The following is a 1,153,433-nucleotide window of genomic DNA, read 5'->3' as shown; positions in this document are numbered from 1 at the left end:
GGACGTTAGTTTAGTTTTTGCCAAAAAATAACAAGTTTACGCTTGCCACAGTGAGCTTATGCAAGCTGCTAGAAATTCCATGTTTTAAGTTATTAAGATGAGTAAATATAATCATTTGTTCATCCTAGGTCATTTAACACGTTTAACTCTATTATAAAGCCTATTGTAGTCTATAGCAGTTAAATTCGGACTTCTCTAATCTAATACTCCTTGAAAATGTGCAATCTATATTCCAAAGAAATAGTTTAGTAGTCCAAAACGTATCCCGATAGCAATGCTACTCGGTGTCGTGTTATGTTGCCCCTATTTGTATATGTGCATACCATTATGCTCTTCTTCTGGTCTAAGCTAGTACAAAGTAGCCGTGCCAACTTACACTTATCAGAGGGGTACACCAAGTACGTGATCTAGACAACCAGTTATCGGACTTTCATCTTGTTAAAGCCTCGGTGGCTGATTGGTTTAGATCGCTGACTTTGTGTGCTGGCGATTTGGTGCCTCACTCTGACAGTACTAGAAAAAATACTAGAATTTATGCTTTACAAAGGAAGTGTTATTCCAAATAGAACATTTGTAACATGGGATAAAGGAATATATGTTACAGAGTAATATGTGGTTTTCTAGAACAGGTTTTTGAATATTAATGGATCAGTATCTACAAGAATGAAACGCCCAAGTAGAAACTGCCTCAAATTTACCAACTTATAGCCTCGTGTTTATAATCGTCTCATACACCGAGGAACACAGCCTGAAATGAAATAAAGTACTGTTCTGGTTTGAACAGTATGTCAGTTGTACCGCAGCATGTCAGCTTGTCAGGCTTGCCAGTTAGATGATGTGCAACCCTGACTGTTTATTACAGTGTCATCGCTGGCCGCACACTTCAGATTGAAGTGAAAATGTGAAATTGCACACTCGCCCGTTCGATAGAATAACTTGACCTGTAACTTCTTTGTGCGTAGATGGTCATTCTGACAAATCAAATCATCCTCAAAATGATAGTTTAGTCAAAACGCCAGGGAAGAGTCTCGATTATCTGCAGTAAAAGGCAAAATCGTGGTGACAGTTCTATGAAAGAATCACTCCAAACCATTGAAGACACAAGAAACGTCACAAAGAAACTGAGGGGCAAAAGAAACGCAACCAAATAAATACTGGTCGTCAGTTTTCAACATATTTGATATACAGCACGAAAACAGTTGGGAACACATAGCTGGAATACAATTTACCTTTTCCCCGTGAACATGTGCACGTGCTTCACGTGATTTGTGAGAAAAGTGAAGTCAAGGGCATGACGTTAACGTTTCTACACCGACGTCACAGACTGAGATGGGCCAGGACTGTACAGCAGTGACAGCAGAGAAATTGGCGAAGAGTGCTAACCGGCGACGAGAGAAGGTGCCATCCCTCAAGTCTGATCGGCGGGTTCGAATCTACCGACGACGTGGTGAACGGACGGCACATTTTTGCGTCCAAGAAGTTGGGCCTTATGGAGGTGGTAGTGTCATTGTCTGGGGTGGCATCTGCGGGGACCAGAAGAAGATCATCATCGACGGAAATCTCACTGCACGTCGTAACATTGATGAGGTTTTGCGGCCTGTGGTACTGCCTTTCCTTCAACAACACCCATGGACGCTGTTTCAGCAGGACAACGACACCCCTCACACAGCTCGAGTCAATAGCGGCTTTCTGAACGCCAATAACGTGGCCGCATTACATTGGCCAGCCAGATCACCGGACTTGTCGACCATAGAGCACCTCTGGGACCAACTTGGACGCAGGATTTGGAAACGTCAACAGCCGCCGCCATTGACGAGGGATGCCTTGGCAATTGCCCTGCAGGAAGAATGGCGTAGGATCCCTAATCAGGATGTCGGGAGATGTGTACTCAGTTCGACGTCGCGTTAGGGCCTGCATCGTTGCTGGAGGGGGTCACATCCGATACTGAGCCATGTGTGTAGCACGGGACTTTGAAAGAGATCGACGGGTGTGATCGAATACGGGGCAGTGCGCCCAGCATGATAAACGTGTCTGCAGAACTTTAGGTACAAGGTTTTTGATCTTGTCATTTTCAAATACCGTTTTTGAATAATTGTTTTTTTCATAATAAAACATCTGTTACTAAATATTGCGTCTGTTTTGTTTAAGACCAGAAAATTGTTTGGTGGCGTTTTCTTTTGCCCGTTAATCTGAACGATATTCTCTTAACATATTCCAGGCATATTCCAGGGCATGGCCACTATAAAGGTGCTACTGTTGTAATGTCACCAAGTGTTCTTGGAACTTGGTGTTGATACTCTTTTCATATTAAGCACGCATTACTTCTGAAGGTCATGCCGGACATCCTCAGTACAGACATGGTGTGCAAAGACGTAAACAAAATCAGTTTCCATATTTCAAACTGTGTCACAGGACAATAGGTAGACACCAGCTTGGTGAATCTTCGTCGGCTCTCATTAAGTGCATTGGATGGGGTATAGTTCTGAGGAGCTTCGTGAAATACATTCCAGAGTTAGGGCACTTGGCGTGTCATTTGCAGATCTGCTCGGACTGGTTTCCTTTCCATTGAACAAAAGGTCGGTCACATGACCGCGAAACTGAAGTTTATGAGCAAATGAACGACACATTTTGGCGTACATCATGAGGGAAAAACCATGGGAAATCCCAAGCATGAATAAATCATGTAGACCCTTTAACCTTGAACTTAGCGTTTTAGCATACATTTGTATAAATCAATCAGAGTGCTTCATTGTTTGCCCCCCCGCCCCCCACCCCCCTTCAATGATATCTTCGCTACAACTCATCCTAGAGAACAAAACGAAGGAAAGCACATAAAACATATCGTAGTATCTACTCGACCCCTGTCAGGACTTCAGTGACAGACTACTGCAATCTATGAATTTACCTTAGTATCTGTTGGACACATCTCTTCAATCACCTTTCAATGATCGGCCAACTGATCAGTGAAGATAACACTTGTAATAGCCATTGTTAATGAAACAACTCTCTCCCGTCACGTTTATCGTGTCGGCCATTGTGACACTTGACGTAAACGTTTTATGATGCGCTGTCATTCTGGCTGACCTACTGAGGTATTTGCTCCTGTAGAGCATATTGCGCATACATTCTCTCATGTCACCTATCGTTCTGAGGAACTATTTTATTCCACTATACAGCTGATTGTTGTATGGATGTCAGTGTAAACATGAAGGCACACGCACTAATGATTGCATCGCCGATTCCACATTTAATTTAAACTGGTGCTACATCTACAGCAACTGAAGTTGGTTGTACATGAGGCGCTACAATCTCCAAACTAACATATGCACATACAGGTTTTCCGTTGGCGTTCCCACAAAACACAATCCAGAATCCAAAGCATGTATATATGTTCCACCGACGCGTAGAGGAGTCTGGAACGACAAAATAAAGGCATGAATGAGTGATATTCGCTCAACACCATTTTGACCGTAGTTATGTTATTGTTTGAAGAAAAGCTCTAAGTGACCTAATTGAGCCGACTTTGTTAAAAATGACGAGCATGGGTGTGGTGCTGACAATAAGAGATTCGAACTAATAATCATCGTGTCATGCTTTCGCTTTACATAATTGTTTGGGTGACGGGTGAAATAATGTACAGTAAGGTAAGTATCACAGATGGTATATGAATGTTGACCTAAATGGGGCCATGTGTTTTGATTTCTTCTGAAGTATGTCCTCATTGATAATACACATGTGAACTTTCCGTACACTACATTTAAACGAGAGGTTGGCACCCAATTGCCACCGATATTGTGCTCCCCTTCTTGCTAATCTGTTTCTTTAAGCATCGGAATCTCGGATTGGCAAAATCAAAACAAGGCAATTTGGTCGAGAAGTTTAACTTAAGCTTCAGCTAGATCGATGATCTGATATCGTTCAATAATAGTCAAATTGCCAAATCCCTTCCACTGATTTAACCACCCGATCTGGAAATAACAGTTACGAGTGAAACCACATCATCTGTTTCATATTTAGAGATTCAGAGTGTCAACACACTTTCCAAAAGACTGTACGACAAGTGTGATGACTTCACCTTTCAAAAAGTCAACTTTCCCTTTGTGTCAAAGAATATTCCAGCAGCTCTACATTTCCCAACTTTTGCGGTACAATCGAGTATGCTTTTTATTTCATGCGACACTTGCTAAAACGTTGACCAGGGTAAAACATTCAAGTTCTCGGTGAAGCTTTCATAATGTTTTATGGTAGACATGTTGAATATAAAACGTTAATGCAGGAAAATAACCATTCTTGGTTTTCCATCTAGAGAAATTCCATATGGCGTGAAGGGCAAAATAAGTCTGAAAATCATATGACTGGACCAGTGAAAATCAGTGATGACACTAGGTGTTCGCGAATCTGGAGAGCATGTCCTGCAATACCTGAAGCACCCACAATTTGCATAAAAAAGTAGGCATTTGTGACGCCAAACAGCAGTCACAAAACAGCTTATAAACGAACCATACAATCAAGTGACCGATTGACCAGAAAAACACGCAATATTTCCAAATTTGACGTTTCATTGACAAAAATAATGTCGAACGCGATTCCCTATTTTGTACGATATGTTTCCGTGTTTTTCTTCAGATGAACAATTGGCTTGCCTTAGCATGTGTTTGTGATGGGTTCCACCGATGAGGCAGGATACACACACCTTTTGTTGATCACCTGGTACATCATTATTTGCTAGTGATTCATAAACAAATGCTTTTCAGATGTAGTCAGAATCGTACAATGGACCCTGCTCTTAGTTGAGATTTCGAATGATCACGGATATTGTTTTGTTGCTTTTATGTTGATGTCTTCTGAAAATGTCTCCAAAAGAGAAGACTGAAACTTTTTTTTTGTCCAACTCATCGTTAACTTCATTCAAACCTGTGTGCCACGGAAGAGGGTGCAATTTTTTTTTATAATTTTTTTTTATCAAGTTCTCATGATCATTTGGACCTGACATAATGTGCTAAACCCCAACATTTGTGTTTGTCCCCATAAAGTTAAAGTGTTATAACCTGCTTCTGCTGAGGCCATATTAAAAATAGGATTCGAACCTCTTGAACAAAATCCCGTCGTGGGACCGATGGTAGATAAGAATGTGTCTTCAGCACCCAATTGCTGGTCATAAGAGGCGACCGAATTGTGCAACCCATTTGCTGTGGATTGTACCCCTGTGTTGGTGGATGAGGGGAGTCTGGTAGATGAGGGCGGGGAGCTGGGGTGCAGAACCACTTTGTCTCATTATGTCTAAAAATTACTCTGATTCAAAAAGGAAACATTTAGATGCTAGCTCATCTGATGACGAAATTGATCTCCAACTGGATTCCTTGGATCGATTCATTGTGATCGAGGCATCAAATCATCAACCCATGAAACTGAACCTATTTGCCATTTCGCAGGCTATCAATGGCTGTTGTGGTGAGGTTAAAATTGTCATCCGCCTCCATAATGGCTCCATACCAGTGGAGTATGTACGGAGGCAGCAATCTCTTAACTTTTTATCGCTCAGCCAGTATGCAAATGTGGAGGTTGTTGTCTCAGCACACAGAACGCTGAGCTCATGTTGAGACATCGTAAGAGACAGCGCGATGTCTGACATGAGTGAAGATGAGATTGCTGCAGAACTGACAAAACAAGGAGTTACAGCTATCAAATGATTCACGTGAAAACAAGATAACAACATCATCCAGACTTGAATCTGAACCTTTTCACTTTCGAAAATTCTTGATTCAATCAAATCTGACTATTTTAATATCGGAGTGGAGGTTTATGTCCCAAACCCACTACGATGTTACAAATGTCACGGTGCCAAGACCTGCACCCTCGTCAACAGCCTGTGTCCACTGCAGTGGCTCACATGACAGTACTCAGTGCAAAGATGCCATTAAATGTGCAAATTGCGGTGGGGACCACTTGGCCTCTTCCAAACTTTGTCCAGATTTTGTCCTCCAACGCAAAATACTAAAAGTAAAACACTAACAATATCTCTTTTCATGATGCTAAAAATAGTTAAGTCTCAATCACAATATATTCTACAAAATCCTTCTCTGCAGCAGTAACCTCCACTCCTATTGTCAAAGTTGCTACAGCATCTACCACATGCCAGACAAACATCTCTTGGGTTAGTGATCAGCAGAAACTAGTAGATTTCACAACCCAAACATCTCCTGATGATACCACAAAAGCAACATCAGTCTCACAGGAAGCGGAGTTCCTTGAAACTCTGTGTCCTGGGCGGGATTTCATAATCCAGAAATATCAAGATACCTACTACGATGTTGGTGCTCTGATCGAGATTTGTGAATGTGCTCGCCAGGAGATCAATGCAAATCTATTCAACATGATCAGGTTTCATTTTAAGAAATATTTAAATTAAAGTACTCAACTTTCTAGCATATTAGATGACTTCATTGTCAGAAGTGTGTCCAAGGTGTGGACAGCTAACTACTGATTTCAAAATTGGCCGAATAGAGGTGGTTTGTGTGTAACATGTATATTTCTTTCATGTAATTATGCATCCATTTACAAAATTGCAAACGGAGTTGTTGTAACATGAATGTCCATTTTGTCCAAGATGTGCACAGTTAATCACAGCCTTAAAAATTGACCAAGATGGAGATGGTTTGTGCGTAACATGAATCTTTCTTACATATAAATATGTATTCAATGAAAAAACCACCAAATGGAATGGCAGTTGTTTGAATTGATATCCAAGTAAATTGTAAGGCAGTCACTTAATATATGTGTATCTCTGAATATCGGTATTGTCAATAATAACACATTGAATTTCGGCACATTTTAAATTGTTCGAACGAAAAATGATTAAGCTGGCTCTAATGATAAAGTTCTCTGACAATTGTTCCACCATCAAGGGAAAGTGGGCTACATTTCTACTGTAGCCACGTCTGCCAAAGAAATACACATGGTACCTGTTTCGTACATAACAAACATGGTATGGATATGGTCCCAACATACCACCAAAGTCTTCATAATGAGACCCAAACGAGCACCTGCTGCGAATGTTTTCATAATTATGTAGTTTCCATTGTATACGTTCACGGTCAACATTGGTTCCAAACAGGTCGGTAGCAGCTACAACATGAACCCTCGGAACCCTTCTGCAATTCACATCCAAGCCTGATGTCATCTTGTGTCGGAGATATTGAAGAGTCATACTGATTAACGTCGAGTTTATAAAAACCGTCTTTACCGTAAAAAAAAAAGAGAAGAATTTCCGCTCAGGATCAACATTAAAACATTTACCATAGAAAGACCGTAGATGATTTCTGCACCCGCACCAGCTGCTTCAGCATACGTCATGTACTTATTGTTATCCTTGAAGGTATAAAATACTCTCTTTGAGCTGGTCTTTTAACAGCAATCCTGACAATTTGCCCTCTCATTACCAGCTCGTAATGCCTCCCATCTAGATAGCTCGAGAAGATTGCATTTGTAGTCCTGTTTATTTTCTCGAGCCAGTAAAATCTACAATGACTAGAGTCAGGTACGAATTCAATGACATCACTGCCAAAATTGGTCATCCCGCTAAACAATTTCAAATACTCTTGCGTTATAGACAAAGATATATATGATCAATCTTATGATCAATCTCCAACTGTGTAATGTATAGATGTGATAGACTGTGATACTAGATATTTCTGTTATTTTCTGGCAAGGAACACAGTATACTGACTCCGAGCCGACCAGTCCTTGTTTTACCCCTTAAGTGCCGAGCGCCAGACAGGGTAACAACAAGTATGATCTTTGAACGTATTTTAGTATCACGCGGCCGGAGATCGAACCCCGGCAGGGTAACAAGAGTACCATCTTTTAACGTCTTTTGGTATGACGCGACCGGGGATCGAGTCCCGAACCTTCAGCTCTCCGGGCGGACGCTCAACCACCAAACCACAGAGGCGGTCCTTAAATCAAGGAGAACCTGTGTGTAATATGTAAAATATATTTTGTAGAATTTTAATGTGCATAAATCTTTCCCACTTAGTTTCCTAAAGGGATGTGTTTATCAAACATAATCTTAAACCAGTATTTTATTAATATTAATGTGGGAGGAAAGTCCGAAGTGATGCAGGTCTCAGACGTTTACCACTTTGGTGAAACCCACGAGCACGGGTATGGTGCTGACAAACCTAGAAACATAATCGGGGCGAACGGGATTCGAACCCGCAATCATAGGTTTCTGGCGTGCCTAAGGGACGCAACCCTGCTTTAAAACATGAACTTCATAAGATAATTCATTTAGTAGCATCAGAACATGCAGAGTGATTTTTGTTTCTTTCTGTGTGGAAAAATGTGAGATTACATTTAAATACATTAAATAATTATTTGCACTTGTAAGTTAGTATGCTTTATGAGGACACGAACTATAAAAAACGGAGTTACAGGGAACTAAAATTAATCTGGACAATACCGTTCCCATGACAATCATCTGAACTATACTGGTTTGTAATGTTGCTTTGATTTTATGTTGACATTCCAGTTATATCCCGAAAAGAAGTTTTCCAGATTGACGGGGATCAGTCTAACGAGATTTGACAGTAAATGCTAGCTGGGCGATGTGTAAATATAGAACTTATTCTATCGTTAGTATGAAACGTTAATATAAGTGTACAGATCGAATCTGTTTTTGACATGTGTGAGAGTTTTACATAGTATTACTATTATTATGTGATAATCATTTTAATATACAGAATACACTTTAATACGCTTTAATATGCACAAAAGTTAAGCGCCACCCACCATATTTGTGAGCTGTTACTTTTGGCACTTAATGATGACTATTATAACGAGATGTACGATTGTTATAAGCCGTATATGTAAACCTCATGTGATGCAAAAGTTGTCCCAAAGCAAGTTTATCTTGTGTTCCAAAAGAATATGAGCAGAAAGGAATTTTACCGAAGACTAGACATTGAAGGATTAGAAAACATTGAAAAACTTTTTTTGTCATGTGACTGTCATGATATCAGCAGACCATATCAGGTGTCAAATAGACACCCTAGGGAGTGCAGAGTCTATTGCAAGACAGAAACGTCAGTAACGTGTGTATGATACACGGACATTGACCACAGCTTCAACCCTACGCCTCATACAAGTCGTTGAATGCTTCTCTGAGGCAAACGGATCCATTCTTCATGAAGTGCGGCTTCAAGTCCAACGAGATTTTGAACTGGGGGATCACGATGTCTGATTTTCCGGCCAAGAATGTCCCAGAGATGCTCAATCGGATTAAGATCCGGACTACAGGCCGGCCAAGGAAGAGTGGCAATAGCTTCTTGACGCAAATAAGCCCAAACTGCCCGAGATCCGTGTGGTCTAGCATTGTCGTCCATGTAAACAGGTCTTGTCTGAAGAGGATGGTTGTCGAAATGAGGGACTACCACTGGACGAAGAACGGCATCTTGGTATTGTTGGCCATACAGGTTTCCACGAATTGTCACCAGCGGAAGTTTGCAGCCGAAGGAAACACAACCCCATATCATGACAGACCCCCCGCCACATGCTAAGGTCTTCTGGATGTTCCTTGGTGCAAAACGAGTGTTACGTTGCCTCCAAACACGTATTCGACCACCCACAGTTCGTAGCAGCATTCGACACTCGTCAGACCAATGGATCCTTCTCCAGTTGGCCAAGTTCCATCGACTACGGGCACGACACCATATCAGACGATTCCGCATGTGCCTCTCAGTCAGTTGAGGACGTTTTACTGGTCTTCTGGCGTTATAACCAGCCGCTCTGAGTCGACGCCTTACGGTCATCGTCGAGAGTCTCTGATGAGTAATCCACTGCAGTCTTAAATCTGTTGAAGTGGCAAATGGATTTCGTCTGACTATCCTGAAAAGACGTCTATCATCTCTGTTAGAGGTCTTTCTTGGCCTACCAGACCTATGCCTGTCATTGATATCATTGGTTTCACCATGTTCGACAACTAAACGAGTGATAACACTGTGATGACGACGCATTTGTCTTGCAATGGCCCTGCATGACATGCCAGCATTTTTCATGCCTATCACTTGCCATCTTTCAGCGTTCGTTAACTTTCTCCTCACCATGGCTGATTTTCAACCTCTATTGGAAGGGGAATCTCACACAGGAGCAAAATGCAACCACGTGTCTGAAACTTGAATTTTACTATTTATAGGGTAGGGGAACTGCAACAACACGTAAAGCACGTGTGCAATAATCTTGGACGCGACGTTAAATCCCATTTCATCTAAACTTTTACCTTATGTGATGAGACCAGAACCGAGCAAATAGTAACTCGTAATTTACTGATAGTAAAAGGGCTAACACCTGATTATATTTAAAATAATACGCACCCCGCAGGTATTAAACTGTAATTTAGAAACTGGTGCCAGGTGGGGTCATATTTGATTTTGTGAAGGACAATTGATTAAACATTAAGATTTGAAGCAGTACCACTCCAAGATCTACTCCACAAGATGTTGTTCATATATTGTATTCTGTCCCATAGAACATTCAGAATATCATGTCTGTTCAAACATAATTCGTACAGAAGGTCACTTTAATTAAAGCGACACGAACCATTTTCATAATCATAAGAAATAGCTGCTAAAAGCTGAGGCCATTGTACGATTCTAACTGTATCACAAACATGAATCACTTTTACAGTGTGATGATACTAGGTGCGAACAGACCAAAGGATCCAGTAAGTAAATATCTTGTGTTAAATCCTTGACCAATCCAATCTATTGTGAAATAAAAATGTTTATACGTAAACAATGGCCGGCGACAGTCGCCAAGCTGTAGGTGACCCCCCATTTAACAGCGACATCCACATTTAAAGGTGACCTACCACAATTAACGGTGGCCCCTCATATACCAGTTTATCTTTCACAGTATTCGTGCAAGAGATACAGTCGTCTTTGTTCCATAGTAGTATCTGCTACCAGTATTAAATCGTCTGCAAATAATAAAGAAATTATGTTGTACAGTTCCTCTGATATGAACACACCATTGTCTAGCCTAGAACAAATAAACTGCACTAATTCCTTAATAAAAAAATAAAAAAGTACAGGACTGAGAGTACACCATCTTTATCGCACACCAACCGAGCAGGTAAAATACTCAGATAATGTGTTTCCATTACCCGCAGAAACTGCAGACTTAACATGACTATACATGCCGAGATTTACAGAGAATGCCATAAATATTGTTTGATAGTAAAAACATCAAATTATTTCTATTTATCATATCAAATGCATTCTACGAAAGCGCAGTAAAATTTACCTTTTTTACGGGTGATGTGTTTCTGTACTCATGCCTGTAAAATTAACATGTTGTATCGAGTGGAATGTTTTTACGGAACCAACCTTGGGGAAGGGGGGATCTGAATCTGTAAGTGTTTATACAGGGAAAAATACATCTTATGAAATACACATATAGACATGGGGTACTGTCACCATTTTCCCCCATGAAAAAAGATCCCCTGAAACGTCTGACAATATTAAATTGACGATAACAAGTTCAAATAATTTGCATAGTTCAACCAATTGCCTTTCATAATTGTTAATAACAGTGTCCCTGTTTGTACGTACAGGTAGGAGACATTCAGCAGGGCAGTAAATGTCTTCATCAATCAGTAGATGGTCAACGGAGTCATTATCAATAAAGTCATTCAAATTTCCCGTTCTAGCATTCATGTCACCACACAGTATCAGAACACTGTCCGAATGCTCTTCTTTAACAATAGCTATGCGTTCTTTCTGACCTGGGGGCACGGGTGGCCCAGTCGTCTAAGGCGCCGCGATTCGCTGTGCAGAGTTGCGTCCCTTAGGCACGCCAGAAACCTATAATTGTGGGTTCGAATCCCGGTTCGCCCCGATTATGTTTCTAGGTTTGTCAGCACCATACCCGTGCTCGTGGGTTTTACCGAAGTGGTAAACGTCTGAGACCTGCATCACTTCGGGCTTTCCTCCCACACTAAGCTGACACGCCGCGATATAACTGGAATACTGTTAAAAGCGGCGTTAAACCCAACTCACTCACTCACTCACTCACGCACTCACTCTTCCAGACCTTCCATACCATCGCGGTTCTCGGTTGTTTCTAGTGGAACATAAACAACGAGCAGTATCAGGCGTTTTCTTTCCGGTGACGCAGAATTTGACGCACCCGTTGTTAATTGGCGTTGCAAAGGTAGGTGTGCCCCTAGTCCCTGGGGGTGCGTTTCCGGTGGAGTCGTTCAGGTTGGGGGTAGTAGTAGGTATCAGTGTGGAGGCAGTGGTCAATGTTCCGCCTTTCCTCTGTCTGACAAGATCTGTACTTGATTCGTCATCCAAATACGTCACTTTATCTATGACCAGTGTGCCATCAGACAAGGAAGCCACTTTACCCTCTTTTCTAGCGGATATCATGAAAGTTTTTAAGGAATTTGGATAGTTTCAGCTTTAGATCATCTCTTAATTTAACACGTGCTGATGCAAATACTGAATCTTTGTCATCTCTGGATACGAACTTTGCAATGATTGGGGCAGGAGACTGTCGTGAACGTAGCATATGTGTTTTATCAAAATGTATAGCGTCAACTTGGTGTTCAGTCATATCCAGGTGGTCACGTAGAAATGTACGTACATGTTCAATGCACTGTGGAGACGTTCCTGAGGGTCACTTGGGATACCGAAGAGTAACATATTATTCCGCCACGAATAACTCTCACTCTTTTCTAATGCATCTTCCAAAATCTTCTTCGGTAGTTATGATTCAACTCTGCATTTTCTCATTTCATGCAAACTAACTGCTTATCTAAGTTAAGTGACCGAGCATAAACCTTTTTCGTCACTGCGTTCAAATTCGTTTGTACTCCGATAATATTCATGTTAAGTCCTACTATTTGTTCCCTTAGGTTTTCAATAGCTATATACCCTAAATACGCCGGGCCTACCCAGATATGGTGTAAAACATATTTATTTTTACTAAAATTCGAAAATGGATTGGTGAACAATACCTCTCCATTACACATAATACATGAAATAAAAATATACATTTGATTTAAACATATTTTATTGTGGAAAATCAAATGGATTAGGCACAAGTGACACACTTATGAGGCCTTCTCCTAAAATATGTTACAAGATTAATTAAACATTGAATTCCGTAATATTATTTGAAGATGTAGGAATTAATCACAAGATGAAGATTATTTTACATGCCTGCTGTTAGAATCGATTTCATATGAAGGTCGGTAGATCGTTACTGACGATATCAACCACTTGTTAGCTATGCATAGAATGACCTTGTACGTCCGCCGTACAAGTGCCATGATCCTGAGACCATGGATTCGAATTCAAGATCCGCTCTGATTATGACTATGGTTTGTCAGCACCATAGTTGTTCAACAGATTCGCAGGGATATAACAGAAATTATGTTCACAACAACGTTACATCCCCAATTCGATCACTTATTCATCCAATCACTGGAATCGTCGGATAAATGTATGCAAACCATGACGACCACATCGATTTAACTTGAGTTCTATGATTATAACAGGCTGGTTTGACTTCTGTCATGCTCGGCAAGGAATATTGATATTTGGTTTCCAATCATTCAGGTGATTATACCTGAGGCTTACTTCAGTATTCGCTGTGTAACACTACCTGAAGAACAATATCTCTCGCAGATAAGAATGGCAACAATGGGAGCCTCTGATGTCAACTTTATCTTAATCAGCGTTCTGTGTAAGTTAGTTCATGTTGCTTTAACTGTCTATGTTTGAACTGTATTTGAATTAGGACATTGATGCATGTTTCAAGTTCAATTTGCTCATGAAATGACAAATCAGTTTCAACCTTCTGAAGTATTACTGACAATAATTGATTTGAATGTTGAAGCTTGACCATAACTGTTATTTGAAGTGGAGTTTCGCATTTGGAACTCTTGAACACGCCTGATATGTCACCATAGTTCGAGCGATGCTAGGTGACATATTCATTTGCCATGTGGTCAAGTGGAAGAGTGATGACAGAGGATAGGGTTTAATCAGTACAGAATATGTTTTTAGAGACTATTGAATGTGTCCAATTACGGTCAAATTCAAACAAGAGCTCAGGCATAAAAACAATCCCAACTGCATACTTACAAGTACAAACAGGTACTTCACCCTATCCAACTTTGACTGACTTGTTCTTGAAAGCGGTGACATCATTTGGTGACTTTTCTGGAGATTGTGTAGACATGTGCAGACATGAAGACATGCACTATATTATCATCTGGTAGTAGCAGATATGAATATTATACTCCTTTTAAGATAAGCTGAGAAACCGAGAAATATTTAATAGATTCGACCTTGCGTATATTTGCTACCGATTTTCCACGTGCTCGAGTTAGATGTACAAGGCTTAATATTGATACCGGGAGACACCATGAAATTAAAAAATCTGAAAGATTCTGTACATATTGTAATCTAAACAATATCGAAGATCTGTATCATATCTGTTATATGTCCATCCTTAAAAGATATACGAAAGCAATACATACTAAATAAATATGTAATTCGATCGTCAGTCCAACACTTTATTCGCCTTGTGGTAACCTAAAAACATAAATTATGTTATGATTTATTTCAAATGTGCCCTCAAGACCAGAAATGTACAGAAATGAAACATGTGATTCTACTTGTAAAATTACACTGTACTATGGTGTATGCACTTCATTATTTGGGCCAATTAACTCTTATAGTAGGGTAGTGGACAGACCCTCAATTTGCCGACATACCCCTCCCAATAGTAGAACAATACATACTTAGATTGTCCTTATGTGTTTGTATCTAACAGACTAGAAAATAAAGGTTGTGGTCAAATGTTTTGGTGGCAGACACTGTTTTGGGGTCAAAATGCACTTTTCTGTTGTAAAAATAGAGAAAATCATTCATGTGATAGGTTACACATAGTAGACTTAAATTATTGTTATTATTTTTAATTATAGCCTCTCACAAATTGAGTTATCAGTACAAATAAGCCAAACTTTGGTAAATTTTACGCTAGTTTCATTTTCTAATTATTTGAAAATGAACCGAAATGAATTATTAGTATTATCAACCAAGCCATTTGATCTCTCCAAATGAGCCGACGCGTCTTATGATGAGATACCAGTGTTCGTATTCAACATAACTTTTATTATTTTAAAAAAATTTGGTAATACATGTATGTTATCCCACTCCCTATTTTGTAAAAATGTGCGATTTTGTTATTCCCATTTTGCAATTTCATTATTTTCCTATGTGACGTAAAGCAGTAACTCACTCACTCATTATTTTCCTTAATAATAGATTTATACAACACATATATCACTGTTTGCAAATACCTTTTCTATATGGGATATTATTCAAGGTTTATCTAAAATCAATGATTATTTAAACCACCGAGGAGGTACATTTGAAGGTCAATTTGAAGGTCCAGTTGTAAATTAATACATATATGGTATAAAAAATGCTACAAATGCACATACAATTATCATTACTGGTTCTTGGTATGCTTGGTAAAGGCCTTTAGAATATACGAAGAAACTAACAAAAAATGTGCACAAGATCAAAATAACTGCTCATCCTCAAAATGGACGAGCAGATGATACTGTGGACTCAATCTCAGACACATAAAGGGAAAGATTCATGGATGTCAACCGGTTTATTATGAGCAAAACAGCTAAACGTTTCGGGGTACACTTCTGCTTTGACGTTCGTCCCCCTTACATGCATGGTTAACGCGATAAGATGTTTATACACTTGCTGATGTCTCATGTTCAGAGGTGACTTTGTTGGAAAACATGAGTACTGTTGTGGCTTCTACGTGATGTTTTGCGATGGTGTTAAGAGAATACACGATCCTGGTAAATGTTATTGCTATTCAAATTTGTTTTTTTGTGATTTGACATTAAACGTCATAAGTACGACTTTTAGTGATCATGATTATAGGCTTTTTGCGGAGCATTGTTTTTATTGGACCCTACTTACCTAATGATGGTTGGGTCTCTACGCCGTGACGCTAAGAAAGGTAGCATTTAATTATTGAGAGCATGCTATATCATGAAGATACACTTGAGGGAGAGGGTTCTACTATTTACCGTATCACAGGAAGAGACCTGTAGACGTGAGCGCGGGGTTGTGTATAAGATGGCCGTTGCATAATGGCCGCCAGAAGAGGTAAAGATTGAGCTAAAGCAGTGTTGTTGTTTTAACGGGCTTTTGAATAAATTCCCAGTGCTACTGTCAATATATCTTCTACTTGATACATCATTTTGGCATTTACAATATGTATTTTTTCAACGAACATTAATAGCTTACTAGTCATCTGTTTTAGAGTATTTGTCAATTGTGTTGAGCTTACAAGCAATAATTGTAATTTATGGTGACTTGTAAATATAAAACGTCTCATATAAAACAGAGACCGCCTCCGTGGTCTAGTGGTAGAGCGTCCGCCCGGAGAGCGGAAGGTCCGGGGTTCGATCCCCGGCCGCGTCATACCAAAAGACGTTACAAGATGGTACTTGTGGTTACCCTGTCTAGCGCTCGGCATTAAGGGGTTAAAACAAGGACTGATCGGCTCGAAGTCAGTATACTATGTCTGAGTGGGGTATTCATGTTAAACTGCGGCATGGTATCTCAGTGAGCTAGCACTATAAATCGGCATCAGTCCGGACTAGTACAAGCAGCCACACAAACACACACACGTACATGCACGTCGCTATATAAGTGCAATAATCTTGGACGCGACGTTAAACCCCATTTCACCTCACCTCTATATTTTGCCACCTTTACATCTGACAGCTATACATAACTATTATATTAGGCCTTAATCGTATCCTTATTTAAAACATACTCCCTGTAACACAAGCCCTAGGTTCTTGTATTATATTTAATATATCCGTATTTACATACATACATACATACATACATACATACATACATACATACATACATACATACATACATACAATTTACTCAGGCAATTATTTTTTTTTTCATTCGTTAAAAATCTGTCCATTTATTTAACAGATTGACTAAAAATTATTAAGACGGTAAAAAAATTAACAATAGATTAATTATGCATGGATTAGAAGCTAAACAATATACAAATGTACTTTTAATCCTGACGTTTTTTGTCACTTGGTGGTGATATTAAACATAAAATTGTTTGGAATTCGTTTTCATAATAATACAGATGGACATATTTTTCAGTCAATTTTGTACATATAACTGAATATTTTGGCGTTTAATAAATTTCTTAAGTGAAAACTTTACACATTTTGACTAGAAATATAAACACGATAAAACAAGCAATGTTCAGGTGAAATATTTTTGTTTTTGTTGCAAATCAAAATAGTGTAAACAAAAACCGCACAATTACGAAGCACGTGACTTTAAAAAAAATCGTTACCATTACCGATGCTACCCACAAAGATACCTACATTCCTTATTATTTCCAAAACTGTTTTTCATTTTGTTGATCAATGTTTCGCCCTTATACTATCAATAAAAAGCAAAGAAGGCATATGCATCTATAATTGATACTGTAAGAAATAGTTCTCATGGTACAAAGACTTGGTTGCGTTTAGTAAAGGAATTTCTTAAATTTAAAACTGCAAAACACAACTTTCCCCCAATTATATATGAGGATAGGTTGTATGATAATTCCATGGATATTGCTATCATTCTCAATAACTTCTTTGTGGACCAATCTCACATATGTAATCCTGATATGCACCTTCCACCCGAAGAATTAGATTGTGGAAAATCTATTTGTAAATATAATTTTGATGGAAGATGAAGTTAGGGATATACTACTGTCCGTGGACACCACAAAGGCAACTGGCCCTGATGGTATTGGAAATAAAGTACTTAAAACCACAGCTTACAGTTTATTCAATTTCTCTCTTAAACGAGCAATATTTCCATCACTATAGAAAGAAGCTCTTATCATTCCTATTCATAAGAAGAATAGCGTGAATGAATGTACAAATTACATACCGGTAGCGCTCACAAGTTGTTTAGCAAAGATATTTGAAAAAATGGATATTTAAACGTGTACAACTATTTAAGGAATAATAATGTGCTCGCTAACCTACAATCTGGATTCACGCAGGGAGCCTCCACCTCAAATCAGTTGATATATTTATATGACTTTATTGCAAAGGCTTTAGAGGAAGGTAAGGAGGTTAAAGCTGTATTTTGTGACGTAAGTAAAGCTTTTGATAAAGTTTGGCACAAAGGAATAATTTATAAGCTACATAATTATGGTATTTGTTGAAATTTATTGGGATGTTTGATAGTTACTTAGAAAATCCATATCAAAAGGTAGTTATAAATGGCTATAGCTCAGATCCAAAAGCTGTCTTGGCAGGTGTGCCACAGGGCTAGGTCCTGCGACCATTATTGTTTATTATCTATATCAATGACATTGTTGATCTTGAAGGAATACATAGTAATATAAGACTTTTTGCTGATGACACATCTTTGTATGTGATCATAGAAGATTCTGACATAGCTGCTCGTGATCTAAATAATGACTTGGACAGAATTTCAGAATGGGCTGCTAGACGGCAATCCATTTTCACACTTTTGTTTAAATAAATATGTTTGAACCAACAGTGACAAATGCGCTTACGAATTGCGCAACACAGGTCGCAAATCTATATTTCTGCTATGTCATCCGGGTACACACGGGGAAAAACAATAACAAAGGCAACAACCAGTCCCGGGGAATTGCCCCTTTAACAATCACTGGGGGTTTCACATTAGGGGTTGTGATTTTCACAATTGCCCAAATGATCCTGCTGAGTATGAGTGCTTGGTGATGTCAAAGGTAACATTTTATTATTGGAGGAAATTTGTAGTGATTACTTAATACCATGTATACAGGATATCTTCAGGATTTTAGCCCTTTCTTTCTCTGCGTGTTATTCTGATGGAGAGAAGTCACTCAACCAGTGCATGAATTTTATATGTAAAAGAAGATCAGACTTAGAATAGGTTAGAATCCGTGTTTATCTGTGACAATTTACAATTAGTGACATTTTAGTGAACTTGACAAGTGGTGATGAATTTTGATATTCATATATATTATTATAATCTTCTCAAATTGTACATAAATTTATGTGTTAAATCATAAATATTCAAAGGGACTGTTCCCTACACCCATCGATATCTAAAGGAATAAACATTAGTTTATTGTATGGATTGTATAAAGATCTCACAAAGTGTATGTTTTACATTTTGCTTGCATGAAAGATGGGGTTAAGGGAGAAAGGAAATATTTCTGAAAGTTTTCAAAAACCTGTGGAGGAAATTGGAATGGCTCAACCTGTAGATCAAACCGTGATAGATGTGACAGATCTCACAGGGTAACATTCAACAGGCTCGTGATCTTGTCATCATGTTGACGTTTACTGAACAGTTTAGAAAAAGAGAAGAAATTTGAAGTGAACTACATTGGAAAATGAGAGAAGAAATTGATAGTCAATGGGGTTTTTTTTTATAAAAAAGTTCTCTGTTCAGTAAACAACAGTTGTTATTGTTTGGAATCCCAACCTTCTCTTACTCTGTTATGATATATTATGTCAAAGTGAAAACAAACATAAAAACATTAACGTGCAACAAAACATTTTTCATGGACTTGTTAATTTCCTTATTTTAAATATACATGTGTTCAGAGTAATTAAAACAAATACTTTGTGAACTATAACTTGCTTCCGTGTGTGAATGCGTGTAATACCTGCATATTGATTCCCCCAGTTCTTATAATGCTTTATATGAAAGCAAAATTTGGTGTTTAACTAACCTAATCTCTCATGTCAGTGACTGGTTTCTCAAACCGTATGTCTTGGTGTTACAACTCTCATGTATCTACTTTAATCTTTCCCCCTCGCGATCTAACGTTATAACATGTCAGGGCATAGACATTCTCCTGTACACATCGGATGCATTGTCTTTCGGTTCCATAGCCTGTCATGTCTTCAAAGTGACTTTATTAGTCTACGAATGTTACGTCGACTACATACAAACAGGACCGCTTAGCCTATATAAGGAATGTAGCAGTCAGTGGATCTTCCCGTTAACTGACTTACAGTTGGTAATATCTGTTTTCCTTTAGCAAATAAGAGGATAGTTAGTGACAAAAATAAACGATATACAACGAATATTTTCAAAACTATCACAAAATCATTCGACATTGACACGGCATCAAACCCCGTGGTAGACTGCACACAGTTACCGATTAGATAACTCCTAGCGACAGGGTGGGGTGGTGGTTCAAGCGAAACAGACAACCCTGTTGTGTAGCGCTATTAAGTCCCTTAGTGACCAAGCAAGTAGAGCCATGTTTGCAGTTTTTAAACTCATTCGACAACTAGAAATCCCAGTTGATTGTCAGCTGAAGTTGTTTGATAACTTAATCCTACCAACATTGTTGTATGGCTCTGAAGTTTGGGGCTTTTAAAGTACATTTAAGATATTGTAAATATATCCTTAACGTTAAGCAAACAACTCCAGATTATATGGTCTATGGCGAACTTGGTAGACATCCAATTAGTATGACAGTTAAAAGTAGAATAATATCGCAATGGTGTAAATTAATTACTACAAGGAAACCTCTCCCCCGCACGTTATATTCTATTATGCTGTCGATGACGAATAACAGTGAAAACGTAATATATATGGCAAAGGAAATCCTTCAAGAAACCGGTTTGTATTATATATGGTTATCACAAACTGTACCAAATATATTATGGGTAAAAGAACAAGTTAAGCTCGTTTTACTGGACCAGTTGAAACAATATTGGAGTGTGTCTATTAGAATGTCTTCGAAAGCCCGATACTTATTTACTATTTAAACATGATCTCATTTTAGAACCATATTTATTATCACATTAAACATTGTTCTGTTCTGTTCTGTCTAATAAATGCTTGGCGGCGCCTTTGATCTTGCCTCCAACCATGCATGTGGTAGAAGTAAACGATGATCAGGATGGCCTGGAAATAAATTATAAACAAGATTCTTTCTTGTTGCATATCAAGGCACCAATTCAGCTGTCATGGTGTTTTGTTATGTAGCCCAGTGTTTCCACAATTAACTAGAATGTTTCATATCTACAAAATTAAAACAGTTACTTGTTTGAAAGACCTTACTTAGAGATGGCGGGTGACAAAGTAGACACAATTTATGGATAACCACTTCTTTAATACAGTATAAAAAGCAAACTCACGTATCCTGTTTAATTGGCTTCATGTTCCATTGGCTTCCACCTATGTGTGAGAACCTACAGAACATTTAAAACAGCTATTTATACAGAGCCTTATGTCCTCCTTCCCTGTTATAAAAGGTCGGTTCTATGTTACCCGCCTTCCACAAGTATTTAACCCCACAAATGGCAACTTAAATAACCATATTGAGCCTGTATATATTTTAATTGATTATAATATTATTTCAACACTAGGTAGTATGTGCTACAAAATGGCTGTCCGAAGAAAATCTCACTACCAATAACACCATATATATTTATATTGCTTTTTATGTTTTTACTCAATTTGTTTTACTCTTATAACCCACATCGTGGGTGGCAGAGATACTTTATAGTGTACTTTTATAATAATGTATGTGCCTATAACCTGTATCTCCGATGAGACAAAAATAAACAATTGTCATTGTCATTGTCATTGTCATTGTCATTGTGTTCTCTGTCCATCATGTTGTGACAGTGTTATCCTTCTGTTGTCATTACTTACTCATGTTATCCCACTCATGTATGCAGTTGTAACTGGTTCTCCTCTACTGTTAATCCTCCACCTACTATCTATATTCTGTACAATGTCCCTCATTCAGTCTTGCTTGACAACGGTATAAGTATCTATACAGAAACGTCCCTTTTTACACTACTAAAGAAGCTGTTATTCATAAATTGTGTCTACTTTGTACAAAAATATATGCAAGCTAGATATTTGCCCACACCAAATATTTATTTGCTTAACTGCGTCAGTGTGGTTTATCAACACATGTATAACGCTTATTAACACTTGGTGTGGCAGACTGAAATTGAATATTATGATAGCACATGTGAATAAACTCAGTTCACTGAAATTTAAATAATTAAGGCACTTGCAGTGACCAGTTAACAAGTGAGAAAGTATATAAAGACTGGAAACGCCAAACAACTTCATTGTAAATAGACAAATGCACCTGTAAATGTCGTGATGGCCGTAGCCTTGTATATCAAGATTTTAATTGTAACAAATGTTATATTGAGATAACACTTTAAAGTACAGATTCTCGTACCCTTTTAGGTTGAGTCCCATTACACTACCAAAGTGAGGCACCTAATCGCCAGCACACAAAGTCAGCGATCTAACCCACTCAGCCACCGAGGATTCCACAAGATGAAAGTCCGACAACTGGTAGTCTAGATCACGTACTTTGTGTACCCCACGTTGTGTACCGTGTCACACGCATGGCACACGCGTGTGAAACGAGTGACCCACGCGTGCTCAACGGGTTGCACACGCGCTGCATACCTGTTGCACACGCGTGTTCAACTGGTGCTCAACCCGTGTGCAACCCGTAGAGCACCCGTGTCACATGCGTGTTACACGCGTCCCCAACGAGTGTTAGGGGAATGAACTTCTAGGCAGTAGTGTATATACTTACTCCGTCATCAGGTGAACTAATGCTTTGAAGCAGTGAACATATAAATTTTCCTGTAAGAACAATAAAAGTAATAAGATAACAAAGGTAGAATCTACACAAGGGAAGACAACAGTTAATTGGCGCGGATAGGTGATGTTGTATTCTTCATAATAAAGAAGTTGACATACAAAATTTCTATTCTTTATGTGTATCACTTCTAAATGCCATTCAAAGGCTACATAAAAATATCTTAACCCCATAATCTGAAAAATAAATCACAATATTTATTAATTCACTATTGCTCTCAATACCAAAGGAGTGCACTATCATAATTATATTTGTAATTACATTGATTCCCCATAAGAGAAAGTCACTTAAACCACAAAACACGTACAGTTTGGTATGACTAGACTGTCAAAAGAAGTCAAAAGTAACAACAAATGAATATGAATTAGATGTAACCGAGAAATATCTTTACTCATGGCATAAAATCAATATTGGGCTATGTAGCAATGCTGCGTTGCAAACACATTTCTGCACTTGTACACAGCAGACGTAATTCAGAATTAACATATCGGTTTCTAGTTTCCACAAAAAAGCAGTAACAGCATTATCGTGTCACTGGATTTTCTGTCTGGTCCATTACTTGATTCTCTGGTTTCTAAAGGCAACCCTCGCTTGAAAGGCAACATCTTAACGCTTACTTTTCATACGTTTACATATATCTACTGTCGTAACAATCGTTATATCAAGAGTCGAGAAGAGTCTGAAGAGAATGTCAACCGTTGTGCGATGTCCAATAGAAACACATTTAGACACTAAATACTTGATTATCTAAATAGTTCATCACTTTACAGCAGCAAGGAAGAGTCGAGCAAGGATTGTAGAAATGTAAAAAATGAACGGACATGTTTAAGCTCTTGCTTGGTGTTGATGTTGTCATATTGAAAGCATCGTAGAGCAAGATAAGTACCAAAACTGTTTAAACCGTATAGAGGGTTAAGGGGTTAGAGAAGGGAGTGGTGGGTCGGTGGAGAGTGCCCACCTTTAATATGAAAACAGAGATCACATTAGATGACTAAATATTAGCTGAGATAATGAAATGATCTTATTTGAACTCACATTCTTGTGTCACTTAACGATACACTAACGATACCCAAGCTTCAGAAGCGTAATGTGGAAACTTGACTTTGATAGCCAGTTAACTCTCTTGCCTCGGGAAGATGAGATAATCGAGACTTAGTATTCTCTGTTATTAATTTGTAGGTGAATCGTGAAAGGCAGTTGCTCGCTGGTGATTGTGATCAAGAAGAACATTGCGAAACGTGATATTCTTATGGTGATGTCAAATTCAAAGAAGACAGCTTTCTCAACAATGCTGACACATATTGAAATGTTGAAGAGCTTGTCAGTTTGGATTGAGCCGCCTAGAGTGTGTGAGTGAGTGAGTGAGTGAGTACGGTTTTACGCCGCTTTTGACAATATTCCAGCAATATCACGGCGGGGGACACCAGATATGGGCTTCACACATTGTACCCATGTCGGGAATCGAACCGGGGTCTTCGGCGTGACGAGCGAACGCTTAACCACTAGGCTACCCGACCGCCCGTGAGCCGCCTAGAAGTGTCCCTACACTCTGCAAGAGCATTCGTCCTCCTGTTATACTGTTGTACAACCTGGATGACCTTAGCTATGTCCAGGCTTCCAACACTGACAAGGCAGCTACAATGTTCCACCTATAGAAGATACTTTAAAATAACACATGTTGAGAGCCATGTGTCAGACGACAATATGGCTGCAGATATATCACTCATCTCATCTGCAGTGACAGATCATTTGTCGTTTCAAGAAAGTGTCCTTGTCTCATGCCTGGACTACCACGTACTTAATACTGCATCTGCTCTGGTTGCCAAAACTCGATACATGATGACAATGGCAGTGGTGGAAGAGACTAAATGTATCTTACTGTATTAGAACAAAATGAATGGATATGTTAATGAGTTACTGACAATATTGAAGCAATTGCATATAAGTGCTTCACATTGACTTTTCACAGTAAGTCAATATGATCAGCAATTACAGTACATAACATTATGCGATTATTATCTTATGTATGACAATAGCAAGATTTTTTTACATTTAAATTTCTCATACATTCCGAAGCTTAAGTGAAGACGAAATATTGCCATTGTCCTGTATTGGCGGCCATCCTGGAGGCCATTTTATGCGCCATATTGGATAAATCAAATTTCTCAAACTCATATATGTGAGATACTTAATCGATTCATGTGTTCAAATAAAACAATGTGGTGCACAAGAATGTTATTGTTGTCATAGTATTTTTGTAAATATATTTATATATATATATATTAATAGGATAGGTGATTGGATCACAGTTACTAAATTTTCATACTTTGTATTAAACCTACATTTATTTATAATATTTTTTGTAAGCTCCTAAAGCATTCAGGTAGATTTTGAAATAGTATGGAGGTTGCATTATCTTTAGTTCTGTAATAATTTGAAAATGAAAATTGAGTGATCTTTTCCTGTTTTTTTTACACATTTTGGCCTATAACGTGACTTAGATAATTTTGCTTATTGTTTATTTGTTTTATTATAGGTTTCCTAAGTCAGCATACTGATTTAATTTATAAAACGCGCATTGCAATATGCAAACTGACTTGTTTAGAGCCATTTGTTTGATTTACCTAATTTGGACACACAAATGTCTATTTTACCACCAAAAAACATATCTCCTACCAAAGGAAATCACCACAACCAGCATTTTCATATGCATAAATGACGTCTTGATAATTATTCGATTATTTACAAACCACTACTGTGGACTTTATCTTCAAATTGAACAACATTCTGCCATACTTTGTACAGTACTCGATTCTAACTGTCAATGGATTTCAAATTACAACAACAGCTTCTGATTGAAACGTCTGTACCAACGCGGAAGTTGGTTCATGTGTATTATTGCAAATAACGGTTTTCTCAGTGTTTTCATTGTCAGTTTGCATTTTGAAGTAAAGATGTCGACAATTATAGCTTACAAAATACAGTTGTGGTTCTAACATTATTCAAAGTAAGTGTGACAGTAAACAAAAGAAATGGCTTACGAAAGAGTACATTGTCGGATAAGATTTTCATGTGAGTAGGAAAATACAATTATATAATCTTTTTACATTTATTTCCAGTAGCATACATCGCCGGTGGAATGTGTGGGAGCTGGAGCAGCAGCAGTAGTAGTAGCAGAAGCAGCAGTAGTAGTAGCAGCAGCAGCAGTAGTAGTAGCAGCAGCAGTAGCAGCAGAAGCAGCAGTAGTAGTAGCAGCAGCAGCAGTAGTAGTAGCAGCAGCAGTAGCAGTAGCAGCAGCAGTAGCAGTAGCAGTAGCAGCAGCAGCAGCAGCAGCAGTAGCAGTAGCAGCAGCAGTAGCAGCAGCAGCAGCAGTAGCAGTAGCAGTAGTAGCAGCAGCAGTAGCAGCAGCAGTAGCAGTAGCAGTAGCAGCAGCAGCAGCAGCAGCAGCAGCAGTAGCAGTAGCAGTAGTAGCAGCAGCAGTAGCAGTACGGGTTGCAGTTACGGCGGAGGATGTGGGGCGCCAGGTAAGTGTTCACGGTTTGTTACTGGTTTGTGTTTTACAGGGATCATCACATCAGACGTAGAAATAGAACATTGGCGTTATACTATCTATAAGACTTCACCTCCCCATTGTGTAGGTGTTACGCCAGACGTAGAACTATAACATTGACGTTATACTATCTATGCGACTTCGCCTCCCCGTTGTGTAGGTGTTACGTCAGACGAAGAACTATAACATTGACGTTATACTATCTATAAGACTTCACATCCCCGTTGTATAGGTGTTACGTCAGACGTAGAACTATAACATTGACGTTATACTATCTATAAGACTTCACATCCCCGTTGTATAGGTGTTACATCAGACGAAGAACTATAACATTGACGTTATACTATCTATGCGACTTCGCCTCCCCGTTGTGTAGGTGTTACGTCAGACGAAGAACTATAACATTGACGTTATACTATCTATAAGACTTCACATCCCCGTTGTATAGGTGTTACGTCAGACGTAGAACTATAACATTGACGTTATACTATCTATAAGACTTCACATCCCCGTTGTATAGGTGTTACGTCGGACGTAGAACTATAACATTGACGTTATACTATCTATGCGACTTCACCTCCCCGTCGTGTAGGTGTTACGTCAGACGTAGAACTATAACACTGACGTTATACTATCTATACGACTTCACCTCCCCGTCGTGTAGGTGTTACGTCAGACGTAGAACTATAACACTGACGTTATACTATCTATACGACTTCACCTCCCCGTCGTGTAGGTGTTACGTCAGACGTAGAACTATAACACTGACGTTATACTATCTATACGACTTCACCTCCCCGTCGTGTAGGTGTTACGTCAGACGTAGAACTATAACACTGACGTTATACTATCTATACGACTTCACCTCCCCGTCGTGTAGGTGTTACGTCAGACGTAGAACTATAACACTGACGTTATACTATCTATACGACTTCACCTCCCCGTCGTGTAGGTGTTACGTCAGACGTAGAACTATAACATTGACGTTATACTATCTATAAGACTTCACCTCCCCGTCGTGTAGGTGTTACTTCAGACGTAGAACTATAACATTGATGTTATACTATCTATACGAGTTCACCTCCCCGTCATGTAGGTGTTATCAGACGTAGAACTATAACATTGACGTTATACTATCTATACGACTTCACCTCCCCGTCGTGTAGGTGTTACGTCAGACGTAGAACTATAACATTGACGTTATACTATCTATACGACTTCACCTCCCCGTCGTGTAGGTGTTACGTCAGACGTAGAACTATAACATTGACGTTATACTATCTATACGACTTCACCTCCCCGTCGTGTAGGTGTTACGTCAGACGTAGAAAGCAACTACAGTAATGAGGTTATTCATTCTCCTGTCTCAGTCATATGAACAGGAAGAGTCCAAAACAATGTCACTGATACGTCATAGAAACTTGAATTGGTGAATGAGCAATAATCATGATGACTCCAGGCGTTTACCAAACGGGTGGGCATGTCCTGTGATGGCTGACCCATATGAACAGGAAAGGTCGAGTGTTCTTAAGAGCTGACTTCAATATTTGTTTTGTGTTTTTGGAGGTATTAAACGTAAAAGACCGATGTACTGACTATGTACATCCGCATCTTACCTCCATAAACGCAAAACAAATATTGAAGTCTTTTCTCATAATATAAAAAGGTCAACAATAATAAATTTCACAGACTGGTTATTTAACCATTAACACAACAAATGTACACAACGATACGAAATCGGTAACGTCGTTCAGCGTAATAATGCAAAACATGCTCCGCCCACTCCACTATCAGCCATGGGGAAACAGCAGTCCGCGAGTGGGCCGGGCCTAATACGTCTAGGTTTATGGAAAAATACAGGGAAAATAAATTGCTTGGTTAGCCAATGAAATGCCATGTAATTTGGAATTTATTATTATACAGTTCAGAAGTCTAGGAATAATGTTTACTCAAGTTATTGTGCAGTTCGGCTTAAAGAGTCCAGAAATAAAAGAAATAGTGTTGGCTCAAAACAATATATATACTAGTATATATTGCATGTCATCCTATCCCAATTGCATAGATCCAAACTCTTGATGTGACCACTGGATTGTCTTGTCTGGAATCGATAATTTACAAACCATCGACATACAGCTGGAATGTTGCTGAGTGCGGCGTTAAACAACAAACAGACAAGCATTATAAACTTGGGCTTTTGTGCTGTCTCAAGTAAATTTAGTCCATGGATGAAGAAATTAAAGACACTGGTAATGAAGTGGTCCAATACACCACATTTCGCTATGCACAGTGATCATGCCATAATAGCTGACGTGGGTTCGAATCCCAGTATAATGTTCTTTTCATTGGTTTCATAGACAAATATACATATACCGGTTTCATCCACATTCATCTGACCACTGAAATACTGTTAGAAAAAGCGTATACACAAAATCATTCACTTTCTCACATGTTCTTTTGGCAATGCATGAACATTAGCTTGTGAGTCAGATACCTTTGAAATCCTCTGCAGAAGAGAAAGTGGTCATACATATAAGTAACAAGCAACACATGTATATACAAGCTACAAATGTATATACAAGCTACAAATGTATATGCAAGCTACGAATGCAGAGAGAAGTAATATCAGTGGACATTTCTCGCATCACGTAACTCAATGAACTGTCCGTCAAAAATACAAATCACATGTTTTGACGTTTAGCTGTTATTGAGCCCTGTCCTGTCAACAACACAAACGGCACTGATTTCAAAAACTATGCTTTGAAGAAACGAAACTGGCTCCTCTTAAAAACCGATTGGAAAAACTGTAACATGACTGTATGCCCTGGGGTTGAGTAGCTTGGCGCAATTTGCATGTAAACCAACGATCGGAAATTCCAAATGCAAACTGTGAAATTGGTTCTAGGAAACATGCTTTTGAACATGAATGACCTTGCAATAATCCTTGTTGAAAATATGAAAGCTATACATTGCGCAGTTACTCGTGAAACGCGTCTTCAGTGACATGAAACACAAACTACACATTCTCAGATCAATTAACGAATACGCATGCTAAAATCGATTCTTTCCATGGGTATTTGTGTACCAATGAATATTTTAAAAGTTTTCTTCTTGGAGAAACGTCCACACAAAGACAAAAGTAACTACCATCATGTTCTTCTGTAGCAGGGCGGTCGGGAAGCCTAATGGTTAAAGCGTTCGCTCGTCACGCCGAAGACCCGGTTTCGATTCCGTTTGCCTCAATATATATCCAAGTTTTTAACTGACGGGCAATTTCAAGTCCGCGAGGACTAATCATGAGGCAATATATTGTCTGTCACATTATTTAGCCATAAAATCAATTAATAGTTTGTCAAAAGTTCCAAATGGTTCTTTGATGGATAATTTTGTGGATGATTTTCATAAATTCCTGTCGTGGCAAAAACATGAATATTATTCAAAGACAACTGCAGCTATGTTAAAATATGTTCCATAAATGGTGTTTAGAAAATGGTTGTAAATTTTAAAAATCTATCATAAACTGATTGATATTCTTAGGTATATTTTTTAACATCATTTAATCTTTCTGCCTCACATTAAATATTTAAAGAATAAATGACTGAAGGACCTTGAGATATTAAAATTTGTTCAAAATTGAAAGTGGGGAGGGGATCAGAAAACCTTCGTCCTACTACACAGAGCACTGATCAACTCAAAATTTGATTATGGCTCCATCGTCTATGGTCGAGTCTGTAAAAGTAATTAAAATTATTGAATACAATTTATCAATATTGTCTTGGTCTCCTTCGAACTTCACTGATATATAGGATGTATGTGGAGGCTGATGAGCTATCACTTAAACAACGTTGCATTATATTACCTTTGCAGCATATTTCTAAAGTGAATTCTTCTTAATCCTCTATGTGGAATTGTATAATACAAATCATCTCTGTTCCACCCCTTGGAATATGAATACAATCTGATATTTCAACTGCTAAAATAGATCTTAGAAATATAGCCCCCACTGAGCTTTTGTCTTCTCCACCATGGCAGTTAGTAAAGACACAGGTTGACATAACATTAATTAACCTAAAGAAATCGGAAACAATCCGACTAAGTTATCAACAAGAATATGATCACTTTAGAAGATTTTACAAGATATACAAATCTTTATTTACAGATTGATCCAAGTATGGTGACGTATTTGCTAGCGCCACCATCATTGGATCCAATCTATCGACAAAATATAAGTAGTTTATTAAATACACCAAGACAATAATTAAGCTCCCCCGACAAAATAAGAACAGTGACAACCCGTTTATAAAAAAAATCAAGTTTCATGATACTCATTCATAGAATGGCTGTCGATTTCGAGTATCAGGGACAATACTTTGATATTGATACAAGGAAGGGAAAATAAAGTGGCAATTATCCGATTGTTTTGTCAGCACATGTACATGAAACAATGGCACTCAGGAAGTTGTCAGATTCATGATCACTCAGTTGGCAAATTGTTGTCATACATGACACAGGTATGTCATGCAGAGCCATTGGACGTCAACTTGGCCATAATCATCGTGTCAATAGCAGACTCGTAAGAAGACACAGACAGACACGTGAAGACACGACCAGGGCCACTTGTAAGGGACGACAGAGCTCCAGCACGTCATGTGAGGCCCTTTGAGGCATCCAGTAAAACTCTGAGAGAACAATAACTTCCAAACAGGCATCTGTCCACCAGAACTGTCCGAAACCGGCTCAGAATCACTTGGGTTGAAGTCACGAAGGGTCATCAGACGTCCCTTGTAAACTGTCCATCGTCAGAGACTTCGTTTGGCTCAGAGTATTGGCTCGACGTCATAAGAATGGACGTTATTGGGATCTGAGGACGTACCGACGGATCCATTGGTCTGATAAAAGCATATTCTTTCTGCACGTCACATATGGGCGAATGCGGATTTGGAGACATCGAAACACTGTGTGTACGCCTAGAAACTTTGTACCAACAGTCCCGTATGGTGGAGGCTCCGTCATGGTGTGGGGAGCAATATTTCATGACTGTAAACTGGACATGGTAACAGTACGAGGGAATATCAACAGCGATCGTTACATCCAGGACATCCTCAATCCTGTTTTTGCGCCACATTTTGACAACCATGCACTTGCCGCACGACAATGCTTGATCCGATCGTTTTAGTGTTGTGACAGCATTTCAGCAAGGTCACGCTACTGACACTTTGCCTTAGCCAGCTATCTGTGATACACTAGTTATTTTACTGTCCTTTGTTGACAGGTTTTAGAAAGTCTAAACGTATTTCTTATTTATGTCTAAATTGTTATAGTCAGGACATGGGTGAACTACTGCCATTGTGACGATAAATCTTAACTCACTCACCATATTTAGTTTTATAGCAATTTCCAAGATCTGATAAAATATTTGTCATGACAGTTACTTCCATGATTGAGTAAATATCCGAGTAGTGAGGTCTAACAAGATGCAAGTTCATTGAACCCTTTCAGCCTTAACACAAGTACCATTATACCTACTAACCCACTGTTAACGTAAGCACCCTTCTATCTCACTCTTATCGTAACTACCGTTGTACCAAGCATGTCACTCTAATCGTAAGTTACTTGTACCTTTGTACCCAGTAACTCGCTCTTATCGTAAGTTCATTGTACCTTTGTACCCAGCATACCACTCTTATTGTAAGTTCCTTGCACCTTTGTACCCAGCATGTCACTCTTATCGTAAGTTACTTGTACCTTTGTACCCAGCATATCACTCTTACTGTAAGTTACTTGTACTTTTGTACCCAGTATCCCTAGCTTAATATGTTCCTTGAACATTTGTACCCAGCATGTCACTCTTATTGTAAGTTCCTTGCACATTTGTACCCAGAATGTCACCCTTATCGTAAGTTACTTGTACCTTTGTACCCAGTATCCCACGCGTTATTCCTTGCACATTTGTACCCAGCACGTCACTCTTATCGTAAGTTCCTTGCACCTTTGTACTCAGCATGTCACTCTAATTGTAAGTTACTTGTTCCTTTGTACCCAGTCACACGCTATTATCGTAAGTTCCTTGTACCTTTGTACCCAGCATGTCTCTCTTATTGTAAGTTCCTTGTACATTTGTACCCAGTATCCTACGCTTAAATTCATTGCACCTTTGTACCCGTCATGTCACTCTTATTGTAAGTTACTTGTATCTTTGTACCCAGTAACTCGCTCTTATCGTAAGTTTCTTTACCTTTGTACCCAGTATCTCGCTCTTATCGTAAGTTACTTGTACCTTTGTACCCAGTAACTCGCTCTTATCGTAAGTTACTTGTACCTTTGTACCAAGTACCTCGTTCTTATCGTAAGTTCCTTGTACCTTTGTACCCAAAATCTTGTTCATATCGTAAGTTCCTTGTACCTGTGTACCCAGTATCTCGCTCTTATCGTAAGTTACTTGTACCTTTGTACCCAGTATCCCACGCGTTATTCCTTGCACATTTGTACCCAGCACGTCACTCTTATCGTAAGTTCCTTGCACCTTTGTACTCAGCATGTCACTCTAATTGTAAGTTACTTGTTCCTTTGTACCCAGTCACACGCTATTATCGTAAGTTCCTTGTACCTTTGTACCCAGCATGTCTCTCTTATTGTAAGTTCCTTGTACATTTGTACCCAGTATCCCACGCTTAAGTTCCTTGCACATTTGTACCCAGCATGTCACTCTTATTGTAAGTTACTTGTACCTTTGTACCCAGTATCCTACGCTTAAATTCATTGCACCTTTGTACCCATCATGTCACTCTTATTGTAAGTTACTTGTATCTTTGTACCCAGTAACTCGCTATTATCGTAAGTTTCTTTACCTTTGTACCCAGTATCTCGCTCTTATCGTAAGTTACTTGTACCTTTGTACCCAGTAACTCGCTCTTATCGTAAGTTACTTGTACCTTTGTACCCAGTAACTCGCTATTATCGTAAGTTCCTTGTACCTTTGTCCCCAGTAACTCGCTCTTATTGTAAGTTACTTGTACCTTTGTACCCAGTATCCAACGCTTTTTGTAAATTCCTTGTACCTTTGTACCCAGCATGTAACTCTTATCGTAAATGCCTTGAACCTTTGTACCCAGTATCTCGCTCTTATCGTAAGTTACTTGTACCTTTGTACCCAGTATCTCGCTCTTATCGTAAGTTCCTTGTACCTTTGTATCCAGTACCTCGTTCTTATCGTAAGTTCCTTGTACCTTTGTACCCAGCATGTAACTCTTATCGTTAGTTACTTGTACCTTTGTACCAAGTATCTGCCTCTTATTGTACGTTCCTTGTACCTTTGTACCCAACATTTCCCTCATATTGAAAGTAACTTGTAGCTTTGTGCGCAGCATGTCACTCTAATCGTAAGTTCCTTGTACCTTTGTACCCATCATGTCACTCTTATCGTAAGTTACTTGTACCTTTGTACCCAGTATCTCGTTCTTATCGTAAGTTCCTAGTACCTTTGTATCCAGTACCTCGTTCTTATCGTAAGTTCCTTGTACCTTTGTACCCAGCATGTCTCTCTTATTGTAAGTTCCTTGTACATTTGTACCCAGTATCTTGTTCATATCGTAAGTTCCTTGTACCTTTGTACCCAGTATCTCGCCATTATCGTAAGTTCCTTGTACCTTTGTATCCAGTACCTCGTTCTTATCGTAAGTTCCTTGTACCTTTGTACCCAGCATGTAACTCTTATCGTTAGTTACTTGTACCTTTGTACCAAGTATCTGCCTCTTATTGTACGTTCCTTGTACCTTTGTACCCAACATTTCCCTCATATTGAAAGTTACTTGTAGCTTTGTGCGCAGCATGTCACTCTAATCGTAAGTTCCTTGTACCTTTGTACCCATCATGTCACTCTTATCGTAAGTTACTTGTACCTTTGTACCCATTATCTCGCTATTATCGTAAGTTCATTGTACCTTTGTACCCAGTATCTCGCTCTTATCGTAAGTTCCTAGTACCTTTGTATCCAGTACCTCGTTCTTATCGTAAGTTCCTTGTACCTTTGTACCCAGTATCTTGTTCATATCGTAAGTTCCTTGTACCTGTGTACCCAGTATCTCGCTCTTATCGTAAGTTCCTTGTACCTTTGTATCCAGTACCTCATTCTTATCGTAAGTTCCTTGTACCTTTGTACCCAGCATGTAACTCTTATCGTTAGTTACTTGTACCTTTGTACCAAGTATCTGCCTCTTATTGTACGTTCCTTGTACCTTTGTACCCAACATTTCCCTCATATTGAAAGTTACTTGTAGCTTTGTGCGCAGCATGTCACTCTAATCGTAGCTTCACCTTAATGAAGCATTGGTTATTTGTTTTTCGTCGTCCATTAACACAAGTAGCAGCAATCAAACCACTGCTTGTTCTGTTAAATGTATGTGTGTGTTGAGCATGTTGTCTGCGGAATGTTGTCACGAATAATGTGCACGAATGTTCAGGTGCTACGCCCCGTTCTCCGCTGTAGACACATGCGACAAACTTTCCTTTACGAGCTACGACGTTCAAAGATTTATTATTAAGTCTACACGATAAACGACTTTTCCATTGGACCGCAAAATAGATACATGACCTTAGTATCTATTTGACACATCTTTAATTATCGGCCAATTGATCAATGATGACCAACGCATGTAACTATGCTCGTGGGGTTCACCAAAGTGGTAAACGTGGAGACCTGCATCACCTTTCTCCCACATTAAACTGACACGCCACGATATGAGTGAAATACTGTAGAAAGAGACGTTAACAGCAACCCATTCACTCCTAGAGTGAGGACCAAACATTGTATGAACGTCGTCAATATAATAGCCAGGAGACAGTATGGTAAAGAAAAGAACCAACAGCAGCTGGCGTCAGATCAAATAGTGTGGAGATACAAGAAGACGTTGAACAATAAGATTATTAACCCCTTAACGTGAAATTAACGTCTTCTGTACGTGCTTGGGTAAACGATATAGCTTCAATTGTGTTTGAAATTATGAATAGAAAGTTGAAGATACATTATAAATATTAACATATTCATTATCGCGGCGACTGGAACAGACACAGTATCTGTAATGGCATATTGATAGTCAATACGGCCGTGCCTGATTGCCAGTCGTTAAAGAATTTATTAAAATCGATGACAACTCTTCTATTCCAGTATCTCCCTTAGCTCCGGCGTCTCTGCTCTCATCCCACTACACCAGGGTCATGGACCGGAGGTGGCCTGATCACGTGACTGTCTCCATGGCGACAACTCGATCACAGTTTGACTGCAGCAGCGTGTGCAACTTGAACCTCGGGTGTGCTGGGTTTGCTTCAAAGAGTAACATGGGCAACGTCACCTCCAACAACTGCATGTTGGTGTCACCGAGTACAGGGTCAGAGATCACGTTGGATACAAACTGGCGATTGTTCAGGCGCTTGACGGAGGAGCAGATGAGTGTCTTTAAAAGAGGTGCAAGCACATACGTCACCTGATGACACCTAGATCAACCGGACGAGACGCGATTTCAATCACCTGGTATTCCAGTTTCACTGTGAAAACGTGGAATCTTCTTCAAGTTAGGGTACACAGTCACCATGAACTGCTGTCTTCGCCTGGTATAGCTTGGTCCATCTTATGTCATATATCTATTATAATGCACATGAGATATATTTGTTTCTCTACTGAACCCATGAGAGTTGAACACTGTATGTAGACTATATTGTAGACTAAAAGCTTAAATCAACTGAAACTCACTATGTAAGGGAAGTGTATGATTATGATGGAATAGTCTTAGGTTTATATTCCGTGTATAAAGCTGTTAAGAACGCATACAAATGTTGAAAATGAAATAAAACAACGTCAAATCACGTTAGTTGTGATGAAACAAAAGCAAATTGCACCCCAAATTGTCTCATTTTGTGCATGTCTATATCTCGATCTATATTGACTCGTATAGATCCGGGTTAGACTTGGTCTTTAGTAACCCATGCTTGCTGTAACAGGCGACTATGCTTGTCGTAATGGGCGACTATGCTTGCTGTAACAGGCGACAATGCTTGTCGTAAGAAGCGACTATGCTTGCTGTAACAGGCGACTATGCTTGTCGTAAGGGGCGACTATGCTTGACGTAAGAGGCGACTATGCTTGCTGTAACAGGCGACTATGCTTGTCGTAAGAGGAGACTATGCTTGCTGTAACAGGCGACTATGCTTGTCGTAACAGGCGACTATGCTTGCTGTAACAGGCGACTATGCTTGTCGTAAGGGGCGACTATGTTTGCTGTAACAGGCGACTATGCTTGCTGTAACAGGCGACTATGCTTGTCGTAAGAGGCGACTATGCTTGTCGTAAGAGGCGACTATGCTTGTCGTAAGAGGCGACTATGCTTGTCGTAAGAGGCGACTATGCTTGCTGTAACAGGCGACTATGCTTGTCGTAAGAGGCGACTATGTTTGTCGTAAGAGGCGACTATGCTTGTCGTAAAAGGCGACTATACTTGTCGTAAAAGGCGACTATACTTGTCGTAAGGGGCGACTATGTTTGCTGTAAGAGGCGACTATGTTTGCTGTAACAGGCGACAATGCTTGTCGTAAGAAGCGACTATGCTTGCTGTAACAGGCGACTATGCTTGTCGTAAGGGGCGACTATGCTTGTCGTAAGAGGCGACTATGCTTGCTGTAACAGGCGACTATGCTTGTCGTAAGAGGAGACTATGCTTGCTGTAACAGGCGACTATGCTTGTCGTAACAGGCGACTATGCTTGCTGTAACAGGCGACTATGCTTGTCGTAAGGGGCGACTATGTTTGCTGTAACAGGCGACTATGCTTGCTGTAACAGGCGACTATGCTTGTCGTAAGAGGCGACTATGCTTGTCGTAAGAGGCGACTATGCTTGTCGTAAGAGGCGACTATGCTTGTCGTAAGAGGCGACTATGCTTGCTGTAACAGGCGACTATGCTTGTCGTAAGAGGCGACTATGTTTGTCGTAAGAGGCGACTATGCTTGTCGTAAAAGGCGACTATACTTGTCGTAAAAGGCGACTATACTTGTCGTAAAAGGCGACTATACTTGTCGTAAGGGGCGACTATGTTTGCTGTAAGAGGCGACTATGCTTGCTGTAACAGGCGACTATGCTTGTCGTAAGAGGCGACTATGCTTGTCGTAAGAGGCGACTATGCTTGTCGTAAGAGGCGACTATGCTTGTCGTAAGAGGCGACTATGCTTGCTGTAACAGGCGACTATGCTTGTCGTAAGAGGCGACTATGTTTGTCGTAAGAGGCGACTATGCTTGTCGTAAAAGGCGACTATACTTGTCGTAAAAGGCGACTATACTTGTCGTAAAAGGCGACTATACTTGTCGTAAGGGGCGACTATGCTTGTCGATAGAGGTGACTATGCTTGCTGTAACAGGCGACTATGCTTGTCGTAAGAGGCGACTATGCTTGTCGTAAAAGGCGACTATGCTTGTCGTAAGAGGCGACTATGTTTGTCGTAAGAGGCGACTATGCTTGTCGTAAAAGGCGACTATACTTGTCGTAAAAGGCGACTATGCTTGTCGTAAGGGGCAACTATGCTTGTCGTAAGAGGCGACTATGCTTGCTGTAAGAGGCGACTATGCTTGTCGTAAGGGGCGACTATGCTTGTCGTAAGGGGCAACTATGCTTGTCGTAAGAGGCGACTATGCTTGTCGTAAGAGGCGACTATGCTTGTCGTAAGAGGCGACTATGCTTGTCGTAAGAGGCGACTATGCTTGCTGTAACAGGCGACTATGCTTGTCGTAAGAGGCTACTATGCTTGTCGTAAGAGGCGACTATGCTTGTCGTAAGGAGCGGCTATGCTTGTCGTAAGGGGCAACTATGCTTGTCGTAAGAGGCGACTATGCTAGTCGTAAGAGTCGACTATGCTTGTCGTAAGAAGCGACTATGCTTGTCGTAAGAGGCGACTATGCTTGTCGTAAGAGGCGACTATGCTTGTCGTAAGGGGTGACTAATGGGAAAAGTTTCATTACCACATGTACACACTTTGCTCAGGGCACGAGATTGAGCAGCAGACTGCAGTCCAAATAAACGACTGCTCTCAAGTTGCTGTTTCTCCGCCATGTTCTTCCTCGGAAACGCCATTTCACGCCCCAAGCCGTCGATTCATATCGGTGACAGTATCTTGTGGCACAACCAACTGGGTAAGTAGGCCATTTCATGGTCATTTATTAATTTTATTACCCACGTGGGCTCAAATTTGCAGTGTAATAACGTTTTGATATTTGCACAGTGTGCAATTAGTGATTCTCGAAGCTGATTGGTCAGTTGAACAAAGATCAATTTTCATTGGACAACGGAACTATTTTTTTCTCATTCCATTCATTCACAAATCAATGGCTTTCCCTTCAGATGTTTTACGTGCTACAATCTCACTGATTCGAGATTTTTAAGACAAAACATACGTTCATATGAACAACATGATTTCGCATTATTATTTTTTTAGTTATTTCACACGATTTTCATTTCATTGAGAGTAAAAACCAAAACTACATCCGCGTTTGTAAACAAACATGGCTGGCCATTTGTCACCTGTCAAACTAAATGACCTCGTTAAAGCGGACGGAGATCTGACTGACATGAAGAGTTATTCGAATTATTCATCCTCTGAACACATTTAATGTCTTTGTTGTCTAAACTGCATATGGCCAGATTGAAGTTCCAAGATTCAGATTGTGATGTAGCCAGAAACTGTTTCTAGTGCGCCAAGATCAACACCACCAAGTCCGGGTTTGCGTCTGTGTTAGAGGACTTGCTGTTTGACGAATTTTTCGACCACCCGAATCAAAAACCCGGACTTTTTTCAGACAGGTTTGCCTTTGTGAACGACGATGACACCGATAACTGCCAATGAAAATGAAATCACAATGAAAAAGACGAAACTTGACAAGTTTACATGAACTTGGTGCACAAATGTATACAGGTAAGAACAACACAAAAAATAAGACTACTCACACCTTCAACGATGGCATGAGAATAAAAACAAATTTATTTTGCAACAACATTTAGACTTTCCGAAAGACATCATAAAGATACACCATTTCGTAGAAGTGAAGACACTTTTTATCCAATGTATACATTTTTATAACTGGGACGTCGCTGAGCGGCATGCAGGGTGACTGACGTCCTGGCACCATGAGGGTTAATGACACAGGAAAGGTGCAACTAAACATTATTCTTTGCAAATTTATCATTTCGGCATGCACATCAGACGGTTCAGAATTCGAAATGCCCACTTTGAAGGAGATCAAGGGTAGCATAGAGTGTTGCCTTAGCGACAAGATTACCAACATCTGGTTGCGAAATCGATGTACTCTGTTGAACTTGGAAAGGTTTTGAAATCAAAACAAAAATAATTAAAAATACAAGGAAAAGAAAACTTACCCCAGCGAGCTGATCTTGTGTCCGATATTGAACTAAATGAACTCCGTGAATGCGGACAGCTTGGCACAAAGTCTCCAGGTACAAGGGGCCTGTGCCAGATACCAGATAGTCTATCAACAGGTATTTGACTATTATGAATCACATCAAAATATCAGCAAACTCCCGCCATCTGTGTCCACTCCACAAGCGTGTTTAACAAGTCTTCCTAAAATCCCACATGCACATGTTTCCCATCTTAAATGTGTTGTCCGGATTAAACTGTAACGCCGGTTCTCTTGTCATTCCTGGTTTCGGCTGTCTCATATCTGGGTCAAGTCGGGTCATTCAATACGACACCGTGACAGCAATCTTATTTTTCAAAGTTTACCTTCTTTTCGTAACTTTTCTCTAAAAAACAAGACTTCTGGACATTCTGTCTATGTTGTTGTTATAGGTTTTGGCATTTTTTTCAAATGACACATAAAAAATTTGACAGGTTTTCCGTGTTTCCTCTTCTCAATGTGAAATGCATGTCTCTGCCGATGCACGACGGGGGCTGTCTGTCAGTGACGAGATCTTGTCAAAACAAGCCTTGATTAAAAAACCTGATAGATAGTGTACGCTGTGTAAATCGGACAGAAATATAACTGCAATAATGTGATCTTTACAGTTCTTTAACAGAATTATGTTTTTCACACGTAACAACACGTTAAATGAGTAATGCGATTGGAGTGAATGGACAGTATTTTTTCACACGCGGATTGATACAAAACAGCTGATTTTTGATCGGCGACAGGTTTGTTTTCCTTGAAATGTCATTAATATGGTTATGGGTAATAAATAGAATAACCCACTCGGTACGACTGATTACGTAAAATATGTCACTCGTGATATTAATGTTGTAAATTCCTCGCTAAAGCTCGGAACTTAAAACATCAATTTCACTCGTAATCACTCGTACCTCGTGGGTCATTCTATAAATATTCTTAAGTATTAGAAACTTATCTACGTCACATTATGCTTACCTCCATAGTTCCCTGCACTGAATATCACTCACCGGTTTGTCTGGCCTAGTATCAATTATTTACCGGTTGACAACATATAGCTCTCACTGCCGTTGCCTCACACAAAATGAACATATTGCCTCCGTGCTCTAGTGGTAGCATCCTACCGGAGAGAGGAGAGGTAGGGGGTTCGATTCCCGGTCGCGTCATGCCGTGAGACGTAATAAGATAAAGCAAGGATAGGTCGGTTCGGAGTCAGTATTCTGTGTCTAAGTGGGGTATTCATGTTCAACTGCTGCATGTTATCTCAATGGGCTAGGACTAAAGAATTAGTCTGGGCAAGTTCAAGCAGTCACACACACGTGCATGCACGTCTCTATAAAAGTGCAATAATCTCTGACGCCATGTTAAACCCCATTTCACCTCACCTCACATACACCGGAGATGTTCGGCGGTACAACGTTTAATGATAAAAATGATTCCACGCTAAAAATCCGCCTTGATATAAACTGACGTCCAAAAGAAACTTTACCAGAGTTTGAAATCACTCTTGCTCAAAAACAACAAAACATACATGCATGAAGTAAAGTGTATTGAGAAGATCAATATATCAACATAATCAACACTGAAAATGACAATCATACCGTGACCGAGAATGACGTCAGAGCCCCCCAAAGTTGGGTGTGGTACAAAACTCGAGCTTTCAGAATCATGGACAATAGGCAGAGTACATAAACAATCGCTCACGTTCAATAACAAGTCATTAGTAGCGTGTGTGACCACCAAATGCCTCAATACACGCAAACACTCTTCGACGCACAGAAAAAGTCGGTCGTCTGATAAGGTCACGTGGGATTTGACGCCATTCTTCTTGGAGGGCCAAGATCAGTTCTTGCCGGTTGGCTGGAGAGTGTGGTCGTTGTCGAACACGACGATCCATCAAGTCCCAGAGGTGTTCTTTTGGGGACATGTCGAGTGAGCGTGCAGGCCACGGCAGGACGTTGACATTGTTGGCTGCGAGGAAGTTAGTGACAATTCTGGCTGTTTGGGCTCTAGCGTTGTCATGCTGATAAATGACACCACCTGGCTGCTGTTGGAGAAATGGTAGGACAACTGGACGAAGAATGTTATCCATGTAACGCTGAGCTGTCAAGTTTCCGTCAACGATGACCAGCGGTGTCCTCTCCTGCCCACAGATCCCTCCCCACACCATGACACTCCCTCCACGATATGGTACGACCTCCTGCACGCAAAACGCCGCCGTTCGTTCACCCCTTCGGCGGTAAACACGTTGTCTTCCATCAGCCCTTAACACACAGAATTGACTTTCGTCGGTGAAGACAACCCTCTGCCAGTCACGTCGTTGCCAACGTCGTACAGTCCGGGCCCATCTCAGTCGCAGACGACGATGTTGCCCTGTCAATAGCTGCCCTCTGTATGGTCTAAAAGCCCTGATTCCATGAGCCCTGAGTCTCCTGGCCACTGTCTGTCGACTAACCCTGTGACCTAAGGCATTTCTCGCCGATGACGTCACTGTCAGTAAGCGATTTCGGAGGTGCAAGGTACGCAAGTACCGGTCATCATGGGGCGTGGTCACCCTGGGTCTGCCTGTTCTTGGCCTGTCAGCGGTCCGCCCTGTCTGTCTGTAACGTTGCATCAAGTTTGTAACGGCAACACGGAAGCAACCGAAGGTTCGTGCAATATGGGTGCGGGTGGCTCCAATATGTACCATACCCAAGACTCGTTCAAGTTGTTCGACTGTGAGTCGTGGCATTCCTTTTGTGTTTTTTTATCACTGTGGATGTCTGACTTGCCGTTGCAATCGTTTTATACCCTTACCCGCACGTGCATTTGCAGTTGTCCGTGGTGCACGTGTTTTTCACTTTTTCGATTGTTATCTCGCAAACATGTAACAGACGATTAACATTTTCTGCATACACTATTGTTGTATTTAGGTTATGTGTTTTAGATAGACTTCATCGAAAAAAATTATTATACTTTGTCCGAAATTTATATTTTCAGCTAGTAAAGTTTCGTTTGGACGTCAGTTTATATCTCTTCGTGATAAATGTATTTGAAAACACAGGTATAGATTACTTCATAATTAACATTTCGAAAATCTGATGCAGTTTAAGCCTTAAACGAAGAAATGGTTTATGTACGTGATACTTGTCTCTTCCAAAGTGAGGTATTTAGCCAATCTGTATTGGGCTTCAAGAGTTGGCGCGTCACGCTAATAAGCCAAATCTAACTCACATGAATGGGTACAATTGTAAAGCCAAATCTGGGTGCCCCCGCGGCATATGTCGTGGTTAACACACTCAACACTTACATGGCTGTATTTGTCTCCGATAAGAACAAGACGTTCTACATATGATTAAAAAAGCATCAACACGTACGAGGGGATATCAAAAAGTGTTGAGCCTCACACAGAAAAAGTAAAAGAATTGGATTGTTACTACTTTATTTTTCAACATAGCTCCTCCAAACTCCACACACTTTTTCCAACTAGTTTGCCAGTCACTGATACCCGATCGGTAGAAGTCAACATTCTGGTCCCCTAACCAACCCTCCACAGCAGCAGTTAGCTCATCGTCATCTTCAAATCTCCGGCCCCGGAGGTGTTTTTTCAGTCTGGGAAAGAGGTGGAAGTCACTGGGGGCTAGGTCTGGAGAATAGGGTGGGTGAGGGCGGAGTTCGTAGCCACATTCTTGCACAGCTGTCATTGCAACACGGCTCGTGTGGACTGGTGCGTTGTCATTGTGAAGCAGAATCCCACGAAGGATTTTTTCACAGCGTTTCACCTTGATGGATTGGCGCACCTGCTTCAATAACTTGGCGTAATACTCCCCATTCATTGTGGTACCATGGGGCAGGTAGCCGATGTGAATCACTCCTTTGCTGTCCCAGAAGATGGTCATCATAACCTTCTTGGTGGAACTGGTGGCTTTGAACTTCTTTGTCTTTGGAGAAGTGGCGTGTTTCCATTCCATCGACTCCTGTTTGCTCTCCGGTACATAATGATAAACCCAGGTTTCATCACTGGTTACAATCCTAAAATGAAAATCATCTGGGTTGGCGTTGTACCGAGTTAGCAAGGCTCCACTGATGCTGACCCTTGATAGCTTCATGTCATCTGTAAGCATTCTCGGGACCCATCTGGCACACACTTTGGACATGCGGAGTTTGCCATGAATTATATTATGTTTGGATCCATATGATAGGCCTGTTGTTTCTTCTAGCTCATGGAGAGTAATACGGCGGTTTACCATCACAAGTTTGTGTACAGTGTCAGTGTTTTTAGGGCTGGTACTGGTTGATGGCCGTCCGGACCGGGCATCATCTTCTAAGCTCTCTCTGCCACGCCGAAATGCCTTCACCCAGCGTTTGATAGTTGCAGACGATGGAGAAGACTCTCCATAAACTGCAGTCAATCGCTCTTCCACCTGTTTGGCAGATTGACCCTCTAGGACAAGGAACTTTATCCCCGCTCTGTACTCAGATTTGTCCATTTTGCCAATTCACTAGGGGTAGGTCTCTCCCACGAAGTGTTGTGACAAAATAATTGCAGCCAGCAATATGTTTCTACATAGCATCAGTAGCTAAGACATTCATGTACATCAGGTGTAGCGCATTGTACCATTCGACCAGGAATACTGTGTGAGGCTCAAAACATTTTGATATCCCCTCGTATGTTTAGATGTATGACATTCGTTTACTGTGATGGTGTGTACAAGTAGTATGCACATCACTACATCCAACATATACACTCACCTATTCAAATACACATGTACAAAGCCCTGGTGTAAGCGACGTTTAGTGTTCGCCGCTGATATTATTTTAATAACGCTTTTGTATGATTTTGAGTGTTTTCTCTGTACATCGAAGTGACATCGAGTATTGTGCTGTCAGGAAGACGTGCTGTTCATTGTGCACATACGGTGACAAGGTAACAACACGACTGTGTGTGATACAGGTGATACTAGTTTATTAAACTATCAATGAAGACGCATCGCGATGGGAACAAGTAAGTTATTAGGATCAGTAGGATGGAAAACAAATATTAAATTTATAATTCCTTATTTTCTTTATTTTGCATCCCTGGAGTACCCATGAGATACTAAGACTAATGTTGATTGGGATTTTGATAGGAGAATATGTATATTATGATGACTAATAAACCACATTATATATCTTTCAAGAATGCTCTGTCCGAGGAGGGCACTGTACGTCCTTAAAGCATAGCACTTGTCAATGAAATGCAATTTGGTACGGCATTGCCTAAAAGTCGGCCCGGGCCCAATCTCATTAAAATCAGTTCTCAGTTCTTGCTTCTGCTGAACAAAGATCTGAGGACATCCCATTATGGGTCACGTCAGAACGACCTTGCGCGAACTTTGACCGACCAATGAAATGACCAATCAGAAGGCAGCTTTCTCGTGTTTTACGGCACTAATTTTAAATTGGCGACTACGCTTCGAAACATATCTTGATTCATACATAATTCTCGATTACAAATTTGAAACCTGAACAAAAGAACATTCTGGAATGGCTAATAGATGGTCTAGATTGTATGGATTCAGTCGTTAAACCTGTAACTATCGTTCGGAATACCCCGTGTTAACGTTTTCGAGGTTGGATGATTAGAAATCACATTCCGACTGTCACTTTCATAATCTGGTAAGCGACGCTCTGATTGTTCGGATGAAAGGTCGTTCTGACGTGACCCCTAATGGGATGTCCTCAGAACCCTGTTTACTTGTAGCGAGAACCGAGGTCTGATTTTAATGAGATTGGGCCGGGCCAAGACAGGCCAAAGTGTTATTGGCTAATTACTTCATTATCGGCGACCATACCTACATATTATCGACGCAACATACACACATGACATTATTGAACATTGACCGACCAAAAAAACGTGCACCATTATTAGGTAATTTGGAGTAAATCCCTTTAAAACCAGAAAGTGGAGCTGTGTGTAAGCGTCGCTGATCTAGGTAACATGTAAAAGAGCAATCGTTAAACGAAATAAGATTTGAAACGTATCAAATACTTTTTAGCTATCGTGATATAAATTTCTATCTGTCTGCACATCGTTTATATTTATAGGATAGTACTATATCTAAGTAAATACCACCTTGTAATGTCACTGTTCATCGTATTTAAAGCAGACACGTTGGTTAAAGTATACCTCTTCTCCCTATACTCTCAACAGTCACACAGTGTTCGGTCCGACTTGCCCCGGGCTGTCAAAATCAAGTTAAACCTCACATATGAATCACGAAATGGATTCATTTCTACAGACTAGTATTATATCTACCACTTTATAGTGTCTCAGGCGCGGTACTTAAAGAAACCAAGGTGCTCAAAGTGAAGCCATTTTCCCTCCACATTCTCAACACAGTCTCTATCAGAAGTGTCTGGCTTGTGTTGGGTCCGACTTGGCCCGGGCTGTCAAAAGCCACTTTAAACACACAGATGTATCTTCAAATGTGTTTACAGCTATAGACTAGTGTTATATCTACCTTTGTTCCACTTTATAATGCCACAGTACACCTCATTTAAAGAAAACTGGTCCGTTAAAGTCAAGCACTCTTACTGTATTTTCCTAAGAAAATCTCTGTTAGAAGTGTTCGGTCCGACTTGGCCCGGGCTGTCAAAATCAACTTAAACCTCACAGATGTAACATGACATGGATTCACATCTATCGATTAGTATTATATCTACCTAAATACCACTTTATAGTGTCTCAGATCGCGGTATTTAAAGAAAACAAGGTGCTCAAATGAGAATGTGGAGTGAAAAGGGCTTCACTTTGAGTACCTTGTCAGGATAGTTTTTCAAGTTTGTTTATGTTTCAAGCACTGAGGCAATGTACCTGGAAAGCAAGCATGTCGTCCGGGTCCCGAATGACTCGTCTAATATGGTCACTGTTGTGAAGAATACCACGCACATTCCATGATATTGACAGTAGCGGGTGACCTCGCCCAGGTGAACACTGCCAAGCTGACTGTCGTTCATTTCCCGAGGAACGTCAGTATGTCACGTGATTACGTTGTCAATCGCGCGGAGACACACAGAACTACTTTAGGCTAATTCCTCAATGTCTCAAAATAACATTAAAAATAATTAGGGAAACTGAGAGCGACATCGATTTAGGCTATGAATGATGCAGGCTTTGAAGTCAGACACATCATGTACATGTGAGGTCACCGAAATGAAGCGTCCATTCGAAACTACAACAGAGAATGCTCGGCTTGCCAAAAGAAATCACTAGCTCCACACTATCGTGCCTCAGTAAATCCAACCGCGCCGCCTCCAGCGGTAATCCCCGTCATCAGCAACCGTAGTATGACTCAAACACACACCAAAGGTTCACAGAAGGTTAATATGTATCCATTTTCAGCATGAGCCGGGTCTGGATTTATTTCCAATTCCAACGCTAACTTTACTGGGTGAAACTTGTATTTCAAGCGAATGGCATTGCGGTAGCCACCATTTTCTGCCGTTTGTAAAACCAAGGGATGTCACTCCAAACAGAATGTTTGGGACGGAAGATGTCATGACGTTACTACTCTCCGCGTTGATATAGTTTTCTTTCAATAATTAAAGTTTGATGTTTAATGGATTGTTTTGTTGTGATGTAAGATGGACGTTCAATATGTTTTGCATTTGTGTTTACACAAACCATGTCAACTTGTGGCAGGTGTGACACCAGTCATTACATCAGGTTGACACGTGTCATAACAAGTTCCAGACACAACAATAAGTTAGATGTGATGGCTTCATTCACTTAAGGGTGGTCACAATCATTGATTCTCTCAAACATGAACAACGCGCTGTAATAAAGTTCCTTACCAAGGAGTGATGCAAAACAAAAGAAACCCATGATCGCATGTGTAAAGGGATGGGTAAGGCTGCTCCTGACTATTCCACAGTTTGCCGTTGGTCTCTACAGTATAAAAGGGGTAGGGAGTCCATAGACGATGACCCAAGGTCAGACAGGCCTTCAGATGCCAGCCAGCCGGAACCCATTGCTGCTATAGAAAGAAGAATTATGTCTGACCGACGTGTGAAAGTATCTGAACTTTCTAGGGAATTCCAAATATCAGTTGGAACTGTTGTAACCATTATTCATGAGCATCTTGGTATGCCCAACGTATCTGCAAGATGGGTACCTAGAAACCATAGTGTTCTCAATTTATATTTACATGCACTGTATACCTGCCTTAAATTTGCACAGTCAGAGAGGATATGTCTAACTTGTTCGAAGGGCCTATTTGCGTTGATATTTGACATAACAAACAATGTAACCTTTGGGAAATGAATTGCTACCCATCCAAATCGTCAACGGCAGGCATACAGATCATCAAGGTCTTAAATAAACACTGCTAAAATAGTCTTTAATATCACGTTTTTATTAGAGGCGTGAAAATCAACAACACTTCTACGTCATTACAACGTCACGGATGGTCTTAAATATAGTTATTTTGCAAAATATGTGAGATAAACAAGCTCATACATAGCTAGCTCTAGAGTATATAAGATTAAACGGTGAGTCTCCGGTTCATACTCCTTCCGACTGGCATCTGCAACATTCCCAGGTCCAGAACATCTTCAAGCCAATTGAAGAGTCTGAACGCATCACAGTATCAAGAGAGGCAGAGATGGATGAAATCAGGACCAACAGCACCGATGTCTTGAACGATACTTTCACTGTAACCGTCCTCAGCATGCTTCCATGCGATCTGCACTTCCAAACACTGGCTGATATTGAAACCCAATTCAAGTCTGTGTATCAGTTCAGAATACAGCAGCTCCTTCAGGGTCGAGGCATCTACAGCTTGGGGACTATAGGAATCTCGGTGACCTATAATATGGTAACATTTGAACCATCTACCAAACTGGAGATCCTTTCAGCCGGTGATGCTTTTGTTATCCTCACTGACTCATCATCAGTCAAACTAGCTGCAGATCTCCAACGGGACATACAGGAACTAGACTGTGCCAGGGTCAAACCTGCCATTGTTACAACACTTGGAGCGGATCTAAACGTAAAGCTTGAATGTGAGTCAAGTAAAGACCTGGCGTGCCATCCTGAATGCAGAGATCCATGTTTTCTGAGTGACGCATTTGAAACTCTTTTCCGTGCTATCGAGAGAGACGTAGGCTTTATTGTGCCACCCAAGAAAGCAAGAAGTCACTCAAAGCCATCCCGTTTTGATAAACTGGGGAAAATTATAAAAAAGCGGTTATCTTTGTCTTGAGCTGTATTGCATTTGTGAAGTAGCTCAAAATCGAGAGCTTTTCTTGAAAGACATTCCGAAAATGTTAATATTGACTTTGACCGTTTGAACCCGACAGCTATGTAGAAAGTTGAGAATGTATGTATCTTTCTATTGATCCTTACAATAAAGAATTGTTTTCAAGTTGCTCTTCGGGTCCTTTCTCAGGTTTGTCCCAACACATTGAAGCCGTATGGGTTATATTCGCGCTTTTCAAATGACCTGCCAGTTGTGGGGGACCGAGGTGAGTGAACGCGGTTTAACACCGCTTTGAAGGTTTAAAGGTAATTTCAGTCAAATGATCCAAGCATGATTTCAACTTCTGCATTCTTTCTTTTCAACGTTTCGGTATAGATGCTATTAAGATGAAATCAATGTCAACGCTAGTCTTCAAAAGTTCAAGGGTGTTCAATCGTCTTATAACAAAAATTAATAACAAATTTTCTTAAAAAATTACAATAACTGTATCGTTTTTAAAGCAAACTTAATGGATTAGACACAAACTGTAAGTCAGTAAAATGTCAATCATTTGAGGTGAACAACACTGTTAATGTAATTATTAATATAGAGATCGAAAATGAGTAAGACTATTATCATTTACTTATTGTATAGTTGTCTACCGGAAATTACTAACGTATAATGGCGATTTCAAAGCAAACTGGATGTAGTAGACAGACACTTTGAGTCAGTAAAATGTACATCATTTGAGCTGAAATGAGTAAATTAGTAATTTTCGGTAGACGACTATACACAAAGTAATTAATTAATAGGATATTGAATGTATCTCGTGATAGATCATGTGTCCCTCATCTCGTGACGGGGTTTCTCTCTTCTCAGTCTCACTCGATGAGAGAAACATGATATTTCACTCGACACCTGAAATATTCAAGGGTGTTCAATGGTGTCTTCTAACTACAACTGTTCATATTATAACCAAAAAAAACAGTATTTTCTAACAAATTTTCATTTTCAAACTCTATAATAATGATTGTATTAACAGTCTTGTTCACTTATTTTTTTTAAAAAGCACTTAAAAGAAATCAAAGTTGCTAATTCATAACAACATCTAATAAATAGACTTAATACTACAGTTGTCTTGCAGTATTGTTAAATGGAAATCAGGATATACTATCAGGACAGATCATGGTTGTAACTAACTCGTCAACATATGTTACCAAAACAAGAAAAAAAATACAGACATCTTATGCATCTTTTTATGTTTCATACACGTATTCTCAGGGATAGTCTGCATGATTTGTTGTTTGTTGAGACATGTCTGTTATTTATTGCTATCTTAAGAGCGTGAGTGTCAGAATTGTGTTAGAAACGGATGAATGAATTAACACCTATGATGAGTCTTAGCACTAAATGATGGACACAGAGTAATATGGGAAAATATTTAACTTCAAACTATGGTGACTGGTATGTCTGATTGGATGCCCAGTTGGAAGTTGTTTTATGCTTTTCGTTATTTCATTTTCAGTTGTTAAAAAGGCACTGTTTAATGATGTCCGTGAGCTGCAAATGTAGGAGAACATCTCCGATTTCATTACACAGACGTCCAATGAAACGAAATTGTATTTTTTAGATTTAAATGCTGCAATAGTCAAGGACTTGTCGCGGGAAATATCATAATGACTAATAGATAAAGTGAGTGCATTTTCTATCGATGCGATGTTACCAAAGGCTGCTTCGTTGTTTTCTGGGGCAGAAAACGCCGTGGCAATATACCTTTTTTCACGGCGTTTTGCAGTTACGTTCAATCGTTTAAACTCGTGTTTTGGTTGAAGACTGAGAAAATGTTGATATTCTAATCAAACAATCACCACAAAGCATGTGCTAGTTTAAATTATTAGCAGTAAACAACCGTTTTTGAATGAAGGTGCAACAGGGTAACGTTTAAGCTTGGCTCCGTGTCTACATGTGCACATTGATTCAGGAACCAGACCGGAAGCTAAAAGGTTGGAACGTCTCTTAAATCATTTCAAAAGAAGAATTATCACCCTTGGGGAAAAAAAGGATCACCCATTAAGAGAAGTACTCGGTTACTTTGATAAAATTTTCATCCACTGAAACGATTTTCCATTTTTCAGTATTTGTATTGAGCTTTTGATTAGACAACTTGTTCACTAGTAAGAAGATAACATTCGAAGCATCATATTGAAACAAATTGGTCTTTTGGATAACTGAAGTTTAAAAAATCTATTGAATTGGTCTCCACTATGGCATTTCCACGATGCTTCACTCAATGTCCAGCTCCAAAGAAGTCGCTTTTAATTTCGATAAACTGCAAAAAATGAGAAGAAACACAGGTCAATGTAGGTCGATATTCTCTCACGATTCTATCAGTTGCTAAACCCAAACTGTTGCAAAAATACTTTGTGTATGTCATAAACATCGGAGGCGTGAAAATCGACGACTTTCAAAATGGAAATTACGAATTACGAATGGACAGGTGCGATAAACAACGTAAACCAGATGCCATTGCCACCCATACTTCCTGTCATCGACAGTTCCAATACATTGACATGGTAAGGGAAATGATAATTTCCGTCGTTAGACATCTTTCCGAGGCAAGAGAGTTCACTGACTATAAAAGTCCAGTTTCCACCCTTGCTGAACTAGACTCGTAGTATGGAGTTACATTTTGGCTGGACTAACGAGTCTATGCATAGACCAATCGAAATCGAAATTCAGTTCGTTTTCAACAGATATTTTCCAGATCTTTTCATTTAATTAATCAAGGTGCTCGCGTGATTTGATACACTTCGCGACGTAAGACCCGTTTTATCGCAAAATAGATCTTGGTTATCGATCAGATCGTCTTGACTGTGCGCCCCCATTTTGTTTGAATCAAATGCAAGTGATACGAGAGGTGGTATCTGATTGGTCCACTTGAGAGGCTTAGAAGGGACATATATCACAGCGCTACGATCGACCCCAGGAATTTCAGCCTAGTTCGGCAAGGATGGAAACTGGACTTTTCAAGTCAGTTAACTCTCTTGCCTCGGGAAGATGGTCGTTAGATAGAAACCAGACGCGTTTTCTGTACAAACCCAAGCAGAAATGCAAGACAGTGGCTTAAGACTATCTGTAGAAGGTGACAAGGGTCACATGCGTCGAATAATACTCTTAGTAGAGTACGAAAAACAATGAAGAATAAACATTGATAGTCAGTTATGGAAGACGAAGCTATATCTAAGATTATCTTCATAAATCCATTTCCTTAATTAATCACTTATATCGCTCCCGAATGCCCCCACACCCACACAGATAGGGCGTATGAGTAAAGGTCCAATATGATTATCTTCAATTAAATGCGGTCAAAAGTAACCAAATGCTTGCTGAGAATCTGTATACAGACGCTTGATTCAGTCGTTGATCTGAAACAACCAAAACAAGAACCTGCATTGCATCTATGCCCGATATATAAGGAATAAGATGATGTAACATTTATTTCATGAGTGTATATGATCGACTGTGCTTGTTGTATACATGATTTCATTTCTTGTATATTTGCATTTAATTTGAATAGTGGTTGTATATTTCAGTGACAAGATTAAGTGGCAGTTTTTTTGTGTGAGAGAACTGTGTGAATGCGATATTACCTTCTGTTGTGTTTAGTTTCAGGATGAGGTGGAGGATTTCAATGACGAGAACGAGGATGAGGACAGCTGCAACACTCCCCGCCACAACAACTAGAGTTGGGGTGTGAGTGCTGGATACTGACGTCCCACCCAACGCTGAAACACGGACAAAACAGACAAGTATATGCTTGATTTGGATCTGAGAGCTAGTCACTGACATCCATCACATAAACAAGTAATACAGGTACAGCTGCTCCATGGCACATGAACAGGGTATACACGTACAGATGTTCCAAGGCACATGAACAGGGTATTCAGGTAAAGATGCTCCATGGCACATGAACAGGGTATACAGGTACAGATGCTCCATGGCACATGAACAGGGTATTCAGGTAAAGATGCTCCATGGCACATGAACAGGGTATACAGGTACAGATGCTCCTTGGCATATGAACAGGGTATTCAGGTAAAGATGCTCCATGGCACATGAACAGGGTATGCAGGTACAGATGCTCCATGGCTCAGACTATTAGCTCGACGTCATAAGAATGGACGTCATTGGGATCTGAGGACGTACCGACTAACCCATTGGTCTGATAAAAGCATATTCGTTCTGCACGTCACATATGAGCGAATGCGGATTTAGAGTCACCGAAACACTGTGTGTACGCCTAGAAACTTTGTACCAACAGTCCCGTATGGTGGAGGCTCCGTCATGGTGTGGGGAGCAATATCTCATGACTGTAAACTGGACATGGTAACAGTACGAGGGAATATCAACAGCGATCGTTACATCCAGGACATCCTCAATCCTGTTTTTGTGCCACATTTTGACAACCATGCACTTGCCGCACGACAATGCTTGATCCGATCGTTTTCGTGTTGTGACAGCATTTCAGCAAGGTCACGCTACTGACACTTTGCCTTAGCCCGCTATCTGTGATACACTAGTTATTTTACTGTCCTTTGTTGACAGGTTTTAGAAAGTCTAAACGTATTTCTTATTTATGTCTAAATTGTTATAGTCAGGACATGGGTGAAAAACTGCCATTGTGACGATAAATCTTAACTCACTCACCATATATAGTTTTATAGCAATTTCCAAGATCTGATAAAATATTTGTCATGACAGTTACTTCCATGATTGAGTAAATATCCGAGTAGTGAGGTCTAACAAGATGCAAGTTCATTGAACCCTTTCAGCCTTAACGCAAGTACCATTATACCTACTAACCCACTGTTAACGTAAGCACCCTTCTATCCAGTATCTCACTCTTATCGTAACTACCGATGTACCCAGCATGTCATTATAATCGTAAGTTACTTGTACCTTTGTACCCAGTAACTCGCTCTTATCGTAAGTTCCTTGTACCTTTGTACCCAGCATGTCACTCTTATCGTAAGTCATCCTTATTGTAAGTTACTTTTACCTTTGTACCCGGTATCCAAGGCAAAAGGTCCTTGTACCTTTGTACCCAGCATGTCACTCTTATCGTAAGTTCCTTGTACCTTTGTACCCAGCATGTCACTATTATTGTAAGTTCCTTGAACCTTTGAGCCCAGTATCCCACGCTTTTTTGTAAAGGCCTTGTACCTTTGTACCCAGCATGTCACTCTTATCGTAAGTTCTTTGTACCCAGCATGTCACTCTAATCGTAAGTTACTTGTACCTTTGTACCCAGTGACTCGCTCTTATCGTAAGTTCCTTGTACCTTTGTACCCAGTATCCCACGCAAAAGGTCCTTGTACCTTTGTACCCAACATGTCCCTCTTACCGTAAGTTACTTGTACCTTTGTACCAAGTATCTCGCTATTATCGTTAGTTCATTGTACCTTGGTACCCAGTATCTCACGCTTTTTGTAAATTCCTTGTACCTTTGTACCCAGCATGTAACTCTTATCGTAAGTTACTTGTACCTTTGTACCCAGTATCTCTCTTTTATCGTGAGTTACTTGTACCTTTGTACCCAGTATCCCACGCTTTTTGTACACTCCTTGCACCTTTGTATCCAGCATGTAAGCCTTGTCGTTAGTTCCTTGTGCCTTTGTACCAAGAAGCTCACTCTTATTGTAAGTTGCTTCTACCTTTGTACCCAACATGTCCCTCTCATCGTGAGTTGCTGCAGCTTTGTACGCAGCATGTCACTCTAATCGTAAGTTTCTTGTACCTTTGTACCCATCATGTCACTCTTATCGTAAGTTACTTGTACCTTTGTACCTAGTATATCGCTATTCTCGAAAGTTCATTGTTCCTTTGTACCCAGTATCCCACGCTTTTTTGTAAAGGCCTTGTACCTTTGTACCCAGCATGTCACTCTTATCTTAAGTTCTTTGTACCTTTGTACCCAGTATCTCGCTCTTATCGTAAGTTCTTTGTACCCAGCATGTCACTCCAATCGTTAGTTACTTGAACCTTTGTATCCAGTGACTCGCTCTTATCGTAAGTTCCTTGTACTTTTGAACCCAGCATGTCACTCTAATTGTAAGTTTCTTGTACACTTGTACCCAGAATCTCGCTCAAATCGAAAGATTGTTGTACCTTTGTACCCAGCATGTCACTCTTATCGTAAGTTCCTTGTACCTTTGTACCCAGTATCCCACGCAAAAGGTCCTTGTACCTTTGTACCCAACATGTCCCTCTTACCGTAAGTTACTTGTACCTTTGTACCAAGTATCTCGCCATTATCGTTAGTTCATTGTACCTTTGTACCCAGTATCTCACGCTTTTTGTAAATTCCTTCAACCTTTGTACACAGCATGTAACTCTTATCGTAAGTTACTTGCACCTTTGTACCCAGTATCTCGTTATCATCGTAAGTTCATTGTACCTTTGTACTTAGTATCTCACGCTTTTTGTAAATTCCTTCAACCTTTGTACACAGCATGTAACTCTTATCGTAAGTTCCTTGTACCTTTGTACCCAGTATCTCGCTCTTATCGTAAGTTACTTGTTCCTTGGTACCAAGTATCTCACGCGTTTTGTAACATCCTTGTACCTTTGTACCCAGCATGTAACTCCAATCGTAGGTTCCTTGTACCTTTGTACCCAGTATCTAGCTCTTATCGTAAGTTACTTGTACCTTTGTACCCAGTATCCAACGCTTTTTGTAAATTCCTTGTACCTTTGTACCCAGCATGTAACTCTTATCGTAGGTTCCTTGTACCTTGGTACCCTGTATCTTGCTCTCATCATAAATTTCTTGTACCTTTGTACCCAGCATGTTACTCTTATCGTAAGTTCCATGTATCATAGCGCATTGTACCCAGTATCTTGCTCTCATTGTAAATTTCTTGTACTTTTGTACCCAGTATCTCACTCTTCTCGTAAGTTACTTGTACCTTTGTACCCAGTATCTCGCTACTATCGTAAGTTCCTTGTACCTTTGTACCCAGTATCTCGCTATTTTCGTAAATTCCTTGTACCTTTGTACCCAACACGTAACTCTTACCGTGAGTTCTTTGTACCTTTGTTCCCAGTATCTCGCTCTCATCGTAAGTTACTTGAACCTTTGTACCCAGTATCTCACTTTAATTGCAAGTTACTTGTACCTTTGTACCCTGCATGTAACTCTTATCGTAAGTTACTTATACTTGGTACCCAGTATCTCGCTATTATCGTAAGTTACTTGTACCTTTGTACCCAGTATCTCGCTATTATCGTAAGTTCCTTGTACCTTTGTACCCAGTATCTCGCTATTTTCGTAAATTCCTTGTACCTTTGTACCCAACACGTAACTCTTACCGTGAGTTCTTTGTACCTTTGTTCCCAGTATCTCGCTCTCATCGTAAGTTACTTGAACCTTTGTACCCAGTATCTCACTTTAATTGCAAGTTACTTGTACCTTTGTACCCTGCATGTAACTCTTATCGTAAGTTACTTATACTTGGTACCCAGTATCTCGCTATTATCGTAAGTTCCTTGTACCTTTGTACCCAGCACGTAACTCTTATCATAGGTTCCTTGTTTCTTGGTACCCTGTATCTTGGTCTCATCGTAAATTTCTTGAACCTTTGTACCCAGCATATTACTCTTATCGTAAGTTACTTGTGCCTTTTTTCCCATCATGTTACTCTTATCGTAAGTTCCTTGTACCTTTGTACCCAGTATCTTGATCTCATCGTAAGTTCATTGTACCTTTGAACCCAGTATCTCGCTATTATCGTAAGTAACTTGTACCTTTGTACGCAGTATCTCGCTCTTATCGAAAGTTACTTGTACCTTTGTACCGAGCATCTCGCTATTATCGTAAGTTACTTGTACCTTTGTACCCAGTATCTCGCTATCATCGTAAGTTCATTGTACCTTTGAACCCAGTATCTCGCTATTATCGAAAGTAACTTGTACCTTTGTACCCAGTATCTCGCTATTATCGTAAGTTACTTGTACCTTTGTACCCAGTATCTCACGCTTTTTGAAAAATCCTTGAACCTTTGTACCCAGTATGTAACTCTTATCGTATCGTATCTCCCTCTTATTGTAAGTTCCTTGTACCTTTGTACCCAACATGTCCCTCTTATCGTACGTTACTTGTAGCTTTGTACGCAGCAGGTCACTCTAATCGTTAGTTCATTTACCTTTGTACCCGTCATGTCACTCTTATAGTAGGTAACTTGTACCTTTGTACCCTGTATCTCTCTATTATCGTAAATTCCTTGTACCTTTGTACCCAGCACGTAACTCTTATCGTGAGTTCTTTGTACCTTTGTACCAAGTATCTCGCTCTCATCGTAAGTAACTTGTACCTTTGTACCCAGTATCTCACTCTTATCGTAAGTTACTTATACTTGGTACCCAGTATCTCGCTATTATCGTAAGTTCCTTGTACCTTTGTACCCAGTATCTCGCTTTCATCGTAAATTCCTTGTACCTTTGTACCCAGCACGTAACTCTTATCATAGGTTCCTTGTTTCTTGGTACCCTGTATCTTGGTCTCATCGTAAATTTCTTGAACCTTTGTACACAGCATGTTACTCTTATCGTAAGTTCCTTGTACCTTTGTACCCAGTATCTTGATCTCATCGTAAATTTCTTGTACTTTTGTACCAAGCATCTCACTCTTATCGTAAGTTACTTGTACCTTTGTACCCATTATCTCGCTATTATCGTAAGTTACTTGTACCTTTGTACCCAGTATCTCGCTCTCATCATAAATTCCTTGTACCTTTGTACCCAGCACGTAACTCTTATCATAGGTTCCTTGTTTCTTGGTACCCTGTATCTTGGTCTCATCGTAAATTTCTTGAACCTTTGTACCCAGCATGTTACTCTTATCGTAAGTTACTTGTGCCTTTTTTCCCAGCATGTTACTCTTATCGTAAGTTCCTTGTACCTTTGTACCCAGTATCTTGATCTCATCGTAAATTTCTTGTACTTTTGTACCAAGCATCTCACTCTTATCGTAAGTTACTTGTACCTTTGTACCCAGTATCTCGCTATTATCGTAAGTTCCTTGTACCTTTGTACCCAGTATCTCGCTATTATCGTAAGTTACTTGTACCTTTGTACCCAGTATCCCGCGCTTTTAGTAAATTCCTCGTACCTTTGTACCCAGCTTGTAACTCTTATCGTAAGTTACTTGTACCTTTGTACCAAGTATCTCCCTCTTATTGTAAGTGCCTTGTACCTTTGTACCTAACATGTCCCTCTTATCGTAAGTTACTTGTAGCTTTGTACGCAGCATGTCACTCTAATCGTAAGTTCATTTACCTTTTTACCCATCATGTCACTCTTATCGTAAGTTACTTGTACCTTTGTACCCAGTATCTCGTTATCATTGTAAGTTCATTGTACCTTTGAACCCAGTATCTCGCTATTATCGTAAGTAACTTGTACCTTTGTACGCAGTATCTCGCTCTTATCGAAAGTTACTTGTACCTTTGTACCCAGTATCTCGCTATTATCGTAAGTTACTTGTACCTCTCTATTATCGTAAGTTCATTGTACCTTTGTACCCAGTGTCTCACGCTTTTTGAAAAATCCTTGAACCTTTGTACCCAGTATGTAACTCTTATCGTATCGTATCTCCCTCTTATTGTAAGTTCCTTGTACCTTTGTACCCAACATGTCCCTCTTATCGTACGTTACTTGTAGCTTTGTACGCAGCAGGTCACTCTAATCGTTAGTTCATTTACCTTTGTACCCGTCATGTCACTCTTATAGTAGGTAACTTGTACCTTTGTACGCTGTATCTCTCTATTATCGTGAGTTCTTTGTACCTTTGTACCCAGTATCTCGCTCTCATCATAAGTTACTTGTACCTTTGTACCCAGTATCTCACTCTTATCGTAAGTTACTTGTCCCTTTTTACCCTGCATGTTACTCTTATCGTAAGTTACTTAAACCTTGGTACCCAATATCTCGCTATTATCGTAAGTTCCTTGTACCTTTGTACGCAGTATCTCGCTCTCATCGTAAGTTCCTTGTACCTTTGTACCCAGTTTCTCACTCTTATCGTAAGTTACTTGTACCTTTGTACCCAGCACGTAACTCTTATCGTAGGTTCCTTGTACCTTTGTACCCAGTATCTCGCTCTCATCGTAAGTTCCTTGTACCTTTGTACCCAGTATCTGACTGTTATCGTAAGTTACTTGTACCTTTGTACCCAGCACGTAACTCTTATTGTAGGTTCCTTGTACCTTGGTACCCTGTATCTTGCTCTCATCGTAAATTTCTTGAACCTTTGTACCCAGCATGTTACTCTTATCGTAAGTTCCTTGTACCTTTGTACCCAGTATCTTGCTCTCATCGTAAATTTCTTGTACTTTTGTACCAAGTATCTCACTCTTATCGTAAGTTACTTGTACCTTTGTACCAAGTATCTCGCTATTATCGTAAGTTCTTTGTATCTTTGTACAAAGTATCTCACGCTTTTTGTAAATTCCTTGTACCTTTGTACCCAGCATGTAACTCTTATCGTAAGTTCCTTTTAACTTGTACCCAGTATCTCGCTCTCATCGTAAGTTACTTGTTCCTTTGTACCCTGTATCCCACGCTTTTTGTAAATTCCCTGTACCTTTGACCGCAGCATGTTACTCTTTTCCTAAGTTACTGGTACCTTTGTACCCAGTATCTCGCTCTCATCGTAAGTTCCTTGTACCTTTGTACCCAGCACGTAACTCTTATCGTAGGTTCCTTGTACCTTTGTACCCAGTATCTCGCTCTCATCGTAAGTTCCTTGTACCTTTGTACCCAGTATCTGACTGTTATCGTAAGTTACTTGTACCTTTGTACCCATCACGTAACTCTTATTGTAGGTTCCTTGTACCTTGGTACCCTGTATCTTGCTCTCATCGTAAATTTCTTGTACCTTTGTACCCAGCATGTTACTCTTATCGTAAGTTCCTTGTACCTTTGTACCCAGTATCTTGATCTCATCGTAAATTTCTTGTACTTTTGTACCAAGTATCTCACTCTTATCGTAAGTTACTTGTACCTTTGTACCAAGTATCTCGCTATTATCGTAAGTTCTTTGTATCTTTGTACAAAGTATCTCACGCTTTTTGTAAATTCCTTGTACCTTTGTACCCAGCATGTAACTCTTATCGTAAGTTCCTTTTAACTTGTACCCAGTATCTCGCTCTTATCGTAAGTTACTTGTTCCTTTGTACCCTGTATCCCACGCTTTTTGTAAATTCCCTGTACCTTTGAACGCAGCATGTTACTCTTTTCCTAAGTTACTGGTACCTTTGTACCCAGTATCTCGCTCTTATCGTAAGTTTTGTGTACCTTTGTACCCAGTATCTCGCTATTATCATAAATTCCGTGTACCTTTGTACCCAGTATCTCGCTCTTATCGTAAGTTACTTGCACCTTTGTACCAAGTATCTCGCTATTATCGTTAGTTCATTGTATCTTTGTACCCAGTATCTCGCGCTTTTTGTAAATTCCTTGAACCTTTGTACCCAGCATGTAACTCTTATTGTAAGTTACTTGTACCTTTGTACCCAGTATCTCGCTCTTATCGTAAGTTCCTTGAACCTATGTACCCAGTATCTCACGCTTTTTGTAAGCACTTTTGCTGTATTTTCGTAGGAGTAAGTAAAAAATCTCTGTTAGAAGTGTTCGGTCCGACCTGGCCGGACTGTCAATATTAGCTTAAACCTCACAGATGTAACATGAAATGGATTCATATCTATATATTAGTATTATATCTACCTAAATACCACTTTTTAGTGTCTCAGATCGCGGTATTTAAAGAAAACAAGGTGCCCAAATGAGAATGTGGAGTGAAAAGGGCTTCACTTTGAGTACCTTGTCAAGATGCATATATGAGCCTTAAGTTGATTTTGACAGCCCGGGCCGACTCGGGGCAAACACATGTGACAGCTTTTCTTGAGAAAATACAGTAAAAGTGCTTGACTTTAACGGACCAGTTTAAAGGGGTGTGTTGTAGCATTATAAAGTGATATGTAGGTAGATATAATACAAGGCTAAAGATGTAAACACATTTGATGATACATCTGTGTGTTTGAAGTTGATTTTGACAGCCCGGGCCAAGTCGGACCGAGCACAGACTAATCACTTCTAATAAAGCACGTTGAGAATGTAGAGGGAAACGGGCTTAACTTTGAACACCAGGACATCACACCCGAACACGCTGAGGTCGCTGAGCAACCTTCTCATCAAAGAAAACACACAGTCAAGACACCGACTTTTCTACGAGGACACACGGTATGTAGTCATAATTATCAGTTTATTACATTGTTGAAGATGCATTTTGATTCAAACTCAATTAAATGAGCAAAACTATACGTTTGTGGACATTTGAGATCTGTCTAGATATGCATGTTCGTTTTACAATTCTGTAATCCATCTTTAGTATTACCCGCTGGCCCGGCCCGGTCGGGCCCGACATTTAGACAATCCTATTTGGTACTTCCTCTCGGTCACGTGACAGTTGCTTGTTATTCTCTGTGCCTTCCATACCTTCTGTAACATATGTATGTATGCCAGTCAGAAACCAATGTCCAGGTATATATCTTTTTCTTGTTTGTTTGTCACCACCATAACTAAAGTATATCTTGGCGCCGTGTATTATGTCAGGTTTGGGCCAGACAAACGAGTACGGCGAGATAACACGAAGTGGAAGAGCCTGACAACCCGATGCAATGCCGGCGCCTCTTCCATGACACGCTTGAGACCTATTCTAACCTAACCTAACCTGGTACAGACATAGCGAAATATGGATTACATACAGATTTATAATGATATGTGCACTAGATTATTAAAGTACAAATACAAAAGCTGGTAATATAACGGAAATGCTAATTAATATAGTTGCTCAATTAACAAAGAACGTGCAATACATATTTTCCTTTATTTCAAGGAGTGTTATATGAGCTGATATGAGAATACGCTAAATGTACACTCTTCAAAAATAAAAAGAAACGCACAGGTAGTATGTAGTTCATTGAACCTGACTACACAAAACATCTTGTATATAAATTGGTTATGTGTGATTTGAAAATGTTGGTGACAAAAGGTGTGTCAAAACGCAGCCATTGTCGATTTGCGATGTCTTAAACGGCATTGTTTTCACACTTGTTAAAAAATGTCATGGAGGAAAGCAGTACACAAAATGCACGTGCAAGTTATGGCATTCAAAACTCGTGAAAGTGGCTATAAAAAGGCAAGCATAAGCCAATAAATTGTTATTCAATTGTCAACATTTTTCAAGTGCCGAGACTCAGCGCTGCCGATCGGAACATCGCCATAGGACGCCATAGGACGCCATAGAGGGGAATCGCAGTCTTCTGTTGCACGCCACTTCAACGTCAATCAGAGCACCATTTGCCGCCTTTGGGATACACACAGTTCAATTCCCCTGCAGACCGTCCGAGAACCGGCCGACCAAGAATTACCACCCCTGCACAGAATTGCTACATTCGACTGTTCCACCTACGTCAGCGCAATGCAACAGCTACGGAGACTGTAGAACGCATTCCTGGTTTGAGGAGGATATCGGACCAGACTGTCAGGAACCATCTTCGCGAGGCTGGAATCCGACCCAGAAGACCAGTTATCGCCAGAGGGAGCTGTTTCAACAGGACAACGCTCAACTGCATACAGCTCGTGTCACGGTTGACTACCTGCATAAAGCAAACATCAATGTCTTGCCCTGGCCGTCGAGATCTCCAGATCTCAACCCAAACGAACACCTCAGGGAAGAACTCGATCGACATGTATGTCAACGTCAGAACACGCCGCAGACACTCCCACAACTGGCCAACGCGTTACAAGCAGAATGGCGCAGAATTCCGCAGGATATAATTCGTACAATTATCCAGTCAGTGCCGAGGAGATGCAGAGCCGTGATTGCTGCCCGGGGCGGTCACACGAGATACGAGATTCAGCGCCAACTTGTGGCCTTATGTGACATGACAATACCTTTGTACATCGACAAGATGTGACTATCGAGCTCCATAATTATATATTTGTACCTTTTATATTAAATCAAATATATAGACTTTATTAGGTACGATAAATGTACTAAAAATCTACCTTTGCGTTTCTTTTTTAGGAGTGTGCAAATAGCAAAAGTCAACATTTTGGGGTATGCCTTTGGATGGACCCCCATCCCCGCTGAAGTTACAATACGTCCACGTGGAACACACACACACACACACAAGCCCCCCCCCATTATCATAATCCTGGATCCGCCCCTGAATATGTATCACACGAAAAGAAAAGCTCTTTCCAAACCAAAGGTGCGGTTTATGGCTTCTTGTGTACTGGTTTTGTGAAGAGATGGTAAATCCAGTAGTATCTAGATCAGCGATATCTCGGACATCTGACTATCGCTCAATCACGTGCGTCTCATAACATGGATTGTCCTGCATTTCTGGAAAAAAACCACAACAATACCCACTATGACACACAATCACCTAGGAAAATTTTCATCACAATACCATACTGTTAGAGTGTCAGTCATCTTGTCAGTGTTTCAACCATGTAGTGATTAGGCTGTCCGTATTTTTTCTGTGTTACCCATCTCCCTCCTCCCCCGAAGTTTTATATATGGAACTCCTTAACCTCATCTCCAGTGTCATCAAGATGATCTATACCCTGGACTCCAGTATCTCTGCTACATGTACGTGGTTATAATTAACCCTACCTACAGTAGCATGGGGATTATCAATACCCTGGGCTCCAGTATCTCTGCTACATGTACGTGGTTATAATTAACCCTACCTACAGTAGCATGGGGATTATTAACACCCTGGACTCCAGTATCTCTGCTACATGTACGTGGTTAAATTAACCCTACCTACAGTAGTATGTGGATTATCAATACCCTGGGCTCCAGTATCTCTGCTACATGTACGTGGTTATAATTAACCCTACCTACAGTAACATGGGGATTATCAATACCCTGGGCTCCAGTATCTCTGCTACATGTACGTGGTTATAATTAACCCTACCTACAGTAGCATGGGGATTATTAACACCCTGGACTCCAGTATCTCTGCTACATGTACGTGGTTATAATTAACCCTGCCTACAGTAGCATGGGGATTATCAATACCCTGGACTGCAGTATCTCTGCTACATGTACGTGGTTATAATTAACCCCACCTACAGTAGTATGGGGATTATCAATACCCTGGACTGCAGTATCTCTGCTACATGTACGTGGTTATAATTAACCCTACCTACAGTAGCATGGGGATTATCAATACCCTGGACTCCAGTATCTCTGCTACATGTACGTGGTTATAATTAACCCTACCTACAGTAGCATGGGGATTATCAATACCCTGGACTGCAGTATCTCTGCTACATGTACGTGGTTATAATTAACCCTACCTACAGTAGTATGTGGATTATTAACACCCTGGACTCCAGTATCTCTGCTACATGTACGTGGTTATAATTAACCCTACCTACAGTAGTATCGGGATTATCAATACCCTGGACTGCAGTATCTCTGCTACATGTACGTGGTTATAATTAACCCTACCTACAGTAGCATGGGGATTATCAATACCCGGGGCTCCAGTATCTCTGCTACATGTACGTGGTTAGAATTAACCCTACCTACAGTAGTATGGGGATTATCAATACCCTGGGCTCCAGTATCTCTGCTACATGTACGTGGTTATAATTAACCCTGCCTACAGTAGCATGGGGATTATCAAAACCCTGGACTGCAGTATCTCTGCTACATGTACGTGGTTATAATTAACCCTACCTACAGTAGCATGGGGATTATCAATACCCTGGGCTCCAGTATCTCTGCTACATGTACGTGGTTATAATTAACCCTACCTACAGTAGCATGGGGATTATCAATACCCTGGACTGCAGTATCTCTGCTACATGAACGTGGTTAATTTACCCCCTTCCTACAGTTGTATGGGGATTATCAATACCCTGGGCTCCAGGATCTTTGCTACATGTACGTGGTTAAATTAACCCTACCTACAGTAGCATGGGGATTATCAATACCCTGGACTCCAGTATCTTTGCTACATGTACGTGGTTATAATTAACCCTGCCTACAGTAGTATGGGGATTATCAATACACTGGACTCCTGTATCTCTGCTACATGTACGTGGTTATAATTAACCCTACCTACAGTAGTATGGGGATTATCAATACCCTGGGCTGCAGTATCTCTGCTACATGTACGTGGTTATAATTATCCCTACCTACAGTTGTATGTGGATTATCAATACCCTGGGCCCCAGTATCTCTGCTACATGTACGTGGTTATAATTAACCCTACCTACAGTAGTATGGGGATTATCAATACCCTGGACTCCAGTATCTCTGCTACATGTACGTGGTTATAATTAACCCTACCTACAGTAGCATGGGGATTATCAATACCCTGGTCTCCAGTATCTCTGCTACATGTACGTGGTTATATTACTATTAAATGTCACTAAGAGTGAGTTGGGTTCTTTAATATCCTGTAGTTAATGAGTAAGATACAATTCACTTTGTCAGTGTTTCAACCGTGTGGTGATAAGAACATGTACCACGTGGAAAATATTTTAAAAATGAATATCGAACAACGAAACAATATCAAATTGGGCCCCCTTTGCAAGGATCGTTGAGATCACTGTACCTAAGCTACGTTCGTGGAACGCCCCAGGATTTACACTGTCCCCTCAGTCGATTACGACTTTCAGAAATAGTTGACGGTATTTAAAATCAAACACAATGTACTCTTGCTAAATAAAAATTCAGTCAGACATAGGCATATTTTCAACGATGTGGTGCTACATAGCCAATCAGAGGGATACTATGTTACGTTTATTCAACATATGGTGTATGTGCACATAGAAAGGAAGTAAAACAACTACGACTGAATTGTTTCTCAGACGAACAAGGGAACAAAACAGAGAACGTACCACATATGTTTTAGTCTCCGAGATTGTATGTATATGACTGAAAAATAATAAGAAAACTTCATTTAAAAACTTATAATAAAACCATAACCCAAACACATTGCTGACATGTCCAGTACTGTACCAATACGGATGTTGGCAAACAGGAAACAAACACATCCAGGTTGTAAGTAGTCGTCACTACCCACGCCCGAAAGTAAACTATTTATAACACAACTGTCAATTGAACAGGGATGGTGTTAAGAACAGTGGCGAAGAAAGTTTGGTTGTTCAGAATAAGTATACATATCAACATATACAACACCAATGTTTATCAGAAGGGGTACTTTCGTCCCACTGAAAAGTCTCTAAATTCATATCCATACAACGTTTAGGCATGCGCTTGATGAGTCATTCTTGTCAAATTCGCGAACAGTCCACTGTAACAGGAAATCAACACGGGAAATAGTGTCACGAGGGGTGCAGGCTAAAACGGCACCTCAGCAAAACGGCACCGCATTTGGCGAAAACGGCACCTCTATTTTTAATAACGATAACAACGATTTTTGTGGTAATATATGGGTCATTCTAAAAAAAGTGAGATTTTTAGTCCAAGTTGAATAACAATTAAAATATTTATTTTAGATATGTTTAAACACAAGTGTTTTTCGTAGAACATACCATGGTGTCTGAAAGTTAAGTTCCAGTAATTCTTATTATGTATTTTATATTTAATTAAAACTGCTTAATTGCGGTTAAATTGAGCTGAAGGGTGTGTCCGTAACCCTAAGTTTGCACATCAACATTGTTTAATGTTGCTAAAAATATAAAATATTATGTAAAAAATGTTTATATATTGTACATTACCTTTCTAACTCATGGAATAAAATTATCTTTTAAAGATACACACTTTTATTTATATTGGTTTTTGGTAAGAAACACTTGTACATAAAAAAGTGTCTGTCCGACATGATTTGTGTTGAACTTTGAAAAATATTGTTAGAGAAAATTTAATTGTTAACATGGTAACAGGACAGACATATTTTTCAATAAAAAAGGTATTTTACAAAAGACAATTTTGATGTTTTTGCTTAGTTGAAATTCTGACATTTTTTGAGAATGACCCATATACGGTTTATTTACATGGTATTTGATGTATAGAGTACATCTGAAGCCGTAATGTGAATTTCAGATAGGTTTGGTACTCTCATTTCTTCAGCATCTTCTGACTGGAAACTGACATCAAAGTTACCGATCACCTCTTCAATGACGGTAGCTACGCATATCACACAGCGGAAAGGGAAGTCAGTCCGGCAAATTTCTCATAGAAAGTCTGGTTCCACATACACGATGGGTCCACTGGTCACAGTTATCACATGATACAGCATGTTGATTTTTTTCTGACATTCTTCTCGCATGCAACACATCGAAAGCCATTGTGAATAATTGTGATCTTACAGCACCATGTTAGGCCTCTAAAATCAGTTTCAGTTTAAATTGAGTAAAGATACTTAAAACTTCCAAGCGTATAGTGAATAAAAGTCGGTGAGTAAATTGGAGTAGGGGGCTAATTTCTTATTTGTTTTATTTCACAATTATTTGTGTTTGTAAGAGACGATGTGAGTTTAATTTCTATTATCTTTCGTCAAAGCATGTTATGTTTTCACCATAAGTTGAGTTGCGTATAAGCTAAGTTGGATTATAGTTGGAGCAGAGGCTAATTTATAATGTAAACTTGTTTTAACATCTCACAATTATTGGCCTTTGCAAGTTATAATGTAAGTTTAATATCATTTATTTGACCAAGGTAAAAAAAATAAGGTGCCGTTTTCGCTCGAGTCGAGGTGCCGTTTTCGCTTGAGTCGAGGTGCCGTTTTCGCCATTCGGTGCCGTTTTCGCCCGGTGACGTTTTGCTGAGGTGCCGTTTTCGCTATAACCCGTCACGAGACAGTGACATATTTCTGTACTTACGCGTTTTTGTCTCGAACATCCGTGCCTAAAACAAGAAATGACAACTCCGATCATTGTTAAAAAACAATAGGCTATACATGATAAAGATACAAACAAGGTACTGGATTTTACTAAAATGAATTGTCTCTCGGATAAACAAAGGTAAAAGAGAACCTCAAAACACAGCTTCTGTGATGTAGGATGGTTAACTGATCATACTACTGTATCTGGATCGAAGTATACTGCCACGAGACAGTTTCCTAATGTTTGTTCATTATCTATGCACATAACTGAATTGTAATTCAATCGTATTCTGAGATGTGAAAATTATGTTTCTGGAAGGTGATAAACAGAACAATAACTGGATTGAAATTCACTATACCGCGCTAACGTGCCATTATGTTTCGGGGAATATTATCTTACCCGTTATCTATACAATGTACACGACTCGTGTATCTGCTAACGATCAGGGTGAGTCAGCTGTCCAGTATTTATATACTTAGATAGATGGCTGTGACGAGGACGGTATTTGTACGCACGCTTTCTTTTTGTACTGGCTCTCCTCATCTGTAGACAGGCGGCAGTAGTCACAATCAGCACAAGGACTGCACCACCTGCAGCTGATCCAGTTATAACGTAGATGACATTGGCCTTCATACCTGTAAGCAAGTGTTTGGAAAGCATTGCACAGGAGCTGTTCCGTTACCACTATAGCTACAATATAAATATAATGATGTGACACTTAACAAAAGTAACGGATCATGTGTGCACAACACATTGATAAAGCAAATGAGAAATTTTAACCTCTTGGTACACTACTGCCTAAAAGTTCATTCCCCTAACACGCGTTGAGAACGCGTGTAACAAGAATATGACACTGGTGTGCAACGGGTGTGCAGCGCGTGTGCAACCCGTTGAGCACGCGTGAGTCACTCGTTGCACACGCGTGTGCCATGCGTGTAACACGGGACCGGGTTTCAGTTGAAGTTGGAAAATATATCAAAAGAATTGTGAATTAAATCAAAACAGTGAGATGTGAATCTTGAGTTAACGAGCCGCCATTGACCTGTGTTCACCAGACCATGAACACAAGGTCGGCCCGTCTTAATTAGTGTTCCGTTGTTGGACTTTTATGGCATGAACCATTCCAGAAGGGTCCAGTCTAGCCATTGTGGCTACCCGACAGTAGAACAGCAGTGAGTTTAGAAGCGAGTTTATTGCTAGGGGAATCCCCGAGTTGACACGATTGTCGCGGGTTGGTAAATGCTCGCCATTAGTGAAGTGATTGTTTGTGGATTGCGGACATATTCGTTTTAAGTTTTGCCCACGTTAGTCATTGAGGGTGACTATGAATATAATGTTTTTCGTTCGCCAAATTCATTCTTTAGATAGTACAATTATGATAGAACAGTCATCACTACTTATGTCTTATTATTTCACGTAGGAATATGTCCCATTTTCCAACACCCCACTTTCTGTTTGGTATTTTGTAAGAATTATTAAGAGAATGTTTAGTGTGGGACTTAACATATTTATCACTAATTCTAAGAGGATATTGGAAATGATTATGAACAGCCATGTTGTCTCACTGGTGATAGAATTTTAGATCTTCACAATGACCGGGTGTGACCATGTAGGCAGAATCTCGTTAAGGTTTGTGATTTTTACATTTGCCAAATGACCATGGTGAGGATTGTTGGGGATGTGACAGTTTACTATTAGAGGAAATTGGTTGTGAGTACTTATACCATTTGGATAGGATATCTTTAGGATTTTAATCCTTTCTTTCTCTGTGGGTAATCCTTTCACGTTGATGGAAGGAAGTCACTCAACCAGGTCATGACAATGGTTATGCGCAAGGCTCGGAATCAAGAAAAGATCACTAGAGGTGTTGATGGAGGCTAGACATGTAGTATACAGCATTTCCAGTGTAGGCTGGCACCTCGTCTTTGTTTCACTCGGTATGTAAAACCTTGACCATTCACAGGTGCATTTGTCTATTTACAATGAAGTTGTTTGGTGTTCCCAGTATGTATATACTATCTCACTGATTACTTGTTAACTGGTCACTGCAAGTGCCTTAATTATTTAAGTTTCAGTGAACTGAGTTTATTCACATGTTAGCTTTCAAAGGTTGTGATGGATACTTATAAAATCCTCAGTTGAGTTTACTCACTAACTACTGTGAGCGATTTTTGCATGACTTCTGTGCTTGTATAAACACAGTAACTGCTAAAAGCGGCGTAAAACCATGCTCACTCACAGTAACTGTTAATCCTCTGCATTGTGCTGGCAAATTGGGGATAAACCTGTGACGATCAAACTTAGTTAGAATCCTTGTATATCTGTGACATCTTCCAACTGGGGACATTTTAGTAAACTTGAAAAGTGATGACGAATTTTAATATTCATATTATTATAGTTTTTCAAATTGTAAATAAAACTTTGATAAAATTGTGCTACACTCATTGGAAAAATGTATTGTCTGTGGGTATATGTCACGTCACATCAGCATTTTTTTCGGTTATATTGCGGCGAAATAATTGCCAGCCTCAGAAGTGCATGATCAATTAGAATTTTTATTGTGTATACAAATCAGTTAAGATTGCAACAATAGATGAATAAATAAAATAAATCTGGACCGCAGTTACCGATTAACAACTTAAGACATAGAGACAGGCAGTCGATATATAACGAACGTTATGGTCCTATTAAGAAGATTGACAGTTAGAACGTTGGAGTAAATGACCCTATATTGTAGGGTCAATCGCTTTTGACATGTTTAAACTCTCTTTAAGGCATGTATCATAAATCTGTTATATGTTTCTACTGTTAGAATGTGTCCTGATCACCATAAAAACACACCATTCATTGCGTGCTTGTAACAACCACCTGTGTTAACATAACACGCACATATCATCAAAGAAAAAACGCGTTTATTACTTTATTTCTGAAAGTCGGCGTAACGCGAATGAACCGAATTGGTACCTTGATATTCAACAAGAAATAATGTTGTTTATTTCCAGGCAACCTGATCATCGTTTACTCCTACTTCATGCATGGTTAGAGGCAAGATCAAAGGCGCCGCCCAGCATTTATTAAGCAACAGACAGGGTTGTCTGTTTCGCTTCGAACCACAATCCCCACCCTGTCGGTAGGGTATATCTAATCGGTGAGCACATAACTGTGTCCAGTCTACCGCGGGGTTTGATGCGGTGTCAGTGTCGAATGGTTTTGTGATAGTTGTGAAAATATGCGTTGTATATCTTTGTTACTAACTATCCTCTTATTTGCTAAAAGAAAACGGATATTACCAACAGAAAGTTAGCCAACTGGAAGATCCACTGTCTGCTACATTCCTTATATAGGCTAAACGGTCCTGTTTGTGTGTACTAGACGTAACATCCGAAGACTAATAAAGTCAATTTTAAGACAGTACAGACTATGGAGCCGAAAGGTAATATGTCCAGAACGCATCTGCTATGTATAAGAGGATGTCTATGACCTGAAATGTTATAACGTTAGATCGCGAGGGCGAAACATTAATGTAGATACACGAGAGTTGGGACACTGGCTGTGTAACACCAAGACACGCGGTTTGAAATCAGTCACTGACAAAAGAGATAATGTTAATATAACACACAATTTTGCTTTCATATGAAGCATTATGAGAACTGGGGAGCCAATATGCAAGTATTACACGCATTCACTCACGGAAGAAATTTATAGTTGATATTGTATATTTTACAATCAGTCTGAACACATGTATATCAAAATAGCAAATAAACAAGTCCATGGAAAATGCTTTCTTGCACTTTAATGTTTTTTTGCTTTCACTTAGACATTCATAACAGTAAGAGAAGGTTTGGGATACCTCTTGAAAGTACTAAAATAACAACTGTTGTTTACTGAACAGAGAGTTTTTATGATAAAAACATTGACAATTAATTTCTTCTCTCATTTTCCAATGTAGTTCACTTCAAATTTCTTCTCTTTTGCTAAACTGTTAAGAAAAAATGTTAACACGATCCGAAGGTAATGAGCCTATTGAATGTTACCCTGTGAGATCTGTCAAATCCTTCACGGATTTGACGCTATCTACAGGTTCAGCCATTTCCAATTTCCTCCACTAGTTATTGGAAACGTTCAGGAAAATATTTCCTTTCTCCCTTAATCCCATATTTTATGCATATAAAACATATACTTAGTGAGAGCTTTCTATAATCCATACAATAAACTAATGTTCATTCATTATGATATTGATGGGTGTAGGGAACAGTCCCTTTGAATTTTATGATTTAACACACACACATTTATGTACAGTTTGGCAGATTATAATAATATAAATATAAAAAGTCATCACCACTTCCCAAGTTCACTACAATGTCACCAGTGGGAAGTTGTCGGAGATAAACACGGATTCTAACCAAGTCTGATCTTTTTTTACCATGGAATGCATGAACTGGTTGAGTGACTTCTTTCCATCAGAATTACACACAGAGAAAGTAAGGGGGGTTAAATTTATTACATTACGTTACATTATTGAGTATAGTAAAGATTTATAGGTATATATGTTGACTATTAATTATAAATGATGTATAAAAGTTTGCAATATAGATAAAATTAAGCCCATATATATTAGTAATGTATGACTTTGATAGGTGTAAAGCACAGCAGGATATAGTAATATAAACAGTTAGGCTGTATGAAGGGCCTGCTAAATAAAGGAAAACTGAAGTGAAGCCTAGCTTCAACATTGATATATTTGTATGTTAACATGTTTGATAGCGCTTGTACAAGAAACTTATTCTCCAGGAAAAGTAATTAAGCATTAAGAAACCTGACAGACACTTTTGACGTTCAATCCGTAATCTGTAGGTTTGTTCATTGGGACAGGACGTCGTTCTCTCTGAAGTATTGTTTTCACACAACAGCCGATAATCCCTAAGCTTACTCTGGTCCATTCGCCTTATTCAAAAAGATTGAGAGAAGTTTCAGCTCTAGTGACCAACACCGAAAGTTGGCTTCTTTCCCGGGAATACCTCTGCCTTCTGGCTTCAAACGACCAAAGCATTTATTTTGTAATCTAGGCTTACATACATTTACATTCATACATAATTTACATACATTTAATCATACATACAGCCATACATACCATGCGTACACACAGCCATGTAATCATACGTACATGCTGAATAGGAAGCGTGTGTATTGATCTGTTGTCTTAATCACTGACCCATCAAGAGTGTCAGTCGCCAGGTATAAAATCTTTTTATTGTGATAACTGTCACACCTGATCATGACTTATTTGTCTGAATGAGACGCCTGAAAACAAGGGGTGAACCTTTACACAGTAACTCGGGGAAACAATTTCTGTGCTATAGAATCAAAGTACCGTTGTGCTCATGTGTATGGAGTACATATATCTCACGATGATGTGTCATTCCTTAACCAGTACGATGTATGGCATAAGTATATACACTTAAAAGTAGACACATGTTAACGATAATAATGACAGAGAGATAAATAAACGCAGGTCGGGTAAGTATTATTACCTTGGTTAATTATAAGTTGCCATTTTTTAAAAAGTTTTTCATAAGATGAAAGAAATGATGGTGCAGAAAAACAGACTAGCAATTAACACTATAGCCGTGATGCAAATGTGTTACTTAATACAGTCAACAAAGAACAATATATAGGGCGCCTTTTTACTATTTATTCGTTATATGATATCAATAATTCATATATGGATACTAAAGAATGAATTTATATCACACATTTGATTTTGTTTTATCATGAAATGTTTATCAATATGGCAAATCGGTTTTTAGATATCAATAACTGAATTTATTATCAAATGTACTTTATCATCTAAAAAATCAAATGTGGTATTGTATCTATAGCCTTCGTCTCCGTGAGCTTTATGCCCATTTTTTAATAATTCGTGAAGATAGATACAGTATCGTAACATTTGCATATATAGTCATATTCAGATGATGTCCCTACATAAATACTGAGTCAAATTAAAAACTTCACATTTTTAAAAGTAATCCCATATATGATATACAACGGACAAATGTATCAGAGAAGGTAATGTTTAATCATTAATGTCCAAAGAAGGATTTTAATTAACGGTGGTAACCATAATTTGTTCCAAGCACCTACAGTATTCGGTAATAACATCAACAGTTTAAATCATAAATCCCAAGCACGAGAATCTGATGGCACACAAGTTCAGTAGCGTGTATGGCCACCATGTGCGTTGAAAACTGCCACACAACGCCTCCGCATGGACCTTGTGATGCTTGTGAACACATGATTGGGAAGACGACGCCATTGTTGCTGCAAAATGGTGCCAAGATCTAGCAAATTCTGTGGTTGGTTCTGTAGAGTGCGCAGACTTCTGCCAAGAGCATCCCAGACGTGTTCGATGGGATTGAGGTCGGGAGACCTTAACGGCCAGTCCAAGACGTTGACTCCCGCATTCTGAAGGAAATTCCTTGTCAAAATTGCTGTGTGGGGTCTGGCATTGTCGTGTTGGAAGATCAAACCGGGTCCATGTACATGTGCTGTCATAAAAGGTTGGTTGGTTGGTTAGTTGGTTTGTTGTTTAACGCCGCAATCAACAATATTCCAGCTATATTACGGCGGTCTGTAAATAATCGAGTCTGGACCTGACAACCCAGTGATTAATATCATGAGCATCGATCCACGCACTTGGGATCGATGACATGCATCAACCAATTCAGCGATCCTGACCACCCGATCCCGTTAGTCGCCTTTTACGACAAGCATAGTCACCTTTTACGGCAAGCATGGGTTGCTGAAGACCTATTCTACCCCGGAATATTCACAGGTTTGCCATAAAGTTTTGGTGCCAGTACATGGTCCCGGTAAGCAGCAGCGTTGATGTTGCCACGGATGACAAGAAGCCTGGAACGTGCATTGCCACAGAAAGCACCCCACACCATGACACTTCCGCCTCGAAATCTGTCAACTTCCTGCACACAACACTGGGCGTAACGTTCGTTTAGTCAGCAGCTGTCCTCCTGGCTATGAATGTGGAACACAGGCTTTAGGGTTACATATGAATCTTGTTATCATTGTATTTTAATGCGATTTGAATATTATTATTTACTATCGTACTTACTTCATGTTTTAAATGAGACGTTTTATATTTACATGTCACCACAAATTACAATTATTGCTTGTACGTTCGACACAGTTGACAAATACTCTAAAAGATATAACTAGTAAACCATTAATGTACGTTGAAAATACCAAAATGATGTATCCAGGATCAAGTAGAAGATATATGGACAGCAGCGCCGGGAATTTATTCAACAGGCCCGTGAAAACAACACTGCTTTAGCTCAATGTTGAGCACTCCTGGCGGCCATTATGCAACGGCCATCTTACACACAACCCGCGCTCACGTCTACAGGTCTCTTCCTGTGGTACGGTAATTAGTAGAACCCTCTCCCTCAAGTGTATCCTCCATGATATAACCTACTCTCATTAATTAAATGCTGCCCTTTCCCAGCGTCACGGCTATGGAGCTGAGACAAAGAGACCAAACCATCATAAAATAATTAGGGTCCAATGAAAACAATGCTCCACCAAACCTCATAAACATGATCACTGAAAGTCGTACAACAGACTTTTAATGTCAAATCACAACAAAAAAACATTTGAATAGCAATAACATTTAACAGGATCATGTATTCTCTTAACACCATCGGAAAACATCATGTAGAAGCCACAACAGTACTCCTCATATTTTCCAACAAAATCACATCTAAAAATGAGACATCAGCAAGTACATAAAATAAAATGTGTGTTAACATTTTTCGTCAGGAAATCAAAACGTTATCGCCTTGTTACCACGTCTAGGTTCAGCCTGCATGGTGGGACGCAGAGTGTGATAGACTGAAGTCGGAGAAGTATTTTGAACTGGATAGATTCAGAGACACGGATAGAGATGAAGATTACCAAGTATATAAAACAGCACAGACGAACCTTTAAAGAATTATGCAAACAGAAACAAGATGAATTTCAGCGTTCAATCAGAGATAGATTTAATGAGATAAAAAGTGATAACAACAAACTGTGGAAGGAAATCAAGAAAAGAAAATGTTGCAGGAAAACAAACAGTATCAGTTCTTGGGGATGGTTTTCATATTTCCAGAATCTATTAAATTCTCCCCGTTCGAAGTCATCTATTGAAGATTTAGTAAAATCAGACATATCACAGCATGACAATAATGTATGTGAGGCTTGTGAACGTGGATCGCCTGAAGACGTAAACAGAGAGATATCAAGTGATGAAGTGAAGACAGACATTATCAACATGAAATCAAATAAAGCACCAGGATGTGATGGGATCTCTTCTGAACTATTTCTGAATTCTTTGGATATTATTGTTCCTATATGTGTGCATCTGTTTAACGAGATAATGAAATCAGGTGTTTATCCGGAATCATGGTGCAGAGCAGTTATATGTCCGATGTATAAAGATGGAGATACGAACAGTGTGAATAATTATATATAGAGGCATTTCATTATTACCCGTTTTGGGGAAAATATTCACAAAAATGATCAACGAACGCCTGCAGCTATGGTGTGATGACAATAATATATTATATGAAAACCAGTTTGGTTTTAGAAAAGGACGCTAAACAGTCGACAGTATTTTCACATTGTATGGAATGATACAGAAATACCTATCAAAATCAACCGGTGGAAGATTTTATTGTCAGACAACGATTATATGTGTATTATACTAGTAAATGTATTACATATTGGACAAAATTAATCTCTATGAACACTGATCGTCTACCGAAGCAAACGTATTTAATGATGTACAAATTAGATGAAGCTGGCCGTATATCATGGGCAACATATATAAAAAACATTCTTTTCAAGTATGGATTTGGCTACGCCTGGATAATTCAAGATGTTGGAGATCCGCAAATATTCATTTCACAATTCAAACAACGTATCGTGGACTGTGGTCAACAACGTTGGACTGAAAACCTATCTCAAAAATCAAAACTTAAAACATATTTAACTTTCAAATCGGTATTAACAATAGAAATGTACCTTCAGGAAGTAAACAAGAAGATCTATAAAGAAACCCTAACAAAATTCCGATGCAGCTGCCATAAACTTATGATCGAAACTGGACGTCATACCAATATAGAAGAAAACAAAAGATTTTGCCCACAATGTAAAAAATTGGACTTCAACTACATTGAAAATGAATATCATTTCCTTCTTATTTGTACTTCATATTCAACATTACGTTTACATTTTATTGATACATATTTTCACACTAATCCATCATATGAAAAATTTGTAAATCTTATGTCTTCTAAATGTAAATACACTATTACACAACTTGCTAAATGTATCTACCACGCTTTTAGATTACGCGAGTCACTCACAATTCACTGATATATTATTTATGTATTATATTAATTTCATGTATTTATGCATACACTTTATTGATATCATGTATGTTCTATGGGCCTATGGCCTGAAACTTGGAGGAAATAAACTCTAGAGAACGTCCAGGTTCAGCTAGACATGGATCCTACTTTGGACAAAAGTTTGTTCTCCCTCTAATGAGTGTGTCACGCGTTGCACACGGGTATCACACACGTCGCGGACGGGTTCGAGTGACCAACGGGGTGCACACGGGTTGCGTAACGCGTTTCCCATGCGTGTAAGGGGAATGAACTTCAAGGCAGTAGTGTAGCTATACATAGTGATACATGCACACCCAGGAAGTCAGTTTACAACGCAGTTATATATAGTAATACATGCACACCAAGAATGTCAGTACACAACGTAGCTATAAATAGTGACATATGCACACCTAAGATGTCAGTATACAACGTAGCTATATATAGTGATACATGTAGAGCGAAGATGTTAGTATAGAACGTAGCTATATATAGTGACACAGGTACACCCGGGATGTTAGTATACATCGTAGCTATCTATGGTGACACATGCACACCCAGGTTGTTAGTATACAACGTAGCTATATATAGTGACACAGGTACACCCGGGATGTTAGTATACAGCGTAGCTATCTATGGTGACACATGCACACCCAGGTTGTTAGTATACAACGTAGCTATATATAGTGACACAGGTACACCCGGGATGTTAGTATACAGCGTAGCTATCTATGGTGAAACATGCACACCCAGGTTGTTAGTATACAACGTAGCTATATATAGTGGCACATGTACACCCTGGATGCCAGTATACAACGTAGCTATATATAGTGGCATATGTACACCCAGGATGCCAGTATACAACGTAGCTATATATAGTGACACATGTACACCCAGGATGTCAGTATACAACGTAGCTATATATAGTGGCACATGTACACCCTGGATGCCAGTATACAACGTAGCTATATATAGTGGCACATGTACACCCTGGATGCCAGTATACAACGTAGCTATATATAGTGGCATATGTACACCCAGGATGCCAGTATACAACGTAGCTATATATAGTGACACATGTACACCCAGGATGTCAGTATACAACGTAGCTATATATAGTGGCACATGTACACCCTGGATGTCAGTATACAACGTAGCTATATATAGTGGCACATGTACACCCTGGATGCCAGTATACAACGTAGCTATATATAGTGGCATATGTACACCCAGGATGCCAGTATACAACGTAGCTATATATAGTGACACATGTACACCCAGGATGTCAGTATACAACGTAGCTATATATAGTGGCACATGTACACCCTGGATGCCAGTATACAACGTAGCTATATATAGTGGCACATGTACACAGAGGATGCCAGTATACAACGTAGCTATATATAGTGGCATATGTACACCCAGGATGCCAGTATACAACGTAGCTATATATAGTGACACATGTACACCCAGGATGTCAGTATACAACGTAACTATATATAGTGGCACATGTACACAGAGGATGCCAGTATTCAACGTAGCTATATATAGTGGCACATGTACACCCTGGATGCCAGTATACAACGTAGCTATATACAGTGGCACATGTACACCCTGGATGTCAGTATACAACGTAGCTATATATAGTGGCACATGTACACCCTGGATGCCAGTATACAACGTAGCTATATATAGTGGCATATGTACACCCAGGATGCCAGTATACAACGTAGCTATATATAGTGACACATGAACACCCTGGATGTCAGTATACAACGTAGCTATATATAGTGGCACATGTACACCCTGGATGCCAGTATACAACGTAGCTATATATAGTGGCACATGTACACCCTGGATGCCAGTATACAACGTAGCTATATATAGTGGCACATGTACACCCTGGATGTCAGTATACAACGTAGCTATATATATTGGCACATGTACACCCTGGATGCCAGTATACAACGTAGCTATATATAGTGGCACATGTACACCCTGGATGCCAGTATACAACGTAGCTATATATAGTGGCACATGTACACCCAGGATGCCAGTATACAACGTATACGTAGCTATATATAGTGACACATGTACACCCAGGATGCCAGTATACAACGTAGCTATATATAGTGGCACATGTACACCCAGGATGCCAGTATGCATCGTGGCTTTTTAAAGTGCTACATGTGCACAAACCCGGTTGTCAACACAGAACATTATGTTTCAGACAATGTGTATAATCAGTCAGCGTGTCAATGGACAATGAACAGATTTGTCACTTAATTTGTAAAATGACTAAAATATTTAGACATTTTAGAAATTGCCTAAATGAATAAGATTTAAGACATGGAGTGCAACATGTGTATTGGTACGTATTCACATTGGGTGTTAGTGTAGATCATAGCAGGATGCGCATGCGCCTGAATAGCATGTCGCTGAAAAGAATGCTCCGTCACAATCGCGTTAATTATGAGATGATGTTGTGCAAAAATAATGTAATTTGACCTTGAAGCAACCCGGAATGGGTATATGTGAGTGAATCATGAACATTATTGAGCGTTTTGCTTAAAATCAAGTGTCCAAAATGTAAACAAATGTGAAGGCGAATTTACACAAGTATTGTCACTGCTGACTGACCCAGCGTCCAGGCAATCAACAAACAATGGGCAGCCCGTGCAGGGTCATTGAAGCACTGACCAGTTCTCACAGCAAGGAAGACGGCCTACGATATCCAAACTGTGGAGGATACACGCATTGACATTTTCAAAGCAATACACAGACGGCTTGGACAACATGATGGAATTTATTTTGAAAATGAACTGTTTGAAACATACACTGATGATAATGAAAACGGAACGAAGAGAGGAAGAGTAGACATGAATAGTCGACGTGATTCCCCAAAATGGACGTCCACCAAAACGTGTTCACAGAGAGCATTCCAAGAAGTCGGTGACTGAGAAATGTGCGTCTGGTGTATATTGCCTATATGACTTTTTTACAAACACACTGGAAAAAAAAACAAGCACGCAGCAATTGTAAGCCCGAACCCCGCCCGACCCACATGGAGACAGTTCAATGGACAAACAACGAGGTAAAGATTTTTCTACCCTTATCTATACCACGTTCAATTTTCATTCTTTAAAAATCTGTTGTCCAGAAACTCTAAGCATTGTGGCCGGTTTTACACAGTTGATCGTGTTGTTTCCGCGGAGACATCCTAAGGTGTGAAAAGCGCAGCAATATGTTGTCGAAAAACTACGTGGTGACCAATTTACCTTTGCACAAGTCTGATATTTTTGGCAGTCAAGACATATAACTCAACCGATGTCTAATATAAGTCAATGTTTAGCGTCATGTAAACATTTGTCCCATGAACCAGCGCGTGTTCCTTCATTCAAAAATCATTTCTTTGTTTTGAAGAAACACAACCGTGTAAATACAAATATCACCAAACGTAAGTTATGCTTTTATTAAATATAATTTAATAGACACTGATTTCACACAAAAAAATCCATGTTGTAAAACAACCGTGTGATAAAACCTGCGCCCTTGTCAACACCTACCGTTGGGTATTTATGATCAGTCAGACGGGTGATTGGTAAAAACAATTAGGGTAGGGGTGGGGTACTTGTGTTAGGAGGGTCACCTCACCTATTAGTGACAGCTTGGTGTGTCACTTGTAACAGGACAGGCTTTGGGCACATTTAGACACCTAATATTTTCATGACTTTGCGTTGTGATTTTTTTATCAAGGAGATATTGATGCCGAAAATACTAAAGAATGTGTCTACGGTCCCTCCGTCTGTCCTTTACGACCTCAGTTCGTTGGATGTAGGGAGGTGATTCACGACAAAATATAATCAAGTTTCAACAGTTTATTACAGAAAATAAAAAACACACAACAAAATATAAAACAACAATTACAAATTAGTCAATACTATTCCTAACTAAAATTTACATTATTATGCCAAAAATCCCACTTACTTATACCTTAAGAATAAAACCCAGAAGCAGCCTAAAGCAGACGAACAAACCCCTAACTAAGCCACTTTAATAAATAATCACTACAACATCCTTAACACAGTCTACGAGGAGAAACAAACCACCCTTCCAAACCTCCCAACACAATCGGTCAATGTAGCTACATCACATAGCTTACATTATTTCCTAATTAAATCCACCCGTCCAACCCACCTTTATAACCATAAAACACTAAATCGGCATGCAACCGACAAACGCACGTGCCCGCACGTGGGGCAAGATCTGAAGCGTGCTGTCCCAAAGCGAACTACATATCGGTAAGGAGCTATAAACCACGTAAATGCTACCATATATCCTACATAATCAGAGGACATTTTAATGTTTCTACACCAGAATAAGGGTAGGGAGTTTGGACATTACCGCAACACCAGATGCACTTTACAACATGCGCATGCGCCGCAGTGTAACATGTCTGCAGTTTCTAAATACGATGTCTCTACAAATATTGAATGTTTACTGATAAAAGAAGCTGTCATGTTACGATTTCGCGACAGAAACCCTGTAAATTCATTTACAAGTAATTGCTGCAGTTTGTCAACATTCATTGTTAATGACTAGTATATCACATAGATGTTTCTTTGACGATATTCATCTTTACTCACGTGCTTCCAAAAGCTTTACATTCTCAAGTTCGACTACTTCAAACGTGTAAACCTAATTAAATTGCATTAAACATTATTTTGAAATGAAATGGCATAGTTTACGTATTTACAGTTGCTACTTTCGTGTGTTTACCGATTAGCATACAACGCTTACACAATAACATAGCGAAACAGATGGTCATGAGCGCCTATTGAAAATCTTTATTAACAAAGTATGTACGTAATTAAAGTTTAAATGCCAGAGTAAGGTCTTGCCGTGACCTCGTGAACAGAAAGTAATGAACTATTACTCTGTGAACTCTATGACATAATCTCTGGTGTTCTCACGAGTAGTGTCGGATATGGTCGACACATTTCACTCACTACCACGAACATAACTCGGTGTCTGTTTGTTGCATAACATTGATGAGAGATGAGTTGACTGTCAAGCCAGTATTCCTCTTTTAAACAGCAAGATACTACTTTGTATACACCGGTCTAATGCTCATTTAATTGTAAAATACTCTTTGTTAGCCATTTAGAAGTTGTAGGAACATGGGGACATAAAACGGTTATGGATAGCAACTTTAATGTTTGTAGCGATGTTTCAGGGTTACTCTATCATGCGAATACTGAGTAAGATTATTGAGTAACATTGTTTATCACACATCACACATCATGCATCACATATTACATTTCATACATGCTACCCGTCATCTATCGCATGACACACATGACATGACACATAACGCATTTCACATGTATCCACGAGGAATGACAAATATCAAATATCACATGAAACATATAACATAAGGGCCGATGGAGTAGCCTTGTGGTTAAAGCGTTCGCTCGACACGCTTCAGACCCGGGTTCGATTCCCCACATGGACACAATGTGTGAAGCCCATTTCTGGTGTCCCCCGCCGTGATATTGCTGGAATAATGCTAAAAGATGCGTAAAACTATACTCACTCACTCACTTACTATAACATATTACATAACATTCAATGTATGCCATGACATATTTCGCGTGACACAACACATGATACATCACACAAATCACATTTCACATGATACGACACACGACATATGAGACGTATATATCACCTAGGACATGACACATGACAAAACAGGACACTTCACACATCATATGCCACATGACAAATACCGGACGCCCCATATTACGAAAAACCTTTCGGAGCTCATACCACAGAATACATGACACATATCACAGGTAAAATGATACATATCATAAACATATCGAATATCACATGAAACAAGACACATCACGCATAAAAGGTTAATCACATATCACATAATACATTACAGAACACATATCACAGGATACATGATATATATGGCACATTACTTAATACATGACGCACGATACAGGATACATATAAACGAACTCATGACAAACGTCACATGAAACATATCTCCTGATATAAATCGCAAGACAGAGGACAAATTGCATATAACATCGCATTACACATATCTCACCTCACATAAAATGACAAATGATATATGAAATGAAATATACCACATATGATATGACGCATATGGCACGCATACTTGATATATATGGCACATCACAAATATCAATTGATCACATCACATATAACAACAAAAACATTGCATGCTACAGATCACAGGATACATGACACATATTGCACATGGCACATCACACTTATACAATTACTCACATCACACACAAAATACATGACACATATCACAGGATACATGACAGATATGGCACATGCCACATCACACATATACAATGACTATGATATGACGCATATGGCACGCATACATGACATATATGGCACATCACAAATATCAATTGATCACATCACATATTACAACAAAAACATTGTATGACAGATCACATGATGCATGACATATAAAACACATCACATATATACAGTTACACACGTTACATGACATATATCACGGGATACATGGCGCATATGGCATATCACACATATACAATTACTCCTATCATATATCACAAACAACATTCCATGACACAGATCACTGGGCCCAACGTTAGATTACGCCTGTTTTATTCCTCAATACCTCCCTGGCAGCCAGAAATGTTTGTACCAATCTGGTTAAAATATCAGGTAACAAGTCATACTTTTTGCAAGCTGAATTCACTTTGAACTCTAGCCGTGAAAGAATTGAAATGAAAAGAAATAGTCAAAGTTAAAAACATGTAAAGAATCATATCTTTTTCAGAAAATATGGATATCAAAATCAAACTTTGCACCAACATTGGCCCAACGTAGGACCGCCGATCAAAATAACGTTGGCCAAATGTTGATAGCTAACGTTGGCCCAACGTTAGATTACGCCTGTTTTATTCCTCAATACCTCCCAGGCACCCTGAAATGTTTGTACCAATCTAGTTAACACATCAGGTAACAAGCAAATCATTCTGCAAGCTGAATTCACTTTGAACCCTAACCATGAAAGAGTTGAAATAAAAATAAATACTCGAAGTTAAAAACATGTTAAGAATCACATTTTTCCGAAAATATACACATCATAATCAAACTTTGCACCAACGTTGGCCCAATGTAGGACCGCCGATCAAAATAACGTTGGCCCAATGTTGATAGCCAATGTTGGCCCAACGTTAGATAACGCTTGTTTTATTTCTCAATACCGCCAAGTCAGCCTGAAATGTTTGTACCAATCTAGTTAAGACATCAGGAAACAAGCACTTCATTCTGCAAGCTGAACTCACTTTGAACTCTGACCATGAAAGAGTTGAAATAAAAAGAAATATTCGAAATTAAAAACATGTAAAGTATCATATTTGTTTTCCGAAAATATACATATCAAAATCAAACTTTGCACCAACGTACGACTGCCGATCAAATTAAGGTTGACCCAACGTTGGCCCAACGTTAGATTACGCCTGATTTATCCCTCAATACCGCCCAGTCAGCCTGAAATGGTTGTATCAATCTATTTGAGACATGATGTAACAAGCACTACATTCTGCAAGCTGAATTCACTTTGAACTCTATCCATGAAAGAGTTGAAATAAAAAGAAATATTCGAAGTTAAAAACATGTATATTTTCGGAAAGAAATATGATTCTTTACATATCAAAATCAAACATTGCACGAACGTTGGCCCAACATAGGACCGCTGACCAAAAAAACGTTGGCCCAACGTTGATAGCCAACGTTAGCCCAACGTTAGATTACGCCTGTTTTATTCCTCAATACCGCCCAGTCAGCCTGAAATGTTTGTACCAATCTATTTGAGACATGATGTAACAAGCACTACATTCTGCAAGCAGAATTCACTTTGAACTATACTGAACCAAATCAAAAACTTCACAATCCTAAAAATTTAACATTTTGACCAGTTATCATTGTGGGCCCTTATTGTATATTTAAACAGTAATGGCCACGTATTGTCTTCAGATAACACCCGTTTTTGTGCAGGTGAATCGATCAAAATCATGTGCACAGCACTATAGTGGCAAAAGTGTTTTTTCACGTGCAACTGGTCACGTGGCCATAATACCGCACGTGTTTCAGCCATACTTGTTAGCAGTCATTAACCAAAAAACCCACAAGAAAACAAAAGTCTGTACGGCATTTGTCATGCCACGTCTTTCAAATGTGCAACGTGAACGTGCTATCGGCATGTTTATAATTTACAGACGCGTCTACAGCAAACGGGTACCACCGCTGATAGCCCTCGGCCAGGTCGACCACGTGTGACGTCACATGCAGAGGATCGTCAAATTGTCTTACGTCACCTGCGTAACCGATTTTTGACGGCTACATCAACCAGAAATGAACTGTTTAGGGGTAGACTGAGTGCACAAACTGTTCGAAACCGTCTGAGAACTGCTCACCTTCAAGCACGACGGCCATACTGCGGGCCGATTCTGACTCAATTACACAGACGTCAATTGTGGGCACAGCGACACTTACGATGGACTCAGAGGAATTGGAATCAAGTCGTCTTCAGTGATGAATCCCGATTTAATCTTCGATTTGCTGTTGGTAGGGCGAGGGTGTGGAGGCGCCGTCATGAACGTTACGCCCAGTGTTGTGTACAGGAAGTTGACAGATTTCGAGGCGGAAGTGTCATGGTGTGTGGAGATTTCTGTGGCAATGCACGCCCAAGGCTTCTTGTCATCCGTGGCAACCTCAACGCTGCTGCTTACCGCGACCAGGTACTGGCACCAGAACTGCTGCTTTTTATGGCAGCACATGGACCCGGTTTGATCTTCCAACACGACTATGCCAGACCCCACACAGCAATTTTGACAAGGAATTTCCTTCGGAATGCGGGAGTCAACGTCATGGACTGGCCGTTAAGGTCTCCCGACCTTAATCCCATCGAACACCTCTGGGATGCTCTTGGCAGAAGTCTGCGCACTCTACAGAACCAACCACAGAATTTTCTAGATCTTGGCACAATTTTGCAGTAACAATGGCGTCGTCTTCCCAATCATGTGTTCACAAGCATCACAAGGTCCATGCGGAGGCGTTGTGTGGCAGTTGTCAACGCACATAGTGGCCATACACGCTACTGAACTTGTGTGCCATCAGATTCTCGTGCTTGGGACTTATGATTTAAACTGTTGATGTTATTACCGAATACCGTAGGTGCTTGGAACAAATTATGGTTACCACCGTTAATTAAAATCCTTCTTTGGACATAAATGATTAAAAATTACCTTCTCTGATACATTTGTATATCTTATATGGGATTACTTTTTAAAATGTGAAGTTTTTAATTTGACTCAGTATATATCTGCGAAAGAGTTGAAATAAAAAGAAATATTCGAAGTTAAAAACATGTAAAGAATCATATTTGTTTCCGAAAATATACACATCAAAATCAAACATTGCACGAACGTTGGCCCAACGTAGGACCGCCGATCAAAATAACGTTGGCCCAACGTTGAAAGCCAACGTTGGCCCAACGTTAGATTACGCCTGTTTTATTCCTCAATACCTCCCAGGCACCCTGAAATGTTTGTACCAATCAAGTTAAGACATCAGGTAACAACCACTACATTCTGCAAGTTGAATTCACTTTGAACTCTGACCATAAAAGAGTTGAAATAAAAAGAACTATCCAAGTTACAAAAATGTAAAGAATAATATTTTTTCCAAAAATATACACATCTTAATCAAACTTTGCACCAGCGTTGGCCCAACGTAGGACCGCCGATCAAAATAAGGTTGGCCCAACGTTGAAAGCCAACGTTGGCCAAACGTTAGATTACGCCTGTTGTATTCTTCAATATCGCCCAGTCAGCCTGAAATGTTTGTACCAATCTAGTTAAGACATCAGGTAACAACCACTACATTCTGCAAGTTGAACTCACTTTGAACTCTGACCATAAAAGAGTTGAAATAAAAAGAAATATTCCAAGTTACAAAAATGTAAAGAATAATATTTTTTCCGAAAATATACACATCTTAATCAAACTTTGCACCAACGTTGGCCCAACGTAGGACCGCCGATCAAAACAACGTTGACCCAACGTTGCCCCAACGTTAGATTACGCCTGTTTTATTTCTCAATACCGCCCAGTCAGCCTGATATGTTTGTAGAAATCTATATGAGACATGATGTAACAAGCAGTAAATTCTGCAAGCTGAATTCACTTTGAACTCTATCCATGAAAGAGCATGTCAATGAAATGCGCTGTCTTCTGGCAGGGTACCTCGGCAGACATAGTTTCAAATACGGCCAAGACAAAATTCAAAATGGTTTTAATTACGTGAACAATATTGTGATATAATATTTACTTTCCAAAACAATTTTCAAGACTATGTGCAAATTCTTCACAAGTGTTTCAACACTATTAAAAGATATATGATTTTCCCACGAGTTTGCAAATTAAAAACCACCAGACAATAAGCCCGGCACAAATTGAAACATTTAATTTTCCTTGGCCTTATCCCATACATTCAGCATTAAGAGCAACACTGAGACAGGCAAAATAGTCCATGCATCGGATCTCCTATGATTGTTTGCCTTGGTCCATTAAAAAATATGATGACAGCAACAAAATGACAGTCGAGTTCTGGTTTAGGTGACCATTATTTATTTGTTAAATGACAAGTCAGAACTTGGGTTGAGTGGTTGAGGAGCCTTTTCAGTCCTCAAATAAGGAATCAGACAAACTTATCACAGGGTGGATCTTCAACCTTATCCATGGTCACTGCATTTGCCTTGGTAACTGAATAAAACAATGACACAAATATAATTAAATTCCAAGGTAAGAGACATAATTTTGATCCTTAAAAAGTTGCCTTCCCTCAAACAATAATTTGATGTCTGAAAAAGTTTCAGCATTGCTACCTCCACCCGTCCAAGTCATTAAACTGTTAAAAACTGCAAAAACTGAGAAGGTGGCATGGACAAAAATACCATGATGCTCTTGGATCATACATTGGCAGAAAAGCTTTTAACACTAAAATGAACAAGGGTAACCTCAACTCATTCCTTTTTCAAAGTTCAAAACATGAAACAAATAATATTTGTTCCGAAAATACACATCAAAATCAGCATTTGCACTGCAACTCTCCTATTGGTATAGAAAGTGTGTCTCACATTTGGAAAGAATCCATGTGGCAGTTCTCAAGTAAAAGGTAGTACAAACATAAGATTAAAAACAACATTCTAGGTTCAAAACATGCAAAAAAATCATATTGTTTCTTAAAATACATATACCAAAATCAACATTTGCACTGCACCTCTTCTATTAGTATAGAAAGTGTTTCTCACATTTGGAAAGAATCCATGTGGGAGCTCTCAAGTAAAAGGTAGCACAAACATAGAGTTAAAAAAATCATTCTGTGTTCAAAACATGTGAAAATTTCATATTGATTCATAAAATAGACATATCAAAATCAACCTTTGCACTACATCTCTCTAATTAATATCTCAAGTTAAAGGTCGCACAATGTTGAATTAAAAAAGAATTCTAAGTTCAAAACAAGTAAAACATCATATTGTTTCATAAAATATACATATCAAAATCAATCTTCCACTACACTCACACACAAAAATGTCTTTGGACAAACGGACAGACGGATATCCTTGGTATGGCTTTATCAACCCGCCCTTTTAGATTCGGGATATCATTAAAAAAGAAACATCTATTTTTTAGTATTAAAGATGTTTGTATATATTATTGCAGGGCACATCACACATTAACACTTAATCACATCACATATCGCATAAAAAAAACATTACATGACACAGATCAAAGGGTACATGACACATATGGCACATGGCACATCACAAATATACAATTAATCACATATCCCACAAAAAAATACATGGCACAGATATTAGGCTACATGACACATACGGCACATGGCACATCATAAATGTACAATTAATCACATATCAAGAAAATACATTACATGACACAGATCACTGAATACATGACACATATGGTACATGGCACATCACACATATAAAATCAATCACATCACTAATCACAAACAAAAACATTGCATGACACAGATCACTGGATACATGACACACATGGTACATGGCACATCACACATCACACATCACACATGTAAAGTTAATCACATTGCATATTAAAAACACCCAAACAATTCCATGACACATATCACAGGATACACGAAACATATGTCACATGGCACATCACGGATATACGAATAATCACATCACATATCACCAAATAAAAACATCACATGACACAGATCACAGGATACATGACACATATGGTACATGGCACATCACTCATCACACATATAAAATTAATCACAATGCATATGAAAAATTAAAAAAAAAAAAAACCCTTGACACATATCACAGCATACATGACACATATGTCACATGGCGCATCACGCATATACAAATAATCACATCACATATCACCAAAAGAAAACATTACATGACACAAATCACAGGATACATGACCAGATGGTACATGGCACATGGCACATCACACATCACAAATATGCAATTAATCACATCATATATCACAAAACATATTACACGACGCAGATCACAGGGTACATGACACATCCCAGAAAGAAGTCAGTCGTTGTGCCGTCCGTCAAAACAACGTTGGTCCAACGTTGATAGACAGCGTTGGCCAAACGTTAGATTACGCCTGTTTTATTCCTCAGTACCTCCCAGGCTGCTTGAAATGTTTGTACCAATCTGGATAAATATCAGGTAACAAGCACTACATTCTGCAAGCTGAATTTACTCTGAACTCTATCCATGATAGAGCATGTGAATTAAATGTGCTGTCTTCTGGCAGGATGCCTCGGCATACATAGTTTTAAATACGGCCAAGACAGATTTCAAAAACATTTTTCAAGACTATATGCAAATTGTTCACAAATGTTTCAACACTAATAAAAGATATATGATTTTCCTACGAGTTTGCAAATTAAAAATCATCAGACAATAAGCCCGGCACAAATTGAAACATTTAATTTTCCTTGGCCTTACCCAATACATTCAGCATTGAGAGCAACACTTAGACAAGCAAAATAGTCCATGCATCGGATCTCCTATGATCCGTTGCCTTGATCCATTAAAAAATATGATAACAGCAACAAAATGACAATAGAGTTCTGGTTTAGGTGACCTTTATTATTTGTTAAATGACGAGTCAGAACTTGGGCTGAGTGGTTGAGGAGCCTTTTCAGTCCTCAAATGAAGCATCAGACGAACTTACCACTCTCAAGTAAAAGGTAGCACAAACATAAAATAAAAAAACATTCTAAGTTCAAAACATGCAAAATTTCATATTGTTTCATAAAATACATATATCAAAATCAAGCTTTGTAATGCATGTCTCCAATTAATATAAAAAAGTGTTCCTTAAATTTGAAGAGAACCCATGTAGCAGTTCTTACGTTAAAGGTCGCACAATGTTGAATTAAAAAAACCATTCAAAACTTGTAAAAAAATAATATTGTTTCATAAAATACACACATCAAAATCGACATTTGGACTGCACCTTTTTTTATTAGAATAGAATGTGTTTCTTACATTTGGAAAGAATCCATGTGGCAGCTCTCCAGTAAAAGGTAGCACAAACATGGAATAAAAAAATAATTCTTGTTTTAAAATGTGAAAAGGAAACCTACAGGCGATATATCTCCTTTTTACTATCCCTTTCACCACGAAATCATAATTTCTGTTGATTGAATACCCAGAATAAGTTTGCATTAGTTATGCAAGATATACGTAAATATTAGTTTTATACTTTTTAATTTACAATAATTTTCCTATCAAAACATTACAATCAACTAAGGTTTAATCAATTTCACTGTCCTATCAGAACCAAACAATCAGTTTGAGTTTTGCAAATTGGATTGCCCTTACTCAGTCACAGTCATTCATATTCATCAGTCATACCATAAAATTGATCATATGGTTTTTTTACATGTTCTGCTCATTTACTATTGTTTGCAATATACATGTAAAAAGAAATATAATGATATAGATCGATTGCTATATGTATTCATGGGTACAAAACTATTAAACATTTTGGGTAGAAAATATTTTTATGGTTCATAACAAACATCCCGTGTATCTTGTTTCATCCGTTCTGAGAGGATAACATAGTGGTTAAAGCGTTCGCTCGTCACGCCGAAGACCCGGGGTAGATTCCCGACATGGGTACAACGTGTGAAGCCAATTTCTGGTGTTCTCCACCGTGATATTGCTTGAATATTGAATAAAGCGGCCACCCACCCATCCGTTCTGAGAACGGGAGATTCTCAGAAAAAGTTTGCAAAGACATTCTAAATGGTCCTTCCTGCAATGATAGATCAATAACACCATTTTCCAATTTCGGCTTCAAAACTTAGACTTCGATATGTACGATGCTGTATGTGCTTCCGATTTCAGCAAGGAGTCATACAATTACAAAATAGTTTGATTATTTTACATAATCTGCATTATGCTGCTATTAAATCGTTTTGTTACTATGTAAATAAGTTCAGATTATAAATAAACTTATTAAAGTTTTGATACTTAGAAAGCTGGAGGCAGAAAAGTTTCAAGAGGACAACTCGAGGCATTGATTGCCAAGAATATATTTAGTGGCACTTCTCTGGCACGAAGACACCCTAGAGGCAGAAGAGTTCTATGAGGACATCTCGAGGCATTGATTCTCAAAAATATTTTGAGTGGCACTTCACAGTCACGAAGACAACCTGGAGACTGAAGAATTCTAAGAGGACATTTTGAAGCATTGATTGCCAAGAGTATACCAAGTGACACTTCTCTGCCACGTAGACACCGTACAAGAGACATTTCGAGGCAATGATTGCTAAGAATATATTCTATGACATTTCACTGTCACGAAGACAACCTGGAGACCGAAGAGTTCCATCAGGACTGTAGCGAAGACATCCTGAAGGCAGATTTCTAAGAGAACATTTCGAGGCATTGACTGCTGAGAAGATATTCAGTGACACCTCACTGGGAGGAAGAATGCCCAGAAGAGATCTAAGAGGACACTTCGAAGCAATGATTGCAAAGAATGTATTAAGTGGCACTTCTCTGTCACGAAGACACCCTGGGGGTTGAAGAGATCCAATAGGACTGTCACGAAGACACCCTGAAGGCAAACGATTTCTCAGTTAACATTTCGAGGCATTGACTGCTGAGATGATATTCAGTGACACGTGGTACCTCACTGGCACGAATACACCCCAGAAGAGATCTAAGAGGAAGGACATTTTGAGGCATTGGTTGCTAAAAAGATCTTCAGTGACTCGTCACTGTCACGAAGGCATCCTGGAGGCATACGTTTTCTGATTGGGCATTTCGAGGCATTGATTGCTGAAAAGATATTCATTGACACTTCACTGTCACGAAGACACTTTAGAGGCAGAAAGCTTCCAAGGGGACATGTCGATGCATTGATTCCTAAAAAGCTATTCAATGACACTTCAATGTCACGAAGACACACGAGAGGCAGAAGGTATGAAACTGCACATCTCGAGGCATTGATTGCTAAAATGTATCAAGTGGCACTTTTCTGACACGAATACACCCTGGAAGCATAAGATTTCTAAGAGGACATTTCGAGGCATTGATTGCTAATAATATATTCAATGGCACTTCACTGTCACGAAGACACCCTGGAAGCAGAAACGTTTCAAGAGGACATGTCGAGGCCTTGATTGCTAAGAAGAAAGTCAGTGGTAATTCACTTTCACGAAGAAAGGCAGAAGGGAGAAGTGTGCTAAGAGGACATTTCGAGGCATTGATTGCTGAAAAGATATTCACCCTGGAGGCAGGCAGGACCAAAAAGTCATCTATGAGTTATGATTGCCAAGAAGATTGTCAGTGAAAATTCACTTTCACGACGGCGTCCTGCAGCTCATGAAGCAATTATTTCCTAGAAGATATTCGGTGACAATTCACTGTCAAGAAGACATCCTAGAATTCTTGAACCAATGATTGCCAAGAAGATATTCAGTGGCACTTCACTGTCACGACGACACCATTGAGGCTGAAAGGTGCCTTGATTTCTTCTGGAAACATTGATGTCCAAGAGGCTAGTCTGTAACAAATCACAGAAGAGACACTGACGTGTTGCAAGGACACGTCTGGAGGCAATGTTTGCCAAGAAGCTGTTCAGTGGCAACTGACTGTCACGAAGAAACACTGGAAGCATTAGAGTGCCAACAAGACTTCTGGGGGCGGAAAATGGCCGAGAAAACATCTATTGGAATATGTCTGCCAATAAGACATCATTGAGGCAAAAGGCATCACCAGGAGACTCTCCAGGACCAGGTTTCCCACCTCCCATGATCACTGGTACCAAATAAGACCTCTGGAGACCTCGATCTAAGGGTCGGGTATGCTTCTGAGGCACGTTAGGTTCAGAGACTTAACACTGTACTAACCTGCACTAACTCGCACTAACAACCTGCACGTAGGCGCATCACTTTATAGAAAGACACTTCCAAATTCTTTAGATTTAGGTTCAAAATCGGGGATTGTTTGGTTGTCAGAGGCAGTGTCAGCCTCTTTGTATCCGCCTGAAGCATGCCTGACCACTGGATAACGACGGTCACACACTGGAGGCAAAAGGGGGTCAAGAAGACTTATGAATGCAGTGATGCTGCTAATAAGATAGTCAGTGGAAATTGACTGTCACTATGGAGGCAGAAGAGATCAAAGTGCACATTTCGAGGCATTGATTGCCAAGAATTATTCAGTGGCACTTCTCTGGCACGAAGACACCCTGGAGGGAAAACTGTGACATGACGCATCTTGATGCAATGAAGGCCAAGAAGATATTCAGTGACACATCACAGTCACGAAGACACCTTGGAGACAGAAGACTTCCATGAGGACATCCCGAGGCAATGATTGCCAAGAATATATTGAGTGACACTTCTCTGTCACGAAGACTCCCTGCAGGCAAAAGAGTTCCAAGAGAACATTTCGAGGCATTGATTGCTAAGAATATATTCAATGACACTTCACTGTCACAAAGACACCCTAGAGGCAGAAAAATTCCATTAGGATTGTTACGAAGACATCCTGAAGGCAGACGATTTCTTAGAGGACATGTCGTGGCGTTGATTGCTAAGAAGATATTCAGTGACACTTCACTGTCACGAAGACACCCTGGAAGCAGAAAAGTTTCAAGAGGACGTTTCGAGGCATTGATTACTAAGAATATATTCAATGACACTTCACTGTCACGAAGACATCCTGGAGGCAAAGGATTTCTGAGAAGACATCCCAAGGCATTGATTGCTGCCAAGAATAGGTGGAAGAAAAGGTCAAAGTGCACATTTCGAGGAATTGATTGCAAAGAATGTATTAAGTCGTACTTCTCCTTCACTAAGACACCCTCGAGGCAGAAGATTTCTAAGAGGTCATTTCGAAGCATTGATTGCTGAGAAGATATTCAGTAACACCGCACTGTCACGAAGACATCCTGGAGAGAAACGGTGACATAACGCATCTTGAGGCAAAGAATGCCAATAAGATATTTAGTGACACGTCACTGTCACAAAGACACCTTGGAGGCAGAAAGATCCAAGAGGACATTTCGAGACATGAGACACTGATTGCCAAGAATATGTTCAATGACACTTCACTGTCACGAAGACATCCTGGGGGCAGAAAGCTTCCAATAGGACATTTCGATTAGTATAGAAAGTGTTTCTTACATTTGGAAAGAATCTATGTAGAAGCTCTCAAGTAAAAGGTTACACAAACATAGAATAATTAAAAAACATTAAAAACATGCATGTTCAAAACATGCAAGAATTTCATATTCTTTCATAAAATCAATACATCAAAAGCAACCTTTGCACTGCACCTCTCCTATTTGTAAAGAAAGTGTTTCTCTAATATGAAAAGAATCCATGTAGCAGTTCTCCGGTTAAAGGTAGCACAATTTTGAATTACGAAACACATTCTTAGTTCAAAACATGTGCAAAATCATATCGTTTCATAAAATAAACACATCAAAATCAACCTTTACACTGCATCTCTCCTATTTATATAGTCAATATTCCTCAAATATCGAAAAAATCCGTGTAGTAGTGCTCAAGTTAAACGTAGCACAATTTTGAATTACAAAACACATTCTTAGTTCAAAACATGTGCAAAATCATATCGTTTCATAAAATAAACACATCAAAATCAACCTTTACACTGCATCTCTCCTATTTATATAGTCAATATTCCTCAAATATCGAAAAAATCCGTGTAGTAGTGCTCAAGTTAAACGTAGCACAATTTTGAATTACAAAACACATTCTTAGTTCAAAACATGTACAAAATCATATCGTTTCATAAAATAAACACATCAAAATCAACCTTTACACAGCATCTCTCCTATTTATATTGACAATATTCCTCAAATATGGAAAAAAATCCGTGTAGTAGTTCTCAAGTTAAACGTAGCACAATTTTGAATTACGAAACACATTCTTAGTTCAAAACATGTAAAAAATCCTATTGTTTCATAAAATATACATATTAAAATCAACCTTTGCACTGCACTCAGACAAAAAAAAAATACCTTTAGAAGGACGGACAAACGGATATCCTTGGTATGGCTTTATCAACCCGCCCTTTTAGATTGGGAATATCATTAAATAAGAAACATCTAAATTTTTATTATTAAAGATCATCACACATCACACATTAACACTTAATCACATCACATATCGCACAAAAAACATTACATGACACAGATCAAAGGGTACATGACACATATGGCACATCACAAATATACAATTAATCACATATCACACAAAAATATTTGACACAGATCACAGGATACATGACACATACGGCACATGGCACATCATAAATTACAATGAATCACATATCACGAAAATACGTTACATGACACAGATCACTGGATACATGACACATATGGTACATGGCACATCACACATATAAAATCAATGACATCACCTATCACAAACAAAAACATTACATGATACAGATCACAGGGTACATGACACATATGGTACATGGCACATCACACATATAAAATTAATCACATTGCATATAAAACAATATTAAAAAAATCAATGACACATATCACAGGATACATGACATATATGTCACATGGCAAATCACGCATATACAAATAATCACATCACATATCACATACAAAAACATTACATGACACAAATCACTGGATACATGACACAAATGGTACATAGCACATCACACATCACACATATAAAATTAATCACATTGCATATAAAAAATTTTTTAAAACAATAAAACATTCCATGACACATATCACAGCATACATGACACATATGTCATATACAAATAATCACATCACATATCACATAAAAATACCATAACATGACACGGATCACAGGATACATGACACATATGGTACATGGCACATTGGCCCAGCGTTGATAGACAGCGTTGGTCCAACGTTAGATTACGCCTGTTTTATTCCTCAATACATCCCAGGCAGCTTGAAATTTTTGTGCCAACCTGGTTAAAATATCAGGTAACAAGCAGTTAGTTCTGCGGGCTGAATTCACTCTGAACTCTACCCGAGGAAGAGCATGTTAATGAAATGCGCTGTCTTCTGGCAAGGTACCTCGGCATACATAGTTTCAAATACGGCCAAGACAAAATTCAAAATGTTTTTAGTTACGCGAACAATTTCGTGATACAACATTTACTTTCCAAAACAACTTTCAAGACTATGCGCAAATTGTTCACAAATGTTTCAACACTATTAAAAGATATATGATTTTCCCACGAGTTTGCAAATTAAAAATCATCAGACAAAAAGCCAGGCACGAATTGAAACCCAATACATTCAGCATTGAGAGCAACACTTAGACAGGCAAAATAGTCCATGCATCGGATGTCCTATGATTCATTGCCTTGATCCATTAAAAAATATGACAGCAACAAAATGACAATAGAATTCGGGTTTAGGTGACCTCTATCTATTTGTTAAATGACAAGTCAGAACTTGGGCCAAGTGGTTGAGGAGCCTTTTCAGTCCTCAAATGAGGAATCAGACGAACTTATCACAGGGATGATCTTCAACCTTATCCATGGTCACTGCTTTTGCCTTGGTAACTGAATAAAACAATGACACAAATATTATAAAATTACAAGGTAAGGGACATATTTTGACATAAAAAAGTTGCCTTCCCCCAAATAGTAATTTGTTGTTTGTAAAAAGTCTCAGCAGTGCTATCTCCACCCGTCCAAGTCATTAAATTGTTAAAAACTGCAAAAACTGGGAAGGTGGCATGGACATCAATACCATGATGCTCTTGGATCGTACGTTGGTAGAAAAGCTTTTAACACTAAAATGAACAAGGGAAACCTCGACTCATTCATTTTTCAAAGTTCAAAACATGAAACAAATAATATTTGTTCCGAAAATACGCATATCAAGATCAACATTTGCACGGCTCCTCTCATATTTGTATAGAAAGTGTTTCTCACATTTGGAAAGAATCCATGTGGCAGCTCTCAAGTAAAAGGTAGCACAAACATAGAATAATAAAACATTATATGTTCAAAACATGTAAAAATTTCATATTGTTTCATAAAATAAAGATATCAAAATCAACCTTTGCACTACTTCTCTCCAATTAATGTCTCAAATTAAAGGTAGCTCAATGTTAAATGAAAAAAACAAACATTCAAAATTCAAAACATGTAAAAAATCATATTGTTATAAAAAACATATCAAAATCAACATTTGCACTGGACCTCTCCTATTTGTATAAAAAGTGTTCCTCAAATTTGGAAAGGATCCGTGTAGTAGTTCTTAACTTAAAGGTCGCACAATGTTGAATAAAAAAACAAAAACATCCTAAGTTCAAAACATGTACTAAATCCTATTGTTTCATAAAATACACATATCAAAATCAACCTTTCCACTGCATCTCTCCAATTAATATCTCAAGTTGAAGGTCGCACAATGTTGAATTAAAAAGGAAACATTCTAAGTTCAAAACAAGAAAAAAAATCATATTGTTTCATTAAAATATACATATCAAAATCAACTTTTCCACTGCACTTACACCAAAAAAATGTCTTTGAAAGGACAGACAGATATCCTTGGTATGGCTTTACAAACCCGCCCTTTTAGTTGGGGGTATAATTAAATAAGAAACATCTAAATTTTTATTATCAATGATGTTTGTATATATTTTGCAGGGCACATCACACATTAACACTTAATGACATCACATATCGCACAAAAAACATAACATGACACATATCAAAGGGTACATGACACATATGGCACATGGCACATCACAAATATACAATAAATCACATATCACAAAAATATATATGACACAGATCACAGGATACATGACACATACGGCACATGGCACATCATAAATGTACAATGAATCACATATCACGAAAATACGTTACATGACACAGATCACTGGATACATGACACATATGGTACATGGCACATCACACATATAAAATCAATCACATCACATATCACAAACAAAAACATTACATGATACAGATCACAGGATACATGACACATATGGTACATGGCACATCACACATCACACATATAAAGTTAATCACATTGCATATAAAAAATAATAATTTAAATTCAATAACACATATCACATATATGTCAGATGGCAAATCACAAATATACAATTAATCACATCACATATCACAAAAAATACATGACACATATGGTACATGGCACATAACGCAAATAAAAATAATCACATCACATATCTCAAACAAAAACAGTACATGACACAGATCACAGGATACATGACGAATACGGCACATGGCACATCATAAATGTACAATGAACCACATATCACGAAAATACGTTACATGACACAGATCACTGGATACATGACACATATGGTACATAGTACATCACATATATAAAATCAATCACATCACATATCACAAACAAAAACATTACATGATACAGATCACTGGGTACATTACACATATGGTACATGGCACAACACACATCACACATATAAAATTAATCACTTTGCATATAAATTTTTTTTAAAAATTCAATGACACATATCACAGCATACATGACACATATGTCAGATGGCAAATCACGCATATACAAATAATCACATGACATATCACACACAAAAAAACATAACATGACACAGATCACAGGATACATGACACATATGGTACATGGCACATCACACATTACAAATATGTAATTAATCACATCAGTTATCACAAAAAATATTACATGACACAGATCACAGAGTACATGACACATCCCAGAAAGAAGTCAGACGCTGTGCCGTCTGTCAAAACAACGTTGGCCCAACGTTGATAGACAGCGTTGGCCCAACGTTAGATTACGCCTGTTTTATTCCTGAATACATCCCAGGCAGCTTGAAATGTTTGTTCCAACCTGGTTAAAATATTAGGTAACAAGCAGTAAGTTCTGCAAGCTTAATTCACTCTGAATGAACTCTATCCGAGGAAGAGCATGTTAATGAAGGTTCTGGCAGGGTACCTCGGCATACATAGTTTCAAATACGACCAAGACAAAATTCAAAATGTTTTTAGTTACGTGCAAAATTTTGTGATATAATATTTACTTTCCAAAACAACTTTAAAGACAATGTGCAAATTGTTCACAAATGTTTCAACAATATTTAAAGAAATATGATTTTCCCACAAGTTTGTAAATTAAAAATCATCAGCCTGGTACAAAATGAAACATATAATTTTCCTTGGCCTTACCCAATACATTCAGCATTGAGAGCAACACTGAGACAGGCAAAATAGTCCATGCATCGGATCTCCTATAATTCATTGTCTTGATCCATTAAAAAATATGACAGCAACAAATTTACAATAGAATTCGGGTTTAGGTGACCTCTATCTATTTGTTAAATGACAAGTTAGAAATTGGGCCGAATAGTTGAGGAGCCTTTTCAGTCCTCAAATGAAGCATCAGACGAACTTATCACTCTCAAGTAAAAGGAATCACCCGTGTAGCAGTTCTCACGTTAAAGGTCGCACAATGTTGAATTAAAAAAACCATTCAAAACTTGTAAAAAAATAATAATGTTTCATAAAATACACACATCAAAATCGACATTTGGACTGCACCTTTTATATTAGAATAGAATGTGTTTCTTACATTTGGAAAGAATCCATGTTGTAGCTCTCCAGTAAAAGGTAGCACAAACATGGAATAAAGAAACCATTCTTGTTTTAAAATGTGAAAAGGAAACAGGCGATATATCTCCTTTTTACTATCCCTTCTCACCACGAAATCCGGTTGAAATGTAGTGATTTTGTACCCATAATTTCTGTTGATTGAATACCCAGAATAAGGTTTGGATTAGTTTCAAAATATACGTAAATATTAGTTTGCAATATACATGTAAAAAGAAATATTATTATATAGATCGATTGTTATATATTCATTGGTACAAAATCACGTAGCATTTTAGGTAGAAAATATTTTAATGGTACATCACAAACATCACGTGTATCTTGTTTCATCCGTTCTGAGAGGGGCTGTCGGATAGCATAATGGTTAAAGCGTTCGTTCGTCACGCCGAAGACCCGGGGTAGATTCCCGACATGGGTACAATGTGTCAAGCTAATTTCTGGTGTTCTCCACCGTGATATTTCTTGAATATTGAAAAAAGCGGCGTAAAACCATACTCACTGACCCACCCATCCGTTCGGGAGAACGGGAGATTGTCAGAAAAAGTTTGTAAAGACTTTCTAAATTGTCCTTCTTGCAATGATAGACCAATAACACCATTATTTGGGTACAGTTATGTCACATCAATATGTTATATATCTATCTAGCGAATTGTCGGAAGAGAGCTAAGAGGACATTTTGAGGCATTGGTTGCTAAAAAGATATTCAGTGACTCGTCACTGTCACGAAGGCACCCTTGAGGCATAAGATTTCTAAGAGGACCTTTCGAAGCATTTATTGTTAAGAAGCTATTCAGTGACACTTCACGGTCACGATGACATCCTGGAGGCAGAAGTTTTCTGATTGGACATTTCGAGGCATTGATTGCTAAAAAGATATTCAGTGACTCGTCACTGTCACGAGAGGCAGAAGGTATGAATCTGCACATCTCGAGGCATTGATTGCTAAGAATGTATCAAGTGGCACTTTTCTGACACGAATACACCTTGGAAGCAGAAGAGATCTAATAGGACATTTCGAGGCATTGGTTGCTAAGAATATATTCAATGACACTTCACTGTCACGAAGACACCCTGGAGGCAGAAGAGATGAAAGTGCATATTTCGAGGCATTGATTGCCAAAAATATACCCTGAAGGCTCAGAGACATTGATTGCTGAAAAGATATTCAGTGACACTTAATACCATTAATACTGTCACGAAGACGCCCTGGATACAGAATTCAATGAGGACATCTCCAGGCATTGATTGCTAAGAAAATATTCAGTGGTAATTGATTGCTGAAAAGATATTCAGTGACACTTCACTGTCACGAAGACACCCTGGAAGGAGAAACGTTTCAATGGAACATGTCGAGGCATTGATTGCTGAACAGATATTCAGTGACACTTCACTGTCACGAAGACACCCTGGAAGTAGTAACGTTTCAAGAGGACATGTCGTTGCATTGATTGCTAAGAAGAAATTCAGTGGTAATTCACTTTCACGAAGACAAACTGAAGGCAGAAGTGTGCTAAGAGGACATTTCGAGGCATTGATTGCTGAAAAGATATTCAGTGACACTTCACTGTCACGAAGACACCCCGGAGGCAGGACAGGGCCAATAAGCCATCTATGAGTTATGATTGCCAAAAAGATTTTCAGTGAAAATTCACTTTCACGACGGCGTCCTGCAGCTCATGAAGCCATTGTTTCCTAGAAGATATTCGGTGACAATTCACTGTCAAGAAGACATCCTAGAATTCTTGAACCAATGATTGCCAAGAAGATATTCAGTGGCACTTCACTGTCACGACGACACCATTGAGGCTGAAAGGTGCCTTGATTTCTTCTGGAAACATTGATGTCCAAGAGGATAGTCTTTAACAAATCACAGAAGAGACACAGACGAGTTGCAAGGAGACGTCAGGAGGCAATGTTTGCCAAGAAGCTGTTCAGTGGCAATTGACTGTCACGAAGAAACACTGGAAGCATTAGAGTGCCAACAAGACTTCTGGGGGCGGAAAATGACCAAGAAGACATCATTGAGGCAAAAGGCATCACCAGGAGACTCTCCCGGACCAGGTTTCCCACCTTCCATGGTCACTGGTACCAAATAAGACCTCTGGAGACCTCGATCTAAGGGTCGGGTATGCTTCTGAGGCACGTTAGGTTCAGCGACTTAACACTGTACTAACCTGCACTAACTCGCACTAACAACCTGCACGTAGGCGCATCACTTTATAGAAAGACACTTCCAAATTCTTTAGATTTAGGTTCAAAATCGGGGATTGTTTGGTTGTCAGAGGCAGTGTCAGCCTCTTTGTATCCGCCTGAAGCATGCCTGACCACTGGATAACGACGGTCACACACTGGAGGCAAAAGGGGGTCAAGAAGACTTATGAATGCAGTGATGCGGCTAATAAGATATTCAGTGGAAACTGACTGTCACGAAGGCACTTTGGAGGCAGAAGAGATCAACGTGCACATTTCGAGGCATTGTTTGCTAAGAATTATTAAGTGGCACTTCTCTGGCACGAAGACACCCTGGAGGGAAAACAGTGACATTACGAATCTTGAGGCAATGAATGCCAAGAAGATATTCAGTGACACATCACAGTCACGAAGTCACCCTGGAGGCAGAAGAATTCCATGAGGACATCCCGAGGCAATGATTGCCAAGAATATATTGAGTGGCACTCACTGTCATGAAGACACCCTGGAAGCAGAAACGTTTCAAGAGGGCATTTCGAGGCATTGATTATTAAGAATATATTCAATGACACTTCACTGTCATAAAGATATCCTGGAGGCATTGATTATTGCCAAGAATATATCAAGTGACACTTTGCTGTCACGAAGACGTTCTGGAGGAAGAAAAGATTTCCAAGAATGTATTAAGTCGAACTTCTCCTTCACGAAGACAACCTGGAGGCAGAAGATTTCTAGGAGGTAATTTCGAAGCATTGATTGCTGAGAAGATATTCAGCAACACCGCACTGTCACGAAGACATTGTGGAGAGAAACGGTGACATAACGCATCTTGAGGCAATGAATGCCAATAAGATATTTAGTGACACGTCACTGTCACGAAGACACCCTGGAGGCAAAAAGATCAAAGAGGATATTTCGATTAGTATAGAAAGTGTTTCTTACATTTGGAATGAATCTATGTAGAAGCTCTCAAGTAAAAGTAAAACAAACATAGAATAATTAAAAAAACCATTCAAAACATGCATGTTCAAACCATGCAAGAGTTTCATATTGTTTCATAAAATCAACACATCAAAATCAACCTTTGCACTGCACCTCTCCTATTTGTATAGAAAGTGTTTCTCAAATTTGGAAAGAATCCATGTATCAGTTCTCTGGTTAAAGGTAGCATACTTTTGACTGACATATTTTGACATTAAAAATGTTGCCTTCCCCCAAATAATTATTTGATGTCTGAAAAAGTCTCAGCAGTGCTACCTCTACCCGTCCAAGTCATTAAACTGTTCAAAACTGCTAAAACTGGGAAGGTGACATGGACAGTAATACCATGATGCTCTTGGATCATACATTGGCAGAAAAGATATTAACACTAAACTGAACAAGGGTAACCTCGACTCATTCATTTTTCAAAGTTCAAAACATGTACAAAATCATGTTGTTTCATAAAATACACATATGAAAATCAACCTTTGCTCTGCACCTCTCCTATTTATATAGACAGTATTCCTCAAATATTGAAAGAATCCATGTAGTAGTTCTCCGGTTAAAGGTAGCAGAATGTTGAATTAAAAAACACATTGTCAGTTCAAATCATGTAAAAATTCATATTGTTTCATAAGTTATACATATCAAAATCAACATTTGCAATGCACCACTCCCATTTGTATAGAAAGAGTTCCTCGAAATGGAAATAATCCATACCAGGAGCTCTCAAGTAACAGGTCGCACAAACATAGAATAATTAAAGAAAAACATTCTATGTTCAAAACATTTTCAAGAATTTCATATTGTTTCATAAAATCAACATTTCAAAATCAACTTTTGCAATACATCTCTCCAACTGATATCTCAAGTCAAAGGTCGCACAATGTTGAATTAAAAAAATAATTCTCAGTTAAAAACATGTAAAAAATCATATTGTTTCATAAAATATACATATCAAAATCAACATTTGCAATGCACCACTCCCATTTGTATGGAAAGTGTTCCTCGAATTGGAAAGAATCCATACAGGAGCTCTCAAGTAAAAGGTAGCACAAACATAGAATTTAAAACAACATTCTGTATTCAAAACATGTGAAAATTTCATATCGTTTCATAAAATAAACATATCAAAATCAACCTTTGCACGACATCTCTCCAATTAATATATCAAGTTAAAGGTCGAACAATGTTGAATAGAAAAACACATTCTAAGTTCAAAACATGTAAAAAATCATATTGTTTCATAAAATACACATCAAAATGAACCATTTCATTGCACTCACACACAAAATGTCTTTGGAAGGACGGACAGACGTATATCCTTGGTACGGCTTTATCAACCGCCCTTTTAGATTTGGGATATCATTAAAAAAGGAAACATCTAAATTTTTATTATAAAAGATGTTTGTATATATTATTGCAGGGAACATCATACATTAACACTTAATCACATCACATATGGCATAAAAACAATTACATGACACAGATCAAAGGGTACATGATACATATGGCACATGGCACATCATAAATGTACAATGAATCACATATCACGAAAATACGTTACATGACACATATCACTGGATACATGACACATATGGTACATGGCACATTTAAAATCAATAACATCGCATATCACAAACATAAACATTACATGACACAGATCACTGGATACATAACACACATGGTACATGGCACATCACACATCACAAATATGCAATTAATCACATCAGATATCACAAAAAATATTACACGACACAGATCACAGGGCACATGACACATCACAGAAAGAAGTCAGACGTTATGCCGTCCGTCAAAACAACGTTGGCCCAACGTTGATAGACATCGTTGGTCCAACGTTAGATTACGCCTGTTTTATTACTCAATACCTCCCAGGCAGCTTGAAATGTTTGTACCAATCTGGTTAAAATATCAGGTATCAAGCAGTAAATTCTGCAAGCTGAATTCACTCTGAACTCTATCCATGAAAGAGCATGTCAATTAAATGTGCTGTCTTCTGGCAGGGTACCTCGGTATATATAGTTTCAAATACGGCCAAGACAAAATTCAAAATGGTTATAATTACATGCATAATTTCGTGATATAATATTTACTTTCCAAAACAACTTTCAAGACTATGTGCAAATTGTTCACAAATGTTTCAACACTATTAAAAGATATATTATTTCCCCACGAGTTTGCAAATTAAAAACCATCAGACAATAAGCCCGGCACAAATTGAAACATTTAATTTTCCTTGGCCTTACCCAATACATTCAGCATTGAGAGCAACACTGAGACAGGCAAAATAGTCCATGCATCAGATGTCCTATGATTGATTGCCTTGATCCATTAAAAAATATGACAGCAACAAAATGACAATAGAATTCGGGTTTAGGTGACCTCTATCTATTTGTTAAATGACAAGTCAGAACTTGGGCCAAGTGGTTGAGGAGCCTTTTCAGTCCTCAAATGAGGAATCAGACGAACTTATCACAGGGATGATCTTCAACCTTATCCATGGTCACTGCTTTTGCCTTGGTAACTGAATAAAACAATGACACAAATATTATAAATTTACAAGGTAAGGGACATATTTTGACATACAAAATGTTGCCTTCCCCAAATAATAATTTGATGTCTGAAAAAAATCTCAGCAGTGCTACCTCCACCCGTCCAAGTCATTAAACTGTTCAAAACTGCTAAACCTGGGAAGGTGACATGGACAAAATATGCAAAAAATCATACTGTTTAATAAAATACCTATATGAAAATCAACATTTGCACTGCACCTCTTCTATTGGTATAGAAAGAATTTCTTACATTTGGAAAGAATCCATGTGGGGGATCTCAAGTTCTATGTTCAAAACATTTTCAAGAATTTCATATTGTTTCATAAAGGTCGCACAATGTTGAATTAAAAAACACATTCTCAGTTAAAAACATGTAAGAAATCATATTGTTTCATAAAATCAACATATCAAAATCAATGCACCACTCCCATTTGTATAGAAAGAATCCATGTAGTAGTTCTCAAGTTAAAGGTCTCACAATGTTGAATTAAAAAAACACATGCTGTGTTCAAAACACATATGCCACATATCACTGGATACATGACACATATGGTACATGGCACATTTAAAATCAATCACATCGCATATCACAAACATAAACATGACATGACACAGATCACTGGATACATAACACACATGGTACATGGTACATGGTACATCACACATCACATATAAAATTAATCGCATTGCACACAAAAAACCACCAAAACATTCCATGAGACATATGACAGGATACATGACATGTCACATGGCAAATCACGCATATACAAATAATCATATCACGTATCACAAACGAAAACATTACATGACACAGATCACAGGATACATGACACATATGGTACATGGCACATCACACATCACAAATATGCAATTAATCACATCAGATATCACAAAAAATATTACACGACACAGATCACAGGGCACATGACACATCACAGAAAGAAGTCAGACGTTATGCCGTCCGTCAAAACAACGTTGGCCCAACGTTGATAGACATCGTTGGTCCAACGTTAGATTACGCCTGTTTTATTACTCAATACCTCCCAGGCAGCTTGAAATGTTTGAACCAATCTGGTTAAAATATCAGGTATCAAGCAGTAAATTCTGCAAGCTGAATTCACTCTGAACTCTATCCATGAAAGAGCATGTCAATTAAATGTGCTGTCTTCTGGCAGGGTACCTCGGTATATATAGTTTCAAATACGGCCAAGACAAAATTCAAAATGGTTATAATTACATGCATAATTTCGTGATATAATATTTACTTTCCAAAACAACTTTCAAGACTATGCGCAAATTGTTCACAAATGTTTCAACACTATTAAAAGATATATTATTTCCCCACGAGTTTGCAAATTAAAAACCATCAGACAATAAGCCCGGCACAAATTGAAACATTTAATTTTCCTTGGCCTTACCCAATACATTCAGCATTGAGAGCAACACTGAGACAGGCAAAATAGTCCATGCATCAGATGTCCTATGATTGATTGACTTGATCCATTAAAAAATATGACAGCAACAAAATGACAATAGAATTCGGGTTTAGGTGACCTCTATCTATTTGTTAAATGACAAGTCAGAACTTGGGCCAAGTGGTTGAGGAGCCTTTTCAGTCCTCAAATGAGGAATCAGACGAACTTATCACAGGGATGATCTTCAACCTTATCCATGGTCACTGCTTTTGCCTTGGTAACTGAATAAAACAATGACACAAATATTATAAAATTACAAGGTAAGGGACATATTTTGACATACAAAATGTTGCCTTCCCCCAAATAATAATTTGATGTCTGTAAAAAATCTCAGCATTGCTACCTCCACCCGTCCAAGTCATTAAACTGTTCAAAACTGCTAAAACTGGGAAGGTGACATGGACAAAATATGCAAAAAATCATACTGTTTAATAAAATACCTATATGAAAATCAACATTTGCACTGCACCTCTTCTATTAGTATAGAAAGAATTTCTTACATTTGGAAAGAATCCATGTGGGAGATCTCAAGTTCTATGTTCAAAACATTTTCAAGAATTTCATATTGTTTCATAAAATCAACATATCAAAATCAACTTTTGCAATAAATCTCTCTAACTGATATCTCAAGTCAAAGGTCGCACAATGTTGAATTAAAAAACCCATTCTCAGTTAAAAACATGTAAGAAATCATATTGTTTCATAAAATCAACATATCAAAATCAATGCACCACTCCCATTTGTATAGAAAGAATCCATGTAGTAGTTCTCAAGTTAAAGGTCTCACAATGTTGAATTAAAAAAACACATGCTGTGTTCAAAACATGCAAAGAATTAGATTGTTTCATAAAATAGACATATCAAAATCAACATTTTGACCGCACCTCTTCTATTAGTATAGAAAGTGTTTCTCACACTTGAAAAGAATCCATTTAGCAGCTCTCAAGTAAAAGGTAGCACAAACAGAAAATAAAAAAAACATTCTGTGTTCAAAAGATGAAAAAAATTCATATTGTTTCATAAAATGAACATATCAAAATCAACCTTCGCACTGCATCTCTCCAATGAATATAAAAAAGTGTTCCTTAAATTTGAAGAGAACCCATGTGGCAGTTCTCACTTTAAAGGTCGCACAATGTTGAATTAAAAAAACCACATTCACAACTTGTAAGAAAATAATATTGTTTCATAAAGGTCGCATTTGTTAAATGACAAGTCAGAACTTGGGCCAAGTGGTTGAGGAGCTTTTCAGTCCTCAAATGAGGAATCAGACGAACTTATCACAGGGATGATCTTCAACCTTATCCATGGTCACTGCTTTTGCCTTGGTAACTGAATAAAACAATGACACAAATATTATAAAATTACAAGGTAAGGGACATATTTTGACATACAAAATGTTGCCTTCCCCCAAATAATAATTTGATGTCTGAAAAAAATCTCAGCAGTGCTACCTCCACCCGTCCAAGTCATTAAACTGTTCAAAACTGCTAAAACTGTGAAGGTGACATGGACAAAATATGCAAAAAAATCATACTGTTTAATAAAATACCTATATGAAAATCAACATTTGCACTGCACCTCTTCTATTAGTATAGAAAGAATTTCTTACATTTGGAAAGAATCCATGTGGGAGATCTCAAGTTCTATGTTCAAAACATTTTCAAGAATTCCATATTGTTTCATAAAGGTCGCACAATGTTGAATTAAAAAACACATTCTCAGTTAAAAACATGTAAGAAATCATATTGTTTCATAAAATCAACATATCAAAATCAATGCACCACTCCCATTTGTATAGAAAGAATCCATGTAGTAGTTCTCAAGTTAAAGGTCTCACAATGTTGAATTAAAAAAACACATGCTGTGTTCAAAACACATATGCCACATATCACTGGATACATGACACATATGGTACATGGCACATTTAAAATCAATCACATCGCATATCACAAACATAAACATTACATGACACAGATCACTGGATACATAACACACATGGTACATGGTACATCACACATCACACATCACACATATAAAATTAATCGCATTGCATACAAAAAAACACCAAAACATTCCATGAGACATATGACAGGATACATGACATGTCACATGGCAAATCACGCATATACAAATAATCATATCACGTATCACAAACGAAAACATTACATGACACAGATCACAGGATACATGACACATATGGTACATGGCACATCACACATCACAAATATGCAATTAATCACATCAGATATCACAAAAAACATTACACGACACAGATCACAGGGCACATGACACATCACAGAAAGAAGTCAGACGTTATGCCGTCCGTCAAAACAACGTTGGCCCAACGTTGATAGACATCGTTGGTCCAACGTTAGATTACGCCTGTTTTATTACTCAATACCTCCCAGGCAGCTTGAAATGTTTGTACCAATCTGGTTAAAATATCAGGTATCAAGCAGTAAATTCTGCAAGCTGAATTCACTCTGAACTCTATCCATGAAAGAGCATGTCAATTAAATGTGCTGTCTTCTGGCAGGGTACCTCGGTATATATAGTTTCAAATACGGCCAAGACAAAATTCAAAATGGTTATAATTACATGCATAATTTCGTGATATAATATTTACTTTCCAAAACAACTTTCAAGACTATGCGCAAATTGTTCACAAATGTTTCAACACTATTAAAAGATATATTATTTCCCCACGAGTTTGCAAATTAAAAACCATCAGACAATAAGCCCGGCACAAATTGAAACATTTAATTTTCCTTGGCCTTACCCAATACATTCAGCATTGAGAGCAACACTGAGACAGGCAAAATAGTCCATGCATCAGATGTCCTATGATTGATTGCCTTGATCCATTAAAAAATATGACAGCAACAAAATGACAATAGAATTCGGGTTTAGGTGACCTCTATCTATTTGTTAAATGACAAGTCAGAACTTGGGCCAAGTGGTTGAGCAGCCTTTTCAGTCCTCAAATGAGGAATCAGACGAACTTATCACAGGGATGATCTTCAACCTTATCCATGGTCACTGCTTTTGCCTTGGTAACTGAATAAAACAATGACACAAATATTATAAAATTACAAGGTAAGGGACATATTTTGACATACAAAATGTTGCCTTCCCCCAAATAATAATTTGATGTCTGAAAAAAGTCTCAGCATTGCTACCTCCACCCGTCCAAGTCATTAAACTGTTCAAAACTGCTAAAACTGGGAAGGTGACATGGACAAAATATGCAAAAAATCATACTGTTTAATAAAATACCTATATGAAAATCAACATTTGCACTGCACCTCTTCTATTAGTATAGAAAGAATTTCTTACATTTGGAAAGAATCCATGTGGGAGATCTCAAGTTCTATGTTCAAAACATTTTCAAGAATTCCATATTGTTTCATAAAGGTCGCACAATGTTGAATTAAAAAACACATTCTCAGTTAAAAACATGTAAGAAATCATATTGTTTCATAAAATCAACATATCAAAATCAATGCACCACTCCCATTTGTATAGAAAGAATCCATGTAGTAGTTCTCAAGTTAAAGGTCTCACAATGTTGAATTAAAAAAACACATGCTGTGTTCAAAACATGCAAAGAATTAGATTGTTTCATAAAATAGACATATCAAAATCAACATTTTGACCGCACCTCTTCTATTAGTATAGAAAGTGTTTCTCACACTTGAAAAGAATCCATTTAGCAGCTCTCAAGTAAAAGGTAGCACAAACAGAAAATAAAAAAAACATTCTGTGTTCAAAAGATGAAAAAAATTCATATTGTTTCATAAAATGAACATATCAAAATCAACCTTCGCACTGCATCTCTCCAATGAATATAAAAAAGTGTTCCTTAAATTTGAAGAGAACCCATGTGGCAGTTCTCACTTTAAAGGTCGCACAATGTTGAATTAAAAAAACCACATTCACAACTTGTAAGAAAATAATATTGTTTCATAAAGGTCGCATTTGTTAAATGACAAGTCAGAACTTGGGCCAAGTGGTTGAGGAGCTTTTCAGTCCTCAAATGAGGAATCAGACGAACTTATCACAGGGATGATCTTCAACCTTATCCATGGTCACTGCTTTTGCCTTGGTAACTGAATAAAACAATGACACAAATATTATAAAATTACAAGGTAAGGGACATATTTTGACATACAAAATGTTGCCTTCCCCCAAATAATAATTTGATGTCTGAAAAAAATCTCAGCATTGCTACCTCCACCCGTCCAAGTCATTAAACTGTTCAAAACTGCTAAAACTGGGAAGGTGACATGGACAAAATATGCAAAAAATCATACTGTTTAATAAAATACCTATATGAAAATCAACATTTGCACTGCACCTCTTCTATTAGTATAGAAAGAATTTCTTACATTTGGAAAGAATCCATGTGGGAGATCTCAAGTTCTATGTTCAAAACATTTTCAAGAATTCCATATTGTTTCATAAAGGTCGCACAATGTTGAATTAAAAAACACATTCTCAGTTAAAAACATGTAAGAAATCATATTGTTTCATAAAATCAACATATCAAAATCAATGCACCACTCCCATTTGTATAGAAAGAATCCATGTAGTAGTTCTCAAGTTAAAGGTCTCACAATGTTGAATTAAAAAAACACATGCTGTGTTCAAAACACATATGACACATATCACTGGATACATGACACATATGGTACATGGCACATTTAAAATCAATCACATCGCATATCACAAACATAAACATTACATGACACAGATCACTGGATACATAACACACATGGTACATGGTACATGGTACATCACACATCACACATATAAAATTAATCGCATTGCATACAAAAAAACACCAAAACATTCCATGAGACATATGACAGGATACATGACATGTCACATGGCAAATCACGCATATACAAATAATCATATCACGTATCACAAACGAAAACATTACATGACACAGATCACAGGATACATGACACATATGGTACATGGCACATCACACATCACAAATATGCAATTAATCACATCAGATATCACAAAAAACATTACACGACACAGATCACAGGGCACATGACACATCACAGAAAGAAGTCAGACGTTATGCCGTCCGTCAAAACAACGTTGGCCCAACGTTGATAGACATCGTTGGTCCAACGTTAGATTACGCCTGTTTTATTACTCAATACCTCCCAGGCAGCTTGAAATGTTTGTACCAATCTGGTTAAAATATCAGGTATCAAGCAGTAAATTCTGCAAGCTGAATTCACTCTGAACTCTATCCATGAAAGAGCATGTCAATTAAATGTGCTGTCTTCTGGCAGGGTACCTCGGTATATATAGTTTCAAATACGGCCAAGACAAAATTCAAAATGGTTATAATTACATGCATAATTTCGTGATATAATATTTACTTTCCAAAACAACTTTCAAGACTATGCGCAAATTGTTCACAAATGTTTCAACACTATTAAAAGATATATTATTTCCCCACGAGTTTGCAAATTAAAAACCATCAGACAATAAGCCCGGCACAAATTGAAACATTTAATTTTCCTTGGCCTTACCCAATACATTCAGCATTGAGAGCAACACTGAGACAGGCAAAATAGTCCATGCATCGGATGTCCTATGATTGATTGCCTTGATCCATTAAAAAAATATGACAGCAACAAAATGACAATAGAATTCGGGTTTAGGTGACCTCTATCTATTTGTTAAATGACAAGTCAGAACTTGGGCCAAGTGGTTGAGGAGCCTTTTCAGTCCTCAAATGAGGAATCAGACGAACTTATCACAGGGATGATCTTCAACCTCATCCATGGTCACTGCTTTTGCCTTGGTAACTGAATAAAACAATGACACAAATATTATAAAATTACAAGGTAAGGGACATATTTTGACATACAAAATGTTGCCTTCCCCCAAATAATAATAATTTGATGTCTGAAAAAAATCTCAGCAGTGCTACCTCCACCCGTCCAAGTCATTAAACTGTTCAAAACTGCTAAACCTGGGAAGGTGACACACAAAATATGCAAAAGATCATACTGTTTAATAAAATACCTATATGAAAATCAACATTTGCACTGCACCTCTTCTATTAGTATAGAAAGAATTTCTTACATTTGGAAAGAATCCATGTGGGAGATCTCAAGTTCTATGTTCAAAACATTTTCAAGAATTCCATATTGTTTCATAAAGGTCGCACAATGTTGAATTAAAAAACACATTCTCAGTTAAAAACATGTAAGAAATCATATTGTTTCATAAAATCAACATATCAAAATCAATGCACCACTCCCATTTGTATAGAAAGAATCCATGTAGTAGTTCTCAAGTTAAAGGTCTCACAATGTTGAATTAAAAAAACACATGCTGTGTTCAAAACACATATGACACATATCACTGGATACATGACACATATGGTACATGGCACATTTAAAATCAATCACATCGCATATCACAAACATAAACATTACATGACACAGATCACTGGATACATAACACACATGGTACATGGTACATGGTACATCACACATCACACATATAAAATTAATCGCATTGCATACAAAAAAACACCAAAACATTCCATGAGATATATGACAGGATACATGACATGTCACATGGCAAATCACGCATATACAAATAATCATATCACGTATCACAAACGAAAACATTACATGACACAGATCACAGGATACATGACACATATGGTACATGGCACATCACACATCACAAATATGCAATTAATCACATCAGATATCACAAAAAACATTACACGACACAGATCACAGGGCACATGACACATCACAGAAAGAAGTCAGACGTTATGCCGTCCGTCAAAACAACGTTGGCCCAACGTTGATAGACATCGTTGGTCCAACGTTAGATTACGCCTGTTTTATTACTCAATACCTCCCAGGCAGCTTGAAATGTTTGTACCAATCTGGTTAAAATATCAGGTATCAAGCAGTAAATTCTGCAAGCTGAATTCACTCTGAACTCTATCCATGAAAGAGCATGTCAATTAAATGTGCTGTCTTCTGGCAGGGTACCTCGGTATATATAGTTTCAAATACGGCCAAGACAAAATTCAAAATGGTTATAATTACATGCATAATTTCGTGATATAATATTTACTTTCCAAAACAACTTTCAAGACTATGCGCAAATTGTTCACAAATGTTTCAACACTATTAAAAGATATATTATTTCCCCACGAGTTTGCAAATTAAAAACCATCAGACAATAAGCCCGGCACAAATTGAAACATTTAATTTTCCTTGGCCTTACCCAATACATTCAGCATTGAGAGCAACACTGAGACAGGCAAAATAGTCCATGCATCAGATGTCCTATGATTGATTGCCTTGATCCATTAAAAAATATGACAGCAACAAAATGACAATAGAATTCGGGTTTAGGTGACCTCTATCTATTTGTTAAATGACAAGTCAGAACTTGGGCCAAGTGGTTGAGGAGCCTTTTCAGTCCTCAAATGAGGAATCAGACGAACTTATCACAGGGATGATCTTCAACCTTATCCATGGTCACTGCTTTTGCCTTGGTAACTGAATAAAACAATGACACAAATATTATAAAATTACAAGGTAAGGGACATATTTTGACATACAAAATGTTGCCTTCCCCCAAATAATAATTTGATGTCTGAAAAAAATCTCAGCATTGCTACCTCCACCCGTCCAAGTCATTAAACTGTTCAAAACTGCTAAAACTGGGAAGGTGACATGGACAAAATATGCAAAAAATCATACTGTTTAATAAAATACCTATATGAAAATCAACATTTGCACTGCACCTCTTCTATTAGTATAGAAAGAATTTCTTACATTTGGAAAGAATCCATGTGGGAGATCTCAAGTTCTATGTTCAAAACATTTTCAAGAATTCCATATTGTTTCATAAAGGTCGCACAATGTTGAATTAAAAAACACATTCTCAGTTAAAAACATGTAAGAAATCATATTGTTTCATAAAATCAACATATCAAAATCAATGCACCACTCCCATTTGTATAGAAAGAATCCATGTAGTAGTTCTCAAGTTAAAGGTCTCACAATGTTGAATTAAAAAAACACATGCTGTGTTCAAAACACATATGCCACATATCACTGGATACATGACACATATGGTACATGGCACATTTAAAATCAATCACATCGCATATCACAAACATAAACATTACATGACACAGATCACTGGATACATAACACACATGGTACATGGTACATGGTACATCACACATCACACATATAAAATTAATCGCATTGCATACAAAAAAACACCAAAACATTCCATGAGACATATGACAGGATACATGACATGTCACATGGCAAATCACGCATATACAAATAATCATATCACGTATCACAAACGAAAACATTACATGACACAGATCACAGGATACATGACACATATGGTACATGGCACATCACACATCACAAATATGCAATTAATCACATCAGATATCACAAAAAATATTACACGACACAGATCACAGGGCACATGACACATCACAGAAAGAAGTCAGACGTTATGCCGTCCGTCAAAACAACGTTGGCCCAACGTTGATAGACATCGTTGGTCCAACGTTAGATTACGCCTGTTTTATTACTCAATACCTCCCAGGCAGCTTGAAATGTTTGTACCAATCTGGTTAAAATATCAGGTATCAAGCAGTAAATTCTGCAAGCTGAATTCACTCTGAACTCTATCCATGAAAGAGCATGTCAATTAAATGTGCTGTCTTCTGGCAGGGTACCTCGGTATATATAGTTTCAAATACGGCCAAGACAAAATTCAAAATGGTTATAATTACATGCATAATTTCGTGATATAATATTTACTTTCCAAAACAACTTTCAAGACTATGCGCAAATTGTTCACAAATGTTTCAACACTATTAAAAGATATATTATTTCCCCACGAGTTTGCAAATTAAAAACCATCAGACAATAAGCCCGGCACAAATTGAAACATTTAATTTTCCTTGGCCTTACCCAATACATTCAGCATTGAGAGCAACACTGAGACAGGCAAAATAGTCCATGCATCGGATGTCCTATGATTGATTGCCTTGATCCATTAAAAAATATGACAGCAACAAAATGACAATAGAATTCGGGTTTAGGTGACCTCTATCTATTTGTTAAATGACAAGTCAGAACTTGGGCCAAGTGGTTGAGGAGCCTTTTCAGTCCTCAAATGAGGAATCAGACGAACTTATCACAGGGATGATCTTCAACCTTATCCATGGTCACTGCTTTTGCCTTGGTAACTGAATAAAACAATGACACAAATATTATAAATTTACAAGGTAAGGGACATATTTTGACATACAAAATGTTGCCTTCCCCCAAATAATAATTTGATGTCTGAAAAAAATCTCAGCATTGCTACCTCCACCCGTCCAAGTCATTAAACTGTTCAAAACTGCTAAAACTGGGAAGGTGACATGGACAAAATATGCAAAAAATCATACTGTTTAATAAAATACATATATGAAAATCAACATTTGCACTGCACCTCTTCTATTAGTATAGAAAGAATTTCTTACATTTGGAAAGAATCCATGTGGGAGATCTCAAGTTCTATGTTCAAAACATTTTCAAGAATTCCATATTGTTTCATAAAGGTCGCACAATGTTGAATTAAAAAACACATTCTCAGTTAAAAACATGTAAGAAATCATATTGTTTCATAAAATCAACATATCAAAATCAATGCACCACTCCCATTTGTATAGAAAGAATCCATGTAGTAGTTCTCAAGTTAAAGGTCTCACAATGTTGAATTAAAAAAACACATGCTGTGTTCAAAACACATAGGACACATATCACTGGATACATGACACATATGGTACATGGCACATTTAAAATCAATCACATCGCATATCACAAACATAAACATTACATGACACAGATCACTGGATACATAACACACATGGTACATGGTACATGGTACATCACACATCACACATATAAAATTAATCGCATTGCATACAAAAAAACACCAAAACATTCCATGAGACATATGACAGGATACATGACATGTCACATGGCAAATCACGCATATACAAATAATCATATCACGTATCACAAACGAAAACATTACATGACACAGATCACAGGATACATGACACATCACAGAAAGAAGTCAGACGTTATGCCGTCCGTCAAAACAACGTTGGCCCAACGTTGATAGACATCGTTGGTCCAACGTTAGATTACGCCTGTTTTATTACTCAATACCTCCCAGGCAGCTTGAAATGTTTGTACCAATCTGGTTAAAATATCAGGTATCAAGCAGTAAATTCTGCAAGCTGAATTCACTCTGAACTCTATCCATGAAAGAGCATGTCAATTAAATGTGCTGTCTTCTGGCAGGGTACCTCGGTATATATAGTTTCAAATACGGCCAAGACAAAATTCAAAATGGTTATAATTACATGCATAATTTCGTGATATAATATTTACTTTCCAAAACAACTTTCAAGACTATGCGCAAATTGTTCACAAATGTTTCAACACTATTAAAAGATATATTATTTCCCCACGAGTTTGCAAATTAAAAACCATCAGACAATAAGCCCGGCACAAATTGAAACATTTAATTTTCCTTGGCCTTACCCAATACATTCAGCATTGAGAGCAACACTGAGACAGGCAAAATAGTCCATGCATCAGATGTCCTATGATTGATTGCCTTGATCCATTAAAAAATATGACAGCAACAAAATGACAATAGAATTCGGGTTTAGGTGACCTCTATCTATTTGTTAAATGACAAGTCAGAACTTGGGCCAAGTGGTTGAGGAGCCTTTTCAGTCCTCAAATGAGGAATCAGACGAACTTATCACAGGGATGATCTTCAACCTTATCCATGGTCACTGCTTTTGCCTTGGTAACTGAATAAAACAATGACACAAATATTATAAAATTACAAGGTAAGGGACATATTTTGACATACAAAATGTTGCCTTCCCCCAAATAATAATAATTTGATGTCTGAAAAAAATCTCAGCATTGCTACCTCCACCCGTCCAAGTCATTAAACTGTTCAAAACTGCTAAAACTGGGAAGGTGACATGGACAAAATATGCAAAAAATCATACTGTTTAATAAAATACCTATATGAAAATCAACATTTGCACTGCACCTCTTCTATTAGTATAGAAAGAATTTCTTACATTTGGAAAGAATCCATGTGGGAGATCTCAAGTTCTATGTTCAAAACATTTTCAAGAATTCCATATTGTTTCATAAAGGTCGCACAATGTTGAATTAAAAAACACATTCTCAGTTAAAAACATGTAAGAAATCATATTGTTTCATAAAATCAACATATCAAAATCAATGCACCACTCCCATTTGTATAGAAAGAATCCATGTAGTAGTTTTCAAGTTAAAGGTCTCACAATGTTGAATTAAAAAAACACATGCTGTGTTCAAAACACATATGACACATATCACTGGATACATGACACATATGGTACATGGCACATTTAAAATCAATCACATCGCATATCACAAACATAAACATTACATGACACAGATCACTGGATACATAACACACATGGTACATGGTACATGGTACATCACACATCACACATATAAAATTAATCGCATTGCATACAAAAAAACACCAAAACATTCCATGAGACATATGACAGGATACATGACACATGTCACATGGCAAATCACGCATATACAAATAATCATATCACGTATCACAAACGAAAACATTACATGACACAGATCACAGGATACATGACACATATGGTACATGGCACATCACACATCACAAATATGCAATTAATCACATCAGATATCACAAAAAACATTACACGACACAGATCACAGGGCACATGACACATCACAGAAAGAAGTCAGACGTTATGCCGTCCGTCAAAACAACGTTGGCCCAACGTTGATAGACATCGTTGGTCCAACGTTAGATTACGCCTGTTTTATTACTCAATACCTCCCAGGCAGCTTGAAATGTTTGTACCAATCTGGTTAAAATATCAGGTATCAAGCAGTAAATTCTGCAAGCTGAATTCACTCTGAACTCTATCCATGAAAGAGCATGTCAATTAAATGTGCTGTCTTCTGGCAGGGTACCTCGGTATATATAGTTTCAAATACGGCCAAGACAAAATTCAAAATGGTTATAATTACATGCATAATTTCGTGATATAATATTTACTTTCCAAAACAACTTTCAAGACTATGCGCAAATTGTTCACAAATGTTTCAACACTATTAAAAGATATATTATTTCCCCACGAGTTTGCAAATTAAAAACCATCAGACAATAAGCCCGGCACAAATTGAAACATTTAATTTTCCTTGGCCTTACCCAATACATTCAGCATTGAGAGCAACACTGAGACAGGCAAAATAGTCCATGCATCGGATGTCCTATGATTGATTGCCTTGATCCATTAAAAAATATGACAGCAACAAAATGACAATAGAATTCGGGTTTAGGTGACCTCTATCTATTTGTTAAATGACAAGTCAGAACTTGGGCCAAGTGGTTGAGGAGCCTTTTCAGTCCTCAAATGAGGAATCAGACGAACTTATCACAGGGATGATCTTCAACCTTATCCATGGTCACTGCTTTTGCCTTGGTAACTGAATAAAACAATGACACAAATATTATTAAAATTACAAGGTAAGGGACATATTTTGACATACAAAATGTTGCCTTCCCCCAAATAATAATTTGATGTCTGAAAAAAATCTCAGTATTCCTACCTCCACCCGTCCAAGTCATTAAACTGTTCAAAACTGCTTAAACTGGGAAGGTGACATGGACAAAATATGCAAAAAATCATACTGTTTAATAAAATACATATATGAAAATCAACATTTGCACTGCACCTCTTCTATTAGTATAGAAAGAATTTCTTACATTTGGAAAGAATCCATGTTGGAGATCTCAAGTTCTATGTTCAAAACATTTTCAAGAATTCCATATTGTTTCATAAAGGTCGCACAATATTGAATTAAAAAACACATTCTCAGTTAAAAACATGTAAGAAATCATATTGTTTCATAAAATCAACATATCAAAATCAATGCACCACTCCCATTTGTATAGAAAGAATCCATGTAGTAGTTCTCAAGTTAAAGGTCTCACAAAGTTGAATTAAAAAAACACCTGCTGTGTTCAAAACATGCAAAAATTAGATTGTTTCATAAAATAGACATATCAAAATCAACATTTTGACCGCACCTCTTCTATTAGTATAGAAAGTGTTTCTCACACTTGAAAGGAATCCATTTAGCAGCTCTTAAGTAAAAGGTAGCACAAACAGAAAATAAAAAAAACATTCTGTGTTCAAAAGATGAAAATAATTCATATTGTTTCATAAAATGAACATATCAAAATCAACCTGCGCACTGCATCTCTCCAATGAATATAAAAAAGTGTTCCTTAAATTTGAAGAGAACCCATGTGGCAGTTCTCACTTTAAAGGTCGCACAATGTTGAATTAAAAAAAACACATTCACAACTTGTAAGAAAATATTATTGTTTCATAAAATACACATATCAAAATCAACATTTGGACTGCACCTTTTTTATTAGAACAGAATGTGTTTCTTACATATGGAAAGAATCCATGTTGCAGCTCTCAAGTAAAAGGTAGCACAAACATGGAAAAAAAACGATTCTTTTTTTAAAATGTGAAAAGGAAACCTACAGGCGATATATCTCCTTTTGACTATCCCATCACTCCCATGAAAGCCGGTTGAAATGTAGTGATTTTGTACCCATAGGTTTTGTTGATTGCATACCCAGAATAAGTAAGCATTAGTTTCAAAGAAATACGTAAATATATTGAACCAAATTAACAACTTCACAATCCTAAAACTTTAACTTTTTGACAAGTTATCATTGTGGGCCCTTATTGTGTATTTAAACAGTAATGTTCACGTATTGTCTTCAGATAACACCCATTTTGTGCAGGTGAATCGATCAAAATCATGTGCACTGCATTGTAGTGGCAAAAGTGGTTTTTCACCTGCAACTGGTCACGTGGCCATAATACCACACGTGTTTTCAGCTATACTTGTTAGCAGTCATTAACAAAAAAAAAGAAAAACACAAGAAAACAAAAGTCTTTACGGCCATTTGTCATGCCACGCCTTTCAAATGTGAAACGTGAACGTTCCATCGGCATGTTGCAGACGGGAACGTCCGTAGCTGAAGTCGCAAGGACGATGGGTTGTAGTCGACGGACTGTTTATGATTTACAGACGCGTCTACAGCAAACGGGTACCACCGCTGATCGCCCTCGGCCAGGCCGACCACGTGTGACGTCACATGCAGAGGATCGTCAGATTGTCTTACATCACCTCCGTAACCGATTTTTGACGGCCACATCAACCAGAAATGAACTGTTTAGAGGTAGACTGAGTGCGCAAACTGTTCGAAACCGTCTGAGAACTGTTCACCTTCAAGCACGACGGCCATACTGCGGGCCGATTCTGACTCAATTACACAGACGTCAACGTCAATTGTGGGCATAGCGACACTTACGATGGACTCAGAGGAATTGGAATCAAGTCGTCTTCAGTGATGAATCCCGATTTAATCTTCGATTTGCTGATGGTAGAACGAGGGTGTGGAGGCGCCGTCATGAACGTTACGCCTAGTGTTGTGTACAGGAAGTTGACAGATTTCGAGGCGGAAGTGTCATGGTGTGGGGTGCTTTCTGTGGCAATGTACGTTCCAGGCTTCTTGTCATCCGTGGCAGCCTCAACGCTGCTGCTTACCGCGACCAGGTACTGGCACCAGAACTTCTGCCTGTTTTGCAACACATGCACCCGGTTTGATCTTCCAACACGACAAAGCCAGACCCCATAAAGCAATTTTGACAAGGAATTTCCTTCAGAATGCGGGAGTCAACGTCATGGACTAGCCGCCAAGGTCTCCCGACCTCAATCCCATCGAACACCTCTGGGATGCTCTTGGCAGAAGTCTGCGCACTCTCCAGAACCAACCACAGAATTAGCAAGATCTTGGCACCATTTTGCAGCAACAATGGCGTCGTCTTCCCGATCATGTGTTCACAAGCATCAAAAGGTCCATGCGGAGGCGTTGTGTGGCAAATGTCAACGCACATGGTGGCCATACACGCTACTGAACTTGTGTGCCAGCAGATTCTCGTGCTTGGGATTTATGATTTTAACTGTTGATGTTATTACGGAATACCGTAGGTGCTTGGAACAAATAATGGTTACCACCGTTAATTCAAATCCTTCTTTGGACATTAATGATAAAAAATTACCTTCTCTGATACATTTGTCCGGTATATATCATATATGGGATTACTTTTAAAAATGTGAAGTTTTTAATTTGTCAAAAATCTTGAGTGGCACTTCACAGTCACGAAGACAACCTGGAGACTGAAGAATTCTAAGAGCACATTTTGAAGCATTGATTGCCAAGAGTATACCAAGTGACACTTCTCTGCCACGAAGACGCCCTGGAGGCAGAAGATTTTTTAGAAGATTTTTTAAGAAGATAGTCAGTGATATTTCACTGCCACGAAGACACTCTGGGGGCAGAAGAGATCAAAGTGCGTATTTCGAGTCATTGATTGCCATGAATATACCAAGTGACCCTTCTCTGTCACGAAGACACTGTAGAAGAGATCTAATAGGACATTTCGAGGCAATGATTGCTAAGAATATATTCAATGATACTTGAAAAAGACCCGTGAAGATTCCGGGGTAGAATAGGTCTTCAGCAACCCATGCTTACCGTAAAAGGTGACTCTGCTTGTCGTAAAAGGCGACTAACGGGATCGGGTTGTCAGGCTCGCTGACTTGGTTGATGCATGTCATTGATCCCAATTGCGTGTACCGATGCTCATGATATTAATCACTGGATTGTCTGGTCCAGACTCGATTATTTACAGACAGCCGTCATATAGTCATATGGAATATTGCTGAGTGCGGCGTTAAACAACAAACCAACCAACCACTGTCACAAAGACAGTCCATTAGGACGGTCATGAAGACATCCTGGAGGCAGAAGAGATCTAATAGGACATTTCGAGGCAATGATTGCTAAGAATATTTTCAATGACACTTCACTATCACGAAGACACCCTGGGGGCAGAAGAGATCAAAGTGCATATTTCGAGTCATTGATTGCCAAGAATGTACCAAGTGACACTTCCCTGTCATGAAGAGACAGCAGAAGAGATCTAATAGGACATTTCGAGGCAATGATTGTTAAGAATATATTCAATGACACCTCACTGTCACGAAGACACTTTACAGGCAGTGGAGAACATGTTGAGGCATTGATTGCTAAGAAGATAGTCAGTGACATTTCACTGACACGTAGACGCTCTGGAGGCACAAGAGATCCAAGAAGACATTTCGAGGCATTGATTGCCAAGAATATACCAAGTGACTTCTCTGTCATGAAGACACCAAAGAAGAGATCTTATAAGCCATTTCGAGGCATTGAATGCTAAGAATAAATTCAAGTGGCACTTCTCTGTCACGAAGACTCCTTGGATGCAGAAGAGGTTTAAGAGGACATTTCGAGGCATTGATTGCTAAGAATAAATTCAATGACACTTCACTGTCACGAAGACACCCTGGATGTAGAAACGTTTCAAGAGGACATGTCGATGCATTGATTGCTAAGAAGAAATTCAGTGGTAATTCACTTTCAGTAAGACAAACTGAAGGTAGAAGTGTGCTAAGAGGACATTTCGAGGCATTGATTGCTGAAAAGATATTCAGTGACACTTCACTGTAACGAAGACACCCTGGAGGCAGGACAGGGCCAATAAGTAATCTATGAGTTATGATTGCCAAAAGGATTTTCAGTGAAAATGTACTTTCACGACGACGTCCTGCAGTTCATGAAGCAATTATTTCCTTGAAGATATTCGGTGACAATTCACTGTAAAGAAGACATCCAAGAACTCTTGAACCAATGATTGTCAAGAAGATATTCAGTGGCACTTCACGACGACACCATTGAGGCTGAAAGGTGCCTTGATTTCTTCTGGAAACATTGAGGTCCAAGAGGATAGTCTGTAACAAATCACAGAAGAGACACAGACGAGTTGCAAAGAGACTTCTGGAGGCAAGGTTTGCAAAGAAGCTGTTCAGTGGCAATTGACTGTCACAAAGAAACACAGGAAGCATTAGAGTGCCAACAAGACTTCTGGGGGCAGAAAATGACCAAGAAGACCCCTTTAGGAATATGTCTGCCATAAGACATCCTTTAGGCAAAAGGCATCACCAGGAGACTCTCCAGGACCAGGTTTCCCAACTCCCATGGTCACTGGTACCAAATAAGACCTCTGGAGACCTCGATCTAAGGGTCGGGTATGCTTCTGAGGCACGTTAGGTTCAGAGACTTAACACTCCACTAACCTGCACTAACCCGCACTAACAACCTGCACGTAGGCGCATTACTTTATAGAAAGACACTTCCAAATTCTTTAGATTTAGGTTCAAAATCGGGGATTGTTTGGTTGTCAGAGGGAGTGTCAGCCTCTTTGTATCCGCCTGAAGCATGCCCGACCATTGGATAACGACGGTCACACACTGGAGGCAAAAGGGGGTCAAGAAGACTTATGAATGCAGTGATGCTGCTAATAAGATATTCAGTGGAAATTGACTGTCACGAAGGCACAATAGAGGCAGAAGAGATCACAGTGCACATTTCGAGGCATTGATTGCCAAGAATTATTAAGTGGCACTTCTCTGGCACGAAGACACCCTGGAGGGAAAACAGTGACATGAAGCATCTTGAGGCAATGAATGCCAAGAAGATATTCAGTGACACATCACAGGCACGAAGACACCCTGGAGGCAGACGAATTCCTTGAAGACATCTCGAGGCATTGACTACCAAGATTAAATTTAGTCGCACTTCACTGTCATAAAGACAGCATGGACGCATAAGGTTTCTTAAAGGACATTTCAATTCATTGATTGCTAAAAATACATTCAAAGACACTGTTACAGAGACACCCTTGAGACAGAAGAATTCGATGAGGACATTTCGAGACATTGATTGCTGAGGATACATTCAGTGACACTTCACTGTCACGAAGACACCTGGATGCAGAAGAGTTCTGAAAGGAAATATCGAGGCATTGATTGCCAAGAATGTATTGTTTGACATTTCAATTTTACGAAGACACTCATTAAACAGAAGAATTCCATAAGGACATCTCGAGGCATTAAATGGAAAAAGTGGATTAAGTGGCACTTCACTGTTCACAAAGACAGCTTCGAGGCATAAGGTTTCTCAAAGGACATTTCAATTCATTGCTTGCTAAAAATCGTTTAAAGTCACTTCAATGATACGGAGACACCTTTGAGACAGAAGAATTTCATGAGGATATTTCGAGGCATTGATTGCTAAGAATACGTTCAGTGGCACCTCACTGTCAAGAAGACACCATGGATGCAGAAGAGTTCTCTCGAGGCATTGATTGCCAAGATTATATTGAGTGGCACTTCACTGTCAGGAAGACACCCTTGAGACAGAAGAATTTGAAGAGGATAGTTCGAGGCATTGATTGCCAAGAATATACTGAGTCAAATTAAAAACGTCACATATTTAAAAGTAATCCCATATATGATATATACCGGACAAATGTATCAGAGAAGGTAGTTTTTAATCATTAATGCCCAAAGAAGGATTTTAATTAACGGTGGTAACCATGATTTGTTCTAAGCACCTACGGTATTCCGTAATAACATCAACAGTTTAAATCATAAGTCCCAAGCACGAGAATCTGCTGGCACACAAGTTCAGTAGCGTCTATGGCCACCATGTGCGTTGACAATTGCCACACAACGCCTCCGCATGATGCTTGTGAACACATAATTGGAAAGACGACGCCATTGTTGCTGCAAAATGGTGCCAAGATCTTGCTAATTCTGTGGTTGGTTCTGGAGAGTGCGCAGACTTCTGCCAAGAGCATCCCAGACGTGTTCGATGGGATTGAGGTCGGGAGACCTTGGCGGCTAGTCCATGACGTTGACTCCCGCATTCGGGAGGAAAGTCCTTGTCAAAATTGCTTTATAGGGTCTGGCTTTGTCGTGTTGGAAGATCAAACCGGGTGCATGTGTTGCAAAACAGGCAGAAGTTCTGGTGCCAGTACCTGGTCGCGGTAAGCAGCAGCGTTGAGGCTGCCACGGATGACAAGAAGCCTGGAACGTACATTGCCACAGAAAGCACCCCACACCATGACACTTCCGCCTCGAAATCTGTCAACTTCCTGTACACAACACTAGGCGTAACGTTCATGACGGCGCCTCCACACCCTCGTTCTACCATCAGCAAATCGAAGATTAAATCGGGATTCATCACTGAAGACGATATGATTCCTATTCCTCTGAGTCCATCGTAAGTGTCGCTGTGCCCACAATTGACGTTGACGTCTGTGTAATTGAGTCAGAATCGGCCCGCAGTATGACCGTCGTGCTTGAAGGTGAACAGTTCTCAGACGGTTTCGAACAGTTTGCGCACTCAGTCTACCTCTAAACAGTTCATTTCTGGTTGATGAAGCCGTCAAAAATCGGTTACGGGGGTGATGTAAGACAATCTGACGATCCTCTGCATGTGACGTCACACGTGGTCGGCCTAGCCGAGGGCGATCAGCGGTGGTACCCGTTTGCTGTAGACGCGTCTGTAAATCATAAACAGTCCGTCGACTACAACCCATCGTCCTTGCGACTTCAGCTACGGACGTTCCCGTCTGCAACATGCCGATGGCACGTTCACGTTTCACATTTGAAAGGCGTGGCATGACAAATGGCCGTAAAAACTTTTGTTTTCTTGTGTTTTTCTTTTTTTATTAATGACTGCTAACAAGTATAGCTGAAAACACGTGTGGTATTATGGCCACGTGACCAGTTGCAGGTGAAAAACCACTTTTGTCACTATAGTGCTGTGCACATAATTTTGATCGATTCACCTGCAAAAAAAAGGGTGTTATCTGAAGACAATACGTGGACAATAATTTGGAATGTAATTGCAAAAATTGTATTGAGTGGCACTTCATTGTCATGAAGACACCATTGACACAAAAGAGTTTGAAGAGGACATTTCGAGGCATTGATTGCTGTGAATACATTCGGTGACACTTCACTGTCACGAAGACTCCTTGGATGCCGAAGAGTTTCATGACAACTCGACGCATTGATTACCAAGATTTTGTTGAGCGGCACCTCATTGTCAACGAGACATCCGTCAGACAAGAGTTTGAAGAGGATATTTGGAGGCATTGATTGCAAAGAATACATTTAGTGATACTTCACTGTCACGAAGACACCTTGGATACAGAAGAGTTCCATGACATCTCGAGGCATTGATTGCTAAGAATATATTGAGTGGCACTTCATTGTCACGAAGACACCCTTGAGACATAAAAGTTTGAAGAGGATCTTTCGAGGCATGTATTGCTAAAAATATATTCAGTGACACTTCACTGTCACAAAGACAACCTGGAGGCAAAAGAAATACCTGAGGACATTTCGATTCATTGATTACTATGAATACATTCCTTTACACTTCACTGTCACGAAGACACATTGAATGCAGAAGAATTCTATGACATCTCGAGGCATTGATTGCCAAGATAATATTGAGTGGCACTTCACTGTCACGAAGACACCCTTGAGACAGAAGAGTTTGAAGAGGATATTTCTATTCATTCATTGCTGAGGATACGTTCAGTGGCACTTCACTGTCACGAAGACACATTCGAGATAGAAGAGTTTGAAGAGGATATTTCGATTCATTCATTGCTATGAATACATTCAGTGACACTTCACTGTCACGAAGACACCTTGGATTTAGAAGAATTATATGACATCTCGAGGCATTAATTGTCAAGATTACATCGAATGGCACTTCATTGCCACGAAGATACCCTTGAGACAGAAGAGTTTGAAGGGGATATTTCTATGCATTCATTGCTGAGGATACGTTCAGTGACATTTCACTGTCACGAAGACACCCTGGATGCAGAAGATTTCTATGACATCTCGAGGCATTGATTGCCAAGATAATATTGAGTGGCACTTGATTGTCACGACGACACCCTTGAGACAGAAGAGTTTGAAGAGGATATTTCTATTCATTCATTGCTGAGGATACGTTCAGTGACACTTCACTGTCATAAAGACACCCTGGAGGTAAAAGAATTCCATGAGAACATTTGGAGACATTGATTGCTATGAATACATTCAGTGACACTTCACTGTCACGAAGACAACTTGGATTTAGAAGAAATCTCTGACATCTCGAGGCATTTATGGTGAAGATTATATTGAATGGCATTTCATTGCCACGAAGACACATTTGAGACAGAAGAATTTGAAGAGGATATTTCTATTCAGTCATTGCTGAAGATACGTTCGGGGACACTTCACTGTCAGGAAAACACTCTTGAGGCAGAAGAATTCCATGAGGACGTTTCGAGGCATTGATTGCTGAGAATACATTCCTTGACACTTCATTGTCACGTAGACACCTTGGATGCAGAAGAATTCCTTAACATCTCGAGGCATGAATGGTCAAGATTATATTGAGTGGCACTTCATTGTCACGAAGACACCCTTGAGAGAGAAGAGTTTGAAGAGGATATTTCGATTCATTCATTGCTATGAATACATTCAGTGACACTTCACTGTCACGAAGTCACCTTGGATGTAGAAGAGTTCTATGACATCTCGAGGCATTGATTGCCAACTTTATGTTGAATGGCTCTTCACTGCCACGACGACACCCTTGAGACAGAAGAGTTTGAAGAGGATATTTCTATTCATTCATTGCTGAGGATACGTTCAGTGACACTTCACTGTCATAAAGACACCCTGGAGGCAAAAGAATTCCATGAGAACATTTGGAGACATTGATTGCTATGAATACATTCAGTGACACTTCACTGTCACGAAGACACCTTGGATTTAGAAGAAATCTCTGACATCTCGAGGCATTTATGGTGAAGATTATATTGAATGGCATTTCATTGCCACGAAGACACATTTGAGACAAAAGAGTTTGAAGGGGATATTTCTATTCATTCATTGCTGAAGATACGTTCAGTGACATTTCACTGTCACAAAGACACCCTGGAGGTAGAAGATTTTCCGTAGGGACATTTCGAGGCATTGATTGCTAAGAATACATTCAGTGACGCTTCAGTGTCACGGAAACACCTTGAATGCAGAAGAGTTCCATGACATCTCGAGGCATTGATTGCTAAGAATATATTGAGTGGCACTTCATTGTCACGAAGACACACTTGAGACAGAGGAGTTTGAAGAGGATCTTTCGAGGCATGTATTGCTAAAAATATATTCAGTGACACTTCACTGTCACAAAGACAACCTGGAGGCAGAAGAAATACCTGAGGACATGTCGATTCATTGATTACTATGAATACATTCCTTTACACTTCACTGTCACGAAGACACATTGAATGCAGAAGAATTCTATGACATCTCGAGACATTGATTGCCAAGATAATATTGAGTGGCACTTCAAAGTCACGAAGACACCCTTGAGAGAGAAGGGTTTGAAGAGGATATTTCGATTCATTGATTAATACATTCAGTGACACTTCACTGTCTAGAAGACACCTTGGATGCAGGAGAATTCTATGACATCTCGAAGCATTTATGGTGAAGATTATATTGAGTGGCACTTGATTGTCACGACGACACCCTTGAGACAGAAGAGTTTGAAGAGGATTTTTCTATTCATTCATTGCTGAGGATACGTTCAGTGACACTTCACTGTCACAAAGACACCCTGGAGGCAAAAGAATTCCATGAGAACATTTGGAGACATTGATTGCTATGAATACATTCAGTGACACTTCACTGTCACGAAGACACCTTGGATTTAGAAGAAATCTCTGACATCTCGAGGCATTTATGTCGAAGATTATATTGAATGGCATTTCATTGCCACGAAGACACATTTGAGACAGAAGAGTTTGAAAAGGATATTTCTATTCATTCATTGCTGAAGATACGTTCAGTGACACTTCACTGTCAGGAAAACACCCTTGAGGCAGAAGAATTCCATGACGTTTCGAGGCATTGATTGCTGAGAATACATTCCTTGACACTTCATTGTCACGTAGACACCTTGGATGCAGAAGAATTCTCTAACATCTCGAGGCATGAATGGTCAAGATTATATTGAGTGGCACTTCATTGTCACGAAGACACCCTTGAGAGAGAAGAGTTTGAAGAGGATATTTCGATTCATTCATTGCTATGAATACATTCAGTGACACTTCACTGTCACGAAGTCACCTTGGATGTAGAAGAGTTCTATGACATCTCGAGGCATTGATTGCCAACTTTATATTGAATGGCACTTCACTGCCACGAAGACACCCTTGAGACAGAAGAGTTTGAAGAGGATATTTCCATTTATTCATTGCTGAGGATACGTTCAGTGACACTTCGCTGTCAGGAAAACACCATGGAGGCAGAAGAATTCCATCAAGACATTTTAATTCATTGATTGCAAAGAATACATTCAGTGACACTTCACTGTCACGATGACACCTTGGATGCAGAAGAGTTCCATGATATTTCCAGGCATTGATTGCCACGATTATATTGAGTGGCACTTCACTTTCACGAAGACACCCTTGAGACAGAAGAGTTTGAAGAGGATCTTTCGAGGCATGTATTGCTAAAAATATATTCAGTGACACTTCACTGTCACAAAGAAAACCTGGAGGCAGAAGAAATACCTGAGGACATTTCGATTCATTGATCGCTATAAACACATTCAGTGACACTTCACTGTCACGAAGACACATTGAATGCAGAAGAATTCTATAACATCTCGAGGCATGGATTGCCAAGATAATATTGAGTGGCACTTCACTGTCACGAAGACACCCTTGAGAGAAGAGTTTGAAGAGGATATTTCGATTCATTGATTAAATATATTCAGTGACACTTCACTGTCACGAAGACACCTTGGATGCAGAAGGGTTCTATGACATCTCGAGGCGTTGATTGCCAGATAATATTGAGTGGCACTTCACTGTCACGAAGACACCCTTGAGACAGAAGAGTTCTATTACATTCGATGAGGACATTTCGAGGCATTGATTGTCAAGATTACATTCAGTGACACTTCACTGTCACGAAGACACCTTGGATGCAGAAAAATTCTCTGACATCTCGAGGCATTTATGGTGAAGATTATATTGAGTGGCACTTGATTGTCAAGAGGACACCCTTGAGACAGAAGAGTTTGAAGAGGATATTTCTATTCATTCATTGCTGAGGATACGTTCAGTGACACTTCACTGTCATAAAGACACCCTGGAGGCAAAAGAATTCCATGAGAACATTTGGAGACATTGATTGCTATGAATACATTCAGTGACACTTCACTGTCACGAAGACACCTTGGATTTAGAAGAAATCTCTGACATCTCGAGGCATATATTGCCAAGATTATATTGAGTGGCACTTCATTGTCACGAAAACACCCTTGAGACAGAAGAGTTTGAAGAGGATAGTTCGATTTTTTAATTGCTATGAAAATATTCACTGACACTTCACTGTCACGAAGTCACCTTGGATGCAGAAGAATTCTATGACATCTCGGGCCATTATGTCCAAGATTATATTGAGTGGCACATCATTGTCACGAAGACACCCTTGAGACATGAGATTAAAGTGGATATTACGAGGCATGGATTGCTATTAAAACATTCAGTTACACTTCACTCTCACGAAGACACCTTGGATGCAGAAGAGTTCCTTGACATCTCGACGCATTGATTACAAAGATTATATTGAGTGGCACTTCACTGTCACGAAGACACCCTTGAGAAAGAAGAGTTTGAAGAGGATATTTCTATTTTTTGATCGCTAAGGAAACGTTCCGTGGTACTTCATTTTCAGTAAGACACCCTGGAGGTGTAAGAATTCCATGAGGACATTTCGAGGCATTGATTGCTAAGAATGCATTCAGTGACACTTAAAAATCACAAAGTCGTCATTGAGGGAGAAGAGTTCTAAAAGGAAATCCCGAGGCATTGATTGCCAAGAATACATTCCTTGACATTTTACTGTCACGATGACACCCTTTAGTCACAAGAGTTCCAAGAGGACATCTCGAGACATTGATTGCTGAGAATATTTTAAGTGGCACTTTCCTGTCACGACGACACCATGGAGGCTGAAAGGTGCCTAGATATCTTCTGAAAAACATTGATGGCCAAGAGGATAGTCTGTAACAAATCACAAAAGAGACACAGACGAGTTGCAAGGGGACGTCTGGAGGCAATGGTTGCCAAGAGTCTGTTCAGTGGCAATTGACTGTCACGAAGAAACACAGGAAGCATTAGAGTGCCAACAAGACTTCTGGGGGCAGAAAATAACCAAGAAGACCTCTATAGGAATATGTCTGCCAATAAGACATCCTTGAGGCAAAAGGCATCACCAGGAGACTCTCCGGTACCAGGTTTCCCACCTTCCATGGTCACTAGTTCCCAAATAAGACCTCTGGAGACCTCTATCTAAGGGTCGGGTATGCTTCTGAGGCACGTTAGGTACAGAGACTTAACACTGTACTAACCTGCACTAACCCGCACTAACCCGCATTAACAACCTGGGCTAAGGCACATTGCTTTATAGAAAGACACTTCCAAATTCTTTAGATTTAGGTTCAAAATCGGGGATTGTTTGGTTGTCAGAGGGAGTGTCAGCCTCTTTGTATCCGCCTGAAGCATGCCCGACCACTGGATAACGACGGTCACACACTGGAGGCAAAAGGGGGTCAAGATGACTTATGAATGCAGTGATGCTGCTAATAAGATATTCAGTGGACATTGACTGTCACGAAGGCACAATGGAGGCAGAAGAGATCACAGTGCACATTTCGAGGCATTGATTGCCAAGAATTATTAAGTGGCACTTCTCTGGCACGAAGACACCCTGGAGGGAAAACAGTGATATGACGCATCTTGAGGCAATGAATACCAAGAAGATATTCAGTGACACTTCACTGTCAGGAAGACACCCTTGACAGAGAAGAGTTTGAAGAGGATATTTCGAGGCATGGATTACCAAGATTATATTGAGTGGCACTTCATTGTCACGAAGACACCCTTGCGACAGATAAGTTTCAAGAGGATGTTACGAGGCATTGATTCCTAAGAATATACTCCTTGACATTTCACTGTCACAAAGACACCTTGGATGCAGAAGAGTTCTATGACATCTCCAGGCATTAATTGTGAAGATCATATTGAGTGGCACTTCATTGTCACGAAGACACACTTGAGACAGAAGAGTTTGAAGAGGATATTTCTATATATTGTTGTGGATACGACATTTGACTGTCACCAAGACACCCTGGAGGCAGAAGAATTCCATGAGGACATTTCGATTCTTTCATTGCTAAGAATACATTCAGTGACACTTCACTGTCACGAAGACACCTTGGATGCAGAAGAGTTCTATGACATCTCGAGGCATATATTGCCAAGATTATATTGAGTGGCACTTCATTGTCACGAAGACCCCCTTGAGACAGAAGGCTTTCAAGAGGATATTTCTATTCATCGATTGCTAAGAATACGTTCTGTGCCGTGACACTTTACTGTCAGGAAGACACTCTGGATGCAGAATAATTCTTTAGGACATTTCGAGGCATTGATTGCTATGAATACATTCTTTGACATTTCACTTTCACGAAGACACCTTGGATGCAGAAGAGTTCTATGATATTTCCAGGCAATGATTGCCAAGATTATATTGAGTGGCACTTCATTGTCAGGAAGACACCATTGAGACAGAAGAGTTTGAAGAGGATATTTCGAGGCATGTATTGCTAAGAATATATTCAGTGACACTTAACTGTCAGGAAGACACTCTGGAGACAGAAGAATTCCATGAGGACATTTCGATTCTTTGATTGCTCTGAATACATTCAGTAACGCTTCACTGTCACGAAGATACTTTGGATGCAGAAGAGTTCCATGATATTTCCAGGCATTGATTGCCAAGATTATATTGAGTGGCACTTCACTGTCAGGAAGACACCTTGAATGCAGAAGAGTTCTATGACATCTCGAGGCATTGATTGCCAAAATTACATTCGGTGACACTTCACTGTCACGAAGACACTCTAGAGGCAGAAGAATTCCATGAGGACATTTCGATTCATTGATTGCTAAGAAAACATTCCGGGACACTTCACTGTCACGAAAACACCTTGGATGCAGAAGAGTTCTATGACATCTCGAGGCATTGATTGCCAAGATTATATTGAGTGGCACTTCATTGTCACGAAGACCCCTTGAGACAGAAGGCTTTCAAGAGGATATTTCTATTCATCGATTGCTAAGGATACGTTCCGTCCCGTGACACTTTACTGTCAGGAAGACACTCTGGATGCCGAAGAATTCCAAAAGGACATTTCGAGGCATTGATTGCTATGAATACATTCCTTGACATTTTACTGTCACGAAGACACCCTTGACACAGAAGAATTCCATGAGGACATTTCGAGACGTTGATTGCTAAGAATACATTCAGAGACACTTCACTGTCACGACGACAGCTTGGAAGCAAAAGAGTTCCTTGATATCTCGAGGCATTGATTGCCAAGATTATATTGAGTCGCACTTCATTGTCACGAAGACACATTTGAGACAGAAGAGTGCCAATAACTCCACGAGGGGCAATGATTGCCAAGATTATATTCGTTGACAATTCCGTCACGACGACAACTTGGAGGCAGAAGAGTGGCATTTATCATGAGGAGGCAACGACAGGCAAGGATATATTCAGTGTCAATACAATGTCACGAACACACCCTGGAAGCAGAAGAATTCCATCTCGAGGCATGGATTGCCAAGAATATATTGAGTGGCGCTTTACTGTCACAAAGACACCCCGCATTCAGAAGAGATTCAGAAGAGGACATTTCGAGGCATTGATTGCTGAGGATATATTCTATGATACTTCTTCGTCACGAAGACTCCCTGGAGCCAGAAGAGATCCATGAGGACATCTCGATGCATTGATTACCAATATTTTTAAAATGGCACTTCCTGTCACGAAGACATCTTGGATGCAGAAGAGTTCTAAGAGGCCATTTCCAGGCATTGATTACTAAAAATATTTAAATGACACTTCACTGTCATGAAGACACCCAGGTGGCAGAAGATTTCCATGAGGACAAATCGAGGCATTCATTGCCGAGAATATATTTTGCGTAACTTCACTTTCACGATGACACCGTGGAGACAGAAGAATTCCAATCGGCCGTTTTGAGGCGTTGATTACGAAGAATATTTTCAATGACACTTCGCTGTCATGAAGAGGTATGAAAGTTCCAAGAATGTTAATCTCGAATCATTGATTGCTAAGAAGATATTCAGTGATAATTCACTGTCACGAAATTATTCGAGACCTCTTGAGGAAATGATTGCCAGAAGATATTCAGTGTCACTGTCACGAGGACACCCTGGAGGCAGAACAGTGCCTTTCACTTCAGTGTCTATTTCTGCAGATATTTGTTAGGTCACAGTGACCTATTTTCAATGAAAAGCATGAACCATATTTTCGTTGTGACATAGAATTCCACCATGAGACTTCATATTGGGTTTTATATACTGGTTAACCCTTGAAAATATTGCAGTTGATATTGATAATGTCAAGGTCACGTGTTCTCAATAATAAATCGTTCAATGTAGTTACAATTAATTGAAACGACGAAGACCTACTATAAGGTCTAAATGACTAGGCAATCAAATGCAATTTTCCATAATAATCCCCCAAATGTTTTCACGTCGAAGGTCAGCATTCATGTTTGTTTGTTTGTTTTTGTTAAGTGTATTCTAGATTCTCTGGACATAGCACTGAAAAACATTAAAATGACACAAACCAATTAATTCCTAAGATCGATTGGTTGGCACGTCACTAGTTCAGCAATTATGATTTTACAACCAGTTCTCATCACCAGTTGTGGATGGACGACGTCCTGAGGGTGGCGCTTTGAAGTGATGAGGTTTTGAGTGACCTTCTATGAAGATTAAGGTCACTGGATTGGTCTGTCTTAAGGTACTTCTGCTCTTTCTGTACTGAGGAAATAATGTGTGTGTATAACATGTTTGTAAGAGTTTACACCTATGTTTTCAACTAAAAATAATCAAACATGTGATTCTCTTAAATTGAGGTCAAGGTCATTACACCAAAAGTGATTATAACTTTCTGTTTATGGTAGCTTGTGGAATAACACTTTCTGTTTGGAAGTTGTCTTCTTTCCAAACGGGAAATGATGTCATTTAACTGGAAGTGCCAACAACTTTCTTAATAATGTTGGTGCAGAACTGTTTTTAGGTTGTGATGCATTGAGCTTATGTTATGTTTGGCCTTTACTACAATTAAGTCAGTTTGTCTGTTTTCCCATTACAGAGGTGAAGTTATCAAACCAAGAGTGCTTACATTGACAGCTTGAGGCACAGGACTAATTTCTACGGCATTTGGCAACATGAGGTATCCGTGATGAATCTAAAACATGTATTGATGAGATCATCTGTCACTTGAGTAGATGGACGTTAAAATGGGTTATGATACACGTTTGTTGTGGTAAAGTTTTCGCTATTCAAGAAAAATTATGTAGGGACTAGTTCTGTGTTGCATGTTATTTAATATATTTATTCATATATGTTTTACATGTTTGTCCTTGCATCTGTAGGTAGTTGTAGAATAGCATTACTGTTGTAAATATGTAAGCTTAGTGCCATAAGGTAGAAATGGATCCCATACACCTGGGAATATTGTAACAATTTAAACCTTTAAAATTATGGTCGCGGTTGTTTGATCAACATCCATGGCGAGATGAAGTATGAAATGCATTGCTTCGATGCTGTCAGTGCCATTCAAATTGATTAGCAGGGACAGATAGCATTAATTATGAGAAACAATACGCGCTGATGGCTGAAAATCAATGTTACGACAATACTAATTCTACATGTCACCAATTTGTAAGTGCTTACTTGTAACGTTGTCTTTCTTTTTCATTCAGTATGAATCACTTGATCCACCAAGACTTGAACGAGCTGTGGAGGACAAGTAGTTGGTACTTGACAAAAAGCCACTGTGATGGGCATTACTTGCACCGGGTACCACCTGGAAAACTCGCAGTTGTGCTCCGAATGATTATGCACCGTCCTCTAATCACTCGAACGTGATGCCACACTTACAACTACTGTGGGACTAGGTGGTTTCAATATCATACTTGTGAGGCTGACTTTCATGAACTATAGTGTCACGCCATTTTTCTGTATCAAACCATGTATAATAAAAGTATGAAAAATCCACCATTTGGTTTTCATTGTAGCTAATCGGGCATTTGAAGCCATGAGAGTATGAAATGATTTGTTGAAAATCTTGATATGATTCCCTAGTCTATCAGGCCAAATGATTTACTCTTACTGCAAAATATATTGATTGACTACAGAGCCTAATGTTTCAACACCAACGTGTTGTTTACTACAAAAATGACTGCTGAGCGATATTTTGAAGTACATAATACAAAGTGGTAAATAATAAATGTCTGGCAGAAATTTCTGGAGGTATAAAAAGGATTCTTCCAGAAATTTCTGCAGTACAAAACAAATCAGTCAGAATTTTCTTCAGAAATGCATTTGAGCTCATTTGAGGAACATAAACTTTCCAATGTTCCTCTGTGTTCCTGTAGGCTCGATCCCTTTATGGTCATGTTCGGACTGCTGACCATTCCAAAGTTGTATCGCCTCTCCTTCATGTAAGTTATATCCCAGCGTGTTACATGTAGGTTCATGCGGAGGAAACGTCTGAAGCGGTACAGAACGTAGGAGAACCCAAATTTCAGTAAAATGATAAAATATAAAACCTAGCAAATTCGAAAATTAGGCTACAAAAAATACAGTGCTCTCGCTGTCAGTTGACAATGCATTTGTTTAAAAACAACTCTCGCAATGCAATTTAATTTTGATTTTCTAACAAAAATGATCACACATATCTTCACACCGCGATTAAGTTGTAACCAGGGTGAAATATTCACGTGAAACGTGTGACGCACCGCCTGAGAAGGGATGTATCAGGGTGTTTCTGTTCAAATAATGTTTTCTCATCAACTGACCTGACATAAATGATCAAACGTGCTCCATTCATTCAATATTTGGCAAGAAATGACATATGTTCTCTTCTATGGAAACTCATTGAAACACAAAGAAAGTAGTTCCTGCAGCTTCGTTTTATTGAAAATGTTTCCACTGACGCGTACAGCAAAACTCAGCGTTCTAAATGAGCGAAACCACAACATGGACAGATCAGAATATTTTAGCGAAGTGACTTATGCTTTTAAGGACAAAAGACGCATCAACAGCCACTGTTTTATTCGACTATTTAACGTTACAAAAACATCAGTTGAAAAAAAGAGAAAGTAAGAAATATAAGGAAACAAAAAGTGAAACATAAAAAGTAGCCAGTTCCTGGGACTACATATCACCAATTCTGAGTCACTCGGGTGAATGAGCTCAGCATTATTCCGGACGTAAAATGTTAAAATTGCAGAATAAAGTAGTTTAACTATGTGCTGCTTGTTGGTCAGTTCGGGAAACATGCGTCTACGGGTAATTGATGGGTGGTGACACCAGAAACCCTGGATCTGCCTATGCCTCTGCTTGCTACACAATAATATAAAATATAATTTCCGTCGCTAGCTTGTCAGTTTTTGCTGACTGTGTCGTTAAACAAAATTCAACATAATATACCACACATCACTTCACGTACAAAAGAATAATTGTGGATATCCTATCTTGTGTAAACGGGACAATTATAATAGCTTTTCGTCACAGGGATCACGTTTTACACATGATTCTTATTATTGACCATAAGAGAGAAATGTTCAGAGGAGATAATGCCGGACTGCACGTTCCACTCTTGCCTATGAATACATTACATTACCACTTTCACATGGCTGTCCAAATCGCCAAACATTAAAGCCACAGAACATTTGGGCTAGCTAGGACCCAAAGCCTTCTTCAATCATGACGATGCGGATCAGTTTTGGAGTCACGTAGTGGTCTCAATAGCTACCGAGAACAAGGCCCATTTGTAAACTGACATCATCACTGCTTGAACTTTTATTGAATTATTTACAATTACTAACATGCTCACATTCAGGCCATCATTTCCATGTGAGACGTTGACTTGCCTTTACACGTGTTCGCAATGTGTGGGGCAGAAAAATCGCACCTTTTCGCAAACATCCGATGTCATCACTACTTTTCACAGTTATTCATGAACACTTGATATGGTCGCACTCGTAGAATGTACACGGACGTCACTTTTATTTCCAAGTTCTAATTTTAGCGGTTACACTGTGTGTAACACCCACGCATATTAATTAAATACATCAAGGAATGGTGTTGGCGTTTGCTGTATATTACAAGATACATGTTGAATGGAGCAATGCCTTTGATCCCGTTTGTGACGTGGTATTATAACAGTGATTGGTGATTAATGAACTGTCATAAAAATATCGAGCAATTAAATTTGGAGAATCGACATCTGATGTGGACATGGCAAACGTTGAATTACGAATTGTTGTATAAGAGCACCAATTACTGCATTTTTAAGATATCACATAATCCCCAAATCATTAACGATACATCCAACAATGGGTATATATATCCAATCAACAACATTGGTATTCTTTGTTAAAATAGAAAGCATGTAAGTCTCCTAAAAGCCATGCTTGACCAACTTACTGGTACATTAGCATCAAATAGGATATCAATATGGTCTAATCAATGTATTGATGTACGTGGGGAAACCTGGCCAGCATACATGTGTAATAATATACAAAGCTATATGTCATCAGGTCGGTTCGTGACCAGTGAAGATCCGGGGTAGAATAGATCTTCAGCAGCTCATGCTTGCCGTAAAAGGCGACTATGCTTGTCGTAAGAGGCAACTAACGGGATCGGATGGTCAGGCTCGCTAACATGGTATCCCAATTGCGTGGGTCAATGCTCATGATATCAGTCATATATCATGAAACACTGAACATTGAACCATATATGTAATCCTGACACAGGACACCTCACATTTGAAGTCAGGATTTGTGTGAGTCAGTGTGTTGGGTTTAACGCCGTTTTGAACAGTATCCCAGTTATATCACGGCGTGCCAGCTAGACGTGGGCTGAAAGCCCATAGTAATGCAGGTTTGGACAAACGTTTATCACCTTGGTGAAACCCACAAGCACGGGTGTGGTGCTGGCAAACCTAGAAAGGTAATCGTGGCGAACCGGGATTCGATCTCACAATCATATGTTTTCAATGAATTGCTGAGCCTTAGACGACTGGGCCACCCATGGACTCAAATCAGAACAACTGTTAATGCAACGTTGCGAGGGCACCTTTTTAAAACGACGTCCAAGCTAATACTTGATTATCTGTTATTCTATGCATTGAACCAATGACCTGCATGCACAAAACATGATAATGATGTATGATGAAACTATTCCATTGTCACAATGGATGTAATGTGTGGATAGTGCTTGAATAGGATCCGACCCCTGAAGATCCGGGGTAGAATAGGTCTTCTGCAACCCATGCTTTTCGTAAGAGGCGACTAACGGGATCGGGTGGTCAGGCTCGCCGACTTGGTTGATGCATGTCATCGTATCCCAATTGCGTGGATCGATGCACATGATGTCAATCACTGGATTGTCTGGTCCAGACTCGATTATTTACAAACCGCCTTCATATAGCTGAAATATTGCTGAGTGCGGCGTTAAACAGCAAACAAACAAACTGTTGATAGAATTTTAGATCTTCACAATCACCGGGTGTGACCATATAGACAGAATCTCTTTAGGGTTTGTGATTTTTACATTTGCCCAATGACCATGGTGAGTGTTATTGGGGATACTAAAGGTGACAGTTTACTATTAAAGGAAATTGGTTGTGAGTACGTATACCATTTGGATAGGATATCTTTAGGATTTTAATCCTTTCTTTCGCTGTGGGTAATCCTTTCACGTTGATGGAAGGAAGTCACTCAACCAGGTCATGACAATGGTTATGCGCAAGGCTCGGAATCACGAATAGATCACTAGAGGTGTTGATGCCGGCTGGACATGCAGCATACAGCATTTCCAGTGTAGGCTGGCACCTCGTCTTTGTTTCAATCGGTATTTAAAACCTTGACCATTCACAGGTGCATTTGTCTATTTACAATGAAGTTGTTTGGCGTTCCCAGTATTTATATAATATCTCACTGATTACTTGTTAACTGGTCACTGCAAGTGCCTTAATTATTTAAGTTTCAGTGAACTGAGTTTATTCACATGTTAGCTTTCAAAGGTTGTGATACATACTTGTAAAATCCTCAGTTGAGTTACTAACTAACTACTGTGAGCGTTTTTGGCATGATATCTGTGGGAATTGTATAAACACAGTAACTGCTAAAAGCGGCGTAAAACCATGCTCACTCACAGTAACTGTTAATCCTCTGCATTGTGCTGGCAAATTGGAGATAAACCTGTGACGATCAAACTCAGTTAGAATCCTTGTTTATCTGTGACATCTTCCAACTGGAGACATTTTTGTAAACTTGAAAAGTGATGATGAATTTTAATATTCATATTATTGAAACCGTCCTTTTTAAGGGACCGTTTATGCCTAGAATTGTTACGGGGAATTAACTCCGGGATCTCCACGCCTTCAAAAACAGACAGAGAGGTTCTCATGCGAAATGCAGGAATGACCCTATGCCAAGATACCCCTGCATTTATACCCGAGACCTCCAGTCCACGTTTGAAAGCATGTCACTACCCATCTGTCCAGTTTGGAATTGATAACAATGGTTTCCCACATGGTGGTCAAATTTTGAAAGTTTTGATGTGCTGACTTGCTTAGTTAGTTGTTTATAGGCTGGTCGGCTGTGTTCGAAACTGGTCAATCGGCTCTAGAATTTCAATACATGGAATTGATAACAATGGCTTCTCAAATGTTGGTCAAATTATGCAAGTTTTGATGTGCTGACTTGCTTAGTTAATTGTTTATTGGATGGTCAGCTGTGTCTGAATCTGGTCAGCCGGGTCTAGAACTTCAATAGCGCTAGCTGATTAGCATCTGCCAGCTCGTTTGACTGGTTTCGACAGCTTGCATCTCCAAGCGTTACGTATTATGATAGACGTCCTGTAAACTATGTAGCTTTTACTGGCTTGGGAATTTGAAACTTAAAGTAGTAGAATATATTTGATTTTGATAAAACTTGAAGAAAAACATAATGATTTTCGCACTGTTATATTATTATACTTTTTCAAATTGTCAATAAAACTTTGATAGAATTGTGCTACACTCTCTGGAAAAAATGTATTGTCTGTGGGTAAGTTTATATGTCACGTCACATCAACATTTTTTCAGTTCAATCAGTTTATTCATATATAACTGTAAGGCCACAGGCCCATAGTACAGAATACATGACAATGTGGAAGCGGTTAGGAATGTTACAAGGATTCATTTCTTAATAACATGGCATGACATATAAAGAGAGAGAGATTTTGTATAGCCGTTTTGTTCACATGTGAAATTAGAGAGATAAACTTGTATTTATTTGGATGTACATAGTATTTCTGTTCAATATATTTTTTCCTTAAATTATCATATTTACAACATACACAAGTAGAAAATGAAATTCATCTTCGACAACATTTAAAGAACATTGTTTACATAATCTTAAACATTTGGGTATTTTGTTGTGCCTGCCAGCTTCAACCATTAACCTGTGTGAACTGCATCTAAATTGTGTTAATGATATTCTGCATTTTCTTATATTTACATCAGTTAAATATTTTTCTGCGCATATTTTCATTTGTTGCATTTTTTCAGTCCGTTCGTGACCCCTTGGCTGCTGAAAACATCCGATCCGGGCTCTCCATATATTTATCGGATCACCCATGCTTACTGAGTAGGATTTTGTCACTTATATACCTTCTTTTCAAATCCTTTTCTTCGATGTTTGTGGGAGCTATGATAACAACAACCGCTTCCAACGGGAGGTAACTCAACATTTATTTTTTCAGTTATATTGTGGCGAAATAATTGCCAGCTTTCGGGACTACATGTAACATGGCTGCTTTTATATTTCTTATACAGGTGCTTGACTGCCTCAGTAGTGCATGATCAATTAGAATTTTTATTGTGTAAACAAATCAGTCAAGTTTGCAACAATAGATGAATAAATTAAATAAATCTGGACCGCAGTTACCGATTAACAACTTAAGACATAGAGACAGGCAGTCGATATATAACAAACGATATGGTCCTGTTAAGACGATTGAAAGTTAGAACGTTGGAGTAAATGACCCTATATTGTAGGGTCAATCGCTTTTGACATGTTTAAACTAACTTTAAGGCACACGACAAGTCAAAGCTGGCCGCCCTGATTACGTTCTTATGTTTGATAGAAACTATGCCCGTGGATTTCAGAGAAAGATATGACTTTTTACCTTGATCTCATTACAATAAGCGAAAATGTCTCCAAAGTCCACAGTTTGTTTAATAGTACAAAAATAAGTGTGTTAAAATACAACGTTTTCTTTTATTGAACACAATATTTGAACTGTATTGCTATAAATAATCTAGCCTGCTGCCTATGTAACTTAAACATATTTATGTATGATCTTCTTATGCCACGTCTTATGACCTCTATTGTCCCTGCTGACGCTATCATAATGTTCAATTTCAGTCTGGCACACCAAGCGTGAATAAGCATTATACATGTGTTGATAAAGCACACTGACGCATATACATTTTGGTGGATATGAAACATTCTAGTTAATTGTGGATACACTGGATACATAAGAAAACCACGTGACCGATGAATTGGTACCTTGATATTCAACAAGAAGAATCTTGTTTATTTCAAGGCCATCCTGGTCATCGTTTACTCCTACTTCATGCATGGTTAGAGGCAGGATCAAAGGCGCCGCCCAGCATTTATTAGACAACAGACAGGGTTGTCTGTTACGCTTTGAACCACAATCCCCACCCTGTCGGTAGGTGTTTATCTAATCGGTGAGCACATAACTGTGTCCAGTCTACCGCGGGGTTTGATGCGGTGTCAGTGTCGAATGGTCTGGTGATAGTTGCGCAAATATGCGTTGTATATCGTATATTTTGTTACTAACTATCCTCTTATTTGCTAAAAGAAAACGGATATTACCAACAGTAAGTTAGCCAACTGGAAGATCCACTGCCTGCTACATTCCTTATATAGGCTAAACGGTCTTGTTTGTGTGTACTAGACGTAACATCCGAAGACTAATAAAGTCAATTTTAAGACAGTACAGACTATGGAGCCGAAAGGTTATATGACCAGAACGCATCTGCTGTGTATCAGAGGATGTCTATGACCTGAAATGTTATAACGTTAGATCGCGAGGGCGAAACATTTACGAGCGTTGGAACACTGGCTGTGGTTTAAATCAGTCACTGACATAAGATATGATGTTAATCAAACACGCAATTTTGCTTTCATATGAAGCATTATGAGAACTGGCCAGCCAATATGCAAGTATTACACGCATTCACACACGGAAGAAATGTATAGTTGATATTGTATATTTTTCAATCAATCTGAGCACATGTATATCAAAATAGCAAATAAACAAGTCCATGGAAAATGCTGTGTTGCACGTTAATGGGTTTTTTGCTTTCACTTTGACATTATATATCATAACAAAGTAAGAGAAGGTTTGGGATTCCTCTTCAAAGTACTAAAATAACAACTGTTGTTTACTGACCAGAGAGTTTTTATGATAAAAAACATTGACAATTAATTTCTTCTCTCATTTTTCAATGTAGTTCACTTCAAATATCTTCTCTTTTTCGAAACTGTTAAGAAAAATTGTTAACATGATCACAAGGTAAAGAGCCTGTTGAATGTTACCCTGTGAGATCTGTCAAATCCATCACGGATTTGACGCTATCTACAGGTTCCGCCATTTCCAATTTCCTCCACTAGTTATTGGAAACGTTCAAGAAAATATTTCATTTCTCCCTTAATCCCATCTGTCATGCATGTAAAACATATACTTAGTGAGAGCTTAATATAATACACACAATACACGAATGTTCATTCATTATGATATTGATGAGTGTAGGGAACAGTCCCTTTGAATTTTATGACACACACACATTTATGTATAGTTTGACAGATTATAATAATATGAATATAAAAAAATCATCTCCACTTCTCAAGTTCACTACAATGTCACCAGTGGGAAGTTGTCGGAGATAAACACAGATTCTAACCAAGTCTGATATTTTTTTACCATGGAATGCATGAACTGGTTGAGTGACTTCTTTCAATCAGAATTACACACCGAGAAAGAAAGGGCTAAAAATCCTGAAGATATACTGTATAGATGGTATTAAGTTTTCACCACCAATTTCCTCTGATAATAAAATATTCCATTTGACATCACTAAGCACCAATACTCAGCAGGATCATTTGGGCAATTGTACAAATCACCTCTAATGTGAAACCCCCAGTGATTGTTAAGATAACAAATGCTATCTGTAGTCAGACAACATGACAGTCTACAGTATATTCATTTCCAATATCCTCCAGTAAATAGTGGGTAATGCCAGAATAACACCCTCTGAAAAGATACCACTAGTCCCCCACCAAACCTCCTCTTATTAACTTTTACCATAAACAAACAAAAAGTGGGTTGTGGGGAAATGTCCAGTATTGAATATCAAGAGAACTATTTTTTCATAACGAAATACTAAATACCCTTATGGACCTTCTATTATAAGAAATACATCTTCTTGTAGACCTTTTAATTTCAACGGTTATATGCTACTTACGTTTAAGTGTATCTAATTATACCGTTAAAAAGGTGTAGAAATAGGTTAATGTGTCAAACGTATTCAATATATCTTCACACGCGTCGCTTGTTGCATTAACATTCATATATTATCATCATCATCAAGTTTTAGGTTTTACATCAACATCACAGTCCTGTATTAAATCGACGGGGTAGGTCGGGTTGAAAAATAAAAAAATATTAGGCCATGGGCTACTTAGGTCCATCATGACACACCCCCCCCCCCCCACACCCCACCCCCCACCCCCACACACCCCCACCCCCCACCCCACCAAACACCCCCCCCCCCCCCCACACACACACACCCCACACACACACACCTCCCAACAAAACATACTTTTCCTGAAGCCTTAGAGTGCCCTGAACATGGAATCATATGTTAACATTGAAATTATAGGTATGCACTTCCTGTTTTCATCATATTTGTGGAGGTACCCTAAAGATCGCGATTTTGCATTCCACGTCAGCGTCATTTTTGTACTGCATCAAAAAGGTCAATAAATGTCTTTAAAATTGTCCAATTTCCATGTGTAATCTATCAAAATAAAGCTGAAGTTATTACGGTTACGATTATGTTATTTTCATATAAATATAATGACAAGTATAGTGGCTATTAAACTTTTACTTAGTAGAACACACATGTGGAAATTCACTCCACGCAGATCGCTCAAACTTTCCATAATTTTCAATTATATGGAGAAAAGAAATACAAGGTAATCACAAAAACAAATACAGGCAATAATCTAGTGATATATAACTTTATCTTGAAAAAAAATCATTTGAATAAACATGATAATTTGACACATGAGAATTCAAACTAGCCATGGTACAATCCATAGAATTACCATTTACATTATAGATTACTTTTCACTTAGAATAGCTTTTCATTGCCAATATAGAATATGTGGAATTACATTTGGGTCAAACAAATGAAATTACAAAAAGATTCTTGGCCACATAAGTAGATATCAAATTAGGTATTACAGTGCATGTTTTACATATCATAAGTATAGTTTATATACATATGATTCCATGTTCAGGGCACTTTAAGGCTTCAGGAAAAGCATTGTTTTCACGCAACATCCGATACTCCCTAAGCTTACTCTGCTCCATTCGCCTTCTCCAAAAAAATTCTGCGAGAGAAGTTTCAGCTCTAGTGAGCTCTGCGAGAGTAGGCTTCTTTCCCGGGAATACCTCTGCCTTCTGGCTTCAAACGACCGAAGCGTTTAGGCTTACATACATTTACACACACGCACGCACACACATAAATACACATACATAATTTACATACATTTAATCATACATACAGCCATACATTCCATGCATACACACAGCCATGTAATCATACGTACATACTGAATAGGAAGCGTGTGTATTGATCTGTTGTCTTAACACTGACCCACCAAGAGTGTCAGTCGGCATATATCAAATCTTTATATTGTGATAACTGTCACACTTGACTTATTTGTCAGCGACATGCGGTAACGCTTTGAAGTTTTAATCTGTTTACGTAAAGGAATAGTATGTTTTAACATAGGATTAGTATGTTCTCCATGACCACATCTCAGTAATTAATTATGATTTGGTAATCATGCCAATCATAGTAGCATGTTCAGTCAGTGTCAATCTTAATTAATTAAATGAGCATTATTAAAAAGCGAGAAGTTACTTGCAAAATGGCAAACGCTCAAGTTGACATCAAATTCATACCATCCCATCGTGGAGGTAGGATTATTTGTTTTCATGGATTTATGTTCCGTTGCAATAAGAAGAGAGACACGTGGCAGTCTTGGCTGTGTCTTGAAAAGACATGTCCTGCACGTGTTTCGACTGAAGGTCCTTGGTTACTCCACTGGAGACAACTGGCGACATCTTTCGAACCACTTCGGCAACGACGGTCCAAGAACTAACAACTTGAGCACGACTGATGGATGGTGCCGTATCCAGAATGGAGTATGCCGACCATCACTTCACTTGGAGTAATGTAAAATGATACATTGTTGTGACATTGTTGATGGTGTGTTTTGTGAATAAAACGAGAGTGACAAAACTTTATATCATCTTATTTTGTTATTAAAATAAGAAATATATCTTATTTATGTGTCATATTTCGTGGTGATGTGAAACATGATATGGGTTACTGTGTTGTTTTAAACCCTTAATGTGTTTCCATAAGGATTAGACATGGGAGCTTAAACGCATTGTGCACTAAATCCCACCTAAATTGGTTCGTTAGCAAATCTAACGCGAGAGCGACACACAAGTTGAGTCAAATTGAGCTATTGTCACGGTTCACTCCCAAAACTTCTACATGCCAAAACGTCTACATGCCAAAACATCTACAGAGAGTTGTCATGGCTGATTGAGTTTACCCATTGTTATAATGGTTTAGTCCTCCTTTAATTAAGAAGACTCATTAGCTTCTTTTCGATGTTGTTTTAGAAAGGCAAGGAAGGGTACTTTGTGAAGATTAAATAGTTACAGATGTACCTAATGAAAACAACTTATTTGTAGATAAAGAAGATTATAATAAAAAAGACCCGTCACTTTTAATGAAATTAACTGGTTTAGGAAATCACAATTATACACTGTTTAAGATCAAAAGGTTTCATGTGTATGCAGGAAAAGCAACTTACAAGTTGTCGGGCTGAGAGTAGTTTGAACCTTAAATTGGGTTTACTCAATTTATTGTGGATTAACACTATAGTATATAACTAGAGTCCATCATGATGACAACTAAAACCACACAATCCTTCCGACTCCCAAACAACCAATCAATATTCACGACAGAACTAATGGGCATGGCCTCAGCCCTCCATAATCAAGAATCCAAAAAACACAAAAAATCATAATACTTACCGACTCCCTAAGTGGACTGCAAGCCCTCCAAAACAAAAATACCAAAAACCGACCTAAATTAATAAATCAAATACTTAAAAGCTCCAACGACCTAACTAAGGCAGGCAAACAAATAACCTTCTTGTGGATACCCGCCCACGTAGGAATATACGGTAATGAAAACGCCGATAAAGCAGCTAAACTATCCCTCAAAATCCCAGAAATAAGCTTAACCTTACCCATATCAAAATCAGAAATTAAAAGTGTAAACAAGCAAAAAATCACAAAAAATGGCATAACCTAAATCTAAACTCAAATAGCCAAATCAAAAAAGTGCTCAGCAAACCACTAACCAAACCAAAAATTCTCCATCCATCCAAAAAAATCGACAGAGTAATCACTAAACTCCAAACAGGACACACCAACCTAAATAACCACCTAAAAAAAATTAAAAAACACACTACAGGTAACTGCCCACACTGCAAACAACCAGAAACCCAAGAACACGCACTCATCCACTGCACACACTACCTAACACATCGAACCGCATTACAAACCACCCTCAATCTAAACAAGGCTCTCACTCTAGAAGCAATACTAAACCCACAAAATAAACTAGAAAACTTCAAGGCCTTAGGCGTATTCTTAATAAAAACGGAACTAATAAAACGCATCTAAAAACACAATAACCTACCAAATCAAAATCACATAAACAAACAAACATCCACCATACCCAGCTCCCTTAGTTCCCCTCCCCAATCCCATCGGCATCTATTCCAAATCTCAAAATTCCCAAATTCTATATAAGCAACCCCTAAAACCCCCCTCTTGGGTTGCACAGACCACTTTCGCCCCTTTCGGAAACACATTAAATGGCCTGGCCGGGCCCGTGTGCGAAATACGCATACGTTTTGTCCCCGGCCCTTCACCGAACGGACGCAATTTTGTCGAATCATAACCATCAACGCCTTCTACCCAATATCGGGATATCGAACAATCTAACAACCAAGGGATTCCGAACCTATATTCCTCAAAGGCTCCCTAGCGAACGCTACGCTCGCCCCCGGCCAAGCCGGCCTTCGGGCTAGGACTTCGACTCGGCTCTCAGCCCACAAAACATATCATTTCATCAGCAAGTGCATCTTTTTCACCGATAAGTATCTATACCTTATCCCCTCCTCCTTTTACTGCATGCTTATTTTCAACCTATTATCTGTTTTCCTGTGTTTTTGTTACTACTGTACTACACTACCCCAGACCACATATTGCCATCACCCCCTCCCACAACCCCCATCCCACACCAACTGTATCATGGACTCCTCCCCTTGTCCATCTCCCCATTCCACCTCCCTCTTCACCACACCCATAAACAGCAAACAACACTTTCCAGGTCTCACCCCAACACACAACACAAACCCAATCCCTTTTGATTTTGGCCTCGACCTGGAAGAATTAAACCTTATCCTCCCCCCACCCCCGTCAGGTACATCCCCCTCCCCCCCCAACCCAAACCCTACAAATCACCACCCCCCTCCCCACCAACACATTGAACCCCATATTATAATTCAACAACCCCAAACCCCAAGCCAGGCCTTACAACCCCCATCAGACAATAGACATCCATCACCCAAACAAACAAAACGCCCCTCTCATTCACCCCCTGAAATAGAACAAACCACCAAAAAATCCTGCTCTCAACAAACCCCCCCACAAACAACTACACTATCCAAACACATCCTACTCGCATTCTCTACAACATCCACACCGTTAAACGACACCTTCTCGACCAACAAATTCGCCCTCTGCCTGCACAAAGCAAACATTACCTACAAACACATAAACAAATGCGGCAGGGGATACAAACTTACATTTCCAAACCACGAAACACTCACACACGCCAGCAGACAACCAATCATAGACGGACTTAACATCACATGGCAGGTGCCCAAATGGTTTACACAAATACAAGGGGTCATTTACATAGATTACAGGGATACACAAGAAGACATCCAAGACTACATCAACATGGCAAACAAACTTCACACCCAACCAAAGATCATTCAGTTCAAAAGCATCAACAATCGTACACCCATCCCGGGCAGGACAACAACCCAAACAATATTTCTTACATTTAAATCAACTGAACTCCCTACACACATTACTTTCGGCACACTTACATTCAAAGTCAACCCAGTTAGAACCCCCCCCCCCCCCCCCCCCCCCCTCAATGCTCTATATGCCATTCATTCACACACTCAACATCCACATGTAGACAGCCACCCATGTGCCAAAAATGCGGCTCATACAGACATGAAGCTCCCGAATGCACATGGGCCGCATATTGCATACACTGTAAGACAGAGGGACACACAGCTACCCAAAACACCTGCCCGATCAAACAGTCACACATCCTCAAGCTCAACAAACATATCACTAAAGCCCAATTACCCAAACCAGCTACAATTCCCATATACAACTCCATCCCCGACTTCATAGACCTTGACTCCACAACTGATTCCCTGTCCAGCTCCCTCCCAGAAACCCTCCCCCCCCCCCACCCCGCCCCCAAGGGAGAAAACGAAAACAACTCTTCAGGAATGACAACCCCTCCCAAGCACCACCCCCCCCCTCTACTACCCACCCCCGCCCCCACATCCTCCCTCTCCCTACCCCCCTCCTCTACCCCCCTCCCCCAACCCACCCCCCCCCCCCCCCCTTAGGCCCCAACCCCAAACAGCTCCCAAATTGGCTCTGTTACCCGCCCCCCAACCCCCCCTGCCCCCAGCCCCCCACCAACCCCCCCCCACAATCCCCCTGTTCAGGCCCCCCCCCCAAACACCACATTCAAACAGCCCCCCCCTCCTACCCACCCTCTCCCACACGGTCCCAACCAGACCTGTCCCTCCACAAACCCCTCCACCCAGCTAGATCAGCCATTCCAATCCCATCAAACCAACCCCAACACAAAAACAAGCAAATTAACTACAGGATCAACACAACACGGAAACAACTACTCTCCCACAAACTCCAAACACTCAAACAACCCCCCAAGTTATAGTCACACCCAAAAAACTTCACTCAAATACACACAAAATCATCGAATTCATATCAGCAGCCATTCTCCTTAGAAACCCCACCACCAAGAAACTCCACTCCCTAGCACACCAAGCAAACATATATCAAAAAACCCTACAACAATTCCAGGCAGCCTTAAGGACCCTTAAATGAAACTCTGTTTACATTATTCTAAATTAGCCCCGGAACACCATCCATTTAACTTCCCCCTTATTCTAAAACCAACTAATGGTGTTCATCCAGTGGAACTGCAACGGGATCGCCACCAATGGGCATGAGCTTAAGGCCCTCATCGCCCTTCAAAAAATTTCTCCATTATTAATCGCAGTACAAGAAACTAAATTATCACCCAAAAAGACCTTCAAAATTCCAGGCTATGTTTTCATTCGGAAAGATAGACCCCGACCCATTAACTACCCAGGACCACCACATGGCGGCCTGGGCATCTTTATCAAAAACCATCTTGACTATGAAATAATAGATATTCCTACCCCAAATCTGGAATGCCTGGCTATCAAAACAACTATATACAAAACTAAAATCAGTATTATAAATGTCTATCATAGCAGAACAACACCCCTTTCGGTTGAAGACCTTAATGTCTTATCAAAATTCATCGAACCAAATACCATCTTTCTCGGCGATTTCAATGCTCATCATCCACTGTGGGGCACAAAAAACTATACAGATAAATTCGGCAAACAAATTCAAGAATGGTCAGAATCAAACAACCTTATTTGTTTAAACGATAACCAACCTACTAGGTACCCCACAAGCCACCTCCATTCCCCCTCAGCACTCGACCTTACTTTCACCACCCCTCATCTCCATCCTAAACTATGCTGGGAGGCACATTCGGACACCTGGGGCAGTGACCACACGCCCATCAAAATCTCTCTAACCCTACCCTCCCCCACCCCACCCCTTCCCCAATCTCAAACTGCTACCCCATTAGATAACACCTCCCAGAAACCCAAATTCAATCTCAATAAGGCTGACTGGAAAACATTCCACTCACTCTGCAATCAAATAAACATACAAAATATACACAACATTGACAACGACATCTTCAATACAAACTTCACAAATACAATTCACAATATAGCCCTCCAATGCATCCCAACAGTTAAAACCTCACCGCACCATATCACCGTCCCCTGGTGGAGCTCAGAAATAGATAATTCTAGAAAACTTAGAAAAAAGGCACTTAATAAAGCCAAGCGGGACATAACCAAACTCCCCTTGGCAAAACAGCTCAGAAACTCAACTAAACAACTTATAAGAGCAGCCAAAAGAAAACATTGGCAAACTTTTACCAGTTCCTTGAAAATGGGGAAACAAAATACCAAAATTCTATGGAAAAAACTTAAAGCCATAAAGGGCACTTCAAAAACCTTCTCAGCCCCATCCTTCCCTAACTTAAATTCAGATAGAGAAAAGGCTAACGCCATGGCTGCTCACTTTTCGGCCACTAGCAGCTCCACCAACCACACCCCCATCATGCAAGACACTATTAAAAACCACCCCACTTATTCTCCCAGACCACCCCTAACAAGCATGTCATACAATAAAACAATAAACATACATGAATTACAAACAGCTATCAATAACAAAAACACAGCCCCAGCCACAGGCACAGACAACATTAGCTATACTATCCTTAACCACCTTCCCCCTAAAATTCAAAAACTTCTTCTTCAATTATTCAATCAAATTTGGACTTCAGGCTCCCTCCCCCACGCTTGGAAAACAGCTTTGGTAGTACCGGTTCTCAAACCAGGCAAGCCCCCCAAAGAACCGGATTCCTACCGCCCTATCTCGTTAACCTCCCATATTTGTAAAATAATGGAATCCGTCATAAACAATAGACTAAAATTCCAAATTTCATCCCAAAAACTACTTAATGAGGACCAGAGTGGTTTTATGTCCAATCGACAAACTTTAGACCACGTTTTACATTTAGAACATGACGTTAAAACAGCACTCGCCCAAAAACAATATACTGTGGCCATTTTCATAGACTTTAGTAAAGCATTTGATATGGTTTGGCATCATGGCCTAATCCAAAAACTTAAAGCAAAAGCCATAGACGGTAGAATTCTAAATTTCATACACTCTTTCCTAACAGACAGAAACATCACAGTTAAAACCAACAACACCCTATCTGACCCACATCCTTTAGACAACGGCACCCCACAGGGTAGTATAATCTCTCCAACACTTTTCAACTTTATGATTGACGACATTTTCCCATCCAAAATTAAAAAAACAACTACTGCAAAATTCGCAGATGACATTTCCTTCTGGACGTCGTCAACATCCCTAAAAGAGATTCAAAAAAGAATTCAACCCCTCCTGAACTCTGGGCAACCCAGTGGGGATTCCAAATTAACACTAATAAAACCATCGGCCTACTTTTCAAAAATAGACATATGCCAAATTGTACACCCAAACTCACCCTTAATGATCAAACCATTTCATTCAAAAAGGAAGCCAAATTTCTGGGAATTACCTTTGACCAGCACCTAACATGGGCTCCCCATATTCATAATTTGGTCACATCATGTCAAAAAGACCTAAATTTAATGAGAGCCATCAGCGGCACTGATTGGGGCGCTGACAAACAAACATTACTGAATATATACAAGTCACTAATTCAATCTAAGATTGACTATGCTGCCCCGGTCCTCAACTCCATCACAGAAACACCCAATAACAAACTAAATTCCATTCAATATAAAGCTCTAAAGATAGCCCTGGGTACCAGAACCGGTACAGCCCTAAATACCCTTCAGCTTTTATCAGGAACCACCTCTATTCAACTCCGCCGCAATCAAACCACTCTCAACTACTGGGCTGGGGCCCAACAAAACCCCATCCTAAAACAAATCATCACTAAATACAACACTCTTAGACCTGCAACCTTAAAGAAATTCAAAAACAATCACACACTAGCCCCCTATCTCACACATCTCTACAAACTCTTAAGAACACATCAGTTAGAAAACATTAAACACATAAGCCCCCAAAACATATACATAAATGACAACCCCCACCCCCCCACCCCCACCCCTGAAACAGACCTCTCACTCCACAAAACATTCATCTCACATCCTGACCCTAAAAACCTTGACAAAAAAGAAATATCTAATAACTACATACATCAAAACTGGCCCAACCACACCCATATCTATACCGATGCATCTCAGACTAAAAATGACATAACAGGACTAGGCATACAGATCACACAACCTATACCAATCACCACAAACTTCCACTATACCAACTACACACATACCACCACAGCTGAATTACTGGCTATACAATGTGCATATCACTACATAAAAATATCCAATGACACTAACTTCCTTATAATTTCAGACTCATTAGGCGCACTAACCCAAATTCATAATAAACAATCGAAATCAAGGCAAGACATTATAAACAATATCATAGACATCCACACAAAACTCATACAATCAAACAAAACAATAACTCTCCTATGGGCACCTGCACACACTGGCATAACAGGCAACCAATTAGCAGACACAGCAGCAAAATTAGCCACCATCCAACCATCACCAAGTATTGACTTCACCACCAGTAAAGCCGAGATAAAATCATTAATCAAAAGAAACACATTATCTCAAAATTTCAAAATTAATATTCAAAATTGTAAGTCAATCCTGACAAAATCCCTCTTTAATAAACCAGTCACAAAGTGTCGGAACTTCACAAAGTCCATTTTAGCAGATAAAGTCATTAATAGAATGTTAAGCGGCCAAACTAATTTAAACGAAACACTCCACAAACAAAACAGACACCCACATCCAAACTGCATTCACTGCAATACACCTGAAACACTAGACCATATATTCAACCACTGCACACAATATAAACAACAACAAACACAACTTTACAACTCTCTCCCCCCACAGCTCAAAAACAACATCCAACTCCTTCTAGACCCCTTCAACCATACCACTAAATTTACCCATATAGCTACATTCCTCAAAACTACAAATCTAATAAGCAAACTTTAGGAAAATCCCAACAAATTACAGTATAAACGCTATGTCTAAAACCCACACATTTACAATTTAGGATCGGGATCCAAATCCTCAGCGCGGACCGACTTCTCCGACGTCCGCGCGACAAATTCGCTCATATCCATACTCTAATAAACATGACCGTTCAACCAGCCACCAACCCAAGCTCAGCTCCCACGCGCACGGCCTATACCCCCCCCCCCCCCCCCCCCCTCTCCTGACTCCCTACCCCAGCCAGTAAGCCCAAACTTTTTATGATAGGTTTTTCACCCTCCCCACTGTTATTTTTCATTTATAATACATATTATTATTTAGCATATCAGCTTAACTGATTATATATTATATCAAGTCTCTGCACTAGTTACTTCCCTTAGATTAGGTTTCTCTCAGCTCTACATTACTACTGCTAAACTTCTTTCCCCTTCACACTCCTTTACTATATTTCTTTCTTCTTTAACCCCCCTAAACTTACATTTTTTTTGGCCAGCCGATTACATATGTATTACCCACTATTACTTATTATTGTTTAACCCGTCTGGCCCCGACTGCGAAATAGCCAACGGCTGAAGCGGTCGTAAAATCTACAATACTACTACTAGATGACAACTAAAACCACACAATCCTTCCGACTCCCAAACAACCAATCAATATTCACGGCAGAACTAATGGGCATGGCCTCAGCCCTCCATAATCAAGAATCCAAAAAACACAAAAAATCATAATACTTACCGACTCCCTAAGTGGACTGCAAGCCCTCCAAAACAAAAATACCAAAAACCGACCTAAATTAATAAATCAAATACTTAAAAGCTCCAACGACCTAACTAAGGCAGGCAAACAAATAACCTTCTTGTGGATACCCGCCCACGTAGGAATATACGGTAATGAAAACGCCGATAAAGCAGCTAAACTATCCCTCAAAATCCCAGAAATAAGCTTAACCTTACCCATATCAAAATCAGAAATTAAAAGTGTAAACAAGCAAAAAATCACAAAAAATGGCATAACCTATATCTAAACTCAAATAGCCAAATCAAAAAAGTGCTCAGCAAACCACTAACCAAACCAAAATTTCTCCATCCATCCAAAAAAATCGACAGAGTAATCACTAAACTCCAAACAGGACACACCAACCTAAATAACCACCTAAAAAATTTTAAAAAACACACTACAGGTAACTGCCCACACTGCAAACAACCAGAAACCCCAGAACACGCACTCATCCACTTCACACACTACCTAACACATCGAACCGCATTACAAACCACCCTCAATCTAAACAAGGCTCTTACTCTAGAAGCAATACTAAACCCACAAAATAAACTAGAAAACTTCAAGGCCTTAGGCGTATTCTTAATAAAAACGGAACTAATAAAACGCATCTAAAAACACAATAACCTACCAAATCAAAATCACATAAACAAACAAACATCCACCATACCCAGCTCCCTTAGTTCCCCTCCCCAATCCCATCGGCATCTATTCCAAATCTCAAAATTCCCAAATTCTATATAAGCAACCCCTAAAACCCCCCTCTTGGGTTGCACAGACCACTTTCGCCCCTTTCGGAAACACATTAAATGGCCTGGCCGGGCCCGTGTGCGAAATACGCATCAGTCGGAAAGCGCACGTTAAATCTCCAAGGTAAGTAAGTAAGTGATGACATTTGACAAACCAAATTCTCTCTAAATCCCCCTTCACTCACTAACGAACCCCCTTTAGAAACCACCCAGCAAATAAAATTCAATTTTCAAAAAGCCAAATGGCAACTCTTTACAAAACTATGCAACCAAACCGACCCCCAAAAAATACAAAACAGCAACATAGACACATTCAACACCAACCTTGCCAACACACTATTTGATATCGCAAGCCAATGCACACCCACAACCAAACCCGCCCCTTCCCACAACCCAGTCCCCTGGTGGAACGACGACATCCAAAACTAAGAAAAAGAGCCCTAAATAGAAGTAAACGGGATAAAACAAAAAATCCTGATTTCATTCATCTCAGAAACCATACTAAACAGCTTATTAAAACGGCCAGGAAAAAACACTGGCAGCTCTTCTGCAATACCCCCAAAATTGGCGAAAATAATTCAAGAAAAATCTGGAACAAACTTAAATGACTAAAAGGGACATTTCGAAAATCAGTCCAACCCAACTTCAAAAACTGCCCATCCAATAAAGATAAAGCCAATCATATAGCTATCCACTTTGCCAAGACCAGCAGCACCGCCAATTCCCCCCCCCCCCCCCTCCCCCCCCCCCTACGTATAGCGCCCCCCGACTTAGCCCATCTACCCATCAATAAAACCATTAATGCACTTCATAACAAAAACACAGCCGCAGCCACAGGACTCGATAACATACGTTACATTATACTAAATAAAATCACACCTCAAATACAACAATTATTACTACAACCCTACAGCCAAATATGGTCAACAGGCACAACACCTCAAACCTGGAAACACGCAAAAATCATTTCAGTCCTGAAGCCGGGCAAACCCCCCAACGACCCAGACTTCTTCTGCCCCATATCTCTAACCTCCCATACATGCAAAATCCTTGAATCAATTATCAATAATAGACTTAAGCATCACATCTCTATAAACAGACTAATAAGCCCGGACCAGAGCGGATTCGCAAATAACAGACAAACATTAGACCACATTCTACACCTAGAACAAGACATTAGGACTGCGCAATCAATGAAACAATACACCCTGGCCATCTTTATAGATTTCAGCAAAGCTTTCGACATGGTTTGGCATAACGGCCTCCTTAAAAAACTCGAAAATAATCTTATCAATGGGAGAATACTAAACTTCATTCACTCTTTCCTAACAGACAGACACATCACCGTTAAATCCCATCAAACCCTATCCGACACACACCCCATTGAAAACGGTACTCCACAAGGAAGCATCTTATCGCCAACACTATTCAATTTTATGATAAATGACATCTTCTCAGATTCCAAAAATAAAGAAAAAAACACCACAGCAAAATTCGCAGATGACGTTTCCCTTTGGACCTCCTCGGCCTCCATCAATTTATTAAAAACCAGAATGCAATCTGCTTTAAACAATATAAAAAAATAGGCTTCCAACTGGGGATTCCAAATCAACACCAAAAAGACCATTTGCATGCTCATCAAAAAACAATATATGCAAAATTACACACCCAAACTTCACCTTAATGACAAAGAAATTACATACCAAAAAGAAGCTAAGTTCCTAGGGGTTACATTTGACCGACACCTTACATGGGGCCCCCATATATCAAAATGGGTCAACTCTTGTGAAAAAGATTTAAACTTAATGAGAGCTATTAAAGGTAACAATTGGGGGTCTGACAAACAAACCCTCCTCAACATCTACAAAACACTTATTCAATCCAAAATCGACTACGCCGCTCCGGTCCTAAGCGGCATTTCAACTACTAACTACAACAAAATAAAATTAATTCAATATAAGGCCCTCAAAATAGCCACCGGCACCAGGACTGGTACCTCACACCACGCCATACTCATGACCAACACTCTCTCCATTTAAACACAGAATACAACAGACAATCATCAACTACTGGGCTGGGGCACAACACAATCCAATCTTTAAAATACTCAAACAAAAATATAACAACATTAACAAACAAACGGCATTCAAATTCAATAAATCCCCTGACCAAGCCCCATACATGACCCACCTACACAAGCTAATACACACCCACAATCTAAGCAATATATCACACACACACCCCTCTCTGCAATACATAGCCGACCTCCCATCCCCCCCAGTTGACACAACGCTCCACGAACTTTTCATACAAAGCCCCGGCACCCCAACTGCAAAAAAGGCCGAAGCAACCCTTAGACACCTCCACAATAACTGGCCGACACACACTTACATTTACACCGACGCATCCCAAACCAATGGAAAAACAGGCCTAGGAATACACATAGACCAACAACCCCCCCGTCACCACAAACTTTCACTATAAAAACTTCACTAACAATAACACAGGGGAACTATTAGCCATATCCTTACAGCAATACACGCTATCAAAACAAAAATTTCTAATAATATCAGACTCACTATCAGACTCACTAACATCAACAACATTATTACTTTCATCAACCAACTTAACAACAACAACAAACAAATCAGTCTACTCTGAGCCCCGGGACACACAAATATACCAGGCAATAACACAGCACACATCGCAGCCAATATAGCCACCCAACAGCCCTCATTAGAAATCTATTTCCATACCTCCAAGCGGAGATCAAGAACAAATTTAAAAAGTCTATAAAACTTCAAAACTACAACAATATAATCCAAAACACTAACTCGCAATGGCTCAAAACACTTTTTACGCAATACAATCTCAAATGTCGCAACTATAACAGCTCTAACCATTTGGACAATATTATATCAAGAATCATCAGCGGAAATACCAACCTCAACCACAATCTACACAAACATGGCAGACACCCGGACGGGAAATGTACATATTGTAATCAACCAGAAGACTTATATCATATTTTTAACAGCTGTCCTTTCTATAACACCCTTCACTCCGAACTTTATCACGCTATCCCTCCTAACTATAAACAAAACCTCACACTACTTTTCAACCCTTCCAACCCTATCTACATCTTCAATGCAATAACGCAATTCATCATCAAAGCCGACCATATAGACCGAATTTAGAACCTCCCAAACAAATCTATACAACATAACTATGCCCTAGTAAACAAACACCCCAACTTTCGGATCGGGATCGAAATTTCCAACACGAGTCGCCCTCTCCGACGTCCGTGCCTATAACCCCAGTGGTAACCTCCCAAAACCCCTACATCCCATTTCCCCTACAGCTTAAGACAACAAAGTTCACGGTCCATGGCACTGCTAATCCCTAGTCTGTTACCTATTTCATACAATGGAACAACCCAAGAAACACGAATAGATTGAGATAAATATTTAATTACGATTACGATATTATTCAAAATTCATAATACATTATAATAAAATGTTCATATTTCAAATTTCATAATACATTATAATAAAATGTTCATTTTTCAAAATTCATAATACATTATAACAAAATGTTCATAATTCACTCTTTATCCCAGCCTGAGGAAATGGCCAACCGCATCTAGAAACTGCATTGGGGATTTCACCTCTCTATTCAACTCGTCGTGGTTTGTGACGTGGTTTGGTGGCGTGCGGTGTGGGCTTGTTGTTGGCGCCGGCTGGCTTAACGACTCTATTGAGTTAGTGTATGGTTAACCATGCCCCTGAGGATAGCCAGAAGGTCCGGTTTATGAGCACCCTGAGGAAGAGAGCGAGAGAAGAGTCAACACCGATGCACACCCTCTACAACGACGAACTCTCCAACTTGAACAACGACGAGACAGGAATGATGACACCCTTCCCCACCATGAGAAGCGCGTTGTAGCGTTGTATTTTCAATAATGAAAAAAAACAACCTTTAACTTATATAGTCATACGTGCGATTTGAATATTATTATTTACTATCGTACTTACTTATTGTTTTAAATGAGACGTTTAAATTTAGATGTCACCACAAATTACAATTATTGCTTGTACGTTCACCACAATTGACAAATACTCTAAAATCTATGACTAGTAAACCATTAATGTACGTTGAAAAATATTATAATGTAAATGCCAAAATGATGTATCCAGGATCAAGTAGAAGATATATGGACAGCAGCGCCGGAAATTTATTCAACAGGCCCGTGAAAACAACACTGCTTTAGCTCAATGTTTACCACTCCTGGCGGCCATTATGCGACGGCCATCTTACACACAACCCCGTGCTCACGTCTACAGGTCTCTTCCTGTGGTACGGTAATTAGTATAGCCCTCTCCCTCAAGTGTATCCTCCAGGATATATTCTACTCTCATTAATTAAATGCTGCCCTTTCCCAGCGTCACGGCCATGGAGCTGAGACGAAGAGGCCCAACCATCATAAAGTAATTAGGGTCCAATAAAAACAATGCCCCACCAAACCTCATAAACATGATCACTGAAAGTCGTACTACAGACGCTTAATGTCAAATCACAAAAAAAGCATTTGAATAGCAATAACATGTAACAGGATCATGTATTCTCTTAACGCCATCGCAAGACACCATGTAATCACATCTAAAAATGAAACATCAGCAAGTACATATAATAAAATGTGTATTAACATTTTTCGTCAGGAAATCAAAAAGTCATCTCCTTGTTACCACGTCCAGGTTCAGGTAGACATGCCCATGGGTCCTCCTTTGGTCAAAAGTTTGTTCCCCCTCTAATGAGTGTGACACGCGTTGCACACGGGTATCACACGCGTGGCGTGCGGGTTCCACACGGGTGACCAACGGGGTGCACACGGGTTGCGTAACGCGTTGCCCATGCGTGTAAGGGGAATGAACTTCTAGGCAGTAGTGTACATGTATATTACTTCGCATAGTTTACTCTATATTTAAAATACATGCGGCAACATGTGATATCTTAACACTACTGATGCAAGAAGCAAATACTGCTATGATAACAGTCACTTATGAAATAAAGTACACACATTCTTTTCCTTGTACGATAGGGATAAACGCGTGCAGGGGCGTTGTTAATTCAATATGTTCAACACTTTGAATTGATTTTAATTAATATTTACTTTGAAAAATCAGCGCTAGAAACCTTAGGATTTGTTGCATGGCTTAGAATATTCAGAAAAAAATGCGTGTAAACTCCACATATGATACAAGGGATAGGCAAGAATGTCCAGTTTGTGAGCATGACATGATTAATGACACACATGTGTACCTGATTCCTGAATCGTTGTAGTGTGACCGAGGACTGTTCCCGTCGTCTGCCGATCGGTAGGAAACAGACTACTTATTCCTGTAAGGCAACACGACGACTGCTTATTATTATTATTATTATTATTATTATTATTATTATTATTATTATTATTATTATACGTTCAGGTGGTTGGAACCAAACTGAATGTGATAACAAATTGTGACACACAGCTCTGAACACGAGTTCTATCACGATATGATGAGACGTTGTAGGTCTTAGCATCAATGCAATGCATTAGCGTTCTCCTGATACATTTGAAAAGAGTAACAAAAATAAGGTCAACGGTACTGTAACTAATAAGATATATCAATCAACTATAAAACTACAATCATGAGTAGATCATCATGTTGGATAAATAACAAGCCCATCTACAGTTCCAACATTATGTGTGAAATCTAATTTAGAGCTCACCAGGAACATGATGTGACATCTCTAGTATGAGGCCGTTACTGAAGTCTCGCCCCAGACCACACGTCCACACAGATCCCTCATCCAGTGTAGAGTTGATGGTGAGAATCACGTTGTGTCGGATCACGGTTGCATCCACAAAGATCCGTCCTGACACAGACCGGTCTTCTGTCTTTGTACCATGGTTAGAGCTGCTTGTTTGAAATACGTAAGCACAGTTCCTGTACCACAACACTGTCACTGTATTACTGCTGTGTCTGTTTCTACATGTCAGAGTGACTGTTTGGTCTTCACCAGCTCGCCATGGAGTTGATGTGAGGTCGTACTGTATGTGATCCGCTGCAATAAGAGCAATACTGTAAGTACTATGGGTTAGAAAACATTTCAATACAATATCACCTATACACTAAATACCCAACCGGACGAAATAATAAATGCCACTTTACCGATAGCAATGAACATCTTCAATAAACTGCTAAATTAGACTGAATAATGGCTGGCATCTTAATCATAAGTATATGAAGTTGCTAAGTCGATGACATGATATAATGGCTCTGACATTACAAAGAGCATAATTATCATTTACGAATTTAGTGTAGGGTTATAGGGAGATCCCTGAGTGGGATCCCTGAAATGTTGGACATTTCAGAACACAAGTTCCGCTCTGTTATGGGCTTACACAATACAATTAACTGGATTTCTCCGCCGACTGCCTCCTAGTCGAGAGATATTAATACTTACGTTTACCAGGAGTTGAAAAGTTGAATGTAAGAGTCAGATTATTACTGGTCTGTAGTTCTGTTTCACATCGCCACACTTCACTATACGGTAGATTCAGAATGATGGCCACATTGTGTTGTGTGGCCGACACGCTCATACTGGCAAGTGCTGTACTATTTTGGATTCCTCTAACATAAGACACGTTATTGTAAAATACAACCATACTCGTGGATGTTTCGATCATCTTAACATCATTCCTGAACCAATTCACTGTATCATTTTCCCCCGTCCCTCTACAGGACAGAATGCGCTGACATCCATCAGCAGACTGAGTAATGGTTAATGACAAGCATCCTCCTATTGCAAAGGAACAAATATGTTATCGTAAGTGAATGAACATGTACCCTGTTGGTTCCATTTAGCATTAATATCTAATATATACTGAAATGAAATGTTATTTTATCCCAACTTGATTTCCTAACACAAGGGCGTTTACTTATTATTACAAATTAATAGAAATTATATCTGTATATCTATATATCCATATTATAGTCCACCTCATGATCAGCCGTTGAGCGGCGACAACTATTGTGTGCATCTTCTTTGAGTGGCATTTAGAAGTTGGAATGGTAACTAAGACAAAATTGTTATGGATGAGCAACTTCTTTATTCTTTTTATTCTTTAGCCCAATTGTAATAAAGAAGTTGCTCATCCATAACAATTTTGTCTTAGTTATTGTGTGCATGAAGGAGTCTTTAGATGCACAAAGATCTTGTATTATTCTAAAATACCATGAAATTATATTAGTTGTCAAAAATACAGAAATATTACAATATATCCCAATTCCTCTCCACCCATGTAGTTGATTGAACACATGCCCCATATAGTCATGAAAACTCACCCTGAAGCATAACGACAAGCAGAAAAGTGGCAATGCACAACTGTGTGGCAGTCCGCAGCATCGTGGGGCACTGTGTGTGAACAGACAGACGTATAACACAAGAAGGTGGAGTGATCATATGTCACTATATTGACATAATGCATATCATGTGATTGTATAAATTCGGAAACTGTAAACGAGTACAGTGAAATTGTCCAGGTAAACAAATTCCCAGATTTACGACTACTGGGTTCCTGGAATTGTCTACTTCAAATTATCAGACTTTCCCAATCATGATCGTAATTGAACTCTGAACCAACAAGGTTTTCACTGTACATATAGATGTGGAGCTTAGTGTCAGTTGGTGAGAATGACATCGCCCTTATAACATAGGTGTAACGTCGTGTTCGTACATATAGATGTGGAGCTTAGTGTCAGTTGGTGAGAATGACATCGCCCTTATAACATAGGTGTAACGTCGTGTTCGTACATATAGATGTGGAGCTTAGTGTCAGTTGGTGAGAATGACATCGCCCTTATAACATAGGTGTAACGTCGTGTTCGTACATATAGATGTGGAGCTTAGTGTCAGTTGGTGAGAATGACATCGCCCTTATAACATAGGTGTAACGTCGTGTTCGTACATATAGATGTGGAGCTTAGTGTCAGTTGGTGAGAATGACATCGCCCTTATAACATAGGTGTAACGTCGTGTTCGTACATATAGATGTGGAGCTTAGTGTCAGTTGGTGAGAATGACATCGCCCTTATAACATAGGTGTAACGTCGTGTTCGTACATATAGATGTGGAGCTTAGTGTCAGTTGGTGAGAATGACATCGCCCTTATAACATAGGTGTAACGTCGTGTTCGTACATATAGATGTGGAGCTTAGTGTCAGTTAGTGAGAATGACATCGCCCTTATAACATAGGTGTAACGTCGTGTTCGTACATATAGATGTGGAGCTTAGTGTCAGTTGGTGAGAATGACATCGCCCTTATAACATAGGTGTAACGTCGTGTTCGTACATATAGATGTGGAGCTTAGTGTCAGTTAGTGAGAATGACATCGCCCTTATAACATAGGTGTAACGTCGTGTTCGTACATATAGATGTGGAGCTTAGTGTCAGTTGGTGAGAATGACATCGCCCTTATAACATAGGTGTAACGTCGTGTTCGTACATATAGATGTGGAGCTTAGTGTCAGTTGGTGAGAATGACATCGCCCTTATAACATAGGTGTAACGTCGTGTTCGTACATATAGATGTGGAGCTTAGTGTCAGTTGGTGAGAATGACATCGCCCTTATAACATAGGTGTAACGTCGTGTTCGTAAGGTGATTGCTATCTCCCTTAAACGTTTTGATTACCGCTCAAGGAAACGTTTCTCACGTAAGAGCACGATGAAGGCGGCAAAAAGAAAGAAGTCACAGCAATTGACTTAATACAAAGTGGCACTGAGGAAAACATTGGACGAGGGATATGAAGTGGAAGTGGCTTACCCTGTTTATATTTTCAATATGCTGCCACACAACGAGCTGTTCTCACTCCACGTACTACCTGAGTCTCTGTGAAGCAAATTCACTCTGTATATAGATATACACAGAGTGACGTGTTAAACAGAGGAAGTTAGTTAGTAAGGATGTAAAACAAATGTGGGTTATCTTCTTTGTGAATACCGCCATGTGTTATCTGTATAGTCTTTTTGTTCACACTTCGATGGATTCACTTTATGGAGTAAGTTGGTAACTAAGGATGTAAGTTGATCTGGAATATAGTATGTTATTTTTAACGGTTATGGCAGGTTTCAATGCATTTTTACAATGATACAAAGGAGGAATTGCATCTTCCGCTGACTCATTATTATCTTATTTCGAACTTCCATGTGACACGTCCAATAAACACGTGTACACTTACAACTGTGTGACAACTTATTAATAATAAAAGAGAAGACACGTATTGCTTGTTGAGAATTGATTAATCAAACAGGAACATATGAAATGCATACAGGGCGAAGAAAAGAAAAGGGAAATAAAATTGAATTACGAAACTTACTGCCGCATTTATATTCTTATTTAATTTGAGTAAGGGACCGACCCTGTGGTATTATTATTGTTATTTGTTCAATTTGAAACCTTCTAGTTTATTACTTGCATAACATGCAACGCAATTGAAGTTAAGACCTTTACCCACATAATCTTTCCCTTTTCATGATGATTAATTTGGCTTGACGTCTTCGGGAAAAAAAGAGTTACTGCAAACAAACAAACCTTGTGCTTTACGCCAGGATATTCCGATCATCCGTACATTTATGTTGATGTGATAATGCAACAATCTTACATGGATTTAAAAGGGAGTTGTTCAGTGGATGGCATGATCACGAGGAATTAGATAAACTAGGCGTGTCAAGTCACACCATTCCGCGTTCTCTTGTAAGTGGTATGGGAAAATGTATTTAAGTGCAGGGATGGCCCGGGAGGTCAAGGCACCTTAAGTGAAGTTCATTCCCCCTTATTCTGCTTGAAGGCTGCTAGAATAAGTGTCGAGCTGACACATGAACGATGACACAGAAAGCGTTAGTATGAAGAGTTATTGCCAGTTCTTTATTCTTAAAACAATAATGACGCTACATCAAAGGCGAAATCTCCAAAGTCTCTCTGATTGTGAGAAGTCTGTGTACATGTCCCAGTAATAAATATCAGAATCAGTTGTTCGGACAACCGCAGTCATAGATTATATGTGCGATGAGATACATAACAGCTGCAATTGGATGATATTGTGTAAGACTTATATGTTTTGTTTAAATGTACATCCATCCAGTAGTTAAAACTGACCATTTTTTATTTCAATATTTAGTTCTGCCTTATTTAAGATGATAACTTATGATGAGTATGCTTTTCCATTCCTAACCAATCTGATTACAAAGTCAAATAGGTAAGTCGTAAACATATTCTGTAATGATGACATTCCCAAAGACATAACACAAATGTAAAAGCCACTACAGTTTGAGATTAGTTGTCCGAAGAGTAACGAAGGTGTCCCGCGCTGTAAAACAGCTTGCGGCAATGGGATAAAGTGTGTAACCATTGCTACACAGACTGTCAAGGGAAACAACAACTGTCCTAACGCATCAGAGATGTCATGTATACCCGTTGTCTGTGGTAGTAGAGTTATGAGATCGCTCTTGTTTTAAAAATGTTCAGCAGCGACGGACACCTGGTTTATGGATAACATGGTTTATGGATAACACGGTAACAAATATTTTAACTCAGTTCTAGCCAAATTGTTCCTGTTTTGTGAAAGTCACCTTATTCCTTTACTACGACATATATTGATGCAGGGGAGTCCATCATAAGTCTACAAAATCTCATTGTTGCTACATTACAAGGTGAGATCCTTACACAGTGCAATAGTCGTCCTTATAGAAACCATGTAATGTTATCCTTCCGCAAGAAGCAAAATCGTTGATTACATTTTAAGGAGGAGGTTAAAGGCTTGGGTCTGGTAAAAAAAAGGTATTCCTAACTCCCAAATCCTTTATTGTGAAAGTGTTGACATCTCAAAGAAGCCCAGATAATCTCTGCTAGGATTGTTTGAGTTGCTGATGATGAAATCTAGTCTTGCCACACAAATGATACACTTTGGACAGTTGAGTTGTTTGGTTGCTACTGGTGGAATCTAGACTTACCAAACATGATACACTTTGGATATTTGTCTTGTCATTGCTACTGATGAAATCCAGATATACACTTTTGATATTTGTGCTGTTATAGTTACTGATGAAATCTAGACATGCTAAAACATGATACACTTTGGATATTTATCAATGTTATTTAAATACCCACACTCCTTTAAACGAGAAAGGCAGTCGCCACTCGGTTTTGACTTATGTCTTACGGAGTTTTCGCTAACCGATTATCTTGCACTGGTCGAAATGGAAATTGGAATTAGTGCATTTCAATGTTGTTTTAATTTAATACAATCTCATATTAAGGTGTTTTGGTTGGCGGTTTTACTTAATGTGTCAGAAGAAATGTTTTGCTCCTGTGCATGATGTTTAATATTTGTACAGTAGTCTGTGCATATATTTACGTAGAAGGCTTGTTCGGAAAATAAGGTGTTTGCAGTGACATATACAATACATCTATATACAATACATCTGATGGATTCTTACTTAAAATGTTAACGGCTAGTTTTTGTACTGATAAGTGTTTCTGATGCATACACATCAAGAGTAGAGCGATAGGCCAAATATAATATATTTAGATAATACAATTCATATCCGATATGTTGCTTTTACTTCTGGTCAGTGACATCCGGAAAAAGAATCAGAATCAGATCTAGTTATTTTTAAATATTCGGAAATCAAAACAGTTGATCAAAACATTTATCATAAAATGGGTAGGTTTCTCTGTGGGATAAAGCCAAAGGATACAAACGATTTCTGTTGGGGTCATATGCGGATAGAGATGCAAGTATCAAAGGTCAAGTAGGGACTACTTTCACTGTTTATAAACAAACATGGCCTCGCCCTTGTCATTTGGCGATCGAGTCAGAATTAACCATCGGGAATCTGGAGAAACTACTGGGATAATTGCTATCATTATCAAAAGAACTGTCTAATATACTGAAAATCAGTGTCTAACTGTGACATAGCTAAGGCATTTTACAAGTTTGGGCAACTTTGGAGACATAAATTGCGAAACAATTTTGCAAACGCACTAGTCCTGGCCAAGCGGGATCAGTAGCCATATCTGTGCTTGTAGACATCTGCATTTATCTTGGCACCATGATCACAATTCAACACTTTCATGGAACGCTAATAGTACATGTGTAATCTACAAGAAAAGACGAAAGACGTTTATACGAAACATTTTAAGATCTGAATTTCACGCTTTGCTGGTATGGGACGCCAACGAATCCTCAGCTGCATTTATTGTAAGCAGCAAATACCATTTGCAAAAAAATAACAACAATAAATAAACATAAATGAAATAGTTTATTCTCAGAACTATTATAATTGAATAATTGAACAACTTACCACATGCTTTAAGACGTAAAACATATTAACAGAAACATAAAACAACGGCGCCAGAGAATAATCAGTCTCGGTTATCAATATCGATTAACACTGGGCGTAAATAGCAAAATAGTGGTCAAAATTATATGAATGGACAAATGTAACTGTAACGAAATAATAATAAACCCAATGTTGCGATCTTGTGATCGCACATGTAAGTAAATGCTCCATACCAGATTCGCCATGGATCACATTCAGGGCCAGTCTGACTGCACCAGATATAATTGAAACATATTGCAAATTACTTATGTTCAATGTGACCAAACTCATGTTGTCCTTTGCGAATTTCAGTTTCAAGTGAACATCTGATATATCGCTATCCTCCAATCGTCTCCACACATGGTACCGTTGTCTCCGGTACAAGGACGCGAACACTGTGAGTCTGCGACCTTCGCATGTCCAGGTTGGATGACGGCATCACAAAAACATTCCTCCCCTACCTGAAGAATAAATGAAAATAGCTGCTACATTCTGTCCATAGCGGAAGCAGCACCATCCATAATATTTCCCGAACATTCCCGTAAATATATGCACAGACTACTGTACAAATATTAAACATCAGGCACAGGAGCAAAACATTTCTTTTGTAACAATTTAGCCTTCCTCAAATCAGAAGACAACGGACTAAAGTCGGCACGTATTTATCTATGATGGTTATCTAATGCAGTACAATCAGAATCGGCCCGACTCCATGTATGTAGTTACACAAGAACCTTTTACATCAGCGATTCCGGAAACACATGTTAAATTAACTTTAAAACTGAAAGTTTTGTGACTCTTGTTTTCTTAAAAACACTTATTTGCACTTCATGGTTATCGACATGTGCCCCTTAACGCCAATGACGCCGTTTGACGACCGAAGAAGTAAGCAGATACATAGGTGTGCTTGAAACTGGGTCAATGCAATGTCACATTGCAAAGGTCTTTTGGCGTAAGCCAAAATGTGATCAACCAGACGTGTGGAACAGCTACCCCACCGACATGCAGGTGGTCGACAGCGTTCCACCACACAGCGGGAAGACAGTTTTTTTCAAATGCGTCAACATTTCTACTGAGACAGTGCGTAATCGTCTCTGTGAGGCTGTTCTCCAGTCATGCACCCCACTGACCCCACATCAATGTAGGCACGTTTGGATCTGACTGGGCTCCAGTACTTTTCACAGACGAATCGAGATACTGTCTAAACTTCACAGATAGTCGTGCCCGGCCCCGCTATGGAGAAGGCGTAATCATGATTTGGGGTGGGATTAGTTGAGCTGAAAGAACCGACCTCTATTTTCTACAGCGGAGCACGACAGGAGGGCCAAACAGGCATGATGTACGTGATACCGTATGCTCTCTTTCACCACCTCTTTCACCAGACCTCAACCCTATCGGACACATTTTTAACGAGCTGAAGATCACCCTCTCACGACGTCCTGTCCTTCCGATAAACTACAGGAATTCTTACTGTAGAGTGGAGCATTCTTCCCATAGCAACCATCCGGACACTAATTGGACGCATGAGACGACGCCAGGCTGTGAATGCATCACGTGGACCACATACGCGTAACTGAGAGTTGTTGTTTTGCACAATGAATTTCTTTTCGTGATTTCTTGACGTTTCAGTTTTGGTCAGACACTCTCTTTTAGACGGGTGCTTTGACTGATTATTGGTCACCCATTGTGTGGGTCATGACAACATGTCAGCACACAATATTGTCTTTGTCTTTGTCTATATCAACAGATGCACACAATATTGGCTTTTTCTACTTCAACAGATGCACACAATGCGATGTATTACGTTTTAAAGTGGTGATCTTTAGAAAAATGTGAGTAGTTTATTTAAAAAACAACGTTAATCAGCCCATTTTATGATCAAACTAATATTTCACCCATATCACAGCGTAAGACATCAATACTATTGAGGGCTTTACACCGTATTACACCCCTCTCAAGTTTCGATCCGTCGAGGAGCAAGCACTGAATGACTGACGTGATATTATTTCTACTCAAATTGAAGTCATTTAGTGTTATTAGGAGACAATTGCAGGTAAGATACTCAGTGGAATCAATGTCCAAACTAGAGGTAATCAAATCGTTCACTGTGTACCTGTAGGTGCAGTGAAATAATGAACAAAGGAAGGGTATTTAAATTATGAAACGCAAATTGATTTTTATGGAGAAATATTGCTTCATTAGCAATCACGAAAAATGAAAGATTAAATCAGACAAATGTGAAAGATCTTTTATCAGGTTGTGTTGTATGAAAAGTTTACCACCAGAATAACTAAGAATTCAACCAGGGTCCTCCATATTCACTAATATGTGACATTGTAACTATTGGGTTTAAACTTGGGTTCAGTGGGTCTTTTGCCAATTCATGTTCCTTTGCCTGGCTGTATTCAACACCAATAGTTTTACCTTTAACTACAATGAAACCCAGTTGATCGGGATTATATCTTCTCAGTGACGGATTTGCAAGTATGCAGAGTAATAAGCCATGATGGAGTAATGTTATGTATGTATGTAATAGTCGGATGTTTCATTTTAAAGCATCACACAACAACTACCTCCATTGTAAAGGTATCACACAACAACTTCCACCATTGTAAAGTTATCACAAAACAACTACCTCCATTCTAAAGTTATCACACAACAACTACCTCCATTCTAAAGTTATCACACAACACCTACATGTACCTCCATTCTAAAGTTATTACACAACACCTACATCCATTGTAAAGTTATCACACAACTACTACCTCCATTCTAAAGTTATCACACAACAACTACCTCCATTCTAAAGTTATCACACAACAAGGACATCCATTCTAAAGTTATCACACAACTACCTCCATTGTGAAGTTACCACACAACAACTACCTCCACTGTGTAGTTATCACACAACTACCTCCATTGTAAAGTTATCACATAACACCTGACCTCCGTTCTAAAGTTTTCACACAACACCTACCTCCATCGTAAAGTTATCACACAACACCTACCTCTATTGTAAAGTTATCACACAACACCTACCTCCATTGTAAAGTTATCACACAACTACCTCCGTTGTAAAGTTACCACACAACAACTACCTCCATTGTAAAGTTATCACACAACACCTACCTCTATTGTAAGGTTATCACACAACAACTACCTCCATTGTAAAGTTATCACACAACAACTTACCTAAATTGTAAAGTTACCACACAACAACTACCTCCATTGTAAAGTTATCACACAACACCTACCTCTATTGTAAAGTTATCACACAACAAGTACCTCCATTGTAAAGCTATCACACAACTACCTCCATTGTAAAGTTACCACACAACAACTACCTCCATTGTAAAGTTATCACACAACACCTTAACTAAATTGTAAAGTTATCATACAACACCTACCTCTATAGTAAAGTTATCACACAACAACTACCTCCATTGTAAAGTTATCACACAACTACCTCCATTGTAAAGTTACCACACAACTACCTCCATTGTAAAGATATCACACAACAGCTACCTCCATTCTAAACATACCACACAACACCTACCTCCATTGTAAAGATATCACACAACTACCTCCATTGTAAAGTTACCACACAACTACCTCCATTGTAAGATATCACACAACTACCTCCATTGTAAAGTTATCACACAACTACCTCCATTGTAAAGATATCACACAACTACCCCCATTGTAAAGTTACCACACAACTACCTCCATTGTAAAGATATCACACAACTACCTCCATTATAAAGTTATCACACAACACCTACCTCTATAGTAAAGTTACCACACAACAACTACCTCCATTGTAAAGATATCACACAACAGCTACCTCCATTCTAAACATACCACACAACACCTACCTCCATTGTAAAGATATCACACAACTACCTCCATAGTAAAGTTACCACACAACTACCTCCATTGTAAAGATATCACACAACTACCTCCATTGTAAAATTATCAAACAACACCTTACCTCCATTGTAAAGTTATCACACAACACCTACATCTAAAGTAAAGTTATCACACAACAACTACCTCCATTGTAACGTTATCACACAACTACCTCCATTGTAAACTTACCACACAACAACTACCTCCATTGTAAAGATATCACACAACAGCTACCTCGATTCTAAAGATACCACACAACAACTACCTCCATTATAAAGATATCATACAACACCTACCTCCATTGTAAAGTTATCACTCAACTACCTCCATTGTAAAGATATCACACAACAACTACCTCCATTATAAAGATATCACACAACAGTTACCTCCATTCTAAACATACCACACAACAACTACCTCGCTTGTAAAGATATCACACAACAACTACCTCCATTGTAAAGTTATCACACAACACCTTACCTCCATTGTAAAGTTACGCCACAACAACTACCTCTCTTCTAAAAATACCACACAGCACCTTACTTCCATTGTGAAGTTATCACACAACAACTACCTCCATTGTAGAGATATCACACAACTACCTCCATTGTAACGTTATCACACAACAACTACCTCCATTGTAAAGTTACCACACAACTACTACTTCCATTGTAAAGTTACCACACAACAACTACCTCCATTGTAACGTTATCACACAACTACCTCCATTGTAAAGTTACCACACAACAACTGCCTCCATTGAAAAGTTACCACACAACAACTACGTCCCTTCTAAAGTTACCACACAGCACCTTACCTTCATTGTGAAGTTATCACATAACAAGTACCTCCATTGTAGAGATATCACACAACTACCTCCATTGTAAAGTTACCACACAACAACTACCTCCACTGTGTAGTTATCACACAACTACCTCCATTGTAAAGTTATCACATAACACCTTACCTCCGTTATCACACAACACCTACATGTACCTCCATTGTAAAGTTATCACACAACTACCTCCATTGTAAAGTTACCACTCAGCACCTTACCTCCATTGTAAAGTTACCACACAACTACCTCCATTGTAAAGTTATCACACAGCACCTACCCCCATTGTAAAGTTATCACACAAAAACCTCCATTGTAAAGTCATCACACAGCACCTTACCGCCATTGTAAAGTTGTCACACAGCACCTCCCTCCATTGTAAAGTTGTCAAACAGCACCTTACCGCCATTGTAAATTTGTCACACAGCACCTACCTCCATTGTAAAGTTGTCACACAGCACCTACCTCCATTGTAAAGTTATCACACAGCACCTTACCGCCATTTTAAAGCTGTCACACAGCACCTACCTCCATTGTAAAGTTGTCACACAGCACTTACCTACATTGTAAAGTTACCACACAACTACCTCCAGTGTAAAGTTGTCACACAGCACCTTACCGCCATTGTAAAGTTATCACACAACTACCTCCATTGTAAAGTTGTCACACAGCACCTACCTCCATTGTAATGTTGTCACACAACTACCTCCATTGTAAAGATGTCACACAGCACCTACCTCCATTGTAAAGTTATCACACAACTACCTCCATTGTAAAGATGTCACACAGCACCTACCTCCATTGTAAAGTTGTCACACAGCACCTAGCTCCATTGTAAAGTTGTCACACAGCACCTTACCGCCATTTTAAAGTTATCACACAACTACCTCCATTGTAAAGTTGTCACACAGCACCTACCTCCATTGTAAAGTTGTCACACAGCAACTACCTCCAGTCCAAAGAAGGTCATGTTGTGATTGAGACAGAACATCCAACACAACTCGGGCTTCATTTCAGATGATGTCACAGATACAGCGCTAAGTGCCCGGTCCCAGTCATCGATGTAGCAGCCTCTGTATGTGTACGGATCTGGAGACAAGAAGTGAGTAGGAGTGACTATCAAGGGAGGTTCAAAACAATTTTGCCACAGTTTGATAATGATAAAAATATGGGTGCTTATTTTGCGCTAGCCCCATACACTCGCGTACTACCAAACGACGTTAAACGTTGGTTCTTGCCGGCACCATGCTTGGCACTCGGCATTAAAGGTCATAAAACAAGGACTGCTCCGCTCGGTAGCAGTACAATGAGTCTGAGTTGGGTATTAAACTCTGAAAGCTATCCTTGTTTGCGTGCGTGCGTGTTTGTACAAAATCAAGTCTGGACCAAGCAATCTAGTGAGCAACGATCCACGCTGTAGTTATTATTTATTTGTTTTAGTTTACAAAGACGTGCAAACAACTAAATCACCAAGTCAGACCACCCGATCCAATTACTCGTCATTTACGACCAGCATAGTTTGCTAGGGTCTATAATAAACCGGTTACTCATCGGGGACTAAGTGAAAAACTCAGAAACGCTACGTTTAAAGTCACCTCTTAATGAATACCCAACGAATTTAAAAGCAAGGTCAGTTTTGGATCAAAACGACTGCAAGCTATAACGAGTTGGATTAAATGCGCATTGAACAGGATTTCAGTCATACCAGGGCTTGTCAGAATATTGTGGGAGAAACAAAATGTAATGTTAACTGTGTTGATCTTGAAATGTCTGGATGAATTATTGTAGTACCTGTGTGAGTAGCTGTAGTTGATGCAATAGTTGTAGTAGCTGTAGCAGACATAGTGGTTGCAGTAGCTGTAGTCGGCCCAGCAGTTGTGTTAACATTCGTTGATGCAGCAGTTGTAGTAGCTGCAGTTGTTGTAGTAGCTACATCCGCCATTGTGGTTGTAGTAGCAGCAGTTGTTATAGTAGTTGCAGTTGATGTCGGCGCAGTACTTGTAGTAGCTGTGGTGACTGTGGGCGCCAGGGTAGATGCAGTGTTTACAGATGTTGCGGTGGACGCTTGAGGGGCCGACGTGTCAGTAGACGTTGGTGAAAGCGCACAGATGTAAGTAGTCCCTCCTTCAACAGGGAAGCAAATCTCCTCTCCCCCACAAGGGCTACTGGCGCACATTCCTGTATATACCACCTGTGGGTGAAGGTAAGAGAATTTGTTTCATGATTGGTGAAATGTAGATGGTTCACTTTAAACTTTTATTATGGATACATAATACTACATACCTTTAAAGTACATACGACACAGAATAATACCTGAAGTGATGGAAAACATAATTACATTTATTAGATTAGGAAAGCGAAAAATTATGATAATTTCCAATAACATACGGTTGAAACGGCATATTCACACTGACAGGTACGTACAATATTTTATTGTAAAGATGAAGATAAAGTCAGTGTGTGTTTTATGCAGAAACAAGGCTTTTTATCAGCCACACATTTCAATTGTCATTTGTTTCCTTGGACGTAGGCCCATCCAGTGGACTAAAGACGTTTACCTTAATCTGAGGAAAGACGCTTCTGATGCTTGGCTGTTGTGAATGGAGGTGACATCTCCTTGGTTGAACACCCCAGGTGTAAGAGACACACTTTGTGGTATACTTGCACAGAGTCTCACACACCAGGGACGATGGCACCACGGTGGTAAGGAACGCATTTGACCCCGAGCTACTAACTTGATCAGTGGCCAGAATCCATAAACTATAGAACAAGTGAGGCAAAGTCGTCAAATACCTCATTGTCGCTGTCCTGTCTTAGGCTGTCTGCAGATGAGTGAGACAATGCAGTCTTCGTTGGAAAAAAATGATCAGATTAATATTGTATAGGTTGCCATAGAAAAGATAAAAATATCCCGATCAAGAGTGGAGTAGTATATGTGCTACTGGTTATTGAGCCAGACAGTGTGAGAATAGCTGCACACCTGCCTGATCGCAAAGTATCACTTTCAGTACAGTAATGATATATAGCAGACGAAATAATGATGGTGAGGTTTTGATCAATCGACAAAGTTCTGTCAACAGTGAAGACGTGCAATTAATTCTTAATGTTATAGATTTCTCAGAATCATTTTTCAAACAGTGACAATGACAATCCTTCATAACCTGAAGATTATTTGGACACGTGAAAGGGCGAACAGATTAAACAAATTGTTTGACATACACAACAGAAATGGAAGCCATAAAGGTTGAAGCAGGACAGGGATTAACAATCATTTAAAAGACGGGTGCTTGTTGGGATATAACATCTTGGAGCTCTGTTTATTTTAAAACATGGCAAAATGTATTGTCGATCAGAAGGTAAGAGTGTACATTGATTACTTGAAGAGTTGTCTGGATCAGTTACAATTTTATGAGATACGGTCAGAACACATGTGTCATATTAAATATATACATGGTGAGAAACTCCGGCAAGTTTGTGAAGACAAAATTTATTACGAAGTGACAAAGCTCTCTACCAAACACGACAGGGGAAACGATAAAACGCTTGAAACAACACATTGATAAAAAAAGAGACAATAATTTGGCTGATATTTAAAGATCTTGATTTGTGCATAAAATGAAGTATTTGTAAACGTTTCTTTTTTATAAAACAGTACCTGTGTTCACATTCCAGTTTGTTGTCCATTAATGATCCCAGATTCCTACAGGGATCCACAATCGTGTTGTTGATACTGACAGGTGTTAAGTCGTCTTTGTATGTCTAAAGTCAGTGATGATTTAGTTTGTCTTGCATAAAACACGAGATAATTCTCTTCACGCCACCTTGTTCAGTCCGTTATTCCGTCTCTGTAGTTCGCTCAGGAGATTGCTTATATTCTCTCATTAAGCCAGGCAAAGCTGCATTGTCAGCAATCTTAACAGTGAGTCAGTGATGTTGGTGAGTGAGTTAAAAGCATTTTTCCATCGACAAAATGACTAAAACAAGTTAAACCTTAATACTAAGTAGATTGAAACCATATAAAAACCCGTTGTAATGGACAGTAAAGAGTATCACAGATGTCTATTTAAAGCTAGTATGCAAGCATTAAATATGACTATTGATATCAATGCATTATCATTATCACCAGCAACCAAAGTTAGGCCACCGTACTAAGAGCCATGGGGATTAAGGCCTTGTAAATAAATCTGCCGAAGAGCCGAAGAAGGCGGAAAATAGGGGAGCAGAGAGAACACGTTACACAGTAAAAGTAACATGCAAAGTCACCCGTGAAGATCCGATGTTGAATAGGTCTTCAGCAACTCATGCTTGTTCGTAAAGGCGACTATGCTTATCGTAAGAGGCGACTAACGAGATCGGGTGGTCAGGCACGCTGACTCGATTGATGCTTGTCTTTCATATTCCAATTGCGTAGATCAACGCTCATGTTGTCGATCACTGGATTGTCTCGTTCAGACTCGATTATTTAGAGACCGCCGTCATATAGCGGGACTATTGCTGAATGCGGCGGTAAACAAACAAACAATCAATCGAACAAAACATGCAAAGTAAGTCACACTGCAAGTGTACTGGGCTGCCTCACAACGATTGAAGGTCCTCCAGTGGCCCTATCACACGGAGACAAAGCATGGTATGCAATAGACTGACGCCAGTTAAATTGATCTGTCTGCTTTGTTGTTTCTTGTGGACAGAATGGTGAAGGTTTAAAATACTTGACTAATAACTTCACCCCTCTACAATTTCATTGTACAAGGGTTTTGATTGAAACTAGATCTATGGTTGATTGATTGAGATCTGCCCTTCCCCTTCATTGGGGGCGACACGCTATATGCCCATGTCCTCAAGGGCTACAAACTTATTCAACATTTTAAGCTGGTTATCTGTTCCTTTTGAGGCTCTGCCACTTTAAAACTTTTTGACAGATTCTTTTTCAGGTTTGAGTTTTTTTCAATTTGTTTCACATTGATATATTGTGGATATGAATAACTATCCATTCATGAACAATAATGGCTCGTATTAACAATAGAGTGACGCCACATATGTTTTAAGAAACAACAACGTTCCAATGTGTCACTGGTCGATATATTGGGCCCATAATGAAGTCACTTACTTAAGTTGGATTCAATGAAATACTGCTAATCAAATATGCACCAAGCCCTTTTGTTGGCCCACTAATAAGCAGTATTAAGTCCTGGTAATATTGTTCATGGTATTGGTTTTGTGCATGTAGAGTTCGCAATTTCACTATGATCAATACATTCACTGTAATGAAGTTATTAATGAATTATGACATTTATCGATCGTTAATTCCACCATGACACTGAAGAATGCTTGATTGTTCAAAATCAGGTATCTAAATGCCCTTTCACACAAAATGTATATAAACTATGGTGGCCGAGAGGGGACATCGCTTTCTCGCGGTAAAGCAATATCCCCTCTTGACCACGATAGGGGCCGCATGTGCTATCTGCTTCATTTGGGAGGGAATGTTGAACTTTTCTCACTATTTACTTGAAACATAATTTAACTGTACAGACGTAGGTGAATTTAAAACAATCCACGGAGTTTTGCGTAAAATGAAATTGATTGATTTACGGTCCTACAACACATATGGAGAGACATACTAATTGATGTGGCCACATAGTTAACGTTGATAACAATATGAAGTGCATTACTGTGATTATCTATAACATATGTTAAATCAGCTATCATTGTAAGGTTTTATGTATATATCTTAAGTATAGTTTTGTCAAAATTATGTGTGCGTGTGTGTGTGTTTGTGTTATGTACATGTATGTATATGTAACATATTTATCTGCTACAAGAGTTCAAAAAATATTATAATAAGAGGCAAAATAGCGGTGGTAATTATAGGAATGGATCACTGAATATCAGCAAAAACCGTTTTAATGTACGCCATTATGGGAAATGTCGCATTCTCGCTCTATCGCTTTATCGCTGTATCGCTGTATCGCTTTCTCGCACTATCGCTTTCTCGCTGTATCGCTTTCTCGCACTATCGCTTTCTCGCTCTGTCGCTTTCTCGCTCTATCGCTTTCTCGCACTATCGCTTTCTCGCTGTATTGCTGTATCGCTTTCTCGCACTATCGCTTTCTCGCTGTATCGCTGTATCGCACTATCGCTTTCCCGCTGTATCGCTTTCTCGCACTATCGCTTTCCCGCTGTATCGCTTTCTCGCACTATCGCTTTCTCGCTCTGTCGCTTTCTCGCTCTATCGCTTGCTCTAATGACTAACCATAGTCATATGAAAGAGTCGGGTGTTCTTTAACTTCTTTTGAATAGTATGTACTGTAAATCTAGAAATTAACGTTAGAGTTATTTATAAATGCAGAGTAGACTTATTTAATTAAACTTTGCATTTATATCTCAGAAATGACTGTTGATAAGACATTCACATTCACACTGCACATATTGAATAGCGGAAATACCAACTTGAATATAAAACCAAACAACTTTCTCATTCCACATTAAGGTTTACTGAGAACAATATGTCATTCAAACGCTAGAAATTACATAATGGACATCCGGTAGTATTACCGTTGCTGGGGTGAGGTCTTCCAGTTTGATGACATCTACTCCGCAAACATAATAAACATTGATATAACATAAGTGTTGTTTTTAGGAAAACACTATTGTTTTTTAGGAAGTACACCACTCAGCGCTAATAAGCGGTGTTATTTGCTTTTTGTTTTGATACCTAGGCCTGGGGGCGCGGGATCCAATGAAACTCCTAAATGGAGCCATAAATCAATCAAATACTTTCTTACGCACACATCAGTGGATTGTTATAAAAGCACCTGCGTCTGTACTGTTAAATTATGTTTAAGTAGATAGTGAGAACATTTCAACATTCCCTCCATATGTATAATTTGAAATGTGACTGGAAAAATCTCAGCTCTCTTTTATGATTAAAACCCACCTCAGCCTCCGCCCACTGAGGTCAGGTTTCACAATTCATTAATGTTGTTTTACGTATATACTTTTTATCGTATAGACACACATAACACATGCGACCCCCATAGTGGCCAAGAGGGAATATTGCTATACCGCGAGAAAGCGATAGAGCGATAGAGTAAGAAAGCGAGTAGTATAGGTAATGGGGGTTCTGGCTCACTTCCACTGGAGCAGGATTCATATACCTATACTGCCACTACAGAGGGAATTTTTTATGCCAAAATGATGATGCGATTCAACGATAGTCATGAGATTAAGTTAAATTGACTCCAGCTCACCACCACCTGGAGTCTATGATACATTTTTTTTTATAGGTAATGGGGGTTCTGGCTCACTTCCACTGGAGCCAGATTTATATACCTAAACTTCCTGTATACTGGTTACGAATTTGTCTGGCTAATTCGGGATCCGTTATCATATCGTACTCCAGCGATATATTGTCAATAGAATAGCTAGCACCTTCACCACCGGTTCTGATTACCCTGTCGTAGTCATTAAAAGTGAGTTCGTATTCTAACCTATCGCCTAGGGATGCTTGATAAAAGGGCATGTGGGAATCTAGTAATTCAAAGTCTAGGGGAATATAGAATCTGTTACCTAATGCGTCGGCAACGGCCTTATCTTTTTCGTTGGTATCAACACCATTTTCAGCACCCACGCGCAGTCTCAATGTGTTCTTATTACAAATACCTTGGTACTGTAAGTTTTCCCGCTCTTTATCCGTTCTCCAGAGATCCATGTAACAATAGTGTACATCGCTGTCGTCGATACTCAAAACCTCATTACCGCTAATTTTAATCGCGATTTTCTTAACGATAGCACGACCTATGTTCTGAACGGGCTCCCTGTTAACGTCGGTAGAAGTCAAACTAATCGTAAACGCTAGTCGGACAGTTCCCGGAACTAACACATCGTGTGCGCCGAGATTAGGAAAGCGAACCAGAAGCGTTTGATTCTGATCGATGGTACTAGGGTTATTAGTTATAGTTACAGACTGACGAATTGCTTTGACCCCTAATGGATCTCGAAGTCTACGTTGTGGGTTTAACTTGCGTCCGTATTGCGAAGACATTGTTTATATTGAAATTATGTACCCTATGTTTAATATAAAAATGACTGATTTTGAACATAATGACTTAGATCTAAGAACCTTTGATGACTTTGATAACCCAAACGAAGAGGGTACTGATGAAACCAGGTTTAGTAGTCTTAACGATTAACTTTTACAATCGTCCGTCAATGATTATTACGATGCATTAAAAGATGATACCCCAATAGGTCGTGACTATATCAAATGTTTTCGATAGATAGTAAAGGAATATTGCGACGGCGTGACTCTCCGGATATTGATTTTATGCATTCTCGTACTCGTAAGCCCCTAGCCTTGTCTACGATAGCTGCTAAACACGGCATCAGCACTGTTCGTGATAAATTAGGTTTTGTGGACTACCGACGACTTTCCGCGAAGACTACTAAGGTTCTTAGGACTGTGCGTGATGAACTCGTTAATACAGATGATTTGGAGGCTTCCTCGATGGTGGCCTCGGACGGACTCGGAGAAATCTTAGATACCTATTACGATAATTCCACGTTACAGGTATCGGAGTTTAGTATTAGGGAATTACGAGGTCTTGACAAGGCAATGCGAACAATGCGGGGAGAACTGATAAAAAATATAGCCAAGATATCCGAAATCGACAAGCATATAGCTAAAGAGAAAGCAAAACTCGAACAGGCGGGCGATGAGTTCAGTAGATGCCGCGTAGCAGAAAGATTGCGTAACTTAGAAGACGAAAGATCGGCCCGCCTCGAAGCAGCTTCCAGTAATAGAAAGGCACTTCGTTCGCAAATCAGTCGTATTCGAGAAACTATCGATCAAGTCCTCAACGATGACACTACACTGACCGATAAAATTAAAACATTGTTCAGAGAACAGGGAATAACAATTGCCAGTATTTTAACCGCGTTGGGATTTATTATATCGACTTTGACTCTCTCGTTAACAGGTGGCAGTACAGGTGGTGGTACACCGCCTAACGATGGTATAAAAGAGTGGATAAAAAAGCATTTAAAAGCATTAGGTTCAGCACTGGGAAAACTCGCTGAGAAAGCCGCGGCCGCACTTCCCGGTATAATAGGGAGTGTTGTTTCCTGGCTATTGAATTTATTAGCTAAGACCACCACTTGGCTTAGTCAAAACTTGTGGGGGTTGATCGTAGCAATTGCAGGGCTGTTGTACGTATTCGCTAAGAACTATTTAACCAAATCATGAGTAAACCAACCGAGACTCTACCCACTACAAGCGCTGTTTTTTCATCGATATGTTGTTGATTTTTAGCCTCAATATGCGGTGGCACTTGTGCGTTAGTAGATGGTTGTGCGATAGTAGATAACTGTGGCTTGACTATTCCCTTTTCGCCCGTGATCGTTTGCGTTATTAAATCTACGTTAATATCTGAATTTATACCTGGTTTTTGTTGATCGGTAGCGATAACAATTTTATTATTATAACCTATCACTTGACCGATCTTAAGTTCCATATTACTCGGAGACATGTATAGTCCCGGCGCATAAACGTAGTCCACTTTGGATTGAGCGTACTGTAATGCATCTTGAAAACGCTTTATAGACGATGGTATGTCAACTGGTGAATTAATGGCGTCCTCCACGTTTGAGACAAACTGTTTTTGCGCATCGAACGCCGTCCCAGTACCGATAATGGATGTTCGTGTTTGCGATTGTGCACCGAGAATTGCCCATACATAAGTTCTTATCGATTCATTAACTCTTACAACTCCTGGGTTAGTAACATTATTTTCTGTTTTATCATTAAGAAATTCATTCCATGCGTCTCCAGGTGGTTGCTCAACCTTTTGGATGGTGAAAGCAACACCACCCTTAAAGTTCATACGATCATCTCTCCACTCGTTACTTGAGAGAGCAAAGCTCGGAAGGAGCCGACCCCTTTTCAGTAAATCATCGCTGACTTCAGTGTGCACCAGCGTACGGAATACCTAGACCATGATTTGCTCCTTTAACACGCCAATCTTTACTCGTAGAAACATTAAATTCATTACAAATACGTTCATACGCCCCCCTATTATACGGATTATTTGATGCATTCCACGCTCGATCCTGCGGTAATGGAGCATTAATTTCTATTAGTATACGTCTAATCTGATAATACACGTGAAATAATAAAACAAACTTATTTAGCATAAATCCTGGGGCATTAACAGATACGCCACATCCCGTTGTGGCACACCATACGGCAAAGTTTAACTGATTCTGCCAAAATTGCATCGGATTGTGAAACCAATCGTGCACCATTTTATCGCTAGTTGCCGTGACCCTGTACTTTTCAAAGATATCGGGGAATTTAACGAAAAATTCAGCACCAGAGGCAGTTACTATAATCGATTGATTAGTAATGTATCTCGATTTCATATTTAAGTTATGATATAGTATCATTGTATATTTAATATGTATGTTACACTACCTGGAATAACAAATGGTCAGTCTATTGAACTGCTTCATACTATCGATAACTCGGATGGACAACTCGAAGTAGCTCTATGCGATGTAACGTATTATCCGCGGTGGACCAATATAAATGCTATAAAAAGAAATAATAAGATGATTATACCAGGTGAAAGCAATAGTATTGAAAGAGTCATTATTATACCTGATGGGTATTACAGCGTATGCTCACTCAATGATGAATTTTTTAAGCTAGTCTCACACAAAATGAGTCGAATGGGGCGCTGATTTTAAACGCTGGAGTAACAAGTATACTTATTGGTGAGAACTTAGCAATTACACTTGGATTTGGACAGCCAGTATTATTACCACCCAACAAATCAGTGATTGTATATGCATTACCCGATTTAGTTCCCTATAAAGAGTTGTGTATCCATCTTGATCAGATCAGTACGACGGATAATATTCAACAAGAAAGTCCTTCAACTCTGCTCAGAAGTGTTCCAGTGAAAAATGAAAAATATAATAGCGGTGGAACGGAATCTTTCTCGTCATTACAATATAAAAAATTAAAGCGGGGTATTATTTCAGACCTCAAAATTTCTGTATTAGATGTAAAACACCAACCAGTACATATAGGATACTTAAGTGTAACACTCCATATTATAAATAATGGTTGATTCCATATTTAAGTTATGATATAGTATCATTGTATATTTGATATGTATGTTACACTCCTGGGAATAACAAATGGTCAGTCTATTGAACTGCTTCGTACTATCGATAACTCGGATGGTCAACTCGAAGTCGCCCCATGCGATGTAACGTATTACCCGAGGTGGACCAATATAAATGCTATAAAAAATAATAATAGGATAATTATAATAACTTCATATGGTACTAGCAAATCCATTACTATACCTGATGGGTATTACAGCGTAAGCTCACTCAATGATGAAATTTTAAAGCCTAATGGAGTTAGTCTCACACAAAATGAGGCGACTGGGACAGTGAAATACAACCATGCAAATAATATAATTGTATTGGGCCAACCAGGTAGAGAGGAATTTAGTCGCTTAGATGGCGCACATCCTTATATTAAATTACCTGATTTAGTTCCCTATAAAGAGTTGTTCATCCATCTTGATCAAATAAGCACGACGAATAATATTCAACTAGAAAGTCCTTCAACTCTGCTCAGAAGTGTTCCAGTGAAAAATGAAAAATACAATAGCGGTAGAACGGAATCTTTCTCGTCATTACAATATAAAAAATTGAAGCGTGGTATTATTTCAGACCTCAAAATTTCTATATTAGATGTAAAACACCAACCAGTACATATAGGATACTGAAGTGTAACACTCCATATTAAAATTAATGGTTGATGCATCAGGCCCTGGAACACTAAGACAATGTAATACAATTGCGCTTTCCGATCTCGGAGACAGAAGGATTTGATAAACCCGGTTACAATGGTAAGTTATACGCTTTACACTTACACGATAATGTATACAAGCGGAAAGAAGTCACATTCACGGGTAATCTAGGAGATTTAAGCGATGTCGATGTTAGTAGACTAATTAAACACTTCGTATAATATTACTAGCAACGACGATAATAAATGGGTTATGGTTGAAGCAAACATCGAGTGGCTACTGAATATCGTCATTACCCCACCTTATGTGATGATAGGTAAGGGACATAATTTAACTAAGATAATAAATAGTGGCATCGTACTCGCGGCTTATATCCCATCAAAACGAAAAAGTGTGTTAGTCTCTCCCCTGCCAGAGGACCCAGGTCATATGTTATATAGTCGTCCGGCCTTAAAAAATGTTACTTTAAATTTGGTTACTGAATTCGAAGATATTAAAGTTAACCTGAGTGCAATACCTAATATTTCTACTCTTATTATTGAAGTCTTGTTCGGAGATGCATCGGTAGATGCCTTCGAAATATTACCAGGTCTATCGATTAAATGGCTCAAGAAACACGAGCGTCAACGTTGCAGTATTATTCATATCGGAGCATCGCCCGTTGCAACCCTCGAGGGGGTCCAAATTATTAAAAGTGACAGCATTTCTCTTTCTAAGATATTCTTGCCGTATAATATACATTTGATAAGGTTGATGTATAGTCTCAAAACATTTAAGCAAGACCAATTAAAGACTATTATATGATCGTTATATACACTATGAGTTTATATCCGGCGCTCGGTGAAGCATTTGAAAAGATGGAAACTGTTGATGGATTTCGATTACATCAAATAAGCGACATAAAACATCGAATAGGGAAGGATAGGGAGTTGAGACTTGGATTGTATAAAAAGTATCGCAGAGCCGTGAATGCTCTGGACGGAGTTGACACCGCGCTTGTAGTATCTGGCATGGGACTCGGTGTAGCGGGTATCGGTTTACTATCAACTATAATCGCCGCGCCTATCGTGCTCGGCATGGAAATAACCACTGGAGTCTCGGGACTGGCAGGAATAGCGATAAAATTCATTTCTCGTAGGTTACAAAAGAAAGCATTAAAACACGATAGTATTCGGATACTCGCCGAAGCAAAGTTGAACAGCACTGAGGATCATATTTCGACAGCAATGGCCGATTGTAAGATATCCGAGGATGAGTTTCGTTTAGTGCTGTCGGAACTCACCAAATACAATGAAATGAAGCAGGAGATTCGATCAAAATCTCGTAAGACCAGTGGTATTAGCGAAGACGAGAAAAAAAAGTTCATAGAACAGGGGAGGCAACAAGCGCGTCAATTATTCCGTGCCAAGACCAAAGAACTGGTTGGAGATTAAAAATAGATTGCTTACTATCGTTTGATCACATTTAGACAAATGCTTACATAAATATATATAATAATGGAGAAAGCTATTAAATGGAGAGAATTACCACAAGGTTTTTATTATATCAGTGATTTCAAACCAACCAAATACGGTTATCAATTGTTTCTTATCAGTTTACAAGAAGAGTGTAGTTATATAGTCTGGTCTCCTAGTAAAATGAACGAAGAACTTAATAAAAATGTTGAATATCGCTTTATCGATAAAAATAATAAAGAATATTTTTATTACCATTTAGACTCATCTAAAGCAATGATTGGCCCCAGGTATTGGTGAGCTGGAGCCAATCTCATGACTATCATTAAATCGCATAATCATTTTGGCATAAAAAATGCCACCTGTAGTAGCAGTATAGGTAATAAATCCGGCTCCAGTGGAAGTGAGTCAGAACCCCTATTACCTATAAAAATTTTGTATCATAGACTCCAGGTGGTGGTGAGCTGGAGTCAATTTAACTTAATCTCATGACTATCGTTGAATCGCATCATCATTTTGGCATAAAAAATTCCCTCTGTAGTGGCAGTATAGGTATATGAATCCTGCTCCAGTGGAAGTGAGCCAGAACCCCCATTACCTATACTACTAAGCGAGATGGCGAGAAAGCGAGAAAGCGGTGTCCCCTCTCGGCCACCTTAGAAAACACCGATCAATCGACAACCTACCCATCAATGCATATAACAATGGTTGACGATAACCCATTAGATTTGTATACGTTCGATATCGCAGTATTATGACATGTTTTCGTCTTTCACTGGTACACCACACAAGCACTTGGTCACAGCAGCTTATAAGAACTGTGTCAAAAATATCCCGTCGCCCACGGCCTTATCTTCTGATAAAACCCCTGTTCTTGAGATTCACCCTGGGGGTAAACGTATCCAAAATAAATGAAGAGGTTCAATTGAGGAGTCTAATTCATTTCAGTCAATGTGTCTAAAACCCAATCTCATGTTCAGGCAATATGTATATTGAATGAAAATTACAGTGAATATGAATATTAACTGAGCGAATCAGTCAATACATTTCACCTTACCAGTCAGTACACATATTGCCTGTTTATAAGACAACAAAAACACTGAGAAGGGATTATAAACAGGATATTTTATACCACAAGGAAGAATCCTTCTGACCTAGTCGGATCCAGGAACGTTGGCAGAGGTTTGTGTGCAACAAATATGAATAATATTAAGTGGTATAAATACATTTTTAACTATATTAAATTAAATGGTATTTATAGTCCAGTAAAATGTGACACCACATCGGCTAGCTGATAACGAGTTTTGGTGCCATTCTGCAGTCTTCATCATGCAGGCTGTACCGATTCCGCGCGTTTTTGCAAGGAAGGTATGATATTCCACAGTTCATTAAGATACGTTTTTTGTCTATCCCTGGTTAGGATTAACGGATTGAGTTGACGGATTAAAGGTTTGTGTAAGGGAGGGGAGATCAAATGCCGTGAGTTAGAAATGAGAGAAATCGTATTGGGTCACAGATAGTGCAATACTACTGTTGTTTGTACTCGCAACTATTTTGAAACTCGGAGCTGAAATTGGAATATCTAGGTTTTTGCAATTTGTTTGGGCGTGTCCGAAAAGGGCATATAAGATATCGAGCCAAAGATATAATTATATCAGTACGTTTCTGGTCCTTGAAGGTCAGGAAAATGGTAGAAGTGTTGGTTGAATGAACGATTGCTTCTGGACAACTCCGCAGGGTCACAGAGGAGGGAGAAGAATAGAGGAATATGTGGAAACGTTTAGGCTTGGGTTGGTGGGGCGGGTGAAGGCTGACAAAGTCAGGCGTGGCGTGGTGGAGGAGGGGCTGGTCCTTCTTGATGGTATTCTTGAGGAGGGGTCTGCCGAAGTCTTCCTCTTCAAGGGTCAGCAGTGCACGTGTACTCTGATCATGATCATATCCTACAGTAGGGGTAGTGAGATGGGTTACGGGCGGCAGGATGTCCTGAGCCGCCTTGGCGATCTTTACACAAGTACCAGGCAACCATAGTCTGAGCGAAACTGTGGTTGACTTTCGGAGGTCCCGTCTTCGCCGTGGGGACATGTTAACACACAGCAACCGAACCACGCAGCCTCACCGAAGTCTCATCTTACGACCAGCATGGACTGCTGGGGAGTAATTCTAATCCGGCAACACAGGTTTTGCTGGCCGCCCTGACATAGGTTGAAAAGTTCTGACAGCAATCAAGGTTTACTCCTTACCGTAAATGCCATAAGTGGTGGTGGGTAACTCACTCACTCATTAGTTGGGTGGTGTGAACAAGGTTGTCTCCGCACCACTGGGGTATGAGGTAATGGCTATAGAGTATTTTACGGCCGCTTCAAATATGTAAAACTCACCCAGTTTGTATCACTACTTGATTTTTTTCTATAAATAACTTGTTGATTAAAACGTATTATTTATGAACATCGATCGATTGATATCACAAATTCTGTTTTATATCAAGTACAATTTTATATCAAACAAATTTAATTGGGAAATCACTGACAATTTTATATAATTGATTTTGAGATATCAATAAATGAATGATCAAATCAACACAAATAACTTACTGACGCCATGCATAATAGCAGACATAATATGTAGTCTGGAAACAGAAGGCTAATCTGCATGTTGGTGTGGCTTGTGTCTGGATATCTGAGTATGTTGCTGTTTCTTTTAATGTGAACAACACACAATGCATGTTCAGCTATTGGATTCTCATAACACGTTTGTTTCACAGTACATGACGCTTACGCAATAGCCCAACACGAAGTTCCCAGCTAATTTATTGTTCAAATACACTGACACAATATCCTAACTTTGGAGACGTTATCTGCAAGAGGGCAGCACTCATGATTTGCCCCGGGCTATCGTCCACGTGTGACGTCACGTCATCGGATGTAATACCAAACTGCCACACCAACAGCTCGGACAGAACCGATTGAGGGAGGACAGCTTCCGGCCCCGAAATCCTGCGATACGCACACTTTTGCTTCCACGTCACCGCCAGGCACGCCCATACTGGGTGAAGACAGCATCAGCACGATGACCCACTCAGCAACATCACACATCGACCCTTCGATTCACATTCAGTCAATTTGTACTGCAGGCTTTGACTACTAGGGGCGTGCCTGGCTTCTGAGTTACTCTGCTCTCTCACTATTCAGTTTGGAAATTTATATTTATGATTGAATTGTGTGAGTGATCATTTACATTGATTTTGACTATATTTGTTAAATTCAAGATTTGCCCAGATGCCTGTCATCGATGTGTGGTGGAAAATGTGAAGATAGCAGACTATGTGACAAACCTCCTTCCTGTGTAAACTGCTCTAGCAATCATCCCTCATCTTCCAATGATTGCCCTACGTGGAAGCTACATTCTAAAATTTCACGTATACAGCATTCGCGTAACAAATCTTTTCTGGATGCGAAGAAAATTGTTCGTGCTCAAGAAAAGTCAGGCTCAAGTTATGCTGCTGCTGTGTCTGTTCCAAGGCCATTGGGGAGAGAGGAAGTATTCAAATTGCATTCATTTCTGTCGAAAATAGGGACCCAGAATTACATCTAGCTGGAACTCAAATAAAAGTTGTAAAAGAAGTTAAACTTTTATGAATTATTTTTTATCATCTTACTTTCTTATCACATATTAAATATCTGAAAACTAAATGTCCCAGGGCACTAGATTTACTAAAAGTTGTTTCTAATTCCAAGTCGGGAGGGGACCAGTCAACCCTCCTTCACTTATATAGATCACTTGTCCTTTCTAAACACGATTATGGCTCCATCATCTATACCTGATCCAATACATCATCAAGGTCTAAGGCTTTGTCTGGAATCTTTCAGAACAACTCCAATTGTCAGTCTGTACGTTGAGGCCGACGAGTTATCACTTAACGCCGTATTAAACTATCTTTACAGTATATCACACAGTTACCTTCCAGTGTGTCCAATCCTGTATACAGCTATGTGTTTAATCCCCTTTATGAGGATTTGTACAGTAAAAAGTCATCTCTTATTCCACCTCTTGGAATAAGAATTAAACATTTTATTTCTGCTGCTAACATTGAACTTGAAACGATATCTCCTATCCGGTTTCTGTCTTCTCCTCCTTGGCAATTGGTAAAGCCACAAGTAGACCTGACCTAAGTGATGCAGGTCTCAGACGTTTACCGCTTTGAGAAAACCAACGAACACGAGTATGGTGCTGACAAACCTAGAAACATAATTGTAAATGTAGCCGTATGATGGGGGATACTAGTAGTGAAAGATCGTAACACATCTCGCTACGATACGGCTTGTTCCAGATCAAGACTAAAACTGCCGTTTATACCATCTCCGTCAAATCCTCACAACATAACCAGATATCCTAGCAACATGTCACCAGTCACATAGCATAATTAGAATTTCACCACACTGACAGTGTTTACATTCGTTATCACTGCCAGTATCTAGAGTTATCTCCCCTCGACCGTAAGCACTTGTCACTATCACTCCCTCACCTCCCCCCGCACCTATCAATATTTCATTCATGCAAATACACTGTATAAAGTTTAACTGTAAGTTAAATATAAGCTAGTTGAGGACAAAGTCTATATTTACAACAACTGAATGCAACACGATTTATAACTGCACATCTGTAACTCCTGATTTAAGGAAATCCAGTTAGATTCATAATCTTGTTGCCAAACTGGCGTCTGTCTGCGGGAATATCTAATGCGCTGCTGTCCCCAATGAGCAACTGCAACATTGTTAAACTCATCAATGTTCGTTGGCAACACAATGATGACTAAACATTTAAATGAATTTGAGACCTAATGATTGTATCAATTCCTGGGGTTTGCATCAAGTGTGCCTGGTGTATATCTTTATCGTAAACGCCTGTTGTGAAGTATTTCCCCCTCTCTACTTCGTGGGATCGTATTAGATTTGATTAGATGCATGAACACTATTTATGTGTTAATCGACTCAGCGTCATTAATAGTTCCACATTCCTTGTGGGTCGTGACACTTCTAGTTTCAGTAAGGAAATGTTTCGTTATAAGAATATCCAAGACAGTCACTAAAATAAGAACAAGGAAATTTTTTCGTCAATTTCAATTGTTTGACATTCAGTGAGTATTTATGATATTTACAACTTCACACATCGAGCGCACAATTACACAACTCCAGAATAATTATCCAGTATATATATATGTATATATAAATAAATATATATATATATATATATATATATAGAGAGAGAGAGAGAGAGAGAGAGAGAGAGAGAGAGAGAGAGAGAGAGAGAGAGTTAATTCATATAGGATAATATGCACATATATGCACAGTAAAGTTCTAACTCTCAGGCACAATGTAGTAATAATTAAATAAGTGGAGTAAGATTGAACACAGTTTGAATTGGCTAGCGTTTTCAACCACGTACGGGTCTCGTCAGGCCATAACTGAATGTTATGTTTAGTTATGGCCTGATGAGACTCGTACGTGGTACGAGTTGACATGTAGGATAATTATACATTTGATGGAAATACATCCAGACATCGCAAATATGATTTAACCCGGACAGTAATGTATGTATTTTAAACCGTTGGCAAAAACAAGTATTCACTTGAAAATTGGATCCGACCAAATAATTAAAAAGGGTATCAAAATGTTGTCCATATTTTAAAGAACAGAAATATTTGTATCTGACATTATTAAACATAATATCCTTACCTTATGAATTTAGTTATGTTATTTTCCACTAAAATAGTATTGTCACGTAACTTTTGAAAAGTTATTTTGCAAAATTAGATAACATGTAAACTTGTATCTTGTTTGAACCGTCCCATACTACGTTGCATCACTGCCTGTCCTCTGAATGACATCTCATGTTGTACTTGTATTGTATATGTATATGTGCTTCTAATACCGTGGACCACAGCCTGAAATTAATGAAGTTCAGTTCAGCTAGGCAGAAAACAGTCGCCGGAACACTGGCAACTTGAAATCCAAAAACACAACTACGATACCATGGATACCATCAAATAACCATTTGTTGTGTTTCATTTTCAGCCACCATCAAATATTGGTGTATACTTTCTCTAGCCGGGTAGTTTATATGCATATATTGTTTTCCAAAATGACGTGTACATTTAGTCTAAGTTTGTGAACGGCTGCACTGTTTAGTCAGTAGTCGCCTTGCACTCATTAAACATGCAAATTCAGCATTGATGTGTTTCAAAGCACTCCTACAAGCAAAACTCATTGACATGTTTGTACTGGCAACAGTTAGACCGTCTCAGTCACTGTCTGGCCTGCTGTGGTCTTGCTTGAGATCCTGCTGTGGTTTTATCATCTGCAACAGATCAAATAATTGTCAGTGTACTTAGGCTTTAAAAGCTAAAACACTACGTCCGATCTCAGAGTTGGACATTATGAATCGTACGTTACCAACTTGTATCATCAGACAGCTTGTAAACAGATAATATTTTACAGTTCCCTGCAGTCAAAAGCTGTCAAAATCACCAAAACTATGAACGGGACAAAGCGGAATGTAAATGTATCATTTTAAAAAATGTTTCACTTTTCTGAATTCGTACATATGGCGCAGATGTACATGTTAAACGATGACTATTGTTTTTCAACAGTTGAATATTTCTTTGTTCTGCGCAATTTGATGACCCACTCACTCACTGCCCAACCCACGTCCTCCCAAGCGAAAACTTTAGTTTATAAAAGAATTGATTGTTATGTCTGTTACCGGAAACGAACTCTTCTCGATCATTTAAGTAACATAATCTATTGCATTGTCAAGTATATTTCATCATATATACTGTGAAGTCTTTTACCGGGTCCAGCTGTGAGGCGACTCCTCGCAAACAAGATTATGGTGCTGCCTATGACAAGGGTGAGACAACAGGCAGTTCCACACATGGTTAGGATAAAGGCATGGGTTGCCGGATATTCTGCGACAAAAGAATAAATAATAGAGGGGTGTGTGTTGAAGATGAAATATGATTTTTGATCTGTATAAAACTTATATGTGCAATTTAGTTCCATATTTTTTCACTTAAAAAAGATTGATATACAGTGTCATTTGTAATGCAATAACACATAATGTACACTGTTATGTCATCATGTCGTACGTGCCACAGTAACTCATATATACACTTGTATATGTACACAATATTCCAATGTACCCAGGCGCCCTGTGTGTCAACGCCATAACATAAACATGACAATTGAAAGGAAGAATATTAAAACTAGACTGGCTTTTAAACGCTTCTTTGCACGTTTGGCCATAAATACTTGAATCTCGGGAAAACTTTAACAAACCTTTGTTTTCTGTCATAGCTTCTGTAGTTGTAGTTGTCTTGCTAACGATGGATGTTGTCTGGGGTTGGGTGGTTGTACTCCCGTCTGTGACAAGAACCATAATGTTATAAGGACAAACTGAAGATATAAAAGTATCTTGTAAGTATATTGACAAGAGCGTGAACTGTAGGCATTAAAACTAGACCAAACTTTACCAAACCTGACCACATCTACATAAAGAACCCACCGATTTGACCTTATTAAGTAATTCATGAAATACATTCGGTATTCACCAGCAGTACATTTATTGGGATTTCGGAAATCGTGATATTATATGTTTCAGACATGGATTGTTTTAGTACAATAATACTTGTGTTATATATATAACATTTACTTGGTCTTCCGCGACGAATTACATACCAGTGACTGGCTTGACCACCCTTACTGTCAGATTATTACTAGAATCCTCCCCTAGACCACACCTCCACACAGATCCCTCATCCAGTGTAGAGTTGATGGTGAGGATCACGTTGTGTCGGATCAGGGTTGCATCCACAGAGATCCGTCCTGACACAGACCGGAACTCCTCGTGATCAATGTTCTTGTCAAGCATCTCAAACTGGTAATTCCTATTTGTTTGAAAAATCCGGACCCAGTTCCTGTACCACAATGCAGTTCCTATGGTGTGATCGTGTCTACACGATAAAGTACACGGTTGCCCTTCTATAGCTTGTGTAGATTTAAGGCGGTACTTCAACGAAGATGCTGTGCGAAAAACACAAAAGGCATGTGTACCTATTGTTCTATGCTTGATAACTGTAACAATTGACTCGCGATATAAACTCATAATCAGTTTCCTCTACAGCAAAGATAAATTGGGTTTGACGTTTAAAGCGACGAACATGTGTGTGCGTGTGCGTGCGTGGCTGCGTCACTGCTTGTACTGGTCCTGGACTAATGTCTGTTTTGTAATGCGAACCCACTGAGATACCATGCCGCAGTTTAACTTGGACTCCGCCCAGACACGATATACTGACTCCGAGCCGACCAGTCCTTGTTTTAGCCCCTTAATGCCGAGCGCCTGGCAAGGTAACAAGTACCATCTTTCGACGTCTTTGGGTATGACGCGGCCAGGCGATCGAACCACTTACCTTCCACTCTCTTAGATGCTCTGTACTCGAGAACACGGAGACCGTCTGTTCTATGAAATAGGTCAACTCTCCTCAAAGTAGAAATCCAGGAAATAAGTAAAGAATTTCCACCCATGCAACTTACCTTCAATTGTCCTCATTATGACCAAAGATATGACTGAGAGCTTGTATATATCCATCAGTATCTGTTACTTCATGGGATCTGGGAAATAGAGCCAATAGTAAGTATACAATTTGAAAATGAGTTACATTTTAATATGCATTTATTGAAAAACTTAATGCATTAAAAATTTTAATTCAACCCATCCTAGCGATTCTAAGTCAGAAGACGTTACCAGTACCAGTTGTCGTAGGAGCTTATACTAAACAGAGACATCGTGAGAACCTGATGCTTTCGGAAGAAGAGCCAACGAATCCGGCGTCAACATATTGAGTGATGTCTCCGACTTAAACCATGTTAATGTTGATATCTCATATTTCTTTAATTTTGCATCATCACCAATAGTTCCGTCAGTTTTACTGGAACAAAATGCACATTCAGAATGGCTTGTGAATTCCTGGCTCAGAATCAACTCCAAAAACAATATCATTACCTCATCATAAATGTTAACGAGGGAAATTGGTTATCGTACAATAAAACACCGCTGAGAGTATAAACTACTATGGGCGCAAAACACTGCAGGGAGATATGCGATATCAGCATTATTACAGCCTATTTAAGGTTGTTGATAAAGTTCACAAGCTTGAAAATATTTCCCCGTATTCAGTTAATAACTCCTGAATACAGTCCGATCTCATTTTATGAACAGGTGAGTTACGTTTAACGGAATAAAAGAGAAAATATGCCAAGAGGATAATTGACAGCCAAATTGACATTTTCTCCAAATAGAGACTGTCATATCTCGCCCACGTTTGGGTCCGATCGTTGACCATTGCGTTTATCTGCGTTGTCCAACTACATCTCGATTACAGTAGGACTAGATCAAATTTCAAAACACAGTAGGTCTATCTAAATAAACAACGCCTCGTTCTACCCCGGTCTAACCCAGATGGGATTCCACACAAAAAGTACTTGTATAACCCTAACTTTACTACATTGTAACATTTGACCCCTTTCCAACAGGCATTGACTCTTCATCCTTTCGGCAATGGGAGTCGTGCCAATTTACATTCATCAGATGGGTGCAGTACATGATAAAGACGACCAGGTGTCAGACTTCTATTTCGTAGTAAATCTTAAATAAATATGAGTATACATAACGATACAATGTACATACAGGCTATTGATCACCAGCAACCAACGTTTGGCGCCATATTAACTTTGCTAAGAAAGTGTAAACCCAAATGTAGTATATGGTACATAGATGTGACATACTGCTTCTTATTGTGCTGTTGACGGATTTTGACAAATTATTATTTATGTATAACATTTGCTTGTCACGATATGGCTGACATACTGCCGATGTGACTGTAAATGTTACCTCATTCACTCACTATTCAACATGAAAAGACATCCACATAAATGTTATACATTTGCATCACCAGACATAATCATATTTCAAGGCACCCAAACAATCGTTCGTTTTACCTTAACTTCTCTATTCACATGGATAATAAGTAATGTTTGATATTTGGCCTACCATTATTATTTTATGTAACAATAATCAAACATCGCTTGTCACATCTCATACCGCACAGATAAAACATTATACTTACTGGCGTCGACACTGTTCGTGACTGATTGAACTGGATATTTAGATACACCTGCAGATAAACCTACGAGATTTATGACTTACATGTGACGGATATGGAAACCAAATAGCAAACAATACCTTGTGTCTGCTTTGACAATAGTATCTGCTGTTATTCATGTATTTGTGTTAAAAGCTCTGTACTCATCAAGTTGTGGATTCAGAATTTCATCGATTTAGAACTACATGGGGATACATTTATACTGTGAATTATTTAAGACATGCTTGAAGAATAATTTGTTTGTTGGTATATGAGATAACTGCGCGATAAATCGCAAAGAACAATAAACAGCGAAGCGTGGTTTATTTCACGATAATGACGTCTTTGTTTGCAGATTCGAACATGCCCTCGCCTGTCGATAACCTTTTCAGGGAAGTGTCTAGTGAGTAGTTCACCATAGATGTAGCTGGGCAATGCTGAAACGATTGCATCCCAAAGTGGAAGACAAATGGCAATCGGTACTGGGAGAGAAGGTACAGATAATCGACGTGAGGATTATGATAATATCCGGGAAATACCGGGAAATACCTTAACTGAAACCCCCTGTTCATAAAAAGGTAGTTGTCCGACATTGTTGGAGGGGGGGGGGGGGGGGGGGGGGGGTATTCAGGGAGTCATCATTATTTAAACACAGTACATATGTGTAAGGCTTGTACACTGTATTAACATCCTCAAAGAGGTTGTACATACTGTAAAAATCTCATGTTAGAAATAAACGACTCGTAGTCGTTGTTTATCGTAAAATTAATTACTGCATGGGGAATATACCACACGGGGCTTCGCCTCTCATGGTTTATTCTCCCTGCAGTCTTTCATTGTACGATAAACAACAACCACGAGTCGTTTATTTCTTAAGTAAGGATCGCGATATGGCTGCTATATTGCCGATGCGATGTAAAATTATAACTCACTCACTCACTCTTAAGTAAGGCGTGACATAAGCAGCATCAGCATCGCCGGACATCTGTGTACGACATGTATTGAGGAATTGTACCCATCATGGGATTCACACTTCGGCTCGTGTTCACTACAGTTGTGGAGGTGAAGAAGGTCTATGGTCAAAGACTGGAAGGACAAACAAATAACCACGTAAAAGTTGTAACAGTTGTATTCTGAAACAAAGTTCACAGTACTGATACAAAATGGAAGGATAATAAGCTTTGAATCGAATAGAGACAAAATAGTATGCTATTACAATGGACTATATTGTGAACGTATCATGTCAATGAGGACAATATTGAAAATAAAGAAACTTTAGTAAAAACTCATTCGAAAAATGATGAAAAGTGGAATTAAAAGTAAACGAAAGCCCCGGTTCTTACTGAAAATGTAGTGTGTATATATGTCTATCGAACTTTAGTTATTGTTGCCTATATACCTATATACTACGATGTGATCAATCCAACGGCATAGATGTGTCAATCAGTTGATTGCACACACATTCCACACTGATTCATTAACACGGCGTTATGCAAACAAAGAGTACAAAACCGAGTGTTCTCTTGTCCTTGGAAACAAAAGCGACTTTCTAAATTTGCTGCGCCATGACGTCCTTTTATCTGCCAGAATCAGATGGTGATGTGAATCCCTCATGTTGATCCTTGGTTTGTACGCAACATACTCACAATCCGACATTCCCAAATGGGAAACGACCTGTATCACTTTGACCTTACGTGACTAATTATTGTCACGCGATGTTTATCTCATTTACCCACTCTCACTGAATTTATTTTTTACAACATAGAATTGTGTTGCATTTGAGCAAATGAGGTGAAGTGAAATGGGGGTTAAAGTCGCATTCAAGAGAATGTCACTTATGCAGCGACGTGCATGCACATGTGTGTGTTTCCGGTGAAGATCCGGGTAGAGTATCGGTCTTCGGCAACCCATGCTTGCCGTAAAAGGCGACTAACGGGATCGGGTGGTTAGGCTCGCTGACTTGGTTTGATGCATGGCATCGTTTCCGAATCGCCTAGCCCGCCTAGCCCAAATGCTCATGATGAAAAGCACTGGATTGTATGGTTCAGACTCGATTATTTACAGACCGCCGTCACATTGGTGGAATATTGCTGAGTGCGGAGACGTGTGTGTGGCTACTAGTACTGGAGTACCAGCCCATCGCGATTTCATTTAACATGGATAGACTTTGTTCTTTCCCTTTAGAGCTGAGCACCAGGCAGGGTAACAAGTACCCTCTTTAGGCCTATTCTGAAATGACGCGACAAGGATATCGAACCTCCCACCTTCTGTTGAGAAAATGAAAACAACGTAATACTCGTCACAACTTGACAGACAAGTTTTAAAAAACAATTACACTTGGATAAAGACATGATACAACGAAATCGTATGCTTTAAAAGTGTTATTCTGAACAGTGCTTGAAAGGGACATATATGCATTATTAGATTATCGATCCCTGCTCGTCAACCATCTTCTTAACTGCTGGCACCTTTAAGTTACAGGGCTGAGGACCTGCATCTCCTGGATACTGCCCCCATGTGGGCTTTATCGGCTTACAAGCCACGCTGTATATTGGTTGTGGGTGATCTTGACTGCTCCTGGCTGACTTCTTGACCTGACTGTACTGTGTTTCTGGCTGAAAACTCTCAGTTAAATCATAAGCTTCCAGGTTCAGTGTCTGCATTTGAGATTCTGGTATCAGTGACAATGTCTGTGTCCTCGGAGTCCTGATTGTCATGTCGTCCCGAGAAGGCAAAGCAGCTGTAAAATAAATATGATCAAGTTGCTTAGACAGACTCCTCAATAATCAATAATTAGATAAACAATATAGGAAAACATTAGGAAAATATCGTCAGTTTATTTCAAATGACAGGTCTACAGCCTCAAAGGACAATGATATGAAAGATGCTCTTTTCAACCCATTTCAGGCATAGTGTACCTAATTCAAATCTGGAAATACTGAGCTCTAATCATTTGATACGTGCCATTTATGTGCACATGTTTGATATTGGTTGTTTCTTCTGCCTCGGGGGAGTGGGCCAATTGTATTTAGCGTCAATGGCAGTTATATGCCACTACAACGCTTCATACGTCATAGAGATTGGACCAGACAAGTTACAACTTTGGAGTACGATTATATGCACCCACAGACCATATTTAGGTGCATATGTTGAGGTGTTGAGATCGTTCATTACCTTGACTTTCCGACTTACGTTGTCCTACCACGCAGCTCCAGATCAGTGCAGTGAGAGTGATTATGACCAGCAGTGCTCCCCCTAGAGAAGCCGTGGCAAGAGGAGGTAGGGATGAATCTGAAACAAGCCGCAGTGTCTCTAGATGTACGTTAGGCTACTGCTTGCTTTACAGTATGTCATACTTTGCGTACAGAACTGTTTGCTGAACCAAATATAGCATCAACAAGCTAAACTATGATGCTTTGCTAAGGTGGTCAACGATCTTTGTGACTTTATTTACTGTATAAAACTATCAATACAAATTTATAAACATTCAACAACGATTACCTTCAGCCATGACATCATTATAGTTGCCACTAGTCCCTGGGCTGCCGGTCGATGAACCTTATATGAAGCAAAACACTGTGGTAAAAATATATTGCTAAGAGTTAACGATACAACTAATGTATTGTTTATCCCTTGTTAATACTTCCATGAAAAACACTAAAACACTAAAACATGATACACATCTATCTGTTGTGCACCTGAATGTGTTAATGAAGCCGTTCATTCAACGTACATCCCCAGCAGCGTGAGTATTTTATTCTTGTGAATTATTATTAGTTTCTTTTTGGACTTCGTAGTTAAATAGTCATGTATTTCTCAAAAGTCATATACGTTTACTGTCGAAATATTGCATGGCCCTTAACGCACAGGAAAATATTAAGGATAACAAGTGTGATATTTTGTATTGATCAATTGTGTACTTCAACAGAATCTCATGCATCAAATTACAACTGTGACCAGTGATCTGGGTTTCGGAGTTTTGTTGACGGAACTATAGGTCAGTATAGAGAAACATATATCTATCATAATATTGTTACGTCCGGCACTCTGATTCTTTTTCCGGATTCGAGATATTTCTCAATCAAATATTTGGATGTTTTATATATCTACCCCCACCAGTAATTAAAGCTGACCAAGATGTTGTCAATATCCCTGTCCTGTATTCTCTTTGAATCATCAGTGAAGCTATTGTGTCCGCATATAATTTCAAGTAAGCGCCATTTAATGCAGAATGCATTGTAATGCAATGCAGTAATAAGATCACGATATTCACACATGCACATGACATGGTTGTTGAGTACCCTATTATTAAGATAAAATATAACGTTACAACAGAAGTCTATGGCAAACGATTTGGTTCTTTGTTCAATCAATCTTTCAATCAATCTTTCTTACAGAAATACTAAAAGGCCATAGGCCTATAGTACGTGTCTTTGTGGATAGTGGATGGACATATTGATTTCTACTTATTTAAGTCACTCATCTTGTCATTTCTACAATCCATCGCATGGAATATATACGCAGTCAAAGGCTTCAGAACATTGATACTTGTAGAAGATATCATTCATTAAACTTAAATATATTTGGAAATTAGTACATTGATGGGTGTAGGTATATAATTCGTAAATTCTGATAAAATGGACAAAAGAGAACAAAATGGTACTCATCTATAATGTACATTATGTATATCTACCTTTCATGTTTATAGTTATATTTATTCCCAAATGTAGATAGTTTGTACCCTGCCCTACGAGGGTGTTCTGTACAATAAAAATTCTTGATTCTTGACTTTTGATTCCTCTATTAGCTGTAGATTACACATTTTACATAATCTAATTCCTTTTGGGATTTTGGAATATCTTCCCGTTTCCATATTTAATTCATGTTATGAGCATCTGAATCTAGAAAATGCAATTCTATATTTGTACAAGAGTGGTTTTAAAAAGATATTCTGCAGTTATAAACTGTGTTTTAAATAAACTCAAGTACTGACATTTTGACGTTAAAGCTAACAAACAATTCCACTTTTGTATGTACGTATCTTAGAGCCTTTGTGTACACAATTTAACAAAATGTTCAGGACAATCTAAATTTTGACTTTGCCAAGCATAACCTGAGCCTAAATCATCACTGAGCTTTTTAACCGACGGAACCCAGTTTTGCTTTCCATTTTTGTCATACAATACCATCATTTCATAACACTTTCTTGGGTATCTATCATATGGCAACCTTAATAACCTTAACCAATACTACATTGGGGGTGTTTATCTTCACTCCTAAATACCTTTTGCATGCATATACATGCACCCTTTCATTCAAATCTAGCTGATGTACACCCCAACCTCAGCCCCATATAGTAGAATTGGCTTTATTTTGTGTAAAAAAATTTAAAATAGATTAAAATTTATACTCTCAATAGATCTGAGACGTTTTTGTACCCTATAAAGACTATTCTTTGCTTGCGTTGCAGCCTGTATTGAATGGAAATTCCAAGATAATTTTATAGAAAAATGTACTCCCAAATATTTATAACTTGTAACTTTCTTTGTAAAACCATTTCTCCCTTTTTGATAACATACCGCCGTTTTTTAACACAATAACTTTGTTCTTTTTTTGTGTTAACACTTAAACCAAATTGTTCACAAAATTGCTCCAGCACATTTATCTGACTTTGAAGTCCGGGTACAGTACTCGGAATCATTACGACATCATCGGGAAACAGAAGCAAAAATATTTTAACACTATCTGGGTGTAGCTGTTTTTTGTTTTTCTTCTGCCAGCACGTTAATAAAGAACGTAAAGAGAAAAGGACTTAATATACATCCTTGTCGAACACTATCTGGGTACAGTACTCGGAATCATTACGACATCATCGGGAAACAGAAGCAAAAATATTTTAACACTATCTGGGTGTAGCTGTTTTTTGTTTTTCTTCTGCCAGCACGTTAATAAAGAACGTAAAGAGAAAAGGACTTAATATACATCCTTGTCGAACACTATCTGGGTACAGTACTCGGAATCATTACGACATCATCGGGAAACAGAAGCAAAAATATTTTAACACTATCTGGGTGTAGCTGTTTTTTGTTTTTCTTCTGCCAGCACGTTAATAAAGAAAGTAGAGAGTGAGTGAGTGAGTGAGTATGGTTTTACGCCGCTTTTAGCAATATTCCAGCAATATCACGGCGGGGGACACCAGAAATGGGCTTCACACATTGTACCCATGTCGGGAATCGAACCCGGGTCTTCGGCGTGACGAGCCAACGCTTTAACCACTAGGCTACCCGACCGCCCCAGAAAGTAAAGAGAAAAGGACTTAATATACATCCTTGTCGAACGCCTACATTGCATTCAAAATCTTCTGAGTACTTGCCATTACTTCTTACAGAAGCCTTTACTTGTTCATAGATACTTGATAACAGTTTCAACATCTTGCTGCTTACTCTTTGTAATTTAAGCAAGGCCCAAAGTTTATCACGGTTAACTGAGTCAAATGCTTTAGAAAAACCTTCAAAAAACGCATCCGTTTTTCCCCCATTTACTTGATAAATAACGTTGAATTAAGGAATGTAACACAAAACTGTTGTCTATAGTTGAGTACCCCTCTCTAAAACCAGCTTGTGTCTCATCTATTTTCTTAAATGATTCAGCCCAAAATACTAATCTTCTATTAATGATATCTAAGAATATTTTACTCAGTATGCTTAATAATGTGATGCCTCTGTAGCTATTGGTATCATTTACATTACCTTTGTTTGTGAAAAGGAATGATAATGCCCACTGACCAATCTTTGGGAAATTGGAATGTTCAAAAATAGCATTATACAACACTTCTAAATATGAGACAATTATATCTGATGAATTCTTAAAAAACTCGGGTATTACGTTGTCAATATCAGGAGACTTTTCTTTTTTCAATCTTTGTATATTTGAAGTGATTTCTTCTCTTGAAATAGGAAAATATAATATGTCAGCTACTAAACTAGCCTATTCACTGTTTATTTCGATGTCTTCCTGCAAATCTTCACTGTTATTGTCAAAAGAAAATAAGTCTCTCAAATGTATATTCCAGGTATCTATGTTTATGTCATTTTTATAAACCTGTCTCTTACCATCCGAGTGTTTGAGAGTAGACCAGAACGTTTCTGGATACTTTATGCTACTTTCTAGTTTTTCTCGCTGTCTCGCCTTGTATTGCCTTTTTTACTTCTGCATGTACTATTATACTTATTTCTAACCTGGTTGTAAATTGATAAGGATTCTGCATCTTTATTTTTTCTATGTATATTAAAGCACCTACATCTTTTCTTTGTGAGGAATTCACACTCAATATCAAACCATTTCTTATCTGTAATACTTCGACTAACTTTCCTTCTCATACACATATATGACTAACACAATCCTTCAACCAAACATTGCACACTCTCATTAATATCAGTTAGTGCCACTCCCATTAGTAGTAGTGGTTTATTTCAGTAAATCAGGCCACAGGCCCATTTTACAATATATATATTCAAGCATTCAAACATGTTGCGCCACAAGTGCATGTAGTAATATCAATACTAATCCGTACAAGGGTATCTGAGACCATATACATATGGTGGTAGAATTAGTAGTTTATATAATGGACAACTGCTTGCTCCTCATTTTAAGAGCAAAAAATGTAAACTTGGCAAGATTATTGATTGTGAAAGCATTACTGGTGGTAAATAAAACCTTACATTTATGCTCTGATGGAGATGTATAATAATAACTTGGCAGAAAGTTTCTTCTAAGATCGTCATAAAACGGACAAACTAAACAAACATGGTATTCTGTTTCTACACTTGGAATGATACAAAATGGACAAAGTCTTTCACACTTTGGAATACCTAACTTTCTACCCTGTGATACCATAAGATCACTGCTCGACGTGCGAAACTGTGAGAGAATAATCCTAGAAGAGTGCCACTTCCATTGATCTGTGAAGTAATTCGTGTACACTATCAGAGTAAAAAAGCATCTTGAAATTGCTCGTTCTTATCATAATCCCACACAAACTTGAACAATCACCTGTATTACTAGGTGTGTCACCTAAATGTCTAGGACATGTGACATCTGCTGATTGTAGGCTGACAGTGACAGGTAGATGCGATGATTCAGCTCTTGGTGTAATAGTAAAATCAGTACAGCAATGAAAAGATTGTGGTCAACATATAACATAATCAATGACACTGGTCCCATTATGATCTACGTACGTAAATTCACCAACATCCGAGTCAGAACCACATCTCCCATTCATTTTGTGAATGGTGGATTCAGTTACTGTTATTGTTGCTACAATGATACTCCCCTACGCGCCAGGTCCACATAGATGTCTTATCCAGTGTTTGAATTTGTGGCAATCGCGATTTGTTTCTGACATGGATTGTTTCAGTGAAATAATAATAGTGACATATTAATGACATTTACTGTGTCTCCCGCAACGAATTACATACCAGTGACTGGCTTGACCACCCTTACTGTCAGGTTATTACTACAATCCTCCTCTAGACCACACCTCCACACAGATCCCTCATCCAGTGTAGAGTTGATGGTGAGGATCACGTTGTGTCGGATCGGGGTTGCATCCACAGAGATACGTCCTGACACAGACCGGAACTCCTCGTGATCAGTGTTCCTGTCAAGCATCTCAAGTGGGAAATTCCTATTTGTTTGAAAAATCCGGACCAGGTTCCTGTACCACAGTGCAGTTCCTATGGTGTGATCGTGTCTACACGATAGAGTACATGGCTCCCCTTCTATAGCTGGTGTAGATGTAAGGCGGTACTTCAACGAAGATGCTGTGTGAAATAAATGAAAGATGTGTGTAGCTATTTGTCTGTACAATAACATATTGCTTGAATACTGTAAGTTCTGTCTAGTATGATATAAAGCAACATATCACAACGTATGTTCTGTCCAATAAAACTAACTTGATTTAGTCACGATATGGCTGAAAAATTGCCGATGTGACTATAAATATTCAATCACTCACTCACTGTCCAATAAATAAGTGTAAGTGCAGAAAATATAATCCATTAATCATATATGTATATATTATATGATATGACTGATTTCTACATACTGTAGCAAGTATTACGCTGCAATGTAATGTAACTAAAATGTTCATGTTACCAATACATATGATATTATCTTTTAATGCATGTGCACAGTGAACAGAATTTGACTGATTACAAGTATAGAATTAACACAGGTCTTGCGAAACCTGTGTGACATGAATTTCCAATATACAAGGTGAGATCATAAGGTACATGGAGGCCACCACGCCTTACGAGTTTGTAACCTTTTCACCAGAAATTCTACCAAGTTCATAAAGCGACAATTTTACACATCACGGATCTACCCCGTGGTTGTACATGATGTTATCTCAGAGTAAAATGAGAAATAACACTGTAGAGAAAACAAAACCAGACATTAACACAATGAAAAGCAACTACCTTATGTAACGCACTATACAAACCATGAACTACCAGAAGGCAAAGACAGAGAGCAGAGACCCAACGACGCCTCACCGACGTCCACCCCATCCTCAAGACCTGTTATTACAAAAGAAAATATGCGAAGACTTCGAAAGATTCAAATACGCTCTCTAATAGTTATTACATTTGATAATATAGTGGAAGTGATTTCTTCGGGTGTATAAACATTAAACATTAAAAAACCAAGATACGGGTGCGTGTCAACAAACACACACACACGCACGCACGCACGCACGCAAGCACGTGCTCATACTCATGTTTGTGACATGTTTACAAATAAAATCTGTTGCAACAGATATATCATGGTTTTCTTTTGGACAAGAATGTTGCAATAACATTGATTTGTTTACAGGAGGACAATCTATTTTATTGTTATTTGAAAGAATGAAATTTTTTTTACTCCGTATCCAGCAATATAACAGCTGTGTCAAGAAGGAGGGGTGTGTGTGTAAATAAAGGCAGACCAGTGTTTGACAGCATATGCAACGATTCTACTTGGGGTGAGCCAGTGAGTGAGTTGGGTTTAACGACGCTTTGGACAGTAGTCCAGTGATATCACGGCGCGGGAGGAAAGTATTCCAGTGATATCACGGAAGGAGGAAAAAATTCCAGTGACATCACGGCGTGAAAGGAAAGTATTCCAGTGATATCAAGGCGTGGGAGGAAAGTATTCCAGTGATATCACGGAAGGAGGGAATTAAAGTATTCCAGTGACATCACGGCGTGGAAGGAAAGTATCCAGTAATATCACGGCGTGGGAGGAAAGTTTTCCAACGAGATCACGGCGTGAGAGGAAAGTATTGCAGTGATATCACGGAAGGAGGAAAGTATTGAAGTGATATCACGGAAGGAGGAAAGTATTGAAGTGATATCACGGAGGGGGGAAAGTATTGCAGTGATATCACGGAAGGAGGAAAGTATTGCAGTGATATCACGGAAGGACGAGTCTTTCAGTGATATCACGGCGTGAGAGGAAAATATTGAAGTGATATCACGGAAAGAGGAAAGTATTGAAGTGATATCACGGAAGGAGGAAAGTATTGAAGGGATATCACGGAAGGAGGAAAGTATTCCAGTGATATCAGGGAAGGAGGAAAGTATTCCAGTGATATCAGGGAAGGAGGAAAGTATTCCAGTGATATCAGGGAAGGAGGAAAGTATTGCAGTGATATCAGGGAAGGAGGAAAGTATTGCAGTGATATCACGGAAGGAGGAAAGCCCGAAATGGTGCACACCTTTACCACTTTGGTGAAACCAACGAGCACGGATATGGTGCTTAAAGACCAAGACACATTATCAGGGCGAGCCGGGATTCCATCCCACGATTATAGGTACATGTGTCTGGCATGTCCAAACGACGCAGCTCTGTACAGCGAATTGCGATACCTTAATTAGACGACTGTGCCATTCGTGCCCTGGAAGCAGAAATAGTTTTACTTTCAACAGGCACCAAGGAACGGGTGGTCTGACTCGGTAAATTGATCTGTTTGCTGTCATCGTATCCCACGGCATGAATCCTTGTTCGTTATATCATTCACAGTATTGTCTGGTCCATACTAAATTATATACATATAGCTTCAATATTACTCAGTGCAGCGTTAAACAAAACATTCCTTACCTTGCGTTGTTGGTGCATCGAAGTGGCAAGACCTGCGACAATCATGCAGTCGAGAACGCGATGTTATTGAACTCCACCAATGTAAAGTGTGCAATTTGTATATAATGTCAACAAATATAATTCCGTACATGACCTTATTATAAGTATTATCATTCATGAATACTGCACACGTGTGAAACTTTCCTTGCTGATATGTTTGAGGGAGCGGTATCTACTTCCTCATATACGATGTGCATATTTACGGGGTAATATCGTTTTCAAAATATCAATTTATGTCATACAATAAATATTGCACAGTGAAACCTCATGCCTTGAAATCTCAGTAAGGTAACCATAATTCCTGAAACAAATTGTTATATGTTTACAGGTGAATCAAAAATCAGATTCAGTCGTATCATTTGTATTGTTATGTGTCATACCAGTGGTGTGCCTTTTAATGTTGTTGGTCACGTCGTTGGTGATGTTTTCACCATAACAAATGTATGCACCCCTTATATGAGACCCCTCTGAGATGTTTCAAATGCCAAATATACGTCCATGGTGTGAATATTTGCACAAAATCTATTTCATTTGTTCAGTGCAGTGATTATTTGTTTCTTTATTTCTTTGTTTAACGCCGCCGCAATCAGCAATTTTCCAGCTGTATGACGGCGGTCTGTAAAAATATCAAGTCTGGAAAGACAATTCAGTAAATGCCATCATGAGCATCGATCTACACGACATTGCAGAGAAAATACTCATGTACCGGGGGCCTGTTCAGGAAATCACATATCTTCTGGAAACAACAAGGAACATTTACATAATTAAGTTCACAAGGACATCAGTGTTGCTGCTGCAAAAACACTTGTCCAAACCCAAGAGCCAAATGAAACTTACGCATCCGTCACTAGGACACCCTCTGACCACTGCGCTGAAATTAAGCTCTTCGCTAATATCCACTTTGTCAATAAACTGCCAAAGAGACTTGACATGGGTGAAAACGGATACTCCTCACCAAATCAAATTGCCTAATAAGTTTGGATCACTAGAGGACATGGGTGTGTCCGAAAATATCCATCATAGGGCACATAGTTTGTCCTCAACAAAATTGCAAGCTAGATGCCTGATCAAACATGAAGTAGGGTAGATTTGATCTATAAACTTATCAGGTACTGAACCTTATCTCAAGTTAAGATACATAAATATAAACTGCACTCACGTCTCACAACGACCCACGCCGTGGGTATGCTACAAACAGGAATGGCGCAATACGAAGTTGCCAGATATTTTATTATTCACCGAAACACAATGTCATCTCTTTGGAGACGTTATCTACAGCAGGGCAACACCCTTGACTTGCCACGGGACGGTTGTCACGCAAACAAGACAACCATATTTGGTTGGTGCACCTACGAAATCGATACCAACCTGCCACATTAGCAACTAGGTTAATTCCGGGTTTGAGACCAATTAGTTGCACAACCGGTTGAGGGAGCAGAAACTCCGCCCCAGCCTCCAGCGACTCGCTCAATTTTGCTTTCACGTCCCCCTCAGGCACGACTAGCTTGGTGCAGACAGCATCTGAGGTTCAGAAGAATAAACTGTTCACAGATGAGTCCAGGCCCCGAGGCTATAAACAAATCAACTCAGTTTCATGCTCAAATTCATGCTCATGCACAAGTTCGTACTAAGTTGAGTTTTGAACTCAAGCAGTGGTTATTAAACATCTTGAGATCTTGAAACATCTAATCTGTCTGTCAAGATGGTCCCTCAGATGTTCAATAGGATTCATATCGGGTGAGTGGGCAGGCCAGGGCAAAACGTCAACGTTCTGCTGGTTTAGAAACTTCCGAGTCAGTCTTGCAGTACGGGATCTGGCATTGTCGTGTTGAAACAATGTCCCCTGCTGTTGGTTTTGTAAGAACAGAAGCACAACTGGCTGCAACACTTGGTTCCCTGTATAATCACCAAATCAGTCTTCTGATCTCCACAAATACCGCCCCACACCATGACACCTCCCCCGCCGAATGGATGGACCTCTCGAATACACGCCGGGGCCAAACGTTCCCCTCTGCGTCGATAAACTCGTTCTCTGCCGTCATTTCGAAACAAATTAAACCGACTTTCATCAGTAAACAGCACTCGACGCCAATTTCTCACTTGCCAGCGTCGAACCTGCCTCGCCAATCACAGTCTCAGGCGTCGATGTTGAGCAGTCAGTGCCATTCCTCGGAAAGAACGATACGCTCGGATTCCAGCAGCACGAAGTCGTCGTAGTACTGTACGTTGGCTAATGGGATGTCCCAACGCTGTTGCTGCCGTCGCCATCACGAACCTGTTTCGCAGGTGAATGAGCCGTATCTGACCGTCTTCCAGTGGTGTTGTCACTCTGGGTCGTCCGGTTCTAGGTCTGTCCTGTGTCCTCCCTGTCTGCCTGTACCGTTGAATCAGCCTGACTACTGTCAATGGTGTACAACCAAACCTTCTGGCAATTTGGACCTGTGTTGCCCCAATTTCGGCCATACCGATGGCTCTCTCTCACTGCTCCTGTGACAGTCGTGGCATTTCTTTTTTGTGCTTTCATCACGTGTGGTTATACCCTGCAGACTTGTATAATACAAGTAATAATATAATATTACCTTTGTATGGATTATTATTTAAAATCATGAAAATAAAAACACATTAGCACGATGCTAATACATGTATTACCTGACATAATACATTGTCTTGTCATTCGCTGAACACACTAAGAGAAGGAAATATATTAGAATTTTATTTTAGTCACACTAACACCCATAATGCTAACAGCAATACTATACTCCCAGGGATGAAGCAGTGTACACAAATCATATTTCTGAAATATGACAAGTCAGTCTCATTATATTTACAGACAACAGGAGCAGCCGCAAATGAATAAGAACACAAGCTGAGGCAACATACGAGAATACGATACAGGACACAGAATGCAACTGGAGATTGAATTGTAAGAAAAAAAGTCAAAAGAAATTAGACATTGAAGTTCAAATGTTGCAGATGAAATCAGTATACTGCCAACTGAAAATGAACGCGGAATTTGGAACTTCCTTAGTGGATTCATGTCAAATAATTATCATCAAAATTACTCAAGATATTGTATCACATAGTTACGTAGAAAAGCATCTTTTTTGTAAGATAGATCCAAATTGATGCATTTCCCCAAGATAACTGTTTAATTTCAATAGTATTCATATACGTTGAAGAGATTTTTTAACATAAAAAAGGAATATCATTTGTGCCCATTTCATTTCAAATGTCAAAGGCAAGAACAAAAAAATAGCAGGTATTAGGTTTTGACAATATTATTTTGGTTCCATAATATTATGATATTATTATTACCAGCTGCAATATGAATGACAACAACATTTACTGATGTGCTCGGACATAATCAGCTGAATTAGACAGAGATACAACAGTTAATGATAATTGAAAGAAATACTGTTACACAATATCAACTGTATCCATGTTGTTTTCAGAGATGATAACAATTCTATTATATGTTTGTACATTGAGAAATACTAAGGTAATGAATGGTAGAAGAATATCAGTGTTGCTTTATCGTTATTCATGACATATGCGCTTGCTCCAAGTTTTTGTAAATTGCTTTAAAGTAAGATCATTTTGCAAGATCAAGCATGTGATGCCTCAGCTTAACAGGCAAAAAAGGCATTAATATATTGATATAAGGTATTATTATATTGCACCTACAAATTCTTATGACAGCCTGAAAAATATCTGTCATCAGTTAAGACTGTCGATTTGAGAAGAGCTCAAACATAATTTAGATGTTGTTCGATTGATTTTGAAAGACAAATATAGAATGTCTAGTGATCATGACTTAGTTATCGTTTATGCATTTGTAGAACAGGCTTAGATGATGAATACCAAGCACTATTCGTATGTCCGGCTTCTGCAAATGAAAATGCCCGGGAAAATAGCGTTATCCATTTATTATGAATATCCTACCATGCATAAGTTTTGTATCGTTACTTACAAAAAACGACAGCATTTTATTCCAGCTAGCTCTTTATCTTGTTCAGATTTAGAAATTTAAAAAACAATATAAATTGAAGCGCTCTGTCACAACGTGCAGCGTTAGGAATTTGCCCTAGTCATGTAGTCATTGCCAAACTGCCCAATAGTTAAGGAATCATAAGAACTTGTAGAACATTGCCACTGTTAAGGGTTTTGCTAGATGTATATCATTGTAAGGACTAGTGGACTAAAAATGTGATTTTCTTCTAACTGAATGTACCCTATTTTATCAATCATCTGCACTCTTTGCATGGCCAGACTATACGGAATAAATAGTGTTCTGTTTCAGCACTGCCTGTATCTGAATAAAAAATAGAATGAACAAATTGATTCTGTATTCAAGTCTAACTGTCATGACATATCTGACCTAGTGAGCAACACCACTCACACGAGTGGTCTAAATCAATACCGTTCAAAATCTTCAGGAGCGGTCGGGTAGCCTCGTGGTTAAAGCGTTAGCTCGTCACGCCGAAGACCCGGGTTCGATTCACGACATGGGTACTATGTGTGAAGCCCATTTCTGGTGTCCCCCGCCGTGATATTGCTGGAATATTGCTTAAAAAAGCGGCGTAAAACCATACTCACTCACTCACTCACTCACTCACTCAAAATCTTCATCAACATCTAGATCTTCCAGCGAGTTGTAACGATCGCGAAACACTCTCGGAACACGGGCTTTCCGCTTTCCTTGTCGAGACTGACGCAGGTGAGCTGCCATTGTTGATATCGAACTCAGCGTTGAGCACGGTCCAAAGCGTACTTGAGATCATAGTAGTTCCTGCTCAAGTTGAGCACGGAAACGTACTCAGATAACTTATAACCTCCGTTTATACAATGTTGTTCTTTCACATTCAAAGACGGGAAAACACTCTGTGTCGGTGAAAATATGAATTGTGCTTCGAAAAGTTTGATTTATGTCACACAGTGTGCTGAATGCAAGGTTGAATACATTGGACAGACAGGGGATACCCTAAGGGCGAGGCTGAAGGTCCTCCGACAACAAATAAGGGACCCCCTATTGCCGTTGTATCCCACTCGGTCAACACATTTATCAGTGTGCTGGGAATAAAACACCATATTTTGTGATATTCCCGATTTACAAATGTGACAATGACACAACAGTCTCTCTCTTCTACAGGTATATATGTATCAAATATAGTAAAAATAGGGCTTGTCAAAACTCCTTTATCCACACTTGTCAAAACTCTTTATCCACTGTGAGTTTTGACAAACACGAAAATCTTGACTCTGTATATATATATATTAGATAGATAGACAGATAGACAGACGGACGGACGGACAGACAGACAGACAGATAAATGCTCTTGGTACCACACAATTAATTCATAAATGCAAAATGTTTTATTCAAAATAATCATTCTTTACAAGTCCTGTCATCATAAGGAAGCAAAAAATCGAACGAGCAATCTATCCTCTTTATTTCATATAACCATTTTCAATTATCTATTTTTCAGTTACTGTATTAAAGCGTATGTCAAACCAATTAGACTATTACCTATTATCAGGTAACCCAAAATGATCACCCACACCATCTCCAACAAATACACGTAATGTTGTTGCATAACGTCAGTACGGAAAACAAAACTAATATATTTAACACTACTTGACTTATTCCAGTAACGTCTGTGACATCTTGCTTTTTTGATACAGTTAGTGAACAGAATTTAACGTTGCCTCGGACAGAATTTCCACAACATGTATACCACGGTCTCAGTTTGATGTGGGGGTTGATGACTTTCACCTCTTGTGTGAAGCCCCCAACAGCTCGGGTATGGTGCTGACAAAACAATTATTATCAGACCGATTCCCATGATCAACGTGGCGCGACCTGCACACTCAGCTAACTTATTTTATACAAATCGAAGTTACTTAATAAGGACAGCAAGCTGTAACCAATTTCATAAGCATCGATGACACTTTAATGATTGGCGACCACGCCTGACTGCAACATTAGGATATATCGGGATGGTCCCGGACCCACACAGGACTCTCATAGGTAGCTTCGTCGTCGACAGCGTTGATGTAGATGTCACTGTGCATCTCCATGGCGTCTCTGTATATCGGCTCTATGAGAGACACTGGCCTGATGCTGGCGAGGTCGGAGTAGTCACCGCTGTCATGATGATCGCCATAGGTCGTCAAGTTGTACTCGTTGTTTTCTACTGTGCTGGCTTTTTTATCTGAAAGTGTCATTTATTAGGATTTGTTTCACCGAGAGTTGGCACCGAGAGGTATGCGTGGATTGATTGAGGGGTCGTTGTTCAATGATGAAAGTCTGAGCAACTCGTAAACATACGCACATAACTTACTAGTGACTAAAGGCATGAGCAGGGCCACGCCATGGAATAATGATGACACGCACCATGACTGACCACCCTCTCTTAATATGTCAGGCAGAATTCCCTTCAGTGTCGAAACGTATTGTACACATATTGTGACGTAGAGAACATATTAACATCAGGATGGAAGACGTACAAACCACTTAGTATTAACACTCTCTAAAATGAGTAGGGGATCATGTATGATATATTTTCCATCGGTCTTCAGAAGAAAGATCAGCTTTGGAAAATGACAGCCAGTGAACCAAACCAAACGCCCCAACACACCCGAAACGTTGTTCCTGGACCCTGCAATGCATCCATGCTCATGGGTTAGGGGACATTATTGAGTTTGACACTTCAGTAGAAGGTCGTCAAATCGCTCTGAGCCATTGGTCATGAGTTTCATTATCCCCAGTAACACGTATACTTCTCTTCATCTACTGTAGTATTTGTTATCAGATTGGGAATGCATCGCCTACAACGTGACGAACAATAACGGGATATGGGCATGCTTCAAACTGGTAGAACTCGGCGAGAGGTAGTCAGTGCGTTCGATGTGTCTCAGTCTGTCCTTAACAGACTTTGGAACAGGTTTCTGCAGACACACAGTTTTAATGATAGGCACCGCACATTTCGCCCAAGCTCAACAACACAAGTCAAGGATAGATTAATCAGAAATCGAGCCTAAACAGCCAATCAAATGTCTGTTCGGTTGCGCCATGCCACCAGAAGGCAAGTTAATAACCAAACAACAAGAATTCATCTGCATGCAGCTACTCTGCATGCTCGACCATTACGTCATGTACCACCGTCAACGAATCGACACATTCTCTCCAGACGCCAATGGGCGTAGAAACTCGGGGTGTATCCGATAGTTTCGTATAATGTTTCCAGATTCACTCTGGACCTTCTGGAAAATCGTGGACGTGTCTAGGAGGTGTCGTAACGAGCGCCATGCGAACGTCAACGTCAGGCAACACGACAGAGTTGGGGTTGGGTCTGAAATGATAAGGGGCGGGATCACTGTGACTGTCGGAGCGCCACTGCACTTCCACAGAAGGATCACTGGACCGAACTACCGAGACAACATGCTGGCGACACTGGTTTCCGCGCAATGCTGATCCACGTTTTGTCTTTCAGTACGACAACGTTCGTGCCCACCTTGACTGACTACCTCCAGCAGCAAACTAATTAAGAGTCCTGAGCATTCCCTATAAAGCATGATTTGGAGACGTGTACGCCGACGTTAGAGGCCTCTCGCTTCATCAGCCGAACTGGTCCAGACGCTATAAGAGGAATGGAAAGACACCCCCAAATTGTCATTGGGAGATTGATTCGGACCATGCTTCGTGGTATAAACGAATGTTTGAACAATCGTGTCACCCATTTTTTGTCAAGTCACCTCAAATATTAATTATTTTGACACTTGTGTCGTATTGCTTAGTTATTTACACCCTTACAATACATCTCCAACGTGTTCTATTGATTGTCATGTTACACCTAGCCCTTCCTTTTCTTACCCACATATTACCACAACTCGACACCTCTCTGTATTTCTGTGTTATTCTGTTATTTTGTAATACCCCTTTATTGTTTGGGGAGTATATAGTTTCAATTTGAATGATTTCATTCACCTTTGGTTTTTTGCTTCCTTGTTGCGATCACTCGGTACCAGATCAGAACATTGACAGCAACGGCGATGACGAGTGTCGCTCCAACACCAGCAGCTACTGGGACGAGGACTGGTTCTGAAAATAAACCCACTGTAACAAATTGTCTCAATGGTGTACTTGACTAGAAGCGATGTCATGCAGAAATGAATATTAACTTAAATCAGATGCAACATAGAACTAGGATTTGTGTTAGTGGTTTTTTGAAGCTGTAGTACCATTGAAGGCACGGCCGATTTATAAATAAAGGCGTTGAAACAGATTTCTTTTATATATTCAACAATTTTAAATTTATTCTCCAATATGTACCTAACAAAATATCCGATTGCTATATCATCTTTGTCGGGGAATGTTATGACCTAACACGGTCCAGTTACGTTATCTAACGTGGAAAGTAGTTCAAGTCTTGAACTAGTGTGAATCATGTTAACTAGGTCTTGGTGATGCTGTCACTGATATGAACTAAAATCAGAAAGCGCTACTTACTACAAAAGGTGTCATCGCGAGCGCACTGTACTGGTGTTGTCGCAGTTGGAAGGGCAGTCGGAGTTCTGGTGGTGGATTCACCTGAACAGTGAGTGAGTGAGTGAGTGAGTGAGTGAGAGTGAAGTGGGGACATAGCTACATTAAACAGTATTTATATATTTCTAAAAGGTAAACATTGTTATCGATATAACACATGATCCTTATTTCACAGGGATATACTGAGGTTAACAAGTGTGATACTTGTGTACTAAACGCCCGTGTTGCTGATCGATTCTGTGCCTCAACAGGAAACAAGCATCCAATTGCAACTTTTATCTGTGATCAGCATTTCTTTCCATTTCCTGCAATTTTCATGTTAATTTTGTTTTTCTAGTTAATCACAAGAATTATACTTTCTATTTCCTTTCTTGTCATTACACGCTTTTAAGGTGTGTCGAACTATAGTAGTCACGAAATATGTGAACATTATAAAATGCAAATTTTTTAAAATATGGACAGTTGATTTTATGAGTATTATCATTAAACAAGCAAGGGTATCTCGCTTATGAATGTACGAGTTGAGGTGAGGTGATGTGAGGTGAAATGGGGTTTAAAGTCGCGTTCAAGAATATTGCACTTACGTGCATGCATGTGTGTGTGTGGCTGAATCTACAAGTCCGCATTAATGCCGATGTTATAGTGCTAGCCCACTGAGATACCAGGCCGCAGTTTAACATGAATACCCCACTCAGACACAGAAAACTGACACCGAGCCGACCAGTCCTTGTTTTATCCCCTCAATGCCGAGCGCCAGACCGGGAAATCCATGAATGTAGGTATAGCATCATGCTCTGTCAAGTAGTCTTCTGGTGCCACTACACTAAGGCTGAACCAGCTCTGACGCCCGCCGGGCTTACAGAGAAGAATAAACTAGCCATTATGATTGTATTAAGTATTGTATTGGGTTTAAGATTTGGATATTTTGTATATCGACCCCTACCCAGTAATTAGGTCGTCATTTAATGCAGAACTGTGGAATGCGTGTTTAGCATCTAGAGGAGCAATCAATGTATTGTAATGTTTTGGAGTAATACGATCAAGATGTCCACACATGCACATGACATAGTACATCAAGATGATTACTTAATTAGTCAGTATAGTTTCAGGTTTACGTGGACTTAAGTAAGAGGGTATGAGTAACCCTCTGGCATGTATGTTGAGTCTGCTGCATGTGATACCTTATAAAAAGTGAATGTCGTACCACGTGTGGAATCAGTTACCGTTAATGTCAGGTTGATGATATCATACTCCCCTACACTCCACATAGATCCCGTATTAAGTGTCTGAAATTATTGAAATCGCGATTTGTTGGAGACATTGATTTTGTCAGTGAAATAATACTAGTGACATACACATTTACTTGGTCTCCCGCAACGAATTACATACCAGTGACTGGCTTGACCACCCTTACTGTCAGGTTATCACTAGAATCCTCCCCTAGACCACACCTCCACACAGATCCCTCATCCAGTGTAGAGTTGATGGTGAGGATCACGTTGTGTCGGATCAGAGTTGCATGCACAGAGATACGTCCTGACACAGACCGGAACTCCTCGTGATCAGTGTTCTTTTCAAGCATCTCAAACTGGTAATTCCTATTTGTTTGAAAAATCCGGACCCAGTTCCTGTACCACAATGCAGTTCCTATGGTATGATCTTGTCTACACGACAGAGTAAATGGCTGCCCTTCTATAGCTGGTGTAGATGTAAGGTGGTACTTCAACGAAGATGCTGTGTGAAATAAATGAAAGATGTGTGTAGCTATTTGTCTGTACAATGACATATTACTTGAATACTGTAAGTACTGTCTAGTGTGATATATAAGCAACATATCACAACGTATGTGCTTTCCATTAAATCAGTTTATGTGAAGGAAATTAAATACATAAATCATATATCTATATATTATATGACATGGCTGATCCTACATACTGTAGCATCTGTAGTCTGTAACATAATGTAACTAAAAGTTTCATGTTACCCACACATATTTGGCCGATTGCAAGTGTAGAATTAACACAGCATATATTCATTCAAAACCTCAGTGAGATGAATTCTCAATATACGAGTCAGATCACATGGTATGTGGAAGCGCCTACGCCTTAGAAGTATGCTACTTATTCACCAGTAATTCTACCAAGGCCATGAAGCGACAAGTTCTAAGAGCATGCAACATTAAGATAAAACCATGTATTTCTTGAATCTATTGATAGGCCGTGTTCTGCTGTTAGAGATCGGCGGTCCGCCATTGACCCTTATAACAATTTACACTGACTCAGATTAATTGGCAGCAGCTTAAATATTCAAAAAGCATCTTTTACAAAAAACAATTGTCGACTATGATGCTTTTTGGCTTCCGATGAAGTGAGCTATGAACCGACTTTTATTTTCCGCATCTCGGATCTACCCAGTTCATTATATATCATGTTTTCGCATAGTAAAATCAGAAATATTATTATCTTATTTGCTTCTTGTTATTGGCTAAGTGCACATAGCAAACTTCGGAAATAATGTATGGTGAAGTGTACGTTTTGTTTACTGGGATGTAACGCACTATACAAACCATGAACGACCAGAAGGTGAAGACAGAGAGCAGAGACCCAACGACGCCTCGCCGACGTCCATCCCATCCTCAAGACCTGTCTGTTATTGCAAAAGAAAATATTCGAAAGATACAAATATGCTCTATGCTAGTTATTACATTTGATAATCTGATGCAAGTTCACTGCGTGTCATCGTACCCCACGGCGGGAATTGTTGTTCATCATTTTAATCATTGGATTGTCGGGTCCACACTGGATTATTTACAGACCGTCCTCATGACGCTTCGGTATTGCTGAGTGCAGCGTGAAACAAAAACACCTTACCCTCAGTTATAGCGGCATCGAAGCGGCCAGACAGGCATACTACAACCGTCCAGTTGAGAACGCTGCTAGATTTAACTCCTCCAATGTACAATGCGCAATTATCATGTAATCTCGACACTATTTAAGCTTTGTACTTGACTTTATCGGTAGTTTATAATGCATGAATACTGCACAATGCTAATTGTAAAAGTGAAACTTTCCTCGTTGATATGTTTGAAGCAGCGTGGGATTTCTTCCTCTTATACGATATGGATATTCACATGGTAATATTTTTTCACATTTATGTCACTTTACATTGAATAAACAAAATTTAAGACAAATTTTACTCACTGGTGTAAATCCAATCTGTTGAAGTTTCGCAATGTCAAGGTCAATTTAGTTCTGCACATGACGAGTCCCGTGCTAACCTTGGCGTGTCAACTTAGGAATCCCCTCGGACCACTTACACAAAGATAAATGTAACCACGTCGTGGGGGACGCGCTTTCGTCACCTTGTCTATGGGGTCCCTTACACATGTATCTCAGTAATGGGAGAGAGCACAATGGTAGTAATCATTTGTCACATATTGTATGTGCTATTCTAATATTCCTGAACTTACGTGTCTACCGTTTCTACACAGGTAAATTTATATATGTGTACCCAACCAATTACTGAATCATATACTGTAGGTTTTTTCCTTGGAGTCTGTTCCCTTTAATCGTGGAACTTGAGAAACTTGAAGGTGTGGACAATTTGTTTGGGAGGCTTGGTATGAACGCCAAGGAAGGGTTTTTCAGCCTTGTCCCTTGATAACAGAAGAGTCTGCAGAGAGGTATCTGTGGCTTATCATCAATTCCCAACGTCGATTCCCTGTTGTGGAGATGGTTGAGGAAGGGAGGTTCTTGTGACCTTTGGAAGTACGAGGATGACTTCCAAATCCAAACCCAGTACTTCAGATGTGATGCACCAAGTGCACATAAGCATATACACAACCTGCCATTCAACTTGTACGAATGTGTGTATATGTTACAGGAAACAAGTATAATCAGTGATTAAGTCTAATGACTGAAAATTTCAGTGATTATGTCTAATAACTGATTCACTCGGTGGTTATGTCTAATTACTGAAATCTTCAGTAATTAGACATAATCACTGAAATGAACCAAGGGATTTTATACTTGTTTACTGAAAGCATATTCCTGCCTTGTTTTTATAATGTGTGCTAGTTTTGAAATTAGATTAGCTATCAAAGTAAATACAACCTCCTGTAAGCAGATACCTTACACAAAAATCACAGAAATAAACTTAAACAGTTCAATCTTTTATTTCATAAAATGGTATGACGTGAATGGTATGACATGAATGGTATGACAAAGATGAGAGACTTGAATGACATTTAGAATTACATTGCATCTTGGCCTTAAAACATTTTCCTCATACATCTTGTACAGTGCATCTCTGAAGGTATCGTGAGGCTCCATGAGTCAAAGTGTGAGGTATCTGCTTACTTACTTACTTACTTACTTTTGTGATTTAACGTGCGCTTTCCGACTGATGCGTATTTCGCACACGGGAGGTATCTGGTCAAGGTGAACCATTTATATGTGTTTGCCTGATTGGCTTAGGACAGGATTATGAAGCCTTCTCACAAGTTATTATAAAAAGGCAGGAATATGCTTTCAGTAAACAAGTATAAAATCCCTTGGTTCATTTCAGTGATTATGTCTAATTACTAAAGATTTCAGTAATTAGACATAACCACCGAGTGAATCAGTTATTAGACATAATCACTGAAATTTCCAGTTATTAGACTTAATCACTGATTATACTTGTTTCCTGTAACATATATACGTATGGGTTGTACATTATATGTTTATTTGCTTGATATGCTAGCTAGTAATTCGTATTTCGCAACTGTTTTCTGTGTGGTGTACGAATAATATGTTTCATCAATCTCGTATTGTATGATGCTACACAGTGGTGTTTGCGACAGCTGGTCATGGATGGGTGGACGCTCCCCTGTCACCCACATTGTACTATGTTTGTAGACTGTTTCGATATCATATCATGTGTTGATATACAAGTCTTTATGTTAACAGTCCTTTTGTTTATCACGTGTAAACATGTAATTATGTAAAGTCACCTGTGTTATATAAGCATTATATATATAAGGTCACAGACAGGCATATTTATGTACTTAGGTAATGAAGATGAAATACATGTATGTTTACCGGTGTGACTTGATATGAGCTACAGGCTGTGGTAATTACAATTACAGAGTGTCTTCTACCATTATCTCCAAAGAGACGAAACAAACAGATATCACACTCACACCCGTAGGCTGTGGTTACTTTTGACTATTACACCACGGTGTCATGGCTGCAACACTAGTTTGGGCTGCCGCCTGAAACGGTGTCTAGCCGGGAGAGCCACATTTCAGAAATGGCTATTGCCGGTAGAGCCACATTTTCAGCTGAGTGCATTTCACCTATTCTAGCGGGTAATTAATTAATCCGATTACCGATACCTTTAAATGAGTGTCCAACATTTAAATTACTAAGCGTGGTGTTCTTTAGAGATACCTTTAAATGAGTGTCCCACATTTAAATTACTAAGCGTGGTGTTCTTTAGAGATACCTTTAAATGAGTGTCCCACATTTAAATACCAGCCCTGAAGTCTCTCACCACTATCCTCTACCGCCAGAGACACAAGACCTTGCCCCGCCTTCTATATTCGAAATGTGGCTTTGCCGGCCTGTAACCCCTGAAACAACTCACATCAGAGATCACAGAGCACTAGACCCTCCCCATTAAGAGAGATGATGAAAGACTGAGGAACTCAATCACTCAGTCAAACGTAAGCGTTTCATCACTGTATTGATGAACTGTCATGTCACACAGGGCTCTGTTTTGAGACATGTGTTTGTATTTACTGTTGTAGAACACAAGCCTCCAAAACATACCTACTCTCACGACATTACTTCAGTGCTGCCAGTGCAGAGTGTTGTCGAAGTCGTGTTCTCTTTATGGTATTCTGTGATTGAGGGTGGACTAAAATACGAGCTTTACGAGAAACACACCACATGAAAATGCCATGCCTTGGAATCAGATCTTCAGAAGAAATCTTCCATAGAGGCTACACTACACCCCCCGATATGCTGTGACAGGAAATACAACAAAAGGTGATACGAAGTTTAACATTAGAGAACACACATGCATGCTTGTGTTTGGTACATTTAACAACAGCAGTGATGGAAATAGCAGGCCAGACGTTACCCGAGCAAGGGATCGTGCCAGACGAACGCCCACCTTTGTGGGTGGCAGGCTTTAGAAACAGCGTCCTGTCATGGGTATGTTCATGTCTCTGGTCCCCACCCAGTGTGTGCTCTGACGTCATTCCCTGTAGTCAATGCGGTGACCAGCACATCCGTTGTACATATTGGACACAACCGTTGTCTTAACTAGTGATGCAATTACCAATAGTCACGCGGCTTAATCAGCTTGTTGAATGATTTTAAAATGGACTTTCCCAATGCTAGTATTCACAACACTATTGATGATGGTAAGATTGAATAAAGACTAGATGAAGTCTTGGACAGGCATTTAGAAGTTGGAAGAGCGTGAATATATGTGTATTTTGTGGATAACGCCTATATTCTTTGCAACAACGTTTCAGTGCTACTCATTGCCCCGTCATCAGGTGCATTAGCCCTGAAACGCCCTAAACACAGAAGTTGTCCAAAACGAAAAGTGTCGTGTATTCAGATAATGGATTGACATATGCATACATACAGTCATATGCTTTACGGTCAGTGTTATTTGATATAAGGCTTTTATTCATGCTTACATGAAGATAGATTGTAGCTGAGAATGGTGTCATTGGCTTGTAGAAATTGTTGGGATGTTTTATTTGTCGGTGTCATGGTTCCTGGAGAATGATTTCACTAGGTTGTATATTCGTAGGCATTTTCAGAGGAGGATCTGAGTAACATGGTGAGAAGAAAGATTTTCACAGAACATACACAGTAATTGGTAACTGAAATAATCAAGTCGGGGAAAGGATTCAGCAATGATCCAGAGAGTCGGGGCACCATGACACACAATCCCACAGGACACAATGTAACAACCCGGGGGAAGGGATTCAGCAATGATCCAGAGAGTCGGGGCACCATGACACACAATCCCACATGACACAATGTAACAACCCGGGGGAAGGGATTTAGCAATGATCCAGAGAGTCGGGGCACCATGACACACAATCCCACATGACACAATGTAACAACCCGGGGGAAGGGATTCAGCAATGATCCAGAGAGTCGGGGCACTATGACACACAATCCCACATGACCCAATGTAACAACCCGGGGGAAGGGATTCAGCAATGATCCAGAGAGTCGGGGCACCATGACACACAATCCCACATGACACAATGTAACAACCCGGGGGAAGGGATTTAGCAATGATCCAGAGAGTCGGGGCACCATGACACACAATCCCACATGACACAATGTAACAGCCCGGGGGAAGGGATTCAGCAATGATCCAGAGAGTCGGGGCACTATGACACACAATCCCACATGACCCAATGTAACAACCCGGGGGAAGGGATTCAGCAATGATCCAGAGAGTCGGGGCACCATGACACACAATCCCACATGACACAATGTAACAACCCGGGGGAAGGGATTCAGCAATGATCCAGAGAGTCGGGGCACCATGACACACAATCCCACATGACACAATGTAACAACCCGGGGGAAGGGATTCAGCAATGATCCAGAGAGTCGGGGCACCATGACACACAATCCCACAGGACACAATGTAACAACCCGGGGGAAGGGATTTAGCAATGATCCAGAGAGTCGGGGCACCATGACACACAATCCCACATGACACAATGTAACAACCCGGGGGAAGGGATTTAGCAATGATCCAGAGAGTCGGGGCACTATGACACACAATCCCACATGACCCAATGTAACAACCCGGGGGAAGGGATTCAGCAATGATCCAGAGAGTCGGGGCACCATGACACACAATCCTACATGACACAATGTAACAACCCGGGGGAAGGGATTCAGCAATGATCCAGAGAGTCGGGGCACCATGACACACAATCCCACATGACACAATGTAACAACCCGGGGGAAGGGATTCAGCAATGATCCAGAGAGTCGGGGCACCATGACACACAATCCCACATGACCCAATGTAACAACCCGGGGGAAGGGATTCAGCAATGATCCAGAGAGTCGGGGCACCATGACACACAATCCCACAGGACACAATGTAACAACCCGGGGGAAGGGATTTAGCAATGATCCAGAGAGTCGGGGCACCATGACACACAATCCCACATGACACAATGTAACAACCCGGGGGAAGGGATTCAGCAATGATCCAGAGAGTCGGGGCACTATGACACACAATCCCACATGACCCAATGTAACAACCCGGGGGAAGGGATTCAGCAATGATCCAGAGAGTCGGGGCACCATGACACACAATCCCACATGACACAATGTAACAACCCGGGGGAAGGGATTCAGCAATGATCCAGAGAGTCGGGGCACCATGACACACAATCCCACATGACACAATGTAACAACTCGGGGGAAGGGATTCAGCAATGATCCAGAGAGTCGGGGCACCATGACACACAATCCCACAGGACACAATGTAACAACCCGGGGGAAGGGATTCAGCAATGATCCAGAGAGTCGGGGCACTATGACACACAATCCCACATGACCCAATGTAACAACCCGGGGGAAGGGATTTAGCAATGATCCAGAGAGTCGGGGCACCATGACACACAATCCCACATGACACAATGTAACAACCCGGGGGAAGGGATTCAGCAATGATCCAGAGAGTCGGGGCACCATGACACACAATCCCACATGACACAATGTAACAACCCGGGGGAAGGGATTCAGCAATGATCCAGAGAGTCGGGGCACTATGACACACAATCCCACATGACCCAATGTAACAACCCGGGGGAAGGGATTCAGCAATGATCCAGAGAGTCGGGGCACTATGACACACAATCCCACATGACCCAATGTAACAACCCGGGGGAAGGGATTCAGCAATGATCCAGAGAGTCGGGGCACCATGACACACAATCCCACATGACACAATGTAACAACCCGGGGGAAGGGATTCAGCAATGATCCAGAGAGTCGGGGCACTATGACACACAATCCCACATGACCCAATGTAACAACCCGGGGGAAGGGATTCAGCAATGATCCAGAGAGTCGGGGCACTATGACACACAATCCCACATGACCCAATGTAACAACCCGGGGGAAGGGATTCAGCAATGATCCAGAGAGTCGGGGCACTATGACACACAATCCCACATGACACAATGTAACAACCCGGGGGAAGGGATTCAGCAATGATCCAGAGAGTCGGGGCACCATGACACACAATCCCACATGACCCAATGTAACAACCCGGGGGAAGGGATTCAGCAATGATCCAGAGAGTCGGGGCACCATGACACACAATCCCACATGACACAATGTAACAACCCGGGGGAAGGGATTCAGCAATGATCCAGAGAGTCGGGGCACCATGACACACAATCCCACAGGACACAATGTAACAACCCGGGGGAAGGGATTCAGCAATGATCCAGAGAGTCGGGGCACCATGACACACAATCCCACATGACCCAATGTAACAACCCGGGGGAAGGGATTCAGCAATGATCCAGAGAGTCGGGGCACCATGACACACAATCCCACATGACACAATGTAACAACCCGGGGGAAGGGATTCAGCAATGATCCAGAGAGTCGGGGCACCATGACACACAATCCCACAGGACACAATGTAACAACCCGGGGGAAGGGATTCAGCAATGATCCAGAGAGTCGGGGCACTATGACACACAATCCCACATGACCCAATGTAACAACCCGGGGGAAGGGATTCAGCAATGATCCAGAGAGTCGGGGCACTATGACACACAATCCCACATGACCCAATGTAACAACCCGGGGGAAGGGATTCAGCAATGATCCAGAGAGTCGGGGCACCATGACACACAATCCCACAGGACACAATGTAACAACCCGATCATCCATTCTCGAGTCTTGGGGGCACACTGGGGGCATATTCTGACGTCATATCCCTTTCGTTATTGAACATAGTGTCATCCATTCTTCCTGACGTCACAAAAGCTCTGGACATTACACAATGTATTCATTAATGTAAATGTGCTATTTATAGTAATCATTCTTGGAAAGACCTGTCGTGATGAGGAATCAGAACACAAAGAATTACGAGTAATGTATGCTCTTTATTTCATACAACCAATTTGAATTAACAAAAACATATATTTGGATACTGTAATAAAAGCATATGTTAAATAAACTAATTATTCGACTATGACATACATGTATTACGACGTCGCCTACACCATCTCAAACAATAACCCTTAATGAAGTGGTAAAACGAGTTCTACGGAAAAAAAATAAATACCAAAATCATAGCCTCTTCCAAGTTCCTACTCAAATCCTGAGATATATTTGTTCTCCCGCCTTAAATTAAAACCATCATTCCGCGATAATATTGCGGGAATGATGCTTAGACCTACGTAAATCCCTATCAAATATGAAAATATTTGTCATTCACTTTTAGTGTGACGATAAACAGTATCTGATGGTGTGTGTGTTGTGTCCAGTGACATGCAGGGCCTCGACACCGAGTCTTCAGCCTGATGAGCTGACGCTGCCACACCTTCCTGTAACATGTCGGGATGGTTGCTGGGCACTGCAGTGTCCTCGTAGGTAGCTTCGTCGTCGACAGCGTGGATGTAAAGGTCACTGTGCATCTCCATGGCGTCTCTGTACATTGGTTCAATGAGAGACACCGGTCTGATGCCGACGAGGTCGGTGTAGATGCCGCTGTCATGGTTACATCCGTTAGGCGTCAAATTGTAATCGTTTTCTTCTGTGCTTGGTTCTACATCTGGAAGTACATTGTCAGTGACCTGTGTTTAGACTGACTGAATGAAATGGGCTTCACACATTGTACCCATGTCGGGAATCGAACCCGGGTCTTCGGCGTGACAAGCGAAAGCTTTAACCACTAGGCTACCCGACCGTCCCCTGTGTTTACAGGTGTTTCAGAATTGTACTTCACACAGTGAAATATACGTACCATAAACGGCAGATAGGATTGTGTTTCTAAATAACACTGACTTCATATTTTTCCCTTCGGTATACCTCGGATAGGAATAGGTTCTTAATGACAACGATTTCCTAGGGTCATGATTCATCAACATCAACAGCAACTCATTTATGGCTTTGACTACTAGTGTAACTATCTATATATTGCCCTAGTGAACAGTGGTGGCTTGACATTGATAATTATGAACAAGGAACTCCATTTGAGCGATTGAATATCCTCCTGCACCCCATCACCTTCAGTCACCTGTAAATACCACAGGAATCACCACCGCTGTCGGGACATACTGTACCTGTATTGTGAGGGTGCATTAGCTGAGGACATATGTTATAGAACCTATTAAAGTTAGGATGAACGCCATACAAACCACACAGTGTTGAATGGAGAATTCTAATATACTAATTTAAGTTCCATTTCAATGATTTCATTCACCTTTGGTTTTCTGCCTGTGTGTTCCCATCACTCGGTACCAGATGAGGACATTGACAGCAACGGCGATGACGAGCACAGCTCCAACACCAGCAGCTACTGGGGCGAGGATTGAATCTGAAACACCACCAACAGGAACATGTGTCTTCATGTGGTACTGGACTTGGAGCGATGTCATGCAGAAACTCTTACCCGAATCAGATACCTCATCTCAACACAGAAATATTTAGAAGCTGTAGTGTCATTGAAGACACGGCCGTTTTATAAAATCGCATTTTAAGAATAAAAAAAAAATAATGTCTTTTTTAATTACAATCATATTAAATTTATTATTCCCTATCTACCAAAACGTATGAGGGCTTTACCATACTGTCTGGTATCCCTACCTGAATGTAATGACCCAATGGCCTAGTCACTGTATCTACCTTGGTAAATAGTTCAAGACTTTACTAAGTTATGTTAACATGGTCTTGGCGTTGCTGTGAGCTAAACCAAGAAGTGTTACGTACAACATGGGGTGACATTGCCAGCGCAGTGTACTGGTGTTGTCGCAGTCGGTGGGGGAGTTGGAGTTGTTATGGTAGATTCACCTGAACAGATTGATTACAACACAATATGAAACATGAATTATTATAATTGTACAGTGATAACACCTGGCGTCCAGGCGGACAGTGTAAAGATTATGGGGGAATCTGAATCTGAAATGACGGAGGCTTCAGAATATTGGGGTAGGAATGTTTCAATGTCTACATCGGTCAGTGACACGGCTGTACATGTGTACCAGCGTCTGACTCTGGAGTGAGTTAATATACAGGTTAGATATATCACAGCGTAATGGGCGGGGTCAGCCCTGAGTGGCGCAGATCGTGGACGTACTCTTGCCCCCATCCATCATACACAAACCTATATATTGAACATGTTGTGAGAAACCAGACAAAACTCAATTTTCAAAATGTCCCGTTTCGGAAGTAGAAATAAATAAACACGACATGTCCATATCTAATTGGAAACACAGGAAAGCGACTGGTAGGTAAAAATATATTTTCCTCCACGACTTTCGCAACCTGATGATAACAACTATTGCCTGTGCCCGTTGTATCGATCACGTTGACGATAACAACACTTTCCTTTACAAGGTGATCCACCTTCTGTGTACACAACAATTCACTTTCCACCACCTCGCTATTGGGTAGTTGCTATGGTGGCCTGGAGGGGACATCGCGAGACAGCGATAAAGCGATAACACGAGACGAGAAAGCAATAGCACGAGAAGAGAAAGCGATAGCACGAGACGAGAACGCGATAAACTGATCATGAGAAGGCGAGAGAGCGAAATAGCGATAGAAGCCAGAAAGTATGGTGGCCGAGAGGGAACATTGCATTATCGCCTTCAGTCATGGCGTCGATAAAGCGATGACACAAGACGAGAAAGCGATAGCAACAAAGTAGAAAACGCTAACACGAGACGAGAGAAAGCGATAATATATGGTAATTGTTCATATAATTTATTGATAAAATGATAGTTATCATGCTATCTGGCTATATAGCCTAACAAGTTGAACTACCTTCTGTGTACTATGGTGACCGAGAGGGGACATCGCTTTATCGCCTTAAACTACGGCCGTGATTAAACGACAACATGACAATATCCCCTCTCGGCCACCATGATGGTGGCCTGTGTCATGTTTATATGTTTCTCCACGATGAAAAGTATATACGTAAAACAACATTTACATATAAGTTGTTAGACCACAAATTATAACCATTAAGGGGCGAACTATTTAATATAAGGGTGGGGGTTGAGGGAGTCATTTTGTTGTGTCCTTCAATTTTAGTGACTAATGTGTTTTTACTTCATAAAAGTCGTAAATGTGATAGGGGCTTAATTTGTTGGTGTTCCTCAACTTGTTTTGATTGGTATATGACGTAATACTGCAAATGCCATGATAAGGTTATCTTAAATATTCTTTTTGATATTTGATTTATGATCGACTTGCATTTTGTCTCTTGTCTTATAAAATCTACATGTACCGGGATATATTTACTTGCATGTAGTACGTGTAGTTTGATAAACATTGCTATGAGGGGATGAATGATTATGGTTTTTCTCCGTTTTTAGCAATATCACAGCGCTGAATGGGCTTCACGCATTGTATCCTTGTGGGAATCGAACCTGGGTCTTCTGGGTAACTACTAGGTTTCCCTAACACCCCTACTGCTGGGGACAATGGTGTGATCACACCTGATGTGTGTACTTGGGTAAATATGGAGAGACATCCTAATTAGTGTGGTCACACTGTTAACATTAATAATCATCTGTCATTCTAATAATTTATTTATACTTTAAGTATAGTTATTAAATAGGTTTTTGCTGATATGCAGTTGATCCATTCCTATAATTTTCACAGCTAATTTGTCTTTTATACCCAGAATTTGTCAACATTTTGCAGTGAATACATTTGTTAGATATAAATACAGAATGTTATCTTGTTTGCATACACGCCTGTGTTTAATTTGTTTTATTGTAGTAAATTAGCATGATCCACATGTACATACACTTAAACGTAAAAGTCTTGCTACTTTATTTCGCAAATAATCCGTGGATTAATTGCGAAACTTTATTGACCCTTTTATGGGACTAACTAGATTCATATCGCCCGGGCGTCGACTCAAGCATTGAATGGGATTGCAAGTTATACCCTTCAACGTTTATATGAGGTTTAGGATGCCCCTGTATTGAAATCTCAATATATTTGTTTTGGATGTTAATAACCGGCTTTATTAATAATGTTATGGATCTTCAACCCTTTTTGACAATCTCTGTTATCAAACTTTACTATTTTTTGTAAAAGAAGATCAGTCACAGTGTACAAAGAACATATTTCTAATCTATGAATCAGTTAAATTATTTTTGAGAAACATGATTAAACTATTTTGTTTTTGTTTAATGCCGCAACTGGGATACGATGACATGCATCAGCCAATTCAGCGAGTCTTACCACCCGACCCCGTTAGTCGCCTCTCACGACAACCATAGTCGCCCCTTACCGCAAGAATTGGTTGCTGAATGATTAAATAAAGTACGACGGTTTCCTACATGTCCAACCACTGAAGGGATGATTTGAACCCTGCAGGTTGGAGACATGTGTTGGAGCTCAATCACAAACAGGTGCTCTATTGTTTTCACCAAATAGAATTAACACAGTGTCTTCTTTGGATACTTTAATATAATATATTTAATATAGACCGTAAAGACACATTATTTGTTTCCTACAGGGTAGGGCATGTGTAACTTATTTTAAGTAAAACAGGGGCTTAATTATATATTAGGATCAAATCTCTTCACGCCCCGAAAATCAAATGGTTGCTTTCTTACAAGGCAGTAGTCCAAGTCCTTGGATCCTTACAACATTGCTGAACGCTGGGCCGTTGCTGCACGTCCACACCGACCCGGCATCAAGCGTGGAGTTGATGGTTAGGACGAGGGTGTGGCCAAGGAGGTGTGCTGCCACAGCGATACGTTCAGCAACTGAGAGGTATTCCACGTGGTCACTGTTCTTGTCAAGAACAGATGTTGGATTCTGGTGACTTGTTTGGAACATCTTCACGGAGTTCCTGTACCAGAGTGCTGTTGCTATGGTGTTGCCCCTGCTGTGCCTACAGGTCAGACTGAATGGCCTCTCTCCCACGGCCGGCATCGGGTCTGAGGTGAGGTCGTACAGTATGGACGACGCTGTCAACAGTCAACAGCTTAAATCGAGCGAACTAGTGACTTTTCTGAAAGCTTTTGTTTCTTGGGTTATGTATTACTACATACTGTTTTTAGACGCAGCGCAGGAAATCATGGGGTACTTAAAACTTGGACAACATGATTATTCGTTACTTTTGTAGAATTCTACAATGTTGCAAAGGTGAGTTGACAGCATGTATCAATTCATCAAATGTTTGGGTTTTTTTATAAATATAAAATATTGATAAATATCAAAATATAATATTGTTTACTCAAACCAGCTAGTGCAGTGACTTCCAGATAGATCAAGGTCTTCAATGACTGCTCCGCAAATGTAACTGACATCCTCTGTAAAGAAAGCGACAATGTGGACAAACAACAGTCAAATACGTACATTTGGAGGCATTTCAGTGAAAGAATATGGACCTGACGGGGATCACGCGGGGTCAGTGGACAAAGACACACAGTGAGGGAAGGGGTTTCCAGTCTCAGATCCTGCACGACCCGCCCTACTTCGTGATCTAATTTAACATTAAGCAGTGAAGCCATGACATAAATGATATACTGTTGAAGACGTGTTAATCCCAAACTCACTCACTATGACCATACCTCGATATACTATATTCGATGCGGTTTACTTGTTTTTCGGAAGTATTAAAGATATTCGCGAAAATAGCTTTCTGTTTTATATAGTTTTGGTTAATATTTTATCTATTTAAAAGTTATAGAGGAACACCTATAAACCTTGCATTCTCCGATTAGACAGACATATTTTGATTGCATACATTGCGAAATATACTAACTGAAAATACTTACATTTTCTGTGTATTTAGAACAACGGTGAATTATAGACGTCTAAAACCAATAGTTACACTGTATTAATACTGACAAATGATCGTGTAAAGTATTACATAAGGATGTTATCAAATAATCAAGTATACAATAATAACACATTATATTACAATGCATATATTTCCCTATCACGAGCAGGATAGTACGCTGAAATCAATAACTGAAATTATAGTGCTCAAGATAAAAAGATCGTTTTGGTTGGGGTTTGTTTGCATGTTTGTTTGTTTGTTGTTTGACATCATGAGCATCGACCCACGCAATTTGGATTCGATGACATGCACCAACCAAGTCAGCGAGCCTGACCACCCGATCCCGTTAGTCGCCTCTTACGACAAGCATAGTCGCTTTTTACGGCAAGCACGGGTTTGTGAAGGCCTATTCTACCCCGGATCTGCATGGGTCTTGCATGTGACAGCGTGAACCTATAGAAAGTATGGTTATACGGTGTAAACCCTGCACATGTTTGATCAACTTATGTGCATGTTTAAATGCTCATATATTGAATAGGCGATGTGGCAGGGATTCGGGCAAAGGGGATTTTACTTATATTAGTAGTACAGGATAACAAGTGTAATTGATCATGAGAATAATGAGATATTTTTTCATATCTTAAAAGATTTTATTTAATTTCACGACATGAGTCACAGCATCTTCGACACAAAATGGCCTAACGAGCGCTTCATCCAGGATTAAAACCAACCATAAACAAAGTCATTTAAAATTTAGATCGGATTATAGAATGGGTGGAGTTTTTCTTAATAATCTTTTATCCGATATATTTTCGTGTATGATTGAAACCACTTTCGATTTTTTACTTACAAAAATTGATGAGGGCATAGGAATAGTTACTCATGCACTTAAATATGCTGGCGAATTATGAAGCGGGAAATTAAATCAGATAAAGAAAACAAGCAATGGTTTGACTGGGAATGTGAGTTATTAACAAAAGCTCGAAGTGCTTGTCTGAAGAACTTCAGGAGACATAAAGAAAAAGTGTCACTATCAAGCTCTATTACAACTAGAAATACATACCAATATATTTGTAGACAGAAAAAGCATTTATTTCTTGATAAAGAAAAAGAAATTCCAGAAACAAAGTATTTCATCTTCAGAGGAGTTTTGAACAGCGTTACGAGTGGATCCACTATACAGTCTCCATACATAGCAAGGAGAGATCACGCAACAATTTAAAAACAATTTAAGTCTAATCAAGCATCATACATACATACATACATACATACATACATACATACATACATACATACATACATACATACATACATACATACATACATACATACATACATGTGTGTGTGTGTGTATGTGTGTAATCGATTCTCATAACAACAGACAACAACAATAGAACTTATTCTATTCCAAGCACTCTTTCGACAAACCTTTGTTTCAAGGATTTTGTTTCGCTAAAGGTACCAGTGCCGAAAAGTCGCAATGAAAGAATAAAGAAATTGAAATCCAAGTCCTGCATTCGTGTTGCTATTAATCTTGGAGTATGTTATGTCTGACAAGTATAGTGCATGCTTAGTGCTTTAATAATGGGACATTGATGGCGTAAATACGCAAGTCCCTCTTCTGTGGCACTTATAATGACATCATTACGATATGTTCAGCGTTCACAAAGGGTTCGTTAAGCAACAACTGTCGTAAATCCCACCCCTTTCATATTATTTAATGTGGAGTCTTGGACACGTTAAACAACCGTAAAGATACGACCGTCGACAGACTTAGAGGCTACATGACACCATCCATTAACCCGTTCGCATCTCTCGAGGATGTTACGTTCCTGGCTGCGATGCGGTCATGTGAGTACCCAGTTTGCACAAGTCCCCCCCCATTTATCCTTCTGAACCGTTTATCAGTGGATGTCCCAGAAACGCCAGCAATCACTTGGATGGTGTTGCTCTTTCTTGGTCTTCCGTCTCTTACTCTTTGAAATGTTAAATCCCAATGTTTTAATATCTACAACACTTGTATCGTTTACGTTTAATACCGTAAATGCTCTTAATGTTGTATGTTCCTTGTTACGTCTGTGTTTTAAATGTGTATCTGGCTGGACCCACCTTCTGAACCAACCAGTCACAGATAGCATAATAAGTAACGTCCCAAGCTCTCGGCGTACGATAACACGCAATCAATCAGGTCACTGAGCGTGGCCACCCGATCCCTTGGATGCACTGTGTTATCATTGTATTCCCGTGGACCTATTCTGAGGGGGTTTGGATGAAGGATCTGTCCAATCCGTTCTTTATGATGTAAATCCGTGTCTCCTTTACAATGTGCCGATATAAGGCCTTAAGTCATGACAGTGTATTGTATATTTCATAAGTGTTAGCAAAAACCTTGACCAACTGCCAGATGAGTCTCTTGATTGTCGCTAATGCTTACCTCCAAATAAAGGGTAAGAAACGGTTCATATTATACTTTCAATAAAATATCAATGTTGAAACTATTACACTAATTACATTTTATCGATTCATTCTATCTAGATGACAACAATAGATTTCAAGAAAAGACCAAGATCAGGTGTAACTTTGAAGAGTTCTGTTCTGATCAGAATTCATGTTTCTTTAGACGTTTGGCAGCCTGTATGACTCTTGCTCAACAGTTGTTTGATCAGGGCTACTACATTCAAGGCATTTCTAAAGATGTTATGTTGGACACGAAGAGGACATCTCCAAATGCGTTGCGTCAATGATGTAAGATATGTTTCTGTGTTTTCTTCAGGTGAACAATTGACTTGCCCTTGCAATGTGCCACCAGGGATGCAGGATACGCTCCCCCCTTCACGAACACCTGGTATTATCACTATGTTATAGTGATTCATAAACACTTGCTTATGATATAGTTGGAATCGTACAATGGAAATTTCTTATGATTATGGAAATGTTTTGGTCGATTCTTTTTATTTGAAAGTCGTGGCTCAAAAGATAATGCTTGATTCATCATTTGAGTGACATTCTTTGTTTGTCTTAAGGAGGTGACCGAACTCATATTCAGTTTATTACAAATATTTATCAGTTATCATGGCTGAGTTCCAGGTCAGCTGGACTTCCGGTGCCCTGAGGTATCTGACCCTGGCACATCTGCTTAATACAATATGATTGTAAAGTCTTCAAAAAAGAAACACATAGGAGATAATGAGAATGATGATTTTGTTTATTGATAAATCATTAAATAAAAATGCAATATTTGTGAATGAACGATTTTAGTCACAAGTTCGGTAACTGGTGTACGCAACCGTTTTAAACTTTTGTAGCATCAGGCAGCAGTTTGTATAAGACGAAAATGTGCACGAAAATAACATGGAAATGAAATGAAAAGTAGAATGCACGTGCAAGTCGTGACAATCATGTGCAATGACAATTACTATGAAATGCCAAAAACATTTTGTAATACGATTGTCGATATGTTGGTGGGAAAATGCCGAGACTGAATGCTGCCCATTGCAACAACGCCATAGGACGTCTTGAAGCTGAAGAGTCTCTGTCTGCAGTTGCACATCATTTCACCGTACACCAGAGCACCATATATCGCTGATGGGGTCGGTGTACCCGCCTCAGTTCAACCCAAGATCACCCGAGAAATGGTAGGCCAGGAGTCACATCCCGGCACAAGATCGCTACATCCGGGTCTTTCACCTTCGTCATCGACATGCTTCTGCCACCGAGACTGCAGGACGTGCCTGGTTTGAGGAGGGCTCAGGCCAAACAATCAGGATTCGCCTGCGAGAGGTGGTCCCTTGCCCCTTACTTAATGCAAAGCGACAGGAAGGGTATCAACAAGTGCCATCTTTAACGTCTTTTGGTATGACGCGGCCGGGGATCGACCCCCCGTGTACGTGTCTTGTGACAGGATAATTATTATGGCCATTATGTCTACAAAACATTTGACTATCACCATGCTAAGTGCCATCATTGTGTCAATCAAACTAAATGAAATACTCATTTATAGAATTCAAAGTTAGCCTATGCGTGTCATTGGGTGTAGGAAGGTTTTTATCGCTTTATTTTCACTCCATATTGCCGATCATTGCAGTCATATGTTCCTCACGGGTGTTTCAATGCCAAAGATATTTTGACAAAAAACTTATTAAGATCATTCTATATTAAGCGAGCGGTATATATTGAGTATACTGTTCTGTTACCCCTTGTCAACAGTTTTATCTTTTATAACTTGTTCCTGTCGCTATATTGACTCTGCGGTGTACATTTTCAAATCACTCACGCTTCATTGGCGGGGTCATCGGTGATCCAGTCGTTAAAGGTGCCAGTATTCACTGTGTAGTATTAAGTCCCTTATTCGTAGACCCGTGAAGATTCCAGGGTAGAATAGGTCTTCAGCAACCCATGCTTGTCGTAAAAGGCGACTAACGGGATCGGGTGGACAGGCTCGCTGACTTGGTTGATGCATGTCATCGATCCCAATTGCGTGGATCGATGCTCATGCTGTCAATCACCGGATTGTCTGATTTTTTACAGACCGCCGTCATATAGCTGGAATATTGCTGAGTGCGGCGTTAAACAACAAACCAGCCAACAAACCAACCTCGATCTCATGATCTCATGATTTTTGAAAGGATTTTCTCGTTTTTATATATTTGCCTATACTATTTTGCAGAGAGCAGCTGAGTGGACCCATATGGGCGTGAACTAGCATGGGGTTGGTGTCAGGTTAGAAATGTCACAGGGACTTAAAGCACTTCTGATACTAATTATAATAAAGAGATAACTTTCTGTGTACAATTCGTCTACCTCATGGGGTTCCTATAGTCACACTGTGACGTGTCATTGCTCACACAAGACGTGGATAGAACTCGAATATTGTGCCTGGTTGCAGCGTTAAACAATATTCGCTCGCAGATTCACCAACAGACTTACTTACAAATAGATTTACAATGATATATGCAGGTAAGAAACGTGTGTCTTTATCAACTGAAGGTATGCAAACACTTAAGACATCACTTGCCATATGCTTATTGCATTCAAAGTAAGGGGCAATCCTAAGGTCAGAGATCATAATCAAGTGTGACATGTATTTTACGATTATATACAATATATAAACTATTTGAATAACAATACTACATTGATCAAAGCAAAACGCAACGTGTAGATTATTCATCAATAATGTATATAAATCCTCTGTAGATAGTCAACACAGCATGGAATTATGATAAGGACTTTCACATGCATCGTAACACATCGTAGTTCAATCCATATTTCAATAATTAAGCTTCCTTTGTACTATATCATGCACAATGTAGACAACGTTTTACAGAAGGCTTTTCCTCTCAGTCAGACGTAGCTTTATGAAGGAGTCAACATTACTCAGTCGGGTATGTATTTCATACTAGTGGGTGATGGAAAACAAGATTACAATGTACAATGGTGTAAATATAGGGGGTTTGTTTGCAAGATAAAGAATATATTTTACAATGTATTCCAATAATGTCTTACATCAAGCGATAAACAATCATTGTTAAACTGTAGACTGTGTGCACTCTTTTCAAGTGTGAGAGAGTGAGTTAAAATTTATAGTCACATCGACATAATTTAGGCCATATCTGACGAAATAATGTTATACATTATTAAATGTATATAACAAATTGTTAGCGATGGACACTACAACAACTTGCCGTATGACACAATTTTATTATAACATTACTTTGAGGACATTTTAAAAAAGAAACTATTATTCAAAAACACAAAATAAAAACGACCTAAAGCTCGCTAGCAACCAAAACCAGGTCATCATAGCAGGGAGCATTTGGACCGAGACATGCATGTAAAGTGTCAAACCTATCTGTCCAGTAGTGTCAGAGGAGAGGAGAGATTATTGAGACAATGCACAGCACTGAAGGGTGACAATGGACAACACAGAAGGGTGACAATGGACAACACAGAAGGGTGACAATGGACAACACAGAAGGGTGACAATGGACAACACAGAAGGGTGACAATAGCCAACACTGAAGGGTGACAATGGACAAAACTGAAGGGTGACAATGGACAACACAGAAGGGTGACAATGGACAACACAGAAGGGTGACAATGGACAACACAGAAGGGTGACAATAGACAACACAGAAGGGTGACAATGGACAACACTGAAGGGTGACAATGAACAAAACTGAAGGGTGACAATGGACAACACAGAAGGGTGACAATGGACAACACAGAAGGGTGACAATAGACAACACTGAAGGGTGACAATGGACAACACAGAAGGGTGACAATAGACAACACTGAAGGGTGACAATGGACAACACTGAAGGGTGACAATGGACAACACTGAAGGGTGACAATGGACAACACAGAAGGGTGACAATAGACAACACTGAAGGGTGACAATGGACAACACAGAAGGGTGACAATGGACAAAACTGAAGGGTGACAATGGACAACACAGAAGGGTGACAATGGACAACACAGAAGGGTGACAATAGACAACACTGAAGGGTGACAATGGACAACACAGAAGGGTGACAATAGACAACACTGAAGGGTGACAATGGACAACACTGAAGGGTGACAATGGACAACACTGAAGGGTGACAATGGACAACACTGAAGGGTGACAATGGACAACACAGAAGGGTGACAATGGACAACACAGAAGGGTGACAATGGACAACACAGAAGGGTGACAATGGACAACACTGAAGGGTGACAATGGACAACACAGAAGGGTGACAATGGACAGCACTGAAGGGTGACAATGGACAACACTGAAGGGTGACAATGGACAACACAGAAGGGTGACAATGGACAGCACTGAAGGGTGACAATGGACAACACAGAAGGGTGACAATAGACAACACTGAAGGGTGACAATGGACAGCACTGAAGGGTGACAATGGACAACACTGAAGGGTGACAATGGACAGCACTGAAGGGTGACAATGGACAGCACGTCCCTTGGTTTTACAAACGTCATAAAATGGGGGCTACGGCAACGTCATTTACTTGAAACAGAAGTTAGCGAATAGCTCCCAGAAAAGTTTGAATTGGAAAGAAATCCAGACATGGTTAATGCTGCAAATCGACTATTAGGAACGTTGTGTGAAATTTGGGGATGACGAGGATTACCTCTGGAGGCGCCGCTTCATTTTGGTGCCCTGACATGGGCATGATCTGTCTGGCTTCAAAGCCTGCTTCATTCATAGCCTGAATCAATGTCGGTCTCAGAAAGTGGGCTGTGTACCATTTTGAAGACTGTGAATATTTAGATACATCAGCCATGAAAGATTGAAACTAGTTTTCCCTAATGTTTGCAATTAGGCCATATTTCTGATTCAACGGTAGCCATATGCGTTATTTATTTGAAAAGTAAGTTTTGATTTTGCATTTTGCATCTAAAAGAAATTGTCGTATGAAGATACCGTCCCATTTTAATGTTATTTTTAGACATTGAGGAATTCCCCTTAAGTAGTTCTGTATCTCTCCACTCGATTGATGACGTTATCACGTGACATACTGACGTTCATCGGGAAATGATTTGTTTGTTTGTTTGGTGTTTAACACCGCACTCACACCGCACTCAGTACTATTCCAGCTATATGACGGCGGTCTCTAAATAATTGAGTCTGGACCAGACAATCCATTGATTGACACCATGAGCATCGATCTACGTAAATGGAATACGATGACATGCATGAACCAAGTCAGCGAGCCAAACCACCCGATCTCGTTAGTCGTCTCTTCGACAACGTTAACCATAGTCGCTTTTTACAGCAAGCATGGATTGCTGAAGATCTATCCTACCCCGGATCTTCATGAAGTACTCTTACTCCATTAATATTATGGAAGTAAAATGTCGATTACAAAACTAGCCTTTCTGCCTCCCGTGTAACTTGATCCCGTTAATTTATTTTGAAATACTTATTTGGTTCTAATCACAATCGATATTATGGGGTCGAACGCCACATGTTAATGGACCCACCATATATAATAGCAGCTGAACACAACTTTATAATGATTTCTTGTTGCGAACTGCATCTTGTGTAGAAATGTGTTTCCTTTCAACTACTATACATTTTAAGCTTCCTGTAAGCTACAAAGTATCATGATACATTTTCTGTGCATTACACGTTAGATTTAATGGTATGACTATTGTATTAAGGTATATCTATTTATACAATAACTGGTTTCTGTAGGGGCCTCATGCAGAGATCAGATGTATTGCAAGACCCCGAGGACCGAAATAGCATTACCTACAGCCAATGATATACCTGACTTAACACGTTTTTCTTCGACCTGGTATTTTCCATATCATTCCTGTGATGTCCTCCTTTCAATCTTTTGCTTGTGCGTGTGACATTTGTCACACGTGGGATACGTACACCTTTTCAAGGTATTATCACTACTAGTATTTTATAGTGACTCATCAAAACATGCTTATGATATATTAGGAATCGTACAATGGAGATCTCGTGTAATGACGGAAAGGATTTTATCGCTGTTATTTATTATCTTAATACATTATATATCTGTGTGTGTGTGTGTGCGTGCGTGCGTGCGTGCGTGCGTGCGTGCGTGTGTTGTTCCTGTCGCTATATCACTCTCACTCTGAACTGGTGGGAGTGCCGGTGGCCCTGTCACATAAGTTCCTCAGCAATACGAAGTGGTGCTCGTGTGTTCGAATTTCAATTCAAACTGGTGATGATCATTTTTTTTTTCAGCACCATGTCCTTGCTAATGGGTTTCCACAAAGTCATGCGTATCTAAGACTTTCTCCCACACATCTGATATAACGCTCAAGGCCGTGTTAAACCGAACAAGCTCAGTCACTGATAACAGGCAGCCACAGCACGTATGTACGTTCGTCTGGGGCTGTGATCTCTGTATCAAACAACAGCTCTCAGGAATCTTAGGAATCAGTTGTTAGCATAGCTGGGTCCCATTTCATTGCCGACGTCCGTCACATTGACCTCTTGTCCGTTTTGTTTCTTGTCAGACACCAAGTAACTTCGTATTCTTTCACGATAGCGTACGACGAGGACGGTAATGATAACAAAGATGACAACAGCGAGCAGAGAAAATCCAATAGCAATGCCAAGAGTAATATCTCGTTCAGGATCTTCGGTACTAGGAGGACTCTTTGGTGTTGATGATTCGTGTGATATTTGTGTTGTTCCATCTAAAATGAAGAACATTTACTCATCAAAAACAACAACAGAAAAAGCCAAACAGAGCAGCATTTAAGAAACGAAATGAAACACGAGGCAGGGTTCTCTGTCAGTAGGATGAAGCTGAACAAACATGTTGGTCACTGCAGGATTGTTTCAAGGAGACCAGTTCACAAAGGTCACCGTGTTCGTCAGGTAAACCATCTAGCACTCAATGTAAGCAGCTTTTGTCAAATACTCCCCAGGGAGCCCAGAATGAAAATCGAGTGCACACAGATCAACTGACCGTAGGAATAATGGTATCGTGCTTTGAGCATTCACTTAGGAAATAATTGGCGAATTTGAGATAAATTAAAATATAGGTTCATACTGTCACTCGTCTTTGAGAAATGTATCTAATTTTCTCAAAGAAAGTATTACGGGGACAAATATTATACTTGAGAGCATTTGAATATTAATTTTTTGTTTTCAAAAGTAATAGTATTTGTGTTTTGGAAAGTCTTCCCCATTATATTACCACACGCAAATACAACTTGATTGCTCTGTTGGCAGTGCTGGAATTATCTGTACATGTTGTGGCAATTGGATGGATGTAGACCTGATAACGATCATAATACACAAACTAAGAACGCTGAGGTAAATTGGCTAAACAGTTTGTGACATTTATAAAGCCTAAATTAATATATCAAACAATGTTAACGGTTCATATACCAAGAATAATAAATAACACAGGTTATAGTGTGACACGCTCGGTACACTGGAAGAGATTTAACAACTCAAATGTCACTCAATTTATTTCTTATGGAACTTCTATAGCAGAAGAACTGTGCATACATTTTCTGCAAAGTGAAGATGAGATGTGTATTCGCTCTTCTGTAAGGATTAACATGTTTGAATTATCAAGGGTATTGACGTCCCAAACAACTGATCAACGCCAGAACATGTAATGCTTTTGATGATTCCTTAAGGATAAGAGGCACGGTGTCCCAGTCGTCTAAGGAGCCCAATGTGCTGAAAACGAAACGCGATCTCACCCCTTTTGGATACGACAATATTGATACACAAAGCAATATATATTAGGCACCACGACGGTTAGAACTGGTCTTCAGGAACCCATGCTTGTCGTAAGAGACGACTAACTAGATCGGGTGGTCAGGCTCGGTGACTTAGTTGATGCATGTTATCGTATCCCAATTGCGTAGATCGATATTCATGATGTCTATCACTGGATTGTCTGGTCGAGACTCAATTATCTACATACCGCTGTTACATAGATGCAATATTGATGTTTGCTGCGTTAAAAAACAAACATATAGAGCTTAGTGTTGGATGTACTGAAAAACTAGCTCCAGAAAAAAGATTAGATTAGATTGTCAATTACTTGTTAACACCTACTGGATTCAATCACGTATTGTTAGACAAGGCATTTTGTAAATTTGTTTGTTAATGGTAACACCTTTTGATACCAGAAGTTGGAAGGAACGTGACATTTATCTAGTTGAGATTCGGTGGGTAGTCCCGGGAAATAGCAACTTGGTTTAACAAGAGGAATGTGATTTTTGTATTACCTGTTATCGTATCAACTCCACTACACTGGAGTGTCCTGTTGATGTTAACACATGAAAACATAACACTGACATCCCCGAAACGATCGGCTGTAATATTGAAGAAGCTAGTGAGGACAATGTCGGCGAAGGTGCTCGTTGTCTCGTTCTGTGACAGTACGTCTGTGATGCCGCCAGTAGTTATATAAAACTCGGCTTGATGAGAACAGTGGTAGCTTCTGATGTCCACGGTCAGAGTGATATTTGTGCCAGTTTGCAGTGCGTTGGTGTCTGCATCGCTGCTGATGTTGCACTTTGGTGGACCTGGTTGAGTCAAGAAACATGTTTTTATTCTGCACTAACAGAAACATTTAATATTCCCACTAGAACAAGTAAATAAACAACCATACTATGAATCAGAACCATCAACAAACTTTGGGAATGCATGTTTCAGTTTAAATGATCATATGGAAATATTTTGAATATATAAAGAAGTGTTTGTTTATTATTAAAACCGGTACTTACTTTTCACTAGCCTCTGTACTCCATCACAAGTCAAAGTCCAGTTGGTGTCACAGATAAAGTTCAGTGTTACATCTCCAAAGTGATGGAGCTCAATGTTGAAGGTTAGGTTAAACAGTGAGTTACTGGCGTTCATCAACTGTTGAGTGACACCACCAGAAGTGATACTGAAGCCAGTTTCACGAGAACAGAAGTAATCTGTGCTGTTCACTGTCAGGGTCAGCTGGGCGCCAGGTTCCAGAGAGCCAGTGTCGTCGTCACTGCTGATTGTACACTGTGGAACCTCTGGTGAGAGAATAGCATTTGAGAGTTACTACTAACCCGTTGAAGATACAACTCTTTAATAAATAACATTAAGCTGGTATTACACAGTGTTTAATACCAAAGCGCGTGCTTACGTACTGCCGGAGCGTGTGTCGCCGACAAACACTTAAAACTCTCAACATCGCTGGGCTTATTCAGTGACTATGCGTTCAGAGATGATGGACAACTGAGAGGAGCTTATGCACACAATTACATCATTGGAAATATAGAGAATACTACACTCATTTTCGTTAGGTACCATTTTTGCGAAACGAGTAGACTTTCTATGGAATCTGATCGAGCGAGTGTGTGTGTGTGTGTGTGTGTGTGTGTGTGTGTGTGTGTGTGTGTGTGTGTGTGTGTGTGTGTGTGTGTGAGTGAGTGAGTCCGGACTATTGCCGATGTTATAGTGCTAGCCCACTGAAGTACAATGCAACAGTTTAATATGATCACCCCACTCAGACACAGTATTAAGACACAGTGTACTGACTCCTAGCCGACCAGTCCCTGTTTTAGCCCTTTAATGCCGAGCTCACACACTAATGTATTACTCTAAAGTGTACATATCGTCTACTCTAGTCCCGGACGGAGTATCTACTCCCGAAAGACCCTTCTTTGTCTTCCAATCATCAGAGATGCAACGACACATAGGAAATATTTCACTTGATTTTGTCAAATACAAGAGGTTTCATCTCACCTTACATTAAAACACTAACTTCTAATTGGTTAAGGAGCGGGCGTTAATGTTTCATGTATCCCGTTAATGTACCATGCTGAGAAACCAATCGGAACACACCTTAAGGTAACTTGCTTATCTCGCATAAATATCATTGTATGAAATGAACATATGCTTATATCAATGTATTGGGTAAAGGGAAGTAACTCTTCGTTAGCATCGTCTGCTGGCTGTCAAAGTGGCTGAATTAAAGTGTTTTACTCAGTGAAACCTCGGACATATATTCCGGGTCTGTACGAATGAATGTCGGTGAGATAAATTCGTTGTCAACCGATCCCTCGGGGCATATGGTGGCATGTACCCTGTGTATGAGCCTATGTACCCCTCGCCTTATAGGCTGGGGTGTAGCGCAGGACAAACGAAGGACTCTACAAATATCATAAATGGAAAGAACATTCGGACACTCCTAATTGGAGTTATGCAAGCATTATGATGAGGCTCCAAGCATCAATAAGTAAGCATCACCACAGTACAGTGTTCGAGCTTCTTGCTGTCTCCGTTTCTCATGAGAGATGAGTTGAAATACACGCGTTTTCATAGCCGTATCTAACGGGGGCCGTTTTTAAAATACAATAACGGAATTATCAATTATCTGCACTATTCAAATACCTAGACTGAATGAGTATGGTTTCAAGCCGCTTTTAGCAATATTCTATCAATATCACAAGCAGGAGCCGCCATAAATGGGCTTCACACATTGTACATAGTGAGGAATCGAACTGTAGCAGGTGTATATATTTGTATTTTAGTCTTTTTTGTAAATAAATCTATTTCAAGTTTTGTTTCTGTTGAACTTTATTCAACAGAGGTGTGTGTTTGTTTTTATCCCATCATTCTAAGTCCAGGCCTCAGTGATCAATCACAACCCAAGCTCAACTACATTCTTTGTCCAGCCCTCTGCTGATCAATTACACCCCAAGGATCCTGTGATTGGCCACATTCAAACTTTACCTTCTTGCTCTGACTAACTCCATATTGCCACCTTCACTATGCACTGCACTGGGAGTATTCATAGATCACCACAAAAGGTTAGTTTATAATTTATCTTTATTTCTAAATAGGATTAAATAGTAATCAAAGATTATGCATTATAAATAAGCATCTCAGAAGTAATTATATTTACATTGAATCACATATTTCTATTAATGTTGATGTTTTGAATGAATGTGGTTTAGAGGCTGAACTTTAAACCTAAGCTTTAGTGTATTTTAATATTATCTTGTATACATGCCAAGTTATATCTACATTAATGGAATTGCACCAACTATGCATTTTGTTATTCATTTCATTGTATTTAGTCACTCTAAGTATTTATTCCTGCTCTTTCTTCTGCAGGACATATCATGAATGGTGACATTTCAAGGGTAACACGTTTTACACCCTTGTGCCACACATAGGGTATGTGTAACCATTTTACTTAATATGTACTGTAAGCCATTTCTATCATATCATCTAATAATAACCAGTTGTAAGTAATGTAACAGAAATGATTGTATTGCTTTGATGATGATATGATATATATTATGTTTTAATATGCATATACTATATTATCTGTTTCTTATTACAGGGTGACTATCGTGATTATAATAAACATAAGCCTCACACCCCGTAGCCTTCTTGGTGTCATCTGTTTAAAATAATGGATAAAGCCAAGAAAACCCGGTTACAGAACTCGGGCCTTTTAACCACTAGGCTACCCAATCAAATACCTTGAACTTGAGACCCGTGAAGATCCGGGGTAGCTTAGGTCTTTAGCAACCTATGTTTGCCGTAAAAAGCGACTTTACATGTCGTGAGAGGCAACTAACGGGATCGGGTGGTCAGGCCCGCTGCAAGGATTGATGCATGTCATCGTGTCCAAATTGCGTGGATCGGTGCTCATGATGGCAATTACTGGATTGTCTGGTCCAAACTCGATTATTTACAGACCGCCGTCACATAGCTGGAATATTGCTGAGTGCCGCGTTAAACAACAAACAAACAGAACAAAACAAGCAAACCTTGAACTTGAACCGTGAATCCTTTCTAAGCAGTTTCGTATTGTGTTGTATGACATCATACTGGGTCTCGTCATGACGAGAGAATACAAGAATACAAGAAAACATATAGAACTATTTGAGAATCTATTTGAGAATCTATTTGAGAATCTATTTGAGAATCTATTTGAGAATCTATTTGAGAATCTATTTGAGAATCTATTTGAGAATCTATTTGAGAATCTATTTGAGAATCTGTTGGAATGACGTCTCTGCCTAATACAAATGAAATACTCACTCGCTACCGTCAGCTGACACACGTCGTCGGGGACGGCTCCAACTACATTTGCATCCACGATCTTCCACGTGCCAGCATCTTCCCTGTGTACACTGTCTATAGTCAGTACAGAGTGGGTGTCATTAAGTGTGGCCCTGTATCCGGCCACGGGGCTGCAGCTGGGGTTGCAGGTGACGACATACCGGCCGCCAGTGGGTCGTACCCATATAAAGCCCGTGTAGTTGTTTTTGTCCCCAGTGATACTGAAGGGTGTGTCAAGTAAGGCCACCCCTCCTGGACACGGTGCATCACTGGCAGGAACACCTTGGACACACAGGGAAACAAGTATTCATATTAGTAAGACTCCAGTGTTGAGACCAGGAACGTAACATAAAGGTGCAAGTTTAACTGAGGGTTAGTATTTATTTACTGCCATATGGTAACTGGTATTATTACCATTGAAATACAATGCACGTAAAAGTGTGTACCAACTTTCCTGGTGGCCCACTTCAAACAATAACAATAAAAATGTCAGCAAATGAAACCACTATGATCAGAAAGTGATTAGTTTGCAATTTAAACTTGAAACAAAGTGTTTCATCAAAACAGTTAATACAGTTTAACATTTGACATTTGAGACTCCCGATTATGTTTCCAGGTTTGTCAGCACCATACCCGTGCACGTGGGTTTCACCAAGGCAGTAAACGTCTAAGACCTGCATCACTTTCCTCCCACATTAAGCTGACACGCTGTGCTATGATATAACTAGAATACTGAGCAAAGCGGCCTTAAACCCAACCCACTCACTCACTCACTCAATCACTTTTGGGACCTGTACTTACATAATGACTGACTTGCTCCACTTAGTAGTGTACAAAGAACCCTCTGTCATAAGTGACGTGGGAGTTTCCAGAAGTATAGCAGGAAGCAAGATACGTACATACATTTATCTACAAAAAAATATATGTTCTGCAGACTGGCACTGCATATTTAAGATTAATTACCACCAGCGTATGTAAACATGGACAAAGACGGATAGCTGGAGAACTAGTTCCCTACATGTGGTACACGGTAACTGTGCATACACTGATCAAAGGAGCCAATAAGTGCGACCCTTTTCATTAATGGATAACTTACAAAATATACAATTTTTTATATAATGTTGAAAAACAAAATGTCCAAAACACCGGTACATCACCATCAAAATAATAGGTAAAATCAGTAAACATATTTCTTTATTATTGATAAACGGACCTGGTCTTTAGGGTGTATGAATTAAGAGCAAAGTGGGCAGAAACTCTGCAGGATGACCTGACATGATCTACATCATCACCTGAAGCAGGTTTACTATAGGATATCCACTAAGGTCTCACATTTTATATTTACGGATCCGGCGACCTTAAAAATCGATGTTTTAGAAATAAAACAGAATGTAAAGTTTACCTCTGACGGTAAAGATCGCTTTGACAATAAAACTGTTCACTGAAAAGCCGCTGTCAGATTTTAGAATAAGGACCCAAACCAGGCTAAAAACTCAATCTAAGCTTATCACCTGGAGATCCAAACCAAACTTTAATATGATCACAAAAAGTCCCGCGTTTTATTTTATAATTATAATTTTTTTAGACCAAACGACCAAAGTTTTCACTTTCAAAATATGCAAATCAAAAACAAATATCTGACTTTGACAGACACAATTAGAAACTTACACAACAACATTAGGTAACTGCAAGAATAGATAGTAAAATCGCAATCTAGACTTTCAGGTTAAGTTGAGGAATGAGTGAGTGCGTTCACATATTAGAAAGTCTACTTTCACTTTGGATCATAAAAAAACATAATGTCTGCTTACCATGAATGACAAATGCAGTCACGATAATTACTGCTACTTGACTCTCTGGACACATATTCGTGCAGCTGACCGACTGAAAAGAAACATCAGTACATTGTTATTTGGTGTCCTGTGCATCACCGCACTCAGCAATATTTAATCAGACCAGCTTTGGACCAGAAAAACCAGTGAATGATATTCTGAGCAATTACCCACGCCGTTGAATGACACGCAAGCAAACCAAGTCATCATCCGACTCTCACAACAAGCATGGGCTGCTCGGCACCGTTTCCTATCCGTTCTCACACAGCAACAGCCAGGTAAAACCCAGTATACACAACGAAAAGAGATAATCAGCCCCTGTACGCATGTGTATTTAACAACGACTGGTCGTACGAGCTTTGGCATTGAAAAACTGTAAACATAACTTCGGAAAGACGCATGTGGTAAACTTAAAACAGTTATCCTGTTTTGAGATTTTAATCATGATTCTAACAAAACTCAGAGGCACTGTATTTGGACAAAAACAGTAGCCACAAAAAGTATGGAGGTGAAGCTTCGGGAACACAATTCCACATCATTATTGATGGGGTAAAATGTAATTTTAAGTCCAATGATGACATCGATGACACAAATCATCCATAGCGAGGAAACCAGCCACGTGTCCTGATGACAGCTGCCAGCCTTCGTCTCATCCCTCCAGGCAGTCGTCCGAACTGCAGCCCCTCCCGATGAACAGCTGCCTCCAATTGGACCAGAGTCTGTACTGGTGGGCTTAGTGCCTGTACTCCACGTCCTCAGATGCTCCAAATATGCTCCAGCGGGCTGAGCTCATTACTCGTGGCAAGACGGGGCAGGGTCGACACAGAGTCATTCTGCAGAAAAGCTGTTACTGCTCGAAACGATGTGGCCTATTGTCATCCATGCATAAGGTGTGGTGGTGAGTGGGTGGTTGTCGAAATGCGGGGCAACAACTGGTTGCAGGATGTTACGAATGTATCCGTCACCATTGAGATTGCCTTTGATGGTGACAAGGTGCAGCTTACAACCGTGAGACAGGCAGCCTCAAACCAGTACCGAACCTCTACATACGGGGCGTAGGTCTTATGTTCCTAGCTGTGTAGTCCGTATTTCTATGGCTCCAAACCTTCAGGAACCTCCTCTCATTGGACCAATGGACTCTTCGCCAAGTTCTCAGATTCCAAGCTCTCCGGGCCAAGCACCATTCTAAACGAATTCCCCGATAATGATCAGCAAGTAATGGACGCTTGATTAACCTTCTGGTCCTTAAGTTTACGTCCTAAATTTTCGTATGGCATGCCCATCTCCCTGAGGCCGTGCAAATTTCGGTTGACTGTGGGATTAGCAAGCCATGCGTATCGCCAACTGGACGTCGACATATGTTTTCCAATATTTTCATGTTTGTAATCAAAGTGCTCAACTGACCTGATGCACAACGGGTAAGACCAGTGTTGTTACAATATAGATATGGCTTATCGATCAGGTTGTCTTGACTCGGCGCCGTCATTTTGTTTGAAGTCAATGCAAGTAATTTTAGGCTTAGTTCGGAAAGGGTATAAACTGGACTTTTATAGTCAGATAACTCCCTTGCCTCGGGAAGATGGGTCATGCCTGTCGAATGCGTACCAATAGAACGCCATGTTCGCGTCTCTGATAACCTTCCTCATGCCACGTTGACAGACAATGGTTCCACAATGCAAGACAGTGACGTCCCCATAATTGGGGTGAGCAGATGCTTCACGTGCATGTCTTGCTGCGATGTGACGTCACAGTTGCCATTGTACTGTCCTGTCATTTCGCACACCTTTCTTGATATGTTCATTACAAAATTTGCAGTTGTTGCGAATGGGGACATTTCAGTATTAATTATTTCCTGGGGTGTTTAACCTTCTTTTTTGTGTGCAGTTTTTTAACGTGGACAACTTCTTTATTTTGACGTCATCTGATACAGATACATGTATGTGATCTCTAAGCCAATCTTAACCATTTCCTCACACCTATCCATGTAATCTCCAGACAAACCTATCTATGTACTCTCCAGCAACACCTATCCATCTACTCTCAGCCACACCTATCTATGTACTCTCCAGCAACACCTATCCATCTACTCTCAGCCACACCTATCTATGTTCTCTCAGCCACACCTATCTATGTACTCTCAGCCACACCTATCTATGTACTCTCAGCCACACCTATCTATGTACTCTCAGCCACACCTATCTATGTACTCTCAGCCACACCTATCTATGTACTCTCAGCCACACCTATCTATGTACTCTCAGCCACACCTATCTATGTACTCTTAGCCACACCTATCTATGTACTCTCAGCCACACCTATCCATGTACTCTCAGCCACACCTATCCATCTACTCTCAGCCACACCTATCCATCTACTCTCAGCCACACCTGTCCATGTACTCTCAGACACACCTATCCATTTACTCTCAGACACACGTATCCATGTACTCTCAGCGACACCTATCTATGTACTCTCAGCCACACCTATCTATGTACACTCCAGACACACCTGTCCATCTACTCTCAGACACACCTATCCATGTACACTCAAGACACACCTATCCATGTACTCTCAGCCACACCTATCCATCTACTCTCAGACACACCTATCCATGTACACTCCAGACACACCTATCCATCTACTCTCAGACACACCTATCCATCTACTCTCAGACACACCTATCCATCTACTCTCAGCCACACCTATCCATGTACTCTCAGCCACACCTATCCATCTCCTCTCAGCCACACCTATCTATGTACTCTCAGCCACACCTATCTATTTACACTCCAGACACACCTATCCATCTACTCTCAGACACACCTATCCATCTACTCTCAGACACACCTATCCATGTACTCTCAGCCACACCTATCCATCTACTCTCAGACACACCTATCCATCTACTCTCAGACACACCTATCTATGTACTCTCAAACACACCTATCCATCTACTCTCAGACATACCTATCCTTCTACTCTCAGACACACATATCCATCTACTCTCAGACACACCTATCCATCTACTCTCAGACACACCTATTCATCTACTCTCAGCCACACCTATCCATGTACTCTCAGCCACACCTATCCATCTACTCTCAGCCACACCTATCCATCTACTCTCAGCCACACCTATCCATCTACTCTCAGACACACCTATCCATGTACTCTCCAGCCACACCTATATTTGTACATTCCAGACACACCTATCTATGTACTCTCAGCCACACCTATCTATGTACACTCCAGACACACCTATCCATCTACTCTCAGCCACACCTATCCATGTTCTCTCAGACACACCTATCCATGTACTCTCCAGCCACACCTATCTATGTACACTCCAGACACACCTATCCATCTACTCTCAGACACACCTATCCATGTACACTCCAGACACACCTATCCATGTACTCTCCAGCCACACCTATCTATGTACACTCCAGACACACCTATCCATCTACTCTCAGCCACACCTATCCATCTACTCTCAGACACACTTATCTATGTACTCTCAGCCACACCTATCCATGTACTCTCAGCCACACCTATCCATCTACTCTCAGAAACACCTATCTATGTACACTCCAGACACACCTATCCATCTACTCTCAGACACACCTATCCATCTACTCTCAGCCACACCTATCCATCTACTCTCAGACACACTTATCTATGTACTCTCAGCCACACCTATCCATGTACTCTCAGACACACCTATCCATCTACTCTCAGAAACACCTATCTATGTACACTCCAGACACACCTATCCATCTACTCTCAGACAAACCTATCCATCTACTCTCAGCCACACCTATCCATCTACTCTCAGACACACCTATCTATGTACTCTCAGCCACACCTATCTATTTACACTCCAGACACACCTATCCATCTACTCTCAGACACACTTATCTATTTACACTCCAGACACACCTATCCATCTACTCTCAGACACACCTATCTATGTACACTCCAGACACACCTATCCATGTACTCTCAGACACACCAGTCCATCTACTCTCAGCCACACCTATCCATCTACTCTCAGCCACACCTATCTATGTACTCTCAGCCACACCTATCTTTGTACTCTCAGCCACACCTATCCATGTACTCTCAGCCACACCTATCTATGTACACTCCAGACACACCTATCCATCTACTCTCAGACACACCTATCCATGTACTCTCAGCCACACCTATCTATGTACTCTCAGCCACACCTATCTATGTACACTCCAGACACACCTATCCATCTACTCTCAGACACAACTATCCATGTACTCTCAGCCATACCTATCCATCTACTCTCAGCCACACCTATCTATATACTCTCAGCCACACCTATCTATGTACACTCCAGACACACCTATCCATCTACTCTCAGCAACACCTATCCATCTACTCTCAGCCACACCTATCTATGTACTCTCAGCCACACCTATCTATGTACACTCCAGACACACCTATCCATCTACTCTCAGACACACCTATCCATGTACTCTCAGCCACACCTATCCATCTACTCTTAGCCACACCTATCAATGTACTCTCAGCCACACCTATCTATGTACACTCCAGACACACTTATCCATCTGCTCTCAGACACACCTATCCATCTACTCTCAGCCACACGTATCCATGTACTCTCAGACACACCTATCCATGTACTCTCCAGACACACCTATCTATGTACTCTCAGCCACACCTATCTATGTACACTCCAGACACATCTATCCATCTACTCTTAGCCACACCTATCAATGTACTCTCAGCCACACCGATCTATGTACACTCCAGACACACTTATCCATCTGCTCTCAGACACACCTATTTATCTACTCTCAGACACACCTATCCATGTACTCTCAGCCACACCTATCCATCTACTCTCAGACACACCTATCCATCTACTCTCAGACACACATATCCATGTACTCTCAGACACACCTATCCATCTACTCTCAGACACACCTATCATCTCCTGTCAGACACACCTATCCATCTACTCTCAGACACACCTATCCATCTACTCTCAGACACACCTATCCATCTACTCTCAGACACACCTATCCATGTACTCTCAGCCACACCTATCCATGTACTCTCAGCCACACCTATCCATCTACTCTCTGCCACACCTATCCATGTACTCTCCAGCTACACCTATCTATGTACACTCCAGACAAACCTATCTATGTACTCTCAGCCACACCTATCTATGTACACTCCAGACACACCTATCCATGTACTCTCCAGCCACACCTATCTATGTACACTCCAGACACATCTATCCATGTACTCTCCAGCCACACCTATCTATGTACACTCCAGACACACCTATCTATGTACACTCCAGACACACCTATCCATGTACACTCCAGACACACCTATCCATCTACTCTCAGCCACACGTATTCATGTACTCTCAGACACACCTATCCATGTACTCTCCAGACACACCTATCTATGTACTCTCAGCCACACCTATCTATGTACACTCCAGACACATCTATCCATCTACTCTCAGCCACACCTATCCATGTACTCTCAGACACACCTATCCATGTACTCTCCAGACACACCTATCCATGTACACTCCAGCCACACCTATCCATGTACACTCCAGACACACCTATCTATGTACTCTCAGCCACACCTATCCATGTACACTCCAGCCACACCTATCCATGTACACTTCAGACACACCTATCTATGTACTCTCAGCCACACCTATCCATGTACACTCCAGACACACCTATCCATGTACACTCCAGACACACCTATCCATGTACACTCCAGCCACACCTATCCATGTACTCTCAGACACACCTATCCATCTACTCTCAGAAACACCTATCTATGTACACTCCAGACACACCTATCCATCTACTCTCAGACAAACCTATCCATCTACTCTCAGCCACACCTATCCATCTACTCTCAGACCGACCTATCTATGTACTCTCAGCCACACCTATCTATTTACACTCCAGACACACCTATCCATCTACTCTCAGACACACTTATCTATTTACACTCCAGACACACCTATCCATCTACTCTCAGACACACCTATCTATGTACACTCTAGACACACCTATCCATCTACTCTCAGACACACCAGTCCATCTACTCTCAGCCACACCTATCCATCTACTCTCAGCCACACCTATCTATGTACTCTCAGCCACACCTATCTTTGTACTCTCAGCCACACCTATCCATGTACTCTCAGCCACACCTATCTATGTACACTCCAGACACACCTATCCATCTACTCTCAGACACACCTATCCATGTACTCTCAGCCACACCTATCTATGTACTCTCAGCCACACCTATCTATGTACACTCCAGACACACCTATCCATCTACTCTCAGACACAACTATCCATGTACTCTCAGCCATACCTATCCATCTACTCTCAGCCACACCTATCTATATACTCTCAGCCACACCTATCTATGTACACTCCAGACACACCTATCCATCTACTCTCAGACACACCTATACATCCACTCTCAGCCACACCTATCCATCTACTCTCAGACACACCTATCTATGTACACTCCAGACACACCTATCCATCTACTCTCAGCCACACCTATCTATGTACTCTCAGCCACACCTATCTATGTACACTCCAGACACACCTATCCATCTACTCTCAGCAACACCTATCCATCTACTCTCAGCCACACCTATCTATGTACTCTCAGCCACACCTATCTATGTACACTCCAGACACACCTATCCATCTACTCTCAGACACACCTATCCATGTACTCTCAGCCACACCTATCCATCTACTCTTAGCCACACCTATCAATGTACTCTCAGCCACACCTATCTATGTACACTCCAGACACACTTATCCATCTGCTCTCAGACACACCTATCCATCTACTCTCAGCCACACGTATCCATGTACTCTCAGCCACACCTATCCATGTACTCTCCAGACACACCTATCTATGTACTCTCAGCCACACCTATCTATGTACACTCCAGACACATCTATCCATCTACTCTTAGCCACACCTATCAATGTACTCTCAGCCACACCGATCTATGTACATTCCAGACACACTTATCCATCTGCTCTCAGACACACCTATTTATCTACTCTCAGACACACCTATCCATGTACTCTCAGCCACACCTATCCATCTACTCTCAGACACACCTATCCATCTACTCTCAGACACACATATCCATGTACTCTCAGACACACCTATCCATCTACTCTCAGACACACCTATCATCTCCTGTCAGACACACCTATCCATCTACTCTCAGACACACCTATCCATCTACTCTCAGACACACCTATCCATCTACTCTCAGACACACCTATCCATGTACTCTCAGCCACACCTATCCATGTACTCTCAGCCACACCTATCCATCTACTCTCTGCCACACCTATCCATGTACTCTCCAGCTACACCTATCTATGTACACTCCAGACAAACCTATCTATGTACTCTCAGCCACACCTATCTATGTACACTCCAGACACACCTATCCATGTACTCTCCAGCCACACCTATCTATGTACACTCCAGACACACCTATCCATGTACTCTCCAGCCACACCTATCTATGTACACTCCAGACACACCTATCTATGTACACTCCAGACACACCTATCCATGTACACTCCAGACACACCTATCCATCTACTCTCAGCCACACGTATTCATGTACTCTCAGACACACCTATCCATGTACTCTCCAGACACACCTATCTATGTACTCTCAGCCACACCTATCTATGTACACTCCAGACACATCTATCCATCTACTCTCAGCCACACCTATCCATGTACTCTCAGACACACCTATCCATGTACTCTCCAGACACACCTATCCATGTACACTCCAGCCACACCTATCCATGTACACTCCAGACACACCTATCTATGTACTCTCAGCCACACCTATCCATGTACACTCCAGCCACACCTATCCATGTACACTTCAGACACACCTATCTATGTACTCTCAGCCACACCTATCCATGTACACTCCAGACACACCTATCCATGTACACTCCAGACACACCTATCCATGTACACTCCAGCCACACCTATCCATGTACTCTCAGACACACCTATCCATCTACTCTCAGAAACACCTATCTATGTACACTCCAGACACACCTATCCATCTACTCTCAGACAAACCTATCCATCTACTCTCAGCCACACCTATCCATCTACTCTCAGACACACCTATCTATGTACTCTCAGCCACACCTATCTATTTACACTCCAGACACACCTATCCATCTACTCTCAGACACACTTATCTATTTACACTCCAGACACACCTATCCATCTACTCTCAGACACACCTATCTATGTACACTCTAGACACACCTATCCATCTACTCTCAGACACACCAGTCCATCTACTCTCAGCCACACCTATCCATCTACTCTCAGCCACACCTATCTATGTACTCTCAGCCACACCTATCTTTGTACTCTCAGCCACACCTATCCATGTACTCTCAGCCACACCTATCTATGTACACTCCAGACACACCTATCCATCTACTCTCAGACACACCTATCCATGTACTCTCAGCCACACCTATCTATGTACTCTCAGCCACACCTATCTATGTACACTCCAGACACACCTATCCATCTACTCTCAGACACAACTATCCATGTACTCTCAGCCATACCTATCCATCTACTCTCAGCCACACCTATCTATATACTCTCAGCCACACCTATCTATGTACACTCCAGACACACCTATCCATCTACTCTCAGACACACCTATACATCCACTCTCAGCCACACCTATCCATCTACTCTCAGACACACCTATCTATGTACACTCCAGACACACCTATCCATCTACTCTCAGCCACACCTATCTATGTACTCTCAGCCACACCTATCTATGTACACTCCAGACACACCTATCCATCTACTCTCAGCAACACCTATCCATCTACTCTCAGCCACACCTATCTATGTACTCTCAGCCACACCTATCTATGTACACTCCAGACACACCTATCCATCTACTCTCAGACACACCTATCCATGTACTCTCAGCCACACCTATCCATCTACTCTTAGCCACACCTATCAATGTACTCTCAGCCACACCTATCTATGTACACTCCAGACACACTTATCCATCTGCTCTCAGACACACCTATCCATCTACTCTCAGCCACACGTATCCATGTACTCTCAGCCACACCTATCCATGTACTCTCCAGACACACCTATCTATGTACTCTCAGCCACACCTATCTATGTACACTCCAGACACATCTATCCATCTACTCTTAGCCACACCTATCAATGTACTCTCAGCCACACCGATCTATGTACACTCCAGACACACTTATCCATCTGCTCTCAGACACACCTATTTATCTACTCTCAGACACACCTATCCATGTACTCTCAGCCACACCTATCCATCTACTCTCAGACACACCTATCCATCTACTCTCAGACACACATATCCATGTACTCTCAGACACACCTATCCATCTACTCTCAGACACACCTATCATCTCCTGTCAGACACACCTATCCATCTACTCTCAGACACACCTATCCATCTACTCTCAGACACACCTATCCATCTACTCTCAGACACACCTATCCATGTACTCTCAGCCACACCTATCCATCTACTCTCTGCCACACCTATCCATGTACTCTCCAGCTACACCTATCTATGTACACTCCAGACAAACCTATCTATGTACTCTCAGCCACACCTATCTATGTACACTCCAGACACACCTATCCATGTACTCTCCAGCCACACCTATCTATGTACACTCCAGACACACCTATCCATGTACTCTCCAGCCACACCTATCTATGTACACTCCAGACACACCTATCTATGTACACTCCAGACACACCTATCCATGTACACTCCAGACACACCTATCCATCTACTCTCAGCCACACGTATTCATGTACTCTCAGACACACCTATCCATGTACTCTCCAGACACACCTATCTATGTACTCTCAGCCACACCTATCTATGTACACTCCAGACACATCTATCCATCTACTCTCAGCCACACCTATCCATGTACTCTCAGACACACCTATCCATGTACTCTCCAGACACACCTATCCATGTACACTCCAGCCACACCTATCCATGTACACTCCAGACACACCTATCTATGTACTCTCCAGACACACCTATCCATGTACACTCCAGCCACACCTATCCATGTACACTTCAGACACACCTATCTATGTACTCTCAGCCACACCTATCCATGTACACTCCAGACACACCTATCCATGTACACTCCAGACACACCTATCCATGTACACTCCAGCCACACCTATCCATGTACACTCCAGACACACCTATCCATGTACACTCCAGACACACCTATCCATGTACACTCCAGACACACCTATCCATGTACACTCCAAACACACCTATCCATGTACACTCCAGACACTCCTATCCATGTACTCTCCAGACACACCTATCCATGTACACTCCAGACACACCTATCCATGTACACTCCAGATACACCTATCCATGTACAATCCAGACACACCTATCCATGTACTCTCCAGACACACCTATCCATGTACACTCCAGACACACCTATCCATGTACACTCCAGACACACCTATCCATGTACACTCCAGACACAACTATCCATGTACACTCCAGACACACCTATTCATGTACACTCCAGCCACACCTATCCTGGATCCATGTACACTCCAGCCACACCTATCCATGTACACTCCAGCCACACCTATCCATGTACACTCCAGACACACCTATCCATGTACACTCCAGACACACCTTTCCATGTACACTCCAGACACACCTATCCATGTACACTCCAGACACACCTATCCATCTACTCTCAGGCATACCTATCTGTGTACTCTCAGTCACACCTATCCATGTACACTCCAGCCACACCTATCTATGTACTCTCAGCCACACGTATCCATGTACACTCAGCCACACCTATCCATGTACACTCCAGACACACCTATCCATGTACCCCCTAGCCACGTCCCCGTTAACTTCTAGCTAAACAATTGTATTTCCTCCCCCAACACACTCGCCTGGTCCTCCCTACGCATCACCTGTTCTTCTGCACAGTTGTGTCAATTAGTCAGCATATTTGCACAAATACTCCTCCTATCAATATGACCGACATGTACGAATACAGACAAAATATATTTCTATGAATAGTCTAGAGTTGCATTTCAGAGAGTTGTGAGTCACGGGAGCTGCGCAAGTGGGGCAGATTATACAAGGGACTTGTTGTTTCATCAGAAAACGTGGCGATAGAATCCCCGCTGAGGGAAACTACATGTATTTACTGCAAAGATGATGTGATACCACTCTTTCATCATGCTCACGTACATGCTTGACAATTACTGGGAGAAGTGAAATAGGGTTTAGCGTCGCGATCAAGATTACTGCACTTATATAGTGTACTTTTTATAGCGCTAGCCCCCTGACATACCATGCTGCAGGTTAACATGAATACCTCATACAGACACAGTATACTGACTCCGAGCCGACAAATCCTTGTCTTAGCCCTTAATTCCGAACGCCAGGCAGGGTAACATCAAGTTTGCGGACATGACCACAGAGGCGAACATGACAATTACCAACAAAAAGAAGATAAAGAATATATACTCTTCAAAAAAATAAACTTGACATAGATGTAAAACCACTTTTTGCCAAATATCTAAAATAATTACATTAAATGAGAACCAAATAAGTCAAACAGAAAGATGATGTGTCTATAATTCGCGAAAAACACATGCAAAGCACATAAACGTAGCGTTTGGGGATCAATTTTACAGCTTCATCCAAACGCAACCGCCTGTAAAAAACGTGCAGAACAGGATCCCGCATTTAGGCATGCAGGACCCCCTGCTGAATGGGTATAACAATCCACATCAACAGCTGTTCATACAGTCCTTATAACCGCAGTAGAGGCGGTGACAGAATGCCAAGACTGAATGCAGCTCAACGGAACAACGCCATTGGGAGATTACAAGCTGGAGCAACTCAGCAAGAAGTGGCCAGGCACTTTGACGTATCCAGACAGACAATCTCCGCACTGTGGACCCGATACAACAACACCAACAGAGTTGACGACAGACCAAGGTCAGGAAGACCAAGGGTGACAACCCAAGCACAAGATCGATACATCCGGCTGCGACACCTCCGAGGCCGCAGTACCACAGCCACGTCTACAACCACACAGATCCCTGGGGGACGCAGAATATCAGATCAAACGGTACGCAACAGACTGAGGGAGGCTGGACGTTTTGCACGAAGACCTGTTCGACGTCATGTATTGACCCCACGTCATCTGCCGGACCGTCTGCTTTGGTGCCAACAGAGGTGCAAGGTGGAGAAATGTACTGTTTACTGACGAGTCCCGTTTCCTACTCACACGTGCTGATGGGCGCGCACGTGTCTACAGACGTCCGGGTGAATGTTACGCCCCCAACTGTGTGCAGCAGGTTGTCCCATTTGGCGGCGGAGTGTCATGGTATGGGCCGGAATTCATCACGGTGGTAGGACGCCTCTCGTGCATGTGGCAGGTGCATTGACAGGTGTGCGTTACAGAGACTTGATCCTACAGCCTTACGTTCTTCCTCACGTCAACGTTCATGGCGGACAGTTCCAGCAGGACAACGCTCGACCGCATATTGCACGTGTTTGTCAGGACTTCTTACAGCACAACAACATCCAGACATTACCTTGGCCAGCCCGGTCACCAGATTTGTCCCCGATTGAGCATCTGTAGGACGAGTTGGATCGACGCGTTCGCAGAAGGAATCCACCGCCCAAACCACTTCCGGCGCTTCTTGATGCACTTCAGCATGAATGGCAGCACATCCAACAGCGTGTTATTGACAACTTGATTGCATCTATGGGTCGTCGGTGTCAAGCGGTGATTGATGCACGTGGTGGGCACAACCGATACTGACATTTTCTGTACCCCTGTGACAGTAACTGTATCGTGTACGTGTGTCTGTCTAGGTGACACGATTAATGTTTTGAACATTGTGTACATTGATCTTCAAACAGTGTTTCAATTATGGTTTCTGTGTCCTATTTTGAAACAATCGCATTATATTACATTTTGAAAGTCAGTGTCAAGTTTCTTTTTTTGAAGAGTATATATTAAGATAAGTAATTATGCCATCCCAATTGTTATCTCATGCCAACCTTCCCCCCCCTCAGCATCATACACTTGTTCATTTTCAAACCTCAACAGAAATGGTTATCATCAGATATATGCATTGATAGGTTGGTAGGTAAACGACTAAATGACTGTCTGACTGTCTGCTCTGTTTCATGTCCATCGTTCAATTACACCATGGTAATAAGTTGATTCCTACATATAATGTACATTTGAATGACCAGATATGGCCATAGGGACACAAGACACCTACCTGTGTGTTGATGCGTACAGTTAGGAGAATCCAGTGGGTCGCATCCCCACACCTGCACAGAGTGTGTGTGGCGCTGCAGTCCTGTACAGCACGTTTGTCACCAAGTCCTGCTTAGCAGGTAGGTCGACACACCCTCGTTCCCCTGTAGGTTGTCTGTGCATATTCACAGGTGGGAAAATACAGATCAATGCATAAATCACATAATGCACCTGCTTGCATAACAGGCGTGGCATTCAAGTTTGATCCCGGAGACTCATTCATTCCTTTATCATTGGCGGGGTAGTTATTGATCTCCATTCCCAATAGGAATTCAGCAGGTAAAATGAACCGCAATGATTGTTATTGCCCATGCAAGTCGATTCAACAGTGTTTGGCTTCACGTGAGGCGATCCATGTCGCCGGGACGCACAATGACACAGTAAAGAAGGCGATGCATTTCAACTTCCCCGTCTTTACGGCAGTATACTGGGGACATCCTGGTTTAAACATATATTTATGTCAAAAGAAACCGGGATCAGTAAAAAGCAAAACTAGTTTATGTAAATCTTTCTTCAGGAATCAGGAATCGTATGCCTCGTGTTCCCCGGAAAAGACAAGCAAAGGGAAGAGGGGGTCTATTCAACATACGGAGTCCAACCCATTGACACGTGTCTCAGATGATATTGATTCTCACATACTATTGCATAATAGTGATTCTCACCCTTTGATGGAGAAGGGTTGCTCTACAGCTAGTGTATTCAAAGTCATATTGTTTCCAATAAACAAAGGGCATGGCTACAATGGATATATGCATGTGTGTACACATTAAAGTGACATCAAAATGTGAAGATTTACATTTAAAACGAATTCACGTTGTTACCTATTCTCTCATAGAATTAACCCTATGGCCAGGTTAATCAAACTTCTTGACGTCCAGACTATTAGTGAGTGAGGTTACCTGTAACGTCGCATCGGCAATATTCCAGCGACGAGAACAAGTTAACATAGGGTTTTTAACTTACCAGTATATTTCTAATCACCTCATGGAGAGGAAGGTGGGGATGAGCTTGTGGTGACCTTGTTTGTGTGAAGGTTGAAAATACGATATATAAACAGTTTCCTGTTGTAATACATGCATCTGCAAGGGGCACGAGACCGCATCCGTGATGTAGTCGTAGTGCATCTGCCCGAAAGCGGGAAGTCGGGGTTCGATAAAAAAAAAAAGAGATGGTACTGGTTGTTACCTGCCCGACCCTCGGCACTAAGGGAAATCCACTTTTTCGCAAGTAGTAAATATTATGCCGATCAAAAATGATCTTCGGCAGAAATCACCTGGACCCAGACCACAATTATTTTCCACCTGTGGTATGTGCAGTGACATGACAGCCCACACTAAGTAATATCTCTTGTTGCATGCTGACCAACCTACCACTCACTAGTCACATAATCAGCAATATAAATCAGGCTGGATCCACTGTCTAGATTTTGCAGTAACCACTGTCAACAATCGTTACCGGAAGTATCGAGTCGCAGCACATCGGCCTTGAACTTGGGGTCAAATAATGGAAAGCAGGAGTCATTACCAATACAGCTTGTGAATCAAAAGAACTTCTCAAAAATAAAATTGTTAATCTTTCATGTATGGTATCACAGGTCACTCAGGAACAAATGTCACAGAGTGTAAAGCCTCTAAACAGGGCGCTATATTTTCCTTCATGGTAAAACTATGGGGGTAACCGTGGTCTGAGGCCATCTGTACTTAGTTCTCCATTTACTGGGATGTCTCCTGTTAACCAAACTACTTCAATCACGCAATGCCATGAATTCATTAAAACTCCATCTTCCCTATTTCCAGCGAAGAAATTTTCAGACAAATAAGTTGTAATTCGTGACAGTGCTCCATCGTTTATATTTGTGACACATTACATCACATCTCGTATTTAAAATGTCTTTTTGTCACATTAGTAGTTAAAATTTTAAGTAGTTAAGTATTTTCCGCGTATGTATGGCTTTTATGTTTGTTTGTTGTTTAACGCCGCACTCAGCAATATTTCAGCTATATGTTTGTCTGATATTTGCAAAGATTGGTGTGGAGTTTTGGGCCACACAGTCCGTGCTTTCCGGTTCATACAGTACAATTCCAGCCCATACAGTACTTTGTCATTTGGAGCAAGTTGCTGCGTTGAATGGCTTATCCCCGAGAAAGCTGGGTCTCTACCAAATCAAATAACTCAGTTGCACTCTCTACGGAATGAGTTTGACGATGTATTTAGCAAGTCTGATATGGACATGGGAGTAGAGTGAGTGAGTATTTACATCACTTTTAGCAATGTCCTAGTAATATCACGGCGTACCCATGGCAATTGAACCCGGGTCGTCGGTGTGATAAGCAAACGCATTAACCAGTGGGCGATCCCACAGCCCCTCATCTCTAGTACTCACAGATGGGACTCGTGGCCAATGACCATATGAAGCAGATGTTAGATGCTAAAGTTATCTTTCCATTGTTTCTCCGTTTCTGTTACAATTCAAAATTTTCCTTGAATTGTTGAACATGTCACAAAAATAGATCTGGTGCAATCCTGAAAGAATGTATAAAAAGACCGAACAAGCAGTTTATCTCATGGAGGCAAACTGCTTTGCCAATATTCCAGTCAAATGTTATTCTAACACGTCCCTGAACCTCAGCAGGGGAGTGAGTGAGTTATAGTTTTAAGCCACATCGGCAGCAATTCCACCTTATCGTGAAAAAAGTTACGTTGTTATAGATGGTATGTAAAAATCAAAGCACAGTATATTAACTACTAGAGTAACATTCTTCTTTAAAACAAGAGAACTACTTTATAATATTAAGTATATAGCTATAACGTGACGGCACAATACAATCCGGGTTAGAGATCACCAAAGGTAGATGACAATGCTAGGGACCATGGGGACTTACCTCTGCTATCTGCATGGTGCCCTTGCAGGATTTACACCATCCTTTAGCTCACACCCGTGAAGATCCGGGTTAGAATAGGTCTTCCGCAACGCATGCTTGTCGTAAGAGGCGACAACCGGGATCGGGTGGTCAAGCTCGCTGACTTAGCATATCATATCCCAATTGCGTGGATCGATGCTCATGATGTCAATCACTGGATTGTCTGGTCCAGACTCGATTACTTACAGACCGCCGTCACATAGCTGGAATATTGCTGAGAGCGATGTTCAACAACAAACAAAGCGTTTATCGCGTTGGTAGAAGCCCGCAAGTACAGGTATGGTGCTGACCAACCAAGTTTCATGATCTGGGCGAATTTAGGAATCAAACACAGAATCTACGGATCCTGGCACGAAGAAGTGAATTGACCAATCAGCTGTAGGTATCAGAACGAGTCGGCACTCACGCTTGATAACGGAATCGGAAGCGTTATCAGCTGGGTTTGGAATGTTAGACAGTCTATCTGAATCATTTGTTTTCCAGACAGACGAGCGGGCCGATTGCCTTTGGTTCTCTACGTTTATTGTTTATTTTGGTAACTGTAAAGCTACGAGGGGGGAGGCATGGTAAGTGATAGTTGCCAATAAAGGTTGTTCCAGTATTATCATCCAATGTGATGTTTGTGTAGCCAGTACCGCAACATATAACAAACTTCAGGTATTCTTACCATGGATAACCTTGTAGGGTTATAGGTGAGGCGTCATACAAATAGCTCTCGGTGACGTCGCTCTCAGCAATGTTTCAGCTGTATGACTGCGGTCTGTAAATTCTCCCTGTAAATAGCCCAACTAAACATTTTGTCAGGTCCAGAACTAATTTCTTTAAAATCCTTACGTGAAACACAATCAAAGCTACGGGAATGTCTTTGAAATAGTGCAGAAACGTGTGTGTGAAAATGATGTACATGTAATTTGTGTATATTTTATGTACGTTTCAGTTACTTTTGCCAGCTGGGACACTCAGCCATCACATGAAATGGGCTATATATATCTGTATATGTAGTCGCCCGGTTTGGGGTATACAGTACGTATACCCATGTGTACCTTCTACATGTACCGATACATTCCCTAGTGTATCAGTCTATACACAACCTCAAACACTCTCGACTAATCCTTTATTTTGCTGATAATCTTTCAGCAAATCTGTGTTCGTTGAAGCACTGTGTAATTCGGTATTGTCCGATAAAGAAACACAATGCTGAGGCGTCAGTAACAACGTCGTCTCGAACAGGATATCTTAATCTGGCGCAGAATAAACTCTGATGCGATTGGTCGCCATGCATAGAAGGTGGAGAAATACATCATTTGTTTGTTTCTGTGCTGTTGAACGCCGCACACTGAACAACACTGAAGGATAACAATGGACAACACTAAAGAGTGACCACCTTGACATTCAAAGGTACATTTACACAATACTGACATTTAATATTGCTTGATATGTAGACAAGCTATATAAAACACATGTCAAGTTAAATACAACGCCATTTTGACAAATGTTCACATAAATTCAATGGCGTAATTAGCAAGACATCTTTGACGTATAAGAAACAGCAGCCTGTCGTTACGTCAGATATTTATAAAGTCACATATATTGATTTCAAACATCTGATATAAAATATATGAAAACACATGATTTGTCTGTTGTTTGTAACGCCGAACTAAGTAATATTCCAGCTATATAACGGCGGTCTCTTACTAATTGAGTCTGGACCAGACAATCCAGTGATTGACACCATGAGCATCGATCCACGCAATTTGGATACGATGACAGGCATGAACCAAGTCAGCGAGCCTGACCACCCGATCCTGTTAGTCGGCTCTTACGACAAGCATGGGTTCCTGAAGACCTGTTCTACCCCGGATGATGTCTCTGTTCAACTAGACAGCAGTAATTCCCAAACCTGTACCCTCCAGTAACAGTGGGTGTTGTGAAATCCTGTAGTAGGAATATATGCAATTTTGAGTAGGCTTAACCTTCTTTTATCCTTGTGAAAATCCGGGTGAGAATTTTTTGTGCAACCTATGCTTGCTATCGACCTTAACGGACTGGTCAATTATCACAGGGTCGAGGGGGACCGGCGGGACTTGAACATACTTTGCTGACACACAATATACCACCTATAAGACGTGTGTGTGTGTGTGTGTGTGTGTGTGTGTGTGTGTGTGTGTGTGTGTGTGTGTGTGTGTGTGTGTGTGTGTGTGTGTGTGTGTGTATGAAGGTCAGTTTTAAGCGGGTTCTTCACGGCAATAACATGATAATCCTTTACGACAACTTTTACAGGTTATCATACTTTCTTCAAATGTGATATTTGTGCCCAAGAACGTTTTGGGCAATTAGTATAATGTGCATATCTTTTACCGATGATCAAATTCATATTCGAACGTATGTCAACTGAATGTGTGACCATTCACATTCAAGTCCACAGTCTGTACAGAGCTACCCCCCTTTGACCATAACACAAGTGTAACTACACATTACCAACTCGCGTTGTCTATTACAGGGCAGAATGAGACACATTTGTTTCACTGTGTCATGTAGAAAGGTGTGTGTACAGTCTGTATTATGTGTCTTTGTTCTCTTCATTCCATGGTCGTCTCAAACAAGGGACACTATCAAAATATCCGTCCACAAATGAAGACACGCTGATTTTACGAACGCTTTCCAGCAATCCTATTATATGAGTGTGTTAAAATGTAACGTCACATCGGCAATATTTGAGCAATATCGTCTGTTATTTGATTTGCTCTGATAGTCACACGTTTACTTTAATTAAATGTAATTCTTATCCTTTTCTGTCGATGACGATAAAATATTTTTTCTCTTGTTATGTCAATGATATTTAAGCTAAATCATGTTGGCCTGTAAATAATCGCATCTGTACCAGGAAATCCAGTGATTGACATTGTGAGCAGTGTCCCAGTCCGTCGGGGAAGGGTGACATTCAAGCAGCCACAGCTCAACTTAGCATGCGACTCCCACAACCTAGCATGCGACTTCCACAACCTAGCATGCGACTTCCACAACCTAGAATGAGACTTCCACAGCCTAGCATGCGACTTCCACAACCTAGAATGCGACTTCCACAACCTAGAATGCGACTTCCACAACCTAGCATGCGACTCCCACAACCTAGCATGCGACTTCCACAACTAAGCATGCGACTTCCTCAAAATAGCATGCGACTTCCACAACCTAGCATGCGACTTCCACAACATAGCATGCGACTTCCACAACATAGCATCGGACTTCCACAACTTAGCATGCGACTTCCACAACATAGCATGCGACTTCCACAACCTAGAATGCGACTTCCACAACTAAGCATGCGACTTCCACAACATAGCATGCGACTTCCACAACCTAGCATCCGACTCCCAGAACAAAGCATGCGACTCAATCAACATAGCATGCGACTCCATCAACATAGCAAGCGACTCCCACAACATAACATGCGACTTCCACAACATAGCATGCGACTTCCACAACATAGCATCGGACTTCCACAACTTAGCATGCGACTTCCACAACATAGCATGCGACTTCCACAACCTAGAATGCGACTTCCACAACTAAGCATGCGACTTCCACAACATAGCATGCGACTTCCACAACCTAGCATCCGACTCCCAGAACAAAGCATGCGACTCAATCAACATAGCATGCGACTCCATCAACATAGCAAGCGACTCCCACAACATAACATGCGACTTCCACAACATAGCATGCGACTTCCACAACATAGCATCGGACTTCCACAACTTAGCATGCGACTTCCACAACATAGCATGCGACTTCCACAACCTAGAATGCGACTTCCACAACTAAGCATGCGACTTCCACAACCTAGCATCCGACTCCCAGAACAAAGCATGCGACTCCAAGAACAAAGCATGCGATTCCCACAACATAGCATGCGACTCAATCAACATAGCAAGCGACTCCCACAACATAGCATGCGACTCCATCAACATAGCAAGCGACTCCCCAAACATAACATGCGACTTCCACAACCTAGCATGCGACTTCAACAACATTGGATTGCATGCGACTCCAACAACATAGCATGCGACGCTCACAACATAGCATGCGACGCTCAAAACATAGCATGCGACTCACAACATAGCATGCGACTTCCACAACATAGCATGCGACTTCCACAACATAGCATGCGACAACATAGCATGCGACAACATAACATGCGACGCCCACAACCTAGCATGCGACTCCCACAACAGAGCATGCGACTCCCACAACATAGCATGCATGCGACTCCCACAACATAGCATGCGACTCCCACAACAGAGCATGCGACTCCCACAACAGAGCATGCGACTCCCACAACATAGCATGCGACTCCAACAACATAGCATGCGACTTCATCAACATAGCATGCGATTCCCACAACATAGCATGCGACTCCCACAACATAGCATGCGACTTCATTAACATAGCATGCGATTCCCACAACATAGCATGCAGTCGTGGGACAATAACATATATACAGTCGTAGGACAATAACATATGTACAGTCGTGGGACAATAACATATATACAGTCGTAGGATAATAACATATGTACAGTCGTAGGACAATAACATATGTACAGCCGTAGGACAATAACATATGTACAGTTGTGGGACAATAACATATGTACAGTCGTGGGACAATAACATATATACAGTCGTAGGACAATAACATATGTACAGTCGTAGGACAATAACATATGTACAGCCGTAGGACAATAACATATATACAGTTGTGGGACAATAACATATGTACAGTCGTGGGACAATAACATATGTACAGTTGTGGGACAATAACATATGTACAGTTGTGGGACAATAACATATGTACAGCCGTAGGACAATAACATATGTACAGTTGTGGGACAATAACATATGTACAGTCGTGGGACAATAACATATGTACAGTTATGGGACAATAACATATGTACAGTTGTGGGACAATAACATATGTAAAGTCGTGGGACAATAACATATGTACAGTCGTGGGACAATAACATATGTACAGCCGTAGGACAATAACATATGTACAGTTGTGGGACAATAACATATGTACAGTCGTGGGACAATAACATATATACAGTTGTGGGACAATAACATATATACAGTTGTGGGACAATAACATATGTACAGTCGTGGGACAATAACATATGTACAGCCGTAGGACAATAACATATGTACAGTTGTGGGACAATAGGATATGTACAGTCGTGGGACAATAACATATGTACAGTGTGGGACAATAACATATGTACAGCCGTAGGACAATAACATATGTACAGCCGTAGGACAATAACATATGTACAGTTGTGGGACAATAACATATGTACAGTCGTGGGACAATAACATATGTACAGTCGTGGGACAATAACATATGTACAGTTGTGGGACAATAACATATGTACAGTTGTGGGACAATAACATATGTACAGTTGTGGGACAATAACATATGTACAGTCGTGGGACAATAACATATGTACAGCCGTAGGACAATAACATATGTACAGTTGTGGGACAATAACATATGTACAGTTGTGGGACAATAACATATGTACAGCCGTAGGACAATAACATATGTACAGTTGTGGGACAATAACATATGTACAGTTGTGGGACAATAATATATGTACAGTTGTGGGACAATAACATATGTACAGTCGTGGGACAATAACATATGTACAGTTGTGGGACAATTACATATCTACAGTCGTAGGACAATAATATATATCAGTCGTAGGACAATACAAACTATACATTCGAAGACCAAAACAATATCTACAGTCGTATGACAATAAAATATCTACAGTCGTTGGACAATACAAACTATACAATCGTAGGATAATACAAACTATACATTCGAAGACCAAAACAATATCTACAGTCGTATGACAATAAAATATCTACAGTCGTAGGACAATACAAACAATACAATCGTAGGACAATTAGGTATAACAGCCGTGGGACAATACAGTATCGCAATCGTAGGACAATAAGGTATTACAGCCGTAGGACAATACAGTATCGCAATCGTAGGACAATAAGGTATTACAGCCGTAGGACAATAAGGTATTACAGCCGTAGGACAATAAGGTATTACAGCCGTAGGACAATACAGTATCACAATCGTAGGACAATAACGTATTCCACGTATAATAAAGTATATCAACAGCTGTCCAATGTAACACTGCTGTGGGTTCCGGAAAGACTCGTCAGATAAGTCCCCCAAGATAAGCTGCAAGATTTCCGATTGCCTACAACTCATCAGATATTTGTAAACTTATTTATCTAACTTACTGAATCACCTCCGCGGTTGTTGTTCATTCGATTATTTAGAGGCCGCCGTCATATAACTGTAATATGTTTTCGGGTGTGGCGTTTAACAACAAACAGAAGTGACTCGTTTTGCACTTGTATTCCATGCTTCAAAAGCTTGGCTTTTACACGTTCGCATTTGGATCTATGGTCTGTTCGTACACGGCTAGTTAAACCTTCACAAAGGTACCGTGATGTTGCAACAACAGTCGATGACATTTCCGATCATTACGTTGCTCGACGAGTCGAACTGTTTGAACAACAAGCCCCTACTTACAAACAGCACTTCCACGAGATTGGGCGATTTCCCATCGGAAATTGACATACTTGATTGACAGCTCTCCAGAAGTAGCACGAGATTGCTATGGTAACCTGAGCGGTGACGTAACAACCCGCGGTAGACTCTTAAATTGCCCTGCACTATTTGAAACGTACGTCGTCTGGCTTAATGATCCCCATGCAAGGAGGGGAAACGCGTATTGTAATTCTTTCACAAAAGCTTGCATCTCGAAAAAAAAGACACAAAAAATATTTTTCGGCGAATCAGTCTACCAGTTGTTTTTTTTAATGCGATTCGTTTTATACATCCTTGCTTCAAAGGTACATAGAAAAAAGATTGTTTCACACATCCTTCTTTATTTCGTTTCTTCATCTATGATCCATCGATCAAAGCTTTTAAAAGGAAAACTTCAAACAAAAGGAAAACTGTAAAAACTGTCTGTGGTAATCAGAAGTCATTAAGGCGAACGAGAAAAAGGAAACTATTTTACTCTTATTTCTGAAAATCCAATCCTTATCAACCCGTGGCGATTTCAGGAATCACATCTCCGATACCCCATGCTGTATATAGGCGTGACCGTTTTATAAAGCATGTTAAACCAGCAATCACTCGTATAGAGGTTGTGAAACCAGCGATCACTTGCGCCTCTTACAAAGCATGTTAGACCAGCGATCACTCGTATAAAGGATGTGAGACCAGCGATCACTTGCGCCCCTTATAAAGCATGTTATACCAGCGATCACTCATATAGAGGATGTGAAACCAGCGATCACTTGCGCCTCTTTCAAAGCATGTTAGACCAGCGATCACTCGTATAAAGGGTGTGAGACCAGCGATCACTTGCGCCCCTTATATAGCATGTTAGACCAGCGATCACTCGTATAAAGGATGTTAGACCAGCGATCACTCGTATAAAGCATGTTAGACCAGCGATCACTCGTATAAAGGATGTTAGACCAGCGATCACTCGTATAAAGCATGTTAGACCAGCGATCAATCGTATAGAGGATGTGAGACCAGCGATCAATCGTATAAAGGATGTGAGACCAGCGATCACTCGTATAAAGGATGTGAGACCAGCGATCATTCGTGCCCCTTATAAAGCTTGTTAGACCAGCGATCACTCGTATAAAGGATGTGAGACCAGCGATCACTCGTATAAAGGATGTGAGACCAGCGATCACTTGCGCCCCTTATAAAGCATGTTAGACCAGCGATCACTCGTATAGAGGATGTGAAACCAGCGATCACTTGCGCCTCTTTCAAAGCATGTTAGACCAGCGATCACTCGTATAAAGGGTGTGAGACCAGCGATCACTTGCGCCCCTTATATAGCATGTTAGACCAGCGATCACTCGTATAAAGGATGTTAGACCAGCGATCACTCGTATAAAGCATGTTAGACCAGCGATCACTCGTATAAAGGATGTTAGACCAGCGATCACTCGTATAAAGCATGTTAGACCAGCGATCAATCGTATAAAGGATGTGAGACCAGCGATCACTCGTATAAAGGATGTGAGACCAGCGATCACTCGTGCCCCTTATAAAGCTTGTTAGACCAGCGATCACTCGTATAAAGGATGTGAGACCAGCGATCACTCGTATAAAGGATGTGAGACCAGCGATCACTTGCGCCCCTTATAAAGCATGTTAGACCAGCGATCACTCGCATAAAGGATGTTAGACCAGCGATCACTCAAATAAAGCATGTTAGACCAGCGATCACTCGTATAAAGGATGTGAGACCATCGATCACTCGTGTACCGTATAAAGGATGTGAGACCAGCGATCACTCGTGACCCTTATAAAGCATGTTAGACCAGAGATCACTCGTATAAAGGATGTGAGACCAGCGATCACTCGTGTACCGTATAAAGGATGTGAGATCAGCGATCACTTGCGCCCCTTATAAAACATGTTAGACCAGCGATCACTCGTAAAAAGGATGTGAGACCAGCGATCACTCGTATAAAGGATGTTAGACCAGCGATCACTTGCGCCCCTTATAAAACATGATAGACCAGTGATCACTGGTATTAAGGATGTGAGACCAGCGATCACTCGTATAAGGCATGTTAGACCAGCGATCACTCGTATAGAGGATGTGAGGCCAGCGATCACTCGTGTCCCTTATAAAGCATGTTAGACCAGCGATCACTCGTATAGAGGATGTGAGGCCAGCGATCACTCGTGCCCCTTATAAAGCATGTTAGACCAGAGATCACTCGTATAAAGGATGTGACACCAGCGATCACTCGTGCCCCTTATAAAGCATGTTAGACCAGCGATCACTCGTATAAAGGATGTGAGGCCAGCGATCACTCGTGCCCCTTATAAAGCATGTTAGACCAGCGATCACTCGTATAAAGGATGTGAGGCCAGCGATCACTCGTGCCCCTTATAAAGCATGTTAGACAAGAGATCACTCGTATAAAGGATGTGACACCAGCGATCACTCGTGCCCCTTATAAAGCATGTTAGACCAGCGATCACTCGTATAAAGGATGTGAGACCAGCGATCACTAGTGCCCCTTATGAAGCATGTTAGACCAGAGATCACTCGTGCACCTTTTAAAGCATGTTAGACCAGAGATCACTCGTATAAAGGATGTGAGACCAGCGATCACTAGTGCCCCTTATAAAGCATGTTAGACCAGAGATCACTAGTGCCCCTTATAAAGCATGTTAGACCAGAGATCCCTCGTGCCCCTTATAAAGGATGTTAGACCAGCGATCACTCGTGCACCTTATAAAGGATGTGAGACCAGTGATCACTAGTGCACGGGTGGTCATGGGGGGCACGGGCGGTCCACTCGTCTAAAGCGCCGCGATTCGCTGTGCAGAGTTGCGTCCCTTGGGCACGCCAGAAACCTATGATTGTGGGTTCGAATCCCGGTTCGCCCCGATTATGTTTCTAGGTTTGTCAGCACAATACCCGTGCTCTTGGGTTTCATCGAAGTGGTAAACGTCTGAGACTTCGGTCTTTTCTCCCACATTAAGCTGACACGCCGCGATATAACTGGAATAATGTTAAAAAAGGCGTTAAATCCAACTCACTCACTCACATTCACTGCGATTCGAGCTCTCCACCATAGTTTTCTCGGACGCCTAAGGGACGCAACTCTGCTCTGCGAATTGCAGCCCCTTAAACGACTGGACCACCTGTCGCCTGCGAACACGGCGTGTGCGTCAGCTAACTGGTTATTTGGTATGTAAACTCAACGAATAACATATTTCAACGAAGTCTGACATCTATTCTCTGAAATGAAAATATTTGCAGAAGAAAACGTTAAAATATCTGAATACAATAATTATGCACTAAACTACGTTTTTGGTCCCGTACATTTGCTGTATATATGCTTATAACGAACTACATTTATAACGAACTAGACTTTGATGCCCCTTTGAGCCCAGAGACTCGTTTTTTTTCAGAAAAAGTTAGATTTGCAAACTATCGTAAACTTGTCGTAAAAGGCGACTAACGGGATCGGGTGGTCAGGCTCGCTGACTTGGTTGATGCATGTCATCGATCCCAATTGCGATGCTCATGATGTCAATCACTGGATTGTCTGGTCCATACTCGATTATTTTACAGACCGCTGTCATATAGCTTGAATATTGCTGAGTGCGGCGTTAAACAACAAGCAAACTATTGTACTCGTGCATGGGCTGTATTGGATATATTTGTTTCAGTGACTGACAGGTTTCTACCCTTTTCGACACCGCTTGGACATGTTCATTGGTAGGCTTGAAATGTCTCCGACATGATTTGGGAATTCCGGAAAGAACAAGTCCATTGTATCACATGCGTCTCGTTGGAAGCGACTGTTGAGGAGTTGGTGGTAACATGGGGACCTGGCTGATCTCACGTCACCTTGGGGCGTCCTTCATACCGCCAACTGCTGGTGTCCCTGGCCTAGACTCCATTATTTACAGGCCGCTGTGATATTAGTGGAATACTTTTATTAAGCAAGCATATTTTATCTCACGGAGCATACCTTCGCATGTGCACGTTGCAGAAAGTGGCATTAAATAGAATTCACCCACTCTTTGAAATAATTAGGAACGACCAATGGTCTCTAATGCTGTTCCTGACCTGTGAAGATCCGGGATAGAATAGGTCTTCAGCAACACATGCTTGCCGTAAAAGACGCATGTGCTTGTCGTTGGAGGCGACTCACGGCATTTGGTGGTCAGGATCGCTGACCATGTTGATGCATGTCATTGTATCCCAATTGCAAGGATCGATGCTCATGAGATCAACCACTGCATTGGCTGGTTCAGACTCGATTATTTGCAGACCGCCGTCATATAGCTGAAATATTGCTGAATGCGGCGTTAAACAACGAACAAACAAACCTAAAAACAGACACAGGTTAATGACAACCTATGAAATTTTCAACATAATAATATCTATGAAACAAAGCCAATATTGTTAAGTTGTAGATCTCTTATCACAAAAAGTTTAATCGAGTACGTTTAACCTTTTCAATTGATCAGTCACTCAAAACATTCCTTTTCGCTTTCTTATATCTTCAGAAGATTGCAGACTCCATCGATTGAAGCCCGTTTCAAGCGTTTCACGTGTTGTGTAATTTGCATGCCACGAGCAGCACGTGCCCTTGTGTCCCCTTCCTTCACGTTGAAGCACGAGTTCCTCGAGAAGCAGGCGACGTCCTCACAAAGTTACACATTTGATTGACATGTTTACGGAAGTCTTAGCATCAAAATTAAGAAATGCACGAGATTGCAAAAGCAACGTCGATTTGTTACAAGCACATGCAACCCAATTCTCGTATCCCGTCGCAGATTGTGTGTCATCGTTCCTCCACGACTGGAGTCGTTGCACCAGCTATCAAACTAGTATGTATTGCCCGGGATCAGTTACTTGCAGACTTTCGACGCTTAAATGTAAAAGTGCTTTCTGCGATAACAGTGTTCACTCAATATACTTAATTATCGACTCAATTTGATACTTTTCAATGTACAAACGCACCCTTGAAAATCCGGGTTACAATTGATCTTTAGCAACAACTGCTTATCGTCGAAGGCGACTAACGTGATAAGGTGTCAGGCTCGTTGGCTTGGTTGATTCATGTCATCGTAACCTAATTGCGTGAAACAATGCTCATGATGTCAGTTACTGGACTGTCTGGTCAGATTATTTACAGATCGCCGTCATATAGCATGAATATTGTTGAGTGCGGCGTTAAACAACAAGCAATGTACTTACGAGTCAAACTTACGTCTATCAAAAACGGATATTTGCCTGATCAAAAAAAAACGTTTCATCAGTGCAACAGTCATGATCTCAGCTATATTACAACTGGGTGAATCGGGTCTTTGAATGGAATGGCATTTAGAAGTGATACACATAAGGAAGAGAATATAGGGATGTCAACTTCTTCATTATGAGGAACACAAGGTTTCGGTGTATATGCTTACTCCTTCATCAGGTGAATGAATGCCATGAGGCAGAGAGCATGTTCTGTTCCTCATAATAAAGAAGTTGACATCCATATATTCTCTTCCTTAACTGGGTGAGTGTTGTTTATCGCCACATCCAGGTATATTCCAGCTCCATATTACTCCGAGCACCCGACCTGCACAGGGTAATTGCAAATCCCACGGTCTGACAGCGACAGCAGATATTTGCACAGTAATTACCGTTACCAATCAGAACAAGTATTACATAATTTTCGAAATAAAATCCAACTCTTTCAAGCACTTGCTAGTGTAAAATTGTAAGGTTTTTAATTTAAATGCATTATTTTGTTTCAAACCACGGCCCTGTTATGCTTAAATAATCGTAATTCCCATATTAAACAGACCTACTGGAGGAAATACAGACCGGAATATAAACTATTACTGTGAGGTTTGGCAAATGGCATACTTTTAAATATTAAATCTCTATTTCATTGAGTTACAATAATTTCAAACAATATAATTTCATAATTTGAAGCTTATGCTTAGTCTGTCAAACTTGACACAACCTTACGTCCGCATGTTGAGGCACCATAGAGGAAACACGAAGAGGAACGTCCCAAAAAGAAATGTCTGGAAAGTTGGAAGATTGCTAAAAAATATGTAAAACCTCACTCACTCACTCACTTACGTAGCGATGAATGTAGACTGAGTGGCTACTGTGTGGTTAATGTTTTATTGTAACACCTGACGCAAAAATGGATATTTTCTAATATTTCATAGAACATTTACAAATTTTCTAATACGATAAGACAAAAAATGCTTTGAACATGACAGAAGTTTGATGCATCGCAACTGGCTGCTTGCTATCACTCATCAATTGCACGCCCTGTAATCTCTTCTGCACACTTCTCACACTGCACGTATTGCATTGCCCATGTCACATATTGCAGATGCACAGATGGCAGATGTCTGTGTTATGACGAGGGTGACACATTGGACACGGACATAATGGCCGCCATGTCAATTTCTGTGTCTGGTCAGTCAATCCTATTCGTCTCCTGCCACATGTATTATGTGTTAGTTCAATCACGGAATAAGTGATACCCAAATTAATTAGAAACGGTCTCTCGATTTCACACGACACTAAATATAATACCCAGACCTTGACTGGTGCACCAGTCCTATCTCTTTAAGAAAATTGGTTATCCGTTTAGAGTGTATATTTCTGTTCGACGGAAAAATGAAAACGGTGTCGATGAAATGGTTCCCAACTTTTGTTATTTTAGGATACATCAAAAGAGAAACCGATGTCGTATGTCCAGGTGATGGCAGGAGAACCTGAACGACAAGCATGTTTTCTAGCTACTTGGCTATGGATCCCGACCTCAAATTCCCCTTTTGTACATTCACGATTAATACTGCCAAAAAATGTGAAAATTCACTTTTGGATGACATTTAATAGACCAAGAGAAAGCAATTGTTTGTTCACATATGACACAGGCTACTACAGTTGACACAAGACGAAGATGTAGACAATGCAAGCCAATTATCATATGTTAAGGATATCTCTATCGTTTCAGTGAGTAACGTTTGAGCTCACCCGGGAGTAAAGAACATCTATTGCCCATCACAGCAATGAGGGTACGACTCCGTGGACTGGTGGTTCACTCGGCCTGTAGTGTCAGTGCCAGCTGTGGCGGAATCTGTAACTGTGATTGACGCTGAAGAATGGAGACCTGAACGAAACCATATCTGTCGGTTGTCTCGTGGTACAGTCACAGGTTGTCTCGTGATACAGTCACTGGTTGTCAAGTGATACAGTCGCTGGTTGTCTGGTGATACAGTCACTGGTTGTCAAGTGATACAGTCGCTGGTTGTCTGGTGATACAGTCACTGGTTGTCTGGTGATACAGTCACTGGTTGTCTCGTGGTACAGTCACTGGTTGTCTGGTGATACAGTCACTGGTTGTCTGGTGGTACAGTCGCTGGTTGTCTCGTGGTACAGTCACTGGTTGTCTGGTGATACAGTCACTGGTTGTCTCGTGATACAGTCACTGGTTCTCTCGTGGTACAGTCACTGGTTGTCTGGTGATACAGTCACTTGTTGTCTGGTGATACTGTCACTGGTTGTCTCGCGGTACAGTCACTGGTTGTCTGGTGATACAGTCACTGGTTGTCTGGTGATACAGTCACTGGTTGTCGGGTGATACAGTCACTGGTTGTCTGGTGATACAGACACTGGTTACCTCGTGATACAGTCACTGGTTGTCTGGTGATACAGTCACTGGTTGTCTGGTGATACAGACACTGGTTCCCTCGTGGAACAGTCACTTGTTGTCTGGTGATACAGTCACTGGTTGTCTGGTGATACAGACACTGGTTGTCTGGTGATACAGACACTGGTTACCTCGTGGAACAGTCACTGGTTGTCTGGTGATACAGAGACTGGTTGTCTGGTGATACAGACACTGGTTGTCTCGTGATACAGTCACTGGTTGTCTGGTGATACAGACACTGGTTACCTCGTGGAACAGTCACTGGTTGTCTGGTGATACAGACACTGGTTGTCTGGTGATACAGTCACTGGTTCTCTGGTGATACAGTCACTGGTTGTCTGGTGATCGGTCACTGGTTGTCTGGTGGTACAGTCACTGGTTACCTCGTGATACAGTTACTGGTTGTCTGGTGATACATTTACTGGTTATCTGGTGATCGGTCACTGGTTGTCTGCTGGTACAGTCACTGGTTACCTCGTGATACGGTCACTGGTTGTCTGGTGGTACATTCACTGGTTGTCTTGTGATACAGACACTGGTTGTCTCGTGATACAGTCACTGGTTGTCTCGTGGTACATTCACTGGTTGTCTGCTGGTACAGTCACTGGTTACCTCGTGATACAGTCACTGGTTGTCTTGTGATACAGACACTGGTTGTCTCGTGATACAGTCACTGGTTGTCTCGTGGTACAGTCACAGGTTGTCTGGTGATACAGTTACTGGTTGTCTGGTGATACAGACACTGGTTGTCTGGTGATACAGTCACTGGTTGTCTGGTGATACAGTCACTGGTTGTCTGGTGATCGGTCACTGGTTGTCTGGTGGTACAGTCACTGGTTACCTCGTGATACAGTTACTGGTTGTCTGGTGATACATTTACTGGTTGTCTGGTGATCGGTCACTGGTTGTCTGCTGGTACAGTCACTGGTTACCTCGTGATACAGTCACTGGTTGTCTGGTGGTACATTCACTGGTTGTCTTGTGATACAGACACTGGTTGTCTCGTGATACAGTCACTGGTTGTCTCGTGGTACAGTCACTGGTTGTCTGGTGATACAGTTACTGGTTGTCTGGTGATACAGACACTGGTTGTCTCGTGGTACAGTCACTGGTTGTCTCGTGGTACAGTCACTGGTTGTCTGGTGATACAGTTACTGGTTGTCTCGTGATACAGACACTGGTTGTCTGGTGATACAGTCACAGGTTGTCTCGTGGTACAGTCACTGGTTGTCTGGTGATACAGTCACTGGTTGTCTGGTGATACAGTCACTGGTTGTCTGGTGATACAGACACTGGTTGTCTCGTGATACAGTCCCTGGTTGTCTCGTGATACAGTCGCTGGTTGTATTGTGATACAGTTACTGGTTGTCTGGTGATACAGTCACTGGTTGTCTCGTGATACAGTCGCTGGTTCTCTTGTGATACAGTTACTGGTTGTCTCGTGATACAGTCACTGGTTGTCTCGTGATACAGTTACTGGTTGTCTGGTGATACAGTTACTGGTTGTCTGGTGATACAGTCACTGGTTGTCTGGTGATACAGTCACTGGTTGTCTCGTGATACAGTTACTGGTTGTCTGGTGATACAGTCACTGGTTGTCTGGTGATAAAGTCACTGGTTGTCTGGTGATACGGTCACTGGTTGTCAGGTGATACAGTCACTGGTTGTCTGGTGATACAGTCACTGGTTGTCTGGTGATACAGTCACTGGTTGTCTGGTGATACAGTCACTGGTTGTCTGGTGATACAGTCACTGGTTGTCTGGTGATACAGTTACTGGTTGTCTGGTGGTACAGTCACTGGTTACCTCGTGGTACAGTCACTGGTTGTCTGGTGGTAAAGTCACTGGTTGTCTGGTGATACAGACACTGGTTGTCTCGTGATACAGTCACTGGTTGTCTCGTGGTACAGTCACTGGTTGTCTGGTGATACAGTTACTGGTTGTCTGGTGATACAGACACTGGTTGTCTTGTGATACAGACACTGGTTGTCTCGTTGTACAGTCACTGGTTGTCTCGTGGTACAGTCACTGGTTGTCTGGTGATACAGTTACTGGTTGTCTGGTGATACAGACACTGGTTGTCTGGTGATACAGTCACTTGTTGTCTGGTGATACAGTCACAGGTTGTCTGGTGATACAGTTACTGGTTGTCTCGTGGTACAGTTACTGGTTGTCTGGTGATACAGTTACTGGTTGTCTGGTGATACAGTTACTGGTTGTCTGGTGATACAGTCACTGGTTGTCTGGTGATACAGTCACTGGTTGTCTGGTGATACAGTCACTGGTTGTCTGGTGGTACAGTTACTGGTTGTCTGGTGATACAGTCACTGGTTGTCTGGTGGTACAGTCACTGGTTGTCTCGTGATACAGTCACAGGTTGTCTGGTGATACAGTTACTGGTTGTCTCGTGGTACAGTCGCTGGTTATCTCGTGGTACAGTCACTGGTTGTCTGGTGATACAGTCACTGGTTGTCTCGTGACACAGTCACTGGTTGTCTGGTGATACAGTCACTGGTTGTCTGGTGATACAGTCACAGGTTGTCTGGTGATACAGTCACTGGTTGTCGGGTGATACAGTCACTGGTTGTCTGGTGATACAGACACTGGTTACCCCGTGATACAGTCACTGGTTGTCTCGTGATACAGTCACTGGTTGTCTCGCGGTACAGTCACTGCTTGTCTCGTGGTACGGGTCACTGGTTGTCTGGTGATACAGTTACTGGTTGTCTGGTGATACAGACACTGGTTGTCTGGTAATACAGTCACTGGTTGTCTCGTGGTACAGTCACTGGTTGTCTGGTGATACAGTTGCTGGTTGTCTAGTGATACAGTCACTGGTTGTCTGGTGATACGGACACTGGTTGTCTCGTGATACAGTCACTGGTTGTCTCGTGATACTGTCGCTGGTTGTCTTGTGATACAGTTACTGGTTGTCTCGTGATACAGTAACTGGTTGTCTGGTGATACAGTCACTGGTTGTCTGGTGATACAGTCACTGGTTGTCTGGTGATACAGTCGCTGGTTGTCTGGTGATACAGTCACTGGTTGTCTGGTGGTACAGTCACTGGTTGTCTCGTGATACAGTTACTGGTTGTCTGGTGATACAGTCACTGGTTGTCTGGTGATACAGTCACTGGTTGTCTGGTGATACAGTTACTGGTTGTCTGGTGATACAGTCACTGGTTGTCTGGTAATACAGTCACTGGTTGTCTCGTGATACAGACACTGGTTGTCTGGTGATACAGTCACTGGTTGTCTGGTGATACAGTCACTGGTTGTCTGGTGATACAGTCACTGGTTGTCTGGTGGTACAGTCACTGGTTGTCTGGTGATACAGACACTGGTTGTCTCGTGATACAGTCACTGGTTGTCTCGTGGTACAGTCACTGGTTGTCTGGTGATACAGTTACTGGTTGTCTGGTGATACAGACACTGGTTGTCTTGTGATACAGACACTGGTTGTCTCGTTGTACAGTCACTGGTTGTCTCGTGGTACAGTCACTGGTTGTCTGGTGATACAGACACTAGTTGTCTGGTGATACAGTCACTGGTTGTCTCGTGGTACAGTCACTGGTTGTCTCGTGATACAGTCGCTGGTTGTCTTGTGATACAGTTACTGGTTGTCTGGTGATACAGTCACTGGTTGTCTCGTGATACAGTCACTGGTTGTCTGGTGATACAGTCGCTGGTTGTCTGGTGATACAGTCGCTGGTTGTCTGGTGATACAGTCACTGGTTGTCTGGTGGTACAGTCACTGGTTGTCTCGTGATACAGTCACTGGTTGTCTGGTGATACAGTCACTGGTTGTCTGGTGATACAGTCACTGGTTGTCTCGTGATACAGTCACATGTTGTCTGGTGAACAGTTACTGGTTGTCTCGTGATACAGTTACTGGTTGTCTGGTGATACAGTTACTGGTTGTCTGGTGATACAGTCACTGGTTGTCTGGTGGTACAGTCACTGGTTACCTCGTGATACAGTCACTGGTTGTCTGGTGGTACAGTCACTGGTTGTCTGGTGATACAGACACTGGTTGTCTCGTGATACAGTCACTGGTTGTCTCGTGGTACAGTCACTGGTTGTCTGGTGATACAGTTACTGGTTGTCTGGTGATACAGACACTGGTTGTCTTGTGATACAGACACTGGTTGTCTCGTTGTACAGTCACTGGTTGACTCGTGGTACAGTCACTGGTTGTCTGGTGATACAGACACTGGTTGTCTGGTGATACAGTCACTGGTTGTCTCGTGGTACAGTCACTGGTTGTCTCGTGATACAGTCGCTGGTTGTCTGGTGATACAGTTACTGGTTGTCTGGTGATACAGACACTGGTTGTCTTGTGATACAGACACTGGTTGTCTCGTTGTACAGTCACTGGTTGACTCGTGGTACAGTCACTGGTTGTCTGGTGATACAGACACTGGTTGTCTGGTGATACAGTCACTGGTTGTCTCGTGGTACAGTCACTGGTTGTCTCGTGATACAGTCGCTGGTTGTCTTGTGATACAGTTACTGGTTGTCTGGTGATACAGTCACTGGTTGTCTCGTGATACAGTCACTGGTTGTCTGGTGATACAGTCGCTGGTTGTCTGGTGATACAGTCGCTGGTTGTCTGGTGATACAGTCACTGGTTGTCTGGTGGTACAGTCACTGGTTGTCTCGTGATATAGTTACTGGTTGTCTGGTAATACAGTTACTGGTTGTCTGGTGATACAGTCACTGGTTGTCTGGTGATACAGTTACTGGTTGTCTGGTGATACAGTCACTGGTTGTCTGGTGATACAGTCACTGGTTGTCTCGTGATACAGTTACTGGTTGTCTGGTGATACAGTCACTGGTTGTCTGGTGATACAGTCACTGGTTGTCTGGTGATACAGTCACTGGTTGTCTGGTGATACAGTCACTGGTTGTCAGGTGATACAGTCACTGGTTGTCTCGTGATACAGTCACTGGTTGTCTCGTGATACAGTCACTGGTTGTCTGGTGATACAGTCACTGGTTGTCTGGTGATACAGTCACTGGTTGTCTGGTGATACAGTCACTGGTTGTCTCGTGATACAGTCACAGATTGTCTGGTGAACAGTTACTGGTTGTCTCGTGATACAGTTACTGGTTGTCTGGTGATACAGTTACTGGTTGTCTGGTGATACAGTCACTGGTTTTCTGGTGGTACAGTCACTGGTTACCTCGTGATACAGTCACTGGTTGTCTGGTGGTACAGTCACTGGTTGTCTGGTGATACAGACACTGGTTGTCTCGTGATACAGTCACTGGTTGTCTCGTGGTACAGTCACTGGTTGTCTGGTGATACAGACACTGGTTGCCTTGTGATACAGACACTGGTTGTCTCGTTGTACAGTCACTGGTTGTCTCGTGGTACAGTCACTGGTTGTCTGGTGATACAGACACTGGTTGTCTGGTGATACAGTCACTGGTTGTCTCGTGGTACAGTCACTGGTTGTCTCGTGATACAGTCGCTGGTTGTCTTGTGATACAGTTACTGGTTGTCTGGTGATACAGTCACTGGTTGTCTCGTGATACAGACACTGGTTGTCTGGTGATACAGTCGCAGGTTGTCTGGTGATACAGTCACTGGTTGTCTGGTGATACAGTCACTGGTTGTCTGGTGGTACAGTCACTGGTTGTCTCGTGATATAGTTACTGGTTGTCTGGTAATACAGTTACTGGTTGTCTGGTGATACAGTCACTGGTTGTCTGGTGATACAGTCACTGGTTGTCTGGTGATACAGTCACTGGTTGTCTGGTGATACAGACACTGGTTGTCTGGTGATACAGTCACTGGTTGTCTCGTGATACAGTCACTGGTTGTCTGGTGATACAGTCACTGGTTGTCTGGTGATACAGTCACTGGTTGTCTGGTGATACAGTCACTGGTTGTCTGGTGATACAGTTACTGGTTGTCTCGTGATACAGTCACTGGTTGTCTCGTGATACAGTCACTGGTTGTCTGGTGATACAGTTACTGGTTGTCTGGTGATACAGTTACTGGTTGTCTGGTGATACAGTTACTGGTTGTCTTGTGATACAGTCACTGGTTGTCTGGTGATACAGTCACTGGTTGTCTCGTGATACAGTCACAGGTTGTCTCGTGGTACAGTTACTGGTTGTCTCGTGGTACAGTTACTGGTTGTCTGGTGATACAGTTACTGGTTGTCTGGTGATACAGTTACTGGTTGTCTGGTGATACAGTCACTGGTTACCTCGTGATACAGTCACTGGTTGTCTGGTGGTACAGTCACTGGTTGTCTGGTGATACAGTCACTGGTTGTCTCGTGATACAGACACTGGTTGTCTGGTGATACAGTCGCAGGTTGTCTGGTGATACAGTCGCTGGTTGTCTGGTGATACAGTCACTGGTTGTCTGGTGGTACAGTCACTGGTTGTCTCGTGATATAGTTACTGGTTGTCTGGTAATACAGTTACTGGTTGTCTGGTGATACAGTCACTGGTTGTCTGGTGATACAGTCACTGGTTGTCTGGTGATACAGTCACTGGTTGTCTGGTGATACAGACACTGGTTGTCTGGTGATACAGTCACTGGTTGTCTGGTGATACAGTCACTGGTTGTCTGGTGATACAGTTACTGGTTGTCTCGTGATACAGTCACTGGTTGTCTCGTGATACAGTCACTGGTTGTCTGGTGATACAGTTACTGGTTGTCTGGTGATACAGTTACTGGTTGTCTGGTGATACAGTTACTGGTTGTTTTGTGATACAGTCACTGGTTGTCTGGTGATACAGTCACTGGTTGTCTCGTGATACAGTCACAGGTTGTCTCGTGGTACAGTTACTGGTTGTCTCGTGGTACAGTTACTGGTTGTCTGGTGATACAGTTACTGGTTGTCTGGTGATACAGTTACTGGTTGTCTGGTGATACAGTCACTGGTTACCTCGTGATACAGTCACTGGTTGTCTGGTGGTACAGTCACTGGTTGTCTGGTGATACAGTTACTGGTTGTCTCGTGATACAGTCACTGGTTGTCTCGTGATACAGTCGCTGGTTGTCTGGTGATACAGTCACTGGTTGCCTGGTGATACAGTCACATGTTGTCTGGTGATACAGTCACTGGTTGTCTGGTGATACAGTCACTGGTTCTCTGGTGATACAGTCACTGGTTGCCTGGTGATACAGTCACTGGTTGTCTGGTGATACAGTCACTGGTTGCCTGGTGATACAGTCACTGGTTTTCTGGTGATACAGTCACTGGTTGTCTGGTGATACAGTCACAGGTTGTCTGGTGATACAGTCACTGGTTGTCTCGTGATACAGTCGCTGGTTGTCTCGTGATACAGTCACTGGTTTTCTCGTGATACAGTCACTGGTTGTCTCGTGATACAGTTGCTGGTTGTCTCGTGATACAGTCACAGGTTGTCTGGTGATACAGTCACCGGCTACCTTGTGTTGTGTAATTTATTTACTAGCTTCCATTTGACAGTCACGTGTCTAAAACCATCATGGGGGTCAAAGCGACATATGACGTAGGTTGCAGATGCTTACAACCTTTGGGCAAACTCCGGGACCCGGATGTGGTGCTGACCTGCCAAGGATTAGGCCGGGGAGAATGAGGGATTCGACACCAAGTACTCTAAAGGCATCGTTCTCCACACGAGATGTCATGCTTGCCTGTCCCTCATCTCTGAACGACACGAGAAGGTCCGGGTAAGAATAGGTCTTCAGGAACCCATGCTTGTCGTAAAAGGCGACTAACGGGATCGGGCGGTCAGGCACGCTGACTTGGTTGATGCATGTCATCGCATCCCAATTTCGTGGATCGATGCACATGATATCAATCACTGAATTGTCTGGTCCAGACTCGATTATTTACAGACTGCCGTCATAACTCGAATATCGCTGAGTGCGTAAACAACAAACAAACATCTCAGAACAGCTGTCCCCTGAATGTGAAACTTGATTTACGCCATTCAACACAAAAGAAAAGCACCATGACTCAAACAACCAATAGAGCAGACAAGTCACGTGGATGTCTGCGATTCTGGCCCGCCATTTGTATAATTGTTAGTTGTCAATCCATAAATGAGTTAGGGGTAATGTCTCTGTATTCCCTAAATACGTTTCCCAGTCGAAACGTTTCATTCATATTGAATACATGAACATGTACGTCATTTAACGTTATGAGTAATTGCATCAGCATCAACATCAGCGAAACGTGTGACTAAGGCAGGACAGCGAGGACGTGATCATGAGACACTTCCAACACTATGATGAGTAGGGCAAGCAACGGAAAGAAAACGTGTCGCGATCAATTCTCGGGGCTTGGATCATGGAAATGAAATTAAAATTCCATTTTGTAGGGCTTAAGCTGAAGAAGGGGCTGAATAGCGGCCCAGTGTAGCCGCAAGTTTAGGATATGCAACAGTGAAGACGTCAAACTCAACAAGTGACACACACATTCCGCCAGTCGTGACTCACACACACAATTACTGCGGGATTACAACTCACGTGAGCGGAAATAAACCCCAGTCTCGCGAGACTTGGCCAATACGGAGAAATTAGTACGAGGTAAAGTTGATTTGTTCTGGGAGCGCGTCGTCACAGACATGGAACTAACATGGACGGGTGTTTGTCTTTTTCATGTAGCACTCATGAAAGAAATCTAAACTAGGTTAATTTTGCCTCACGTGCGCTGATTCACGAGGCCGGGATACATCTAATTTCTGCTGCACGTGCTCAGATTTGCAGAGGCTATTCTCCTCACAACATTCTCCATGTGATCGGGTGATAATACGTTGCTTGATTACTCCGATGTGGCTGTTATTCGCGACAGGCGAGGGCAACCACACCCCGGGGAACCCCTTAAGTCCGCTTGTCACTTAACTGTCATTTCAACTCTGAACTTAACAGGCCGGAAGAATCTTCTTAAATTTTAAAAGCTGAATCAAAGACGTTTTTCAGCCGTTTGCAGTTTGGGAACCACTGCGGCTATTATTTCGGCGTTTTCAGATCTTTCTCTATAGACGTATTACGTAAGAATTAAGCTTTTATAATGAATTTGGAACAAGATACATTAAAGGGTTTTACGTTTGTTTGAATTGTCAATCGTAATCAGATTTGCATTGCCCGGAATGGGGGAAATAATGTCGGCAAACGTTGTTGGGCGTGTTGTTTTGGGGAGAGTCATCATTTCCCCCAATAAGGTAGTTCTCATTTTTTGTGATGGTGAAAGTGGATCTAAGTGAACCTGGTGATGAGATGTTCTCTTTGATGTCAAGATTGCTGTGAGTGAGTGAGATAGTGAGTGAGTGAGATAGTGAGTGAGTGAGATAGTGAGTGAGTGAGTGAGTGAGATAGTGAGTGAGTGAGTGAGATAGTGAGATAGTGAGAAAGTGAGTGAGTGAGTGAGTGTTGCAATATTCAGTCTTATCAGACAATCAAGGCTTGGCTTCACTCATTGTTCCCAGTTGTGGAACTGCATCCTGTTACACATTGAATGAAAAAGAAATAACAGTAACACAGGCTGAGGAAGTAGCTGCAGCCAAAGGAAGTGTGCGTGCGTGCCCACTTGTTTTAGCCCCATGGGTACAAGAAGTACCAGCAACATGGGTACAAGAAGTAACAGCAACATGGGTACAAGAAGTAACAGCAACATGGGTACAAGAAGTAACATCAACATGGGTACAAGAGGCTACAGCAACATGGGTACAAGAAGTACCAGCAACATGGGTACAAGAAGTAACAGCAACATGGGTACAAGAAGTAACATCAACATGGGTACAAGAAGTACCAGCAACATGGGTACAAGAAGTAACAGCAACATGGGTACAAGAAGTAACAGCAACATGGGTACAAGAGGCTACAGCAACATGGGTACAAGAAGTAACATCAACATGGGTACAAGAAGTAACAGCAACATGGGTACAAGAAGTAACAGCAACATGGGTACAAGAAGCTACAGCAACATGGGTACAAGAAGTAACATCAACATGGGTACAAGAAGTAACATCAACATGGGTACAAGAAGTAACAGCAACATGGGTACAAGAAGCTACAGCAACATGGGTACAAGAAGTAACATCAACATGGGTACAAGAAGTAACAGCAACATGGGTACAAGAAGTAACAGCAACATGGGTACAAGAGGCTACAGCAACATGGGTACAAGAAGTAACAGCAACATGGGTACAAGAGGCTACAGCAACATGGGTACAAGAAGTAACAGCAACATGGGTACAAGAAGTAAAAGCAACATGGGTACAAGAAGTAACAGCAACATGGGTACAAGAGGCTACAGCAAGATGGGTACAAGAAGTAACAGCAACATGGGTACAAGAAGTAACATCAACATGGGTACAAGAGGCTACAGCAACATGGGTACAAGAAGTAACAGCAACATGGGTACAAGAAGTAACAGCAACATGGGTACAAGAAGTAACAGCAACATGGGTACAAGAGGCTACAGCAACATGGGTACAAGAAGTAACAGCAACATGGGTACAAGAAGTAAAAGCAACATGGGTACAAGAAGTAACAGCAACATGGGTACAAGAGGCTACAGCAACATGGGTACAAGAAGTAACAGCAACATGGGTACAAGAAGTAACAGCAACATGGGTACAAGAAGTAACATCAACATGGGTACAAGAGGCTACAGCAACATGGGTACAAGAAGTAACAGCAACATGGGTACAAGAAGTAAAAGCAACATGGGTACAAGAAGTAACAGCAACATGGGTACAAGAGGCTACAGCAACATGGGTACAAGAAGTAACAGCAACATGGGTACAAGAAGTAAAAGCAACATGGGTACAAGAAGTAACAGCAACATGGGTACAAGAAGTAACAGCAACATGGGTACAAGAAGTAACAGCAACATGGGTACAAGAAGTAACATCAACATGGGTACAAGAGGCTACAGCAACATGGGTACAAGAAGTAACAGCAACATGGGTACAAGAAGTAAAAGCAACATGGGTACAAGAAGTAACATCAACATGGGTACAAGAAGTAACAGCAACATGGGTACAAGAGGCTACAGCAACATGGGTACAAGAAGTAAAAGCAACATGGGTACAAGAAGTAACATCAACATGGGTACAAGAAGTAACATCAACATGGGTACAAGAGGTTACAGCAACATGGGTACAAGAAGTAACAGCAACATGGGTACAAGAAGTAACAGCAACATGGGTACAAGAAGTAACAGCAACATGGGTACAAGAAGTAACAGCAACGTGGGTACAAGAAGTAACAGCAACATGGGTACAAGAAGTAACAGCAACATGGGTACAAGAGGCTACAGCAACATGGGTACAAGAAGTAACATCAACATGGGTACAAGAGGCTACAGCAACATGGGTACAAGAAGTAACAGCAACATGGGTACAAGAAGTAACAGCAACATGGGTACAAGAAGTAACATCAACATGGGTACAAGAAGTAACATCAACATGGGTACAAGAAGTAACAGCAACATGGGTACAAGAAGTAACAGCAACATGGGTACAAGAGGCTACAGCAACATGGGTACAAGAAGTAACATCAACATGGGTACAAGAAGTAACAGCAACATTGGTACAAGAAGTAACAGCAACATGGGTACAAGAAGTAAAAGCAACATGGGTACAAGAAGTAACATCAACATGGGTACAAGAAGTAACATCAACATGCGTACAAGAAGTAACAGCAACATGGGTACAAGAAGTAACAGCAACATGGGTACAAGAAGTAACATCAACATGGGTACAAGAAGTAAAAGCAACATGGGTACAAGAAGTAACATCAACATGGGTACAAGAAGTAACATCAACATGGGTACAAGAAGTAACAGCAACATGGGTACAAGAAGTAACAGCAACATGGGTACAAGAAGTAACATCAACATGGGTACAAGAGGCTACAGCAACATGGGTACAAGAAGTAACAGCAACATGGGTACAAGAAGTAACAGCAACATGGGTACAAGAAGTAACATCAACATGGGTACAAGAAGTAACATCAACATGGGTACAAGAAGTAACAGCAACATGGGTACAAGAAGTAACAGCAACATGGGTACAAGAAGTAACAGCAACATGGGTACAAGAAGTAACAGCAACATGGGTACAAGAAGTAACAGCAACATGGGTACAAGAAGCTGCAGCAACCTTGGTGCAAGAAGTAACAGCAACATGGGTACAAGAGGCTACAGCAACATTGGTACAAGAAGTAACAGCAACATGGGTACAAGAAGTAACAGCAACATGGGTACAAGAAGTACCAGCAACATGGGTACAAGAAGTAACAGCAACATGGGTACAAGAAGTAACAGCAACATGGGTACAAGAGGCTACAGCAACATGGGTACAAGAAGTAACATCAACATGGGTACAAGAAGTAACAGCAACATGGGTACAAGAAGTAACAGCAACATGGGTACAAGAAGCTACAGCAACATGGGTACAAGAAGTAACATCAACATGGGTACAAGAAGTAACATCAACATGGGTACAAGAAGTAACAGCAACATGGGTACAAGAAGCTACAGCAACATGGGTACAAGAAGTAACATCAACATGGGTACAAGAAGTAACAGCAACATGGGTACAAGAAGTAACAGCAACATGGGTACAAGAGGCTACAGCAACATGGGTACAAGAAGTAACAGCAACATGGGTACAAGAGGCTACAGCAACATGGGTACAAGAAGTAACAGCAACATGGGTACAAGAAGTAAAAGCAACATGGGTACAAGAAGTAACAGCAACATGGGTACAAGAGGCTACAGCAAGATGGGTACAAGAAGTAACAGCAACATGGGTACAAGAAGTAACATCAACATGGGTACAAGAGGCTACAGCAACATGGGTACAAGAAGTAACAGCAACATGGGTACAAGAAGTAACAGCAACATGGGTACAAGAAGTAACAGCAACATGGGTACAAGAGGCTACAGCAACATGGGTACAAGAAGTAACAGCAACATGGGTACAAGAAGTAAAAGCAACATGGGTACAAGAAGTAACAGCAACATGGGTACAAGAGGCTACAGCAACATGGGTACAAGAAGTAACAGCAACATGGGTACAAGAAGTAACAGCAACATGGGTACAAGAAGTAACATCAACATGGGTACAAGAGGCTACAGCAACATGGGTACAAGAAGTAACAGCAACATGGGTACAAGAAGTAAAAGCAACATGGGTACAAGAAGTAACAGCAACATGGGTACAAGAGGCTACAGCAACATGGGTACAAGAAGTAACAGCAACATGGGTACAAGAAGTAAAAGCAACATGGGTACAAGAAGTAACAGCAACATGGGTACAAGAAGTAACAGCAACATGGGTACAAGAAGTAACAGCAACATGGGTACAAGAAGTAACATCAACATGGGTACAAGAGGCTACAGCAACATGGGTACAAGAAGTAACAGCAACATGGGTACAAGAAGTAAAAGCAACATGGGTACAAGAAGTAACATCAACATGGGTACAAGAAGTAACAGCAACATGGGTACAAGAGGCTACAGCAACATGGGTACAAGAAGTAAAAGCAACATGGGTACAAGAAGTAACATCAACATGGGTACAAGAAGTAACATCAACATGGGTACAAGAGGTTACAGCAACATGGGTACAAGAAGTAACAGCAACATGGGTACAAGAAGTAACAGCAACATGGGTACAAGAAGTAACAGCAACATGGGTACAAGAAGTAACAGCAACGTGGGTACAAGAAGTAACAGCAACATGGGTACAAGAAGTAACAGCAACATGGGTACAAGAGGCTACAGCAACATGGGTACAAGAAGTAACATCAACATGGGTACAAGAGGCTACAGCAACATGGGTACAAGAAGTAACAGCAACATGGGTACAAGAAGTAACAGCAACATGGGTACAAGAAGTAACATCAACATGGGTACAAGAAGTAACATCAACATGGGTACAAGAAGTAACAGCAACATGGGTACAAGAAGTAACAGCAACATGGGTACAAGAGGCTACAGCAACATGGGTACAAGAAGTAACATCAACATGGGTACAAGAAGTAACAGCAACATTGGTACAAGAAGTAACAGCAACATGGGTACAAGAAGTAAAAGCAACATGGGTACAAGAAGTAACATCAACATGGGTACAAGAAGTAACATCAACATGCGTACAAGAAGTAACAGCAACATGGGTACAAGAAGTAACAGCAACATGGGTACAAGAAGTAACATCAACATGGGTACAAGAAGTAAAAGCAACATGGGTACAAGAAGTAACATCAACATGGGTACAAGAAGTAACATCAACATGGGTACAAGAAGTAACAGCAACATGGGTACAAGAAGTAACAGCAACATGGGTACAAGAAGTAACATCAACATGGGTACAAGAGGCTACAGCAACATGGGTACAAGAAGTAACAGCAACATGGGTACAAGAAGTAACAGCAACATGGGTACAAGAAGTAACATCAACATGGGTACAAGAAGTAACATCAACATGGGTACAAGAAGTAACAGCAACATGGGTACAAGAAGTAACAGCAACATGGGTACAAGAAGTAACAGCAACATGGGTACAAGAAGTAACAGCAACATGGGTACAAGAAGTAACAGCAACATGGGTACAAGAAGCTGCAGCAACCTTGGTGCAAGAAGTAACAGCAACATGGGTACAAGAGGCTACAGCAACATTGGTACAAGAAGTAACAGCAACATGGGTACAAGAAGTAACAGCAACATGGGTACAAGAGGCTACAGCAACATGGGTACAAGAGGCTACAGCAACATGCGTACAAGAAGTAACATCAACATGGGTACAAGAAGTAACATCAACATGGGTACAAGAAGTTACAGCAACATGGGTACAAGAAGTAACATCAACATGGGTACAAGAAGTAACATCAACATTGGTACAAGAAGTAACAGCAACATGGGTACAAGAAGTAACAGCAACATGCGTACAAGAAGTAACAGCAACATGGGTACAAGAAGTACCAGCAACATGGGTACAAGAAGCTACATCAACATGGGTACAAGAAGTAACAGCAACATGGGTACAAGAGGCTACATCAACATGGGTACAAGAAGTAACATCAACATGGGTACAAGAAGTAACAGCAACACGGAAACAAGAAGTAACATCAACATGGGTACAAGAAGTAACAGCAACACGGGTACAAGAAGTAACATCAACCTTGGTACAAGAAGTAACAGCAACATGGGTACAAGAAGTACCAGCAACATGGGTACAAGAAGCTGCAGCAACCTTGGTGCAAGAAGTAACATCAACATGGGTACAAGAGGCTACAGCAACATGGGTACAAGAAGTAACAGCAACATGGGTACAAGAAGTAACAGCAACATGGGTACAAGAAGTAACAGCAACATGGGTACAAGAAGTAACATCAACATGGGTACAAGAAGTAACAGCAACATGGGTTCAAGAAGTAACAGCAACATGGGTACAAGAAGCTACAGCAACATGGGTACAAGAAGTAACATCAACATGGGTACAAGAAGTAACAGCAACATGGGTACAAGAAGCTACAGCAACATGCGTACAAGAAGTAAAAGCAACATGGGAACAAGTAGTAACATCAACATGGGTACAAGAAGTAACAGCAACATGGGTACAAGAAGTAAAAGCAACATGGGTACAAGAAGTAACATCAACATGGGTACAAGAAGTAACAGCAACATGGGTACAAGAAGTAACAGCAACATGGGTACAAGAAGTAACAGCAACATGGGTACAAGAAGTACCAGCAACATGGGTACAAGAAGTAACAGCAACATGGGTACAAGAAGTAACAGCAACATGCGTACAAGAAGTAACAGCAACATGGGTACAAGAAGTAACAGCAACATGGGTACAAGAAGTAACAGCAACATGGGTACAAGAGGCTACAGCAACATGGGTACAAGAAGTAACAGCAACATGCGTACAAGAAGTAACAGCAACATGGGTACAAGAAGTACCAGCAACATGGGTACAAGAAGCTACATCAACATGGGTACAAGAGGCTACATCAACATGGGTACAAGAAGTAACATCAACATGGGTACAAGAAGTAACATCAACATGGGTACAAGAAGTAACAGCAACATGGGTACAAGAAGCTGCAGCAACCTTGGTGCAAGAAGTAACAGCAACATGGGTACAAGAGGCTACAGCAACATGGGTACAAGAAGTAACATCAACATGGGTACAAGAAGTAACAGCAACATGGGTACAAGAAGTAACAGCAACATGGGTACAAGAAGTAACAGCAACATGGGTACAAGAAGTAACAGCAACATGGGTACAAGAGGCTACAGCAACATGGGTACAAGAAGTAACAGCAACATGGGTACAAGAAGTAACAGCAACATGGGTACAAGAGGCTACAGCAACATGGGTACAAGAAGCTACAGCAACATGCGTACAAGAAGTAAAAGCAACATGGGTACAAGAAGTAAAAGCAACATGGGTTCAAGAACTAACAGCAACATGGGTACAAGAAGCTACAGCAACATGGGTACAAGAATTCACATCAACATGTGTACAAGAAGTAACATCAACATGGGTACAAGAAGCTACATCAACATGGGTACAAGAAGTAACAGCAACATGGGTACAAGAAGTAACAGCAACATGCGTACAAGAAGTAAAAGCAACATGGGTACAAGAAGTAAAAGCAACATGGGTACAAGAAGTAACAGCAACATGGGTATAAGAAGTAACAGCAACATGGGTACAAGAAGTAACATCAACATGGGTACAAGAAGTAACATCAACATGGGTTCAAGAAGTAACAGCAACATGGGTACAAGAAGCTACAGCAACATGGATACAAGAAGTCACATCAACATGGGTACAAGAAGTAACAGCAACATGGGTACAAGAAGCTACAGCAACATGCGTACAAGAAGTAATAGCAACATGGGTACAAGAAGTAAAAGCAACATGCGTACAAGAAGTAATAGCAACATGGGTACAAGAAGTAAAAGCAACATGGGTACAAGAAGTAACAGCAACATGGGTACAAGAAGTAACAGCAACGTGGGTACAAGAAGTAAAAGCAACATGGGAACAAGAAGCTACAGCAACGTGGGTACAAGAAGTAAAAGCAACATGGGTACAAGAAGTAACAGCAACATGGGTACAAGAAGTAACAGCAACGTGGGTACAAGAAGTAACAGCAACATGGGAACAAGAAGCTACAGCAACCTTGGTGCAAGAAGTAACAGCAACATGGGTACAAGAAGTAACATCAACATGGGTACAAGAAGTAACAGCAACATGGGTACAAGAAGTAACATCAACATGGGAACAAGAAGCTACAGCAACATGGGTACAAGAAGTAACAGCAACATGGGTACAAGAAGCTACAGCAACATGGGTACAAGAAGTAACAGCAACATGCGTACAAGAAGCAACAGCAAAATGGGTACATGAAGTAACAGCAACATGGGTACAAGAGGCTACAGCAACATGGGTACAAGAAGTAACATCAACATGGGTACAAGAAGTAACAGCAACATGGGTACAAGAGGCTACAGCAACATTGGTACAAGAAGTAACATCAACATGGGTACAAGAAGTAACAGCAACATGGGTACATGACGTAACAGCAACATGGGTACAAGAGGCTACAGCAACATGGGTACAAGAAGTAACAGCAACATGGGTACAAGAAGCAACAGCAACATGGGTACAAGTGTAGCAGTATGCTTGTAAATAGAATAGTGTTAGATTTTAAAGTATCATCATAGTAACCAAACATGAATTAAATAATCAGCTAACCTAAATATTTCAGATTTATTTTACTAAATACTTGTGTTAACTTCAACACTTGCACAAATCTACTAATTCACAGGTAAGCTAGTTCTGTAAATAGCTTGGGTAGTTCAGCCATTTCTTTCTTGGCTATTGTCAATGGGTCGGTCACAGGCTTGGCCTGTGATTAGGTGCTCTTTGTGATCTAGCTTTGTTGCATGTTCTCTGCAATTATGTGGGGACACTGATCACACTTCTACTGGTCAGTCAGCACATATTTTCTCAACACGTTCTCTGCACTGAATCATATAGGGTAAGTTCATTTAATTATTACTTTATTTATCTGGAAGCTTAGGTTATGTATTTTAATCATTGTAGTTGGATATAGTATTTTGGCTAGCATTGTATTATGACATTGTAATGTATTCTTAATTCAACTTAACTGTGTATTTTACTGAGATAATAGCCAAATGTACATTTAATTAAATAGATTTAAACTGGTTAGAAGTGATATATGTATTATGTATATATGTATAGTATTTTTTAGAATTTATAATGCTTGTATTCCATACATGCTAGTGTAACTGTGGCTATGTGATATATTTATATGTAGTATACTTATATGTAGTATACTTATTTGTGTAGGGCTATTTCACTGCACATCTCTATAAGAGAGTTTCCAGCCTGCGTCCCTGAGACGAGATATGCTATTTATGTTTTATTAATTATGTATGATTAACTATATATATATAGAGAGAGAGAGAGAGAGTGTAATTTGTTTTATCTGGAAGGATTTGTTAATATATATATGCCAAAAGTAAGGAATTATAGATTTAAATGTATAATTAGTATTGTTGTTATTTAGTGCCTTTATAATGATACCCATGATATTTATATCAAATTATGTATGTTTTAGGGCAAATCCGGACTACCGTGTAGTTCTCTACGCCAATTGAAAATAAATCCCTTGAACCCAACAAGTACTCTCTTATCTTTGAGAGGACCAGAGTACCGCTGTTACAATGGCATCCCTGGTGGGATCTTGATTTTCAATGGAGCAAGGAGAGTAAGAGGAACATCATGAGCAGCCCCTGCAGTGACAGTGTATGAAGTTGTGCCCCACACTATTATCAAGCGAACATGTGTAAATATGTGTACATGAACTCTCCCTATTTGTGATCAGAGAGACTTGTGTCTGTATACAGGCTATTGACACTGGATATCCTTAATATTTACAGCTGTATTTCATATTTTTGATAATTCTTTGGTGCCATTATTGTTTAACAGACATGGTTTTTTTCACCCATGTTGTTTATGTGAGCATGAGAATGGGTATGTTTTTTTGTGCAGCCATATTGAGCTCTGCTGCGGTGATTGTACATAATTAGTATTATGGGCCCTTAGTTTAGTTTGTATTAGTTAGTTTAGTTTAGTTAGTTTTAGACAGACTACTTTGTTTATACATTTTACTGTAATTAACTGATTCATTACTTGGTTTATTAGTTGACATCTTTTGCAAGAACACAGACCTATTGATTGCACTGTTAGGTAGTGTTATTATCTAAGACTTAGCTAATCTTGGCATATACCATAAAAGAGTATATTGTTAAGGACTGTTCAGTTGTGTTGTCACTGTTTCTCAGCATTTAATTAATATTATACATAGTTAATTAATATTATATATAGTTAATATTATATTAGTATTTAATTAATATTATATAAGGTAAGTTTGCACTACACTTCTTTCAGCACACCTGTCCTATCCTGTTTAATCTTTGTGTGGTCTTGTGAGTCAGTTGTATCAGTACAGTATGGATTAAGTTGTCAGGTAAAGGTTACTAACCCACAACACTTGGTAAACTAAACTAATTTTGTTACCTAACTAAACCTAAACCATTACTATCGTAAACTTGATAGTTGATAAAGCAAAACTAAACTATAAACTCTTAACCCTTAAGTTGTATACAGGATTACCTTTACGTTAATTATGCATTGTGTCTCCATGTAGGTCTTATAAGCTTTACATTTTTTTGTTCGTGTTGATTTAAGGTAAATCTATTACCTTCACTTCGGATTCATTCATAATTGTATCCCTACATTATCATCATGTCCCAATTATCTTCTGATGAGTTGGCTTCTTTTCTTGCGGGATTTGAGAAGCTAGGTGTTACACCAAAAGGTAAGACTGAAGACGAGCTCAGGGATTGGGTAGCAGGTATGGTAGCAATACAGGAGTTGCAGGGCGCTACTGGTAGTCCACAGTTTAAATCTGAGGAGTCAGAGCATCGTGCAATTCCACCAACCCAAAGTTTGCCCAGTTCGTTTAGTTTTAAACAAGCACCTCGTTTTTCTTGTTTTTCTGGTGATCCAACGGCCAAAGGTGAAACTTCATTTGATGTGTGGCACTACGAGGTTGAAAGTTTCGTTTGCAGTAAGACTCATTCTGAGGATGAGATCTTACAGGCGCTCAGGAGAGCCCTTAGGGGTGAAGCTGCCCGTGTCATAATGAGGTTAGGTCACACTGCATCACTCACTTCAGTTCTTAATAAACTGAAAAGGGTATTCAGTCCATCAGTCATGGAGCAAGGTGAAGTCCTTATGGTTTTATGGTGCACGCCAAGGGGAAAAGGAGGATGCTACAGCATGGGGTTGCAGACTTGAGGACATGTTAGACAGGCTTGTCTTACAAGGTTTCATCCAACAGGAAAGATCAAGCTCTGTTCTCAGGACAGTCTTCTGGTCAGGACTCAGGCAGGAACTGAAGGACACAAATTTGACACCATACAGGATTTCGACCAGCTCCGAGTAGCTATTAGGAGAATTGAATATGACCAGGAGCAAAGAAAACTGGAAGTACAGAAGAAACCTGTACCAGCCAAGGTCATGGCTTCACTTCAACCAACCTCTGAAGTATCAACGTTGATGGGAGTCATTGACAAGCTGTCATCCAAGATTGATAATCTGGAGGCAAGGATGAATCAGTTCACTCCTACCGCATCCCAGGCACACCACAAGGGACAATATCATTATCAACATCATCATGGTAATCCTGATAACCCTGCACAACTACCTCATGATTTTGAACTACAGTCTGGAGTCCAGTGCTATAGGTGTGGACAATATGGTCACCTTATGAGAGGCTGTCGTGTCAACATAGATCATATGAGGCGTGGACCTTTAAATGGCAGAGGACCAATGTCAAGGGGCAGACATTAGGTTCTTTCAGACAGAGCTCCACTGAAGTCGTCCATTCCAAGATACCAGCTGGATTGATTGGAACAGCTAATGAGACAAATGTCATCATCAATGGTGTTTCACATAAGGCCCTCCTAGATACAGGATCATCAGTGTCAACTATCCCGGAAAGTTTCCATAAGGAGTGTTTATCATCATTGGAGATTAAGACCTTAGGTGATTTCATTCGTATTGAATGTGCTGATGGTGAGACATTGCCTTATATGGGATATGTGGAAGTTCCAGTTGAAACTACTGGGTTATCTCCAGGTCTCAAAAGTAATTGTTTATTGTTAGTCATCCCAGACAGTGAGTACAACAAGAGTGTACCTGTTTTACTGGGGACTAATTACCTTATTCCAGCTCTTGAGAGCTGTAGGGAGGCCGACATGGGTACAATGTGTGAAGCCCATTTCTGGTGTCCCCCGCCGTGATATTGCTGGAATATTGCTAAAAGCGGCGTAAAACCATACTCACTCACTGTAGGGAGGCAACTGGACCTAACTTTCTTCAAGTCAGCAAATTGCACACACCTTGGTATCTTGCCTTTAGGAGTATCATTTTGCAGGACAAGGAACTTAAAAGGAAAGATGGGACCCTTGGGCTTATGCGTAGCTGTGAGGTGTCAAAAGTAGTTGTACCTCCCAACAGAACTGTAACAGTCAAGTGTTCACTCTACAAGGAACTGCCTTATAGAGAAACTTGTGTTATGCTTCATCCAGCCAAGAAGACATCTATATCACCGGGGATAGAGATAACTCCTGCATTATTCCGCTACCAGTACAAGTGATCACTACAAGTTCCTGTTCAATTGTCAAACCTGACCAACCAGACCATAGTTGTTTCCCCTAGGACAATCATCTGTGAGATACAACCAGTCCAAATTGAGAAAGTTGCACCCATCAACTTGGAACAGATTGCCACTGAAGTACAACAGCACCCACTGGACAAGGTGAACATATCTCATAAAGTTACTGAGGAACAGAAGAAGATGGGTGATTCAGAAATACAGCGATGTTTTTTCAACAGGAGATTTAGATGTTGGCCACTACACTGATGTGAAACATCGGATTGAGTTGACAGACCCTACACCATTCAAGGAAAGACATCGACGCATACCACCATCTTTGTTTCAAGAGGTGAAGGACCATCTCCAACAGTTACTTGCTTGTGGAATCATCAGACGTTCTTATAGCCCATGGGCATCTAATGTAGTCCTTGTACGCAAGGCTGATGGATCTCTGCGTATGTGTATAGATTTTAGATCACTCAACCGTCGCACGGTTAAAGATGCCTACGCTTTACCACGCGCAGAAGAAATCTTTGATAGACTTGCAGGATCCAAGTTTTTGACTGTTATGGACATGAAGTCCGGCTACCATCAGATAGAAATAGAGGAAGGTCACAAAGCAAGAACCGCCTTTACAGTTGGACCTCTTGGGTTTTATGAGTACAATCGCTTGCCTTTTGGACTCGTAAATGCTCCAGCTACATATCAACGCCAGATGGAACATATGTTAGGAGATCTTCATTTGGAAATTTGCATGATATACCTGGATGATCTCATCGTATTTTCTGATACTTTTGAAGAGCATCTCATTCGATTAGAAAGGATTTTCCAACGTCTGAGGAAAAGTGGAATAAAGTTGGCACCCAAGAAGTGTAACTTCTTACAAGAACAAGCAAAGTTTGTCGGCCACATTGTATCAGCAAATGGAGTTCAAACTGACCCTGCAAAGATTGAGAACGTACTGAATTGGCCAACTCCTAAGAGTCCAGAGGAGGTTCGTCAATTCCTTGGGTTTGCCGGATACTACAGAAAATTTGTTAAGAATTTCTCTAATATCGCTTGGCCTCTCTCACAGTTGCTCCCTCCCACAGTGAAGAAGAATAATCGCTTCAAGAAGAAAACAGACTTGAAAGTTAAATGGACTTGGGGTCAGGATCAGGAATCAGCCTTCAAGCAACTGAAAGATGCTTTGTCAAAGCCACCTATTCTTGGATATGCAAATTATGGTCTTCCTTTTGAAGTTCATACAGATGCAAGCTCACTCGGATTAGGTGCCATTCTCTACCATGAACAAGAAGGACAAAAGAGAGTCATCGCCTATGCCAGCAGAGGTCTGAATAAAGCAGAGAAGAACTACCCAGCACACAAGTTGGAGTTCCTAGCATTAAAATGGGCAGTATCAGAGAAATTTTATGACTAATTCTACGGAAATCAGTTCACTGTACTGACAGACAACAACCCTCTCACATACGTTTTGACTACAGCCAAATTGGATGCTACTGGACACAGGTGGATTGCAGCTCTTTCCGCATTCAACTTTGATATTAAGTATCGTCCAGGTAAAGGTAACATAGATGCTGATGCGCTCTCAAGGTTGCCACAAGAAGAAGAGACAGATACTATAGCTACTACATCTGTAAAGGCGATCTGCAATAGTTGTCAGACATCTAACTACATTGAGAGTTTATGCTTTGCAGCTGAAGTTATTGCAGATGACGACGTTGAACACAGCAACAACATAGCTAGCTTCACTCTAAGGGATTGGAGGAAAGCACAAGACAGGGATCCAGTACTCAACAGAGTCATTGACGGACTACATCACCACAAGATACCAGAGGATATTCCTACTGGTCTTCTCAGAGAATTCAGTCATCTCCAATTACAACAGGGAGTGTTGTACAGAATTACTACCATGGATGGAGAAGAAAGGAAGCAACTAATTCTCCCGGCAGAATTCATCAAAAGAACATTAAACGGACTTCATGATGAGATTGGACATCTCGGCCGAGATCGGACTCTATCTCTCTGCAGGGATAGATTTTACTGGCCTGGAATGGCTAAAGATGTGGATCAGTGGATAAAAAACTGTGACAGATGCTTCAGAAGAACACCAGCAGAAGCCAGAGCTCCTCTTCTCTCCATCACTATCAGCCAGCCCCTTGAGTTAGTTTGCGTTGACTTCCTTACACTGGAGATGTCGAAGGGAGGATATCAACATATTCTTGTTCTGACTGACCATTTTACAAGATATGCTCAGGCCTACCCTACTAGGAACATGACTGCGAAGACCACTGCAGAAGTCCTATTTAACAACTTCTTTGTTCACTATGGCTTTCCACAAAGACTACATGCAGATCAAGGCGCCAACTTTGAGAGTAACCTAATCAAGGAACTATGTAAGCTGGCAGGAATAGAAAAAAGCAGGACCACACCTTACCACCCACAAGGAAATGGAATGACAGAAAGATTCAATCGGACACTGATAAGTATGTTAGGTTCTTTGCAACCATCCCAGAAGACCAACTGGAAGTCATATGCAGCACCACTCGTTCATGCTTACAATGCAACACGACATGAATCGACCGGAGAAAGTCCTTTTTTTCTTATGTTTGGTAGACAGCCACGTTTACCTGTTGAGATTGCATTTGGAATAGGCTCTCCACAAGGTAGACAATCTAAGACCACCTACATCAAAGATCTGCGCCAACGGCTTGCTGACTCCTACAAGTTTGCAACAGCTGCTGCACATAGAGCCCGGGAGAGACAGAAGAGTAGGTATGACATCAAGATCAGAGGAGCTATTCTCAACATTGGAGACAGAGTCTTAGTGAAGCAGCTGGCATTTGATGGAAAGCACAAACTGGCAGACAAGTGGGAAGAAAGCATCTATGTTGTGAGGGACCAGCCCAACCCAGAAATCCCAGTGTACTGTGTACAAAAGGAAGATGGAGATGGACGGCTAAGGACACTTCATCGAAACTTGTTGCTGCCAGTGGGTTCACTAGAGATCGACACTGACATGACTAGGACTGTTCCCGTTCCAAAGCCAAGAACGAACTACCTGGGACCAATAGTGAAGGAACAAGAGTCAACCCAATCACTAACAGACAGCGAGTCTGACGATGATCCCATAGTACTGGTTGAGTCACAACCTGTGGACCTCACTGATGTGTCTTCAGTGGTTAGCATTCCGTCAAATGCTGCCCCACAAGCTGAAGCAGATGGACATGAAACCTATGTAGATGTGGAATTAGAAGATTCCACTGCTGCAATGGTTCAAGAGGGGGAAGAAGGAGGTAATTCCACAGCTGGTGATAGTCCTCAACTGGAAGCTGAGGAAGAAGAAGTGGCAAAGCCGGAACAGGAACCAGAGCCAGAACCAGAGCCAGGGCCAGAGCCAGGGCCAGAGCCAGAACAGGAACCAGAACCAGAACCAGAACCAGAACCAGATCCAGAACCTATTAGGGTGCCTAGGAGAGTTCTACCAACTCTACCACCTAGGCGATTTACAAGACAGCGTCAGCCACCAGCCTGGATGGGAAGAGGAGAGTTTTGTATGAGTCAAGCACCAACATTGTTGACAGATTGGAAAACAAGAGCATCATTTCTTAAGACTCTAGCTGAAGGCAGACTTTTGCAGGACCTCCCAGAAGACGCCTACAAGGCTATGCTATTTCTGATAACTGGTTCTGCTGTAACATAGAATATATTTCGGGACGCCATTTTCTGTGGCAGGGGAGAATGTAGCAGTATGCTTGTAAATCGAATATTGTTAGATTTTAAAGTATCATCATAGTAACCAAACATGAATTAAATTAATAAGCTAACCTAAATATTTAACATTTATTTTACTGAATACTTGTGTTAACTTCAACACTTGCACAAATCTACTAATTCACAGGTAAGCTAGTTCTGTATATAGCTTGGGTAGTTCAGCCATTTCTTTCTTGGCTATTGTTAATGGGTCGGTCACAGGCTTGGCCTGTGATTAGGTGCTCTTTGTGATCTAGCTTTGTTGCATGTTCTCTGCAATTATGTGGGGACGCTGATCACACTTCTACTGGTCAGTCAGCACATATTTTCTCAACACGTTCTCTGCACTGAATCATATAGGGTAAGTTCATTTAATTATTACTTTATTTATCTGGAAGCTTAGGTTATGTATTTTAATCATTGTTGTTGGATATAGTATTTTGGCTAGCATTGTATTATGACATTGTAATGTATTCTTAATTCAACTTAACTGTGTATTTTACTGAGATAATAGCCAAATGTACATTTAATTAAATAGATTTAAACTGGTTAGAAGTGATATATGTATTATGTATATATGTATAGTATTTTTTAGAATTTATAATGCTTGTATTCCATACATGCTAGTGTAACTGTGGCTATGTGATATATTTATATGTAGTATACTTATATGTAGTATACTTATTTGTGCAGGGCTATTTCACTGCACATCTCTATAAGAGAGTTTCCAGCCTGCGTCCCTGAGACGAGGTATGCTATTTATGTTTTATTAATTATGTATGATTAACTATATATATAGAGAGAGAGAGAGAGAGAGTGTAATTTGTTTTATCTGGAAGGATTTGTTAATATATATATGCCAAAAGTAAGGAATTATAGATTTAAATGTATAATTAGTATTGTTGTTATTTAGTGCCTTTATAATGATACCCATGATATTTATATCAAATTATGTATGTTTTAGGGCAAATCCGGACTACCGTGTAGTTCTCTACGCCCATTGAAAATAAATCCCTTGAACCCAACAAGTACTCTCTTATCTTTGAGAGGACCAGAGTACCGCTGTTACACAAGAAGTAACATCAACATGGGTACAAGAAGTAACATCAACATGGGTACAAGAAGTAACAGCAACATGCGTACAAGAAGTAACAGCAACATGGGTACAAGAAGTAACAGCAACATGGGTACAAGAAGTAACAGCAACATGGGTACAAGAAGTAACATCAACATGGGTACAAGAAGTAACAGCAACATGGGTACAAGAAGTAACAGCAACATGGGTACAAGAAGTAACAGCAACATGGGTACAAGAAGTAACAGCAACATGGGTACAAGAAGCTACAGCAACATGGGTACAAGAAGTAACATCAACATGGGTACAAGAAGTAACAGCAACATGGGTACAAGAAGTAACAGCAACATGGGTACAAGAAGTAACAGCAACATGGGAACAAGAAGCTACAGCAACCTTGGTGCAAGAAGTAACAGCAACATGGATACATGAAGTAACAGCAACATGGGTACAAGAGGCTACAGCAAGATGGGTACAAGAAGTAACAGCGACATGGGTACAAGAAGTAACTGTAACATAGGTACAAGAGGCTACAGCAACATGGTCAACACTAATGAGGTGTGTACAGTGACAGGGTCCACACTAACGAAGGGGGTACAGTGACAGGGTCCACACTAACGAGGTGTGTACAGTGACAGGGTCAACAATAACGAGGTGTGTACAGCAACATGGTCCACACTAATGAGGTGTGTACAGTGGCAGGGTCCACACTAACGAGGTGTGTACAGTGACAGGGTCAACAATAACGAGGTGTGTACAGTGACAGGGGCCACACTAACGAGGTGTGTACAGTGACAGGGTCCACACTAACGAGGTGTGTACACTGACAGGGTCCACCCTTATGAGGTGTGTACACTGACAGGGTCCACACTAACGAAGTGTGTACACTGACAGGGTCCACACTAACGAGGTGTGTACACTGACAGGGTCCAGAATAACAAGGTGTGTACAGTGACAGGGTCCACACTAACGAAGTGTCTACAGTGACAGGGTCCACACTAACGAGGTGTGTACAGTGACAGGGTCCACACTAACGAGGTGCATACAGTGACAGGGTCCACACTAACGAGGTGCATACAGTGACAGGATCCACACTAACGAGGTGTGAACAGTAAAAACAGGGTTCACACTAACGAGGTGTGTACAGTAAAAACAGGGTTCACACACATGAGACATGCAAGTTAATAAAAGCGACAGAACCCTTTCCGTATTTTTAAGAAATCGATTATACGATTTCGACTTTAAACGGAGCATGTGTTTATGAGTCACTATCAAATAGTAATGACACCATGTGTTTATGAGTCACTATCAAATAGTAATGATACCATGTGTTTATGAATCACTATCAAATAGTAATGATACCATGTGTTTATGAACCACTATCAAATAGTAATGACACCATGTGTTTATGAGTTACTATCAAATAGTTATGATACCATGTGTTTATGAGTTACTATCAAATAGTAATGACACCATGTGTTTATGAGTTACTATCAAATATTAATGATACCATGTGTTAATGAGTTACTATCAAATAGTAATGACACCATGTGTTTATGAATCACTATCAAATAGTTATGATACCATGTGTTTATGAGTCACTATCAGATAGTAATGATACCATGTGTTTATGATTCACTATCAAATAGTAATGACAACATGTGTTTATGAGTCACTATCAAATAGTAATGATACCATGTGTTTATGATTCACTATCAAATAGTAATGATACCATGTGTTTATGAGTCACTATCAGATAATAATGATACCATGTGTTTATGAGTCACTTTCAAATAGTAATGATACCATGTGTTTATGAGTTACTATCAAATAGTAATGATACCATGTGTTTATGAGTCACTTTCAAATAGTAATGATACCATGTGTTTATGAGTCACTTTCAAATAGTAATGATACCATGTGTTTATGAGTCACTTTCAAATAGTAATGATACCATGTGTTTATGAGTTACTATCAAATAGTAATGATACCATGTGTTTATGATTCACTATCAAATAGTAATGATACCATGTGTTTATGAGTCACTATCAGATAGTAATGATACCATGTGTTTATGAGTCACTTTCAAATAGTAATGATACCATGTGTTTATGAGTCACTATCAAATAGTAATGACACCATGTGTTTATGAGTTACTATCAAATAGTAATGATACCATGTGTTTATGAGTTACTATCAAAAAGTAACGACACCATGTGTTTATGAATCACTATCAGATAGTAATGATACCATGTGTTTATGAATCACTATCAAATAGTAATGATACCATGTGTTTATGAGTCACTATCAGATAGTAATGATACCATGTGTTTATGAATCACTAACAGATAGTAATGATACCATGTGTTTATGAATCACTATCAAATAGTAATGACACCATGTGTTTATGAGTTACTATCAAATAGTAATGATACCATGTGTTTATGAGTTACTATCAAAAAGTAACGACACCATGTGTTTATGAATCACTATCAGATAGTAATGATACCATGTGTTTATGAATCACTATCAAATAGTAATGATACCACGTGTTTATGAGTTACTATCAAATAGTAATGATACCATGTGTTTATGAATCACTATCAAATAGTAATGATACCATGTGTTTATGAACCACTATCAGATAGTAATGATACCATGTGTTTATGAGTCACTATCAAATAGTAATGACACGATGCATATGTGTTTATGAGTTACTATCAAATATTAATGATACCATGTGTTTATGAGTTACTATCAAATAGTAATGATACCATGTGTTTATGAATCACTATCAAATAGTAATGATACCATGTGTTTATGAACCACTATCAGATAATAATGATACCATGTGTTTATGAGTCACTATCAAATAGTAATGACACGATGCATATGTGTTTATGAGTTACTATCAAATATTAATGATACCATGTGTTTATGAATCACTATCAAATAGTAATGATACCATGTGTTTATGAGTCACTATCAGATAGTAATGATACCATGTGTTTATGATTCACTATCAAATAGTAATAATACCATGTGTTTATGAGTCACTATTAGATAGTAATGATACCATGTGTTTATGAGTCACTATCAAATAGTAATGATACCATGTGTTTATGAGTTACTATCAAACAGTAAATACACCATGTGTTTATGAATCACTATCAAATAGTAATGACACCATGTGTTTATGAGTCACTATAAAATAGTAATGATACCATGTGTTTATGAGTCACTATAAGATAGTGATGATACCATGTGTTTATGATTCACTATCACATAGTAATGACACCATGTGTTTATGAGTTACTATCAAATAGTAATGATACCATGTGTTTATGAGTCACTATCAGATAGTAATGATACCATGTGTTTATGAGTCACTTTCAAATAGTAATGATACCATGTGTTTATGAGTTACTATCAAACAGTAATGACACCATGTGTTTATGAATCACTATCAAATAGTAATGACACCATGTGTTTATGAGTCACTATCAAATAGTAATGATATCATGTGTTTATTAGTCACTATCAAATAGTAATGATACCATGTGTTTATGAGTCACTATAAGATAGTGATGATACCATGTGTTTATGATTCACTATCAAATAGTAATAATACCATGTGTTTATGAGTCACTATTAGATAGTAATGATTCCATGTGTTTATGAGTCACTATCAAATACTAATGATACCATGTGTTTATGAGTTACTATCAAACAGTAAATACACCATGTGTTTATGAATCCTTATCAAATAGTAATGACACCATGTGTTTATGAGTTACTATCAAATAGTAATGATACCATGTGTTTATGAGTCACTATCAAATAGTAATGATACCATGTGTTTTTGAGCCACTATCAAATAGTAATGATACCATGTGTTTATGAGTCACTATCAAATAGTAATGATACCATGTGTTTATGAATCACTATCAAATAGTAATGACATGATGTGTTTATGAGTCACTATCAAATAGTATTGACACAATGTGTTTATGAGTTACTATCAAATAGTAATGATACCATGTGTTTATGAGTTACTATCAAATAGTCATGATACCATGTGTTTTTGAATCACTATCAAATAGTAATGATACCTGGTAAATAACAAAGAACACATTAATGAGGTCACAAGAGCATCTAATTCAGAAATCACTCGAGATTATTCTACCAGGTGAGTGATTGCAATCAGGATGATATTATTTTGTTTAATCCGTTCTAAACTGGGATTAAAATTTCGACAGTGAGAGACATTTGAATGACTTAATTGTCACGGTGACCTAGACGTGCCTTCAGGGAGCAATATCAACAAAGACACGTCTAATGAAGCAGATTTTGGCTGTCGTGGGTGACAAATTTTAGCTGACGTCGTCACGTGATGTCACTGACTTGTTTTATTTTTAATAAATACACCAGCTAGTTTGTATTTATAATTGTTTTCGATAAGCGCCAAAGTGATTCGACAGTCAGCCATTACCACGCATGCCTGCATTGGACGTGGCACAAGTAACGTGTTTATTTGTGCATAGTGGCAACTATATAACTGATTAAGTGACCAGCCAATGTTGAATCAGGTATCTCATGACAGTGAATTCTGTAGATTTGACGTTGGTTTTAAAACATCGACTTTTTGATGTTTGTTAGTTTTTGCAGTGAGAGGTCGAGAAGTTTTCTGGGATCCAGTCCCATTTAACAACTGACGCGCCTGGTCATTTCAGAATGTTATATAATGTTACATTGAAGTTTATTATTTCGTACTAGTTATGTTTGTGTGTTTGTTTGTCATTTCAGAATGTGATATAATGGCATATTGTAGTTTATTATTTCATACCAGTTTTGTTTGTGTGTTTGTTTTTTGTTTAACGCCGCACTCAGTAATAGTCCATCTCTATGACGACGGCCTGTAAATAATCGAGTCTGGACCAGACAATCCAGAGATTGACATCATGAGCATCGATCCACGAAATTGGGATACGATGACATGCATCAACCACGTCTGCCAGCCCGACCACCCGATCCCGTTAGTCGCCTCTGACAACAATCATGGGTTGCTGCACACATAATGAGATTACAAATAATTGAATGCACGCCAGTAGGCTATTTACAGTTACACCACATTCACACATATATGGTTCTCATCTCTGTCCGATTCTAATGTCGTTCCGTTTAATATTGCTTTTGGAGTGTTGTTTTCGCTTCCATGGTCTTGTGCCCGAAGTGCAATGCCGCTTTTCGGTACAGCAGAAATATTAAATTATTTAAAGAATAGTTCCTGAACAAGCCCAAGCCAGATCGTATAAAGACTTACCAGAATAATGGGGAGGGAGAGGGTGTTTGTTGTTAAACGCCGCACTCAGCAATATATTCCAATTATATGACGGCGGTCTGTAAATAATCGAGTCTGGACCAGACAATCCAGTCATTGACATCATGAGCATCGATCTACACAATTGGGATACGGTTAAATGTTCGCTCAAATGGACAAATGAATAAGACTACGTTCTTATAGTATCTGGTTCTTTCCAGACAAAGGACACAATGACGAGCTTTAGTGTAGCATGTTTTTAAAGCATTGGCTCACGCCGTTCGATTCCCCACATGGGTCCCATTTCTGGCGTCCTCCGTTGTGATATGGCTGGAACATTCCTGTAAGCGGCGGAAAACCATACTCACTCAAACAGATTAAAGATTTCAGCAGGGATACATGATGCAAATCCACATCTTATGAAACGTTTTCAGAATATGTTCCTCCAAATCACAACTTTAGCGCTCGTATACAATCGGATAAAATGTCCACTCGTCACACGAAAATCGAATCGGAACATGCCTGGGTTAACAGAATGATCGGGCGATTTCATAATTCCAGGGAATTAATTCCACCTAGTCTCTTGGACCATATTGCATTTTCATAAATTTGACAGTTGTATTTGGAATTTAATATTTTATGAATATTTGCTTAAGTTAACTCAACTTTGAGGATGTAATCACATTGCCTTGCTCAAGGATGGTTCAAATATCGTCCGAAATCGACAAAAAAGGGGTCTTAAGAGTCTTAAAGATTTCAAATAAAGGGTGATGTCATCGAATTTTTAAAGCAATTTCAAGAAAAATGTAATTACTTTAAATTAGAATCGACGCATTACGTAATGATTCAAAGAGCTGTGGTCAGTCAAATATTAGCCTATCTAGATTCAAGCATTATTTGTGTTGACATCCAGTCGCGACGTAATTAATATGTGAGAGAACATTCAAAGCGTTTTCGACAAGAATGTCTTAATGCCACTGGACGTGAAGTTCCACCCAGATGCTCGTGCATAATGGAAAGGTTGTAACGTCAAGAAATGAAACTTCTCACATTGAAGCCTGGCTTGGTCCACAACTGTCCTCATGATAGACGACATTCTTTACTTCTTTATAGGAAACAGGAAATAGCCGTGGTGAGAGAGTGAGTGAATGAGTGAGTGAGTGTTGTTTTACACCGGGGCGATTTATATCAGCTGACGTACTGATTCAGTGAACATGCAATGTTTAACACAGTCCACCAGGACCACAAAGCGATCTTCTTAAGGCCAGGATAAAGTATGGATGTAAGCTAAGCGATCTTAGCGCTAAGATCGTCATGATAAAGTATGTATGTAAGCTAAGCGATCTTAGCTCTAAGATCGTCATGATAAAGTATGGATGTAAGCTAAGCGATCTTAGCGCTAAGGTCGTCATGATAAAGTATGGATGTAAGCTAAGCGATCTTAGCTCTAAGATCGTCATGATAAAGTATGGATGTAAGCTAAGCGATCTTAGCGCTAAGGTCGTCATGATAAAGTATGGATGTAAGCCAGCGATCTTGGCCTTACGATTGACAGATTCGATGACAAACATCAATTAAGTCAACGAGCTTGACCACCCGATCCCGTTAGTCACCTCTTACGACAAGCATGGGTTGCTGAAGATCTATTCTAACCCGGATCTTCACGAGGCTATAATCTTTATCTCAATGTGTGAGTGAGTGAGTGTATTTTGGCCAATAGTATTTTGTGTTATTATAGTGTATTCAACGATGAAAACCTCCTGTCAATAAAACGTTGATATCCAGTTGGCGATTATCATCGATTATCCAGCGTATTACATCTCCATTCTTTTATCATGAAGACCTGGACCCATTCGCCACAATATCTTCGTTTTGTTCCCGATTTCCTGCGGCACGACGCTAACAATGACCGACAAAACAAATTATTCTCAAGAGAGAAAAATTCTGTGCTAAATGAGATGGAGATTCGACGTAACTTCCGAAACAAAGCTAGGTCGGCGAATGGGTTCAGTGTTTTTTCAATACTAGTTTTGAGATATGATAAGTTTTAGGCTTATCCCAAGTAGAATGGCGTTTGATGTACCTTCTGTGTGGCAATATGACCGTGCTCCCCGAGGCATGAGGCTACAACGAATATATCTAACCGCCATGTTCTTCATTTACCACAGTTTGAAAACAAACGGATGCGAAGCATTTGTTTGTCGCCATATTAAGATCTATTCTCTTCCCTGATCTTCACGGATTTCTTCGCCCCTTGAATTAGAATCACGAAATATCACGACTATTAATTAACGATGACAGCTGCATGGGTGCTGATACATATAAAGTGAAAACAGGCCATTCAGGCGTTAAGGAATATTACTTCCGGTAATTACAAAACCTGCAACGGTACAGGTGTTTCAGTCCTGAATGACGAAAATAAATAGAGAAGTCTCCCATGTCTGCAAGAAAAAACTGGTGTGAATCCCAGAATCGTCCTGACTGTTATTTGGTTTGCCTCGACTAAAAATGTGCAAACTGAATTTACCAATATAAAGTAAAAATAACAACGACCACATTTAGCTAACCATGCAACCCAATTGCAGGTCTTCATTGGTGATTAATGTTGATCAGGTTAGGTGAATTTGGCGAGTGAATGTCACCTTACCCAAACGGCGTAGGGTGTTGCTTATGATTAAACAACAACCAAACAATATCATACAAGGGGCGAACGTGTTTCCAAAAGTAAAAATACTTTTTTATTATTTTCTTCCTCGGCTTATCATATCTTGTCATATCCATATCATATATTCATAGCAGTAAATCAGCCATATTTGGTCGGCAGTTGCGCCTTTGACCAGTCAAGCGTGTAAATGACCCATTCTACTCAATACGGAAAGACAAAAGAAATACAGATATCGACTTATATCTGAGTGAAATTTGTCACCTTTTTCTGTGTGAACACTCCGCTTTTCGCTGCTGCGTGAAAGGTCAAAGCGCAGTTTTCGCACGTGAAGCACGTGAGAGACGACCGCGTGGTTACCGCACGTGAAGCACGTGAAACTCGACAGCGGGGTAATCGCACGTGTAGGACGTAATTACGTGACTGGAGTAAAACATTCCGCAGCCTTGAGTGAGTGAGTGAGTATGATTTTACGCCGCTTTTAGCAATATTCCAGCAATATCACGGCGGGGGACACCAGAAATTGGCTTCACACAATGTACCCATGTCGGGAATCGAACCCGGGTCTTCGGCGTGACGAGCGAACGCTTTAACCACTAGGCTACCCGACCGCCCCCCGCAGCCTTGACATCTTGTCAACTACGTAACGCAAATACGTTTCGAGTCCACAAAATGCTTCAGTAAATCTATATTTGACCTTTATCCAAGGGGACAGAGACATTTTCAGTTTCATTCTACATACTTACAGACTGAGATAACAGGGTTCACCAGTTAGGTCACCAAGCCATCTCTCTCACAAAGTATCTACGACATCGGTGTGGGCTAAATACATATTCCCTGCCTGGACGAAGCAGGTTCCAATGCTTAGGGTTGTTCAGCATTAACATTGTATCGTTCTTGTTGCAATAACTTTTACAAATGTTTAATACCCGTGGAGGTCATATAAGACGTATATGATATTTAAATAGCATCTCGTTAATACTGCTATCACCCAGACTCCATGTCTCAATAAATATCCAGGCCAATAGCCCATGGTTGTCGGACGAAGCAATTTCACAGGACTGGCTGTCGTGAAGGACGGAGGTCGTTCATGCTGTCAACCTATACTCTGCCACGCTAAGACTCGGTTATGGACAATTCGTTGTATTTTCATTGTATATGGCTGACTGCGGAGTTAAACAACATTCACTCCCTCAATAACGACATTGAAAACGTAGAAGCAGGGCTTTTGTGAGTTCCTTCTATATTCCGTTATTGACTGTCAAGTTCAAGTGGAAGTACTTTTTAATGTAAGCAGTTGTGATGACGTTACTATAATTAGATTGTAGTGTCATGTGTAACATTCCGGAATACACAGTACTGTGAGGAATTTCTATATTGTGAGGGAACTGTGTGGAAATTTCCAGTAACTGGTTTGACTGTATGTAAGGGGACAAGAGCGTGCCTCTCGTATCTATCTCACAAATTAAATCAAGACCAGCTTACGCGTGAAGATCACTCATCACCCTGCCAAGGCCTTTTGCTGAAGCTGTCGCCGCTGGGTGAATATACTGTTATCACTTACTTTTGCTATCACCACTGTATTTGTATTTGATACTGACCACTGCCATCACACCATATACTGTCACTGAATATTGTACTACCACTCTATTGTGTACTGTCACTGAATATTGTACTACCACTCTATTGTGTACTGTCACTGAATATTGTACTACCACTCTATTGTGTACTGTCACTGAATATTGTACTACCACTCTATTGTGTACTGTCACTGAATATTGTACTACCACTCTATTGTGTACTGTCACTGAATATTGTACTACCACTCTATTGTGTACTGTCACTGAATATTGTACTACCACTCTATTGTGTACTGTCACTGAATATTGTACTACCACTCTATTGTGTACTGTCACTGAATATTGTACTACCACTCTATTGTGTACTGTCACTGAATATTGTACTACCACTCTATTGTGTACTGTCACTGAATATTGTACTACCACTCTATTGTGTACTGTCACTGAATATTGTACTACCACTCTATTGTGTACTGTCACTGAATATTGTACTACCACTCTATTGTGTACTGTCACTGAATATTGTACTACCACTCTATTGTGTACTGTCACTGAATATTGTACTACCACTCTATTGTGTACTGTCACTGAATATTGTACTACCACTCTATTGTGTACTGTCACTGAATATTGTACAACCACTCTATTGTGTACTGTCACTGAATATTGTACAACCACTCTATTGTGTACTGTCACTGAATATTGTACAACCACTCTATTGTGTACTGTCATTGAATATTGTACAACCACTCTATTGTGTACTGTCACTGAATATTGTACTACCACTCTATTGTGTACTGTCACTGAATATTGTACTACCACTCTATTGTGTACTGTCACTGAATATTGTACTACCACTCTATTGTGTACTGTCACTGAATATTGTACAACCACTCTATTGTGTACTGTCACTGAATATTGTACAACCACTCTATTGTGTACTGTCACTGAATATTGTACAACCACTCTATTGTGTACTGTCACTGAATATTGTACAACCACTCTATTGTGTACTGTCACTGAATATTGTACAACCACTCTATTGTGTACTGTCATTGAATATTGTACAACCACTCTATTGTGTACTGTCACTGAATATTGTACTACCACTCTATTGTGTACTGTCACTGAATATTGTACAACCACTCTATTGTGTACTGTCACTGAATATTGTACAACCACTCTATTGTGTACTGTCATTGAATATTGTACAAACACTCTATTGTGTACTGTCATTGAATATTGTACAACCACTCTATTGTGTACTGTCATTGAATATTGTACTACCAATCTATTGTGTACTGTCATTGAATATTGTACAACCACTCTATTGTGTACTGTCACTGAATATTGTACAACCACTCTATTGTGTACTGTCATTGAATATTGTACAACCACTCTATTGTGTACTGTCATTGAATATTGTACAACCACTCTATTGTGTACTGTCACTGAATATTGTACAACCACTCTATTGTGTACTGTCATTGAATATTGTACAACCACTCTATTGTGTACTGTCATTGAATATTGTACAACCACTCTATTGTGTACTGTCATTGAATATTGTACAACCACTCTATTGTGTACTGTCATTGAATATTGTACAACCACTCTATTGTGTACTGTCATTGAATATTGTACTACCACTCTATTGTGTACTGTCACTGAATATTGTACAACCACTCTATTGTGTACTGTCATTGAATATTGTACAACCACTCTATTGTGTACTGTCATTGAATATTGTACAACCACTCTATTGTGTACTGTCATTGAATATTGTACAACCACTCTATTGTGTACTGTCATTGAATATTGTACAACCACTCTATTGTGTACTGTCATTGAATATTGTACAACCACTCTATTGTGTACTGTCACTGAATATTGTACAACCACTCTATTGTGTACTGTCATTGAATATTGTACAAACACTCTATTGTGTACTGTCATTGAATATTGTACAACCACTCTATTGTGTACTGTCACTGAATATTGTACAACCACTCTATTGTGTACTGTCATTGAATATTGTACAACCACTCTATTGTGTACTGTCCTTGAATATTGTACAACCACTCTATTGTGTACTGTCACTGAATATTGTACAACCACTCTATTGTGTACTGTCATTGAATATTGTACAACCACTCTATTGTGTACTGTCATTGAATATTGTACAACCACTCTATTGTGTACTGTCATTGAATATTGTACAACCACTCTATTGTGTACTGTCACTGAATATTGTACAACCACTCTATTGTGTACTGTCACTGAATATTGTACAACCACTCTATTGTGTACTGTCACTGAATATTGTACAACCACTCTATTGTGTACTGTCATTGAATATTGTACAACCACTCTATTGTGTACTGTCACTGAATATTGTACAACCACTCTATTGTGTACTGTCATTGAATACTGTACAACCACTCTATTGTGTACTGTCATTGAATATTGTACAGCCACTCTATTGTGTACTGTCATTGAATATTGTACAACCACTCTATTGTGTACTGTCATTGAATATTGTACAACCACTCTATTGTGTACTGTCATTGAATATTGTACAACCACTCTATTGTGTACTGTCATTGAATATTGTACAACCACTCTATTGTGTACTGTCATTGAATATTGTACTACCACTCTATTGTGTACTGTCACTGAATATTGTACAACCACTCTATTGTGTACTGTCATTGAATATTGTACAACCACTCTATTGTGTACTGTCATTGAATATTGTACAACCACTCTATTGTGTACTGTCATTGAATATTGTACAACCACTCTATTGTGTACTGTCATTGAATATTGTACAACCACTCTATTGTGTACTGTCACTGAATATTGTACAACCACTCTATTGTGTACTGTCATTGAATATTGTACAAACACTCTATTGTGTACTGTCATTGAATATTGTACAACCACTCTATTGTATACTGTCACTGAATATTGTACAACCACTCTATTGTGTACTGTCATTGAATATTGTACAACCACTCTATTGTGTACTGTCACTGAATATTGTACAACCACTCTATTGTGTACTGTCATTGAATATTGTACAACCACTCTATTATGTTCTGTCATTGAATATTGTACAACCACTCTATTGTGTACTGTCATTGAATATTGTACAACCACTCTATTGTGTACTGTCACTGAATATTGTACAACCACTCTATTGTGTACTGTCACTGAATATTGTACAACCACTCTATTGTGTACTGTCACTGAATATTGTACAACCACTCTATTGTGTACTGTCATTGAATATTGTACAACCACTCTATTGTGTACTGTCCTTGAATATTGTACAACCACTCTATTGTGTACTGTCACTGAATATTGTACAACCACTCTATTGTGTACTGTCATTGAATATTGTACAACCACTCTATTGTGTACTGTCATTGAATATTGTACAACCACTCTATTGTGTACTGTCATTGAATATTGTACAACCACTCTATTGTGTACTGTCACTGAATATTGTACAACCACTCTATTGTGTACTGTCACTGAATATTGTACAACCACTCTATTGTGTACTGTCACTGAATATTGTACAACCACTCTATTGTGTACTGTCATTGAATATTGTACAACCACTCTATTGTGTACTGTCACTGAATATTGTACAACCACTCTATTGTGTACTGTCATTGAATACTGTACAACCACTCTATTGTGTACTGTCATTGAATATTGTACAGCCACTCTATTGTGTACTGTCATTGAATATTGTACAACCACTCTATTGTGTACTGTCATTGAATATTGTACAACCACTCTATTGTGTACTGTCATTGAATATTGTACAACCACTCTATTGTGTACTGTCATTGAATATTGTACAACCACTCTATTGTGTACTGTCATTGAATATTGTACTACCACTCTATTGTGTACTGTCACTGAATATTGTACAACCACTCTATTGTGTACTGTCATTGAATATTGTACAACCACTCTATTGTGTACTGTCATTGAATATTGTACAACCACTCTATTGTGTACTGTCATTGAATATTGTACAACCACTCTATTGTGTACTGTCATTGAATATTGTACAACCACTCTATTGTGTACTGTCACTGAATATTGTACAACCACTCTATTGTGTACTGTCATTGAATATTGTACAACCACTCTATTGTGTACTGTCATTGAATATTGTACAACCACTCTATTGTGTACTGTCATTGAATATTGTACAACCACTCTATTGTGTACTGTCATTGAATATTGTACAACCACTCTATTGTGTACTGTCACTGAATATTGTACAACCACTCTATTGTGTACTGTCATTGAATATTGTACAACCACTCTATTGTGTACTGTCATTGAATATTGTACAACCACTCTATTGTGTACTGTCACTGAATATTGTACAACCACTCTATTGTGTACTGTCATTGAATATTGTACAACCACTCTATTGTGTACTGTCATTGAATATTGTACAACCACTCTATTGTGTACTGTCATTGAATATTGTACAACCACTCTATTGTGTACTGTCATTGAATATTGTACAACCACTCTATTGTGTACTGTCATTGAATATTGTACTACCACTCTATTGTGTACTGTCACTGAATATTGTACAACCACTCTATTGTGTACTGTCATTGAATATTGTACAACCACTCTATTGTGTACTGTCATTGAATATTGTACAACCACTCTATTGTGTACTGTCATTGAATATTGTACAACCACTCTATTGTGTACTGTCATTGAATATTGTACAACCACTCTATTGTGTACTGTCATTGAATATTGTACAACCACTCTATTGTGTACTGTCACTGAATATTGTACAACCACTCTATTGTGTACTGTCATTGAATATTGTACAAACACTCTATTGTGTACTGTCATTGAATATTGTACAACCACTCTATTGTGTACTGTCACTGAATATTGTACAACCACTCTATTGTGTACTGTCATTGAATATTGTACAACCACTCTATTGTGTACTGTCCTTGAATATTGTACAACCACTCTATTGTGTACTGTCACTGAATATTGTACAACCACTCTATTGTGTACTGTCATTGAATATTGTACAACCACTCTATTGTGTACTGTCATTGAATATTGTACAACCACTCTATTGTGTACTGTCATTGAATATTGTACAACCACTCTATTGTGTACTGTCACTGAATATTGTACAACCACTCTATTGTGTACTGTCACTGAATATTGTACAACCACTCTATTGTGTACTGTCACTGAATATTGTACAACCACTCTATTGTGTACTGTCATTGAATATTGTACAACCACTCTATTGTGTACTGTCACTGAATATTGTACAACCACTCTATTGTGTACTGTCATTGAATACTGTACAACCACTCTATTGTGTACTGTCATTGAATATTGTACAGCCACTCTATTGTGTACTGTCATTGAATATTGTACAACCACTCTATTGTGTACTGTCATTGAATATTGTACAACCACTCTATTGTGTACTGTCATTGAATATTGTACAACCACTCTATTGTGTACTGTCATTGAATATTGTACAACCACTCTATTGTGTACTGTCATTGAATATTGTACTACCACTCTATTGTGTACTGTCACTGAATATTGTACAACCACTCTATTGTGTACTGTCATTGAATATTGTACAACCACTCTATTGTGTACTGTCATTGAATATTGTACAACCACTCTATTGTGTACTGTCATTGAATATTGTACAACCACTCTATTGTGTACTGTCATTGAATATTGTACAACCACTCTATTGTGTACTGTCACTGAATATTGTACAACCACTCTATTGTGTACTGTCATTGAATATTGTACAAACACTCTATTGTGTACTGTCATTGAATATTGTACAACCACTCTATTGTATACTGTCACTGAATATTGTACAACCACTCTATTGTGTACTGTCATTGAATATTGTACAACCACTCTATTGTGTACTGTCACTGAATATTGTACAACCACTCTATTGTGTACTGTCATTGAATATTGTACAACCACTCTATTATGTTCTGTCATTGAATATTGTACAACCACTCTATTGTGTACTGTCATTGAATATTGTACAACCACTCTATTGTGTACTGTCACTGAATATTGTACAACCACTCTATTGTGTACTGTCACTGAATATTGTACAACCACTCTATTGTGTACTGTCACTGAATATTGTACAACCACTCTATTGTGTACTGTCATTGAATATTGTACAACCACTCTATTGTGTACTGTCCTTGAATATTGTACAACCACTCTATTGTGTACTGTCACTGAATATTGTACAACCACTCTATTGTGTACTGTCATTGAATATTGTACAACCACTCTATTGTGTACTGTCATTGAATATTGTACAACCACTCTATTGTGTACTGTCATTGAATATTGTACAACCACTCTATTGTGTACTGTCACTGAATATTGTACAACCACTCTATTGTGTACTGTCACTGAATATTGTACAACCACTCTATTGTGTACTGTCACTGAATATTGTACAACCACTCTATTGTGTACTGTCATTGAATATTGTACAACCACTCTATTGTGTACTGTCACTGAATATTGTACAACCACTCTATTGTGTACTGTCATTGAATACTGTACAACCACTCTATTGTGTACTGTCATTGAATATTGTACAGCCACTCTATTGTGTACTGTCATTGAATATTGTACAACCACTCTATTGTGTACTGTCATTGAATATTGTACAACCACTCTATTGTGTACTGTCATTGAATATTGTACAACCACTCTATTGTGTACTGTCATTGAATATTGTACAACCACTCTATTGTGTACTGTCATTGAATATTGTACTACCACTCTATTGTGTACTGTCACTGAATATTGTACAACCACTCTATTGTGTACTGTCATTGAATATTGTACAACCACTCTATTGTGTACTGTCATTGAATATTGTACAACCACTCTATTGTGTACTGTCATTGAATATTGTACAACCACTCTATTGTGTACTGTCATTGAATATTGTACAACCACTCTATTGTGTACTGTCACTGAATATTGTACAACCACTCTATTGTGTACTGTCATTGAATATTGTACAAACACTCTATTGTGTACTGTCATTGAATATTGTACAACCACTCTATTGTATACTGTCACTGAATATTGTACAACCACTCTATTGTGTACTGTCATTGAATATTGTACAACCACTCTATTGTGTACTGTCACTGAATATTGTACAACCACTCTATTGTGTACTGTCATTGAATATTGTACAACCACTCTATTATGTTCTGTCATTGAATATTGTACAACCACTCTATTGTGTACTGTCATTGAATATTGTACAACCACTCTATTGTGTACTGTCACTGAATATTGTACAACCACTCTATTGTGTACTGTCACTGAATATTGTACAACCACTCTATTGTGTACTGTCACTGAATATTGTACAACCACTCTATTGTGTACTGTCATTGAATATTGTACAACCACTCTATTGTGTACTGTCACTGAATATTGTACAACCACTCTATTGTGTACTGTCATTGAATACTGTACAACCACTCTATTGTGTACTGTCATTGAATATTGTACAACCACTTTATTGTGTACTGTCATTGAATATTGTACAACCACTCTATTGTGTACTGTCATTGAATATTGTACAACCACTCTATTGTGTACTGTCATTGAATATTGTACAACCACTCTATTGTGTACTGTCATTGAATATTGTACTACCACTCTATTGTGTACTGTCATTGAATATTGTACTACCACTCTATTGTGTACTGCCATTGAATATTGTACTACCACTCTATTGTGTACTACCACTCTATTGTGTACTACCACTCTATTGTGTACTACCACTCTATTGTGTACAACCACTCTATTGTGTACTACCACTCTATTGTGTACAACCACTCTATTGTGTACTGCCACTCTATTGTGTACTGCCACTCTATTGTGTACAACCACTCTATTGTGTACTGCCACTCTATTGTGTACTACCACTCTATTGTGTACTACCACTCTATTGTGTACTGCCACTCTATTGTGTACTACCACTCTATTGTGTACTGCCACTCTATTGTGTACTACCACTCTATTGTGTACTACCACTGTATTGTGTACAACCACTCTATTGTGTACTGCCACTCTATTGTGTACTGCCACTCTATTGTGTACTGCCACTGTATTGTGTACAACCACTCTATTGTGTACTGCCACTGTATTGTGTACTACCACTGTATTGTGTACTGCCACTCTATTGTGTACTGCCACTCTATTGTGTACTGCCACTCTATTGTGTACTGCCACTGTATTGTGTACAACCACTCTATTGTGTACTGCCACTGTATTGTGTACTACCACTGTATTGTGTACTGCCACTCTATTGTGTACTGCCACTCTATTGTGTACTGCCACTCTATTGTGTACAACCACTCTATTGTGTACTGCCACTCTATTGTGTACTGCCACTGTAATTGTGTACTACCACTCTATTGTGTACTGCCACTCTATTGTGTACAACCACTCTATTGTGTACAACCACTCTATTGTGTACTGCCACTGTATTGTGTACTACCACTGTATTGTGTACTACCACTCTATTGTGTACTGCTACTCTATTGTGTACTACCACTCTATTGTGTACTGCCACTGTATTGTGTACTACCACTCTATTGTGTACTGCCACTGTATTGTGTACTACCACTCTATTGTGTACTGCCACTGTATTGTGTACTACCACTCTATTGTGTACTGCCACTGTATTGTGTACTACCACTCTATTGTGTACTGCCACTGTATTGTGTACTACCACTCTATTGTGTACTGCCACTGTATTGTGTACTACCACTCTATTGTGTACTGCCACTGTATTGTGTACTACCACTCTATTGTGTACTGCCACTGTATTGTGTACTACCACTCTATTGTGTACTGCCATTGTATTGTGTACTACCACTCTATTGTGTACTGCCACTGTATTGTGTACTACCACTCTATTGTGTACTGCCACTGTATTGTGTACTACCACTCTATTGTGTACTGCCACTGTATTGTGTACTACCACTCTATTGTGTACTGCCACTGTATTGTGTACTACCACTCTATTGTGTACTGCCACTCTATTGTGTACTACCACTCTATTGTGTACTGCCACTGTATTGTGTACTACCACTCTATTGTGAACTGCCACTGTATTGTGTACTACCACTCTATTGTGTACTGCCACTCTATTGTGTACTACCACTCTATTGTGTACTGCCACTCTATTGTGTACTACCACTCTATTGTGTACTGCCACTGTATTGTGTACTACCACTCTATTGTGTACTGCCACTGTAATTGCTGTGCAGTAATTTGTATTGATTTGTAAACCTAGTTGGTAATTGTATACCACTTGTTGATTGTTTGTTGGTTTCACACTAAATTCTTTTACGTACAGATTTCTGGGTTACAATATTGTTTCAATTTGGGAATCCACACGTAACAATATTAATTACTTGATGGTCAGTCAAATATGGTATCTTACAGTACACGTTTCCTCGAAACTCAGAGTGATAAATTGACATTGGTCAAAACCTTTACCTTTTTTCCCGAATACTTTGAGCGGCGTCGCTCGTGCATCACGAAATTATTTGAAAGGGGCCTGAAGTAAATCATGTTCGGAAGAGCGAACGAAATCCCCGTGCATTTGCAGCAATGTACATTGACATGGGAAAAAATTAAGCAAATCGCATGATTCGCACGTGCATTATAAATTGCCTCGTCATTAAGGTCGGATGACAGGTGGCGGGTTTCGCAAGCTTGTTGATACAAGCCTGTCTACACGTCTGATAACGATCTCTTCGTGCCGTCATCGGGAAAATGCATGATTTTCATGTGCAGTGGGTTTTCTGTCTTGCGGGGCTGTCCATTTCACAGTGAATATTCACAAAACATGTCATTAATGATAAACCGACTGTCCCGTTTTTCCCTCTTTATTTAGTTAGTTCTGGCATCGTCGTTGTTGTTGTTTTAGTAACGTCTTTTTAAACAGAATTATAGAATAGCAATGCACTCTCGCGTTCATCAAGGTTATCTTTTATTTTGATATTCATGCCAGCTTTTATGATATTTTTTTTGTTTCCATTTACACTTGTACAGTCCTTGCCCGTGAAGATCCGGGGTAGACTAGGTCTTCAGCAACCCATGCTTGCCATAAAAGGTGACTTTGCTTGTGTAAGAGGCGACTAACGGGATCGGGTGGTCAGGCTCGCTGACTTGGTTGATGCATGTCATCGATCCCAATTGCGTGGATCGATGCTCATTTTGTCAATCACTGGATCGTCTGGTCCAGACCCGATTATATACAGACCGCCGTCATATAGCTGCAATATTATTGAGTGCGGCGTTACACAACAAACAAACAAACAAATTGTACATTCCTTTATGATTGACTCTTTGAAAGTAGTCTTAACATGTAGAAATAGAAATAAAATGGAAGGTGTAAACTGTTCTGTCACGTTTTGAAAGTTCTCGATCCTGAACAATTGTATGCAACACAACATGTTGATCAGTGGGAGATATCTTCCTCAAAGACGCCGTCTTCAGCTAATCATGTTGTCTTCAGGTATTGTATTTTTAATCTACTACACACATTTACGTTATTTTCCATGTTTTTGATTCTGTTAATCCAAACTGTCGTTTTGTTTGTTGTGCAACGCCGCACTCAGAAGTAATCCAGCGGTCTGTAAGTAATCGAGTGATTAGCCAGTGATTGACATTAGGAGCTTTGGTCGATGATATTGGGATACGATGACATGCATCTGCCAAGTCAGCGAGCCTGACCACCCGATCCCGTTAGTCGCCTCTTTATTAATACACTTCGGAAAATGCGAAATGTGTAGTCAACTGCAACTGTATTTCAAGAACAAGAAAGCTTCAATGCAACTGCTTGTCTTTAAACCATTTTATTAAATGCTGCAAACAACAAAAGTTTTGATTTCCCAGTATCCATTTCTGACTAAGAACATGTTGATTTCAAACGTCTTCATGTCACATGGCAGATGCTTCCAGAAACGATTTCATCTGTGTCCAAACAGAGGGAATGATATTAACAAGTTACATTAGTTCATACAACATGTGATGTCTTGGGCACATCTAGGGTTTTGATGGGCATGTCAGTGAAGTTGTCAAGCTGCTCAAGATTTACCTGACAATCACTACTGCAACATCTGAACGACCATTCTCATGTCTTAGGAGACTTAAACACGCCTTTGACTGAGTGAGTGAGTGAGTTGGGTTTAATGCCGCTTTTAACAGTATTCCAGTTATATCACGGCGTGTCAGCTTAATGTGGGAGGACTGGTCTTCCCCTTCTTCTTCGGACTTTCTCCTTGTAAAGCCACCCTGACACTTGCACGATCTTTGTTCCCGCAATGGCTCGCACTTAGGCGTGCCAATGATTAAAGTCTTCGGGAACAAGCGTGAGGTGTGTGTGAAGGGTGCGGGGGTGCGTGCCATGTCCTAGAGAGAATTTCAAAATGTTCAAAAATTGGCACGCATCAATTTTCGTGCCATGTGCGTGCCACTTGCGTGAACCATGCGTGAACACTGTACGAACTCGGCGCGAACACTGCCGACGGTGCGTGCCAATGCGTGCCATGGGAATCCACTACACGCTTTGACACGCCATGCCACGCATTGGTCACGAACTGTCCACGTTGTGGGCGCGCCTGTTCGCGCCGCGCTCACGCATTCGAGCGTGTCGCGGAGTGATCGTGCGGTCGTTAGGGTGTTGTCACGAGTTGTTCAAGTAATCATGGAACGCCATGCTCACGCATAGGTCGCGCACGTCACGAACCATTCGCGCAATGAACGAACTGCTCACGAAGTGTTTACGCATTGTTCGCGCGTAGTTCCCGACCAATGAGCGACGACGGCGCTCGCGTCAGTGCGTATGTAAGCGTGTCCTGGTCATTCTGCAACTTGCCAGCAAACGGACAACATGCCTTACAAGGAGAAAGTCTGTAGAAGAAGGGGAAGACCATTGCAAAAAAGACAGGAAGAGGACAGGCCAGAGACAGAGATTGCAGACACGGGAGAGGGATCTTTCTCCTCCTTCCTCCTGCTCAAGTGTGGATTTTGTTCCACAGAAACAACTTGAAGTTTTTACAGAGACTTAAATATAACTGCCAAGTGAAGAAGAGCCCACAGTAAAACAGAAGAAGAGAATCAGAGTGTCCAAGGAAGAAATTCCTGAGTATAAGTTGACAGATGAGGGTACCATGAAATTAGCAGAATATGTAAAAGATTACCCACAGTTGTATGACAAGAGACAGAAGGACTGGCTCAATGGGGCACCACCCTCTGCCCCAACATCAACATACTAGAACTTATACCCAGCATCTGCAACTGCTATGAGTACAATGCTGTGGAAGCCCTTGTAATAATAATAGAGGGAGCCTACTTTGGATGGCTTCTTCATAGGAACGTGCTTGCCGTCCAGGGCCCCAAGACAGTTGTGGTAGTTCCATCTGGAGCTGAACATCTCAGCAACCTCCTTCCACTCTTCTTGAGTTTTGGGGCAGCTGAGCACTTCCTTGAAGACCTCAATGATGGCTTTGCACACCTCTGGTAAGAACTTGCAGATTGTACTTGCTTCAACTCTGAAGCTGTACTGTGGACTTGGATAGGAATTTCCAGTGACTAGGAAGCGGAGGATGGCAGCCAGCTTGAGTCCAACTTCAAGCGGTTCTCTCATGAATGTGGTCTCTTTCTTAAGGTGAGGGGTTAACTTCTCCACTATCTCTTGGAACAGGTCAGGTGTCATACTCAGGTGATTCCTGTAGCCTCTGGGATCTTCCTTATGGAGTTCTGTCAATAGCTGATCATAATGTCTGAACTCATGTCTTCTAGCCAACCATTCCCTAACCAACACTGTCCTTGCTTTCCTTGTTCTAGTTAGGGTTGTCTATTCTTCTTTCTCATGCTCTTCCTCTTGCTCTTGCTGCCTTTTCTCCTGCTCTTCAAGAAGTAATAGTCCTGCAGCTGCCAGATATAGACACCTTCTCTGTTCTGCAATAGCAGTGTCTCTGGTATTCAACATGTTGTATCGTCCACAGCGAGTCGAGGAATGAAGCGTCTCTTCTATTTGGAGTTTATATACATACGCCAATAGCGAGATTTGAAGCGTGCCACCAAGCGGGACAAAGCCTGACCAAAAATTGCCACGACGACTTCACGCATGCGCGGAGTCATCGGGGCAATGCGTGGAGATGCGGGAAAACAGCGGGAACTATGCGTGTCGTATGTGACACTGCGGGACATTGCGGTACGGAAGACGTGAACAATGCGCGAACAATACTTAACCTATACGTAAACAAGTCGTGCCATTGCGTGCCAGTGCGGCCCATTTTTTGCCGTGCATTGCGTAGACATTGCGTAACCTATGCGTGTACAGTGCGCAAACAGGGCGCAAAAGCGGCTTCACGCTCCGCTGCGTACCACCGAAATGGCACGCCTTGCCACGACGCATTGCGCGGCATTACAGGGACAAAAATCGTGCAAGTGTCAGGGTGGCTTTAGGCATGTTGTCCGTTTGCTGGCACGTTGCAGAATGGCCAAGACCCGCTTACATACGCACTGACGCGAGCGCCGTCGTCGCTCATTGGTCGGGAACTACGCGCGAACAATGCGTAAACACTTCGTGAGCAGTTCGTTCATTGCGCGAATGGTTCATGACGTGCGCGACCTATGCGTGAGCTTGGCGTTCCATGATTGCTTGAACAACTCGTGACAACACCCTAACGACCGCACGATCACTCCGCGACATGCTCGAATGCGTGAACGCGGCGCGAACAGGCGCGCCCACAACGTGGACAGTTCGTGACCAATGCGTGGCATGGCGTGTCAGAGCGTGTAGTGGATTCCCATGGCACGCATTGACACGCACCGTCGACAGTGTTCGCACCGAGTTTGTGCAGTGTTCACGCATGGTTCACGCAAGTGGCACGCACATGGCACGAAAATTGATGCGTGCAAATTTTTTTAACATTTCAACATTGTCTCTACGACCCCCGCACCCTTCACACACTCCTCGGGGGCACGGGTGGCCCAGTCGTCTAAGGCGCGCGATTCGCTGTGCAGAGTTGCGTCCCTTGGGCACGGCAGAAACCTATGATTGTGGGTTCGAATCCCGGTTCGCCCCGATTATGTTTCTAGGTTTGTCAGTACCATACCCGTGCCCGTGAGTTTCACCGAAGTGGTAAACGTCTTAGACCTGCATCACTTCGGGCTTTCCTCCCACATTAAGCTGACACGCCGTGATATAACAGGAATACTGTTAAAAGCGGCGTTAAACCCAACTCACACACTCCTCACACTCGTTCCCGAGGACTTTAATCATTGGTACGCCGAAGTGCAAGCCATTGCGGGAACAAAAATCGTGCAAGTGTCAGGTTGGCCTTACGAACATTATGCTGTTCCACATTTCACAAAGAGGATACTGATAACATATGCCTTAATATGGACATTGCCAATACAAACCAGAGACGTGGTACTTTCTTTGGTGGCTTTGTATAGGAACTGTCCTACCTTACAGACACTTTAGTGTAGAAAACATGTGAATTTGGAGGAAAATGTTTTGTTAGATTTCAGCTCCAACACTCCTCAAAAGATGTCAGTAATTGGATTACTCTTAAAAGAAAGATATATTTGTACTAACATGGAAGCCCGTGTCAACCAGTCCTTCATTAAGTGGTCATATGAACTGGATTGAACTCCCTTTACTTGAACACAATATTAAAACATGTTTCTCCCTGCCATATATTTGACTTTACTGCAAAGTTTGTGTTTGATGATATGCTGTCAAAGTTATGAAAAATGACAGGTGCCATTCGCAGCTCACTAGCTGACAACTGGTCACACATATCATGAGACCGTGAAGATCCAGGTTAGCACAGATCTTCAGCAACCATGCTTTTCGTAAGAAACGACGAAACTTGTCATAGGAAGCGGCTAACTTGATCAGGGGTCAACCTCGCTGACTTGGTTGATGTATGTCATCGTATCCCAATTGCGTGGATCGATGCTCATGGTATCACTGGATTGTCTCGTCTATAGAATATTACAGACTGCAACGGGGAAACACAGTCATCAGGTGAGGTGAGGTGAAATGGGGTTTAACGCGTACGTCGGATTCAAGATCATTGAAATTAAACTGCGACGTGTGTGTGTGTGTGTGTGTGTGTGTGTGTGTGTGTGTGTGCGCTTTTACTTGTCCGGACTAATGTAGGTTTTATAGTGCTGGACCATCCATGGATAGCCCACTCACACCCAGTATACCGACTCCGAGCCGACCATCGCTTGTTACATTCCTTAAAAGAAAATCCAAAATAACAAATAATATATTTGTTGTAGTTTTATATTTCACCAAATGAGATCCATTTCATGGGTGTGTAAAAAGTTCAAAAAGAAACACGGTGAAATATTACCTAAACCCTCGGGAATCTGTAAGTGCGCATCGAGATGACAGAGACACTTAAGATAATGACGCCGTTAATTGGCCAATTATCTCCCTTTGGTAACGGCGACCTTCGAATATGAGTGTTATGTCCACGCCTTCCAGATTTAATGGTCGCCGACCCCGCAATTTCTATCTTGATGTAGTTATTGTCAAGTCAAGTGAGTATTTTCGAGACTAATTCAAGCCGTCAAACGACTCTCATGATGTTGCGATTTTGTTACCATTTGATTTTCAAATCAGAAACTGGTCATTTGGTCATCTGTTACCGCGCCGCTTGTAATAACTCACGCTGGGGTGTCAAAAGCTCGTTAACTCAGCACGTGCTTTTCGTTTCCGCTTTCCCGCGCGCCAGATCTACAATCAACAATCCCTCGCAGACGACATGTACAAATAGTGCTTCCCCCGAAACTAGTTTCAAAGCCATCACATCATTATTCAGACAGTGTAAACGGATTCTTTCGCTACTATGCTCTTTCGCAGAAATTTCTTAATTTACGATTGCCCAAATGAACCATTTACCCGCCGCCAAATCGGCACTGGATGGAAATTTAAGTTTGGTTGGGCCGTTTTTCTTTCATTCATGCGAACTCGAGCAGGTACAATCATGAGGCAGGATAAATCTCCTTCGACTAAAAGAGGTGACCAAAAGAGCTTCTCCTCGTTAGACCAGCTCTTGATTTGTAGCAAACCCTCGTTAGTGCGTTTGTCGATCGGAATGACATCACTCATGTCAGGTCCTCTCGAACCCTTACTCACAAAAAGCTGTCTTTAGGACAATAGTTTGTCAAGGCGAGGCGACGTGTGATGGCGCCATCTTGTCGACGACGTGTTCGACAGAGCGTGATTACATCGACCGTTAGATCTACGACCACTATAGTCCAAAGTAGTGTGATCAAACGTTAAGTGGAGCGATTTTCTGAATAAACGGGTCCAATGGTTACTTATCAACGGAATGTACGTTTGTCTTGCTCGCAATGTACCACAGTAGCTACCACAGTCTCATGGAATCTTAGAAAAACACTGATCATTGGTAATATGTGGTTTGTAATATAATGCTATCTGATAGTCACCAATTTGGCCTCACCTTGATCGTTTGTAAAAAGACTATGTAAGTGGAAGTTCCAAGAGACAAAACGCTTGAGACGAGCTTGTCCTGTGGATCAGGTGAGGTGAAATGGAGTTCAAGATTATTCATCATCATCATGATGAATTGTTTATAAAACGCGCTATATTTCATACATCAAATGTATGCTTAAGGCTCGGCATTACGGCTATGTAAATTACACCATTTACAATAGGTACATTATTTCCAGGTGATAGGAGATAAAATTACCACAGATTGCGAACACCTTCCAGTGACAGAATATTCTGTGGGGCAATAATTATAGTATTTAAGACACTAGGAGTAACGATGTGAAGCATTCACTAGCTGTAAACGTCAACGTACATTCGAGAAAGGTGTGTTTTAATCAGTTCCTTGAAATAGTCCAAGGATGCTAATTTAATTTCAATAGTTTAATTTCTAGCGGTGTTCATTCCAGAAAACTACAGCAGTGAAGCAGAAAGATCTCTGGCCAAAAGATTACAGACTCCTTCTGGGGACAGTTAGTAGATGTTTGTCAGCAGACCGTAAGGTAGACTGTGCACCTGTCTACCTAAACTAGTAGACCTAAACAAGTAGACAGGCGGCGGCCGATTTGTCGTATGTTGCGATTGGACGACACTTAACATGGCATTCATTGGTCCTCGGCATCGAAAGAAAACAAATAGCTGGCTACATGAAGTTTGTTTGTAGAGTAAAACTCTCGACAAAGTTAACATCAGCAGAGCAGTCCGTTGTAAATATTTCCGCCTCCGTGATCTTATGGGAGAGCGTCCGCCCGGAGAGCGGAAGGTTGGACGTTCGATCGCCAGCGCCGTCATACCAAAAGATGGTACTTGTTGTTACCCTGTCTGGCCCTCGGCATTAAGGGGCTCAGACAAGTGAAACAAGGACTGGTCGGCTCGGAGTGTCTGTATGTCTGAGCGGGGTATTAGTTTTAAACTGCGGCATGGTATCTCATTGGGCTAGCACTATAAAATCGGCATTAGCTCTGACTAGTACAAGCAGCCACACGCGCACACGCACACACACACACACACACACACACACACACACACATATATATATATATATACACGTCGACATATAAATATTAATCTTGGACGCGACGGTAACCCCCATTTCACCTCACATCAGGGCGTAATTTCATGTATCTTTGAAATCAAAATATCTAATACTTACAGGGAGAATTCAGCGTAATATTAGTGATCACGGATATCTGCAATTGATCAAGACACCAATAACTATTCTGAAACATCGCATGTTACCTAAGAATCGTTAAGTGTATTTTAGGAAAACAGCACGAGCGTCGAGGTGATGGCGTTGGCCTCGGTACTCGAGTTCTGGTGACACTAAGGGCTCCTGTAGTCAGGACATGCAATATGTCGAAGAGTTTTTCTGTCGTGCCGTATGTGTCCCACTGCAGTGATTCCTATAGCGACGTCCCAGCATGTGTGCGTGTGGCTGCCTGTACTATACCATGACACAGTATACTGACTGAGTCGACCAGTCCTTTGTTGTCCCCTCAACGTCGAGTGTCTGGCAGGGTAACAAGAAGTGCCATGTTTGAACATGTTTGGTGTCGCCTTTTTGTGGCTGGGGAATCGAACCACCGATCTTTCCCTCTCCTGGCAAGCGCCCTATCTACTACACCACGGAGATTGTCCTGTAGATGATTTACCTTCTGTATGTCTGCCCTATCTACTACACCACGGAGATTGTCCTGTAGATGATTTACCTTCTGTATGTCTGCCCTATCTACTACACCACGGAGACTGTCCTGTAGATGATTTACCTTCTGTATGTCTGCCCTATCTACTACACCACGGAGATTGTCCTGTAGATGATTTACCTTCTGTATGTCTGCCCTATCTACTACACCACGGAGACTGTCCTGTAGATGATTTACCTTATGTATGTCTGCCCTATCTACTACACCACGGAGATTGTCCTGTGGATGATTTACCTTATGTATGTCTGCCCTATCTACTACACCACGGAGATTGTCCTGTGGATGATTTACCTTATGTATGTCTGCCCTATCCTACTACACCACGGAGATTGTCCTGTAGATGATTTACCTTATGTATGTCTGCCCTATCCACTACACCACGGAGATTGTCCTGTAGATGATTTACCTTATGTATGTCTGCCCTATCCTACTACACCACGGAGATTGTCCTGTAGATGATTTACCTTATGTATGTCTGCCCTATCTACTACACCACGGAGATTGTCCTGTGGATGATTTACCTTATGTATGTCTGCCCTATCCACTACACCACGGAGATTGTCCTGTAGATGATTTACCTTATGTATGTCTGCCCTATCCTACTACACCACGGAGATTGTCCTGTAGATGATTTACCTTATGTATGTCTGCCCTATCCACTACACCACGGAGATTGTCCTGTAGATGATTTACCTTATGTATGTCTGCCCTATCCACTACACCACGGAGACTGTCCTGTAGATGATTTACCTTATGTATGTCTGCCCTATCCTACTACACCACGGAGATTGTCCTGTAGATGATTTACCTTATGTATGTCTGCCCTATCCACTACACCACGGAGACTGTCCTGTAGATGATTTACCTTATGTATGTCTGCCCTATCCACTACACCACGGAGACTGTCCTGTAGATGATTTACCTTATGTATGTCTGCCCTATCTACTACACCACGGAGATTGTCCTGTAGATGATTTACCTTATGTATGTCTGCCCTATCTACTACACCACGGAGACTGTCCTGTAGATGATTTACCTTCTGTATGTCTGCCCTATCCACTACACCACGGGGGCGGTCGGGTAGCCTAGTGGTTAAAGCGTTCGCTCATCACGCCGAAGACCCGGGTTCGATTCCCGACATGGGTACAATGTGTGAAGCCCATTTCTGGTGTCCCCCACCGTGATATTGCTGGAATATTGCTAAAAGCGGCGTAAAGCCATACTCACTCACTCACTCACTCACTACACCACGGAGACTGTCCTGTAGATGATTTACCTTCTGTATGTCTGCCCTATCTACAACACCACGGAGATTGTCCTGTAGATGATTTACCTTCTGTATGTCTGCCCTATCCACTACACCACGGAGACTGTCCTGTAGATGATTTACCTTCTGTATGTCTGCCCTATCCACTACACCACGGAGACTGTCCTGTAGATGATTTACCTTATGTATGTCTGCCCTATCCACTACACCACGGAGATTGTCCTGTAGATAATTTACCTTCTGTATGTCTGCCCTATCTACTACACCTCGGAGATTGTCCTGTGGATGATTTACCTTATGTATGTCTGCCCTATCTACTACACCACGGAGACTGTCCTGTAGATGATTTACCTTATGTATGTCTGCCCTATCCACTACACCACGGAGATTGTCCTGTAGATGATTTACCTTATGTATGTCTGCCCTATCCACTACACCACGGAGACTGTCCTGTTGATGATTTACCTTCTGTATGTCTGCCCTATCCACTACACCACGGATATTGTCCTGTAGATGATTTACCTTATGTATGTCTGCCCTATCCACTACACCACGGAGACTGTCCTGTAGATGATTTACCTTATGTATGTCTGCCCTATCCACTACACCACGGAGACTGTCCTGTTGATGATTTACCTTCTGTATGTCTGCCCTATCCACTACACCACGGATATTGTCCTGTAGATGATTTACCTTATGTATGTCTGCCCTATCCACTACACCACGGAGACTGTCCTGTAGATGATTTACCTTATGTATGTCTGCCCTATCTACTACACCACGGATACTGTCCTGTAGATGATTTAACTTCTGTATGTCTGCCCTATCTACTACACCACGGATATTGTCCTGTGGATGATTTACCTTCTGTATGTCTGCCCTATCCACTACACCACGGATATTGTCCTGTAGATGATTTACCTTCTGTATGTCTGCCCTATCTACTACACCACGGAGATTGTCCTGTAGATGATTTACCTTATGTATGTCTGCCCTATTAACTACACCACGGAGACTGTCCTGTAGATGATTTACCTTCTGTATGTCTGCCCTATCTACAACACCACGGAGATTGTCCTGTAGATGATTTACCTTATGTATGTCTGCCCTATCTACTACACCACGGAGACTGTCCTGTAGATTATTTACCTTCTGTATGTCTGCCCTATCTACTACACCACGGAGACTGTCCTGTAGATGATTTACCTTATGTATGTCTGCCCTATCCACTACACCACGGAGAATGTCCTGTAGATGATTTACCTTATGTATGTCTGCCCTATCCACTACACCACGGAGACTGTCCTGTAGATGATTTACCTTATGTATGTCTGCCCTATCTACTACACCACGGAGACTGTCCTGTAGATGATTTACCTTATGTATGTCTGCCCTATCCTACTACACCACGGAGACTGTCCTGTAGATGATTTACCTTATGTATGTCTGCCCTATCCTACTACACCACGGAGACTGTCCTGTAGATGATTTACCTTATGTATGTCTGCCCTATCTACTACACCACGGAGACTGTCCTGTAGATGATTTACCTTCTGTATGTCTGCCCTATCTACTACACCACGGAGACTGTCCTGTAGATGATTTACCTTATGTATGTCTGCCCTATCCACTACACCACGGAGAATGTCCTGTAGATGATTTACCTTATGTATGTCTGCCCTATCCACTACACCACGGAGACTGTCCTGTAGATGATTTACCTTATGTATGTCTGCCCTATCTACTACACCACGGAGACTGTCCTGTAGATGATTTACCTTCTGTATGTCTGCCCTATCTACTACACCACGGAGATTGTCCTGTAGATGATTTACCTTATGTATGTCTGCCCTATCCACTACACCATGGAGACTGTCCTGTTGATGATTTACCTTCTGTATGTCTGCCCTATCCACTACACCACGGATATTGTCCTGTAGATGATTTACCTTCTGTATGTCTGCCCTATCTACTACACCACGGAGATTGTCCTGTAGATGATTTACCTTATGTATGTCTGCCCTATTAACTACACCACGGAGACTGTCCTGTAGATGATTTACCTTCTGTATGTCTGCCCTATCTACAACACCACGGAGATTGTCCTGTAGATGATTTACCTTCTGTATGTCTGCCCTATCCACTACACCACGGAGACTGTCCTGTAGATGATTTACCTTATGTATGTCTGCCCTATCTACTACACCACGGATACTGTCCTGTAGATGATTTAACTTCTGTATGTCTGCCCTATCTACTACACCACGGATACTGTCCTGTAGATGATTTACCTTCTGTATGTCTGCCCTATCTACTACACCACGGAGACTGTCCTGTAGATGATTTAACTTCTGTATGTCTGCCCTATCTACTACACCACGGATACTGTCCTGTAGATGATTTAACTTCTGTATGTCTGCCCTATCCACTACACCACGGAGACTGTCCTGTAGATGATTTACCTTATGTATGTCTGCCCTATCCACTACACCACGGAGACTGTCCTGTAGATGATTTACCTTATGTATGTCTGCCCTATCCACTACACCACGGAGATTGTCCTGTAGATGATTTACCTTATGTATGTCTGCCCTATCCACTACACCACGGAGACTGTCCTGTAGATGATTTACCTTATGTATGTCTGCCCTATCTACTACACCACGGAGATTGTCCTGTAGATGATTTACCTTCTGTATGTCTGCCCTATCCACTACACCACGGAGATTGTCCTGTAGATGATTTACCTGATCGATTGCTGCTGCTCTGCAGTAAGAGCATTTCTTAACTCATTTTAGTTAATTGGGGGGCCCAGTCGTCTAAGGCGCCGCGATTCGCTGTGCAGAGTTACGTCCCTTAGGCACGCCAGAAGATTGTGGGTACGAATCTCGGTCGCCCAGATTATGTTTCTAGGTTTGTCAGCACCATACCCGTGCTCGTGGGTTTCACCGAAGTAGTAACGTCTGAGACCTGCATCATTTCAGGTTTTCCTCCCACATTAAGCTGACACGCCGTGATATAACTGGAATACTGTTAAAAGCGGCGTTAAACCCATCTCACTCACTCATTTTATTTAATCCCAGTGCAAATAAAAGGGTATTATAGTGTGCCTTTTTTGCGCTAGGCGCACCTGTGAACTACCATGTCCAAAGTTTCGCACACAGTTCTTTGTGGTATCGAGATTTGATATTGTTTCATCTACAGGTACCAAACCAGATATTTTGTTATTTAAAACTGTGAACCTGAATTGTTTAAGAAAAACACCTTGCAACAACGTCATTTTTGTGGCAGGCGATTTTTTTCCAACAGTTGGAAGCATAATTTTCTCTTTCAGGAATCTTTGGGGACAATATATTTTGTTTAAATAAGACCCCCCCCCCCCCCCCCCCCCCCCCCCCCCCCCCCCCCAACCCCCGTGTGGGAAATCAATTTGGAGCACACAAACCTGATGCCGATATATTGAGTTCAATACAACAACCATGGGCTATGTACCATATTGCAAGCTGGTCACAAACCCACTGAACCACTTGATCCAAGGCCGATATATGGAGTTTAATACAACAACCATGGGCTATGTACCATATTGCAAGCTGGTCACAAACCCACTGAACCACTTGATCCAAGGCCGATATATGGAGTTCAATACAACAACCATGGGCTATGTACCATATTGCAAGCTGGTCACAAACCCACTGATCCACTTGATCCAAGGTCGGGTGGAGTAGCCTAGTGGTTAAAGCATTCGCTCATCACACCGAAGACCCGGGTTCGATTCCCCACATAGGTGCAATGTGTGAAGCTCATTTAAGGCCTACCCCGCCGTGATATTGCTGGAATATTGCTGAAAGCGGCTCCACAATCACTCACCAGACTCGCCTCTGGCGTAAAACATACGTTACTATTACCAAATGGGTGATTGGGTTAAAGCTCACGATCACGTTACCCACATGATCAGACAGGCATTGATAATGTGGACGACACATTAACGTGGCAGCCATTCTCAAGCAAATCATAGAAAATAACCCGGCCCAAAAGGCCAAGTATTCTCGATTATTTATACACAGTCAATTTGTGAGACCTACATTACAAGAACCACACTTTCAGGGTGCTGTTGAGACGTCACTAAAGGCGTGTCTCGTATGAAAGAACTAACAAGCTCCTCTCGACCCGACAGATGAGAGTGTCTAGCGCACATCAAATACTGTCGTCCCTTTTGAAGGATATCGTTATGTCCACCAAACGTGACCATTCCTTTTTTTCTTGGCACCCAATTGGTATAAACCGCGAAACAAGCGGCCATTTGCGCGACCGGCCTGTGTAACAAGCCATTTCACAAAGGCTAAGCGTCGGTATAGACGTTAATACTTCCGGTAGCCGCCATATTTTCCAGCAGTGTTAGTCTCGCGACTAATCATATGTCTTGATAGCCGCTTGAAGACGTGAGACGGCGCTAGATATCTGTTTGAGGAGATGTTTTTCATTTTTGAGTTCGTTCCTGCCAAGTGAAACGCGTTCACTTAAGTATTTCTATTTTAGGGAAGGTCAACGATAAGTACGTCTGCGTAGATGGGAATTTAGATTTTTCGATTGCTTCCGTCCAGACTATTGCTTTTTGTAGACTGCACATTGTACACTTATCAGAAGTGTTCGCGGACTTCAAACGAGCGTTTTATTATGTTTGACTTTATGAATTAACCATGAGCATTGAGGTAACCTGGTACAGATCCATTGTGCGGAATAATGCAGTAGAGTACATCAGTTAATTTGACAAGTTCTCTATTTTACTAGAAACCACTCACAGTGCACACGGTACATGTGTAAATAAGCATAAAGGACAAGGCAACGATACCAAGCTGTAGAAACAGCCCGCTGTTATTATATACCTTCCACTCTGTCAAATCTGTAAATATAGAGCTGTTGTTGATCAATTGAACTGTATATTGAGTGCAACTGTTTAAATTGGACAGAAATGTATCACTACCTACTTATTGGCGTAATCGTCACAAGTCTTATAAGGTCCGTGGTCTGTTTACAACCAGTGAGACTAAGGTGTCAAGTCGCCATCTGCAGGGACCCCTTCACAAACTGATCTTAGCGCTATCGCTGTCCAGGTCAGTGTTAAAGTAGGCGCGTCATGATAGTCATCACTGAGATGGCTTTGAGGAACAAGGCCCTAAACATCTATATTATATTTATACTTTGGAAATAACCTTTGCCATCAAGTATTAAAACTGAATTAAAGTATGTTCGCACCATTATCCCTTACATAGCATTAATAGTACGAAATGACCCATGTAGATCCGGGTTAGAATAGGTCTTCAGCAACCCAAGCTTGCCGTAAAAGGCGAATATGCTTGTCGTGAGAGGCGACTAACGGGATCGGGTGGTCAGGCTCGCTGACTTGCTTGATGCACGTCATCGTATCCCAATTGCGTGGATCGATGCTCATGATGTCAATCATTGGATTGTCTGGTCCAGACTTGGTTATTCAAACACCGCCGTCATATAGCTGGAATATTGCTGAATGCGGCTTTAAACTACAAACAAACAAACAAGCAAAACTAGTACGAAAAAATTAAACTATAATATGACATTATATAACATTCTGACCAGGAGCAGGAAATGACCAGGAGCAATCTGATTGGCTGGAAAACGTTGTTAAATGGGATTTGATGTCAGAAAACTTCTTGACCTCTCACTGCATATGAATTTTCTTTCTCAATTCTAAAAAAAACCCGTAATTTTGCTTTGCGTGAAAGGTATCGCAATAATGATATACATTCAATGTCTGTTATGAAGATCAAATAGTCAATAAAACCCACAAATCTCAAAAGACACATCTACCTCCTTAATGATTTCAAGCTACCCGTGAAGATCCGGGTTAGAATAGGTCTTCAGCAACCAATGCTTGCCGTAAAAATGCGACTAACGGGATCGGGTGGTCTGGCTCGCTGACTTGGTTCATGCATGTCATCGCAACCTAATTGTGTAGATGATGCTCATGATGTCAATCACTGGTTGTCTAGTCCAGACTCGATTATTTACATACCGCCGTTATACAGCTCGAATATTGCTGAGTGCGGCGTTAAACAACAAACAGCAAACAAACAAACAAGCTACTTCTGTATTTTTGATATTTATGGTTGACATGTGGTGTTTTTGATAAAACAATATTCCCCCAATACCTAATGCAATATTGGTAAAGGAACACTATGTTGTTCTAAATGTACAAAATCACTGATTCACATCACATGCGATACATGTTAAATAATACTCAAGTAACTGTTGCCGTGGAACAGTTACAAAACATCTTATTAGATCATCCATTTCGTTCTCTGTATTTCAGTATGAGTGTCGCTGGAACAAAACAAAATGGCGTTTGAATCCTATATATTTCATCCATAAGCACCAAGAGGGAGATGCATTCAGACTGTGCCAGTATGGGCTTCTTCCAGATCTAGCTGACAGTCCATCATAGCTTAAATACTCCATGGGTGGAAGTAGTATTAGTGGTGATGGTGGTGGTGGTGGTGGTGGTGGTGGTGGTGGTTGGAGTGTTTTTGTTCTTTTTGGGTACAAGCAAAATAAGCAGCAGACGTACAAGCAACATAAGCAGCAGACGTACAAGCAACATAAGTAGCAGCAGACGTACAAGCAACATAAGCAGCAGACGTACAAGCAACATAAGCAGCAGCAGACGTACAAGCAACATAAGCAGCAAACGTACAAGCAACATAAGCAGCAGACGTACAAGCAACATAAGCAGCAGCAGACGTACAGCAACATAAGCAGCAGCAGACGTACAAGCAACATAAGCAGCAGACGTACAAGCAACATAAGCAGCAGGAAACGTACAAGCAACATAAGCAGCAGCAGACGTACAGCAACATAAGCAGCAGCAGACGTACAAGCAGCATAAGCAGCAGCAGACGTACAAGCAACATAAGCAGCAGGGGACGTACAAGCAACATAAGCAGCAGGGGACGTACAAGCAATATACGCAGCAGCGGGGGACGTACAAGCAACATAAGCAGCAGCAGGGGACGTACAAGCAACATAAGCAGCAGCGGGGGACGTACAAGCAGCATAAGCAGCAGCGGGGGACGTACAAGCAGCATAAGCAGCAGCAGGGGACGTACAAGCAACATAAGCAGCAGCAGACGTACACGCAACATAAGCAGCAGCGGGGGACGTACAAGCAGCATAAGCAGCAGCAGCAGACGTACAAGCAACATAAGCAGCAGCAGCAGACGTACAAGCAACATAAGCAGCAGCAGACGTACAAGCATCATAAGCAGCAGGAGACGTACAAGCAACATAAACAGCAGACGTACAAGCAACATAAACAGCCCGAGACGTACAAGCAACATAAACAGCAGACGTACAAGCAACATAAGCAGCAGCAGACGTACAAGCAACATAAGCAGCAGACGTACAAGCAACATAAGCAGCCCGAGACGTACAAGCAACATAAACAGCAGACGTACAAGCAACATAAGCAGCAGGAGACGTACAAGCAACATAAGCAGCAAACGTACAAGCAACATAAGCAGCAGACGTACAAACAACATAAGCAGCCCGAGACGTACAAGCAACATAAACAGCAGACGTACAAGCAACATAAGCAGCAGCAGACGTACAAGCAGCATAAGCAGCAGCAGACGTACAAGCAACATAAGCAGCAGACGTACAAGCAACATAAGCAGCAGACGTACAAGCAACATAAGCAGCAGCAGACGTACAGCAACATAAGCAGCAGCAGACGTACAAGCAACATAAGCAGCAGCAGACGTACAAGCAGCATAAGCAGCAGCAGACGTACAAGCAACATAAGCAGCAGCAGACGTACAAGCAACATAAGCAGCAGGGGACGTACAAGCAACATAGGCAGCAGCAGGGGACGTACAAGCAACATAAGCAGCAGGGGACGTACAAGCAACATAAGCAGCAGGGGACGTACAAGCAATATAAGCAGCAGCGGGGGACGTACAAGCAACATATGCAGCAGCAGACGTACAAGCAGCATAAGCAGCAGGGGACGTACAAGCAATATAAACAGCAGCAGCAGCAGACGTACAAGCAACATATGCAGCAGCAGACGTACAAGCAACATAAGCAGCAAAAGTAGCACGATGGTGGTGATGGTGGTAGTCGTAGTTATTTATTAGAAGAGGTCTTCAGCATATCATTCTTGTCGTAAAAGGCGACTGTGCTTGTCGTAAGAGGCGACAAACGGGAGCGGGTGGTTATAGGCTTGCTGACTTGGTTGATACTTATCTTCGTATCCCAGTGGCTTAGATCGATGCTTGTGATCACTGGATCGTCACTGGATTGTCACTGGATTGTCTGGTCCAGACTTGATTATTTACAGACCGCCGTGATATGTCTGGAATATTGCCGAGAGCGGCGTTAAGCAACGAACAAGCAAACAAACAAATTTAGCTTTTATTAGCCATATAGCAACATGATTAGTACTAACAATAGCAGCAGGATAAGTACCCGCAATAGTTGCAGCAGTAGCAGCAGGATAAGTTCTTAGTCTAGCGATAGGGGAAGCTGGATTAGAAGCCGCAATAGTTGCAGCAGTAGCAGCAGGATAAGTACTTAGTCTAGCAATAGGGGAAGCTGGATTAGTACCCGCAATAGTTGCAGCTGTAGCAGCAGGATAAGTACTTAGTCTAGCAATAGGGGAAGCTGGATTAGTACCCGCAATAGTTGCAGCAGTAGCAGCAGGATAAGTACTTAGTCTAGCAATAGGGGAAGCTGGATTAGTACCCGCAATAGTTGCAGCTGTAGCAGCAGGATAAGTACTTAGTCTAGCAATAGGGGAAGCTGGATTAGTACCCGCAATAGTTGCAGCTGTAGCAGCAGGATAAGTACTTAGTCTAGCAATAGGGGAAGCTGGATTAGTACCCGCAATAGTTGCAGCAGTAGCAGCAGGATAAGTACTTAGTCTAGCAATAGGGGAAGCTGGATTAGTACCCGCAATAGTTGCAGCTGTAGCAGCAGGATAAGTACTTAGTCTAGCAATAGGGGAAGCTGGATTAGTACCCGCAATAGTTGCAGCTGTAGCAGCAGGATAAGTACTTAGTCTAGCAATAGGGGAAGCTGGATTAGAACCCGCAATAGTTGCAGCAGTAGCAGCAGGATAAGTACTTAGTCTAGCAATAGGGGAAGCTGGATTAGTACCCGCAATAGTTGCAGCTGTAGCAGCAGGATAAGTACTTAGTCTAGCAATAGGGGAAGCTGGATTAGTACCCGCAATAGTTGCAGCAGTAGCAGCAGGATAAGTACTTAGTCTAGCAATAGGGGAAGCTGGATTAGTACCCGCAATAGTTGCAGCAGTAGCAGCAGGATAAGTTCTTAGTCTAGCAATAGGGGAAGCTGGATTAGTACCCGCAATAGTTGCAGCTGGAATACTACTAGAAGCAGCAGAACTAATACTAGCAATTAATACACCAACAACAGCTGTGTTACAAAGGTCGACGAAAATCTGAACATGCAAGACACGTGATAGGTGGAGTGATGTGCAAGATGGGAAATGAAAAAAAATGAAATTAAACCACTTGTTTATAATGATGAAAAACCGGCAGCTCATCGGAGGCTGAAAGATTCTACCTAGGGGAGGTTTTTTTCAAACTCTCGCCATCCCGCCCTGTGTGCACGTGTCCAGTATCAATTCCGACTAAGACATTTTAACAAATGACAGGATTTAGCCGTAACACCGTCGAGACCGAAAGTGGCGTTTCCATGGTTACCATATTTATTGATCTTTAGGCTGTAACCGCCAATTTTGACAATTTCTCACATTTCGAGTACCACTTTGGTCAATGTTATTTCCCGTACGCGCTCAGATCAGCCGGCAGGACAATCTAATCAAAAGTTTATCACGGCAGATTGTGGAAACAGTTTGTTTTCTGAAGTGATTTCTATGATAATGTCTAGGTGGGGTCAATAAAATGCCCATTCCATGGTGCCGTGTACAGTCTGTGACAGTTGAAACAAGGATCCTGGCGGCCGGCTTGTCGGTAAAACTGGTAATTGAGAAATAATGGAAACATTGGTTTAAAGAGGACAATGTTCACGAGCTCTCGACAAGCGTTTCAGGCAATTACCACTTGTTCTAGTACTACTATCACCAGAATACTTTCTAGTACTACTATCACCAGAAATATCTTCTAGTACTACTATCACCAGACATATCTTCTAGTACTACTGTCCCTAGACATACCTTCTGCTGCTGCTGCTACCAACCTCACTACTACTTTAACGACTAAAGGTTTCTAACTATTACTACCACCAGTACTTTCACTACTATCACTACTACTGTTATTACTGTCGTTGTTGTGATTAATATCACACTACAACAACAACTACTCATTATATATAACTACTGCTACCACTACTACTACCAACCTCACCACAACTACTACTACTACCACTCCTACTACGACTACTACCACCAACCTCACCATCACTACCACTACTACTACTACTACTTCCACTATCGCACTTCAACTACCACCACGACCACCACCACCACTACTCCTGCTGCTGCTGCTGCTGCTGCTATTGCTACCGATACTGCTACCAGCACCACTAATAATAATGCTCCTACTACTACTACTGCTACTACTACTACTACTACCATTCTTACTACTACTACCATTCTTACTACTACCACTAGTACAATTGTTACTACTACTACTACCATTCTTACTACTACCACTACTACTATTGTTACTACTGCTACTACCATTGTTGCTACTACTACCATTTTTACTACTACTACTACCATTGGTACTACTATTACTACTACTACTATTGCTACTACTACTACTACTACCATTGTTACTACTACTACAATTGTTACTACTACTACTACCATTGGTACTACTATTACTACTACTACTATTGCTACTACTACTACTACCATTGTTACTACTACTACTACCATTGTTACTACTACTACCATTGTTTCTACTACCACTACTACCATTGATACTAATATCACTACTACTACTGCCATTGTTACTACTACTACTACTACCATTGGTACTACTATTACTACTACTACTACTACTACCATTGTTACTACTACTTCTACTACTACCATTGTTACTACTACTACTACTACTACCATTGTTACTACTACCATTGTTACTACTACTACTACTACTACCATTGTTACTACTACTATTGTTACTACTACTACTACTACTACCATTGTTACTACTACTACCATTGTTACTACTACTACCATTGTTACTACTACTACTACCATTGTTACTACTACTATTGTTACTACTACTACTACTACTACCATTGTTACTACTACTTCTACTACCATTGTTACTATTGTTACTACTACTACTACCACTACTACCAGTGTTACTACTACTACTACCATTGGTACTACTATTACTACTGCCATTGTTACTACTACTACTACTACCATTGGTACTACTATTACTACTACTACTACTACTGCCATTGTTACTACTACTACTACTACCATTGGTACTACTATTACTACTACTACTACTACTACCATTGGTACTACTATTACTACTACTACTACTACTACCATTGTTACTGCTACTACCATTGTTACTACTACTATTGTTACTACTTCTACTACTACTACCATTGTTACTACTTCTACTACTACTACCACTACTACCATTGTTACTACTACTACCATTGTTACTACTACTATTGTGACTACTACTACCATTGTTACTACTACTACCATTGTTACTACTACTACTACCATTGTTACTACTACTATTGTTACTACTACTACTACTACCATTGGTACTACTATTACTACTACTACTACTACTACCATTGTTACTACTACTACTACTACTACCATTGTTACTACTACTACTACTACTACCATTGTTACTACTACTACTACTACTACCATTGTTACTACTACTACCATTGTTACTACTACTACTACCATTGGTACTACTATTACTACTACTACTATTGCTACTACTACTACTACCATTGTTACTACTTCTACTACCATTGTTACTACTACTATTGTTACTACTACTACTACTACCATTGTTACTACTACTACCATTGTTACTACTACTACTACCATTGTTACTACTACTACCATTGTTACTACTACTACTACCATTGTTACTACTACTACCATTGTTACTACTACTACTACCATTGTTACTACTACTACCATTGTTACTACTACTACTACCATTGTTACTACTACTACTACCATTGTTACTACTACTACCATTGTTACTACTACTACTACCATTGTTACTACTACTACCATTGTTACTACTACTATTGTTACTACTACTACCATTGTTACTACTACTATTGTTACTACTTCTACTACTACTACCATTGTTACTACTACTACCATTGTTACTACTACTACTACCATTGTTACTACTACTACCATTGTTACTACTACTACTACCATTGTTACTACTACTACTACCATTGTTACTACTACTACCATTGTTACTACTACTACTACCATTGTTACTACTACTACCATTGTTACTACTACTACTACCATTGTTACTACTACTACTACCATTGTTACTACTACTACCATTGTTACTACTACTATTGTTACTACTTCTACTACTACTACCATTGTTACTACTACCATTGTTACTACTACTACTACCATTGTTACTACTACTATTGTTACTACTTCTACTACTACTACCATTGTTACTACTACCATTGTTACTACTACTACTACCATTGTTACTACTACTATTGTTACTACTTCTACTTCTACTACCATTGTTACTACTACTATTGTGACTACTACTACTACTACTACCATTGTTACTACTACTACCATTGTTACTACTACTACTACCATTGTTACTACTACTATTGTTACTACTACTACTACCACTACTACCATTGTTACTACTACCATTGTTACTACTACTATTGTTACTACTTCTACTACCATTGTTACTATTGTTACTACTACTACTACCACTACTACCAGTGTTACTACTACTACTACCATTGGTACTACTATTACTACTACTACTACTACCATTGTTACTACTACTTCTACTACTATTGTTACTATTACTACTACTACTACTACCATAGTTACTACTACTAATACTACCATTGTTACTACTGCTACTACTACTACTACTTTTACCGTTGTTACTACTACTATTACTGCTAGTATGTGTACCACCACTGTTGCATCTACTCCTGCTTCTGTCGCTACTCCCGGGGCCGCTGCCGCTGCTTTAGCTTCTTCCACTGCGATTATTGCAACTACTACTACCACTGTAATTACAACTAACTTCGCCACTATCAAAACCTCCTCCTCCTACTACTACTACTACTACTACTACTCATACTACTACTACTACTACTACTACTTCTACTACTACTACTACTACAGCTTAAACGTCTAATATGACCTGTCGCTGTTTCTACTTCAACCACGATGGTTGTCTCCGCCACAACCACACGGAGCTGGGTTAGTATTAGACGCGAATCTTGGCCGTGCGAATACAAAAGCTGATAGGTATTGGTAGTCCTTGAATGAGTGATCACGCTAACCTGACTGATGGTATTGCCACCGCCAAACACTGCGACCCTTTCCACATTCCATCAACTAGTGGTTTGTCTGGCCAGACTACATTACTGGTCACGTACCAGTGATACACAAGGAAATATATAAGTAGCAGTGGCTGTGGTAGTCGTTGTAGTTGTAACTGCTGCTGCTACAACGTCAGCACCCATCACTGTACCTTGCAACCTAATACCGGCCTTTGTGATGTTAAGATGAATTTCAACCCTTGACGATCACAGCCGAACGTTGATTATTGATGACGAAATAATGGACATCATTTGAAAGATGATCATAAAGCGATTCATTTCCGCCATGACGTCTTTGAGTACAGGTTGTGCCGACGCGTACCATGCATCATCATATAGACCCACGCTTTGTTTACTGTAGTAACTCACGCATTTATTCTGCTATAAAAACCTCTAATTGCCGCTTATGCGTATGACAGAGCATCAGGCGAAGCATTAATGTTAGGACAAAAACTCTCGAATTAAGAAAAAACACTATGTTCGACTCATTGACTAATATACACATATAAAAGTTATTTTCAAACTTTTTACATATCCATCAACTTTTAACTCCTTTGACAGTTGTGGTATGGGTAATTCAACTGCGATCTCTTTTATGTTGGGGAATATACTGTGAACATTGCGCCTAATGGGGCGACTGGTTGGCTGAAATTTTACGTCGGTACCATGTTTTAGATTCAGCTGTTCCCAAATCTCCCCCAAGGCAGATAATCTGTTAATCCATATCTACTTCATCACAGCGGGTGTAATTCACCTCAACGCGCGCACAACGGCTAATGTGCAGGCCTGTCAAGTTTCGTTCCGCCTCGCTGATCAGTCCAAATTTTGTATCTAACTTGTCAATTTGTGTGTAACTAGACGTTAGGGCGCTACTTATCGAGATTGAGTTTACTCGAGATGTGAGATTCGGTGAACGAGTCCAATTAGATTAGCGCAGAATCAGAAATGCTTGATAATGGAATGGTATAGAGTTTCAAATAGCGGACAGAGAGAAACTGGCATGAATGGTCTCGTAAATGGTTGAAATAGATCGAGCCTGTCTGTCTCCATATTGCCATCATGAAATATTTCTGGATTGTTTCAGTCGAGACTTTGCTGTTAGTGCGGCTAGAGCTATGCAGAAACACTTAACGGGAGCGCATGACATATAAAAGTCATATCGGTGTTTGAATTCTAAAAATGTTTACTTTTCGTAGGGTTTACTGCCGGAACGAAATTTGTATGACATCGCCATCGATTCATGTAAATTCTTCATTTTGACAGCATACAGCTAACGTGAACTGGTCGGTCTGTGCTTCCCGCACACATTACGCTCAGGCGAAACCTCCCAGAATCCCGTGTTGATTTAGGGGCCGGAATAAGGCCCCAGTATCCCTTCCTGTTGTCACTAACCTCAACCCAACAAGTCATCTGGCTCACCACTGGGAACAATAGTCCAAGTTATTAATATGATTTTTTTAAATAACAAATCCGAGATATATGTTTCCTCATGGTGTGTTCCGAATGCATAAGCAAGCCTTATTTTTCACATTTGGGAAGAATGCTTCAAAAGAAGAATTTGCAGTTTGTTTTCTTGTCTCGTAAGATCTGACCGAAATAGGACCTCGTTTGAAAAAGCGATCGTAGCGCTACGACTGTCGTAAGTCAATGCTAGAGTACAAGCGTTACGGCAGTCACAGCGCTAAGATCGCTGTGTGTAACAAGGGACAGGAGTTTGTATTTGTGTGGTCCAGCTCCATGGCAGCGGTCTGTAGATAATCCTGTCTGGGCCTGACAATCCATTGCCTGACATCGTGAGCAATGGAGCGAGCCTGACGGGGGCGCCCACTTTCGTCTATATTTCGTTTTGTCCACAGTGTTATCAAAACTGTTATGCACCAATAACTAGAGGGGTGATAAGCTGGCCCCTTCAGAAACATTGTAGACTTGCCCGTGTAAAATAAGACAAAGAAACGAAGAGAGTATATATTTATTATATATATTTATATATTCATAGTATAGTCAACCAACAATATTTCTTAATACTTATACAAGTTCTATACTGCAGCAGCAGGTGAACAAGCACTATGTAATATTAATTTTTTTCTGAAAAATAACACTTATAACAAGAGTAGAAGTGACATTCTTCTTCAAAAAACACATTCACAATATCAACATAACCTCTCAGTTAGTGGTAGAGAAGGCTTGGAACACCAACCTGTCTCAACAAACAAAGGTCACATTCCACATCTAAACTTGGCTAAAATACCTCGATGGCCTCTATACATAACATTTTTAACATGAAATAAACAGAAGGTGTACACTTATATTTAAGCACATAACTTACTTTCATTTACATTACCCTGATCATTCCAAAGCGAAGTGTGACAATTAACTGCGTCATCCTGAAGTAAAACCTTTTACTATACCCAACACATCGTTTAACACCCCATCTAATTTCCAGTGAGTACAATTATACTGGTTCCAAAGGTTCATTATTTTACTGTCCCAAGAGGTAATAAGACATCCAGAATAATATTGGCAGGCGATCTTGCATCTTCCCGAGGCAAGAGAGTTAACTGACTTTAAAAGTCCAGTTTCCACGCTTGCCGAACTAGGCTGTAATAACTGGACTCGATCGTAGCGCCACCAGTGGCTATTACCAGTTATGTCCCCTCTAAGCCTCTCCTATGGACCAATCAGATTCCATCTCTCGTATCGCTTGCGTTTGCTTCACAAAAAATGGTGGCGCCGAGTCAGGACGATCTGATCGATAATCAAGATCTATATTGTGATAAAACGGGTCTTACATCGCGAAATGCATCAAATCAAGTGAGCAACTTGATTAAAAACATGAAAAGATTTGGAAAATATCTGCTGTCAACGAGTTGGCAGTGCTCGTGTTTTGCAAATCCTGCAATCGACCGAAATCTGTACGACAGTTTACGAACCGGATTTCGATTTCGGTGCACGATTTTGATTGGACTATGCATAGACTCGTTAGTCGAGCCAGAATGTAACTCCATAATACCAGCCTAGTTCGGCAAGGGTGGAAACTGGACTTTTATAATCAGTTAACTCTCTTGCCTCGGGAAGATGGCGATCTTGCGGCATATACTAATTCTGAAAAGATACCTGAAACAGTCTATTTTCGGTGTAACCGACACTGAACACCAGCCCATATGCCCTCTGCTTGCAACAACAGCTGCATGTTTACTTAAACCAAGAAACATTGTGGCAACCTTAGCTTGTTCTGCACGACCTCAACTTCTTTAAACGTATGTAAGCTTCATCCACTGGCATCATTAAGCAAAACTGGTTCAACTGGCAAATTGTCTCACAAGCGTTTTTTCAGGAATCTGTTTACACAAAGGAAAAAAGCTAGTTAATCCTTGGCTATGACCTCCAAAAAGTGGAAATAAATAATCTTGTTGTTGTTATTAGTAAGCCACGTGTTCGGCATGGTCAGTGCTTTAAAGTTAGTATACTAATGCAACTGAAAGACATATGAGAGATTTCTCAGAAGGAGTAGCTAAACTTCACAAAAATTGTTGTTTTAGTCAAAGCGTGCTTCCCCGTATTTACTACTTATCTACTCCTGAGCAGGATATTTATATTATTCGGCTTCTTTTCAAGATATTTTTATGATTATTAAGGTTGTTGTCCAGTAAGGTGGAACTCGGACCTTTCCATTATCAAGTGATGGGTGGGATTAGTGAGTGAGTATGGTTTTACGGCACTTTTAGCAATATTCCAGCAATATCACGGCGGGGGACACCAGAAATGGGCTTCACACATTGTACCCATGTCGGGAATCGAACACGGGTCTTCAGCGTGAAAAGCGAACGCTTTAACTACTAGGCTACCCGACCGCCCCAGGGTAGTGATTTACTGAGTGTAGTTGAATCACCCCACCCTATCACAGTTACTGTAGTAGAACTGGCTGTAGACGAAATGAACTGGAGTGGACAGAAGGCTACTCCAGCCTGACCACCCGACCCCTCTAGTCACCTCTTACAACAAGCGTGTGCTGCTGAAGACCAATTCTACCCCGAATCTTCAAGAGGCATAGCTGGTTATGGAGTGTGATCTGGCTGTTTAACCCACCCAAATCACAGTGTTCATGTTTATCTGTATAAATGATTTACTTAAATAATCATTCAGGCGCTATACAGTACATCGTTTACCAGTATTTGTTCTTCCCATGTCTTTGACTGAACGGAGGGGGTGCTGAACGTTGGTTGGAATATATAATAATATAAAAATGTAATGGCTTTATTATTCTCAGGAATATTAAAAAACAAACAACATTGCTTTCAGTTTTTATTTGTTTTAGTTCAAGTCCATGAATATCAGTTCTGAAAGTCCTGTGTTTACTGAATGAACGACGTCACAGCTGTAGGTTACACGGGATAAAACACCCTACCAGTTCAAACATCTTACATTCATGAAACATCGTACCAGTTCAAACATCTTACTTTCATGAAACATCGTACCAGTTAAAACATCTAACTTTCATGAAACATCGTTCCAGTTCAGACATCTTACTGGTGGGTTAGTTTTGCTCCACAACGTCTGTTGTGCAATGTTTAATTAATATACTACTCAACTATATACACTTGAGATACTATGAGAATCAGTTTTGTGTTTCATGGACTGATAAAAAATATCCTCTTCAAAGGTGGAGAGATGCATACAGTGTCATATATCATTGTGCGGGCATGTGTGATATGGAACTTTGAACTACCCCCTTACCATGTCACACACAGGAATAAAGGCCTGCTTGAGCATCTTCGACTGGAAAAGAGACACATAACTTGTGTGTAAACTTAGCGAAAAACAACACCTGCAGAAATTCTGCACAACAAGAAAAGTAGCAATGACGTGAACATATTTTACCAGGTGGTGATGTCCAACAAGGAATCAAACCCACACAGGTAACTAAGCCTGGTCTGTGTAATAAATACATTCTGTTGCAGAGTGTAACATTGTTATTCCATACGAGGCAACATCAACGGCACAGACTTACTTTCAGGGAGCAACCATTTGATGTATCTGTTTACTTTTCTTTTCTTATTTGTTTTTATTTGGTTTGAGATCCGCATGGGTTTTTTTGTAATGTTTAAAAGTTCAATTATATTTTCCAACATAAAAGGATGATTAATTTTTTGCATTTTAAAATTTAATATTGTCTGAAAGAAAATGGCACATTATTTATTTTACCTACAGTGCGAGGCAAATGTAATATATTTTCATTAAAACAGGGGCATGATAAGTTTTTAGAATTTTGCTCGATGATGGGGTTGATGGCGTGTCAGCATACCCGGGCGTCGTGGATCGTTGCTCATAATGTCAATCACTGGTTTCTCTAGTCTAGAGTCTATTTTATTACAGGTGTACCTCGTATGGTTACAATATAGCGAAGTGCGACGTCAAAATACGAACGAACAACGGGATCTTTTTGTTTCAAAAAGTCAAGTGGATCACTGTGTGTAAACATGACATGACGACACCGCGTGGGTCGATGATGTTCACGTTGTCAACCACTGGCCCCGGCTCGATTACTTACATGGATAAGTTGGACAGAAAAGGATACTGGGGACTAAACATACACTCACGTCTCTCTGAAAAAGCCGCACCTACCCCATGAAAATGAAAAATAAGTGTCCTTCAGTGCAAACTTACTTTGGTTCTGCAGTTTAAAGCTCACGTTCGAAGCACGCGTGTATGCATTAGAGCTGAGCTACGTTGACCTCAGCAATAGGTGTTTGTTTAGACTTCACTTGACAGCAGTCGTCAAAACATCCAGATCATCAGGGTGCATATTTCATCGCGAGCCCGGTCAATTACAGCGTGTTTGGTAGACAAATACCTGCTGTTTTCATTGTTTTAACGGTTATATTCCCTCTTCCGTGGTTGAATGGTCTCTAGACTGAATGGCATTGTAGTGGTGTTTGATAAACACTTGCCTTCTATTCTGGATCGATGTATGCGATTTCGAGATTTGACGATTACAAGAGAGAGATAAGGTTCCCGTGGTTATTGAGAAAAGATGGTCTATAAATGTTTTAATTGGTATATTTATGATTTGCAAAGTCTGAAGAAACTCGGGTGTGTTCTGGTTGAGTTTATGATAAGTTTTCTTGAAGAGAGAGCTCTACGTGTAACAAAATCAATGCATTTTACATTTTCAGCTTTCCAGTAAAAACATAAGATCAGTGAAGGGGAGGGGGGCTGTAATGTTACGTCACAATAAACAATACACCACGTCTGTCACGGCCGCGGGGCAGGAGGGTAGCCTAGTGGTTGAAGCATGCGCTCCTGGCGCTGAAGGCCCGGGTTCGATTCCCCATATTCACACAACATGTGAAGCCCATTTCTGATGTTCCCCGCCATGATATTACTGGAATAGTGCTAAATGCGGCGTAACATAGTATTCAGTCTCTTTAGTCAGTCGGGAAGCAATCGAGTCTTGTCCAAGGCATTCACTGGTTGATTGCTTCAACGTCCCACGCCGTCGGGGTGAGCTAATAATTGATGTTTACCTCATAATGATTAGTAACATCCATCATTAATTTTTTTTTAAATTCGTCTGTCATATATTTTATTTTTTTAACAAAATCATGTAACTTAACTAACTGATAGAGACTCCTTGCGTGGTGGGACCTCTGGGTTAGAGTAGGTCTTCAGCAACCCATGCCTGTCGTTAGGCTCGCTGACTTGGTTGATGCATCTCATCGTATCCCAATTGCGTAGATCGATGTTCGTAATGTCAGTCACTAGATTGTTTGGTCCAGACCCAATTGCTTTGCAGACCACCGTCATATAGCTGGACTATTGCTGAGTGCGATCGAAGTACCCATTTAAGTTGACACCATAAAACGCCGCCTGAACAAATGGAATTGATATAATTTCCCGGTCCGGCCCAAGTAACATGAGTACGTGCAAATCAAACCTTTGGTGACAACGTCCGCACGTGACAAAATGGACCCCAACGAGTAAACATGACTACAACAAATATAACTTGTGCTAAAACATTTAATGAGATGAAAAATTGTTCCACGTGTTGAAAATAACCACGATTCCCAAAGCAAACACACGCGATCCATGCTGTCACTATCCACGCTTAGTCCTATAATGAAGGTCACAAGTATATGGAAATTGATTTTCAGAGCACTCTCTTCTGAGCTAAATTTAAAGAAGACGTCGCATTATACAAACTTAAAGAGTTAACTTTTTTACCTTCCATGTGGCTCAGTGAAAAATGAACCCTTTATCTGTTTATAGATCATTACAAGTTTTTTTTGCTTGAGATAGAGAACCAATATAAGTTTTAAAGAACTGCTTCAAAGTTAAACTTCTTTTCCCGACTCCTAACTATCTGACATAATGTCTGAAATCTGGTCCTAACCGATGGATAAATTCAATTCATCTCCTACCGGTGATCTGCCAGATTCGTAGAGAAGGGCCGTTACCTCTCCGCCATTCATTACCGTCTTCAAAATGGCTGAACAAATTTGTTCTTGAGTGTCTAATTTATTCTCCAGCACTTGTGGTCCAGAAAGCAATGAGGACAGAATAAAAATTTCAATTTAGAAGTCATTCAATGTCGTCCCTTTCAGTCAATGTCCACAATCTCAAAGCGGCTGATGAAAGGGCAACCTACTTGCGCCATTTTGTCGTGACGTCAGTGTTTGTTAGACCCATGCTGCCACTCGAAGCACTTCCTTGTCACATCCGGTGAGCCACGTGTCACGTGATGCACGTGCAACGTGCGCTCGTGTTCCCATCAAGGACATTTCCTGTTCTCACTCAATAAAGAGTGCTTCCTGTCCGCAAATGCGAAAGGACCATGCAAAGTCGTGCTTCGCTGTAAGGAGTAAATAGTTACTGTTTTAATCAATCTTCAACCAAATACAAGCTGAAGTCCAGGGAGGTATTTGTTGAGTCATGCCAGGCACTGTGGAGAGTTTTTTTGTTGCGACGCATGTGATTGACAGCGTTGAATTGTACTCCGAGTTTAAGTAATCCTACATAACGATATATTATTCAGTTAGACAAGAAAGTAATTATCAATTCTTATATTAACTTATTTTTATATGGACTAAGATTATCCATATCTTGAGTCGTAATGGAGTAATTGCGGTGATAAAGCTTATTTTAAAGGACGGGTGCATATTTCGATCACAAGTTAACGTGACATACTCGCATTTAGAGCATTTACCACTTCATCAGTTCGGCCTTTATCCGGAAACTCCACTTTCCAGACGATTGCTGGTGGGGACGCTCACATGTGTGTATAAAATGACATTTCTCCGTAAATCAGGACATTTGATTATCCGGACGACTGAAACGCTACTGTCCGGATAAACAAGCTACGGTTTCATTGGGTATGTCAGGTTGATTGCTTCAAAGTTAGTTTTCATCTTATATTCTCATTATGTGTTATCAATAACGCAAAGTACAACCCAGTTACAAGTTCACCCGAAGGCCCTTGCTCTTCTTGTACCGAGAATATTCACGATCCTTCTTCTTTCCTCCAGCGAGGAGATCAAGCGGTGTGTTCCGAAGTGCAAACATATTTACTGCGGCGTCTCATTTCTTGCGAGTTACTCACACACAAGCTTCAAGGGAAACGCGATATGTATCAATAAACGAATAAATATTAGAGAAAATATGAATTATATGATATCAAGGGAAAATGACAATGTTTGGACTATTAACTTCCAATACAGTTTCTAAAGCTCCATGTTGAAATTGCATGTTTTATACAAACCCAAGTGCAGTAATTGCGGATTCGGAACGAACCCGTAGCACACTGGACCAACCACAATGAATGCTTCCTGATTTTTGCCTGCGGGTGTAATTAAAATCAGGAAGAGGGACACTGGATGCGAAACGTGAATCAACTACACTGTATGATTGCAATTACACTGCATAAATTGATAATCTTGATGATCAGCTGTCTATGAGAAACTCCAAATGAATCTCTAAAATCACGATTCGTTTAACTTAATAGGGTCAACTTTTGACTCTGTGCTTATGCAAGATTTTCGAGTGGGTTTGTTACTCGACTGCTAACTGCTAGAAGAAACTGCCTGGAGCAATGTTCGGTAAAACGAAGAAGGAAATAAGACGGACTTTTTGCTGACGAATCCACGATTCTAGACACGCAATTGATAAAAAACTGTGGTTTTGAGCATTAGAGAATTGGGATGGAAGATTACGGCGGTATGTGAGATTACAAGTAATGCCTATTTACTTAGAAACATTATTGCCGGCCAGATAAAACACCCGAAGCTGTATTTGCCTATTGCTTAAACAGACTTGAGCCAGCGTTTTTATACCCATAATCCTTGCTCGTTGTGTCAAAAACTCTGATTTCGTCTTCGACACATCACAATAATTATAGTAGTAACTTACGAAATCTAGCTTTTGTGGAACGGCATAAAGATATTTGATATTAAATATTTCTTGTACATTTTGTTGGGGCTTCTTCTGTGCAATATCACACACAGTGACTGTTAAATGTATCACTTGAATGTAACCATCTCCGTCCTGTTTTAGAACACGATGTACCATGTAAGTCTACTCTATGTGTTTGTTACATGTGTTTGCGAGTGAGCGAGTGAGATGATTTGTACGTCGCATTTAGCAATATTACATACATCATGGAGGGAGACCCACAAAATGAGCACCGTAGGCTGCATCCAAAGCATTTCGTTCTGGAATGGATCTGAGAGTCATGATCTTATTGCCTAAGAATAGAATTGATTCCCAGTAAGGGGCGATGTAAAGGATCGGACGGTCAGACTCGGCGACTTGGCGTGTCAAAGTACCCCGGAGTGTGAATCGTTGCTCATGATATCAATCACTGGTTTGTCTGGCTCATGTACGTACAACCCGCCGTCATATAGCTGGAATATTGCGCAATAAGACACGCATGCTCGCACGTTCGCACGCACGCACACACATGCAAGCACATCGCTATGTAAGTGAAATAATTTGAACAGGCCGTTCAACATCATTTCACCCCACCTCATCCCACCTCACCTCACCTCACCTTACGACAGTCAGGGAACTGGGCCTGTGTCCTGCCCCGAACGTGGCGCGGGTTGCAGTCGTTCACCGCTAAACAGTACCGTCCATCCTCCATTACTCGGTGTACATGCCCGCTCAGTTCGTACAATCCCCGTCAGTGATACATGTAACTCATACAGCCGACACAACATACAATTTTCCTGCGACTACTAACACTCCAGCAGATGCAATCACATCACCTACAACTACGACTACTGTATTACTATTAATATTTCTAATTAAATTTCATACTTAGTAAATTTCATACTTAAGGCTGATGTTCGTATTCTCGTATTATTTGTGGTACCATCCTCGTGGATCTAGGGAAGCATATCTCCACTAATTACCCTGGATCCTTTCGCCACCACAGTTTCGTTTTGAACACGATTCAAATTACATAATTACAAACAGCCGCCCAACTAAATAATACTCATGAGCGAGAAGAATTCTGTGCTAAGTTCCCGATAAGATATGTTGTGATGGTCACGTCACTTTCTGAAGATATTTATTATAATTGAACGTAGATGTAGCATACTGAATAACCGAGGATGGGTATGATGTTGGAGGGTCAGCGATCAGTGGGACTCAGGACTCGAACCCAGGAACAATGAATCTTATCTACTAAGTGAGTGAGAATTGTTTTACGCAATTGTTAACGATATTCAAGCAATATCACGGCGGGCTTCAAACATTTTAGCCAAGTTGAGAATCGAACCCGGGTCTTTGGCGTGACAAGCGAACGCTTTAACCACTAGGCTAACCCACTGCCCCTAAGCTACTAAACGCCATAGCTGCGATCTGTAATGGTGACGACGTGGGAGAAACCTATGATTGTGGGTTCGAATCCCGGTTCTCCCTGATTATATTTCTAGTTTTTCAGCACCATATCCATGCCCGTGGCTTCACCAAAGTGTCAACGTCTACGACCTGCATCACTTCGGGCTTGTCTGCCACATTAAGACGACACGTCTTGATATAACTAAAATACCGTTACAGTGACGTTTAACCAAATTTACTCACTCACTCATTCACTACCCCACTCACCCGTATGTCGCGTCCTTCACACAACGCTTATCAAGCAGTATAAACGTGCAACATTCTTTGAAACCTTGCATCACAGCATGCTGATGTTTTCACTAGAGACTTCAGTGACGGCAAGAAAACGGGAGCGCCGTGGCCTGCACAGACACCGTTATCCATCGTGTACAACGGGGACTTCCTGAAACAGAGATGGACGTCTTCTGAGCTCAACGATTTTAACTTTTTTAAACTGGGTTTTGCTTCTTCTTTTTTTCGAAAAGAATCTCTTCCTGTGAAAACATAAAAAACACTGATTTACTTTTGTTTGGGGATTTTATCAAAGAAAAGGCACATGTCTTTGGGTTTTTTATGAGTGTCAAGCACATGTGACTGACAGGCAACACGATGACAGGCATCAGCAAGCCTGACCACCCGATCCCGTTAGTCACCTCTTACGACAAACATGGTTTGTTGAAGACCGATTCTAACCCGAATCTTCACGGTTTGTATATTTAATAATAGATATACACTGTATAATGTGTGTATTTGTAACGCGTACACATTGAAAGGGACAAAGCCTGAATCAATGGGAAAAGCGAGGACGTAAATGAAACTAAAAATGCATATGATGAGGTCTTGTATATAAACCATCTCTCTCGTTATCGTATTGCGGAGGAATCGATTGATTCCTGTCATTGAATGATTTGAAGACAGGGTATGGTCTGCAGAACACAGATGGCGGTAATGGTACATGGAGCCTTTCAGTGTATGATTAACACAAGCAACTCAAATAGTAGCATCATGGCAACAGAAATATACTCACTATGACAAAAAACAGTTAGGGATCATGCTCATTTTTGGGTATATTTTTTTGTCGTGAAGACAGAGCACACAATTTCATAAAACTATCCCCAGAAATATTCATGATCCCCAACGTGTTTTGTTCAGTATAGTATCAGTGACGGCAGCAGCGACGATGACAACAGCAACATCAACTGTTGTAGTAATTTATAGTAGATGCAGTAACAGTAGCAATGGCAGTAGTAGCAGCGGTACAAGCAATAATAAGCAACAAGAAGAAGCAACAGCAGCAGCAACAGTAGGTGTGGTGGCAGAGACAGTTTGTTTGTTGTTTAACGACGCACTAATCCTTATTCCACCAATATGACGACAGCTTGTAAATAATCGAGACTATACCAGACAATCCAGTGATTGACATCATGAGCATCGATCTACGCAATTGGGATACCATGACATGCCTCAACCAAGTCAGCGAGCCTGACCACCCGATCCCGTTAGTCGCCTCTTTCGACAAGCAGGCTTCCCGGGTAAAGAGATAAGAGATAGTAGTAGTAGTAGTAGTTGTAGTAGTAGTAGTAGTAGTAGTAGTAGTAGTAGTAGTGGTAGTAGTAGAAGCAGCAATAGTAGACGCAGCAGCAATATTAGATTACAGCAGTGATAGTAGAGGTGATTTTCTAACAGTAGAAGTAGCACCAGCACCAGCAGTAGTAGTAGCGCTTCTCTATCGGATTTCTCATCGTCATCGCCATCAACGTCATAACTGACGCATCATTGTAATGCTTTACGACGTCATCGTCATTATTTCAATTATAATCAATATGTGAATTTATTGTTCAGAAATTAATATTTCAGTTCAAATTCAGTGAAAACCACCATCCTTCATACCAGGGCTGTGAATCAAGAACACAACAATTTTCAAGAGTTGCTTTTTCTGCAATCTTCCCTTATCGTTTCTTTTTATTTATTCCAAAGCCAGATTCTTTCCGCAAGCACCGTTCTAGTTCCTTCAAGTACTGCATCATCGACAATCTTGTCCAATTTGCTGATTGTAATTCGCACCAAGATCAAAACACGCTGATCTAATTACCCCGTATGCACGCGCATCACGTGCACCCCTGTTGTCGGGCGCTGGGGGCGGGCCCTGGGGACTGATTGGCCGACGATCACACATCCACTCACCGTCATTCGATACACAAGCCATGATCTCCACTGTATAATGTGTTCAGATAATGGGAGTTATCTGCCCCTGATTGACTGGTTCTGCCCAGTAAGTGCGGTGGCGTGACTGATGTCGCTGCCAGGTTGTGTCCCGGGGGAAAGAACGGCTGGACTTGAGGAAGACTGTAGCGGTGCATGCCGATGACATTAGCTTGAGGCATGTTTGTCGATGGTTTAATATGGAATAGTTGGATTTAAACCAGCACGGTTCCAGCCACATCATGGATGTGCTGCACGTACTGTTCCCATGCGGGGAATCGAACCTCGGTGTTCAGCGTGAAGGACGACATAACCACTTGGCTACCCCACCGCCCCTTTGAACATGTAGTGTATGACCGGAGATTATTGAGCAGATGTGACTCGCCATATACCGGGTTTTTCAGATCGATTCATTTCTGGGACACTGACTGATTGTCACCCAAAATCTTAGCACGCTGAACAAACACTGAGCAGTATTCCAGCTAGTGTCGTCGCGAGAAGTCTTAAGTCTAAGAGAAACCTTTGTGATAGCACTGGTCTTCAGTTTGTGTGCTGAAGTGATTTCGACAGTTCGGTGTCGGTTGAGGATCATTGCATCAAGTAGTTCGGTGTTGTCTAAATAAAACCAGAAATATGCATACATTGTCACTGTTTAATAATTGAATTATTGCGACAAATGGTATAATGATGTGTGTATAAATGACAACAGTTACATGTGTTTGACATGGGACTGCTACATCACTTACATGTTTTAAGCACACTAAACTGTTTCATATTGTCTTGTATCATACATTTTATTCTACAGAGTAGCATCGATTTACTACACAGTATATGGTAGTTAATATGCAAATGCGCTTTGCAGGTAAAAGTCATCAGTCAGAGTTGACCAGGTGGCTGACAGAGTCGAGGTTGTCCAGATTCGTCAGGTTAAGCCGTCTGCAGGTCCGAGAGCCTGCGATCCATGTCCCTATTTTTCTTCCTCAATGGAGACCGCCTCCGTGGTCTAGTGGTAGAGCGTCTGCCCTGAGACCGCCTCCGTGGTCTAGTGGTAGAGCGTCTGCCCTGAGACCGCCTCCGTGGTCTAGCGGTAGAGCGTCTGCCCTGAGACCGCCTCCGTGGTCTAGCGGTGGAGGTCTGCCCGGAGACCGCCTCTGTGGTCTAGTGGTGGAACATCTGCCCGGAGACCGGAGACCGCCTCCGTCGTCTAGTGGTGGAACGTCTGCCCGGAGACCGCCTCCGTGGTCTAGTAGTGGAGGTCTGCCCGGAGACCGCCTCCGTGGTCTAGTGGTGAAGCGTCTGCCCGGAGACCGCCTCCGTGGTCTAGTGATAGAGCATCTGCCCGGAGAGCGGAAGATCGGTTGTTCGATCCCTGGCCGCGTCATACCACTCGAAATGCCATACCAAAAGACGTTAAAAGATGGTACTTGTTGTTACCCTGCCTAGCGCTCGGCATTAAGGGGCTAAAACAAGGACTGGTCGCCTCGGAGTTAGCATACTGTGTCTGAGTGGGGTATTCATGTTAAACTGCGACATGGTTACTCTAGCACTATAACATTAGTCCGGACACACACACGTACATGCACGTCGCTATATAAGTGCAATAATCTTGAACGCGACGTTAATCCCCATTTCACCTCACCTCTTCCTCAATGGAACAAATGACCAAACACCATCCAGCTTCAACTGCGGACTGCTGTCTCTCGATAACGGACACGTGTTCAAAGATGACGCCTCTCGCCTTACAGTTTAACTACAGTTCGGGTCTTCAGAGGCATCGGAAAAGTTTTGTGTCTGACCTGGTGCATGGTGGTTACATGGGTTGTAACATCGCAAAGTTCTGGAGTACGTTGCCAGGAAGCCATGCAGGCTGTCTGTGTAGTGTCTCATCTCGATAAGCTGGCCGTCGGAGATTCGGTTGATGGAGGTGGTTTCTTCTCCGGACTAGCTTGCTGCATTAGCTTCTCTTTGATCTGGCCACTATGAAGCAGGAACACTGACGACTGGTGATTGTGTGGCTGGAGTCCAATTCATGGTTCTGCTGTGCTGCCTTACAGGTCTCCCCCATTCATCGCCAGCAGGGTGTCTCGGGTTTTGAAACTTGTATCCTCCATGATGCAAGAGACGATATCCATACGAAGTCTCCGTGAAGCTGATCTGGAGTTCCTTACCCTGTTCATGTCTCCGTGAAGCTGATCTGGAGTTCCTTACCCTGTTCTGGTCTTTTACAGCTACACTTACAAAAAAAAGATTTACTCAAAGTTTAATCTTCCCTTGTAACTTCATCTCACTTTGATCTGTTTATTTTTACTTTGATAATCTTATTTAGGGAAAAGAGAAATGCCGACGAAGCCATTAGTTAATTGGGTCCGCTAATTGATTTGTTAATCTCTTCTAATCCTTTAACATTTTCGACAGTTATTTCCTGGGCACTGACGCACGAAACTGGGCTTTTCGACAGTTCGATATTGAATATTACAACATTACATTTTAGCCATCAGATAGTGCAGTCCTAATATATCTAAGAGTTTCGACACTTCGACCATGAACCATCTTCCCGAAGCAAGGGAGTTAACTCAGTTAACTCCTCGGGTAGATGGCCACGAACCTTCCCGCAGTAGGACGGCAATCTGTAAATAATCGATTCTAGATAGGACAAACCAGTGACTGACATCATGAACACCGTCCCGGTACGATGCCACACAATCAAGTCCCCGACTTGGGCAGATCCACTTAGTCGCGAAACCCGTGAAGATCCGGTGTAGAATAGGTCTTCAGGATCCCATGCTTGACGTAAAAGGCGAGTATTCTTGTCGTGAGAGGCGACTAACGGGTTCGGGTGGTTAGGCTTGTTAACTGCATTGATCGATGCGCATGACATCAATCACTGGATTGTCTGGTTCAGACTCGATTATTTACAGACCGCCGTCATATAGCTGGCATATTGCTGAGTGCGGTGTAAAACAACAAACAAACAACCAAACAAACAATCGTGACAGGTGATTCGTGAAGCTATCTGGCCCGGGTTTGATTATTTAAATATCGTAATGATGTGATATTGGTGAGGAGAACGTTAACTGGCATTCACACTGAAAGACAAACCCATTTCCGAACATGGGAGATTTATGTAAGGCAAACGGCTGTACAAAAACTTTTAACCCTCCAACTATTTCTATGTATAGAAATATCACCTTTGGAGGGTGATGAGGCCAACTGTCAAAGACATCAGCCCATGAACAAGTAGTCGATAGAGTGAGTACAAGGCTACTACATTGTGACAACCGGATCCCCCTTTTAGTAACATTTTATGGTAAAATTTGGACACAAGACTTATATTCATTGCACAAAAGATTATTTCAAGATGTTATGTTTGTTAACACCGCACTCCGTTATATGATGGCGGACCTCCGGTATATATAATCCAGTATAGACTAGACAATGACGCTTTTAACGAATTTCGATTATTACGCGATACTACATGTGATATTTCCCTTGGAATTTGTTGGGGTTTTTTTTTTAAAAAGTTTTCGGTTGAGATGAAAGAAATAATTTGGCTGTACTTTAAGATACACTGGATGTATTTCGAGAGGAGAGCAAGGGGTCAGGACCCTCGCTCCACGCGGTTTGGATACACTGACACGCAGTCCTCCACTTTACCGAGTCTGACCACCCAATCCAGATAAGTCACCTCTTACCACCAGCACAGGTGGCTGGGGACCAATCTGTTCTTACCCGGAATCCCCACGGGGTTGACTTGAGTGAATGTAGTTAGACGCCGCAGTGAAACACATTTCCTGACTTGAAGTAAGCCAAAGATGGTGTTTGTATGAGGTTATATAATTTCACTGGTTGTAATGAATGTAAGATTTGGCCACATTTCCGATGAATGCAATTTACAGATTTTACATGCTGTCACGAAGCAATCAACTTTCAACCAATCATAGCATCAGATAACACCCCCTCGGGAAGCATCTTGGATCATAAATGTCTGGCTTGACAAACTGAAATTACCAGGTGATCTTCAAAATAACCAGCTTGCAAAACAGTACCACAACGCTGCGGACATAAACCGGGCTTCTTGATTGTCCCCTCCGACGTCCGCTCCTCTTAACCTATTCCAACATGACCGCCAGTATCATCAAAGGCTCATCTTCAATTTAATACGCTCGGTGCGTTCGGATTGGCCAGAGAATAGGAGCTTGTATTGACCATATGTTATCGCCCGCTTTTAGGTACCGGTCACTGTTAGGCGCACGCTAAGTCCAACATTAAACCTGTGGTAATACCAAAGCTATTGTCGTTTATGACGAAACGCAATCTCGCGAGGAACCAAGGGATAAAACATGCTTGAACAAAATACTTCAAAATACTTTCCTGTCGCTTCGTGAGTTTCGTTGAAGAGACAATATTACCTGGCATGTCGTTAAGCTAGCGCAAAGCTTCAAACCAGGCCTGGTCTTCTACCCCCATTAAATAGCTATAACATCACGTAAGCTGTCCCCTCCCGGGCAGAGTGACCCATCACTATAAGCTAAGTCAAAAAAGGGAGAACACAGCCCTGGGCCTAATAGCAGAAAGATTATGTTGCTACGGTCGTTGTCATGACAACAGATTCTTGGCAGGAAACAATAGCGACATCGCCTAATGACCCGTCGTGCATGTTGTGCGAGCGCCAACCGATGACTTGGCGTTAATAGCACGTGCATAATGGGCTGCACGCGCAACATGAAGGCATTTCCTTACGGTAAAACCTGGGATGTAACAGGGCACTATTTTTAATTGCGCAACAGCCCCGGTGGTGATTTGGCTCGAGCAGGTAAGGTGGAGCGATTTTTTCGTACTTGTTTTGCATATTTAGGATTATGTAATATATCAACAAAATGTTGCCGGTAATCTTAAAATGTATTTAATCGTAGTATTGATTCCTGCTATTGCCGATTTGCCCCAGGCTATCTGGTAGCGGTATTCGTGATTTTGTATGTTGCGCTGATAGCAAACGCTGTGGAGGTGTGTGTCTCGTCTGCTTGCTGTTTTGAGAAAAACTGAGATCAGATTAAACTCCACTTCCCATCGTATTGATTATCTATATTTGGGCGGGGAAATGTATTACTATTAAAGGTAAATGTAACTTAATAACTATCAAAGGTATGTGTAAGTGACGTAAACAGTTGGTCGTTATCTGAAACTATCCAGATTAATTTAGGGCCCTGAGACGTCTATTGTATGTATATTTTCATGATTATCAAATTTCCAAAATGTTGCTAATTTTCGAACGAATAAGGATTTTTACGTAATATTACAAGTAATTTTTACCGCGGTATTTGTTTTGAAACCAGATTAATTAAGAATGAAAAAAATAATTTGACTCTACTTTTGGACAAACTAAATTTTGGTGCACTTCGACATGAAAGCAGGGGTTCTCGTTAATCGTCGATGCCAAAGACAGTTTATGTGATGGCGCGTCCAGCGCATAGCCCACAGGTCACGAATCCGGCGAAGTAAAGCAACGTTGGTCGCGGAGACCAGGTAACCGTGGTCGGCGGCTTGGCTCCCAAGAGTTCGTATGGCTTCTGTCCTGCCACACACTAAAACACACGCGACATCTGATGTCTCCTCAGACAAGTGAATGGGTACCCGGTAGAATGGGATGGTAATGGGACTGTTAACCTTCTATCGCATCGCCTCATAATCAGCTTTGTATACTCCCTAGGGAGCTGAGGATGACATTCGAGAGCACATTTTAAATGTGGAATCAAGCGCATTTTAATATACTCATTCGTAGTAGTAGTAGCATTAATAGTAGTAGTAGTAGTAGTAGTAGTAGTAGTAGTAGTAGTAGTAGTAGTATCCCACATCACGCTGAAAACGCCCTGAAGTACTTTTCATAGCGGCGTTCAACAAAACTCACTCGCTCACTAAGTGATGTAAGCCAGCGGAATCCGTAGTGAAGGAAGTGCAGGTAAGACAGATTTCAGTTAATGACGAATGAACGTAGTGAATTCATGAAAGTAAATTTGCAGAGATCTGGTTTAGTCAGAGTCCGGTTTTAACACCCCCCACTGTAGTGTGTTCAACGCTTTAGGCACCAGGCTACCTCGCCCCCCTACCTCCCCCCCCCCCCCCCCCCCCCCCCCCCCCCAGAACACAATAGTAAGAGTAACTCAAGTGTGAGGAGCGACTCACGATGAAGTGGACACAAGTTCTGTTGGCGGGTCGTCAACTGGATAGGATTGGTCAAAGTCTGATTGCAATTTACAGGTCGCCGTGACGTAATTGTAATATTGCCGATTAAAATATTTTGAGACAGTCAAACAGTCATCAACTATTACACGTGTTTCATTCGAATCTTTCATGACTATGCTATGAAATAATCGGAATCGTACAATGGGCTGATAGTTATGGAAAGGCTATGTTTCTTCAGCACGGAGATTATATTGACATCAACATGTGCATAATTGATTCCCATCAAATTAAAACAGAAAACAGAAAATGTCAAGACCATCAAGTACCCGACAGATGAGAAGTGAAACATACTGTATCAGGACCTTGACGTTTCCGACGCCGGAGACCCTGGGGAACAATGTATATATATATATAGATATAGATATATAGATAGATAGATAGATAGATTGATTGTCTTTATTTCCTCCAGTACTGAAGATACATTATATAAGATACATTGTAGATACATGAATTAGATTAAAACTAAACAAAGTAGTTACATGTCATGGTGAAGGGGGTATGAACAAGTGTTGCCACTTGTTAATGTAATGAGAGACTAGTAACATAGTTTCGCCCCATATCTCAAGCTCAATGTCTTTCATGCAGTCAGGCAGTCCACCTAAGAGGAAAGACATGATAACATCATCATCATTTGACCAAAGGTCAACAAAGGAATTCGCATCTGTGATATCAAAGATATTTTCGAACATTTCATTTCTTTCTTGCATATTTATAGTACATGACATAAAAATGTGTTTGACTATGTCATGGGCTACAGTTCCGCAATGACATTCTCGCGATTCTATCTTGGAGCATCCTATTTTGACCATATTAGACAGAACATAAAACTTTGAAGGAAATCGTAATGAAAGTTGCCAAATCCTGTGTTGACCTTCTGATCTGATACCAGTATATCTTAACAGGTCCTGTCGGTCACACATTTGTTTCAATAGCCTAACAGAGTCTACATTTCTTATCTTTTCATTCACAAGAATAGTCCATTTACATTTACTGGGAACATTACAATTATCTATGTAATCATTCAAGACATGGAAAAGATCGTATTTATGTACAAGGCGCACCATGTTAAAACAGGGAGATTTATAACATCTTTTGTCAAAGTCTGGTTGACATTTGTATTGCCCAAGTCTGCCAATAAACAGTTGTTTGAAATAGAAGTCGCAGCTAGATCGACACAGTTTACCAAATAAGAGCAGAGCTTGTTTATCAATGTATGCCTGAATGGTTATAAGATCTAGACTATCCAATACAACTTTGCTTGGTGTAAGTCTTGGTAGACCCTGTACTTTTTTACTGAAGTAGCGGTGTGGTATTTATGGGGCAGTAATACATCACGATATTTTATCTATGCTCCTTTTAACAAATTTTATTGTTGTTGTTGTTGTTGTTGTTGTTTAGCGCCGCGCTCAGTTTAAACATAATTAAAACGTTAGAGTAGTCCAAATCACCCGCGGTTCTAACTGCTGCTGGTCACGTGACGGAGACATTGCAACCAGTCTGGCCACTGGTCGACTGCCTTTCTGTAATGGAGAAATCACTCGCATCTGATTCCGGAAGTCGAATCAACGAGCCCCGAAGTCTTCAACCAACTTATAGTTGATATCTTAATATATAATGGATATATAATTTTGCATTATGACATATAGTTGCGTCAGTTTTACTTGTTTAAACTGCTAGTTTAGAATGGCCTGTGAATTCCTGGCCCAGTATGGCTGCAACAACAATAGCGTGACGTGGCCATGGTGTTAACTGTCAGTGACCAACAGGAGTTTCCAGCATGGAACAAGCGCGCATGACGCTGCTTTCATCTACGAAATTCCTGCTTTCTGTGATTACTTGGGTAGCACTAAAGGCCTTGTATATCTGCGGTATTAACAAATACATCCAAGGCGGGGTCGACTCTGATGTCAACAGAGTCCTTCATGTTACATACTGCCAAAAGTCTGTCCCCCAAAATAAAAAACACATACTACGTCTATGGTATAATTAGTGACCTCGTGTGTCCAACTGGTGGCCAAGTCGCTTTGCAGAGTTGCGTCCCTTAGCCGTGCCAGCATCCTCTCGCCCCGACGCTGGCACGCCATGACAAAACTGAAACAAATTTAAAAGAGACGTAAAATCCAACTCGACATCCATTTTATTTTCTGCGCGCAACTCCAATATGACTTCTGAATGTAGCAGACCCGTGAAGATCCTGATAAAGTTAAGATTTTCAGCAATCCATGCTTGCCGTAAAAGACGACTGTACTTGTGGTAAGAGGCGACTGACGAGATCTGGTGGTCAGACTCGCTGACTTGGTTGATGCATGTCATCGTATCCCAATTGCGTAGATCGATGCTCATGGTGTCAATCACAGTATTATCTGATCCAGACTTGATTATTTACGGACAGACGTCATATAGTTGCGCCGTCAAACAACAAACAAACAAAGGGAATGCAGCAAAGCTAAGACAACAGTCTATTATCGAACGTTAAGGTACAGACGTGTGAGTGAGTGTGTGTGTTTTTTTAACACTGCACTCAGCAATATTTCAGTTATATGACGGCAACACAGCACTGAGCGTGTAGGGTTGCAGCTCCTGCAAGTCCTTACAAAGAACACTATATTTTGACCATTATTCGGAACTACGATCAGCGGATTCTGACACGACAAAGGGACACAACTCTGCGCTTTGACCCACTGAGCCATTCATTCCTCCCAGTTTGGAATTACAACAATCATGCTGCTAAGATCGGTTTGTTTCGCTTCATATTCCGTCGCTGAGGCTCGCTCAGTTCCAAGCCCTTCAGAATACCGCACCTGTCAACGTTCACGAGCACGCTTCTGTTGTCATGTATTTCACGTGCAAATCATTTTGGTGCCGCCTCCCCTCTGGAGATAATACACCACGCCATACACTCATTGATCTTCAAATCTGCAGTGTTCACTTGTGCAAAGGACACCAAGGCCATGTTCCCGTCACCATCACAAGTTGGTTTTGAAATTGTGTCCAATACCGACTAAGGATGTTGTGGTAGCAAACACTAAAACACATAATTTAAGTTGCTAAACACTTCCTTGACCCCATGCAGTCATTCGGTGTTTTATGTTAAAGACCTTGCATTGATTGAATATCATTTCCGGATTGTCCCGATAGGTTCAGGTTGAGGTGGAGCTTCAAAGTAGCTGTGGGTAATATAAGCTTTAGTCATTTTTCCCCAAAGGAGCTAATGCCATGGAAAGAAAACGGATAAACAAGAACAAGTTATGGTGAAATGGGGTTTAAAGTCGCTTTACAGATTATTTCACTTATATTGCAACGTGCATTCACGTACATGTGTGGCTGCTTGTACAAGTCCGGACTGAGGCCGATTGTGTAGTACTAGCCCACAACGATTCCATGCCGCAGTTAAACATTGAAACCCAACTCAGACACAGTATACCGACTCAGACTTCTTGTTTTAGCCCCATGATGCCGAGCGCCAGGCAGGGTAACATTAAGTACCATCTTTTTAGGTGTTTGGTATGACGTGGCCGGGGATCGACCACCGACCTCCTGCTCTTCAGGCAGACGTTCTATCAAGACGAGTTGAACAGACATATTATGTAAACTTCTTACTTAGATTGTACTTGAAAGTAGCATGCGCATTACGTCTTTTTTAGTGTGTTGAAAGAAAAGGATGTAATATTTCCGTAAAAGCAGGAAACATACTTTCTTCGAATGCTGTCGTTCTGACATACCTAGTCATAACATCCAAAAGAGAGCTGTTCGATTCCCCACATGGGTAAAATGTCTGAAGCCCGTTTCTGCTGTCCTCCACCATGATATTGCTAAAAGCGGCGTAAAACAAGATTTACTCACTCACTATGGCTATCTACAGACAGTACAGAACAACACTGAAGCTCATCCGGGCTCATCCATCTATTGTCACCGTTCATGTGTACAAACAGAAGGTTCATGGCGGTCTCACGAAAATGTTTTCTCTGAATTACGCTCAACGAAAAATACACTATCTTTGATACGTCACAGAGAAAACTACGTGTCATACTTTAAGATCAGGGCGACATCCAAAGTATGATATCTGGCGTTTGATCAAGGCAGTTAGTCACGTATGTGTGTAAGGTTTGTCAACAGGTCACGTACGAAAAATGAAAATGCAAAAGGCCGTAAACGGGCAAGGCCCATTAGAAGTAGGAGTACATCGAATTCATCAAAAAATGTTTGTTAAAAATAACCTGACTAGACCGAGGTGGTTGGGAGGTGGGGGGTGGTAAACAGTTTGGTCATAAATGTTTCCTTGCAAGATCTCCACCGATGACGTTCTTATTGCAATGCAAACCCACATAACAGCGATGACAAACAGGATCACGCGTAAAAGTGAATCAAGCATTCGTAAAATATACAAATGTTGTATTGTCTGGTTGACGATGCAACGTTGATTTTAAGTCCTGTCTCAATTCAATCCGAAGTCAATGTATTGATTGATCTCATTGTTTTGGTGTTGCAACGAGTTGACTGTTAACTGTGATCATTGCTTGGGGTGACGTCAAATGTTAACGGCACTCTGATCATTGTTTGGGAAAGGCATGAAGTCAGACGTTAATAGTTATGTCCTCGCGTCTGGCGATTTCTTCTGACCGTGACGAACCACCAGTTTGTAAAGAGACAAGCGCCGTGAACGGATTCCACTGACATTTTTCGTGTCCTCTGATGCGTTATGTGTCCAGCGACTGGTGCAAAGAAACACAAACCGACTGTCTCTTTCAGCATTTGTACAGCATCACTCAAACTGTGGTGTAGTTACACACTCAATAGGCAATTCATGGCAGATTCTGTACAGGATCTTTTATTCAGAAAAAAACTCTTTCTTATTGTAAGTGAGTGGCACATACTGGAACTAACATAGTTTGGTCAGGCAAACCAGTGCTTGTATGGGATGTGAATGTATGGAACATATTGTCACACGTGAATGTATTGGAACATAATGTCACACGTGAATATATAGAACATATTGCCACACACGAATATATGGAACACATTGTCACACGTGAATATATGGAACATATTGCCACACACGAATGTATGGAACACATTGTCACACGCGAATGTATGGAACACATTGTCACACGTGAATATATGGAACACATTGTCACACGTGAATATATGGAACACATTGTCACAAGCGAATGTATGGAACACCTTGTCACACGTGAATATATGGAACATATTGCCACACACGAATGTATGGAACACATTGTCACACGTGAATGTATGGAACACATTGTCACACGTGAATGTATGATCATATTGTCATACGTGAATTTATGGAACACATTGTCACACGTGAATGTATGGAACACATTGTCACACGCGAATATATGGAACATATTGCCACACACGAATGTATGGAACACATTGTCACACGTGAATGTATGGAACATATTGTCACACGTGAATGTATGGAACATATTGTCACACGTGAATATATGGAACATATTGCCACACACGAATGTATGGAACATATTGTCACACGTGAATGTATGGAACACATTGTCACATGTGAATGTATGATCATATTGTCATACGTGAATTTATGGAACATATTTTCAAGTGAATGTATGGAACACATTGTCACACGCGAATGTATGGAACACATTGTCACACGCGAATGTATGGAACATATTGTCACACGTGAATATATGAGCATATTGTCATACGTGAATATATGGAACACATTGTCACATGTGAATGTATGGAACATATTGTCACACGTGAATGTTTGGAACACATTGTCACACGCGAATGTATGGAACATATTGTCACACGTGAATATATGGAACACATTGTCACATGTGAATGTATGGAACATATTGTCACGTGAATGTTTGGAACACATTGTCACACGTGAATGTATGGAACATATTATCACACGTGAATGTATTGAACATATTGGAAACGTGAATGTATCGAACATATTGTCACTCGTGAATGTATGGAACATATTGTCACACATGAATGTATGAGCATATTGTCACACGTGAATGTATAAGCATATTGTCACACGTGAATGTATGAGCATATTGTCATAAGTGAATGTATGGAACACATTGTCACACGTGAATGTATGGAACACTTTGTCACACGTGAATGTATGGAACACACTGTCTCACGTGAATGTATGGAACATTTTGTCACACGTGAATGTATGGAATATATTATCACACGTGAATGTATGGAACACATTGTCACACATGAATGTATGAACATATTGTCACACGTGAATGTATGGAACACATTGTCACACGTGAATGTATGGAACACTTTGTCACACGTGAATGTATGGAACACACTGTCTCACGTGAATGTATGGAACACATTGTCACACGTGAATGTATGGAATATATTATCACACGTGAATGTATGGAACACATTGTCACACATGAATGTATGAACATATTGTCACACGTGAATGTATGGAACACATTGTCACACGTGAATGTATGGAACATTTTGTCACACGTGAATGTATGAACACATTGTCACACGTGAATGTATGGAACACACTGTCTCACGTGAATGTATGGAACATTTTGTCACACGTGAATGTATGGAACACACTGTCTCACGTGAATGTATGGAACATTTTGTCACACGTGAATGTATGGAACACACTGTCTCACGTGAATGTATGGAACATTTTGTCACACGTGAATGTATGGAACATATTGTCACACGTGAATGTATGGAACACATTGTCACACGTGAATGTATGGAACATATTTTCACTCGTGAATGTATGGAACATATTGTCACACGTGTAATGGCGTTGGTCGATGTTAGTGGCTCAATAATGGCCAGTTTTCTGTCTCTCAGACAACTTATACTGCAAGATTCTGGTTTGGGACGCCCAAGGACGCCAATTGCTCCCGAATCTAATCATCATCGAGGAGACATTCCAAAAATCTTAATTTCAGGAAGTTGGAATATTCGGTGAACTAACCGAGAACAATTAAACAATAGTTTCGCTTTGACGAAGAAACATGTAGCGTTGTATGATTGTATGGACAATTTTATGGGTGAAATTCCATGACGTGGTACATCAGTTCTTACAATTTCATGCTTGCGCCTGCTGACATTCATCAGTGATCACCGGATCGACGAGTTACTGATGCTACTCGCGTTTAATGTGACAAGCTGAAGATGGCGGTTGTAGAATTAAAAGCGTGTTGATCAAATTCTTGTCAGATATCAATCAGGCTGTCATCAAACGAGTTTTCCCCTTCACAAACATTTGCTTTCACTTGCAACTGTGCCATCAGATTTGTTGTTCTACTGGGTCGAGAGTGAAGAATTTGAAAATGATGTATTTTTTCACGCATGGCATAAAGATCCGATATTTCATAAATTGAGAATCCATGTAAGACGTTGTAAAGGCCACGGGGCACTACACTCCCCGCGAGAAACCCTATCTGACTGGGAGCAGGGATGAAGAATGCTCTTATTGAATATGTTGGTATTTTGTTCGCGGTTTGCATCACATCAAGTTTGAATAATAAAAACATTCATCAACAAATGCGATTAGACATAGGAGTGAAAATGTCATCATTTTCAAATCTCCAGGGAGCAAAGGGCACATAACTCTTTCTGGTACAAATTGCGAATTTTGACTCAGTTCAACAGGGCAGAACTGACGGCGTTGGAGAAATTAGAGGTTAGAGAGGGAAATGATGGCTCACACTAACGAAGTTGTTGCTGTCAGGGATTATGTTTATTTATGAATAAAACAACTTAATGTCATCTGTCACACTCAGTGATTGACTGGAGGGTCTCCAGACATGAAGAATCTTAAATCTCTTTTTAGGGAAGGGTCCATGATTTTGGAAAGGTGATATTCAAACGATTAACACTTGATTTTGTCTCTGAGAAGCCTCATTTTAGTTAATAATAATCAATTATTTGAATTATGATACATATACGTGAGACGGGGGCAGTGTCACGCGGTGTTGAAGATTTCTGGCTCTCTGCTAACCGTAGAGGAAAACACATTCGGGTTCAAGTAAACATGTAACTTGGTTTAGTCGCCATGTTGTTTTACGCCATAATGACGTCATACGGAGATGAATAAATTATGGGAACTGCCATTCCCAGGTTTAAGTTACATGTTTTGGAATCAGAATATTGTAAGGAAGAGAATTCATGCCAGGACTAAATTATCACTGACTGGTAATTGGCAATGGACAATGGGCAAACGGGAGGCCGGAGTAATTAGCACTGATAGGTAAAACAAAAGGAATAGTAATGGGCCAATGGACGCCAGCTAGGTGACAGCACCGACAAAGATCAAAGCAATAAGTCCCAAGCAATACTGTATCTTCATATGAACCTTTGTGTACCACCATAAGTCGTGAATAGGCGGTGGGGTAGTCGCGTGGTTAAAATGTTCGCTTGTCACGCCGAAGAACCGGGTTCGATTCCCGGGTAGCTCATTTCTGGCGGCCCCCACGTGACATTACTTGAATATTGTTAAAAGCGGCGTAACATCACTCTCACTCACTCATAAATCATGAACTTATTGAAGAAACAGACACTCGTCCAACATGCTTCACGAACACTGGATACAACTATGAAAATGTTGTTTTTTTAAAACACGACAAGCATGTTATGAATGTGGTTTGGGAATGAATCTTTATCGAAGCAGCATCAATAAAATGTTGACTTCTATGTTATTACCACTGGTGTTACAGAAAAGACTACCCATGAATACCATTTGTACGGCTAACCATGTGATCACTGCTTCATGTCGGACAGACACTGTATAATTGTCCGCACAATATCTGAGGCCACCATCAATACGTAACCGTTTTGTCTCATGTTATTTACATGGCGATCTCCGTACATCCACGTCTTCGTCGCGACATCACAGACAACGATGTTGTTGCAAGAGCAGTACCAGGAATCACACACTTCAATGTATGTGATTACTTGTGTAAAGCGCTGATACGTTCTATTGCCCGTCTAGACTTCGTATCACAACCTTGAATTGAATTCCTCGAAACAAAGAAGAAGCCAATGCGAAGCCTCCACATTTCCATGACAATGCCATCCTTTACAATCACCTCTCAGTGATTCGAATTTCTGATTCCTGGCAGTCTTAATTTGATAGTGGGACTTGTCTCGATTCTCCGACTCGCCGAGATATTACCAATCTTAGCGGCAAGTATATTATCGCTTCAATGTCCTTGATGATGTACCAGTGCTGAACTTTCCTCGGCGAACCTTTGTCTGATACTGCGGACCATCACATTCACGTTGTAGAGACTATTTTCGGGAGTTGGTTTCAAGTATAATCGGCTTCAGTGTAACATGTTTTCCTATATCTTGGAATCAAATTGGTGTGAATTTGCAATCCAAATTATTCTTGAATTGTATTGGGAGGTATTTAGTATTTTCGACAGCTCCGGCTTTGTAACAGTATTATTTGATAAGACAGAGAATTAAATGGAATGGATTTTTTTGTTTAGGAAAAAGTGCTGTATGTTTGTCATGTCTTAGGTGGCGGGGTTTGGTAATAAGTGTTCTTTCAAGAATGCTTATTTCATTTGCTCGGGCTCTGTCAAGAGCCTGAAGGCCGCTAAATGAGGTTACGTTACGCTGGGCAGATTCACGTGGAGCTAAGGTTGCAGGGATTTGCAATGTATGTAATAGTAATACCCCACTTTCCAAGGTGTATCTGTCCATATACCTACAGTGTTGGTAGTAGGGCCCGCTTGGCTTCGCCCCACTTCCACCCAGTTTCGGTCGACACCCACACGTTCAGACCCTGTGAGACTCGCGACTTTCTTTGCAATGCACCAGTACACGCCTTGTAAACTTGTAAACGCGGCTGTCCAGCACATCACGGCTACATGTATTTTACAGCGACCTGTAAATAACCGAGTCAGCACCAGACATACCTGAGGCGAACCCGGAGCCTATGGTCGGTCGTTCGTTTCAATCCGGATTCTACCAGATGGTCCTTAATTCGTCGTAGCTCGTAGATTATCATCAAAATATATTCCAAGTTAGATATAGGTATCTTCTTCCTACGCCAAGAAGTTTACCTAAGTTTGCGGAGCCGAAATGGATCCGTTTGATAATAGCTGGATACCCACGGAGAATATACACCTTTACCGACAATTGTAATTGTAATTTTCTTTTTTTGTGAAATCAAAGAAATAATAGTTAATTGCGGGGTAAAACACCTTTCACTCACTCACTCGGATGAACTGTCCAGCAGTATAAATAAGTGCGTTTATACATTATATATTATGTATCATCCACAATCTTTATATCCAATTATCTGAGTAAATACTTTTGAGTTACGGTAGGCTTGACAGTACTTTTTATTTCATTGTCTCAGACAAATTTAATCAAATTTAAATGACGCGTTGTTCAATCATCTTTCGTATTAAATATTATCACAAAGTCTCTATGTCATCTATTGGTCAATAAACTCGCTGACTCACGTTGTAAAGGTAATTAATTAAGGTGGATGGAGGGTCTCTGAGAGGCAAAAGGAACAAACCCTCTCATCATCCAGTATGATCTCCATCATATGTTTCATTTCCAAATATATTGAGTTAGTGAAGTTATATCCCCAGAGATGAACTGAACTGGCGCTTTGTCAGCACTCAAAGAATACTTATAGATGGTTTGTTTTTAAAAGATATTTTGATTTAAACCTTTTAAAAATTAGAAACAAGTTGGCATGATTTGCTGATGGGTAACTTCGACATCTAATCTTTGAAAATCAATACATTTGCTTTTCTCGGCACAAATTAACAACATTTCAAACATGGTAAGGGTTATGTGGTTGTAAACTCATTTCTTACCCCGGTCCTTTTGCAAACAGTTGCAGGAATGAGTGATCATTAAATGGACATAATCAAATTTAACAAAGTACTTTCAATTTTCAATTGCATAAAAAAAGCCTCGGTACACATATTATTGCCCCTCAGTTGACCTGAAAGATTTTCAAAGTTATAATGTTCCAGTCCAGGTACGTAACAGATAAACAACAGCTGCAGATACATAACAAACAGTAGCTGTAGACACATAGCAGAGAAACAGTAGCTGTAGATACATAGCAGAGAAACACTAGCTGTAGACACATGACAAACAGTAGCTGTAGATACATGGCAGAGAAACACTAGCTGTAGACACATGACAGATAAACACTAGCTGTAGACACATGACAAACAGTAGCTGTAGACACATGGCAGAGAAACACTAGCTGTAGACACATGACAGATAAACAGTAGCTGTAGACACATGACAAACAGTAGCTGTAGACACATGACAGATAAACACTAGCTGTAGACACATGACAGATAAACAGTAGCTGTAGATACATGACAAACAGTAGCTGTAGACACATGACAGATAAACAGCACCTGCAGATACATGACAAACACTAGCTGTAGACACATGACAGATAAACAGCACCTGCAGATACATGACAAACACTAGCTGTAGACACATGACAGATAAACACTAGCTGTAGACACATGGCAGATAATGAGTAGCTGTAGACACATGGCAGAGAAACACTAGCTGTAGCCACATGACAGATAAACAGCACCTGCAGATACATGACAAACAGTAGCTGTAGACACATGACAGATAAACACTAGCTGTAGACACATGGCAGATAAACAGTAGCTGTAGACACATGGCAGAGAAACACTAGCTGTAGACACATGACAGATAAACAGCACCTGCAGATACATGACAAACAGTAGCTGTAGACACATGACAGATAAACACTAGCTGTAGACACATGGCAGATAAACAGTAGCTGTAGACACATGGCAGAGAAACACTAGCTGTAGACACATGACAGATAAACACTAGCTGTAGACACATGACAGATAAACACTAGCTGTAGACACATGACAGATAAACACTAGCTGTAGACACATGACAGATAAACACTAGCTGTAGACACATGACAGATAAACACTAGCTGTAGACACATGACAGATAAACACTAGCTGTAGACACATGACAGATAAACACTAGCTGTAGACACGTGACAGATAAACACTAGCTGTTGACACATGACAGATAAACACTAGCTGTTGACACATGACAGATAAACACTAGCTGTAGACACATGACAGATAAACACTAGCTGACGACACATGACAGATAAACACTAGCTGTAGACACATGACAGATAAACACTAGCTGTAGACACATGACAGATAAACACTAGCTGTAGACACATGACAGATAAACACTAGCTGTAGACACATGACAGATAAACACTAGCTGTAGACACATGACAGATAAACACTAGCTGTAGACACATGACAGATAAACACTTGCTGCAGACACATGACAGATAAACACTAGCTGTAGACACATGACAGATAAACACTAGCTGTAGACACATGACAGATAAACACTAGCTGTAGACACATGACAGATAAACACTAGCTGTAGACACATGACAGATAAACACTAGCTGTAGACACATGACAGATAAACACTAGCTGTAGACACATGACAGATAAACACTTGCTGCAGACACATGACAGATAAACACTAGCTGTAGACACATGACAGATAAACACTAGCTGTAGACACATGACAGATAAACACTAGCTGTAGACACATGACAGATAAACACTAGCTGTAGACACATGACTGATAAACACTAGCTGTAGACACGTGACAGATAAACACTAGCTGTAGACACATGACAGATAAACACTAGCTGTAGACACATGACAGATAAACACTAGCTGTAGACACATGACAGATAAACACTAGCTGTAGACACATGACAGATAAACACTAGCTGTAGACACATGGCAGATAAACACTAGCTGTAGACACATGGCAGATAAACACTAGCTGTAGACACATGGCAGATAAACACTAGCTGTAGACACATGACAGATAAACACTAGCTGTAGACACATGACAGATAAACACTAGCTGCAGACACATGACAGATAAACACTAGCTGTAGACACGTTGAGGATAAACACTAGCTGTAGACACATGACAGATAAACACTAGCTGTAGACACATGACAGATAAACACTAGCTGCAGACACGTTGAGGATAAACACTAGCTGCAGACACATGACAGATAAACACTAGCTGCAGACACATGACAGATAAACACTAGCTGTAGACACATGACAGATAAACACTAGCTGCAGACACGTTGAGGATAAACACTAGCTGTAGACACATGACAGATAAACACTAGCTGTAGACACATGACAGATAAACACTAGCTGTAGACACATGACAGATAAACACTAGCTGCAGACACATGACAGATAAACACTAGCTGTAGACACATGACAGATAAACACTAGCTGTAGACACATGACAGATAAACAGTAGCTGCAGACACATGACAGATAAACACTAGCTGTAGACACATGACAGATAAACACTAGCTGTAGACACATGACAGATAAACAGTAGCTGCAGACACATGACAGATAAACACTAGCTGCAGACACATGACAGATAAACACTAGCTGTAGACACGTTGAGGATAAACACTAGCTGTAGACACATGACAGATAAACACTAGCTGTAGACACATGACAGATAAACACTAGCTGCAGACACGTTGAGGTTAAACACTAGCTGCAGACACATGACAGATAAACACTAGCTGCAGACACATGACAGATAAACACTAGCTGTAGACACATGACAGATAAACACTAGCTGCAGACACGTTGAGGATAAACACTAGCTGTAGACACATGACAGATAAACACTAGCTGTAGACACATGACAGATAAACACTAGCTGTAGACACATGACAGATAAACACTAGCTGCAGACACATGACAGATAAACACTAGCTGTAGACACATGACAGATAAACACTAGCTGTAGACACATGACAGATAAACACTAGCTGTAGACACATGACAGATAAACAGTAGCTGTAGACACATGACAGATAAACACTAGCTGTAGACACATGACAGATAAACACTAGCTGTAGACACATGACAGATAAACAGTAGCTGCAGACACATGACAGATAAACACTAGCTGTAGACACATGACATATAGACACTAGCTGTAGACACATGACAGATAAACACTAGCTGTAGACACATGACAGATAAACACTAGCTGTAGACACATGACAGATAAACACTAGCTGCAGACACATGACAGATAAACACTAGCTGTAGACACATGACAGATAAACACTAGCTGTAGACACATGACAGATAAACAGTAGCTGCAGACACATGACAGATAAACAGTAGCTGCAGACACATGACAGATAAACACTAGCTGTAGACACATGACAGATAAACAGTAGCTGCAGACACATGACAGATAAACACTAGCTGCAGACACATGACAGATAAACACTAGCTGTAGACACGTTGAGGATAAACACTAGCTGTAGACACATGACAGATAAACACTAGCTGTAGACACATGACAGATAAACACTAGCTGCAGACACGTTGAGGATAAACACTAGCTGCAGACACATGACAGATAAACACTAGCTGCAGACACATGACAGATAAACACTAGCTGTAGACACATGACAGATAAACACTAGCTGCAGACACGTTGAGGATAAACACTAGCTGTAGACACATGACAGATAAACACTAGCTGTAGACACATGACAGATAAACACTAGCTGTAGACACATGACAGATAAACACTAGCTGCAGACACATGACAGATAAACACTAGCTGTAGACACATGACAGATAAACACTAGCTGTAGACACATGACAGATAAACAGTAGCTGTAGACACATGACAGATAAACACTAGCTGTAGACACATGACAGATAAACACTAGCTGTAGACACATGACAGATAAACAGTAGCTGCAGACACATGACAGATAAACACTAGCTGTAGACACATGACATATAGACACTAGCTGTAGACACATGACAGATAAACACTAGCTGTAGACACATGACAGATAAACACTAGCTGTAGACACATGACAGATAAACACTAGCTGTAGACACATGACAGATAAACACTAGCTGTAGACACATGACAGATAAACACTAGCTGTAGACACATGACAGATAAACACTAGCTGTAGACACATGACAGATAAACACTAGCTGTAGACACATGACAGATAAACACTAGCTGTAGACACATGACAGATAAACACTAGCTGTAGACACATGACAGATAAACACTAGCTGCAGACACATGACAGATAAACACTAGCTGTAGACACATGACAGATAAACACTAGCTGTAGACACATGACAGATAAACACTAGCTGTAGACACATGACATATAGACACTAGCTGTAGACACATGACAGATAAACACTAGCTGTAGACACATGACAGATAAACACTAGCTGTAGACACATGACAGATAAACACTAGCTGTAGACACATGACAGATAAACACTAGCTGTAGACACATGACAGATAAACACTAGCTGTAGACACATGACAGATAAACACTAGCTGTAGACACATGACAGATAAACACTAGCTGTAGACACATGACAGATAAACACTAGCTGTAGACACATGACAGATAAACACTAGCTGCAGACACATGACAGATAAACACTAGCTGTAGACACATGACAGATAAACACTAGCTGTAGACACATGACATATAGACACTAGCTGTAGACACATGACAGATAAACACTAGCTGTAGACACATGACAGATAAACACTAGCTGTAGACACATGACAGATAAACACTAGCTGTAGACACATGACAGATAAACACTAGCTGTAGACACATGACAGATAAACACTAGCTGTAGACACATGACAGATAAACACTAGCTGTAGACACATGACAGATAAACAGTAGCTGTAGACACATGACAGATAAACAGTAGCTGTAGACACATGACAGATAAACACTAGCTGTAGACACATGACAGATAAACACTAGCTGTAGACACATGACAGATAAACACTAGCTGCAGACACATGACAGATAAACACTAGCTGTAGACACATGACAGATAAACACTAGCTGTAGACACATGACAGATAAACACTAGCTGTAGACACATGACAGATAAACACTAGCTGTAGACACATGACATATAGACACTAGCTGTAGACACATGACAGATAAACACTAGCTGTAGACACATGACAGATAAACACTAGCTGTAGACACATGACAGATAAACACTAGCTGTAGACACATGACAGATAAACACTAGCTGTAGACACATGACAGATAAACACTAGCTGTAGACACATGACAGATAAACACTAGCTGTAGACACATGACAGATAAACACTAGCTGTAGACACATGACAGATAAACACTAGCTGTAGACACATGACAGATAAACAGTAGCTGTAGACACATGACAGATAAACAGTAGCTGTAGACACATGACAGATAAACACTAGCTGTAGACACATGACAGATAAACACTAGATGTAGACACATGACAGATAAACACTAGCTGCAGACACATGACAGATAAACACTAGCTGTAGACACATGACAGATAAACACTAGCTGTAGACACATGACAGATAAACACTAGCTGTAGACACATGACAGATAAACACTAGCTGTAGACACATGACAGATAAACACTAGCTGTAGACACATGACAGATAAACACTAGCTGTAGACACATGACAGATAAACAGTAGCTGTAGACACATGACAGATAAACAGTAGCTGTAGACACATGACAGATAAACACTAGCTGTAGACACATGACAGATAAACACTAGCTGCAGACACGTTGAGGATAAACGAAATGCACACAACACTGAAACTGCCAAAGACATACAACTCTTTAGAAACTTCTACAACTTTCTGTGAAACATTGGGGCTTTTCATAGTCGTGCACAAGACTCATTATCAACAGTGGAGAAATATGGCCCTGCTGTTTCACTGGCCGATAATCGGAGTTATCGGGATAGATTTGTGTTTATATTGGTTGTAATGTCAGAAACAAATCTGTATAATCTATTTACTTCGGGGCAAAATGGGCAATTCCTCTTGGGATATGAATGCTTCCAAACTAATGTACGCCATACAATAACCCCAGAAACCTAAGTAGCCGTGACAATGACGGTCGCTCCGCTCTGTAAGTCACACGTGACAAAACATATTTCATTCCCTTTCTTTGTTTCTGGTCAGTGGTTGAAAGCTTAAACGTTTTCGCACACGTTTACAGTTAACGGTGAGTCATTGTCTGTAAAGTTCTAATATGAATGCCGCGGAAGAAAAACCCCGTCCCAACCATCATCCAATGTTGAAGTTGAATAGTGGGCATTATGGTATGTCTATCAAAACGATAGTTTCCGAGATGTTGTTTGTATGTTGTTTAACGCACTCAGCAACATTCCAGCTATATGACGGCGGTCTGTAAATAATCGAGTCTGGACCAGACAATCCTGTGATTGACACCATGAGCATCGATCTACGCAATTGGCTTCGATGACATGCTTCAACCAAGTCAGCGAGCCTGACCACCCGATCCCGTTAGTCGCCTCTTACGGCAAGCACAGTCGCCTCTTACGGCAAGCACAGTCGCCTCTTACGGCAAGCATGGGTTGTTGAAGACCTTTCCTAACCTGAATCTTCATGGGGCTTCCGAGATGTAGGTCAAGCAGCGCCAGAGTGGGCAGTGGAAGCTAAGTAAACAGTTATCCAATCAGGAGACACGGAGAGTGAGTGAGTAGCCAAGCCTGACCATCCGAGGACCCATTATAACCCGGACTCCCCCGAAACACAATCGGAAGTATTAAACGGGAATATGTTAGCGAAGAAGAAGTAAATTTGCATGAAAGCCTTAGGCTCATTTCCAAAGACTTTCTGGCAGATAAGATATTCTAAATGAGAACAAATAAATAGAAAGGGAATTTCGTTCTCTGTACCGTAATTACAAACTGGACATATTCTCAGAGATCCTTCTGTAGCGAAATATCTCCCTTTATTAATTTACGATTTTAAAAGACCCGCTCTACATCTTAAAAGAATGTTTCGAAGACAGATAAGATTGAGAGATATTCCTCTGGTTCTAATAGACTCTTGAATTCTAAATGAGTAGTAAGAGAACTTGACTTAACGAGTCAGTGCCAGCATATTGATACATATATCCTAGAATAGGTGCAGAAAGGACAATTGGTTGACAACATTTGGAGATATCCGAACAAATCCAAAACCAGAAAATGTAATGAAATGATGTTAGCGCCCATGTGTGTCGACCTCAGGTTACCTGTTTAGGCAATCTGTCTTTGTGCATATGAACTTCTTTAAGCCAATATTGTTTTGTTCTAATTAATTTTCATTAAATCGGAAATCGATTTCTCTATGTACCATAATTGCAGTTTGGGTTTGTCATCCGACATTATGAACCGTTTTACAGGTTGCACATGGATGTATTCCAGTTTGCCCATTGCTGGAACATCACACCTCAGAACCATCTGATAGAACTGGCTGCATTTGTGTATCATATACTTTACAAACAACACCGTAGTCGAAACAATGTCAATTTTACTATTAATTCAAGGAATGGTCTTTTTTCAATCAAAGGGTAAAGTCTGATTAACTATTGCTGAAATTTCCAGAGTAAACCAAAATGTTTGTAGCTGGGTACAACTTCAATTACGTTTTCTTTATAATGCAAGAATCCTTTTCCGAAAGAGGACCTCCCCGTCTATTTGCAACTTGTTTTTCATCCAAATTTACCTTTTATTTCCACAAGAGTTTCAAGAATAGTTTATTTCGTCTATTAGACATTGGAGCTGCCTGATACTAAAATAACGCCATCAGCGAATAACAGTAACAGTGTTTCAAATATATGAGGAAATGACTGAATATGTTTCTACTTACAAATAACTTTTTTGATACTTCAATTTATGTACTATGCGAAGAGGAGAAGGCTTAAAATATAACCTTGGCGTAAACCATTTCGACACTCAAAACTTGTAACTTGTAGTAACTTGTTACATTTCCGTTTCCTCTTACTTAAGATTATAGCACATTTATAAATACTTCTTCAGGTCGTATAATTTTAAAAGAGTATATTAAGTACACATATCACTACACGTTAACTGACTGATTAGAGATTTGCTTAGAACAAAACCATGAAACAAATCACAAACCACACTTCCCCTTACCCAGAAAGCTGTAGACTAGTCACCAGATAATACAATATGGCGTAAAAGCCATACAACAACACTCCCTGTGTTCTATCTGGGATTATTCTGGGACTTTTGTTCGAGACAGAATTTTGTTTTTCAGTCAGTGCTTCAAAACGTACAATTATTACCTCTGAAAACAGAAAAGGAATTCACTCGCCACAACACATTATTTTTCAGAGGATGCACCATGTCCAGTGACGACATAAATGTATTTGGGGCGTGATGGGGTTGGGGGTGGGGGTGGGTGGGGTTAAGACGTCCTTGGATTTGTTTTTAAAAACTAATCCATTGAGTATATCAACACGTCTGTTCGTTACCACATAGTATCACAGCGGTCTTAGAGCTGGAGTAGGAAATCTTCCCTCGGCGATTCTATAGAAATATTTCTACAATTATCATAACGCTAAATTGGGCTTATTTTTAACTCAACAATCCATTGATAAAAAGTATGCAATGACAAGTTTAGGCGCCCCCTGCCAAGACTCAAAATACCCACAATGTCCCTTCAAAGAGATTACTCCATAAGATGCTTTAGTTTGCTCGCTGTTCTGACAAGATCTCGTCTTCCTTGTTAATACGGCGGCCTGTGTCAGCCGCAACGTGCGAAGCGACTCAAAATGGCGAGGTTGCTTTTCGTTCTCGATTGCTATTCAAGATGATTTGGGGAGCAGTCACTGAATACGATGCTCCGATCTCTTTACAATCAGCGTCTAGACCAGCTTGTATGAAATAGTGCTTACAAGACTGACAGACGGCTTGTAGTTACCGATGGAGATACACCACTAACAGACGACAATTCATTCATTTTCTGCTGCTTCCGGGCCCGTGTTTGGTGACGTTGTGAGGGAGATATGTATATCCTATCACCACGAAACTGGCCATCTAAGTTCGGTGAGATTGAATGAAACAATTATGGCAATCCATCATCGTTTTACCATCCATACATTCCCAATTTACCACCAACCATTGTCAAAGCTGGATCAAATTTGTCTCAAGATGGCTACATAAGAATGATACCTTTAATAGGCTTACAAATGCAAATTGTACGACAGAATTAGGACAATTAGACACGACGGAGTGAACGTCTGTCTCTGTGTTGTACACCGACAACTGTTGTATGTTAAAAGCGTTGATAGCAAAAAGGGACCATATCAAAGTTTTTTTGTGAAGCAAACTAAATTCACAACCTTCGTTTATGTCAAAAATCAATTCATTTAAACTGTATTTCGTTCGAAATAATCTAAAGAAGAACCATTTGTAGAATAGTTAAAAAAAACTATATAAATGACAGATGCAATAAATGACGCCAGAAATCTTGATAAGTCCCCTATGTCAGAACGTGATGTTCCGAGCTATCAAAAATCCTCCCCACCTCTCGGTTACTAATCCCATAATTTGAATTTATCTGGTTTGGAGGCATTGTAGGAAAACAGCATTTGTCCATGTTAGACCCACTCAGACCGCAACAACCAGGGCGTCCGGACTCAGTAATCTTGTGTCAGACACATTTGAGGAAAGGCTGAAGTACTCTAAGTATTGATACATCATGACAAAGTAGCTAAGTTCGTGTCCGCCATATTGTGTCAACAGTTCGGCAAACTGACAACGTCAGTGGCGTTATGTGGGTTTGTTGTCTACACGGTGTCTGGAAGCGGCAGACGCTGTGAGGAGCTCTACAACGCCTCTCCTGTTTGCTGAGGAGGAGGGGGAAGGGGGATGAACGGGGGAGGGGATCTCAAAGACAATACGTCTCCCAGGGTCACGGCCTTCTCCTGGTCTGACGCCTCTAGCAGATGACCTTCCGGCTTCCTAGACGTAGATGTTCAATTTCATTGATGAATTTGTCGCTGTGAAGTATTATATTTCCACACGATGCTTCGATTTCTTTACATCTATCCCGCCATCTGTTGGGAACTGGTTCCACATACCTGTTAGGAGGACCGGAATAGGTCGAGTCCTCGACACAAGGCGGTTTGTGTCAGGGAGGGTTGTGTTTTGTGTCAGAGAGGGCAGTAGTTTGTGTCAGTGAGAACGGCTGTTCGTCATGAAGGTGGCAGTTATGTTTTGCAAATAGAGAGACCCTTTTAAGAATGACAATCATTTTGTACTGTACGGTTTTCGAGCTATGCTATTCTGGCATTGAACTTTCTGACATCGATGCTAAAAGAGTCTTGTTAAGGTTTTATTTTCTTGATGCACGAGACTACTTGAGTAGACCAGAACGCGTGGTATATGTTAGACTGGAGTGAGTGGGTGATTTGTGTTTTATGCCGCTTTTAACAGTATTCCTGTTATATCGCGGCTGTCTCCCATTGCCAGTGGATTGTCACATCCCCCCCCCCCCCCCCCCCCCCCCCACCCCCCACACCCCACCCCCGACCCCATCCCTATTTTGTCTGGGGTCTCAAGGTGCAGATACCGAACAAAGCCTCAATGGCCAGTCTGCCAAATTAACGCTGAGTTTGATGTTATTGTCCAGACAATCATTCCAGTCAGTGAACAGGTGAACATGTCCGGTCAGTTATGGGCTAGACTACGTGCTTCTGAAGGCTCAACGACACATGCGTGTCTATAAAATAACGCAGATCGAGTTGTGCAAAAATAATTGCATGTGTTGAATAATGTCGAAAATACTATTACAATTGTAAGTAAAAGGCGATCGCCGTGCAATATTTGGATTCCTTTGTACTATTACACTCTTGTGCTTCAATGTCCAATGAGTGAATGAATGTAGTTGTATGTTGCAGTGAGATATATTCCAGCTACGCCACAATGGCCGTAAATAATCGAATCCGGGCCAGACAAACAATGATTGATATTATGAGCAAAGGTAGACACTGACGGGACACATAACACGCAATCAACCACGTCACCTAGCCATTTAGTAGCCCCGTCCCTCGACACCCATTCTCATCCGGAATCCCGACAGGTTCATATACACTCTTCAAAAAAAGAAACGCACAGGTAGTATGTAGTTCAATGAACCTGACTACACAAAAAAATCCGGTATATAAAATGGATATAAGATATTGGAAAATATGGCCTGATATTCGACAAACGGTGCGTCAAAACGCAGTCATTGTCGATTTGCAATGTCTTAAACGGTATTGTTTTCACACTTGTTCAAAAATGTCATGGAAGAAAACAGTAAAGCAAAATACACGTGCAAGTTATGGCATTCGTAACTCGGATAGTGGCTATAAAAAGGCAAACATAAGCTAATAATTTGTCATTCAATTGGCAACATTTTTCAAGTTTGAAAATGCCGATACTCAGCGCTGCCGATCGGAACATCGCCGTATGACGTATCCAAAGACGTAACCTACACCACGAGATCTGACTTGGTTGTGGTTGACAGCAAATCGCTACATGAATCAAATTTTTCAACCTCACCTTCTTCCAGTCACTGACCGCCAGAGGGAATTGTTTCAACAGGACAACGCTACACCGCACACAGCTCGTGTCACGGTAGACTACCTTCATAATGCCAACATCAACGCCTTGCCCTGGCCGTCGAAATATACAGATCTCGACCCAATCGAACACCTCTGGTTTGAACTTGATCGACGTGTACGTCAACGCCAGAACACGCCGCAGACACCCCACTACAGGCCAAGCGTTACAAGCAGAATGGCGCAGAATTCCGCAGGACAGAATTCGTACACTTCTCCAGTCAGTGCCGAGGAGATGCAGACCCGGGGCGGTCACACGAGCTACTGAGTTCAGCGCAACCTTGTGGCCTTATGTGGCATGACAATGAACAGTTTTCAATGCCTCTGTACAACGACAACATGTGACTATCGAACTCCAAAATGTCATAATTGTATCTATAATATTGAATTAAATATATCGACTTCATAAGGTACAAGTAATTTACTAAAAGTCTACCTGTGCGTTTCCCTTTTTGAAGAGTGTACTGTTCAAAGCAGCGTCAAACCAAACTCGCTCACTCAATCTTTAAAGCGGGTTATATACAAAAGGTATATCATAACCAATACAAAGTTCGTTGTCTGATCCAGCATGAGATGCACGTGCTAGTTATACTAATTCGATTACGACGTGAAATAATAATCCGAATTCAACGATTTCCTGTAAATAATAAAGTGTGGACTAGACAAACCAATGATTGATATCATGATCATGATTTTGTCATTCTGAAAAAAAAATAATGGAAAAAAACATATTCTTGGAGCTCGAAAATCACATATGTCGATGTGTCCTCAAAGTCAAATGTATTTCAATTTTAATTCGTGATTCGAGAATAATTACACCAGCTACGAAAGCCAGAACATTGGTTAACGTGACTTTTAAGGAGGAGAAAACTGTCATTGACTGTTTTTCAGTCATTTTCGGAAGCCTACACATACACCTGGACACAACTATAAGCAAAAATGCGCGAAGATCCGGGTTAGAATTAGTCTTCAGAAAGCCACGCTTGTCATAAGAGGCGACTAACGGGTTTTACTGATCATGTTCGCTGACTTGGTTGATGCATGTCATCGTATCCCAATTACTTTGATCGATGCTTATGGTATCACTAGATTGTCAGCTCCAGACTCCATTGTTCACAGAATGCCGTCATATAGGTGGACAAATGATGTTTGCGGCATAAAACAATAAACAAGCCGGTAAAAACGGCTTTCTTTTCTGGATCCTATTCCCAAAATCTGTCACTGTCTTTATGATTTTTTTGGGCAAATCAGTGAGATGAAAACAACGTACAATGTTTACTAACATAAAACGATGGATATGAGAGGTAGACACGTTCGATATATCCTCAGCTTAGAGGTACCCAGTTGCTCTTTTGAAGCCATCAGTTATCTTGGTCTTGTTTCAGGATCTGCAACTTATTCCTCAGATGGTAATGAAATTAGTAGACGATATGATAGTTCAACCGAGGGAAGCCAAAACATGCTAATTTCCTGGTCCTTCTAACAACCTCATTATGTCATGGCCGCTTAGACATAGTAGACAGAACCGTCTTTCATCTTTACCTTTGATTTCTGGGCGAATTGACTCCGTTATCAGTCTAGCTATTGGATTACATTACCCATTAATTGTAGAGCCAGACTAGTCGGGTTTAGGTCACTCATTTGTCTGTCAGCTCCCTTGTTGTCGTAACGTAAAAAGTACCCCTACTGGGAGGGCACGGGCATTAAAGAAGCCCCAATGAAAAACTGATGTAGAAGTAGGGCCGGAAGAGGGTCGCTAACCATTGCATGCCGGTATTGCAATGGCAGATCAAGAAATCTGAAACGAGGCCGGAGGGTATACTTGAAATATTAAGCCTTGTTAAGTAATCATGTCTGAGTGAGATGCATCTATCGTAACCTGATTATAATTATTAATACTTTGCCTCAAGGTACCTGGCCGTTTTGAGGACCATCCTTAATTGAATCGCTTTGATGAGAAACGATCCGTGCAGTGCGCTTCGAGATCCCTGCAAGTTAAGATGGCGACCAAAGCTACTTCAGTCTAGACACGTGGCTCATCAGATCACGTGATGAGAATAATTGTTTTGCGTCATTTGATTCGACAAGATAAGATTTACATAACCTCGGGGAAATAATCACGATTGTGTTTGACGGCGTAAGGGTGTACTGAAAAGTAGCCGTTTCCCCTTTCAGTGAAAATTGAACTGATACATGTATGTTGTCAAACCCCATTTCTATATCTGCGTCACAAGGGGTTCACATTTTCTTTTCTGTTTGAATCGATGATCTGGACTGGTTCGTAAAACCCAGTGAGGAATCAGAATATAAACTTTATCTGAACAGTATGTAAGTCTTCACGAACTGGCTGGTGTAATTGTACTAAGTCCAGCGACAGTTGGCATGCTCTCTAGCCTTAATTTGACACAAGAATGTAAGAAATGTCTGGTACCAAACGTGTTTTTCATTTTTATTCGCAGTATCATTCCACGATGGGTTATAATTAGAATAGGTCTTCAGCAACCCATGTTTGTCGTAAGAGGCGACTAACGGGATCGGGTGGTCAGGCTCCCTGACTTGGTTGATGCATGTCATCGTATCCCATTTGCGTGGATCGATTTCTCATGATGTCAATCACTGGATTGTCTGGTCAAGACTCGATTATTTACAGACCTCCGTCATATAGCTGGAATATTGCTGAGTGCGGCATTAAACAACAAACAAACAAACATGCCATGAGGATTCTGATATCGAACCGCTGCCGGAAGGACTAGTTATTGCCATCGTATCGTCGATACCATATATTTGCCCCTGGGGCTTACGGGACAGAAGAGGTTCCAGCAAATACTGACATTTGTCGTAAGAGACGAGTTATGATGTCGGATGGTCAGGCTCGGTGACTGGTCGGAGCTGATTGCGTGTCACCGTACCCCGGAGCCTTTGGTCGTTGTTCATGATATTAATCACTGTTTGCAGTAGAGACTGGATCAGTTCGAGCCGACGTAATGCAGATGAAATGTGGCGTGGTGTGAGTGTGGTGTCACAAAAACAATCAAACAAATGTTGTCTTAATTACTTGCTTACAGCCTTTGGTTACAGACATCACCACGAGAATGCCTTGTTTAATCATCACGCTTCACGAGGCCGGCAAACAATAATACCATATGCTCAGTGAGCGTCATAATGTCAGTATGTGCGTTGAAAGATACAAGGAAAGGTATTTGCCTTTGTGACATTGCAGAATCAATGCACTTAGTGTAAAAGGTCGTCATGGTGATATTGTACCTCCTTGGACAGGATCAGGGCAACGTTGTTTGTTTGTTTGTTGTTTAACGCCGCCCTCAGCAATATTCCAGCTGTATGACGGCTGTCTGTAAATAATTGAGTCTGGACCAGGCAATCCAGTGATTGATAGTTGTACAAACAACTCTATGTAACTTTTATCACATCCAATATGGCTCTCCTTTGTCACGTAGTCCAAATTCTTAAAGAATATTTCTCCCCTGAGGCTGCAACCACAAGCGAAGTCACGAAACCAGGCTCAAGAAGTTATATTAATGACGAATACGATTTTTTAACTTTTAAACGAAATGGTTTTGAGACATTGCTCATAAAATATCATTACGAGGGTTTTTTTCACAAAAAAACTTTAAAAAATAACAAACAAGAAACTTCGCATTTTTTATGACTGATAAAATGAGCCCAATAAAAAATAGACATCTCGTTATTGATCTCTCAAAGATCTCCAAGTCGGTAGTCGCATCGGCTCCGAGTGACGCCCATGCCAACTGCCCCCAATCGGCACACGCTTGTGTAATGATGAAGAATGTTTTCCTGACTTCATCATCCGTCTCACGTCAACATACTACCATTAAAACCGAAATCGTGTTTCTGCCACTCACATCGGACGACCTGCCAAACTAAATTGTGGCCAATATTGACTTCCATATTTTCTTTACTATGGATGCGGATTAGGGTCATACGGTATCCCGATCTTTATTATTACGAAGTCTCGAAGCTCGTCCGACAAGGATAGTGTTACGGCAAAGTAGCTTTGATGTTCGGCAAAAGAGGATTACTCGTGTTTAACATATCCATACAAAGGTCGAACGGTTAGAGCAAAGGTGATAAAACCAATTGCTTTTGTCACGAGATATTTTCGGTTTAAAATCATTGGACATCAAACGAACGAAACGGATTGTGACACGGATACAGACTTGGTCTGGGTAAGCTAGTTTGGCGTATCCGAACTAGCTGGTCTCGGCACATAGCTAGGTACTAGACACGGAGGCGACGGAACTGTTTATTCCAGATTGCCTATGTACTTAAGGAAATGGGATATTTGGAATGAAAAAAAAACCGAAATTGTATTCGTGGTGTGTTTATAAACAATGCCTGTTCCGATCTCCAAAGAATTTATAGCCCTTGCAAATTTCAATGCAGCCATGAAGAGGGGAAATACGACACATTAGGGGTTTGTATACTGCAGCCAGTCGCCGACTCAGCTACCAAAGTAGAGGCAATTTATTTCGATAAAGGAAGCAATTTTTTTGCAGGAATTCTTAAAAAACAGTACGACATTGTATGTCGAATATGGGGAAAACTATAAACAACACGCACCCTATGGAGATTCCTGAACACAGCTGATTTTGACATGAGTTTTCGACACCTGACATCGTAAGTGTATTAGTTTTAATCAGTTGAAATGTTGTCCTGAACTAAATCAATTATAAGATTAAACCACGCTGGTATTTCCTTATGAATGTTTCCTTGACTTCCACAGGAGATGTCGTCACGCAATAGTGATCATGAGTGAATGGCGTTTTATTCCAGAATCACCTTCACTCTCCAGCGTGACGAGAAAACACTTCAACCCCTCTTGGCTTCATCACATACGAATACTCAGTAGTTGTCGTTTTGTTTGTTTGTTTTATGTAACGCCGCACTCAGCCACATTCTTGACCAGACAACCCAGTGATTGACATCATGGTCATCGAAGCAAGAGGGATGCATGTCATGCATTAAACACGTCAGCGAACCTGACCACCCGATCCCGTTAGTCGCTTCTTACGACAAACATGGGTTGCTGAAAATCAGCTCTAATCCGTACCTTCAATGGTCAATAGTTGTTGTATACCCCAACTATATAAAATAGGAATATGCTGTACAGGTGATCGGATGTTCAGAATGGCATCAGAATGTTGGAGACTAATTTGGGATTTTTTTTAGGGAGGGGGGAGGGGAGTCGTCGCACTTTTCACTAAGTTGCCACCATTTGGCATGTCAGAAACCTAATATCGTAGGTTCGATTCCCGATTCCCAGATTCGCCCTGATCACGTGTCTGTTTGTCAGCACCATACCCGTGCTCCTGGGTTTCATCTAAGTGGTAAACGTCTGAGACCTGCATCACTTCGGACTTTCCTCCCACATCAAACTGATAAAACTGCAATACTGTTCAAAGTGGCGTTAAACAAAACTCACTCACTCACTCACTGTTAAGACTGGACTATTGCCAGGCGCGGCGTAACCCTCACTAACTCCAGTCAGGATGACTTCCGGATCTTGTCAACCAGTCGTGTTAATATTGTGTCGCGTTTGAATTTCATAACGTACACTGGATATTTATATAAATGCATCGCGTATTTCAATATATCTTCAATCATTTACAATATTTCTGTTAAAATTCTGTTTTTGATTGAGCTGATATATTGCTCAGCTACGACACTTATTCGATCCGTTTCTTCGTTTCAAACAAGGGGTTGTGTTTACTCACAAAACAGTTCCAACACGACACAGCTCAAACAAATCCTGACATAATCAATATATAAGTACAAGTTAATCACAACTGGTCACTATGGCAACACATAATATAACGGAATATCCACACATACATTCCCTATAATTTGGCAAATTAAGAAAAAATAACTTGATTCAACTTTACTTTGTGTTTTCGTGGCCGAACAAAACACCTCCGATTTTGTCTGAGCCTGTGGCGTGGCCACGTGCGGGGCTCTGTCTATCAACATGACAGGTGTTACGTCAATAGACGAGATGTCGATGACACATGTACACGTGTATTTGTGTAGCACGTGCAGCACGCAATCTGATAAGTTACGGGCCTGTCGCGACAATCTGAACACATTCCAAATGATGTCTCGTGTTGTTCTCAACGATTGATAATTGTTCTTTTTTGGCCGGGAGATAAATTTTGCATGTTACGTGTTATTGGCTGAGATATATATGTATAATGGAGGTGACTGAATCACGGTGTTGAACCGCTTTGAGCGAGTAAGTGAATTTTCTTAAGGTCGCAGTCAGCATTACCTGCATATAATCGATTTTTTTTCTTTTCTTTGTGTTCGTTTGTTTGTTGTTGAACGCTGCACTCAGCAATATTCCAGCTTCGAATTCACCGCAAGATGTTTAACATCAAGGGCTGTCTTGACATTTATAGCAACGCATTCTTCGCCGATTCAAATGCATCAAACGTATGTCTATTATTGATGATACACTTTCTCAGTCAGCTGAGGGGTGGTTGGGTAGCTAAGTGGTTAAAGCGTTCGCTCGTCACGCTGAAGACCCGACATGGGTACAATGTGTGAAGCCCATTTCTGGTGTCCCCCGCCGTGACATTGCTAGAATATTGCGAAAAAATCAAACTCACTCACTCACTCACTCAGTTGAGGGGCGGTAGGGTAGCCTTGTGGTTAAAGTGTTAACTCGTGGCGCATAAGGCCTGGGTTTGATTACTTATGTGGGTACAATATGTGAAGTATTTCTGGTGTCGCCCGCCGTGAAATTGCCGGAATATTGCAAAAAGCGGCGTAAAACCATACTCGCTCACTCACAGTCAGATGACCCGAGTTAATATTTTTATTCCATATATATTGGAGCCTTGTTTACCCGGACGGTGAAATCGTCTGGATTAACAACTATCCGGATTAACGAATCAAGGGTGCGAAGCAATAGTTAGTTTTTTTTGGTGTTTTTTATTTTGTTGTTGGAGTAATGTGCCATCGGATATTTATAGCCGTTCTAAACAAGATCAAGCGGAATGCGACGTTTTCTGGACTATGGAGGTGTCAATTCCCAAAATATATTATTCAAGCTTTTATATTAGTCACGCTCTTTGCTACTACTAATCATTCAATTGAATAATTTCAATACACCCAAATATCGCCGTGAAGTATGATACAGGTGTCAGATGGGAGCGGGGGATGCGCACCCTCTTTTATCAGGCACATTACATGTTAACCTCCTGGCGTCATGTGCACCCTCCTTTCCCCATCCCGGACCGCCCCTGCAGACTACGTTCAACCAAGGAATCCCTTTTTGGTAGTTTTGAAGCTGATATAATGTTGTTAAGATACGATACGATGCATCAATGATGTTATATGATGAGATCAGAAGACATCAAATTCCAAGATTGTTTGAAAAAGTATTATGGTTTCTATTAATGGCAGTTAGAGCTAAACTATACGCATGGTTGTCGTAAATTGCGTTATACTTCGTGGTTTTTATTGACTTGGTGAAAACTTTATAAGGCATTAACGATTTGTAATCTCCAAATATATCAAACAGGAAATCGTTGAATTCTGGTGATGTTTCACGTCGTAATCAAGTTAGTATAACTAGTACGTGCATCTCGTGCTGGTTCAGATAACATGTCAATCAACATGATGCCAATAGCAAACGGGAAATTGTTTGTCGTTGCCTTGCGTGCAAAACATTCCGTATTTTTTAAACTTAACTTTTTTCATTTAGATTTTCCGTTTTGCAACAAATTGTTCAATATTTGGAAATGAGAAATTTAACCCAAACAACGCTAACCTCACATGGACATAAAGTTAGACTTTTGTGTCATTCCGCTGATTCCCGTGTGTTCAGTTCAGGATCCCAAGTAACAAGTGCTGGGCCCCGTCCCACAAAACGATCTTAGCGCTAACTCCCATACTTTAACATAGGCTTACGACAATCATAGCACTAAGATCGCTTTGTGGAACAGGCCCCTGGTCGTAAGAGGCGACTACATGGATTGGATGGTCCGGCTGGGTGACTTGGTTGTTTGCCTGTTTTCGTGTACCGACGGAGTATATCGTTGCTCATAAATAAAAAACTGGTTTATCTGGTCTAGAGTCTATTATTTACCGGTCGCCGTGATAAAACTGAATATTTTGAAATTTAAAAAAATATTTTCTTCATAAAGCAACAAACACACAAATATAATTACAGTTATATCCTGGGTTTAGCGTGGGAGTTAAATCGGGCGGTCGTTAGGAAAGCTCAGCAGTACAGACCAGGAATTTGAGCGGATCCTGGTTTCGAACCTAAAATACAGCGAGGTTGTAACACAATAGAGCGAGCTGCATCGTCTGAGATCACGCGGACACCCTTCCCCCTTAATGAATTATTAACAAAAAGTGAAATAACAGTGCAAATCGATTTGATAGGCGTTTACGATGTTTGAAATAAAATACCACTCGTCCTTTTGCAACGCAATTCCAATTCTGTGCTAAATTTATCACAAAGATTCAAACAATAAACCTCTATTAGACATTTTCTATGATCGAAGCGAAATTTCCGTGATTAAGTTCAGTTTTCGGGGAAATAGAACAAATGTAAGCGACATCTAATGTTTTTTATCAAACAAGAATCACAACCGATTTGCCACGCAACTTGTTCCTGCGCGGCAGTTTGCGAGATATCGGACTTCGATTTTCTGTTGTAAATAAAAGCAAGATTTTTAAATGTGGAGCAGTAGCATTTAGATTTTAAAAAAAACAAAACAAACTTTCTATTGAGAAAAAGGTCCTTTTTTCATAACAAGAGTATTGATTTTGGACAACGTTCGAATTATTTCACGAATTTGTTTTGATGGTATTAATAATTTGCGACTTTATGTGAGATGTGAAACATAAACGTGTGATTGGAGTTTCTCGGACATACACAACCGTTCTCCTCATTCCACATTAGTGTTTACCAAGTAACGATCTTATTTCATATACATTTATTGAAAGAATATCAACAGCCCTTACTGAAAGTAAAACAGAACAACGAAATGAGTTTAACTGATTTCCTCAAAGATGGCCTATTGACGTATAAATTTCATTTTTAAAATTGACCTGATGGCTCTGAATGACAAGAATACGTTTACAGTCAAACCTCTCTAAACTGCAGCACTCATTTTCAGCGGCATTATTGAAAAAAGTCATGTCGTTATTAGACCAAAATGGTGATTGTATGGTCACAATGACTGCTCAGTATAATCAGCTCTTTGATTATTGTGCACCAGGTGTTTTTTCATAGACATTCTTTCATGAGCAAGCCCGCGTTACAACGAGTTAATGTAGCCAGCAAACGACGCGCGACTGTACATCCGCATGTAGTGCGCGAACTTTTCGAAGACCTACTTTCACTTGCATTTTGTTGATCTTGGAACAGACTCAAAGTAATGTAATTTGAGGTGGTGGTGGTGAAATGAGATTTAACGTCACGTTCAAGATTATTCCACTTATAAGCGTCGTGCGTGCGTGCGTGCGTGCGTGCGTGCGTGCGTCCGCCCGTTTGTTTGTTTGTTTGTTTGTTTGTTTGTTTGTTTGCGCGAACTAGTCCAGACCAATACCGGTTTTGTTGTGCAAGCCCACTGAGATTAACAATGCTGCAGTTTATGTTATGGATGTAAACTCCGCACGAGGTCTTGACGGAGAATGTAAGCCCATGGGCTTACATTTTTCATCAAGACCGATGAGGGAGTACTATTGCACCGTCTCAATGCAAGAAATTCCATGTAAAATAAGAAGACACCGACATACCTTATAGTGAAACAATACAGTGTATCGCGGTATAAAAGGAATTCGCTCAAAAGCGTGCGAGAGAAAAAAACAAGTGCAGCCTGGACCAGATGGAGTCATGACATGATAATCGGAACAACTTCTCATCACCTGCCCCAGTAGCTCAGTGGGAAAACAAGTCGGTACAAAACTTAACACGTTATGTGAGGTTACAGGGTCGATTCACGTCATGGAATGTCCATGTTTAAAACAAATTTCTGACTTTTAACCAATCTTCAACACAATTGTGTTCACATCAAGAGGCAAGTTTATAAAACGTTAAATTTCACGGAATGCCGACTTATCCGGGCACACTTGAGCTGGAATGCCCGCTTACCTGGGCATTCTGAGGGAATAACTCCTTAACGGGTTTACCCGAGAAATGTATAGCCTATGTTTATAATAGAGTGATATCGTTAGCGGTTTATAACATGAATGCCCAACACAGTGCACAGAATACCGACTCAGAGCCGACCAGTCCTTGTTTCAGCTCTAAATTCAGTGCAGGTGTGCTAGGTTGGGGCAAAGTGATGCCCCCTACCGGCCCTTATCATGTCTCACAAGCGTTCCCTACCGATCACTTTTTCACGTTTTATTGACCAATATTTAAACTGATTCAGGGCGCTGCCTTGCCGTCTATATGCCCCGGTCGAGTCTTATATCATGACACTTAACAGAGGCGCACACATACCCTCAAATCTGGGAGGGATTAAGGAAAGTGTAACCAACGGTCCAAGACGTGAGGAAATCTTATCTAGAAGAAACGATGCTATCTTGAAATCCTTTTCCAGGGCTTAGAAGCCCGTATTGGCGTACAGAGATGACGACCCCAGAGCATGTGATCATCGTACACCTTTTGAAGTGAGAAGCCTATAGTGCAATATGGGACACGTTCCTTTCAAATCCCTTCCCGTGTGCTATATCGGTCCATGTTCCATCTTAATGTTGACCAAAATTAGATTATATGTACAGAAGCCTACGTTATCGCTGTTTCTGTGGGATTCCTAAGTCTCATATAAGCTTGATGTGATAGTTTCGCCTTTTCATGAACTATATTGTTCTCTCATCGTGCAAATCTTTGAAATTGTTTGGATTGTGAGTGGCACCGCTCAAATAAGCGAATGACATGAGAGTTTAATTTGACCTTGTTTGGGGGTTAATATACTGAACCAAATTAAAAACTTCACAATCCTAAAATTTGAACATTTTGACCAGTTATCATTGCGGGCCCTTATTGTGTATTTAAATAGTAATGGCCACGTATTGTCTTCAGATAACACCCGTTTTTGTGCCGGTGAATCGATCAAAATCATGTGCACAGCACTATAGTGGCAAAAGTGGTTTTTCACGTGCAACTGGTCACGTGGCCATAATACAGCACGTGTTTTCAGCCATACTTGTCAGCAGTCATTAACAAAACAAAAAAAACACAAGAAAACAAAAGTCTTTACGGCCATTTGTCATGCCACGCCTTTCAAATGTGCAACGTGAACGTGCCATCGGCATGTTGCAGAAGGGAACGTCCGTAGCTGAAGTCGCAAGGACGATGGGTTGTAGTCGACGGACTGTTTATGATTTACAGACGCGTCTACAGCAAACGGGTACCACCCGTTATCCCGCCCTCGGCCAGGTCGATCACGTGTGACGTCACATGCAGAGGATCGTCAGATTGACTTACGTCACCGATTTTTGACGGCCACATCAACAAGAAATGAGCTGTTTAGGGGTAGACTGACTGCGCAAATACGAAACCGTCTGAGAACTGCTCACCTTCAAGCACGACGGCCATACTGCGGGCCGATTCTGACTCATTTACACAGACGTCAACGTCAATTGTGGGCACAGCGAGGAATTGGAATCAAGTCGTCTTCGGTGATGATTCCCGATTTAATCTTCGATTTGCTGATGGTAGGGCGAGGTTGTGGAGGCACCGTCATGAACGTTACGCCCAGTGTTGTGTACAGGAAGTTGACAGATTTCGAGGCGGAAGTGTCATGGTGTGGGGTGCTTTCTGTGGCAATGAACGTTCCAGGCTTCTTGTCATCCGTGGTAACCTCAACGCTGCTGCTGACCGCGACCAGGTACTGGCACCAGAACTTCTGCCTTTTATGGCAGCACATGGACCCAGTTTGATCTTCCAACACGACAATGCCAGACCCCACACAGCAATTTTGACAAGGAATTTCCTTCAGAATGCGGGAGTCAACGTCATAAACTGGCTGTCAAGGTCTCCCGACCTCAATCCCATCGAACACGTTTGGGATGTTCCTGGCAGAAGTCTGCGGACTTTCCAGAATCAACCAGAGAATTTGCAAGATCTTGGCACCATTTTGCAGCAACAATGGCGTCGTCATCCCAATCATGTGTTCACAAGCACCATAAGGTCCATGCGGAGGCGTTGTGTGGCAGTTGTCACCGCACATGGTGGCCATACACGCTGCTGAACTTGTGTGCCATCAGATTCTCGTGCTTGGGACTTATGATTTAAACTGTTGATATTATTACCTAATACGGTAGGTGCTTGGAACAAATTATGGTTACCACCGTTAATTAAAATCCTTCTTTGGACTTTAATGATTAAAAATTACCTTCTCTGATACATTTGTCCGTTGTATATCATATATGGGATTACTTTTAAAAATGTGAAGTTTTTTTATTTGACTAAGTATAGTTACGTGTTTGTCTGTGTAGAGGGCATCGAGTCATCCCACAGATGACACCCTTACCTTGTCAGTGTAGCAGAACGTGGAGTCATCCCAGGGATAATGTCCTTACCTTGTCAGTGCAGCAGGACGTGGAGTCATCCCACAGATGACATCCTTACCTTGTCAGTGTAGCAGAACGTGGAGTCATCCCACAGATGACATCCTTACCTTGTCAGTGCAGCAGGACGTGGAGTCATCCCACAGATGACATCCTTACCTTGTCAGTGCAGCAGGACGTGGAGTCATCCCACGGATAACGCCCTTACCTTGTCAGTGCAGCAGGACGTGGAGTCATCCCACGGATAACGCCCTTACCTTGTCAGTGCAGCAGGACGTGGAGTCATCCCACAGATGACATCCTTACCTTGTCAGTGCAGCAGGACGTGAAGTCATCCCACGGATGACATCCTTACCTTGTCAGTGCAGCAGGACGTGGAGTCATCCCACAGATGACGTCCTTATCTTGTCAGTGCAGCAGGACGTGGAGTCATCCCACAGATGACATCCTTATCTTGTCAGTGCAGCAGGACGTTGACTCATCCCACAGATGACATCCTTACCTTGTCAGTGCAGCAGGACGTGGAGTCATCCATCCCACAGATGACATCCTTACCTTGTCAGTGCAGCAGGACGTGGAGTCATCCCACAGATGACATCCTTACCTTGTCAGTGCAGCAGGACGTGGAGTCATCCCACGGATAACGCCCTTACCTTGTCAGTGCAGCAGGACGTGGAGTCATCCCACAGATGACATCCTTACCTTGTCAGTGCAGCAGGACGTGAAGTCATCCCACGGATGACATCCTTACCTTGTCAGTGCAGCAGGACGTGTAGTCATCCCACAGATGACATCCTTACTCTGTCAGTGTAGCAGGACGTGGAGTCATCCCACAGATGACATCCTTACCTTGTCAGTGCAGCAGGACGTGGAGTCATCCCACAGATGACATCCTTACCTTGTCAGTGCAGCAGGACGTGGAGTCATCCCACAGATGACATCCTTACCTTGTCAGTGCAGCAGGACGTGGAGTCATCCCACAGATGACATCCTTACCTTGTCAGTGCAGCAGGACGTGGAGTCATCCCACAGATGACATCCTTACCTTGTCAGTGCAGCAGGACGTGGAGTCATCCCACGGATAACGCCCTTACCTTGTCAGTGCAGCAGGACGTGGAGTCATCCCACAGATGACATCCTTACCTTGTCAGTGTAGCAGGACGTGAAGTCATCCCACGGATGACGTCCTTACCTTGTCAGTGCAGCAGGACGTGGAGTCATCCCACAGATGACATCCTTATCTTGTCAGTGCAGCAGGACGTGGAGTCATCCCACAGATGACATCCTTATCTTGTCAGTGCAGCAGGACGTTGACTCATCCCACAGATGACATCCTTACCTTGTCAGTGCAGCAGGGCGTGGAGTCATCCCACAGATGACATCCTTACCTTGTCAGTGTAGCAGGGCGTGGAGACATCCCACAGATGACATCCTTACCTTGTCAGCGTAGCAGGGCATGGAGTCGTCCCACAGATGACATCCTTACCATTTCAGCGCGTAGAGACATCCCACAGATGACATCCTTATCTTGTCAGTGTAGCAGGGCATGGATTCATCCCACAGATGACATCCTTACCTTGTCAGCGTATCAGGACGTTGACTCATCCCACAGATGTCATCCTTACCTTGTCAGTGTAGCAGGGCATGGAGTCATCCCACAGATGACATCCTTACCTTGTCAGTGCAGCAGGACGTTGAGTCATCCCACAGATGACATCCTTACCTTGTCAGTGCAGCAGCACGTGGAGTCATCCCACAGATGACATCCTTACCTTGTCAGCGTAGCAGGACGTGGCGTCATCCCACAGATGACATCCTTACCTTGTCAGTGCAGCAGGACGTGGAGTCATCCCACAGATGACATCCTTACCTTGTCAGCGTAGCAGAACGTGGAGTCATCCCACAGATGACATCCTTACCTTGTCAGTGCAGCAGGACGTGGAGTCATCCCACAGATGACATCCTTACCTTGTCAGTGCAGCAGGACGTGAAGTCATCCCACGGATGACACCCTTACTTTGTCAGTGCAGCAGGACGTGAAGTCATCCCACAGATGACATCCTTACCTTGTCAGTGCAGCAGGACGTGGAGTCATCCCACAGATGACATCCTTACTTTGTCAGTGTAGCAGGACGTGGAGTCATCCCACAGATGACATCCTTACCTTGTCAGTGCAGCAGGACGTGGAGTCATCCCACAGATGACATCCTTACCTTGTCAGTGCAGCAGGACGTGGAGTCATCCCACGGATAACGCCCTTACCTTGTCAGTGCAGCAGGACGTGGAGTCATCCCACAGATGACATCCTTACCTTGTCAGTGCAGCAGGACGTGAAGTCATCCCACGGATGACGTCCTTACCTTGTCAGAGCAGCAGGACGTAGAGTCATCCCACAGATGACATCCTTATCTTGTCAGTGCAGCAGGACGTGGAGTCATCCCACAGATGACATCCTTATCTTGTCAGTGCAGCAGGACGTTGACTCATCCTTACCTTGTCAGTGCAGCAGGACGTGGAGTCATCCCACAGATGACATCCTTATCTTGTCAGCGTAGCAGGACGTGGCGTCATCCCACAGATGACATCCTTACCTTGTCAGTGTAGCAGGAAATGGAGTCATCCCACAGATGACATCCTTAACTTGTCAGCTTGCTTGACGGAGTTAACCTCTTTGATCATGTGGATCACGGGACTCCGCAGAACATACTCAGGTGGTATTTCGAATAATTCTAGCCGTTGTATGCAGAACATATTTCAGTCGCATACAGAACATATGACAACCGGTATGAGAACATATTTCAGTTGCATACAGAACATATGACAACCGGTATGAGAACATATTTCAGTTGCATACAGAACATATGACAACCGGTATGAGAACATATTTCAGTCGATGTATATATTTCAACGGTAAGATAATAATATGTTGCCGTTTGAATCACCCCGAGATATTAGTGCTATAAATCATGTTTGTTTTAGATACATCTCACATCCTTCTTGACATCACACTCTCTCCTTCACTGATACCCGGGATAAAAACATGTTTACAAAGAAAAGATAACAAATGTTTATATACATCAATAAATCAAAATCAGAAACTCCTTAAAATCTCTAACCAAAAAACGTTCCTGCTTTTCAAGAAGCGTTTCACCTTGTGGTGTATTCACGTCAGCGAAGGCAAATCACCCCGTATTCTCCCGGCTGCAAACAATATAAATCAACAAAACTCTATTAAACAAACGCAAGAGCCTCATATCGAAAACCTATAAATCTTTAGGAAAGACAAGAAAGGAAATTGAACCAATATCAACCCATAGACATCAAAGGGAGATGGGTTTTCGTCGAAAATACAGCTCTCAAAAAAGGGGAAGGAATGGATGGTGGTTTAAGTAGCGTATTGTATGGGGTTTTCTAGTTCACTTTAAAAACTTTATTGATAGGAAGATTTACGGCAGCTTGTAGACTTTGCTTGTTAAACAGCCGAGTAGCTTATGTGTATTTACTAACAAGGGATTAACGACTTCTGATGTATCCTGAGGCTCCCTTCTGTTCTGTGAGCCAGGGGGAAAGCTAATTTGTTTGCCATATATCTTTGTAAATATATTAACGGCATCTAAGTAACGTTCACTGTCCTAAGCTTTATACGAACCATTGCCCTTACGTACTAAAGAAGCTAGCTATCTGATCGTCATCGTCTTGTAATTGTCTTATGTGAAGTTTACACGAGATATTATGACTTTTCCACTGGACGAGAGGCCGTGCACATGTCCGCGAAACTGACGTTCATAAGTGTAAAACAACATACAAACACCACATATCGCTGATATCAGATCAGTTTTCCTGCGACTAATAACACTCCATCTGATATGACCACACGGACTACAGCTACCACTACATTATTATTCATAAATTCCCCATAAATCTCATATTCCAACGTCTGCTCCAGTGATGAGTTAGTGAATTTGTGTGAAGGTGTTGTCAGCCAAGCATCACTGTGGGCTGATGTTCTATCACCTCGCAGTGCCAGTGATGCCAGATGCCTCCTTGGTCCCGTGGTAGAGCGTCTGCACGGAGAGCGGAGAGTCCGGGGTTCGACCCCTGGCCGCGTCATACCAAAAGACGTTAAAGTATGGTACTTCTTGTTACCCTGCCTAGCGCTCGGCATTAATGGGCAAGATTCAACATTCTAGTTTTAAGGATTTACGACAAACACAAACTTTGGAGGGTTATTTTCCGTGAGTTGTTGAAATCACGCATCCAACGGCGTCACATATGCCTTGTGATATAGCTGAAGAAATACGCCCGCCTCCGTGATCTGGTGGTAGAGCGTCCGCACGGGAGGCGGAAGATCCGGGGTTCGATCCAAGGCCGCGTCATAGCAAATGAAGATATAGATGGTACTCGTACTGGCTGGTGTTCGGCATTATGGGGCTGAGACAAGGACTGGTCGGCTCAGTGGCAGTATCCTGTGTCTGAGCGGGGTATTCATGCGGCATGGTATTTTAGTGGGCTAGCACTATAAATCGGCATCAGTCCGGACTAGTTGTACAAGCACACACACACACACACACACACACACACACACACACACGAGCATGCACGTCGCTTTATAAGTGCAATAATCTTGGACCCGACGTTTCACCACTCCTCAGCAGTGATACCACCCTGGCTAATAGGCTAATACCACCACTAAATACCCTGGATTCATTCGCCACAATATATGGATTCGTGTCAATATTGAAGATGTATTTGTTCATAGTAATGTGGTTAATTCTCTTCATCTCGTCTCAGAATTATACAATAAAAGATGCGAAGAAAGCTCCTTTTGTATGGAATTATCAGAAAACCGTATAAGGTTCGACCAACGTGGCACATGGCACGGTTATATTAATTGTGTAACAATTCTTGGAGAATTAAAGTAAGCACTTTAATATGCATCACGTGGTAATAGTAGTAGTAGTAGTAGTAGTAGAAGAAGAAGTAGAAGTACCGGTTGTAGTAGTAGTAGTAGTAGTAGTTAGTTTGATGTTTAACGCCGCACTCAGCAATATTCCAGCTATTTGACAGCGGTCTGTAGTTAATCGAGTCTGGGTCAGACAATTCTGTGATTGACATCATGAGCATCGATCCACTCAATTGGGATACCATGGCATGCATCAATGATGTCAGCGAGCCTGACCACCCGATCCCGTTAGTCGCCTTTTACGGCAAGCACGGGTTGCTAGTAGTAGTAGTAGTAGTAGTAGTAGTAGTAGTAGTAGTACTAGGATCTTCACGGGACGGTAGTAGTAGTAGTAGTAGTAGTAGTATATCATACACCTTCGGGGTGACGAACAACGCTTTAACCACTAGCCTACCCCACCGCCCCCGATGAGAGTGGTGGTAGTGACTGTAGTAGCATCGGTCGTATTAGTTGTAGGAATGTCACCAAACCAATATATCCAGTGTTTACCATGACAGTGGCACAGGGCACAGCTCTTTAGATAAGGTTTCTCTATCACATTCAAAGTTATCAAATTTGGATTATTCACCGACATTATTGATGATTACAATATATTCCGTTTAGACTTCTAGCACTTGGTACTTTGATGTGTTCGTGCTGGTAATGATTTTGATATGAATTGTATGCCTTGGTCCACATCACATTTCAAGATCATTTCCATCAATCAATTTAAAACGTAACTTATTACAGTGAACGGAAAGGGGCGAACCGTTTCTACCACTACATTCGAAGTTAACCAAGCTCTCGATACTGTTCATTTACAAAAAAAAATCACATTTCGTTTTCAGCACGGAAATTTGCAAAAAACAGCTGAGTGTTCCTCGCATGACTTCAGACTGTCCACCATGTAAAAGGTCCGCCTTTTAAACATCACTTCCTCCGCTCCAACTGACTGTCACTGCCTCCGTCTACAGTTGCTCTTGGCGCCTAAATATGATCAAAAACTGAAAAACTTCAGGCTTTATTGAACCAATTTCATTTGAAATTATAGATGGAACGGGATTAGATATTTTCTACATTTGGATTACATAAAACCTTTCCCGTAAAACGCTGAAAGACATGATGTTTTAGCTTTGAATTTCTTGAACGAGTTTCTTCTTTTCGCCCAGGGCCCTGATATTGAACACAACCGTCTGAGATCGGGAATCACAATTCGTTTCCTCGCTTTATAAATTTGTACTTCCCGACTTGGGGCAGGCTGTCTTAGGACAGACAAAGATTCTAAACTGTTCAAAAACCTCTCCCATGTCTATGCCCTAAGCTGGGCATGATATTAAATACTTTCGTTTGGGGTGAAAATGATTTTCTCTGCTTTTGTGTTGTAAAGATTGCCTATGGGTACTAAGGGGAAGCCGTTTATGAGAGTAATTCCACTTTTTGTAGCAGGTTAGGTCATTCAATGTTATATCTGTGCGTGTCCATCTTTTAATATCACCAAAATGATTATGATTAAAGTCGCAAGATATTCGAGTGTGAGAGACAATTTCAAAATAAGAGGAAACTAAAGATATTTATTGAATAGCATTGAGATCAGTGGATATACGGCGATCTTTGCATCTCGACATAAGCGAGTTCCTTTTTAACATGAAGTTTGAGGAATAAAACCAACAAATCAAGACAGAAGGAAGTTTAAAGCTTTCGTCCACACATCGAGAGCATGTAAACTAACGCGTTTCACCAAAAGAAAGGAGTGTAGATTCTTTATTCAAAATGTACTATACTTGAAATGCCCTAGCAATGATGAATATGACATTTTTCACCAAAACGTACTGCAACCTGTGAAATGACAGCGCCTATGACACTATTCATATGTCAGACCCGTGAAGAGTAGAATAGGTCTTCAGGAACTCATGATTGCCGTAAAAAGCGACTATGCTTGTTAGAGGCGACTAACGGGATTGGGTGGTCAGGCTCGCTGACTTGGTTGATGCATGAGGAGAACTATCTATACTACTACCATTTTCTACCATCTGGAGTTTCTCCCATACTTGTTCGTACTGCTGTAGAGATTCTCGATACAATATATTGTGCAGAACTATCTTCTCCTGTTGTACATAGCAATTTCCCCCTTCTGTATACACATTCTTTGCGATGTAGATAGCCAAACACGTACAAATCGTCTACAAATGTTGGTAGGCCTTCCAGCAGTTGTAGATTGGTTCTACCAAGATTTCCTGCCAAATAGTCGACATTGGCGATATCTGGTACTAGATTGCTCTGGAATGCATTTTCTAGCAATAGGTGGGGTGCTACAGAATTTGCGGCTCGTAAGCCCATACTTTGGTATGCTGTCTCCATTGGTTTTTGCTCCATTGTGTGTGCTCGAAATTTGTTGCTCTGTATATATTGGGCTACTAAATATCTATATGGAAATTCTTCGCTACTTGTTGCTTCTAGACCTGCCTATTTTGTAGATAGTGGAGGATATGGTTTTTGGACTCTTTGGAGAAAAAAAAGTAGCCGAAAATTTGGTAGCCCTAACCAGAAATGCGCTCTAGTAATGAGCCAGAGTCAATTTAGCTTAATCTCGACGATCATTGAATCACATCATCATTATTCCGTAAGAAATTCCCTCTATAGTTGTAGTATAGATATATAAATCTGGCTCCAGTGGGGTTGTGGTAGAACTGTCATTGTCTATACTACTGCATGTCATCGAATCCAAATTGCGTGGATCGATGCTCATGATATCAATCATCGGATTATCTGGTCCAGACTCGATTATTTACAGGCCGTCGTCATATAGCTGGAATATTGCTGAGTGCGGCGTAAAACAGCAAACAAACACATATTCACGTGTCGATTGCTGCATGTCGGCCTATCCACGAAGTCTCCTCGTGTCACGCATATGGGTGAAATATGTATCCAGCGTGCTCAGAACGGGATGCACGTGATTTCCGTGCCGCAAGTAAGCCTGCGCAACCACCTCCGAATCTGGCTGCGACAGTCAGAAGATTCGCGTGCAACTAAAGGTGCAACCATTTGGTGGGGGGTGGGGATAGGCGCCGGGGGCCGGGGGCCGGATTTGGGTTTGACATCTTATGATAACGAACTGTATTCTTTTGTCGCTTGTCTGCAAGAAAGGGTACTTTTTATAAAGGTAATCAAGGCGACTGTGCTTGTCGTAAGAGGCGACTAACGGGATCGGGTGGTCAGGCTCGCTGACTTGGTTGAGGCATGTCATCGTACGCGTATCTAATTGCGTAGATCGATGCTAATGATGTCAATCACTGGATTGTCAGGTCCATACTCGATTATTTACAGACCGCCGTCATATAGATGGAATATTGCTGAGTGCGGCGTTAAACAATAAACAAACATAATCAATTGATATTTGTACTTGGCCAATTAACTTCAGAAGTAGTACACGGTATTCTTGTGGCTATTCCAAATGTTGAAAGACTACTGGTTACTTAATCTAACATACCACTTGATTAATGTCAAAAATGCACTTTTACAATAAGTTCAAAATGTCAACACGAGAAATGCGACCCTGATTTGACAACTTACTGGTCTGCAATAAATACACATTGAATCCGATGGAAATTGATCAAAATCATATTTCCCTATCTACGCGTCAAATATACATTGAAAAAATCCATCAAAACAGGTTTTGATTTATATCTTTTCAATCGTACTGTTTGTACGTCAACATACTTTGATTAACTCAAAAACCTCACTTAACCCAGACCAATTCATCTGGAGGTTTATGATACATCGGCAAGATGACCTCTAGTTTGATCAACAGTTTTATGGAAAGTAGCATGATAGTATGTTTCCGGAATTCAGACGAAAGGCGCCGCGATGAATCATGGAGCAGAGGCACCCGCCATGCCCTAGGTCACACTAAATGTATTCCCGTTCGAAAAAACATACTTATTTTACGGGACGTAGCGTTAGTGAACGTATAAATGAATATATCCACCAAGAAAAGGAGTTAAATATTCCCGAACGTCGACCCCGTGTTAAAGAAAATTGTCTTAACTTCGTTTATCACTGCAAAGATTCGATTTCAGGCCAAGTCCGGCGAGAGAATGTTCACCAATCAGCGCAACCTAGAACACCCATCCTGTGAAGTTAGTTTATCGTCTTGAACTCTTCATTGATCAAGGTTAAACCTTTGACCTCTTCATCTAGAGAAGTTGGTTATCGCTATCAAATCTTCTGTGATAGAGGTAGTTTTGAGCGTTCGTCATCGTAGAAAACAGTTATATTTTTCAGCGCCCCGGAAATAAGCACCAGCCGAGACGTGACACGTGACCCGAGCTTGCGCAATAATCACGTGATCTTTGCATCCCGCGTGCTAGATCAGTGTCACACCCTGCAACAACACGTCAACATACATCTCTGGAGTCGATTGGTTTTCATAATTTCAAAATGTGATCACAAATGTGCTGTAATTGAACGGTTTGCTAATGGTGGCGAGCTTGAGTCTTATATGGTCGGGTCAGATCGAAATCTGTCGTGTCCATGAAAGTATCTTGCAGTTGAGACATGTTTATTTTGAAAGAAGGTTGGGCCAATAATTGGATGGAGCCGTAGATACGATGATAACAAAACGCAGCGACATTTTTAACATCTTGTTTGACATATTTACGAGATTACCCCTGTCATGAACCCTATCCGGCTATACATCATGGCGGTTTCATTCCCTAGCCCTTACAACCAACCCAACAAAACTTGCACAAGAGATTTAACGAAAGGAACAACCCTTTAGGGTCGAAAAGCTTTTTATCTGTCACTTCTGTAAGGATTTATTGAACTGTTCGCGGAATATGATAATCGATTCACAGACTGCTAAACTGAAGACGGTGTCCAGAAAATTTATTATCTTTCAAATTTGATGTACAGAAAACTGGTATAAACCACTACAACGTAAATCAGATCTCGCGATAGTTTAAGATAGCTGCGTGAACCCACGAGATTTGTTAAACGATTGTACAAATATGCATAAAAGGGTTTTTTTGTGATACAGTGCACAATTACAGAAGTTCTATGTTAAGACTACACATATCAGTGCTGAAATTCATCTTCATCGCGCAGTATTTATTTTCAGTGCTTAGTCATGTTGGTACGAGGCCTGTCATTGGGTTATGTTATGATTTACAACAAGCTTCAGTACAGGAAAATGGAATAGGCGCATTATTTCGTCAGAAATACACACAATATATTTTATTTATCTCCAATAATTGTTTTATAAAGTGGATAGTAAACTAATAAATTCGTTCAACAAAACATTATACATAGACTGACAGATGCAAATGCGTGAGCTTCATATATTTCCTGTCACTGTCGGTCGGTGAGAATAATGCATGTGATAAAAACATATTTTTCTATATCTGCAATTAAAGATGATATTATTTGAAACAAAGAGTATATATTTAGCCTAACAAAGATCTTAAAACAAAATATGTTTTTTTCAACACAACACACAGATTCACTGTATGTTAAAAGGCATTAGCCAATTCAAAACCCCACGTTTTACGAATCTTATATTATGGCAGGGGGCAAGTTTTTTTTGTTTTTGTTTTTTTTGGGGGGGGGGTATTTTTTCCCAAAATAGATAATTCTGGATGTCCTAAAAGCAATGTGTTGTGAAGAAATATGCAATTGTTCTGCTCCTTTTTTCAATAAGTGACTGGAATCATGTGCTGTCTGTAACAGAGTCACACATGTGTTGACGGGGACCCGGGTTAGAATTGGCTCCTGACTTCCTCTGTTGGTCTGTCTACCAGGCGACTCAATGCATCGGGTCATTTACAGGCTGCGAACATACAGCTGAAATATTGCTGAGTGCGGCGTTAAACAACAACAGCAACAACGACGTAAGAGGAGATCCAACCCTCGAACTTACTTTACATTTAGCCGATAAAAGCGAGGTTCTTTCGCGGTTTTGGGCATTATTGCAGACAGAAGGGATGGGAAGTGCGCTATGGGGGTCATGTGGGAACTGAACCTGGTGCCGAGCGAGCACTTTAGCCACTAGGCTATCCCTCCGCCTCAAGCATAATCCCTTGGGTGGTCGCGAGATGATAGATGGAGTGTCTGTATAATAGATCCTGTGGTAGGTGGGATCCAGACAACCTTGCATGTAGCAGTGCACCCATGGGCCGACGTGTATTCGCAGCTGTCCACGGGTGCACGTGCTGGTATGAATGTGTGTGTATCTGTTTCTGCGCATGCATTTGTTATTGTTATCAATAAATGCGACCAAATCGTTTCCATAATCATAGGACATTTCTGCTCAATGCAGACTCGATTATACGATTCCGATTATTTCATAAGCATGCTTATGAATTGCTTTGAAATAGTGATGACAGCATGTGTTCGCGAAAACGTGAACATATCCTGCTCCGCCGTTTGCACCAGTCACAAACACACGCAAGGGCAAGTCATTTGTTCACCTTAAAGTCACAGGAACATATATACACGTTAGCGGGCCAGTCATAATTCATGTTATTAGGCAAGTAGATTTTCAAAGTGTGCATACATGAACGTACATCTGTCAGTCTCGATACAGATATAGCTTTAGCCGTTGAGTATTTATGTCATCATTAACATTGGGTATCGATGCTTTTCTTTTGGGTATTCAATATATTTTACTCCTCTGGGTCCAGTCTATTGGGTGTTTCTAAATCAGTAAGTTGTTCATGAAATGCTGTTATAGGTGACTTCAACTTTGCAACTGTTCACGTCCAGCCCCGAGTGTGTTCCACGTCGCATCAGCTCACATCAGCGATGTACACACGAGCGAGAGACAATGAGCGAGACAGAGTCTTTGTACATTGATCACTGCGGTTGAGTTGGTGCAGGTTATGCAATTTTTGGCAAAAATGCAGCTTATCTGTAGCTCGGATTATATTACATTTTCAACATTTCACTAAGAATTTAACGTTGCTGTCTTTGATACACTTCTGTACATATTCGTTTGAATTAAACACCCGTGAAGATGCGGGTAAATCAATCCATGCTTGTCGCAAGAGGTGACTAACGGGATCGGGTGGTCAGTCTCGCTGACTTGACTTGATGCATGTCATCGTATCCTAATTGAGTGGATCGATCCTCATGCATGATGTCAGTTACTGGATTATTTTCAAACCGCCGTCATATACCTGAAATAGTGCGGCTTTAAACAACAAATAAACATGAATTTAACAAGCACACCAGTACATGGTGTCAATTGGTCATATATTTCGATTTTACTATTACATTTTACAAATGTCCCCGTAGGCAAACTATTTTACTGCTGATATTTTGAGAGGAACTACAACTCACTCCCTTCAGTGAATCGGGCTAAGGTCAGGTAGGCAAAAACCAAATAAATCTTAAAAGCGACTTTTCATTATTTTACTACTGACGTCTTTTCGTTTCTTTCGTTTGTGTTCTAGATGGCTCCACGAATCTGCTATATAAGTTTACTTTTTTAATAAAATGTGTACTGTCAGACATCGACACACTACTTTGGGCTGGCTTCAAGCTTTTGTGAAACCCTACACGCGACCTCCCTACAAGTATGGCGCCCTGTCTATATCGGCGGTTTTATTTATGTATACCTACAGTGCAGTTTGCCCATATATATTCTAAATAAATTGGATATTTTAGAAGTATTTCTAAACTTTATTCAGTATATTACGAAGTAGTTCTACGGGCGTTCTAGCTCAGACGATACAGCATAGTGCTGTGGTGGTGAGGGGACGGACACACGCAGGGAGACGCGCAGGGAGACGCGTGGACCAGTCGTGCAGCAATTCGCTGTGCAGATTTGCGTCGCTTGCGTGTGTTCGCTGCAGATTTGTGTGTTTGTTTGTTTGTTTGTCGTATAACGCCGAACTCTGTAATAGTCCATCTCTATGACGACGGACTGTAAATAATCGAGTCTGGACCAGACAATCCAGTGATTGACATTATGAGCATCGATCCACTCAATTGGGGTACGATGACGTGCATCAACCAAGTCAGCGACCCTGACCACCCGATCCTGTTAGTCGCATGGGTTGCTGAAGGCAAATGCAAACCCTGGTTTTCACAGGGAGGTAACATGTAACTGTCGGAGATGGGGTTATAAGACATTTCGTTGAAGTGTTTGTGTGTTGCTTAACGCCGCACTCGGCAGCATTCAAACTATGTGACGGCGGTCTGTATTATTATCATGAACATCGATCTACGCAATTTGTATACGATGACATCAACCAAAGTCATTGAGCCTGACCACCCGATCCTGTTAGTCGCCTCTTATAACAAACATAGTCGCCTCTTACGGCAAGCATGGGTTGCTGAAGACAAATTCTAACCGGATCTATGTAAGTTGTCAAAAATCTATAAAGCAAAAAACATTTCTATAATCTAGACCGCTGGAAGAGAAATCTAGCAGTGATTCATTACGAACTTAATAAGCAAGAAAAAAACATAACATATTCAACCTAAACCAGAGCTCAAAATCATAAATAAGGGACAGGCGTCCGTGTGTTTTTTACTCATGTTTCGAAGACTTTTCATGTTTCCTTTGATGTTCAATGTGCATATTAAGGATGCCGGCGTCGCCCACTTTCCCGTTTATGTATGGCTTTATGCTATGAATATTTTACACAACTAATTTTGAAGGACAGGATTCACGACCTTTGAGCCCCAATTTATTCCAATCTGAAGGAATTAAGTTTTTATTTCACATTGATCTCGTAATGGTTACTTTATTCCTCCCTTCAAGATAGCCAGGTTTATCAACAGGGATACGTCCCGTGAAAGACGTTAATTCATTCCTGTAATATGCTTTAACCTGATGACATTGCTAAGCTGGTCAAATTCAAATTCAAAGCATGATTGGGCTTGTGTAGCTTTTTCCCCGCGAGAAAGCCTGGCCATAATAGCCTAATTATGTCGTATACCATATCGTTATCAAGCTTTGAAGTGCATTTGGCCTTTTGGAAAGGACCAAGTTCAAAGATGTCGATGAGTGTTAATTCATTTAGGTAAACATATTTACAGTCAAACAAAGTCTTGAAGTATTATGCAGCAATGATTGCATTGATTATTGTGTTCTGCCGTGTTAGAGGTTATATTCACATGCACAGTGTGAATATCAGAGATGAAAAAACATTGTTTGTTAGTCCGGATTAATGACAAAAAAAAGTCTAAGAAGATCTAAGGTAATCAATAGGGGAGAGAAATCATGTAGGAAGGTTAGTGGTGAGAGTCATGGAGATAGTGATAGTAAGTCGCCTCGTACGATAAGCATGCGTTGCTGAAGACTAATTCTAACTCGGCTCTTCAACGGGTATCAATCACAACACAAAATGGAGCAATAATACACCAGCTAATCGAGGATGGTTACAGAGCACAGTGATCAGTTTGTATGTATGCCATTCAACAGTTTCCCATAAAAAAAGCCAGGCCGACCCGGTTGTGTCAACATTAACTACAGGCATACACTATTCTGCTTCTCGGATTTTATCGAAAATTGTCCCCGGAAATTGTTATAAAAAATAATTATGCTTCAGACTGTTGAAAAGAAATGCCTGCCACAAAAATGATATTGTTGCAAAATCCCAGACCCCTATAAATAATCGGACCAGACAATCCAGGGATTGATATTGTGAGCAAGGATCCACGCCTTCGGTGTTCGTCATCAACGTCACTGAGTCTGACCACCGATCCATTAATTAGTCTGACCACCCGATCCATTAATTAGTCTGACCACCCGATCCATTAATTAGTCTGACTAACCCGATCCATTAAATAGTCTGACTAACCCGATCCATTAATAAGTCTGACCACCCGATCCATTAATTAGTCTGACCCCCCGATCCATTAATTAGTCTGACCCCCCGATCCATTAATTAGTCTGACCACCCGATCCATTAATTAGTCTGACCATCCGATCCATTAATTAGTCTGACCACCCGACCACCGATACATTAATAAGTCTGACCACCCGACCACCGATCCATTAATTAGTCTGACCACCCGATACATTAATTAGTCTGACCACCCGATCCATTAATCAGTCTGACCCCCCGATCCATTAATTAGTCTGACCACCCGATCCATTAATTAGTCTGACCACCCGACCACCGATACATTAATCAGTCTCACTAACCCGATCCATTAAATAGTCTGACTAACCCGATCCATTAAATAGTCTGACTAACCCGATCCATTAAATAGTCTGACTAACCCGATCCATTAAATAGTCTGACCACCCGACCACCGATACATTGATCAGTCTCACTAACCCGATCCATTAAATAGTCTGACTAACCCGATCCATTAAATAGTCTGACTAACCCGATCCATTAAATAGTCTGACTAACCCGATCCATTAAATAGTCTGACTAACCCGATACATTAATAAGTCTGACCACCCGATCCATTAATTAGTCTGACCACCCGATACATTAATAAGTCTGACTAACCCGATCCATTAATCAGTCTGACCACCCGACCACCGATACATTAATAAGTCTCACTAACCCGATCCATTAAATAGTCTGACTAACCCGATCCATTAAATAGTCTGACTAACCCGATACATTAATAAGTCTGACCACCCGATCCATTAATAAGTCTGACTAACCCGATCCATTAAATAGTCTGACCACCCGACCACCGATACATTAATAAGTCTGACCACCCGATACATTAATAAGTCTGACTAACCCGATCCATTAATTAGTCTGACCACCCGACCACCGATACATTAATAAGTCTGACCACCCGATCCATTAATTAGTCTGACCCCCCGATCCATTAATTAGTCTGACCACCCGATACATTAATAAGTCTGACTAACCCGATCCATTAATTAGTCTGACCACCCGATCCATTAATTAGTCTGACCACCCGACCACCGATACATTAATCAGTCTGACCACAGAACCACCGATACATTAATAAGTCTCACTAACCCGATCCATTAAATAGTCTGACTAACCCGATCCATTACATAGTCTGACTAACCCGATCCATTAAATAGTCTGACTAACCCGATACATTAATTAGTCTGACCACCCGATCCATTAATAAGTCTGACCACCCGATCCATTAATAAGTCTGACTAACCCGATCCATTAAATAGTCTGACTAACCCGATACATTAATTAGTCTGACCACCCGATCCATTAATAAGTCTGACTAACCCGATCCATTAAATAGTCTGACTAACCCGATACATTAATAAGTCTGACCACCCGATCCATTAAATAGTCTGACTAACCCGATCCATTAAATAGTCTGACTAACCCGATACATTAAATAGTCTGACTAACCCGATCCATTTATTAGTCTGACTAACCCGATCCATTAAATAGTCTGACTAACCCGATCCATTAAATAGTCTGACTAACCCGATACATGAATAAGTCTGACCACCCGATCCATTAATTAGTCTGACTAACCCGATCCATTAAATAGTCTGACTAACCCGATACATTAATTAGTCTGACCACCCGATCCATTAATTAGTCTGACTAACCCGATCCATTAAATAGTCTGACTAACCCGATACATTAATAAGTCTGACCACCCGATCCATTAATTAGTCTGACTAACCCGATCCATTAAATAGTCTGACTAACCCGATACATTAATAAGTCTGACCACCCGATCCATTAATTAGTCTGACTAGCCCGATCCATTAAATAGTCTGACTAACCCGATACATTAATTAGTCTGACCACCCGATCCATTAATTAGTCTGACCCCCCGATCCATTAATCAGTCTGACCCCCCGACCACCGATCCATTAATAAGTCTCACTAACCCGATCCATTAAATAGTCTGACTAACCCGATCCATTAAATAGTCTGACTAACCCGATACATTAAATAGTCTGACTAACCCGATCCATTAATAAGTCTGACTAACCCGATCCATTAAATAGTCTGACTAACCCGATCCATTAATAAGTCTGACTAACCCGATCCATTTATTAGTCTGACCACCCGATCCATTAATAAGTCTGACTAACCCGATCCATTAAATAGTCACCGCTTACCACAAGCATTTGTTTCTGGGCACCAATTCTAATTTTCTGGTATTACCACAGAGGAATTATCTAGGAATAGTTTACTTTTAGTGTATCCGATCACCTCCGAACGCCTCCAAATGTATGAATGTTTAGCATGTCTCAAGAAGGGGGTATGGGTGCGCCCGCTTTGGCCACGTTGTTACATCCTGTTCCCAACATTAAGCGTTGTACAAGTCAGTGTTGTTTCTGGATACGGATATTCCTTGCTTTTGATATTCCTTGCTTGCGTGAGACAAACAGCCAAAATGTCTGGCCGCTGCACTGCACGTGTTGGTCAACATGCATTTACGTCCAGGCAACTGTGCACGTGCATGCATGCTGGTGTAAACGTGTGTGCATCTGTTGATTGAAGCACATGAGTGTGTCAGTAAATAATTATTCATGATCAAATATGTGTGTGCAATGTGGCATCCATTTATCAGAATACACATATATGTGTTTTTCGAACAACAATATGTTAATATGTTTAAGGTCGGTATATGTGCGTTCTCTCGTAAACACAATTTTGACATGTTCCTCATATAGCACGAACTGGTCGAAATCAAAGTTCACCCACATTGATGCAACTCTAACAGAATCGAGAGCAACTACTTAATCAACGCCAGGCGCACGTGTTCGCTTGGAATTTAGTTCCCTTTGCGCAGATGTTCATTCAGTGCCCGTGCAAATCGTGCGTTTCTGGTTTGAACGGACTGGAAATGAGTAGGTGTTGACACTTAGATTTATGACATGTCATTAGCGGCTCATAAAGATGTTCGGAATGCACGTGCAAATCAACGTTATGTCTCCTGGGGCCTTTAACACGTGCACTTCGATCTGTGTCCACTCGGGTTATGAAATACTTGTCCCGGGACAGGTATTCAATCTATATGGGGCCAACCCGAGCATGTTTATCGATTTCTTCAAGACGGGCGGTAGGGCGGCTGTTTGTGGTAAACGCGTTCGCTCGTCACACGGTAGGCCCACGTTCGATTCCTCACGGTGTGAAGTCACCCCCCTCCGAGATATTGCTGGAATATTGCTAAATGTGCTGTAGTAGATTCAACTCACACAGTCTTCCAAGTCGCCGCAGCAGAAGATGTGTTAGCTTTATGAACAAATTTCTCGGGTTTGAATCTCGCTGGGGAAACGAATTCACAAAATTACTAAGTCGCGGATGAAGATATGAATATTTAATTATATATATCACATCATATATCTTGTCACTAGATTGTTCGAAAAGCACGCGTGTGCACTGCTCCATCTGCGACTGAGTGAGTGAGTGAGTTTAGTTCAACGTTTACCCGATTGTGAAACCCACGAGCAAGGTGCTAACAAACCAGGAAACATAATCAGGGCAAACCGGGATTCAAACCCACAGTCATAGGTTTCTGTCACGCCAAAGGGACGCAACTCTGCACGACGAAATTACGAGTTCGACACTCCTGTCCCGACTATATGTATGGGAACTCGAATGATGACCTGTATACAGCTGTTTACTCCCGTTTATAAGTAACAGCCCCGTCCTTCATTACCCTGATGTGTTGGTATATGCAGGGACAATTATTCAAAACATCCACAAAGTAGGTCAACAAATTCAGCTGAGAGTGACAACAATACAGGGTTTTCTGCCCCAATGCACTTCAAGGACACCAGGAAATACATTCAATCAACAACGACCCCAATCCACATACTCCAAAAGTTGTAAACGGTGACATATAAAATACCCATCCGTTTATTTATTCTCGTTTCTCAAACAAATTTCTATAACAAGAAATTTGTTGATTTGATAGTTCTAACGGCTCCGTAATTGACTTTTCTTCATCCTTTGAAAACGAGTTCTTTGATCAGTTGAAACCAGGAAATTTATTGCTGACAAAATATTACTTACTTTGTTTTCAATTTCTGCCTGGTTAATTTCCCTGTGATGGCAGGGCAGCACCAAGTCAGTTCTATTACTCCATTCAAAATGAAGTCTGGCCCGGCGCTCTAAATCCTAGCAGCCGTTTGCAAGCTGCCCTCATCAAATTTTGAACCATGAAATAACCGCCTTTACATAAGTATGGCATCATAAAATTGGAGGACATTAAAAAATGATTAAGAGATGGGAGAAATACCAGCCTTTATTTGAGGCTTGATGAACGAGCGTTATGAACGATGCGACCTAGAAACACTTTGTCCACGCTGTCTTTCAGAAAGCAATAGTTTCACGGTGTGTTAACCTGTGTGAAAACGGTTAGATCTTCAATGGAACGAATGGTCGTGGAAATGCTTGCAGAATTAATCGAAACACGCGGCCATGTTTTTAAGCACATCGATTCCCCTCCACCCTCCACTGTCGGTTAAATGTCAATTTAAATATGGTTAACCAGATCAAAAGACTATTTGGTGCGTTAAATACGAAACGATTGGCCGGCAGATAGTTCTACAGCTTTCAGAGGTGTTTTCTGCCTGGCTTGGGGTATACAATTACATTTAAAGTATGGAACATGGGCGACACAGAGCAGGCTGTGCCAGCGCCTTGCTTTGGTAAAAAATTGATTATACCCTTGTTCTGATTCCAAAGATACGACGGTTAAGCCCCTCGTCCTTACAAAATGGATTCAGGATTGGTTATCGTAAATTAATTGACAGCGTATCAATCAGTTTTTATTTGACAAGCTTATCATGTTTATAGTGCGTCGCTTTGTCCCTGATCAGCTTGTGTTTACTGAAGCCAATATACCATCTATATGTGCTACTTCTCGAGGTTGAGGGTAATGGTAACTGGTGGAGTGTTTGCCCGTGGTTGAATGTATCCAGTTGGTCACACCGGCAACTGACTAAATCACGCATCAACTAGCACTGCACGAGTATCGCGTGCAAATGGTGGAATTATAAAGAACGATAAAGAACTGTTACAACGATCAGATTTATGTGCGACCATGGACAAAACCTGGCGTGGGAGTTGATTGAAAGTTGGAAACTTTGTTGTTTGAATAATTTGAAATGATTGCCCTCGTGAAATAAACAGATCACTGCCGGTTGTTTGATTTGTGGTTTTACTCGAACAAACCTGATCAAACCTTGTTAGTTACATCCGTTTTAGTAGGCAAGTTCTGTAGTCTTGTCAGCGCCGCAGCCGTACCTACATGCTCGAATATGAAGTGTCGTTTGATCATGTGATGAAATTGATTCAGGAACCTTACAAGCTTGAGCAGTAAAACAAATCGGTTGTGCATAAGGTCTTTCTTTTCTAAATGGCGAGTAGTTTGACCTATAATCCTTGGTAATAAAATCAAGGGGATTATTTCAAAGTACTAAGTCCCTCGGAGACGGTGGCTGCAAGAACGGACAAACTAATGTGGGAAAGCAGGGCTTGGTCGTGGCCTGCGATATATTGTGGATGGCCATTGATTTTGGCAGTGATATAAGTCTTGGAGCAGAATGTTGATATAAATTGAAGAAACTTTTGAAAGGTTTGAGACACATGAATCAAAATATGATATAAAGTAATTGTCTACCTAAAAGTTCAAAAAGGTATATTTGATTGATCTATTTTAATGTTGTTGGGTGAAATCTTTCACAAAATTGATATTTTGAGTTGTGTTTGAGACTCCCTGAAGTTGATACGTCTTCCGTCAAGGAACCCCTCTCTTGGGCAGTGGGATTTATCAACACCACTCGGGTATGAATTCACACAAACCCAGACAGTATTTCAAGCACCATGTATGCCAACTTTCTTTGTAGTTAAATGAGCAATTCAAATGATACGCGTTTGAAGAATAATATGAATTAGCTTCCTCACATTTGTTATGTTACAGTTGCCATTACTGACCTAATTTATATATTTTTCGCCATCTCAATGTATGTCCAGAATCTAATTCCTGAAAGCTATCAGTACGGATTCTGGTTCTATTCTGGTTTTGGATACACCCGATAAACTGTTCATGAATAAAAATCAGACAGAACATTCTGTGGTTTGTGTGTTGTCGGTCATCGCCGTCCTCAGCAATTTGCAGTCATGACGGCGGTCTGTACATATCGAGTCTGGGCCATGCAATCCAATGATTGACATGGTGAGCATCGATCTACGCAATTCGGGAGAGTGAGTTAAAATTTAACGTCGCATCAGCATTATCTCAGCCATTTAGTGACCTACGCAATACGGAAACGGTGACATGCATCAACCAAGTCAGCTTGTTGGTCACCTGTCATGACAAGCAAGGGTTACTCGAGACCAATTCTAGCTCGGGTCGTCACGGGCCACATTCTGCGGTAGTGAGTACTACTTGTGGGTAAAGGGGCGGTCGGGTAGCCTAGTGGTTAAAGCGTTCGCTCGTCACGCCGAAGACCCGGGTTCGATTCCCGACATGGGTACAATGTGTGAAGCCCATTTCTGGTGTCCCCCGCCGTGATATTGCTGGAATATTGCTAAAAGCGGCGTAAAACCATATTCACTCACTCACTACTGAGTAATGAGTTTCGGGCTTGAAACATTGTTGGTCATCAGCTTTGACTGTTGACAGTTTCTGTGACGTACTCCGTGACATTTCGATGCAATGTTTGAATCGCTGACTGTCGCCTGTGCACAGTTGTTCAGCAGGGTTCTTGCTTCTCAGGGCGAAACGAGCGTTACGATCATTGTCACTGTTAAATTCGCATTTATCACGTGGGGTACAGCGTCACTCTATTGTTGATACACTCCAATACCGCCTTCGAATTTGCCAAAGACAAAACATAAACTATTATACAGCGCCCTGACATCACAGATTTCTGCTGTGGTTTAGTCAAACGTTGTAACCTTGACCTGTCACTCAGTTGCTGCATAGACGGTGCTGAAAATGTTTTCGATGGTCCTCCTTTAAATTACATCCTCGGTAATAGATGGAATATTATTTCGCTTGGTGTAATTATTTCGCCTGGTGTAATTATTTCGCTTGGTGTAATGTCGTACAATTATTGCAGCCACCAATCATTGCTATGTCAGTACCGTATCAGCATAAACTGGGGTATCGTGGCTTATTGGCTGGTCACACTGACAGAACGCAGCTATTGTTACAAATTGTGACTGTCATCCGTCAAAAATGAAACAAAACCAAGCTTCGAAATGCTCTACTTTTCTGATGCAATATACACGCAAATATTCCTGAAATGAACGTACAACCTAACGCATCTCATGAATAATATTTCCTCATGCGGCGCTACTTGCTCAAGTTGGACGAGGAAATCGACTTGTGATGGACAGCTAATTAAAATTAAGATTACCAAATCCTCCAAAGAACTGCTGCTGTTTTCTACCAGTAGCGTAATTCGGTCATGTTCAAAGGAATTGTTTAAAAACATTTAAGACCGAATTCGGTGTCCAATGTTTTTGCTGCAATAATTCGTTCCATCAACCGCATTTTTGTTGAAAACCTTTTCTCCTCGCATGATATTTATGTAAGGATCGCAACGGTATCTTTTGCAATCTATCTCAAGAGTTGTAACCAAGCCTTTTGGGAATCTCAGGCAAGAAAACGAGACTGGGTTCAGTCTAGTTATGTTCGTGTAGGGCAGACTGGCTTTCCTACTCTATCACGCTGATTACAGGCTAACCAGATATTGCCATCGGAGCCTTGTCCAAACACCCCTGTTCTTGTGTAAATAATGGACACTGGTCACGTCTAACCCGATGAGGTCACACAGGCGGTCAACGATTGCCTGTCCATTAAAATTCCATGTCCGAGGAGTTCAACCATTGTCAGTTCGGATCTGCCGATTGTGATCAATTTGGTTATTGCTTGACTTGAATTGTTCACATTGTGCACCTTCCACCAGCACGACTGTGGGATTAATTATCGGTAATGTCTACACACCCCTACTTCAGCCTTCAACTTTATCCGCTCGAGATCAATACGTGAATACCATAGTGTTACTTCAAGTACATTGTATATGGAATAGTTTAGTGTACCGTGGATTGTCACTCAGTGAGCGGGTACGAGAGTGAAAATATGTTCAAGTTGCTATGAAAAATCCGCCATTTAAAAATTGTAGCCCAGTTTTGATGTCCCCATATTACTGGAATATTGTTTAAAACGGTGTTAAACCATGGGAGATACAAAGCGATATTATACTGCGCTTTAATAATTAAGTTACAGGAGTAACGATCATCTCAGCGCTGAGATCGCTTTCTTCAACGGGGACCTGGATTTTAAGTATTTGATACGCATTTAGAGTTTGGAAGAACATGACATGCATTTTTAGTGTATTACAACTTCTTTTTTGTTTGTTATGAGGTTTCTGCGCTACCTTTTGCAACCAATGTTGTTATTTACATGCTGATCTCGTGGGTCTTCCGGTTAGAATTGGTCCCCCGGCAACAGTTTCTGGTCGTAAGGGGAGACTATAGTGGATTGGGTGGTCGGACTCCGTGATCTGGTTGATGGTTGATGGTTGATGCATGTTATCGTGCTCTGACGGCGTGATTCGTTGCTCACAATATCCATCACTGGATTGTATGGTTCAGACTCGATTATTTACAGACCATCGTCGTATAGCGGGGATATTGGCGAGTGCGGAGTTAAACAACAGACGCTGTGTGCGTCTTGAATGTTTGTTTATCCTGACTTTCCTTTACCCTGGACAAGAGTGACATTGCAGATCATCCATTTAAATTCCATCGTGAGGGGCCTCATCTGTTACAGAAATATCAACTCTGAACCTTGGCATGTCTTGTGTCCACCCGTAAAGCTACCATATCGGAATATCTTGCAAACCTTGCATTTTTATGCCCAATATTTCATAATAAATTAACCGCGCAAAATATCCAATTATCAAGAGTGGAAGGCCATATTTCACATAACAATTCCAAATTATGCCCGGTCCTATTCACTCCACTGCACACCCATCTAGATTCGCTGTTAGGAATCTCGACGCCTCATGTGCTGCACGGACTATTCGATCGCGCACGAATTTCATGTACGAACACATTTTGCATGTGCAGCACGCATTAAGCACCCGGATTACGATCGGGGAGATTTCATTGTGGCGCCCCGTCATCCCGTGTTCCGGGTTTCGGACTCAAAGGCTTATAGGAGGGCTCAATCTCCTCACGTGCAGGTATTAGACCAGATTCAATGAAGCGTGAACACTTTGAGCAATGCCGCACATTTCAATAAGGCGGTCGATACAATCAATTGATGAAGAATTTGGAAATGGCGGCGTTGAGAGAGCGAGTAGTGAAGCGGAAGACGTCTGCCGTTGTCCTGGTTGGAAATGGCGGGAATAAGCGATGGGGATATTAATATGGGTTCTGTTAAGTCAAATCGTACACGGTTCATTTGCTTCGCCGAAGAGATTTTCCTCCCTCCGTTGTGGGTGTAGAAATATATGTGCAGAATATGCCGCTGTTGTAGTATAAGAAACAGATTGTCAACGGACACGTAAATTCGCAGGTAGGTGCTAGCGTCAGACTGTAGGTAATTGCATGTCATGGGATGGAGGGTGGGTCACATCTTGAATGCAGATATACTTCGTCACCAACGAGTTATACAAGCAGGAACAAACGACATTCTAGGATGACATAACATTGACATCAACTTTCATTGAATTCCAATAAGTACATATTTTTAATCTGAAATCCTGCGAGTTTGAAAGATGTTTTAGGTTATTCGGAAGAATAGCATCTTGACAATAGTGCAAATTTTATCTGCTCTCAAGCTATTTCGATCATTCAATGTTTATGAGGTTTCTGGAAATGTGGTTTTCAGATTGAAATAGTTTAAGGGTGATCTCGTTTGCTGCTTACAGGAGTACAAACAGGCCACCCATGGCTTCGTACTGAACTAGATATTCCACGAGGAAAGAACAGCTCGGCGAGCTTAACCCCGATTCTGGTGTTTTGTAACACACTTCATTTCCTTCAACGCTTGAACACAGATTTTTAAATTACCCGTAAAAGTTAAATGGATGTTAAATCAACATTAACTAGTTAAGTCTAACGATGCGTACATATTACCATTTTGTAGGGATGACATTAAGAACGAACTATTGTCTTTAGAATCAACATTTTCAACGATTTTGTAAATTGAAATGACCATTCAAAAGCGTCCATCCGTGATGCCTGCTGCCGATCTACAGACAGAAACGACTTGCCTTTTAGGAAACAAGCAATACGATCATATCTTAACAAGAGGCGAGGTGGGGTGAAAAGGGGTTTAACCAACGTTCAAGATTATTGTACTTAATAATCGACGTGCGTGCGTGCGTGCGTACTAGTTTTATGCTGGTTTTTATAGTGCTAGCCCACTGAGATACCATTCCACAGTTTAACATGGATACCCCACTCAGACACAGTATACTCCGAGCCGACCAGTTCCCCTCATGGGTACAATGTTGATGTTGAAACTTGCCGTTCCGTGATCAGAAATTCCAGAGTTACTTACAAAATCCCCAGTACACAAATCGGCAGAAAATCTGCCCGAGTGAAATCTAAGCATGTACGTGCCATGTTATACAGTTTTGACAAGGACAGATATCTGGATTCCGTTTTGTATATATACTCAAAAACAGAAACGCAAAAGTTGTAAAATCGTAAATGTCTGACATATACTGAACCGCAAAAGAAACGTCACCCCAAGTAACATTGCATGAAAAGTTGTAATTAAAATATCTGGGTAATTTTTGTCAAAGTTTCGAAAATTTAACATTACCTTGTCCGGAAAAATGAAATTTGATGATGAAAAAACAACAACAAAGCAGATGACAATAAAACCGATCGCCCAAACGCATCACGGCAACGGCCATGGTAATCCGATACACGTGAGTTTGAAAATATAAATGCACATGCGTTCCCCTATTTCTTGCCCTATGAAATTCCACCCAGATCGGATAACATTCATTCGTTATTGAATTGCTACCACATGCCAAGATTGACAAAAAAATCAGCGACACCAAGCCCTTGGACGATTGCAAGCGATCCCGCCCGGCAAGTAGCCAGTGCATTTCAAGTCCACGTAAGGACCATATACAGGCTCCAGCAACGGTACCAGACCACCAACACTACAGATGACCAACCAGGTAGTGGAAGATCAAGGGTCACCACCCGACGTCAGGATCGTTAGATTGTGCGACAGCATCTTTGTTACTGCTGCGGAAACTGCTCGACAGACCATGGGGACACACCAGTGACACATTAGTGCGGACACTGTGCGTCGACGATTGACAAGCAGACACCTCCACTGTCAAAGGTCACACCGAGGACCCATTCTGACACCACGTCATCGCCGGGACCGTTTTCAGTGGATAACACAGCACCAGCATTGGCGCCACCAGCAGTGGAGAAGAGTCCTCTCCTCAGACGAGAGCCGTAAGAGAGAGAGAGAGAGTCTGGCGACGCCGTGGGTGACGTTATTCGGATGCTTGTGTTGTTGAGAGAGACTCGAGGGGTGGTCCGAGCATCATGGTGTGGGGTGGAATTGGTCTTGCACAGAGGGTCGTCCCTGTGGTCTTCCAGAACATCGGTCCAGGGACAGACAGTGGTGTCACAGTAGCTCGGCACATTGATCAAGTCTTGAGACCACATGCCATACCTTATTTGGCACGTCGCCGCAACCACGAGTTTCAGCATGATAACACCCGTGCCAACAAGAGACTTCCTCCAGCAGAATGGCATCAGAACCATGCAGTGGCCTGCCCTCAGTCCCGATTTAAATCCCATTGAGCACCTGTGGGACGAGATTCAAAGACGGCTGAATGACGTCCGACCAAGACCGACAACTGCAGCTGAACTGCGTCAGGCGTTCCTCAGAGTGTGGACTCAAGTGCCTATGGCCTTCATCAACCGTCTCATCCATTCCATGTATCGACGTTGCACGGCAGTCATCAATGCACATGGCGGACACACGAGATACTGACTTGTGATGGCATTTTCTCAGTAACTGGTGTTGTGTTTCACTTTAAGAACATTTGACACTTTTCATCTTTTTAATATGTCTCAAAGTATGTTTACAGTGTTTGAACAAATAAGGTTTCTCATATATCTATCCATGGTGACGTTTCTTTTGCTGTATAGGTTCAGTATAGTATTGCCGACATCCTTACATAATTAATACAGATCCCATTAGCCGCTCCTTACGACAAGCATAGTCGCCTTTTACGGCAAGCACGGGCCCACCACAAGAGCACAGGACAGGATATTCATAGGGCAACGTCACCTACGTGAAAGAACCACCACGGCCAGCTCTACAACTACGGCAATACCAGGATTGCAAAGGATATCAACCTAGACAGTGGGGAACCGTATACGCGCTGAAGGTAGTCGCACTAGACGACCAGTTCGGACCTGCATCGTCGGCTGCGACGTCAATGGTGTCAGTGTCACAGAGTATGGCCACAACTGCGATGGAGACAAGTTTTGTTTAGTGACGAGTCACGTTTTATTCTTCGTCGTGCGGGTGGTAGACGTCGTGTTTACAGGCGTCGCGGGGAGCGTGATGCATGAAATTGCATACAGGAAGTGAACAGATTTGGTTGTTGTGGTGTGATGATGTGGGCAGCCATCTCCTACACTGACAGAACAGACTTGATGCAGGTTCTCTGGAATTTAAGTGCACAGCGTTACGCAGATGAGATTCTTCGGCCACACGTCCTTCCCATGATGCAGCAAGCGAACGTGATTTTCCAACAAAACAACGCCCGACCTCACACGGCAAGACTGACTCCATGTCTTGTGATTTAAACCCAATCGAACTTTTATAGGATGCACTGCATCAACGACTGCGAGCACGTCAGCAGCAAACACAGAACCTCCGACAGTTGGCACAAGGCAGAGTGGGTGAACATTCCCCAGGCCACAATTCGGGATCTGATTGCTTCCATGAGACAAGGATGCCAGTCAGTTTTGGACTCTTCACCTTGAAAATCGACTGTTCCATGTGTGCCATATGGAACCTGGGTCAAAGACAATGATGTGTGCCAATTTTGAACAATCGATTACCATTTGTTGATTATTTATATGATATATAAAATATAAATCTATATTCAGTTTTGCGTTTCTTTTTGGGGGGCAAATATATAAACAAGTGATTTCATCAGGTGTATAAGTAAATATAGAAAAAAAAGTCCAGATATTCGTGCTTGTCAAAACTCCTACATTGTAGTCCTAGGCGTCGCAAAACAGTAGTATTTGTGGCGTCACAATTCCTATGATGTAATAGTGACAATAGAGGGAGAAGTAAAACGTAGTCCTACGCGACAGCCAACGTTATGCTTTTGAAGTCATAAAGCATATGTCATAGCTAGTGATAATAGCGTGAGGCATGAATACGTTATGGTGTGTGCACAAATACACATTGAGCTACATGGGGAAGTTTTGAAAATTATACTTTTGAATTAAGTTTAGGTTTCAAAAGCCTAATGAACATCTGGGTTTTTTCCATTCGTAAATGTTTGTCATTATTAAACAATTTATAAAACGGAAAGACAGTAAAATGACCACTCCCGCATCCATCAATGTGTTTGCTAACATTTATACAACGTACTTTTGGATCTCGAATTTGTTGTCTGTGTACAATGATTCGGTCTTTTAGATGCATACCAGTTTCTCCAATATAATGCTCACCACATCCCGCACATGTTAAAACATATATAACATCTTTACTGCGACAGTTCATGTTGTTTTTAACAGTAAATAGTTTATCTTGGCAAAATTGAAATTTGCAGTCTTCAATTATTGTTAGGCAAGTTCCACATCGAGGTGTGTTACACTTTGTTACACTGGCGGTCTTTGTATTTTGTGAGTGTTTGGATGGACAAAGAATTTGTCTACGATTTTTAGGCTGTCTAGTGCTGCGTATAAGTTTACACTTAGATAAACATGTTTTCATAGTTCTGCTTTGCTGTAAAATTGGAAGATTGGCTTTAATAAGGGGCATAATTTTACAGTTTCTAGGATTGTAGGTACACACAGATGGAAGAATGTCCGTGTCTGTATCTGTTTCTTTTGTTTTCATTCATGTTTCATGTTTTCATTGCTTTATTTACAGCGTCTTTAATCACTCCGCATGGATATCCTTGTAGTTGGAGATTTTTCTTAAATTCTTCTAATCTTCAGTTTCTTGTGTACACATCCGAAACAATAGCACACACTCTTCTTGCCACCCAATATGGAATATTAATTTTAGTGTGCCGCGGATAACATGGATTGAATTATATAGGTACTGATGTGTGTCCGTCGCCTTGTAGTAAATATCTGTTCTCAATTGGTCTCCTTGCTTAATAACTTTCACGTCCAAAAATGAAATCTCATTGTGGTCACATTCCATAGTCATTTTTCTTTTCACTTTTCTATTGTCACTATTACATCATAGGCATTATGATGCCACAAATACTACTGTTATGCGTCGCCTGGGAATACAATGTAAATTAAAGTTTTCATTACACCTGAAGAGCCGTTGAACGGCGAAAGATCTTGTGTGGATAAAGGAGTTTTGACAAGCACGACATATATATATTAGGACGTGCGTTTTAAGTGACACATGATATTTTCACGTGTATGCATATGCGATACAAATGGTATCTAGCCAATAAAACGAATATCAGGAGCATTCCATTATTTTGAGGGGGTTGAAAGAGGCATGTCGAAGCGCATCATTACCAGGTGGAGTGTCTGACATGTGCACGAGAAGGCTGCCGACTCAGGTGTTGTGTTTCAAGTGTTTGACACATACTGTTGTTAGTACGTATTTATTTAGGTCAACTGCCGTCCTGTGTTTGTCTGTAAATCAAGAGACACATGGAAGGGACTTGTGACAAATGTAGTGAAAGTAATCAGTTCCAAACACAGTACAGTCTATGAGACGCGAACATTCAGATGAAAACACACACACGTAATTAAAACCCTTTTCATAACATGACATCACCTTGCCCCATGAAATTATTAATTGCACGTGGAAATCAAGCATAGCCAAACCTTACGGAGCCTTCAACGTGTTTGTGAAATTAACTCCTCGTTGCACGAGCAATATTACGTCCCATTTCTGCAAGTAATTCTTCTTTATTTCCTCATGCCAAAGAGCTGTCGTATTTACGAGCCAGGAGGAGGGCGCGATGTTAGCGACTGACCACGTGCGGGTGTGATTTCCATATCATATGGCACGGCCGCAGGTGCTTCAGTTCCTGAACGTCCGTCACAAGAACAACACTACACTATATATTTCGGATGTCGAAATAAGAATATGCCAAAATGGTTTCTTTTAGTGAGGTAGGGGTTAGGGGTTGCTTGAAATCAGGAAATGTCTTCTTTTAATGTTTTGTTGTTCGGGAGCTTCCAAAATAAACAGCCCGTGAAGATCCGGGTTAAAATAGGTCTTCAGCAACCCATGCTTGTCGTAAGAGGCGATTAACTACATCGGGTGGTCAGGCTGGCTGACTTGGTTGATACATGTCATCGTATCCCAATTGCGTGGATCGATGCTCATGATAGCATTCACTGGATTGTCTGATCCAGGCTCGATTATTTTCAGATTGCTGTCATAGCTGGGATATTGCCGAGGGCGGCGTTTAACAACAAACAAACTCAAGACAAAATATGAGCAAAGCATTGATAAGTAAAGTTGTGCAGGAACCAAATGAATATTTTAAGTTTAATGAGTTTGCATTACGACTATTTGTCTTACAATAATTCGATGTCCAGTTCGACCCCAGACAGCGCGAACCTCGACATATTTCATAGAACTTGTTTTGAATTGCTATCAATGATGTTGTCTCTGAAACAATTCTCATAAATGTTGCATGAGTCGTATTACAGTACGTGGAAAGACATTTATGCCTCCAAGGTAAACATTTCTTTGCAGTTAAGAAATCGTTAACGCAACTCGCACTGCTGAATCCACGCCCTCTGACATAGGTTCCTTGTTTGATGTGAGCCGGTTACCCCCGCCATAGAAACACACACAGACCCTACAATCATGTTATAGACTTTGCCGCGGGTTACTGTTTTAATCCTTCCCCAACGACAGTAAACGAACGTGAAATAAATACCGCGGGTGTTTAAAGTAAACAGAAGAAATGTGATAGAAGTTTGTCAAACAAGAAATATTTAGGGAAAAGTCAATTTATACAGTCATTAATTCTAGCAATTGTAAGCCGTGAATTGTAGACAGTTTTCGACAAACTTGCATATGGATTTTGAAATGGAAATAATATGTTTTTAGCGGTAATCAATTTGAGTAAACTTCGGATTATCGAACTTGAATCATTTGCACTTGCAAACCGTACAAGGTTGGTGTGACCTTGCGTCACAAGCCAAGGTCAGAGCAGCTGGCTGTCGCACGAGAGCCGTATGGTGTATTCAACGTAAGATGGCGTAAACGAATTTTAATCAGAGGTGATAGCACGGGTAACGAAAGTTAGTATTTAAGTTTATTATAAATCTTTTGTCACTCTCTATTATTTTCCTGTTTATAAAAATAAATATGTGGGCGTGGCATAATTGTATGCGAAATATAAATCGACCATCTTATCAAGTATTTTCAACAACATAGCTAACAACAAAGCTTGTTACACTGAACGTAGGAATCACTTTTGCTGCAGTTAGCTATAGGCAGATCAGATATGCTTTAATGCTATTATACATTACTGACTATTGTCTTGAAGTTCGGCTCCTTCATGTTTCACTTGGCTTCTGGTATGTTTCATACCGGCTCCCTGTAAACATTGGTTAGGGACCAATGGCTCCTTAAGAAAAAAAACAAACTTTGAGGCTGGAACAATCAACTTCCGCTTTTCCCTGAGTTTTGGTAAACTACAGTAAACTACGGTTATAACGAACACGCTTATAACGAACTGACGGATATAACGAACTACTTTTTGGGTCCCGATAATTAGCTGTTTTATGCTGTATATATGCTTATAACGAACTACGGTTATAACGAACTAAAATTAGTAGTCCCTTTGAGTTTGTTATAACCGTACTTTACTGTATATCCAAGGAGTGTAAAGGAGTGTAAAGCCCCTTTTGCCCTCCCTGGATATGTCAAGTTCTTACAGTTGGAGAAAACTTTGAAATATTGTTATGAAAATTATCAGACATGTTCAAATTGGCTGACACCAGGCCTATTTTCATTGTTCCACTTGCAAGTTTGGGACTTTGGACTAAATCCAATTGCTGAAATGAATGATATGGCTGATTCAAACTTCAAGTCAATATCAAATATGATTGAATCTGTGACCCAAGATGAATAACTTGTCATAGGTTTGTACTGTTCTAACTACTTCGATGAAACTCATCTTGGTCAAAGGCTTGCTGATGTTTAACATCAGAAAAGGGCTTCCCTGAAACCTCCAACCTCATTCTTTTACAACTGATCCTTCCCTATGTATGTGTTGTTGTCATTGTCCCCAGCATACACCTGTTGAAGAGAAGAAAGTCTGGTTCCTCATCATATGAACACATCTGATAACTTTCATAAGAAATCCAGGCTCGCTGACTTGCTTGATGCATGTCATTGATCCCAATTGCGTGGATCGATGCTCATGGAGTCAATCACTGGATTGTCTGGTCCAGACTCAATTATTTACAGACCACCATAATATAGTTGGTTTATTGCTGAGGGCAACGTTAAACAAAAAACAAGCAAACAAATCATAAAGAATTCTCAAAGTGTGGCTCAATTCTTAAGTTGTGCGGGTCCTGTTGGTTCAAACAGGTTCTTAACCTCCCTCATCCTCCCTCATCCTCCTTCATTGTAGATTTCCTTGTTGACAAACAACAGCTGATGCAGTGCACTAACACACGCATCATCCATAATTAGTTTCTCAACAGCAAAATATTCACCCAAACCTGAAACGCATAGGAAGCAAATGACAAGATGCAGAACACCACTAGATCGTCATTGACACAAACCCTGAGATTACTCTTAGTTCCCTTGTATAAATCACATCAATAGAATTATCTTTACTTCCACTATTTTGTCAGAAGAACCAATTTTCTGATGGATAATGTTCCAATTTTTGTTGAAAATGATCATCATCTGTCCAGCAGGTTGTAATAACTGAAGCAAGTACAGATTAATTAGTGCCACTTGACTGATGAGATGGCCCCTGATCGCCATGCCAAGTATATAATCATTGGAAGCATCGTATGAAAATCCCTCCCCCATATTGCCCCCTTTCAATTCAACAGATCAATCACATGAGTGATAGATAACTGTTCAAAACATTAAGATCACTCAGTCGTCAATGTTAGATTGGCTAGTTTTTCTGGGGAATATGAACGGAGAGTTTTAGGACAAATTACCACCATTTTCTCTCTCAAGTCGTAAAAAGGATTTGGACAAATGTTTTTTGGCAGCAAATGGTCATGCAGACTGTCACTTGGTTTGGGCATCAAATAAACATGGCATTTGTGCCGTGATTTGTGTTCGTGAGATTATCATTTGGTAACTGAATTTATTATTGAGATCATAAAATAGTCTTAACGATGTGGTCAGAATCACGCACGGAGGCAGACTTGTGGTTGGCCATGACGCCATATTCTAATTAATTTTTAGAGCATAATGGGGTTGTTTAATTTGATTTGCAGGTTTGGAATATGACAGATTTCAAAGCCACATGTGGAATGAACGAAAATATGGATTTAGTCAGGACAGTTCAAGTTGTGTTTAACTGTTGCTGTTTTCTCATAAATATTTTGACAATGACATTGAGGGATGGACAGGATTGATCACTTCTTTTAACTGCCTTTGACTGTATTAGTGCATGAGTTGTTTAGGATATTTTTTATGTCCATTTTGGGAGCTTGTGTGGTCCATGTGATCTCAGCACATCGTACATAATCTGTCCTTGGTAACTTTAAGATTTTTAGCATCCTTCCTAAAACCACTTGGCCTAATTAAGCTGAAAATTTGAGCTGTGCACCAAGTGGTGTCTTTGAATTACCAGACACAAAGCCCAAATTTGAATGTGTCCACCATGGCAGCCATATTGAAAATATAATTAATTTAATTAATGCAGCCCTTTTATTTGAAAATCATTAATTCAGCTCAAGAAGAGCCTTGATTATTACACATTTTTAATGTATATTTCCCATATTTAATGGCCAGAGCATGAGTTGCTTCATATTGGTTATGTAGGGGTCAGTCGAGAAGAATGTCAAGTAAACTGGTTAGTTGTTTACCTAAACCAAATTAGATCATTTGTGACTGTGACTGTAATGTTTAATAAGCACAAATAAAAGCTTCGACAAAACATGAATATGTTTAAGTGAGTGAGTGAGTGAGTGAGTGAGTGAGTGAGTCTTTGATGTTTACCACTTTGGTGTAAACCCACACGCCGGGGTATGGTGCTGACAGACCTAGAACATAATCTGGGTGATCTGTGATTCGAACCCACAATCATAGGTTTCTGGCACAAACTGAGTCAATCGATGAATGATTGAGTCATCAGACAAACAGTGTTTCTGTAATTGCAGAGTATATGCTGATGAATCCATTTATTATTTTTAAGTTTTCCGCTCACATGCAAATACCTCTTTTAATACGGAAGTGAGCAGACTGAAGCATGCTGTGACAGACAATAAATAATATGTGGTCAGCTATAAATATGAATTTGTTAAGTTTACATTTCTTTTGGAAATATTTAATCTTTTTGCAAACACCTTGTGTCATCAGTTGATTTTCAGTGATGGATTCCTATAATGTTCTCCACTATTTGGCCTTTTGCTGTTCAGGAAGGTAATCGAAACAGATTATTCTCTGGAGTTAACATTATTTATTTTATGTCAGCGAGGCCACACTTTTTTAATTTTATATTTCATGAATTTATTTATTCAAGCTTTTTCAACACAAGGTCTATTGAAGTAAAAATGAATGTCAATCATTTATTTGTTTATATGAAAGTCATTCTGCTGTGGAGTTAAAACTGCAGCTGGCTTCTTGAATCACTGATAGTGATGAAGACACAGGCTTTATAAATAACATTTTGTATCGTATAAGAGGGTCTATATTACAAGCAACACACATAATGAAAACAAATGTTTTTATGTTTAATTTATGTTTTTAACCGGCCATTTTCAGTAGGGCTGGTGGGGCCGTGAAAAGACAAAAGAAAATATCATACCTTGAGCATCACATGCACAAAAACCTTTATGGACAAATTCTAACAAATATTAAGGATTAAATAATTGTTCGGGAAATTATTTCTCATGCTGCTGATTGTTTGAATCTTGTACTCAGAGGGCAGAATGGTGGCCTAGTGGTTATAGTGATCGCTCGTCATTTGAATCCCATTCTGGTGTCCAACAACATGATATTGTGGGACATTGATGAAGTTTGGACAAAAACTCACTCACTCACTCACTCACTCACTCACTCACTCACTCACATACATATGACTAAAAACATTTGTTTACTCAAGTGTGGTAATCCACAATTTCTAGAAGCTTATGGTTAGAATTTGTCTTCAGAAACCCATGCTTGTCATAAGAGGCGACAAACAGGATCAGGTGGTCTGGCTTGCTAACAATTGCGTGGATCGATGCACATGATGTCAATCACTGGATTGTCTGGTCCGAACTCGGTTTGTTAGAGGCCGGTGTCAGATCGCTGGTATATTGCTGAGTGTCTAGAGTCAGTTAATGATTAGATTTTCATCTGCTACTGTACTCAACACCCTGCCACCCTTCATTTACTGCACCATGTACCAACAGACAAAGGCTTGTTCCTTCGATGAAATACACCATGTTTGGAGCCACTACCAATTGTTTAGGCCTCATGTCAATCAACATCTCATGAGCAAGAATCAGTGCTCCAGATAAATGTTTCAACCATATGAGTACAGAACTGGTCATTATCAGGACTGGTGACTACCAGACATATATTTTTACAACAAATAAGTAACCTATTGCCCTTTTCTGGAATGGACAAATACTTGTATGATATCACGCGTCATCATTCAAACACCTTGTGTTGTACATTCAGATTTTGGTGCGAAACTGACGTTGATATAACTGAGACGAGAGAAGTTGATTGTGTTATTATTAACCAATGACAATGCAGGATTGGGAGGAAATCCATTTGCTGCTAACCAAAAATGACGTATGCCTGTATAAGTGGAAGCTCATGCCCAATATGGTAAACAGAAGTAAGGAGAAGAATTTATGGATAAACAACTTTTTTATTACAATTAAGAGTGACGTTTCGGTGTAGGTTCTAACATCTGTTATCAAGCAAGTGATATACATGCAGAGTGTGGTTGGCAAGTATGTTTATACATTACCTCCTACTTGTATATATACTTGTCAACCACACTCTGTATATCATTTGCCTGATAACGGTGTTAGAACCTACACAGAAACGTCACTCTTAATTGTAATAAAGAAGTTGTTCATCCATAAATTCTTATCCTTACTTAGTACTCCAACTTCTAAATGACTATCAAAGAAGTTAATGGTAAACAGAAGTTTAACAATATTTTGAAGAACATCCACCTGAGGTACTGATGGATGCTTTGAACATTTAAATTATATAGGGCATCAAAATAAACATTCCTACCGCTTCATGTTTATACTTGTGGATGAAAGTCGAAAAATAAGTCAAATGATGCATGTCAGATTTACCATAGATGTTGTGCAGTGATAGTGTCAAGTTCCTCTGATGCCTTGTTATCTCTGGCTCCGGCATGAGTTGGTAAAACCATTGGAATCTCCAGGGTATTTACTTGTACCTGCTAACTTCCCTAATGTCTGATGCCCATCAAGATGGGATGTCCAGATGTGCTGGGTGAGAAGAAAGAGCACATTGAACCATCAGCAGCCCTGATGGACCCCGCCATGGAGAATCCCGTATCCTGTGTCATCCCAGTGGGGGATGTTTCCACCAGATTCTGCACTTGTGTCAGTGGGATACATCAGGGACTTCTTGGGAAGGATTAAAATCAACACTAAATCAGTTGTAGAAGGCTTGCTTTGTGGTGTAGGTTTTGAGGTGGGTAAATGATCGCTTTATGGAATATTTAAGATTTAAGATTATTTTTGTGAAAATCACTAAACTCCAAGAGATTTTCAAACGAAATACATTCTATTGGATGTAAAAAGCAAAATAGTAAATATCAAACAGATAACTGAAAATCAGTGATGACACCAGGTGTTTGTGAAAAGGTTCAGCAAGTCCTGCCTTCCCGACAGCACCTGGCACTCAAACAATCTGCATAAAAAAGTATGTGTTTGATAGACTTGACCGAACATCATTAAACTTCATTTCAAACCTCCTGTCTTCCATCACGTTATTTGACTAAACAAATGTTAACAATACAAACATGCGGACAAACAAACTGAACCCATAATGGTAGCACTGTGACAAATCTTTAAAGCCATAATTTTTCCACATTTTCTAAAATATGAACATTGTAACAAAATATTTGATATAATGATTTTGTATCATTAACAAAACACTAAATTCTCAAATCTGATCATACCGACACAGCATTTTGATCCGGGGTAATATTGATGTGTCATTCTTTGAACAAGCAATATGATTAATGAAGCCTTTGTCCGGTTATTACTGATCTCGAAGTCCCACAATGCAACCCATATTTCTACGATAAACACACGAAAAATAAAGTCCTTTGATCTTGGGCCGGGCTGAAAAAAATTGATCCCAATTAGAGAAAGAAATTTTTTCCTCCTTTTTTACGATTGTCGTTAATAAGTTGCATACATGTTGTTTCTGATCAAATATAAATTAGGGAGGCCATTGAAATGTATCATCAAGGGGAGGTAAGCCTGTTACTGCATGTCGAATTGGAATCTATTAAGCGAAAATCTGACTTTTCTTTATCATATGGGACCATCAAACTAAATTTATTAAAACTTTCTTTGAGGTTAATTGGTGTTGTAACGAAAGCGAAGCCATATAGACAATTAAAATCCCATCAGCCTCGCACACGAAGACATGATAAATGGCCGATGGATTATTACCGGCGAAGTGGGGCATGTTCAAGAGATCGGATTAGCTTTGTTATTCCAGTTGGGCATGAGCTAAGCTTTAAAGTTTGTTTATACAACTTCAAAGATATTTTCTTCAGTTCATCTTAGTTAAGATCACTAACTTCCTTTGTGAAAGGCTGAGATCAAACTGTTAACGAAAATACAAAAAGGAGAATTGATTTTTTCCCCCTGCAAACAGACGCAAAGGAGGAAGGCTTTCGTTTCATTTGTTGTAAAATTAAATTCACAACCTTTTTAAAACAACCTCTTTAGAGTTTATTTATACCTTAAGTTTATTAACGTGATATACATAATTAATTTACTGTAATCGGATTGAGAGTGTTTATATGATTAAAATGACACTTGAGAAAAACAAGGGTTTTCCAGGCTATCTGTTAAGTTTGATCATCTCTTTCTTGTCCTAAATCCCACTTTAATACAAAATGAGTATAGATTTTCCAGCGAAGTTCAGTGACCAGAACCACATTGGTGATTGATGGCAAATATCTTTAGCAATTATCTTTAACAAAAATGTGATATACTATCACTTCCTTTAATATTGGCTTGAGGCTATAAAGTGAAAAGTTTTTTTTAAAATAAAAGGACATGTTTAGTCGAAAACAATAACGGAGTGAAGAGCCTATGTTCAGGGGATATACTAGGTTGTTAACACCTCAGATGTTCTGTGTAAGTGAGTAAAAAAACAACATATTTCCAGGAAAACCTTAGAATAAATGTATATATAACTACTACTGCTACTGCAACTTGACTTGTTTCTGAGATGGTACTCACGCTATAAGCCACTGGTTTACCTTGCCGTTTGCAAACTCACTCACTCACTCACTCACTCAATAGTGTTAAAGAATGACCATTGTAAGTGTGTGTTAATGACGTGAAGCTTGACTCTACGAACATCGAAATTCTGGTAAAGAACTAGTATTAGTTCTATGACTATAGTAAGTGTGTTAATGACGTGAAGCTTGGCTCTACGAACATCGAAAATCTGGTAAAAAATGTTAGTGTTAGTTCTATGACTATTGTAAGTGTGTTAATGACATGAAGCTTGGCTCTACGAACATCGAAATTCTGGTAAAAAATGTTAGTGTTAGTTCTATGACTATTGTAAGTGTGTTAATGACGTGAAGCTTGGCTCTACGAACATCAAAATTCTGGTAAAAAATGTTAGTGTTAGTTCTATGACTATAGTAAGTGTGTTAATGACGTGAAGCTTGGCTCTACGAACATTGAAATTCTGGTAAAAATTTTTAGTGTTAGTTCTATGACTATTTTAAGTGTGTTAATGACGTGAAGCTTGGCTCTACGAACATCGAAATTCTGGTAAAAAATGTTAGTGTTAGTTCTATGACTACTGTAAGTGTGTTAATGACGTGAAGCTTGGCTCTACGAACATCGAAATTCTGGTAAAAAATGTTAGTGTTAGTTCTATGACTATTTTAAGTGTGTTAATGACGTGAAGCTTGGCTCTACGAACATCGAAATTCTGGTAAAAAATGTTAGTGTTAGTTCTATGACTACTGTAAGTGTGTTAATGACATGAAGCTTGGCTCTACGAACATCGAAATTCTGGTAAAAAATGTAAGTGTTAGTTCTATGACTATTGTAAGTGTGTTAATGACATGAAGCTTGGCTCTACGAACATTGAAATTCTGGTTAAGAATGTGAGTCTTAGCACTAAGATCATTTTGTAAAACTGAACCCTAGTTCAGATTTAACTAAATATTTACATTGGCATTATAGATTTTTCACAACTAAAAAAACAACCAACAAAATTTCCAGGGCAAATTGACAAATAGTTGAGAGAGAGTTCACACATTTAGATTTACAGAAGCCCTGCGCTCACGTCCAGCTGCAGTGTGGACAAATTCACAAGTTCTATTTGTGAAGCCATTGATTCCATGAAATGTAGATCCCAAAAGGGCACTTCTTGGATGATTGAATTAAATCTAACCCTGGGATGGCAATCACGCCCTGTGTAGATTTCTTCTTTAAGTAGAAGATTGAATTTCTTTACGACCAACTTTTTCCATTCATGGCAGTTGTTTCTGTAGTCTTAGAGCAAGGAAAAGATGGTACCATCCCTATACTTCCAATTTTCTTTTTGATGACATTGAATTTAATTTGAAGAATTTAAAACCACTTTTTAAAGCTATATTTAGATTTCAGGAGGTTTAGGTATAAGATGTGATGGGAATAATTTAACTTTCTTTAAAGAAGCATCGCTATATCGTCTCTTGAAGACGGAAATTTTCATGATTTATTACAGTGGATAGTTTTTATGTTTCATTTAAATTCTATGTTTCCATAGTGGCAACAGGATTGCACTGAATATTATGATCTAGACTCAGCACAGTTTAAGGCTGGAACATCCTTCCCACTGACCTTCCGCTGCTGGGCAAACACTCTATCCACTAGACCACAGAGGGGATTTTCAAATAGATGGGCAGGAGTTACAAGAGCTCAAATGGAAACTTAAAAACCTGCCTTTGGTTGAGAATACAACTGAAAAGTTGTCTGTTATTAAAGATATGTACTAAAACGGTTCACAATTAAATCGCTATTGTGTGGTATTCAAAGTTGTAACAGTGAAAAGCTTAAAAGATGGAAAAGGTTAGGTTAGCAGCAAAACCATAAGTTACTTCACTTCTTCAAGAATTTCTCTCATAAAATACAGCTCACATTCTTTTATGAAACAGTAAATTTACTAAAAGGAAGATGTCATTTATGAAAAACTTTCTTTTTTGCCAGCAATATTTAGTAAGTTAATTAGTTACTCAAGTATATAAACTGACACGTCACTGTGACCAGGCTCTTAGTCCTCCTGTTGTGAAGTTTTAGAAGCACATAACTCGCAACTCTCTTCTTTTTCTTGAAATAGTGTGTTGGAGTTTAAATGGGCCAAGAAATAGTGTACTGGTGTTGAAGTAGGCTGAGAAATAGTGTACTGGTGTTGAAGTGGGCTGAGAAATAGTGTACCGGTGTTGAAGTGGGTGGAGAAATGGTGTACTGGTGTTGAAGTGGGTGGAGATATAGTGTACTGGAGTTGAAGTGGGTGGAGAAATAGTGTACTGGTGTTGAAGTGGGTTGAGAAATAGTGTACTGGTGTTGAAGTGGGTGGAGAAATAGTATACTGGTGTTGAAGTGAGTGGAGATATAGTGTACTGGTGTTGAAGTGGGTGGAGAAATAGTGTACAGGTGTTGAAGTGGGTGGAGAAATAGTGTACTGTTGTTGAAGTGGGTGGAGAAATAGTATACTGGTGTTGAAGTGGGTGGAGAAATAGTGTACTGGTGTTGAAGTGGGTGGAAAAATAGTGTACTGTTGTTGAAGTGGGTGGAGAAATAGTGTACTGGTGTTGAAGTGGGTGGAGAAATAGTGTACTGGTGTTGAAGTGGGTGGAGAAATAGTGTACTGTTGTTGAAGTGGGTGGAAAAATAGTGTACTGGTGTTGAAGTGAGTGGAGAAATAGTGTACTGGTGTTGAATTGGGTGGAGAAATAGTGTACTGGTGTTGAAGTGGGCTGAGAAACAGTGTACTGTTGTTGAAGTGGGTGGAGAAATAGTGTACTGGTGTTGAAGTGGGTGGAGAAACAGTGTACAGACTGTGATTTAACTAATGTCACTGTTCAAAACAGCGCTAAATGCCACTCTCCCAATGACTGGTTGTTAAGATCAGATGGTATCTTCTTACCACCTTGGTGATTTACTTATTACCAGTTCCAAGGAGAATTAAATTCTCCTGACGTGAGTTAAAATTTGGAAAGTAATTTTTTGTTGATCTTAAACAACTTAGTACTAAATGTTTTAAATGTTTTTATTGATAATATGTGAGGAAGATATTTCTTTGTTTTTGTTTGATTAATGTAGTTTTCCTGTGTATAGATGTGTAAATTATGCATCAGTAATGATAAGGGGGAATGCAGTGTTATCTTATATCTCACTGTCAGAAATGTTGCAGTTTGAGTATTATATTACTTGATTTAGTATTTTATTCAGTTTTTACAGGTTCAGTGTGACCAATTATCAGTCCATGAAAAAGTTACATTCATAAATCTATAATTCAAATTCGTTCAAACAGACTTAGAACAACCTTTAATTCAACAGCAACTACTGTGAAAACATCTGTGAAAAATCTAAGTCCCCCCCCCAATGATTTTAAATAAAACAATGAATTGAAAATAAACTCAAGTGTTCATCCATAACACAATTGAATTGTTGAACAGCATTACAAAACTAAGTGTGTTAGCTCCACATATTTGAATTACGAAAGCAACCTGCAAAACTGCTAGCTCCATATCAAGTTAAGCATGTCAGGACATGCTTTAAGAATGAAGTGTTTTTAGTGTGACCTGGTCTTCGCCCCAGAGTAATATACAGTACCAGCATTTGCTCCACTGGTTTCCTTCACGTAATCGATAATTGTTTTTTAAAGTATCTCACGAAGCGTTAAGAATTATGGGATATTAAAGTTGCCATGTTCATTGGCTTATGAACTGTTTATTGCAATCTAATACACTTAAGCCTGCGGATTTAATCTAATGTTTTAGCCGAATAATCTGATAAAAAAATTAAGCGATAACACGTGTGATGCATAAATGCAAGCAGCATAGGGTTGAAGACTGAACGGCTGTATTCTGTACATAGTGGACCTGTTGGTTGTAATCAGTCCGATAGTGCAGCCTGGTCATCTGACATTGATTTAGGTAGTGTTTGGACTAATAACATCCAATTTTTGGCTTCAATAATTTTTGGAGTAGCTTATTGAAAGTGTGTCATCATGTTTAGGGACATATTTGGGAAACAATCACACTCATTTTGCATCGGTCTTTTCTTGAAACCATTCAGTGTTAAAAGGTTGAATAGGTTTAATATGCAATTATGGTTTAAATTTCAAGTCTTCTTATGTTGATGCCTTACAGATTGGGAAAATTTCTACTCAAGTTTTACAGTTGTAATCACTTAAAGCATTTTAGAAGTATTGTTTCATAGTTAAAGTCATCTTGTGAACATTTTGGCTTGGAATCTGATCAAGGAATCAATTCAGAAAGATTGCAATGCAGTAGTTCTGCACTTTGAGGCTGTGATCTTCAGGACGGTGTTGAACTGGGTTGTTGTTTCAAGTACTTGTTGTACAGTATATTTAGTGCAACCATTGCTTTAGAACCTGCACAGTTAAGGCATGATTAGATTAGCACAGGCAACTATTTTTATGATTTTATCCAAGACTCCCCCTGAACAAGACTCTTGGTTTGTGTTTGTGATTATAAACATTACTTGTCAGGTTTCGTAAGCTGTAACACCATTATGCTTGCCTTAACAGGCAACTATGCTTGTCGTAAGAGGCATCTTACTGGATCGGGTGGTCAGACTCGCTGACTTGGTTGATGCATGTCATCATATTCCAATTGCCTAAATCGATGCTCATGATGTCAATCACTGGATTGTCTGGTCCAGACTTGATTATTTACAGAGCGCTGTCATATAGCTGGAATATTGCTGAGTGTGGCGTTAAACAACAAACAAAGTAAACTGACAATACAATTCCCAAGGTTGTCCCAGTAAGGGTTCACTCCCAAGAAGTCAGATGCTGCAATATAGATTGTCTCCTATATACTCGGCTCAAAACTTGTGCTGACCGATCTTTTGCACCCTATTGATGTAACTACATTTTACAATGTCAAGAGGAGCTCTTGAAAAAATAGTTTCCTTTGAGCTGTTTTTACATGAAGAGAATATTCTTGTTTGCCCACCATGGTAATCTCATTGAGGAAGTCAGAACAGTTCCCATTGTTGATTGAGACACTGTTGAGTTGTTGATTGTTAAGCTGATCGTTTTGTGGCATTGTCGATTGTGTCACACTATACAATTATCAACTTTTCAGGAGGTCAATACCTGTTTTTATGGACCAAAGAAAAACAATATTAACCGATATCATATAATGTATAATATAAATATATAATTTTTACATGAATATATTAATATATAATAATGTCAATTGTTTGATGGCAGTGTCGATTGCTTGCAGACAGTGTTGATTGGTTGAAGACAGTGTCTATTGTTTGATGAAAGTGTCGATTCTTTGAAGACAATGTCTGTTGTTGCACTGTTGGAATAGTTGGCTGATAATGAAGATACCAGAACTATTCACTCGTTTTATAAACTTCAGTTATGACATGGGAGCTTGTTTAGTATTCGACATATATCAAGCTTTTGGACCATTACAAGGCGGGGGGCATGGGTGGCCCAGTCGTCTAAGGTGCCGCAATTCGCGGCACACCAAAAACCTATGATTATTGGTTCGAATCCCGGTTCGCCCTGATGATGTTTCTAGGTTTGTCAGCACCATACCCGTACTCGTGGATTTCACCAAAGTGGTAAACGTCTCAGACCTGCATCACTTCAGGCTTTCCTCCCACATTAAGCTGACATGCCGTGATATAACTGGAATTCTGTTAAAAGCAGCGTTAAACATAACTCACTCACTCACTCACCCATTACAAGACCTTAAATTGTCAGTTTTATGTATAAGCATTCATTACACACCATGCATATACTCTTGCATATACTCTTGCATACACTCATGCATACACTCATGCATAAACCACACCCACATTTCAACTGCTTGAGATCAATGATTCTCATGAAATGAAACTTGATGGCACAAAAGTGTCTGAATCAACCAACAGCCTTCAACTTCAAACAACAGACAGATGGAGGCAACGGCAAAAAGTTAAGTTACTGTTTGACAGCAAATATTTGTAATATTTCAAAAAGTTTGTAGTTAATATGCTTATCAACATTAATCTTCTTATCCGAAAGATGGAATGTCTGAATATATGGAATTACTTCGGAGCTATGACTTGTATAGACTCTGAGTGTGTGTGTAGCACACATCGAGACATGCAGATGAAGTGAATGCTATTTTCCAGCCTGCAGATATTAATGTTAGTCATCCAAAGGATCTTCAAGTTTGAAAAGAAAGTCGATTACAATATTTGTCATGTCGGGGAAAAAATGACTTGTGGAACACCCTATCAAAATTAACCCCAATTTGTCGCCAAGTGATCTATTTCTCGTATCCCAAATCCAATAAAAAGAAGGACGAACATGCACAAAATCTAATAAGATCAGTGGAACATTGAGTATCTATCATATATCAAATAAATGACAGAATCCCCGGGGTGAGTTGCCATCGGATCCTTGGGGAAGTGTTGGACCAATATTCTGTGAATTAAGTCTTGTCACGGAACCCGTCGAGATGGACAGTAATTCTCAGGGCACAACTGTAAGTGAGGTAACGTTGTTATAACAACATTTTTACTTGATTTTCAAAGTCCACAGTTTAAGCCATTCGTGTTCAGGGTTTTTCAATTTATTCAATTTCCCCATTACGAATGTCCTAACTGATAACAACGGATTAGCTGATAATGAAACCCCCGATGAAAAACTTCCAACTTGTCAAGAACTAGTGTGGTCAATTCTTTTGATAAACCCCCAGGCTTAGTTCCTGAAAATCAACTTTGGGATGGCAACTTGGCTTTTAAACTCATCACATCCATTTTTTGTCAAAATTTGTAAGTCCCATGTTCAAGTGAAGATGCAATTTATGTTCTCCAGAGAGATTTTTACCAGAAAAACTAGTTGACAGATTTTTGCTTTTTTTAAGAAAGTGTTGTTTATATGCATCTGCAGATTCTCAAGAAGGTTTTCAGCTATCATAATTTCGATTTTTATTTCCAAAGTTTCTAATTTGTGGACAATTTGAGAAGTAGATTTGTATCATGACAACACGTGTGTTAACACTGGAATTCACTACTCGTACATTTTTTTTAATGACATGGCACTGAAAAAACTGCCATTTCTTTATTCATAAGATGTGTCGAGTTGTCATTGTGATATTTCACATTCAAGTTTTTAGTTGCTATTTGGTTTTAATGATAAATATTTTTAAAATGAAAAAATGCCTGTGAAGTAATTTTAATACTTTGAGCAAGTTGTAGAAAATTGCAGTTACGTTTAGATTACCTTGGAAAATATTGTCACCCGTGAATTGTGAAAGTTGAAGAGAGGGCATTATTCATTTTCTATAACACTTACTTCTCATAAAGTTATGAAGCATTATATTATCTCCATTTATATCACTTTGACCAAAAACATTCTGGATGGTCAGATGGATAGGTGGGTGGGTAGGCGGATGTCAGATTGGAGGGTAGGTTGATGGGTGGGTAGGCGGATGTCAGATTGGAGGGTAGGTTGATGGGTGGGTAGGCGGATGTCAGATTGGAGGGTAGGTTGATGGGTGGGTAGGCGTATGTCAGATTGAAGGGTAGGTTGATGGGTGGGTAGGCGGATGTCAGATTGGAGGGTTGGTTGATGGGTAGGTAGGCGGATGTCAGATTGGAGGGTTGGTTGATCGGTGGGTAGTTGGATGTCAGATTGGAGGGTAGGTTGATGGGTGGGTAGGCGGATGTCAGATTGGAGGGTAGGTTGATCGGTGGGTAGGCGGATGTCATATTGGAGGTTGGTTGATGGGTGGGTAGGCGGATGTCATATTGGAGGTTGGTTGATGGGTGGGTAGGCGGATGTCAGATTGGAGGGTAGGTTGATCGGTGGGTAGGTGGATGTCACATTGGAGGGTAGGTTGATGGGTGGGTAGGCGGATGTCAGATTGGAGGGTAGGTTGATGGGTGGGTAGGCGGATGTCAGATTGGAGGTTGGTTGATGGGTGGGTAGGTGGATGTCAGATTGGAGGGTAGGTTGATCGGTGGGTAGGTGGATGTCAGATTGGAGGGTAGGTTGATGGGTGGGTAGGCGGATGTCAGATTGGAGGGTAGGTTGATCGGTGGGTAGGCGGATGTCAGATTGGAGGGTAGGTTGATCGGTGGGTAGGCGGATAGCAGATTGGAGGGTAGATTGATGGGTGGGTAGGCGGATGTCAGATTGGAGGGTAGGTTGATGGGTGGGTAGGCGGATGTCAGATTGGAGGGTAGGTTGACGGGTGGGTAGGTGGATGTCAGATTGGAGGGTAGATTGATGGGTGGGTAGGTGGCTGTGTAGGTGGATGTCAGACGGATGGGTGAGTAGGTGGATGGGCAGATGAGTGGGTAGGTGGATGTCAGTTGGAGGGTAGGTTGATGGGTGGGTAGGTGGATGGGCAGATGGGTGGGTAGGTGGATGTCAGATTGGAGGGTAGGTTGATGGGTGGGAAGGTGGATGGGCAGATGAGTGGGTAGGTGGATGTCAGATTGGAGGGTAGGTTGACGGGTGGGTAGGTGGATGTCAGATTGGAGGGTAGATTGATGGGTGGGAAGGTGGATGGGCAGATGGGTGGGTAGGTGGATGTCAGATTGGAGGGTAGGTTGATGGATGGGTAGGTGGCTGGGCAGATGGGTGGGTAGGTGGATGTCAGATGGGTGGGTAGTTGGATGGGCAGATGGGTGGGTAGGTGGATGTAAGATGGGTGGGTAGGTGGATGGGCAGATGGGTGGGTAGGTGGATGTCAGATGGGTGGGTAGGTGGATGTCAGATGGGTGGGTATGTGGATGTCAGATGGGTGGGTAGGTGGATGTCAGATGGGTGGGTAGGTGGATGGGCAGATGGGTGGGTAGGTGGATGGGCAGATGGGTGGGTTTGTTGATGTCAGATGGGTTGGTAGGTGGATCGGTAGGTGGCTGGGCAGATGGGTGGGTAGGTGGATGTCAGATGGATGGGTAGGTGGATGTCAGATGGGTGGGTAGGTGGATGGGCAGGTGGGTGGGTAGGTAGGTTGGTGGATGGGTAGGTGGATGTCAGATGTATGGTAGGATGGATAGGTAGATGGTTAGGTGGATGGGCAGATGGGTGTGGGGGTAGGTAGATGGGCAGATGGATAGGTAGTTGGGTAGAAGACTTTGTTAAAGCAAGGAATGGATGGCTTGGAGTCAGTAAACTGTGTCTGAGTGGGGTATTCATGTTAAACAATGGCATGGTATATCAGTGTGCTAGCACTTTAAATCTGCATTACTCCGGACTATTACAAGCAACTGTAGACCCCCCTCCCACACACCTGTGCATGCACATTGCTATATAAGTGCAATAATCTTGGATACATCATTAAACCCCATTTCACCTCACCTCCACAATCAGCAGTCATTGTGACCAGCCAATCCACAGGTTGCTGACTTCCTACACAAGCATGATTGAATGGTGACAAAGTCAGCCCAGATTCCCCTCTCCAAGCCCAGGTACCCCCTGGGGTTATTATTATTATTATTATTATTATTATTATTATTATTATTATTATTATTATTAATTTCTATAGCACACTTCCAATTTATAACTGCTCAAGTGTGCTTACACCATCACAGATCTTATCATTACACTTATCTGTCAATGGATCAGTGTGCACTGGAGTTTCATTCTCATCTCCCTGGGGAGTATCCAACCCAAGCAGCCTTTAGGCACTACAAAGTTAACATTCACTGAACCATCTCCTCCCGGGTACCCATTCACTGCTGGTAGAACAGACGCATATTTGGAACAGTCACAGGAGACACCTCATGTGTTACATGTGCTCCGATTAAAAAAGGTCCCCAGCAACCTATGCTGATCGTAAGAGGCGACCACATCGAGGTGGTGAGTGTCAGTGACTTGTTTGATTGAGTGTAATCATACCTCAATGATGTAGATGTTTGCTCACAATATCAATCGCTGGGTTTTTTCTAATGTAGCATTATTATTTACAGACCTCCTTCCTACAGCTAGAATACTGCTGATTACAGCATCAAACAACATTCAACACCAAATCAATTAACATGGAAAAATACCCCGACTCCTCCAACTACCGTCTTCATAGCTAGCTGTGTATCTATCATTATCAATCCAAGTTCCAAAAACCCAGTTGATTAATATCAAAGGATTTCTTACAGAGGTGGGGTTTTAGTTTCCATAAAAATTTCTATTGCATATTAATATGTCGACAATAAAGTTGGCGTTCCTTTTTCAGGTCGCGGCTTTAAAGACAACAATCTCTGATTATGGACTTAATGTTTATGGAAAACAGATAAATCTGATCGCCAGTTGATTCACTTTCATTTTGTTTACTGTAATCACTGCGTCATTTATGGATTGGCTGTTCTCTGAGCTGCCCTCAGACCATTGAGTCAGAATGAGCTCAAACTTGTGTCATCGACTGTATTGCAAGAATTGGGGACATCTTATGTCATCCACTGGGTTACAATATGTTGTAGCAGGATCACCAGAGGTACATCGGGTTTTATGCATCCCGCATTAGGTTTTATACAAGTGGCATAAAACCTAACGAGGGATGCATAAAACCTCATGTACCCCGCGTGATCCTGCTACAACAAATTTATCTTAACGACAAATTCAAAATTGTTAGAAAACAGCTGTTCGCTTCAGCTGAGGATAACTTGTGCTATATTATGTGACTTCCATTGACTCAGAACAAGCATGCGGCTTTTTGCTTCAAAGCAAGAGATAAGGAATTTATTCTGCCTCTCAGAAATCCATGTGCTGCCTGACTTGCTCGTGGCGGGGTATAAGAGATTTATTCCCTCGCTGAAAAATATTTTTTCTTCCAAGGCAGGATACACGGTATTTTATGAAGATCACGTGGACCAATCAGATCTCATCAGTCTGACATGGAGGTGTGATAAGACATATGTGATCAGGTTGTAGAGGAATGGAAAGTTCCAGTTTGACAGAGTGGACACAGTTCTTGAAGTCTCCAAGTGCCAAACATTCTGCAAGAATGGGAATGTTTCCTTAGGACTACTGTCTTAGGGTTTTCTTAGAATATCTTGTTTTTCATAATTGTGCTATGATATTGTCCATGTGGGTACACATGATTTGGTCTTATACTTCATACTGGGGGTATGAGGGCCGCAATTAGATGATAGTTGCCTGATGCTATATTGCTCACTCACTCGCTCACTCACTCACTCACTCACTCACTCACTCAAAATGGCTGAACATCAATCCAAATGCAAAGATAAAATAACAGCAACTAGATTTGCACCTGAATATGAAATATGTCTTTACATTTTTCTTAAATTTTGAATTTAAAAAATCATATCGTTAGAGTACCATTCTTGACAATGTCCTTCTGGAAAACCAATCTGATAAATCAGAACATGTGATGTTTCTTTTTCACATGAGTAGAATAACCAGCATGATACAGTCATCTTTCAGTTATCCACCATCTTTTAATCAGAGTTATATAATGATTCTGCCTTCATGTAGCTATCAATAAAAGCCATTACCGCTGTGTATGTCAAGTAATTAAGGGTGTGGTCATATTGTGCTAATACCCTTATTGATTCTCACAAAGACAGTTGTATGTTCTCTACTATTTTCTGTTTAATTAAGTAATCATCTCATATTTCAACGTGGTTTTACTGGGACTTATCACCACAAAATTAGCATCACATGAAAAAACATGGTTTCATCTTTTAGGCAGGACAATAGATTTCCCCCAAGAAATGCATATGGTTCTGTCTGTTTTTGTGATTATCATGTCAGGAGTTTAGAAATTTTCACAAAATGCAAATATATGTTTTCCTTTTGTGATGAATTATTTGTCATTTTGCATTTTTTTTGCATAATTACATGAGAATCAAATCAGGCGTATGAGTTATGAGTTATTGTTGAAAGCTTTGTTATGTTCTCACATGTACACTGTATTTTTGCCAGTCAGTTGAGGGGATTTGTGTTGAATGTATAGATTTATATGTTTGTCTGATAATGGGAGACAGCTTGTGGCTGCATTAAGCTCAAAGGACTATTATGCAAGAGTTGTCTCCCTTCACCATGCCAGGATCTGCTGGTCATGGGTGAGACTCCCAGATTCTTCCCTGGAATAGACTTAATTTTGGCATGGCGCTTACACACTGTGATGCAGTTGAATACAAAGCAGCATTAAAGCAACCTCACACACTCAACCATTTAAAAATTCACACACCTACACACCCATTCACTCACCCACTCACTCAACCGCTCAACCCTGACTGTAAATATGTTACCCTCATCCCTGACTGTAAATATGTTACTGTAAACCCTGACTGTAAATATGTTACCCTCAACCCTGACTGTAAATATGTTACCCTCAACCCTGACTGTAAATATGTTACCCTCAACCCTGACTGTAAATATGTAACTGTCAACCCTGACTGTAAATGTAAATATGTTACTGTCAACCCTGACTGTAAATATGTTACCCTCAACCCTGACTGTAAGTATGTTACCCTCAACCCTGACTGTAAATATGTTACCCTCAACCCTGACTGTAAATATGTTACTATCAACCCTGACTGTAAATGTAAATATGTTACTGTCAACCCTGACTGTAAATATGTTACCCTCAACCCTGACTGTAAACATGTTACTGTCAACCCTGACTGTAAATATGTTATTGTCAACCCTGACTGTAAATGTAAATATCTAAATGTCAACCCTGACTGTAAATATGTTACCCTCAACCCTGACTGTAAATATGTTACTGTCAACCCTGACTGTAAATATGTTACCCTCAACCCTGCCTGTAAATATGTTACCCTCAACCCTGACTGTAAATATGTTACCCTCAACCCTGCCTGTAAACATGTTACCCTCAACCATGACTGTAAACATGTAACCCTCATCCCTGCCTGTAAATATGTTACTGTCAACCCTGCCTGTAAATATGTTACTGTCAACCCTGACTGTAAACATGTTACCCTCAACCCTGACTGTAAACATGTTACTGTCAACCCTGACTGTAAATATGTTACTGTCAACCCTGACTGTAAATATGTTACCCTCAACCCTGACTGTAAATATGTTACCCTCAACCCTGACTGTAAATATGTTACTGTCAACCCTGACGGTAAATATGTTACCCTCAATCCTGACTGTAAATATGTTACTGTCAACCCTGACTGTAAATATGTTACTGTCAACCCTAACTGTAAATATGTTACTCTAAACCCTGACTGTAAATATGTTACTGTCAACCCTGACTGTAAATATGTTACCCTCAACCCTGACTGTAAACATGTTACTGTCAACCCTGACTGTAAATATGTTACTCTAAACCCTGACTGTAAATATGTTACCCTCAGCCCTGACTGTAAACATGTTACTGTCAACCCTGACTGTAAATATGTTACTGTCAACCCTGACTGTAAATATGTTACCCTCAACCCTGACTGTAAATATGTTACCCTCAACCCTGACTGTAAATATGTTACTGTCAACCCTGACTGTAAATATGTTACCCTCAATCCTGACTGTAAATATGTTACTGTCAACCCTGACTGTAAATATGTTACTGTCAACCCTAACTGTAAATATGTTACTCTAAACCCTGACTGTAAATATGTTACTGTCAACCCTGACTGTAAACATGTTACCCTCAACCCTGCCTGTAAATATGTTACTGTCAACCCTGACTGTAAACATGTTACTCTAAACCCTGACTGTAAATATGTTACCCTCAACCCTGACTGTAAACATGTTACTCTAAACCCTGACTGTAAATATGTTACCCTCAACCCTGACTGTAAACATGTTACCCTCAACCCTGACTGTAAATATGTTACTGTCAACCCTGACTGTAAACATGTTACTCTAAACCCTGACTGTAAATATGTTACCCTCAACCCTGACTGTAAACATGTTACTGTCAACCCTGACTGTAAATATGTTACTCTAAACCCTGACTGTAAATATGTTACCCTCAGCCCTGACTGTAAATATGCTACTGTCAACCCTGACTGTAAATATGTTACTGTCAACCCTAACTGTAAATATGTTACTCTAAACCCTGACTGTAAATATGTTACTGTCAACCCTGACTGTAAACATGTTACTGTCAACCCTGACTGTAAACATGTTACCCTCAAACCTGACTGTAAATATGTTACCCTCAACCCTGACTGTAAACATGTTACTGTCAACCCTGACTGTAAATATGTTACCCTCAACCCTGACTGTAAACATGTTACTGTCAACCCTGACTGTAAATATGTTACTCTAAACCCTGACTGTAAATATGTTACCCTCAGCCCTGACTGTAAACATGTTACTGTCAACCCTGACTGTAAATATGTTACTGTCAACCCTGACTGTAAATATGTTACCCTCAACCCTGACTGTAAATATGTTACCCTCAACCCTGACTGTAAATATGTTACTCTAAACCCTGACTGTAAACATGTTACTGTCAACCCTGACTGTAAATATGTTACCCTCAACCCTGACTGTAAACATGTTACTGTCAACCCTGACTGTAAACATGTTACTCTTAACCCTGACTGTAAATATGTCACTGTCAACCCTGACTGTAAATATGTTACTCTAAACCCTGACTGTAAATATGTTACTGTCAACCCTGACTGTAAACATGTTACTGTCAACCCTGACTGTAAATGTGTTACCCTCAACCCTGACTGTAAACATGTTACTGTCAACCCTGACTGTAAATATGTTACTCTAAACCCTGACTGTAAATATGTTACCCTCAGCCCTGACTGTAAACATGTTACTGTCAACCCTGACTGTAAATATGTTACTGTCAACCCTGACTGTAAATATGTTACCCTCAACCCTGACTGTAAATATGTTACTGTCAACCCTGACTGTAAATATATTACTCTAAACCCTGACTGTAAATATGTTACCCTCAGCCCTGACTGTAAATATGTTACTCTAAACCCTGACTGTTAACATATTACTCTCAACCCTGACTGTAAACATGTTACCCTCAACCCTGACTGTAAACATGTTACTCTAAACCCTGACTGTAAATATGTTACTGTCAACCCTGACTGTAAACATGTTACTCTAAACCCTGACTGTAAATATGTTACTGTCAACCCTGACTTTAAACATGTTACTGTCAACCCTGACTGTAAATATGTTACCCTCAACCCTGACTGTAAACATGTTACTGTCAACCCTGACTGTAAATATGTTACTGTCAACCCTAACTGTAAATATGTTACCCTCAGCCCTGACTGTAAACATGTTACTGTCAACCCTGACTGTAAATATGTTACTGTCAACCCTGACTGTAAATATGTTACCCTCAACCCTGACTGTAAATATGTTACCCTCAATCCTGACTGTAAATATGTTACTGTCAACCCTGACTGTAAATATGTTACTGTCAACCCTGACTGTAAATATGTTACCCTCAGCCCTGACTGTAAACATGTTACTGTCAACCCTGACTGTAAACATGTTACTGTCAACCCTGACTGTAAACATGTTACCCTCAAACCTGACTGTAAATATGTTACCCTCAACCCTGACTGTAAACATGTTACTGTCAACCCTGACTGTAAATATGTTACCCTCAACCCTGACTGTAAACATGTTACTGTCAACCCTGACTGTAAATATGTTACTCTAAACCCTGACTGTAAATATGTTACCCTCAGCCCTGACTGTAAACATGTTACTGTCAACCCTGACTGTAAATATGTTACTGTCAACCCTGACTGTAAATATGTTACCCTCAACCCTGACTGTAAATATGTTACCCTCAACCCTGACTGTAAATATGTTACTCTAAACCCTGACTGTAAACATGTTACTGTCAACCCTGACTGTAAATATGTTACCCTCAACCCTGACTGTAAACATGTTACTGTCAACCCTGACTGTAAACATGTTACTCTTAACCCTGACTGTAAATATGTCACTGTCAACCCTGACTGTAAATATGTTACTCTAAACCCTGACTGTAAATATGTTACTGTCAACCCTGACTGTAAACATGTTACTGTCAACCCTGACTGTAAATGTGTTACCCTCAACCCTGACTGTAAACATGTTACTGTCAACCCTGACTGTAAATATGTTACTCTAAACCCTGACTGTAAATATGTTACCCTCAGCCCTGACTGTAAACATGTTACTGTCAACCCTGACTGTAAATATGTTACCCTCAATCCTGACTGTAAATATGTTACTGTCAACCCTGACTGTAAATATGTTACTGTCAACCCTAACTGTAAATATGTTACTTTAACCCTGACTGTAAATATGTTACTGTCAACCCTGACTTTAAACATGTTACTCTAAACCCTGACTGTAAATATGTTACTGTCAACCCTGACTTTAAACATGTTACTGTCAACCCTGACTGTAAATATGTTACCCTCAACCCTGACTGTAAACATGTTACTGTCAACCCTGACTGTAAATATGTTACTCTAAACCCTGACTGTAAATATGTTACCCTCAGCCCTGACTGTAAACATGTTACTGTCAACCCTGACTGTAAATATGTTACTGTCAAACCTGACTGTAAATATGTTACCCTCAACCCTGACTGTAAATATGTTACCCTCAACCCTGACTGTAAATATGTTACTCTAAACCCTGACTGTAAACATATTATTGTCAACCCTGACTGTAAATATGTTACCCTCATCCCTGACTGTAAACATGTTACTGTCAACCCTGACTGTAAACATGTTACTCTTAACCCTGACTGTAAATATGTCACTGTCAACCCTGACTGTAAATATGTTACTGTCAACCCTGACTGTAAATATGTTACTCTAAACCCTGACTGTAAATATGTTACTGTCAACCCTGACTGTAAACATGTTACTGTCAACTCTGACTGTAAATGTGTTACCCTCAACCCTGACTGTAAACATGTTACTGTCAACCCTGACTGTAAATATGTTACTCTAAACCCTGACTGTAAATATGTTACCCTCAGCCCTGACTGTAAACATGTTACTGTCAACCCTGACTGTAAATATGTTACCCTCAACCCTGACTGTAAATATGTTACCCTCAACCCTGACTGTAAATATGTTACTGTCAACCCTGACTGTAAATATGTTACTCTAAACCCTGACTGTAAATATGTTACTGTCAACCCTGACTGTAAATATGTTACTCTAAACCCTGACTGTAAATATGTTACCCTCAACCCTGACTGTAAACATGTTACTCTAAACCCTGACTGTAAATATGTTACTCTCAAACCTGACTGTAAATATGTTACTGTCAACCCTGACTGTAAATATGTTACTCTAAACCCTGACTGTAAATATGCTACTCTGAACCCTGCCTGTAAATATGTTACTGTCAACCCTGACTGTAAATATGTTACTCTAAACCCTGACTGTAAATATGTTACTCTCAACCCTGCCTGTAAATATGTTACTGTCAACCTGGACTGTAAATATATTGCTCTCAACCCTGACTGTAAACATGTTACTCTAAACCCTGACTGTAAATATATTGCTCTCAACCCTGACTGTAAACATGTTACTCTAAACCCTGACTGTAAATATATTGCTCTCAACCCTGCCTGTAAATATGTTACTATCAACCCTGACTGTAAATATATTGCTCTCAACCCTGCCTGTAAACATGTTACTATCAACCCTGACTGTCCATGTTGGAAATGCATGAGAGAAAGTGTCAGCTGATGGCCAATTTTCTTTCTAATCGCGTCTCTGTGCTGTGATACCATTAGACGGATCCACGTCTATTGCTGATATAAATCTCGTACATTTCTCCAGGGAAATCCACAACTGCAGGTCTGGTAGACATCACTCACAGCAGCAAACAGACTCACTGCGGCTTTCACACGGACGGTATTGTGTATTTGCTTTCTTTTTCCAAAATATGTCTCCCTTTTTAAAGTGGAATTGTTTTAAATGTTATTTATTGTGATGGAGGTCGAGACCACCATGAAGAAAACAAAGACCGCAGTCGTAATGACAGTTGAGCAAAGATTCAACTTCATCAAGTTGATTGTTTGTGCGTGAGGGGCTTGTACATTACATCCCGGCTGCAGCTGACAGTCCACTGGGGCAAGTCCCGGGGTTAGAATCAACACCAGTGCCATTGGTGCTGAGGTCTGTCATTCCGCTTCAGTGGAGAAACTTTAGCAATGGTGATACTGTTAAAAGTGTTTCCCAGAGTATCTTTGTAAGCATGTGTCCGAATAGATCTTGTTACCTGGATTGTGAAGGTGTGTATGTGACCGGTCATTTATTACAGGGGTGGGTGAGTCAGATGTACTGATGTACTGACAATAATGACCCTCCCTGATGCTTGTCATATTTTTGGATGACCCTCACCATGTCCGTGTACACTTTATCCATGACCCTCACGGAAAAGTCAAAATGCAAAAGCGCTTGATATTTTATCATGAAATGTCCATGGTTTCATAACCCTCACGAAATATGTGTGTTAAAAGTTTGTAGTCTTATCATGAGGGAACATGTAGTTATGTGTCCTGCATTAGGTTTTATACCACGAGGCAAAGGCAAGGGACACATAAAACCACATGTACCCTGAGTGAGACTGCTACAATGAATTTATCTTACCAACATGTTTTATTCTGCCCTCGTAAAAGAATAAAAACAGATTCAAAATTGATTGAAAATAGCTTGTAGCCTGCCTTCTTCATGGCGGGGTAAAAGGGACCTATTCTCCTGCTCACAAATATATTTCCCTCCCAGGCAGGATACATATTTTTTTATCAAGATCACTTGAACCAATCAGATCTCATCATTCTGACATGGAAGTATGATAATATTTTATTATGCCCCTCTCACACAAACTGTTACACATATTGGTGAGTCTCCCCTGATTGCCTTTGACCCATCACGTCCTGTGATAAATAACCGGTTCCTAACAGATGATGAAACAATTGCTCCAGACATCATGTTATTTTATTGTCATAAAAAGACACCCTGAAACAAATGTATGTGGAATAAGTAACAGTTTTTAAGTTCAACATACAGACACATATAAGTAAACACAACCAATCTAATAAAAATCAGGTTTTTTTACTCCAATGCAATACCTTCCTGCATTGAGAGTGCCAAGAACACCCGCAACTGTCCAGTAGGTTCACTACACCCTAGAACATCCCCACTGTCCAGTAGGTTCACTACACCCTAGAACATCCCCACTGTCCAGTAGGTTCACTACACCCTAGAACATCCCCACTGTCCAGTAGGTTCACTACACCCTAGAACATCCCCACTGTCCAGTAGGTTCACTACACCCTAGAACATCCCCACTGTCCAGTAGGTTCACTACACCCTAGAACATCCCCACTGTCCAGTAGGTTCACTACACCCTAGAACATCCCCACTGTCCAGTAGGTTCACTAGACCCTAGAACATCCCAACTGTCCAGTAGGTTCACTACACCCTAGAACATCCCCACTGTCCAGTAGGTTCACTACATGCCCCACTGTCCAGTAGGTTCACTACACCCTAGAACATCCCCACTGTCCAGTAGGTTCACTACACCCTAGAACATCCCCACTGTCCAGTAGGTTCACTACATGCCCCACTGTCCAGTAGGTTCACTACACCCTAGAACATCCCCACTGTCCAGTAGGTTCACTACACCCTAGAACATCCCCACTGTCCAGTAGGTTCACTACATGCCCCACTGTCCAGTAGGTTCACTACACCCTAGAACATCCCCACTGTCCAGTAGGTTCACTACATGCCCCACTGTCCAGTAGGTTCACTACATGCCCCACTGTCCAGTAGGTTCACTACACCTCCCACTGTCCAGTAGGTTCACTACATTCCCCACTGTCCAGTAGGTTCACTACACCCCCCACTGTCCAGTAGGTTCACTACACCCCCCACTGTCCAGTAGGTTCACTACACCCTCCACTGTCCAGTAGGTTCACTACATGCCCCCACTGTCCAGTAGGTTCACTACACCCCCCACTGTCCAGTAGGTTCACTACACCCTCCACTGTCCAGTAGGTTCACTACATGCCCCCACTGTCCAGTAGGTTCACTACACCCCCCACTGTCCAGTAGGTTCACTACACCCTCCACTGTCCAGTAGGTTCACTACATGCCCCCACTGTCCAGTAGGTTCACTACATGCCCCACTGTCCAGTAGGTTCACTACATCCCCCACTGTCCAGTAGGTTCACTACACCCCCCACTGTCCAGTAGGTTCACTACATCCCTACTGTCCAGTAGGTTCACTACACCCCCCACTTTCCAGTAGGTTCACTACACACCCCCACTGTCCAGTAGGTTCACTACACCCTCCACTGTCCAGTAGGTTCACTACACCTCCCACTGTCCAGTAGGTTCACTACACACCCCCACTGTCCAGTAGGTTCACTACATCCCCACTGTCCAGTAGGTTCATTACACCCCCCACTGTCCAGTAGGTTCACTACACCCCCCACTATCCAGTAGGTTCACTACACCCCCCACTGTCCAGTAGGTTCACTACACCCCCCACTATCCAGTAGGTTCACTACACCCCCCACTGTCCAGTAGGTTCACTACACCCCCCACTATCCAGTAGGTTCACTACACACCCCCACTGTCCAGTAGGTTCACTACACCCCCCACTATCCAGTAGGTTCACTACACCCCCCACTGTCCAGTAGGTTCACTACACCCCCCACTATCCAGTAGGTTCACTACACCCCCCACTATCCAGTAGGTTCACTACACACCCCCACTGTCCAGTAGGTTCACTACACACCCCCACTGTCCAGTAGGTTCACTACACCCTCCACTGTCCAGTAGGTTCACTACACCTCCCACTGTCCAGTAGGTTCACTACACACCCCCACTGTCCAGTAGGTTCACTACATCCCCACTGTCCAGTAGGTTCATTACACCCCCCACTGTCCAGTAGGTTCACTACACCCCCCACTATCCAGTAGGTTCACTACACCCCCCACTGTCCAGTAGGTTCACTACACCCCCCACTATCCAGTAGGTTCACTACACCCCCCACTGTCCAGTAGGTTCACTACACCCCCCACTATCCAGTAGGTTCACTACACACCCCCACTGTCCAGTAGGTTCACTACACCCCCCACTATCCAGTAGGTTCACTACACCCCCCACTGTCCAGTAGGTTCACTACACCCCCCACTATCCAGTAGGTTCACTACACCCCCCACTATCCAGTAGGTTCACTACACACCCCCACTGTCCAGTAGGTTCACTACACCCCCCACTATCCAGTAGGTTCACTACACCCCCCCACTGTCCAGTAGGTTCACTACACCTCCCACTGTCCAGTAGGTTCACTACATTCCCCACTGTCCAGTAGGTTCACTACACCCCCCACTGTCCAGTAGGTTCACTACACCCCCCACTATCCAGTAGGTTCACTACACCTCCCACTGTCCAGTAGGTTCACTACATCCCTACTGTCCAGTAGGTTCACTACACCCCCCACTATCCAGTAGGTTCACTACACCCCCCACTATCCAGTAGGTTCACTACACCTCCCACTGTCCAGTAGGTTCACTACATGCCCTGTCGCCCTGATGTTTAACTTTACCACATGTATAAAGAAGTGATGGGGTGGTTGAGTGGGTTGGAGAGAGAATTGGCTGATTGAGTGAACAGTTGGTGGTTGAGTTAGTTGGTTGGTGAGTATTTGAGGGGGTTGGTGAGTGAGTGAGTAAATGAATGAGTTAGTGGTTTAGTTGGTTTGTTGGTAAATGTTTCCATGGGTTGGTGTTGGGGTTGTACGGAGGGTTGTACTTAGGTAAGCCACTTGGTGATAGATTTAGTTAGTTAGTGGATGAGCATTCTAGGGAGTGAGTAGATTAAGTGATTGCCATGGACAAAATAATATTTTATTCCCAACTTGTCTGCCAGTCACATAGTTGAATATTCCTCATAAATCCCTGTAGACATGACTTTAGTCAAATCTTTCAGCACTACAAAAGTTGGAAATGCAAGGAAATACATCATGGCATCAGCTGTGTCAGTTCATCAGTGTTCTTGACCTTTAAGAATGATTATGGACAGATATAGTAAGATCAAGAACATAGATGTATGCAGATTATGCGGCTCATTGGAATTCAACAATCTTATAGTAATGTCACACACAGTAAACTAAAGCCATGTTTATTGGTTCATTACACCCCCCACTGTCCAGTAGGTTCACTACATGCCCCACTGTCCAGTAGGTTCACTACACCCTCCACTGTCCAGTAGGTTCACTACACCCCCCACTTTCCAGTAGGTTCACTACATGCCCCACTATCCAGTAGGTTCACTACATGCCCCACTATCCAGTAGGTTCACTACATGCCCCACTATCCAGTAGGTTCACTACATGCCCCACTATCCAGTAGGTTCACTACATGCCCCACTATCCAGTAGGTTCACTACATCCACCACTATCCAGTAGGTTCACTACATGCCCCACTATCCAGTAGGTTCACTACATCCACCACTATCCAGTAGGTTCACTACACATCCCACTATCCAGTAGGTTCACTACATCCACCACTATCCAGTAGGTTCACTACATGCCCCACTATCCAGTAGGTTCACTACACCTCCCACTATCCAGTAGGTTCACTACATCCACCACTATCCAGTAGGTTCACTACACCTCCCACTATCCAGTAGGTTCACTACATCCACCACTATCCAGTAGGTTCACTACATGCCCCACTGTCCAGTAGGTTCACTACACGCCCCACTATCCAGTAGGTTCACTACATGCCCCACTATCCAGTAGGTTCACTACACCTCCCACTATCCAGTAGGTTCACTACATGCCCCACTATCCAGTAGGTTCACTACACCTCCCACTATCCAGTAGGTTCACTACATCCACCACTATCCAGTAGGTTCACTACATGCCCCACTGTCCAGTAGGTTCACTACATGCCCCACTATCCAGTAGGTTCACTACATCCACCACTATCCAGTAGGTTCACTACACCTCCCACTGTCCAGTAGGTTCACTACACCCTCCACTGTCCAGTAGGTTCACTACACCCCCCACTATCCAGTAGGTTCACTACATGCCCCACTATCCAGTAGGTTCACTACATGCCCCACTATCCAGTAGGTTCACTACACCCCCCACTATCCAGTAGGTTCACTACACCTCCCACTGTCCAGTAGGTTCACTACACCCTCCACTGTCCAGTAGGTTCACTACATGCCCCACTGTCCAGTAGGTTCACTACACCCCCCACTATCCAGTAGGTTCACTACATCCCCCACTATCCAGTAGGTTCACTACACCTCCCACTGTCCAGTAGGTTCACTACATCCCCCACTGTCCAGTAGGTTCACTACATGCCCCACTGTCCAGTAGGTTCACTACACCCCCCACTGTCCAGTAGGTTCACTACACCCCCCACTGTCCAGTAGGTTCACTACACCCCCCACTGTCCAGTAGGTTCACTACACCCCCCACTATCCAGTAGGTTCACTACACCTCCCACTGTCCAGTAGGTTCACTACATCCCCCACTATCCAGTAGGTTCACTACACCCCCACTATCCAGTAGGTTCACTACGTTCCCCACTGTCCAGTAGGTTCACTACATTCCCCACTATCCAGTAGGTTCACTACATCCCCACTGTCCAGTAGGTTCACTACATCCCCCACTGTCCAGTAGGTTCACTACACCCCCCACTGTCCAGTAGGTTCACTACACCCCCCACTGTCCAGTAGGTTCACTACACCCCCCACTGTCCAGTAGGTTCACTACACCTCCCACTGTCCAGTAGGTTCACTACACCCCCCACTGTCCAGTAGGTTCACTACACCCTCCACTGTCCAGTAGGTTCACTACATTCCCTACTATCCAGTAGGTTCACTACATTCCCCACTATCCAGTAGGTTCACTACATCCCCCACTATCCAGTAGGTTCACTACATTCCCTACTATCCAGTAGGTTCACTACATTCCCTACTATCCAGTAGGTTCACTACATCCCCCACTATCCAGTAGGTTCACTACATTCCCTACTATCCAGTAGGTTCACTACACCCCCCACTATCCAGTAGGTTGACCACATCCACCACTGTCCAGTTGTAGGTTCACTACACCCCAGAACATCCCCCCCCCCCCAACTGTCCAGTAGGTTCACTACACCCCAGAACACCCCTACTGCCCAGTAGGTTCACTGCATACCCAGAGCATCCCCCACCCACCGCTCATTTATACAACATTCAAGCTGACTCTATTATAATGTGAACTAGCATCCCATGTGAGTTCAGGCTGTCGACACATGTACATGTGGCCTCATTGTTCGAGGCAGCTTGAAGGTCTATCTGCCTGTGTTAGAGGTTGATTGTGTTGCTGTTGAGGCAGTTTGGTTCCAGTTAGATAAGTAGATTCATTAGCTATAATGAGTTATGGAAATCTGTGCTGTCAGTTTTAAGGTCGAACATTTTTGGAATGGGGTTTTATCATGGGTTTTTAATAGATTTAGTAATTTACAGCCTTGAATATTTTTGTCTGACATGGAGCAGCATTGTCAAGAGTCGCCCTGATGTTTAACTTTACCACATGTATAAAGAAGTGATGGGGTGGTTGAGTGGGTTGAAGAGAGAATTGGCTGATTGAGTGAACAGTTGGTGGTTGAGTTAGTTGGTTGGTGAGTGAGTGAGTAAATGAATGAGTTGGTGGTTTAGTTGGTTTGTTGGTAAATGTTTCCATGGGTTGGTGTTGGGGTTGTACGGTGGGTTGTGCTTAGGTAAGCCACTTGGTGACATATTTAGTGAGTTAGTGGATAAGCATTTGAGTGAGTGAGTAGATTAAGTGATTGCCATGGACAAAATAATGTTTTATTCCCAACTTGTCTGCCAGTCACATAGTTGAATATTCCTCATAAATCCCTGTAGACATGACTTTAGTCAAATCTTTCAGCACTACAAAAGTTGGAAATGCAAGGAAATACATCATGGCATCAGCTGTGTCAGTTCATCAGTGTTCTTGACCTTTAAGAATGATTATGGACAGATATAGTAAGATCAAGAACATAGATGTATGCAGATTATGCGGCTCATTGGAATTCAACAATCTTATAGTAATGTCACACACAGTAAACTAAAGCCATGTTTGGAAGCAAATCCCGTTCTAAAGTGTGACATTCAAGCACCTTAACCACTGTACCACCCAAAACCATACAGATATATCTGGACAGACTATATATGTTTAAAAGACACATCTATCCAAAGACTGCTTCCCATGAACAGAGTGGAGAATTCTTCGCGACAAACTAAATTTGTTCTCTGAAGCAGAAGATTCGGCATCTGAAGCTTGGGTGAAGATGCTGACTTTGTGCTCGGGCTAACAGTAGCCCTCTCTCCAACAAATGAAGCTGATCAGCTGGTAACCATAGCTCTCCGTCTTAAAAAGTCCCTCTAATTTAGGCATATACTTGCCACTAGGAAGAAATTTCCCCTGAGATGGAAGCTGATTTACTAAGAGAAACCTCAGCACACAGAGATAATGTGTCGTCAATGTCGCAGATTGGTGCAGGACAGACGTCGCGTAAATTCTACGTGGACTGACAACCAATGTCAGGCCACTGATCATTCTGCGTGTTGATATATTGGTAATCACTGCACTGGAGGGAATATCATTTTGTCGTGCTGGGATCCAACAGTAGGATTCAGAGCTGAGACACAATAGTAAGAAATGTATCTTATTGAAACTGAACTCTCTTTATGAGTTGTTTAAAAACATATCTGAGAATTCCAGTGGACAAGAAAAAAATTGTTCTTAATGCTATTTGACTTTAAAGCGGGGTACCAAATTGTGTATCACATGTAGATACATTGTAAATTCTTGTACTAATTTTTTGCCACTTGAAATCAGAAAACGAATGTGTCTAGTTTTTGATAATTGTTTATATCCTTTATTGTTTTCAGTTACACAATATTCTTCTCGTTTTTGTTCTGCATGTCCACTGATGGATAATTGTTTTTAAATATCCAAATCTAATTGAACAATTCGTTATTCTGCTGAAAACAAAATTTACCCAATTGAGAGAAAATAAAAATTGTAATTGAAATTATGTCCCACCACACAATTTTCCAATCAGAATTCTTTCAAAAAGTTTGTGTGTTTTTTAAATATCCTGGAACTAAAAGAGATGAACACGAATCTGTATGAATTATTATCATATCATTCCATCAAAGTGAAAAAAGCAGTGTTCTAACTTTCAAAGTTTTACAAGCCGCAAACAAATCCTGCTTTGACAAATGAAGATACTTTGCTAATTGCAAAATTACTTTGAAGATCTGAAATCAATTACAAAATCAGCATAAGATTAATTATGTGAAATTCTCAAACATAGTACTTCAGACACTTGGTAATATTTGTCACCCATAACAAGGGTCTAGTGGTCTAAGGTGCTGCAATTCACTGTGTCTAGTTACCTACCTTAGTTATGAAAGGATCTGCTAAATGTGGTTCAAATACCTGTGGTTGCACCTGTCACTTTGTGTTTTCTACAACATGAAACTTGAAACTACAGGCCATAATATAACTGAAATATTGTTCAAAGCTGACTGACTGACTGACTGACTGACTGACTGACTGACTGACTGACTGACTCTCAGGTCTTTGATTCATCATAAAGTTGCCTTATGTCAAAACCTCTTTTTAAGGCCACAAAAAATTAATGATTACATTTTCATGGTGGTTCAGTCCCCAGATAGATGACACTTGTTGTTACCCTGCCTGGCGCTCGGCATTAAGGGGGTAGAACAAGGACTGGTTGGCTCAGAGTCAGTTTACTGTGTCTGAGGGGCATGTCCATGTGGTATGGCAAGCACTAGAAACTAGCATTAGCCCAGGCTAGTACAAGCACACAAACACTCACCCATATTCCAAGATATTTACGATAATCTTAAAATCAACGCTAAACCCCATTTTGTACTAATGAAAAACTTTGTAATTATTCTGTGAACATCATCTTGCCTTTACTCTTCGCAAGCTGTTCTAATGCTGGAATGTTCAAGCAGACAAGAATGGCTCAATCAGCATCAATTTTCCATCTTCAAGAGAAACTCTAACTGTGGGCAAATCTTTGAACCAACATGAAATTTAAAATAAATATTTGTATTATTTTCATCTACGTCTGTGAAAATCAGCTTTGGTCAACAAATATTTGTCCTGAAAACTTTTAAAATCAGCCTTTGTGACACATTATCATCACCTTTACATTCAGTGTTGGTAGGAGTCCCATACATGCAGTCCTTCAGTTGAATCAATTCCATTTCTCATTCATACGAACACATCTGATCATTTTCATCATGATTTGTAATGGTTTCCCTCATTTCTTAAATCATGCATATCTCATTGTGAAGGACCTTCATCGTACCTTGTCCCTGGATGTTTATGCGTGAGAGGGTAGGTGAGGATGAAATCTAATAATCTTTTATGGCCTTGCGACAATCGTTTCAATTGTGTGTTTGTGTTATTTGCACTCAGCATTATTCCAGCAAATGATGGCAGTCTGTAAATAATCTAAACTGGACCAGATATATGTCTGAATTATATAAGTAAAAAGATTGAGGAACAATTGTAATCTCTGGTAACAACTAACCATTTTTAAAGCCATAGGCCCTATACTGTATGATTAACTGGTCAGCTGAATTGGTTCAAAAAAAAAATACTGAACTGCACCATGGATAGATATATTAGAAACCTTATTTGTCCAAACACTGTAAACCTACTTTGAGAGATATTTAAAAGATGAAACTTGGCAAAACTGATCATCAAGGTTGAAATTAAAGTGTCAAATGTTCTTAAAGTGAAACACAACACTAGTCTCTGAGAAAATGCCATCACAAGTCAGTATCTCGTGTGTCCGCCATTTGCATTGATGACTGCCATGCAACGTCGATACATGGAATAAATGGAGTGGTTGATGAAGGCCATAGGCACTTGAGCCCACTAGATGAGGAACACCTGACGCAGTTCAGCTGCAGTTGTCGGTCTTGGTCGGACGTCATTCAGCCGTCTTTGAATCTCGTCCAACAGGTGCTCAATGGTATTTAAATCGGGACTGAGGGCAGGCCACTCTGCATGGTTCTGATGCCATTCTGCTTGAGGAAGTCTCTTGTTGCTCTCGCAGTTCGGGCACAGGCGTTATCATGCTGAAACTTGTGGTTGCTGCGACGTGCCAAATGAGGTATGGCGTGTGGTCTCAAGACTTGATCAATGTACCGAGCTGCTGTGACACCATTGCCTCTCCCTGGACCGATGTTCTGGAAGACCACAGGGCCGACCCTCTGTGCAAGACCAATTCCACCCCCACACCATGATGCTCGGATCACCCCACGAGTCTCTCTCAACAACACAAGCATCCGAATAACGTTCCCCATGGCGGCACCAGTTCTCTCTCTGCCATCTGCTGATGAGATACAGTAACGGCTCTAGTCTGAGAAGAGGACTCTTCTCCACTGTTGGTGGCGCTAATGCTGGTGATGTGTTGCCAAGTGAAGACGGTCCCGGTGTCAGAATGGGACCTCGGTGTGGCCTGTGTCAGTGGAGGTGTCTGCTCGTCAATCGTCGATGCACAATGTCCGCACTAATGTGTCGCTGGTGTGTCCCCATGGTCTGTCGAGCAGTTTCCGCAGCAGTAACAAAGCGATCTGAAGATGCTGTCGCATAATCTGGCGATTCTGACGTCGGGTGGTGACCCTTGGTCTTCCACTACGTGGTCGGTCATCTGTTGTGTTAGTGGTCTTGTACCGTTGCTGGAGCCTGTATATGGTCCTTACGTGGACTTGAAATGCATTGGCTACTTGCCGGGCGGTTTATCCAGCTTGCAGTCATCCAAGGGCTTAGTGTTACCGATTTCTTGTCAATCTTGGCATGTGGTAGCAATTCAATAACAAATGAATGTTATCCGATCTGGGTGGACTTTTATAGGGCAAGAAATGGGGGAGCGCTTGTACATTTCAATTTGCACGGAACTCACGTGCATCGGGTTACCATGGCCGTTGCCGTGATGCGTTTGGGAGATCGGTTTGATTGTCATCTGCTTTGTTTTTTTATCATCAAAATTCATTTTTCCGGACAAGGTAATGTTGAATTTTAGAAACTTTGACAAAAATTACCCAAATATTTAACTACATCACTATCATAATATATAACTTTTCATGCAATGTTACTTGGGGTGATGTTTCTTTTGCAGTTCAGTATACAATGTACTCTCCAAGAGAATGTCAGAGCGTAAAACTGTACCAGTGAAGTGTGCAGATGTTTTTCTCAGAACCAGGGACTGTCATGGAGTAAACAAAGAGATATGAAACAATGATATTTCTGTCTGTACTTATCTTGCACTCATTTTTCTTTTAGAAATGTAGAGATTATTCTCTTTGACATACAGGAATTAATAACTCAAAAATATTGCCTTGGTGTGTAGACTAATGCCAATCTGACTGAGCAATAGCAAGTATGTTTGCTGAAAAAGGATCAATTTTTCTTCAAGGACAAGATATTTTGAACATCACAAAAACAAAGAAAGCTCTCTAGAAATCATAAAAATTCTTAAGTCCATAAGACTATGTTTTTATGCAATTAGAATCTGAAACATCTGCACAGTTTCAAAATATTTCATAAATCCAATTAGATTTGTCAGACTTACGTAAGATGTTGTACAATGATAATGTCAAGTTCCTCTGATGCCTTGTTATCTCTGGCTCCGGCATGAGTTGGTAAAACCATTGGAATCTCCAGGGTATTTACTTGTACCTGCTAACTTCCCTAATGTCTGATGCCCATCAAGATGGGATGTCCAGATGTGCTGGGTGAGAAGAAAGAGCACATTGAACCATCAGCAGCCCTGATGGACCCCGCCATGGAGAATCCCGTATCCTGTGTCATCCCAGTGGGGGATGTTTCCACCAGATTCTGCACTTGTGTCAGTGGGATACATCAGGGACTTCTTGGGAAGGATTAAAATCAACACTAAATCAGTTGTAGAAGGCTTGCTTGGTGGTGTAAGTTTTGAGGTGGGTAAATGATCTCTGTATGGGATTACTGAGGGCTGTCAGGCTTGGTGGTCATTGGTTGGTAAGGTGTACTTAGGGTTTGCTAAAAGGCTGTCAGGCCTGGTGGTCATTGGTTGGTAAGGTGTACTTAGGGTTTGCTGAGGGCTGTCAGGCCTGGTGGTCATTGGTTGGTAAGGTTACTTAGGGTTTGCTGAGGGCTGTCAGGCTTGGTGGTCATTGGTTGGTAAGGTTACTTAGGGTTTGCTGAGGGCTGTCAGGCTTGGTGGTCATTGGTTGGTAAGGTGTACTTAGGGTTTGCTGAGGGCTGTCAGGCTTGGTGGTCATTGGTTGGTAAGGTGTACTTAGGGTTTGCTGACTAATGTTGGAGGAGATTATTGTGTTTGTTGCTGTAGTCATCTTTACAATGGTGTGTAATCCTGCCACACCAAGTAAACACCGTGACCATGAGATGAGGTGGGATGTCATACAATCAGTCAGGTCACAGGTGACATGTCATACAATCGATCAGGTCACAGGTGAGAAGTCATACAATCAGTCAGGTCACAGGTGAGAAGTCATACAATCAGTCAGGTCACAGGTGACATGTCATACAATCGGTCAGGTCACAGGTGAGAAGTCATACAATCAGTCAGGTCACAGGTGAGAAGTCATACAATCGGTCAGGTCACAGGTGACATGTCATACAATCGGTCAGGTCACAGGTGACATGTCATACAATCGGTCAGGTCACAGGTGACATGTCATACAATCAGTCAGGTCACAGGTGACATGTCATACAATCAGTCAGGTCACAGGTGACATGTCATACAATCGGTCAGGTCACAGGTGACATGTCATACAATCGGTCAGGTCACAGGTGACATTTCATACAATCGGTCAGGTCACAGGTGATATGTCATGCATGACTTGACTGTACACAGGTACCCCCTGATTGATTGAAGCAGGTTAATCTCCTTGAAGAGTTTGACTCGACTGTTCAGAGGTACCCCCTGATTGATTGAAGCAGGTTAATCTCCTTGAAGAGTTTGACTCAATTGAAGCAGGTTAATCTCCTTGAAGAGATTTACTCGACTACAGAGGTACCCCCTGATTGATTGAAGCAGGTTAATCTCCTTGAAGAGTTTGACTCAATTGAAGCAGGTTAATCTCCTTGAAGAGTTTGACTCGACTGTACACAGGTACCCCCTGATTGATTGAAGCAGGTTAATCTCCTTGAAGGGTTTGACTCAATTGAAGCAGGTAAATCTCCTTGAAGAGATTGACTCAACTGTACACAGGTACCCCCTGATTGATTGAAGCAGGTTAATCTCCTTGAAGAGTTTGACTCAATTAAAGCAGGTTAATCTCCTTGAAGAGACTGGCTGATACATATCCTCTCATCCAAGGGAAGGTGTAAATCAAACTGCACTTTGGTTTCAATGTCTCTGCCACTTTATTCAAAGAGACAATATACCTTAATTTTCATTGATACAGATTTTATTTTGAATTGAATATAGGATCACACATTGGGAGATAATATCACTCAATGTTAAAAAAGCTGTATCTTCAAAATGTAGGCCTGATCCTGTAACTATGGAAGTCCATTAGGTCCATTCAGATCATATATGTGCGCATTGCTTGTTAATTCAAGTTACTAAAATGAATTTTGAAGATCCCTTTTCAACACATACAAGAATATTTAAATTCAACACATATTTTTTGTGAAAATTATACAAAATGTCTCAGATATAGTTTTGAATGGACCTAAAAGGCTTCTGGATGTGGTTACATCCTTGTCTGGATCACATCATGAAGTTCGGGAGGAGTGATCTCCAGATTTGATGAATTATTAATTACTTGTCTGAATGGTAAAACATGATTAGACCTTCAACACCGCGCAGTCTCAGACGTCCAGACTTAAATGACATATTCTCATTAATACACATTGTCATTTTCAATCAGGAAATGTGCAAAAAATGCTTAGAATAATATTCCTCAAAAGATATTTCATTAAAAAATCTATTAACAGAAGAATGTAACAATGGTCATTGCATGATGTCATGATTGGGAAACACTGGATCCAGATTAGATGATAGATGATGGAGGTGGCGGTGATGATGATGGTGGTGTAGTGGTAATGTTGATGATGGTGATGGTGATTGTGATTGTATTGTGTATTGTGGTTCTACTTGGGTCTTGGGTCTGCATCACTTTTGGAGGAACTGATACACCATGATATGAAATACTGAAATACTGTTTAAAGCTCTAATTAAACTAAACTCAGTCTTTCAACAACTCAGCAACTTAGCTCACCCATTTAGACTCAGAAGTCAACCCCCCCTTTACACTCATCCATTAATTGAACAACTCTTTCAACAACTCACCCTCTCATCCATTCATTTGCTCATCTAACAACTCACCCACTCACTCAATCATCTAACCACCAAATCAACAACTCACCCACTCAACCATTCATTTGCTCATCTAACAACTCACCCACTCACTCAATCATCTAACCACCAAATCAACAACTCACCCACTCAACCATTCAGCTGCACATTTAACAACTCACTCATTCCAACATTCAATCACTCACTTAACAACACACCCATTCCACTATTCAATCACTCACTCAACAACTCACCCACTCCACCATTCAATCACTAAATGAACAACTCACCCGCTCTACTACTCAATCAACAACTCACCCGCTCAATTATTCAATCAACAACTCACCTGCTCCACTATTCAATCACTCAACAACTCACCTGCTCCACCATTCAATCAACAACTCACCCGCTCTACGAATCAATCACTCAACAACTCACCTGCTCCACTATTCAATCAACAACTCATCTGCTCCACTATTCAATCAACAACTCACCCGCTCTACGAATCAATCACTCAACAACTCACCTGCTCTACTATTCAATAAACAACTCACCTGCTCCACCATTCAATCAACAATTCACCCGCTCTAAGAATCAATCACTCACTAACTCACCCGCTCCACTATTCAATCAACTTCTCACCTGCTCTACTAATCAATCACTCAATAAACAACTCACCCGCTCCACCATTCAATCAACAACTCACCCGCTCTACTACTCAATCACTCAACAACTCACCTGCTCCACCATTCAATCAACTACTCACCTGCTCCACCATTCAATCAATCAACAACTCACCCACTCTTCTAATCAATCAATCAATAAACAACTCACCCGCTCCACCATTCAATCAACAACTCAGCCGCTCTACTAATCAATCAATCAATAAACAACTCACCCGCTCCACTATTCAATCAACAACTCACCCACTCTACTAATCAATCAATCAATAAACAACTCACCCGCTCCACCATTCAATTACTCAACAACTCACCTGCTCCACTATTCAATCAACAACTTACCTGCTCCACCATTCAATCAATCAACAACTCACCCACTCTACTAATCAATCAATCAATTAACAACTCACCCGCTCCATCATTCAATCAACAACTCACCTGCTCTACTAATCATTCAATCAATAAACAACTCACCCACTCCACCTTTCAATTACTCAACAACTCACCTGCTCCACTATTCAATCAACAACTTACCCCCTCCACTATTCAATCAATCAACAACTCACCCACTCTACTAATCAATCAATCAATAAACAACTCACCCGCCCTACTAATCAATCACTCAATAAACAACTCACCCGCTCCACCATTCAATCAACAACTCACCCACTCTACTACTCAATCACTCAACAACTCACCTGCTCCACCATTCAATCAACAACTCACCCGCTCTACGAATCAATCACTCAACAACTCACCTGCTCCACTATTCAATCAACAACTCATCTGATCCACTATTCATTCAACAACTCACCCGCTCTACGAATCAATCACTCAACAACTCACCTGCTCTACTGTTCAATAAACAACTCACCTGCTCCACCATTCAATCAACAATTCACCCACTCTAAGAATCAATCACTCACTAACTCACCCGCTCCACTATTCAATCAACAACTCACCCGCTCTACTACTCAATCACTCAACAACTCACCTGCTCCACCATTCAATCAACTACTCACCTGCTCCACCATTCAATCAATCAACAACTCACCCACTCTACTAATCAATCAATCAATAAACAACTCACCTGCTCCACCATTCAATCAATCAACAACTCACCCGCTCTACTAATCAATCAATCAATAAACAACTTACCCGCCCTACTTATTAATCACTCAACAACTCACCTGCTACACCATTCAATCAATCAACAACTCACCCGCTCTACTAATAAATCACTCAATAAACAACTCACTTGCTCCACCATTCAATCAACAACTCAACCGCTCTACTAATCAATCAATCAATAAACAACTCACCCGCTCCACCATTCAATTACTCAACAACTCACCTGCTCCACCATTCAATCAACAACTTACCCGCTCCACCATTCAATCAATCAACAACTCACCCACTCTACTAATCAATCAATCAATAAACAACTCACCCGCCCTACTAATCAATCACTCAATAACTCGCCTGCTACACCATTCAATCACTCAACAACTCACCTGCCCAACCATTCAATCAATCAACAACTCACCCGCTCTACTAATCAATCACTCAGTAAACAACTCATCCGCCCTACTAATCAATCACTCAACAACTCACCTGCTACACCATTCAATCACTCAACAACTCACCTGCTCCACCATTCAATCAATCAACAACTCACCCGCTCTACTAATCAATCAATCAATAAACAACTCACCTGCTCCACCATTCAATTACTCAACAACTCACCTGCTCCACTATTCAACCAACAACTTACCCGCTCCACTATTCAATCAATCAACAACTCACCCGCTCTACTAATCAATCATTCAATAAACAACTCACCCACTCCACCATTCAATCACTCAACAACTCACCCGCTCTACTACTCAATCAACAACTCACCAGCTCTACTAATCAATCACTCAATAAACAACTCACCCGCTCCACCTATGAGAACACTGTGTGAGTCGACCCTGCAGGAGAACACTGTGTGAGTCGACACTGTATGAGAACACTGTGTGAGTGGACCCTCCATGACAACACTGTGTGAGTCGACCCAGCAGGAGAACACTGTGTGAGTCGACCCTCCATGAGAACACTGTGTGAGTCGACCCAGCAGGAGAACACCATGTGAGTCGACCCTCCATGAGAACAGTGTGTGAGTCGACCCTGCATGAGAGCATTGTGAGTCGACCCTGCAAGAGAACAGTGTGTGAGTCAACGCTGCATGAGAACACTGTGTGAGTCGACCCTGCAGGAGAGCATTGTTTGAGTCGACCCTGCATGAGAACACTGTGTGAGTCGACCCTGCAGGAGAACACTGTGTGTCAACCCTGCAGGAGAACACTTTGTGAGTCGACCCTGCAGGAGAACACTGTGTGAGTCGACCCTCCTTTACAACACTGTGTGAGTCGACCCTGCAGGAGTACACTGTGTGAGTCGACCCTGTATGAGAAAAGGGTGTGAGTCGACCCTGCAAGAGAACACCGTGTGAGTCGACCCTGCAGGAGTGCATTGTGTGAGTCAACCCTGCATGAGAACACTGTGTGAGTCGACCCTGTATGAGAACAGTGTGTGAGTCGACGCTGCATGAAAACACTGTGTGAGTCGACCCTGCAAGAGAACACTGTGTGAGTCGACCCTGCAGGAGAACACTGTGTGAGTTGACCCTGCAGGAGAACAGTGTGTGAGTCGACCCTGCAGGAGAACAGTGTGTGAGTCGACCCTGCAGGAGAACACTGTGTGAGTTGACCCTGCAGGAGAACAGTGTGTGAGTCGACCCTGCAGGAGAACAGTGTGTGAGTCGACCCTGCAGGAGAACACTGTGTGAGTCGACCCTGCAGGAGAACACTGTGTGTTGACCCTGCAGGAGAACAGTGTGTGAGTCGACCCTGCAGGAGAACACTGTGTGAGTCGACCCTGCAGGAGAACACTGTGTGTTGACCCTGCAGGAGAACACTGTGTGAGTCGACCCTGCAGGAGAACACTGTGTGTTGACCCTGCATGATGTACATGAAATGTGTTCAACATTCATCTTTCACTCTCTTTCACAACTCAGGTTATGGAATGCACTTTCTTTTCTATACAGTTCATACTGGACCAACTTGAGCCCAGTTATCAATCACATAAACTTTATTTGGCCATGTTGATGAGTCTAGTACAGCAAACACAGCCTTGATCTGGGAAAGAGTAACACACTGAATAAATCACAAATATTCCCATTCATGAAGAGGATGAACTATTAGTCGTCATTAAATATGTCATTGTTAGTTCTAAATGATTTCTTCCAATGCATCATGGCAGAACTCAAAATTGTTGCCTTTCAGTACGGACTTCGCAGGTTCGAATACCGCTGGCGACCAGTTTTCGAAATATAGTGCCCCGTAGCCCTGTGGCAGGTAGATTTTGAATCTGAAGTAAATATATCTCGATTTATTTGTCACAATGAGGGTTTGAAGGGTTTAGTCAGAGCTTGCAACTTCTCATGTTGGTGGGCCCTGATATGGCCTGGCAAATTGTTTTATTTCAAACACTGCTGGCAACACGTTGTTCATGAAGTCATGGTAAATTAAAGGAGAAAAAGAAGTTCCATTACTGTGAACTGGTGTGTAACAAACAATTCAGTTGTGAATACACGGTGGTTAAAGCATTATGTTCATAGACCTGTCCCCTACTTTACTGTCAGGAAACACAAGCATTCCCCAAAGGGAAGACAATACAAGCATTCCCCAAAGGGAAGGCAATACAATCATTCCCCAAAGGGAAGGCAATACAAGCATTCCCCAAAGGGAAGGCAATACAAGCATTCCCCAAAGGGAAGGCAATACAAGCATTCCCCAAAGGGAAGGCAATACAAGCATTCCCCAAAGGGAAGACAATACAATCATTCCCCAAAAGGAAGGCAATACAAGCATTCCCCAAAGGTAAGACAATACAATCATTCCTCAAAGGGAAGACAATACAATCATTCCCCAAAAGGAAGGCAATACAAGCATTCCCCAAAAGGAAGACAATACAATCATTCCCAAAAGGGAAGGCAATACAATCATTCCCAAATAAACCTTCCCTCACAGAATGTAAACAAGTTAGCCTTTCAACATTAAATCAGTGGTGATACCAATCTGTTCTCAATGACCTTTAAACATTTAAACCATTCCTTCCCAAAACATGAATAATAAAAACAATCTGATTAGCCTTGCATACGAGCTGACACTGATAACGTAACGCAGGTTTATGTGATGTGGCTGCTCTTAAATACTTGTAATAATTGACTGATTTGCCTGGACTTGTAAACCCTGTGATTATGGAACGTAGTCCAGTTTCAGTTTACCTTCGTCACAAAGACAACAAGACCATAAATAATTCGTTCTCTTCATTTGGGCTTAATCCAGTCAGGAAGAGCTTCCTCAAAGCTTTGTTATCTTAACAAAGACAGAAAATCTTTGGAACTTTTTTTCATGCCAAGGGTTACGCTAGTTTTCTCTTAGCTTTTCTTTGCCTTGGTCTTAGATGTATTCTTACGAGACCTAATGAGCAGAAGGTAAATCGTTCCAACTAGCCTGAAGCAGCCTCAGTCTACAGCATCCCCTTGTAAATGCACTCCTAAGTCAGAGGCAGACATCTTCTGCTGGACATGCTTTTTTCACCAAATATAAAAATCAATAAAATCAGATGTGTTAACTATGGCCCAGTTTCTATATAGGGTAATCAGAATAGCAACGCTGAAAGCTGATGTTACCAAAATGCTCATTTCTTGGACATAAATCTTTTGGTGGATGCACAGTTTATTCTCAATGTGAAAACCTGTAATTTAAAAGGCCTGTATTATAAGGATCTCATATCAAAAATTGTGTTTGAAAGTAGGCATGGATGCTATTGAATGTTAGTATTTAAACAGACTGTGACCCACCACGAGATAAGGGACTTTATGGGTGAAAAATCACATTTTGAGTTTTCATTATATATTAAAACTGCAGTATCTTCGGCACACAAAACTTCAATTCACAAGGTTCAATTTATACTATTACAGAGGTACATGACATCAAACATGTGGACTCATTTCCTGACTTATAACTGTTTATGCAATAATTACAGTTTTTCGACATAATGTCGGATGAATTGAAAGCAGATATGTATGTTAAAGGTATTGAAATAATGATTATTGCACTTATATAGCAGCATGCAAGCACGTGTGTGTGTTTGTGTGTGTGTGTGTGTGTGTGTGTGTGTGTGTGTTTGTGTGTGTGTGTGTGTGTGTGTGTGTGTGTGTGTGTGTGTGTGTGTGTGTGTGGCTGCTTGTACTAGTTCGTACTAATGCCAATTTTATAGTGCTAGCCCACTGAGATACCATGCCACAGTTTAACATGGATACCCCACTCAGACACAGTATAATGACTCTCGGCCGACCAGTCCTTGTTTTAGCCCCTTAATGCCGAGCGCCAGGCAGGGTAACAACAAGTACCATCTTTTGAACGTCTATTGGTATGATGTGGCCGGGGATCAAATCCCGGACCTTCTGCTCTCTGGGCGGATGCTCTACCACTAGACCACGGAGGCTGACTTTTTATATTTAATATTTCCAATATTGTTAAGTGATTTATTTCTTAAATGAGAAGTAAGGATGCCATATGATCCTGATAGCATCTTATTATCATATCATAATTACTGATTTGGGGGATACTATTTGTGAGGCAAATAATGTAATAAACCTATTTTTTATGCTTTTCACATTATATGTGGTTAGTCGTGTGTCAAGTCAATACTTTCTTCGGCTCTGTGAATATTGATGATTCCGTGAGCTAATGACTGCATACTGACTGATAAAAAAACCTGTAATTTCAATCTGAGTTTGAAGATTTTGTTCATTGCATTAATCATAATCATATTTTGATCTCATTATTTTCCATCCTATTGGATTGTGTAATTACAGGACTGGCTCATGCAATGCACAGTTGTAACAATATCTATATATCTTAATGATTGCAGTCGCATTGGAAACAGTTTGTATGTACACTATGATTATGAAAAGTTTGAAGATGGATGATAGGCTTTCATGAGTGAGTGAGTTATGTTTAAGGCTGCTTTGAACAGTAATTCAGTTTTGTGAATGGGTGTAACTTAATGTGGGGGAATGCCACAAGTGATGCAGATTCAGGTGAACTGTTGACAGTTGGATGTGTTCAGGGTGAGTTGTTGACAGTTGAATGTGTTTAGTGTGAGCTTCTGACTGTTGAATGTGTTCAGTGTGAACTTTTGACTGTTGAATGTGTTCAGTGTGAACTTTTGACTGTTGAATGTGTTCAGTGTGAACTTTTGACTGTTGAATGTGTTCAGGGTGAGTTTTTGACTGTTGAACGTGTTCAGGGTGAGTTGTTGACTGTTGAATGTGTTCATTGTGAGTTGTTGACTGTTGAATGTGTTCAGGGTGAGTTTTTGACTGTTGAATGTGTTCAGGGTGAGTTGTTGACTGTTGAATGTATTCAGGGTGAGTTTTTGACTGGTTGAATGTGACCAGGGTGCACTTGATTTGTTGACAGGTTGAATGTGTTCAGGGTGAGGTGTTGTGTAGTTGAATGAGAGGTTGAATGTTCAGGGTGAGTTCATAAGTGGCTGTGTTGCTTCTTAAAACAAGCATGAAATACTGAAGACTCATCTTAACCATGGGTTACCCTTACCCTGGAATCTGTCAGTAAATCTCTAAATGACAAGGTTAATTGTGGCCTGAACATTACAAAAATGTCCCATTTTCAGTTTTATCCTTGCACAAAAGGTTTATTACTTTGGTCAGTTTGGTCCAGGTAACCACCACACATTTATATATGTTTCAATTGAGAATTCATTTTCACCAATAGACCTCGCAGTGATCGGAGGGAAATTGCGCGTTTTGCATATTTCCTTCACATCCATGAGTCCACATCTGATCGCAGATTGTACACAGCTATAATCTATTACATTTGGCAGCCTATTTCTCGCTCATACTTCAATTCAGCCCATTGCTGGTGAAGAGTGACCTACGAAAATACTATTTTATCGAGGTTGCTGATTGGCTGCAGAGTCAGTGAGTTCTCGTCAATCGTGGAAGTGATTGCAATGGACAGATTTCTTGTCATGATCAAAAAGAAAATACAGAAAAGCATTTTATCACCCACAATATATTTTACTGAGATACGGAAATCAATCTTCTCTTTAATTCTGATTACTCTACGAAAATGACGGAACAGTTCAGAAGGTCAGAGAATTAAGTTCTGTTTGTTTGGCGTATGGAACAAAATTACTTTATTTAATCTTTGAACGGAGCTTTAATCTCTCCTTAAATACAAATTTGATGAAGAATATAGTTTTTAGTTATGCTATTTAGCATAGTGTGTGTTTGTATACTCACTTCCAAAAGAAATGCAAACTGTTGAAAGTATCTTGTTTGGAACTTGGGGAATTTCATTTGTTTGAATGGTCCTTGGTCTCAGTGTTTATGGAACACAGGCATCTAATCGAAGTAGGACTTTATTCAAAGTAGGCAATTATTCTAGGTTGGAGTTTATTCAAAGTTAGCATGTATTACAGGAAGGAGTTCATTCTTAGTAGGCATTTATGCCAGGTAGGAGTTTATTCAAATCAGGCATTAATTCCAGGAAGGAGTTTACTTGTAGTAGGCATTTATTCCAGGGAGCAGTTTATTCAAAGTAGGCATTTATTCCATGTAGGAGTTTTTTCAAGGTAGGCATTTATTCAAGGAGGGAGTTTATTCTTAGTAGGCATTTAGTAAGCTTTCTCTTGAGTTTAGTGCACACCCGAGTATAATGCGCACCCCCCTCTAGTGGATTCAGTATTTTTTTTAAAAACATCAAAAAACGAATATTATGCACAGAAAAAATTACACCGTACTCCTTCAGCGCATTCCGGTAAACGACCGGGTGATGAGAAACTTGGTCAGTACACATTTGAAATTTGAGATAAAAAATCACCAGACATGTTGATTTACCGTTTAAATTGTAATTTTTGTTCTGCTAGGCATTGTTTTACATCCAGGGATTCAGATTACATTGTGTATTTTCTTGTTAACTAAGCCGGAAACAGCAATCAGCTGTACACACGCTTTCTTGGAATCTACCGGTGATTCAGTCAAGACACACACACTGATACAACTTCACAGGGTTTTAATGCAAGGATCGGCAAAAAATGTATCTGAGACTATTTTTTTATCAGGATTAATATATTGTTAATATTGTTATTTTAGTTGCAGCTTTTACTAAATATATTTAAAATAATTAATGATTTTTAAAAAAAATTATGAAATAAGTTGCAAACATAAGTCCAGATATACAAAGAACATATTTTAGCCAGACTGTGTAATTACATGATTGATTTGCATACTTCAGTATGGATTTGTTGACATGGTATTTCCGGTGTTACGTGCACATGGTAATGTCTTTCCATTGGGAGAAAAAACCATCAAAACTCATTATTGCGTGTATAATGTGCACTCCCTTTTACACAGGTGTGTTTTTTGAAAAAAAAGTGTGCACTATACTCAAGTAAATACGGTAATTCCAGGAAGGAGTTTATTTTCAAAGTAGACATATATTCCCGGTAGGAGTTTATTCAAAGTAGGCATTTATTCCAGGTTTGAGTTTATTTTCAAAGTAGGCATTTATTCCAGGTAGGAGTTAATTCAAGGTAGGCATTAAACCAGATTGGAGTTTATTCAAAGTAGGCATTTCTTTTTCAGAGAAGACTCAGCATCTTGTTTGTGTAATTTGTTGTCTCGATGTTTTACAAGTTTGAGGGGAACATATCAAAAGTATCATTTTGAGATTAAAAAGTTTCAGCTATATCACATAAAACTGTTGTCAATATACCCTTCCTAACTGGTTGATAACAGGGTGGCTGGGACTTGAGTTGCATCACTGAACTGAATGTTGTCGCTGTTTCATTGTCTTTTGTTACTGTTTAAATATGCAGTCTGTGAAGTTATTATTGTTGACTTATTAATTTATAAAAATTAACTTAAATATATGTTTTTGTTGTTTTGGAAGGTAGAACTGTAAAACCTGGTGTGCACACTTTGCATAATTTGATTGACACAGTGTGCAAGCTAGTTCTACATTTGTACCTCCAGAACACAAATACTGAAGTCAATTCTTAATTGCCGACAAGACACACACTTGTGAAATGTGACATAATTTCCTTCAGTTTTCCCTGGGAAGCCCATAACCGAAGGATCAGATATGGTAGGCTCATAAAAGATGGACAAGTTTGACAGACCACTAAAAGTGGGATGGAAAATATCAAATGGTTAACTGTAAGAATACAATTTATGTCATCATCTGGTTATAGCTAGGCAATATTTTAGCTTAAGAATTAACCATCCAATTCTATCCTATGCAATTTCTGCACAATGATGATCAATTAATCCATATGGGAAAACATTTTTTGTCAGTATTCAGGTCACATATGTAGCAGCTCTCGTGACAAGCTGAGATTCTGTATCTGTGAGCTGTGCCACAGCTCTGGGGTACACAGTCTCGTCACAGAGACATGTGCTGTGTGGAGCTTGGCAGGGGCTGGGGACGGATCGTACGATCCTCGGGAGAGCCTCTTCCCAGCAAGTGGCACGTGTCCGCGTTAAAGTATCGTTTCATTTAATTAAGCCGATTCAAGATTCTAAACAAATAGGAGCTCTTCAGGCGTCCGAGTGGGGTTCTCAAGGAGAGGTGGTAACGATCGAGGCTCCATCTCTCTGTGATTGCTGAGGTGTTTATGGATGCTGGGGTTGTCTCTGCTGGGTGATGTTTGGTACTGACATGTGGATGTTTTCAGGGCTGGAATTGGGAAAGCAGTTTTACTTGATAGTTTGGTATAATTTGTTAAGCTCCACATTTTCCTACTCAAACGGTTCATTTAACCTTTAGACTCCATATTTCACATCAATTTACTCCCCTATACTCCACACATCTTTTTATCTCCAAATCCATCCTCTAAATCACTCCTCCAAAAGTCTACATCACTCCTCCAAAAGTCTACATCACTCTTCCAAACTTTACATCACTCCTCCAAACTCCACATCACTTCACCAAACTTCACATCACTCCTCCAAACTCCACATCACTCCACCAAACTTCACATCACTCCTCCAAACCCCATTTCACTTTTCCAAACTTCACATCACTCCTCCAAACTCCAGATCACTCCACCAAACACCTCGTTGTTCTTCCAAACTCCACATTACTCCTCCAAAATCCATGTTACTCCTCAAACATCACATCACTCCAACAACTCCACATCACTCCTTCAAACTCCACATCACTCTTCCAAACCCCATTTCACTTTTCCAAACTTCACATCACTCCTCCAAACTCCACATCACTTCTCCAAACTCCACATCACTCCTCCAAACTCCACATCACTCAATATCACTCCTCCAAAACTCCACATCACTCCTCCAAACTCCACATCACACCAGTCCCATGTCCCAGAGTGGATGGAATGGTCAGACTGCTTGCCCTGGCTATCAGCCACTGGTTTGCCTGGCCCAGACTGGATTATTGAAACAAAGCTCTTGACCTCTATGGAATGTGGTTCATCAATACATTTGCTTGTTAAATGGAACTGTCCCTCTGCTGAGATGTTAACTATTCTTATTCTTATTCCTTCTGGACAGCAGATGTGGTGTAGTACGTGGACTGTCTGCCCAGAGAGCAGAAGGTCAAGGGTTCTGTACCAAAATATGTTAAAATGACTCTTGTTCTAAGCCTGCCTGGCGCTTGTCCTTAATGAATAAAACAAGGCCTGGTCAGGGTGGAGTCGGTGTGGTATCCATTGTAAAATGCAGCATGGTATCTCAGTGGGCTAGCACTAGAACACAAGCATAACTCTGGTGTAGTAGAAGCAGCCACACACACACACACACACACACACACACACACACACACACACACACACACACACACACCACACACACCACACACCACACACCACACACACACACCCACACACACACACACACACAGACAGACAGACAGACAGACACATTTAGAACATGCCTACTCACTGATAACAATATATATCAGATATGTTGCTGATGATTACCTTAGGATAATATCCACTTTGGGGGCTCATCATGTCAACAGTGTGACCCTCATTATGGGTAACTAAAGGTGAATCCTCACATTTTCAAAATGGCAGTAGTTGTGAAAGTGTGTTAAAAAGAAATTATGAGCATAGGAGAGTTTTGATGAATGAAAACAAATTCTGCCCCTACAAGTGACAGTTACTTTTACACCAATGATGGCCAATTTGAGATATAGTTTGTTGAGTGAACATAGGCGCAGATTTAAATATCTGAGAAAACACCACCCTGTTTAGAATCAATGTTTCCAATTTCATTGATATGGAGCCCAGTGTTGACAAAATACTGACTAGTATACTGCTTGGTGGTTTTGGTAGGTTATGTATCATAAAAACGTAAATCCTTTTGTGTGAGGTGTGGCCTACATCTGCTTTGATACTGAACCATGAGGTCAGACAAGTCTCCTGTTCCATTCAACAGAAATGTGTCTAACTTTCGGCAAAATATTATGTAATCTTTGAAAAACTCCTGTGAAAAGTTTCACCAAATCTCAGGCATTGTGAAAGTTCTTGTAGGTTTCAGCAGCAAGAACCTGAAATAGACACTGATGTTGAGAAGAAAAACACTCGTTATTTTAAATAGGGACTTCCATGAACCTTGAAATTACATCTTGATCAGAAAAAGAGCTCGCTGCCTGTGATGTTGACAAAAAGCATGTATATTTTGACAGAGGTGGCTGCTCACGAGGATTCGATAGATAGCAAGCCGTTTATTGATTGTAACTTATGAGACATTGATTATGAAGCAGGCGAGTTAGGGGTTCCATTAAACACGGGGTCATCATAATATGAGTCCTACAGCACAGATACACTGTAGCTCTGGCTGGGATTCCCAAGGTTGTTTCCTACGGGGCCATCGTGCTGTTCGGAATTCTTTTGGCGCCTTCGTCGCACAGTCAGATACCTTTGGCAGTTAGATTTCACTGCTGCTCTCAAATCCAACTACGACCAACAACCATTGATTTTTGGTTTCTTGTCTTCTTCATACAGACTTCCACAAGGCCCTTTGGATTAATTTTCTTGACTTGGTCTTCGTGTATTGCTGCAGCAGCCAGGAGTTTTAAACCGGTGAGTAAATTGTTTTTAGCGCTTCAGTGATCAAAGTTTTTGACTGCTTCCAAACTATGGTCTGCGATTTCTCTGGAGAGTTGGTTCTTCAGAAAGCTAGGCTCCATTTTATTACCACTGTAGTCATTCAGCTTCATCAAGTGTGTGGAATTTGGTGGACAACTGTGAGTTTTGCCAATCGACCTGTTACTGTTTACCTCTATGTTTATGAGTCACATCATGCCTTTGTTTTTTCATTATTTTTTGCAATTTTCTTCCAAGAAAAGACGATAGTGTGACGGCTCATTTTAAAGAGGAGAGGAGGCTGTTCAATTCTGTCATAGTTTGATGAAGTTTTGTCAAAAGATGGACTGCGTAAAAATTAATTTGGTTGCTATTGACATCATTCTAGTCCCTCTGTTTAGAAAAAATGCCTAAAGCTTTGACCTAAATCTTTGATCATTTTAAAGAGGAGAGGATGCTGTTCAATTCTGTCATAGTTTGACAAAGTTTTCTTAAAAGATGGACAAAGTAAACTTCATTTTGTTGCCATTGATATCATTCTAGTTTAAAAAAAATGCCTAAAACTTTTATCTTGTCTGCACATGATGACATCTCAGTGAATTAATGAAAATAACATGAATCCATGGGGTTCCCAGGTAAGTATATATGTCCCCAGCAACCAATGCATGTCATAAGAGGCAACAAAATGGATAGGTTGGTCAGGCTCAGTGACTTGGTTGACTCCCTGACCCTTGACATCCTTTACTGACTTCTGATCTGGCTCCCTGACCCTTGACCTCATTTACTGACTTTTGATCTGACCCTCTGATCCTTGATCTCATTTACTGACTTCTGTTCTGACTCCCTGACCCTTGACATCATTTACTGACTTTTGATCTGACTCCCTGACCCTTGACATCATTTACTGACTACTGATCTGACTCCCTGACCCTTGACCTCATTTACTGACTTCTGTTCTGACTCCCTGACCCTTGACATCATTTACTGACTTCTGATCTGACTCCCTGACCCTTGACCTCATTTACTGACTTCTGTTCTGACTCCCTGACCCTTGACATCATTTACTGACTTTTGATCTGACTCCCTGACCCTTGACATCATTTACTGACTTCTGATCTGGCTCCCTGACCCTTGACCTCATTTACTGACTTCTGTTCTGACTCCCTGACCCTTGACATCATTTACTGACTTCTGATCTGACTCCCTGACCCTTGACCTCATTTACTGACTTCTGTTCTGACTCCCTGACCCTTGACATCATTTACTGACTTCTGTTCTGACTCCCTGACCCTTGACCTCATTAACTGACTTCTGTTCTGACTCCCTGACCCTTGACATCATTTACTGACTTCTGTTCTGACTCCCTGACCCTTGACCTCATTTACTGACTTTTGATCTGACTCCCTGACACTTGACATCATTTACTGTCTTCTGATCTGACTCCCTGACACTTGACATCATTTACTGACTTCTAATCTGACTCCCTGAACCCCTTCTCTTTTCCTACTCATTGACCTCACACCCTGACCCAAGATGATGAAGTTAACCAAGTTGCTGACATCTGACCCAAGATGCTGACCTCTGACCAAGTTGCTGACCTCTGACCCAAGATGCTGACCTCTGACCAAGTTTTGACTCAGCCGCCTACTCCCTCACACCCTGACACAAGTTGCTTTCTCCAGAACTTGTCGCTGACCCCGCTCCCCCACGACTTGCTGACCCATGTTGCTGACCTGTAACCCACTACCTCACTTATTATCTCCGTTACCTCCCTGACCCTATTCACTCACCTCCATCTACCCCCAGATTGGTGTAAGACTTAATGCTCCCTGCAAAAGACAGGTTCGGCTCTGCCAGTGCTGGCCCGTGTAACTGATTTATCTACCCGTGGTAATGTACTAGTTGTTTCCTCATTTCCTAATCACAGTCAGGCAGCTTATACAGATTTACGAGGTTCTGTCCAAGGGTAAGAGGATTCTTCTTTCACTCATCTCTCATTGCGGGGCCATATTTTACTATGTTTTTCCCATTTTGTCTCGCAAGCATTCAATTATTTGGTAACATACTGTCCTGACTAAAATAGGATTGTCTTATTATAGAATGCAGAATTAGTGGAGGTTAGCCTCATCCATGGAGCAGGGTAGAAGGAGCTGATGGTATTACTGCAGAGTCTGAGCAGCCTCAGATTAGTTATAGGGTTTCATAATTCCAGCTTAAACCTGTGCCGGAATAGATATGTTAGACTGGAGGATGAGGGCTGTGTAGGGAGATTGATGTCGCCTCATGTTGTGGAGTGGGTACAGGGGGTGATGGGAGAAGATACAGGAGGGTGATGGGAGAAGGTACAGGAGAGTGATGGGAGAAGGTACAGGAGGGTGATGGGAGAAGTAATAAGAGAATGATGGGAGAAGGTACAGGAGGGTGATGGGAGAAGGTATAGGAGGGTGATGGGAGAAGGTACAGGAGAGTGATGGGAGAAGGTACAGAAGAGTGATGGGAGAAGGTTTAGGAGAGTGATGGGAGAAGGTACAGGAGAGTGATGGGAGAAGGTAAGAGAGGGTGATGGGAGAAGGTCCAGGAGAGTGATGGGAGAAGGTACAGGAGGGTGATGGGAGAAGTAATAAGAGAATGATGGGAGAAGGTACAGGAGGGTGATGGGAGAAGGTACAGGAGGGTGATGGGAGAAGGTATAGGAGAGTGATGGGAGAAGGTACAGGAAGGTGATGGGAGAAGGTACAGGAGAGTGATGGGAGAAGGTATAGGAGAGTGATGGGAGAAGGTACAGGAAGGTGATGGGAGAAGGTACAGGAGAGTGATGGGAGAAGGTACAGGAGGGTGATGGGAGAAGTAATAAGAGAATGATGGGAGAAGGTACAGGAGGGTGATGGGAGAAGGTACAGGAGGGTGATGGGAGAAGGTATAGGAGAGTGATGGGAGAAGGTACAGGAAGGTGATGGGACAAGGTACAGGAGAGTGATGGGAGAAGGTATAGGAGAGTGATGGGAGAAGGTACAGGAAGGTGATGGGAGAAGGTACAGGAGGGTGATGGCAGAAGGTAAGGGAGGGTGATGGGAGAAGGTACAGGAGGGTGATGGGAGAAGGTATAGGAGAGTGATGGGAGAAGGTACAGGAGGGTGATGGGAGAAGGTACAGGAGGGTGATGGGAGATGGTACAGGAGGGTGATGGGAGAAGGTACAGGAGAGTGATGGGAGAAGGTACAGGAGAGTGATGGGAGAAGGTACATGAGGGTGATGGGAGAAGGTACAGGAGGGTGATGGGAGAAGGTACAGGAGGGCGATGGGAGAAGGTACAGGAGAGTGATGGGAGAAGGTACAGGAGGGTGATGGGAGAAGGTACAGGAGGGTGATGGGAGAAGGTACAGGAGGGTGATGGGAGAACGTACAGGAGGGTGATGGGAGAAGGTACAGGAGAGTGATGGGAGAAGGTACAGGAAGGTGATGGGAGAAGGTACAGGAGGGTGATGGGAGAAGGTCCAGGAGGGTGATGGGAGAAGGTACAGGAGAGTGATGGGAGAAGGTACAGTAGGGGGATGGGAGAAGGTACAGGAGAGTGATGGGAGAAGGTACAGGAGGGTGATGGGAGAAGGTAAGAGAGGGTGATGGGAGAAGGTACAGGAGAGTGATGGGAGAATGTACAGGAGAGTGATGGGAGAAGGTACAGGAGGGTGATGGGAGAAGGTACAAGAGAGTGATGGAAGAAGGTACAGGAGGGTGATGGGAGAAGGTATAGGAGAGTGATGGGACAAGGTACGGGAGGGTGATGGGAGAATGTACAGGAGGGTGATGGTAGTCAGGTGTTGCTGAGATAAAAGCAATGCAATGGTTTATAGAGCTGTGATGCAGGCTGAACTTAAGGCATGTGTGGAGGATAGGACTGCTGAAAATGAAATTGTAAAAGGTTTGATAGATCAGGTGCAGCCTTGAGGAAAGAGTTGCATGGCTGACATAGAAAATAGGAATCCGGGAATGGGAGGGGAAGAGATTGGAGACCTTGATTAGAGAAGATGATTGGTGATTTGAGTTCAGATGTGGCATTTCGATAAGGAGCTAAAGAATGAAATGGGGCTGGTATATAATTGAAGTTGAAGGAAGATAGAATTATCCCACATTGCATGAACACATGGTGTCAGCGTTGAAATATTGTACTGGATGGTTGGAAGACAATTGGTTGTGGAAGAGAGTAATAATACGGAATAGAGGCTTAGTGAAGGGAGTATAGGATGGGGAAGAGTGGTAGTGAAGGGAGTATAGGATGGGGAAGAGTGTTAGTGAAGGAAATATAGGATGGGGAAGAGTGTTAGTGAAGGGAGTATAGGACAGAGGTAGAGGGTTAGTGAAGGGAGTATAGGATGGTGAAGGAGGTTAGTGAAGGGAGTATAGGATGGGGAAGAGGGTTAGTGAAGGGAGTATGGGACGGGGAAGAAGGTTAGTGAAGGGAGTATAGGACGGGGAAGAGTGTTAGTGAAGGGAGTATAGGACGGGGAAGAGTGTTAGTGAAGAGAGTATAGGACGGGGAAGAAGGTTAGTGAAGGGAGTATGGGACGGGGAAGAAGGTTAGCGAAGGGAGTATAGGACGGGGAAGGAGGTTAGTGAAGGGAGTATAGGGCAGGGGGAGAGTGTTAGTGAAGGGAGTATAGGACGGGGAAGAGTGTTAGTGAAGGGAGTATAGGATGGGGAAGAGTGTTAGTGAAGGGAGTATGGGATGGGGAAGAGTGTTAGTGAAGGGAGTATAGGACGGCGAAGAGGGTTAGTGAAGGGAGTATAGGGCAGGGGAAGAGTGTTAGTGAAGGGAGTATGGGACGGGGAAGAGTGTTAGTGAAGGGAGTATGGGACGGGGAAGAAGGTTAGTGAAGGGAGTATGGGACGGGGAAGAAGGTTAGTGAAGGGAGTATAGGACGGGGAAGGAGGTTAGTGAAGGGAGTATAGGGCAGGGGAAGAAGGTTAGTGAAGGGAGTATGGGACGGGGAAGAAGGTTAGTGAAGGGAGTATGGGACGGGGAAGAGTGTTAGTGAAGGGAGTATGGGACAGGGAAGGGAGTATGGGACGGGGAAGAGTGTTAGAGAAGGGAGTATGGGACGGGGAAGAGTGTTAGAGAAGGGAGTATGGGACGGGGAAGAGGGTTAGTGAAGGGAGTATGGGACGGGGAAGAGGGTTAGTGAAGGGAGTATGGGACGGGGAAGAGTGTTAGTGAAGGGAGTATGGGACGGGGAAGTGTTAGTGAAGGGAGTATAGGACGGGGAAGAGTGTTAGAGAAGGGAGTATGGGACGGGGAAGAGTGTTAGTGAAGGGAGTATAGGACGGGGAAGAGGGTTAGTGAAGGGAGTATAGGACGGGGAAGAGTGTTAGTGAAGGGAGTATGGGACGGGGAAGAAGGTTAGAGAAGGGAGTATGGGACGGGGAAGAGGGTTAGTGAAGGGAGTATGGGACGGAGAAGGGAGTATGGGACGGGGAAGAGTGTTAGAGAAGGGAGTATGGGACGGGGAAGAGTGTTAGTGAAGGGAGTATGGGACGGGGAAGAGTGTTAGAGAAGGGAGTATGGGACGGGGAAGAGTGTTAGTGAAGGGAGTATGGGACGGGGAAGAGGGTTAGTGAAGGGAGTATAGGACGGGGAAGAGTGTTAGTGAAGGGAGTATGGGACAGGGAAGGGAGTATGGGACGGGGAAGAGTGTTAGAGAAGGGAGTATGGGACGGGGAAGAGTGTTAGAGAAGGGAGTATGGGACGGGGAAGAGGGTTAGTGAAGGGAGTATGGGACGGGGAAGAGGGTTAGTGAAGGGAGTATGGGACGGGGAAAAGTGTTAGTGAAGGGAGTATGGGACGGGGAAGTGTTAGTGAAGGGAGTATAGGACGGGGAAGAGTGTTAGAGAAGGGAGTATGGGACGGGGAAGAGTGTTAGTGAAGGGAGTATAGGACGGGGAAGAGGGTTAGTGAAGGGAGTATAGGACGGGGAAGAGTGTTAGTGAAGGGAGTATGGGACGGGGAAGAAGGTTAGAGAAGGGAGTATGGGACGGGGAAGAGGGTTAGTGAAGGGAGTATGGGACGGAGAAGGGAGTATGGGACGGGGAAGAGTGTTAGAGAAGGGAGTATGGGACGGGGAAGAGTGTTAGTGAAGGGAGTATGGGACGGGGAAGAGTGTTAGAGAAGGGAGTATGGGACGGGGAAGAGTGTTAGTGAAGGGAGTATGGGACGGGGAAGAGGGTTAGTGAAGGGAGTATAGGACGGGGAAGAGTGTTAGTGAAGGGAGTATGGGACGGGGAAGAGGGTTAGTGAAGGGAGTATGGGACGGGGAAGAGGGTTAGGGAAACAGAAAATGAGCTAGAGGAAGATATTGAGAATAGTAAGTTTTTTTTATCTTTTTACATTTGATTCTCTTTGTTCTGTGTTGAATCAATGCGTCAAAATTAATCCCAACAATAAAGTTGCATCCCGTAAAACAGTTTAATGGTTTCAATAATTGAATAACTGCCGTAAAGCCATTAATGGATTAATACAGCAAACCCATAAATAGCTGATACCGCAATAAACAGTTTCCACTCATTAACATCTCACTTTGTGTGAGTGATAATACATCGCGGGAAGTCTGGAAGACCCAAATGAGTTTCTAAACTGTATATATACCTCCACAAAATATCTACATAAAATGGCCATCTGGCCTGTGCAGGCCGACTCATCTCAAGAACATGTCCCATTAACGGTGGTATGATATACAATCAATACTAATTAATGGTTTTAATATCAATCTAGATAAACATCGACTTGGGATGGGTATTAATTATCAGTCAGTCTACTTTGTATTGAGCTTTCACTGAGTGCCATTAATCCAAGATGGCTGTTCAGACAGATTGAAGGCAGAAACATTACCTCGGGTCGCGGCGATGTCAGATTCATCGAACAGTGAGATACTCTTATTAGGAATTTGACATTCACCTGTCTCACAAATTGACGGATATTTTGAAGCACAGACTCCCATATTGTCTTTGAGAAATCCTTGCGAAAGTCAAGCAGAATATCCATGGTCAACTGTAGGGCACATCAGTGTTCAATACAGTGCTGTCCTCATAGTCTGAGACTGGTCACTGACGGGAACGGGTGGTCAGGCTACCTCACTTGGTTGATACATGTCATCGTATCCCAATTGTGTGGATCGTTGCTCGATGTGTCACATGCAGCATGCTATGAATATCTACAAGATTTCTGATGTGGCGTTAAGCACTGTTCACTTACTCCCATAGGAATCATTTATTGGGGTTGAGATACATGTATTTATCCTGTTGATCATTGACCCATGACTGCTTGACCACTGGTTCGCACACCCCTGATACAAAGGGATCTTGGCAGTCCTACCACAGGCTCTATCATCATCTCACATTTACTTGTGATAGGACCACCTCCATGGACCAAGGGCTCTATCATCATCTCACATTTACTTGTGATAGGAACGCCTCCGTGGACCACTGGCTCTATCATCATCTCACATTTACTTGTGATAGGAACGCCTCCGTGGACCACTGGCTCTATCATCATCTCACATTTACTTGTGATAGGACCACCTCCATGGACCACTGGCTCTATCATCATCTCACATTTACTTGTGATAGGTCCGCCTCCATGGACCAAGGGCTCTATCATCATCTCACATTTACTTGTGATAGGAACGCCTCCGTGGACCACTGGCTCTATCATCATCTCACATTTACTTGTGATAGGAACGCCTCCGTGGACCACTGGCTCTATCATCATCTCACATTTACTTGTGATAGGACCACCTCCATGGACCACTGGCTCTATCATCATCTCACATTTACTTGTGATAGGTCCGCCTCCATGGACCACTGGCTCTATCATCATCTCACATTTACTTGTGATAGGAACGCCTCCATGGACCACTGGCTCTATCATCATCTCACATTTACTTGTGATAGGACCGCCTCCATGGACCACTGGCTCTATCATCATCTCACATTTACTTGTGATAGGACCGCCTCCATGGACCACGGGCTCTATCATCATCTCACATTTACTTGTGATAGGTCCGCCTCCGTGGACCACTGGCTCTATTATTATCTCACATTTACTTGTGATAGGACCGCCTCCGTGGACCACTGGCTCTATCATCATCTCACATTTACTTGTGATAGGACCGCCTCCATGGACCAAGGGCTCTATCATCATCTCACATTTACTTGTGATAGGACCGCCTCCATGGACCAAGGGCTCTATCATCATCTCACATTTACTTGTGATAGGACCGCCTCCATGGACCACAGGCTCTATCATCATCTCACATTTACTTGTGATAGGACCGCCTCCGTGGACCACTGGCTCTATCATCATCTCACATTTACTTGTGATAGGAACGCCTCCGTGGACCACTGGCTCTATCATCATCTCACATTTACTTGTGATAGGTCCGCCTCCATGGACCAAGGGCTCTATCATCATCTCACATTTACTTGTGATAGGAACGCCTCCGTGGACCACTGGCTCTATCATCATCTCACATTTACTTGTGATAGGAACGCCTCCATGGACCACTGGCTCTATCATCATCTCACATTTACTTGTGATAGGTCCGCCTCCGTGTCCACTGGCTCTATCATCATCTCACATTTACTTGTGATAGGACCGCCTCCGTGGACCACTGGCTCTATCATCATCTCACATTTACTTGTGATAGGAACGCCTCCGTGGACCACTGGCTCTATCATCATCTCACATTTACTTGTGATAGGTCCGCCTCCATGGACCAAGGGCTCTATCATCATCTCACATTTACTTGTGATAGGAACGCCTCCGTGGACCACTGGCTCTATCATCATCTCACATTTACTTGTGATAGGAACGCCTCCGTGTCCACTGGCTCTATCATCATCTCACATTTACTTGTGATAGGACCACCTCCATGGACCACTGGCTCTATCATCATCTCACATTTACTTGTGATAGGTCCGCCTCCGTGGACCACTGGCTCTATCATCATCTCACATTTACTTGTGATAGGACCGCCTCCATGGACCACTGGCTCTATCATCATCTCACATTTACTTGTGATAGGACCGCCTCCGTGGACCACTGGCTCTATCATCATCTCACATTTACTTGTGATAGGACCGCCTCCATGGACCACAGGCTCTATCATCATCTCACATTTACTTGTGATAGGACCGCCTCCATGGACCACTGGCTCTATCATCATCTCACATTTACTTGTGATAGGACCGCCTCCATGGACCACTGGCTCTATCATCATCTCACATCTACTTGTGATAGGACCGCCTCCGTGGACCACTGGCTCTATCATCATCTCACATTTACTTGTGATAGGACCGCCTCCATGGACCACTGGCTCTATCATCATCTCACATTTACTTTTGATAGGTCCGCCTCCATGGACCAAGGGCTCTATCATCATTTCACATTTACTTGTGATAGGACCGCCTCCGTGGACCACTGGCTCTATCATCATCTCACATTTACTTGTGATAGGTCCGCCTCCATGGACCAAGGGCTCTATCATCATCTCACATTTACTTGTGATAGGACCGCCTCCATGGACCACTGGCTCTATCATCATCTCACATTTACTTATGATAGGAACGCCTCCGTGGACCACTGGCTCTATCATCATCTCACATTTACTTGTGATAGGTCTGCCTCCGTGGACCACTGGCTCTATCATCATCTCACATTTACTTGTGATAGGACCACCTCCGTGGACCACTGGCTCTATCATCATCTCACATTTACTTGTGATAGGACCACCTCCGTGGACCACTGGCTCTATCATCTCACATTTACTTGTGATAGGTCCACCTCCGTGGACCACAGGCTCTATCATCATCTCACATTTACTTGTGATAGGTCCGCCTCCATGGACCACTGGCTCTATCATCATCTCACATTTACTTGTGATAGGTCCGCCTCCATGGACCACTGGCTCTATCATCATCTCACATTTACTTGTGATAGGACCGCCTCCGTGGACCACTGGCTCTATCATCATCTCACATTTACTTGTGATAGGAACGCCTCCCTGGACCACTGGCTCTATCATCATCTCACATTTACTTGTGATAGGACCACCTCCGTGGACCACTGGCTCTATCATCATCTCACATTTACTTGTGATAGGAACGCCTCAGTGGACCACTGGCTCTATCATCATCTCACATTTACTTGTGATAGGTCCGCCTCCATGGACCAAGGGCTCTATCATCATCTCACATTTACTTGTGATAGGAACGCCTCCGTGGACCACTGGCTCTATCATCATCTCACATTTACTTGTGATAGGAACGCCTCCGTGTCCACTGGCTCTATCATCATCTCACATTTACTTGTGATAGGACCACCTCCATGGACCACTGGCTCTATCATCATCTCACATTTACTTGTGATAGGTCCGCCTCCGTGGACCACAGGCTCTATCATCATCTCACATTTACTTGTGATAGGACCGCCTCCATGGACCACTGGCTCTATCATCATCTCACATTTACTTGTGATAGGACCGCCTCCGTGGACCACTGGCTCTATCATCATCTCACATTTACTTGTGATAGGACCGCCTCCATGGACCACAGGCTCTATCATCATCTCACATTTACTTGTGATAGGACCGCCTCCATGGACCACTGGCTCTATCATCATCTCACATTTACTTGTGATAGGACCGCCTCCATGGACCACTGGCTCTATCATCATCTCACATCTACTTGTGATAGGACCGCCTCCGTGGACCACTGGCTCTATCATCATCTCACATTTACTTGTGATAGGACCGCCTCCATGGACCACTGGCTCTATCATCATCTCACATTTACTTTTGATAGGTCCGCCTCCATGGACCAAGGGCTCTATCATCATTTCACATTTACTTGTGATAGGACCGCCTCCGTGGACCACTGGCTCTATCATCATCTCACATTTACTTGTGATAGGTCCGCCTCCATGGACCAAGGGCTCTATCATCATCTCACATTTACTTGTGATAGGACCGCCTCCATGGACCACTGGCTCTATCATCATCTCACATTTACTTATGATAGGAACGCCTCCGTGGACCACTGGCTCTATCATCATCTCACATTTACTTGTGATAGGTCTGCCTCCGTGGACCACTGGCTCTATCATCATCTCACATTTACTTGTGATAGGACCACCTCCGTGGACCACTGGCTCTATCATCATCTCACATTTACTTGTGATAGGACCACCTCCGTGGACCACTGGCTCTATCATCTCACATTTACTTGTGATAGGTCCACCTCCGTGGACCACAGGCTCTATCATCATCTCACATTTACTTGTGATAGGTCCGCCTCCATGGACCACTGGCTCTATCATCATCTCACATTTACTTGTGATAGGTCCGCCTCCATGGACCACTGGCTCTATCATCATCTCACATTTACTTGTGATAGGACCGCCTCCGTGGACCACTGGCTCTATCATCATCTCACATTTACTTGTGATAGGAACGCCTCCCTGGACCACTGGCTCTATCATCATCTCACATTTACTTGTGATAGGACCACCTCCGTGGACCACTTGCTCTATCATCATCTCACATTTACTTGTGATAGGACCGCCTCCATGGACTACTGGCTCTATCATCATCTCACATTTACTTGTGATAGGTCCACCTCCGTGGACTAGTGGACAGAGAGTCGTCCGGAGAGTGGAAAGGTGGTCCAGTCCTCTGGCTGTGTCATACCAAAAGACATTAAAAGATGGTACTTGCTGTTAACCTGTGGGCTATCCATGTTAAACTGTGACATGGTATCTCAGTGGGCTGGTACAAGCATCCGCACTGACACAACTGCTATCACATTGCTTTATAAGTGAAATCATCTTGAACACTACGTTAAGAACCAATTTCACCTTATAAGATACCTGAAGGACAATGTCTTCAACAACAAGATAATTAGACAGACAAGAGTTGCACTAACCCTCAAATCCAAAAGCCTGAATACCCTTCCTCTCATATAGAAAAATATGATGGCCTCCAAATTTTTCAGACATAACATTCAATGCTTCGGAAAAAGAAAATCATCATTTACCCTTTGACTGTTATCTAAAAAGATTCCTTATGATCAGATCCCTTTAAGCTAATTGATAGCATCATTACTAAAACTACCTCGCAAATTCAGTGCTTCACTTTAGCATGGAAGCTTTCATGTTCAATCGGCATAAAAATTCAAAAACGCTTTTCCCTGGTGATCTAGTGAAATACCACAAGATGACAACTTAATAAATTAAGGACTCAACAAATGTGTAATAAACTGTAACTTTTGTTGAAAAAGCTCTTTGATGTTTTGGAAGGGTCATGGATAAGTATATTATGGTGGAGGATGATATTGAACATGTCTGAGCGTCTTGGAGATATTCGGGGCTGAATCTGTGCAACAGCCCTAGACAGTTTCTGGTCCTTATCATAGCCTATTAAATCTATTTCTTTGCCGAGGCTATTGGCAAGGCTTGAAGTTGACATCATAATGGTTTTTGGAATGTCAGAAAATAAGGATGTTTCTGTGAATGTGCCCTACTGTAAGTAAATGGGCGTCCATATTGTTGGGCAATCTTGGTCCAACTGGTTCTAAGTGAAGGGAATTTGTCTACTTTTCAAATGCCATAGGTGAGTGAGCTTTCTTAATATATCATGATACGGCACAGATTGGAACCTTTTGCTCAAAAATGTCATTTGTGGATAAAGATTTTCCTATTTTGTCAAGACGCTGCTTATGAAATGCAATAATGGGGAGAATTTTCTATGGATCAGTTTTGTCCTTTCATGAATTTGTTTTTGTGTGATCTTTAATGAGACTTCCTCAAAGTGGAATTGAAAGTCCTCTTTCATCATCTGAATAGATCAGTTGGACTGCTGGAGTTGTTTTGCTAATGTTTATTGTTGTCACAGCAGTTTCTGGGATTGGTTTCGAAAGTTAATGATGGATAGACCTGGATTGTTCGGGAAACAGAAACTTTGGATGGAGCACGCTGAATGATTTAGCCAAGACCTGTTTTTGGTATGTCTTCCTCCAACCATTTCCAAATCTTGTCCAGTCATGTGCTCCAGTCTTGTGCTCCAGTATTGTGCCCCAGTCTTGTGGTTTAGTCTTGTGCCCCAGTCTTGTGCTCCAGTCTTTTGCCCCTGTCTTGTGCTCCAGTCTTGTGCCCCAGTCTTGTGCCCCAGTCTTGTGCCCCAGTTTTGTGCCCCAGTTTTGTGTCCCAGTCTTGTGCTCATGTGACATGCCCCAGTCTTGTGCTCCAGTCTTGTGCTCCAGTCACATGCCCCAATCTTGTGCTCCAGTCTTGTGCTCCAGCCTTGTGCTCCAGTCTTGTGCTCCTGTCTTGTGCTCCAGTCACATGCCCCAGTCTTGTGCCCCAGTCTTGTGCCCCAGTTTTGTGCCCCAGTCTTGTGCTCCTGTCACATGCCCCAGTCTTGTGCTCCAGTCTTGTGTTCCAGTCTTGTGCCCCAGTCTTGTGCTCCTGTCTTGTGCTCCAGTCACGTGCTCCAGCCTTGTGCCCCAGTCTTGTGCCCCAGTCTTGTGCTCCAGTCTTGTGCCCCAGTTTTGCCTCAGTCTTGTGCCCCAGTCTTGTGCTCCAGTCACATGCCCCAGTCACATGCCCCAGTCTTGTGCTCCAGTCTTGTGCTCCAGTCACATGCCCCAGTCTTGTGCTCCAGCCTTGTGCTCCAGTCTTGTGCCCCAGTCTTGTGCTCCTGTCACATGCCCCAGTCATGTGCTCCAGTCTTGTGCTCCAGTCACATGCCCCAGTCTTGTGCTCCAGTCTTTTGCTCCAGTCTTGTGCTCCAGTCTTGTGCCCTAGTCTTGTGCCCCAGTCTTGTGCCCCAGTTTTGTGCCTCAGTCTTGTGCCCCAGTCTTGTGCCCCAGTCTTGTGCTCCAGTCACATGCCTCAGTCACATGCCCCAGTCTTGTGCTCCAGTCTTGTGCTCAAGTCTTGTGCTCCAGTCACATGCCCCAGTCTTGTGCTCCAGCCTTGTGCTCCAGTCTTGTGCCCCAGTCTTCTGCTCCTGTCACATGCCCCAGTCATGTGCTCCAGTCTTGTGCCCCAGTCTTGTGCTCCTGTCACATGCCCCAGTCATGTGCTCCAGTCTTGTGCTCCAGTCACATGCCCCAGTCTTGTGCTCCAGCCTTTTGCTCCAGTCTTGTGCTCCAGTCTTGTGCCCCAGTCTTGTGCCCCAGTCTTGTGCCCCAGTTTTGTGCCTCAGTCTTGTGCCCCAGTCTTGTGCTCCAGTCACATGCCCCAGTCACATGCCCCAGTCTTGTGCTCCAGTCTTGTGCTCCAGTCTTGTGCTCCAGTCACATGCCCCAGTCTTGTGCTCCAGTCTTGTGCCCCAGTCTTGTGCCCCAGTTTTGTGCCTCAGTCTTGTGCCCCAGTCTTGTGCTCCAGTCACGTGCCCCAGTCACATGCCCCAGTCTTGTGCCCCAGTCTTGTGCCACAGTTTTCTGCCTCAGTCTTGTGCTCCAGTCTTGTGCTCCAGTCTTGTGCCCTAGTCTTGTGCTCCAGTCTTGTGCTCCAGTCTTGTGCTCCAGTCTTGTGCCCCAGTCTTGTGTTCCAGTCACATGCCCCAGTCATGTGCTCCAGTTTTGTGCTCCAGTCACATGCCCGAGTTTTGTGCTTCAGTCTTGTGCTCCAGTCTTGTGCTCCAGTCACATGCCCCAGTCACATGCCCCAGTTTTGTGCTCCAGTCTTGTGCTCCAGTCACATGCCCCAGTCTTGTGCTCTAGTCTTGTGCCCCAGTTTTGTGCCTCAGTCTTGTGCCCCAGTCTTGTGCTCCAGTCACATGCCCTAGTCTTGTGCTCCAGTCTTGTGCTCCAGTCTTGTGTCCCAGTCTTGTGTCCCAGTCTTGTGCTCCAGTCTTGTGCTCCAGTCTTGTGCTCCAGTCTTGTGCTCCAGTCTTTTTGTCCCAGTCTTGTGCCCCAGTATTGTGCTCCAGTCACATGCCCCAGTCTTGTGCCCCAGTCTTGTGCTACAGTCACATGCCCCAGTCTTGTGCTACAGTCTTGTGCCCCAGTCTTGTGTTCCAGTCACATGCCCCAGTCATGTGCTCCAGTCTTGTGCTCCAGTCACATGCCCGAGTTTTGTGCTTCAGTCTTGTGCTCCAGTCTTGTGCTCCAGTCTTGTGCTCCAGTCTTGTGCTCCAGTCACATGCCCCAGTCACATGCCCCAGTCTTGTGCTCCAGTCTTGTGCTCCAGTCTTGTGCTCCAGTCACATGCCCCAGTCTTGTGCTCCAGTCTTGTGCCCCAGTCTTGTGCCCCAGTTTTGTGCCTCAGTCTTGTGCCCCAGTCTTGTGCTCCAGTCTTGTGCCACAGTTTTCTGCCTCAGTCTTGTGCTCCAGTCTTGTGCTCCAGTCTTGTGCCCCAGTCTTGTGCTCCAGTCTTGTGCTCCAGTCTTGTGCTCCAGTCACATGCCCCAGTCTTGTGCTCCAGTCTTGTGCCCCAGTCTTGTGCCCCAGTTTTGTGCCTCAGTCTTGTGCCCCAGTCTTGTGCTCCAGTCACGTGCCCCAGTCACATGCCCCAGTCTTGTGCCCCAGTCTTGTGCCACAGTTTTCTGCCTCAGTCTTGTGCTCCAGTCTTGTGCTCCAGTCTTGTGCCCTAGTCTTGTGCTCCAGTCTTGTGCTCCAGTCTTGTGCTCCAGTCTTGTGCCCCAGTCTTGTGTTCCAGTCACATGCCCCAGTCATGTGCTCCAGTTTTGTGCTCCAGTCACATGCCCGAGTTTTGTGCTTCAGTCTTGTGCTCCAGTCTTGTGCTCCAGTCACATGCCCCAGTCACATGCCCCAGTTTTGTGCTCCAGTCTTGTGCTCCAGTCACATGCCCCAGTCTTGTGCTCTAGTCTTGTGCCCCAGTTTTGTGCCTCAGTCTTGTGCCCCAGTCTTGTGCTCCAGTCACATGCCCTAGTCTTGTGCTCCAGTCTTGTGCTCCAGTCTTGTGTCCCAGTCTTGTGTCCCAGTCTTGTGCTCCAGTCTTGTGCTCCAGTCTTGTGCTCCAGTCTTGTGCTCCAGTCTTTTTGTCCCAGTCTTGTGCCCCAGTATTGTGCTCCAGTCACATGCCCCAGTCTTGTGCCCCAGTCTTGTGCTACAGTCACATGCCCCAGTCTTGTGCTACAGTCTTGTGCCCCAGTCTTGTGTTCCAGTCACATGCCCCAGTCATGTGCTCCAGTCTTGTGCTCCAGTCACATGCCCGAGTTTTGTGCTTCAGTCTTGTGCTCCAGTCTTGTGCTCCAGTCTTGTGCTCCAGTCTTGTGCTCCAGTCTTGTGCCCCAGTCTTGTGCTCAAGTCACATGCCCCAGTCACATGCTCCAGTCACATGCCCCAGTTTTGTGCTCCAGTCACATGCCCCAGTCTTGTGCTCCAGTCACATGCCCCAGTCACATGCCCCAGTCTTGTGCCCCAGTCTTGTGCCCCAGTCTTGTGCTCCAGTCTTGTGCCCCAGTCTTGTGTTCCAGTCACATGCCCCAGTCATGTGCTCCAGTCTTGTGCTCGAGTCACATGCCCGAGTTTTGTGCTTCAGCCTTGTACTTCAGTCTTGTGCCCCAGTCTTGTGCTCCAGTCTTGTGCTCCAGTCTTGTGCTCCAGTCTTGTACTTCAGTCTTGTGCCCACGTCCTGTGCTCCAGCCTTGTGCTCCAGTTTTGTGCTCCAGCCTTGTACTTCAGTCTTGTGCCCCAGTCTTGTGCTCCAGCCTTGTACTTCAGTCTTGTGCCCCAGTCGTGTGCTCCAGTCATGTACTTCAGTCTTGTGCCCCAGTCCTGTGCTCCAGCCTTGTGCTCCAGTTTTGTGCTCCAGTCTTGTGCTTCAGTCTTGTGCTCCAGTCTTGTGCTTCAGCCTTGTGCTCCAGTCTTGTGCTCCAGCCTTGTGCTCCAGTTTTGTGCTCCAGCCTTGTACTTCAGTCTTGTGCCCCAGTCTTGTGCCCCAGTATTGTGCTTCAGTCTTGTGCTCCAGTCTTGTGCCCCAGTCTTGTGCCCCAGTATTGTGCCCCAGTCTTGTATTCCGTTCTTTTTTTTGTTGAAACTTTATCAATATACAGATAAGAAATCTACCACTACAGCTGATAATCCGGTTATGTATTAGTCATGAAGAAACAAATGTCAAGACTTAGAAGATGCGCCAACACTTCTCAGTTGCCACCCAGGCAGCAAATAGCTGGGATTGATCTATTACCCCGAGACGTGTTGTTTCGATTCCGTTCCTGTAATTCCCCTCATTTCTACTCAGACGCTTTGATTTTCAGTTTATATAATCTGGCCCTGTGCACACTTTACAAGCATTGCTTCATCTAAACTAATAAAGACAGTGGATTAAGCAAGGCTTAAGGGCAAGCCATCACCTAGAATGGAGACTTGTCGCTTTACTTGTATATAAACAGCAATGATGATAATGTTAAAGCTGTTTCTGTGGAGAAATTGGAGTGATGATCATGGCTGTGTGGGTGTTGGATTGAATATTGTCAGCTCATCAAGACAGTTTTGAAGGACATCAGGAATTTCCTTTATTCAAAGAAGATGAATAATTAAGTTTTGACCTCATAGTTGGGTCTGTTTGCATAAATTGGACTCCAGACTACTTTGTGGCTTAAACCAGAAAACATGAGCTCATGAATACAGTGCTTCAGATAGATGCCATATGGGCATACTGTATGGATGTCAAATACGGACAGATTGCAAATTACAACCATATCAAACATGCAGGCAAACAATACACACACTCTCTTGACTAACTATCACTGTAGCTTGCCTATTTATTCTCAGAAACGTTCTTCAAAACATTGTTAAACTTCTGTTTCCTGCATCGGGAATTACCTTCCGTTTAAACAGGAATACGTCATTTCTTGTCACCAGATATGAATTTCCTCCTAATCCTGCATTGTCATTGCTAATAATAACACACTCGAATTAAATCGTCTCGGTAATGTTTACATTACTTGGCCCAAAAATCCAAATGTACGACACAGTGTCTTTGAAAAATGGTGGCACAGTAAAATATGAGTACTCATCAATTCTACAAAAGAGTATGGTACTTATTGGTTTGAAAAAATATGTTTGGCACTCATGAGTTCTGATAATGACCCGTACTGGAGACATATTGGTGACAAAGTATGTCTGGCACTCATGAGTTCTGATAATGACCCGTACTGGAGACATATTGGTGACAAAATATGTCTGGCACTCATGAGTTCTGATAATGACCCGTACTGGAGACATATTGGTGACAAAATATGTCTGGCACTCATTCATGAGTTCTGATAATGACCCGTACTGGAGACATATTGGTGACAAAGTATGTCTGGCACTCATGAGTTCTGATAATGACCCGTACTGGAGACATATTGGTAACAAAATATGTCTGGCACTCATGAGTTCTGATAATGACCCGTACTGGAGACATATTGGTGACAAAGTATGTCTGGCACTCATGAGTTCTGATAATGACCCGTACTGGAGACATATTGGTAACAAAATATGTCTGGCACTCATGAGTTCTGATAATGACCCGTACTGGAGACATATTGGTGACAAAGTATGTCTGGCACTCATGAGTTCTGATAATGACCCGTACTGGAGACATATTGGTAACAAAATATGTCTGGCACTCATGAGTTCTGATAATGACCCGTACTGGAGACATATTGGTGACAAAGTATGTCTGGCACTCATGAGTTCTGATAATGACCCGTACTGGAGACATATTGGTGACAAAGTATCGGGAACACTGTGACTATACAAATTGCTCAGAACAAATTTATCTCTGAGCATAGTTTAGTGGTAGACTTTGTTGTAAAGAAAGTTGTATTCCGTTCACTTTGCTTTTTACAGCCTTTATAATTCCATTGATTTTGTTTATTTTCAAATGCAAATGTTTTTACCGCATGTGTACATTGGATTGTGTGTGGGTCACCAAGTCCTGCAGTTTCCATCAATCTCATTAAAGGCAGACCTTACTGCTCACTTTACTTATTAGAAAACACATTCAGAATTTCACTTTGGGGATCTAGTAAGTGATGCTCTGATTGGTCAGATGAAAGGTCATTCATTATGACCTGTAGTGGAATGTCCACAGATCTCTGTGTAACCACAGTGAGTACTACAATATAAACTGTCAATGAGCTTGTGATTTCCATATGTATTAGTAAGTCTGACAGACTGTCACTGGTACAAGTTGTATGGACAGCAGTATCTGTTTCACTGAGGCATATGCAACATGATATCAACTGATCTTGTTTCTGTGTCCCACTGGTAATGAGCGGTTGTAGAGAAATCAGTATATATCAAGTGAAATCATTAGTTTGTGTCCCTCTGTTGCCAAACACACTCATCAACACCTCCCCATTTGCATGTCCACCACTTGTTGGCCAAAAGTATCAGAAAGGTGGTCCAGTGTCAGTATGTCGCACCTATCTTTTACACAGTGGAGTGACAACCACTTGACTTACTGGGAGTAGGTGTACCTGGGACTTTTAGAAACACATAATTTTGTTGAGGTTTAACCCAGAAAACATTTGTTTGCTGGAAGTGTTGTAAAAGCAAATAGAAATTGCTCACACTTTACTTTTGAGAAAAAAATATCATTAATATTATACAACTGAAATGCTGTTTAAAACAGTATGAAACAGATACTAGGCTTGGGCCAGTTGGCAGACCTATCAAGTTGGATTAAAGTAATTCAAAACCCCTTTTATTTGTCTGCTAACTGAAATTGTATAACTGATGTAACATTGATGACATCCCAGTTACACAGTGATGATGTCCCAACTCTCACATGGCATGATAGCTGCAACATCTTCACATCCACACATCCCCAGGTGTGGTCACTGAGCAGAGTTGCTTCCCCTTGGTGCTACAGTAACCTCTGATCGTTGGTTTGAATCCGAGATTTGACCTGATTATGTTTCTAGGTTTGTCACAACATACCCGTGTTAATGGGTTTACCCAAACTGGAAATTGTAAGAGACCTGCACTACTTTGGCATTTCCTCCCATAGTAAGCTGACACGCCTTGGTATTACTGAAGTACTGTTCAAAGTGATGTTAAACCCAACTGGCTCACTCACACATGGGTGCCAGGCCATGCACCATAACTCCCTCAGAGCATAGCTCCCCTTGAAGCCTTAACTCCCTCACAGCATAGCTCCCCTTGAAGCCTTAACTCCCTCACAGCATAGCTCCCCTTGAAGCCTTAACTCCCTCACAGCATAGCTCCCCTTGATGCCTTAACTCCCTCACAGCATAGCTCCCCTTGAAGCCTTAACTCCCTCACAGCATAGCTCTACTTGAAGACTTAACTCCCTCACAGCATAGCTCTCCTTGAAGCCTTAACTCCCTCACAGCATAGCTCCCCTTGAAGCCTTAACTCCCTCACAGCATAGCTCCCCTTGAAGCCTTAACTCCCTCACAGCATAGCTCCCCTTGAAGCCTTAACTCCCTCACAGCATAGCTCTCCTTGAAGACTTAACTCCCTCACAGCATAGCTCCCCTTGAAGCCTTAACTCCCTCACAGCATAGCTCCCCTTGAAGCCTTAACTCCCTCACAGCATAGCTCCCCTTGAAGCCTTAACTCCCTCCCACAACTCATGACCCTCATGAGATGCCATGACCCCTGACCCTCACACCCTGCAGAACACTCCCGGATGTCTTCATTTCCTCCTGGTCAGTGTGCCACCATGATGTAAGATAAACATCAATATACTGAGGACGATTGTCTGGGTCCGTGATTCCTTTGACTTGTCTTCCGCCGGTCTACCCTCCCTTTTGAAAATCACATATGGAGACCAATGACATAAACACCAAAATAATATATTTTTATTATTGAAATATAATAATCTGCATTTACTACCAACACACCCCAACCCTCATAGTTGTCTTCTGTGGATCTGCTCATTGTGAGTTTGTTGTCTATTGACCTATCTGTTACACTGTGAATTGACTTTCCTCTGTCATTTACACTGACCTTGGTGATTTGACGGAGAGACTGTCAAACGTGCCTTGCCTTGTCTTCATTGAAATGGCAGTCTTGCCAAATTAGGTATCAAAACAGCACTTTTTCTCCTCTGCTACATTCTTTTTTATCAATGTTAATTTAGCAATAAGCATTACTCTAATTCCACACATTGTCTCACTAATACTCAAGGTAGAAAGTACAGTGTCTAGACCTTCATATATATTGACCACCAGACAATAGAGCTCAGACTCCATTTAAGAACAGTGTTAAACGCATTCATTCACCTTCAAGATCATTTTAATGCCTCAGAAAGCCAGTATACATGGATAAACTATAGCTGAATAATTACTTGCATAGTCAAAATAATACTGACATGACATGCAGACAAACATGTTTATCAATTAGTTGCTGTTTAATGAACATTTTCATCAACAAACATGTGTGATAGAAGATGAAGGTTGCATCCTGATGCTGATGAAAGGATTAAGTGCTGCATCACCATGTTTCTATCTCAGCTATGCACCCAGTACAGACAGCAGCAGGGAGGTATTACACAGAAACATATCGAGAGATCATGATCTGAAAAAATACTGCAGTGTTGTGGCAGACTAAACCGCCAGCTTACGGAGAAACTGTGATCTTTCAAGTTCCATCCCTTGTGACAAGTGGAATCCTTCCTCATCGTACTTGTTTCGTAACTGATGTCAGTCGTAATGCTCATGTCATTTTGTGTGAAGCCGGAGAAGGAGTGGAGGAATCTGGAGCAAGTTGATCTCAATACACAAGAATCTTCCGTAATTGCTGCTGTAGTCCCAGACGGCCAACTTACTGGACTGAATCACTGTCAAGGTTGATGGTGCCAGTTTTGAATGGATATTCTTGAATCTTTCTTGTAAATCAGTAATTTCAATAATTGTGATGCTTTGGACAATGTGTTCAGAGTTGTCAAGGCACTGAACTGTCAGTTAAGGTTTAACTGTGTTAGATGAGGTAGGACAAAATGGTGTTTTAGATGATTGCAATTATTTAGCAATGTGTGTGTGCATGCATGCGCGTGTGTCTGTGTCTGTGTCTGTGTGGTTGATGGCACAAGTCCGGACTAATACCAGTTTATAGTGCTAATATACCATGCCTCCATTTAACAGATATACCCTATTCAGACACAGTATACTGACTCCTAGCTGACCAGTCCTTGATTTATCCCCTTAACGCCAAGTGCCAGACTGAGAAACACAAGTGTCTTCTTTTAACGTCTTTTGTTAAAGTCAAACCTAAGCTAACCTCAACAAACCTAAGCAAACCCAACCTAACCTCAGTAAACCTCAGTAAAACCTCAGCTAACCTCAACAAACCTCAGCTATTATCAACAAACCTCAGCTAGCCTCAGCAAACCTCAATAAACCTCAGCAAACCTCAACAAACCTCAGCAAACCTCAGCAAACCTCAACACAATTCTCACCTTAGCTAACCTCAACAAATCTCAGCAAACCTCAGCTAACCTCAACAAACCTCAGCAAACCTCAAAACTCAGTGAGCTGCATCAAACCTCAGCTAACCTCAACAAACATCAGCAGACCCCAACAAACTGAAAGTTAACCTCAGCAATGATGAGCAAGCATGACCTTACCTCACCTTACTCTGCTGACCCTGACTGACTCCAGCCTTCCATGTGAAGGTTCAACTTTATTCTGAAAGATTACGGTCAACATAATTAGATAGTAAATTGTGAAATTAGGGCCAGGTATTGATTGATTTTCAAGTCAATCACAGAGGCAACATGGTCCTCCTTAGGCTTGCACTCTCTATACCAACCACTGAACCAGTTCACTGTCATTTGTAACTCTGTTGTTCAGTGTGTTTGCAGGTCACATTTTGTCAATGTAGGCTTATTCAAACCATTTTCAAACAAAATATTTCCCAGCATGCTAACACTAATATGGCCTTTCAGCATGCAGTGTCAATCCAGGGTTGGAAATTCCCACTGCTCAGTCGTCCATTAACATTAACTGGTGAGACAAGTTAGCTCATAGCATGTGCTGGATAATTTACATGATTTTTTAAAATTCAGCTCCAGACAATATCACTCATGCAATACTGAGACAATGCAGAGACAAAAGCATTTTAAAATCAAAACATTTTGTGAATTTCAATTTTGAGCAAGTTAAAAAATGTTAATGTACTCTTGAACGCCTGTAATCTGTTGCAGACATTTTTAACCCCTTGTTATAATAAGCCATAAAAATCATATACAGGAGCTATTTAATAAACTTAAAATAAAAACAATTATCGGGATATTTTCAATGAAGAGCAAGCTATAAAATCCAAGAACGATTTCTCAAATATACAATCAACAAGAAATTGTACCACCTTTTACCAACTGTGACATTCTATTGGCATCAGGCATTCAAGACTCCCATTCATTATTATTCATATATGACATTCTTTTCACCATAACCGATGTAACGACCCTTCATCAGATGCAAGAAAAAGTATACTCCTATATCCCATGCTTCTATGAAATGAATTTCTTCAGTGCGGTACTAAAAAACACATTTCAGCCTGCATGTACTGGTGTTAAGGTAATGAGATTTTGCCCCCTAACCATATCGTGATGGGCTTGAGCCGTACTAAATTCCCACTGTCCCTTAATCCCTCTCCCGGCTCTTTCTAGCCGTTATTTGCCCATGGCACTTATATGGGATTCTTGGAGAACCCGGCGCCTTAAGAGTATTTCAAAGTCTTTTAGTTTCTCCGCACCTTCTGAGATCACTGGTGATGTACCATCACACCAAAAATCAATACTCCTTCTCTCGAGCTTTTGCTCTATTAGGAAATTGGGCAAACAAAAAGGGCTTGAATCGGACGATAATAATTTTTTGACCTTTGAAAGACTTTAGGTTATTTAATTTGTGTACATTCTCTAGGTCACATGATGTGGTTTTCGAGCAAGATATTAAATTTTGGAGACACTCATCAGTAAAAATCAAATTTCCATTGCCGAAGCTGTTCAGATATTTAAACGAGTAAATATTGACCATGTCATTGTCCATGGGAAGTTCTGATTGGCTGTATTGGACGATTGCTGCATGTATGTGCGTAACAAACTCTGTGATGAACAACAAGTTTGAAATCAAGAGATTAACCGCTGATGGGTCAAGTTGCCCTACAACACTTCTTTGAAGTCTTTGGGCCAATCTGTTACCCTCAGCAAAGATTTCATTTGTTGTACATTTCTTTGCTTCATTATCACCAGGTTCTGTGTCTCTCTGTTATCATGTGTCGTGAGAACTTTACAAATTTACAGTTCTCGACCAAATCGAGAAGACTGTAACTGTTACTGTGAAATCATTTATCAGGATTTTCATCAAAAGAATTTAGCCAGTAGTTTTGTTAAGTCTTTGAAAGGCATTTAGAAGTGATACACATAAGGAAGAAAATTTGTTGATGTCAACTTCTTTATAATGAGGAACACAATGTTTCAGAGTATATGCTTACTCCTTCATCAGAGTATTTCTGTTGAATTCACTTTCAAGAAAGGTTCTAAGGTTGAACTTTGTGACAAGACTGTCAGCTACTTATTATCAGGCAAAGATGTTTCTCGTTATCCAGAATGTTTGTCAGCAATACGTAAGTCTCTGACAATTTGTTTTCAAAACTACCAGACCTTAGTTTCTTAGACAGTTGTCGACATCAGACTTTAACTCCAAGGTTGTCAGACATTAATTTGTGTATTTGGGTGTTACTTGTGTATTTGCATCATAATATTTACAACAGTAGGTACAATTAATCTAAAGGTATCATTTTATGTACAGTTTACTCTTATTAATTGTTAAATATCCTTTGTAGGGAGAGGTGTTTAAATAGGCTTTGCCTGTTCACCAATCCCATTCCTTTTTTTGGAAATAAATATTGTTTAAATCATTAATTTCACCCCATGAAGATCCGGGTTAGAATTAGTCTCCAGCAACACATGCTTGTCGTAAGAGACAACAAACAGGATCTGGTGTTCAGGCTTGCTGACTTGGTTGATGCCTCTCATCATATCTCGATTGTGTAGATTGATGCTTATGATGTCAATCAGGGGATTGTCTGATCTGGACTCAATTATTTGCAGACTGTCTTCATATAGCTGGAATTATTGCTGTGTGTGTTGTTAAACAACAAAGAAATTAAGATATTTATTTTGGACAAACTGTTCCTTCACATAAAGATCTGACAATAAATCATATCAACCTCTGAGTTTGTTTTCTGTAGTGAAAACATTCCAAGGAATGAGTGTTAACATGAGTGTGACTTCATTATCATTGATACATCGTGCAAAGCAACTGGGTATTGTCTGGGTGACCAGTACTTGAAATGAACATTGCTTGAATGAAGAGTAAATGGGATGAACAGTGCTTGGGTGAGCAGTGCTTGAGATGAACAGTGTTTTTGATGAAGAGTGCTTGGTCTGAGCAGTGCTTGATATGAACAGCAGTTGGATGAACAGTGCTTGAGATGAACAGTGCTTGGTCTGAGCAGTGCATAAAATGAACAGTGTTTTGGATGAACAGTGCTTGGTCTGAGCAGTGCTTGATATGAACAGCACTTGGATGAGCAGTGCTTGATATGAACAGCACTTGGATGAGCAGTGCTTGAGATGAACAGTGCTTGGTATGAGCAGTGCTTGAGATGAACAGTGCTTGGATGAGCAGTGCTTGAGATGAACAGTGCTTGGTATGAGCAGTGCTTGAGATGAACAGTGCTTGGTATGAGCAGTGCTTGAGATGAACAGTGCTTGGTATGAGCAGTGCTTGGATGAGCAGTGCTTGATATGAACAGCACTTGGATGAGCAGTGCTTGAGATGAACAGTGCTTGGTATGAGCAGCAGTGCTTGGATGAGCAGTGCTTGATATGAACAGCACTTGGATGAGCAGTGCTTGGGATGAACAGTGCTTGGATGAGCAGTGCTTGATATGAACAGCACTTGGATGAGCAGTGCTTGAGATGAACAGTGCTTGGTATGAGCAGTGCTTGAGATGAAAAGCACTTGGATGTGTAGTGCTTGAGATGAACAGCACTTGTGTGTTCAGTGTTTGAAATGAACAGCCCTTAGAGGAGCACTGCTTGAGATGAACAGCACTTGGATGAGCAGTGCTTGAAATGAACAGTGCATAGATGAACAGTAAAGGGGATGAACAGTGCTTGGAATGGGCAGTGCTTGAAATTAACAGCACTTGGATGGGTTTCAACCAAGATGGTAAATGTCTGAGACTTGCAACACTTCAGACTTATCTCTGAAAATAACATGAAACGCTGTGATATAACTGGAATATTGGTCTAAGGGGCATTAAACTCTCTCTGATCACAGTAACATATATGTGTATCATTATAAAATTTCCTTAATTCTTGGAGTTGTTTATTTTTATTTTCAAATCCATCAAAGATTAAATCAGGCAAATGAAATATGTTAACACTATTTCTGATTCTTACTTTTCAATCAAACCCAAAACTGAAATAAATAAGTGTGTAATTCCACCCACTATTGTCATGAGGAAGTTATAGCACTGCTTACTGCATCCCAGAACAGTGTACCACCCACCAGTGTCGACACAGTTATCTGACCCATCAACCATCAAGCTGTTATTTCACTGGCAACAAACATCGGCATGTTTGAACACCAATAACAAAGTAATCCACAGTTGGTTGAATAAATATTACTTCAAGTCATCTCACTTATCAGTCCAATCATGTACAAGCAGTTAAGAATTTAAACATTCCATGAATCTTATTCCTTTCTTGTAAATTGGGACAATTTTGAGAAATTACTTATTCGTTTCTTGCATGTTGTTTGTCTTGCAGCAACCAGAATCTAAATCGTAATTCTGTAATACTTTGTGGACGACAGCAATCTTTTTATGTGTACAATTTCTTTCTGTTTTGACAGTCCCGACCAATGTTTCTTTATTGATTGTTAATTTGTATTCTCAGAAAATAAACACTGGAGTAAAATGCTTACATTAGATCAACATGTCCGTGTTTACTTTGACGTACTGAGAGAAATTACATGGAGCAATTTGCTGATCGATATCTTTATTTAAACAGTTTTCAAGCTGAGACGTATGTTTTTTGGTCTAAAGTGTGTCTTTTTTATGTTCATGATAGAGACAAATATTGAATGCACATATATTTTCATGTTTGTAAAAGGCAATTAAGTGGCAATTGAGTGAGCAGGAGATAATGTGTAGACTCCATGTTTGTAATGTAAATTGGCATCTTCTCTACAAGACAACAAGAAGGATAAATGGATGTTTAATATACATGGGTAAATTGAGTGTATATTCTGTCATAGTTCTATAAAAAATTATTTTTTCTCAAGGATTTAAAAAAGCAAAATTGCAACACAGCCAGCGCTCGTGGTTTTACTTTAAGGGCTGTAATTGTAGGCAAGTCTTTTGAATATGTTTCAGTTTTCCCAAAAAACACATTATATTCATTTTAAGGATTAGACCAATTCATTTTTTGGAGAGTCAACTTTGTGCATGCCATACATTGAGTGAAATATTCTTACACACCTACCATGTGCCTGCAATGTCTGGCTGACAACCCAACAATTCAACAAATATTTCATCTAGAATCTTAACTTACCAACTCATGTCACTCAACTATTTACATACAAAGCATTATGATGACAAGATCATGACATAACAACCTGTATGTGACAATACCAACATTTAGACCCCGTGAGGAGGCAGGATTAACACAGGTCCCCAGAAACCCATTCTGGTCCTACATTTAGACCCCGTGAGGAGGCTGGGTTAACACAGGTCCCCAGAAACCCATTCTGGTCCTACATTTAGACCCCGTGAGGAGGCAGGATTAACACAGGTCCCCAGAAACCCATTCTGGTCCTACATTTAGACCCCGTGAGGAGGCTGGGTTAACACAGGTCCCCAGCAACCCGTTCTGGTCCTACATTTAGACCCCATGAGGAGGCTGGGTTAACACAGGTCCCCAGCAACCCGTTCTGGTCCTACATTTAGACCCCGTGAGGAGGCTGGGTTAACACAGGTCCCCAGCAACCCGTTCTGGTCCTACATTTAGACCCCGTGAGGAGGCTGGGTTAACACAGGTCCCCAGCAACCCGTTCTGGTCCTACATTCAGACCCCGTGAGGAGGCTGGGTTAACACAGGTCCCCAGCAACCCGTTCTGGTCCTACATTTAGACCCCGTGAGAAGGCTGGGTTAACACAGGTCCCCAGCAACCCATTCTGGTCCTACATTTAGACCCCGTGAGGAGGCTGGGTTAACACAGGTCCCCAGCAACCCGTTCTGGTCCTACATTTAGACCCCGTGAGGAGGCTGGGTTAACACAGGTCCCCAGCAACTCGTTCTGGTCCTACATTTAGACCCCGTGAGGAGGCTTGGTTAACACAGGTCCCCAGCAACCCGTTCTGGTCCTACATTTAGACCCCGTGAGGAGGCTGGGTTAACGCAGGTCCCCAGCAACCCGTTCTGGTCCTACATTTAGACCCCGTGAGGAGGCTTTGTTAACACAGGTCCCCAGCAACCCGTTCTGGTCCTACATTTAGACCCCGTGAGGAGGCTGGGTTAACACAGGTCCCCAGCAACCCGTTCTGGTCCTACATTTAGACCCCGTGAGGAGGCTGGGTTAACACAGGTCCCCAGCAACCCGTTCTGGTCCTACATTTAGACCCCGTGAGGAGGCTGGGTTAACGCAGGTCCCCAGCAACCCGTTCTGGTCCTACATTTAGACCCCGTGAGGAGGCTGGGTTAACACAGGTCCCCAGCAACCTGTTCTGGTCCTACATTTAGATCCCGTGAGGAGGCTGGGTTAACACAGGTCCCCAGCAACCCGTTCTGGTCCTACATTTAGACCCCGTGAGGAGGCTGGGTTAACACAGGTCCCCAGCAACCCATTCTGGTCCTACATTTAGACCCCGTGAGGAGGCTGAGTTAACCCAGGTCCCCAGCAACCCGTTCTGGTCCTACATTTAGACCCCGTGAGGAGGCTGGGTTAACACAGGTCCCCAGCAACCCGATCTGGTCCTACATTTAGACCCCGTGAGGAGGCTGGGTTAACACAGGTCCCCAGCAACCTGTTCTGGTCCTACATTTAGACCCCGTGAGGAGGCTGGGTTAACACAGGTCCCCAGCAACCCGTTCTGGTCCTACATTTAGACCCCGTGAGGAGGCTGAGTTAACACAGGTCCCTTGCAACCCATTCTGGTTCTAAGAGGCCACCAAATGTTTTGGTGGTCAGACACATGACTCAGCATGTCTTCATACCCCGACGGTGTGAATCATTGCTCACAATATTGTTCACTGGATCGTCTGGTCCAGACTCAATCATATAGCTGGAGTATTGATGAGTGCAGTGTTAAACAACAGAGACAAGCTAAAGTCTAGTGAGTTATGCATTCAATCCATTTATTTCACCAGACTGATGACTTAAATTAATATATTTTTACTCCCTCCAGTGACATATCTCAATATAGAGGCCGTATGGGACTTGTGACCCAATTGAAACATCACTAAGAAAAATTGCTTATGAATCATTCATATTAAACCTTTGCTTCTTGAAAAAATATTCTCACTTAAGACACACAAACTTGAAGAGATCATTTAGTGATGAACAAACAATTAGAAAAGGATTCCACTTTCAATGACCTTTAAGTAAAGCGCTTTGACATCTATCTGTCACAGGTTTGAATGTCTCGTCTATAAATACAGTTTCCTGACCCTCTGTTCAACCCCTACCCCTGGAAGACTCTCTTAGATGTTGGGCTTGTTAATTACTTAATGAATACCAATGGTGAAGGGCTTCTTATGCTGACAAGGCCAGAATCTGCCTCAGGAAATGCATGTCTCCTTCACAAACCTCTGATCTCCAAATGTCAATAACTTAATGCAACATGTGGAGTCGTAATTCCTCTAAAAGCACGGATTTTCACGAATCCTGTATTTGACCATTTTAATAGAAAGAGCAAGAGCTTCAGTTTCACATGAATACCCACTTGCCGTGTGTTAATATTCTGAGAATTATATGTCCCAGTTAGAATATCAAAGAATTCTACGTTGTGTTCCTATGTGTACATTGACTATGAGGGAGAATATCTTCTGCCCAAAACAGGAGCAAAAGTGGGAGGAAGTTAATACCCATTGTGAAAAAACAAACTTTGAGCTAATGATAATATATCTTAGCTAAAAAAAGCAGGACTTTATGTTTAATATGAATACCCATTACACATATGAACTAACGACCATGTATCACATACACTTGTGAACATGTAAAGCATCACTTTCTATACAGTTTCATATGAAATAGTCATTCGTTATAAATCTTATCTTTTTTTTAATTTATGACAAAACACAAAGATTGTTTGTGACATAAGTACATTGAGATACAGAAATTGATTGTGTCACACCATTTTGTACCATAGTAATAGTTGTCTGACTGCCGGTACCTTGTTATTGCATCCCTTGCTTCTAAGTATCATGGGGGAGGTGGGGTAGCCTTGTTATTGATGGAATATTGGTTAAAGCATCATACAGTCATCCCCACTCACTCACAGTTTGTATGATGTGTGGAGGAATATACAGTGTTCTGCAAACTAAAGACCCTAGAGGTATCATTAGCATCCTAGACATAGATGGGGAGTTGGGTAGCCTAGTGGTTAAAGCGTTCCCTCGTCACTCCGAAGATCCGGGTTCGATTCCCCACATGGGTACACTCACTCACTCACTCAACCACTCAACCACTCGCTCAACCACTCACTCAACCACATTCAACTATTCAACCATTCAACCAAACGCCCAAACATCCACCGACCCACTTATACCCCCATCACACCATACAACATACTTACAACATACTTAAAACGAGAAAGACGTTTTCGAACAGAATTGCCGTACTTCGAACCTACTGAGGACGTGTTACAACGTGGTGCAGTCAGACATAAATTTCAGTACATGTGCACACCAACCGGGTCAACTTCTCTTTGGAGGTATGATGTGTACAGCTCGGAGCCCTGAACTTGAATGAAGAATGGCTACAACGCGCTTGGTATCCATAGGAGTTGGGCCAGGATGCGAATACACTCATTTGGGACAAGATGAGGTCGTACTGCAAACGAGTTGGTAGGGTTAAGAATTAGTTAGGCTTGGCATATTGTGAATGAGGTAGAATGAGGTTGAACTGGTTAAGAACGGGTTCAGAATAGCTACAGATGTGCTCGAACTGCTTCTAAACGTTGTCGGGATGAGGTGAACGGGCACTTTTACACGATCTGAACTGGATACAAATGGACTGCAGACTGGCTGATAACGAGATAGATGTATTGAGGATTGCTTATGAACGAACTAGCATCACGGGCTGTGATCACAGTAGAAAACGTAGTTTGGTGTAAACTACGTTTTCTACCGTGATCACAGCCCGTTCTAGTATTTTGTTTACAATGGGGTAGAACGGGATAGAACTACTTTGGTGTGATGGTAGCATTACCCAGCTACCCACCCACTGACTCACTCACTCACTGACTAGACATTGAAAAAGACAAGATCAATGTCGTGTGGATATTTTCAAAGACGCCCAAAAGTTTGTAATATACTGAGTAGGGAAGCTGTGCTTAAGGTTTACAGTTAAGCAGCGAGAAAATAAATTCCATTAAATATTTATCTGACGTTTGTTGAAAAGTGGATAACCATTAATTATAGTAATAACAGAAGTGGGGAGGGTTTGTATATACCCTGCTTCTGACAGTATTCCAGTTGTATCAGATGTGGGTGCAGTTCTCAGACGTTTACGTCTTTTGTGAAACCAACAAGCATGGGTAGGGTGCTGACAAAACAAGAATTCTTATCTGTAAGTTTCTCAACGGATACCTATCTGGAAGTCTCTCAAAGGATACCTGTCTGTAAGTCTCTCAAAAGATACCTACCTATCTGTAAGTCTCTCAAAGGATACCTGTCTGTAAGTCTCCCAAAGGATAACTATCTGTAAGTCTCTCAAAGGATACCTGTCTGTAAGTCTCTCAAAGGATACCTGTCTGTAAGTCTCTCAAAGGATACCTATCTGTAAGTCTCTCAAAGGATACCTGTCTGTAAGTCTCCCAAAGGATACCTGTCTGTAAGTCTCTCAAAGGATACCTGTCTGTAAGTCTCTCAAAGGATACCTGTCTGTAAGTCTCTGAAAAGATACCTACCTATCTGTAAGTCTCCCAAAGGATACCTATCTGTAAGTCTCTCAAAGGTTACCTGTCTGTAAGTCTCTCAAAAGATACCTACCTATCTGTAAGTCTCCCAAAGGATACCTATCTGTAAGTCTCTCAAAGGATACCTATCTGTAAGTCTCCCAAAGGATACCTATCTGTAAGTCTCTCAAAGGATACCTATCTGTAAGTCTCGCAAAGGATACCTGTCTGTAAGTCTCTCAAAGGATACCTGTCTGTAAGTCTCCCAAAGGATACCTGTCTGTAAGTCTCGCAAAGGATACCTGTCTGAAAGTCTCTCAAAGGATACCTGTCTGTAAGTCTCCCAAAGGATACCTGTCTGTAAGTCTCTCAAAGGATACATGTCTGTAAGTCTCTCAAAGGATACCTATCTGTAAGTCTCTCAAAAGATACCTACCTTTCTGTAAGTCTCTCAAAGGATACCTGTCTGTAAGTCTCCCAAAGGATACCTATCTGTAAGTGTCTCAAAGGATACCTGTCTGTAAATCTCCGAAAGGATACCTATCTGTAAGTCTCCGAAAGGATACCTGTCTGTAAGTCTCCATCAGAGAAAAAAGCAAGGATTTGTGTAGGATTCACCTCTGCCAAATTGCAACATAAATTGGTAAACCCCCCTACTTATAACCAGTCAGATCCAGATAGGCCACTTTGTTACTTGGTATTGACATTTTATAGGTTCTTTCATCATTGAAATTAGGATATATTGCCCAATGAAATATGCAACCAAGAGAGACCATTTCAAGATGGAAATTGAATGTGACCCCTGTGGCTATCTAGAGGTGTTGTCTTCCTTCAGTCCTCTGAAGCTTCTCCCTCAGGTATAGCCTGGGGCCAATCAAGGTAATTTCCACCTATTTAACGTTGTTTGAATAGTCCATTGGGAAATTATTTGTGTTATTTGTCTAGACAAGGGATGTTGGGACTAAATTTAGATGGCAAGTCTAGGTCAAATCATAAAAGTCTGGTGAGGAGGGAGTTTGACCTTGGTGGTATTATGTGGTCGTTTAGATGAAGATAACATCCCTGCATCTCCGAGGTATTATCTTAATGTAAATAGCCATTCTTGAATATTCATTGTGGCTTATTGTCATGATGGCATCTTTGATTGCGATGTATATCTGATAAGTATGAAAGCTTCCTTTATGGTATGTCGTTTAGACTGTATGGTTGATGTTGTGGTCAGATTTTTGTCATTTTTGCCCGTAAAGAATATGATTCAGTGTGCAAGTTATATACTTTTGTAATGCACTGGCAGATTGAATGGCTATTTTAATGGTCTTGCGTGGAGGTCTATTGTTGGGTTTACATGGATCATCAATGACTGGGTAAAGTTTGGGCTTTGAGGAGAAGTTGGGATGTGCATTGTTAAATGTATTTGTTGTTGAAAGGAGTCGATTTATGGATGTTGTGAAGAAAGGTGATTCTGGTGTCCCCAGGGATATTGATGGAATGTGGATGAAAGCAGAGTAAAACCTAACTCACTCACTCACTCACTGGTTATGTGGTAGTGTGCAAAATAATGCAAACTTAAGTCATCAAATGGACCAATAAATTTGAAATCTATAAATACTTTCATTATATGCAGCTTCACTAACCAACAAGGAAAGTCGCTGTACATGAAACTTTAACAATATGGGGTGAGGTAAAATGGGGTTTAACATCACTTTCAAAATTATAGCACTTACACAGCGATGTGCATGATCGCGTGGGGCTGCTTGTCGTAGTCTGGACTAATGCTGATTTTATAGTGCTAGCCCACTGAGATACCATGCTGCAGTTTAACATGACACACAGTGTACTGACTCTGAGCTGACCAGTGCTTGTTTTAGCCCCATAATGCCAAGCACCAGGCAGGGTAACAACAAGTACCATCTTTAATGTCTTTTGGTGTTACGCAACTGGGGATCACCTGGGGCCTTTGCCCCCTCCACTAGACCACAGAGGCGTTCTTTAGCAACATGAGATGAAAGTGAGGACAAATGGAGTTTAACATCTTGTTGAAGATTATTGCACTTAATGTGCATGCTTTTTTTTTTTTTTTTTTAATGCTGCACTCAGCAATATTCCAGCTATGTGACAGCAGTCTGTAAATAATGGAGTCTGGACCAGACAATCCAGTGATTGACATCATGAGCATTGATTTACGCAAATTGGATACATCAACCAAGTCAGCAAGCCTGACCACCCGATCCTGTTAGTCACCTTGTACAATAAGCATGGTTGCCAGTTATAGCAAGCAGGGGTTGCTGAAAACCTATTCTTCACGGGGATGATGTTTACGTGTGTGTGATTGATTGTTCTAGTCCTGCCTTAGGCCAGTTTTATGGTGCTAGCCCACTGAGATACCATGCTGCAGTTTCACATGATACCCCACTCAGACACATTATACTGCCTCCGAGCCAGCCAGTCCTTGTTTTATTCCCATATTGCCGAGCACCAGGCAGGGTAACAACAAGTATGACATAGCCAAGAGATCAAACCATGGACCTTTCACTCTCCGGACAGGAACTCCATCCACTAAACCACAGGGGAGTTTTCAAGTTTTCCGCCATTCTTTATAACTTGTTGAAACAGGTTATATAACATGTGTTCGGATACCTCGCAGCTGATGTGGACTAATGCAGATACAAATGACAGTTAAAACCTGAGAGACAAACTGACAAGGTTTCAGAAAAATGTTTTGGTTTTGTAAGATGTCCGTGAAATGTTAACAATTTAAAGAACTACATTGGCAAACATGTTTTGTTTCTTTGTGTTCTATATTTTTTTCTCATTATGTTTCTTCTGCTGAGTTTTTTGTGGCAATTATGTTGCCTTCTCCCTGATTGTCTGTGATGCTGTGATCTTGTAGGGGCAATGAGGCGCCATGTCTGACATGTGTTTGGTCCAAGGCCTGCACTTCCTATGACCATGCAATGTCCATGCTTGTGACAACACCCCACTGACCACAGTTGACCATGCAATGTCCATGCTTGTGACAACACCCCACTGTTGACCATGCAATGTCCATGCTTGTGACAACTCCCCACTGACCACTGTTGACCATGCAATGTCCATGCTTGTGACAACACCCCACTGACCACTGTTGACCATGCAATGTCCATGCTTGTGACAACACCCCACTGACCACTGTTGACCATGCAATGTCCATGCTTGTGACAACACCCCATCGACCACTGTTGACCATGCAATGTCCATGCTTGTGACAACACCCCACTGACCACTGTTGACCATGCAATGTCCATGCTTGTGACAACACCCCACTGACCACTGTTGACCATGCAATGTCCATGCTTGTGACAACACCCCACTGACCACTGTTGACCATGCAATGTCCATGCTTGTGACAACACCCCACTGACCACTGTTGACCATGCAATGTCCATGCTTGTGACAACACCCCACTGACCACTGTTGACCATGCAATGTCCATGCTTGTGACAACACCCCACTGTTGACCATGCAATGTCCATGCTTGTGACAACACCCCACTGTTGACCATGCAATGTCCATGCTTGTGACAACACACCACTGACCACTGTTGACCATGCAATGTCCATGCTTGTGACAACACACCACTGACCACTGTTGACCATGCAATGTCCATGCTTGTGACAACACACCACTGACCACTGTTGACCATGCAATGTCCATGCTTGTGACAACACCCCACTGACCACTGTTGACCATGCAATGTCTATGCTTGTGACAACACCCCACTGTTGACCATGCAATGTCCATGCTTGTGACAACACCCCACTGTTGACCATGCAATGTCCATGCTTGTGACAACACCCCACTGTTGACCATGCAATGTCCATGCTTGTGACAACACACCACTGACCACTGTTGACCATGCAATGTCCATGCTTGTGACAACACCCCACTGTTGACCATGCAATGTCCATGCTTGTGACAACACACCACTGTTGACCATGCAATGTCCATGCTTGTGACAACACACCACTGACCACTGTTGACCATGCAATGTCCATGCTTGTGACAACACACCACTGACCACTGTTGACCATGCAATGTCCATGCTTGTGACAACACACCACTGACCACTGTTGACCATGCAATGTCCATGCTTGTGACAACACACCACTGACCACTGTTGACCATGCAATGTCCATGCTTGTGACAACACCCCACTGACCACTGTTGACCATGCAATGTCTATGCTTGTGACAACACCCCACTGTTGACCATGCAATGTCCATGCTTGTGACAACACCCCACTGTTGACCATGCAATGTCCATGCTTGTGACAACACCCCACTGTTGACCATGCAATGTCCATGCTTGTGACAACACACCACTGACCACTGTTGACCATGCAATGTCCATGCTTGTGACAACACACCACTGACCACTGTTGACCATGCAATGTCCATGCTTGTGACAACACACCACTGACCACTGTTGACCATGCAATGTCCATGCTTGTGACAACACCCCACTGACCACTGTTGACCATGCAATGTCCATGCTTGTGACAACACACCACTGACCACTGTTGACCATGCAATGTCCATGCTTGTGACAACACACCACTGACCACTGTTGACCATGCAATGTCCATGCTTGTGACAACACCCCACTGACCACTGTTGACCATGCAATGTCCATGCTTGTGACAACACACCACTGTTGACCATGCAATGTCCATGCTTGTGACAACACACCACTGACCACTGTTGACCATGCAATGTCCATGCTTGTGACAACACACCACTGACCACTGTTGACCATGCAATGTCCATGCTTGTGACAACACCCCACTGACCACTGTTGACCATGCAATGTCTATGCTTGTGACAACACCCCACTGTTGACCATGCAATGTCCATGCTTGTGACAACACCCCACTGACCACTGTTGACCAGTGTAGCTACTGTAGAGTTTTGTGTCAATCAACCTTGAATAAACAATGTTTCTTTTTCGTTTTACAAGAAATAAAATTGGTCTAGCCTCAAAAATATTTCTCCAATTTGTGTCTGAGTTTGAGTCAAGGGAAATATAAAAGATTGTTTCTATGTAAAATGTTGCCCAACACACAGTCTGGAAGTGAGAAGCATGCAGAAAAACACAAATCAAGCACCTAGAACTTCTTCATGTATAGCAGTGGAGACAAGTCCCTGACAACATCAGACAACTGGGATGGCAACTTGACAAAGTTACCATACCAGATAAAATGTTGACAGTCCAGAATTTTCTAGACCAACGAACAAAAGTAAGAAAAGGGTAAACATAAGAATAGGACGGATTGATGTTAGTTCTCAGAAAATAAGAATAAACTGGTAGACTGTGAACTCAGCAACGTTCACTCATTGAAATTTTATTCATCAATAATCTGTTTAATGTTCACAGTTAATTTACCTCTGACATTGCGTGCAATTTTTCAAAACTGACAGCCGATCAGCAAAACAGGCTGTCATGGACTGTCGGGCAAGCAGGTATTTTAAACACTGTATATAGTAAACTATTTGTTCTGTGTATTTCAAAACCATAATTTTTTAATGTGCAGTTTTTGATCATATACAGCTTTACCATTGGACAAGAGGGCAGTCACATGACTGTAAAACAGGGGTTCATCATTCATTCTGTGGTGTGGTGTGGTCCCCACAACAATAAAAGGGGGAACGAATACCGACTGGGTGATTAAAGAAATATATAAATTTCATTCCTCTGGACCATTATGGCAGTCTTTTATAATTCTTTTATTTAGGTACAGATTTTCACTTTGATTTAACAATTATACTGTTAAAATTTTGAAAAGTATTGGTTTTGTTACCCAATCATTGACATACACTCATCTTCACACATTTGATCTTTTACTAATTTTATGCACATAACATTACTTTTTTTTAATGATATGGATGATTTGTGAGTGATCGTAACAAAATATTGGAGAGGGTTAAAAGAAAGCCTTTTACAAGCAAACATATCACATGTGTACTGTTAAAATTTGAAACATTTTGAGTTCAAAAAGACTAAATATTTTTGTACAAGTTGTACACATGCTATGGCGCCTGTTAGTGGAGAATGAATATTTTTAACATATGAGTGACACATTTTGACGTTCATACATTCTTGAAATGATGTAGACAGTGACAGACTTTTTCCTAAACCCAGGGGAAACCCCTGGGAATTCCCTGTCATTAATACATACAGAAGCGTTGTTTCTGATCATTTAGACCGTCTAAACTTGAACTCAGCATTTTAGCATAAATTTGGAAAGGTCAGAATTTGACTGCAAGCTTGTGCACCAATACTGTCACTACGACCCATCCTAGTGAGCAAAACGAAGAAATGTACACCCAAACTATTGACTCACTCCAGGCCCCGACTAACAGTGACAGTCTACCTCCGTATCTACATAATTATAATCATCTTTCAGTGATCAACCAATAGACCAATGATGACTGACAGTTGTAGTCGCCACAGGTTGATAAATAACTTAGGAAATCTCTCTTGTCATGTTGATCATGTTGGCCATTTTGACGTCCTGTACTTTGATGTAAATGTATTACGACACACTGTCGTGGTGAGTAGTTTTTCACAGACCTTTGTCATCTAATGATAATATAATTTGAATTTATTTGTTGTAACCAAGCTACACAAGATGTTAGTGTCGAGCTGTTTGAGCCAACATACGCCCATGTCACCTCTCCTTTTGAGGAACTACTTCATTCCGTGATACAGCGGGTTGTTGTTTGGCCGTCAGTGTAAACATGAAGTCACACGTACCTAATGAATTTGTGTATACAGCATTCAATGTTTCAAAATAGTGATATACATTATAGGAATTGACATTCCCCTCGTGTGAGTTCATTGGAGCCTGAACCTTCACAGAGTGAGGGCTACGCAGGCAAAGTGAAGTCACTTCTTTAGTACACACGCTGTCACAGTGGTTACACAAAAATATAGAAGTTATCACGTGGGTGGTTTTTGGATGGTTGATATCCTGTATTATGAATAAACATTTGTATTTAGAAAAACCATTTACTGTTAATCATGATATTAATGCGTCACCAAATTTTATAAATGTGTCAACCCTGCCCTAAAATGTGTCGTGAAATTAATGTGAGTATAGCCTTGCCTTTAAACGACAAAAACTAATCTTCCATAGAACTCCATGCTGTAGTATGGGGAGATAGTAGCTGGACTGAATACTATTATTTGCTATCTTCACCAAGTTAGCTTCAACAGCTTCACCTGTCATCTAGCATCCTTGAAATCAAAACCAGGAAATTTAAAATGAAGCACATAAAAATTGGGTCAGCGACGAAAATTGTTTGTTTGTTTGTTTGTTTGACATCACGCACAGCAGTATTCCAGTGTAAATATTCCAGTCTGGGCCTGACAATCCAGTGATTGACATCATGAGCAATTCTTACCTGGAATCTTCACAATATTCCACATGTTGTTACACTTGTTTGCGCAGTCCTTTGACTTAAGTGGCAGCTGATACTTGACAGCTTCACGACATGGGTGAACAGAGTTTTGCTTCTCATTAGGAGACTATTTGACAAGGTTTTCAACAACAAAGATGCTGTCATCACTGCTCGATCCGCCTGTGTAGACGGACTGACCACACGTGACAGGAAGCTGGAGAGAAGAACTGTCTGCGTCAAGTGTTCACTTACATTGTTTATTGTAAGCTTTGTTATGTCCAGATCAAAATTTGTCACTTTATTAATGCAAGCTAGGGACTCTAGCATCTTGTCCATTATTTTCATGCTCGCATTAATTTCATGGTTTACAGAAGGGAAAAAGACAATTACCCTACACATAATTTTTCAGTGTCAGCGATCGCATTTCACGTCAATCCATCGGTCCGCCGCTAGTATAATTGCCCTGTCATCACGTCACTTTAGACTCTGTCTGGCCTGTCATGACATTATGCCATGCAGTCAGATGTCCAGTCACACACAGTGACAAAATGAAACAACGTAAAATGTTTCCGCAAAATCAAACTGTTTTAATTTCTGGATATAGAAACTGTGTGTGGATCCCTCTAGCCTCCTCGCTTACATTGCTTGGCAATTTATGTTTCCAAACTTGCTTACACTTGTAAAATAATTCAGCAACACCCTTGTCAGACACTGATTTCGATATCTTGTACTATCATATCCCAGTAATTTGTCCACAACTTGATGGTCAATTGCAACTTGTTTGGTGATACACAAGAGCAATGACATGTTTGTTTGTAAACACTGAAGTGATACCTACCTGACCTTTTTCATTTGCATCTTAATCAGTTAATGACACAACTGTCCCGCCAAGAAACCTACCCACTTGATATATAATGATGTACTTCTCCATGAGCTGTCCATCATCGACACCACCAGGTTTCTACAACAGCTGACTGAATACCCAGATTATACAAATCTCCACCATGGGAATAAGACAATTAAATGCATCAGCTATCTGCACCAAATGAACCGAATCAAAGCCAGTCATTCACTGAGAATGAATACAAGTCACATCTGATTAGCTTTATACTGTTCCAGTACTTGTGAGCCTGATTCCTAGCATCACTGCATCCCAGCCTCTCACATGTGACTGATAAATACCCAAGCAAAAACATAAATCTAAAGACGAATTATCCTCCATATTTATTCTCCTGTCACCCCTGAATTTTTTCATGGATGACCAGCTAAAACACTTGAAGTTTCTTTCCGTGTTCGATGAAGCGTGGAAGAATAATGAATTTAATGGTGCCGTTCGTTCAGTCATAATGACAAGGAATGGCGTAACAGTGTGGAACTGACTTCCCACGGCTTTAGTGTGATTCATTTCATGAAAGAATTTTTAATGTTGATTTAACAACTTTTATTATCAATAAAAAGGAAGTATTATCTGATTTGTGGGATGAGTTTAATATCATATTAAAATCAAACGATTAGTTTCTTGGATCGGTACACACAGCTTTCTTTTTGAATTTATGTGCTTATTGTGATGGAAAATTTCTTTAACATGAAAACGACTTTTGAATATTTGGCTGATGTGATTAAACAATATCAGGTTTGAAAAACTCCCCAAATTTGGTCCTGAGGAGATTTTAAAGAGAAGGACTTAGTTTGTGAAATTTACCGTAGGAAAATGTTCGTTTTTCACAGGCAGCAGTAATTAGCTGGATATTACATTGATAAAAAAAGAACAAAAAAGCAGTTGCTACCACTCTGCTCCATTTCATAATGACTTGAAATTAGTAGAAGTTTCCAGTGCAAACCGATGATTGGATGTAATACAGTAAATTAGTCTAACCAGAATAAGTATAACATCACACCAAATTGACTACAGCACTTGATATGAAATATTCTCATCTAATGAGACTCGTAATTAGAAGTGACGACTTTAAAAATCCCCCAAGAAATCAACTCTCATTTCCTGTGTCTCCTATTTCATGAAATTAGCTTTTATTTGCCCTTAATTTGCGTTCTTTGAGCTTACTGATCATTTCAATTGCCGAAAATTACAATTAGAAGTTTCACTTAAATTTGGTTTATTGGTAAAGGGTTGACAAGTTAATTCTTTCAAGAAGTTTATGTTTCTGGCCGCAGTCATTTGGAGACTGTGTTTGTCATTTGTTGAAATAAATATTCATTACCATGGCAACTGTTACAATATTACGTTGATTATGAGGCAGATGAGAGAGGGTATTCAGGAGATGATGTTTTGTGTCTGTAGTATTTTCATTGTTGCAGGTTTGTTGGTTTGCAGTGTCAGGCAACAAACACATACTTTTTAATGCAAATTCTGTGAGTGGCGGGTGCTAGCAGTAGAGCAGGACATGCTTACCCTTCTCATGAACACCTGGAGGCATCACATATTTTCAATGATCCAGTCATAATATTCACCGCTGTTTTGCCTTTTACTCCAAATGGAATCTGTTTCTATTTTATCAGTGATGGCTATTCTTTGACATTTTATGTTTTAGTATAAAGAATTCTGGTAAGCCAATCAAATGTCAGGGAATAACTTGCTATTTATTCATTCCTTTACAAATATGAAACAGTACTATTAAGTAACATCAAATGCTGAAAAAATACTCCAAATAGTGAACTGTCACCTCCAAAGTCAAGGGCGTATGTAACACTTTTTGCCAACGCATGAATTATTTTTGAATTTGTTTTTAAGATAAGATAAGATAAGATAAGGTTGTCCTTTGTTACCATGATGGAGGCTGAAACAGCATCCAGAATATAAATGTTTCCTGGACACAAGCTGCCACTCCCATTTAACTGAAATACTGGTCACAGCAGCATTCAACAAAACTCTCTCACTCCAAGGCGCATCACAAACCTCTGATTAGGGATTCAACTTCCAGATTTGCACTGGCAATGTTTCACCATTGTGGTAAACGTCTAAGACCTGCATCACTTCAGGCTGTCTTCCCACATGAAGGACCGCATCCGTGGTCGAGTGATAGAGCGTCCGCCCAGAGTGCAGATAATCGGGGGAGGTTCGATCCACGGCCGGGTCACACCAAAAGGCTTGAAAAGATGGTGTTTCTTGTTACCCTGTCTAGCATAAAGATGGTATGTCTTGTTACCCTGTCTAGCATAAAGATGGTATTTCTTGTTACCCTGTCTAGTATAAAGATGGTATTTCTTCTTACCCTGTCTAGCATAAAGATGGTATTTCTTGTTACCCTGTCTAGTATAAAGATGGTGTTTCTTGTTACCCTGTCTAGCATAAAGATGGTGTTTCTTGTTACCCTGTCTAGTATAAAGATGGTGTTTCTTGTTACCCTGTCTAGTATAAAGATGTTATTTCTTGTTACCCTGTCTAGTATAAAGATGGTATTTCTTGTTACCCTGTCTAGTATAAAGATGGTATTTCTTGTTACCCTGTCTAGTATAAAGATGGTATTTCTTGTTACCCTGTCTAGTATAAAGATGGTGTTTCTTGTTACCCTGTCTAGTATAAAGATGGTATTTCTTGTTACCCTGTCTAGTATAAAGATGGTATTTCTTGTTACCCTGTCTAGCATAAAGATGGTATTTCTTGTTACCCTGTCTAGTATAAAGATGGTATTTCTTGTTACCCTGTCTAGTATAAAGATGGTATTTCTTGTTACCCTGTCTAGTATAAAGATGGTATTTCTTGTTACCCTGTCTAGCATAAAGATGGTATTTCTTGTTACCCTGTCTAGTATAAAGATGGTATTTCTTGTTACCCTGTCTAGTATAAAGATGGTATTTCTTGTTACCCTGTCTAGCATAAAGATGGTATTTCTTGTTATCCTGTCTAGTATAAAGATGGTATTTCTTGTTACCCTGTCTAGCATAAAGGCGCTAGTAAGGACTGATCTGTTCGGAGTCAGTAGATTGTGTCTGGTATTCATGTTAAACTGTTGTACACTATCTCAGTGGGTTAGCACTTTTAAATCAGCATTATTCCAGACAAGTACAATCACACACACACACACACACACACACACACACACACACACACACACACACACACACACACACACACACACACACACACACACACACACACACACACTTAAACACCGTATAAGTGCAATAATCTCATATGTGATGTTAAATTAAACCCCATCTCACCTCACCTCCCACATCAAGCTGACATGCCCTGATATAACTGTTCACTCACTCACTCACTCACTCACTCACTCACTCACTCACTCACTCACTCACTCACCCTCTAACCCACTTACCCAAATACAGTGACGACAACATCAACTGAGACCCTTCAAAGCCAGTGACAGTCAGTTTTAATTGTGCACCCCACACAGACCCACACCTGTATCAACCAGATTATATTTAACACAGTGTCTGAGGAACAGAAATAGAACACACTCTTCCCTATCCTCAATCTGATTGGCAGACAGGAAATTACTCTGTCATGTCCTTCTTCCTTCTGTCCATCTGTCAGGCTGTTCATCTATCTGTCAATCCCGAGAAGAAGGTACCTATCCTCTGAACCCCCTTCCTGTACACTGCTTCAAAGGACTTCAAACAACAGTGTACAAACACCCATGTGGAAGACTCGCTGCAGGATCCCAGGGACAACATCCTCACCCTGGCAGCTTCCTGCTGATCCTAGGAGGAGACGCTGGCAGTCGGTGGGTCAAGTTTCCGTCACTGCCCCAAGCCTGTGGCATACAGCCAGAAGACTTTCAAGTTATGCTGTAGGTCTTGGCTATGAATTAATAGAGTCAGACATTGTGTTTGCAAGGCATTGCTGCAATATCTGACAGTAGACTCCATCCAATGGCTTCCCACCTTGGACCTTTCTTATTTGATCTACAGAGTGTAGGCTAATTAAGACCTGCATGTCCAGGGTTGGTGTTCAGTGGAGATTAGGGACCAGTCATTTAATAGCCAGGGTTGGTGTTCAGTGGAGAATAGGGACCAGTCATTTAATAGCCAGGGTTGGTGTTCAGTGGAGATTAGGGACCAGTCATTTAAAAGCCAGGGTGGGTGGGTGAGTGTTTTTTGAGAAGTGACGTGAAATGGGGTTTCAAGATTATTGTACTTGTATAACGGCGTGCGTGCAAGCCCATTGAGAGATACCATGCCACAGTTCAAAATGAATACCCCACTCAGACACAGTACTGACCAGTCCTTGTTTTAACCCCTTCATGATGAGCCCTATGCTTGTCATACTTTTGGATGACCCTTCCCATTGTCCTTGGAAATATATTTTGTGAGGATTCCAGGTCTGTATTGATACCCACCAACCTATGCTGGTCGTGACTTGGTTGATTGTGTATCAGCATACCCTGACAGCATGGATCATTGCTCACAATATCAATCACTGGATTGTATGGTCCAGACTTGATTATTTTCAGGATGCAATCTGATTGCTTGAATATTGCTTAGTGTGGCGTTCAACAACAATGAAACAAACAAACAATAAACTTCTACCAAACAGGGAGGAGAAATTTATATCAAAGGATTAAAGTGCACTTTTTGGTTACTGATTTGTGTTCAACATCAACAGTTTATGAAGAAAGTGTCAAAATTATTTACCACTTTGTTGAAACCAATGAACATGGATGCCACACTGACAAACCAATTAACATGGATGCGACACTGACAAACCAATGAACATGGATGCCACACTGACAAACCAATGAACATGGATGTGACACTGACAAACCAATGAACATGGATGCCACACTGACAAACCAATGAACAAGGATGCGACACTGACAAACCAATGAACATGGATGCCACACTGACAAACCAATGAACATGGATGCGACACTGACAAACCAATGAACATGGATGTGACACTGACAAACCAATGAACATGGATGTGACACTGACAAACCAATGAACATGGATGCGACACTGACAAACCAATGAACATGGATGCCACACTGACAAACCAATGAACATGGATGCCACACTGACAAACCAATGAACATGGATGCCACACTGACAAACCAATGAACATGGATGCGACACTGACAAACCAATGAACATGGATGCCACACTGACAAACCAATGAACATGGATGCCACACTGACAAACCAAAGATCATTATCACAGCAAATCAGGAATACAAACTTATTACTTGCAGATCCTGGCATGACTAAGGGACATAATTCTTCATAGTGCCTTGCTGTGCCTCAGACCACTGGGCCACCAGTGCACTTATTGACACTTTAATCACTGTATGTCTGGACTCAAGCCCAGCCCGGCCAATGTGACAGGCAACCACTCTAACCATTTGACTACCCAGCCACGAAGACCCGGGTTAGTACTGGTCTTCAGCAACTCATGCTTGTAGTAAGAGGCGACTAACGGGATTGTGTGGTCAGGCTCGCAATCTTGGTTGAGGCATTTTGTACCCCAATTGCGTAGATTGATGCTCGTGATATCTATCACTGAATTGTCTGGTCTAGACTTGATTATTTACAGACCGCCGTCATATAGCTGGAATATTGCTGAGTGCGACGTTCAACAACAAACAACAACATTCGACTACCCAACATCTTCCCCTTCAACAGTATTTCAGTTCTATCCTGGTGGGTGAGACTGATGTAGGAGAAAAGCCTGAAGTGAACATCTCAGATGTTTACCACTTTCCTGAAACTCACAAGCATGGGTTGGTGATGACAAACCTGGAAACCACATCAAGAGGAAGGTCATGTCTTTAGATCCTATTCACATCTCTGTGACATGAAGTGACATGGTCAATACCCCTGGGGTCTGCCAGTGTCATGTCAGTGTCAGTGCCATGGGTGTCACAGACATCTAAACCACCACAGTTGGCTCTGAAGAGTTATGTCCCTTAGCACACCAGAATCCTATGTCATTAGTTCAAATCCATGGTTTGTCAGCACTATACTCATGCTTGTTGGTTTCACCAAAGAGGTTCCTCCAAGCTCAACCTGACACACCATGATAGTACTGATCTACTGTGTTAAACGTCTCAGACCTGCGTCACTGTAGGCTTTGCTCCCACAACCAGCTGATGCTTGATACAACTTACATACTGTTCTTGTGCTCTCAAAAGAGACTGAGCTTATTTCAAACACTTTGGTAGCTGTCATAATGTTGGGTTATAGAATGAAGGATATGCAATGCTTAGAGCTCCTTTTGGACTACTGGAATTGACAAAGTTAAAGTTGAGGGAAACCCTATAAAATTGTTACAAAGTTTAATGGAAGTGTTCAAGTGACTGACTTCTTTGATTTTTCTCTTTAACACTTGTTCATCTTGGGTTGACAAAAACATAAAATAGAGTGAAAAGAATAAATGTGTGAAAAAGACAATTTTTGGAGTCCAAACAAAGTAACCTACAGCAAGTCTATGGTATTATAATGATTATGGCCGAGTCTATGGCCTTATTATGACTATGGCCTAGTCTATGGCCTTATAATGATTATGGTCAAGTCTATGGCCTTATAATATTATGGCCGAGTCTATGGCCTTATAATGATTATAGCCTAGTCTATGGCCTTATAATGATTATGGCCTAGCCTATGGCCTTATAATGATTATATTCGAGCCTATGGCCTTATAATGATTATGGCCGAGTCTATGGCCTCATAATGATTATGGCCTAGTCTATGCCCTTATAATGATTATGGCCTAGTCTATGGCCTTATAAGGATTATGGCAGAGTCTATGGCCTTATAATGATTATATCCGAGTCTATGGCCTTATAATGATTATGGCCTAGTCTATGGCCTTAGAATGATTATGGCCGAGTCTATGGTCTGTTATTATATTTTGTATACTTTATTTTGCCTTCATTTTCTATCATGGGTGAAAGACTTGTCCATGTCAGAATATTTATGAAATTTTCTTAAAACCTTTAAAAAGGACTTTTCTCCCACATTTTAATATTACCAATGGAATTCATTTTCTTTGTTTTTGTCCAAAACTTAAGTGTGTTGAAATATAAAATACTAACTGTCCGTAAAATGAAAACTTTCATTGTTTAAAACAATTAATATTTTCCTTAACTTTGAAAGTTGACAGCCAACTCCATGGTCTCGTGGATAGACCATGTGTCTGGAGAGCAGAAGGTCAGTGCTTCCACCCCGGGCGCATCATACCGAAAGATGTTAAAAGATGATAGTTATATATTGTGGAACTGCCTGGCACTCAGCATGAAGCAGATAACACAAGGAGTGGGGTATCCATGTTAAACTGCAGCATAGTTTCTCAGTGGGCCTGTACTATAAAACCGGCATTAGTCTGGGCTAGTACAGGCAGAATCACATATACGCACACACATATCATGCACATCGCTATTTAAGTGCAATAATCGTGAAAGCGTTTGTTTGTTGTTTAATGCCACACTCAGCAGCATTCCATCTATATGATCATAGTCTGTAAATAATCGAGTCTCACCTTACCTTCATGTTATAAATGTATCTAAATTTAGTGTTACCAACTTATATTTCAGTACAACAAAAATCGACTGATTTGTCACAAAGATGTTATATTATAGGTAGTTCACGTGTTGAAATGTTCAGTTGACACCCCAAAAGTTTGGGTTTCATTCTCTGAATGGATGCAACATGATGAGGCTTTTTCATTGTCAGTTTTAATCACATGAGACTTCATGCAAAACATTTGATTACTTACTATTTAAAAATGTTGCTTATTTTTCCTAAAATATTATATTTTTTTTATGTAGTGTATTTTTGCATTTTTTAATCCATCAGAGATGGACTGGTCAGGAAAATTAAATAAGTTCAAAATATTTTTATCTTATTTTGTGGTTATTGCAATCTGGATCTGGACAGTTTTTCCATAAACCAAAAAACTCTAAAAGTGTCGCCTGAGCATCATGTAATCAAAGTATCAAAAAAGTAAAAGAATGAAATGAAAATCTGCACACCTGAATTCGTTCCACCCCCAAAAATGTTGAGGAACAAGCAATTCATTTTCATTTGGCATTTCTGCACACAATGCACAGACAGACCATGTCATTTGACCTTCAACCTTGATTAAGATCAATCTCTTGTTCTGTGTTTTGATCGTTGAGCAGGATGGAAAACCTGAAATTATCTGGATGTACTAATTCCTGGATTAACAACCCAGGGTGCATAGTGATATTGCTTTAGTGGAATTGTGGGGATTGTGGGGATTAAAAGCTAACAGGACTAATCCCTGACCCGTTTTACACAGTTTGTCTCCATAGTAGGGGGGCGGTCGGGTAGCCTAGGGGTTAAAGCGTTCGCTCGTCACGCCGAAGACCCGGGTTCAAATCCCGACATGGGTGCAATGCGTGAAGCCCATTTCTGGTGTCCCCTGCCGTGATATTGCTGGAATATTGCTAAAAGCGGCGTAAAACCTCACTCACTCACTCACTCACTCCATAGTAGGATTCTTTGTGGTTTAGCATTCATGACATTCCTGGGTAGACCTTGATGAAACGACAATGTGGAACACATGAATAGGAATAGTGAGTGAAAGAAGAGATCACCTTTAAATAATACTTTAGTATCACAGCAGGTCACACCAGGAACAGGTTTTGTTTAAGAATTCAGTCAGGATCTTTAGCATGGTGAACAAATGTTTCTTACAACCTTAGGGTTACCATCCTGATACCAAGTGAGAATAGCTTCTTCATGTTGTATAATACCATGTTGTATCCTACCATGTTGTATAATACCATGTGGTACTATACCATGTTGTATAATACTGTGTTGTATCATACCATATTGTACTATACCATGTTGTACTATACCATGTTGTATAATTTCATGTTGTATAATACCATGTTGTATTATTCCATGTTGTAAAATTCCATGTTGTATAATTCCATGTTGTATAATACCATGTTGTATAATTCCATGTTGTATAATACCATGTTGTATAATACCATGTTGTATAATTCCATGTTGTATAATACCATGTTGTATAATACCATGTAGTATAATACCATGTTGTACTATACCATGTTGTATAATTCCATGTTGTATAACACCATGTTGTCTAATACCGTGTTTTATTATACCATGTTGTTTAATACCATGTTGTATAATACCTTGTTGTATAATTCCATGTTGAACTATACCATGTTGTACTATACCATGTTGTATAATACCATGTTGTATTATACCATGTTGTATTATACTATGTTGTATAATACCATGTTGTATAATGCCATGTTGTACTATACCATGTTGTATAATACCATGTTGTCTAATACCATGTTGTATAATACCTTGTTGTATAATTCCATTTTGAACTATACCATGTTGTACTATACCATGTAGTATAATACCATGTTGTATCATACCATGTTGTATAATACCATGTAGTATAATACCATGTTGTATTATACTATGTTGTATTATACTATGTTGTATAATACCATGTTGTATAATGCCATGTTGTACTATACCATGTAGTATAATACCATGTTGTATAATACCATGTAGTATAATACTATGTTGTACAATACCATGTTGTACTATACCATGTAGTATAATACCATGTTGTATCATACCATGTTGTATAATACCATGTTGTATAATACCATGTTGTACAATACCATGTTGTACTATACCCTGTAGTATCATACCAAGTTGTATCATACCATGTTGTATAATACCATGTAGTATAATACCATGTTGTTCTATACCATGTAGTATAATAACATGTAGTATAATACCATGTTGTACTATACCATGTAGTATAATAACATGTAGTATAATACCATGTTGTACTATACCATGTAGTATAATACCATGTAGTATAATACCATGTTGTACTATACCATGTACTATAATAACATGTAGTATAATACCATGTTGTACTATACCATGTAGTATAATAACATGTAGTATAATACCATGTTGTACTATACCATGTAGTATAATACCATGTTGTACTATACCATGTAGTATAATAACATGTAGCATAATACCATGTTGTACTATACCATGTAGCATAATACCATGTAGTATAGCCCAATGATGTAATATACCATATTGTATAACACAAATCATACATCTGAGGGGCACAGGTGTGCTGTGCAGAGTTGCGTCCCTTGGACACGCCAGAAACCTATGATTGTGGGTTCGAATCCCGGTTCACCCTGATTATGTTTCTAGGTTTGTCAGCACCATACCCGTGCTCGTGGGTTTCACCAAAGTGGTAAACGTCTGAGACCTGCATCACTTCGGGCTTTCCTCCCACATCAAGCTGACACACTGTGATATAACTGCAATACTGTTAAAAGCGGCGTTAAACCCAACTCACTCACTCACTCACTCACTCACTCACTCACTCACTCACTCACATTACATCTGCTTCAGAGCCTTCTTTCTTTCCTCTCTCTCCTTTCTTCATGGAATACACCACGTAGTACAACAAAACATTCATGCTTCTTGTGAATCTCATCCAAAAATTAATGTTCACAGATGCCTTGAACAGTCTGTTTATAAACAATAAACAAAAAATATATTGCCATCCAACTTTTGCATGATGATCCAGAAATTCATTTTTGGGGTTTTAATTATATAATATGCAGTAAAAATGATAATCTATATAGGTTTCAGGAGATTGAATTAAAGGTTTCAATAGAATGAACTTAATTGTCAGCAAGGGTACAATTCGACTGTGGGAACTGCCATGCATTGTTCCTGAATATAATTTCTGAAACAATCCTGATTATTCATAATTACATTTATGACAAGGATTCCGAGATATATTGAAGTATGTAAATATCCTTGGTAACCTGACCGGGGATGAAACCAGCAGCAGAACAGCAACTTTAACCTTTGTTTATGCATAATGAACGATCAAGAAGATTTATCTCCCCTTAGTCCCTACACAAGGGTCCCCTGTGCCTCATACTTCTTCCTCACTGTTGGAATGTTCCGCTGTGATTTGCTGTGTAGCAAATTCTATCCTCAAGATGACCATTAATTTCAGGTGCTCAAACAGTTGGAAACTTACCGTGAACTTATCACCCTCTCGGGGCAGATCACATCACATCTCATACAGCCAGGTAATTAGCAGCAAAGTGAAGACCAAATTTGATGTTTCCCATCCGAAAAAAATAAAATGGCATCTAATGTTTCCTGTACAGTTTTCCAATGGGCCAAAGTAAAATTATATGCTGTTTAAATGTTAAAAAGTTTAAAAGATGAACCGAGTCATCTTGCAATTGAATCCAATTCTACTAAAAGCCAATTTACTGTAGTCCAACGATTCAGTATATCTCAAGAGAATACTGACTTGGGGCATTTTAACATGAGACAGAATATGCCAGATATCTAGAGGTACATCGAGCCCATACAGTTAATGAAATTGCCTTTTCCCTTTTCCAAAGTGAAGGAAAATAAAAAAATGTCTTCATGTGTTTGTTTTTCCATCCATCATTTGGATTTCCTAGAATTAATTGGTTTTGTTAGTGAACTGAGTCAACCCCTGAAGGTGGAGTGTTGGAGGTATGGATAGATGCGTTGATTTTGTTGGTCTGTTTTGACAGGACTTCCATACTTTTAAGATTTAGTCTAAAATAAACCTGTTGTGCAGGGGTAGGTTGTTGGAGACACACAGCAATGTTCATTTGATAGGAATTCATATCTTCTTGAAATGATTTATCCAGTTATTAAAAGCATTCATTGAGAGAAACTATCTGACCATGTCATTGAAATGTATATCAAAAGAAGGAAATCTATATTTCATCAGTTATAATGGTGAGTCATCAACACAAGAGGCCATAGGTCCAAAGTACATGAAATGGTTCATCATCAATTGGTATCCATTTGCAATAGCCAGATAAATTAACAAAGCAAGATTTTTAAGAAGTACAGTATTAACAATAAAACTCATTTAGGTAGAGAAAATGTATATAGTTCAGGGAATTGTAATGGTTTCTCAAGTCATTGCAACTGTCACAGATTAATATTATAGTGAAATAATGAAGGTATTCCTTTGCCATGAAATTTCCAAGTCAGAAAATATTTAACAGAATGGTGATACAGCAGTTCTTATCCTCTTTTTGTTAATGCAATGTAGGTGAAAGTGTTTAAAACAAAGAATATATATCCATTTTGAAGCTTAGCTTACCAGTCTTGCAGAAAGCAACCTTTGAATCTTTGTACAGCTACATTTGAAAGTCTGGTCTCAGGTGCAAACATGAAGATCATCTTTGGCAAAAAACAACTATATGATCTTTGGCACAAACAACTACATGATCTTTGGCACAAACAACTACATGATCTTTGGCACAAATAACTACATGGTCTTTGGTACAAACAACTACATGTTCTTTGGTACAAACAACTACATGTTCTTTGGCACAAACAACTACATGATCTTTGACACAAACAACTACATGTTCTTTGGCACAAACAACAACATGTTCTTTTGTACAAACAACTACATGTTCTTTGGCACAAACAACTACATGTTCTTTGGCACAAACAACTACATGATCTTTGGCACAAACAACTACATGGTCTTTGGTACAAACAACTACATGTTCTTTGGCACAAACAACTACATGATCTTTGGTACAAACAACTACATGATCTTTGACCCAAACAACTACATGATCTTTGGCAAAAACAACTACATGTTCTTTGGCACAAAAAACTACATGATCTTTGACCCAAACAACTACATGATCTTTGACCCAAACAACTGCATGATCTTTGGTACAAACAACTACATGATCTTTGGCACAAACAACTACATGATCTTTGACACAAACAACAACATGATCTTTGACACAAACAACTACATGATCTTTGACCAAAACAACTACATGATCTTTGACCCAAACAACTACATGATCTTTGGTACAAACAACTACATGATCTTTTACACAAACAACTACATGATCTTTGACCCAAACAACTACATGATCTTTGGTACAAACAACTACATGATCTTTTACACAAACAACTACATGATCTTTGACCCAAACAACTACATGATCTTTGGTACAAACAACTGCATGATCTTTGGCACAAACAACTACATGATCTTTGGCACAAACAACTACATGATCTTTGGTACAAACAACTGCATGATCTTTGGCACAAACAACTACATGATCTTTGACACACATAACCAGATGATTTTTGGAGCACACCAGTAGTTTGCCAACACTGGCACATCTTTTGCCACCTACTGCCAAACATTGCCCACAGTTGCAAAACACATCCCTTGCTGCCAAACACTGTCCACAGTTGCCAAACATGTCTGCTACTGCCAAATACGCTCACAACCACCAAACACAACTTCTACTGCCAGGCATGATCACAGTTGCCAAAAATATCCACCACTGCCAAACATTGCCAATAGTTGCCAAACATATCCACTACTGACATGTTATCAAATCCCATCCAGCATTGACATATTTTTCCACCATTTACCTGCTGTTGACAATAAAGAGCTCCAAGCATATGAATGCATAATAAGGAGGAGGTTGATGTTCCACTGAAACATAGCCTGAAGTTCTAGGACAGCTGCACAGGCTCAGTGGTCCTATGTGTCCATGTCATTTGTTGCCCGTTTGACCTTTCGTGGTTTCAACTGACCAAAAACAAGCCATCGCTCATGTAAAACAATTACAAGTCTCAGGTCGTATTTTTTTCACCTGATAGGACCAAGGAAGAATTCCCAGAGCTTGATAAAAGTGGTTAGTCCTTATCCATATCATGTGACTTCTCTTTTTTAGTGACTGTGGCAACTTTGATGTGTGCTAAATTTGTAACAGTGGCTGACCGAGATGTAATATGGCCTTCTTGGATGTGATAATCTACTTTCAATCCAAAACCAAATTATTTTCATGTCAGAATGGACAATGTAATTGAATTGGTATAGACCATTCCATTAACGATATTGGTATTGGCTAGTTTTTGTATCCGTTATTTTTCGTACACTAAATTATAAGAAGTGCATAAAAATAAATGCACGAAAGATTTCAATCCTAAGTAATGTTTTTTTTTCTGAAATGTTGTTTAAACCAAAAAAATCATATCGAAATTTTAATTACAGAGATCTTTTTTAAACACTTTTAGCAAGAAATACATTGATTCTCGATACACTTCGCAGATGCATTAATCAAAGGTTTTGCTTGTTGTATTTCATGATAAGGAAATCAGCTGCCACACATGTCAAGTCCAATATAGGTAATACAAATAACTGAGCTTTTCTTATCTTTTCTGGGAATCTTGTTTGCTAATAATATTGTCAAAATCTGAAAGATAGTTTGATTAAAGATGTTAAAGTCTAGACAATATTGTTCATCCATGTATTTGTCTAGCCCTGTGAAAGTTTAGCGAAATTGGAAGCAAATAGAATACATTTGTGTTTGGAGTTGATGGAGGTTCGGCTGATTGTAACTTTCACTGACCTTTGATGTATAGAACTGTCATGGATTTTGTCTTCATTTTATGGCTTGGATTCTCAATGCCTGTCTAAAATATTCAATGAAATTTCTGGTGTTTTCATATAAATGTGACTTATTTTTTTTGGTTATTTATAAGCCTTGGTTTCAATTGGAATATATGATAAACTTGTCTCTCCTCTGCAATTTCATCTGGTTGTAACTATGTAAAAAATATATTCATCTGATAATTTTTAAAAGTATAATTCTGATCATATCAATTCTTATCATAACTAAAATCTGAACTGTTTAATTAAGTTTGAGAACGTACAGCAATTTTGTGGAGCTTTTATTTTTCATATGACAAACACAAGTTCAAATATGTTTATGTCATGGAAATTAAAAAATGAAATGTAATCTATTGAATGTGTTGAAGGAGGGGTCGAGTATTCCTCACCTGATAAACCAAGGTCAGCCACACCTGTCGTTAGCTTGATTACAACAATGACCAGGTATTTCTACAACATCAAAGGCCTTCAATCTGTTTGAAGTATTCACACAGCCTCACGTGAATAGTCAAATTACAGACCCCAGTGTGGGAGGTCAAGATTGTGAAATGAGGCAGAAGTCATTATGAATGGGATTAAACACTGTTGTGGGTGATGCTGCTATTAGCTTGTTCGATCAGAAAACTCAACATGGTTCATACAACTGAGACTTTAATGTGCAATTTACTTTTGAATTTGTTATTGACATATTTCATAGGAAATCTTTCATTTCCAAGGCAAAATACAATTTTTTTAGGCTGAAGATATCTTACAATTTAAGGGGGGGAGTAGGAAGGGAGAGAAGGGAGGGGGAGTAGGAAGGGGGAGAAGGGAGGGGGAGTAGGGAGAGGGGGAAAAGGGAGGGGGAGGGAAGTAGGGAGGGGGATTAGGGAGGGGGAGAAGGAAGGGGGATTAGGGAAGGGGAGAAGGGAGAGAGTAACGGAGGGGGAGAAAGGAGGGAGAAGGGACAGGGAGAAGGGAGGGGGAGAAGGAAGGGGGAGTAGGAAGGGGGAGTAGGGAAGGGGAGAAGGGAGAGAGTAACGGAGGGGGAGAAAGGAGGGAGAAGGGAGTACGGAGGGGGAGTAGGAAGGGGGATTAGGGAGGGGGAAAAGGGAGGGGAGTAGGGAGGGGGAGAAGGGACAGGGAGAAGGGAGGGGGTAGGGAGGGAGAGAAGGGAGGGGGAGTAGGGAGGGGGGGAGAAGGGAGGGGGATTAGGGAGGGGGAGTAGGGAGGGGGAAAAGGGAGGGGGAGTAGGGAGAGGGGGAGAAGGGAGGGGGAGTAGGGAGGGGGAAAAGGGAGGGGAGAAAGGAGGGGAGTAGGGAGGGGGAGAAGGGACAGGGAGAAGGGAGAGAGTAAGGGAGGGGGAGAAGGGAGTGTGGAGGGGAGAAGGGAGGGGGAGTAGGGAGGGGGAGAAGGGAGGGGGAAAGGGAGGGGGAGTAGGAAGGGGGAGAAGGGAGGGGGAGTAGGGAGAGAAGGTCCAGTCATGCAGGTGTTGTAACTTTCTCTGTTGAGTTATGTTCCAATGCCTGTCATAAGAGGCTTCCAAATGGATCAGATGGACAGTGATCTGTTGATAGTGCATCATCGTATCCCAATTGCATGGACTGATGCTCATGATGTCAATCACTCGATTGTCTGGTCCAACTTGACTAATTACAGACTTCTGTCATATATTTTGGATGTTGCTGACTGGCATTGAACAACAAAACACACAGCAACATGTACACATGAAGCCAATGTTGTGATGTTTTAAACTGCCCATAACAAAACAAAAATTTCAATGTTTTTTCCATGACCTTTAAAAACACACACTTCATCCAGAAAAAAGCCCTTCCATTGTGTTTTTAAATTTCAAATTGCTTTATTTTCTGACTACAAACTCTTAAAAAATGAATATTTCATTTTAACAACTTCGAACTTCTCATAACGAAGACAATTTCAGATGATGCCCCTCAGATAAATTGAAACAAAATTGTCTTTAAAAAAATCAATGGTTTATTTCTTGTAGAACAACTCAAATTATGAAGAAAAGCTCTACTCCAAATTGTCTCAGCAACAGCTCTCTCTCTTTCACTGTCCCTGATGTTTTCTGACATCACAAACTGACGTATATTTGACAAAGTAGAGGTTTAGTCGTGAATGAGAGATTGCAGCAGGGCTAAAAAGTCCCCTTCACAAAAATACCATTCTATTGAAAGGGAAGTTCATTTCTTGGGACTTTATTTGATTTCAAATACTGAAGGCATATTTCTATTGGTAATATCTCAATCGCTCACCAGGATCGTGTAATCAAGACTTTTTTTCACCTCCTCCTGACCATGTATAATGAAGATCGGCTTTGTTCGGAATCGGAACTCATTTTACCTCGCTGTATGTTAAGGAATGAGTGTTTGGTAGCATAATAGGGAAAAAGTTACGTACGAGGGACTTTAAATCCCCCAAGATCATGCTCGGACGAGGCAGTGTGTGGATGTAGAATTAATGGCCTCCAAATTACCCGCTGGCAGTTGTTGGGTTTCTTGCCCAAATCATCTTCCATGCGTCTTACGAGACTTTCAGCTCCTGATTAAGTGTCTTTGCAGCAGTCTTGTCGGATTTGTTACTAAAGGTGGAGAGTACAGATTTATCTGTGAATGGTAGTGGATGCTTATTGTAGTGCGTGGGGGTGAGGTTTGGTAATAATCTCGATGCATTTTCATCATCTGGGGATGGAACGGTTTATATGTCTGTTGAACAGTTTGATATCTGGTGAATGTGTTTATCTTTAAAACTGTTCAAGATATGTCTTGGGATATGTTTTGAGCAAGGGATCTACAAGTGACTTTTGCTGTTTTGATTTTTTGGGGGATGTTTCCATGGAAACATATTTTGTTAGACTGGTGATGGATGGTGTGTTTTTTGGACGTTTCAAACATTATGAGATATATATTTTCAAACAAGATACTGATCACACTTGCAGTGCTTAGAGTAGACGTTTATTTTTTTGCATGTTTCAAGGTTTACTTTTGCAGTTTCTGAGAATATGTCAGGTCAATATGGCAAGGGATGTTCATCCTTTCCTGGAGCAGGTCTCAAGGACTGGCTATATGTATCAAGTACGAGTATGTGTATATGCCCTGGTGCTGCCTATCGCTGTACACGAGTTTGATGGTTTTCTGTTGCCCTTTTGCCTCTTCCCATGTCCCTTGTTGTAGTTCAGTTTGGCCAAGGACATGAGCCAGAGCAAATCGTAAATATTCTTCAAGATGTCTGTTTTGCCTCTTGCCAGAACTTTTTAGGGGATTAAATCAGATAATCCTTTTTCAAACATACAAATTGATCCTGGTTTCTGGAGTAGATTTAACATCAGGAGATAGAGATAAAGCTTGTGTTTTCACATTTGTGACACTCATTGAGCCAGGTCACACAATCAGTCCCCCAGAGGTAGCTGCAAACATGGGTGCTGGGAACCTTTTCTACCTTGCCCCGCCTTATCTTGCCCAGCTCCACCTTGCCCCACCCTGCTGCCCACCCACTCCATCTTGCCCCACCCTACTGCCCACCCACTCCATCTTGCCCCACCCTACTGCCCACCCCACTCCATCCTGCCCCACCCTAATGCCCACCCACTCCATCTTGCCCCACCCTGCTGCCCACCCACTCCATCTTGCCCCACCCTGCTGCCCACCCCACTCCATCTTGCCCCACCCTGCTGCCCACCCACTCCATCTTGCCCCACCCTACTGCCCACCCACTCCATCTTGCCCCACCCTACTGCCCACCCCACTCCATCCTGCCCCACCCTAATGCCCACCCACTCCATCTTGCCCCACCCTGCTGCCCACCCACTCCATCTTGCCCCACCCTGCTGCCCACCCCACTCCAACCTGCCACACCCTACTGCCCATCCCTCTCCATCCTGCCCCACCCTGCTGCCCACCCCACTCCATCCTGCCACACCCTGCTGCCCACCCCACTCCAACCTGCCACACCCTACTGTCCATCCCACTCCATCCTGCCACACCCTGCTGCCGATCCCTCTCCATCCTGCCACACCCTACTGTCCATCCCACTCCATCTTGCCCCACCCTACTGTCCATCCCACTCCATCCTGCCACACCCTACTGTCCATCCCACTCCATCCTGCCACACCCTGCTGCCCACCCCACTCCATCCTGCCCCACCCTACTGCCCATCCCTCTCCATCCTGCCCCACCCTACTGCCCATCCCTCTCCATCCTGCCCCACCCTGCTGCCCACCCCAATCCATCCTGCCCCACCCTACTGCCCATCCCTCTCCATCTTGCCCCCCCCTTCTTCCCACCCCGCTTCACCCTGCCTTACCCTACTTCACCTTGCCCTACTCTCCTGCCCTGCTCTGCCATGCCCAACTCCACCCTGCCCCACTCCACCCTTCTCCATCACACCCCACTGCCCATCCCACTCCACCCTGCCCCACCCTGCTGCCCTGCCCCACTCCACCCTTCTCCACCACACCCTACTGCCCACCCCACTCCACCCTGCCCCACCCTGCTGCCCTGCCCCACTCCACCCTTCTCCACCACACCCAACTGCACACCCCACTCCACCCTGCCCCACCCTGCTGCCCTGCCCCACTCCACCCTTCTCCACCACACCCTACTGCCCACCCCACTCCCCCTTGTCCCGATTCTGCTGCCCTGGTCTGCCCCACGCTAGGAATCAGGCCAATACATGTAGCAGGTTTAGATTCTCAGGACACAGATCTGAGGTTATGGGGTATTATATTACTCTTTTGAAAATGTGAAAAAAATTAAAGCTTTGAAGGATCTGAAAAAATGTTTCAAAACCTTTCATCATATTTATTTGAGAATTAAATATCCCCTTGTCTCAGTTCAAGGCTGTTATATATACAGATCCCGAGGCTTCAGATGCAAGTGTTTAAATATCAACTACATGTTTGAAAAGAATAAAGAATATGCAGGCTGGCAATCTGTTTTTCCCCAGGAAAAGATGGGTCAATTATACCAGAGGATGGCGGTGTGCATGAAATAGTATTTTATATTATTTATCAGTGCAGTTAGTTTGTGCACACTGTTTTTATGTAATTTCTCAAGTGATACTTCATGTTGTGCACTATTTATTCCCAGGATTATTCCGGAGTAGATAAACATTACGTGTTTCAGATTTTGCAGGTGTTATTGAGAATTCTGTGCATGAAAATTTCATATGATCCGATGATGTTAGCCAGAGGTTTCAAATGTTAACATGTCCGGTCATCAAATACTCTACAACACCCACCAGTCTGATCAAACATGATGTTGATCAACAATTAAAATCCCCAAAGTCATCAGTAATTTTCAGTATCACTCACTCACTCACTCACTCACTCACTCACTCACTCACTCACTCACTCACTCACTCACTCACTCACTCACTCACTCACTCACTCACTCACTCACATCCTCAAACAATAACTATAACTGGCATAATGTAGAAAACATACGTTGCTCTTCTTAATAAAATCATGCAGCAGGGCTCCAATGTCCACATTGTAAGTCTGACAGTCTGTATATATTCCGACTAAAGGAGTTCAATCATGACTGCGATGCCTGACCTGAATCCAGTACAGCCATTGCTGATGAATTTCCAGTGCTCGGCAAGAATGACAGTGGTAGACTTGCTCTTCTTCAGCATGGATCAGCAATTTATCTTGTTCTCGTAGTGTTTCTAGTTCAATCCTTCGCCCAAAATGAGACAGAAACTCGCTTGATAATGCAATATATCCTCATAGGCAAGTTCTTTAGCGGACAGGCAAGTTTCAAATTAAATCAGCTCCAAATTGTGCCATTCCGTTCCATAGTTCCAATCGGATTCCTGGAAGTGTACAGGGGGGCTCTCTGCGGCAATTAATTTCAAAGGGAGCAGGCAGGGCAATTTTGCCCACCGCTACTTGTAGCGATAATCAGTGCAGCGCCCAGGCCAGAAGTATTATTAGATTTATTTTGTTGACCACTGGCCGAAGGTCATTGTTACTGACCAACCAGAAGGGCTATGCAAACATCTGACACACATTCATGGTTAAAAGCCATTGGGTTTCGGTCTTGTCTGATGGCGTCAGGGATGGTAATTTTCACCTTGTCAACACATCTGAACCAAGGGAGCATTTATCAGTGTTGAGACATAATTGGACCAAGTCTATTGAGGTGATAAGTGTTTGAGAGTTGAGATTCCAATGGAGTTTTCTCTCAGTCTTGCACATTGTGTTTCTTGTTTAGTTCTTTTATCATTTGGTTTGAAGATAGCAATGGATCATATCTGAATCAGTTGTCAGAAGGAGAGTGACCTTGATCTCATACGCACTGAGCCTCATTCTGCAAAGCCATCTTGGTGCTACGACTGTGTATCCCATACTCCAACACAGACATACAGTAGTCACAGGAATAAAATCACTCACAGAGACATGAGCCAAGTGACATATGTGACCGTTTTACCCCCTTAATGACAAATGCCAGGCAGGGAAATAAACAACATCTGCTCTCCGGGCAGACAAACTATGCACAACACCATGGTTGTAGTGTTTGGGGTTGAAAAGTATTGAACAATTCCATGAAGCATTCGTTCATGCTTATTACCGATTGCTTATAAAATAGATTATTTGAATATAGCATCGAAAAATTTGACTGAACCATCTCTGTTCCAGATTAGATTTTACACCAATTCCGATATAAGTAATAAGTATAAGTAATGCCTTTTTTCTTCAAAAGATAACAGTTACTATAGCAACTTTTTCAAATATCCATATCCATTATCAGGGCAAACAGTTTTACACCATAAGCCCTTGAACATGTGTAGTAAATTGTTTGATGTATGGTTGGCCGCACTCTTTAGCCCCATTTTCAAATCAACACCCAATTCTTCCATATATGGCAAAGTCCACAAGGAAACTTCTTACAAGTACATTCTCATGAATTTCTTAAAGGAATCTGTTAAAATGTTCTCCGATAAAAGGAAAATATCATTCTATACGGATAAAATTTAAAGACGCTAGCTTTGTTAGATGTTAATCAAGGACATAACACCTTTAAGCGTTTTGGTTTTGCCACAAATAAGGTATAAAACCCTTGCACATGCCATAACACGCTATATCTTCAGGCAGGGTATTTTGTGCGAGAAAATCACCAAAAGCTGTATGATCAACATTTTGACTTGAGTTGGAACATCGTCATACTTTTTATCGTGTTTTTATCACTGTGAGCGGCCAGTGGCTACTTTTATTTTAGTTTGAGTATTTTATGGTTAATGCTGCGTAAACCGATTCGGAGTTTGCTGGTGGAAAATCTATGAGAATCAATATGCTGGAATCGCGAGAAAGCGAGTGTTTAATACACTTGCAAGTAACTGTATGTAACATGGATGTCAGATATTGATTCTCCAGATTACTTTAGCCATCATCACAGTTGCAGAGTCCAAGCAACCCCCTGAATAGAAAGTCTTGATGTTTACGGATGGCTGAACTACAAGTCTTAAATAACGATATTCTGCCATTACACGACGGAGCTTGGTGGCTGGGTCTGTGTGAGGCTGTTATGAGATATATGTCCTGTATTATTAAAAAGTTGTAATTTTTATCATGATATATGATGCATACTGGTGCTGTTAAGCTCTGAAAATAATAAATCAGAATTTATCACGGTAAAGTATCTTAATATGGACCAAGAATGCCCTGAGAAGATTTGTGACCGGAGCATGTACGTTTATTTTCAAGAAAGTTTAAGAAATATTGTTACAAATAACATTAAGAAGACCACAAATGAAATATGTTAGTTATATATTTGATTTAAGAAACATTTGATTTTTCTGTGTCAGTGTATTATTTTCATTGCATTATTAACTCTACAGGCTGCATTTCAGGATATTAAGTGATTCTTTGTACAATACTTGTGCTATTTCATTCAAAACTTACAATTGTGTTGTAACACAGGAATTGATTGCTATTAATGCTTATTATTGGCTATACCTGAAAGAACAGCTTCTAGTTTAATCAAGAGTCCATGATACATTGCAAGCAACACAGGGTACAATGACATGCATCTGTCCATGCCCAACACCCATTGTGTCCAGCTGATCCCCAATATACCGTATTAACTTGTTAACAGGGGTCACAGGTGGCCAAATTGCTGTGCAAGAGTTAAGTCCCTTTTCAATACAAGGATCCACAGGTCATCGATTCAAATACCAGATGTGCAGCACGATACTCCTGGGTTTGGGTCTCCTAGTTTAAGTAGTATATGGAATAGTGTGGCAGTAAATCACAGTTGTGTCTTAACTATACTGATCCTATTGGAAGAGGTAATTGCCATAGTATAGTAGTTGTGATCGTGACTAGCCAGTATTATTGAAGTGCAATTATCGTAAAACATTTATTGCGATTTTGTTGTGAATATCAATTTTCCTAGATAATTTAAACGAATTCCTGAGAAGAAAAAGTCATAACATTTGTGGAAAGCATCTAAATGTCCAAGTGAAAGTGCTGAAGTTACATGCTCCACAATTGGATTCCAAAACTGTTTTGGAACATGGCCTAAAGCTACCTGCACAACGGTGCAGCTTTATGTGACAAATGTTTTCATGATGTGAAGACTTGTTGTAGGGCCAATCTACTGTATGTTCTGTCTTTTGTTTTGTTGGTTTGTTGTTTAACGCTGGGCTCAATAATATTCCAGCTATATGATGGTGGTCTGTAAAAAAATAGAGTCTGGACCAGACAATCCAGTGATTGACGTCATGAGCATCAAGCCATGCAGTTGGGATCGATGACATGCATCAACCAAGTCAGCGAGCCTGATCACCCGATCCTGTTAGTCGCCTCTTATGACAAACTTAGTCTCCTGTTATGGCAAGCATGGGTTGCTGAAGACCTATTCTAAACCGTATATCTATCTTGTGATGCTCAGCAGCTATTCCGATACATCAGGAAGTTTTGTTTCTGTTAATCCTACAAAAACAACAGTGCATACATTGTTAAGTGTGTGAAACGACCCTTGAACTTGACATCATGAATAATTACAACAACAGTTATTAGCTATTTATGTCTAACATCGTGTTTGGGTACCATCAGCTGCCCTCCCTCAGACGGGTTCCACACAATGGATGCCTGGCAGGGACTCGCCCAGTGTAGACAACTGAAGGAATCTCCCGTGTTGTTAGTGTTTCAGATTTCCCATTGTACCTTTTCCCGTAAGAACTATAAAAACGCAGTCCACGTGCAGTTCTCACTTTTCACGCCAAATCATTTTGACAAAACTGTTTGGCAGACAGGAGAGAGTGCCATTATGTGACCACTAGACTATCACACTTACCCTCTGTGAAGTTTGAATGTGAATCTTTGATATATTGTTTTACAGAATATAAACTATCAGAGAATGCATTGAGAAAAATCTTCAATAATCTTGGTCGGCAATATTTAGTTGTTCCAACTTGTGACACATCCCCAATGTGTATCATGAGGAAAACTGTTCAAATGGGAAAGTCTTCCTGAAGTTTGTCACAGCCGAACAGTTTGACTCGAAAGGTCAACGTTCTATTGAAATGGACAGTTTAGAAGTCCGAAAGATGAGAGTTGCATCAGAGGGGGCCGGATCCAAAGGTAGTCAGCTGAGACTAAATCCTTCAGTAGTGGGCTTAAAGTACAAGAAACTGGCAAGCAGATATATATATACCTATTACAACTTTTACACTCTTTGTGCAGCATGTACTATCTTGTCGCCTACGCTTTAATTGATATTACCATTTGTGGCTTAAATAAAGTGTTTTTATGAACTAGATATTTTTGGCGTTGCTTAAAAAGGAGGGTAATTGTTAAATTTTGCTTAAAGGCAAAATGCCTAATTTCCAACGACTTTTAATTTTTTCTTGTTGTTCCGGTAATTTCTGTGTTTTTGATTTCCGATCATGACGTTTCCCATAAGCACTATAAAAGCACTGTGAAGTGGCAGTCCACACTTTTCACTCCAAATCATCTACCGTGTTGTTACTAAAAAGGCAAAAGTTGACACAAGTTTTGGCCAGATCAGTGAAAGTGCTCAGCGTGTCCGACACCGGGAACCCATTTCAACCCCAACAAAGCAGCCCCAGCCGAGTGCGACAGATTCAGTATTAATGTTGGGTATTATTTTAATGCATACAGTATTGATGTAAACTACTTCATATGCCTGATGACAGGTACTCCAAGCAATGTTATATTCTCCTGAACAGCTTAGACTCTGCTGGTAGACGTACCTGGTCATCACATGGAAAGTCATCAGGAAATATGCATGTTTCTAGTTTGGTTTGGTGTAGCCAGGATGTTGGTGACATGTCACAATCTATTAGGATGTTCAAACAGAGGCTTGTAGATTGTGATGGTAGATGGGAAGATGGTGAACGTGTAAATAGATTATATGGAATGTGTCATGCGCTGCCTCTATGCTGTGATGGTAGATGGGAAGATGGTGAACGTGTAAATAGATTATATGGAATGTGTCATGCGCTGCCTCTATGCTGTGATGGTAGATGGGAAGATGGTGAACATGTAAATAGATTATATGGAATGTGTCATGCGCTGCCTCTATGCTGTGATGGTAGATGGGAAGATGGTGAACGTGTAAATAGATAGCAATTGTACTATATGTAGTGAACAGGCTTTGTGTCTGAGAACTGTCCGAAATACCTAATCATCGTATCTTGCAAATATTTATATAGATTTATATATTCATAACTGCATGTACACTAATCATCTTTCATTATTGCCCAAGGACTGTAATATGTACATATATATTGTACATGGGTTGATGGCCTACAAATAAGAATACACTTGATTGTATTTTTATTTCAGTCTTTGGAATTGACAGACAGGACAAAAGTGCAAATTAACCTTCTTCGCGTGTCGCGGTCGATGGTTTGAAAACAATATTGCAAGAACGATTCAAGCTGTGCCTTCCCAAGAGACTTGCATTTTGAAGTCAATGGAATACTATTGCAATAGAAGCACTGTCGTATTTTAGCTATAATGATACTATTAAGATACTGATGATACCCTTCCCCTAGTATTGCACTTGTCTTCTTGACTATCTCAGTATTAGTAAAGTAGATGGACTCATGTTACAAAAGTATCACTGTAGTATAATTAACAATTGCAAAAGTTAAATCCCCTGCAGTTTTCCAGACTATTGCTCATATTAAAAATATTAGGAGTAAACGTGGTGTTGCTGATAAGAGTCTGAAGCTTCCAGACAGGGAAATCATTGTTTTACGAGAAATTAATGATTGCAGTGAAAAGCTGTTTATTAGAGCCATTTTTGCCAAAATGGCCAAATATGCAACCACTTAGAAAATGTATGCATAGATTTTTGTCATTTTATGAGCAATGCAAGTGATGGAAATTTGGCAATTTGGGATACATTGAGGATGGGTTTGTGTAGCGACCGTCTCCTCGGGGTACGGGAATAGGAAAATACTTGGGAGCACATTGCAGGAATGTAATGCGAGCAAGTCTTGATTGATTTCTGTATTGATTTGCTTGTGATCCGTGAAATGTGGGTCCATTACTACCGTTAATTCAACACCTAGATTAGAATGTTTAGTGTTGGTAGAAGACGCAGGCCCATAGCTGGTGTTTGCTTGTCAAACCCGGCCTTCACATGCTGCTTGACGTTCATGGAATTGCGGTAATGGATCTACCTTTTGGAGAAATATATATTCAGAAATCAAAGACCGACATAAAAGTTTCAAACTTTCTTGACGTTGTGTTTGGATCGTTGACTGAAAACATTCCTAAAGCCTAGATTTAGATTATCTGGGAGATTGTAACTGGATATGAAATCAATACTTTGTGCCAATGATGCCAGTGATAAAGATAGTGTTATTGGAAAGTTTGTATAATGTGAAAACTTTGATCTTTCTTAAAATACGTTTAAGACGTCTTTGTTTACATGTACAAGCTTTCATTATTTGCTTTTTTTAAACTTTGATAGAGCTATATAGACATAAGAAGCATCATAAAGGATAGGCAAAAGCAGCACAATGCAAATCTGGTCCTGCAGAAAGTAGTCGTAAGGGACAAGCCTGGGCCACACAAAGGACTATTTTAACCAACAAGGCACTGAAAGTCACTTTGCAGAGTTGTGTCCCTTAGTCATGACAGGATCCACTGGTCATGGGTTTCAAATTCAAGATCTGTGCTTTGATCATTGGTTTGTCAGAGCCTTATGAATAACACCCAAGCGTGATTGTCTACAATTTGTGTCAGTTTGGCTTTCTCCAACATCAAGTAGACATGTTGGATGTCTCAATTTCTGTTCAAAGGGGCATGAATTACCTTGCTGAATGACTGACCTTCAATAGTTCATGAGTATAAGTGCAATTGATTGTCTGTGTGTCTGAGTGAGTGAGTGAGTGAGTGTGTGAGTGAGTGAGTGAGTGAGTGAGTGAGTGAGTGAGTGAGTGAGTGAGCTGCATCTGAATGTGTTAACAACTAGTCTACCCACCATCCTTATCTGTAGGAGTTTGTAATCAAACTTGTTATTGCAGCACTCTCTTTTGCTTCTATGAGCTAATGTTAATTGCTAGAGATGCTTCACAAAAGTGTTTTGAAATATTCATTCACACTATGCCCTTGGACTTTTAAAATATTCCCTCCTAAAGCCTACCTTGCAACTAATGCCTTTGATTGCAATCTTTGAAACTCTCCCCCAATCCTACATGAAGTAATCAACACGATTCACACTGCAGTCTTTTATAGCGCCACTGGCATTTTTAGGATGGACTTCAATCTATAGATTTGCCATGATGCTTAAAAGGAACCTTAAATGGGCTCCACGCATGACCCCTGAGTCATTTTAGGTATTTTGTTTGTCTATAGATTGCCTGAAAACCCTCTTCTGTGCCCAAATAGGATTGCTTCAGAATCAGTACGTCCCTTTTATTGGACAGCGCCATGAATGCTGTAGTTTATGTAACTCCACGAATGTGAAGGAACAATCTTATTTTTATGGAAATCAGAAAGAAAACAGTATTGGTGTACTAGATACCATGTAACAAGTTTATATTATTCTTGGTCAAGAATATTGCCAATATGAGAGGGCTGTTTCAAGAACGTACAATCATGGAAACCAATTTCTCCGTTATGACGTCTTGTCATGAGATTTTCAGCTGAAAATGTGTCAGTCAACTTGGCAAAATAAGAACAAATAACAAGTTTTGAGGTCCGAAATTCAAAGGTTTCAAATAACGAATTGAAATTGTTGTAATGAATGGTAATGATTGATTTAAAAAAATGAATTATTCATGAGTTAATGTCTATTAAAGATTTGGGGGAAATATTGTATGTTCTTAAGCATTATGCTGTGTTGAATGATGTTACATTTGTATTCTGCTCTTCGACTGCCCAATTTGCCGAACACATAGCCACTCATTTTGGCTACCAGATATGATGGTCTCAATGTAACTTTATCACGACATGTACTGAGTCGGTCCACTGTAAGTGTATTAGCTTTGACAAGCCAGTCAAGCAAAAGATTAAGGAAATGTAATTTACAGCAACAGGATATCCGTTGCAGAATTTTTATCCAATTCAGATATCATTTTGAGTTTTTGGAGAGTATCATAGTTGTGTAACTTAATAAAATATGATAGGAAATATGTAGTAAACACACACCTGGGAGGCGGGCACGTTTGGCACACTTTAAATTTATTCCTTGGCTTGGGAAAATTATTTTATATATGAATATTTATAAAAGTGCTAAGTTTGTTTTTGAAGTTAATTCAGTGAAGTTGATTTAATCAAGCTACATGTTTGCGTATAGGTGTCAGATGATGTGAGGGAAAGATGTTGCCTGAGCAATGACTGTTGTCATGTAAGCAGCACATCGCGGGCTGACAACCTGTTGTAGTATTTGCATGTATGGTGACGATGTTTATGTAAATTCAGAAACAATTCTTCCATTTCCCCAGATGAAAGATACAAGGGAAGATGTTTTTTACAAAGATGGAAATCTTCCTGGGTAAAGAGTCAATCATATTCCTGTTCAGGGCTACATTTGGGCCCCTGTCATGGACAGTACATGGAGGTGTGACAATGATAGGAAAGGGAGATTTGACAATGGTACTCAGTGTTTGTCTGCAGTAAATATACAGCTGAGACTTTATAGATGCGAGGTGAAATGGGGTTTGCGTTCATGATGATTGCACATGTATAGTGAAGTGTATGCATGTGTGTCAACCTGTGGCTGCTTGTACTGGTCAGGACTAGTTTTATCATGCCCACTGAGAAACCATGCCGCAGTTTAACATGAATACCCCACTCAGACACAGTATACTGACTCTGAGCCGACCAGTCCTTAATGCTGAACATCAGGCAGGGTGACAACAAGTGCCATCTTTTAAAATCTTTTCATATGAAGTGGCAGGGGATGAAACCATTAAAGTTATTTTCAATTTTTTTATCAAATGAAATTCATTGACGTCATTAAGATGGTGATCATATTTTGATGAGCTGTAAAAGAAAATATTGAATAGCAGTTGTCCCATGAAGAAAATAGCTGAATATTTATACACATATATAAGAAAGTGACACAATGACTCATTTAGAGCTGATGAAGAAGACACAAAGATGAAGTCTGAAAATGGCATGGTTACAGGAATTTGTGTTTCTGTTGCAGGATTTTTACCTGGAACCAGTTGAAGTCCAGCGTGAGAGGTAGGTCATGCTTTATATATGCCACTCAATATTACCAGGATGTACACCTGAAACATGGACAGTGATGTACAGGATGTACACCTGAAACATGGACAGTGATGTACAGGATGTACACCTGAAACATGGACAGTGATGTACAGGATGTACACCTGAAACATGGACAGTGATGTACAGGATGTACACCTGAAACATGGACAGTGATGTACAGGATGTACACCTGAAACATGGACAGTGATGTACAGGATGTACACCTGAAACATGGACAGTGATGTACAGGATCCTACGTGGGTCTGCCTGAAGTTGAAGATGACGTAATGAAGGTTGCTGAAGAAAAAAGTGCTTATAGTACAGAAGTACCTAACTTTCAGTCATGGCTTGTCAATCTTATATCAGATCATGTGAGACCTGGAATATCCCAATACTGAAGATATTTGATATCCTTTTCACAAAACCTCAAGCATTAATGATGGCTTAATCTTTACAGAGTATTTATTATATTAATATTTGATTTTACATATAGTTAGGATGATTATCATAATGGAGCAAATTGCATAGGATGATAACCATGGCAACTGACTTGACCCTTGGGCTTGGGGTTCTCTCTCCTCTACCGTAGTGTCTTTGGCCTGATGTCTATCCAGCAGTAGGTGGGTACCTAGTAGGATGTGGGACATGTGAATATACCATGCCGCCTTGTCAAAATAAACTCCTTTGAATAAGAAACTCAGTCACTTGGAAAAGATACTCTTTTTTGGTGAAATAGCATTAATATCCGTCGCAGAAACTCTTTTTAAACATTCATATCACTGCTTTAATATCCATCCAATCAAAATGTAAGCTTGACATAATGGTGGTACTTATTTTAGCAACCAGTGAGGATCCAAAGTCGTCACCTGTCACTGTCTGACTTGAGATGCTCATGAAACGTAATCCCTTCCTCTGACACAATGCATTGATGTGCACAAGATCTACATACTTGTTATGTCATAGTTCCAGAGGTCGCTTTCGAGTAATATACCAAATTTATGTAATATAAACTATAGGTATAAGAGCACAGTGTTGGAAATATAACTGGTCCCTGTGAAAGTGAATTCGGGATCGAATCAAGTTTTAGACAAATATTTTGGAGTTCCGATGAAACACATACAACGTTGGACTTTCTCAAAACGGTCTCTTTGGAAATGCGGACAAATCAAATCTATAGATTATTCTTTGATCATTGTCCTTAGGCTGGATTCACGCTATGACTGTTAAGAAATTGAGAATCAGACCCATGAAGATCCGGGGTAGAATAGGTCTTCAGCAACCCATGCTTGCCGTAGAAAAGCAACTATGCTTGTCGTAGGCGGTGACTAATGGGATCGGGTGGTCAGGCTTACTGACTTGGTTGATGCATGTCATCGTATTGCAATTTTGTGGATTGATGCTCATGATGTCAATAACTGGATTGTCTGGTCCAGACTCGATTATTTACAGACCACCGTCATATAGCTGGAATATTGCTGAGTGCAGCGTTTAACAACAAACAAACCTATTTTTGCAGACATCAGTGGATTGGAACAGGATTCAACATGACCACGAATGTAACACAGTGAATGAACACTAGTCTTGTCAGTTGCACCATGTGGGTTTTCTTATCATTTGTTGAAATAAACATATTACATTAACAAACATTCACTGCAAAGGTACAGTTTCACCTGTGATGAATGACTGAAGAATCTCTTGCATGAAGGGCAAGTTGAAATATTTTTCTGCCATCATGGTGTTTTATATTTTCTGATTAAAAAAACACTTTGTTTGTTTACCTCAAGCATAGCATTTTTTTAAGTGCCCATCACTGCAAAGCATTTAATCTCTTCTTATATATAGTTCCTGGCAACATAATCATTGCAACATCTTTATGATTTCTATTGATATGTATTTGTCACAAACTATTAATTAATTGATTAATCTATTTTTAGCTGACACACGTTTAGTTTCCCTATATATATTATCAATATCTATGCACAGGACAAACCAGACATATTTTTAAAGATAGAGATCAAATTAAAAACATTGGAATGTTGTTTTACATTTAATCATTTATCAACAGGTTTAATCTTTAAATCTACTATGAATTTGGAAAATATTCGATTTTGATTGGTCAGTCAGAGGTATCAAATCAGAATAAACCCCCTCTGATTAAAACAGCTGATTTGACGGCTGCATCACCGCGGAAGCTATTATTTTTAGAATAGTACTAATTTTTCAGTCATTGTCAGCAAATTTATATACTTATATGTACCATCATATGCTACCAGATGCAAAGTTGTGGTTACAACATATTCAAAGGATGTGTGGCAATATCTTCATGCTGAAAACATGATAGAAATCTGCAAAGAGAATGTATTTCAAGCTTTGAGGACAATAGAGAGCTTGATTTTCGGCGCCTTTCTTTGTACGACTGTGACGTCATATTTTTTGCATCACAATGAGCAATACGACGTCATAATAGTGACGTGCGGTGTAGATCAAAATCTTTGCAAGGATTGCTTTGTTTTCTTTAGGGGTGCCCACCTCATGCTAGCGTTCGAAGTTGCTGTTCTACATGCTTTCCTCGCCTGTTATAAGTTTGTGTGAAGTATTATGGTATAAACAAACTGCTTGAGCATATTGAGTGCCAAATGCATGTTTGACTCCATGTTCAATTTAGCATTTAGCATTTAGTTAAATCTACAGGTAACCTAGCTCCACATTGAAAACACAGTATGGTTTATCTCCAAACTTTAACAACAAATCCTAAATAAGAACTCTTAAAATACAATGTTGGACATGTTTAATGCATGATGGACACAACTGGTTTACTCAGAGAATAAGAAAAATAATCCACTTGGCAACCTCATTCTATATCTCCAATGTTCTGGGCAGCTGGTTTTTATTCGCAGTGTCAGACAGTTGAACATTTCCACTAAACACATCACACAAGTCACCTGAGCTTTGTCAAATTTAATTCTAATTTCAACTTTTCGGATGCAGATGTTGGCAGGAATTGTTTCATATTTACGTAATTGTCTCCTGGAAGAATAGAAGCTCCCTCAGGAGGCGCCTGTCACTGAATGTGAAAAAACTCCTTTGATTGCTACATAATTGATTGGAAATAATCCCTCAATGTCCCCTTCTGCTCTCCTCCCCGTGAAAATAAAATTTGAACTTGATGAATATCAATTTTCAAATTTCAAACTGATCCCTGAAAATCAGATGTTTAGCTTCCATTCAATCACCTTTTAAAATGAAGATCCAAAATGTCTATGAATTATATTGGTGAATTCTTTTATTTGTATGTCAGTTAAAGTGGTAAGCTTACTACAGGTAGAGTGGTAAGCTTACTACAGGTAAAGTGGTATGCTTACTACAGGTAAAGTGGTAAGCTTACTACAGGTAAAGTGGTAAGCTTACTGCAGGTAAAGTGGTAAGCTTACAACAGATAAAGCGGTATGCTTACTACAGGTAAAGTGGTAAGCTTACAACAGATAAAGCAGTATGCTTACTACAGGTAAAGTGGTAAGCTTACAACAGATAGAGTGGTATACTTACAGCAGTTAAAGTGGTAAGTTTACTACAGGTAAAGTAGTAATCTTACTACAGGTAAAGTGGTAAGCTTACAACAGGTAAAGTGGTAAGCTTACAACAGGTAAAGTGGTAAGCTTACAACAGGCAAAGTGGTAAGCTTACAACAGGTAAAGTGGTAAGCTTACAACAGGTAAAGTGGTAAGCTTATAACAGGTAAAGTGGTAAGCTTATAACAGGTTTTAGAATTTATTTTTCAAAGTGTAAACTCAATTCAGAAATGAATATTCTAACTCAGATTCAATTAACTTATAACTTAAGAATGTAAAATTAAATTGTGTACGTCTGTAGTGTATATGTGTTACTTTCCTTGCTTAAAGGGGAAGTGTACACGCAAAAATCACTTTCTTTCTTTTTCTAAACAAAACGCAATTTTAGAATTAGTTAGTATCTGTGTTTGAAAATATACTCTCATTTTTTTTACAGTGAAAGTAGGAAGCTCACAATAGTGTGAAAATGACATGCCGTTATGAGGCCTTCGTTTTTCGAGCTAAACAGGCCTGAGTTATCCCCCTTAGATTATGACGTAATTGGTGCCAATTCAACTGGGTCCCTGTCTATTCTCAACGCAAAAGATATCAAGTACAAGTTTTCGGTAAAACAACATGGCCTACGACACACTCCGGCGCAGTGGTGACTCAGCATAACACTATGCTGGCTGGCATCTGAGACACTAGAATCACACACCTGTACCTACACCACGTGAAGCGGCTCTAACAAAGCATGATGACGTCATAATGTTTATCAATTGGCACCAATGACGTCATATTGCAAGGGGCATAAGCCATGGTGTTTTTGTTATGGAAATAGAACACTTGGTAAATGTGAAAAATATAAATAGTTTTAATGCAAAACATATGTTAATTAATTGTGATATTTTTATATTTTTGTCTATGACACTTCTAGGTTAACACTTTTATTGTGGAAAAAGTACAAGAAAATTAGGTTCATTTCCGTGTGAACTTGCCCTTTAAGACATTGTTTTTAATCCAGCTTATGAAATTAAAGTTCATTTCATATCAAAGGATCAGACAAATAAAAAAAGAATCAACTTATGTTTTTAAATCTATTTACAATTTAAGATCAACGGCCGTGTAAGACCATTATTTTCCTTGAATGACATTCTCCGAATGTCACTGCAATCTGTAGCACGTCTAAATGTGTTCCATTGTAAGCATAGTGCTGTTTCCACGTCAACAGCAAATAAGCAAGGACATTTACACATCAGAGAAGAAACACTGATGACTATCACAAGATTGAAGCGATTTAAAACGTAAATATGGTCAAACTTGCATTTAACTAAATCTTTTCCGTTGTGTGTAATAAATAACACAATTCTCTGAAGAGGTGGCCTGCACAGTTGCTAAGATCTTTGTCTCCATTTCTGAGACAAACTGAGATTTCTTGTCTGGAAAGCATACATTTTGTTAATAACATTGCTCTGCATGGGAAGAAAATTTAATTATGCTTCGTTTTCAAGGAAAGATACATATTTCTGTCAATCCTTTGACGACATGGCATTTTTGTTACAAGATTTCATGTTTTTTTTATGAGTGCCTTCTTGGTAAGTGTTTCTTTTAGTTCTTTCAACCATTATGGGGGAAAAGAATACTTCTTGTACTTTGTTGCTTAACATTGTGTGGCATACATCTGGGGTTTTTCTGGTAATATATAAGATCCATGTTCTATGTTAACCTTAGAAAAAATGTGTAACCTTTCTATTAACCCCATTTTGTTAACATAATAGCATGTTATAAACTCGGATGTTTGTGTCATGATATAGTCCTCTGATATTGGATTATTAATTGTTCATGTTTTTTACATGTCTTCCCAAACATTAGAATCATCCATCAACTAGTACAAAACATAACAACCAACATATATTTCTTAATCAAAATGACCTAAAATAAAAGTTTTTATTACGCTTTTCATTGCATAAGACTCAGATGAGAAAAAAAAAAAAAAAATGGCTACGGACATGCTTTGTGCAATGAGATATCGGCTTCTAAATATAGATGACTACATGGTGAAGTAGTTCTTATCATGTATCTTCCACCTGGAGATTTTGCTCCTGTAAATTGAGAACTAATTGATCGTATGGATCTGGGAAGGGGTGATTTGTCTAGATTTATGTCACTTTCTCCTCTGAGGGCCCTCTTGACTGCGAAGGCCTGAAAGGGGGTTGCATAGTTTCTAAGTAGATCACACAATTCCTGGTTGGACTTGCATTTTCTAACAACAATCTTTTTGCCCTTTATCTTTGTTTTTTTTAAATATTGATATTGTCAATCACATTACCAAATGAAGAAGTGTCTGAAATAGCTTTAAAATTTGAAGACATGCATTAGTATTTTGAAAGCATGGAATTCAACACATGGACTGGAAAGGCAAATGCAATTGATTTACTGTGTTCTTCTGAAGTAAGGTAACGAAAACAAATAGTGTCAGCAGTGTCATCAATTTGGCGACACTCACAAGGCAATACATCACCCAGAGTGACTGCCACACTCCACTGTCACAATGGCATCACCATGGCCTTGTTGAAAGACTTGTTGTCTCTGTTCCAGCAACACGAGAAATTTCAGCTTAGATTGGAAAAAGAAACATAGATTCTTTTCAAATGTAATGAAGTACATGTATGCTTAATCCTTACAGCTTAATCTGTCTTAAATATCCATTTTGGAGTGTTGGAAGAGAGGGGAATATAATTAATATAATCTCAAAATATGTGGTCTTCTTTTTCATAATATGTGGTCTTCTTTTTCATGTTTCTCTATTTATTAATGCATCAATCTAGTCTGTTGACTCAATATAGCACACCCGTATGACTGCTGTCTGAACAGAGCTGTAACATACAAGTCTGTGTCAATACAGCACACCCGTATGACTGCTGTCTGAACAGAGCTGTAACATACAAGTCTGTGTCAATGTAGCACACCCGTATGACTGCTGTCTGAACAGAGCTGTAACATACAAGCCTGTGTCAATGTAGCACACCCGTATGACTGCTGTCTGAACAAAGCTGTAACATACAAGTCTGTGTCAATACAGCACTCCCGTATGACTGCTGTCTGAACAGAGCTGTAACATACAAGTCTGTGTCAATGTAGCACACCCGTATGACTGCTGTCTGAACAGAGCTGTAACATACAAGCCTGTGTCAATACAGCACTCCCGTATGACTGCTGTCTGAACAGAGCTGTAACATACAAGTCTGTGTCAATGTAGCACACCCGTATGACTGCTGTCTGAACAGAGCTGTAACATACAAGTCTGTGTCAATATAGCACACCCATATGACTGCTGTCTGAACAGAGCTGTAACATACAAGTCTGTGTCAATATAGCACACCCGTATGACTGCTGTCTGAACAGAGCTGTAACATTCCAGTCTGTGTCAATATAGCACACCTATATGACTGCTGTCTGAACAGAGCTGTAACATTCCAGTCTGTGTCAATATAGCACACCCGTATGACTGCTGTCTGAACAGAGCTGTAACATACAAGTCTGTGTCAATACAGCACACCTATATGACTGCTGTCTGAACAGAGCTGTAACATTCCAGTCTGTGTCAATATAGCACACCCGTATGACTGCTGTCTGAACAGAGCTGTAACATTCCAGTCTGTGTCAATATAGCACACCTGTATGACTGCTGTCTGAACAGAGCTGTAACATACAAGTCTGTGTCAATACAGCACACCTATATGACTGCTGTCTGAACAGAGCTGTAACATACAAGTCTGTGTCAATGTAGCACTCCCGTATGACTGCTGTCTGAACAGAGCTGTAACATACAAGTCTGTGTCAATATAGCACACCTGTATGACTACTGTCTGAACAGAGCTGTAACATACAAGTCTGTGTCAATGTAGCACTCCCGTATGACTGCTGTCTGAACAGAGCTGTAACATACAAGCCTGTGTCAATGTAGCACACCCGTATGACTGCTGTCTGAACAAAGCTGTAACATACAAGCCTGTGTCAATGTAGCACACCCGTATGACTGCTGTTTGAACAGAGCTGTAACATACAAGCCTGTGTCAATGTAGCACACCCGTATGACTGCTGTCTGAACAGAGCTGTAACATACAAGCCTGTGTCAATGTAGCACACCCGTATGACTGCTGTCTGAACAGAGCTGTAACATACAAGTCTGTGTCAATGTAGCACACCCGTATGACTGCTGTCTGAACAGAGCTGTAACATACAAGCCTGTGTCAATGTAGCACACCCGTATGACTGCTGTCTGAACAGAGCTGTAACATACAAGTCTGTGTCAATACAGCACTCCCGTATGACTGCTGTCTGAACAGAGCTGTAACATACAAGTCTGTGTCAATGTAGCACACCCGTATGACTGCTGTCTGAACAGAGCTGTAACATACAAGCCTGTGTCAATGTAGCACACCCGTATGACTGCTGTCTGAACAGAGCTGTAACATACAAGTCTGTGTCAATGTAGCACACCCATATGACTGCTGTCTGAACAGAGCTGTAACATACAAGTCTGTGTCAATGTAGCACACCCGTATAACTGCTGTCTGAACAGAGCTGTAACATACAAGCCTGTGTCAATATAGCACACCCGTATGACTGCTGTCTGAACAGAGCTGTAACATACAAGCCTGTGTCAATATAGCACACCCGTATGACTGCTGTCTGGACAGAGCTGTAACATACAAGCCTGTGTCAATGTAGCACACCCGTATGACTGCTGTCTGAACAGAGCTGTAACATATAAGTCTGTGTCAATGTAGCACACCCGCATGACTGCTGTCTGAACAGAGCTGTAACATACAAGTCTGTGTCAATATAGCACACCCGTATGACTGCTGTCTGAACAGAGCTGTAACATACAAGTCTGTGTCAATGTAGCACACCCGTATGACTGCTGTCTGAACAGAGCTGTAACATACAAGTCTGTGTCAATGTAGCACACCCGTATGACTGCTGTCTGAACAGAGCTGTAACATACAAGCCTGTGTCAATGTAGCACACCCGTATGACTGCTGTCTGAACAGAGCTGTAACATACAAGCCTGTGTCAATGTAGCACACCCGTATGACTGCTGTCTGAACAGAGCTGTAACATACAAGTCTGTGTCAATGTAGCACACCCGTATGACTGCTGTCTGAACAGAGCTGTAACATACAAGCCTGTGTCAATGTAGCACACCCGTATGACTGCTGTCTGAACAGAGCTGTAACATACAAGTCTGTGTCAATACAGCACACCTATATGACTGCTGTCTGAACAGAGCTGTAACATACCAGTTTGTGGTGTAGGTCTCTGTTGGACAGGAAGAAAGTTAATACAAGAGCCTTTAATCGGAAATTAATGACTGTGGTCAAACTGTGAAGTCAGGATATGGCCGACAGCACTCTGACGGGCATTCTAGTCACTGCATTAATTCATTTCTTTCACACTGAGCTGGATGTGTTGAGAAGTGAGTTGATTACTACTAGACATGAGGCAACGGAGAGTTGTATTGAAATTGTGACTGTTTTGCATTATCATCATCATTGTCATCATTGTCATCATCATCATCATCATCATCATCATCATCATCATCATCATGTCACTGCATGTCACCTGAATACAAAGGCTTCTCCAGATCTGTCTCCTTTCATGCAGTGCCTATGAACAGTCCAAGTGTTGCTAATGCACCTAATGTACTTGCTCAGAGCTACAGTTGAAATACCACAGTTTACCATTATTACATTACTTTCTGTGGAAAGGAGCAGGTTTATTCTCAAAGACAGAGTTCTGAAAAGGTTATGTTTTTAGCTTTCTGCAAACGATCATTCTTTGAGCTCAAAATGAAATAACAGCCTTTTTTATCAAGGTACATAAAACCAAAAATTGCATTTGCTCTTTAGAACCAATCCTTAAAAGCATGATGTCGCGCAACATGTCAGTCTCAATCTCAACGCCCGCTAACATAAATGCCAGTTATAAAAGTGTACAAAAACAATTTGCATTTGATGCTTTAATTTGTGGGAGACAAAGCCAGGGAGAAAGTCTTATATTACTTTAAAAGTTTTTGAAGCTTGCTCTGACAGGGAGAAGCGAATCTGAACAGTGGATGGCTGCGAAAGATTTTACCCAAAAGCTACAATAATTAAATTTCACACCCTAAAAGCATTGCCATTATTTGAAGTTTAGTGTTTTTAAAAGACTTACATCATAAATTAGCTTTTTTACATCCTCTTAATAGCTTTTAGCTCAGAGCATGTTCAATTGATCGAAGTTTCTTGTCTTTTTATCAGCTGATATGCCTGTAGGTCAGATCACTCATCCAAAATCTCAATTGAAAAGTCAATATTACTGAAAAACTATCTTTTCAAGGTGTCGACATCGGCAGTCTGCAATATGCCAAGATTTAAAGGCAAGCACATTTCTACTATTTTATAGAGAATTTCCTACTTTTTTATTGGATCATCATGTATTGTTGGCAAGGACACTGATTTTGCTTCAATTATGTGAATTAATTCACACACAGGGTATTTTTGCTGCAATTACTGGTGTGAATACAGCATTTCATTTCATGAAACAGATGGAACTAAGATCTCGTGTTGCAGTGACTGTTCGTCAGAATTTTAAGTCATTGTCATACATATCAATACAGCAACTATCTTGCACAGTTGGGAGTGAGAAGTTGTGCTTCACAGACAGAACTGAGACATTGTGTTGGTCTAATAGAACTGAGATGTTGTGTTGCACACATAGCACTGAGACGTGTTGCACAAATAGAACTGAGATGTTGTGTTGCACAAATAGAACTGAGACGTTGTGTTGCACAAATAGAACTGAGATGTTGTGTTGCGCAAATAGAACTGAGACGTTGTGTTGTGCAAAAAGAACTGATACATTGTGTTGCAATGAAGAAACTGAGACGTTGTGTTGCAATGAAGGAACTACGACGTTGTGTTGCAATGAAGGAACTACGATGTTGTATTGCAATGAAGGAACTACGACGTTGTGTTGCAATGAAGGAACTACAACGTTGTGTTGCAATGAAGGAACTACAACGTTGTGTTGCAATGAAGGATCCGAGACATTGTTTTTCACAAATAGAACGGAGACATTGTGCTGTGCAAATAGAACTGAGACGTAATGTTGCAGAAATAGAACTGAGACATCATGTTGCAATGAAGGAACTGAGACATTATGTTGCAATGAAGGAACTGAGACATTATGTTGCAATGATGGAACGCGAACGTTGTGTTGCAATGATGGAACGCAGACGTTGTGTTGCAATGAAGGAACTGAGACGTTGTGTTGCAATGCAGGAACTGAGATGTTGTGTTGCAATGAAGGAACTGAAACGTTGTGTTGCAATGCAGGAACTGAGACGTTGTGTTGCAATGAAGGAACTGAGACGTTGTGTTGCAATGCAGGAACTGAGACGTTGTGTTGCAATGAAGGAACTGAGACGTTGTGTTGCAATGAAGGAATGCAGACGTTGTGTTGCAATGAAGAAACTGAGAGGTTGTGTTTGAAATGATGGAACGCAGACGTTGTGTTGCAATGAAGGAACTGAGACGTTGTGTTGCAATGAAGGAACTGAGACGTGTTGCAATGAAGGAACTGAGATGTTGTGTTGCAATGAAGGAACTGAGACGTTGTGTTGCAATGATGGAACGCAGACGTTGTGTTGCAATGAAGGAACTGAGACGTTGTGTTGCAATGAAGGAACTGAGATGTTGTGTTGCAATGAAGGAACTGAGATGTTGTGTTGCAATGAAGGAATTGAGACGTTGTGTTGCAATGAAGGAACTGAAACGTTGTGTTGCAATGAAGGAACGCAGACGTTGTGTTGCAATGAAGGAACTGAGAGGTTGTGTTTGAAATGATGGAACGCAGACATTGTGTTGCAATGAAGGAACTGAGACGTTGTGTTGCAATGAAGGAACTGAGACGTTGTGTTGCAATGAAGGAACTGAGATGTTGTGTTGCAATGAAGGAACTAAGACGTTGTGTTGCAATGATGGAACGCAGACATTGTGTTGCAATGAAGGAACTGCAAATACAAACTGTACTGGGGGAACTGGTAAAACTGTTAGCTGACATTCATATGCAATTCTTATCTGCCACAGTGGGTTTTTTTCCAGCTTTTTTAGTGTATTTTGTAAGTATATAAACTTTTGAGTGCACATATTTCAGTCACTCATACACAGAATCACAGCAAATATCTCACAATTTCAACAAAACATCAAACAACAAGTTCTTTGTGATACAGAGGCCGAGCAGGTGACAGGCCAAGCTGACATGTGCCCAGTGTTCTACATCTATACAGATATATATCCCCCTGAAACTTGATGGACTACGCCACTAATACATATTCATCGGGGTCATCAGTCAGGTCAAGGTTTCTCTCTGCTTGAACTGTTCAGGATCCCTGGCAGTCTGTAAACTCAAATGTTGTTGTTCACTAAAATGGTAAAGCATTCCTGTTTTTGTTCATATTGTATTCATATACTCCTGTTATAAAGAGGATGTGTACATCATAAGAAGCACTCCTCCTCACTGCCAAAGATCTTTGACTAGGAGGGTATAGGACTTAGGCTCCAGGGATCAGAAAACAACAACATAACATCAGTAACAGAGGACGTATTCCCAGAACATCAGTCACCAATGATGTGTAATAAAGGTCAATGTAAATATAAGGTGACAGTAGGACTTTAGACACTTGATAAAGGTCATTGTTAATATAAGGTGACAGTAGGACTTTAGACACTTGATAAAGGTCAATGTAAATATAAGGTGACAGTAGGACTATAGGCACTTGATAAAGGTCAATGTAAATATAAGGTGACAGTAGGACTATAGGCACTTGATAAAGGTCAATGTAAATATAAGGTGACAGTAGGACTTTAGACACTTGATAAAGGTCAATGTAAATATAAGGTGACAGTAGGACTATAGGCACTTGATAAAGGTCAATGTAAATATAAGGTGACAGTGGGACTTTAAACACTTGATAAAGGTCAATGTAAATATAAGGTGACAGTAGGACTATAGGCACTTGATAAAGGTCAATGTAAATATAAGGTGACAGTAGGACTATAGGCGCTTGATAAAGGTCAATGTAAATATAAGGTGACAGTAGGACTATAGGCACTTGATAAAGGTCAATGTAAATATAAGGTGACAGTAGGACTATAGGCACTTGATAAAGGTCAATGTAAATATAAGGTGACAGTAGGACTATAGGCACTTGATAAAGGTCAATGTAAATATAAGGTGACAGTAGGACTATAGGCACTTGATAAAGGTCAATGTAAATATAAGGTGACAGTAGGACTATAGGCACTTGATAAAGGTCAATGTAAATATAAGGTGACAGTAGGACTATAGGCACTTGATAAAGGTCAATGTAAATATAAGGTGACAGTAGGACTATAGGCACTTGATAAAGGTCAATGTAAATATAAGGTGACAGTAGGACTATAGGCACTTGATAAAGGTCAATGTAAATATAAGGTGACAGTAGGACTATAGGCACTTAATAAAAGTCAATGTAAATATAAGGTGACAGTAGGACTATAGGCACTTAATAAAAGTCAATGTAAATATAAGGTGACAGTAGGACTAATAGCACTTGATAAAGGTCAATATAAATATAAGGTGACAGTAGGACTATAGGACAGCTATCCCATACCCTTGCACAGTCTTCATCTTGACATATAATTGGCTTACCCTCTCTGCTATCCCATGCCCTTAAAGTCTTCATCTGGACATGTAATTGGCTTACCCTCTCTGCTATCCCACACCCTTGCACAGTCTTCATCTGGACATGTAATTGGGTTACCCTCTCTGCTATTACACACCTTTACACAGTCTTCATCTGGACATGTAATTGGGTTACCCTCTCTGCTATCCCACACCCTTACACAGTCTTCATCTGGACATGTAATTGGGTTACCCTCTCTGCTATCCCACACCCTTACACAGTCTTCATCTGGACATGTAATTGGGTTAACCTTACTGCTATCCCATGCCCTTGCACAGTCTTCATCTGGACATGTAATTGGCTTACCCTCTCTGCTATCCCATGCCCTTGCACAGTCTTCATCTGGACATGTAATTGGGTTACCCTCTCTGCTATCCCATGCCCTTGCACAGTCTTCATCTGGACATGTAATTGGCTTACCCTCTCTGCTATCCCACACCCTTGCACAGTCTTCATCTGGACATGTAATTGGCTTACCCTCTCTGCTATACGAGGGGTGTTCCCCTAAGCCACTTAGGGTTCTCATATTAGGTTGAAATTTCACATGTGTAATGATACATGTATCTATGGGTTATATCTGAATTTGCAGCACCGAACTATTAATCTTACCACTTTTACAGGTGTTATGATCGAGTAGGGTGTGACAATGGAGCCAGTAGAATACCGAGCAGTGATTAGGTTTTTATATTTGAAAGGTCGCACACCAAAAGAAACTTTCGATGAAATGAAAACAACTTATGGGGAAGATGCCCCATCATATGACGTTGATAAACACTGGCATTGCCAGTTCAAGTGTGGTCGGACATCTGTGGAAACAGCTGCCATTCCTGGTCGCCCCCATTCATTTGATGAGGACACTATCCATCAAGTGGAGACCGCCATTTTGGCAGACCGTCGTTAAACTGTTCGCCAGTTAGCACAAGATGTCAAGATCAGTGTAGGGTCTGTGAAAAAAATCATCCATGACAATTTGAACATGCATAAGGTGTCTGCACGATGGATTCCAAGGTTGCTCACACCTTTCCAAAAGCAGGAACGAGTCAGTTGCTCAAAGGATCTTTTGGACATGTGCCAAAAAAACCAGACAAACTTTTTTGACAGACTTATCACACAGGATGAAACATGGGTCCCACACTATGATCCTGAGACTAAAGTTCAGTCAATGCAATGGAAGCATGTGGAGTCACCACCCCCAAAGAAGGCACGTGTCCAACCCTCTGCAGGCAAGGTCATGCTCACTGTGTTTTGGGACCAGCATGGAGTAGTGATGATGGATTTCTTGGCAAAGGGTACCACAATTACAGGAGCTTATTATGCTTCACTGCTGCAGAAATTGCGGGACGCTATCAAGCTTAAGAGGCGTGGCATGCTGACCAAGGGTGTCTGTCTCCTGCAAGACAATGCTCCAGTACACAACTCTCATGTTGCCCAGACAGAAGCGCGGTCCTGTGGCTATGAAATCCTTCCACATCCTCCTTACTCTCCTGACCTTGCACCATCTGACTTCAACCTCTTTCCAACCATGAAGTCATTTTTGAAGGGAAAACGTTTCACAGATGATGAAACACTGATTTCTGAAGTCAAGTCCTGGTTTGAGACGCAAAATGAAGGCTTTTACAAGCGAGGTCCCCATAGTTGCATAAAACGATGGGAGAAGTGTGTAACTCTTGGTGGTTCCTATGTGGAGAAAGACTAATACCTATGCCAAGTTTCATTCCACTAGGTCCATCGGAAGTGGGCCAGGGGAAATCTTTAATGAACACCCCTCGTACCATGCCCTTGCACAGTCTTCATCTGGACATGTAATTGGGTTACCCTCTCTGCTATCCCAAGCCCTTGCACAGTCTTCATCTGGACATGTAATTGGCTTAACCTCTCTGCTATCCCATGCCCTTACACAGTCTTCATCTGGACATGTAATTGGGTTACCCTCTCTGCTATCCCATGCCCTTACACAGTCTTCATCTGGACATGTAATTGGCTTACCCTTACTGCTATACAATGCCCTTGCACAGTCTTCATCTGGACATGTAATTGGCTTACCCTTACTCTATACAATGCCCTTACACAGTCTTCATCTGGACATGTAATTGGCTTACCCTTACTGCTATCTAATGCCCTTGAACAGTCTTCATCTGGACATGTAATTGGGTTACACTTACTGCAATCCCAAGCCCTTGCACAGTCTTCATCTGGACATGTAATTGGCTTACCCTTACTGCTATCCAATGCCCTTGAACAGTCTTCATCTGGACATGTAATTGGCTTACCCTTACTGCTATCCCATGCCCTTACACAGTCTTCATCTGGACATGTAATTGGGTTACACTCTCAGCTATCCCACGCCCTTACACAGTCTTCATCTGGACATGTAATTGGCTTACCCTCTCTGCTATCCCATGCCCTTACACAGTCTTCATCTGGACATGTAATTGGCTTACCCTTACTGCTATCCCACACCCTTGCACAGTCTTCATCTGGACATGTAATTGGGTTACACTCTCAGCTATCCCACGCCCTTAAGGTCATAAAATATAGAACATAAAAAAAATGTCTTCCTTTCAGAGGCGTGACTTTGTCATTATGAGGAGAAAACAACTAGATATTCGTTTGTTAGAAACTTTAGAAATAGTATTAATGTTTTGTCCTCAACTGTGAGTTGTGCTAATGTTAAACATTAGGAGATGAGTATGTGATTGACGAATATACAGTGGTCCCTCACTACAACGCTACCAATGGGGTCCAAATAATTGGTGGGCGTTATAGACGATGAGCCGAGGGCGAGGCGGGGGAGCGCGCTCGGCAAATCTCAAATCATCAATATGTGTTTATCTCACGTCACGTCAAAATAGTATATATTTTTATGGACCTAGATCTACCTGTAATATCATTCATTTATTAAATCTGTCACATTTCTAAATGTCTGAAATACGTATTCCATTTCAATTTATCATTTTTTATCGATAAATTAAAAAATTATTCACTATTTCCTGCGATGTTATTGAAAATAAAATTCTCGGACACACATTTTGACAACGGGTCCGCATCGAACATGTCAAAGAGCAAAATAAAGACGTTTTAAGCAAATCTTTAAATATATTATACAAAGTGATAAATAAAATCAACAAAAATATATCTAAAAGTAATCAAACTTACAACTAAGTTATTATTTCCATCGTTTCGTGCGATCGCGTGTAATGTAAGTCAAATGACATCTCGGTTTTCGTCGCCTTGAATTCTCGGCTCGGACACAACGTTTAATGCAAAAATATATGCATGAAAAATCTTTGTCACAGCTCGTAACCTAGCACGATACATTCACGAAGTTCCATATTTTTAATATATATCGTGATTTCCTGCTTAAAACGTTCAGAATAACACGATTTAACAAAAAATCTTTCGCCAACTTCTGAAATTTATCAAACACGAGCTTGGTATCACAGCTATAATTTGATTGGCTGCCTGAGGTCACGTGCTCAAAATTGACCAATCACAAAACTTGTAGCAGATTTCGGCAAGAAAGCGTCATTAGAAACAAATTTTAATCCAATGAAATCGCTTGTTATAACTACGGAAAAAAAACAGGCGATGTTACGAAAGCGCGATTACGAAATGAATGACCGCCGTGTTGTGACAGCAACTACATGTGTGTGACAGTGTCGCCTCAAATTGGATTGCCCACTAATTAAGAATATAAACTTCACTTGTGGTTCTCTTTTATTGCATATTCTAAGATCAAAGGATGTATAGTGTGAAAAGTTAACTAGTTGAACAATCGTATTTCCGGGACTTGCCGCGGATATTTTCAAACAGATTATTAGAACTCCATTCAGCGATAAACGGTTGATTATGCAATGAGAAGCGTTATGTGCAAATGAACAATGAACAACAATACAATTATGTCTGTGTAAAACTCTCAGTAATAAAAGTGTACATAAATTTTGGGAGCCATGCGTTACCGAGCGTAGTAACCGAGGTAGCGCTTTATCGAAGAGCACAATAGCGAGGGATCACTGTATGCGTGAAATTGTGTGATCTGGAACATTTGAATGTGATTGACAAAACCATAAGTTTGACACATCTGGTTTGATCAATAATAATAATAATAATAATAATAATAATAATAATAATGAGTCCATTTGTATGGCGCCAAACTTTGATAAGTGAGACAAAAGATATGCATGATTGAAGAATAAATTTTTTGAGATAATGCATGCATAAATGTTGACACAAACACGAATTCTTCAAGTTCCAAACAGTGGTTCTGCTCAAACATTTAGTGCATTTAGATCATTTCTGTTAAGGCTGTTTGATGTAACGAGAGGCAATTATATAAGTGAATCTTTTGTTTCCAAATGAGACCTACAAGAATTGCACAAAGACATGCTTAGAGCAAATCACAACAAGCCAAAATCAGAAAATCAAAACAAAATATAACTTCAAAGGCATTTAGTTGAAAGAGAAAATTGATCAGTAATTTCATTTATGTTTGTGACTGTTTTCCTATATGCCGCCTGACATGAAGCATGATATGTGTATTACACAGCCAGCAGAGAGAAGTGAAATTGATTCTATTCCTTAAGTAGCATTCCTGTTCATTTCATGACATAAGCACCATGTTCACCGAAATGAATGACACAAATACCAAGCCAGCCACACCAGTCTCATTATAATATATCATTCGTTTCCTTAGAGAAAATATGTCTTTCCCTGTCTTTCTTTACCCAGCATTACAGCATACCTTCTCTGTTTGGAAAGATATGGGAAAAGATCTTTTCAGAAACTGAGCAAAATTGATGATCATTCAATAAACCTCCTTATAAGGCAAAATTATAGAAACAACTATTTGTATTTTATTAATACAGAAATAAGGAAAGTGAGCTTCATTTGTCATCTTGAGAAATTTTATAAATGATTTTGCTATTTGAAACACGTGATGTTCTGGATTTAAAGTTTTGAAATCGATGCCATCTTTAACGCTATAACGAGGAAGTGCTATTGATTGCTTGACAGGCGAAATGGAACACACGGCCAGGGAAGGAGCATCAATTTGTTTTGATATTCACCACAATATTGTTATAACAGTGTACTGAGAGAGAATAGTTTTGGTTGTAACAACGGAACTACGGAACATCACTTGTGCTTCTTGCTTTGCTGAAAACTTGGACTGAACGGTGAGGTATTTTTGTGATCTTTTGGCTTGAATATGTGAGCATGTGTTGCATAATTGTCTATTTGTCCCCTTGTGCTGTACGGCACATTGGACAAACTGTTGCCATCATGTGACATGTGTCGCATGTTGGTATAGGTTTGCTTAGCAGATCTCTTGATCAGCGTCTATTTGAGATAATTTCCCAATTATCGCCATTTTCGTCATTACCACATGTTTCATAATCCCCATCGATAGCTGTTTGTGGAACTGCAATTTTTGCAGATTTTCCGTTTAGTGCTCTTCCTTTGATCACAATATGACGTGAAATAGACGTGTGCTGTGTGGAGCTGGAAGATCAGCATCAGCTGTGAGTGTGTATGTTGACATGTTATTGACATCCCACCATCTGTAATAGGAGTTGTACATAACAACCAGTGTCTCATTTTCATCAGTAGCATTTTAAAGTGTTATTCATATTTAATGACAGCTATTTCAAATCAGGCAATTGAGATATCCTGTTAAACATGTTTTGTATATTATTTAGATGTTTTTTCTTAAAGGTGAGGGAAATCCAAACCCATCCTGATTCACATTATCGTAAAGTCTTTGAATCTTGAATCATGTCCTGTATTTGTTGTCTATGGTTGTCTTCTGCATGTCTCAAACTATTGAACTAAGCTGAATTATTTTAGAAAGAAAGAAAAATGTAAGTGCTTTCATCTTGAAACTCATTTCCTTTCTCATTATTTTCTTTTGGTGTGTTCAACTTGAAACCACTGCCCTCTTCCACTTCACAGTTTTAGCTCTAAGACCAATGTGACACCCATATGTCAGCATAGACTTACAAAAGTTGTAGCACTAAAATCTCTAAGTGTGACTGACCTCGGAAATGCAGTTAACAGTCAGACAGCCCTGACCCAAACCTACGGGTACAGCCAGAAAGATTGTGATCAGTATTTTCCTACACTGTGTGAGCATTATCAAAACAATCAAGTGATGGCTATTGACAACACCGACAAGATAAAACGTCAACACCAGACAATAACCAGTCTTGATACTCGCTGAAACAGACTCCAATGGGCATTGTGCATAAAAGGCAAAATAGCACTGAACATTATTTGAATAGATCACTGAAAATCAGTGATGACACCGGGTTTTTCACGATAACTAGTCCTGTCCTATCAGTAGCACCTGCTACTGATACAGTTTGCATACTTTTTTGCAAACAAAAGATACTTTCTCTCCTAGTTTATATACAGACTGATTGCTGTAAGTTGCTGCAAGTTTGCTTAATGAGTATTTGTGCAAGTGTCAGTCTCTTCATACAGTCAAATCCTTCCCTACCTGCGGGTCTCGTGGTAGAGCATCTGTCCAGAGAGCGGAAGGTCCGGGGGTTCAATCCCTTGCTGTGTCATACCATAGTATGTTAAAAAGTGGTACTTGTTGTTACCCTGCACTCAGCACACAATGTTAAACCCCATTTCACCTCACCTCACCTCACCTCACCTCACCTCACCTCACCTCACCTTCCTGAGGGTTGCAATCAAAGGGATAGAAATGATGTTTTTCCTTCTTGACTTGAGCTGTGTCCACCCTTCTTTATCAAAACCCTGAATAATGGTAAGACTGCATCCATAAGTATCCAGAGGCATACAGAGGCATACAGAGGCTTGCTCTGGATGCAATACGGAATGAGGCTGCTCTACATGCAGGCTTCCAAATTCCTTGTATTTTAGTGACAATGGCACAGATAAAATCACAATGGCATGATCATAATATGTTCCCAGTGCCTGAAGGGCACACTTATAAATAATGATACAAACAACAGTACTTGTGACAATGGTTGTCACGTGACACCAGTGATGAATGTACTTTTGAAGAAGTAAGATGACAAACACATGGAACACTATGAACATGTTAGCATGCTTAATGCACAGTATGAGGCGCTAGGTAACACTGGGTATTACCAATCTCAGTGAAGAGGAAGGGAGCAATGTTTTCCTGGAATATGACTGCTTATTACCTGGCCTCAGTGAAATGGCATTCATGAAGTTAGCAGATGGATTAAAAGTATTCTTTGAGTTGGCACACTTACATTCCAAAGGAAACACTGAAACATCTCTGTGAGAGGGTAGGGAATGCTTCTGCCCTTGCACTGTTTGCAGGTGATTCAGACCACCTTTCCACCATCTTCCCAAGGCAAGGAAGTTAACAGACTGTAAAAGTCCAGTTTCCCTTGCCGAACTAGGCTGGAATTTCTGGGCATGATCGCAGTGCCACCTGTGGCTATTACAAGTTATGTCCCTTCTATGTCCCTCCTATTGACCAATCAGGTTCCACCTCTCATATCACTTGCATTTACAAACAAAATGGTGACGCCTAGTCAAGACGATCTGATTGATCATCAAAATCTATATTGTGATAAAATGGGTCTTACTTCGTGAATTGTTGCAACTCATGTGAGCACCTTGATTAAAAACATGAAAAGATATGGAAAATATTTGTTGATACCCAGTTTACGGTATACATGCTTTGCAAATCCTACAGTTGACCAAATTATGCACAGCATTTTACAAACGGGATGTCGATTTCATTTTGCAATTTTGATTGGACTGTGCATAGACTCGTTAGTCCAGCCAAAATATAACTCCATAATTTCAGCCTATTTTGGCAAGGTTGGAAACTGGACTTTTATAGTCAGTAAACTCCATTGCCTTGGGAAGATGCCTTTTCACAGATCACAGGCAATCCTTCTGTCGTTTCACAATCATGGATGATTATTGTGTTAATTAGATCATATTTCATTCAATTTAAATTCAAGTTTATGTTTTTGCATGTATAAAATGGGACTGCATCTCATGTTATTGTAACATGTTATTGTAAAGTTGATAACAACTTGTCAGACGGACTGTCTCGGGCATTGCTTGATTTTGTTAGACAACTGTTGCCCAAATTTACTACATTGTATTCCCGGTTTCGATATAAAAACAGGGTAACGAATGATAACGAATCACAAGAAGAAAAAGACATTTCACAGAAAACTTTTATTTGCAAATTCACTGTAACAGGACTCACAGCATATAAACATATCACAGCTAATTCTTCATGTGAAATATCAAATCACAGCAAATTAAAAGAGCCAATAATGTATAACAAAAAAGGTATCCCCTGCCTGCTTATGCATGCCCTGTGGCACACTTGAAACATCTGCATTTCTATCCCTGTCACGACTTGACTAATACATTATGTCAGAGAGTGTGGTTTATTGGTGCGTTGAACAGTTTTCGCGATACACCAGCTGTGTATTGAGAACAAACCCACACAAGTTGTTGATATTTACTTTGGTGAAAGCCATGAACATTAATGTTTAACAAATTGAGTATTGTTTTATGCCACCATCAGCAGTATTCTAGCCATATCATGGCAGGGGACACCAGAAATGGGCCTCTCACATTGTACCCATGTGCGGAATTGTCCCGGGCTCGGTGTAACAAACGATCACACAAGCCTACCTCACTGCCCCTTCAACAAAGTCATTCTTTACCATGGTGCTGATAAACCAGGGTCCATGATTTGGCAAATAACATTGGTGAGCAGCTGATCCTGCAGAGCTAAGGGATGCAACTCTTTAGCTGGCCACATGTGCCTCACTGATAAAGGCTCGCATGAGGAAGTCATGCAGGTTTTTTAGTTGAATGACCTTAAGTCAAGGAAGAACAGCATTTGTCCATTGAGCAGGTTGTGGCCTTGTGGTAGCGCATCTGTTTGGGGAGCAGAAGACCTCGGGTTCGATCCTCAGCCACATCATACCAAAAGACATTAAAAGGTGGTACTTGTTGTTACCCTGCCTGGCATTCGGCTTTAGGGGGATAAGACAAAGAAGGACTGGTTGGCTTGGAGTCAGTATGCAGACAGGTCTTCACATTGAAAGTTTGTTTGGGATGATAAAAATTATGACAAACATCTCTGCTGCTGTTAATTTTGGCGAGGGCAATTTTATGCTCACAGACAAACTTGGTGTTCATCAACAAACTGCCTTTGTTTAGGGTTGAGGGAGAGTGAGTTAGGTCAGCCACTTCTCAGGTGCCCTACTGCTTGTTATTCAGGTAGTCAAAGTGTCGGTGATATTGGCCAACAAATCCCCACCTGTCTCTTACAACAATTGTATGATGTGGGAGAACTGTTCCCAGAGTCCCCAACATAACCATTGCACGGACAAGGTGTCACTGGAAAGGTTTCAAGACCAAAATAGTATCTCTACAAACTTGATTCCCATAACAGGGAAATGTTATCGTGACAAATAGCAAGGTTTCTAACACTGAAAAACCTCTGCAATCAAACAGTCTTCAAACAAGTTGCTACACAAACAGTTTAGATGCTATTTTACAAGTCCCTTATGCTAAGAGCCATCAATCAAATGGTTTGACATTGTCACAAAAATGTGCAAAATGGTCATTACGTGGAACACACCATGGGTCTGGCCTGGTCCTGTGTTCGTGGTACTCTTGTGGCGGTTGGATCATCGTGGGTCGTCATCTGAGGACACTGTAGCCTGTAAATACTAGATTACATAGGAACGTGGCTCTCGTTTGTCAGAAAATCCATACGTGGATGTAGAAGCTAGCCCAAGTGCTGTTTATACAGCATGGTGCTGTGATGTAGCAATGGGGAATTGCAATTTAATACCATAAGAGAGTTTTCTCTTTCACATTTAGCAATATCTATGTTGGTTGTGTGCTTTAATTTGTATTTTCAATTTTGTTGAAACTTGATCCTTTCCCCAATGAATTGTGCATGTTTGTTTATTGCGGTCTTGATGCTCGGTTGTTGAGTAGATGGACTGTGGAGTATTGTATTGTGGTATTGATAAATTCAGTTAGAAATAATTCATGCTCTGACCTTGTAACTAGAAGTAGCAAGGAAGTGATATTGAAACAAAGGTCCATAAGAGGTTTGTGGTTTTCGGTTTTGTAAAATAATAGTTACATTGAGCATTTAATTTTAACAGAAAACTTTTCTTTATGCAGTTATAATTGTTGATGAACTTAGCTTCTGCTTTGACATATTTCAATAAAAATATGACGACTAAAGATTGATTATGAAAGTTTATCAAATATATTTCTTGATCTTGGAAAATCTGATAAAAAGCATTCACTTATATTTCAGACTGTTAAAACATTGGCAGCTGGGAATGGAACTTCTTGGTTCATGAAGGGTTGACATTGTAAGGGGTGGTATTCTAAGTGAGGCATTATAAAGGGTGACATTGTAATTGGTGGCATTATAAAGGGTGACATTGTAATTGGTGGCATTATACAGGGTGATATTGTAATTGGTGGCATTATAAAGGGTGACATTGTAATTGGTGGCATTATAAAGGGTGATATTGTAATTGGTGGCATTATACAGGGTGACATTGTAATTGGTGGCATTATACAGGGTGATATTGTAATTGGTGGCATTATACAGGGTGATATTGTAATTGGTGGCATTATACAGGGTGACATTGTAATTGGTGGCATTATAAAGGGTGATATTGTAATTGGTGGCATTATACAGGGTGATATTGTAATTGGTGGCATTATAAAGGGTGACATTGTAATTGGTGGCATTATACAGGGTGATATTGTAATTGGTGGCATTATACAGTGTGATATTGTAATTGGTGGCATTATACAGGGTGACATTGTAATTGGTGGCATTATAAAGGGTGATATTGTAATTGGTGGCATTATACAGGGTGACATTGTAATTGGTGGCATTATACAGGGTGATATTGTAATTGGTGGCATTATACAGGGTGATATTGTAATTGGTGGCATTATAAAGGGTGACATTGTAATTGGTGGCATTATAAAGGGTGATATTGTAATTGGTGGCATTATACAGTGTGATATTGTAATTGGTGGCATTATACAGGGTGACATTGTAATTGGTGGCATTATACAGGGTGATATTGTAATTGGTGGCATTATAAAGGGTGACATTGTAATTGGTGGCATTATAAAGGGTGATATTGTAATTGGTGGCATTATAAAGGATGATGTTGTAATTGTGGCATTATAAAGGGTGACATTGTAGTTGGTGGCATTATAAAGGGTGATATTGTAATTGGTGGCATTATAAGGGTGACATTTTAATTGGTGGCATCATGAAGGTTGACAATGTAATTGGTGGCATAATAAAGGGTGACATTGTAATTGGTGGCATTATAAAAGGTGATATTGTAGTTGGTGGCATTATGAAGGGTGACATTGTAATTGGTGGCATTATAAGGGTGACATTTTAATTGGTGGCATCATGAAGGTTGACAATGTAATTGGTGGCATAATAAAGGTTGACATTGTAATTGATGGCATTATAAAGGGTGACATTGTAATTGGTGGCATAATAAAGGGTGACATTGTAATTGGTGGCATTATGAAGGGTGACATTGTAATTGGTGGCATCATAAAGGGTGACATTATAATTGGTGGCATTATGAAGGATGACATTGTAATTGATGGCATTAAAAAGGATGGCATTGTAATTGATGGCATTATAAAGGGTGACCTTTTGAGAGATGTCGTAAAAAGGATTTGCATTTTAAATGATGACATTATGAGAAAGATTATTCTGTAATGACAACTTCCAAGAGGAAAAATTCTTTAAAGCTGTTTTCCAGGAAGTTGTGTTTCTGTCAAAGAGCCTTTGATGACATAACAAGACCTCAAACTGTGTTATAACTCCCATTCAGTCAACTCTTGAAATATCAGACTTGATCATCTTTCATCTGCCTCAGCAATATTGACACTTATCCATTCTAAGTATGATGAATGAAGCACTGTTTTCTAAAGAACTTCTCATGTGACATATAAAAATTGCTTTTATCTATAAATGATGTCTAACGTTTCAATTACAGAGTTGAGTCTTGTGTCCCTGTCTGATAACTCAGGTCTCATCCATTTCATAGACACTTTCGCAATCATTTGAAGATTTTTCCGTTAACTGGTGTACGAATGACTGTCACTTTGAAAACGGCCCCCTTTTTGATGGTATTGGTTGGTTCCAAGCTTCCAGTTCTATTTGTCATTTGTTCTTGGGAAATGACAGGAACCTAATTGTTTGTAGATTTTTCTGAATTACTGCGAAAATAGTACTATAGAAATTGACATTTTCTGAATTGGGTCTCCATAGACTTTCTAAGCAGTTTTCTCATGGGGAAAACAAAATAAGAAATATATTGTGGGAACCGTTTGGCATGTATCACCTCGCATGTGATTTTTGTCTTCCATCATAAGGTGGAACATCTGTAGCTTGAAAGGCACTGACGCTGTATCTCTCTATGAGCATACAGTGTTTTGATGATGACTGTACCTTTACTGACATGGCGTCAAATGGCTACAGTAGACCTCTTCAATTTCCATGATCTTGAATTAATTAGAATACACGATACTCATCTAAAAGTCTGACTGCTCTTAATAGAGTACTTACTCTGTTGAAGTTTCATATCAGTTATGGAGAGGTAGTAAATATGTGTACAGTAGTACAGCCTGGAGGCTCAGAAACAACAGGTCCAAACACAATAATGCTGATAGTTGTGATTGTCATGTTGATGACCATGATGATGGTGATGCCTGTGATGCTGTTGATAATGCGTATGGTGATGATGGTGATGATGATAATGCTAAGGATGATGATGATGATGATGGTGATGCCTGTGATGCTGTTGATAATGCGTATGGTGATGATGGTGATGATGATAATGCTTAGGATGATGATGATGATGATGATGATGATGGTGATGCCTGTGATGCTGTTGATAATGCGTATGGTGATGATGGTGATGATGATAATGCTTAGGATGATGATGATGATGATGATGATGATAACAAAGGTAATGTTTTCTGGATTTATGAGTGCTTTGTACACTGTCCAGCCAGCAATTGGTTTGCCCTTTCAATACAGAAAATCCAAACACAGGTTATTGCTGTACAGATAAGTAATTAATAGCCGAAAAGTGCACCGATTTGGTGAGTGTCTGTCCATGGCTGTATGACGTCAAGCACACTACACATGGCCTCCAAGTGGTACCTAGGTCCCAATGGTTATACACCAGGAATCCATGGCTGTATGACGTCCAGCACACTACACATGGCCTCCAAGTGGTACCTAGGTCCCAATGGTTATGCACCAGGAATCCATGGCTGTATGACGTCCAGCACACTACACATGGCCTCCAAGTGGTACCTAGGTCCCAATGGTTATGCACCAGGAATCCATGGCTGCATGACGTCCAGCACACTACACATGGCCTCCAAGTGGTACCTAGGTCCCAATGGTTATACACCAGGAATCCATGGCTGCATGATGCCCAGCACACTACACATGGCCTCCAAGTGGAACCTAGGTCCCAATGATTATACACCAGGAATCCATGGCTGTATGATGTCAAGCACACTACACATGGCCTCCAAGTGGAACCTAGGTCCCAATGATTATACACCAGGAATCCATGGCTGCATGATGCCCAGCACACTACACATGGCCTCCAAGTGGAACCTAGGTCCCAATGATTATACACCAGGAATCCATGGCTGTATGACGTCCAGCACACTACACATGGCCTCCAAGTGGAACCTAGGTCCCAATGGTTATACACCAGGAATCCATGGCTGTATGACGTCCAGCACACTACACATGGCCTCCAAGTGGAACCTAGGTCCCAATGATTATACACCAGGAATCCATGGCTGTATGATGTCAAGCACACTACACATGGCCTCCAAGTGGAACCTAGGTCCCAATGGTTATACACCAGGAATCCATGGCTGTATGACGTCCAGCACACTACACATGGCCTCCAAGTGGTACCTAGGTCCCAATGATTATACACCAGGAATCCATGGCTGCATGATGCCCAGCACACTACACATGGCCTCCAAGTGGAACCTAGGTCCCAATGATTATATACCAGGAATCCATGGCTGTATGACGTCCAGCACACTACACATGGCCTCCAAGTGGAACCTAGGTCCCAATGGTTATACACCAGGAATCCATGGCTGTATGACGTCCAGCACACTACACATGGCCTCCAAGTGGAACCTAGGTCCCAATGATTATACACCAGGAATCCATGGCTGTATGATGTCCAGCACACTACACATGGCCTCCAAGTGGTACCTAGGTCCCAATGATTATACACCAGGAATCCATGGCTGTATGACGTCCAGCACACTACACATGGCCTCCAAGTGGTACCTAGGTCCCAATGGTTATACACCAGGAATCCATGGCTGCATGACATCCAGCACACTACACATGGCCTCCAAGTGGAATCTACCTGGTGTAGCATCATACCCCAATAGTGTGGATGGTGCTTACTCTGTTGACAATAATCATGTTCATCTGAGTCAGACCATAGGATGTCTAGGTAAACCACAAGCTAATCAACTATAATCTAATTAGATTTTCATTATTCTACTGACAGGAAGTACAGTGCACTCTATTTTCTCCCTCAACTTCAGAATATTAAATTGAAAAGAACATACAGCACAGAGAAGACAGTGATGACAGATATTCACATTGACATTGATTCATGGTGTATAGAAGCTGTAGTTATTGATGCAGGGAAGAAAGTATATTTCTTTGGGAATGTAAAGCATCTCGCATCAAATCCTACATTGTAAGAATTTCTGCTTCTTGAGGTTGATAATGAAGTATGTTTGTTGTGAAGGCTGCAGGGTCTACAATGAGTGAGACAATGTACATGCTCTGTTCAGTTCCAGATGCATGAATACAGAAAACAAGAGAAGGTTGGCATTGATTTTATGAGATGTTTATATTGCATTGTCACAGAATATTAAAACTTTAATGCAAATCATATTATGTTGCACATAAATGCTCAAGTAACTTGACATTTTGATTTTTGCCCATTTACAAGAGCAAGATGTACAATGCAATAGATTCGGTGTGTGATGATGGAAAGTTATACAACAATACAATAGATTCAATGTATGACATTCAAATAGTAGCAGTATATGACGATGGCAAATTGTATGACAACCAACTCTTTGCAGTGTTCAACAAAGACAGGCAGTAGTCTCTCTTGCAGGAAACAGACATTTTTCACCTAATGTTCCTAAGATTCAGTGATGATCTTTTAGTTGAGTACAATGTCTGTATTAACAAAGACAAATTTTCAATTTATTTCATTTAAGAAAACATGTGCTTTGTGTGTATACTTCCTAAAACAATTTACCAGACAAATTGTAAAGCTGATTTTGCCTTGCTGCTGAAGAGGCAGTTTGAATATAAGAAATCACTGATATAAAAAGAATATTTTTTGGAAAAAAGGACTGAAGCCTTGGACATTGATGTAAAGGGAAATACAAACAGTGTAATTTCATACCCAAAAAATCAGAAATCATACACACTCACTTAATAAACGGGCACACATACCGGGTTAGAAAAAGAAGCTAGCTTTAATAACGTTGTCATATTGGTAATACATGTGTGTTTTTGTTGACTGACCTCTGGTGCTTATCATCTGTCTTTTTGACATTTTCATTAACAATCTCCTCCTCCCTGTGTACTAACATCTGGCAGAACACTGCTTCAGAACTCACCATTATATATTCCTGCAATAACTTGATCCAGATTTAATGTATTTTTTGCCTATTTACAAAGCATGGGTAATCAGGTCAGAATTTGGTTTTTATCTTTTTATCCTCTCAAATCTATTCTGTTTCAAGACAACTGACACTTTTCAATTCAGCTTGTGTCTGATAAAAGAGTGATCGAAATGCTTACTAGATTGAATTGTGGTCTTTTTTTGCCAATGCTGTGATAACCTCGTGCCAACAGGCTTGTGGAAATCCTTGCAATTGTCTTAGCATATTGTCAAGTTTAAAATACGCCATTTGCCAAAATCAACACTTCTTTCATAATAAATATGAGATTATGTTTTGAAGCACTTGGTTATACATGTTCTGTGTTGTGTTTAAAGGCATTTGGGCCCTGACTGTTAATCATGTAAATATAGAATGTGATTTGTGATGATTTTTTATTTCACACTGAGATTGAATTCAATTTAGGAAGCATTTCACCAGTATCTGTAAACAACATATATTTTTAAGAGCTGGTCATCAAGCTGCTTTTGTGGAACAAATTGAAAAGAATGTTTCAAATGTTCTTTTTAGGGTATTTTGTGAATAAAAGGAATTATAATGAACTTCTATTCAGGAAAAATGTGGTTTTAAAAACATTTCTGTGACAGATGAATCTGCATCCCCTGTATTGGACTAGTTAGTCCAAAGGGAAGAAAATAGTTTGCTCCAGTTAATAAGATGTATAGGGTTTGCTTTGCACAAGAAGATATAAATTCTAAATGTGGTTTGTGGTCCTCGACCTTCTGAGTAGGTTCACTCTCCAGAACCACAACCTATCCCAATCCAGACCCTCGCTCTCCAAAACAACACCCTATCCCAATCCAGACCCTCGCTCTCCAGAACCACACCCTATCCCAATCCAGACCCTAGCTCTCCAGAACCACAACCTATCCCAATCCAGACCCTAGCTCTCCAGAACCACAACCTATCCCAATCCAGACCCTAGCTCTCCAGAACCACAACCTATCCCAATCCTGACCCTAGCTCTCCAGGACCACAACCAATCCCAATCCAGACCCTAGCTCTCCAGAACCACAACCTATCCCAATCCAGACCCTCGCTCTCCAAAACAACACCCTATCCCAATCCAGACCCTCGCTCTCCAGAACCACACCCTATCCCAATCCAGACCCTAGCTCTCCAGAACCACAACCTATCCCAATCCAGACCCTAGCTCTCCAGAACCACAACCTATCCCAATCCAGACCCTAGCTCTCCAGAACCACAACCTATCCCAATCCAGACCCTAGCTCTCCAGAACCACAACCTATCCCAATCCAGACCCTAGCTCTCCAGAACCACAACCTATCCCAATCCTGACCCTAGCTCACCAGAACCACACCCAATCGAAATCCAGACCCTAGCTCTCCAGAACCACACCCTATCGAAATCCAGACCCTAGCTCTCCAGAACTGGCATGTCCCAAAGCAGGCCCCAACTCTCTTTAAACGTTCTGTCTTGATCCGACCTCCCGCCTCACCTTCCACCCAGCTGACCTGACACCCAACCTCCCAACCAGCTGACCCAACACCCCATCTACCATCCAGCGAACCTGACACCCCACCTCCCAACCAGCTGATCTGACACCCCATCTACCAACCAGCTGACCCGACACCCCACCTCCCAAACAGCTGACCTGACACCCCACCTCCCAACCAGCTGACCCAACACCCCACCTCCCAAACAGCTGACCTGACACCCCACCTCCCAACCAGCTGACCCAACACCCCACCTCCCAACCAGCTGACCTGACACCCAATCTACCAACCAGCTGACCCGACATCCCATCTCCCATCCAGCTGACCTGACACCCTATCTCCCAACCAGCTGACCTGACACCTCATCTCCCACCCAGCTGATCCAACACCCCACCTCCCAACCAGCTGACCTGACACCCCATCTCCCATCCAGCTGACCTGACACCCCATCTCCCAACCAGCTGACCTGACACCCCACCTCCCAACCAGCTGACCTGACACCCCATCTCCCATCCAGCTGACCTGACACCCCATCTCCCAACCAGCTGACCTGACACCCCATCTCCCAACCAGCTGACCTGACACCCCACCTCCCAACCAGCTGACCTGACACCCCATCTCCCAACCAGCTGACCTGACACCCCATCTCCCACCCAGCTGACCCAATACCCCACCTCCCAACCAGCTGACCCAACACCCCACCTCCCAACCAGCTGACCCAACACCCTGTCTACATCCAGCTGACCTGACACCCCACCTCCCAACCAGCTGACCCAACACCCCACCTCCCAACCAGCTGATCTGACACCCCACCTCCCATCCAGCTGACCCAACACCCCATCTACCAACCAGCTGACCTGACACCCCATCTCCCATCCAGCTGATCTGACACCCCATCTCCCATCCAGCTGACCCAACACCCCACTTCCCAACCAGCTGACCTGACACCCCACCTCCCATCCAGCTGACCCAACACCCCACCTCCCAACCAGCTGACCTGACACCCCACCTCCCATCCAGCTGACCCAACACCCCATCTACCAACCAGCTGACCTGACACCCATCTACCAACCAGCTGACCCGACACCCCATCTACAAACCAGCTGACCCAAAACCCCACCTCCCACCCAGCTGACCCAACACCCCACCTCCCATCCAGCTGACCTGACACCCCATCTCCCAACCAGCTGACCTGACACCCCATCTCCCATCCAGCTGATCCAACACCCTACCTCCCATCCAGCTGATCTGACACCCCATCTCCCATCCAGCTGACCTGACACCCCATCTCCCAACCAGCTGACCCAACACCCCATCTACCATCCAGCTGACCCAACACCCCACCTCCCAACCAGCTGACCTGACACCCCATCTCCCATCCAGCTGACCTGACACCCCATCTCCCATCCAGCTGACCTGACACCCCATCTCCCACCCAGCTGACCCAATACCCCACCTCCCAACCAGCTGACCCAACACCCCACCTCCCAACCAGCTGACCCAACACCCTGTCTACATCCAGCTGACCTGACACCCCACCTCCCAACCAGCTGACCCAACACCCCACCTCCCAACCAGCTGACCTGACACCCCACCTCCCATCCAGCTGACCCAACACCCCATCTACCAACCAGCTGACCTGACACCCAATCTCCCATCCAGCTGATCTGACACCCCATCTCCCATCCAGCTGACCCAACACCCCACCTCCCAACCAGCTGACCTGACACCCCACCTCCCATCCAGCTGACCCAACACCCCACCTCCCAACCAGCTGACCTGACACCCCACCTCCCATCAAGCTGACCCAACACCCCATCTACCAACCAGCTGACCTGACACCCATCTACCAACCAGCTGACCCGACACCCCATCTACAAACCAGCTGACCCAAAACCCCACCTCCCACCCAGCTGACCCAACACCCCACCTCCCATCCAGCTGACCTGACACCCCATCTCCCAACCAGCTGACCTGACACCCCATCTCCCATCCAGCTGATCCAACACCCTACCTCCCATCCAGCTGATCTGACACCCCATCTCCCATCCAGCTGACCTGACACCCCATCTCCCAACCAGCTGACCCAACACCCCATCTACCATCCAGCTGACCCAACACCCCACCTCCCAACCAGCTGATCTGACACCCCACCTCCCAACCAGCTGACCCAACACCCCACCTCCCAACCAGCTGACCTGACAACCCACCTCCCAACCAGCTGACCCAACACCCCACCTCCCAACCAGCTGACCTGACACCCCATCTACCAACCAGCTGACCCGACACCCCATCTCCCATCCAGCTGACCTGACACCCTATCTCCGAACCAGTTGACCTGACACCCCACCTCCCAACCAGCTGACCTGACACCCCACCTCCCACCCAGCTGATCCAACACCCCACCTCCCAACCAGCTGACCCAACACCCCATCTACCAACCAGCTGACCCGACACCCCATCTCCCATCCAGCTGACCTGACACCCTATCTCCGAACCAGTTGACCTGACACCCCACCTCCCAACCAGTTGACCTGACACCCCATCTCCCACCCAGCTGATCCAACACCCCACCTCCCAACCAGCTGACCTGACACCCCATCTCCCACCCAGCTGACCCAACACCCAACCTCCCAACCAGCTGACCTGACAGCCCATCTCCCATCCAGCTGACCTGACACCCCATCTCCCAACCAGCTGACCTGACACCCCATCTCCCAACCAGCTGACCCAACATCCAACCTCCCAACCAGCTGACCTGACACCCCACCTCCCAACCAGCTGACCTGACACCCCATCTCCCATCCAGCTGACCTGACACCCCACCTCCCAACCACCTGACCTGACACCCCATCTCCCAACCAGCTGACCTGACACCCCATCTCCCATCCAGCTGATCCAACACCCCGCCTCCGAACCAGCTGACCTGACACCCCATCTCCCAACCAGCTAACACCCTATCCTACCCCATTCCTTCACATCACCCTATCCTACCCCATTCCTTCACATCACCCTATCCTACCCCATTCCTTCACCCACCCTATCCTACCCCATTCCTTCACATCACCCTATCCTACCCCATTCCTTCACATCACCCTATCCTACCCCATTCCTTCACATCACCCTATCCTACCCCATTCCTTCACATCACCCTATCCTACCCCATTCCTTCACCCACCCACTCCACCCAATACCACAGCTTGCAATACCATAGTTTACACCAACCAAACACTCCTTCATGACAGAATATCAGTACACATACCTACCTCCACTGCTTGTTCCAAGTTCTGAAATACTTATTAGGATATGCAATCAACCGAACCATTGTCATTAGCCCCATGCTTTAAGACGTGGGATGAGATACTTACTAGGATACGCAATCAACCGAACCATTGTCATTAGACCCATGCTTTAAGACGTGGGATGAGATCCTTACTAGGATACGCAATCAACCGAACCATTGTCATTGGCCCCATGCTTTAAGACGTGGGATGAGATACTTACTAGGATACGCAATCAACCGAACCATTGTCATTAGCCCCATGCTTTAAGACGTGGGATGAGATACTTACTAGGATACGCAATCAACCGAACCATTGTCATTAGCCCCATGCTTTAAGACGTGGGATGAGATACTTACTAGGATATGCAATCAACCGAACCATTGTCATTAGCCCCATGCTTTAAGACATGGGATGAGATACTTACTAGGATACGCAATCAACCGAACCATTGTCATTAGCCCCATGCTTTAAGACGTGGGATGAGATACTTACTAGGATACGCAATCAACCGAACCATTGTCATTAGCCCAATGCTTTAAGACGTGGGATGAGATACTTACTAGGATAGGCAATCAACCGAACCCTTGTCATTAGCCCCATGCTTTAAGACATGGGATGAGATACTTACTAGGATACGCAATCAACCGAACCATTGTCATTAGCCCCATGCTTTAAGACCTGGGATGAGATACTTACTAGGATACGCAATCAACCGAACCATTGTCATTAGCCCCATGCTTTAAGACGTGGGATGAGATACTTACTAGGATACGCAATCAACCGAACCATTGTCATTAGCCCCATGCTTTAAGACGTGGGATGAGATACTTACTAGGATACGCAATCAACCGAACCATTGTCATTAGCCCCATGCTTTAAGACGTGGGATGAGATACTTACTAGGATACGCAATCAACCGAACCATTGTCATTGGCCCCATGCTTTAAGACGTGGGATGAGATACTTACTAGGATACGCAATCAACCGAACCATTGTCATTGGCCCCATGCTTTAAGACGTGGGATGAGATACTTACTAGGATACGCAATCAACCGAACCATTGTCATTGGCCCCATGCTTTAAGACGTGGGATGAGATACTTACTAGGATACGCAATCAACCAAACCATTGTCATTGGCCCCATGCTTTAAGACGTGGGATGAGATACTTGCTAGGATACGCAATCAACCGAACCATTGTCATTAGCCCCATGCTTTAAGACGTGGGATGAGATACTTACTAGGATACGCAATCAACCGAACCATTGTCATTAGCCCAATGCTTTAAGACGTGGGATGAGATACTTACTAGGATAGGCAATCAACCGAACCCTTGTCATTAGCCCCATGCTTTAAGACATGGGATGAGATACTTACTAGGATACGCAATCAACCGAACCATTGTCATTAGCCCCATGCTTTAAGACCTGGGATGAGATACTTACTAGGATACGCAATCAACCGAACCATTGTCATTAGCCCCATGCTTTAAGACCTGGGATGAGATACTTACTAGGATACGCAATCAACCGAACCATTGTCATTAGCCCCATGCTTTAAGACGTGGGATGAGATACTTACTAGGATACGCAATCAACCGAACCATTGTCATTAGCCCCATGCTTTAAGACGTGGGATGAGATACTTACTAGGATACGCAATCAACCGAACCATTGTCATTAGCCCCATGCTTTAAGACGTGGGATGAGATACTTACTAGGATACGCAATCAACCGAACCATTGTCATTGGCCCCATGCTTTAAGACGTGGGATGAGATACTTACTAGGATACGCAATCAACCGAACCATTGTCATTGGCCCCATGCTTTAAGACGTGGGATGAGATACTTACTAGGATACGCAATCAACCGAACCATTGTCATTGGCCCCATGCTTTAAGACGTGGGATGAGATACTTACTAGGATACGCAATCAACCGAACCATTGTCATTGGCCCCATGCTTTAAGACGTGGGATGAGGATGAGTGAGATTCAGAAGCAGTCTTCTTGTCGGTGTCGTCTAGACTCCCTGTATTATTGCTTCATCATGATGAATTCCTTTGATTTTTTTTGTTTCTGTCTGAGTGATTAACATCAATTTCATATCTGCTGCATGGCGAGCAATAACCATAGGCCATTTAAGCATAATATTTATTTTCCCCTCGAACACAGCATTTCATTCCAGAGGGAAATTTCTGGTTAATTTCCACCACAGCATTGACTTTGAAATGAGATGAATTGTTCAGAGTGCCTGTCATTAAGCCTGATTGTTTTCTGATTGTTATTGTTTCAATTCAGTCTTGGTGGGTGGAGATGTTTTTCCATTACCTTTAACTCATGGGTTTTCCATTCAAAGAAATTGTTTGATAATTAATAATTGTTCAAGTAACTTATTGAGCCAACATGTAACAAAGTGTATATAAATAAACACAATAAACACAATAAACACATTGATGGATGTTGCAGTAAGTTCAAGCCCAAAAACACATTTGATGTTGAAGTAAGTTCAAGCCAATAAGTACATAGGACGTTGCAGTAAGATTCTTCTTGCCTGGATATTATATCAGGCCTTTCTCCAACAGACCCCACTAATGAGGCACTCAGCTTTATGACGGCAGTCTCTAAATAATTGAGACTGGACCAGACAATCCAGTGATTGACATCATGAGCATCAATCCATCAATCCTGTTAGTCGTCTCTATGCTATGCTATGCTATGCTATGCTATGCTATGCTATGCTATGCTATGCTATGCTATGCTATGCTATGCTATGCTATGCTATGCTATGCTATTGCAAGCATACTTCAATCTGCCATCAGTTCTCAAGTGTTCTATCCGGCAGTACTACATCAGGCTTAGCAACGTTTTCACTGACTGGATTATGTCTTTGATATTGGTGAACAGACTAGCTACATCTTCCCTATGATCATGATACACATTCTTCCCCTCAACACCATTCCTGTCATCAACAAACTGCAAACCAAAATCTCAGATCACATCAATTTATCATAATATTTCTCTGTGAGTCACAACACTTCCCCCGGACACATGAAACAAATATCTTCACTTTGTAAAAATCAACCAGTGTCATTTCTCATTGATTGAACTTTATCAAATTACCACACACAAAGTCCACATGTGACTTAGACACGGTGGCCATTTTAGATGGGTCCATCTGTTTCAAATCCAGGTCAGCTTTGGCTCCTTATGACAATTGATGAATGGGCGCTGACAAATACATATCCCCCAGCAGATCAACTTGGTATTCAGTGTGGAGACCTGATGGTTAATTACAGTCCCTCAGGGATATCTATGTGACCTTGAGATGGAGACATTCTAGCCTGGCTCCCAAGACTGACACATATCTTAAGTATTATGTGCATGAAGTGTTTCAACATGCTTGTCTCTGGAACCAGTAGATGAAGGCATGATGTTTCAACATGCTTGTCTATGGAACCAGTAGATGAAGGCATGATGTTTCAACATGCTTGTCTCTGGAACCAGTAGATGCACGCATGATGTTTCAACATGCTTGTCTCTGGAACCAGTAGATGAATGCAACATGATGTTTCAACATGCTTGTCTCTGGAACCAGGAGATGAATGCAGCATGATGTTTCAACATGCTTGTCTCTGGAACCAGTAGATGAATCCATGATGTTTCAACATGCTTGTCTCTGGAACCAGTGGATGAATGCATGATGTTTCAACATGCTTGTCTCTGGAACCAGTAGATAAATGCAACATGATGTTTCAACATGTTTGTCTCTGGAAATAGTAGATGAATGCATGATGTTTCAACATGCTTGTCTCTGGAACCAGTAGATGGATGCATGATGTTTCAACATGCTTGTCTCTGGAACCAGTAGATGAATGCAACATGATGTTTCAACATGCTTGTCTCTGGAACCAGTAGATGAATGCATGATGTTTCAACATTCTTGTCTCTGGAACCAGTAGATGAAGGCATGATGTTTCAACATGCTTGTCTCTGGAACCAGTAGATGCACGCATGATGTTTCAACATGTTTGTCTCTGGAACCAGTGGATGAATGCAACATGATGTTTCAACATGCTTGTCTCTGGAACCAGTAGATGAATGCAACATGATGTTTCAACATGTTTGTCTCTGGAACCAGTAGATGAATGCAGCATGATGTTTCAACATGCTTGTCTCTGGAACCAGTAGATGAATCCATGATGTTTCAACATTCTTGTCTCTGGAACCAGTGGATGAATGCATGATGTTTCAACATGCTTGTCTCTGGAACCAGTAGATGAATGCAACATGATGTTTCAACATGTTTGTCTCTGGAAATAGTAGATGAATGCATGATGTTTCAACATGCTTGTCTCTGGAACCAGTAGATGGATGCATGATGTTTCAACATGCTTGTCTCTGGAACCAGTAGATGAATGCAACATGATGTTTCAACATGCTTGTCTCTGGAACCAGTAGATGAATGCATGATGTTTCAACATTCTTGTCTCTGGAACCAGTAGATGAACGCATGATGTTTCAACATGCTTGTCTCTGGAACCAGTGGATGAATGCAGCATGATGTTTCAACATGCTTGTCTCTGGAACCAGTAGATGAACGCATGATGTTTCAACATGCTTGTCTCTGGAACCAGTGGATGAATGCATCATGATGTTTCAACATGCTTGTCTCTGGAACCAGTAGATGAATGCATGATGTTTCAACAGGCTTGTCTCTGGAACCAGTGGATGAATGCATGATGTTTCAACATGCTTGTCTCTGGAACCAGGAGATGAATGCAGCATGATGTTTCAACATGCTTGTCTCTGGAACCAGTGGATGAATGCATGATGTTTCAACATGCTTGTCTCTGGAACCAGTAGATGAATGCAGCATGATGTTTCAACATGCTTGTCTCTGGAACCAGTAGATGAATGCAGCATGATGTTTCAACATGCTTGTCTCTGGAACCAGTGGATGAATGCATGATGTTTCAACATGCTTGTCTCTGGAACCAGTGGATGAATGCATGATGTTTCAACATGCTTGTCTCTGGAACCAGTAGATGAATGCATGATGTTTCAACATGCTTGTCTCTGGAACCAGTAGATGAATCCATGATGTTTCAACATGCTTGTCTCTGGAACCAGTAGATGAATGCAACATGATGTTTCAACATGTTTGTCTCTGGAAATAGTAGATGAATGCATGATGTTTCAACATGCTTGTCTCTGGAACCAGTAGATGGATGCATGATGTTTCAACATGCTTGTCTCTGGAACCAGTAGATGAATGCAACATGATGTTTCAACATGCTTGTCTCTGGAACCAGTAGATGAATGCATGATGTTTCAACATTCTTGTCTCTGGAACCAGTAGATGAACGCATGATGTTTCAACATGCTTGTCTCTGGAACCAGTGGATGAATGCAGCATGATGTTTCAACATGCTTGTCTCTGGAACCAGTAGATGAACGCATGATGTTTCAACATGCTTGTCTCTGGAACCAGTGGATGAATGCATGATGTTTCAACATGCTTGTCTCTGGAACCAGTAGATGAATGCATGATGTTTCAACAGGCTTGTCTCTGGAACCAGTGGATGAATGCATGATGTTTCAACATGCTTGTCTCTGGAACCAGTAGATGAATGCAGCATGATGTTTCAACATGCTTGTCTCTGGAACCAGTGGATGAATGCATGATGTTTCAACATGCTTGTCTCTGGAACCAGTAGATGAATGCAGCATGATGTTTCAACATGCTTTGTCTCTGGAACCAGTAGATGAATGCAGCATGATGTTTCAACATGCTTGTCTCTGGAACCAGTGGATGAATGCATGATGTTTCAACATTCTTGTCTCTGGACCCAGTGGATGAATGCATGATGTTTCAACATGCTTGTCTCTGGAACCAGTAGATGAATGCATGATGTTTCAACATGCTTGTCTCTGGAACCAGTAGATGAATCCATGATGTTTCAACATGCTTGTCTCTGGAACCAGTGGATGAATGCATGATGTTTCAACATGCTTGTCTCTGGAACCAGTAGATGAATGCATGATGTTTCAACATGCTTGTCTCTGGAACCAGTAGATGAATGCATGATGTTTCAACATGCTTGTCTCTGGAACCAGTAGATGAATGCAGCATGATGTTTCAACATGCTTGTCTCTGGAACCAGTAGATGAATGCATGATGTTTCAACATGTTTGTCTCTGGAACCAGTGGATGAATGCAGCATGATGTTTCAACATGCTTGTCTCTGGAACCAATAGATGGATGCATGATGTTTCAACATGCTTGTCTCTGGAACCAGTAGATGGATGCATGATGTTTCAACATGCTTGTCTCTGGAACCAGGAGATGAATGCATGATGTTTCAACATGCTTGTCTAGGGAATCAGTAGATTGATGCATGATGTTTCAACATGCTTGTCTCTGGAACCAGTAGATGAATGCATGATGTTTCAACATGCTTGTCCCTGGAACCAGTAGATGGATGCATGATGTTTCAACATGCTTGTCTCTGGAACCAGTAGATGAATGCATGATGTTTCAACATGTTTGTCTCTGGAACCAGTGGATGAATGCAGCATGATGTTTCAACATGCTTGTCTCTGGAACCAATAGATGGATGCATGATGTTTCAACATGCTTGTCTCTGGAACCAGTAGATGGATGCATGATGTTTCAACATGCTTGTCTCTGGAACCAGGAGATGAATGCCTGATGTTTCAACATGCTTGTCTAGGGAATCAGTAGATTGATGCATGATGTTTCAACATGCTTGTCCCTGGAACCAGTAGATGGATGCATGATGTTTCAACATGCTTGTCTCTGGAACCAGTAGATGAATGCAACATGATGTTTCAACATGCTTGTCTCTGGAACCAGTAGATGAATGCATGATGTTTCAACATGCTTGTCTCTGGAACCAGTAGATGAATGCAGCATGATGTTTCAACATGCTTGTCTCTGGAACCAGTAGATGAATGCAGCATGATGTTTCAACATGCTTGTCTCTGGAACCAGTAGATGGATGCATGATGTTTCAACATGCTTGTCTCTGGAAACAGTAGATGAATGCAGCATGATGTTTCAACATGCTTGTCTCTGGAACCAGTGGATGAATGCATGATGTTTCAACATGCTTGTCTCTGGAACCAGTGGATGAATGCATGATGTTTCAACATGCTTGTCTCTGGAACCAGTAGATGAATGCATGATGTTTCAACATGCTTGTCTCTGGAACCAGTAGATGGATGCATGATGTTTCAACATGCTTGTCTCTGGAACCAGTGGATGAATGCATGATGTTTCAACATGCTTGTCTCTGGAACCAGTAGATGAATGCATGATGTTTCAACATGCTTGTCTCTGGAACCAGTAGATGAATGCATGATGTTTCAACATGCTTGTCTCTGGAACCAGTAGATGAATGCAGCATGATGTTTCAACATGCTTGTCTCTGGAACCAGTAGATGAATGCAGCATGATGTTTCAACATGCTTGTCTCTGGAACCAGTAGATGGATGCATGATGTTTCAACATGCTTGTCTCTGGAACCAGTAGATGAATGCATGATGTTTCAACATGCTTGTCTCTGGAACAAGTAGATGAATGCATGATGTTTCAACATGCTTGTCTCTGGAACCAGTGGATGAATGCAGCATGATGTTTCAACATGCTTGTCTCTGGAACCAGTAGATGGATGCATGATGTTTCAACATGCTTGTCTCTGGAACCAGTAGATGGATGCATGATGTTTCAACATGCTTGTCTCTGGAACCAGGAGATGAATGCATGATGTTTCAACATGCTTGTCTAGGGAATCAGTAGATTGATGCATGATGTTTCAACATGCTTGTCTCTGGAACCAGTAGATGGATGCATGATGTTTCAACATGTTTGTCTCTCGAACCAGTAGATGAACGCATGATGTTTCAACATGCTTGTCCCTGGAACCAGTAGATGGATGCATGATGTTTCAACATGCTTGTCTCTGGAACCAGTAGATGAATGCAACATGATGTTTCAACATGCTTGTTTCTGGAACCAGTAGATGAATGCATGATGTTTCAACATGCTTGTCTCTGGAACCAGTAGATGCACGCATGATGTTTCAACATGCTTGTCTCTGGAACCAGTAGATGCACGCATGATGTTTCAACATTCTTGTCTCTGGAACCAGTAGATGAAAGCATGATGTTTCAACATGCTTGTCTCTGGAACCAGAAGATGCACGCATGATGTTTCAACATGCTTGTCTCTGGAACCAGTAGATGAATGCAGCATGATGTTTCAACATGCTTGTCTCTGGAACCAGTAGATGAATGCAGCATGATGTTTCAACATGCTTGTCTCTGGAACCAGTGGATGAATGCATGATGTTTCAACATGCTTGTCTAGGGAATCAGTAGATTGATGCATGATGTTTCAACATGCTTGTCTCTGGAACCAGTAGATGAATGCATGATGTTTCAACATGCTTGTCTCTGGAACCAGTGGATGAATGCAGCATGATGTTTCAACATGTTTGTCTCTGGAACCAGTAGATGAATGCATGATGTTTCAACATGCTTGTCTCTGGAACCAGTAGATGGATGCATGATGTTTCAACATGCTTGTCTCTGGAACCAGTAGATGAATGCATGATGTTTCAACATTCTTGTCTCTGGAACCAGTGGATGAATGCAACATGATGTTTCAACATGCTTGTCTCTGGAACCAGTGGATAAATGCAACATGAAGTTTCAACATGCTTGTCTCTGGAACCAGTAGATGAATGCATGATGTTTCAACTTGCTTGTCTCTGGAACCAGTAGATGAATGCAACATGATGTTTCAACATGCTTGTCTCTGGAACCAGTAGATGAATGCAGCATGATGTTTCAACATGCTTGTCTCTGGAACCAGTAGATTGATGCATGATGTTTCAACATGCTTGTCTCTGGAACCAGTAGATGGATGCATGATGTTTCAACATGTTTGTCTCTCGAACCAGTAGATGAACGCATGATGTTTCAACATTCTTGTCTCTGGAACCAGTAGATGAAAGCATGATGTTTCAACATGCTTGTCTCTGGAACCAGTTGATGCATGCATGATGTTTCAACATGCTTGTCTCTGGAACCAGTAGATGAATGCATGATGTTTCAACATTCTTGTCTCTGGAACCAGTAGATGAATGCATGATGTTTCAACATGCTTGTCTCTGGAACCAGTAGATGAATCCATGATGTTTCAACATGCTTGTCTAGGGAACCAGTAGATGAATGCATGATGTTTCAACATGCTTGTCTCTGGAACCAGTAGATGAATGCATGATTTTTCAACATGCTTGTCTCTGAAACCAGTAGATGAATGCATGATGTTTCAACATGCTTGTCTCTGGAACCAGTAGATGAATGCATGATGTTTCAACATGCTTGTCTCTGGAACCAGTAGATGAATGCAGCATGATGTTTCAACATGCTTGTCTAGGGAACCAGTAGATGAATGCATGATGTTTCAACATGCTTGTCTCTGAAACCAGTGGATGAATGCAGCATGATGTTTCAACATGCTTGTCTCTGGAACCAGTAGATGAATGCATGATGTTTCAACATGCTTGTCTCTGAAACCAGTGGATGAGTGCAGCATGATGTTTCAACATGCTTGTCTCTGGAACCAGTAGATGAATGCATGATGTTTCAACATGCTTGTCTATGGAACCAGTAGATGAATGCAGCATGATGTTTCAACATGCTTGTCTAGGGAACCAGTAGATGAATGCATGATGTTTCAACATGCTTGTCTCTGAAACCAGTGGATGAATGCAGCATGATGTTTCAACATGCTTGTCTCTGGAACCAGTAGATGAATGCATGATGTTTCAACATGCTTGTCTCTGAAACCAGTGGATGAGTGCAGCATGATGTTTCAACATGCTTGTCTCTGGAACCAGTAGATGAATGCATGATGTTTCAACATGCTTGTCTCTGGAACCAGTAGATGAATGCATGATTTTTCAACATGCTTGTCTCTGAAACCAGTGGATGAATGCAGCATGATGTTTTAACATGCTTGTCTCTGGAACCAGTAGATGGATGCATGATGTTTCAACATGCTTGTCTCTTGAACCTGTGGATGAATGCATGGGTTGAAAACTGGTGGACAGGTGGATGGAATCAAAGTATGGATGGCAGATGGAAGAAAGAGAGATGCATGTGGATGGAAGGATGGATAGATTGACAGATAAAAGAATCGAGAATTGACAGAGGGATGGGCAGATGTAAGGACATAATGAAAATGGATTGTTTGACAGAGGGATGGATGAGTTAGTGTATGGATAAATGGAAAGATGGACAGATAGGTGAATGAATGGGCAAGATGATGAAAAAAATATATGGATGCACTCTCGAAAGATAGGGGAATGGATACATGAATTGATGGTCAGATGGATAGATAGAAGAATGATGGATGACTTGATGGACAAGTGCAAACACTAGACAGACAGATTAATCACTGCCGGTGTCAGAACAGACAGTCTCTTATCAAATTTTATTCATTCATCACTACTATATATGCCATGCCTGAATATCCCAGATGTAGTGAGTATTAGCAGGAGAATCGTCATATGACATTCATATAAGTCAACGATTCAGCAAATCAATAACCTCATTGTCATTTCTCAGTATTTATGCAGTGCACCAGTCAAACGGGTTGTGACACCTGTTAAATCTTTCAGTAGTTGCAAGTTACCTGATGCCTTGGCACCATGTTTGATTTTGGCGACGACAACACATTTCGTCTAACTTTTGTTTGTTTGTTGTTTAATGCCACACTCAGCCATATTCCAGCTACATGACGGCAGTCTGTAAATAATTTAGTCTTGGCCAGATAATCCAGTGATTGACATCATGAGCATCGATCCATGCAGTTGGTGTGTTATGTAAGATGCAACAAAGTGGCCATTTCTGAGTCCATGGCTGGGATTTGAACTTTAGACCTTCTGATCAAAGGTTATATGCCTTGCCCACATGATCAAAGAGGTTAATGAGGGAGTTTAGAGAAGAGGGGTTTAGTATGGGAGTTAGGGAAGGGGGGGTAGAAATAGAGTTTAGAGAAGGGGGGGGGGGTAGTGAGGGAGTTAGGAAGGGGAGTTCAGGAATAGAGTTTAGAGAAGGTAGTTCAGAGAGGAGTTAGGAAGGGGAGTACAGGAAGGGAATGGGTGAGGAAGTTAGGGAGGATGGTTAAGGAAGGGAGTTTAAGCAGGGAGTTAGGGAGGGGGATTTACGAAGTTCATTAGGGAGGGGAGTTTTGGAAGGGGTGTAGGAAGAGCATTAGGGAGGGGGTTTAGGAAGTAGTTTAAGGAGTGAGTTAGGGAGAGGGTTAAGGGAGTTTAGAAAAGGCATTAGGGAGGGGAGTTTAGGGAAGGGGGGTTGGAGAAGGGAGTTTAGAGAAGAGAGTTAGTGGGAGGGTTTAGGAATGGAGCTAGGGTGGGCAGTTTAAGAAGGGAGTTTGGAGGAGGAAGTAAGGAAGGCGAGTTAAGGAAGGGAGTTAGGGAGAGGGTTTAAGAAGGGAGTTAGGGAGAGGGTTTAAGAAGGGAGATATGGAGAGGGTTTAGGAAGGGAGTTAAGGAGAGGGTTTAAGAAGGGAGTTAGGGAAAGGGTTTATGAAGGGCGGGGGTTAAGGCTTGGCATTGGCGAAGGTTTAGGAAGGGAGTTAGGGAGGGGAGTTTAGGAAGGGAGAGGGTTTAGGAAGGGAGAGGGTTTAGGAAGGGAGTAAGGTAGGCGAGTTAAGGAAGGGAGTTAGGGAGACGGTTTAAGAAGGGAGTTAGGGAGAGGGTTTAAGAAGGGAGTTAGGGAGAGGGTTTAAGAAGGGAGATATGGAGAGGGTTTAGGAAGAGAGTTAAGGAGAGGGTTTAAGAAGGGAGTTAAGGAGAGGGTTTAAGCAGGGAGATAGGGAGAGGGTTTAGAAAGGGAATTAGGGGAGGGTTTAAGAAGGGAGATATGGAGAGGGTTTAGGAAGGGAGTTAAGGAGAGGGTTTAAGAAGGGAGTTAGGGAAAGGGTTTATGAAGGGAGTTAGGGGAGTCAGGGCGAGGGTTAGGGCTTGGCATTGGCGAAGGTTTAGGAAGGGAGTTAGGGAGGGGAGTTTAGGAAGGGAGTTAGGGAAGGGGGTTTAGGAAGGGAGAGGGTTTAGGAAGGGAGTTAGGTAGGGGAGTTTAGGAAGGGATAGGGTTTAAGAAGAGAGTTAGGAAGGGGAGTTTAGGACGGGAGTTAGGGAGGGGAGTTAAGGAAGGGAGTGAAGGAGGGGAGTTTAGGATGGGAGAGGGTTTAGGAAGGGAGTTAGGAAAGGGAGTTTAGGAAGGGAGTGAGGGAGGGAAGTTTAGGATGGGAGAGGGTTTAGGAGGGGGGTTTAAAAAGGGAGAGGGTTTAGAAAGGGCATTAGGGAGGGGAGTTTAGAAAAAGAGTTAGGGAAGTAGGAAAAGAGTTTGGGAGGAAGGTCAGAAAAGGGAGTTTAGGAAGGGAGTTTGGGGATTTGGAGGGGGTTAGGTTTGGGAGAAGGGTTCAGGAAGGGAGTTTGGAGGGTGTTGGAGAGAGGTGTTCAGAGAGGGGAGGAGAGCTACATGAGTAGCAGCTGATATTAATGAACCTTGTGTTCTTGTGAAGGAACACTCCATCTCACTGATTCTGCATGGTTGCCTCAGTCATAAGATCATCCGGGCTTTTAGTTCCGAGAGTGTTTGTCATGTTCTTAAAACATTTGGATGTAGTAGCTTTCAGAATTACATCATCACCAGAAGTTAAACCTCTAAGGGTTAAAGTCACAACAACTTCTCATTTCAGTTCTATTTGTATCCTTCAAGTGATTAACTCTTTATCAACTTTGGATTGATATTTAATATTTCCGTACTTGAAATGCTTTCATTTAATTTGGAAATGAAACATTTACCCCCATTACTGAACATTTACGCCTGTGTAATAAACATGCGTAATAAACAGTCCTGATTTAGTGGTTCAATTTTGAAAATTTGAAAAAAAATGTCATTAAGCTAGAAAAAAGTTTTGCCGGCAGTTTGGGTTTCAAGGACTAGTCTTCCACAATCTCCTTAATAGAAAAACAAGAATAGAACCACATTTTATAGGAGGCAATCCAAAGCAGCCAATATCATCCAAGCCATTGCTTTGAAGTCAAACAGTATTTTTTTTCTGTATTTGTATAAAGAATACTTCTGTCCTCAATTGGTGTGCAGTGGTGTTACTATTGGATGCCAGAATTAAACAGTATTTATTTCAAAGAAGAGTTACATTAAAAGCGAAAAAGGAGCTGGTTTGTTTCACAAGTACCAAAAGATATGACATCATCCTCGATAGTCCAGGGTTTTATATCCATTGCATCATAACAAATAAGGCTACCCATTGGCTTACATAGCTTTGTTTTGGAAAGTGAAGTACAAAGTACCATCACAATATATCTACCGCAGACGAGTGTGATTTGAATTTTATATGGGCCAGATATTTTTTAAGGTTGTTTCATTTGACTTGTGCTCGAAACAATGCTATGGTGGTGGTCAGGTCCTATGGATGAATGACAGAATGGAGATATACTACCGTAGATAATCAAGATAGTATTAATTATTTTAAAATCATATTTAGGTCACACTTTTTCTTAATTCATGTTTGTATCAAAATTTTCTAAAAATAGAAATGAATTTATTAAGCTCAATATGTTTTTTGTTGATTTTCCATTCCAATTAAGCTTCAGCGATTATGTAAATGTTTAATCATTGTTAACTCATGGCTACCTGGCTGGGCCATATATGTTTATGGTTTAATGATGTTCTGCTTCTGCTAACTAATCAACTTGAGTGGGTCAACACAAAAATTAAAATCATTTATTTAGTCCAGTATTTTCATATTTCATTTGGCATAAAGTTGTTTGAGTTTTTTAATTTAAGCATGAAAATAAATGGGTTGATTAAAGTGCATGATATTTAAACTTGTTCCAGTGGCATTAAAGTATATCTACATCTGTCAGAGAAAGTGTGGATCTTTCTCTCAGGTGTTTGTAATGCTTACTATTGATTAGACTTAAAAAAATAAGGGTTTTTTTGTCAAATATTTGTAGTTAGTTGAAGAATGAGTGGAAGGACAAATTTTAATTTTAATTTCTGATTATAATTTTGGTTCCTATCAGATCTTTTTTAAGAATTCTTTTAAAGAAATTTCTGAAAAGATATTTAGCCTTGTCATCAAATCCAAAGAGAATAAATACTCAATGCTGTAACTGTTACGAGAAAGCAGCTTTTCCTACTGGTGTTGCTGTAGCTGCCAGTCCTCAACATTGGACAGCAAGGGTTCTTGTACTGGTGACCATCTTCAAATCTGTGACTTCCATCAGAGACGAAAGTCAAACCAGACAAGCCATCCACACATGTTGAATAATTTCAATTATTCTAATCTGATTGCTTGAGCTAACATTCATTCTGAACAAGTCATTACAAATGTTATTCAACAGAACACTGTTGCTCTGCTGCGAGTTCTAGACAACCAATATTGTCACCAATGGTTCCAGTGACTCTGTGTTGTATCTTTGAAGTAAATTTGTCTCAATTTGTGGCGTAAATTCAATAAACTGACAAAATTAACACATCACTGCCAATTACAACATTCTTCAGGCTTCCAGGAATCCGAACAGATTGCTGAGGCAGAGAGTTAGTGATAACGTTACACATCGCGTGAGTCATGGCGGAGTGTCATGGGGAGTCATGTCGTCGCAGTTCAAACCAACCTTTGCACACTTTTATTGGCCGATACAAGGTCATTAGGAAGATATTGTCACTTTAAAATGAAAGTTCAGTTTTGTGTAGGCTAAAAAAGCCTTGTTTGATCACAGAGAACACTGCATTACTTTTGAGGATGACATCAAATTTCGATTCAATTCGTCTCATTTCGACCCTGATTAGTTTGCTAATGTCTCAAGCTGATGTTGGGGAGGTGTAGTAAATGAAACTGCAGCTTGTTATATGATTGGTTTGGACGATTGTAAGTTAAAAAGTTACATCTGAACAGGAAGGAATATTTTTTTTTTATGTCTAATTTTTTCTTGAGAAAAGTTTGTTTTAAAACCTATTTTTAAAATTACCCATAAAAGAGGTTTCTCAGTGAACAAGATTACTTTGAAGCATTCTGTTTCTGTTGGAATTGATGGATTTACATGGTACTGTTACATAATAAGATAAAACATACAAAGTATCAAAAACGTTTATCCTGCTTCTTAAGAATGAGGATGTCAACCGAGAAAGAATTTTTAAAAATTGTGATAATTACTAAAAGAAAATCTTGAATGATGTTTTTATAAATTTAAATATAAGTTTTGATAGTCAAACTCAGTAAAGAAAGAGACATATCCTTGGCAGGAGTTCTAAGACATAGTGTCACCATACAGTCCGTAAATGGAAATTTGAAATAGATACTTTTTGTCTCAAGTAGTGACTTGCTTCATAGTGTGGCGAGATCAGGAAGGGAATTCCCCCCTGAAATCTACAAGCAATCAATCAATGTCTCGACAATCAGCTGCAGACCTGTCATCCAGGCAGTGGAGGCAGTGACCAATCAATCATATCATAAAAATACAGGCCAAATTTGGATGTTTATACAAAGAATGGTGATGCATGTAGATGAGTGATGGGTGTCAATATTTATTGCCATGACAGCTTCTCCATAATATTCATCTGAACACATGGGAGCAGTGTAAAAAATGGCCTTATGCATCAAGAGATTATCATTTGAATGTTTTTGTTAAATTGTGTGCACAAAGTTATTCAAGAAAATTATACTCTTTTCACAACTGACATATTTTAAATTTGAAAGTGCTTCATTTAAGCATCTTGAAAAGCTTAAAGTTCAAAACTGAAGAGTTACTTCCCTTTGACCATGTATTTAAAGAGCTTAAAATGGGTCCAGTATGTCCTCACTCTCTCTATCTCAAGGCTGGGAGGTCGGTCAAGTTTAAGTTTAATGAAATGCGAGCCCTGGAGATACAGAGGATGGTACATCACGAGATGCTTGAAGCCATGCGACAAGCTGCTAATTATGTTTTCATGTGTGCAATACATGCATATATATATACCTGATTGTATGCAGCAGAGATTGCTTAGGATTATAGAAAGGGTTTTGACATTTTTATTGACATGATGAGAATAATGCATAACAATATTTCACACCTGAACAGTCTCAACTGAACAGTCCAGTGAGGGATGTATCAAAAAGTGCTGACAGGGTTTTAATGTTTTCCAACAAATGTTTTACCTGAAATATTAAATTAGAAGCTCTTTCAATTAAAGGCAAAATAGTTTTCAGAGAAGAATATAAATATTGACTGATAGCTTATCTTTCAGAGAATGCATAAATAAACAGTATCCTAGAAGAACCTGAATGACATAGCAAGGCTTTAACATTGCATTCCTACATGTCTATCAGTGACAGGTCCCACTTTTCTTCGCTTCTTAAAGGTGGACACATGAGTGCAGGGATCTTGTTAATGGTTTTAGATTCCACACAGGATACCAATTTATTTTAAAAATACCCTCTCAATTTCCCTCACGTCCAACAAATGATTCATAATGCTACAGCGTGCATATTTGATTTTGAATTGTTGATTAACATTTTTGAACTGGCTCAGTGAGCAAAGGGGAGTTGTGATGCTGTAATGGGCTATCTTCATCTGTAAAGCCTTCATTTGTCAGGCAGTGTGACGAGTGCTTCAACCTTTAAGCTTGGAAGGGTAAATTTGGGAATTTGTCATTTTAAATTTGAAAATAATTTTCAGAAAGCATCATTTGTGACCATTTGTTTAAAGGCGCAGAAAATTTCCTTTCATATGAATACCCACATGTTGAAATTTTAATCAAAGAGTTAGAAAATATTTTGGAAAATTCCATTTTGTCTGTCCAATGCAACAATGGTTCAAGTTCTAATTTGTCATGGAAATGGGAATTGCATGTAACAAATGTCGGGCCGAGTTTTTATTCCAGACTGACATGAACGGAACACAGTTTCATTCCAAGGAGGTATTGATATTCTGTTTGATTTTTTCACAATTCAAACATGGAACTTTCTCCTCCATCTCCATTAAAAAACAAAATAAGATAACAAGAATTTCTTCTTGCATTCATGTTCTTCACCTGTAAGCAACAAAGAAACTTTCTTAAAATTTTAAATATTCTTAGGCCAGTCCTTTTTAAAAACTGGTTTGCGAATGTGCAAACTCCAAGAAAAAGAAGTTTGAAAAATATAATAAAAATGAAAAGCAGTGGTTTATGTATTCCACTGACTAGAAATAAGTAAATTCTCTTTAAAAATTATCACTGTCAGTATATAAAATATATTTAAAATATGATAATTTAAACCTGTATAAAATTTATCTGGCAAGAAATAAATGAACAAGATGGGAGCCAAAGATCAGGATGAGATAGGTGATATGAATATATCAGTCTGCGCATACTTCCTACTCTCAAAGATGAACTTATATCTCATTAGAATCAATTTATTTACTTTGATATAATACCTGTCTGCATCAAGGTCTGAGGACACTCCATATAAGGTCACGTCAGGTGACCCTAAGTGAACTTTGACCACCCAATCAAAATGAAGGATGATCGGGTTATTATGACAAACCAGATGTGAGCTTATTTTTTACCACTCGGAAAATCGGAAATTACTTCCTCTGCCAAGGTGAGGTGAGGTGAGGTGGGGTGGGGTTTAACGTCGCGTTCAAGATTATTATACTTATATAGCGACGTGCATGCATTTTTGTGTGTGTGGCTGCTTGTACTAGTCCAGACTTATTCCGATTTTATAGTGCTAGCTCACTGAGATACCATGCCGCAGTTTAACATGTATACTCCACTCAGACACAGTATACTGACTCATTGTCATTGTTTTGGCCCCTAATGCCGAGAGCCAGGCAGGGTAACAACAAGTGCCATCTTTCAATGTTTTTAGGTATGACGTGGCTGGGGATTGAACCCACGACCTCCCGCTCTCTGGGCGGATGCTCTACCACTAGACCATGGTTAACAGATAAGTGTTAACAGATAAACATATATACTCTGACATACAATAGTGTAATTATGCACTGAATTATAATAACAGACAATATGTTATGTTGGGTTGGCCTGTCAATACTGAAGAAGGACAACAGAACTGGCTAATTGGGATCCTTTAATAGTTACAATCAGAACCAGAGGTAGCTGATGCCACGTGCCTGATTAGTCTTTTGATTAAGGGATAACAGCGATCCCTCACTACAACGCTACCTTGGGGGTCCAAATAATTGATGAGCCTTATAGATGATCAGCAGTTTAGTCGAGATGGAATCGTAGGGGGTAGATGACCAACACAACACTACATGCTCTGCCTTCATAACACAATCTTCGTTGAATGTTTCAGAGTTTGAAAAAAGATTAGAATAGTAGTTGTTTATGATTCAAAGTGTTGAAAGGATTTAATGAGTGTTATGTGCAGTAAAAAAAGCACATTATCCTACCTCCATGTCAGAATGATAAAATCTGATTGGTCAAGACATGTGCCGGTACTCGCAGATATTCAAAAATATAAGATGAAAAACGTAATTATATGGAAAAAGTCATTATTATTTCTAATAAAGATTTAACAAACCAGTCATCCACTTTCATAATGTGGGAAGCTGTTTCTCGTGGTTTTTTTTAATCTCATAATGATCGTTATATGTTGCCATCAACAACCAAGCGCCATTTTGTGAATCGGTGTATATAGAATTATGAACCCGTGAGAAAATATATCAGCTGGAGAGAAGACTCACAGTTTGAATTCAGCATCGTAAGCATGGCGTTTTCGTTTAAAACTCATGATAAAAATGTCATTCAGTAAAAATATACCAACTTTTATAACCCCCTTTACACCACTATTGTATGTTAATCCAATTGAATTAAATAAACTATGGGAATCGGCCCGTTATTATCAATGCTCATTTCCTTGTGTACCGTGTTGCTTTAAACAACAGGAAGCAATCACAGTGGTCACCGTTTGTGACGTCACAGGAAACAGCTGATCACATGTTTTTGCAAATGGCGAAAGAAATAACTCGCCGATACAGTTGTTTATTTGCCTCTTTCAATAAAGGTAGACACTTGTTCACTATCAATTTATGAACTTTGCAAAACGTACGTAATAGCTATTGGCGATTTTATCTGGGGATTATATATTATAGCTGTGAATTACATATATTGTATACATACATGTAAAGATTGTGGAGTTTAGGAAGAACGATAAACTTTGAACATTCAATTGAAAACTTATTATAGGAAGTAGTAACATGCACAACATTTTTTTAATAATGACAACATTGGTGTATAATAATAACTTTATTGATAATTTATAACAATAATGGCTCTAGTCGTGGCAACTTCCAAACTTTCGGGAAGTTGTAATCTATCGGACCGTCATTCAGGCGATGTTTCTGACAGATCACGATCTGAAAAATACTCTCATGAAAGTGTATCCCGTGGATAAGCCGACCCCTTTCTACAGAATCTTTTTTCTGGTCCTCAAAATTTGGCTTATACGCGGTCATATACCGTACTTCAGTTCGGATTTGTTGACTGGTATCTCATGTGTTACGTGCTCGAGGTGATCAGATGTAAAAAAAAATTTGCGATGGGGAAAAAACATAATTTCAGGGTAAATTTTGGGAGCCATACGTTACCGCACACTGTAATCAAGTTAGCACTGTAATGAAGGGTACCGTAGCAAGGGAACAAATGTATGTACATATTTTGAGACCGTGGACAACATTTAGTGCTTTTGGGGGGTCATAAGCTTCATTTCAATAATATAAACTTTAGAATGGTAACGTTCATCACATACTTCCTGGTACATATATTGAGAAATTGTGCAAAAACCCCTGTTGATAGTCTGCAGATCTTGGACTAGCTTCACAAAGCCAGTGTAGCACTGTAGCACTTTAATCAACAACATGATTGAAGACACTGTCATCAAATCTTGACATGCTGGTTGTAAGACTTTGAAGGGGAACTTATCATAGAATCATAAAAGCAGCTACGTTTTTGTATGTATATGTCAACTGATTCCATTTTTTGCTTCACGAACCTACAGGAATTTGTCAATTAACTATTTAACATTCCAAGTCATTCATTATTTGACATTCCCAACAATTATATATATATATACACACTTCTGTCAAGCTTCAGCCTCTCATCTGTCTTGTCACTGGGGCAGGGACATCGCAGCTTGCTGGGACATGCAAAGTGTTATCCTCATTGAAATTGAACCATGAAGCCCCCTTTAACAGTTAGGAAAATATAATGGAGTTAAACAGCATCAGCTGGGTTTAAATGAGAGAAAGTTAGCATGTGTATTCATCATTGTGGGTTTGACCGGGGTGTCAAGTTCTCTTTCATCAATGCTAAACTCCATCACTGGGGCTGAACTGTTATCCTGAAGGAAATTAAAACTCTTCAAAATTATATCTTTTTCATCCCTGAAATCTTTCTCAGATTAACTGTTTGTCTCTTGACATCTGTTTGGGGAACAAAAGATGAAGTTGGTTTTGTAGAAAACAAAGAAATGGGAGACATGGGATGTAATTATGCATATGGACTTTACGTACATCAGCATCAGCGTCATATTCATCATCATCATCATCAGCAGCAGCAGCAGCAGCAGCAGCAGCAGCACCAGCAGTAGCAACAGCAGTGGTATATTACCACCTAACGATATGTATCGTGGATTCAGTGGTGACAGTTTGTGATAGGTCGATCGTGTTCCCTGACAAAGTGGATTGTTGCTCACACTATCAATCATTGGTTTGTCTGGGCCAGACATGACAAAGATGGAATATTTGCTGACAGTAGCTTAAGCCGACTTTCACTCACTCAGTCGTCAACTGGAATGTTTCATACTTGATGCATGATAACATTGCCCACCACCGGTCACACACTTGATCAAGGTCAGCCGCACTGGTGTCAGTCATAAGGAAATGGGTGACTGCTCTCGAACAGCTTGACCAGGGAGTTTCTAGGGCTTCCATCCTGCGCCACTGAATTGAAGATTATGAGGCATCCTCTTTAGGCAAGGGACTTTGTTCCAAGTTGTTCACAATGCAGTGAAGGGGTACCCGGTAGGATGAGAAGGGAATGTGATGCACACCTTTAAGCACCCAACACGCACTATGGTCCATGTACTCCCTGGGGGGAATTCAAATTCAAAACTCTTTGAGCATTTGCCTGTTATCACAGTTTTTCTACATATGTTTAATAGGGCAGTGGGGTAGGGCAGCCTTGTGGTTCACTCGGCATGCCCACAACCCAGGTATGGTTTCTCCCATGGGTAAAAATGTGTGAAGCCCATTTCTGATGTCCTGCACTGTGATACTGCTGGAATCAGTGTCTGAAAGAACTGCCAGCCCACGTACCTGCCTCTGGCTGGTAACTTTTCTGTGGAGCTGCAGGATATTCTCCTCCACCTGCCCGACTGTCTGGCAGATAACTACTTACATATTCAGTTTTATTATAACTCCTGTAGATTCTCAAGAAATTGTTTGCATTATTTCAACTGAATCAAGACACGATCTGTCTCTTATTTTTCAACATCTATGTCGAAATGTGGACAGATAACTTTGACGGTATCTTCCAGTAGCTCACACAAGTGATATCTCTTGTGAAGGTCAGTTTGGGATGATAAATGTATTCATTATGATGATGATGATGATGATGATGATGATGATGATGATGATGATGATGGCTCTCTCACTCACTCACTCACTCTGGTTTCTTCCAGTATCTCACCCAAGTGATATCTCTTGTGAAGGTCAGTTTGGGATGATAAATGTATTCATTATGATGATGTTGATGATAGAGATCATGGTGATGATGGCTTTGGCACTGATGATGATGATGGTGATGGTGATGGTGATGGTGATGATGATGATGATGATGGCGATGATGATGGCGATGATGATGGCGATGATGGCTCACTCACTCACTCAATCACAACATATGTTTATCTAAATTTTTAAAGCATTTGTTGTTGCATAAAACAGTTAAAAAACCAATGTATGTACAAAATTAAACTTGAAACTACTTGTCGACAACTAATATTGTTGTGATCTCAGCCGTGCTGATTATTAACTGTTTCCATTAGTGACGGCTATCGTGATCCCGCTAATGATTGTTCATTCACTGTGAACTCTGCGAGGGTCATATAGATTTCCTTTCGGATCGCTTCACTCAATCAGTGTCAAGGCTGCCTATTTGTCATCGTCTCTTACGGTGACTGTGAACTTTGCAACACTGCTGTCTTCACCACACAAGCTGGAAGTGTGTGTGTGTACACTTCCCCTGTTTTTTTTTCATTTGTTGTTAGTTTGTTGTTTCATGCCACACTCAGCAATATTCCAGCTATATGATGGCGGAATGTAAATAATCGGGTCTGGACACGAAAAATCCAGTGATTGACATCATGAGCATCGATCTACACAATTGGGATGACATGCATTATGTCAACGAGCCTGACCACCCAATCCCGTTAGTTACCTCTTACGACAAGAATGGGTTGCTGAAGAGAAATTCTAAACCACATCTATACTGGGTGTTTTTAAGCTAGTTATGCTTAAAAAATGGATAAATATTTTGAAATCATTTACAAAATGAGTTGAGATGTTGAGGTAAAAATCCCTTGAGAATGGTCACAAGAGGGGAATGATTAAAAAGGTTGAAGGTTGATGGGCACATGGCTGCGGAGGATGGATTAATACCACATGATTGTCTAGTTAGGATTGTTTCAGATATCACCGTGATGATACGCTTATTAAAGTCATACACATCACTGCATTTGATGTCCAAAGTTGAGCCGGGAATAACAAACTTAGTTTAAACATCAATGAAACTATAACTATATTAGTTGCTAGATAAGGCGATTGACAGCTTTAATTGTATTTCCTGCAACAGTAAGCAATTTGTAAAATGCTGAAATCAATATTGTCGTGTGTGATTTCCTCGTATGATAACCTGGAAACAGCAATCACATTGGCATATTACCTTTGCTCCCGTGCACTACCGATGATTCAATAAACAACGCTCAGATTCATTACTTCAGTCATTGTTTAGTGTAAGGATCAAAAGATATGAATCTGCAGCCATTACTGCACCACAAATAAATCTCCTGGACCTGTCCTTTTTCTGTTGCTGTAAAAATGGAGAGTTTGTGTGATCTGCCAATCAGTTCCCACACAATTTCATCAAAAATAAAATTCACTACATTTAATTAAATGTTGAATGATACGACTACAGTAGTGTAATGTATCATCAATACTAAAACAAGTTTTTACCATTTAATTAAAAAATATCAAATGGCAGAGCTCAAGATGGTTTTGTTGACATGCTATTTCTAGTGTCAACATGCCATTATAGTAATGTGTTTACTTTTGGAAAAAAAAAGTTAAAAAAATGTCAATGTGTTTAGTATAAACCCCCTCCTACAAAGCTGTATTTCCTGTAAAAAGTGTCCATTATACGCAAGAAATGCGCTATCATGTAAAAGTTTGGGTTCAATACCTATTAAGATTACTTGCAGATTGGTCTAGAAGTTTGTCAGGCAGCACTTATTGGGGAAGGGGGGCTTAGTGCAGTGAAGACGGTCGGTTACTGGGATGCTGCTGTAATAGTGCTGGCTGATATGTACAGAACTATTCCACACCCGTGAAGATCCGGGGTAGGACAGATCTTCAGCAACCCATGCTGGCCATAAAAGGTGACTATATGCTTGTCGTAAGAGGCGACCAACAGGATTGGGTGGTCAGGCTCTCCGACTTGGTTGACTTGAATTGTTTGTTGGTTTGTTTGTTTGTTGTTAACACTCCTTTCAGCAATATTCCAGCTATTTGATAACAGTCTGAAATTAAACGAGTCAGGACCACACAATCCAGTGATTGACATCATGAGCATCGCCCTACGCAACTGGGATATGATGACATGCATCAACCATTTAGTCGGCTCAACAACAAGCATACGTTGCTGGGGACCTATATTCCTACCTGGGATACCAATGGGTGGTCTTTGTTGTGAAATGATGATGTGGCCATGATATTGCCATGAGGACAACCATCTGTCTCACTTGTTCACACTTGGCTAAAGGGGTGACTGTCAAGCTATTTCTGGCTGATAGAAGATAAAATGACACCTCTAATTAAGAAAAGAAATGTTTCTCATCGCCTTGAGGGTAATTTTTCAACCTGACAGGTCAATGCTTTTTTCCAGGTTCCGAATTCAGCTATGCCTATTGTCCCACATGTTAGATATACGTCATGGTGCACTATGGGTAAAACTATAACAGTTGGGTCATTTCCAAGCTTATGGAATGTACTTTCAACAGTTTAGTTGTTGAATTATATATTCAATCTTATCTTCGTGTCTCATGTTGTCTTCTTTCTTTTTCTGATTGTAAACAAGACCATGTACATGGACAATAAAATGTGGTTGGAAAAAAGGCAACAAAAGCTTGGAACCATTTTTTGTTTTTTACTTGTAACCTTTAAATGGTTGCAGATGACACAAGACGTATATAGATACAGGATAAATATAAATCTAAAAAGTGCAGTCGCTGTATTTTGTTATTTGTGATCGAACCTGAAACCCTTTAGATTTTACCAAAATTCTTACTGACATTAGGAATGCCATCCATCCATGTTTTCTCGAATGTCGCGCGATCTCCGGAGAATTTCAATTGGCCAACACCTTAACCAGAAATGGAAACGCATTGAAACAGTGTTTTTGTTCTAAAATAAAAACTTTTAAAAACAACTACTTTGTTCAAAGACAGCGACAGTCAATGGGTTGAGACATGGTGGAAAAAACAAAGTCCCAACAGTATGCAATCGAGTTTGAAATTGACGTTAAGTTTGGTGATAACAATGTCATGACGTGCATGTGACAGCGAGGTGACAGATCACATTTCGATAAGAAATCACAAGACACCTTGGATGGCTGCCCAGGGCAATCAGAATATCATGAAATTCACTAGAGTATTGATAAAACCTTCCTTGTCTCAAGGGTTGCAGGGAAATTCTGCTTTGCAGGGGAACTCTCATCCCATGAATCTGATATGGTTTCAAATTTCTTTAATATTTTTGTAAGATCTAGGTGTGACGACTATTAGTTTAAAAGAGAATTTTTGCCGGTTGAAATGGATACATAACTGTTAATAAAAAAAATTAAAATGACAGTTTGTTTTCATTCACAGTTTGAGAAAATACACACTTTTGAGGGTGTAACACTGAGTTAAGGTGTTTCTTGTTGAAGAATGTGTGTCATAAAAATAAATAGCATCTCAAAACCATGATTTTGAAGTATTTTAGTATACTCAAGGTCACAGAGAGAAAGCAATCTTAATCATGTTGGATCTGAAAATAGGCAGTGAAAGTAAACAGTTTACCATCTACATTCCAAGCTAACTTGGGAGACAGTTTGTCAGATTCAGCTGGGCTATCTTTTGTATACACACAGCGTGGTAAGTGACAGGATTATGGATTATCTTTCCAAAGGGAGGATTATGGAAATTGATCTGTATTGCAAAAACAGTTAGATTATTATTATCAGGGCCCTTCCCCCCTCTACACGCAGCCAGACAGGGAATGGGACTTCTCCCAGGAAGCGCTGCCTAGTCAAACCCACACAGAACTTTTCGGAGAATGTGAAGACTCCCCAACACTGCAGCCTTCTGCATTACCCAGATAGTCAGTGGGCTGTATTCCTGGTAGCAAACCCAGGTACTCTCCCAATGTCAGTCAACAGATTGGGAAGTACCAAACCTAAGGCACTGGGAGCAATGGGGAGTCGGACAACTTGGTACTTGGGATGCAAGCTTGACATTTTGAAAGCGAACACCTCATATTTACCATGTTTTTCCCGAATCAAGATCAGGTTTGTTGGCCTGGATAGATCTGAGGCTGTATAGGGGACTATTCCAAAGAATTTTGTATTTATCATTTTCTATGACGCCTTCTACATACCGGGTCGTACCATGGATTGACCTCTGTGTCAAAACCACAAGCATGTTGAAGATGATAATTAAAGGATCTGTCACTCCATTATGTCTCTTAAGATACTTTGTTTGTGCCAAAGCTGGGCTTTCACTAAAAATATGTTAGGCAGTCTAATTAAATTCATTGCATATTCTACATTTCATATTTGCATTTTGATACAAAATCATACATTGACGGTTTCTCGTGGGAAGTGACTGGTCCTGAGACGCAAACAGAAAACCCTCTGTTTCACTTTTCAGGCCAGCTGGCTTCATCCAAGTGGAGGACTCTGCAGGGTTGCTGATCCTCTCAACACACTGTACATAAACTCACTGTAGTGGTCGTTCTGATCGACTCTCCTTGAAAAACTGAGTCTGGGCGGATTTGATATGGCTCTTCGCTTGGTTGACACTCATTTCTGTACCAACTAGCAGTACAGAACCATCAACAAAATCAACATTGACATTGAGATTATGTCCCACATCCTTGGCTTGTTTAAGAAAACTGTGGAATGCTTTGGTTTCGTCATGAGTCTTAACATGCTTCACAAGAGGATCATCAGACAAATAAATGTGTGCAAAAGACCACAATACAATTGCATCATGAAGAGCCTCTCCATTAATGAAACCACGTCCTCCCATTACAATTGGTAAATATAAATGATTGAGGGAAGAGCGAGGGCGGTGGGATCTATTGTCTGACATGATTCTTCGTGTAAGGGTGTCAGTACCCTGAATTATTATTATTATTATTATTATTATTATTATTTTTATTATTATTATTATTCAATGTATTTATACTTTTGGAATTTCATAAGAAATAACGTGAAACGCTTATGAAGTATTTTTATTGGAGCATAGTGGCGTGGATATTGCATTGTGGAAAGTTAACCAATGGTGAGTGGTTAGGAATTGTTCAAAATGTTTTGAGGATTCTGGGTTAGAACTGGTCTCCAGCAACCTATGTTGCCGATGAGGTGACCAAATGGATCAGGTGGTCCAGCTTTGTTACTTTGTTGGTGGCATGTCATTGTACCCCGAAGGTGTGGATTGTTGCTCACATTATCGATCACTGGATTGCCAGGTCCTATCTCGATTTTTGATTGGCCGCTATCATATAGCTGGAATTATTGCTGAGTGTGGTATTTATAAACAAACCACATGCTCAAAATGTTTTACAAGAGGGTGTTGGTAATTTTACTGCAAACAGAACACACTCTACATCCCTCTACACCTATAACCCCCTACACCCATAACCCCCTACATCCATAACCCCCTACATCCATAACCCCCTACATCCATAACCCCCTACAACCCCCTACACCCATAACCCCCTACACCCATAACCCTCTACACCAATAACCCCCTACACCCATAACCCCCAACACCCATAACCCACTACACTCATAACCCCCTACACCCATAACCCCCTACAACCCCTTACACCCATAAGCCCCTACACCCATAACCCCCTACACCCTTAACCCCCTACACCCATATCCCCCTACACCCATAACCCTCTACACCCATATCCCCCTACACCCATAACCCTCTACACCCATAATCCCCAACACCCATAACCCCCTACACCCATAACCCCCTACTTCCTTAACCCCCTACACCCATAACCCCCTACACCCTTAACCCCCTACACCCAGAACCCTCTACATCCATAACCCTCTACACCCATATCCCCCTACACCCATAACCCTCTACACCCACAACCCTCTACACCCACAACCCCCTACACCCATAACCCCCTACATCCATAACCCCCTACACCCATAACCCCCTACACCCATAACCCCCTACACCCATAACACTCCTCACCCATATCCTCCTACACCCATAACCCTCTACACCCATATCCCTCTACACCCATAACCCTCTACACCCATATCCCCCTACACCCATAACCCCCAACACCCATAACCCCCAAAACCCATAACCCCCTACATCCTTAACCCCCTACACCCATAACCCCCTACACCCTTAACCCCCTACACCCAGAACCCTCTACACCCATATCCTCCTACACCCATAACCCTCTACACCCATATCCCCCTACACCCACAACCCCCTACACCCATAACCCCCTACATCCACAACCCCCTACACCCATAACCCCCTACATCCATAACCCCCTACAACCCCCTACACCCATAACACTCCTCACCCATAACCTTCTACACCCATAACACTCCTCACCAATAACCCCCTACACCCATAACCCCCAACACCCATAACCCACTACACTCATAACCCCCTACACCCATAACCCCCTACACCCAGAACCCTCTACACCCATATCCTCCTACACCCATAACCCTCTACACCCATATCCCCCTACACCCACAACCCCCTACACCCATAACCCCTACATCCACAACCCCCTACACCCATAACCCCCTACATCCATAACCCCCTACAACCCCCTACACCCATAACACTCCTCACCCATAACCTTCTACACCCATAACACTCCTCACCAATAACCCCCTACACCCATAACCCCCAACACCCATAACCCACTACACTCATAACCCCCTACACCCATAACCCCCTACAACCCCTTACACCCATAACCCCCTACATCCATAACCCCCTACATCCTGAACCCCCTACACCCTTAACCCCCTACACCCATATCCCCCTACACCCATAACCCTCTACACCCATATCCCCCTACAACCATAACCCTCTACACCCATAACCCCCAACACCAATAACCCCCTACACCCAGAACCCTCTACACCCATAACCCTCTACACCCATATCCCCCTACACCCACAACCCTCTACACCCACAACCCCCTACACCCATACCCCCCTACATCCATAACCCCCTACAACCCCCTACACCCATAACCCCCTACACCCATAACACTCCTCACCCATATCCTCCTACACCCATAACCCTCTACACCCATATCCCCCTACACCCATAACCCTCTACACCCATATCCCCCTACACCCATAACCCTCTACACCCATATCCCCCTACACCCATAACCCCCAACACCCTACACCCATAACCCCCTACATCCTTAACCCCCTACACCCATAACCCCCTACACCCTTAACCCCCTACACCCAGAACCCTCTACACCCATATCCTCCTACACCCATAACCCTCTACTCCCATATCCCCCTACACCCACAACCCCCTACACCCATAACCCCCTACATCCATAACCCCCTACAACCCCCTACACCCATAACCCCCTACACCCATAACACTCCTCACCCATAACCTTCTACACCCATAACACTCCTCACCCATAACCTTCTACACCTAGAACCCCCTACACCCATAACCCCCTACACCCATAACCCCTTTCACCCATAACACTCTACACCCATAACACTCCTCACCCATAACCTTCTACACCCATAACCCCTACACCCATATCCCCCTACACCCATGACCCTCTACACCCATATCCCCCTACACCCATAACCCTCTACACCCATATCCCCCTACACCCATAACCCCCAACACCCATAACCCCCTACACCCAGAACCCTCTACACCCATAACCCTCTACACCCATATCCCCCTACACCCATAACCCTCTACACCCACAACCCTCTACACCCACAACCCCCTACACCCATAACCCCCTACATCCATAACCCCCTACAACCCCCTACACCCATAACCCCCTACACCCATAACACTCCTCACCCATATCCTCCTACACCAATAACCCTCTACACCCCTATCCCCCTACACCCATAACCCTCTACACCCATATCCCCCTACACCCATAACCCTCTACACCCATATCCCCCTACACCCATAACCCCAAACACCCATAACCCCCTACACCCATAACCCCCTACATCCTTAACCCCCTACACCCATAACCCCCTACACCCTTAACCCCCTACACCCAGAACCCTCTACACCCATATCCTCCTACACCCATAACCCTCTACACCCATATCCCCCTACACCCATAACCCCCTACATCCATAACCCCCTACAACCCCCTACACCCATAACCCCCTACACCCATAACACTCCTCACCCATAACCTTCTACACCCATAACACTCCTCACCCATAACCTTCTACACCCATAACCCCCTACACCCATAACCCCCTACACCCATAACCCCTTTCACCCATAACCCTCTACACCCATAACCCCCTACACCCATAACCCTCTACACCCATAACCCCCTACACCCTTAACCCCCTACACCCATAACCCCCTACACCCTTAACCATCTACACCCATAACCTTCTACACCCATAACCCCCTACACCCTTAACCCCCTACACCCATAACCCCCTACACCCACAACCCCCTACACCCATAACACTCTACACCCATAACTCCCTAAAACCCATAACCCCCGCCCCAAACAACATCCCAGATAGCAGTCAGATGTTGGGCCAATTGTTTTGACAACCATATCTACAAACCTATTGAAGGACTCTACGTTTAACTGTACATGTGAGCACACTGTGAGCCATCCCTCCATGATCCACATGAAACGTGTTCCCTGAGCCTTTCACAAACACACCTCGATCTTTGGATTTATGAAACGTATGTTCTGTGACAATTATACAAATCATGTCAGACCAACTCAAGCACTTTTATCAGTCACCTAAAAGTGACTTGGCCATGTTGATGGGCCTAGCTATTATGAGCAAACATAGCCCTGGTCAAGTAAAGAATAATTCCAGAAAAAAGCTACCAAATAACACATATACTTAGCAATGCATTAAGGTAGTTAGACCAGCAAACAAAGAAGTGATGTTAAACTCACAACTGAGGTAGTTAGATCAGCAAACAAAGAAGTGATGTTAAACTCACAACTGAGGTAGTTAGACCAGCAAACAAAGAAGTGATGTTAAACTCACAACTGAGGTAGTTAGACCAGCAAACAAAGAAGTGATGTTAAACGTACAGCTGAGGTAATCAGATCATGGAGAGCAACAAAGAAGTGATGTTAAACTCACAACTGAGGTAGTTAGACCAGAAAACAAAGAAGTGATGTTAAACTTACAGCTAAGGTAGTTAGACCAGCAAACAAAGAAGTGATGTTAAACTCACAACTGAGGTAGTTAGACCAGCAAACAAAGAAGTGATGTTAAACTCACAACTGAGGTAGTTAGACCAGCAAACAAAGAAGTGATGTTATACTCACAACTGAGTTAGTTAGACCAGCAAACAAAGAAGTGATGATAAACTCACAACTGAGGTGGTTAGACCAGCAAACAAAGAAGTGATGTTAAACTCACAGCTGAGGTAGTTAGACCATGGAGGGCAACAAAGAAGTGATGTTAAACTCACAACTGAGGTAGTTAAACCAGCAAACAAAGAAGTGATGTTAAACTCACAACTGAGGTAGTTAAACCAGCAAACAAAGAAGTGATGTTAAACTCACAACTGAGTTAGTTAGACCAGCAAACAAAGAAGTGATGATAAACTCACAACTGAGGTAATTAGACCAGCAAACACAGAAGTGATGTTAAACTCACAACTGAGGTAGTTAAACCAGCAAACAAAGAAGTGATGTTAAACTCACAACTGAGGTGGTTAGACCAGAAAACAAAGAAGTGATGTTAAACTCACAGCTGGGTCCTTAAAGGTATTTGATACAAATCATCCACCTCCGTTTTGTTTTCTCCCTTCATTCACTCATTTTTAAAATGATTGAGGCAAAAGAAAGATGAATAAGAGTGATACTCCCAAAGCCACATGAAACTGTTTTGTCCAATTGTCACATTTAAGCTGTTTGGGCTAAAACCTGTTCCTGAGTTTAGAAATGTATTTGGTTTTTTTCTGTTTTGAGATTTCAAAGTCAGGAAACAGAACATGCTTTTAGAGGGAAAAGAGGGTTTTAAAATGTTGCTTTCTTTCCTAAACAACCAAAGATTGTTTTTGAATCAATTACCTAGGGAAATTCTCAGCACTAACAGGAATTGTGTCCATTTTCATTGAGTGTTTTGCTTGAATATTTCCAGAAGGGGGTCAAGCCATTTGTTAATTATTGTAGGCAGGCTCACCAGACTTTCTGTAATTTCACACCAAACTCAAATTCCATCAAATAATACATCTCCTTTGTAAATTCTAATTTGAGAATTGTTCAAAACTCCAGGGATAAGGGGAATTAACTCTATGCTGTACAAAGGTCGCTTACCACAGGAAAATTTGTTGGTCCCTGTGTTCATTCAACTAAAGCTCACTAATTTCGTCCATGTGGAATTCTAAATTGGGGGAGAATGTGTGTATTTTGACAAGAGTGCTCGTTTTTCTTGATAATTGATAACAAATGAGATGAATTGTTGCACTGGCAATAAAACTGTCCATTAAAATGAGACAATGTGGCTTTGTTCTAATATCCGCAACTCAACAAGCCAACACTTGGTGCTTCTTGACTTCTTGACTTCTTTAAGCGGTGTTTCGCACATGGTGATGTTCAGATTCAAATAGATAAAGCAGCAAAAATCTTTCATAACCTTTACAAATCCCTACTAAAAGCAGTCCATTGTACGATTCTGACTATATCATGAGCATGCTTTTATGAATCACTATCAATTATTGATGACAGCAGGTATTTGTATTTAACAAGGAACAAGGAATATCATTAGTGATAGGGCTGGGACAAGTCCAATTACATTACCCAGGTTCCCCACCCCCTATTCCCCGATCCTACATGGATACCTGCTGCAGGTCTCAAGTTGGGGACAAAATGTCCACTTGATTATTATTTTACAGGAGCCCTGGGAAAAACTACTTGGAAACATGCATAAAGCATTCTGATCATGCTTCATCCTCTGAAGTTGACTGAAGATTTATCCTTACTCATACAATATAAAATTAAGAAGGAATGCATGCATAGTCAGAAAGAAATTTAGCGACTTGTAGTGTGACCATAGAGTTTGATAGTTTTTGTCATTAAACAGTAGATCATGTGACTAACCACAGGTACACAGGTCTTACTCAGGACCCACCTGACCCAAGTACCTGAGTTACCCATCCCAGCCCTAATGTGTAACATTTTCAATGTGTTAATGACCATTTTTTAATTCTGTAGAAACACTGCCATGAAATTGTTGTGAAAGTTAAACATTTTGCTCTTTTGCAGGAGAGTGAATTGAGGCTTATAAATGCTGGAACTGTTGCCATTTTATGTGATGACTTTTAATTATGTTTGAAATTTCATTTTTGTTTCATGCAATTAGTAAAAAACAACAAAAATAATGTCACTCTCTGAAATTCAAAAATATGAAATAACAGTTCAAATGCATCTCATCACTATCAAGGCAAGTACTTCATAGTATTCATGCTTTCAAAATTATCCTTTCTCATACCTTATTAATATCCCAACATATATTTATATCGCGTCATTACATTCTTACAAAAGGTCCCCTTATATTCCAACTCCATTGAAGCAGGGGCATCACATGACCTGTATCAGCTCTACACAGACATCACATGACCTGTATCAGCTGTACACAGGGGCATCACATGACCTGTATCAGCTGTACACAGGGGCATCACATGACCTGTATCAGCTGTACACAGGGGCATCACATGACCTGTATCAGCTGTACACAGGGGCATCACATGACCTGTATCAGCTGTACACAGGGGATCACATGACCTGTATCAGCTGTACACAGACATCACATGACCTGTATCAGCTGTACACAGGGGCATCACATGACCTGTATCAGCTATACACAGGGGCATCACATGACCTGTATCAGCTGTACACAGTGGCATCACATGACCTGTATCAGCTGTACACAGACTTCACATGACCTGTATCAGCCATAACAGGGGCATCACATGACCTGTATCAGCTGTACACAGATATCACATGACCTGTATCAGCTGTACACAGGGGCATCACATGACCTGTATCAGCTGTACACAGGGGATCACATGACCTGTATCAGCTGTACACAGACATCACATGACCTGTATCAGCTGTACACAGAGACATGACATGACCTGTATCAGCTGTACACAGTGGCATCACATGACCTGTATCAGCTGTACACAGGGGCATCACATGACCTGTATCAGCTGTATTCAGGGGCATCACGTGACCTGTATCAGCTGTACACAGAGACATGACATGACCTGTATCAGCTGTACACAGGGGCATCACATGACCTGTATCAGCTGTACACAGGGGCATCACATGACCTGTATCAGCTGTACACAGGGGCATCACATGGTGGCTGTGTTGTGCTGCTAATACCCAATTCCATGCATGTCTCCCTTTATTGAGAGTGGATGAAGCAATAAGAGAACATTAGACAACATAATGTGTATTGATAGGCAATAACATGAGGGAAATAGGCATGTGGCTCCCCTATATACACCCATAATGGCTTGTGTGGGGCTATCAGGATGTTAGTTACCATACACTATATGTGGGGATTACCCCCATTAAAAGCAGGTTATCGAATTAACAAGAAGATTGAGAATTGATCCACGCTCACAATCAGGAATTTTCTTAAAATTTGGACATTTTTCCTTGTGAATTTTAGCAGAAAATAGCTGATGAGCTTGAAATTGACAGGTATTTCTTTGAAAACTAGATTTGAATTTTTTTTCGCAAATTTTAATAATATTTCTAACAAATGAGACTCTGATGAGAGCCTTATTACTAGTTTTTATTGACCAGTTAACTTTAAAAATGTTCTTTTTTTTAGTTTTAAACATCTTTGAATCAATGTTTTTGTCTGAATCATCACAGAAAAAAAGGGTCATTATTTTTTTACTAAAGAAAACATCTGACAGTATCCTTCAGAAATGCTATAGCTAGTATCAGTTTGAATGGAAATTTAGAAGTCTTATGAAGTCGTAGTATGATCTGCACAAAATCTAACAATGACATGTCTGTTTAATTTTGTTATTCTCATTAATTGTTCTAACACGTTGATGACACTGATATATATCATGACAACACACAACCTCCTCACTGCCGTTTCAAATTTATGAGAAATACTCACATCAGAAGTATTTTTCTTGGTTTAAGCTTTCAAGTATTTCACATCATGTTTGCAATTAGTTCCGGAGAAACATGAGTGAAATCTTTTAAAGATAACATTACCACCCACCATTGTTGACGCTTTGACTAGAGTTACTTCCCTTGGTCTAGTCTAGCCACACCACCTAACCCTGTGTCATTGTAAATTCCCCTGCTTGTCAAAATAACTACACATTATCCGCCGCTTTAAATTTGATCAGAGGAACAATCTAGTCAGCTAATCCATTTGTCGTAAGTCAGTCATATATTGTGTTATTTTAGAGGATGCAGGTCGGAGTCGGTAGGGCCCTGTCACCAATGATATAGTCTTACTCACATTAATGCTATAGTGTTGCCTGTGAATCTGTGGTTTTACAGAGGTCAAACCAAGGGTTGCCATGGTCTGTGGGAAAAATGCAGGGGCATAGTTTAGAATTAAAAGTGAGGATGAGTTTTGAAATATTTTCTATGATAGTCAGTTTTAAGTCAGGGAGCATGGGAGGTGATTGAACATATCCAAAAGGTTGGTATTAACAGGTACATTGCTGAAATAACTGGATTCACAGTTGCACACATATATATCTATATTACAGATATTTAAGAAAAGATTAACTTTCCCACCAGCGACAGGTATCTATATTATCAGCAGACAATTAACCCATTTCTCTCACCATCCAGGTCTTGTTATAATCCCTCTATGAACCTGACAGTGCATCTTTAAGAAAATCCAGTCCTCGTGAAACTTAAACAGTTGTTTTTTCCAACCTGATCCGTGTTCTCAAATAATGTATATCAATTTGTCATCCATGCTACACTGTATAAGTCAACAGTTTTACTCCTCCAGCTGATCACATTACCTGATTCCAACTAGTTCCCCATAGGCCACCAGGGTTGAGGCGTAAACCTGTGCTAGCTGGTCGTATGTGTGAGGACCATGAACTCCCCCTGCAAGGTTTTGGGGTGCGAGGCAACCAGGGTTGATGTGTAAACCTGTGCTAGCTGGTCGTATGTGTGAGGACCATGAACTCCCCCTGCAAGGTTTTGGGGTGCGAGGCCACCAGGGTTGAGGTGTAAACCTGTGCTAGCTGGTCGTATGTGTGAGGACCATGAACTCCCCCTGCAAGGTTTTGGGGTGCGAGGCAACCAGGGTTGAGGTGTAAACCTGTGCTAGCTGGTCGTATGTGTGAGGACCATGAACTCCCCCTGCAAGGTTTTGGGGTGTGAGGCCACCAGGCCACCAGGGTTGAGGTGTAAACCTGTGCTAGCTGGTCGTATGTGTGAGGACCATTAACTCCCCCTGCAAGGTTTTGGGGTGCGAGGCCACCAGGGTTGAGGTGTAAACCTGTGCTAGCTGGTCGTATGTGTGAGGACCATTAACTCCCCCTGCAAGGTTTTGGGGTGTGAGGCCACCAGGGTTGAGGTGTAAACCTGTGCTAGCTGGTCGTATGTGTGAGGACCATTAACTCCCCCTGCAAGGTTTTGGGGTGCGAGGCCACCAGGGTTGAGGTGTAAACCTGTGCTAGCTGGTCGTATGTGTGAGGACCATGAACTCCTCCTGCAAGGTTTTGGGGGGTGAGGCCACCAGGGTTGAGGTGTAAACCTGTGCTAGCTGGTCGTATGTGTGAGGACCATGAACTCCCCCTGCAAGGTTTTGGGGTGTGAGGCCACCAGGCCACCAGGGTTGAGGTGTAAACCTGTGCTAGCTGGTCGTATGTGTGAGGACCATTAACTCCCCCTGCAAGGTTTTGGGGTGTGAGGCCACCAGGGTTGAGGTGTAAACCTGTGCTAGCTGGTCGTATGTGTGAGGACCATTAACTCCCCCTGCAAGGTTTTGGGGTGTGAGGCCACCAGGGTTGAGGTGTAAACCTGTGCTAGCTGGTCGTATGTGTGAGGACCATGAACTCCCCCTGCAAGGTTTTGGGGTGCGAGGCCACCAGGGTTGAGGTGTAAACCTGTGCTAGCTGGTCGTATGTGTGAGGACCATTAACTCCCCCTGCAAGGTTTTGGGGTGCGAGGCCACCAGGGTTGAGGTGTAAACCTGTGCTAGCTGGTCGTATGTGTGAGGACCATGAACTCCCCCTGCAAGGTTTTGGGGGGTGAGGCCACCAGGGTTGAGGTGTAAACCTGTGCTAGCTGGTCGTATGTGTGAGGACCATGAACTCCTCCTGCAAGGTTTTGGGGGGTGAGGCCACCAGGGTTGAGGTGTAAACCTGTGCTAGCTGGTCGTATGTGTGAGGACCATGAACTCCTCCTGCAAGGTTTTGGGGTGTGAGGCCACCAGGGTTGAGGTGTAAACCTGTGCTAGCTGGTCGTATGTGTGAGGACCATGAACTCACCCTGCAAGGTTTTGGGGTGTGAGGTCATCAGGGTTGTCTTCAAGCATGGCTATTAGGTGATGAAGTATCTTTAAGCATATGCTTTCAAAATATAACAAACACAAAGGGACCACTTATTTTAGTTTGTTATAACCGTAGTTCGTTAAAAGCATATATACAGCATACACAGCTTATGAACGGGACCAATAAAACAGTTTGTTATATCCGTCAGTTCGTTATAAATGCAGTCTACTGTAGGTCTATGCTGAAATCAGAGAATGAGGTGTAGCAGCGATACTGTCAGACCTGCCCTGTCAGACCTGCCCTGTAGGACCTGTCCTGTCAGACCTGCCCTGTAGGACCTGCCCTGAAAGACCTGCCCTGTAAGATTTGCCCTGTAAGACCTGCCCTGTAAGACCTGCCCTGTAAGACTTGCCCTGTAAGACCTGCCCTGTCAGACCTGCCCTGTCAAACCTGCTCTGTAAGACTTGCCCTGTAAGACTTGCCCTGTAAGACCTGCCCTGTCAAACCTGCCCTGTCAGACCTGCCCTGTCAGACCTGCCCTGTCAAACCTGCCCTGTCAGACCTGCCCTGTCAAACCTGCTCTGTAAGACTTGCCCTGTAAGACCTGCCCTGTAAGATCTGCCCTGTAAGACCTGCCCTGTAAGACTTGCCCTGTAAGACCTGCCCTGTAAGATCTGCCCTGTCAGACCTGCCCTGTCAGACCTGCCCTGTAAGATCTGCCCTGTAAGACCTGCCCTGTAAGATCTGCCCTGTAAGACCTGCCCTGTAAGACCTGCCCTGTAAGACCTGCCCTGTAAGACTTGCCCTGTAAGACCTGCCCTGTAAGATCTGCCCTGTCAGACCTGCCCTGTCAGACCTGCCCTGTAAGACCTGCCCTGTCAGACCTGCCCTGTAAGACCTGCCCTGTAAGACCTGCCCTGTAGAACCTGCCCTGAAAGACCTGCCCTGTAAGACTTGCCCTGTAAGACCTGCCCTGTAAGATCTGCCCTGTAAGACCTGCCCTGTAAGACCTGCCCTGTCAGACCTGCCCTGTAGGACCTGCCCTGTAAAACCTGCCCTTAACCTGGATTGCTTCATCAAGTGTGCCAGGTGCCTGTAGTCCTGGGTTTGAATCTCGGAGGGTCCGTTTATTGATCTTTGCCACTGATTCAGGTGTAATTTATGTACTCACTGAAGGTCTATCAACTGCATCACTCACATGTAACAGGAATACTGTTCAAAGCCGCACTGAACCCAAATCACTCACTCACTCACCCATACCCACTCACTCACTGACTATTTCCATTTTTGTGGAGGTCTGCAAACAATGCTTGTTGTAAAGGTGACTATGCTTGTCGTAAGAGGTGACTAACAGAATCGGGTGGTCAGGCTCGCTGACTCTGGTTGATGCATGTCATTGTATACAAATTGATCAGATTGATGCTCATGATCTCAATCACTGGATTGTCTGGTCCAAAACTATATTTTACAGAGCACCGTCATACAGCTGGAATGTTGCTGAGTGTGGCATTAAACAAGAAATAAACAAATAAAATAATTCAACAGACCTTCCTATAAGTAACTTCAAATTGAGTCGTAAACTGACAACTGAGTTTTTGCACAATCAGGACAACTCATTATAAAACAATTAGTCATCGCTTTTCTTATATGTCATTCTCATAATTAACTGACAAATCACTTTGACCTAACACCAATTATCTGTCATCTAATTTGTATCATCATGTTGACAAAATACCCTGCTGAAATAGGAGCTACATTATTTTCACCAGGTATTTACACCGGCCATTAAGTAGCCTGTAATCTCACAATGATAAGTTCCATAAATTGAAATGGATCTCTCCAGGACTGTCGTCAATATCGCAATGTACAGTGTGATAGTGTTGGGTAGGTATTTGTGTAGTGTTACAGTTTTATAAAGGCTGGTAATAAACTTGTGTTTATTTCATAGTGGGGATAAGATAACATCTTTACTGCCTGTTAGATACAAGATACTACACACCTGAAAACATACTTTATGTCAGACACTTAGGTGTGATGGCTATTATCTAAAGAAGTTATAAGTAGGTTTTTGTAAATGTTGGAATTAAAATGTCTCTTTTATCCTTCATTTTGACTAGCCAGTAGTGCATGGCAGCAGTTAAAGAATGCAACTGAAATGTGTGTTTTGGATGTCCCTGAAGTATATGCTTGAACTGGTCATCTCACAACATTAAAGTCCCAATAACAGTTTATTATAGCTGTGTGCATATATGTTTCCTTTAACTTAATACAAATAGTGTGCAAAATTGCTTGGAGAAATTTCCATTTTAAGAGCTGGGAATTTTGTCTGAGACTGAATATACTTATTCCTTGCAAAGGAAAAAATAAATACAAATCTTTTCATGACATCCAGTATTTTACCACACTTTTCATTGTACATTTTCTTAAACCTTGTGGGCAAATATATTTCTTCAAATATTTTCTGGAATTATTATTATTTAAAAACTTACACCTGCAAACATCAAAGAGATTTAGGTAGTTGAGGTTTACAACTTATGTGAGACCTACATACATGGTATGATGCTGACAAACTAGAGTTCACAATCACGGGAAATCTAACCCTTGATCTGCAGATCATGACACAACAAAGGGATGTAACTCTGCACAGCCACTTGCAGTGCCCTTTAAATCTGATTTGGTATTCTCTATAGTTGCCATAAAATTAAGGTTGCTTAAGTATTTGATATCTTATTTAAGACGTCAAACCTTCAATGATGATGCGTGTTTTCACTGAATAAATTTCTTTTAATGTAACACTTCTTGTGATACATATCGTGTGACAATGTTTTTTGTAAAGTCATGTTATAGACACACTGTTTTTTATCATCATTGTTCTAAGTCCTATTTAAACCGTGGCCAACATTTAAAGAAACTTAGCATCTAACATATTTAAACAACATTGTTTTGATAACCGTATTTAAAAAGTTATTGAGGAACTGTGACAACACACAGGGCAGGTGTTAGTTACAAAAAATTTGAAAACACCTCGGCCATATTTAATGAAGTCTACACTAGACCAGAACTCAAAACTTAGATACTTGATATTACCAATCACTAAAACTCCCTTATATATAGCATTAGTTCTAGTAATTAAATTGGCAGGTTGAAATCTAAAGGATAAAAATTGTCAAAAGTGCAGTCAAAAGTATGTGTTTTGTTCCCGAAATACCCAGGCTGCCTGCAATGCCCACTTCGTTAAGTTGTCCATTTCTGCAAGTTAATTACCAGTGCTATAAACTGTCTATAAGTGATAAGTACAGACAGATTTGGCATTTCAACTGAAGGTGCTGAGTTCACACTTTGGATGGAGTTACCTCACTGTGGCGACGAAGCCGTCCGGAATTTCAGCTTTTCATTTTAGTCCCGACAAGACAATTACAAGGTGGCACTCTGTATATTAATATATTGATATGTCCAGCACTGCGATATGCCGTGTAACCCCGTGCTGGGTACAGACTGGATGTGTGATGTTATTGGTCAGGGTGATGTTGTCACGGAGGATGGTCATTGGTGGGGATGATGGGCCTCATGGCCTCGTCATCTTTAGAAGAAAGCTATAAGAACGTGTACATGCACTCTCCACACCAAGGTCGTTAAGTGAATCTTTAATTATCTGCCATCGTGGGTATTGGACGGAAGATTGGTCCCTTCGTCTGTTTATGATTGATGAGCATAAAGATGATTTGTTGTTTTGATGCCAGACTGCTTCATTGGGTGATGCATATGCTTATTTGGGGCTAAGTAGTGATTTTAACTGGCCCTGATCCTGGATTCGGGTCATGTTACTAAAGTCTAGATCTGGATGCACACATCAACTTTGTGATGATGTTTATAAGGGTTGGTTGTTTGATGGCGGGTTTTATTTTGGGGTGTAATCAAGATCTTGTAGTTTTTATAGGTTCAGAATAGATCCTGAAGTTAATGTAGATGTGAATAGTATTTGTTAATTTTATGGGTCAATCTGAAAGTTTTGTGATTTCAAACAATGTTGTAGCTTTGCTTGCTTTAGGAATGAGATCATCTAAATTTTAAAATATGAAAAAATTAATTTAATAAATTGGGTGATTGAAAACTTGCTTATTTTGAAAATATTTTTGTTAGAACTTAATTTTGAAGATTCAATTTTGGAAAATAACATAAGCAATGCTGACAGTTTTAATTTTAATTTTTTTAGAACAGAAGTTGCCACGTAATCAACAGACATTTCCCAACTGACATCATGAATTCTTGTTATTGTTCATCAAGTCTGTTTATTTTGAACATATGCATGACCTCAAGCCATTGCTGACTCATTTAGAATTTTTTGTGTAAATTGTCTTGTGCATCTCAACTGAATGTGTTGCCTGCAGTAACACTTCAACAACACCTTAATACCCGCCCGTCATGCAGCTTTAAGTACGCCCATATATAGACGGAGACTACTGCTCTCATAGGAAATATTGGATTCATTATATATTTGATGTATTAATAACTCCACTGACATATAGCATAGAACCTGACCTGATGTTGTCATTAGAAAACTATGTTACACACATTACATCAACATTCAAGCTTCCAGAATTACATTCTAACCATTCTTTGAACTTGGCTGGCCATTGCAAGCCATTTTTGTTAATTAAAAGCTGAAAATTCCCTTTGGTAGAGTAAAAATAAAAAAGTGTTTTCCTTTATTGAATTACGGAGCCTGTTGAGTTTTCTTTTCTCGTGGTAAATTCCTTAAATGTGTCCTGGTGCCTAAACCAAATAAATTTAAACAATGATCACTTAAAAAGAACACCAAGAGTATTGTTGCTAATGGCAAGCGAAACATGTTTTCGATAAAACATTGTAAATGGAACATTTCCTTTAAAACAATATATTCACTTTGAACAGCATCGGCAGACACACGGACGCCAGTTTCTACTTAGGTGGGGCTGAGTCATCATCAGTTATGAAATCTTATTTGATAAAATATTGTCAATATTTAACCTTACAAAACATGGCATTCCGAGAATCATCACTTGAGGAGTTTATCAGGGGGGGGGATGAAGGAATCGGATACTTTCATCGTACCCAGTATCAGGGTTCATGGGAAGGCGTTAAGAAAACATACTTTATAGCCATCCAATATTTGGAAAGAAAGGTGTTTAAGAAAACAGGAAAACATGCTGTAGCATAGCTGTTTTTGTCAAGTACATATTTTTCAATTTCTGAAAATTCAAAGACAGAAATTGATGGTTTGATTATTTATAATAAGTGAAGTAAGACAAGCCGTAAACGAGACGTGTTTTATTGATTTGTGATCTTCTAATCAGATCATCTATCTCTACTGTAAGAGTTTCTGTTGGAAGGTTTGAGAAGAAAATGTCTTTTGGAGATATTTTATTGCTTTGTGTAATGAAATCCGATCATTTTAAATTTTGGTTATATTTTATTACTTTCATGATGGTGACTTGCTGGTCGTCTTGGTTACACTCACTCACTCTGGCATCTTCCAGTATCTCACCCAAGTGATATCTCTTGTGAAGGTCAGTTTGGGATGATAATTGTATTCATTATGATGATGGTGATGGTGGTGGTGGTGGTGATGATGATGGTGATGGTGGTGGTGATGGTGGTGATGATGATGATGATGGTGGTGGTGGTGGTGATGATGATGATGATGATGATGATGTTGGTGATGGTGGTGGTGGTGGTGATGATGATGATGATGATGATGATGATGATGATGGTGGTGGTGATGATGATGATGATGGTGATGATGATGATGATGGTGGTGGTGATGATGTTGATGGTGATGGTGGTGGTGGTGGTGATGATGATGATGGTGGTGGTGGTGGTTGTGGTGGTGATGATGATGATGACGATGGCGATGATGATGGTGATGATGGCTATGACTATGGCACAATGATGATGAGGATCAGACTGCTGATACGGCACACATGTGCCAATACAAGGTTTTAGCAGCACAATATTTGATGAATATATTCTTTTTTCCGACAATTCCATGGCTACGAAGAAAATACTGTAATAACAACACACAGCAGCATCCTGGAATGTGCTGATGATTGTAACTCAGCAAGCAACAGTGATGATCTTATCCCAACCAGGCCAAACTGAACCAAGAGATAGTACATTATTACACCTTTTAAATATAACATTACACATGATGAACATTTACTCCTAAAAAGGTCATAACTTTGCAAGAAGTATAAATTAATTATCCCATCAAACTGATTCCTTTCCAAGCAGAGATCAGACTTCACGAATCCAAGGTTTGTGTGGCTTTAAATTAGCTGTTTACATTTCCCCCAGAAATTTACAATCTCGAACAACCACAACAGGTACTACATAATCACAAAAAGGGATGACGTTGTTTGATCGTAAAACAGCACAAGTCATAAAAGTTTGTCATTTACAATGGGTCGGAGAAGAGTTACGGTTGAGAGTATCAGGTTTCACAGTTTATGAGAGACAGATCTTGTAAAATCGGCATTTTGCTTACTATAAAGTAAATGGATGAAATGGGCGAGTGTGTATCAAGTTACGAGACTCACGTGAGAGTGGGACGTTAATTTGGTTGGAAGATGTCAGCTAGTGATCTTGTCATCTTGTCTAGGGTTTAATTCTATCCCTGTATTACTATGTCGCTGGATCATGGATCAGCTTACTGGATCTGTCATTGAACAATATAAACATCAAAGTTGTGCTTCAAGCACAGAGCTACTCTTTTATCTTATTGTCCTTGAATCCGGTTATTTGTAATTTATACCCAGATAATTTCTTTATTAGATTAGGCTGTTGTTTCGATTTTCTGTATTGTGTTAATTTTGTGTTGAAGGTTTGATTGTGAACATACACAACATGATGAAGATTGCTGTTGATGATGATGATGATGATGATGATGATGATGTGATAATGATGATGTGATGATGATGATGGCGATGATGATGATGATGATGATGATGTGATGGTGATGTGATGATGATGATGTGATGATGATGGCGATGATGATGATGATGATGTGATGGTGATGGTGATGTGATGATGATGATGATGATGATGATGATGATGTGATGTGATGGTGATGATGATGATGTGATGGTGTGATCGTGATGGTGTGATATAATGGTGATGTGATGTGATGTGATGATGATGTGATGGTGATGATGATGATGTGATGGTGTGATGGTGATGATGATGGTGTGATGGTGGTGATGGTGATGATGATGGTGTGATGGTGATGGTGTGATATAATGGTGATGTTGTGTGATGAGATGTGATGATGATGGTGATGATGATGATGATGATGATGATGATTTGATGGTGTGATATAATGGTGTGATATAATGGTGATGTTGTGTGATGTGATGTGATGATGATGATGATGATGATGATGGTGTGATATAATGGTGATGTTGTGTGATGTGATGTGATGATGATGATGTGATAGTGATGATGATGGTGTGATTGTGATGGTGTGATATAATGGTGATGTTGTGTGATGTGATGTGATGATGATGGTGATGATGATGATGATGATGATGATGATGATGATGTGATGGTGTGATATATTTGTGTGATATAATGGTGATGTGATGTGATGATGATGATGATGATGATGATGGTGTGATATAATGGTGATGGTGATGTGATCATGATGATAACAACGGCGACGATGATGATTGACAAATCCAAAAATGAAAACAAAGTGGGTAATTTTACACCAAACCACCTATTCTCGCCCTAGCATCAACTCAAAGCAACCTAACACTTTCCCCATTGTTCCTGTAGAGATCCTATGACAAATGGAAACATCGATTTTGAACCTGAAGAATTATGAATTCACATCATGACACCAACAAATGCACACACAAAAATGGACAAAGAATTCTCAAAGGGAAGATGGAAAGAGAATGTCATTGAAGACACCCAACAAAAAAACAAAAAACAGGAGACTGCTGGCGGACAGATAAAAAATGGATGATGTCTCTGCAAGAAAGAATGCCTGGCTCATCCTTAAAGCATGTCTATAACTCTACAGGAGCTTCACTGGCTGAACAGATGGTGGACAAACTTTGTGTTAGTGAGGAGGCTAGGCTGTTGTAAAGCTATTAGGCCTCATTTTCCACCTCATTTGACGGCCAGCAGAACATGAGTGGGGAAGAGGTTGGTCTTGCAGGTGCTACAGCAGCCAGACAGCGCCAGCTGCTTTAACCAGCTCCCCTTAACTCTTTCCATGTTGATGGCCAGGGGGTGGAATATTTTTTTGGGGGGGAGGCATTTAAAAAAATAATATTTAGGTGTGGTATGTTGTTTCAAAGAGGAAATTTTGCTGATTTAAATGAGTAGCTATTGGTGGTGATTGTTTCTAGCTGTAGTTTGTTCTTTTGTGCTTTGGGTTTAATTTTTCTCAACAAATTTGGTATATCTGTTTGATATAGAGAATCTCACCCTCATGTCTTCTGATATCAAATATATCAACACGAGTTGATAAAAGTGGAAAAATTTCGATTTTTGCCACCTTTATCAACGAGTGTTGATATATTTGATATCAAAAGACACGAGGGTCAGATTTTATTTATCATCCAACATCATTCTTCCAACTTTTTCAATTTGTAGACAGTAATTAGCAGTGTCTTCAGTGTAAAAAGTACTGCTAACAGCTTCAGTAGCAGAGCCATTAGTGATGTCATTTGATTGTGACGTCATGGTAACCAGTGACGTCACAATGGTCTGCAAAGCATTGTGATGTAATTTCATTGCAGCGATATCTACAGTGTAGATATTGCTTGATTTAATCCAAGCCATATCTCCTGTGGGAGCCAGTTTTGGATGATAAATGAGGACCTTCTACTGAATAAATGGTATTTTTTATTATTATTTCAGGTATTTTACTGCATATCTTTATATTTATGTATAGCCTGTGATTAGTGTATATCAAATAAATATCTATGTTTGACTTAATGGAAGAGATTTAATGAAGATTGTTAATCCAAGGAGCGGTCTGACTGAAACCTATGGAAAAAACTGCAGGCGTTCTGACCCTGTCGAGGCACAGTAACATGCAAGTACAACCAGTGAGTGATGATATGAGCACCTAGCCATAGGAAATGGGTAAATTGAAACACTAATTATACAGCCTGGCTACAAGTCTATTGTCACTGCATACTCCACCATTTAGCAAGTAGATCCACAGTGTATAAAAGACTTCCCGTGAATATCCGGGGTAGACTAGGTCTTCAGCAGCCCATGCTTGTCGTAAAAGGTGATAAACGGTATCGGATGGTCAGGCTGGCTGGCTTGGTTGATGCATAGCAGTATATCACAATTTGCATGGATCGATGTATAGAAGACTTAAAAAGTACAGAACAGTATGCACTAAATCCTCCCTCTAAAAAGGAATGGTAATTTACAGCACTGAAAAATATTTTACAGTATTCGTTATGGTAAGCATATATTGAAAAAATAAAATCTGGGCTAATTTCAGCCATATGTCTTTCTGTTTTTTTACCAATAATTAGAAAGAAAATCAGCACTTAATGAGTTAACAAGCCATTGCAAATGGCTATTTGTATATCCTATGACAGTTGACTCGGAGTCAAAAAGCACAAACGAGTCCACATGTTATGTAAGGAGGATTAACTCATTCCTTGAAGACAACTCTCAGTACCACACAGGGCATAGCATTAAAAAGTGATTAACATCAACTCTGTGAAAGAGTTGGGGGAAATTGTTACACTTGGTTGAACCGCCCTGTCTCTACTATGTGCTGGCACCCTAAAACATGCAATATGAATTTGAAATATGAAATCTGATATCAAAATTTACATCATCATGAATTTAAAATTTCATCAAAGTAAAAACAACATTTCAAAATAATTCTCATCAGAAGAGAAATTACTGTCATGGTTTGAAATTTTAATAAAATTATTTGACATTGAACATTTTCAATTTAATTAAACTTACTGCTTTGAAATTTTGCAGTTTTCACAGACTTATTTTCTGCGTAATAGTTTGAGGGAATCAACAACTCTTGTAGCAAATTGAATTAATTATTAAACTTCACTGAAACTAATTGACAGCATTACTTGTATTAAAGAAAAATCTGATAGTTTCAAAATGTATTTTTTAAATTTCTGGGTAGCATAACTTGTCAATTACATGTGGGCATTGGAGCTGTCAACTTGCTGTTGAGTGTTATGATTATCATTGACCAGTGTGATGATTGTGACTTGAAAACATCATGTTTCCTTGGTTTGATAAGGAGGTTGGTTGTTTGTGTGTTGATGTTTGTGTGATGATCTCTTGACAATGCACTATAAAGCCAATTTACTATAGCATTTGTGGATGTAAAATACCTGTTGTATATATGTTTTGTTTATTGAATAAATAAATGCATTTGAGATATGAAATGTTTCAACAAACAATATGACAACATTCTTCACATGATTTTAAGATGAATGGACAGATATTTCAAAGAAAGAGCAAATTTTAGGGATGGTTGCAAAATCAAATTCCACACAAAACTGTGAAATCAGGTAAATTTTGAAGATATAATTCAAATTTGTAAAATTCATATAGGTTTTAAAAAATAGAATTATATACGTGTATTCAGAAGCTTTTCAAAACTTTCAAACCTATTTGTTTGTCAGCTAACTAGTATTTTTCTTTTGATATCCTTTAAACAGGTAATGACCCTAATAGCACCGAGACAATTAAATGTCTCAGTTTCAGACATCAAGATGATGACAGCATGGGACGTAGTCCTCCTTTACTTTGGCAGGGACAGCACACAAATGCAGCATTCTTCTGTCAACATAATCTTCAAGCTTAATGCCAAATGCTCAATAGAGCTGAAAAGTGAAGAAGGTTTAAGTTATCTTGAACATTATGTCAGTATTAACACAGCCTCTGCCTCATGTGGGACAAATTGGCAAGGTGTAGATGTTTTAACTTTGGTGAATCGAGAGCAGGAGTGAGTGAGTGAGTGAGTGAGTGAGTGAGTGTGGTTTTACATCCCTGCAACTGCGATTCACCCTTAAATCATTATCTGAAATTGATATGAAAAGTCTTGAATGGTGGTCCAGTGTATTATATAACCATGCTTTATAACAATAATCACTCACTCTCAGTGGTACATCCTGAATAAAATACAATGTACAGCATTGCAAGGTCAGTGCGTGATAAAGCTATAGCTTATAGCTAAAGGAAATAATCGCTCAATGCACAATAGTTCATTCTTACAACATATACACCGGTTAACTTTAGCAGAAGGAGATATATTTCCCCTAAACATTTTTAGCTCTTTTAAAAACAAAATGAACAAATTGCATGGATTATCTCCATTACCAAACATGACTAAGTCACAGAATGTGACAGGCGATTGGTTAAAACCTGCCAGTTTAAGTCACTCTCATTTCATTTAAAAAACTCCAAATCTTTTAGAGAAACCCAAATGGCGCTCTCCTTCAGTCAAAAACAAATTCACCTGGAATGAATACCCTGGACCCATTCATAACTTTGTTTTGAGCACAATTCGAATGACACAAAGTTAAAAATAGCCATCCAATCAAATTGCTCTCCTAAGCTAGAGCTTTTCTGTGCACAGTCAAATATAGGAGCCACTGAGGTGGTGCTGTCACTTCCACCATGGAGCTGTGGTGTCACCTGGCTCAGGGTATTTATCACAACAGAGTAGATCATCAAGAATTATACCAATCATGCTAAGAGGTACCCGGTATACAAACTTTAATTGGCCAGACTGAATTTCAAACACTTGATACATATCCAGTTGGCTAATCTTCAGTTGTCCATAACTCACCAACTGAAATAACAATTGTGTGAAATATCCAACCCCTTATTCAGCCACATACTCAAGTTTCTTCATGTCACAACTGGTACTGGTTTGGGAACATCGAAGGTGAAGGTCACATCATTAAATCAGCTGCTGAAGGCCATGACAGAGTGATGATGTCAGCCGCATGGATGAAGACATGCTGGGCGCCAGAGTCACCCCCTTCTGCAGCATACTTCTCCACTTGTTTCATAACTCAAAAGTGTCATAGTATTTCATGCCAAAATCTTTTGTAAAAATAGCCTGGGTTATCAGCAATGTCGGAAATAGCCATTGACAACACTGACAATGGGATGACTTCATGCTAGCGCCAAAGGCACTCTTGCAAGAACTAGCAGAAAGTTTGCAAAATTTATGAAGCATTCACAAAGAGTAAGATGCAGTATATGTCCCATCACACCAAATACCTTCTACATCTTCCATGCTGGAGTAGAAGAGAGTGTATTGTGTACGCTGTCCTTGTGTCATCACGTGCCGGGATGCGGAGTCAGCGTTCATGCAGCTGCTAGTGTGATGTCTGTGCCGTTACGGCGTTCCACCAGTTACTGTATGATGAATCCTTACTCCTCATTCAGGTGATGGCTGCAGAATTCCACGAAACATTTGTGAGGTGTTTTTACAAAAGGGTCCTTTCCCAATGTTCCTGCTGCTTGGGAGGAGAATGATGAAGTGAGAAAGTGTTGTCTTGTGTGTTTGATGATCAAGCAAACAAAGATGTTTTTTGGCTTGAATTCCAAGCTAGTTTATTGTTTGGCAGGCAGCCACATTTTTGGGTATGTAGCATATATACTTTGTTCAAACGCTGGTTATATTGTTTTTTATATATTCATGGGATTCTGCATCATTCATTTCTCAAAATTATTGTGAAGCTGACCACAAAGTGACCATTGTGACTTTGTATACAGAGGACATTTGCCTCTCTTGTCAATGACATTACAATCCCACCATTGACCTGACAAGGGGCACAGCCACAAATGAAAATGTCTACATTTGCAAGTCACTCACTAAGATATGTTATTTGACAAGGAAAGATAAATGTGTTTTTTTACTGGTATGTTGTTTTACAGTATATCAGACTGAGAGTTATTCCAGCATTAAATTTTATTTCATTTGAGTGAGATATCAATGTAATATTTTAAGATAATCATTAATACATGATAAATGTTTGTGCAGAGATCACATTTAACTGGGCAGTTATTCAATATTCAATATGGGTGTGTATAGACAACAGCTGGGTGTGTGGTCAAAATCTGGGTCTTTTGGTTTTTAGTGGGTAAGTGAATGTCTGAAGATTTGTGATGGAAAATCTACCTCAAAATACACATGCTGAACTGATGTAGGAATAAAATAATTATTCTCAAATTTTAATGAATACATGACTGATAGATAGGATCTATCTCAGACAAGAGAGATCATAAAATCTCAAACCCAAGGAGATCTCACACTAGAACCTGAATAATATCCAAATAAAGCATCTAAAATATTCAAAAAATTCATGACAATTCCTCAGATGGGAAAGAGTTTATTTTTTCGCGTATCCTCAAATTAATAGCTGTTGTCATGCGTAAGTCGTACTGGAGACGAAGACAAGGATGAAGACTAGGCATCATGAAATTATCTCATTGATTGATAGCTCTCGTAGATATCGGGATGACATGGATCAGACAACCGACCAATCTGTAATCGTACATTTCTATTCATTCCTTGATTGTATGGAGTCGGAGTGTCATAAATTTCTGGTCTTTGTCCTTCCTCGACAAGGACAATCTGGTCCTGGTACCCACATTGTTATTGTAACCGGCGAGATTTATGTGCGTTATAAAACCCGGATAAAAGTGATGGAACAATTGAAGATCAATTGAAGTCTCTCACTCGAGGTGCAACTTATCGACCTAACGTATGTGTTGTAATAAAAATGCTAATTAATTTCATCTCATCTGTAATTAATTTCTTAATCAATTGATATATGGGTGAAAATGACATTTCTTGCTTGAGAAATGCTCTGTTTGAAGACATTGCTGAAACTAGTACTATTCATTCAAAGACAATGCCCAATATTTCATCTCATTTGTTTCTTTACAAAATTATTCTGATTTCTAAAAAGGTAGTAAGTCATCAATTCTACAAACATTCTGTTTCTTGAACACATTCACATGTGTGTTCAGACGACTGGGGGCTTTACTTCCATAGAGTTGTTTTTAGGAGAGCAGCATTTTAACTCCTTAATATTCAGACAAGTTTTAATGCTTTCTAGATCAAATGTTTGAAAATTCGCCGTTAGATTTATGGGATGTATTTATGTCCTTCTCTGCATTAGGCCGACTTTGTGAGGCTTTTTGTGAGATTCATTTGGCATGAAAAGTATTTAGTTTTCCCATGGGTTAATATGATTTGTTCATAAAATGAAGTGAATTTGAGTTGTAGCACATTTTAGCCAACTGTCGGGGCTTTTTACAGGGTCAATTTGTAAGTCAACAAAATTCATATCATTTGTGATAATAAATTGATGATCAGCTTTCTTGTAAACTGCATCACTAACCCTGCAAGGTTTTTCTCAGAGCTGATACTATTTTCCACACAACACTTAAAATGAGGTTCATTTTCTGCCTCACTTTCCATCTCTGTCTCTTCTTCCTCAATCATTTTTTCCCTGTCTTCATTCCTTCCTCTTTCTCGCTCCATTTTCTCTTGCTCCCTCCTTTCTCTCTTGCTCCCTCCATTTTCTCTTGCTCCCTCCATTCTCTCTTGCTCTCTCCATTCTCTCTTGCTCCCTCCATTCTCTCTTGCTCCCTCCATTTTCTCTTGCTCCCTCCATTCTCTCTTGCTCTCTCCATTCTCTCTTGCTCCCTCCTTTCTTCTCTCCATTCATACTTTCACTTTCACCCTTTCTTCTCTCCATTCATTCTCTCACCCTTTCGTCTCTCCATTCACACACACTCACTTTCACCCTTTCTTCTCTCCATTCACACACTCTCACTTTCACCCTTTCTTCTCTCCATTCACACACACACTTTCACCCTTTCTTCTCTCCATTCACACACTCTCACTTTCACCCTTTCTTCTCTCCATTCATACTCTCACTTTCACCCTTTCTTCTCTCCATTCACACTCACTTTCACCCTTTCTTCTCTCTATTCATTCTCTCACTTTCACCCTTTCGTCTCTCCATTCACACACACTCACTTTCACCCTTTCTTCTCTCCATTCACACACTCTCACTTTCACCCTTTCTTCTCTCCATTCACACACTCTCACTTTCACCCTTTCTTCTCTCCATTCATTCTCTCATTTTCACCCTTTCTTCTCTCCATTCACACTCACTTTCACCCTTTCTTCTCTCCATTCACACACTCTCACTTTCACCCTTTCTTCTCTCCATTCATTCTCTCATTTTCACCCTTTCTTCTCTCCATTCACACTCACTTTCACCCTTTCTTCTCTCCATTCACACACTCTCACTTTCACCCTTTCTTCTCTCCATTCACACTCACTTTCACCCTTTCTTCTCTCTATTCATTCTCTCACTTTCACCCTTTCGTCTCTCCATTCACACACACTCACTTTCACCCTTTCTTCTCTCCATTCACACTCACTTTCACCCTTTCTTCTCTCCATTCATACTCTCACTTTCACCCTTTCGTCTCTCCATTCACACACACCCACTTTCACCCTTTCTTCTCTCCATTCACACACACCCACTTTCACCCTTTCTTCTCTCCATTTACACACACACACTTTCACCCTTTCTTCTCTCCATTCACACACACACACTTTCACCCTTTCTTTTCTCCATTCACACACACACTTTCACCCTTTCTTCTCTCCATTCATTCTCTCATTTTCACCCTTTCTTCTCTCCATTCACACACACTCACTTTCCCCCTTTCTTTTCTCCATTCACACACACACTTTCACCCTTTCTTCTCTCCATTCATTCTCTCATTTTCACCCTTTCTTCTCTCCATTCACACACACTCACTTTCACCCTTTCTTCTCTCCATTCACACACACTCACTTTCACCCTTTCTTCTCTCCATTCACACACTCTCACTTTCACCCTTTCTTCTCTCCATTCACACACACTCACTTTCACCCTTTCTTCTCTCCATTCACACACTCTCACTTTCACCCTTTCTTCTCTCCATTCACACACACTCACTTTCACCCTTTCTTCTCTCCATTCACACACTCTCACTTTCACCCTTTCTTCTCTCCATTCATACTCTCACTTTCACCCTTTCGTCTCTCCATTCACACACACCCACTTTCACCCTTTCTTCTCTCCATTCACACACACCCACTTTCACCCTTTCTTCTCTCCATTTACACACACACACTTTCACCCTTTCTTCTCTCCATTCACACACACACACTTTCACCCTTTCTTTTCTCCATTCACACACACACTTTCACCCTTTCTTCTCTCCATTCATTCTCTCATTTTCACCCTTTCTTCTCTCCATTCACACACACTCACTTTCCCCCTTTCTTTTCTCCATTCACACACACACTTTCACCCTTTCTTCTCTCCATTCATTCTCTCATTTTCACCCTTTCTTCTCTCCATTCACACACACTCACTTTCACCCTTTCTTCTCTCCATTCACACACACTCACTTTCACCCTTTCTTCTCTCCATTCACACACTCTCACTTTCACCCTTTCTTCTCTCCATTCACACACTCTCACTTTCACCCTTTCTTCTCTCCATTCATACTCTCACTTTCACCCTTTCTTCTCTCCATTCACACACACTCACTTTCACCCTTTCTTCTCTCCATTCACACACTCTCACTTTCACCCTTTCTTCTCTCCATTCACACTCACTTTCACCCTTTCTTCTCTCCATTCACACACTCTCACTTTCACCCTTTCTTCTCTCCATTCACACTCACTTTCACCCTTTCTTCTCTCTATTCATTCTCTCACTTTCACCCTTTCGTCTCTCCATTCACACACACTCACTTTCACCCTTTCTTCTCTCCATTCACACTCACTTTCACCCTTTCTTCTCTCCATTCATACTCTCACTTTCACCCTTTCGTCTCTCCATTCACACACACCCACTTTCACCCTTTCTTCTCTCCATTCACACACACCCACTTTCACCCTTTCTTCTCTCCATTTACACACACACACTTTCACCCTTTCTTCTCTCCATTCACACACACACACTTTCACCCTTTCTTTTCTCCATTCACACACACACTTTCACCCTTTCTTCTCTCCATTCATTCTCTCATTTTCACCCTTTCTTCTCTCCATTCACACACACTCACTTTCCCCCTTTCTTTTCTCCATTCACACACACACTTTCACCCTTTCTTCTCTCCATTCATTCTCTCATTTTCACCCTTTCTTCTCTCCATTCACACACACTCACTTTCACCCTTTCTTCTCTCCATTCACACACACTCACTTTCACCCTTTCTTCTCTCCATTCACACACTCTCACTTTCACCCTTTCTTCTCTCCATTCACACACTCTCACTTTCACCCTTTCTTCTCTCCATTCATACTCTCACTTTCACCCTTTCTTCTCTCCATTCACACACACTCACTTTCACCCTTTCTTCTCTCCATTCACACACTCTCACTTTCACCCTTTCTTCTCTCCATTCACACACACTCACTTTCACCCTTTCTTCTCTCCATTCACACACTCTCACTTTCACCCTTTCTTCTCTCCATTCATACTCTCACTTTCACCCTTTCTTCTCTCCATTCACACACACTCACTTTCACCCTTTCTTCTCTCCATTCACACACTCTCACTTTCACCCTTTCTTCTCTCCATTCACACACACTCACTTTCACCCTTTCTTCTCTCCATTCACACACACACTTTCACCCTTTCTTCTCTCCATTCACACACTCTCACTTTCACCCTTTCTTCTCTCCATTCATACTCTCACTTTCACCCTTTCTTCTCTCCATTCACACACACTCTCAACCTTTCTTCTCTCAGCCATTCACACACTCTCACTTTCATCGTCACTTGGTGCAGCTCTCTCCCCCATCAGAAACACAAACAGTTTGAGACACTTAGCAATTGAATGTACTTTACAATTCAGTCTCTGCAAATATAACATGCATGGAAAATATTATTAGTACCAATAAAAAAGATAACACAACATGAACAACTGTTTGTTTAAAATTTAAGGCTTATGAAATATATCAGTTTTATAGCATATGATCATTTCTTTGCTCCACTTCAAACAAAAAACAAATTCATCCAATATTTAAAGATTATATTTTTTTTATATAAAATAAAATTTGAACTTGAAATTTACGACTGTTTATTTTATTTAAACAGATGTCTGTCATTATGTGCATGTTTATTTCCTCCCCATCTGGGGCTCTGAGTCAACATACACTTCCCCAACACAGCTGAGAGACGACCAATTTTTATAACAGTTATCTAATGTTTGCCATCTATAAACCCAATTTTAATTACATCTGAATCAATATCTCACAGTACTTGTATTTGACTTCTCTCACTTGTGTAGTGTCATTACCATGTCAATTTCAGAGTGAGTGACATGTGTCTTTTTCCGACAGGTCTTCATTTCACAGCAGTCGTCCATGGGTTTTTTAATCACTTTATTCACCAATTCAAATCTGTTTAACCTTCGCATTAGTGCCTGTCCATCATAACCTTATTTTCGGACTTTTTTCAAGTTAACATGTTAATCCTCTCTATTGTAGCAACTCAATTAAGCTTGCCCATAACTAATTTTCTTGTCCCATTTATAAAAAAAAACGCATCCTAATTAGAAACTTTTCTTTGGCATTGAGGTCTAAACTCCTACTGGTTAAAATGTTGTTTTTTTCAATTAAATGTTTTATTGTAAGGTAATAGGCATGGTGTTTAATCTATGCATACATTACTGTTGGGCCCTTAAGAAAATGAAAGTAGTCTTGATTCAACACTCGATGTGAGGCAGCTGAAGTTCTTTACACCACATTGAGCCTCAATAGAACTTGATAGCATTGGCGACTTTTACATTTTGATGCATTAAGAGTTCTTAGAGTAGAAAGATAGGATTTGAATACAATACTTTTAGTTTTAAATTAAATTTAAAATCACTTCTCCCTTTTTCCCTTCTCTCTATCTCTCTCTCTGTTTCTCTGTCTCCCTGTCTTTCTCTCTCTATGTGTCTCTCTTTCTCTTTCTATGTCACTCTCTTTCTCTCTCTCTGTCTGTCTCTCTTTCTCTCTGTGTCACTCTCTTTCTCTGTCTCTGTGTCACTCTCTTTCACTTTCTCTGTCTCTGTCTCTCTTTCTCTGTCTCTGTGTCACTCTCTTTCTCTGTCTGTCTCTCTTTCTCTCTGTGTCACTCTCTGTCTCTGTCTCTGTGTCACTCTCTTTCTCTTTCTCTGTCTCTGTCTCTCTTTCTCTGTCTCTGTGTCACTCTCTTTCTCTGTCTGTCTCTCTTTCTCTCTGTGTCACTCTCTTTCTCTTTCTCTGTCTCTGTGTCACTCTCTTTCTCTTTCTCTGTCTCTGTCTCTCTTTCTCTCTGTGTCACTCTCTTTCTCTTTCTCTTTCTCTGTCTCTCTTTCTCTCTGTGTCACTCTCTTTCTCTTTCTCTTTCTCTGTCTCTGTCTCTCTTTCTCTGTCTCTGTGTCACTCTCTTTCTCTGTCTGTCTCTCTTTCTCTCTGTGTCACTCTCTTTCTCTTTCTCTGTCTCTGTCTCTCTTTCTCTGTCTCTGTGTCACTCTCTTTCTCTGTCTGTCTCTCTTTCTCTCTGTGTCACTCTCTTTCTCTTTCTCTGTCTCTGTCTCTCTTTCTCTGTCTCTGTGTCACTCTCTTTCTCTGTCTGTCTCTCTTTCTCTCTGTGTCACTCTCTTTCTCTTTCTCTGTCTCTGTCTCTCTTTCTCTGTCTCTGTGTCACTCTCTTTCTCTGTCTGTCTCTCTTTCTCTCTGTGTCACTCTCTTTCTCTTTCTCTGTCTCTGTCTCTCTTTCTCTGTCTCTGTGTCACTCTCTTTCTCTGTCTGTCTCTCTTTCTCTCTGTGTCACTCTCTTTCTCTTTCTCTGTCTCTGTCTCTCTTTCTCTGTCTCTGTGTCACTCTCTTTCTCTGTCTGTCTCTCTTTCTCTCTGTGTCACTCTCTTTCTCTTTCTCTGTCTCTGTCTCTCTTTCTCTGTCTCTGTGTCACTCTCTTTCTCTTTCTCTGTCTCTGTCTCTCTTTCTCTCTGTGTCACTCTCTTTCTCTTTCTCTGTCTCTGTCTCTCTTTCTCTGTCTCTGTGTCACTCTCTTTCTCTGTCTGTCTCTCTTTCTCTCTGTGTCACTCTCTTTCTCTTTCTCTGTCTCTGTCTCTCTTTCTCTGTCTCTGTGTCACTCTCTTTCTCTGTCTCTGTGTCACTTTCTCTGTGTCACTCTCTCTCTCTCTGATACACACTGTACTTGACAAGTTGCACAGAGACTATCTACATCAGTTTTTAAACAGAGTTCGTAAGAGTGCATCCATCCTGCTAATTTTTACAGCTTTGCTGTGTCGAACTAACAATATGACTTTCCTATAAAGGACAAGAAAAAAAATAGTTTCTTTATGAAATGATGTAAAAAACACATCATGTCTCATTTGTTTTATAAATTCAAACATACCCCCATCGGAGAACAATTTATTGTAGATGTTTCTGGCAGCTTCATAAGTCATTATAACCATCTTGAGTATATTATGTGGTTTCTGTAAAAACTCCCATCACACATGTCATAGTTTGATACACCATAACTTTAAGTGATCATGCCAACAGTCTCCAATATCATATTTTCCCTTTTCCTAAAAAAACATCACCCTGTCATTAAACTCATATCTTCTTAAATGGCTGCAATTACCAAATATTTTGACCTGTGAAAATACTTTAATATTATTTTGGACAGTTTGCCAACGCTTACCCTGGGAAAACCATAATTAATATTTCTATTTAGTCACAAATCACTTCCTCATTTGGTCTTAATGACGCTTCTTCCTGCTATTTTCCTGTCAACTAGCTTAAAATAAAGCAAATTTGCATCTTGGGTCCTTAGGTGGCCAAAGATTTTCTCTAATTGTCTTCGGTATTTTTCACGACAGAAATACTGAGACAACTCAATCGTATCTGGTCCTGGGGGAATTTCTACCCTCCCTTTGGGAATTTAATTGTTGATTAGTTATCATAGAACCAAATTTAATGATTAAGGGGGGAACTGATTTTGTGAGTTGAGTTTGGAGGCAGAAAATTTCATTAACTTCAAGATGCATATTGGACAGTTATCCTCAAGACGAGAGATCCGAACAGTTACTGCTTTGTTAAAAGTTGTCGTCTGCATTTTCCCGCCTTCGGCCATATTGAAAATGAGGAAAAAAGTTGTACCCCTTAAACTAAACACATTGCAGAAGTGTTAAAATTGCATGCTGACCTTATGTCAAATTTCCCTAACAATGGATCTCACCCTTAAAAGCAAATGAATTCTGGGAAAGATGAAAATTGCATTATGGGTACAATAGAGGTCAAGTGGGGTCAACCTTGTCGTCATGACTCAGTGGTCATCAACACAGGAACGTCAGTTTCAATAATTTAACTTTATTTATCAACAAAAACATCTCTGTATGCTTCAACAACATTTTGTACAAAAGCACTTTCTTTATTGTTGAGGTTTTGCGTGACAAAACTAATTTCATTTACATGAATTTCGACTCCCTGGAGTTAAAACGAATGGCAAGTTTGTTTGTGCAGTTACATCACAGAGTCATAACGGATAATGATCAAAACTTTTAACCTTTGAAACAAAAGATGCCATTCTGGCATCTTAGAATGGTTAGAAGGTCATGACCTGGGCTTCATGGCTGCTTATGTTGCTATGACGGGATCAATTAATCGTTGCTCTTGTGATTTCAGTTTCAAATGTGACAGCAATTAAAGAATATTGTCTTTACCCTTTCACTTGCATTTTCATATTCATGTGTTTGGATGCTCCAAATTGATTTAAATAGAGTGACATTTTTTAGAATATTCAAGCTGATAAATTAAAGGTCTTTTGATGTTTGTATGTATTTACAGTTTTTGTGATACTAGCCTCAGTTTGTGCCTCAAAAATTGAAGTGATTTCTCTATTCATAGTAAGTCCTATTGTAGCCCTAATCATTACAGGGTCTTATTTATTTAAATATCACAGAGTATGAACCAATGAATTGAATATTTACAAAAAATGTACTTCACAAAAATGAGTCTTAGAATTGATTTGAAATATATCCAATCATCAGAAAAATTGTATTTCAAAATGGCTGTTACAGCAGCCATATTGAAAAATGAAACACATCTGTCACAGCTTTCATTAATATGGCTATGACTATACCACAAGGACATATACAAGTATAACTGTTCCAGAGTAGTATCTTTATAACTGATTACACCCAACTCAGAGATTGCCAATACCAAAATTGTGTTCATCATGCTATAGGGAGCAACCCTTAGTTCCACTGAGTAAGTTGAAACATTTCCCTTGCAGTCTTTGGGGACATTGTTTGGTTTCGTTTGATTGATGAACCTGCATTTGTCTACCTATAGGGTTGTATATATGTTCAACAAAATGAAGTTACAGCCATTGGTGTGCACGTCATGTCTTTCACATCCAACTCATAAACTTGAATGAATGAACTTTTCCAACAATTTCCAACTTTGGTCGAGTCATTTATCTTGTTATTTTCCAGAATTCATAATTTCTGATGAAGTTTGGCCTTAATTTAATAAAGCCCTTATTAACAGTGATCAATGCAGGATGTGATGGTTTTTGATACAGTCAGGACAGTTGTGATGCTGGGGAGAGCAGCGATAAAATACTGTCCAATGAATATTTCAACGGCAGATTGAAACAGGTTTTTACTGTAATCAGTGTTTATAACACACCTGCTATAACATATAGCACACCCATGGGGGCCTGGGAGACAAAATGGAGAAACAATTGATTTATTATTGCGGTTTTAGCCTCAGAATGGCTTTAAACATCAGAATCATACCAGTTTATCAAAACTGATGAGGACAACAAAGGCGTTTAACTCATAAAGTCTACTTCCCCCATCAAGCTATGTCTTTTGTGTTAGGTGATTATACAAGAAACGCTGGTTTGAACGCCTGCAAGCGCTACAGCGTCAAAGGCCTTATTGTATTCATTAGACATTTAATTACTGTAGTAATTAAAAATGGGTCCTTTTTTCTTGGGTTTGAACTGAGGAAAATGTCAAGATTTTAACCTCTAACAATCTCAATTGGATTTTCAATGGTGTAAGTGCTTTTTGTGCCCCAAGACCCTGCAACCCATGTTCTTGACAACAAAGAACTACCAAATATGCCCCAAACAGTTACAAGGTTGATGATCCCTACAAAATCCTTTTTCCATATGTAGGGTTTTGTATTTAGTTTTTTTTTTAAACTGTTTGAAAATATAATCAATTATCGAGGCAAAGTTTTTCAGAAAGATCAGCAAGATATTAATCATTGATGATGGCGAAGTTGGTGATGTTTGTTAGCATTTTGAAGGGCTGGATTTGAAATTCAAAATATATAGGTAAATTGTGCAAATATGTTTGGAGTACTCAACCATTGTATTAGTGAGAGATCAGAGTGAAAAGTATGATAAGAATCCTGTATTTTGCGAGACAGTCTGATACTTTCTTTAGATAGTGCCCTGCTTTCCCCAACCTCCCTGAGGCTGTCCACATGTCTATAGAAGTCTGAGAAATAGACACAGGAACCATAGAATAGTCAAAGAATCACTCACTTATACGTTCACATAGAATATGTAGGTACCGGAAGAATATAATTACCCATTCAATGAACAAATTAAAGATGTGAACGTATAAGCTCCATTCTTCTGTTTTGAAACTTTTCTCTTTCCCAAACTTACCACTGATTCATGTTTCAGGACAAAACATAGCCCTTAGCTTTTATCATTCTCTGTAATGTCTTTCTAAGGAAATGGGAAATGTACTGCTTTTAAATGATTTAACTGGATATTATCCCAGACTAGATATTAAATTACCATGGCATTGAAGAATAGGCAGTTAATGCAGTTGGTATGTAGAATTGCAAATAAAAATGTCTGTAAGAAATGAAACATATAAACATGATAAGTAAACGATATGAAATTTTAATACACTTTTGTAAAAAATAAAATTGGCCTTTGAAAAATCAGACACAGAACATGAAAAATACAAAATATTTTCACATTTAATTCTCCCTCCAGTAGTTTAAGCTTTGAATTAAATTCTTAAAATGTCATAAATATATGTTGTTTTATTTCAAAATCATACAGAAAGCATTTTTTATTCAACACTCTGTATTCTGCATGCTAGGAGAGATTGGTAGCCCAGTGGTTAAAGCATTGGCTCGGCATACCTGGGTTTGATCCTCACATGGGCTCGATGTGCACAGCTCATGCCAGGTGTCTGTTGCTGTCTTATTGGGGAAATATAGGTCTGAAGTGATGACATGTGGTCGTGAGTACAGGATGCAGGTCACAAGTCAGGGGAGCTTGTTAAAGCAGTGTTGGTTATGGAGAGTAGTGGAAGGGAGTCTGTGTTTGCCAAGCTTGACTCATGAGAGTTTCTAGGACTTCCGGGCCGGGTCCTGACAACACTGAGGCACATGTTCAAGTATTCCTCTGTTAACAAAGCATTAAATGGGTACCCTGTAGGTTAAGGTAGTAAGTTTACTATTGTCCTTCTACACCTCATAAAGCAGCTTCGCTTGTATACTCCCCAGGGTGCTGAGAATGATATTCACTTTCATCATGCTTACAAAGAATGGAGTAGTAGCAGTAGTAGCTGTAGTGAGTGAGTGAGTGACACCATCAAAAATGAACTGTAAATCTGATGTCGTCTGTTACTATATCAACTTTTACAATGCAAACAAAATTGAACAAACTTTCGTGACAAGCCCGTAATTTGCTATTTATGATCAATAAAAGAGGACAAGTGAATTTCTGTTTGATAGATTTCTGTGGGAATCCAAGATTAGCCCTTTAAAACCAGTTACACAAAACATATGAATGACAATCTTCTTTCACTGCTATCGATCATCCCCATACTGTTCACCGACATCAAATAAACTTTCAGGGACATGAAAGTGTCGTGCGATTGTCATGTTGTCATTTTGACCAGTGTCATTTTCCAGGCGACTTCATAATAACCATGTCAAAGTCAGACCTGGATGATAGACAAATAGCACCACACTTCTTTTGTTGAGGACACAGTGGTTGAACTGGTCTTTTTAAACCAATTTGATGTGGAGAATGGATGGGAGAAATTCTTGACACCAGTTGTCAAGCTGGAACAAGGAATCTTCATCTCTACACCAGCACAGAGAGCCTGTGATGCTGCTGGAGGAAGCTCTGGAGGCTGGTAGACAGGGGACAAGCCCTTGTGGCCTCGGGCTGAAGGTTTTAATTATGAAGGTGCTCCAAGTCATACTGATGGCATGAGTAGAGTCTGGTGTAATTATGGCTTAATTAAGGTATTGTACCATTGTTCCATCATCAGCGGGGAAAGAGGGCAGTTTGGTAGCGGTACAGGAACGTCCATAACATAATTAAAGAGATGGCCAATCACGAGTGTCTGGCTGCCACTGTGTTTCCTATTGGCGTTACCTCATATGGGCCATTGTGGTGGTCACTTCCTGGTAATGGCCTTGTTATGAAAATTGGGTGATTTCTTGTCTTGACCACTGTTTTGCTGGGTCATGTGTCAGACTTGACCTTTTGCTGTGGCAGATGCCATCTTGGACTTGACTGCTAGCTTCTTGGATGGGTTACAATTTGAGGTTGGACACTTCCTCAGCACTTTGAGCACTGACTTCATCAACATTATGGCATAGTCACCACTATATTGACATCACCACTGCATTGTGGAATCACATCTTACACTTGACCACAGCCTTGTGGGATCACATCTTACACTTTACCACGGGACCTGTGAGGATCCGGGGTAGAATAGTCCTGTAGAATAGATGTGGTAGAACTGTCCTGTCTTCAGCAACCCATACTTGCCGTAACAGGCAACTATGCTTGACGTAAGAGGCGACTAACGGGATCGGGTGGTTAGGCTCGCTGACTTGGTTGATGCATGTCATCAATCCCAATTGCATGGATTGATGCTCCTGATATCAATCACTGGATTGTCTGGTCCACGCTCGATTATTTACAGACTGCCGTCATATAGCTGGAATATTGTTGTGTGTGGCGTTAAACAACAAACAAACAAAACACTTGACCATGGACTTGTGAGATCACTTACAACAATAACAATAATTTCATCTATAATGCGCCAAATACCATTCACCAAGTGAATGCTCATGACTCTACATCACTATTCCAGTCTGTGGATCAGTCAGACTTGCACTTGCGGTAATTATTAGTTTGGAATCATAATTTCTAGATTATATATATAATAAGAACAAGTTGTCCCCGTTGACTGGCTTCATTAGACTGTACTCTCCGCTTGTTTAGACTTACCTATTATAAGAATAGAATTACTATACACCCATGGACTGGTCATTCATTGGAGCAAGGCTATGAATCAGTGTGCACTACCCTGTAGAATCACACCCCAGCCTTGAGCAATACCTTGTGGAATAGCATTTGCTCATCACGCCGAAGACCCGGGTTCGATTCCCCACAGCTGGGTACAATGTGTGAAGCCCATTTCTGGTGTCCCCCGCCATGACATTGCTGGAATAATGCTAAAAGCTGCGTAAAACCGAACTCACTCACTTACTCCAGGCCACCATGATATTTCTGGAATATGTCTGGCTGTGTCGTAAAATAACATTCATTTAACATTTTTATATCAATGTCATTGAGTTCTCATGTCATGTTTATGGATGGACCTGCCATTATGATTAGACCACTAACTTCCCTGGCTTGAAGAATTTGTCACAAGTTTGACGGCCATATGAATTATGAAAATATGAAACTTATTCCTAGATAAAGGTCTTACTGTTAAATAATGTATCGTTACACCAAGCAAATGAACCAATTACATCAATAGATAGTCTTCTCTGAAGACATCTTAGTGTTGGTGATTCTGTCTTAGTTCTCCATCCTGTAAATCACATCAGCTGGAGCGGCAGTCCTATCTGTCATGACACTGCATCTTGGGCATCAGGTGATGTGTTCCACAGCTGTGTGTGATTAGTGGTGACAGCTGTCTCCGCAGCAGTATATGACAGGTCTTTGACATACTGCAACTTATTTCAAAGAAATGTACGTAAATATTTTCTTAAGATGATGTTTATTAGCGTACTTGTTGAATATAAAAAAACAGCCATAGAAATAAACTTTGAATGTTTTTGTTTAAATTTCTGGTGTGGTATGTATTCCCACTATTCCACTACAAAATGCATGATCACTGTTAGTATGAAAGGCTCCATGTCTGCATCATGTTCTCCCATCATAATAATCATAGTAGTTGTATCATCGCCTTCACTGTTTGGTTCATTGTAGAATCAGATTCAAGTTTTTACCAACATTCAGAAGTCTACTTAAATGCATAAGCTGCAATCCTCCTCAGCGACTATTTTAACATTTGAGTTTAGCAAATTTGCAATATTTTGACTAAAGAGGCTACAAATCTTTCGATAAATAAACAAACTATGCATTTTTAAAAATAACAAGTTCATCATTTCCGTTTTATCCTGTCTGCTTCAATGCCAAACTTGGACTCGCATCGTTTTATTGTTTCCAAGTGTACTCAAACTATATATTATTACAAGCTCTGTTTTATACAGGGCTCTATATTAATGCAGTAGTAGAAAATCTGGCAATCAATTTTCCTGCCTGCTGTTTACTTATGCAAATCTAACCATCAATTGATCGAAAACAAGATTCACTGAAGAATGTTATGGGTACTCGTGGTAAGCTTAAAAACATACATCAACTTTTATTTGGACGACCTCAGTTGACCTGACCTAGATCATCTGCATAATGATGATGCATATAAATGACAAGAAACAATGTAAAACATAATCCACTCATATCATATTTGAAAATAATGATAATATAGAGTTGCAGCCCCCCTTGTCGAAAATAGAGGATTGGCTGTTTGGCCGTTTGGCTGTCTCGCTAAATCAAACCAGCATCAATATATAAAAAATATTATATGTCAACAACGTGGAACAAATTACAAGGAACAACCTTTTTAATAAGACAGTTAACATGCAACAATATGATCCATAACTACAAGTGATAGTAAAACATACAAAGTGTGTAACCTTCTGTCTTACAACATTTATGCTTAATGTGAATCACTTCTGTCAAAATTTAATAAACACAGATGTTTTGCACAGTTTCTTAAAATATATCCAGTTTCGTAAAAATATATATGTAAGGAAATAAAATGCCTCAAAATTCACATTTTCTGAAAATTGGGATGAAAATCAAATGATTTATTTGTTGTGGCCTAACACATGCTGACCACAAATATGACCTACAAAAGAATCAATGGTTATTTTCATACAGACTCTCATATAATCCATGTAATCATAGAAACAATTACTTTTATTGTACCAGCTTAGACCAAAAAGATGTGGTCAATCAGCTTTCCACGGATCCCAGCTATTTTGGTATTCATAGTCCCTAATAAAGCCATGTTATTAGAAAACTCTGTGTTATCATAGGTCCAAAACCAACTGACCAAGAGTCCCTGTTATCTCTCCTTTGAAGTAGTTTATATAATAGTAAAGAGGTTTTGGATGGTGACAGCTACAAAAACTGTATTAGTTGGTTGAGTTGTAAGGGTCAGATGTGATTTGGAGATTAATTGTTTTGAAATATGGCTGGAGGCTGACCATCTGGGCCACAGTCTGTGTTCTCATCATCCATGACACATGGACATCATGTCATATTGCGTTTGATTACTGCCCCTTAGACGGGGCACAGTCGGAGAAAGTAATGTGAAAATTATTGACCAAATATTGACCATGTCTGTCCAATGTTATCACTTTTATACTTGCAACGTTTACTGTCACAACTGTTGGAGAATGAAGTTAATGTGATGATGGTGTAGTTATACATAAACTGTTTTATTTCTAAACACCTGATGTGGTATTAGTAATTCCTGAACTACAAAACGATGACATTTTGTTTCTCTGTTATATTTTTTCTTGTATAAATTATGGTTGAACTTGTGATGTATGTGTAATGTGAAACTGTATTTTGTCTTGAAACGTTCTAATCATATGATCTGTAAAATGTGTTTGTAATATATTGAAAACAAATCAAATTTATTGTCAAAGCTGGTGAGTAGTGTGTTGGCCCCTAAAATTGGTGTTCAGCAATCCATCTTGTCATAAGAGGCAAATAACAGGAAAGGTTGGAAATGCTTGCTGACTTGATTGATGCATATCATTGTTGACTTGATTGATGTGCATGATGTCAATCACTGGTTTGTCCCAACCAGACTGCTGTGATATAGCTGGAATAGTGCCATGTTAAACAAACAAAGGAGTGTTGACTAGAATAATTATTTCTAAAATAAATATCAAATATGCCTATCTGACAAATAAATAATTGATCATAATGTATCATTTAACAGCACAAAAAGCTAAATCTACTGAAAGTGAAAACTGCCAAAATAAAATCTGCTCATGAGGTGTCCAACAGGGCTGTCATTTACTGCCCTATTTATTCACAGTAGGTGCTCATAAATCTTATTTTGTGTTGAAATCTTAAACATTGTGACCTTTGTATGATGTGTTTTTAATGATTTGATAAGAAAAGGTCAGTGTATAACTATAACTTCTGAAGTTCAATTATTTATATACTATTATTGTCCTGTTTTGCAAGAATTCTTTGTGTTGCTGTGTCTTTGTGTGGGAGAAAAAAACAAGATCCTTCTTATTGTACCAAACACGTCTCGAGTTATTGGCCTAATTTATGAAAGCATTGACCATGTGGTGATTGTGGTCAGTACATGCCCTGAAGGGGTGGGGATGTATCCCGAGGGGGACGGGACATGCAAGCACAAAACTTGTCCCCTTATTAGTCTTGGCTGCATTCACAAGGCTTGCCATCTTCCTACTAAAACCATTGAACATGATACCCTTAATTTGTGAAGTCCCTTTGTGGAATTAATTGGGGTTGGAGATGTCCCACAAGTTCTTCAACATGTGTTCTCAAACCAGGGTCAGTTTATTCTGGTCTGAACAGATTACTGTAGAATAGTAGCAATACCCTTTAATTGAGTCCTACTTGCAGCAATGTTAAACGTTTTACCGTAATATGTCAGACAGCACATTGGCACATGCATGTATACTTGACAGCTAACTTATGGGCAAGATTGGGAATGAGAAAATAATGACATAATCATTTGTTATTAGATATATCATGTGTTAGTCAATTGTCACTAAGTATGCAAGCATTCGTAATATTTTTTTTAAAAAGTGGTTTGTTTATTAGTTTGACATTAACATTAAAATATGGTTGTATGTTAAAGATCTACCATTATCAACATCAATATTGATGTTTAGTATTACAGAGTGGGAGATGGGTATGAGTTTGTTTTATATCACGAATCTTTGTCTCTGTTTGATATGAACATTAAGGGATTTCATTGTAGGCTGTATTCTGTTCAAAGCAGCATTCAAAACTCAATCCCTCACTCGCTCTCAAGGGCAGGGACTTGTGGATTTGTTTGCAATATCTTTCTGTTGGTTATAAGTATTAAGTTGATATTATCTAGCATTAAATAACAGAACTTTTAAATAAGTTGGGGGTTTTTAAAGAAAGAAATTGCAATATCGTTTGGTTGATTTTAAGTATCAAGTTGATATCATCCAGCATTAAATAATCAGACTTTTAAGTGAGTTCATTATATATTTTATTTTATTTGTGATATTGTTAAATAAAATAACAGGACTTTAAGATGTCTTTGTTATGTTTTATTTTTTTGTCATATCATACATATTAAATTGATATCATCTAGCATTAAATAACAGGACTTCTGATGAATTCCTTATACCTTCTTTTCTTTGTGATATCATTTTGTTGACAATAAGTATCATGTCAATACTTTTTGAAGAGTTTGTTTTATCTTTTATTTCATAATAGCAATGTTCACATAAAAATACTTTATTGTTGTTATGTAAAACCCCATTGATTCTCTCCAATGTACTTCGGCCAGACTTTGTGTTTTTATGCAAGAGATGACTGTCTCATGCCTGAGTCAGGTTGTCCAAGTTGCGAAACAAGAGAGTCACAGACAGGTAACACAGACAAATCACCAAAAGACACACCTGTGTTAATTAGTGTTAGTCATCTTTCAAAGCAAAACATCAAGGCATGGACAGGCTTTGAGACAAGGAAATTCAGTCATATATCTGGGATGAGTTTATGAACCTCCCACCGGGCTAAGTGAAGCTGTGTGGGCCAGGGATTGGGTGTCTAATCATGCCGGTCGGCATCACATGCCATACATACATGAATCTGACAACTTGTCACTTTCATTAGGCTTCAACCCCTCTGGAAATCTTTTGAAAAATAGCTCATTTGTTAAAATTAGTAATTTGAAGTTTTGATTAAAAAAGCCTTTATTTTCGAATGTCTTTTGATAAAATAAAAAGCTTTGCTTAAATTAAAATTAAAAATAACATGACGCAAAATATTTATGGGGAAATATGTGTTATTGAAATTTAGACTTAGTCATTTTTGCAGACCTTTTATCCATGTCATTATCTTATCTTGGCCATTTCTTGTTTTGTGTAACGCATTAAAGATCTCTCTCTCTTTCTGTGTATAGCATTAAAGATCTCTCTCTTTCTGTGTATGGCATTAAAAAATCTCCCTCTTTCTGTGTATAGCATTAAAGATCTCTCTCTCTTTCTGTGTATAGCATTAAAGATCGCTCTCTTTCTGTGTATAGCATTAAAAAATCTCCCTCTTTCTGTGTATAGCATTAAAAAATCTCCCTCTTTCTGTGTATAGCATTAAAGATATCTCTCTTTCTGTGTATAGCAGCAAAGATATCTCTCTTTTTGTGTATAGCATTAAAGATATCTCTCTTTCTGTGTATAGCATTCAAGATCTCGCTCTTTAGAATCAAGAATCAAGAATCAAGAATTTTTATTGTACAGAACACCCTCGTAGGGCAGGGTACAGACTATCTACATATAGGAATAAATATAACTATAAATATGAGAGGTATATATATATGATGTACATTATGTATAGAGGCATTACATGTTATTTCATTTACATCATATAAACATTTATGTATATTAGGATATTGCTGGCAGCGTACACTTAGTTGAATTGAATATAATAGAATTTTCTCATGGCCTCAGCTTGAACATGTATGTGTATACAGAGTATTAAAGATCTCTCTCATTCTGTGTATAGCATTAAAGATCTTTCCCTTTCTGTGTATATAGCATTCAAGATGTTTATACAAGACATTATTACTGATTCAGTCAGTTCTTTTGTTTTTTGACTAGTTCTATAATCCTTGAAAATATGTTAGTTCAACTCAATATAACTTTGTAAGGCTAAATCTATATTTTAGTAAAATGAGTAAATATTTTCTTGAATATTTTATAACAAAAATAAAAAATATTTTATGATGACGACTTACTTGGGGCAGTTTAATATTTGTAAAAAAATAAAGTCAACCATGTCAAGTTTTAGGGATGAATTAATTCTATAGTACTCTGTCCTACTGAGGGGCTAATGACACTAAAATTGCATTTATTATCAGGATAGTTGTGTGAAAAGAAAATATGATGATTCACACTGAATCCTAGGAATCTATGAACAATAAAGAAATGACACTTAAGATTCTTGGTAAGGGGCCTTCAATTTAAGAAACCCGCCCAGAATATGAATTAGTTCAACCCATCAAAACCCAAGGGTGACAAAAATTACAAATACTGATTAAGGGCTCTTTAGTCTCACATGCAAGCCCTGAAGATGGGTATATGCATAATGTCATATTCACATTTATTACTCATATTTACCTGCACATGTGTGGTCTTGATTGTGACCTTGTAAACAGAAGTTGATCACTCCGACAAGGACAATATTTAGAAACGTGCATCCCCCACGATGGTGTTTGAACAAGTCATCCAGCTCACTGCCATATTGCTAAAAAGCCCCATAACTCATACAGGGCAAATACTAATCCGTGTATTAGTGAGAGAACATCGCGGGTGAAGAGGCTGCCAGGTCAGTTGGTGTTTTCGGAATCCTACAAAGACAGTGGAATAGGTGGAGTGGGGCTTACTGCCAGGCTGTGTTATTTGTGGCTGTGCACACACAATGTTTTGCAGTCTTGTGAAAGGAAATCCACTTTCAGCTCCTTTCATGGATGTGTTTCATGGGATTAGCCTGTTACATGATTTGATATTGTTGGAATCAGTAGCATTGTGAATTTCTACAATATTGTAAGTTAATGAAGCATGCCCAGGTTACCGGTTGCAGCTCGCTAACGTATAAAGAGTATTATTTTTAGAATGTTGTAAAACAAACAGTTTATTTTGGTTTCCAATTCACAAGTCTGGGTTCTGGAGCATTATTAATATAGGGTAAAGGGGAGACATTATTAAAGAGGGTGGGATGGAGGAATATAGCATTTAGACATTATTAAAGGGGTGGGATGGAGGTATATAGCGTTCAGACATTATTAAAGAGGGTGGGATGGAGGTATATAGCGTTCAGACATTATTAAAGGGGGTGGGATGGAGGTATATAGTGTTCAGACATTATTAAAGGGGGTGGGATAGAGGTATATAGCGTTCAGACATTATTAAAGGGGATGGGATGGAGGTATATATGGCATTCAGACATTATTAAAGGGGGTGGGATGGAGGTATATAGCGTTCAGACATTATTAAAGGGGGTGGGATGGAGGTATGTAGCGTTCAGACATTATTAAAGGGGGTGGGATGGAGGTATATAGCGTTCAGACATTATTAAAGGGGGTGGGATAGAGGTATATAGCGTTCAGACATTATTAAAGGGGGTGGGATGGAGGTATATAGCGTTCAGACATTATTAAAAGGGGTGGGATGGAGGTATATGGCGTTCAGACATTATTAAAGGGGGTGGGATGGAGGTATATGGTGTTCAGACATTATTAAAGGGGGTGGGATGGAAGTATATAGCGTTCAGACATTATTAAAGGGGGTGGGATGGAGGTATATGGCGTTCAGACATTATTAAAGGGGGTGGGATGGAGGTATATAGCGTTCAGACATTATTAAAGGGGGTGGGATAGAGGTATATAGCGTTCAGACATTATTAAAGGGGGTGGGATGGAGGTATATAGCGTTCAGACATTATTAAAGGGGGTGGGATTGAGGTATATAGCGTTCAGACATTATTAAAGGGGGTGGGATGGAGGTATATAGCGTTCAGACATTATTAAAGGGGGTGGGATTGAGGTATATAGCGTTTAGATATTACTAAAAGGGGTGGGATGGAGGTATATGGCGTTCAGACATTATTAAAGGGGGTGGGATGGAGGTATATGGTGTTCAGACATTATTAAAGGGGGTGGGATGGAAGTATATAGCGTTCAGACATTATTAAAGGGGGTGGGATGGAGGTATATAGCGTTCAGACATTATTAAAGGGGGTGGGATAGAGGTATATGGCGTTCAGACATTATTAAAGGGGGTGGGATGGAGGTATATAGCGTTCAGACATTATTAAAGGGGGTGGGATAGAGGTATATAGCGTTCAGACATTATTAAAGGGGGTGGGATGGAGGTATATAGCGTTCAGACATTATTAAAGGGGGTGGGATTGAGGTATATAGCGTTTAGATATTACTAAAAGGGGTGGGATGGAGGTATATGGCGTTCAGACATTATTAAAGGGGGTGGGATGGAGGTATATGGTGTTCAGACATTATTAAAGGGGGTGGGATGGAGGTATATAGCGTTCAGACATTATTAAAGGGGGTGGGATAGAGGTATATAGCGTTCAGACATTATTAAAGGGGGTGGGATGGAGGTATATAGCGTTCAGACATTATTAAAAGGGGTGGGATGGAGGTATATGGCGTTCAGACATTATTAAAGGGGGTGGGATGGAGGTATATGGTGTTCAGACATTATTAAAGGGGGTGGGATGGAAGTATATAGCGTTCAGACATTATTAAAGGGGGTGGGATGGAGGTATATGGCGTTCAGACATTATTAAAGGGGGTGGGATGGAGGTATATAGCGTTCAGACATTATTAAAGGGGGTGGGATAGAGGTATATAGCGTTCAGACATTATTAAAGGGGGTGGGATGGAGGTATATGGCGTTCAGACATTATTAAAGGGGGTGGGATTGAGGTATATAGCGTTCAGACATTATTAAAGGGGGTGGGATGGAGGTATATAGCGTTCAGACATTATTAAAGGGGGTGGGATTGAGGTATATAGCGTTTAGATATTACTAAAAGGGGTGGGATGGAGGTATATGGCGTTCAGACATTATTAAAGGGGGTGGGATGGAGGTATATGGTGTTCAGACATTATTAAAGGGGGTGGGATGGAAGTATATAGCGTTCAGACATTATTAAAGGGGGTGGGATGGAGGTATATAGCGTTCAGACATTATTAAAGGGGGTGGGATAGAGGTATATGGCGTTCAGACATTATTAAAGGGGGTGGGATGGAGGTATATAGCGTTCAGACATTATTAAAGGGGGTGGGATAGAGGTATATAGCGTTCAGACATTATTAAAGGGGGTGGGATGGAGGTATATAGCGTTCAGACATTATTAAAGGGGGTGGGATTGAGGTATATAGCGTTTAGATATTACTAAAAGGGGTGGGATGGAGGTATATGGCGTTCAGACATTATTAAAGGGGGTGGGATGGAGGTATATGGTGTTCAGACATTATTAAAGGGGGTGGGATGGAAGTATATAGCGTTCAGACATTATTAAAGGGGGTGGGATGGAGGTATATGGCGTTCAGACATTATTAAAGGGGGTGGGATAGAGGTATATGGCATTCAGACATTATTTAAGGGGGTGGGGATAGACGTATATAGCATTCAGACATTATTAAAGGGGGTGGGATGGAGGTATATGGCATTCAGACATTATTAAAGGGGGTGGGATAGAGGTATATGGCATTCAGACATTATTAAAGGGGGTGGGATAGAGGTATATAGCGTTCAGACATTATTAAAGGGGGTGGGATAGAGGTATATGGCATTCAGACATTATTAAAAGGGGTGGGATAGAGGTATATAGCGTTCAGACATTATTAAAGGGAGTGGGATTGAGGTATATGGCATTCAGACATTATTAAAGGGGGTGGGATAGAGGTATATGGCATTCAGACATTATTTAAGGGGGTGGGATAGAGGTATATAGCGTTCAGACATTATTAAAGGGGGTGGGATAGAGGTATATGGCATTCAGACATTATTAAAGGGGGTGGGATAGAGGTATATAGCGTTCAGACATTATTAAAGGGGGTGGGATGGAGGTATATGGCGTTCAGACATTATTAAAGGGGATGGAGGTATAAAGCGTTTAGACATTATTAATGGATGATTTCCAACCATAATCAAACATCCTCTTGTACTGGTGATCCCCCTGCTAATGTATTACCACTCTTTGTCCTCATTCCCACACATTGAGATGCAGGAACTACCCATGTAGAAGAGCTGCAGTCCTATTTCAACCACCCGTCAGTGTGGCGAGGCAGTGGTCATTGTGTTTGTACAGCACATGAATAACAACATGGAGTAGATGACCTGTGGTCTATAGCAATGCTATCAGTACTACCACATCACTTAACATGCTATTGACATGATGTGTATGCATGTTGATAGAGCTAAGAGAAAGGCGATAGCAGCATGGTAATACATCAGTGTTTATATTATATATGCATATATGACTCAGTGTTGATCTGCAATTACCATCCTTGTCGATTTCCACAAGTTTGATAAGTTGTGACAATAGCTTGAGATAGCCTTCTGTTCAGCAAGTGTACTGCCAGCCTTATGGTTTATGGACTGCTTAGTGGTAGTATTAGCGCGTTGATTGCTGTTAATATCGCATTGAAAAGCTGGGACATTTACACGTCTACATTAAGCAAAATGTCATCAGTCATTGTCAATTGCGGTGGTAATGATATTTACAACACTAATAATACATATGACATTGCCGGTGCTGTCTGACAAAATAATCATAGCAACGTACGACAGTAAATGTGGATGAAATTGACATGACAGAGGATTGAAGATCTCAATTACTGCTAATGCATTTTTGATTTAGTTTTTGAAATAGGTGCCATTGTGGAGGCTGTGATTGTGTCAATATCATACCTGAAATCTCTAGCTCACAAATAACCCCCTACAACTTGAGCCTGTAATTAATGGTATTAGTCGTGCCGTGACAATATTAAAGGAGCAGGTAGGATAAGGATTTGGTTCAAATTTTAATGTTGCGGGAGAATTTGAAACATTGGTATACAAATTGTCAGACATGTTCCAGTGACTGATAACTAGCCTCTTTTCTTTCTTACTCTTGCAATTTGGGACATGGTGAAATATGTAGGTGTGGCTAAATGATTGAAAATGGCTGATTTCAAAAGAAAATATCAGTGTGATGATCAAGTCTGTGACCAAACATTGGGCTCTGTCAGGCCTCAAAGTTACAACCAATGTGGTCACCATGGCAATTATAATTTCCACTTGGCGACCTATATTATTTAAGCAGTTTGGTTCTTGGACAAAATCAAGCAGGCAACTTGAATACTAACTGCATATTATAGAAATACAATACATTAATAAATACTGATAGTCTGAACTAAAATTTCATTTAAAAAATCTAAAAATCAATTGTATGGGAAATATTAATCGACCATCTTATCAAGTATTTTCAACAACATTACTAATAACAAAGCTTGTTACACTGAACGTAAGAAATCGGTTTTGCTGCAGTTAGGCAGATCAGATATGCTTCAACCGTATTATACATTACTGACTATTGTCTTGAAGTTCAACTCCTTCATTTTTCACCTGGCTCCCTGAAAACAATCGTTAGGAGCCACAGGCTCCTTAGGAAAAAATAAACTTTGAGGCCAGCATGTTTGTACTGGTTTTTTCTACATGTATGAAAATCAGCATGTGTCAATGGCCTGCTCATGTTCAAATATTAAGAAAACACTTCCTAAAAACTCTAATATCAACCTTTTTGACATATTTGATCTTTCTCTATGCATTGGGTGTTGTCATAAGTCCAAAACATACAGTGCTTGACATGAAAAAAGCCTAGTTCTCATTCATATAAACACATCTGATAGCTTTCTTAACAATTTCTAAAAGTTGTGCTCAAAACTTAAATTATGCAGATCTCCTTCAGGCAAACAGGGTCGTAAGCCTACATTGTCCTCTCCAAACACAAAACTGCATGAAGATATTTGTGCTCCTTTCAGCAAAACGATAAAATAAATATGTTTTGCTAACATTTTACTGGAATGCTTCAAAAACACGAACTGCACACTATACTTTTTATAATTGCCTATATTTAACGTCAACCAAATAACATGCTTGTAATAAAACCTTACATCAAGCCAACATTTGTTTATGCTTAAAATTGCCGACATGGCAACTTTACATTTCCCTTTGGGTGTAGACAGGATCCCAGTAGGAAGGTACCTATTGATTCTCAAACCAGTACACTTGGGGCCAAAGCAGTTGACAGCTGTGCATTTATCCTTTTAAACGAACACATAACAAAGCTTCCAGTAATTGAATAAACTAAAAGGTACAATTCAATTAAATGTGATAAGAAAATGCATGTAGACAAGTGTCCACTCGACCGTTTTAGTCTTTCAGTGCAATTTCCACACGGCAGTTCCTATCCTGAAGTCTGTTAATCAAATGATCAATGGTAAGACGCCAACAATGCATGGGTGTTTAATTCCTGTGTCGTCATCTCTGTATGCAGTGTGGCACGTAGAGTGGTACAACATAGGATGTGGAGGATCACACAATTTGACTACCGTCTTTGATTCCGTGATCGTGTGTGTCAGTGACTCTCGGAGATAGCGTATCAGGGTACGCTTCACTGGGGATGACAAGAATCCTTTATTCTTTGATAGGGTTTTAATACAGTTCCTTAGATAATGGGAAGAATAGTGTCATTATTTGTATTATTTTCAGCGGTTTTCTTCTGACTCACACTGAAAAAGGGATGTAGTGCCTTGAGAGGTAATGCAGTGTCATGAATCTGGATTTACATTTCTCATATGGTCAGTTAAAATATTCTTGTTTCCCATGATGTTTTGTCCAAACTGACTGGGTAGATTGAAAGGATTTTTTATTTTGTGTGTGTAGGTTACAAAACTGTAAAGTTCGATTATGATCTGGGCTTGAGTATGAAGACAGTTCAGGCCATGGCGACCACTTCTAGGTTTTCCTTTGAATCTAACACACTTTGAATGGATGGCTTGTGCAAAAAGTTGGAATATGTTTCCAAAAAGAAATTTGACTTGAAAATATCTTTTCTTATCAGTGCTTAAGCAAGTCAAATTTCCTTTTGGCAACCCATTCCAACTTTTTTGACAAGCCATCCATAAAATAATATTATGTTTATAGGCAATTTTATGGTGGGCCGGTAATGAGAAACATATTTTTTAACAACCATGGTTATTAATGCAACTCCTTTCAAAATAATAGCCTTTATTGCAACTGTAATGATATAACAGAATTACAAATGTAGCTAATATGGCTGTATGATATCTTTTAGCTAATTAAGCTCTAATGGTTTTATTAACATAATGCAGAAACACTTGCTTATCATTCATGTTTTACTTGAAATGTCACATGCTCCTGTGGAACTTATGCAGACTGGTTCCTGGGTGTTTATGCCTTGTGTCACCTTTATGATACATAAATATGGAATCATGTAACGTGATACACAATTTGATACACAGGAAAAGATACAGGATTAATACACAATATTACAGACCAAAGTTCAAGATTGGTCATGACAATAATTGTATTTCCAGAGCTGTCTGAGAGATTGGTCTCTGAGTCATGAAAAATAAACTTGGTTTCATAACACAGTTACCATAGCTTCATTTTGAATGTGATTTTTATGACACAGTTATTCCTGAAAATAAACAGCCAATCAAAGCTGTTATAAGATGGTACTTGTTAGTTCTAGTACACGCAGCCACACCCCTGTATAAGTGCAATAATCTAGAATGCTACACTGAACCCAATTTCACCTCACGTCCCATACAATCAGAAACAATAATTTGTATAACAAATTTGTATAAAAGTATAACAATTACTGGCAGAAGTTTGTACATAGGACAATTACCTGCTGCGATGTTTGTAACCTGTAAATTGTTTATGAAACTAATAACGGTAGGATTTAAGAACGGACTTCAATGTTTCTTTTTGCGTTTCTGGAGTTATAAACATAACGACTGGTGTGCTGCTGTAAATAAGTGTTGCATGCCAGTTTATATGTTTATAACTCCAGAAATACAAGAACATATTGAAGTCAATTCTTCTAAATAAATATACCAACAACAGCTTCACAGACTGCTTATTTATTCATTGACACAAAAATAATTGTTGACGATAATACAAAATCTGTGACATCATTCAGCCCAGTAACATAAGCTCTGCCCATCTATTCTGAGCCAATCAGGAATAGCGGAACTACTTTCAGTTTACCGGGTATTCATCGTATAATGGGCAGGTTTCTCAGCAGGATAAAGCCAAAGGATAAAATCGGTATCTCCTGGGGTCATCAAGTGCAATTATATTTTTGTCTGTAAACCTGAGGCAAACAATATTTTCCAGTATTTTAAGAAAACCAGGCTCTCCTTGCTTTCTCTTTTTGAAGAGTCTTGGTGATCTTAATGCTAAGAATATTGTATGAGCAACTTCGCCATGTCGCAACGCTGCATTGTCTATAATTGTCCCTCTGTTTTCAGGTGGGTCAACACTGTTGTCCTGAGTGAACGATTCGGAGGATATATTCTCCCACTAAAGAACCAACTGTCTGAAGGTAAGACAATATATTACGATGTTTTTTCTACCAAAAAAACAAATAGCCTATTTTAAAACATTTTACAATAAACATTTTTCAATAAACATTTTACAATAAACATTCAAATAAACATTTCAAATAAACATTTCACAATAAACATTTCACAATAAACATTTAACAGTAATCATTTCACAGTAAACATTTCACAATAAACATTTAACAGTAATCATTTTACACTAAACATTTCACAATAAACATTTCACAATAAACATTTAACAGTAATCATTTCACAGTAAACTTTTCTCAATAAACATTCTACAATAAACATTTCACAGTAAACGTTTCTCAATAAACCTTTTACAATAAATATGAATACAAAAACAGGGAACCAATGAGGTACCTTTGTTATCTTAGAACTGTCAGTCCTCCAGGGAAAACCATTAAAAATATCAAATTCTTCCCAAATTGCGAACTTTATTTAGGAGCTTTAATTTGGAATTGATGCCGGTTTGTTTTAGAATCGTTAAAATGCCAGGTTGAAAGAGATACAAAGAAATTCAAACCTTAAAAAAGATTCTTGAACAATCTGTGACCCAGATGCAGGCTGATTTGTTCATTTCACAAGCTAATTAAAATGCCGATGAATCATGATCAGACAGGGATTAGTTTTTCCTGATTTTCCTGAATGTCTTTGAACCATGAAGGAATTTTCACCTTAGGTTAAAACTATTTCAATTTTTCACAAAATTTAATTTACGACAGCCCCCTAATTCCCCGCTATGCAGTTTGGTAGTATAAAGATGCATGCTGATGTTTTAACACATTCAATACCCAATGTTACTCCATAAGATGTGTCAAATTAAAAAAATCGGTTATGCGTGAAAATTGTTTGTTGTGTTGGTAGTAATTAAGAAATGGGATTTGGAGATTTGGGCCTATTGTGATTAAAATTTGGTTCTGTTAATTCAGACTTTTTCTGGACCAGATGCTTAAGGGTAGCAGTCAGGACGGGCGGAAATTAAAATCATAATCTTCTGAAATTGAAATTTGCTTTCACTGTGGAAACTGATTTGTCATAAAGGTGGTGCTGGAAATGCCCATGTAATGGTCGCCGTGACAATGTGCTGTCACAGTAGGAGTGCCAGGTTTGGGAAGCGAGGATGTTGGGTGGATGAAGTGATCTGTTTGAAAGAAAACGTTTTTTTGGTCAGCAGTGATGCATTGGGAACTGCCCGAGGATTTGTGTCTCACTCTGCGGTTCTGCATTAACGAACAAGTGACAATTACAATTTTAATGAGCCCACAAATTCATTCTTGAAGGTTTGGTTTTTAAAATGCTCATTGTTTTCATTGCTTCATGTCGGCGATGAGCAGATCACTTTGCATGCTTCCCAGGGAGCTGAAATGGCTTAAATTGGATGAGGGCAAGTCTAAAACTCAAATTATCTCCACATTTGCAAATCATTTGTGGTAAGTTACAAACATTCATCTTCCAGTGGGAAACGTGATACCACAAAAAGATTTCAAACAAAAATCATAATTAAAAAATTGTTATCTGTATCAAACAGCCGACTGACAAACTATTGATCATATAAAATGCCCAGTCTATTCTCATGTCGAAGACATTTTAAGGTTTTGGCAAGAAAACATAAAAAACAAATGTCATAGTCGTGCTTCTAATCCCATAACTGAATTTACAAGCCTTCATAATCCTAGTGGAAACTGATCTGAAAAACATTTCAACCTAAAATGAAAATTGACAACAAGAATGCATTTATCACAATCCTGTCTTTGTACAAAAACAGATAACTTAAAAGAAAAGGAATTTGAACATATTTGTTTCCAGTTTTTAGAAACATTACTCTCGAGGATGTTCTTGTTGACATATGGTTGCAAAGATTTCTACAGAAAATATCCGTAACTGATTCCATTAATGTGTCTTTGTGTTATGAAGAAAGGGAAAATACTACTTTCCTGACACAACCCATCAGATAAAACACAAATGGCATCATCACTTTTCATGGGTCTTGTTCCAAGTTGCGATTCATCAAGACTGTCTAAACCGGCAGAGGTGATGGCATATTTTGCAATTTGTGCTCTTCTTAGAGCATTCTGTCAGAGAGTTCTTAAAGGGCAGATAACTCTATGATGGAGCACATCTCTATAGCTCCTATCCTCCTATTTTTTAGCTTCATGAGCTTTGTCATTCTATTATCAGGACAAGGCTATTAGATGTTATGGTACTCTCATCAGTTGTGAGGGCGATAGTATCTGTATTAATCTCTGTAATCACACTTGTAGCATGAAGTTTTGTAGGGCGTACCATAAATCAGAGGAGATAATTCTAAATGGCTGATATTGTAACTGTGTGCTACATTTTCATAATAGCTAGCAGAACACTGACACAGAGCGTATTGTGACCTGAACCAGTTTATCTTTTGACCTTTAAATGTCTTGCATCTTCTGGGTGTTTTTCTCATGAATATTCATAGGGACAAAGCTAGGTTATGTCAGGTCATGTATACTATTGATCAATTTGGTAACTATAGAATGGTTTGTTTTTTATGTATGAGCTATTCAGTTTTTCAAAAAAGTTCAATTTGGTTGAAATTTGTTTTAAATTCTGACATGACAAGGCAGGGTACCTGGATGTGGCTGGAGTTATTGCCCCTTACTGTCAACACTGCATTGTAAAATAAATCTTTGCAGAAGTGATACCTTATGCAAAGTTACAAGTTTCGATGGCAAAACCGTCTCCTTACTGCGTTGCAAGATTCTTGGCAACAACTCGGGTGGGTAGTGATAAGAATATTTAAAAAGCTGTAAAGGCAACACTCATTGCAACCCATACAACCTCCCTCTTTCCCTCACTCCCTCAAACTCACACTGCCCCTTCCTCCCTCTTTCCATCAAAACCTCCCTCCCTCCCTCCCTCACTCACTCACTCACTCCCTCACTCACTGGGAGCTGCCTGAGATGGTCAACATTAACAAAGTCAAGACTCTTACAGGTCCAGACAAGCAAGGTCCATACAATATTCAGACAAAGACGCAGTTGTGAAAATAAGTTTACGTTATCAATCAGCCTCTCAACCTCTGTTCTTTCCTTATTCTAATGAATCTGCCCGAGGAACATCTATCTGCAGGCCATGGGGAGAATACATTAAAACATGGCTGAAAGTCTTCCCATAACTGTATGGAAATCATATTTAACTGATTATGAAACCAAAACATGTTTTAAAAAATGTCATGTTATCCCCCAGCTGTAAAGAAGATATGCTCTACAACTTTGTGTCCTGTCCCTTAGCTTAGGCGTGCCCGTCCCTGCCGCCAGCACTTCACCACCCACAGGGAATATGTCACATCCTCCCTGCTGCCAGCACTTCACCACCCACAGGGAATATGTCACATCCTCCCTGCTGCCAGCACTTCACCACCCACAGGGAATATGTCACATCCTCCCTGCTGCCAGCACTTCACCACCCACAGGGAATATGTCACATTGTCCCTGCCGCCAGCACTTCACCACCCACAGGGAATATGTCACATTGTCTCTGCCGCCAGCACTTCACCACCCACAGGGAATATGTCACATTGTCTCTGCCGCCAGCACTTCACCACCCACAGGGAATATGTCACATTGTCTCCGTGCCAGCACTTCACCACCCACAGGGAATATGTCACATCCTCCCTGCTGCCAGCACTTCACCACCCACAGGGAATATGTCACATCCTCCCTGCCGCCAGCACTTCACCACCCACAGGGAATATGTCACATCCTCCCTGCTGCCAGCACTTCACCACCCACAGGGAATATGTCACATCCTCCCTGCTGCCAGCACTTCACCACCCACAGGGAATATGTCACATCCTCCCTGCTGCCAGCACTTCACCACCCACAGGGAATATGTCACATCCTCCCTGCCGCCAGCACTTCACCACCCACAGGGAATATGTCACATCCTCCCTGCCGCCAGCACTTCACCACCCACAGGGAATATGTCACATCCTCCCTGCCGCCAGCACTTCACCACCCACAGGGAATATGTCACATCCTCCCTGCTCCCAGCACTTCACCACCCACAGGGAATATGTCACATCCTCCCTGCTGCCAGCACTTCACCACCCACAGGGAATATGTCACATCGCCTCTGCCGCCAGCACTTCACCACCCACAGGGAATATGTCACATCCTCCCTGCTGCCAGCACTTCACCACCCACAGGGAATATGTCACATCCTCCCTGCTCCCAGCACTTCACCACCCACAGGGAATATGTCACATCCTCCCTGCTGCCAGCACTTCACCACCCACAGGGAATATGTCACATCCTCCCTGCCGCCAGCACTTCACCACCCACAGGGAATATGTCACATCCTCCCTGCTGCCAGCACTTCACCACCCACAGGGAATATGTCACATCCTCCCTGCTCCCAGCACTTCACCACCCACAGGGAATATGTCACATCCTCCCTGCCGCCAGCACTTCACCACCCACAGGGAATATGTCACATCCTCCCTGCTCCCAGCACTTCACCACCCACAGGGAATATGTCACATCCTCCCTGCCGCCAGCACTTCACCACCCACAGGGAATATGTCACATCCTCCCTGCCGCCAGCACTTCACCACCCACAGGGAATATGTCACATCCTCCCTGCCGCCAGCACTTCACCACCCACAGGGAATATGTCATCTCCTCCCTGCCCCCAGCACTTCACCACCCACAGGGAATATGTCACATCCTCCCTGCTTCCAGCACTTCACCACCCACAGGGAATATGTCATCTCCTCCCTGCTGCCAGCACTTCACCACCCACAGGGAATATGTCACATCCTCCCTGCCGCCAGCACTTCACCACCCACAGGGAATATGTCACATCCTCCCTGCCGCCAGCACTTCACCACCCACAGGGAATATGTCACATCCTCCCTGCCGCCAGCACTTCACCACCCACAGGGAATATGTCACATCCTCCCTGCTCCCAGCACTTCACCACCCACAGGGAATATGTCACATCCTCCCTGCCGCCAGCACTTCACCACCCACAGGGAATATGTCATCTCCTCCCTGCCCCCAGCACTTCACCACCCACAGGGAATATGTCACATCCTCCCTGCTCCCAGCACTTCACCACCCACAGGGAATATGTCATCTCCTCCCTGCTCCCAGCACTTCACCACCCACAGGGAATATGTCACATCCTCCCTGCCGCCAGCACTTCACCACCCACAGGGAATATGTCACATCCTCCCTGCTGCCAGCACTTCACCACCCACAGGGAATATGTCACATCCTCCCTGCTCCCAGCACTTCACCACCCACAGGGAATATGTCACATCCTCCCTGCTGCCAGCACTTCACCACCCACAGGGAATATGTCACATCCTCCCTGCCGCCAGCACTTCACCACCCACAGGGAATATGTCACATCCTCCCTGCTGCCAGCACTTCACCACCCACAGGGAATATGTCACATCCTCCCTGCTCCCAGCACTTCACCACCCACAGGGAATATGTCACATCCTCCCTGCCGCCAGCACTTCACCACCCACAGGGAATATGTCACATCCTCCCTGCTCCCAGCACTTCACCACCCACAGGGAATATGTCACATCCTCCCTGCCGCCAGCACTTCACCACCCACAGGGAATATGTCACATCCTCCCTGCCGCCAGCACTTCACCACCCACAGGGAATATGTCACATCCTCCCTGCCGCCAGCACTTCACCACCCACAGGGAATATGTCATCTCCTCCCTGCCCCCAGCACTTCACCACCCACAGGGAATATGTCACATCCTCCCTGCTTCCAGCACTTCACCACCCACAGGGAATATGTCATCTCCTCCCTGCTGCCAGCACTTCACCACCCACAGGGAATATGTCACATCCTCCCTGCCGCCAGCACTTCACCACCCACAGGGAATATGTCACATCCTCCCTGCCGCCAGCACTTCACCACCCACAGGGAATATGTCACATCCTCCCTGCCGCCAGCACTTCACCACCCACAGGGAATATGTCACATCCTCCCTGCTCCCAGCACTTCACCACCCACAGGGAATATGTCACATCCTCCCTGCCGCCAGCACTTCACCACCCACAGGGAATATGTCATCTCCTCCCTGCCCCCAGCACTTCACCACCCACAGGGAATATGTCACATCCTCCCTGCTCCCAGCACTTCACCACCCACAGGGAATATGTCATCTCCTCCCTGCTCCCAGCACTTCACCACCCACAGGGAATATGTCACATCCTCCCTGCCGCCAGCACTTCACCACCCACAGGGAATATGTCACATCCTCCCTGCCGCCAGCACTTCACCACCCACAGGGAATATGTCATCTCCTCCCTGCCCCCAGCACTTCACCACCCACAGGGAATATGTCACATCCTCCCTGCTCCCAGCACTTCACCACCCACAGGGAATATGTCATCTCCTCCCTGCCGCCAGCACTTCACCACCCACAGGGAATATGTCACATCCTCCCTGCTGCCAGCACTTCACCACCCACAGGGAATATGTCACGTCATGGACCCACATACATCATCTGATATTCTGGCATGCAAGCTGCTAACTGTGAAGGGTGTTCCTCCAAAGGTGGTTTGAATCCAGACTGGCCTTAGCTCTGATTCTAGGTTTGTCTGCACCCTACCCGTGCTTGTTGGTTTCACCAAATTGCCGAGTTTAAGACCTGCATCACTTCTGGCTTTCCCCCCACCTCAAGCGGAGTCTCTGTGATATGAATATGCCGTAAGGGACTGGTCATGTATTATAGGGAGGGTCACAATGTATCAACTATATGGTGGGGCATACAAAAAGGACGCAGTTCTATTTTTTCAAATAAAAATAATGATATAATATAAAGGCATGATGTGGATACTTAGAGAACTTGACCCGTGAAGATCCGGGGTAGGAAAGGTCTTCAGCAACCCATGCTTGCCGTAAAAGACGACTATGCTTGTTGTAAGAGGCAACTAATGTGATAGGGTGGTCAGGCTTGCTGACTTTGTTGATGCATGTCATCGATCCCAATTGTGTGGATCGATGCTCATGATATTAATCAATGGATTGTCTGGTCCAAAACTTGATTATTTACAGGCCGTCGTCATAGAGATGGAATATTGCTGAGTGTGGCGTTAAGCAACAAACAAACAAACTTAGAGAACTTAATGTTCTTCATGTTTGCGAAAGTTTTTTTCTATTTCTTTAGTTTGACACTCTTGATATGCAAAAAAGGGCCCTGAAAATACATCATACTTTTGTTTTAGATGTAGTTTTCTTTAATATGCATAAATTCTTTACATTTATCCTAAAGTTTTGGGAGCGATTTTGATTGTGATCTTTCGAAAATAATAGAAGAGGGCATTAAAAAATAACTTATAATGAACTTCTTGTCAAGTCCTTGGATTCACTGAGTCATTACCATGTGCATCTTAGTCAGTACTAAGTACTAAGTCCATGTTAAAGTATGGGAATAGCGGTTGATCACATTTGGCAGGAGTCCCTAGACGCTTGTGTCCATTATGCTGGAGGCAGTCGTTGATAACCAGAGGGTAGCGCCATGTTTAATAGGATTGCAAGTGTGCATGCAAACCCCTCTCCAGATAGACAATATAATGTGTTTGATAAAATGTATATATCACTCCTGATTTACATGTGACTCTGTACCAGTCCAAGTGATGTTTTTTGTTCAATATTTTCAATCAATTTTGCACATGAAATTTGGAACAGGATTATTAAAGATATTTATCGTTTTCTCCGAGGAGCTATTCAATTTTAGATCTTTTCAAACTGAATCCATTCAGTCGGAACAATATTATGACATGTGACAAGATTAGATTTTAATAGTTTGAAGTTTAGTAAAAAATCACAGTTTTAGAGAATTTATTAAAATTTGAGCAAAATCAAATCAGGAATCATTAAAATGTTTGCATTTTTATTGATAATTCTTTCTCACAAGCATTTTAGATAACACATCAGAATTTTGTTCCAGAAAACTGGCATCAGTTTTAATCTTTGAACTTATCAGTTTGCAACTTAATTGCATTTCTAAGGATGGTAAAGGGTTGGCCAGTGATGAGGGTGTCGGTTTGCCATGCACGAGCCCTGGGTTTGATCCCCAACATGTTAAGCTCAATATTAATACCCCCAACAGAAAGGAAGTTGTGCTAAAAGTAGTTTAAAAAACATTTTGTACCTCTGGAGATAGTTCAATTTTGCTCAACTTTTGTGAAGCATATGAATTGAGTCAAATAACTTGTCATGATAATAATAGCTATAAAATAACTATCCATTTAACTTGCTCAAAGTGCATGACATTTCAGAGTTCTCATTGGGGGCATACAATCCATGCTGCCTGATACATGATAGGTGTGTATTCTACCGGGTACCCAGTGACTGTGACATTTCAGAGTTCCCATTGGAGGTATACAATCCATGCTGCCTGATACCTGATAGGTGTGTATTCTACCGGGTACCCAGTGACTGTGACATTTCAGAGTTCCCATTGGAAGTATACAATCCATGCTGCCTGATACATGATAGGTGTGTATTCTACCGGGTACCCAGTGACTGTGACATATCAGAGTTCCCATTGGAGGTATACAATCCATGCTGCCTGATACATGATAGGTGTGTATTCTACCGGGTACCCAGTGACTGTGACATTTCAGAGTCCCCATTGGAGGTATACAATCCATGCTGCCTGATACCTGATAGGTGTGTATTCTACCGGGTACCCAGTGACTGTGACATTTCAGAGTTCCCATTGGAGGTATACAATCCATGCTGCCTGATACATGATAGGTGTGTATTCTACCGGGTACCCAGTGACTGTGACATTTCAGAGTCCCCATTGGAGGCATACAATCCATGCTGCCTGATACATGATAGGTGTGTATTCTACCGGGTACCCAGTGACTGTGACATTTCAGAGTCCCCATTGGAGGCATACAATCCATGCTGCCTGATACCTGATAGGTGTGTATTCTACCGGGTACCCAGTGACTGTGACATTTCAGAGTCCCCATTGGAGGCATACAATCCATGCTGCCTGATACATGATAGGTGTGTATTCTACCGGGTACCCAGTGACTGCTGGGTGAATTGAGGTATAGTTCAAATGAAGGCACAGCACTTCTCAATGTTATTATAATCCTTTCCTCCTACATAAGTTTTGGTTTTTTTCATTAAGCTACTAATTATATTACATCTTAATAATTATTTTAAATTTCATATTGTTTGTGACATTGGGCTGCTGTAGGTTGATCCATTTACTGTAGAATGGTGCGGTTGAACCGCGACTGGGTATATTATGACTTGAGATTTCCTTATGTTGATATTTTGAACAGTTTCAATCGACTCGCTGAAATATCCAAAGCAATGGTTACAGAAATTAAATAAGAAACCCACTTAGCAATAAAAGATTTTTGTTAAAAACAATAAAAAATATTGAATATTAAGCAAATAGATTCTGAATGGGAAAGAGGGCATGTCTGATATACTCTGCCTCAATCTGCTACGAAGCATGTCTTCCCGTAGTTGTGTCAAGATTCCTTAACAACCGACAGTGATGTGGAACCACAGTTTCTGCTTTTCGTCTGCACTGCTGATGTGAATGATGGCACGCAGCTGGGAAGATACAGCTTTGATAACAGCTGAAGCCGTTCAGGGTCTTAGTCCGGGGTTGAGACCAATTTCCCCAACACTACCCAAGCTGTAGCATGTCTGATTTTATCTTTTTTCATTTACATAAAAATTCAGTGGCGGAGACTCTATCCTTGATTATAAAGATTTGTCAATGTTAAAGGTTCCCAGGCCCCATTTTGACTTTTGATTTAGGCCAAAGCCTGCTGAATTTTGTAATCTTCAATTCTTTGCCTGTCGTGGAAAGGTCAGAGGTTACCATTTGAAGGTCATGGGTCATGTTTGCCATATCAGGCACAAAGTTTAGGAACGGCATGTTTGAAAAGTTGTAAAATTATTTTTCACTTTGTCACTTGGCTTTTATTCCAAGTGTGAGATTTCTAGAAGCCTAACAGAGAATTTTATTGCCTATTGGATTTTTTTTTTAAAAATGACTAATTTTGACTCAAAATGTTTCATCTTTAATTAATCTATGCAGCAATCCCTCACAATTATTGGCTGCATCAGTAGAGAACCCGGTAATCAGAATGAGCCATAAGAAAAGTGAAAAAAATACAAATAATCATTTGCACTTTGAAATGAAAGATGTTGGAAACATGAGGGCGCGAAACAGTTTTGTTGCTTTTCTCGTCTCTTTCTCATTTGAAAATATATTTTTTCAATATTTTGAGATTTAGAAATAAAATTAATGTTCTAAAACTATAACCTGAGATTTCATTATACCAATCATATTTGATATTGTTTTGAAAACCCAAAAAACATAATGTGTATTGCATGGAATAATGCTAATGTCTATAAGGGTTATTATTACACTTGAACCTGATTAATACATACACCATGAAATGGTAATCTTCCTACACTGTAGATCTGGACATTGTGATGGACAACTTGTATAGAGAATGGTTGGACCAGGGATTACCTTGGTCTATCTAATAATAATAATAATAATATATAATAATATGTGGGTGCTCAAAGCGCACTTGTTACCCGAGTCAATGGATCAGTGTGCAGTCAACAATCATTCTCAGCTCCCTGGGGAGTATACTACCCTAATTGTGGTCCTCATAGGGATACTTTTCTTGGAATCCCAGGCTTGACGTTCACTGGCCCCAGAAATAGGCTTCACACATTGCACCCATGTAGGGAATCAAACCCGGGTATTTCAGCACAAGGCTACCCCTCTCCCACACCACCACCTGCATGACAATGGGTCCCCGGTTGACGAGGGTGAAAACCGTCATATATTTATAAAGTTGCATATTCTCTCAAGCCATGGGCACATTGTGAAAGGTCATATCTGTACAAGGTGGTGAGGTGAAATGGGGTTTGACATCGCTTTCAAGATTATTGCATTTACATAGCGACATGTATGCATGTGAGTGTGTGTGTGTGTGTGTGTGTGTGTGTGTGTGTGTGTGTGTGTGTGTGTGTGTGTGTGTGTGTGTGTGTGTGTGTGTGTGTGTGTGTGTGTCTGCTTGTACTAGTCTGGACTAATGCTGATTTTATAGTGCTAGCCCACTGAGATACCTTGCTGCAGTTTAACATGAATACCCCACTCAGACACAGTATACTGACTTTGAGCCAAGCAGTCCTTAGCCCATTAATGCTGAGCGCCAGTCATGGTAAACACAAGTACCATCTTTTACCATCTTTTGGTATGACGTGGCTGGGGATTGAGCCCCCAAACTTCCTCTCTCTGGGCGGAAGCTATAGTCCATTAGTCCACTGAGGCAGTTCTTTGAAAGAAAAGTTAGTGATCGATTGGCGAAAATCAGAAATGGACAGACTAAATTCCATGTATTTCTTATGAGAATGGAATGTCAGTTCAATAGAAAAGGCATGCTACAATTATACATGCTTGAATTAGTTTTTAACTATAATGATTCAAACAGATGGGTGACATGGTATATATTATTTACATCCCAATTTCATACAGGATGCAATATTGTCTGTGCTGTAAAACCCTGAGGGACACTCATGCTGAGCCACAGAAATACTCTTGACACCATGGTAACTGATGTACAGAAACATTGACTTGAATCTACATCAACAACAGCCAGCCAGTCTTACCATGACAATACCAGCTTCACAAGACTGGCTCACTGCTGTAGAAAGCATAAGACAAATATGTCTTTCACTTGGGACAAAATAGAAATTGTGTACAATTGTTCGGATGATTCTTGACACGCTCTGTGACAAACATTCACACAATGAGACCAGAAAAAGTGATGGTGCAATGCAAGTGAGGCAGTGATAGCATCACCACACGGTGCTTCAGCAACAGGAGCTGTCGCTACTTGTGTAAAGAAGGGGGTCAAGTGTGTGCACATGCTTATCAATTCTACAGGGTGTTGATTTGGACTGAAAATACCTTGAAGGGTGACAGAAAAAAACGTGGTATGCACAAAACTGCAGCTTGATGGCGTGATTATGAAAATAGTTGTGAGATCCTGTTCAGGATTGTAATGTTAGAGGATAAGATAATAAAAATTTCCTCAGGGAACGTATGATTGTCCTCAGCGTTAAACAGTAGGTGAGAGAGTGTATTTGTGGGTGGGTGGGTGTTTGTCTTGAGTGAGGTAGTGTATGTATGTGGGTGTGGGTGGGTGAGTGAGTGTATGTGTGGGTGAGTGAGGGAGTAGGCGGATGGGGGGCGGGCAGGCATGCGGGCGGCCGGGCAGGCGAGGGAGCAGTTTTCCAGTAATATCGCGGCATGTGAGCTTGATGTGGGAGGAAAGCCCATAGTGATGCAGGTCTTACTTAAACAGTGCCACTTTGATGAAACCTATGTACCTATCTTGCAGAAAATCCTTTCTTGCGCAGAACTCATGCAGAATCTTGCATTTATCTGTCACAGAATTCGTCAAATAGACTGCAGAATTTTAACATGTGAGTCTAAAGATGGTTTTATACATGTAATCCAAAATTTATTTTGTTTTGAAGTGGGGTTGACTTTTGTGTTATTGCTTACTGAAAGTGCATGTCTGTATGTTTGCACTACTGATGTCCAGATTCCCGTAGATAAGCAATTCTTGCCGAGGATAAGTTTGTCACAAAAAGTCAAACAGGGGTAAAAATATGAAATTCATGAAAACTAAGCTTAAAAGTTTGCAGAATTATTAAAATTTGGTTGCAGAATGTACAAAAATTGGCCACATAATTTTGATTTTTGGACCATTGAATACAGCAGGGACTTGGTATCAGGATAAATGTCATATTTATACTTATCAGTAAACACCATGATTTCAGTAGTGAATACAAAAACCTTCCTTTCCAACTTTTGTACATCTTCAACCCAAAATGGCAAAAAACTTCCAAGTTACTTCTTGAAAAGGTTATTTCAAAGAAGAGCAAACAGATTGTAAATGGTTGTGTCTCTCCCAGCACTGTGGTCATCAAGGCTGTGACTCTCCCAGCACTGGTCATCAAGGCTGTGTCTCCTCAAGGTCACCTTGGGGCTCCGATGTCCTGGCTGGCCGGTGCAATGGTCAGAAGGAGGATGTGATAAAGATGAAATATTGGCCGTTATGCTGGCATGTTTGGCCATTTGTTGCCTTGGTCAAGGAACTCTGACCTCCGTCCAGTCATCCATGACCAGGAAATGGTCACTGTTAATTAACAGTGTGGTGTTATTGCAATGAAGTACTTTGGGGAACAACTCACATGAAATGGAATTGTTTTATCTACATTGACTAAATGTGTTCATGTTAATAAGAGCCACTGTGCTTGAACTGACTCAGTAATGAATAATGTGTTTCTCACAGATGGTTGAGGTATCAAAACACACATTTAGCCAGAACAATTTACTTGTTCATTTTATGGGCAAGTCTACCATAAATATTGCAAAAATTTGATATAAGATATTATTTTTGTGAAATCTATATATTAAAGACTATTTCAAAAGTTTGTTTCTTAAATGAACCTAAAGTAACTTGATTTTCCTTGCAGTCTCTTAACATATTGATCTAGAAATCTTGTAAAATCTGTGAAATAATTCATTGTATTAATGAGTGAGTGAGTGAGGAGGGTTTCACGCCGCTTTTAGCAATATTCCAGCAATATCACGGTGGCGGACACCAGAAATGGGCTTCATACATTGTACCCATGTCGGGAATCGGACCCGGGTCTTCGGAATGACAAGCAAACGCTTTAACCACTAGGCTACCCGACCACCCCCATTGTATGAATGAGACTTTGAACAATGTTTTGTAATATGATAAAACACTTGGCTCCTTTTCCATGGCTTTGTGTAGAAGAGGTACTTCAACTGGTGGAAGATCAGTGAGTACTTCATGGAGCATGTCAGATGGGATGTGGAACTCCCTGACAAGGTTGTCCTGCCTTTGTCTCAGGGGTGCAGGCTGGGACCTTTCCATTCCGAGATGCAGTACCTAGCCCATACATTACATGGTGCAGAACACGGTGCCCTTGTCTCACGGGTGCAGGCTGGGACCTTTCCATTCAGAGATGCAGTACCTAGCCCATACATTACATGGTGCAGAACACGGTGCCCTTGTCTCACGGGTGCAGGCTGGGACCTTTCCATTCAGAGATGCAGTACCTAGCCCATACATTACATGGTGCAGAACACGGTGCCCTTGTCTCACGGGTGCAGGCTGGGACCTTTCCATTCAGAGATGCAGTACCTAGCCCATACATTACATAGTGCAGAAATGTGCTCTCATAAGATGAAAAGAGAAATATGCTGATGAACCAGCAGATATCATGGGATATCTAACACTGAAGAAATCACAGAGAACCAGAGAACAATAACAACCCAATCACAGGCCTAGTCTGTAACCGACCCATGAAAGAAGTAGCTGAACTACCCAAGCTTACCTATAAGTTAGTAGATTTGTTTTGTTTGTTTGTTGTTTTACGCCACACTCAGCAATATTGCAGCTATATGGCGGCGGTCTGTAAATAATGGAGTCTGGACAAGACAATCCAGTGATTAATATCATGAGTATCGACCCATGCTATTGGGATTTTATGATATGCATCAACCAGGTCAGCAAGTCTGACCACCCGATCCCGTTAGTCACCTTTTAGGACAAGCATAGTCGCTTTGTACGGCAAGCATGGGTTACTAAAGACCTATTCTACCTCGAATCTTCACGAGTCAGTAGATTTGTGCAAGTGTTGATGTTAACATGGATAAGTATTTGAGGAAATACATTTTAAATATTTAGGATTAGATTCTTAATTTAATTTAGGTGAATTTAATACAATGATGCTACTATTCACAAACTGACTGCCACATTTCTACCGTGCCTATTGTTGTGTGTGTTGCTCATCGCCATGCACAACTTGATCTCAAGCAATTGGTCAGAACTATAAAAGACAGAAAGGAAAATAACCTTTGTTGAGAATACAACTGATAAGTTGCCTGTTATATTTTAAGATATGAATAAAAGTACCTTAACTCTTCACCTAGAGAGTTATGATGTTTGAACATTTCCTAAATAATAATGATAATAATAATACGGGACAAAATAAGCAGCCAGATTACAAAAAGTAAACCCATGATCTTGTGTTTCTTGATTTGTTCTCACCACACCCATTCTTGTGGGTTACACAAACATGTGTTTGTTTGTTTGTTTGTTGTTTGATGCCGCACTCAGCAATATCCCAGCTATACGATGGCGGTCCGTAAATAATCGATCTGGACCAGACAAACCAGTGATGGATATCATAAGCATCAATCCAATCAATTGGGATACGATGACATGCATTAACCAAGTCAGGGAGTCTGACCATCAGATCCTGTTAGTCGCCTCTTACTTAGGTGGTATATCTAGACCGATATCACTCTCCTCCCATATAAAGCTTACACGCTGTGAAGTGTATTTTTGCAGTAATGTTCAAAGTCACTCACTGTACATAACCAGTATGTTGGGTAGCCTGGTGGTTAAAGCATTTGCTCATCGCACCCAAGGCCCAGGTTTTATTCCCCACATTGGTATAATTAATGTATGAAGCCCATTCTATGATATTTCTGCAAATTTGCTTAATGCAGTGTATGAAAGTACTGGATGTAACCTTCCTCTTCACAATTGTTCTTTATGTGTTTATGAAGTTAGAAAAAAGTGGATTTTGCTGAATCAGTGAATTTGATAACCATGACAAGTTTATGAACTGCTGAAATTATTCAAGACTTAATGGACAGACCTATTAACCATTCACACCACTAATGCCTCATGTCAATCAAAGCAACAGACACTGACGGTCCAAGACTTTCCTTGATCAGCCAATAACACCCTAATGCACAAATGTACAGATTTCTCATAAAAATGAAATATCATCACAAGCATAAAGCAAAAGTGAGTAACGGTCACCTGCTGGTCAAGAAACTTGACCTCCCTGCAATCATGGTTCAAAGAATTTAATAAATTGCCACTCAGGCCGGATGAATTACTGGACTTTACTGCGCTGACATTGATAGGTCTGTGGGCTTATATGCAGGCGGTACTGCTATCATCTGCCTCAGAGCAGTGTGCTCAGAACTTCAAAAAGAAGGATTAACACAGATTTAAGAAAGGGAAATGATAGAAGATAAAGAAAAAGTGAAATTATTTCAAAGTGAAAGGGTTCCAGATAGAACTGGTTCCTTCTATCTAAAGTTACAGACAGAAAGGGAAATATTAGTTTGACCTTGACCTAACCTTCAGCCAGAGATACAGAGATGTGACCAAGTAGCAGACACAATGAAAGGGACATAATCAAAAAAATATCTGGAAAGGATTTTTAAGTGTGAAATTATTCGAGAATGTGTTCTTATTGAGGTTATTAGATATGGATCCTGGAGCCAATATTATGCTTTTCCAAGGGGAAAGTGTACAGATACAAGAAATATCAGTATAGAGAATAGAGATGTGTAAATTGGTGTCTTTCTGAGAGAAAATGGGGGAGTAAAAAATAAAACTGAAATGTGACAGAATTGGGGTGATTATGCAATATCAAAGTTAAAGAAATATGGGATATGAGAAGATAAATGATTGATGCATGTCCAGTATTCATAAAATAAGTTACAATATTAGATTCAGCCTTAGCGAAAATATAAAGTTATGAAAAGAGAAATGCAGAAGAAATGAAATGGTTAGATTTGCAGAACAGGACAAGATGAAGGATGTATAGTACTTGAAAAATGAAAGATTATGTGACAAAATGTGTAGATCATGAATACTTGCAGGATGGACATTATTCCCTGTGTCGAATGTGACAAGCTAAAGGATTGTTGTGTGTCAAGGTATCAAGAGCAAAGACCTGTTACATTGTTGTATTTTTGTAAAGAAGGGAAAATAGTGTCAACTAGAGAAGAAATATCTACCAGACCTTAAAAAACACAAGAAAAATCAGGAATGTTTGAGATGAGAGATGATGAGGTAACTAAACTGATCGATAGGACAGTGTGAAAAGGTCATCGTGTTCAGGAGTTGCCTCAAAGAGTTACACACAGGGACATGGGATTATTCCAAATATCTAGTAATTTAGAAATATAACTGTGGGATTGTATGAAGTGAAAAAAACAGACAAGTGTAACAAAACATGGCAAAGATTGAAGAAACACAATTAGCTGCAACAAACCCTTTGAACTGGAGAGAAAGAAAGCTTCCAGTGATTTTTTTGTTGAAAAATTAAAAAGGATTAAAATCCTTTTTCGATCTTTAAAAGAATATTTCATCATCTAGCAAAAATATGCCTTCTCCTCACTTGCAGGAGCTATCAGAGTGTTTTTCTGCATTGAGAAAACATTTTTATGTTTCATTGACAGCCAAAATTATGAAAGAGGACATGAACTCTTTTAACAATTTGACATCAAGGAACCTGTGAGTTCTGATGGGAAACTTTCAAGAAGGAATAGATTCATTTCAAGGAAAACTAAAAGTTCAATCAAGTTTATGGAGCCCTAGGGTCCTCAGTTCTAAACATATTGTGCTTGAGAAAAAATCATTTATAACGAAATCGTTTATCCGCAATTCTGAATTGTTTTACAGCTTTTAGAACAATAGCCCTTATTTCATTTAACACTGCTTTTGTACAAATTCACTCCCCATAAATTTTCATTTGAACCCTTTTCACAAGAGTTAAGTCAACTGGAAGTCTTTTTTGGACCATTAACTTCACGGTCCTGGCCTCAACACTTTTCATGAATTATGACCCCAGGGGTCACTGACTGACCTTTGAGGTCAGGATATTGTGGGTAGTGATTATCAGAAGGGGGGTGGGGCTGGCCTTGGGGTCAGGTGAGAGGCAGTTGGTCTCCATTTGTTTACCCCTACTGATTAACAAATGACTTTGAGGTCGACCCGTTCAGGGGGTCTTTGAGGTTTATAATTCATATTGTAACTTTTGAATATTGTCAGAGAGGTTGGTGCAAAGGACAAAACATTGAGGGGTACTGATTGGACGGGAAAAGACATCATGTGACGATGTGATGTCATTATGGGAAAAGTTGGCACATCTTGATAACTCCTGGGAGTGATTTATTTATTTACCGTTTCCAACGTCAAATAACACAAGATTTCCCCCGAGATTTTGTATAACATATACAATCAACTATGGATAGTACGAGTTTCAAGTGACAATGAAAATCAGTTTGTGGTATCATGCCTGCCATTATATATTTAGGAACCAGCCTTATTCAGGGGAATATTGATGTTTCACATGAAGGGCCTGATGGTTTTGTTACAGACAGAATACCATTTCATGACAAACAAAACAATGTCTCTTACAGAAGCTGAACAAATTTGGTTTCAAACCACCTTTTTCATGATGTCCAGCAACAATAGTTTTATTGTGTAAAATTTGAGGTAAATGTATTTTTAAAAATCTGATTGAAAGAATCAACACATGCAAGCAGAATGAGTATGTTGTCAGATATATGACAGCGATTCACATGCCTTGGTCTGCTAATAATTGACTCCTTTCATGAAGTTTGTTCCCTGCTTGGAGTGAGTGAGTTTGGTTTTACGCCGCTTTTAGCAATATTCCAACAATATCACGGCGGGGGACAGCAGAAATGGGCTTCACACATTGTACCCATGTCGGGTCCCTGCTTGGATAACAGTGTTCATTAATGACCGGTACTCATGATTAGGGCATACAGTCTTACTTCATAATCATTTTTATCACAAAAGCCTATTTTATTATGCATGGTAAAGTGAAGACCTGTTATATCTGACTATTCATTATATCTGACTTTATGATGAATCATTAGCAGTGGTCTTGAAGTCTTCATGTGAAGGTTCACAACCAAAAATGAGGTAAGACCTGAGTGGAGATATAGGTCTAAAAGTAAGATTGAGGACCGATGGACCCAAAATTGTTACTTTCCACCTATCACACCTGTCTTAGATTTATTCATGCATTAATCGAACATGCTGTATTTATTTTATACCTAAATCCACTGTTTAAAATGGACTCATCCTTAGGTCTTATTGGGAGTAATACAACCTCAAAGCGGGTTTTATTTGGTAAAATACTACCTCAAAGCTGGTCTATCTTGAAAATACAACCTCAAAGCTGGTCTTCAGAGTGAAACCTGTATATTCAATGTTGCTCCCAGCTTTTTACAGGATTAAATCCAAGTACTTGCTTAAGGAAGAAAAACTTGTCTAGAACAATGGTATGACATCACCATAGTTTATGAGTTAATTGGTCAGTGCAAGAAACATTGAAGTTATTCTGGCATGAATCCAACTCTCTTGGACACTTTGTTGTCCTACTGACATGAATCCGTCAGTGCAGGAAACATTGAAGTCCTGCTGACGTGAATCGGTCAGTGCTGGAAACATTGAAGTCCTGCTGACGTGAATCGGTCAGTGCTGGAAACATTGAAGTCCTGCTGACATGAATCTGTCAGTGTTGCAAACATTGAAGTCCTGCTGACATGAATCGATCAGTGCAGCAAACATTGAAGTCCTGCTGACATGAATCGGTCAGTGCAGCAAACATTGAAGTCCTGCTGACATGCATCGGTCAGTGTTGGAAACATTGAAGTCCTGCTGACATGAATCGGTCAGTGCAGGACACATTGAAGTCCTGCTGACATGAATCGGTCAGTGCAGGAAACATTGAAGTCCTGCTGACATGAATCGGTCAGTGCTGGAAACAAAGTCCTACTGATGTGAATCGGTCAGTGTTGGAAACATTGAAGTCCTGCTGACATGCATCGGTCAGTGTTGGAAACATTGAAGTCCTGCTGACATGAATCAGTCAGTGTTGGAAACATTGAAGTCCTGCTGACATGAATCGGTCAGTGCAGGACACATTGAAGTCCTGCTGACATGAATCAGTCAGTGCAGGACACATTGAAGTCCTGCTGACATGAATCGGTCAGTGCTGGACACATTGAAGTCCTGCTGACATGCATCGGTCAGTGCTGGACACATTGAAGTCCTACTGACATGAATCGGTCAGTGCAGGAAACATTGAAGTCCTGCTGACATGAATCGGTCAGTGCAGGAAACATTGAAGTCCTGCTGACATGAATCGGTCAGTGCAGGACACATTGAAGTCCTGCTGACATGAATCGGTCAGTGCAGGACACATTGAAGTCCTGCTGACATGAATCGGTCAGTGCTGGACACATTGAAGTCCTGCTGACATGCATCGGTCAGTGCAGGAAACATTGAAGTCCTGCTGACATGAATTGGTCAGTGCAGGAAACATTGAAGTCCTGCTGACATGAATCGGTCAGTGCAGCAAACATTGAAGTCCTGCTGACATGAATCGGTCAGTGCAGGACACATTGAAGTCCTGCTGACATGAATCGGTCAGTGCAGGACACATTGAAGTCCTACTGATGTGAATTGGTTAGTGCTGGAAACAAAGTCCTACTGATGTGAATCGGTCAGTGCTGGAAACATTGAAGTCCTGCTGACATGAATCGGTCAGTGCAGGAAAAATTTAAGTCCTGCTTACATGAATCGGTCAGTGCTGGAAACAAAGTCCTACTGATGTGAATCGGTCAGTGTTGGAAACATTGAAGTCCAGCTGACATGAATCGGTCAGTGCAGGAAACATGAAGTCCTGCTGACATGAATTGGTCAGTGCAGGAAAAATTGAAGTCCTGCTGACATGAATCGGACAGTGCAGGACACATTGAAGTCCTGCTGACATGAATTGGTCAGTGCTGGAAATAAAGTCCTACTGATGTGAATCGGTCAGTGTTGGAAACATTGAAGTCCTGCTGACATGAATCGGTCAGTGCAGGACACATTGAAGTCCTGCTGACATGAATCAGTCAGTGCAGGACACATTGAAGTCCTGCTGACATGAATCGGTCAGTGTTGGAAACATTGAAATCCTGCTGACATGAATCGGTCAGTGCAGGACACATTGAAGTCCTGCTGACATGAATCAGTCAGTGCAGGACACATTGAAGTCCTGCTGACATGAATCGGTCAGTGCTGGACACATTGAAGTCCTGCTGACATGCATCGGTCAGTGCTGGACACATTGAAGTCCTACTGACATGAATCGGTCAGTGCAGGAAACATTGAAGTCCTGCTGACATGAATCGGTCAGTGCAGGAAACATTGAAGTCCTGCTGACATGAATCGGTCAGTGCTGGACACATTGAAGTCCTGCTGACACAGGACACATTGAAGTCCTACTGACATGAATCGGTCAGTGCTGGAAACATTGAAGTCCTGCTGACATGAATTGGTCAGTGCAGGAAACATTGAAGTCCTGCTGACATGAATCAGTCAGTGCATGACACATTGAAGTCCTGCTGACATGAATCGGTCAGTGCAGGACACATTGAAGTCCTGCTGACATGAATCGGTCAGTGCAGGACACATTGAAGTCCTGCTGACATGAATCGGTCAGTGCTGGACACATTGAAGTCCTGCTGACATGCATCGGTCAGTGCAGGAAACATTGAAGTCCTGCTGACATGAATTGGTCAGTGCAGGAAACATTGAAGTCCTGCTGACATGAATCAGTCAGTGCAGCAAACATTGAAGTCCTGCTGACATGCATCGGTCAGTGCAGGACACATTGAAGTCCTGCTGACATGAATCGGTCAGTGCAGGACACATTGAAGTCCTACTGATGTGAATTGGTTAGTGCTGGAAACAAAGTCCTACTGATGTGAATCGGTCAGTGCTGGAAACATTGAAGTCCTGCTGACATGAATCGGTCAGTGCAGGACACATTGAAGTCCTGCTGAAATGCATTGGTCAGTGCAGGAAACATTGAAGTCCTGCTGACATGAATCGGTCAGTGTTGGAAACATTGAAGTCCTGCTGACATGAATCGGTCAGTGCAGGACACATTGAAGTCCTGCTGACATGAATCGGTCAGTGCAGCAAACATTGAAGTCCTGCTGACATGCATCGATCAGTGCAGGACACATTGAAGTCCTGCTGACATGAATCGGTCAGTGCTGGACACATTGAAGTCCTGCTGACATGAATCGGTCAGTGCAGGAAACATTGAAGTCCTGCTGACATGAATCGGTCAGTGCAGCAAACATTGAAGTCCTGCTGACATGCATCGGTCAGTGTTGGAAACATTGAAGTCCTGCTGACATGCATCGGTCAGTGCAGGACACATTGAAGTCCTGCTGACATGAATCGGTCAGTGCTGGACACATTGAAGTCCTGCTGACATGAATCGGTCAGTGCAGGAAACATTGAAGTCCTGCTGACATGAATCGGTCAGTGCAGCAAACATTGAAGTCCTGCTGACATGCATCGGTCAGTGCAGGACACATTGAAGTCCTGCTGACATGAATCGGTCAGTGCTGGACACATTGAAGTCCTGCTGACATGAATCGGTCAGTGCAGGAAACATTGAAGTCCTGCTGACATGAATCGGTCAGTGCAGCAAACATTGAAGTCCTGCTGACATGCATCGGTCAGTGTTGGAAACATTGAAGTCCTGCTGACATGCATCGGTCAGTGCAGGACACATTGAAGTCCTGCTGACATGAATCGGTCAGTGCAGGACACATTGAAGTCCTACTGATGTGAATTGGTTAGTGCTGGAAACAAAGTCCTACTGATGTGAATCGGTCAGTGCTGGAAACAAAGTCCTACTGATGTGAATCGGTCAGTGCTGGAAACAAAGTCCTACTGATGTGAATCGGTCAGTGTAGGAAACAAAGTCCTACTGATGTGAATCGGTCAGTACTGGAAACAAAGTCCTACTGATGTGAATCGGTCAGTGTAGGAAACAAAGTCCTACTGATGTGAATCGGTCAGTGCTGGAAACAAAGTCCTACTGATGTGAATCGGTCAGTGTAGGAAACAAAGTCCTACTGATGTGAATCGGTCAGTGCTGGAAACAAAGTCCTACTGATGTGAATCGGTCAGTGCAGCATGCAGTGGATTCCAGCTGATATGCAGTGATTTGCAGCACCAGCCCAGTGGAGACAAGGAGGCTGCACCTCACAATTAGACTCTGGAGAAACATCCATCACAGTGTAACAGACAGAAATGGACATGAGCCTTGGTCAGATGGACCAGACTTTTTCTCCTTAGTTGAAAAACTGGTCATTATTAGTCTGGAAAAAATTGAAACAATCGGGTCTGAGACAAAGACTTTGAAACATGATGCTGGCAGGAGGCTACTTGTTTAGCGTAATAAAAGCGTTACACATTGTTAAGATTCTGTTTTTTGGCTCAAATTGTAACAAAATTTATTTCAGATGTGACTTATAAAGGCAGTACAAATTAGTTTTTTTACATTATTGTGGCAAAAGTGATTCATGCTAAACTATTCCCCTCACATACTGTTGTTGATGTTAAAGCAAATGAATCGGGCACCTTATCAGTGTACCTTTTACAACAGAGAACCTTGCCTGCCTGTTTGTGTGTCACAAAGCATCTTATACATTTTATAAAGATTCTTAAAAAGAAAATCACAACCTCCAGTTAAGGACACAAATTATTATTTTTTATTTACACTGTTTTCTAACCAGTTAGATTTGGTCGGTCAAAATCTAATGTTTTCTATATATTATTTGGCATGAAATTATTTTGGTTGTATGGTTTAATGGGAACAAATTCATAATAAAGTGCCTCATGTTTACTATTTGGAAATAAAAAAATGATGTTGGAATGGGTGTTTCATAATTTTGCCATGACCATCTAACTTGTGGGGAAGTTGGTAGTCTAGTGGATGAAGTGTTTACTTGTCGTAACTCTGGGTTCTATTTACAACATGGGTACAATGTGTAAAAAAAAATAAGTATTGGTATTATTTCAAGTGCAGGATATTCTTACAGCAATATGGATATATATTTACTTTTGTGAAGGCTTTGTTTCCTTCATAAAAGGCTCATGAGACTTGATCAGTATTATTCACCAAGTTAAAAAAGTTCATAGTTACTTGAATTTTTATATGATTTTGTTGTTGCATCATTTTCTTCCAATCTATCAAAGAAGGTGTTTTCTGGCATAGAAAAATATGTTCAAACGATATTCAGTTCATGATTGTGGCTCTTGTCACTGAAATCTCTGCCAAAAGCAGAGTGGATTGTACAAATCCGACCCTATCATCAGCATGTGTTTATGAATCAAATAGTGATGATACCAGGTTTTTGCGATAAGGTGACGTATCCTGCCCCACTGGTGGATCGATCACAAACACATGCAAAAGCAAGTCAATTGTTCGCCTGAAAAAACACGGGAAAATCTAGTCTCAAATAGAGAATTGCATCGGACGTCATTTTTGTCACTGATGCATCAAATTTGGAATGTCCTCCACACGTCTTCCAGAAAATGTTTTGAAAGGTTTACTGAGGCCTTGAATGTTGTAATCCTGATCAAACAACTTCTGAGCAATAGTCGAAAGTCACCACATGTCAGAGATGCGCATGTATGTCCACAATGGAATATGGCTGTAAGATCCCTAAAGATGACCTAAACCTCTTTAATCACTCACTTTCCATGCATGATGATCATAAACCCTGACAGTAACAAACAGCCTGTGTGGTTGTTTTCTCCTTGGTTTGATGGCCCCCGACACAAGTGAGAGGAACTGTCATTAGTTTCAGACTGCTTTCAAGAATAATTAATTTTGTTTTGTGTGAAAAATGTTTGATAAAATCCTTCACAGGCTGTGTGATACATTCTTCAAAGGAATTCTACTTTATTTGCACCACAAGAGAAATAGATTTTAAACACTTTCTGTGGTAGTATCTGTCTCTAATGTTCCCTCACATCCAGGCGATGGCAAAACTAAAGAAGAATGGTGCAAAAACTCAAGCAAGCAGATGACAGTTTAATATCCCCGAAGTTTCAGAAACAAATTCCAACAATTCCCAGCCCTATAAATTTAACACTCCCCTGAACCAAAGTGCTTCTTTTCTTGTCAAAATCACCAAAATGAACTGAAAAATACATAGTTTCCCCAAAATGTTGACTTAAAAAGAATTCAGAACCCCTTCAAATCTACTTCATTGTCAGAGTTGATTGGCAAAACTGTTGTGGCAATTCACGGGAGTTTTATGTTGAAAACAACACTTTGTTTTAAACACTGCCACGTGGCAGACTTCGAAACGGTGGCATATGACGAGATGGTAAATGATTTGTAGATGGGGGTACAAAGCTTTCATGGGCTATTGGTGCCTGGAATTAATTGTTTTTCCACGTTAGACTCCCTGCCTTGTATGGGAAGGGTGGAAGGGGGTATGGGTCATTTCTCAAAAAGACTATTCATTAAGTCGGCAATGTATCAAAGCTGTCGCAGTGGTGCTACACGCTTCATTATTTCCGTGTGAGGGAGGGGGGAGTGTGGGAGCAAACACTGGTATTGTGTGTCCTGTTGAGGTTGCTAATCTGGTGTTTGGCCTCATCTTCCCGGGATTAGCTGGATCAGCTAACAAAGCCAAACAAACATATTGTTCTTTGTCTTGGTTTCAAAAAGTTTAAATGTTTTTGGTTCTGATGTTTGTTTTTATTTGACTTCTTGTCTAACCAAAACCTTTTCTTATTTCACATATTGTTCTGGGCTGGGGGGAAGGGTTTACTCGTCCAATCAACCAGAGCCAAAGCTACAATCTTGAACGAAAACGGAGAAGTATGAATTTGTTTTTATTTGCCTAAAAGTTCCCTCTTTGAGGCATTGGAAAATTAAACAATGCTACAATATTCTAAAAATATGTACAGTTAAATTTAAGCAGAATAACCAACCAAAAGAAACAACAACTACCCCAGACTTACTGACCTAAACAAATCTGTTTCTAATCTTCTACGGAAATAGCTGCAAGATTGCAGATGCAGCGTTAATCAATATGTACTCACTCACTTACTATTTCTAATCTATAACCATGACAACTGTGTGTTTTTGTGTGTTTGTTGTTTAATGAGACATTCAGCATAATAATCAAGTCTTGACAATCCAGAGATTGATGTTATGAGCAACGATTCACACCATTAGGGTACAATGACTTGCTGCCAACCAAGTTACAGAGCCTGACCAACCAATCCACCAAGTTACCCCTGATAACAAGCATAGGTTCCTGGGCACCTATTTTAACCTGGGGTCCGCAGGGGGAATCAATCATGAAAACAAAGCACTTTATTGTTTCGGGATTGTGGGGGCGGTGAGGTAGCCTAGTGGTTAAAGTGTTCGCTCATCATGCCGAAGACCTGGTTCTATTCCCCACATTGGTACATTGTGTGAAGCCAATTTCTGGTGTTGGAATATTGCTAAAAGCAGCCTAAAACCATACTCACTCACTCACTCACTCTCTTTTCCCTATAAGTCAGATGCGATGAAAATGGGCTTTGTTCTGTTATTACCCACAAACAGTCAGATCTTTGACTCGGATCCCTCTCGGTGTTAGGATCTGAGGGCATCTCCATAGCAGGGAGCACCAGATGACCAGGAGCAACTTTGACTGCCCAATTAAAATGAAGGATGAGTGGGTCCTATAGCCAATCAGATGTCAGCTTGCAAAAGCAATTTGGCTTAAGTTATCAATTTTAACAAAAGAAAATACATGCATGACACAAATATACCTTCGATGGCACTCTCTTTTGGGTGTAGATGCCACAGAGAGAAAAAATATAAAATATTCACAATGATATAACGGTGCTGCTTTGTTTTGTACATTCATTATATGTTGCATAAGCTTGTTTTCATGATACAGAATTTAGATATGCTGGTCAAAATGTTTTACTCATTTGTACCAAGAATTTAGAAACCTCTTCGTAAATTGGCTGATCATAAGAAAAGATCTGATATCAATGACATTTTTCAAACTTCTTTAACATCAGACTCTTCCTTGTCAGCAGCAGCAGCAGCAGTAACAGTTGATGCTCTTGCTATCAACCACTGGTCCAAACTGTTATCTACAGTCCCTCCCAATATGCCATTGATGTTACATATTGTGGTTTAGATAGAATGCATGGCTTTCACTCACACAATATCCTAAGGAGGCAACCAAAAACAGTCTTTCATTTCTTGATATTGGGGAAATGTCTAAAGTGATGCAGGTCTTAATCATTTCCCACTTTGATGAAACGTTAACCCATGAGCACGGATATTGTGCTGACAAACCTGAGATAATGATCAGTGAACATTTGGGATTCAAACCCACAACCAAAGGATCCTGACATGCCTAAGGGACGTAACTTTGTAAAACAGTAGACAGAAAAGCTGTACAAGGCAAACTCAAACTGTAAATATATTTGTAAGTCAATCATTGTTTTTCTCAATAATAGTCAGTGTACTAAAGGACTTGGATATACACCTGTTTTGTTTCCCTCAAGTTTCTGTCTCTCAGACATATCTGAAAGAAATCATGTTGACTTATGCTGACAGGAAAATCCATTGGAATGAACATGGATACAAGGGCCGTAGTTTTCCTTCTCTTTGAACTTTGAACATTTAAACTTGAATCAGAAGCACTGAAAAATATCTAAAGGATCACATTTTGGTAAAAAAACAGATAATAGAGACAAAGTATGCTTTGTTCCTCATAAAGGCACCATGTTTTATTGTCATGATTCCTACAACTGGGTTGTCTATATTTTTCCTGTCAACAGAAAATGGCAAGAATTGTTGTCTATTCCCTTTTCCAACTTGGATGCTTTGACCTCGAAAAAATGACTGATTTAGAAGATTTGTTTTCTTATGTTGATAACAGCTTTTTGTTTAAAAAGTGGAAAATAGTAAATCAATAGGCTCATTTTTATTTATTTCCCCTTTTTTATTTCCATTTTGTGAATATTTAACCCAAACACTGCAACAAGAACTACTTCTGCCCTAATGCTAGCTGAGAGAAAGAGGAAAATGGTGTCCCTTCATTCACAATGTTTTTTTGTGAATGTTGCAGTCAGCTAAATTTTAGCTATGTGAGCTGACAGGGGATTTATTTGTGCTGTCAGCTCAGTGGCACGTTTGGTAAGTCTGTGGTATATGGTATTGTATAGTTTGTCTATGGTCTTTGTGCACTGTCATTGTGTACATCCAATCCTCACTCCCCTAGTTCATCACTATGATAAGGTGTTTAACTTCTTCATACAATGGCTTGGGGAAAACATACTGTGTAGATCAACTTAAAATTGTGTAAGCATAAAAACATATTGAATTCAAAATAATAATTACATCAACAATAATAATGTCATAGACTGCTGAATTATTCATTTACATAAAATTCATAATATGTTTCTTGAAGATCTGCCCCCATTAATTCATAATCTAATATTACACAATTCCTATTTTTGCTGTTAGTAATCCCTTTCATCTACGGTGTACACTTATGTAAGTTGAGTCTTGTAATATATGTCATATATACATTTGTAGTATAGATTCTGTACCCAGACCCTTGAGGGTGTTTTGTACAATAAAATATCTTGTGTCTTGTCTCTAACAATTACTCTCAGGTAAATGGAATATTGGGTCACTCACAACTGAAGTAAAAAAAAGTAACACAAAATTCATCTTAAAAAATACCAAATACAAAGGATTTGAAAACATGCAAGTAATTTTACTGTCACAGCATTGAAGATTTTTACAGTAAGGCAGTGCCAAGACCGCTGTCATGGCGACGTGTTTAAGTCATCACTTAGCGTCCTATACTGATCATCATCTTCTCTGCTTAAGTCATAATTCATACAATAATTTTGTATTTAGTTGGAACGTTTAATTCTTCGTGTTTTTCCAAGGAAGAAGAGATATTTATTTTCAAAGCTGTGATGAAATCAAAAGATGTCTGTCCTCATCAGATTGTGAATATTTCAGGAATATTGGTTGCTTCAGGTTCATATTGTACCATAAATTCATTTCTTTTGATGTCGGCAAAAAAAGACATTGATGTTCTGGAGCAAAAAATATAAACTAATTAGTGTTAGTCACAATCAGAATTCCAGTCCTTCATGTTATGTGATTGTAATGTTCATTAAAAGCCAGTTTATTTGCCAAATATGCCTTGTAATTTTAACATGGTTGAGAAAATAATTAATCTTGCCATTTATTCATATTTTGGAGGGAATCTTTTTTTAATTTTTTCTTTCTCAAACAATATTGGGGAGCGAAAAAGGTTCTGAAAAATATCCTTACGTTAATGGCCATTTATTCACTCACGTATTCAATGACTCACTCACTCACTCATGCAGTGCCAAATGTATTGGGACACAGGTTAGAACAGGTCCTTGTCACTCTAATACTTGCCATGATGGGCAATAAAAGGGGGATTGGGTGGTCAGATTTAGTGGATTGTTACACTTTCTGTCAGTCATTGGTTTGACTGGCCACAATAATATATCTAAAATACTGCTGAGTGTGGATGAAAACAACATTCACTCACTCACTCATGCACTTTCACTCACCCATTCATGCATGCACTTATTCATGCACTTAATCATGAGTTCAGTCACTTAAGATCATACCGTTCTGTTTTTATAAAGGGCAACAAAATCATTTCCTTGATCATAAGAATTCGCCCTTTGTACAATTCCAATTACAGCATCAATATGTGTTTATGAATAATATTTAATTTGATATTGGAAAATAGACATTTTCCAAATTCATGGTCGATTGGTATTATCGTCCCAGTCCATAAACAAGGTGATATAAATAACGTAAATAATTACAGAGGTATTACCCTTTTTAAGCTTATTCAGTAAGATATTTACATCTGTCATTGATACAAGAGATTAGTGTTCTGGGGTAATACTATGGATAAAATAAGTGAAGCCCAAGCTGGATTTAGAAAAGGTTATACAACTATTGATAATATGTTTATACTACAAACATCGTTCAAAAGTATCTAAGTACGTATACAAAAGGTGGAAAATTCTTTGCTCTATTCGTTGACTTTGCAAAGACATTTGACTCTGTACAACGACATAAGTTATGGTCACCTCTGTCTTCCCATGGTCTTAGTTGTACAATGAGCAAACTTCTATGTAATATTTATGAAAATGTAAAAGTATGTGTCAGAAATAACCGGGAACCGAGGGAAATGTTTGATAGTGAACTTGGAGTGAGACAAGGCTGGATACTAAGTCCTTTTTTGTTCTCATTTTTTATAAATGAATTAGCAACACAAATTCAAGATAAGTGTACAAATGGAATTCAACTACATCCTGACATGACACAATTATTTTAACTATTATTTGTTGACGATATTAAATTATTCTCAAGTAGTATTGGCGGCTTACAGAAACAAATTAACAAATTAGAAAAGTACTGTGATGAATGGAAATTAACTGTAAACAAAGATAAAACGAAGATCGTTGTTTTTAAAAATGGTGGGAAACTTGCTCAAAAGGAAAAATGGTTTTACAAAGGGGAACGCCTAGAAAGTACCTCTTTCTACAAGTATTTAGGTGTATACTTTACAAATCATCTTAGTTGGTCTATGCATGCAAAGCAAGCATCGATGCAAGCTCAAATGGTATTAATTGGTGTGTTAAAACAAATCTTTACTCTTGGAAATATTACTTACAAGTCGTTCTTCAAGATATTTTATTTAAAGATAAGTCTGATATTACTATATGGAGCAGAGATATGGGGACTCAGTTAGCATGAACAAATAGAAAAAGTACATTTATATGCCTGCAAGAAATTCCTTGGTGTTAAGGTTAATACACCAAGTGTTATGGTATATGGTGATTGTGGCAGATTTCCAATCTATATATATTCATATCTAAAGGTTATCAAATATTGGTTAAGATTATTGAATATGCCATCTTATAGGTTTCCAAAAAAATGTTATAATATGATGGTACTCTTTGATAAAAATGGAAAATGAAATTGGGTAACAGACGTAAAAGACTTGCTGTTTTCTGTTGGTTATGGCTATGTATGGTGTGAACAAAATATACAATGTCATTTTTATTTCATTAGATCATGAACACAAAGACTAAAAAAATATATTTACAAAATTGGTCTCAATCTGTATCTGAATCAAACAAATATATTTATTACAAAATGGTAAAAAATGATTTATATCCCGAACAGTATTTATCTTGTTTAAATGTAAAACAATTCTGAGTTTCCCTAGCAAGATTTTGATGTTGTTCACACAATTTATTTATTGAAACTGGACTTTACACGGGTATTAAAAGAGAAGAAAGCATTTGTCACTTGTGCGCCCTAAATGACATTGAAGATGAATACCACTTCCTTCTTATATGCCCATTCTATGCAACATTAAGGGCTAAGTATATACCCGAATATTAGCATGTCAATCCCAATTTCTTTAAATTCACATCTCTGTTAAACAACTCTAAGTACTTACTTTTACAAAATGTATCTATGTACATTTATCATGCAATGAGACACAGACAAAATATTATGTTCTCTACTACTACTCTACTACTCAGAATGTACAAATCATAAATGTACTAAAGGCCTGTGGCCTCCATCAGTACGGAAATATAGCAATTGTTGATAAGAATCAATATCAAATAGTGATGATATCAGGTATTTGTGAAAAAAGAGAGCATATCCTGCCCCACCATTGGCACCCATCACAAACACATGCAAAAGCAAGTCAATTATTCACCTGAAAAAGCCCAGGAACATATGGTATAAGTCAAAATGGGGAATTGCATCAGACATAATTTTGATTGATGCTTCAAATTTGGACACATCCTCCATAGGTCTACCATAAAACACTTTTGAAAACTTGGAAACATCCCCCACAGGTCTACCATAAAACACTTTTGAAAACTTGGAAACATCCCCCACAGGTCTACCATAAAACACTTTTGAAAACTTGGAAACATCCCCCACAGGTCTACCATAAAACACTTTTGAAAACTTGGAAACATCCCCCACAGGTCTACCATAAAACACTTTTGAAAACTTGGAAACATCCCCCACAGGTCTACCATAAAACACTTTTGAAAACTTGGAAACATCCCCCACAGGTCTACCATAAAACACTTTTGAAAACTTGGAAACATCCCCCACAGGTCTAGAAACATAATCGGGGTGAACCCGGATTCGAACCCACAATCATAGTTTTCTGGCGTGCCCAAGGGACACAACTCTGCACAGCGAATCATGGCGACTTAGACGACTCGGGCACCTGTGCCCCCTTGAATTAATAGAAAGAGCATGCTTGATTGTACCTCACATTTGTGAAATATAGACACTAAAGGCTGGAGCTGCTGGAATACTGCTTCACATAAAGGGATAATTGAATTTTGGAAAGCTGAATTCATTCCTCTTGTCATACAGTCTTGAGTTTTTTGTCACCCTGAATCACAGATCTAAGTATGAAACAGACGAGGTGGTTTTCACTGGTTTCTTTTCTCTTGAGCTCTGATGGACATTGAACACAACTCTGATATTTAAGTGAAATGAAATAATATGTAGATTTTGGCCAGATGGTTCTCTAGCCTATAAATAAAGGATCATTAAGTTCCTCAGTAAAATAATTGATATGTCACATAAGCCCATCACGTCAGTTCTTTATCCTCGGGTGTGACTCTGATGAAAAAATAGCTAACATTGGAGTATAATGACCTGGAACATTGAGGTGTAATGACCTCCATCTGTTGTGGATGGTTCTAAACTGCAGAGCTAACCCCAAGGGCCTTGTTATAACAGGAGGAGCCCCACTGTTTAAGGGCTTAATGTTTGTAAGCTGATGCCAGGGCAAACACCCAGAATTCCATGGGCTTAGTTACATGAGACAATATGTCGCTATGGTTATGAATAATTCTATGTCATTGCAGGTATTTTGGAATCTTTCCTCATCATATTGTATACAACTTAGTCTGGGGTACTTTTGGCCAGGACAAATTAACTATTATCATATGCATGAAAAATTCATGTGTTCTTTAACTTCTTTTGAGTAGTATATATCAAGATTTGTAGACTGATTTGTGTACCATAAAGGTACAATAAATATATTGTTGGTACAAATGTTTTAAAAATTTGAGGTGGGTGGTATTTTATTTTTTATATTTCATTTTTTTAAAGAAACTGTTCAAGGCATCTGTGTACATGGAGTGATCTACATGAAGCATGAATGTTTGGTAGGATGATATAGGTGGTGTATTTCTTCAAGTAAAGAAGAGAACACACATAGTGATTTTCCACACCTGTAAGTATTTAGAGATTCTACAATATTATAGTCAGGCAGTCTTGGATGAAAATCTAGTGATTAATGTTTCCTGGCCTTACAGTTGTGGACTGAATGTTTGTGTATCATTATGCTGTTGATCCTGTGTGTGCTGACTGAGCTATGGATGTTGTCATGTGATTGTACCATTGTATTGTAGATCATTTCCTTGCTCGCTGTCAACCCATGTGGACCATTCACCTCAAGGCTGTCACGCCCTATACTGGTGACCTTTCTGCTGTCTATGAACTTTTTTGTACCATTCTACTGTCTATAGACTTTTGTGTACAGTTTTACTTACTATAGACCCCTCTGTACCATTCTACTGTCTATTGACCTTTGTCTACAGTTTTACTTACTATAGACCCCTCTGTACCATTCTACTGTCTATTGACCTTTGTGTACCATTCTACTATTTATGGACCTTTGTGTACCATTCTACTCTATGGATCCTTGTGTACCATTCTACTATGGACCTTTCATGTATCATTATACTAATTATGGTCCCTTAATGTACTATGAAAACAGTAAATATGGACCATTTGAAGTGTGTCTTTGTTTACTTCATGTCCACATCCAATGTCCTGCCAAACAGTCCTTCTTCACTGGAATCACATCCATTTACAGTGAAGGTATGCAGCCATGAACTATCTGATTTTCTTTTAAAGTACATAGTGAAAAACATGTACCTGCCACCTATTTTCCTTAATGAAAACCTAAGAATTTCTTTATCGTGGCCTGCCATTTGTTTCAGACATTTTCTAAATGGTGTGCACTCATAAACCTGTGTTAATGTCACAAGTCATATTTATCTTAATTTGAAGTATTTCATTTCATGTAACCTTTTAACTTCTCAGGCTTAATTCAGCCTCCTTGATGCTGAAATTGTAAAATGAACTTAATTTGACTACACATAAAACCAAGGTGGATCAAGTAACCCATGGGTCTAGGGTTACCGATAGGTTTCATTTTTTTGTAAAAGAAGTCAGGTAAAGGATCCTTTAAAATTCTTTGTAATCCAAAATAGAACAATCATTGACTTAAATAGGTTCCTGACATCCCCGATATGGTTTCTCTATGAGTCTTCTCATCCCTTTTAAGAACATGAATGCTGAAATCTGCCTTCCAACGAAGTGTTTTAATTATGGTGTCATAGATAATTAGTACCACATGAACACGATAATTGTCAAGTCCAACAAAGGCTGATGATGGTAGGATTCATAATTGAGCCTTGACCTCCCTGATCACAGAACGTCTCTGCAGATCAGAAGCAGATCCACCTTCAAGAAGATTAATTCCCAAATTGTGAAGAAAATGGATAAGATGAATTTTGAAAATGAAGTATTGCATTGTGGGTTTTGTCCGTGTAAATAGGCCAAGTCTGGCCGAGAAGGGTATTAGGTTACTGAAATCATTTTCTTTAAATTTACTTAATTTGATAATAGATTAATTCGGTTAAAGAAATGATTTAAAAATCTTAAAGCTTAAAAGCAGATTTTATAGCCTCCCAATATATCCTCTTGCTATAAGTGATTCTAGTTTTTGTTGATTGTACTTAGTGATCCTAGTGCAATGTTTATTTCATGGTACTAAGTGATCTTAGTGCAGTGTTTATGTCATGGTACTTAGTGATCTTAGTGCAGTGTTTATGCCATGGTACTATGTGATCCTAGTGCAATGTTTATGTCATGGTACTAAGTGATCCAAGTGCAATGTTTATGTCATGGTACTAAGTGATCCTAGTGCAATGATTATGTCATGGTACTATGTGATCCCAGTGCAATGTTTATATCATGGTACTAAGTGATCCTAGTGCAATGTTTATGTCATGGTACTATGTGATCCTAGTGCAATGTTTATGCCATGGTACTATGTGATCCTAGTGCAATGATTATGTCATGGTACTATGTGATCTTAGTGCAGTGTTTATGCCATGGTACTATGTGATCCTAGTGCAATGTTTATGTCATGGTACTAAGTGATCCAAGTGCAATGTTTATGTCATGGTACAAGTGATCCTAGTGCAATGTTTATGCCATGGTACTATGTGATCCCAGTGCAGTGTTTGTGTCATGGTACAAGTGATCCTAGTGCAGTGTTTATGTCATGGTACAAGTGATCCTAGTGCAATGATTATGTCATGGTACTATGTGATCCTAGTGCAATGATTATGTCATGGTACTATGTGATCCTAGTGCAATGATTATGTCATGGTACTATGTGATCCTAGTGCAGTGTTTATGCCATGGTACTATGTGATCCTAGTGCAATGATTATGTCATGGTACAAGTGATCCTAGTGCAATGATTATGTCATGGTACTATGTGATCCTAGTGCAGTGTTTATGCCATGGTACTATGTGATCCTAGTGCAATGATTATGTCATGGTACTATGTGATCTTAGTGCAGTGTTTATGCCATGGTACTATGTGATCCTAGTGCAATGTTTATGTCATGGTACTAAGTGATCCAAGTGCAATGTTTATGTCATGGTACAAGTGATCCTAGTGCAATGTTTATGCCATGGTACTATGTGATCCCAGTGCAGTGTTTGTGTCATGGTACAAGTGATCATAGTGCAGTGTTTATGTCATGGTACAAGTGATCCTAGTGCAATGATTATGTCATGGTACTATGTGATCCTAGTGCAATGATTATGTCATGGTACTATGTGATCCTAGTGCAATGATTATGTCATGGTACTATGTGATCCTAGTGCAGTGTTTATGCCATGGTACTATGTGATCCTAGTGCAATGATTATGTCATGGTACAAGTGATCCTAGTGCAATGATTATGTCATGGTACTATGTGATCCTAGTGCAGTGTTTATGCCATGGTACTATGTGATCCTAGTGCAATGTTTATATCATGGTACAAGTGATCCTAGTGCAGTGTTTATGTCATGGTACTAAGTGATCCTAGTGCAATGATTATGTCATGGTACAAGTGATCCTAGTGCAATGTTTATGTCATGGTACTATTTGATCCTAGTGCAATGTTTATATCATGGTACAAGTGATCCTAGTGCAGTGTTTATGTCATGGTACTAAGTGATCCTAGTGCAATGATTATGTCATAGTACAAGTGATCCTAGTGCAATGTTTATGCCATGGTACTATTTGATCCTAGTGCAATGTTTGTGTCATGGTACTAAGTGATCCTAGTGCAATGTTTATTTCATGGTACTAAGTGATCTTAGTGCAGTGTTTATGTCATGGTACTTAGTGATCTTAGTGCAGTGTTTATGCCATGGTACTATTTGATCCTAGTGCAATGTTTATGTCATGGTACTAAGTGATCCTAGTGCAGTATTTATGTCATGATACAAAGTGACCCTATGAAACAATAATCTGTTTGGAAGATATTGTGAATTTGTCCTCTTCAGTTTTGTCAAGGGAGGCATTTTCTTGCCTGTTGTTTGGCAGCTGAGTATATTAACTTACCTTGTATCACAAAATCACAGTCCCACAAAAACAAAAATTAATTACAATTTGAAAGAAATCAGTGACTCTGACGGGCAGTTCATCAACCTATTGAGGTCTGAGAGCTTACACATGTAAGTACATTCTGTCATTTGGGTTTTAACCAGGGTCAAGATGTCACTTCTTCTGGCAGCTGTTTTGGATACCACAAGACATTTACTGTACCTTCATCATAGAACAACACAACACAACACAACACCATACCAAAGTACAAACTACAAAGCTTGTCTTAAAGAGAATTTAAATTTGACAAATAATCTTTACTCATTGTAAGGAAGGAGTTCAAATATTTGTCACAGGGAAGCCGAATGTTTGTCCCGGGAACCAACTTGGTTCCAGGCCTAAAAGATTATCTTTTCATCATGCAAGTTTAATTTCAGCTCACTTATCATTTATCTCTTCTGTATTAATTCTGTCTTGATGGCAATTTAATGAGAGCAGGCAGAGACAGCGTGAGACGGATTATGCTAATGAAGTTGACATAACAGCACGAGAAAGCGCGGCATCTGGAATATTTTCAGAGTTCATTGAGAACTTCTAAGACCTTTGGCTGGGGTGTGACATAAGAGTAGTTGCGATGAAAATATTACATAGAGCCATGGAGCCTTGCTCAAACCTTTTCAGATAAACCATGCCTCTGAAATTATTCTATTGTGATGATTTTTTTTCCAGAAATAAAATTACAATATTTGGGATTCAGTTCCTAATGGGTCTAGCATCTGGAGTGTTCGAGGAGTTCACTTGGGGCTTTTGTGAGTGATGCCAAGGGGACGACATGGGACTAGTTGTGATGAAATTATTACATAGAGTCATGGAACCATTTAATCCTATTTGGAAGAACAGTGACCCAGGAAATGCACTCCCGAAGTATTTGTGCTTTGGAAGATAAAGGATTCTGGTGTGTATGTTATCTTTAATGGTAGCAGCAGAAAGGATTGAATCTCTTGGATTTTATGATCATTTCATGTTGTATGACCTTTGACAAGGTCATGGCAGGAGAGCAGTTGTGATGAAAATATTACTAAAGAGTCACGGAAACGGTCAGACATTTCTGAGACATTCCATCGAACCATGGCACTGCAATTGTTGTTTGGTATGTTTATGCCTTCAACAAGGCCATGAAAACATTTGTGTTGTGTTTCACAGCCATGAATTATTTATGCTGGCTAAGATCTTTGTCTCAGCTATTGCTGATTGATGCTCATTTTATTGTATTTAAGAGTAGTTGTAGACAAATATTACATTTGATGTCTGTGTAAGATCTTTGATTAAATCATAACAAAACAATCATTATTATGTTAACATCCCCCCTAGAACACAAGGAAAGCTTTCCGCTGAACCTTTAAAACAGGAGTGTTATTCTGTTATATATCTGCCAAAACATAAAGTTACCCCAGCTGTACTGATGATGCCAAGGTAACCATGCAAGGTTTAACTTGTGTCTGTATTAACCACTGAGGAATACTAGGAACTCCTCATTTTGCCTGCCCTAAATGAGGGAAAGCATTGTGGTTTGTTGAGTTTTGCAGGATGGTTAGTGCCAGTTTTGTTTCTTAGAAATTTGAAGCAAGAATAACAAAGCAAACTGTTTATGTCTGAGTTTCAGGCCAGTGCAGAAGTCTTTCCTAGTACTTGAACATACTTCAGAAGTCTTTACTAGTATTTGAACATACTACAGCAGTCTTTGCTAGTATTTGAACATATTACAGCAGTCTTTGCTAGTATTTGAACATACTTCAGAAGTCTTTGCTAGTATTTGAACATACTACAGCAGTCTTTGATAGTATTTGAACATACTACAGCAGTCTTTGCTAGTATTTGAACATACCACAGCAGTCTTTACTAGTATTTGAACATACTACAGAAGTCTTTGCAAGTATTTGAACATACTACAGAAATCTTTGCTAGTATTTGAACATACTACAGAAGTCTTTGCTAGTATTTGAACATACTACAGAAGTCTTTGCTAGTATTTGAACATGCTACAGAAGTCTTTACTAGTATTTGAACATACTACAGAAGTCTTTACTAGTATTTGAACATACTACAGAAGTCTTTACTAGTATTTGAACATACTACAGAAGTCTTTACTAGTATTTGAACATACTACAGAAGTCTTTGCTAGTATTTGAACATACTACAGAAGTCTTTACTAGTATGAACAGTGTTTTGCAAAGTGTGCACACCAGGTTTTCCATTTGTAACTCGATAAATGAAAAAACATACTGACGTCAGTTCTTATAAATAAAAATGTCAACAATAAAAAATTCCCGGACTGATTATTTATTTATTAACACAAAAATACTGAAGACAACAATATCTAATTAGTGACATCATTCAGCGGAATAATGCAACACAAGCCACACCCATTTTCTGTTCAGCCAATCAGTAGACCATTAGTGGGCATGACTATTTTGGGGGGTTTTTATGGCAAAAGGAAAACTGCTTGGTTAACTTTTGAAATACGATAGAATCACTTGTAATTTACAGTCAAACACCGTAGTGTCAAACTTTTGATGTGTCAGACAAGCGTATTAATTCTTTATTCCTCAATATTTAACCTCTGATGTGGCAAATCCACAAATCCACAAAGTATACTGATAGTGTTTACTGTCACATCAAATTCCTGCAAAGGAATATTAAAAAACTACAAAATTGCAAAATGTTTAAAATTACATCATGTTGGTTTTAATATGAGCACTTAGTATTTCTTGTTTGGTTGGGTGATGACTGTTTTGCAGGTATATCATAGAGGCAGTCTTGTTGAGGATGTAGAACCAAGATAGTTTCATAGCTTTCGCATCACTGAAAGAAGGGCACTACATCTTTAACTTTGACATGGAAACATTCATGCACTGCCTCAGTGTCCCCTTGAATGTTTGGAGCCAGAACAGTTGGAGTATTCCCACCTCAGATTATCATCCATTTCATTATAAACTCTAACTTTGAACGATCAGTGTGAAGAACAAGCAAGTGTGTTCTCGGACTGATTTGGTCAGTGTGGACTATTCGGGTGCTCACACTATCAATCACTGGTTTTGCTGCTCCAGGTTCAATCCTACTACTACTACTACTACTAATAATAATAGGGGGCACGGGTGGCCCAGTCGTCTAAGGTGTGCAGAGTTGGGCATGCCAGAAACCTATTATTGTGGGTTCGAATCCAGGTTCGCCCCGATTATGTTTATAGTTTTGTCAGTACCATACCCGTGCCCATGGGTTTCACCTAAATGGTAAACGTCTGAGACCTGCATCACTTCGGGCTTACCTCAAAGCACTACACCAATATTATTCCGGTCAGTGGATCACTGTGCACTTGAATGTCATTTTCAGCTTCTTGAGGAGTATACATTTCAGGATGCCAATAAGGCTAACAGTCAGATTACCATCTCCTCCTACTGGGAACCCATTTACTGCTGGGTGAACAGAGGTATATTTCAAACAAAGTCTGTTAAAAGCAACTTAATCCTTAACAAATTCCAATTTCTTTCCTGACGTACTTTCTTTCAAGTTTCAATATCATTCTGCATTTGCGCTTTAGCAAAAACACCTTTCAAAATATATACGGACAAATAATATCATATCATATTTCTGTAACAGCATGTTGAAAACATTAAGTTTTTCTTTACTATTTCTGAAGTTCCAACCATTTAAGCATAAGGATTTACAGGAACTATTTAAAAGATACGTTTCTTTCATTTCTTGTGGGCTAAAAGTACTTGTCCAAGTCCAAATAAACATAATTAAAGTCACATGTCCTAATTTGAAAGTATAACTTGCAGCCATGGAATGTGACAAGGACATTACTTGGACCAAGCTTTGTTTGCACTGCCAAATGTTGGAAATGTGTTTTCAATTCTGCTATTTAGAGATTTAATAGAAAACCTTTCTTATTTTCCCCTGCATGTTGTGGTGATTAGGGACAATGTGACGCACCATTGGCTGGGGAATTTAGGAGAAATAAAATCTGTAAGGGAATCGGGAAGATTTAAAAAGATATCCATACATAATGTTTATATGGCAGTTATATACCACGCTTCTGTCGCTAGAATTCTTTCTTGTCATAAACAGCATTTATTTGATCTTCAGAATAATCATGCGACATTTTCTGCTTTTGGGTTGAAGAGGAAGAGGAGTGTTTTGAGTTTGAAATTTGAAACCATGGCGCTCAAACCCCAGGCTAAGAGAGCAGTGTTTATTTTGTTCTCAATTCCTTGTGCAGGATGCATGTCTTTAAATTGTCTGCAGTTGTGAGTAGGAGAGATGACGTTGCATTGACCATGTCCCTGCCACAGAGCAGCTCAACCATTGTCATGTCTCTGTCATGTGGAATCATACCCTTGTAAATAATAGCAATATTGACAAAAACATTAATCTTCATCATCATCTGAATTATTATTATTATTATTATCATCATCATCATCATCATAATCATCATCATCATTATTTACAGATTAAAATAAAAAAATGCAGCAAAGAGTGTTTGGGTGATCCTGGCACAGTCAGGCTGGTTAGGTTCATCATCAGCTCAGGGCCCTTGCCCCCTCTACACGCAGCCAGAGACAGCGAATGGGACTTCTCCCAGGAAGCGCTGCCTAGTCAAACCCACCCAGAACTTTTCGGAGAATGTGAAGACTCCCCAACACTGCATCCTTCTGCATTACCCAGATTGTCAGAAGGGATATATTCCTGGTAGCAAACCCAGGTACTCTCCCAATGTCAGTCAACAGATTGGGAGGTACCAAACCTAGGGCACCGAGAACAATGGGGAGTCAGACAACTTGGCACTTGGGATGCAAGCGTGACATTTCAAAAGCGAGGTCTGCATATTTGCCATGTTTTTTCCTCATTCTTGTCAATCACATTAGTGTCAAAGGGGGCAGAAAATTCAATGATATAAATGATTTCATTGGATTTATCAAAAAGGACAAGATCAGGTTTGTTGGCCTGGATACGTCTGAGGCTGTAAATGGGTCAATTCCAAAGAATTTTGTATTTATCATTTTCCATGACTGACGCCCTCTACATATTCCAGATCATACCATGGGTGGACCTCTGTGTCAAAATCACAAGCATGGCGAAGACGGTAATAAAATAATCGAGCTACACCATCATGTCGTTTAAGATACTGTGTTTGTGCCAGGGCTGGGCATCCACTGACAATGTGTTGGACAGTCTCATTAAATTCATTACATAATCTACAGTTCATATTTACATTTTGATGAAAAATCATATATTGACGGTTTCGAGTGGGAAGTGACTGGTCCTGAGCAGCAAACAGAAAGCCTTCTGTTTCACTTTTCAGGCCAGCTAGCCCATTTCATCCAAGTGAAGGACTCTGCAGGGTTGCTTTTTCTTCTCAACACACTGCACATCAACTCAATTTATGCCTTGGTCAAATTCTCATTTCTGTACCATCAACATTGACATTGAGATTATGTCCCACATCCTTTGCTCGTTATTATCAATATTGAAAAATATATATGGTCAACGTTCTATTCCTAATAATCAACATCATATTCCTAATAATGGTCATCTTCATCCAGGGGTGGTGGGGTAGCCTAGTGGTTTAAGCGTTCTCTTTATACAGAAGACTCAGGTTTATCTTCCCACATGGGTACAGTGTGTGAAGCCCATTTCTGGTGTCCCCTACTGAGATAAAGCTGGAATATTACTAAAATTGGCATTAACAAACACTCACTCACTCACTCACTCACTCACTCACTCACTCACTCACTCATTCACTCACTCACTCACTCACTCACTCCTGAAGTCTCTCATTTGCATTTTTTCATCATCATATCTTCTTTATCATCATGGACCATCTCAGTGGTCTTGTGGATAGGGGGTGGTCAGGTAGCCTAGTGGTTAAAGCATTTGCTCGTCACGCCGAAGACCCGGGTTCGATTCCTCACGTGGGTACAATGTGTGAAGCCCATTTCTGGTGTCCCCCCCTGTGATATTGCTGGAATATTGGAATATCACTCACTCACTCACTCACTCACTCACTCACTCACTCACTCACTCACTCACTCACTCACTCACTCACTCGTGCATAGAACGTCCACCTCGAAGACAGAAGGTCATGGGTTCAATGCCCGGCCATGTCATACCAAAATATGTTAAAAGATGGTACTTGTTGTTACCCTGCCTGGCGCTCTGCATTAATGTGGTTAAAAACAAGGACTGGTCGGCTCAGTGTCAGTATACTGTCTATCCAGTATGTCTGAGTGGGGTATTCATTTTAAACTGTGTCATAGTATCTCAGTGGGCTTAGCACTATAAAATTGGCATCATTCACACACGCATACTTGCACACATGCACAACGGGACATTAAACCCCATTTCACCTCCACTCCTCATCATAACCCTTGAACTCAAAATTTACAAATGAGAACTCCCACTACGCTGTGAGTCCCTGAAGAGCACTACCTATACCAGGAACAGCTGAACATCTTTACATGAGCATCATGTTTACTTCAGTTGTTGCAAGGAGGTGCCGCCTTCATTAGCTTTAGCTCAAGTATTCCAACTACAGTTTTAAAGAGGTCTGAGTGTCAAAGAGCCCACCTAGAAATTCCAATCTCTAAGAGCTTGCACCCGACGCCTTGACCATTTCCACTCTGATGCAATCTCACATTGAGACATTACTTCTCTCATGATAACACAGCCAGGAGTTGTCTCAAGTACTCACACAACTCGGTGATGGGGAAACATTTCTATTGAAATTTTGAAAATCATGTCATATTTCGTCACTATTTGATAGCGATTGTTGTACTTGGTATCGTCACTATTTGATAGCGATTGTCGTACTTGGTATCGTCACTATTTGATAGTGATTGTCGTACTTGGTATCGTCACTATTTGATAGCGATTGTCGTACTTGGTATCGTCACTATTTGATAGCGATTGTCGTACTTGGTATCGTCACTATTTGATAGCGATTGTCGTACTTGGTATCGTCACTATTTGATAGCGATTGTCGTACTTGGTATCGTCACTATTTGATAGCGATTGTCGTACTTGGTATCGTCACTATTTGATAGCGATTGTCGTACTTGGTATCGTCACTATTTGATAGCGATTGTCGTACTTGGTATCGTCACTATTTGATAGTGATTGTCGTACTTGGTATCGTCACTATTTGATAGCGATTGTCGTACTTGGTATCGTCACTATTTGATAGCGATTGTCGTACTTGGTATCGTCACTATTTGATAGCGATTGTCGTACTTGGTATCGTCACTATTTGATAGCGATTGTCGTACTTGGTATCGTCACTATTTGATAGTGATTGTTGTACTTGGTATCGTCACTATTTGATAGCGATTGTCGTACTTGGTATCGTCACTATTTGATAGCGATTGTCGTACTTGGCATCGTCACTATTTGATAGTGATTGTTGTACTTGGTATCGTCACTATTTGATAGTGATTGTTGTACTTGGTATCGTCACTATTTGATAGCGATTGTTGTACTTGGTATCGTCACTATTTGATAGTGATTGTTGTACTTGGTATCGTCACTATTTGATAGTGATTGTCGTACTTGGTATCGTCACTATTTGATTTGGAAGCGTACAAGAGACTGCTTATGATTATGGAAATGGTTTTGTTGGTTTTTTAGGGGGTAAGTGAAAAATGGGGTGAGGTGCTATGGGTGTTTCATAATTCTTGCCTGGACCATCTAAAACACTAACATGCAAATAAACTAAGTGACCAAGCCGGTTGACCTAATCCATTGTAGTCACTTCACAGGATAAGCATATACTAGTATGTTGCTGAAGACCTACTCCTACCTGGAGCCCACACAGTGGAGGGTGTGTGTTTCCAGGTTGCCACCCAGAGGTTGTAATTACCCAGATATCTGAGGTGTTATGTTTTGTATTTGTCAGCATTTCAGCATAATAATGGAGGTATCAGGTTAGTGTACTGGTTGGTGTGTTTGCAAGGTAAACTGAACAGCTGGTTTGGATCCCACTCAAGTTTAGGAATGTTCTTGGTTTCGTCTTCTATACTATATGGATTGATTAAGAGAGCATTAAGAGAGGTGTAATTTATGATCATTGTAATGATCACATCCAGATAATGTTATCATCATCATGTATATGCTTTATTGTCAGGGGTGAACTGAAAGTATCTAAATCAGAAAATCTCAATCTCTTTAACTTCAGAAAGTGGAAAACATATATCATTTTAAAGACAACCCATGTACAACCTGAAGGTGATTATACCAGTAATGTACCAGGGTGTAGAAGGTGATCATACCAGTAATGTACCAGGGTGTAGAAGGTGGTCATACCAGTAATGTACCAGGGTGTAGAAGTCGGTCATACCAGTAATGTACCAGGGTGTAGAAGGTGGTCATACCAGTAATGTACCTAGGTGTAGAAGGTGGTCATGCCAGTAATGTACCAGGGTGTAGAAGGTGATCATACCAGTAATGTACCAGGATGTAGAGGGTGATCATACAAGTAATGTACCAGGGTGTAGAGGGTGATCATACCAGTAATGTACCAGGGTGTAGAAGGTGATCATACCAGTAATGTACCATGGTGTAGAAGGTGATCATACCAGTAATGTACCAGGGTGTAGAAGGTGATCATACAAGTAATGTACCAGGGTGTAGAGGGTGATCATACCAGTAATGTACCAGGGTGTAGAAGGTGATCATACAAGTAATGTACCAGGGTGTAGAGGGTGATCATACCAGTAATGTACCAGGGTGTAGAAGGTGATCATACCAGTAATGTACCAGGGTGTAGAAGGTGATCATACAAGTAATGTACCAGGGTGTAGAGGGTGATCATACCAGTAATGTACCAGGGTGTAGAAGGTGACCATACCAGTAATGTACCAGGGTGTAGATGGTGATCATACCAGTAATGTACCAGGGTGTAGAAGGTGATCATACCAGTAATGTACCAGGGTGTAGAAGGTGATCATACCAGTAATGTACCAGGGTGTAGAAGGTGATCATACCAGTAATGTAGCATGGTGTAGAAGGTGGTCATACCAGTAATGTACCAGGGTGTAGAAGGTGATCATACCAGTAATGTACCAGGGTGTAGAAGGTGATCATACCAGTAATGTACCAGGATGTAGAGGGTGATCATACAAGTAATGTACCAGGGTGTAGAGGGTGATCATACCAGTAATGTACCAGGGTGTAGAAGGTGATCATACAAGTAATGTACCAGGGTGTAGAGGGTGATCATACCAGTAATGTACCAGGGTGTAGAAGGTGATCATACCAGTAATGTACCAGGGTGTAGAAGGTGATCATACAAGTAATGTACCAGGGTGTAGAGGGTGATCATACCAGTAATGTACCAGGGTGTAGAAGGTGATCATACCAGTAATGTACCAGGGTGTAGAGGGTGATCATACCAGTAATGTACCAGGGTGTAGAAGGTGATCATACCAGTAATGTACCAGGGTGTAGAAGGTGATCATACAAGTAATGTACCAGGGTGTAGAGGGTGATCATACCAGTAATGTACCAGGGTGTAGAAGGTGACCATACCAGTAATGTACCAGGGTGTAGAAGGTGATCATACCAGTAATGTACCAGGTTGTAGAAGGTGATCATACCAGTAATGTACCAGGGTGTAGAAGGTGATCATACCAGTAATGTACCAGGGTGTAGAAGGTGATCATACCAGTAATGTAGCATGGTGTAGAAGGTGGTCATACCAGTAATGTACCAGGGTGTAGAAGGTGATCATACCAGTAATGTACCAGGGTGTAGAAGGTGATCATACCAGTAATGTACCAGGATGTAGAGGGTGATCATACAAGTAATGTACCAGGGTGTAGAGGGTGATCATACCAGTAATGTACCAGGGTGTAGAAGGTGATCATACCAGTAATGTACCAGGGTGTAGAAGGTGGTCATACCAGTAATGTACCAGGGTGTAGAAGCTGGTCATACCAGTAATGTACCAGGGTGTAGAAGGTGGTCATACCAGTAATGTACCAGGGTGTAGAAGGTGGTCATACCAGTAATGTACCAGGGTGTAGAAGTCGGTCATACCAGTAATGTACCAGGGTGTAGAAGGTGGTCATACCAGTAATGTACCTAGGTGTAGAAGGTGGTCGTGCAAGTAATGTACCAGGGTGTAGAAGGTGATCATACCAGTAATGTACCATGGTGTAGAAGGTGGTCATACCAGTAATGTACCAGGGTGTAGAAGGTGATCATACCAGTAATGTACCAGGGTGTAGAAGGTGATCATACCAGTAATGTACCAGGATGTAGAGGGTGATCATACAAGTAATGTACCAGGGTGTAGAGGGTGATCATACCAGTAATGTTCCAGGGTGTAGAAGGTGATCATACCAGTAATGTACCAGAGTGTAGAAGGTGGTCATACCAGTAATGTACCAGGGTGTAGAAGCTGGTCATACCAGTAATGTACCAGGTGTAGAAGGTGGTCATACCAGTAATGTACCGGGGTGTAGAAGGTGGTCATACCAGTAATGTACCATGGTGTAGAAGGTGATCATACCAGTAATGTACCAGGGTGTAGAAGGTGATCATACCAGTAATGTACCAGGGTGTAGAAGGTGGTCATACCAGTAATGTACCAGGGTGTAGAAGGTGGTCATACCAGTAGTGTACCAGAGTGTATCTATTTATCATTTAGCCCAAGGGTGAGTGAGTGAGTTTGATTTTATGCCGCTTTTAGCAATATTCCAGCAAAATCACGGCGGGGGACACCAGAAATGGGCTTCACACATTGTACCCATGTTGGGAATCGAACCCGGGTCTTTGGCGTGATGAGCAAACGCTTTAACCACTAGGCTACCAGACCGCCCCTAGCCCAAGGGATTCTCACTGATAAATCTGGGGGGTCCAAGGCATGAACATGGGGTTCCCATGTCTCAACAACAACAACAACAACAACAACAACAACAACAAGAAGACTAAAAGTGAGGAGGGCTCAGTAATACCCCCGACTTCGACTTCAACATATTTCTAAATTCATAAATATGAAATAAAAAAATCAGTCGTTGCTCTGCACCTCTCCTAATGGTATAGAAACTGTTCCCTAAAGTTAAAAAGATGGAATAGCTGTATTTTTTTCAGAAAAAACAAATATTGAAAACAAACTTTGCACTGTACCTCTCCTATTGGTACAGAAACTGTACCCCCTAATGGAAAAGAATTCATGAAATAGTTTTTAAGTTACTGGTCGCACAAATGTTGAAGTAAAAACAAATAAAAGTTCAAATCATGAAGAAAATCATATAAGTTTTTCAGAAAATATGCATATCAAAATTAAACTTTGTACTGCACCTCTTCTATTAGTATGGAAACTATTCCCTAAATTTGAAAAGAATCCATGAAGTAGTTTTCTAGTTATAGGTCACACAAATGTTTCATTTAAAAAGTTGAAAATAACTGAATTTTTACAGAAAATCTAAATATTAAAATCAAACTTCTCACAGCACCTTTCCTATTGGTATAGAAAGTGTTCACCAAGTTTGAAAAGAATCTATTCAGTAGTTTTCAAGTTATAGGTCGTACCCCAAAATGTCCTTGGAAGGACTGACAGACGGAGTTCCTTGGTATAAACTATATAGCCCCGCCCTTTTAGGGCCAGATCATAATCATAATCATAATCATAATCATAATCATAATAAAATAAAAAATTAAAAAAGGATTCAGACATGCATTCCCCAGTAATTACAATGTAAATATTTGTACTTGCAATTTGTTTGTATATTTGATACAGTATTTGCTGTCCATTCAATCCTGCATATATACCGTCAATCTACATTTTTAGGATTAACAGACAGAAAAGAATTATTATAAACAGTGATATTTGTTTTAAATGTCTAGGCCTGTTACATCTGTATAAAGAATTATTTGTTCAAGTTGAAATTTACACAACAGAAAAAATAATCCTAAGAAACACATCCACCAATAATGTATTCTCCTGACCGTAATCTTAAATTACATGAATTTGCAAGATGTATTTAGAGGATGATATAAACCTATTTCTTTGTAGAGTAAAACATTCAACCACTTAAGAATATAAAATTTTAAGAGGCATATCAGTAGCATCCTAGAATACGTCTGGACATGTCCTTAATGAAACCACTTATTTTAAGAACTGTTATGGCTTTTTGTCTCAACATCTGAACACCAAGTACTTGAGGAAATGAATCTAATCTCATCAACCATTAAAAAGAAATGATCTATCAACATAAAAATGTTAGTGGCTGTCAGAGATCGAGTTACACCATTCCATCTATCAAAATGATAAAGTTAGGATTAAACTTCATTTTATGTTGACTTGTAATTTTATACAAAATTATACAAATTTACAAGTATGACCATTTTGTTTTGAAGAGCAAAACAATCTCTTTCAAACGAGTAGCCACACTTATAGTGTTATTTATAGTTTGTAATAAAATTTGTCTATACATGGTATGAAACTGTTTAGAAAATGCAAAATTGAATGATTTATTTGAAAGCAGCTTCAAGTGATATTGCTTTGTTTTTGGATATGGCAATAATACATTATTGGGTGTGAAGACATTAGAGTGTCTGGAACATCTACATCCAGACATGCTTGTGGAATATTTTAGCTGTTTATAGTTTAGGAGATTATTTACTCTAACTGCCATATTAGATGACACTGTTTTACAATTTCGCAAGTACAAGCAAGACAATAATTGATAGAACTTGTTCAGTTTCCATCTGAAATAATGAAGTCTTCTTTTTAAAAAAATGCTAACTGGTCAAATTTCAAAATTTTGGGATTGTTTCCCCTCATTGAAATCTAAAATGACTGCTCATCTCCGATACAGTATCACAATGCAAGTTTAAGATGCAAATATTTGCAGCCATGAAGTTTGCCATAAGAAGGAGCAATTAAGTGAAATTCTCTCCATCCTTGTACCAGTAATATTCCGGTCAAAGTTGAGCAAAAGAAAAGGAAATTAAGAGTAAATACTGGATCAGAAAAACCTGTTTACCAAGTTTGCTTGCAACAAATTGATTCAATTTACAATTTGCGTTTTTGCCCGAACCTATTCAACTTAGGCCTGGCTGTCATTTGGGGAACTGGCTTTGGGCCGAAGAATTACAAAAGAGGGTAAATTTCCAAAGATCGCGTAATTGAAATAGTTGTCAAATTTCTGGATGTGTAAATATTTGTGATTTTTAATCTCCGAAAACAATCAGATTTGACCAGTTGAAGTCAATGTTGGATAAGATCAGGGTGGGAATCTGTTAATATCAGTCATAATTAGATTTGGGGATTAGGCTTGTAAGACGGAATTCTTGTTGACGATGGGGAGTCTCTCATGAAGCCCGTTCTTAGTAAAATTGTCAAGGCCTGATGAAAAACTATTTATAGAAATTGATAACAAAACTGAACCTCTTCTTTATCAGCCTTACTTAGTTTGCCACCAAACCTATTTTCATTTGCCTGAACACTCTTTTCAAAATTTTGTTGGGGAAATATGAATTCATAAATTATAAACAAAAATTTGAATTTTGTGTGGAATTATTTAAACATTCAAGTCGGCAATATTATTTGTTTATATTTTTAATTTAATTGTCATGTATTTTTAGTTCAAAATTATTATTTTTAAAATTTTTCTATTATTAAAATATCGATGCTGAGTGGATTCACATATTATTTTCAATGTCATGCTAGTTACAAAATCAAATTTTTTATCATATCGCGCAGGACACTAGGATACCATGCCTAATTTCCCCAAATCTCCACAACTGACTTTTAAACTTTTCAAGATATTGAACTCTACTGGGAGCATGAATCCCATGAATGAGAGACCATTATTCACATGTCAAAAACGGGAACCAGCCAAAATGAGAACAAAATTGAGTGCTGGCAAACCTTAAAACGTGTGCTTTTTTTTTCAACTTTTGAATAGAATTCGCTCTACACTTTTTATTCACTCCCAAGTTCCTTTATTAAGTTGTCAAACATGTATTGCCGTGGCTTGAATCAGGATAAAAGTCACTCAAGTGAAAAAAGAAATTCACTGAGGGCTGAGTCATTATGAATATGGTAACAAACAGCCTATTCACCGTCCTACATTCAATTTCAAAACCAAATGAAGCAAAACATTGACTTGTTCAGACCCTTAAAACAGGGTTAACGATGGCTCTAACATACAATGCAACACGTTGAATCGCAGCCGAGATTTAATGCTGAGATCAGTCCCCTAGGGGTGCCGATTTTTCTGCTTGAGAGCATTTCACTTTCAGCGATATCTTTGCTCATTACCATGCATAATTATCTATTGTCAATGATGACGATGCTTTGCTGTAACCATAGTGACATAAATCATTTTAAGGGATTTCCTTCAGTGATGAAGCGTGTGGATGTTCGGATGTAAACACTTGATGTGCACGAAGCGGACGCTGTGCTGAAAGGGGTAGTTTGTGTACAATGAGTGTATTGGGACTGAGGGGAGATTGTTGTTTTAACTTCTCTTTGTAATGTTGTTTTTGATTTTGAGTATATCTTGTGTAATTCCACTTGAAACTGCCAGTAATTTGGTGGATTAAGAGTGGTCTGTGGATAGAGTTGTTGTTCAAAGAAAGATTAGTGTAGAGAGAATAATACCAAGTGGTTTTGACAGAAATGTTGTTCAGACAAAGAATAGTGTAGAGAGAACAATACTATGTGGTTTTGACAGAAATGTTGTTCAGACAAAGATTAGTGTACATAGAACAATATTAAGTGGTTTTGTCAGAAATGTTGTTCAGACAAAGATTAGTTTACATAGAACAATACAAAGTGGTTTTGACAGAAATGTTGTTCAGACAAAGATTAGTGTAAATTAGTGTAAATGTTGTCGACAGTGAAATTGATGTTGAAGATAATCATATTGTTGATAACAATATTAAGTGGTTTTGACAGAAATGTTGTTCAGACAAAGATTAGTGTAGAGAACAATACTTAGTGGTTTTGACAGAAACGTTGTTCAGACAAAGATTAGTGTACATAGAACAATAGTAAGTGGTTTTGACAGAAATGTTGTTCAGACAAAGATTAGTGTAGAGAGAACAATACTATGTGTTTTTTTTGACAGAAATGTTGTTCAGACAAAGATTAGTGTAGAGAGAATAATACCAAGTGGTTTTGACAGAAATGTTTTTCAGACAAAGATTAGTGTAGAGAGAACAATACTATGTGGTTTTGACAGAAATGTTGTTCAGACAAAGATTAGTGTAAATAGAACAATACTTAGTGGTTTTGACAGAAATGTTGTAAAAGCACATTGTTGGAATAAATATATATCTGCAGCTTTAGTTTAGAAAGCACATTGTTGGAAGAAATATATATCTGCAGCTTTAGTTTAGAAAGCAGATTGTTGGAAGAAATATATACCTGCATCTTGAGTTTAGAAAGCACATTGTTTGAAGAAATATATATCTTGAGCTTGAAACAGTAGAAAGCACATTGTTTGAAGAAATATATATATTGAACTTGAGACAGTAGAAAGGACATTGTTTGAAGAAATATATATCTTGTTTGAAATTATGTAATTTTAATGACAGTGAAACATATGTTGAAGACAATCATATTGTTGAAGAAATATACATCTTGAGCTTGAGACAGTAGAAAGCAATTTGTTTGAAGAAATATATATCTTGAGCTTGAGACAGTAGAAAGCACATTGTTTGAAGAAATATATATCTTGCTTGAAATTATGTAATTTTGATGACAGTGAAATTGATGTTGAAGATAATCATATTGTTGATGAAATATACATCTTGAGCTTGAGACAGTAGAAAGCAAATTGTTTGAAGAAATATACATCTTGAGCTTGAGACAGTAGAAAGCACATTGTTTGAAGAAATATATATCTTGAGCTTGAGACAGTAGAAAGCACATTGTTTGAAGAAATATACATCTTGAGCTTGAGACAGTAGAAAGCAATTTGTTTGAAGAAATATATATCTTGAGCTTGAGACAGTAGAAAGCACATTGTTTGAAGAAATATATATCTTGCTTGAAATTATGTAATTTTGATGACAGTGAAATTGATGTTGAAGACAATCATATTGTTGATGAAATATATATCTTGAGCTTGAGACAGTAGAAAGCACATTGTTTGAAGAAATATATATCTTGCTTGAAATTATGTAATTTTGATGACAGTGAAATTGATGTTGAAGACAATCATATTGTTGATGAAATATATATCTTGAGCTTGAGACAGTAGAAAGCACATTGTTTGAGGAAATATACATCTTGAGCTTGAGACAGTAGAAAGCACATTGTTTGAAGAAATATACATCTTGAGCTTGAGACAGTAGAAAGCACATTGTTTGAAGAATATACATCTTGAGCTTGAGACAGTAGAAAGCACATTGTTTGAAGAAATATACATCTTGAGCTTGAGACAGTAGAAAGCACATTGTTTGAAGAAATATACATCTTGAGCTTGAGACAGTAGAAAGCACATTGTTTGAAGAAATATACATCTTGAGCTTGAGACAGTAGAAAGCACATTGTTTGAAGAAATATACATCTTGAGCTTGAGACAGTAGAAAGCACATTGTTTGAAGAAATATATATCTTGCTTGAAATTATGTAATTTTGATGACAGTGAAATTGATGTTGAAGATAATCATATTGTTGATGAAATATACTTCTTGAGCTTGAGACAGTAGAAAGCACATTGTTTGAAGAAATATATATCTTGCTTGAAATTATGTAATTTTGATGACAGTGAAATTGATGTTGAAGATAATCATATTGTTGATGAAATATACATCTTGAGCTTGAGACAGTAGAAAGCAAATTGTTTGAAGAAATATATATCTTGCTTGAAATTATGTAATTTTGATGACAGTGAAACTTATGTTGAAGATAATCATATTGTTGAAGAAATATACATCTTGAGATTGAGACAGTAGAAAGCACATTGTTTGAAGAAATATATATCTTGCTTGAAATTATGTATTTTTGATGACAGTGAAACTTATGTTGAAGATAATCATATTGTTCATACTGAAAGTTATTGTTCATGGCAGATATGATGATAACAATAATGTAACAACAACCTGGATGATGATGTAATAGAGATGATTCACATTGATTCAGTGGATGAATCGGGGGTCAGTAAATTCAATAGACAGTACAACAAACTTCATGCAGGTGGTATTGCAATGCCAACATGGATGACAGCTGCCCCAACAGCGTCATGAAGGGGGTCCCATGATGCTACTGAGGGCTCAGTCAGACAGAAGGCACCATTAAGTAATGCTGCCGTTTGATTTCAAGAAAAACTGGCCATAGAGACAATATTTTCATGGATTATAGTTTGTCAAATTCAGACAGTGTGAAACTTAATTAAAGCAAAGATGCAGTCTGTATTAAATGATTCAGCTTAAATCTGGCCTGTATTAAATGATTAAAACTACTGACAGCTTAAATGCAGCCTGGATTTGTGATAAGCATCATCTCTTGCATGGCCTGCAACTGCTTCACGCACTATCTTAGTGCATGCATGCTTAATGAGCGTGTGCCGCAGGAGACTGCACCCTCAGGTGACTAAGGAACTGCACATGGTGCAGCATGTGCATGTGATGGCGATGTCAAACATGCAGACATATCGGTCCGCCTCACCAATTCCGAGTGTGCCTGGAGCGTTCCCAGACTCGCATCAGGGTAGACAGTGGATGTGGCTTGGTCTCATGTTTAGAAGTTTAGAAGGTTGTGGGATACATTCCGTATACTATAGGCTGATGATTTGTGGGAGATTCTATATCTTTTACTGTTTTTTTTGTTTTTTTCTTGTTTGTTTAATGTCACACTCAGCAATATTCCAGCTATTTGACAGCAGCCTGTAAATAATCAAGTCTGATCAGTGAGTGAGTGAGTGAGTGAGTGAGTGAGTGAGTAAAGCCTTAAGTGATATAGGTCCTCAATTTTACCATGGGTATGGTGCTGCCCAACAAAAAATCTGGAATTTGTACCTCTGATATTAGGATTCTCTGCAGTCTGAATGGTGGGTCCTTTAACGAGGGACCACCCCTGCCACCATAAATCCTGTGTTTGGGAGATTCTGTATCCTATAGGTTGATCATATATGGAATGTTCTATATCCTATAGGTTGATCATATAAAGAATGTTCTATATCCTATAGGTTGATCATATATGGAATGTTCTATATCCTATAGGTTGATCATATAAAGAATGTTCTATATCCTATAGGTTGATCATATATGGAATGTTCTATATCCTGTAGGTTGATCATATATGGAATGTTCTATATGCTATAGGTTGATCATATATGGAATGGTCTATATGCAATAGGTTGATCATATATGGAATGTTCTATATGCTATAGGTTGATCATATATGGAATGTTCTATATCCTGTAGGTTGATCATATATGGAATGTTCTATATGCTATAGGTTGATCATACAAAGAATGTTCTATATCCTATAGGTTGATCATATATGGAATGTTCTATATGCTATAGGTTGATCATATATGGAATGTTCTATATGCTATAGGTTGATCATATATGGAATGTTCTAGATCCTATAGGTTGATCATATATGGAATGTTCTATATCCTATAGGTTGATCATACAAAGAATGTTCTATATCCTATAGGTTGATCATATATGGAATGTTCTATATCCTATAGGTTGATCATATATGGAATGGTCTATATGCAATAGGTTGATCATATATGGAATGTTCTATATGCTATAGGTTGATCATATATGGAATGTTCTATATCCTGTAGGTTGATCATATATGGAATGTTCTATATGCTATAGGTTGATCATACAAAGAATGTTCTATATCCTATAGGTTGATCATATATGGAATGTTCTATATGCTATAGGTTGATCATATATGGAATGTTCTAGATCCTATAGGTTGATCATATATGGAATGTTCTATATCCTATAGGTTGATCATACAAAGAATGTTCTATATCCTATAGGTTGATCATATATGGAATGTTCTATATCCTATAGGTTGATCATATATGGAATGTTCTATATGCTATAGGTTGATCATATATGGAATGTTCTATATGCTATAGGTTGATCATACAAAGAATGTTCTATATGCTATAGGTTGATCATATATGGAATGTTCTATATGCTATAGGTTGATCATATATGGAATGTTCTATATGCTATAGGTTGATCATATATGGAATGTTCTATATCCTGTAGGTTGATCATATAAAGAATGTTCTATATCCTATAGGTTGATCATATATGGAATGTTCTATATCCTATAGGTTGATCATATAGAGAATGTTCTATATGCTATAGGTTGATCATATATGGAATGTTCTATATCCTGTAGGTTGATCATATATGGAATGTTCTATATGCTATAGGTTGATCATATATGGAATGTTCTATATGCTATAGGTTGATCATACAAAGAATGTTCTATATCCTATAGGTTGATCATATATGGAATGTTCTATATCCTATAGGTTGATCATATAAAGAATGTTCTATATGCTATAGGTTGATCATATATGGAATGTTCTATATCGTGTAGGTTGATCATACAAAGAATGTTCTATATCCTATAGGTTGATCATATATGGAATGTTCTATATCCTATAGGTTGATCGTATATGGAATGTTCTATTTCCTATAGGTTGATCATATATGGAATGTTCTATATGCTATAGGTTGATCATATATGGAATGTTCTATATGCTATAGGTTGATCATATATGGAATGTTCTATATCCTGTAGGTTGATCATATATGGAATGTTCTATATCCTATAGGTTGATCATATATGGAATGTTCTATATGCTATAGGTTGATCATATATGGAATGTTCTTTATCCTGTAGGTTGATCATATATGGAATGTTCTATATGCTATAGGTTGATCATATATGGAATGTTCTATATGCTATAGGTTGATCATATAGAGAATGTTCTATATCCTATAGGTTGATCGTATCCGAGATTTGTCTGTATCCTATAGGTTGATGGGATCCGCAATGTTCTTTGACGAATATAATAAGAACAAAATGACCAGTTGAGTGACGGTTTCAATTAGTTACTGTATCACCGAGTATATTTTGTTTATTTAATCACTGTGCAAATGAAGTGAGAAATACTGTCCACAGGCTACAAAACCCATGACCCTGTTCTGTATCTGTCCCAATAGAAACTTTCTATGCCGGCTACAGGAAGACTCTCAAAAGAACAGATGTGGATAATCCAATCAAATGTTTCCATTTAGTCACATGATACTCCCACAGCAGCAGCGGCCATTTTCTGCAGTGTCTGAGACTATTGCTTGTGAAATAATGAGAAAAAGATATAATTCAGATAGGTGACATTTCAATTTGATATTCCCCTTGTGAGCAGCGATGGAAGAAGACTCCAAAAAAACTGACATCAATAATTAACATGTACTTAAGATATCCATGAATTTCAGAGGGATGATTACTGAAAAATGATTTCAGGCAATATCATAAAGACAGATGAAATATCGGTCCTCTCCTATGAGAAAAAGATAATTATTTTCTTTTGTCATGTAGATTGGTTTGAAGTTTTATCATTCCAGAAAGTCTGGATGAAATTGAAAATTACCAATGTATGATGTTCTGGTCAGAGTCATATGATTAAATACAACCATTGGACATGGCCTGAGGGGGAAACCCAACTCAGTAGATACTCATCACTGACTGTAGATGTTAAACTCTCTCTGCAGATACTCAACTCTGTCTGTAGATACTCATCACTGACTGTAGATACTCAACTCTGTCTGCAGATACTCAACTCTGTCTGCAGATACTCAACTCTGTCTGCAGATACTCAACTCTGTCTGCAGATACTCATCACTGACTGTAGATACTCAACTCTGTCTGCAGATACTCAACTCTGTCTGCAGATACTCAACTCTGTCTGTAGATGTTAAACTCTCTCTGTAGATACTCAACTCTGTCTGTAGATGTTAAACTCTGTCTGTAGATACTCATCACTGTCTGTAGATACTCATCACTGTCTGCAGATACTCAACTCTGTCTGCAGATACTCATCACTGACTGTAGATACTCAACTCTGTCTGCAGATACTCAACTCTGTCTGCAGATACTCAACTCTGTCTGTAGATGTTAAACTCTCTCTGTAGATACTCAACTCTGTCTGTAGATGTTAAACTCTGAATGTAGATACTCAACTCTGTCTGTAGATGTTAAACTCTGTCTGTAGATACTCATCACTGTCTGTAGATACACAACTCTGTCTGTAGATGTTAAACTCTGAATGTAGATACTCAACTCTTAGTATTTATAGATGCAGATACAGAGCTTGCCCAGTGACAGTGTGATTGTGTTTCTTGAACAAAAGTCTGGGGTTGATGCTGTTGGTTACCACTAAGACAACCTGATATGGATGTAAAATACCAAGGCACAGAATCTCATTCTGCCAAGTGGAATTTCAGGGTAAAGTAGTCCCACATGACTTTTGCTTTTCTCTTGCAGGAGTGGGGCAGTCGGGTAGCCTAGTGGTTAAAGCATTCACTCGTCACGCCGAAGATCCGGGTTCAATTCTCGACATGGGTACAATGTGTGAAGCCCATTTCTGGTGTCCCCCACCGTGATATTGCTGGAATATTGCTAAAAGCGGCGTAAAACCATACTCACTCACTCACTCTTGCAGGAGTGAAAGATACCACACAATGTTTGTCCGCACTAAACATGGGTTTGTTCTGGCCCTGTCTCAGTGAGTGAGTGAGTTTATTGGGTTTGAGCATTACTTCAGTTATATGACATGGTGTGTTAGCTTGATGTGGTAGGAAAGCCCAAAGTGAGTGATGCACTTCCAAGATGGATAGGATAGGATGGGATAATATTTATTGCAATAACATTCTGTCATGGAACAGATGCAATTTTTTATAACAAAACATTATGATTCATATATACATATATACCTCTATACCTCTATACATATATACATACATTCCTGTACCATGATCACAGGTTGGTGCTGACAAACCTAGAAACATGACCAAGCCAAGTCTGGGAGTCATAGGCTTCTGACAAGCTTTAAGGAAAACTCTACACTTTAAAATGTGGTGCTTTAGACAGTTGGGACCTACAGCCATTACCCACTCCCGGTTCCCCCCCCCCCCCCCTCTTACCTTTTAGTCACCATGATATGACTTATCACCACTTAACTGAGTCAATGGTGTCATACCTAGAATCCACAGACAACAATTCTGGTTTGATTCTGGTTTGCCTGTTCCAAACGTTAGTCTAATTAAAAAATGGAGGCTGTTGTGATTTATATCTGAAGGATTACCACCATAATCGAAAATAAGTCCACCATGCTCTCATTCAATGCAACAAACCCCAAAGAACCAGCACAGAACCCCCCCACCCCTCCCCTCCAAATGAACCCCCACATGTGTGTGTTCTCCCCCACCCCTAACCATTTATGTAATCAATATATTCACAGACCCTGCCACTTCAAATCTGATGATTCAGCAAACGGAGCAAGACAAAACAAAAGATGAGGCCGATTGTGTAAGATCCTAACAAAGACATACTTCTTAACACAAGACCTCTATTTTATTGCAGCTGACAAAAACAAGAATTTCATTAAATTTTTCTCCTTTCAACTGCTGGAACCCCAACCCTAGTGAGGTTTAAAGTCATTGCCAGATGGTTAAATCCGTGTGACAATTGTCAGTCCTGAAACGTTGTGTCTTCGAGCAGATGGCCGCTAAACAGTTACGATACAAAGTATTGACTTGGACACATAATTGAATTTTAATAATGAGTCTGTAAGTTGCGCATCGGCTACTCGTATTGTCTACCTTAACGGCAGGGCATGAATACGTTGACAGGGCAAGGTCGGAGGTCAAATGCTTTAAGTGCCCATGAGTACATCCAGTGAATCTCCTTGCACCCAATTTTGGCCGAGTATTGTTGGAGAGATATGAAGTATTAATTTCCATTAAAGACGTTAGCCACTAATTTCTCATTTGCTAAATTTGGCAAGAAATTTACAATCAAGACGAAATTAATTTGCCATTTTGGTAATTTTCACCAAACCTTTCTCATTAATTGAACAGAAGTTGAAGCCCTGTTATGAGAATGGACTCCCCAGTTTCTTTCTGACACAAATAAAGAAAGAGGGGTGTTAAGAGTGTCTCCTTGCCGACCACAGGCACTTGCTCACAAAAAATGGCATCAATGTTGTTTTGAGATGTATTCTGTCATTGTCTGGGTTTGAGACATTAATCCTCCCTTTTGAACCAATATGTGACTTGGAGCTTGAGCAGAACATGATATATGTGAGAAAATAGTTTCTTTTGAATCAGAAACCTACAGAACTTATGTAAGGACTTGGATCTTTCTGACAACAAATTCACACATACTTGTGAAGAAGTCATAGGTTGTACACCATCAAAGATCCTTTTGTGTAGGTCATGTGTGTGATAATATCTTACTCTTAGGCTTTACAGACACATGTGTATCTGTGGTACTCCCCCAAACACTGTGGAGGAAAACAGAGAGCCTGCAGTCTGTGAGGCTTCACTGTCTTTGTCAACAGGAACATTAGGAGTGTCTTCGTGGTGGGGAGGATGATCCGCTTGCATCAGCAACATCCCAGAGACCTCTGTGGTATGAGCTGCTCACTAGTCAGCTGTAGATATGACTGTGATGGTGATGATGATGTTAATGATGATGATGATGATGAAGTGAAATTGACGATGTCAATGATGACAATAAGGATGAAAGCTCACTGTTATGTTGGAGCTGATGGTGATGAGGGTGTAGGTTTAGCACCATTTGGATGAGGCTGTGAATAAATAATAATATTGCGACCAGGATAATGATAATGGCAGAGGTGATACTGATGTCAGTGATGATGATGATGATGATGATGATGATGGAGACGACATGTGATATTGTTGAGGATGACATCAGTATTGTTGATGGCGAGATGGCAAAACATATTTTGATGACAGTGATGATGATGATGATGATGATGATGATGATGATGGAGACGACATGTGATATTGTTGAGGATGACATCAGTATTGTTGATGGCGAGATGGCAAAACATATTTTGATGACAGTGATGATGATGATGATGATGATGATGATGATGGAGACGACATGTGATATTGTTGAGGATGACATCAGTATTGTTGATGGCGAGATGGCAAAACATATTTTGATGACAGTGATGATGATGATGATGATGATGATGATATGTGGCTTAGCCAGTGTGTGAATCTGGAATAGATCAGGTTGACATTATGAGCATAGCATCATAGATTAATTGATAAAGTGGCACAATTACAGCATATCCAATTTCTCCTCATGTCATGTGCAATCTCAATACACATTCTGTGCTTTCTTAAAGGTGAAATTAACAAATCATAAATGACTTCTGCTCACTATGTTTTCTCAAGAGGGCTATCGGTTTAAACACAATAATCATATTTCAGATTTCTCAAATTGTGTAGCAGCCCTTCCCATCACTGACACGTTTATTGGGATAGGTCATGTGACCTATTACAGCCTGAATTGGACAAAGGTTAAGGTCAAGGTCAGACATCAGTCTTTATCATTTTTTTTGGACAAAAATATTGCAAGGGCAGCAGTATTTCATAAATATCTGTTTGATCATACGGTTAATGTACATGTTTGATGATAGTGTATTTATTTTCACTTGAAGTTTTTATTTAATTTTGTTTAATATGTTGCATTTTGAATTGTAGAAAAAAAAAATTGACAGAGCTCTTTAAATATGAATCATGTTTCAATGTTGACCATAACCTCCGAGGTCATCCTAACCTTTAACCTGACAATGAATTCTTCCAACAAGAGGTTTGATAAATTAACACAACACCAAAATTTGATGTCATAATACAACAAAGGCTAATTTTTTTGGTGAAAATTAAAAAAGTCTAATCCGGTCAAAGGTGAATCTCTATTGCCTTGGTGCTAATTGAAAATCACAATTATCGGGTAAAGTGCGACTTCGTACTACAGTAACTTTGAAAATTATGAAATTGCTAACACTTGCTGTGTCATCACCAATTATCCTTTATTATGACAGTTGTGAAATAACAGGCGTGAGAAACTCAACCATGCGGAAAAATATTCGTCTTGCTTCACGGTTCCGTTTGAGCTTGGCGTCACGCACGTGTACACCCGACCGCTGCCATCCTTCATGCATGTTGCTCCCCACCATAGTGTCTTATTACAATGCGGAGATTTTCAATTACGGCATGATTAGTTAATGCGTTTGATGTGAGGTCATGCAATGCATGATGGGAATATTTCCTATCATCCCATCTGCTCATCTGCCCAGATTTTATATTTTTCATATCACCATCAACATAGTCCCCCTTTCATTTCTAATTAGCATTTCCAAAGATGTCAGTACCCTGTCATGCCCGTGTGTGTTCACATTTTCATCCACATTTACTAAGTCCAAAACTGAGGAGATACCACCTGCTTTGGGGTAGTAATTTGGCCTACCCACCTACTCCGAGACAGGCAGCTCGCTGGGGGGTAGGGAGCAGCCATTATACGGCCTGTCATGTTGAGAATGTTTTTTCTGTATTGACGTTTCATCGCGATATAATTCAGTGCTGTGTTTCTAATGGACCTTAATGAAATGTATAGCCTTGCTCATTTAATCATATTATGAAGTAAAATTAAATGTAGTGTTCTAAGATTTATTAAGTCGTGTATCAAAACTTTAACGATGTTTAACATAAGGTCATCAGACGAACATGATGCACTTTCTTACAGTGGGACGTCATGTTACGTTTGTGATGTTGCTGTATTGAATTTTTCATCAAATTGAAAGCATAGCTGTTTGAACTTTTTAAACATGACGTGGCTGCTACAGAGGAATATATTTGGGGGCATTTATGGCAGTGACTGATTTATTGTTAATTTTTTTAGAATCGAACTGTTACGTTAGTTTCCATTCAATTTGAAATTTGCTGATTCATTGCCGCTGATGGGAACTGTTAGTGCATCAAAATATAGACCATCATAAATCTGAGTGACTGTAGGTAGTCTCAAGACCCAAAAACATGAAACAAAACTCTGACAAATCTGTTCTGTAAATATGTCCAGGTATATTTTATATTTGGATGATTTATTAATTCAGTTTTTTATTAATCCCGTAAACATATTGTGTCATGTTAGTGTATTGAATACATTTTGTTCATCTTCAGAAAGGAAATTGTGTGTGAGGCAGGGAGAGAGATACACAGGGAGAGAGATACACAGGGAGAGAGATACACAGGGAGAGAGATACACAGGGAGAGAGAGACACAGAGAGGGAGGGGGGAAGGGAGTACATTGTGGTCAGAGACTAATTTTGTCATAGGATTAATAAAGCTGAACTAAGGCCTACCACATTGTGTCAGGGGAGATAACTCCAGCACAGACTGTCAGGGGACCTAACTCTGTCATCATGTAGAAAATACAATCATTAATCATGGGATTTAAATGAACACACAAAAAAAGTAGTTTCATAATTTTTGTATCTTAAACAGTTGGAAAGTGATTTTTCATATTAAATCAAGTAAAAAGATAAAGAATTTTCCTTTTCCTTACAATAATGATAAATAGGTGTCTCTGGCTGATATTCTCAAGTTCAGTCGGATTAATCAAATTTTCGACATTGCCTGCTAATTCCCATCAAAGCTGAAATAATTATGAATGTTAATTTGTCAAATAGTTAGAAACTCTGGCTCCTGGTTTAAAAACTATCAGTTTGTGAAGGCTTTTCAGATAGCTGATAACTCACAGTCAACTTGGACAAAGAAATGAATAATACGATGTCTTGGGCACAGGGATTATGAAAATTAAATTTCCGTTGCAAAATTAAAATTCTAACACAGATGGCCGTAGAGCGAGATTGCTGATAAAATGTCATAGGAAATGAATTCATTGAAAATTAATATCCAAAATACACTATTTAAACACAAGAAATATTTTTAAACAGTCACGTTTGATGAATTAGAATGGGAATTTCAAATCATTACAAATGTGAAATTGAAATTATTACACATAGATTTATTTATTTTTGTCTAACTTCAAACATTTTAACCCTGTCTAGTTTATCACTTTGTATTTGTATTTAGCAAGTGACCAGCGCTTTAGATTTGATGCTTAAGTTTATTGAGTTATGCTCGTTCAGAAAGCAGTTCAATGACTAGTTTTAGTGTGAGTGAGTGAAAGTGTTAGAGATTCTACCATGACATATTAGAATCCTGCTTTCTGATTGGTCTACTAGCTCTAAATCTGTGCGGGTGGCCCAGTCATCTAAGGCGCCGTGATTCGTTGTGCAGAGTTGCATCCCTTGGGCACGCCAGAAACCTATGATTGTGGGTTAGAATTCCGGTTCACCACGATTATGTTTCTTGGTTTGTCAGCACCATACCCATGCTCACGGGTTTCACCGAAGTGGTAAACGTCTGAGACCTGCTTCACTTCGGGCTTTCCTCCCACATTAAGCTGACACGCCGTGATATGACTGGAATAATGTTGAAAGCGACGTTAAACCCAATTCACTCACTCACTCTAAATCTGTGTTAGACAATAATTTTGCTGATGACTGCTTCACCACATAAGAAAACATATATTTAGAAGCACTTCTGGGTTCTGTAGGCAATAACTAATGAGCTACAAAGTATCAGGAATTATGAGAAAGTATGAGCAACTATCTTCACCGTGGACACACATAAACCGTAACTTGGTTGGACTACACTGAAATGCTCTCATCCTGGTCATTCCCAGCCGGCGTTATGACCAACCAATCACTACTTTAGTCCATCATGGAACAGCAAGAGCCTCACAGCCTTGGGGACATACAGGGATTGTCCCTGGAAGATATTACCTAGGAGAGAAAATCTCTCCAGGTCTAAAAGTAATGAGATTTCTTGCAGTGTGATGAGATTTTGCTAATTATCAGAGAATTTTTTTCCGTCTCCAAACAGTTAAAACTGTATTTGATTTTTGTTTTTTGACTTGAATTGTGATGCACTTTGTGTTACTAGAATACATCTACATATCCTTGCATACCCTATTTTTGATGACTTAATTATTCAATCCAATATCTGGCCTGAGTCAATCCTAAAGTTCAAATACAGAAATGCTGACACATAATTTGGGAACCTATTTGCCGCGAAATCCATACGTTCCCCCAATCAATGTCTAATGCATAGAGATCATAGATTTCATTTTCAAATTGTGAGAAGTATCTAAATAATTATCTTTATTGAAGTGTTATAACTTTCAGTTACCACAGAGCTGATAGCAGATTAGTCAGTACAGTGTACCCATCACAGGGAGAAACACTCGGAGAACCTTATCAAGACCAACTCTTAATCAATTTTCAAGTTCAATTCTTGGTCTATTTAAATCTGTCTGCTTCGGTCTTCCATGTTTATGTTTGAAATTACTGGAAGCTATTTAAAAGCAAATTGAATAGGATGGAATTAGACAGAAAAAATAATTTGAAGGATTAATTTAACTGACAAGTTTGATACGCGTCACAGAGAAAGACACCCAGGTCAAGAAATGGACTGCATCAGTCTCCCACTCCATCACAAGCAAAAACGCGCCAGTCTGAACACCTGATGAAAAAATACAAAAATCTGGATTTTTCTCAGCAATTTGGGTTGCATGGCTGTTACTAGGGATCATTTGCCATTGCAAAGGCATTTGTGGAACCAATCTGCACTAATTACCCTTAATTACCCCTTTTTTCTGGGCTTCCTGAAAAGGGACGCATTTTGTTCACTGTGTTGTCAACCAAAATTTGATCCCAACTGGACTTTCAAGCAGAAAATTTAATTTTCTCTTGACAGGATCACGGCTCTTTGAGACAAAGGAAGAGACTGCGGATTGTGGGATGGTGTAGTAACCTGGGATAATCTTCCTCCCCGCCCAGGGGGATAACAAGCACAGGTGAAACAGGTAATAACCACCTTAACGAGCTTGACCCTTGTTTCAGGTAAATCATCAACACCGACCACAATCCGAGACCTCTATTTCATGGATGGTGAGATTTAACTAAATTGTGATATTTTCCTCCCCTCTGGCGGTGCCAGAGTCATGTGTCACTGTTTTGGACACAGGAGTTATTATTTCCATAATTTGAAAAAAATTAATAAAAATTGTGTTTATTAGAATTCCCTGAAGACTAAGAAACCTAGTGATGAGGAATTTGATATGAAATATTTGATGTTGTGTTGGCTCCAGGCTGTGAAAGTATGATGGCTGCTTTGTAATGATACAGTTTGTTGCTGATGACTAACAGAGGATGAGGAGCCACGTAAGTGGGGCCCTTGATTAATGCTCAACATTTCAGAAACCAATCTTGTATGTATGATCAGTATGGACACAGTAAGCAGGATTTGTGCATGCTCCAAAACATGACAGCTCCACCACCTGTTCTCAGCGATTGTATGACTCATTCTAATGTCGAGTTATCCGACCTCTTATTTGTTAAAGGACATAAAGCAAAGTTAAGAAAGGAGCATCATGTCATAATGTTTGCGTTGTTTAAAAAAATATAAAAGGAAATCTTAAACTTAAGACATCATTCAGAAAAAAATGTGAATCATGATAGGACAGTCATATTAAGGTAACTCATATATATCTATACATACCACTAACTCAGTACATAGCCAGATACCTATCACTTACATGTAATGCAGCATGTGTATACAAATGCCTATCAAGGCACTCCAATAATGTAGCATGTATACAGATGCCTGTCAAGGCACTCCAGTGATGCAGCATGTATACACAGATACCTATCAAGGCACTCCAGTGATGCAGCATGTACATGTACAGATGCCTGTCAAGGCACTCCAGTGATGCAGCATGTATACACAGATACCTATCAAGGCACTCCAGTGATGCAGCATGTACATGTACAGATGCCTATCAAGGCACTCCAGTGATGCAGCATGTACATGTACAGATGCCTATCAAGGCACTCCAGTGATGCAGCATGTACATGTACAGATGCCTATCAAGGCACTCCAGTGATGCAGCATGTACATGTACAGATGCCTGTCAAGGCACTCCAGTGATATAGTATGTAAGCATGAATGTGACAGCTCTCTGCCAGCTATATCTGTCACTGAAGTACATTCACAGACTGTGACAAGGGGGATGCAGGGGCCTGTCTGTCACAAGGTCCTGTAACACTCACCACATCACTATCTCCATATCTCCTCCTCCTCTTTCAACAAAAGACAACATGATTAATTCCCATTAGCACCCAGACAACAGAGACTACGGTAGTGCAAGTGTCGCCAACACTTATCTGTACAATCTCAGCATTACGCTTTCATCTTTAAACAGCACCTACTTCATATCGCATGAAAATGTGACATTTTGGATGTATTTTCACAGTCATGCAATTAAAATTGGCAGTTACTTCAAATAGAAATATCTTGTTCTCCGAAATATAAATCAGAAAATAGCCCACTGAATGGTTGTTTCTGTGCTAAAGAGCTATAAGACGGGGGCCAAGCACTGGCTCTCTGTCAGGGGCTGTCCAGGCTTCATGACAAATGGTGAAAACTCAGCCCCATAACATATCCATTATTAACTGTGTACATTACAGCACTGAATGCACAGGGTTGGATTCAGTCCACAAGGCATATTAACGACAAAGATGTGTGTTGGGAAGCTGGCTAACAGATCGGGTTGAATAATGTATATGATGAATGAATGCTTGCAGGATTTCAACATGACTTACCTGACTGAGCTGTGCACTGGGTGTACCCTGCACAGACTTGCAGGGCATTGAAATCATTCACTTTTATGTTTAGTGGTACCGATTTGTTTTCGTGGCGGGACACAATTACTCTTTGGGCATAAAGTTATGTAGTTGTATGGGCCCTATATGGGTAGCAGGTAGGCTTTGTAACAAGGATCTTTGTATTCCTGTCACACAATTACACGTTTGTATAAACGGGTTCCAGCTAGTGTTTGTGGCAATGATGTGGTTGATCCTTAATGGTAAGGTTATGAAGTTTTTTATCCCCATTATCAAATATTTTTTTATGAAAGCTTTTATTTCAGTAAAATAATGTGAAATTTACACTGAAAACATTTTGTAGTTTGTGTCATGTTTTATTCGTTTTTTCCAAGAAAATGTGTCGAACAAAAAATTCAATTGGCCTGGCCTGAAGGTGAGGTAACAAGCCAGAGATGACCACTGTCTGTCTGTGTGTCTGTTGAGGGAGGCAGACAAAAGAAACAGTTCTAGGTAATATGTGGAAAAATCAATATGGCTGCCTGACGACAGGGCTGAACGTCTGTCAATCACACTGGCTTACACTGAGAAGCTTTGTGGCCATCTGTAGGCCTATGTTGGTAAGAGGGATGGATAGAGATGATGGGTAAAGTAAACCCCGGTATGTTTATTAATGTTGTTTTATTCTTTTGATGCTAAATCATCTTTTCTACTTATTTTGGGACTGAAACAAGATTTGAAAGATGCTTCTAGTATTGATGGTGTTAGCATTGTGTTTTGTAAGACTGTTAAAGGGTTGTATCACATTTTATTGTTTTTCTTTTGTTACTGTTTCACTTTGTGCAAAACAATTAAGATTTCTTAAGTTAGAATTTAGAATATGGACTGAGATGAATGTGGATTTTGTGATTTGGTATGCAAGAATTTGGATGTTGCGATCAACAATATTTTTTTTAACCTGGGGTTAAACGCAATTTCACCTATGCATTAGTGTATTATATTTTCATTTTGACTGGGACCGCCTCCTTTGTCTAGATTTACAGCATTCGGTCCCCGGGCGCATTATACCAAGAGATGTTAAAGGATGGTACTTGTTGTTACTTTGCCTGGTACTCTGCATTATGGGGCTAAAACAAGGACTGGTCGGGTCAGAGTCAGTATACTGTATATCGCTGTGTATAAGGCGAGTTTTTCGTACCTAAAATGAGGGGGTTAAGAAAGGGGGTCGTCTTATACACGGAGTCGAAGATCTCACATTTTTTTCCACTGGCGATGTCAACCAGCGTCCGTTAGTCAGCCCAGCATTTGACAATAAAACTTCGCATTTCGTCCTAAATAACTGTTCCAGTAACTATTTCCATACATAAACATGATTTGAATCTCTTTTCCTTGAATAAGGGTTAATAATTTTTGCAAATAAAGTTGAAATGACCCTCGCCTCCATGCAGATTGTCAAACCAGCTGACACGGTAAAACAATCAACATCCGTGAGTAGAGAGCCGGAAGTACCGGTAAGCATTTGCATATTGCACATGTGACCTAACATGTGACAACCGGTGAAGTTGAAATCAATTCCCGCTCTTTTTACAGTTGTATTAACAAGTGTTGGAGACGGTGTGTATAAGTGATTGTGGAATAAACACGCTGAATGTGAAGCAAACATAAGCCTAGTTAGTTACAACATAGTTAATTTGCGATTAAACTACTCACCATTGTCTCTTATATGTTAGTACTTCATAAATGAATTTTATTTTACGGGCACCAATTTGGTGTCGAACCGTGTAAACACAAAATGGAAACATGTGCTGGAGTTACACACGCGACCAATCATCGTAGAAAAAACAACGCAAGATAAACATATTTTTATTGCAAATATAAGGTTTGTGTGCGCACTTGTGATGTGCTTCATTCCAGGTTGCCTTATACACGGAGTATAGGATTTTGGGTTGATTTTGAAGGCGTGTACAGGGGGGTCGTCTTATACGTGGGGTCGCCTTATACACAGCGATATACGGTACTGTATCTGAGTTGGGCATTCATGTTAAACTGCAGCATGGTATCTCAGTGGGCTAGCACTATAAATCAGCATCAGTCCGGATTAGTACAAGCAACCACACACACACACACACAAATGCACATTGCAATATATATAAGTACAATAATCTGGTATGTGACGTTAAACCCCATTTCACCTCACCTATAATAAACACTGCATGTAGCCAAAGCAGTGTTGAAACTACTGGTGTCCCCAGTTCCATACACATGTAAAATACACACTCAGCAATATTCCAGCTAAATGACGGTGGTTTGTAAATAATCGAGTCTGGACCACACAATCCAGTGATTGACATCATGAGCATTGCTCCACGCAATTGGGATACAATGACATGCATCCACCAAGTCAGCGAGCCTGATATCCTTATCCTCTTAGTCGCCTCTCACGACAAGCATAGTCGCCTTTTAGGGCAAGCATGGGTTGCTGAAGACCTATTCTACCCCGGATCTTCATGGGTCTCGACATCCTTGTGAAACAGGTCAGGAGATGTTTATTCTGTGTCACACATGAACTTGCTTTCCAAAATTTTAGGATGTATGTTTCAAAGCTTTAACACTAACATAATCAATGGCTTAGAGACTATGTCGAGTGTTTTCTCAAAAACATTTTCTGTTCCTCTCTTATTTCACCGGGATTTGCTGGACTGTACACAGTAGCATTGAACCAAACTCACTCACTCACTCACTCACTCACTCACTCACTCACTCACTCACTCACTCACCACAGTATCTGGAATACTGCTTGACATGATAATGCTATATCTTTGCTAAAGAAGCTTGAGACTGTACTCAATCTCAAATCTTCATTGATCCTAAAGTCTCACTCTAGTTCTTCAATACAATGGGGGCGGTGATGTAGCCATGTGGTTGAAGTGTTCAATCGTCATGTGGAAGGCCTGGATTCAATTCCCCTCTTGGGTACAGTGTATGAAACCTTTTTCTGGTGTCCCTCACCTTATTGCTGGATTATTGCTAAAAGTGGCATAAAACATTACTCACTCTCTAACTTCAATATAATGAACATCCCTATCGAAAGTTCCTATCTCAGTATGAAGCAAGTCTCTATTGCCAGCATGTGAATCTCAGGTATATTGCAGTTAGCGCTTTTGGATGTCAATCTCCTCGATTAGATATCCGATGCTACTCGTCTGTTCGGCATGTCCTGTTTCGTGTCCTAGTCACCATCCTCACCACCATCACCGCCATCGCCTTGTTCACTGAGATGTTCTCACACACCAGCAGGCTGGGGCTATTAGTAAAAGGTCCAGGCTTGAGAACAGCTCTTGGCTATGGATTAGTGAGTGACTCAACAACACAAACCTCTTCTGGATTTGAAGATTCAGAATTTAAAGCCAAGATAAAAGGAAACGAAGACATTTGTGTTTTCAACTTGGTAATGTCGATACTTGAGTGCTGAGAATTGTACTGCGACCACCGAGCCAACTATTGCACTCATTAAGGAGAAATGATACTGTCCAATGTTCCCTCCAGGCCAAGTCCATTGTACGTTTTCGCATGTGAGCTTTTGCATTGATTAACACGCAGTTAAAAAGTGAAGGTTTGTCCGGTCAGGGAAAGTAACTCCGACTGCAGGGGAGGCGGTCAGATAAACTTAATGGACTCATTGTCTAAGACGACAGCCAGCAATTAACACAACCCTTGACCCTTCATGTTAAAGTACTACCTTCCCTAAACTACTCTTAATCATTGCAATATTTTTCCGCCCCTATTCACTTCTCATGGCAACTTGACTGGTCGTTTGTTCGTGATGCAGTCATTATTTCTTCCTTCTGTCCATCCTTCTTCCTTCTCCCACTGACTTAACTTCCTGTTCACCAGAAGTCATCAGTCACGACTGTTGACCGATCGCCATGGTTCAGTCTCACAGCCCTTGTTGTCTGCGGAACCAGTTATTGTGCTCGCCCTCAAGGAACTCTTTTGATTAGAATCAAGTCCAAAAACCAGATAAACATCTCTAGATGCCTTTTGACGCTTTTTGCTGATGTTATGTATCCGAAAGATTATTTACAAAATGTTTAATATCCAAATCTTAAGCTGTTACCTATTTATATATGGTGTGTGTTGTCAAATTATCTCAATTCTTTTGAAGTTTTTTTTTACTTTCAAAATTTAAAAAAAATAATTTTTCAATGACCAGTAAGCCTTTCAATTAATTATGATTTGAAAATCATTTCATTGTTCAGATAAACATCAGATCTACTTTTAATTTATGACATTCCATTTTAAAAATAATTATTCAGTATACATGTACTCTATTTAAAATGCAGCTGCTTTGGACATTCACGCAAAAATACAACTGAAACCTGTTTTCAGTGTCCTAAATGCTTAATGTTTAAAAATGAAATGCAATATATTGTGTGATGTAGTTTTAGTAATAAGAAAAGTCAAAGTGGGTACAAATGGCCCCATGGCACTACATCTCACTATACAGAGTTGTGTCCCTTAGCTGTGCTAGGATTTGTTGATCATTGGTTCAAAACATAAGATTTGCCTCATTTAAAAGCAATAATTTATCAGCACAACACATTTTTTTCATGTTATTTGGCTTTCCTGACAAATTAAGCAGACATTCTGTGACACATCTGAAATAGTGTTCAAGCTTTATAAAGTATCACTCACTTATAGTTACCCCGGGTAATTAAAATAATTTTTTATTACTATTTTTCTTGAATGTAGACAGTTTAAAGGAAAACCACTTGAAAGCCATTATGATTATCAATCATTATTGTTTCAATAGAAAATGCAAAGAAAAATATCAAAGATAAAAGATGATCTCATTTTTTTCAAACAAACACATCTGAACCTATTTGCCTGGAAACTAATCAATGCCTGAAGTGTAATCAGTTCTAACACTATCATCGCCTAGTTACCAAGACTGGCACTATTTAGCGCCAACCTGAAAACAACCTTTCTTCTATCACGGTATCTGATTTATGCGTCAATCTCTTCATCAGTTCTTTGTTTAGTCGGCAGTTTTCAATCCAAGATTAAGATTAGCATTAAAGCATAAATTGAATTGCATTATTGAATGTTAATTGTTTTTGGAAAATATCATTTTCTACACTGTTTTAGATAGAACAGCAAACAAACAATAAAGTTGGACGATTGGTGATTTTCCATTAATGAAATTAGTTCTTTCATCATGATTGATGGCACAAAACGGTACCAAGTTGGTCCGCAGTCTACCAAGCCAGATCACTTTCTGCTAATGAAATGAGAGACGGTTTCGTTTGTGTGACATTGTCACCCTCAGGAGTTGAATAGTTGTGGCTGAAAATTATCATGAGTAATTCATTTCATTAACTTGTGATTCAAATTTCTACATGATGCAGTTATTCCAGAGTTTAAATGCTGTTGTACACAACTATGTCTCTAAATGGAGTCATTCCATTACAAAACTGTGTCCATTTTCAATGTGGAAAGTATTCAGCTGTATTTATTTAAACAATATTAATTAAATAAGTTGGTAATTTGTTCTTCAAATATACAGATGTATTTGTAATGAAATAAACTTGAAGTAAAACTGGTCAGTTAGTTCAATTCTGAATTATGTTTCAAATTGATTAAAGAGGAATTTAACAGGGTTTTTTGAAGATTAAATATTCATTAACATTATTGGGTGTGTGAGTGGCCTCCTGTTTAAAGTGTTTGCTTGTTGGACTGAAGGCATGGGTTTGATTCCTCCCATATATATAATGTATGCTTGGTGTCCCCTGTCATGGTATGGTGGCGACATTGCTTACCCTTGCAACTAGTGGAGGGGTAGTCCCTCTCATTCTACCCAGTAGCAAGCCTCGCTGCCATACAGTACGTGGGCTGCCATACACCAGTTGGTTTCAAACAGTATGCTCATACTTTTAAGATATTTCTTTGCATCTCTCTCCAAAGAAAACAGAAAACAAACAAAATGCAAAATCCCATCACCATCTGAATCAATATGGTAAACAAATGAACATGTTATGTGACAAAATATATCACATTTAAATTACATTCCAGCAATTTGGGTAAATTCATGTACCTACTTCACGCCTATTGAAATATATGCCATGTTACAGACAGTGCCAGTTAAACCAAATTCACATCATTTGTTGAAGAACACTAAGCAGTGATGACAATTCAATCTCCCGGAGATCTCTTTCAAGGGAGATAAACCATTGTCTTGACCTGCTATTGATGTAAAGTCTGCTAACCAACACTGGAGTGTTCTACATGCCACAATAGGAATGAAGGCCATTAGCACAAATCTTTCAGATACAAGGAAAGATCAATTTAACTTCAAACACAAACCCTTCAAGGACTGTGTCCAAATTTTCTTTATTCGGATTGAGGATATTTTTTCCTGGGGTGATGATAAAGAAAATGTTGGGTAATATAAGAAAGAACAAAAGCTCTCTACAGAAGATTTACATAATTGAAAAATTACTGCTTTGCAGATACATTTCGGCAAGAATGGAATAGTAATTTCCTTGTAATGCTGGCAGGAAGAAATCTGTGATTCTTATGTTGGGGTTGAGCTATACTAAAACTGTTTGCTATGTCTTGAATCACTTAAAGCCATAATGTCCATTTGTGATTAGCGCCACTCTACAGGTTTCTGGGTAATCTCATTAAAAGCCTTTGTGTGGATATGGTTTTGTATTTTCTCTCAGAAGCCATCTTCTGTCTTTGTGTTTATGTTAGACTTTTCTGTAAGTTCTTTGTCTATTATAGTGTTTGTAGAAGAAAAATGAAGTTTTATTTTAGCTTTTGAAGTTAGTCTTTTTGCATCAAATGGGCAATAATGTGGGTTTCTAATTAAATTCTGTGTTAGCTGTTTGCCCACATAAATACCATTTCTTTCCAAAGGACTATCGAGTTCAGTGGTTTCATTTTAACTTATTTCGGTTTATGCGATTATAATGTATGCGTTTTTCTGGAATTAAGTACTTCAATGTATCACTTTGAGATATTGAGGTAAATATTCTTTTTTGGTAGGTTTTACATATTGCAGTATACAGTTCTGGAGTGAACCGGGGCTCCTTGGACTATGAGTCCAGTCTTCAGGTAAAATAATTCAAATTACTTTAACGCTTAGATGTGTAGATGTGTATAAAATGACATATTTCATAGCTCCATTAGGACCCTGCTACTATTTAATCAAATGAAGACAAACCTGCATATTTAGGAAGCTCACTTGTTTGTTAAATGTGCAGTGACGTTCCATTTGTAGTGAGTGAGTGAGTATGGTTTTACGCCGCTTTTAGCAATATTCCAGCAATATCACAGTAGGGGACACCAGAAATGGGCTTCACACATTGTACCCATGTCGGGAATCGAACCCGGGTCTTCGGATTTGTGAGGGAACGCTTTAACCACGAGGCTACCCGACTGCCCCCGTTCCATTTGTACATCATAGAGCACAAGAATAAAGTGTAAACATGGTATTTTATGGCACAAAACATGTCTCAACTTACCAAAGTTAGCAGGTGACCAGCATAAATCGTTTGATTTGATTAGAAAAGCTGTATCTTTAACAATGTGATTTTGGTTTGGATTTTTGAGGTCGATGACGGATTAACTTGAGATGTTTCTGCGGGAGCATGTGTGACACAGCTTCTCCAGCTGCTCGCAGAACACAAAAACACACCAGTAGACATTGTAAACAGATTAATTCAGATCAGAAATATGAAAAACCAGCCCTGGGATCATCCAGCTAGGAACAGCTTCTTCCTGTTGACAGAGATCACACATACGTCCCTTGTCTACCTTTTGATCCCTCTTAGCTGATAGTAAGGTAACTGCTTTCAGCATGATTTTTTTGGTTAAGATTCACATCCACAAACATGCTATAAGTACTTGCTGCCTGTTAACTGGTGTTAAGAATGCTTCATGATAATCACAGTTTATGTAATCTACTCAACTCCAAAAATATCAACATTGTAAAGGCTTTGGCCTTATACTTAAATCATGTATTTAATGTGAAATAAGACTACATGTATTTATTTTCCTGACACCACGTGACGCAGCAATTATTGTAATTGTAATTGTACTCTAGGCCACATGGCCCAAAATACTGAATAAAGAATCTTGAATCTTGAATCTTGAAGATACACAAACATGGATTTTTGTAAGTTTTTTGTATTCATTAAAATATATTACCCCATTTTATATCCAAAAGATATCTTTGACCAAGAAGAATATTGTGAGGTCTGTGTACATTATCTGTTGACGGATGTCATTCACGTGAACCATGACCACCTGAATGTACATGGTGGGACTACATACATTATCTGTTGACGGATGTCATTCACGTGAACCATGACTACCTGAATGTACATGGTGGGACTACATACATTATCTGTTGACGGATGTCATTCACGTGAACCATGACCACCTGAATGTACATGGTGGGACTACATACATTATCTGTTGACGGATGTCATTCACGTGAACCATGACTACCTGAATGTACTTGGTGGGACTACATACATTATCTGTTGACGGATGTCATTCACGTGAACCATGACTACATGAATGTACATGGTGGGACTACATACATTATCTGTTGACGGATGTCATTCACGTGAACTATGACTACATGAATGTACATGGTGGGACTACATACATTATCTGTTGACGGATGTCATTCACGTGAACCATGACTACATGAATGTACATGGTGGGACTACATACATTATCTGTTGACGGATGTCATTCACATGAACCATGACTACATGAATGTACTTGGTGGGACTACATACATTAGGGCTGGGACAACCCGGGTACCCACCCCCCACAGCCAGTTCAGATTAAAAGATTTATAATAAACGTAAGTTAGATATAGAGTTTATGAAAAATGTAAGTAGGATTATAAGATATAAAATATGATTTTGATAGCTGGAATTCTGGCTCCGAATCAGTTTGATGTAACATGACACGAGAATATTAAAAGATATTTGTCCTCTCAGGCTACAAAATGAAATTATACTGGGTAAGTAAAGGTTCATGATATAATTTGTAAGAAAAGCTGAGCTTGTCTGATAACAAGACTAGCATGCTCCATGTCCAGTGTGGTCCTAGTTTTAAAATAGTCCCGCAAGACTTGGCACCGACACATTTCCTGTACACAGGAGCATTATAGAGGTGTAAACGCTGAAGTTTTCATAAGTAATACATCACCTTATGACATAAACAAATTGGTAATTTTGGCAAATTGTTTACGATGCTACATGTAATCGCACAGTTAATGGGAGGGAGTCTGGTTGGTGGCAAGAGACAGCCTTGTGGTCATAGCGCTGTAAGGCAAGCAGTAAGGGCTGTATAGGGAGCTGGAAACCCCTAATTGCCGTGGTAGGACAGTTGGCCCTTGCAGGTGGACTTTAATTGCTCCTCTAATGGCTCAATTTGGTATTCAAAATCAAGTAGAGGGGTCGTGAACTTATGTTGTATGTCTGCAGGCTTGTGTGAAGTCTCCACGACACAATAGGGGTAGTTTTACTGTCTGACGCTGTCATTCAGAAGTTGTTCTCCATGGTGAAGGTGGTGATACTACGCTAGAGGTAGGCCGTACACTTGGATGAGGCACTGCGGCAGGCTGCTTCCCCACTCACACTGATCATTATCATTGTTATTATCATTGCTGTTGTTTATGCTGCATCTTGAGATGTTGGTGACTGTGTCTCACTCACTCACTCACTCACTCACTCACTCACTCACTCACTCACTCTACTACCACAATCACTATTAGTGTTACTTCTACAACTGCTACTACTACTACAACTACTACTACCACTAACACACCTACTTCTACAATTACTACTACTACTACCAGTACTGCTACTAACGCATCTACAACTACTACTACTACTACTACTACAACTACTACTACTACTACTACTACTACTACTACTACTACTACTACCACTATGTTTGTAAGAGGTGAATAACGGGATCATGTGGTCAGGCTCACATACATGTCATCGACCTCAGTTGTGTGGATCGATGCTCATGATGTCAGTCACTGGACTGTCTGGTTCAGACACTGTGGTACAAATCTGTACACTTTCAGCCACCAGACTGTAGCCAGACACTGTGGTACAAATCTGTACACTTTCTGCCACCAGACTGTAGCCAGACACTGTGGTACAAATCTGTACACTTTCAGCCACCAGACTGTAGCCAGACACTGTGGTACAATCTGTACACTTTCAGCCACCAGACTGTAGCCAGACACTGTGGTACAAATCTGTACACTTTCTGCCACCAGACTGTAGCCAGACACTGTGGTACAAATCTGTACACTTTCAGCCACCAGACTGTAGCCAGACACTGTGGTACAATCTGTACACTTTCAGCCACCAGACTGTAGCCAGACACTGTGGTACAATCTGTACACTTTCTGCCACCAGACTGTAACCAGACACTGTGGTACAAATCTGTACACTTTCTGCCACCAGACTGTAACCAGACACTGTGGTACAAATCTGTACACTTTCTGCCACCAGACTGTAACCAGACACTGTGGTACAAATCTGTACACTTTCTGCCACCAGACTGTAGCCAGACACTGTGGTACAATCTGTACACTTTCAGCCACCAGACTGTAGCCAGACACTGTGGTACAATCTGTACACTTTCTGCCACCAGACTGTAGCCAGACACTGTGGTACAAATCTGTACACTTTCAGCCACCAGACTGTAGCCAGACACTGTGGTACAAATCTGTACACTTTCAGCCACCAGACTGTAGCCAGACACTGTGGTACAATCTGTACACTTTCAGCCACCAGACTGTAGCCAGACACTGTGGTACAAATCTGTACACTTTCTGCCACCAGACTGTAACCAGACACTGTGGTACAAATCTGTACACTTTCAGCCACCAGACTGTAGCCAGACACTGTGGTACAATCTGTACACTTTCTGCCACCAGACTGTAGCCAGACACTGTGGTACAAATCTGTACACTTTCAGCCACCAGACTGTAGCCAGACACTGTGGTACAAATCTGTACACTTTCTGCCACCAGACTGTAACCAGACACTGTGGTACAAATCTGTACACTTTCTGCCACCAGACTGTAACCAGACACTGTGGTACAATCTGTACACTTTCTGCCACCAGACTGTAACCAGACACTGTGGTACAAATCTGTACACTTTCTGCCACCAGACTGTAACCAGACACTGTGGTACAAATCTGTACACTTTCTGCCACCAGACTGTAACCAGACACTGTGGTACAAATCTGTACACTTTCTGCCACCAGACTGTAGCCAGACACTGTGGTACAATCTGTACACTTTCTGCCACCAGACTGTAGCCAGACACTGTGGTACAAATCTGTACACTTTCAGCCACCAGACTGTAGCCAGACACTGTGGTACAAATCTGTACACTTTCTGCCACCAGACTGTAACCAGACACTGTGGTACAATCTGTACACTTTCAGCCACCAGACTGTAGCCAGACACTGTGGTACAATCTGTACACTTTCAGCCACCAGACTGTAGCCAGACACTGTGGTACAATCTGTACACTTTCAGCCACCAGACTGTAACCAGACACTGTGGTACAATCTGTACACTTTCAGCCACCAGACTGTAGCCAGACACTGTGGTACAATCTGTACACTTTCAGCCACCAGACTGTAGCCAGACACTGTGGTACAATCTGTACACTTTCTGCCACCAGACTGTAACCAGACACTGTGGTACAAATCTGTACACTTTCTGCCACCAGACTGTAACCAGACACTGTGGTACAAATCTGTACACTTTCTGCCACCAGACTGTAACCAGACACTGTGGTACAATCTGTACACTTTCTGCCACCAGACTGTAGCCAGACACTGTGGTACAAATCTGTACACTTTCTGCCACCAGACTGTAGCCAGACACTGTGGTACAAATCTGTACACTTTCAGCCACCAGACTGTAGCCAGACACTGTGGTACAATCTGTACACTTTCAGCCACCAGACTGTAGCCAGACACTGTGGTACAATCTGTACACTTTCTGCCACCAGACTGTAGCCAGACACTGTGGTACAAATCTGTACACTTTCAGCCACCAGACTGTAGCCAGACACTGTGGTACAATCTGTACACTTTCTGCCACCAGACTGTAGCCAGACACTGTGGTACAATCTGTACACTTTCAGCCACCAGACTGTAGCCAGACACTGTGGTACAAATCTGTACACTTTCTGCCACCAGACTGTAGCCAGACACTGTGGTACAAATCTGTACACTTTCAGCCACCAGACTGTAACCAGACACTGTGGTACAAATCTGTACACTTTCTGCCACCAGACTGTAACCAGACACTGTGGTACAAATCTGTACACTTTCTGCCACCAGACTGTAGCCAGACACTGTGGTACAAATCTGTACACTTTCAGCCACCAGACTGTACCCAGACACTGTGGTACAAATCTGTACACTTTCTGTACATATCCAGTCAGAATGTGTGTGAGTGTACATAACCATGGAGATATCGCTACATCTTGGAGTTTTGTTTTGGGCAATACAACCTATAACAAACTGTTCTGTTGACGTTAATTTTAGCAAGAAGAAGTTTATTTCACAAACTTCAAGGTATTTTTATTTAAATTCGATAATGAGGACCAATGGATGTTATGCACATGCTGTCCAGTCACAGCCAATGAGAAAACACTCTAGCTGCTGCTACTGATGCTGTTACTGCTACTGCTACCGTGATCACTACCGCCACGGCTACTCCTGCTATTACCTCTACTGCATGCCGATGTCTTGTATTAATGTAGATATTTATTTGAAATGCCTGTAGTTATTCTGTGTTTGTATTTTTGTGCTTATTTTGTGTAAATGTTTATAAATGTTGTTCTCTTTTCAGGCTATGGTACAACTAGACAAGCATTCATCTTTGTTTTTTTGTGGAATTGGGTTTTTGTGTTTATTTGAAAAAATGTTATTGTCTTTGCATGTTGAAATTATTAAAGAAACTAAATATGTTTTGTCTGTGTTTATGTCCTTGGATATTTAGAATTCCAAAGCTCAAATAATCTATTTGTCAATTTTCCCAAGGAAGATTTCTTTTTAATCTTTGTCAAAACAAAACATTTTTTGAGAGTTAATACTTTGGCATTCAATTATCGGCTCCCTGTGAAGGGTATTTTATGTTCTTTTTATGATTGAGTCCATCAGTTTTTTTTCATCTTTTAAAATTACTTTTTCGCGCTTGTATTCTTTTCTTTAAAATATGAATGTCATTTTTTGTTGTGTCACGAGATGTCTTGACTTTTGTTTAAAATCACCCATGTACAACCAAAAGCCAAAAATCATTATCAGGTTTGATTAAATGGCTTAGAGTTACTTCCCTTCTGAAAGAAACAATTTTGTTTCACTGTCAATCATATTCAACTGACTGATTCATAAAGATTCATTTTGCAAATTCAGCAGTATTCCACCATATGATGAAGAATTTAAACATATAAGGCCAAGCATCATGTTGTATTTTACATAATTGTCTGTTTTTGTGATTTTATGTTTTATTTTCTCTTTAGCATTACTACTCAATATTTGCATAGGAGAGATAAAAGTCATGCCTAGTTGGAGGTGTGTCCTTAGCAAATATTGAGGTGTATGTTGATAATGATGATTTCATTTCTTTATTGTCTGGTATGTTGAGTTCAAATATCTAAGATATTGATATTGTTACAAATTTCTGATTCTGTTAATTTCTGTATGTTAATATTCCAAGAGAATGAAACATTTGAATGCATAGTTATTTGAATGAATTCAAAGGATCTAATTGTTGTTTGTCCACAGTTTTAATTGCTACAGAATGAATTAGGTATGCTACATTGGCTTGTTATTTATTTCTGAGGTCTCTATCTTAACAATAGGAATATCACAAATCAATGAACTTTATTACCATTTGACCAAATTAGAAATAGCAAATTTGAGTTTGTTTCCACTGAAATGATTAACTGTGATAAAAATAGCTAACTTAAACTGACTTTACAGTTTTCTTTGATTTTGAAGAGATTACCATATATGGCATTAGCTTTGTTTAGATGCCCTGACTCAGAGCCTGGTTGTGAAGGATTTAATCTCATTTAATTATTTGGGGACATTTTTAAGACATTCTTGCTTTTGAACTAAATTATTTTACCTTTATTGTTTCTTTTATTATTCAAAAATAGTAATTAGCAATGCATTGCTTGGATAGCAGGAACATCAAAAGACACCATGCCATAAATTTTGGTGAGCATTACAGGACAAAATTAACTGATTACTCTGAACATGTCAGCCATGTGAAAGCCAAATCTATCAAAACCTTTAATTTTTTTTCTAAATGGATTAAGATTTTATGGTTGTTATATCATGCAATTTCTTTCTCATCTAAAACACATAATTTGCCAAAGTTTATAAAAATTATAATTACTAATCTGAGATTTTATAAGATACATTAAACATCTGTCTACATTTCATGTAATCAAATTAACAATTTGTGTGAGAACAATGTTTGTTTAGCATTATCACAGCATGAATGGCTACCAATTAGATACTCATGTTTAAAAACTAACCGATATTTCACTGCATGGCATTGTTTCATGTCTTGGCAGTTTGTGGCCACAAAGATCATTAAGAAATGAATTATAGGTTGTTTTTTCCAGTTGGGAAAAAACCTTGAATTATTTCTTTTTCAAATATCAAATAGAATTAAACCTTTTATGTACCAAACCCAAGTGTGTGATAAAATAGAAACAGCAATTGAACTAGTATAAAAGACACAAAAACCTTTATACCAAACAAATTACACCTCTATTATTCAAATTATTTTTAAAAAATTATCAGAAAAAATACTCTCATGCAAGTCTCTGATGTTTTCAAGTGGGAATTAAACAAATCTTTTTTCTTTTCAAAACAGGTCCCAGTTTTGTAATGTTTCACCAGGGTTTGAGTTTTCTAATCGCTAATCCCAGTGACGGACGGCACTTTGAATACCGTTGATTAATTTTTTGCACATCGAAATCTGGAGATGAAGTCTTGTGATTAGCCAATTACATTGATGAGACCAGGCTAATTTATCAGAGGTACATAGCAAAACTTCAGTGTATTAAATATGGTGTGTATTTGAAGACATGCTAAGTGACAGATGGAGGATACTTGGAGGGGGGGATGGGGAGATGGGGGGGGTTGTGTCTTCAGGAGGGGAGGGGATGGTAAAACACTGATCATCGATTACAGACGTCATGAGATGGGGTTCACACTGAAAAAGGAACATGAGCTTCCAGCTGAATGTCATTGGTCAATGGAGATAGTGATACAGTATGTGAAACTACAAACGTTTCTTTTATAGCTGGTTCTGTTCATTCTGTAAAATATTTTATAAGATATTTTTAAATGTTTTGGTGAAGTGACTGAGTGGGTTAGATTGCTGACTTGTGTGATTGGCCGATTAGGTGCCTCCCCTTCATTAGGAGAGTGAGGGTTCGAATCCTGGATGGGACTCAACCAAAAACAAGTACTACAATTTGTACTTTACTAAGAAAGTGTCATCCCAAATGTAACATTTGTTACAATTGACCACATTCTGAAAGGGATTGTGTATTCATAATGGTGTCTGTTGTTGACCAGTGTTGGTGACCTCCCTTGGTTGCTGGTTCCAGTCCTTGATTTGCCCACATGATATTGTTACCCATGGTCTGATAGTACCATGCCCTTGCATGTGGTTTCAGTGAAGGCTGAACCTGCATCAGTTTGGGCACTTTACTCTCACTTTAAGCTGACATGCTGTGATATACCGTTTTTGCCATAAAAAGCAACTTTGGTGCTTAGAAAATTGACAAAGGGGAGCGTTTATCAAAACCATACTCAAGTGAAGTTTCTTTCAGAGATTGAGTGGTAGTTAACAGACTTAGTTGATAAAACTAAACCATCTTCGATTATATTTTTCGGTGGAAAGCCCCTCATAAAGGTTATTTACATACTGGCCTTGAGGTTTTTATGTTGCATATTACACTGAATATGGTAGCTCAAATATGTTTCAAGGATTCAGTGTGTTCATTAAAAATACCCAGTGGCCCTTGCAGCTTTGTCATAGCAGTTCGTGAAGATGAGGATCCGCTGGACACAATGGCTCCTTGGGATCATAAGATCACATGCTCCTTGGCTGAACTGAATTAAGTCCACAGGTGTAGGGCTGGGACTGGTAACTCGGGTACTTTGGTTGGGTGGCTCCTGAGTCGGACCCAGGTACCCGCAGGACTACATGGACCAGTGGTTAGTCACTACATGTATTGTTTAGTGACATTAACAATAGAACTCCATGGTTTCACTACAAGTATAGCTAATGTTCACATTTCCTTCTGACTAAGCAAGCATTTGTTCTGACTTTTATTTGTTCGAGTAAGGATAAAGCGTCTATCAACTTCAGTGTATGCATGATCAGATCGTTTTATACATGTATCTAAATAGATTTTGCCAGGGCTGCAGTAAAACAATTACCATTCGGACATTTTTATACCCAGGTCTTGAGACCTATAGGGGTGCCAGGGTAGGGCCGGGTAATGGGGTGTCGGGTTCCGGGTAGTACACTGGTCCCTTGGGCACGCCAGAAACCTATGATTGTGGGTTCGAATCCCGGTTTCGCCCCGATCATGTTTTTAGGTTTGTCAGCACCATACCCGTGCTCGTGGGTTTCACCGAAGTGGTTAACGTCTGAGACCTGCATCACTTAGGGCTTTCTTTCCACATTAAGCTGACACGCCGTATCTGGAATAATGTTAAAATTGGTGTTAAACCCAACTCACTCACTCACTCTAACCTAGTCTAGATAAGTAGTCTAAGGACTCCAGTCTTCTACAGGGACAACTTGTTATTGTTATTTATGTAATCTAGAAAATATGACTTGAACTAATAATTATTGCCTAAGAGATTTGTGCAAGTTAGGGATCACAGAGAAATGGACATGTAGGAGGTAATCAAGATATATACTCACTGCTCAGAGAGTACATAAAATTGATAAAAAAATAAGCAAATTTACAACTCCATTAAAGAATCTCACACAAACATCACAATCCTTTTTGAATCTGAGTGACAAAAGGGATTTAAAAAAATGAAATTAATGAATTTCTTTCTTCATTATATGATGAGATGATGTATTTCCTAGGAAATTAACAAACGCAATGAGGAAATATGGGTCATTTAAAGGCATAAAATATAATATAATAAGTGAACCAGACAGGCCTGTGTAAAACATGTAGCATGTTAGAAGCTCGCTAAATCTCTTCCCCGTTGAGACGGCGTGCTGCATCGTTGGTGTGACAGACATCATTGTTTGTTCTGAAAGAGAGCGGCCACCTTGACAAAGAAGGCAGGTGAAGGGGCAGCACAATAGTGAACAAATCAGTGATCACACTCCATCCTACGACAGTCGCAAAGCGTGGACTGATCGCGGAAACAAAGCTCTCTTCAAGAACAAGGATTTTCAACGTGACAGACCAAATTTGTCTCTGTTTGGCAAGTTTAAAAAAGGATCTTCAGAAGATGGCATAGAAATTCTCAATGATGGGGGATAAAAATGGAAGAAAATTAACAAAACGAGACAAAATGGAATGAATTACGAGTCCCTTCATTAAATAGCTGCCCACGTCTATTACACGTGTGCAGGTTTAACGACCGCTTGACTAAAGAAAACACCCAAACTAAATTTGGTCAATGAAGTTACGTGCAGGCATTGGGCATTTTTTTTTAAATTTCAAATTTTCCTCCCAAAAGTTCTAAAACTTGCATGACAGTTGCTCGTTAATGTATGGTACTCTCTGATGATCATTAATTTGACTATTATAGTCGTTAATACGGCTGCAATTAACACTTTTCCCCTCGTTAAACAGATTTGGGGAAACATCATCTGATCAAAGCATTTTATGGCACTATAAGAACTGGCGGCTGATACAATTCACGCCGCTTGTCACTGTGACTTTACTTCAGTGAGGATGGGACTTTTGAACACTTGTCAATGACTTTTTGGATTGGTTGATTGACAGATCAGTTTTGTATCCACGTCGTCGATTCGCCAGATCAAAGGAAGATGGAAATGTAGGAATTACCCTAAAGTGGTTTGGGATTAATATTGCCCTATTAGGCTTGTCCAGTCATAATAAGAGAAAATTTGTCTTGCTAGGTTCTAGCAGGGGACTTTATAAATTTTGACCCCAAATAGGATTGATGACAGATTTAAAGAGGCAAAAAAGATTTATGTTTAAGCAAAATACCAAATATCCCCAAAGTTGTAATTTTGATGAATTGATGGATCCTCTGTCTGAATTGTCATCCCATAACAAGCTCTAAATGTTGTAAATTTTGAAAATGTTGCCATGTTTTTACATCACACTTCAAACTAAAAGCTCTTTTATTTGTCAGATATTCATTCAAGTTCTGTTGACATTTTATACATGTATATCATGAATATAGTTATCATTTTATAATTTAAGGAGAATGTGAGAAAATAAAGCTTGTCTTTATGAGGTGTTTATGCACTAACTTTATGCATTGTAGTATTGACAAACAGGACTGGTCATTTCTTGGAGGAGGTGGGGGTGAGGGTAGGGGATGAACATTAACAATGAGAGCAAAAGGGGAGGTCAGCAAAAGTTAAGTAATAAATGTAATTAATTTGAACATTATTTTGGCTGTTCATTTATCATAGGGAGGGGGATCTGAAAAAGTGTTATATGAGGCATGAAATGATTTTACATTAAATGGGGAGTCAGCTGAATATGATACAGTCCCAAGACCAATCTCTCCCCCGACCCCCCCCCCCACCAAAAAAAAAGAAAGAAAAAAAACAACAACAAAACAACACCTCACTCCCCCACACTCATATTCAGCACTTCAAAACCTACAATTTATTATAAAAAAAAAATTGGAACCCAAAACTATTTTTCAGAAGAACCATTTCCATTGAACAATGGTTGTTTTATCGTAAGACTTGAGGACATTATTTCTGAACAGATTATTTTTTTTAACAAATTCCCTGGTGAGCCCAGAATATCCAATGGTCTGCCCCTAACAAGGATGAACTAATCTGGACTTTTCATCATGTGGATGATTTTACAAGGATTTGTCCATCAGGATGAACATGTTTCTCTTCTATTCCTGGACACCTAACTTGCAGTGCTGGTCTGTGGAAGTGGCACTGGATGTGGAGAGTAGGTGCATGGGGGACCACGTTCAGGCAGGGTGACTCCTCAGTTGCAAGGGGGGGGGGGGATATGTGTCAGTCCTGTCCAACACTGAAGCACATGTGGCACATGTGGTGTCTCCTTGGGCAAGTGACTTTGTTCAAAGTATGCCTCTGTTCACCCAGCAGTGAGTGGGTACCCGGTAGGACGAGATGTAATGTGACTTTTGGTGACTCGCAGGTAGCGTGGGCTGTATACTCCCCCGGGAGGTAAGGATGAAAATTGAGTGCACACTGATCGGTTGACTGTGGTTATAATGTGATGATTTAAGCATACTTCTGGGTGTGGATTTGGCACATTATAGATATGCACATGATTATCAGCAGTAGTATCCTTGAATGATTATTTTTTTACCACTACAAGGAACAACATCGATCACAATTGAGCGGATTGATGCTCATGATATTAATCACTGGATTGTCTGGTCCAGACTCAATTATTTACAGACCACCGTCATATAGCTAGAATATTGCTGAGTGCAGCGTTAAAACAACCAACAAACCAACAAGGAACAAGAATTAAAAGATAAATTGATCAAAACTTTTTAGAATATACTTTTTTGGATTTAGAATTCTTGTAATGATATGTGTGAATGAAAAAAAAATTAACAGCATCTGACATTTAAAAAAATATGAGTTGAAAAAACTAAAAATATTTTTTGTGTTGAATGAAACTCTCAGGATCTTCCTGAAGGTAACATGGCATGACTTTATTGAACCCTGTGTTACAAAATTCCTCAATAATGTTACAAGGAATGTAAACCTGAATCTCTTCAATCTTTGCTACAGAAGCGGAACTGCTGCATAGCCTGCTATATTTATCATCGTCATGATGTATCCTGATATTCTTTTTTTCATTAAAACCTTGCAAAAACAAGACTGGGGTTTAGATGCCATGTACAACTATGTCCTATTGCCACAAATCGTCATACTCGTCATATCACATCACACGCTCGCTGAGTACCAGGCGTGGTTCATGATAATCCATCAAAACTAAACCAGGACCCAAACCCATAAAAAACGTTTTATTTCACTTTCAGCCTATTATTGGCTTATCAGCTAGAGTTATCTCCCTTGACAACACTGGGTATTACCAGACAAACGTTTTTACGACTACCGTGGTATTAACCCGACCAACTGCACAGGGCCATAGCTATAAGAACTATGTAGGAAAGGATTTACGGGCAGGAGTGGTGTAAATTTATAGATGGGGGATTGTTTTAAAAATAATGATCATTAGAACTGCTACATCGGGTATCACTCTCGATGAGACTGCAACCATTGCTATCGAAGCCATTAGCAGGCTGGATGTTGTACAGGTAAATGGATAATAATTGTCTTCAATGAGTTTATGGGCTTTGTTCTGAAAATGTCATCCCACTTATGAAATGGTGATGTTTCTTGACTGCCTCATCATGGCGGCGACAGTAGGAGTGGTGGCGATGCTTGGGCTTTTATGGTTCTAACAGAGCTAAAATGCTTCTTGTTATAATGGCAGAATTGAAACATTGAAAAACCATTAAGAAAATATGAAATTTTGTTATTCAAGTAACACTGCTCTTCAATTACTGAATTGTTAATGGATTTTTGTGATATAACAGTTTTGAGAAGAAGTTGAAATCTGTGGAAAAATAATTCAAATCAAAGCTATTCAGACAGTTGTCTGAGTGTGTGGTGTTCTTCAATTTTTCTGTTTGTAACATTGGAAAAAAAAAGAAGTTTATTCTTTAAATTTTGTTCACACAGCTTTTCAGATATTAAGGATGCATGTCTGACTCAGATGAAGATGTTAAGCTTTAGTAGAGCTGTTTTACTTCTGCATTGACAAGGCAGACAGAGTTGCTACAGCCTCAGAAAGGTTGTTATTATGTTCAGCAGAGCAGCACTTAAATATTTTAGAATAGCTGCTTCCTTTGTTAAAAGTCGGGCTGCGATGTATAGGGTACAGACGAATCTGATTAACCCAAGTGGTCTGTGTAGAGGAGGTGGGGTATGACAGGGTGAACTCTAGGGGTCTGTGTAGAGGAGGTGGGGTATGACAGGGTGAACTCTAGGGGTCTGTGTAGAGGAGGTGGGGCATGACAGGGTGAACTCTAGGGGTCTGTGTAGAGGAGGTGGGGCATGACAGGGTGAACTCTAGGGGTCTGTGTGGAGGAGGTGGGGTGTGGAAGGGTGAACTCTAGGGGTCTGTGTAGAGGAGGTGGGGTATGACAGGGTGAACTCTAGGGGTCTGTGTAGAGGAGGTGGGGCATGACAGGGTGAACTCTAGGGGTCTGTGTGGAGGAGGTGGGGTGTGGAAGGGGTGAACTCTAGGTGTCTGTGTAGAGGAGGTGAGGTATGGAACAGTTGAACCCTAGGGGTCTGTGTAGAGGAGGTGGGGTATGGAACAGTTGAACCCTAGGGGTCTGTGTAGAGGAGGTGGGGCATGACAGGGGGGAACCCTAGGGGTCTGTGTGGAGGAGGTGGGGTATGGAAGGGGTGAACCCTAGGGGTCTGTGTAGTGGAGGTGGGGTATGGAAGGGGTGAACCCTAGGGGTCTGTGTAGAGGAGGTGGGGTGTGGAAGGGGTGAACCCTAGGGGTCTGTGTAGTGGAGGAGGTGGGGCATGACAGGGGGGAACCCTAGGGGTCTGTGTAGTGGAGGTGGGGTATGGAAGGGGTGAACCCTAGGGGTCTGTGTAGTGGAGGTGGGGTATGGAAGGGGTGAACCCTAGGGGTCTGTGTAGAGGAGGTGGGGCATGACAGGGTGAACTCTAGGGGTCTGTGTAGAGGAGGAGGTGGGGTATGACAGGGTGAACCCTAGGGGTCTGTGTAGTGGAGGTGGGGCATGACAGGGTGAACTCTAGGGGTCTGTGTAGAGGAGGTGGGGCATGACAGGGTGAACCCTAGGGGTCTGTGTAGAGGAGGAGGTGGGGTATGACAGGGTGAACCCTAGGGGTCTGTGTAGAGGAGGTGGAGTATGGAAGGGTTGAACCCTAGGGGTCTGTGTAGAGGAGGTGGGCAGTGGAAGGGGTGAACCCTAGGGGTCTGTGTAGAGGAGGTGGAGTATGGAAGGGGTGAACCCTAGGGGTCTGTGTAGAGGAGGTGGGGTATGGAAGGGTTGAACCCTAGGGGTCTGTGTAGAGGAGGTGGGGTATGGAAGGGGTGAACCCTAGGGGTCTGTGTAGAGGAGGTGGGGCATGACAGGGTGAACTCTAGGGGTCTGTGTAGAGGAGGTGGGGCATGACAGGGTGAACCCTAGGGGTCTGTGTAGAGGAGGTGGAGTATGGAAGGGTTGAACCCTAGGGGTCTGTGTAGAGGAGGTGGGGTATGGAAGGGGTGAACCCTAGGGGTCTGTGTAGAGGAGGTGGGGCATGACAGGGTGAACTCTAGGGGTCTGTGTAGAGGAGGTGGGGCATGACAGGGTGAACCCTAGGGGTCTGTGTAGAGGAGGAGGTGGGGTATGACAGGGTGAACCCTAGGGGTCTGTGTAGAGGAGGTGGAGTATGGAAGGGTTGAACCCTAGGGGTCTGTGTAGAGGAGGTGGGGTATGGAAGGGGTGAACCCTAGGGGTCTGTGTAGAGGAGGTGGGGCATGACAGGGTGAACTCTAGGGGTCTGTGTAGAGGAGGTGGAGTATGGAAGGGTTGAACCCTAGGGGTCTGTGTAGAGGAGGTGGGGTATGGAAGGGGTGAACCCTAGGGGTCTGTGTAGAGGAGGTGGGGCATGACAGGGTGAACTCTAGGGGTCTGTGTAGAGGAGGTGGGGCATGACAGGGTGAACCCTAGGGGTCTGTGTAGAGGAGGAGGTGGGGTATGACAGGGTGAACCCTAGGGGTCTGTGTAGAGGAGGTGGAGTATGGAAGGGTTGAACCCTAGGGGTCTGTGTAGAGGAGGTGGGCAGTGGAAGGGGTGAACCCTAGGGGTCTGTGTAGAGGAGGTGGGGTATGGAAGGGTTGAACCCTAAGGGTCTGTGTAGAGGAGGTGGGGTATGGAAGGGTTGAACCCTAGGGGTCTGTGTAGAGGAGGTGGGGTATGGAAGGGGTGAACCCTAGGGGTCTGTGTAGTGGAGGTGGGGTATGGAAGGGGTGAACCCTAGGGGTCTGTGTAGAGGAGTTGGGGTGTGGAAGGGGTGAACCCTAGGGGTCTGTGTAGTGGAGGAGGTGGGGCATGACAGGGGGGAACCCTAGGGGTCTGTGTAGTGGAGGTGGGGTATGGAAGGGGTGAACCCTAGGGGTCTGTGTAGTGGAGGTGGGGTATGGAAGGGGTGAACCCTAGGGGTCTGTGTAGAGGAGGTGGGGCATGACAGGGTGAACTCTAGGGGTCTGTGTAGAGGAGGTGGGGCATGACAGGGTGAACCCTAGGGGTCTGTGTAGAGGAGGAGGTGGGGTATGACAGGGTGAACCCTAGGGGTCTGTGTAGTGGAGGTGGGGTATGGAAGGGGTGAACCCTAGGGGTCTGTGTAGAGGAGGTGGGGCATGACAGGGTGAACTCTAGGGGTCTGTGTAGAGGAGATGGGGCATGACAGGGTGAACCCTAGGGGTCTGTGTAGAGGAGGAGGTGGGGTATGACAGGGTGAACCCTAGGGGTCTGTGTAGAGGAGGTGGGGTATGACAGGGGGGAACCCTAGGGGTCTGTGTAGTGGAGGTGGGGTATGGAAGGGGTGAACCCTAGGGGTCTGTGTAGTGGAGGAGGTGGGGCATGACAGGGGGGAACCCTAGGGGTCTGTGTAGTGGAGGTGGGGTATGACAGGGTGAACCCTAAGGGTCTGTGTAGAGGAGGTGGAGTATGGAAGGGTTGAACTCTAGGGGTCTGTGTGGAGGAGGTGGGGTATGGAAGGGGTGAACTCTAGGGGTCTGTGTGGAGGAGGTGGGGTATGGAAGGGTTGAACCATAGGGGTCTGTGTAGAGGAGGTGAGGTATGGAACGGTTGAACGCTAGGGGTCTGTGTAGTGGAGGTGGGGTGTGGAAGGGGTGAACTCTAGGGGTCTGTGTAGTGGAGGTGGGGTGTGGAAGGGGTGAACTCTAGGGGTCTGTGTAGAGGAGGTGGGGTATGGAACAGTTGAACCCTAGGGGTCTGTGTAGTGGAGGAGGTGGGGCATGACAGGGGGGAACCCTAGGGGTCTGTGTAGAGGAGGTGGAGTATGGAAGGGTTGAACTCTAGGGGTCTGTGTAGAGGAGGTGGAGTATGGAAGGGTGAACTCTAGGGGTCTGTGTAGAGGAGGTGGAGTATGGAAGGGTTGAACTCTAGGGGTCTGTGTAGAGGAGGTGGGGTATGGAACAGTTGAACCCTAGGGGTCTGTGTAGTGGAGGAGGTGTGGTATGGAAGGGTTGAACTCTAGGGGTCTGTGTAGTGGAGGTGGGGTATGGAAGGGGTGAACCCTAGTGGTCTGTGTAGAGGAGGTGGGGTATGGAAGGGGTGAACCCTAGGGGTCTGTGTAGTGGAGGTGGGGTATGGAAGGGTTGAACCATAGGGGTCTGTGTAGAGGAGGTGGGGTATGGAAGGGTTGAACCCTAGGGGTCTGTGTAGTGGAGGTGGGGTGTGGAAGGGGTGAACCCTAATGGTCTGTGTAGAGGAGGTGGAGTATGGAAGGGTTGAACCCTAGGGGTCTGTGTAGAGGAGGTGGGCAGTGGAAGAGGTGAACCCTAGGGGTCTGTGTAGAGGAGGTGGAGTATGGAAGGGTTGAACCCTAGGGGTCTGTGTAGAGGAGGTGGGCAGTGGAAGGGGTGAACCCTAGGGGTCTGTGTAGAGGAGGTGGGGTGTGGAAGGGGTGAACCCTAGGGGTCTGTGTAGAGGAGGTGGGGTATGGAAGGGGTGAACCCTAGGGGTCTGTGTAGAGGAGGTGGGGTGTGGAAGGGGTGAACCCTAGGGGTCTGTGTAGAGGAGGTGGGGTATGGAAGAGTTGAACCATAGGGGTCTGTGTAGAGGAGGTGGGCAGTGGAAGGGGTGAACCCTAAGGGTCTGTGTAGAGGAGGTGGGGTGTGGAAGGGGTGAACCCTAATGGTCTGTGTAGAGGAGGTGGAGTATGGAAGGGTTGAACCCTAGGGGTCTGTGTAGAGGAGGTGGGCAGTGGAAGGGGTGAACCCTAGGGGTCTGTGTAGAGGAGGTGGGGTGTGGAAGGGGTTAACCCTAGGGGTCTGTGTAGAGGAGGTGGGGTATGGAAAGGGTGATCTCTAGGGGTCTGTGTGGAGGAGGTGGGGTATGACAGGGTGAACCCTAGGGGTCTGTGTAGAGGAGGTGGGGTATGACAGGGTGAACCCTAGGGCTCTGTGTGGAGGAGGTGGAGTATGGAAGGGGTGACCCTAGGGGTCTGTGTAGAGGAGGTGGGGTATGGAAGGGTTGAACCCTAAGGGTCTGTGTAGAGGAGGTGGGGTATGGAAGGGTTGAACCCTAGGGGTCTGTGTAGAGGAGGTGGGGTATGGAAGGGGTGAACCCTAGGGGTCTGTGTAGAGGAGGTGGGGTGTGGAAGGGGTGAACCCTAGGGGTCTGTGTAGAGGAGGTGGGGTATGGAAGGGTTGAACCCTAGGGGTCCGTGTAGTGGAGGTGGGGTGTGGAAGGGGTGAACCCTAGGGGTCTGTGTAGAGGAGGTGGGGTATGGAAGGGTTGAACCCTAAGGGTCTGTGTAGAGGAGGTGGGGTATGGAAGGGTTGAACCCTAGGGGTCTGTGTAGAGGAGGTGGAGTATGGAAGGGGTTGAACCCTAGGGGTCCGTGTAGAGGAGATGGGGTGTGGAAGGGTTGAACCCTAGGGGTCTGTGTAGAGGAGGTGGGGTATGGAAGGGTTGAACCCTAGGGGTCTGTGTAGAGGAGGTGGGGTATGACAGGGTGAACCCTAGGGCTCTGTGTGGAGGAGGTGGGGTATGGAAGGGGTGAACCCTAGGGGTCTGTGTAGAGGAGGTGAGGTATGGAAGGGTTGAACCCTAGGGGTCTGTGTAGTGGAGTCGGGGTGTGGAAGGGGTGAACCCTAATGGTCTGTGTAGTGGAGGTGGGGTGTGGGAGGGTTGAACTCTAGGGGTCTGTGTAGTGGAGGTGGGGTATGGAAGGGTTGAACCCTAGGGGTCTGTGTAGAGGAGGTGGGCTATGGAAGGGTTGAACCCTAGTAGTCTGTGTAGAGGAGGTGGGGTGTGGAAGGGTTGAACCCTAGTGGTCTGTGTGGAGGAGGTGGGGTGTGGAAGGGTTGAACCCTAGTGGTCTGTGTAGAGGAGGTGGGGTATGGAAAGGGTTGAACCCTAGTAGTCTGTGTAGAGGAGGTGGGGTGTGGAAGGGTTGAACCCTAGGGGTCTGTGTAGAGGAGGTGGGCTATGGAAGGGTTGAACCCTAGTAGTCTGTGTAGAGGAGGTGGAGTATGGAAGGGTTGAACCCTAGTAGTCTGTGTAGAGGAGGTGGGGTGTGGAAGGGTTGAACCCTAGTGGTCTGTGTGGAGGAGGTGGGGTGTGGAAGGGTTGAACCCTAGTGGTCTGTGTAGAGGAGGTGGGGTATGGAAAGGGTTGAACCCTAGTAGTCTGTGTAGAGGAGGTGGGGTGTGGAAGGGTTGAACCCTAGGGGTCTGTGTAGAGGAGGTGGGCTATGGAAGGGTTGAACCCTAGTAGTCTGTGTAGAGGAGGTGGAGTATGGAAGGGTTGAACCCTAGTAGTCTGTGTAGAGGAGGTGGGGTGTGGAAGGGTTGAACCCTAGGGGTCTGTGTAGAGGAGGTGGGGTATGGAAAGGGGTTAACCCTAGGGGTCTGTATGGAAGAAAGTATAAAGGTTGAACTTCATATTGTGTGCCCTATCATCCAACTCAAACGCCGCTTTTATTCAATACTTTAACCCTCTGCTAATTGAATATACAACATAAAAAGTTTCTGTAAGTAATGACACTGTAACGGGACTTACATCTATCAGCTTCAAATGTCTCAAATTTCGTTTACTTGTTGAGAAATAATTATTTTTTTCCAGTTTGAAGTCCTTTCCTTCTGCATGAATGTTTTTGTTGTAGCTGTCTTGAAATGATATTACAGAGTTTGCCGGCAAAGGAAAAAGTTGACCTGGTCACTGGCTTACTACTCAAAAATAGTTTAAGGGGGCATATCTGTCTGGGCTTGCATGGTTTATGGGGAGAGTGTATAATGTGTATTTATTTTTAAGTCTTTAGTGGCTGTAAATGCTTTCAGAAAAGAGACGATTGATAATTTTAACGAGAGTTGAATGCACCTTTGAGCCTTGTAGACATTACACTTTTCACTTGCATCTGTTGAGGCTGTCATCGGTTGCAGTGTGATGGAGTTAAGACCTCAACAATGAGGGTCTTCAAAGTTTATGTAATAATGGTAAGTTAGGCCAATGCTGTTACCAAACAGATACGAGTAGCTTACCCTTTACTTTTGTATTCAGTGAGTGAGTGATTATTGCTACGCCGCATCAGCAATCTTGCAGCTATTCATGAACTTGGTTGTTCTTCATCAAAAGCCTTGCCTTGGGAAGCCTATCATTGGAATGACTGGCAATGTGTAATGGGAAGTCGGGCAATAGGAGGCCTGGCAATGGAAAGTCTGGCAGTGGGAAGTCTGGACATGGGAGGTCTGGTCATAGGAAGTCTGGACATGGGAGGTCTGGTCATAGGAAGTCTGGCAATAGGAGGCCTGGCATTTGGAAGTCTGGACTAGGAGGTCTGGCACTGGAAGTCTGGACATGGGAGGTCTGGACATGGGAGGTCTGGCACTGGAAGTCTGGACATGGGAGGTCTGGACATGGGAGGTCTGGTCATAGGAAGTCTGGCATTGGGAAGTCTGGACATGGGAGGTCTGGCATTGGGAAGTCTGGACATGGGAGGTCTGGCACTGGAAGTCTGGACATGGGAGATCTGGTCATAGGAAGTCTGGCATTTGGAAGTCTGGACATGGGAAGTCTGGCATTGGGAAGTCTGGACATGGGAGGTCTGGCACTGGAAGTCTGGACATGGGAGGTCTGGTCATAGGAAGTCTGGCATTTGGAAGTCTGGACATGGGAAGTCTGGCATTGGGAAGTCTGGACATGGGAGGTCTGGCACTGGAAGTCTGGGCATGGGAGGTCTGGTCATAGGAAGTCTGGACATGGGAGGTCTGGTCAAAGGATGTCTGGACATGGGAGGTCTGGCATTGGGAAGTCTGGACATGGGAGGTCTGGCACTGGAAGTCTGGACATGGGAGGTCTGGTCATAGGAAGTCTGGCATTGGGAAGTCTGGACATGGGAGGTCTGGCAATGGGAGATCTGGCCATGGAAAGTCTGGTCATGGGAGGTTTGGCAATGGTAAGCCTGGCCATGGGAAGTCTGGTCATGGGAAATCTGACAATGGAAAACCAGGTAATGGGAGGTCTGACCATGGGAAGTCTGACAATGGTAAGCCTGGCAATGGGAGGTCTGGCCATGGGAAGTCTGGACATGGGAGGTCTGGCACTGGAAGTCTGGACATGGGAGATCTGGTCATAGGAAGTCTGGCATTTGGAAGTCTGGACATGGGAAGTCTGGCATTGGGAAGTCTGGACATGGGAGGTCTGGCACTGGAAGTCTGGACATGGGAGGTCTGGTCATAGGAAGTCTGGCACTGGAAGTCTGGGCATGGGAGGTCTGGTCATAGGAAGTCTGGACATGGGAGGTCTGGTCAAAGGATGTCTGGCATTGGGAAGTCTGGACATGGGAGGTCTGGCACTGGAAGTCTGGACATGGGAGGTCTGGTCATAGGAAGTCTGGCATTGGGAAGTCTGGACATGGGAGGTCTGGCAATGGTAAGCCTGGCCATGGGAAGTCTGGTCATGGGAAATCTGACAATGGAAAACCAGGTAATGGGAGGTCTGACCATGGGAAGTCTGACAATGGTAAGCCTGGCAATGGGAGGTCTGACCATGGGAAGTCTGACAATGGTAAGCCTGGCAATGGGGGGTCTGACAATGGTAAGCCTAGCAATGGGAGGCCTGGCATACGGAGGTCTGACCATGGGAAGTCTGACAATGGTAAGCCTGGCAATGGGAGGTCTGGCCATGGGAAGTCTAACAATGGTAATCCTGGCAATGGGGGGTCTGACAATGGTAAGCCTAGCAATGGGAGGCCTGGCAATGGGAGGTCTGACCATGGGAAGCCTGACAATGGTAAGCCTGGCAATGGGAGGTCTGGCCATGGGAAGTCTGACAATGGGAGGCCTGGCACTGGTAAGCCTGGCAATGGAAAACCGGGCAATGGGAAGTCTGGTCATGGGAAATCTGACAATGGAAAACCAGGCAATGGGAAGTCTGGAAATGAGAAGCCTGCTATTTCACCAAACATGGAAGGATCTTAATTTCCGTTGCGAATAAACAGTTATGAAGACAATGATCAACATCTTTGAACACCCCCTCCCCAGGCTGAAGCCCCTGCTGTCATCATTTACGGATGAGCCTGACAATCCTGGGTGGGCTTTCAATGTATTCCCACTTGGGGCAGGGCTGCAGAGTGTGTACTACTTTTCACAATTACCTTGGTTGCTTTCTGAAGTAATACGTTACCATTTCCTTATAGATTCCAGCACACTGCGTCATGGGTTCTATATCATACTTTACAAGTGTTACAAACAGACACGGCTAAGACCTAAGTACTAAATTAGTAAAGGAGATACTAAGCTCAAACACACTGACAGTCCCAACACGTCTGAATTGAGTTGTTCAAGCCACATTTGACTCGTCTGCCAACGTATGTTTCAAGATGTAGATCGATTTAGCAATAAATGAGTACCCCAGTTGCACAGAAACAATGTCTCGTTCACGTCTAGACCGTCTAGACCTACCATGACTGAGAGCACCAGACCGAAGCGCTTGTTTCCTTGCATTTGTCTTTCTCATTGCTACCTATGCATTGTGTAGGTATGCAGTCTTGCTTGTTATTTTTAATGTTTGGAGCGCGTTAGAAAACCATTAACACATAAACAAGACAAATCTGTGAAAACAAATGTCGTTTTTATGTTAGGTTTGTGTTTCACGACACCATGAACGCTATTATACACCAAGGGGCCCATGATCTAACTCGTCACACCATCAACAACGAATTCTTTCCGGATGACAATCGTATGTTTCTTTATTATGAAATGTTTTTCTAAGCTGTGTCAATTACCCTCATTAATTCAAACTGTATTTCGACACGGGGGAAAACAGTTGTGCTGGCGCCCATTGTTAAAGGAAGGGTATCAGATTGTCGCGATGACCCAATGACTGGTCACGTGACTGATATGCATCAGCATTACACGACGTGAGGCCTCTGATGTGACCAACTATTTAAGTCAACCAGGCTATGTATATTCTCGGTTTTTCTGTACGGTCAGGTCGATGATTGAGTATGTAAATATAACTCACGGATCGTAATTTTGTCTATGTCGCTGACACTCACAATTGATGGTAACCTTTTGGGGAACATTGTTTTATACTTCTGGTACTCATTATCTCTAGTGAACAACGTATAATTGGTGCAGATAGCCAAAATGAACGTCAAGGTCAAACGACAGAGCCTGCAGAGTTAGAAGACGTGATCACTTGCAGCATCTCGTTTGTCCTACATTGGATACATCCATACATACAACTATAGCAGCCATGGCCTAGCACTGACCATAATCATCCACCATTGTGGCCCCCGACCCTCATTCCAGTCAACACCGGGAACATTTGCTCATAGGATCACCACAGCTTAACATGTCGGCCTTAAACTGAAGCACGCCATCAAGGGATACCCAAAGACAGGAAGACCTAACAACCACGTGACCTGAATACCCAACAATGGAGTTTTCTGCAAAGGACCCCGGTGATATGACAACCAGTAAGGATTCATGTCTAGAAAACACTGACCAAATATAGCCCGACAATGTAAGTTTCCTCTGGGTTATGCAGCGCTTTGAATAAGTACTCGATGACTACCTTTAACTCCACGACCATTATACACCTTTGTCATCGATTCCATAAGTGTCCTTGAATTAACATTACTCGGATGCTCAGTGGTAATGCTTCTTTTATCAATGTTCAGTGAAAGAACCAGGTTTCTGTAAATACACAGCCCTTCTCCTTCAAACTAACACGAACTAACTCAAGTCCAGTTTGTTTGCGTAAGTGTGTTGTAAGAGTTATGCCGCAGAATATGTTGCCAACGCTCACTCTCAATATACACTTTGTGGCGTTACAAAACACATTCACTGATGATAACCATTACTCAAAAATGAAATCAAGTTTCTGACCACACATTTGTGTAAACATTGAATGGTTCTTTACAATTTGAAGGTCTTTCCGTTGAAACTCGAATCGAATCACACGAAGATAAAAAAAAACAGTAGACGAATGGACGCCATCCTTTATAGGCAGTGTTAGGGTGGAACGCTCGTTGATAAAGAATGGTCTGCCAACTCCGGGCACAAGGACTGGACACATTTTGTTATAAAAATTGCTCATAATTCAATTGTTTTAACAGACTTGTCAGTGTTTAGCCGTGGCGATAAAACAGGGGGTTGTTTTCTGGTATTTATTAGGTTTCGTTAAGAACAGGAAGTGACAGATATATGAAAAAAGAGTTTAATTTGTAAAGTCAGGTTTGTCAAAAAATGGTTTTCAACATTTTGGGTTGAAAACAACGTATTGATTAATTTTAAAAAATGTTGGTTTGTTGAATATTGTGTTTTCTGAGTATAAGATACGACTCAAAGACCATCTAAGATAGGAAGGCGATATCAGCTTAATGATACGTTCCTCAAGGTAGCTCGAACCATACGTCTCACGTGAGAGTGTTACAGGATGAGTTTAAATCGTCGTTTGTACAGGAACCGCGACTTAGAGCATTGCTCTTCACCAGATATAACAACAAGACCATTACATCGTTCCAAAACATCTCAAGACTTTATACTTGCCGCCGAAAGTATCAAAGATAGGTTCATGTTGTATGAATTTGACACGCCGTGATATAACTGGAATATTATTCGAAGCTACGTTAAACTTAGTTCACTCACTCACTCGCGTAAACATACCACTGATCAACGAAATATATCCCGAAAGCAGGCGACATGTCGTAATTAAGAGGCGACTAACGGGATCGGGTGGTCAGGCTCGTTGACTTGGTTGATGCATGTCATCGTATCCCAATTACGTGGGTCTATGCTCATGATGTCAATCACTGGATTGTCTGGTCCAAATTTGACTATTTACAGACCGCCGTCATATAGCTGGAATATTGCTGAGAGCGGCGTAAAACAACCAACCAACAAACCAACAACCAAAAAGCATTAATATATGTCATAATTAGACTGGTTTCTCATAGGTCAGTAAAAAGAGTTGGTTTTGATTAAAGTATAAAAAAACAGTTAGTAGTTTAGATAGGTTAATCAGATGGAATTCAAATGCTTTTGTTTTATCTTTGCATTTTGACAAGACATAGTGCACATCGTTATATGTATGTGATATGATTTATTTATTTTTGTTTAACGCCACGCTCAGCAATATTCCAGCTATAAGACGGCGGTCTGTAAATGATGGAATTTGGACCAGACAATCCAGTGATTGACATCATGAGCATAGACCCACGCAAGTGGGTTACAATTACATGTATCAACCACGTCAGCGATCACCCGATCCCGTTTGTCGCCTCTTACGACAAACAAAGTCGCCTTTCGGAGCTTTCCCGAACGGCATGGATTGATGCTCATGCTAACAACCACTGGTCTGCCTGAGTAACGTTTTAGTGTCTGCATCCTGCCGTGATGTTGCAGTAAGTGTCCTGTCCGTGGCGTTAAAAACATTCGCTCATTTGCCAAGATAATATTGGAACCATGGGTCAATTTGGATTTTCAACAAGACTCCCATTTAACATCGGGTGGAAATACTTTGAGTAATTCTTGGTGACATGTCTAATCACCCATGCAAAGGTTTAGTAGCCTCTTGAGATTATTTTTAAATGTGGAAGACACAACTCGTCATGACACAAGTTCACAAGTTTTTAAATGAACTTCAACAAAATCGGTCTCTACAACCTTGCTTGTGACAATATAAATCAAATGATGAAGGGTGTGGTTTCTGGAAGCTGAAATCTTGTTGAAGAACGTTTTCAGCAAATTCTGGCTTGATCTTAGTGTGGGTTGATGTGAATGACCGTATGGTCAGAACTTTCGCATACAGAACAGAAGGGGACTTTCTGAAGTGCTGGGGAAACCAGGGCAGTTGGGATGTAGATTATCAGTGGACATTTGCACAGATTTCACGTTTTCTTAATCGAGTAGTTGCCTAATGCTCACATAAGCGTGTCTAATAATTTCTTAACTGCCCCGGAAACAAAGGACTCAAGCGCTCGTTAATTAACCGTCCACACCTTTGAGAACAAGAGATTTTGGTCAGACACATTTATCAAACCAAGTTTCATCAATTGGCTTAAAATGGGGACAAGCCCCTAAGCAGTTAACAAGGAAATCCAGAGACAACTTGCCCAGAATTGGACATTTTTTCAACCTGATACATTGAAACGTCCATAATTCACGTTGATTCCAGGAACAATTGCTTCAAAGCAATTTGTTGGAGTTTGGACAAGTGCAATGGCTGGTCCTAGAATGCATTTGTCAAGCGTAATTCTAGGATTTTCAATTTAACTCCAGCAAATTTGTGAGGCGTTGAGGAAAGGGGGAGAGACGGTGCTGGGCGTTAAGTGATCTCGAAGCTCACCTGACACTTTTGTAACTTTCCTTAGCTCACCTGTGTCTCAAAACAAACATTGAAGCAAAGACTCAGTTGATTCGCAAATAGATCTATTTGCCCCTCATTTCCAAAATAGGTGTAGATCACGGTGGATTGTGATTCCATAACGTGCCCACAGTGCCATAGCTCACCTGGTAGGACCTGGAAGATTACATTAATCTGGTTATAGTTTTCAGCTGAAGGTTGCAGTCTCGTATCTCAGCTCGACTCATGCTCTAATAGCCTTTAGGATCGTATGACCGGCTAGTCTCAGAATTCACCTGTGTGTTTCAGTCATAAAAGGGGAACCCGTGCAAATTTGCAGTCCTGGACAGTTTGGTTCAAATTGTCCAAACACCACGTTGTCTACGAACTCAATAGGTTCTTACACCGTCACTTGCTTGATAACGGTGTTAGTATCAACACCGAAATATCGCATTCATTGTAACACGGAAGTTGTATATCCACAGAACTATCTCCCTTGTTCATCATGCCAACTTCTTAATGCAACTTAAAGAAGTTACAAACTCAATTATTTATGTCCATTGTAGAGGTAACGAATACCCTAATTACATAGAGACATGTATCAGTTTCACTCAGGTCGCTAATTACAACGTCTAGACCAAGGCTGACCATGGCACCCGCACAAATGGATCACAGCCCCCCTTTAAGGCTCACCTTGACAAAGGCTCGGGCAATCCTTCACAGAAACGTCTGCGCTTATTGTATTTTAATAATAAAAGCGACAAACCCTCTCCACGGTCATAAAAAGTCTGCCCATTGTACTATATCGAACGGGATAAGGAACGTTCACTATGCCAGGTAAGCCCACAACTTAAAGTTTGTTGCTACAGACCTGCAATCCATATGAATGCAAGATGATTTTTTTTATACGTACATGTATTCTAGAAATGACGGGGAAGCTCAATGTTTCTATCTGAACAGCCGATTTCCTCTGCATTCATACCAAGCAGTTGCCGATATCAACAAGCTGGGCATCGTCACAGAAGAGCACGTTGGAAGAAAAGACACTCACCCAGTGCCACTTTACCGCGAATCACCTAGTTCTGTCAATGACGTGGAAAATGCCACCAGACTGCTCTATCCCGCTGAATTTCATACGACCAGACGTAACCACTTAGCATTACTTAGAAACATAATGCTAAAAAATGTCTCCAAATGTCACTGTGTGTTGAAGATGTGCAGTAGACAGCCTTTCAGAGAAGAAGGATGATCCTTTTAACAATAAGAGGGCGAAATGGTTCCAATAACACCCCTGAAATCATGTAAGATACCTCTTGCCCAGTGAAAGACGAGTCTGAAATAATAACTATAACGGAAGATGTGATAACGTAGATGGTTATTCTGGGCAAAAGAACCATGTCTTAGGACTGGGAGACGTTGTCGACACATGCATAAATGTTTATGGTTCAAGGTGAATGTTATTCCTGGCCTACCGCGCCCGTCCTGACGGTCGTTGAATACTAAGCAGGTTGTGGCTCCATTGTCACGTTTACCCCCGGTCTGCCCCAATAGCACTCGGACTTAGGGAGATACTATTCAGTCGAGGAAATGGACGAGACAAGAGGACCGTCATTGAGAAATGTCGTCTGCTCGCGAGACTCAGTCGGTTGTCTTTGTAAGAGATTGTTTCTTGTGAATTAGGTTGGGGAGCACAATTGTTTCATAGAGGACAGTTTGTTAAGATATTGGACAAAAATCAATGACCACTGAGCTGTCTGCAATGCATTTATCAAAGCCATGGGGGGTCCTTCCTTTTCTGTCAGGATGAGGAGGTCGAACTCTTATTCACTGCCTGACTGTATAAACCCTATTGCACGGACTCAGCAAGGAGAGTGTATGGAGTTTTATTGAGTTGGTGTTTTCGGAACTTAACGGCAGTCTTCTGCGTTTTTAGTGCATTTTGCTTAAAATTGGACAGAGGCTCAATTCAAGAATTCGAAAAAAAATGTGTGCCGATCGAAGAAAATGTTTTTGACCGAGTGCACTGAAAGGGATTTAAGGGTCATCGGATTTTCTTTCAATTTCTTCTATGCAGACGACATATTTTGGCACAATATCATGCGGCAATTCTACAGGCGAGCAATTAATTTAATTAACTCATAGCAACTTGTGTCTAAATGTTTAGGTTCTGAAATAGAAGTGGACAACTCACTTGACTCAGATCATGTAAATATCAGTAACAATGATCTCTGCATGACAATTCAACATAATATTGTTCTGAGTAAAACAAGCGTTTGGGGTCGGGGTTGATTTGTTTCTTGCAGATGTACCGACTGTTTGCACCAGTCCCGACTGAGAAACCCTGCTCAAGCAAGGGGAGATCCAGCATGTCTGAAAGGGCCAGGGTCAAAATGCTCTCTCAGTCACTTTTACTGCCTACAACATACTACTACATTTGGTTTTCAAAACACCCCCACCGCCGCCACTGCCGCCACCACCCCCACCCGTCTGGATCCGCCTATGTTCCAGTTTACCATGAGTTTAACCATGAGGCGATCCGAGTATAGAAAAGACTTTCAGAGAGAGAGAAGAGACCAAACACACTACTTTGAGCCAAATCAACAGTTTCATCCAGTTTAAATCAAATGCTTGCTCCCTGAGCTCTATTCGGGGAACTACGGTACCGTCTCGACAGCTGATAAATAACATTTCGGGGGTTCTTCAGGCGGCGGTGTTATTGGACCTTATCTTACACCAACTTTGTGATCTTACATAGTTTAATAGATTCTTCTTATATTTATTGCCGCCCCATAATCTTCTCAAAAGGAGAAACATAAAAAGTCATATGATGCCGGGCATAAGCGTATCACGTGAACCTGATGCGCTGGCCTTCTTGGCTACTTGGGGGTTGGTGTCGAGACCACCGGCCCACAAACAATCTCCATCAACTAGTATCATGGTTTTGAATATTAATAGCTGGCTCCAAGTTAGTCGATTCTAGTACAGGTTTAAATAAAGATTCAATAATTATTTTGTCACAATACACGGGATATAAGAAGCCCCAAATCAATGCTCTATAAAGCACGTGCGTCAAGTGGTACCGTTAATACCATAGCATTGGCAATACGAAAAACCTTATCAAACTTTCATTTGTTACGGCTTACCAGCGCATCTTACTTGTCGGCCTACGTACTGAAAATATACTACATTAGGGTCAAATCTCTTTGCGAATTTGAGAAGGGAAAAAATGCAGAACTGATTGTAGCCGGCAGCGTGCCAGCTCAAATAGGCATCTAACACGCCTCAGTCGTTTAATCAAAGGGTTCCGGTTTGCGAAATAACGCTAGCCCTCACGCAAGGATATTTCCGCGATTACTGGAGGCCTAACAAAGACCCTGGGACTGCGACAGACCCAGAGGGTAGACTATCGTACATACTACAATAAACAGTTGATGGAGACCAAAACCGTGAAGCCTAGAAAAAATTGACGTGGGCCCAGCTCCACAAAGCGGCTTCAGTGTTCGGAATGTTGTTTTATGTCTATCCGAAATCCTTTACGCCGCAGCAATGTAATTAGCATATCACTGCAGTGTTTTAATGCTGTTTCTTTGATATGAGATACACAAAGTTGTCTAGAGAACATATTAATACATGGAACGTCGTCACGTGTTACATGTACAGTCAAGAGTGTACGTGGATGGGTGACTGTGTGAAGCTTGCCTTCTAAGAGGGTCTGGGGCTTCGGTTCTGCCCCACTCTGAAACACAATTTAGGAAGACATATATTTACTATTATGCATTAGAGCTGATGTCGTCTGTCAATGACAATGCATGAAGATGTTTGTCTTTACACTTTCCTCTGGGGAATAAGAGATGTAACTCACTGTCTGCGTGCCTAATGCGCTCCTCTATCGTGAGAGCTGTGGTGCTTTTTGGAGAAAGTGTGCATAAAACACGAGGAAATACGGTATATATATCAGCCAGCTGGGTCGTATGTATTGTGTGGACACATACAATACTGTGCATGTTGCACCGAGCCCAGATCCCGGGTAGGATTATACAGTGATTTCTGTGATACAGAGTTTTCACTTGTGACACCCCAGCCCCAGACTAACATTTAGTCTCTTAAATTAACCTTTTTACAGAAAAAAAACAGTTGCTAAGTTATAGTTATAAAATAAAATAAAAAGGAGCCCAGATTCTTTTTTCATTTTCAGATACTGCAGTGGTCTACACCTGCGAAATGTTATAGACTTGCATGGGCTGTATTGGATTTATTTGTTTCAGGGTCTGTATGGCAGACTACCCCGCCCCTATCTATTCTGACAACGAATAGTAATCCCCACATGGCGATTGCATAAATGAATGAGTAGTTTGTCAGTAGTAACGAACATTCTATGGGCACTGGTCTCCTCTGTCAAGTCTCTAGAAAGCGTCAGCCCGGTGGGTAAAACCGCCCTCGTGGTCTAGTGGACAGTGTGTCTGTCCGAAGGGCGGTCGGTCGGTCCCCTTGGCGTTTCACGCTGAACACGACGTTAAAAGATACTTGTTGTTACCCTGCCTGGAACTCGGCATTAAGGTTGTCGAACAAGGACTGGTCGGCTCTGATTCAGTAGAAGGGACCGACCAGTTGATATTCTGGTTAGGGCTGGGATTTTGCATCGAGATTGTTATTTTTCAGTTTTAGATGCAAAACCAGATTTTTTTATCTAAAACTATGAGTTTCAATTATTTTTAAAGACAAACTCATTGCAACAATATATTTTTTGTAACAGGCAATTTCTTTCTTTTTTAAACAGCGAGAAACATAATCACTTTTTTCAAGAATTCCTTTTTTTTTCGATAAGATCCCAAAATGACGATAAAATGGTCGGTCCCTAATGTGTGTGAGGAGTGGGGTACCCATGTCCAACCTCGACTTGGTACCTGAGAGGGAAGCACTAGAAAACCAACATAAGTCCGGACGTGTACACGCAGCCACACACACGCGACGTTAAACCCATTTCGCCTCACGTCACGCTGCACGTAACGTCATTGAACGCCATTCGTAGTTTAACTATTCTGAAACGATAACGACAAGAACGACATCAGCATATTAAAACCGGCTGTGTTATTCCGTAGGCACAGCATTAGTAGCGGTGGCCGGATCGGCAGCAACCATGAGAGCAATAATATCGGCAATAAGACGTCGTATAATGGCGTCCCTGTAGTTGCTGCCGTAGCCGGCCATTCCCGACGTTGCAGTCGTAATGGAGGTAGATATTACTATGCAGGATCACATTCCTTCCACCAGGGCGTCTAGACTGACCAACCATGTTTATTGTTCCTTTATTTTTATCACTTTCTTGAAAAATCTCGTAAGCTAGACGTCGGTAGAATTAATGAAGGACGAACGTGCCTCGGCAGTCTATGTTGCTGGTTAGACGTTCAGTGCATGCAGTATAGTGGCAGTTATAGAGAGTTATCGTTCCTGGACGGATAAATACTGCGCTGGCATATCGCACTTTACTGCCGCACTAATCCCTGAAGTCGGGTAGAACACTTCTTGTTTGCTGCTAGGACACAAAGCTGTCTAAGGATGTCCGTTGTAGGGAACATTACTGGTACCAGAAGCTATTTTCATATACATGGACGGTGTAGAATATAAATATTAGCTCAGTACATCTTTTGCAAGTCAAGCAGGTGTCTAAATGTGGCTTATGTGATAGTTTGTTGGGTGAAATCACTCATTATCATGTTGGATTCCGAAACACATGGTGGCAGGTACAAAGATATGGATGGATTCAAACACGGGCTCATTTCAAAGGGAGATAACCTCCGATTTCTTTTTTTTGTAAATAACTCCTTCCCCTCAAATGAAACTCAGGTTGACCTTTAAGTAAATTATGAATGAATACAGGGTGTTTGTTACATATTAAGGGTGAATCAACACTAAGTATACATATTCATTAAATATGTAGCCAATGCAATGTCCATGTACTGTTATGCATTCTAGGTTGATCCTAGACATAAAGTGCACTGACAATATCTGGTGACATCCCACTTCATGGTCCGGTGACTAGGCTAGGCTTATTAGTGATCAGATAAGGGTTAGATTGGTCTGTCATAACACTCAGCAGATGAATGCTGTGAACAATCAGGTGTTTACTGTCATTGTGTTTGAGTCATTCTATTCCAACAGTCAGGTAAGAGGAAAGTGTCAGGTCAAACCTGCCCTATGTTGTTTTAAGGCGTGTGGCAAAAATGCGTGGGTAACAAATGGTAGGGTCGTAGGTTAAAAGACATGGAAGTATTATTATAATGACCTGATATAAATTGCTGGGACTGTCAGTTAGTCGGAACTTACTTCTCTTTGCCACAAGACTGGCGAACCTCAACTGCATCTTGGAAACGAAGGAGTTGGTTCGTTGTTAGGTGCAAGAGAGTGAATTTGGTTTTACGCCGCTTTTATTCCAGCAATATCATGGCGGAGGACACAAAAACTGAGCTTCACATATAGGGAATCGAACCTAGGCCTTCAGTGGGACAAGCGAAAGCTTTGACCACTAGGCTAGACCACGACTTCAGGAGCAAAAGAGGCATGATGGTGCAGAGAACACAAACTTTTTATTCGGTTTATCGAGGGGTTTGAACACGTCACAGTAACTATCCTAGGGCAACAAAAGACGATAAAACAAGCGGAAAGCCCACAGATGAAAATCAGACTGTACGGAGCGACCCCAAAGATTGCAGATAAGTTATGTCAGGTAACCCGTATGTGTAGAGATCACCCACCTCAGGACGCACGGGTGTATGACAGCTGGAAATAGGATATGGCCAATTAGATTAATTAGTCACAAAGTGTAAATTGTTCTGAACCTATCCTGAGTTTGTAATTCGATGTCGCCTGACATGGTAAGGTTGTAAAATATGCAAGCTGACATTCGGTTCAAAACCGGACACCGCATATCATATTCAAGATTAATTATAGGCAAATTATTTCATGTGTTTGAAAATACGGGATGTGATAGCGACAAAAACGCTGAAATTGGCCTGACGTATCTTATGATTCTTTGCCTGATCTGAGTTGTGGTATGAATGACCGATCGGAGAAAGTGATACCCTTGATTCGCCATGCCCCCGCTGAGTGCGTAATTATCTCCCCTTCCTGAACAATGGCGGCAATTTTCAGCGTTGGGCCTACAATGACGATACAGGCAGGAATTGCCGTGGTGGCGGCATAGGAGGCAAGATACCTCCTTCCATTTGAATTTGCTGTTATTTTAATTTAATTTGTTTTTGTAGAATTCTAAAATATAACTTCCTCACGCACTTGCCAATTATACACAATTATCACCAAGACGCTAGCTGACGATCTAGAATGAGACAAACAAATGCTGTTGAATTTTCCCCCGTCTGATTTGCCTCTGGTGTTAAAAGGGAAATACAATCATATCTGAGGTTTGATAATTAAAAACTGAAAAAGTACTTAACTGCATTCTGAAAAGATATTCCGCGGAATTCACGCCCAATTTACCGCGGAATTGACGCCCAACCAATGGAAGAATGAACAGATGTATGTATGTATAAATAGGTGAATATCTGAGAACCATGGCCAAATAGTGTGACGTCCACTTAAGTGTTAAATTATAGGGAAATAAACGAATTAAAAAGGTTTAATGTGTTTTCACACTGCCTTAATGTGTCAAGGGGCAGTAGGACGTTTGTCCATCACAAACGAATGCCTGTGAGAAAGAAACCCAGGGTATTTTTTCCGCAACTTAATAGACATTATTTACAGAGGGAGTCCCGCCCTGTTCGTTTCCCCCCTCACCTATACTGTTTCTCTACGACTGGATAATGCCACAGAACAAATCATTTGTTACTATACCCATTCGCTCAGCACAGTAAATGTCTTTTAAAGGGGACTATTTGCGTGAAAAATGTGTTTTTACGATTTTAGAAAGGCCGAGGTGACCAGCATCTTTTGTTAGGTGTAAGTTGCGGGTAATTAATCCAACTATCTGTCTACTTGGGGTGCGAGGCAGCTGGTTAGAAAATTAAACGCTTGAAAAATCCTTTTCGCGAATGTGCGACATATTTTCTTCCTAATTGTGAAGCTTATCGCTCTGTTGGCCAAGCGGGACTGAGCCTGCGCATGTGTTGCCAGTGTGATGTGAGGATTGGTCGATCTTCCGATGCAAGATTGTTACACATCGTATCGTGTTGAAACTATGCTTGTTCTGATATTGATTTGTTCCAAACGTTGTACTTAATCCACACAGAGTACGGCCCTTTAATGGCAAATTCGATAGTTTCCGTTGCAGGTTTAATGATATCAAAACATATTTTGTTAAATTGCTTGTATTTACAACCGGGGTAAACACCCGTTACTGCATGCACGACCTTTTGATTTAATGTGTTCGGGGTAGAATTGGTGTACAACGTCCCGCGGCGCTGAGGCTGTCCGTAACTCCATAACCGTACGCACATAACTCCCTGACCCTTACACGTATTCGCAAAGGTACGTTGTCGTAACCCCCTGACCTTAACATATTCCCTGTGTTACGTTGTCGTAAACCCCTAACCTAAAACACACTCACAGTGCTACGACCGTCGTAACTCCAGTACCTTACGCATATTCGCCGTGTTAGGCTGCCGTAAACACACTCACAGTGCTACGGCCGTCGTAACTCCAGTACCTTACGCATATTCGCCGTGTTAGGCTGTCGTAAACACATTTGCAGTGAAACAACAGCCTCTACAGCCTTACTTTTACAAATATTCGCAGCGCTACGTTGTCGTAACACCCTTAAACGTAACGCAGATCGATCCTAGCAAAGTCGTAGGACTACGATCGATTCGTGCAAGGGTGCATGGTAAATTACGAACGGTATCCACGCAATGATCACACGGCTAAGACTGCAACTCGTCTGTATTTAACACATCGACTGCAAGCGCGGCTTTGAGAACCAACCCTAGATCGTTTGAGGTGTATCTTATATCCAGGTATATACGGAAACAGACTTTAATGCTTCTTTAAAAAAACTGATAAGTCAACGAACTAGGTTCAAACAAATAGACGTATGCATATTTAGCATACACGCCCATGTCCTGCCGTATGTGTTCCAGCTGGCGAGGGCACGGTGCATCACGGCTGTCTCCGACATCTGTACGTAATAAGAACACTCCATCTTGCGATTGTATCTCGGCTCCATGTTTAAAACATAACATTTACAACACGAGCGATAGCCAACTCTTGGCGTATACAGCATACTGTATACCTAGATATGACAACAGCATTTATTTGTACATGTGCACAGATGTAAACAATGATTAAACTTGCATATCAGCGCATTGCTCCTAGTGACCTACAAATAAACACAAGGTCAGGTTATATGATCGGGAAAAGCGAGGCCGATACTGAATAGTGGGCGTGATGGTCGAGATGTAGGTTTCATTTCGAATGGCCATTCGTAACAGTATTGACGTTGTCTGGTGATCTAAAATATGTATGGTTCAACGTGAGATTCGTAAAGCTACAACTGAAATGACTCGTTGCTGTCAAATCTGAACTTAATAAAGATGATGCAACGCAAATACAGCCTTGAACCAGAGACATATATTATGGTCTCACGCGTTTGGTCACGAATGATTTGCGAAGGAAAGGGAGTGGCGTGCGTGCTTATGCGGAACCATCAAAGTATTCGACACCACCCGCCCCTTCCTGTAACTTGCTTGCCTCGGAGTGACACGAGAAGTGCCATCGAATGCCATCGAGGATTAAATTCAATGGTTTTGTACTTGGCGCATAGTAAACTGCCACGTGTCTTTTCTCACAATCCATAATTATAACAAAAAGGAAGTTTGATTCCCTGCTGTTTCTCTTGTCATGGTAGAACGACTCCGTGAACCAGAACACGACACAGGACTTACAGAACAGAACAATATGGTTCTGGGACCGGTTCCAAAGAGCGACCGTACCGCTACGACTGTCGTAAGTCTACGTTGAAGTTTATGGGAGTCACGATCCACTTAACGTTAAGATTGCAGGCCCTGCACCATAGGAAGTATAAACTGGGCTCATCGCATGTTATCTGCGCATTCCAACACGGTTACCAGTTAAAGTTAAGTATTTCCCTGTGTGATTGAAGCGCGGTTTGCACAATCCTTATGTAGACAGAGGCCCAGTTTCGGGACATGGCTTGGTTGTTTATGGGGCACTATCGCGCTTATTTACGAACATTGTTTTCTCGACTATGCATTTTGAACGTACTTTACGCAACGCTGAAGTAACGACATTCATGTGCCATATAGGTAATATCTACAATGTAACTGAAGTAATAACATCTGGTAGGCTACTTCTGAGAATTGACAAAGCCGGCCATATGTTATGTCAGTGGGTTCATATTACAGCAATAGCGCTCATAACCATCTGGAAATGACACATATTGAAATATACATGACAGTTTAACAGAAGGGACTTCACGAGGTAGGAATGCCGGAGCTTATTAACTGGTTCCACCGACGCTTGTACAGATAGACAGGGAACCAGTCAATGGAGCTTATGAACTGGGGCCACTGCGCCTTGTACAGGTGGACAGGAGACCAGTCAAAGGCGCTTATGGTGCTACTGTGCGCTTGTAAAATATAGCAGGAAACCAGTCAATGGCTTGTTAACTATGCGCTTGTACAGATAGACAGGAGACCAGTCAATGGGGATTATTGACTTTATAGACAGTTCTACTCTTTCTGTTGCAAAAGGTCTTATTTGAGGCGCCTAATGCCAAACCAAGAGAAGACGTTTCCAACCAATAAGGTTCGGACCCCCGACTCCAAGATGGATTAGCCACGTAACTTGGTACTCCTTTCCATGGCAAGGTTCGATAACTCCAGTCCAACCCTACCATGTGAGTCAACACACATTCAAACGGCACAGCTGTTTCACTAGACTCTGATAATATAAAACTTTGTCAGAATCAGATAACTCCATTTAAATTGAAAAGGAGCCCAAGTGAGGTGGGAGATTCAGAACCTGAGGAAGATCAAGACTTGCTTCATTTAGGGCTTTTGCATTACAGAAAGAGCTGGGCGGAAGGGAAAATAATGGTTCAGACTACTGTTGCACCAAAATAAGACCATGGAATACCGCTCTTTAAATAATATCACTAAAACATCCCGTGTTTTAGTCATTAAGATCCTTTTGACTTCCCCAAACTGAAAAAGATACAGGCCACATTCAATGACAAGGATGTGTGCATGGACCTTAGTTTGATACAGAAACGCCTAGTGAGAAAGCGTGTTGCGTCTGTTTTCTGGGCAGCCTTGATAAAGTTGAGGGACATTTCGTCATGCAATTCAAAAGCACAAATAGCAGTGTCTGTGTTGATGTTCAAGGCACAGATTTGATACCTTGTCGCCTGACAATGAAGCTGGATGGCTTATTTCAGTGGTTTCTTGCACAAACGTTAGGACTCTTGTTGGTGGGTGTTAACGCATGGGTGTTACGATGGTCTTAGTGCTATGTTCGCTTTGAGCACGCGAGCCAAGTCGTGTAATAAATGGGAGGAGTAAGATAGCCTAGCGGTACAACGTTTGCTGCTCAACATGGGAGGATGTGTGAAGTCTATTTTCGGAATCCCAAAACCGTTACTCCAATACTGTAACATAAGATAATATTCACTCACACATGTCCAGGGTTTATCTTAACAAATAAATTGTTCCCAAAAATTCATAGTTTTAATAAAAAAATATGTAAAATCGATAACCCCCCCCCCCCCCCTCAACATACAGTTAACCCTTATTAATCCGGACAGATGGTTTCCATAAACATCATCAGGATTGTCCGGAGTAGCAAAACACTTGGGTGGCACTTTCCAAATTGTAATCCCGCCGTGATATTGCTGGAATATTGCTAAAAGCGGCGTAAAACCAAACTCACTCACTCACTCCAAATTGTAAAGCCTCAGGGTATATCACATTCACCATCCGCTTGGATGCGAAAGTTACAGATGTGGTGTAAAGCCTTTTACAAGACCTTATTATCACACTAAAGAACAGGGGCCATTCAAGCCAAATATCCACGAACGTTTTGTCCTGGTATCGGCATCGACCATGGGAAGGGGGGGGGGGGGGGGGGGGGGGGGGGGGGGGGGGAACTTCTCTTCGCGTCCCTTAAAATCAGATTTCACCGTAGTGCGGTGAAAATATTTCGATATTGGAATTACAGGTAGCACGAAATAAAGTAGCCGGTAGTTTAACCCTGATGCTCGTGGAGATCCTTCTTCCATCTTTCAAGTTTCATATCTGCAGTTGATCAAAGGTATTTTGCATCTTTTAGTATCCGTGACGTCCTTGATTTCCGTGCTCGCTTTAAGTGAACATTCATTTTTTGTCTACTATGACGTCATTGATTTCCGCGTTCTTTTACAAAAAGATAACTTTCGCATAAGCTGTGACGTCACTAATAGCTGCGTTTCAAGAAAACGACACCTATAATTCCCTTGATCACATTGATTTTTATGTTGAACAATTCCATTGACTGTCGCTTGTACGATGTCGTCGGAATCAAACATAATATGAAAATGGTGTTACAGTCGAACCCCTTTTATCCAGAGAGTTGGCGTCCGGGTTAAATGGGTTTCCGAGTAACTAACTACATTTATACGTCACCATCAAAATAACAACCTGAAGTCTGGATTGTAGCTTTTCCTATATTGTTGAGTTTTACTCAACTCCGGGAATCTTATATTCAACCTATTTATTATAAACATCCTTCTGTTACAACATTTGTAAAGCTAATTAATTCCAAATGCCCTCAAACACTGTTAAATTTAAGTAAATACATATTTTTCGCTTTTAAACTGTATCCTACACTTCATCAATAATTGCTTGTTGTTATGTATATATATTGTTTTAATCCTCTCGTGTATATTGCAACTATCTATTTTGTTTTAATATTGACAATGTTTGTCCTGTGGGCCAGTGGCCTTTTTGACTTGAATAAACACAAAAAGAGATGAGTTTTACTGTCAAAACATCTATCAATAGTTTGCACTGTTTGCGTTAAATGCTTGGGAAAATGTCGTTGACAGCTGCGATCGAGCGTTTTATGTATCAACGTATACAAACTTAACATGTATTTAGCAGTGGAATGGAACCACTAAAACATAATTGTTTGGGACCAGTTAGAAGTGATTTCATATCACAACAGCAGTTTAAGAAAAAAGTGAGTGAGTGGGTATTGTGTTACGCCGCTTTGGGCAATATTCAAGCATTACATGGCGAGGGACACCAGAAATTGGCTTCACACAATGTGCCCATTTGGGGAATCAAACCCGGGTTATCGGCGTGACGAACGAACGGTTTAACCACAAGGCTACCCCACCGCCCCTTGACAATAAATGTTATATATTTTTTTTTTTATTTATTTATTTATTTTTTTTTAAAAATTTTTTTTATATATAAATGTTATATTCACTGCACTCCAACCGGGTTCAAACGTAATTTCCGACCCTAATGTATTAGATGCTGGTCACGTGACCTCTTTTGGAAACCATACCATGTGTTATAGATATGTGGAAAGCTCTTGGAAATGTGCATTCGACAGTGTCACTAAAATAAATAATAACTACCAAAATGACTTTATATCCACTTAAAGTTATGAAAAAAACCAAACTTTTCGGTGATTTTTAACTAGCAGTAACCCCTTATACTTCAAGAACAATGTCGAAAACTCCCAATAATATCTGCAGAGAGAGACCCTGGGAAGTAATCTCAATACAAAGAAACGCCAGGGTTAAAAATGGTACAAGCAGTAAAAACGTATAGTTCACGCGCATACATTTAACCGAAGTTGGTTAGTTGGTTTGTTGTTTAACGCCGCACTCAGCAATATTCCAGCTATATGACGGCGGCCTGTAAATAATCGAGTCTGGACCAGACAATCCAGTGATTGATATCGTTAGTAGATATATTTAATTAACAAACTGTAAACAAATATCTGAAATGATTAGTTAATTGTAAGATAGAAGCGTGTCTTGCAAAGAAACTTGACGAAATGATATTCATTTAAACTTCATTTATTGTTTTTCTGTGATGAATTTGTTTATCAAACTGTCATATAATCGGTCTCCCAATACACAAAACCTGCCACAAATGGTACAGTTGTGATGAAGTTTGAATTCTTGCCATGGAAGTCAAGAGCATTGGTTGATAGTCTGTGAGGCCGCACTCAGCACTATTCCAGCTATATGATGGCAATCTGGACATAATCCAGATCAAACAATCCAGTGATTGATATCATGAGCATCGATCCACCCAATTGGGATCGATGCCATGCATCAACCAAGTCAGCGAGCCTGACCACCCGATCCCGTTAGTCGCCTTTTACGGCAAGCATGTGTTGCTATTTAACCGAAGTGTGCGCAGCCCGTTTCCCCAAGTTACAGATACATCAGTGAGATCCATAGGGTATTATTACCTTTGTGACTGCCTACTAGAAACTTGTAATTTGACCTATTTCAGAGGATCCATCTGGGCATTTCCGAAACGATACTAATTAAAAAAAATATTGGTTGTAACCCCGTCTGTCCTAAGGGTATGCGAAAAATAACAACTAAAATATTAGGAAACATTCCGGATCTTTTATTAAAAAATGACAAAATGACCGAAAATACAATTCTGACATAAGTTAAAAAAGTCACTGTTAAGTAAAAACAAGTTATGAATAAGAAGCGAAGTAATTTCCCGTAAACACTCGATTTATCCGTCCTTTACAAAATGTTCAAACATATTGATACACAAAGAAAAACAATACACAAAAAAAATCGACAAGGACAACACCTGCCTCAAATAACTGTCTCCAGATGAATTCAGATTTGATAAAACACCTGCGATCAATGCTAATATTTATAAACAATGACTCATACTATTTAAGTACTACCGACGCGCTATATTCATATCACACACACAAAGGTATGGCATTAAGTCCACCATAATCTGCAGAATGGAACGACATCCCTTCACATAAAGACACGCTGGGAAAATATATCCAAGTCTATGTAACACAGTCCTATCGGCATTGTACGCAAACCTCGCCGAGCGGTGGATTAAGTGTGCACCGCTTTTATCTGCTAACTGGGTTTTTCATTAATTCTCTGTTAGGTATTCGGGAGTATCTGCTCGAATCCGCACTGTACAGGATGATGAATCGGCTGACTTCAAAGACTTGGCTGCGCGTGCAGCGAATGCTTGTCACCCATAGCAACGAGCAGAGACACTGTCTATTGGATATCATTGCTCACTCATCCGTTGCGCTTCTGAAAGGGGGCGGAGCGACTGTCAATCTTGCTTAGACTGTTTCTCCCCACGAGGAAGGCCCGTGTTGTCATACCGCTTGTGTGTATCGCTCCTTCCATTTTATGCGTATTGGCACAGGTTATTTACGCAAAAGTGTTGTGTATGTATGGGAATTTGTGCGACTAGCATTCAACACTCATTATATACACGGATTTGTGTTGTTTGTGGATAGTGGTTCGAGAATCGGGGGCTTATCACTGAATTTACAGCAATGTTCGTTTAGTCACGCCACGGATTTTCATCCGGATATATTTTCCTCATTTCAGAAAATGTGATCCTAAACAATTCCCGGATTCTTGCGAGAGAAGAAGATTCAGTGCATCACAAAGGCTTGTGATATTGCAAACGGATTTTAAATTACCTCTGTTCTTCGAGTGATGAACCGCTCAAATCGGAACGCGGCTGAATAACATTGACAGCAGATCTCAGAGTCTTGAGGAATTACGTGTGGTGTTTACGGAGTATCTTGTGAAATCTTTCCGAAGAAGGTAAGTCAACGTGTTACTTATCATAAAAGCTAGCCATGGGTTATATTTGACCATGTTTTATCATTCCTTGGCTTTGTGGTTCCATGTTTATAAAAGGATTTACCCGTCAGACGGTGTGGTGCGAGGCTTTTAGCCTTCCAAGTCTCCACGTAACGCATCACCTTTATCACAAGGTTTGGATACAGCACTAAGGAAAGATTTAGAACGGCATGCTCGTCCATATTTAATCAAACACGGCCGCGAGAGATATTCTGTTATTTTAGCATACCCCTGACCGCGGTATTTACCGAAAGCTTGGCTAACTGAACGCTTTCACAGGCTGTAGAAGTGAGCCCACGTGCCGAGCCATAGCTCGCGCCAAGCTCGCGACCGGGGATTTACGGGAGCTATATTGGGTTATGCAACGGCTGTCGGTCGTTCCCTTTCATCTGACCGGTGGTCAGAGGTAGTTAACTGTTCCATTATGGTGGGGTTGGGTATAGATTTACTTCCCAGGCCCATATCAGTTCATTTTCCCAATTTCCAAGGCGTCACTCTGGTATTGTAGATCTGTCTCTGCGACGCGGTTCCTGGAAGTCAGGAATCGCTGGTGTAGCGGCAAGCTGGAGACTGATACTACCAAGACGTTGTGGAAATGACAAGACATGTGGAATGATATGCGAACAACCTCTTATTCCTCAATTTCAATGTGAAACTTGTAACAATATCAATGGTAGCAAACGGATTTCCTATCTTTAGATCTATTGACGCACGTAGTTCCTAAAGATAAATAAAAATGAAACTTACCCAATTTATATGAATTCATATAAAAAATCTGATTGAAACATTAACGCATTCATCTAAAATATATATGTAAAATTAAATGAAATAATTGATATGATGACACTGACATCGTGCAATTTTATTTTCTCAGATAAAGGGTTATATTTTTTTTTAAATATTGTTTTCTGTAATGTGGTCTTTTTAAATGTTTGCACCTGAGGACTGCAAACAGAAGTGCCTGGCTTTGTATTTAGATTGAACTAATGGTATTTCTGAAGCAACCTGAAACATTAACAGTGTGCCAGCCAGTGAAGCACCTGACATTAGAATGATAGGCTGCAGGAAGAGATTGTTAAGATAACAATTCTTCTCAATAACACAACGTTAATGCTGTCAAAACTCTGTCTCCAACATATGTCTGATCTGCCGCTGCAAGGGCTGTTCTGATTTGAACATCAGTAAACATTCATTTTCAAAGTTGGAGGACTATTTTATTTTATTTTATTTTATGCTTCATGTGTTAAAAACAGTCGAGAGTACTAAATATTATGGGATCCTTTTGTAATGTTTTAGGGTTATATTCATATACTTTAAGAACTAATAAATTGCAAGAATGATGTAAAATTTATAACTCTTAAAAATATTTCCATATTAATCAAAGGTAAATAAAGAAACGAAAAAAAATGAATCATCTAAAATTATGTTTCCTGTATATTCATATTAAAGAAGACAAATATTATATGTTTAAATAATAATGAGGGTATTACATTTAGTTGAACTTGTCCGATTTATATGTAAGAAATGTATGTTTCTGTGCAGGGGATTTGCTTAGTGGAGTGGAGAAAATGACCTTTACCGTTGATTCGTTGACCTTTCTCATCACCATGAAAGGTTGTCATGGTGAAATTTAATGATGTGTAAATAATTATTCATATAATAATTAACATAATTACATTGTGGCTCAATTTACGAAGCAATTTGGCACATAGTACCAATACAGTGTGGATACGAAGAGAATTGCTGGTATTAAAGATGGATGGTATTAGAGATTATTAGCTGGTAATATTTCCTTCTGTACTTAAAATGTGATTTTCAAATTCCTTTGTTGAAGGTTCTCAAGTCATTGGATATGGTTGATTCTGAGAATGTGAAATAACAAACTTGGATACACTGAAATAAATGTTCATTCATTAATACCAGGACAAAATCTATTCTGAAATTTGAATTAGCTGTTTGTATAAAAACAGTTGTAACATGAATACTTTTTATCATAACATGTAACCTGAAGCGACATCAAAGAGCATGAACGAAAACAGATATATTTAATTAACAAACTGTAAACAAATATCTGAAATGATTAGTTAATTGTAAGATAGAAGCATGTCTTGCAAAGAAACTTGACGAAATGATATTCATTTAAACTTCATTTATTGTTTTTCTGGGATGAATTTGTTTATCAAACTGTCATATAATCGGTCTCCTAATACACAAAACCTGCCACAAATGGTACAGTTGTGATGAAGTTTGAATTCTTGCCATGGCTCCAGAGCATTGGTTGATAGTCTGTGAGGCTACAGCACTGTGCCCATACTGCAGACGGCCACAGTCGCGATCAGTCGGTCAGTTAAAGCATCGGTCAGTGACTAATACGTCCTCACACGCTCTGCATTATATCAGTCGTCAGGAACGGCACACCACACCATCAGTGCTGCAATGGATGTATTTATTGGAATGGCCACTCATTGTCGTGGCAATGTGGCGGTAATCTGCTTGTCACTGGAGCCCTTGGGGCAGATAACGATATGCTGTCCAGTCGGCCCCACCCCCAGGGGAAAAGGGAGATAACTAGACCAGTATCAGGTCTCTTATTTGTTGTGGTCGGACGGTGGGATGATTGAGGGGTGTTGGTGGTGGTAGTTCGATGTGCGTTGAATGTTTGTAGTGTGTGTGTTGTATGTGTGTAGTGTGTGCTGAATGTGTGTTGAATGTGTTTTGTGTGTGTGCTGAATGTGTGTTGTGTATGTGCTGAATGTGTGTTCTGTGTGTGCTGAATGTGTGTTGTGTGTCCTGAATGTGTGTTGTGTTGTGTGTGTGCTGAATGTGTGCTGTATGCTGAATATGTGTTGTGTGTTGTGTGTTGTGTGTGATGAATGTAAGTGGTGTGCGTGTGGCGTGTGTTGTAGGTGTATGTGTTGAATGTGTGTAGTGTGAGTGATGAATGGGGTGTATGTGTGTTTGATAGGGGTGAAACAATACAGCAATGTCACAATACGATACATAGGTCATGATACGATACATATCACGATAATCATATTTACGTCAAATCGCAAGGAAACTTCTTGACAATAAATGCTCAGAGTAGTTTCAAAAGGAAAAGCTAGCTGTGGACAAATGTTTGTTGGGGCATTTTTGAGTAGTGAACATGAACCGCTTACTACAACACATTATGATACACCTGACTCACAAAAAATGCCACGGGTCATAAAACGAATAGTGAGTAATATATTTCAGCAAGTGTATCATCTGTATCGATACAGAAAAAAACATATTGTGTATCGTATCATCACATGAAAACTCACGATGCACAGGTGCACCGATGTTTCAATTCACCTCTAGTGTTGTACAGGGTGTATGTGTGTTGGGTAGGTTTATTTACGTAAAATATTGTTAAATACTGTTAGATAATTTAGACATGTACTGCATGATCTCCAATTATGTATTGCGGATATAAAACATACAATTAGGCAAGTTTGGTATGTGGAGATTACAGTGTGGAATGGAATCATGCTGCGGATTACAGTAAATATATTTGACAAGCCCAGGAGATTACAAGCACTTATCAGACGAGGTGTTAGGGTGTGAGGTTTTGACATAGGTAGGATCATGTCGGTGAGGGAGTTATTGATGTCCACAATAGCCTGGAATGATGCGACGCCATCTTTATATTGATTGATAAGGCATGTAGCTCACCTTGATAAGGCATGTAGCTCACCTTGATAAGGCATGTAGCTCACCTTGATAAGGCATGTAGCTCACCTTGATAAGGCATATAGCTCACCTTGATAAGGCATTTAGCTCACCTGGCCAGGCTTGCTGACTTGGTTGATTCATGTCATTGTATCCCAATTGCATAGTATCTCAATTCCCTGTTAATTGAGCCATTTCTGTTTGCAAAACCTAATATTGAAAGAAAGGGGCTGTTTTTTTATCACCAATCAGAGACTGTTTAAGGTACATTGACTAGGAATGATGTGCTTTTCAATTAGAATCTATCAGTATTTGATTTTTTTTCGAATGTAACTGTCGGTAAGTGAATTTCGCGATCGGCTGATACAAAATCATCAGTTGTAATATACACATTAGGTTTATTTCAGTGTCATGTTTAAAGTTTTTGTTGTGTATTTATAACTCTATAGAGTTTGATTTGTCTGCATATTTCAATTCTTTTAATACATGTTTTACACAAATATGCAGCTCATCCCGAGGTCTGGTCATTAATGTAAAAATATGCCTGTGATGACAGTGGTTTGTTGCTGTTATTGCTGTTATTGCTGTAAAGATATATTTATGATGGCATCGGTTTGAAAGGAGCGAATCATCTCAAATTTACTGGATTCATTGCATAATAGTGTACAAGAGAAGGGAATGTGTGTCTTTGTTGCTGTGTAGTCCTTTGCCCTGTTAATTACACTGAATCCCTCGACAGCCATGGAAAGGTGACTGTATTTCCAGATCGGGGTTTGGGGACTGCAATTTTAGCAGTAAGCCTGCTGTCATCTTTAATAGTAACCATGGGACTTGTCAAGAAAGACTCTGTGAAATATCGATGTTGACTTGAGTAATTCAAAGTTAGAGATGTCCTTGCCCTGTGATAACATGCTGTGTGATATGCCAGAATTTTAAAGTCTTAGATGTGTCAAGGAGGAATAGTCTACAGAGGCTTTGTAAAGACCCATTGTGATGTTGTGTCAACACTTTGGCGTCATGCATACACCTACCAATGATTTTCTGCTATTCATATAAGGGTTGTGTGGGAGATATGGCAGGAATGGGATCATGTGTTGGTAAGCAATATTACAGTGGTGGCCAGGCAACTAAGCCTGTATCAGGTCATGTGGAGGTCAACATTGTGAGCATCATGATCAGGGTGTGATGACATTCTCAATCAGGTCTGGTTATTGGTCAGAGATGTTCTGTCAGATTAGTTGGTCATCAAGGTATTGTTCATGGTCTGTAGCCATTTTGGAGCCACAATCCCCATTTTCGTTGTCTTGATTTCAGGGTCAGGAGGTTTCAGGGACTCTTCTCTGTTCTGGTTTCTCAAAGGTTGTAAGAGGTGTTGCCCTTGATTTGATTACCTTGTCAGTGTAGCAGGATGTGGAGTCATTCCACAGATGACATCCTTACCTTGTCAGCTTGCTGATGGGGTTAACCTCTTTGGTCATGTGGACACGGCATTTGACCTTGGATCAGAAGGTCCATGGTTCAAATCCCATCATGGGACTGGGAAAGTTTAAGGATATCCACTTGCATTTACCTAACTGAAATATAAGAATATAAAGATTATACTATTTTATTTCCATTCACTCAGTGAGTTTTCTAGAAACCATGCAACTGCAGTATCAAAAATAGGCTTTTCACCAACTGTGTGGTGTTTGAAATTAAGCTTGAAGGTCAAAGGTTGATTGTCATTATACAAGTGTTAAAGCTGTAAGATTTAGCAGGCCCCATGAGCTCAAGATAAGCTTTTGATTATTTGGATATTTTAACCTGGGTTTTCATTTTGATTGGGTATCCACAACAACTGAAGGATAGTCAAAACATTTTTACCCACCTGTTTCTTGACATTTGTTTTTTAAAACTTAAATCTGTTTCACAACTATTTTGGTATTTTAACCTGTTTCGTAACAATCCCTGTAAATCATTTAAACAAAATAAATAGAAGTATACCTGTCTGCATCTGCTTGCGTCTCCCTCTCTGGGAAGCCATTTCTGTTTGCAAAACCTAATATTGAAAGAAAGGCCCTATTTTTTTATCACCAATCAGTAACTGTTTAAGATACATTGACTAGGCACAATGTGCTTTTCAAATGTAATCTATTGGTATTCGAGTTTGTTGGTCGCACAAGCTTTGCGAATGTAACTGTTGGTAAGTAAATTTTGCGATCGGCTGATACACAATCATTTTATCTAACAGATGTAATATGCGCCGTCGTTTTGTCAAATAGTTGTAATATATCCATAAGGTTTATATTTCAGTAGAGTATTTATAGTTTTTGTTGTGTATTTGATAAGCTAGTATTTGATTTGTCTGCATATTTTCTGTTTATTTTATACATATTTTACAAAAATATGCAGCTCATTTCAAGCTCTGGTCCCTATATTTGTGTATCATAGCAGCAAAGGTCAAGGAATCCCCTTAATTTTGAGTGAGTGAGTGAGTGAGTGAATATGGTGTTACTCTGCTTTTAGCAATATTCCAGCTATATCATGGTGAGTGACACCAGAAATGGGCTTCACACATTATACCCATGTTGGGAATCGAATCCAGATCTTCAGCGTGACGAGCGAACACTTTAACCACGAGGCTACCCCTTCGCATGCTCCTCAATGTTATATACTGCTGTGCCATTTTCACTTACTACAAGTCTTTGACTACCACTGTTCACTGACAGATACTGGTAAAAGATAAACACTGACTTTTTCAAGATCGATCTGTTTGTTTGTTTGTTTGTTTGTTTATTTGTTTATTTGTTTAAAGTCACACTAGGTATTAAAGTCATATTCCGCCTATATGACAGGATTTATTTTCTAAGGATACTTGAGCAACAGTGGTATCAGATCACAAATGTTTTCAGTTCTGTTACAAGGTCACCAAGACCATAAACGACACTTTCCCTCTCTCAGACAGTCGTGACCTTCATTTTACGGTCGTTGCAAAGACACATGAAATGTTCATGTGTTTTTTAAGTATTATTGATCTCGGAGAGAATACCTGTTTCCAGAAATAAAACATAAATGTTCTGAAACAGAAGCAGCTGTTCAGATTGAATGTGAGTGTATCTTACACTGGATACATGGACAAGGGGGATTATAGGGGCCTTGAAATACAATGTACATTGGGATGCTCCACACTGAATGTTTATTCACAATGGCTTCTGCGTATCATATGGGACATGGTTCAGATGACCACAGTGACTAGGGGGTGGTAGAAATGCCTGCATGGTTGTTGGGCCTGCACGGGCGGGTGGGCCTACAGGGCCAGGGGGACTCACGGGCGGGTGGGCCTACAGGGCCAGGGAGACTCACGGGTGGGTGGGCCTACAGGGCCAGGGGGACTCACGGGCGGGTGGGACACAGGCCAGGGGGACTCACGGGCGGGTGGGCCTACAGGGCCAGGGAGACTCACGGGTGGGTGGGCCTACAGGGCCAGGGGGACTCACGGGCGGGTGGGACACAGGCCAGGGGGACTCATGGGTGGGTGGGCCTAAAGGGCCAGGGAGACTCACGGGCAGGTGGGACACGGGCCAGGGGGACTCACGGGCGGGTGGGACACGGGCCAGGGGGACTCACGGGCTGGTGGGACACGGGCCAGGGGGACTCACGGGCAGGTGGGACACGGGCCAGGGGGACTCACGGGTGGGTGGGACACGGGCCAGGGGGACTCACGGGTGGGTGGGCCTAAAGGGCCAGGGGGACTCACGGGTGGGTGGGCCTAAAGGGCCAGGGGGACTCACGGGTGGGTGGGCCTAAAGGGCCAGGGGGACTCACGGGTGGGTGGGCCTAAAGGGCCAGGGGGACTCACGGGCGGGTGGGACACGGGCAGGGGGACTCACGGGCGGATGGGCCTACAGGGGCGGGTGGGCCTACAGGGCCAGGAGGACTCACGGGCGGGTGGGCCTACAGGGCCAGGGGGACTGACGGGCGGGTGGGCCTACAGGGCCAGGGGGACTCACGGGCGGGTGGGCCTAAAGGGCCAGGGGGACTGACGGGTGGGTGGGACACGGGCCAGGGGGACTCACGGGTGGGTGGGACACGGGCCAGGGGGACTCACGGGTGGGTGGGACACGGGCCAGGGGGACTCATGGGTGGGTGGGACACGGGCCAGGGGGACTCACGGGTGGGTGGGCCTACAGGGCCAGGGAGACTCACGGGTGGGTGGGACACAGGCCAGGGGGACTCACGGGTGGGTGGGCCTACAGGGCCAGGGAGACTCACGGGTGGGTGGGACACGGGCCAGAGGGACTCACGAGCATTATGAGCATCAATCTACACAATTTGGAGCATCAACCACGTCAGCGAGCTTGACCACCCTATCCTGTTAGTCGCCTCTTGCGACCAGCATAGTCACCTTGTATGAGTTGCTGAAGATCTATTCTAACCTGGATCTTCATGGGTCGTCCCACCGATACAAGACCTGGGAAGTTCATAAGGTGATTGGTTGTATTTTTCATCCAGACAAGTAAAGGATTATAGACACACAGACAGGCATGGTGATAGTGGGGGCGTATGTATATTTTAAAAATTCAGACTGGTGAAAAATGTCTTCTGTGGACGGGTTGCCGTAAAGAAAGTTTATTGTGACTTAAGAAGCAGATATTGTAAAAACAGTTTAGTGTTGCTGTCCCTTCAGCATGTGTAGCCTGGCCCAGGTGTGGACCTCTCGTATAGCTGCCATCATCCACGTTACCTGTATAAATAGTAAGTCAATTCACTTGCTACTTTATCACAGACTTTTTGACATGTTTCTCTAAGAGGTGTTTTTAAAACTTGTCATGGAGGAAGGTTGGTATTGTGTTCCTGCAACCAGATGGTGGCTGTTTATTATTTCAAGATAGAATTACAAACTTAAAGCTCCTTCACTGACATCAGCTGAGAAGAGCCAAAACTTCCACAAGAATCTGTTTTACATGTGAATCCTTTGCAAACTCATTTATCTGGCTGCTTAAGTTGGTGCCTAAATGCAAGGAAGCAGTCAGCGAAAAACGGAAACCGTGTTGAATTCTCTCCAAGTTCTCCTCTTGATTTCAAACCTGGCTAGACACTTAATGAAAAGTGACAGATTTTCTGTTTTTATGCTGAAAAATGCAATTTTCAGTTTTTTAAATAGATTTTGAACAAGTTTTAGGCAATTAAGGGAGTGAATTCAAGTATACATTTCTCTTTTTTGCATGCTTTTCCTTTTGTGTGATTTCTTTACACTCTTGCTCTGAAGAGTTCCAATTTCAAAGGGAGGTAACTAATATTCTGAGACCCTCCCAGGGTAATTCTCAGTTCTTTGGCTGGCTGGAGAACCGTTCAGCATAATAAAAGTCTGTTCTTTGCATAATAGCTCTGTATGTACCGTAGTACAATCGGAACACTTTTTATTCTGTTTTATACAAGACAGAAGAACTGTTTGTATCATTTATGTGGAGCCACGGAATAGGCTAACAAAAACAGGCTCAGATTAGCTTAAACACTGACTTTCTGTGTCGTCCCTGGTAATCTTAATGCAATTTACATATCACGCAGCAATGGATAATACAACCGACATATGTGTGCAGATAATTATATTGTTAATAATAGTAAGAATATAGTAACCCTTAAAAAGTGAACGGAGCCTTTTGCAAATTGGGGCTCAACACGCGAATAAAAAAATGTCATCGGGTCACTGAGTTCAAATTTGGATCCAAAAGGCAGATCGCCGTTCATTCATGTGGAAACCTGTCAACAAAAAATTATTTGTAGGAGTGGATATTTTTATTGCTGAACATGCGCCAGCATGAATCATGAGAAAGCTAATGTCTACCCATCCTTTCCTGATGTTCTGCACAGGAGATTTGATATGAGAACGGGCTGTAGGATGGGGTATTTGTGATATTGAGTATAGCCCTCGTCAAGTTAGCTCAATTCAGAAGCACAATTCAGAGGCTTTCCCAGCAGATGATGGAAGATGTCGAATGTTTCACAGTTGATCAGCTCTTTTGATTCGCCCAATGATTGTAGGGAGTACTTCTTTTGTGTAACAAGTTTCTGAATGCTGCCATATCGAAAAATGCGAAAAGCAGAATCATTGATATGGTCGATGTGTCCTTTTGTGTGAAAAAGTTGATCAAGCGAATATATTTTTGATGAACATTGAACTAGGTGCGAGCTAAGAGTTCTAAAGGAATCAATTTAATACTTGCCATATTTTAATGTTGGTAAATGAGTTATTTTGAAACAAATTGCAGATTTGATTTGTATTTAATTCTTAACACAGGAGTAACAGATTGGAATTAGTTGTATCGGTTATAAAATGTTCCTTTGATCTTAAACCAGACCTAGAAATGATTCTCTCCACCAAGAATATTTCCTATGGAAAATCCAAATGGGTGTTTTTGTCTGAAGTTTCAATGAAATTGTGATGGACCTGTCACAACCAGTGAGTTTTGTTTGAGATAGGTTTACAGCTATTTAAGACACATTTCATCCTCCATAGACTTTCAGAGCTTGCTTTGATTAAAGCAACACATTCTTTAAGTACAGCCCTATGTAAACAACCGGTTCACAAGGGTGTTTAATTTCAGGGCTCAACTCATTTTGTAATTGGCATAGTTCCTGCTGGAAACTCAGGGAGTGTTGATGGATGTTAATGTTAATTTTAATCACTCATTTCAATTTTGATGCTACCTCTGTCATGTTAGGCTTAAATGTACTAGGTAAATTCTGGCACTTAATTCAGCTTCATTAGATTTACTAGGTATTAAGCACATATGCCAGGTAGAAAGTGTAGTTTAAATACCATCTGTTAAACCATGAAAAATACACAACATCTGCTGAAGATGGATTATTTATGACAAAATATTAGCCAACAGAAGGTCTTTCCAAATCCTGCGTTCTTATGAAAGCAAGTGAGTACAGTTTCATGTTGGAAACTGATACAAGTAACTGCATGTTTTTTATTTTTCCAGATATTAACTTTTAAGAATATTTCTTTTTAATGTTAAGAAATGAAATAGGTTCTTTGATTTTTTTATACAATTATAATTTCATCAAAACATAATTCTACAATTTGGATACCCAAAATAACCATTACTTCTGCCTATATTTTGAGTACTCACAGGCTGAAGTTAAAATATGGATTTTTTATTCATTTCCTACTCTTGAATTGACCGAGAGCTAAACAAAACAATGAGTTTGTTTATTATCATATTGCCATATGCAAGGAATGTGTCCGAAGAAGCTGGAAAAATGATTGCTGACAATAATGTCAGAACGAAGTTGTTTCCAACGCCTAATCACTTATACTCGTGACCCTTTCCCTCAATACCACAGATAAGGACCACCATACTTTATCTAGTTTGCTGGCACCAATCCGAATTTCATTCTCTGTTCCAACTTTTAGAATAAACCTGACTGCGTGCAGGGGCCTCACAGTCTGTTCACATTTAGCATGTTTACTACACAAAGCTACAGTTTCAGAAATCTGGGGGGTATGTTTATTACGGCAAGGTGTTTGACATCATTTTATCCCAAATGCCAAGATTTGTGAGGGCGGGTTTTGACTGTGCTTGCTACCTATATTGATAAGTGAAATAAGTGGGATGCTCCATTGATATAAAGTAGAAAGATGGCTCCCAGGAAACTAGTCGGTCGGCAGGGCAAGATTTCAAGTGTTATCGTTGAATGGAAAATGGGCGTTTTGGGTGTTTTTGGAAACATCCCAGATAGAGCTGTTTATACATTTGATAATGACTATGTATTGGCAACAACTGTTGAAGCAAAAGAAAACAAGCAAGATAACGGGGAGGTGAGATTATTTAAATGAATGCTGCTACTGTTGGCATCCTGGGGTTGAATCTGGAAGTGATTACATCACTAACAGCGTCATAACTTACTGTTCAAACACGCATTTTAACAGATCTAAGAAGAAACTTGGTAATAAATTAGTTGAAAGAAACATTTTAAAAACATCCTGGAATTTCACTGAAATTCAATACCTACCATCAAATAAATTAGAAGCTCTTTCTTCTTGTTGATCTTGCTTCAAGGTCACTCAAAACACGCCTCATCAAATATGTTGACAAAAAATACCTGTTTCGACTGTTACCATGTTTTCAAATGAAGTCTAATTTTTTTCTGAACCTTGATTAAAAATTTAATGTATGTTTTGTATGATGGGAGATTAAAAAGGATCTCACCAAGAAATTAATTTTTTTATTTAACAAGAGCTGGTTTTTTTTATGCTTATACTGAAGACTGGAACTTCTTTGTGTTTGTATAGTCAAGGCTATTAGCAAGATACTATCTGCAACAAAATGAAAGACATTTTCCATTAAAAATATCACGAAAATTGGGTAGCAGCAAAAAAAAATGCGATAATGGGATTTTGCATCACATTCCCTTGTAAGTGGCTTTTAATAAGAGTAAACACGTTGACATCTCGATTGTTGGGAGAGCATAGAAAGCAAATTGCTTTTGTTTCGATGAAAATCAATTTCAGAAGAAGACTCAAAACTGGAATGTTTTTAATTGCTTGTTTGCTTGTTTGTTGTTTAACGCCTCACTCAGCAATATTCAAGCTCTGTGACGTTGGTCTGTAAATAATCGTAATCAAGTCTTGACCAGACATTCCAGTGATTGACATTATGAGCATCAATCTGCACAATAGGGAAACGATGATAAGCTTCAACCAAGTCAGCGAGTCTGACCACTCGATCCCGTAAGTCGCCTCATACGACAAGCATAGTCACTTCTTATGGCAAGCATGGGCTGCTGATGACCTATTCTCTACTCAGATCTTCACAGGCTTGTTTTCAAATGTGTTTTATGACAATGTCATAGTTAAGGGTTTGGAAGTATTAAAAAATGTCATTTTGGTATTCTTTTAGCCTGAGGGTAGGCTAGTGGATAGAGTGTCAGCTTGTCAGACAGAAGTCTGGGTTTAATTCCACACATGGGTAAAATTTGTCAAGACCCTTGTTTGTACTACTTATCTGGATGTTGGAAATAATGTTGATAACTCACTCACCCAACTGCTTTGTCAGTTCAAACATATTTTTCTGACCATAAAACTGAAGTTATGACCTTATGATGTCTTTTATTTCCTGTTGTTTTAAGACCATCTAGTATTTTATGATTTGTCCATTAGCATCAGGCTGCACTGCCCAGGCCAGGGCGAGGGGACAGTGTCATGGCATTCTGGAGGTCAACAACTTGTGAATGGGCCTTTGATGTGGTCGTCATATGATTATATAGTGTGTTGCATCGTGTGGATGAGGTCGCCTGTCATTGTAAACAAAATGGTGATGATGATGATGTGATGATGTGATGGTGGTGATGATGATGATGTGATGATGATGATGATGATGATGATGATGATGATGGTGCAGCTGCTGCTTGGAACAACAGCTGTAATATTCATTAATCATTTGTTGACATTAAGGTTTGTGACAGGGTCTATAGGATTTCAAATTGCATTCTCCACTCCCTGGGATTATTCCTGTGAGATGATGTCTTTTCATTATTTTCAGATGTGATTAAAAATATGATGAAACAGCATTCAGAAAGATAGTTGCTCCATTAAAAAATAACTTCCATCCTACAGCCTGACCCCACTTAAACCACAACTCCTACCTTCCCGCCCCCTGTAGATTCTCTGCCCCCCAAACTCCCCCACCACCACCACCACTACTACTCCCCTCTAACTGCTACCAATGTCCTACTTATCAAAACATTTCAAGTTTTGCAGATATGAATCGGCCTATAAAAAGACCAATTCTACATTATTTATTTAAACACAGGTGAACTCAAAAATGCGAGACAGGAAAACAGGATCTTTGAAGTCCTTTCAAAACATTCAGAAAGGGTTTACATATGAATTTATGGTTTATAAGTGGAGCTTTGAGGCTTGGATATGTTTGGAGTCACTATTGGGGTGTTTTTAAGTGTTTTTCAAGTGGGTAAAAAATTGAGAGTGTATTTGTACTTTCTCCGTTTACAGATACGATGACCGTTGTTTATGAGAATGGGGAGCTTTAAAGCTTTCAATGAAAACACTTCAATATTAAGAATGATAGCTCTTCACTGAATCGTGTCCGTTGTCTGGTGTAGATGTGTTAAGTCATAAAGAAGTATTAGGAAGCAGTCAGTTGTTGGGGAAATAGTATAAATATGCATACTGGTGGTATTGTCGTGTATGATATTCGAGGATATTTAGAAGGATCTTGCTCATCGGGATCAAATTGTTGAGACAAGTTTTTTTAAAAATTGGAAAAGTTTGAAGATTGATGTTCTGTCTCCTTTGATGATTTCTTTGTTGTTTTTTATTCTTATGTATGTTATCAAAAAACAAATTTAGGAGTTAAAAGGACTGATATTAATACGGTTGATAATGTGTAAAAGGTATCATTTTCTATATTTCTTTTTTTGTGTGTGTCCATCATGTTCCCATAACTTGCTGAAAAAAATATAGTTTAAGATATAGTTCAGATTAATTGATTTCTTTGGACTATGTCATTGTTTCGCATATATGGAGATGCTAATAATGTTATAAAGCCATCATAGTTTAGTTAATTTAGCAGTGAACACCCCCATCCTTCGGGGTGATGTCACTGTTTTGTGTGTACCGGTACACGTACATGTATCATAATGTCAAGCAAGGAATGTATTGTCTTAAACCACAACAAATCTGCCGTGCAGCTCGACTGGTTCCTGACTGTATTTGCATTGTGTAACCTTTACAGTATTTGGTTTATTTTTTATGTTCTGGTGAATCTAATGTTATCCAACAGCCGTGCAGAGATCACAGATTGCATTATAATGAATAAATAGAATTCCAACGAGGTGACAAGAGCAAACGTATCTCATGAGGTATCATGGTTTGTTCTGCCTCTAACACCCAAACAGACCCGTGCCTGTTAATGCTTTCCTGGAAGCAGCCTAGAAGACATGGCCAGGATATTCTTAGAGAGGGTTGTCCATTTCAATGTATTTTAGTCTATATCTCCAAAGGGATTGTGCATTTCAGCATGTCATTTAGATAACATGGGATATTCAAGACAGTTTGGGCAAATTTATCGTCCACTGTATCTTATTAAGGATCAACATTTTAGCTTTGGGGCAGACATGTCTAGGGCAAATAAATTATTTATGGAACATGTCTGGATAATTACATCCACCATTGTCCATTTCGCCTTGAAGAGTTTGTATTTCAAGATCCTGGTGTGTTTAGCACATGTACGAATCTTGTCCTCATTCAGGAACACTGCTACCAACACGGTTATGCTTTTACCGATGTCAACATGAAAACCTGCACACACAGTAGAGCCTGACCACTGTGATGGCATCCTGCTTACCTGTCGACAGGTGAGATAGAATCTGTGATTGCTGTAGACAGGTGAGATAACGAGGACATTCCCGTCAGTCTCACCTGAGATGATGAAATGTAGATAGCATCGGGAGTTATCTTTATGATAGGAAATTGCCCATTGTGGACCAGCTTTATATGCCGCAGTCTTCTGTTTACATATTCACAGGACATGTTAACGGGTATTCACAAGACTGCATTTTTTTCAACCATGGACATTGTATGGCTTTGAATGCATCTTTTTAGGAAGGGAAGGAGAAGTCGTCTGCGCTAAGGTTATTTTGGTCACGTATTATCAGGGTTGGATAACATCATGCTCTCGGAGAACATTATCAGAATGGATATATGATATTTTATATTGGTCTATGTTCAAAGAATGTATGTCCATATCTTCAAAGTAATTACAAGAAATGAAAGCCCCCTGTCTGGGGACGGATGTCGGGAGAATGCCCAATAATAGATGGTCTGTTGTGGTGGCAGTAGAACCAACAGAGCATGATTTCATTGGCTGTCATTGTATACGAGGCGTGTGCAATCAGATGCAGCCGGTTGGAGGCTATTTCACGCATAATGTGTAGATTGAATGTTATTAATTTGGAGAATGGGAACTGATGTCTAGATCTGAGAAAAACACAATATTGGATGTTAATTTGGACTGAAAAACTTATTAACATAAATATTACACAGAGGGTGTAGGAAGTTCCATCGTTTATACAAAGACCTTTAGTCTTGTGGGATTTCACAGCAGATTTCCAGAACCATGTATGTTTTTGAAGATTCAAGAAAGATATTGCAAATATAAACATTGCTGGAGTTTCGGCAGTCATTTCAAACATATAAAGTTTCCTATGGGAAAAAGAGCTGGTTTCGATCATGTGGAAATGAAAAGTCCTTTGTCCTACAAATGCTTGACAGTATTAATGCTTGACACTGCTGAATAGGTGAAAAAGGTTGTGAAAATAAGTCCCAATGAAGGTCCTTAAACTAACAAACAGGGTTTTTATCTTCATTCACTGATGTAGGAGATCATGAAAAGTTACACCCTAATGATGTGAGGGAGGTGTCTCATGCCATTTCGGTTTGTCTGTGGCTATTGAAGCACAGAAGCCTATTTGGATATTTGAAGAATTTGTTTGTGGATGTGTCTGTAGATTCTGTCTTGTATTAGCAATGATTAGATCCTGGATGTGGTGACAGACTATACTGGACATATATATATACAGGGTCTGGGCCGCAGTCAAACCCTTCTTACTGTTCACACAGGATCATTGTTACAGCCAGGGTTGACTCACTCGTCTCAGTGTGTTTTGTTTGTTTCCAAAACATCCTTAAAAAATATTTAGAAAATAATGTCTCTATCCTAACTGTTGTATGTTTTGTTGTTGGTTTTTCATGTCTGAATTTCAAATCTGGCGTAGGCTACGCCATGAAAAAAAGCTATAGTTGAATTATTTTAAGATTTTTAGAAAAATACAAGTTTTGCTTTCAATTGTTATGATTTTGGATTTATTTTAAATAGTTGTTTTCATAATATTAAATGTAATTGCATATGACTCCTTGTGTTTATTTTGACAATTTTATACCATATTTATTATTCAAATAACATCTGTTGACTAGGTTCATTTGGTAATGCATCTATGATTTTAAGTAAACACTTTCTACAGAAGCAAGAAAAACGTTACTTGTGTAAGATCGCTTAGATTTAAATGTCTGTTCAGCTATTCTTTGAAATTTAGCTACAGTACTAATATATTTATTCTGGCATAGAATTTTCAAGTACATATTTATGTGAGAATAATGTATTTGAAGAGTGATCGTTGCTTTTAAACTCCATTGGTTTTTGTTCAGAGTTATGAATATCTATTCAGGAGAATATAAAGCATTCTGTATCGCTTCAAATAATCATTTTAAACTCAGTGAATTTTAAAAGCAGTTTGGACAGCTGAATCCCGCTGTTGTGTGGTGAGGGGAGAAAGGAGCTCTCTATAGTGACTGTTTACTGAGGAGAATTAGCAACTTTCTGCCATGTTGTCGTATGAAAAGAACCCCCAATCTCAACACCATCATGACAGTTGTAATTTGGTGGGAGTAGATCAGCCTATTGAGGAGGCAATATTTGTGTCGCCTGTCAATGAAAGGTATGTGTGGGTAACGATGTTTTCCAGGTGAATTCCGGCACCTGCGTGTGGCTGTGTCGCCTCATGGGCTTGTGGGGTGCAAGACGAGCAGCGATAGGTGTGGACGTCATTAGTGGTATATCAGATAGCCACCACTACGCAGATGGAACGAAAACTGATGCCTCTCTTGCACCTGAATAATTTTCATGACCTTTTGGATATCATGTAAAGGTTACAGGTCAAGCTAAAAAATATATGTTTAGATTTTCACAAGAAAGTGGAATAAAAATGTGATTTTCTCCAAGAAACTACTTCTTGAATTTTTTGCACAGTGGTTAGAAATTTTTAAAGAATTTGTGGTATGTTAGTTCAATTTAATCAAAGTTGTTAATTTAATTTTACAACTATTTTTGGAATCAATTTTTTAATTGAAATGCTCAAACATGTGTTGCTGCCAATTCTTGAATTTGTCTTTGTGTATAAAGGTTGCATTTGCTATTTAGTGATATCAGTTTAATTTTCATGACAGCATCAGTAATTTCTTATCCAACTGATTTTTGAGGAAGAAGTTTATATTTGAAAGGATATTTTGGCATTTATTCTCATGTAACAATCTCAATTTGATAATTCAATTATAACAGATAACAAACAAATATTAAATATATCATTTGAGTATTAGATAAAGTTTTCAGTTACTCTCGAGATATTTTCCAATATGGCTACTCTGACGGTCAGTTCGTGTGACAGTAGGCAGGTCAATTAATCGGACATTGATGGTATGACAGACATGAATGCTGGTAGTTTATGGGCAATATGCGACCCAATCAACAATAATGATACAAACACGAGGTCGCTGTGATTGTCTGGTTTTGTTGGACGAGACAAGTCACCAATATTATGTTGATGAAAATCAATTTGATAATGAAATTTTGATTTATTTTACCTATTTAGAAAGGCAGCAAATAGATGTTAGACATGTTTGTGTGTACAGTGATACGGACCAGTCGGTCGGTACTGGAATTGACTTGTATAGCCTCTATTATGCCGCGTCGGTGATAGCTGGGAAATATGTGGAGGTGTCTAAAAGAGGCTATTGGAAAGTCCTGAGCGGAAGTAATGTGTGATTTTTCAGACAAGAGAAGATAAAGTATGGCGAAGGTTGGCTTAATATAAAGCCTGCAGCATTTATACAGTTTATTATTTGCTCCATGTCGACACAATACTGTTTGGAGTTGATATCTAGCTTCACCGCTACATACAGAAAACATCTATTGGACAGTGATCTGGCATTTATGACGTCCATTTCAAGACGTTAATGGTTGTCATTCAAACAGATTTGTGTAAGTCTTCAAGCGATATACATATAGTTAGGATTCCTGCTGATAGAATTCTGGGTAGAAAATGGGGTTTGCGTGACAGTGAAAGGAAGGCCATACTGATCTATAGTGTTGAGATATTCGAATGAAGCCAATTGGGTATAAATGGTTTCATATTTCTATGACACATGCTAAGACCTCTATTATGCCCTAATTTCAAAGGAATGTATTCGCCTTTGTCATATTGGTCAGGTGGTTCATTGATAAGATATTGTTTAGTCTTGTAATTTCATGTTTATTAAGCAGTTCAAACTAAACAAAATTTATGAGATAAAGAACAATCACAACTTTTTTCATTAGGAAATAAAATTGAAGGGGACTGAGGTCAATTTGTCAGTAATGTGTTGTGATAAAAAGGGGAAAATATATAATAAAATGGATCTTTATTTGGAAAACTTGTAAAAAAATAGGATAGCCTTTACACAAGCAATAACACAGCCCAGCGTCCCATCCCACTCACTCACTCACTCACTCACTCACTCACTCACTCACTCACTCACTTACTCACTCACTCACTCACTCACTCAGTGTCTACTCTTCATGGCAAGGGCTCTCTACAGATCAAAGAAAAGTTTAATTCTAAATTTTGTCAAGGCCTCTGACGTTGTAACTAGTAATTAACTTTGTCAATATTTGACAGGAGTTTTGTACAGCAAAACATCACTGTCTGTGTCTCAGATAACCATCTATGTTTCAAGAATCTTTTCAAGCTTAGACTCATACACAAAAAAACATCTACTTCAATTGCATGTTATGAAAATCCATTTTCCACCCCAACTTGTGGAAAGAGCAAATATGAAAACTTACCGAACCGCGAATCTCACAGCACCCTACCTTCCCTACTTGCAGTACAGACGAGGAGAGATGGGCCGGCACTGACATACATGCATCATAATTGAAAATATTGATAAAATAATGCCCATCGTTCATTTGTGTTTATCTATAAACCAACAATAGTTGATTCTGGAGAGATCTTGTATGGGACTCCAGGAGAAAGTTTTGTCAGTAGGAGTCGACAGCTCATGTAATGATCATCATTACGCGTGTAGTGAAAATTGTTGACCGATTTTATTGTTGGCGATGGGAAGGTTTGTTTAGCCCGACCGCCATAGACAATAGATAGTTGATTTCCTGCTATCACTGCCCGTGTACATGTAGTGGAACAATCAATGTGTGGCGTTGTTTCAAGGGCCTTCTGCCTGGCCTCGCAGGGCTGGCTCCATGGTGGCTCCGCCGCGGCTCCATGGCTCCTCCACAAGGCAGGGTGCACAGCACAAATGGTTAGCTGTGATCTCGACTCTCATTATACAAATCAATTCTATTTTGTTCGATAGTTTACATCTCGATGCGAGATGGCGAGAGGGCTGGTGCATTGTGGGAGATGCGCAACTGGGTGTCACTGGACAGAAATCTCACAGACGAGACAAAAGCAATGTTTGCCGCTGATTGCCGCAAAGTTTGAAATTGACAGGCCCTGTTGTCAGTGGTAATGAATGAAGACGAAGAAGTGCTCTTTGCCAAAATTGGTCAATATATGACTCATATAGTGTACTTCTTCGTCTGAATGCAATATGCTAAAACGAGTGGTGTACATAGCATTGAGACAATCAGGGATTCTCTGAGTGTAGCACTGTGAGGAGGTCGTAGAGTAGAATGGAAATAAGGTGTCGTATCTAAGAGGAAATGTCATATTTTAACCATTTTGAGAAATGTTTTGGCAGTAGGGTGAAGATCTACTTGCTCCAAGAGAGGTCCCTCTGTTGAAATACGTTTTTATTTTATTGGGATCACTATGAAATGGTTTGGTTTTACACAGTAAACCAAGCAGGGATTTATCCTAATTATGTGCCCTTGGCAGGCAAATTGGGAAAATCAGTTTTGTTCAAAATTGGAAGTATTTGGGAAGTTCTTATTTTCCTAAATTCAGAGGTATTTGAATTTGAATTTAAACATTGCATTCAATGACATAATGTTAAACTAAGCAATAAAGCCTTTGCCTTTATATTGGTCCTCTTATCTATTTTGTTTGTTTTTTTAATATTCCAGCTATAAGACATGTGTTTGAAAAGAGTCGAGTCTGGACCAGACAATCTAGTGATGATATCATGAGCACTGACCCACACAATTAGGATACGATGACATGCATCAACCAAGTGAGCAAGCCTGACCACCCAATCCTGGTAGTCGCCTCTTAAGACAAGCATATTTATCTCTTGGGACAAGGATGGGTTGCTGAAGATCTACTCTAACCCGGATCTTCACAGGTCATTGTTGTCAGTGAAATTCAAGTCGCCTCCACAAAGCCATAACATTAGTTGTAACTATAACAGCATGAATGTTGAATTCCAATTTGGGAATGGTGGCTAACATTTGCTGCAGTAGGTAAATCCCTGCAATGTGATGGTGATAGGATTGCTACATTTGTGATCCAAGTATGAGTTGCTAGGCAATGCTGTTGGCTAATGTTGCTAGGTAATGCTGTTGGCTAATGTTGGAAGGTAATGTTGTTGGTTAATGTTGGAAGGTAATGCTGTTGGCTAATGTTGCTAGGTAATGCTGTTGGCTAATGTTGGAAGGTTATGTTGGCTAATGTTGGAAGGTAATGCTGTTGGCTAATGTTGCTAGGTAATGCTGTTGGCTAATGTTGGAAGGTAATGCTGTTGGCTAATGTTGCTAGGTAATGCTGTTGGCTAATGTTGGAAGGTTATGTTGGCTAATGTTGCTAGGTAATGCTGTTGGCTAATGTTGGAAGGTTATGTTGGCTAATGTTGCTACACAGAACTATCCAGGAATAGTGTTAGACCAACAGAACTATCCATGAATAGTGTTAGACCCACAGAACTATCCAGGAATTGTGTTAGACCCACAGAACTATCCAGGAATAGTGTTAGATCCACAGAACTATCCAGGAATTGTGTTAGACCCACAGAACTATCCAGGAATTGTGTTAGACCCACAGAACTATCCAGGAATAGTGTTAGATCCACAGAACTATCCAGGAATTGTGTTAGACCCACAGAACTATCCAGGAATTGTGTTAGACTGACAGAACCATCAAGGAATTGTGTTAGACTGACAGAACATGCCAGGAATAGTGTTAGACCCACAGAACTTTCCAGGAATAGTGTCAGATCCACAGAACTATCCAGGAATTGTGTTAGATCCACAGAACTAGCCAGAAATTGTGTTAGACCCACAGAACTAGCCAGGAATTGTGTTAGACCCACAGAACTAGCCAGGAATTGTGTTAGACCTACAGAACTAGCCAGGAATAGTGGTAGACACATTGTAATTGTGAAAATACCAAGAACCATTTACTTGATAATAACATGTCTGAAGAACAGACACCATGTTTTTTTCACTGTTAGTTAATTGAACCAAAAAACCATACTTTGTCAAACAAACTGCAGGCACCTAAAGTGTGACACACACGATTGGTATGTTACCTGGCACAATGCTGAACCACATGTCCAAATTTAATAATGTCATGTTTTTAATCTCTTAAACCAAGAGGGGGATATTGACGAGAAAAAAGTTCAAATATTATCAATATGTGCAAAGGATGTGTCCTTTTCTCCCAGGGCGCCTGGTCTAATGATAAAATAACAGCGTGTTAGCCCTGAAAACAATGGGGACTAGATGGCAGTCAATGCTTCTGTTTGGTCTTATCCACTCTCTGTGTTGGGCAAAAATTAATAATTCATAAACTCCACTATTGTCAGGCAGGAAAGAATTACTGTTCATACCCTGCTCAAATTAATTGAAATGTCTTCTTGCTGAATCTGTTTTATTCGGAGGACAATTAATGAAATTTGATTTAGCCTGCTTGTGGTAGCCAAGATTTCACCAACACTGTGACTGTTATTTGCTGTTGAGAAGGTCCTAAGGGAGTGTACTCCATTGTTTTCACACGGAATGAGCTCAATTTCCCCGTTTGGGTTTGAAAATCGATCCTCCAGATTATTTTGAAATTGCTGCAAAACTGAACTTTGAACGTGTTGGTGATAACCAAGGCTTTTTGTAGGTATCTGATAGTTTTTTTCTAACTTGGTTATCACTTAATAATGTATTTGTACAGCCATTTCAGTTGTAAATGAAGGTAAAGGCATGTAGCATGGCAGAGAGCCATGCCCTGTGCTGTTATAGCCTGTCCAGTATCACGTTAAAGATTTCACATGTGGCCTGGAGTGGAGCTTGTTTGATTTCAGAAGTGATGTAACTGGAGTTGCTATGGCAGCCATCTAGTGCAGATCATACACAGGTGTTATCAAGTTTGTTTGTTGTTTTATGCCACACTCAACAATATTCCAGCTGTATGACTGCCGACTAAATAATCAAATCTGGAGCAGACAATCCAGTGATCGATATTGTGAGCAACAGTCCACGTCATCGGGGTACAAGGACATATACTATGAGCGTGCCGGACCACCCCATCTACCTACAACAAGCATACGCTGCAGAAGATCCATGAGGGTGATGTAATTAAGAATATATATGATGGATCATTGTTGGTACTGGCTACGGTGGGATGACGGTCATTAACTCTTTCATCACTGGCTGCCCCAGAGTTATGTCCCTTGAGACCCTGCAGTCCCTGACACTGACAAGGCCTGTACACTGGCCTCCCTGGCAGTATGATTGGAAAATCACACTATCATTTTTGATGCACTTTTTCTACCAGAAACTTGCTTTTAATATACATTTATCATATACCATTGTAAAGAGGATTAAGTATACTTTAATATTCTTTGTTGTTATTGTCTCTAACCTTTGTTATTTTCTAATTACAGGTGTTTACAAGTGAAATAAAACTTGAAAACACTGAAAAAATGAAAACAGACAATGAATTTTGGCTCAAATTGTATTACAAATCACAAAAATAAATCACAGATACAAGGTAAACATAACACAGTGGTCTTGTCATCTTGGACGGCACAGGTAATCCCAGGTGTTACAGGTAAATTCTCTTCATGCACATCTGTAAACAAATAAACAAATTTACAACTCTTGGTACTGACTTTGTTTTCTATACTGATGTCACATATTACTTATGATACACTTACAGCCTCTTAGGTAAACTCGTTAACACAGGTAAACTTGTTAACGCAGGTAAACTCGTTAACACAGGTAAAAACACAAATATTTGATTTATTTTGTTCTTTTTCAGGATTTGAAACAAAAATTAAGTATTTAAGTTTTTAAAAAGTTATTTATCACATTATCTGAACATTGAACCACAGCTACTATAAGAATGACATCACAGGGAAGATAACACAGATTGATCTGAAGAGGGAAACATTGTAAAAGGACGGAAAGATCGTAAATTCAAGTTCTGCAAATATACAAGTTGTGATAACATATTTACAATACACTGCTATTTACAATTGCATAATAAATTAAATCAGTACTTTATTAAATCAATTAATAAATAAATAATCATTACAGTTACTAAAATTTAAATTAAGATGTAAAAAACAAGAAAACAAACATGAATATGGAAATAAATTTTATTCAAATTGAGCGAAATATAAGGACATACGACAAACCGGCAAACTACAATTCGGATTTCGATCAGAAAAATAAATTTAAAAAAAAACAAACAGATACGTCATGCCACTCACCTTTGTTGTTGTTGTGATCGCTCGTTCACGTGTAGGCTGCATTCTCATTCGTCGCACTGATAATCTGTTCAAACACAGAATCATTGTAAAACAGTTGGAAAAAATCAATAGCACGACTCTTCACTCACCGTGTCAATATATATTCTTGAATCCGGTCGCCTCTTCAAAATCCCTCATGTCTCCACTGTCGTGTGTCCCTCTGCCACTCCCATTCTCGAAAGTTGGCGGGGGGGGGACACCTCGTCGAAACCGTCAAAATCTTCACGAAAATATTCGCGAAATTCCCTCTCCCCTTCGCGTAAATTATTCAATTCAAACACATTATTATTCCCGATATAGTCGTTGTTAATCATCTGATCGCTATCCGAATCGTAGTTGGCCGCCATTACGCTTGATTTACGATTCAAGCGAGAAAAATACCTGTCGCGAAAACAGGTGACATACCCGCGATTTTCGCGCCAAAAAGACGGGGAAATTCCATCGAATGACGTGTCAATACGTGTAGATCTCGTTTCCATATTTAGAACGAGATTACATACGAGAAAGGAAGTAGAAAGAGCGATTTTGTAAACACGGTCGCGCTGCCCGATTTATCGGGCAGCCGGGTTCTGGACCTCGGCTTATGCTGCCCGATTTTTCGGGCAGCCGGGTCCTGGGACACGGTTTATCCTGCCCGATAAATCGGGCAGTCGGGGCGAAAGGGTTAAGTAGGTTATGATGTAAGCATGTTTTTGTTCCAAATTTAGGTCTGCCCCGGAAAAAAATATCAAGATTAAATACTTAAAATTACAGTGAAAATGTTCCGACGCTGTAGTGAAAAGTTCCAGTTGACAGGAACAAATGTTTGGGTGTATGAGCAATGTTCCTGTATATTGTTAGTGTGTTGTGTGTGAAAGTTCCTGTTTGACTGGAACAAATTTCAGTGTGATTGGAACCCAAACTTGACATGATATGCACTCCAAGGAAACAAATGTTGGTAGTAAAAGTTCTGCTAGAACTTATATACGCATGGAACCAAATCTTGCTTACAAGGATACTGTGAGAGACTGCCTTCATTTGAAAGGGTCACTCGGCTTGCTCAGTCAAACTGGCAGGTCCAGCAAACTGAGTTCCCAAACTATGATGTATGTCTGCTGCCTCAGTTTGTAAGCATATTAATGTAGCAGTTAATGAATACCTGTAGTAATATGAAAAGATCAGGGGCGGTCGGGTAGCCTAGTGGTTAAAGCGTTCGCTCATCACGCCGAAGACCCGGGTTCGATTCCCGACATGCGTACAATGTGTGAAGCCCATTACTGGTGTCCCCCGCCGTGATATTGCTGGAATATTGCTAAAAGCGGCGTAAAATCAAACTCAGTCAGTCAGTTATGAAAAGATCAAATCTCCGTTTCACCCATAGCACTCACTGCAACATCTAGACCTGTACTGAAAATGGCCAACAGACCTTGGAGAGTCGTTGAAAGTCACCAACAAGCTAATCATGCTACCAAATACTGATTGATGCTCATGATGTCAATCACTGGATTGTCTGGCCAGACTCAATTATTTATAGATCGCCGTCATATAAACGGAATATTGCTGAGTGTGGTGTTTAACAACAAACAAACAAGCTAACCAAATACTGAATACACTGGCCTGTTTTCTTGAACACCTGGTGCCATCTTTGTACTTTCTCAGTGATATGATAGTGTAGACTCTTCATGTCGCTGCCATATTGCTTGGATTTTGTCTCATTTCTTGTGATAAAAATGCGAAATATCTGCTGAACCTGTAAAAAGAACAAGGGTTAGATTGGCATTTCCTTATAATAAATTGTTAAATGTGGATGATGATTTCAGCCTTCAAATTATTTAGTTTCTGTCCCCATCTGTGGCCAGTGTTGAGTCTGGACATTGAAGGTACACCTATAGCCATGATGGCCAAACCAGAGATGGTAGGTGCTGACGGCAGCCATGGGAACCAGACCCTGCTGATAGTCTGATGGATGTGATGATGTTTGCTATGACGAATTTAGAACATTTACACCAAATATGATTAATAATGATTAGGTTTTGATGAGAGAAGCTGATAGAACTAAGGTGCTCTGTCTGTGACCTTTGACCTAGGATGTATGCCCATCTGCCAAGGAATATATGATTGTTGGATCATGTTTCCTCCTGGGAGAAGGTGGTGAACTGTGTTGAAAGAAACAAATTATGTCCATATCTAAACCTGCAATGGTGGGGATGGAAGAGTGGTAGGCAAGAAGGGGGTGGGGCAAGAAAGGGAGGGGTAGAGAAAGTGGTTTGGGCAAGAAGGGAGGGGTAGAGAAAGTGGTTTGGGCAAGATGTGGTGGGGTAGAGAAAGTGGTTTGGGCAAGAAGGGAGGGGTAGAGAAAGTGGTTTGGGCAAGAAGGGTGGGGTAGAGAAAGTGGTTTGGGCAAGATGTGGTGGGGTAGAGAAAGGGTGGGGTAAGAAGGGGTGGAGCAAGAAGGGGGTTGGGCAGGAGAAGGGGTGGTGGGAGAGAAGGGGTGGGGTAGAGGGAGGAGGATGGGTAGAGAAGGGGTGGGGCAGAGGAAGAAGGGGTGGGGTAGAGGAAGGAGTGGTGGGTAGAAAAGGTGTGGTGGGAGAGAAGGGGTGGGGTAGAGGAAGAAGGAGTGGGGTAAGGAAGGAGTGGTGGGTAGAAAAGGTGTGGTGGGAGAGAAGGGGTGGGGTAGAGGAAGAAGGAGTGGGGTAAGGAAGGAGTGGTGGGGAGAGAAGGGGTGGTGGGAGAGGGGTAGAGAAAGTGGTTTGGGCAAGAAGGGAGGGGTAGAGAAAGTGGTTTGGGCAAGAAGGGAGGGGTAGAGAAAGTGGTTTGGGCAAGAAGGGTGGGGTAAAGAAAGTGGTTTGGGCAAGATGTGGTGGGGTAGAGAAAGGGTGGGGTAAGAAGGGGTGGAGCAAGAAGGGGGTTGGGTAGGAGAAGGGGTGGGGCAGAGGAAGAAGGGGTGGGGTAGAGGAAGGAGTGGTGGGTAGAAAAGGTGTGGTGGGAGAGAAGGGGTAGGGTAGAGGAAGGAGTGGTGGGGTAGAGAAGGGTGGGGTAGAGGGAGGAGTGGTGGGGCAGAGAAGGGGTTGGGTAGAGGAAGGAGGGGTGGGGTAGAGAAGGGGAGGGGTAGAGGAAGGAGGGGTGGGGTAGAGAAGGGATGGGGTAGAGGAAGGAGTGGTGGGGTAGAGGAAGGAGTGGTGGGGTAGAGAAGGGGTGAGGTAGAGGAAGGAGTGGTGGGGTAGAGGAAGGAGTGGTGGGGTAGAGGAAGGAGTGGTGGGGTAGAGGAAGGAGTGGTGGGGTAGAGAAGGGGTGAGGTAGAGGAAGGAGTGGTGGGGTAGAGGAAGGAGTGGTGGGGTAGAGGAAGGAGTGGTGGGGTAGAGGAAGGAGTGATGGGGTAGAGGAAGGAGTGGTTGGAGAGAAGGGGTTGGGTAGAGGAAGGAGGGGTGGGGTAGAGAAGGGGTGGGGTAGAGGAAGGAGGGGTGGGGTAGAGGAAGGAGGGGTGGGGTAGAGAAGGGGTGGGGTAGAGGAGGGGTGGGGTAGAGGAAGGAGGGGTGGGGTAGAGGAAGGAGGGGTGGGGTAGTGGAAGGAGTGGTGGGGTAGAGGAAGGAGTGGTGGGGTAGAGGAAGGAGGGGTGGGGTAGAGGAAGGAGTGGTGGGGTAGAGGAAGGAGGGGTGGGGTAGAGGAAGGAGTGGTGGGGTAGAGGAAGGAGTGGTTGGAGAGAAGGGGTGGGGTAGAGGAAGGAGTGGTGGGGTAGAGGAAGGAGTGGTGGGGTAGAGGAAGGAGTGGTGGGGTAGAGGAAGGAGTGGTTGGAGAGGAGGGGTGGGGTAGAGGAAGGAGTGGTGGGGTAGAGAAGGGGTGGGGTAGAGGAAGGAGTGGTGGGGTAAAGGAAGGAGTGGTTGGAGAGAAGCGGTTGGGTAGAGGAAGGAGTGGTGGGGTAGAGAAGGGGTGGGGTAGAGGAAGGAGGGGTGGGGTAGAGGAAAGAGGGGTGGGGTAGAGGAAGGAGTGGTGGGGTAGAGGAAGGAGGGGTGGGGTAGAGGAAGGAGTAGTGGGGTAGAGGAAGGAGGGGTGGGGTAGAGGAAGGAGGGGTGGGGTAGAGGAAGGAGGGGTGGGGTAGAGGAAAGAGGGGTGGGGTAGAGGAAGGAGTGGTGGCGTAGAGGAAGGAGGGGTGGGGTAGAGGAAGGAGTAGTGGGGTAGAGGAAGGAGTGGTGGGGTAGAGGAAGGAGGGGTGGGGTAGAGGAAAGAGGGGTGGGGTAGAGGAAGGAGTGGTGGGGTAGAGGAAGGAGGGGTGGGGTAGAGGAAGGAGTAGTGGGGTAGAGGAAGGAGTGGTGGGGTAGAGGAAGGAGGGGTGGGGTAGAGGAAAGAGGGGTGGGGTAGAGGAAGGAGTGGTGGGGTAGAGGAAGGAGTGGTGGGGTAGAGGAAGGAGGGGTGGGGTAGAGGAAGGATGGGTGGGGTAGAGGAAGGAGGGGTGGGGTAGAGAAGGGGTGGGGTAGAGGAAGGAGTGGTGGGGTAGAGGAAGGAGGGGTGGGGTAGAGGAAGGAGGGGTGGGGTAGAGGAAGGAGTGGTGGGGTAGAAGAAGGAAGGGTGGGGTAGAGGAAGGAAGGGTGGGGTAGAGGAAGGAGGGGTGGGGTAGAGGAAGGAGGGGTGGGAAGAAGGGGTGGAAGGTGTGCATGACAGGTGCAGTGAGGAAGCTCTTCACAGAAGACTGTTGCCCATTGGAATGAAGAAACACATTTACCTGAGCCTAGCTTGCTCTGCTGATAAATGTACGTGACTGTCTGGATGTATCAGTGATTGTTTGTGTAGATGTAATCTTGAAACACAATTTCAAAATAGCTGAGAGAAAGTTTAATATGGCTGTAAAATAAAAAAATTTAGCTGTAAAAACTCCCAGTTTGACTGACAGGACCCTCAATATGGCTGGCAAGTTCTCAGAAGGAAGGAAAGCACAGATGTTTAACCTGGGTACTTTGCAAGTATGCTACAAACTGTACCATCTACAGTGCCACCTACATAGAAACACAAACAGCAGACAGGAGCTCTGTTTGTATCTGATGTAGGTCCTTCACATGAAGACATAATAGTGGTTGTTGTGAAGCAAGACCAAGTGAAACATCAAAGCGTCATACTGGTGATTCCCTTGATGGTCAGCTGTGATGGAGCGGGGATCACCTGGGGTCACCTCACGATGGATCCAGTCCATTATGCTATCTGACAGATAAAATCTTAATGTGATACTTCGCTGAGGATGTCCCTGACCGGTTCTCTACATTGAAACCTAACCTCACTAATCCATTAGAATCAGACTTGATTACGGCTATTATGGCAGGTTGCTTACTTCAACACTGGGGTTTGCTATCAGGACTTTTGATAAAAACTAAAGAAGTATTTTTTTACCCGGTTTAATCCATTTGCTGTAAATCTTTAGAAAATCTTTTAGCAGGACTCGGTTTCTCGGTTATAGTTTTTATACCGTTTGTGTTTTTTGAAAAATATTTGTTGGAGACTTGCTTATCACGGTTAGTCAGCTTTCAGTTGCTGGCACATCAAGTTTAATTTTTTGTTGCAGTGTGTATTTTTTATGTCAGAATTGCCAACACGACCTTTTGGGCAACGTGAGAAAATCGTAACAGAGGAATGTTATTTTTAAACATTTCCAACTCAATTAAGTTGAAATTGTTGGTGTTTTGTTCCAACGTAACACACAAAATGCATTTGAATGTTTTAGATGGAAGGATACAGCATTTATTTTTCAAGATTTTGAAGTCTTGGATGCAGTAAGTGAGATGGTGACAGGCATGGCAGATGGGACCACACAAGCCTAGACATTTGCACAGTATCATTGTCACTGAAAGTCAACAGTCTTTTTGTAGGGAAATTCTATCCTGGATGTAATGGAAATCTAGAAGTAGAAATAAGAACAAGAGAATGTGTTTATCTCAAAATATGCTGTGGGTCTGCAAGAAACTAATTTAGATGTGGATATATTCCAAATGAAACCATTTGACATTTTTGTGCTTGCATGCCATTCATGAATTCCAAGGGAAGCAGTTGTGTTTAGAGGAAAAAGTACCTATTTCACATGGAACCAAAATGTTTAAACATGAATGATATTGATTTTTGCTCCCAAAGTGTCAAATTTGTCAATTAATAATGTTCCACTTTGGATTGTGAAAACATTTGCTGGAATAAGCAATTTTCAGTGAACTTTCGAAGAGCATGCAGTTAACATGTAAGACAGCAAGGCACATCAGCAATAGGAAGGAGCAGGGAGATGTTTTCTTGTCTGATTGCTGACGTCTAAATAAAAACTTTGAGCAAAACATTTCTGTACTTCTTTCATACTTTGTCAACATGTTTAAGTAAATAAATAGCAAAACATTGGTTTAAAATTGAGAGACTGTCTCGACTCTATTATGCTGTAGATCTTGCCAAAACAATAACGAAAACATTTGGTTTATCTATACAAGGCACAATCTCTGACATTTCTACAGTTTCTCTACATACAAAACTGGCTCGGCTTTGGAGTAATTGTCAGCATCAGAGATCTATGTTTCTCCAAGGAGGCAGTTAACAAAAGAGTCGGAGGATGTTTTTGCTCTCCATGGACGGGTTTTTGTTTGGTCAAGTTTATCTGCTATCTCTGTCCGCTCTATCATCTGTTCTCAGTGTAGGAAGATCTTATTAATTATGTGTTATCGGCATCGCATCGCAGTGGCCTTGTCAAAAGTGACACGTTTTTATAAGCTATAATGTGTGAGTGGAATTTGGGCAAGGGTTTTTTTTATCAGGAAACTGTTAAGCCATGCCCTCTTGGGGTGTGGAAAGGAGGTCAGAGTAGCATTACCCCCCTTGTTTTGGTGATAGGGTTGAAGGCAAACAGGCCTAGAAGAGGTTAGGCTTGGTGGAGGTTTGCGCATTGCATGTAGAACAAGTTGAGATGTACGTGTACGGAGGATGCACCGGGATGTTAGAATATCTGGGGCCGTGTAGAACAAGTTGAGATGTACGTGTACGGAGGATGCACCGGGATGTTAGAATATCTGGGGCCGTGTAGAACAAGTTGAGATGTACGTGTACGGAGGATGCACCGGGATGTTAGAATATCTGGGGCCGTGTAGAACAAGTTGAGATGTACGTGTACGGAGGATGCATCGGGATGTTAGAATATCTGGGGACGTGTAGAACAAGTTGAGATGTACGTGTACGGAGGATGCACGGGGATGTTAGAATATCTGGGGACTTGTAGATTAAGTTGAGATGTCCGTGTACAGAGGATGCACCGGGATGTTAGAATATCTGGGGACGTGTAGAACAAGTTGAGATGTACGTGTACGGAGGATGCACGGGGATGTTAGAATATCTGGGGCCGTGTAGAACAAGTTGAGATGTACGTGTACGGAGGGTGCACCGGGATGTTAGAATATCTGGGGACGTGTAGAACAAGTTGAGATGTCCGTGTATGGAGGATGCACGGGGATGTTAGAATATCTGGGGACATGAAGAACAGAACCTGGTGAAGTTTATGGATGCAACAAGATAGTTAACTGAGGTGCCTTTCAGAACACCTATACTCAATGGAAACTTTGAAGTTATAAGTCATCATGCAGTCATCCTGTGTGAGCGTCAGGGACAGTGGTTGGGGTCATGTGTAAGGGATCTCACAATACAGATGTCACATGATATGATACATATCTTCATACAGAAATCACGATACCATATGTATCTCGATACTGCATATACAACATTTTGTCTGGAAAACCCTGTCATTAGTCCATAGACTCACTCATCAAACAAGTTTATGTACTGTATGATCGTAGACAGCAAGAAAATACAAGTCTGTTTTGTTATCGGTCTGGTTTTGTATCTGAAAGACAACCAAGAAAGTTATAAGGAATTAAAAAACCTTTTGTACTTGCTTATTGATGACGATGCACCGATTTACCAGTGTTCACAAAAAGGTGAGCATATCCTTCCCCACCGTTGGCACCTATCACAAACACTTGCAAAGGCACGGGCATGAAACCCTGCCCACTAACTTGGTGATTGGTCAAGTAAGACTACAATTCTGGTTGGTGTGCTGTATCCCAGATGTTGTATTATGTCTGTTGAACTGTACAACATGAGCAGCTGTTATCCCCCTTCACTAACATACAGATGTACAGAATGGCAGATCAGAAGATAAGCTCCAGCAGATTAATAATGCTCAACACTGACTTCACGATCAGTCAAGCAGATCGGAAATTTTCAATTATTAACTTTCTTCATTGTGTGAAAATACGAATGTGTAAAATGGGATTATTACTGTGAGTAGGTGAGGACAATGATTAAAACTATATTGTGACAATCAGAGAGGGCCAGATGTTTATCTGTAGTGGACTTTTGTGCCATGTGACATGTATGTTTCATTATTTATGAAATAGACATGAAATTGACACATTATCAGCAGTTTGATTGGAGCAACAGACAAGTCTGGCTCCAACACTGGAATAATTAAGTGACATCAACTGTCCCACATTTCTACCCTGGGAACTCCTCAGGGGAGCAGCGCTTGTCAAAGATGTGAACTTCCACTGAGAGCTCAACAGCTTCATGCTGCTCTGTAGGTGAACAAGAAACAACAGATTTGAAGGAGATACAGAAAACTGAATGTCTGAAAATAATAACTAACGTGCGTGTGTGCCTGCGCTCGCGCTTGCGTGCGTGCGTGGGAGGGGGATAAGTGTGAGTGAGGATGGGAGAAATGCCAAGCCAACATTTTAACAAACTAGGCCGTCCCAACCTTTGTCTCATGATTGATCCTCCTACTCTATGTGTCAATAAGTTTTTAATACTTTTCACTTTCATTTTGTTATAAGAAAATAATAAATGGCCTCCTGTAAAACATATATTATATCTTGTCCCCCCCTTGAACTTATGTCCAGACTTACACGAAAGCCTCTTGTCCCCAGGTTATTCTTGTTGTGAAGTTTAAACACATCTAGAAATTATTAATAAATGTCTGAAAATGCTTCCCCTAGCTGTGTATAGTTAATGAGGCATTCTTGTCTCACAACAAACAAGGGTAACCTGTCAACATGTTGCAACTGAGTGCTCCCTTAGGGACCATTCATTGCATCAATGGTAGCATGACTAATGCTTTTTCATATATACATAAGGAACTTGAAAGAATATTCACAGTATGCCGGAATTGAATGTTGGAAAAATCTTCCCCTTGTGGATTAGATTGTTTCCAAAATGCTCTTTTGTATAAATTTTACATTTCATGCGTCTCAAGTGCATAATTTTCGACTTCTAGACATGAGTAATGGTCTTTGTTGTGAATTCTGTTTTCTGTTGACACATGGTGCACAGAGTCAATAATGTATATGTAGGCATAATAGATTATCACAGAGTCTGTGAGTTATAAGTCTCTGGATTGAGAAATGGGATTTGTTTTCTGTACAATGTCAATTTACAACCATATACAGTCAAAGACGGTGAACCTTAATTTTATTTTCATGAATGAAGAGTGTTGTATGTTTTGAAAAATGCCTCTCACTAGATTTATATTCCCAATAAAATGATGGAATGACAAATTAAATAAAGTTAGTTTTCATGAAGAGACCAAGATTTGAAACCAAATTATCTTAGTGTGCACGTTTATGAAAGGTTATCTGGCACTGAATCATTGGCAACTGGTTGAATCCGTGTTCCACACTTACATTAACACTCCCATGACTTATCTTAATTAAAGAACTCATGAGTGATTAATGTGGTTATTTTATCAAATTGAAAAAACTTAAAGTAGCAAAATTATCTCAAGATTATGTTTTATGTGATAGATTATTTTTTTTATACTTGAATTATGAAAAGTGGTATTTGCCGATCATGCTGATGAGGCAGGCCCAAGCACAGCACACTTTATCAGTCTGATACTCTTTGGGCTGGCTATCTGGGAGGAAAGTAGTTTGCACTAGCAACACATGTTTTATTGATAATATTGTATTTGTCTTGATAAATGGGTTTGTAATCTGTGATCTGCTCCATGAGCATTAGATGTAAGAATATTTGTTCTCATACTGAATCTTTGAAAATATCCTTGGTAATTATATATTTCTCTGTGCAGCGTTTGACAGCATATTCCATCGTGTACACATACAAATTAAATGTAGACATAAATACTTTACATTGTCCTGTGGGATGCAAACAGAATTGTCATTTGAATCATATAATCTATCAAAATGTTTGAATGCATATAACTGATATTTCTATTTTGGTAAGAATTAATCTCGAAGTTCAGAGTGTCAATGGTCAAGTGACCTCTATCTAACATTGAAATCTCTACTATGATAGCTTCTGAGCTTGTGCAATGATGTGAGTAAATCAGGTAAAGCATGAAACAGGTTGCAAGGCTTGGACCCCCTTGTCTGTGCCTTGGACCCCCTTGTCTGTGCCTTGGACCCCCTTGTTTGTGCCTTGGACCCCTTGTTTGTGCCTTGGAACCCCTTGTCTGTGCCTTGGACCCCCTTGTTTGTGCCTTGGACCCCTTGTCTGTGCCTTTGACCCCCTTGTTTGTGCCTTGGACCCCCTTGTTTGTGCCTTGGACCCCTTGTTTGTGCCTTGGACCCCTTGTCTGTGCCTTGGACCCCCTTGTTTGTGCCTTGGACCCCCTTGTTTGTGCTTTGGACCCCTTGTTTGTGCCTTGGACCCCCTTGGACCCCTTGTTTGTGCCTTGGACCCTAAAATTTATTACTAAGAGATCCTGGACTCCAAAATAGATAACCCCAGGTAAATGTTCTATGTTTGAGATATAGTATACTATATTGGTATTTTTGAATAAGTAGTGACATATACAAAAGCAAGAAAACTGACAGCTCATTAAGAGTCACTAGTTGAATATTATGACTGATAAATAATGATTTCTGTCACATATTATGAAAATTTGTGACTATTTGACACCGTTCATTTAAATCTTACAATAGGGTTCTTTTTGATTGATAATGCATCAATCTCATAATACCTGTTGACATGAACTTGACGCTTGCGCAATGTACATCCGCTCGAGGCATGGTATAAATATGTATAGCATATCAAATCTCGTTCCAGACAATGACAAACAGCTAATGGCAATAGACTCGGTGACCGCCTGATAAATACTTTCATATTAACCATCTCTGTCGATTAGATGTCATTTTGTGTCATGGGTAATATGCTTGAGGCTTATCACAGTAAATGCATCAGACTTTGGATGGAAAATTTGTGCAAATTGATGACAAATCCTGCTGCAGTTGAACTGGTGTGATCATGTCAGAGCACTTTGATGGCGGCCTATCAGAGGTCTGGTTGCACAAAGAGGCTTGATGTTGCAAATGCTGGCCTAGGAGTCACCCTTTCAGAAGAAATATTGAAATTTATGTGAGCTGACACTAACAGCATAGATAAAATGAAGTAGTGAGATAACATCTGACAAAATGGTGCAAATGTGTCAAACCGCAGTGTCAAGGGAGATAACCCTCTACTTCCTGTTCAGGTGTGTTGTTATCAGTGAGCTTTTTATTGTCAGTATATTTCAGTTGAGCTTAAGTTGAGAGGTATATGTATAGCAGGAGTGTGACCATTGTCACCCTTCTCACTCATATCCTCTCTTGTTGGTTCTTGCTGAGACTGTCCTCTTGTTGGTTCTTGAGGAGAACTTCCTTGTTGGTTCTTGAGGAGAGCTTCCTTGTTGGTTCTTGAGGAGAACTTCCTTGTTGGTTCTTGAGGAGAACTACCTTGTTGGTTCTTGAGGAGAACTACCTTGTTGGTTCTTGAGGAGAACATCCTTGTTGGTTCTTGAGGAGAACTACCTTGTTGGTTCTTGAGGAGAACTTCCTTGTTGGTTCTTGAGGAGAACCTGCCTATATGGAGTTATGTAAGAGTTAAGGAGAATTGGAAGGCCAGTATTTTCAGATAACACAAAGGTTCCCCTCAACAATATCCTGAATATTATATTCATTTAGCAGATACATATATGTGATTCTTGAATTGATTATTATTTGTGAATCACACCTCAGATTAGCATTGTTGAGGCAATGCATCATGAAAGGAGCATGGACTGCACAATTGAGAAGAATCAGGTTCTGAGACAAGTGACAACTGGCTTGCATGATATGACAAACCTTTCCTTACTCAAACAAGACTTGCCTTTGCATGTGTTTGTGATGGTGCCACTGGTGTGTTCTTCAGAACACCTTGTGTCATCACAAGTTGAACAGAGGTTTATAAACACAAAGTTGGAATCATACAGTGGACTCTGTTAGCAGAAATTTCTTATGATTATGGAAAGGGTTTTGTTGCTTTTATTAGCTGATTTGTCTTTGTGGTGGGAGCCATCTGTTATTGACAAGTAGAGTAGAACGTAAAGCTACAGTTGACATTCAGCACCATCAGCTGACAGTTGTGCTTTAAGTAGGTAGTTTGTCGTGTGTCTGCAACCATCCAACTTTAATCATGCTTCACTTTTTTTTACAATTAATGGAACTTCTAATTTTCCTTTAATGTTTGAGTTCAAAATCTATGAATTCACGCAATTAAACCACAGTGGGTCACCATGCAAATTGTCTCCTACAAGCAAGAAAAAGGAAGCGTTGGATCTGTTACGATCAGCCAAGTCAGAATACTTTCCCACAAAACAGTTTGCGTTTATTGCAGAACCATGTATGAACTTAGATAAAACTCCCATCGAGAGAAGAATTGATCCGAAGGGTGCTAAAAGCCCTCTGACAAGCAATGGGCCAATCTTGCATCCATCACAATGAAAGTACTGGCATTGCTTTTAGCCCAAGGGCAGGTTTGAGGTAAGACAAATAAAACTCATGTATGTTAGTTAGGATTAGTTGTTAGCCGCTAACATCTAACTCAACAGAGACCTGCTGGAAGGTCCCATGAGTCCCAGTATAAAGTGGACTGAGTTGGTCGGCAGGCATGCTTATTGGCAAATACTCAGGATTTACTTTGCCTCTCTAAAGTTGAGGTTGTCCTTAATTTTGTGTTTGCATTACATCATGGGTACTGTGCAAATTGCATGATGGGATCTGGAAAGGCCAATCAGAAGTAGTTATGGGTGTTTTCAATTTTGTTTGAAATGTTTGACGTTTTGTGAGTTATTCAGATTGTCATTTGGTTGAAAAATGAATGTTAATGAGCCCTGACCAACACAATACTACTTAACACCCGTATAGTTATGTATTGTTCTGCAGATGATGTATTATTTACTGACTGTGCAACTGTTTATCACATGCTGTGTGTGTGTCATTGGTAACCTAGTATGCAACAAAAGCACAAGTTTTCTTCATTGAAAAGATGATAATCATCAAGAGCTTCTCGTATTGAATTTCATCAAGACATCCATGATGGATTATGCAAAGATGTCAATATTTAATAGATAGTATTCTCCTGAAGACTACTCACCTATTAATACCTGCCATGATCCCAATAATTAAAACTGTCTCTTGCGAGCCGGAGGGACGTCAGGCATATCAATGCAGTGCCATTTCATTAATAATTCCATTATACTACTTACAGGAAAACTATTATTAATCATCAGTTACCCTTGTCAACTTTGACTGGCACATTTCTTAGATTAGTCATGTAGATAGTAGTGTTGAGTGTGCTGTTAGGCTGGGATGATATGATCCCCTGTAACTCTTCAGTTATCAAGGAATATTTCTGCAAATCTTTATTTGATCCACTGTACATGATTTCAACAAATGTGTTCATCAGGTTTGAAACAGTAGACAATCAACAAGAGTAGCACTTTTTGAAGTTTTTAGAACCTCCAATTGGCTTATACAAAATTCATTGGAGGTTTAAGAGTCAAGCAATAACAAAAATGCTTTCCAGGTGTTTTTACATTACGTTTACATTATGGTAGCCTCTTGACACAATAAATTTCTTTACAAGATTTGATGTGACACTCAATGATCTGTCTGTTATATTGCTGAAGGTGACATTAAACTTAACTCACTCATTTTCTGGGGAGGGTTTGTTGTTTAAAGGGAGCTAGGTTCAGACAAATTGCAGTCGTATATATGCTATGATTCAAGTTGTTGAAACACCAGTTTCTTTGTCTGCAAACTTAAGTTTTGTACAAGGCTACAATCTATAGAAGTGGGGCATTACCCAATGTACATTGTCTTCATTTTACACAAGTAAATAAATGCGACAAAAAACATTTTGATAATTATAAGGAATCTGTACTAATAGTCCATTGTAGTCCATTCTGACTATGCCACATACTTGTGTATATTAACCACTATCAAATAGTGATGACACTAGATGTTTGCATAAAGGTGAGTGTATTCTGCCACACCAGTGGCACCCATCACAAACACATGCCAAAGCATGTAAATTAATTAATCACAATTTCTGGGCCTGTGCTGGAAATAGTAGTAGAGCATACTCTCTTTTTAATGCTGCATCAGTGAACTGCTAGACCCAGTTACCAGTGTGTACTGTATTAATGATTAATACCCTTTGAGGTCAACATTTCTAATTACAGTATTTATTTTTATTCTTAGTTTTTCTTTTGTGTATGATAAATATGCCAATATATAGTTTAATGTGATATTTAGACATTTCTTCTTTATGGTAAATCTTCCTAACATATGTGACTGCCTCCGTGGTCTAGTGGTAGAGCATCCACCAGGAAGAGCTTCAGGTCGATGGTTCCATCCCTGGCCGCGTCATACCAAAAGTCTTTAAAAAATTGTACATGTTGTTACCCTGCCTGGCGCTAGGCATTAAAGTGGTTTAAAACAAGGACTAGTTGGCTCGGAGTCAGTATACTGTGTCTGAATGGGGTAATCATGTTAAACTGTGGCATGGTATCTCAGTAGGCTAGCACTATAAAATCGGCATTATTCTGGACTAGTACAAGCAGCCGCACAAACACACACTCTTGATGTTCATGATACAAACGTCATGACCATTCTCACTGCAGCCATCACGGCCATGTCATCATGACCATGCCAACACAATCCTTAATCAAGATACATATCAATACATATCTTATTCAGGGCGTTCATTTCAGTATATACTTTTTGTCTTCGTCTGTAATCTAAATTACAGAGTCTGGTGAGCATCACTGACTGTAACCTGCCCGGTTGCTTGCTGATGCATGCCTCGCCTCATCCAGTCGATGTGCACCAGCCTTCCGTGCATGCGCACGCCGCACGCCGCACGTGCATTGATTGTTTTATGCACCTCATGCAAGACTGTGCTTCCCAATATAATCTATTCCTCACCTATACATATTTTATAAGGCATCCATGGGTTTGGAGTCCACACAGGAAAATGCGTGACTTTGTCCAATGATGAACTATCCTGACTGTAGACTTGTAGCGCCATTTTGCTCACTCTCTTGCAGAGGCTTGAGTCATCATGTGTTTGTGGGAGACACATCCGGCAGCATGTCGCAGGAACATCTGTATGTACTGACATGGAAAGGGACAGTTTCAGGAGGAATGTAAATGTTTGAATTCTAAGAGATGATCTATCCATAGGAATTATCATTGTTTCTGTTTTTGTCTGTGACAGCTGTCCTCATTTTAGCTGAACCATTTTGAGGGGTGGTGGGGTAGCCTAGTGGGATAATGGTTGGGTCATCCCATAAAGGTCTGGGTACAATTTCCCCCCCCCCCCCCCCCCCACACACACACACATTGGTACTTTGTTTGATGACCATTTTGGGTGATATGCCAGAATGTCATGCAATATACTCACCAACAAAAGAAACGTGATTAAGAGACATGATTGTTGATATATGAAGAGTTCTATGTTTCTATGGTTCACGTTTATTTAGGTGGTGAGTATATATGTATCTTGGAGCAGATAGATATGTCATGGGAAATATCAATACATCATTATATCAATGAAAAAATTGAGTTATTACCAAAATGTCACAAAGTGTGTATGAGCCAGTGAGATGCAGTACAAAGTGTGTTCATGGTTAGCCTCAAATACATTGCACAGATGTAGTCTTTTAGACCTTTGGGTGTCAAACGATATAAAATTTCAAAGAATTCATAAAAACATGAAATTGATAAATGGAGATTGACATGGCTGCAGAGAAGGTAAGCACGTTTGGTGTTAAAACTTCTCTCCACGCTGTAAACCCAGGCCTGTTTTATGCTCCTGGTGAGAAGGAAAGTGATTCCACTTCTTGCAAGTGTTGGGACCACAGCTAAATCTCAGTGGGGATGTTTACTTTTTTCACCAAAATGTTTCTTTAAATTGAATCTGTGAGCAATGAATTGGCTAGCTTGCAATGAGTTTGAAAGACATCTGGTTATGTTTGTTTTACACAATTAGGGAGTGTAGACTTCCACCTAATGTCATCTTTCCCCAACATCTTATGTTTGTGTGGTTGACCAGAGGGGGGCTCTAATGTCATTTTAATTTTGTTTGAAAGTGAAAAAAAATATGGCCAAATTTAGTGTCAATTCCATCAAAATTGAGGAAATGTGTTTATAAGTACACGTCCAACGTGTGATCTTCCAAATATGACAGAGAATGACATCCGTTTTTCCTTTTTTGGGTGAAAAAGCTTCCACTTTACATCAGTAAACATCTTGTCAACAGAGTTGTAGAGGGATAAAATTTACAGATGTCTTTATCAGCAGATTTTCCCGAGCTGGTTGCAAGATGAGATGAAAGTGTCCTGCCTTGATCTGACAGTGTCGGGACGTACTAAAACCTGGGATGGTTTTTAAATGATTGAAGCAGTATTACATTTACATGGGGTGGAATGGCTGTGACCAGGTCTCGAGGGTTATGGGAGACTAGATGAGGCTTGTTGTGAGAACCTGTCACCTCCTTCACAGATAGTCCAGGTTCCCAGCTGTACAGAGGAGACTCATCACAGCTGTGATTAATGGATGAGAACCTGCTGAAGGTGTTAGTGTGATGGGGTGGGGCGTGGTAGGAGATGTATCACTCTTCTTGGGTGTCCTGGTGATGTGTTCTTGGATGTCCTGGTGATGTGTTCTTGAATGTCCTGGTGATGTGTCCTTGAATGTTCTGGTGATGTGTCCTTGAATGTTCTGGTGATGTGTTCTTGGGTGTCCTGGTGATGTGTTCTTGGATGTCCTGGTGATGTGTTCTTGAATGTCCTGGTGATGTGTTCTTGAATGTTCTGGTGATGTGTTCTTGGACGTTTTTGGTGTTGTGTTTCAGGTTATTGATTCAATATAGTGAATCAGAATTTGTGAATTTTTCTGTTTGGATTTGGATTGAGTTTAGGTGGTTCAGAAGTAGCTAGTTTGTTTGCATCACAGAGTTCCCAGATTTCTCAACTGTTCCAAATCTTCCCAGATATTGAGGGGGTTGATGGGTTTTTGGGATGGGTTTTGGGGCTTCAGTAACAATGGACTATAGTGACAAACAGCCAAATCACACATTGCATGAACTAATCTTCATGTTAGCCACTCCTATGATAACCAAGGGTACTGGGGTCTGTTCTGGACCAAACTCCCCATGGGACATTGTTTTACTGTCCCAATTTGTCTGTATAAACATAACCAGTTTGGACTCACAACACTGTCACATAACCCCAACCATTATAAATAATTCACGAGATGCGACTTTCAGAATTTAGCATGCATTAGCACAATGGCTGCCAGTAAAGTATGAATTACATCCGGCAAAGATTAAATAAACATGAAGTAAGATCCGATCCAAACAGGTTAAGATAATCATAATCATATTCTCAAATAGTTGATGTTTGAAGGGCTTGTAGGGATTGATTGTAGACCAGTCACAATGACAGAATATATAGAAAACATTCATCTTGATGTAATATTGATGGAGTGTGTGTACCTTCCCATGCTGCGTGTTTTTTATGTACACTAAGTTGTTTGAACTGATGCAAGATATATGATCTATATTGCCATGGCAACAGGAGAGCTTGAAATGGCACCATATATAGCTAAGGATTTTCCAATAATATTGGCGAATTGCACAGGTAGTAAAAGATAGAATTGATTTACTTCCAGATGAAAAGAAACAAGGATGTTTTGAATTTACCGTAAAACATTCTTGCTACATACAAGCACTTAGAACTCTTTCAGTGATAGAGACTTGACTACACTATTTATTTTATTTGAAAGTGATGGCTGCATTTCTATAAAAATATGAATTTGGTAAATATGATTAATATTATGTTTTCTTTTGTCCTTGAAGAAATGAGTGAATGGAATGATACCTTAATTAGGAATGATCCTATATCAACTTTCTCCATGGGGTTGCTGAAATGATTTTCAGAACCACATGCTTGACCTGAATGTACTAAAATGGGGCTCTGGTCACAACAAACCATATTTGCCGCCCGAACATTTTTCAATGAGTGTGATTTTGTTGGGTCTTCATTCCTGTGATGATCTGTGAATAGTCCCATCATAATTCACCAAGAGCTCAGCTCAACTTCTGGTTGTTTTCAGTGTTGGTAAGTCTTCACAGAATTCCCAGTTGTTGTTTTTTATAAGGTGTGAGAGTTCCTGTAGTGATCATAAAAGTGTGCTAATAAGAATAATGTGCATATGTATAGTGTGCCAATTGCTCACTCTAAACCATGCTCAAAGTGCTGCATGAGTTGATGGATTAGTGTGCATCTTCATTCTCATCTTTCTGGGGACTATACAAACCAAGCAGCCTGTGACTGACTGTCACATTACCATCTCGTCCTACCGGGTACCCATTCACTGCTGGGTGAACAGAGGCATACTTTGAACAAAGTCACTTGCCCAAGGAGACACCACATGTGCCACATGTGCTTCAGTGTTGGGCAGGACCAAAGCCTTAGAAACTCTCTGAGGTCAAGCTGACGAACATTGTCACCCGTCCTACTATTTTCTGCGACCAGTGTTGCTCATCTTCACCTGATTTGTGACCTGTGTGCTGTACACATGACCATGTGCCACATGATCTGTGATTGGACCCAGGGTTTGACCCCACACATGGGTACAATGTGTGAAACCCATATCTGGTGTCCCCTGCTGTGATGCAACGTTAAACCATCCTCACCCACTCACTCACTGCTTGTGGACAAACACTGTATGGTCAGTGGAAACAACTGATATCAACCTTGTGTCCTTGTGTCCTTGTGCTGCTGGATACAGCAGTTGTGTCCATGTCTTCCTACATTGGCAACATTTCACTTTAATATGGCAGCATGTGCAATATTACATCAGGGAACATATGTGTCTCCCAGCCTACACAATGGGAGGGAGGTTATTGCACTGGTAACAGCAGCCCTATGCAGGAGTCCCTGCTCGGCAAGCTGTTCTGGTTTGCGTTCTGGTTTGTGTTCTGTACTTTCATGGTTGTGTCCAGTGGGTTATTGTTGATGCAACAGCCCCTAGGAAGAGTTCAATCTGAAATAGGTTAGTTCCTCATACAGACCCTGGAACAAAATTTAAAAACATCCAAGGCAAGTCTGTAATAGTTTGTCAAGTCTAGATTTCTTCAGTTTTAGGCTGAAAATTAAAAGGCTCCTTGGGCTCCTTTCTCTTATTTTGTAAAAGATATTTTAACAAAAATGAACCTCTATATTGTGTCATTTCAGACAATTACCAAAGTATCAATACATCGCTATATGCTTTGTACCTCTGTACTAGAACCATATCACATGGTCTTGTATTGGTACAAAGAGTATTATGTTTATATGGAGGGTAGTTTATATAGCAGAATGGATTGTAAAACTATTTTCTGACAAAATGACTGTTGGTACCATAGTTTTATTTGCTCAAGTTGATGACATTGTTTGGTTAGGCATTATCAGATGCTTTGGTGAAGGAATATGCCTCGTCAATATGGCAAGGTTGCAGTGTTCAATTATCATATTGAGATACATAGTGGGATGGTTGTTGTTGTTACAGCCCAAAGACATCCAGATTATCTGGTGTTTCCCATCTCCATCCTCAGCTTCAGAGGAAGAATGTGTGAAGGAAAAAATAAACAATGTACATGAACGTGGAATTTGGCTGTCACTGCCAATAGAAAATTGTCTGTTTAAGAATTGTGCCAAAATGGTTTAAATTTTTAATTGACTGAAAAACTGAAAATTTTATAAACTCGCAAAGTACATGCATTGGCTTTAAAACTCCTGATTGTCTCGTAATTCTGCTATATTGGCCAGGGAGGTACCTAGGATTCCAAGCAAAGTGCCCTTGACAAACAAATTTGTTTTCAAAGACGGGATAATATACATTCAAGCAGGCAAATGGGTTGATTGAAAAAAAATATTTTACATTCTTTTGGTGGGATGGTAAAATTAGGACTTTCCTAAAATGAGAACATTACGAAATAATCAAAACTAGATCAGTCAGTGGAGTCACATGCTTGTACGTATATACAGTGAACTGAAGAGTGCAAATTGTACATTGATAAGTATTCCGGCTCAAATTGTGGTCTATTCAGGCAATTGTAATTTTGTGAGTTTGTGATGGGCAGATGTAACGTTACATATCTGAATATGATGGGGACGGGTTGGGGGAGGATGGTGGGAGGGGTGTGAATTTCAATAGCTGCCTTTGACAAAACCCAAGGAACAAATGTCAGATCCATCGTTTATGAGCTGGTGCCTGTCTGGTGGAGAAGCAATTAGCTGGAACTGAATTTTTAAATCCCCTAGATAATACATGGTCCAGAAAGAGTTTTTGGGTAATGACCAAACTAGACTGGTTTGATATAGGCAGTGTGTCAATTGTAGGAATTTCCTATGGAACAGTTATGAGACTGTCCAGGTGAACTTATTCTTTTTGGAGGCATGTATCCTGGGTCATTGGGTACATTGAGGTCAGTGAGGGCCACACCCACCCACCCTGGGGTCACTGAGGTAGCTTGTAATGGAGTCAGGCAAGTTCTTTGTGTTTGTTGTAAGGAGCATCTTCAGTAACCATGACCAATCTTAACATGATAGGGTCAGTGTGGCACTTGGCTTAGAAAGGTAACATGGACATTTTGGAAAAATTTGTACAATTTGGAAACTGTGGTTTTACTTTTGTAGTTAGGAGATAGGTATGTGAAACATTTCTGACAAGCACATGGTGTTCTGACAGTTTCAGGCCCTGAAGTTTGTTTCTGTCCTAAAGAACCTTTGGCTCCAAACAATTATTTTCAGGGAGGTACTGTGAAATTCAAGAAGCCAGGTGAGACACACACACAGACACACACACACACACAGACACACACACACACAGACAGACACACACACACACACACACACACACACACACACACACACACACACACACACACACACACACACACACACACACACACTTGTATGCACGTCGCTATAAAAGTGCAATAATCTTGTACGTGATGCAACGTTAAAGCCCATTCACCTCACCTCAGACAATCTAAAACTGCTTGATAAGAAGACTGTTTGGCCAAGTGTGGAGTTTACCCTGCTCCCTGTCTTGAAGTTAACCCATTATATCTGTGCAATCAAGAGTAAACGCATGAAGCAGTGGGAGCTGGACTCTCCCCAGGGAGCTGAGAATGGGTGATTGGCAAATTACTGTTGGCCAATCTCCAGTCATAATATTTGCCACCAACTAAACTCTTGTGTTGAACTAATTGCTTATGATGGCTGAATGGGGGCTCAGGGTAAACATCGCCCGTCATGTCCCTTGATGCAGAATCCTCGCAATTGTATTACGTTTACATGACAAATGGTTTATTAAGCAGATTCTTGTATCATCACATAATAGGAACCTATAATACTAATATGATACTTAAGATCCTTATCAACGAGTCTAAACTTGTCAACTTTGGTAATTATGTTAAAATAAATATTTTAGGATGACTAACATATGAAGTTAAATATTAATTGATATTCCACAGAGCTATTATGAAATTTGTTTTTCTGGTTTAGTGTTTGAATCCTGTTTGCAAAGCATCAGTTATTGTGTTCATACTTGAGGGAGTGGGATAGCTTAGTGGTTAAAGCATTAGCTCATCCCACAAAAGACCAAGGTTCCAATTCCAAAAGACAATATGTAAAACTTTTTTGTCTTTTATACTGATGTTTGGTGCCCATTGTCAGTCACACTCTCAAGAAGGGGTACGGTGTGTTTTAGCTTGTCCTTGTTTCATATTCAGAAGTATGGTTAAAAAATGTCAGCTGGACATTTTGTACTTATTGATTAAAGATTTACCTAGATATTATGTCCCTTTAATTGAACATCTTCCTTTGTCGTCTTAATCAAGATATGGTCTACCAAATGACACCACTAACAAAATCCTGACTATCGAAAAGATCAGCTAACGTGTAATCTGTAGCATTACTGATTTCTAAACCAGCTCCAGAAACGATTAACAGAAATCGAAAATACTGGAAACATGACATAAACTCGATTCGGACTTATTCACATTGTGTAACATGTGGGTTATCAAGACGGGCACACGTAACATACCCCGTCTTTGTCAACTCCACACCATTCAAATGCATTTCACAGCTATTGTGCATTTCGATAAAGACGACGTATTTAGCAGTGTGTCAGTGATAAAGAAGCGATAGACTGTATTTTCCACAAAAAAATCCGATTGAGTTGGTTAAATGAACCATTTTATCCTCCCTTTTTGTGAAAGGCTTGTGGATTTCTCAAGGCATTGAATTGTGACGTGCATTCATGATTTTATTGTGACAAAGAATCGGCGGTACGGTTTTCAGTGGCTTTACGACTTGTGGCATGCCACGGAATACATTTGGAGGTTTACGTTTGTTGATTTGGGGGTGGGTGCCTAGGTCTATAATTCTTGTAAACTGTTTGCTATCAGGCTGCTTGTGACAAGGTTATGTCAAAATGTCAGACTTTATTTACTTCTTTAACAAATATTTTTGCACTGGATTTTTAAGGAATGTAGTTCAATATTTTGCGGAGGATTTGATCACTCCTTTTGAGAACAAATTGACATTCATTTCATTTTTAAGTGTAAATGATGGACATTTGAATCAAATTTGTTGACAGATTGTGGAGTGGGTTTGAGAATTTGATGATAGCGTCACAAGTTGTTGTATGTTTGTGCATATGGTGCTTGTGCTGGGCATGTGGTGCTTGAGCTGGGCATGTGGTGCTTGTGCTGGGCATGTGGTGCTTGTGCTGGGCATGTGGTGCCTGTGCTGGGCATGGGGTGCTTGTGCTGGGCATGTGGTGCTTGTGCTGGGCATGTGGTGCTTGTGCTGGGCATGTGGTGCTTGTGCTACATGTGGTGCTTGTGCTGGGCATGTGGTGCTTGTGCTACATGTGGTGCTTGTGCTGGGCATGTGGTGCTTTTGCTGGGCATGGGGTGCTTGTGCTGGGCATGTGGTGCTTGTGCTGGGCATGGGGTGCTTGTGCTGGGCATGGGGTGCTTGTGCTGGTCATGTGGTGCTTGTGCTGGGCATGGGGTGCTTGTGCTGGGCATGTGGTGCTTGTGCTGGGCATGTGGTGCTTGTGCTGGGCATGTGGTGCTTGTGCTGGGTATGTGATGCTTGTGCTGGGCATGTGGTGCTTGTGCTACATGTAGTGCTTGTGCTGGGCATGTGGTGCTTGTGCTGGGCATGTGGTGCTTGTGCTACATGTGGTGCTTGTGCTACATGTGGTGCTTGTGCTGGGCATGTGGTGCTTGTGCTGGGCATGTGGTGCTTTTGCTGGGCACGTGGTGCTTGTGCTACATGTGGTGCTTGTGCTGGGCATGTGGTGCTTGTGCTGGGCATGGGGTGCTTGTGCTGGGCATGTGGTGCTTGTGCTGGGCATGTGGTGCTTGTGCTGGGCATGTGGTGCTTGTGCTGGGTATGTGATGCTTGTGCTGGGCATGTGGTGCTTGTGCTACATGTAGTGCTTGTGCTGGGCATGTGGTGCTTGTGCTGGGCATGCGCTGCTTGTGCTGGGCATGTGGTGCTTGTGCTACATGTGGTGCTTGTGCTGGGCATGTGGTGCTTGTGCTGGGCATGTGGTGCTTGTGCTACATGTGGTGCTTGTGCTGGGCATGTGGTGCTTGTGCTAGGCATGCAGTGCTTGTGCTGGGCATGTGGTGCTTGTGCTGGGCATGTGGTGCCTTTGCTGGGCATGTGGTGCTTGTGCTGGGCATGCAGTGCTTGTGCTGGGTATGTGATGCTTGTGCTGGGCATGTGATGCTTGTGCTAGGCATGCAGTGCTTGTGCTGGGCATGTGGTGCTTGTGCTGGGCATGTGGTGCTTATATCAAATTTGAGCAACATAAGCCTCAGCACCCTACAATGAAGTAGGGACATGTCTTCTAACAGTGGTTGGAGGGGGGGGAGTATGTACCCTTGGATGACACCCTTGCCTTATCAGCTTGCTTCAGGAATTAAATTCTTTGGTCATTTTGAACAGAAGATCCATGGTTTAATTGCCTTTCTTGGGACTCTAGAATTTATGGCTGCTAAAATTGCAAAAGCCATAGATTTAGGGGGTCCCTCAATATGTAGACCATGTAAATCGTTTCATTATATTTTATTTCATTTTTTGTTGTCATATTCATCAGTGTATGTTGAAGTTTACATGCCATTTTCAAAATTGCATATGGCTGCCGCAGTATTGTTTATGAGATATTGCGTGTAATGATATGTTCTGCATCATTTATTACTGTGATGATAATTCAGCATCAGCTGAAGATATTTGATACATTTTCTAAATGTCACAGAACTAATAGTACTTGAGGGAGAACAAATTCCCACTTGTGTATCTATCAATTTCATTAAAACCCTATCATTTCAAGTATTCTATTTCGATAGAGCTTTCAGCTTTTAAATGAAATTTGAGATGGACTTAAATGCTTTTAGCACTGAGGCATATCATGGTATTAAAGATTTCTCACATTTGGGAGCCAGATACCCCTCTGTCAGCTGTAGTAGAACATTAGTTGTGTGGCAGTCATTATCAACAAACTGACCTCAATAAAACTACTATGGTCACTCTGAAGAAACATTGACCTAAGCTCGGGTTTCTGAGGGAGCTGACCATCTCTATTGAACATCCAGCAATCCTACCAGGGATTCATCATCCTTCCCTTAGAATCCTTGCCGTGACAAAGAAGTAATTAGGACACCAGAATACTCAATAAGGACACTTGCGTACCGTCTGCTGTACAACTGTTCATAGGAGAAACTAGTTACTGAATATATTTTTCGGGCAAATTTACATTTTCGATTTGAACATGCCATATCCTTTTGACGATAGGCTCGACTAAATTGTGCCAATGGTTTTCAATGGCCTTTCAGTGCCAATACACACCGGTTACAAAGCAGGCTCACACATGACTGCATATTTGAAAATTGAGTAATCTTAACTAGGTTCATGGGCAATGTTGCATTGTTCAAATTTTAATTATGAAATACAATATTTTGCCGTGTGTATGTCATTGATGTTAATCACTTCATGCAGATCTGTTTAAACGCTTGAATTTCTTTTTGTTGGCGTGGAATTGTGGGTAATTTCCTGTGGTGAATATGCCGGTGAAGCAGGAAACCTTACAGGATTTTGAGGTGAAATTCAATGAAACCCAAAGGACAGAAATATTCCATCATATTTCAAGGAATTTCAATGACTGTCGAAACAAAGAGCATATGGGTTGAAGAATGAATCGTAATCACATGATTGTAACCTCAATGATAGTGTCTTAAATAAACGAAAATATACCTTTCATTGAACTTGACAATGATATTTAATGACGATATTTTGTGGATTTTTTTCATTAATTCCCGACAAACCAAAGTTGTAGAAACTTTGAATCGAAGAACATTATGCTGTAAATTCTGTCCAATGGGCGTGAAATATGTGTTCAGAATGCAACAAGCTTTCTAATTGGCTGATAGTGACCATCCCAACATACAACTTGCTGATGTTGATGGAGCAAACTCGTTCTGCTTCTTCTCAACAAATATGATGCTGATTTTTGTTGTTTTACAGGGAGAGATGAGATAGACGGATTACTGACACGGGATATACCAAACGTGGGGCTTGAAGGTAAGAATATATTTTGTATTTTACAGAGGGAGTATGTCAGCTTTGTATTTTACAGAGGGACTATGTCAGCTTTGTATTTTACAGAGGGACTATGTTAGCCTTGTATTTAACAGAGGGACTATGTTAGCTTTGTATTTAACAGAGGGAGTATGTCAGCTTTGTATTTAACAGAGGGACTATGTTAGCTTTGTGTGCCAATCAGGGACTATGTTGTCATTGTATTTTACTGAGGGACTATGTTTGCCCTCAATCTGCTATGAGGCTAATCTTGCATTATATATACATAAAACTGACTGGCCAAGGCACCAACCATGAACATTGTCAGTTGGATTTGAAGAAACATAGCAGCCAACCTGAAACCTTAAAGACTGGCTGGCTGACTTGGTACACTGTGTGCAGCACATTGGTTTGGCTTGTTTGTGTGATGGTTTACAGCAGGTTGGCATGGTCTAATAGTTTTAGAAGGAGTTGTAGGAAGATGCTATCCAGTCATGGGCTCCTGATCAGGCTGGCAAGATTGGGGTTTTATGGCAGGAACTAACAGGAGATCATGGGCAGATGTTTGAAATGTTCTGGGAGGAAGGCTCTGACCAGGGTCTGGATGGTCATCCAGCCTGTGTGTTGGCCTTGAAGATTAGTGACTTCAGTGTCGGAGATGAATAGATTTGATACAGGAAGAATGTCCATTTGTCTCAAGATACAAAGATGCTCAGTTGGCATGGTGGTGCAGGTGTTCACTCACTCATCAGAGTTGTTTCCTTAGACCACTCCACTCAACCCCCCACTCCCCAACCCCCCACTCCCCAACCCCCCGCTCCTCAACCCCGCACTCCCCAACCCCGCACTCCCCACTCCCCAAACCTGCACTCCCCAACCCCGCACTCCCCAACCCTGCACTCCCCACTCCCCAAACCTGCACTCCCCAACCCCTCACTCCACAACCCCGCACTCCCCAACCCCGCACTCCCCAACCCCGCACTCCCCACTCCCCAAACCTGCATTCCCCAACCCCTCACTCCACAACCCCGCACTCCCCAACCCCACACTCTCCAACACCCCGCTCCTCGACACCCCACTCCCCAACTCCACACTCCCCAACTCCCCACTCCCCAACCCCGCACTCCCCACTCCCCAACCCTGCACTCCCCAACCCCTCACTCCACAACCCCGCACTCCCCAACCCCCCTCTCCAACCCCCCCACTCCCAAACCTTCTACTCCCCAACCCACCCTCAGCAACATAGCTGGAAAACTGACAATTACAAAAGCTCTGTTGCACAGACTGGTCGTTCCCCTTTAGCTGTCATTATTCCCTTCACTGACATAAATTTTGATGACTTTGTGAAAGGACACCAGGTTGCCCTTCCTATGTCTATTTGACAGCCCTCCGTCAATCTGATATGATGTATTTTCTGTTGCTGATGTAGGGTTTTTGCTATAATTAATAATTATTTAGTGCCTAGTTTTGTCATTTTATCAAAATTTAACTAAATACACATCATAAATTCCTAAGTGGACAATTTTCTGGCCTGTTAAACAGACACTGTTCTTTACGCTAGTGATTGCGTATCAAGTGTTAAGGGTGCAATAAATAGACACACTCGGGTAGTTAAGCATGCAGCCTGAAGCAATAAAATACTTACGTTCTATCGTGCACTGAACTGAGACACGACAGGTCTCCTTTGAAGTTTAGTCTGCATCCAAGGTGTTGTAATTAGTAGTCATCAGGGAAATATGTTTCCAAATCTTCAGTACTGATTTAGTCTGGAGGGAGATAGTATTTGATTGTCTCGCCTCGTATGAGAAGCTTCTTTTTTGTGTGAAACATTCAACATTGATGGTTGTGGATGTTAAAAGGTTTGATTGGAACTACACATGACTCATGAGCTTTATCAGTGTGTATTTTTGTTTGTTGGTTAAAGAAATGTTGATTAAAAAAATTTCAAAACTCTCCTTGCAAAGGTTGGGAGAGTTAATTATCCATTGGCATCATGCATTAAGAAAAGCTGTTTCAGTATTTTCCATCTTTAATGTGATTGGTCAACACGATGTTTGAATGAATGAAAGTATATATTGTCAGTTTTGTGGAAACCTGTATAGCGCAGAGAACTCCTACATCTAATTCAGGTTTCCATACTGTACCACACATATATGATAGTTGTCCATTGAGAAAGTAAAAGCAACCAGTTTTATGAAAATCTAGAAATAAATCTTTCTGTTACTTTCATACAGTTCTGCAATAGGCTCTGAAAATGAGTGGCTTGGAAAAAGGCACCTAAAGATCTGGATGCTCTCAATGCTCTGATGTACTCTGCACAAAATATGATTAGTTACATGATTAGAAGTGATCATTAGTCTTCAGGAAATCAGTATTAACTAGCCTATATCCTAGCAGTAATTTGTAGAGTAGAGATCATTAGTTGTTAAGAAAGCTGTACTAGAAAATCTATAACATGGCGGATATATGGAAGATGATTATATGCTTGTGAAAGTAAGTTCTTTCAACAACGGTAATTTTTTAAGAGGGAAAATAGATATTGTACAGGAAAGCAAGCCATGTACAACAATGTTTCGGGTTTACAACTGATTTGGAACCCTAATAAGTGGAATATCTGCTGCAGCATCTATTGATAAAAGAGAAGAGTGTAAGATGTGTTTCCTTGTATTGATATTGTGTCAAATACAAAATTTATCGTGTCTGTCAACAGATAACAGATTTCTCCAGAGATCTTGCATTGAGGACTGCCAATCAAACTTTAATGGATCCTTTAAAGGAGTAGACTTTGATTGAAGAATCGTTTTTCTGAAAACGAAATCTGTCAACTGATTTTGTAATCCATCTGAAAACAGCACTTATTTTTTGTGTGAAAATGTATACAGCAATTCAGTTGCTGCCCTAGGGAGCAATACATATCAAAACATTGCTGCATTCCATAAAACAAGATGGATGTTTCTTAGATTTAAAACAGAAATAGCACTTTCCTTACAACTGATCTTAATAGTGTGTCTGTCAGCTGACATTTGAGTTAGACATGCATCTGTTTTGCAACTGAATTATAAAAGGTGAAGATTAGTTGTCACGTGAGTAGCACCATTGATTCTGATCGTCTAGATTCCAGGGTTTTGTGACGGACCTGCGACAGAGCGGTACTGCTTATTGATCTCCTCGTTTGAAGAGTACTCAGGCTGTCGAGTGGAGACTTGGGTTACAAATAAACGGTAAAGAATCTCAAGATTACCTGTCACAAATTCTGCGACATTTTACGGCTAAGACCCAGCATGTTTTTTCCCAAGTAATCACCTGTCACTCAGAGACGTCAAATTTGAATTGCATTAGGCCCATACCCATTGGTTCATATATGTCCGCGAATACTTGTCTGGAGATTGGGGATTGAAAAAGAACTTGGGATTCACAGAAATGATATTGAACTTTGTATAATGATGCTCACATGAGACGGATCACGTTCATATTGCCCTGGGGTTGTGGAATAAAATAACAAGTAAGTAATTTGGCTCATGTAAGATTCCATTGATTCAAGATGAGCATTGATTATATACCCTTTGAACCACCAAAAGACGTTGATAACGACAATGAAATGTCATGGAAACATGCATGTGATGTTTGAAATTGCAAATCTCCATCTTGTTTGCCCTGCTGCTCTTTTGCAGCATTACAGACTAAGAAAGATCAACACTTTTGAAGTTTTGACTGTGTATAACTTCATCTGTGACAGCATGTGGGCAGGTTGCAACTTGCATGGGAAACATATCTGGAGAATGTCATCTTGCAAGCAGCAGCTATTTATCACGGTTGACACACACTGAGATATCAGAGATGAAAATTCAGAATTAATTTTGTATATGAGTCTACCACTAATTGTAAATGAGTTGGTAGGAAATTAGTTTAGACTGATCTATGCAAGCAGTTGTCCCATTAGCAGTATTTTTTAACCACCTTTGGGAATGGGTGTGAATATTTTGGAGTTTTGTGGTGGCGGGAGCAATAACAAGATGCTGACTTGAGTAATAGAGGGTTTACAAATGTTGAACTGTGTTTTCAGCTTGGCAGAGTTAGTTTCCTTGATGGTGTGTCTGTTGGTTGATAGGGAATGAAGGCTGAAAAACGTGAAAATTAGAGGCCCCAGATGTGGAAAAGGTGATAGTTTGGAACAAAACTGTTGTCTTCACTTCATCAAGTATGACAGGCGGAGAATTACCTTCCTTGAGATGAATCTTTATTGAAAGAGGGGATAGTCAGAACAGACTTTTGGCGAGATAAATGTTGCAGGGAAATTTTTGGCCCATTGATTTATTTTTTTTGCTACAGGGATAATATTTAGCTTAATTTATGTAGGCAGTTTTAAAATAAACATGGTGGCTGGAGCTTCTAGAATTGATAATTGAAGTTTAATTTGCTTTCATGAGATGTACAGTAAACTGTTACTTACTTTCATTAAAGTCAGGTGGGTACAATATCCCCCCAAACCAGACCACATGGTGATGGATTTATGCCAGTTGTTCTGATTGGTGGTGCCTTGCAGGTATTTCTATAGCTTCTTTGACACCATGTACCAAAGTAAGATCCTTTCCCTCGACTCACTCCCCCTTCTCTCCTCCCCCTCTTCCACCCCTTTCTCCACCTCCCTCATACACCACTCCTCCTCTTCCCCCTCCTCCCCCCCTCCTCCTCCTTCTCCACCACCCTTTCTCCTCCCCCTTCATACACCCCTCTCCTACTCCCTCCTCCCCCTCCTTCCCACCTTCCTCCGCCTCCCCCTTATCCACAACCCCTCCTCCCCCTCCTACACCCCTCTTCCCCCCCTTCTCCACCACCCCTTCTGCACCCCCTCATACACCCTCCTCCTCCTCCCCCTTCTCCACCATCCATCCTCCCCTCCCCTTCTCCACAACCCATCCTCCTCTCCCCTTCTCCACCACCCCTCCTCCCCTCCCCCTCCTTTCCACCCTCCTCCACCCCTTCCTCCACTTCCTCCACCCCCTCCCCTTTCTCCACCCTCCCTCCTCCCCTGCCCTCCTTCCTACCCTCCTCCACCCTCCCTCCTCCCCTCTCCCTTCTCCACCACCCCTCCTCCCCTCCCCCTCCTTTCCACCCTCCTCCACCCCTTCCTCCACTTCCTCCACCCCCTCCCCTTTCTCCACCCTCCCTCCTCCCCTTCCCTCCTTCCTACCCTCCTCCACCCTCCCTCCTCCCCCTCCCCTTTCTCCACCATCCCTCCTCCCCTCCCCCTCCTTCCAACCCTCCTCCACCCCTTCCTCCATCCCTCATACACCACTCCTCCATCCTTCTCCACCCTCCCTCCTCCCCCTCCCCTTTCTCCACCACCCCTCCTCCCCTCCCCCTCCTTCCCCCTCCCCTTTCTCCACCTCCCCTCCCCCTCCTTCCCACCCTCCTCCACTCTTTTCCACCCTGCCTCCTCCCCCTCCACTTTCTCCACCACCCCTCCTCCCCTACCCCTCCTTCCCACCCTTCTCCACCCTCCCTCCTCCCCCTCCCCTTTCTCCACCCCCTCATACACCACTCCTCCATCCTTCTCCACCCTCCCTCCTCCCCCTCCCCTTTCTCCACCACCCCTCCTCCCCCTCCCCTTTCTCCACCCCCTCATACACCACTCCTCCATCCTTCTCCACCCTCCCTCCTCCCCCTCCCCTTTCTCCACCACCCCTCCTCCCCTCCCCCTCCTCCACCCTTCTCCACCCTCCCTCCTCCCCCTCCACTTTCTCCACCACCCCTCTTCCCCCTCCCCCTCCTTCCCACCCTCCTCTTCCTTCCCCCTTCTCCACCATCCCTCCTCCCCTTCCATCCCCTCATACACCCCCCTCCCCCCTCCCCCCTCCACCTCCAGCATGTGAAGGTGTTTAAGTGGAATTGTCCAAAGTGCAATTCCATGTCAATAATAGATGTGTTAATGAGTGAGCATTGTTTTTACAATATTCCAGCAATACCAGAGCCTGTTAAACCGTCATTAGGCTTCACACATTGTGCTGCCCCTGTTGGGATACAAACAGGGGCCTTGAACCTCATTCAAAATGTTATTTAGGCAAGGGATGTTTTTAAATGTGCCTCTGCTCACCCAGCAGTGAAAGGTACCCAGTATGATGAGATGGTAATGTGACTGTTAACCTTCTCGCTCCTCAATGGCAGCTTGGGTTGTATACTCCCCAGGAAGCTGAGCCCCCCCCCGAGCATACAAAAGTATGGAGTTTAGAGCTTTATGAGAAGCTGTTTTATTATTTCTGTCATTAAGTACCATCAAGTTTGATTTATAAAAGTAAATCATGTTTTTATGATAAGTGTGAATTCAACCATTTAAGATGCATTCAAATCTCTGGTGTTTTTTCATTGATTATTCTTTATCTCATTTTTTCAGTTTTTTTTATTGTTCCATTCCAGAGCATTACATGGTATTTGTGATGTAAATGTCCCAGTGGCTCTAACACTTTAGTTATTGTCCCTGAAAACACTGGACTGAACCCACTCCAGCCCGTGCCGTGGTGTCTGCAGGGGGACAATACATGTGATGGCCAAAGTGGCCAGAAACGAAGTTAAATCCTCCATGATTGCATCTACCGAGGTAATCAGATTGTATTAGAAAAATGTCTTGTTTTATCATCCCAGCGCCCCAAGCCCCTAACTAATCCAAGCAGAGTATCTTGAAGGAAATAAATATCAAAATCCTATTTCACATCGCACTGGGTACTGACAGATACGGAAAATAGCTCCAGGTTCTCGTAACTCAATAACAGAAGACGAAGATGGTTTTTTTCATCAGGACATAAGTGAGACCTAAGTGCTCAGCTCCCAACCTGACATATATGCTGCCTAGGTGAGACGTGCTGTACCACTAGGGTAGTTTAGAAATACAGATATCGGACAGAAAACGTATTTTCGAGGCAAAATCTTATCTGCTTATAAACGTGTGAGTCAGCATGCAAATTTCACATTCATCGTCATATATCCTCCTTCAGCATGAAATGCATTATTTCTCAATCCATTCATCAATCTTCCTTATCGTCTAGATATTTCTCCAAGCCGTGTTGTACAAGCAGCTTGCCGTGTGTCATTAAGCTAACATTATGAGTTGAATAAATTGATGTATATGCCAAATATTAGCTGCATTCCTCTTTTTGTCAGATCAACATGTATTTTCAATTCTTCTCTTTGCAATTCCCTAAAATCGCCAAACCAATATCTCCATTCGGTTGTTAAGTAATTGCACTCAGTGCTGTTGAATCATATGGAGAGATCTTTTATTGCTAACTCTATCACCAAGCTTGCTCAATATGTATTTCAAGCAGAAAAACATGGTCTTTGAAGTCAAAATGTGGAAATTTTTCCCATTGCTTCTAAAAATTCACTAAAAAGCGATGAAACATAGTGATTCAACTCGATTAATAGCTCTACTTTGTTTCTCCCCCCCCAGCTAATCTCATGACGAGGGTATTCGGTGTTGAAGGTATATAAAAATTGATCATGCATTTGTATCACGGTTGGCAGACCTTGGTAACCTCTTGAGGCGAGGAGGACAAACAAGATGCTATTAAAGACTGGCAGAACCAAGGTCGTAAAAAGTCTTTCTGTTATCGTAAAATTTGAATAGATTTTTCACGTTGAAGCAGTTTTCTTTTTTCACACGATGGCACTGGGGTGAGAAATGAGTTTTGATGGAAATGACCAGGAGTTGGGATAAAACGTAGATCGAAATGGGGATAACAGATCGTGATGTATATTTTTGCACTTTCAACACTGCAACTTCACATCCATCAATGGGAGGGCAGGAATCATTGTGTGGCACTGAGAGGTCGCTGCTGGGAGTTGAGGAATGGAGATAGTCTCTGTGATAGATCATAATCGTTGGATGGATTAAGACATGACTTGTTTGCATGAAGTTCAAGAATGTCTGTGTTATCAGTTTGGAAAACTAATTTGAAATATGACATCAATGATAAAGGCTTAGTTTGATCTGGAGAACCCTGATCACCATTGTGTAGATTGGAAGTTTCTTTGCCTGGCTGTATTGGGTGTAGGTTCAAGGTATTGTTTCAGCAACATACCACCTGCTTTCGAGATGTAGAACTATTGACACAGGAACAGGTTTTGTTTGAAGCTCACATTCTTCAGATTTTCGAGTTCAATAAAAATTTAATTCCTCAACTTTAGTTGTGATCGAGGGTGTGTTGTGGGGGAGGAGGGAAAACAGGTCTGCTTGTTCACCATCCAGCGACATCAACATTTCAGGATTGTTCCTCTCAATGAATATTAGCACTGTCACATTTTACCCTGAAATGAACAGCATCACTATCAGGTGTAAGGAATTACATAAATTTAATTTTTAGTCAGCAGTTATTATTACAAATATTATTTTCGGGAAATTGTTTTTCCAATAAATTCCCAGGCCCCTCCCAGAATATGAAATGGCTTGTCCCTTAGTCCACGTGAAATGTGAGGAAGATGTTGCAGTACCAAGTCTTCGTCACATGTTGTGTTCTAAAACATTTATTTTTTGTATGTGAAAAATAGTTCAACTCTAAGAAACAGTAACGTGGCGTCCAGGACGTGTTGAGACATTTATTTCAATGAAGTATTAACAGATAGGGTAGTGTTGGTTCCATAACTCTGTAAGCATTCTGTAACACCTAGGAAGTGCAGTTAGATCTATACTAATGGCACTGATTGAATGTTACCCAGCAGTGTCACCACACTCCTAATCACTGATTGAATACTCCTAGTGCGTACCGTGTCCCTAACAACTAGTGTCTGTGGAATAATGATCACAGAACATGAGATGAATGTAGGTTAGCAGTTGCAGCTCAAGAAATGTTCATCTGGAGACACTTAGATGACATCTGCTGATATCCACGTGAAATATGCATGTCTTTCCCTCAGAAATAGACATAAATCCCCAGTATCTACAATTCATGGACGTATTGCTGATCTAGTGGTGCTATCATTCAGAAGTAGACATCTACATATGGCATATCTTAGTCTTTCTTGACAGATATTGCTGATGGAAATATGTGAGGAAATGTTTTTGTCTGTTTGTATTAAACAGAAAATGCTATGAATATATATTGTGTTTCTCTGAATATAGACATGTGTTCTGTAATGCCTTGTGTTTGGACTTGGTTGTGAGATTTGGCTTGATATTGGCAACACTTCACTGTGGGGAACGTTGGCTAAGGCTTGAGGGTACTTGTGAATGTTTATTTTTTCCATAGCAAGAGGCGATCCTTCAGTGACTTTTTAGCCCTGTGTTCACATGTTGGTGTGGGTTTATTGCCTGCTACTTGGTTCTCCTTCAAGAACACTTACTGATGCCTGTGTGCTATCTTGGAGGAACATTTGGCAGCAGTTTAAGATGTTTCAAGACCATAATTGATATTTGTCTGAAGAGGTTTTGAGTCTTTTCTATATTCCCAAGTGTCTTTACCTTCAGGTAGCACTGGTGATAACTTTCTTCTGCTGGCACTTGGGAGCCTTTAACATAGTTCTGTGGACTGGTACTTGGTTGTACTTGGTTGTACTTGAGTGGAGTGTGCTGAGTGTCTCTGACATATCCATAACATCTGACATATCCATAGCATCTGACTTATCCATAACATCTGACATATCTATAGCATCTGACATATCCACAGTCTCTGACATATCCACAGCCTCTGACATATCCACAGTCTCTGACATATCCACAGTATCTGACATATCCAGTCTCTGACATATCCACAGTCTCTGACATATCCAGTCTCTGACATATCCACAGTCTCTGACATATCCACAGTCTCTGACATATCCATAGCATCTGACATATCCACAGTATCTGACATATCCACAGTATCTGACATATCCAATGTCTCTGACATATCCAACGTCTCTGACATATACACAGCATCTGACATATCCATAACATCTGACATATCCATAACATCTGACATATCCACAGTCTCTGACATATCCAGTCTCTGACATATCCACAGTCTCTGACATATCCACAGCATCTGACATATCCATAACATCTGACATATCCACAGTCTCTGACATATCCACAGTATCTGACATATCCATAGCATCTGACATATCCATAACATCTGACATATCCACAGTCTCTGACATATCCACAGTATCTGACATCCAGTCTCTGACATATCCACAGTCTCTGACATATCCACAGCATCTGACATATCCACAGTCTCTGACATATCCATAACATCTGACATATCCATAATATCTGACATATCCATAGCATCTGACTTATCCATAACATCTGACATATCCACAGTCTCTGACATAACCATAGCATCTGACATATCCATAGCATCTGACATATCCACAGTATCTGACATATCCATAGCATCTGATATATCCACAGTCTTTGACATATCCACAACATCTGACATATCCACAGTATCTGACATATCCATAGGATCTGACATATCCAGTCTTTGACATATCCACAACATCTGATATATCCACAGTCTTTGACATATCCATAGCATCTGACATATCCACAGTCTCTGACATATCCATAGCATCTGACATATCCACAGTATCTGACATATCCACAGTCTCTGACATATCCATAACATCTGACATATCCACAGTCTCTGACATATCCATAACATCTGACATATCCACAGTCTCTGACATATCCATAACATCTGACATATCCACAGTCTCTGACATAACCATAGCATCTGACATATCCACAGTCTTTGACATATCCATAGCATCTGACGTATCCACAGTCTTTGACATATCCATAGCATCTGACATATCCACAGTCTGACATATCCATAGCATCTGACATATCCACAGTATCTGACATATCCATAACATCTGACATATCCACAGTCTCTGACATATCCATAACATCTGACATATCCACAGTCTCTGACATAACCATAGCATCTGACATATCCATAACATCTGACATATCCACAGTCTTTGACATATCCATAACATCTTACATATCCACAGTCTCTGACATATCCATAACATCTGATATATCCAGTCGCTGAAATATCCACAGTCTCTGACATATCCATAGCATCTGACATATCCATAACATCTGACATATCCACATCATCTGACATATCCACAGAGTCTCTGACATATCCACAGAGTCTCTGACATATCCACACATTCTCTGACATATCCACACAGTCTCTGACATATCCACACAGTCTCTGACATATCCATAGTAAAGTAAAGTTGAGACATCACCCAAGTGAACTTTTATGAGTCTCTTCAGAAAGGGCATTGTAATATCAGAAACAGCAACATTTTTCCTCCAGAATACGAAGATTGTTAAAGTCCTGCAAATGAGCTTCTCTGAAAAAACAAGCAAAAAACCCCACGTTTTGGGTCATTTTAGAGCAAACCAGAAATACTAGAAACTTAACATTTGTTTGGCCTTAATTTGGTTGGTATTGGGTCCATCCTCTCTTGCAATGGCCAGGCACAACAGTATTTTCAGTGATTGACCTGTATGACTGTGGCCCTTCCTCTGTTGATCTCTGGCAGCAGCCACTTAAAGAAACAAGATTGCTGATTCATATACAATGTAAACTGCATTGCTGCACTCCCTACAGGAAAGTATCAAGGAATGCCACCATTACTTCCGATAATCATTGTCGATTACCACCGGTTCCTAAGTATTGGGGATGTGGGTCAACGAGGTTGCTTTGAGTCATGGCTCCCATTGATAGGAGATACGGAGTCAGTGAATGATGAGAGATGAGTAAGTATGGCAAATTGATATAGGACAACATGCATACAGCAGCAGCAGCACCACCACCACCATCAACAAAACATTGTCATTGTCATTCCAAGTCAGTGGCACCTTTGGGGACAAGTCTGCCGTCTAGTTGAGCATATATTTATGCCATTTCCTGGCACAAATGTGCAACATCTAAAACTACCAGTTAAATTGGGATTAAAAACAAGACACATGAGCCAGTGGTTAGTAATATCAATTATGTCCCCAGATCTGGGTGTCAGTGTTAAGTGCATTAGCCCCAACCATATAATCATCATAATAGCCAAACACTCAACAATGATTACTCCCATGATGCAACTGTCTCGAAAGAGATTATTCAACTTTTTCGCGTCCTAATTTTCAACATGCCCTGTCTGTTATCGAACATCTTGCAAACCCACTGCGCATTCACTTTGATGTTTCCCAGCTTAATTTTCATCACTTAATGACATTGTTTACATTCAAAACATTGCCTGTCCATCAGCCCAGGGATTGAAAATATCGCAAGCAATTTCTGGTGAGTATCTTTTCCGGGGGTGCGTGATAAGTCAGGTCTGGGCCATCCAGGTGTCCCGAGGAATTAGGGGAAATTTGTCGATTTTGAAAGCTTTGATATGCAGGGAAAAATTTGATTTTTTTCCTTTAGTTTGAATGAAAACATGCTCCCTATTTCAGGGAAAGAATTTGGCTTTTCATTAGCGATCCATTTCATTCCGTCATTTTAAACTGATTAATTGAAGGCAAAGAGCAGATAAGGTTCTATTTTATGTCAGCTCTGACATTGCACAGATTACCTGATTCTTTATTAAAGTTATTTTATGAAAATGAGGAGGTAACAAATTCCAAAGGATGATGATGATGATGATGATGATGATGATGATAATGATGAAAAAACACTGCAATTACGTAACAAATGGTATTAACAATTTAAAACATCAATTTATTTTAAGTTACATCAAGTTATTTTATGAAAAATGGAGGTAACAAATTCCAATGATGATGATGATGATGACGATGATGAAAAAACACTGCATTTAAAAATGGTATTAACAATTTAAAACATCAATTTATTTTAAGTTACATCAAGTTATTTTATGAGAAATGGAGGTAACAAATTCCAATGATGATGATGATGATGACGATGATGAAAAAACACTGCATTTACAAATGGTATTAACAATTTAAAACATCAATTTGGCTTTTCTTTACAAAACCAAACCAACATGCTGAGCTTTGCAACCGCAAAAGGTGAAAATTTTATCCCATTGACATTATTGAGTGTTTTAAAGTTTCCTATAACGTGGAAAGTTTCATATTTTCACATTTTCCAGGTGTGTCTGGTAATGCTATTGATGCTATTGACTACTGGCATGATGATAGCCACACTGATTGAAAGCATGTTTGGAAAGGCCAGTATGCAGAGATTTTAAATGGCTGTTTCAGGGGCGTAAATGGAACATTGCATGTTCAAGAAAATGCTTCAATAAATAGATAATACTTTTGAAAACCTCTTGTGGCGGCCCATTTAGCACATTCAATCCAGGAACGGGTATTTGTGCAATGAATTGTAAAATTTGAATGTCATGGAAGTGAATGCCATAGTGGGATAGTTTCCGTTTATTAATATTTGTACTTACGTTGACGTAATAACGTTGTCAATAATGAGATTGTCCATCTTTCCAATCAATAAGCTTTTTGTGAAGGAAACAGGTTGATGCCAGTGTGATCCTCGATCAATGCCATCTATTAAAACGCTTGTTTTACTCTCACGAAAACACATGGGTCATTATCATGTTTTGGGCTGGATTCTGGTTGTGTTTACATTCAATTAACATAGATAATTCTTGCTTTAAATAAAGTATCTTTTATTAGATAATTATGAGGCACTCTGCTTATATAGAATAGAACTAATGAATTTTGGGCGCTTTATTGACAAGTGCATTGTTTTAGGAGGAGTTTGGGACATTGGAATAGCGGTTGTGTGTAGATGTGAGCATGAGAGGGCCATAACTTGCTGATATACGGAAGAGAATAGCCTAATGATGATTGAGGTGCCATGGGTTGGGCTTCCAGTTGCCAGGGAAATATCAGGAGAAACAGTGGTTTCACCAACACAAAAACAACAACAACAAATGTTTACAAGAAGTTATCCCATTTTGTACTTTTAATGAAGTAATAGAAGTGAAATGTCTGATGTCTTCATTGTCTGCTGAAACAGGTTCCACCAGTTGCAAAAGGCAAAATAGTGGTGAAAACTATATGAATGGATCACTGAAAATCAGTGATGACACCAGGTGTTCATTGAAAGGGTAAGCATGACCTGCTCTTTAATTAATGTTTGGAGTGAGTGAGTTTGGTTTTACACCGCTTTTAGCAATATTCCATCAACATCACGGCGGGGGACACCAGAAATGGGCTTCACACATTGTACCCATGTCGGGATTCGAACCCGGGTCTTAGGCGTGACATGCGAACGCTTTAACCACTAGGCTACCCGACCGCCCCTAATGTTTGGAAAATGTTATAACTAGAATGTAACCTCAGAGAACTATCACCCACCCAATAACCACAACCACCTACCTATCCACCCCCAACACACTCAGAAAACACTCACTCACCCACCTACTCACTCACTCATCCACCCACCCACCTATCCACCCCCCCACACACACAGAAAACACACTCACTCACCCACCTACTCACTCACTCATCCACCCACCCACCTATCCACCCCCCAACACACACAGAAAACACTCACTCACCCACCTACTCACTCACTCATCCACACACACAGAAAACACACTCACTCACCCACCTACTCACTCACTCATCCACCCACCCACCTATCCACCCCCCCCCCCCCCCCCACACACACACAGAAAACACACTCACTCACTCATTTCACAGTGATACTTTTACTTCTTGCTAGGTTCTGGGGTAGCCTTGTGGTTAATGTGTTTGCCTGTCATGTAGGTTTGATTCCCAATTTGAATATACTGTGTGAAACCCATTTCAAATGGAATATTGTTGGATCTTGCTAAATGTAATGCTCACTCACTCACTCACTCACTCACTCACTCACTCACTGTACATGTATCTACAATAGTTGGAAAACAGTCAGCCTGTTTATCGTTATTGGAAGGAGAAAACAGCATGCAGCAAGCTCCAGTAATTAGTCCTTCACTGTTTGCCCTTGGTGGTAAGATAAAACATCATGTCCATTAAACCCAATCTCCTACTGGCCTTAATCTCCACTCGTTGCTAATGAGTTGCCTCCAGATCCGTGGTTTATGGCCGGGTCAAACACAGCCTGGAAGGTGTATACAGGCCACATACCGCTGTCTTCCACTGGTTAGGGGTAGTCTTAGGGCTGGGATGGGTACCTCGGGTATGCGGGTACCCGGGTACTCGGGTCGGGTGGGTTGTACCCGGGTACCCACAGGTCTGTCACGTGATATGGTGTTTAATGACAAAAATTATCTACACTCCATTGCTACACTACAAGTCACAAATGTTCCCATTCCTTTCTGACTGTTATATGTTTAAATAAAGATAAAGCTTTAGTCAGCTTCAGTGTATGCATAAAGTATAGTGTACTTAGGTACTTTTTACCAGGGCTCTGATGAACTAATTACCATTCAGACATTTTGTACCTATCTCTTGAGACCTACGGTGGGTAATAGTGGATTGGGTACCCAGGTAGTAAATTCAGACTTATATCAGCCCGAGTTGTCCTGTGGTTAAAGTGTTTGGAGACACAGGTTTGATTCCTTACAATGGTACAATGTGTGGAGCTAATTCTCTGTGTCCCCAAAACATGCCAGACACCACACTCACTTAAATCTTTTTAGTGAGTTAAATTTTAAGTCATATTGGCAGTATGTCAGCCACATTGTGACAATAATGAATTATACATTAAAACTGATTAATTCTGTGAATAATGGACAGTTTACTGCCTGGAATATCTCAATTCCTAAACTTTATTGTTAGGAACAGAAACAACTATACAAGGGAGATTACTCTGTAACCAGGAAGAATGGAAATCAGTTGATGAAGTAAATATAACCCAATGACTGTAAGAGCCGACTGAAATTATCACGGTGTGTGACTTGGCCGATTGTCATCACTCGACAACAGCATGTGTTGCTCATGCTCTCGATCACTGAGTTCTCCTATATAGACATGGTGGAACTCACTTGTCTCCCCTTATTCTGCAATAATCTAATGGCCCAGAGTGAGCTCATGGCTGTCCATTTTGTAGCTTTCTGAACGTAGATTTGAAAAATATGTGATTACGCTCAATTTTGTAGCGCTGTGCGTTGACACGTTTCAGAGTTGAAAAAGGCGTTGAAATTGAAATCCCCTTCATTATCAAAGAGCAGAATAGCAGCGTGAGAATGTGTGGACTTTGACGTGATCGGAGCCTCACAATGACTGCTAATTCAACTGGTTGCTGTGTGTTTAGTTCATGACTAACTTTGGTTAAGATGGAGAGACGTTGAGCAACAGCTCGAATCAACAATTGGATGGCATAATGTTATCAAAACAGCCAAGAAACTGTTTAATCGCAATTATCACAAATTGAATAAAAGACAATATTTTTTCAATTTCCATTATTTTTTTTCCATTTTCTGAGATTATAATGCAAGGAACTGCCAGTCACTTTGGCGTATTTGCCGCAAGTTGCGCTAGAAGATGTTTTTTCTCACTTGGATCTCGATAAACAGTTGGATGCGTTTGCCCAAAAATCTTCCAATCTTTCATCAAATTTAATTCATGCCGTGAAGTAATTCTTTGGCGCCTGAAAACATTCAACAATGGTTGCATTGATTACATCAGGAATTTATCAAATTCCTTTCAAAGAATTGGTATGATTTTTGCCCTAATATTCATTACTTCAAATTCATAAATACCAAAATTCAATTAGATTCACAAAAGAAAGGGAACCAGACTACTGAAGACGTAAATGGAATAATTCAATGGAATTCAATATCTTTTGTAAATATCTAAGCATTCTTATGAATATCTGATTTGAAATTATTGATCTAGAAAAAAGGAGTAAAATGTTTTTTTCTGTATTTTTACTTGCTGGCCTCTTGCTTTACACACACTGTACAAAGCACAACAGCGGTAAATATGAATATGTCACTGGTAGAACATGCTGTGCTGTGTGGGCGGAGTTGCATCTGTACCATCCTGCATCACAGGGGCAGTAGGGTGGGTGGCCGAGTAGCTAAGGTGTTCACTTGTCAAGCTGCAAACCTGGGTTCCATTCCCCAGGTGGGTGTTTTGGAGATCAGCTCTTGGATGAAGTGAGGGATGATATGTGATCATAACTAGATCATATTCTTGCCATGACTGGTGACAGATATGTAAAAGATATATAATTATGATACATAGCCACAGACATGTATATGACATTAATAACCTGACAACTAGAAGATATATTTCAAAACACATGGAGGAAAAAAATGAAACTATTGACAAAATAATTATTGCTGAAAATTCATCAGGTTACTCAAACAAAAGTTATGAATTCATTTGTCAAACATTTTTCATTACAAAGAAGTTCGCAAATAAACTGCTGAGTCGGGGTTTTACTTAGTGCTCTAAAGTGTCTCCGATAATTGCCGTCATAAACCACTCTGACAGTTTATTTGCACCGAGATTGCCATCATTGCCTGTGGCAAGGTGATCGCACATACAAAATGAGTTCATATCTGTCATAAACCTGTTTCCTTAAAACCCAAATGTCTGATGACCACGGGGTATGTTTCAGTATATTGTGACGAGAAGACATGTTTGCTTCCTAGAAGCCATTAAGGAATATACAGTTTGCATTGCCATTGCAGCCTTCAGCCTGCTAGCTTGTTTACTTACAACAATCATTAGCAATTTCTCCTCCGATGATTGTTCCACAGTGCTGGCCTCAGGCGTGCAAGATCTAACCATTATGGAGATCCGCCTCGGAAAAAACAAAATTGAAATGTTTAGTTTGATTCTGAAGGGCTGTGGTATACACTGTGTTGGACTGAGTCACAGCTCGATCAAATGGTTGTGTCAAAAACATTGACTGTTGTGTGGGGGATATGCTTATATATATGTGTATGGATATAAAGGACTTTTTCTGTAATGTTTGAAAATGATCCGATTTGACAGGGGTATCAAATTATAGTATCTTACTTCTGATAAAACCAACTGTGACTTATTTGTTTAGAAAACATGTCGTTTGTGATTGTTTGGCAGTTTTAAAAAAAGGATTTTATAAAAATAGGTTACAATTTCTTTAACTGTGGTCACGAGAATGTTTGGAGGAAAATTGTTAATGCAGTTTGGAAAGAAATAATGACAAACATTATGAGTTTCAAATCAGGTAGGAGGTATCAAATCAGTGGCATACCTCAGAATTCAAATTCATTTTTCTACTAAATTAGATGAGATAATGGTTGCTTTTCTACTTTTCTGTCATATATTTGTGTATTAGAAAATACAAATTTCTTCTGTTCTTGAAAACCAGACGAAAGACATTTTAAAAAGGATGTGCTGTTGTAATCAATAGGGCGATTACCATTATGCTGATATTAACACTTCTGGTTGAAGTTTCACTCTTAAAGGTATGTAAAAAGAAATTCTACAGAATCATTACCAATTGTAAATGACACGTCATTAAGGTTTCCATCCTGTTTTTGAGATGTCCCCTACATCTAGATGATAGTAGATTTCTAATTAGGGCCCCAAGTGTTACGAGAGACAAATTGTATTGTGTATAAACATGCAATTACGAATCTGATTTAGTCGGTCACTAGATTGATCCAGTTTTGTTATGAACAATTCATTACCGGGCACATCTGAGCTTTCTATTTCAGTGACGACATTGACGACGAAAATCTGACAATCTGCCGTCATCGTCAGTTGCTTTGATGTATGTAAAGGGGTCGACAATTCACTTTGTGAGGGTATTGATTGTGACGGTGTTGTAGAGTTTACATGACATTCCACTCCCATGTACAAGGCCCCACTCTATTCAACGTAAGTGACGAAATTTGTTCGTGTTTTTCTCCGGTGTTTTTACATGTACTGGATGTGGACACTTCATGTTGAGACTTTCGTAGAACTAGCAGTGATCAGGGTCATTATGTAGTCCAAGTGGGGAGTTTAGAAGGCACATTGTCTGAAGAAACAGCAATTCGATAGCTGCATATAGTTGATTATGGAAAAATGATTTATAAAAATCTTTCCAGAATGAATTATCTCAAAGTTGAACAAATGAAGTAATTAGCTCATATTTGCTTAATTTAGGTGTATTGAAATGCCATTATTATTTGATAAACAAATTGTTTCTGAAAAATAATTTTGAATTTATATCTTATGTAACAGATTGTATGACCAATCAAAATTGCATGATAGAACTCCAGTAAGCATAATTGCAAACCTGAAGCAAATCAGGCCAGACACACCAGGAAGGATGCTGTCACTAGTTATCAATATATTCATATTTTCCGAAAGCTCATTTGTCTGAATTACAATTCATGACGTGACAAATCCAGTTTTCTTGAACTTCCAATATTCGTCCATTCCATCCATTTGAGTGTGAACCGGAGCAAAAGGTTTAAAACCAAAAATGTTAACGCGAAGTCAAGCGGAATAAGAATGGAGAAGCATAATGATATAGTCAATATCACCCCCCACTGTAGTATGCTGGGAGTTGAAGGTTGCAATATGATCAGACAAGATCCCATCTCTCGACAGTTGGTGTCGTTTCCATATTAATAATGGTATGAGTCATCACATACCACTACGCAACTGGTAACCTCCACTGTAGATCAGCCGTGTTGAACACCATGTATCCTTGGTTGGTCACACGCTTATTTATTCAGTATTTCATTCACAGGGCGAGCAGACTTGACACACTTGAATGCATAGCCATTTTATTCCGAGTCGTTCCAACAACATATTTACAAATATTCAGGAACTTGTTGAATGGATGAAAGGCGGTTGAATGGTTTGTGCTGTTCTTAAGCCTTTAAGCCCATGGATGTGTTTTCCATTCATGCATAGAATTAATTCAGAAAAGCGGGTTAGAGAGTGAGGCATTATTTTTCAGTTAAATTCTTTATTTTGCAGTGTTTTGAGGAAAACAGTTTGTAATTGTTATTCTTTTTGTTTCCACATACATTATGTTGATTTGGATTAAGACTAGTATAAGTGAACCATTTGGTTGACAACTCGCAACTGTATTTAGATGAATTTTAAAACTTTTTGGGTAGAACCAATAATGTGCATCGGGAAAAAAGCAGAAACAGAAACAATGTAGTTACAGAAAACCATAATTTGAAAATGTAAATTTGTTTGAATTTAAATCTTGAAAATTAAATTTTTAAAAAAGTTACAAAGTAACATCTTCTGCCAAAAACACAATGAAAGTTTTGATGTTTTGGGAAAAAATATGACTTGTGATTTGTGCTCCTGGAAAATATCCAACTGATAAATAAGCACATATGCATGCATAGTTTCCTTTGCCTGGCGTGTTTAGTTTAACAGTTAATGATAGTATGTCAATAGGTGATAAAAACAACCTTCTCTATTCTACTGCCACCCCATTATAAACGATTACCTTGGTAATTTAAGCTGCTATTTTTCATGTCTACTTTTCATCCTATTATTGAAATGTCTCTTCAATTTAATTGTGATTTTCTGAGAAACTAAAAGAGTGCCAACATGGCAGAAAGGCTGATGATGATGTCTCCTGTATTGTGAAGGCAGCTTCAGCCGGGATGTGACAGTATTGATGTAAACCAGTGCAGTAATCTGTAGCAGGTAGTGGTTGGAGGTAGGGGAATTATCGGTCTATTTCAGTCCAAGTTCACCTCCTAGCCAGAGTTTTTTTCAAGCAGCCAATCCAATCAATGAGCAGTGATGTATATTTCTCCTGACAGCCCATCACGGGGCGAGAGTGTCTGCTATTAGCTTGATAGATGAGGAAATAGACGTTGTTTATATCGCCATTGTGCGTCTATTTCAACTGAGCCATTATTACACATTTCTCTTTGTATGACAATGACCAAATTATTCATATAAATGCTCAAAGGAAATGAAAACACTGTTATGATGAAAGTTGTTGGGCCTTCACTGCAACAGTTGGTACGGATATTATGTTCAAATGATGCGCAATTAATTTATTCGATGACAAGTGATGAGTAACCGAAACGTAACCCTTTCTCTTTTACTCATTTATGTCCACTTGTAGGGCTGGAGTTCAATACTATATGGCCCTGAATATGTATAAATATCACATTTATGGATACAGTGTAAATTTGCCTTATCCACATTTCGGCCTTGGAACTTTATTATAGTGCCCTAATCATGGATGCATAATATTTTACAGTAATATTATATTTCAAAGAGATGCATTCAATTGATCATGCATTTTTTATATTGGATGCTGTGTTTCTTTTTGTACCCAGCCAGCTCCATCTGGTAGGTCCAGTGCAGTGTTTTAGTGTAGTGTTGCGATGTACGGCTAAGTAATGTGTTGTGTCAGGAAAACGTTTTTGTTATTGCGTTTTTGTTATTAGTCACAGTCAGCCATGTGAAGTTCCTTCCTGCACAGCAAACACTTAACACTTTCCTTCGTTTTTTCTATGTCTGTGTTCATAATTTTGTTTTACATCAAACTTTTTTTTCTTCTCATGTAAGAAATGAATATTTTTTGTTTGGAGATGATTTTATTGCTGTATCAAAGATGGCCTGTATCTTGATGTACTGATATTCTTCATCACTCTGGAAATGCATGATCAGGGCACTTTAGTTTTTTTCCAGCCCTGATTATGGATGGCTGGATTTTTTATTCAGTGTGTATGAATTTGTATGATTAATGAACATATTAACTTTGGGCATTATAGGTATACATTCATGCTTGTTGCTCGTGTCCATTCTACAAGACAATAAAATATTGAGATAAAACATTTCAGTGGTGTCTACTAATGATGCAAATCCTATAGCCATCATATTCAAGTCTCACAAGGTGGCATCTCTCAAGAAATGAATTCCGAAAAAGACATAATTATTTCTGAATTTTTTTTTCACAAAATTACTCCACTGTTTGAAAAAACCTGCTTTCATTATAAGAACATGGCAGCGGACTGAGTCATAGACTTATCACAGGCACTAACATGCGATCTTCCCTCCTCTGCGACAAAAGAGTCATTAGAGAGCTAAAAATCATCACGTGTCCATCGGCAGTATTGACGTTTTTTGATGGGCAAACATGCCTTATCGTTTTGCCTCCACCTGAAGAGTGCAGCCCATTTTCTGCGACATTCCTCGTTGAAATTTTCGTTCTCGACATAACGATCGCCAAAACCATGTCATTAGAATCTGAGGGTGCCTTCATTCCGTCAAGACTTAACGCGATCCTTCTTTTCAAAATTGAATGTTGAATTGAATTTTTTCGATCACCATTGTTGAAAGGCAGAAGATCTCATGTTGTGGAACTATTGTGTGTCTGATACACCGCCACTGTTTCATAACCCTCGATTTCAACTCTCATTACTTTCTGTGTAATTAAGCTTCATTTTCCTGTATCAATTTTGCTAAACTTTTCACATGTTGGACACACTTGGAGGTTGGCTGGAGAACACATGGACATCCGTGGTAATTACGGAACCATCAACAACCTTGGGCACAGATTCATCATGTTTTTTTGAGTAATTGAAAATTAAAATTTCACAAATGAATGGGCACAGTTGTGTAGTTACTGGTTAATCTATTTTTAAACGTTTTATTTTTAACTAATAACAATTTTGTAAATGCCTCATTTAAAACATTTGTGTCCATTTTGTTAATGTTTCTTGTTCCATATGAAACTGTTTTCTGACATCTGTCACAAAAATAGAGGAAAATGTTGAAATGGGATGAAAGTGTCTGATAAGAGCATTGTTGATTATTTTCATTTTCGTAGTATTGTTTGGTATGTGTTTGATCAGAAACATTTACATTCATACTTTGCTATTGCTAATTTCATTTCAAACCACACTCATCTTAAATAAACAAGGTATAGTTTTCTGAAAGTAAATTTCAAATGGAATTTGTGTACCATCAGAACGGCACTGATGCTAAGTGTTTGGATTACAACATTGATGGATTATGTTCATTATCCGAGGCATCATATTGGTATGTAATAGGAAGTGATTATAATGTAGCTCGCCAAATTACAAGTGTTCATCACCCCATGACATCATATCGACATCAACACGTCAAGAATCTTGCAACTCAACAATGACAAGTTGTTGAGAGGGGACCCCTTTCGTGAAATCAACGAAAATCTGTAATAATCCAATTACGCATATCCCGTTCATCTATGAGTCAGCTCGGAAGAGGGCCACTCCAACTTTAGCCTGATTGATTCGCCAAGTTGTAACATTGTAACAGGTACAGCCAAACTCCAGTTACATGCATGTAACCACAGTAATTTGTTTACCTTGTTATTTGAAACACAGTTTGAGAAGAAAGAGACTTCGGGTACCAAAATTGCCAATATCGGATGTGAATGAGCACTTTGACCTATTCAACTTCCGATTGGGGATAGCTCATCGACAGTATTCATAGCATTTGATCAAATTATCTGGTAGAATGTGCAATTCATTGACGTTAATAAACCCTAGACAACAGGGGCTCCCCCTGGGGGGCCAGCATGGTACCGATGGATCAATGATGATATAACTAAGTTGGGAAACCAACTGCTCAGCTTTGATGAAAAATTCAAACCGGTTGTCATGGCTGCCATGGATTTGAGTGTTGGGCAGATCTGGACAGTTGATAGGGCAGATCTGGACAGTTGATAGTGTTTATTTTATGAGATGTTCATTTAACAAATCAGGTGCTTTGTAGTAAGTGTGAATTATCATTGAAGAGATATTGTGGAAACAGTTTTTATGAGATTTTGGTTTTGAGGTACCTGTTGTGATGGACTTCAGTGAGGTATATGAGGTTGGTCAGGTGGGTCATTCAGCTGGATTAAAGAATCGTTGTGAGCTCATGTTTTCATGTGGTATTTGTTGTCAATTGTTCTTTGAATGTTCTTAGACTGTCTCCGTGGTCTCGGGGACAGAGCATTTGCTTGGAGAGCGGAAGGTCAGTGGTAAGATCTTTTGCCGTTAAGGGGCTAAAACAATGACTGGTCAGCTTGGCGTCAGTATACTGTGTCTGAGTGAGGTATCCATGTCCAACTATGCCAAGGTATCTCCATGGGCAAGCAGTAAGATGGCATTAACCTAGACTAGATGGTCATGTACATGTCCAAATCCCTGCTCAATTGTGATCCTAGGTTTGTACCCCTGCAAGCTGGTTTACCACTGTAGAAAATGTCTGTAACCTGCATTGTTCCGGGCTTTCTCCCCACATAAGGCTGATATGCCATGATATCTATGACTTATGTCACTTTCGGTTTCAATTTTTCCAGCATCCCATGCTTGATGTAAAAGTTGACTATGCTTGTTATAAGAGGCGACAAACGGGATCGGGTGGTCAGGCTCGCTGACTTGGTTGATGCAAGTCATCGTATCCTAATTGCGTGGATTGATGCTTGTAATGTCAATCACTAGATAGTTTGGTCCAGACTCGATTATGTACAGACCACCATAATATAGCTTGAATATTGCTGAGCGTGGCGTTAAACAACAAACATATAAAACAAAAATCAAGTTTTTCAGAATTAAATTGGCACACTATAATGTAACTAAAAGACTGTTCAAGACAGAGTTAAACCATGTTCTCTCTATTGTGGTAACATCTCTGACTTTATAAACATTTCAGACAGTTGTCCTTGTACAAGGACACAGACATAAATATCAAACCTTGTAAGTTAAAACTCACTGCATTCTTGCTTCATAATTCATTTAATTTTGTGACATTTTGTAACTTTGATGATAGCAGTTAGGATATCCATCATGCTAACGATCAGCAGCCATGTTGTTCACTACAGCCTCCGATGAAGCTCGTGAACCTTCCTTGTTTATTTCACATTGTTTTATGGTAGTGCTAACTTTTTTCAAGGCAACGCTGATGCTAAATTGAGTTTTCTTCAATTCAACTCTGTCAGCCCCCGGAAGGATTCGAGATCTTCTTTGATCAAGGTTTACAATGGCATGTAAATAACAGAGGGCTACTCTTGATGAAAGTTTAAAAACATAATTTATCCCCACTGCGGCTTACAGCAACATGGGAGTGTTGTTTTAGTCTGTTTAGCAATTCAGTCTTTCTGGTTGCAATCTTTGGATCAAGTCACACTGGTTTTAAGTATCCGATTTTGTTTGTGCGGGCTAAAAATTCACCAAATAAAATTCTAATTGTGTTATCAAAATAATGCCAGGAAAATTGTAAAGATACAGGGAATATGATTGCTGAGGTGTATTCGGTGGCGTGTGCTGTAGAGAGTTGGTGTCGGTTGTGGGTGTCGGTTGTGGGTGTCGGTTGTGGGTGTCGGCTGTGGGTGTTGGCTGTGGGTGTCGGTTGTGGGTGTCGGTTGTTGGTGTCGGTTGTGGGTGTCGGTTGTTGGTGTCGGTTGTTGGTGTCGGCTGTGGGTGTCGGTTGTGGGTGTCGGCTGTTGGTGTCGGTTGTGGGTGTCAGTTGTGGTTGGCATGTAGTCGCACTGAGGAGTAAGCCATGCTGGAATAAGGTGTTATTGTGTGTTTCTTTTTGTCTTAATTAATGAAGGATTGTTTCTTTTGTCTTAATTAATTGAGGAATGTTTCTTTCGTCTTAATTAATGGGGATAGTTCTTTAGGCAACTTTTTCTCCATCTTCTGCAACATGGAATCAAACATTGATGCAGTTTGTGAAACAGAGGGGTGCTATTTGGGACGTACATGTGATTGATAAATGCAAACTTATTTAGCAACTTGCATAGGTAGTCAGGTTATTTTGGTTGAAAACATATCAACAAGTCATTGTTGTCCATCCAAACACTGTTAGAAATTCCTAATATATAAATATTGTCGAACAGAGTAGGATGCACATCCATGGACCCGCTTCTGGAGCAACGTATGTCAGTGTGTCATCCAGCCTTGGTGTCATACTGCCTTGGTGTCATCCAGCCATGGTGTCATCCAGCCTTGGTGTCATCCAGCCTTGGTGTCATCCAGCCCTGGTGTCATCCAGCCTTGGTGTCATCCAGCCATGGTGTCATCCAGCCTTGGTGTCATACTGTCTTGGTGTCATACAGCCTTGGTGTCATACTGTCTTGGTGTCATCCAGCCTTGGTGTCATCCAGCATACTTGGTGTCATCCAGCCTTGGTGTCATCCAGCCTTGGTGTCATACTGTCTTGGTTTCATACTGTCTTGGTGTCATCCAGCCTTGGTGTCATACTGTCTTGGTTTCATACTGTCTTGGTGTCATCCAGCCTTGGTGTCATCTAGCTTTGGTGTATTCCAGCCTTGGTGTCATAGTCCTTGTGTCATCCAGCCTTGGTGTCATACTGTCTTGGTGTCATACTGTCTTGGTGTCATCCAGCCTTGATGTCATACTGTTTAAGTGTCATCCAGCCTTGGTGTATTCCAGCCATGGTGTCTTCCAGCCTTGGTGTCATAGTCTTGGTGTCATCCAGCCTTGGTGTCATACTGTCTTGGTGTCGTACTGTCTTGGTGTCATCCAGCCTTGGTGTCATCCAGCATACTTGGTGTCATCCAGCCTTGGTGTCCTCCAGCATACTTGGTGTCATCCAGCCTTGGTGTCCTCCAGCCTTGGTGTCATACTGTCTTGGTTTCACACTGTCTTGGTGTCATCCAGCCTTGGTGTATTCCAGCCATGGTGTCATCCAGCCTTGGTGTCATACTGTCTTGGTGTCATAGTCTTGGTGTCATACAGTTTTGTGTCATACTGTCTTTGGTGTCATTCAGCCTTTGTGTCATACAGTCTTTATGTCATTCAGCCTTTGTGTGAAACAGTTTTGTGTCATAGTTTTTCTGTCATTTAGGCTCGGTGTCATACAGGTCATCTGGCAAACTAGCCTTTCATTTCTCAAATTTGAATGCATTTCCTGTGTCTAAATACATCATTTTGCAAACATTCCTGTGTCTGAAAACATCAATTTGCAAACCAATGTGTGAGTGAGTACATCATTCTAGACACATTTGGTCTGTTCATCTGTGATGAAGGATGTTCTCTCACCTAATGATTATCAGTCTTTTCTTTGAATTGGCTGGCCAAACTGCACAATATTTCACATGGCCAGTGCCATAAAGCTAAGTCTGAGGAGATTATTCACACTTTGAGTCCATTAAACTTGAGAAGAATGATGTTACGATTGGTCCTACGTTTTCGTGTCATGTTGGTCCCGAATTAAGGCCGACATAACTACATTATGAAATCCCATGATGCAATAGCCAAAATGGTTTTGTAAGTGTTCTATTGACAAGGACCCGGCAAACCTCATTACGATGGCCTGACGTTAAAACCACATGCCCTGGAATTGCCCCTGGGGAATTCTGAATCCAAATTTGGCATAAAAATGAATTGGCAGCAAAAGTCAAAAAGGTAGTTCGTAATACACCACGTCTGAATATCACATGAAATTATTTGCGTGCATTTTCAGTAATTTTAAGCCTCTTTTACCCAAAATATCTGAATATTTTTGTGATTATGTTTGCACATCTTGTGGGTGAAATGGTTGTTTATTTTACCTCAAAATATGAAAGATTTTGTGTTTCTAAGTGAATTTTGTCTGTGAAATGGTTTGAAAATATCGGAAAATTAGTTTGAATGCAAAAAATGCAAGCAATTACATGAAAAAGTGAAAAAAAGTAACTCTAATTAGTCGGATTTGACACTCTGAGGCAGACAATCTCATAAATTCAAGATGCATCAGAATATATCAGAATATTTATCCTTTTTCAAATCATTTTAAAAATGTCATAAATTTTGAAGAATGGTATTTTAAATATAGACCAAAAAATATTAATATGGTTGTTCGTTATTGAACTTTCTTAAACATGTCAGAAAACTGCTTTTGCTTGTCGCCATATTTATTTCAGGTTTGATATGATTTGTCAAACATGGATTCCAAATAAAGTCCAAGTGTCTATAAGATGTCAAATAAGATAGTAAAGATTAACATTGTGTGATGTTTGTATCAAATAGGCTTAAGCCAGCGTGCCATCCATCCAGTATTAAAGCATGGTGTCAGATATTGGCATGATGATAAAAACGTACCAGGATTGAATTTCATCTGAAGAACCTTCTACTTTGAAGGCGAAAAATGATTTTTTGTGGGGAAGCTTCATCCAATAATTCAAATATTTCAAAACGCTTTTTGACCCAGAGATGAAACCTTCAAAGGTCAAGACAATGTCGGAAATTTAATACTCCCTATGGAAGACTTTGAATAATGTGATTCTGGTAGATTTTGAGTCATGACATTGGGACCACAATATGGGACGTGGGGCACATATTCTCATCATATTTGTTGTTGTAGTCATATACATTACAAGCCGGGTGAATCTGGCATCCCCAGATGACAAAGCAGGAGAGTTTTTCCAAGATTCTGCAAGTACACAGCTGTTTTTCAGAGCAAGCACGTTTGAAATCAGAGCCTCTTTTTGACACACATTGGGTCACATGTTGGCAGCGAGGATGTTGTCTGTAGACAGCCATGAAATGACTGGGACTTACGTTGGTTGCTATTTCCACAAGTTTGGAATAATTTGTGGAAATATAACCAGAAGAAAGACTGCTTCCTGTGGCTTCAACATACTCTTCTCCTTCAACATATGATGGTTTGGCTGGGGTTCTTGTCAGGGTACTTCATTCACAACTTAAGGTTTCACAAAAAAATCCATTTGGAGACTTTTGCAAATTGATTTTTCTCCTCTGATATTTTGGTCAATCATACTGAACTTGTGGATGTGTTCTACATTTTGTTGCTGACAACAAATCCTCTGAAAAATGGCAAAACTTAGAACTTAATATAATATAAGATTCGTTTTGATATCGTAGATTCTATTAATATTACATAACCAGTGAGAAGACATTAAGGTTTTTTTTGTTCTTGACTTTTGGCCTTGAAGCCGCAATCCCTGAGGATTGAATGTTGTAGGGAAAAAGTGCCATGTGTGTCTTATTAGGACATCTATATCAAAACAAATTATTTTTGAAATATATGTTGCTACAGTATGAAAGATCTTCAGTAAGTAATAGACTTATTTGAGCCAAATTGGGGAATTGCAAATAGATTTTAGATTCCCGTCCAGGTTATTTTTTAAATCAGTGCCGGTTGACTTGGGGTTATAATGGTCAAGTTTTCAGCAAGGACACCTGAACAAGCTTATGTGAAATAATTAAGGCATGTGTGATTGCATGAGGATATATAGTTAAGTTGAGCCAATGTAACGGATGAACACAGGACAGTAGGGATTACCCGCAGATTGTCTGTGACAGAGCTTTGGTCCACGCCCATAATTAGCCTGGCTCATCCAAGGGTAGACATACCACATTGTACTACTATCTCCCTGACAACTAGTTCAAGTGTACAGAGTTGTGTGGGGAGTGTTATCTGGGTAAGACTGATCTTTGTTGGGGGGATTACTATTTTAACCCAAGCAAGTAAACTTCAAAGTTTGGCCAGTCTGTGGCATTCCAGCCCTAAAGAGCGAGAACATGTCGACAGTAAACTGTGAACAAGGTATTTGTTTGTGGTATTGCGCACGCCTGATGTTGGCTTACTTCTTGACCTATCTGTCATTTAAGGGATCGGTAATCCGGAGCTACCAAAGCATACAGGTATGTAGTGTTTGAGTGTTAGTGTCATTATAGTGCTTTTATAGTGCTTTTCCAACGGCAATAAATACATCAAATAAGCTTTGAGGGGGCCATCCTTATGTTGGGTTAAGAGAAACGTTATTATAGAAGATAAAATTCTACCAGTGAACTTGAAAGGAATGATTTTCAAACAATGCAGGATATGAAATAATTGGAAGAATAAGATGAGATTCACACTAATTTAGAGCACATTGAGATGGGATAAAACTTGAACAAAGATTTCTTTCATTTAAGATAAATTTAAAATAAATTGTGCTTCTTTTGTTGTCAGGATGTGAAACAAGCTCCAAGTATGTCCAACAATTGAATTAAAATGGCCTCAATTGTGACAGAAGGTTATTGTCAGATCATGTCCATTTTCATATGTACATATAATGAGATTCTATCTGTTTTCATATGTACATATATTGAGATTCTATCTGTTTTCATATGTACATATATTGAGATTCTATCTGTTTTCATATGTACATACATTGAGATTCTATCTGTTTTCATATGTACATATATTGAGATTCTATCTGTTTTCATATGTACATATAATGAGATTCTATCTGTTTTCATATGTACATATAATGAGATTCTATCTGTTTTCATATGTACATATATTGAGATTCTATCTGTTTTCATATGTACATATATTGAGATTCTATCTGTTTTCATATGTACATATATTGAGATTCTATCTGTTTTCATATGTACATATATTGAGATTCTATCTGTTTTCATATGTACATATATTGAGATTCTATCTGTTTTCATATGTACATATAATGAGATTCTATCTGTTTTCATATGTACATATAATGAGATTCTATCTGTTTTCATATGTACATATATTGAGATTCTATCTGTTTTCATATGTACATATATTGAGATTCTATCTGTTTTCATATGTACATATATTGAGATTCTATCTGTTTTCATATGTACATATATTGAGATTCTATCTGTTTTCATATGTACATACATTGAGATTCTATCTGTTTTCATATGTACATATATTGAGATTCTATCTGTTTTCATATGTACATATATTGAGATTCTATCTGTTTTCATATGTACATATATTGAGATTCTATCTGTTTTCATATGTACATATATTGAGATTCTATCTGTTTTCATATGTACATATATTGAGATTCTATCTGTTTTCATATGTACATATATTGAGATTCTATCTGTTTTCATATGTACATATATTGAGATTCTATCTGTTTTCATATGTACATATATTGAGATTCTATCTGTTTTCATATGTACATATATTGAGATTCTATCTGTTTTCATATGTACATATATTGAGATTCTATCTGTTTTCATATGTACATATAATGAGATTCTATCTGTTTTCATATGTACATATATTGAGATTCTATCTGTTTTCATATGTACATATAATGAGATTCTATCTGTTTTCATATGTACATATATTGAGATTCTATCTGTTTTCATATGTACATATAATGAGATTCTATCTGTTTTCATATGTACATATATTGAGATTCTATCTGTTTTCATATGTACATATATTGAGATTCTATCTGTTTTCATATGTACATATAATGAGATTCTATCTGTTTTCATATGTACATATATTGAGATTCTATCTGTTTTCATATGTACATATATTGAGATTCTATCTGTTTTCATATGTACATATATTGAGATTCTATCTGTTTTCATATGTACATATAATGAGATTCTATCTGTTTTCATATGTACATATATTGAGATTCTATCTGTTTTCATATGTACATATATTGAGATTCTATCTGTTTTCATATGTACATATAATGAGATTCTATCTGTTTTCATATGTACATATATTGAGATTCTATCTGTTTTCATATGTACATATATTGAGATTCTATCTGTTTTCATATGTACATATAATGAGATTCTATCTGTTTTCATATGTACATATATTGAGATTCTATCTGTTTTCATATGTACATATATTGAGATTCTATCTGTTTTCATATGTACATATATTGAGATTCTATCTGTTTTCATATGTACATATATTGAGATTCTATCTGTTTTCATATGTACATATATTGAGATTCTATCTGTTTTCATATGTACATATATTGAGATTCTATCTGTTTTCATATGTACATACATTGAGATTCTATCTGTTTTCATATGTACATATAATGAGATTCTATCTGTTTTCATATGTACATATATTGAGATTCTATCTGTTTTCATATGTACATACATTTAGGTCATATCCATTTGCACACACATGCAGATCATATGTATTCATCACCAGTGGTAAAATCATGATGAATGTGTTCATCTTCAAGGATGTTTTGAATGTATGTATAGAACAGGATGCCTAACATCCAAGTGAGCTAGGAATACAAAAAAGGGTTTTGCTGGTCTAAATCTGGAGCCTTTTAGCGCCTGTACATGACTGACATCACACAATCTGGAAACAGAAAGAAGCACATATTCCCGAGACTTGTGTGTGTCACAGGCGATACAGCCTTCGGCCCTGTTCTCCTAGATAGCATCTATATCATGTCACTTTGGTGATTCTCCTACAGGCTCAGCAGAAGTTGCTGTGAGTGAACACGGCAAGCCGCTGACTCAGCTTCACTGGACAGGAGGAATCAGCAGTAGCCTGGCTGTGCTGGTATAGATTCAGACCCTTCACAGACTCTTAATGTTTGTGGTGATACTGGATCAGAATAGCTCCCCAGTATATTTTTCCGTGTGAACGGACTACAACCGTGTGGCAACTGAGCTGATTGCATGTTAACATTCATGTGATGTAGCTCATGCTATAAACCACTGGTTTGCCTTGCTCAGACTCAATGTACAGGCAGCCATGATACAGCCGGAATATTGCAGACTGCTGTGTAAACAAACATTACAATACAGTGTCCACTATGATAATGACAGATCATATCTTGTTTGTTTGTCTTTAGAAGAAATTGGGACCCTCTACATCTTGACCACGGAGGCGGTCTTAATACAACATATTGTTGTATCACAATACAGTTTGTAGTGACAAAACCCAGCTACTGAATGCTTGTAGCAATGGTAGAATGGGTTAAAATTTGGTTTACTTATCATAAAACTAAGGTTGGTTAAACATGTTTCTTTGCTATCAATCTCAGATTGTTTTAGGTTGATGGGTCATTTTTCAGTTTTCAGAAGGTGGTTGAGTAGGTATCGCCTCAATCACACATTGAAACAATGGAGGGTTTTACTTTGTGAGAAAATTGAATTGGAGATTTGAATTGTCATTAAAAAGACCTTACTTTTTTTATTCCTTTATTGTTGAAAGTAAATTGAAACGAGATTTGTAATTGACATGTCTGAATTCAGCCAGTGAACTGCTTGGAATGAAGTATTTACACCATTAATCAAAAGGAATTTCTGGAATTGAAGTTTTCTTTTCAATCCATCATGAAACGAATTGTTCTGAAGTTTATGGACGAGCTGTAATTGGGATTCACTGTTAAATGCAAAGCTGGGCCAGACTTAAAGGTTGAAATTTAAATTGGATTGGAAGTTGATTCGTCCATAGTTCTCACCTTAAACAACTGCTTTTTAAAATTTCTCACATGTCTGTTTCAGTACCTTCAAACTGTATAACATAATCCAACCCGTGAAGATCCGGGGTAGAATAGGTCGTCAGCACACATGCTTGCCGTAAAAGGCGACTTTGCTTGCCATTGGAGCATTAGAGGCAACTAACAGGATCAGGTGGTCAGGCTCACTGACTTGGTTGATTCATGTCATCGTATCCCAATAGTGTGGATCGATGCTCGTGATATCAATCAGTCTGGTCCAGGCTTGATTATTTACAGTCTACAGTCCTATAGCTGGAAAAATGCTGAGTGCGACGTTAAGCAACAAACAAAATAGATATTAAAAAATCCACTGAAAGTATACACAGGAAGTAATATACCAGCTTCCACTATCTCCATGCTCATGATAACACTCACGTAGTCAAGTGGGTAGAAGGGGTGAAACAGGTTTTAATGTCAAGATTAAAGATTATTGCTCTCATATTGCAACGTGAATGTGCTAGTCCACTGAGATACCATGCTTCACTTCAACATGGAAACCCCACTCTGACACATCATGCTGCCTCAAAGCTGACCAGTCCTTGTTTTAACTCCTTAAGTGTGAGGCAGGGTAACAACAAGTACTGTCTTTTAGCATCTTTTGGTATGATGTGGCTGGGAATTGAACACTCAACCTACCACTTTCCGGGCAGACATTCTATCCACTACATGTCCCCAAGTTCGTAGCTTAGCATAGGGTATTCCTGGTTTGATTCCTAATCTACATGATAAACTCTATGGTTGCTTGGTACCTAGATGATGATATGGTTGTTAAAATGGCTGAGCAATCCTATTAATCTAACCAGGCATTATATGATTGCCCTCGGAAATGTGTGGTCCTTTAATCATAAACTCATCCTTTCTTTCAACAGTACAAACCACTTATGGATGTTTATGAAAAATTGCAACCAGCTCAATGAACAAAAATAGCTCCTCCATGTATCAGTTTATATCTTGGCCATTTAGTTCCATCATTACACTGCAATACTTGCTGGCTGGAGACTGTTATCTCCTTGTGGGTGGTGGTATCAGTATATAGCCCCAGCTTATATACTGCGCTATCAGCAGGAGTAGGGTGGGAGACAGTTTGGATGGGTAATGGTGGTATGTGGAGATAAGGTAACTGTCTTGCTGGGGTTAATGTGGCCATTGATTTGATGGTAGGGGACGGTATGGTTGGAGGTTAAACAAAACTGGCAGTTGCTGATAGGTGAACAAATGTTTAATGATGAGGTGGGAAGCAAGGTGGTATGCTACCTCTGTGTTTTTTCATTAGGTACTCTCAAAATGTGTTTTGTTTCGTATAAATAACAAGAAGTGCACCTGAAGCATCATGTGAATTTGATTTATAGACATTGTTGTAGTATTCAAATACATATGTGTTTTAGTGGAATGTTTTGTCATAGTTCAGAGCCATTTAGACAATTTGTGTGTCGCTAATTTCTTTTTCACTGTTGAACAATTTTTGTATTCACACAAAGGCGATGCCCTCTCTACAAAGATCTGAGAGGGGAACTAAATTCATCATCCGGATTTGCTATGCACCCACTATCGCTAAAAATACTATTAAATCCACCAGAGCCTTTGCAAAAATTATCTCTAATTTCATCCACAAAATATTCAGGCAAAGAAAATCTGCATCTCCTCCCTAACAATATAATCACAGCAATATTTGTATTCTGTTTTGTATGTCAATTTTTAATTAGTCATGTTCATGTTTTGTACCCTGCCACCTGTGGGTGTTTATGTACAATAAATATTCTTCTTCTTCTTCACAAGTTGAAACAGATAATCATTGGGAAATATCCTGTTAAGAACAACATATGTTTCTGTTGAAATGATAAAGGTTAGGTAAAGGAATTGGTTTTTAAAAGTTTTTATGATACCTTTTGTAATCTAATATCATTTTCATTTTGAATCAAGTTGCTGTTAGAACTGTTTTCAGTAGAATAGCATGGTATAGTATGTGAACTACATGTCATTTTATACAAGAGCAGAGTTAGAGAGCCCCCTTAAGAAAGATATTGATCTAACCCAAGGACTGCAACAAAGTTGCTGCAAGTCTGTACCTGACCTTCCCCAAACCAGCTGCAATAAAGACATCAGTTCAGAGGGTTTAGCTCCGGATGGAATAGTTAATGACACTTATTTACATAAAGGACCAGGTGTGTGATATCAACACTGGTCAATATCACTTCTGTGAATGGCCGTTTCAAGGGTAATCCAGAATAATAAAGTGTGACATTATGGGTGAGTAGATTAGGACTGTAGACTTCAAGGTGGAACTGCCCCTTAACAGCCCTTGCCCAGCCCTCTAGGTGTAATCTGAAATACAACAGGTGCTTCGCTTGTTTACATGTTGTATATTTCATTCAGTAGTGGAAGGGATTTCATTCGTACCACATACCAAGGTGAAGTAACCTGTTATGTAGTAGGATTTTGTACATATTTGCCATACTTAGGTCTGTGTTTTTCAGACTGATAAAGGGATATGTATTTTTATGGTAATGCATATTGATCAGAAATACTGTTACTTTTTTAAGTGTTCTGAAATTCTGGTAAAACAGGTTCATCCAAGATTAGTCTTTACCAGGATTCCATTGATTCCTGTATGAATGATACACATGTTCTCTGAATATATTCCATAAATGTCTCCATTGTGAACTGATCTCATTCTACCACGTTCAAAACATTCAGGACTATTCAAATTTCAATCAACTATTGCAACGCACAAGTCAGAGTCATGTAACAGGTTGGACTGTATCGTCATGCGATTCTCCGACATTTTAAATTGAAACCGACACAGGGACTCAGCAGGTGTTTGTCATTATGGAAACGCTCAAACAAAGTTCTCCGATTCCTAATTAATGATACAGTATTTCTTACTGCAGTTTGTTTAATTTATTTGCACGTTGGCGAGAAGTGATTGGATTTTCAGATTGGTATTTGAGACAACTACACGAGCAGGGATTAGAGTGAGTCTTATGTGCCTAGCTTATCTATTATTCAAGACTTTCATCCCAGTTTACTCAAGTTTTTAAAAGGGCAGTGAATTTGATAATGATTAAAATATGGGGTGACACAGTGCAATGAAAAAGGTTTGACCGCGACAGGTTGGAAGATACCGTCTGTGGAAATGGAGATGAATTTATTGAATGACAGAGACAAAATAGCTTGGTGCCATTTCCCATAAGTAAATGAATCACTTTGAAATCAGAAGGAAATAGGCAAAATTGGCAATATTTTAGATTCACCAAGAAAGGTCACATGTGCCTCGGGGGTGGGGAAAGGAATAGTCATCTTGTCGGTGGTATTTGTGGTTGAGCATTAATCAAATGAAGTGTCATTTGGAATGTAAGCATCAGGATTTTGAAAAATGGCGGATGAGTTCCACAGGTTACATGGCAACATGGCTGTGTTCTATAGGTTACATGGTGACATGGCTGTGTTCTATAGGTTACATGGTGACATGGCTGTGTTCTATAGGTTACATGGCAACATGGCTGTGTTCTATAGGTTACATGGTGAGGTGGCTGTGTTCTATAGGTTACATGGTGACATGGCTGTGTTCTATAGGTTACATGGTGACATGGCTGTGTTCTATAGGTTACATAGTGACATGGCTGTGTTCTATCAGTTACATCGCAACATGGCTGTGTTCTATAGGTTACATGGTGACATGGCTTTGTTCTATAGGTGACATGGCTGTGTTCTATAGGTTACATGGTGACATGGCTGTGTTCTATAGGTTACATGGTGACATGGCTGTGTTCTATAGGTTACATAGTGACATGGCTGTGTTCTATCAGTTACATGGCAACATGGCTGTGTTCTATAGGTTACATGGTGACATGGCTTTGTTCTATAGGTGACATGGCTGTGTTCTATAGGTTACATGGTGACATGGCTTTGTTCTATAGGTGACATGGCTGTGTTCTATAGGTTACATAGTGACATGGCTGTGTTCTATCAGTTACATGGCAACATGGCTGTGTTCTGTAGGTTACATGGTGACATGGCTGTGTTCTATAGGTTACATGGTGAGGTGGCTGTGTTCTATAGGTTACATGGTGAGGTGGCTGTGTTCTATAGGTTACATGGTGACATGGTGACATGGCTGTGTTCTATAGGTTACATAGTGAGGTGACTGTGTTCTGTAGTTTACATGGTGAGGTGGCTGTGTTCTATAGGTTACATGGTGAGGTGGCTGTGTTCTATAGGTTACATTGTGAGGTGGCTGTGTTCTATAGGTTACATGATGAGGTGGCTGTGTTCTATAGGTTACATGGTGAGGTGGCTGTGTTCTATAAGTTACATGGTAGGGTGGCTGATGGCTGGATGGAATGGCTGGAGAGATGTTGTGGACTGGCCATGCTGCCTGGGTGTAGGCACCTGATGCAGGAGTACTAGCAGGCTGGTGTTGGGGAGATAAGGGCCTATATGGATGGAATGGATGGAGAGATGTTGTGGACTGGCCATGCTGCCTGGGTGTAGGTACCTGATGCAGGAGAACTAGCAGGCTGGTGTTGGGGAGATAAGGGTCTATATGGATGGAATGGATGGAGAGATGGTGTGGGCTGGCCATGCTGCCTGGGTGTAGGCACCTGATGCAGGAGAACTAGCAGGCTGGTGTTGGGGAGATAAGGGTCTATATGGATGGAATGGATGGAGAGATGGTGTGGGCTGGCCATGCTGCCTGGGTGTAGGCACCTGATGCAGGAGTACTAGCAGGCTGGTGTTGGGGAGATAAGGGTCTATATGGATGGAATGGATGGAGAGATGGTGTGGGCTGGCCATGCTGCCTGGGTGTAGGCACCTGATGCAGGAGAACTAGCAGGCTGGTGTTGGGGAGATAAGGGTCTATATGGATGGAATGGATGGAGAGATGGTGTGGACTGGCCATGCTGCCTGGGTGTAGGCACCTGATGCAGGAGAACTAGCAGGCTGGTGTTGGGGAGATAAGGGTCTATATGGATGGAATGGATGGAGAGATGGTGTGGGCTGGCCATGCTGCCTGGGTGTAGGCACCTGATGCAGGAGTACTAGCAGGCTGGTGTTGGGGAGATAAGGGTCTATATGGATGGAATGGATGGAGAGATGGTGTGGGCTGGCCATGCTGCCTGGGTGTAGGCACCTGATGCAGGAGAACTAGCAGGCTGGTGTTGGGGAGATAAGGGTCTATATGGATGGAATGGATGGAGAGATGGTGTGGACTGGCCATGCTGCCTGGGTGTAGGCACCTGATGCAGGAGTACTAGCAGGCTGGTGTTGGGGAGATAAGGGTCTATATGGATGGAATGGATGGAGAGATGGTGTGGGCTGGCCATGCTGCCTGGGTGTAGGCACCTGATGCAGGAGAACTAGCAGGCTGGTGTTGGGGAGATAAGGGTCTATATGGATGGAATGGATGGAGAGATGGTGTGGGCTGGCCATGCTGCCTGGGTGTAGGCACCTGATGCAGGAGTACTAGCAGGCTGGTGTTGGGGAGATAAGGGTCTTTATGGATGGAATGGATGGAGAGATGGTGTGGGCTGGCCATGCTGCCTGGGTGTAGGCACCTGATGCAGGAGTACTAGCAGGCTGGTGTTGGGGAGATAAGGGTCTATATGGATGGAATGGATGGAGAGATGGTTTGGGCTGGCCATGCTGCCTGGGTGTAGGCACCTGATGCAGGAGAACTAGCAGGCTGGTGTTGAGGAGATAAGGGTCTTTATGGATGGAATGGATGGAGAGATGGTGTGGGCTGGCCATGCTGCCTGGGTGTAGGCACCTGATGCAGGAGTACTAGCAGGCTGGTGTTGGGGAGATAAGGGTCTATATGGATGGAATGGATGGAGAGATGGTGTGGGCTGGCCATGCTGCCTGGGTGTAGGCACCTGATGCAGGAGAACTAGCAGGCTGGTGTTGGGGAGATAAGGGTCTATATGGATGGAATGGATGGAGAGATGGTGTGGGCTGGCCATGCTGCCTGGGTGTAGGCACCTGATGCAGGAGAACTAGCAGGCTGGTGTTGGGGAGATAAGGGTCTATATGGATGGAATGGATGGAGAGATGGTTTGGGCTGGCCATGCTGCCTGGGTGTAGGCACCTGATTCAGGAGTACTAGCAGGCTGGTGTTGGGGAGATAAGGGTCTATATGGATGGAATGGATGGAGAGATGGTGTGGGCTGGCCATGCTGCCTGTGTGTAGGCACCTAATGCAGGAGAACTAGCAGGCTTGTGTTGGGGAGATAAGGGTCTATATGGATGGAATGGATGGAGAGATGGTGTGGGCTGGCCATGCTGCCTGGGTGTAGGCACCTGATGCAGGAGAACTAGCAGGCTGGTGTTGGGGAGATAAGGGTCTATATGGATGGAATGGATGGAGAGATGGTGTGGGCTGGCCATGCTGCCTGGGTGTAGGCACCTGATGCAGGAGTACTAGCAGGCTGGTGTTGGGGAGATAAGGGTCTATATGGATGGAGAGATGGTTTGGGCTGGCCATGCTCCCTGGGTGTAGGCACCTGATGCAGGAGTACTAGCAGGCTGGTGTTGGGGAGATAAGGGTCTATATGGATGGAATGGATGGAGAGATGGTGTGGGCTGGCCATGCTGCCTGGGTGTAGGCACCTGATGCAGGAGAACTAGCAGGCTGGTGTTGGGGAGATAAGGGTCTATATGGATGGAATGGATGGAGAGATGGTTTGGGCTGGCCATGCTGCCTGTGTGTAGGCACCTGATGCAGGAGAACTAGCAGGCTGGTGTTGGGGAGATAAGGGTCTATATGGATGGAATGGATGGAGAGATGGTGTGGGCTGGCCATGCAGGCTGGTGTTGGGGAGATAAGGGTCTATATGGATGGAATGGATGGAGAGATGGTGTGGGCTGGCCATGCTGCCTGGGTGTAGGCACCTGATGCAGGAGTACTAGCAGGCTGGTGTTGGGGAGATAAGGGTCTATATGGATGAAGTCGTGCAGCAGTTATCTGAATGTCTATCTGCAACCATGTACAGCACAAAGATATATCATTCAAGGACTGTTTACACACATCAGAGATATATATCCTCACGTTCTCCCATTAGAAGACAAGAAACATTCAGTTCTTACATTTGTTCAACAAAAACATCTTTAGTGTTGAAGAAAAAGGGACCTGGAATTTATTTTAGGTGCAAGTGAAGACAAAGAAATAGCCAGAACATTGTTTCAGAAGAAATAAAGGAGACATGCTTGGGGTCTAAAACAATGTGATGAGGCTGAACCCTGCTAGATCTGCTACACTCATCTCTTGCTGGGTAGAGATGGGGAATGTGTGCAGTGAATAAAGAGAGAATAGCTGTATGGCTATAGTACTGTACATGTTATCACTGTCATTATCAGCAGCCTGCAAAACAGTGGAAGCAAGTATACAAAGATTCCTCAGGGAAACGGATAGCCTTAATTGTGGAATGGGGCTTTGATGTGGTGACATTGTCTTCTTTAGAGTTACAAAGGGTTTTCTTGTTTACCGAACAATTGATATTTTAGAGGTTCTGACATTGGCTCCCTGAAAGATGATGGTGTTTTATTGCGGATCTGTTTACCAACTGTTGTTCAGGATGTTGTTGTCTTACATCCAGGGTTGCAGGAGAACTTTAGCCTGAGGGTCTCTGGGGAAGGAAGTTCTCTAGTGAAAGGTTTCCAGTAAGAGTTGTAGGTGACCAGTATGGCGCTGGGATTGCAAAGGCTAATGAGGTGACTATGAAGGTTGACCGACCTGGTTGCCCTTGTGCGAGACGGTTCCCTGTATGATGATTGTATTACCCGCTAGACATTCGGTTAAGCATCTGCTGTAATAGAGAAATTAATATGTCGTTACATTGACAGTTTTTCAGAGCATGTTTTAATCATGGTCTTCTTTAACTTGCACAAAGCATGGATGATCCAATGGTCACCAAAGTTTGTTGTGCAGAGTTGCACCCCTTTGCCACCAAGGATCTGCTAGACTTAAGTCAAATCCTAGATTTGCTCAGATTGGTCTATCATCTGTATTCCTTGGTTCACTAAAAAGGTTAATGTCTGTGTGCTGTCCTGCTTCGGGCTTTCCTCCCACATTAAGCTGGCAATTGTGCACCCTGACTCGCTCATATTCTGCCCGTGTCTTATTCCAACAGGTTTGACAGAATAATTCAGGCTTTGCTTCAATTGGGCAGGGCTAGCATTTCACAAGTGATCCAGTCTTTCACACCAGGCATGCAAGATATAGCGTGCATTGTGCCATTGTCAGACCCTAATTGGCAAACTATAATTTGTCTGTCGTGGACCTGTTGGCTTCAGATACTTTTTCAGCTGTCGGAAATAGCTGTCCAAAAAACCAATGTAATTTACATGAAAATTAGTCTGTTATAAAAGAGTATCAAAATACAATATTGACAGATTCTGTCAGAGTTCATCTAGATGTCGTCTCCCAGTGTGGACGGCTGGTAAAAGAGCATCCATCTTAGATTCAAGGTAACCTGGTCAGTTTTAAGGTTTCTCTACATAAACAAGAAAGAAGCATTACTATGTTTTTGTGTGAGTAATTCTCTCAAATTGGGCAAGAATGCACTGACCGGGTATGTCCTGCTATTTCTGCAAGGTATGTGCAAGTTTTATATGAGATGTCCCTGTAGCAGCGAGAACAGAAGCTGTCCTGACTTTCTGTGTCTTGTTGATGCAGGAGGTCTGAGAGGCTATTGCCCTTCTTGTTGGTAATGGAAGGAGGCATAGCTAGACACAGGTAAAGGACTTATCTGGTTCAAAGTTCGGGCTGGTAGATGGAGGTGTTGAATTTGCCACCTAGCTCCAGCTTTGCCTGGCTTTAGGAATGGTTCAAAATTATATATTTTGTTTTCACAGTTTCAGAAATACTTCGATATTTAACCTATGAATTAATTATTTTAGCCAAATAATTATACATTTGTAAGAGGTTGTGGGCGATTATCCTGGGTGCTCTTGTTTCAACCCAATGACTGGATTCTGGAAGGGCAGGGTGAACTACTACTACCACTCCCATTCCCACTCCCCCTCCCACTACCACTACCAATACCAATACCAATACCAATACCACTCCCACTCCCACTCCCACTACCACCACCACTACCAATACCACTACCACTACCACTATCACCACTACCTCTACCACCACCACCACTACTACTACTACTACTACTACTACCACTACCACTACCACTACCACTACCACTCCCACTACCACTACCACTACCAATACCACCCCCACCACCACCACCACCACTACCACCACCATCACCACTACCACTACCACCACCACTACCACTACTACAACTACTACAACTACTACAACTACTACAACTACTACTACTACTATTACTACCACTACTACTACTACTACTACTACTACTACTACTATTACTACTACTACTAATCATCCATTTATATGGTGCAGAGTCCATGCAAAAGCATTAGATATTATTGAATAGTCTCAACAATCATTCTCAGCAGAGGAGTATACAACCCAAGCTGCCTGTGAGGGGCTAGAAGGTTAGCAGTCCCATAACCATCTCATCCTACCGGGTACCCATTCACTGCTGGGTGAACAGAGGCACATTTAAACAAAGTGACTTGCCTAAGGAGACACCACATGTGCTTCAGTGTGGGGCAGGACCAAAGCCCTCAGGAGTCTAGCTGCTGAACGCTGTCACCCATCCAACTACTCCCTACGACCGACGTTGCTCAACTTCACCTGATTTGTGACCTGTGTGCTGTACACAGGACTCGTGCCACCAATTGCAATACTGTTCAAAGGTGTGTTCAGTCAAACAGACTCACTTCCTCCTGACATGCTGCACATAGGCCCCCCTCATGGTGTTCCATTGCAAGAGTGGAGCCAATGTGTCTTGTACATGGGACAATGGGACACCCAATAGGGGCTCCAATCACCTCTTTGAACTACTCTCAATCATTTTCAATCATTGATATCAGATCCCAATAACATAGTCATATCATTCAATGAGGTTACATCATCCAAAAACATTTTTGAAATTGGAGGAGTTTGATTGAATTGGATAATGTGAAAGTTTGAAATTAGAGCCGATATGTAAACACATCTAAGCGCCAATGGTAATGGTTCTTCAAACACTGCACAGAGCATATGTTATTTACACAGAACCGTGGCATCATATTTAGACTGATTGTTATAGACATTATGTTCATGCTTTCTGAATGTGCGGCCTACATTGTCCTCAACTCAATTGGCGGCACTAATAGCAATGGGGAGGTCCAATCAGCCCGGGCTTGTTTTTGTGGCTGAGAAGGACCCAAATGTGCCGAGGGGTGTTTACCATGATGAAATAAACAATACCAATCATTCTCTATCCACAATGATAGACAGTTTAGAAATACGCTATTTGTTTCACCACTGAGCAAGTTCGATATACATGAATCTTGCCGGAGGGGAAAATAGTGCATCTGAACAGTCATTGGGAGGGGATTAAGAAAAAATGACGATGGTGCAATTCTGAACAGGAATCGAAGAATTTGGCCTGAAGGCTGTTCATGGCAGAAAAGAATCTGCAAGAAATGCTATCAGTTTATGAAAGCATGGCGTTTGGGACAATGGGGATCAATACGATGCTTTGAATTAGCGGCAAAACGTTTGGCCAATCACATGAGACTGAAGCTGACACTGGGCGGTGTTATTTTAACAGAGAATCAATATCTGAAGTCGTGTAAATATTAAGTCATCGGGAAACAGGAAACACAGCACAGAAAAATATTTATATCTGTGCGTGTTTAGAAAATATGCAAAGTAATATTGATAAGATAATGGCATGAAGCTTGTATGTCAGAAGTGATGGAGTAATGGTGCGCATGAAGCTTGGTTCCCAGGGAAATGGTCCTTGACGGTTGTGCTGGGATTATGGTCTGACAGATCACTATGTACAGTTTTAACTATAGTATGTTAGGTCCTTGACTGATTACGGTGCTTTTGTATCTGTTATTTATGGTGTGGGGGTATATTGACAGATAGATTATACACTTAGATATGTTTATTGTCAATAAATGTTAAAAGGCTTTGAAATTGTATTTACATCTTATGAAGTAATGCAATAATCTAGGGCGAGATGTTGGAACTGTCAGTGATCGGATATAAATAAATGATGGAATAATTGCAGAATTACTGATAATAGGTAGATTTAATGATGAACACAGGAAGAATGAATGATGTTTTGCAAAATTAAAGTCAATTATGTTTAATTGTATGCTTGGTACTATGCTGGGGTCAGAGGGTGGTATGGAATCATTGGATGAAGAAAGGTACTTTGACTATGTAGGGATACAAACGTTTGATCCGAGAATCCGAGAATGAAGGAATGAGTCAGTGGTTCAGTACAGAAACTGTCAGATCTTACAGGACAAACAGTCACAGATTACATATGAACTAGCACATAACATCGTTATATATCACATCATATAACATTGTCATATATCACATTTATATCACTGTCATATGTCACATTATATAACTGTCAAATGTCACATTATATATCATCATATATTGCATATACTATTGTCACACATCACATTATATAACAGTGTCATATATCACATATGACAGCATCATATAACACATTCATATCACATCATCATATAACACATATAACATCATCTATCACATTATATAACATCTCACATCATCTTCAGCAATATATACCATAATATTTAACATAATGTATCTCATCTATTATCATTATATATCACATAATATAACATCAGCATATATCATAACATCCTCATATGTCATATCAACATCAACATATATCACATTACATAACATTTATCATGTTAAATAACAACAGCATATATCACATCATATAACATGCTGTATGACATTATATAACATTTGTAGCAGTGAAAGGTTCAATGATCTCCAAGAAGGTCTTGGCACAGAAGAGAAGTCCCACAGCTGCCGCACTGACTGGAGCTGTTAGTATCGGCGCCTTGTACCTTGCGTAACACAGGAACGAGGAAATGTCTGTCAAGAAGGGAAGCATACACGTTCATAAGACATAATGGAAAGATATTAACAAAGGCTTTATGAGAAAAAGATTCATAACAGAGCGTCATATTGCTATCAGACATTTGTCCGGAAAGGGTTTTGGAGTAATTATATTCCATTTATCATGGTTTTGAATAGACTAGGACCATAAAAAGCAGGGTTGGTAGATAGATTCTGTTTGTTGTCAATGTAAATATCTTGCTTCTCACGTAAGGTAGGATATCTACTGCTCGAGGTTAGGAGAGGTGAAAATGAGAGCAGCGTATGTTCTTTGATATCGTCATTAGTTCCGAACATGCGCAAGTCGTTTTCAAGGCAAAAAGTCATTTTCTGTGATTTGTCTGAGAATTTGTATAAAAAATGCCAAAATATGAATGCTGCTTTTCCATTGTGTTTTTGTAGGTGCCAATTTCCTAGATGCATGCATTATTACACTCTGTATGAAGGCAGATGGGAAATGCATTATTTGGCTGGTTGCGAGTATTATTGTCTGTGGGATAATCTGTTCCTATACTTAACTCCCAACCAACGATCTACAGAACTTGTCAATAATCCCAGGACCTCGTCCTTCGGAATCACTCTCTAACTCCTCATGCTGTATTACATCACATCTCATCACATCACACCAAGGATGAATCATTTCGAATTTGGTCATCAAATTATTTTCTGCAACCATTTCAACTTTCATTTGATTGCATAGACACTTATTTGAAATTTTTTTAAATGATTTAATATTTGCCATGATAAAACCTACTTCATGAGTATTGGAAGCTAACTTTCTAAACATTTATTCTAGTAGTAATTTGTGATAATTTTCATTATTTTTATAAAAATGATCCTATGAAGTGTCAGACCATTATGCTGGAATTCCATTTGAGGAACCCATGGTTGTGGCCATTCATATTCAAGCTAATTTTCGTCGTCATCAGAAAAAACAGTTACACTTGTGATATTTTCGAAATATTTTTTTCATACAATTTGAAAATTTTCATCTCCATCAGAAAGATTCACACATGCAATCATTGATCCCCAGCATGATGAGTCAAGCTGCGCTCCTCTCCTCCACACCTCTTGAGTTTCAACCATGTGAAAAAACTCAATACAGGGCAAAAGGGCATTGTATCTGGCTAATTACCTCCCTTGTTTAGGGGCGTAATGGAGGATGAAACGAGAAAGGAATGGTTAATGCAGGCACATTGGCAAGTGGACTCCAGCAACAACTGCGAGCTTGTCTTGTTGTGGTTATATATCACAGAAAAAGCAAACAAACATTGAAGAAACAAGGAAAGGTGTGAGATCTACCTAACAACAAAACAGTACTCGGTTCTGGAGATGCACATCTTGGAAGTCAGAGTGTAAAAATGTGTTTTATGACTGTTTATCTTCTCCCATAAACATGTATATGAGCGAAAAAATGTTCATAACTTATCTGAAGGTCGGGAAATGACTCCTATAAAAAGGAGAAGTATTCTTTTTGCCTGTTGTATTTGTTTACATGTGATTTACCAGAGGTACTGTTGTGTGGCCCTCTCTGCAGGTACATTTACCAGGTGGAAGGATATGGGCTCTATGTTAAGCCTGTTGTATTTGTTTTTATGCACAATGCCCATGTTGTGAGCAAGGAAATAATTAATGTGTTCTTGACCTTGCTGAAAGTTTGTACTGCACACAGATTGACATGATCTTCTTAAAGAGTTACACTTTCAGTGTCATTTGATATGACAGTTGACTAAGTTTGTGTCATCATACAAACATATACTAATGAAAAGAAGTTCAAGTGCACATGATTGTTTTCATATTACTATAGTTAATCGGACATGACTGGTGGGTATTGCTTAATTTGTTTTGAGTAGCTAGTATACATCAAGGTATTTGAACATCTGAAAGGCAGCTAGTTGCACTGTGAAAACTGAGCCCATAGCTGTTAGCAATGTTGTTATGAGTTATAGTTTTGAATTATCTGTACATGTGTTTTCATCTTCGGGGATTCTTGTTAAGTAGTTCCTAACATCTCATGTTTATTTCATCTCTTAATAAGTTATTAAGAACAATGATACCTTTGACAAGACAAGCAGGTCAGAATATAAGGGAGTGATCAATTCAGTGAGGAGATTACTCTAAATATTGGGATGACACCAGGTGGTTGTGAAGACTGCTTTAAATAAGAGTCTTGTTGTCCTAGCAACCGAGGATGGCCATTCATGATGAACTATTCTAATCATAAGTCAGTGTTAAACCACACGACTTAGGGTTGTCGTTAGTCAGTGTTAAACCACACAAGTTAGGGTTGTCATTAGTCAGTGTTAAACCATACAAGTTAGGGTTGTCGTTAGTCAGTGTTAAACCACACAAGTTAGGGTTGTCGTTAGTCAGTGTTAAACCACACAAGTTAGGGTTGTCGTTAGTCAGTGTTAAACCACACAAGTTAGGGTTGTCATTAGTCAGTGTTAAACCATACAAGTTAGGGTTGTCATTAGTCAGTGTTAAACCATACAAGTCAGGGTTGTTGTAAGTCAGTGTTAAAGCCACACAAGTTACGATTACAGCTTCAAACTCACAACAGACGTTGGTGGCTACTGTGATGAAGGCAAGGTATACTCCTAGAGGGTGTTGAATCCATTCGCTCAATCACTCACGTGACACCATCACGCTGGACTAAAAAGTACAATCGGAGTTGAGTGATTACAGCAGGAGCCATTACCTAGTTGTGCGTTGTGGCTGTCAATGTGTCGTGCACAACCTAGGTAAAACAAACAGCAAGTAATTACCCCACTATTCTAGGGTTCAGTGTGTCTTTCAGCCCGCACAAAAAACTTGGGACTTTTTCTCATTAGTTTTGCTTGAGTCCATCTGTTGGGTCTCACTCCGAGGTCATTAGGTAGACGGGATTCGCTACAGGAATTGTGTTAATAGAAGTAGGATTGAATGTTACAGACTGGGTGTTATGTTCTTACAGTTACAAGTCTTTTTTGTGTATTGGTCTTTAGTTTTATTTGCCACACAAGCTTGTCGTGGAAATGAGTGTTGTTTCTGAACTTCTGTGTGACAATCTGGAACAAGATTGGATGGTTGTAACGGACGACATTTCATGGAAAGAAATATTTCCACAATATAGGAAATGCACTAAAGATACCAAACTTTTAGATTTCCAGTATAAATGTGTATACAGAATTGTGTAGACCAAGAAGAAATTACTGACAATGCTGTTTGTTAACAATAATGAGTACATTCTGTCAAAGAGCATTGTGGCAAGAATTAGAACGTTACATAAACAATATTTTTCCACATACTATTCTATTTGATAATAACTTAATTCTGTTTTGCTTAAGCCCGGGATTCAATAAGGTAATAAGCCATATTACCATTGCCTGTAAAAGATATATTAGTATGTATGAGTAAACAAGTAGGAAAGGTATGACAAACAAACACTCTCCTTCATTGCTTTTCAAGTGGAAAAGATAATTGCCCTAACAAATGATCATAATGCTGTCTTTACGAGGAAATGGGAACATTATAAAATGTATTAGAAGTCTCCTGTCTGTATTACCAGACAATATCCACTGATCTTGACATCCATAATGCTTTGTTCTCATTGACATGAATAAAGGAAGTCGAAAAAAACCAAGAAAAGAGATTGGATGGTTGTGATTAGCGGGTTCAGGTGTTTGACGTTTGATGATGAATATTGGATTGTGTGGGTATTGCCAGCGAACCAAGCTTGGCCCAACTTTAGCTGTCTTATCAGCCTTCATCTTCAAACAACCTTGGGCTTTTTCCTGAAGTATTTCTGTATTTTCCTGAAACATTGCGTTATACATTTGATAGAGAAGTTGACATCATATGGAGTCATTATGTTAATATAGATACAGTTTTTTATGCAAATTTAGTAAAAGAAATTAATTTTACTTTGATAAAATATGCAATGATTTGTTGAAAAATGTTCACACAACTCTAAAAATATTATACCTTCTGTTCAGTCATTCATATGAGTAAATGTCGTGTGAATTGATCTGTGAATTAATCTGGCTAAAGCTATTATTGTCTCAATAAATGTTTCAAGTGACATTATCTGTTGTTGCCATGTTGTTTACAAATGCAAGAAGGAACACGACATAAGTCTAAGATTGCACGTAATCTTCTTTGATCAGCTAAGTGCTGCTAAATTTGCAGTCATAAAAAATCCCCATTGGACTGGAGAAATTTTTTTTTAAATGAATTTATCTTCTAGGCAGAAAGTACTACTGATCTTCAACATATGTTATCTAAAAACATCCTTCATGAAATTGCTTTCCGTTCATACTTGAGGCAGGGGAAACTTTGTAGGCTTGAAGCGTGTGTTGGTATTCCTGTTTTGGCCCGGATTCTCATTATCCAGCAGTAAACAACTTATGTGTTGGCTAAAACCCAAGTATTTGTTTAACTCTCACTCGTTAGGTAATTACAGCGTTGACGAATGATGGGAATGTAGCATGGCATACGGCTAGTTTGCTCTTGTCTTGGAAGTACAGCAAAAATTGGAGAAATTTCACTATAGGTCGCAGTCGAAGACATAAGTATTTGTTGATTTTTTTCCGTCACATTTGTGACATGTTTTGTAGTGCAGTTGCTCTGACAGCTTGATGACATCATATTGTTTGTTTGTTTGTTTGTTGTTTAACGCTGCACTCAGCAATATTCCAGCTATATGACGTCGATCTTTAAATCATTGAGTCTGGACCAGATAATCAAGTGATTGAAATTATGAGCATCGGTCTATGCAGTTGGGTTATGATGACATGCATCAAACAAGTCAGCGAGCCTGATTCCATTAATCTCTAATTACAACATGCATGGGACCATACTGAAATAAGCTTGTTTGAGAGGATCTAATGCTTTAAAAATAACAAACTCCATTAAAGTAATATTTAACTTATTGTATGAAAGCAGCAATGCTGGTATATCTTGAAGACACATGTATCTTGAAGATTGGCATGCTTCAGGTGGAAATAACACACAAATCAACCTAATCCTTTTCTATCAGCCTAACATTTTAGTAATAAATTCTTTTGCTGTGACAAATGACCTCTTATCTTGTGTGCCAATTTATGACTAAAACCAACAAAGGATTTCGTCTCCTGAAACAGGTGTGAGGTAGAGCAGTTTGGAATAGCTTCAAACTGTATATCTTGTGGCCAGCGGCTGCAAGGTTCACAGCCAAGGTGTGTTATAATAGCTGTTGTAATCTGTTCCACTTCCAACAATGTTGTTCTGAGTAGTTTGGAACGTGTCCTGTACGTGAAAATTTGGAGAATTTGGCACATTTTCGAGATAGTCATATTGAGTGGCTTGCCAAAAGACAAATGTAATGCAGTTTGTGGTTTTGTGGTGTTTTTTTTTTAACTTGTTTTGTCTGTGATGTGTGAGTACTCCATCCCTCATCCACTCACACATCCCACACCCCACACCCAAACACACCCCATCACACACACCATCACACATCCCATCACACACCCTATCACACACCCCATAACACACCCCATCCCACACCCCATCACACACCCCATCACACATCCCATCACACACCCCATCACACACCCCATCACACCCCCCATCACACATCCCATCACACACCCCATCACACACCCTATCACACACTCCATCACACACCCCATCACACACACCATTACACACACCATCACACACCCTATCACACACACCATCACACATCCCATCACACAACCCATCACACACACCATCACACACCCCATTACACACACCATCACACACCCTATCACACACACCATCGCACACACCATCACACATCCCATCACACACACCATCACACACCCTATCACACACCCTATCACACACACCATTAAACACACCATCACACACACCATCACACACACCATCACACACACCATCACACACCATCACACACCCTATCACACACACCATGACACACCCTATCACACACCCTATCACACACCCTATCACACACACCATCACACACCCCATCACACACACCATCACACACCCTATCACACATCCCATCACACACCCCATCACATACCCCATCACACATCCCATCACACATCCCATCACACATCCCATCACACACCCCATCACACAGCCCATCACACAGCCCATCACACACCCTATGGGTGTCAATGTGTGTACCCTGAAAGCATCCCGTGAGATGTGGAACTCCTTCCATATACTGACTATCTGTTCCCACCTGACTCTGTGGCATCATGGCCATGCTGTCAGAAGGTGGCAGTTTGGGCTTGGTTGTAAAACTGATATGGCCAAGATCATTCTCACTTCAAGTTCAACATTATTGTACAACTCTGCCCCTAATTTTATACTAAATTTGATCTGCAGTTGCCTCCCTTTGATCACTTGACTCAATTACATCGTGGAGGGAGTCGGTAGCGAAATGACTTCAGCAGTTGCCCATGACTCATGTTTGTCTTATTTGAGCTTTCTTCAAGTCATTAGCAGGAATGTTATCATAAGAAGGCATTCCTAAGCCACCTTTTCAGGTTTGTAAATTTGTCACGTGAATTACTAAGAACCTAATAGCATCAATGGATGCCCTGACAGGGTTCAAAGCAAGGCGGGCGAGTTAACGACATCTTGTGATGAGTAGTTCCGGGAACATGCTGCAGCTACTGACAGCAATTGTCACTCACTGTTGCAGCATGCACAGAGATGCAGAAGGAGAGAAAAGCGAAAGATGTTAAAAATATAGCAAAAGTAGATGTCGACTTGCATCGATACTTTAAGGCTATCTCAAAAGTGCAAATATCCAAACTTGTTACAAAGAATTAAGATTATGCTTGAATAGAAATAAAATTAAAAAATATTTTACTTGGTTTAAAAAAGCACAATACTGCTTTTGAGAGTTTGGAAAAAGATATGGACTTCTTGCAAATATTGCTTTCATTTCTTGATCATCGTTGGTTGGAGAGAACAAGCAAGTTAAAATAACAAATGTTGTTTTGTTTGATATTCAAATTACCTGAAAAAGAATCTAATGTAACAAGAATTTAAGGACATATTAAGGCTTCTCCAAAATGTGGAAAAGGGTTAAGCCTGTTCATAGTGAGCATGTGCTGCAACAACAACCCAAACGTTGCTGATTCAGCCTTAAGATATGTCTACTCTCTTACCTACAACACAAGACACTTCTACTGCATATACTCTGAACAATTGTCCTCAAACTTCAAACACCCCCTCTATGATATATATAGTGGAAGGATATGTCACTCACTCACTCACTCACTCACTCACTCTCACTCACTCACTCACTCACTCACTCACTCACTCACTCACTCACCCACCCACCCACCCACCCTCACTCACTCACCCACCCACCCACCCTCACTCACTCACTCACTCACTCACTCACTCACTCACTCACTCACCCACCCACCCACCCACCCACCCACCCACCCACCCACCCACTCACTCACTCACTCACTCACTCACTCACTCACTCACTCACTCACTCACTCACTCACTCACCACCCACCCATTCTCCATTTCACCTCATCAACTTCTGAACAGTCAGATTTCCACCTTCACCTTAGGAACATTTCAATTAGCCTTCCTTGTTCAGCTGAAACATTATATCACAGACACTTGGTAAACAATACAAAATTAATCACAGGCAATGGCCTAATGTCAAAGCCATAAATGTTAGGAGACTTGTCCCCAGTGATGGGATTTGTATTAGCTGGAGAGCAGTGGGGATCCTGGTATCAAAATTATAGATCCTCGACTTCCGAGGCACGAGACAGTGAAACTGAGTCTCTTAATTAGGTGAGAAGACAATGACCACTTCTCACCAATTTCAAATCTCTGCATCCTTGCCACATGCAAACATGACATGTACACCCCTGTATGTAAGGTAGATTGTCCGCCGTCATTGTCTTCATCATGCCTCTCTGACATCCGAGCCTTGCAATCAAACAACTGCCACTTAAGGATGGACATTGCCACCTTTTAACCCGATAATTATATTTCAATCGTCAGCAACGCCCGTCCACTTGTTGGCTTTGGGTTTAAGTTTTTACCTGACCGTCGCCAGTCGATAAGACAAGTGAGGTCAAGCACGCTGTGTTGTCGATAGATGTTCGGGGTCGTGGTTAGCTTTGTGTGGGGTGTTAAGCTAGGTCTTAAGATGTGTTTCACCGTAAGCCTTAGCTGTGCCCTTGTCTGTTGGGGGGATTGAAATCTCATTGTTATTTTATATTTAATTCCTTCAGTATTATGTTTACAGGTTGAACAGATGAGACTTAAGTGCGAGGTTTAGAAATGTGATGGTTTTGTTTGCAATGTGTGGTGGATGTATATGGAGATAGGATATTGTGTATTTGAGATGAATGACATCTTGTTGTTTGTTCACAAGTTTGTTCAAACTCTGGCATCACACATGAAGATATTAAGATGTTAACGTTATAGCTACTTGTTGTTTTGATTGGTTAACTGTTTGCTCACAAATTCTGAATAGGTTTGTGTTTGTGTAAGCACAACACTTTCGTCAACATCAACAAATAATTCACAAGACACTTCAAGTGAAAACAAGAGATGGTAAATTTACACATCAATGCATCTTGAAGTTTATGGATCAATTTAATCCATTATCCATCTTCAATATCAAATTAACTTGCAGTGGAGAAGGTCTTCTAATTTGTTACATTCTCTATTAATAAAGACTTGACATGAATTTCAGCTACTGTATTCTTTCAGTGGGGTGTTTCGGTACAGATGTTCGTACCTTCATCCTACACAGGTGAACTCTGCATTGATACTACATCTCTATTTATGAGTGTTATGATCAGCCTGCTTGCTATGTTATATTTGTCTAATGAGATTCTTTATTTGTTTCAGGAACTGCATTGGATTATACACACAGTGACTGTCCGCAGCTCGGCTTGAGGTAGGTGAGACTTTGTGTCCTGGGTTCTGTGTGACACCTGCCTGATCACGCTGGGTGGAAACTAGCAGTACCCAGGGATAAATATACCCTGCCTGTGCCATGACATGTGGGGACCCTGGGGCTGTCCTAGGGCCTCCCTCCCCTCACCCTGGGGTCTCTCAGTCTGCTGTTATTGTGCTCAATCACCATCCCCTGCCACCAACACCACACCCATCTCCCCTCCCCTCCCCACCCCTCCACTTCCCACCCCTCCACTTCCCTTCATCCCATCAGTGGGGATTCCAGATGAGAATGGTCCCCAGCCATTCAAGAAATGCACTGCAATTAACTTACAGAGTTGCCTCCCTTAGGTATACCAGGATCCTATGATAGAACTAACTATTTCCTGAAAATGCTGGAAAAAGCAGGTTTCTCTTTAGTTTATAAATAGTTTACAAATAGTTTACAAAACAAAATAACTTGTTCACTGGACATTCATTTTCCCCGTAAATAAAATTACTCGCAAATAAAAATACGAAAAAAGTTGCTTGAAGATCATTCTCAAACAAAAACCCTGCATTCACACACACTCAACCCCAATTATTAAATTATTACATTACTTCATTGTCCCCAATCACTGTGATTATGAGTTGTATATTGGCAGTGAACCATAGCCTATGTTTGGGCTGTATGAGTAAATGAGGGGACACCCGTCTACTTCAATGCCAAGACTCTTATGAAGCAGAATGTGGTGGTGTTTTTTTTTATGGAAAGCGTGTTTAGCTGAGACCAATGTCAGTGGAGCCATATTGATCAGCATGCAAGAGGAGTATGCATTTTACTTATTTCCAGGTGTCAACACCTGTGGAGAGTTTGCCTACACTCTGTCCCCCTCTCTGTGCTAATAACCAGGTTCATTAAGGAGTGCTGTCGTTGGTGTGGATATTTTTAAACTCACAACTATTTCAGGGTACCATAAGGGAAAGAAGTCAATACAAAAACACTCTGACACTGGTGGTCTTGGAGTAACACTCCGTCCTGCTCATGTCACAGTGTCTTTGTGTGTCCTGTTTGCAACAATTGTTGGTTTGGGTTTGACCCGAGGTGACAATTGATGGTCGTCTTGTACTCCTGGTGACACTGACTTTCTTGTCTTGTACTCCTGACGACACCTGACTTTCTGGTCTTGTATTCCTGGTGACACTGACTTTCTGGTCTTGTACTCCAGGTGACACTGACTTTCTGGTCTTGTACTCCTGGTGACACCTGACTTTCTGGTCTTGTACTCCTGATGACACCTGACTTTCTGGTCTTGTACTCCAGATGACACCTGACTTTCTGGTCTTGTACTCCAGATGACACCTGACTTTCTGGTCTTGTACTCCAGATGACACCTGACTTTCTGGTCTTGTACTCCTGACGACACCTGACGACACCTGACTTTCTGGTCTTGTATTCCTGGTGACACTGACTTTCTGGTCTTGTACTCCTGGTGACACTGACTTTCTGGTCTTGTACCCCTGGTGACACTGACTTTCTGGTCTTGTACTCTGGAGACACTGACTTTCTGTGTGAGCGTGACGGTGTGAGAGTGATGGTGTGAGCGTGATGGTGTGTGTTACGGTGATGGTGTGAGCGTGATGTCGTGAGTTATGGTGATGGTAATGTTGTTGTTGTGAAGGTGTTGTTGATGAATTGCTGGTGGTGGTGGTGGTGGTGGTGGTGGTGGTGGTGTGATGATACAAGACCACCTGGAGCCCCTGGTGTACAGTCTCCTCCCCCACTACGTAGGTCATGCAGCTACACTCCTGTACACGCTCCACCTCTGATCAAGGGATGCCTCGAGTTCCTGGTGAAAATGTCAGCATCCGTAGAGCGGCTGAATCTATGTAGCCCCATCAATAGTTAATACCAGCAGCCGACACTGACATTTTACCAGTGGTAATGGAAGTGGTTGGGTCGGTGGCAGCGAGACAGTCAATGAAATAGATTTGTTGATAGTTGTGGCACTGGGGCAGAGGACACTATTTATCCATAAGCTGCTTGGCCTTGGATGTGACTCACCAATGAGGATTTTGACACCAGTGCGTCAGGTCTTGCTTCACTAGATTGGCTTGCTTGCAGTTTTACAAGGAGACAAGTTATATCACCACACTCCTGATGGCAGGATGGAAAATGGAAATTTGTAAAATGGGAGATTGTAGAAGGGGAAAAAAGGCCAATTCCTGTGTAGGTTACGAGAGGGGTGAATGGAGCTAGTTAATTCTCTTGCTTGTGTAAGATGGTCTAAGGGGTTACGTGTGTAATTCTTAGATTGGGGATTCAACATGATTATGCAATATGATGCCGTTTCCATCTCGTTTGCATTGCTTCACAGAATTCTTTAAAAAGGATTTTCAATTACCACTGCAGGATATTAGGAAACTTCAAAAAGGAATTTTGATTGAAATACAAAAAGTTTTCATTTCTTCTTCAGAAATGCATGAATATTTGACAATATATTACAATAAACAAGAAATCAGTGGGACCAGGCAATATCTATATCAAAAGCTTATTTTGTCTCAATGTTTGCATAGCAGGGAGTTAATATTTTCTTTTGAAAGAAAAACTGTTTTGAACTAGCTGTCATTGTTGTGTTGTTGTATAGGCATAAGGGCCTTTGTCTTGTATCTAATATATAATGAGGTCACATCTGGCCATTATGTTGACATTTAATGATCATCTGACCTACTTACTGAATTAGAACAAGCGAATAAAAACCCAATTATAAGCCCCTAACATCATTTCATAGTATGTGTGTGATATTGAAACAGACAGTAAACCCATACAAGCATCTATATTCATGTGCTTTGTTTCAATCTTTGGAGATGAAATAAAAAATCATTGAGGCACACCGGACCAGAAGAAAAGCAATATGGCGATATACATGGCACATCAGACGTATGTAGATTTTTTATCAATTCTGATAAATCCCACCTGCTGTGGAGGGTATGTTTCACAATGTAGAAGCTGATTGTCAATGTTGAGTGTAAATTACAGTTCTATAAACATGACAATCTGTAATGATATACTGATTATAGTAACAGCTTGTAATATCAATGCTGGACTAATTTTGGTCTATATGGCTACAGATAAATCACTAAGAAATGTCCAGTTTGAAATAACAGTAGAGAGGAATTGCACGTTCTGCTTATATGCGGATATTATGAAGACCTTAGAGATATAATAGCCAGAAAGTCTTATATATATTCTGAAGTCACTTTTGGGTACTAACAATGAATGTTTGTTACGAGATTGATCACATTGCTTATTGTATAGACTTATGACATAGGTCCATGTTTGTTTGTATGTATGTGTTAATGTGTTCATGTATGGTGTGGTGTCCTCACTTGCTGGGTGTATAGGATTTTGTATATGAGCCTGTGGCCTTCTTGCAAATCAACGTCTTCTAAAATATGACTTCACTGAATCACATGTCTCAATGAATTGTTCATAGTGCTAATATTATGGTGAGTGTGTATTTATTTGTTGGTATATGACATATGTGGTTTGATATTGAATATTTGAAAAAACTGTTTTCTAAAAGGCAGTTCAGATGTGACAAGACCCTATGATTTAGACACAGTATTGTTGACAATAAACAAATCTTAATTAAGCAATATTAATGAGGACATTTAAGGCTCAATCAATTTGTAAATATCCTTTAAATCTAATGTCCAGTAAAATCTGTTTTCAGAATTTGTTTGGGGTAGAATTTTAGATATACAAACTATTTTGATTCTTCTTTTAGATTTACCCCTGTTTCCTCATTACCGCGTCATTTTGCATCCTTTTTATCTGGGACGGTTCACAGTGACACATTTGTTAGAAAAAGGAATTTCTTTGAAGCATTGGGGAGACGGCATAATGACGTTGATGCATCGTAGTTCTCCGAGCCTGGATTGGGCCATAAATATCATGAAATGATCTAATTTTACTCACAAAGCCATCCTACCATTGTTTAAGAAAAATTCCAGCTAATCAATCTAATATCATCCATCAACCATGTAGCATTAATATATGGGAGGTCAGAGATTGGAGGTCAGAGGTCACTCTAAATGGCATCCTACCATCAATCATAGACTTGTCAATTGTCTCGCACTCAAGAACCATCTAATCACAAAATTCCTCCGACATCATGACGCGGAATTCGCAGTCCAAGAACGAGTTGAAGTCATTCGTCATGCCTAGTCAATTTGGTCAAATTCTCCCAATCGGCAGAAGTGGACAAGGTGAAGGCCAAAGAGCAAAGGTCACATGTATGGGCATTTGACCACAGTTGTCCCGATCTCGCACAATGTTACTCGAGTCCTAAATCCATGTTAGCTCTCTGACAAATTTCATTTGGGAAAGGTGGATTGGATTTGGCCAGCGGACAATTCATAAGCCCCTCGAGGGATCAAGGACTTCTCCTAATTTCCTCAACAATTCAACTGAGCAGTGAAGGAGGGATATTTAGCGAGATTACGCATTATTCCAGTGACCAAAGTCGGATTCCACTGCACATGGGTACCACCTCGCCATTGTGCGATGCCGGGCGTAACGTGACGGTCCTTCCTTCTCCCAACTACCCTCCCCTACCACTTTACCGTAATGTCATCGGCAAATATTTAATCTTCGCAGAAGCTAATCTTTTCATCCTAATTATACCACTGAATCAGCTTCTTTCTGGGCAACATCGCAGCACATCAAGTGTCGCTGACCCTCCTTGCATGCGACCACCATTTTCATTTTGGGCAGTGAAAATTATCAGCATCATATGCAGCGTAGCGCCATCTCCTAGCCCTCTGTAACGTTAGTGTTGCCCCATTGTGATTAGCAAGACTTTGCTGAACAGATAGCCATAACTTTAATGAGAGTCTCGAATGAAATGGGCCGACTTTGTCCAAATAATGTAGCCTTGATTTTTATCTGCTCTCTTACTTTCAATTTTCTAATTCGTTGAAAATTTGATAAATCAAGTTTGAAGGTTTTATTCGGTTAGCACACTTTTCTTTGCGTGATGCCATCTCTACTTGAATTTTAAGTCCACAATGGCTCCGTGTGATAGTATTCTTAACATTTTGTCCGAATAAAACCAAACACATATTTTGGTTATTCCTACCTTGAAATAATATTTGGAGGACAGAGAACTCTGAAAACTGAAATTTGAATAATAGTGAGTCAATATTTGTCCTAAATAGGAGGAACTGCAGTAAGATTACTACCTGACTCCCTGGGAGGATGCCATTTTAGAGTACTAACCGTTATGCAGTCCTACTATTAAAAATCAATCTGTGAATGAGGACCATTATTTTCACATCACCTTCCAGTTGTTTAAAGATGGTCATGGAGTGCAACTAACTTTATGTCCTTTCAAAGCATGACCCACGACTGAGTACTACAGGATCTGTCTTTTAACAATGTAAGTGTATACTGTTTTTTAAAAAAATGGACATAACTGACAAAATGGGCTCATAACTCACATTTGCTTTTGATAAAGGGAGTGCTTTTTGATGTATATTGCATTCATTTCTAAAGTGTACGGTTTTGTGATATATATGTTTGTTGTTTGGATGAGAAATATATTCTAACCAAAAGAGTTTGGATTTTGAGATTTATCCTGTTTATGGTAATTGCAAGTGAAACTGGGCTGAGTTAGGTTTTTTCTTTGTCTTGCACAGTGAGATTTTGCGTTATTCTTTTACTTCAGGAATTTGTGAGGGAATATGGCTGGATTTACAGTACCACACACACACATGTGCGCACGCACACAAGCACACACGCACGCCCAAATAGGTGTGGGAGAGTGAGTGAGTGAGTGAGTGAGAGTGTGTGCATGTGAATTGTGAATTGCATTCGGTGTTGGGTCATGTTGGCCTGGATTGGGTTGTGTGTGATTGTTTTGGATTGTGATGGATTGTGATGGATGGTGCTGTCTTGTTTAGTCTGAAGAATGTCCAGTTTGGAAAGCTTGTATATGAATATGAAAATGAATATATGACAGCTATATCATGTCAAGAGTAGAACTCCTATCAAACAATTGCAATACCCCTTGGCTATCAAACACTACATAGGCAGTAGCTTGGTGCCGGCAGGGTGGACATCAAACAACTGCAATACCCCTTGGCTATCAAACACTTCATAGGCAGTAGCTTGGTGCTGGCAGGGTGGACATCAAACAACTGCAATACCCCTTGGCTATCAAACACTACATAGGCAGTAGCTTGGTGCCGGCAGGGTGGACTTCAAACAACTGCAATACCCCTTGGCTATCAAACACTACATAGGCAGTAGCTTGGTGCTGGCAGGGTGGACATCAAACAACTGCAATACCCCGTGGCTATCAAACACTACATAGGCAGTAGCTTGGTGCTGGCAGGGTGGACATCAAACAACTGCAATACCCCTTGGCTATCAAACACTACATAGGCAGTAGCTGGTGCCGGCAGGGTGGACATCAAACAACTGCAATACCCCTTGGCTATCAAACACTACATAGGCAGTAGCATGGTGCTGCTGGCAGGGTGGACATCAAACAACTGCAATACCCCTTGGCTATCAAACACTACATAGGCAGTAGCATGGTGCTGCTTGCAGGGTGGACATCAAACAACTGCAATACCCCATGGCTATCAAACACTACATAGGCAGTAGCTTGGTGCTGGCAGGGTGGACATCAAACAACTGCAATACCCCTTGGCTATCAAACACTACATAGGCAGTAGCTTGGTGCCGGCAGGGTGGACATCAAACAACTGCAATACCCCTTGGCTATCAAACGCTACATAGGCAGTAGCTTGGTGCTGGCAGGGTGGACATCAAACAACTGCAATACCCCTTGGCTATCAAACACTACATAGGCAGTAGCTTGGTGCTGCTGGCAGGGTGGACATCAAACAACTGCAATACCCCTTGGCTATCAAACACTACATAGGCAGTAGCTTGGTGCTGGCAGGGTGGACATCAAACAACTGCAATACCCCTTGGCTATCAAACACTACATAGGCAGTAGCTTGGTGCCGGCAGGGTGGACATCAAACAACTGCAATACCCCGTGGCTATCAAACACTACATAGGCAGTAGCTTGGTGCTGGCAGGGTGGACATCAAACAACTGCAATACCCCTTGGCTATCAAACACTACATAGGCAGTAGCTTGGTGCTGGCAGGGTGGACATCAAACAACTGCAATACCCCTTGGCTATCAAACACTACATAGGCAGTAGCTTGGTGCTGCTGGCAGGGTGGACATCAAACAACTGCAATACCCCTTGGCTATCAAACACTACATAGGCAGTAGCTTGGTGCTGGCAGGGTGGACATCAAACAACTGCAATACCCCTTGGCTATCAAACACTACATAGGCAGTAGCTTGGTGCTGCTGGCAGGGTGGACATCAAACAACTGCAATACCCCTTGGCTATCAAACACTACATAGGCAGTAGCATGGTGCTGCTGGCAGGGTGGACATCAAACAACTGCAATACCCCTTGGCTATCAAACACTACATAGGCAGTAGCATGGTGCCGGCAGGGTGGACATCAAACAACTGCAATACCCCTTGGCTATCAAACACTACATAGGCAGTAGCTTGGTGCTGGCAGGGTGGACATCAAACAACTGCAATACCCCTTGGCTATCAAACACTACATAGGCAGTAGCTTGGTGCTGGCAGGGTGGACATCAATCCATGTTTAATATCTCAGTTTGAGTAAATCAGATCACTGTACTCTTATTGGAAATTGACTCATTTTCCTCCTGTGTGGGGGAAATTTTGATCAATATGTCTGTTCAATGGTAATTATTTATTTTTGAAAAGATTTTGAAAATAATTCTTTTTCGATATTCTTAAAGAATCTTTGCACATATTTCCAATGTGAAGTGACATGAGTCTATTTCTATTCTTTTTTTAAATTCTTTTTTAAATTTTCATGAAATCCAGATGGACTTGGACTGAGCTGCTGTTGGGGGCTATTTCTGTAGAACTTGAGACTCTATTGTCTCCATAGAAACTTGCTCACATATCAACATAGTGTTAAAGTAGTGCCCCTTGCTGATTAAGGAATTTAATTTTTTTTTAATCATATCCATGGAAACAGACTTCAAATCAATGGAAGGTTGAAACTGTTTCCGGAACTAATCACAAACCATTGGTGAGGGGAAGGAGGGTATATATTGAATATTACATTGTTAAGGGCAGATTTATTTGCAGGTTTCACAGATTTCCTGCTCAATATACTATGTAGCGGGATAAGAAATATAAAAAAAATGTTGAGTTAAGGTTTGTTTAAAACACTTATTTTTTTAACATTTTTTCCCAGGGCAGAATGATATATGTTCAAGTTCGTGATTGGGTCGATAAGAAAACATTTAAAAAAAAATTGAGCTGGACAGTAATTTAGGGTCAACAGGAGATGAGAGTTGCACAACAAAATACAGATAGCATAGCACATATGCAAATGAAGTCTTTTAAAGAATTTCATGACTGATGCTATGAACGTCAAACGGTTATGCATTCCCGCTCCGTTTCGCAGCAGTGATGGAGTAGACGGCTTATCTTCGTAGTAGTCCAGCGTTATCATCATGCCACTAAATATTATTTTGCAATACTTTTCAAGACATCAACCTTGGCAGCTCAGGGTCCTTTAAATACACATTATCTGGCCAATTTTCTGCAAACATTGATTGAGCGATCTTTTGGTCATCAGTGGGTCTGCTCGTGACTGGCTCAATCTCAGGCTGTAAAACACGATGGGCCGAAAGCTTCCATATTTCCTCATATTCAGAAGAGGAATAAATATGAACAGTATGATTAGTCATCAAGTTTTATTTCAGTTTTATTTCAGTTTTATTTTTCCTCTGTCGGCAACATGGCAAGATTTGCCATACTGATTCTGTCTTTAATTTGTTTTGACATAAACCACTGTCAGATGCATTTTCGTAGAAACCAGAGACAAAATCTTGATTTTCAACATTTTGCATATATATTGAGACTTTGTTTGGACTTTACTTGTTTTATTTCTTTATTTTGCTATTAAATATCACTTCAGGATCAAAAGAGGATATGCAAATTATGTGGGTCATGTGACATTATTTGCATACTAACTGGAAATCTGGACGTAAGGTGAAATGTTTGAATATTGAAATTTACGATTTTATGTTCTTAAATGCAACATACACGCCCATCAAAATTCAGTATTTGAATGTTTACCATAGGCTTTCAATTTGTATTGAAATATTTTGACATAAAAGTTTTCGTGAATTCTAATTACAACTCACAGAATTTTTTCTCTCTCGTGAATACAAACTTGAATGTGGTCTACCCACATATCTTGAAGTTCTTCAAAGCTTTCAGTTATTTCAAGGATATTTGGTATGTTGTCAAAAAATCCTGATGTCTGTTTCTGGGCGCCAATTTTGTTGAGACAGGAACTCTGATTCCACCCAATTAGCAACTGGTTGACTGACTGTTATTGTTTTGAACTGCATGTTCCCTGCCACTGATTGTATCATAGATGTTGAGGGAATAATCAGATCATCGATCATAGTTTCTTGTGTATGATCCACACTTTTATAACAAGAAATTGCAGCTGTGTACAGGGGGGTGAACATTATGCAGCGACAATGATCGAGTGTTGATTTTGTTTCCGGAAGTGAAGACATGACCGCTGACATGTCATACTGAAGAGAGACTGTGCTGAAGTAGGCCAGTTCGGCTTGGTGATCGATATGTTGCTTTTTGATTTTTAATCCCTTTTATTAATTCTATTCAAAATTTTATTCAATATTATTTACATTATTTTCAGCAGATTGTGTATGAACTGACCACACCAATCGCACCAACTCACTGTTATTTATAACCCGTGAAGATCCGGGTAAGAATAGGTCTTCAGTAAACCATGCTTGCTGTAAAAGGCAACTATGCTTGTCATAAAAGGTGACTAATGGGATCGGGTGGTCAGACTTGCTGACTTGGTTGATGCATGTCATCATATCACAACTTGGTTAATGCATGTCATCGATCCCAATTGTGTGGATCAGTGCTCATGATATTAATCACTGGATTGTCTGGACCAGACTCAATTATTTACAGACCGCCATCATATAGCTGGAATATTGCTGAGTGCGGCGTTAAACAACAAACCAACCAACCAATTGCGTGGATCGATGCTCATGATGTCAATCACTGGATTGTCTGATCCAGATTTGATTATTTACAGACAACCATCATACAGCTGGAATATTGCTGAGTGCAGCGTTTAGCAACAAACAAACAAACAAACAAACACTGTTATTAATGATCTGTTCAGTGGGCTGAAGCAACACGATGTAGTTTTTGTCTGCACATTATATCACATTGTGGACATACACGAGGGCAACTTTCACCTGAAACTTGGACCCAAGAATTAGATGTTCATCACACAAGAAAATAAGTGATGACAAGAGTGACCATTTTATGTGCTTTCTAATGTACACATCTATCTATATATATGTAGGTTTCTCGTGCTAGTGCTGACCTGGTACATATAATCATTTCCATGAATAATTCTCATAACAGTGAAAAATTTACTTTTAATACTCTTTAGGGTATATTCGTTTGAAGCTATCACATCAAGCCTTTTAGATTTTGTATCAATTGCAGGCATTTGCTTAATCTCAAAAGTTTCTGTGTTTGATAATGTTTTGTTGGGCCTTAAAAAACTTGAAGTACACTTTGTGAACCTTAAGTAACTTCGGCTTGTTATTTTGGGGCAAAATGTCCATATTACAAATCAGTACTTAGTTCTGGGAAGCCCCACTAGAGGGCATCGGTAAGCTGAAAAGAGAGTGAAATGTTAAAACTGTCTCAAACAAGTGCTTCACAACAAAGCCTGAATCTTAGCCCTGTTGTCGTTAATTAAAACCCTCACACAGGGCAAGGCTCCAGTGGCCTAAAGCGAAGAATTAACGAGATTTCGAAAGCTTTAAAACTCCTAGAAAAGGTCACCTCTTTGGGAAATTCTCCCTCAACTTGAAAGAGACATTGCCAAGGTGGCTGAAGGGCCTTCATAGTACGACTTTAACTTGTCTGCGTTGGGAAGGGCAAATTTGGCGGTGTCTCTAACTAGCTTTTATGAACTTCAGACCCCCCACAGGCTTGAGAATTGTCTCCCCTTTGAGGCATTGCGCCAACTAGTGTCGGATATGCCCACAATAAATTTTATCATTAAATGTTCGTTGACAAAATCTTCCCTAATTAGGCCCTGTAATGATAAGGAAATTTGCCACTGATGGCCTAACGACTAATATCACAGTCTGTGAATTTGTGCGGTTTAGAAAAAACTTGCTTGCAGCGTGGTCATAGACAGGTCACATGACTTAGGGGAAAGTATAAACCGCCATTACGCTATAATGAAGTCCTTGTGTCAGCTGAAGCAGCAGATGGCTTGCCTTACAGATGTTGATACAGATATTTTGGGAGAGTTTGGCGTAAACATTACACTTGTCTGCAGTGGATGGTCTTAACAAATACAAGATCCCAATGCTTTAGCATTCATAACTCCTTAAAATCCCTTGCTTTCCTGTCGATGTTTATGTTTGCATATTCGGTATGCATGTTTTTTTGTTGGGCAAATGTTATTTGTGTTGAATGCATATGCCTAGTAAATACATTAAATATGTATTTCTGGATAAGTTGTAAAAAATTGTGTTTGTGTATTTTTGTAGGTTTAGAAATTTTGACTTCATGTCCTAAGAATTGTCAGTTGACAAAATTACAAGTTTTCAGGATGGTTTTAAACATTTTCATTAAAAGATTTGTGAAAGAACTGTGTCAATCATCTGATTTATCATGTCAAGATTGTTTCAAGATGTAATAATGAAATAAGGATGTGCATGACAGTGTTTTGTGTTGGTATTGTATTGGTACTGTATTGGTATTGAAGTGGATTTGTTCCTTCATCAATATGAACACCAAAGGGATGTAACTCCTACCAGCTTCCAAACTTGTCCACCACATGAAATAAATTGCCACCTCTAATGTCAAGTGAAGGGTTTTCAAATGTTGTTACGGGTTCTTGTGAAATTGAATTCCCTTGCATGCATTACAGGTTGGTGGTAGTGTGGATCGTTGATCAGCATTAATTATAACAGGATTATTGTTTAAATTATGGCATTACGATCTGCCATTGTCAGGAAAATGGTGGATTGGGACAATAGGGTGTTTGAGGGCACTGGCTTCTTCAGGCTTCAAGACCATTGTTGCTTGTTTGCATTGAGGTCACGGATAATAATGTTTGCCAGGGATTTGTCATTTTTGTATAATTTGACAAAACACTGTATGCATATTCACAACTTGTTTCGGTGAATATTTGATTAGATTTGGATAAAATAGGCTTATGATAATTTATGTAACTTCAATTACCTAAAACATAATTAAATTGGAGAAATTTAATAATTCCTCATTGGAAGTAACCATATGATTTGCGGGGGGAGGGGATTGAGGAGATGAGCATTGTTTTTTTTAAAATGTTTTGGAGCTCATTTGTTTTTTCCAACATAAAATAGGTGCTCGATTATTTTCATCTCTTGATATTACAGTACACGTTGTCTGCAAGAAAAGGGCACATTATTTTGTTTGCCTACAATGTGAGGCATATGTGTTTTCAGTCTAACCAGGATTAATTCATTTATAAGAACATTCTTCCCCCTTGAAAATCACATGGTCAGCTCCACATGTGTATTTCTGATTTCTTAGAAATTATGTTCCTCCTATGTCTTCATTAGTAGTTTCATTAGTATCATTCAATTTGAAGAAAAAACAAGTACGCTTGTAAGTACATTTATTCCTGCAAGTTATGACGGAGTGTGTTGTGTCCTGACTTAAGCAAACTACTAATTACAGAGCCGTGGTGTGTCGAGCGTCCAGTTGTTAAAATTAAAGGACCAGGGTATGTTTCAGTCACACCCCCTGGCCCTAGTTGAGTGGAGGGCTCCTAGAATGATAGATGTACTGTAAACCTGGGACAAGCCCTTCAGTGAGCTGGTCATCTAATCAGTCTTCAAGCAGCCCCCAGATTTTAGACAAAGATCACAAAAAGTCATTTCCGAGATCATCAATACCATGATATGACTCATGTTTAGAGGAGGAAGTCCAACACAAAATGGCAAACATTGAATCGTGAAGGCTGTCAGTTAGGCTAGTCCGATTGGATGGACTGTACGTGGACAGCGACCATGCCAAGTCATTAGTGCAACCATTTTGATGTATTAGCTCCCTTTAATAATGCACTTTTGGAAAAGAATGTTCATTTTCAAATCTCAGGTTTCGATTGCGAGTCTTAGGCTAATAAGCATTGTCAATAGGAGAGTCTTTACTATGCTAATTTGCTACGCGTCATAACAATTGATTTGGAGAATGGTCTTGGAAGAAAAATGCAAGGAAAATGTCTCTGATTTTGTCGGTAATGTTACGCAAACACGCTGCATTGCTCCGACGTGTGTTTAATCAAAATTATCGTGGCCTGACAAAATGGCTGAAGAAGGATCATGCTACAAGGATATTGTTGGAGAATTGAAGATAATAGGATAATTGAGCCCATCGTTAGGGGTCTTGCTGTTGCCCTGGACAAGGTGGACGCGTGATGAGGTTTGGGCTCATATGACGGGATGAGGGAGAGAGCTTTGGAACAGGAGCGTCTGTACACAGAGGATGTGTAAGGGGGGGGACCACCACGGGGCGGGGGACTGAGTGCGAGCAATGTGATATTGTGTGAGGTAGGTAGGTGTGGGTGGACGACAGGGTGAGATATGTGATATAGGATGTGAGGTGGCATGGATAGATTTAGGTGAGATATGTGATATTGGGTGTGAGGTAGATAGATATGGGTGAGATATATGACATCGGATGTGAGGTAGCTAGATTTGGGTGAGATATATGATATTGGGTGTGAGGTAGATAGATATGGGTGAGATATATGATATTGGGTGTGAGGTAGATAGATTCGGGTGAGATATGTTATATTGGATGTGAGGTGGCATGGATAGATTTGGGTGAGATATTTGATATTGGGTGTGAGGTAGATAGATATGGGTGAGATATATGACATCGGATGTGAGGTAGATAGATTTGGGTGAGATATATGATATTGGGTGTGAGGTAGATAGATATGGGTGAGATATATGATATCGGATGTGAGGTAGATAGATTTGGGTGAGGTATATGACATCGGATGTGAGGTAGATAGGTGTGGATGAGATATTTGATATCTTATGTGAGGTAGATAGATTTGGGTGAGATATATGATATCGGATGCGAGGTAGATAGATTTGGGTGAGATATGTGATATTGAGTGTGAGGTGGATAGATTTGGGTGAGATATGTGATATTGGATGTGAGGTACATAGGTGTTGATGAGATATATGACATCGGATGTGAGGTGGGTGGGGTGTGAGATAGATTGGTTGGGGGTAGGGTGGTGGTCAGAGAGAAACGTGGTATAGGGTGAGTTAGGCGGAGAGAGTATATGATAGGGTATGAGATGGAAGGGGTGGGGGAAAGATTGGGTAAAAGGCATACTACAGGGTGAGATAGATGGGTATGTAGGTGAGATATGATTTAGGGTGAAATAGATAAGGTGTTGTAGAGTGAAAATAGCACAGGATTACTCAATATTAATGTATTGGGTACAGGAGGCTGAGAGTGTGAGAGGAACTAATGTAGTGTGACTTGAGCATCTAATATTAGAACAGGACACCCCTTTAGGATTCACAGTCAATTCAACAAATCTTAACACAACTGATCTGAGCCACACTGATTCAGACATCTTTGATTTCTTCAAGTGCAAATTCCAAAGTTGTTCAGCAATGCAAGGGAAGCAACTCTTGGAAGCTTAGACCTAAATCTCCCATTATTCCAGGAATATCCATTTGAGGCGCCCAGAACTGATAACAGTAAAACTGATTTATACGTCTCAAGTCCTGCTACAATGGCATATACCTCCCACATAGAGGGTTTATCGGGACTTTTATAGGATCTAAGGGGAAGCATGGTTTATGTGGGGGATTCCTGGCCGGGTGAGATGTCTGCGGTGAGGAATCATGTGAAACTGGAACCAACTACAGTACCAACACCTCAGCTGCATCGCCTGCATCTCCCTCACTCGGATCACTGGATGTGGAATGGAATCAAGAGGAAAGTGGCCATCACTGTTTGAGTTGACAGGAGTGGGAAGGAATAAGTCGTATTGTGTGAGTAAAAGGAAGTGTTGCTACGTGAATATGAGAGCTTGAAGTAACTTATGCAGTTAGGGAACTGGTGCAGCAGAGATGGCATGAATGAGTGAGTGAAGGAATGAGTGAAGGAATGAGTTAGTAAAGGAGTGAGTTAGTAAAGGAGTGAGTGAAGGAATGAGTGAAGGAGAGAGTGAGTGAAGGAATGAATCAAAGAGATAGAGAGAAGAGATAGAGAAGGGAATGAGTGAAGGGGTGTGAAGGAGTGAGTGAGAGAACGAGAGTGACTGAAGGAATGGGTGAAGGAGAGATAGAGAGAAGAAAATGAGTGAAGGGGTGTGAAGGAGTGAGTGAATGAATGAATCAAGGAGAGATAGAGAGAAGAGATAGAGAAGAGAATGAGTGAAGGGGTGTGAAGGAGTGAGTGAATGAATGAATCAAGGAGAGATAGAGAGAAGAGATAGAGAAGAGAATGAGTGAAGGGGTGTGAAGGAGTGAGTGAATGAATGAATCAAGGAGAGATAGAGAGAAGAGATAGAGAGAAGAGAATGAGTGAAGGAATGAGTGAGTGAAGGAGTGAGTGACTGAAGGAATGAATCAAGGAGAGATAGAGAGAAGAGAATGAGTGAGGGAGTGTGAAGGAATGAGTGAGTGAAGAGAGAGTGAGTGAATGAATCAAGGAGAGATAGAGAGAAGAGAATGAGTGAGGGAGTGTGAAGGAATGAGTGAGTGAAGGAGAGAGTGACTGAAGGAATGAGTGAAGGAGAGAGTGAGTGAAGGAATGAATCAAGGAGAGATAGAGTGAATGAGTGAGAGTGAAGGAATGAATCAAGGAGATATAGAGAGAGAAGAGAATGAGTGAGGGAGTGTGAAGGAATGAGTGAGTGAAGGAGAGACTGACTGAAGGAATGAGTGAAGGAGAGAGTGAGTGAAGGAATGAATCAAGGAGAGATAGAGAGAAGAGAATGAGTGAAGGAGTGAGTGAGTTAAGGAGAGTGACTGACTGAAGGAATGAGTGAGTGAAGGAATGAGCGAAGGAAGGAGTGAAGGAAGAATGAGTGAAGGAGAGAGTGACTGAAGGAATGAGTGAGTGAAGGAATGAGCAAAGGAAGGAGTGAAGGAAGGAATGAGTGAAGGAGAGAGTGACTGACTGAAGGAATGAGTGAGTGAAGGAAGGAGTGAAGGAATGAGTGAAGGAAGGAATGAGTGAAGGAGAGAGTGAGTGAAGGAATGAGTGAGTGAAGGAATGAGCACAGGAAGGAGTGAAGGAAGGAATGAGTGAAGGAGAGAGTGACTGACTGAATAAATTAGTGAGTGAAGGAAGGAGTGAAAGAAGGAGTGAAGGAAGGAGGGAAGATGTGAGGAGTGAAGGAGTGTCTAAGCAATGGCAATGGTGAGAGTAAAGGACATAATGAATATACTTGATGAAGGGAAGATGATAATGAAGGCAGTTAGCAAAGGAGTGAGTGAAGAAGGAAGTAGAAAAGGAGTGCATGAGTGAATGAGAGAGAGAGAAGGGAAGAATGCGTATGATGCATGTAAGTTCCCTCTCCCACACACTCTCCCACAATCTTGGGGCAGCCTCAACAAGCCCCATCCGCTTCCCATAAGAACTTGGCAAAAATTTCTTTCGCAAATAGTTCACAAGAGCAGGTGTGTCTGGCCGCTCCAGTGTGAAGCATTGACAGGCGATGCGATGGGGCACCTGTTCATTGTAGGTCTATGTACATACATGCACTGCCGATATCATCCATAGCCAATATAGGATACCTGTCAACAGCCTTGCCGCCAATCAGAGTGACTATCCGCTTGGATAAACAACCTTTCTATACATCTGCTGTCAAACAGAGCACGACTATCTTCTTGATGGCAAAATGAAATGGAACAATAATTTTATAGCTGTTTTCTTTGATGCTAGGCGATGTCCGCATCGTAAAAACTCCAGTTTTACGAGGGGATCATCCCGGCCCATTGAGTTGACATTCTTTGTAAATGCAAATCGGTTTGTTGATTTTGTATATGTCGAATGAACGATTTACTGCATAATGTATGAGATGACGTTAATAATTAACTGGCTATATACTGTCTTTGATAATCAGGTGAAGCCCAATTGAAAAATGGGTTGTTAGTGTTGGTTGTTAGTTGTTAGTTGTAAAATATAATGTATTATTTAGTGAATGCAGAACTTTATGTAATTGTTGAGCTAAGGTCCTTCACGACACAAGGGAGTTATTGTTCTTCAGAGGGGTTTTATCTGCATGGATTAACAATCATTGCAAAATGTATTCCTGGGCCCACTTGCACCAAGTGTTCTAATCACTAAGGTGAATATAACTCCCATACTTTAACATGGGCTTACAATAGTCGAAGTGCTAAGATGATCATAACTCCCATACTTTAACATAGACTGACAACAGTCGAAGTGCTAAGATCACTTCGTGCAAGTGGGCCCTTCAAGAGAAGATGTAAACAAAATAATCATTTTTGAAATATTTGTTTGATGTGTGAACTTGATATACCATCCATTACAAATAGTAAACTTACATTCAATAACTTTGTTATTCTAACACAAATTGTAAAAAATCTTTGTAATAGAGTGTGATGTTTTTTCTGTTGAAAATATTTAAACAGACAGGGTTACACTGCCTATCATGCTATTTTCCCATCAAAACTGACATTTCAATTGCAGTTTGGTCATGGCTTTGAATATTTGGGAAAGGAAGACCTCTTCACATATCATACACAATCAAAATGACATGCTCGTGTTGAGCTGGGTACAAAATTGTTGTCAGTTGAATTCCCGGTCTCCAGTGGCTGTGTCTTTGGCTGTCTACCTGGATGGTTACTGAAAGAGGGGTTGCCCTGTTGGTGTGGAATTGCTCAATCAGTGGGTCTATCCTCTGGTATTATCCTGGGCAAGAGCCGACCTAACCAATAGCCTTTGTCCCGACAGTGATTTGTTTTACACGGTGTAGTGCAATCTGCCGCAATGCTAGTGTCCCAGCTCGATCAACGGCAAATTAGGAGTCTTTCAGTGACATTGAAGACTCGGTGAAGGAACAGTGCCCTCGCACTGGAGATAATCCTAGATTATCAGGCGGTGATTAATTGAGATCGGGGAGACACCTTGATGGTGGGTGCAGGTTGGTGGTAGTGGTTACGTGTTGTCTCGTCTCATGTGTCTCGCGGGGTAAGGGCTGTGGGTCACCGGGTCTCATGTTAATGCTGTGTTTGCTGGGCGCAGACAGAAAGTACTTGACCTCAGTCAAAAAGTCGAAACTTTGAACGCAGGTTTTTTTTAAGATGGGTTAGTCTTGTGTCAAGTGCATTTTTTCCATTTTCCTTTTTTACTGGACAGTCAATCTTCTCTTGTGATAGTAACCTTGTTATGTCTCTGTCATTGATTGGGTTTCTCAAGTAAAGGTTAGACAATTATTTTTTCTTTGACTGAATATTGATTGAAGTAAAAGATTAAACAGAGATTAAAATCAGGCCTTTTTTCTCTTATTCACTCCTCTCTGCTGTTTGTCTCCCATAACTGATCAGGAGCTGCTGAAATATGGCTGTTGGTGTGATTAGTTTTCTGAATGGGGTGACTGTGCACTCACTCACTCACTCACTCACTCACTCACTCACCCACCCACCCACCCACCCACTCACTCACTCACTCACTCACTCACTCACTCACTCACTCACTCACTCACTCACTCACTCACTCACTCACTCACTCACTCACCCACCCACCCAGCCACCCACCCACCCACCCACTCACTCACTCACTCACTCACCCATACCCCCACTCACCATGTTCAACTTTTCACTTCTCGGATATGATTTTCCTGTATTATCTCTTTATACTTCCTTCCTCATACTTCATTCCATCTCTCATGCTTTATCATCATCTTCTTTTCTCTCGCTCATGGAAAACAACACATAAAAATAAAATGAAATAAAGCCATGTCGGGTATCAGTAGAAAAGGTTTTTCAGTATAGCGTATCATATTTATGTTGCTACTGTTCAACTTTAATTTTGTGTTTATCTCTGAAGCAATGTACATCTGTAAGTGGGTGAAATATGTCTCAATCAGCTGATGACATGTGGGTCAGGTGTTATCCGTGTTGGCGCATCATTTGTTGTTAGTTGCGTAGCAGCACCCGATTAGATAATGAAGAGGTCCCCAGAGGTCACATGACTAATAAGCAAGTGCTGGGAAGACCCGACTTGCAGTTGTGTTGCTATTTACTTGACTTAATTGGGACATCGCTCATTACCGTGAGGTTGATAACAAGCCTTGGACCCGTACTTCCATGTAGACTTGGCCCTTCATTAACATTGCGGTATTAGATTCAGGGAGTCGGGTCAAGGAATGTCTTTCACTGGCGTAACCGCTGTCTTTAATGTATTACCACAGTTCCAATTAGTGTTTCATTTTTTGTATGAAGTGAAAAATGGAAGAAAATTAAGTCTGTAGAATTTGTGTAAGCATGAACATGTGCCACGTTTAGCAAGAACATTCAATTAGTTATACTTAGACTTTTCTTCAGAGACATTTTAATATTCACCGGAACAATATTTGAATACACCTTTCCTGACATGGCAACCAATGGTCTTGATAGAACGCCCCACTTTATGAACAATGTTCATGATGTTCCTGTGGGGTTGCAGAAAGTTGGGCTTTATAAGGACTTTGTATACTTGGAAGTTGGAGTCAAGAAAGTAGTATTTCTTATTGGGAGGCAGTATTCCTTTGAGTGCATCATGGCAAGTTGTATGGAACATATCACCTAGAGTTGCTGTTCTTCATTTTCTGTCAGGGGTGGTCGGGTAGCTTAGTGGTGAAAGCGTTCGCTCGTCACGCCGAAGATCCGGGTTCGATTCCCCACATGGGTACAATGTGTGAAGCCCATTTGTGGTTTCCCCCGCCGTGATATTGTTGGAATATTGCTAAAAGCGGCGTAAAACTTCACTCACACACTCATTTTCTGTTAAAGCAACTCTTAAAAATAACGACCTTGGTATTGCATGTCGCTATATTAGTGCAATAATCTTGAATGTTAGGCCCTGTTTCACCTCACCTCACCTCACCTCACCTCACCTCACCTCACTTCTGAGACTAGAAATATTTGCAGCATATTATCAGCGATCAACAGTTTATCACATCAATATCGTTAAAACAACAAATCCATGTTTTTCATAGCAAGTCAAACAAGAAATTCAACTGAAAACAAGAATGCCAAACAAAATAAAGATAAAAATGTTTGATTGGCAATGCTAAAGCTTTCAATAAATTCTTATTAGAATTTATTAGGTGTATCTAATTCCGCTCTGCTATTGGTTTTGGAGATTTATAAGAGCCCTCTGACAGACAGCCAAGCGTTATTGTGTTGCTAAGTTGTATGGATAACACCATCAGCTGATAACACTAAAATACAAGTCATAGCAGACGGACACCAGCATATAAACAATGGATGGCTGGTTACAGAGAGTGGTTGACAGCCACGATTGAAGCCACATGGGAAAGATCAGGTAGGGGTTTGAATGAAACCTTGGACATATTTTTGAAATATTTTTTTTGTAGATAACAAATCATTCTGTGTAACTGTTTTCCTTTTTTCACATTTGTAAAATTTCTTCTTCTTATTATTGTTTTCAGTATTTCCATTTAAGCATAAATAAATTTTGAGTATGTGACATAATGCTTTTAAAAATTTCTTATGTTGTTTGAGGGGTAGTGGGGTAGCCTAGTGGTTAAGGCATTAGCTTGTCATGTTGAAGGCCTGTGTTTGATACCACACATGGGTATAATGTGTGAAACGTGTGTCTGGTGTCCCCTTTCTCTAATACTGCTGGAAGAGGTGTAAGACCACATTCACACGCACACTCTTTTCTTTGCAAATAATTTATCAATTTACAGCAAAGGTAGATTTTTCATAATTTTCTTTCAACAAAGGCACGTTCTGCTTGATATCAATTTTGACTTTTTTTCAATAATAAGTCTGACAACTTATTTTGAGGATTTTTAATGAAGTTTATTCATCATGAAGCCATACAATACAATTCACTAAGATGGATCATATCACTACGGCTTGACGTCAGACGTGGCTAAAATTGCCCAGCTTGTAATTGACTTTCAAATATATTCTAAACGTGGGAATATTTCGAGGTTCAAGAAAAATGGACTGTCACAATTAGTGACAGCGTGGTGGAATTACCTCTGCTGTTTAACTTTCAAATGTTCCAAGAAAAGATGCTAAAACAGCATTAAGCAGTTTGTTAAAAATCTGCTACATGGCTATATTTGTACACAGCCGTGTGCTGTTGGTGGCGCTGATGGGGAAGGCATTGGTACAAGCAGGTAATGCTGTTGTTATTCAAGGTACGCCTGTGTAAAACAGGTCTCCACAGTCAGACCATTAATCAGTTCGGCTTGTTCACAGTTCGCGATGGCCATGTGATTACTGCAGTCCCAGACTACGAAATATGATTGTATTAATGTACGGCTGATAAATGTCTATTTATACACCTTGTTGACAGAAAACAGCTGACGTGTCTAAAAAAAATAAAAAAATGTATTGTAGTTGAATGGGTATGTCACTGATCAATCAACAGGCGAAAGAGGCTGATATCGATATCAAAGTCCTTGCCATGATGGTCAGTGATATCAGTGCAGATAGGATCTAATTAGTAACAGAGGACTTCATTGTTAATAGTTTAGGTAGAGTGAGCGAATGAGTGATTTTGTTCGTCTTGCCTAATGGAGGAGGCCACCTCATAGGTAAAGCGTCTGCTCATCACACCGATAGCCTGGGTTTGATTCCACACATGGGTACAATGTGTGAAGCCTATTTCTGGTGTCCCCTACTGAAACATGGCTTGATTATTGTTGAAAGTGATATTTAACCCACTGACACGCTCAAAGTGAGACAATGTATCTGTAATCATTAACTGATAGATTTGTGTACTTAATAAATTTGAACTAGAAGACAAACAAGGTGAGATTGGAGGCACTCGAGACACACCTGCAGGGACTGCCCGATTGCCCGAGCATAGTGCTCCTTTAATGACATGCAGTTCAGCCTGAGATTATAGACTGCTCAACTTCTGACAGGGATGATCAGTGATGTCACATATATTTAAATATACACTTGACATTTATGAGAATCAGTTTTGTATATCATGGAAAGATAGAAATAGCCTTATCAAATATGGAGTAGTATATTTCGGAGAGCATCATTCAATTCACCCTGACTGCAGATGTTGCTAACAGTTTCATGTAGGTGAGAGGGAGTACACAGTAGGTGCCTTTAACAGGCTGAAATGTGGATGCTTTTTGTATTGCTGCGAATGCTAGGATTGTTGCATTTAGAAGCAAGGAGAAAAAAAAAGAAGAAAAAATGATAATATGAACTGATTGAATTGAGTGGCATTCTTTGGCATTGTTACAGGAAATTCTACTATACTTTTCCTGAAGCAAAACCCTTTTGACTGAAACATGTTTTATTCATTTTGTGTCTACTCGGGTTATTTATGAAAAAACAATCAATTTACAACATATCTAGCACATTAGCAGTCAGAACTGATCTACGGAGGATCACCACCGTGCCCATGCTGCTCCATCCTCTATAGAGGCAATGGGCGGGAGCGGATCCATCATGGCCGCCCTTGAGCTGCAGTCAATCTATATCTTTCCAACATTCTTCCGTACCTGTTGACCCTTTGACCCTGACATGCCTCCTGGCTTGTGCCATGTTTTGTTTTGCTGTTTTGATAATGTCCATGGAAAGACCAAATTCTCCTCTGGTTAAGGGTTAGCTTACAGAAGTGTATTATCTGAGGAATCGGTTAGAAACCCCATCAGATTCAGTGGAACGGGGACTATACGTCTAAACGTACGAAAGGAAATCTTGGGCTAAATGTTTCACATGTGCTAGATCCCATTTTTTAGTATGGAATATGAGATGATATATCATGTGTTGTACACGTTCCATTCTGCTCATGTTCTTGAGAGGAGATTCATTTAGGTAGTGGAGGAACACAGTGGCTGTTGGGGTGATTAGCTTTCTGAATGGTGACTGTGCACTCACTCACTCACTCACTCACTCACTCACTCACTCACTCACTCACTCACTCACTCACTCACTCACCCTACCACCCACCTACCCACTCACTCACTCACTCACCCACCCACTCACCCACCCACTCACTCACTTGTTAGTGGACTGGTACCTCCTTGTGTAAGTCACATGGTCAGGGCAGGGGATATGCTGTATGAGCACCTGCTGACTGCGTTGTGACAGTGAAGCTGTTTGATGTCATTCTGTAGGACTGTCACCCAGGTGTCAACACTGATCTGATCTGATCTAGCTAGCGGCGCAGTCCACTCCCACCTGACATAGCACGGCCATAGATGATTATCACAAGACTGAGAAAGTAGATTGTTTACTTCTGGTGCCGATCTACTGAGTCAGCTATCATAACTCTCTACTTACAGTATAACTTTTCACTTGTCATACATTGATCATATGCACTCAAATGTTATTTTCAGCTCCATCGGAAGAATACAACCAATGCTGCTTGTGATGTGCCGAAAGTTTAACCGTCACATTACTCTCTCATCCTACCGAGTACCCGTTCACTCATGTCTGGACATGACAAACTGGTGGTTGATAGCATGAGCAAGAGACACTATTCACACACACTATTCACAGCCACTATTTACACACACTATTCACAGCTACTATTCACCCACACTATTCACAGCTACTATTCACCCACACTAATCTCAACCACTATTCACCTACACTATTCACAGCCACTATTCACACACACTATTCACAGCCACTATTCACACACTATTCACAGCCACTATTCACACATACTATTCACAGCAAATATTCACACAGTATTCATAGCCACAATTCACAGCCACTATTCACCCACACTATTCACAGCCACTGTTCACACACACTATTCACATCCACTATTCACCCACACTAATCACAGCCACTGTTCACACACACTATTCACATCCACTATTCACACACTATTCATAGCCACTATTCAAACAAACTGTTCACAGCCACTATTCACCCACACTATTCACAGCCACTGTTCACACATACTATTCACACACACTATTCACAACCAATATTCACACATACTATTCACAGCCACTATTCACACATTTCTGGTGTCCCTTGCCGTGATATTGCTGGAATATTGCTAAAAGCGGCGTAAAACCATACTCACTCACTCATTCACTCACTATTCACACATTCTATCAAGTGAGAGTCTCATAGCTTGTATGCTTACTTAGGCTTGCTTGACTGTTCTATTCCAAGCATGGTAGCCTCACACATTACTGCAATATTGCTTACAGCAGCATATAAAACCAGTCTCTTGTAGATCTGTTACAGTTTCAAAGTCCCCCATCTGCTCCTGTTAGCCTGTGAAGGGCTGACTAAGGGTCTACAGCACTATGTACATGTTGCTATCCCTCTGTACACAAGTACACAGGGGCCAAGTAGGCTGTTCACCGCGATGAGGGGCAAGATTTATGATCTCATTGTATATGAACATTTAAGGGGTTAAGTGGGGTTGAATCTACTTCAAAGAATGAAGCTGTAGTTATATGTGTTTGTGGGGAAACATGGGACTTTAATCAAATAGATTACCCGTGAAAGGCTTTGGGGAGACGTGTGAACACATGGTGAGTCATGATGGAGGAGTCATGAGTTTGTTTGTTTGTTGTTTAACGCTGCACTCACCAATATTCCAGCTAAATGTCAGCTGTCTGTAAATAATCAAGTATGAACCAGACAATCCAGTGATTGATATTATTAGCATTACTCTACGCAATTGGTTTACAATGACATGCATCAACCAAGTCAGCGAGCCTGACTCCCCGATCCCATTAGTCGCCTCTTACGACAAGCATGGGTATTTGAAGGCCAATTCTATGGTGGATCTTCACGGGCTCTCTAAGTCAGAGGGACAAATGTGATATATTTTGTGAGTAAGGGGTTAATAAGATATTTTTCTGTGACATTAAGTAAAGCAGACAACCACTTGCTTAGGCCTTCTCAGTTAATGTTGTATGGATTTCAATGTTTTTCTCTGCTGATGTTATCACGAGGTATTGTTTCAAGGGAAAGTACTGGTTATCACAGAGCTGCTGAACCAAGAAGTGTTTTGACACGACACCAGGTCTGTTTTAAGCAGATGATAATCAGACACTTGTCTTTATACTTTTGTTCTCCAGTTAGTTATCGACTCTCAAATATTGGCGAGTCCGAAGATTATTTGAAGTGTCATAATAAAGCGGAGAAATGTCCGCCTGGGCTAGATGACGAGGAGATATACTGTTTGTTTTTGTAGGATTCTTGCCGAACTTTTTTTGTAAGTCAGAAATAGTTGTGTGGAGGTGAGAGCAAGGTTACTTCACCGAACATTACTCCTCAACCAGATCTGGAATCTTAATGAATTTTCATGGATGTAATGAAATCATGGTTTCTTTGAACAACTGGAAATTCTAACTGTGTCTGCAATGTGTCATGTTGCAGTAGGAGAATATATAGTAAGGAAATGCATTTTTATATTCCTTCGAAGTTAGTTCCAATGTTGTTTATTCCCTCGGTGTCAGTCATTATTATCTATGTTTAATTCATCATTTCCCTTTTTTAGAAAAAAACAGCCACCTTTCAAAACTACATTGTCGAAAAAATGTTTTACAAAAATGTGTTTATGTCCAAAAGTCAGTCGTTTAGAAATTTGGCATCATTTTGACTTCTCACACAGAAGACAGTACGAGACCACCTTTGCAAAAATGTTATGTATTGAAATTGTGTAAACAAGAAATTAGACATCTTTCAGATGTGTAGATAGTAGTTTTTGTTTTTAATAATATGAAGACATATCCATTTGTCGGCAGTCATGATACTTCCGCCACCAGCATCTCTGATGGATTGGAACTCCAGAGATTTTGAAAATAACCCCATCTTTTAGTCATGTTTGTAGAAAATAGTATTTTATCTATATTTTGAAGGTTCCCTGATTTTATCACATGGTCTACATTTCAAGGAAAAACACAAGTGTCAGGCGCCTGCTTTGGCAATCCACCAAAGAATGCCAACTTGACTTGATGGATTAGAGGAGAGTGGATGAGCTGGCTGTTCCCTACCTCGTACCTTTTTGCGTTCAGGTGTGAAGAACGCTTTTAATGTAATTTGTTGGATTAGAGTTCTCCTGTGGCTAATTGAGATCAAGTTTGACAATGATTGCATCAGAACATTTAGATAGTTCGCCCTGGTTGGAGTGCAAGGAGCAGTATGGGAGAAAAATGGCCAAATGATTAGCAGATAGGATTGGAAGAGTGTTTTGATCTTGCTTTAAGGGTTAGCTCAACTTGACAGGTCTGTGGATGATGGGGAAAAAACAAAACAAGCAGGTCAGCTATTCCCTATGATGAGACAATGGTGGGGTATTGATTCTAGGCCTGGTTTTTGTATTACAGAAGTACTTGGTTTTACACAAACCACTGCCGGCAGATAATAGATGATATGGTTCCACGTGTGGAACAAAGGGCAGTTTCATCCTTAACTTGGAAGTGTGCAAAATGTTTGTTTGGCAATTAAGCTAGCTGGGTATAAGTTATGGAGTATTGAACAGAGCATGCAAAATGATGTGCAATGAAATTACATTAGTGGGTATTTCCTATCAAACAGATATTGCTGTATTGTTTGGGTATTTAACTCACACATGTGAATTCTTGGCCGTAATTGTATTTAATATTTATGTTTATGAAATGTTGTGTTTTCTTCCTATCATCTGGTGTTTGATGTGTGCAAGAGGGAAGAAGGTAGGGAAGCTTGGAAGGAATGATCGATGTAGAGAAGAAGGGAGAGGAAGGATGAAGGTATTAAAGAAGGGAGGGAGGGAAGGAGTAAGGAATAGAGGGAGGGAAGGAAGGATGTAGAAGAGAAGGACGAAGAGTGATGAAGGTATTAAAGATGGGAGGGAGGGAAGAAGTGAGGTAGGGAAGGAAGGAAGGATTTAGAAGAGAAGGGAGAGGAGGTGAGGGAATGAAAGAAGGGAGAGAAGGAAGGAATAAGGGAGAGTGGGAGGGAAGAAGTGAGATATGGAAGGGAGGAAGGATCTCGAAGGGAAAAGAGGAAACAAGGGAAAGTAAAGGAAGGAAGAAAGAAGGGAGAGTGGAATAAAGGAGCGAGAGTGGAATGAAAAGGAGGTATGAAGGAAAGAAGTAAGGGATGAAAGAAAGTGAAGAAGGGAAGGCATGCAGAAGGGAGGGAGGAAAGAAAGTGAAGAAGGGAAGGCAAGCAGAAGGAAGGGAGGGAGGGAAGAAGGAAGGGAGGAAAGAAAGTGAAGAAGGGAAGGCAAGCAGAAGGGAGGGAAGAAGGAAGGGAAGAAAGAAAGTGAAGAAGGGAAGGCAAGCAGAAGGGAGGGAGTGAGGGTGGGAAGAAGGAAGGGAGGAAAGAAAGTGAAGAAGGGAAGGCAAGCAGAAGGGAGGGAAGAAGGAAGGGAGGAAAGAAAGTGAAGAAGGGAAGGCATGCAGAAGGGAGGGAAGAAGGAAGGGAGGAAAGAAAGTGAAGAAGGGAAGGCAAGCAGAAGGGAGGGAAGAAGGAAGGGAAGAAAGAAAGTGAAGAAGGGAAGGCAAGCAGAAGGGAGGGAGTGAGGGTGGGAAGAAGGAAGGGAGGAAAGAAAGTGAAGAAGGGAAGGCATGCAGAAGGAAGGGAGGGAGGGAAGAAGGAAGGGAGGAAAGAAAGTGAAGAAGGGAAGGCAAGCAGAAGGGAGGGAGTGAGGGTGGGAAGAAGGAAGGGAGGAAAGAAAGTGAAGAAGGGAAGGCAAGCAGAAGGGAGGGAGTGAGGGTGGGAAGAAGGAAGGGAAGAAAGAAAGTGAAGAAGGGAAGGCAAGCAGAAGGGAGGGAGTGAGGGTGGGAAGAAGGAAGGGAGGAAAGAAAGTGAAGAAGGGAAGGCATGCAGAAGGAAGTGAGGGAGGGAAGAAGGAAGGGAGGAAAGAAAGTGAAGAAGGGAAGGCAAGCAGAAGGGAGGGAGTGAGGGTGGGAAGAAGGAAGGGAGGAAAGAAAGTGAAGAAGGGAAGGCAAGCAGAAGGGAGGGAGTGAGGGTGGGAAGAAGGAAGGGAGGAAAGAAAGTGAAGAAGGGAAGGCATGCAGAAGGAAGGGAAGAAGGAAGGGAGGAAAGAAAGTGAAGAAGGGTAGGCATGCAGAAGGGAGGGAGGGTAGAAGGAAGTGGGAAAAGGAGGTATTACATCATTGTCAGCAAATGTTTAGCTATGGTATGCTGCCTACGTGCTGACTCATCAGTTTCTATTTGTCCAGGCATAAAGCCTGATGTTTCAAACTCACTCCATGTTCTGAAAACAGTGGAACCCTAGCACTGCCTGTACATTTCAAATAAATATAGGATGAGTTTGTTTTCATGGCTTGGTGAAACTTAAAGGATTCTCTAGATTGGTAATAAGCTACACCACTTGAGGGCTATTTGAAAAGAATATTCAGAAGATTTTGTTAAACACTCTGCTACGCATGCAGAGGTTGTGTTTGATATCTCGGTGTGTTATAGCATATGTGCACATATCATCATGCTGTTGCATGTGTTTGTGCAGCCATGGTGCGTGTGTGGCACACCTGCAGCTGTGTGTGCATGTTTGTATGCATTCTGTCATGCATGTGTACTGTCGGGAGGCATACGTCTTGGATAGCACCGGGGCGGGACCCCCATGTAAAGAGCAGTGAGACACATACACAGAATAGCGCACACCCTCGGGTATGATGTGATACTAAGACAGCCAGCCAGTGGATGTTACTTTGTTAAATTTCAGTAGGGTGTTTTGGGGACCACACCACCTCATCCATATTTGTGTATTGTTTTTTTACAGCACACTCTGCTAAGTGTTTTTATGATGCACCAAAGTCCATTCACCCAACTCAGTCATCAACCTGTATACTCATAAACTAACTCGTGAAATCATATTGTCATCAACCTGTATACTCATAAACTAACTCGTGAAATCATATTGTCATCAACCTGTATACTCATAAACTAACTCGTGAAATCATATTGTCATCAACCTGTATACTCATAAACTAACTCGTGAAATCATATTGTCATCAACCTGTATACTCATAAACTAACTCGTGAAATCATATTGTCATCAACCTGTATACTCATAAACTAACTCGTGAAATCATATTGTCATCAACCTGTATACTCATGTACTAACTCGTGACATCATATTGTCATCAACCTGTAAACTCATAAACTAACTCGTGAAATCATATTGTCATCAACCTGTAAACTCATAAACTAACTCGTGACATCATATTGTCATGAACCTTCTCATGAAGCCAGCCTTTAACCCATGAATGCATCCAGGCCTCCTTACACCCCCACTGAATCCAGTAACAACACTATTCATCAGAGTCAACGGTCAGATAAGTTTTTCTTCAAGTGATTACGAGTTTCCACACCTTCCGAGGGTTCCATCGGCTCCCCCACGACGTGATATTAAGCATGACATTACCATATCTCTTCCAAATAGAGGCTCCATTGAGTGATGCTCCCACTGGTGGGGCATCGGTCTGGCTTATCAGCAAGGGAGCAAACTTGCTATCGGGAGGTGTTTTTTTGTTTACAACCCACCTGTTACCTGTAGTCCGAGCACAACCGTATTGCAAGTACAGATGGTGCTGGCATTGTTGATGTGCACCTGATGTTGGGAGGTTGCGGTACAGCTGAGTGGCTAGGGTGTAAGCTTATGCACAGGATCTGGGTTCCTGTCTCTACATGCCCAGTGGGTTCCTATTTAAAAAGGATGGTGTTCTGCAAGAGTGAGTGAGTGAGTATGGTTTTACGCCGCTTTTAGCAATATTCCAGCAATATCACGGCGGGGGACACCAGAAATGGGCTTCACACTTTGTACCCATGTCGGGAATCGAACCCGGGTCTTTGGCGTGACGAGCGAACGCTTTAACCACTAGGCAACCCGACCGCCCCTGTTCTGCAAGAGATTCTTTCACTTGCATTACAAAGTTGGATGTGTAATTAATAATAGGACCCGTGAAGACCTTGGTTAGAAAAGGTCTTCAGCAACCCATGCTTATCAACAAAGGTGACTAATGGGATCGGGTGGTCACTCTAGCTGACTTAGTTGATGCATGTCATTGTATCCCAATTGTGGAGATTGATGCTCATGATGTCAATCACTGGATTGTCTGGTCCAGACTCAATTATTTACAGACTGCTGTCATAGCTAGAATATTGCTGAGCTGCTAGACTGATTGTTATATCTGGGTTACCTATTGTTAGGATTAAAATATCTTTTATTGATACGGAAGTAGGTCTTTAAATTAATTGTCTTTTTTAGCGTGCATATTTCATGTGGACATTTGGTGTCGGATTATCTATTCTGATGAAAATTACAATGAACATAGTAGTGCTACTGTGATCAAGTTCAGTTGTAGATATCATGCCATATCATCAGAATAAGACAGTGTTATACATTGGGATACGGGTGTCAAATAAATGCTTCTACTTCATGTGTTCCTCTATTTCTTGCCATCAGTATATGTAAACATATACACACTGTCAACATTACCCCACTCAGACACAGTGTACTTATCCCCTTAATGCCAAGCACCAGGCAGGGTAACATGGGTACCCCACTCAGACACAGTGTACTTATCCCCTTAATGCCAAGCACCAGGCAGGGTAACATGGGTACCCCACTCAGACACAGTGTACTTATCCCCTTAATGCCAAGCACCAGGCAGGGTAACATGGGTACCCCACTCAGACACAGTGTACTTATCCCCATAATGCCAAGCACCAGGCAGGGTAACATGGGTACCCCACTCAGACACAGTGTACTTATCCACTTAATGCCAAGCACCAGGCAGGGTAACATGGGTACCCCACTCAGACACAGTGTACTTATCCCCTTAATGCCAAGCACCAGGCAGGATAACAATAGGTACCATCTTTTGATGTCTTTATAGATATGACATTTCCTTGGACCAAAGCCTCAACCTTCTGGTCTCTGGAAAGACACCCTGTTCACTAGATCACAGAGGTGGTCAGTCTTGTGCCAATGATCAGAACAACGAAAGTCTTTGTAGATTATTACCTGTCTAGTTTGACCATGGGGTGGTGCGGGCATGTTGATCCTTGAGACTTATTCGGATGTACGATGAGACAGTAATTACGTAAAAACATGGCAGCCATTCTAAACCGTAAAAATGACAGGATTAGCAAAACCGACACAAGTCATTATACAGCGATATCTTGAATGGGAATGTTTCCGGACAACAAAACAATAAATTCCCCCCAATTCATCTGTAAGCCACGCACACATGTAACCCATGTAATGGTGACAGGGACAGGGATGTAATACATGTCAGTGATGCCTTTAACACACACCAGGCAAGGAGCTGGCTGAAACATACCTCGCAGTACAAGGAGGAAGGGTTTTTTCTAAAACATGTTTCTGTTATCATTTTGTCACCTGAAGTTTCACCTCATGAATTCATGATTATTTATGTGTAAAATAAAACTTGGAAATCTGGTTGACCATTCAGATTCAATTTACTGTCAGTTCTTTTTGTCGGCCATTTTGAATTAAAAAAAATATTTTTTGTCACATTGGTTTTGGTTATTAGGGCAAAATGTCATCATCGTGATGCACTTAATAGTGATGATTTTATATATTCATATTCAAATATTGTGTTTTCTATCAATAATTGTCATTTTGAAAGGTATGGTATAATAATCAATATGTATTTATGTGTACTCCATCCTACATTCATAAGGTACGTACATTTTCTAAGAATCAGGATTAATGTTCACAAATATGCCCAAATCAAATAGTAAGATAAGTGTACGAGGGATCCATGAAGCTTTTGTATCTGTCAATCATGAAACATATTTTCATTTATTTGTATGTCTGCAGTATTTGTAACATCCAAAGAACATGTAAATCAATATTTGCCTTCCTTTTATCGAAATACCACAGAAGAAAAAGTCTTTTATATGAAAATCAATATCTTATGGCTTTTGACACGTTGGCTAACCTTAATCAGACTGGCCTCACATGTATTTCTTTGAGTCAGCCCTCCGAGATTACCCAGAAATCCCTCTCTGGTCTTCAGTTTCGTTAACCTGTTTTGCCCTAGCCACAAAACACAGAACAGACTGTGGTAGATCTGATTTGAATTGTTCAGATACCTCCTTCCCCCTTTGATTTTTCATCGGCTGTTGTGTCAGAGGTAGGGGCCGTTAGCATACGGCTTAGACTTGCTTCAGCATCTATAATCCCAGAACAGATGAAGTAGACATGAAGTTTGCCACTTTTTTGTATAAAAAAAGAGCTTTGTAGGAATGTAGATGAAAGGGTTTTTCCAGCACTTTCAAATGAGTGTCCATATTTGTACTTCACAGATTTTGAAAAATAACCATGATAAAAAAAAGGGCAGTATGTTGACTTTTTATGTGAGTTTTTTATATTGTTTTCAAGATATGTATCTTTATATGTTGGAGAGGTTTTGAAGCCTGTTAAAAGGAATAGCCACATATAAAAGTTTATTTTTTTTAGAGTTAAACATTCAAACCAAACTTATACTAAAAGAAACATTTTAGAAAAATTAGCAATAATGTTTAACGGGTATTTAATATTCTGAAAAGCCTTGTTTTTATATAAACATTTTAAATGTAAAGCAACTTTCTTTGAACAACCAATTACTTACAGAAACAGCAGGAAACAACTTTGACCTTTGTTGTGAAAAACACCATGTGAAATCTGGTGGAGGTAAAAAACTGACAAGCATGAATGAATACAGTTGATTACTGCATTAAGAAACATTTTAGCTATCAAGCATAACATTTTAGTTTCAAACTTCACATTTTAACTTCATTACTGAAAACAATTTACAAGATATTTTTCCATTAACGTTTCAAGTCTACATGTTTTTGTGTGATGTTGGTGTGAGGCTTTGAGCTCCCTGTAATCACGAACATCTGTGTTTGTCTAGAGACCGCCTTCGCTGAGAAAGGCAAAAATACTTATTTTACCTTTGTAGCGTTTGTTTACCTTATGGCTATCGTAACCTTTCCATGGCTGCAGCCAGGAGCTGGGGAACACGCGCAAACCTTTCATGTCGGGGCAGTGAGTTTGCACAAGTTTCCCTTGTAACGTTAGCAGGACCTTATACAATGCTTTCATGAAATGATTCAGCTTCTGAGAAGATTCTTTTGTCTTGGTGTCGATTTGATGAAAAATCACAAACATACAGACGCTGTGCTGTCAACTAACCGAGATCGAGGTTTTCGCTTTGTGGTTTTCGCAAGATCAGGATTTTCTTGGGTAAATCCGTCTAACCACAGCTGGTTATCAAAGAGCCTTGCCACTGGAGGTGGAATTTAGTGTGTATTTTTCACCAATTTTTATCAGTTTTAGGTTTTCTTCAAACAATTTTCTCGTATCAGATTTAAGTCAGCTAGGTAATTGTATCTTCTCGCTAATTAGGAAAGTTTTGTTTTTTTCATTGAAAAACTAACATTTGAACAGTTTCCAAAACTCCATGTAGTTAAATAAACTTGCAAAAGAACGGATTACAGATTGGAACAGGTGGATGACTGGAGAGTGTATTAACATGCTCACTGAATGTACAGATTGAGGTGAAACAACACTGTGGAAATGGGGGGTAGAAGATGGCGATGATACAGCATAATTTACTGTTATTGAAATCCACTTGAAACGTTTCCCAGATACAGGTGGGCTGAATGTACGGATCAGTTCTTGTACAAGTGCTGTTGTCTCCATCATATTACGTTCACGGTGGGATGATGTCAGGGTGGGATGATGTCAGGGTGGGCTGAATGTACGGATCAGTTCTGGTACAAGTGCTGTTGTCTCCATCATATTACATTCAGGGTGGGATGATGTCAGGGTGGGCTGAATGTACGGATCAGTTCTGGTACAAGTGCTGTTGTCTCCATCATATTACATTCAGGGTGGGATGATGTCAGGGTGGGCTGAATGTACGGATCAGTTCTTGTACAAGTGCTGGTGTCTCCATCATATTACATTCAGGGTGGGATGATGTCAGGGTTGGCTGAATGTACAGAGCAGTTCTTGTACAAGTGCTGGTGTCTCCATCATATTACATTCAGGGTGGGATGATGTCAGGGTGGGCTGAATGTACGGATCAGTTCTTGTACAAGTGCTGTTGTCTCCATCATATTACATTCAGGGTGGGATGATGTCAGGGTGGGCTGAATGTACGGATCAGTTCTTGTACAAGTGCTGGTGTCTCCATCATATTACATTCAGGGTGGGATGATGTCAGGGTGGGATGAATGTACGGATCAGTTCTTGTACAAGTGCTGGTGTCTCCATCATATTACATTCAGGGTGGGATGATGTCAGGGACATGTCTATATATTCCCCTTCCTGTACGCTGGCAAAGAGATCTGTGCACATGTTGATCATTGATAGCACGGACTTTGTCATTCAAGATAGATATTGCTGACTCGGAACATGGCTAATCTTCCATCAGCGTCGCTGATATTGTCTTTTAACCCTTCATTTTATGATTAACTTTATAAAAAACAGGGTTGTAGCAAGTGCATGAAAAATTCTTAGTTGCTTTGTTAACATTGGGATAATTTCTCCAACTAAAATAGTAACATGTTCGAGTGGCATTGAATAGTTTGACATTTGTTATACAAAAGTTGATTGTCTATACTATCTTGTCATCTTGTAGTAAAACAATGATTTATTCTGTGTTTATAAATAATTTAATTTCTCAGTGAAATTTATGAGGACTATTTCCTATTATTATTAATTATATATATTAATATATGTAACATTTACTTTTTTAAACGTAAAAATGAAAACTAGGACCATTTATTAAAATAGGTAATGAATTCAAAAGCCAAGTGTTGGTTAATGTGATTATAACTACAAGTTGAAGTAAGAGTTTAGAAAGGAGTCTTATGCGATAGTTGTCTGCAGATAACTGAAATATTGATTCATCTTTCCCCATCTCGATTTTACACACCTATGATCAAAAGTCGACAGATCTTTGAGATGTTGAAATGATTTCATTTTTCTCCAATATGACATGCATGGCTGGACTGATGTAAACTGTTTCCTGCTGTGCACCATTTATTATAGAAGATTTAGGTCCGGTTGCTCTTGAGACATATTGACTACGATTGGTCGCTTCTTTAGATCCAAGTTTGATTTAACTGATTGTACGTCTGGTTTGATTGGTCAGAAATCTTTCAGAGCTTTATCTAATCGCTGATTGGATATTGATTTTAAAGGCTTCAATATGTTCTCTGATTTGCGCTTAATTGAGTAGATCACTTGAGATAATGTTTTAGAATGAAGTTTGCATCATACTGTGTGCATCTGGTGCTAAGGTCCCTGTTAGGGCTCAAAGGTCATGTCCCCATGCAGAAAAATATTGCAGATCTGCAGGACGTCAGGCTTATTTCAGTCTTTGTTCGAGAGTAATCTTGTTTCATCTTGCGGGCTTGAAATATATTTTGAGAATATTTTTCTTTTTGCAATAACCAACTCCTTTAATTAAGTTCTTTTTCTGATTATTAATAAATTGCTTGATTTCATCTTGATGAATGTATCGTGATGATATTGAAAGTTGCTGAAGCAATCATAAAGCATGTGAGACCTTTATCAAATTATGAGATATGTCCATGTTGTGTATTCCCTACTGTTGGATGCACTGATTAGGGCTCTGTGTTGTTAGTTGGTTAGCTTGAATAATCTGCTGTTGAAACAGAGTATTAGTGTATTGTGTAACCACTGCAATAGATTGTTGTTTCAAGCAGTTTTTTAACAGTAGTAAGCTTAGATGCTAAAGTGTTTTCAAAACATGCCAGAAGTGTGATTTGCCTCCATTTAGAAGCCAAGGATTTGATTGTGCAATCATATTGACATGCCTCAAGTTGCCAAAAGAGGTGGCATGTCATCATACTGTAATAGATAGAATTGCTGCTCATAGCATCGACCACTGGTCCACACTTGATGAACCCAAGTGGATTCCCGGTGGTCCCTGGCAACCTGTGCTGGTCGTAAGAAGCCACTTAATGAATTGGGTGGCTAGGCTCAGTGACTTTGGTCATAATGTCAGCATGCCCTGACAGCTTGGACCGTTGCTCATGATATCAATCACTGGATTGCCTGGTCCTGATTTAAACTACGGACTTGCTTACTCACAGACTATGTATCTGACTTCAGTGTATCAAACAACATGAACTCTCACTCTCCTGCTTGGAGTTCTGGAGCGGTCGGGTAGCCTAGTGGTTAAAGCGTTCGCTCGTCACACAAAAGACTTGGGTTTCGATTCCCAACATGGGTACAATGTGTCAAGCCCATTTCTGGTGTCCCCGGCCGTGATATTGCTGGAATATTGCTAAAAGCGGCATAAAATCAATCTCACTGACTGCTTGGAGTTCTTATACATAAAGGATAGGTCCCTTTAAAACTGTTTAAAAAAAATTAAATTCCATACTTTGACCCCTGATCCTTCCTTTACACAAACTGTCCGAGACATGGTCGTGTGGTAGAGGCCCACAATACATCTCATCTAAACACCACACTTTCTGTTGACCTTTGCTGTGGTTCTGGCACTGTAGTGCCACATATTTCACAGCACTGTCTTACCAAGCAGTCAACAAACACAGGACTTGCATTACTCCTAATTCCTGATCACATTGTCGCCAGGTGATTTTGGAGGACCACATACCTTGCATTGCAAACCGACCTCGCCCACAACGGGCTTGGCTTTGAATGTGTGGCGTTATCCCCAAATGATTAGCTTATGAGTAGTGATATCATGCCTCACCTGGACTATGCAAGTTATGTGGGCAAATATTGAAGTGAGGGTGAAGGTGGTTGAAGTTCACTCTCTAGGGGACATAGTTATCTCAGGGGGCACAATTTCCTCAGTCGTGCAGAAAGATATGAACGTGGGTTTGAATCCTAGATTGGCCCTGATTATGTTTCTTGGTTTTTCAGCAACATGTGCGAGGACCAAAGTGAGAAACAGGTCAGACCTGCATCATTTTAGGCTTTCTTCTCACATCAAGCTGACATGACTGAAACACTGTTTGAAGCAGCTGTAAACCCACCTCACTCACTCTATACATTAGGTTCATGTTAACACCTGTTTTCCAGGTAAATGTGATGAAGGAGCTTGTGTTTTCCCTTATTTCTATGTTATATCTCTGTGTACATATAGCTTTTTGAATCATGGAAGAAAAAGGAACATGTATTTATAATTTTTTTAATATAGTTTCAATTCACAATGTGCTATGAATCAGGCATCACTGTGTATGTATCTGCACATCTTGAATACATCCTGGCTACCTCTGAAAGAGTTAATATGTAGATTATGACTTATGGCTGTAGGTTATGTGTTTAAGCCATGTGTCCCAATGCTATGCCTGGCAAGTATTAAAAAGACATTTAGTACCTCAAGAGGTGCCTCAGGGAGACTCCATTTTCAAAGAAGGGTAAAAAAGGAGTTGTTAGAACCAAATCTATTTGAAACTGGTCCAAGTTACCCTTTGTTACATTGAACTGGAATAATAGGCTTAGATTTCCTGAAAAAGATTTTCATTTGATTCTACTGCTGATAAGGCTGAAAAAATTGGGCAGAGTCTGAGGTAAAAAAGGAGAAACCTGACCCCTCGGTGCCAAAGTGGGATGTTCCCAGTAGGGTGTTCCACGTTTATCCCACACACAGTTCTGTGAACTCAGGCATATTGTCACTCAGTATGTTGGATAATGAACTTGTGTTCAACACATGCTCCCAGGCTCCTGGAGCTGCTGTGGGATAACACTCCTGGTCTGCCCCGGTTTGGGGTGAGTGGAATTGGCCCTCTGGAAGAATTCCTGGGTTTTTGATTGAGTTTTGAATACACCAAGGTGCACGCAACATGCTTTGGCCTTTGTACTCCACTCAGAATATGGGCCAAATTCCACCCAATCTGTCCACTGAAGAATTCATGGAGATTCTTGTCTGTGGTTTTGCAATATTAACCAGTTCTGTGTAACTGAGTTAAATTAAATATTAAGTAAACATGAAATATGTGATTTGTCTTTGTTTTGTTCATAAACTACATATTAGTAATACCTCAACCAGTAAATATAATCAATGAGACGCTTAATACACAAATACACGTTCACAAACAAGACTGAAATAACGATAAAAAGATCTCCTGTTATGCAAAAACGTTAAAAATGAATTCGCAATTAAATACTCATTCATTTGCAATGCCACACGATATTGATACACTGACAGAGAAACAAGTAACAGAAGTAAAACTACTTAAGTACGTTGATGGCGAACCCTTTAGCCTGGTACTTTGTAGTGAAAATCTCCAGAAATGTTGAAGGTATTTTGCTGCTAACCAAGTGTGCAACTAAACACTAATTCTGTCAGTTGTGAAGGAAGTAACCCCAGTTTTTCCCTTACAGCTCTGCTACGGTCAACTGACTTATAACGAGCCTGCCGAAGCTAATAGTGCTCTGAGAGGAAGTGTGTTCTCACCGACTCACGTGCAGGAAAACAGTTGCTTTGTGGGATAGCTTGAAGCAAAACAGACGGCTAACTTGTGGTACCTGTGCTTTATACCACGGAGTAATTACCTCTAGCGTTTCCGTCCAACGTTTAAGGTAGGTCTTTATGTTTAAACGAGATGTTGTCTGTTGTAATTATCAAGGGTTTAGTAAGAGCATGATTTATGAACACTGATGAATATGACCCTTCATCACCTGATCGGCGGGACCAACACCCATGTTGTTGTTCCAGTGGGGGGGAGGAGAGTGTGTTCGGCAATGATACACTTCATTTCATCTTCAAGTTTGAGCAGTCGGTGTTCATACTGACGTTCTTTATTCACAGACACAGTTGGACATGATTTTGTTTTGGAAAGTTTTCCTGTTTTTCTGTCAATGAAACTGAAAACTCTTTGTGAATGAACTACTGTAAAGTTTAGCTTGAAAATTCTTTATTCAAATATGTCTTGAGGTAAGTTACAAGAATGTTTGTCTTGAATGTTTGGTAATGTTGCAAGGTCAACATGGCTGGAGGGTATAATTATTTTTGGATGTTTGACGCTGTGCTCAGAGGCACCTCTCATCTTGGTAGCCCAAGTGAAGTGGGGGATGGGTGGATGGGTGGGGTTGGAGGAGGGAGGGGGTTCTACATAGGTAGGTGGTCATCTGATTAGTATCTACAAAGACTACAGTTGGACAAGCACTGATAACAGATTGAAGTTTACTCTGGTTTTTATCTTGGACTGAATTCAAATTATGTGTGCAATTTATAACAGTTATGAAATTTGCCTGTCTAAGTTTGACTGTATGTGAACAGTTTATGCTGCTGTATGTGTTTGACACACACAGTATGTGTAGGCTCACCTTGAGGAGATGTCTGTTTTAATGGCTAAAGTTGAAGAAAGTTGGATATTGTCTAAACTGTGATAGTTATCGTTGCCATACATTATGGTATTGGAGACAAGTGAACAGATTTGCAGTTATTTTGGGAAGATTTTGACTTTTCTCAAAGAAAGATAGTGCACTTGAATATCCGCCACGAGTTCAAACAAATCTGTTTTTTATCCGGTTGAAACTAATGTCATTCACGATGAAGCCAAGTGCAGGATGGTTTTATCCGTCTAACTGGCTGCACCTGCCTTGCTTGCCAGTATTGTGATCAGCGTTATTGTATAACCATCCTGCACCATCAACTGCACATATGTGGGAAACAGTTTGGTAGTCATTGAATGGATCAATTCAGTGTAATTTGTTGCAGAAATTCCCAAGCTTCCCCATATGTATAGCTTTGCTAAGATTTGAAAGTGTATGTATTTTGTAATGTGCACATGCATGAATTGATTGTCATGCTTGATATGTTTGGAGAAATCTTACAGTGTTAAGTTTCAGCGCATGGTTAACGAGGTATCAGGGCATGGCAGGCTCCAGTGTCAAGCTGTCTTAAACAGTCAGTTATGTAAAGTGGGACATTTTGAAACTGCATCTTTAAAGCTGTTTGAAATTTGAAGAGGCGGAGAAGTGAGACTCATTAAGCGGACTCTGTGTAACAACAGACACATTGTTGTTAGTGTGCCATTGGACTCCTCCAAGATGCTGGGCTAAAGATTCTACAGTCTCATTCAAATCCGAGCTGAGGACACTTCCATAGAAGCTAGGTCCAGTCAGGGGGACCCTGGACCAACTTTCACTACCCAACCTATAACAAGGCTGTGTGGGTTCTTGAGCCAATCAGTTGTCAGCTTTCTAAAACAATTCAGATTCACTAGATTTTACATCTAGATTTGGAAATTTCAATTTGTGGAATTGAAAACCTAGATAGAACACAAGCATTCCTTCGATGGTACTCTGTTCGTATGTGGATACCATGGCGCTCAAGATGGTAAGGGTGTCTAACATATGCACAACAATATCATGCCACAGCTTTTCTTTTTGGCAGTTGGAACTCCCTGATTATATTCGTTTTCGAGATACGGAAATGAGATATGCTGGTCTGAATGTTTTGCTGACATACCAAAAATAAAGAAGCCTTGACACTGATTGGCTGAATCAAAAAGTTGACCTGATGTGACTTCCTGTGGAGGTCTTCATGCAGAGAGGTATGATATCGGGGTAGAAGAATGAGATTGGGAGATACCCCAGTTTTAAGCTTTAGATGGTTCAACCCCTTGGAAACTCTCAAAAACAGTTGGATGTGTCCAGCTACATTTTTAATTTTCTGTTAGGTTTAGGCAATTTGAAGGAATGAGTAAGTGAATATTGTTTTACACCACTTTTAGCATTATTGCAGCAATATCACATTGGCGGGCTCTGTATGGGCTTCACACATTGCACTCATTTCTGGAATTGAACCCAGTCCTTTCTCATGACAAGCTTATGCTTTAACCACTAGGCCACCCGATTGCTCACAATATGAAGTACCTGGTAATGGTGAAATACATCGGACACATTCTGTGTTTCCAGCTGGCTTCCTGTTGTGTAATGGGCACATTGACTGAGGTGCTTGGCAAGAAGTATTCTGTTGAGTTGAAGTACCTGTCATGGAGTATTTGCCTTCTGGATTTGATGACTTATGAGTTCCTGGAAGGTATTTCTATCATGACTAAGTTTTTGTAAGCGTGGAATAATTATTTTCGCAAACACCTGGTGTCATCACTGATTTTCAGTGAACCATTCATAGAATTTTCACCACTATTTTGCCTTTTACACCCAGTGGAATCTGTTCCTGCAGATAATTGAGGCTGATTATTCTCTGGCGTTGACGTTTTATATTGAAGTATGAAATAGATGATTATCAGGGCCTGGTGAAAGCGGCATGCAAGATATAAAAACCTCATCAAATGAGTATGTGTGAGACATACGCTATGCAACTACACACTGTAAATTATGGAGACAAAATTTGACACCCATGTGTTTTCTGAATTTACATCCACATTTCTTGTCAGTCGTCAAAATAGCATGCATGGAGCAGAAGGAAAGTGGGTTATACTCTATACAAAACTGGAAATGATACAAAACTGGAAACGATACAAAACTGGAAATGATACAAAACTAGAAAGAAATGTAAAAATTGCATAGAAAGTCATACAAACTCGCAAGACAAATGGCATTTAGATGAAATATGACCAAGCTTTTTTTAATTTCGGCAAACAGGATGACCTATTAGATAGGTATTTGTCATAACAAGATTGCGATGACATAAGAAGTGGAGTATTATGTTTATTTTCTTCCGTCCCCCCCAAATCTAGCCACAATAGCATGTGTTCCATATGGGATCAGACTCACGCCTGACAATGCACTCAGATCGGAAGGAGAAGAGGGCCGAATTGCCACATGTGTTAACAATGGTATTTTCAAGTGAATTTTTGAGTTTAATTGAAATTTCAGAATCTTCAAATTGTTCAACAGCTCAAGTGATGACGTTGAAATGAAACTGATGTCTGCATGGAGAATTCACAAATGAGTTCAAAGAATGCCGAGTGTCTATGGCTTTTTGATTTTGTTTTGTTGTTTAAATGGGCCTTTGTAAGAAGTACATCAGTTTTTGGGGCAGTATTAACCTACGCTTGAAATGATTACTAAACAGCACATTGGGGGTTGAAAACGTGTGTAGGTGAAGGTAGTGGTTGTGTTTATGTGGTAGTTAGCCCCAGGGTGAGAGCCCATTCATGTCTTTTGAACCGTTCAGGTAAATCCAATTTTCTGATCAAATTTCCTGATTTTAGGAAAACACGTTAAGTCTCCTGGGTCCTGTACACAGATCAAGTTCAGTTTTAGAAACTGAATTTCAAATTATATTTTTTTAATTTGAAAACTAGATTGTGAAAGGTGACTGTTATTTAGTTTTATGTTACAAACAGAATGTTTAAGAAACATGAGACCCGTGCAGTGTTGAACAAACGTTTGAAAATTTTTCATTGAAAGGATCACTGACATTTATTTATAACATGAATAGGCAAACTTTCGTTTTTTGTTGTGTGAAACAATTGAGACATAGTTAACATATTTTGAAGTCATGGAGCATGGTGGACGCTAAATTAAGATTGAAGTTGTGTTTAAACATGTCAACTCCACTTTCATGTTTTTCGCATTCCATTCAGAATAAGAACTTCATATAAACATGGCCTTTCCCTAAAGATAACAATACGGTCAGGTTAAATCACAAAGCGTATAAATTATATAAACTGTCATTTCAAGTGCACTAAACAGAGACTGGCTCTATAAAAGATGTTTATTTTCAAAATGCAAATATTTATCGGAAACGTTTTGCATGGTGTATGTTTTTCTATTGCATTGGTGTATATTTTGTTTGTGCAGGGCTATGACTGTGTTATCAAGGGAGATGTAATTCCAACATGGGTTTTCCGGCTCTTTCATTGTGTGGGTTTTTTAGTGATTTGGAGCAAGGAACAGCTGGAGTACATTATAAGTCAGAAATGTTTGTAAAATTGGCTGGTGCGTTACCTGTGTAACAGATTTCCTTGCCTGCGAGCTTCTCGCATTAATAGCCTCAAACACGTGTACATTATTACGCCAACTTTTGCACCAAGATTTGCTTATTTCTGATGCGCAATCTGCCATGAGGATGAATTCTTAGTCACGTGGCTTCGGTTTGAATTCATGAAATATTTATCAAGAGATAATGATCTTATATAACATTCATTCGGATACCGCCCTGCTTCCGCCATATTTGCACACATCTACAAGGGTTATGGGTCTTGTATATTTGGTTTTCTAGCTCTAGCCAAGTTAACGTGCAATCTTTTTTCGGTGGGGGTACATGAGGACAGGCGGCCCCTGTCATAACAAAGAGCGTGTGGGAATGTTTGGGAATCACGATATAGATGTTTGGAGGCATACTGTGAGTATTACATAAATATTGCAGATGGCATCCATATTATTGATACCACATAAACATTGTTCTGCTGCAATAACGCTGTCACACGCTCGTAGTTGTTGTGACGTGAAGGTGAAAATATTGGTGTCTGATGTTGGTATATCACAAGAATGAAGACAAGGTGTTGGTGTAGCTAAGTGTATTGTTGAGATGATCTCACAGCTTTAATTGCCCCAGCAGTGATCGAGCTCTCTTACAGCAATCAGGATTGACAATGAGGTTGTGTGCTATGGTTTATGAAGACTTCCGAGAGCGGTGAGGTAGCTGGGTAGTGAAAGCATTAGCTCATCACATTAAAGGTCCGAGTTTGATTCTCCACATGGATCCAGTGTTCGATGTCTGGTAGCCCTGGTGATATTGCTGAAAGCTAAAAGCTCCTCAGTATACTTTAGTGTTAGGAATGATGTATGCAGTGTTTTAGACAATTATTCATTATCTGGGGTAGCTAGGTGGAGTATCGTTATGGGGATCACTTGTCATGGCAAAGACCCAGGTTTGATTCCCCACATGGGTGCTATGTGTGAAGTCCATTTCTGGTGTTCTGGTGATGGAATATTGCTAAAAGCAAAGTAAAACCAACGTAAAATCAAACTCACTCACTCACTAATAATCTGGCATCCCACCCCCTCTGCCCCTTCAGCAGGAACATGCCCATCTCCATTGTTACATGTCAGTATGCAATAACTACCGTCACCACTGTCACAGCATTGATTGACTTGACAATAACACATTCTTCTCCTGGCAATAACTTACACAGTCCACCACAAGATGTCTCACAGAGTCAGTAGAACCAGCTTAGACAGCTCCTCTACAACCAGGACAACCACCACCACAGTCCTCCACCACCACCGACACCACATGTCTCACAGAGTCAGTAGAACCAGCTTACACAGTTCTCTACACCCAGGACAAACACCGTAACATGTCTCACAGAGTCAGTAGGACCAACTTACACAGTCCTCTACACCCAGGACACACACCACCACATGTCTCACAGAGTCAGTAGGACCAACTTACACAGTCCTCTACACCCAGGACACACACCACCACATGTCTCACAGAGTCAGTAGGACCAACTTACACAGTCCTCTACACCCAGGACAAACACCATCACCATCACCACATGTCTCACAGAGTCAGTAGAACCAGCTTACACAGTTCTCTACACCCAGGACACACACCACCACATGTCTTACAGAGCCATTAGAAGCAGCTTACACAGTTCTCGACATCCAAGACACCGTATGCTGACACCACTGTCACTCCACAATAGACTGTTTCCACATAGTTTCACCACAATATCGCCTGTCTTCAACCGTCTTTTAGCAGAGCCTGCCCCCAAGATATTTGCCAAGCAATCCCATGCGGATGAACGGTTTATTTTCTTATATCATCAGGCTTATTTTTGTAATTGGGGCTGTCTTTATGGAAACGGAGCTACCAGCCCATGTGATAGATTCTTGCTAGGGTGGGCTATGTGCCTCACATTGTCAGGTGGCTGTGAGGAAGTTGCTTTTTCATGTCAAGAGATTAGGAAGAATGAGTGCCAAGGTGAGAGATGAACATTTTTGTAGAAGTAGCTGATTGCTTAATTCCCTCCTTTAAAGATCAGATTCTTCCACCCCAACCCCTCCCCACCCTCTCCTCATCCCCTCCCCACCCTCTACACATAGCATATTGCCCATGTGACGTTAAATAATAACTCACTCACACACTCACTCTACACATAGCAAACTCTTTCACTCTCTCATCTGCAAACCAACTCATCTTTCATTCTAACACCTTTCTACTTGGACCGAATCTGTGGTCTAGTGGCTAGACCCGGAGACCTGAAGGTCTGGGGTTAGATCCCTGCTGCGTCATACCAAAAGTTGTTTAAATATGGTACTTGTTGTTACCATGCGTGGCGCTTGGCATAAAGGGGCTAAAACAAGGACTGGTCGGTTGGAGTCACTATACTGTGTCTGAGTGGGGTATTCATGTTAAACTGCTTCACTGTAGCATGGTACCTAAGTTGGCTTGCCCTTTAAGACACAACTGCAAGTGTGGTGTGGTGTGGTGTACATGTGGTGTGGCATGGTGTACGTGTGGTGTGGCGTGGCGTTGCGTGTGGTGTGGTGTACATGTGGTGTGGCGTGGTGTTGCGTGGTGTACGCGTGGCGTAGTGTTGTATGGTGTATGTGTGGTTTGGCTTGGTGTGGTGTGGTGTGGCGTGGCGTGGCATGGCGTGGTGTGTGGACGTGTGGGTGTGGCGGGGTGTGTGCACATGTGGGTGTGGTGTGAGAGTGACAGGCCAGGCAGAGAGATACAAGAACCAGGGTGCAGGATTACTGACACACTGAATCCCACCTCACAGGAGAAATATGTAATTAAAACCTCATCTGCTCATGTTGTCACTAAACACATTTTTTTTACCTAATCGGAAAAACCACACAGGAATTTGCCTCATGCTTTCCCCTCGGCATCCCCAAACTAAAAAAGACGACCTCTAAAACATCTCTTAAAAATCTTGGGTGGCCATAATGAGCCCCTTGTTCAACATCCGATGGCAGTTTTTGCAGACGTATACACAAGATAAAGGGGTAATTCCAATACTAGCTTTTGCTTGCATAAAAAAACCGACTCGGTTGAGTGCCCGAGTCCCAGTATGCAGTCTGACTACAATCACATACAATGTATGCAACATAGTCAATCAGAATGGCCCTTGTTTCTTTCACACATGTTTACAGAGCACAGAATGTCGTATGGGAGGATAATTACTAACGCTGTTTCTTGCGCATTATCACACCCAACTAGACAGGGGCAGTTTTTCGAACCTTGTTCTCAAATGCACACATTGTAAAAAGATCCTGGGCCCCCATTGGGTGTAACCATGGTAATTAGGACATTCAACATGCTTGTTACCACGACTGCCTAAGGAATTGTTATTGTCGTCTTTTTAAATGTTTTTCAGTGTTTGTGAAAAGGCTCGGACTTTATTGTGCTAATTTGGACGCATTTTTTCCAAGGTGGCTCATGAAATTCACATGGTTGATGCAGTAACGATGCAGTGCCATCATGTTTTTGATGAGTCTGCAGGGTGCATTATGACCCCCGTAGCTCCAAAATACACTTTTTGAAAGAGACAATGGGAAAGTGTGGAGTGGTTTACTGTTGATGTGTCATATTGATGTACAAAGCATTCATCGTCAAACTGGAAATAGCTCCAGTTAAACTTGATGCAACAAGAAATAAATGATGAAGTATCCTGTTGCTTGTGTAATGTTGCTGCAATTAGTTCTGCTATTGCCACTGCTGCTGTTACTCCTGCTCTCCTGGTTTTGATCAGTAATGCAGCTAAAATCAAGTTTGTTACTTCCTTGAAGAGTCATTGTCACGGTGCTGTTACTCCTGCAGGAGCTGTTGCCATGGTGGTGTTACTCCTGCAGGAGCTGTTGCCATGGTGCTGTTACTCCTGCAGGACCTGTTGCCATTGTGCTGTTACTCCTGCAGGAGCTGTTGTCATGGTGCATTTACTCCTGCAGGAGCTGTTGTTATGGTGCTGTTACTCCTGCAGGAGCTGTTGCAATGGTGCTGTTACTCCTGCAGAAGCTGTTGCCATGCTTCTGTTACTCCTGCAGGAGCTGTTGCCATAGTTTTGTTACTCCTGCAGGGTCTGTTGCCATGCTGCTGTTACTCCTACAGGAACTGTTGCCATGGTTTTGTTACTCCTGCAGGAGCTGTTGCCATGGTGCTGTTACACCTGCAGGAGCTGTGGACATGCTGCTGTTTCTCTTGCAGGAGCTGTTGCCATGGTTTTGTTACTCCTGCAGAAGCTGTTGCCATGGTGCTGTTACACCTGCAGGAGCTGTGGACATGCTGCTGTTTCTCTTGCATGAGCTGTTGCCATGCTGCTATGCCACTCCTGGGTCTGTAATGCAGCTAAAATCAAATCTGTTACCTCCTTGAGATGTTGCCGTGCTGCTGTTACTCCTGTAGGAGATGATGCGATGCTATTGCTAGTTCTACATTAGATGGTGCTTTGCTGTGGTTAGTACGTACTACAGTAGCTGTTGTATTGTTGTACTCCCGCAGCTCCTAATACTGATATACCTTCAATTATGATATTTTCCACTTAGGACGCTTCAAAAAAGAACCACAAGCCTATCTGATGTATGTGTTTCAAGTTAGATAGCAGAGTGCTCCAACGAATTGACCAAATTGTCAGGATAATATACACATCCAGTGTAAGAAGGATATTGATAGAGATGCAATTAAATAAATCTCCAGCTTTGTAGTGTTATTAGGGTGATACCTGTCACCGTGGCGGAGACCCTGGGTGGGTGTATACATGGTACTTGATACAATAGGGACAGGTGTCAAGTACACTGCATTTCCCACATCCTGACCTGACCACCACTCTCACCCACACCGGCCAGGGTAGCCCTGCTTCAGACATGTCACCCACGATCCAGTAGGAGTGGGAGCAGGATGCCGACATCACTGCTCCTTGGTGGCAGACGGAGGGAGATACAGTCAGCAGAATTCAGTCAGTATTAAGTGCACTGGCCAGGGCTTCTGCAGGTTATAAAAAGCCGACTAGATTTATTTGAAAACACCTGAAAAGCATATGGGAGTTATAACGGATGTGCACATGGAGGCAAGGTTGGAAAAAACAGCTTTTTGCCAATAACAACCTTTAGCTTCAGAAATTGCAAGGTGCAGAGGGTTCGAGGAAGTAAATGAGAATGATTGGCAGAATGGGTAGAAATGATGCAGTCTAAATTTACTGCTGAAACTAATTGCTTGGATGTTTTTTAATTTGCTGTAAATGGATGGAAGAAGCTAAACGTTAATTAAACTGGCTGTCCCTTGTATGGAACTCTACCGTAGTTTGTCTGCTGGGTAGTGCGCTTTAGTCCCGTGTTGATGACGATGCTAGGGGTGTGGATGCAGCTGTTGCAGTGAAGGTTATCTTCTTGGCTGGCTGGACTGGTATCAGTTCAAGTCAGTCTCTCTCTGGAGCTTATCCAGTTGTAGAAGTGATAGTTTCGGGCTCGTCCTATGATCAGAAAGTCCTATGATGTTGTTGATGATGATAATGACGACAATAATACAGTCAAATACTGTTGTGTTTAAGTTGAAGGGACCTACGTAAATGCCAATGGATCAGTGAGCCCACAAATTTAATTTTCACTTCCCTGGGGAGTATGCAACCCAATCTGCCTATAAGGTGCCAGAAGGTCAACAGTCACAATACCATCTGATCCTGCCGGGTACCCATTCACTGCTATGTAAACATATGGATATTTCTAACAAAGTCACTTGTCACTTGGCCAAGGAGACATCACATTAGCATGGGAGTCAGTGTGGGGCAGGACGGAAGCCCCAGAAACTCTTTGGAGTCAAGCTACCGAAAACAGTCATCTACTGGTTCTCTGGGGGACTTTTAACTTTGCCACAATGATAAAAATGACCCTTCACTTCTCCCTAACATCCCTGCCTTCATTCATCCTCACTCATGCTCCTGTCTTCATTCATTCAAGTCATCTGATAGGTATAAAGAGGTATTCTATCTATATCATGTTGTGTTTACAATCATGGACACAAACATTGAACACGACCCGAGTCTCCGTGTTTGGAGTATTTCCAAACATTCAGGTCAACATAATCTCCCAGATCAGTATTTCCCTAACCCTTGGTGTTTGCATTTATCTTTAAATTTATTGCAAGTCGTGACCTACAACTGATTTCTGTTGATCCAAATCTCCTTTCTGAAGGAGGCATTCTGGCTACAAGTGAAACCTAAAGGTTTTGTACCACACAAACAATGTCACCATATATCTCCCAAATTTTAATTGGCCCCCAATAAAGTAGCGTTTGACAGCTCTTTTATAAATCATTGGGTTCCCATTAACTCCCCAATGTAGTTCGTGCAACTAGTTAATTACTGCGGTTTGGTCCCCGTGTCAAATATCCCGGAACATTGTACGCCATTCGTCTCCATCGCCTGATGATCCTGTCTTGTTACACTAATCTCAGGCTCACAAACTTGGCACACCTTCTGTAAACCATTCCAAAGGTAAACGTCGTTCATGCAGTGCATTGTAGTGCTTTGACTTCACTTTGATGCGGAAAGCAAGTGCCCCATGTTTGGAGCGCCTCTCAAGTCTCTGGTGTCCGATTGATCTCGGATCTGTGATTGGAAATACGGCATTTGGTGTAGGAGAATTGCAGCTCGAGTGTTGTCCCAGCTACTCCAGGAACGCTTACATCTCAAGGTGGACATATATCATCCGATCAGTTTGGAGGATCAGCTTCGAGCTTTAAGAACCTCATAATTTCTCTTGTTCTCAACTCTCTGTGTTATTAAAGCAATGGAAAGCTAATATTTCATTCTCGGCCTTTGGTGTGGAATATCAAGAGATTTCTAGAATGCTTTGATTGTGCACCTTCAATGTCTCTTTATTCATGCTGAAAACAATCATTTGGTTGCAAGGCGGAAATACCATGCCCCCCAATATGATGAATATGAATGTGATGAAGTCATGGTACCCGAACCGCAGTTTAGTCTTGTCACCGCTGTATCAAAAAATAGGAAATCTTGAGCTTTGATCTATCAACGAGACATAACATTCTATTTAAGGGAGACCCGGAACCTGAACATTTTTTTAGACATAAATGTTTCGAGAAATGTACATGCATTTGTTTTACAAACCATGAGTGACAATATTGTTTGTGATGTAATTTATGTGTTTTCATACAGTCGTTAATAAGACAGCCTAATAAGCGATATTGTAAAACATGTGCAACGTTATCATGTGCTTGGTTTGTTACATGTAGAGTCAGCAGTTTCTGGATTGCATCAGCCTTACAACAAACTGGGCTTCTGTGTTCATAAGCAGGGAATAAAAACTGGCATTTTGACATGTCACAGAATCAGATTCATGTCACATGCTATTTGATGACAGTAACAATGTTCTGCTTGATATTATGATGCTGAGGTTAGAGTCATAGTTTCTTCTCCCATGGCAGCCTCAGGTTCATGAATAATGTTACGATGTACAAAAGATGTGTGTGTATTCATTCAGTGAATGTACAGAAATAAACAAATCACTTTGTCATGTAACAGTTTCTTTCATCTGACCCTAATGTTTAATCTTGGGCTATCATACTGAGATACAAAAGAAAAGGCTGCCATTATATAGCTTGATGACTTTAGGCCAGACTCCTTTTTGGGGGGTTACAGATTTTCCACAAAAGAATTACGGTCAGTAGGTTGGATGAAATGAATTTAAAAAAACTTCAAATATATTTTTTTGTGTTTTAAAGTTTAATATTTTTTTAACATGTTTTAATTATAGTTATTTGAAGCAATTTATATTGATAGCGGCAGTAAATTAGTTGTTGTTTTCTAACATTTTATTTATTTCTTGTCAGTGGAATAAAAAAACGATTACTTTTCATTCATTTTGTTTTTATCACATTTCATTATTTCGATTCGTGAACCAAGTTTAAAAAAAGTCTTGCCACAGTGTCAAAGCAAGCAATAATCCCATTGTGATCTGGGTACACACTAGTTTCTTCCCAGCTGAGTGGTCATTGGGACCGCACAAGATTCCTCACTGAGGATCCCGTGTTCTCAAGGTGTTACAGCTAGGCAATTATATAACAACATTCAGCGATAATCGTTCAAGGCATACAATATTTAAAAGCTGAAGGGGGCACTTATACAAGACTGATGCTAAATATTTTGACGACAGTTTTTCTGTAATAGCTTTGCAGTTGGCACTCCAAATGTGCCAACCCACATGGGTTAGAGGCTAACTAGCCTTTATAAACATTGCAGCTTAGAGAGTATATGCTATTTTATACCATACAGGTAGACTACGTTTTCAAAGAAAATGTTGAGTATTATTCCAACGAGTGATGAATGGCTTCTTCGTCTGGGATGAGGTGATGGCCAGGGGTACCTGAAGCTGGTTGCGCTGTATAAGACCACTCCCTAGACGGGTGGTGGGAGTTTGCTGGGAAATCAAGTACTTGGGAGCAAATGTTTTTGTATGGTTTTTTTCATTGTGTAGGGTGGATTTCTCGGAAATAAACGTTCAACATGTGTCTTGATTAGGTGCACAGGTGAATTGTTGTCATGTTTAGAATAAAAACTGTTTCAGTTGCGTAACTGGTAAAAAAAATTCCATCTAAAAACATCCCATATTTTTTTGGTGGGAATGCAATAGTATATAAGTAAACAAATAACTTTGAGAACAGTTGAGGGGAACATTGAGAACATCTTTGAAGGCATGTAATGTTCGGGTGATGCTTCTTGTGTCCTGGACACAAATATTGCTAATGTGGAGGAAATATGTCTGTCTTGTGATATTGTTGAACACGCACATCTGTGCGAAGGCAGTAGGAGCCTAGTTTCCTTTCCTTTGTTTTTTTTACAATTGTTGGATCATTTTTTTAAGAAGAAAATGTTTATGGCATTATTTCAGATATACATGTATACATTCCTTTCCTTCGTTTTTATTTTTTTTATACTACCTACATAATTATCTTTTTTTAATGGTACATTGATTCTTGTTCTGTCCACGATTCCTGGGTTTGATTACGAGATTTGCAAAAGTTTTGATTTTAGTTTGTCAGCAAGATCTTGGGGACAGCTTTAGAGAATTTGGTTGATAAATTATTATTGAGCATAGTTTCAGAGAGTTTTAATGACAGGTATTGAGGAATTTCAGACAGTTTTTATTCATTGGTACTGTTGACAAGCAGGGGTATACTCACTGAAGGGAACAACGGGGGCTTCTCTGTATGAAGATGGTAGACACATCTCTTGAAATCACCAGGAAAATATCAACTTTCCAACTGTACAGGCAAATCTGTTCCATGTGTTTCCGCAAGCACACACAAATCCTCTGTCTTTCAGCATATGGTCAGAGAAAAAAGGATAACTTATTGTTTATAAACATCATCTGATGCCCCTGAATGGCCTCCACTCTCATCCATCACTCGCCATGACTCAGGACTTCTGCTGCTTTTGATAATTTCCCTTTACCATCATTTTGGACGAATTTTGAATCTATCAAGTTCAGTGATGGATTATTTTCTTTCAAGCAGAATAAGTAAATAGCTAGACACACAGAGAACATTTTTCTGCCTTCAAAAACGTACAAATATTTTGAATATTTTATCAACAATTGTTTTCAAAAGCAGTCTATCACTAGCCAAAATAATCGCTTTGTGTCATGTGTTTTTTTCAACTTGACTCATTTATCAGGATTTAAATGACAAAATTGTAGCGATGCTTTTTGTTTCATCCATGGAATATGAGGCAATTATGTAAATTTATCTTACCAAAGAGAGTCTTTATGTTTGGGACAGATGAATTATCTATTGCATTTTTTTCGTGCAGATGAATATTTCTGAAGTTGATCAAAAAGAGATAGATGTATTACATACGTGTTCCTCGATCCTGGCTGTTCATGTCTGACTTTGTACTGTACGATGATCAGTAGGTTAAACGGCTTGTCTGACAATGATGAATTGACATTATGTATGACAGCTATGAAATTGTGGTTCGTTTTGAAAGGCATTTGTCAAGGAACTATGTTTTGAATACTGGTAGATCAAATGTGGCCTGATGACTTCACAGTGTTACTTTTACTTCTTCCTAGGTTCTGGGGTAGCCTTGTGGTTAATGTGTTTGCCTGTCATGTAGGTTTGGTTCCCAATTTGAATATAATGTGTGAAGCCCATTTCAAATGGGATATTGTTGGATCTTGCTAAAAGTAATGCTCGCTTGCTCTCTCTCTCACTCACTCACTCACTCACTCACTCACTCACTCACTCACTCACTCACAGGTTGAAGGACTAAAGATGTGTATCTGTACCTGTTTTCACAACCACAGCCATTGATGCTGATGAAAACAGTCCAGTGAGGCCGCAAAGTGACTCAGTTATTCCCACAAACCACAATTTATCCTCCATTTTGTCCCCGCCATCACAGATTGTTTAGGATGACAACAAGCCCCTTCTAAAGAAACACCTTGCAACAAAAACAGACACAGAGGGTCCACATTGAAATTCCCCTCAATTACAAAGTAAAAGTTAAACCAATATTTGAATGCATACCTTCTCACACACAATAAAGGGAATCTACTGGCTTGAGTCAATGTTTGGTGAAACTGGTTGTAGGAGGTTTAGCACCTGTACGTTTGCTCCAGCATAGACGTATGCATAACTATCGGCAGTCCACACAACTCTGGTATTGCCAGTCCACTGAAGCGAAGGTAGGGACGCGGGTTATATCAATATTTGGCGACACCGGCGACGGATTAGTGAATCCACACTTTTGGTCGTGTCTCTGAATCTCTCGAGGTGAGAAAGTTCTTTTCTTACGGACATGTTTCGATGTCGAGGATTAAGCTCAAGAAGCCCTCCTCGTCACAGAAGTGTGATACTTTGTTTAACTTTTCAACCTTTGAGCCAATGGCAGATGGTTTTTGTGTGGTGAGTAACGCGAATTAAAGTGCCACCACATCTTTGAAAAATAGTTGAGATGCAGATGAAGAGATTTCATTTGGTACTATTGTTTAATTGGTGTCGTGTTCCTCCTATGTCTCAGATAACAAGTATCATCTCCCTGACTGCTTCCCAGGCAGAGGGTGAGGTGAAATGGGGTTTAACGTTGCATTCAGGGTTATTTCACTTATATAGCGACGTGTCTGTGTGCACCCTTGTACAAGTTCGAACTAATGCCGATTTTATAGTGCTAGCCCACTGAAATATCATGACGAAGTTTAACATGGATACCCCACTCAGACACAGTATACTGACTCCGAGCTATCCAGTCCTTGTTTTAGCCCTTCAATGCCAAGAGCTAGGCAGGGTAACAACAAATACCATCTTTTAACATGTCTTGGTATGATATGGCCTGGGATCAAACCCCCAACCTGCTTCTAGCCACTAGACCAGGCATATGAGGCATGCAGGTATGTGGTGTTCCAAGGCAACCGTCCTTAATACTCTCACATACCTGGGCCTGTGGGTAGATGAGTGAGTGAGTGAGTTGCAGCAATATTGAAGCAATATCATATATTAGAGACATCAAGGATCTCATTTGAACCCAAACCTTTTCCAAAAACACTGAACCCCTTTTCCCAAGAATCCCCATGCCCATTATGGGTTTATTGCCCTGTTACTGCATCCCTTTATTCTGGAACCCCGGGATATATTCCATCTGTATTATCTGATGAGGTTTCAATTATTCATACCGCATACCTCCCTTTATTATCTGATTTGGGAATATTTTTTCTTTGATGTAAAATTTCAAACAATGTCACAATGTTCGTATCACAAAACAAATCAAAAACAGTTAGAGTCTTTTTGCCTTTCCTTCTAAAGGTATAATTTTCAAGGGATCTGATTTGCCCTGGGCAAGACTGTCACAGCTTCTCCATTCAATGTGAGACACAGTTAGGTTTTGCTGTGTGAAGGCCCTGACATTAGACTTTATTGTCCTTACTTGCATGCAGATTGCAACCTTTGAGACTTCGGTGCTAATCCCTATACATACCACTAGACTTGGGATGTTAGTGGCCATATTGAATAATCCCATAGGACTTTCCTGGCAACTACTTGTACTGCCTTCCTAATCAAGGCAGTTTAGTAGTCTCTCTCATAGGAGTGTCCCCACAGCTTCTTCCAGAGTCTTTATATCAGCCACTATATATATGTACTTCCCATGGGGTTTCCCACACAACTAGTTAATAATGTGTTGATAACCAACTATATGTATACTAATATGCTAGTTGTGTGGACAATAGCTTGTTGTCTGCAATATGGTTGTATTTCATTGATTTTTCATTTGCCTTGTTATTTGAAGGTTTGTAGTGATGGATAACTAATTCTTGCCTTTCACATCTAATATTCTTAACACAGCAAGATCTGTATTGTTGAGGGAAATAAAATTATCACTGAACTTAAACCAGTGAAAAAGTGAACTTTCTTTACTTTCTTTCTTATTCTGGGTCACATTATAAGTGGTTGCAGTTCTTTGAGGTTAGTTCTGTGTGATACTTCATGGCTGACAGTTCTGAACAAACAATATGAATATAGTGTACTAAAGCTACGTACTTAGATTGTGTGTTCATGAAGACTGCGGTATGTTTTAACATCAAGGGCTTTCAAAAAATTACAGTGCCAGTATGTGAAAGAGACCAATTTCTGACAATTTAACAAACTGATAAACATTTGATTCTTCAGACTCTATGTCTCGTTTATTTTATTGCTACTACCTTCAAAGACAGCTAAAATGTTAGGCTGATTCATCATTGACCAAATTGCTACATAGACAGTTGGTCTAGGCACTACTACCGGTGATTTAGTCTGTGCTTCGGTGAAAAAATCATTTTGAAATGCAGAAAAATGTGTTCTCTTTAAATGACCATGTGTGACTATTCAAATTCTCTTTCATATGAATTCTCACATTGAGTGAGTTTAATGATTTCTTGAAGTTTTAATGAATTGCATGGAAACGTTTTTGGTATAGGGGAGTTCTAAGGATGAAGCTATTACAGGGTCTTCTGTTTGTTTTGCATTTACAATTGTCATTTAACAAATTAAGATGATGGACAGTTTAATCTGACATCATTTGGAATTTGCACGTCACATTGTCATTCAACAAACTTTGCAGCTTGCCTTTGAATGAAGTGGGCTATTACTAGCCGGTGGAGAGCATTTTGATTTGCTGACCATGTGTTAGAGAAGGAGTTATTGTGCTTGTCCAAATAAGCATTGCTGCTCCTGGCCCCAGACTTTGTTCACGATCAAAGTCCTTTATTGATATCTCGGGTTGTCCTTTATACTCCCACCTGTCCACTCGTCTGACCAACTGACCATTGATGACAACTTGTATTGATTCCTCACCCCATCTCACATTAAGGTAATTATGTTGAATTCAGTCACATTTTTGCTGTCAAATCTTTGGAGTATTATTTATTTTTCTCAAATAAAGAAAATCTTGTGTAATCCTCAATAAAACATACGTTAAGATGAAGAAGATTATTTCTTATTTTCAGTTATACTTAAAAATTAAATGATATCATTGTATTTAAAAATCAACAACTTAACAAAACCAAAAAAATCAACCTTTCAAACTGTAAAAATATGCTTAAATCCCAAACCTTTATAATGCATGGCAAATTTGGAAAATGATTTCTTGTTAACCAGTATTTGTAGCATTTCTGGGGTCATTTGGGACAAAATGAGACTTTTTTAAGACCCATCCTTTCCTTTGAACATTGGAGTTATGTCCCCTTGTCTGGGTTATGCTGTGGCCGTGTTGAGTTAGTGGCCTCACAACAGATGCCCTACTCACAATGCTGGAGGTCTCATTTTGTTTGATGTCTCTCCTATTGTTCAGTCAGCTGTTGATAACAATGACAATTTGACAATTGGTTTGCCCGCTTTATTCACAGCGACAAGAGAGCAAGAAGCATATTAAAGAAATCGGCAATAACTCTCGCCTCCTACATTGTACAGAACCAGCAAGGCTCAAACTAATTTGTTGAAAGGTCTTGGTTTGGTTAGCCTGCATTGTGTGACCTTAAAATCTATTGTCAGGTTTGAATTTAGACCCAAATAATTACTTTTGCAGGATCACATTGGTTTAGATTTAAAGAATTATATGCTACCTAAATAATGGGTGTTTTAACGTTACATGAAAAACTGCCTTTGTGCCAGTGTGTGCTGATCCACTTGTTCAGGTCATGACATCAAGCACATGTAGCAATACCTCCAAACTGCCTTTGTGCCAGTATGTGCTGATCCACTTGTTCAGGTCATGACATCAAGTACATGTAGCAATACCTTCAAACTGCCTTTGTGCCAGTATGTGCTGATCCACTTGTTCAGGTCATGACATCAAGTACATGTAGCAATACCTTCAAACTGCCTTGTGCCAGTATGTGCTCATCCACTTGTTCAGGTCATGACATCAAGCACATGTAGCAATACCTTCAAACTGCCTTGTGCCAGTATGTGCTGATCCACTTGTTCAGGTCATGACATCAAGCACATGTAGCAATACCTTCAAACTGCCTTGTGCCAGTATGTGCTCATCCACTTGTTCAGGTCATGACATCAAGTACATGTAGCAATACCTTCAAACTGCCTTGTGCCAGTATGTGCTGATCCACTTGTTCAGGTCATGACATCAAGTACATGTAGCAATACCTTCAAACTGCCTTGTGCCAGTATGTGCTCATCCACTTGTTCAGGTCATGACATCAAGTACATGTAGCAATACCTTCAAACTGCCTTGTGCCAGTATGTGCTGATCCACTTGTTCAGGTCATGACATCAAGTACATGTAGCAATACCTTCAAACTGCCTTTGTGCCAATATGTGCTCATCCACTTGTTCAGGTCATGACATCAAGTACATGTAGCAATACCTTCAAACTGCCTTGTGCCAATATGTGCTCATCCACTTGTTCAGGTCATGACATCAAGTACATGTAGCAATACCTTCAAACTGCCTTTGTGCCAGTATGTGCTGATCCACTTGTTCAGGTCATGACATCAAGTACATGTAGCAATACCTTCAAACTGACTTTGTCTGATATGTAGTCAGTAATTTCAGTTTTGAAAAAATGTGCAGATAAATGTTGTATCTCTCAAATGGGGATTTGATGTCAACAATGTCATAGATTGTGTGTGTCATTGCACCCTAATGACACTGATTTTGATCTCACAATCTGGGACATGTAGGCCTGCATCTGATTCAAGTACTACAGACTGACGGAGCCATGGCTTCCATCCTCCTCCCGTCCCCACAAGTATGTGTGATGTCTCTTGACTGTTGATGCCAGTGAAGTAGTTCAGGAATAAACTGTTACAGTGTCCCCCAAGTTTTTAACTGGGGCATCATGTGGTTAAATAATGTAATATAAAGGCTCTGTAATGAAATAAAACATCATGACCACACGTAAGAACATTCCGACTCAGGAAAGAACCTGCCCGAATAGGTGAAATATTGAATTTCCAATGATGGAGTGAATTTCACACTAGCCCCAGGGGGCAACATTTGTTAGATAAATTGGGCAGGAATATGCCTGGAAGATAATGTACAAGTCTTTGGAAAAAGTTATCTTCTATTCCAAAAATCCTGCTCGAGGAAAAAGAGTCGCATAAAAACGTTGACTTTGAGAGAAAAAATGATTTCTGAAAAAAGATGAACAAGTGTTTTGTGTTCTGCTTGTTCTATCTGGTGATGAAACTGTCGCAGTGTTTGACAAACCTGTTTAACACTGCAGCCTATTTCTCAGTCCAGTGCCTATATTTACTTTCTTAAACAGTTTTTGGGTGAAATGTTTTGCTTTTTAGCCATTATTGTGATGAGATTTTGTTTGATGGATTTCAGAAATTGTATCCATCTTGCGTGGCAGTAATGATTCAATTCTGTGACAAGTGATTGCATTTCACAGCTACTAGGAAGAAACTATTCACTTGCTGTAATTGAAATGGAATTTGAGAAGTTCAGTTTTTTTTTGTCGTTTTTGTGATAAAAGATAAATTGAATAACTTTTGAACAAGGGATGTTTGTGAAATGAGCTGTGAGAATATAATCAGAGTGGAGTAAGTCAAATTACAGACTGGTTACTATAGATTGTTTGTTTGTTGTTTATCTGCGCACTCAGCAATATTCCATGACATCATCATGATCATGGCGTCTGTAAATAATTTAGTCTGGACCAGACAATCCAGTGATTGACATGGCTGAACCAAGTCGATGAGTCTGACCACCTGATCCTATTGGTCGCAACTTTGCTTGAAGACCAGTTCTAATCCGGATCTTCACAGGTTTATTTGCTCTTGTGAAAACAGTATACAGTAAATTCAACTATGCATCCATGTATCATTAGAAACATTTTAATTCATTATTCCATTTCCGATAATTAAATTTCTATACTTTGCTATGATTGTTCTTTGGATAAGAATAATGAAAAATATGACAAACATGATTAAAAAAGTAATCATGTACATGTTAGTTCTTGTGTTATTTTATTTTTGCAACAATAATGTTTTTGTTTTATTCAAGAGTATTGTTCCTGATGATCCTAGTTTCTTACTCCATTCCATGACTCAGTTCAGATCTGGATTTCATCTGGAGTATTTTTGAAAAATAATTCTCAATTACGTCTTGCATTTTGATTATTTTCTTTAGTGAATACTTTTATCCATTTAGCAGGGAGTGGACTCATCTTACAGATGCCATCTCTACCTTGTTGGTCATGTGCACAATGTGTCCGACCTTGGATCAAATGGTCCTAGGTTCAGATCCTATCACAGGTATATTTTGGCCGCTACAGCAGCACCAAATATGGTGCTGAGCATTTTCATATCAAATTTGAGCAAAATAAGTCCCAATACCCCACGATGTGGCCTGGGATGTGCCTTCTCTTGGTGGGGAGTATGTAGCAGGGTGTGGAGTCAGCCTGACCTTAAATGTCATATTTTTAATAGAGTTAACCACTCTGGTCATGTGGACAAGGCAAGTGTCTTGAGACACATTTTGGGTCAACGACTTGTACAATTATAAAGACAAACTCAGTAACACTCCATTCTTGGTCAAAAGATCAACACAAACATTATTGGGAAGAGGTTGTCTCTCGGCAATATAAGAAAACACATTAAATGATGGTTAGAGAGCAACAAACATCAGGATGGTTGCACATTACATGGACTGACTTGTGTATTTCCTCCTCAAACAAGGATGGTTCCACACTGATTGTCGTTCATTTCACAACTGGGCTTGTATATATCAGTCTCACTCTAAGACATTTCCACAGAGTCAAGTAGGGCTGTTGAAAAACAGGACATGTTGTTGTGTTTGTATACCTTGCCAAGGCCTGATGGAGGTTGTATAATTTATTAATAACATTTGATTAAATGATTGATACAAGCTTACCATCACTGGAGCCAGGAAGTCTCTCTTGAGGTCACTTGGCTGGTGTTTCCTTACCATTCCGTCTGGGGGCTATTCCCTGTAGATTTAGTGGTAGATTTAGGCCTGGTGTGTGTGGTCATAGCTTGTCTAAATGATTGTTTATGTTGGTTTTCATAGAAGCAAATGGTATTCGTGGGAATCCAGTGGTGTTACACTTCATTCAGTGTCAGCCAGATTGCTTGATGAAGTTGTAAGTGTCACAGTTAATTTTTGTTGTGCGAAACAAAGGCAAAATAACTTCCAAATTTAGTTTTATGGCGGCTGTGATTCATGGCTTTCTGCTGTTACTGCCGCACATCTGTATAAAGTTTGTTAGATTTTAATGGTCATTAGCGAGAAGTTTTCCCAACGACAAATGACATTTATTGGAAAATGTGTGTTATATAAAAAATATCTTCTCCATTGTATCACCTGACCTGCTTTGTCTGGGAAAACCGCAACAGAAATTGTCGTTTTATGACATCCTAGCAAACATGAAAACGATGACACATTCCCAGTTGAGAATAAATTAATATTGTTTTAATTAACTTTTCTCCATATGACTTTAATTAAGGTCCAGGAAAAGACCCTCCAGCAGATGAATTCGTTAACTAGAACAATAATAAGCTGTGGCGAAAACAACTTTTATGACTTTTTTTCATGACAATTTTTGTTAATTGTACTAGTTCCTTGTCCTGTTAAGAGAGTTTATCCCCACTGCTGATTATAAATCTCTCAGCTGTGGGGACCTAAATGTTGGATTTGAAATCAATTAATTTGAAGGCGTAATAGATCAGTGCTCCCTGACAACTTGTAATTATTTGTAGCCGATAAACGGAGATGACAAGTGCCTATATACTGTAGTAAAACCACAGAACATCATACTAACTCAATCATGCTGACATTATGGGATGTTGCCTGGCATATTTGTGAAACTTGTGGCATTTGTAACATTTCCCTGTGTTCCACAACCAGGTTTCCTATGTGTGGATGTGTTTAGCCTGGGAGTATATACATGCATACAAAGGATGTTGTTCTATGTGTAGGATTCGTTAATCCAGAACTCTGTAAACTGGACAGTGTCACTATATCAGTACTGTCCAGATTAACAAGGCTTCAATGTAAACCACCCTTTGTTGTCCTAAACCATTAATCATGATTTAATTGTTTATTTAGAAATTTAATGTTTACTTAAGTTAGTTCAGTATAAACTATCAAAGCCTTCTTCTCTTTTTCCATGAACAAATTCCAAGAGTCTTCTATGTTGATATAGGAAAGATATAAGACTATATCGGACATACCTATCAACAAACTTAATAAATATTTAAGCTCCAGCACCAGTTTGTGTTTATGTGTCTAGCCCAATCTATTGCCACCTATATAACTGTCCCTTCTTCATCTCGATGCTGCTGCCACTGTTCTCATCTTCAAACTTCAAAAAGCTCAAGACAAGATATTGCCAGGAAACCATATGAAGTGAACCAATTTTGACACCATACATTACCAATTGCCAGAAGTCTTCAACTATGTATGCCTCACATGTAATACAATATGGAAATTGGCAGTAAGTGGGTTATCCAATGCTTTAATGGGCTCCCCATGCTGGGGTGACTGTGGCGGTTCCTGAGAGGTGGTTTGGTAACGGCATCACCCATGTTGTCATTGTCTGTGTCATACCAGAAATGAGGTATTACGTCTCCTACTTATAAGTGCTACCCTCCAAATGTTCTCAGTTTGCCTGTGTAAAATATGCCATCATGTTCCTCGAGTCATATTTCAAAGTCAGTATTAAAGATGGAAATTGCTGGGATGAAGTGTCTACCAAGTGTCTACCACCAGCCATGCTTATTGAAGAGAGTATGTCAAAAAAACAACTGGTTTATAATTTTCAAGATTAAACTGATACACATTTCTACTGGTGATGGATCTTGGGTCTAATTAGAACCAGAATGTTTTTTAAGTATCAATTTGATACTTTTTCTGGTGAAAAGCTTTCCGTTCCTGTAGAAATATGAGATAATATATATATATTTTTGACTTGGTAAAGAATAAAATTACTCAAGTGAAGTGTGTATATAGCAATAAACCAGAAAATGTTTTATAAGGTTTTTTAATAACTTTTGGATATATTTTCTTTGTATAAGAATAAATATACATATGAGTATGAATTATTGAGATGAATTTATTACCAAGGAAAGTATTGCTGAACAATATAAATTGTTACTGCTTAAGTAGATATTGTTTGTTTTTAAAGTCATCAAGCTAATAAAATAGATGAGGCAGGATTCAGATCATTTGTGACACGTTCCATCTGTAAAGTATTAATAGGTCTACTTTTCAAATTGATTTTCTTGTCAATATTTAATAGTAGTTGTACTTTCTTCTGTGACTGTTTTGCATTTTGCTCACAGGAAAGGTCAAAGGAAGAAATGTTGTCAACAGAATTTTTGTATTTGAAAAGAAAATTAAGGTTTGGTGAAGAAATTTCTGAGTCAAAGATAGAGAGAAACAACTCTTAGTGGATAGAAGCTATTTAGGGATGTGGAAACATCAGCCAGTGTTGGCTTCAAAGTGAGTCATGGCACAAGATATCGTTATGATGTGTAAATAGCTCCAACAATCAGGCTGAGACTTTAACCACACACCCAGAATTAATTTTTGAAATGTGATCTGTGAATATGACTGGGCAGGGTTCTGGTAGACCTTGCCTCATTGTCAGCCATAGGTAGGTCTATTGTTACCCACAATCCATCTGTCTCTTGACCAGATGGTCCCAGTGGTCAAGTGTGTTTGGAGAGCCAGAATGATGGTGTGACCTGACCTTCATGTGTGTTTTATCTAGATTGGAGGGTAGAGATGAAATACATTTTTGAGCTGTTTGACAAAGTCGGAGCATTCTGAGCATGTACATGTTTTCATGTATTTATCGGAAGATAAATTTTTGCTTTTTAGGAGTTTGAATTATGTGTGAGAAAAGTTTCTGAAAAATGCTTTGTTATTGTCATTACTTTCAACATTCTGAGCCAGCAGATGCACTGCTCTATAGCATTGTTTGCAGTCTTCTAATATTACCGTTGGACAATTTCAAAGAATGCAATCACGTTTCCAAAATGTATATGGCTAATACAAGATAGTTTTCAATTTTCTTTGTCTGGAAAGTTAATAACAGATTGAGAAAGCAGAGACCTTTGACATCAATTTAGCTGTGAAGAGCAAGTAATGTTAAAGTCGTGTTTAATACTTGCTCAGGGGGTGGCATCACACACAAGAACAGTCTTGAACCATTAGGAACGTGTTCCCAAACAACCCTGATCACTTGCCTCTTGTCAAAGTATTGTGACACGACACACTGTTGGGGTCACTCGCGGACAATACACCCGCACTCACACCGTGCCTCAAAGACTTGATTGTCAAATACATGCATATTAGCAGAAAGGACAAAGACAATTCTTCCTAACCAGGGGGAATTAGTGCTTCTTACTGTTCAGGACTTTCCCAGATAACAATCTACTTATTTCCTGTCCATGGGCAAAACGTCTCTCCTCTGAATCTGATTAATGTGAAATAGTTCCAGCCAAACTTCCAACTTTGCTGATTTGACTGGCCTGAGTGTAGAATCTCATTTGGGCATTTGTTTCTATTCATCAACTGTCAGCTTTGTACCTCCTTATCATAGAGAGTTCTAAAAGGGTAGCAACTTATGTTAAGGTCTTGAGTGAAGAGCCATATATTAATCTCACTCCCTCCCACGTTTAATTGCGACAGTCTAACAGCTATGATTGCGAGGGAGATTTGTCACTGGAAGAAATTAAAATACTTTCATGGCTGCAAGTATGAGATAATGGGATGTTTAGTTTGTTTTCTGGTTGGCCACCTTGCAGTATGTATAAGAAGCACATATGCCATGTGCTGGAGAATATTTGGAATCTGTTTTGTCAGTGTAGTGAATTCGAAGAAAATTGTTATCTCTAGATGATTAGAGTAAATTTGTTTTTTCAGTTTAGTGTATTCATAGAGACATTTTGTGTAAAGATGAGACCTTTGGGTCTTACATTTTCACTGGTGTTTGGTGGCTTTATGGTTTTATGAGATAATGATTATCTCTAGTGTTGACAATGTCACATTTTGTATGGTCTGGATGAAGTGATGGTTTGAGGTTAGTGGTTGGTGGTTGTATTGACTGTGATGGGTAGATAGGTGGTTGTATTGACTGTGATGGGTAATTGGGTGGTTGTATTGACTGTGATGGGTAGTTAGGTGGTTGTATTGACTGTGATGGGTAGTTAGGTGGTTGTATTGACTGTGATGGGTAGTTAGGTGGTTGTATTGACTGTGATGGGTAGTTAGGTGGTTGTATTGACTGTGATGGGTAGTTAGGTGGTTGTATTGACTGTGATGGGTAGTTGGGTGGTTGTATTGACTGTGATGGGTAGTTAGGTGGTTGTATTGACTGTGATGGGTAGTTGGGTGGTTGTATTGACTGTGATGGGTAGTTGGGTGGTTGTATTGACTGTGATGGGTAGTTACGTGGTTGTATTGACTGTGATGGGTAGTTAGGTGGTTGTATTGACTGTGATGGGTAGTTAGGTGGTTGTATTGACTGTGATGGGTAGTTGGGTGGTTGTTTTGACTGTGATGGGGAGTTGGGTGGTTGTATTGACTGTGATGGGTAGTTAGGTGGTTGTATTGACTGTGATGGGTAGTTAGGTGGTTGTATTGACTGTGATGGGTAGTTAGGTGGTTGTATTGACTGTGATGGGTAGTTAGGTGGTTGTATTGACTGTGATGGGTAGTTAGATGGTTGTTTTGACTGATGGGTAGTTAGGTGGTTGTATTGACTGTGATGGGTAGTTAGGTGGTTGTATTGACTGTGATGGGTAGTTAGGTGGTTGTATTGACTGTGATGGGTAGTTAGGTGGTTGTATTGACTGTGATGGGTAGTAAGGTGGTGGTATTGACTGTGATGGGTAGTTAGGTGGTGGTATTGACTGTGATGGGTAGTTAGGTGGTTGTATTGACTGTGATGGGTAGTTAGGTGGTTGTATTGACTGTGATGGGTAGTTAGGTGGTTGTATTGACTGTGATGGGTAGTTAGGTGGTTGTATTGACTGTGATCGGTAGTTAGGTGGTTGTTTTGACTGTGATGGGTAGTTAGGTGGTTGTATTGACTGTGATGGGTAGTTGGGTGGTTGTATTGACTGTGATGGGTAGTTGGGTGGTTGTATTGACTGTGATGGGTAGTTGGGTGGTTGTATTGGCTGTGATGGGTAGTTGGGTGGTTGTATTGGCTGTGATGGGTAGTTAGATGGGTGTATTGACTGTGATGGGTAGTTAGGTGGGTGTATTGACTGTGATAGGTAGTTGGGTGGTTGTATTGGCTGTGATGGGTAGTTAGGTGGTTGTATTGACTGTGATGGGGTGTTGGGAGTTTGATAGTGGTATAAACCATGCTCCACCCCTCTTTTCATCATTCAAATCCAAGCAGTTCTATACTCCATTGCTTCTTTCCAGTTGGCAATATGATCTTAGCATGACGTAGCTACTTGTCCAGAGAGGACATCAGGTTCCAGTTCTCAATCTTCCCTGTTTCCCTCTCTGTCACTAAGACAGTATGTCAAAGATTTTTTTCCCCCCAGAACCAAACATAATTTTTTTCATTCTTTCACTAACAGACTCCGTGTCTGAGCAGCACCACAGTGGTATTGTCTAGCCATGGAGTACAGGAAGACTAAGATGGTGTGACATTTACTTCAGACACCATGATAGAATTCCACTTAGGTCAGCCCCACCCATCCTGAGAATGCTGAGACAGGGAGGTGGTTCCACAGCCTGCCTCTTGCCTGGTGAGAGTGATTGGCCAAGACATGAAACAGGATGAATAGTTCTTGGCTCATCTCTTTGTGACCTGAAAGATTTAGTGTTTCACATGATATGGAAGAATGTGCGAACTATCAACCACAGGTTTGCCAGTCCTGGCAACACATTCCTGGTTTGCCAGTCCTGGCAACACATTCCTGGTTTGCCAGTCCTGGCGACACATTCCTGGTTTGCCAGTCCTGGCGACATTTCCTGGTTTGCCAGTCCTGGCGACACTTTCCTGGTTTGCCAATCCTGGTTTGCCAGACCTGGTTTGCCATGCCTGGCGACACTTTCCTGGTTTGCCAGTCCTGGCGACACTTTCCTGGTTTGCCAGTCCTGGCGACACTTTCCTGGTTTGCCAATCCTGGTTTGCCATGCCTGGCGACACTTTCCTGGTTTGCCAGTCCTGGCGACACTTTCATGGTTTGCCAGTCCTGGCGCCATTTTCCTGGTTTGCCTAGCCTGGCAACACTTTCCTGGTTTGCCAGTCCTGGTGACACTTTCATGGTTTGCCAGTCCTGGTGACACTTTCATGGTTTGCCAGGCCTGGTTTGCCAGTCTTGGTGACACTTTCCTGGTGGCCAGGCCTGGCAACACTTTCCTGGTTTGTCAGTCCTGGTGAAACATCACAGTTTTTGTTTTAATACCAAAGTGTAGAATTCTACATGAACTTCCTTATGTCTGAGGTGGTTGAAAACTATTTGTCTGTGGCCATGGGGCAGTACAACATAAAGATCAGTTAGCATAGGGTAATGTTGCTTATGCTAGGTCAGGGCTGATGAATCAGACAGTGTGGCCCCTGTCAATCTTTCATCACTCAGCTTCTTAGAAGTATTGGATCCTTGTCTATGGATGGCTTTGTGATACATTTTTCATAATTACATTGCTGCAAAACTACAAAAATATAGGCATTTCCAACAAGTTTCTTGCATTGAGTTCTCCACACTGTTTGACTTGTAGATGAATTTTTGATGAGCTGTCTTCATGACTACCCTTTCTTCTACTGATCTATATTGTTTCATTGTGGACAACCGATGCTTGCTCTGCCATCGGGATGGAGATGTATGCATACCTACATGTGGAACTAGGATGAATCATGGCACTTTCAAGAGGAAGCTCCACGTTTGGGAAATATGAAACTCATATTCTCAGAATTGAAATGAATTTCTAATCCATCTATTTGACAGAGCAAGACATCAACATGCAAAAATCATGAAACAAGCCATTTGGGGAATGTTTTTATTTGTGAATACCATCTTACATTCAAGGACGTTTCTGGTTGTAGATCAAGAAGTCAGAAACCTATTGAAGAAAGCAATTTACGAAGGAGGATTCATTTTCTTGTATGAATATTGTAATACTTGTGTTTCTTCAGCTGGCCTAATGTAATTTGTACTAGGGAAATATCGCCATATTTATCTGTTCTTATTTTCATTCACTATGACTTTATGAATTATGTGAAAACTTGTTAGGAAAATAATATCTCCATAAAGTGAATTTCTTTCTCAATTGCTCTCTCTCCCAGATGGGGTATCAATAACCAACTTGGCAGTGATATCGGCAGTAGTTTGTGTATGTATGGTGAAGGGCAGGTGACCCATGTGTTAGGCACATGGTTGGACATGATAATGTGACAAGGAAACACGGCTATCCTGTGTTTACACAATCTCCTTCTGTCCTTTTAGCTCAATTAATACCACTTAGGACAACTTGCCCAGAAAATATGAACCATACTTCGCTCGGTTCCAGTATTTTTGAAAGTAAAACTACTGTCCCTTTGTTGGAAGTGGAAATTCAAAATGGTGGAAAGCCACATATGGCGGACATCACGAGGAGCAATATCAAAGCTACCTTTGGTTTGGGGAAGTCTTTCATGTTGTTTAATTTGCTCAGAGCTGTAGAGTTCCATAGTTGCTGAATTTTGGAATTTTACCAACTTGTTTGAATCCGGAAGTGTTCAACCTGTTCCTGCTTCCCCGTTATTCTTGTGTTGGCCAGACATATGTGTCGTCTTTAGCATGGTCTGTTGATTGATGAGGAAACAGATTGAAAGTGGCATATTTTGTGTCCCTTACGCATACTTTCTATGTTATGTGTAGTGGAAATTCAACTGGGTCTGAATGAGGCAACGTGTCCATCTGTTTGTTAAGTGGGAATATCATCAACCTCAGTTCCGGTGTGGTTATTTAATAGGAGGATTACACTGAATAAAGGGATAATTTTTTCCAGCCCTATTTGGAAAACCAGAAGACTATGTATTCACATATTCAAACTGGGTGTCCCTTCAGTCAAAGAAATATGTTGTCTTTTAAATAGTACAGAAATTTCTGCATCCTCCAATACATTAAGGTTTATAGACTAATGCTTAGCCTCTAAGAGTATATATTGAGAGACACAACAACTATATTTATGTTGAAAAGAGAACCAGTGAGACCTGTGGTAAATCTAGACTTGCTTCTTGTAGAGCTCTAGCATAACAGAAGGGGATTGGCAGAAAGGGAAATAAGATGGTTCCAGGGACTGTGAAATCAATGAAAATCTAATTTCTACTGCCATTACTTTCAAACAATCATGTATTACAACAAAAAAAATAGATCTATGCTCTTGTGTCCAAATATTGACATATCTTTCAGATTTACCTATTTATTAGAGGGATAGTGAACCATTGAAGAATAATTGCGTGAGTGAGTGAGTGAAAATGTAAGTTAAGATTAACATTGTTTCAGCGATAATACGACTTGACTGTTTGAAACAATATTGGTATGTATGATAAAAATATAGAATAACGTCTGTCCTATTTAAGTAATTGATGTTTGTAAACGGGTGTTTATGTGACTTCCGTGAACAGGAACAGTAAATTCCAGATATGTTATTGTTCATTGTTAATTGTGAGATCTGTCAGACACGGAACAGTCCTGTGATTCAGGGTCCTGTCTGTAGTAAAACCACGTGAAACAAATAGTTTGCTGAAGACTGCATTACAAGTAATGAGTAATGAGTAATGATAGGTGGCTATCTGGTGAGGGACATATTGCCTGTAATTGTGGCAGGGAGTCTGATGGTGCTGTGGCCAGGTTTTCATTGCTGGGTAGGATTTAACAGTTCAACCACCCACTACTGCTGTAAATTACCGTGGAGTTGTTCTCCCCATGTATTAATCAACATCACCCCTCTTTACCCATCTGCCGGTCCAATCAGGGCAGCACATATTACCATTTCTATAATTTTCCCAATGTTTATGATTCTGTTGATCATTGCTGTGGGTTTTACATGATCTGATACTGCTTTTTTTATGATGTTCCCTGCCGAACCAATGATAGCAAAGATTTGTGATAGATAGTGTTTGGTAAAAAAAACCTCTCAGGATTGAAGAATATCAAAAAAATGTGAAAGGTTTTGTTTTGTTGAAACAATGGAGAAATGTTTTATTATGATTTAATGCAAATTTAGCATAATGAAATGTATGATTATCATGAGCGTTGAATAAAATAAAATTTAAGGCTGCCTTAAGGAATAAGAAGTATACATAGTACAAGGTCTTATTAAGAAGGTTGTAGTTGAGGTTAGAAGAAGCCAGGTTTAACACTGCTTTCTAGATTATTGCACTCACATAGCAAAGTGCACGTGTGTGGCTGGTTCTCCTTGTCTGGACTAATGCCGGTTTTATAGTGTTATCACACTGAGATACCATGCTGCAGTTTAACATGAATACCATATTCAGACAGAGGAAACTGACTCCGAGCCAACCAGTCCTTGTTTTAAGCCCTTTTGCCCAGTGCAAGCAGGTTAACAAGAAGTGCCATCTTCATTGTCTCTTGATATGACACGGCCGGGAATGGAACCCCTGATCCGCCACTCTCCAGGCTGACACTATCCACTACACCTCTGTTTAAGAATGTTCTAGCCGAGCCTTACTGAGTTAATTTTACATTGAACTGTGTGTCCGTGTGTCAGTTTGATGTCGGCAGATCTTGGATCATTACCTCTTTGGGGAAATCCATATGCACGGCCCATAAGAAGAAGAAAACTTAATATTAGAAGAAATGAATCTGAAAAGAGAAGATAGTAGATGGTTAGAGGAAGAACAGGGATTAGACTGATTCACAGATAAAACAAAATTTCTGAGACAAAACAGGAATTTCATTCTGAACGAGACATGCAGCTGCTGATGACTTGACCAGAGTTCCTGGACTTGATGTCAGCTGCACCTGGGGAAGTGTGGCGGTGGTGGTCAAATGGTCATCTGGACACACTAGCCCAGCAAGAGCCAGTTGTAAAACATAAATCCTTAAGTGGCATGAGGGTAGTATGGTCATTTGCTGCCCCCCAGGATTAAGTGCAGGGTTGTTAGGTGCTGCCCGTCCAGCGGTCAACTGGCCGGGACTAATGACAACACCATGTCTCTTTCCCAGAATCATATGGGTTTCACTTCCACTTGGCGGCCATTTGTCAGTAACTGAAACGCTGGGTTTATTTTTATTTGTTGTAACTGTCTGGAAGTTGGTGAACAGAATATGAAATAAAGTCATGTTTATATCTGCAACAAGTTGGGAAACATGGCATGAAATAAATTCAGGTTTATATCTGCAATAAGTTGGGAAACAGAATATGAAATAAAGTCATGTTTATATCTGCAACAAGTTGGGAAACATGGCATGAAATAAATTCAGGTTTATATCTGCAATAAGTTGGGAAACAGAATATGAAATAAAGTCATGTTTATATCTGCAACAAGTTGGGAAACATGGCATGAAATAAATTCAGGTTTATATCTGCAATAAGTTGGGAAACAGAATATGAAATAAAGTCATGTTTATATCTGCAACAAGTTGGGAAACATGGCATGAAATAAATTCAGGTTTATATCTGCAATAAGTTGGGAAACAGAATATGAAATAAAGTCATGTTTATATCTGCAACAAGTTGGGAAACATGGCATGAAATAAATTCAGGTTTATATCTGCAATAAGTTGGGAAACACAATATGAAATAAAGTCATGTTTATATCTGCAACAAGTTTGATGACAAAATATGACTGAAAGTAATTTTTAAAGTCTACAACAAGTTAAGGAACATGATGGGAAATAATTCCTGATATGTTGATATCAACAACAATATTGGGAACAAGAGAGGTTTGTGTCTGCTACACATTGTTGAGTTGAGTACCCTTTCCCTCAACTACTGTTTCCCCTGGTCAGTGTACAGGATGATATACTGTATTCAGACACCATTACTGAAGTAAGTCCTTAGAGATGTCCAGTGTAAAACTACAAGACTGAGACCTAGAGCTCACACATCTCTCGTCCCCATTGTAACCTAACTACATGCTCATTTATTGGGGTGAATACAGACTTGTTGCAAAGTGATCAGGACACACATGAAAGTCATTTCATTGGGTGAATACTTGCAGCTACTCAGCTACCTCAGTCTTCATTACAAATGTGGGTTTGATATTCAGTGTAGGGTGTATCGTTGTCAACATCCAAGACAACCCTTGGTAACTTGAAGTGGCAAATATGTGTGCATAGTGCACTGTTGCACGGATGGAGGTCGGGCGTAATAAGGAGGCCACAAAGTGAACAATTTCTGTGATAGTTTTTCTCCACTTTCTAAACAGTTTCATCATTCTCTTTGCAAAGGACACATTGTTTCTCACTGGCACCCTAGGCCTCCAGCCATTTCCGGCAAATGCCAAACGATGAATTTGGGGGTTGTGAAGAGAGACGGATACGAGGGAACAAAGCTTTATAGGCAAGATGGAAGCCATAGTATATCTCTATGTGCAGACTGTCTTCTACCCAAATGTCAAGGATGAATTTGACATTGATGTGCAGACGTATAGGTTTAGTAACTTTCATGCCAACATGCCACAAAATAGACTTTCAGATGTATAACATGTATTATTCAGAAGGAACATTCTCCTGACAAGTAGGAATGGAGAACTTCATATTATATGTATTGTGAAAAGGAAATTCCATTGGAAAAGTGTGGTCATGCCTGAGCAGATTTGTTCCAGGGGTTTGGTATCAGTTTATTAAAAATAAGAATATATTCAGAATATATAGCAGAAAGATGTTGCTCCTCCTGTTATGGCTGAGGATCCGTGAAGATCTGGGGTAGAATAGGTCCTCAGCATCCCATGCATGCCATGAAGGCGACTTTGCTTGTCGTTAAGAGGCGACTAACGGAATCGGGTGGTCAGACTCGCTGACTTGATTGATGCATGTCGTCGTATCCCAACTGCCTGGTTCGATGCTCATGATGTCTATCACTGGATTGTCTGGTCCAGACTTGATTATTTACAGACCACCGTCTTATTGCTGGAATATGTCTTAGTGCAGCGTTAAACAATAAATATACAAATAGAAAACATGTCTGGTTGAGAGGTTTTAGTTCACATTGAATAATCACTCACTCACACAGCAAATCTAATCTTCAAGTCCATAACACAGGAAGTTACATTTATGCATCCTTATAAATGTGACCATTTTATTAATTGTGCTTCTCATTAAACATCATATCCATTAGAGCTGGTTGACTCTCATCCTGTCTTCTCACTTCTGTGTCACAGATCTTCCAACTAGCATACATTCAACCCTGTTCTTCAGTACTGTTCATTGCCATGTTAAACTCATTCATTCACCCTAAGGCCTACATTTGCTGTGCATAGTTGTGTACTAGAAACCTACGATCCTGGGTTTGAATCCCAGATTTGCCCGGTCAATGATTCTGGGTACATGTGTTTGTGGGTCCACATTAAACATCAAAGGCTTGTGTCACTTAGGGCTTTCCTCTCTCACCAAGTTGACAGGCTGTGATCACTAGACAGTGTAGAACCAAACTCACTCACTCACTCACTCCATGATAGACAAGGGTGACTGGATGAGGATGCTTGTGAAAGCCCCTCCCTGGATTATAACTATCCGCAGAGACGATCAATATACAGCAGGGGTGTGTGACAGCACCAGGACATTGTGTAGACAAGTGGAATCTGCAGCTTCATCAGGAAGGGTGGTCTGCCTGTCTCAGGATGCTCCGTCCAACTGTTCTGCTGCTATCGGCTCTGCATGTTCTGCGTCACTTACTGGCCACACAGGTCATGTGTCATCAGCAGAGGCACCTGTCATCAGAGTCACTTGTGTTCAGGTATTTTGTCTCCGTCTCTATGCGAGGTATTGTTGTCATGTGGGAGAGTATTCCTGTAGAATGGCTATTGGTTCAGGTGTTTGTCAAAAGAGAATTGGTAGTTACAAAGCTTAGAAGATTGGAAGAATGTCAGAGAATAGGAATGAAATAGTTGAAAGTCTGAGCTGCATATTCTAAATGGAGAGTTTATGGATTTTGAAAAAGGTATGCTGGTGCTATGTGAGAAGGATATCAGGAAACCTGACAATGGTCATATTCACAAGCACATCATACAGTGTACTTAGCACTCGGAGGCAATGAGTAATTGGTTTTGCAAACTCAGCATTTTTACTGCCTCCCACTGCAATCATGGACTGTGGTGGCTAGTTTATGGCAGTGCTTGATGCTGACATATTCCCAGATCACAGATCTGTCCTATAGATCAATGTTTCAGCTGTCATTAATCTCACTTCCCAATACAGATGACTATCACTATATTCAACACTAGGAATAGGGAATTGACCTTGGGGATGAAGAAACGGTATATACGTCAGTGGTAATGGAGTCAGATCTGGAAATGACATATTTTCAAATGATGAAGTTCTGTAGAAATATATTGCACTGTAGACCATGTCTCTTGCATGACTAGGGGCGGTCGGGTAGCCTAGTGGTTAAAGCGTTCGCTCCTCACGCAGAAGACCCGGGTTCGATTCCCGACATGGGTACAATGTGTGAAGCCCATTTCTGGTGTCCCCCGTCGTGATATTGCTGGAATATTGCTAAAAGCGGCGTAAAACCATACTCACTCACTCACTCACTCTTGCATGACTACTTGTAAATTCAAGGATAAAATTCATTTTAGGACATTGCCACATTGAAAATAGAAAATTAGTGGGTTCCACCTAACATATAACAAATGGAAAAACAAATTTCTTTGTGAGTACTGTAGGTCATGCAAAAACATCAGGTGATTGTAAAAATGCTATTGACATGTATACCACTCTCCCTTAAATTTTGTGTCCTGTCAAGAAACAGATTCCTCAAAATTTATTTAGGCCTCAAGATTTAAAAATGATAAATAGCAAGTTTTGTTTTGTTCTATTGATACGACAGTTGGCAAGTTGGTTTGGTTTAGTTGTTTGCGCATCCCCTGATGCAGAGGATGCAGACAAAGCCACCCAAACCTCCAACAGTTGGACTTCCTAGCATCTGCCTGGGTGTACCTGCCTGGTGTAGCTGCAGGAGGGTTACTACACCAACTGTTGATGTAGTTACGATCAACAACGCCGATGTTGCAGCAGCACCTGAGAGTGTGGGGGAACTCCCTCTACTCCATTACATGGCCAGACTTGTATGTTTCTACTTGACACTCACTTCGGGGACTAGTTCTGCTACTTCAGAGGGAGTTGTGTTGCCAAATGGTACATGTATTTCTCACCAGACATTTAACAGGTCGTGTTGATGATTTTTTGGTAGTATCCAGATCAAAGCTTTTGCAAGTCTGTAAAATGTGGATTCCAGGTTGGTGTTGCAGTCATAGTGTTTGGAGATGTGGACTTATGAAAATGTATCTTGTCATCGGTGTTGAAGGTTACGACAAACTGATTTCATAATGTACACATAACTAACTTGTTGGTCTGAGTAATTTTCTGAGTACACTTGAATATAACTCTTTTTAAATTGGCAGGTATAGGTATAGATCAAAATCCAACACATGAAGAAGGGGCCTGTCTACATCTAAAACAACTTTCTTTGACAGTATTTTAAAGGAACATCAGTCTGCCATTGAATATTTTCACAGTCCATAGACACCCGTGAAGATCGGGGTTAGAATAGGTCTTCAGCAACCCATGCTTGCCGTAAGGCGTGGCTATGCTTGTCGTAAGAGGCGACTATGCTTGTCGTAAGAGGCAACTATGCTTGTCGTAAGAGGAAACTATGCTTGTCGTAAGAGGCGACTGATGGGATCGGGTGGTCAGAGTCGCTGACTTAGGTGATGCATGTCATCATATCCAAGTTGTATAGATCAATGCTCATGATGTCAATTACTAGATTGTCTTGTCCAGAATGTATTACCTACAAATTGCCGTCATATAGCTGGAATATTTCCTAGTGCTGTGTTAAACAACAAACAAACAAGCACAGTCCAGAACCTGCATTATCCCTTGAAATTGTCTATAATGTTTATTCAAAGCCGATGGATTAGCTTTCCATCGTTCTGCTGTTGTCAACTTAATTATCAAGGGGATTATATTCTATTGTGATAAAAAGACTGGACCCATTTGCCGACAGAATTTCACATTGAACACTATTCAAAATTCTCAATACATCCTTCCAGTCAATTCTTTGCTACACAAATGATAAATGACGATCATAATGTCCTTTACAAAACAAGGATTCATTGGAGAATGGGTCCAGAGTATTTATCACAACATAATTTTATGCCCTTGATAGTAGAATGTAGATATAATTCCCTGGATAAGCGAGGATGATGTTGTACCTGTGCAGGGACTTCAACCATACATTGAGCATGTGTCACTGAGGGATTGCTTTCTTCTTGCAGGTCTTGCATTGTAGAGGATTGACCAAGCATTGATGCTATAGGTAAGTCGACATTTGGTTTTGCAGTGGAATAAAACATCATAGTGATCTTATAGTACCATGAATATCCTAAGTTATATGTTAAAGTGTGGGAGCTACGATCACCTTAATGGTAAGATTGCTTTGTGGAACTGAAGGCTTGGAGTTTTGATGTGATGGTTTACTAAATGAACTAAGATTGAACAGTAGTGGACATTGCTTTGTGGTCGTGTTCAACACCTCGAGCATTCACATCAGCAGTTTTGAAGCTTCGACTTCAGCAGTTCTTAGAATTAACTAGACATTCGGACATCAGTTGATGTTTGTCCTGACTAGCTTCCACTTCAGACTTATGCAGTACACCATCACACTTAAGTATACATTTACAGTACACCATTACACTTAAGTATACATTTACAGTACATCATTACACTTAAGTATACATTTACAGTACATCATCACACTTAAGTATACATTTACAGTACATCATTACACTTAAGTATACATTTACAGTACATCATCACACTTAAGTATACATTTACAGTACATCATTACACTTAAGTATACATTTACAGTACATCATCACACTTAAGTATACATTTACAGTACATCATTACACTTAAGTATACATTTACAGTACATCATTACACTTAAGTATACATTTACAGTACATCATCACACTTAAGTATACATTTAAAGTACATCATCACACTTAAGTATACATTTACAGTACATCATTACACTTAAGTATACATTTACAGTACACCATTACACTTAAGTATACATTTACAGTACATCATCACACTTAAGTATACATTTACAGTACACCATTACACTTATGTATACATTTACAGTACATCATCACACTTAAGTATACATTTACAGTACACCATTACACTTATGTATACATTTACAGTACATCATCACACTTATGTATACATTTACAGTACATCATTACACTTAAGTATACATTTACAGTACACCATTACACTTAAGTATACATTTACAGTACACCATCACACTTAAGTATACATTTACAGTACATCATCACACTTAAGTATACATTTACAGTACATCATCACACTTAAGTATACCTTTACAGTACATCATTACACTTAAGTATACATTTACAGTACATCATCACACTTAAGTATACATTTACAGTACATCATTACACTTAAGTATACATTTACAGTACACCATCACACTTAAGTATACATTTACAGTACATCATCACACTTAAGTATACATTTACAGTACACCATTACACTTAAGTATACATTTACAGTACATCATCACACTTAAGTATACATTTACAGTACACCATCACACTTAAGTATACATTTACAGTTCACCTTCACACTTAAGTATACATTTTCAGTACACCTTCACACTTAAGTGTACATGAACAGTACACCATTACACTTAAGTATACATTTACAGTACACCATCACACTTAAGTATACATTTACAGTACACCATTACACTTAAGTGTACATTTACAGTACACCATCACACTTAAGTATACATTTACAGTACACCATCACACTTAAGTATACATTTACAGGACACCATCACACTTAAGTATACATTTACAGTACACCATCACACTTAAGTATACATTTACAGTACACCATCACACTTAAGTATACATTTACAGTACATCATTACACTTAAGTATACATTTACAGTACATCATCACACTTAAGTATACATTTACAGGACACCATCACACTTAAGTATACATTTACAGTACACCATTACACTTAAGTATACATTTACAGTACACCATCACACTTAAGTATACATTTACAGTACACCATCACACTTAAGTATACATTTACAGGACACCATCACACTTAAGTATACATTTACAGTACACCATCACACTTAAGTATACATTTACAGTACACCATCACACTTAAGTATACATTTACAGTACATCATCACACTTAAGTATACATTTACAGTACATCATCACACTTAAGTATACATTAACAGTACACCATCACACTTAAGTATACATTTACAGTACATCATCACACTTAAGTGTACATTTACAGTACACCATTACACTTAAGTATACATTAACAGTACACCATTACACTTAAGTATACATTTACAGTACATCATCACACTTAAGTATACATTTACAGTACATCATCACACTTAAGTATACATTTACAGTACATCATCACACTTAAGTATACATTAACAGTACACCATTACACTTAAGTATACATTTACAGTACATCATCACACTTAAGTATACATTTACAGTACATCATTACACTTAAGTATACATTTACAGTACATCATCACACTTAAGTATACATTTACAGTACACCATTACACTTAAGTATACATTTACAGTACATCATCACACTTAAGTATACATTTACAGTACATCATCACACTTAAGTATACATTTACAGTACATCATCACACTTAAGTATACATTAACAGTACACCATCACACTTAAGTATACATTTACAGTACATCATCACACTTAAGTGTACATTAACAGTACACCATTACACTTAAGTATACATTTACAGTACATCATCACACTTAAGTGTACATTTACAGTACATCATTACACTTAAGTATACATTTACAGTACATCATCACACTTAAGTATACATTTACAGTACATCATCACACTTAAGTGTACATTTACAGTACATCATTACACTTAAGTATACATTAACAGTACACCATTACACTTATGTATACATTTACAGTACACCATCACACTTAAGTATACATTTACAGTACATCATTACACTTAAGTATACATTTACAGTACACCATTACACTTAAGTATACATTTACAGTACACCATTACACTTAAGTATACATTTACAGTACATCATCACACTTAAGTATACATTTACAGTACATCATCACACTTAAGTATACATTTAAAGTACATCATCACACTTAAGTATACATTTACAGTACATCATTACACTTAAGTATACATTTACAGTACATCATCACACTTAAGTATACATTTACAGTACATCATTACACTTAAGTATACATTTACAGTACATCATCACACTTAAGTATACATTTACAGTACACCATTACACTTAAGTATACATTTACAGTACATCATCACACTTAAGTATACATTTACAGTACATCATTACACTTAAGTATACATTTACAGTACATCATCACACTTAAGTATACATTAACAGTACACCATTACACTTAAGTATACATTTACAGTACACCTTCACACTTAAGTATACATTTACAGTACACCATTACACTTAAGTATACATTTAAAGTACACCATTACACTTAAGTATACATTTACAGTTCACCTTCACACTTAAGTATACATTTACAGTACACCTTCACACTTAAGTGTACATTAACAGTACACCATTACACTTAAGTATACATTTACAGTACACCATCACACTTAAGTGTACATTTACAGTACACCATTACACTTAAGTATACATTTACAGTACACCATCACACTTAAGTGTACATTTACAGTACACCATCACACTTAAGTGTACATTTACAGTACACCATCACACTTAAGTATTCATTTACAGTACACCATTACACTTAAGTACTCTGGTACACATTTATTCATTCATACTCAGCCTAATTTATAATCAAACATCCAAAAATAACACTATCAAGGTTTCTGTGTACAAGAAAGGTTTTTGTATGAATCGAAAACAATTCCGGTTCCCCAAATGAAGGAGGTGCCTGATAGATGTGTGGTGTGTGTGGTCCTTTGTTGAATACTTGTCCGTCACTCCATCAGTCATTCCACAGATGCAGAGGCGGGGAGATCAAAGATGTGATGGGGACAAATGATTAGTCCTGCTTAGTGTCGTCAAGTAAGGTATGACCCCTGTTCATGTAATAAGGTGCTTTGGATTGATAAAAACATCAAGACATTCATAAATTAGATAAGGATGCATGATATCCCAAATAGACCATGGGAATATTTCGAGGTTTTGTTTCCTTTCTTGAACAAAGTACATTGAGCAGTGACCTTGCTAACTGGAAACACAATCCAGAGATTGTTGTTCATCTCTATCTGGTACTGCCAACCAGGATGAAGAGATTCCTGTAAAAATTAGACAAAAAAGTCTGATAAAACAACATGGAGTGTGGCATACTATCACAATACTCTGGAGCAAGTGACAGTTGGGTACTTGTGTGCAGTGTGCGGCTCAAGTCTCATTTGTAGAAATGTCTTGCTTAATATGTTAAAAGCCAGCAGGCAGAAAAAGTCCCTGTAACTTGGTTCATATGTTGTTTATCCTGTACTTAACCTCTGGTGAGTACATACAATAACCCGGGCGTATTTGAAAACAAGTTTGTTGCCACCTGAGAAAACATAGGCCATAACCAGTATCATATCGATGCAAACACGTGAGCATGCGCCATACACCAAACTGACTCCAAAAACAGTTGCATTGTTTCAAATTCATTTAAGTGCGAGAATATGGCAGGCGGATTTTAGAAATTTCATTGAGAAAATTTTGTTTGTGTTTTTTGGCTGTTACAGGAGGAAAATGTTTTTCCTTTGTAACTATTTGTATGTTGCATTGTGTTTGTTTTCATAAACTGATCCAAGTCAAATAGAATAAGAAAAATATTTGTTATTCATACTGTTTGAGGAACAAGGGTGAAGTGTTGAAGGTTTTAAATGTTATGAATACAAAACTCACTACCTTTTGTCAATGGCTGTTATGGTTCTCACTTTGTTGTTAACAGTTCTCACTTTGTTGTTAACAGTTCTCATTTTGTTGTTATGGTTCTCATTTTGTTGTTAACAGTTCTCATTTTTCAATTAACAATTATCATTTAAGGTTTATTAATTCCTATGTCATTGATGTTATTAACCTATGAGGAGGCTGTGTTCGGTGTCAGTGGATCTGGATGTGATGTTATAGAGGTGGGTGTAGTCAGGAGTAGCGGCATTGGGTGACACTGGGGAGACCGGGAGACCTGATGGGGAGATCTCACGGGAGACCTGAAGGGAGATCTGATGGGAGATCTGAAGGGAGACCTGAAGGGAGACCTGAAGGGAGATCTGATGGGAGACCTGAAAGGAGATATGACGGGAGACCTGACAGGAGATTTGATGGTAGACCTGAAAGGACATCTAAAAGGAGACCTGAAGGAAGACCTGACAGTACATCTGAAAAGAGACCTGACGGGAGGCCTGAAAGGACATCTAAAAGGAGACCTGAAGGAAGACCTGCCTGGAGACCTGAAAGCGGACCTGAGAGGACATCTAAAAGGAGACCTGACAAGGAGACCTGACAGGACATCTAAAAGGAGACCTGATAAGGAGACCTGACAGGACATCTAAAAGGAGACCTGACTGGAGACCTGAAAGCAGACCTGAGAGGACATCTAAAAGGAGACCTGATAAGGAGACCTGACAGGACATCTAAAAGGAGACCTGACAGGACATCTAAAAGGAGACCTGACTGGAGACCTGAAAGCAGACCTGAGAGGACATCTAAAAGGAGACCTGATAAGGAGACCTGACAGGACATCTAAAAGGAGACCTGACAGGACATCTAAAAGGAGACCTGACAGGACATCTAAAAGGAGACCTGATGGGACATCTAAAAGGAGACCTGACAGGACATCTAAAAGGAGACCTGATGGGACATCTAAAAGGAGACCTGACAGGACATCTAAAAGGAGACCTGACAGGACATCTAAAAGGAGACCTGATGGGACATCTAAAAGGAGACCTGGGGGGACATCTAAAAGGAGACCTGACGGGACATCTAAAAGGAGACCTGACGGGACATCTAAAAGGAGACCTGACGGGACATCTAAAAGGAGACCTGACGGGACATCTAAAAGGAGACCTGACAGGACATCTAAAAGGAGACCTGATGGGACATCTAAAAGGAGACCTGATGGGACATCTAAAAGGAGACCTGACGGGACATCTAAAAGGAGACCTGACAGGACATCTAAAAGGAGACCTGATGGGACATCTAAAAGGAGACCTGACGGGACATCTAAAAGGAGACCTGACGGGACATCTAAAAGGAGACCTGACTGGAGACCTGACAGGACATCTAAAAGGAGACCTGACAGGACATCTAAAAGGAGACCTGATGGGACATCTAAAAGGAGACCTGACGGGACATCTAAAAGGAGACCTGAAGGGACATCTAAAAGGAGACCTGACTGGAGACCTGACAGGACATCTTAAAGGAGACCTGACAGGACATCTAAAAGGAGACCTGACTGGACATCTAAAAGGAGACCTGATGGGACATCTAAAAGGAGACCTGACAGGACATCTAAAAGGAGACCTGACGGGACATCTAAAAGGAGACCTGATGGGACATCTAAAAGGAGACCTGACTGGACATCTAAAAGGAGACCTGACGGGACATCTAAAAGGAGACCTGACGGGACATCTAAAAGGAGACCTGATAAGGAGACCTGACTGGATACACTGGGGTTACTGGGTGTAGATTTTAAGCCTTGTCCCACATATGATATGAAATGGGATAGTATGTATGTGAGAAAATAGCTTAGTAGATTCCACAAACTATCTGGTTTGGGTATTTGTTTTTAGCATGTAAGTGCTGATTGATGCAAATTGGTTCCTGTTTATGTAGTTGGATAGGTCCTGCTTTGATCTTGGCTGATAACTGTGTGAATTTGTGGGTCATTATCTCCCTACCCTGACAACCTTCCAAATCCCCTGCAGAAAAAGTGAAATCTGATTGCTGATGGAACCAATTACTTGGTGATGACTGTAAGCCAATACCTTGCAATTAACTGGAACTGGTGGGACAAGCATTAACAGATTGGAATCACAATTGTTGAACATTTTGGCTCCGGGTTTTTGTATATGATGAAAATGAAATGTGTTAAACAAGCTTAGATGAATTCATCAGAGTCCTGGTGTTTTGTGTTGAGTATTGTAGAGGATTTGCTGTTTGGCTTCAGGGCTGTTTCCATTAAGAGGGGAGTAGGAAATATGATGTACATATGGCATATCATGAAGTGAAAAATGAATTTGACACAGTAAAACATGAATATCACAGAGTAAAACATGAATATTACAGAGTAAAACATGAATATTACAGAGTAAGACATGAATATCACAGAGTAAAACATGAATATTACAGAGTAAAACATGAATTGTGAAGGGTAAAACATGAATAGTGCGGCGTAAAATATCAGCTTTACGGAATAAAACATGAATAATGTTCAGTAAACAAAGAAAATGTCATTAGCAGCTCAAGGGCGGGCAACTTCTATATTATCATGGTATGGCTATTTGGTGGTGTGACACATGTGGATTCTGTGGCATTATCACTTCCGGTGATTATATAGAGTTATACTAGAGTATGTGTCAGCCTCAACCATGGTCTGGTCAACTGAATACCCTGCAGTAATAGCATAAACTTGAATTAATTTAACTGTAATCAATTTTTAAAAAAAGATATTTGAACAAACATTTCATTTCAAGTATCAATTCTGTATCTTTTATAATCTTATGACAGGTTTATGGCTTTTAAGCATGATTTTAACACATGTTTAAGGAATTATGATCTTTATAACCAAAAGAATAATGCAAACTAGTGAAGATCCAGGTTAGAATAGGTCTTCAGCAACCCATGCTTGCTGTAAAAGGCAACTATGCTTGTCATAAGAGGCAACTAACAGGATCGGGTTGTCAGGCTTGCAGATTTGGTTGATGCATGTCATCTTATCCCAATTGCAAGGGCCGATGTTAAACAACAAACAAACAAACCAACCAACCAACAAACAGACAAACAAATTATGAAAGTGATAACATCAGTATTCACTTTATATCTGTAGAATGTGTTGACTCCATTGTGACATGTTCAGTTCCCGTCATCCCAGTGTCGCCCCTCATCCTGGGTTCAGCCACATCAGCAATCAACATGGCCATATCCTTCGTCATCCCACTTCACATAATTAAAAGGCTGTGACTTAAACCACTTGGGTCCCAGGAGTCTTAGCTCTTGTCCTCAATGTCCTCCTTCGTCATCAATGAGGACAACGATTAGTCTCAATATGCAGCGTTTGTTTGGCAGCTCTGCGCCAGAGCCCACGGTATACATACTGAAAGAGATGGAAATAGACACTGATTTTACCAACAGCTTCAACATTGATCGGAAAAAGCTGTAACCTTAATGGGCGTTAATTCGACTGAGCTTTGTCAAACGGGTCATTTGTAAAGCAAAAAGTGCAGAGGTGTTGTCGATAGTCTGCAGTTGAGTGTTATGGAAAGCGCCAACGGATCCGTCTGATGATGTTGTTTGGCGTTGGAGCTGCGTCGACTTGCCCAGATCTTCTATATCCAGATGGATATACACTCAACGCAGCTGCACCTTACGCACATGCACAAAAAACATTGCTTCTACCGTATTGCATTTTCAGCACAACTCACAGATGGCCCTAGTTGGTTCAACATGGCGCCGATGGTAGCGGCCCTCTGGAATTGGTTCTGGAGTTTGTCTATGGTGTTTGGGAAGCAAGCGTCTTTGGTTCCTGTGTTTGTGTGCAACAGAAGTTGTCAGAACTTGCAAACAGGACTGTTTGTGTAAACTGTCGTGCCTCTAACTGCCCTAACTGCAAAGGAATATTTGTGTTCAAGCATCAACGCATGCTTTTTATGATCCTACCTTAGTTGATGAAAGAGGCAGAGAAGGGAGTTTATTATTAATGTAGCAGTTTTATACACTGTCAAGAAGCTCGGGAAGAGGGTTGAAGTAAGATGTTTGCTGATGTGGTGCATCGTGTGTTGACTTTGTACAAAGTTAGAGTATGAATCTGCATATAGCTGATCCTGGTGCCCCGTCACACACATCACGGACAGATCGCACATTCTTGAATCATGATTGTTATTTTAAGTCTTTTCCTGAAAACTCCATAATGTTCATAAGGGTTCCTTCCCTATTATATAACCTGTATTATTCTAGACATGTGCACATACTTCCAGGTGTACAGCAGTCGTGGTTTATGAAGCAACAAATGAAATACTGGGGTATTCGGCATGTTTTGAATGCTTATGTGCATGCAAGTCGTGACAGATATATTACCCACACGATCAACAATCATTTCAACTTCAGTGTGTAACTGCCTTCACAGTGCATGAAAATACGTTCAGTTCATGATCCAGAACATCCTTCTAAATCAGTTCCCTCCATGTACTATGCTAGGATTCAGGACCCATTGTTAAAGTCACTGCACAAAGGTCCACGAGATGTTTCTTGTTGAGATTCTTCAAAGCCTTTGCATAATAAGCTGTTTTCAATAACATTTCTACCTGTTTTTACAACTTTCAGAAGCAGAAAGTTTGACTCAAATTTCTGAAGGCATGACCGTTGTATTTGGCAGTAAGTTTGGTATGTTTTGAAGAATGTTCTCAACGTGACACAATAGAAGGAGGCAATTAGAGCCAGAACAAATCAGTGCCATGAAACTGTCATGTTCTGTTGGCTCTGTCCCTCTGTAAACTAGACGTGTTTAAAAGGGCAAAAAATACCAGTTCTGCTTAAACATCTCCAAACACTTGCCTCTGAATTTCACTCTCCATTTTGAAGATTATCATCTTTTTAGGTGATAAGTATTCTAACAAAACCATTTGCCTGTTTGTAAATTATCTAACTTCCAAAAATTGCTGCACTAGAAGAAATGTGTGTTTTCAGTTCACATGGAGAATGTTCAGTTTTCTTTTATATATCTTTGATGATCCTGAGGTTATGAATACAAAATATGGTAATGTCATTTTCTCATTCTTTCTTTGTTTCTTTTTACTCAGAATGTTGTGTCAGTCTCGTGTTGAAATCGACTTTGTCGAATTTCATCAATTCCTTACCACATATACCAGAGGTTTCAAATAAATATCTACAATGACAATGATTTTCAATTTGTTAGCGGTATTGTCAGTATGGTTTTAAACCTTATGCAATTAACATGATCAAAGAGTTTTTGCACAAGAATGTCCCGGTCATAAGCAAAGAGAATACACATTTTTTACAAATAGTTTGAAATTGTGCTGCCACCAAAGAAGACACAAAGGGGGGTAATTCATCAAAGTTGTCAGACACACCTGTAGAAATAGCACTTTTTGGCATTATGCCAACACAAACAATCAAAAACCTCAAAATAAACTTAGAAATATATCACAACTTCTGTTACCTCTAAAAACAAAAATGCCTTTGTTAGTTTGCTTTGGGTAGAATTAAAAGTAGAAAAATATATTAAATCACTAGAATATGGGCTATGAAAAAGATTTCATCTTTGAAATGAACTGCAAGAATATGTAAATGTTTGTGACAGAGACAAGCATGGCTACTTGTAAAACTTTGACATGTTGGTCTTCATTGTCATGTTAGTTTGTGTTTAGTTTTGAGTCAGTTTTTTTAATACCTAGTGTCTGTTACAGTATTAATGACATTTACTTCAAATGGTACTGTTAACCTGTGGTGAATAACTGAATTTGATTTTAATTTATAAATGGTTGACTCTCTCAACATGTTTTAACTGACTGAGTGACAGAGTATTGTTTTGCATCACTTTTAGCAATATTCCAGCAATATCCCGACAGGGGACACCAGCAATGGGCTTCACACATTGTATTATTTAACACAATACATACCAAATGATGAAGTGTAATAATTGTCTTATGTGCAAGCAGATGAAGTAATGAGATTTAACTGTTTGATCCCTAAATATGTAGCAGTTAGATGTGTACTATTCATAAAAGTATGCAGTTAACATATATAATATTACATTAAATTAGAACATAAAACGGACAAAGTTCATGAAGACATTAAGAAGTATATAGGGCTAAATCCTTGAGCAAACAGCAGCCTGTCTCTGTGTTCACAAGTCCCATCTCCTCTGCTTCAACATCTTGAAGAAATTGACATAAATCTAATCAAGCCCAGCAGAAAATATTCATTCCAAGTCTGCTATAAAGCCATTAGTGGCCCGGGCTATTTTGCAGCTAAATAGATGTCTCTGTTTGTTGAAAAGTGTGTATTGTTTGTATACACTGACTGACTGATGCTAGACAAATTGAAAACTTGACTAGTTTTCTGCCATTACCACATTAAGCCAGAAAGTGTGCAGGTTAGTGGTAGGTAGGGGCAGTTGTCTGGAAAGTAGCAGCTGAACTCATGGAGAGAGCCCATGGTCCAGTGGATGTTTTTTTCATCAGGCGAAGGGCCTGTATTTTTCTTGTCATATGATCTTATTTTTAAAGTGAGGGTCTTCATTTGGAGTCCTGCTGCTTGGGTTGAAATTTACTGGTCCTTTGATGTGCATTTCAACAGTGACTGAATGCTGGCTGGTATGCTGGTTTGGCAAATATGAGATTATGATCTTGCCCATGACTCAATAATGATCTGGATTAAAATTCACAAGTTGTACTTCTTTCTTTTTTTTATCTAGACTATACTTTTGAATGAATGTATTTATACCCCATTTAGATCCTCTCTGTGTCTTCTTTTCTCTCAAGAATCAGTGGTTTGGAAAATAGTCCCCCTTGGTAAAACAAGCATTAAATGTCCCCGGAGAATGTTTCCTCACCACTAATTACATGTACACGTCCAATGGGTTTTGCAGTTGGTTAATGTAGGCTTGGGTTGATTAAATTTGTAAGCTTTTTCCAAACTGGTCTCAGAATTGTGACGGTGCCTTTGGTGAAATAATATGACCCAAGCTACTCCAGGGTTATGAAGTGTGTTGAAACACAGATACATTGGGGAGTATTGCAGAGCTTTGAAACTGACATTAAATTTTAAGTGAGTTTTGAACATTATTTAGTGTGTGCATGCATCCATGTGTAATTATTGTTGGAGGAAGTCAACAATGATGAATGCTTACCAGGTCAGTCTGTGCAGAATACTTTTGAAACAAACAAACCCGAATTTGGCTCTTAATTTTAGTAAATTTTAGAGTTAGGTAAGCTGTTGTTAGCTGATCTCTGACTAATGGCTAAAGTCACACATTGTAAGGTAACAGAATGGTTGTAGATCGTTTAACTCAACACATATCAAGTATGAGAGTTAGGTTTTATTTAATTGTTCCTTACAAAATTTCTTTATGCCTCTTTCAATAAAAATATGGCCGACTTTCCTGTAAATGAATACCCTCTGAAGATTGATGGCACTGCAGGTGGAACTTGTTGGACTATGTAAGAACATTTGAACATTTGGACATTTGGACAGTTAAGAGGTGAGGATGTAACAGTTCCAGACGTTATCACTTTCCACAAGGAAGATGCTGGCCAGAACCAAGTTTATGGGGGCTTTTTCAACAGATGATGAAATTTATTAGAGTTTTTTGGGGCAACAGGTTTATGATTGGTGATGGAGGCATGTAAAGGTTTCACCTGGGGAACAGGTGATGAAGGTGAAGTTGCCGTCATATTGACTGAAACTCAAGGTAGATCTTGTTTTTGTCTGCACACCAGCAGAAGGTGAGGATGAAGTCGAAAGCAGCATATGCTTCCAGTATATCATTAGGATGATAGTTGCAAGTGTTAGGCAGCACTGGTTGTTGTTGCAAGGGCTTTTTGCTGGTACAGTAGCTTGAAATAATATCAAATGTTGATTTTCACTCCAAAGAAATAATTTTATAAAAAAGTGATAACAACAATATTAGCAGTGTGTTCTCAATGGATAAAATAGACTAAAAAATGTAGAGCATTTTCAGGATTGTGAGTTTTCTTTGTTTGGGGAATGTAGCATTGATTTTGGGTACATGCGTTAGAGGTTTGCACGTCAGCATCATGGGTCCATGTTCTTGCAATGTTTAGTTAGCAACAAGAAGCAAAGTTCATCAAATTTGGATACATGTTGTGACATTAATGTTTTCTTGAAAAGCTCATGAGGACATTTGGATTTCAAGAATTTATTTCTCTGTTATCATAATTTTCCTTGTTGAAGAGTTGTCAGTGGTGTTGAATGAATATTGTCACTGTGTTAATGAGTGAGCGTATCCCTTGAACTGGGCTACAAAATAAACTAGGAAACACATTTCTTATATATTTTGATTTATAGAATCAAGGAAAGGAGCCCTTTTTCGCAATCCAATAAAATATGAATATTTTAAGTTTATTTCTTTTTGTCTGACCACTCTATTTTTAAATTGAATAAGAGAAATGCTGCTCACAATGTCTATCACTAGATTGTCTGGTCCAGACTCTATTATTCACAGGCTGATGTCATATAGCTGGAGTATTACTGACTGTGGCATTAAACAACAAACAACCAAATTGTTAAGATTAGTAAATATCCTGCACTTTAGAATTCCCTGCCTTCACTAAACTGACTGACTGACCCAAAGAACTTTATACCAAATAAAATTATAAAATGATTGCGACCACAGATTTGTTTATATATTGACCTACCCAAGCTAACTGGTTTTCAAAAAATCTGTAAGCCATTAAATATAAAACGTGTGGTAAAACCTCCAGTCCATGTCCACCTTCTTGCCACACTCATGTGCCCCCATCTCCGCTCTGGCAAATTCAGGGTGCAGAAAGTCCCTTTCCTCCACATTAAACACAAAATTAATATGGAAACTTACGGTTAACATACCAGACTGGGTATGGCGGAAGTCCTGTTTTCTTCAAACACTTTATCAAACACCATATTTAACTGGGCCATTGGGTGTAAATATAATAATATACTCATCAGGTTTGGGGAGGTCATGAAGTGGAGTATTAATCTGTGTGTGCCATAAATGTAATAGGAAACATGTTTTGTCAGGAATTGGCTAAGAACGATTTGTAACTTTGTCAGGGCTGATCTGTCAACATGAAAACTATAATGACTACACATATCAACTTTTGGAGAGTTTGGAGAGTTTTGTCCCCAACTGAAAAGTACTAATATAAATCTAGTGATGTTTTGATACTATTGTTTTAAGTTTCTGTGATATATTGACTATTGACAGTCATCATTTCACTCAATAACTATAGTAAGGACCCACCATGTTTTATTCAGAGGGGGCTCTGGGATTTTCTTTTTTCAAAATATTTAGTCAGTCATTGCTTCAAAGCATGTAACTTTATTCTGTAAAACACTTTTGCTTTCTGTCCAGTGAACAGTTGTTTCTTGGAGGTGGGGTAGAACCTGAGAACTAATTATTTTCTTCCACTTTTTTTCAGGAAGAAATTAGTTTGGGGCTTGTTGTCCTGATCATCTGGTATTGAATATTCTCTGCTTAAAAAATGTTCCTGGTTGAAAGTGTGTCTTACTAATAGTCCAGTTGTGTTATGGATGAGAACTTTAGTCATATTAGAATATGATCTTCATCTACGCCAACCTATGGTTTGCACCATTGGCATTGTTACTCCAATTTAACTTCCTTCACAATGTAAACTTTGTATGGACTCGGTATGTTCCCCAGGAAGCATAATCAAGGACTACAAAAACATCTGTGGAATTGTCTGAAAATATTATTCTTGGACAAAAACGTTACTAAGAAAATATTTTCCCTACATACTTTACAAAATTATTTCACCTTTGCAGCACAAGTTGATTTGCAAAATTCCATGACTCATTTAACACACTTTGAAGTCCAGCTAGTTCCTGATTGGCAGATTATATGCGCCAAAAAAGTCACATTTGTTTACTGAGAAATGTGAACGTTTGCAATGAGGACTAATTGACTTGCGTAAAGCGGCAATATTCCATTGCAGAAAGATGATCTATGTTCTCAACCATGTACATACATCCAACACATTTTGTAAATAGTTCATTTAGTCACAATCCCACAATCCCCCTTACTGCAATAATGTCAGACTTGGAGTGTTTTTCTCCATGGATGATCTTCTTAGAAACATGTGGATCCTTTTTCTTCGCGGATGCGCTACAGACATTTTTTTGTTGGAAATAGAGCTCAGTGCATGAGCACAATTTGGCCATTTTTCTTTCATCACGTTTTCTGCGGCACTCCACTTCACAGAATCTTACAAAGGCGTCGGTTGATAATTGCTGTTTTAAGACGATGCTTGTCCGAGAAAATCGCTTTCATGTCAGATCCTAATTGGAAGAGGCATAAAGGGTATGGAAACAAGCAGAAGCCTGTTTAACACAAGTCCTGCTGTACACCAGCAATTTGGTTAGCACTTTGTTAAGTCCCCAATCCTGATTAACCTAAAACAACAACAAAGACGACCAAGCTTATAATGAGAAGACATCTTGAGCAGAGATTGGATTATATTTGACCAAAACAACACGGGCTGATGCCCCGTTTTGTTAGAGCTCAATTTGGGCTCAATATGGACTGCAAATATTACAGTTTGAGCTGTTTGTAAACCAATTTGCGGTTCTTCACAAATATGTCAACAAGTGTTGAGGACTTTGGTTTGTGAGGCTGATTTGTCATGTCCCTGACTGTTGACAGACGGAAGTCTTCGGTTGATTGAGAAATGGTTTGGTGATGAGTGATGTAAGCTGAAACTTCAGGTTTGTTCTCTGAACAGGTTGTTTTCAATCAACAGTGTCCACATTAATGGGTGTCAAGACTAGGGAGATATCGATACTAACAGGGTCGGAAGGTAGTCTGTCGGTATTGGGGGCAGCGAGGTAGCCCAGTGGTTAAAGCATTTGCTCATTATACTGAAGATTCAGGTTTGATTTCCCATATGGGTACCAAGTGTGAAGCCCATTCCTGTTGTTGTTCATGGCAGGGGTATGGGTGGAAGATGGTGTAATTTGGCAGTGACTGTTGTAACAAGGACCAGCAGAGGTGAACTGAAAGTTTATTGCTCTTGTAACATGCATACATGTGTGTGTGTGTGGCTGATTGAACTTGTCCAGACTAATACAGGTGTTATAGTGCTAGCCCACTGAGATACCAGGCCACAGTTTAACATGGATACCATACTCAGACACAGTATATTGACATTGAACTGACCAGTCCTTGTTTTATCCCCTTACAGGGTAACAACAGGTATCTCACCAAGATTATATCAGTATGAATGTTTGATCCTGACACTGCTAAGGGACATAACTCTGCATGCAAATTTCAGTACCTCAGACCGCTGGGCCCCCCAGGCCCCTGATGACAGAGAAAGGCAGTTATGTATGATAATGATATGTAAATGTTGAAGCTTTAGAAGTGTTTTTGAAAAGGTTATGTTTCACAGCAGATGATCAGAGAACGATTAAAACGAAACCATCATGTTGTTTAGGAGCTTCTCCATTATCTGCTGGCAGTAATCTGTGAGCTATTCTCAAGCATGACCAATAAACCCCTGCAACACTGTGGAGGCTCCCCACCACACACAATAGCTAACTAAACATGTTGTGGGTGGTCTAGCCGGGATCCTATAGACTTGTATAAATGTCTGATGAAGTCATTGGCAGGTCAGATTGGGGCTCCTGCTAAACCTGAAACATTTGACACAGGCATTTGTTGATGTTTTCATGTTTTAGTTGTTCCAAGGATGATAAGGATGGTGATCTCCAATTAAACACAGCTCAGCCGGGGCTCCTACAGCCAGCTAGTGTTTCAAGGTAGGAGACTGCGACTATGTCCGGGATTTACTGCATGAAGAAACACAGAACCTGGCTACTTTGTACCACTGGTGTTGGACTAGACCTGTGTGCATGGGGGCCCACAAGACATGAATAGAAGTACTGTGTGGAAGTACATACTGTTGAAGTACCCACTGTGGAAGTACACATAGTGGAAGTACACATAGTGGAAGTACACACTGTGGAAGTACACATAGTGGAAGTACACATAGTGGAAGTACACACTGTGGAAGTACACACTGTGGAAGTACACACAGTGGAAGTACTCAGCGTGGAAGTACACACTTTGGAAGTACCCACTGTGGAAGTACACATAGTGGAAGTACACATAGTGGAAGTACACATAGTGGAAGTACATACTGTGGAAGTACACATAGTGGAAGTACACATAGTGGAAGTACACATAGTGGAAGTACCCACTGTGGAAGTACACACTGTGGAAGTACACACAGTGGAAGTACACACTGTTGAAGTACTCAGCGTGGAAGTACCCACTGTGGAAGTACACACTGTTGAAGTACACACTATGGAAGTACACAATGTGGAAGTACTCAGCGTGGAAGTACACACAGTGGAAGTACACACTGTTGAAGTACCCACTGTGGAAGTACACACTGTGGAAGTACACACTGTGGAAGTACACACTGTGGAAGTACACACTGTGGAAGTACACACAGTGGAAGTACACACTGTTGAAGTACTCAGCGTGGAAGTACCCACTGTGGAAGTACACACTGTTGAAGTACACACTATGGAAGTACACAATGTGGAAGTACTCAGCGTGGAAGTACACACAGTGGAAGTACACACTGTTGAAGTACCCACTGTGGAAGTACACACTGTGGAAGTACACACTGTGGAAGTACACACTGTGGAAGTACACATAGTGGAAGTACACACTGTTGAAGTACACACTGTGGAAGTACACATAGTTGAAGTACACACTGTGGAAGTACTCACTGTGGAAGTACACACTGTGGAAGTATACATAGTGGAAGTACTCAGCGTGGAAGTACACACTGTGGAAGTACACACAGTGGAAGTACTCAGCGTCGAAGTACACACTGTGGAAGTACACACTATGTTAGTACAAACTGTGGAAGTACACACTGTGGAAGTACTCACTGTGGAAGTACACACTATGGAAGTACACATAGTGGAAGTACTCAGCGTGGAAGTACACACTGTGGAAGTACACACAATGGAAGTACTCAGCGTGGAAGTACACACTGTGGAAGTACACACTGTGGAAGTACTCCCTGTGGAAGTACACACTGTGGAAGTACACACTGTTGAAGTACCCACTGTGGAAATACACACTGTGGAAGTACCCACTGTGGAAGTACACACTGTTGAAGTACCCACTGTGGAAGTACACATAGTGGAAGTATACACTGTGGAAGTACACACTGTGGAAGTACTCAGCGTGGAAGTACCCACTGTGGAAGTACACACTGTTGAAGTACACACTGTGGAAGTACACACAGTGGAAGTACTCAGCATGGAAGTACACACAGTGGAAGTACACACTGTGGAAGTACCCACAGTGGAAGTACACACTGTGGAAGTACACACTGTGGAAGTACACATAGTGGAAGTACACACTGTTGAAGTACACACTGTGGAAGTACACATAGTTGAAGTACACACTGTGGAAGTACTCACTGTGGAAGTACACACTGTGGAAGTACACACTGTTGAAGTACACACTGTGGAAGTACACACAGTGGAAGTACTCAGCATGGAAGTACACACTGTGGAAGTACACACTGTGGAAGTACACACAGTGGAAGTACACACTGTGGAAGTACACACAGTGGAAGTACTCAGCATGGAAGTACACACAGTGGAAGTACACACTGTGGAAGTACTCAGCGTGGAAGTACACACAGTGGAAGTACACACTGTGGAAGTACTCAGCGTGGAAGTACACACTGTTGAAGTACCCAGTCAGACTAACTCCAGTGGTATGGACTTGAAGCATCTCTGAGACTATCACTCTTGACAACAATACCTGAAAGTTTGTTAGCATTATCAGATGGTGTACAAGTATGTCATTAGTGCTGTGAAACTTCAGTCACAGAAATGGTAAACATTAACAATGATTGCTACACATACACAGTGTATTCTCATACTTGTACACAATGCGTGTTGTTCAAGATTATTGGATTGCTGTGTCTGTGATTGTTATCATGTGCATAGTTTCTGTTATGGAGGAAGTTAATGAGAAAATCAGTGTGCATGTGAAATGTTAGGTGCATGTTGTTCTGTGTTGAGGTTGAGAAAACATGGGGCCAACAACTGACTGGGGTAGCAAAGTGCACATTCCCTGGATACCAGCACCGCCCTACTTTCCTGGCATAAAAATAGTGGTCAATCAACCTGATTTCTGCGTGAGTTCATGTAATAAATAATTCTCCATTGATCCAGTCTGTTACCTGCAGGTCTGTGGTGGATGGAAGTAAATGGCAGTTAGATCTGGTATTAATCTCACAATTTTCCCCTCTGCAACATGCTGTTTGTGACATGGAATCACTTAGCGTAGACCTGCCATGAATGATTGGTGTTTACAAATGTTCAAGTGGCTCTTTTATCTGAATTAGCACATCAACAATCCCAATCGATTAAGCCCTCTATCCCCTGGCATCCACCAAGGCGCATGACAAACCTGGAGATTTATAGTCCAGGCCTCATCATTTTATTTTCTTTGTGTCTGATCGCTTGTACAAAATGGCCCCAAATCAAACAATCGCATTGCACTGGAATGGCCACTTCTTCAGCCAGGACCTGATGAAAGTTGGAGTTCAAGGCCAAGAGGTCACAGACAAGGTGAGAGGTCACCTCTGGTAGTCTTCAGGCCAGGAAGGTGCAGTTGTCAGCTGCGGCACATGGCTATGGCATGACAGTATGCTTGACCCTAGGGAGGCCCAGGCAGGAGGATGCTCTCAAGGGCTTGATGGATTACTGTGGCAGCAGCTATGGTCTTGTGGAGTAGATCTGCGATCAGAGAGTGATGAAACATGGATCCATAAAAGACAAAATATCTATGTCATGAAGTAATCTGAAGCTGTTTCAGTGCCGAATCCATGAGGTGTACCAGCATTTGGGAAGAAAATTGGGGCTGAAAATGAAAGCTTGGGCTTGAGTGTCTCGTCAAATTTAACATACAATGTGGCAGAAGTCTTTTGTATTTTTAAAGTTTGTCCATTGATGTTGATTAAAAAAGGATATCTGTAAAAATATGAACCTCTTTAGGTTCTAATTTCATTTGTTTGTTTAGACCCATGAGGATCTAGGTTAGAACAGGTCTTCAGGAACCCATGCTTGTCCTAACTAACAGGATCGGTGGTCAGGCTTGCTGAATTGGTTGATGCACGTCATCGTATCTCAATTGCGTGGATCGATGCTCATGATGTCAATCACTGGATTGTCTGGTCCAGACTTGATTATTTACAGACCACCGTCATATAGCTGGAATATTGCTGAGTGCGGCGTTGAAAAAATAACAAACAAATGTTAGCAATATTCCACAATATTCCCTTTGTACATATTGAAATGAGTTAGCAGCCTGATATAATTAGTTCAAGACCCGTGAAGATCTGGGTTAGAATAGGTCTCCAGCAACCCATGCTTGCAGTAAAAAGCAAGTATGCTTGTTGTAAGAGGTGACTAATGGGATCGGGTGGTCAAGCTCGCTGACTTGGTTGATGCATGTCTTTGATCCCAATTGCGTGGATCGATGGTCATGATGTAAATCACTGGATTTTCTGGTCCAGACTCAATTATTTACAGACCGTCATCATATAGCTGGAACATTGCTGATTGCGGTGTAAAACAACAAAGAAATTAGTTCAGCGTGTTGTTGAATGGCGCATGTACAGACTACCTGTTATCATCAATATGATCAGGTCACACAATACACTGTCATTTAGGGCTCCACATATCACATTGAACATCTAAAGTGGACATGATGATAGTTCTAGTATCTGTAAAAACCAAACTGTCTTCCCAAGTGGGACGGTTCATATCGGTGCAGTCAGCTAACGGTACTCTGTCCTGCAAAGCAACAATACCCACAGGAGCTTTATCTTTGGCCCCCACAGTTTCTTATTTGGCTGCCACATACTTGCTGTCTCCTCATGGGATGGGATATCTGTCCACTCTGCATGGGTCTGGCCAGTGACTGGTGTCAGAGCTGACCACGGGTCTAGTCCCAGGGGGCTCCCTGCTCCTCTCACCACCAATCTACTAGACAGCGCTGGGGCTAACTTGATTGACATTCTCCATCAATTCTGTGGCTGTATGAAAACAATATCTATATGTGATGATTGTATTACTGAAAGGCCTGGATGGACATACCTTCTAGGCTTAAGGTCACTGTGGTCATGTTTAGTGATTTTGTTTCTCTTGTGGATAGTTTCTGGTTATATTGCTGATGTAGCATATATTGCTGATGCTAAGAAATTGTGTCCTTGGTGCTTTGAAAAATTGAAGATCTCGCTTGTCTATGTTTCTTTTTGTTCAAACATTTTGTACAGAACTATTGATTGTTTAGACTGTCATGCTTCGCCTTGATAATAGCATATTGCCTGAGATAGTTGTGTCAGTCTGTGGTCTGTGGGATGTCAGCAGTAAATGATGGTCAGTCTGTGGTCTATGGCGGGGGCACGGGTGGCCCAGTCGTCTAAGGCGCCATGATTCACTGTGCAGAGTTGTGTCCCTTGGGCACGCCAGAAACCTATGATTGTGGGTTCGAATGACATTTCGCCCCGATTATGTTTCTAGGTTTGTCAGCACCATACCCGTGCTCGTGGGTTTCACCGAAGTGGTAAACATCTGAGACCTGCATCATATGGGGCTTTCCTCTCACATTAAGCTGACACACCGTGATATAACTGGAATACTGTTAAAGCGACGTTAAACCCAACTCACTCACTCACTCACTGTGGTCTGTGGGATGTCAGCAGCCAATGATGGTCAATTTGGACCAAAGAACAACACAGTGTTGTGGCCTTGTCATTCTGGCTGAAATAAAACTGTGATAAGGGTTATTTTAGTTACTGTCATAATGTGTTGAAAATCTTGCTGACTTAGCTGATGCAAAACATTGTATCCCAATTGCAGTGTTTAAAGCTCATGATGTCAATCACTGGATTGTCTGGTCAAAATTGACAGACTGCCATCGTATAGCTGGAATATTTCTCAGTGTGGTGTTAAACAAACAAACAATGAGACAATGCATGATCATATGGTTTAAAAAAACCAAGCCAGATGTGAAAACACTTCATTTATCAATTCCACATCATGGTTTCAACACATTTTGAAGAGACTAACTATTTCTCTGATCTGATCAAAGGTTATCTTCATCAAGTTCAGGAACTGCTGATGATAAGGAAATGAAACCAAAACAAACTGACTAGTTCCTATTTGGGTTGCACCGATATGGACACATTTTTGACCATCCAAGGGACTTATCAGCATGTTCAGCCCCAGGGGTCATCACCAAAGTGACCAATGCCAGCATCTGAAGTGACCAATTCCTGCATGGAGAGTAAGTGATAGCTTCTGCTCCAGCTGGCCACCGGGCATGCCAAGTGTTATTGACAGCTTCCAGTTTCAGTCCATGTGTTGGAGGGAAGTAGGCCACATGGCCGGCCCTAAGTTGTCAGTTACCCAGTGCTGTCAGTAGGTGTATATACCATGCTGCATACATTACAGCCTGCAGAACCTGGCTAATGTGACACCTCCATGGGGGCAGTGGTTCTCTCAAGTGCACAGTTTACTCCAAACTCATCTGCAAAGTGTTCCTTTCCCCTGCCATTTCATTTTGTTTAAATTGATCACAAATCTTTCTCTTTCTTGTCTTATCTATTCATTAGGATGAAGCTGTTAATAATTTCTGATATTATTTCTCCTTTTATTAATAGCTTTACTGTTTGGATAGAAATGATTAATTAATTGGATGTTAGTTTAGAATGGATTTATTTAGGGTTCTTATGTACTGGTTCGACAGAGGACATTCTTTCTTTTGGGAAAGTCAGTACAGAGAGGTTCAGTATCCAGTTGCAGGAGCTACATTCATTATATATCATGTGTGGTCGCAATTATCCTCAAGGCTTTTCATTTTCCCAGCGTAGTAAAAGTCAGGTCTGATGACACATAAATAAAACATAAATTGGCAATGGGGAAGAAGTCGACAAAGTGAAAAGACAATTTTACCCTTTGGAAGGATCTTTTCTGTCTAAAAACACATTTACCGCCAGGAAATGCCGGTCTAGTTACATTCGGCAACAGAGAAAAACAGCTGAACTGATGTGTCACCAAACTCAGTTTTATTGCCAGACAAAGTGGATGTAATTGGCTGACCCTCTCCAGTAATTTGCTGTCAAACCTACTACCTATGTGAGTTTTTCATTTGCCTTATCACTGCCCTGATGCTGAAACACTGACCCTCTTTTGGGAGACTGTTCCCCCCTCCCTCCCTCAAAGCACAGCATGGGGCTCTGTAGTAATGTTGAAAGAATGCATTTCTTCCCAAACTACTGATCCTTGTGATATGTAATTGGTCTGAAAAAATGTGAAGTTTTTAAAACTGCATTGTGTGAACAGAATTCTTGAGAATATGTCGGAAGAAAATCAAGTGGTGCCACCATATTTGTTTTGATGTTAATTAGAGTAGACTTGAGCAACTAGCTTGACTAACTATTAAAACAAAAAGAATGATTTTGTGACTCAACATTGAACTCAAGTCCAACTCCATTTGATTGTAATCATCAAAAACATCTTTCTTTGACTGAACCATTTACCAACACTAAGCTGTCCAAAGGATTGCCAATATTCTTCCACAGTCCAAGTCTGTGTAGTGAATGGCTCTTAGGTGATGTAAAGAACGATGTCATCTCCAAAGAAATGTCAACCTTTCAGCTTATTCATGTGGGAGTAGCCTCCCTTTTTTCCTCTCAAGGGTGATAAGTCAAGAAAAATAGGTCTCTACTGACAAAGAGTCGAAGCGTCTTAGAGATGACATATATTTTGAGAATGCTCCTTCCTGCAGGCACTCAGTGGGAAATAAAAATTTATGACTTTTTGTGGGAGTTCTTTACAGGACTCCCTTCAAAGGGAAATAACGGGGGAACAAAATGTAACCTCATGTTGTGGGTGTCAAATGTCAGCTTAGTGTTAGAATTAAGATAAACACACTAAATCTTTGAGATTTTGAAGATCAGACCCCATTTTTCTTCAGATAATATTTTTCTTGCTGTAGGTGTGCAAACATCTTTTTGGAACTTGAAACACTTCTTGTTAAGGATTAGACTTATAAACATGTATTATTATTCTTGTTCATAGTCAAGAGGAAAATATAGAATGATATGTTTATATTTGTTGCTATTTTTGGCGTGGTATGTATGTTCCTCATTCTAGATGTATCTTTTTATTACACACATCAACTGAAGCAAGTTGAACTGTCCTGTGATAAATACAATTGTCTCTGCAGATGGATGCTATTTTCATTATGTTGTCTACATTTGATGACTATACCCTTCAGTTTTTTATCAATTTGTCCTGAGATGAAACAGTAATCGTCTTGGCCCCTTATACGGTCGAATGGTTAGCAACTAATACTTAAACACATTCTTGATACTTCATAAACATTACAACAATCATAAAACTGTGGAAATAAATGAAGTAATTTGTTGCTTCTTTAAGCACAATTGTTTTAAGTGTTTTTCTTTAGTTGAAATGTTTATTTTTTACACTATTTTATCACATTCCTATCAGCAGCTTTGGGGTGGTCTACAGGCTGGAGGTCATAAACTGCCCTTATAATGGCTAGTTGAAAGTCTCCCAATTTAATGTTGTGAATTCCCCCCTCTTTTATACCTTTCTTGGAAAAAAGTACGAAGGTTGTGTCGCCCTCCGCACAATGACAAGCACATACATCCATATTAAACAGTTGTCTCGCTCTATCAGCTGAACAGAGTACATGGACATTAAAGCTAATGTTCATCAAGATATACTATACCATAATGGAAAGAATAGTAGCTTGTATATAAACCAGAAGGTATAACAGTCATCCAAACCATTTACTTATTATTGTTCTACTAGGCTAGACATACACTGATCAGGAAATTTGAGAAAATGTGTCTTGATTAAGAGCTACATGTTGGCACAGAGCTTTTGGAGTAAAATCTTTTCTATAATTCATCCTTCGTTTTTTTACACCTATAAGAAAATACCTAATTTGTTGTTTGGGGTTTCTTAAAAAAAATGAAAATCTTTAGATCAATAACCTCAAAGAGTTGATGCATGGTAACTGTTAGAAAAGTATGATAATGGCAATGTTTGCCTCCACTGAGTTCCTGATAACTATGTATAGAAAAAAACAGATCTGACTGTTTCAGCTCATGACCCTAGGCAAGTGTGCATTGCTTTATATAATCCCCATCAATACCGAGTAGACCATACAGATTTGCTAGTCTCACATCTTGCTAGCTTCTAAAGTTTAATGTCTGGTTCTTACACTGATGTTTGATTCTGATGACATAACATAGCCCAGCCAGGAGCAGACAGCATCTCTAACGATCATATCATATCATTAATAATGCATTTCAGGATAACAAACTACCCCAGGGCAGTACGGTATTTTTATGGCAATTTATTAGCAATTTAATGCTGCAAGGTAAGGTCAGTTTACTTATCATAGTAACTATCTATTTATCACAGGGGGAGGTTCAAACCAATGCTGGAGGGATTTGGAGGGGAAAATTTCAAAGCTGGGAGATTATTTGCCATGGCAATAGATTCGTGGCTACAGACAATTGTCTTATTTTGAGGAATAAATCATGATAAACTTTGTCTGATGTGTCTCACTTTGAGCTATGTCCATTGACATGACATTTAAATTTTCACTTCCTCTAGCTGCTTGATTTATTCTCTGGAAGGAAATCCGGAGTGTATTCCTAGTCTTGTCTTGTGTTGTGTTCTTTCACAGTGCTGAAAAACATAACAAATCATCCATTTTAAAACGCCACAGGAGGTATATTTTTATCATCCTTCAAAAAGCATTTTTAATTTTCACCCAAGGACAGAATTTTTTCACCTAGTTTTATGAATGAGCTTGGCTCACAGTTGCCCAAGTAAACAGAAGAATGCTCTGTTTGATTGAAAATAGGAACCCATTTGAACACCTAATTGTTAGTGCTTTTTGTTTGAACTATCAGGACAGTTTGTAAAACAATAAAACAAGTAAATTGTTAATATGTCAAATTTACAGGGATTCTTTTCTATGTTATCTCCATCACCACCACCCTGTGACTTCCATCTCTTGTGTTGCAGACAAACTTTGACAAATTGCTCTGGAAAATATATAGTTTGTTGTTTTGTTTTTACAATAGTACCGGTATGTGTCTTTGCAAAAATATATACTTATCTAACCTGCTTGGCCATACTTTTTATGTAGATGTCACTTTTTATTTATTTTCTTAATCAAAGGATCATCCCATGTCATATCTAAATAGTAAACAAAGTTTCTGCAAAACAGCAGTTTGTTGCCTTTCTCTTTATGAAACTGTTATCATCATGCTGATTTTCAATAATTATGAAAATGTCAAGGCAGTAAGTTGTAGGAGATAATATCTGTTGATGAATACATTGATGTTTTCAAGCTTCTGTCTGCATGTAGCCAAGGTAATAACACATGACCAGCAATGTTTATTTAATATTCACAGTAATCATATAGTGGATATAACGGTAATTGATTATTCAGGGTTTTCTTTCTGGATGGTACTGTTGTAGACTCGGAGTAATGAGCATTCTTGAAATAGTTCTGTTTCAGAATATTCTTAAATGTCATATTGGAAATAGAAGAAGCTTAAAAATGGATTTATGACTGCCAGACAGTCAACTGTAAACAAAAAAGTTCAGAATCGTAATTAACCTGATTTCATGCTACATGGTTCGACATTTTTTAGACCACTACTTTTAGGACTGAAAGTATTGAATAGCCACTGTATGTTATTAATCCTAATAAACGTGGCAGTAATATGATCAGTGCCTTCATAAAAGTCAGCACAAGTAACTGAGGGTACTAAAACTAAATGACTATGGTGAGATTGTCCGAGATGATGATGTGCATGGGGTTATGAGGTTACAGTGTAACGTGGACTGTAACACATGAACCCTGGCTCTGTAACACATAACAGATGCCACATCCTTGTTTGACATAGTGTGACATGAGAACAGGGACACTGAATGTGTGCTTTGGATTTGGGATTTGGTGTTGTGTAAATGTGTCCTTAATTACCTTCATGTGGGACGTTTGTTCACTGACTTTGTGAATTGTACAACTGATTCAATACAATTAGCAAATTAATTTTGCATTTGACATTAGTCATTTTATTTTAAAACGTTATGAAGCCTAGTATTGTATTTTTATATTGGTCACAGCTTGTATAGAAATAATCATGAAAGAAAAGTTTTGGAAAATTATTTTGCTTTGTTTTGTATGAAATCCTTTCAACTGTTTCTCCTAGCAATGCACCATGTACAAATGATTGCTGCAAGCTGAACACATTGAATGCAACGTGACATTGTTAGTGCTATACTCCTTGATGTATCATCAGAAATATACATGTAGTGATTATCTTCAGCTTAGCATCCAGATTAACATGGGGTATATTTTGTTGTACTGCTTCCAACGAACAAAATACCTCACCTTCCACTGAACAAGTTAGCTCACCTGATAGGTTCCTCCTGGTTGCACTGTATTTCTCCCTTCCACTGTTAGCTCACCTGATACACAGGACTACTAGTAGAGGTAACTAAGGAGTCTGGCTGTGGTAGTCCCATCATGGCCCCTCATAAAACTGGCCATTAACGTCAGGGGGAGGAGAGAGATTTACACCCTACACATCTTGCAAGTCATAGATCTCACTGACCACTGGTAAATGGGTGGAGGTATTTGAAAAACATGCAAGCCAGTACATCATTATATCAGTTACAAAGTACATGTGCAGGCATTCATTGCTTTGTGAACCACTGAAAAACCATAGGACTTGATTTGGAAGGTTTTCTCTTGTACAAATATGTCCACTCTGGTCAGTGTACGGGACATTTATATGGAACAGTCATAAGAACATGATGATTATATGATTATACAAATTCAAAGGTTATTTACAATGTATGTCAGTGTATATTTACCAGATAATGGTATCTGATTATAATTATTGCATAGTTGTAAATAATAGATTCAAAATTACCCAGTTTGGGATATCACTTGATACATGTGAAATATGACACAATATTGCTTTTAAAAATGTCTGAATATCAACTCGCAGTGAAAGTAATTCAGGGCCTTTCCTCTCCCTTGAAAGGTCATTGCTTTTACAATACATGCTCTACTATAAGTTTGGAGAAGAACTGTCTTTAAGTTATCTTAGAGATGTGCCAATCATTCAAGTGATCATGTACTAAGTCTGTTTCATTTGGTTACAATTTTATTGACCACCTCTGTGAAAAGAGCATCTGCCTGGAGAGTGGAAAGTTGGTGGTTTGAACCAGTCCAGACTAGCACAAGGGTGCATACAGGTACATGCACATTGCTTTTTAGATACAATAATCTTGAACACGATGTTCAACCCCATTTCAACTTAGTTTTATTTGAAATCTAGGGTCTGGTATTCTGTTTGATGCTGAGGTAGGCATTGCTTGTGATAGATGTGGAAAAAGGGGGGACATAGATTGTGAATTGCTGTCAGTCTGCCCCTCTTAGCGTCAATCTCTCATGATCACTCTGTTCCTCAAAGTCCTTTTAAGATACAAGATTAAAACTTTGTACGTGAATCGTGACTCGGCCGTGTGTCGCAATCAACTTTCATCTCCATACTTTGAAGATACAACTGACAAATGTATGCTAGGTTATTGTCGACATCTCCATCTTTGTGACTGGTAGCCACTAGCCTCACGGAAATGAGTTATATTGGCTAATAGTTGTCTATCAGGATTTGTGTGGTTAGTGTTCTCAGTCTCTCAAGGACAATGACACTTAAGGTCACTTGCTGGAATACTGGTAATATACTACCCAAAAGAAGTTAAAAAACAAACACATCTGAAGACAGCCCCCAGCCTAGACTAACATCTAGTCTCTGAAATGAACATATCGTACATAAAAAAACAGTTGTTCAGTTATCTTAATAAAAATATAATAAAAAGGAGCCCAGTGACTCTCTTCATTTTCAGCCTGATACTGCAGTGATCTAGACTTGCCAAACATTATAGACTTGCATGGGCTGTATTTGATATATATTTGTATCAGGGTCTGTAAGACAGACTACCCCCAGCCAAGACAGAGTAATGGTAGTCATATGAAAACAGTGTGTTCCTTGACATCTTTTGAGTAGTATACATGATGATGAGTGAGTAACCTTTTTTGTTTCTGTTTGTTTTGATGCATTTTCTATTTGTTTGAAGGAAAACTAAACAGACATACTATCAACAGTCATGTCATATTGGAGCAATGTTATGTGGTTTGTGATCAATGCAGCAGCTACTTGCCACACTGGTTCACAGTACGGCTGGCTGTAAGTCACATGTCTGTAACTGGGAGCTGAAGACGGCATGCCTATTGTCCCATCATATTATGTACAAAATAAGGGGATTCCAAGTGCATAAAATGAAAAAAATTAAAACACATTTATTATCAATGGACACAATGATTAAGTAGATGTTAGGTGTACATATATATGCCTAATGCAATTTTGTGGAAATAACACAAGGTACATTTTCACAAGGAATTAAAATCTAGGAACCATTGAGGCAGACAAAACATTAAGTATTATTTCCATAAGGTATTTATGTGATTGCAACTGTTCAGTCCTGTACAACCTCTATGATACCCTCATGTCAGGAACTGGAGTTTATTGAAGTACACAGGTAAATGAAAGATTTCCTCATGTGTCTTGCATCCTATTACCAGGTGTTAGAATCAATATTTAAAACTGATGTGTATGAATAACCGCTTCCAGGGATGGATTTCTGGATGATAGGTAAACCAGTCACACTTCGCATGGTTTCGGGTTCCGGTGTTGAAGACTAAACCTCATCCAGACAATGACAAATTGTTGGATTTCTCCCCTGGTCAGACAGCAATATCATGTTGCTGTGATCGCAAATGTTTTAATCCATGGACAGCAGGGAAGGGATCAAGTTGAAGTTGAAGGGTGAAATATGTCTGTGGTTTCCAATGCCCCCATATACCCAGGCTAAACTACTAGACTGGCAAGTGTTGGACACAATTAATCCTGGTGACGTTGTTCTGGATGTAAGACTTTCTGAAGTGGCCATGGTAGTAGGAGTGGCTTAGAGGCTTGAGCCATCAATCTCTACTGTTGTTACTCCTTGTTATTGGATTTTGATATTTTTTGTGAATATATATTTCACACACCCCCCACCCCCCACCCCCCACCCCCCACCCCCTACCCAACAAAAATTATTTCTTTACTCTCGGGATGTCTCCTGCTTGGTCAGGGAAGAATCATTTTTGGATTCATCTGTAAAATGTCATTTGGGTCAATCCTCCATTCCTTTCAAATTTGTCAATGCCTTGCCATGAAGGTCTGGCACAAAGTACAAGTGTCTCTGTTTGCACTATGAAAGGCATGGACAACAGTGATGACATGTAGTGTTTCAATCAGACAACAGTTGCTTCATCACAGCTCATTACTGTCACACAAAACACTGTAATTATCAGTTGCGTTCCTCAACAATATCACCACCATGAAGGACACTTTGACCAAAGAGGTGTCACGATCTAAACCAACACCTCAGGCCATAACCCAACTGCTACAGGAAATACTATGGACAATTCTTTCTATCAAATGTCCACCAAAAACACCAGTTCCAATCAGTGGGATCTCCAGTTCAACCCTCAACAGTTTCCCCCGATTCATTTTGTTGTCCTAACTGGGCATGCACATGGAATCCATTGTTCCACTTTTCAAACTGCCCCAAGATATGTCTTTGTGTAATTTGGTGCACAAGTTTCACAGTGGACTTGACTCCTTGTTTGAAGCCAGTGATTTTGCTGCAAACGTTTCACACACCTTGTTTAAAGCCAGTGATTATGCTGTCTGGGTCAGAGAGATGTAACTAACCTTTAGACCCCTCCCTTATTTATATCATGTACTGGCATGTCCGAATTTCAAATGAACATCAATACATGGATTGTGAGGTTATACGAAATAGACTCATTGGGAAGAAAAGACGGAATTGAAGCAGTATAACCACTATTTTGTTGGAGAGACACAAATAATGTGGTTGATGCTTATAGTTGTTTTGGTTTTTTTAACCAATGTTTATTTCCACTTGGTACAGTGAAAGGAGATTGATAAACAGGCAAAGCCTAGATAAATATCTCTCTCCATCAAAGTTCGAACAAACAGCAACAGTATATATTTTATACAGTAGTACAAACTTGATATTATGTCACATGAGGTACATCAAAGGTTAAGTGGGATATATGTAAGTGTGCATGTTTTTGCAAATCTTTTATTGATGGTTATGTAATTCAATTTATTACAGCTGAATTGCAATCCATATTTTCGTTTCACCTCGATCCAACTCGATCCTTGCTAAATGGATATTTTATTTTTTGATAGACAGTGACATTTAGAAGATCTATAAGTTATTAATAAAGGATGTATGATTCTCTTTTATGCCTAATTTCATGCTCCGAAGCCAGCCTGGTTGCATCGGTGTTTGTTGGCGGGGGAAATCTCCCAACTCTTCTATCATAGTTGTATTTATTGTATGAAGTCTGTTTAATCCAGCAAGCTTTGTCCTGTCCCTGGTAAGAAGCTTACATCAACACATGGTTGGCTGGCCAGTAGGTACGTGACACTGTTGGAACATATACCATCTGACAGCAACACAATGTCGGCCTTGGCCACAAATAAACAATGCCAACTAAACAATGAATACTTTCTCTAGGCTCAGTCATTTGGCATTATCCAATTAGGAACTTATCAATAACTCTTTGTTGTTTGCATTTGAAAATGTCATATGGTGTGCTGAAGCAGTATTTGCAATATTTGTAAAGGGTTTAACTATGAATAGATCTTGATCAGTGTAATTTCTCATATGAGGTGCCTTTGTAATGTCTTCATCGGAGCGTCATCTGTGGTACTGATGGACACTTACCTCATCATATGGGAAATATCAGTGAAAATGAAATGTGTCAAGAGAAAGACGGTTGAAATCAATGGATGCATGGGTTATTTGGATGAAGGATGTGGAAGAGCTTATGAATCAGTTATCAAATGTCAGACCAAAAGTGCACATAGACAATTATCTATTTATAGCCATGGTATTGAATAATCTAAGGTTAATTGTCAAAGTAGGTTAAATTAATATGATAGATACTGATAATTAATTAATTATTTATATTCAGTCATTGAACTAATATTAATGTTGAATTGTTAATAACAAAACAATTATCACAAAATATCATAGGGAAATTTAGTTTTAAACATCCCAATATTTTCTTGTGCAAAGTATTTTAGAAAATCTACATCACTTATTATTACTGCATTACTCTGGGTCACTTTCTTATGGTGGGACTGGTCAATGTGTTCATGCATGGTGATGACTTGCTAGCCCTGAATTTTCTCTCACAATCCTGTGACAACTACCGTATTCGACGTAATAAGCACCCTGCTCTAATAAGCGCCCATAGCGATATTTGCTAATATATTGGCTAATGAACAATGCCAATTAGCACCCCTTCTGATTGATCAATGTACACAAGACTTATTTATTCGTGTATAATACACATGTTATATGCATCCTTAATTATGGGCAATTAAATTCTGGAATAATATATCTGTCGCATATAAACATTTCAGGCTGTCAGCATAAACCATGAAATTTACGATCTTTCAACTCTGTTGTTTTTCACCAAAATAATATAAGAGCCCCCTATTTTTAATTTTGTGAGCACCCTGGGCGGTTATTAAGTAGAATATGGTATTAGCATTACACATGCACAGCTATAACTACAGTTACTGAAATATTCATTGTTATTTATGTCATACAGGAATAAATGTAAAGGACAAAGCTTCAGATGATGGAAACATGCACCAACAACCTCGTAACCTACACCATTGTTAGGATATATTGATATGCTCTTCAGTTCCTCTGAAAACATTACATATAAACACATGTATAATTCAGCATGGTGAGATTTTCTGTACTTTGTAAGGAACAGGTTTCCATTCATTGCCTCTTTTTATTGATTGAAACTGCATGGTTGTCAGAATTCCACACTCAAGTGTCCATCATGTCCTGCTGCAAATACTGTGTGGGTTTGTTTATCAGTTGCTGAAGGTGTGTATTGTCACCACTGTGAGGTAATCTGTCCCTGGCACCACATGTAGGTTAACTGATAATCAGATTCAATTATTCACCAACTATCTTATTTCCTGCTGTGTAGATTGTGTCAAACTCAGGTATTGCATATTGATGACCCTGTTCGTTGCATATGTCTGATGTTAATATCATTGTGTTGACCTGTTGATGGGAATACAGACATACAGTATAACACCTTATTCCACCATGTACATAGTCTCCCTCCCAGACCCTCCAGGGGGCACAGGTGGCCCAGTCATCTAAGGTGTCGTGATTCGCTGTGCAGAGTTGCGTCCCTTGGGCACGCCAGAAACCTATGATTGTGGGTTCGGATCCCAGTTCACCCTGATTATGTTTCTAGGTTTGTCAGCACCATACCTGTGCTTGTGGGTTTCACCGAAGTGGTAAAGGCCTGAGACCTGGATCACTTCGGGCTTTCCTCCCACACTAAGCTGACACGCCATGATATAACTCAAATGCTGTTAAAAAGCGGCGTTGAACCAAACTCACTCACTCACTCACTCACTCACTCACTCACTCGAGAATATATTGGAAAAGGAGTCCTACTCAAGTCTAGATTGATTTGGCATCTCTGGAGTGCCTCAGCTCTAGAAAATTAAGCATTGTTCTGGGTTCCATTTGAATTTTATTTACTGTTTATTTTGTGGATAAAGTTTTAAATGAGGTAACTTTAGTTCTGTGACTAAATGTTAGTCATCATTTATAGTTCAAATACAGTGTGCATATTATTAGCCATACGGGAGATGTCACATGCAATATCGATATTTGAGTCAAAGGAGAGCTCCATCATTAACTCACCTAATGTTTCAGAGGATCTTAAAATTGTTTCTTAATATATTACTCAAAAGAAGTTAAGGAACACTGTTGTTTTCATATGGCTATAGTGACTCTATCTTGGCTTGTGGGTACTGAAACACAGCCTTCCAGTTGTGGGTGTTCTTTAACTTGTTTTGAGTAGTATACTTTCAATTCATGTCAGTTGTCTTGAAATATTGACTGGGCTTAAAGGAGAATGTTCTGACGTAGAGCATGGTAGCACAGATACTGTAAAATGTCATGTTTGATTTTCTCTATTGTGTTGGAAAGGGAATAATCTATTCCTAGCATGGACATGTGGATTTGCCTGCAGCACAGATTCCACTTGATATGTACATGCTCCCAGACAAATAATTTATGAATAATGTAGTTAATGTAATCTACAACTAGGTTTGGCATGTTTTTGTGACATGCTTTAAAGTGGAACTACTGAGCTCATTTTATTAAAATACAAAAGATATGATATTAATACAGTACTTTATGTGTGTGAAGGTCTACCATCTGAAATATATCACGAAATCCTTTCATCTGTCCATAGTTGCATCACAATCTGGTAGGTTTAAACTTGATAAATACTCTAAACACTCACATATAATATATACATGTCTTGTATACATGAGGTAGCCCTTTATATTAGGTATCATCCGATCATTGTCACTATGAAAATCAAACTATGTTGATTATGTATGTTAAGTGACCACCAAGGTATACCTTGTGTAATTATTATGTATACACCTTGACTTGCTTCAGTTACTTGGTTTTTATATAGGGAGATGTATTAAATAAAATAAGCATTGTCTTGTTTACCAATCCCAATTTTCAGTTGAAATAAAAATATGTTTAAACTAAAATACAAAATCTGAAAGTTGTATGTGTCTAAAGTGAATATAAATTGTTAACATCAGAAAAGTCAAAATAATGGTACAAATTATATGGATGGATCACTGAAAATCAGTGATAACACCAGGGTCCCCTTCCACGAAGCGATCGTAGCGCTACGTTTGTCGTAAGTCTATGTTAAAGTATGTGAGTTACGATTGTCTTAGTGCTACGATCGCTTTGTGGAACGGGGCCCGGGAGTCGGCAAGCATATTCAGTATGTCCTGCCCTACCAGTAGCACCCACGACTCACACAATTTGTATCAAAGTGTAAGTGTTAGTTTGTTGTGTAACTCCACACAGCAGTACAGCCACCATAGGAATACGGCCTGTAAACTCACAACTAATAATGAACTATTAATCACGTCCATATCAAGTAAGTGACCATTTAAGTAACAATGACAGTTTGAGCTGAATTTGAACGATCTACAAAACCTACTCCTCAGCCAACCATGGATTAATCTTTCACAGCAGCCCTGAGTATTTACTGAGCAAATAACGAGTGATGTTCACAGGTATTTGACAGTTAATCCACAGAAATTACATGCAGGCCTGAGAGGAACATTAGGTGGTGAATTACATTACGTAACACCTCAGTTGACAGCTGTTGTATCCCACTGGGTACTAACAAGATATTGGAGTTGTGATTGGCCAGCACTCTCATGTCCATTATGCAATGAACAAGTCACTTGTCACTCTTCAGTTGTCAGTGTCAGTTCACTTTGGTCATGCTATGTTTTGGTTAGTTTGTATGTGTACTGCCCTGGCCAGTGTGGGTGGGGATTGATTTCCTTCTTTTCTGTGACCTATATGTTCCCAGGGCCTTACATTGTATTTTTGCTTGGATTACAGATTCGCCAACCTTAAAAATGAATATATATATATATATATAATCAGAATACATTTTTTTATACAGTCAACAGTAAAGATAGCTTTGACAATAAAAATGAAATGCTGCTGTCAGATTTTATCACCCAGTGATCCAAACCAAACTTCAAATGATTAAAAATTCCCTACATCGCATTTTCTTTTTTTTCCCCACCTAGCTACCAAATTAGTAAGGAAAAGATAAATGGATGAACAACTTCATTACAATATGGAGCGATGTTTCCGTGTAGGTTGTAACACTGTTATCAAGTGATGTACAGAGTATCTACATTGTAACAAAGAAGTTGTTCATCCATATATCTTATCCTTACTTAGTACTCCAACTTTTAAATGCCTCTCAAAGAAGTTACCAACCAAATATTTCTCTATGAAAACGTGTGAAAAACCCAGAATAGTGTGGCCAACTTTGGAGTGTGAAGTACTTTTTATAAATCTACTTCACACCAACATGGGGTCCGATTTCTGGGAGGATAAAAAAAAAAAAATATCAATGTGTTTTCCATTAGTGTACACAAGATGTTAGGAATTAACAATTAATGACTTTATGATGTCAGTTCAAACTGTTTATTATGTCAATCCAACTGTAACAGGGCAATTAATTACAAGTTGGATAACAGCAACGCTGACACCTCAAGCCTTGTTGTGGATGACTTGGCCCAGATACTCATTGTATAATACATCCTACTCAACAAGGGATTTTGCTGTAACCAAGTAGATAATCCGTTTATCTTCCTTTCTACATCCTAACCTGTCTCGTTGTGTTTCATCTGAATGCTCTTTTAAAATATTGATTGTGTAAAGAAATTATGATTCTGTCAGTTGCCTTGGTAACCTACGTTTATAGGAAGCATAGTTTTCAATGTCCATGGTTGAAATATACAACAACATTAGTATTATCACATTATATTATACAAGTCCGTGGTATTATGTGGTACAAAGTAACCAGTCAGTTTGGTTAGTTGAAGTGCAGTAATGTCTTAATAAAATATATATAGTCATACAACTGGAATATGAAATGTATTCAAAAGATGAAAATATTGAAGAGCATGAAAGTAATGCATGTATCGTTTGCCTGTATCACTACCGCCAGCGCCTCCCAGTTCTATTGTTCACTGTGGATTAAGGATTACATTACAAAGGAGACCTGCATGCAGTATATTTATCCTCCAATAAACTGGACGCCAAACCAACAATAAATGTTTTATTGCTCTATTGGTATAACACCTATCTCTGTGTAAATATCACCAGTATACAATTCTGTTGACCTCCTGAAATACCTCTGTGAGTACTAATCAGCAGATGGAGGCTATTGTTCATCATTGCAAAGCAGGATTTATGACCAGGGTGGTAGGGTTATGTAGAATAGCAATATGAGCTTTTTGGGATACTGTTTAATCTTTAGTAAGTTGTTGTAAAGTTAATGGTGAAATACACTCATTTATAACTGAAAGAACCAAAACTCTGTTTCATATAACATCTTTCCATGAGGGTCAATCAACAGAAACCTCGCTATAAAGCTGAAGAAATTAGCCTTGGGACAATCGGTGTAAACCTCGCTATAGGGTCCTACTATACAATACCTCATTATACAAAGGTCCTAAGTGACAGTCCACTCTCATTTCATTATCTCTCTGGCTGTCAATCATAGCTAGGAGTGTCCTGATTGGTTAATGAGACCAGACAATCCCACTCCCTTCCTTGATTGACAGGTGCCCTGGCAGGGGAAATGCTTCTTTCTTCTATCGTTCATTCATGCCTAACTGAAAGCAGGCACACTGGCCTGTATGCGGGGAATCTAGCTAGCCGAATCCTCACGCCTGTAGGCTGTTAGGGCCAGAGAGAGAGACGGTTACGCCAAGCACACGGCTTAGTTGTACATTACAGTGAGAGGAGACACACAGTGCTATCGGGTTAGGGACATGCTACTGGTTGATAGTCACTTGTAGGAGGATACAAGCTTTGAACAGTCTCAGGACCATAAACCGTAGATTCCTGGATCAATCACGGAATAGTCAATGCCGGTTGTGATATCAGCTGAACTGGTTGTGGAGTGGAGTTGTTTCATGTGAGTGCTTCAGTCAGATCTGGATCATTGTTTTGGTTTGGGACCTCCTGATGGACTCTGTAATGGCACTGGACGAAGGATAATAGTCTGCAGTAGTAACCCTTTGTCAAGGCGTGCCACTGCCTGTATGGAGGATGTGTTTATGTTATGTATGAGGCATCAGTTTGGATCTCTGTTTCTGATATTCCTGGAAGCACATTTCAGTGCTAGCCATCAGTGTTATTGAACATGTACGATGTTAGCGGTACATGAACACTCTGATGGATGTAGCTGTTGCATGGGGGAGCATGCTACTTCAAAAGTCAAATTGTGGACTCCAGTTGAAGTCACGCATATTGGAATAATGTGATGCTAGCTGAAATTCCTGTTTCTCAAGTCTTGCACCACGGTGGCAAGCAAATAGGGTTTATGGGATATGAGTGTCCATTGCATGCATGCTTATTGCACATCTATTTCAGTGTCGGTGGACTCCAGTGCCTGGTACACTAGGGGACCAGTGTGCTAACACCTCGTATTTGCTCAGTGAGATTGATTAAGGTGACTCTTCCTTGTGGAATAACAGAGAATAACCAGTGTTTACTTTCTCGTATCTCACATCGTAGAACACTAGGAAGGCTTCAATAATTGATACACTTTCCTGAATGTTCATTTGAAACTGATTGATATTTACGTGACATCAACTCAAGGCCTTTTCTCTTATGTTTCAGTGGACTAATACCTCTTTGGAGTTACACAATTGCACTTGGATTTACTTTGTGATTCTAAGGATTCCTACAGAAAAGGTATGAATGTTTCACTTCCTTATATATCTATGTGTCCATGATGTCTGTAGTATAGTTGTTTGGAATGTAGTACTGTTGTTTGGGTTGCCATACAGTTGTTTGTGTCTGTATGAACTTGACATTGTGATGGTTATTCTCAACATGGATTATACAAAATATGTGGAAAGACCAATAAAAAAACAAAACAAAACAAAAGGTATTTCAATAAATGTATGCTCTTGTAGTGTGAGGATACATGGCTAGCTACTATATACAACCATCCACATCAGTCAGAACCTTTCCAATGTTCAAACAGGGGCTAACAGGCAGACAAACACAAGCAACATTCACTTTCTTTCCCTAATACTGACCTTTGTTTACCATGGATCGTGAACATATCGGGTGCAACATGTTATAGCCATTATACACCCTGAAACCTGGTCACCTCGCAATACTCGTCCTCTTTATTCTATAGCATTTTCTTGCAAGGCCATGCTCCCATCAGGGTTGTGTTGTGTCGTGCTGTGTGATGGACGTCGGCTATAGTATAAATGGTAATGGATCCTATATGGCTATCATAATTTGTACTGATTACTCCATCCCCGTCTTGCTGAAGTCTGGCCAGTCCGCCGGCTTTGCAGAAGGTGGCTGCCCTCTCTCTGCAACAGTGAATCAGCCACATGGTGATGATTATTTTTACATTGCTGTGAGGTTTGCAGTCATTAGCTACTTGACTGTTTGCCATTCTAATATATAGAAATGAGCTTTGTACATGCATTGTGTGCATAGAGTTACAGGGTAGTAGTTATCTTCTTCTTCTTCTTCTTCTTCTTCTTCTTCTTGTCAACACAGACAGAGAAAGTAACTCCTACATCTGCCTCCTGTAAGAGATCAGGCTTGGATGTTGCTTCTAATGTCTGTTACTGTCATTTACATCTGCAGATGTCGCAGGAATTCGTGTGGTTAGTGAAGAACGTTTCACAAACATACACGTTATGTCCCCAGAAACTTTGTATGTGGAAAACATACATGCATAAGTCCCGTGTTTTACATACAATGGCTCTCTTGTCTGTCGCACTAGTAGTCACATTCAGTGACGTGAAGAAATTATCAGCAGTTTTTCGGTCACATTCTGCTATTTATGTTGCAGTTGAATGAAATGTTTTCCCTGCTGTAATCTGTGTGTTCATAGTTATTGTTTTAGCAAGCTCCCTTCATGACTATCAGGCAACACTCACTACCAAACATTCATTAACCTGCATGGACTTCACACTTTGGAGAATATGGTTACACACTATACCGAGATCAATTTTTATACCAGCAAAGACAATGTGAGGAAACTAGTTATGATGTTGAATACCTTGTTACCATGGATACTGGTTTACAATATCCAGCAATATGTGAAATGTAATAGCATACATCATGAAGATGTTTTTTTAATAATCAGAGGTTTTTGGAGTTCCTTTGAATTATCATCCATGTACTGTGTTCGTCCTTTCCTCAATGTGCATATGACATGTCGGTGAAAGGTACTTCTGCCATTACAATGTCATTGGTTTCTGGTGTTGAGTGACTATATTTGTGCTATCGGTGTACCACGTCTGCCTGGGACTTTCCACTACCCTCTTGCTTTCTCCACTCCCACAACTAAAGCCACATGTGCTCGGAGTTTCACACATGCTTCTCCAGATTAGATTTGCTCCTAGAAGCCTGTCTTATCATCCCTAGATGAGCCACACACCCCGACCACAATTCAACAACTGACCAAATATTCCCCCAGTTAGGATTTCACACACTGTCTGTGTAGATTAGCTTGGCTGTTGTTTATATCCTAATCCTAAGCCATACATCGTCATCATCTCTCTCCGATTCCAACACTAAACTGTGAAATCAGATCCGCCAGTCAGGCAGCTACAAATACCTAAATGTGGCAAACAACTCGCTGGATGGCAATTGAGGTTTGGGCTTTTCAGAGGTGGATGTATGAAAAGGCTGATTGTGTTAAGCAAGGATTGTGTTCTTAGAGGTTTAAAAACGGAAATAGATGTAACCACTACTTACAACCTAACACACAAGTCATTGAAATTGATAGTTTAGGTCTGGTCTTACCGGCAGGCTGGGGCACAAACTACCCTCAGGGTGTTCCTCTTTCCAAGCATATAAATTAAAGTATCTCATTATAACATGACTGTATAACATCCATAATAGATGGTGGTAATTACATACAAATAGAAGTATACTTTTGTAGTGTGAATTCAAAAGTCTATTTTGCTTTCTCTGGGTATATATTGAAACATAATAGTGAATGTAAGAAGAGAACTATAAAACATCACTGCCAGGGACTGAGCAGTCTCCATTATCTGCCGGAACAGATTCCATTGGGTGTAAAAGGATATAGTGGTGAAAAATGATGTGAATGGACACCTGAAAATCAGTGATGACACCAGGTGTTTGTTAAAAGGGTAAGGATGACCTGGTCTCAACATCGGACCGTAAGAACTGGCCATACAGACCAGAAGTACTCCCAAGACTTACCACATTGTGTTCATCAACTAACAATAAGAACGCATTTGAAACTCCTGTCTCGTTTATTAGCATGTTACCTGTTTTTCTCTCTCAATGGCCTCTTTTGGCCATAAACAATGCCAAGATTCTCCTGGTCTGCCAAGGTGTACCTGTTTCATCTATCAAACAGGTGTAAAACGTGATTCTGTTCCTGATATAATAAGAGTGGAAACTGAAGTGTTTATTCAGTCAACATTATCATTCAATTTACAGAAATAGCTTACAGCCAGCCGAACAGCAATATTGCTTTTGATATTATTTTTGCCAGTTTAGTTATTGTTTAGAATAGTCTGAGAAAAAATTCTGCAACAAAACTAGTGCAATATAAACCAGTGCTGACAAAAACATCATAAAAAAATATAAGAGACAAGACCTCTTCATAATCAACATGATCAATTCAATTGAAAATGGTACTTAAATGTTATGTCATAATCAAATGTTACATTAGCTATATGGTTCTATTTTCCCCTAATTAATTTGTCCTAAAACTTATATTTTGGGGAATTTTCTTGTGTATAGTTGGTCTGCTAATGGTAAACAATAAATTGTCTGCTATTCCCCCAAAATATTCCCAATTGACATAACCAAAGATATGACACTGAAAGTATCAAGCAAGTTTATCTTCACACCATTCCCTCCTCCAGAGCTTGTAATGCAGATTGATGCTACACCTCTTTCTCCCCTATCTACAGGTTGATTACATCAGAGTTCCGAGTTAATGTGACCCCTCAGGATAGGGACACACCTAACATAAGGGGAGAGGCCCCTGTGTCAGTGTGAGCATGTCACCCATCTGACCATAGGCCCGCCCCAAGGGGCCACTTGCACCCAGTTACACCTGAGATCCTGGGCTAGATAACACACTCATTAGCCTATGACTTGTAATTTATGACCACAGATCTTATGTCGACCACATGCTTCGTGGAGGAGATCAACAAAAATCTATTTAATATCGGGACAGTTTCATCATATCCCACACAATCTCTCAGTTGAAACATTTGTATGTTAAAATTGTCTATATCATAAGGATGAGGTCTTAAATACCCTTTCGCTGACAAAATGGTTGTGATAATAAGCAGGGCTAAGAATTTTCCTCAGATTTCGTTACCTCAAGGACAACCTTTGTGATACATGTCATTATAAATATTATACACATATATCATTCAAAGCCAGCTAACTTTCAGTTAAAAAAACAACACAAAACACAAAACACATTTTCATTAAATAAGAGTTAACTGACAAACATTCTGTACACATACTGTTATTATGGTGTTGAAAGACAAGGTCGGTTTGTATCAATGTGTCCACTGCAGGGATAGCTGTGTGAAGTTGGTAAGACATATATGTCGCAGAGAATGGATACTTACTTTCAGGGTTACCTGGTACACTTTTCTGCGTCAACCAGAATAAAGAAGATCTTTATCTTCAAATCTCATCAAGTTTTCAACTGTGTGGGGTCTAATATTATATCTGTGCCATCCACCTGGGTTAAAACACCTGTGAAGCCAACAAAGCACCCGTCTACATGCCAAGCACATACGTTACACCTCCATGTTACACTCTAAGTCTCTTTTTATTATCAACTCTAAACAACCTTTGGGCAGAAATATTCATGCATGTGTTCCTTTACATACAGGAGATACGATCGTTTTGTAAAAAGCTAAGGAAGTGTATAAACAGTGTCTGCAAAAGTAATTGACAGGAGCATCAGATTTTCGGGTGTAGCCCTAAATATGAATGAATATTTTATTTGCAAATAATGTATGTATTTGAAGTTAATGTCTTGGAAAGCTTTGGTTCCAGGGTACAAGGTGTTCCGACAGATAAGCATCTTATGCTTCAGGCTAGAAGCAATAACTCATCATTGTGTTGGTCGCCCTTCAGCAATGTTGGATTCGCCCATTACAATATAGAAAGGTTTTATTTTGAAATGTGGAGGTTAAAATGTGATTGAGTATCTGATAAAAAAATATTCAATTATTTCACTAACACTGTATTATATGTTGTTAGAAATGATTTTTTTTTTTAAATTGTAAAATGTGTTGTGAGGTATTGATTAAGGGAATTTGACCAAATAATGACTTTTTTGAGTTGGAGATTATTAAGATATTTATTTTATACAACTACCTGCAATTGACATCAAACTGAATTTCATGAAAAGTTGCTAAAGCAGGGTCTGAAATAACTGCCTGTCCGTGGCTGGTAACTTTTCTGTCGGACTGCCTGAAAATGGCAGATAAATTTAAGACTACTTACGTATTCAGTTTTATTATGACTCCTTGTATATTCTCAAGTAATTGTTTGCATTTTTTCAATTAAATCAAGACACGATTTGTCTATTATTTTTTGTGATTTTTCAATACTTATAATGTCTGAATTCGGACAGGTAACTTGGAAGATGGGCAGGCAACACTTGTGGGTCGCTTGCCCGACTGTCTTGTTGGGTTTTAAAATTATTTCAAACACTGTGAGTACCAATATGTAGAAAAGAAAAAGTAACCATTGTTTAAAATATTTATATGATTAATCATTCATTAACTCAAAGATGCAGTCGTGTGTGATTTAGATAACATTTTCTTGGCACAGGTACAAATGTGAACTCTCGCATATCAGTCCAGTGTGTGTGAGACAAAGTCTGAAAATTGTAAATCATAATGAGATGATGACATGCGAACACAGATATTTACTACGTTAAAGGACTTCTCAACTGGTTAAACATGTAATGTGAGCATTGACTTCAGGCTTTCTCAGTGCATATCTTAATGTCACATTCCAAATGGTCTTGCTTCAGGGAATGCTAAGAACATGTGTATTTTCATGCAACAGCAACAGTTTAGCTTTGTGCTGAGTTACATGTGAGACTGGTACATGTCACACTTGCGAAGTGCCCCAACTTCACACATTCTAATTAAAGAGTATATTATCTTTGTGTACACACAAATCTCTCAATAAATATGTAAACACACTAAAACGATTCACATTTTCTTTCAATAAATATGTACCAGGAGTATATGATTATTTTTTTATTTTTTGTGGGAAACAGAAAACTAAGAATTTTTTCTAATGAAAAAAAATGCTATCACTGAATTTGTGTTTGAGCAAACGAGAACTGATATTTTCAGTTAAGTTTCGCAAAGGGTTTAAGGTGTGCAGAGATTGTAGATTTAGGGAAGGGCGGCTGCAATTGGTAATGATGCTAATGAGATGATTCATTCATATGACACCCCAGATCAGACGGAACCTATTTCTTCACAACAAGTTTTATGCATCTGGATAGTCTTCATTTGTGAAACTGTCAAGTTCACAGTTTTCCTCCACTTGATAGATATTTATCCCACAACTCAAGTTCCCAAGTCTAGTCATATTATCTTTGCTAGTTGTTACAGATCATCTAACTCCAGTGTCAAATACATTCTTGGGGATAAGATATCAAATTAAGATTCTAGGTATATGTCAGTGTCAGAAATATCCGGCTGTTGAATTGTTTCAGATAGAAATAGTTGAATAAGACCAGTAGTGTTAAAGCAGCCAATTCAAGGAAATAAAACAGTGTGGGTCTTCTCATATTGCCAGGACCTGTTTAACTGAATTACTTGTATCTGATAAGCAAAATGCTTGATTTCTAGAAGAAGATGACTTTATTGTACATAAACAATTGAATGGAAGACAAATGGTATAATGAATGTGTTATTGACTTTTTATAGTTGGAATGTAACAGGAATATTGGTGTTGAAGGTCTAGAGAGGAGGTTCTAAATGAAAAAGGATATAAATTTTGCAAAAGGTGCTTGTGATTAGAATATTTTACTTGTTGAAGTAATATTGGATGCATAGCTAGGGCAAGTTTTGACAGTATTTCGAGATACAGATCTTTTTAATGACAACAGAATATATGATCAAATTCTTATTGTCTAAAATAACATCAGTAAGCCTTATGGCACAAGCCCATCAGGCCAAAATCTCGGCTCTTACAGCTGCAATGTTTTCAAAATAGCTTCCTTTTGTCTTTTGCATCATGACTTCATTTTGGTGCAAGCTAGCTTGGTCAAACTTCACATGCTGATAAAGAAAGGCAATCAAACAGATTACATGTTTGTTAGAATTCCATCCATTGATGATTTTCAACTAAATCCTTCTCCCTTCCAAATGATTGTTAATTACATGTTATCAAAGGTTCCTTCTCTTGTATTGTGCCATGAAGGACCTAATGTCAAGCCAATCCAACATGGAGTATGTGCAGACACTCTTTCTGCCCTTTGTGATTAGAGAGTTCCTTAAGGGTCGTCAGGGTAACCTGATGATAATGGCCAGTCAGCATTCTTCTCAGTTTGTAACTCACCTTCAGTTAGGATAACTAGGAACATAGTGCACAGTCTTCTGATTGGTTTGGAAATAACTTTGACCTCTTGGCAATTGAAGGTCATGACTTGTATCTGTTAAAGTAAGAAAACTATTGTAAGTCAGTGTGCCAGTGTAAACTCATTATACTGATGTAATGGATTAGGTTAATGCTGGGGTAGACACCCTTGTGATATCAATCTAGGCCTTATATTGGACTTGTGGCTTATGTAAAAGAACAAGATTTACAATAAAACAACTAGCGTGTCTAGATCTGTACTTGTCTCAGAATGTCAGACAAGTGGTGGTCATGTCTGTCCGTGGTCATGTTGTGTGTAATGGAGAAATGACTGGAATATGTTGTTTCTAGAAGTAGAATCAACAAGCCCCAAAGAGGTGAATTGATTCGATATCCGGAAACAACAGATCGAGTGATTTTCCAACTTATACCATGTAACCGTTGATGTATAATTTTTCTATATTTTTTCATGACATACAGTTGCTTCAGTTTTACTTGCACAAAATGCACATTGAGAATGACCAGCAAATTCCCGTTTCAGAATCAACTGCACAACAATAGCATGACATCATCGCAATGGTTTCAAATTATGATTGTTTTAATTTTCCAGTATTTGTCCGCTGGTATCTTGTTTTCATTTTGTTAACTCTTTGTGGTGGATGTTACTTTCAAACTATACTTCTATATTTTTTGCAAGTGACAAATACTAGTCTCTTCAGAAAGTCATTGAATACTCATATTTTTGTCATTTAACTTCCTAAATGCAGGCAATATTTTGATGACTTTAGTCATGCAGTTATGTCGGTGTGACAAATGGTATGACTTATGTCTGCTTAATTAGTATACCAATTAGATACTGTCAGACACACACACACATTCACATTCACACACACACACACACACACATTCACACACACACACACACACACATTCACACACACACACACACACACACACACACACACACACACACACACACACACACACACACACACACACACACACACAGAGTAGGTATTCAGTTGTAACTGAACTGCCATTTTAAAGACTGAATTGTTCATAATTCTATGATGTTTCAAGAAAGAGTAACAGGACTGTAGATACATATATAAAGAAAACAAAAGAGTTTGAGTGAGCAATGTTAATGTCCATATGGTTCTCCAGTTCTCCTCTTTCCTGTCTGTCATTATGTATCAGCTCTAAATAAGCATCTGTGGGAGAGGGTGATCTAAGTTGTGATAACATGTGCCCAATCCTTTTCATGTGAGTAAAATATGTTTTAAAAAAGAATAACATTGCATGTACTGTCACAAACAATAACATCAGGTCGTGACCTTTCAAGTACACACTGTTTGCTGAAAGCTCTTCATAGCTATTGGTTGTCTTGAGAGGAGAAATCCCTGACAGAGTTATTTGATCACAGCTGAATTGAGATTGACTGGCTGTCAGGTCAGTATTCCTTGGAATGAATGAATGTTTTCAATCCTGATAACCAAACAGTACAATATGGCTGCACCTGTTGGGTGGACATGACGTGAGGAGAAACACTAGCTACACTTTAAAGCTAAACTCTTCCCTCCTTCAGTTTCCCCCCAGACACATGGTACAAGATTTAGGAACTTGTTGCCATATATATGCAGGGTTTTGTTCGGGGACAACCAGCTGATCATGATGAATGTGTGATCATCATATCCTGACAAGCACTACATCATCACTGTAACAAAAATATCTTCAGGTACATTTAGATTATTCTTACCCAGTTATCCGCTTTCCTTGTGTGAGTACAATGTTCATCTTGTATCAGCTTGTTTCATACATGGTGACTTGAAGCTCCAGAGGTCAGTTTTCTGTCAATACCCTTTTGTTTAATATGCTGATTTTAATTTTTAGTTCCTGACATGCAAGTTAAAGAAAATATCGTTTCCATGTGCATTATTTTCTTATGCACCTTGTGTGCCAAAGTTTATTGAATTATTAGTACCCTTTGTCTATGTGAAATTTAGGCTAGCCTTTTTTGTGCCTCCCAACAGGAATGTGTGGAGAAAATGAGATGTTCTTGCATCCAAATAGTACCTTCTATTTAACCTGAATACTGATTGTATTCTTTTAGTTTAACCCCTTGGGGATTCTGGGTTAGAATTAGTCTCCAGCAACTTATGCTAAATGGATTGGGTGTCTAGCTCTGTGATTTGGTTGGTGGTGTGTCATTGTACCACAATGGGGTGGATCGTTGTTTACAATATCTGTCAGTTGATTGTCGTTCAGATTCCATTCCTTACGGGCCACTGTCATGCAGCTTGAATATTGCAAACAAAGAAAGAAAATCTTGACATTTTGAAGGTAGATTAAGCCATCAATGACTTCAATTTAGCTTAAATTACACATGATTCTCTGAAAAAAAATCTTTTTTTGTCGGCAATAACAAACAAATGAGTCTCAGAAGTAATGTGACACCCTTCTTGATCAGCAGATCATTTGGACACATGGCATTTAGAACTTGGTACTTCTCTCTTCGGAAGTAATTTATACACGTATGTGCTTCAACTTTTATGTATATACTGATGGAAACAAATAAGGGAACATCACTTCAATGCAGTGTTCCATCATTCATTCCCAGATTTTCACCCACAATACAATACAATACAATACAATACAATACAATACAATACAATACAAAGAAGAAGAAACCTAGAAAACAATTAAGGAACACTTGGACTTTCATGTCTTTTAATTTGTTACCCTGTGTGTGTATCCGTCCGTGTGGCTGTGCGTGCACATATCAGAGTTGTCTTATCTTGAATTTCTTTTTCTGTCAACTGTTGCTTATTGACGGTAACTCCTTTCATTTTACTAAGCCTGTGATTTCTGTATTTTCAGCACTGGATGTACCCATGTCGGAGTTTGAGTTATTTTCATGCTGGGGTTTAGACTAGCATGAAGAATGATGATGAACTACCTCAATCGAGGCTGTGTTGGCAGTGTGTACATGACTGGAGTACTTACTGTCATAATCTTTGTCATCAGTGGACATGCTCTAGGTAAGTTAAAATTCAATGTCTTTACGCTATTGGTACCTCATAATGTCTGCCAAATGTGAAGGCATCAGGTAAGTCGCTATCGCAATCTCATTAAAATGAGATCTTAGTTCTCACTGCAGCTAGACAATGATCTGAGGACATCCTATTACAGGTCATGTCAGACCAACCTTTCGCAAACTTTGACCAACCAATTGACTGACTGACAAGAAGTCAACATTAGCCAATCAGAAGACAGCTTTCTCGTGCTTTACATTCTGGGATGCCTAAATAGATGGCCTAGATTGTATGGATTCAGTTGTAAAGCATGCAACTGTTGTTTGGAATACTTGTGTTAAACTTTTCGAGGTTGCATGATTAGAAAATACATTCCGAATGTCACTTTCCTGATCTGGTAAGCAACGCTCTGATTGGTTGGATGAAAGGTCGTTCTGACGTGACCTGTAATGTGATGTCCTCAGATCTTTGTTTAGTGGTAGTGAGAACTAAGATATAATTTTAATGAGATTAGTCACAATTGTTGTTTTCAGAGTTGGATTTGATGCCGTTTTTCAGTTTGTGTCACATTTTGTTTGAGGAAAGCTCAGGACAACACATGTTGTTCAATATTATGCTGACCAACCCAGGATTATGATCTGTCCTTATCGTGGAATAAAACCCATGACCAGTGGATCCGGCCATTGCTAAGGGACCGACCATTTGATGTTCTGGGGTGGGGGCCTGGGATTTGGTATGGAGATGAAGTAGTACAGCTGTAAAACCAGATATTAAATCTATGAGCGTGAATATATCTTTAAGAAAACACCTTGGACCAATGTTAATTTGTGGCAGACAATTTCTTCTGCTTTCAATTGTCTGAAGCATTATTATTTTTGTCATTTCTGGGGACTATATAGTTTTTTGATAATTTCACAGGTTCCCCCATAATATCAAATGGCCAGTCCCTAAGGGACTTAACTGCTTGAACAGCTAAAATCTGTTACTTAAACCTCAATGCACCTATAGCATTACCTGAGTTCATGATCAGTCATTGTTCTTGTTGGCTTATAAATATATAAATGTATTCTGGTGGAAGCTGGTTGATTTTGATTTAGTTGTGTTGTAATGATAAAATGATGTAATTCTAGTAAAACCTGTCTTACCTGTGAATGTATCAAGTGTTATCACCTTGTAATATTAAGCTTGGCAATTTATGTTCCAAGTGAATAAGTGTCTGACGAGCCCCCTTAAACAAAGACATCTTTTTGAACTGTGAATGACAAACTTCTAAGTGGAAAGATGTTCTTCTTGACACGGGGGGTATCAGTTTCATCAAATATACCAAACGCAACCCAAGGTAATGAAACCTATAGGATAACTGCAGAGTCACTTGTGCATAAGGATGTGAACAATTGCGTGAGACCATTCTTGCTGTGATATTTAGAAGCTGTTGATTGAAGAGCAGTGATCCACAGAGATTATCAGACAAAATTTCACAGTTGGCTGTAACTTGTGGCCAGGCAAGGATATTCTGTCATCACAAGCCAATGTGTGTGGCATTTTCATCCATGTTCTTCATCAAAGTGTTAAAAATGTACACCTCAAAAATAGAGATCTGCTTTAAACAGCTGGCTTCAGAAGTTGACTTTCATGGCCGGTTTATGCCCTCATTGTGATGGCTGAATGTACCTGTAGTGGCTTACATTAAACTATCGACACTTTACGACACCTTTCTCATATAGTGAATACAGGGAGGTCGGCTAGGCAGGAGAATGATCTTAAATGGAATGATATCAAATTTGCACATGTATACTCTGACAGGGTATTTTGATTCCATTTGCCCAAGATGTACGAAAAGAAGACGACGACTTTAATGTACATAAACACCCACAAGGGACAGGGTACAAAGCATGAACATGACTGTTATAAAGGAAGAAGGTCAAGAGAGGAGATGCAGATTTCCTTAACATGAATGTTTTTGTAAATGAAAAAGGAGATAATACTTGTAAAAGGTGCTGGTGGATTTGGAAGTGTAGCTAAAGTGGATGATGGTAGTAGTTGCAGGTCTTTGTGAAGGGGGCATCTCATCAGAAAATGTACTTCATCTTCTTTTTTTGATAGTTTTACAATAGGTACATATTCTTTCTGGCAGATGAAGAAGGGCTGCCAGCATTTGGAAAGGATGTTTTAGTGTTCCTGTTTCTGAATTTCCCTTCAGTCAAGAGTCAATTATCAGGTTCAGATTATAGATTTCAGTGCAATCCCTGTTTAAATCTACTGCGATCTGTGCAAGAAATGTTCTCACAGACTATCCGTTATTTATCACATTCACTAAACACCTCAAGGGGGAGAGAGATCCAGACATGCAGATTTACTTCAGTATAAACTGTTGATCTGTTCACCGGGTGTTTATCAAGGTGGTTGTAAACTATATTTCCTTCATTCCTTGTGTTGTAAATCAAAAAGTGAGAAGACACGACAGCAAAACTTAGCCGTCTTAGTAAATGAGACGAAGTGTGTTTTGATATGCCACATGTTTGAGACTCTTTGAGCTCAGGAAGATGTGTTGCTGTTTTCTCTGGATACTTTAATATCAATATGATGTGGAAGAAACCATTCTAGCTCTAGTAATGTGTTACTATAAATACCTGAAGGTCAGGACATGCGAGTGTGATGGCAGTTTGAGATACATGGTTTCAAAACATTGTGCAGCTTTAAAACACATTTAGTTTATTATTATTGTCCCGGAGCCTAGTAAGTAAATCTGTATGTATATGAAACACACAGAAGTCAGTCATATTTTCTGACATTTTTCTTCATAAGGTTGGACAGGGCCATGTTCATGTAGAAAACATTGGCAGCTCTGCACAAGATGTTTGTATGTTTAGGCCTAATCATTTCCGTTTTGGTTTCTATGTTAACACCCCCACATCTCCAACTCTCTTTAAATATGATCATACTCAATCACAATATTTTCATTCCTTGGAAAAAGATTGGTTCCCTGTGTACCATCTGTGAGAGATTCAAAGCTGGTCCTTATGGCAGTTTCATAAACAAAACAGCAGACATTTTGAAGATGTGATTAAGATTGCTGACTATTCCCTGATTATTGTTTGAACTGCCTCAGGGGTCTATTAATAAATCTGAAGCAAACGAAGACAGGACTTATATGAGTTCATGTACCCAATAACTCAAGGCAGAAAAATAGAACTTGCAGTTCACTAACTTTAAAACACATACAGTGATGACTGATAAATATCATTCAGCAATTGTTAATTTTTGGTCACATTTACTTTTTGATATTAGCTTTTTAAAAAAATGTATACAATCGGCAGCAACTGTTCTTTGAAGAGTTGTTTACGTTTGTACACATCTGAGAACAGAACATGATTTGATGGATTGTTTCTTTTTTCAGCAGGATGTTGTATTTAATACTTGTTGAAAGGACTGAATGTTTGATCTTGATTGTCATACACTGAGTAGTCTTGATTTTCTGGGAGTCTGCAGAAAGTGTTAGTGTGAAGCCTCGAAAGAATCGGAAGGTGCAGGGTTAGAGTTGTGGCTGAGACTGTCAAAGATGATGTGAAATGAGGTTTAACATCGTGTCCCACTTAGCGGCATGCAACATATGTGTGCGTGTCTGAACTAATGACGTTTTTAACAGTTTAACATGGATATCCCACTCGGACACAGTATACTGACTCCGAACTGACCAGACCTGGTTTTGTCCCCTTAATACCGAGCGCCAGGCAGGGTAACAACAAGTACCATCTCTTAATGTCTTTTGGGTATCACACAGCCAAGGATCAAACCACTGACCTTCCACTCTCCAGGCAGACATTCTCTCCACTACATCCTGGAGGCGGTGCAGATGTTAAAGGGGTTTAGTAATTCTATTACCTGTGCAGCCTGTAATAAAACTGTGATCTATCAACTCCCAGTACGCCATGATGTTTTCTCAGGCCCTACTGCACAAACTGATTTGGTGATTGACTAATCGGCAAGCTATCAACAAAGGGAAACAGAAAAATGTTGGCAAGCTGAATGCGTAGTTATTTGTTTCTGAAAGAAATGTTTGCACATTCACATTGCCGTTTCAACAATGGTTCCACTTAGTTGTTTGTTTCTGAAAGAAATGTTTGCCCGCACCTTGCCATTTCAAGAAGAGCTCGACATGCATATTAAGGGCACTGATGGACTGACATTTGGGGGGACAGATGCATTGTCTTTCTACACCCATCCCATTTATTGATAGCAAACAGCACTTACTGACTAACATCTTCACCCATTGTTGTACAGGTTCTGGAACTGGACTTACATATATTGTAGCTTTTGGCAAGTTGTGTAAATATCCAAATGTTTTAATTTGAGGAGAGAGAATGCAGTGCTTTACATTTTAAGTGATTTTAACATTTAATTCAACAGATTCAAATGAAACAGGAAGAATAAGGAGACAAATGCATATAATGAAACATGTGATCAAGATGGAAACAGATATCAACACCAGGGAATATTTAGTTTTGATTATCTGCCGAGACAGATTCCATTGGGTGTAAAAGACAAAAAAGAGGTGAAAATTATGTCAATGGATCACTGAAAATTGTGATGACTCCAGGTGGTCAGGGAAAAAGGTTCATGAAAATGATTTTGACAATTTCATCCGTTGGTTCATTTGACAATTTACCAATTGTGTGTCACCTGGAGTGTACATAAACTATCACACATCTCCTGCTTCATAATAGTTGAATATTAATGTCATGAAATGGAATGTACATAAACTATCACACATCTCCTGCTTCATAACAGTTGAATATTAATGTCATGACAGGAAATAAGAGGAATCTGACTTCTTGATATGGGGCAGAAAAGGATTTGAACTGTAGCTTTTGGATTACCTGGGATATTTTGACTATTTATTGTTGATGTGGGTGTACTTTTATCTGAATTACTGGCACAAGGAGAGGTAGACATAGCTGCCTGTATGTGAGTAGCAGCACCAACTAGTAGCAACCATAATTGGCAATTCAAAATAATAAGTATATGCTATATTTCAAATAAAGTGTTGGAAAATTGAGGATTCTGTGAGAAAGCAGTCATATGCTACAGGGAGTAAGTATATCAATATTGAGGTAAAACTGAAGATAAAGGCAATGTTTCAATACTTTGTTAATGAGCAGTTCTACTGTACAAGCATATATATAGTCATTAATGTATAACAATTTTGTTCAACAGATACTATTTACTGTATGTGTGTACAACTAGTTCACAATTACAAGCTAACTAATATAGCATTGTGTGTATCTATTGGCATCAACAGTGTTGCTACATGCATGACATCAAAGTCCTTCTCCCCTTTGGTCATGATTAAACCATTCCTCAGTTACATAACCAATTAAATTTCAATGTAACATATCTCCAAACCAGATGTCTTTCTGTTCATTGTATTAGTTCATCTGTTGTAAGTAATGATAAGCTCAAATGATGCTTGTGTAACATACATGAACACATGCCACAAATTATATAAAATCCTTTAGCTGAAGTGCCTCCATCATGGCGTACAGCTCATCATCAAAGTGTGAACTCGTGTGAAAATAAAGACAGCAGGCAGTTTGTTAACTCAGCAAATCCAACCAGATTTGTAAGATACACAAGTTTGTGGATAATATTAGGGTCAGCCTTAGGCTCTGTAGTCAGTGGCCACTTGCAACAAAGGAAAGACAGCTGTTGGGAGGGATGATGCTTCAGAAGATGCTTCGCTGGCCAGCTGTCTTCGCTGATTTTAGTTTCAATAGACAAACTAGTTTAGGTCTGTGCCATCATTTCTGTCCTTGATGTCAAGTTAACATTCCTCAGCACTTGATGGAAACTTGACATCATCAATTACTATGTTAGTTGCTCCACAATGCTTCAGTGGAGACAAAATTAGCAGAGTTCAGTAAAATCATTGATTGTAATAGTAGACTGATAACAGAACAGGAAATTTGTTTGCAAGGTCGCTCTAATTGGGGACCAAACAAACTTGCATCATGTGTTGGAATAAACTTCTGTTATGTAATACACCTTGCCTATAGTATCATTAAGTAATCCCACTGACACCTAGAATCAGGGTAGTGATCCCTATGCATGATGTAGACAGGGTAAGAAAATACTTGAATGAGTCAGTGAAGATCACGGTCATGGCCTGAGTGTTTGTAACTAGTGGGACGCACGGAGAATTTATTCAGTGTAACAGTCTAGAAAACTAATATCTGAAATATATATGAAAACAGGTTTTTTGACTGGTGTGATGGAAAGAACTGTTTTAACATTGAAAATAAAAGCTACAAAAACCATTTCCATAATCATAAGAAATCTCTACTAGAAGCAGAGTCTGGTGTATTATTCCAGCTATCATAAGCATGTATATGAATTAATATCAAATAGTGATGATACCCGGTGTTTTTGAAAAGGTGGACGTATCTTTCCCCATCAGGTTAAAAAAAAGTGGTTCAAAAAGTATTTGAAACTTCAGGTAAATATTAATTACATCCAACTCCAACAATACCAGGCCCCAGCCTGAAAGCCTTGTCTGTCCCTGCGCCCCTGACACTGGAGAGTATGTATGTAACATAATGGAGGTGGTCTACACAATATGTATTTGTCTTGTGACTAGACTCGCCTGCTGTGACAGCGCCAGTCGTAACCCAGCCTCTGATATTACACCGCATCAAAGTTCCTAGGTCGTTAGCCATGTCGCAGGTAAAAGTCAGGTGTCACTACTTCAATGTCAGAAATTTATGAGAAATTCATTTGTACTCCTGGTTGTGTTTGCAATTGGCTATCATGGAGTGATCATGTCAGAAAAAACATTGGGGAAAAGTTTTTCTATCCATCACCACCCAGCTATGTGATATTTGAATATGCCAGGGAGGTATTTTATGTGAATTTCATTCATTATCGTTTCAATTAACACAGTAGGTGGCCCTTATTTGGGACATGGAGATGGAGCCTTTTGTCCCTCCAGATTTGATATATGTCATTTCCTTCTGCAGTGTATTTATGTGAAATATTCTCATGATTACTGAGCTACTTAATGCAGTGCACCCTGAACATAAACATATTTAAAATCATTCATATAAAAACTTGATCATGGTGTTATGCTTTGAATAATCAATATATGTTGGTCGTATGTGATTATCTGGGAAGTGGATCATGTACTGTTGGTTGCCATGGGAGCTGGACATGCCCGGGGGGGGAGGGTTGCGTTCCTTGGAACAAGATTGACAGGTTGCCTCCCTTAGGGCATAAGATGGGAGATATATCCATGATAGGATTGATTTATTACTGAGAAATGTCAATCCAGAATCCTCTGTGAACTTTCATGTAGCCCATGTTTGTATCATATGTGTTTACTTGATGGAACATGTTTGATATGGAAATGGCCTATAACTTGATTAGTAGTGCATACATTCTCCGGACAAGTCCCCACAGATATCATCAAACCGGTGTTCTTGGTAGCATTTCATTCCATGAAGACTCTCTGTAAAGTTGTCTATAAACGCCTAACATGATTAGTAGTACAATATTTCTCATGAAAGGTCCCCACAGATATCATCCAACCAGTGCTGTATAGCCTTTCATTCCATCAAGTCTTTGTGTAAAGTTGTATGTCTGCAGGAAACAGACAAGTTTATTACAACACTGTCCTAAGTTGCTACACCTCCTTAAGGGAGTTCTGATCTGATGTTGAACACCGATATCCTGGCAGTCAGTCAACTAAACAAGAAGCTGAGAGTAGCGATTTGAGGGGCAGTGGGGAGGTCTTTGAGAAGATTGTTACATAAATATGTCAGTCTTACTAAGAATGTTTGCCTTCTTCAACTGATACGATGATCATATGTACCTGATTATCTCTGAAGCATTGCTCTGTAGGAGGCAACATGGATCCATGCGAGAGTCGACACTACTGTGACCCTTGAAAAATATCTTAATACCCTTATCACTTGAACATTTTTCTAAATATTTGAACTTGTCAATAAACATAAATGATTAATGTTTCAGAATAAGAATGTTTGTTAGGAAGACAAATTGTAATCAGAAACCTGGAAATTGGTTGTTAAACTTTGTGTGAGCATTGAAACTATTTTACTGGTGAGTTACCCTGTTCCTGCAGAGTTATGTGAACAGAAGTTACAAAACCTGTTTCATATTCATAAGAAATGTCTGCTAAAACTAGTGTCCATTGAATGATGCTGACTATATCATAAGTATGTGTTTAGGAATCACTAACAAATGGTTATCGCATAAGTTATAAGTTACTTGGCAAAATCTGCTGAAAAACACACAACACAAATGAGTAAACTGCTTCTGTTTTTGTGGTGAACGGAGGATTTAATCAGCTTGGTAACTTTTCCATTATCAACGATGCAATCTCCTATCCAGAATTCTCTTGCCAGCCATGTTTATTTTGATGTAATCGTTGTTAGTTTGATTATGTCAGAGCTTGTCTGCCGGCTCAGATACATCACAGTCCTACTTTCTCCATTTGCTTTGAAGTAACAGCTTGAAGGTGAGCTTTCTCAGATGCAAGGGGGTAATTAAACTTCATCAGATGGCTTAATTGTTTATATGTATCGAAATGAGTATTGTGATTGTTACTCATTGAGGTTGATTTCAAGCAGGGATCACAGACAAGAGTTAATGAATGTACCTCTAAAATGTGTCCCCCAATTTAGGATGAGGTTGAAATTTCCATATACACAATGATCAAATCAGATGGAGACATGACTTCTGTGGCATACATACATACATTGCAGAACCATAACAGGACTCCAGTCTTCGAAGACTAATCATCTGACTGCTATCACTGGCCTAAGTAAACATTGTTGAGTGTAGTTATTACCCAATGAGGGGGTGGAAGTGGATGGTTACATGTATCAAAGGAAAGATCAAGCCTATGTTATCTAGCACATAAATTGACTTCTGTTGAGGCTGCAGATGAGCTCGTCCAGGAGGCTATCACTAATGTGATAAGAGGTAATACAAGCCTACCTGGTGTATAGTGTCCAGCTTGGGTTTGTTTGTGGTTACGTGGTACAAACTACAGTAAATGGAATGGTGTAACCTACTTCCAGGAGGAGGAAGCTCAAGTGTGGGAAAGAACTCCAGCTTACTTTGATTTGATTAGAGGAGGGTGATGTCACTGGATTATGGAAGCATTTTCAGAAATCCTTCAGATCCTCTAAGATACAATTTGGAGAAGGTGATGTTAAACTTGTATGCTAATGTCAATGTCGCAGTCAATTTGTAGAGTAACTGAAACTCTCAGTCAGTTCACTAATTACTTAATTCGTGAAGATGCAGCAGAAATTGCTTAGAAATGTCCTTGATGTATTGGACAGATGAACAAATTCTACTTGTAAGTAAAACATGATCGCACAGCCATTCAGTACTTTGTACAAAATCCTACTAAATGGCAACACACCAGCCTGTACAATGTGGATACCTAAAGTTAGACTTAGCCAGTAAAGTATCTGCTAAAAGAATATGTGGTATCCGAACTTCCCAAATGTCTTCATGTGCAGGACAACTGGGTGGTATGTAAATATGTTCCCATGTTTTTTCAGGTGAACAGTTGACTTGCCTTTGCATGTGTTTGTGACTGGAGCAGGACATGCTTACCTTTTACAAACACCTGGTATCATCACTATTTGATAGCATTTCCTTAACACGTGCATATGATATAGTCGGAATCGTACAATGGACTCCTCTCGGCAGACATTTCTTATGATTATGGAAAGGTTTTGTTGTTATGTTTACATGCAAGAATTGCCCATGCTGGTATTATTTCAATCTAACCTGTTTTTTCTCAATCAAACACTGTGACAAATATGAAAGAGCCAAAGTAGGAGACCGAGGAAATGAATGTTTTTGACAACATTTGATGGATTCTGAGTATTGGTAATGTGTTGTAGCATGTACTAAAGGCCCCATTATCCTTAGCTGTACGCCATGTATTAAAGACCAGGTGATGCACACCAGTGAGAGATAACAGTAATATGTGCAGTAGGATTGATGAGGTGACAGCTGCAGGTGATTACTGCAGTCTGACATCACCACATACCCTGGTCTTCTCTCTCAGGAATGCCTGACTTGTCTAGACATCCATGTCTCTTGTCTGCTGCTCCTATCATTCTCATTTCTCAGAATTGCATGTATCTGTCTGTGTGTTGGAAAGTATACTTCTCTGCACACTATTAGCTACACTGGTGGAATGTCTTCAGTGTCAATATATAAGTAGTCATATTATTTATTTACCTAGTTCTTTTGCTTGAGCTTTGACACTTCCATAAAGCATTTGAAAAGTAAAATGGAGAGTGAATTCTAATGGAGAATGTTCTACAGACATTGTCAAGTTGAGGGATAAAAAATCATAGTTAATATGTTGGCTGTAAAAGCTCAATTGATTTTCTTCACTTGGGATAATTATAGCTACAACTGCACACTTGCTAGTGCTTTATACATAAGAGCAGTAATTCGGTATTAACTCATGTTCATTTACTGTTATCACAGACATAAATTGGTGTAAAATAGGGAAGTCCAGTGTCTGAACAAGGTTTACGGGACTTCATGTCTATAGAAGTACTTGTATTTCCAGTACTTCCTGCATCTGTTTGACATTTTCAGAAGCATCTTTTTCAGGTTCCACATTACATTTCTATTATAAGAGAGCTAGCTAAGTTCAATTTCTGTATTTGCAGGAAGGCATGGTCATATGTCTTTGAGACATAAAAAGTCCCAGGCTTGCTATGTAGTATCATGGGACTCCACTAACTAGCTGGCTTGTTTCCGAACAGACATGTTTCCAAGATTTATGCTTGTTTTTAATCGTCTCTTTTCAGTAATGATAAGTTACCACCTGAGTCATGACATCAGCTGCACCCTGACTAGATACAGGCGAGGCCTGTTTAGGGTGCTGCCGATTGCCATCATCTTTCCATCCCCTGTACCATAACAAAATCAAAGCTGTTCCTTGCACACGGAATAAGTTTGTTTGTTTGTTTGTCGTTTTACACCGCACTCAGCAAAAATCAGCTATATCACGGCGGTCTGTAAATAATCATGCCTGGACCAGACAATCCAGTGATGGACATCATGAGCATCAATCTATGCAATTGGGATATGATGACATGCATCAACCAAGTCAGCGTGCCTGACCACCAGTTGCCTCTTATGACAAGAATAGTCGCTGACTCTCTTGCTGCAAGCATGGGTTGCTGACGATCCATTCTCTACCTTGGATACAGAAGAAGTATCAAATAATACAAAATAATTCCATAATCATAAGAAAATCTCTCTAGAAGCACAGTCCATTGGACAATTCCAACTCACAAGCATGAATCACTATCAAATAAACCTGTGAAGATCTGGGCTAGAATTGGTCTTCAGCAACCCATGCTTGCCATAAACGGCAACTAACAGGATCAGGTGGTCAGGTTGACTTGGTTAATGCAGATCATCGATCCCATTTGGGTGGATCGATGTTCATGATATCAATCACTGGATTGTCTGGTCCAGACTCGATTATTTACAGACTGCCGTAATATTGCTGAGTGCGGCGTAAAACAACAAACCAACCAACCACTATCAAATAGGTGTTTGCATAAAGATGAACATATCCCACCCCACCAGCACCCATCACAAACACATGCAAAGGCCAGTCACTGTAATTTCAAACTTGTAAATATCAAATTGAGCAGATGGTATCCATGCAATAAGGTATCCTTAATGTAGCCTCTTTGTTGTTAGACTATAAATTATTTAGTATTTCCAGATGAATCTCCTTCTTAATGAAAGATGTTTTCTTCAGAAGTTAATTGGACAAAAAGAAAGATTCAGTTACCACATTGATTATAATTAGTTGGACCTTTTAACTTCACAAATCACAGTATTCAGAAAGAGATGTGTTGACACAGGATGTGTGAATGTAGTTATGAAAGTGGTTCTTCAGCAGCACTTGGCAATGTGCAATAGTATTTAAACCTGGCTTTTTGAATCTAGCCACCAAGAATATCTAAACCTGAGATGACAGTTGACCAATACCAGTATACCCCTACCGTAATGGAACTAATTTTATTGTTAAACTTATCAAAAGGTTTTGATTCCATTTTTCACTGCACATGAAATCATTTTAGTAATATAGAGTCATGCAAAATAAGGACATATACTTTCTTCATACAGTGTTTAGATATCTCTGGTTTTCAGTGTAATTCTGAAAAAACACCTTTAGGTCAAATTTGAAAAGTGTTATGCACTGCAAGGGATCTGCTTGTTTAACTTCAACACATGCACATCTGCATGGAATTTAACCATTAAAATGGTGTATGCACTTGACAAAACACCACTATTAAATATGCTTTTGTTTCATTTGCTGGTATACATCATATTAAGATATTAATGTTAATACAAAACTCAGAATGAAGTCATGAAGGCCAAATTCTGAATATTACCATTTACCAATGTGTCACTTGCAAAGGAAACTAGTACCGATACAGCCCTGTAGGATTCCCAGTCAGAATGTAGGTCCCCAACAACCCATGCTTGTCATAAAAGGCAACTAGATGGATCAGGTGATCACACTTTGTTGATTGCATGCTATCTCATCAGCGTGGATTGAAGCTTATGATGTCAATCACTGTGTTGTCTGGTCCAGTGTCAATTTTTTACAGACCACAGTCATTTTGCTAGAACATTGCTAAGTATGGTGTTAAACATTAAACAAACAAACAAACAAACAAACAAACAAAGCGTCAAAAGATGGATGAACGTTAAGCATATACATGTTGAACGCTACACAGCATAAGAAACTTGTACACAATTAGTAAAGTCACATATGCATAACGCGGAAATGATGGAGTCCCCAACATCATCATCATCATCATCACACATTAGCCTCTGTTATGGCGTGTTGACAGTTACAAAGTAAGCAGGGTTTGTAGATGGAGCTCCGACTTTTTTCCACTGCTGAATCTATGCCAAAAAGTTGCCCGAGCAGGAAAGCTGGATGTACTGAAGAAATCTCATTTAGGGTGTATTTATGACGGGTAAAAAAAGTATTGTTTGTGTGGTCTAGGTGGCCCACCTTGGTTGAGGCTCAACCCTCAAGTCACAATTCCAACAATGTTCATCTAATTCCAATATTTCACCAGTGTGTTCCTTGAGGCACTGGCTGTAGCAGATTACTCTAGCAGATTGAAGGACATACAATTGAACACCAAATAGCTTGTCAACAAACAAGATGAGGCATGTCAGGTTTTGGTTGACTTATATGGGTAAAAAATAATGGTCCATTTTTTAGAAGGCATTTTAAATGAAGTCTTTATGATGATCTATAGGAAATGACTACAAAGGGTAAGAGGGCAGTTTTATATGTCAGGGTTTAGCATAATGGCAGGAAAGTATTTCTTTCAGGATCAGAACTCTTATCTTTCTGACAGTTTGTTATCTGTAAACCTATTTGCTCTTTTAATTACATTTCCAACACCAATTTCAACAAATATTTCCCATCTTTGCTGCTTATGTCACCCCAATATTGGCCAATTTGTCTTCACCACCTTTCCGGGGTCAAGTTACAGGAATGTGTCTTCGCTAGTAATTACATTTCAGGGAGAAAATTTCAACAAATTTCTCTGTCACCTTGTAAGACAAATCATGGACAGCTGTCAAAGGCTATATGGTTTGGTGAGGTTTATTGAAAGTTCATTAAGGTTAGGTTACAAGGGGCCTCTCACTGGAGGTCTGGGGGAAACACTGATGACCCTTTTTACCCATGTTCTGTTCAGGCCATGTGGGTATATGACTTATGATACGGGTTTAGGATTATTGCTATCTTACATGGGGATGATTACAATATCAACAGAACATAATTCACTTGGATGAATAACAGTATCAATAGAACATACATCAGTAGAAAATGTATCAGTATATAATATATCTATCAGTAGACCATATATTGGTATCAATAGAACAAATATCAGTATCAATAGAACATAATCAATATCAGTAGAACATATATCAGTATCGATAGAACATATATCAGTATCAATATAACATATATCAGTATCAATATAACATATATTTGTATCAATAGAACATGTATAGTGGACTGTGGCCACAATGAATGTGTGGATCACTGCCCTCTAAAGCAAAAATGGTTGAACTCCCATTGTGACTTAATGGAGTTATATTATGATAGAGTGTTTCAAACTATACTTGATGCATTGTTTGCAGTCATTCTTTCCATGAATTGTGGGATAACTGGAGGCTACAAACTGGTGATAGGAAATTATGGCAGAAATAGTCCACTGATGTCATATGATAACAAAATGGTGATAGGAAAATATAGCAGAAATAGTCAACCGATGTCATTCGATAAAAAACTGGTGATAGGAAATTATGGCAGAAATAGTCCACTGATGTCATATGATAACAAAATGGTGATAGGAAAATATAGCAGAAATAGTCAACCGATGTCATTCGATAAAAAACTGGTGATAGGAAATTATGGCAGAAATAGTCCACTGATGTCATATGATAACAAAATGGTGATAGGAAAATATAGCAGAAATAGTCAACCGATGTCATTCGATAAAAAACTGGTGATAGGAAATTATGGCAGAAATAGTCCACTGATGTCATATGATAACAAAATGGTGATAGGAAAATATAGCAGAAATAGTCAACCGATGTCATTCGATAAAAAACTGGTGATAGGAAATTATGGCAGAAATAGTCCACTGATGTCATATGATAACAAAATGGTGATAGGAAAATATAGCAGAAATAGTCAACCGATGTCATTCGATAAAAAACTGGTGATAGGAAATTATGGCAGAAATAGTCCACTGATGTCATATGATAACAAAATGGTGATAGGAAAATATAGCAGAAATAGTCAACCGATGTCATTCGATAAAAAACTGGTGATAGGAAATTATGGCAGAAATAGTCCAATGATGTCATATGATAACAAAATGGTGATAGGAAAATATAGCAGAAATAGTCAACCGATGTCATTCGATAAAAAACTGGTGATAGGAAATTATGGCAGAAATAGTCCACTGATGTCATATGATAACAAACTGGTGATAGGAAATTGTTGCAGAAATAGTCCACCGATGTCATTCGATAACAAACTGGTGATAGGAAATTGTTGCAGAAATAGTCCACCGATGTAATTTGATAACAAACTGGTGATAGGAAATTATGGCAGAAATAGTCCACTGATGTCATTCAATAACAAACTGGTGATAGGAAATTATGGCAGAAATAGTCCACTGATGTCATATGATAACAAACTGGTGATAGGAAATTGTTGCAGAAATAGTCCACCGATGTCATTCGATAACAAACTGGTGATAGGAAATTGTTGCAGAAATAGTCCACCGATGTAATTTGATAACAAACTGGTGATAGGAAATTATGGCAGAAATAGTCCACTGATGTCATTCAATAACAAACTGGTGATAGGAAATTATGGCAGAAATAGTCCACCGATGTCATTCAATAACAAACTGGTGATAGGAAATTATGGCAGAAGTAGTCCACTGATGTCATTCGATAACAAACTGGTGATAAGAAATTATGGCAGAAATAGTCCACTGATGTCATTCGATAACAAACTGGCATTTGAAAGATGTCGCCTCAAGCAATGCAACACGAATAAATTGAGCATGGGATTAAAACTTCTACATCAATGTAACATGAGTAAATACAGCATGAGATTAAAACTATTTCAATGTTTTTTTTTATTTAGTTTAACACAGAAAAATGTTTCCACATATCTAAAAAATATATATAACTTTCTCCTTGAAAGAAGAATTGTAGAATCCCTTAGAGTACAAGCTGAACTTTTCTTTACCTTTCTTTCGCTTCAAGAGGTAATAATGAGAGACTAAATTGGATATGTTAGGTTTCAACAAGAAGTTCTTTATATGTCTGCCAGAAGGTTGTCAGATGATTATTCCGATTCTTAGCTGCAAGTCATAGAACTTAGAAAACCGAATCATTGTGAGAACATTTATCTTTGGGACATACTTGAAGACAGTGATTATAACAGTCAATTACCCTGGTACCGTGACAAAACACTAGTTAGAGATCCAGAAATAAGTCCTCATGAATCCATGGTGGAGTTATAAGTGGCGGTGTGCTCACAGGCTAGTTAACATCAAAACATGTGTACATGTTGCGGCCATCGGAGTTTGGTGTGAGCACACCGAGAATTCCACTCCACACACTTCCTGTGACACTCGAAGTATTTTTATTGGCCTCTTCAACACAGTGTTCATTGTGATGTACAGACTGGGACAAAGGTGAATGTTAAAGATTATACTTCCAAGTCTACGCTTCTAAGTATTGTTTCATACATTTTTACATTTTTTAGCAAAAGGTCACTTGCGAACATACATAGATATTTCAGAATAATTTCAATGAGGATCAGATTCCACAAATATCTTGAAAGCTTAACCCATTTGTGAGAGAAAAGAATTTCATTGCACAATACAATGTTATTTCCACTCTCAGAAGAGAATGAGATGTACAACTGTGTACTGGCAATATTTGGACATCACCATTAAAGTGTGTTACTGTGGTATTCAATGAAACATGTTTTGCATTTGTGAAGAAAATGTAAGGAAAACAGCTTTGTTCCTGAAATATTTATCAGAATAAACTCAGACACCAAATAAAACCATTTGCCCTTTGTGAAATTAACCACTGTGTTTGGAATAGCGTGCTTAATGATTTTGACTAACCAAATCTCATTGTCCATGGATGGAACAGATGTCCTGAAGAAACTAGTAGATTTCAGAATTAATAGCCTAAATTTAATGATTTATATTAATGTTTTTATCTTGCAAAGTCAAAAAGAACTTGATGTAAGTCATGTTTTAAAGTGGTTATTCTGAAAAAACAAATGCATCTAGTGTCTTCATATTGCTTTTGTTTTCATAAGCAATGTGTAGATGTCCTGGAGAAGTCTGTACATATTTTATTTTTTGTCAAGAGGCAAGAACATATAAAATCCATCATGTGTTTAAAAACATTCTGATTACAGACGTTGCGAATAAATTATAAAGGAGCTGTTCTCTCAGAAGACAGCTTGTTTCATTCATTTGATGTCTTCTAAGAAATATATTCTTGAAGATACTCATTGCATTCAGAACATTGTCTTGTTCCAAATGTATGGATAAATGTTTGTCCAAAACATCTGTTTTCCTAGGCCCAACCAGAATGTTCTGAAAGCTGGTATCATTGTTTTCACAAGAACAATAGATCCCAGAATGTTCTCTGTTTATGCAGGTTGCATGTGAGGTAGGGATGAAACGGTGTCTTGGTAGGAAGTCTACAGCTTCCTTTAGGAAGCGCCAATAGTGACTGACCATGCAGAACACTAAACTTAGGGGAGAGTTTGTAAAGGTATAGTTTTAAAAGTTCAATGAGGGTTAATTATTCCTTCTCTCACATGTGTTTACAGCAACAGGTATACATGCTGTGCTTTAGGGTCGAATCAACATTACCCATCTTGTATTTCAAGCAGCTCCTGACAAAGTTGCCAGATTGTTTATTCTCAACTTGTGCGGTCACATGTTGGCGAACATCCAAACCATATCATGCCTGTTTTTTTTGACAGGACTAAAGATCTACACCCACATTAAAAAGTCTGCCTTGTGCACAGGAAATCAAACTCGTTACTGAGATATGAGGTGTCAGGAGTTGTTCTTCCTTTGATCTGGCTATTGATGACAATTGTATTGAATGCTGCAGAATGATAAAAGTTCCTTTACTCCTATCTTTTCCCTTAAAGATCTTTATTTCAAAAGAAAATTTGTTATCCAAAGATTTTTGTATTTGTAGGTTGACAACTTCTCTTGTGAAAATAAACAACAAACATTTGATTTGCCCCTGAACTCAGTTTTGTGAAAGACTAAAGGAACCTTTAAAAAATTCAGAATACAACACTACAGGTATTCGTAAGATGGAGAACCCGAGCCCCCAAAAGTAACCAGAATAGACTTGAAGTTTTATTTTCATTTGCCACTAAGGTCCCACGAGGTGCAGTTGTTGTTTTTACCTAACAGTACCACTGCAGAGTCACTTTAAAGTCACAACAGGTATTGTTAGGACTGCAAAAACACTCGACCCACCACATAGAGTTTGCACTCACAAGTAAGCTCTGCTCCGCTATCTGTTTGCCATCAGTGTGTGGCAGTTGTCAGAGGCATTGGGGAAGGCATCAGTTTGTGAGGCATTATTTTCTCTCATTGTAGTTTTTGAGGCCAATGGAGGTAGACCAATGTTTAAAATATGTTGGATCTGTTCCAACTCCTGATGCTACTTCTGAAGCTTGACCTTTGCAGGTTGTGGATGAGCAATCTCAAGAAGGAAAAGAAGCTGACAATTATTTTCCAGTCCAACATATCATTAGCATTATGTGTGTAAAAGACCATATTAGTGAACTCAATAGGACAATCTGCCAATCAATGACTGGTGTTGGTCAAAACATCCCCCATTCTTCATGATGTTTTGACAGAGGAGCCTCAACCAAAAAATCAAAGCACAAACTGTTGTGATGTTTGGAGGGGCCCCCCAGGGCAGATGGTGATAGAGATTCTTTTGCCAGTGGAATACCCATCTTGTGAACCATAACTTGGCCAAAGAACTGCCAATAACCCTTAGCTCATTGGAAAGCCATCATTCAACTGTGGCAAAGTCTGTTATGGCCTTTGTTGTCAGACCTGATGGTGGTGGTGTTTCTGATCAGAAGTTGCTGAACCGTTCCCCGTACTTGGGATACTTATCTCGGCCCCAGTGTTGTTTGTGGTTTATTATGAGACCTCTGTGGTTTCTGCTGCACCACCTCAGTGATGGCATGATGGACAATGTTGTTCTTAAGTTTGATCATAATTTTGATGGTACCTCATGATCATTATTATTTTGATGATGATGATAATGATGATTCTTCTTCGTGATCATTATTCTATGATGATAATGATGATGATAAATGAGAACAAAACTAAGCTGTTTCACAGCACTGTAGTTGTGTGTAGTAACTCCAATGTCTTGCCTGAGGAAACCATGCTCATGTTTTTGAAAAAGAAAGAGCACATATCATGTAGCATATGGACCATTTGAACATGTACAAGGAATCTACTGAAACTCAAAACCTGCCCTTTAACATTGAAGAGATTTCATAAATCTCTGTATCGATGAGGAGATTATGCTTGGACCATTTGACCTGTAGTCATACTGTTGTTATCTGGTCCCATCATCACACTGTTAATTATTTGCCAAGTCTGACACTGCAAGCTTAGTATTCACAGCCTCGCCCAACCAGGTTATAAATCAACCTGTCCTCTAAGGATCAATTGTCAGGGTGGTACTGCTGGTCACCACATGTTGTTCAGGGTTCAGGAATACCAGTTCTGCATCATTTGCATACTAGGGGCTCATTTGGCCCCTACAACAGAGTCGCTCACATCATTGGAGCAGTTTGAATCATTGAAAAGATTAGGGCCATATTTCTGTCCACCACATGTTTTCAAAGAGTTCTGGCTCATTTAAAATATGATAGATCTAGCTGACCTCTTGCAGAAAGCATCTGGGATTTGAGGATTATTTGGTGAATTATTGGGCTATTAGTCATGTATATCTGTCTTTGAAGAAACCAAGCTTGAAGGATCTTAGAGCTATTTAACAGTACTTAAATTTGATGATTGGAGGAATGACAGGTCATTGTCTACACCATTAATGTCGAGTCCTTTTCTGGAAAAAATATTGTCCCAGGCTTTTTGTTGTTAAATGGTTTCAATTTTGACATTTTAATGGCAATATTTCATTATGCTACTCTCTGCCAATTCATAATTGGTCTAGACTGAACTCAAATCATCTTTGACAACATACCTATCCAATGTCACAAAATTCAAAAAACAGTATTTCTCTTGCTTGCCTGTGACAGTTGTTATTTGTCAAAGATGGAACACTCTGACTATGATTTGAACATAAGAACATGAGGACGAAAGATAAGATAAGATAATATTTATTGCAGAAAACACTTCATTATGGAACATTATGATACATACATACATACATACAATACATACATACATACATACATACATACGTACGTACGTACGTACGTACATACATACATACGTACATACATACATACATACATACATACATACATACATACTACTGTATGTTCTTGTAGCTTGGTGCCATGTAATTCCGTATGTTCTTGGAGAAAGAGTGGTGCCATGTACTACCGTATATTCTTGGAGAGAGTGGTGCCATGTACTACCGTATATTCTTGGAGAGAGTGGTGCCATGTACTACCATATGTTCTTGGAGAGAGTGGTGTCATGTACTACCGTATGTTCTTGGAGAGGGAGTGGTGTCATGTACTACCGTATGTTCTTGGAGAGGGAGTGGTGCCATGTACTACCATATGTTCTTGGAGAGAGAGGTGCACTCTTGTCTCTTCAAGTTGTGGCATTCAACAGCAAATCATTGAAGATTAAGACTTCATGTGCAATCTTAATCTTTGTCTCAGGTTCTAGGTCAGCTTTCTGTCAAATAATGTGAAATAGAGAGCCAATTAGGAAGCATTAATATTTAATGGGTAATTTTACAACTTTGAAATTTGCTCATAAAATCCCATACAAGTAGGGTCCTAGTAGGGTCTCAGAGCCAATTGATGTAATTTGGGGCATATCTGCCCCTGAGAGTTTTAACTCAAGACTTCTTTGAAGCTAAAATCAGATTTTGCAATTCACTGGAAACTATTTCACACTCCATTGCAGGGGATAAAGAGCTTGAAATAAATTTTGGGGACAAAGGGCTTGCCTCATTCAGTGAACTTCAACCAAAATAGAGACCCTAGAGCTTAACTTTCCTTTCGTTCTCATGTGATATTTTTTTATGCATGGAGCAAATTCAGAAACTTTCAATATTGAGAATGACTATGTTACATCACACTTATCCCATTTTCATGGACATTGACTGCTTGGTTTCTTCTTATCAATAACACTATTGCAACAGCAAAGTGAAAGAAAACAAGGGCAGTAATATGCACATATAAGATGTTCAAGAGTGAATGATTGTCCTTTGTCCTTTGAATTTTGGCACATATTTCTTTTCACAAGACTACCATCATCATCACAGACCTAACTAATTTTCTTTCATGTTGCTTTTTGTTTGTGTAACCTATCCTCACATTCTGTGCCTGTATGGGGACAACATATTTTGACCCTTTCAAGAGTCATCATATTTCAATGACATTTTATTCTCAGCTTGAAAAACCCAACTTTCTTTGCTTCTTAACATCACCCTTTGCTCTGTGGGGGTCAAACTTGAACTAAGGGCCTTCACATTTGAGTCAGCTTTATCTCCATAAAACTGGGCACTTGGAAGTGAATTGACTTCTACCCCTAGCAGCCCAGGTTTAGGCAGCTGTGTGTGACAGCTGACTTCTGTCATCTGAAGTGCCCTTTGCTGCACACATAGAACTGTGGATGAGTCTCCAAGACATGTGCTTCACATAAAAGGAAAGATTTTAAGTTTCTTCATTGATTTACCCCAATTCTGCAAATGCACTTACCAAGGAGTGTGAAGGACGTGAATTGTGGGAGCTGTTGGTTCTTTCATTTGAGATGGTCCCACCTGTTCAGCAAATGATCATGACATGATAGAAGAGATGTTAAAATGCCCACCCACTCTGCAGAGACATCAGCTTATCCCACAGTGTTAGCAGCCATCAGAGCGACATCATATCTTGTTGACACAAAATTAAGATAGCAATTTCCTAAATATGTTTTTTTTCCCAAATAGCATTAACAAACCTTTGCCCATTTAATCTAAGCACTGCCACTAAAGACAGTGCTAGCTGCAATTCCTGCCAGCATGGTCGGTACAGCGATGGGTGTTTCAATTGTGAAAACCAAATATTATGAATGTATTGGATCACTGGGGGAACATCCAAGTATAACAATGGATTAGATTTCGGAAGGCATGATTCTTCTATAATGTGCCAAAAATGAAATGGGTAACATTAAATAAGAGTGACAAATCTCATTCCATCATTATAAGAAATTGCTGCTAAAGGCATAGTCCACTGATACCAGGTATTCATGGCACCCATCACAAACACATGCAAAGGCAAGTCAACTACCTACCCCAAAACAACACAGGAACACATGGCACAAGCCAATAACAACCTATTTTATCCTTGAAAAGATATATGTGTTGTCAAGTGGTACTACATAGGGTACAGAATATATTGACCAATAATGACAATGCTAATCAGTCCACCCTAAATGTTTCATCTCCTGTGCTCATGGAAAATTTCGAGTTGAACTGAAGTTCAAGTTGTTCCTAAGATTCAAGAGTTCTTTGATAAACAGATATTGGTTTCTAGGGACCACTGCTCCTGTTCAGTGCACACAACTTGAATAACATTGATACTCTTTTGTAGAGGAGGTACATGTGTTCTACTATTATCTTTCATTTTCAACACTGACTGGTTTTTACACAGAAATGGTTACATCATTGAAATCAGCTTAGCCTTTATGCTAATGTTGCTTCTGTTGTGTACATAATGCTGTCCTTCTTTAACTTAAGCTTAATGCAGGGAGCAGAACTATCAAAGACTTCAATTCCATTAATTCCTCACATAAAATTTCAGCTTGATTACATGAATGGTAATTATCACATTGAGCTGGGTGTACAATGGAGCTTTCCTCTCAAGTTTGTTTATATGAAAAAGCCCCATGCTGAAAGATAGCATCTTCAACGGATAAATGTCTGCCTGATTAATTTGATTGAAATTTGGTTAGGTGGCTTCAGTCATTAATGATGTCTTCAAGGAGAACCATGTGGAATAGTTATACGTGCAGTGATAAGATTTGTCCTTTTCCTTTGTTCATGATGCAGGGAATTTTATGAATACAAAGGCCTCTGTTCAAACATTTCATTTAATTCACGATGTAGCCCCTTCTTTTGGTGATTTGAGTCAATACTGACCAACTTAGAATTTGGTTCACTGGTTCATAAGTTTAAAGCACATCTATGTCCCAACAAATACTAATAATTCAAAATGGCTGCCTTTGACTTTTGGTGTGTGGTGAGAATGTCCTCAGGACATCTGCCCATGTCAAGATGGTTTGTGCTTGGGTGACCTCACACTTGTATAAACACAGACCTGGGCAAGGGGAGGACATGTGGAAAGCCCCCTCCATGATACAACATAAATTACCCCTAAAGTGAAGGTGGTGTTTTCTTTCAACACAATCTCGACTGAGGTACTGTCTTCCTTGAAACAGTCATGGCTCATATTGTTACTTGGACCACGGAGATTGCAACCTCCATGTTGTGAAAGTATTATCATGGTTACTTCAGATAACGTTTGTTTTTTCTCTAGAAACATGAAATGTGGATAGGTTCTTTTACTGATTCCATATAGTTTTATTTAATGCTCTAAACAATGAATGTTTAAGATATTAAGAAAGTAATATGTGTTCAAATCTTAAAGGATTACAGATTCTTTTATTTAAAAAACACAGAATCAGGCAAGTCTTATTACAAGATTAGGACATTTTCATATACCTTTAGAGGTGAATATAAAGATATAAGAATAATGAATTTAATCATTGTTTGATGTAGAAAACAACACAGTGTGGTAATCATTAATTTCCTGTGTAGAATGAGAGGATTTTTGACCCATCTTATGATTGACTGATGAACTTTGAAACATGTCCAAACAGTCACACTAACACATTAAGCCTGCAGCAATCTGTCTAAACTGATAGCTGCCTGACAAACATGCCTGTTTATGCTGCATTTTATTCTGATGCAACGGGAAAAATTAGATTGTGTTTCAGTTGTGATGGGAATGCTAATTTGTGGACCAACATGATATGGCACGGGTAGCTCCTCCAGCAGAGACTTCAGTTCAGGTCTCCAGTATTGATAAGTAATTTTATCAAAAACCAATCCATAAACTTGGTGTCCCAATCTGAAAAATATGCAAATGAGATCACCTACCAGAAACTTCTTTTAACGAATCTGCACATACATGTCATGCCAACTTGCATAATATTCCACAAAAGTGAGTTCAGGTTTCCCCGATGTGTGAGTGCTTATGTAAACCAACATGGCTGCTAGTCTTTTGGCTCTGTATATTAAATGGGTCACTTCACTCATGCTTCATATTTCTAAAGTTACTTTAGTTCATGAAAATACATCTTACACTTTAAAAAGTTTAAGTATGACATTAAATGAAAACGAGATAATTATCTTTGTGAGTTTTGTAAATATCACATGTTAGGAAGAAAAAGTATTATTATTCCTGCCATTGGCATGCACTATACGATATTTATTCTTATACATGTATATGTTATTTTTCGATACGAATACAAATGTGTATTTTGAAGCACCTTGTCAAAAAGGACTCACATTCTGGAGAATAACATTTCCATGACATTTTGTGTCGTAGAACAATTTGGTGTTGTTACAACATCTGATTCAGTACATACCTAAATATTAAATTTAGGAGCAGTTAAGTGATAATAATACAAAGAATTTAGGGGTCAGTCATCCACCAGCTGGTTATTTTGCTATTCTACAGTGATGGAGTGTTGTATGCCTTTGTGAGCAAAGCTTTCTTCATGCCAATTTCACCCATCTCCACTCATCTGAAATCAATTGCTAACTACATGAAATTGCCTGTGATTTGATTTCTCTACTTAATAAAACTTGTGTCTCTTTAGGTATGAGGAAGATCATTGAACTTTTCCATCCTTGCTTTCACCATATTTTCCACCCTCGCTGAATTTGTTGATTGGGATCCGAAGATGTAAATTTAATGTAACTGATCAAAAGGGCTTTCATTCTGGCAAGATAGATTGTTTCTTATGATGAATTGCAAATCAGTAAAAAGTGAATTTGCTTTTCCTCTAACTAAGGGAGGTATTCTAGCATCATATCCGTCGGTTAGGAATTATGTTAAGGAAGACTATGGAGGTCGTCAGCTCCATGCTGATTAATGGCAGTGTGATTGTAAACCCAATGGCTTGTGGAGTGAATGTCCCAATGAGGAATGACAGAAGAAATAGATACATTGTTGTAAAGTTTCAGGTTTCAAACTAATTTCATTATGTTCACTGGCTGTGCCTTGGGACAAAGTTTGCAGCTAAATCCAATTTTAATAGGATCCATATCTCTCCTGTGTCACTGACAACCATATGATTAATCACATGCTGTCTGACCAGGAGTTTGAAACTTTGTGTATACACCCTGCTGTTTTTGAATTACCCAATCCAGAAGCTGTCCATTCAGCATTAGACATTAGTTTTATAGACTAGTCCTAGGATGAGTGTAAACTTTGTGTCACTAGTCCTTCTTGAACAAGACAAAAATGTCTTCCACTATGTTTACATTTTGTCACTTTTATTTAGTTCCAATTTGTAGCAAAAGGCTCGCATAATACAAGTTTTATTTCTAATACATGATATTTATGATACAAAAACAGTTGACTAATAATCTCTATTTATTATGCCCAAGCAGTATTTCTCAAATAATAATCCACACAAAGCAGTTATACTAAACCCTGCATATTTGTTTTCTTTGTTTTGCACCCAGTAATATTCCTGATATATGACGGCAGTCTGTAAATATGAGTCTGGACCAGACAATCCAGTGATTGACATTATGAGCATCAATCGATCCAATTGGGATACGATGACATGCATCAACCATGTCAGTGAGTCTAGTCACCCGATCCCATCAGTTGACACTTACGACAAGCAAAGTCGTCATTTATGGCAAGCATGGGTTGCTGAAGGCCTATTCTACCCCGGATCTTCACGGGTGTAAAATGTATTGGTATAGCATTCATGCAACTTTGGTGGCAATGTATTCTGGGGTACAAAAAAAGCGGGGAAAGTGTAGCGTAGCTTTCATCAAGTCTGAGACTGCTAAGAAGGCCAGGCCAACAGACTGCTCTATCAAGTAGCTGCTACACTAACACTTCCTTGCAGAGAAACACAATTGTGTGTCAATTGATTTATATGGAAAAATTCTTTGAAAGGTGACATGAATATTTCAACTGTTAATGTGCTTTTCAGCACTGTAGGTAAAAAATGTATTATATATAGATAAGGGTTCATTAGCTTGTTGTTATATTCAGAGAGATGTCTTAAGAATGTTTGTTGTTTGTTTGTTTATTGACGCCACACTCAGCAATATACCAGCTATTTGATGGCAGTCAGTAAATAATCAAGTCTGAACCAGACAATCCAGTGATTGACATGACCATCAAATACTCAATAAAACCTGCCAATCTGATTAAAAGCCATGTTTATCTCCTAACTTGGAAGCGTTCATGTTGCATGTCACCTATTTCTAGTAGTCATCGGTTTATTATTTCTAGAAATGTTTAACTATTTTCAACTCTGCTGTTTCAGGTGACCCAAGTAACCCTAGGATAGTTGAGCATCCCGACGATGACTATGTTGCCAAGAACGAACCAGCAACGCTTAACTGCAAGGCCGAGGGTATTCCACCACCCAAAATTACATGGTATAGAAATGGAAGACGGGTAGTTACCTCCCCTGAAAATCCCTCTTCCCATCGAATGTTGTTGAATAATGGACAGCTCTTCTTCCTTCGTGTGATTCACAACAAGAATTACAAGCCAGATGTTGGAGTGTACTACTGCAATGCAACAAATATTCATGGAAGTGCTATCAGCAGAAATGCAACACTGGAAATAGCAGGTAAGCAAATATAGAAGTCCAACCCGATCGTCTGTCGAAACAGATTCCACTGGACACAACAGAAAAGATAGCAGCACCAAAATTTCAAATTAGGTATCAATCGCCTCTCATTCACATGCATACAATCAGGGGACAAAATGCTCTTTGCATGCTCATAAGTTTCACAGTCGGTAATTTGATGCCTTTTTTATAATATGATGGTCCACAAAATACTTTACTGAAAGAAGATTGTTGAAAGTCAAGAGTTAATAACTTTTACAACAGCATCATGAATTAACATTTTGTGTAGCTTATTCCACAATATTTGCATTGTAATTTATGCATGCATTCTTAACGCCATCAGTATATGTACTCTTGCACTATATTATTGTTAGTCTTAGTTTGTTGTGTAATCAGATGAACACACATGGTGAATACATCTAAATATTCTTGGCTCTGCAAATTGTCAGCCAAACTTAAAGCTAATGCTAAGATGAGATACACTGCAGGCATTCATTGCACACTCCTTTTTTAAACAAATTGTTTGACAGTGGTGATGTAGTTTTAAGTGTTGCAGTTACAATTTTAAATGGAGATGTGAAACGTCTAGGTGAATCTGTTTTCCTACTGGTTGTATGTGCCAGCCTTTTTAAAATTGCAGAAAAAGTATTATGCATCAGGTTAAAAATGACTAATGTAATAAACACCGCTAACTGTATTACCATTAATAACATTGCACTGGTTTACAGACAGAAGGTATAAGTAAGATGTGTTCCATGTTGTTGCTGCAGCATCCCGGAGGTTAAAACAAGAGATGAAATTTCTGTATCAGTAAAAGTGTTTTCTTCATTAATGCACTTGTATATAGTTCACTCCACCCTCCAGATCTAAAGAAGCTGTTTGCCAAACAACCCTTGAACAGAATACATACACATTACTGTTGTTGCTGCCATATATCTAACCAGAAGAACATTGTAATTGTGTGTGTTGGTTATAACAAACACCTGTCGCCATTTCCTGCCTATCACATGGTAAATATGGCTGAAAAGTTGGAGTTCACATTGCTCATCTAACAAATGTGTGCTGTGACGGCATCATGGTGGAGGCAGCAGACAACCGCGCCAGTGGAAATGGCACCGGGGTGATCACTGCCCATGTAATGATTTGCAACAGGGGAAAATAAACTTGATAATGCATTGTAAGGACTTGTAAGGAACAAGGTCAACTCCTGCAAATGTTACACTCACAGAATGTACCTCCATAAGGAAACACAGATAGTTCCAACACAAAAAGGCTGTTGTTTATTTATCTTTGACAAACTGATAATGAAATCCACCAATTTGACGTTATGATGGACAAGTAATAGCATTATGGTGTAACTTGTACAAAATATATGTCAAATGGGTTCAATAGAACTTGTTCTCCATGATGAGGAGGTCTGTGTTGAGGTGAGACATGGTTGTTGAGTCACAGACCATATAGTGGCATGACCACAACTATCACACCAGTTTACCACATGGAAACATTCAGGGCTTATTGCTATTCAAAATGTCTGTTTCCTGGATATAAGTGTTGACATGAAATGTTCTAAATAGTTGAACTGTTAGACTTGTACAAGGCAGGGAGGAGTCAGGCTACACATATGCTGTCCATTTACTTGACTTTCCAGAACCAGGCATGTTTGGGGGTAACTTGATATCAGATTGTTTTGTATGACATTGTTGCCTTCCTGTAGTTGAATAAATTACTTGCATTTGGAGCATGTTGAGGAAAGACTGACATGCAAACTGTTTAAACTAACAGATCTTGGATGTTAATTTGGTTCTTTGGGCAAGTGATTAACTTAGGACAAGTACAATGTTACTGCAATACTGTTGGATGTATATGGCAGGGGTTCATTTAGTTTTATAAAATATGCACAAATGCTACCTATTATTGAAATATGCAACCTAATACTTATGTCAACACACATAATCAAGAGCATGTAAAAACGAATTATGTTGGTGTCAGCCTAAGCCTTACTTGTCCACACAACATCAGTCTTGGAATATCTCAAGTTTTGTTTCCAAGACCACATCACAATTCTCTGTATTATGTGTAATTTGTCATGCTTTCGGGAGCATCACATTAGTTTGACATCATCAAACTGTGGGTACTTCCAGATTATCTGCACTTGTTCCTATTACATTTACCAGCAATACATCGTTATATTTATGTGACACAGGTAGCAGACTAGCCTATGTTTCAACTTTCATAAATCCATGGGAGGTGCAACCTGGTTTTGTCTGGTGCAACTGGGTTTTTCTGTGAACATGCACCTGGTGCAAGTTAAATCAAGCTCCGTAGATCGATCCCAGTATCCCAGTATTTGCCTTCTCTTTAGGTGTGTAGGGGTGGCAAGGGTGACAAGCAGTGGTGAACTCACCCCCACCAAATGATTTTCATTAATAAGATTTACTTTAATAACATATAGAAAGCTGAAGTCATTCAGTGTGGAATGGATAAAGACTGACTGACATTGATCAGAATATTCCACTGTATCCGCTTCTGGAATGGATTGGAAAGTCTCCAGTGAAAGACACCCTTGTCCTGTGGATGTGTACATTCCTTGAACTATGTCTCCAAGACATTTGTTCATCTCTCACATATTGTGAGCAGAACTCCATCCTGATAGTGCCATCAGACGATACATACAGACTGGCTGAATGATTCTCATGGCAGTGTTTTTAATTCTGAATTCTCAAGCATCATTTATGTTTGTGTTTCCTCGGAATTAGGATCAATCTCTTTTGACACCATTGAAAGCATTTGGGAGTTGTTCAAAGTCACATTTCAACTAAAAACATGAAAAATTCATTGTTTCTCACTACACGGTATATATTAATTCAATTTTCTCTAAAAGATTTCTCATGTGCTACTTTCTGACGAAATATACTTCTCAACATTTGCGGAGGACCACACATTTCACTACATTGCACTAAAGATGACTATTGTGGTTCTTACCACATATTGAGTTGTACATTTCACTTTTACAGGGACAAATAGAATGAAATAGATTGAAATACACTGAAAGGAGATTCAACTGGGGAAAATGAGACAGTCTGAGAATTAATCAAGTACATTAACTTAACTATGTACACATAGTCTTTTGAGAGAGGAGTCTCGAGCTAATGACATTTTGACTGTTTAAGCAGGTCACTAATGAGAGTAGGAAAGAACACTCTGCACACCGATGTCTGTAGATTTGGACACACCAATACACAATGTATATACAGAATTTTGCATACACCCAAAGTGTCTCTTTGACTCTTAACAAAGACCAGGTTAAGTTCAAAGTAATTTTTAATTAGCAATTGTGAATATATTTACTCATGGCTAATATGAATTATACAATAACTTTTGAAGGTCATATTTCAAGTAATACTTATGGCATTAGGCACACTGTATTCATACTTTAATGATTATGTTTGTATGCAAGCATGGTTCATTCTCAGATAAAAGCTACACAAATTTCTATGAAAACAGAATTGTTCTATATTTGGGTGAAAGGGGGCAGATTATGGGTCAATGGTTACCCCCCCCCCCCCCCCCGATAACTACCAAATGTGATGTGACTATATAAATCTTTTTCAGACCAGAACTCAATAAACCCAATAAACATTGAAATCAATTCTTATAAATAAATACATCAATAATAATAACTTTACAGACAGCTGTTTTATCATTAACACTGAAGACAACAATACGAAATCAGTAACATCATACAGCAACAATAATGCACCACAAGCCCCGCCCTTTCTATTGTGAGCCAATCACGGAACAGTAGGTTGTTAGTGGGCGTGACCAACAATTGCTTGGTTAGCCCATCAAATGCCACTGAATCACTTGCAATTTAAGTATTTTGTAATAATGCTGAAAGGGGCATACAACGATACAAACTCAATCTCTTATGTCAGAATTTCACTCACAATTATCCCCATCATTTGAACCTGTGTTTGATTGTTTTAGCATGCTAACAGTTACAAATCACAAATAGTACCTACCTCAAGCAACTGTGTATCACAGTATCAACTGTGTGTTACTTGATCTTCATGTTGCATCCTATCACTTCAGTTTTACGAGATGAATTTCGAGAGGTGCCATCTTCTGCAACTGTGGCTACAGGAGAGACCGCAACATTCCACTGCAAACCACCGAAGGGGGAGCCTGAACCTAAAGTTCTGTGGCAGAGAAATGAAGACCCTTTGACAATAGATGGACGGATTTCTATGAACAACAATGGTGACCTGGTGATTGAGAATGTCCAAGTTACAGATGGTGGAGAATACACGTGTCTTGCCTTGAACAAGGGTGGCGAGAAACTGAGTCCCCGTGCAAGACTCACTGTTTTGGGTAAGTTAATGTGCATATTTAGTGTAGATGCAAGAAACACAAACTTCTGACACTCGCACCCACAGGGATTTTTATTACATGATGTTGTGCTAAATCCATACCCTAAAGCATGCTTAGTGCTACGTTATAACCCTGGTCAAGGGATCAGTATGCAGTTGATGTTCATTCTGATCTGGGCGGTTGGGTAGCCTCGTGGTTAAAGCGTTCACTTTCCCGTAGACCCGGGTTCGATTCCCGACATGGGTACAATGTGTGAAGCCCATTTCTGGTGTCCCCCGCTGTGATATTGCTGGAATATTGCTAAAAGCGGCGTAAAACCATACTCACTCACTCACTCATTCTGATCTCCCTGGGAAGTATACAACCCATTCTACCTGTGAGGTGCTAGACAGTTCACAGTCACATTACCATCTCATCCTACTGGGTACCTTTGCCCATTTGGGTGAACAGAGGCACATTTCAAACAAAGTCACTTGTCTAAGGGGACACCACATGTAACATGTGCTTCAGTGTGGGGCAGGACTGAAGCCCTAAAAAGTGTCAGGAGTCAAGCTGCCTAACGTGGTCACCCATCCAACTACTCTCCACGACCATCACTGTTCAACTAAACATGATTCCGAAAATGGTAGAGAATCATTGCGCAGCATGATTTACACTCCAGTTTCTGAATTAACCTTTAAAAATATTTGAAAGTGTGTATCTATTGCAAACATAATAGAATTTATTGTACAAGATGCCTTTACGGGGCAGGGTACAAGCACAATCAATTTGAAAACAAACCATGTATGAAAATGCAGTTTGTGTTTTTGCTGTTAACGTGTATGGTAAGGCAGTCATTATATTTTTTTCTTTTCAGAAAAACCTAAGATTCGTCAACTACCAGATGATATCCAAGCCAATGAAGGAGACACTGTTGAACTCAAGTGCCAGGCCATTGGTGATCCTGAACCAACAGTCACTTGGAAAAAGCAGGATGGACGCATATCCTATGGAAGGTAAAAGACAAACTGGAGTTTAAAATGGCAGTTTAATTCTCCAAAGATATTTTTATATAACTATAATTCACATTTACTGTGTTAAGGCATATATCATGTTGTGCCAGCCACAAACTAAGATCATTGTCTTGTATTGATTTTTCCTGTGAGGAAGCAAATTTGTTCAGACAAACTTGTTGCTTGAGCTTGTCTAAGGGAGATAACTGATATGTAGACCATAGGAAGTGAAGCAGCAGTAAAATATATTACATTTCCATTACATTCATGAATCTTGCAATATTCAGAAAAAGTGGTTTCAACTGTGGATCATATGTTTAAATAAATCTCCTCCTGTCAACCTACATAATAGTCTGCCTGCAATATCAAATGAAGAGAAACAGTACTCTGTAAGGGAAGAAATGGCTGTATTTCAGAGCACGGCAACTTAATGATGGCACCCTGCGTATAGAGAAGGTTCAAGCAGAGGATGACGGCCAGTACATCTGTGTGGCTGAGAACCTGGCTGGAACAGTAGAAGCGGCAGGCAGACTTTCCATTCAGAGTGAGTTATTATCTACATCAAGAGGTGATTTGAAATGGGGTTTAACATCGCATTGGACATAATTGCACTTATGTAGCGGCGTGCATGCACATGGTTGTGGCTGCTTGTACTTGTCCAGAGTAATGCCAACTTTATAATGCTAGCCCACTAAAGATACCCCACTCAGACACATTATATTGACTCTGAACCTGCCAGTTTTAATCCATAATGTCGAGCACCAGGCAGGGTAACAAGTACAACCTTTTAACATCTTTGGTTATGACGAGGCCAGGGACTGCACTACATCAAGAAGAACCAAACTATTCACAAATCAAATCAACTTTTCTTCAGTTATGGAACTGACAAGACGTTTTATTTGCAGCTCACCCCTCCTTCTTGATCAAACCTCTGGACCAAGTGGTAGGACAGGGACGTACAATAACACTGCAATGTGTAGTCACTGGAAACCCGTCCCCTACAGTCTTCTGGAGCAAAGGAGCGGAACAGGTGATTGTTTACATTCAAACCTAGCCTTGCTTATCATGATTAACCAATCTGATAAATTCAGTGTCACTATATAATAATAACCGCAACGCAAACCTGTTTAATATACTAAATATGCCATAACGTCATTCCATATGTTTTTTAGCCACTGATGTTCCCTAACCAAAAGAACGGCAGGTTTTCGGTGGCAGAAGATGGAACATTTAGAATTGAGCGTGTTCAGTTTGAAGATGAAGGAGAATATGTGTGTCAAGCTTTGAATGTCATCGGTAGTGCCAAAGCTACCGCACGGATTGATGTTCGACGTAAGTACTTTCTTCAGCTGATCGATGGAGCTAGGCGTTATGAACATCTTCATGATGGAATCCACATTCCAGAAGTTTCATGCGATATTGTTTGTGTTTCAGAGAGAACAAATCTTAATGGCAAGTTACAACCAAATATACTCTGTGCACTCATTTATAAACATTCACTCGCCAATTTCCACACCACCAGAGTTTGTAAGAGGTTATGAGGAATATAGACTCTTGATTTATTTTTCACTGTTTCATTCATTTGGGGTATTTGACGGATAATCTTCTATAATCTGCAGTCTCTTGATATTCGTATTGTGTGTTTTTGCTTCTCATTTCTTTGCAAGTTATTGTCTTTATTGCTGAATCATGCATTATTATGTTTAGTTGTTTATTTTAGCTCACCAGAACCTAAGGTTCATGTGTGTTTATGTTTATTGTTGTGTCGACTGTTTATCAGGAATCCCCAGATCTATTAAGGTGAAAGATCCCTACTTCAGTTGGCTTTTATGGAAAACATGAAGTACAAGAATCCTTCTCTGAGCCTAGCCTTGTGGTTAAAGTGTTCACTCGTCACGCTGAAGACCTGGCTTCAATTCCCTCCATGGGTACAATGTGTGAAGACCATTCCTGGTGTCCCCCATCCTGATTTTGCTGAAATATTGCAAAAAGTGGCGTAAACCATAGTCACTCACTCACTTACCCAGAAACCATCAACAAGAACATGTAAACTCACTGATGTTTGACTGTATGCTAAATGGTACAGTGACAGCCAAATGTACACATATGGACATACTCAGTCAACCACACCCCCACTGACATGCTGGTATTTGTACAATTAATTACTGGATCACCATGAAACTTCATCAAGAGCATCTACAATGATACAAAGACACCTATATAATGCCCGTGAGCTACAGACATACAAGGGCTCTCTCTCTCCATTCTTTGGGTCGGTTTACTACAGTAAGAGAAGGTTATATCTTCTTTGTGTATCTCTTTCTTTTGCGTTCTTATATCTTGCACACTCTTCATGGTTATTGAGAAATCAGTCTTGTCTTGTTTGTCAGTAACTGAAAACAATACTTACTTGTCAGAGTAAGAGGCTGTCACAGATATGTCTTTCAGACAGAATTGTGATATCATGTTAACATGCCTACCATAACAGCAATATGGAAGTGGACCTAGGCCAGACTTTCATAAGAACTTGGTTTACAAATCTGCCTTTTTTCAAACATTTAAATGTGAAGAGATTGTTGCCAGCCGTTTACGTAGCCACATTCATGTTATTTAGTAGCCACATTCATGTTATTTAGTAGCCACATAGTCTCAAGTCCGAAGTAGAAATGTCACTCTCTCCCTCTGTGTTGGACCTCCACCCTCTCCCCAACCTCACTTCCAGTTGATGCAGGCCTTCCCATAATTCCAGAACAAGACTCACGACCTCCACCAATCATCAAGCTAGGTCCCCAGAATCAGACACTTCCACCAGATGAAATGGCAATGCTACCATGTCAGGCTACAGGGAACCCACAGCCAACCATTAGGTGGTATAGGAAAGATCGACCAATCCTTGGCACCAATGCCCGGTTGGTGATTCTGGACTCTGGAACTCTGCAAATATCAGGTAAGGCATCTGAAAGTTCCCTACTGTAATAAAATAGTTTGCAAGAAATTATGTTATGTTTTTCATACAAAGAAGAGGAATCAAGCCAATATTACAGAGTAAAATCTTGAATGTGAAAGTTTGTCAAAGCATTATCAAAGTGCTGTCACTGTATAGAACAACAACTCACAAAGTGCACTTTCTCATTGCAGTTCAAATAATATTTTGATACATTTGTTGTATTGCTTGTTAATTACCACACTGAACGTTTCAGATGTACGGGCAAGTGATTCTGACACCTATACTTGTAAAGCTGTGAGTGAAACAGGAGAGACTGCCTGGAGTGCTTACCTGAAGATTACAGGTATGTAGGCAATAACTCATGTACTGTTAACTTGTTATGAGTAAAGATACGTGCTGTGGACCATTTTATCAATACCTGTCAAGGTTACAAGGGAAAAGTTTAAGTTTTCCAGAATGACAAACATAAATGGACATTTTGTCACATTGAGTCAAAAGGAAGGAGAAGTTGTGAGTGCTGTCATGGCTATTTAGACAACAATACATTGCTATATGCACGCTACATTGCAGGCCGAGGCCCTTACAGACGGACACAGAAATCTCAGACGTTTCCAGGGCGACCTCTAAAGCCAGTGGCGACGGACATTACAGACACAACTGTCCACCTGACATGGCAGCCCAACACCAAGAAGAAAGGAGATTCCCCGACGTATGCTTTCATCGTGGAATACTTCAGTCATGAGACTGAAAAGGTAAACAGTCATGCTTTCCCCTATGAAAACTAAATAATGGCTTCAGGACCTTGCTTTGATTATTGTTTGTATAAAATCTCAAGTTTGTGTACATCATCATCACAGATGTATGTCATAAACACAGATAGGTTTGTTGTTTGATGGCTGGTTAACACAACACTCAGCAATATTCTAGTTGTATGAGAGTGGTATGTATGTAATCCATTGATTGACATCATGAGCAGCGTTCCACACAATAACTGGGATGTGGTGGGGTGCCCTCAGCCAAGTCACAGAGCCTGACAAGAGTTGCCTCTTGCAACATGCATTGGTTGCTGATGAGGGGGAGAATGGGGGAGGGGGTTACCTGGAATATATCTGTGAATCATGTTTTTTTGTTCACCAACTTTGTATGGTTGAGTTCTGATACATGTAAACAATTGGTTTCAGGGATGGGTAGTGGCCTCCAACTCTATCACTCATGAAAGTTTCACAGTCCATGGCCTTGAACCAGAGACACATTACGTGTTTCTTGTGCGAGCTGAGAACTCCCATGGAATCAGTCAACCCAGTGAAATATCGGATTCTGTTGTCACAAGAGGTAATGTTTTTTTTCTTTATCATACTACTACTTCCAATACACTACTCGTATGTCAAAATCCATTTACCAAGTGAATGGTCATGGCGCTACATTATAATTACCTGTCAAGGGAGTAATTAGCATGCACTCGATTTTCATTCTCAGTCATTGGCAGGACTGTAGCCCGAGAGAATCCACCTACTCTCCACTACTAACATTGCTTAACTTCACCTGAATTGTGATCTGTGAAAGTTATACCCTTACAAAATATTGCAGAATACCGTAAATCTTGAAATTAACGCAAGCATGAATTAAATGCGAAAAATGCATAAACTTGCATTAATGTCTCCAAATGACTTTCAACAATAAGACGGCCTCACTGCACACTTTGGAAAGCGGAAATACCAACTTGGATGTAAACACAAACACAGTTAACTGAGCAGCAGTTGTACCCTTACAAAATATTGCAGAATATACTCAAGATGGAAGATATATGTAATGAATGCTTCCTTATCTTCCTTGAAAGAATGGAGTGGCATCTGGCATTTGATGAAGTATGAAACCATAGTATAACCCCTGAATGACTATTTCAGAGCGCAGAAAACCCAACAAGAAGATCAACTTACCCAAGTCTGTGATCAGGGAGAAGCTGGAGGGCATGGTTGTGGAGATCATGAAAGGGGAGGCAATCAACGCTACTGTCATTAAAGTCACATGGAGGGTCAGTATTTCAACCAGAAAATAGGAATAGTTCTCAGGCACTGCCCACATCATAAAGTTCACCGCAGTTTTGTTTTTTATTTCCATTTTAAGAAAACAGAAAACATCCTTAAATATTCCAAGTCCAACGGTAGTCAAATACTGTATTCCAATATTTTACTCATCAAGGAATACATTTATGTAGGGAGGCCCTTTCCCAGGTTGATTGTACACAATTGTCGATCTGGTTGCATACTAGTGAACAAAGAAAACACACAAATAAACACCATCTGCCCGCCCACACTATATTTTCAAAAGCCATTGCCTGAGAACCAATTCTTTTATTTTTTTAAACCTTAACCCATGGAGATAAAGTGGCCATGTTTACAAGACATTTCACTGTGAACACATCATGCAACATATTTCACCCGATAATGTTACGAGGTCTTTTCCAACTTGAAATCAGTAAGTGACCACACAAGATCAACGAATAATGAACTAATTATATTGACACACACAGTTTTAGATTTTAAATAACACAAAAAGCAACACAATAGGTCAAACATGTGGCAGCAGCGATAAATAAATAAATATCCGGCCCTACAGTAGATGTGACAACCATGAGATAAGGGACCTAATGGCTGGAATATCACAGTATGACTTCTTACTGTATTATAAAACTTGGGACGACAATAATACAGTTCATAAACTTCAATTCATATTTATTACAGCTATACATGACATCAGACTCATTTTCTGCAAAGTCCCATTTTCAGATGCATAACTGTTTATGTCTTAGATATAATGTCTGATAAATTGAAAGCAGAAATGTATGCTGAAATAATGTTTTATTACATTACGAACTAACGAGAGAAAGCTAAGTAAGTTCTGTACAGTCCACACACAGGGCTACTAATTATGGATGTGGACATCTTTTTTCATGACATCACAGCGCAAATGTATCCCAGGACCCATAAGGTCCCTTGTCTCCTGGGGGGTCACACATGTCAGTGCACTCTCCAATGTCCAGAGTAACACCATGAATGATCCAACTTGCAATGTTTGTCAACAACCAAGGGAGGTAGCTCTAAATACCACTGTCATAATCTGGCTACTATAGCACTCAACATTTCACAAGAGTTTTAATTTTACTGACAATTTCCACAAAAAGATCAACAACAATCTCTACAGTCACATAGCAATATGTTGAAAAAATCCTGCAATGCGTCATTGAGACAAAAGGCCATTTTCACACATATCTCCGTATGAAGAAGTTTGTGCAACATAGTTATGACTTTGCAGGTTCTGAAAGGAAGAGATGCAATTGGTGGCTTCGTCATTGAATATAAGAAGATCACAGATCTTCGGCGAATGACGTACGGGACAGTTATAACCAAGAAAGTCCTTGACCCATACAGCACCTCCTATATGCTGTACAATCTGCACAGCTATGCTTGGTATGAAATCTGCATCAAAGCTTATGGTGGTGAAGTCAAGTCCCAGTGCAGCAGCCCTGTTAAAGTGCCGACAAAGGAATCAGGTAACGCTCTTGTATTCTCAGCTTTCAATAAACGCATCAAGCTTATGGCTTTATATACTGAACAAAAACTTTAGGGATCATGAATATTTGTTTGTTGTTTAACGCCGCACTCAGAAATATTCCAGCTATATGACAGCAGTCTGTAAATAATTGAGTCTGGACCAGACAGTCCAGTGATTGACATCATGGGCATCGATCCACGCAACTGAGAACAATGACATGCAACAACCAAGTCAGCGAGCCTGACCACCCGATTCCATAGGTGGCCTTTTATGGCAAGCATGGGCTGCTGAAGACCTATTCTTCACCAGATCTTCACGAGTCGAATCGTGAATAGTTTTGGGGATATTTTTTTTGTTTTCATAAAAATATTCTAAAAAATATTCATGATCCCTACCTCTTTTTGTTTAGTATATGTGTACCTTGTGTTCCTACAAAGGGAATCCCTCTTCAAATACATTTATACAGCATTTAAATACAGAGTGTGAATAATTACAGAATAAAAGCATCAGTGCTGTCAAACAATCTTTACCTTGCCAAACTTTCATTTTCAGTGCCCTCTGCTCCCCCTGAAAACATAATCATCCACAAGGAGCAGGAAACTGTCATCCACATTCGATGGTCTCCTCCTCCGAAGCCAAAGAGGAATGGAGATATCCAAGGCTATGATGTAAGTTGGTTTCATTGTCAGTCTAGGTGCCTATCTTCAGTGGTCAATTCCCCCTCCCAGCCTTTTCTTATTGTCATTTTTTAATTTATTATTATCCCCCGCCGCGCGAAAGCGCGAAGCGGGGGATATAGTATTCACGACCGTCCGTACGTACGTCCGTACGTCCCACCTGTTTGTTGCCGCGATATCTCAAGAGCTAAACACTGGATTGTCTTCATATTTGGAACTATGGTGTATATACAGACTCCGCAGACACCAGTCGGTTTTGGTGACCTTGATCCCATTTTCAAGGTCACAGCAGGCATATCTGCTTTTGGAGTTGGAAAACGGTGTTGCCGCGATATCTCAAGAACTAAACACTGGATTGTCTTCATATTTGGAACTATGGTGTATATACAGACTCCGCAGACACCAGTCGGTTTTGGTGACCTTGATCCCATTTTCAAGGTCACAGCAGACAAATCTGCTTCTAGAGTTGGAAAACGGTGTTGCCGCGATATCTCAAGAACTAAACACTGGATTGTCTTCATATTTGGAACTATCGTGTATATACAGACTCCGCAGACACCAGTCGGTTTGGTGACCTTGATCCCATTTCCAAGGTCACAGCAGACAAATCTGCTTTTAGAGTTGGAAAACGGTGTTGCCGCGATATCTCAAGAACTAAACACTGGATTGTCTTCATATTTGGAACTATGGTGTATATACAGACTCCGCAGACACCAGTCGGTTTTGGTGACCTTGATCCCATTTTCAAGGTCACAGCAGGCAAATCTGCTTTTGGAGTTGGAAAACGGTGTTGCCGCGATATCTCAAGAACTGAACACTGGATTGTCTTCATATTTGGAACTATGGTGTATATACAGACACCGCAGACACCAGTCGGTTTTGGTGACCTTGACCCCATTGTCAAGGTCACAGCAGGCAAATCTGCTTTTGGAGTTAGAAAACGGTGTTGCCGCGATATCTCAAGAACTAATCGCTGGATTGTCTTCATATTTGGAACTATAGTGTATATACAGACACCGCATACACCTGTCAGATTTGGTGACCTTGACCCCATTTTCAAGGTCACAGCAGGCAAATCTGTTTTTGGAGTTGGAAAACGGTGTTGCCACAATATCTCAAGAACTAATCGCTGGATTGTCTTCATATTTGGTACTATGGTGTACAGGCGGGGGATATTTCGTCACTCTGTGACAAATTCTTGTTATTATTAAATTCAAACGGTTTTACTGTTACCCCTTCCTTTGACGTTTTTTTATAGAACTTTTACATGTTCTGTATCCTTCCATCACATCTGGAACGGAAATGACAACTCTATGTGTGTGTGCGTGTGTACGTGTGTGTGTGTGTGTGTATGTGTGTGTGTACTAGTCCAGACTTCTGCTGGTTTTATAGAGCTAGCCTAATGAGATACCATGCTGCAGTTTAATGGCTGCCCAACTCCGACACATTATACTGACTCCAAGCCGACCAGACCTTGTTTTATCCCCTAAATACTGAGCGGGAGGCACAGTAACAAGTACCATCCTTTAACATCTTTTGATATGACGTGGCCAGGGATCTAACCACTTGACCACGGAGGCACTCTAAATAACTGATATTCCAATTCTAGGTGCATCTGCATCACAAAATGGTTGTTGTACCTGGGTATTTGGAAGACCAAGAGACGCTCTATCCTTCTGTGATTAGTTCCTGATGTGTTTTGTGATTGGGGGGTAGGCACAATGTACACATACCTAGGACAGATGAAATATGAAACCATGTCAATAGTGAGGTAAACAAATGCTATATTTATGTCCAGATCTACTGCATGGACAATGACCGGAAGCACAACTGTAGCCTTTCCACCAATGATACGACATCAAGTGCGCTTGTGAGGAACATTGATGCCGATCTCACCTACAGGATAAGACTAGCTGCCAAGACCAGCAAGGGACTGGGAGTATGGAGCAAGACATTTGTTGTTGGTAAGCACTTCCCAATGCATGTACTGTTAGTTTTTCACTCTCATGGCCCCTGTGAGTGAGTGAGTGGTTTTACACCACTTTTAGCAATATTCCAGCATTATCACAGCAGGGGACACCAGAAATGGGCTTCACACATTGTACCCATGTCGGGAATCGAACCCGGGTCTTCGGCTCAACGAGCAAACGCTTTAACCACTAGGCTACCCGACCGCCCCTGGCCCCTGTGAAGATCTGGGTTAGAACTGGTCTTCAGCAACTCATGCTTGTCATAAGAGGCAACTAACAGGATTGGATGGTCAGACTTACTGACTTGGTTGATGCATGTCATCATATCCCACTTGCATAGATCAATGCTCACTGGATTGTCTGGTCCAAACTTAATTATTTACAGACTGCTGTCATATAGCTGGAATATCGCTGAGTGCGGCGTTAAACAACAAACAAACAAAAACACCAAATATTTTACCCTCACGGACTATGCCAGGCATAAAATCTTTTAAGGTTATACTCCTTTTCCCTTGACAACTGACTTAACTGACTGCACAGGAGGACACAAGGTGCTAGTGACAGGATCCAATTTTCCAATGTACATCCCCCATCTGTGTCCATAGCAGTCTGGTGTGCACGACATCTTTCCAGCCTCTAATTGCTAAATGAGTGAAACATTTAAAATGCAATCCATAATTTGGGCTTTTTAGAAAACAAGGCCATGGCACAATATTGAAGGGGACTTAATTAGTGAAGATATCCTTTCAACTCCAGCTCTCTAATGCTGCTTCTTAAGCATGCCATGAGCCCAAATGTCAGCAACGGTTCTGCCAATTACTGTTATAATATCGTTTGTTGTGATTTATCGCAGGATGAATATAACATGAGGCTAACCCCTCTAATGCATTAAAAGCTGGGGCCATCGGCAACAATCCTGTCTGGACCCCTTGTAACAGGCCCACTTGGAAAAACCCACTCAATTTGGATAACACCCATCTTGATTGTAATTTTCTCACATCAGCTGGACAATTAACAGTGGCATACACCTGATCATGTTTTACTAAGAGTTATCATTTAGCTTATGCTGTTTTGTTTTGTCAGTGTAGATCATCATTGAAAAGATCATTTCCTTGAAATTCACATAGACATAGCTTGCCATTTTGGTGTAATTGCTCAATAATCTTGTCACAATAATCCCAGATGTGCATCACTGTTAATGATTTGTGTTACCTATTACTCAGAGTTGCTTCAGAAGTCCAGCCCTCTTGAATAGCTTCATGTATGGGGAGACATACAGAAACTGTTTCATTGCCAAATAATGTTAAATAGTTTACCGTCTAATCAAAACGTGAATGAAATTAAGCAGAAACAATTGGGTGAAAGTCTGTGGCACTGTCATTCAATCTTGTCATTTTCAATTGCTAGCCATGGCTGATGACAAACTCAAGTCCACGTTTTCCCCTTTCGTGGAGATTGGACCACTCCAATGATGACTTTCAAATTTTCTGAGTGTCGCGAAATGCATAATCGTGACTCAGACAATTGATGCACATTTTGTTCCTGAAGTGACAGTTACGAGTAGAGGGAACTTGCAGTGAGTCACACGAGAGAAGGGGAATTAACCGCCCCTGTCAGTAACTCTTTTGTCTTGGAGGGAGAAAAGCCTCTGGTATTTGTGCCTCCTTGTGAAATCTTTAAATCAGCGAGATTTCTGCACAGGACCAAATCTGTCGAGAACTTGTGTCACAGACACTTGAGGATGAGATTTTCACAGAATTAGAATCAGTTCTTCTTTGAGTTTGCCTCTTGTTCCTCGTCTTCTCCTCTTCTCGTCTTAAGGTTTCGGCTGCAGATTTGTGTTTGTTTACGATGAAGGTATTGACAATTGCAAGGAGATAAAATGGAATTAAAATCTCCAAAGGTGACTCAGCAATGTTCTTCCTTGACGTGGGTGATGTGACTTTGTTTGAAATCTGAAATCCTCCTTGATTAAAATTCAGAATAAATCTCATCCACGGAATTCACAGCAGTTTGTTTCATCTTACTTCACCTCAGATGAACTTAACCCATATTTACACTCATTGCACAAACCGTACCAGCGGATGTGACAGCATGGGGTGTAACGTTTTTAAATCATCTACAGTGTTAACCTAAAAGATGGCAAGATTAGATTCTTGAGATAACAGCATTACCCTCATAAATACTGCTTTATCATGACCCATTTGAAGTCATCTCGATGTCCCCGTCAACGGTGTTGGACTTACTGGATGGGATTATGATTGTGAGATTGTTTATGATTAGATTCAAGACAATTCCATGGAGATAAAACAGAATTAAAATCTCAAATTGTGAGTCATCATAGAGCAGACCGAGACTCCATGCTGTTGGCATCTCCAATAAATTAGTCTGGAGGTGTATTAGAAACATAAAGCCGACACTTAACTGGAACCTTCCCCTCTTTTTAGCCTGGAAATGAGGGATTTAAACATTGGATTCTCATTGCTGTTCTTTGAAATGCCTTTTTTATGATAAGAAGGTGGTGGTGTGATCACAAAGTTAAGGCCCTGGTGTCCAGGGTGATCATAACGTTTTGCCCATCCCAGATTTCAGTGATGAGGAATGAAAGTTTCCCTGCCTGCTTTCCATGGTTTCTTTAATGAAAAGGTGAAAATTTCAATGACATTTTTCAGTTTCATATCATGGTTTGACAGTGTCATCAGTTAAGATAAGAAATTGCTAGTAAGAAGCTTTCTGAGCAGCATGACCTGCCAGATGCTTGCGGCTCTGACGTTGTATGCAAGATGGATGCTTGGATTTACGGGATGTTTTGTAAACAAAACATTGCCCCCAGGAATTGTGGAAACCATAAATCCTTTGACTTGATATGATTTCTGTTTACAATCTTTGTCAGACTTCCAGTGTCATTATCTGACATGTGCCCATGAACAGGTTTTGTTTGTGCAGAAGAAATCAGATTAGACCGTCTCCATTTCTTCTATTTCTTTATAACGACACCCTGAATAAGGGTCATTTTTCGTTTAAAAATGTGTCAAATTTGATCACGTTTCAATCAGTCAGCAATCTAGCTCAATACGTCTTACAAAAAAGATTGCAAAACTTAATAAATCATGGTTCAGTGTAATGAGAGATCTTGAAAGATCTTTTTCATTTCTAGTTTTGAGTTAAAGGCAACAAAATACAATTCTGTCACAAAAGGATTTTAAAGTCAATTCATCCTTCCAAAATTAGAATCTCGGGCAATAAGCTGATGTCTTCATCAGAATGCCGATTTTTAGAATGACCAAATTAGTGTCATTAATCTGTGATAATTAAGTTTCTTGCTGTGCCTGCAAAAGACTGCACGTGCCGAAATGACAGACGAGTGTCGGGCCAGTTCGTAATGTGTTTAAGATTGAATTCTTCCAGTCTCAACCCTCAGACAATTCATCAAACAATTGTTATTGAGGATGGGACAGGAATGTCATCAAATTCGGATTTCATGATCGGGATGCCACCAGTGGTGATATTGTGTGTTATTGTCGTGGCATTTCCACGTGAAATTGTCTTTGTCTGGGCTCATTCTTCACTAAGAAAAATTTACATGGGGGGGATTAATTCCCACATCCAATTCCTATGGGAGGGGGTTTGGGTCAAAACTTGGGAAGAGGAGAGGAAGGTTGGGGGGCATGGATGGATGGGGTGATAGAAATGAGTCATAGAATTTAGCTTTTGTCACCGTTGGGGAAGGAGACTAGATGTTGAAGTGTCTGCTTAGGTTCGCAAGTAAATTACTTCTCCGTCTTCAACATCCTTTCAAGAGGTAAGACAGTTAGCTGACATGCTTTCTCGTTGTTATTGGACAGTTTTTTCAGCTACATCCTCATTTTCATAAGGACGCTCCGCGAAGCCTGTCGTCGGTGGTGATCAGGTTCGGAGACAAAGGGGATATTTCATGGGGGGTTGACAGCACCACAATAGCTGAGATTACGATAGCGCACTGGGCGAATCGTCCCCCATTGTTCCTGGATTGACTGCTTTGTTTTCATCAGTGGGAGGACCGAAACTCATTAAGTGGTTTAATTAACTAAAGCCATCTCATCCGTTAAAAAGTACAATGTTGTCTTTTGGAAATGTCCTTAGGAAGGTGAAGCAGGCAGGATAATTAATTGAGGTCGGGGTCTAGAGTGTGCTGCGCTTCACATGTCCAATCTTTGTGTTTATTTCGCCAGGCGTAATGATACAATTTGACTGACAATAATTGTTCAGTTTTCCTAACGCTGTTCTTAATTTCATAATAACCAATGAAGAGTTGATCGCTCGGGCGAGTAACGAACCTGTGACTCGACTCTTTTAATTCATACCATTAGCTTTCTTCATTTTCTCTTTTGATGAGTTATGTGTTTGACTTGTGACTTTGATATAACTCATGGCACCCCACCAACCAAATTCCACACTCTTAATCATAACTGAATTTTTTCTAATCCATTTAGCATAAAATGTAATCCTTTTAGCGAATTCCTATTAATGCTACAAATGAACTTCTTTCTTCCAGATTGCATTTCTCTGTGTTAATTAGTTCTGGTCAGATAGTTTAATTACGAATTTTGAATTAAGGCACACTTTTTTTAGATTAAGACGTAAAATTCTCATTAGCAAAACTGATTGGCAGTGATGATTAACATTTTGTTTACTCATGAGTAGGTATGAGATTTATAGCATTCCCCCCTTTAAACCAAAGGCATTTGTCAACATAATGTTATCTGTCCTGCAGTTTGAATTGACTTATTCCATTTCATTGAATCTGGGAACATTCATTAATCAAAACAAAACTTGTCAACTTCAGATGGATGAGTTTGCAATATATATGTAAACTGAAAATTGGAACATGATTAGTAATCAAATTATTTTGCTCGTTGCACGGGTTAATGAGAATGTGTCTCTTGTTTTCAGGACCTGAGCAGCCAAACATTATGAAGGAGCCTTGGTTTATCGGCATGCTCATAAGCACAATTGGAGGGACGTTGTGGCTAGCTCTCTGCATCTTCAGTGTGTGGCTGTGTCGCAAACGGAAAAATAGGAAAAAGTTGGCTCAGAATGGAATGTACAGTGGTAAGTTTGGACAAGTTTTATATTTACCACTGAATGAGGAGATAAACCTACTGTGTTTTGAAATTAGAGGAAGTATAATGGATTCATAGAAGGTCTAAATTTAATTTAGAACCGAAAGCATCAATGAGGATTGATCACACAAATATAAAACTCTATTTTCCATAAAACTATTTTCTTTGAGAAACTATTTCCTATAAGACAATTTTCTTTAAAAATAAAACGTCTTTCCATTGGACTATTTTTCCTTAAGACAATTTTCGTTAAAAACAATTTTCACATACACCAGAATCTTATTTAATCATATCTGACATTTTTCACTTCCTGCAGCTGTACCTGTACACAAGTCGGACGAATCAGCCAGGTAAGTCCACAATCACATTCTGGTTGCCTTGAATTGTCTAATATTTTACTTGACACACTTCCACCATTGGTCATAGAGGATATATTTATTAAGTTCAAGTTCGTGTGAATACTGCCATAGAGATCCCCAGCAAGAGAGACTAGCTTCGCTAAGATCACTGATGTTGTCACTATTTGATAGTGATTCATAAACACATGCTTGTGATATAGTCAGAATCTACAGTGGACTCTGATTTCTATTGTTGTGGAAAGGGTTTTGTTGGTTTATTTGCAAGGATCATGGTGATAACATATTTTCTAACTTGCTAATGACATAGATATATTTCTAAAAGAATATATATAAAAGAACTGATATCCTTGATATTTCCAGAGGTGGCAACGTTTTGTCTAGAGATGACGTGGTGTATGCTCAGAAAGACGGAAACATGCACAGTAACCTATCAGGTGAGTAGAGCTGGGATACATGTGTTGTCAAGGTTACCGTGTCAGTCACACATTATCCAAGGACATATACGAGTGCAGTAACCCCCGTTCCCTCACATGGAGCAGTGACTAATCCTGTCACCATCTTCTCACAGGTTATGGCGTTCTTCAATCTGACCTGGCTTCACTCCTGGACTCGGGCAACAAAGATGTGGAACTGAAGGACCAGAACATCTACAACTCTGCTGGGCTGATGCCTCAGATGAAGACATTCTACCAGAAGCCCAACTCCGTACCGGTCTCAGTGGCACCATATGCCACAACCACACTCATCAACACTAGCAACCAAACAGGACGACCCATTCAGACCAGTGTGAGTAGATTTGGTAGCTTAGTCAAGGAGGAAGTCTTGTACAGGTCTTCTTTGTTTTAATGGATTGTTCCCAAGGAAGCACTGTACTCAAAACAGTCATGTGTCTGTTGGTTGAATATCTCATGCTTACCTTGATGGGATGTTTGTTGCAGGGAATGGAGAGTGCCTTCCGCCCAATCAACCATGCCTATGTGCACAGTAGCGCCAGCGGGTCAGGTGATAGCTGCCAGAAGCCAGAACTGAGGACCAGTGATTCCAACACGGACAACAGCAGACCCAACACAGGGTGTACCCATGACGAGATCCAGTGCTTGGCTAGTCCTGGCAGTGACAGTGGCAGTCTTACTACAGGTACCATCATTCTGCCACAGGTTTATCATCTTCTACAGGAGCATACCCATTGGTAGTCTGGGTTAGAATAGATCCCCAAAATGGATGCTGGTAGTTATAGGTGACCTCACTGATTGGGAGGTCAGGCTCGGTAAATGGTTCTTTGCGTGTCAACAATGGTGTTAATCATTGCCCATAATTTTTAGCTCTGGATTGTCTGGCTCAGATTAGATTATGTACAGACTGCCTTCATCATATAGCTAGGATAATGCAGACTGTGGAATTAAACAACAAACACACAAACTAGAGCAAATAATAAAGCATTTTCATAGATACATACGTAATTTACTACTCGTTTTTGCATTGTAGATGAATATGGAATGCCTGTTAAGAGGACAAAGAAAGGAGCCAAGCCTTGTTGCCAAGGAAAACAGGCCATGGTGAATTGGGCTGAACTGCTCCCACCACCCCCAGAACACCCCCCTCCAAGCGACATTGGAACCCCGCCAGAATCTCCCATGAATACTCTCAACAGAATGGAACGTCAACGTCAAATGAATAATCGTAGTCCTCTTTCTCCCGTTTCAAAGATTTCGGCATGTTCATGCCCTGTTCCTCACGACAGAATGCCTGCAAATATTAGGTGTGTGCCATACTCAGATACAGAGTTCGGAACCCAACCAAGGATGCACGATTGTCGGCCATATTCTCCCAAACAGCTCAATAACAACAGACAAAGGACTCAGTCCCCGACACATGACGGTAGGGGCCAGTCCCCTCGTGGGTTCATGTACCCCCCATGTCACGGGGCACCTAATGACTGTCACATATACCTGCAGCGCCCCTACCACAGTGACGCAGAGAGAACACACATGCCCATGCAGGCGTATGGACCCACATCATTGCATGGATATAAAATTAAACAAATGGAGAATGATCTTAGACATTTAAGCGACCCAGAACAGGGTCCCCTTCCTCCATCTCGGATGTGTTCTCATAGCTTGAGTTCCGGTGAGAATCCTCTGATGGACCGGGCATGTCAGTCATCCCTCCCCAGCCTCGCCAGTGAGTGCATGCACTCTCCCGTGTGTCACGGCAGGTAAGTCATCTTTCTTCAATCCTGAACAACACTTGCAACCTGTACAATCTTCATCAGTGACCTGACCTATTTCATTTAAATATGCTTTATTTGGAATTTCATGCTTTCGATTTCATAGAAGTTAGATCACATGTCAAGCAGTTGAAGTTTGTGAAGACATTATTCTATCAAACTGCTATCACTCTATACTAAGTCATGGAAGTCGAAGTCTCCAGTCTTGGTGTTTTGGTTAGCTGATTAGGTCTTAAAGTTCAAAGGTTGGGCTACTCTCATTAATTTCATGACTGATTTCAGGCCTGGGGGCAGCACTCGCATAAATTTGGTGCTGCATTAAGGTCAATACAGTAAACAGTCAAGTTCAGATGAACATGTAAAGTTTTTGAAAGAAATAAGTCTGTGATATATGACAGAAACAGTTCTAAGTGTGGGTCCTATATTCCTGTGATGTGTGACAGAGAAACAGTTCTAAGTGTGGGTCCTATATTCCTGTGATATGTGACAGAGAAACAGTTCTAAGTGTGGGTCCTATATTCCTGTGATATGTGACAGAGAAACAGTTCTAAGTGTGGGTCCTATATTCCTGTGATATGTGACAGAGAAACAGTTCTAAGTGTGGGTCCTATATTCCTGTGATGTGTGACAGAGAAACAGTTCTAAGTGTGGGTCCTATATTCCTGTGATATGTGACAGAGAAACAGTTCTAAGTGTGGGTCCTATATTCCTGTGATGTGTGACAGAGAAACAGTTCTAAGTGTGGGTCCTATATTCCTGTGATGTGTGACAGAGAAACAGTTCTAAGTGTGGGTCCTATATCCCTGTGATGTGTGACAGAGAAACAGTTCTAAGTTTGGGTCCTATATTCCTGTGATGTGTGAAAGAGAAACAGTTCTAAGTGTGGGTCCTATATTCCTGTGATGTATTTTCCACCCAGGAATGCTGACTCCCCGACATCGGAGGACCTTCAGGATTATGCAGGCGAGTCTGACATGGAAGGGAACAGACTGACCGACTGCCCCACACCGGACTCCAGCATGAATGGGGAGGGAGACGGAAGTGTATCTGGTGAGCTCTATCTTCTAAGGCCAGATGTATTTATTGTAGGTTTATGGATTTTTCATAGTGAAACATTTGGTCAGGAGGTCGAAAATATGAAATACATTGTACAAGATTTTTTAATCATTTTAAAGTTTAATTTGGATCAGTAGGTAACAAAAAAACTTTGCCTGGTTTGGATCCTTATACAAATGCCATAACTGATGGTTTTCAAGATAAAGATAATACCAAATGTGATTCTTTTCTAAAAGACAAATATTTACCAAGTTTTCTCATGTTTACCTGTTACATGTCATATATTTGTACCTTGCTTTTGTTACCTGCATGATTGTTTCTTTGTCAACTTTGAACTGTTTGCCAAAACAGACTCTCTCCTTTTTAGATATGTCTTTGTTTGCATTTCTGTTACATTGATGTATGCTTGCAAAGTGATTTATATGATGTTGCCACGGCAAACAATTGTATGGCAGTTTCCCATCACTAACATACTTTGGTGAGATTGATGTGACTTTGTTCAGCTGTGATGCTTGTTGGACTTGTATCCTAGCTACTAACAACTGGTTGCTTTGGCACTGTAGTCAACTCCGCACACCTAGTTTTGTACTTGTTGGTTGTTTCACGTCCAGGGTCCCACATAATTCCCCTACACTGCCATGTGCATACTCATGGAACTTTGCACAATGTTTAACAACTCCGGTTTCAAGCCTCCCACTGCTATTACCTCAACCCTGTGAAGATCCAGGTTAGAATTGGTCCTCTGCAACCCATGCTTGCCGTAAGAGGCAACTAACGGGATTAGTGATTTGGTTGATGCATGTCATCATATCCCAATTGCAAAGATCGATGCCTATGTCAGTCATGAAATTGTCTGGTTCAGTCTTGAATATTTACAAACTGCCATCATATAGTTGGAATATTGCTGAGTGTGGCGTTAAACATCAAACCAAATTTTACATATTTAATGATATCCAGTCTCATAAAAATAAAAAGAAACTGAAATCTATTCACATATATGGTATAGTTTGGAGTACAGCTTGATTGACCAATGGAAACCACCCAAAATTTGTATGACTCCCATCCAATCAAACACATAATATTTGCAATGAAAAGTACACAAAACAGCATTATCTGCCTTTACTGAACTCTAAAATGGAAAGTGCTTTCACTAAAACCCATCCAATTACAAGCACAAGATTATTTTCTGTTGAACTGAATAGAGCATGTAGGTAACACCTGTATCGTCCCAAACTGGCTTCAACCGGCGGTATCGCTTGGTTCAGACAAGCGATATCTCCTAGGATATTATACTACAAAGAAATTGAGGGGGCACGGGTGGCCCAGTCGTCTAAGGCGCCGCGATTCGCTGTGCAGAGTTGAGTCCTTTGGGCACACCAGAAACCTATGATTGTGGGTTCGAATCCCGGTTTGCCCCGATTATGTTTCTAGGTTTGTCAGCACCATCCCCGTGCTCGTGGGTTTCACCGAAGTAGTAAACGTCTGAGACCTGCATCACTTTGGGCTTTCCTCCCACATTAAGCTGACATGCCTTGATATGACTGGAATACTGTTAAAAGCGGCGTTAAACCTAAATTACTCACTCACAAAGAAATTGCAGCACAATGATTTGCACCATCAGTTTCCATGACATCACAATGCAATGACATCACTAATTGCCACTGAACAGTAGTTTTTGCACTCATGACACTGCTTATTGCTGTTTACAACTGAAACAGTTGAAGAATGATGTAGGATGATAACTAGAATCTCTTTCTTTTGACATCAAATATATCAACAAAAGTCGGTAAAACTGAAGACTTTTAAACCCTTATTGACTTGTATTGATATAGTTGATATCATTGATATGAAAAGACACGAGGGAGAGCTTCTCTATGTACCCCACCGCAACTTCCCCTTTCTATATCCTTGTGGTCCTCAGTACATGTGTACCTGGTTGTGAGTGTTCGGGTGCATGCTCAGCCCTGTTCATTAACACAGGTTTCTCAAGGTAGTGATGTGTTATTCCCCCGCAGGCTCCATACTAGCATCGTGGGCGAGTGTAACCGACCAAAGCAATACCAGTTGTAGTAGTCTAAGATCTAGTGCTGCCAGTTCAAGTGAAGGCTCATTTCTTGCCGCAGAAACCGATTTTGCCACGGCTGTTGCTCGTGCCGCAGAATTGTCAGGAATGACTGTGGTGGGAACTACCGTGTCAGATCCCAAGAATGGTAAGATGGTGTCTCCAGTGTATACAGTTATCATAGTTATTTTCATGTGGACTTACTGTCTACGCAAATTGTAGGATTTCTTTCTACTTCCTCTTGGGTTTATCCTTTCTACAGTTTTGTTTGTGTTTCTGTTTCTGTATATTTTCTATTGTTTCAAACTATAATTTCTGTTATTCTTAAAACTTAATGATAAAGTATTTCCAAATCTGAAACACATAACTTATGTTTGTCAAGTCATTCATTACTTGTGAGGGCCCTTGGGTGTTGCTGATAGACAGAAAATGTTCAAATAGGGAGGCTGTATTGTTTTCCTCCAACCAACAAATAAACTGTGTAATTATATATAATGGAATATTTTTAATAATAATGTATTGGTGTTTGATACAAGTTTTTTTGTAAATGTGACAAGGGAAATTGTTTGACCACTCAGATGGTGATGGAAGCAGTTTCATCCTCAGCCAAAATTTCATTTTAGCTGGTAAGCTAAGATAGTATTTTCAGATTCTAATCAACTGAAAATAATATTGTAGATGCTGGAACATAAGTGCGGCAGTTTCATAGAAATGATACATCGGCTAGATGTCCGTCACATTCAGTAAGGGCCCAGCAAGAAATGACTGATCAATGTCATGTTGTAATTGTATCCTCCATGCATGCAGTCAAGAACACTGTATCTTTTACAGGTAAGAAATACAGGAAGCATCATCGTCAACAGCGACCAACCAGCCCCTACAGCACAGACAGCAACTACAGCGCTGTGGTTCATAAACCCTACCCCAGGTCACAACGAAAGAAACAACTTGTTGATCAAGGTAATCAAGGTAGAACCCAATATTGCATTTATATAAGTATTGACTTCAATTTTGTTTTGTGTCTATTGAGGTATATAGATTTGTAAACATTGATTTGTGTTTTAGAACTTTTTGATATATACATAAATGTCAACAAAAATAACTTCAAATACTGCTCATTTAATCCTTAACACACAAAAAAGATTGAAGGCAATTCAATTCTTATAAATAAATACATCAACAGTAATAACTTCACAGACTGCTTTTTAATCATTAAAATAAAAATACTGTAGCCTGCAAAACGAAATCAGTGACATCGTTCAGCGCAATAATGCACCACAAGCCCCGCCCACTTTACTATCAGCCAATCCGGAAACAGTAGTCTGTGCGTCTGAAAGTAGGATATCATCCATGTCCCAAGTCTGTTGTCAAAGAAACTTAGAACATTTAATCGCTCACTACATAGATTAGGCTTTCAATCATTTTCTAATTTATATCAAGTATTATTAATGACAAAAGTTTTACTTTGGATAAATCTAATTTATCCAGTGTCTGAATTAGGAATACAAGTAAGGGATCCTTGTAACAAGCGTAAGGTTAAGAATGAAACGTTTAGAACACCCCTAGACTCAGATATAGACTAACATTTAGTCTCTGAAATCTTATATTACACAATATCCTTCTTGACTCTAAAAATGAAAAAAAATTCCCTATGCTGATTTCATATGTGGAATAGAGCTAGCTAGAGCTGGCTAGACTTGCTTTTGTATGCGTTTCTAGATTTATTTATTTTTCATAAAATAAATATATTCCACGGTCATGGTGCAGGACTAACTCAGATACTGTAGTAACAGTCATGAAGGAATCCAACAGCCTTCCTTCTTTCCAACACAACCTTCCAATATGTTCTATATTTGTTACTAGCCAAGAAGTATGGTTGCCGTGGCCGTCCTGATCAGATGGACTCATGCATGTCCTACGCACCCTGTGATAGCCAGAATGGAGGTAGGTTGTTGTTGTTGTGTGAAGTTGTTACACCCGTAATGAATGCTGAGAGACCTGGGACTGAATATACAGTCTTCAGTCAGTTGCTCCTTGTCAAGTCTTTGCACACCTCACAATACTTGCATCTGAAACACTTGCAAGGTTATAACAGCATGAGTAATTGTATTATAACATGAAATTGAACTAGTTGAGGTCAGCCAAGATTTGTCTTGTGTGTCAATTTGACTGCTGCTGTATGCTACTTTTAACCCTTTTGCCCTTGTTTCTGCAACGAAAACTAACAATTCACACCGCAGTCAACATGTTTGTAATCATACATGTGTGGAAGTGCCTTTGTTGATGGTTGGATTGTGTGGTGTTTTCACCAGCAGCATGTTTTAGTCATGGGTGTGAGGGTTGTCAAACTAATATGTTTTGCACGCAGGCCAGATTGTTTGTTTTGGGTCAGTAGGTAGGATATTTTTTAATTCCAATTTCACATACTGTTTCTTATTTCCTACCACAATAATTTATTGAGTTTTTAAGTTTTTAAGATAAATTTTCAACAGGTTTTAATTACAGTATTTCAAATAATTCATTTGTATTGACAGTAAATGAGTACTGTTTTTTGATAATTCCCTGATTTCTGGTTTCTTTTAAATATATATTTTTTTTCACATTCCACTTTTGGAGATTCGTAAACCATGTTCTGTTAAAAAGTCTGGCCTCGTGGGTGTGAGAGTTGTCCAACTAATATTTTTATCACTTATGTACCAATTACCATAGATGGTGTGACCTATGGAGTTTCACAAAGTTTCTCAGTAGTTTTAATGTCACTAGATGTTCATCCAGTTTTAATGACTACATCCCAAAACTAATCAAAATCAATATTTAACAGGCAGTATCTTTAGTATTAACTTTGTTTTCTTTCATTTCTTAAACATGTTCAGTCTGATAGATTGTATTTGATACTGTGAAGTAAATAATACTCACATTGCTGTAACGTAAAGTGTCACACTTTCTAGATGTAATATATTAACTCACTATGCATACGACTGAGGTTTTCAAAGTTTATGGTGATCTGGAATCTAAAACTTGCCATAAATTTTGCTGCCATCTTGATGAGCACTGTACTGCACTTCTGTCTTATCTTTATATAGTGAACATGTTAGCAGCTCGATCTTGCTGTGCTGAGCATATATCTCATATTTAGCTATGTGGAGTGATGCTTGAAGTCTTGTGCTTACACCATGAGAAAAATGCAGAGCACTCCACAGTCCGGCTGATCTCCGCTGCTCATGTGCTTTCATAGCTTGTGCCTACTTTATGCTTTGCTTTTGACCCACTTTCAGTCGCTGACCTACCCATGTACTACAGACCTAATTTCCCTATGCCCGCCGCCCTTCCCACAAGTCCATGTGGTTCCACACGGTCATCTTTGTCTGGGAAGAGCCAAGCAGGCTACATGTCTCCAGGAATGGCCAACAATGGCCACATATACTGCACGATACCTGCATTGCCACCCCCACAAGACCCCATGTACGGCTCCCAGGACGGCTGTGTGTATGGTATACCCATGCAACCGTCAAATAGCAATTTGTATCAGTCAGGGAGTGATGTAAGTATGTTCGCAGTGAAGGGGCCAAGTAGGGTCACTCTAACGGGTTCCCCCATCCATTTACTTTTCTTGTAACAACGATCTCAATAAAGTCCGATCTTGGTGCTCACTACCGCTATGCCAAAGTTCTGAGGACATCTCATTACAGGTCAGGTCAGAAGGACTTTTCACGAACTTTAACCAACCAACCAATGAAATGACCAACAGGAAGTTGACATTGGCCAGTCAGAAAGCAGCTTTCTCAATTCAAAATGGTGACAAGAATATTTTGACAAGAATTGAAGTTTGAAAGCTGAGGAAAAGAAATTTTAGAAAATGATTCCAATGAGCTACGGAAAGTCTTCCTTTTCCAACGTTTATCCCATTAAAGTGAAAGTTAGACAATGTTTGGCAATCAGAATCAGTCGTACAGCCTGTCATTAGGAATACACCTTTGTTAAGCTTTTAGAGATTGCATGATTTGAATTTTTTTAAGACTTTCCGATCTGGGAAGTGACGCTCTGAATTGGTCAGATGAAAGGTTGTTCTGAAATGACCTATAATGTCATGTTGACAGATCTTAATGTAGTGGTTGTGAACACTATGATATGATTTAATGAGATAGCTAATAACGATTAAATCAACAGTCGTCCCACAGGATCAGGAGGATTTAAACTCCTGGTTTTCTTCAGGTATTGAATGGTGTTACACACTTAGGACTACCGGTAGCTGGCCTCTGGTGGTGAATGTTTTTCACATAGCTGTACAATCCATTCTATCACATGAATGAGCTTATGAACCTTGTGTACATGTGGTATTGTTGTGTATAACCACTCATATCATCATGCAAGCTTCCTGCATATCAGCGAGCATATTGTTCATTATGTATATCATGTATATCATGTATATCATGTACATCATATAATCTGTTATTTCATTTTCTGATGCAATATTGTTAGATAACATATTTTTCTGTTCAGTTCACTAATTCCCAATTACTCTTTTGAATTTAGTGCTGTAAACAAATGTTTTATGCAAGAAAGTTCAGCATAAATATACTTTTGCTATTTCTTCATCTAATTCAAAATCTGTCCTGAACTTTTGCTGTAAGTAAATAGTCATGGATGGAAATGTGTGATGTGTCAAATATATTTGCATGCCACACTTTGCAGATGTGAATTTGTGTTCAAACCTTTGAAAGTGCATGCAATTTGCAAACAATTTCCTTCGAGTTGTCTAAGTTTTGTACACTAAAATGTGATGATCGAACCAACAATCCAAATGTACAGTTCATAACAGATGCTGTGTGTTGTTTGTTGTTTCATAACAGTAACAATTCAATAACTTTTCATAATGAAGTTTTTCCTTTATTTTTCAGATCCCCATAGCATAGAAAATTGACGTGGAAAGTGAGCTTGGTGAAATGGTGAAATGACCTGAGATGGCTGTAGATCACTTCATGCTAAATTGCTACAATGTCTAGCTGGTGGAATGTGGATCTAAAGAAATTGTGTGTGTAGATGCAGGAGATTGCTTTGTAACCATAGATGACCATGTATGGTTGGCATGGCAACGTGGCAGGGTTGTCTTGCATATGCTTCATGTGATAACCGCTACAGTGGTATCTGTTTCCGTGACACTGCATGACTACAAGGATCGGCATGACGACAGTGTCGGACACAGGCTCTGATCCTTGTGTCCAGGTGGTTATCTGTAGACTAGCAACATGGCACTCACATGCCATGATCGATATGTGGAAAGAAGTCAGAACTAATGCTAGCAATATAGTTGGTTGGTATGCTTTTGATTGGCAATATGTCAAGCCTCAGATTCTGGAGAACCTGCAACCAGGAAGATCCATGAGAGCTGTCTTCGTCAACAGTCTGGAGAGGTGATCCATCAGTTCTGGTGCTAGATTTCATCCAAGCTGGGTGGATCCATCAGAAACAGACCATCATGGCTCATGTACCGTGGGAGAAAACTCAAAACACCAAATTACCTCGGCCAAAAGACATTGATCATGTATCCATGAATGTGGTTCCTGAGGACGAACTGGAGGAAAAAGAAGCACATTTCATACGACAATTTATAAACTGATATATTCCTGTGCATATGGAAAGGGAAGAAAGTTGTTTTGAGGAATAAAGCAGAGTGCCTGATTCATCATATGGGTTGGAAGTTTTGATTAGCAGTGCTTCACTGTGTGACACACTAACTGAAATACACTGGACACGGTGGGAGTAATGTACTCGTGTGACAGGTGCAATGAAGTGTGATGTACTGCTGTGTTGCCCACAGAGAAACACATCTTCTATCCGGGTTGACATCTGTGTGAAGTAACGCCAAAGGATCCTTCAGAACAGTGCACTATCAAGTACTGTTTAGACAGCAGCTGCCTGTTGTGTGATCGGCCTGTGTAGTAACCCCTAAATATACCTTCCCAACAACGTTAGAACTGTGCAACAAAAACCACAAGTACTGTAGTTGCGCTTTCAAAGTAAATGTACAGGACAAAAAACGGTTTTGTGGGCTCATCATCTGTTTGCTCTGCTATGACCTTTGCCAAGGTTATTGTCGCTGTTAAGTTCATCAGTGCTTGTTGACCTTTAACCATTGACCTACAGCTGTATATGGTGCTAAGAAATCCATTCAGAGCATTTACTGCGATTGACTGTTCACGGAGTCTACTACTACACTGTACATAGTTCCGCATATTCTCCAAGGATGGCGTGTTTGAAAGTGCTAATGGATTTCATAATGCCGTCGAATACATACGGTCGCGTCTTGCCATAAACTATAACAATATTCTCTGGAAACCAGTCCTATTGGATTCCGCATCATTTTTTACGTAGACAGTTGGACATGTATACAATTGGTTGTTGCGGCAGTAGGTCTGTAGTTGCCGCAGCAAGTTTGTTTCCTGTGGACTATGAAGGTATATATTTGCTATTCATTCATCAAGCAGAATTATGGAACCCCGGCATTGTTTCTAGTTCCTCCATTTGATTACCATATAGTTCTGCCCTAGATCTGTCATACGAGAATATACTGATGTATATTTGTGCGGAGGAGCGGTGTTACTGACTTAATTGTATGTATGTGTTGGATATGGCAAGTTGGACTGATACAAGAAAGAGATGTTTGTGCTTTTGTTATACAAACGTTGACAATTTTACCTAGCGACTGCTTTGTGAGTCTATCCTGCAAACAATGTCATCCTTCATTTCACAGAAAGATGGACGCATGTGTCATATCTCTTCAGGAAATGTGTACATATGAATATGCATATTTATATAGGAAACCCTGCATAAATTTTATGGATCAATTCCTGGCGAGTTGTCGTCATCATAATAAGAAACTACATTTTCCCTTCTATTTTATTGATCTCCATTCAATGGAAAGTCTCAAGTATTTATTTATTAGTTGTAGTTACTTTGAGTTTGTAATGAGGTTTCCTGGCTGTGGCTTACATTGCTCACAAACCATTTGTTTTTGACGAGAGTGATGAAACAAATATGATCTGCAGCAAAGCCCAGTAAAGAAATTAAAGTGTTTTTTTTGCATAAGACTACATTGATCAGTATTTTTCAACCATTTATGCAGATTTGACGTTGTCTGTGAATGTAAGGGTACAGATTGTGTATAGCATCTTGTTCTGTGTACATTGCTTGTCTCAATAACTGTACAGCAGGCAACTACACTAGTGTAGGCCAACCAAATGGTATGCATAATAGAGGAAACACTTTATTTGTTGGGTTTAAATCTTACAATTGTTCATGTTATGTAGGCCAATCAAATTTGAATCAACTGTGTACACTTTGTATGTGAAAGTTCCAATTTCGTTTTGTAGGGCTTTGGTAACATGGCTATTCCCAACCTTCACCTTCAAATGTAAGAGATGATCTGCTTAATCAGGACATAAGAAATATCAGATTCAGACATAAAACTGCAATAGTTTCACACTGTGATATTTCTGGTTTGAATATTTGGGATTAGTTTTTGTTTGTTTTATAACAATCCTAAGTCTGTAAAAGTATATGTGCAAGATTGTGTTTCTCATGTACAGAAAGGAACAAGCGTTGCGGAGTATGACAAATCCAATCCTGGAGGAATAGTTTCACAAATGAACTGATATTTTTTAAGAAGGGGTCACAAATCTGACTCTGGTCTAGGAGTAACATTTAATGCAGAACAACATAGTTCATCATCGATTGACAAGTTGAAGACTGAAGAAACAATGTTCTAAATTAGTGTTGTCATTTATCACTTCCCCAGTGACGAGTAGATGGTACAGTTTTGTGTACCTTGTATGTTCTCATTCTTAAAAGCAATATCATTGTGGATTTTATACATATTGTACAGTCATCTGTTAATTTTGTATCTATGTACGTAGGTATTTATTGTTCAATATTTTGTGTGCGTAACCAACGTTGAAATGTAAATACAATGTCTGTATAGTGATTGATAAAAAGACTGGATTTGTAAACTGTCTTTTCTCTGCTGTCAAAATCCTACCACATTTGCATGGTGAAAGAAAAGCAATGCCAAAATGCAGTCTTCTTTCTCTATCTGGATATAAAGGTCTGACATGCTGTCATACTGGTGTTGTTTTTTGTTTGAACTCCAAATGGAAACAAATATAAAAACACAATGGATGGGCAACCACCTTCAAATGACTTCCTAAAGACCAACATGAGTGGTATATCCTCTGTAAACTCTCGACATTTTGGTTAATCAATACTGGTACATATTTACCCGTTCTTACTAAAAATGGTACAACGTGTACCTCTATTCCAAAAACAAATCTGATTCTTCGAGTTGATGTTTCCACTTGCTCAATGAAGCTATGTGTGCTTACAACATTTTCTCTATACTGTATTATACTGAATACTTGCTGCAGCCTCAGTTTCTACTTTCGCCAGTGTCAAACATGTATTTCCTGCAGTCTGCAAATCTTGTAGCTAACTTTAAGTTCTATCAAAAGAATGTCTTGTATCATAAGTTCTGATCTGCCCTGTTCTAATCGCTGACTGTTCTATGTGACTAGATTTGAAGTAAAAGGAGCAAAAATATTGAATTTACTTTGCATGAGTTGTGTTGTTTTTGCTGCAGTAAATTACCATGGTGTCCTGTTGAGGCTAGTTGACAAAGGGTTAAACCTGCAGAGTTTTTATAGTCGAATGCTGGGAGTGAAGATGGTTTGACAAGCAGAGATGACATTTAGCGATAAAATGTGTACAGAGTGAATAGCGGAGTTTTACACGACACACAAGTGTGCATCCAGTGCACACAAATGGAGAGGAAGGACACAGAAAAAAATACTGCTTCCTAAGGGACACACTATACTATCCATTGTACCTACAGAGCATCAAGAGCAGTTATGGATGTCTGCTATTTCATCCATCACTCATGACCACTGTCCACATGATCATTGATACATTCCAGGCTCTAAAGCAATTACCTAAACGTAAAGTACACTACACCATTCATTACCTTACACAGGACCCTCATACTGTCTGCAAGGACCTTAAAATTTGTACTGGGTGTCCCCTGGACCCCTACTTTTGCAAGTCAGGTAAAACCTTGGGAATGTCGTTTAGACATCTTGGGTACTTGCATGACAATCGGCCATAGACAATGAACCGATCTCAAGGCCTGATATCATGGGGCAGGGGATTTGTTTTGGTCACTGCTTTAAAACATACTGTTTTCTGTATAAGGAGCTGTACAAAATATATGATATTTCACAACTCATCACCCCTCCAAATACGAAATGGTTCATGCCTGAGATGTCCACATTATTGGTATACAATGACGGTCATCCAGTTCACAACAATGCGTACGTCTAAGGCCCAAATATATTTTTTTGAGGTTTACAGAATCTTGGCCCAAAATTCAGGTTGGTGCATTGAAATAATCTAAATATAGGAATTCCAATTTCAAATTTAATTATTTTAATATCCTTAAGATTAATTTTCAAAAGGTTTCTATTATAGTATTTTAAATATTTTATTTAATAGAATCAGTAAATGTTGTTTTTGAACATTTTACTTTTTTCTGGTCAGAAGAATAAAAAAGACGCTGCTTTTCATATTCTTCCTTTTTAACATTTCAAATTTTTGGAGTCCATGGGTTTTAAAGTTTTAAAAAATGTCTGGTCTAATCTCCAAATTTAGATACATGTATAAGTGAGTGAGTGAATACTGTCAGCAGAATTGTCTGTGGTCTGTCAGTAATCCACAACATTTTGGGTTCAATGATGCCCAGATCACATTGTCCCCTACATTTATAATATCCTACATATGGTGTGATGGGAACTCGTTCTATTCTAGAACATTGGATTTGACTACTACGAAACATACATTACTAAAGGCGCTCGGTTCCAAACTAAAATATATGATGTCTAATTTTAAAAAAATCAAAACAGAGTAGGTTTATCTCTAAAACGAAGTAGCTGCAAAATCTGTTGCTAATGTAATGTGTATCTCATGGTGCGATTTGGCCCACTATATATACATATGTGTTGCTTTTATATTGAATGATTTGGAGCTTTTCATTTGCCTGGAGAACAGACTTGCATGGTTTGGGCTTACATGCCAACAGGTATTCAGAAAGGACGATCAAGATCATTTAGAAAGAAGGTGAACAAGTGTGTGAGTGGCTAATTTGGATTTAAGCAGCAATAATCCAGCAACATCTGCTGCTATAACACTGTAACAAAAACATACTTTTGGGGGCAGATCATGCCAAATGATCTCACTACTTTAACATTGTAACAAGAATGGCACATGACACCAAATTGCGACAGACCCTTTCTGGGGCACATGACACCAAATGAGCTCAGTACTATAACATTAAGTCTTTGAAAGCATTGATAAGTTGGAAGAATACAATGCATGACACTTTTATGCTGATAGAAGAAACAATAAAGTAGTTGTTTTCCAGAAACAAATGTGTCATGTTTTCATACCACAATAGACAGCCTCCTTGGTCTAGTCTAGTCAACTCCATGCACCTGGCTATATAATTGCAATGATCTTGGATGCAAACTTAAACCCCGAATTCACCTCACCTCTTGGTGAGTTTTCACCCTTCTTGGGCAGATTACACCAAATTAACTCACTACCACAACATAAGCAGTTGGAAGTTGGAAGAACATCAACAAATAACATTTTTTATGGACCAAAAAAATTAAACTTGATATCTATAAACAAAAGTGTTATGTATTCATTGTAACAGAAGCAGAACTTTCTATGGCAATTTACAAGCAATGAGCTCACTGCTGTAATATTGTAACTATTACATCAAGAAACTCTTACTTCAAGAATATAACAAAAACCGACTGTCTATGGCAGATTAAACTCCCTTCTATGCATTGTAACTGTAAATCTTAAAAATTAAATGAAAGGTCTCCAAATCAAATATATTTGGTCGTTTGGTCGAAGCACAGGAACCTGTGGGTCGAAGTCCATATTATCATGGCGTTGCGTCACGACTAGTTGACAGGCCAGTCTTATTATCGCAGGCGTCACCAGGATATTTCAAAACGTTCATGCCTGATATGGAAAGTTATTTTCTACCTACCTGAATGTCGTAATCCTTCGAAATAATTAAAAAACATGTATTGTTTCGGCATCCGCTGTAACCATGCCGCTCACGTGCGCGCGTGCGTGCTCATGGTAACGACTAAAAACTGCACTGTGGGTGTTGTGACATCTCCTATATAAGGTGATCTTGGTTGTGACCTGTGCAAACTGCTTAGCCTATTGATCAATGATCGCAATAAATCGAGTAACTTAATAATTATTCGTCTAAAGCGGAGATTTCTATGTTACAAACACTTGTTTGTATTTCCTCTGTGATCAGGACCGGCTAGATCATTATAGCAATTACCTCCCTTCTGGTACGCCGGATGCCGAGCCCTGTATATGTTCTTTAACGCCACACTCAGCAATATTCCAGCTATATGACGGCGGTCATTAAAAAAATTAGAATCTGGGCCAGGCAATCCAGTGATTGACATCATGAGCATCGATCTACACGAGTCAGCGAGCCTGACCACCCGATCCCATCTGTCGCCTTTTACGGCAAGCATGGGTTGCTGAAGACAGTTACTAACCCCGGATCTTTTATAGGGTCGTTTTGGTGAGGTGAAATGGGGCAGGTGATATGATATTGTAAGGTATGTTATCATGTTTCAGTGTGAAGAGTGGGTGGGTATAGTTTTACGCCGCATTTAGCAATATTCCGGTGATATCATGGCAGGGAACACCAGAAATTGTACTCATGCGGGGAATCGAACCCGGGTCTTCGGCGTGACGAGTGAACGCATTAATCACAAGGCTGCCGCCCCGCCCCTCCCCAATAGGAAGAAAACACAGATATTGAAGGCCACGCTGATTATTTTGTTTACTTTTGATGTCAATAATGATACTTGATTTGGTAAAGAGTTATACTACACGGAGCACAATTCTATAATTTAAAGCTTCATTAACACCAATTTACCAGAGACAATGAGGAAATACACCTCAAGTAAATAAAAGCGATGAAACACTTTCCACTTTCTTGCAATACCAGTCGGTTGCACGATTCCGACTATACCATGAGCATGTGTTTATGAATCACTATCAATACTGATGATACCGGGTGTTTCGCGAAAAGGTGAGCGTATCCTGCCCCAGGTGGCACCCGTCACAAACACATGCGAAGGCAAGTCAATTATCCACCTGAAATAACACGTCACATGTCTACCATAAAACGTTGTGAAAGCTTCACTGAGGTTCCATGTTGTAAACTTGATCAAACAACTTCTGAGCAAGAGTTGTATGACGATCTTTGAATTCTTGGTAGAAATTAGGCCATGCTCGATTGTATCTCAAAAGTTTAGAAATGACTGACCGATCTCAATCAAGTAATTTCCTAATTCATGGTTGCCCGTGAAGATCCGGGGTAGAATAGGTCTTCAGCAACCCATGCTTGCTGAAACAGGCGACTAACGGGGTCGGGTGGTCAGGCTCGCTGACTTGGTTTGATGCATGTCATCGTATCCCAGTTGCGTGGACTGATGCTCGTGATATGTAATCACTGGCTTGTCTGGTCCAGACTCGATTATTTACAGACCGCCGTCATATAGCTGGAATATTGCTGAGTGCGCCGTTAAACAGCAAACCAACCAACCAAACAAACAAATTCGTGGTAGAATTTAATTTTGCCAGCCTATAAATCGGATCACTCTGCTTTATCGTTAACACTTTCTCTATACGAGGAGTACAGAGGAAGCATTTTGTCTGAATTGGACGAACAAATTAGAAAGGGAAAAATAAGTGAGTGAGTGAGTTATTTCAGCTATATCATGACGAGAGAAAGTACTACATTCAAAATAGATATAGTTAGACCTATAGGAAATCTGTCGTCGAAAGGCTGTAAAATAACTAGACTTATCACAGATTTTATTTAAAACTAGTTTATAACCACAAAAATATATCACCCTACATAAGAATACATGTACATAATACAAACGAGCTAAAGATCGCCAGCCACTGAAGATAGATCACCACACTAGGGACCATTTTGCTACCTGCATGGACCCTAGCAGGAGTTACACCATCCCTTCAGTCGCTGACGATTGTACGTAATTGTAGCCACAATTAAAATGTGAATTACTCTACGTTTAAAAGCGTAGAAGATTTAAATAATTTTTGAATGACATTGACTTACAACTTACAAATTAAAAGAGATGAAGAACGGTTTCAACAAATTTGAATTCAATGACTAATTAGAAATAAAGACTTCAAAATAGATTTGTCGGCTAAAAATAGAAAAATAAGACAAAAACGCTCATACAAAGTTTTATAGATAGAAGTGGCGACATAATCACAAATAGTCAATCAATTCTCATACAACAAAAATACTTTTTATCAGAAATTATTTTCGATGTAGATATTTACACCGGATCAAGCTGGATTGACTACAACCAGGTTAAGAGACTCGTAATGAAATATTTGCATATATACCTCTCTTCACTTGGCTGTAGTCACTCCAGCTTGTCAGAATCCACACAGAAACGTCGCTCAATGCGTAAAAACAGAAGTTGTTTTCCATAAAGTTTTACGTTTTCTTTTTCCCTCACGAACTTCTATAGAATGCCGATCAAACAGTTAGAAACAATTTTCATTAAATGATGAATCAGAAGGAGATATCACCGGATGAAGCGGTAAACAATATCAACCCTCCCTGCCTTGATAACGCTGAAGTAGATTATTTTTAGTATAAAAATAGTAGAAGACTTATCCAAAGATGTTAAATAAATTTAAAACAACGAAAGTCCTGGACTAGACGGAATTCCTATAGACCCTCTGAAAGATATTCTGGAAAGATTTCACAATTTGGTGTGTAGATTTATTAATGAGTCTTTTGAAAAAGGATCACATATCTCCCGCAATGAGCAGAGTTGTAAGAACTCGTATTTCAACATCAAATAAAAACAGAGGGTTGTTAACACGGCCTATTGCTCTTCTTAAGACTTCTCATAAATGTTAAATACTTGCACAGCTAATATGAAACAGGTTTCATATTATTAATAATAGACCCTTCAGCATTATCAACCAAAATATGCATTCAACTTTGAAGGATCTACTGGCTGCAACACATGTATATCTGAAATGTGAACATCTTAATACATTTCGGCTGGAGAAAAACAACCTTATAACTTACCCTTCCCATTCACAATTGAATGTTTTGTATTTGATAAACTGTTTTGTTGTCATCCCCCAACTATTCTGCTGATACACACTGCACCACCCGCCAAAGATATATGCATTTATCGGGCATTAAGAGAAACAAATTGTCATTTGATTTTCCTAATAAGATAAGGGGCGGCTGGGTAGCCTAATGGTTAAAGCGTTCGTTTGTCACGCCGAAGACCCGGGTTCGATTCCCGACATTGGTACAATATGTGAAGCCCGTTTCTGGTGTCATATTGCTAAAAACGGCGTAAAACCTCACTCACTCACCCACTCGAATAAGATGGTTGTTGATATATTTAGAGCAGAATAATATATATAGCTGAAAACTAAAAAAACAACTAATTCAATTCCCCCAAAATGGAGACCGTTAATAAATGGTCTTACTACCAATAGAACGTAACGTGCCATCAACGTTGTAACCACATTGGATTTGGTAAAATGGAGGTGTTCATTGTTCACCCTGTTCAACAATACACTGCTTGTCATCGTGAACCATTGAAGCGTAATAAAATATTAAGACTATGTCTATATGTGGTTGTCTGTCTTATAGATGATTTCCCAATTGTAATGTGCTGAATTGAAAAGAAATGATCAGCTCTATTTCGTGATGCATATGAATTGGAATTTCGAGCAATATTCCATAAGATTAAGCCTTTGGGGGTCAACATGATACATTACATAACGGTTTGTTTCAAGTAAATACTAGACTTGCCATTTTCATGTGTTTGCGACGGGTGCCCACTGTGGGATAGGACATGCGCATCACGGAGAGCTACACCCCCCAACCACCCCCCGTACTCCCCCACCCACCCCCACCTCCCCAAAAATAAAAAAAATAAAATCATATAAATAAATAATTAAATAAAAATGAAATAAAATAACCTCTATAAAACCCAAACTAAATTATAAAAATTCTTCAACTTCAGCTTGTATATTATTCATTTTTGTGTCATGCAAACATAATAAGCACTTCACGTCACCATGAAAAACAAATACGAGGCACTTCTTTGCTGCGAGTGAATGTATTAGAGCTGATTATATATGATATTATAGTATGAGGTGAGGTGAAATCGGGGTTTAACGTCGCGTCCAAGACCATTGCAATTATATTGCCACGTGCACACTTTCTCAAGCATTATGCTAGTACTAAATCATTGTTACAACCAGAAAACTAGTTATGCATATTACAAGATAAAACTCTGTTGAGAGCTCTTTGTAAATTTAGAATATCTCTCCATAACTTCCTTGTCAATAAATATCGTAGAACCAAGGATAGTGATTTTGTAAATTGTATATGTTCTAACTGTACCAACCAGGAGATTGAAGACGAGTTTCATGTTCTTTTTGTATGTGAAAAATATAAAACGTTAAGATTAAAGTTTCTACCTAATTTAGACATTACACACAAAGACAATCAATGAATGATCAATTTGTTGAATTCTACCAATAAAGAAGTTATCAAATCTTTTGCAATGTATTTGAAACATGCACTTAGACTTAGGATTTAGAATGTAGTATACTATGTTCAAGTTCACGTTGATTTCTATGTATCTTCTAAAACTGAACTGTACTATGGGCCATATGGCCTTGCATATTGAATAAACTGTCAGTCTGTCTGTATTGTATTCTTCCAACTTAGCAATGCCTTCAAAGACTTAATGTTATAGTAGTGAGCTCATTTGGTGTCATGTGTCCCAGAAAGTGTCTTTGTCACAATTTGGTGAATTTGGTGAATTTTGAACAAGACCCAGCTTTTTTCTGGATCTTTTCTATGTTACTTGTACATACTTCATGTGTTTGTCCTTTGTCCACAAACATGCTGCAGTTCAAATGTTTTGAACATTTTGTACTACATAATCAAGAATTAAGACGTTAAATATCCATTATGCTTCTACAGTGCGCTTAACATTCGATTGGTCATATTCACCAAGCCAATTATCACGTTCATCGTTGCCCACGCCGGGTACATTATTCTCCCCAAATTAGGCAATGATTGACATCATGACGTACAGAGCCAACTTACCTCTGGCGTGAAACTTTTACCAGTAAAGTATAATTCATTTCAAAATGCACTTCACGTTGTACATATTACACTTTTGTCTCTTGATGTATGATGTAAACATGACATTAATCTCTCTCCTTCTGTTGGTCATTGCTGGGGTCGGGTAGCCAAGTGGTTACAGCGTTCGCTCGTCACGCCGAAGACCCGGGTTCGATTCCCGACATTGGTATAATGTGTGAAGCCCATTTCTGGTGTCCCCTTCCGTGATATTGCTGGAATACTGCTAAAAGCGGCGTAAAATCAAACTCACTCTCTCACAAGTGTCTGCTTCAATTGTATTCTTACAAAGACAGGTAATCTTCAACTATTTGGCATACACATGCTGCGACATTACTACTTTCGACAAATCACTGGTACCCATAGTGATCGCTGAATGTCTTCTGTCTGCCTGCTCTGTGACACTCTCTAGACAAGGAGGAAAGTATGTATGTTTGGCCATCCACATCATGCCAATTAGGAGAGTGCCAGCGTCTTCTGGTGAGGGTACACATGGCACTGTAAGTTTGTATTGACACTCTTTTGAGTTACTTTCATCCTATTGCTGGCAGTACTATTGTTTATGAGTTTCTGTGCAGGGTACAACGTCAGTGAATGCTTGGTTCTATTGCTCCAGCTTCATTCCCGCGGCTCCAGCCCTCAGTTTATGTATTTTGCCACTTTGGAGGTACAATCGAGCATCATCTTTGTACCAAGATTTCAAAGAGCGCCATTCGACTCCTGCTAAAAACTGATTTGATCAAGGTTACAGGATTCAAGGCCAGTTTGTTTGTTTGTTTGTTTGTTCTTTTGTTGTTTAACGCCGCACTCAGCAATATTCCAGGTATATGACGGCGGTCTGTAAATAATCAAGTCTGGATCAGACAGTCCAGGGATTGACATCATCAGCGATCCGCGCAATTGGGATTACGATGACGTGCATCAAACCAAGTCAGCGAGCCTGACCACCCGATCCCGTTAGTCGCCTCTTATTACAAGCATAGTCGCTTTTTACGGCAAGCATGGGTTGCTGAAGACCTATTGTGCCCTGGATCTTCACGGGTCTGTGGCACATGTAGTGAGATAGTCCAACAGCATAGGACACTGAGACATGAGAATGAATCTGACGATATCTGTAATGGGAGGGATAATTGTGTGAAGGAGGATATGAAGTAGTTTCTGAACACAGAACCGTATGAACAGTAACGGCCTTTCTCAGTTTCTCAGTTACAGGGGACTAATTAGTCTGAACGTTCACGTGGTTATCAACTAACGGTTACTCTCAGGACGTTGTCTGACAGGGGACTAATAAGTCCGAACGTTCACGTGGTTATCAACTAACGGTTACTCTCAGGACGTTGTCTGACAGAGGACTAATAAGTCTAAACGTTCACGTGGTTATCAACTAACGGTTACTCTGACAGGGGACTAATAAGTCTGAACGTTCACGTGGTTATCAACTAACGGTTACTCTCAGGACGTTGTCTGACAGGGGACTAATAAGCCTGAACGTTCACGTGGTTATCAACTAACGGTTACTCTGACAGGGGACTAATAAGTCTGAACGTTCACGTGGTTATCAACTAACGGTTACTCTCAGGGCGTTGTCTGACAGGGGACTAATAAGTCCGAACGTTCACGTGGTTATCAACTTACGGTTACTCTCAGGACGTTGTCTGACAGGGGACTAATAAGTCCGAACGTTCACGTGGTTATCAACTTACGGTTACTCTCAGGACGTTGTCTGACAGGGGACTAATAAGTCCGAACGTTCACGTGGTTATCAACTAACGGTTACTCTCAGGACGTTGTCTGATAGGAGACTAACAAGTCTGAACGTTCACGTGGTTATCAACTAACGGTTACTCTCAGGACGTTGTCTGACAGGTGAATCACGGTTATATGATCTGTGACAATTTAAATGCTTCAATACTTGGAATAAATTGGGTGTATGTTTACAACATGGTTATCACATCCAAAGTGTTTCGTTTTTTGGCGTTGTTTTAAAAAATAACAAGGCTTATTATTAACACTTGTACATGTCTCTAGGCTGGCAAAAAACTCAGTATTTATAACCGTTTGTAATTCCGAAGGACACGAGTCATATCTTGTATTTGTACGATACAATATGGCCCACTTACGTATATCTCAGCCGTTAGCATTCGTTGACTTTTTTTCATTTTTAAACGTCATGCTATTTTCGTAATATAAAATAATTTTAAACTTACTAGATCTTGATGAAATGTTTCGAGTTATCTCTTTATAATTTATAGATTATAAAACTAGATTCACTTTGACAATGTCTAAATTTCTCCTCAAAATCTATAGTGAAATAAAGCGCGTGCAATGAGCTTCAAAAAGTGTTGAAAACGAGAAAGTATGTCGTAAAATATCATCTTTCTCATTTCTGACAGAAGGTAGTTCATTAACGAAAATGTGGCCATCGTAACATTTGCTTCCCAAACTATGAAATATAATGTTTAAAGTTAGCAGCCAAGTCAAGCTATTATGGTTTCTATTTCCTAAAACATCTTTGCGGGTCTCGGAAACGAGACGCTAAGGAGACCTTTCGAGCTTTCCATCTCTCAAAAACTGTATACGGAAGTCAGAAGTTGGAGCAAGTTTTGCGCTTTCTAGTTTCCATCGAAAACAAATAATTTCGGAAGTGACAAGTAGGATGCGGTGTTGAGCTTTCAAGCTTTTCATCTTTCAAAAATGAGATCGAAAGATGAATTGTCGTGTATGTTCCCCAGGAGTTGTTTGATCTATGGTTGAACCATTCAGTTGTGAATGAACTGTTTGTATGTAGCACTGGAGTGGTATTTAAAGACACTGACTTTTACACAGGCTGTTCGCGCCCAAACACACAGTAAAATCCGAGTTGCCTCCCTTAGACTGCGTGACACAAGGGAAGTGTTTGTATGACTTGCACCACGACTTTAAAACTTCCTTAAACCTCGTTGTTGTATTTGCAAATTGAGATCATAGTAACCAAATTATTCTGGACACAGGGAGTACAATACACCTGCGCTGTGTCAAAGTAAGGAAAGTTAACAGAATTGAAGTATTAGGTGTTTTAAGTGCAATTTATGCATGCTGGATAACAAGAATATTTAATCTTATGGTCTAATACTTTATTATTTTCGTTATCAAATCCGAAAAGCAAACGCTTTACTCTGTTCTGCCCTTGGATAATAATGCATGTATTAATACACATTTAACAACTTGTAAATCCCCACAAGAGTAAACAGGACACGCATATTAAGAACAAGATATATTTCGCACATTATTTAACTATTAAATTACATATTATAACAATAATACATCAGTAAAAGAGAGAGAAAACATAAAACAATGTTCTTAACTTAACTAAAGTACTCCAATAATCGAAAGACGAGATAATTAGTTTATAACGACGACGACACTGTATTTACAATCCTTTGGCACTAACGGGAACCCCACGTATATGCATACAGTATGTACAACATGGCAGAAACTCTTCACGTGGTTTCTACTTCTATTCTATATGATTAGGGTGATTATTAGTATCACAGTGACTATCTCAAAATCCAAAAGATTTGTAGAGCCTAATATAGTTTCCACGGCGTTGTTTACGAAGGGTGTATGGGTTTACGTCGGCGTATATTAATATCACAGTTCGGCTTTGAGATGACGTGTCAATCACTGCTTACTATGGGTTATGAAATAAATACATGGACGTCTGATATGATAAAACTAGTTTTTCCTATATACATGTGTGAATCTGGAGTGGAAGGGTTCTGAAGCAGTGACTGACACCCTCCGCAAGAATATTCAGTAGTCGGTCCCTTATGAGACAATTTGTAAACGCAGGATACCTTGCGAACGCTACATTTATGGCTAGTTTACCAAGCACAGATACTGGCAAAATGCTACTGCATATAAGTAGTGATCATGTCATTATACCATTACGTTTTGTCGTAAATTAGAGCCACATGTTAAGTACGTGGCCCTACTAGTCATGTCTGTTAGCCCACAATACTTCCAGTATTGACAGTATTGTGGCACAAACGAAAATATATTAATTTCTTTTGATAAATACTCTAGGAACCCATATAGGCACCCTGAGGGAGATGGTCTGGCTATCGATAGTCATCATCGGACTCCATGAAAATCATTTTCAAGAGTGAATACATATCATCACCGTAGTACTGTAGGTAGGCATCCCACTGATATCCAACCTTCGGCCCTCGCACCTGTTTGTCCTCATTTCGTCTTCCTCGCCTCCTCCTCCTCCTCTTCCTCGCCCCCTCTGTCTGTCCACCAGGAACAACCTCTTCAGGCACCTCCTGTTCATCGTGGCCAGTTCCTCTTCTCAAACGTATTCTAAGAGTTCTTGTTTCCCGAGAACCGACGATGTCTTCTTCGTCTTGGTACTGCTCTTTTGCTTCTCCCATTTCCCTCCTCCCCTTCTTCTTATAGCGTTTTACCCTTAAAGAACCAGACTTAAAATACTCTACCTCCTCATCACTATCTTCTCCCTCGTCTTCAACGATAGCGTCTGTAGGTAATCCACGCCCCAGTCTGACTCCCCGAGAATTCAACTTATCTCTGTCTGAGTCAAAAGTAGCAATGGTATTCATGTCCCACCTTGTCTTTCCGGTCTGATCATCTCTAATAGGCGGCCTTCCTAAAGTACGATATCCATAACATGAATCCGAACTCTCATCTTCCCCTGAGAGGTGTCCTTCAGCTCGGGACATCCCAACACTTGACGCTTTCTTACCAACGTCAGAATTTGTCATGACACCACCCGAACCTTTTAGTGATTTCCCCCGGCTGCTACCAGCATTACTATTGTCCATTTCACTCTGTGTCCCTGGTAGCGCACCCTTAGTGTTCCTTTTGTGATCCGAATCATGTTTGGTCCCTTTAGGAACACTCCCCGCTTTTGTATTCATATTGTTCTTATCATATGGGCCTACTCTTTTCCCTGGTCGTGTTCTAGATGGGCCATCTTTGTGTGTCTCGTTTTCAAATGCTATCTTGGTGTTAGGATGTCTGGGCAGTGCAGTTGAGTTTGGCAGATGGCTGGATTCAAAACCGCCAGGTTTGATTATTTGATTCCTATCATCAAACTCAAGATCTTCAAGGTTCATATCAGCAGCTGTAGAGTCTTCCGTATCATACCACTGCTCCATACCCCTGTATCGTCCCTTCCCGTCCGGCCAGTACTGCTTTCCATCCTCACCAACATAACTGACGTTGTCTTCATCATCAATAATGTAGCCCCCCTCCACTCTTCTACCCTTCAGACTTCCGTCAGTGCTGGACTCGCCACGGCCAAATCCAGAGTCACCGTCATTCACTCCCTGTCTTTGTCCGGCACCTATAGGAAAACCAACGCCAAACTTTTCTTCATCTTCATTCAATGTGCGTTTCGCTTTGTCATTGGGTTTCTTGATGCTGTCCCCTCTCCCAGACCAAGAATCATTTTCTTTGCCGAGAGGAATGATACTTTCTTTACCACTTGTCATCTGTTTACCATTATTTGGACCGCGATGATGTTTGTCATTTCCCCTGTTCTCATTGACATCTTTGCCTTCACCCTGTGATGTGGGATCCTTTGCATTTGTATTTCTGTTCTTCTTGTTGCCTCTACCTTTATTGCCATTCTCACCTTTGCCTTGATGGCCAGTTCCTGCACCACTTTCTCCACCCATTCCTCCATCAGTTCCTTCACCAGTTACTTTACCAGTTCCTCTACCGGTTTCTCCAGCAGGTCCTCCATCAGTTCCTCTACCAGCCTTTCCACCGGTTCGTCCATCAGTTCCTCTACCGGTTTCTCCAGCAGGTCCTCCATCAATTCCCCTACCAGCCTTTCCACCAGTTCGTCCATCAGTTTCCCCAGCAGGTCCGCTAGTTCCTCTACCGGTTCGTCCATCAGTTCCTCTACCGGCCTTTCCACCGTTTCGTCCATCAGTTCCTCTACCAGTTTCTCCAGCAGGTCCTCCGTCAGTTCTTCTACCGGTTCTTCCTCCAGTTCCTCCATCAGTTCCTCTGCCATTTCCTCCGACAAATCCATCAGCTCCTGTTAGACCTTTTGCAGGATAAACACCTGGCCTTCCATTTAACCCCATACCATTCTTCACATCATCGCCTGATCCTTCTTCTGTCTCATAGCTCCCAGTGGTTTCACTACCATTCAAGTCATGACCCGAACCCTTCTGTTTCCTTGCATCACTATAGCCCTGGTCCTCATCACCCTGTAGGTCTTCCAGTGTCCACAGCTTGTCATGTGGTTTACTTTCTTTCGTGACCTCCTGCGGTGGGTCTATCCATGCGTCAATAATCCCCCTGGGCGGAAGGGAGAACCGTGGCAAGTCGGAAGGCAACCCTTTGGAATACTCCGATATCGGTGGTCGGAACGTCCCTCTTCTCAGACTTCTCCTGTTCGAATGATGGAAGGGACAGCAAGGTATTAGTGTACTTGATAACTCAAACATTGACATGACAAAATGACATTAAGATATCCCCAAAATGTTTAATCCATTATAATTTGACAATGACAGACAAAACTATTTGTGTCTCTATTATATTTTGTATTTAATTTGGTATTATTATAGAAGTAATGGTACGGTGGTGTAGCTCATCCGAATACATAGTCAACAGTTGTAAATGTCAACAAAGACGGTCACAAAATAAAAACAACTTGCAAAACAAAGTCAAAATAGAAATATCGCCATAAAACAGAGTTAACATTTGGGTTGCGCCCCACTACTGACTACTTATATGTCAGATTTCATTACAAATTGAACAAAAATAGCTGAGTAACAGACATAAAAATGTTTTCAAAATGGCTACTATCGCGGCCATATTGAAACTCGGACTCGAACATCTTGGGCGAATTAAGGTGACATCTTTTGTGGGAACTCGAATGTGAAGTTTCACCGTTATTGGTTCAGAGATTTCCGAGGAGAATATTTTTAAAGTGAAAGGAAATGCAGTTTGAGTAATAAGCAAAGGTTCAAATATCAAAGTCCCACTCCTTACTAAATATATACCGAATTTCATTACCCTTTGTCTTATAAATCGGATTTATATTTCAATTTTTGAAATACAGTTGGTAGTCATGTGAAGTTTCAACTTCATCAGTGTCCTGGGTTCATCTGTTAACGTCTGTATATATGACCCAGGCGGTGCAGCTAGACGTTGATACCACTAAACCATGACGGCGATTACACATTACAATGGGACAACGATTCAAAACATGTGGTCACATAACGGTACATCCATGAGACCTTTACAAGTTGAAACCCTTTTTTATACTTACAAAACAATTGGAACATCCTCCCCGCCAGATTGCCCTGGTAACGTTACGTGTACATGGGACTGGAGTGACGTTACACTGGAGGTCACTGAGGACCTGGACGTTGAACCCTCTGGTGTGTCTTCCTCCTCTTGACCCTCCTCATCAAACGCTGCAAGCCTACAGTACAGATACATGTTGTAAAGGACACTGGGTAATCAGAAGCCTCTCTTGTTTGATCTGTAGACCGACACAGGACACATGCAACTTGCTAAAAACGTTAACTTATTTGAGCTCAACACAATAATTCAGAAAGGAGTCTCTCTTGTTTGATGAGTTGACCGACACAGGACACATGCAACTTGCTAAAATCGTTAACTTATTTGAGCTCAACACAATACTTCAGGAAGGAGATACTGATGGCTCTGTAAAGACACCGACATCAATGTCCATGTTTTTTTTACGCTGACTTGATTCAGTATTGAGGGACGAATTTACTTAAGCAAACGCTTTGCATTTCCAATGCTGATAGTTTTAAATAACAGCAGAGAGAAGTTTTACACTATAGTTAGAGAGAGAGAGAGAGAGAGAGAGAGAGAGAGAGAGAGAAACACACACACACACACACACACACACACACACACACACACACACACACACACACACACACACACACACACCTTGTCCAAAACGCATACAGACATATGCACATCACAGAGACACAGACAGACAGACAGAAACTGGACTATTTGTCCAACATCCACACATCCACACTGAACTGATATATTCACACAACGTTATTTCAGGACTGATTTGTTGTAACTGTTCTCTTGAAGTGAATTAAGTTTCGGAAATTACATGTAGTGGAGGCACCTTTTGACTGAGTACAACAGATATGAATATGTGTAACTACAGTTTACTACAGTTTCCAATATCATAACCTATCTGACATAAGGCTCATGTACTCTTAGAGCCTTGCCTCATAAAAAATAAATGTACGTTTTATCCGTGTCTTACTTGACTATCACAGATGGATCACTTTCGTCATCCTTCTTCTTCCCCTTGTCATCCGGGGTCAGTTCATCTTCCCCAACATCTTTGTCTTCTCCCTTCTGTTTATCACTCAGGTCCTCCTGTTTATCACCCAGGTCCAGCTGTTTATCACCCAGGTCCTCCTGTTTATCACCCAGGTCCTCCTGTTTATCACCCAGGTCCTCTTGTTTACCACCAATGTCCTCCTGTTTATCACCCAGGTCCTCTTGTTTGTCACCAATGTCCTCCTGTTTATCACCAAGGTCCTCCTGTTTATCACCAAGGTCCTCCTGTTTGTCACCCAGGTCCTCCTGTTTACCACCCAGGTCCTGATGCTTGAGAAGAGGTGGTTCCTTTGTGTGTTCATCTTCTTTCTCAACTACAGGCGGCCTACACGATAATTGAGTTTAAAAAAAATAAATGAAGATATGTGCGTTCTGAACTAATAAAAACAAACGGCATCATTTCAGAGTTGGTGTGTGTGTATGTGTGCAAAGTTTCAAAGAAGACGTTGACACATTCGAATATGATAGGTGATGGATTCAAAGACTTCTATATCTCATATAAACAGGGTATAACTGTTATCAGTGAGCAAATATTGTTGTGCACTAGCGTCGACAGTATCACATACACATCAGAGTAACCAATGGTTGAATTAGTGATCCCAGTCCACTCAATCGGACAACAGGACATACCAAGTACCAGCGACCCATTATGTTGGAGTCGGGTCCTCTCAGTATCTATGGTGACCGCCTCCGTGGTCTACTGGATAGAGAGGGGCGGTGAGGTAACCTATAGGTTCAAGCGTTCGCTCGTCACGCCGGAGACCCGGGTTCGATTCCCAACATAGCTATAATGTGAAGCCAGTTTCTGGTGTCTCTCGCTGTTACATTGCTAAAAGTGATGTAAAACCATGTTATGCTGGCGGCATGGTGTCTCAGTGGAAAAGTACTATAAAACCGGCATAAGTCCGGACTAGTACAAACAACCATGCACACGTCTACACGCACGCACGCGTGCATACACCGTCGCTACAAATGTATATGTAAGTGCAACAATCTTAAACGCGACGTTAAGCCCCTTTTCACCTCACCTCACCTTGCTTTGTCAATGATATATATAAGTTTAATCTGTGTCTTACTCGGCGATCACAGGTGGATCACTTTCGTCATCCTTCTTCTTCCCCTCGTCATCCGGGTCCGTCTCATCTTCTCCAGCATCTTTGTCTTCTCCCTTCTGTTTATCACCCAGGTCCTCCTGTTTATCACCCAGGTCTTCCTGTTTATCACCCAGGTCCTCCTGTTTATCACCAAGGTCCTCCTGTTTATCACCCAGGTCCTCATGCTTGGCAAGCGGCTGAGCTTCCTTTGTGTGGTCATCTTCGTTCTCAACTACTGGCGGCCTACACAATAATTGATTTTATTTAAAAAATGAAGATAAGTGCGTTCTGAACTAATAAATACAAACGGCATCATTTCAGAATTGCTGAGTTTGCAAAGTTTCAAAGAAGACTTTGACAAATGTATATGATATGTGATGGTTTCAGAGCCAAGCGCAGACCGACGGGCGGTACTTTTATATCTCATATATACTTTATTTTGACAGGGTATAACTGTTATCAGTGAGCAAATGTTGTTGTGCACTAGCGTCGACAATATCACATACACATCAGAGTAACCAATGGTTGAATTAGTGATCCCAGTCCACTCAATCGGACAACAGGACATACCCAGTACCAGCGACCCATTATGTTGGGAGTCAGGTCCTCTCAGTATCTATGGTGACCGCCTCCGTGGTCTACTGGATAGAGCGGGTGGTGAGGTAACCTATAGGTTCAAGCGTTCGCTCGTCACGCCGGAGACCCGGGTTCGATTCCCAACATAGCTATAATGTGAAGCCAGTTTCTGGTGTCTCTCGCTGTTACATTGCTGGAATATTGCTAAAAGTGACGTAAAACCATGTTATGCTGGCGGCATGGTGTCTCAGTGAAGTAGCACTATAAACCGGCATAAGTCCGGACTAGTACAAGCAGCCACACACGTCTACACGCACGCACGCGTGCATACACGGTCGCTACAAATGTATATATAAGTGCAACAATCTTAAACGCGACGTTAAGCCCCATTTCATTTCACTTCACCTAATCTGCACTGCCATCCATCTTGCTTTGTCAATGATAATACATATAAGTTTGATCTTTGTCTTACTCGGCGATCACAGGTGGATCACTTTCGTTATCCTTCTTCTTCCCCTCGTCATCCGGGTCCGACTCATCTTCCCCAACATCTTTGTCTTCTTCCACCTGTTTATCACCCAGGTCCTCATGCGTGGGAGGCGGTTGAGCTTTCTTTGAGTGTTGATCTTCATTCTTACGCACGATCGGCCTACAGGAACATTAGATTTTCTGTCAAACAGCCACTTCTTGGATTCTGAACTAATAAATGGCAGTTGGTACTCCAGTAAGTACTCAATGTGTACAAGTTGGAAGATATTTATCAAGCTACACACATCTACAGAAACAATACAGTTCCCATACTCTGTCGCGTGGGACATATTACCGGAGTTGAATATGGTCATTGCTCAATACGACCATCTATATTTAAAACACCATTGATAACAAAACTCTCAAATCTAATAATAACGTTAAATTATCAATGAAGAGAACGAAGATATGCAAAGTCTTGTTCAGGAAAATACTGGAAACAATAATTCGGAAACTTGAGCCTCAGTCCACACGACCAAACGATGAACGTGATTCTAGATTGGGTCCATCATTTGCACGTTGATCTGAACTGTGGACGGTAAGGTGTCTAGCTTTGGTACAACACGCCCTTACTCGTCGTGGTAAATGGCGGGTTCAAGTCTTGATTTGGTACAGTACTTACTTGGAGTGTAAACTGGTTCAAGTCTAGCTTGCCGTCAACTGATATCAAGTCTAGCTTTGGTCCAACACTTACTTGGAGTGTAGAAGAGTGGGTTCCAGTCTAGATTTGGTACAACATTTACTTGGATTGTAGAAGCGTGGGTTCTAGTCCAGCTTGGTACAACACTTACTTGGAGTGTAGAAGAGTGGGTTCTAGTCTAGCTTTGGTCCAACACTTACGTGGAGTGAAGAAGAGTGGGTTCTAGTCAAGCTTTGGTCCAACACTTACGTGGAGTGTAGAAGAGTGGGTTCTAGTCTAGCTTTGGTCCAACACTTACTTGGAGTGTAGAAGAGTGTGTTCTAGTCTAGCTTTGGTCCAACACTTACGTGGAGTGTAGAAGAGTGGGTTCTAGTCTAGCTTTGGTACAACATTTACTTGGAGTGTAGAAGAGTCTAGTCTAATCTAGCTTTGGCCCAACACTTACTTGGAGCGTAGAAAAGTGGGATCAAGTCTAGCTTTGGCCCAACACTTACGTGGAGTGTAGAAGAGTGGGTTCTAGTCTAGCTTTGGTCCAACACTTACGTGGAGTGTAGAAGAGTGGGTTCTAGTCTAGCTTTGGTACAACACTTACTTGGAGTGTAGAAGAGTCTAGTCTAATCTAGCTTTGGCCCAACACTTACGTGGAGTGTAGAAGAGTGGGATCAAGTCTAGCTTTGGCCCAACACTTACGTGGAGTGTAAATTGGATCAAGTCTAACTTCCTCGCAGTGTGGAAAACTGGGTTCTAGTTAAGCTTAGGCACAACACTTACTGAGAGTCCTCGCAGTGGGTGATTTCCTCTCTGATAAGAGACACTTTGTCTGACTTCTTAGAGCTTGTGTGTTTCCCTGTAGCGTATTTCAAGCGGATCTCTCCATACCTGTAGCATGTAACATGTAACATCGTTATCACTGCAATAGTGTAACATGAGTGGAAACAAGTGACAAAATGAAAAACCCTTCATTAGACCATTCTTTCCAATCTCCAATCTCATCCACCAAGATAGCGGGCAGGCGAAATGAAAACATGAAACAAATGAAAAAGCAAAAATATGTTTTTTACTAATTGTGTAACTTATTTTTGACAGTTTAAAGTTTAAACTCTTAGTACCAGTCATTAAATTAATGTATGACGAAAATCGAGTCGCTTTGCTTCGGAAACGAATAATCATTAAACATAGCTGAAGGAAGGTCAAGGTGAAATGGGTTTTCGACTGTGCAATGGAAGAAGTAATTTTTTATCACATTGGGGCATGATTTTCAAAGGCGGCGGGGAAAATTGCAATACAAAAACTTTTTTTTGTTATTTCACGTCAGTATGAACATTCAAAGCGGATCGGAGATGGGAAACACAGAAAAACATATGACTGCCTTACACCTGGAACGAGATTCCATACACGAGCAACACACGTGGAGATCCGGGCTAGAATAGGTCTTCAGCAACCCATGCTTGCCGTAAAAGGCGACTAAAAGGGAACGGGTGGGTCAGGCCTGGTGACTCAAGATGTTAATCACTGGATTGTTTGGTCCAGACTCGATCACTTACAGACCGCCGTCATAGTGCAGGGATATTGTACGGCGTTAAACACAACAACAAAAACATCAAAAAACGAACACGAGCTATCATGCATAAAGCCTTCTGGGCGGCGACTGCATACCTGTTTTCATAATACGGTTTCGTGCCCGACGCTGATTTCTTCCTCGAACACGGACCTGTAAAACAATCAGAAGTTTTGGTGGTAGAGACAGTTGAATATATAATTACACTGCATAAAAACGGAATTGTACCATTTAATAAGTCTAGTCTAAGGTGACACCATTTCATTCCACAAAAGATCAATCCTTGGTCCACATGCTCAATGCGAAGTTAGTACCAAGACCGGTGTACCGGCGACAATTTACCGAAATTTGGGCTCTCTTCCGACATTACACCATCATGATGACGGACGGCTAGTGTTGTAGCAGTTGATCCTGAGCCACCGCAGCCCAGTAGTAATTAATGTAAAAATGCGAGACAGTATATTTGTCACTGGAGACAGCTTCCAGTTCAGTGACAGATATACTCACATCGTTTCTTGCGACAGAAGATGTAGATGAGAAGCGCTATCTGTATCACTAGGAGGATGAAGATGAGGATGGAGACAACGATGACGGCAGCCAACTCCCCGTCCGTCACCACCTTGTCAGGGTCCACAACCACTGCGGAAAAACATCAATATTAGTGTTATCTGTGGCACTGTCGGTTTAAGGAAGTGAGACTCAGTAATTTATACTAAACAGTGAAACCTCGTCAACTCATCTTTTTAAGGACCATTGGCGCTTGTCTTGGTTGAAGAATGTCACCGACCCAAATTACGTCCATACTCGATTAAATACAGACTGCCGTCATATAGCTGGTATATTGCTTAGTGCGGCGTAAAACAACCAACCAACCAATCATGTGGCAGATACCCGACATGGCCTACAATATAATAATGACATTAATGCATCACTTCCATGATATGATGGGCATTGTCTCATCTCGACTGTGGACCTGAGCTGGAACTTCAAATGAGTCCATTAACACTTTATAAATAATGAAGATGATGATGGATGCTTTGGGCATCTGTTTGAGTAACAGTAATTTCATGACATGAAAATGATGAAGATGTTTACATTGTTGTTCTAAACTTTTAAACTGATTTTAAATCTTTATGATAATGTTTGTTTTTCACATTTATTGCCAACTTTCCAATGGGTGAACACATTATCCTAGAGGTAGGACAGCACTGAAGTGCAATCAGGTGTAAATGTGTTTTGATAAGACTTCTTGGTGCAGGCCAAATGGGCTATGGGCCATATGAGGACAGAATCGGTGTCTTTCCACTATGATTACTGTTTCAATACACAAACTTCATGGTTCAGTGACTGCTAATAACTACCTATCACCCCTGTTCCTAGGTGAAGTTGGAGTTGTCAAAAGGGGAACAAGAATCTATATTCATATATTCATAAACTCAAATCGCAATTTGAGAATAGGGTTATATACATTATTGGTTTCAAACGACAAAGTGCCCTTAAATTCTTTGCAGTACAAACCCTTTGAGATGCGACAGTTTTGCAGGTATTGATCTTTCAATATTACTTCAAACTTTGAAGTCAGTCATTTTGTGGAACATATAAACGTGCTATCAAACAATTCGGTAAGTCCATCATTACGTATTCCTTTCACGAAACAAATCCATGGAGTAAATTAAAAAAATGGGGTCCAATAAGAGCGATATTCTAGTATGTGGGGATTTCTGTATTTGTTGTTATTGTATGCTAAAACATAATAATGCGTCTATACCATTTTAACATACAGTGGTTCTATTCATGGTTGTCCGTAGACCATGACATTGGTGTTGTGTTACGAAGATCAGCGGCAATTTTAAGAAAATTTAAATGTTCTCTGTCAATATTTTTTGTATTTTTAAATCCACAAAATTCTCAACAAGGTAAATAATATAAAAACAAATAATACAACAAAAACAACATCTCTCATTAGACACTGTTCATGTCTGGATAGTGATTGAGTCAGTGAGTGAGTGAGTGAGTGAGTGAGTGAGAATAAATGCTTCTTTGAAGATTATTTCCGGTATATCGCAGCATGCTTTACATTGTGTAAAATACCCAGAGGTGACCAGTTTGACACCCTCTGGGATGAAGATGATGAAGAAATGAGTGACTGAATAATATTTATCGCCGCGGTCAGCAACGTCCCAGCTCTATCACAGCGGCACTGTGAGAATCGAACCTAGCTCGATAAACGAATGACTGAAAGTGTAAGAGTGAATATTATTCTACCCTTTTTTTTATCCCGGGGCTGAAATTTTCTAGTGTCAGGATGATCCTCCCTAGTTAATTTGAACACTCCCTAGTGTGTTTAATCCTATCAACATGTATTTACCCTAACCTTTATAACCGTCATATATAACTGCTCCGTTTTACAATATGTCAACACTGAGTCCGCTGTTTATGTGAATTAAGGGAAAACTGAAATGTTAGTTTTTAGAAATGATGCTATTGTCAAGGGGACAGAGAAATGGAAGTATGGTGATGTCTATGTCCAAATATATATTATTATATGTATCTTGTGTTGTTATTTCCTAGGGTCCTAGGGTATTAACTCACTTGTACATAAGGTAAGCTAAGCACTATTTGCTGTAAAGAATATATATATATATATATATATATATATATATATATATATATATATATATATACATACATAGAAATATTCAGTGTCAGGTTTTAGTCTTATTTACGATTTTTGATACTCAGATAAAACTATTTTGTTATGTTCATTTGACATCTGGGGAAATTCTTGATTTCTTGACAGGATTTCTTGAATGTTTTCATGTTAGATTTTGTAAATTTGTATGAGGAATAGGTAATCAGGTTACAAATGTCACTGTGCTGGCTGAATGTGGCAGACATGGCCTATTTATTGATTATTTTAAGAAATGTATTAAATAGTGGCTCAAACAGTTATCAATGCAAATAATAGATAATTGATTGAAACAAGAACTAATACCACAATATTAAGTTAAATACCCAGATGTACATGAGTACGCCGCCAACAAAATGTCATTGACTGTTGTAAATATGTAAAGGAGGCTTTAGCTGCAAGGAATGCATTGTTACTATAAAACATATATCTTATTCATAAAATTCATATAATATTTAAATGAAATTATTTAACGTGGGCCAAAGACCCTTCTACTGAAAGAAACTTTACATAGTATAACCGTTATTACCTAAACCTGCAGCTGTCCTCCCACTTCAAGGCAAGACGCCGTGATATAGCTGAAATACTGTGACGTTACAAAGTGGCGTTAAAACAAACTCACCCACTCATTCACACGGACATACCTGATTTGTCTGACATAGCGATCAATCAAGGCCCTGGAAAAGAACAAGAAAATCATGAATATCGTGAATACAAAAATAGCATGTGTAGCACCTGAGTGGAGTCGGGATGTCAACCTCCACTCAAATGCTACAATAACCAGCTTTAATGGATTATGGAATCTTCGAACGGATAACAGATAGGTGTTGGTCGGTTCAACCATTCCGTACTTCTTGACAGTAGGTTGCTTCACAGCTGTGACAGACTGTTGGACAAGATCTTGGACAATTTTTTCTTCGGTCATGTCGGACAGGCAGCCTGCTCTGTCCCGTACAATGCCCTTACATGAGTTCTGTGCTCAGACAGCAACCTTACTGTTCACAAACTCTTTCAATTTGAGCAGATTTACGGTTTCTTTGAACATTCTACAAGGAGAGAACCGGATCGAAACTTGGGGACATACAGTAAACTACGGTTATAACGAACTCAAAGGGACTACTGATTTTAGTTCGTTATAACCGTAGTTCGTTATAAGTACATATACAGCATGACTACAACAAGTAGTCGGGACCAAAAAGTAAGTTCGTTATATCCGTCAGTTCGTTATAAGCGTATTCGTTATAACCGTAGTTTACTGTATGTAACCTCTCCGCAAATACCAGCAATACCTTTGGAGATTGCAAATGGATTCAGTTTGATTTGTTCTTTGTTACATGCTTCAATAACAAAAGACGCGGTCAGCGGTCAGAGCGAATGAATGTATTCTCGCCATACGAGGTATTGTCAGCATATACGTGTCTTCGTTTTGAGCCAGGATGTTGGAAGCCATGTCGGAAAGAAAACGTCAGGCTGGTTCGGCCCATGACAATCAGTTGGAGATATACAGAAGTTAGAGGTCAGCATCACCAGATTGGACAATGAACCACCGCATTCTCCATAGATTCATACATTTGGAAGTTCAGAATGACTTTATTTTTAGGATACAACATGTTTGTATGAGGTATAGTATACACAGGGCATGACACTCGGGCAGAAGTTGGTGTTATTTTGAAGACTGACGCATTTTAAATAGATCGACAAGCAATGTTTTTAACTTTATTGGACCAGTTACAAGTATCCCCACGGACTGGAAGGAACACGGGTGCTGTATGTTAAGAAAAAAGTGTTGTGTCTTTCTTTGATTCTGTATCAAATCAGTGTAATTCGTGAGGCATGGTACCTGCACATTTCTATTCCCAGTCTGGACATGTGAATCTTGTTACAACAACCCCAGGAATCACAGAAACTCTGCCAGAGACACTTGATGCCACCTAATCCCATATCCCCTGACAGCATAACACTCAACCTAAACAACCCTTGTATGATAGGGAGTGTTAGGCTGCTAACGATAATATGGAGGCATCTTATGCCACTTTTGCTCAAACCTCCAATGATCTAGACAAGCATATTACATTATTACGAAGTGCTACAAAGAGACATAAGAAGGAAACGTCGCACCCACAAACTGGATCAGTGACGTAAACTAGAATCATTATGTCAGTCTGATCCATTTAAAGTTTGAAAACATTTGGAACGACTAAACAAGCCCAAACCGTTCAATCTTGAACAGAGAACACCAAATTAAACCTTTAATCATTTCAAAACAATATACAACAAAACAAAGTTACTCATCAAAACTTAACTAACACTATACAAACGTTTGAAGAAATTATCAGTCTTGGCAGAAGGCATTATTGAATGTAGCCAACAACTAAAAAACAACAAGAGTACATGTGAAGATAACATAAATGATGAATTCATTAAAGCCTGAGTTTATCTACCATTGACCACTAAGTAAAGCTATTCAGTGACGTAATCAACTGTGGTCACTTCCCACAAGACGTTATCTGTATCTATCAATTACACAAGAAGGGCAATAGAACTGACCCCAACAACGGTAGAGGTATAAACACTATCAAAAAAATAAAGTACTTGATATTTGCCAGGCAGGATTTTGAAAGGTATTCAGAATACCTGACAATGTCTTCACACTAAAAACTACTGGGTTTGTTTCCCCTTCTGTTTAAGGTAATTAAATCTAAACATATATTTTACAATCTTCCAATATTGTTTTAAAACATGCTATTAATGAATCAATAACTATTGCGATACAACACATTTGACGGTACTATAAATTCACTTGCCTCAGAGATCATTTTGACATAAAAGAAAGTGATCTACGATCTTCCGCAGTAATTAAGGACCTACAATCAAAATGTACAGACACGTTCCACTCATCTCTTCAATATAAACTTATGAACCTAAATTCATGAAACAAGCGTAGAACATATAGAAAAATTAAATCAGAAATTAAACTTGAACCCTATTTAGAACACTGCAAGATAAAAAAAACCCCAACTTTATCAGCTATGGCTGAGTGACCACAAACTAAAAAATGAACTGGGTAGAAGAACAAGAGCACCTACACCTTTGGGAGAACGTCTCTGTGATCACTGCTCAGTCCTTGAAGATGAAGAACACACAGAGACACGCACACAGACACACACAGACACAGACACACAGACACACAGAGACACGCAGACACGCACACAGACACGCTGACACAGACACATACAAACACACCTTTTCGAATACATTTAATTGAACCAGGAATGTCAGTCAATGGGATCTACAAATTGTAATTAAAGGGAGACTAGGTTTCGACCAGTTGTCAGTCGTAGGAAATGAAATAAGTTCATTCACTTTGTAAACCCAACTGTTAAAGTGCATGTCATTCTGCCAGTGGATGATGTCCATGCTAACACACAGTCGTGTCTCAGTTTCCCACAAGTCACAATGTCGAGACAAACACCGAACACTGGAAGCAGATCCTGGAGCATAGCTCCTCATTAAATGTATATAAATAATCCTACAGCAAACTTTAACTTACCATAATCACATATCCAACGATATAATTCCCCGACATATAACACCGACCTGGTAACTCAAAGACCAAGGTCTACATGTGAAATGCCGTTTACGCCATTCAACCGCCTTGTCCTCCCTGTGGTGTGTAGCAACAGGGAGTCCAGCTCAGAGAATGGCAGGTATGGCCGTCACCGTGTGCCGTCCTATTCAACGTATTGGTGTCACTCGTATAAAGACTCTTCAGAGAAAACACTTTTGATATTCAGTGGCTATGTGTAGAGTTGATACTACAGAAGTTTTAAATAGTTCGTGTGTATATCGTCATTGTCGGGAGTTATTCTGTTTTACCATAATGCATTACGTTCTGGCCTACCCAGATGGGGTGAAGAGGTGCGCATGACACACCTTACGCGAGGGTGCCTATCATGTATTCTGGGTTAAGTCGGCATCCCCCCCCCCCCCCCCCCCCCCGCCTCATCCCCACCCCCAAACTATAAAACGTTGGATCCGTCTCTGTTCTGTAGTATTCGTGGAGGAATATTAGTAATAATGTGCTATTCAAGTGCGGACACAGCGTTTTAAAACAACATGAAATGGAGTAGGGTGTGACCATGGTGTGGGGACTGTACTGGGTTTTTTTTGCTTTGCTAAAACACAATTGTCAGTTAATTAATTGCCGTCGGATTTTATTTATACGTCAAAATAATGAGTATGTTTCAGAAAGAGGATGGGGAATGCCGCCCCTGCATCCCCTCTTGCTTCGCGTACGCTTTGTTTTACCTTTCAAAAGAGAATTCGATAAAAATCCTAAAATAAAAGGTATGATTTGATATACTAATATGCCGTACATATATTGCCCGAGTTTTTAAGTGATATAGATGTAATACACTATGTTACGTTAAAGGTATACTGACCGGTCACGTGTTGAGGATGAGGCCAACTTGCATACTGTATCTTAAAGGCGTTCGCATAGCGTACATGTGCGAGAGCCATCAGAAGACAGCCCGCCCGATCCCGTTAGTCGCCTCTCACCACAAGCACGGCTTGCTAAATACCAATTCTAACCAGGATCTTCACGGAGAGAGCGCAATGCCATAGTTATCAGACACAGTAGAGAGAAGCAGAGAAAACAGTTGACACAGGTCAAATACGTGCGCCCATTACAATAAGATTGCGCTTAGTCGATCATGTAAGGTAAGACGAGTAACCTCCCTTTGACAATTGACTCAAAACTTGTCACAAAGGAAGCAACTATTTGACTTTCAACCATATGTTAATAGTTTTCTTCGTATGGCTCACAATATGGGAAAAACATAATTAATATGTCCTTTTCTTGTAGACAAGTGTTCAAACAAAACAGTTCGGGCGAGTGAGAGGTTTTGGGGCTGTTGGTCTGAAAGCATCACCAAACTATAGATTAACGGTCAGCGGGACTTTACTCTTTATTCTTGTCGAGATGTGTCAACGATAATGTAAATTATAAATGATTTCCCGGTTGTTAAATTGTACCAAAAAAGCTTTAATAACGAAGTGATGAAAACCACTGAAAACCATAATTTTTTTTATTAAGATGTATGTAATAAAATGGGTGTTGTACGATTAAGAAGTTAATTTCAAACTCATAACACACAACGCTCCTTTTACCAACATTTGCCAGCTGGGCCTGGCAAAGGTATGTTTCGAGGCAGATCACGAGGAACGTTCGTGCTCCTCGAGTTCCTCGTGCTGCACGTACGGCATTGGATCGAGTCCACTTGAACCAGGGGGAAGTTCAGCGTCATGATTGGTCTGTGGTCGCAAATTTGGTATTGGCGGGAGTGTTTCAGTCTCAAAGGGGCACTGATCTCTGACAATTCACCGAGACGGGTGTTGCTAGGGCTTGGACGGGTAACTCGGGTACCCGGGTTTGGTGGACACTGAGTAGGACCCGGGTACCCACAGGACTACCCGGACCCGTGATATATTGTTTAATGACAAATATTATCTAGAACTCAATGGTTACACTACAAGTCACGAATGTTCGCATTTCTTTCTGACTATGCACCCATTCCTTCTGACTTCATATGGTGGAATAAAGATATAACTTAGGTCAACTTCAGTGTTTGCATGACCAGATTGTTTAATACATGTATCTTAATACGTTTTGCCAGGGCTTTGGTAAAAAAAATTCCCAATCGGACATTTTGTACCTATCTCTTGAGACCGACAGTGGGTACCCGGGTAGGGTCGGGTAATAGGTGGGTAGGTACCCGGGTAATAAATTTGGACTCGTCCCAGCCCGAGTTGTTGCCTTTGTTATTGTATTTGTTCCCCATGGATACCCAAGAAATCTAAATCAGTGGCATATTTCCTCTCGAAATGACGTGTTTTATCCAAATTGCATTTTATAGTTTTACTAACTAAGTGAGTCGGCGTTGTGTGTGAGAGCGTGTGGACACTAGCTAAGATATGTTATTGAAACATGAATCTGCCCTTTTAAAAATAATCACCGACTAAATGGCTTATGTAGAAAGGTTTTTAATTTGTTACATTTGGTATCTTTGTGGATACAGTGGTATATTCGTTGACCTCAAAATTACAGTTCACTGTACGATCCGAAAACACTGTGTTTGGTTTATTATTTTTCGATTGACAGAAATTATACCTTTAACGTGTCGCCGGATATATTGAAAGTTATTTTAATATTGCAGGAGTTAACGGTAATTTTCTTTTACGTACGCTTCATCTCTTACTCCTGGTTGTCTAACCAGTAGTATCTCGTGTATATTTGGGGTGTGACGTGGACACTTTCAAATGTCACTTCTTGTCACGCCACAGCCGAGGAGAGACATTCTTGCTCCCTCGACTGAACATCAATTACTATTGATGCTATTAAAACCTTTTACAGAACCATCTTCACCGCCTTAGTCCACTTAATTACATCGTCGTCCAGGACCCGCGACAAACGTAAATAAAATATTCAGAGAACAATGAACTGCAAATCGACATTAGCCGAGGGTTGCCTAACGTCTCGGCTGTCATACAGACTATCGCAACTCTAAGGCCAATCTCATTAAAATCAGACCTTAGTTCTCGCTACCGCTAAACAAACATCTGAAGACATCCCATTAGGGGTCACGTAAGAACGACCTTTTATCCGACTAATCAGAGCGTCGCTTACCAGATATGAAAGTGACAGTCGGAATGTGATTTCTAATCATGCAACCTCGAAAACTTTTACAGGGGGTATTCTGCACGATAGTTACGGGTTAAACGACAGAATCCATAGTAGACCTATTAGCCATTCCAGAATGTTCTTTTGTTAAGGTTTCAAATTTGTAATCGAGAATATGTCAAAATATGTTTCGAAGCGTCGTCGCCAATTTGAAAGTAGTGCCGTAAAGCACGAGAAAGGTCCCTTCTGATTGGTCAGTCTGCAAGGTCGGTCTGACGTGACCCGTGGATGGGATGTCCTCAGATCTTTGTTGAGCAGAAGCGAGAACAAAGATTTGATTTTAATGAGATTGCTCTAAGGCCGATATCAATTTTGACAAAATCGCTGTAAGCGCTTATAAAATCAATAGGACTTGTTTTATGTGAGGTGGAAACGTTGCTAGTTTTGAAAACCCCAAACCAACTGACTCTTCTCAAAGCGCATGTCTCGTTACCACAGCGGGTGATTGGTGCGAGGGGCTCTCTAGTTTCTGATGTGATTCTCCATGCACAGACTCAAACAGTCCCAGCCAGGTCACTGGTCTAAGGGACGTAACTCTGAAAATACTATTAAACATTGACACACATATATTACACATCATCTCGTTTCTAAGTTCGAATCTTCTCGCCGGTGCGCCTGTGAGGTTTACGTTTTTCAGCCATTTTGCAATTATCTGAGTCTACTTTGTGTTAATATAAAACGTCTTTTGTGTTCCCCCATCATATTGACATCACCCTCAACAGAGTGTGCATGAGGAGGGCCGGGAGGCCGAAAGCTTTACAGTGCATATTTATGTATTTGTTATATGATTTTAATTTGTGTGACAATCAAATTTAGCAATTATCAGTTGGCCTGAAAACTGCCGCAGAGGGCATTGGCTACACGTGCTGCCGGGAGAAGGTAGCCTGCTGATTATAGCGGTCTGTTGACACGCCGAAAACTCGGGTTCGAATCCTCACATGAGTTTGCCTTAGGTTCTGTGGCCGTTAATTTGATATGAAAACCAGCGCTTTAAGTGTAATCATTGTCCCCACACACTGCCAGGTACTCCCCCGTGGGGATTCCGTGTTATAATAGGACCCTAACGACCTATGTTGGCCTCGAGGAGACTATATAGATATTTGTTATAGTGTACTGTTCCCAGTCGGTCCATCACTCCGTGTGATACATGCTGCTGTAACGTTACATGATGTACCTTCTGTATATAATGTTTAATGGATAAATAGTTTGGCTCCTACTTTCACAGTTTTGTTTCATTGTGTGTTTGTAGTTTGACGCCGCACTCAGCAATATTCCAGCTATATGACGGCGGTCTGTAAATAATCAAGTCTTGACCAGACAATCCAGTGATTGACCAATTGAAACCTGGATCTTCTCGGCGGTCCTGTCAGAGAAGAAAGTTGAATGTTTTGAAGCACTGACTGAAAACGTTCTGTCTCAAACAACAATCCACAATATTAAATGACGGGTCCCTTAGGGATACTAACGAAGTTCCTTCATGGCAGACAATAACAGTTTTATACTTTTGTCCAAGAGAAAAACGCTCTGTAGCACTTCCTCACACGTTTTTTATTACAATATCAGAGAAGACAAGTGTGCGTATCTGTTGACTGGCGGGCGTGCATTGGAACAGAGGAAACACGGTAATTAGAGTAGTGTCATGCACATTCTTGGGTAGTGCTTGACTCTTGGTCGCCTATAGATTCAGAAATGCTCTATTTCGTAGAATCTTACACAATCACATTCATGTACAAAAACATACTATCATCCTGATTTCGCCGGTATTAATGGAAGTACGACTGGTCACTGATCACAATGGATGATGACCTTGACGGCTTTAGCGTCATGTGATATAGCAGTTTCGAAAGCACGCAAAGTCTCGTTTAGGGTGAAATGATGCGTTATCATCGGTTTGACGTTGATCTTGCCCGTAGATATCATCGCTAGTGCAGCTGGATAACTGAAATAATAGCAAATCAATTAAGTAATTTTGTTTTTAGAAATAGTAATTTCAATTGAATAAAAGTTTAGTAAAAATGTTTGAAAGCATATATTATCTCAAACATGGTTAAACTTGGCTAAAGGACATGTATTATTGGTAATGTGTGTCAGTATATTGAACGCACTGATTTTAAATAGTAATGAACGTTTAACGTGTGAATTGGGAATGTCGCCACTTCAACTCCGACATCCTCCCTTGCATTCGAATGTCCGCCATCTTATGGTCTTTGTTTCCCTATGTGCTTGAGGTCAAGCGTAGCTCAGGGTCCTGTCCCACAAAGGGAACTTAGCCGTGATCGTAACTCCCATACTTTAACATTGCATTAGCGCTAAGATCGTTGTGCAAAGTGCCAGAAACCTATGACTGTGGGTTCGAACCCCGTTTCACCCTGATTATGTTTCCAGGTTTGTCAGCACCATACCCGTGTTCGTAGGTTTCACCATTAAAGTGTTAAACGTCTGAGACCTGCATCCCACATGAAGCTGACATGCCGTTCTGAAACAAAACTCAACCACTCATGTGCCACGGGGATTCAGTGATAGTGTTTCTGGGATGGAATGTGTTAAGGGATGCTGTGATTGTGTTACTGGGATGCTGTGATTGTGTTACAAGGATGCAGCGATTGTGTTACGGGGATGCAATAACGTTACCAGTTTGTGTATCTGAAGACGCCCTTCATGTCCACTTGTTTCCTGAAGGCCTCGTCTAATGGCAGCACGGTCTGCTGTGACGGTCGTCCCACGACCACTAGACACCCGCCTGGCCGCGTCGCCTGGAATACAACCCCTCGGGTACAGACTCGTGACAGGGAATCAGTGAGTGAGTGAGTGAGTGAGTGTTGTTTAACACCGCAGTCAGTAATAGTCCAGCTATATCACGGCGGCCTGTAATTAAATCTGTCTGGACCAGGCAAACCAGTGATTGAAGACGTGAGCGGATGAGCGACGATACACGCCAGCGAGTATACAGTGACAAGTCCTTGACCAAGTCGCACCAACTGATCACAATGTAAGTCGCGATCACCGTATCAAGACACAACTGGAGTGATGACGATGATATTGCATTTTGTTTGCATCACAGAACCAACACATAATGCGGCGTTACTATGGTTACAGCGCTTTTGTTGGTGGTATTTCGTCTTAAGCAATATTGCAGAAATATAACCTAGGAACCAGACCCGAATGCAGACCTATAAGTATACACAAACTCAGATACGTACCCAGATACTGATACAGACACAGATAGGTACCCAGATACTGATACAGACACCGATACGTACCCAGATACTGACACAGACACCGATACGTACCCAGATACTGACACAGACTCAGATACATACATATACGCAGACGCACATACAAACACATATAGCCACAGATAAATAGACACAAATACAGACACAGCTACCAATATAGACACAGATATATAAATATTGACACATGCACAGGCAGACAGACACATATACAAATACAGACAAAGATACAAATACCATCTTCACGAGGAAAGGGAGTTGACTGACGGTAAAAGTCCGGTTTCCACAATTGCCGAACAAGGCTGGAATTATGGAGTATATTTTGGCTGGACTAACGAGTCTTTAAATAGTCCAATCAAAATAGCGAAACCGATTAAATCGTAAACTGCCGTGCAAATTTCGGTCGATTGCAGGGTTTGCAAAGCATGTGTACCGCCAACTGGGCGTCAACAGATATTTTCCAAATCTATTCATGTTTTTTAATCAAGGTGCTCACGTGATGTGATACAGTCTGCGAAGTATTACATACAAGATTACAATACATTACAATATAGATTTTGATTATCAATCCGCCATTTTATTTGAAGCAAATGCAAGTGGTATGAGAGGTGGAATCTAATTGGTCAATAGGAGCAACATAGAAGGGACATTATTCGTAATGATCGATTCCAGAAATTCCAGTCTAGTTCGGCAAGGGCGGAAACTTGACAGTCAATTAACTCCCTTGCCTCGGAAAGATGTAAAAATACAAACAAATACAAATATAGACACAGATACAAATACACACGCAGATACATATGCAGACGCAGACACAGACGCAGACGCAGATACAAACGCAGATGCAGACGCGGCAACAGTCGCTGTCAGAGAGACAGGTATATACACAGACACAGACACACAGACACAGACACAAACACAGACGCAGACGCTGTCAGGGAGACAGGTATATACACAGACACAGACACAGACACACAAACACAGACGCAGACGCAGACGCTGTCAGGGAGACAGGTATATACACAGACACAGACACACAGACGCAGACGCAGACGCTGTCAGGGAGACAGGTATATACACAGACACAGACACACAGACACAGACACAAACACAGATGCAGACGCGGCCACAGTCGCTGTCAGGGAGACAGGTATATACACATATACAGACACAGACACAGACACAGACACAGACACAGACAAAAACACAGATATCGGTACGAATAGATATAGATACAGGTACGAATAGATAATCAGACACAAACACAGACGCAGACGCAGTCGCTGTCAGGGAGACAGGTATATACACAGACACAGACACACAGACACAAACATAGACACAGACGCAGACGCGGCCACAGTCGCTGTCAGGGAGACAGGTATATACACAGACACAGACACACAGACACAAACACAGACGCAGACGCAGACGCGGCCACAGTCGCTGTCAGGGAGACAGGTATATACACATATACAGACACAAACACAGACGCAGACGCAGACGCAGATACAAACGCAGATGCAGACGCGGCCACAGTCGCTGTCAGAGAGACAGGTATATACACAGACACAGACACACAGACACAAACACAAACACAGATGCAGACGCGGCCACAGTCGCTGTCAGGGAGACAGGTATATACACATATACAGACACAGACACAGACACAGACAAAAACACAGATAGTGGTACGAATAGATATAGATACAGGTACGAATAGATAATCAGACCCACACAAATACAGACACAGATACAAATACAGACACAGACAGAATGCAGATGCGGACAGAGACACAGATACATAATGATTACGTGTCCATGGCAATATTATTTGGGCGAAACAAGACCTTCGAAATGTGTCCAGATACGTTCATTCCTATAAAGATAACGGAAAGACAATTAACGAATGGGGCATTTAAGAAAAGGTTGTGAGTAAAAAGCTCGTTCTCTGAACCGTCTTCAGGCGGGTGTCTCGTGACTCACATGAATTCCCAGAACATAACTGTAGTCCACGCTACTACACTCAATCGTCACTTCCGGTTGACCGCCCATCAAAGCCTCGATTTCACCAGCAACTTCAAGCTTATCTCGTCCATTCACGTTAATTGTGTGGTCTGCCCCGAGTGATTTGGCCATCCTCAGTCTGTTGTCATCTATATCTGTATTTAAATTAAGGTGTAAAGATTATTGTCAACCTCATAATATACCAAGTTTATGTTTGTCTTTCAGTTATTAGTTTGTGTTAAACCTGAACCGGACAAACACCCAAAGTCAGCGAGAGTTATCTCCCGTGACAAACGTGTCATTAGGAAAGTGAGTGAGTGAGTGAGTGAGTGAGTGAGTTGGGTTTAACGCCGCTTTTAACAGTATTCCAGTTACATCACGGCGTGTCAGCTTAATGTGGTAGGAAAGCCCGAAGTGATGCAGGTCTCAGACGTTTACCACTTCGGTGAAACCCACGAGCACGGGTATGGTGCTGACAAACCTAGAAACATAATCGGGGCGAACCGGGATTCGAACCCACAATCATAGGTTTCTGGCGTGCCCAAGAGACGCAACTCTGCACAGCGAATCGCGGCGCCTTAGACGACTGGGCCACCCGTGCCCAAATTAGGAAAGTGAAGTACACTGCTTGAAAATCATCTCTTTAACAGACACGCTACCAATGAACCAGCCAATAGTTATACACTGGCGGGGCGGTCGGGTAGCCTGGTGGTTAAAGCGTTCGCTCGTCACGCCGAAGACCCGGGTTCGATTCCCGACATGGGTACAATGTGTGAAGCCCATTTCTGGTGTCCCCCGCCGTGATATTGCTGGAATATTGCTAAAAGCGGCGTAAAACCATACTCACTCACTTATACACTGGCATATCCAGAGGGGATGGGTGTGGGTATCCCCCCACCTTAAATGTTCATAGAGATCTTGGGTAATATGTGAACACTGTGGTTATGTAGTGACTTTATGTGTATCGTTTATGGACACAGGTCACACAGTTGACTAAGGCGTTGTTACTTGCTGCTCAACTTCGTCAACCTTTGTCCTGCAAGGATCCGCTAATCTAGGGTTTGAATCCCAGATTCGCCTCCTGAACGACCCTTGGCCTGTCAGCATCATGCCAATGCTAAGGATTACAGAGTTGCGTCGCTTTGCTGTGCCAGGATTCAGCACAAAATCCTACTTCATGACCTACTTGGCTTTCCTCCCACATTCAGCTGACACACAGTTATATTACTAAAATACTGTTCAAAGCGGCGCTAAACCCAACTTACTCACTCACTACGTGACACGGGGCATATTCTGAGGTGTGCTATCACATCCTGACTCACATTCCCCGTGTTTCAGAGTGGATGGTTTTGTCCAGACTCGATTATTTAGAGGCCGCCGTGATATAGCTGTCGTATTGCGGGCTGCGGCGTACAACACCATTCCTTCACTCACTTTACAGAACCTGTGATTAAAACCTGTGAGGCCCCAGCCGCTTTCCCCGCCATCATGCACAGGATTCCCACAGGACCTGTGGGGCACAGATAAAGTAAAATGCATGACATATGATTTAACGATTGCAGGTTACAGCATCTAGTAACTAGTCTGTAAAGGTCTGTAGGATTCCACAATGCTGTGTGTTACGTCATCATACAGCTACGAGTGATTTGGTTGCAGATCATGTTTTGGCAAGTTGCATGAAGGTCACGAACGTTTAAATGTGAAGGTCGAGTTTGAGAAAAGGGGCGACCACTCACTGAGTAAATGATTTGACGGTTAAAATATAATAGCATATGGGGCATCGTGTCTAAAAAAATTGTTCGAAAGAACACGATCGTTTTATGGCGTTTACTGTTATACCTGCTCCACAGATCAGTAGTTTTGATCCAAGAGTTACTTCCCCTCGGCGACATGCGTAGATCGCGACAGAGAGTGGCTCCATCAGTGCACCTTCATCTAAAGTCACGTGATCAGGTAGTCTGTATTGAACATGAAGCAGTATTTGAGCAGTGGATGAATATATATTAAATTACGTGAGAGTAAGCACTTGTCAGGTCAATCGGCGGTCAGTAATTAATCGGACGCGGTCAAGGCAAACCAGTGGTTGATAGCATGAGCTCAATCAGTCAGGTCACACATTGTAATCACCCGATCCTCCATTTAGTCGAAACAAAGCGTACTGGGGTCTGTTCTATCCGTGAATCAACACGTTATCGCGATCAGTGAAATAAAACGTATATAGAAATAAGAAAGTTAGGTCAGTGGATCAGAATATAAAACTACCATGGTTGATGAATTATCGGTGTTACCTTTACATCTTAACCATGACGATCTGGGTTAGAATACGTCTTCAGCAACCATGCTTGCCGTCAAAGGCGACTAACTAGATCGAGTGGTCAGGCTCGCCGACATTGTTGATGCATGTCATCATGTCCCAATTGCGTGGATCAATGCTCATGATGTCAATCACTGGGTTGTATGGCCCAGACTCGATTTCTTCAGACCGCGTCATACAGCTAGGCTCTGTTCCACAAGCTAGGATGATCGTAACTCCCTAACTTTAACATAGTCTGTCGACAGTCGTAGCGGTTAGATCGCCTTGTGCGACGAGGCCCTGGAACATTGCTTAGTGCGGAGTTAAACAACAAACAAACCTTTACATATGGTAGATCTAGGTTATATGTCCACTGGACATTCACTGTAAGGTATATGTTGGGTTATTACATAATTCCCAGTGTAATTACCACATTTACACCGCATTATTTATCGACCAATTCATTTTCTAGGGGTGCTTGGGATATTTTCATAAAAGAAAATGTGTCGTCATGTTTTTACCCAAAACGAAATTGTTCACTAGACGTATTTGCCTGTGTTGAAGAAGCGACTGAAAAAGGTATGCTGTCTATTGCAAAAATTCCAGCACTCTCCCCAAAATATAACATGGCGGATGGCTTCGGTTATCTTTCTCGGATATTATTATTGCAAATCCATGGGTTGAGACTGCTGGGATTTTATCGAAGAAAACATAATTGTCCCCGAAAATGAAAAGAATCATTAAAATAAAATTGCCTGCTATAAAGATGAAATTGCTTCAAGGTGTGTTTCTTTAAAAAATTCAAGATCAAAGTTTCAAATAAAACAAATATACCTGGTTTTGTACCTGAAGTTGATCCATCCACCCCATACCCCCTCCCCCCCCCCCCCCCACACACACACACCCCGACCCCAGAATATCAAACTGTCGGACCCTTAGTCAGCTGCTAGATTCCGTATGCCTACATACAGGTCCGCTTAAACATCAATAAGAGTTCACTTAAATGGGGATCTGGTAGTCAGACTCGTTTCATCGTATCTCGACTGCCTGTTCGTCTGTACAATTTGCGTGGTGCAGGCTACTATCTACAGGCCGTGCGATACAGTTGGAATAGTTCTGAATGCGGCTTAAACAAGTGCCTGAATTTTGTAGCTTACTTGAAACAAAAATCTTCAGCGTGTTTGTAATAACGGCAAATGTTTCCATGATCAGGGGGTGTGGCACAGAACGTGATGCCCGGGCAGAGGTTGTAGGTGCCTTGCTTGCACTGGAAACACTGGCGGCACGGCGTGCCAGGCTCTATCGCCACGCGATCTCCTAAGATAAGATAAAACTTTATTATTCTATTTCACAGTCAATTACCACTAAAATATGAAAAAAGGAAACTACATTCCGAGGCAAATTTTTCATTGTTAATCTCGTGAATGAATATTTGGATTTGACCCAGAGAAAGCGCGTGGTAACATGGTCGTAGAAAACGCGGTTGTTGATCGTTACCATACTCTGACACATTGTCTCTCCGTGTCATCACATTTACTTTGCAGCAGTAAAAGCTTAACACTGATTCTGTTTGTTGTTTGTGTGTCACAATAACTCTTGCCTTTGATGAGGTGAGGTGAAATTGGGTTTAACGTCGCGTCCAAGAATATTGCACTTATATAGCGACGTGCATACACGTGTGTGTGTGTGTGGCTGCTTGTACCAGTCCGGACTGAAGCCGATTTATAGTGCTAGCACATTGAGATACCATGCCGCAGTTTAACATGAATTCCCCACTCAGACACAGTATACTGACTCCGAGCCGACCAGTCCTTGTTTTAGCCCCTTAATGCCGAGCGCCTGACAGGGTAACAACAAGTACCATCATTTAGGTATTTTGGCATTTTGGTATGACGCGGCCGGGGATCGAACCCCGGACATTCCGCTCTCCGGGCGGACGCTCTACCACTAGACTCTTGCCTTTGAGTATATATGACTTTAAATTATTATATGTATATAAGAAAAAAGACGCCAAAGCCCGGGTTATATGCATACATTTACCCCAGGGGGTAACCTTTGTTGTTTAACGCCGCACTCAGCAATATCCAAGCTATATGACAGCGGTCTGTAAATAATCCAGTCTGGACCAGACAATTGTTATATGGCAGTGTATTTTTTTGTTGAACAATAATGTTGTATTTTGTTGTAACTGTGTAACATTGTTTCTGTTGAGATTCGGTAGACGCTCATTGGATTGTATTTGGGCAGTGATTAGTCGTCAGGAATGTAGTACTATTTAATGTAAGCACCGCCAGGAAGTTTTATTTAGAGTGAGTGAGTGAGTTGGGTTTAACGCCGCTTTGAACAGTATTCCAGTTATATCACGGCGTGTCTGATTAATGTGGGAGGAAAGCCCGAAGAGATGCGGGTCTCAGACGTTTACCACTTCGGTGAAAACCACGAGTACGGGTATGGTGCTGACAAACCTAGAAACATAATCGGGGCGAACCGGGATTCGAACCCATAATCATAGATTTCTAGCGTGCCCAAGAGACGCAATACTGCACGGCGAATCGCGGCGCCTTAGACGACTGGGCCCCTCGTGCCCTAGTTATATTTAAAAAACGTGAGTGGTGTGGTAAATTCCGGAAACGGCGAGACTTGTCCACCATTGTATAGAGCCTTACAGCACTGTGTAGAAAGTTCTGGAAGCTAGTTAGACGGTATATAAGGCGACAAGAGCATGCCGGGTGAATATACATTGTTATCACTGACTTTTGCTATCACCACTGTTTTTTGGTATTTGATACTGACTACTACCGTTCTATTGTGTGCTGCCATTGTAATTGCTGTGCAGTAATTTGTGTCGCCTCTTATACCAAGCATGCCAAGGCTTAACAAATCCCCGGGGGCAAAATGTACCCTGAGCTGTAAACAAATCTGATCCTGGCATTATGCCTCTGTATTCATGGCCATGTATTCGTATGAGGTTCTTGGTTCAGTGTTTGCAAAATCAAAGCTCACAAATCCCCCACCGTCGGTAGTAAAAAGATGTTCCTGTGGATATATGTACGAGTTTATGACATATATTTGGAAGGTGCCGGAATATATTTCCACAAGAACATGTTCAGCCAGAAAAAATAAGTTGTAATAACGCTTACCTATTTTTAAAGTTTTGACCTTTGACCCGACCTTGGCCACAGTCCCGCTGCCCTCATGGCCGATAACCATCGGGGCCTCAAGCCTGAATCTCCTATTGCCGCCACGCTGCCAGTACATGATGTCAGATCCGCAGATCCCAACAGAACCCATTCGTAGCAGAACTTCTGCAAAGAGACCGCCGTAATATGTAGGAAGGTGTGTGTCTTTTTGAAGTATAGGTCAGTTACAAGACAACAACAATAATAATAATAGTAATCCACAGACGAGCTTCCTGTTGAATGAATGAATGTGTGCAGGAAGGAAAAGAATACTGCAACACATTTTAAATCGGGCCCGTGTTAATTCAGGTGAACACCTGGTCCATCAGTATTTAATAGTGATTCATAGCTGAGGTGAAATTGGCTTTAACGCGTCGCGTCGCGTCCAAGATTTTTGCACTTATATAGCGACGTGCATGCATGTGTGTGTGTGTGTGTGTGTGTGTGTGTGTGTGTGTGTGTGTGTGTGTTTTGCTGCTTGTAATAGTCCGGACTGATGCCGATTTATAGTGCTAGCCCACTGAGATACCATGCCGCAGTTTAACATGAATACCCAACTCAGACACAGTTACTGACTCCGAGCCGAACAGTTTTAGCCCCTTAATTCCGGGCCCCAGACAAGTACAACCCCTGACGTTCCGCTCTCCGGGCGGAGGCTCTACCACAAGACCACGGAGGCGGTCTCGTGATTCATAAACACATGCTCAATCGACTCTGCTTTTATCAGAGATTTCTTATAAATATGGAAAGGATATTGTCCCTTTTATTTATTTATATTTTAGTTTTATTTATCAAATTGCAGTATACTGAAGGCACTATTTATGAACAAACTTACCATTATCTTCAAGGTCAGGCACTGGAATCGGTTCCTGTGAATCAGAAGGACGTGAGGGATATTTGGGAATAAGAGCTAAGAGGTTAAGGGCGCGTTAGGCGAAAGACTAACGTTTGCATACTAAATAGTTTCAACACTAGCGTTTAAAGATGACAAATACATTCTGTTATTACTGAAAACAAAATGGCATCTTGAACTTATCCCAAATTAAAGTTGATACTATATTACAAAATAATAAACTTTAATTTTTGTTTGTTATTTAACGCCATATATTTAACTTTTAAACATGGAATATTTAAGCTACATGACGACCGTTGGACTAGATAAAAGAGTGATTGATATTGTGAGCAGCGATCCACACAGTCGGGTACGATGACACACAATGTTTGCCATGAGGCAGAGAGCATGTATATGTACATGTAAAGACAACAAAATTAATAAGTTAACAAAAGGTGGAAAATAACAAAGGGTAGAAACTAACAAGGGAAGCCAAAAGATGATTGGCGTTGATAGGTGATTAGCAATAGACAATGGAGGCCAACACTTTACAGTAATTAGCACTGCTTCATGGCATTCATTCACCTGATGAAGGAGTAAGCATATACTCCGAAACGTTGTGTTCCTCATAAGAAAGAAGTTGACATCCATATATTCTCTTCCTTATGATATCATAATCATCGATCTACACAATTGGGATACAATGACATGCATCAACCACGTCAGCGAGCCTGACCACCCGATCCCGTTAGTCGCCCTTTAAGACAAGCATAGTCGCCTTTTACGGCAAGCATGGGTTGCTGAAGACATATTCTACCCCGTATCTTCAGGGGTTGTGTGTGTCTTATTTGCATACTGAGCTAACCCGTAAGGTGTTACGCGTATAAACATAGATCCCTAGCTCGTTAGCAACCGCTGTTTGTGGTAGGACGCGACTAAATGGGTCAGGTGGTCAGGCTCGGTGACCTGCTTGATTACATGGCATCGTATCCCAGTTGCCGGGATTAAATATTTTCAGGAAAATGACTGTTCAGATCAGGCAGGTTTTGAACTGGAGCCTTTCGAGATTCTGGAATATATATGTTTCCAAAGTATCAAGTTCAAATGAGGGAAAGGATTGTTTCCGGTGACAAACCTTTCATTATTTCTCGATGTACCTTTACAAATGTAGTGGGCTAGTTACGACTGGTGCCTGTCGTTTTCACAGAAATATAAGATTATTTATTTACAACCATGGCGGGGGAACCATATTGAATATTCTAAACGCTCGCAACCTGCTGTGGGAAAGTTAGAAATAATTAGTATAGTATCAATATAATATTTTTATTCTTGTAAATTATGACCTAAAATATTCAATCGCATCTGAAAGATTTCATAAAGATAAGGAGATAACTATGTGCTCGTCACGACAAAATGTGGTGCACCTGCTAAATTGACTCGCGCAAGTCTAGTCCATATTTCAGTGAGTGAGTGAGTACGGTTTAACGCCGCTTTTAGCAATATTCCAGCAATATCACGGCGGGGGACACCAGAAATGGGCTTCACACATTGTACCCATGTCGGGAATCGAACCGGGGTCTTCGGCGTGACGAGCGAACGCGTTAACCACTAGGCTACCCGACCGCCCCTAGTCCATATTTATATAGGGGTGACAAACCATTCAAAATTTGTGTTTGCTTAATAGTTGAAATATCTTCTCAGTATATCCTGAAATTTGTATCGTTTTTGTCAGTTGCTAGATAATTCACTCATGCTCAGTCATGCTTGGTCATGCTTAGGGTTTTAAACACCTCCAGATTTTAAAATGTCAGGCGTAACCGCGGAGTGCATCCAACACGTTCAGCGAGGATTTGTTTGTGGCGAGATTGTGAAGCTTTCGTTTCTAATTTCTTATGCATGTTATGGTTCGTGAAGTAGGCAAAGCCAAGATCTGTTGTCTTCGGGTCACTCCCAACTTGATTAAAAGTTACTTGCCTAATCATGTATCGCCACTGGTTATGTTTCTCCTTGTACTGTGCAATGTAAATGATATGAATGGTGACATCCCTTGCGTGGATTATTTGAACTAAACTTTGTATACAATGTCAACACTATAACATTTAACACAATTCTAATAATGAGCACCTAATGACAGTGTGTTCAATAGAAAGTATAAACATGCATGCGACCTTTAATTGAGACCACGGAATGAGAAACACAATCCACGTTTGTCAGCGTTAACACCACTATAAATCTGGTGAACCTTGGTCACCCGGTGCTTGAGAAAACCAACAGGTGTTCCAACCGACTGCGCAAGCGAAATGTACATTAGTCGTGATGCACGTGAGCTTCGTGACATGCACGTGAAATCCGTGATAGGTTTGTATACTCACGATCACCAGATCTTTGACTGCGCGGAGAACTGCTGCCTCGTTGTGTTGAACCGCCATGCTGGTTATATATATATATATATGTATGACGGAAGATTATCACTGGCTGTGACACACATTTGAGGCATTCAGCCCTTTCCATGTGGTATGTAGTGCACGTGAGCTTCGTGACATGCACGTGAAATCCATGATAGGTTTGTATACTCACGATCACCAGATCTTTGACTGCGCGGAGAACTGCTGCCTCGTTGTGTTGAACCGCCATGCTGGGTATATATGTATATATGACGGAAGATTATCACTGGCTGTGACACACATTTGATGCATTCAACCCTTTCCATGTGGTATGTAGTGCAGCTGGTATTTATCACGTGAGGTCACAGCTAGGTGAACTAGGTCATGAAATGGATTAAAGTGGTGCTACCTATTTTCTGTCACACAGACCACTTGTAGGTATGTAATGTCATTCTCAGCACTCATCTTCATGACACGTAGATATGTAGAATCTCCTGAATTCTATCTTCAAGACTACCAGCCCCTAAAGTAATCTGGTTCAGACTCGATTACTTACAGACCGCCGTCATATAGCTGGTATATTGCTGAGTGCGGCGTTAAGCAACAAACAAACAAACAAAACCATCGCATCGTTGGTTGTTCAATGTGTCAATCGGCGGTGAAATAGTCTAGTGGTTAAAGTGTTCGCTCGTCGCGACGAGGTCCTGGGTTTGATTCCCCACAAGGGTACAATGTGTGTCTGGTGTCACCCGCCGTGATGTTGCGGCGTTAAACCATACTTACTCCCTCAATGTATCAAACATTACAAAGCAATGTATTAGAACAAATACCCTCGACACATAGCTCACATAGTTTCGTTTTGACTAAAATAGCCATCCATGCAAATTACACGTCTACCCACAGCAGTTTTGTGCGAAGTTGGACAAGGAAATTGGACAATGTGACCTCACTCATTACTTAGTTTGGCATGTGTTTGTGATGGGTGCCACGCTTGCCTTTTCGCAAACACCTGTTGTCATCACAATTTGATAATGATGCACAAACACACGAGACCCGTGAAGATGCTTGCCGTAAAAGGCGACTATTCTGTCGTAAGAGGCGACTAACGGGATCGGGTGGTCAGGCTCGCTGACTTGGTTGATGCATGTCATCGATCCCAATTGCGTGAATCAATGCTCATGATATCAATCACTGGATTGTCTGGTTCAGACTCGATTATTTACAGACCGCCGTCATATAGCTGGAATATTGCTGAGTGCGGCATAAAACAACAAAACCAACCAACCAACACAAACACATGTTATAGTAAGAATTGTACGATTGATTCTTTTTTTAGTGGAGATGACTTATGATTATGGAAAGGCTTTTTCGTTTCTATTCCCATCGAAGTAACAGCTATGTATTGGTGCAAAGTATTTATTCTCATAGAGACATGAGGGATATTTGGGAATAAGAGCTAAGAGGTTAAGGGCGCGTTAGACGAAAGACTAACGTTTGCAGACTAAATAGTTTCAACACTAGCGTTTACAGATGACAAATACATTCTGTTATTACTGAAAATAAAATGGCTTCTTGAACTTATCCCAAATTAAAGTTGATACTATATTACAAAATAATAAACTTTAATTTTTGTTTGATATTTAACGCCATATATTTAACTTCTAAACATGGAATATTTAAGCTATGCGATGGACAATCGTGGCCAATCATGGATGTCTCTTTCTATCCTCACAGAAACATCCATTACAGTGAATGTATTTATCACCCGCGGGGATCCCGGTTGGGAATGTAGGTCCCCAGTAAACTAGGCTTAAATAAAAGAAAGAGGTGGTCAGGCTTGCTGACGTGGTTGATGCATGTCATCGTATCCCAAATACCTGTATCGATGCGCATGATGTGAATCACTGGATTGTCTGGTCGACACTCGATTACTTACAGACCGCCGTCAAAAAGCTGGAATATTGCTTTTAGTGTGGCGAACACAACAAGCAATCAAACAAACAGTTCAACCAAACTCGCGCTGTCACTCATACTTCGGAATTTGTTTTCCGATTATGATCGACCACTCGTTATACATTTGCACTGTCAAATGAAGAAGACCACGACTAGTATACGGCCCCTTTTGGGCCACGTGAAGATAGAGGTAGAGAATAGGTCTTCAGCATGCCATGCTTGCCGTAAAGGGCGACTGTGCAAATTGCTTGGATCGATGCTCATGATTTCAATCACTGGATTGTCTGGCCCAGAGTCGATTATTTACAGACCGTCGTCATAAAGCTGGAATATTGCTGAGTGCGGCGTCAAACAACAAACAAATAATAGGGGATTTGATAAAACTAGGCTTACAACGGAGAAGGACGCGTCGCACAAGGTGTGCTTGAAGGTTTTATTTGAGACTTGAACAAACCATTTCCCCAAACTCATACAAACATGCAACAAGGTAACACCTATACGGTCATATTAGCATGTACAAGGGTTAACTTTACATTACACGGACAAATTGTATATTAACGATATTGGCATATATACGATATATATAAACTTCGGTGACAGCTGGCTGCCGGAACTCCATTGTATAGTTTTTAATGTGAAGTTTACACCATACCGCGAATACAATTTGACGTGTAAACGTTTTTCACGAGACTGTATTCTTGAAGTGACGTAATCACTGACGGACCACTTCCTCATTCCTGGGGAACCCCTGGGTATTCCCTAGCACGAATACATACAGAAGCGTTGTTTCTGATCACTTAGACCCTTTTATCTTGAACTCAGCGTATGTAACATATGTAAATAACTGTAAAGGACACATTAGTAACTGGTCTATAACATGCTTTTGACTTGGACGGAAACTGGTCAGTTGGAATAATTAGTCATCGACACAAGTACACACTTAATGATGACGTTAACATATATAAAATAATTCCAACAGGAAGTGACGTCATAGCTGCATTACACAACTCCCCTTCACAGCAGTAAACACAGGAGGACGGATCCTGTTCACAGTTGCCGTTGACATTTTGTAGACTGTAGCAGTGACTATCATCCATACACCCCTGCAACACAACATCGTCAAGTGGTAAAAGAAACGAAACAATGTAACGCGTACGTCATCATGGATGACGACCCGGAAGATATAGAGAAAACTACAAGTATTCGAAAGTAATTCACAAAAAGCAGGTTGAAACCAAGTTCGAACCTTGACATATACCACTATCCCATCAGAAATTTCAGACCTAAAACAGACGTCACCTCTACCATACACGTGATACGAGCCCTGTTGTCTTTGTCGACACTGCTCGATGTGCAGAATTGTGTCGTCCTGATATAACAAACGCACTTTAATGAATATAATATACTGGGCATTGATGTGTACACGCATTCTCATATGCATCCTTGGAATATTGCTTTCGATTGTTGATATAAATACTTAAGAATCAATAATGCAATTTTCTTGATGATTTTGCATCTCTATTTGATGTTCTACGCGTCATTTGGAACTTTCTTGTCGTTTTACATGCATTAAACACTTGTTAAACCCCCGAGCATCCGGGTTAGAATAGGTCAGCAAACCTTGCTTGCCATAAAAGGCGAATATGCTTGTCGCATAAAACCCCAATGTACCCCAAGTTATCCTGTTACAACGAATTAATCTTACAGACATGTTTTAATATGACATTGTAAAACAATTCAAACGAATTCAAAATTGATAGAAAACAGCTGTTCGCTTAAGCTGAGGTTAACTGCGCTATGGCACGTGACTTCCATTGACTTGGAAAAAGCGTGCGGCTCTTTGCTTCGAAGCGGGGTATAAGAGATTTATTCTGCCTCTCAGAAATGCACCTGCAGCCTAAATTGCTCGTGGTGGGGTATAAGGGATTTATTCGCCCGCTGAGAATAAATACATCGTACATCGTATTTTATCAGGATCACGTGGACCAATCAGATCTCGTCTTTCTGACATGGACGTATGATACAATCGTAATACTATATATTTCAATGATAAATATTAACGGTAGAAATGTTAATTTGCAAACTAATCGTACCTTTGTGTATTTTTTGCCCTCGAAGCCCCCTCTCTCTATTGTCGTGTAGCATATCTGACCCCAGCCGCACGTGATGGGGTCACTCTGCATACACTCTCGGACCGTCCATGCGCGGACACACCGGAAACAGTCGAGGCCGTCTGCACCTAAAATATAGATCGAGAACGAGAGTTCAGTTCAGGTGCAACGTAGCGTCGATTGGACGGAAAGACACGACGCTAAAAGTAGCTGTCCAATCAAATTGCTCGAAGTATATTCTGTGCTTAGTTGATGATAAAGAGTCGGTGACGTCACTACCGAAATGTTAGCTAGGGTCGCGAATGAGTTCAGGGGCAGTATCATAATAGAATGTATATTATATATTATACACTGGTTGTTTGGGAATGTGTAGAATAGGAATGTCGCCAAAGATATATTTTGTTTTTTTTATCGCCACACTCAATATTCCAGGTTTATGGCGTCGGTCTGTAAAAAATCGAGTATGGACTAGACAAACCAGTGATTGACATCATGTGCTTTGAGCCCGGCACTTGGAGTGCTGTTCAACCAACCATGTCACAGAGTCTGTCCACCCGATCCATTTAATCGCCTCTTACAACAAGCATGGGTAGCTGAGGGCCTACATTCTTACCCCGAATACCCACGGGTGTTAGAGAATCACAAGGCAGATTCAAGAAGGCGGGGTGGTCGGGTAGCCTAGTGGTTAAAGGGTTCGCTCGTCACGCCGAAGACCCATGTTTTATTCCCGACATGGGTACAATGTGTGAAGCCCATTTCTGGTGTCCCCCGCCGTGATATTGCTGAAATATTACTTAAAACGGCGTAAAACTCACTCACTCACCACTCACTTCAAGTAGGCAACTGAATAGACGGAAAGTATGCCACTGATTTTTGTTTTGACTTTTATTCTGATGGGTGACGTGAGCTTCCTGAGATATTCAGCTGGAGCAGGGGCCAAGTCGACTAAGGCACTGCGTTCCTTACAAATTATGATCGTGGGTTCGAACCCCGATTGGCCCTGTTTATGTTTCTAGGTTTGTCAGCACCATTGCCTTGCTCGTGTTGTTCACGTCCCCCCCCCCGCCCCCCATTACTCCCCCCTATACTCAGAGAGACCCCTCCTGGTGTAGTGGATAGAGCTTCTGACAGGAGAGTGGAAACTCATACCAAAAGACGTTAAAAGATGGTACTTGTTGTTACCCTGTCAAGGATTGTTCGGCTCGGGGTCAGTATACTGTGTCTGAGTGGGGTATTCATGTTAAACTGCGGCATGGTACCTCAATGTGCTAGCACTATAAATTGGCATCAGTCCGGACTAGTACAATCAGCGACACACACACACACACACACACACACACACACACACACACACACACACACACACACACACACACACGTCGCTATACAAGGGCAATAATCTTGGACGCGACGTTAAAACCCATTTCACTTCAGCTGTACTTAGGGAACATGGTTATATGCATCAGCAGATTCACACCAACGCCCAAAACAACACGTCTTTATTACTTGATTCGAAAACATGTCTATGTTTTTAATTCTCATTGTTTATACCGTGATGTCATGAATATGTAGAACACCACTAAAGTTGTGTTTCCTCAACAGCGTAATCTGATCCCGTCACGAACACTCGGAGGGTCCGTGCTCTAGCATGCAGATCACTCCGATTACAGAATTAAACGGGAACTATACCCAGTCAATATTCCAGCCATAGCATATAGTAGCTTGTCGGATCCAAGTCCCCTGAACACTCACTGACAAGAAATATGTCTGATGCAATTCCCTTTTCTGACTTGTACCGCGTTTTTCAGGTTAACAGTTGACTTGCCATTGCATGTGTTTGTGATGGGTGCCACCGTTTGGGCAGGATAGGCCCCTCACCTTTTCGCGAACACCTGGTATCATCATTATATGTTACAGATTCAAAAACACATGCTCATGATATAGTCTGAATCTAAAAGATTGTACTTCTTGTTACCCTGCCTGATGCTCGACATAAAGGGGCTAAACAAGGACTGGTCGGCTCGGAGTCAGTATACTGTGTCTGAGTGGGGTTTTCATGTTACACTACAGAATCATTACCTCTGTGGGCTAGCACTATCAAACCGACTTTACACACACACACACACACACACACACACACACACACACACACACACACACACACACACACATACACACGCACAAGAATCTAGAACGCCACGTTAAACCCCATTTCACCTCTCCTCGCCTTTAGACTGGAAATAGGCGCAGGCGCACGGAGTCTCCCTTTAAGTGGACAAGATCAAAACTGGCGAAAATGTCAACCCCATAATAGTATTATACTACAAGACGTAGTATTGAAAATAATTACGTAATTTTCGTTTTTAAGTACCTTCTCTGTGATATATTACGTATTACGTGAGTATAACATTGTGTGTTGTTGTTAAACGCCGCATTCAGCAATATTCCAGCTATATGACGGCGATCTGTAAATAATCGAGTCTGGACCAGACAATCCAGTGATTGATATCATGAGCATCGATCCACGCAATTGGGATCGATGACATGCATCAATCAAGTCAGCGAGATTGACCACCCGAGCCCGTTAGTCGCCTCTTACGATAAGCATGTGCGCCCTTTACAGCAAGCATGGGTTGCTGAAGACCTATTCTACCCCGGATCTTCACGGGTCGAGTATGACATAGAATTTATTATTTATTATTGTCCACTACCAGAGTACATATTTACTGCTATACTGCCATGTCGGACTCGTTAATCTTTCCTTGGTACCTGGGCCGGTGGAGTAGCCTGTCGGAATATTGCAAAAAGCGTCGTTCAACCATACTCACTCACTCACTCAAACCAGATCATAGTAGTTAATATCGATATAACTAATTAATATACAGAAGACTTAACACATTTTGAATATAGTAAATCTAAAATGACCTTGAGTAAATATGTCACTTTTATTAAAGTTAAGCATTAGTCTTTCACACAGACCCTGAAACAAATATATCTAATGCAGCCCATGCAAGTTTATAATATTTGGCAAGTCTAGATTACTGCAGTTTGAAAATGAAGAGTCTCTGGGTTCCTTTTTAATATATTGTATTAAGATAATTTAACAACGGTTTTTTTCTGTAAACTAGTTTCCTATCAGAGACTAGACGTTAGTCTAGTTAGAATTCTACAGACACATTTCCAGTTCACTAAGTCTATTCATACACTAATTGTAGCACTCAGTCGACAGTCTGACTCCTTGAACAAATCTTTACAATATGCAATATCGTGTTGATAAACTCCGCGACGTGCTTAGGCCCAGCCGCCTGTTTTGCTTATTGCACACCTGTCAATCAACTGTCAATTATTTACAGTCATCACAGGCGAATGACGTAATGTTGAAATCATCATAAATCAGGACCTGGTGATAAGTTTCAAATTATATATAAGAGCCTCTCAAGTCGACTTAAAGGTTTTCATTATAAAAAGAGCATATCAACCAGATCCTGACAAAAATGACGACAGTCTTGATTCGAACTTCTAGACTGCAATGTATGTGATCACGTGATGTAATATAATACGACAGACATCATGCTAAGATACTACTGTTAGAATCGCCTAGTTTGTTTGTATTGGACATTACACTGTAACAATTAATAATATAATGGGATGTAACCCTGACGATTCTAACTGGAACGGTCTCTTTCTGATCAACGAGGTTTCACTGTAAAAAGGTTATCTTTTTAATAAGGATTCCATGTTTATGACAGAAACTTGAGTATCATGTTAATTATCGTCTTCAGCAACCAATGCTTGCCGTAAAAGGCGACTATGCTTGTCGTAAAAGGCGACTAACGGGATCGGGTGGTCAGTCTCGCTGACTTGGTTGATGCATGTCATCGATCCCAATTGCATGGATCGATGTTCATGATGTCAATCACTGGATTGTCTTGTCCAGAATGGATTATTTACAGACCACCGTCACATAGCTGGAGTGCGGCGTTAAACAGCAAACAAACAAACAAACCTGGTATCAACGTGATAATGAGTGGTATTATATGTTTGGTCCAGACTCGATTATTTACAGACCGCCGTCATATAGCTGGAACATTGCTGAGTACGGCGTTAAACAACAAAGAACCAAAGAAACAAAAAATACATAAAAAAACTGAGATTGACATATATTTGAGTGGGTTGGTCAGTGGGTGGGTGAGTGAAGTTCTACTCTACTTTAAGCAGTATTCCAGCAATATCACGGCCCGGGACACCAGAAAGTATTAGAACATTATCAGTGAAAATATATGCTCTCTATCACATGCTACAGTAAACTACGGCTATAACGAACTAAAAGGGACTACTAATTTTAGTTCGTTATAACCGTTGTTTGTTATAAGCATATATACAGCATAACTACAGCAAATAGTCGGGACCAAAAAGTAAGTTCGTTATATCCGTCAGTTCGTTATAAGCGTGTTCGTTATAACCGTGGTTTACTGTACGTACACAGGATGTAGTGTCAGCGGAGACCCATGTACGTCTACAAGACAAGATGTCGTTCGCCGATTACATTCCACGCTTTCAAATCTCCATGGCCAAGTCTTGTTGTACACCCATCCCAGCAACGAATAACACAAATAGTGTGTGCGTGCACTTAGAATACATGGCTGACAGACATAATATAGAAAATAACAACGAAATATTGTATCACAATCGTCACTGGTTAGAAATGTGATTACAAAATCACAAATATAATTGTTTACATATGTACGCACTAACCTTCCATTTTGTGCTGGCATATTTGTCAACATATTGTCGATGTGGTATTTATCAACTCATAGGGCCTACTTATAGTAACACAACTATTACCGACGGACATACATATATCTTTTTCAGTGAAAATATTCAGTAAATATTACTATTGGTTTTAGACATGAGCTTTGAAGCGACATATATGTATAGTACTGTAGCTGGATTAAGGATAGATATACTGATATATTAAAATGTGATATATTGAAAATGATTTGCGATAAGCTCTTCTTGAACTCAACATTGCATTTCATAAACAAACCTGATATATAAAGATCGATTTTAATAGTGGCTATAAACGAGACAAATGGTTAGTCGATGGTGCTGCATTTGATACGGGGATGATTGTTGTGTCTTGGACCCTAAGTTTGCAGTGTTTCGGGGACTGTTTTCATCCTGGTAACGTGTCGATAACGTGTGTAATTGTGTGGTCAAGTCCATGTTTCTGGTGTATACTGATAACGTGTGTAATTGTGTGGTCAAGTCCATGTTTCTGGTGTATACTGATAACGTGTGTAATTGTGTGGTCAAGTCCATGTTTCTGGTGTACACTGATAACGTGTGTAATTGTGTGGTCAAGTCCATGTTTCTGGTGTATACTGATAACGTGTGTAGTTGTGTGGTCAAGTCCATGTTTCTGGTGTATACTGATAACGTGTGCAATTGTGTGGTCAAGTCCATGTTTCTGGTGTATACTGATAACGTGTGTAGTTGTGTGGTCAAGTCCATGTTTCTGGTGTACACTGATAACGTGTGTAATTGTGTGGTCAAGTCCATGTTTCTGGTGTACACTGATAACGTGTGTAATTGTGTGGTCAAGTCCATGTTTCTGGTGTAGACTGATAACGTGTGTAGTTGTGTGGTCAAGTCCATGTTTCTGGTGTATACTGATAACGTGTGTAGTTGTGTGGTCAAGTCCATGTTTCTGGTGTACACTGATAACGTGTGTAATTGTGTGGTCAAGTCCATGTTTCTGGTGTACACTGATAACGTGTGTAGTTGTGTGGTCAAGTCCATGTTTCTGGTGTACACTGATAACGTGTGTAGTTGTGTGGTCAAGTCCATGTTTCTGGTGTACACTGATAACGCGGGTAGTTGTGTGGTCAAGTCCATGTTTCTGGTGTATACTGATAACGTGTGTAATTGTGTGGTCAAGTCCATGTTTCTGGTGTATACTGATAACGTGTGTAGTTGTGTGGTCAAGTCCATGTTTCTGGTGTACACTGATAACGTGTGTAGTTGTGTGGTCAAGTCCATGTTTCTGGTGTACACTGATAACGCGTGTAGTTGTGTGGTCAAGTCCATGTTTCTGGTGTATACTGATAACGTGTGTAATTGTGTGGTCAAGTCCATGTTTCTGGTGTATACTGATAACGTGTGTAGTTGTGTGGTCAAGTCCATGTTTCTGGTGTACACTGATAACGTGTGTAGTTGTGTGGTCAAGTCCATGTTTCTGGTGTACACTGATAACGTGTGTAGTTGCGTGGTCAAGTCCATGTTTCTGGTGTACACTGATAACGTGTGTAGTTGTGTGGTCAAGTCCATGTTTCTGGTGTATACTGATAACGTGTGTAGTTGTGTGGTCAAGTCCATGTTTCTGGTGTATACTGATAACGTGTGTAATTGTGTGGTCAAGTCCATGTTTCTGGTGTATACTGATAACGTGTGTAATTGTGTGGTCAAGTCCATGTTTCTGGTGTATACTGATAACGTGTGTAGTTGTGTGGTCAAGTCCATGTTTCTGGTGTATACTGATAACGTGTGTAATTGTGTGGTCAAGTCCATGTTTCTGGTGTATACTGATAACGTGCGTAATTGTGTGGTCAAGTCCATGTTTCTGGTGTATACTGATAACTTGTGTAGTTGTGTGGTCAAGTCCATGTTTCTGGTGTATACTGATAACGTGTGTAGTTGTGTGGTCAAGTCCATGTTTCTAGTGTATACTGATAACGTGGTAATTGTGTGGTCAAGTCCATGTTTCTGGTGTACACTGATAACGTGTGTAATTGTGTGGTCAAGTTCATGTTTCTGGTGTACACTGATAACGTGTGTAGTTGTGTGGTCAAGTCCATGTTTCTGGTGTATACTGATAACGTGTGTAGTTGTGTGGTCAAGTCCATGTTTCTGGTGTATACTGATAACGTGTGTAGTTGTGTAGTCAAGTCCATGTTTCTGGTGTATACTGATAACGTGTGTAGTTGTGTGGTCAAGTCCATGTTTCTGGTGTATACTGATAACGTGTGTAGTTGTGTGGTCAAGTCCATGTTTCTGGTGTATACTGATAACGTGTGTAATTGTGTGGTCAAGTCCATGTTTCTGGTGTACACTGATAACGCGTGTAGTTGTGTGGTCAAGTCCATGTTTCTGGTGTATACTGATAACGTGTGTAATTGTGTGGTCAAGTCCATGTTTCTGGTGTATACTGATAACGTGTGTAGTTGTGTGGTCAAGTCCATGTTTCTGGTGTACACTGATAACGTGTGTAGTTGTGTGGTCAAGTCCATGTTTCTGGTGTACACTGATAACGTGTGTAGTTGCGTGGTCAAGTCCATGTTTCTGGTGTACACTGATAACGTGTGTAGTTGTGTGGTCAAGTCCATGTTTCTGGTGTATACTGATAACGTGTGTAGTTGTGTGGTCAAGTCCATGTTTCTGGTGTATACTGATAACGTGTGTAATTGTGTGGTCAAGTCCATGTTTCTGGTGTATACTGATAACGTGTGTAATTGTGTGGTCAAGTCCATGTTTCTGGTGTATACTGATAACGTGTGTAGTTGTGTGGTCAAGTCCATGTTTCTGGTGTATACTGATAACGTGTGTAATTGTGTGGTCAAGTCCATGTTTCTGGTGTATACTGATAACGTGCGTAATTGTGTGGTCAAGTCCATGTTTCTGGTGTATACTGATAACTTGTGTAGTTGTGTGGTCAAGTCCATGTTTCTGGTGTATACTGATAACGTGTGTAGTTGTGTGGTCAAGTCCATGTTTCTAGTGTATACTGATAACGTGGTAATTGTGTGGTCAAGTCCATGTTTCTGGTGTACACTGATAACGTGTGTAATTGTGTGGTCAAGTTCATGTTTCTGGTGTACACTGATAACGTGTGTAGTTGTGTGGTCAAGTCCATGTTTCTGGTGTATACTGATAACGTGTGTAGTTGTGTGGTCAAGTCCATGTTTCTGGTGTATACTGATAACGTGTGTAGTTGTGTGGTCAAGTCCATGTTTCTGGTGTATACTGATAACGTGTGTAGTTGTGTGGTCAAGTCCATGTTTCTGGTGTATACTGATAACGTGTGTAGTTGTGTGGTCAAGTCCATGTTTCTGGTGTATACTGATAACGTGTGTAGTTGTGTGGTCAAGTCCATGTTTCTGGTGTATACTGATAACGTGTGTAATTGTGTAGTCAAGTCCATGTTTCTGGTGTATACTGATAACGTGTGTAATTGTGTGGTCAAGTCCATGTTTCTGGTGTATACTGATAACGTGTGTAATTGTGTGGTCAAGTCCATGTTTCTGGTGTATACTGATAACGTGTGTAGTTGTGTGGTCAAGTCCATGTTTCTAGTGTATACTGATAACGTGGTAATTGTGTGGTCAAGTCCATGTTTCTGGTGTATACTGATAACGTGTGTAGTTGTGTGGTCAAGTCCATGTTTCTGGTGTATACTGATAACGTGTGTAATTGTGTGGTCAAGTCCATGTTTCTGGTGTATACTGATAACGTGTGTAATTGTGTGGTCAAGTCCATGTTTCTGGTGTATACTGATAACGTGTGTAATTGTGTGGTCAAGTCCATGTTTCTCGTGTATGCTGATAACGTGTGTAATTGTGTGGTCAAGTCCATGTTTCTGGTGTACACTGATAACGTGTGTAGTTGTGTGGTCAAGTCCATGTTTCTGGTGTACACTGATAACGTGTGTAGTTGTGTGGTCAAGTCCATGTTTCTGGTGTACACTGATAACGTGTGTAATTGTGTGGTCAAGTCCATGTTTCTGGTGTACACTGATAACGTGTGTAATTGTGTGGTCAAGTCCATGTTTCTGGTGTACACTGATAACGTGTGTAGTTGTGTGGTCAAGTCCATGTTTCTGGTGTATACTGATAACGTGTGTAGTTGTGTGGTCAAGTCCATGTTTCTGGTGTATACTGATAACGTGTGTAATTGTGTGGTCAAGTCCATGTTTCTGGTGTATACTGATAACGTGTGTAATTGTGTGGTCAAGTCCATGTTTCTGGTGTATACTGATAACGTGTGTAATTGTGTGGTCAAGTCCATGTTTCTGGTGTACACTGATAACGTGTGTAATTGTGTGGTCAAGTCCATGTTTCTGGTGTACACTGATAACGTGTGTAATTTTGTGGTCAAGTCCATGTTTCTGGTGTATACTGATAACGTGTGTAGTTGTGTGGTCAAGTCCATGTTTCTGGTGTATACTGATAACGTGTGTAGTTGTGTGGTCAAGTCCATGTTTCTGGTGTATACTGATAACGTGTGTACTTGTGTGGTCAAGTCCATGTTTCTGGTGTATACTGATAACGTGTGTAATTGTGTGGTCAAGTCCATGTTTCTGGTGTATACTGATAACGTGTGTAGTTGTGTGGTCAAGTCCATGTTTCTGGTGTATACTGATAACGTGTGTAATTGTGTGGTCAAGTCCATGTTTCTGGTGTATACTGATAACGTGTGTAGTTGTGTGGTCAAGTCCATGTTTCTGGTGTATACTGATAACGTGTGTAATTGTGTGGTCAAGTCCATGTTTCTGGTGTATACTGATAACGTGTGTAGTTGTGTGGTCAAGTCCATGTTTCTAGTGTATACTGATAACGTGGTAATTGTGTGGTCAAGTCCATGTTTCTGGTGTATACTGATAACGTGTGTAGTTGTGTGGTCAAGTCCATGTTTCTGGTGTATACTGATAACGTGTGTAATTGTGTGGTCAAGTCCATGTTTCTGGTGTATACTGATAACGTGTGTAGTTGTGTGGTCAAGTCCATGTTTCTGGTGTATACTGATAACGTGTGTAATTGTGTGGTCAAGTCCATGTTTCTGGTGTATACTGATAACGTGTGTAGTTGTGTGGTCAAGTCCATGTTTCTAGTGTATACTGATAACGTGGTAATTGTGTGGTCAAGTCCATGTTTCTGGTGTATACTGATAACGTGTGTAGTTGTGTGGTCAAGTCCATGTTTCTGGTGTATACTGATAACGTGTGTAATTGTGTGGTCAAGTCCATGTTTCTGGTGTATACTGATAACGTGTGTAATTGTGTGGTCAAGTCCATGTTTCTGGTGTATACTGATAACGTGTGTAATTGTGTGGTCAAGTCCATGTTTCTCGTGTATGCTGATAACGTGTGTAATTGTGTGGTCAAGTCCATGTTTCTGGTGTACACTGATAACGTGTGTAATTGTGTGGTCAAGTCCATGTTTCTGGTGTACACTGATAACGTGTGAAATTGTGTGGTCAAGTCCATGTTTCTGGTGTACACTGATAACGTGTGTAGTTGTGTGGTCAAGTCCATGTTTCTGGTGTATACTGATAACGTGTGTAGTTGTGTGGTCAAGTCCATGTTTCTGGTGTATACTGATAACGTGTGTAATTGTGTGGTCAAGTCCATGTTTCTGGTGTATACTGATAACGTGTGTAATTGTGTGGTCAAGTCCATGTTTCTGGTGGACACTGATAACGTGTGTAATTGTGTGGTCAAGTCCATGTTTCTGGTGTATACTGATAACGTGTGTAATTGTGTGGTCAAGTCCATGTTTCTGGTGTATACTGATAACGTGTGTAATTGTGTGGTCAAGTCCATGTTTCTGGTGTACACTGATAACGTGTGTAATTGTGTGGTCAAGTCCATGTTTCTGGTGTACACTGATAACGTGTGTAATTTTGTGGTCAAGTCCATGTTTCTGGTGTATACTGATAACGTGTGTAGTTGTGTGGTCAAGTCCATGTTTCTGGTGTATACTGATAACGTGTGTAGTTGTGTGGTCAAGTCCATGTTTCTGGTGTATACTGATAACGTGTGTACTTGTGTGGTCAAGTCCATGTTTCTGGTGTATACTGATAACGTGTGTAATTGTGTGGTCAAGTCCATGTTTCTGGTGTATACTGATAACGTGTGTAGTTGTGTGGTCAAGTCCATGTTTCTGGTGTATACTGATAACGTGTGTAATTGTGTGGTCAAGTCCATGTTTCTGGTGTATACTGATAACGTGTGTAGTTGTGTGGTCAAGTCCATGTTTCTGGTGTATACTGATAACGTGTGTAATTGTGTGGTCAAGTCCATGTTTCTGGTGTATACTGATAACGTGTGTAGTTGTGTGGTCAAGTCCATGTTTCTGGTGTATAGTGATAACGTGTGTAATTGTGTGGTCAAGTCCATGTTTCTGGTGTATACTGATAACGTGTGTAATTGTGTGGTCAAGTCCATGTTTCTGGTGTATACTGATAACGTGTGTAATTGTGTGGTCAAGTCCATGTTTCTGGTGTATACTGATAACGTGTGTACTTGTGTGGTCAAGTCCATGTTTCTGGTGTATACTGATAACGTGTGTAATTGTGTGGTCAAGTACATGTTTCTGGTGTATACTGATAACGTGTGTAGTTGTGTGGTCAAGTCCATGTTTCTGGTGCATACTGATAACGTGTGTAGTTGTGTGGTCAAGTCCATGTTTCTGGTGTATACTGATAACGTGTGTAATTGTGTGGTCAAGTCCATGTTTCTGGTGTATACTGATAACGTGTGTAGTTGTGTGGTCAAGTCCATGTTTCTGGTGTATACTGATAACGTGTGTAGTTGTGTGGTCAAGTCCATGTTTCTGGTGTATACTGATAACGTGTGTAATTGTGTGGTCAAGTCCATGTTTCTGGTGTACACTGATAACGTGTGTATTTGTGTGGTCAAGTCCATGTTTCTGGTGTACACTGATAACGTGTGTAATTGTGTGGTCAAGTCCATGTTTCTGGTGTATACTGATAACGTGTGTAATTGTGTGGTCAAGTCCATGTTTCTGGTGTATACTGTCTTTTACCCGGCTGTTTATAAGAAAGCTGGAGAGGACTTTGAAACAAAAGTAATGAAACTGATGATTTGACTTGTTTGAATTGTCTTAAGAGGCGACAACGGGACCGAGTGGTCAGGCTCGCTGACTTAGTTGATGCATGTCATCGTATCCTAATTGCGAAGATCGAAGCTCACTCTGTCAATCACTGCATTGTCTGGCCCAGACTCTTCTATTTACAGACCGCCGTCATATAGCTGGAATATTGGTGGTTGTAACAACAATCAAACTAATAACCAAACAAACAACATATTTGAAACAACGCATGCATTTATATTTCTATTCTATCGGGAAAAGTTACTTGTCTATTTCGCTGTATAAACTACATGGCACACCTACCTGGTAAGGTTGTAAGGAGTGACGTCATTAATCCAACATATATGAAATTCATTCTGTAAAATGTAGTCCAGATTATACTCCGTATGTTTCAATCCACATTCTTCAGTTCAACGGGCAACCTCTGACAGATTATAAGTGAAATGAAATGTACACCGAAAGTGATCGAACTTGTCACGCACGCCTTTCGTTTGTAAATCCTGTTAGTAGTGGACGATCTTATCTATTTCGTGTGTTCATGAAATGTATGCCAATCAGATGTGTCTTAAGTTTCCAGCCCTTTACGAAGGCAAGTCAACACAGCAAACTGTCAGACATTGACAACCTCTCGTTGTCCAGTTCGTTTCTTTATCGGCAACTTGACCCACAAATCGTCGCGTCATAATTGAGATTGACAAACAGGACATCACGTGCTCGCGTGCGTGACGTCACACGGGTGATATATATATCACTTTCTCCAGCAAGAAGTGGGAGGTTTTATCGTCAATAACAACGAAAGTTACACAGAGAGGCAGTATGTATGTAAGGTTTCTTTAGAAATCACTTTCAATAGAAAGGGCGTATGGGTTCATGAACTGTAGTGATAAGCAGAGTCGCGCATGATATTGTACTCTCTTAAGGTTTACGTAGAGTTATTGGTCGTGAATTAGATCTATAAAGACAACAAAAGCTACTCTTATCTGTTATGTATAAGTGAGTGAGTGAAGTTTGTTTCACAGCGATATAACAGTTGTGTGTGAATATTTTGACAATTTTGGTGCGACTGCGAACTAAATTGAAAAGTAAGTTGTCTTTTTCGAAATTGCAACACCCGTGAAGATCCGGGATACAATAAGTCTTCAGGAGGCGACTAACAGGATCGAGTGGTTAGACTCACTGATTTGGTTGATGCATGTCGTTGTATCCCAACTGCGTAGGAAGATGCTCGTGGTGTCAATCACTAGATTTTCTGGTCCAGATTCGATTATTTACAGACCGCCCTCAAACAAACAAGTCGGTCCAAGTTTTATAACTGGTCTCGTAGGCGGTCCGGTAGCCTAGTGGTTAAAGCGTTTGCTCGTCATGCCGAAGGCCCGGGTTCGATTCCCGACATGGGTACGATGTTTGAAGCCCATTTCTGGTGTCTCCCGTCGTGATATTGCTGGAATATTGCTAAAGGCGGCGTAAAACCATACTCACTCACTCACTTACACCACCGTCTCTTCTTATTCCCAAAAGTATGGAAGTTATTTTTTATGTCAGCGGACAAAAACTAATAATTGTCCGCTGGACATGGATATACTTCCTCTCAGAGAAAGGGAATGCTTGTCTTGAAGCAGTGACAGATACACGAGGCCCCTCCAAGAAGTTTAAATGGCCGGTCCCCCACCTCACGTCACTGAGTCGGATTTCACACCGCTTTGCATAATAATTACGACCAGGCAGATTTTGGGTTATAGATCCCAGTGACAGGTTGTATACAAGGACATAAGAACGTGCAACTCTTAATCGGGTAGAATCTGGATTCGATCCGTATACCAGTTGATGGACCCGTGAAGATCCGAGGTAGAATACGTCTTCAGCAACCCCTGCTTGCCATAAAAGGCGACTAACGGGATCGGGTGGTCAGGCTCACTGACTTGGTTGATGCATGTCATCGATCCCAATTGCGTGGATCGATGTTCATGATGTCAATCACTGGATTGTCTGGTCCAAACCCTATTTACAGACCGCCGTCATATAGCTGGAATATTGCTTAGTGCGGCGTAAAACAACCAACCAACCACCCAATAACCAAATAACAAATATGCATGTCTCCGTTCGCCGCTTTTAGTAATATCTCATCACGGCGGGGGACACCATTTTACCCTGTGGGGAATCAAACCCGGGCCTTCAGCTTTAACCACTAAGGCATCACCAACGCTCCCTATGAGTTAAACATGAGACGGCACTGCATATTAATTTAAGGCAGGTACAATTGGTATGTTAGCTTGAGTGCACACTGCTATACTCCCTTACAAATAGTCATCAGACACCTTGATCCAGGTCAGTCTTAAATTAAGCTCTCAAGGAGGGAATATGAGAGGCATTGACTGGGCTTTCATTGACTCGGCGCCCAAACATGATATTGAATGAAGAGATAGAGTGATTGACATCAGTTCAGCTTTATATCAGTCGGTGCTAAAAAGGTGAAATGAACACGGGGTGATTGTTGGATAGACTGAAAGATTAACACACAAAACCTTCCGTAAATAAATACACCTGAAATTGACATTTCGGTACAAGGGAGCAGCTGGTGCAATGTACAACAGCGTCAATACCATTTCAGGTATATACTTGTACAAGGTAAGGGGCTATCACAAAACGTATGAGAGAAATTTATTAAGTTCTGTAGGATAAATGAATTTATTTGACAGTTTAATATTCACAATTCATATTTTTATCTAAGGACCATGGAAAACACTTTTACAAGAACAAGAGGCTATCGCAAAACGTCTAACTTGATCAACTTTCGCAAGGATGTTGAATTTATTTGACGGATTAACATAACATATTTTTTATCTATATCACACGGGCATACACAAAATGCATAGCATGATCAGCCTTTAGCGCACGATGGTACATAATCGGCTTGATGACACATTGTAGCGACCTGACCCTCTTGGGTCTCACCTACGGCCAGTAGGGGGTACTAAGGGGGCAGTCTGCATGGTCTTCACATAGAAGATATTACGTCATAAAGTTTGACTGAGTGAGTGAGTCATGAGTGTTTAACGCCGCTTTTAACAGTATTATAAAATATATCACGGCGTGTTATCTTGGTGTGGGAGGAAAGCCCGACGTGATGCAGGTCTTAGACGTTTGCCAAGCATAGGAATATTAACAGGGCGAATATGGGATTCGAACCCACGATCAGAGGATTCTCGCTAGCTCAAGGGACGTAACTCTGCGGATTGTGGTACCTCAGACGACTGGGCCATTCGTGTCCCGTGAGAAGAAGAAGGGAGCACAACATACGGCCCGACGTTCCGCGATATGCCCAATGTAGCCTCCACGTCACCGCCAGGCACAAACAAGCCTGGTGTGGACAGCATCTAGGATCAGATTGCCACGGATATGTCCAGGTTTCGTCTGGACTGCTCTGATTGTAGTACAATGGTCTTGAGGCGTCCAGGAGAACGTTTCAGCAACGCTTGCGTTACTCAACGTCGTCAATGTAGGGGTGGCATTACAACTCTGGGAGAACACAACTCATCATTGTTAATAGCAATTTGAATGGCGCAATGGTATCACGGAAAAAGTGGTCACATCCGATATTAAGTGGCGGTCGGGTAGCCCAGTGGTTAAAGCGTTCGCTCGTCACGCCGAAGACACGGGATCGATTCCGACATGGGTACAATGTGTGAAGCCCATTTCTGGTGTCCCCCGCCGTGACAATGCTGGACTATTTCTAAAAGCGGCGTAAAACCATACTCACTCACTCACACCCGATATTGACATTGTTACTGGAGTTGTTAACCACCCCTCCAATAGGGCATTCCACTCTGTTTCCTGTTCCCAGGAAGGGGTTTTGTCAGTCATTGGTTAGGATAAAACATTGACCAGACGCATGGCCACACATTATGTTGTTATTTTCAATGTGATATACATCACATTATATGAAGCACGGTTTCTTTTTGGCGTTATTATATTTCAACAATACCACTGCAAACAACGTCCCTTTGTTAACTTCACATACCATCAAGGAATACAAGTTAACAAAAACAATCTATTCATGATCAGATAAGAATAAAACTTGAACCAAGACCCTGCGCGTTTCACGAAAATATAGGATATTGACAAATTGTCATTTCAAACTTCCACTTCAAATAGTTGAATGATTGGTACCGCTAAACTACTTTTGACATGACCCCATGATATATTGACGCTTGTGATCGTGTTCGCTTCTTGGCCTTCAGTGTTTTATGACAGGTCAAGTACATCGTCTGTGTACTCCGGCAGGGTGTAGACAGACTGTGCATACAGACAGGGACAAAACACGTGACCAATGCACTGTTTCACCACCTGATGAGTGTTTGTCTGTTTGCTGATTAACGTCGCTCTCAGCAATATTCCAGCTACACGAAGGGGCGGTCGGGTAGCCTAGTGGTTAAGGCGTTCGCTCGTCACGCCGAAGACCCGGGTTCGATTCCCGACATGGGTACAATGTGTGAGACCCATTTCTGGTGTCCCCCGCCGTGATAATGCTGGAATACTGCTAAAAGCGGCGTAAAACCATACTCACTCACTCACTCCAGCTACACGAGGGCTGATCAAAAGGTTCTAAGCCTAACAAACAAAACCAACAATTGTGAAAGTGTTTTTAATATTATTTTTCAACATAATCTCCCTACTTTTCAATACACATCTCATATCGATAGTGAAGCATTTCAGTTCCAGGCAGGAAAAAAATATGTACGGCAGTTTTGAGGTCATCGTTGTCGTCAAAAGCGCTTTCCACGAAGGTATTCTTTCAGTTTAGGAAACAGGTGGAAATCACTTGGCGAGTATGGAGGGCGAGGAAGCTCTTCGAACACTTATTGTCGCAAAGCAGCCCATGCAAGTTGAGAGGTGTGAGAATAGGCATTGTCATGAAAAAGTAGACCTCCAGCAGTCAGCATTCCTCGCCGCTTTTCTTTGATAGAATCTCTCAGGCGATGAAGCAAATCAGCATAGTAGGCACCGGAAATTGTCATTTGACTTTCTGTGCAATCAACAAAGATCACACCCTTTGCACACCAGAATACAGTGGCCGTAACTTTCTTCACTAATAAGACTTACTTTGTTATGGCCCATGGTTGAAAGTTAGTCAGGCTTAGAACTTTTTGACCAGCCCTCGTATGACGGCGGTCTGCAAATAATCAAGTCTGGACCAGTAAATCCTGTGATGGAGATCATGAGCATCGATTTTCGCAATTGGGATGCGATGATATGCATCAACAAAGTCAGCGAGCCTGACCAAGCTATCCCGTTAGTCGCCTCGTCACGCCGAAGACCCGGGTTCAATTCCCGACATGGATACAATGTGTGAAGCCCATTTCTGGTGTCCCCCGCCGTGATATTGCTGGAATATTGCTAAAAGCGGCGTAAAACCATACTCATTTACTCACTCTTCCGGCAAGCATGAGCTGCTGAAGGTCATTCTACCGGATCTTCACGAGTCTGACGAGTGAGAGTACGTAAGACGCTACTTACTCAATACAGAGCACCCAGATCAGATGAAACCGACAACGACCACTGTATCACGATCAGTATATTTTCTACTCCCACGGTATTTAACTGGTAAATGGTTATCAGTGAGCGAGATGTGTTTAACGCCGCCTTGAACAGTGTTTGGGTTATATCAGGGGAGGAAAGCCCGAAATTATACAGGTCTTCGAAGCTGACCACTTTTGCTGAACTCCACGAGCATGATGCTGACAAACCAAGACATGATCAGGACGAACTGGAATTCAAACCCACGATCATAGGTTTCGGACACGCCTAAGGGAGGCAACTGCACGGCGAATTGCGGCACCTTAGACAACCGGGCTAACCGTGTCCTCTATAAGTGATTCTGTATTTTTAGATTGTTTACAATATTGATAATATGAACCTTTCGATCGTGAAGATCTGTTACTTATCAATCATTAGCTGTTAATGGATTGTCTGCGGCTCACGATATGGTCGACAGTAGACCTTCGTCCATGATGAACTTGGCCTTGCTTCATCAGCGCAGTGTTGAACTCACCATGCATTCTCTTCACCAAACCCAGTGTGACCAGCTTCCATAATATATCATGATTTAGTTTGAAGGCAGCTCTCAACAAGTGAAAACTACTGTCAGCCAGACCTCCATCACCGGACACTGCATCAGCAACCTTCACTATCCATTAATAACATTGTAAGAAGTACCATTGCCCATGTGACGTCATAAGTTGGTTTCACGCGGCAAATACAGTTGGTGCTTGGTGTTATTGATGAGAAACAGAATCGGCCTCTATTCTCAACAATAATTCGCCCAACATTTTATAATTCGCCATAGTTTTCATACTCGATTTTTACGTGTGAATGGTTGTCAAACATACGTAGTTCGCTTACAACCAATCGGATACTGTATAGTTGTCGTGGTATGAAGTAATTCATGTCCATTCCATTGTATTGTGTTTTATTCGTAGACATGTACTGGACATTTCCTCTCAACTTTGCAACACTGCTGTATTCTTCTGGCCACATAATGTGGCACCATTATTACCTATTACATATTATCAGGTCGAACTTGTAGTTATAAATGTTTGCAGTTTCATTTTTAAAGTGGTAAAACGTCTTTTGGCCGTCGGTTTATTTGATGATTAAATCTATTAAAGCCTAGCGTCTTGGTGTCTTTTGTGCATCTTGTATAATTGTACATTAACACTGTTCGTTTATTTCAATCTTGTCAATCTTGTACCATCAATAGTTGTGTCAAGAATAATAAACTTACCGTTTTCATCCTTCTTATATTTAAGTATAAATATCCATTTCAACACCATTGGGTAATGATATTGTTACCCCATAGCGTTGGACTATAAAGGTGCAATGAAACACAGTGGTTTCCTCATCACTAGAAATATGGCTACCCGTGGGTATATGATTGTTGCCTTCAGCTTGCGCCAAATATATCTTTTCTTGTGTTCTTGTCGGCTATCTCAACAACCTGGTGCCGAGGTCTGGAGTGATAATAGGGTAGCTTAGTGGTTAAAGTGTTCGTTTGTCACGCCGAAGGCACGAGTTTGATTCCACATGGGTACAGTGTGTAAAGCCCATATCTGGTGTCACCCATCAAGGGTCGAATATTTATAAAAGGGGCATACAATCCTTCTCACTCACTCACTCACTCACTCATTCACTGGTGTTTTGGTACAGCTGTAATTACTGCCACGTGTGAAACGGAGACGTTGTCTCGTGTGAGTGTGTGCATGTATGTGTGTGTATGTGTGTGTCTTTGTTTATATGCATGTGTGTGTTTTTCTGTGTGCTTGTTTGTGTGTCTGTGTGTGTGCATGTGTGTGCAAAGACAGATTTTTGCAAATATTCGAGTGATTGATATTATGAGCAACGATCCATATCGTCGGGTACGATTGAACGCAATCAACCAAGTCACCGAGGCTGACCACCCGGTCCATTCAGTCGTCTCTTAGACCAGCATAGGTTGGCGTGGGGCTCTGTAATTACGGTCGCCAATACCTGTGTGGTAGACACAATGATAGTTGCTTTTAGCACACAGAGCTACTTTGTCGCTTGAGGTTAAATTGTAATCCGACCCACTCAACAAAGTCAAGCCGCAAGTCTGTTTGAAGAATACTTTTGTACCCAAAATGTTATTACAACTCGACACAAATCCTGAAAAAGGCAGTTATATGTTGTATAACTATTTCTACACGTCACACAAAACAAGACATAAACCAAGCACTGGACTGTCGGAGAGGTGGACTAATGGAGTTTGTAACGTCACGGCCTCTGAACTAATGCTTGCCACACACGCAGAGAGCTAGATAAATATTGCCACGGACTGACGGTACAAACAGCGAGACATGACCAAAACGGTCAACAAATAGTAACATCAACAGTTTGCTAACAGGGGCGTGATGTAAACTGACAAAAGATCCAATCGGTGGAAAACTGGGCACTCGTTTGGTACAGGACTTGCTTGTTTTGTTTAAGTGTGGTATTATGTACATGTAGTAGCATTCGTCGCCTCGCAGTTCAGGGTGTCTTTGTAGGGTTAAAGAGTGGCATTATATACACTTAGCTAGCTAGAATAACATATGTGATTTATTATTTCAAAATGTGTTGAATATAGACATTCCGATCCTTAATGTTTTCTCTGAAGTTTGCATGTGTGCAGAAGACAGACTCGCTCACTCACACTTAAAACTGTAAACATCATATTGTTATGCTCAAATATGTTTCACAGCTTGTTTTAAAAAAAAACTTTGCATATTTTACTAAATTGTATATATACTAACTTGGTTCCGTCGCTATTTGGCTGAAATAATGCCGATGCGACGTTAATCTTTAACTCACTCACTCACTCACTCACTCACTCACTCAGAAGACAGACAGACAGGTTTATTTTTGTCTCACTCGTAGAATACACTTACAATATATCAAAAGAAGAAAAAACATAAAATTGTAAAGCCAGTCGCTAGACTTACGAGAGACAATATGTCATTGAAAATAATCAGTCATACACAGCGATAAGATATATTACATATATACATAATGATATAAAATGGAACGTCGCTTTGCTAAAATGTTATGGCAGGTTTTGGCCACGCAAGAAATAAAATCAACGTTTGATAAAATCTGTGTAAACCTTTCACTATAAGACTAATTATTAAAATTAGTAAATTTAAGACTACAGCGATTCAGAAGATCAGCCGTCACGTGGTCGTATAAAGGGCAGATAAGTAAACCCTGGATCTCGTCTTCCACCTTGTCTGTACAATTAAAGCAACATCTCTCTTCTGGTGGTATGTTTGTGTAACGCCCAGTCTCTATCTTTAAAGGCGCCACTCCGCATCTGAATTTAGCTGGAGAGCCCCTGTGAGCACAGTTCAGAATGAGTAATTCACATTTCGGTTTACTCTGCGCTTGTCCGGATATGACTGGGAGCCTCACCAGATCAGAAACAACACAAACCGAATCTTTGACACAATGTGTTTATGAGGAAACGGGTGACAGGACATCTATTTCATGTGGTCTTATGAGAAAATAGAACAAGTCAGCGGTTTGCACAATTCCCGAAAGAAAATCACGAAAAAAATATGATCTCGTTTCAAAGACTTATAGGTGGGTGAAATTCTAGTCAACCTGTGAACCACGTTTTCTTCTCACTGAGTCACAATCTCATACTAACTCCGCACTTGTGGGATTGGGCTTAAATCGAATTTGCCATACTTAACATAATCCTTAACATTGAAAGATGCATAAAAACATTCAGTTAGTGAATCTTTTTTCCGCCGCTTTTAGCAATATTCCAGCAATATCACGGCGGGGGACACAAGAAATGGGCTTCAAACATTGTACCCATGTGGGTAATCGAATCCGGATCTTCGGCGTGACGAGCGAGCGCTTTAACCACTAGGCTACCCGACCGCCCCTCATTACACCCAGAGGTGAGGTGAGGTCAAATGCGGTTTAACGTCGCGTCCAAGTGTGTGTGTGTGTGTGTGTGTGTGTGTGTGTGTGTGTGTGTGTGTGTGTGTGTGTGTGTGAGATATATATATATATATATATATATATATATATATGCTGATACACTCCGTCCAGCAACCAAACCACGCAGTAAGATAATACACCAGTAGCCATCATACACTCTGAGTGTGGCCGTCCCATGAAACACAAGCACGTATCAATATTATTGATTTCTACGCTTACACGACCTGGTATTTTGCCCGATTGACGCTGTGATCACGAAACACTGATCCAGACAAGAATGATTAAGTACCTTATTTCAGGTTCCAGAAACACTTAAAAAACAAGACATTAAAGTTTAATGACAGTGCTCAGACCGCTATCAGTCAGCCATAAATTACTCCTAGCGCGGTCTGATAAACACAGTGAAAGAAAATCGAGCTGAAGATATACGAGCCCTACTGACTAATTGCAATCAATACTAGTTTAAAAAAACTGTACAACGATCGAAACCCGACAAATACGCAGAGTATACTCCCCGCTTATCAGTCACGCAAAGTCAATCCAAGTCCTAGGCTATGCATGATCAGGGCATCGTATAACAATGGCCGTCATCAGAACATGTTTAAACAAAACCTACTCTAGTTTTCAATATATCCTGACACTGACAACAGGGCGAAAGGGTGCATTAGCGCAGGCTGGTGGCCTGGGACCGTGTTGTTGTTTGCCAGGCTGTCAGATCGATTGTACTGGGCCCGTTTGTGGTCATTCGAGGGCTGGCTGTGCCCACCATCGCCCGATTTGACCACTGAGGCCTGGACTGCTTTTTCCTATAGGATCAAGAAAAACAGCGGTGATGTGATATATTAGGTATGTGTTTATAATTGATTGACGTTGACAAGTGTCTATTACAGGGAAATGTTAATAGCATTTGTTTATTTTCATCGTGTGTTGATTTGTATATTAGGGGTATTCGTCGATACAGAATATATGTGACTAATAACATCGAAATAACCATTGGCCTGGAAAATAATTAAAAATAATATTGATTAAAAAAGTGAACGTTTTGCGAGATTATTTAAATAAACAAACTTCTTCCTAAAGTTCCCCCGCGGGAGTACATTATACGTGATGATTACATAATATTACCGAGTTAGAACATACTGAATATTGTTTGTTTGTTTGTTGGTTAACGCCGCACTCAGCAATACTCCAGCTATATGACGGCGGTCTGTAAGTAATCGAGTCTGGACCAGACAACCCATGGCCAGTGATTGATATCATGAGCGTCGATCCACGCAATTGGGATCGATGACATGCATCAACCAAGTCAGCGAGCCTGATCTCCCGATCCCGTTAGTCGCCTTTTACGGCAAGCATGGGTTGCTGAAGACCTATTCTCCACCGGATCTTGACGGGTCACATACTGAATATACTAGAAGAAGATTTTGTAAAATTAAAACTCACGCGAGCAAAGCCATGTGTCGGCGTGACAATTATACTTTCGTTCAGATATTCCAAAAGTAAAGTCTATTTTATCGCATATGGTTATTCAGGTCCTTGTGTCAACTATGTGTGTGTTATGCGATTCTACTCCTTGTCAACTGCTTAGTGTTTGTGGATGCTATAGTACGCATGCAGCAGCAGCAGCACAGCAGGTGTGTCGGGGCGACATACCATGTGCTCATTAACAGCAAGCAATATGTATGTTTTGTTTAAACGTATCGCTTCAGTGCTACCTTTCACACATCATTAGTCAGCGCCACCTGGCGGTCATCGTAACCTGCTTTATCCCCAAACCGTTAATCTTCTAAATCTGTCCCCGCTCTACGGGTTTACTCCCCTCAGTCAGACAATGGAGTAGGGATTAATACGGTCAGCACTAAATGGGACTATCCCAATCTAGACTTAGTGCACATATAAGACAATTTGGGAATTAACAAAACATAATACATTAGGTCACACACGCACGCACGCACGCACGCACGCACGCACGCACGCGCGCGCGCGCACACACACACACACACTCCCCCCCCCCCCCCCCCAAGACACATTCACGCACATACACGTTCACACATACAGACACACATACACACATACAGACACACATACACACACAATCGCACATAAATACACACATTCACGCATACACACAGGCTCACACACACATACACACACACACACACACAGACAATAATCTTGATCGCGATGTTCCATCCCATTTCATCCCACCGATTATTTATTCACTGCAGTAAATGAACACAGAGTTGACTGACGGGTTTCAACTACTGGTGATCAACAACTCAAACAATAAAGAGGTTGAACTGCATAAGTGAAATCGGATTCGTTCATACTACACCTTCTGATGCCACGTAGAACACTACAGTTGCCACCCGTAAAGAATAGGTCTTCACCAACCCACGCTTGTCCTAAGAGTTGACTAACAGGATCGGGTGGTCAGTCTCGCTAACCTTGTTGTTGCATGTCATCGTATCTCAGTTGTGCATGATGCCAATCACTGGATTGTGACTCGATCATTTACATACCCCCGTCACATAGCTGAAATATTGCGGCGTTAAACAACAAACAAACAAACAAACAAACAAACCACACTAGCCATCAACAATCAATAATGTTTGTTGTCGATTAATAAAGATTAGTGTATACACGCAAAACAAAGCGAAAGGAAGCGTCATTAATAAAAAATCTGTACGTAGTCACAAATATCCCAAAATAGTTAACCATCATCTGTTTCGTTTGTTGTGTAACGCCGCATTCAGCAATATGCAATATGTTCTATGACGGCGGCCTGTAAATAATCGAGTCTGGACCAGACAATCTAGTGAGTGAGTGAGTGAGTTGGGGTTAACGCCGCTTTTAACATTATTCAAGTTATATCACGGCGTGTCAGCTTGATGTGGGAGGAAAGACCGAAGTGATGCAGGTCTCAGACGTTTACCACTTCCGTGAAACCCACGAGCACGGGTATGGTGCTGACAAACCTAGAAACATAATCGGGGTGAACCGGTATTCGAACCCAAAATCATAGGTTTCTGGCGTGCCCAAGGGACGCAACTCTGCACAGCGAGTCGCGGCGCCTTAGACGACTGGGCCACCCGTGCCCCCAGACAATCCAGTGATTGATATTGTGAGCAACGATCTACGCCGCCGGGGTACGATCACGCGCAGTCCACCAAGTCACCGAGCCTGACCACTCGATCCATGAGGAATCAAAGGGTCACGGGTATGGTGCTCACAAACCAAGGAAAATAATCAGGGCGAATTTTGTATTTGAAACCACGGCAAGCGGATCCTGTCACGACTAGGGGACACGACCAATCACTCGCCACGCCAACCTCCCCTTCCCACACCGAAACATACATATCTTAATATAAGTAAAAAGTGATGTTTTGTTATTACATATGTTTCAACTGTGTTTCACATATCTTTACTGTTAATTTCAGGCAACGGATCACATGTTTCACGCAAGATGGCTTTGAAATCCACACGCAGGCGGCAGTTGTATATTTCAGTCTTACTGACATGCATGTCAGTGAGTCTGTGTGCGCTCTATCTTCAAGAAAACAGCGTGCATGAACAAGTACATGTCGAAGTAGTCCCCGTGACGTCACCAACTGGACAAATTACGTCACTCCTGAACAAGTCCGATCATTTTGTTGTGCCGAACATCGTTCATTTCGTGTGGTTTGGAGAAGATCTGAAGTTTAGATTTCATCATCTTTTGAGCATCAAATCAGCCTACAGCATCTTAAAACCTGATCGGATTTTATTCCACTGCAATCATAAGCCGGTGGGAAAATGGTGGAAAGTCATTAAACAAACTATTCCTATTCTGAGGATTGTGGACAGAAAAGCTCCAACGGAAATCTATGGAAATATGGTGATCCGTTCGGAACATAAATCCGATATTGCTCGGATTCAGATTCTGCAGAAATATGGCGGAATTTATATGGATACTGACGTCATTGCTTTGAAATCGTTTAATCCCCTTAGACATTATGGGATTACGATGGGTATTGAGTACCACGGTACCCCAGGGAGATTAAACAACGGTATTATAGTCTCGGCTCCTAATGCGACATTCCTTTCACTCTGGTTGAATACTTACAGGAACTTCTCAAAGCGAGAGTGGGATTATCACGACTCTATTATCCCGTATTATTTGCAGTTTACGTATCCGCATTTAATCCACGTGGAGGAAAAGACTCTGAACTACCCAAGTGGATTGGATATAAACTTGATATATAAAGACGTGTATGACTGGTCGAGGAACTACGCCATGCATCTGTGGTACAGGCTCTATGACACCGAACACGGACCCACTGGAATTAAAACAATGAATACGACATTTGGTCAGATAGCAAGATATATCTATTATGGTACTAGGGACATATTAAAATGAACATTCCGAATACATATGAATTAGACATGCCAGAAACCTATGGTCGTGGGTTCGAATCCAAGATTCTAGGATTGTCAGCACCTTGCCTGCGCACGTAGGTAAACGTTTGAGGTCTGCATCCCACCTCACGGTCATGTGACTCAACGTCACTTAGTTTAATGTCTGCCTGTTTTCTGTATTAAAGATGGCTTAGTTGTAGAGGACCATTCAGTCAAACAAAACCCGCCTACCCATCCACCCACACATCCACCCAAGCACCCACCCGTCCACTCACCCACCAACTCACTTACTCACTGCCTCCGTGGTCTAGAGGTAGAGCGTCCGCCCGGAGAGCGAAAGCTCCGGGGTTGATCCCCGGCCGCGTGATACCAAAAGACGTTAAAAGATGGTACTTGTTGTTATCCTGCCTGGCGCTCGGCATTAAGGGGCTAAAACAAGGACTGGTCGGCTCGGAGTCAGTACACTGTATCTGAGTGGTTATTCATGTTTAACTGTTAAACTGTTAAACACACACAGACACACACACACACACACACGTCGCTATAGAAGTGCAATAATCTTGAACGCGACGTTAAACTCCATTTCACTCACTCACTCATCACTTTCTTTCACCAGAAACGTCGTACATGTTGTCAAAATAACAACCAGAAATTAGCTTGTGTTTTAGAGCGGATATGGCCGAAATTCAAGCGCATTTGACTGCTGTCTGAGTGATCACATATTTTAACTGTGATGAATAAAAGTATATATAATACCAGAATGACGATTTGGTTATATATTATGTGTTAAACTCCGCCCAGGGTTTAACTGTGTATTCAGGCTACAAAGACTTACTTTTGGACTTGACCATGGAGACAATCTCAGTTTCTAATTTATTCTACCATTTATCAATAGCTCGCATAACATTTAGAAACACCGATATGCAACAGATTGTCACAGTAATGTGTCATGGCAAATGTCTGTATTCCATGACAGTAAGGAGCGTGTATGTATCAAACATACACACTCCTTACTGTCATGGCATACAGAGGGAATGCCAGGACATACAAGACAACGACTGATTCATTATCTGTCTCCTTTTCAAATTCAAAAGTATTATACACTTGTGAGTGTAGTTAGTATGTGAGCGTGGTTAGTATGTGCGTGTGGTTAGTATGTGAGAGGAGTTAGTATGTGACCGTGGTTAGTATGTGAGAGTGCA

The 1,153,433-nt window shown here is 40.4% G+C and overlaps 20 protein-coding genes across 37 annotated transcripts; 8 read left to right on the top strand and 12 right to left on the bottom strand.

Moving 5' to 3' along the window:
• Positions 1-43,115: 43,115 nt before the first annotated feature.
• On the bottom strand, positions 43,116-44,219 carry LOC124116190 (histone-lysine N-methyltransferase SETMAR-like). Its single transcript, XM_048397939.1, has one exon. It carries the CDS (start codon positions 44,217-44,219, stop codon positions 43,116-43,118), a length of 1,104 nt encoding a protein of 367 aa, XP_048253896.1.
• A 126,517-nt stretch (positions 44,220-170,736) lies between these two features.
• Positions 170,737-178,472, bottom strand: LOC124119243 (WSC domain-containing protein ARB_07870-like). The gene is made up of 4 exons (XM_046481686.2): positions 178,060-178,472; positions 177,293-177,692; positions 176,451-176,590; positions 170,737-171,218 (listed from the first exon to the last, which is right to left on the bottom strand). Exons 1-4 carry the CDS (start codon positions 178,297-178,299, stop codon positions 171,072-171,074), a joined length of 927 nt encoding a protein of 308 aa, XP_046337642.2. The 5' UTR covers positions 178,300-178,472; the 3' UTR covers positions 170,737-171,071.
• A 16,375-nt stretch (positions 178,473-194,847) lies between these two features.
• Positions 194,848-199,002, bottom strand: LOC125381486. Its single transcript, XM_048398055.1, has 6 exons — positions 198,964-199,002; positions 197,372-197,449; positions 196,517-196,861; positions 196,118-196,201; positions 195,631-195,747; positions 194,848-195,137 (listed from the first exon to the last, which is right to left on the bottom strand). Exons 2-6 carry the CDS (start codon positions 197,424-197,426, stop codon positions 195,085-195,087), a joined length of 654 nt encoding a protein of 217 aa, XP_048254012.1. The 5' UTR covers positions 197,427-197,449; positions 198,964-199,002; the 3' UTR covers positions 194,848-195,084.
• A 1,166-nt stretch (positions 199,003-200,168) lies between these two features.
• On the bottom strand, positions 200,169-210,189 carry LOC124119244. Its single transcript, XM_046481687.2, has 6 exons — positions 210,118-210,189; positions 208,481-208,556; positions 207,456-207,800; positions 202,480-202,536; positions 202,153-202,269; positions 200,169-201,718 (listed from the first exon to the last, which is right to left on the bottom strand). The coding sequence occupies exons 1-6, from the start codon at positions 210,160-210,162 to the stop codon at positions 201,399-201,401; spliced, it is 960 nt and encodes a 319-aa protein (XP_046337643.2). The 5' UTR covers positions 210,163-210,189; the 3' UTR covers positions 200,169-201,398.
• A 5,377-nt stretch (positions 210,190-215,566) lies between these two features.
• On the bottom strand, positions 215,567-221,685 carry LOC124119247. The gene is made up of 6 exons (XM_046481689.2): positions 221,572-221,685; positions 221,268-221,347; positions 220,091-220,435; positions 218,666-218,746; positions 218,144-218,257; positions 215,567-216,368 (listed from the first exon to the last, which is right to left on the bottom strand). The coding sequence occupies exons 2-6, from the start codon at positions 221,332-221,334 to the stop codon at positions 216,139-216,141; spliced, it is 837 nt and encodes a 278-aa protein (XP_046337645.2). The 5' UTR covers positions 221,335-221,347; positions 221,572-221,685; the 3' UTR covers positions 215,567-216,138.
• Positions 221,686-228,939: 7,254 nt separating this feature from the next.
• On the bottom strand, positions 228,940-234,810 carry LOC124119230. The gene is made up of 6 exons (XM_048397938.1): positions 234,735-234,810; positions 234,197-234,266; positions 233,565-233,921; positions 230,698-230,778; positions 230,192-230,305; positions 228,940-229,540 (listed from the first exon to the last, which is right to left on the bottom strand). Exons 2-6 carry the CDS (start codon positions 234,261-234,263, stop codon positions 229,197-229,199), a joined length of 963 nt encoding a protein of 320 aa, XP_048253895.1. The 5' UTR covers positions 234,264-234,266; positions 234,735-234,810; the 3' UTR covers positions 228,940-229,196.
• A 4,878-nt stretch (positions 234,811-239,688) lies between these two features.
• Positions 239,689-265,039, bottom strand: LOC124119232. The gene is made up of 6 exons (XM_046481677.2): positions 264,627-265,039; positions 251,124-251,196; positions 249,292-249,594; positions 245,982-246,263; positions 245,481-245,780; positions 239,689-243,923 (listed from the first exon to the last, which is right to left on the bottom strand). Exons 2-6 carry the CDS (start codon positions 251,176-251,178, stop codon positions 243,661-243,663), a joined length of 1,203 nt encoding a protein of 400 aa, XP_046337633.2. The 5' UTR covers positions 251,179-251,196; positions 264,627-265,039; the 3' UTR covers positions 239,689-243,660.
• A 65,394-nt stretch (positions 265,040-330,433) lies between these two features.
• LOC124119236 lies at positions 330,434-330,877 on the bottom strand. Its single transcript, XM_046481679.1, has one exon. It carries the CDS (start codon positions 330,875-330,877, stop codon positions 330,434-330,436), a length of 444 nt encoding a protein of 147 aa, XP_046337635.1.
• Positions 330,878-331,291: 414 nt separating this feature from the next.
• LOC124119237 (sex-determining region Y protein-like) lies at positions 331,292-345,800 on the top strand. Its single transcript, XM_048397937.1, has 3 exons — positions 331,292-331,378; positions 344,566-345,410; positions 345,560-345,800. The coding sequence occupies exons 1-3, from the start codon at positions 331,292-331,294 to the stop codon at positions 345,798-345,800; spliced, it is 1,173 nt and encodes a 390-aa protein (XP_048253894.1).
• A 213,725-nt stretch (positions 345,801-559,525) lies between these two features.
• On the top strand, positions 559,526-1,078,544 carry LOC124112986 (roundabout homolog 2-like). 13 transcript variants are annotated; one of them, XM_048398286.1, is made up of 36 exons: positions 559,526-559,543; positions 671,659-671,732; positions 737,265-737,373; positions 788,676-788,897; positions 839,039-839,095; positions 893,174-893,222; positions 931,974-932,171; positions 969,470-969,510; positions 1,007,830-1,007,904; positions 1,017,682-1,017,842; positions 1,044,317-1,044,628; positions 1,048,721-1,048,999; positions 1,049,856-1,049,994; positions 1,050,408-1,050,535; positions 1,050,897-1,051,021; positions 1,051,164-1,051,323; positions 1,052,741-1,052,938; positions 1,053,192-1,053,281; positions 1,053,509-1,053,690; positions 1,054,120-1,054,270; positions 1,054,843-1,054,970; positions 1,056,251-1,056,488; positions 1,057,043-1,057,158; positions 1,058,966-1,059,131; positions 1,064,070-1,064,228; positions 1,064,556-1,064,589; positions 1,064,959-1,065,032; positions 1,065,167-1,065,384; positions 1,065,537-1,065,735; positions 1,066,084-1,066,813; positions 1,067,745-1,067,875; positions 1,069,897-1,070,091; positions 1,070,775-1,070,912; positions 1,071,807-1,071,887; positions 1,073,219-1,073,484; positions 1,074,842-1,078,544. In XM_048398286.1, the coding sequence occupies exons 10-36, from the start codon at positions 1,017,746-1,017,748 to the stop codon at positions 1,074,854-1,074,856; spliced, it is 4,749 nt and encodes a 1,582-aa protein (XP_048254243.1). In that variant the 5' UTR covers positions 559,526-559,543; positions 671,659-671,732; positions 737,265-737,373; positions 788,676-788,897; positions 839,039-839,095; positions 893,174-893,222; positions 931,974-932,171; positions 969,470-969,510; positions 1,007,830-1,007,904; positions 1,017,682-1,017,745; the 3' UTR covers positions 1,074,857-1,078,544. The 13 variants fall into 13 exon arrangements, with proteins under 13 accessions (XP_048254243.1, XP_048254244.1, XP_048254245.1 ...); XM_048398287.1 differs by lacking the exon at positions 559,526-559,543 and adding an exon at positions 577,935-578,064; XM_048398288.1 differs by lacking the exons at positions 559,526-559,543; positions 671,659-671,732; positions 737,265-737,373 and adding an exon at positions 788,312-788,448.
• On the top strand, positions 586,098-587,483 carry LOC125381415 (spidroin-2-like). The gene has a single exon (XM_048397936.1). The coding sequence runs from the start codon at positions 586,098-586,100 to the stop codon at positions 587,481-587,483; it is 1,386 nt and encodes a 461-aa protein (XP_048253893.1).
• Positions 675,391-678,330, top strand: LOC125381414 (extensin-like). Its single transcript, XM_048397935.1, has one exon. The coding sequence runs from the start codon at positions 675,391-675,393 to the stop codon at positions 678,328-678,330; it is 2,940 nt and encodes a 979-aa protein (XP_048253892.1).
• LOC125381413 (N66 matrix protein-like) lies at positions 767,520-768,720 on the top strand. Its single transcript, XM_048397934.1, has 2 exons — positions 767,520-767,869; positions 768,129-768,720. Exons 1-2 carry the CDS (start codon positions 767,520-767,522, stop codon positions 768,718-768,720), a joined length of 942 nt encoding a protein of 313 aa, XP_048253891.1.
• On the top strand, positions 795,882-808,946 carry LOC125381412 (S-antigen protein-like). Its single transcript, XM_048397933.1, has 2 exons — positions 795,882-796,398; positions 808,819-808,946. Exons 1-2 carry the CDS (start codon positions 795,882-795,884, stop codon positions 808,944-808,946), a joined length of 645 nt encoding a protein of 214 aa, XP_048253890.1.
• Positions 843,661-844,965, top strand: LOC125381411 (leucine-rich repeat extensin-like protein 3). Its single transcript, XM_048397932.1, has one exon. The coding sequence runs from the start codon at positions 843,661-843,663 to the stop codon at positions 844,963-844,965; it is 1,305 nt and encodes a 434-aa protein (XP_048253889.1).
• LOC125381410 (adhesive plaque matrix protein-like) lies at positions 958,716-959,390 on the bottom strand. The gene has a single exon (XM_048397931.1). The coding sequence runs from the start codon at positions 959,388-959,390 to the stop codon at positions 958,716-958,718; it is 675 nt and encodes a 224-aa protein (XP_048253888.1).
• A 10,895-nt stretch (positions 1,078,545-1,089,439) lies between the features above and the next one.
• On the bottom strand, positions 1,089,440-1,106,252 carry LOC124112988. Of its 3 annotated transcripts, none has more exons than XM_048398283.1 (10): positions 1,106,159-1,106,252; positions 1,102,361-1,102,393; positions 1,099,535-1,099,666; positions 1,099,126-1,099,180; positions 1,098,241-1,098,348; positions 1,096,774-1,096,950; positions 1,095,708-1,095,968; positions 1,094,552-1,094,956; positions 1,093,559-1,093,714; positions 1,089,440-1,092,675 (listed from the first exon to the last, which is right to left on the bottom strand). In XM_048398283.1, the coding sequence occupies exons 2-10, from the start codon at positions 1,102,374-1,102,376 to the stop codon at positions 1,090,368-1,090,370; spliced, it is 3,618 nt and encodes a 1,205-aa protein (XP_048254240.1). In that variant the 5' UTR covers positions 1,102,377-1,102,393; positions 1,106,159-1,106,252; the 3' UTR covers positions 1,089,440-1,090,367. The 3 variants fall into 3 exon arrangements, with proteins under 3 accessions (XP_048254240.1, XP_046329161.2, XP_048254241.1); XM_046473205.2 differs by lacking the exon at positions 1,106,159-1,106,252 and adding an exon at positions 1,105,267-1,105,374; XM_048398284.1 differs by lacking the exons at positions 1,095,708-1,095,968; positions 1,106,159-1,106,252 and adding an exon at positions 1,105,267-1,105,374.
• Positions 1,106,253-1,109,985: 3,733 nt separating this feature from the next.
• On the bottom strand, positions 1,109,986-1,122,814 carry LOC124112989 (sorbitol dehydrogenase-like). 4 transcript variants are annotated; one of them, XM_048398282.1, is made up of 9 exons: positions 1,122,574-1,122,720; positions 1,120,000-1,120,033; positions 1,119,126-1,119,290; positions 1,117,143-1,117,302; positions 1,115,532-1,115,650; positions 1,115,137-1,115,202; positions 1,113,672-1,113,847; positions 1,111,090-1,111,211; positions 1,109,986-1,110,397 (listed from the first exon to the last, which is right to left on the bottom strand). In XM_048398282.1, exons 1-9 carry the CDS (start codon positions 1,122,628-1,122,630, stop codon positions 1,110,241-1,110,243), a joined length of 1,056 nt encoding a protein of 351 aa, XP_048254239.1. In that variant the 5' UTR covers positions 1,122,631-1,122,720; the 3' UTR covers positions 1,109,986-1,110,240. The 4 variants fall into 4 exon arrangements, with proteins under 4 accessions (XP_048254239.1, XP_048254238.1, XP_048254237.1 ...); XM_048398281.1 differs by lacking the exon at positions 1,122,574-1,122,720 and adding an exon at positions 1,122,369-1,122,502; XM_048398280.1 differs by lacking the exon at positions 1,120,000-1,120,033 and having other exon boundaries at positions 1,122,574-1,122,814.
• A 1,938-nt stretch (positions 1,122,815-1,124,752) lies between these two features.
• On the bottom strand, positions 1,124,753-1,139,037 carry LOC124112965. Its single transcript, XM_046473178.2, has 3 exons — positions 1,138,636-1,139,037; positions 1,126,427-1,126,572; positions 1,124,753-1,125,436 (listed from the first exon to the last, which is right to left on the bottom strand). The coding sequence occupies exons 1-3, from the start codon at positions 1,138,685-1,138,687 to the stop codon at positions 1,125,254-1,125,256; spliced, it is 381 nt and encodes a 126-aa protein (XP_046329134.2). The 5' UTR covers positions 1,138,688-1,139,037; the 3' UTR covers positions 1,124,753-1,125,253.
• Positions 1,139,038-1,148,491: 9,454 nt separating this feature from the next.
• LOC124112966 lies at positions 1,148,492-1,152,571 on the top strand. Its single transcript, XM_046473179.2, has 2 exons — positions 1,148,492-1,148,679; positions 1,151,274-1,152,571. The coding sequence occupies exon 2, from the start codon at positions 1,151,300-1,151,302 to the stop codon at positions 1,152,230-1,152,232; it is 933 nt and encodes a 310-aa protein (XP_046329135.1). The 5' UTR covers positions 1,148,492-1,148,679; positions 1,151,274-1,151,299; the 3' UTR covers positions 1,152,233-1,152,571.
• The last annotated feature ends 862 nt before the right edge of the window (positions 1,152,572-1,153,433 follow it).

Source organism: Haliotis rufescens, unplaced genomic scaffold, assembly GCF_023055435.1.
Source record: "Haliotis rufescens isolate VD_foot unplaced genomic scaffold, xgHalRufe1.0.p SCAF_18, whole genome shotgun sequence".
Taxonomy (NCBI): domain Eukaryota; kingdom Metazoa; phylum Mollusca; class Gastropoda; order Lepetellida; family Haliotidae; genus Haliotis; species Haliotis rufescens.
This window is presented reverse-complemented; position numbering and strand designations above follow the sequence as displayed.

What these genes read in the sequence shown, in the direction of transcription:
- LOC125381413 (XM_048397934.1), top strand. Translation starts at nt 767,520, where the DNA reads ATGTCTGGACATGGGAGGTCTGGCATTGGGAAGTCTGGACATGGGAGG. An exon ending in GTCTGGACATGGGAGATCTG is followed by an intron (nt 767,870 to 768,128) that starts GTCATAGGAAGT and finishes GTCTGGTCATAG; the next exon opens with GAAGTCTGGCATTGGGAAGT.
- LOC124119244 (XM_046481687.2), bottom strand. Translation starts at nt 210,162, where the DNA reads ATGATTGTCGCAGGTCTTGCCACTTCGATGCACCAACAACGCAAG. An exon ending in TTGCCTTCTGGTAGTTCATG is followed by an intron (nt 207,801 to 208,480) that starts GTTTGTATAGTG and finishes TATTTCACACAG; the next exon opens with CATCTTCGTTGAAGTACCGC. An exon ending in GGTGGTCAAGCCAGTCACTG is followed by an intron (nt 202,537 to 207,455) that starts GTATGTAATTCG and finishes GCTTCATATAAG; the next exon opens with GTTCATCGACCGGCAGCCCA.
- LOC124119247 (XM_046481689.2), bottom strand. Translation starts at nt 221,334, where the DNA reads ATGGGATGGACGTCGGCGAGGCGTCGTTGGGTCTCTGCTCTCTGTCTT. An exon ending in TCGCGATGACACCTTTTGTA is followed by an intron (nt 218,258 to 218,665) that starts GTAAGTAGCGCT and finishes GTTTATTTTCAG; the next exon opens with AACCAGTCCTCGTCCCAGTA. An exon ending in AAGGAAGCAAAAAACCAAAG is followed by an intron (nt 216,369 to 218,143) that starts GTGAATGAAATC and finishes TGACACTTTCAG; the next exon opens with ATAAAAAAGCCAGCACAGTA.
- LOC124112986 (XM_048398286.1), top strand. Translation starts at nt 1,017,746, where the DNA reads ATGATGATGAACTACCTCAATCGAGGCTGTGTTGGCAGTGTGTACATG. An exon ending in TGCAACACTGGAAATAGCAG is followed by an intron (nt 1,044,629 to 1,048,720) that starts GTAAGCAAATAT and finishes CTATCACTTCAG; the next exon opens with TTTTACGAGATGAATTTCGA. An exon ending in CGCACGGATTGATGTTCGAC is followed by an intron (nt 1,051,324 to 1,052,740) that starts GTAAGTACTTTC and finishes CCATAATTCCAG; the next exon opens with AACAAGACTCACGACCTCCA.
- LOC125381414 (XM_048397935.1), top strand. Translation starts at nt 675,391, where the DNA reads ATGTCACATCCTCCCTGCTGCCAGCACTTCACCACCCACAGGGAATAT.
- LOC125381410 (XM_048397931.1), bottom strand. Translation starts at nt 959,390, where the DNA reads ATGAAAAGAGGGGTGGAGCATGGTTTATACCACTATCAAACTCCCAAC.
- LOC124119236 (XM_046481679.1), bottom strand. Translation starts at nt 330,877, where the DNA reads ATGACACCTGACCTGTTCCAAGAGATAGTGGAGAAGTTAACCCCTCAC.
- LOC124119237 (XM_048397937.1), top strand. Translation starts at nt 331,292, where the DNA reads ATGCGCGGAGTCATCGGGGCAATGCGTGGAGATGCGGGAAAACAGCGG. An exon ending in TGACACTGCGGGACATTGCG is followed by an intron (nt 331,379 to 344,565) that starts GTACGGAAGACG and finishes CAGCAACATAAG; the next exon opens with CAGCAGCAGACGTACAAGCA. An exon ending in CAACATAAGCAGCAGCAGAC is followed by an intron (nt 345,411 to 345,559) that starts GTACAGCAACAT and finishes CAAGCAACATAG; the next exon opens with GCAGCAGCAGGGGACGTACA.
- LOC124119243 (XM_046481686.2), bottom strand. Translation starts at nt 178,299, where the DNA reads ATGAGGTATTTGACGACTTTGCCTCACTTGTTCTATAGTTTATGGATT. An exon ending in AACTACAGCTACTCACACAG is followed by an intron (nt 176,591 to 177,292) that starts GTACTACAATAA and finishes TCTTGTCTCCAG; the next exon opens with ATCCGTACACATACAGAGGC. An exon ending in TGACCTTCTTTGGACTGGAG is followed by an intron (nt 171,219 to 176,450) that starts GTAGTTGCTGTG and finishes TTTATTCTTCAG; the next exon opens with GTAGGGGAGGAATGTTTTTG.
- LOC124116190 (XM_048397939.1), bottom strand. Translation starts at nt 44,219, where the DNA reads ATGGACAAATCTGAGTACAGAGCGGGGATAAAGTTCCTTGTCCTAGAG.
- LOC124112988 (XM_048398283.1), bottom strand. An exon ending in CTTCTGTCGCAAGAAACGAT is followed by an intron (nt 1,099,181 to 1,099,534) that starts GTGAGTATATCT and finishes ATTGTTTTACAG; the next exon opens with GTCCGTGTTCGAGGAAGAAA. An exon ending in GAGGATGTTCCAATTGTTTT is followed by an intron (nt 1,092,676 to 1,093,558) that starts GTAAGTATAAAA and finishes TCATTCGAACAG; the next exon opens with GAGAAGTCTGAGAAGAGGGA.
- LOC125381411 (XM_048397932.1), top strand. Translation starts at nt 843,661, where the DNA reads ATGTACCAAAGTAAGATCCTTTCCCTCGACTCACTCCCCCTTCTCTCC.
- LOC124119230 (XM_048397938.1), bottom strand. Translation starts at nt 234,263, where the DNA reads ATGTCAGTTACATTTGCGGAGCAGTCATTGAAGACCTTGATCTATCTG. An exon ending in GGAAGTCACTGCACTAGCTG is followed by an intron (nt 233,922 to 234,196) that starts GTTTGAGTAAAC and finishes GACTGTTGACAG; the next exon opens with CGTCGTCCATACTGTACGAC. An exon ending in TGGCAATGTCACCCCATGTT is followed by an intron (nt 230,306 to 230,697) that starts GTACGTAACACT and finishes GTGGTGTTTCAG; the next exon opens with ATTCAATCCTCGCCCCAGTA.
- LOC125381415 (XM_048397936.1), top strand. Translation starts at nt 586,098, where the DNA reads ATGGCCTCCAAGTGGTACCTAGGTCCCAATGGTTATACACCAGGAATC.
- LOC124112966 (XM_046473179.2), top strand. Translation starts at nt 1,151,300, where the DNA reads ATGGCTTTGAAATCCACACGCAGGCGGCAGTTGTATATTTCAGTCTTA.
- LOC125381412 (XM_048397933.1), top strand. Translation starts at nt 795,882, where the DNA reads ATGGTTGTTGGGCCTGCACGGGCGGGTGGGCCTACAGGGCCAGGGGGA. An exon ending in AGGGCCAGGGGGACTCACGG is followed by an intron (nt 796,399 to 808,818) that starts GTGGGTGGGCCT and finishes TTTGTTCGATAG; the next exon opens with TTTACATCTCGATGCGAGAT.
- LOC124112989 (XM_048398279.1), bottom strand. Translation starts at nt 1,122,507, where the DNA reads ATGGAAAGGGCTGAATGCCTCAAATGTGTGTCACAGCCAGTGATAATC. An exon ending in ACTACTGATCTGTGGAGCAG is followed by an intron (nt 1,115,203 to 1,115,531) that starts GTATAACAGTAA and finishes TGTGCCCCACAG; the next exon opens with GTCCTGTGGGAATCCTGTGC. An exon ending in GTTATGTTCTGGGAATTCAT is followed by an intron (nt 1,111,212 to 1,113,671) that starts GTGAGTCACGAG and finishes GTTGTATTCCAG; the next exon opens with GCGACGCGGCCAGGCGGGTG.
- LOC124119232 (XM_046481677.2), bottom strand. Translation starts at nt 251,178, where the DNA reads ATGTGTCCAGAGAGTCAAGTAGCAGTAATTATCGTGACTGCATTTGTC. An exon ending in AGTACAGAGGCTAGTGAAAA is followed by an intron (nt 245,781 to 245,981) that starts GTAAGTACCGGT and finishes TGACTCAACCAG; the next exon opens with GTCCACCAAAGTGCAACATC. An exon ending in TGGAGTTGATACGATAACAG is followed by an intron (nt 243,924 to 245,480) that starts GTAATACAAAAA and finishes TCTTCATTTTAG; the next exon opens with ATGGAACAACACAAATATCA.
- LOC125381486 (XM_048398055.1), bottom strand. Translation starts at nt 197,426, where the DNA reads ATGGATATATACAAGCTCTCAGTCATATCTTTGGTCATAATGAGGACA. An exon ending in CATAATGAGGACAATTGAAG is followed by an intron (nt 196,862 to 197,371) that starts GTAAGTTGCATG and finishes TTTTTCGCACAG; the next exon opens with CATCTTCGTTGAAGTACCGC. An exon ending in AGCTATGACAGAAAACAAAG is followed by an intron (nt 195,748 to 196,117) that starts GTTTGTTAAAGT and finishes CTTTTGTCGCAG; the next exon opens with AATATCCGGCAACCCATGCC.
- LOC124112965 (XM_046473178.2), bottom strand. Translation starts at nt 1,138,687, where the DNA reads ATGAATTTCATATATGTTGGATTAATGACGTCACTCCTTACAACCTTA. An exon ending in ACTCCTTACAACCTTACCAG is followed by an intron (nt 1,126,573 to 1,138,635) that starts GTAGGTGTGCCA and finishes TCTATATTTTAG; the next exon opens with GTGCAGACGGCCTCGACTGT. An exon ending in AGGGCAAAAAATACACAAAG is followed by an intron (nt 1,125,437 to 1,126,426) that starts GTACGATTAGTT and finishes GTTGTGTTGCAG; the next exon opens with GGGTGTATGGATGATAGTCA.